Raw genomic sequence first — 1,049,499 nt, 5'->3', positions numbered from 1 at the left:
TTGAAAATGTCTTTTTTTTATTATTTATAATATATCTGTATTATCTTCTTAGTTGTCCTCTGAAGGAATTTCATAGCATATTACTTAATCCTCCATAGCAGAAGTGGAAGTTGATGCATTTATTTAACCAAATCAAAGTGACAATTTAGGTTAAGTCTTAAACACTGCTTTGCCTTTGGCTTTAATAATTCTGTTATGTATGTATAAATAAATTTTCTAGAACAACTGTTTTCCTAATATAGTCAAAACACATTATTTCTTGAGAGCAGAAAGGGTCATTATAAATAGTAAGTTAAAATGTGTGGGTGATTAAAAAAATTATTTTGCCAATAAACATTCTGCTTTTAATCCTTCCACAACCAAACAGATAAATAAAACCATACTTTGGCTTGACATTCTTGGTTCCTTCATTGGCAAGTTCATTGAAAAAGGGTTTATTTTATAGCCCCTTAAAGGAAATTTCTTTATGGCCCAGTGATGAGTGTTCCTTGGAAAGATTGTTAGCCAGGCTCAAAAGGATACTGGAGGAGGTTGCTGTCACCTCAACTCGGTGGCCAGACAAGCTAATGCTGATGCCTCAACATCATTTTCCCTTACTAACTGTATAACACAGCAGCTTGGTTAATATCACCCAAGGTCAAAAATGGTTCTTAACTTCACAAATTCATCTTTCACCATGATCAGTAATTCATCTCTTTTGCTATGAAACCCTAACTTGTTTTTGAGGGGGAGTATGAAACAGAGACTCTGAAAATGGAATCTGGCAACTGAAGAAGTGTTGCTTCATATTATTTTCTCGTTTCAATTTGAACGTATTTAGCTTCTCCGTTGTGGCACCCAGTCTTTCACGTTCAGACTGAGACATTTCACAAGTGTGCTGAAGACCATATGCCCAGAAAAGTAGAGAAGCAAATGGAAATGGATAGAGTCACCTTGGGTCGCTGACCTGTTTGATCTCTGCAGTTCCTGTGCCGTAGTCAGATGGCTGGCAGGGGAGCAGAGCAGATATAGAGGCTGCCAACAGGGCCGGCACACGAGACCGAAGGGCTGTTGCTCAAGCTTACAGCTGCGGCAGAAGCGGCAGCACAAACAGTTCACGCTGGGACTTAATAGGCTAACCAGGTACCAGGGAGTTCAGCTTTGGGACTGTTCTTGCAGAGGGAAGCCACCCAGAATATGACTCTAGTCATTTCATTGGAGTCACTGTTTTTAGACATGTAAAATTCCAACGAAACCATGCTCAATTACATTTTCCTTCGGAAGCTTTGAAAATGTTCATATCCTTAACCCAACATTTCCATTTCTAGAATTTCTAAAGAAACAATGGTAGAGTTCAAACAGATGTATGTGCAAGGATCTTTACCCCATGTTATTTGGAATGAAGAAATGGAAGCCACAGAACGGCAGCAATGGGGATTGGCTAAATTTTAGAATACAATAGCATATTGTCCATTAAAGTAATGGGAAACCATTCATGCTATGTTCAGTGAAAAAAGCATATTACGAAGTATGTACAGTATATCAGTGCAAAAAAAAAAATGCAGGGGTGCCTGGGTGGCTCAGTCGGTTAAGCATCTGCCTTCGGTTCAGGTCATGATCCCAGGGTCCTGGAATCGAGCCCCGCATCGGGCTCCCTGCTCAGCAGAGAGCCTGCTTCTCTCTCTCCCTCTGCTGCTCCTCCTGCTTGTGTGCTCTCTCTCTCTGTCAAATAAATAAATAAAATCTTAAAAAAAAAAAAAGCCATGTATATGGAAATACACTAAAAATGGGATCATGAGAGCTCTATTTTTTTTCTTTGTGCTTTTCTATAGTTCTTGAATTTTCAACAGTAAATTTGTATTCCTTTTGTTATTAGAAATATAAATAATATCAAATAGCAATAAAAATCAGTCAAAATATCAATAATTTTTAAAAGTTACATTTGTTAGAAACTGAGGGTTCATCTTTAGTTTCATTTAATGATTTTGGCAATTCTTTTCTTATAATTTTTTTTAAAGATTTTATTTATTTGAGAGAAACAGCAGAGCGAGAGAGAGAGAGAGAGAGAGCAGGGGTGGAGGAGCAGAAGGAGAAAGAGAAGCAGGCTCCCCACTGAGCAGGGAGCCCGATGCGGGGCTCGATCCCAGGACCCTGGGATCATGTCCTGAGCCAAAGGCAACGCTTAACTGACTGAGCCACCCAGGCACCCCATGGTTTGGGCAATTCTTAAAAAATTGCCCCAAAATGTTTCTTTCTAGCAGAAGTGATAGGAAATTAATAACTAAAGGATTAGCTCAAGTAGTTGTTAACTTTTGGAGTACAACTTAAAAGACATTATATTTAATAAAGTTGTGTTTGCTATCCCTAAGTGTTTTTGTACACAAAAATATACGCATAGATTCCCAGCAATTGAGAGAATTTGCAAAGGACCCACAAAAGCTGGGTTTAGGGACTACCAATTCAGATTATGGAGGACCATAGGTAAGAAGTTTTCTGGCCCTCTTTGCTTCCCTCCCATCCCTGGAGGAGGCTGGAACCACAGTAAGCCAGCCCTAAGAGGTGGAGGGAAAAGCTGGACTGGTGGCAAGATGGAACCACCTAGTCATAGACACTTCCTGCCTACAGCAAGTCTCATGAGTTCATCAGTGTTTTTTGGTTTTCCGTAACTACCAATAGAGTCTGGTAAGAATCAAGTAAACATAGTTTCAAATTCCAAGCTAGTTAGCTCAAAATAATCCTGACAGCTGATCAAAATGGAGACTTGCATGTTCAAATTATGTGAATGATCCATTGGCAAGGTTACTGAACAAAAACATTCATTTTAAACACATGTTTTTTCAGTCCTCTCATACTACTAAATAAAAAAAAAAGTTTTTAAAGCATTCAAAAAAGGTTATGGACCTTTATAGATCTTTAGCCCTTCTTTTGGGTATTTGATTGTTGACAGACAGTAGAATCATCTTGCTGGTATTTGGACCATGCTGAAAAAAAAGGAACTGTTAATTCAGAAAATTTATGGAATTTTATATGGTGGCAAATAACTTGAGACAAATAAACAAAAAATAAATCCACAAAAACAAACTCAAAAGTTTGTTGTATGGGTGTTTGATTTAAAAATTCTTTCCTTTAATAGAATTTAGATGCTATAGAAAATATGCTGTGGCAATTTCTTACTTTCAGGGGAATAAATAAGAATCCAACTCAATGATTTTTGCCTCCCAGCTAGAAAGCACTCTCTGGAAATAGCACACAGGGAGTCAACACTGAAAATAAGTTAGGTTCTTTTAAATTTGTATACAGTAAAATGCAAGACTTAAGCTGCCTTCTAAAACAGAGTGTGGAAGGGCTGCAGAGACCGTGGGTTATGCCTAGGTTCTACAAAGGCCCAAGAAATCTGGGAGGATCTGTCCGCACAGCGCCCACCAAGTGTGCTCTGGGATATTCTCTATGGGCAATTTGTTTTCTTTAGTTCTCTCTCAATAAGCAGTATTTCAGTTTTTTTTTTGTTTTTTTGTTTTTGTTTTTTAAAGATTTTATTTATTCATCAGAGACAGAGAGAGAGGCAGAGGGAGCAGCAGGCTCCCCACTGAGCAGGGAGCCCGATGCGGGACTCGATCCCAGCACCCTGGGATCATGACCTGAGCCGAAGGCAGACGCTTAACCATCTGAGCCACCCAGGTGCCCAGCAGTATTTCAGTTTTAGGGCTAAAGAAATTACTTTTGAAATTTAAGACTAGTGAAGGAAATGGTTTCCTTTGATCCTTTGGATGATGTGAGGCCTATTTCAGAACCTGTTTAGTTTTTATGATATAAGCCAGAAAAAAAGACCTTGGGATGCTTTAGGGTATTTTCTTTTCTATCCTTTTTAATGAGCTGTAGATTTCAGAAGAGAGCCTCAGAAAAGTTCTGGACACTTTACTTTTTGCTCTAGATCTTAAAGATCCGTTAAGTTATTCAATTACCACTACTATGAATTCTGGTTTAACTTGATAAAACATTTATTAGGCTCTCACTGTGTACAAGTCATTATGCTAGGCAATAGCACAAGTAGTGATAATAGCTAATATTTATTTAGGACTTACTAGATGCCAGGTACTATTCTAAGCACTTTCCATATGTAACATTGTATTGAGCAAGCTAGGACCACAGGTTCTGATAATAATTTTATTTTTGTCTCCCACCAGTTCAGTGGGGCTAGTTCTTCTAGGCGCCTAAATGAAAATTTGAGCAAGTCCCATGACTTCTCTGGTTTCTCATAGTTCACACTATCTAAATTTAATAAGAAAAATGTCCATTTCTAAAATAATAGTAAAACTCCTGATCTTGATGGAAAATTAAGGCTTTTCCCTTCCCCAGGTGAGGCTTGCAGTAGGCAGGAAGTGTCTATGACTTGGCAGTTCCCTCTTTTTGTCACCAGTCCAGCTTTCTCCTCTACCTCCTGGGGCTGGCTTACTGTTTCAGATTCTTCCGGGGATGGGAGGGGAAGCAAAGAGGACCAGAAAACTTCTTACCTATGGTCCTCCATAATCTGAGTTGGTGTTCTCTAAACCCAGCTTTTATGGGTCCTTTGGAAATTCTTTCAATTTCTGGAGAATCTATCACAAATAGCCCCCTTGATAAGACCAAAAGCATCAGGGTTCCCGGGTGGCTCAGTTGGTTAAAGCATCTGCCTTTGGCTCTGGTCCTGATCCCAGGGTCCTGGGATCGAGCCCCATGTTGGGCTCCCTGCTCAGAGATCCTATGCTTCTCCCTCTCCCTCTTCTGTTCCCCCTGCTTGTGCTCTCTCTCTCTCTCTCAAATAAGTAAATAAAATCTTAAAAAAAAAAAAAAAGACCAAAAGCATCTCTATTCCTGCTCTTGGCTTGCTCAGAGCTCATTCCTCTGCTTCTGGTAATCCATGTTTTACCTCCAGCCTTTTCTGCTGATGTCCCTGCACCTTGCGAGGCTGCCAGGTCAGCATAATCCCAGGTCCCTCCCACATCCTTTGCCTGACAAATTTGGGGAGTGCCAGCCAAGTCCAACATAGTAGCAGCAATGTCTTCAGTCCTGCTTTTAAAGCAGCCATCCAGACCATTCCTCACCTTTTAGGTTTTCCAGGCAGGAATCGGACACCAGCTTTGTGTGTCTCTGTCATGTGAGGAATTACCTTGATGCAAAAGAAGCTTCTAGTATACTACCTGACAAGCTATCCCAGAGGTTACAAAATAGAATCACTCATAGACAAAAATAGGATGCCCAAATGACATGATTTAGTCAATCAATTAAAAACACACAAAGAAGAACAAAGGGAAACAGATGGGTAGGTTTATCACACCTTAGGGTGAAAAGACCGCATTATCTGAATCCTTTGTTTCTCATTGTTCGTATGTCCCCTCTCATCCCCAGTCACCTTGCCACATCAATTTCCCCATTGATGGTGTGGTTATAAGAACCAGATCTGAAAATGAGCAAAGGGGCTCAGCATGTAGAAGGTGCTTAGAGCCAACATGCTTGCTCTGTCAGAGACAGACGAGCCTGGCCATTAGCCATAGCTTGCCAGTTAGCTTGTTGAGCAGCACTGGGTTTTATGTGCATATCTTGGGAAGAACACTGGGTTCACAATGGGACCATAATGGGTATGACAGGTGGATGAACAATTTGGGGATAACACAGTTGTCAGTCTGGAGGTGGCATGATCCATTCCCTACCTTATGACTTGGCCTGTCCATCCTTTTCTAACCGCAAGACATACTCTTGCTTATTTCATTTAAAAAAAAAAATCATGTAGTCCATTATTTCCTTTATCTTTAACACATCTTAGATGTTACTAACATACTATCTTTTTAACATCCACCCTATTTGTTTTTCTTGCATTGTTTAAATATAATAAATACACCTAACAGTCCTTCCAGAACTCAGGGGTACATATTCATCTTTCTAGGTGGTTTCCTTAAAACCTTCTTCTGGTGACTTAAGATGAAAGTAGTGGCGCTCCCTACCCATTCTCCTTAAGGTGGGAATCACGGAATAACTAACCCCAAAGAATTCCACCTTTTAAAAATCTCCTTCCTTGAACCCTTTTGCATTCCCATGCGAAGAAGTGCTAGGGAGTTCAGGAGCTGGTTGTCAGACACATTCAGGGTGGTACGGCTGGCAGCTGCAGACAAGGAGCTGGCGTTCCGATGGCTACTTTGAAAAGATAAATCTTGCTCTCGTGCTTTTTTCAAAATGTTGTGTCTGTTCTATCCAGAAACTGCTGTCAAAAGGTCCGTCTTAACATCCTGTTACACATGTCTGACTTCAGCAAATCCTCCTGCTAACCCTATGAAGTTGGTACGATTATCAGGTCCATTTCATAGATGAGGACATTGAGGCTTAGACAGATTTTGTAATTTGTTCACAGGTAGTAAGTGGCATCGAAAACGAGGCAGCCTGGCTGCAGAGTCTCTGCCCATAAGGGGCTTCCATTCTTCACAAGGAAAAGGGGGTTGATGGAAACACAGATAACTCCTGGAAGACTGAGGAAGGTCACGTGCCATGGAAGAACCACACACGAAGTGCCCCTGGGACGTGGAGGACGGAGAGTGCCTGTTCTTTGGCGGGAGTCAGAAAAGAATTCCCGAGAAGTGGCAGTTGAAGTGTATCTTGTAAAGTGTATCTTGAGAGGAGCGGTAGGAGCTAGAAACGAAGGATGCGTGAGATTGCACCTGTCATTCACAAATCCTTCCACTTTAGCCAGATCTCCAAGTGATCACATGCCTTAACCCTATGGTGAATTGACTGTATTTTAAAGTTTTTATTTAAATTCCAGTTAGTTAACATACGGTAGAATATTAGTGTCAGGTGCACACTATGTATGCAAGTGTTGAATCCAATACCCCGTGCTCATCACAAAAAGTGCACTCCTTAACTGAATTGACTGTTTTTTTAAGCATCCTGTTTCCATAGTTTATCTTATGAAAGACAATTGCTCTGTCATTGACTTAGCTTTGCCATCCGCCTGTTGAAGCCTAGCTGGTAGATTGTCACCTTACAAGTGTTGTAATTGGCATCAAGTCTTACATAAGATATTTTCCTGTCTCTTTTGAATTCTTTGTACATGGGTGAAATGTTATATCTTAAACCATTTTTGTTCTTCAGAACAAAATGTCTGGCTGCATTGTACATTGATTAAACTCAAGTAAATTTTTGAATACTGTTCATTGTCATCTCCCATCGTCAACAAGGTTTTGAAGCACAGTAAGACAGGAATGGCACATTTGGGTGACTGTGAAGGCCAGGAAAATGGGAACTGTGGCAAACGGACAGTCCGTTTCCTCTCTAAGGGGTACAGAAACTTTTCCACTCCAGCCAATTGTCACCGTGTGGGATGCAGGTCTGGTGTAGCCAGAGCTTCTGATGGTTTCAAGAAAAGCTTGAAACCTGGATGATTACCTGAATTTTCCCTGTTTTAAAGTGTTAAAATGTTGGTAATTAATTCATATCTTAAAAAAAACACGGTGGGGGTGCCTGGGTGGCTCAGTCGTTAAGCATCTGCATTCAGCTCAGGTCATGATCCCGGGGTCCTGGGATTGAGACCCACATCGGGGTCCCTGCTCGGCGGGGAGCCTGCTTCTCCCTCTCCCTCTGCTGCTCCCCCTGCTTGTGTTCTCTCTCTTGCTGTCAAATAAATAAATAAAATCTTTAAAAAACAAAACAACAACAACAAAAACACGGTGCTGGCTAAACAAAACATGCTTATTGACCAAATATAACCCAAGGACCACCTGTTTACAAGGTCTGCTTTAAGATATACCCACTAGAAATTGCTAAAATTCCTCACAAGCCCAGGCTTGAAGAAACATAACATTACAAACAACAGCAACAACGTGCCAAGCCTTTTATTACGGAAAATTTCAGACATTGAAAAGCAGAATAGTATAACTTGGTATCCATTACCCAATTTAGACAATTACCAGCTCTAGTTAGTCTTGCTTCATGCACACTTCCATCCACTTTCCCTGTTTTCCTCAGATTATTTTGAAGCAATTCCTGGACGTCATATAGTTTTATTTGAAATACTTCAGCATGCATCTATAAAAGACAAGGACTTTTAAACATACAAATAACTGCAATGTTAATTTCCCACCAACAAAAAATTAACAATTATTTCTCAACATCGTTAAACATCCAATGTTTAAAATCCCTTCCTAATTTTCACTTTTCTTTTTCAGTTTTCATTTTTCAAATCAGGATCGAAATACATTGTAGTGGTTGATATTTCTTTTTTTTTTTTTTTTTTTTTAAAGATTTTATTTATTTATTCATGAGAGACAGAGAGAGAGAGATGCAGAGGGAGAAGCAGGCTCCCAAGGAGCAGAGAGCCCGATGCGGGACTCGATCCCAGGACCCTGGGATCATGACCTAAGCCGAAGGCAGACGCTTAACCATCTGAGCCACCCAGGCGCCCAGTGGTTGATATTTCTTGATAAATCTCTTTTAATCTATCGATGAACACAACATTTTAATAAAAATAAAAATTTAATAAAGAAGAAAAAACAACAAAACTTATACCCATGGGAGAAAAATCCACTGTTCTGGTAATGTGATGAATGATAATGTGATAAGTTTCCTGGGAACTAGGGAAGTACCAAATACGACCATCACCTTACTACCACAGTACTTTTTAAGAAGGACTTTAACTTACAAAAAAAATCATAAAAATAATACACTAGAAAGACATCAGCAAAAATAGCGGAGTAAGAATCTCCAAAAATTCTCTTCTCCATAAAAGCAATGTGAAAACTGGCCAAAACGGGCAGAATCAACTTTTTCAGAACTGTGGAAATTAACCAAAGGCTTGCGGCAATCTGGAGAGCATTTAATCAAGAAAAGTGACTGAATCTCAATAAGAATAGCAATCTTTCTGGCATGTTAACTTGTCCTGTTTCCATTCTTCCTCTCTAGCTCTGCAGTAGTCTGGTGAGCTGATAGCCTGACCACCACCAGAGGGGCAGAATGGGGTTGACTCATCTCTAAAGCCTCATTCATAGAGAATTGTCATTATTTCACCTGTCTGGAGGTTCCCTATAAGACACCAATTACATGGCTGCCAGAACTTATAGAGTGCAGGGGAGACTTTTCCTAGGGGCATTTGTTGAAAACACTTAAAGTAATGGATTAACTTTGTGAGCACCTGCATCAGCGAATAATAGTTGAGACAAACAATAGGCTAACCAAAAACTTAAAAGGAAAAACTGGGCAGTGAGATGACCATAGGGGCTTTGAAAAGCTCTGACCATGTTCTTGGGAATCTAGAAGGTCACCTTGTATGACTAGGGCTGTGCCCATGCCTAGGGCAGATTGCATGCTCAAGAAAGACCCCAGAAGGCCCTAAGTTCTCAACCCCGGCTGACCTTGAAAGTCTGCACAAGCAGGAAGTAAAGGGTAAGGGGTAGTCACCAACTGCCTAACTGAACGTTGAAGACCTGCCCCAACACACAGAGTGCCTCAGCACAGTGGGAAACTTACTGGTTCCAACAGTGAAAGAAATCTCTGACCACTAAGCTACGTGGGTAGAGAGTCAGCGACTTCACATGACAAAGGATACAACCTTGACAGAATTTCTTCCAAAAAGTCACTAAACAAACAACAAACAGCAACAACAAAATTAGAGGAGGGAGAAGAGCCGTATTTGTGGAGTTGCCACTCTACATTATTTGAAATGTCTAGTTATCAATAAAAAATTTGGTGACTTACGGCCATATTTAACCCGCAAACTCTATAGAACAAAAATTCACAGGCCAATGCACTCAGACAATTCATGTTGTATCTGAACAGTTGTAGGTATCAAGCGCTTTGTAGTCAGTTGGAATCTGCTTAATGCCATGGGATCCAATGACTATTTGGCAGATTCATTATTAGGGTTACGATAAAATCAAATTTAAGGGGCGCCTGGGTGGCTCAGTCAGTTAAGCGTCTGCCTTCGGCTCAGGTCATGATCCCAGGGTCCTGGGATCGAGCCCTGCATCGGGCTCCCTGCTCAGCAGAGAGCCTGCTTCTCCCTCTCCCTCTGCCTGCTTGGGGCTGCTCTGCCTACTTGTGCTCTCTCTCTCTCTCTCTCTCTGTCAAATAAATAAATAAAATAAATAAAATCTTTAAAAAAATCAAATTCAAATCAGCACGTTTATTGTACATCTACTATATGTGAGACACTATGTTGTAGTTCAAAACTGATTTTGCTGAGGCTAATTATGTTTATAATGAGACTAAAGGAAACAGTAAAAGGAAAATTAAGAATGTCTTGAAATGTATCGTATCACTGAAGGTAGTTTTATTTTTAATTTTTATTTTTTGAAACACATTTTATTTATTTATTTATTTTTTTAATTTGAGAGAGAGAGAGAGAGAAAACGAGTGGGGGAAGGGGTGGAGGGAGAAGCGGACTCCCCGCTGAGTAGGGAGCCCGAAGTGGGACTCCATCCCAGGAGCCTGGGATCATGACCTGAGCCAAAGGCAGATGCTTAACTGACTGAGCCACCCAGGTGCCCCCTGAAGATAGTTTTAGAACATTTAAATTACTTGTTATGGGTTAAATTGGGTACCTCTCAAAATTCATGTGTTTAAGTTCTAACCCCCAGCATCTCAGAATATGACCTTATTTGGAGATGGGGTCTTTACAGAGGGAATCAAGTTAAAGTGAGGTCATTAGAGTGGGCCCTAATTTATTTATTTATTTTATTTGTTTTATTTAATTTATTTTTTTATTTGACAGAGATAGACACAGCGAGAGAGGGGACACAAGCAGGAGGAGTGGGAGAGGGAGAAGCAGGCCTCCCGCGGAGCAGGGAGCCCGATGCGGGGCTCGACCCCAGGACCCTGGGATCATGACCCGACCCGAAGGCAGAAGCTTAACGACTGAGCCACCCAGGCGCCCCCGGCCCTATTTTAATATGACTGGTGCTCTTACAAAAAGAGGGAACCTGGGCACAGAGATACACACAGAGAGGAGATGGCATGAAGATACATATGAAGAAGATGGCCATCACAAGCCAAGGAGGAAGGCATGGAACAGATCCTTCTCTCAAAAGAAACCAGCTCTGCTAACGCCCTGATTTTGTCTAAGCCCCCCAGTGTGTGACACTTTGTTATGGCAGCCCTAGCAAACTAACACATTACTTACAAGATCTTTTTGAAGCCAACCAACTCTTCAACAATGCTCTAGAAGGCTATAGAAATGGGAATATTTTGTGACTATTTTCATTTTGCCGTTTTTAAAGTTCATGAGAATTTACAGATTTTCTATGTCGTGCATCTTTTCTCAGTGGAGATCTACTTTCATGCAATGAGGAAATAAATAGCACTTTTGCCTCATTTCTTCCCATTATTTACAGGGTCCTGTGACGTAATGCTGCTGGCTAATTTTCCCTTGAATGTGTCTCGCTCAAAGGGAAGCTGACTTTTGATGATGTTCTACTTATGGCTCATGAAAGGTCTCAGAACATCTGTACATTATGGTTCTCAACAGAATTCACCGGCAACAGAGCTGAAGTCTGAAAGCCATCTTCCTCACAGTGCCTTGCAGACTGATTTGTAGGTTGCTGAATGTAGCTAAATTGAAAACTGCTCTATTTGAAAGGTAATGGATGTCGTCAATCCTTCCAGAATATCAAGAGCTACAGAACAGATTGCTCACAAAATATAATGACTGCCTAGAAAACCACCTGTAGAATGGCAGCAAGTATATCCTGCTGAATTTTAATCATCCACTTGGCATATTTGCTATGGAATCATTTAATTTTGAGAGCCACTTCCTTCATTTCACAGTCTGTGTGATAACTTGCATAGACAAAGAAAGAGAGGCCTCCCAGCCTTGTGGAGCCTCTTCATGATACTTTTATTAAATTGTGGCGCCTATTTTACTATATTCCTTGGATCAGAATAGACAGACAGGAAGAAATGAGCCGCTTCCAACAGTTGGGTGACTCACGTGGATGGCTATGACAGTGAGCTTTTGAGTCTCCTATTTCCAGGTTCTTTGATGGAATTGTGCCTCCAAAATTTTTTGGTGTATCTGAGTCTCCTGAATTCCTAAATTCACCCAGAGATACATGCATTTGGGGGGAGTGCAGGTGGGTGGGTTTGCCAACTCCTTTCAAATGTGTTGAGATTATTATCAAAGCTGCAGAGGGAACTTCACTTGTGGGAGGACTTGAAATTTTTATGCAGTGACTAAGAGAATCAAATCTTCTGTTGAAATACCCAGGATGAGGCCGTGGTATGTGAACACTGTTTGCTATGGAGATGAGTGACTTGGGGGTACAAATACGGCTTGATATCTCTTGGGAAAACTTGGGACAGGACTTGGGAGCTTCCTCATCTTATCCTACATGTTTCAATTTGGTTTGATTTTTTTTTTTGAAAAGAGTATTTGAGTTATGTCATTTAAAATCAATGGAGATAAAAATATAAATCTTGAACTAAAATGAAAACAAAACCCCACATATTTGGGTAATTAACACCAAACATTTTGGACATTTTTTGGGAAAATGAGAAGTGGGCGTGGACTGATGAACAGAAACATAATTTTCTTGTTTTCTCTTTCCTGATTCTCATGCTACACTTTTTAAAATATTATCCCCACAATCTATAAAAAATAACAGTAGCCTGCACTTAACTGAGCACTTACTTAATGTGTCAGACACTGCAGTAAGTGTGTTACAAAGGTCTTCACCTTCAGTCCTCACCAGGATGCTAGGGAGGAAAAAAGGGTGAATGTCGGAGAGTTAACCACATAGGTATCATCTACAATTACTCTATCAAATGCATTTTTTTTTTTTTTTGTCAGAGAGAGAGCACAAGCAGGGGGAGCTGCAGGCAGAGGGAGAAGCAGGCTCCCTGCTGAGCAAGGAGCCCGATGCAGGACTCGATCCCAGGACCCTGGGATCATGATCTGAGCCAAAGGCAGACGCTCAACGAACTGAGCCTCCCCGGCATCCCTCAAATGAGTTATTCTTAGGAATATGTCGTAAATACCAAACTCCACAAAACACCGTTTGGACATACTGATCTTTCATCAGATTTTTACTATCCATTTGATGGACTGTTCAAACAGAAATAGACATAATTTTCTTATTGCCTTTTAGTCATTCTGTTGCTGCTACAGCATAAATCTCTGATGGTCACATTGTGATGTCTCTCAGTACACCTGTAGAAATAACTGATGTTTTGGAGTCTTGGCTTGAAGATCATATCCCAGGCTAGAAGAAACAAAATGTCAAGATGTATTCAGAAGTGACTTTAGTAATATATGATATTCTGAAATAGACGGAGCTATCCCACATGGTAAATTCATCAGATAACTGATATTCCAGCATCAGAACTTTTAAAGATTTATTCTTTCTATTGGAAGTCTTTGAAATTATTTATAATGCCTTGTAGTAAACAGTATATTACTTGTAATTTAATCTTGATAACACAAGCTTATCATTATGGACATCCGTTATTGTTCTCTGCCAGAATGTGAAATAATGTAATTACTTTAGAAGGCTCTTTTAATGTCTACCTCCAGTTGGATAAGGTCCTTTTCAAAATAGTTATCTTGTGAGCTTTTATACTATTCTGATAACGCTGTTCCTGTGTACAACGTGTTTGAAATCCTTCCTTCCGATTGTCCTACTTAGCTTTAGTCATATTGCTTCAGATTTCCTTAGTGGTGGAATGATCTCATCTGTTGAAGGTAAATTTGATTTTTGGAAGTACATTGTAGTCACTTGGAACCAAGTCTAAATTACCATCTGAGGTCAGAAACAGCCTGTGATTATCAAGCGAGGATTGCAGTTGCTTACTTGCCTTAGGTCTTTGTGTTTTTACTTGCGTCTACCTTTGATATCTGCATTTAAGATCTCCCTTTTTATTGAAAAAAGTAGATACTTTTCCTCACATTCTGGAACAGGAGAATTATGCATGATTATAGTGATAAGCTAGGTGTGGGACTTTAGAAAATAGAAGAGTAGAGGGTTTTTAGAAGGTTTTTCTGTGTGTTGTGATTTAAGCGGTCCCTCCCTCCCAAAAGACCTTCAATAAAGACTCATACAAGTTTTCCCCAACATTTTATGATGATATTTTTCAAATGTACAGAAAAGTCTAAAGAATGGAACACCCATATATCTACTGCCTAGTTTCTTTCTTTCTTTCTTTTTTTAAAGATTTTATTTATTTATTTGACAGAGAGAGACACAGCGAGAGAGGAAACACAAGCAGGGGGAGTGGGAGAGGGAGAAGCAGGCTTCCTGCTGAGCAGGGAGCCCAGTGCGGGGCTCGATCCCAGGACCCCTGAGATCAGGACTTGAGCTGAAGCAGACACTTAACGACTGAGCCACCCAGGTGCCCCTCTACTGCCTAGTTTCAACTGTTAACATTATTATATTTGCTTTGTCTTTCCATCAATCCATCCCTGTACCCATCCATCAGAATTTCATTTTTTTATTCATTTCAAACTTCCAACTTTGTTTTTCCTTTTCAAGACTTCTTTGGATATTCTAGGTCCTTTCCACTTCTATATACATTTTCGACTCAGCCTTTCAATTTCTACCAAAAAAAAAAAAAAAAAGCGTTGCTAGAAGTATAACTGAAATTGTGTTAAATCTATAGATCAATGTGGGAAGAATTCACATGCTAATAATATTGAATCATCCAATCTGTTGAGCATAGTATGGTTATCTTTAAATTCTCTCAGAATGTTTCATGGTTTTTAGTATAGAGATCTTACAAGAAGCTCTTAGGTTCTGTGCTGGACCTAAGAATTAAACTGACATAAGACAGATTAATAGGAAAAAAATACACATTTTATTTCATATTTTTACATGTACACAAGTGTCTTCAGAAAGAAAATGAAGACCTGAGGAAGTCATTAGGATCCAAAGCTTGTATACCCTTTTAAACAAAAACAATAAATTGTGGGGATGTAATAAGACAAAGGGGCTTAGTGAAGGGGCATTAAATTGTGGGAGAGTGACTATGGGATATTTGGAGGGAAGCTACCAGAAGATAAGGTTTTTTAGTAGGTTTTTACTCCTGGTCCATCCCAGTGTCTGGTGATAAGCATGTTTTCTTCCTGACACAGGCAAGTCTCACTGGAAAATTTATAATCTGCTTTTAGATACAACAGGGGAGGGCAGAGAACGCTTCCCACATCTATTGTTTCTCAAACGTGTTCAGCTCAAAATAGTCAATATACCAAAGTGGCATATTTTGGGGTGGTATGTTCTGAACTCCTTCATAAACAAGCATGTTCTGTAGAGACAATTTCGCTTTTTCCTTTTCAATCTATGCCTTTTAATTTCTTTTTCCCTGCCTTATTACACTGGCTAGAACTTCTGGTACATTGGTGAATAGATGTGAGGAGGCATCCTTATTTTGTTCACAATCTTAGTGTTCAATATTTCACTACTAAGAATGATCTTAAGCATTGGGGTACATGTTTATACCAGCACTATCAACAATAGTTGAATTATGGAAAGAGCCCAAATATCCATTGACTGATGAATGGATGAAGAAGATGTGATACACACACACGCAATGGACTATTACTTAGCAATCAACAAAGAATGAACTCTTGCCATTTGCAACACCGTGAATGAAACTAGAAGGTATTATGCTAATTGAAATTCAATTATGCTAATTGAAATAAGTCAGTCAGAGAAAGACAAATACCATACGATTTCACTCATATGTGGAATTTAAGAAACAAAGCAGATCAACATAGGGGAAGGGAAGGAAAAATAAAATAAGATAAAAACAGAGAGGGAGGCAAACCATAAGAGACTCTTAAATACAGAGAACAAACAGAGCAGCTGGAGGGGAGGCAGGTGGGGGGAAGGGCTAAATGGGTGATGGGCATTAAGGAGGGCACTTGCTGGGATGAGCACTGGGTGTTGTATGTGGGCGATGAATCACTGGATTCTGCTCCAGAAACCAGCGCTGCACTGTATGTTAACTAACTTGAAATTAAATTAAAAAAAAAAAGAAACAAAGACAGGAAGGAAGAAAGAAGAAAGAAGCAAAGGAAAAGAGGATAGAAAAAAGTAGTGCACAGAAAAATAAGTAAATGGTTAGGAAACTTAAAAAAAAAAGAATGATCTTAGCTGTAGTTTATCATAGGTACACTTTATTAGATTGAGAAAGTAGGCTTCTATTCCCAATTTTCTGAGTTGTTAAAAAAATACTGAATTGCATTTTGTCGAGTGTTTTTTCTACATACATTGAAATGATTATGTGGATTTTCTCTTATTATCTTAATACTGTGAACTACTTCAATTAATTTTTGTATATTAAGACAACCTTGGGGCGCCTGGGTGGCTCAGTCGTTAAGCGTCTGCCTTCGGCTCAGGTCATGATCCCAGGGTCCTGGGATCGAGTCCCACATCGGGCTCCCTGCTCGGCGGGAAGCCTGCTTCTCCCTCTCCCACTCCCCCTGCTTGTGTTCCTGCTCTCGCTATCTCTCTCTCTGTCAAATAAATAAATAAAATCTTTAAAAAAAAAAAAAAAAAAAAGACAACCTTGCATCTTGAGACAAACCACTTTTGATCACGATATATTATTCTTTTATATACTTTCATACTCAAATATTTCATACAATTCACAAGTCTATCAAAAAAGAGATTTCAAAATAGAGCAAGCAAACCTAGCTACATGTCTCTTAAAATAGGGTCAGGAGGCTGTAAGGGAGGAGGGATTTTTGCCTGTCCTAGTCAGTGGAATCGTGAAAGCCCTCAGCCAGGACTTAACTCCCTCCTCACCATAATACTTGAATCTTTGGTATTCTATTGAGTTGGTTTCTTTTGCATTCTTCATTTGGAAAAAAGCCAATTTGATTTGACAAGTTTCAATCCCTCATTTGCATATTAGCCCAACCAATCCCAATTAACTGAGTTTCAATCCTTGTTTTGCATAGAGGACCTTTCACCTCTGTTACTCTATGCCATTTTTGTCTTTCTTGGAGCTTGAGTCAGGTTTCTGTCTGATTTCATGTCTCCTGCATTGCAATTCTAGTTGTCCAAATAATGCCTGTTTGCTTAAGTTTTCAGTGAATTCTTTCTTGGTTGATGCTAGTCTTCAGCTTCTGAGGGCAGAGTTTTCTGTTTTTATAAATAAATAAAAGGATCAGTTGAATGGTTTGGACCTTGCAAAATTCACTGAGAAAGGTTTTTTAAAAAATATCCTGGAGTACTTAAAAGTTGGAACCTGAACAGGGACTGTGAGGGTGGGTGATACAATAACAAATAAATAATTGACCTTAGTCCCAAGTTTCTGGCACACATCTCCTAAAACCTTTGGAATCTCAGGAGTGACAATGATGCAGGAAAGATGTTAGGGTTCGAAGCCTATGGTCAAGAAAGAATTCTTGAGACTTCTTTGGTGCAAAAAGGTGGTTTTATTAAAGCACGGGGACAGGACCCGTGGGCAGAAAGAGCGGCATTGGGGTCATGATGAAGTGGGAGAGCTAGGTTCTTGTCTTACAGAGCTGAACAATGAATCTCATGGACAAAGAAGAGTGAGTAAAGTGATAGTGTTTTTATTAAACAAGAGTACAGAAAAAAGGCCCTCAGGAGTGAGAGGGGTCTTGACAGGGTTGCAACCCTTTTAGGGTTGGTCTTTTATTGAAGGCTAACCAGGGAACTTAAATCCTTTTAACATCTCTTGATAGCACCATTGAGTAAGGACTAGTGATAACAACTTTAATGGCTTACTTCCTTTTTAGGGTCTGGTAATTCTTTGTTGGTCACAAGTAGCTGTTATAACAAGACCCCAGCTCTAACACCTACGGCAGGGTGGTCTGGTTTGTTCCCTTATCTCTGGTTTCCTTACGCCTCCACATTTTTGTGATTTTTGTGAGCCTGATCCCGTAGTCCCCTACCTATCTCTCCCTACCTAGCCCTGCCTATCCCTTACGCAATGAGGGGTGGCCGATTATACACTTTCAAGTTGGGAGGGGGTGAGGGAGAGTGTAAGTCTCTAAGGAATTTTGGAAGCAGAGCTTCCTGGACCTTGAGGGGACTAGCTGTTGTTGGGAAACGGCCATTAATTATTGTCTAATAAAACCTTAGTCATAAGACCCTTCAGATGAGTATCAGTGGTCATATGCTCGGGGGATGACTGACAACATATATCTTGGGGGGTAAAGATAAAGGAAGTTTCCAAAGGAATTTTTGTATGTTAAAGTAGACTTACAGGATCCTGGGGGTCAGTCTAAGATCACCTTTTGCCCTTAGCAAAGTATTAACATCGAGGCAGCTGCATTCCTAGAAGAATGTCACTCTACCTGTTTCAAGGACTTGTCAATGGGCTGTAGGTAGGAGGACATTTTTCTTCTGCCTTTGTTTCCCACATCAACAAGAGTGTCTTCTGTACGTTATCACCTGGATGGGTGAACCCATCTGTGTGCTGGGAAGGTGGCATGCCCCAGCTCCATGGGAAAGGAAAACCTGGGCTCCAGACCCTTCTAGACCTGGTCATATGCACCCCTTCATCTGACCATTTATAATATATTATAAAGGCTGTATCCTCTGTAATATTCTTTATAATAAACTGGTAATAGTAAGTAAAGTGTTTCCTGAGTTCTGTAAGATGTTCTGGTGAGTTATTGAGCCTGAGGACAGGTTGTGGGGACCCCTGAATGTATTGCCAGTTGGTTGGAAGTGATAACCCGGGACTTGTGACTGGCATCTAAAGTGGGGGCAGTGTTGTGGGACTGATGCTACTCCAGGTAGATAGTGTGAGAATTGAATTGAATTACAGGACACTTAGCTGGTTTCAGGGAGCTGGAGAAGTGGTATTGAAAAGATACTACGCATTTGGTGTCAGAAGCGCTGTGCGTGTGACCACAGCCTGGAGACGGCAAGGGGTCTTGAGTTCCTCCTACCTTTCCTCTCATTTTAATTCTCATCCCCCCACCCCAATCTTTCCCCCCACAACTGTGTTTGCTCCATTTTCATCAGGGTCTAGACCTCAGCTAGTCACTGTAACCATACAAGGAACTCTTGAGGTCATCCAGTTTGATGCCATGTATAAATTCCCATTCTAGCTTCTTTGTAAGTCAGTTGGTCTCAGCTCTCCCTTCCTCAGAAAGTCAGCAAGGCTCCAACTATTACCCATGTCAGAGTCATTTGCACTTAGCATGTGTTATTAAGGGCTGTGGAAAGTTTTCCAGTGCCGAAGGAATGAGCTACAAAGATGGAAATCCAGGCACTGATATGGGTGAGGAAAGAAATATTTGGGAGGCAGAGAAGTCTTTCCAGCTTCCCTAGTGTGAGACTAAATAGGCAGTTTCTTAGCACACCTATTCTTAAACCACCCTGGCCAGCCACGGGGCTACTTGATGTAACTGCCTTAGGCATTCCAGTCTTTGAATGGCTGTATTCAGTCTTCTCCTGGGCCTAAGACACATGTCATTTCTGTGGAAGAAGTGTTTTGAACAGAACAGGGTTTACTGACATTGCACCACTCCGCCTTATTCGGGTCATAAAGATTTTAAAAGGAGATAAGGCCATGTTTGTTATCAGCAATGGAGGAAACACATAAGAGCTTTTAAACTGGACCTGGTGCCCCGGCCCAAGGTGCAGTTTTTGTAACCTTCATCCAAATAGTCACCAAAAATACAAATTTTGCCAGGTTCCTGCTGCTCTTCTTTCTCCCACTAGGTGTCACTACACTACACAGCAATGCAGGGAAATGACCGGAGAGAGTGACAGGCTTCCAGACTTGAGAGAAATGGTTGCATTTACGTTAGCAGCAAAGTGGGCATAATTCGTTTATTTAATACACTGTATCTTTAAGATAGGAAAATCACATAAAATAAGGCCAGAGGGTGAGTTTACCTCATTCATTCACTCTCTTAAAATGTGATCAGTCCCGGAAACCCAAGCAGAGAGGGGTTTATAGTCACTTATTTGATCTGTACAAACCCTGGCTGGATTAAATTAGCTGATGACCCTGCACAGCTGAGTGGATCTCACCCCTCAGGATGTTAAGTCTCTTTGTTGAGAGGTTGGATTACTGCTAGATCTTTTTTATCACTAGAGCTGAGCTCTTGCCGCTGCTGGGGATTAGACACAATTCTTCTCCATCTACAGTGCTTTAGCACCCTCCCTCCTCCTGGCACCTCCTTTGTGGTCACTTTTCTGTGAAGGCAAAGATAAGATGCTGGAGATGAGAGAGGAGTGAACATGGCAGCCTCCACAGCATCTCATTTCCAACACCCCAGTTGCCAAGTTGTCCCGCTGGAAGTATAAAAGATCCTTCCTATTCCCTGAACATTCAGCCTCCGCAGGCCAGCCCCATGAATATCAGCTTGATCTCAAATCTAATTTAGGCTATTGGGATGCTCGGTGGAAAGCAAAACACAGCTAATTCTAGGCATCTCACAGGATGAGTGATAAACACTTGTGAATGTATCTAAATCTAATGAAGCTAAGCTCCACTAGGCTGACCCCTTCCATCTCCAAGACAGGGCTCCCTGGGTACCACCATTGAACTTCCTATGGATGATAATTTAACATCCAGGGGTCAAAAGCTGGTAGGTCAGTGATTACTCTGCATTCGTTCTTTGACAAGGACAAGATGCCACTGACATCTGGCCTTTCTGTTGGTGCAGGGTTTTAAGTGTCATTCCAGCTAGGTCATCTGAGATTGCTGTAAAAATGTCCTGGACTTTTGCAGGCTCTCAGAAGGAGTATTGAGATGCAGCCACCACCTACTAGCATCAGGCAGCATCTCTAAGGTAACTCTCCATGTCTAGTGTGGGGCCGGGGGGGTCTTAAATGTGTTTTACACTAAATAGAACATTTCCTCCCCCATACTTCTAAATGAAATCTCAGGCAGAACCAGGGTCACCGTATAATGTTGTGCACAACCCTAGGGGGTGCTGTTTGCATTGTTGTCTGCGTGACCGATCAGTGGGAAATACCCTTTTGATGAAAATAAAAATTTGAAATCACGAGCTATGCTTAGAAGTTGCCCTTTTATCAGCATCAGCATCTCAGGTCATGCAGATAAGCAGTTGAAATTTTAAGGACACTTCAATCAAACAGATCCAGACACTCATAAATAAGAATAACAGGGATCACATATTTTGAAATTTGGGTGATCTCTGCAGAGGAGAAGAAGAGAATACCTATCAAATACACGTAGTGTTTAACCCAGCAATTCCACTTCTGGGATGTTATCAGATGTAGTCTCAAATATGAAAAATGCCCTATAAACAGTTATTCATAGCTGCATTATTGGTAAGAACAAAGGGCTGGAAACAACCTAAATATCCAATAGAGGACAAATCACACAATGGAGTATTTGGCAGCCCTCACAAAGGAATGAGGAAGTTCTATATATGGGGTGGTTTCCAGTACAGGTCCCAGGAGAAGAGCAAGGTGCAGAAATGCGTGAATATTACCTCGAATCTCTGTGTGTGTGTGTGTGTGTGTGTGTATTTATCTGCTTGTATATGCATGAGGAATTTCTGGAAAGATACCCAAGAAACTAATAGCACTTTTCTCCGGGGCAAGATGCTGACTGCATGGGCAGAGATAGAAGGTACTTATTGCATACCTTTCGTACCTTCTGAATTTTGAACTACATGAATGTATTACCTAATCCAATAACAATAATAATAGTAATATTTATAGTGGCCAGATTTCCCTTGCAACCCCCCATCCCCTCCCCTCAAGATGTATGATAATCGCTGTAGCAATCTAACATACAATATTCTCACAGAGTGGCAACCCATTGCTGCTTGACTTGGGTGGTACAGCTTCTCAACTAACATGACAGTGTAATTTAGTGCTGGGGTTAAATTCTGCCTCTGTTACTTACTAGTTGTGTGACCCAGGGCAAATCTACTTAGCTTCTCTGTGCCTCAGTTCCCTGTTTAATAGATGATGACAAATCCTACTCTGAAGTGTTATTGAGAGGAATTGATGAGTTAGGCTCTGTTAAGTGTTCAAAGAAATGTTTCAAAAGAACAAAAAAGAACAAAGAACCCCACTGTGCCTGCCATTAGTTGTGATGTACCTGGATGTGGTGATATGATTGGTAAGTCAGAGAATGTAAGAATAGCCCTTGACACCTAGTAGCTACTTAACAAACATTCATTCCCTCCTGGCCCACACTTAATTGGGCTGCCAGGGGCTTTATAGACTCTCTCTGAGCAGACTGAGTAGTAATTTTCTACTGGACATATTTGTGATCTCTTCATTTAGTCTGCAGATGGACCCTTTGAGCTGTCTTAGACTGGGTCAGGTGCTTTTAAAATGGAGAAACTGTTTTCTCTATTATTTTCATGTCAGTTTCTTAGGTCTAGATAAGCAAATATATATATATACTTTTTTTTTTTGTCCAAGATTTACATGGATTAATTTGTTGCAGTGGAAATGTGCCAGGCTGTGAAGTGGAAAATCTTTAGGCATAAATTTAAAGAAAGGTACAAGGCAATTATATGAATAATTCTTAGGAAAATGGAAACAAAACCAAAGATAAACAGCCAACATTTTTAGAATGTTAGGGGTCATGCCAAATACTTGACAAATCCTTAACCCCTTTGAGTTAATTACTACTGTGAGTCCTAGTGTACACTTGAGGAAACTGAGGCAACTTGTTCAAGGTTACAAGGAAGTGAATGGCAGACATAGGATTTAAACCTAAGTCCGGATAATTTCAGGTTCCAGGTTTTGTGTATTTGCCTTTTCCTCAGAGCCAAATTATCATCGAATGAAATTCATAAGCCTTAAGCAGAAATTGCTAATTGATTTTAGGATGCAGTTTTCTTTTTCTTTTTTTTTAAGATTGATTTATTCATTTGAGAGAGAGAGAGAGAGCAGGGCAGGGAGGGGCGGAGGGAGAGGGAGGAGGAGAATCTTAAGCAGACTCCCCGCTGAGTGCAGAGCCCAACACCAGGCTCCATCTCAGGACCTTGAGATCATGATCTGAGTCGAAATCAAGAGTCAGATACTTAACCAACTGAGCCACTCAGGTGCCCCAGGATGTGGTTTTCTAAGTAAGGAAGGGACTATCATATATGTATTGTTTTTTATAATTCTTACCTTTACCCTGTGAGTTAGGGATTGTCCTCATCATTCATGTAAGGAATCCAAGACTCAGAGAGGTTAGATAACTTGCCCATGGTTGCACAGCAAGTAGAGAAGAAGGTGTATAAACTGAAGTCTGTCTACTTCCATAGCCCTCAGACTTATAGTTCTTAAGAACTTTAAGTCATCTTTAGTCTTGTCTTGTTTTCTCTCAACCCCCCTGCTGAGGCACAAGTTCAAAGACCGTTTTATGCAAGGTCCCTGAAACTGGTCTCATGGAATTCCGTTTCTCCTTGTCTAATACTCATGTGACTCAAAGTAAAAAACAAAACTTCACATTGAGATAAGTCTCTGTCTTGCTGTGTCTAGATTCTGTCTCTTCTCTCTCTCGATCTGATATAATATTTCTCTTTAGAATATACGTTTGTGACATGATTCTTAAAACAATGTAATAGTTTCTGCAGTTTTTTATAGTCTACATTGTCAGTGCCTTAAATTAGGTGGAACACAGAATTCCTCTCAGATGAGGAGTATCTGACGGGGTTTGTTTGGATTTCCTTGACACAGCTGTTTATAGCCAGATTCTGTCTGAGCACAGAGCACCCGAGGGGACTGACAAGTGACAAGGGAGACCCTCTGAGGCACTCTTGCTCAGAGGATGCTCCGGGGGGGAGAAGTCCCTGAAGGGGTGGAGGGAGACCGGAATGGCGGCTGGAGTTCTGGGCTCAGGACTGAGCTTCACCATTGTGGTTCTGGGATTTCATAGCTGGAGAAGGAGGTTGGGTCAGGTGGTCTGTAAAGTAGGTATGAAACCAGGAAGCTGGATGATGGCCTCTCACAGAAGGGGGAGGAATTCTTCCCATATAATAACTGAGTGCTTGCCATGTACCAAACAATATGCTGAGCACAGTTCAGGGACAATTGATATAATCCTCATAACAGCCCAGTGAGGGAAGTTCTGCTAGTACCCTTATTTCACAGATGAAAAACCTGAGACCCTGAGAGTTTCAGTCATTTCACCCAATGTCTCATGGCCAATAAGAAGCAGAGTGTGGATTCTAACCCAGGCCAGCTGGTGCTGGGGTCTTGCACCGTAACCACCGGGCTCTACGGCCCTGAAGTCAACAGAATTACCTGTCATTCCACTGCCTGGAGAGAGCCTATTCTTTGTGCAAATGCATTCACATGCATACGGTGGGCAAAACTGGATCCTCCGATGTGTGCTGTTTGTAATCGTTCTTTCTCTTAACAATATGCTCAAAAGTTGATCTCCATCTTTAAGGTAAATCCCTCACTACCCTCCTGTGGGGTTCTTCCTGTACAAATAGGCAGACTGAGGGGTGGAATGTGGAGAAGGGCACAAGGGCAGTGTGGGGCTCATGCTAACGATATGCACCAGAGCCTTTCAATGACCCCCAAGCAGCCAGATCCTATTCAGCAAAGGGAGTGAAAAGGAATTTTCTTGGCTTTGTTTTGAAGCTTCCATTAGCTTAACTGTCATCAAGAACAATGCTGAGTCAGGGCCTGAATTATCTTTTTCTCTGCTTAGGTTCCTGCCTTTGGCTTGCTGCCATTCTCTGTGCTACAAGGGATGAAGACAGGTCTCCACCTCATCCATCTCCCAAGAAAGCTGATAGGTATTATATATAATTTAATGGGGAGCAACATAACATATGAGTTAGAGGGATGCATTCCTGTCCTCATTCCAACCACTGTCAAGCGGTGTGTCCTTGAGCACGTCATTTAATTCTTCATACATTCAGTACAGATTCTGAGACTGCCTCCCTCCTAGAGCCATTAGGGTAGGAATAGATAGGCATGGAGGATGCTCAGCACAGTGCCAATACACCAGCCCCACACTTGGCTGGGGAGATTACACTTCAGTGCCCTTCAGGGCCACCTGGGATCATGTTGCTGTTCCCAAGCCACTTGGTAAAGATCACTCTGTCCAGACAAGCCTCACCACACAGGCCCTGGGGAACTCTGGGTCTTGTAACCTATGGGCTCCCTGGGGATAAGGACATTGCTCTCCCTTTCTCAAATGTCCTAAATTATCTAGGGGAGACCTGTCCTCCTTCACCAGGAATTTGGCCAGAGCGACAGGATATAGGGCCCCTTCTCAAGGGATGTATCAGCATCTCTCCCCCAGCCTCCTTTTCCCACTTGCTCCTTCCCTCCAAGACTGGGGAATTTTGATCTAGCCTGGAGCAGGGGAGGGGGAGTGCTGTTGGACAGGATAAGCCATTCCCTCATTCCTTACCATACATTCTGGCAAATCTTTTGACTAATTTAAGGAGACGCTTTTGAAACTCAAAAGCCAAACATCGATCCCTATATCTGTTATGTTTTACTATTTCAAAATGGTACCCTGACATAGGAGCAGGGCTTTATTTTATGGAGAATGGTAAGCAACTCACTATTTTTGGTTGCCTGGCTAACACCTGTAGAGGTTGGCTTTAGAATTTTCGTGTGAGCACCGCCATGAGGAGCTTGTGAATTCCTCAATCTTTGGCACCCAACATAGTGTCTGGTACACAGTAGGCACTTCATACATGCCTACTGAATGACAACCTATCTAAACCAAGAGATATACTGCTCCCACTTGTTAAATGTGGTTTTTAAGGTCCTCGGTGGTGTTTTTATGCACAAAAGAGATTATTGAGAAGTAACATTGATTTTTAATCTTTGATATATTAAAGTTAGAATTTAAAAAACCCCTTGTATTTCTTAGGCTTTTAAGTTTATATTGTAAATCTTATTATTTTGTGTATAAGCCCAGAAAGTCACTTTTAAGGGAACTTTGATTAATGTTTGGTCCTATTTACAAACTTGGTTAAACTCCTTTTAAACTGCTTTTATAAATTTAATATGTTCAATTTCCTTTTAAGTACTATAACTGTCTGACTTAACAAAATCTTCTTGAATACTTACATAACTCTTATAAATCTAATACATTAAACTTATAAATATGGTAAGCCTTCAGTTCTATTAAATTATTCAGTTCCATAGTAAACTTACTATGATTTGAACTTAAAATCACAAGTCTAAATCAAGTACACATTTAAAATTAGAATCACAAGGATGACCTCTTGCTTCATTAGGCCAAATTCTCTTAAACATAAATACATAAAAGGCCAAAAATGCACAGACTTGTTAACCTGAAAATATTAATACTATACATTTGAGATTCTTAAATATTTCTATGGTTATTTTAAAATCATCCCAGAGTTAAAAGATGGTGATGCACCAAGAAAGTAACTATGCCATCCTGAACAACTTTCCTTATCTTTTTTCTCCCGTATACATCTGTTTTCCCAACCAACCTGACTACATTTCAATGAAGACCTTGCCATCAAGTGCCTCGGTGACCTTCACAAAAGCTACTTCCCTCTTAGGGTTTCTGTTCTCTTTATCTATAAAAATAGGTAGAGTTAGCTTAGATGATTTCTAAGGTCTTAAGCATAAAATTCTGGAATTCGTATTTTTCTGTTTACTTACAAGTGTGGTTTTCCATTTCAGCTAATAGGAATGCAGAAAACTACTAAAAATTGGAGCATATACTGCCCATGATAAGCCCCCATCACAGAGAATGCTCACTATCGCACATACTATGTTTGCAGTCTGCTCCTGCTCAATGACACCCTTTGGTTGCATGGACCCTAATGATTTTTGGGCTTTTTGACCTCAGAGCACAGTCAAGAAGTCACATCGGAGAACATCTAGGAAGAGTTTTAAAACCAAGAGGATCCATTTGTAAAGTATATGTTCCAGCTTATTTTGCACATTATGTCCCTGGTAGATGGGTCATGTCATTGCTATGACTTCTGAGAACTGGACTGAATGAACATCGTCATGCCTGCCATTTGATGCCTGGTTTCTCCACCAGCATATTGAATAATAAATGAATGGGAGGCAGCATGCATAATAGTAAAGGTTGGGGGTATGAATTAGGCCTTCTTTTGTTTAAATCCAAGATCCACTCCTTAAAATCATGTGACTTTGAGGGCCAATTTTATACAAACAAACTGGATAACTTGGATGAGATGGACAAATTCCTAGATAGACACAAACTAACTGACTGAAGAAGAGATTTTCAAAAAACTAAATGGATCTTTAATAAGTAAATAAATTGAATTAGTAATTAAAAATCTTTGCACAAAAAAGTCCTGGGCCAGATGGTTTCACTGGTGAGTTTTATTAAATTTTACTATTTGCAGAAAAAATAATCTCAGTACTGCACAAACTCTTCCGGAAAATAGAGGACAATGAAACCTTCCCAACTCACTCTATGAGACCAGTATCACACAGATGCTATGGCTAGAAAAAGACATCATAAGAAAGGAAAACTAAAGATCAATACCGCACATAAATACAGATGTGAAAATCCTCAACAAAATATTAGCCAAATCCAACAATTTACCAAAAAGATTATGCATCATGATCAAGTAGGATTAATCCCAGGAATGCAAGGTTCGTTTAACACCTAAAAATCAACTAAGGTAATACACTAAAAACCACATGATCGTCTCAGTAGACACAGAAAAAGCATTTGCCAATATTCAATACCCATTTCTGATTAAAAACAAAAAAAAACTCTTAGCAAACTTGGAATATAAGGGAACTTCTTCAATCTGGTAAAGGGCATCTATGAAAAACCTACATTAAAAAATCACACTTAATGGTGAAAGACTGAATGCTTTCCTCCTAACATGAGGACCAAAACAATGATATCTGTTGTCACCTTTTTTATTCAACATTATATTGGAGCTTCTAGCCAGTGAAATCAGGCAAGAAAAAGAAATAAAAGACATGCAGATTAGACAGGAAGAAGTAAAATTGTTTTTATTGACAGATGATATGACCCTGAATATAGAATATTCTAAATAACTGCACATTCTCCACACACACACACATACACATGCACACACTGTTAGAACTAATAAACAAGTACAGCAAGGTTGCAGGATACAAGATCAATATACAGAAATCAATTGTATTTGTGTATACGAGCAAGCAAGGAGAAATCCAAAAATGGAATATAATTCCATTCATAATAGTTTGAAAATAGTAAAATATTGAGCAATACATTTTTAAAAAAAAATTCAAGAGTTGTATGCTGAAAATAACAAAACTTTACTGAAGAAGATTAAAGAAGATGTAAGTAAATTGAGAGACATTTCATGTCCATGGATTGGAAGACACAATTTTGTTAATAAGATGTCAATTATCTCCAAATTGATCTGTAGATACAGTGCAATTTTTGTCAAAATCCCAGCACACCTTTTGGGAGCAAAATTGACAAAGGGATCCTAAACTTTATATGGAAATACCTAGACTAGCCAAAGCAATTTTGAGAAAGAGAATGAAATTGGAGGATTTTCATCTCCCGATTTCAAACCTTACTATTAAACTGCAGTTATCAATACACTGTGATGTTATCACAAGGATAGATATATAAATCAAAGGAATATAATTGAGAGCCTAGAAATAAACCTTTATATCTATAGTTAATAGATTTTTTTTTTTTTACAAATCCCAAGGAAATTAACTAGGCAATGGATAGTCTATTCAACAAAAGGTGCTAGGATAAGTAGATATCCACATGCAAGAGATAAGCTTAGACTTTTACCACATACCATACACAAAAATTAACTTAAAATGGATTATAGACTTAAATGCAAGAGTTGAAACAATAAAACTCTTAGAAAAAAACATACAAGCGGATCATCAAGACCATGATTTAGGCAATGATTTCTTAAGTATAATACAAAGAAAGCATAGTCAGTAAAAGGAAAAATTGATAATTTATATCTCATCAAAATTCAAAAATTTTGCCCTTCAAAACGACACCATTAAGAAAATGAAAAGACAGGAATCAGACTGGGAGAAAATATTGGCAAAACACATATCCAATCAAGGACTTGTATTAAGAATTTACAAACATACAAGCACAATTGAATTATAAGATAAATAACCAAATCAAAAAAGAAAGGGCAAAAGATGTAAAATGGCATTACACCAAAAAACAAACAAACAAGAATGACTAAGAAGGACATGAAAAGATGCTCAACATGATTAGTCATTGGGGAAATGCAAATAAAAACCACAATGAGATCCCATTTCACACTCACTAGAATGGCTGTAAGAAAGAAGACAGTAACAAATGTTGGTGAAGGTGTGGAGAAATAGGAACTTTCATTCACTGCTGATGGGAATGTAAAATAGTACAGTCACTTTGAAAACATTTTGGCAGTTTCAAAAAGGTAAACATAAAACCACTGTAGAATATGCAATTCCACTCCTAGGTAGAGAGAAAGGAAAAGAAAAATGAAGATGTAAGTCCACATAAAGACTTACGCACGAATGTTCATATCTGTGTTATTCATAATAGCCCTGAATTGGAGCAGCCAAAACATCCATCAGCTGGAGAGGGGGTATATGTATTTATAAATACATAAAATATGTATAAATATATAAATAAATATATTTTATGTATATACACTCACACAATGGAATACTGTTCAGCAATAAAAAACAATGAACTACTGACATATGCTAACTGTGAGTGAACCTCAAAAACATTATGCTTAATGAAAGAAGCCAGACACAAGAGACCACATATGGTATGATTTCATTTACAAAAAATGCTCAGAAATACAGAAACAGAAAGTAGATTAGTGGTTGCCTGTGGCTCAGGATATGAACAAGGATTAACTACAAATGGGCAGGAAGGATCTTATTGGGAGGATGAAAATGTTCTGGAATATTATGGTGATGGTTATACCACTTTGTAAAGTTAACTAAAAATTATTATTATTATTATTATTATTTTTTAAAGATTTTATTTATTCATTTTGACAGAGAGAGAGAGACAGCGAGAGAGAGGGAACACAAGTGGGTGGAGTGGGAGAGGGAGAAGCAGGCTTCCCACGGAGCAGGGAGCCCGACGTGGGGCTCGATCCCAGGACCCTGGGATCATGACCTGAGCCGAAGGCAGACGCTTAATGACTGAGCCACCCAGGCGCCCCTAAAAATTATTGAATTGTACACTTGAATGGAGAGAATTTTATGATATGTGAAATATACCTCAGTAAAGTTGTTTAAGAAAAAGCATGTGACTTTGGGCAGGAGAGTAACTTCTCTATGCTTTAGCTTTTTATCTGTAAAATGAAAACAATGAGAGTATTTACTTCGCAGATCATTGGACAGATCCAATGAGAAAATATGTATGTAATGTTTAAAGTTAGAGTGACTGGCATATAGTAAACACTCATTTAAATATCAGTTTCTACGATTATTTTGAAACATCAGAACAAGGGTCTGAAAGAATAAGAAGGTTGTTTCTTTTATAGATGATACTGGTATATTAAAAACCACTTGAAAAGACAGGCAGGAAGCTTAAATGACTATTACTAAGTGAAAGAAGCCAATTTGGAAAGACTACATACTGTCTAATTCCAACCACATGACATTCTGGAAAAGGCAAACTATAGAAATATCAGTGGTTGCCAGAGGGTGGAGGGTGGGAAAAGGGGATGAATCAGTGGGCTACAGAGGATTTTTTTTAGGGCAGTGAAAATACTCTGTATGATATCATAATGATGGATCCTTGTCATACATTTGTCCAACCCTATGGGATGTATAACACCGAGAGTGAACCGTAATGTGAACTATGGATTTTGGGTGAATATGATGTTAATGTAGGTTCATCAGTTGTGATAACTGTACCACTCTGCTGGGGGATGTTGATGGTAGGGAGGCTGTGCATCCGTATGCAAGGCAGGGGCATGTGGGAATTCTACACCTTCCTCTCAATTTTGCCGTGAACCTAAAACTAGTCTTAAAGAGTAAAGTCTTAATAATTAAAAACAACCCCCCAAACCCACATATCTTTTTTTCCAACACTAAACTATCTGTAGCACAGAAAAACTGGTGCGTGAGAAATGAACACTTGTGGGAAACATAAAATTTGGCTTAAGAGATCAAATAGGCAAAAATTTCAGGTTCAGGAATAATGAAACCAGAAAAATTCATCATTTCCATTGATGAAATTCCAACTTAGGTAAAGTGAAAGATTTTGTTAGCTAAAGTAAACTTCAATCAAGACCCAGTAATGTTTTTTGTTTTTGTCTAAAACATTTAAGTATGCAAAACATTCATATGGTTCCTGAGTCCAAAACTACCCAATAAAGTAGTTCTAGAAGTCTAGCTTCTATCCCCATCCCCATTTACTCTACCTTGTCCCCTTCTTTCTTCTCTAGGTAATCATTAAAAAAATTTTTTTGGATTATTCTATTTCAATTATTCATTTTCACTTCAATTATTTCATTTTTTGAAAATATAAACAAAGAAGTATATTTTATTTTTTTCCTCCTCCTTTCTTGCCCAAAGATACCATCCTATAAACCTTGTCCCCCTGCTCCTTTTGTTCCCCGTAACGATATATCCTAGTGATTATGCTACGGGGGGAGACATGGTGCCCCTTCCTTTGTCACTGGCATAGTACTCCGTGGTGTAGATGCACCGTGGTTTTATTTGGCCAGTTTCTTGGTTGTGATCGTTTGGATCGTTTCCAGTCTTTTGCTATTATACATAATGCTGCAGTGCATAGCCTTGAAGTTGCAGTAAATTTAAGGTGTAAACGACGAACATCCCTTGGCATCTGAATACGTTTGTCCTTTGGCAAGCCAAACCAACTATAGCTTATGTAACAGACTCAGTGCTGTTTGTGAAGAAATTCCACTTGGGGTACGTCTTGGTTTGAATCACTTTGAAATTATTCATTTTTCTAAGCTCCTAAAATATTTTTTGAACGAGTCCTTGATAGCAAATGCCACTTCTTATTAACTATCATAGGCAAATATTGAATTGTTTAATACCTACAACCTAATTGCTTGACTGTCCTTAATATTTCTGGGAATTTCCATTTTATTGTACTAGTTATCAACTCTGTGAACCATCTTTCCCTTGTTGAACTGTGGAAATTTGGGGTCTAACAAAACTGATCAAGTTAAATGTCAGGTATTTGGAGTTTGACAAAACCTTAGATGTATTTTGCAAAGACTTTCAAATATCTTGAGTCTTTTAGAAACACATTTTTAATTTTTATTGATCTTTAAAAAATAAGGTATATGTGGGGGCGCCTGGGTGGCTCAGTCGGTTAAGTGGCTGCCTTCGGCTCAGGTCGTGATCCCAGGGTCCTGGGATCGAGCCCCACATCGGGCTCCCTGCTCAGCGGACAGCCTGCTTCTCCCTTTCCCTCTGCCTGCCACTCTGCCTACTTGTGCTATCTCTCTGCCAAATAAATAAATTAAAAAAAAAAAAAAGTATATGTGATCACTAGAGAAAAATTAGGAAGTTCAGACAAGCAGAATGAAAAAAAAAAAACTACCTATAACCCCAAACCCCAGAGATAACCAATATTAGCATTTGGAAATCCCTGTAGACTTTTTCAGTGAGCGTAAACAACCTCCGTCCCCTAACATATATGCATACGTAATTTCTTCATCTCTTATGCTAAATGTAGTCCAAGGAAATTTCAACTTTTCTATTTATTGGCTATTATCCTTTAACTTTGCTGTTTGCTTTGCACACCATATAGATGTTTTTTTTTCTGTTTCTCCATCAAAGTTAGCCATTTTGCATTTCTCCCTATAGTGTTTACCTTAGAAACAGAAAATCCAGTTGTCGTTGTTTTTTTCTGGATAAATAAGTTAAAAGTCTGCAAGATTTGTTTCCATGCTGTTCCAAGTCCTTGAACTGCCCTCTGTGTGTTTGCCCAGGGCAGTTTACTGACTCTTAAAGGGACGTAAGTATAGGAGACGAGGTGGAACACTGTCCTTGGAGAGACTGGTTATGCAGAAATGAAAGTCAGGCAGATGCTCCTTGCTTGTTCGTCTGCTCTTCAAAATATTTGTTGGGGGAAAAAAAAAACAATTCCTGCAAGTGCTTTCTGTGATCATCATAGCTTTATATCTTATTTCTAACTACGACATTGTGTATCTAAAACCTGAAATGTTTAAATATCTGGATGTTTCAGCATCATGTCCCCAAAATAGTTTCTGATACAGAGCTGAATTTAACATCTTCTATGTGGATGGATTTTAACATTTTGTACCCTAGAGTTGTGAAGGTGGAGTATTTTTCCCTGCCATGGGTCATTGAAATCAAAGGTCACATGAAAGTAACTTAATATTGTGTTTTATGACCTTTTTTTTTAAAAGAGAGAAAGAAGGACATAAGAAAGATAAACCTACCTGATTATTTATTTAATAAGTGGAAACAGCTTCATTCATAATGAATTAAATTTTTAAATATGCCTTTATGTCATGTTATAGTCAGGTAAACCGGTGGTAAAATGGTGGTGGGGTAAAAGTAGTCAGAAAAGGAGGGTAGGCAAGGAGATAAGGAAGAAGAATGAAAAGGAGGAGGGAAACATGAAGAAGACAGATAAGAGGGACAGAGGGTAGGGAGACATAGCCAAAACAGCATGCTCCAAAGCAAGAGAGGAACACCTGCAGAGCAGAAGAAATTGGTTATGAAAGTCAGTTTGAGGGCTATTGGGCAGAATTTATCAAATATTTGCGTTCCTAATTCTTTGACCCAGCAGTAGTATTTCTGGGTATCTCTACTCCAGAAATACTCATGCAAGGATGTTTATGGCAATATATTTACAACAGCAAAAAAAAATGTAACAGCAAAAAATGATACACAAAATGTGGCACAGTGGGAAAATGTTTAAATATTTAAATATTAAATAAATAGATAAAAGAACATTTATTCAGTGAAATTCTAGGCAGTCTTCAAAAATAATAAGGAAGAATAGCAGCAATGTCCACAATAGCCAAACCATGGAAGGAGCCGAGATGCCCTTCAACAGACGAATGGATAAAGAAGATGTGGTTCAATGGAATATTACTCAGCCATCAGAAAGGATGAATACCCACCATTTGCATTGACATGGATGGAACTGGAGGGGATTATGCTAAGTGAAATAAGTCAAGCAGAGAAAGACAATTATCATATGGTTTCACTCATATGTGGAACATAAGGAATAGCGTGAAGGACCAGAGGGGGAGGGAAAACAGAATGGGAAGAAATCAGAGAGGGAGACAAACCGAGGGACTCTGGACTCTGGGAACCAAACTGAGGGTTACAGAAGGGGGGGATGGGGTATCCAGGTGATGGGTACTAAAGAGGGCACGTGTGGTGATGAGCACTGGGTGCTATACGCAGCTAATGAATCGTTGAATACTACATCAAAAACTAATGATGTACTACATGCTGGCTAATTGAACATAATAATAATAATAAAAGAATAAGGAAGAGTTATGTATACTGATGTGGAAAGATAGGCACACGGATCAAGCAAAAATAGCGTGTTGCAGATCATGTACTGTGTGATTCCAGTTTTGTAAAAACAAGAAGTGTGTGTATGTGAGTATACATCGAAACACAGTCTAGATGGATACATGCTAAACTGTGGATAGCTTTGCATGGGAAAGTTTGAATTCTGCCATGATATTTATCAGTCTCCCGAGAAGATGAAAATGAGAGAATAAGTCATGTGTCTGGATGCATTGAGAAGAGATTTTGCAGCTGGGATAGAGTTGTAGGAGCCCAGACAGATTCAGTTGAGGGCTGAGCCAAACCTGCGGCTCTCCGTTTCCCATTTCTCATGGACACCATAGAGCCCACTGGACAGACAGCCCAGACCTACGTAGTTCTATTCTTGGACTTATACAGACTGTTTCCATTACAATTGTGGGATTTGGGGGAGTGTCTCTGAAGAAAAGATTTCCTCATCTATCATTTGAGGATAATAATAATCCTTACCTTCAAGGATTATTTTGAGTGTTAAATATAGTAATGTATATTTAAAAATGCCTAGCTCAGTGCCTGGGACATGGTCAGGATTCATAAATGGAAGCCACTACTGCTATTAACATTTTAGAAAGATTCAGGATCAAATCCCCATTTTTTTTAGGCCTTCATTTTCTTTTTTTATGCTTCCCACTCTTGTAGCATTTGAAAGCAATTTGATATATGGAACTGGAAGTAGACAAAATGCCTAAGATTTTATGCTAAGCCATCACAGCTTATGTTCTAAGTCTGTATGAAGAAGAATCTTTTTTTTTTTTTTAAAGATTTTATTTATTTATTTGACACAGAGAGAGAGACAGCTAGAGAGGGAACACAAGCAGAGGGAGTGGGAGAGGGAGAAGCAGGCTTCCCGCCGGGCAGGGAGCCAGATGTGGGGCTCGATCCCAGGACCCTGGGATCATGACCTAAGCCGAAGGCAGATGCTTAACGACTGAGCCACCCAGGCGCCCCTGAAGAAGAATCTTTTGTTCCTTTTGACTTCTCTCTCATCATGGCCCAATTACTTATCTGATTACTTATTTGTATTTATCATTAAGGTAGCCCCCCAAAGTATCTGTTCCTTTCCTGAGCATAGACTTTTAATTTTAAAATGTCTTGTATAATTTTTGGACATTTCTGTTATTTTTAAATGAAACAACTTTCGACACATGACATTCATTCCAAGAGATGGCATTGGGCCACGTTCTTGTGTCTGCTCTCTTGGGTAGAATTAATGCACTTCCACTTTCCTCAAATGTTTTTATAATAGCTTCGTAATTATAAGCGATGCTTTTTCAATGTGTTGCCCTACCAAAACGGAGTAACTCGGACTTGCAGTTTTTATGAATTTTGCTAGTTCCTTAATGCTTCAACTTCAACCAGCATGTAGGAAGGAAAAGGTCAAATCACATAAGCAGCCAGTTCAGCTGGAGAAGTTCTGAGAGTCAGGCAGCATTTATACGGGGTTATTGTGTATCCTAGGAAGGAGGCTGTTGTGTTCTTGCTCGGATTTATTTAATCATTTCATTTAATCATAGAGAAGACTAGGTACTCAGAAAAACAATGGCCCTTCAGTGAAGAAATGTAAATAGTACATTTGTACTTTTGAAACAATTTGTTTCCAACAAAGGACCAAGGATTCCCTTAAGTGTGACCCTTATCCAGTACCCTTTCTCCAAAATTATCAACATCAGATGCATTATCATTTGTTCGATGCCTAACAGGTGCTGGTTCTTGCCTCCTCCAATCCTACTCCCACCCACTCCTTACCCCACACCCCTGCATCCTCCCCCACCACCCCCACTTCCCTGCCACACATCCATGATGAGCATCACTAAACATTTAGTAGCTCTTTTCCCACTGAGCTAAGCATGATCTCAGAATCCCTTTAAAGAGGGGAGCTCCTGGGGCACCTGGGTAGCTCAGTCGGTTAAGTGTCTGCCTTCAGCTCAGGTCATGATCCCAGGATCCTGGGATCGAGTCCTGCGTTGGGCTCCCTTCTCAGTGGGGAGCCTGCTTCTCCCTCTCCCTCTGCCACTCCCGCCAGCTTGTACTCTCTCTGTGTCAAATAAATAAATAAAATCTTATAAATAAATAAATAAATAGGGGAGATCCTGGGAGCCACTTGCAGTCAGCCTCTACAGAGGAGGAAACTCGTCAAACTTCCGAGACTTATCAAATACTGACAACTTATCGTCAGCCCCCAAAGCAGTTAGTTCATCTAAAAAAAAAAAAAAGCCAAATTATTTTGGGCACAATGTAAATAAAAATAGTTAATTTGGGGCAAAGACATTTAATTTTCAAACCAGTGTTTCAGTACAACATTGATAAAGTTTGAACAACAAACTCTATCATTAAATACAATGTATGAGTAGCATTACATGAAGTAAAGTTAATTGTGAAACAGCTGATGTTTAGGCAGGATCTTATCAGCAAGTGTGAATGTGTCTAAAACTTCTCTTGCTTTGAAACAGATTTCTCACTGACCTTTGTTCTTTGCTGTCCTCCCGGTGTATAGGATAGTTGTTCTTTTCCACCCCATGAAAATTCATCACCATGTCCCAGCGTTGTGGCAGATGGGAGATCTGTGGCCTGGCATCTTGTTTGAAGATCTTCTCTGTCTATTCACTACAGCTAAGTATTTTAACAATGTGGGTTCATTTAGTATGGACGGGGAAATAAATCTGACCCTCATGCCATATACCGATCACGGGCATAAAAATACCTTAGATCCAGCTCCAGCAGCATGGTATATGGTACACAGTGCATGGCTAGTTGTGTGCAAACACACCCTGAATGCTCCTGTTAATGACTATCTTGAGAATGTAGGGATCCTGTCCTCCCACTATATTCCCATCAAGCAGAATGTGCAGAAGAACGTGCTGTTCAGTGTTCAAGGTCAGGGGTTCTGGGGTGGTGGAGTGTCTCCTTTGTAACAGAGTGTCCGGATGGCAGGCCTTGATCTCCTTGGCATGCTGGCTGTGCAAGGAGGGGAAGAGCTACAGATAGTTGCTAGGCTAGTTGCTATGATATAAAAACTTGCTCCACATAGATCCCAGCCACGGATGCTTTGTCCAGTTGGCTGCTCCTGGATTCCCTGTACAGGAGTAAGTTCCCCCAACACCTATGTCTCCATCACTGTCTCTGAGTCTTTTCTTTGGCCTTACCAGACCATCATCCACCTAGGCTTGAGAGTCCGCTGGGGTGCGGCTGCACATATGGTCAAGGTAAAGGGCACTTGTTAGCTCTGGAATATGTTTTGTCCTTTTCTTCCAACACTCTGTTGACTTTGTACTAGAATTTACAAAAACTGGCAATCTCCTAGACTGGACACTTGGGGATTTAGAATCCCCGTTGTCCCCCTTTTGCTATGCTCTCTCAATCTCCTTTGATAGGGACAGAAACAGAGTTGGGGAGGCCAGCAGTGTGACTGTTCCCCCAAGCACAGTCTCTAAGACTTTAGACGCTGGGGAAAAGGCATGAACAGGAACAGTATGAAATAAACACATGAAATGAAGAGAGATGTTCAAAAGAGGGGTTCCATTTTTAGCTGCTTGCTTCTTTACCAACCGCCAGGGCCTGTCCCTGTCCCCAGGGCGTGCCACCCCAGGGCATAGTCACTTTAGTCTCAGCCCCTGGCTATGCCTCTGGTTGACCTCTTTGTGTGAATGTGCATGACCTGTCTATTCATGAATTTGAGACCTGCTGCGGGTGTGGACGTGGCCCAGCAGATCTGGGTACCAGTGCACTGAGTAGGCTGTGTGCCTTCTGCAAGAGCCACCGATCTCTCTCTTCTTCCCTGCCCCCTAAGGTGCCCTTGCACCCTAGTTTGTGGTTTCCAGGACAGCTCAATTCCTCAGGCAATGCAGGTCATGTATGACAATTCAATCTCTTTTATTTTGGAAATTAGAGAAATTTTTATTAAAGTAAATTTCATGCAACAGGACTTTTTATCTAAATTGTCTCTTAATCTTGTGTTTGATAAGTAATTAATGGCTCATTGTTCACACAAGTCAATGATTACTAATGCCTCATTTGCATGTGGAATTAATATGCCATGGGATTGGTCCAATCATTTAAGCCTAAGCCAACAGGAGGAGGCATGTTGATTTGAGCAGAAGTTTGGGTTGCAACGGGATAAACTACTGGGTTAGTATTCGTATTTTGATGCTCTCATGGCCAGTGCTGGGGGCATGGAACAAGGACAAATTTCTCCTTTTGGGGGGATAAAAAATGTAATAACAGACTTGTCCTGGATATCGGGTGCCATGAAGAGTATCCTATCATTCGGGCGCCTGGGTGGCTCAGTTGGTTAAGCGACTGCCTTCGGCTCAGGTCATGATCCTGGAGTCCCTGGATCGAGTCCTGCATCGGGCTCCCTGCTCGGCAGGGAGTCTGCTTCTCCCTCTGACCCTCCCCCCTCTCATGCTCTCTGTCTCTCATTCTCTCTCTCGCAAATAAATAAAAATCTTAAAAAAAAAAAAAAGTATCCTATCATTCAACAAGCATTTATTAGATTCCTACTGTGTACATACCACTCTGCCCAGAGCACCTGTGCCAAAAGCACCAGCTATCCTAATGGTTGTTAGGCATACAGTAAAGAAAACAAAAATTCAACCCCACTTTAATATGGAATTGGTTTCCAGATCCCAATCACAGACTATTATTAGTGCTTTCAAATCCCCTGGTTGCTGGACATTTGTCAGCATTTGGCAATGAGCCCATTAACCAAAAGGTTTTCCCCCTGAATCTTAGTGCATCATCAATAAGGAGTATCAATTATGATTAAGTTCATCATCAGTATTCTGTTAACAAGCAAACTATTTTGTTATACAATGGGAATTCTAAAGCTCATTTTTTTTATTAATATAGGAATTATAGATCAGGGGCGCCTGGGTGGCTCAGTCAGTTAAGTGTCTGCTTTCGACTCAGGTCATGATCCCAGGGTCCTGGGATTGAGCCTTTCATCAAGCTCCCTGCTCAGTGGGGAGCCTGCTTCTCCTTCTCCCTCTGCTGCTCCCCCTGCTTGCACTCTCTCTCTGTCAAATAAATAAATAAAGTCTTTAAAAAAAAGAATATATAGATTAATATTCATTCCTTACCATATTGTGGTGGACTTTCATAAATCTTTCAAAAGTAGAACCTGACAGGTTAGGAAGTGTGTCAAATAAACTCCAGCTTGAATGTTATGCCAGTCATGTCCTTAAATGATAATGCTATTATTTCCCTTCTTTTTTTTTTTTTTAAGATTTTATTTATTTGACAGAGAGAGACACAACAAGAGAGGGAACACAAGCAGGGAGAGTGGGACAGGGAGAGGGAGAAGCAGGCTTCCCGCAGAGCAGGGAGCCCGATGTGGGGCTCGATCCCAGGACCCTGGGATTATGACCTGAGCCGAAGGCAGATGCTTAACGACTGAGCCACCCAGGCACCCCTATTATTTCCCTTCTTTTGGTGGGGGTATTGAGGAGGATATTTTAGTTTCTAGATGGACCACGTACCAATCAAGGTAGGCAATATTATGTTACGGCAACTATAGGAATAATTCTCCCCCTACCCTTCTGAGTTCTTGGCTGAGACCCCTGTAATAAAAAACAAATTCACAAGAGAAAAACAAGTTCACTGACATGTATATGTTATGTATGCTTGGGAGATACCCAGGGAAAATGAGTAACTCTCTGAGGTGGCTTAGAATTTGGGATTAAATATCATCTTACTAGCGAAAGGAGAGGGGGGTATGTCGACCTCTTAGGGGAGACTAAATGATTTTTAGGAAAGATGAATGGGCCCTTAGAAGAGTAAGTGGGAGGTATGATAGTTTGTGACTAAGTTTGTCAGGGTACGATCTTGACCACGAGTCTCCTCTCTCCTGTGATAAGAGTCAGTCTTTCCTGGTTGATGAAACTCCCAGGGAGGGGATTTATGAACATTGGGTTTCTTTTGGAGGATCTGTCTTTGGGCAGTTAAGGGGAGATCAGAGAGAGCCTCTCCTTGTACATACTGTTTTCAGATGCCTACAGGCTAAAATCATCAATGTGTAAAAGAGGCATATTCTAGGGTGGCATGTCTTCAATTCCTACGGTCATATACTGGGATGACATATTCTGCTATTCTCCATAACAAATAGCCCCCAATATCACTGGCTTAGCATAACAGAAGTTTATTTCTCACTCACACAAAGCCTACGGTAAATCAGAGCAACTCTCCAAAGCAGCTGCCCTCAGTGTGTTGCCTCATCATTCATCATTCCAGAAAGTGTCAGTCTTCTGCCACATCCAGGCTTACACGCTCTTCTGTGATCACTGTGTCAGGGGAAGGGAGGTCTGGGGAGCGGAGCAATGACACTGAACACTCTCAGCAGTGAAATGCAGCAGAGGAGATGTGTGCCACTTCCTGGCTCATGGAAGGATTGCAGGTCCCTTGGCTATGTTCATCTTCAGGGAGTGAAATGTTGTCCTTCCATGAACCTGAAAGTAGAGGATGTCCAGACATTGATGGACAGGATGCTTGTCAGTTGGCCTCCCTCAGGTCATTAGAAAGTCCAGGAGAACTTTTTTGTCTCTCCTTTGATTAGTAAACTGGAAAAACAAATAAATATCCCCGATGAGATTTTCTTTATCTTGATGGTGATGAAATAAGTGAGAAATGCTTCTTGATTCTTTTTTTTTTTAAGATTTATTTATTTATTTATTTGAGAGAGAGAGAGAGAGAGCACATGTGCACAAGTGGGGGAGGGGCAGAGGGAAAGAGAATCTCAAGCAGACTCCACGCTGAGCGCAGAGCCTGATGTGGGCTCGATCTCAGGACCTTGAGATCATGATCTGAGATGAAACCCAGAGTCAGATGCTTAACTGACTGAGCCACTCAGGTGCCCCAATGCTTCTCGATTCCTGAAATGGCTATGCCACAGAAATCAAAAGTAATTACTGATAATCTACATATTTTGATATCTTCAGAACTCGTGGACTTCCTCTTAGAGGGCTCATGGGCTGTCATTGGCAGAATGATGGCCCTCCCGAAAATGTCCATGCCCTAGTCTGTGGCTGTGAATTTGATGTGTGTGTGTTATAGGGCAAGGAGGACTTTGGGCTGCAGACAGAAGGTCATCAGGTGACTTTAAGATAAAGAAATCATCCCGGATTCCTTGGATGGGCCCACTATAATCACAAGGGTCATTTAAAGTGGAGGAGGGAGGTCAGAACCAGAGAGGTGGCAGCATGAAGAAGACTTAGGCTGATATGGCTGGTTTTGAAGATGGAGGAAGGGGGCCACAAGCCAAGGAATGTGGGTAAGCTCTCGAAGCTGGCAAAAGGCAAGGAAGTCGATTCTCCCCTACAGCCTCCAGAAAGTTTAGTCCAGTGAGACTCTGATGTCAGACTTCTGACCTTTAGAGCTATCAGACGATCAATCTGTGTTGGTTTAAGCCACTAAATCTATAGTAGTTAGTGGTAGCAGCAGTAGGAAACTAATATATATCCTGACTTGTCCAGAAGGATTGGGACAGAAGGTTGGAATTTCCTGGAAGGCTATGCATGAAAACTGTGGAATTATATTCTCTTCTTGTCCATATTCCTCCAAGCAACCTCAAACAGTCTTCTTCCTGGAGGAAGGAGAGAAAGCTGGAAAAGCACATTTTCTGGGAAAATTGTAAAGCTGAATCTTTTCTATTTTCCTCTAAGTAGGCTCATCGATCTGCTGAGAAATGTTTGCAGAATGACAGGAAAAGAGGAGAATGGAAAGCGCTGATTTTGTAAGAATTCCACGTGGCATTGGAAGAACTAAGCTTGTGGCTAAAATTTAACAGGTGTTCAGCAGAGTGCCTGAAAGGTGGCTTTGAGGGCTGAGGTGGATAAGCTAGAAATTGACTTTGTGTGTGATGCTTTATTTGGTTAGGAAAAGAAAAGATTAGGATTATGGGTAATGCACACAACCCGTCTGTCTTGAATCTAAGATGCAGCCAAGGTGAATGGCAAAGTTCCTAGTTTCCAAAAAAGACTGTGTGTGCCAAAAAAAACCTATCTTTGCATTAATGCATGACTATCTAGTTTATATATGTGACTATATATGACTATACATAACTATATATAATAAATATATACAATAATTAATATATTATATATATACACACACACACATATATATATAAAATTTCACTCCCTTAAAAAGATTCCTAAACAAAGAATATAAAAATATAACAAAGTTGTTACTTAGCATATACATGTATAGTGAGACAAGCATTTGACTCAGAATAAAAACACTGTTGAAGACTGTTCGTTGAGTGGCCCCGAAGATCACCAATACTACACACCCAACTAGTATGGTTGTAACAACCATTTATCTTTTACCAAGTCCTGATATACAAGCATCCTTTTCTATTCTATTTGCTAAAATTCTGCATTGAACAGAATTAGAAAATACTCCTAAAGCTCCTTTCTGTCTATGCTTACCTAGGCCGCTCGTCATTATTCTCCTCCCTGCTTTCTATCCTAATTAGCAGGAGCCATGTTCTACTTGAGAGTGTTATATTTTGGCCATTAGTAGCTGCTTTACAATAATGATGGCAAGAGATAGCTAATAGTTCTATTATTTATTTATTTCCACTCCTACTTTGTTCCAAATAGGATTTAAGGGGGGTTGCAAATACACATGCACTTCAACAAAGATTAGCAAAGGGAGGAAATTAGGGCAAAGGAAGATAAAGGAGGGAAAAGGAAGAATATGGGAGTACAAAATGTGCTTCATGAGGCTCTGAGCCTTGGCCAGGGGTGGACCCCAAATTTGGCCCTGGCTCCCTAGCAACCAGCTCAAAAAGGGGGAAATGATGAGTCCCATGAGTCACACGTCAGTTGGTAAGAAGCAGCTCAATGATTCCTGGAACTTAGACCAGAGAAAAATTTCTTCCACCAGGCTGCACAAAGAGGACCCCTGTGGAATTCAGCCAGCAGAATCCTTAGCAACATCTTCCCAGAAGAAATGACAAATTCCTCGGGGCTATGTCTTATCACTTGTATCCCCCTGCAACATTATACCCCAGCCAGAATTCAGCAAAAACTCCCTGCAGGGATCAAAGGGAGGTATTTCAGGTTCTCTGTGCATTGCTGGTTTAACCAAAGGCATAGATTAAGAGTGTCTAGAGGAATGATTGGGGAAGCAATCCTCCATAGACACTGTTTCTTCTTAGCCAAGCCCTAAAGAAGTTAAACGTGTGTGTGCATGTTCTTTCCTGTGCTTTAGTGAAAGGGTAAGTGGTCCAAGGCATTTACAGAGAGAGTCAAGGTCTGGGAAAGAGCTTCATTTTCCCTTTTTGTGTTTGGGAGTTTTAAAAGGAGAACCCAGGGGCACCTGGGTGGCTCAGTTGGTTAAGTGGCTGCCTTCAGCTCGGGTCATGATCCTGGGGTCCTGGGATCGAGTCCCATGTCTAGCTCCCTGCTCAGTGGAGAGCCTGCTTCTCCCTCTCCCTCTGCCTGCCACTCTGCCTACTTGTGCTCTCTATCTCTCTGTCAAATAAATGAATAAAATCTTTAAAAAAATAAAATAAAATAAAAGGAGAACCCATCAGGCCCAGCAGAAGCTGCCAGGGGGAAGGAAGGATGCCTGGGCACGTGGGATGTGTTGCAAGGGGTTGGAGGCGGAATGGTGGTAGTTGGGTCTCATGCTTCCCCAAGGTTAGTCCTCTTCCAACAGTAAGAGCATTCAGGTTTTCACAGTTGCCTTGAAGGGTGCATGGGTCCACGAATCAGCAGGCTGAGCAAGTTCGCTTGGGGTGCTGAGGATCCTGATGGGGGCCCCCATGAGCTCAGTTGGCTGGTGCCCCTTGGCCATCAGCAAGGGCCAGGGGTCCTCATCTCAGACTCCCTCCTATAGGCAGGTCTCCTTCGAGGCCCTGGGTGTCCATCTGGTGCCCTGACAAGTTGTAAACAAAGACCACCGATGTTGTCCTCTAGCAGCCCAGTACCTTCTTCTCAAAACCTCCTGAGGCCGTCATGGGGTTTGGGGCCCCTTGGGGCTCCAGCATTAGGACCACTCACATCTTTCCAGCGGCATTGTCCTTGTACATTTCTGGAAGGAAGAGGACATAATGAACATGTGTTCTTCTAAGAACATTCTAATTCACTCTCCACACTCCAGGCACCGTGATCATTCTAAAGCATAAGTCTCACCGTGTCCCTTCTTCAGTGAAAACCCGTGCTCCTCTGGAGGAAGATGCAGGTCTGAGTATGCTTACCGGCCCCTCAGCTGCTCTCCAGCCTCGACCCTCCCCATGTCTCGCTGCTGCAGCTCTGCACTTGTCCACGCTTTTCAGTTCCTTGAGCTTTCCATATTCTCCTTCTTCCTCCGGGCCCAGGCATGTGCTGTTTGTTCCTCTTGGAAAACTGTTGTTAGCCTTTCGTCCATGAAATTGGCCTCTGCCTACTTACATTTCAGGTTCCAGCCCAGAAATCAGTCCCTCTGGGGAGTGGTCCTGGTGGTGCCTCTGCTGGGTGCTCCATAGCATCCTTTGCTTTCCCCAAGCCCGCTGTTGCAGTAGTTAGGCAAATGCCAGCAGCAGAGACAAACCTCAAGATCTCAGTGGCTTCATGCAATAGAATTGTATTTCTCCCTCAGCTAACCATCTGGTGCAGGTGGTCCTGGCTGTTAGGCAGTGCTCTCCAGGGTGATTCGAAGCCGCAAGCTCTTTCCATATCATGGCTCTACCATCTTCCAAAGGCTCTGAGTCGTCAGCATCCAGCCGGGGCAGAAGGAGAGAGAGGGGCTTGAGGGCACATCTGCTCCCTCCTGCCTTGCTGCCAAGGCGCCCCGAGTCCCATCCGCCTCCATTCTGTTGGCACGAATGTGGTGTTGCCTAGTTGCCAGGGGCAGCTGCTGTTCAGGGACAGTTATGATAATACAGAAGGGGGGCATGGATTGTGGTGGGCACACAAGCTCCTGGAGCACTTATTTTAACGGCCTGTGACTCCACTCACTCAACCCTGAGCTCAGCGAGGGGAAAGACGGTGGCAGGACGGCTCACTGTTATGCCCTTTGCTAGCACCATGCCTGGCCCTTGGGTGCAGGGGATTGCCTGATGAGTAAGAGCAGTCTGTCAGTGCTTGGCTGGAGGGGGGAGCGGGTCACGGAGACGAATGTCCTCTAGAAGCTTCTCCCCCACTCTGGGCCAGGACTGGGGGCGGGTGCGGGGGAGGCAGCCAGCAAAGGAGCTAGGCCTTCCTTGCTGCCTCTGCCAGCCAAGCCCCTCTGAAGGCGCTGGTTCCTTCCAGAGAAAGGCATTCATTGAGTGCTGAGAGGTTGATAATCACAGGTGCCCGTCAAGGCACGAGCCTCCTTTTAGATGATGAGGCTTTCTGATTAAAGACTTGTTATCGGTACTTTGTGGGGCAGAGAGAAAATGGCTGGCACCGTGGCTCCGTGGCGCATCTGGCACCTGCCTCTGAGTCCAAGGACATGAGCGCTGAATGCGTTTTTCCCCCTTTAGAAGCCAGCTATGTCTTTAAAGGGTCTCTTCAGAAGTCGGTTTTTGTGTGTATGTTGGTGCGAGCATATAATAGCAAGAAAGCAATCACCTATCAGATTGTCTGCGGAGAAAAGAAGGAATGAATAGACATGATGTCTAATTGATTTGTGGAATTGGGGAAATAGAATTAACTATTCTCAAGCAGTGTGATTCTATTTCTGACAATCCTCAGGTAGGATCATAGTGCCTTGGCTCGTGAAACTGGGGCCTTCCGTTTTATAGTCTGAGGCCCCAAAAAGTGACCCAAGGTAATAAGTGGGAACTCTGGGGCACCCCATCCCCACAGTCCCACATGGGAAGGAAGTCTGGTACTCCTCTCCCCAAGACCCCCCTCCTCTAGTAAGTCCAAGAATCCCAGGGCTGACTCAGTTCAAAGGGATCAGTATTCATCGTGTTACTGCAGAAAACTGATAGTCCAGGGGTCCCAGTGATGAGTCCAGCAAATGCTACCTAAAATGTGGCACATTAGCATATTGAATATTTCAAGCCGGAGGTGTCACTCTGACCTCCCCACCTCTTGCCCTTCACCCCTGGAACAGGTCATAAACCCTTCATCTGAGTGGGGTACCTGGAAGAAAGGAGCATCATTATCTCCAAAGACCAAGGAATGCCAAGAAGGATCTGAACAAAGCCCTGGTTTACTGCACTTCCTTCATACTCCACTTTTCATCCAACCTAGTGTAGAAATACACAGGTCTCACTGAGTTTTCCAGTTTTCATTTCCTTATGACGGCTTTTGTGTCATGTAAAACTTATATTAAATACCTTTGTACGCTTTTCTCCTGATAACCTGTCTTTGTCAGTTTACTCTTCAGACCCAGTCAGGGGCCCTCAGAGGGTCAAGGGTAACTTCTTGCCCTTTCACTGGGCAGCTCCCCTCCAGGGCAGGGGGCAAGGTGGGGGCCCAGCGGTAAGATGCTGTGTCTGGTCTTGCCAGTTTTCTCAGGGTTTGAGAAAGGAGGAAGCCTCCCCTCTCCCGGGCCGGTGGTCCACTCAGCTGTGGGCACGGCAGGCCAAGCGGACAGCAGCGAGTTTCCAGCTCTCTAGTGAGACCATCCTGTTCAGGACGGTGACATCTCTGTCTCCAGGGGAGCCAGGGCAGTGGAGAACGGCCTGGGTTGATGCCCTCTCTGCTCACGGCTGGAGAGCCAGCCCTCTGGACCTGCTTGTGAACCCTGAGGTCAAGCTGGTGGTCATCTCCCTGCTCCTCCCTGGCCCTCAGCTTTAGTTATAGCCCCTCCAGGCCCTAACATACACCCGTGGCTTTGAACCTCAGAGGCTTTCTTGGTTCTTTCTCTTCAGGAAGTCTGAGGATGTCCCACCCCTCCCAGGGACCAGCCGTCTCTGAACAAGGGGTTCCCACAGGCACTACCACTAATAACCATCACTAACATTTATGAGCGCTTTCTATGTGCAGGCGTTGTTTTCCGTCTTTTATATGGATCGGTTCACTTAATCTTCACACATACTCTATAAAGTCGGCCTTAATGTCATCTTCATTTTCTGCAGGAGGAAATGAAGGCACAGAGAAAGTAATTGCCCCAAATTATGTAGTGCCTGGCTTGAACCCACCCTGCACACGCTGGCTTCTTAGCTGCTCTGTGCTGGCCCATTTACACAAGAGTTGATTCTTAGAACACAGATGGGCTCCAAAGCCACCGGACCTACGGCTGTCATTATTAAAAACGTCAACAACGAAGAAGTTTAAAAAATAAGGAGTAAATCCTCCCAACCCCCTACTTAATCATCCCTCACCAGAGGTGACCACTGATAACAGCTTGCTCTGTGTCCTCTCCAAACTTTCCCCCAGGCTTTGACAAACATTCCCATATGTCTCTACAAAACTGGAATCATTTCTCAAAACAAAAAGTGGAACCACTGGTGGTGTCTTTGGCAGACAAGTATATTGCAAGAGAGTTCAATCCCTCGGCACCTCTCTGTGCTTATAATTCAGAGAGGTCTTCCCTGACCACCTTAGCGAAGGTAGCAATCCTGCTCAGGACTGGATGTTTGTATCCCCTCTCAGCAATTATCTGTTGAAATCCTAATCTTCAAGGTGATGGTATTAGGAAGTAGGGGGTCTTTGAGGGTGGAGTCCTCATGAATAATGGGATTAGTGCCCTTCCTCACCCCTTCCATTATGTGAGGATGCGGTGAGGAGATGGCCACCTATGAACCAGGAAGCAAACTCTCACCAGACACGGAGTTGGCTGGCATCTTGATCTTGGACTCCCCAACCTCCAGAACTATGAGGAATTAAAATTTGTGGTATTTTTGTTACAGAAGCCTGAAGGAACTAGAAGAACGCCCCCCCCTCCCTCTTTACCGCCTCTCAAGACCCTGTGTGTTTCCTTTGTTATATTGGATTGGTTGGTGTTTGGCTTTGAAATGGATGTACCAACAAATTAATTCCATCCGACACCCTGGGGGTGGCTCATTAGCATATGAAGAGTCGTAATAAGAATCAACCCCTTAGGCCTGCTTAATAAGCATAGGAAGATTAGAAGTAATGTTTGACGGGTGCAATTTGTGGTGGTTAGGCTATGCCTGATGGGCTACACAATTTGCTGAGTTCAGTGCAAAATGAAAATACAGGGCCCCTTGTTCAAAAAAGCAGGGGAAAGTGCCATTAAAGATACTGAGACATAATGCTTTTTCCTTTCTTCCATGGTCTCTGTCTTGAGCTGTCATGGAATTTTACAAATTTCTTATTTAATTCCATACTCCCTCAACAACAGGGGCACACGTAGAGGGGTGACAGCCCACGCAGGCACCCAGGTAGGGGTGAGGGGTCTTCCTCTATAACTCAGTTTGCTCAGAGGGCCCACTGACTTCCCATTTCTTTTCCTGCCAATCCCTGTCCCAGTGCACTATGGCCCTGGGACCCAGGCATCTCCTCTTTCCATGGGCCCACTGGGTGGGTGCCTCCCCAAAGTATTGCAACTTCTGGCCGGGACATGCTAGGTATCTGATCGGGCTGGGCAAAAAGCTTGCCCCTGTGACATTGCCAACTTGGGGTAGGAACAGTCATGCCATGTTCCAACCAGGAACACTGCAGGGCACCTATGCCAACCCCAACAATCTCCACATTCATGCTGTGGTCCCCGATGGGAGCAAGGGGTCATGGCGTGGGACAAGGCCCAGGGGAGGAGGCCAGGGCTGAGAACCTGTCCTTGGGAGGCAGCAGGAGGCCAGACCGTGGCTCCAAGCCTCCAGCATCTATTCCATTGTCCCTTTACACTTCACTTGCAAAACACAAATTCCAAGATAAAATTATTGGGAATTCAATATGGCGACTGCAGAACCATTAAGCCCAAGCGTGAGCTCTCCCCTGCGTGCCTGCACTGTTGGCACGCCTATGATGCTGGCCCTGAGGGCCCCGGATGGCTCAGGAGTGAGGCGGCCAGATTCCTGGCCTTGGCAGGATAAGCTGTGGGAAGTGGGAAGCCCAACACCTGGCAGCCGCTTAGGGCTTCTGGGGGGTTCCTGTTGCAAAGCCTACAGATCTTGTGCTAAGTCGGCTAAGTGTCTGTCCTTCACAGCAAGGTGCTGGCCCCCATCGCAGAGGCAGAAAGGGGGCTCTCCTTGCCTACCAACAGGCTGGGGACTTCTCTTGCTTGGCAATGAAAAGTCTGGTCATGCTCCGAATTTGGTCTAGATGTGCTCTCATGGGGACCTAGCAGCGGGGTGGGAGCGGTGGGGGTTCACAGCACACCACCTGCATGTAACCCCCAAGGTCGCTGATATTCCCAAAAGGAACACAAGGCCGCTTTGCCGCATCTTTCTAGTCCTTCTCCTGATTGGTGATGACATATCTTCTTAACCTACTTAGCTGTTGTCAGTCCGTCCTTTGTACTGTAAATGTCCTGAAGGCAGTGGCTTTGGCTGCTCCCCACTCTCTCCTTGGGGCTCAGCAACATGTCTGGCCCTGACTACGGCTCTGTACAATGTCGAGGATCCTCTCGGGTGAAGCCAGGTAGTCAGATGCCCCATTTGTCATGGGGAGAAAGGAAGGGAAGAAGGTCTCGCAAATGTCCTTAAGGACCGTCCAACCTGCCAGTTGGCTGTTTGGTTCTGTCTACGCGTTCTCAGAGTATTGTCTTTCAGTTGTACTAAACTTTTGAATATTCCAGGCAGAGATCAAAAGAACTTTTCCTTCCATATATAGAATTCTCCTGTCTTCATCCTTTTTCCAGACTTAAATTTGTCTGAGAGGGAACAAAAAGGCTGACAAATTTCTGTGTGCCGTGATGGGGCACAGTGGGAGGAGCTGGGATATAATATCAGACAGGCATAAATTTGTATTCTGTCCTTTCCATTAAACACAACAACAGCATATTGGGTACGTGTATAGCTTTTTTGAATCCAGAATCCCTCTGTAAAGTAGGGATAATGATACTGTTTTGGGGGGGGATCAAATATGATCACGTATGTTAAGATACTGATACAGCTCCTGGCACGCAGCGGGCCATCTGTATACAGAGCAGCTTGTATTATCTTTGATGTAAGGAAAACTAAGTGACATTTGATTTGTATTTTCCATTAGTTGCTCTTTTGCTCTCATCACTGATATTAGCACCATAAATATAGAGCAGGCAAATAAGCCTAAAATATTAGCAGCCTAAGACAAGATGGTTTTCTCGCTCGTCCTCCATGTCCCGGGTCGGTGGACTGAGTACTGTGCTCCACATCACCGTCATCCTCACTCAGACCCAGGCTGCTGGAACTTGCCTGGTTGCTGTGGCAGAGAGAGCTCCTGAGGGTCTCATAGCAGCAACCGATGCTTGGCCTGAGAGTGACATACGTCATTTCTGCTCACAGCTCATCAGCTAAAACTGGTTATGTGTTCCCACTCAACGGCAGGAGAACAGGAAGTATAAACTTACCATGTGCTCAGAAGGTGGAGAAACAGAATATTCAGTGAGCAGGATTAATGACAAGTATGTAATAATAACCACTATTTATTGAGCGCTTCTGCTAAGGACTGAATGTTCGTGTCCCACCTCCCATCCCTAATTCCTGCGTAGAAACCTAATCTCCCAATAACGATATTAGGAGGTGGGGGCCTTTGGGAGGCAATTAGGTCACTAGGTATTAGAGAAGAGCCCTCAGGAATGGGATCAGTGCCCTTATAAAAGAGCCCTCCGAGAGCTCTCTTGCCCCTTTTGCCATGTGAGGTCACAGAGACAGGATGGCCATTTATGAAGCACGAAGCACGTTCTCATTAGACACGGAATCTGCTGGTACCTTTATCCTGGGCTTCCCAGCCTCCAGAACTGTGAGGAAAAAGTGTTGGTCCTCAGGCCATTCGGTCTACGGTCTTCTGTTACAGCAGCCGGAACCGAGACAGGCTCCCACGTGCCAGGCACTGTATGATGTACTTGACCCACACAGAACCACAGATTCCCCACGAGCCCCCGAGTTTATTGCCCGAGAGAGGAGGGTTTTGCTTTTGCTTCATTGCTTGTGCTCTGCGTGCCAGTGGAAGGAAGCATGAGCTCCGTGAGGCACTCCATCAAACCGGGGCACCTGTGTGCTGTGCTCTCTCCTCCCTTTGCCCAGCGGTCCCTGCAGAAGTAGGGCAGACCTTCCTGGCTGCGTCTGGCTCAGGGGCTTATCTCTCAAGAGTAACTTGTCTCCAGCAACGTCCTTTCCCCGTGAGATGTTCCAGCAAGACCTAAAATGGTAGAAGACTGGACAATGAGACCATTTGCTTCCTGGTCATTGGAACTCAAGACCCTAGGAAGGGTTACCCCCTTGCTCTTGAAAGCGGCTTTTGGGATTGTAATTCTCCCTTGTGCTTCTGGGGCACTTCATGGTTGACAGTTTTCCCACCAGCATCCAGGTGTTGCCAGCAGCTCCGGGAGCTGAGAGAGGGAGGCAGCCTCAGTAACGGCACAGGTTTTGTTCAGGCAACTGGATTAAGTCAGGCCAGGCGGGGCGAAGGGGTTGTGTTCCGCCCCTCCCTCCTCGCACCTCCTCCTCCCCCCACCCCAAGCTCTCTTCTGATGGGGTATTTTGAATGCAGCTAAGGAAGCTCCCAAGGGAAAATTCCTCCTCTTAAGGTTTACGGTGTTCCCCCACACTTGGTCATTCTGGCTCCTTAGAATGTAATACAATTGTGATCTGCTTTGCGAAAAAAGATTATTCTATTTAAGTGTCAAATTTACAAAAGAATTAAATTAGGAATTGATTTTAAAAAGACTCACCGCAAGCTTTCTTTAAACAGAAAGGTACCTTGGAGGCATTTCAAATGATTTAATCTGCGCACAACCTTTCAGGAAGATATAACGTGTAGAGAGGAAGGTAGACAACGCGTGATTTGTGTCGGCATATCCGTGGTGCTGCTTCTAAACCTTCTGTATGTTTCTATGATTCGATTTATCGTACTCTATGTTGTGATCATTTGTTCTCATGTCTGTTATTACCATTATAATGTGAGCCCCTTGCTGGCAGGGAGCACATCTTAATCATCCATGTATCTCCAATATCCAGCAGGGTGGATATTGCCAGTGGAAGGAAGCATGAGCTCCGTGAGGCACTGCATTGTGGGATTCATGCCTTACTTTCTTTCTCTCCTTGGCACCTGGTTTAGGGACTGACATCTGGGGGCTTTTGGAAAATATTTGTTGACTTGAAATAGCTAAAGATAAGTTTCCCTCTTTGGAAATAGCGTGGATTTTTTTGCACTTGTAAAAATCCTCTTGTTAGTATAGTCCATGAAAACAGTTACTGTATTTAATGTCCCCAGTCACTGGCCATCTGCAGGCGCTCTGGCTTCCCACTGATGAGTTAATTTGTTGCATGCCTATCATATGCCAGGCACTGAGCTAGTAGCTGGGGATACAGATGGGGTTTCTGACCTTGTGGTGCTCATAGTCAAGGCCAGGCAGAGGAATAAGAAATAACAAGGGTGTGATATGTGCCGATAGGATGGAGCACAGGACAAGAGCAGAAGTGGTTTGACCAAAGACCTGAAGGACAAGGAGGCACTGGTCAGGTGATGCGGATGGGAAAGCGGTTCTAGGTACAAGGTTCCAGGTTCTGAAATGAGGTAGAGCCAGAGCCTAGAGAGAAAGGTGCAGAGAGGGGGAAGCAACAGAAGTGGACATTGGCAAGGTAGGTCGGGAGAGGCCATGTTCCCTGGATGGTCAGGTTTGGAGTGGATACTGAGGAGGGGGTGGAGCAGGAAAGGTGGCTCTGACCACAGCATGGAGGATGAATCAGAGACACAAACACCTAGGTCAGTTGGGATTTTTAATATCCAGGGAGCATTTTGTTGTGGAAAGACATGAAGACCAATCAAATGATTGATTGGTCTTTTTTCAGAGCTTGCTATACAAGGGGGTCAGCCACTGTCACCTGTATTTCGGCAGAGACTCAATGGCAGGCAGAGGAGTGGGAAAGTTCTGGAGGGAATAAGGGGAAGAGGCTTTAGATGTGTCCCGAGCCGCCACCGTTGGCATGGGGAGCTGAGGGGGACATCCCATAGGACTGTTTAGGGGTGCACCTTTGGCTTATTCTAGTTAGTCCTATGTTGGAAACAGCGCCAACAATTAGGAAAGTTGTCAGTGATTCATCAAGTCCTGGCCATTTGGAGTTGATTGTTACAGAAGTTATTGTTTGCCTTCTTGGATTGTTACTAGAGATAGCAGTCTGAACTCCTACAAGTCTCACTCACAGTAGGCCACTCTCCTGGGCTGGTCTTTGCAGAGAAGGGGTTGGTTTCCTGGGCAGGTGGCTGCAGGTTATGGGTCACTGTCCTATTTTTATAAAAACATATCTACTTTTATGTATGGTGTGAACATTGTCTGTGTATAGCGTGTCTTGTTATCTTCAGGAAGAACCCATTTACAGTTGCAGGTATTTAAATTAGAGTTGCAAGTAAGAGCAATCAATTTCATTAATGTGTGTTAGATTCCCCTAAACATTTATCCCTAATTATACCACTCACCAATTAAACGGTCTTAAACACATTATACTACATATGTAGATTTATTTAATGTATTTGACTTCTTTCAAGCATTCCAAATGCCTGATTGGGAAGACTTACACCCCTCACAGGCAACAGCTTCTGGAGCACTGAAGCATTTCTTGCAAATATAACAAATCAAAATCTTAAGTATCACAAGCCATATTATCTTAAGTCATTCTAAAAACCTTTACCAACCAGGTCAAATTTGAGTGCACCTTTTAAAAGTTTAAAAAAAAATCCCACATCTGCAATATATTGCATAGGTTCACCAATATGCCATATCAACCATTGCATTTTTAAATAACAAAGGTACACAGATTGTCCTGAAGATGATAGGACTTAGTCCTCTTAGTTAGTAGTATGAAATTATAGGATTAAGGTACTTCTTTCGAAACCATCTCAGTTTGTAAAGTCACACACTCAAGTTAAGAGGAGCAGTTTTGCAAGCTTACGCAGGCTTGGGATGCTAGGTCAAAAAAATCATGACCAAAATATTGTTATTTCTCAGTCATAGGGACCTGGTACTACTGGATGATTCTACCCATGGCAATGGGGAACACACTGGGCCCTTTCTTAGAGCCAGTTTCTGCTTTCTATTGTTAGTGGATGCCTTCCATGACCACACCTCCCACTGGGATTTATTGCAACCTAGAGCATCCCATTTCTCTTGGGAGGCTCTCACCATTGCACATTAGTTCCCTTCACTTCCTTTAACTCATTACCTATGGGGTCGCTAATTTGTCACCGCTTGACTGGATTAAATTATTCTCTTTACAGTCCCATTGGATTCTGAATTCCTTGTATGTTTTGCTTGGCAACTTCTCCAGGGAGTCAGGTTAGGAGCATGCCATGGTCAGAGGCAGAAGTGGCACTTGGCCTGGATGGGGGGATTGAGGCAATCTCAGAAGTACTTAGGCAGAGAACAGGTAAGATTTATTTATTTTTGCTTTTTAGAAGATTTTATTTATTTGAGAGAGAAAAAGAGAGAGCAGGGGGAGGAGCAGAGGGAGACGGAGAAGCAGACACTGTGTTGAGCATGGAGCCCAATGTGGGACTTGACCCCACAACATTGAGATCATGACCCGAGCCAAAATCAATTGTCAGATGCTTAACTGACTGAGCCCCCAGGTGCCCCAGGACAGGTAAGATTTAGTGACTGATTAGATGTTGGGGAAGAGGGTGTTGAAGGGAGAGGAAGGAACCAGAGATGTTGCCCAGATTTCTGGTTTGGACAACTGGGTAGAAATATGTTTTACATAAAAAATCCCTGACCACTTATTGAAAATGAACTCCTTGTGTAAGACTGATATAATTGGCTAAACATGTCGTAATTTGTCAACAGGCAGATGCTAGCGGCAGCGAGTTGGGGCAGACACCCAGACGGGGAATCAAGAAACTAGGTTCTCTTCTCAGGTTGGCCACTGACTTTTGAGTTACGTGCTGAACAGATCCTGCCTCCTCCCCAGGCCTCCCTTCTCTTGAAAAAACATGTACATGACAAGTCTGAGTCCTCTTAGCTCTAAAACGCATAAATCTGCCAAATGAAAGAGTTGGATTAGACAAAGGTTCACAAGCTTCTTTGATAATTAGATGAACACCAAGGACCCTCTCCCTAGGAAAATGCATGAAGCTTTCACACACTCAGGGAATTTACCCCTTCTTCTCACGCTCAACACTCATGGATTAGATGGTCTCCAAAGCTCTTTGTCATGCTCTTAAATTCTCTGATTTTATGATTCTGTGAACAAAGGCATGCCTCTTCAGCATTTTAAATCACCTTATCTCTTCCAGAGAAACAAGGATAAAAATGGTGCTGCTTTTCTTAGCTTCTGTGTTCTCTCTTTCCCCTTGGAATTACCCGGCCTGCCATCTATTTAGAGTGGAGTCCCTGGGGCAAAGGTTGTCTCTGTCTTTGTATTTGTTCCAGTGGCTAGAATGCAGTTGGATGCTTAACAATGCCTAATTATAATAATATGGCTTGTGGTATAATGTCATCTGTAAACTTTGATAAATTTAGCACAGATTCTTAATATCTTAAAAACCTGTACGAAACACTATATATATATATAATATACAGTATAATGTTACAGTATAGGGTTACTGAGACATTCCCAGGAGCTTATCTCTAAGAACCCATGTCTCACAGAATATCAGAATATGTTTAAGAATATATAAGAATATGTAAGTTTATATATAGAGAGTGAATATATATTCATGAATTATATATTGAATATATATATCCCAGAATTATTTGAAGTTATCCAGATTAATCATTAGACTTACTGTTCTTTAAGACCCTTTGATATTCAAGGTTAGCTTTCTATATACTATTGGAACCCTTATGGAAAGATTTGGCTTAGTGATATTTTCTAATTGGCTGAGGATTTACCCTTTGGAGTATGAAATCTTTTCTTTTTCTTTAACCATTTTACAGAGATATCTTTCTGAAATTTACTTAAGTGCCTTCTTAAACAGATTATCTGGAACATAGCCCCCCAATAACATTCATTATTATATTATGTGACAGTCTTTAATAATCGGTAGGCCTAGGTAATCTTACTGCCTACTGAAATATATGCAGAATTGTTTGCCCCTGGACAACAGATTTTTGGTTTTATTCGAGTTCCACAGGCACTTATTTCAAAGAGGCAACAAGTTCTGTAAGGTTTGTTAAGAAAAACTCTCGTCCCCAGGCTGCCTTGCCCGTAGTGCCCCTCCCCCATAGGGAAGCACTTTTAAATGTTTTAGCTGACTTAAAAGTTTCCTTCCAGATCTGTAAATAACATGGTTGTGTGCTACTTGTATATTTTTCTTTTTTTGGCTCTCTCTATTGACTTCCCACTATGGAAGACGAGGATTTAACTCTTACTTTTTCCCATCCCTACCACACATGCTTACTTTCCATCCTCCAAAAATCATTTATCATAATTTCAGCTAAATCAACATTCAGTGTTTACATTATTATGACTCTATATGCTATTCACGGCTCAACCATGGAGAAAACAATAATTGCTTTTCCTTTCCTGCGCAATTTTGTTTTCTTTCAAGTCAATAATTGTCCTTTTTTATAATTTGCTTCAGTTTTCTGTGTATTTATTTCTGATTCAACCCATTGTCTAAATTAGTGCTTCTCAAACTATCTGTGATGAAGGACTAGCTTCTTTTTTTTTTTTTAATTTCAAATCTGTCGCAGATAGATACTTTTATAAAGTACAACAACAAAAAAATACATTTCTGGAACAGTTCATAGATCGCACCAGTCCACCCACCATGCTTCGTGTGGCACTGAAAGATCTCCTATTACAATATTTAAACACACTGAGCATTCTGTCAGTTTTGTCTTCTCGAAGGAGCCTCTTAAGAGCCTTCTGACGTACCACTATGGACCGATTGCCTTCTGTGTCCCAGGTATGCAGCTGTTCATGTCCTTAAGCCTCAGGCTTCCCTTTTATTCTGATTGCCATTCCTTCCTTGTTCTTGATTTACTCCCTTGTTTCAATGGAGCATATCTTCCCATAGCTTCCTGGAAAAGGGTGTGTGGAAAATAAATTTTTTGAGACCTCAAATGTCAAAGACTGAGAATGTTCCCATTTTACTCTCCCGACTATTCATTTGGCTGAGTATGGAATTCTTGGGTGGAACTCCCTTTTCTTCAGAAAAGCTTTCTTGTCTTCCAGCTCCCGGTGTTGCCGTAGAGAGGGCTAAAACCCTGCTGCTTACAGAACCTTTTGATACACCCTGTTTTTATTCATGGAAGTCTGTAAGATACTTCACACATGGCGTGGATTTACTTGTGTTCATTATGGTGGGCCCTTGGTGAACCGTTTTAGTGCTAGGAAACGTTCTCGAGTGATTTCTTTCATTCTCTCTCCTGTTTTCACTTGCTGGAAATGTTATTAGTTGGGTGTTGGACCTGCTAGAAAGCTCTGTCCTGTGGGGATTCTCCGTGTAAACAGATAAGTTCTCTGCTGACATAGGAATCAGCATTCTCCCGGCTGCTAAGTGATCTGCCCTTCTGGCTTCCCAAATTACATGTTATTGCCTCCTCTTCTGTCCTCCAAATCCAGGTAGTGATTCTTTTAATGATAATTTTAGTGGGGATTCAGAAGGAAGTAAAATTTGAGAGGTGTGTTCAGTAGGCTGCCTTTACCCAGTACCTGGTGTCTGCTTTCTAAATACTGGTGTCTGCTTTCTAAATATTGGTGTCTGCTTTGCGCCATGCTCCAGCTGCCCATGGTGCCTTCCCTTCAGCCCAGGACCATATTGGTTGAGGATGCAGTTGTTGGCTTTCAAAGACCTCGGTGGCCAGCCCCACTGACATCACTTACCAGTTGTGTGACTTTGGCCAAATCACCTCACCTTCAGAAATTCACTTTCTTCATCTGTCTGATGGGAAGAATAATCCTACCTACCCCATGTGATTGTAGTGGGGACTGGAGAACTGGACATGGCACTTGGGACAAGGTCACGTCTCCATAAATGGCAGCTGGTATTTCTACTACCGCTAAGGCTTGACTCTTCCCCCCCTCTTCTCTATCACAAATAGTCTGTGAACTAGAAAATGGGACTGCCATTCATGTTAGACTGAAGTAAGACTCCCGGGGGAGGCTCTCCTAAGGTATAAGGACAAATGTTATTTCATGGACTTGGTGGCATCTAGTTCGGCTGCCTAGAGACTCAGATATTGGCTTTCACTATTCGCCCCAAATCAGCCAGGGTCTTCTCTCCCAAATGCAAATCTTATCACTGAATCTCCTGAATCTTCATGATGCAGGCCGACTCTTCACAAGATGGCCAGATGTCTTCCAGCATCTCCAGCCCCATGTCTCCCCACCCCCCTACTTGTGGCTCATAGAAGTTACATCCTTGTCCTCCAAGTTCTGCTTGCCAGCCCTCTAGACCCCAAAGCCAATCCTGCTCTTCCTGCAAGAATTAGATCAGCTTTCACCCTTTTCAGGAAGCTTTTCCTGGCCACCCCTCCCTGACCACTGTCTCTCAGAGCCCACTTTGGGTTAGTGAGTTTTATGTGCCTCATCGTATCTGTCAAACCTCCATCACAACATTTGTGAATCTCTACTGTATATTTCTCATCTACAAAACTGTAAGTGCTCTGTAGATAGAGGATGTGATTTTCTTATTATCTCAATCTTGGCACCCACTATGGTGCTGGTGCATCTAAAGTGTATACAATTTTTGAAGTAAAATAATGTTTGTTGAGTGAATGAATGAAAAGATCTCAAATAATAGTTTGGCTTGTACATACTTAAAGAATGAAATCCTTGAATCAAGGAACTTAAAAATGTAATTCTCTTTGCAAGTCTTCAGAGTTTAAAACCTCCCCCCACATAACAATCTTTACTTGGCATTGCCCTTAAAAGCCTTGAGTAGTGAAATCCTTTGGGTAGTGAAATTGTGGTTCAAGTGCTCTAAATGCTCTGATCCTCTTCTTCATGCTCACTAGCTGCCGGATGCAGCCATCGTGAGAGCAATCACCCTATTACAATTGTCCAAAGCAGACACAGGCAGCTTTGTAACGTCTCTAATCAGTCCAGCAATAATATTTCGGTCACATTCCTGGGTGCTCATTGCCCTTCCTAAAATACAAACGATCTGCATGCTGTTTCTAGCCAAATTAAGACGGGGCAAGCTTTACATGTCTAATGAAGGAATAGCTCAAAAGATTAGGAACAAAGCATTTCGGTCACACCAACATGCACTGCAGACATGTGAGGGCAGGGAGTTCTGTTCATCCACCAGTAGGTTCTGTCAGCCCCAGCTTTTATCCTGGTTGCTCCTGAAGGAATCTGGATTAACATAATGAGGGGCTCATGAACCAGCTCATTATCATTTTAGAAAACTTCAGGGCCGAATAAAACACCAGACTTTATGTTCAAGCTGTACTACTGACAGACATTTATTTAATGAACTATTTTCCGCTTACAGATGGAGGTTGAAGTAGTACTCACATGCTCTAAATGTCAGCCTACATCTTTAGACTTGGAGGGAGGAAGAAAAGATAAAACATGGCACTCTGAACTTCATTATGTTATCCCAAACATGGGCAGCCAGCTTCTGGTAGCATACCCTTATTTCTCTCTTGACCTCACTGACGGAGGGGTAAGCCAAGACAGGGATTCTGCATAGGGAGGCAGCTCCTGAAGCAATTCACCAATCAGAGTGTCTAATTAGGGCTGTCATTTCAAATGTAAATAATACCAAGCAGCCCTCTGGATTTGAGGTGAGAACTGCACTCTTCACAGGTAGGTTCTATCTGTGGCTGTACTTAGTAAATTGGACACTCCTGAATTGCATCAATTGTCTATCTTCAGGAAATTTTTCATCTCTCAACATGTTTTCATGTTTTACCCAAAGACAGTGAAGACCCATCCATAGCCGTCATTTAGGAAGGTCATAGGAAACTGGCAAAGCAAGACGAAAATTGCAAAATTGACATTGAGGAACAAGTGATGGTGTTAAGCAAACTTATCATTTTTTTTTTTTAAGATTTTTTTTTTTTTTTTTATTTGACAGAGAGAGAGACAGTGAGAGAGGGAACACAAGCAAGGGGAGTGGGGGAAGGAGAAGCAGGCTTCCTGTTGAGCAGGGAGCCCAATGCGGGGCTCGATCCCAGGACTATGGGATCATGACCTGAGCTGAAGGCAGACACTTAACAACTGAGCCATCCAGGCACCCCGCAAACTTATCATTATTAAATGGAATAAAAAGTCATTAAATGTATATGAACCCAAAGCAAAATTGATCAGAAGAGTTAATCACCCTCATCAAGTTACATTTCTGGAAGTGCCCTCTGGGTCCAAGTTATCACTGCGCTTGGACACTGGCTATTCCTGTCTTCAAGGGCAGCGCACTCAGAGCTGCGATCAGCCCTGGTCTTCGGTTGGGGCTCAGGAGGAGGAGAGGGAAGAGGATCGTTGGCCAGATGGATTCCATTTATGCTGCTCAAGATGTCCCTGGTTCCACTGACTCCAACCAATTTGGACCCACAGATACATAAAAAATAATCTCTGTGTTTAAAGGGCTTTTATTCTCATCTGGGGAGGCATGACATGTCTTTGTATTCCAGGTAAATTGGATTTAGTTGTTTAGTGCTTTGAGCCACGTGCAGTCAGGGAGCTTTATTGAAGAGCGACATTGATTGATTCACAATCCCTCGGCCACAGGAAAGGCACAAGGGAGAGCTAATGATGACCAGCCAAGTGTGTCCATGCCACTCTGCCGCCCCGGGCAGGAACTGGTGGACTATGGATCCAACTCTCCTCAAGGCATTCAAAGTCCCCAGACTTGTCCTGATGTTGCATTGCATTTGCTCCTCGCCTATACATTGGACGTAATGAAGCAGTCTATCTTACACATTTAAAATACAGTCTTCTGCTGTTTTAGAAAACTGAGAGAATAGTTACTATTTATCCATTGCCCGTTCTGTCCAGGCACATGCTCGTCATTGTGTCCATTTGTAATCAAATCTTCACATCTTCAAGATAGATTTTATTATTCCCATTTTACAGATGAGGAAATTGGAGCTCAGAGAGATGAAGTGATTTGCCCAAGATCTAATAAGTGCTACAGCCAGGGTTTAAATCTTGGTCCGTCTGATTCGAAGGGTCTTCTCTTTCCACACTGATTCAATAAAAGATCGTGTGTGAGTGTGTGTGGTGTCTATATTTATAACTATACAAAATTGGGGCCATACTTTATATATGGAGAAAGTCTAGATTTCTCACGAAGTCAAACGTAGAATTACCATATGACCCAGCAATTCTACTCCTAAGTATAGACCCAAAAGAACCGAGAATAGGAACTCAGATACTTGTATACCAATGTTCGCTGCAGCATTATTCACAGTAGCCAAAAGGTGGAAACAACCCAAATGGCCACTGATGGACAAGTGGATAAACAAAATATGGTGTATACATGTAATGTAAAATTATCCAGCTTTAAAAAGGGATGACGTTCTGATACATGCTACTACCTGGATGGACCTTGAAGACATTATGCTAAGTGAAAGAAGCCAGTCACAAAAGAAATTCTACTTTTATGAGGTATCAAGAATAGGTAAATCCACAGAGACAGAAAGTAGAATAGAAGTTATCAGGGGCTAGGGAAGGGGGACTAGGGAATTGTTGGGTTATAGAATTTCCATTTTGAGTCTTGAAAAAAGTTTTGGAATTAGATAGCGGTGATAGTTATGCAACATTATGAGTGGACTTAATGATACTGAATTGTATACTTAAAAATGGTTAAAATGGTAAACTTCTCATTATGTATATTTTTACTATAATAAAAAAGAAAGTTCTGGCAGGATGGAAAGAGTGCTTAGAGATAGGTGTGAATCCCAGATCTCCCTCCTACCTGTATGAATTGGGCAGGGGACTTGGTATCTCTGAATCTTTGTTTTCTCATTTTAAAATGGGAGATGATAATGCCTAGCTCAGGAGGCAGGTAGGATGTGACTTATCCTAACGTGAATTAGCACAAAGCTAATGAGTGCTATGAGCACTCGATAGATGTGGAGGCGCCAGTAGTGGTGGTAAATTATTATTACCGTCCGCTCTGGAGTTCCTACCAGAAGCCCAAACACACGGGTGGCCAGCATTTCCCACCACACACACCGAAGAATGGTTAAATGATAACTGGGATTTTGTTCTTGTTTTGGAAGATCTTTTTAAGACAGAATGCCAGTAAAGAACCAGGTATTTGAGAAATGTGGCTGTGTTAAGTTAAACGAGACTTTTTTTTTTTTTTGGACGCCAGATGGAACCATAAAGCTATTTGAAACCCCAACGCTCTTTCCTGGTTGATGCTCACATGACTGAGAAATGACCGGCCGCAGCACAGAGGAGTGGCCCACGTGCTCGGGCTGCCAGCTCCGTTGCTGCTATTTAGGAAAAGAAGAGATGTTAGAGCAAAAACTCATAACCCTTGAAAATAGGAGGCTTGTGATAGAAGCCCCTGAGATAGCCTTTCATCATGGCATTGCTGAGGTACCAGGCTAATTACAGGGCTCACGGACGACTCCGTTCTGCTGACCCGAGTCCTCCTTCGCCTCTTGTATCAGGAAATGGACTTCTGGGGATGAGAGAAGAGGAGATACCTACCAAGTTAGGGAAGACCCACAGAAAGCTTTTAAATACATCTTTTAGACTGTTGAATTTCTATGTTCTATAAAGTGGATGATCAGTCCCCCCTTTCCATACATATTAAATCTGCTTTCCACGCACGTTAACATTTTCTCGAATAAGTTCATGCCAAATTCTTACAGATATTGTCTGTAGCTCCCTAATAAAGCACAGCTGTAGACCTGGAAACTTGTCCTTTGAACATTTGGAAACAGCTCTGCAGGCTCCTTCCTTTGCTTGAGACACATATGGCCCCTGGAAAATAATATGCCTTTGTATTTAACCCTTCGGGTCTTTAAAGGAATTGTTTTGTGGAGTTGAGCTTTACTTTATTTAGCCGTTCCCTAATGGTCTGCAAGAGTGAATACAGCCTCCTAAATGTCCCCTTAGCTCCATCCATGGTCCCCCTGTGTCACGTGGCAGGACTGCCTTCCCTGGATGGCTAAATATCCCTTTCTGTTTCTCCCTGCTCAACGGGAAGCAAAAAGGTGTTTAGGTGGTACTTAGTGTCTCACACAGGTCAGATGCATAATAGCTGTTCGTGACATGAAATTAATTAGATATCCTGCATAAAAAATGCAGGCTAACAAGCCTCCTGATACTTAGCTGTAAGTAATCTGACTACTTCTAGATAACTACTGTTAACACTTTGGTGTCTAACTCTCCAGACTTTTTTCAGTACATTAAGATCAATTTTCATCTTTTATAAAAATGAGATTATACCTTGCACAGCGCTTTTAAACCTGCTTTTATCAAATACCAATATATTGTGAACCTCTACCCGTATAGTATCATTATAAATGGCTACTTAGGTTTTATCACGTTATTGAATATCTGTTATTGAACTAGTTTTCCACTGTTGGACTTTCAGGTTGTTAATCGCATGTACAAGCTAGAAGTCAGCTCAGCTTCATTTACAGAAAACTCCAAACAGCCGAGGCTTAAACAAGGTGGACGTTTGTTTTTTTTCTTAATGTAAAATTGTCCAGCGGTGGGCTGGTATGGCAGCCATCCAGAGACTCAGGCTTCTTTCCTGTTTTCACCCTATCATTTTTCTGGATACCTTCCATCCTTAGGGTCACTTCTTGGCTCAAAATGACTGCAGGAGTTCTGGACATCACGTCTAAGTTCTAGGTAGCACAGAGGAGAAAGGAAGGCAGGCTCCAAAGGGCTCCTCCCCAGCCTTTAAATAGCCTCCCCAGGAGTCCCACCTAACACTTCCATTTTCTTTCAGTTGGGCAGATTCAGCTGCAGGCGAGACTATGAGGGGAATCAAAGAGTTCCGTGAAAAGAAAAAAAAAAAGGTGTAGCAATTAATGGTTTCTGCAACACCAGTTTGTGCCCTTGCAATCGATGCTCTCATGTATGCCTTCTAGCTAAATGTTTTCACACATCCATGACTATTTCCTTAGAATTTATGCTAAGGAAATAATCGTGCCAGGTCAAGGGTGAGCACATTAAAAATATAAAAATATTTTCTATTTTTTTGTTGTTGTTGCACAAGTGATGGATGCTTGTTGAAAAACCAAACATCCAGAATAGTAGAAACATCACCTGTTTTAATACACATTGCCACTCTGAAATGTTGTGCCAATCCAATTTATTTTATTATTTTTTAAAGATTTTATTTATTTATTTGACAGAGAAAGAGGGAGAGCACAAGGAGGGGGAGAGGCAGGCAGAAGGAGAGGGAGAAGCAGGCTTCCCCCTGAGCAAGGAGTCCATTATGGGGCTCCATCCCAGGACCCTGGGATCATGACCTGAGCCGAAGGCAGACACTTAACCATCTGAGCCACCCAGGTGCCCCTTGCCAATCCAATTTAATTAGAAGCATACGAAAGGGTCAATTTTCCTATATTCTTACCACTTTCCTCTTGTCCTCTTGTCTTATCAACCGATCTAATAAGGAAAAAAATATATCAACTTGTACTTTTTTGATGACTCACCAATTGCCTATTGAGATCCTTTGCCCATTTTTTAAAATTGTGACATTCATTTAAAAAATAATTAAAAGGGTTCTTTCCATACTTAATACTTACTTGATGATTATCATGTGTTCTAATGTTTTTCCAAGTTGTCACTTTCTTTTAACTTCATTTACAGGGTTCTTGCCATGTAAAAAATTTAAGCTTTATACACTCAAATCTGTTTCTCTTTTCTTTTCCCTTTGGTGTAAGTGCTAACACTCAAAATATTTTTTATTTTCTTGGGGAAAATTAAAAAGCTCTGTGTTGGACTTGGACTTAAGGTCTAAGTGTGGAGAGCCAGGCATGGTAAGATAGGGAGTTGGTGAAGAGGTAATCTTTCCCCTTGTTCCCGAGCACGGAGCACTGATTACCCGAGGGGACAAAATCGGAGACTGTCTCAACAGTAAAGCAGTACAGGTGAGCCTCATGTTCTACAATAGTCAGGTTCCTAAGGCCTGAAATGTAAATGACGTATTTGTTTTACTAGAATGCTATTTTTCCTTTAACCTACATTATGCCTAATTTCAGGGAAATATTTCATAAATGAGACCCCTAGATATTTATTAATTTATATTGAGCCTCCTTGTGCCTGAGAAGGGTGTGGGATGGTGAGAAAGACATGAACCTTGAAACCTTGAAGTCAAACACCCTGACTGGAAATCTTACCAGTGCTTATTACTTCTGGAACTTCAGGCAGGTTACGTGACCTGCGTGGGCTTCAGGTGAGCAGGAGGATGAGAGGAAATAATTAATGGGAAAGCACCTAACCCCATCGTTAGCTCATAGTGATGCACACCATCCACAGATGTGTCCCCATTCTGCCCAGAAACAAGAGTTTATGTGTTTCATGCTTGATATTCTCTTTGGTACTAAGAATTCCTTTGCAATGCAAATAACCACCTCTTACTTTTTCTGCTTGGTGGTTTACATTTTTAAATATTAGGGTAGCCGAAATATAATAGGACCTCCCTGGCCTTCCTTGCTCTGTGGGGCCAGTCTCGTATGTCCTAGAATACCCTGTCTCCTCTCTCTGCCCCCCAAATCAACTCCAGATCTATTAATAGGTGTCATCTGAGGCCACCAAGCTAGCAAGTCATTGAGCTAGTGATCAGCCCCACATCGGATCCCTTCTTTGACTTTTTAGAATTCAAATGGTTTGGATCTCTTAGACCCAATACGATCTTGATATCCGGGGGATGGATGGGGGGAGGAGGGCCAGGAGTTTTTGTTGATGCTCTGGACCTGGAGAAACTGAGGCTCAGGGACAGAAAGAAACTGTGCAGTTAGTGGTGGACCTGGATCCAGGGCTGCAGCTCCATGAGTGGCCGCCCTCCCCCTCCCTTGCTGCTGCTGACCTGACTTGGTGAGCAGCTCCCGAGTTTGCACGTCACAGGTCAAGACATCCGTTAGATGCAACCTTGAGAAGAGCAATTTCACATCCAAGGGGAATAATATGCCAGATGAATAGGAACATTAGTGATTTTCATTTGCTAGGCACTAATTTCTCTTGAGAAAGGTGAGCGGATTTTTTAAAGCCACAAGCTGGCAGATTTCACTCTGTGCTATTTCTGAGGTCTTGGCAGCAGAGCTGACTCTCCATCCCAGATCTCTGAGAACTCCAAAGAATCTGGTGCAGGGTGTTCCTGTGAATTAAGATTTTGACAAGCGTCAACAGAATCTGGGTGAGTGGAGTGGAATGGGAACGCGTGGTCAGCTGCTCAGGCCCTGGAGTCCACAGAGGCTTCCGGCGAATGCGCAACAGCCAAAGGACTCAGGAAAACCATTTGTGGGGTTCTTACTGCCGAGGTGGGCAGGGAGGGGGCGTGGAAGTGAGGCCTGCTAGAGTGGGTGACCCACCATGAGCCAGCCAGTTTCCCCCCAGCTGTGGAAAGTATTGTTCATAAATATCAATTACCAATTTTCCATCTGGGCCTGGCAGGTTCTGTGAATTTACAAGCAAAATAGCTTTAATAATTTCATGTCTGGAATTCACTCATCTGGAGCTTTTGTTGACTCCCCAGGAAGGTCATATAATGCACATTTGTGCGATAAGTGGGTGGGTTGACCCAAAAATTTATTAGTAAATTTAGGATTGAAAAAAATTACTCTGGCACTAGCACAATTTGCTCTGGAATGCCCAAGCAGTCGAGTTGGTTCAATTCATCCTGACTTTAAGCCCTGCATCTCTAACTCCTGCTGCTTGGGGGCATATAGGGTGGAAAGCTCTTGGAAACAGCCCAGAGGTCATGTTCCCTCTCTGTCCTTCAGAGAGGGGCCTTTGGAACCACTCCCGCTTTGCGCCCCTGTCCCTCATGTCTTATCCAAGTGCCCAGCCTCACAATGGTGGTGGCTAACTGAGAAGCGGGAGTCCAGGCTGGGCCTGTGGTTGGGATTCTGACTGTTCAGGGTGTATCTGATGAGTTAGGGGGACAGGTGGCCAGCCTGTGTCTCTCTGAGGAAATTAATTTACATAGGCAAGGCTGACTTGCTCAGAGAGGAAGTTGTACAGCTGGGAAGAAATGGGGATGGGGAGGACAGGAGAACAGTCTGTTGTATGTTTCAAGTGTGAGTCCCCCCACAGGGCCCCTGGGCCTCATCAGAGCCCTTTGGAGAGGCCTACAGGCCCAAGCCAAGCAAGAGTTTTCATTAGGACAGTGGCCTGTGGCAGCACAAGTATGCCCTTTCAGGGCCCAGGAGACTCAGGATGGCACAGAACGGGACAGAGGGGTGCCACAGAGAGCTGCTTGCTGTGGTGAAAACTCCAGTGAAACTAGCTCGCCTTGGCACCTGTAGGAGTATCCCTCTGGGACTGTCTCAGTGAGCACTCTGGGCATGGACACGTTTCCATGGCGGGTGGACAGTGGCAATAGGAAGGATGAGACTTTGCAGAGAGTTGACACCAACCAGGGGCTCAAGTAGAACTCCAAAGAGCTGTTTGTGATTCAGGCAAGATACCTAAGGATGTCTCAGAAGTCACTGGATAAGACTTTGTGTGGGACAAGAGCCAATGAATTTGGGGACCTATTACTATGACTTGCAAGGTGCCTGGGGAAGCTCAGGCTAGTTTGAAGTCTCTCCCTTCCTCAAGAAGAAGAGCAACCAGTGAATGTGGGGTGTGGTGGCAATGGTAACAGTCTCTGGCTTTGAATCCCCACCTACAGTCTTCCTTGGAACCCAACGCCCTCAAGCCCTGTCCTTCCCTTCCTTTCCCAGGTTTCTGGAACTTTCTTCACGTTGTCATTAAAATTTTCTGCCTGCCCTGTTCTGCTCTCTTTCTCACTGGTGTTCCCTGTCCTTCTACACTGGCTTCTTGATGTTGCCCTTGAGGTTTTACCTAATTGCTTTTTTCTGTTGTACTGACTCCAGTTTCTCACATCTCTGTTGGTGCTTCTACCATTGCAGACCTTGATGCCAAACCCATCCCTGCCAAGGTAGGGAGCCCTCTAGTGCCATCAGAGTTAAACTTTTCCTTGGTTCTTCAAAATAGTATCTTTTGCCCCAAATCTTCTTCTTCTTCTTTTTAAAGATTTATTTGTTTATTTGAGAGAGAGAGAGAGAGAGTGCATGCACAAGTGGGAAGCGCAGAGGGAGAGAGAATCTCAAGCGGACTCTGCTGAGCGCAAAGCCCAACTCAGGCCTCGATCTCAAGACCCCAAGATCATGACCTGAGCCAAAACCAAGAGTTGGCTGCTTAACGAACAGAGCCACCCAGGCACTCCTGCTCCCACATCTTCTGATAGCCTCCCCATGAAATGGACTTAAGAGCAAGTTACCACCAAGAGTGGTTGCATGACACGTGAACAGCTTTGCAGTGTCTCATGGAAAAGTTCTCTGTGCACTCATAATTAGAGAGGGTCCTCTCAAATTCCCTCTGCTATGGGAGAATTCTCTACTCACACCCCTTGGCTTGTTGCTCATTTTTCACATTCATTTTACAATTCACAATCCTAAACCTTTGGCATTTCTCCTTCCAGACTGGAATTCCATGAAACAGTCTAGTACTCTGCTTCAAAAGATTTTCCTTATAAAATATCTGGCAGTTGCTTCTGTTTGTTTAAACTTAGAAAAATCAATGATTTCAAATTGCAAATTTGGGTAAAATCTACTTTGCGATAATGTTGTAGGATAATATTACCAGAGTTTGGAAGCAGAAAGCAAATGAGGCAGGAAAACAAGATAATCGAGAGGATGATAGAAGAGGATCTCTGATTAGTGAAGCACAATTACACGGAATAAATACGATATCGATTTTTGTGTAAAAATCTCCCACGGAAGGGGAGAAAAAGGAGGGTGTTTGTCATCTTTCCTTTTTTTAATTTCCATTTTTCAAGATATTTTCAAGTTGTCTGAACTGGATTAGTTGGGTTTTTCTTTTTTAAATACAATTCTGATTTAGATGATTGATAGTGCTTTAAATGCCTCTGGTATTCCCTCTTTGGAAATATGTTTCATCTGAACCCCCACAACCCTGTGTCAGTTCTACTCTTTGGCCATTCCTCACTTCCTACATGGTGTTATTGGTATTTGTGTCCATGACTTCACTCCTTTGCTAGATTGTGAATTTATTGAGAGTAGACACATACTTGTATGTGCTTTATCAACAGTGAGTTCTCTAGGGGCATGAGTAGGTGGAGTTCTTATTTTAAGAATATGATTTTTTAAATTGAGCTATAAAATAATTTTATAATGAGAAAATTTCTCACGGAATGCATGTTTTGGTGACTCTGAGATGGAGAATTCATACTCCATTTATATCTTTAATAATTTGTAGGAGGAAGAGATGAATGTTTCATCTATAAGCCATTTTTTTTAGTTACTTATATTTGTTTATGATTCCCAGGGAAGATGTAAAATTTAAAGAGACACAGAAACACACTTACACACACATACTCACACATACAGACCTTTGAGGGGAGTGGGGATCCTACTGTGGCCCTGTGGGAGAACAGATGTGTCCCTAATTCCAACACTGAGAGTAGAAGGTTTGCTATTCCCAGCGGGCTGGGGAATCACAGCTCCCAAGGGATGAGTTTGGTTACAGGGGCATGCTGGTGTCCAGAGGCAGGAACCACCTGGGAAAAGGGAGGGCTGGCTGTGGTCCTGGTTGACCAGCAAGCACTCCCAGCTGAACTCCTCCAAATGAGAACACAAAGGAATACAGAGTTGGTTCCTACTTCCTTTCTCTATTTATATTTTGGCATTTGATGATTTTGAATTTGTCTGTGGACTCTTCACCTGGTTTTTAGCTTAGTCCTTTTGAACTCAAGTCTTCTGCAGAAATTTTATTGTGTAAATGACCTTACAGAAAGCATCTTAGGTATTCTTTTGGCAACTTTATGGAAGACCATTGCTAGAGGAGACCGCCTAACTTAATTGGACTGTACACTCCATTTTGTTAATTTCTTAGGTAGGCAGTATGTAGAGTGGAGGTCAGGTGCTCAGGGCCTGGAGCCAGTCAATTTTGGATTAGGGCTTCCCCACACAATAGCTCTGCAGAGTCCACTTTACCAGGAGCTGGTAATAATTCAAGTTTAGGGGGCCTCCCTCACTGGAGGAGAGGTGGATACTGAGCAGCAAATTATAACAAAAAATTTCAGATCATATCAAATGAACTCAGTAATGGAAAGATAAATCTTATTCATTCATTTAGCAAAAAAGAAACATCGACTAGGAATAATGGAGAAGCACTTGGAATTTTGATAATTCAGTTAATGAAGAGGAGTGAATCATATAAGCCTACTGGGGAAATATTTAAATTACTTGCTGATTTGACACAGAACAAAGATAACATAAAAATTCATACATACATCATTAAAGTGATGATGTCTGTTGACAGCAAACAGGTTAATGAGTGTTGTCAACTCAGTGGTGTTGATTCAAGATTGGTCATTGACAAAGAAACTTGAAGTGCCCTGAAATCTTTATGGCTCAGATATGAAAGAGACTCAATAGAGCTTTTACCCAAATTTGATGACAACCCTAAGGAATTCCCTGCTATCATCTATAATGAATCATGAACTTAAAAGATATTTCCTCATCTATCAATAAAAGAAGCAAATTTTGATTAACCACAATACAGGAAAGATAAATCATCTTTTCTCTTTATAGAAAAAATATACAGTCAACAAATACAGGGAAAAATATGATAGAGGTATGTTAGGCAGATGATAAAAATTACTGTTATTTTTCCAGATTTCATGATACTTGTAATACTTTTACATTTGTGATTTATTGCAATTTCTTTCCTCTTACATACCTAAATTTATATTTGGAGTTTTGTGTTCCTTTCCTTAAGTCAGGGATCCTCAAACTGTGTAAGTTTCAGGCTCTGAAAAACCCGGATCTGCCTTATAGCTAGCTAGCTAACTAACTAGCTAACTAGCTAACTAACTAACTAACTTATAGCTAGCTAGCTAACCTCAGAGAAATGATGCGAGTGTTCTGAATCTCAGTTTTCTCACAACAGAGTGAGGATCATATAGGTTCCCAGTTATCAGGTCAAGAGGCTCACATGAGATAACGAGGATGAACTATTTAGCACAGAATCTGGGATGTGGCAAACACTCCTTATTAGTATGTCCATCCATTCATTCAGTAGACTGATTCAGCACCTGAATGTTCAGGCACCGTGGTTTCAGCAGGGAACAAGATAGACAAAGTCTCTGCTTTCAAGAAGCTTAGGTTCTAGTTTATTCTAATTATTATTTTTCACTACTCTCATTATTGGGTCTCTTTACGCTCCTTCTAAAAAGGTTGTTGGCTCCTTACCTTTTTCACATGACATGGATTGAAGTTAATTTGTTTTGAAAATTATGTGCCACCCTTTAGATATATCTAAAGGGTGCAAAACCAGAGCTGGAAACTGACAACTCAACATCCTTTCTCATCCTGCGGTAGGGTGGGGCAGGCATTCACAGTTTGTGACTTGGCGTTCTGAGTGGCTAATGATAGAGGTGGAGCAGCTCACCGGGGAGCTCATCAGAGCATCTTGAAAGAGGCCTGTTGCTCACTTCCAGCTTCCCTTGGAACCTCAAGGTAGAAGAGACTTCTTGGAACTAGGACATATCGCTCGCTCACTTCTCTATGGGGCTACCTATTTTTGCAGAGTTTTCTGGGGTAACTCATCCTTTTGAAAATACTGTTTTCTGCACTAATAGCTTCTCAAAGCACAGCTTTCTAAAGCTGGAGAGAGGTCAGGAAAGAAGGCAGCATGTAGATTCTGAGGACCAGAGGGTTGGCTTTCCACTTGGACTCTCTGAGTCCAAGCATCTGCTGGAATTTATTTATAGGTTTACAGAAAGGGTCTTAGTTATTCTACAGCAGAAGCCCAGTGTACTGGCTTTGGTCCAGTTTTGGAAAGCTAAAATGTTTGACTCTTTTTGTTTTATTTTAGGCGTGTACTATACTGGTGGAATCAAATGAGGAAGCAGTGAGTTGTGAGCATAATGTGGGGATTTTTTTTGTTTTTTGCTTTTTTTGGTTTTGTTTTTTGTTTTTAATACGAATGACTTGGTCAGAGGTCTGATAATCATTTGGCCATTTAGTGGTAGCTACATTGAGTTCTTAAGAGAATATATTCATTCTCTTCTTGTACTGAGATTCTGTTTTTGACACCTGAAATTCAACTAATAGTTGGAATTCTGGGTCCCTAATTTTGAACAACCCTGGATACAGACTGTGAGCCCCTTCAGGGAAGGAACCTCATCTGCTGAGCTCTGGGAATCAGCAGGGTGCCGCATACTTAATAGGTCCTCAATAAATATTTCTTTTTTTTTTTTTTAAGTTTTATTTATTTATTTATTTGAGAGAGAGAATGAGATAGAGAGAGCATGAGAGGGGGGAGGGTCAGAGGGAGAAGCAGACTCCCTGCTGAGCAGGGAGCCCGATGCAGGACTCGATCCCGGGACTCCAGGATCATGACCTGAGCCGAAGGCAGTTGCTTAACCAACTGAGCCACCCAGGCGCCCCCTCAATAAATATTTCTAAGTGAAGGAACGAATGATGAATGAATAAAGGAGCATGTAAGTGAACGGCATTTCCATGATGGAGAAGGAGGCCTCCTCTACCAGAATAAGCTCATATGGTATTCATTTAAAGCATGCTAAGGGAAGACTCTGTTAAATACAAAGTTCACTTCAATAATCAATGTTGTGTTTTGAGAATAAACCACTTCCTGTATTGATAGGGAATAAACTGTTTTGCAGCTTTAGCTGCATTTCTCCAAACGAGAAACATTCAAATACGTGTCAAGGTAACCGAGCTGTTTGCTAAGGGTTGGTATAGGCCCCTGACTCGGGTCATGAGATTTAAGTCAGAGAACTTTGGCTCTAAACTGAGCTCTGACACACACCAGCTCCCTGGTCTTGACTAAGTTACCTAAGCTCTCTGAGTTTTCTCATCTGTGTAATGGGAATAGTAAGAATGACTTCATACAGTTATCGGAAAGATTGAATGAGACAATGCTTGGCACAAAGTAAGTGTCCAGTAAAAAGTTCTCCCCCTCCACCTCCCTCCCATTCCTTCCTCTTCCTCATCCCTTCCCTCTCCTGCTAATTAAGCTGAGCATTGGCAATTTCTCCTGCTCACTTCCTCAGCTGACCTCCCCTGGAAGTAAGGTAGAGTATGGGGCAACTTTCTGGAGGCCACCATTCAATCCCACCTGGCAGTAACATTTTTGTATAGCTTTTGAATGTTCAGAGAGAAAGCACATAGAGATTTTGTATCCCTAGATTTTATAAAAGAGTTCAGCACTTACATTTTTGCTCATTTACTTAGTGACTGTCCCCCTCCTACACCCACCCTCCCCACCAAGTTGGATCTCACCAGCATTCCAAATCCTCTGGGATTGCTCTGAGCTCCTTTTTCTTCTTGGAAGTCAAGCCTGCTTTTATTTTCCTTTTCAGAGATTTTACTAGGTGAGAAATTGACACTGAAGACAGTTTCCTTAGGGCTTGGGCCTTGAAGGTGACTGACTTTTTAAAAGCTATTAGTGATGTAGAAACCAAGCAAAACCTGCCCTTCTGGAGAGAGCCCACACCTCTCTAAAGCTACCCTTTCTCCTGGCTCCTCCCACCCTGACAATCCAAGGTCAGGCTCATCCATGGCAGCGGCTTGATTTTGCTCATTTTGTACATTATTTATGTAACATGCGGGTTGCGAGGGAGTGTGGATGTAGATGATTCATAGGCACAAGCAGTTGGAAACAGATTGCAGAGGCCCAGCTCCTTCACTTGGGTGTCCCCCACCCCCTGCCCCCCCAAGCTGCTTCATGTGCTACTTCCTGCCTGCCCTGCCCTGGCTGCTCAGGCTAAATGCTGTCCTTGGCCCCCCACAGCCCTAAGGAGCAGGGAGCATGCTGGCCCTTTAAGGCCCTAAACCTGCAACAGATTCTGGGGACACACCCACTTCCTCAGATGTAATTCTCATTAAAAAAAAAAACCTACACCATAAAATAGCATAAGGAATTCTGAAAAAGTTATGATGACTACTTCAATGCCTATTTTTTGAAATATCAAGTTCTTTAAAAAAAAGTTTCATTTTCATGTTGCTGCCCCTCCTTTCTTGGCATGCCTGGCCCCGTGCTTTGCTTGCCTCTTGGGCAGCCCCGTGACAGTAGGCATGCTGTTCTCTATGGCTAAAGCGCAAGGGAACCTCTTCTTAACTTTCTAAGAGCTCTGTCCCACCTGGGAGACCTGCCCTCAGGTGACATCCAACACTATCTGGTGCATTGGGAGGCACAGACCGTGGAGTTAGACAGGCTTAGTCAGACGACTCATTAGCTCTGTGTATTAGCCAGCAATTGTGAAAATAATGCCTCGGAACAAAACCAACCCAAACCTCCGTGGCGCATAAAGCATTTATCACTCACCCTTCAGGGATGGTCGGCCAGGCAGCTCTGCTGATCTTAATAATCTTCTTCACATAACTAGGGGGTATAAGACAGCTGATTTAGGATGGCCTAGGCTGGGATAATGGGATGTCTTGACTCTGTGCCACTTAGCTCCCAGCCTCCAGAAGGCTAGCCTGGGCATGCTCTCATGGCAATGGTAGACCAAGAGTGAAAATAGCCCTAGTCATTCACGCACTGTGGAAGCATCACATTTGCTAACATCTCATTGGCCAAAGAAAGTCACATGGTTGAACCCAGAGTTGGAGTAGATGGAACCCTACAAAGTTATGTGGCTAAGAGCTTGGAAACAGAAAGAGGTGAAGAATTTGGGTCATTTTTGCAATCTACTATACTGTGTGACCTTGGAAAATTTAATTGACCTCTCTAAATGTGACTTTCCCCTTCTTTTGAAATAGAACACTCATGATCCCTAGCCATCAAAGCTGTGTGAGGATCAAAGGAGAGCACTGGGTTGAATGGGTGTGACTCATGGCTGTTTAAGCTCACAAAAGTACTATGAAACTGGTATTAACCAAGTTTCCAGGCTAAAGAGGGTACATGCATACTCTTGTGGCTAGTTTCTCCATTAGCAGATGAGGTACTATATTACTCAGGGTTCTCCTGAGAAACAGTACCAACAGGATATATATATACAGGGAGAGTGAAATTTATTTTAAAGGAACTGTTTCATTTGATTGTAGAGGCTTGGCAGGTCCAAAATCTGCAGGGCAGGTAGGCAGGAGATTTAGGGGACAGTTGCAGTCAAGTCCGAAGGCAGTGTGCCGGCAGAATTCCTTCTTGTTCAGAGGAGGTCAGTCTTAGTTCTGCGAAGGCCTTCAACTGATTGGATGAGGCCCACCCACTCTATGGAGGGCAAGTTGCTTTACTCAAAGTCCACAAATTTACATGTTCATCTCATCCAAAAAACACCCCCACAGAAACATCCAGAACAATGTTAGCAAATACCTGGGTGCCACGGCCCAGCCAAGTTGATACCTAAAATTAACTATCATAGGTATACTCTGGGCCCGGGTCTAACTTAATTATGAGGTCCATGAATATTTAAAGAGTGCCTACTGTGTGCCTGGAACTAGGTGTTACCCATTGGGATAGAGCAGGTTAATAAGCTGCCAATCCTGCGTTCAAAGAAGTGGCAATCTTGTGAGCAGTAACCAGGCAGGTAAGACAATGAGCCTGCGGAAAGCTGTGGGGAGCTTCGGGGGAGCGTGCTTCCGCTCGGAAGGAGGCTTTTGGTGTGCATCCGCTCACTCAACCCCCTCCGCAAGCCCCGTAGGCGGGCACTGTCGGCCCTAGGGCGCAGGCGCAGGAGAGGAAGCTGAGGCGTGGAGGGAGCGGGCGAGCTGTGTGGCGGGTCACTTAGCTAGTGAGTGCGGAGCCCAGACTGAGTTCATCCCTCCCCGGTGCCCCGATGCCCCGATGCCCCGATGCCCCGCGGAAGCCTGCGGACACCAGGAGAAGCTGCGGGAGCTCAGCTGCCCTCGGGGAGCCGAGCCCTCCCGCCCCGGCGGGCTTGTTGGGCTTGTTTGCGCCCTCGCTTCCTGAGCCTCTGGGATGTGGGCGGCAGATAGGCCACCAGTATTATCCTGGAGTCTGCGAGTCCATCTTGGGAAACAACCCTCCCAGTGTCCTCGTCTTTAAAGGGACAAATGAGCATGTGTCTGTGTGTAGGTAGAGAGAGGGACGATTTGAGCTCTTTCCAGGAAAGCCCCCTCTTCATCCATATTCTGCTCAGGGACATGCTCTGGGTGAGTGTGTGTACAGACATACAGATGTAATATTTTCAGACTTTATCTACTTCCAAACTGCTCACAGCAGGGGTGCAGATGGAGCTGTATGCTACCCGAGGTGGGAGAAGCATGCTCCCCACATGAGGACTGCTCCTATGTATGTTGAAAGCAGGCTCTCCTCTAAGGGGCTTTGCTCCCTAGCCGTCAGCGGGCCCTCCGTGGCTGTGCACACGTTAGCCGTTGGTTTGGTGCATGCCGGCCAGAAGCCTGACCTGACCCACAGATGAAGAACCTGTGGAGGCGAGGGAGAAGGGGGCGCTTTATGTAAGTGGTTTTTAGACAGATGGAAGACTCATTTTAATTGCATAAGGAGCAGTTTTTCGTAAGTAGAGATGTAGGTCCTTTTGCAGACCTGTGCTAGACAAATCTTTGCTGCGGCGGCTTTTCTAAATGCACCTTTATCTCCATGAGAATTGCTCATCGGTGTGTTGAGTTGTGTCTGGGCCGTTTGCTGCTCCTGCAGAGGCTCAGCAATTCTCCGCAAGCCCCCTACTCGGTGCAAGTTCACCCCAGTGCTGACAACGTCTTCTAAAGAGTCTTGAGCCAGGGTGTAACCGAAATGGTGGATTTGAGAATGGACTGGTGGATGTTCATAACATGGGCCAGTGGGCTGTTTGAACAAAAACGAGGTTAGAGCAACGGTTTTCAAATTGTGGTCCCGTGGGTGGCCTAGCTTCAGGGAGCCCATCGGGCTCTCTGTCTTTGCCCCATTGGAGTCCACCGTTGACAGAACTTCCAAGTTCTCCCAGAATAGGCACCCTGAGACCGAGAGGACCCTGGATTCCAGCAGCCCCATCTGTAGAGCTCATGCTGGGAGCCAACTTCAGTGCCCTCGGCTCAGGGACCTGAAGGGAGAGGCAAGCTGTCTGGACATGACTTGGGCTGAAGAATTCTGAGTATAAGAAGAAAAACACCAGCTTGGATCATGGGGTTCCTAGGCAGCTGTACTCAAGGTGAAATCATGTATCCCAGCTGTTTATTTTATCAGAGGCAAGTGAGTAAAACCTGATCTTCTTCAGCAGGAAGCCGCTTATGCAAGCGCACCGCTCTGTGGGATGAGATTTTCCCAAGAAAGGACAAAGAGGTTTGAGGTAGCTTAGAGGGAGACCCTTTGCCCAAGGCCGTTGCATGCTGGCGGGGGGAAGGAAGTTCACCTCAGGTGTGGGTTTTTGTAGGCACTGTGCCATTTTGTTGATCTTTGTATAGCTGGTGCGCTTCATTGAGAGGCACACAATAGATGTTTGATAGATGGATGAATGACTCTATTGAGACCAGACGGAATGGAGGCGGCCTCAACCAAAATAATCCTTCCCAACTATAAACCAGTGCTCAAAACCAAGTTCCTGTGCAGGTTACTGGGGTCGGCTGTCTCGGGGAGCAAGGAAGAGAGCAGAGCTTCCCGGCCATTGCCACTGGCCTCTTCACACTGCTGGTCCGAGATCTGACGAAGTCCAGATGTCCTTCTCTGGCCTGTCCATCTGCACCAGGATATTTCTTCCTTGGAACTTTCGCCTTCCCCGTAAGTAGCACATGGTTTTTTTCCTCTCTGCGTCTTTGCGCGTTTTGTCACCTCTGCCCAGAATGCCTCCCCCAACCTAGTGTCCCCTCACCTGGCCTCCCTCACACATCTCACGCTTCTGTACAGGCCGGCTGGGGTGGATGGGGACCCTCAGGCTTTGGAGCCAGGCTGCTTGGACTTCTGTGCTGGGGTTACTACTTAGTACTTGCGACCTTGGCGGGTTGTCCAAGTCACCCAATCATTCTGGACCTCCATTTTTTTGTCTGGAAAACAGGAATTATGGTAATAGTACCCAAGGCAGAGGATTGTTTTAAGATTGAATTAGTGAGTACACAGAACAGAGCCTGGAACATGGCTCCTAGTTCCTATCAGCCACCATTTCCCTTGTCTTCTGTACCCCTGTTTGAGTTGTTTTCTCCTCTACCTCCACTATTTTGTTCTCCCCTCTTTCCAGCTGAGCACTTGGGCTGGCCCCCTTCCTTATTCGACAACTCCCAGGGGCCCTCCAACACCCACGCGACGACACTCAAAATCTCCTTAGCAGAATTCAAGGCTTTCCATTTTCCAGGCCAACCAGTTTTGCCGATCTGCTTCCCCTACATTTCCTGCCCCGTTCCTGATGTTTCTGCCTAAACGCACTCAATCTTTGTTCCCAGGCAGGCTCTGCTCTCTCTCACCTCCTTGCTCTGGCTGGCCCTGTTCTTGTCCCACGTCTGCCTGCTCAGACCTCCGCACTTGGGGGACGGGGGGCGGGGAAGCAGTAGCCAGCATTTCACAGCTGACCTTCCTTGATCTGCAGGCTTCAGATACTTTTAGTTTGGTTTTGGAGGTCAGATTCTGCACTCACATTAGAAAGGCAGTGCATCCTGCGCTCATATTCAGAGATACATTCGTGCATTGTAGCAAACCGAAACCCATCACCTTTCAAGCTTATAAAAGGTTAATGCTCCCTCATCACCCAAAGTACCCTGATTTGCTTGCCTCCTTGTGACATTGGTTTTATTACCCCAAATTTGGTTACTTCCAGGGCCAGCAACGGTCATCTTAAGGGATTTTAATTTAGAAAATAGGAAGGAGGCAACTTATGTGATAGAGTCACTGCATCTTATTGTCCCTGAATACGTATGGCTTTTAAAATCACCATTTAATGATTGGTTTGTCACAGAAAATGCTTATCATAGAATGTTAGCTGAAAAAAACCCAGAATGCAAAATCGCATTTACAATATGATCATAACTGTATGAATCACGTGGGTCAGGACTGGAAGAGGCTATGGGCAAATGACAGTAGTTTGATTTGTTGGGAAAATGGGATCGGAGATGACTTTTTTCCTTTTACCATCACTGTGTTAATGTTTCTACTATTACACAAAATAAAAATATCAACTAATGTTGATAGCTACCATTTGTTGTTATATTAATAATTCAGTAATAAGTGTATGTTTGATCTGAGCCACTGAGTTCTGCATTTTACCATTTAATGCTCCTGTGAGGTGGGGATGTGTATCTCTGGCGCGTGGGCAAGAGGTAAAGGGGTCTCCCAGGTGGCACAGGGCACTGAGGACACAGACAAGCAAGCCTTCCACACCATGGCTTCTCTCACTTTAAACCTTCTTATTCAAATAAAACCAAACAACTTGCCACGAATCAATTTTAGAACAGTTACAGAAGGAAGAAAATTACAAAGAAAAAAAAAACCCACTTTAAAATAAAAAGTAATCTGTAATGTCAACACCAAGAAATCCGTGTGTACGTCTTGGACATACATTCTAGGGCATTTCCTCTTGTGGCTGCCATAGTGATCTTCCCGCATATCTCTCCCTGGGAGCTGTTAGTGTGTTTCTCTCATTTGGGAAGTGCAGAAAGAGGAGAAATACTTGTTCTAGAGGCTAGAGCCTAGAACAGTCATGAAAATACTGTTGGATGGCAGAATTTCCTCTCCTACAGTCTAAGATAAGAATTACTGAGGAACTGGAGCTTTGGATGGAATGAGTCAACTCTACAGGATAGAATGAGGCAGGATGAAAGGTGACATTGTGCCCATGTGGCTGTTCTAACTCTCATACTTCCAAGGGGAGCAGATATATTCCAGGAACTCGTGCAAATCTTTTTTAACTAAAAATTGATCTTTAAACAATGTAGGCATATCAGGATGAAGAATGGAGACCATGTCATTCCAAAAACTCCATAAAATTGTAAGCAATTAAGAAGCGCTCAAAGACTCATGGATTTCCTATACTGTTAGTGCCATCAGGAGATAATCCAGACTTTCCTAATATCTTCATTTGATTAAAATAGTTAATATCTTCTGTACTGTTTAGGCTTATATAAAAATAATTTCTTTATTGGTCTAGCAATGATTGCCATCTTCATTGGGCATTTAGTTCTGTCATTCTGACAAGTTTATGAAGGGTTTGTGTGTTGGCAGTACAACTGAGCTGTTAGAGACTTATCTTTTTATTCACTCATTTATTCATTTACTTATTCATCTAGTAAATACTCGTCAAAAAACAACCACATAAAAATCCTTCCTTGTGCATATATTATAAAATTATAGTCAAGGGCATTTCCTATTGTGTGTATTAATGTTCTATGCATGAAATCCACATGAAAAGTTTCTTTAAGAATTAAGTTCCAGTAAAACACTTGAGCTCTCCTTTTTTTTTTTTTTTTTAAAGATTTTATCTATTCACTTGACAGAGAGAGAGAGAGAGAACAAGCAGGAGGAGTAGCAGACAGAAGGAGAGGGAGAAGGAGGCTCCCCACGGAGCAGGGAGCCCGACGTGGGGCTCAATCCCAGGACCCTGGGATCATGACCTGAGCTGAAGGCAGTGGCTTAACCAACTGAGCCACCCAGGTGCCCCAAAACACTTGAGCTCTCCTGAGTTATACCAAGCTTTCTCCTTTCTGATAATAGCCATTTATTGCTACGTTTCCCATTTTGCCCTGGCTGTCAGGAAGTTGAGAGATATGCATGATGCTCAGTCACAAGCATTGTATTAACCTCATGGTTGGTATATTTATCCCTTTCTCTTTTCCTGGCCCTGATTTTCTGCTTTATTAACCTTAGTATATATCTATTCCCTTGACAGCCCACCTCAGTTCTTTTTGGAAAAAGTTGGGGAGTGGGGCATAGTTCAAGACAGTGCTAGACATCCTCATCAAGTGCCTCCATGTTGGAACTAGGGGGAAGTGATGGTTGTACAAGATTGTGAATGAAATAAATGCCACTGACCTGTACACATTAAAATGGTTGATTTTATGTTAGGTGAATTTTACCGCAATAAAAAAATTGAAAAAGAAATCGTATCAGTGACTTTGATGATGATAATGCTGATGGTGATGACTAGGCGCGAATCAAAGTCAGAGTGTTTTCCATGATGGCCGATGGGAACCACGGGAAAGTCATCCAAGGAATCTGCCTCATTGCTTTAGAAGAGCAATAATTAACATGGGTGTGTGTACAAGGCATTCACATAGCTGGCTTTGAGAATGAGAACTCTCCCATTTTCATCCCTTCTCCAGCCATCTTAAAAAAATAACAGAACAGCTTTGTTATTTTAAAATTGCATAAAAAGAAATGTTCGTTGTGGGGAAATCACCAATAATAATAATAATAAGATACCCATAAAAGTCACCTATATTTTTAATAGCCAGAAAGAACCACTGTTAACATTTTGTGTGTACCTTCTAGACTTCTGTATTGATTCCTTGATGCATGCATTTGATCATCCATCTATCTACCTTTTCCAAAATGTGGTCCCTAGAACACCAGCCTCATGATTAATTAAGTCTAGAAGATGGGTCACCGAAGTACCTCCTCTTGGAGGCTCATGATGGACATTAGCACGCTCTAAGATTTGAGAAATTTAGTAGCAAAGAACTTCATTCACTATGATTAATCTAGAGTTTTTCCAATGTGCTTGGAAATGGAATCCTTCTTTTCTGTAACTCAAGGCATGAATGTGATGTTTCACCGAAGCCAAGGGAGCTAAGGAATACTTGATCGTAAGTCCTAGTTCATATTTAGTCTATTTGGTCATACTAGAGAGACTGCCTGAATTGATTCTATGGAGTAACTTTCTCTCCATATCAGTTCCATACTCCTAAAACATAATTCTTAATGACTGCATAGAATTCTGTTGTATGGGTGTCCCATGGCTTGCAGAATCAATACCTCATTGCTGAGATTTGGATTTTTCCCATTTTGGCACTCATAATGAATATTATTATTGCTGACTAAGGCCCACCTCTAAAACATCCCTTCCTTTGAAGTTTGGTTTTCCTGGGGAGTAGTATCTGCAGGTTCTCCATGAGCGCTTTTGTTTATTTATTTGTTTTTACCTCTACTTTAAAGGAAAACTTTGGAAAGAGAGAAAGGTATAAAACAGTAGGAGTAGAAGGGTGGGAAGAGGGGATGGTTTGCTGCTGAATTGGATTTTAAAAACTTTTTAGAAAATATATATATATATATTTTTAAATTTTATTTTATTACGTTAGTCACCATACATTACATCATTAGTTTTTGATGTAGTGTTCCATGATTCATTGTTTGCGAATAACATCCAGTGTTCCATTCAATACGTGCCCTCCTTAATACCCATCACCGGGCTAACCCATCACCCCACCCCCTCCCCTCTAAAACCCTCAGTTTGTTTCTCAGAGTCCATAGTCTCTCATGGTTCATCTCCCCCCTCTGATTTCCACCCCCTTCATTTTTCCCTTCTTACTATCTTCTTCTTCTTCTTCTTTTTTTTTTTTAACATAGACTGTATTATTTGTTTCAGAGGTACAGGTCTGTGATTCATCAGTCTTACACAATTCACAGTGCTCACCATAGAAAAAAATATATATTTTTTATCTTGTGTGTCTATGGCCAGAATTCTGGCCTAGCTCTTGCCCACTCCAGGAAGGGCCTAATGTTCTGGGACAGCTGAGCTAGATTTTCTAGTTTAGATTTGTAGGTCTAGAGCCTCAAGCAAAGGTTAGGAACTCATGGAATGTGGGAGCAATTTGTGAGTTGTGTGGTATGAACCTTTCCATGAGCACATACCCCGTTTTTAAAGGGCGGCATCAGCCCCACTGGTATATAGAAGGATTGATGGTATAGAAGATGATTTTTCAGTGGCGTTTTGTGGGCATGGGTCAGGTGATGAGAAAGTAATTCCTTTTTTTTTTTTTAGGATCTTTTTATTTATTTATTTATTTATTTATTTATTTATTTATTTATTTATTTGAGAGAGTGTGTGAGAGAGAGCATGAGCAGGGGGTGGAGGGGCAGAGGGAGATGGAGAAGCAGATTCCCCGCTGAGCAGGGAGCCTGACGCAGGGCTTGATCCCAGGACCCTGGGATCATGACCTGAGCTGAAGGCAGATGCTTAACTGACTGAGCTACCCAGGTACCCCAGTAATTTCCTTTTCAATTCTTGTTCAGTCCTCCTGACATTTTTTAAGGAGCCAGTCTCAGTTTGGTGCTGGGATAGTCTCAATGCCTACCATTTCCCAATTTCCCTTTGTGATCAGGAGAGAGCAGACCTCAGGGTCGGAGTCTGGCAGGCTAAAATTTAGTGCCAGCACTTAGTTTTGACTGTATTCATGTTTAAAGTTTTCTGGTTTGGCAAGAGATCCCAATAAGATTTCTTTCAAAATAAATGGAAAAAGGAAGTAGATATCAAGAAAAATTATTAGTAAATAAGAATATTTTAAAAATCATGATGTGATAATACAAGTAACTGAAATTTGGGAGGAAAGTGAGCAACCCAAGTCTCATGGTCACTAACAGGGTGAGCTTTGTATTTTATTTTTTTAGAGAGAGAGAGAGAGTGTGTGTGCAAGTTGGGGGGGGGCAGAGGGAGAGGGAGAGAATCTTAAGCAGGCTCCATTACCAGCGTGGAGCCCAACGATGTGGGGTTTGATCTCACAACTCTGAGATCATGACCTGAGCTGAAATCAAGAGTTGGACACTTAGCCAACTGAGCCACCCAGGTGCCCCACAGTGTGAGCTCTTTATAACTGTATCTTTGTATGATTATCACTCATGAATCCATTTTGGGTCATCAGTCTGGTTTTCTTTCTTCTTTCTCACCTACTTTCAATTGCCTGGGGGAGGCCAGGAAAACTTTGCACAGTAGGGACATTTAGTTGGGTGAGTGAGCATTTGCCACGTAATATAGAGTGGGCACACAGACCCCTTGAGGTGGCTGACTTCCGCTGCAGGGCATGTTCAGCCTTTCCTTCATCACAAAGGAAATTGCTTATAATGGGAAGAGGTAGCACTTGGAGCCATGAAATATAGAAGAATTCATTGAAAAACAGTTTGAAACTATCTGGGAATTGGAGAAATATTTCTCCCTCCCCCTCTGGTAGCTGGCACAGCAAATAGCCCTAACAGAGATCTACAAGTAACAGTAATAAAAACTAAAGCCTGTGCACAAGACTAAGGGAAGATGTCAGTTTTAAGAAGGGAGAGAGAAAGGACTAGGAGTGGAATAGAGCAAAGAAATGTAGGTTTAAGCCCAGGAGGCACAGGTGGGATTTTTATATTAAGCAAGTGAAAGACTACAGGGGGGAAAGCAGGTGGACTTTGTTTTTTTTTAATGACAGAATCAATAGAATCTAATCAAGTTTTGAATGCAATCAGAGTAAGATGAGAAATACCAAGTAGGTTCCTGGAGGCAGTAACCAGAGCATAATGGTGTCCGGAAGGGATTACCAGAGTGATATTCCACATTTCTCTCCAAGCCCTGCTGGGGAGACTGAAATTAAGGAAGGGTGACATAAATTCAGGTTCATGTCCCCAGAATTTTGATGCCCTGTTTTATGTTGGATTTTTCTTCCCTGTAGAGCTCCCCTGGGACCAGGTTTTCAGTAGCAAAGTAAAGAAAGTTGTCCTTTGAAGAAGGTAGTGGTGACTGTCACAGGTCACTTTGTGGGGTGCACAGACTCAGATTATGGACCCTCAGCTGGGAGGTAAGAAGAACTGGGGGCTCCAAGCTCCATCATGATCCCCACACACACTCTGCCCGAGTTACCCCATAAACTACATTAGCTTCAAGCTCCCCACTAACAGTCATGCCAGAGCAGACTACTTGAAACAAGACTACTGATCATCATGTGCTGCTCTTAAGCACTCAGGTGCCCCTCTGAAGCACCCACCATAGAGGAATTCTGAAACCACCACTGGAAGGTGATTATGATTCGAATTTGTTGATTCTATGAGGAACAGGAGAAAAAATGCAAAACTGCTACAGACACTGGCTCTAACATATAGGATCCAGCTCATGATGATTCGGTGCCAGGTCCTGGGAGACAGGGCTGGGGTAGGAGCCAATCTCATCCCAGGAAGTCCTCTCAGAGTCTATGTGGGCGACGGACACATAGTCAATAATGTAATGCAATCAAATCAGACTGTGATCGGGGACCTTGGCCCAGGGCTGTCCAAGTCAGAGGAGGCTGTAACCAACTGTGGTTGGGGCAGGGGGCAGGGAAGGGAAGGGAGGATAATGAGTGGGCATGATGTCCTCAGTGATTTAGCCCCAACAGTGGTCTCAGGCCACACTACTGCATGAAGGAGGTGTTACTACTTCAGGCACATAGCAGTTGCTCAAGAAACATTTGTGAACATTTGGATGAATGAAGAAACAATGTCTCCAGTGAAGAAACTGGGCCTCAGAGAAGAAATAACTTATCTAAGATCACACAGCTCATCAAGACCAAAGATGGAATTCAGACCTAAGAGCCTCATTCTCTTTCTGTCACACACAGCATTTGTGGGGGGCTGGTGTGGAAAGAGCTAGAAAACCCAGACAGCCATGAGGAGAACTCAATAGGAACCAACAAAGATTGGGATTTGCAGAAGACAGAGTGTCAACCCTTACTCATAGAAGTCTGCTTCCTTCTCTTACAGGCAGGTTCACGTGAGCCAGTAAGCATGCTGCTCATGCATATTAATATTTGTCTCTAAAAGAACAAAAACAAAAAACTATGGTACTCTGTCTTCACTCTCCATGGACAGCTCTGGTGCCATAAATCTGAATTAGCCCTTTAAAAATATGCCCCTTTCAGCCACCTTGTTTGGATATCCGATTTAGAAACAACTAATGAAGTCCATTTGCCATATGGGTAAGTGAACTTTTTTTAAGTAGGTGTTTTGCATCCCTGCAGCTCCAGGAGCTGTTGTCATGGTAACATTTTCCCCTCCACTCGCAGAATGCATGGTCCATGGAGCCAATGGTAATGTAGGTCACGAATGAAAAGGGGTTCGGTGGCTTTGCCTTAGTTTGGCAGAGCTGGGGATTGTTCACGCTCGCAGCTCCGGAGGGGCTCACGTTCCTCAGAATGTTCTGTAGTAGGACTGAGTCAGAAGAGATGCAGGGATGCAGGGATGGAAGGTGGTGGTGGAAATAGGAGGCGCTGAAGTGGTGAAGGGAGGCTAGCAGGAACTGCGCCCCTGCATGGAGATTCAGAACGTCCAAGAGCCCAGGATGACTTGGGAACAGGTCATAGCTGAGGGGGGGCCATGTGAGGCTCTGGGGGCTCACTGTCCTAGCTGCTTAGTGGGAATTGGTGCCCTCTGCCATCCAGAATCCTTCCCGAGTTGGTGCAGGAAGGCCCACATCAATTAGCAACATAGAAGTTGTGGCTGCAGGAGACGTCAGCTTTGTATACAGCTTGGAAGTGTGTTCCAGGAACTTAGGTTGAGTCATCTATTCATGTAGCAAACATTTACCAGGCCCCTTTCCTGCACCAGGCACTGTACTGAACAGTGCCCGCTTCTTGGGTGAGCAGCCCATGCACTTAAACAAGGAGGACCCATGCTCTTAGTTTAATCACGCTTAGTGTAATGCTCTGCTGTTGCTGTCTTGAAATTCATCATCATTTCTGAACTAGGGCCCACTGAAAGTGAGCATTGTGGAAGACCAGTGCAGGCTTTCGAGAAAGGAGGGCAAGTTTTCTCCTCAAGGTTATAAAGATTAGGAGGATATCTCCCTGTCAAGGCAAGTGCTTTGGGTGCAAACCTTTCTCTCTTTTTCTTTTTGAGAGTTTTCTCTTTTAACTTTTTAGTTTGACATAATTTCAGTCTTACAGAAACGTTGAAAGAAGAGTACAAAGTATTCCTATTACATCCTTCATCCAGATGTTACATTTTATTATGTTCATCTTATCTATATATCCATCCATCCATCCACTCATTGTCAAAAGGAAATTCAGAGAGCTTTACTAGATATGAATATTTTGATTGAGAAACGAAGTGTTCATGAACATGGAGATATCAAACCCAAAAGTGGTATGAAGCGTGGAAGTATAACTTACCTAGTGAAAATAAGGAAGTTGCTTAAACTTTAGAATGATTGGCTATTTCAATGGAGTTTTCCAGATGGAGGGGATTTGGTTAAAGTGATTATCTTATATCATTTTAGGGAGATGTCTTAAGTTTTGTTATGATTATCGGGGCATTGACAACAGATGACCTAAGTTAAGTTTTGCTTACATAAATGAAATAAACTAGAATAAGCATTGCCTATGTGGCTTACCTGCTTTAGTCTGCAAGGGGGTTGGCAAGCCTGGTCTCCATTTTATTTTAACACTATTCAGCCAGCCAGCCATTCACTCATCCATTTGTCCAATCTATATGTCCATTTACTGTTTGATCTTAAGTTGTAGACATGATAAAATGCCCTTTTGCTGCTAAATACTAAAGCTTCTATTTCCTGAGAACAAGATCATTATCTTATATAAGCATAGTGTAGTTATCAAAATCAGGAAATTAACATTTACACAATATTATTGTCTATGTACATATCCAGATTTCACCCGTTGTCCCAATAATGTTCTTTATAACAAAAGGAAATCATGTATCACGTGTTGTATTCACTTGTCTCTTCAGTCTCCTATGATCTGGAATATTTCCTAGTCTTTCTTTGTTTTCCCTGACATTGCTGTTTGGAAGGAGTGCAGGTCAGTTATTATTTTTATTTTTTTATTTTATTTATTTATTTTTTTAAAGATTTTATTTATTTATTCATGAGAGACGGAGAGAGAGACAGAGGCAGAGGGAGAAGCAGGCTCCTCGCAGAGCAGGGAGCCCGATGTGGGACTCGATCCCAGGACCCTGGGATCATGACCTGAGCCGAAGGCAGACGCTTAACCGACTGAGCCACCCAGGCGTCCCGGTCAGTTATTATTTTTAAAAATCAGGTGTATCAAGGTGTCATTTTTATACATTAAAATTCATCCTTTTTATATGTACACTTCTCAGGCCAGTTATCTTATAGAACGGCCCTTACATTGGATCTGTCTGATGTTTCCCCATGATTGGATTCAGACTACGATTCTTTAGCAAAAATACCACAGAAAGGATGTTGCATTTTTCTCAGTGCGTCACATCAAGAAGCCCATGGTATTGGTTTGCCCACTACTACTGATGCGATTGGAGACTGTGTAAATATTCTGCCTACTCCTCAAACTTTCACCCACCAGTGTTTTCATTCAATGATGGTTTTTGCCTGAAAGTAATTAGTATGGTAGTTGCCAAAAGGCAATTGTCCTAATTCCGTTGTTCCTTTTACATTTGTTTATTGTCTTTCTACTGTAAGGTAGACAATGTCTCCCCCAGCCAAGTGATAAATTAATTGAGTGTGGGCTTGTTCATTTTTGTTTTATGCAATAGGTTCAACTCTTCTCTTATCATTACTTGTTGTGATGTTCATATTGTCTCAAATTTGGCCCCTTCAAGCTGGGCCATATTTTGACCCATCCCCTATCATTCTTTGATTCTTCCTTACTTCTGGCACAAGATGTTCCAAGTTCATATTGTACTTTCTGTGCCCCAGCCTTGGACTCAACCGCTTCTCCAGGGAAGGGTGCGACTCTCTGAAGGTGCACATGTTGCCCAAATCATTTCAGTCTTGAGATTCCTTCCAAATTCATGTGGTATAAAGAGAAAGGGGAGACTCAGTGTACAATTTTATTCAGGATACTTGTCTGGCTCTATTCCCTCCTTGATTGGATTTGAAGCAACTTACCAAAAAATTCATACAAAAAAATTTGTGAAGAATTTTCAAAGGGGAAAAAATGGTAGAAAGAGGAGGAAAACAGATATGCCAGCAACAAAAGTTGCTGGGCTTGCCCAGAATAACTTGGTGTTGAACATTCTGGCAGCCAAGTTAAAGAAGGGACTGCATGGGGAGAAGACGTCCTGCGCTCACAGGGCACCTTCAGGGACTCTGACCTGCTGGCAAAGGCAGGCGTGGCAGCAAGGGGAGGGGTTGGCACTGGGAATAAAGAGCCTTTTGGGATGACGTTCCAACCAGGCAGATGTGGACTAAGCCACGGAGAGGACGCAGCAGGGCCAGGATTTATTTATTTTTTCTTCTTGAAAGAACTTTGGGGTATATTCTAGCTCTTGGACCAGAACTCAGTGAGACCCCACAGCTAGGAGAGAATGGGTATTTAAGGGCCCCACAATAACTCCTTCACTCATTCACTGTCTCACTCAGTGATGTTCTAGCAAATATTTATTAGGAGATGTGCAGCTATCAAGCCCAGGGGAAATAGAGTCAACTAAGGTCTAGACCCTGCCTACCAGGTCCACTAGGCAGGGAGGCTTGACCATGAATGATGGCATACCAGATTAAACACTAGCCATCCTCTGAGGGGGGCTGTAGGGATTGAGAGGCAGGCAACTGCAAGGCATCTCTTATAGCTGGAGGAATATTCCAGGAAGAAGCTGCTATGTTGTTAAAACATGGAACTTCAGATGTGCAAAAGCACCTTTAAGGGAGGTGGCCCCATTTGTTGCTTGAATCTATTCTGCCATTGAACCTTATGCGTGAATTGCCATGTGATAGAGGCAGGGGTCTAGTAAAAATATGCAAATGAAGGGACTTATCCATGTGTGAATAGGCATTCTATAGTTCCTTCACTTATTAATTCATTTACTCAATGACTATTGACTGAGGCCCTATTATGTTGTTGGCACTGTGATAGATGCTGGTGAGCAAAACTGCACTCAATATCTGCTCTCCTAGTGCTTGAGATCTAATGGGAAAGGCGGAAATTAATTAGATTAATCAAAATATATGTGTATTATTACAAATTGCTCCAAGTGCTTGGATTAGGTGGGGTCAAAGGAGAATTTCAGCTTTATCTGTAATGTCTTAATTTTACTACATAAACTTTCAAACATATACAAAAACAGGATACTGTAGTAAACCCCCAAGTACCTGTCACCCATACATTCCCTCCTCTAGGATTATTTGTAAGCACATCCCAGACATTGTATTCCATTCATAAATATTTCAATAAGTATCTCTGACAGATAGAGACCCTTTGAGAAAAACATGACTATAAGGCCATGATCACACCTAAGAGTATGACTAATAATTCCTTAGAATGATCAGATACCCAACCAGTGTTCACATTTCCTTGTCTTGTAATTACAATTTACTCAAATCTGGACCCAAATAAGGTTCAAACATTGCAATTGGTTAAGAGTCTCTTAATGTGTCTCTTAATGTGCATTGTTGCCAGTATGTCTCTGGGATAGATTGCTTGAAGTGACTTTCTTGGGTCAAAGAATAAGGGCGTGTGTAATTTTGCTAGCTGTTGTAAAATCCCCCTCTACAGAGCTGTAGCAGTTTGCGTTTCCACTGGCCATTGAGGAGAGTGTCCATTTCCCCAGAGCCTCACCAACAGACTCTATTATCAAACTTTTGGAGTTTTGTCAATCTGATAGATGAGAAGTGGTATCTCATTGTAATTTTCATTTCTTTAAATTAAGTTTCAAAAGAAAATGGGCTCAGGGTGGATTCTGAGCCTGCAGAGGAAAGAAGCAATTTGCATAGAAATAATAATATTGCCAACTACCATCCAGCACATATGTTATTTTATTTTACTTAATCTTCAATCCTCCAAGGATGAAAAGTCACAGTGCCCTTTACAGGGGAGGAAGCTGAGGCCCAGAAAGGGTGCGTACCCTTGTCTAGGGTCCCAGGGCAAGGAAGTGGAGGCCAGATGTGAGCCTCGGTAGTGTGTTCGGGCCGGGCTTCTGAGCCGCTCTGCTAACCTGATGTGCCTCGCCTGCAGGACAGCACCATCCCAAGGTGTGAGCATCCCCCGAGGTCCGGTCCTTCTTTCTTACTTGCAGCCACCTTACAGAGCCCCTGGCAACAGCAGTCATCTGTCCCAGCAGCTTTAAGGGCAGGGAGAGGGACATCACAGGCAATTCCTGGATGGTAGCGGCCAGGTCCATGGCAGCCTGGACAAGCCAGTGGTCAGCGGGGCTCCAGCCCAGGAGGATGAGGCTTGGGTGGCAGGAAATGGGGAGCCATCCCTGCAACGGTTCCAGGGTGCACTTTGGAACCCCCAGTATTATGATATTAGAACACGTGATTCTCCTCCCCTCCATTTTTTTTTTTTGAAGAAGACATGAAAATAAGACAAGAATGGATTTTAGAAAAGAGGAACCTACTCAGAAATGCAAACCTACCAAATCCAGACTTCTAAGCGAGCACCCTTCTGCCCAACACCTTTTGTTTCCTGAAATACTGCTTCGCATGCTTCACTCTCCACATACACTACCTGGTTTTAGTGTTGCAGAATTCCTCCAGCGGGCGAGCGGGGAGGCTCGTTTGGCCGTGCTGTAGAGGGAGCCTGAGTCACAGGTCCTCTCCGGGGCTCCGATGGGCAGAAGCAGACAAGATGCAGCCCCTCTAGGGAGTGCCGGCCAGGGTCCTCCACAGCATGGATTTTGGTCAGAGTTGGGCTGTTAGAGAAAAAAAAGCTCCTTGCCTGCTTCCTTTAGCACCTGGAGGGAGCCACAGGGATTTCTGCAACTTCATCATCTGTCTTCACACCTCGGCACCAGGCTGGGTTTGGGGGATACAGTGGGGATCGGTGCACAGGCCAGCCCTCCTCAAGGGGCTGGTGGGGGGGGCATATGATGAGGTGACTAAAGTGAAAGACAGTCACTGCCCCAGCTCCCTCCTATTTACACACATGCGTGCACACACACATGTACCAGCCCGCACAGCACAGACAGGCTAGATGCCTCAGGAGAGGGGGATTTGAGCTCTGGAGCTGTTGCTTCCAGGCTCTGTGGTTTGGGGCAAGTCCCTTACCTGCCTAAGTCCCAGTCTCCTCCTCTGGAAAACAGGCCTTCTGCCCTGGGGTGCTATGAGAGGAAACGAAATGAGTAGAGGAGGGCTAGAGGGCATGGTTAGGACGGGGCCTGGCGCACAGTAGGTGCTCAGGAAGTGCAAGCGGAGTCCCACCCAGGGAGTCTCCTGACTGCTAGAGGCGAAGGGCTCTTAGAGGTCCAGTACTCATCCTTCTCTTTATCATTGGGAGGTGAGCACGGGGAGAAGACTTGCCTTGCCTTGCTCTGAGGCTCTAGAAGCCAGCCTTCTGACCCTTCTCCAGGCCTGCATTGCCACACTCACCAGGCCAGACCTGGCCCCTCAACACACGTGGGCTTTTGTGCACGTGTGCTCACGACACACTCCCATCTCTTTTCTCCGGGTGCCAAGCCCCCACCCCAACACACAGACCTTTTAGCAGCCGAACAGAGGACTGCTCTGCACCTTTGTCTTTTGAATATGTTTTGAGTCATTTGCTTGTCTTTGACTCAACTAGAAACCAGGTGGGTTTCTGGTGTTTTGTCCACCTCCTACTTCCTATCTATCAATCACGAATGCCTGCAAAAATTCATTTCAGGGTTGTAAAGAGAGAGGGAGTTTAGTGGAGAACCTCAACCTGTCCATACTCCCCCCAACCCCACCAAATACTCAACAACAGTGACCCTCCCTCCCTCAAGTGGACAAACCAGGCTCTTCCCTCTCCAAGGGTTCTGGAAGAAAGAGCGGGAGAATTACTTTGGGCTCTGGCAGGACTTCAGATTCTTTAGTTTTTTTCCCAGTCAAAGCTCAATAATTCTTGAGATCCAAATTTAGAAGCCTGTATGGAGAGCCCTGAGAAATCCGTAGTAAAACAGCCGGGCTTTCTAACTTTTTTTCCCCTAAGCAATCTAATAAAGTTTTGCACAATCATCTCCCATGCTTTTAATAGTTTTAATGAGCTGTTTAAAAGCCTCCTCACCTTGTGCTTAGCCAAGCTTACACGTGTTTGGGTGTAAGGAGAAAAGGAAGGGACGAAGAAAGGGGTATGAGGAGGACACAGGAGGGGGGGTTCTGGCCCACTAGCTGGGGTGCAGGAAGGGGACCAACTTGCAGGTTAGTGTCCTTCCAGGACAGCTCAGGGATGCTCAGGGAGCACTGCTTTACCCTTGCAATCAGATCTAAATAACTCAAGCACCTGAGGGCCAGTCACCACTTCTACCTGCAAGTGGGACCCCTGAGTACTCCCCAATCTTAGAAATCTGCAGGAAGGTGAAGGAGATATCAGAGTTCGAGGGCAGTGAGGAAGACAGAGGGAGAGGAGAGAGAAGAGCCTTTCGTGTTCAGTGAATGCATGTGTTTGATGAAGGGGCTGAAGATGAGGAAGGAGCAGGAAGAGAAAGAAGGCCCAGCTCAGGGAGAGTAATGCTCCCAGCACAGCCCAGGCCCATGGGCTCCCAGCACAGCCCAGGCCCATGATGCTAACAGTCACCATCATCACTGTGTGACGCTAGACAATGCTGTCCACTGTGGTCCCTGTGGACCGGGCCTGAGGCTACGTGTGTTACAGGTCTTCGCTCCCTCAAAGCTCACACTGCTGGTGAGGTAGGGTTTATTGCTCCCGTGACATGGTTGGGGAGAACGTAGGTCATGGAGGAGAAAGCATTGGTCCAAAGTCCTCCAGTTAGTAAGGCTGATTTGCATCCAGACAGCCTGGCTCCAAACCCAAGATCATTATATCCATGACTCTTATTTTGTATAGCACCTGAGGACAATATGAAAATTTCTGAAAAATCCAGATACCAATGTAAAGAAGAAAATAAAAATTCCCATAAGCCAACTTCATAGAGCCACTTGAGAATTTTGGTGCAGGACGCAGGAACCTCAGACTGTCCACCAAAAGCCATTCTTTCTTTTTCTGTAGCAATGGAATGATAGCCAGGCCTCAGCCGCTCAGCTGGACGGCCTTGCCCAGCCTCTCTGGTGGTTAGGTGATGCAGCTGTCACCTGTGGAACATGAGTGGAGGCGATGTGGACCGTCCACGGGCCTGGGGTGACAGTGGGGGTGAGTCCTCTGTTCTCATTCCCCTTCCTGCTGGCTGGAACCTGCATGCATGGCCGCCCAGCTTCCGCCATGTTTGTGATGGTAGTGCCGGGGAGGGGGGGCGCTCGGGGGGCCCACAGTGCACGGGGAGGTGCCCGCCTCCTGCACGCCCACCTTCACCCTGACACTGTTATGTGAGAGAGAAATACAGTTCTTTGTTTTTCGGGTCATTGCATCATGGCATCCCTTTACAGCAGCTTTCCCTGATGATGATGGTATGTTTCTTTCTAATTTTCTTCCTTTGGAATATGCACAGTCATTTTTCACACGCCAGCCCCCTTAGGTATTTGTTCTTTTGCTCATATTTTATGATCCTCTTTAAGGACCAGTGAGTCCAGATGCACCATCGAATTCCAGTACAACATTAATTAAAAATGACAATCAAGCTACAAACCACCTATTGTACACTTCTCTGATTTGAGAAGTCCTTCAAACCTCAGGCGCTCAGCGGGCAGAATGCAGTTCCCACAGGATCATCAGATACGTCTGAGGTCCTTAAGTTTCTAGAGTAGTGCAGCCATCTCTCCACTATGTGTGAGCCTGGCACCCTGTCCTTGTGTCTGGGCCATGACGGGCAAGGCCCGGGCACCCCAGTTTCCACACGTTGAGTCTTCCTTCAGTGATATATCCTACTTAGGTCCCGGTATTTCTGTTTATAGGTGAGGGCACTGAGGCTCAGAGAGAATCTGGTTTTCTGGCCCTACATCTGGTCCAGAATCCATGCCTGGCCAAGGATGGAGTGTGGGGACCAGGCCGTGTACTTAGCAGCTTTGATCCCCAAACTAGAACCTTGAAAAAGTGTTTAAAAAATTCTTTTTCCTTACATTTTCAAAAGTGATTTGTATTCTGTGTACACACTATCTCAACACAGAGGTCGAATTAAACCTTTTTAAGTCAAAAAAAGACAACCCAGTTTTTAAAAAATGTGCAAGGATTTGAAAGACATTTCTTCATGGACACATTTTTTAAATAAAATTAAAAATCACATTATCCTCTTTACACAGTTTGAAAATTGATTGCCCTCACCCCCACCCCCCACTTAACGTGTCACGGACATCTTGATGCGTCTGTCACCCTCACCTCCTGAGGGAGAGCTCACCTTGCTGGTGCTTATTTACTCCTTCAGCACTTACTTAGTGAGCACCTGCTATAATGACAGTGGGCAGGACAGATCAGAAGCAGGGGTGTGTCCTGGGTTCACAGGGGACAGGAGAGGACGAGGAAAGGCCAGTCCTGGCCTGGGGGAAAGCTTGGAATCTGGCTGAGGAACTCCAAGGGGAGGGATTTCATGACCTGCTCTAGGAAGCAGGTGGCCCGGGGGATTCAGGAGGCTGCAGAGGCGCAGGGACCCTTTGTGATCTAACTTGTACCGCTCTGATTGCAGCTGCTGGCTCTCGGTCTTCCTCTGCCAAGGCCTGTATTGCGGGCGACCGTACCTACCTCTGAATCTGGGAGGAACCCGTGTGGGGTGGTTTCATTCTTGGGCTTTGTGCATAATGTAAATGTAATTAATCATGTCTATGGTAGTTTATAATTTAGGTTTTTTTTTCATTTTTAGCAGTCTAATTAAATTCATTTGAGCTTTATAAGTAGTTATTTTAGAATTTTTCTTTGTACCCCCGCTGTTGGAGTGCTGAAAACTCAAAATAAATATGTCTCAAGGTGGCTACTGCTGTTTTCAAAATGAATCTTAAAGGCTATTCAAGTGAAAAGTATTTTTGTGTTACTACAACTTAAATTAGCCACAGAAAAAACCTGGAGAACTGCTTCTTGTTTCCTTCTCCTTAAAAACTTTCCAGTGCTTTTAAGAATTAGGACGGGAACCAATCGAGCCCCCCATCGGGCTCCCTGCTCAGCAGGAAGCCTGCTTCTCCCTCTCCCATTCCCCCTGCTCGTGTTCCCTCTCTCGCTGTGTCTCTCTCTGTCAAATAAATAAATAAATAAATAAAATATTAAAAAAAAAAAAAGAATTAGGACGGGAACTGCTATGAGCTGAGGGGAGCCCTTTGGCGAGGTCCTTACCCAGCATGGGTGGGGACACGGAGGTGATTCCTCTGCGAGGCTGCCTGGGCTTTCCGCTTCTGACTTAGAAACGAAACCACACGTGCTCTTCTCTGTCTCTCAGACAAAAGCCCATTTCTAGAAACATTGTGCAGCGCTCATTTTAATGAAATAAACTAGTAATTAAGTTAGAAATATGTGGTGCTTATATCTTTTATGAATGTCCTACTCACTGAGTTGACAAATTCTCTCTTAAAGTCATAGAAAAATTATTTAAAATAGGGATTTAAAAAACTCTATTAATAATTAAGGAATGCAAAGGAAGGCAGCAACAAGATCCCATTTTTCTTTCTCCCACCAAACTCTCAAAAATTCATATCAATGATTAATACTCTGGAATCGGCAGTGGTACTGGCAGAAGTTTACACAGGTGGTCTTTGTGGGAATAATTTAAACAGTAACAAGATCTGTATTTTTGGATAAAGGTTTTTTTTTGTTTTTGTTTTTTTTTGCATAACCTTTGAACCGGAAACCCCACCCCTCAGGCTGCATCCTAAGAAAGTACAGAGTTTCTGAGGGGTGATGGAGGGAGGTGGGTGGGGGATGGGCTAGGTGGGGGATGGGCATTAAGGAGGGTACTTGATATGATGTGGGTGTTGTATGTCGGTGATGAATCACTGAATTCTACTCCTGAAACCAATAGTGCATTGTATGTGAACTATTTATAGAACTTAAATAAAAATTAGAAAAGAAAAAGAAGAAAGTACAGAGTTTAGGCAAATATGTAGATAAGAGGATTCTCAGTCATCCAGTTATTATTATGTACTTGCTAAAAGTTTTTAAAAAGAAAGGTTTTTTGTTTTTTGTTTTTTGTTTTTGAGATTCTTCTTTTCTATGTTAGCTTGTGTGTAACAATTCACACCAGTTCCCCCAGAGGAGCCACGTTGGAAATGACGGGTGAGCCCCTTTGAGAAGAACCACACAGATTCTGGCGCTGGGACCCATGATGTGACCTCGGACAAGATGGACAAGTCTTTACTTCATTTCTTCACTGCTGTTATCTGTTCCTGAAAGTATCTTGTTTGTTCTTTTGCTCATTTTCTGGGCCCCCTTCTAGAAAAGTCAGCTTCTTAAGAGTAGGGACTGGTCAGGGCTGTTGACCACTGTGTTTGTGGAGCTCAGACTCTTGACTCCCTGACCATGCTGGGCCTCCATTTCCTCAGATGCAAATAGGGGTGGTGACAATACCTACCTACCCTATGTTATAGGAGTTTAATACATGCAGAGTGCTCGGAACAGCGTCCTTAAACTCTCAATGAACAGTGAATAAGGATTGAATTTTGTAGTCTCCCAAATTACTGAGAAAAACCTGGTGGGGAATCAGGTTAATGGAGAGAAAAGAAAGAGAGATGAAAGCATTTCTAAGGAGATTATCATTTCTGCAGCCTTGGACACTGAATCCTAGCTGCTGTCCAGCTCTCCCCACAAACTGAATCCCACTTTGCTAGGAGCTGGGGGAGGGGAGCGGGTTGGCTTCCTCTGTCCCACGGTCCGTGGTGACTCAGGTCTCCCAGGAGCCTGTGCTCGGTGACGTTCAACTTCATGTAGAATCAGTACTTGGGGTAGAGGCTTTTGACGTCATTGTGTCCAGTGTGGGAGGCATTGCAGCCTTCACCAGCCTTACTTAGAAGGATTTTTCCCGCCTATGAATCCGTTTTGGGGCCTCAATAAGGAAGGTCATTGCTTGAAGCAAATCCTGGCTTTTTCACCTGGCATCTATGATTCAAATAGTCAGGTGCTTCCTGACTAAGCCCATTGGGCTAGACCTTGGCATCGATCCCCAGAGGAGGAAGGAGAGGAGGGGCGCTTGGCAGCTCGTTTGGCCTTTCACGAGGCAGCTGACTTTGGTGCTGGGTGGGAAGTCAGAGATCTTGTTAGCCCTTCAGCAGCAGAGTGGGACACCGAGGACAAAGCAGTGGCTTGTGCAGGGGTGTTCAGTTGGCTTGGGGCAGAATGGGCACTTGGCCCCAAGTCCTCAGATGCTGAGCTAGTCCTCTTCCCACCAAGTCCACCTTCCTCATTTTGTTAGCAAGAGAACGAGGGCAGGGGAAGCAGCCTGCTGGTGCGGGAAAGGCTCTAGCCGAAGAGGAGCTGCTGGCTTTGGGAATGTTCTCTGGGCAAGTACCTCAGCCCCTGGCCTCACATACCTGTATCCCTAATGCTGGAAATGTGCTTAGTCATGGTTTCCTCGGTTTACCAAAACGCCTGCCTTGTCGTGCCCTGGGCTACACTCTGTTGTATCAGCATGTTGAAATTTAAATTTCTGGTTCTATCTAAGAATAATGCAAATTTACTTTGATTTTAGGCTCAGGTGGTGTCAGAAGTTAACACCAGAATTCAGTCTTGCATATCATGTCAAAATGGATTCATGTTAACTGTGATTCCATTTTCTTTTGTGTGGGAAAAAAATGGTGCCTCTATGAATTCAATCCTGTGTTCCTTCAGCAAAGATTTTTTAAACTTAAAAATGGTCCCTTTTCCACTCCCAGCTTTTCCATTCTCTCTCTCCCAACCATTCTCATTGATGCATCTGTCTGTTCTTTTTTTTTCTCTTCATTCAGTAAAATTAGTTGAGAACCTCCCGTGTGCCAGGAACTGTGCCTGGTCCTGGTGATGTAGGGCTGAAATACACATTCAGAAACAGACCTTGCCTTCAAGGAGCTTCATTCGAAGGAAGGAAGACAGACAGACATTAAACAAGTTAAGTGATTTCAAAATACCAAGTGCTGTGAAGAAAATGCGTATTTCTAAGTATCTTTGAGACAAGTCCTCCTAGATGACCCTCTATAACCTCACAACAGTCAGTCAAAAATAAAACTCATTTCTTTCCCTCAGTCTGATTTTCCTCCCTGACTTCTAGGTCTTTATTAACAATGTTAGCATGTAAGAGTGATTCTTAATGTTTTCAGACAGGGATACCTTTGAGAACACACTGGAAGCTATGGGTGCTCACTGTTTCCTGCATATAGTCACAGGGGACTTCCCAGTTCCTGGTTAAGGATTCCTACCCTGGAGGAATAAAGCAACGTGGGGAATGGGGCCCAGCTCAGCCAGAGCCTCTATTCCCGGGGCTGAACACTGATGGGAGACAGTACTTAATACTGACTCGCCTCTGTAGCACTTAAAATGCCTTGAACTTTTGATATTGAAAAAGTTTTTATACATCTCACAGATTTCTCAAGCCCTTCATATTTTAAAAATGATTTTCATATGTCCCACAGATTATTTACTCAGTACAAAGAGAAATAAGTAACTTTATGATGGAGAAATGATGGTTAGCCCTTTAACAATGTAATCAAAGTTGCCAGAGCAGAGGACAGGTGCCTACTGATGTCAGGCACTGAGAAAAACATAGCACCCATCATGCCAAACTCTTGCCAGAAAGTTTCACCTAAATCTAATTATGAGGAATAACTCAGGCAAATACAAATTTAAGGGTATTGTGTAAAACAACTAGCTTGAATTCTTTTAAGATATTGATGTCGTGAAAAGCAATGCAAAACAAAGATGGGGAACTATTCCAGACTAGAGAGGCAGATAAGTAACTGCCATATTGATTAGATCCTGGATCAAAACAAAAAGAAAAAATAAAAGCCAGCCTTGACATAAAAGACATTGAGGGAAATAATAGCTCACAGTTTTTTTCAGGGCAGTATTTAATGATATCACGTATAGGAAGTTAATTTGCAAACCCTGAGCACTGGAAAAGTATGAGCTTCTTAGCATAATTTGTATTGTAGCTCTGTTGACCTTAAGAAGGACAGACACAAAATAGTTCCATATAATATTAATTAATTCTTTCATTCATTCAATATGTATTTAGTGATCTGAGATGCAAAAGAGTAAGTTGACTTGCCCAAGGTCACCAGTTCAATTACTAAGCAGAACCAGGACTATAGCCCAGGTCTTCTTGTCCTCTAGAGAACGTGGGGCAGTGCTCAGGGAAGATCATGGATGTTGTTCACGTGGATGGTGGTAGGCAAAGTGATGGTGTTGATGATGGTAGTGGTAACAATGGTGTTAGTGGTGTTGGTAATTGTGGAGTGATGAGGATGGTGGTGGTGGTGCTAGAGGCAATATGGCAGAATGGTGGTGGGCGTTGGAGACGAACCTGAATGTGATCAATAAGATAGAAAGGTAAAGTTTAGGAAATGCAAAAGCAGGTATTCTGTTGCCTTTCTAGAATTTATTTTCCTTTTCCCGTTTTTTCTTTCTTTCTTTATCTCACGCATTCTTTGTATCACAGGTATCTGATTTCATTTAGGAGATCCCTTTACTTTAGATCTGCTTATTATGCCTAGAATAAAAATATATGTGTTATTTAGGATGGCAGACCATATATCTTTGCTTTGCTTTATAAATCATGACAATGTTCTATTGTTATGGAGCAAATGGCTGCATTCTATAAAACGCAGTCTTTTTAGAGCAAAGCTCTTAAATCTCCAGGACTTCCTTTCAACTTGGGTTTTGTTGCACATAACCTAACAAGCTGCAATTGTAGAGCACCCAGAATGGGGAGGCTGACTGCTGCCATAATAATGATGCATGTGGGGTATGTCGGGCACCCTTTACTATTCCCTCCTCAGCACTGTTAACACCTGTGGGATGGATCTGCCCTTCTTCTCCTGCTAGCATTAATACCAGGAAAGGTTCAATCCAAATGGGTATCAAGTTGGTATATTTTTGGAGACACTGGTAGGTCTGTTATCATTGTCAGACCAACTGCTAGTATTGTGTTTGCATTTAGTCTCTAGTTGCTGTCTTATTCAGTGTTGTTTTGTTTTTTTTCAGAGCTGAGTGGGTGAGTACATTGATGGCATGCTGATCAGATTTCCAGGCTGCCATGGGGCTGTGAGTAGAGCTAATAGACTGGATGAAAGAATAATGAGCCAAAGCAATGTTTTTAGGCTGGGAAGCAACCTGATCCATGACAGAGATCAACACAAAGTCTAGCACTTGGGTCCGAATGGCATCTTGCAGGAAGAATGGCAGGTAAGGGATGCAGCCTAGGCACCTGGGAAAGAGTCATGCATTGTAGCCAACGGCAACCTCGAGGTGAGGTGGCTGCCAAGAAAGTGAAATTGGGAGTGTGAGAATAGAGAAGACACAGTTCTGTCTTGGGCAGCTTTCACTGGTGGGGGGCATATGGGGTTTTCTTCACCACACCTGACTAACAGGGATTGTATTGAGGAGACAGGTTAGGATGGTGGGGCTGAGGTCAGGACTCGAAATGTCGTATGAATCTAGGCAGATGGAACCTACAGCTTTGGTGAGCAGTTCTTGGTTAAAATGTGTTCCATTACAACTTACAGAAAGCTCAGCTCACAGTGGTTAGGTGATACAAATGTGATCATCTAATAGAATCAGATGTCTGGAGGTAGGCCCCTCCAGGGTGAGCAGCAGTGGCTGACTGATATCTTCTAAGGCCTAGGCTCCTTCTAGACTTATGTTCTGCATTCTCAGCATGTTGGCTTCTTGACCTTAAGTTTGTCACCTCATGGAACCAAGATGATTGCTAGGGATCCAAGCATCACAGTTCACGCAACCACATTCAAGGGAGCAGTGGGAAGAGGCAGAGTCAGTGGGCTCTTTCAAACCATCAGGGACCAAAAACTTTTCCAGAAGTTTCTTCCCTTCTATCTCTAGCCAGGGTGTGTCAGATGCCTGTCCCTTTGGCCCTTCAGTTTCAAAGACTGACTAAACCTCATCTCTGGGCCTGGGGAAGGGATGTCTTTCCTTCATGGGTGTATTTCTGCCCATCTCATAAGGAAACAAAATTGGCATTTTCTTAGCTCAGAAAGAGGAGGCGTGAGAAATGGCAGTCGGGTGGGCAACTAAGTATATCTGCCATTGGGCATAGCTTACTTCCAAATATGAGAAGATACTTCTCCTCGGTATGCAGAAAAGGGTTTATGAGGTTCCAGACACAAAGTCTGAGCAGATGTTGTACCAAGTGGTAGACTTTATGAGGAAGCCAAATGTTTGTCCTACTTGAGTCAAGATTTCTTGATGGCTGTAGTTATCTAGAAATGGTAGGTGCTGCTCTGATGGAGATGGGAAGCAGAATCAGCATCTACCTGGTAGGAACACAGTAAAAGGGATTCCTTTTTTTTTTTTTTTTTTTTAGTAAAGGGGATTCCTATACCGGTTGGGGGTTGGGGAGAGCGAGGGGAGAGGGTGGGCATTTACACTGACCTGTGAGTTTCCTTCCAATCTAGAGAACCTATGATCCTAGTAATTAGTTTTTCCCCTTTGAATTTTCATTGGATAATTATGCTAATTGCACATAATGTTTCTACTAAGTGAGGTATAATTTCAAGTTGAACGGTATTTTTTATCTTTAGCATCAGTGCATGAGATGCAGAGTTTGCCTTGGACCTGGGCCCGTACTTTGTTTGAAATTGTTACTTTTATGAGGACAAAGCAAGACGGACACATTTCTTTTTGAGTTAGGTTATAGATAATGTGCACACTGGCCCACGAACTGGCACTGTTAAGTACCAATACCCATGGCCTCACAAACGTTGTTGGACTTGCCACACTGAGGCTGAGTATCAACTGTGCAGAGCCACCTTCTTTTACTTGATATTCTGTGCCCAATAGGATAGCAACAACCTCATATGGATTAGGGTATCAAGAAGAAAAGGATGAATCCAACCATTTAAAAGGACTTGTTAAATTCATTTCCAAATGAGATATTTCTAGTGGCTCCAGTATTCATGGCAAACACTATCTCTTGTCTGAAGTCTCTGGAAGCTTCTTGGGCATTGTTCTCAATCCCATTGCTGTTCCTTAGTAAAAAGAAGGGATGGACTTTATATAGACACACTTTGGGCATGCTCTTTCCCCTCCTCTTGGCAACCCATCCTTCCACTACCTGGTGTCGTCTTAACTATCCAGTCTGTACTGAGGGACCCGGCTCCCTTCTCATGATCATTGCTGGTGGGATCATGAGTGTTCATCTGACCAATCAGATTCCCTCCTCAGGGAATTTGGAATTGCGACAAGGAGCAGGTAATCAGTTTTGTGGATGTCTGGTCATAGAAAGAACATGGGTCACCACCACCTACCCTGAATGGAGAGAAGCCAAAAGGAAAGATCATGTGGCCAAGGAGAGGCTGAGGCCTTGCCCGCTGCATCAGCCACACTAGCTGGCTCCAGCCCAGCTTCCCCCAAGACCCCTGGACATTTACTAGCCTCCTATTCTGTGCTGCACTCAGAGTCCATTCTATAACTCCTTCCCCACTTTAAGCTGGTTTGCACAGGTATTTGTCATTTATAGCAACCTGAGAGAGAGCCCATCCTCAGAAGGGCCCAACAGAAAGCTAATATGAATTTTAAAAAGAACTTCATTGCTTTTTGCAAATATAAAATTATAAATGCTTATTATAAAAAAATAGAAAAGTTTTATCTTCGAATGTGGAAATTCCCACAATACTCCTAAGAGATGACTGATCCCAGTATTTTGGAGGCAAGAGCAAGGAGCGTGAGCAGACACAAACCAGCAAGCACCCATCTTTATTGGGCCCTGACGAGACACACATTGTTTCAAGAACTTCACTTGCGTTAACTCTTAGGGTCCCTCCTACGAGGCTGGGGTGGGGGTCTAGTCCTACCCGTGTGCTAAAGATGAGGAAATTTAGTATTAGAGAGGTCAAGTAGAAGGAGTGGGGAGCAGAATTTGAACCCCAGCAGCTGGGCTTCAGGGCCCTTACCCACCAGACTATATAGCCTCTCGTTTTATTACTGTTGCTGCTTATTTTTGTTGTCTGTTGCTGTGTAACAAATTACCATAAACTTCAGGACTTAGGGAAACACACATTTATCATCTCGAAGGTTCTTCAGGTCAGGAGTCCAGGTGTAGCTTGCTAGGCCCTTCACTCAGGGTATCGAAAGTCCATAACAAAGGTGTCGTGTGGGGCTCCCCTGAGACTGGGCTGAGGATGGACCCACTTCCAAGTGCACGTGGTCGTTGGCAGTCCTTGTGAGTGCTTGGACTGAGGAAGGCCTCAGATCCTTCCTGGCCTTTGGCCAGAGGCTTCCCTCAGTTCCTTGCTGTGTGGGCTTCTCCATGGCAGCTGGCTTCATCAGAGCCAGCGAGAGAGAGAGAGTCTGCCAGTCTGGAAATTCCTATCTGTCACAAAGGGACATCCTATCACTCTTGCCATATTCTGCTGGCTGTAAGCAGGTCCCCAGGCTAGTCTGCATTCAAAAGGGCTAGCCTACATTCAATTATACAACTGAATTGGTATTTGTATACAATTATACAAATATCAATTATTAATATTTCATCTTTAACTTTTATATTTTTCACAGCTTTCTGGTAATGGTTGGATTGGAGCAGTTGGCTCAGGTTAAGGCCAAAATGGAAGCTTGAATTGGAGTAGCGAGGCTCAGAGCAGGGCAGGACTGGCCTGATGCCCCACTCCCTGATGCAAGAGGAAGAGGAGCTGGACAGAGAGAGAGAGAGAAAGAAGGGTATGTCTGCTCACCTCTCCTTGCCCCTCTCCTACTGGTTTCCCACCTGGGGACAAGAAGCCCAGGGAAGGGCCCGAGACGTAGCCTGAGAGATGGGATGAGCACCTGCCATACCTGGGAGCAGGCAGCTCAAGATCCAGGAGGCCTTGGATTCTTTCCCCACTTTCCTGTTCTTTAGGAAACATGGCACAGGGGATGGCCACCTGTCCTGGGGAGGCATGAGTCAGGGACGAGTCGGGGATGGAGACAGAGATGGGAGGTGTTTGCTGCAGGACTCCTCCCTGCACGTGTAGAGGGGAGAGGCGGAAGAGAGGTAAGGTTCTCCCTGACCTGGATCCCACAGAGCGTCTTACACCTTGCTTTTGTCTGTAAGCCATACATTTGGGCATCTTTCTATGTCAAAACACTGGAATCTGATTTATGCTTTTTCTGTGTCTGCTCAGTATTCCACTGTGTGGGTGGCCTGATGGAACCTGCTCTCTAGATCTTTGGAGGCTCACCCAACTCCATTTGAAGATTGTCATTTCTGGGGGCCCCTCAGGGTGCTATATCATTGTTGCAGTGTGTGCTCTAAATATAAGCCTCCTCCAAGTAGTCATTCTGAGTTTGGTGCACGTGTATCCTCCAAGGACTCTCACAGCCAAATGGGGCCTCTGAGGCCTTCCATTAACAGGGAGGCTGCTGGAGTGTCTCTGTGGAGGTCCTGGGGCCATTGAAGAAAACACAGCCAAGCCTCTGCCACTCCTCAGAGGGCTGAGGAACTCTGCATTTGAAAAGGCTAGTGTGTGAAACCCAGGTTGACATCCCTGCATTAGCTCATCTTGCACCAAGTGAAAGGAGGTGTTATTTCCTTTCAAGCAGCTTCACCTTTAGCCCCCCTGCACTTGCTTCCCTTCCATGTTCCGCGCGCTCTTTCACTAGGCACACTACAATTAGTGATGTCTGTTTCATGAGTGCCACTCCAATAACAGGCTGCAGATAGGCTCTCATTTCCTCTTTGCTTTGTTCAGAGTTTTCATAAATAACCTGTTCCCTCATTTATCTTTTCTTCCCTACAAAATCCAAAATCATCTAATGGGACTTGTGCATACTGCTCAGCTGCCTTTTGCTGCTCTTCTCTTGTTTCTTTCAAGTAGCTGTAGTGTTAGCTTCATTATTTGCAATAGTTAGTCGTTATTTACTGAGGTTTTACTGTGCACCAGGCCCTGTGCCTAATGCTGTGCAGGAGAAAGCTCTGTGAAGCCTCACTACAGACAGCCCTGTGAGATGATTTTGTCATCCCTGGTTGATAGAGGAGGAGACCAAGACACAGAGAGAGGACGTCATGCAAGGACACCTTGCTAGAAAGTGGCTGGATGAAGCTACACCAGCTTAGGAAACCAAACTCTGAAGCCCTCTACTATGCAGAATTATTGCCCTAACTCCTCTGCGGGTTTACAGTGGGTCCCTCTAAGAACAAGGTTATTCAGCTTCTCAGGAGGACAAGGAGAAATAGGAGAGCCTCCAGGGAAGGTCCTGGAAAGTGATTAAGAGGACAAGAATAGCACTGGTGAGAAGGCTCAGAGGAATAAGAGTAATTTAATCTGGAGAAATAAATTCTAGGACCTAATTAATGGCATTCCACTGATGTCTTCATGAGAATCAATTAAAATATTTCAAAATAGGAGCCAGTCTGCTAGTTTTATTATACAATGTCAGAGGAATGATTTAACTATTATTTTATTTAATGAATTCAACAAATATATAGTAAGCAGCCACCATGGCTCGGATGCATAGTAAGCAAGACAGGCAAGGACCCTCCTCTGGTAGGACTTAGAGTTTGTTGGCAGGGATGGGGAGGCAGGGAAGAGGGACAGACTGTAAACTAGGAAACCATACAGAAACAGGATCATGCTAGTCAATGATAAATGCTGTGAAGACGTCAAGGCAGGATGATGGGAAGCAAGTGTTAGAGGCAGGCTTCTCTGCATGGGGTGAGGGGTTGGCATTTGAACTGAGACTGTGTATGAGCCAATGGGGATGGAGTGGTCTGGGCAGAGGGGCCTTGGGGCAGGAATGAGTTTTGCAGATACAAGGGACAAAAAGCAGGAGGGTGACGCTGGTGGTGGAGAGTGGTGGGCAATGGGCTGAGAGAGCCCATGGGCTGAGGAGTCATGTGTGTGACGGAATGGACCATAGGAGATCAGAGTGAGAGGTGTCGGTGAGGGCTGCCATGGCGGCTTGGAGTAGATGGGAGGTGGGTCAGGTAGAGAGAAATGGACCTTTACATCTCTCTTGGGTTCATATGACAGGTAATCATGGCGGATGAGATGTGGGGGTGGGGGTGGAGATGAGAGGAAGAGAAGACTCAAGAACAGCCATGAGAGTTTTAGAAAGAAGAATCAATTATTTATTTTGCTCTCATTTTACTGGGAGAAGGAGGTTTTGAGGGTACCTTGCTTGGCAGTTTTAAGCTGATACTCCTGGGCCATCAATTCTGGGTAACATTTTGGATCTCAGTTTACTTTCCAGGGAGAAGGTCCACACCTCTCCTCTGTTTCTTGGAAGGGAAAGCCTCCCACTCCCCACGTCCCAACAACGAGAAGGTTGAGTCTGATACAGGCCAAGCTCGCCATACCCAACCTCATTTTGCAATCAGGGAAACTGAGCCTTCGCGACTAGTTTGCAACCTTCACACCACATCTAGCTCTTGGCAGAGTCTTGGGTCTCCTGACTCCTCAGCCAGGCCTCTCTCCACTGTTTGAGCTGTCTCATGGCACAGGGAAGCAGAGGTTTGAACAAACAATTCCATCCCTCTGAACCTGGACAAAAATGACAGTCCTTGCTATCATTAGGGGTCAGTTCTCAGAATTAGTGGCCTCAGCCCCAGCCATGTCAGTGCCTTCTCTCTGGCCAACCAGGTAAAAGTTTAAACAGATCTGTTTCTAAGAAATGTCCTCAATATTCAAGTGTCTATAAAATGCATAAGATACAGGTGTGACTGGGACTGAAATTGAGCAGCAGTGAGGTATGTGTGCCGATCTATTTCGGGGTGCAAATCACCAAGGTTTGGGGCCCGTGGGAGGAGGGTAAGCTCCTCTGGGAAGTGTTCCCTCAGTGGTTTTTCAGTAAGCCCTGAATTATAGTCTATCAGGATCTTGAACAGAAACCTCCATGGTGGTAATATTGCTATGCACCTTTCAAAAGCAGGAGGTAGGGCGCCTGGGTGGCTCAGTTGGTTGAGCGGCTGCCTTCGGCTCAGGTCATGATCCTGGAGTCCCGGGATCGAGTCCCGCATCGGGCTCCCTGCTCAGCAGGGAGTCTGCTTCTCCCTCTGACCCTCCCCCCTCTCATGTGCTCTCTCTCTCTCTTTCAAATAAATAAATAAAATCTTTAAAAAAAAAAAAAAAAAAAAAAAAAAAAGCAGGAGGTAGAGTGTTGGGAGTAACCCGAGGTGAAATGAATACGTGTTTCTTTTCTGTTTAGGCTTTGCATACATCAGGCACAATTTTATGGGTCAGTCTCTGAAGGTCAGCTAAAGAAAACAGAAGAGAAAAAAGAAATTCCTTTAAAAAGCTTGGAACCATAATGTTTCTAAAAGTGTGGATTGATAAAATAGTCTTCCTCCCAGAAATCTACCCCCCCAAAAAAAGGAACTTTATAATGATGTTTTATGCAGCCTGGTGAAAAAATGCACAAAATGATGAAAGCATTGCAATTATAATTCCCCCTACCCAGAAGCTTAATGCAACATGGCAAGAATTTAGATGTATCTACAGCCACGTTTCCTGTGGAATCCTAACTGCTTCAAGACCCGAGGCCAATGTTTATGGTATGGTATACTTTTAGCCAAACTGAAACTGATTAGATTTCTAGAACAGAGAAATATCTTCTCAACCAAACTTACTCCACCAGAATTTTTAGATGTATTTTTTTTTTTTTTCTGTCGAGGCAGGTAGTTTGTCTCAAAGAGGCCTCTGCTTAAAAAAAAAATACACATTATTTGGGAAATGCTGTGATGGGCAAGGATGCATTACATTATCAGGTTGGTTGGTTGACTGAGTGGTTGGCAAAGATCTGAGGGAATGAGCCATACAACAGATATGTTTTGATACGTTAAAGAAGGGAAGAAAAACCCTGAGGTTGGAGGGCTACCCAGGGGTGGGGAGCTTCTGCAGTGAGCAGAGCTGGAGTGGTTATTGCTATGACTGGAAACCAAGCTAGTCTCCTGGTCTAGCCCTATTGGGACTGGTCAAAGTGTTGTCTTTGCAAACAGCTTAGTTTCCTTTGAAATGACATGGAAGCTTGGAGTTAGGCAGGTTGCTTAAGGCTTCAGGCATGGTGTTTACCATTCCAGGAGTGTGGGTTTGGGTCTAACGTGCTTGAATGGAAACAGTCATATCTCCTGCTAGGTGGCAGTCTACCAGGCATGGGCTGGCAGAGCACTTGGAATTTGGTCACCTCCCCAAATGGGGCCACTTCCTCCCAGGAAAAGGTTGCTATCCTCATTTGGGTGCTGGAGAGAAGCTAGTCTATCTCCACTTCTCCGTTTTTAGCTTAGCTCGCCGAGGTGTAGAACTGTGATACTGTGTCAGCAAAATACATTCTGGGAGTAAAATATTTACTACACGAAGGCCAATTCACCTCTAAAAAGGGATGGTTTCTCTTAGTCTCAGAGCTTGTACAGTTGAGTTTTAGTGCTCCAGCCACAAAATGTTGAGAAACCATATTATACCCTAGGACCCTCAGATGACTATCAGTCACGCCTAGAAAACTCTAGGTATCACTGGTGTTGCAATGATAATGAAAAGAGAACAGGAATCTAATGCTTGTTGAATGTTTACTCTGGACGGATAAGTAAACCGTGGCTCAGAGAGCTTAATGGTTCATTCAATCCAGAAACAGATGGAACTAGGGTTTGAACTCAGATCCATCTGGCTGTAAAACCAACCACATTTCCGCTATCCTGTGCTTGATAAGAGCAAACAGCAGCGAGCTGGTAGCTATGGTGGCAGCAGGACCAGAAGATGTTCCAGAGGATTTATAAGAAATACAGTCCTGACCAGTCTGAGCATTGCATTCCACCCCCCCCCCGCCCCCGCAATGGTGATTGGTTTGGAAATGGGCATTTGAGCCGAGCAGTGCCCTTGGGGAAGGCTCTTTTCTGCTAGATTTGAAGTTGTGATTAGTGCACAAGCTGCTGAGGGCTACCACATGAGGAGAGAGCGGTTATAGAGATCGGAGCCACGAGACAGGGAGCCTGAGGCTGGGTGGTCTGCTGGCACTGCCCAAGCCCTGGGTCCAATCACACTTGACCTTCCCAGGATGTATCAGTTGCTCAGCCAATCGATTATCTCCCTCTTTTGATTATGTCATTTGTTGGGGGAGACGGTTTGCCACTTGTCACCAAAAGAATACTGACTCATATAGGCAGTCAGGATGAGGAAGGACTGAATGAAAACAAAATAAAAGCAACTACAGCTTCAATGGCATGCTTGCTATCATATGTCCTGTGGTAGTCAATTTTTTATGTCATCAATCTTTACCCACTCAATTTTAGAATGAATGAATGAATAAGTGGTCATGCGGGCCAGAGACACGGGGAGAGTGAACTAAGATTCAGCCAAAACACAAGAGCAATTGATGAGAGGTCTTAGGGTTACAATACCACCTGAGCTAGAGCTATACACATTGTTTTCCATATAATGTTTGAAAACGTGATGCAGTAGAACAAATGATTATAACTTTAACTTACATAATGAGTATATATCACAATGCAGGTTGTGCAGATAAACGCATTACCTGTAAATTATTTGTCTGTCAGCCATGGTCCAGCTTGAATTCTTCCTGAATGCTGAGGCTCAATTACCATTGCAGGAGTGATTGTACCATATTCGCTAGGCTTGGTTTGGAAGCTTTACTAATTGTGAAAGAAGAGGGGAAAAAGTGTGTCGACTTCATAAGGCGACAATAATATGAAGATTTCAATAAGTATTTTCAGTATTGAATTTTCCTTGGTTCATTTTCAAATTCATAGTAATTATTATACTCCCGTACTCAGCCAAATTCAGAATGAATGAATGAATAGAAAATTTGCATCATTTAGGACTGAAAACTCAACTCAAATTGGTTGAACTATAAGAGAGTAATAGCCCTAAAAACCTGAGAAGTCTGGAAGACCAGATGTGAGGTCAGTGTTGATTTGGATAGTAAGATGAAGTCCTTCATGACCCATTTCCCCCAATTCCTCGGATTTTCCCCAGGGAGTAGCATCTCCATCTGCAGGCTTCACACAGCAGAACTGGCAGGCCAGTTTCCCTTGGGCACCAGCAAAATAGCCACAGAACACCTCACCAAAGAAGATATATAGATGGTCAATAAGCATATGGCAAGATGCACCATGTGTCACTCTTGGTGTCATAAGTCATCAGGGAAATGCGAATTAGAACAACAATGAGATCCCACTACACACCTATTAGAATGGCCAAAATTTGGAACACTGACAACATCAAATCCTGGAGAAGATGTGGAGCAACAGGAACTCTCAGTCATTGCTGGCAAGATCCAAAATGGTCCAAGCCATTTTGGAATATAGTTTGACAGTGTCTTACAAAACTAAACATACTCTTATCACACAATCCAGCAATGACGCTTCTTGGTATCTACCCAAAGAAGTTGAAAACTTGTGTCCACATGAAAACCTGCACACAGATGTTTATAAGAGATTTATTCATAATTCCCAAGACTTGAAAACAACCAAGATGTCTATCAGTAGGTGAATGGATAAACTGTGGTATATTCAGACAGTGGGAATATTATTTGGCTCCAAAAAGAAGTGCTATCAAGCCACAAAAAGACATGGAGGAAACTTGAATGCATCTTACTAAGTGAAAGAAGCCAATGTGAAAACTGTATGATTCTAACTCTAGGACATTCTGGAAAAGCCAAAACTATGGTGACAATAACAAGATTAGTGGTTGCTGGGGGTCTGTGGGGAGTGAGAGATGATAGGAGAGATACAGAGGATTTTTAGGGCAGTGAAACCATTCTGTATGATACAGTACTCTGAATGATGTAATAGTAGATACATGTCATTATACATGTGTCCAAACCCATGGGATGGATAATACCAAGAGTGACCTGTAATGTCAACTATGGACTTTATTTGGTAATGATGTGTCAGTGTAGGTTCATTGTTCATAACGGATGTACTGCTCTGGTGTGGGATGTTGATAGTGGGGGAAGCTGAGTATGTATGGGGCCAGGGGTATAGGGGAAATCTCTATCTCTTCTCAATTTTGCTGAGAACCTAAAACTGTTCTTAAAAAAACAGTCTTGAAAAAAAAAAGCTGCAGTGTCCAGGCTGAGTGAGAGGGTCTCTTGCATTAGCTTAGGCAGAGGGGGAGGAGTCTTTTCTTTGCCAGAAGGACTCAGCACTGCTTCCTCCTGTGTTCTAGTGGCCAGTCACTGGAGCCAGAGGGTCAGGAGTACTGGCTGGCCCAAGCCAGTCTGGGCTCACACACTGATGGGCTTTCTGTGTCCTCTAAATCACATGGCTGGCTCCAGAATCAAAGCTCCTAACCACACACTGAGGGTTGCAGGAGGGGAGGTGGGTGGGGGGATGGGGTAACTTGGTGATGGGCACTAAGGAGGGCATGTGGTGTGATGAGCACTGGGTGTTATATGCAACTGATGAATCATAGAGCTCTACCTCTGAAACTAATAATACACTATATGTTAATTAATTGAATTTAAATAAAAATTTAAAAATAATAAGAAAATAATTAAAAAAAATAAATCACATAGCTGGGCTCAGAGGAGCGTGGTTTCCCAAAGGAAATGTGGGAAGACTATTCCCAGGAAGAGGGTGAATGAATGAAGGGTCACAGATAACAGATGGCCTCTATAAATGAGAAGTTTATTTTCTGAATATCCCTGTTTCTCAAAGTTCTATAGCCTTTCTCTGAAGAGTCCTTTGTTTAATTTTGGCACATTGAGCTGGTTTCTAAGGGATGTAGACAATCTAAACAGATATTATTGAAAGAAAGAAAGGTAAAGAAAGAAAGACTATTGGTAATATCGTACTAGTTGTAAGATGAAATCCCCATGTTTCAGTGGCTTAACGCCACAGAAGGGAGTCCTTCCTCCTCTAAAGGGGACGGATTGGAAGGTGATGTCTCACACTCTGATTCAGAGACCCCAGTTTTTCTGTCTTGTGCCTCAGTCAAAGGCCTCAGAATTCTTCACTTCCAGAGAGTAGATGGGAAAAAGAGTGGAGTAGTCTTGAGGAGGTTTTGACACACATCACTTCTGCTCACATTCTCTTGGGCAGAACTCAGTCACGAGGCCGCGCCCTACCTGCAGGGGCGACTGGGAGATGTAGTCCAGCTGAGTGCTGGCGATGGGGGGGCGGAGCTAGAAGGAAGGAAAAGAAGCAAGGCAATGAAAGAAATCCCATTCACCTCGTGCATTTACCGGTACAGAGAATCTTTCATCTAAGTTAAAATGTCTTCCTAGAACAGAAGGTGAGAATCGTTGCAGATGATATGGCACAAGCATGTTAATAATCATTTTAAAACTTTTAAAAGTTGATCTGTAGGGAACTGACATGCACAAGGGGCAATGTCTCGGAGTTCAATTAAGAATAATTTGACTTGAAATCTAGGACATGGTGAAGCCGAAAATATATGGGGAGCATTGAATGCCATGATATCTTTATTTTTGAGACAACTTGTTCTGAGGTATAATTTACATATGATAAGATGCTGGCATTTTAGGTGTAGAGTTTGATGGGTTTCAATAATCCTATTGCATCTTCGATGTGGGAAATGGACAGGGAAGTAGGCCCATACTACCTCTCTACAAAGGCAGTGTGTAGGGAATGTCTGGAAACATCTGTAAAACAATTTCTCTTTCTTTGAGTTAATTAATAGTGAAAAAGGAATTTTGTCCAAAAAATTAGATTGTTGCTTCAGTTTGTTTAACCAGGACAGATATGACTTCAGCCTTTGAGTAGCAAGAATATGAATATAAGTAACAGGTTCCTGATAAAGCACGTGAGCCACATATGATGAACCACAGAGCCTGGCCTTTGGCATCAGATCGACCTGGGGTTGGGTTCTGGCTCAGCGACTTTCAACCTAGGTTGATCTTGGGTATTTTATTTTATTTTATTCAAAAAAAATTTCTTTAAAGATTTTATTTATTTATTTGTCAGAGAGATAGAGAGCACAAGCAGGGGGAGCGGCAGGCAGAGGGAGAAGCAGACTCCCCACTGAGCAGGGAGCCCGATGCGGGGCTCGATCCCAGGACACTGAGATCATGACCTGAGCGGAAGGCAGCCGCTTAACCATCTGAGCCGCCCAGGCGTCCCTGATCTTGGGTATTTTAAACCTCAGGTTTCTCTTCTGTGAAATAGGACTGAAACTAGCACCTACTTGATAGGGTTGGTTTGAAGCTTAAAAGAAATAATGCATGAAAGCATTTGGTACAATGTCTGGAACACAGTGAGTGCTCAATTTGCATTAGCGCTATTATTAATTATTTATCACCCATGAGAAGATACCCATTCTTGGAGAACCTCTGATTTTATACATTACATGCTACTGGAAGGCTCCTGAAGAAATCATGTTTAACTTGACTTTCTGCATCTTTTTTTATTCACCATCCCATTATTTTTTATCAGATATTCTGAATTCCCCCTGGAAGCAAGAACCATAGTAACAAGCTTTCAGCTTCATTTTGCTTCTGAGATGATCATTAATGGAGTTATTTTGATACTCTTCTTTTTTTACAAGACAGCCTTAAGCTGTAACTACAAATGCCTTTTCAAAACTCCCCGATTTATTTTTCTGTTCAGCTGAACTCTTGTTTCTTTGTCTTCGTATGTTTTTGATGAATGGATGATGTTTTCTTTAGATGTTCTCAACCATCCTGGGCACATTAAAATCACCCGATGGCTCTCATCAAGTGAGAGACAAGAAGGGGAAATCCAAGAAAAAGACAGCACAGGCTCGGCTTCCTGGGACATACAAGCACCTGCTAAGGGACTAGTGTTAGGAAATTTACAAAGTCAGCCTCTGATTATAAAGATTCTTCCTTAAGGAGAAAAGGAAAAAAAGCAAAAGCAAAAAAACACATTTACTTCAAAGAACTCCTGTCTGATTGAGTGAAGAAAAAGTAGCCTCATTGCTTTGATCCTTTCACTGAGAGAAACAACATGAAAAGAAAAGAGAAAACAAGGCTCAAAATATGGGCTTTTGTTGAGAGCATCATTAGGAGTGTTTATTGGCTGCAGCAAACACACATCACAGCTCTGGAACATTCGGGAGGGCTTTGCTAGCTTCTGCCAGGAAGGCCAGGCAGTTGATTCTGGGCCACATTCTTTTTTCAAGTGACGGAGCAGGGACTGTAAGTCTCAAACCCCCCTGACCTTCGGTGAGTTCAGGCTTTAGAAATAAACTTGGATTTTTTTTTTTTTAAGGCTTTGGTTTGTTTACCTTTGGTAAACACTGTCTGATTCTTTTTTCCCCTTGAAGAAAAAAGCTCTTCACAAAGCTGATGAAAAGGCTTTTTGCACATCAGCTTCTTCAAAACAACATTGTGATGAGTTAAGTGCAAACAAATCAGGATCAGATGAATTGCATTTTCCCTTTAAAATACAGAGCCGAACAGATTTAAGGTGGCGGAGAAGTGTTTTGCAAAAGTGCTCTTCAAACACAGAATACTGAGTGGCAGTCAATAAACTCAGTATGGACAGAATTTGCCTTCCTCCTCTTCCGGGACGTTATTTCTCAGCTGGTGTGCATGGCCTCGGTCCTTCACAGGTGAACCGTCAGATCCTGATGCATGCATGAAGTTAATTTGTTCTAACAATGAGGAAATTCCCAGCATATCAACTGAGCGATGGAATACAAAGCTGAGTGCACATGTCTACTGCCTGCTACGAGGAGGTAAAAGGTACAGTTTAATCACAAATGGCACCAAACAAAGATGGTGTAATATGGGGTATGTGTGAGATTTTTGTCTCACGAACATATTTAAGGGTGTGGTCGGAGCCGGAAACAATTCTACCCGAACAGCTCTGCTGTAGATGCCATGAAGGCTGAGTGAAGCTCACGGTTTCCTGTAGAACTGGGTGCCCACTGCCTAGCATGGGGTTAGCCTGACAACAAATCAGGGCCAGTCAAGTGGACACATAAAATTAACCATCCCAGTGGCCAAGAGACAAGGCTCTGTCGAGAGGCCTGCTCTCAAACTAGGCTAGAAAACCAAAAGACTAAGAACCTTTGTTTTGAGCGGGACTGAGCCCTGTCTTTTCTACAGTCTTCTCCTGTGATGGGGTATTTTCTTGTTCTGCCTCCCTCCTGGCCTGGAAGCTCCCTGAGGGCAAAGTGTTTGTCTCCCCAGAGTGACTGGTGCATGACACGTGACACAAAGTAATTGGGAACCCATGAAAGAATCCGACCTGTCATCATCTTCATCACCTTCACTATCATCTTTTTCTTCTCCTTCATTGACTTCATTTTGTGTCAAGACAGCGTTGTGCTGACTTCTAAGTACTTGCATGTGCACGGTCCTATTGATGGTGCGTATTTGCGCTCTGTCTGATATGGTTGGCATTTAGGGACTGGTCTGCACTGGCCCCTCTTTTCTAGCATTGGCCACTGGTTCTGTTGGTTATCTAGGTACATCTTTAGGCATGGGTAGCTTAGGTGTCATGAGGAAATATGTCTCAGGAAAGAAAAGCTAATGTTCATTAGTTAAATTGCTTAGCAAAAATAAATGATTCAAACAATCTCTAATAAAAATGGGACTAGAGCTCCATTGTGTCTGGTTGGAATATTCTGCTTTGACCCTCTTGTGGCCAGCACTTTCAGTGGAGAATGCCCCAGTTCTTAAATATCACATTAATCCCTTCTTGCCCTTAACAAGGTAACAAAGAACTATGCGTATAAAGACGGTGAGAGCAGCTTTCCTGTCCCCTGACGTCAGTTCAAGGAAAGATATCTTTTGCCACACTGGGTCTTGCCTTTGAAAAGTGCCACAAATGCCTTCATTTCATCCTTTCTGATTCTTTCCTGGTTTTCGGAGCTCCCGTCTTTCTTCTTTTTCTCTCTGGTTACTTCTGTCAAAAGCATGAAGTGGAGATTCATGGAACCTTAGAGCTAACTCTTTTGATTTCAGATAACTTTTGTGGATAAAGTTGGGGAGAATAAATTCAAGTAACTCAACCGCTTACTCCAAGAGGGAGATCTGCTTTGAGCCTGGTCTGAAATGAACAATGTTTGGGGCCCTTTTAAAAATTTAATTAAATTGGGGCACCTGGGTGGCTCAGTCAGTTCAGCGTCTGACTTTGGCTCAGGTCATGATCCCGGGGTCCTGGGATCGAGTCCCGCATCAGGCTCCCTGCTCAGGGGAGAACCTGCCTCTCCCTCTCCCTCTGCTTGTGCTGCTTCTGGGTCAAATAAAATCTTTAAAAAATTTTTTAAATTAAATTAATTGTTTTTATTTTTTTATTTGTGGACCTTTTAAAGGAAGAATTATCCTAGAACCACACCCTTACCACCACCCAAGTGTGGACTTTTACTATTTGTATTATAACATTACTTAAGCATATATTGCAGAAAAGCAGGTAGATACTTCATATGTTGGTAGTTCTTATAAAACTGTAAAAGAAAAAAAATGAATTTATAGGTCACATTAAAACCAAACAATAAAAACAGTAAAATTCAAATTGACAACATTAATGTTAAAGAGGATGTGGTTTTTCTGGAACGAAATCCTTGCTCAAAACAAGATGCTGACCACCCTGGCTTCTTGAGAGCTTCTTTGGCACGAGTGCGATGCTCAGTGTTTTGTCCATTCCGGTTCTTTACTCCCTAGCCCTTGACAAAGTACTACCGTCGGGTGCCAAGAGAAATGGGAACACTGATGGAAACTTGGGTTGTGGCATTGACTTGCATAGGTTGGCCATCCAAGTTATGCAGAATATGCTAATATTGACTGATTTTTTTTTTTATCATCAACATGAAAACCCCAAATTAAAAACTCCCCTTTAGAAAGTTCACGGCTACCCATAAAGTCATCCCAGTAACCCAGTAAATACGGGGCTAAGGCTTATAATGAAAAGGTTTTGATTATAACACCATGACCTTTAAGCATTTCTAGGATGATTTTGTACTTTTATATGGAGTTCATTGAGTTTACTTATGGTTTACCAAATGGGGAATGAGTGTCTCAACAGGAGCATGAAAGGCCTTTGAATGAATTCAAAGTCTCTTTTCCTTTTTTTTCCTTCTGTACAAATTGTTGGAGAGAACAATTTATTCTCCCCAACTTTATGCACAAAAGTTATCTGAAAGCATGCATGGTTATGCTGTGGTAACAAACAACCTGCAAAGCACAGTGGCTTAACTTTACAAAGTGCATTTCTCCAGTGCCGGTTGGGAGGAGGCCTCTGCTCATGGTGGTCACTTAAGGACTCACAGTGATGGAGCTTTGACCTTGACATGTGCTTCCAGCACCTCCCTGGCTATGGAAGGGGGTGTAATGACCTGGGTTTGGCTCTCTAAACTTCTACTTAGAAGTGACACACATCACTTGTATACACAAACCACTGGCCACGGGAAGTCATACAACCATCCTATTTCAAAGAAGTGAAGTCCTACCACATGCTCATAGAGGGGAGAACCAGAATATTTGTGTCCCACGCTAGGGCCTGCTACCTCTTCCTTTATTATCTCTCACTTATTACAGAGGCAGGACCTACAGGGGGAGATACCGCCTCTGATGTATCTGTTAGGTTGTCTGGCTTTGTTAATCTACAAATGACCCTGCCATTTTAGAGAGTAAATGAGTAATGCAAAATAAGATCAATTTATTACTTTTGGGGGTAAAAAAGGAAGAAGCGTATAGGTGAGCAAAGATTGAACAAAAAATACAAATTTTATGTTTATTTATTTATTTTTAAGATTTTATTTATTTATTTGACAGAGAGACACAGCGAGAAAGGGAACACAAGCAGGGGGAGTGGGAGAGGGAGAAGCAGGCTTCCTGCGGAGCAGGGAGCCTGATGCGGGGCTCAATCCCAGGACCCTGGGATCATGACCTGAGCCGAAGGCAGATGCTTAATGACTGAGCCACCCAGGCACCCCAAAATTTTATGTTTAAAGGTAATTAATAAAAATGATACCATTTTCCTTCCTGCAATAAAACTTCAATGAGTCTGATTGCAGGAAGGTTGGCTTTGGAATTTTAATCCTATAGTAGATCCTATAGTAGAGCAAACAGGGCCCTCCAACCCATAAGGGGTACATGAACCATTTAGGGGGTATTTGGTAATTATTGCTTTGGTAACTGTAGTTATGGAGAAAGAAAAACTCCATGAGTATTTCATATTTTCACTTTTTAATTTTATTTTTAAGTGGCAGTGGAGATCAAGGATAATTATGCATGTAGTTTGTATTTAAATAAAGCATGTGAATGGAAATATCACTTAATTTTCCTCTCAGAAATCAGTTTTCAATCTCAATGTTGGAATGTGCCATTAAAAGTACCTCATGCTATGATAATTAAGTATTATGTTTTTCAAAGATGCTAAATGATATCTCCTGAGGGTCTCACAATTTGCAAGTGTCTCTATTTTATATAATGGGACTTGAAAATGAGCAAGAATAACTATTTTATAAATTGAGGATTTAGAACGAACATTGGACACACTTATGCTCTCAAGATATTCTATTCTATTACGTGACCAATGAAAAATCCGTAACTGTAGGGATATTGTACAGAAATACTAGAAATGTTCATCTTTTCCAATAGATTATGTTAGATATGCTACTTCTTAGTTTTCTTTTGGCCATTATATTGAACAAATTAAAAAGCCTCTTTTGTGACAGGGAGTGTAAAGATGGAAATGTATACAGATGGAAAACACACCTATTGCCTTTGATGTCTAATTACAACAAGTAAAGTATATTCATTGTAGGAAAGTCAGGAAGTACTAAAGAACATAAAGAACCAAACTCAACCAAACCTTACTCTAGTAATAATCCCCACCTAGGAGCAAGCTTTTAACATTGTACTTTTCTTGCCAGTCTTTCCTTAAGTGTGTGTGTACGTGTGTGTGTGTGCGCATGCACATGGTGCTTAACTCAGTTGGCATCATGTAGAAGGAATTTTATTTTCTGCATTTTTCATTTGATATCAGAATATTTGGGGGCAGTGGTGGTAAGGAATGTACCAGATCCTGTTCCTAAAGTTTTTCTCAGAATTAGGTACTCTTTACCCAAATTCCAGAACAGTATTCTACTTGGGATAAAGGTAACAGTCCTTATGCACAAGGAAGTATCCAGTGTGATGCTTTCAGAAGCAGGTGTCAGAAAACCTGGCTCAAATTGGCTTGAACAAAAAAGAAATTTATTATCTTGCATTATAAGAAGCCCAGAGGTAAATCAGGGTTGCTTGATTTAGCGACATAACAATATGGTCAAGGACCAAGTTTCTTCCCATCTGTTCTCTTTGCTGTCCAACTATTGGCTTCATCCCATGGCTGACAGCACCAATTAGGTCAACAGGCTTCCTTTTTTATGCCTAGAGGGAGAGAAAGGCCTCTCCCCATCATGGGGTGAACTTCCTCCCATCCTTTAGGGGTTTGATTGGTCTAGTGTAAGTTACATTCCTATTCTGGTCCCTCTGCAGTGCTTAAACCTGGGATCTGGAAGGATTGAATTAGACCTATTGGAACACATCCCTGGAGCTGAGGGTGGTGTCCTCTTCTCCTGCATTACATAAGCTGTATGGAGGAAGTTGAATACCTAAACAAAATTGGAATTCTATTGAGAAAGTTGGGTTAGATGCTGGATAGGCATCCAACGTTGTCCAGCAAAAAAGCCCCTTACAGTGTTACTCCTACCTACCCAAACCTTCTAGTTTCACTTCGTACTATGTTCTCCCCACTCTTTCTTGATTCCGGGTTCTATTGATGTGGTCATATTCTCCACCTTAGGGCCTTTGCACAAGCTGTCTCTATTCTTGGGCTGTTCTTCCCTCCTCTCCTCTTCTTTTCTTAGTTAAATCCTACTCATTTTTCAAATGTCAGCTCAGTTTCCATTTACTTCAACTGGGTGAAATCCCTGCTTTTCTTTCTAGCATGTGTTAGTGTCAGTCTTTAGTGAATAGAGTCTTTTTTAAAAAAGATTTTATTTATTTGTCAGAGAGAGAGAGAGAGCACAAGCAGGGGGAGAGGGAGAATATAGTCAAGATACAGGATTTCTTGTGGTTAGTATTTTTCTGTTTCATTCAATGCAGAAGTATAGATGCTGCGTTCAGAAATTAAAGAGGGGTGCTTGGGTGGCTCAGTCGGTTAAACATCTGACTCTTGATTTTGGCTCAGGTCATGATCTCAGGGTTGTGAGATCGAGCCCTGCATTGGGCTCTCAAGGAGTCTGCTTGACTCTCTCCCTCTCCCACTGCCCCTCCCCCAGCTCGCTTGTAGGGAAGCAGACTCCCCACTGAGCAGACTCCCCTGATGTGGGACTGGATCCCAGGACCCTGGGATCATGACCTGAGCTGAAGACAGACACTTAACTGACTGAACCACCCAGGTGTCCCAATAGAGTCTTTTTTAAAAATATCATGTGCCCCCTCTCCTCCCCTCCCCCGACTAACTCTGGGCTCCCCTGGGCAGAGATTACCTCATCATCATTTTTATTTTCTGTGCCTAATACAGTGCTTATAATGTGTAAAGTATAAATAAATAATTTCTAAAAAGAAAATGAGTGACTGAAGCTCATTTTAAACAAAGGTTAGGTGCCCGTGTATCAGGATGAAATATAATGTTCAAAGTATAAAGTAAGTGTTTATCCTGTTTCCTTCAAGTATCTTCTCATAGAGTAATAGACATGATATTTTACAGCTGACACCACTAGAGGTACCCAGAACGTGGAGGCAGGGAAAGGAGAGGATGTGGTAATTGCTTGCGATACCATGTGATTAAATGAAACTTATCCCGCTATTCTGGCAGCTCTCACGGGGACAGAAGAAAACCCCATTCCCCCTTTCTCTTTCTTACTTTGTCACCTGATGAAGGTGGATCTCTTTTTTGTTCCTGTGAGGAAAGAGAAAGTCAGGGATATAGATTTTGATGAGGAATGAGAATATAGTCAAGATACAGGATTTCTTGTGGGTAGTATTTTTCTGTTTCATTCAATGCAGAAGTATAGATGCTGCGTTCAGAAATTAAAGAGGGGTGCTTGGGTGGCTCAGTCGGTAAGCATCTGACTCTTGATTTTGGCTCAGGTCATGATCTCAGGGTTGTGAGATCGAGCCCTGCATTGGGCTCTCGAGTCTGCTTGAGATTCTCTCTCTCCCTCTCCCACTGCCCCTCCCCCAGCACACTTGTACCTGTGTGCGCTCTCTCAAATAAATAAATAAATAAAATATTTTAAAAAAGAGTTTCTGTGCTTTGAACCTTTAATATATGTGAAGAGTATTTCTTAAAATACTAGTAACTCCCTAGGTTTTAAAGAATTAGTATCAAACTTCTATCAGTAAAAATACTAATACAAATGGTCATGGGGGTAATATATGAAAGAACTTCATTTTGTACAGAAGAGCCATTCATCAATATTTTTCCTATATAGTTAAACACTCTTTGTTTATATTATTTTAATGTCTGCCTACTATCTTATTTCTGGACATGCCATATCAAACTTTAATTGTTGGGACATTTCATTCCCCTCCCCATCTCTTGCTATAATAAGAAATGCTCAGATGACCATGTCACGCCTAAATCTCAGCATAAATCCACATTCCAGGTTATGTCCTCCAGTTTCCCAGAAATAGTGTTACTGGGATCTCCACTTTTAACATCCACTTTGAAAGCCTTCTGTGAATTCGATATTCTAAAACTGTGCTGGTTTACCGCAGTTCTGAAATTGGAGAAGAAAAAGCAGAGGAGATGAGGTGTCTAGCTCAGGGCACGGCACTGATTCACTGGCGATACTCAACACGGGGGACTCAGCAGATATGCCAGAGGCTGGGGCATCGGGACCCAGCCAGATACGCAGATTGTCAGCGAGATGGCTGCATCCAGAAAGATGGGGAAATTTCTCACCCAGACTCAAGTGTGTGAGAACCCTGAGGGAAACCCAGGTGGAGTCTGTGTCAGCAGCTCACCTTTAAATATTGGACTTGGGATGTGATCAATCAGCAAGCCACGAGGGAGGAAGTATAAATAAAACATGTCCCTCGCAAAGAGGGCAAAGCTGCAATTTGCCAAGTGCACTGTAATTGCTTCTGGTTAATTATCTCAGTGGTGAGCTGGGAGCACCAAAGGCACACATTTACATCCACATTGTGGATAAAAATAATGCCACTCCTTGGATAATTCTGATTTTGTTGTTGAGATGTGGACAATGCATACCCAGTTCCCTTGGACGTCAAGAGACAGAGAGTGATTTCATATGCTCTACTTTTTGGGCCGTCAATTTTTATCATCATTGTAATTACTTATAATCATTTTAGTAATATAGTTATTAATAACAAGTCCTAATAATTACAATAATCCTTACCAAACTGTAGTTGCTAGGCTATACATTTCAGGCATGAGTTTACTAAATGTTCCCAACAACCCTCTGAGGGAGGATTATTTTCTTAATGTTTAGACTTGGGAACTGAGGCTTTGAGAGGTTGAGTGACTTGCTCAAGGTCACACAGCTGACATTAAATCCCAGTTGTTGGGACGCCTGGGTGGCTCAGCCAGTTAAGTGTCTACTTTTGGCTCAGGTCATGATCCTGGGGTCCTGGGATCGAGCCCCTGCATCAGGCTCCCTGCTCAGCAGGGAGTCTGCTTCTCCCTCTGCCCCTCACCCTGCTCATGTTCTCTCTCAAATAAATAAATAAAATCTTTTTTAAAAATACCAGTTGTTATGCTAGGATCTAGAAAACTTTCTCTTACCCACTTAGCAGACGTCTTGGTGCCCCACCTAGACCTCCTGGGACCCCTTTGAGCATTCGGTGCACCCATCCCTCAGTGCTAGAGGTGTTGCTGTTAACAGCTCACACCTGAAACCCTTTTGGGAGTATTGCCCTTCAGAGACTAGAGCCACTTGGCCTGGAAGTACCTGGTAATAATGACACCTACCCTGGAAGAGCCTGTAGCTAATAACTAGCTGGAGCAGAAGCATTAAAGCCCAGCAACCTTGTTTAAGGTGACTCAAGTCCTGTGATACAGTTTTGCTCTAGAGCTCTCTGCAGAATCAGGCTATGGCTAGACATTACCATCACCTGAACTACATTCTTGCTTAATTTCTCCTCCTTCCTATCCTGTCTCCCCTCCCTGCCATACAGCTTCTCCTGACATCATGCCCTTAATAAATGCCTTTTAAACAAATCCCCTCTCGGGTTTTTGCTTCTAGGGAACCTGACCAGAGACAGCCCACTATGCTAAGTGTGTAGATTTGCTGAAGGAATTCTTCCCAGGGAAGCGGTATCACCACGCCTTGTCTGCATGACCTTGTGTAAGTCCCTGACATTACAGGGCCTCACATCCCTTCTCTGCGATATGAGAAGAATAGACTGGATGGTCCCCAGAGCCTCTTCTAGTCTTGAGAGCCCCGACATTTCCACCTTCTAAAAATCCATTTGTCTGTAGATAGCTTTATGGCTATGCCCAAAGAGGGACATTTGGTTTGGCAGTTTGCCCCTGGTGGGATGACTCCCAGAGCATGTGAGCTTACTTTTCTCCACTTCTCTCCATCCCCACCACAGGGGACTCCTGAAGAGAGTGGAGCCCACTAGGTCTTTGTGTGTGTGACCCTGAAGGCTGGAGAATTCTGTAAAATCTGAAATATCTTTAGGAGGAAACGGTATTCCTAGGGTTAGGCAACAAGGTCAACATCCCCCCAGGGCAGGCAAGTTACTGATTGGGGTGGGGTCAGGGTTGCGCATTCCATGCCTGGAATGGGTAAGGTGAGCACAATGGATGGATGGTTGGATTTATCAAGATGGAGGTCACTGGTGTCTTTGACAAGAGTAGATTCAATGGAGTGAGTTAAATAGAGAACGCCAGGAGGTGAGGAAGTGGAATAGGTCAGATAGGAAGGGGACAGGACATCCATGGAAGGAGGAAGGCAGTGTAGTGATCTAACTAACAAGGTTGGTGGACCAGATGGAGTAATGACCGGGTCCCACTCTTCTAAATGCTCTTCTAAACAGGCATAAGTTGAGGGTGAGAAAAGGTAGAAAGTGGAATGATTTAAGGGGAAAGGACTTAACAAGATTTGCCTAGTTGTGGCCTCAAATGTCCAATTGGGGTTCTGAGGTTGAGTGGTGTATGGACTCCTGTAGGGTGTCGGTGTGCATGGGAGGGTCATAATTGGAACTTGTAGGGAAAACAGTTCAGTTATTAGTTATAGGCTGATGCTTCCCAGTCTACCTGTAATCCAAACACATCTCCTAAGCCCAGAGGTGTATATTCTAGTACCTACTGGATGCCTCCGCATCCTCTAGGTATCCCAGACTCAAAATCTCCAAAATTGAACTCATCATTTCCCCCTTAAAACCCACTATAGAAAAATTAAAATAGGGGCACCTAGGTGGCTCAGTTGCTTAAGTGTCCAACTCTTGATCTGAGCTCAGGTCTTGATCTCAGTGTCGTGAATTCAAGCCCCACATTTGACTCCACGCTAAGCGTGGAGCCTACTTAAAAAAAAATTAAAATAAAGAGAAAGGAGAAGTTCTGAAAATAGTCTTGAGGGTTAGGAAGCAGATTTCTTAGGGAAATTGCTAAGCACTGCAAAGATACAGAGTTATGTAGTGAAAGTGAGACCTGATAATATGGTGTATTCCCCTGTAGCCAAATTCAGTAGCTCAAGGGCAGAGCTGAGTGGTTTGGGTTTAACTAGGACTGGGCTTTTGCTAAAGTGATTTGATAAGCAGGCTAGAGAGGTAGGAAGTTGGGGATAGAGCGAAGGAATTAGTGAAGTGATGGGCTGCAGTATCTAAGCAGGGAAATGAAAGCGGAAAGGACATGATGAATAATAAAAAACAAAAAGGTTAATGGACTTCAGCTCCTGGTGGAGTCAAAGAATGTGGATATCATTGAGTAAGTGAGCTGGAGACTCAGGAAGTGGTGTTCAGCAAGCAGGATGGATGCCGCTGAGGCATTGAGGGGGTGCCAATATTGGAAATGTCAAGGTCAGGGTGTGCTGAGAGATGGTGGCTGAGGGTGGGGTGGAGGAAAAGATCCACAGATGTACAGGTCAAGGGACAGTGCTAGGGTGCTAGATGGTCATCTGTGCAGGTGTTGAAGTCACTGAGGATGAAGAAGAGAGTAGAGGTGGAGAGGAAGACTGAGCAAGGGGATAAAAATTCTCTAATGAAGAGTCATAATTGTCTAAAAAAGTCAAGAAATTCTAAAAAAGGTGTCTAAAAATGGAGAGAGAGGATGGTCTGGGCTTCACAAGAGTTGGGATTTTTGAGAGAGAAAGGAGGGGAAATGGTCTGGATGTGGCAATGAGGAGCAGAGGATACCAGCCCCACCTTTGGGAAATAAAGCACCAACTTCAGCTCCAACTTCAGCTAAGCACACATGCTCGAGTAGAATCCAGGAGGTAGAAATGAGGCAGAGGCCATGTTTCCACAGAGTCTACTGACAGCAATGGTGATGGAGCTGTGGAGGGTGGGGGATGGAGGCGTAAGGTCACCAGGGTCTTTGAGTATATTAAGAGGCAGTGTATAGGGCATTCATTTTAGTACTGCAGGCAGTGAGGTTGTAGAATTGGCAGCAGCATTGGAGACTTCCTGACTACAGTGGTTCTCTGATCATGGTAGTGGTTACATGGCTATGGGCCCAACAGTTAGAATGGAAGTTTCTGGATTAGGCAGTGCTTCCTTGTCATAGAAGAGGCAGCAGTCTTTTGGATGGTCCAATTCTGCCATTCGAGAAAACTTAAGCTAGAGCCATTTTCTTCAAGTCTCCAATGATTCTGTAAGCCATCTGATACCCTGAAATAAATTTCTTCTACTTACAATTGCCAGAGTATACTCGATATTCTACAACTGAACTCTGATGGGAACATGGGCCCAAGTTAGACAGTGGAAATGAAGATGCCCTGTAAACATGAAGTAGTGCCCTCAGTATAAACCACTGGTTCCCTAGGGAATAAGAATTTCCCAAGAGCAGGTCTTCTTAAGAACCCACTGTGTGCTGGGCATCATTTTGAGACCTTACATAGCCCCATGGAGCCGACATGGTCATCCCATTGTGTAAATGAGAAAATTATAGCACAAAGAAGCTACTTCTTTGTTAAGGTCACACAGCTGGGAGATAGCAGAACCAGATATGATAAATTGTCATTATACTATGCTGCCTCATTGGGTCGGGACTTCTCTATCTTGGATACAAGTGCCTGAAAAAGTTCGTAAGTACAGAAAAGTTATTTTTGTGCTAAGAAATATCTCTGGGGGGCATTCTTACCTCTCAAAAACTTTAGTAAGTTGGAGTAACTTTATTATATGAAAAGCTAGACCTGCTGCTTTTTGGCCATTGTACTAACTCACAAAGATTCCTAAATGGTAAGGATTTGAAGATGAGATGAGAAGGGCTGTGGGAATCCTGAGCAAGAATAGGGATGAAAAGAGTTGTCTTAGTAAAAGAAAGAAGGGGGCCATCAAAAGTGCTGAGCTTGGCTCTACAGAGGGGTGATGTGACAGATACTCAGTTAAGCTTGAAGTCTGAGGCAGAAGAAGAAACAGTCAGGGGCTAAGCGAAGAAGTGAGAGATGGCTGGGGAAAAGAGCCAGCACCACCCCTAGGAAGGTGTTCTGCATGAGGCCACCATCCCAGCTCGGGAGTGAGGAGAGCCCCACAGATGGCAGGGTCTGCTACAGTGTCCGGGGGGTAGGGGAGGAGAGGAGCCCACACAGAACAGCTGATGGGAAAGGAAAGCAAAATCAGGAAGCAGAGGAGAAAGTGACCAAGAAGAAAGGCGCTTGAGATGTGGTGAAGCTTTAATTGGCCCTTCTCAGCATTTTTCTGTCAGAGAAAAATGCGACTCTGACCCGTCTGGTTCAGCCATCCCTGGACCTGATTGTCATTACCTTAATCTTAACATGGCCTCTGGAGGCCCCTCGCCTTCCTTTAAGGCAGCACTTCCATGTCACTCAGCTCTTGATTTTCTCTTTCTTTCGCTGGCTCGAACCCGGGGTGTATTAGGCTGGACCAGCCATGCAACTTTGGGAGAGTTACCCAACTTCTCTGAACCTGTTTCCCATCAGTAAAATGAGAAAGATAAACATACCCATTGTGTAGCTAATTTTATTTTAGATTTTTTTTCTATTATGTTAATCACCATACATTACATCATTCGTTTTTGATGTAGTGTTCCATGATTCATTGCTTGCATATAACACCCAGTGCTCCACGTGCCCTCTCTAATACCCATCACCAGACTAACCCATCCCTCCATCCCCCCTCCCCTCTAGAACCCTCAGTTTGTTTCTCAGAGTCCATAGTCTCTCCTGGCTCGTCTCCCCCTCTGATTTCCCCCCCCTTCATTTTCCCCTTCCTGCTATCTTCCTTTTTTTTTTTTTTAACATATAATATATTACTTGTTTCAGAGGTACAGGTGTGTGATTCAACAGTCTTACACAATTCACAGCGCTCACCATAGCACATACGCTCCCCAATATCTATCACCCAGTCACCCCATCCTTCCCACCCCCCACCACTCCAGCAACCCTCATTTTGTTTCCTGAGATTAAGAATTCCTCATATCAGTGAGGACATATGATACATGTCTTTCTCTGATTGACTTATTTCGCTCAGCATAAAACCCTCCAGTTCCATCCATGTCGTTGCAAATGGCAAGATTTCATTCCTTTTGATGGCTGCGTAATATTCCATTGTATATATATATACCACTTCTTCTTTATCCATTCATCTGTCAATGGACATCTTGGCTCTTTCCACAGTTTGGCTATTGTGGACATTGCTGCTATAAACATCAGGGTGCACGTACCCCTTCGGATCCCTACATTTGTATCTTTGGGGTAAATACCCAGTAGTGCAATTGCTGGATCGTAGGGTGGCTCTATTTTCAACTTTTTGAGGAACCTCCATACTGTTTTCCAGAGTAGCTGCACCAGCTTGCATTCCCACCAACAGTGTAGGAGGGTTCCCCTTTCTCCGCATCCCTGCCAACATCTGTCGTTTCCTGACTTGTTAATTTTAGCCATTCTGACTGGTGTGAGGTGGTATCTCATTGAGGTTTTGATTTGGATTTCCCTGATGCCGAGCGATGCTGAGCACTTTTTCATGTGTCTGTTGGCCATTTGGATGTCTTCTTTGGAAAAATGTCTGTTCATGTCTTCTGCCCATTTGTTGATTGGATCATTTGTTCTTTGGGTGTTGAGTTTAATAAGTTCTTTATAGATTTTGGATACTAGCCCTTTATGTGATAAGTCATTTGCAAATATCTTCTCCCATTCTGTCGGTTGTCTTTTGGTTTTGTTGACTGTTTCTTTTGCTGTGCAGAAGCTTTTTATCTTGATGAAGTCCCAATAGTCATTTTTGCCCTTGCTTCCCTTGTCTTTGGCGATGTTTCTAGGAAGAAGTTGCTGCGGCTGAGGTCGAAGAGGTTGCTGCCTGTGTTCTCCTTTAGGATTTTGATGGACTCCTGTCTCACATTGAGGTCTTTCAACCATTTGGAGTCTATTTTTGTGTGTGGTGTAAGGAAATGGTCCAGTTTCATTCTTCTGCATGTGGCTGTCTAATTTTCCCAACATCATTTGTTGAAGAGACTGTCTTTTTTCCATTGCACATTCTTTCCTGCTTTGTTGAAGATTAGTTGACCATATAGTTGAGGGTCCATTTCTGGGCTCTCTATTCTGTTCCATTGATCTAAGTGTCTGTTTTTGTGCCAGTACCATACTGTCTTGATGATGACAGCTTTGTAATAGAGCTTGAAGTCCGGATTTGTGAAGCCACCAGCTTTGCTTTTCTTTTTCAACATTCCTCTGGCTATTCGGGGTCTTTTCTGGTTCCATACAAATTTTAAGATTATTTGCTCCATTTCTTTGAAAAAAGTGGATGGTATTTTGATAAGGATTGCATTGAATGTGTAGATTGCTCTAGGTAGCATTGACATCTTCACAATATTTGTTCTTCCAATCCATGAGCATGGAACGTTTTTCCATTTCTTTGTGTCTTCCTCAATTTCTTTCATGAGTATTTTATAGTTTTCTGAGTACAGATTCTTTGCCTCTTTGGTTAGATTTATTCCTAGGTATCTTATGGTTTTGGGTGTAATTGTAAATGGGATCGACTTCTTAATTTCTCTTTCTTCTGTCTTTGTTGGTGTATAGGAATGCCACTGATTTCTGTGCATTGATTTTATATCCTGCCACTTTACTGAATTCCTGTATGAGTTCTAGCAGTTTGGGGGTGGAGTCTTTTGGGTTTTCCACATAAAGTATCATATCATCTGCAAAGAGTGAGAGTTTGACTTCTTCTTTGCCGATTTAGATGCCTTTTATTTCTTTTTGTTGTCTGATTGCTGTGGCTAGGACTTCTAATACTATGTTGAATAGCAGTGGTGATAGTGGACATCCCTGCTGATTCCTGACCCTAAGGGGAAAGCTCTCAGTTTTTCCCCATTAAGAATGATATTTGCTGTGGGTTTTTCATAGATGGCTTTTATGATATTGAGGTAAGTACCCTCTATCCCTATACTCTGAAGAGTTTTGATCAAAAAAGGATGCTGTACTTTGTCAAATGCTTTTTCTGCATCTATTGAGAGGATCATATGGTTCTTGTTCTTTTTTTTTTATTAATGTATTGTATCACATTGATTGATTTACAGATGTTGAACCAACCTTGCAGCCCAGGGATAAATCCCACTTGGTCGTGGTGAATAATCCTCTTAATGTACTGTTGGATCCTATTGGCTAGTATTTTGGTGAGAATTTTTGCATCCATGTTCATCAAGGATATTGGTCTGTAATTCTCCTTTTTGATGGGGTCTTTGTCTGGTTTTGGGATCAAGGTAATGGTGGCCTCATAAAACGAGTTGGGAAGCTTTCCTTCCATTTCTATTTTTTGGAACAGTTTCAGAAGAATAGGTGTTAATTCTTCTTTAAATGTTTGGTAGAATACCCCTGGGAAGCCATCTGGCCCTGGGCTTTTGTTTATTGGGAGATTTTTGATTATTGCTTCAATTTCCTTAGTGGTTATAGGTCTATTCAGGTTTTCTGTTTCTTCCTGGTTCAGTTTTGGTAGTTTATACATCTCTTGGAATGCATCCATTTCTTCCAGATTATCTAATTTGCTGCCATATAGTTGCTCATAATATGTTCTTATAATTGTTTGTTTTTCTTTGGTGTTGGTTGTGATCTCTCCTCTTTCATTCATGATTTTGTTGATTTGGGTCATTTCTCTTTTGTTTTTGAGAAGTCTGGCCAGGGGTTTATCAATCTTGTTAATTCTTTCAAAGAACCAGCTCCTAGTTTCGTTGATCTGTTCTACTGTTCTTTGGGTTTCTATTTCATTGATTTCTGCTCTGATCTTTATTATTTCTCTTCTCCTGCTGGGTTTAGGCTTTATTTGCTGTTCTTTCTCCAGCTCCTTTAGGTGTAGGGTTAGGTTGTGTATTTGAGACCTTTCTTGTTTCTTGAGAAAGGCTTGTATTGCTATATACTTTCCTCTTAGGACTGCCTTTGCTGCATCCCAAAATTTTGAACAGTTGTGTTTTCATTTCCCTTTGTTTCCATGAATTTTTTTAATTCTTCTTTAATTTCCTGGTTGACCCATTCATTCTTTAGTAGGATGCTCTTTAGCCTCCATGTTTTTGAGTTCTTTCCAACTTTCCTCTTGTGATTGAGTTCTAGTTTCAAAGCATTGTGGTCCGAAAATATGCAGGGAATGATCCCAATCTTTTGGTACTGATTGAGACCTGATTTGTGACCTAGGATGTGATCTATTCTGGAGAATGTTCCATGGGCACTAGAGAAGAATGTGTATTCTGTTGCTTTGGGATGGAATGTTCTGAATATGTCTGTGAAGTCCATTTGGTCCAGTGTGTCATTTAAAGTCTTTATTTCCTTGTTGATCTTTTGCTTAGATGATCTGTCCATTTCAGTGAGGGGGGCCGGTGTTAAAGTCCCCCACTATTATTGTATTGTTGTTGATGTGTTTCTTTGCTTTTGTTATTAATTGGCTTATATAATTGGCTGCTCCCATGTCAGGGGCATAGATATTTACAATTTTTAGATCTTCTTGTTGGATAGACCCTTTAAGGAGGATATAGTGTCCTTCCTCATCTCTTATTACAGTCTTTGATTTAAAATCTAATTTGTCTGGGGCGCCTGGGTGGCTCAGTTGGTTAAGCGACTGCCTTCGGCTCAGGTCATGATCCTGGAGTCCCTGGATCGAGTCCCGCATCGGGCTCCCTGCTCGGCAGGGAGCCTGCTTCTCCCTATGACCCTCACCCCTCTCATGTGCTCTCTCTCTCTCTCTCATTCTCTCTGTCTCAAATAAATAAATAAAATCTTTAAAAAAAAAAAATCTTTAAAATCTAATTTGTCTGATATAAGGATTGCCACCCCAGCTTTCTTTTGGTGTCCATTAGCATGGTAAATGGTTTTCCACCCCCTCACTTTCAATCTGGGTGTGTCTTTGGGTGTAAAATGAGTCTCTTGCAGACAAGCGTATCGATGGGTCTTGCTTTTTTATCCAATCTGATAGCCTCTGTCTTTTGATTGGGGCATTTAGCCCATTTACATTCAGGGTAACTATTGAAAGATATGAATTAAGTGCCATTGTATTGCCTGTAAGGTGACTGTTACTGTATATTGTCTGTGTTCCTTTCTGGTCTATGTTACTTTTAGGCCCTCTCTTTGCTTAGAGGATCCCTTTCAATATTTCTTGTAGGGATGGTTTCGTGTTTGCAAATTCCTTTAGTTTTTGTTTACCTGGAAGCTTTTTATCTTTCCTTCTATATTCAACGACAGCCTAGCTGGATGTAGTATTCTTGGCTGCATATTTTTCTCATTTAGTGCTCTGAATATATCCTGCCAGTCCTTTCTGGCCTGCCAGGTCTCTGTGGATAGGTCTGTTGTCAGTCTAATGTTTCTACCATTGTAGGTTACAGATCTCTTCTCCCAAGCTGCTTTCAGGATTTTCTCTTTGTCTCTGAGACTTGTAAATTTTACTATTAGATGTCGGGGTGTTGACCTATTTTTATTGATTTTGAGGGGGAGTCTCTGTGCCTCCTGGATTTTGATGCCTGTTTCCTTCCCCAAATTAGGGAAGTTCTCTGCTATAATTTGCTCCAATATACGTTTTGCGCCCCTCTCTCTTTCTTCTTCTTCTGGGATCCCAATTATTCTAATATTGTTTCTTCTTATGGTATCACTTATCTCTCAAATTCTGCCCTCGTGATCCAGGATTTGTTTATCTCTCTTTTTCTCAGCTTCTTTATTTTCCATCATTTGGTCTTCTATATCACTAATTCTCTCTTCTGCCTCATTTATCCTAGCAGTTAGAGCCTCCATTTTTGATTGCACCTCATTAATAGCCTTTTTGATTTCGACGTGGTTAGATTTTAGTTCTTTTATTTCTCCAGAAAGGGTTTCTCTAATATCTTCCGTGCTTTTTTCAAGCCCAGCTACTATCTTTATAACATCATTCTGAACTCTAGTTCCGACATCTTACTAATATCCGTATTGAGTAGGTACCTGGCAGTTGGTACTGCCTCTTGTTCTTTTTTTTTGAGGTGATTTTTTCTGTCTTGTCATTTTGTCCAGAGGAGAATAGTTGAATGAGAGAACAAAATGCTAACAGGGTAACAACGACCCCAGAAAAATATACACTAAACAAATCAGAAGAGACCTTCCAGAAAGTGGTCGCTTTTCTCTTCAGAGAGTTGCTGCTATTCTTTTCTTCGATCTCCTGTTGAGTTTGTAGGTGTTCAGAATGGTTTGATCCCTTTCTAGCTGAATTCCTGGGACCAGATGAAATTTAGGTCTCCTACTCCTCCGCCATCTTGCCGGTTGTCGCTAATTTTATTTTATTTAAAGGTTTTATTTATTTATTAGAGAGAGAGAGTGAGAGAAAGAGCACACGCAGGGCAAGGGCAGAAGCAGACTCTCCACTGAGCAAGGAGCCCAATGCGGGACTCCATCCCAGGGCCCTGGGATCATGACCTGAGTCCAAGGCAGATGCTTAACCAACTAATCCACCCAGGCATCCCAGTTTAAATGAGATAATACACGAGAAAGGCCCAGCAAAGAGCTTGGTACACAAGAAGTTCTAAATCAATTCTAACTTTTGTTATCATTATTTAGCGCCGTACACTTTCTCTCTATACTCTTAGCTGGGGAGACAGAAAATATTAAGATTAAAGAATCTGGATTCCTACTTGTTTGTACCACTTACTTGCTAGGTGATTTGGGAAAGTCTCCAGACCTCTTTTGGTCCCAATTTTCTTATCTCTGAAAGAGCACAGATGAAAAAGTTGAAATGAATGGGGTCTGTCCTTGACAGGATCTTGTAATTTATATTACCAAGAGATACTCTTGGAAAATCAGAGTAATGCCTCCCTTCTGTGCAAGTGGAGGCAGTCTTCCTCTTGGGCTCTGCACCCAACCAGTGTGATTTCACAAATCACTCCACCAGGCCTTCCTTGTGCCAGGCATGGGGTCAGATGCTGAGGGTAGGCCTGGGCAGGCCAAGTTGCTGCCCCTGAGGTGCTGACGTCTAGTGGAAAAATAGGACGAAATACAAGGCTAATTTCAATGCACTGTGGTGCAGACAATAATGGCCAAGGCACAAGATAGAGACAGTGCGGAAGATGGATAGATTTACTTGCTGCAGGGGTAGGAGAGGGCTTTGCAGAGAAAATGAGAAAGAGCCTCTTCGCTGTTCATAAAACTAATACATGTTCAGTGGGAAAAAAATATATAGAACAAATAGAAAAACATACAGAGGGGAAAAAATCCCGTTTTGGTGCATGTATGTTCTTCCTGTCCTATGTGTGATATGTGCGGGGACATATCCAAATTGAGATTGAAGTTTGCATACTATGTTGCCACTTGTTTTTCAATTTTAGCAAAATGCCCTGAAAATGAATAGGAGTTGGTCTGAAGGCAAGCAGGGGAGTGGGGAGAAGGGAGCAGCGACCTTCCAAGCAGTGGGGACAGCATGGGAGGTAGTAGCTTTCACTTTGTCCTCGAGAGTCGGTGCATTTCTTTCCCACATACAGTGCAGTAGTGAAGGGAAATGATGCATTTTATCTGCACGTGTCTGAGTTTCAGGGTATAGGGTATCTGGCAGCAACTGGCTCTGTATTTACTCAGCACTAGAGAAGAACTTAGTTGGCAATCAGATAAGCCACAACACTTCAAAGAGCCCCATAGCTCTTCCCTAGCATGATGAGATGAAGGAGCTTCCATGTAGCTCAGGATTTGTGGTGCTCCAAAGGCTTGCCATGCCAACATCATGTTCTGAGGAAAGACGCCTCAAGAGGCTCCCTCTCCTTCAGGTTGTTAGACTCAGGCTATTGTATGTCCCTGGGAACTCTGCAATTTCAGGCACAACCAGTTGGACCAGGGAGTACAGTCTGAGCTTGGGCCATTCAGATGTGGGCTGGTCCCAACAGAGGCCGGCTTAGCCCCAGCATGCCTTGGTGCAAAACTCTCCCAATTGGTGTGTTCCTTGATGTTAGGTGTTCAGGGTTGGGTCATAAGAGGTCAGGCTCTCTCCACAACCATGCTGAGCAGACCATTCCAGTTCTCCAAAGGACTCAATATCCATTCTGCCCCTAAAAGCCCCAGTAAGCCTGTGGCTGATGAGCGGGGCTACCTCACTTCCTAGCCCGTCGTTGCACTGAATCCCCACCCCTAGGATGATCCATGTCTGATTCTTCCTTGAAATATAAATGACTCAGTTACAATTGCTTTTCCTGACCTGACTTAGTGGTGTGCTGGACTGGCTTATACTGGCTTGAAGAGCGGATTGTTAGATTTTGGGGATGCCTATAAGGTAGTTATTACACACAGCTGTTATTAAACATTGAATTATGTATATATGTGTGGGTGTAATTAAATAAATTATATTAAAAACAAAAGTAATAAATACTCAAAATTCATTTCTATCCGGTTATTTTATACATTTTACTCTTATCTATGCCTTTGAAGCTATTTATATCTATTCCTATTTATATGTTATCTACATAATGGTGTGCCATGGCACAGGTCTCTTCCCAAGTTCAAGTTCAGTGACTTCATGTTGGTAGCTTGAAATCAGGCACCTCAGAAATTAGCAAATGTTACAAATCGTGGCTTTCCCCCTTGAGAGCTGGTTGTTAAACATTTACCAGCACACCACTGCCCACAGGCACTGGAGGAATGTGGGCTTCCTGAAGGCACATTATCAGAGAACACAGAAGCCATGCTCAGTGCCACTGGGCGAGCCAGCATGGCCCGCAGGCTGGACGCTGTTCTGTATTTGTCACCCATGTATTCATACAATTTGCTCACAGCAAAGGTTTCCCGGCCCGTTTCTAAGCGGTAGATAAACTTGATTCGCCCACAGGACTGTTATCATTGCTACATTCCTGTTTGGCTCTTTACAGTTTAATTAACACGGAGCAGCCAGGATACATCTTCTATCTCCTTGCTTGCCTGAAGCACTGTCTAAGCAGAAACCAGAGAAGTCCTCGGTGCCTGGGCCACTTGTTGCTAAGTGCAGATAGCATGTGGACCAAAGTGGCCTTCATGGGGAAACGATTCTACACTTCCTCTCCCCCCCGATGAAGAGGACAGTGCCCTCCTCTGCCTTGCCAGCTGTGAGCTTGGAGGGATGCCAGGCATCCCACCTGCCGGCCCCCTCTCCCCAGAGGGGTAGGATGGGATACTTGTGATGTCATGGAGAATATTGATTAAGTGGTCGGTTGCAATCTCCCATATCCACACTGGGGCTGCTGGCGTGGGTGGGGATAGCAAAGTGCCCGGCAGCCTTAAAATAAGATCCTGGTTATCACTTCGGGCCAGTATGTTCCCCTGAGCCATGGACAGGGAAGCCTCACAGTGCTGCTGTGTGTCTGGTCACCCCTGAGCTGGTTGATGTGGGCCAAGGAAGGGCACAGACATGGCTTGGAGTAAGGAGCGGAGAATAGCGGGAGCTGTGCTGGGATCTTTCAGGGGCAATGGGAAGTACTTTGCTTTTATTTCTGAAATAAACCCACAGAATCCAAGTGACCTTGAGGCTTGGGAGTACTTTTTGCAAACAGAATCTAGAATGGAAAAGTCCTGGCCCAAGTGGGAGGGACCTCAGTCTGCAGACAAGGTCGAGGGGATGGGCTTGGAGGCCAGCATTTAGGTTCACATCCCACCTCTGTCCTCCCCATCTCGGTCAGGCACAACTTCATCATCTCAACCAAGGAGGAGAATAATAACTCTTGCCACATAGGGTTGTTCTGTGGATTAAATACAGAATGTAAAAAGCTTAGCAGAGGGCCTGACCCCTTGTCAGCACTCAATAAATAGAGGGGCCAAGGGGCAGGGATGGGAGACGGACATTTCACACTAAATTCTTTTGTATTGGTTGCATTTTTTTAGATTATATGTGTATATTATCTATTTTTTAAGGTGAAAAAAATTAATGCTACAACAAGCAAAGTTGTCATGGCTTGGAAAAAGGATGAGGAAGGTCGACAAATCTTCCTCTTCTCTAAGTGTCATTTTACCTCACCTGTAAAATGGGGTAATAATAGCACCAGCATCACTGGGTGTTTGTGAAGAAAGCTCAGCCCAGTGCCTGGCATGTGGTTGTTGCTCTGTAAATTTGCCTGCCCTCATTAGTGAAAAGCCCATGACCTGAGATGCTTCATACAGCCTACTCTTCTAGCTTTATATCTGCCTTCCTTGTAGCCAGTATTAGGGGGATCTCTATGTAGGGGGGGCCAGTCCTCAACAGGGGAACCGTTGCAACTGGTCTTGGCAGGAACCTTAGGGCTCAGTCCTGAGTTTGAGCCTCCTCGGCAGGACGGCTGAAGTCCCCAGGGTCACCGGTTTTTGGAAGGTGGTCACAGGCAGGTTCCGGGGTGCTGCTGACTTATGCTGACACTGGTGACCTGCAGGCAAGGATGCAGGATTGAGGCAGACAAAGGGAACTCTGGGATCTTTTTGTTTGGCAGGAATGAGAGGTCTGGCAGGAAAGTTCAAAGGCATGGACTAAATGTGGGAGGGAAGGCTTGAGTAGTTGCAAAGGGTTCTAATCCGATATGACCGAGGTAGCTATGAGAAGGGAACTTCGGCTACAGAGACAGCTACACACGCACACAGGGAGCACCCCATGGAGAGACGGGGTGAAGATAGCCAACCCTTCCCTCACAACCCTCCGAAGGGACCAACCCTGTCGATGCCTTGATCTTGGCCTTCTAGATTCCAGAGCTGTGAGCTCATGAATGTTTATGGTTTAAGTACTTTATAGTACTTTGGTGTGTGGTACTACACATTATGTTCGTAATGCTTTGTTACCGCAGCTCTAGCAAACTGATGGCGATTCCTGCGTCCTTTAAAATCTTTACTCAAAGAGCACCTTTCTTATTCTGATCTCTGTTGGTTGTTAAGAGATGAAGCCTAACTCAAATTAGCATATGCAGAAAGGGAACCGAGTGATGATGCCTGTCATTGAAAAGCTCAGATTCCTCCCAGGGCGTCCAACTTCAGGCATGGTTGGGTCAAGTGATGCTATTTCAGCTCTCTCTCTTTGCATCCCCTGGACAGGCTTTTTCCATGTTGGCTGCTGGTAGCTCGGGCCTTGCTTCCTATGAACTTGGTAATGACAGTGGAAAATGCTGGCAGGAGAATCCAGGTGAGAGAAGTTGATTGGCCCTGCTTGGGCCAGGTGCCCATGATGGGACATTCTGGTTAGCTCCATGTTGAATGTGTTCTCTCTGGAAAAGAAGTTCTGTTCCCCGATGAAGGGGGATGATTTGCTGGCCAGGGAAAACCAGCACGTATCCCACTGAAGTGCTTTGTGATGGTTGTTTGGCTAGCCACGTGGGCCCCGGAAGCAGGTGGCTTGGGTGCAAACCTTGGTGACACCAGTTACCAGCTGGGCAGAATTCCTTGGCCTTAAACAAAAATGAGAGCAGTCCCTACCTTGGAGGGTGTAGGGAACATTGACTCTGGGCACCCATGAACAGCATTCAATAGCACTACGTTCACAGACAACTTTCCTAATGCTTGTGTTTTCTTCTCCACGTTCTTTAGTATGTCTTGACTGTGGGGCCCTGTGTTAGTCTGGATTCTCCCAGAAACAGACGCCAAGATGGGCTTAAACATGCAGGGATTTTATCAGGGGAAACATTTGTGGGAGAAAATGGGAAGGGAGATAGGGGGCCTGGGGAGCCCTCAGACCATGAGCCAGTCTGACCCAGCAAGAAGGAGAAAAAGAGGGAAGGAGGGTGGAGCGGCCGCCTTTTAGACCTCCGTGTTGTAGCGGAGTCCTCAAGACCGAGTAGGTCATCCAGGGAGTGCCCAGTGTCTCCCTGGCATGGGCCTGCCTTGGTATGCTGGCCACACTGAGTGGAGGCTGGGAGCAGCCTGCAGGAGGCGTGAGGCTTATCTTCACAACCCCGTAGATCTCTCTAGGCCTTGAGTTCCTTGTGGGCCCTGCCTCCTCCCCTGCTGTAATTCTGAGACCCACACAAATATTCATCAGTGTTTGTGACCAGCAAGCAGGTGCAGTTGTAGCCCTGATGTGGGGCCAGCAGAGTTCTGAGGCTGGTCTCCTTACAGGGACGAGTGCTCCAGAGTATTCTTCTCAATGTCCTGTCTTGGTAGAAATTATCGAAATGGCTGCATGTGAGCTTGGCTAGCTGCTCTGCACTCTTCTCTCTGAGCAGAAACTCCTCTCATGTGGAGACTGCCCCAGATGCCTTCCCAACTTTGTCCCCCCCGCCCCGCCCGGCATCTAAGAATCAGTCCCTTGCAATCACTCCCTTGCCAGTAACACCACCAAAGCTACAAGTGAAAATCAAAGAACATTTTTAATGAAAAAAGCCCTTTACATCCCTTTTTCTGCAAATCCACTGCAATAATTTTGAGGCTGTTAGTGACATTTAAACCCTTCTAGATATTCCGATGCTAGAGGGAGGCTGTTCTTGCAACACAGTCTCAAATAGTAAAATCTCTTTACATTTCACCTGTGACCTTTCCTTTCATATAATGTCAACAATATATAAAACAAATGTTTGAAGTTTCCAAGACAGGTTTTGGTGCTTGGGTAACCAGCTTTCTTGCCATTATTCACATTCATTATTCAGTAAGTGTCTTTGGAGTACCTTTTTTATAAGGTTAATTCGCATATGCGTGTCTCTTTTGTACTTCATGCTATCCAAGCATGGCTCACACTCACTTTTTTTTTTAAATAAATATCCTTTCACATTATGATAATATTAAGAGGGATTTCTTAAATTAAGCATCCTGACTTCCTTAGTGAAGCACGGAACGGGTGGCTGGCGTTTAAAAAACAAGTCAGTCCAGAACAAAGCAAGGTTCTCTTCTGCATGGATGAGTAATAGATGCCCCTTGGCAATCTTGTTTGGAACCGACATTTAAGCATTTCTAAGCATCTACTAGTGCCAGAATTTTGTCTGCCTTATCTTGTTTCATCCTCACAGCATCCCTGCAAATTAGGGGTTTTTGTTCCCATTTTACAGATGAGGAAAGTGAGGCTCAGAGAGATGGGTTAACTTGTCTATTGTCCCTGGGTTAGTAAGTGGCAGGGCAGGGTCCTGCTCTCAGCACTGTCTGAATGCTGAAAACCGAGGCTGTCTCTCCTTCACTGTTCTACACCTTACAGTGGACGTGGTGACTGCGAGACATTTAAGAGTCCTGCCCGCACCACCTGAACCAGAATGGGAGAGGGCACACAGAGGCATCTGCTTTTAAAAGCCCTCCTTGGAGCACCAGGGAGCATCAGACTCTTGGTTTCCGCCCAGGTCTTGATCTCAGGGTCATGGGATCCCGCCCCGCTTTGGGCTCTGCACTCAGCAGGGAATCTACTTGAGATTCTCTCTCTCCCTCTCCCTCTGCCCCTTCTCCCTGCTCTGTCTCTCTCTCTCTCTCAAAATAAATAAATAAATCTTAAAAACAAAGCCCTCCTCATCCCAGATGATCCCCATGTGCAGCTGGGGTTGGCAGGGAATGACTGCTGCAGGAGATGTAAACCCAACTCCATGGGCAGCACTTGGCTGGAGCCTGGAGGTTTAGTTTGAAACAGTTATATCTTCCCCACGTGGACTTGGCTACAATTGTGCTGCTTAGGTAGGGGGAGAAAACAAAGGTGTTTATGGTTAAAAGGGGAGGGGTTGGGGCACCTGGGTGGCTTAGTTGTGAGTGTCTGCCTTCGGCTCAGGTGATGGTCCCGGGGTCCTGGGATCGAGTCCCACATCGGGCTCCCTGCTCAGCAGGGAGCCTGCTTCTCCCTCTCCCACTCCCCCTGCTTGTGTTCCCTCTCTCGCTGTGTCTCTCTGTCAAATAAATAAAATCTTAAAAAAAGGCGGGGGGGAAGGGTTAAGTTTGGGTTCAAGAAACAAGCAAGATGTGCTTTCTGCCAGGAAGGGAAGGTTAATAGACATTATTTGTTTTATTCCCCAAATCCACCCATCCTTTTGGTAAGGGCGCACTGATCATGTTTGTGGGGAGCCACCCCCGCCTCCCTCACTCTGCTGAAGACATAGTCACATGACCCCGACCTGGCCAGTCAGGACATGGCGTCCCCCAGCTCAGTGATTTGTTCAGGGTGGACAAATGACCCAAGCCAACCAGCCAGATCCCATCAGCCCATCTGGAGACTTTTGCATGGATTTCAAAAGAGGTGTACTCTTTCTTTTTTCCCCTGAGACTGTTGGGAGCCATCTTGGTTTCGTAAGGGAAGAGCCTATCTGACAATGGAGTCAACATGGATGAGAGAGGGCTGAGAGAGAGAGGGAGACCAAGTCCTGCATTGTTTGAGCTTTGGACCAATTGAAACTATGCTTATAAACTTCATAGTTATGGGAGACAGTAATCTCCCTTTGTGCTTAAGACAGTTTGGATTGCCTTTTTTTTTTTTCCTTTTTTTTTTGTCACTTACATCTGAAAAGAATTCCAACTGACCCAGGATATCAGACATCAGACTCACATAAATCTAAATAAAGGAAATAGGCTTTTCTGGTAGCAATTACATCTACTCATTCATTCTATAAATATTTATTGAGCTTCTGCTATGTGCCATTCACTCTCCTACGTGCTGTAGGAGATTCAGGAGCAGCTCTCAAAGGACAGATGGCCTGATTGAAAGAGGATTTGAAGCAGAAGACAAGGGTAAAACAAGGTGGGAAGGGAAGGTGCCCCAAGAGATGTAGATCATATGCTGGAGGGATCCAGTGGGGGAACACTCACACCAAGGGAAGGCTTTTCTTCTAATCATGGGACCATTTCTTCCTGTCCTCTGAATCCAGATGCTCCGCTCAGCACCTGGCACAGGATGAGTCCTCAGTAAATCCTCAAAGGATGTACGGCTTTGTGGAGGGTGTCACACTAAGCAATAGGACAGCTGAACCTTTGAGCCAGGCCTCAAGGCAGAAAGGTGGGAAGTCACAGACCCCTGCCCATGGTTCGTGTTGACTCAGCGCTCTGGTGGAAGAGGGGATGCTTTATTGTTTAAAGAGTAGAGGAGCCAACTCAGTTCCAACTGCATGTTCAACAGCCAACTGATTTCTATCTTCAGGTTGTATGGGAACCTCCTAGGATTAATCTTTGTCCTTGGGTTTCTTGATAAATAGTCTTTTTTTATTTTAAAGAAACAGAAATGTCATTATTGATTCTTGATTATAATTTTTCTGTGCTTACGAAATTTTCATGGAGTATATACAAGTATAAAGAAGAAACAAAGTCATAATTCTGTCACTAAGAAATAACCACAGCTAACACATGCACACACAGAGATGGAACTGTACGGATTTAATCCACTTTCCCAGCATGTCATATCTTTCCTTGTCAACAAACAGAGCTGTACATTATTGTTTTAATGGCCACTGAGTATTCCATTATAGGGACGAACCAAAATTAATTGAAGCAATTTTCTGCTGTTGGACATTTAGGTTGATTCTAGTTGTATGCTATTATAAAAACACTGAGTGAACATCCTCATAGATAAAATATTGTACATTTTAAATCATTTCTTTTGGATAAATTCCTAGAAGTGGAATTGCTAGGTCAAATGAAATGCATGCTTTTAAAACTCTGTGACACGCACTGCCAGTCTGACTTCTGGTATTTACTCTCAAAAGGGCTTACTCCTCTATACTCTCTCTAATACCGGTGTTAACCATTTTTCTTTCTCTTTTGTGCCTCTGTAGCCTTGGCAACAGTGTTGGGCAGGGGGTCATGCTGGTCCCTCCTGTCCCTTCCCATAAAGCTCCCTGACAAGGAGACCCATCTCCTAGACATGGATCTGATGAGAAGAGCAGGTGCCCCCTATAGGAACCCAGCCCCTAGGTTTAGAGAGGCCAGGAACCTCAGTTTCCCAGTCTCAGTTTCCAGAATTACCTCCTTCTTCCATTAGTACCAGGACACTGTTCTTCTGAGAGCTTAGGGGGCCAGGTTCCTGACACAGTGTGGAAACAGAGAATAGTAAACGTGCAGGGCCCGGTAGCTGACAGGAAGGAACTGGGAGTTTTCAAGTGACAGGGTGACAGCAGGGTCTTTCATCATGCCACAGTCCAACCTGCTTTAAAGAGATCCAAGCAGATCAGGCACGATTACAGCATGAGTTTCATTAGAACAAAGCCTAGTTTATTCTTGCCCCAATTACTCTTTTTCCCTCTTTCTCTCCATGAAAATTTAATGCTACACTCTCAGCAAGAAGGCTTCTTCTTAATTGATGGGCACTCCGGTAACTGAACCATCTCAGGGGATGCCAAATGATAGCCACAAACAGACCCAGTGTGAACAAGCCCCCTTAACCAAGAGGTGTGCTCCTGGGAGTCTGCAGACCGAATCCGGAACCAGTATCCCTTGATCATTCGACAACTAATGACTGAAGGCCTGCTTTGAGGCATACCACGAGCTAGCTCAGAGCTAGTTCAAAAAGATCATTGTTGGGGCGCCTGGGTGGCTCAGTCGTTAAGCGTCTGCCTTCGGCTCAGGTCATGATCCCAGGGTCCTGGGATCGAGCCCCGCATCGGGCTCCCTGCTCGGCAGGAAGCCTGCTTCTCCCTCTCCCACTCCCCCTGCTTGTGTTCTCTCTCTCGCTGTGTCTCTCTCTGTCAAATAAATAAATAAAATCTTTAAAAAAAAAAAAAAAAAAAAAAGATCATTGTTGTCCATGTTCTTTTCTTTTCTTTTTTAAAGATTTTATTTATTTGAGAGAGAAAGAGAGAGAGAGAGAGAGAGAGAGAGAGAGAATGAGCTGGGGGAGGGCCAGAGGAAGAGGGAGAGAGAGGGGAGAAGCAGACTCCGTGCTGAGTGGTGGAACCTGATGCCCACCCATTCCAGGACCCGAGATCACAATCTGAGCCAAAGTCAGACGCTCAATCCCCTGAGCCACCCAGGCGCCCCATCCATGTTCTTTTAAAAGAATGTTCTCCACGAACCATGAGAGACTATGGACTCTGAAAAACAAACTGAGGGTTCTAGAGGGGAGGGGGGTGGGGGGTGGGTTAACCTGGTGATGGGTATTAAAGAGGGCACATTCTGCATGGAGCACTGGGTGTTATATGCAAACAATGAATCATGGAACACTACATGAAAAACTAATGATGTAATGTATGGTGATTAACATAACATTAAAAAAAAAAAAAAAGAATGTTCTCCAAATTCCTGGAACTCAATCATACCGAAGCTCTATGGTGTAGGGAAAATCCCAGTCCTTGGAGTTATGGGGACCTGGGCTCCATTCTTGTTTGGATGGAGTTGCTAACATTCATCATTTCTCCTCTTTGAACCTCAGTCTCCTCATCTGTGAAATGGAGATGGTAGTGATCTCAACTCTGTAGAGTTGTGAGGATTTAGCAAGGTGACCCATGCAAGGTGCTTAGCGTAGACCTTCATGCATAGTTGGCGCTCAGTAAATCTTGGCTCTGTACAGATGATTATCATCTGTAAAATGGAGAAAATGATGCTAATCATAGAGTGCCATTTTAAAGATGAAAGGAAACAAGGCTTGTTAAGCACCTGGTACCTAGAAACTTCTCATAAAATGGCCTTTTTGGGTTATTTGTCTGTGTTAGAAATATCACCCTCAAGAGGTGAGAAATGTGGAGGGGCAGGAAGACTCAGGTCTGAGGGAGTTGTTGAATTTTTGAAACAGAAGTTGTAGATGTTACTTTTAAGAGTAGGCTCCCCTTCTTGAAGAGTTTCCAGTAAATGTGCAACCAGGAGGAAATAATTTCTATTTGAGAACACAAAATGTCTATAGTTGCTTTTTGAATGATAGAGTAACAGTGGAATTCATGTGGAGAAGAAGAGAGAGAAAGTCTTTTGGAGATGAGAGAAAAAGGACCAGTGACCCAAGGGCCCAAACAGATGATAACCAGTAAGAGAGTCTTGGTCAGGGGCTAGTTGATGGATTCTCAGTAACTATCCCTGCCCAGCGTTCCGTTGATGTCCCTCTCCCACTTCTGTCCTGTGCTGTAATTACCTTCTGTTAACTCCAGATTTGAGGCAGGTCTGGTATACACAGAGCCTTGATTGGTGGCACCTGGGAAGTGAAAGCGAGGTGGCATTGCTCATGCTTGAGAAGAAAGGGCTGGACGTGTGAGTTCTAAGCGGGAACTTGGAGCAAGAAGGGACCAGCCTGTGTCCTTGAACTCTTGGGAAAGCCTTTGGACCTGTCACCCACAGGGGAAGGACCTTGTAGGTCATCTTAGTTGGCTGTTAAAACAAAGGGTGACTGTCCCAGAAGGCTGAGGAATTCAAATAAATAAATTCAAATAAACCTTCAGGACAAGTTGTTTTATTAAGTAGATTTTTAGGAAGGTCTCCTGGAATCCAAAGTACTTGAAAACAAAACAAAATAAAATGCAACATATGCACAAGTGTCTGGAGAGTACCTGGTGCCAATTTTTTTTGAGAAGCCAAAGCTATTGGTGATTTCTGCCACAATAGAGAGATGAGCTTTGACGACTCAAAAATGTGTGTACCTCAGCCTTGAACATGGTTTCCAAAATGCTTTCCTAGTCGCAGAGGGACCAATTTGGCGCTCGGGGCACACAACATTTTCTGTGTGCTACCCTAAGCTTTGGCATTGTAATAAATGAAGAGGAGCTTAATGATGAATTAGAACATTCCCTTTGGGGATAAATTACCTGTCATTTAAAACACAAACTAAAAAGTCCTGCTTATTTCGCTAGTTGGTTGTGTAAAAGCCACCAGCCTTGTCCGTTTGAGCCAGTCTGGAGTGAATGGATATTTGTGGAAGAGGCAAGAGTGTCCTGGATTTTTTCCCCTTAGTAATCTAGCTGGATGATTTCCCCCTTCTGCTTGGCACTGTAAGGAATTGTTAAATACATCACATGGCAAAATGGGAAGAAAGAAGTGGGAAGAATATAGGAAGTTGAGAGAAACCTCATGAATCCATGACCTACAAGTCAGAAAGAGAAAAATGGGAAAAACAGGAGCAACATTTAGTTTCAAGCAGGGAAGGAAAGAAGAAAGAAGTGGGGTTATTATGCATGAGGATTTGTGACAATAGTGTGGAAACAGCTGCATTTTTACTAGAACCTACTATTTCTAGCACTGGGCTAGCAAGCCGGCCACTTATGGCAAGATTGTTCCCTGTTCTCATGGAACTGACCCTCTTGGCTCTACACCATTGAGGTAGGTTCCTGTGGCAAAGGTCATGTCCACTGTCAGACTGGGACCTCTCCAGATTTACCTGGCACCACTCTCTTCCCTATCTTTCCCCTTCAGTCATTCTAGAATCTTCTCAGTTCTTCCATTCTGCCAGGCTGTCCTCCTGCCTTCTGGTCTTCATACATACCCTCCATGGCCTAGAGTGCTCTTTGCCTGGCTATCTCCTTTTCAACTCACCTGAGACTCCCCCTTCCCTGGGGAAGCTTCGCTGATCCCAGATTGGGTTTGATCATCCTGCTAGATGTTCTCGTATTTCCCTGTATTGTTTAATTATAATTAGTAACTATCGGCCTCAAGTCTGTCTTCCCCACTGCTCTGTGGGTCCATGAAGGCTGGCACAGAGTCTATTTTCTTCTTTAGTGCCTCGCCCTGGGCCTGGCTCATAATAGAGACTCGATAAACATGGGAAAGCAAAAGGTTTATTCCTTATAGCCTAGAAGTTACAAGTTTCTTAATTGAATTTCATTTTTAACCTTAGATTATCAGTCCTTTTTTTCCTGCTTCTAGGACATCTAGGTATTTCTTTATTAGTACATCTAGTTTTTACCCACATCATTCAGGCAAAACAAAGGAGAAATGCAGCTAAAGAAATAAGCAAATTTTCTTCTGCCATAATAAGCAGGTCTTAAGAGGATGGAAAATTTTCTTCAAGGGGTAAACTGGAGAACTGGTAAGGATGTTGCTCTAAATCTCAGACTTGGACAGACACTCCATTTTAAACCCTGTGGTATTAATCTATGATTATGGCTTTTCTCATTTCTCACATTTGAGAAGGAAATACACATTGTCATTGTGACTTTAGATTACAGTGCTTTATGAGGGCTTTAAGCCCAAGGACACCGAAAAAGAGAAAATCTGCACCAGAAAATGTAAGCAAGGAAATATGCATTCATGATGCTGAACTTTCTGTGGTGCTGTTATCAGTGTGGGCAGATGATTTCTCTGTAAAGTGCACACACGTGAGTGCCAGGCGGCACCTAGATTTACTAGCCCGAGGGAAAATTAACCAGTGCCAGAGTTTCTACCACAGAGAGTCAATAGAATGAAATGCAGTCTTCTTTAACATGGCCTTCCAGAAACTACAGCTGCCTGCAGATGGTTAACACAGGCACTGACCAGAAATGACAGTCACTGTGTTTGTAGGTGATTTCATTAAATTGTGCAGTGGCTAAAATTGCTGATAACCCAGTGAGACTCTCATGGGGCACAAGAAGAGGTTCAAAAGCATTAGAAGACCCACACACCAGGATTCTAGACCTAACTACAGCTTACAACAGAGGGGACTTTGAGCAGGTCCCTCGTCCGCAGGCTTCACTTTCCTCTCGGCAAAATGGGTTTAATAATACCTCTGGGCACAGGGTTCCTCCGTAGAACACCCAGGGGGACCTGGCTCTAGTAAATGCTCTGCAGGGGAAACTCGTAGGCCCCTTTGTTCCCTCAGCTCCCTGTTGTGGAAGGCCACAAGTCCCTAGCCTGGAGGCATGTAGTGAGTGAGTCACCAAAAAGTCCAAGCTGGGCTCTTCAGCTGAGTCTCAATTTTAAAGAGAGTCGGCAGGATTAGAAAACTTTTCTTCCACCCTCCAGGTTTGGTTTATTAGGAGCAGAGCCCTCAGAGGATTCCTAGGGCCATTAGGGAGTTCAAATACTGTCTTGAGAACAACGCAAAGATTTCTGTGGGTCAATTTTTCCTCCAACTAAATGCACTTAAGAGAGCATTGGGGGCAGGCATAAAGGAGACTACAATGAGAAAAACATTGAAAGGAAAAGCGGGGGAAAGTTGTGCACCAGGCTGACCCGCGACTACTTAAAAAAAAATTTTTTTTTTCTTTAAATCAAATAGATCACCAGCTGCTTTTTCCGCTGGTGCCCGGCAGCTCAGAGGGGAAGCTGTTTCTGCAGAGAGTCAGGGCGTCCACACCCGCGGCTGCGAGTCCACAGGGCGCGCGGGGCCCCCCGGGACCTGGGTATAGGCGCTCAGGGGTGACCGTACACCGCCTCCAGATGCCCCCCTGGAGCCTGGGGGCTCGGCTTGCTTTCTGGCGTCGCCAGCCCGCAAATAATTGACTTGCTATTTTCTTTATTTCCTTGCTGATGGCTTTTCTTCCCCCGCCACCCCCCCCCCCCGCCCGCGCCCTCTGGGACAGGCACCGCCCGGCTCTCTCCGCTGTTCCCGCCTGGGTCCCGAGACGTGGTTTCTGAACCCCGGCATCATCCCGTCTAGCGAAAAACCAAAGTGTTCAAACACGTGGCCAAGCGGCCACCCGGTAAGCCCGCGACAGGCCCCTGGCAGGTCCGGAGATGGGAGGCACTGAGCGCCCTTGAGGGCAGCAGTGAGTCCCCCAAGCCCCCAAGCCCACCCCCTACCCCGCCCCCCCGCCCCTCGTCCCGAGTCCCTGGTTCCCAGCAGCAGGCGTGTGTGTGAACTCTGCCGGCAGTTCTAGGCGATTTGGAAGTACCACCCCGGCTTTTATCAAATGAAGGAAGCAGAGCAGTCAACATTCCATAACGTGCAGAGACGGGGCAACAAGACCATTACAGCCAGCCTGGGAGTATTCATGCGTTCTCTGATTGATTGAACACATTCTTCCCGAGCACCTTCTGTGCGCTAAGCTCTGGAGTGTGACTTGCATGTGTCTCAGGCAGCCCTCCTCATACACCTCCAGGGTGGGTGCATCACCCCCTGGCGTCACAATGAAAAGGGAGGGGCTCAGGAACTAATTTTCTTAGGGGCCATTCCTCAGACTTTTCCCTTGGGGAATTTTCTTCCCTTTCTCCCAGCAGGTTTGCATGGGGGTGACCTCATTCCCATTCAGATGAGATGGGTAAGGGGCTCCATTGACCTAAGTCCATCAATACATCCCACCCCAGGCCATGGGGATTGGGGCAGGGAAGGAGAGTGTGACTGGCATGAACCAAAGAGCGCTAGGACCAAGGCAATGGCCCTTCTGTTGGAGAAAGGAAGCTTTCTTTGACCCAACTGGGAGAGGGGATGAGATACTGTGTTTGGGGGCTGAGGGAGGTGAGGAAAAAGTCAGCCCAGGGTGATAGACTCAAGACTTAATAATTTATTTAAAGCTTCCCAGTTTTTTAAATGGAAGGAAATTTTATATCCTTACCATAAACAACAAAACAGTATTGCTTGTCATACATGACTATATTGAAAATAAAACCATATTATTAAATTCTTGTTTGATCCTTCTGCTAACTACAGTTATTGAGTCTAAGGCTTATTTTCTCTTTCTTTCTTTTTCTTTCTTTCTTTCTTTCTTTCTTTTTCTTTTTTTCTTTCCTTCTTTCTTTTTTTCTTTCCTTCTTTCTTCCTGTCTTTCTTGATATTATTTATTTATTTGAGAGAGAGAAAGAGCTAACGGGGAGGAGCAGAGGAAGAGGGACAAGCAGGCTCCCCTCTGAGAACAGAGCTCGACTTGGGGCTTGATCCCATGACCCTGAGATTATGACCTGAGATGAAATCAAGAGTTGGTGGCTTAACCGACTGAGTCACCTAGGTGCCCTTGTTCTCTCTTTCTGAAGACCAGATTCTAGCAAGTTATTAGAGAGATGTCAAAGACTATCCCCAAATGAGGCTTGTTCCTGGAGTAATATGAAGGATTAAAAGAGAATCCATTTAGTAACATGTCCACCTTCCACCAAAATCTTCTCACAAGTCACCCTTGGTATGTGTCCCACACCAGAGGCAAAGTATCTGTACTTAGTAGAGATGATATACATTAGGGGTACCTGGGTGGCTCAGTCGGTTAAGCATCTACCTTCAGCTCGTGTCATGATCCCACGGTCCTGGGATTAAGCCTCGTGTGGGGCTCCCTGTGCAGTGGGGAGCCTGCTTCTCCCTCTCCCTTTGCCCCTCCCCCTTCTCATTCTCTCTCTCTCTCTCAAATAGAATCTTAGAAAGAAACACATTAAACATGGAAAGTTCTAGAAAGATCATTTTATGAAGGATCTATTGCAGATAGAATTTTCCTACCTCTGGCCATTTGGAATGGCCACCCAAGACCACACCCTACAGCTTGAAAAATTAAAAAAAATTTTTTAATTCATTGTATATTGAAGCCTAGATGCAAAGCAGAACTATAGCCCTATTGTTCATGTTTTTTCTAAGTCAGTAATTTAGCCCCTTAGTCATAGATTCTTTTTCTGTATATTATTAACAATAGACTAGTAGCCTATGCTAAACACAGGCTACCACAACCCTCTAACTCCCCACCCCCTAGTAAAATCTAGTAGGCCTACTGGACTGGTGGGGGGTGGATACAATTTTAAGGTAGAAGAGACAAAGAGGTGGCACTTTCTTCATGTATCTCTCATGACCTCCACCATGGCCTCCTTCTTCACCAGCTCCAGGTACTGACTGCTTTAACAGTTGACCGGTTAGCATATATTTTAGCATGCAGGCCATATCATCTGAAATAATTCTGAGTTATCGGCTAGATAGAGCTGAAGCATTTCAATATGAATGTGTCCGTGGGAGAGATGCTCTGCCATGAATGAATTTATTGGTTAGTGTATTGGTCACATATTGCTGTGTAACAAATCACCCCAAAATTAGGGGCTTAAAAAAAACGTTTATCACGTCGTAGTTTCTGCGCACAGCTCAGGTCCCGCCCAGGCTGCTGTCAAGGGGTTGGCTGAGGCTGTGGTCAGGGTTCCCCAGTGGAAGGATCCACTTCCCAATCTCACTGACCTAGTGGTTGGGAGGACTCAGTTTCCTGTGGGCTATGGGACTGAGTCTCAGTCCTTCACTGGCTATTGGGTGGAGAACACCCTTAGTTCCTTGCATGTAGGTCTTTCCATAAGGCAGTTCAAAACAGCTTGCTTTATCAGAGCAAGTGAGTGAGAAGACAAGAGAAGAATCAACAGACAGAAGTTATAGTCTTTTGTGAGTCTCAGAAGTGACATTCCATCACTCTTGCCACATTCTTTGTCTAAGAAGCATGTCCCTAGGTCCAGCCCATATTCAAGGGGTGGGGATTAAAGAAGAGTGTGAATACCAGGAGGCAGAGATCACTGAACCCAATAGAAGAAGGCTGCCTTTCACATTTAGTTCATTCGTTCAATCTAGAGCTCTCCGGGCACTGGGCATTGGCCTTTTTCTTTTCTTTTCTTTTCTTTTTTAATTTTATTTATTTGAGAGAGAGAGTGAGAGAGAGAGAGAGCACAAGAAGGGGGGACAGTCAGAGGGAGAAGCAGACTCCCCGCTGAGCAGGGAGCCCGATGCGGGACTCGATCCCAGTACTCCGGGATCGTGACCTGAGCCGAAGGCAGTCACTTAACCAACTGAGCCACCCAGGCACCCGGGCATTGGCCTTTTTCAACTCACAAAGCTAAACTAGTTTATCTCAGTAAGTCAGATCTAAACTTCATGTTCCATGGGAAATTTTTAAGGATTAGAAATTTGGATTAGAATTATTGCTACTTTCCTATTTTATAAATTCTCACCCTATTTGAGGAAAATCACATTAATTAGTTTTTCTTTTCATGTATATAAGAAATACTTTTCCTGATTGAAAACAAAAAATGTTTCTCTGACTCATTCTGTGAAGCTCAGACATTTGCTGAAGGAATAAAAAACACAACTACATACATGAAAACTGAATAAGGAGAGAAATCTGTTTAAATAAATAAGATGATGTAGGTTGATTCACCTAACTAAATTATGGTTATTTCATTAACTCTTCAATTGAATTCCAAGTCCCCATTCTACTTGCTGAGGTAAATTTGTTTAACATGAAGCCTTGACATCCTTTAAAATAATTATGCTTCTAAATGAAAGTTTAATTTTTAATCATTTGCTTTGCTAAAATAGAAGCAAATGAGAGGATAATATGACAATTTAAAGGATTTGCAATAGATCCCCTAGAGCTGGAAGAGACATGAATGCTGCTGACTAGTGGAGGAATTTTAAATATGGTAATAGAACAGCTCCCTCCCAATGTTTGCTTCTTTGATGGAAATGAAACCAAAGGGAATAAAAACCAACAGGGGTGAGGCAGGGCAATGCTCCCCCATCAATGGCTGACCTTAATGGGGACTCCCATCTCCCATCCAGAAGGCCCTCTCCTTGTAGACTCAGGTACTACAGAGCTGGTCCCAGGAGGAAAAAGAGCCAATTCCCAGCAAAACAAAATGAAAACAAATTTCATCCTAGAATGGGAGAGGTATAGTTACTGTGTATTTGCAAACACTGAAATCTACACAGTAGGAGAGCCAGGTTAGTTTGTTTCAACTTTTGGCTAAGAGGCATGATTTTTGGTTTGTTTGCTTTTTAAATCACTTTTCAGCATTTGAATGTGTGATCTGCCCAGTTGAGGTTAGGAATGTGAGTTTTTGTAAGAAATGTTTTTAAGCAGAATTACCAAATGGCCAATGAAAAACAAAGCGTCTCTTAATAACTCTCTAGATGATGGGTCTTATTAAGGAGGATTGACTCCCTCTTCACTGAAATACAATCTTGCAGATAACCAAAATTTTTTTTCTCTCTCTAGAAATTGTGAATTGTATGGATTCTCTTTACCTCCTCGAATTCCTCATTGTGTCACATGGCAGAGGAAAGGATTTTCAATAATACCACACGTGCTTATTTCCTTTAAGTAGAATGAAAAAAGGCATAGAAGGTAAATGTACTTGTGATTCTGTTTTGTTGGGGGGCTTTCAAGGCATTGAGCTCGGAGGTGAGGGTTCTTTTTGCAATGGCCCTGACTTGTAATCTGTTTTTTTGTTTGATTAATTGTCTCTGGTCCTTTTAAAACCAGTGAGGGTGCAATGACATTCATGGTAGAGTCTTTTAGAGTTCATATATGATTTTTTTTTAAAGCTTACTATCATTATTATTTATTGCACAAACAACCTTATATTAAGTACTGTTAATATAAATCAAAATGAAAAATTTCATTCATCATCCTACTCAAATTTTTTCCATTTTTCAAGTTCTCTCCCAAATCTTGGTTATGCACAGTATTTTTCACATAGTTGCAATCGAAGGATAGGTAAGGTTTTGCATTTTACTTTTAAACGGAAGGGACCATTCACATTTTTCAGTATTTTATTTTGCTCTGCACAATTAAAATGCTAATATCTGAATAATATTCCTTTGAATGGTGAGGCCATAATTGAACTAATCATTTTTCAATTATGAATATTTAGATGAAATATATTGTAGTATATAAATATTACTACAAAGTGTATTTTTATTGCATAATTTAGAAAAGTTCTTTTGGATTATCTCCTTGGTATAAAGTCCCCAAAGTCAAAGGATATGAATATTTTTATCCTTTTAGAATAGTGAAAATTTGTATACTTAATGAGTTGTATTCATTTACACTGCAATTTTTGACCATATCTGTGTTACTAGTTAGCATTGGGAATTCTCATTTAAATTTTTTTCTTCTTGAATGGCTGGAAAGTGGGCACCTTTTGATGTCATTATATCATTCTTTGTCAATAGACAAATGGATATTATTTCCAAGTCTTCACTCTTCCTCTCTGGGGAAAGAATGTGATGACAGTTTCCTCAATTCTTAACTCATCATTTCTTAAACTAATAATTGGAACACAACTCAGGGAAATACTATTTAGATATATTAGCATAATTTAATTTCTATGTTCCCTCACTTTCTTTTGTCTGTTTTTAGCTGGAACATTCGAAGTAGAAGGAGGCCATCGCTGGGACTGAAGGGGGAGGCAGTGTTGCTCTTCCCCAAGGTGCTCACTTGGTGCTCCATCATTTCTCTGTGTCTTTGCTTACATTCTCCATTTGCCTGGAAAGTTCATTCCCTTCTGTCTCCATTTTAATGACTGTGGCAGGTGGAATCCTAAAAATGGCTCCCAAGATTCCAGTGCTCTAATCCCCAGAACCTATTGATATGATGAATTATCACTCCCATGACCGTGCTTTGTCATATGGCACAGTTAACTTTGGTAGGTTTATCTGGGTGGATCTGAGCTAATCACATGAGCCCTTTTAAAAGCAGACTTTTCTGGTAGCCGAAGGGGAAGTCATGGATTTGAAGCATGAGGGGAATTTGACACATCATTGCTGGCTTAAAGATGGAGAAGGCCACATGCCAAGGAATATGGACAGCTTTGGGGAGCTGAAAGTAATCCCAGCTGACATCCAGCAAGGAAATGGGGACCTCAGACCTACTGCTGCAAGGAACTGCATTTGACCAACAACCTGAAGGAGTATGGAAGCAGATTCTTCCCTAGAACTTCTGGATAAGAGCCCAGCTTGCCAACACCTTGATTTTGGCAAGACCTTTGTGAGACCCTAAAGGGAGAACCCAGTTGAGCGCAACTAAGACTTCTGATCTACCAATCTGTGAGATAAATGTGGGTGTTGCTTTAAGTTGCTGACTTGTGGTAATTTATTACAGCAACAATAGAAAATGAATCCGAAGACACAGAGGGTTGTCAAACATTGTAGATATTACTTTTAACCAACTTGCTGGGCTTGATAGATTCCATGTTTAAGGATTGCTTACCAAAGCCCTCGGCAGGCAGCCCGAACACTTTCGCTGCTGGCAACTGGAAGATACTCCTGTCCTCTTCTGCTGCTGCTGGGTGAGTCATCTGCTCCCAAACCTCTTGACAGGTAGTTGTACTGGTTATCATACTTACATGTTTATATGTGTCTAAGTATTATGTCAACTGGGATGTAAGAGTGAACATGAAAAGGGTCCATCTTTCCACCAAGATAAAATTCAATGCTTTGTAATGACTGGATAAATGGGAAGTCCCTAAAAAATGCTATGGAATTAGGTGGACGAGGTAACTGGAAGACCAGAAAAGAATTGTGAAGTTCTAGAAGGTTTCTCTAAATTCTTTGTCCCAGGTAAAGAGTTTGAAACTAGGAATTGTCCCTAATGCTTTAGGAGGATGGCTTATGTAAGAATGCTGGTGTGGCATTCTCTCGGCAATGCCACACCCGAAAGAAAGACCTTGGCCCTACACCAGAAGAGTGCCAAATGAAGGAAGATGACTTTAAATTAAAATAAGGATTTTAGGCATTGGTTTTTATTATATTTGATGATTCCTCCCTTTGACTGATTTTTTAAAAAGATTTTATTTATTTATTTGACACAGAGAGAGAGACAGTGAGAGAGAGAACACAAGCAGGGGAAGTGGGAGAGGGAGAAGCAGGCTCCCCGCTGAGCAGGGAGCCTGAAGTGGGGCTCAATCCCAGGACCCTGGGATCATGACCTGAGCCGAAGGCAGACGCTTAACGACTAAGCCACCCAGGTGCCCCAGATTTTTTTTTTTTTTTAAAGTAGTGGAGCCCAGTGCAAGGCCTGAACTCACGACCCTGAGATCAAGACCAGAGATGAGATCAAGAGTCAGACACTTAACTGACTGAGCCACCCAGGCACCCCTGATTTTCTCTTTTTTTAACTGATGGACTAGCTAGTACTTATGATTATGTCAGATTTAGAGAGCCTCTGTGGTAGTATTAGGTATGCACACACACACACACACACACACACACACACATACGTGGTGGGTTAAGCAGGTTGCAAGTCAAATCATGAAGTATGATCACTTCATGTTTTTTGTATGGTTTGTGTGTGTGTGTGTGAAAAACCCATATTCCTAGAAAAAAATGGTACTACCAATGATAGTTATATTAGAATTATAGAATTATGGGGATTTTGCTTATGTATATTTTCTGTAATACAAACATTTCCTTTGAAATAAGGCAATAAAAGAAAATAATGATAATAGAGTAATAACTCCTAGTTATCCTTCAAAGTCAGGGTCCAAAAAAAATCTCCTCCCTGGGGTGCCTAGGTGGCTCAGTTGGTTAAGCGTCTGCCTTCGGCTCAGGTCATGATCCCAGGGTCCTGGGATCGAGTCCCACATCGGGCTCCTTGCTCAGCGGGGAGCCTGCTTCTCCCTCTGCCTGCCACTTCCCCTGCTTGTGCTCTCTCTCTGACAGATAAATAAATAAAATCTTAAAAAAAAAATCTCCTCCCTGAAGTTTTTTTGAACCCATATGAAGCTCAGTTTTTCATGCTCCCATAGATCCTTACTTGTACTTTTGGTTGCGCACCTAATTAGTTGTGATATTTAGCATGTCCAGCTGTACCTTTCCCTCTCATGTGAGAGCAGGGACCGTGACTTACGACTATCCATATTCCATAACGCCAAGCACAGTTCCTGCCACCTAGAGGTGGTCATCAAGGGGGCCAGGGTGCTGGTGCAGTCACAGAGAGATGCGAACGTTAAAAACGAACACCAAGTACTCTCTTAGCGTCTGCTGGTGAGCAGTTTTAAAATCATGCTCCAGCCCCTGTGATCCAGATCGTGTGTTTTAGCATCTTATATCATTGGGAAGTGAAGGCCATACACCCAGGCTTTGAACAGAGCCTTGCTGGGCAAAATGAGAACAGCTTCATGACAAACAAAGGCACAGTTGGCACCAGGTGCTCAGACCCCACGCCAGACGTTTGCCAGGCTCTGGAAGAATCTACGTGTGGGATGTTCCCTCGACATTCCCCTCCTGTTCTGCATCTAGACTACCTGGTGTGCAAGCCCCCTGGGTGTGTAGGGGAGCATTTGTGAAGCATTTTGCAGTTTGCATCTCCTGCGAGCAGACCAGGTGATGTCCTGATTTTGTTAGTTGTGATGGCAGAAAATGGAGTGGTCGATTAACAAGCAGTGGTCACAGCCACCTGACGGGTCTGCTTCTCGAAACATGAGTGTCATGGTGATGGATTAGCAGAATCTCCAACGTGCAAAGGCATATTTCCACAAATATTTTGTATAAACATAAATTCACTTGCAAACATGACTCATTTTCCTTTGTACTTTTTATTTGTTATCCTTTAATATTTGCCGTGCATCTTTTGGCACACATGGGGCCCTCGCTGGAGGGCTCTGGTAAGTGATTCGGTGGGGGACCCAGAGGAAACTTGGTGTTGTCTTTACGTCCTCCAGCCTGTGTGTACAGTTTTTCCTCTGCTTCTGATCTCCTGCCGGAGGGAGGAGAAGGGGAAAAAAACATCAAGACAGGACCAAACATCCTCACTGGGCGAGGAAAGCTCTGGGAGGGATGTCTTTTTACTAGAAAGGCAAGTCTGTTTAGTGATCTGAAAACTCCCTGCCATGGAGGGGAGGGGAGATGCTGGAGATGAATAGGCAGAGCACAGAGACTTTTTAGGGCAACGAAAATGCTGTCTGGTGAAATAATAATGGATTTATGTCACTACCCTTTTGTCCAAATCCATAGAATGTACAACACCAAGAAGATGGGAACAACGTTTATCATGGTGAGCATTGTGTAATGTATAGAATTGTTAAATCACTATGTTGTACATCTGAGACTAATATAAATTGTGTGTTTACTATACTTCAGCTTTAAAAAGAGTTGAAATAGAAAAAAAAAAGTGAACCTTAAGGTAAACTATGGGCTTTGGGTGATTACAGTGTGTCAATATAGGTTCTTCCTTGGCAAAAAAAATGTACCATTCTGATGGAGGATGCATATAATGGAGATGGCTGTGTGTGGACGGGAAGGGGGTATACGAGAAATCTCTGTACCTTCCTCTCAGTTTTGTTGTAAGCCTAAAACTGCTCTTAAAAATGAAATCTCTTTGGGGCACCTGGGTGGCTCAGTTAAGCATCTGCCTTTGGCTCAGGTCATGATCCCAGGATTGAGTCCTGCTTCTCCCTCTCCCTCTGCCGGCCACTCCCCCTGCTTGTGTGCTCTCTCTCTCTCTGTCAAATTAATAAATAAAATCTTTTCAAAAATGAAATCTTTTTGAAAATTTTTATTTCATTTTTTATTGAGATATAACCAACATATAACATTATATTAGTTTCAGGTATACAACATCATGATTCAATACCTGTATGTATTGCAAAATGATCACTACAGTAAATCTTGTTAATATCTGTCACTGTACATAATTACATTTTTTTCCTTGTGATAAGAACTTTTAAGATTTACTCTCTTAGTGGGGCCCTTGGGTGGCTCAGTCGGTTAAGTGTCTGCCTTTGGCTCATGTCATGATCCCAGGGTTCTGGGATGGAGCTCCACATTGGGTTCCATGCTGCGTGTGGAGCTTGCTTAAGATTCTCTCTCTCCCTCTGCCCCTTCCCGACTCGTGCTCTCCCTCTCTCTCTGTCTCAAATAAATAAATAAAATTTTTAAAAAAAACCCAAATATTTACTCTCTTAGTAACTTGCAAATATGCAATATTGTATTATTAACTATAGTCACCATGCTGATCAGATATCCGTGTGATTTATTTTATAACAGGAATTTTGTACCTTTTGACCTCCTTTACCATTCTGCCCACCCCACTCTTCTCCCCCCTCAAAATAAAGTCTTTAAAAACACCTCCTTGCCTTCTTTCCCTTTGTCACTGAAACATTAAATGACTGCTCCTTACATTGCCTCCCAATGTCTAGAAAAATCAGATCCAGAATGAATGGTTTCTCCCACTACCGCTAGACCCAACACCCTAGATAACTGAACCATGATGTGTTTCCAGGGATTGGAACCCAAACATTCTTTCTAGTACAGCATTCCATTAAGAACTTTAGAAAATGCACTTAGCTGGAGATAATGTCTCCCTAGGAGAGGAGATACATTAGGAACCTTGCCCAATAGGCCAACAAACCTGATGGAGTCCTAAGAGAATGCGATGCCATTGGGAGAAGGGCCAAGATTAGTTAGTTATGAGATATTAGGAATGTAGGCATTTGAATGGAAAGAGGGCGCACACACCAATGACCACCCCTTCTCTGTGTCTGTAGAGTCCTGTTCTCATTTACTCCCGGGCATAGAGATGCCCATCTGTTGGTTCTATCTGCCCAATATCCATTCCCCCTTCTGCTGGTGGCTGCTCTCTGATTTTCCTTGGGGAAGGCTCTGTTCAGCACTCTTAGATTTAGGTTTGGATGAGGTTGACTTCACCTCTCACCTCCGGGGTGGGCATGTGACCCAGGTCTGGCAAGGAGAGCCACACTGCCTTCCAGGCCAGTATAGAGATATGTGTATGACCCCGTTAGCAGATGTTCAATTATTGTACATGATCTTAAAATTCTGCCTTCTATACATGGAGGACTTTCTTGGTTGCATCATGTAAAAATCTCCCTAGCAACATTCCTTTCATTATGCTTAATATTTGTCTCTTTTGTTGTTGTTGTTGTTCAATATTAGAGAATTTGCAATGCAGTTGAGTTAACACATACAATACTGTAGCAGCCTGGGGGGGTTAAAGATAGTTAACCAGCTGGGAGAAGAATTCATTGTCTAGCTTAATATTCAGAGAAATGTGAAGATGGGGTACTTTTGGTGGTGGAGCATTCTAAGATAAATGGACCTTATAAGAAATGAGACTTGTAAACTCAAGTCCAGCGGATTGCTTCACCCAGATCTGGTTAGCTGAAAACATCATTAGCTTAAAATGTTTTCTCCTACCCCTGGTGTCTGTGATAAGATGGGCCTCTTAAAAGGAAAAGTGCTGTTCTTTCACATTTTAACTCCTTCTGGGGGTGTTAAAGCTAGCTGAAATCAGACTTCCTTCAAGCTACATTAAGCTTGTGTTCCTCCAGGCCAGAAGGAAAATTGTGATGTCTCTTCCGGGTTTGGAGGTTCCAAAGGCAAGGCAGCTTTCTTCCCCACATCAGGTCTTATATAACAAAAGTGAGCCCAACAGGATCAATCTACTTGATTGAAAAAAACCAAAAACCAAAATGACTAGATTTTAGGAATTCATTTAATTTAAGGTCAGTTGGAACTTACGTGGATCTTAGTTTGAACAAATAACTGCAAAATACATTTTGGGGATACATGAGGTAAATGTGAATGTGGTTTAAGTATTTGATGATATCAAGAAATTATATTTAATTTTGTTAGGTGTGAAAATGGTTTTGTGGTTATGTAAGAAGGTGTCCTTATTTCTTTAGAAATGCATGCTGAAGTATTTGGGGGTGAACTCTCATAACGTTAATTTTTTTTAATTTAAGATTTTATTTATTTATTTGAGAGACAGAGAAAGAGCATGAGCATGAGCAGGGGGAGGGGCGGAGGGAGAAGCAGACTCCCTGCTGAGCGGGGAGCTGATGCAGGGCTTGATCCAAGATTCTGGGATCATGACCTAAGCAGAAGGCAGATGCTTAATGGACTGAGCCACGCAGGTGCCCCTCATAACATTTAATTTATTTATTTTAAAAGATGAAGCAAATATGGCAAAATGTTTGTTAAATCTAGGTTATGGTTACACAAGGTCCACTAAAGAATTTTCTATTTTTATATGTGTTTGAGATATAATACAAAGGCTTTTTTTAAAGGACAAATAAATTTTCTGTGGATTCCTCTTTCTTCTACATGTATTTTAAGAAACCAATATGAGCACCATCTCTGATGGAAACTATAGAATAAAACTCCAAATATAAATTAGGTAGATTTAAATGACTTTAAAGATATTCTCTGCTTTTGGAATATAAAATTATGCAGCATTTATAAGTAAAATTTCATGAAGCTCTCTTAATTCATCTGTGTTCTGTGGGTGGGGATAAATGAATAATAAAAGCATTGCCTGTTGAAGGAATAAAATTTCAACTCATAAATTGAACTCCATGATAATTATTTAAAGTACTTGTAAGTATAATAGGTTCACCAGAAATAGTTCTCATTTGCATGATAGCATTTCCTATAAATGAGCAGAAAGTAATATACAGTCATTGTAAAAAAACACAGATAATCCATAAAAAGGAAAAAATCTCCCATAATTTTACCCCGTTATAAATATGTTGACATACTTTTATCCAGTACTTTTTTGGAACATAGGTATGTATCTACCTTCTTTCTTTACTTTCTTCCCTCCCTTTCTTACTGATCTTTTCCCCCTCCCTCCATTTTTCCAGACCACCATCAGACATGGAAACAAAACCAGAAACAGGAAAAGTGGCTGCACCTAAGAGTTGGATCCACTTGTGACAAGAGCATTCTGCTCCTAAAGGCTATTTTCACTTTGGTAATTTAGGGTATTTTAAAAATAAGTTTTTAAGAATTCTTAGGTATAAGGGAGATTAGCCCTTTGTTGGAAAGATGGGTTGCAAATATTTCCTGAGTCTGCTGGTTGTCATTTTTAAATGTTTCACAACTAATTATTGCAAATGATCACATTTATGAAGATTTCATAAAGTTACAAACAGTTATAATACAAAAAAAAAAAACCAAAAACCAGTTAACATAATATAAGGTAGTCCATCAGCACCTTTTTTTTTTTTTTTAAGATTATTTATTTATTTGAGAGAGAGTGAGAGCAAGAGAGATGACAGAGGGAGAGGGAGAGGGAGAAGCGGACTTCTCACTGAGCAGAGAGCCCGATGTGGGGCTCAATCTCAGGACCCTGAGGTCATGAGCCGAAGACAGCTGTTTAACCAACTGAGCCACCCAGGCGCCCTTCCATCAGCATCTCTTGAAAACAATGAGCAACAATATTGTACAGAGAAATCTAATAATCATAATTTTTTTAACTGAAGAATAATTTACACGCAATAAAATGCACAGGTTTTAAGTGCTCAGTTTTATGTGTTTTGGCAATAGTATTCACTTGTGCAAACACCACCCAAAACAAAATGTGGCATATTTGCATCACCCCACAAATTATCTTTGTGCCCTTTCTAGAAAATTACCTAATGCCTTCCAACTGGGCATTTTCGGATTTGTCACCATTAACTAGTTTTTATTTGCTTCTGGACTTCACAAAGAGTGTATATATACTCTTTCGTACTCAGCTTTTCTCACTCAAGCTTAATGTTTTTGAGGTTCATGCATGTTGTTTGTGCGTGTCTTAGTAGTTCACGTTCGGTGCTGAATAGTATTTCAGTGTATGAATATACTACTACTTGTGTATTGAATGACCTATTAACTGACACTTGGGCTGTTTTCAATTAGGGGCTAGGAGCATTTGTGTATAATTTGTAGATGTATGTTTTCATTTTTCTTGAGTAAATACTTAGGAATTTCTAGGCTATAGGGAAGGTTTATGTGTATAAGGAACTGTTTAAGTATTTTCTAAAATGATTGTACTGTTTTACAGTCCCATCAGGATATGAGAGTTCCAGTTACCCTACATCCTCACTAACACTTCCTACTGTCTGGTTTTTCAATTTTAACGATTCTAGCAGGTGTGTAGTGTTCTCATTGTGCTTTCAAATTGTATTTCCCTTTAGATAATGGTGATGAGCATTAGTTCATATGTTTTCTTTGCCATCCATAAATCTTCATTTGTGACGTGTCTGCTCAAATCTTTTGTCCATTTGTAAATTGTGTATCTTCTTAATATTGAGATGTAGAAATTCTAAATATATTCTAGATACTTTTGTTAGATATTGTCGTCTCATTTTCTTGTTTTTTCAAGCAGTAGGTGTTTTTAATTTTGATGAAGCCCAAACCATCATATTTTTCTTGTTTGCTTAGTGTTTATTGTGTGCATAAAGTAATCTTTGCCTATACCAGGGTAATAAATTTTTTCTTATATTCTAGAAATTTTAGTTTTAGCTTTTAGACTTACATATATAATTCACTTGAATTAATTCTTATGTACAGTGGACTCTTATGCAAGGGCTGAGGTTCATTTTTTTCCATATGGATTCCAGTTGTGCAAGGGACTCTTCTTTCCCCCATTGATGTACCTTGGAATCTTTTTTGAAAATCAATTGACCTTGTAAGTATGGGTCTATTTCCAGGCTCTCTATTCTATTTATGTCTACACCTGCACCAATACAGCATTGTCTTGATACTGCACCTTTATGATAAGTTTTAATTTTGGATTATATAAGTTTTCTAAATTTGTTCTTTTTCAAAATCTATTATAGGTTCTTTTTGTTTGTATTTTTAGAATCAACTTTTCAACCTCTGTTAAAATGTTTTCTGGGATTTTGATTGGGCCTAGAGATTTCTCACAAGAATGTTTTGTTTTCAGTATAGAGGCTTTACACATCTTTTCTTAGATTTATTATTAGTTATTTGTGTTGTTTTTTAAATTTCATTTTTGATTGTTTGCTACTAATATATAGAAATGCAGTTGATTTTTTTTCTTTTTTAAATTTTTTGTTGTTATGTTAATCACCATACATTACATCATTAGTTTTTGATGTAGTGTTCCATGGTTCACTGTTTGTGCATAACACCCAGTGCTCCATGCAGAACGTGCCCTCTTTAATACCCATCACCAGGCTAACCCATCCCCCCACCCCCCTCCCCTATAGAACCCTCAGTTTGTTTTTCAGAGTCCATCGTCTCTCATGGTTCGTCTCCCCCTCCGATTTCCCCCCCTTCATTCTTCCCCTCCTGCTATCTTCTTCTTTTTTATTTGCTATGGTGAGCACTGTGAATTGTGCAAGACTGTTGAATCACAGATCTGTACCTCTGAAACAAATAATGCAATATATGTTAAGAAAAAAAGAAATGCAGTTGACTTTTATATGTTGATTTTGTATCTGTCACCTTGCTAAGTTCACTTATTAGTTTTGGTATTTTTTATTATACATATATATATTTTTAGATTCTATAGAGTTTTATATATATATAACCAAGTTATATGCAAATCACAAAAATTTTACTTCTTTCTTTCCAGTATTTTTCTTGCCTTATTGCATGGTTAAGAATGCCAGTACAATGTTAAATAGAAGGGGTGAGAGTGGACATCCTTGCCTTATTCCCAATTGCAAGCGGAAATTTCTTGATGTTTTACCATTAATATGTTATCTGTAGTTGTTTTTTTTAATTTTTTTTTAATGTTTCAAGTTTTATTTAAATTATAGTTAGTTAACATATAGCGTAATATTAGTTTCAGGAGTGGAATTTAGTGATTCATCACTTGCATATAACACCCAGCGCTTGTCACAAGTGCCATCCTTAATACCCGTCACCCATTTAACCCATCCCCCCACCCACCTCCCCTAGCCGCAGTTTTTGGTAGATGATCTTTATCATGCCCATATACACATGCCCATATCATGCCCCATAAACACTCCCAATGTTTCTGCTCCTTTGGCCTTTACTTGTATTTTATAGTCTGCAGACTACATCTGTCTTTAAGTTTTGATGAAAATAAAGTTTGTGGATTTTAAAAAATCTTTGTTGCTTTTTTACGTTTTCTCTGTCAAAGAAAAAAAGGCTGAATTGATATAGCCATGTTCCTACCCAAAGTCTTTTCTCTGTGAGGCCAGACACCCTGCATGGGCTTCACAGAGACTGATGATAATAAAGTACATAGCCATCTGTTATTGTAAATGTGACTTTTGGGTCTCAATTTTTATAATGAATCTGTAAATAAAGCCTGGAAGAATGACTTGTAAGATGAGATGCAAACATTATAAACCTTGACAAGGTAAAAATTGTTCTATATTTGCAAATATTCCTATTTGAAGAGGAGAAGGTGCAAAAGGGAGGGTGAGTGCAGGAATTTGAAAGTCCTCTTTCATTGTGGTGTGTCCAAGGATACTGGGTAAAGCAGCATTGGAGAGCAAATAAACCCTCGGACAGTAAACTCCGCCAGGGCTCAGGCTGCTTCACACGCCCTCACATCCGTGGCATTTGAAGTCACAGCTGCACATGTTAAGGACGCTGCAAAAATGGCTAAGCTGACGACTACACATATAAAAACATTAAAATACAGATATACTTTAATCACAAAAATCATTAAAAATGGGAATTGTGAACAATGGTTTTTTTGTGTGTGTCTTTTTGTTTTTGTTTTTTTTATTTAGAGAGAAGGGAGACTTCGCATGTCATTACTTTTCTGTACTGGTTGAAGTCTTTTAAAACCTATGTTCACACATCGTTTCTATATTTTAAAAGAAATGATTGAATAAAAAAGAGAGAGAGAAAAGCCAAAGCAGTTTCACTGACAATAAATACTTTTGAGAGTTTTTTATTGTTTATGTTCTCATTGGTAGTAACTATTTTAAAGCATTGGATTGCGACACACATGTTTATAAATTGCTTTTTTTATCTTCTTTTTTGTAGTTAAGGTGTCATTAGCATCATTTTTAAAATTAGCATAATATTACATGAATCAACCATGATTTATTTAATCAATACCCAATGTATAGGCATTTTAGTGGTTTCTTATTTTTTTCTATTAGATAATATTATGACACATATTCTTACAGCTAAATATTTTTATGCTCATGAATTATTTCTCTAAGATAAATTCTTTTTTTTTTTTTTTTAAAGATTTTATTTATTTGTCAGAGAGAGAGAGAGAGCACAAGCAGGGAGAGTTGGCAGGCAGAGGGAGAAGCATGCTGCCCGCTGAGCAAGGAGCCCGATGCGGGACTCAATCCCAGGACCCTAGGATCATGACCCGAGCTGAAGGCAGACGCTTTACTGGCTGAGCCACCCAGGAGTCCCCTAAGATAAATTCTTAAGACTAAAATGTGCAAAGGGTTTACAAAATTTTGATTAATTGATATTGTCAGTTTAATTTACATCCTAACAAACAATTTTGTCAAATTATTCAAGTTAGTGTGAGATTAGGCCCCATGGTCCTTAACTTTAAGCATTTCTCCTTAAATATATGAGTCCTAAGATCTACTATGGAAATGACTCTGTTTATTTGACCACTTAGAATATTTGAATAATTGGGCTATTTTCATGTGATGAGGGATCAACCCCTCCGCAAACCATGTAATAGGAAATGTTTCGATGCAAAGTCATGACTGAATGAAATGGTCATCCAATGAAGGGGCTTTATACTCTCTAAGTGAGTTAAGGATTTAGAGTTCCTATGCTCACAACAGGAACTTACTGCTATAGCTCTAGTCCATGAGAGAAAGAGCTATAGACAACGAGCACTCAAAAACAGGGGCTAATTTCATCCATACTTATATTTGCTTTCAGAACATGTGTTTGTTTAAATAGATCGCTTACCAATCTAAAGGAATTTTATTGATCCTATTTAAAAATTAGTTTATTTTCCAAAGTGTAGCTTTACTGAATAGTGGGAGGAGTTGCTAGCCCTGGGGAAGCTAACCTGGGATGAGAAGTTGGGGGTGGATCATCCAAAAGTTGGCTTCAAACAGAGGGTTTACAATATATATTTGAAACCTGATTATTTCAGGCGAACTTTCAAATACTGTATTTATCTTTACTATAAAAGTTATATAGCAGAAAACAATGCCCTTTTTTGATTATTGATATTCCTGGAATCTAAATACCTTACATACCTCCCCCCCCAAACACGGTTGCTAAGACAAATGTTTTAAACATATAATAGATATTGCATAATTGCAATTCAGCATTTCAAGAACAGTTGTGATCAGTGAAAACAACTCACCAAAGGGAAAGCCACAAATGCATGCACTGCCTTGGAGGGTGGGGGGGGCCTTGCCACTCTACTATCTGCGCCTGCTGATGGGGTCATGTTTCTCGGTTTAGAAGACACATATCACTTCCTCCAGAGAGGACGCAGCTCTGAGGATCGACCTCTTCTCCTCCCGCTCATTCATTAGCAATGATGGGTCTTCCTCATGCACCTCATCATGATTCTGAAAACAAGTGGTCACAGTCTTGGAGTATCTGTTGTTCGGATGCCTCCTGTAATAACACCTACAGACATGCTATCTTCTACTCTCCATACTTTTTGTAAAGATCAAACAATACCCAAATGTTGAAATTAGTAAATGAAATGTCTCCCTTCCCAAATGTTTCACCATTTCCCGATCCTGTTGTCTAGAGGTAACCAGCATTAACAGTTTAGCGTGTGCCCTTCCAGTCTGTTCCATGCTTATCCACTCAGAAGGCATATAGTGATATATCTATACCTATACTTTTATCTATACCTATATTTATGTTTTTAAAAAACAAAAGTGGGTTTATCCTACACATTTTGCTCTACCACCTGTTGTTTTTTTCCATTTAACACTTTTCGCTTATCATGGACAGCTTGCCATGTGGGCATGTCAGTTCATAGAAGTCACCTTGTCCTTTTTAATGGCTTTATGAAATTCCATTATACGATAAACTGTGATTAATTTAACCAGTTCCCATTTGATGGACACTTGGAAAACTTGTAATTTCTTATGGTATTCTCAAAGAAATGGATCCAATCCTGGAAAGACATTTTCTTATAACCCTAAACTCCAGAAGGCAGTCTGCCCTCTATGAAAACAGGCAACTTCAGATTCAGATAATTAGAAGTGTTATGTGTGAACACTTTCCTCTTCTTCCCCGTTTTGCTTGATGTTTTGGATGTAAAACAAAACCAGAATAGTAGCCATGGCATGTAGTAGCCAGGGCATATGTTGCAACTGTTCATTTAAGGGCTCCTCTCTCCACACAAACATTCTTCTTTTGCCAAGAGAATGGTTGCTGAAAATCTGTGTCACTGTGTGTGCAAGTGTGGCTGTGTGAGTATGAAGCCACAGTTCTCCAGGGAGGAAGGTAGAGGTTGGTTTAAAGGAATCCCCTCAGTTGAATGCTAGACCTGCATTACCCTAGAATAGACTGCCTTTTGCAAACAAGACAACTGCAAGGTAGGGTTACTGCATTCGCACACACACTTATGCATGCAGTCCACATACATGCATAAAAAAAATCACAATTAAATACACATACATTCACATACACATACAGGCACTCACACACAGTCACATACACAGACCCACACGTACACACTCATACATTATACACTCATACCAAGACATAGTCTCATGTATGTGTCTATATACAGTACATGTAATGTATATACATTATATATACACATGTTGTGTGTGTGTATATACATTATATATAAAATCTATATATCATATATAGTATACATTATATATAATGCATATATAATACATACTATATTACATACACATAGAATACACACACACATATACAGAATCATTTTATTCAATAAAAAGCTAGGAGGGTTCACAGTGTGCCAGGGTGTGGGTTTGGGGGTGGGCAGGGGAGGAGAGGGCTGGAAGAGCACACAGCCTCGCAAGCTCAATTCCTGCCCCTGAGTAGGAGTGGATGAGCTGCTTCTAATATCTGTGGGCCAAAAGATCACTAGGCTTGGGTGAGCTGCTCCATGGCCTGCTGATCCTTCCAGATCCATCCCTTCTCAGCTTTGGGAACGACCCTTGGATGGTGGGGGCACATCTAGCACAAAGTACTTTCCCCATCCATTGCCTTTGTCTGTGTTCGGGACTCAAGAGCCCTCCTTTATCGGTGGAAGATTTAGAAATGTTTGAAAGGATCATCCAGTTTGGTTGAAGTCTCCTGAAGCGGCCTTCACATCTACTCCCTGCAGGGAGCTTTGGCAGAGCGAATGGACACTATCTTTCCCCAGGGCTGCATTTCAGACATATTCAAACTGCTCCGAAAAGCAGAACATTCTTCAGTGCTGCCGGTGGTCCCTTTTGCACACATCTGCACCCCGAGCAGCACTGTGGGGCTAGACATTATGTCACTGTTATATGGTTAATAGAATTTTGAAGATGACAAGTAAGTTTCTTTCCTCTGTTTAAAATACAGCATTCGGTATTTTAAAATATGCGTTCTCCAGTGTCTTTAAACTTTTGAGAAATCTTCCTTATTTCTCCAACCAGCATCTTCCCACAGAGTTATGACCGAGGAATCCTCAGAAAAACAGTTTCCTTGATTCTCTCCTTCTTAGCAAATCTAGTGCTTATTAAAAGACTCTGTGTCTTGGGTGAGGTGGATGCTGGAGCCCGAGGAAGAAGGAAACAGGCGGGATCCTAGGAGAAAGGAATTTCAAGCTGACATCCATTCTGGCCATTCAGTTGATGTTTATGGAGCCCTCATAATATCAAAGGCCTTGCTGAAGCCATTACAGTCACAATGATGAAAAGTTGGACACGACCCATCCAATGGGGGAGGCACAATGTAAACACATAAATCACTCTATCGGTTAGTGATAACTGCTAGGAAGAAAAATGGAGAAAGGTAAAAGCATAGAGCTATATGGGTGTGTGTGTGTGAGTGTGCGTGTATGTGTTTCTCTTTTACCTGGTGTGGTCAGGGCAATTCTCCCCGCAGAGGGGATATTTGAACAGAAGCCTGAGCACAGTACAAAACAGCCCTGGGGCCATCTGGGGGAAGAGTGATCCAGGCAGAGGGCACAGAACACGCAGAGGCCCAAGGTGGAAACAAGCTTAGCATTTTCCAATAATTCCAATGAGACAGGTGGGAGCACAGTGAGCAGTGGGGAGAGGGAGGGAAAGTGAGGCTTCTGGGGGCAGGAACCAAGGGCCTTGGGTGCCTTGGTGAAGAGTCTGCATTTTAATTTAAAATAGAAACCACTAGAGGATTTTGAGCCAGGGAATGCTTATGGTCTGATTTTTGTTTTTAAAAAGAGGGCTCTGAGAAACGAACTGAGGGTTCTAGAGGTGAGGGGGGTGGGGGGATGGGTTAGCCTGGTGATGGGTATTAAAGAGGGCACGTTCTGCATGGAGCACTGGGTGTTATGCACAAACAATGGATCATGGAAAACTACATCAAAAACTAACGATGTAATGTGTGGTGATTAACATAACATAATAAAATTTAAAAAAAAGAGGGCTCTGGGGCGCCTGGGTGGCTCAGTCGGTTGAGCGGCTGCCTTCGGCTCAGGTCGTGATCCCGGGGTCCTGGGATCGAGCCCCACGTCGGGCTCCCTGCTCAGCGGAGAGCCTGCTTCTCCCTCTCCCTCTGCCTGCCTCTCTGCCTACTTGTGGTCTCTCTCCCTCTCTCTCTGTCAAATAAATAAATAAAATCTTAAAAAAAAAAAAAAAGAGGGCTCTGGCTACTGGAGGAAGAAGGAATGTATTTGAAGGGGGCAAAATGAGAAGGGATGTCTTATTAGGAGTCAGTCATAGGAATTTAGGGAGGAGATGATAGAGGTTGGGCTAGGCAGTGTGGTGGGATGGAGAGATGGGTTCTGTGTGTGTGTGTGTGTGTGTGTGTGTGTGTGTGTGTGTGTGTGTGGTGATAGTGAGCAGGAAGCTGGGCTTCAGCCAAGGGCTCCCTGGCTTTGACACTCTGAGGCACAGTGAGAGCAGAGCAATAGCCCAGGTGTGGGACTACTTGCTGTGTCTGCAGAATGAAAGTAGTAACCAACGTTGGTTGAATACTGAGCTGTACTCCCCATTTCACCCTCTTCATGTCTGTGTGAAGTTGGCTGTTGTCCATCTTTTGCTATTGAGAAAAGGCTGGCTCAGAGAGGACAGGCAACCTGCTCAATTCTCACAGATAGAGTGAGGATGAGCCAATGACCTGAACCTAGGTTTGTTTGACCCTAAAGTTTATAATGTGACCAGGCTTACCATGACACTTCATGTATGAGAAGTCTTGGGCTTGCAAAAAGTGGTCCAAGGCCACCAGCAGCAGAATCCTTGGAGGGGCTTATTAGAAAGAAAGATCCCCCCTCCACCTCCTGCCCCAACTTGAACTTCCTGAATCAGAACCACTGAGGGTTTGAGATCCGCCTCTACAGAGGATCAAGGACTTGAACTGTGTCTCACATTTCCTCCCAATGACACTTCCCTCTACCCTAATTTAGGCCCCAGTATCTAAACTGTTATAAGAGCTTTTGAATATTTACATTCTTACTGTTTTGAATAAGTAATACATTCACAAGTCTCAAAAATCAAAATGATTTAAAGTGATAAACATTGTGAGACATCACTTTCGATCCTGTCCCCATCTACCTGTTCCTCCTAATCCCCCAACAAGTAATACCTATTTGTAGTTTCTTGTGTATTTTCCATTTTTAAAGCAAATAAAAATATGTCATTTTCTTTTTTTTTTTTAAAGATTTTATTTATTTATTTAATTGACAGAGAGAGAGAGAGACAGCGAGAGAGGGAACACAAGCAGGGGGAGTGGGAGAGGGAGAAGCAGGCCTCCCGCGGAGCAGGGAGCCCGATGCGGGGCTCGATCCCAGGACCCTGAGATCATGACCTGAGCCGAAGGCAGTCGCTTAACCAACTGAGCCACCCAGGCGCCCCTCATTTTCTACCTTTCTTACACAAAGGTAGCATACCATATACACTCTTAGGAACCTTGTTTTAAAAAAATATATATTCCCCAGATCTTTTCACAACCATATATAGAAATCATCCTCGTTTTTTAAACAGTTGCATAATACTCCATTGTGTAGATGCTTGCTTAACTAATCGTGTACTAATAGCCAGTTGTGTTGTTTCCAGTCTTCTGCTTTTAGAGTTAATGCAGTAATGAATAACTGTATATGTACGCAATTACTAACTGCAAGGTAAATTCCTATAAAAGGGATTGGTAGGTCAAAGTTTAAAGCATTTGTCATTCTGCAGCTTCAGGGTGAAGCATTTTGTATCCCTATCAGCAGCATCACGGCCTTTTAGCCCATCTCTCTTTCTGATCTGGAGCAGTAGATCTTTACCCAGTTAGACCCAAAACCCTCTTTGCCATCCTGATTTGAAATTCTGAGACGATATAACCTGCTCAGTCAGACTTTTTTTTTTAAAAATCAATATGATGATTTATCTGGTAATATCCAAGAGAAATAAAAGTAATTTATAATAAAACAAGAGATATTTCACTATGTGAAACACTCGTGCAAGATTATACTGCAAGATGTTATGAATTCATTAGAAGCTTGCACTTCTATGCAGACTAACTGTGAATGCCACACTCAAATGCTGACCAATACAGATGTGCTCTGTTGGTGACTCAGGACCTGTGAGCACAGTTGCCACTGGAGAAATGATTTTCCAAAATGGTAAAACAAACAAACAGACAAACAAAACCTTTGGCTAATGTTCTAAATGAAACGGATGACAACCTTCCCTTTATTTACACAGCAGTTGCATTTCTGGAAAATTTGGTGCTTGTAAAAGCCATGCAAAAGCTCCTTTGTATTTTTATATAAAATGGGTTTAAGTTCTCTATTCAGATAATGGTGACCAGATTTTTCTCCTACCTGAATGTCCAGGGGGTCATTTGAAAGTCCTGTGGGACATAGGACAATTCTCCCTTGTGTGGGACTGTCCTCCCTCCATCTACTAAATGCCAGTAGGATTCCAAGTCATTGTGATAAAGAGAAAAGTCCCAAATGTCCAATATGTCCCTGGGGGCAGTGTCCTCTCCTGCCCTGAGAACTGCTGCTTTGGGGTCTCCTCTGGAGTCCATTCCATAGACCAGGACCGGGTGAACATTTCTGAAATATTTCACCATGTTTCATTTCTGTTCAAAGCCCTGCAGCAGCTCCTCATTGTAGGACAAATACAGCATCCTCAGCCGATGGGACAGAGCAGGGCTCATTTGGCCGGATTCAATGCTTCAACTGACAGTCGGGCGTTGAAATATAGGCTTTTGGGTGAGAATGGCAAGTAGGACCCAGTGCCTACTGATGCTTCTAGTTCCTTATCCTGATGTGCCTCACAAACCCCAAATCTTTCTGACACTTTGAGCTCTGAATTTATTGATATCAGATTTTGGTACACAAGATATTTTTATTTTTGACAGAGCAAGAAATGTTTAGTGGGATTCATCTTAAACATATTGTGCATCATGCTGTTTACAGTGGTTCATGTTATAATAAATAAGGTAGTCTAAGGTTATAAATGCTAAGATGCCACCTCTTGGGCATGTGATTCCCTGTGCCAGGGCTCCTTGTCCTGGTTACACTCCAGTTGCCCAGAATGCCTGTGAAGTTCAGGGTAAGAGAGCATAATGACTTTATAAAATGTCGTCGTGACCTTGGTGTTCAAGTGGCCCTCAATATAGTCCAGACGTCCAGGGGTTGCTCATATATGACTAAGCTGTACAGTTCCGCTGTGCCTCAATTTTCCCATCGGTTAATAGGGAAAACAATACTATGGATGCTACCGGTACTTTTTTTTTTATATGCACTGTAGTTGATCTCTTGTCAAAGTTTATCATTATGCATTTACCATTTATGGCTTTTTGAGTGAGGCCTGTGTCCCTCGGTAGGTACCCCCTCTGAGGCAGGTGTCATTTGTTGGCTACCGGGTCTTCAGCATATATCCCATCACAGATGCTTGACAATTCACTGGATGAATAAGTGAATGCGTGAAGGGCTATTACCATATAGATACCATATAGGTAAGGGACTGGTGCTTCACTGATGAGGGCTAGTACGCTTCCCTCCTTCCCTCACTCATTCACTCATTCACTTAGAAAGAAGGCTCCTGGGGTCTGACAGGAGAAAAAATTTTCTCCCAGCCCCCAGTTTGAGCAGCAAAGCCATCCGGACCACTTGCCCCGGGGTCAGGCTACGCTTGGCTCTGTTTGGAACTGTTAGCACGCTTCCAATGACGGGAGGTGTGCACAGAAGCGGAGAATTCATTATAACCGGTTAGTCATCCGTGGAGATTGTAGACGCTGCCCGTGGGCGGGACGCACCTGGCGTTTCCCCGGTGGGGCCTGTTTCGGGCGCCGAGCCCCGGGTGCGAGCGCGACCGGCCCACGGGAGCCCGGGGTCTCCCCTCCCCGCGCAGCCAAGTCAGATCAAGCCCAGCATCTGCTGGCGTAATTCTTTCCAGGGGCCACTGGGCAGGAGGGCCGGCCCGGGTCCTCACCCGGCAGTCCCGAGCGGCAGCGGCAGCCCACCCTCACTTGCTCCCGCGGTCGCCGAGGCTGGAGGCGGCCGGCGCGCAGGAGCGCACGTCCGGGTTGCGGAGGCACGCAAACCAGGCGGGCCCGGGCGGTGGACGCACCAGAGACCCCGCGGCGTCGGGAGCGCGCGGCTCGCCAGGGGCCACTCGAGGTGCGCTCGGCGGGTCGAGAATGACTCAGCCTCCCTCGGGTCGGTCTTCACTGCGGGTCCACACGAGGGCCCCACAAAGTTCCCAGTCACACCCCAGACGTCGCGCGCGGGCCGGGGGCTCCTACAGCCAGGTCCCGGTGGGGGCGGCCAGAGAGGCCGGAGGGCGGGGGGTGGGGCAAGGCGGGTCCCCTGGCCTCCCAGGGCTTCCCCGACTTCCTTTCGTCTCGCCCGTTCTTCAGCGCGCGGCCAGAAAGCGCCGCCGGCCCAGGGGGTGGGGGTCGGCGTGGGGGAGCGGGTGGCCTCCGGGCCTCAGAGGAATCTCGCCTTCCCGAAATCTAGGGGGTCCGCCGATCCGGAGGGACTGGGCGCCGCAGTGGCTTCCCTTCCCGGCCCTGACAGCCCGGCCGCAGCCGCAGTCGCGCGGACACCGGGCTGCAGCGCGCTCGAGCGCCAGCAGCTCGGAAGCCCGGCGGGCGCTTCAGGGGCGGCCCCGCGGCGGCCGGAGCCTGAGCCCCGCGCTCGCGCGCCAGCGCCGCCCTTCGCGCCCTTCCCTGTCAGGCGCCGGGGCCGGAGCAGTAGCCGCGGGCGGCCACGCAGCAGTGCCCTAGCCGGGACCCGCGGAGCCCCCAGTCCCGTCCCCGCCCCACTCCGCCGCTGGCGACCCCGGCCGGCGCCGCAAGCCCCGGCTCCTTCCTCAAGACTTTTGCCTCTCCGCCTGCCCCTTCCCTCCGGAGAATCCTCTAAGGCTCGGCAGCGCCCGACCCCGCCGCCCCAGACCCTGGGGCGCTCCTCCCGCCCCCCCTCCCCCCAGCAGCCCCGGCCCCTGGGGTCGGGGGACCGCCCGGGGCCAGCCTGAGAGTCGCGCCCGCGGCCGCGGACTGCGGAGTTGTAAAGAACTCGGCGGCCGCAGTGGCCGGGCGGGGCAGGGCGCGCTCCGCCGCCGCCAAGGACACTGGAGTTTGCGAGTCCCCGCCCGCGCGGCGCCTCCCGCCCTCCCGCCGGGGCCCGCCGGACTCCCCGGGGCCGCCGAGGCGGGGCCGGGCGGCCGCCGTGCGAGAGGCGCGGCTCCCTCCCTCTTCCCCCGCCCGCCTCCCTGTCCCCTCCCTTCCCTCCCTCCTCTTCCCCGCCCTCCCCCACCCCCAGCTCCTTTTTCTGCTCCCCAAGTGAGCCCGGCGCGCGAGAGGCAGGCGGGGCGGCGCGGAGCAGTCAGCCCAGCGCGCTCGCCCACCGCCCGCTCGGCGCAGCTCCCCGCGGCCGCTCCTGTCGCCGCCGCCGGCGCGTCGGAGGGAGCCCAGCATGGCCGGGCCGGGTTCGCAGCGGCGCGCGTCCCGGGGGGCCTCGGCGCTCCTCGCCGCCGCGCTTCTCTACGCAGCGCTGGGGGCCGTGGTGCGCTCGGAGCAGCAGATCCCGCTCTCCGTGTAAGTGCCGGCTCCTGCGCCGCCCGGGGAGGGGACCCGGCCGCCCGCGACCCGCCGTGCCCAAGTTTGGGCGCCTGCAGGTGCGGCCCGGCAGGACCTGCCGCGGGCGTCGGCCTCGCCTCTCGCACCTGCCTTCCAGGACGGGCGTGGGGCGGCGAGGCTGGGGTGGGATGCTCTTGCCCCCTCGCTCAGGTCGGCGAGGGAGACCCGGAGAGGTTCACCTCAAGTGACAGCTCCAACTTTGAAGCCTGTTTACCGAATCCAACTTCCACGGGCCATTTATTTATTCCCTCTTTGCTGTCTTGCCATCTCACTTCTTTTTGGGGAAGGGGGGGAAATGGGTGGGTTTCTTCCGACTAGTATTTGCCAGGTGATGCCCAGTTGGGTGGTCAAGTTCTCAGACAATGATTCACATAAAACCCGGTGATCTTTTTAGAGAGCTTGGGAGACTTTGCGCGTTTTGAACTATGTGACCCCCCTCAGGCCCCCTCCCGCGTTGCGCTCTGCAGTTTGGTGCTGGCAGTTTCTACCCAGGCGCTTTTTCTTTTCTTTTTCTTTTTTTTTCCTCCAATGTTCTGTCGCCCGGCTCCTTCAGCCACAGCCCCGTGTGTGCGTGCGTGTTGACTGTGACACGGGTGTTATATTTGTTCCTGTGCCCTTTCTCCCTGTAGGGTGAAGCTCTGGGCCTCCGCTTTTGGTGGGGAGATAAAATCCATTGCTGCTAAGTACTCCGGCTCCCAGCTTCTGCAAAAGGTAAGGTTTCTGTAGTGGCAGGAGGCGATGATTTTTCCAGCACAGAAAATGGAGGCAGATTTAGTTTTCCAAACAAACGTGAACCCGGAGCAGCGTCAGTTATCAGCGGTGTCTCTGGTCCCCTCGTGTCTTGGCAGTGGACTGTGCAATGATTCCTCCCTACCAACTGGTTATTTTTAGATGACACTTGGTTCTAAACACAAAGAAAGGCAGGATCCTCACTGGCACTGTCCTGGCTGGGGCTCGGAAACTGAGTGTGTTTGCCTGGCTCTCCTTCCAGTGTCGGTATTGCTGTTACCATGTGAGAGCAGATGCTTTTCTGGCCAAAAAAATGCTAACTTCATCCAAGGGGCAGCCTCAGTGCCTGTTTTATGATGTCTTTCACCTTGCCTGCTTTGGAGACTGGGGTTCAGCATATCTGAGAAAGACGCTGCACTATTGTTTGTCATCCCTGCGGTTGTACAATCCCATTATTCCCCAATCATCTAGACCCAGGGCTGGGATGCATTACATCATTACAGATAAGGAGAATGAATGTGGTTATCTTTCCACTCAGCTGTACTGCCGGGTAATAACCTATGAGAGTAGTCCACAAACTTAAGAAATTGGTCTGCGTCCATATAATTCTGGAGAGTAATGAGAATGGAGAATTGATTATTAGGCTTTTATCAGAAGCTGCATCAATTTTAATTCAAACAGGCAGCATTATGCTTAAAATTACCTTGTGAGATGTATGGTCCTTTGCCCTCCCCTCCAAGAAAAAAAAAAAGAAAAAAATAGGCTGGGGAGGAGAAATTACAAGGGTTCAAAGAATTTCAAGTTAACAAATCAGCAGGATCAATCCAAGTATTCTCTCAAAGATAGAAAATAAAATTGGCCTTTAGGGGATATTTCTCTGAAAATGGGTACAAACAGATTAAATTGTCAAGTTAACTTTTCAGCATTTTTAAATGTGCTTTTTGGGCCAATGTAACATATGTGTTATGCATGCTGCCTGGTAACCAAGTACGTATTTTATTTATGGCATTCTGCTTCAGAGAGTAGCGTTTTTGGGGACATTATATGAAGCAGTTTGTCACACGAAATCCAAATATCGTAATAAGGCATCAGCCCACAATGGAAAGAAGGAAGTTATTCTTAAAAATTGCCAATAGCCATATTCTTTGAAACTGTGGGAAGACTGTTTGCTCAAACTCCGTTATTTGGGGAAGGAGTTCATTGAATTATGGGCAGTTGATAAAAACTTGAGGCTGCGATGTGCCTTTATAGAAAAATGATAATTTATATACCTGCGACCCACCCGTCAGTTTATAGGAATTGCCTCTTCTGCGGGTATTCTTTGAACCTGGACCAGTCTGTATCCCGCTTTGGCATTTTGCCTGTGTGTCACATGTTTTATGTGAAGAGTGTGGGACTGTTGCCGTTGCTTGTATTGCATTGCCTGTGTATTTTCCTTATGCTTTTAAAGAAGAGAACATTTTTGTATAACTTTAAAGAAATATTTTTCATCTGCCTGTTGTAGTTTAGTTGTAGCAACTCTGAAAGTATTCTTTCAGAGCCTGTGAATGGTTTTTTGGTTGTGCTTACCTATCTTTTACCTCACATTTTGTAGGAGCACAGGAGATAGGCTTTTTCCTTCTCTCTGAAGTTAGCACACACGCTCGCACACACATGCACACACACTGCACAAAAAAACCCATCAGCCATATTATTGGCTACTCTGTAATAGCCAATTGGAAACAGCTAAAATGCTTCTCTTACCTTCTCATCAGCATCCTTTCTGATACTGAATTCACAAGCCTAGCTTTGCTTTTGTCATGTTTGCAGCTTGACAATTGTGTAATTATTTCCAGCTGTTTATGGCTTTGTTGTCATTCCTTGCTGTTGCCTGGCGTTTTGTAATCGGATGCAAGGGGAAGGTGGGGTGTTGCTTGGCATTAGGTTCCGGGGTGGATACCTGCTCTTCTTGCATTTCGAAGGCAGTCATGTGCCATGGAGTCCTGAGGTACCTATGGCTTTGGCCTGATAGGCAAGGACTTCCATGAATGATGGGCAGGGCACGTCAGGTAACTTGGGGAGTCCTTTTGCAGGTACCTTTTGGCCATCTTGGTCCATTGCCTCCAAATATGACGGAATTTTTTAAATTAGCAAATAACATTGATTTAGACAGTTCAGAATATAAGAAACTTTAAGAAGAGATCTAAGGTGCTCAGAGTGTGGGAGGCATAACATCATTTGGAAAAGCAAGGAGACAGTTGCCTTTCTCTTGCTTATTTTCACGTTTCTGGCCATTTGCCTGAAGAAATACTCCTCTAAGTCAAAACTCTGTGCATCCTTCCATCACATCACTGCATCCTTAACAATTTGGATACTCTGAACATGAGTTAAAAAAAAAAAACTTGGCCGTAAAACGAAGTTAACACTGTATTAAGGGGACTCAAAGGTGACAATACCATGTTGCATAATAGACTGTAATTACACTTTTAAGGCACGGACATGTAAATTTGATTTTCAGTGAAGTAGGCATACTGCATACCACTGTATCATTTTACATACTCTATGTAGTTTCTCTAGTTGACACTTCATGTTGTGAATTAATGTAGTATATTCATTTTTAGAATGGGGGTTTAGTAATTTCTGCACCAAGGAAAAACTTTACAAAACAGCTATTGTGAATATAAGTTAAATAACAATTGGCCGTTTATTTTAAGGTGTTTGGAGACTGGGAAAACTGCCATTTTGGTAAGGTTTTTTTATTAGATAATATAATTTGAGCTAGTAGAATTATCGCTGACTTCATCAACATAAACACAAGTGTTTAACAATGTACCTCATTGTCATGGCTTCAAAAAGGAGAGCGTTTCCCCAATTGTTTCTATGTTTAATACCATGGCTTTCACTACTTTAGCTTATGATAATATGGTAGGTATTCTGTGCCAGACTTTCCCTATTTTTTTTTCTCCTTTTTGTCTTTGCTGAGCACAGGAACAGCAACCTATTAGTTTCTTTTAAAGAGGATATTTCTGAGTTTGTAGAAGGCTGTCATCGTGTTTGAGCAAAGGGGTGTGTTTTGGGGACGGTGTGGAAGAACCTGAGACGTGTGTGTCGGACTCAGAGTTAATCTTGAGAGGTTGTTACCATTGTGCCAGAACAGCGGCCCCGAAAGGGAAGTCCTGGGGAGCCGCTGTGTGTCTGTGTCCCGCCTTCCTTAGCCGGCAGATACTGCAGAGGTTTCAATTGGCTTCAACTTTTAATTAACTTTCCTGTTTGACATATTCATGCCAGTATTCAGCTGCCTCTATCTTGCTTCATTTTCCTCAGAGAATGCACATTGTTTGGGTTCTTTTGGGGAGGCATAGTTTTATTACCTCTCTATTTTGGGATTCAGTGCCTGGCATTCCGGTAGGTCTGGTAGCCTAGGCTGTTAAACTCATGGGCTCCACGCCCCGAACACTCACAGTACAAGGTATTAAAGTGGCGTGATGCTCATTGCCATGCTCCTTAGGAAGAATTTGGTAGAAGCTGGGCTTTTTTCATTCTATTTAGTACCGCATTCAGAGATTGCTATGTTTATGGGGATGAAGGGTTCCAATTACATTTTCCAGAATCGGGATGATAAATACACAGCGGAAATACAGGTACTGTGTGTCTCTGCCATTAATGAGAGGAAAATAATGGACATTCACCTTGCATGCCTTATGCAGCACTTACCAAACGTGCACTTCTTGGAATGCACAACCAGGTTTTTGCGTTATCAACTATTTATTGAAAGGGCGGCTTTCATACATAAACGTGATGTCGCTTTCCACAAGACAGAGTCAGCAGAGTAAAAGGTTGGTTTTTTAACCCGTTTTGATAATTATGACTCTTCATCAATGTGGAAATCAATGGACTTTTAAATAATTAAATAGGAGTATTCACTTATCAGGAATTGGGTCGCAGTGCTGTGCTGCCTATAGGAAGCCTGATACTCTACAGATTGCTTTTCTAGGGGAGGCGCTCCTTCGCTGAACATTTTTGTTGAGTAAACACGGTTATTTGTCATTCTGCAAGATTAATGCATTCAACCTACGCTGCCAGTGGCCAATGCTCTAATTCACAGCACCACTTCAATTACTGGACTTTTCTCTGGCAGATTATTTTTAAAAGTCTTGAAATCTCAGAAATGACCGTTTTCAATGTTTCAGGACAGCTTATTGGTCTCATTATTGCAGTCACCAGCGCATTAGCAGGACAGGGCGAACCAGTTGGAATTCAGTGATGCATCTTACCCACACATGTATCTAACTGCGTTTGTAAACTCACACCCGGTTCCTTGATGACCAGATAAAGTTCTTTCTGTATGGCTTTGCTAAATTTTTGTCTGAGCTCCTTTTGTTCATTTTTTTTCTCTCTCTCAAAATTTCTTTGCTGCCAGATATATTTCTGCTTTGCTTTTTCTCTCATTGGGAGCTGCTGCAGCGTCTGTTGCTGGATTTACAGATGCTAGTCAAAATTAAGGGAAATGAAAATATAGACATTGTTTTCTTGTCGGAGGCAAACTCAGATTTTTATTTCAATGTGGTTATAATTTTGATCAATTACTATGGGGATCTCATGCTGGCTTTTTATTTCATTTTGTATTTTATCTTATTCTAATACCGGTGTGCTTTGAGGCAAACACACGAGTACCAAATCACCTAATAATTATGAAATCTGTCAGGCATGTGCAAGCACAATTAATGTTTCCATTTTGTGATGAAGATGTAGCCGCGTATGAGGGTGAACAAAAGTAAAAGAAATGTGGAATCATTACCCCAAGCACCTGTGGTCCCACCGGGTGTTTAATTGTCCTGCAGCCTGAAGCACATATTCATGGAAGTGCAAGTTTGAGATTTGAGCCCCTTTTCAGTCTTTGAGGGATCCTCAGTTGGTGGTGGTGCTCACACTTACGTCGATCAATACATGACTTGGTGTGTTGAGCTTGCCTAAAGAAGTGTACATTCTCACCAGGATCTTTTGTGTCCGGTCTGTCATTCATCCAGATTTACCATCACAGATGCCAACAAATGGGCTTTTTCTTTATCCACATTCATGTCTGTCGAGGGTCCCCCATCTTCTGCAGTCACTTCTGCTTATTGAAATTTCCTCCTTCACCGAGACCCAGAGCATCTTCTAGACAGAGACTTTGAGCAGATTCTGTGTTCCCTGGGACACTGTGATCTGACTGGGAGGTTTGCTATGGCTGAGACTGAGAAAAAATGAAATAGATGTTGTAAATGCCAGCCTATGAATTAGCATATGAGATCCTTTTAATGCAGTTTTTATACAAGAAACATAATGGCCTGTGTTTTATATCAAGTGACTACAGTCGTGCTATTGTGTATCATTCAGAAGAAGTTCCTCATGTCAGGCTTCTGGAAACATTGATAGAATCTTTATCAGCCCTTTTTGGTCCATTAAACAAAAGTTAGCTTCTCCTTCAAGGGAAGGAAGGAAGGAAGAGGAGGGCTGCTTGATTTCCTTTGATTTCCCTGAGTATTTAGTGACCAGCAGATTGAGGTGGTTGTTCCTGAAATGTCAAGCCAGGCTCAAAGACCCCTCTGTGATGCAGCCCTCTGCCTGGACCACAACTCACCCTTGACAGATTAGGCATCTGCATAGCTAATGTATTTTTAGGGGATTTCTATGTGCGTAGCCAGCACGTCTGCTTTTCAGAAGAAAGTTATTTTACCGATACAACTTTGAAAAGAGTCCAGTGTGTTTTCAATAAATGGTAAACATTTCAATTTCCATTTGCTTTGAAAAACATTCATTGGGTGTTCATTCCAAGGCTGTTTAAATAAGGCATTAAATTTATAAGGTGTATTAAATTTGTATGTTGCATAGCTTCCTGGTGACCTCAAATCAAGATTATGAACATAACTCAGAAGCCAAACTATTAATGGGCATTTCAAGGCCATATTGGAAAGAAGAGCATTATCTCTTGACAAGAAATAGATGGCTATTTCTTCACTTTGTGCACTTCAGAGTGTTTATCTTGGCACCTGATATTGGAAAACAGTACCCTCCCAAGGTTAAAAGAGCTGTTATCCATGTAAATGATCTGGGCAGGCAAGCTGGGCAGGGTCGTAAGTGGCTGTGGGTTCACAGAGCAGACCTTTGGTTATCCATTTTAGGTGAAGCAACTGCCAGTTGATATTTGGGGCTCACACATGTCATTACCATTATACTTACTAACTTCGTGCATGTGTGTGTAAGCCCATAAAAATGGATGCTGCTCATCACAGAACGTGCCAGATGCTGCCTGCTGATGGAGAAGACTGTTGTCCTCTTGGGCTTCTAGAGAGCGTGGCTTGAGGGGCTCAGCCAGGTCTGCTGGGACAGGACCAGTCCACCCGGCACCTGAGATGGTGTAGGCAGCTGGAAGCTGAGGATCTGCTGAGCCCGGGACCAGCTACATAATTTGTAGGGCCCAATGAGTGAGGAAAATATGGGACTCTTTGTTCAAAAACTATGAAGAATTTAGAGATGGTGACAGCAGAGCATTAAAGCACAGGGCCTCTTGGGCCCTGGGCAAAGGCCCCTATGGGACAGGCCGTGCTCAGTTAGGCTTTCTCTTTCCCCTGCTCGGTGGCTCGTCCTCTCAGCCTGATTGAACGTTCAGGCCACAGTCAGTGTAGGAGGTGTCCTTTGCCTGTCTTTTTTCATCGTCATAATAGGTGGAGAACTTGGAGCGTTTACAGAGCTGCGCATCTTTGGAGATGCGGTGTTGTTAAAGGAGAGGTCACTGGCTTAGGAGCCATGACATCTGTCTTTTTATCTTTTCTGTAGACATTTCCTGAGTGGATTTGGGCAAACTGCTTAATCTCATAGTAAAAACAGGTGGACTTCACTCATTCGCTCTGCGTTCCTGCAGTCCAGGTACTGTGATAAGGATTTTATAGATGCCATCCCCTTAAATTCTCCCAACAACCCAATAAGTCAGGGACTACCACTCACCCCCATTTTACAGATTTGGAAATTGAGGCTCCCAGAAGTTAAGCAGCCTTTCCAAGGTGACTGAATCTGTTTACCTGGCCACTGTGCTACAATGTCCCCTCCTCTCTTTGTGACCTTTTTTGGCCTCAGTTCCTGTTTGAGAAAAATGTGGTTAATACCTGTGTTTCTCTAGCTCATGAGTGTTTGGGAGGACTAAATGAGGTAGCAGCTGAGAGGTTACTTCAGAAGCTGAAACCCCGGGCTAACAGCAGAGAAGACAGGTGTGGAGTCAGAGGGACTTGGACTGGAGTCCCGGATCTGCCATTTCCTAGCTGGGTTGTCTTGTTGTTTGACATTTCTAAACCTGTACCCTCGCATGTGAAAGGAGTCCAACACCTTCTACATTATAGGCTGTGATGAGGATTAAATGAAATAAAGTACAAAAAGCACTTAGCATGGTGCCTGGCCCATGGAAGCCTCCTGCCAGGGTGTTGCTGAGGTCATTACTGGTTGCATGATACAACCAGAAGGTCTTTAGGTAACCTTCACCGAGCATCTGTGGGGACTAGGTTCGCTCATGCCAATGAGCAAGAGCACGGATGGGCGGGTGAGTGCCGGGTGCCGGCGTATTGGCAGGTGATCCCACAAGGCACCTGAGAGGAGGGAGCTTGTGGACCCAAGTGGGAGGAGGCTGTGTGGACATGACCTCTGCCCAGACATTCACTCTTCTCCTTGAGGTCAGCTCTTTTGTCCCTGAGGGTCAGGAGGAGAACCCCTCACATGAGGAATGAGGCTTGAAGAACTGTGTCAGGGTCTCCCCGTTACCTCCTCCCTGGCTCTGCCCTGCTGTGGGGGCGGTGGGTCAGGCTGAGGAGTGGCTGAGTGTGCCCCAGTGTTCTGAGTGTGGCTGGAGCCATAGGAGAGTGCAGGCATCCAGCGATCCCCCTGCTGTGGGGGTGCGTCCAGGAGCCAGCCGTGGGCACTCATTAATCCGGATGCCCTCTTGGACAGCATTCCAGGCATTTCCTCCCATGAAAATCCCATCTGCTGGACTTCTCCCAATGACTTCCCGGGGTGGGGGTGGGGGTGGCCCTGGAGACCAGCAGGAGACTGGGCACCTCACTGGGCGTGGGGGGAGGGGTCTTTCCTCCAGTTGGGACAGGAAGGTGCAGTGGTGCATGGGGACTGCCATCTGCCCCCAAGTCTCAGGAGGCACTGAAGGGCATCCTGTGTCCCTTGGTCCTTCCCACTGGCCCTCCTGCCTCTGCTTCAGAGCTTGCTTGGCACATTCTGTTGTGTTTGGCTTATGAGCATCTGCAGTCCTCTGCTGATCTCCTTGAAGATGTTGCAGGAGTGACACGGGCCACCCGTTTGTGGTAAACATAGGCACCAATACTTTGAAATCATGCTGGGGGTGCTATTGTAGCTGCATAACTTAAGAACATTGTTTATGCATGAAGCCGTTATAATCAGCCGTGAAAGTCAGTAAGAAGTCAGGAATGAAAGGAAACATGCAAATATGTGGTAGTTCCACTTGGGCCAGGTAGTTCAGAAAAGTGCCCAAGAACCGTTTGTGCCCAGGAATGTTACAGAACATCAGAGTCTGACTGTGCTGGCAGCTTCTTGAAATCCACCACGGTCATAACCAGCTTAGGTAAACAGATGGTTGATGGGGGATGGATAGGAAGGAAATGGACTTTTTCTTCTTTCGTGTGTTTAGTATGAGCCAGGCATGCTTTGTAGGAAAGGAGATCATGTCAGGCATCTGATGTGGTCCTTGGTTCTCTTTGGAGTGGCCCCCATTACCTACCTCTTGCAGGTGGGTCTTGCAGCTCAGGGAGGTGGAGTAGCTGGCCATGTAGTGGGGCTGGGACTCACACTGGTTTGTTTTGAGCACCGCCCCCCCCCCCCCCCCGACAAGCCTGGGATTTTCCTTTATGGCACAGGCCACCTGTGTGGGTTGATCCCACCTGAGCACAGGCTCCAGTGGGGTTTGCAGGACCGCAGCAGGATGAGAAGGGCTGGGTAGGTTGGGATGCCAGAGCCCTCGCCACTTTCTTTCTCCCAGACGTGTGTCCTCAGGTGGGGTATCGGGATGTGCGCTCTTTGGACAGTGAGGCTAAGAAGGACTCTCTGACCTCCAGTGTGGGCTCGTGCCTGCTGGGGGCCAAAAAGCAGTTCCTAGGGGAGTGTGGGTAGGGGTTGACTGGTCTGGCCCTGGCTTGCAGGGGAGTGGGGGCGGTGTCGGGCACCTTAATGCCTCTTAGCCTGGAGGGTGCAGCTGCCAAGGAAGAGAACAATCTTGTGGGATCCCCAAGCAGGATGCTGTCTCAGCTAAGACAAGAGGATTCAGCCGTTCTGGAAAAAACGGGGAGCATTTCCCTTCATGTTTTCCCAGAAAACTCAAACCTGCTCTTCGTCTGTTTGCTCAGGTCTCTGAATATGGCAAGTGTGGTGCCATACACTTAATGATTTGACATCTTTTCCTGAGACTTTGGTGTTTTACATTAAAATGGAATGAAAGGTGTAATTGGCCTGTGGAATTCCCCCCAGTCTAGACCTTCCCATGATGTAAACTTGACCCTGCATTTCCTTCTTGACAGCTGCTAAGTCTTGGCTCCCAGGAGGGAATGAAGTGTCTGGTTTTAGAAAAATCTAGATTTCTTTTTTTTTTTTTAATTTTTTTTTTTTTTTTTAAGATTTTATTTATTTGACAGAGACACAGCGAGAATGGGAACACAAGCAGGGGGAGTGGGAGAGGGAGAGAAGCAGGCTTCCTGCCAAGCAGTGAGCCGGACGCGGGGCTCGATCCCAGGACTCCGGGATCATGACCTGAGCCGAAGGCAGACGCTTAACGACTGAGCCACCCAGGCGCCCCGAAAAATCTAGATTTCTATTACAGTGAGCATGCATAGCCGAAGACAGATTTTTAAAAAGAGCATGGGCCTTGGAGTTGAATTCTGCTCTGCCAGTCACTAGTTTTACCTCCCTGGGCCTTGGTTTGCTCATCGGCAAAATAGAAGTACTAATAAAAGCACCTGTGTTATAGGGCATTGGGGAGGATTAAGTGATATAACCCATATGAAGTAGTTTAGAACAATATGTGGCACATGGGAAGCCTTACTTCTCTGGCCACTCTCTCATTTATAGTGTCCTGCTTCATTTTTAATGAAGAGCAGAAGAGACTCCTGGAATTTTAGTCACTTGGACCCCATAATGGGTTCATAAAATTAAGACAATGAATGGCACACACATTTAATGTGACAAAGGCATGGTTGCAAACAAAAGCATTTATGACGTCCCCGAGGAGGTGGATTTCTTTTGCTTTCTTTCCCAAATTCTTCTCATCTGGGCCCTTGTACAGTAAAGGTGGGCAGTTTGGGAATTCAGGTTTGTTCTTGCTATAACACTGTACTGTAATTTGCAAAGCAAGGGGAGAGTCAGAAACACCTGGCAGGGCTTTGGCTCTTTGTACCTGCACCATCCATAATGCCTTCTCTATTGTTCTTTGTTGGGGCAGAGGCGGAAAAATATTGTAAAAAGAACAAAAGGTGTGGGAGGCAACAAATCCATTGGAAGTAGGTAATCTTTGGCCACGAGTCATAACACACAGCTTTACTCTTAGCTTCCTACCACTTTCCATTATCCGTGAAATTTCTATTAACACAACATGATCACATCATGTACCAACAGCTCAAATGGGCACAGGTTTTTGCCCCACTGACAGTCATTTGGCTTCCTGGATACTAATGCCGAAGTTTGAGTGTTCTTTCTTCTTTTTTTAATTTATTTTTTATTTTATTTTTTAATTTTTTTTTAAAAGATTTTATTTATTTATTTGACAGAGAGAGACACAGCGAGAGAGGGAACACAAGCAGGGGGAGTGGGAGAGAGAGAAGTAGGCTTCCCACCGAGCAGAGAGCCCGATGCGGGGCTCGATCCCAGGACCCTGGGATCATGACCTGAGCCGAAGGCAGACGCTTAACGACTGAGCCACCCAGGCGCCTCCTTCTTTCTTCTTTTTTGACCTGTGCTCCTGTCAGAATGCACACAGCACAGAGAACCTTGTTTAAAGGAATCGCTGTCAGACAACCCGTAAAAGGTGTGTGTGTGTGTGTTTTAATATACATGGACTGTTTCCTCTTGTAAATAAAAACTGAGGTCTACTTTAAAATCCCAAGGTCTGTGGCCAAGTTTGAGTATTTCAGAGCATCAGGATCATCTGGTCACCCTGAAAGAAGATGTAATCCTCTTAGGAAAGGGCTCACAGCTTACTAATCTTTTGAAAAAAGCCAACAATATACATTTCCCAGAACAGGAATTTCAGAACTATGGAGCCACAGCTGGATTTTCTACTTAAATAGCAAGATTTTCAGGTGTTTTTTTTTTTTTTTTGCATGAAACAAATGCCCTATGAATGTTAGGAAAAACATATAGACTTAGAAAGAAATCAGGGGATTATTGATTTTTAAAAATTTACCTTTAAGGGAGGTGGTTGGTCTTGGGAAGGCAGAAATGTGTAGGTGAAAGTCGGGATCTGAGTCAGGCTAATCCAGATTAGAATCCAGGGCCACCCTGACAAGTCAGTCATGGAACCTCACAGTTTCTATCTGCCAAATGGACACGACAGTAATAACTTCTAGAGTGGACTGAGAAGTCCAAACGAGAATATGGACACAGGATGCTTAGCAATAAGTGTTTCACAAGAAGCATTTAGAAAAGGTGGGCTTCTGTCATCATTCCCCAGGAGCTGCTCCCGCATCCCAGGCATGTTGGCTGCTTGAGAGAGCCGTTCGTCCGCTTCGGGGAGAGCTAACATCAGGCCACCTGCAGGCCTTCTTTGGAGACCTCCATTAAAGCTGCCCACCACTGAGCTCCACAAAGGCGTCTTAGACAGTAATCATAACAATGATGCATGTGCTTTGTGTGTTGTGCCCTGTGTTTTATTTGTATTCCTGAAATCCTCACAACCACTCCTGAGGTGGGTTCTGTCATCCCCTCCATTTTAGACAGATAGAAACCAAAACAGAGAATGTAACTTTGCCCAAGATTACCCAGCTTCCAAGTGGCAAAGGCAGGCTTAGAGCCAGGGTCTTGTGAGTCCTGTTCAGGTGCCTGGACTGGGGCACCTGGATATTTCCAGGACCATCATGTTTTGGTCTGAGCCTGTTATTGGCTCATCGGGACTGGTGGTGGAAACTTCTTCCTCATCCTTAATCCTTTCCCCTTTGGAATTCTTAGTCTTATTTGGATGCATTGTCATTTGCTTTCATAATACAGAATTAAAAGGGGGCCAATGATGAGGGGAGGGCCCGGAACCCTTCTAGCTTTTTACAGTGTTCTCTTTTATTATAATAACATGATGCTGCTTGTCTTTTGATTCCGTTGAGGGTCAGCCAGCCCTCTCCACATCAGCTCTGACTCTTAAGAAGCCTTTCTGAAAATCTCATTGAATTTAATTCAGTTTCCCTTTTTGTATTCCCCATTAAGGTAATGGAGGATCATGGGGAGGACCCTGGGACAAGATGAATCTGGCTGGAGATCCAGTGTGTCCCTTAGCTTCACTTCCGGGCCTCGGGTTCCTTACCTGTAAAATGGGGTCATGAGGATTAGCTGTGCCAGCCTGTGGCAGTCTTCGTGTCCAGTAAATTTCAACTCCTTGGTTTTTGATATGCTCATTCTTTGTCTCTCTTCCCTGGGTGTTTTTTGGTGCTTCTTATTTTTTCAGGGAAGAAACACAGTTCTGTTTTTCTGCTTGATTGACAGCTAGCTTGAAGGCCACAGCCCTTAGACCTACTAGGGTCAGTTTTATTTTGCATGGAATGAGTCTGGCAGATCTGTTCATGCCCCTGGCAGTCCTGGGGATACGTGATATCCTGAGGACCCCTTATCTTTCTGTGTGGGGTGTCAAGAAGGAGGCAGGTAACTAGACCTTCAATTCCCCCAGGGCGGACTTGTTCTTTCTGACGGGAGAGGGTCCTCCTTTGGCACTTAGCACAGAGCCATCTTCAGGTGGGTTTCAGGGGTTGTTTGTGGGATGTACAGATTAAACAAAGAAGAACCTGGTCAAGTCTTTTTTCTGGTGCTCACGTGCGGGTGATCAGAATAAAAACTGTATTGAACACAGGCCAAGGACGAGATCCCTCACATCTCTTTCTCCACTTACTCTCTAGTACGGGGTTTTATGACTCCCTAGCATCAGGAGCGGATGTCTCCTGGCTGCAGCAATCTGGCTCTGAAGCCCCGCGGGCAGGTCGCTCACCCACAACCCTCTTGGTACCAGCAGGGGCTGCCAGACATCCGAGCCAGCTGGTCCTCCCTTCTTCCAGCCCGCGACCCCCTCCTCGCCCCTGGGGAGCATCCCAGCAGCATCCCAAACACACTGAACACTCCCAGCAGGGCTGAGGGGTCCTGGCACCTCCGCGGCGCCGAGCCCAGCAGCTGCGGCGAGAGCACCGCAGTGCCGGGCGGGAGCACCGCAGTGCCGGGCGGGAGCACCGCAGTGCCGGGCGGGTGCACCGCAGTGCCGGGCGGGTGCACGAGGAGCACCAAGCGAGACTGATGGGGCCTCCGCCGCAGCCGCCACCATCAACCTGGGGGAGGCAACTCGGCAAAGGCAATTAGGGAGCTGCTGCAGCTAATGCCATGAAGTGCTCGGATGCCACATTCCCAGTGACATCAGGGAGAAATGAGAATTTTAATTTCTACCCCTTTCACCTTCTCCGAGGCCCTGCCGGCGTCGTGATGCCACGCAGCGTTTGCTGGGCTTGATTTCACCTTCTCAGTGCAGCTTGCTTTATTTTGCATTTGTCTGTTTATTCTTTACATCCCCTGGATGGGTTTCTGCATGTGCATTGAGGGCAGTCGGGCGCTGTGGTCCACCGCACGTAACTGCAGCATCCACGGGGCAGTGTTACCCGCTTGTGGACAGCGTCCTGGCTGCAGCCTGCAAGGCTGGAGCCCCCAACCTCCACTGAGGAGGAAACCGTGCAAGAGGCCATCCAGCCAGGCTGGGGGATTTGCATTTGCTTTTGTGTCCTGCAGGTGCAGTTGTCTGCTTTCTTCTGCAGGCCTGGCCCGCGGAGATGCGGAAAGCTCGCACCAAGCACAGCTCCTCTGGGATGAGGGGAGCAGCTGGTTAGGAAGTGGGAATTCAATCATGTGCATTTAATGGGGGGCAGTTATGCCAGAAGAGGTTTCGCTGCAGCCCCACTGTCCCTGGTATCAGGCCCAGTATGGCATTTGGAGGCTTACGGAGGAGTCTCCATCCAGCTCCTGCTGGGACGTCACTCTGCGGAGGCTGTGAGGCTTCCTTGGATGGTCTTTGCTCTGTGGGGCACCCCTGGAATTTGCCTTGGGGCCCCACAGTGACCGTAATCTGATGCCCACCTTCTACCTTCCTGCTGAGTCTGACTATTCAGAGGGGAGGGAGAGGACCTCTGAGCTGGGGCAGATCTTGGGAACCCAGTCCCTCCTGCTATGGGTGCCTGGGCCTGGTGGCATGCCCCATGTCACAGTGAATCAGGAACAGGCCAGGCCTGGAGCATTGGCGTTTTTACTGCCAGATCGTGCATTCATGAGGACATCGAGGCCACAGAGGGAAGGAAGGCTCCACGTCCCACAGTGGGCTTCTTAGAGGATGGAGAGAGACAGCTGCTAGCCCCAGACTGCCCTGTGCCTGTCAGAGCTCTCCTGCTGGATCCCACAGGAGCCCTGCTTTGTGCAGCCTTTCCTCTAGTCCAGCCACGTTGAAGCCTGAAGTTCACCTGGTGAAAATGTTCCCCAATGTGTCTGTGTTAAAAGATTTTATTTTTTTAATGTATTTTAGAGAGAGCCAGAGAGTGTGCACCAGCACACGTGCACAAGTTGGGGGAGGGGCAGAGAGAGAGAGAGGGAGAGGGAGAATCTTAAGCAGGCTCCACACCTGGCGATGAGCCCCACTTTGGGCTCGATCTCAGGACCCCGAGATCATGATCTGGGCCGAAATCAAGAGTCAGACGCTTAACCCACTATGCCACCCAGGCACCCCAATGTGTCTGTTTTTAACAGCCAAAATACTTTGTCCCAGTGTGTGGTGGGGAACATTCCCCTTATTAGCATGATCTACATTGAGTGCAGGGAGCAGGAGACAGAACAATTAGTCAACAAAAGTGTTTATTCAACATTGAGAAACCTGTCTGGAAACCCGAGGGCTCCACCTTCTCCTTTTCCACAGTAGAGGTGCACATGACCAATTGCTTCATTTTGGGTAGAACACCATGGTTTGGGAAAATTTTCAGCTGCCTTAACAGACTCACAAGAACACATTTGCTTTTGACCAAATGTTGGAAATGTTTTCTTCCTTCCTTCCTTCCCTCACTCCCTTCCTGCCTCAACAAACACCCATTGAATACTCAGTGAGGCGTGTGGAGCTGTGTTGGGTGCCAAAATCCCCTTGCTGCTTTGGCCACATTTTGCATCCTCACCCTGAATGCTTCGGTGACAGCACACGGCTCACACTCCCCAAGCACACCAGGCTGTGTCACGCCTCTGTGCCTCAGCCCACGCCAGTCCCGCCGTCCACACGGCTGACCCTGTTGCCCTTGTCTGACTGCTGAGCCCTGTCTCTCGAGGATGTCAGTCTTCCACCTGCTGAACTATCACCTGGGGAGCTTATTAAAATGCATTCTTCCAGGGTCCTACCCCAGGAGATTCGGACTCAGTAAGGTTGGCCCAGGGCCTAGGCACCTGCATTCTAACAAACATCTTAGGTAATTCTGATGACAGTGGTCCAGGGACATGCTTGGAGAAACACTGTTTGTATCCCACCTCTGGGAAGGCTTCTGGATTCCCCTAAAGAGACCGAATCTTTCCCTGTCTTTCCTGCTGGGAGGAAAGGTGCACATCTTCCCACTGGGGTTTGCTTAATCATCTGTGCTGTCCCAGGCCAGAGGTTGCAGCTGCTCCGTCCCCAAACCCAGCCTCCTCAGTGTGTATGGCGTGAATGGAGATTTTCTCTGCAATAGAAGTGGGGGCTTTGGAACAAGTCAGGCATTTTATCTTTTAAGTCAGAAGGTACCCAGGAGCATGTCTGATTGTTGAAGCAGCTTATTTACAAATCACTGAGCAGAGTTGAAGTGGCCATTCTCCAATTTGTAAGATGGAGAGAAATTTGTTGACCTGTCACCGATGGCTTTTCTTCCTACCAAATAGGTTACCGGGACCTTTAACAGAAAATTGTTTGGTGAACATCAATATGAAAGACGCCATCTGCTTCCCATAAAAGGGCTGCTCCTAATCTCTCTGGTACAAGAATTGCTCCCCCAGGGGCCTGTTGGGCACAAAACTGCATTTTTCCTAAGTCAGCAGCTTTCATACTTTTTTTGACCATGACCCAAAGGAAGAAATACATGGTTCAGTGCAACCCGTTGCATACAACTTCTCATGTTCAATGCAAGTTTCATGCAACATTACTTAGCTTCTCTGCAGTGCAATCTGGTCTATTCTATTCGCATGGACTCCTATTCTATTCTATTCTATTCTATTCTATTCTATTCTATTCTATTCTATTCTATTCTATTCTATTCTATTCCACTCTATTCTACTCATTTCTAACCTACTCTGCTCCTTCTACTCATTTTGGAAGGCTGGCTGTGACCAATACATTGATTTTACAATGTCATAAATATGTTAAGAAAGGAGCAGTGCCCTCACTGTTACCAGGGTAAATTATAGGCTAGTTCATTTTCATTCTGGGAGGTGCAGCATTGATTTGGGGATTAAAGCTTATTAATGATAGATAATGGTAGATAACATTAATCAGCCAGTTGCAATGCTAAGCTCTCTGTATAAATTTCACTTCACCTTCTCAACAATCCCATGAGGCAGGTACTTTGATAGCCCCATTTTCTAGATGAGGACACTTAGGTTCAGGGAGGTGAAGTAACTCGACCAAGATCACATAGTTAATAAGTGGTGGCATTAGTTCTTGAACTCAGGGCTGTTTGACCATGACCCTGTCCTTACCTATGCTTCCTCCTCTTGCCAGCAGTCAACTTAGTTGGTCACAGGTGTTACAATGTGGGCAGCCCAGCTAGAGGCGATACGTGGGGGGGCATATGAGGAGCAATGGGGAGGAAATGTGAGAGTTGGGGGAGAGTGGAAGAGGCAAGTTTGGGAAACACAGGGTGAGCAGTGGTCTTCAAAGCACCTGATATTTTACTTAGCACTTAATGGAATTTACAAGAAGTTTGCCCGTCTATGTTATATAGGCCTCCTGCTCTTAGAGCATCCCTGCATCTGGTGTTTGTTATTGTACCCATCAGGCATTTACTTGTTTTCTCATCTCCTTCTCTGACCAAGTGTGATGCGGTTGGACCAGGGGGTCACAGGGCTAGAGAGGGCAGGGCCCTGCCTCCTGGAGGTCTGAGGTCCAGGCCCTAGCTCTGGCCCTGACACTGCTGAGTTTGCAGACTTGGAGCAGCTCGCTGCTTCTCCCTGGGCCTGTGCATGAGACAGCTTGAAGGTGCCTCTGTGCTGAGACTCAGCATGCTTGCAGAGGAGGGAGACCCCCCTCGTTTCCCAGTATGCTCCACCATGAGCTGGGTGGCTCTCTGTCCATGTTGTGCCCATGTCTGTACATCCTGCCGACACGTGTTGTCCTGCCTCTGTCTGCACAGGTACCTGCGGGAGGAGAGGGGGTATGGAGATGCTGCTGGCCACACCAGGGTACTTGGAGTCTAGCAGGCGGCAGCGATTCACACCAGTGCAGGCTCTCGTAGGTGATGAGGCAGACTTAGCCGAATGGCCAAGGGAAGACAGAGTGGCATCGAGATCAGAGGAGGCCAAAATGACATCCCATCCTGGTAAATCCTCCTGTCCGTTTTTGCCAATGTATTTCCCAAGCGTTCTTGTACCACAGACTCGTTCTGAGAGTTGTGTCAGGGAATGGAGTCATCTTTGGATATAAAAGGCAACAATAAAAGGGACTAAAATATTTGACATATGATGAAGTTCTGTGATATTTTAGACAGTGAGTAAATTGACATTTATATAACCTGGTATATTCATTTCCCCTGATTCACCCTCCCTTGAATGTTGACTTAATAACACGCCCGACTAAATGACGTTAATTGCTTTAAACTGCCAAATTAAAAAAAAAAAAAAGCCAGCATTCATTCAACAAGTGTGCTGTGTTCTTTTCAGGCTGGAGCCAGGAGAGAAGAGCTGGGGTCTCTTGGGGGAGGGAAGGCTGAGATGTAACCTGAGCAGCACGGGAAAGTGGACTTGCATATTCCAGAAACACCGGCCACTTGGGCCCACCGCGGTGGAGCTGAGGGTTCAGGTCCTGGCGCTGAAGCTACCTGTGGATGGTTTATAGCCTTGAGCAGCCACTTCATTTCAAGTTTCCTTCTTCTTTAAGTGATCCCTATCTCACTGGACTGTTGTAAAGATTTTTAAATTAGCTCATGACTGCAAAATTCAGCTCAGCGTCTAGCAGTTGTAGGAATTCAATGGAGGGCAGCAACCATTACGGTAATTCTTACATTCTTGGAGTCATATACTCACCCCCTGGGTTGGTGGTGCTACCTCATCCAGAGGACGTTCACTCTCCAGAGCAAGACCTGTGGCTTACTCATTGCTCTCTTTCTGGTTCCCGTGATAGTCTCTATCAGTAAACACTTGTGGAATACACGAATGAGTGCTGGCAATGAATGAACTTGATAGGCTGAGAAAACGGAGGCCCAGAGAGATCAGCCAGATCATAAAAGACAGATCAGAGATTCACACCAGCTCTGCTCTGTCCTCAGCTACGACCCTCAGCTAATAGGGGCTGTTGTCTCCTCAGTATAGTGTTACCTAAATTCACAGGAGAAACACCACTTGTCCCCCGCTATCTGAAGGTGAGACATGTGGGGGTGTGCTCGTGTGTGTGTGTGTCCATAAACTTTCCAGGATGGCATCCCAAGAAGTTAGGTCATATTAGAGGTGGCCTCATGGCTGTGTAGAAAATAATTATTTGGTTAGTTTTCATTCTGGAGTAAAATGACAGACTGGCAACCTTTATCTCTTTAGGAAGAAATCTCCATAAAAACTCTTATATTCTGAATTAGCTGCAAAGTCCCACTAGGATGTTGAAATAGCCTAGACCCATCAAGGCCCCATTCAAAGTGCTTTTTATAAGACTTGGTAAGAGAAAGCTTTCCCCACTGATCTACCTTGATCTACCTGTGTGTGTGTCATCTTTCTCTGTGTATTGCAGAGGTGGTTTAAACCTCTCAGCTCACCCCCAAAGCCCTGCACACTCCCATTACAGTGGGCTAGGAAGCTTCACCGTGCCCTCTCTTTCTTAGATCTGTTTTGTGGGCAAGGCTTCTGGGTTGAGAGAGGAGGAAAAAGAGCAGCAGAGGGGCTGAAGAGTGGAGAGAGTCACTTTCTGTTCTTTTTTGAAAAGTCCTTGAATTCAGCCCTTGAATAGTGCAGTATAAATTTGAGAGATGATGGCTATTAATACTTTGCTTCTTGTGTAGGAGCTTTTAGTTCAGGATGTCAAAATACATCAATAACACATTTTTTCTCCATTTCTCCATTTCATATGGAGGGAGGAGGTGGAGAGCATCTCCAGAGAGCACATGGCTGCCTTGGACCATGGCTGGTCCCTGGCAGGAGCACGAGAAAACAGTCCGAATTTGGTGATTTCAGTCATTCATTCATTCATTCATCATTCAACAGAACAGACATTTTTGTGTCTTGTTACTCTGTCCCAGGTATTGTGCTGGCTTTGGCGATAAAGGACAAGAAAAATCAGAAAGTCTGCTCCTTCATGGAGATGACAATCTAGTGCAGAAATCAGGCATTTCTCTAAGAATTAGAGTTAGAATTAGAATTACCACATGCAAGTCTCCCTGCAGTGACAGTGGGACCTGAAGACCTGTTCTTCTGGGTCAGAGGAGGCTTTGTGAAAGGGAGGAACTTCAGCTGAGACCTGAGGATTGACAGGAATTAATATGACAAATAAGTAGATGAAGGGACCCTGGGTCTTTTGTGATGCCTCCTCACTCATCCTGGCCCAGCTTTACCATCACCACCCCGAGTGCACCCATGCTTCAGCTCCTTACATGAGTTTTGGGACCCCAAAACTCATCCCATACTTTCTTCTTGGCCTTTGCTTTACTTGCTCCTCCTGCCCCAAACTCCCATCCTTGTCCCTAGAACTGCTTGTTGAATTCTCAATCTTCACAGCCTCGTTCCTGAATTCAGCAGTCAGCTTTTGAGCTCCTGTTGGGCCAGGGGCTCTGTGCTGGGCCCTCAGTTGCTACTGCCTCAGGCAGCCTTTTCCAATCTCGGTCCTTGTTGGCCATTTGTACCTCACTTGTGCTGATCAGAGTTGACTTGGTTTCTAATTACTGTTTTGGCATCACTACGGTCTTCTGCCCAGCTCCACAGGCTTTTTGAGGACTGTTTGTCTTTCTCCCATTTTCTTGGGGCTTCCTAGGGTGAAGCCTTGTAATGGTGGTGGTTGTGATGATGACAACACACTGATACTCCTGAACATTTACCACAAGCCAGACAGCAATTCAAAACACCTAATAAATACTAACTCATTTAATCCTCCCACAACCCTGTGGGCAAGCTGCTCCATTATTATCTCTATTTAACCAAGGAAGAAACTGAGGCACAGAGACTATTAATTAGCCTTTCCAAAGTCACTTGGCTAGGAAGTGATAGAGCCAGGATTCCAGGCAAGCCTTGCACCATCCTTCCTTCCTGGCATGGCGAGCACCTGTCAGGTTACCCGTGGGAACTGTGCTAGTTAGTGACAGGTGCGAAGCGCCCTTCTCCCAGAGTGTGCACAAGGACAGTGGCCCTGAGTGGTTAAAGAGCAACTAGCTAACACTGATCCTCTGGGTACCATGAGAAGCCAGTCGTGACTAGATTTCTGTGCCTCAGAATTTGTTCCCATCACAGGAAGTAGGGAGCTAGAGCGTGCATCAGTCATGCCAGCAGCCCTGCTGGGCTCTGGCCAGATTCTTTCCCCCTAGTTGCTTTTCTTCCCAGGATCGAAGAGGTCCCTAGACCCGACCAAGTTGTCGAGTAGGTGACTTCTCCTCAACAGAAATGCCCAGTTCACTCTTACAGGTGCAGATTCTTTGTGCAACCACGTGGCCTTCAAAAGGGGCCAGAGACAAGGGTTTCCTTCCACCGCAGTGTTCCAGCCTTCATGCCAGATGACCACCGAGGAGGAAAGAATAACTTACGACAAACTATTGCTTTTTACATTACAAAGCATTATTTGTTCATTGTGGAATTTTTTTGAAATACAGATAAATAAAGAGCAAATATAAACAACTGCAATTCTGGCCTGATCAATGTTAATATTTGGGTGCATTTCGTCTAGTTTTTTTTGCTTTGAATATGTGTGTGTATGCATACATGCATATTTACTTTACATAAATGGGATTGTATTGTACCAACTACTTTATAATGGCAAGACAAATTCAAGTGGATTCAGGCAGGGTAGAGATCACTTAAAATGATTCTTTTCCTATGAAAAATAAAATTCATTCTCTTCTTTGAAAACTTGGAAAGTACCAAATGACATAATAAGAAAAGAATTATTCCTAATCTCATGCTGCAAGAATAACCACATTAAAATTTTTTAGCATTTCATTTGGGCTGCTTGAAGTTGGAATTAAACTGTAGATATGAAATTATTTTGTTTTTTTTTCTCCTAACTTTATAGCAGGAACATGTCCTCTTATCATTTAGCATTCTTCAGAGTGATTTGTCTTCTGGCTACAAAATCTTTCCTCATGTGAATGTGGGGTGACTTATGTCACCTTCCCCCAATTCCAACATGAAGGTTTTCCATCACGGGTTTTCCCCCAGTGTAAACAATGCTTGCATGAACCTCCCTGTCTGTTTGCCCATCCCATTTCTGATTATGCCCTTGGAGCTGTCCTTTCAAGAGGAGTCACTGTGCCAGAGCGCGTGAGCTTTGTTAGCGCTCTCCATTCTTGCTGCCGCGAGAGTGTGTATTTGCACGGACGTGTGTGCATGTGCTCATTTGCCTTCTTTGTTTCTCCTGTAGCGTCCAGCTCTGTTCCGTGCTCAGGCTTGCCTGGGAGACCAGATGGCATCGGTTGGACTAAATGACCTTTATTTTTCCCTACATGTGTGGGACAACTGACTTGGGACTCAAAGCGAGGCTCTGCGGGCAGGCATACCTGGACTCAAATCTGGCTATGCTGCTTTACTGGGTGTGTGGGCTTGAGCGAGGGGTTCAGCCTCCCTGAGTTTCAGTTTACTAAGAAAAATAATATCCATTTATTAGGGTTATTATGAGGAATACGTAAAATAATGTATGTCAGGTGCTTAGCACATAGAAAGGACTCAGTAATGGCAAATGTTATTTTTATTATTTTTACTATTTATTCTAACCATCAGACTTTAGGACTATAGGAATTTGATTCATTGTAAAAACTATTATTCATACAAATAGAGCTTTAAAACATCCCAGAGATCAGTTTTATGTGTATTTTAGCTACCCTGTGTATGGGTTAGAGGGAGGTCTTAGGATATTGGATGTCACTTTAAATATCAATGTTTGGGATCCTCAAAATAATTTGAGATTTTGGATTGGCTCCTACCCTAAAAGACTGGCTTTAAAAAGACAGACCAGAATCTAAGTGTTGGCTGAGGGAGTACAAGCTGCCTCCTTAATCTCCCAAATGCAGTTGTTTTAGCAGTCAAATAAATTAAGGGTAACAGTAATAATAGGAATTAACAATGACTAATTATAAAATGAGTTATATTGCCAATTATGTAGCGGTATCTAAACCCCAGAGTAAACGGAGGTATTTGCAGAGGCGAGCTTGCACTGCACAATGTCAGGAGGCTAGGGGGTTGCATTTTGATAATGAAAACACCGGGTAGGCTTATATATGGATTTCTGGAATCTGGATGCCACACTAGAAACTGTTTATTCCTTGCTTGAAAAACTGGGACTCTAGACACTGTTGTAAAGAGTTGCATTTTTTTTCTTTTAGGGAAATGTCCGCTTATTCATTTAATATCTCAAAAATGTATAAGGAAGAAGAGAAACAATCCAGACACTTTCTGAATGCTAGTGGTCATAAATAGCAGAGCCTGGTTCTGCCACTGAATATCCCTGTAACCCGGGGGGCTCTCCAGGGAAGAGTGTGATATAGCACAGCACCACAACACTGGTGGGAAGAGAGACCTCACAGTGGGGCAGAGAGAGTGAGGCTGCAGGACGTGGTGGTTGGTGCTCGTTCCTGATCTTTATGTGGCTGTGGGGAGAGGGAGAGTGGCCTGCTATGGTCAGGTGCTGATAGTCCCTTTTCACGAATGAGCTCTGTGCACCACAGCACCTCCACACACCCGGCAGGGCCCACGGGAGCCCCGCAGACGGCAGTGTCTGTCTGCAGACGACATTGAATCTCTGAGCCCAGGTTGCACCTGCCTGGAAGGGGGTTGTTAGGAGGATGAAATGGCTCAGTGGCACTTTGTAAGCTGCCCTTGGGGGCCAAGACCTCGGTCGGTGGTGGTCGTCCACATCTGTAGCCCTTAGGGACTCGTGTGGCTGCTTTGCCCTGTGGAAAGCCTTGGAAGGGGCCGCTGGACACCCCAGAACATGTCAAAGCCTTCGCCTTTCCCATTGTTCAGAGTGCTTGGCTGCTTCTCAAACCATTGCCATGGATCAAGCAGCAGAAATCTGGGGAGCAGGAGACCGATGGTTTTGATTCCTGTCCCTTGGTCCCCTCCAGGTGACTGATGCCTTTTGCTGCTTGGATCAGCCTTTGACTAGTCTCTGTTCCCACCGATGTTTTGCTGTTCTGTTATGGAAATCTTTTCTCTTTTCTCAAAGGAGACATCCGGTGAGACTGTTTATAGCCTGGTGGGAGATGGTTTTCTGTTCTCCCGCTGAGGACAAATCCAGGATCCTGTGATTAGCTCAGTGGGAGCCCCTTTGGAGCAGACATGAAGCTGGAGCCCCATTTTCCCTGCAGTGGAATTCTGGTGAGGCACGTTTGAGGAGGCCTGGCCTGAGGCTCTCCTCCACCACTGGCAGGAGTTGCAGCTTGCGTCCCTCTCCCTGGCCCCGTCTCCAGCACCCTGCCTTTCAGAGGGGGCAGCATTCTCCACCAGTGAGCATTTATCCATAAAGTCTTCTCTGAGCAGGATGGTGTGCTTTGCCCTCAACTCTCATTGTTGAATATAATCCTTACCACATGAATATAATTCACACCCCTGAGAGAGATGTACTCCTATTTGGCCTCTCTTACAGTTGGGGAAACGGAGGCATGAGACTCCAGGAGCTTGCTCAGTGTCCCGCAGTCACTGAGTGACTCTGGAGAAGCAGAGGCAAGAGGGTAGCTTAATGAGCTTGAAGCTGGAGCATGTGGAGTTTGAGAGAGGCACAGTACTCAGGAGAACTAGCCAGTGATGTCCCGATCTGTAATCGCTCACCACTGCGCAGTGGGGGCTCACATTCTTCTCAACGAATCCTTCAGAGGACCCCGGGGAGCAGGTGTGGTAACTCCCAGCAAGCAGACCAGGAGCTATGCTTAGGGAGGGCAGCTCGCCGGCCTGGCTCACCCAGGGAAGGATCCGCAGGGGGAGTTTATACTCTCATCTGTCCAGCCACTTGCTGTTCTGTGCTCTGTCTATACCCAAGATGTTTCCCTGATCTTGAGGGCTCTGCGTTTCCCCCTATGGCTCCAAAGTCTTGCTGTGAAAACTAAGTCTACATCACAGAGTATATTTAGGAGAGAGTGTGGCGGGAGAACTCGGCTTCCAGGAAGGTGTGGGCCCAGGCAGAGGTGCATTCTCTGCACCCATCACCTCCTATGAGGCCGATGGGGGCCTTCTCCCTCCCCCATAGGACAGGTGGGAGCAGGGTCACTGGGTCTCCAAGGTCTCGGTGATGGCATCTGGCTGTGTACCCAGGAACCAGTCCTGGAGCCTTGGGACATCAGTCCTCAGGGGACTTGAGCCCAGGTGCCCCCGCAGAGGAGGCTAGGGCTTCCTTTGGGCCTGTGGCTCTCTTGTCTTCCTTGGTCCCCATACCCAGCTTGGCCATGTGGCTTTCCCACCCACAGCTGGGATCTGCAGGGGGAGTCTGTGTTGGGCCCCACCCCCTCTGTCCCTGACCCATCTGGTCCACCGTGCTCCCCGCCTGTGATTGCTGCAGTTGGTCACAGGGTGGCAGCAAGAGTCAGACGCCGAGGCTGCAGCTGGGCTCCGGGTAGCCCTGGACAAAGCTCTGGCTCCTCCTCGCTCTGGGGACCCACCGTCCAAGGCCCGGCCTCAGGCGAGGCTCAGCATCACTTGTCACTTGTGGCCTCTTCTTGCCTGCATTGCAGGTTCAGGGAAGAATGAAAATATACTCTTTTTAGTAAATAATGCTAATAATAGACTTTGATTTCTAATTAGTCCTTTCTGCATCCCAAACCCATACTTTTCTGGGAGAACCCATGCACAGCTACCGGAAAAGGTGGAAAGCAAATGTGAGTATCCCCTGCATTGTTGGCTGGTCCCTTGGGCATGTGGCTTTGCTCTTCAGGGCCTTGGAGTCTCCATCTGTAAAATGGGGAAGTAGCCTCAGCGTCATGAGGTCATTGTGAGGAGTAAAAAAACATGAATTTAAGGCAATCACCATAGTGCTTGGCATAGAGGAATCATTAGCTCCTCTGATTCTTTAAGAACTAGTATTTGGTTGGGGCGCCTCGGTGGCTCAGTTGGTTCAGCTTCTGCCTTCAGCTCAGGTCATGATCTCAGGGTCCTGGGATTGAGCCCTGTGTCAGGGTCTGCACTCAGTGGGGAGTCTGCTTCTCCCTCTCCTTCTGCCCCTCCCCCTGCTCATGCTCTCTCTCTCTCTCAAGTAAATAAATAAAATCTTAAAAAAAAAGAACTAGTATTTAGCGTATATAGCATTAACATGTGAACGACATCACGGGAGCCTTTGCTTGGAGAATTTCCCACTAAGCTCTGGTAAAGAAAGGACCCAAACAGATTCTTCTCTGTTCTTCTTCACTACTGTCAGTGATATTGTGTAGAAGAAAACACAACGGGCTTTGGAGACAAACTACCTGGGTTAGATCCTGAGTCTTCCAGCCTCTCTGTGATCTTGTGCAAGTTATACAACCTCTTGGTGCCCCCGTTTCCTCATCTGTGAGATGGGGAGAGTTATAAGACTTCTGTGAGGATTACGGTGTTAATGCAGGTGCATCTGGTACATGGTGAACACTGTATTACAGTTTGCTTTTATTGTCCTTCTTGATATCTGCTTGAGAGCCAAGGCAAGCTTTTTGAAGGTTTCAGGGATAGTTATGATTGGAATGCTTTTATACCCCTAGCTTCCGCGGAGTATGATCCTTGAAGTGCCCAGGGGCTTTCGGCCTCAAATGTCTCCTCCACATGGGGCTGGGAGGCAGAGACCAGGTTGGGGTTCACAGGGCAGTGGGACAGGTAGACACAGAATCTGACTTCGGAATAGTCAGAAATGCCTCCCAGTCCAGATGGCAGCCTCAGCGAGAAAAGCCACCTGATTAAATTTCCCTGGGAGGCCCTGGGGTGCAGGGGACTCAAAAAGGGGGTGACAGTTGAGCCAACAAGGACTTGGCAGCTGGAATGGGCTTGCCAAATGGAAGTTGTGTCCAGGCTGGGGGCAGCCTGGGCACTGCCATATTTGCAGAGAGGTGGAGTGGGGTCGGGACAAGGAGTCTGCTGTGGTCTGAGCCCTGCATCTGGGTGCAGAGAACAGGAGATGGAGCTGGTGAGGTGGGCAGGAGCCTGGAGTGGGTGGACTTGTTTCCATGCTAAGTAGGAGACTTTAACCATGGGTCCGGTAGAGGATGAGGGCAGGACGCAATCCATTGTATACTTTAAGACAACTCTCACATCAACTAGTACAGGTCATAAGAAAACATGAGGAGGCCTGGGAGAGCTGGGAAGTCTGGTGATGAAGGTTTTATACCAGGGCAATGAGGACTGGAGAATGGGCACCAGTGAGATGTTTCAGAGGCAAAATCCAGGCCTGTCCTTAGCATTTGTGGACTCAGGGATGGAGCCAAAATGGAGACACCCAGCCTGTGGCCTGACTCCTTTCTCTCTCCACCCACTCCTGGCTCTCGTTGGCCATGTGAGGGGTCACAGACAAGCATGTGGGAACACCCTAGCTGGAACATCTGTGTTCCCTTCACACTCCCTTTCTGCAACCAGCACCTCTCAGCTACCCTGGGCCTAGGGCTGCACACTAGGGTAGTGGCTGCCCTCAGGAGGACCACTTGGGGAAGGGACCCACACAGATCCTGGAAGTGGGCTCAGGGAAGGCGTTTGGGCAGGGACTTTCAGGATCCCAGGTACATGGAGCTGAATAGAAAAGGGGAAGAATGTTATTCTGGGTGGGCACATTCCCTTGGGTCTTTAGACCCTTCTCTGCTTTGGAGGGACATGGCTTTGGGAAGGCTAGAGAGAGACCCTCTGAAGCTTGGGGCCCAGGGCAGGGCCTTCACTGTGGGATGGTCTCAGGAGCCAACCAAGGAACATAGGAAGAGGAGCAGATTGTAGGGTGAGGATGACAAGCTTGGTTCCAGACATGATGAGTTTGGGTTTGTCAGAAGTCTGGTTAAGGGGAAGATGGATTTGGTGTCTGGCTCTTGAATGGGTGCTGCACTTCATATTATTTTATTAACATGTAGTAAAAGTTCCTAAAGGTAATTCCCTCCCTCCCTCTCTCCTCCTCTTAGCATTGTGTGTGTTTCATATGCAGATACATAAACACACACACAAAGAATAGAAGCAGATTTGACCTTCTCTGGGCAACTTCAGTTTTGAGGGTCTACTTCCCTCCATAGGAATAGAAAAGATTTCTGGTGGTCCTTGGGGAGGAAAAAAACCCCAAAAACCAAAACCCCAAAAAATCCCTAAAACTCCAATGAGTTAAGATGCAGCTTGCCTGTTGGCAAATGAATTTGTCATTTTCTGGTGTCTAGTTTCCCCCTTTCAGTTTTTACTTTAAGTGTTAAAGGCCTAAGCTTTCCGGGAAATGCTTTGAGAATTTTAGAGGAAAAATACAGTGAAAAAGAAGGCAGATGGGATAGCCTTATTCCAGGGGCAGGAGGGGAATAGGAATGACTGAGAGCCAGGCATTCCTGCCCAGCTCCCTTCCCTCTCCTGAGAACATGGGCAGGGGCTGGGCAGGCCTGGGCACTCCATTCTGGCCTTGCTTCTTCAACACAGCATGCCCATGGCTTCTAAGCTGGGGATGAATCTGGTGTCTCTGGGAGCCATTATGGGGTTCACCAAATAATCTGGGACAAGGTAAATTCTCTGCAAATGGTAACATCACTGTTATTTCTACTATTGTAATTACTATAAGTTAGTTCCCTTATATGGTAGAGCTTATTGTCACATTACTCTGGGAGAAGCATGAGTCATATATTAAAACAAAAATATTATAGAGGAATAAATAAAGTGATAATTATAATTCAGCCTGAATTGGAGACTATTCTAAGATGAGATAGCTCTTGAAGTAGCTGCATAATTGGTGCTTAATATATGATGGATAAGTGGATGGGGGAAGGGAAGGAGGGAGAGATAGAGGGATGAGTGAATGGGTGGATGGGCGGATGGAGGGAGGGAGGGAGGGGTGAATGGATGAAGAGGAGAGGAAAGAAGAGAGGATGGATGAATGGATGGATGGTTGGATGAAGGACTAGATGGATGGATGGGTAGATGGATGATTGGGAAGGCAGATGGATGGATGGAGGGAGGGATACCTGGGTGGAGGTGCAGATGGATGGAGGGGAGAGGAAGGAAGGGAGGATGGATGGATGGATGAGTGGATGAGTGAGTGGATGGAAGGAGGGAGGGATGGCTGAATGAAGTTTTGAATACAAATAGCTCCTTCAAACAATTTTGTGTTCTTGTATTCTCAGGGGCCTTGGAATTCTTGGCCCTTCTCCTGGGCAGTCGTTCTGTTCCCCTACCCAAGTTGATATATCCACTTACTTTGCCAGTGCTGAGCAAGGTCATGAGGGGCAGTGTGACACCCCTGAAGAGGGATGTTTCGTTGAGGCAGTGCTGAGAGAATGACCAGTCCAGGGACCAGGAACATGCTTGCCTCAGCCCCTGGCATAGGTGTTCTTCTGTGATCTATGATGTGCTACCTATTCCTTCAGCTGTTTCTGTGTAGTCAGGGTGCCACGCACAACCCTACCCACAGCCTTCTTGTCTTACCTCCTTACCCCCACTCCTATCCCCAGGAAGAAACCCTTTTCCCCTAAAAGGTTATATACTTCCCCTCTGCTTGTTGTCACCCATCCTGCTCCCTGGAAAACCCGCTCAGAGTTATTAATATTCCTGGCATCTTTGTAGGCTCTGCTCCAATGTTACCTTTTCTATGAAACCTTTGCTAGGCTCCTTGAAAGGGTTAGAATTAGAAATGTGTTTATACCACTGTGTTTCTGCAGGACCCATCTACATCACTGTCACAGGCACTTTGGAGCATTGATTCAAGGTTGACTTATGTTTGCCCTTGACATCTCTTTCAGGACACTGAGCTTCTGGAGGGCAGGGCCCCTCTGCTTCGTCCCTGTCCCCCACATGGCCTGGCACCAATCTGTAGTGGTTGAGTTTATACCAAATGTCACGCCTGGGATGTTTTGGCCATTGAGCTTATGTCTTTTTCTTTAAAAGCATTTCTATTGATGGATCTCTTATTTGGTGGGACTTTTAAGTGATGCTCACACACACACAAAAAATCCATTAGAGAGTTCAACTTCCTTTCAAAACCTTCATCGATTAAATGCATATGAACTCAAATCTCACGTAATCTAGCACCTAGTAGGTGCCTCAGATATTTTTTAAGGAATAAATCAGTGTTTCTCAGAAGTTGGTTATTTGTCTACACTGTGGGCCAGGGAACCATGGGTTGGGAGATGGATAAACTGAGGGAGACATGAATCCCTCAAGGCCCAAGAGAGGGGAAAGACAAAAGCAAAATGAAACCTCAGAAAGTTGTTGTCCCATCTTCCCTTCTTAATTTTTAATAGTGTTTATAGAACAGAAACACATGGGAAAGTATTTTAAAGAGACATTTATAGATATTTTTAATCGTAACCTATGATTGATTTTTTTAATACTTGAAGAATTTTTAACTAAGTATGAGGAAAACAAAAGTGTGGTTATGTGACTTGGTGCTTACTTATTGTGAGCAGATTGTTGAGGCAGGTTCTGTTCCCTGAACTGCTGGTAAAGCAAAGATGTCCTATGGGAAGGAGCTTTTATCGAAGTTGGACTCATATAGGTGACACTAGGGGTGTGGTCAGGAATCCAGGTCTTGGGAGAGCTTCATTACACTCGGTTTCCTCATGAGTTCATTGTGTTATATAAATGGGCCACAGGTGCAATGAGACCCCATGCTGCTTTTGGAGGAGAAGACAGGGACGTTCCTCTGTGTTGAATAGCCATAGACCGTGTGGGGTATAGTGTATTGGGTTATAGGGACATGTGGTAGCTCTGTGACCTTGAGCAGGTTAGGTCACTACTCTGGGCCCCAGTGATCACATCTGTAAAGAGAGGACATTGATCATTGGGGGAAGGTTAGGATCACAGATGTAAATACTACTTCTGCACAAGAGCCACAGATCAATGTCCACAGCCCACCCGAATCCCTTAGTTGAAAACGCTGAAAGGAAACAGCAAAGGAGAAGTACACACGAATTTACTTTGGAGTCAAAATAAATATGCTAACTGAGAAATGGGTGGACTCTAGGTCCTGTGGGACTTGTGAAATAAATCTCATTTATTGAATCAACATTATTGAGTTATGTCTTGTGTATCAGGCACTGTACTTGTGCTGTAATTTATGAATGGTGAACAAGGCAGATGTAACCTCAAGATATTTAGTTGGGGGTGGGTGGCTGGTTGGATAGATGCTAAGTAAAGGAATACATATATAAGGACTAATAAAGAGAACCCTGAGAGGGGCTGTAGTCTGTCTTTACAACTTTTTAACATGACCCACAGTAAGAAATATATTTACATCGTGTGTGTGTGTGTGCATAGCAATTGTTTTTCATTATATGTGCATTACATTGATATTTTCATTCTATTTATTTAAAAACTGGTAGTTCCAACCCACTAAATTAATTTTATTACCTGTTATCAGATTGCCACTTTGCAGCCTGAAAAACTTCTGTAGAAATAGCCGTAACCTTTTTTGCTGGCCCTTGGCTGGTACATGCCTAACCATAAAGTAAAATGCAATCTAAAATCCTTTCAGATCCTCCATATTGGGTAGCATGGGCATTTAGCCAGTGAAGAATCACAGGCTAAGTAATGTGGTAGATTATAATCAAATACTGAATTTTAGACCTAGTTCCAGCTTTTTAGCTGCAAAATATGGGGATTTGTATCAGCATAAGATTGTTAGGAGATGTGTGTGTGTGTGTATTTTAAATCTCCAGAATGGATGCGCAAAATGGCTTTTTTAAAAAAAAAAGTGTTTATTTATTTGAGAGAGAGTGAGAGAGAGCGTGCACGGTGGGGAGGGACAGAGGGAGAGGGGGAGGGAGAATCTCAATCCGACTCCCCACTGAGCATGAAGCCTAAGGTGGGGCTTGATCTCACATCTTTGAGATCATGACCTGAACCCAAATCAAGAGTCAGATGCCTAACTGACTGAGTGACCCAGGCGCCCCCAAAATGGCTCTTTTAATCCAAGGAACTAATTTGAAAGCTGTTTTCATTTAAATCATTATTTTCTTTCATTCAAATTAAAATCTGAGGTCCTACTATGTACCAGTTTTTTTTTTTTTTAAAGAAAAAATACATAGCTAGTACTTCCTAGCATTTGTTATGTGCAAAGCACTAAAGTAAGCACTTCTATGTAATCCCTCACTTGATACTCTGGATAACCTGGTTAGGGAGGTACTCTTATTACCCCCATTTTACAGGTGAGAACCAAGCTCAGGGAGGTAAAATAATGTGCCCAACATCAGGTGATGAAGTTAGATTTCAATCCAGAGCTCTTGGGCTGAGGATTGTTATTTTTAACCATTGTACTATTTGCTAGTATATTTGTTAAAGCAGTACACATACATTCTATGCCTTGAATGCCCCTTACTATTTTTTTCCCTCCAATAAATTATTATTATTTCCTCAACTATAGTCTCAATATGCCTATTTAATTTTTTTCTCTTTCAGGTTGCTTGTCCCAAGGACAGCCATCAACCTCCAAGCACCTCTGCTTTAATTCCGCACTCTGGGCTTATTTACTCAGTTTACCCCATAATGCCAGGCCAAATGAGGTTTTGCCCAACCTGATTTTGAGCTAATGCGGTATGATGCTCTACAGCCACTTTAAAAAACCCATGATCTTTTGGCCAATATACAGTTCAGACCCGTCCACAAAAGAATATGCTTCTGTGATTCCCTCTTTTTCTGCAAGGTCAATGCCATGTTCCCTACATTTCAGTTATTTGGTTTTATCTTCTTGCCTTTTCCTGATATTTACTGTTTTTCCATAAATTGACATCCTTTTTTTAACTTTAATAAAATTAGTTAAATAGAAACCTTGCATCAGTTCTATAAATAAATAACAAACTATTATCACCTGTCACAGTGCAAGTAGCTGCTATGAAAACAAAACAATTGTATTAAATTCTAACCAGCTATTTTTGCCTGCTGAAGGCTCTATGCTTGAGGCCTGCTCTTTCTTTTAGGAAGGGCCTTTGGAGAGGTGGTTTTATTGGTCAGGCTATGCTAAGCTGTGTTGCAATAATAAATATACCTTGTACTCTCAAGGCTTACTCCAACAAAGCTTTACCTAGGATGCACACAAAGCCTGCTGAGGGCAGGTGACCCTCCAGGGCAGTGTCCATCCTGAATCTCCACTCAGGCCTGTGGGCCATTTCCATCCTGGCTTTAGCAGCACACCTCATGGCCCATCTGGTTGCTGTGGAAGGAAGAGAGAGAGAAAGGATGCACCCTGGCTCTACCTGCCTGGGCTTGGAAGGGATACACATAACTTCTGTTCAACTCCATTGTCCAGAACCAATTACATGGCCTCAGTCTAGTGGCAAGGGACATGGATATGTTGTTAAAGGTAACCTTGAATACAATATTGAGGTTTCTTTTTTTTTTTTCTTAACGTGAGCAAAAGAATTCAAAGCAAGTTGTAAGAGGAAAACTCCCTCATGGTGTGGATGAATGCTATTTCATGTTGGGTCATTGCTCATGCCCAGCATGTGGGAAGACGGGGTTAGCAGGTCCCAGCGCCAGAGATGGGGCTCTGGGGCAATGAGGAAGGTCATTCAGGTGGAGGGCTTTTTCCTGGAGCAGAGGTTCAACATGAACACATTTTTATTCAAATTGTTTGAGAAATAGATACATTCCAGAACTTTTATTTATTATAGTTAAAAAATAAACAGAATGTCATTTTTATTGTTACTCTACTGAAAATCCTCTGCTTTTCATGTTTTCTGGTCCAATGTATTCTCTTTTGGAACGTGATTGCTAATATTAGTTTATAGCTTATTTCTTTGAGGCTGTGCAGCCTGATTTATGTGCCTATGTGATGTCTCCCCAGCTAAAAGAAAGCTCCATGAATAGAGGAAACTTTTTAGTCCCCTCATTGCCTTGGGTTGGGTTCCAGCGGCAGACCCTGAGTCAGTGATAGGAGAACAAATAGTTCATTTGTAAGATGCACCATTAGTGGGGTACGGAAGTGAGGAAGGGATGTGAAGGCAGACACTAAAGGGTGTTTTATCAAGCTGGTCACCACTGGAACATAGTTCGCTGGGGGACTCTGGGAGTCAGTGTAGTACACCCAGCTGTGCAATTATCCATCTCAAAGGGTGAGGGAACAGGGACATTTGTGTCCCAGTGCCTACCAGCCATTGGTTGAGGGCTGCTCCTGGGGGGTGGTCAATCCTCAGAACTTCCCGCCATTTGGAATTTGAGGGATTGTGGGTGGGGCACCAGTTATATCTGCTGCACTCGTAGTGCCCAATGGTCAGTCTCTTTGACTCATTGGGAGCCAGACTCCAAGGTGGTCCCCCATTGCTTCCTGATCTTCATGCTCTTAAATGATCCTCTCCCACACTGAATCAGCGTGGGCCCTTTCCTGGCAGAAGTGATGGTGTGTGACCTCCGAGGCTTGGTCCCTACTGTGGTGCCCTGGATCTCTTGCTCTGGGAGAGCCAGCCTCCATGCCATGCGGGGCCCAAGTAGAGGGAAGCTAAAGCCCCTGGCCGACAGCCAACATGGACTTGCTAGCCAGGTGCGTGAGCCACTTTGAAAGTGGAGCCTCTGACCTTGTGTAGCTTTCGAGCGAGGGCACCCCCGGCTGAGATCTGATGGCACCTACTTGGGAGACCCCACATGAGAACTGCTCAGCTGAGCCCTTCCCCTGTTCCTGACCCACAGAAATCACAAGACATAAGAAATTATCATTACTGTTTTAATCCTGTAGGTTTTGGGGTGACTTGTTATACAGCCAGAGATAACTTCTATGCTCACAAAGGTCTCTGAGTGCTTTGCAAGGCCCTGGTGCTGGGGTGATTTCTTTTTTCAGTGAGGGATGATGGATGTGTTGAACAAAGCTGGTGATTTAGGTGGGAACAGAAAGAAGAAAGGAGAAATTCTCTGTGCAAAGGCTCTTGTCAGTTAGCAACTTGCTAGTAATCATTACATTCAGAAGTTTTCTGAGGAGGGGGAGAAGGAACAAATAATTTTAAACAAAAGGAGCTGCACTATTTTAGGAGGAAATTGCCACCAGGGTGGGAAGCACAGCAGCTCCAGGATGCTGGAAGCACCAGAGAGTATCCCTTGTGCTGTTTTTGTCTGTAATCTCTGCTGTAAATCTCTGGTTTCCCCAGTAGGGCTACTTAGAGCTTTGTGATTCTCTTGCAGGAGCTAGGATGGGATTAGGAGCCCCCTAGCTTGCAATTTCTGTGGGCTTTTATTTGGCGTCTCTAGGGGCTGTGTTTTCCAGTGGCAGCTCTGAGATCATCACCCCGGGTGCAGGAGGAAGATCCCATACTTGTTAATTTAGCTCCCTTTGTGAGCTATTTTATTTCAGAGGTATTCTGTGGAAATTTTGTTCCAGACCAAGTTGAACATGTTTTCAGCATTGATTCTGTTTTTGAACAATATACGGAGTCCACCATTTGCCAGGAAAGAGGTAGCTCATCTGAGCTTTCAGAACAGTGTGTGGGGGCCTCTCTGCATCCAGCCCTTCCTAGGCAGAATCATGTGATAGAGCTTCTTTCCAGGATAAACCAACTTTTCCTTTTTGCATAAAATCTAATCTCTTGAATAACAAGAGTGTGGCAGCTGTATTGGCTTCTTGGAATCAGATGGCCATGCTGTTTTCCAGAGTTGGTGTTTTTCCCTCATTTTTTTTGAAGGTTTGATTGAGGTCCCACCTGCTGTGCTTGCTTCTGTGTCCTTTGAGGTAGTGGAGAGGGGGTGTTTCCTCTTGTGGAAATGTTTTTCATGTGCTAACCCAGCAAAAACTTCTGGAATTTGTGCTGCTTGAAGCTTCGGTCAGATTGCTCATTTGCATAAATGTGAAAGAAATCGGACTTCTGGCTCCTCCCCCTGTGATGGTCATTAGTGATGTTCACAAATATTCCATGTGTCCCTCCTCAGGGTGCACGATGAATCGCTCTTCCCATGCCATTGACGTTAAGTGTGGCTACGTAACTTGCTTTTGGCCAGTGGAATATGAGTGGAGATGATGCGTGTTACTTCAGGGAGAAGCCTGTAGGAATCACATGTCTGATGAGCCAGCACAGCAACTGCAGGGTTTCAGACGGTCTTAGAGGCTCTGTCAACCTGTCCCTTTCAAATCATCCCTCTGAGCCAAGTCCTCTTCATACTATCCCCATCTGCCTGTACAGGGTCCTGGCTGGTTGGGTCATCATCAAACTAGTACATGATTGCTCATGAAAATCTGAAAAATGGGGAAATAGAGAAAAAATAATCCATAATTTTATACTCAAACATCACTACTATTAAAATGTCCTTTTTTCCCCTATACTTTTTTCCTTGCCCAGTCCAGGTTTTTTTTTTTAACTTGGGTGCAGTCATTTTGTATGTACAATCTTGTCTCCTTTCTCTTGAACATTATATCATTCTCAGGGTTATTTTTTTAAGTAAATAAGTAATCTTTAAGATTTACTTATTTATTTTAGAGAGAGATAAGTAATCTTTAAGATTTATTTATTTATTTTAGAGAGAGAAAGAGGGGACTCAGCAGGGAGGCTGCTTGAGATTCTGTCCTTCTTCCTCTGCCGCTCCCCTGCTCAGGAGTGTGGAGTCCCTATGTAGGGCTTGATCTCACAACCCTGAGATCATGACCTGAGCTGAGATCAAGAGTCAGACAGTTAACCAGCTGAGCCACCCGGGTGCCCCCATTCTCAGTGTTCTTATACACTCTTCTTAAGAGTCCCTTTTAATGACTGTGGAATAAGGGATGCAGTTTAAATAAAAAAGACTTTTTAAATTTCAAAGTCATAAAAATTATATTTTGCGTAGTCATAATATATCCAGTAGTAGAGGGGGAGGTAAATGAAAAAAATAAGTAAAGAAATAAAACAGATTAACACATTTCTCACACATGCCTCTCATGGATCAGGCCTGTGCTGGATATGGAGGCAAACATGACAGAATCCTCACATTCTCATGGGCCTGATGCTGATAAATGTTGATTCTATTTCTGATCCTTTTGGGACTAGTTTAGATTCCTTACGCAGTGAGTTCTTTGTCTTACTTGGCTAATGGAATCTACCTGTTTTGAAAAACAACACACACAGAAATTGTCCCTTTCCCAGGGGAGGACTCAAGCGTATACAATTTGGGGAGTACACTTTATGAAAAAGAACACAAAGTTATGAATGGAAGAGAAATCACAGCGTTTTATTTAATTTAAAAGTTAAAAATTGTCATTTGTGTAACAAACATACCACAAACGTAACAAAACCCAGAAAATAACACAAAATTATTCTTATTATTTTATTTTATTTTATTTTTAATATTTTTATTGTCTTATTATTTTAATTAACTGCCTGACATGCTCCATAGTCTCCTTACAGTTTTTGGCTGAATGCACGTTGATCTGCATGCTCTTCATATGATGATGACTTTGTAATATCATTTTCTATGGAGAGAATGGAAAGATAATTCATTTTTTTTGGCAGGGGTTCTTTACATGGCATGCCCAGTAGAATAATTTGGGAACTCATAAGAATCTCAAAGCCCAGGTTGCTCCCTGGACCAGTTGAAGTCAGAATCGCTAGGACACAGGCATTAGCCTTTGGTAAAAGCATGGGTGAGAGCCATAGCTCCAGAATAGATGGTGGAAATTAGACTTTTATTATTGATGGTTTAGCAAACCCTCTTTCAGCTTCACTACTTGTGACTGGTATTGTCATGTATATTTTTAGGCCTGTTGTCAAATTTGGGAAAACCCCTATCAAATCTCTTTCATCCATGAGCTGTGAGGCTGTAGGGCATTTCAGATTTTCTGTGCAGTGGCTAATCTTAAATGTTCTTTGAATTGAAGACACTTATTCACCAGTTTGTCATTGGTGTCCTCATGTCATCCAGGCATTTTATGAGATTTATGCTATTTTTCAATGAGATCAGTATTTCATGTCAAAGGAACAAGAAATGATATGGCCTGAAGCAATGTGATTGGATGAGATCGTTTCGGCTGAAGGAAGAATGTGCACAAAGGCCAAGTCCAGCCGGCAAGTGCAGTGTAGATAGAGGGCAGTGTGCTGGTGGGGCATCTGGGGGCCCTGAGGTTAGGCCAGGGAATCCCCGGGCACAGGTGGGAAAGTGCCACCTGCTGGCAAGTGCTGGAGGATGGACACTCTGCTTTTTAGTGAAGGGATCAATAAGCATATGAAAGACAGTACGCTGGAGTGTTAAGATTATTCCCTTCAGAGGCACTGCCAAGCTTTGTGTGAATGCCACAGTATTACTAATTACTAAGCAGTAAAGACTATCCACGGAACCTGGACATATGTATAGCCCTCTACACGGGATCTCCAACTCCACTCTAATGCCCTTCATTGCATCCCTACAAGCCCCTGGCCACACCAGTGCCCCCTGCCAGGAAGAGAGGTGTTACAGAGGGCAAGTTGGTGGAAAGAAGACAGTGGTCTTAACCAGTTGAGGTTAAAACATCTTTTTTTTTAACTTGATAAAGACATATGCATATGAACACAGTGCTGGGTTTTTTGGGAGGGAGCCATGCCAGGGAGGGCGCCTGGAGGTTGAGTCTCTAGCTTCCCAGTGCACCCACCTGTGCTTTAGCACGTGAATTAGTGACTGAATGTCATGTGTGTGGGTTCATGAGGGAATGAAAGAGCTGCTAATGACAAAGTTTCAGCCCTAGGACCTTAAAAAACAGTTCAGACTTTTGTGTCTCTCCTTCCATTTTCATTGTATGAGAAATGATTTGCTTTTTGAGGCAGCAGCCTCACACAGTCTGCAGAATATCATGATATGAAAATCCTCATTCTTAGGCTGCCATTCTGTTTCCATTGTGTACCTTGACAAGAGGCTCCTTTAGGAACTATAGCAAAGGCTGAACCAAAGCCAGCCTGGTTAGGGGTTCTGAGTCTCGTTATTCCCTGACATTAAGACAGTGATGATCGCTCCTTGGGGAGTAGCCACTCTGTTTTCTTACCTTACCAGCCACAGGTGCAAGGGTTCATTGGCTCATAATCTGGGTTCACATCCATGGTCATGGCCATTTCTGAGGTGTATGGAGCCCCAGGAGTCCTGGAGGGGCTCAGATTACAGACAGCACTTGCTTGAAGACAGGCAAAGGATGGAATTTAGCCTTAATCTGAAGGCAAGGACACTGAGCTAGAGCTGTCTTCCACTCAGGGATATTTATTGTGTGCCTACTGTCTGCTGGTTTTGGGGTCATGTGCTGGACAGGGACATGTTTCAGTTACTATTGCTGAGTGACAACATACTGCAAAACTTCATAGTGCAAAACACCATTTTGTCGTATTCATGGATTCTGGGGTAAGGAATTTGAACACGGCAGGGTGGCTTGTTTTTTGCTGGGACCTCATCTGGGAAGATTTGAAGACTGGGGATGACTTGGTGGCTGGGGGTTGGAGTTTTCTGGAGTCAGCTTCACTCGTGTGTGTACTGGGACTTCAGTTGGCTTCTGGGAGCCCTACATGTGGCCTGTCCGTGTGGTCCCTCTGCGTAAGATGCTGTGGACTTCCTCATAATGTGACAGCTGAGTTCCGGAAGAACAAGAAGTGAATGGCACCTTAGGACCTCATTTGAAAAGTCTTGGTTGGCATCACTTGGCTTCACTTCTGCCACATTGGTTGACTCAGTTAAGGTCTACCCACATTCAAGATGAAGGAGTGGTAAGATTTTTAAAAGAACATGTGGGATGGGAAATATTGTTGTGGCCATCTTTAGAAAATGACCCAGGTGCTGGCTTCCTAGAGCATACAGCCTAGTGGGTAAGGCAGCCAGGCTTTGAATTATTCAACAAATACTTCCTGAGTGCCTGCTGTGTGCCAGGTTCTGTCCTAAGTGATGGGCATTCAGAGATAAAGAAGATGGGTGTACTCTCTGACAATGGAGTCTAACTGCTGATGGTAGATAAGAAATAGTTAAAATTAATATATAATGTAATGTCATGTAATGATTAAGTGAAATAAAGAAAACTAAATTGGGTGAAGGGACAGGGGACAATGGGAGGTGCTGTGTTAGATAGGGCTATTAGAGAAGGCCTTATTGATTAGGCATTTTCTAGGCTGAGGGAAGAACAAGTGCAAGGTCCAGAGGGAGAAATACTATTGACATGTTTGAAAAATGGTCAGAAGGCTGGCATAGTTGGAGCAGAATGAGCAAGGGGAAGAGTGGTTGAAAATGAAGTTGGAGAAACAGTCAAGAGTCAGATGTTGTGGGGCTGGGCTGTGGTTATGACTATGGATTTGTCATTGAGTGCAATGGGAGCTTGCAATAGTCAGCTTTTGCTGGATTATGCTGCAGTAACAACCAAATCTCAGTGACCTACGACAACAACTAATTGTGATAAATTCTGTGAAGGAAAAATTTAGGGAAGCCTTAAGGATTGGCTATCATTCGCCTTTCAAACGTTTAACCAAGACTGTTATGGTTACTTACCTTCATGGGTTAACAGTAGCTCTGCTCCACATCATCTTCATCCCAGGATCCAAGCTGAGGGGGTCATCTTTCTCTGGGAGAGCTATCTTGATGGTAGAAGGAGACAACAGTGGTGGAATCTGTGATAGCTCATAAAGCTGTTGCTTTGAAGTAGACATGTCACTTCCATTCACATTTCATTGGCCACAGGAAGTCATATAGTCAAGCCTGATGTCAGTGGGATGGGAGTGACAAGATCAGTTATGAACAAACAACACACTTTACCTAAGTCATTGGAGGCTTTGAGTGGGTAATGACATCTTGCTGTTTCAGAAGATCCCCTGGAGAAACAAATGTAACACTGCTGCTGAAATGAGAGCCAGGTAGGATAGAGTATAGTGTTGTAGCTCCTGGAGTGACAGGTGAGCAGAGATCTGCACAAAGAGGAGGTGTCAGTGGATCTATATAGCCCGCATGTTGGGCACGATGTCAGATGCTGCAGGAGGTGATCAGCTCCTTCCCACACAGACCACATGGTCTAGCTGGGGAAAAGACTATTGAACAGTCACTTTCAGTATACTGTGGTTGGTTCCTGGCTAAAGGTCAGCCCAGAGGGCTATGGCAGCACCCAATGGTGTGCCTAATCCAATCAGGATGTCAGGGCAGGAGATGACCCCTTGACTGAGACTCAACATTAAGTAGGAGTTAGCCAAGTGAGGAGAAGATGCTGTGGAGACAGGAATAGGGGATAGACAGAGGGACCAGCATCAGCAAAGGTGAGAAAGATGGTTTTGGGTTACCTGCTCTCTGTATTACGGGAATTAACCAAGAGCTGAGTGTCCCTTGCCCTTCCTCTTCCTTCGTCTCTCCAGGAGCCCTACATGTCTGTCTGGTAGGCATCCTGGTTCCATGTGCATTAAAGCTGCAAGTCTCAACCTTAGGAATACCTCCACACTACTGACGTGTGGAACAAACAGGGATTAACGGGATTAACACATGGAGCAAGCAGTTGGAGCTCATCCCAAGACTGGGCTTTCTACCACATTCTCCTCCTCCAGGAGATGCAATTGGAATTTTGTCATTTTGCTTTTCTTGGCTCTGCAGGTTCTGTTTATATTTGTGTACCTGACCTTTGTCCAGTCAGCTCCTAAGGCTTTGAAAGAGCTTTTTCCTCCTCTGAATTCGATTTTCAAATCCTTTAAAAGTTCAGGAAGGGAAGACGTGGTAACCTTTCAGTCCTTGCATTTCCCAAAGGCCTTAGGAGGTGGGCAATTTGTGGTGAGGGGAGCTATGGCTGGGTGTATCCTCAGTCCCTCCTCATAATTCCTCTGTGTGATGTAGACAGTGGTGCCCAGTTTACCACTTCCAGGCTCTCTGGCCTCTAACAAGTTAGTTACCCTGTCTGTGACTTAGATTCCCCTCTCAGGAACCTTGTGCAGACTCAGTGAAGTCAAGTGTGCAAAGCACTTAGCCCAGGACCATGGTAAAGCCTCAGTAAATAATACCTATCACCTCTGTTACTGCTGTGTCCACCTTTCCTAGTGGTGGAATAGGGAGAAGAAGTCAGTAAACCTGAGTTCTAGTCCCAACTCTGCCGCTTAACTAGCTGGCTGAACTAGGGCAAGGTGCTCCACTTCTCTGAGTTGTCTCTTTCTTTTGTGTCAAACAAGATGAAGGAGGGAGATCAGTCTTTTTTAATGGAAACTTTAATGGCATTTGAGGAGGGACAATAATTAGTTCTCTGTTCACACTAAATGGCACTTGCTTCCCTGCACTGTTACAACCCAAAATAGTAACACCTCCCACCAAATATTTCTGAATGTCCCCTGTAGTAGGTGATGGTACTGCCCCTTAAGAAGTGCTAACTAAACAAGCCCATCCTGAACTTCAGCTCTGTCTGACATCCTGTGTGGGTGGCAAAGTGAGGATCTGGTAGGGCAGTTTGATGAGGAATATGGGTGCCCTCTGCTCTTATGATTCTGAGACAGCTTCATTTCCTCTGACTTAGAAGCTTCTGGGGCCCCATAGAGGAAGGAAGGGGGTTCCAACAAATGAAAACACAAACCAGATTTTGTTCTAAGGATGTCTCTTTGTCCCCTAGTCACATTCTTGGTAATTGATACATGATGTCCTCCTGAGACAGTGGAGAGGTGACCATGTGATCACCGAAAATACATTTGACCTCTAGTGGTATAACTTGAAGTATGCAGCTCAGAAAAAGGAACTGCAGAGAGAGAGAGGTATCTTGAGTGCTCTGTTAAGAGAGGAGCTCAGGCACGAAGACCGAAGCCTAGTTTCTGAAGTCCTTCTTGCCCTGTTTGCCAAGAACCATCGAGATGGGCAGGGGCTTTGTGCAAACCCTTGAAATTTGCAGCGTGGATCCCAGTGGAGCTGGCCGTGTTTCCTTTCAGACTGTCTCCACATTTCAAACAGGAAGTCCAAGGCTGGAAATTTGACCGTGGTGGACTTTTCTTTTCCAGCTGGTGCTTTGTGGTCTTGAGGACCATTGGCAGCTTGAGTCCATCATGTCCCTTTGCCCATTTTTTCTCCTGAGGCTGACAGTCCTAAATTATAATGCTCCTTGCTGCATACCATTAATCTTAAGCAAGCAACTTACTGCAAGTTATTAGCTGCTCACCTTGAAATCCTGTGAATAGAGAAGAAAATTACCCTACTGTCCAGAGCCCTTTATTAATTGAATATGTGGCAGAAGAATACAGAGTGTGCCATTAATTTTGAGATATGGGAATTTGGTGCCCCTTTTTATTTTTATTTTATCCCTGGATGTTCATTTATTAAATTATTTAAATTTGGTAATTTGGGGGAAGGTTTTCCTTTCTTCCCTGGTACCTTTCATCACAAGCATCTCCAGCGATACCTCTCCCTCTGTGGTGCTTAATTTATAGAAGAAGAATTTTGAAGAGTTTGTTGCATTTATCAGATAATTTTATGGACCTTTTGGAACATTTTTAATGAGTTTTTATGAGACTTTCTTTGACAATATTCTGAACATCTCTTTAGTGCAGAGAGATGAAGATTCCTGACTTAATGGTCTGAAAAATTCTGACATTTTTATTTACATTTGACTGATGATAGATTTTAGGTCATTTCTCCTATTGAAGATATCCTGATGAAAGTTAACGTTTGGCAGAAGATTTTTTGAGTTATTACCTGGATTACTACTTATCTAGTAAGAAAGGTTTGGGGGGGAAAGTTGTGATTCAGTCTTTGGTCTAGCGACAGTTTTCTCTCATTCCCTCTATAGAATGAGCATTTCTACTTACACAGTACATGCTGGTTCCTTTCTTTCACTTACTTCTCTCTTATGTTGAGTTATGTCATCATCCCTTTAGTTATTGAGACAGCTGTTTCCCCCACTAGGGGGTAAGCTCTCTGACAGTGTTTAGATATTCCCAGACCAGGCACATAGTTGGCCCACAGTCGAATGTTTTCAGTAAAGGATTGATTAAGTGCAGAGCCAACCTTTAGAATCAGAGTGTGGAAGGCAAGGGATGGGCCCTTGAGCTCATCTTGTTCACCACTTTCATCTGGGGGTGGAGAATGGATGCCCAGTATAGGTAAGTTGGACAGAGCTGCCTGGTGGGAGAGTGAGGGTCTCTCACTGGAGAGGCTCATGCAGAAGCTGGAGTGGAAGCCCATTTGGTTGTGTCTGTTATAAGAAGCTTCAGGTGTTGGGGTGAGACAGTCTGGGGAGGGTGTTGGAGCAGAGGACCTTAAAGGATTCCCTTTAGATTCTGAACAATTTGCTCACATTTTGCCTAATTAGAGGATGAGTACTGGGTTTGTAGATTCTTCTTGGCTTTCACTTTCTTCCTCTGTCTGGCAGTCTTTTCTTTGTCTTCCTTTTTTTTTTTTTTTTTAACCAGGACCCTCTTCTTCAATCCACCCTCTTCTCATTTTACTCTAATCCCTTTCATTCACTTCTTTTTAAATTTTTTAGGTACATTTCTCTTTCTCTCTTTTCCTATATTTTGCTTGTTAGTGAGCCCTTCAACAGAGCAAATGTGAGACTGTTCTATTTGACTCCCAGTGATTGAAGGAATAGGTCTTGAGAAGGGGAAGAATTAAAGCAAGTGGTGAAAATGAGGTCAATGGGAGCCTCCTGCACAGAATCTGGGACATGTAAGTTCTCCATAAAGGCTTGTGGAATGAATGAGTTTGTAACTTTTATTCACTTCTGTTGACATTATTTCACATTTGCATAGTGGTGAGTACATTTTGTTTTGTTATTTCATGCAAAAATATCCTTTGAATTTTCTTCCTGATTGGGGTACTTATCTTATAAAATGAGAAGATCAGTGAATAATCTAGAGGTGATGTTGAACAGGTTAGGGTGTTTTGCGGTGGAAGTTGTTTGCAGCTTTAAGTGGAGAGCCCAGATTTGGAATGCAAGGATGCTTACCTCCCACAGTGCTGTGGGTGCTGAGAAGCCACTTTATGAAGGCTGGCTTAATCCTATTTACAATCGAAATGAAATTCCAGACATATTTGCCAAGGTCTGCGGCCTTCTCAGCCTTCCTGCCCATGTTACTGAGGCTGGCCCAGGAGCACGTGGCCAAGGCCATACTTCTAGAGCATGATGTTGACTCTTTGGAGTTTGCTTATGCAAATGAATTCACGAATTGATGCAAATGAGAAATGAAGGAAAGGCCCCTTCTGGTGGCCTGGGCCAGCACTCTATAGAGTCCAGAGGCTCAACAGAGCAGACTTTGGGGGCCTTACCTACTTTAATGTTCAGTGTCAGGAAGTCTGATGTTATAAGCACTGCTTCCCTGGTGCTTGATTCTGAATAGTCACTGCCTTGCCAGGATGTTCTTCTGTGCATTGGCCTGAAATTCCCTCTCAGTTTTGGTATCTATTGTGTCATGTCCAAGACTTAGATTGAAACAGACATTTCAGGACCATCAGGAATATGATCAGGAATATGCTTCAAAACCGGCAGAGGGGAAGTTGCCTATTGTAGGAGATTGGTCGTAAGCTGTTAGTGTGTTGTGGGAAGAGAGCCCCTAAGTGTCACTGGTCTTCAAAACACAAAACTGAAAAGCTAAAAAACAAAACAAACAAAACCGCAGTTCTTCAAATTTCAGCAGAAGTATCAAGGCTGAAAAATCATCAGTGTCTGATCCTAGACCTATAAAGAGAATAGCAGCCTGTGTGAGGGGGTGGGGGTGCTCTCTGGGGGCAAGGCCCTGGATGTGCCCAGCTCAAATAAAGCAGGTTTATTTTTAGGATATAGAGCTTTTTTCTAGACTCTAAAGACTGAAAATTATGCCTCATGGTCTGTGAACAGGGATCAGGATCCAAGTTACATTTTGCTCAGTGGGTTGTGGTCTCTCATTTCTGGTTATTTTTCATGCATTTATTTTACAGTTTATTACTGTACTTTTACTGTGTAGTGGACACATGCCCTCAAGGAGCTTACAGTCTATTGGAAGAAACAGAAAATAAATAAATAAAATTTTAAAATTAAACTGTGGCAAATGCAATAAAGGAAATAGGGAATAGGGATAGAGAATGTGTGTGTGTGTGTGTGTGTGTGTGTGTGTGTGTGTGGTGATGGTGTGTTGTGGGGAGATGCATTTCTTATATAAGGTGGTGAAGGAAGACCTCTTTCTGAGGAGGGAACAATTTGGCCAAGATTGGAAGGATGAGAATGAGCTATCCGGGTAAAAAGTAGGAAGAGAAGGTGGTCTGGGTATAGCCATAGGTTTTGCTAGAGACCCAATGAGAAGGGAACCTGAACAATCTGCCCTTCACATAGAGGTTTTCACATTTTACCCATTAGGGCCAGAAGTTTTCTGATTCCTAATACAAAATAGATTGTGAATAAAATTCAAATCACAATTAAAAATTAAACAACATGATAAACAACATGGTAAAAATATTACTTATTCAGATAAGTCTTAATGACCTAATTTGGGGGCACTCTGAGGTGCAGTTTGGAATTTCAGAATATCGCTGTTGTGGACTTCTTCTGTATTTGATATTTTTGCTCTGAGAGAGTCAAGAAATGTCCCTCCCTTCCCTCTTCATTGATGTTCACCAATATTGCCCAAGGGCAGATCAGTGAGTAAACCTTTCTCATATTGGAATCAATTTTGTTCAGTAAAAAAAAGCTTTTTATATGAAGTCTGGCAAGTGTACATTTTAAAGCTTCTATTCTACTTAAGAAACCAAATTTTTGTCAAACTTGAACTCAGCTGGAAAGATGAGTAGATTTTATAAATTTTGCTATACCAATAGATTTTAGTCTTTCCGTAGGCTTTAATTTAAAATTAAATTTAAAAAAGGATAGATGGAGTAATTTTATGAAAACCTTGGACAAAGTAATCAGAGACTCTGTGTTCTGATGGAAAGACTTTGGACAGGTGATCTGACAGACAGTGTGGCTGGGGGGAGAGAGAAGGTGTGTGGACCGGAAACTTTTAAAGGACCTTACAGTCTGGAGCTTTGAGGATTCTCTGTTTTAGGCATATTTGTAGAACTGTTTTAGGAGTCTTTTGTTTACTTCTTAAAGATGATAGCCATTTCTTAGGAATAGCTAAATGTTGACTGAAGTTACTGGTTGAGGGCTTTTATGAATTCTGGAACTGTCTCTTACAAAAGGGTAACTTCCACTTGGTTTTCTGAGCTTCTCTTGTGTCTGTGGTTTCTTAAAAATAGCCAGCCTAAAATAATTAATATGCTAAGTAGGCATATTTTGGGGTGGCAAAATTTGCTCCCCAACACCCACATTCTAGATGTGAAATGTTTTATGTCCAAAACTCTTGAAGAAATGATCATCTAAAATGAAGTTTAATTAAAGAAACTCAGATGTCTCTTGGCACTTAGAAGCACAGATGATTAGGTAAGGTGGACTCACCGACAGCTTGAAGGCTTCACACTTGCAGGCTGCCAGCCAGAGTTTGAGGAGCACAGCTACACTTCAGAATGTTTAGCCAGGGTGGTCAAAGACTGTTGGCTGTAGAAGAAAAGCATGTTACTTCCATGAGTCTTTCCATTAAAATCTGAATGAGTCTAGGCTGAAGTCCTTGCTTGTGTCTCTCCCTATGCATCTGTCTGTCTGTTCTTCCTTCTCTCTTTCTGTCCATCTCCCTCTCTCTTCTGTTCTCCTTCCCTGTGTGCGGGTCTAACACTCATTTCTGTTTGTTGTTGGGTGTTCTTCCTTCCTCATCCAGAGTCCAGAGAGGCTCCTTCCTCCTCTCCCATATCCTCTAAGTAGTCAGTCAATGAGAAGGCTCCCTCTTGCTTCCACAAATGACCCGTCTTTGGAGAAAGCACCACTGGTCCATCAAGCATTCCCACTGCCCCCATGCCTGCACAGCAAGGTGATCCAGCAGTTCTGCTCCCAATGCCTCTCTTCAGGCATTCTCTGCCTCCACACTTCCCTTCCAGATGTAGTGATGCTCTTTACCCTCCCTGGGCTGCCAATGTAAATCCATGTTGAAAGGTGTTCATTTGATTTGGCAGAAGACATGTTATTCATATCAGGCCCTTACGCTTGCTTTCCGTAGAGCCTTTGACATGTTGTCTTTGGCAAGCCCTGGTCCTACGCACAGCAACACTTGGATATGGCAATGGCATGGGATTTTCCTCTTTGGACTTTGAATGTTGACCTCCTCTCCATACTTGGTGTAATAATGGGTGGTCTCACTGTCGGTATGGCCCTTTAACTGTTGGTTAAGGGGATATGGCCAAAGCTTTTGGCATTTAACTGCAGGCTTAGTACCTAATGGTGAGTATGTAGGTGGAGAAAGTGGCTACAAACTCTATATATTTTGCACATGAAAACCTCACTTCTAGAGTAAAAGTATGTACATTAGGTTGAAACTTGAAATTCCCAATATTTGACTATTTTTGACCTATAAAAATGGTGATTTCATATGGCTCAACCTAGTAGTATTGAATGAATAAGGGGGAATGAGCCTTGTTGAAAAAGATTCTCTGTTTTCTCTTTCATTAATCGGTTTACTCAAGACACGCCCATGTAGCACATTTCTCATTCTAAGCATTTTGGTAGGTGTTTGGGTTACGAAAAGAAATTGATCTGTTCCCTGCCCTCTGTCCAGGAAGGCCACACTCAACTAACTCTCATCCAGGTGTCAGGGGTTCTGAGGAAAGTCTCTCAGGGTCTGAGGGCACAGTGGGGTGACTGTCTCGGTTTGCTGCTGACTGTTAAAACTTGAAAGTCCCGGAGAAACGGATCAGATTACTGTAGGGCATGAGGGCGGGGTTGTGAAATAGCAGTTACAGTTATGTGCAAAAAAAGGGACAACTCTGTGGCTGAAGAAGTTTAGGACTGGAAATGAAGCCCACCCCTCCATCCAGGGAGAGTCAAGAAGCATATTAGCAAAATAAAGGCTCTGTGAAGTCTCAGCTGAGAAAGCTGTTTAATTTATTTAATCAGGATTTCTCCAACTCACTTGACTTTGGAACTTTTTTTGTATTTAACAGCCTGTGAACATCTTTGTGTTCTCCCCTCTTTGGCCTTTGGGGGAAAAATTGCATCATTCTCTGTCCTAAAGTGCACATTATTGCCTTATATTATTAGTCTTATCCATGATTCGGGCAATAATTAGTATTTAAATAGCCCATCACAAGGAAATGTAATAATAATGCAATCTTGGGATTAAAAGGTTTTTCAGGAGGGTTGCTAATGTGCTGTGGAGGGTCCTGAGTTACCTCAAGGCTATTTTTTCTGGCTGACACACACAGAGCCTGGCTGGCTGCTCACTTCTTTCTGCAAGTCGGTTTTTTGCACTGAAGGCTGAACCAAGTTGTTATGGAAACAGAAATGGTCTCCCCTGCCTGAGAACAGTGCCTTGCTAATAATTAGAGAACATGGCTGAGCAAACTTTAGTGGAAATGATTAATCTTTGCAAAGCACAGGTAGGCCTAAAAGATTGAACAGGTGTTTTTTGGCCTTTGCACTTCATGGCCCTAGAAAATTTTAATTTGGAAATAGCCCAGCAAGTTCAGCCTTTAAGTCTTTCCTTACTTCAAAAAGGAAAGTCACTCTTTAATATTATGGTAATTGGGTTTTAATATTAAACATTTTAAAGGCCTCTCTTAAGCCTGAAGAGTTTCTCAGAAGGTTTGCCACCTTCTTCCAGCTTGTGAAAATGCAGATTCTGACTCCTCTCGAGACCCACTCAGCCCGACAATCACTGAGAGGTCTCAGAATCCGATTCTGTAACAAGCCCTCCAGCCGAGTTTGATGCTTGCTCACGAGAGTTAGGCTTGCTCCAGGACAGGGCAAACTTTCTCTATGAAGTAGTGAATAGTTTAGGCTTTGCAACCCTATCGTTTTAGCATGAAAGCAGCCATAAACGATGCATAAAGTAACGGGCACGGCTGTGTTTCAGTACCCTCTATGTCAGGCGGCGGTGGATTTGGCCCTTGGCTATCATTTACTGACCCTTGCTCCAGGATCTTCCGAGGGCTGCACACTTAGTGGGACTCCTGCTTTCAAAGGTGTTTGTGCTAAAAGCCAACCGCTCATCCAGATACCCCCTTCAGTCTGGCCTGAAGACAGGCAAAAGGAGACTTATGGCTTTGGTAGGTAGTTGGGGGTGTGTGGATTATAAACGATTTGCTGGTCCATCCAGTTCTGATTACCACATTTGCTGAGATGAGTTTTGAAGTGGGATAGGACTCTCCTTAGCACCCATCTTAATTGTGGATAAGGTGATTTCCTGGCTGGGAGGCTGGAATAGAAGTGAACAGGTGAACTTGCATTTGTTTTGAAGCAGAGCCTCAGGTTTTTTTTGAGGGAGGCGACAGAAGTTTGGTATTGGTAGGGGCTGGTTTGAGAGGGACTGTTTCGCTTCTTGCTCTCAGCCCTACTCGCTGCATCTGTCCCTTCTGTGGGACTTCCTGCTCTGTCTCTTGCACCTGGCTTTTGGAGCCAGGCAAAGCCGCCCCCACCCTCAGAGCGGTGCCCTAACTTCAGACAACATTGAACTCTTCTTTGGGAGTACATGTATGCCCAGCGACTTGAGTTTCCCTTGCTGTTTTCAAATGCCACCGTGGCATGCTCTGCGTTACATCTGCCGCAGCTAAGTTTTCAATGTTTTTAAAAGGCTTTTGACGTGAAAGGGGGCCCTGTTCTGTCAGTGTCAGCCCTAAGCACTAGAGAATGTGCTCTCCTTGCATGCTTCCTTGTGTTATGTTGGATAGGGGTTTTGACTGTCCCAGCTGCATCCATCCAACCAGATTCTGAGCTCTCCTGCTCCCCTTGTTCCAGGATTCTGTTTCCCCAAAGAGTTTGTTTCGTTTCAAGTTTTCTTTTTATGTGTTTAAGGAAGAAATTGCTCCTGTGGACCACAGCCGTGAATGCACGGGCTAATGTGGCTTTCAGAGCATGTGTCTGTTCACATCCCCGAAGCCTCGCTTCTTTGTGTTGCAGCAATCCCTTGCTATTATCTTATTTTCTGATTTCTTTTGAAGGGGTAATCATGGTGGCCAATTTGTGCATTTTATGATTTTAATTCAGTTACGCTCACACTGCAGCTGGAAACATAATGGCACACACACCTGAGTTGTTCTCTTTGATTCAGCCTTAAAAGCTGTGTCCCACATGATTCCAGTCTGTATATTATGGTGTCATTAGCTTGTGTCACTTTGCGATGTCATTGTCATCACGTGTTATCAAATACAAGAACATTTTCTTTTGATATATTTATACCCACTTCCAAAACTACTTTGCATTCATGTATCACAAAGCGATTTAAAGACTTCTCTAGTTCATTGTTGTTTATTTTTTCAAAAGCCTTGGCTTTTATATATTGTTTTAAATATGAAAATTTATGCCTTGCGTCTGTTGTTTGTCATTTTCTCTCTCGATTTTTTTAAAAAATGTCTTCTTTCCAATAGATTTTTACTTTTCATCCAGAAGACATTTACACAGTGCTTTCTATAGGTAACAAATGTCCCTCTAGTCATTGACACAGACTTTTGCTTAACCTGTTCCCTAGAGGTTGTGCTTTCTCCTTTGGATGGAGCATTTGGGGTGAGCATTTCTGCAACCTGGTGAGGGCTTAGAAGGCTTGGAATCAGGAGTCAGAAGGGTCTGGGTTGTCAGTGCAGCCCTCACCCCCTGGCCGGGTGACCTAAAGCCTCAGGCCCTTTCTCTGCAACAGCAAAGGTGATAGTACCTTTCTGGGAGGGCGTTGTACCTCATGCATGTAAAATGTTAGCTTATGCCTGCCAGGGAGTCAGTGCCCTAGAAGCAGGAGTTGTTACCATGATAACGAGGAGATGCGGATGAATCCTTTCTATCTGCTCCACAACCAGATCCCTTCCCATCTCCTGAGAAAGAAATGCCATCTCTCTGAATATGTCAGTTCCTATGAGCCCTGCCTATTTTCAACTGGAATGCTGTGATTCGTTACATTTTCAGCTTGCAAATTCAGGTTCTTTCTCTGTGGCTCGCTATTTTGGGTATTGGACCCACAGTTATTTCACAAGAAGGATTTTGCAGGATGTGTTCAGTTTCCTCAGTTTCACTCCTTGTAACAGAAGTGGTAGGTGCGATAGTCACATTTCGTGGCCAGGTCCATCCAGGGTGGGGGTGGGGGGAGGGTTCAATCCTGTTGATGGTGGAGGCTCCTTGGGCCCTTTTATGGCATAGTTAGCTTTGGAGAATAATCCTGTCACTGCACTTGATCCTGCCCATTGTAAAGCTTCTATGGGAGTGTAGTTTTTAGGGAATGTCTTTACTTTCTGTAGTACAAACTGTACAACATGGTGGCAATGCCATTACAAAGTCGGTGAAGGACCCAAGACCAAACCGTGTGGTGGGCATGGACTATCCTAATTCAGGCTCTTGTGCTTGCTGCTGAGGTGGCCTTTTCTTAATTTCACCAGTTTCCTGTGGGGCTGGCTTCTTGCTTCTGGGTCCCAACATTTATCTTGAACTTCAAGAATATGTTGCTGCTTGTGTAACTTATGAGAAATGTACACTCAAATTTCAACTCTGTGAAAGTGGTGGAAAATTAGGTGAGAAGAATTTTTTTTTTTTAAAGGATTACCTTATTTAAAAATATTACCTTATTTCCACTGATCTGTCATCTGTTTCCATGGAAATAGAATTAGGAGATAGTTTCTGACGATCGCTTTCAGGGCTGGCTTCTGATTCCCATTCCCGTTTCCATAGAGATGGAAGCAAAGGGGTGAAGACAAGGTAGAAAAGATTCCATCAAGTGATGAGCTGCCATGGGACTGTGGCCCAGACCCTCCTCTGGGGGTTCCTGTGTGCTCAGTTGGGTCATGAACTCTCTGTGATGCTGGTATTTGCTGGAAGCTCAGGACATACCCAGAAAATAGCCTTCACCGTAGCAGGAGAGGCTCTGATGTTTTCCATTTCTCTTTGTCTTCTAGAAGCTTTAGAGACAGCTTTGCCTCTCCTGGATACTTACGATTGTCTTCTTTTTAGACTTGTCTCTAAAGCAGTTGAGATAATCAGGTATTGCTTGCCCAGCAATCTTGGTATCTCCGGTCTCCCAAGGTGGGCAGGAGGAGAGAAACCAGCTTTTGTCTGCCAGGAGTTCGGCCTCCCTGAGTCCACACACGGGCAGAAGCTTTCAGATTTTCTGTCTGCTTTAGTAAAACAGACCCGGGAACAAAAAGGCAAGGTTGAGTGGCACTGTCACAAACTGCGTTTTGCTGTTTCTGGGGCTGTTTTGGTTGTTTACCTGGAAATTATGAAATTACCGTTATGCTTTTACTTAAATCCAGTTGGTCTGCACTTTGAACAGAACAGTTGGTCAGGAGCCCACTAATTGATATCATTAGCAGAAATTATCTGTCAAAATAAAAAATGATGTCCTTTGAAGAAAACAGTTTTAAAATAAATAAGGATGAAATGGGATGTTTGAATGGGCTTCTCCTCTTCTGAATCTGGGGCTTTCGGCTCTGGGCTACAGAAGGGCAGAGTTTGGGACCTTAACCCGTGAGGCTACTTGGTGAGGGGTTGGTTTCCAGAATCTCTAGATTCTTCTGTTTGGAAGGCACTTTAGGTGCTGGTCTTGAAGTATTGTTTGCACAGCAAGCTTGTTTTCTGAACCTTAGCATGTAGCTTGGTTTTAGTTGGTGGCTAATGGTACCTGCACTGTGTCCACCTGCACTGTCCCCTCTTTTTGGGAGAGGAGGGGAAAGTGATGGCTTGAAGTGCTCCCCTGGGAGGCTGTACACGGGTCATCCTGGGAAGGGCATGAGAAACAGCCTTGAATCTACTGAGGATTAAACTGCTTGACCCAAAGTGGGAAAGCTAACACTTGCATCTTGTGTCAGCACGTCAGTAGCTGTGTGTAGGTGGACACGTGTAGGTGACTGACATGTAGAAAAACTGAGAAAGCCAGACCTTCACGCAGCCTTGTTCTTTTCTTGCTCCCCAAGGAAGCTGCTCTTGGGGGGCGTGTTCCCCGTTCTTCAACCTGGATCCAGGTTGATCTTGACTGTCCAGGATGCTTGGCTGAATGGTGTGTACCTCCACTCTCCTGCCCGGTGGTGAAGGAACCTCACCTTGGTGGAGTTTCGCTGAGATCCTCCAAAGTTCTTCAGCTAGGTCTGCAGGTTGGGCCTCTTTCAGACCAGGCCCATCTTTATCTGTGCCATGGATTTTCTCAGCTGTCGTTTCTAAGAGATTCTTTTTCTTTTCCTTTTCTTCCCATTCTATGTTTTAACTAATTTTTTTTTTTTGCCTTTTTGTTAAAACTTGATTAGGAAAGGAAAAGGAAAATCATTCATAAATATGGATGTAACATGAAGAACAGCCTTAGCTTGGTATAGTGACTATGTTTCTGAGACCCTTGGTCAACAGTGCTGGGAGCTGGGTGGAGTGCGGAGGCTCTCAGGTTATCAGATGGGACCATGCGTAGGTGTGGGTGCTGCACACTTGCTCTGTGCCTGGTGGGATACTGAGTGTGACCTCAGTGCCCAGGACCCTGAGTGGGCATGTGACAAAGACCTGTCCTGTGAATGAATGAACATTACTATCTGCATTTCACAGAAAGAGAAACTAAAGCTCCTGACTGGTGTGAGACCAGCCCTATAAACCCCAAAGCCACACAGTCCCTGAGCTACGTGAACTCACTGTTGAAGTGGGAGTCCCACCCAGGCCTCCTTCAGTCTAGGGAGGTCCCAGCTCCTTCTGTCCACCAGCTGCTGCTCCCATCCCCAGTCTCATTAACAGCTCCCTGTGTAGCTACAATCCTGTCTTCCTTTGAAACCCAGGTCATGTGTTGCTTCCTCTTTGGAGTCTTCCAAGAACCATGTCTGACTCCTGTGTCAGCAGGCCTCTCTGCTCCCCTGCTGATGTCTTGGAGTCTGTGTGGTCAGTGAGCCTGGAGCAGGGGTATGGCATGCACTGAGTCTGTACTTGTCTGTCCAACCTCCCAGCCTGGGAGGCTCTTGAGGACTAGGGCTGCATCTTCCACCCTCACATCTAGCAGGTGCTCAGGAAATGTTTGCAGAAGGAAGGTACCCTATAGACGTTAACTCCGAGTAGATTCTGTGAGCTAGCAAGCCATCTGGTTGACCCCATAGCGATGAATAACAGAGGCTTCCTACAGCCCCTGCCCCTACCACATATAGCTGGGGTTGTCCTTCTTCTCTGTGACCAGTGGATGGTTCTAGCCTGAGTGGAAACAGCAGAACAGCTGACACTTACAATATTCACCCCTCACTTGCTGTGTAAAAGGGTTTGATTGTAGGGTCGTTAATCAAGCTGTCAGGTAAAACATGAAGATCTTATTTATTATATAAAGAGGTACTTTATAAAGAAATTGAGCTGTAGCGATGAATAGATACTGGACACCAATTATGTTGCTGCTATTAATCAAGATATTCATATTTAGCAGTAACAGCCACCGTGAGGGATTGTAAAAGTAAATAAACTTCCCCAAGGATGAATTATACCATTTAATGATTAACATCCTATTAAGGACACTGGCTGTTTACAATTAGACTTTTAAAAAAGTAATAACTCTGCATTTAAACAATAGTTATGGTTAGGCATACCAATAGAAGGAGACATTGTTAATTACTTTCAGTTAATTATAAATAAATTATTGGGTTTAAAATGTACACTCCTATGAAAATCTGTCCTAATCCAGAAAGTCACGTGACTTGCCTCAGTGTCACAGCTGATGGGCAGGGTCAGGATTTGAACCTATCACCTCTAATTCAGAATGTTTTTCAAGTGCTTTGTCATAAACTGTCTTACTTACTTTTTAAGCAATTCTTGGGAGCTGGCCCAAGTTTCACATGCATTTTATTGAGGAGGAAGTGGATTGTCTGTGGACATGGGCATTCGAGTTGATTCTTCTGTCCCTGTGTTCTCGTGCCAGGGGCCCCTCGGGGCAGGACCGTGAGGGGAGAGGAAACTGTGGATGTTCTGGGCACAGAGTCTGGCACATAGTAAACTGTCAGAACATGTGAGCTACTTTTTAAATGATGTTTTTAGTGGTTGAAGCAAATATCTAAATTTGGAAGCTGGTTTTGATACCTCGAATAATCTGGTGGGCTTGAAATGGTCAATAAATAAACTCTTCTGGAAATGTGTATAGGCAACAATATTTATCAAAGTTAGGCTTTATTTTGCCCCAAAACTGAAGTTATAAAGTAATTTTAATGCAAATACTTTCTATGCCAGGAACTGATGAAAAATGAGGGTGTTTTGGGTAAGCCACTTAGCAGTACAACGTTTTCCAGTGCTCACCAAGGAGAGCTCATCAGCATTCAATAACCCCGTCAGGGTGGAAAAGTCTATTTGCTTTAAATGAGATTTTGCCTGATTGCTATTTTTATTTTGAAAATCCAATTTTAGCTTTTCGTCTCACATAATAATGAGTGTTTTGATAAATATTGTCACCCTTTATTATAAGTGTAAAGGAGAGGTAACAAACAGCTTTCTGCAATAAGATCATGTAATAAATAAAATCAGATGCTGGGAGTCCACTTGTCACTGGCATAAGTAAATACATTCCTTCTTAATGGACAGAGGGGAAGAGCATGCTGGTGTAACTCTGGAGAAATTTGATGCTGCCTTTGAAAATCCAGAGGCTGAAGTCTGAAGTGAATGCTCCTACCTTATTTGATTTAGAGTGGCTACAATTAGATAACTTTTACAATTAATTCTGCCTGGGTTTCTGGTTGCTATAGTGGAGGGCTCTTCGCATGCTGGGGATGAATACTGGGGAAGTGGGCCCTTGGCGATCCCTTCCTCACTGTAGGTTTCCTTTGGGATGGCAGAAACTGCTTATCGTAGCACAGGACAGAAAATAAATCCTGGAAGCTCCATAGAGCTCAAGTGACAATTCGAAAATAACAATCAGAGCAGTGAATAGAGGCTGAGACACAAATTCAGTTAACAAACAGAGAAGCTAATCTGTCGGGCATTGGTTGGAAAACCTATTTCTGAGTTTATTTCACAGCACATTATGACAACATTTCTTTAAATCACAACTCATCTCCATTTAAAAAATATAATCTACATGTTCTCATGGGAAATAATCAGAGACAAAGCTTCCCTATTCTTTTACCCCCCTGAAGTTGACCTTGTCCTCCCAAAGAATATTTTAGCACTGTGAAATGTAATTTACTTATACCCAGCGAAACTGGAATAAAAACCACCACAGTTACCAGTGAGCAAGAAAGTGAAATTGGGTTTTGGAGAGTTGGGGATTAAAAAATGAATAATTTTTTGCTGTTCAAAAAATAAATATACTGAAGGAGATGCAGGGAGACTCCATCTTTCCATAGTAGTTTGTACCCATTTCTGGTTTATAGCTCAGTGTATGTTGAGGGTGATGGATAGTCCTGGAGTGTTTGGTCGTCTCCCTCCTGGCTCAGCTGAGGGGAACCTGAAGCCCGGGAAGGAGAGGCAGCCTGCTGAGAGAGTCACAGGGCTGCTCCCGGGGCAGGGCTGGATCTGATCCTGGTCTGTGTGCTCAGAGGCTGTTTGCCAGGGTGACATTTGCCTCTCTAAAACTTTTCTTTTCGGGAGGCCTGTAGGTTTTGTTTTTTGATACCTTGGTGCATTGTGTTCTCTGTTTCTAGGTTCACATTTACCTGAGTTTAACAGAAACCATAAAATAAATAACTCTTCAGCAAAGACTTCAGCAGTGACTGATGGGAGCACTTCTCTTGTCTTGGACTTACTTCCTTTCAGTTTAGGGAACGTGGAATTGCCTAGCCTGTAGAGTCACCTGCTTTTTCCAGGGCATCTGCCCCTGTGCATTTGTGATGGTCTTAGATGAGACTTCGCCGTCAGAGGTCAAGTTCAAAGGGGGCGTAGTTGTCGTGAGCACAAGAACGTGTAGTTGTCTAATCTCTCTGAGTGCAGGACACCAGTGTGCTTACAGAGCTGGAGAATAGAGTGACCAGAGGTTTTGGCTAGTTGGGGAAAGCCAGAGCCCAAGCCCAAAAAAGGTCAGTCTGAACATTTTCCACATGCAACAGACCCTTGAGGGCAGATGCTGGGGCCTTGGTGTTTGCCCCATCCCCAGAGTATGCTAGGCATTCGTTCCCTATCTGAGTGGATACCATCCACTCCTGTGATTGTTCACCATGTGCCAGGCTCTGTGCTAAAGTCTTATGGTCCCCCTCCCCTTCTCTAATTTCAGAGGCATAGACACAAGGTCTAAGAGTCTGTCTCACCAGCTCCGAGTCTGTATGTCTGGATTCAAATCTATGTTGTGCCCAGCACCAGGAATAGGAGAACAGGACATTTGTGCCCCCTAGTATAGTCCCCTCCCCTCCCCGCCTTGTTTTCCCCTTGCCTTCATGGTCGATTCCTATCTGAAACGAGCCATCACATGTGGAAGCTCTTTGTGGTTTATACAGGTTATTATTACACCAGATGGAATTGAATCCATTTTGGGAGATGAGCACCTCTCCTAACCATGTTTCATGTTCTCATCTCTTCTTGGCTTGCATTTCTATTTTTCCTTTGATTGAGAGTAGTGAGGGGTTTTCTCTGGAACTGGGATTCTGGAGTTTTCCAGAGCTAATAGCAGCATGCTGCAGTGTTTGTTTCTGTCAGCAACATTCTGTGTGAGGTGAGAATCCCAGCCATTACCACCAGATCCAGTGAGGAGAATGGCTTCTAAGTTGCCGGTGACTTAGGCGGAGGAGCTCTGGGTGGAGACCATTCATCGGGCATGGTATTATTAATACCCCTAGGGCCTGAGCCAGAGGTCCCCATGCCTTGCACGTGGGAGGGTTTTTTTTTTTTCCTGGTAGGTTCTATTCATAAATGTTGGAATTCTTCTGTTCACAGGGCAGTAATGAACCCATTGCTTTCAGAGGTGAAGTAATGGAAAAACCTGTTTCAGTACCACAAAGTTGTGATTCTTGTACTTATTAGGTTATAGTTTTTCCAAAATGGCTCGCTGAATCCAGAGGTTTCCAAGCTATGCTTTGTCCTGACACACAGGCTCTTTCGGATACAAAAAGAAATATGTATGTTAGAATTAAATGACTTTCTTGCAAAAAAAGAGGATCTTCACAAAAAGAGTCTTTGAACAGATAACTTTGGGAAATTCTACTTTCTCAATTTTTTTCTTGGCAGTTGTTCATTTGCATATTAAAGGCTCTGAGAAGTCCTGAGAAAGAAACCTGTTTAATTTTGCCTCCTGGCATTTTCCAACCTTATTTACCACCCCAAATTTTAATTTCCCTGAAGCACACTTCTAGAAACGGGGTTTTAAATACTTAGAAGTCAGTCACACAACATCTAAAGATTAAATTATATTTATTCACAAGCCTTTTAGTCTATGGATTCAAAGCCAAATCCTTTACATTAGGGATCAACAAACTTTTTCTTGAAAGGTCCAGATAGTAAATATCTTGGACTTTGCAGGTTGTAAGACCTCTGTTGCAATCCTGCCATTATAGTGTGAAAGCGCACAGAGACAGTACATAAATGAATGGACATGGTTGAGTTCCAATAAAACTTATTTACAAAAACACAGGTGGCAGGCTGGATTTGGCCTGTTGGTCATAGTTTGCCTGTCCGTGGTAGATCCCCCATCTCTGATTACTCTACTGCACAGTCTATGCTGTCCCTCTGGCTGTAATGCATGTCTTAATTCAACAACTCCTACTCAGTCTCCCCGCTAGAGACCTTCTTGGACTCCCAGGACAGCTTGAGACCTGTCCTCTGTGGCCTCCTCTATCATAGCCCTAAGGAATGTACTGTCATCACTCATTTCCTTCCCGGCTTCTGGCCCAACTGCCAGCTCTTGGGGCAAAGACCTTATTACTAGTGTGTCTCTTCAGCTCAGACAATGAGGACAGTGTATCAGGCACACTACAGGAACTCCCTGGGAGCTTGTTGAATAAATATGGTGTTGTGATAACTTGATACAGTGTTTTGTTTGGGGAACTCTTAGAGTTAATAGTAAGTGCAGCAGGAGGAAATGCTCTTTCCAAACAAAAATTTCTAGTTTCCCCAAGGACATGGATCATTTGGACGAAGCTGGGGATGAATTTCACATCCTCCCAGGATATATGCTTCTTGAGCAAAGAAAGGAAGAAATGAGGCTCCTGTGCATGGTGGTAAATTATGCATGTGGAACAGAAAAGCTGAGTGAAAATGATAATTTAGGGGGCAATAGGGAAGTATTTGAAAGATCTGAAGGCGTATTTTTCTCCTTCTTTCTCCATGTATTAGAGATTAAATGATATAGACCTTTTTCTCTTTTCACCCAGGTCTTTAAAATATTTTTTTCTGGCAATTTCTCTTCATATTACATGACTGCTCTAATTACATCTCTAGTTTTAAGATAATAGGACTGCATTTTTAATGTGCTCTCTGCTGTATCTGGATTTATGATGTCTCTCCTTCCTTACGCCTTCTGGAAAAAAGTTTAACTGAGTTAATATTAAAATAAAGTAGGTGAATTAAAAGGGAATGAGCCTTTAAAAATCTCAGATCCAGCCCAAGTGCTCATTCAATGTCTGTCCTCTCCATCTCTGAAATCAAGATAGCCCCACTCTCACCTGCCTCCTTAATGGGAAGCTCTACTGACTTCTAGGCATGGTTGCGATCCTAAGCTAGCCTGGTGAGGGGGAAAAAGGAAGGCTGGCCTCACAACCCCTAGAGTCTGAAGTGCATTCATCTAGAAGAGACATCATGACTGTCCCAGAGTCCACTGGTGAGAATCCAATAATCTCAGCAGTTTGGCCCCCTTCTGCTGCTGTCCCTAGGAACACTGCAGGGTGTAGTGACTTTCCAAGTCCTGGCAAGCTGGCAGGTCCTATCTTGATGCCATTGCTGATGAATGGGGTGACCTTGGGAGAGTAACTTGACATCTTGGCCTGCAGCCTCCAGATGACTCCATCTGTGTCTGGAGTGACTGATTGCCCTCCTCGGTTGTTTTCGGTGTTAGGAAATAAAACTCCATGTACCCAGTTGAATATTAAATACCACCATGTCTGTGTCTCACTTTGATCTTATAGGAACTGGGCAGAAGGAAATTACAGAGATTTTAAAACCTTGACAATTGAAATAATTGGATACCATTTTGTGTTCTTATAAGTCCTTTCTTCAAGGAGCTCATATTTGAATAAAGGAAGCGGACACACACACTCGTAACTGCAGGGCTAGGGGATAACAATGTATAAATCACTGTGGGGGTGTGGAGGAAGGCATCACTGCTTGTCTGTCTAGAATGGCAACTAGGCGGTCAGGAAGGGCTTCCCAGGTGAGGTCACGGTTGACTTGGATGTTTAAGAATGACCTGATATTCACTATATAGAGGGACAGGGTACCAGAAAGTCCTCACAAAGAAAGTAGAACTCCCAAATAACTGTAAGGTCCATAGATACAGCATCAGGGTAATAACAGGGGGTCGTGCTTCCCCAATCAGCCACCGAGAAGAACATTTATAGCTCTGGAGCGTATGTACTGGGAACTCATTATATAGATTGCTAAACATAAGTCATGGTTGTGCTTGTTCCATCTTTTTCATTGTTACACTCACTTTTATCAAGTGTAAAAGATGAACTAAGAAAAACGGAGTAGCAGCATTACCCTGAAGGGACAGGGCTGCCGAGGTGATGATTCAGCACCGAGGACAGCGACACAAGCCTGGCCAGCTCCAGAATCTGGTAAATCCTCTGTTGATGATACCATGGGTGTTGAATGTAGTAAGGAATGGCATTCTTTGCAAAGAGTCTGTGTTCACCATGCCCTCAGGACAGTACTCAAGCCACCTTCGACCATCTGTCATAGGTTAGGATATGATACCCCTCTGTTGGAGGCCAAGTACCTGAGTCCATATTTCCTTGGTAAGACTACTTGAAGTTAGAATCAGACCATAAGGGTTCTCCTGCTCCTGAAACAAATGGAAGTCCATGCTTGCTGTTTTCTGCCAGACAGTAGTCCCAAGGTAATAGTTTTACTCTCAATTCCTTTATATATGAGGAATTTCCATGCCTTTTCCAGGTCGTAGATAATGGACACAAGGGCCCCTTCTATAATAGATGCACAGATACCAAATGTCCAAAATGGCTAGTTTTTCTGTTTATCAGTTGAGTGACATTAGTAGTGATATTAGCTGCCAAAATGCATAGATGGTGGAGTGTCACTCATTTAGTACTTGGTAGGCTACTCCGATGTCATTTGTGGTGTTTGTCCCCGCAGCAACTTAAGATAATGGTTTTGGCCTTTTACTGACTTTGACAAGTCAATAGAATTTTTTCCACCCTTCTCCCAATACGTCAAGCCTCAGCCAGAAGTGAAACCAAGGTGTCTGAGCCTTCGGCATGACTCTGCATATTTTATTGGAAACCTTAGCTAATGTAACCCCTTTATATTTACTTTGGAAATGAGGGCTCAAACTTGTTGAAAGAATCCTTAGATTTTATGATCATAAATTTTGATTTTTCCATTCCATCTGGCCAGGTTGTTGACTGGGAAGCCTTTGCATATGGACTGCATTCCCTGAAGAGACCCAGTGGGAAGTTATATTTGTATAGTCATAGCTAGAAGGATTAAAAAGAGGCTCTCCTTGAAACCAGCCTGCCAATCCCATGTGTGGTATCTCTAGTCTGAAAGAGTTTGTGTCTTTAAGATACAATTTCATATGAATATTTCAAAACAAACTCACAAGAGTTAATTGTGCTCATGGACTTTTGCAGTTTGGCATAATCAGGGACAGCTTCACGAACGTGTGTCCTGTGCAGTCACACAGAGCCCCACACTGAGAAGAGCTCACCTTTGCTTTAACGGTCTACTGCCACCTTCTTGAAATTCTTAATCACCCTTTTTTTTGTTTAAAGATTTTATTTATTTATTTGACAGAGAGAGAGAGAGAGAGAGAGACAGCGAGAGAGGGAACACAAGCAGGGGGAGTGGGAGAGGGAGAAGCAGGCTTCCCGCTGAGCAGGGAGCCTGATGTGGGGCTCAATCCCCGGACCCTGGGATCATGACCTGAGCCAAAGGCAGATGCTTAATGACTGAGCCGCCCAGGCACCCCTCTTAATCACTTTTGAATAAGGGGTCCTACATTTTCATTTCACATGCAGTTCCATAAATTATGTAGTCAGTCCTGGGCATAATCTAGTGAGGAAAGAAAATAACAACTAGAGTACCAGGACCTTGTAGAGACTTGATGAGTTCTGAGTCCATAGAGGTACAAGGGATTTTAATAGATGTTCTATCCATAATAAAGATTATGTAACTGTTCTCCATGGTAGTTAGCTTTAGCATAAGGCCAGGGAATGGTAGAACCAGATTTGAACACAAAGGCAGTTAGTGGTCTTGTGGGTCTCCAGGTGGCCTTATTCCTCACTCCCCCATACCTCCAACCATCCTTTGAGATCTAGAGCCCAGGAGACAACAAGGAGGGGTCCTCGCCCTGCCATGGGGCACTCACTAGACCAATGTGCTGTGTGAGGTGGGATGAGGACTGCTTCTTACCTAGCTTTAGGAGGAAGTTGTGTGGGGCTGTGAGAGTTTGAGGAGGCCTGCTGGAAGCCCTTCCCACCCCACTGGGCATGAAGGAAAAGAAGGAAAGCCAGAGGCCCTACCTCAGCAGCTGGATTCCACGGGCAGGCCTGTCTTCCCTGTTAGCTGAATTTAGGCCCTCTGTGCCTTCACCTTAGAGGGTTTACAAAGAGAACTTTTTATTCTTGTGTCATGAAGGCTAATGCACACACATAATTTTCTACTTTTTCGTCTTTATGTGTAGCAATCCATCCTCATAAATTCTGTTTCCCCCGATATTTCTCACTGGAGGTAGGTTATTACAAAGTGTTAGTGGTAGGTGAGGTGAAGTACCTAGAAGGAAAGGGCAAGTGTTTCTGAAAAGCCTCTTCCCTGTAGAGAAGGCAGAGAGGTAATGGGCAGATACAAGGCTTAGGACCTCCTGCCAGTGGTTCGAAGGTTATGTTCTAGGTGAGTGATGCCTCTCCCAGTCCTGCCATTGGCCCACATGCCACTTTCCTCCTTCCTGAAATCTAGAGATTTAAAACCTCAAATCTTTGTAACTTTGATTTTAGCTCCAGCTTAAATCTCAAGCATGTCACTATCAGAGGTCCTGTCTATAGAAAGCTTTGAATGTGGACCTCAAAGTGGTCCTCCTGGTGTGTTTTCTCATCTTTTTTACAATGACACCATTGGCAGTAAGCCATTGTGCTTCCAGGGAAAGCACATTTCTTTCTTCTTACACTCCCTGTAAGATCATGTAGGATTGTAAGTAAAATGTTCTAGCAACATTTTCCCAGCATCTGTTGCAACATCAGAGGTGTTACAGTCCAGTAGACAGAACACAGAGTTTGAATCCATAGAGCTGGATTCGAATTCTGACACTACCATTTGGTAGTCATATGGTCTTGGGCAAAACATTGAACCTTCTTAGGCCTCAGTTTTGTCATCTGTAAAATGGGGACCACTGTCTAAAATAAAATAAAAGAAAGCCCTTCAAGGACTGTCAGTGGGACCAAAGCAAATAATATCAGAACCTGGTGTGGTGTGTGGTGTCTGGTATGGATTGCTGCTTGATCAAGGTTGGTGGAAGCTGAAGAAAAGGTTCCCTTCATTGAGTTGGATTTGTCTTAGTGACAGTGAACCAACTCAAAGACAGTTGTGGAAAACTCCTGTGGAGCTCACATCCTGCTTTGAGGAAATAGAGGATAACCCCAAAGCTTAGACATAGCAGCCATTTCCATCCCCTGAATGACAAGCAGAACTCCGGCAGCTTCAACAACCAGGGGCTGGTTTAGGGGACAAACCAATGTCTTTTTGTAATGAGGGATCACATCAGATTAATGATTTTAAAATGAGTATTGTTCTGCCTTCTGGCCGTATTTAATGTTCTAACGCCTTTTTTTTTTTTTTAAACATCATCAACAGCGATATTATCATACTACTACTTCGTTTAGTATTTTTGGTTTTATAATCATGCTGAGCCATCTAAACCGTTAAATGGACTTCATAATCTGGTATCCAGGGAGCTCCTTGGAAAGAGATGTGCTGTTTTTTTGTCTGTGTTTTCACACTGAACTGACCGAGTACATGGAACTGGGTGACACATTCTCTGCCCGTGTGTGTGTGTGTGTGTGTGTGTGTGTGTGTGTGTGTGTGTATTTAGTCTCACTCTGGACAGTTTGACTTTGAAGAGCTAGGTTTGGGACAAGTTATATAATTTCTCTGGGCTTCCGTTTTCTGATATTTGGGGATAATGATGGATAATGATACTGGCCTCCATAGGGCTGTGGTGGAGAGGAAGAGAGAATGTAGGTAGAACGCAGAGCCAGCAGGCGTTGAAGGGCCCCATAAACATTAGCTGCTGCTCTTGCCAATATTATTATGCAGTGATACCTCCTCTGCTTTTTCTACCCCGAATTTGGAAGTGGAAGGTTCTAGGATGCATCCCACATCGAGGGGCTTTGTTTGGAGGAGATTTGTATTTATTTGGGACCTGTCAGCTACCTTCTAGTGCATTCATGTTCTCCTTGCAAGTTGTCTTTAGAATGTTGTATGTCATTGATAATGATAAAACCTGGTATGCAGTGTTTTTTTTTTTAATTCCCTGTCAGTCAGCAGTGCCAAATGATTCAAGAGTGGGTGGCCCTTCATCCTCCCACTTCCAGAAAGTTCTTTTAAAGATTTCTTGGGGGTGGAGGGGAAGACTTCTCTTTTTAACATAAATGATGTGTTTTGACAAAAATATATCACTGTAGTGAGTTTATGCTAAATGGGAAATGCTTGCTGTTACAAACAGTGGTTATTTTTTCTTCTGCAAAGAGGACTTGACACTTGTTTCCCCATGCAACATGTGGGTGACAAGTTCTGACTGAGGCAGGGCGACTGTGATCTGTACACAAATCTTTGGTAAAATCATGAAAACCACAGCAATGCCCAAACAGACTCCTGAAACCTAAAGTAGTGTGCAGGAGTCCACAGTGTACACATGCTTCAGAGTACTGGGGCCTCAGGTCCCAGCACTGCCTCCACTGTGGGGTCTTTGGTTATGTGGCCATGGGGAAGTTACTGCCTTTCTGTGCCCTGGCTTCCTCTTATCTAAGATGGGAGAAGGGTATCTACCTCACTGGGATGTTGAGGGCTTAGGGTCTGACCCATAGTCAGCTCACAATATATAGGAGCTATCACTAAATTCACAGCTGAGAAGCAGAGACCTGATGGTGGGAATATCTCCCAATTGCCTAAGCGAGAAACCCAAACCCAGTTTTCTTTCCCGCGTCTCTTCTACTTCATCTTTCCAGCGTTTTGTCTGGAATATTCCTCCTGGCTGCTTACTACATGGAGGGGACCCTTACCAGTTAAGTCTCCTGCCCAGCCTCCCTGTCTCTGGTTGTGCCTCCTTTGACCCGTTTCCCATACGACCGCCAGGTTGCTCTGCCAGCAAAGCGCACCTGACCCGGTCCCTTACAGCCAGCTGTTGAACCTCACAGGACTTCAGAATCAGTTAGGGAAGTCACCTAATGCGCATGTTCTGGGGTCCCACACCCCAGACTTCTAGTTCAGCAAATCTGGGTTGGGCGGTCCAGCTGTTGTTCCGGGTGGTTCTGATGTATGAGTTCTGGGCTGGAACACTGACCCATGAGGATCAAGTCCAAGCTCCTTAACACACTTCCTCAGTCTGGCTTAATTCTGTGCATGTGTCTGCTAGGCCATCCACTCTGTTCCCTGCCTCTGTTTCCCCTTCCATCTGGCTTCTGTGTTTTAAGATTTAGCTCTGAGAGAGACTGACACAAAGATGCAATGACAGACATAATCAGTATCCTATCTAGTATTCATGGAAGGCTCATCATATGTTGGTGGAAGCTTTTACAAGTAGTAAGCCATTTGGTCCTCACAGCCCTCTGACCTCAACACAATTCTTGTCCCTACTTCCATAGATGTCGATGAAAGTGAGGTGTCAGAAGCTTGGGTAACTTGTTCCAGGGCCTGTGGCCAGTGAGCGAGGGAGGAGTCCAGGTGGTCCAGGGCTCAGCCGGGTGGGTGGTGGAGGCACCTTCTGTTGGGCATCTCTGCAGTGCTGGCTCAGGCTGTCACAGTGTCACAATGATTGGAGGACACCTTTGGCTTTCAGTGTGCAGGGCTCAGGGATGCCAGACATCCTCCAGTGAGCACGTCAGCCCTGTTTATGGAGATATTGTCCCCTATCCCTCATGAGTAGCAGATATTCTGCTGGATGTCCGTGCAGATGAAAAACCTGATCATAATGATTTGAGCCTAGAATCTAATCTAAACACACTTTTAAAAAATTTTCTGGCTTTAATAAACACTGAGTTTTCCTGGAGCATGACCACCATAAATCATCAGTAATTATTCGGTGTTTTGGGGGGAGTCACATCACTGAGGGCAACATTAATAGCCATTTGAGACAGACCTGTGTCCACCTGCACTGGGAGCTGTTGAATTTTTGGTGATTCTGAGTAGAGGTACAAGCATCTGACTGTTTATGTTTTTTAGTGTAGCTGTGCCCAAGTGTTTACCTACTGAAATACATAGTACTTTATCATAAACCACTTGCGTTTGATTCTCTTTTATGTGATAGGTCAGGAATATTACTGATTTAAAAAAATGTTATATGTTGATATTATCTGAATTTCATTTCAGGGTAGTAAAGGAGGCATCCCAAAATGATTGTTTAAAAAGGAGGTCTTTCGTTTTATCAGATTTAAGAATACATAATCTGGCCTCTGAAGGGATAGGAAGGCAGTGAGTTCCTGGGACAGACACCTGGACACTTATGGGGTAGATCCTTACAGGAAAGTTGTTAAAATACAACTTGAGTCTGGAATGCCTTTGCTAGACCTCTGCTTCCCTCCTGCCTACACATCATTGCCCTCCCAGTTCTTTTTGAGATGTTAATTTGTTGCTATGAAAATTATCTTGTCACTGACAAATGGAATCTGGAAGAATCAGCCCTTCTTATAAAGTGGTTCCTATGGTATCTGCAGGGCTTTGTCAGTTTGCGAGTTATGAATATTTATGTCTTGGAAAAAATTCCTCCTCTAAGTTGCATTTTTGGTAATTTCCACTTAATTTCACATAGAAAATAATGGCATTTCCAGCCTCTGCCCAGGTGAATGTCTTCAGAGATGGCAATTTTTGCACATGGGCTCAAGGGGCATTGGGATTTACTGAATTCGAAACACAGATGAGGTGCTGCTGCCTTGCAGTTGCTTCAACAGAATAATGCAAGTGCCCGATACATTATCAATGGAAGATAAATGCCAGACATGATTATGGTAAATTAGACCTTTTGCATTATTTATGAGATCCAGTGTAGAACGTGTTTCACTTTTCCCAATTAAAGTTTATATAAAACCCGTTGTGGGACTTATTAGTAAACAATTTTAAAATTTATTATACAAAGGGCCGAGTTTGAAAGGCAGTTCTAGCTCAGGTTTTCCTCATCTCCATTCATGAGCTGTTAAGTCAGAAAAGAGGATATGTTAACAATGTTTGTGCAGTCCTGGAGAAGTTGAATGTGGGCATGGCAGGAAATGTCTTCACTGTGGCCGGAAGTCCGCCGGTCCCAGCCATGGTTACTTGAGCATCTACAGGATGGTGTTGCCATCTGCGGCATGTCCTCGTCCCTCCTCAGTTCCCAGAGACTATGGTATGCCTGAACCCAGTGTGGATCCACATTCAGCACTTTTTCCATTTCAAAACTTATCAGAAGTTCTTTTTATTCATTCATTCATTCATTCATTCATTCATTCTGGTACCATTTCCCCCCATCTGTTCTTACACTGATCTCTTGGGGGAAGCAAGGAGGATGAGCTGGTGGATAAAATTCCTTCCTTGAGCTGTGTGTCATCAGAATGGGAAGTCATCACGATGACATCTTACACTTGTTCAGGATCTCACAGTTTCAGAACTGCTTCTATGTGTGAGCATCTCTGATGTACGGGCTGTTGAGAGGAGCTGTCCCACAAGCGGATGTGGACCATCGAGGGACGGTGGCTGAACAGGAGCGGTCACTGAGCCCATCCTTTACATATTCATTCCTCCATTTCCTGGTTCCTGAACATTCTTCGGTGGGCCATGTCTGAAACACCTCCTTTCCCATTTCCTCACCATCTCCAACCTGAAGTTAAGTGTCTAGCCTTTGGGGTATCAGAGACTCACTTGAGTATCACTTTCTCTATGAGGTGAGGATCTTGGGTTTGGGTTTTGATTAGGTGAAGTGATATTGTGTGTATCTTTGGGCACATTCACGATGAAAGTCAGAACAGCGTGTGTGAAGTTCTAAGGAAAGAGAGACACCAGAAGCTAAATTGGTGCCTCTTTCTTATCAGACTTTTCTTTTTTTAACCTAAAAGATCTAAAAGGCTGGTTCTGTTCTGTACCTGTGCATAACAAAGAAGAGGGTGAATCACTGTCTTTGTGTTTCTTTGTGTGTCTTTGTCTTTGTAATACCTAAAAGAGCCCCCATCCTAATAGGCTCCTTGTGGCTCCACCAGTCTGACCACAAGAGGTCTCCTGCAGTGAACCCACTGTTGCCGGAAAGGCCTGACTTATGTTTGCCGGTGTAGCCTTTCCAAGAGCATTTTAAAGTGTGTTGAACCCTCTTCATGCCAACCAAGTAGGGCCAGCAGCCTGGTGTGAGGCCAGAGCCTCTGGCTTCCTGTGGCCTAGGGTATTTCTGTAAACCAGCTGGAGGCTGCTGGCTAGCCTCCCTCAATAGAGTGTTGATGGGCCAGCCGCTCTGCGGGGCTCTCTTTGCAAATTTATACCATTTGCTCACTTTTTATGCTTCAGTTCCAGTACGTTTGGACAATGAAATTAAACTGGCCCATTTCTAGTGCATTAAATGTCTTTGTTCTCCTGCTTTGGCACTGAGCCTCACGTGGAATTGTTTAAAAGGAAGACTCTCTGCTTGGGAGCACAGTGGAATTCAAGGTTTCATATCTGTCAGTTCAAGGCTGTGGTTTTGCCCATCAGGCCCGGGTGGTGACTGGCTCCCTGGGTTTGCCCGGTGGCATCGTCTGCAGCCCAGGCTTAGAGAGGCCTCCCTGCAGCTAGATCCCGAGTGCATCGGTCTGGTTGGCGCCATTCATCAAAGCCTCTGTTCTTCGGCTGATTTTCCTGTACTAAGTGATGGCTAGGAACTCCTAAGTACCTGGCTCCTTACATTTGTTGTGTAATAGAAGGCCATTGGCTTTATGAAATTTATTGCATTTCTCGTATTCCTATTCCCCTACCTTTCGTTTTTGCCTCTCTTCTTCCTTTTAAGCCCTTAGGTTCCCTCTTTACCTTCTTCTTGACTCCCCTCCTCAGGCTAATGATTATATTCCCTGTTTTGGTTTTATTATTATCATTTTTTTATTGTGGACATCTTTAAACACATACAAAACAGAATCATAAAATCTTCCAAGTTCAACAGTTCAACTCTTGGCCAACCCTGGTTTCATCTGTACCCCCACTATTCCCCTCCTCTGCCCCCTGCATTATTTTGAGGCAATTTTCACATATCGCATCATTTTATCTCTCAGTATTTCAATGTGCATCTCTAAAAGAGAAAGACTCTTGCTTTCTCTCTTTTTTTTGATGAAAGAATCTTAAAGGACATCACAGAAACTTGATTCTTCTGAGGCTGTTAACTGTCATTAAGCAGCATTTCTCAAAGTGAAGTATACGAGGTGATTGAGGTGGTATGTCATAGTTAAAAAATTATTATATATTCGTGTTCCTGAATATACTATATGTATGGTAAGTGATACTGCTATTCCATTTGTGATATTAACATTGATAAAGCAAATCAATTTTAAAGTAAAAATATTTACTGTGCATAACAGTATATATAATAAATAAATAATAGCAGAGGTATAAATAATAGCAGAGGACAGGGGGTCAGAAAACTATGATCTGAAGACTAAATCTAGCCTGCTGCTTGTTTTTTGTAAATAAAGTTTTATTGAAACAAAGTCTCTCCCATCTGTTTACATATTGTTTATGGCTGCTTTCATTCAACGATGACAGAGTTGAGCAGTTGTGACAGAGACTGTCCTACAAAGTTGAAAACATTTACTACTGGCTCTTTATAGAAAAATGTTTGCTGACCCATGGTATAGGAAGTAGGAGGATAGAGCTTATATCACAACCTTGGCCCATAAATAGCGAAATGTGGGAAATGCCAGTCAGACCCAACCGCTTGTTTGCTTTGTGTCTGATGTAGCTGAGACTCAGATGTAGCACACTCAGGGGTTTCCTGTGAGTCACACATTTGGGGGTGGAATGGGGAGTTCATTCTGCAGCCCACTCTCTCAGCTCCCATCCCTGGGCTTTTCCCACCATAAGATCCTGCCCCAGGCTTTGTGCTATTATCTCTAAGCATTTCACATTGGTCTCCTGTTGGGCAGTTGTTCATTCCAGAGCAGACATAATTTCTAGTTTTTAGTAATTTAGTATGAAATGCTTTGTATTAAGTCTGTGTTGCTGTAGCCTCTCAAATTATTATACTGACTAGGAGAAAAGTAATTTCAAAGACATAAGAAGGGTATTTGTGAAGTTGAATAATTTACCACCAAATAAAATAGACTGAGGGCTTCTGAACATAGAATGCTGAGCTGATGTTCTCTGTGATATCAATTTCATCTCCTAGCTTTTGTGGCAGATATCCAGCTGGGAGGAAAGCACCAGGTAAAATAAAATGTAAAAGATCTCTAGCATGTACTTGTGATTTTCTTATTTCAGTATCTACTCCTGCCATAATTGTCAGAGCAGGTGCAACGCTGTAGGGAGAGCTGTTCCTGGGTGTTATATTTCATATTGTTCTGTTACTTAGGGTCCAGTAGCCATGAGATTATATTGACCCACAGACTTTTTTGATGTTTTCCCATTTTTTTCACATTTTAGGCAAATATTTGGGAAAATAGGAATATTCTCTGGCTGAGATTTCAAGGTTTTGGTGTGAAAATATTTTCCTTATTAATAGTTCAAAATTATTATATTTTGCGGGAGATACAATTTGCTAAAATGAGTCTGTGCTTTACTTAGAACTGCACAGTCTGATTTGATAGCCATGGGTTCACCTCTAGCTACGGAGTACTTGAAATATGGATGGTGTCCATGGAAATGCTGTATAAATGCGAAATAAATCTTGGATTTTGAAAACATAGTACAACAAAAAGAATTTGAAATATCCCATAATTTAAAAATATTGATTACATGTTGAAATGATAACACTTTGGATGTATTGGATTAAACCAGGTATGTTATTGAAATTGGTTTCACTTTTTTTTTTTTTACTTTTAAACTTGGTTACCAGAAAATTTAAAACTACACATGTAATTATCATATATTTATTTTGGAACATGCTGAGAATTAAGGTGAGAACAAGTAAATTTTGAACAATTCAGGCAATGATGAGGAAGCTTGACTTATTTGATGCTGAAGAATATTGCTATAGTGTTTGAAACTACAATAACAAAAAGGGTATAGCATTGGCTCAAGAATCATAGATTGATGGAACAAAGCATCTAGCTTAGAAACCAACTCTCACATTTGTGTTCAGTAAATGTAAATGTGGTCTGAGATTACTAGGAAAATGTAAGATTGTTTAATAAACAGTCCACAACTGGTTGACTATTTGGTAAAAGATTTGAGTTTGAGCCTCATGTTAATTCAAAATAAATTCTAGATAGATTAAGGAAGTAAATGTAAGAAATGAAACTATTAAAAAGAGCCAGAACATCATCTAGTCAAATGTATATGTGATTTCAGAATTAAAGCAGTAGAAGAAATTGTAAAGGAAAAAATTGACTTGACAACAGAGAAATTGGGTTCCATTCTTTAGAAGAAATCAGATAGAATTAAAAAGTTGAACAAGTCAGGTATAAAAACAGGGAACTCGTCTCAGCTTCTCCTGACCACCTTTAATGGACATCAGAATAATGTGAATTCCAGGCATTGTTCCTGCCAGTCTTCTGTTCATTAATCAGGTTGTCAGATTTAACAAATAAAAATATGGCACTCTCAGTTAAATTCGAATTTCAGATAAACAACAAACAGTTTTTAGTGTATAAGCATGTCTCACACAGTATTTGGGACATAGTTTTACTAAAAAAAATTTGTTGTTTATCTGAAATTCGAACTTAACTAGACATCCTCTGTTTTATTTGGCAAACCTAGGTCAAGAATTTCAACCCCCAGTATGCAGAAGGAGAAGGAAGGGTCATGACATGGCTGGGCGTGGGGAAGAAAGGACCTGGGGTCCCACTGCCCTGCAGCTAGGCTTTCAATGGATTGCCCCTTTGACCTCTGCAATTCATTTCAGGCTCCTGGAAAACAGGCACCTCTGTGTGTGTGTGTGTGTGTGTGTGTGTGTGTGTGTGTTTCAAGATTGTATTTATTTATGTGTCAGAGAGAGAGAGAGAACACAAGCAGGGGGAGTGGCAGGCAGAAGGAGAAGCAGGCTCCCCCATGAGCAAGGAGCCCGATGGCGGAACTCGATCCCAGGACCCTGGGATCATGACCTGAGCTGAAGGCAGACGCTAAACCGACTGAGCCACCCAGGTGTCCCTCTGAGTTTTAAACCTGTCCAGGGTTTTGCAGGATCAGCTGGACGTACCTGCTGCAGGCAGTTAACAGAGTGGAGGAATCCCGCCCTAAGGCCCAGGTACCATGCCATCTTCTAAAATAAATGAATCATGTTTGCTCTAGCCCCTCCCCATCCTTTATCCTATGAGTTTATATACTCACTTTATTCCTTTACTGTCTTTTAATATGGTTTCAGGAGAGGAGAAAAGTGCATGTGGTCTATTGACTATGATTAATAGAAAGGCAGCCTTAATCAGAACACATATTTTAATTATCCAGTTAACAGATGGAGTCACTTTTGTTGAAAGAAAAATAATATGTACAAAGTGAGAGTTCTGTTGATTCCTTATTTCCTGGCAGGCAACCAGGAAATGGGAAAATAGATATAGGTAAGAAGACAAGGTGTCACAGGACAGTTCCAGTCTATGCCTGATGTCCCAGTAGTTATGAATAGTTATCGATTGTAGTCATTAATGTCCCTTTTCTTGCCCTGAACTTTATTCTCTAACCGGTCTTGTTTGGATAGGAAATTATACCATTAAGTTCGGCCTCGGAGACAGTGCATGTGAAGTGCAGAGAATGAGCTCACCAGGTAGAAGGTGCGAAGATTGCTTTCTGGTGAAAAGACTGGCTCTAAGGAAACCCAGCCGCTGACACACACCTAAGGAGCTTCTAGTCAGTTTTGGGGGTCCAGTCCTTTATGAATAGACATCCAAGGATAACCAGAGTTAAAGAAAACCAATAACATGAAGGAGACAGGACAAACAACTGGAAAAAGAGAAATCCCAGAGAAATGCAAAAATGGAAGGCAAGAAAACATTTAAAAAAACTTACTGTCAAGGTTAAAAAAATATATTGAGGATAAAAAGCAGGAGTAGAAAACTATAAAAGAATATGAAGAAAAAGGAAAAAGTACTTGGAATTGAAAAGTGATAGCCAAAATAAAAAATTCAATAGATGGTTTGGAAGATAATATTAAGAACATTACCTATAAATAGAATAAAATGTCAAAGATATAGAAACAGGTAAGAAAAGAATAGAAAGGGGGCACCTGGGTGGCACAGTCGGTGAAGCATCCGACTCTTGGTTTCAGCTCAGGTTGTGATCTCAGGGTCATGATCTCAGGATTGTGGATGAACAACATGGGTGAGCCTCAAAACATTGTCCTAGGGGCGCCTGGCAGGCTCAGTTGGTAGAGGATGAGACTCTTGATCTCAGGGTTGTGAGTTCAAACCACACACTGGGTGTGGAGCCTACTTAAAAGGGGGGTGCCTGGGTGGCTTAGTTGGTTGAACATCTGACCCTTGGTTTCATCTCAGGTTGTGATCTTGGGGTTGTGGGATCAGGCCCCACTTTGGGCTCCGTGATTGGCTGGGAGTCTGCTTAAGACTTTCTCTCCCTCTCCCTCAATCCCTCTCTCCCCCAATCTCTCAAATAAATAAATAAATAAATAAATAAATAAATCTTAAAAAAAGAGAAAAGAATAGGAAGTCAGGAGATTGATCTAGATGGTATAACATCTAACTAATCATAGGCCCACAAAACAGAGGGGTGGAAATTATTACAGATATAAAAGACAGTTTTTCAGAACTGAAGACATGAGTTTCAAGATGGGAAAATCTCACCTAGCATAATGGGGGACAGTGATAGGTGAGGAGCCCATACCTAGGCATGTCAGAGTGAGATTTGAAACACTGGGGGTAGAAAGAATCCAGAATCTGATTGGCATCAAAGTTCTCAACAGTAACAGTGGCAGCTAGTAGATAATCTACTAGGAATATAACTTCCAATTTAGACCTCTGTGCTCTAATGAATTCAGTCAAGAGCAAGGGTAGAGTAGTAATACTCAGAAGTGACGGGAGCAAAAACTCGCCCTTTTTCTTCTTCATCAAGTGGAGGGTATCTAATCTAGTGGACATCCAATCCAATGTAGGCCCCAGGAAGCTCCAGCGTGATGGGCTGGAGATGCCATTTTGGCTGGAGCAGGAAGAAGGAGGGAACCAGAATGAAGTCTCCAGAAAAAAAAAAGGGAAATGGGGCTGGTAAATCATATGATGTGATAGGAGCAAAAAAATCATTCTTTGGTTTAGCAGTGAGTAGTGTGTTCGTGGTCAGTGTTTACAAGGAGTGACTTGGGACCTGGGCTCTTCTCTTCTGGAGGCTCCACTCCTCCCAAAGGACTACTAGAGCCCTTAGCAGGACTCACTCTATGGGCCAGTAGGGCTAGACACAGGGTAGAAGAGATGTTTTAGGGTCAGGCCACTTCTGCTCCCATTCAGTGGCCAGAATCTGGTCATATGGCCCCAACTTCACTGCAAAGGAGGCTGGGGAATGTGGTTCTCTTGAGTTCCTAGGAAGAAGAGTAGGTTTAACCAAGCCTCTAGGCACTGTCTGCATAAGAGCTATTGTGTGCTGAGCTCTCACTGTAACATATTAACTATATATTAAACCATTTACATACACCATCTCTCTAGTCCTGGGAGATGGGTTCTGAGGTCTCTCTTCCTCACCAGGAAAGTGAAGTCCAGAAACATTGCCACTTGCCAAGGTCACACACCTAGCAAGTGGGAGAATGGGGCTTGCCTATCCTCTGGCAACACTGTATTCTGAGTGGTCCGCTATTTGCATTTTAATCATTTATTTAAAAAGAAAGTGCATCGTGAGCAAATTTAGGACATGTTCAAAAATCTCTCTTGGATGAATACTCATGCTCTTTTCCATACTGTGTCTGAAGCTTGGAACAATGCATCTCTCCCTTGCAACAAACCCACTGCCAACCTTTCTGGATGAATGGAAGTTGTTGTAAGATTCCTGGTGGTAGTCTTCCAGGCCAGCAGAGAGGAAAAACTTGAATTTGTCTGAGTTACCTCAGGAATGTCAGGGACCAGGCTCTGCATGCTGTGCCATATGGAGAGTGGGCCATGGAGCATGGTCACTAGAGAGTGAGGAAGAGTGCTGACAGCCTGAAGGGAAAGTGACAAATCTCTTCTCTCTGTAACTTCATCATGAGGGCGGTGAGATGGAGCCCCTTGACAGAAAGCATTTCCACAAGATTACTTTGGATTAACTTCCCTGGGTGCAAATGTACCCATGACACTTATCTGTTATCCAGAAAAGTGATCTATAGTTCAGCTGGCTGAGTGGCTGCCTAGGTGTGAATCCTGCTTCTCATGTCCCCTGTCAATCCAGCCCAGTGATTCACAGCCCCTTTTGACGTTGGGGTAGCTCAGTGTCATTGACTTGATATGGTGATGCATTTCCTCTCCTTTTTTTCTAAAAAAATCTGAGTGGTGAGTGTGTTCTGGAATTTCTGTAGTTGGTTGGTCTTGTTTACCAACTGCCTTTCAAGATGTTGGTCTGCCTTGAGGATCTCCCAGGGAGAGTTGGCTCCCCAGCAAGCCCACTTAAATGTTTCAGGAAGGCTCCAGCTTTGTGGCCGGGGTTGGTCCCCGAATGGCCCCACGTTGGCCCTGGATAGCCTGCAGGGCTGACCAGGGACTTGGGTTGTACCCGCCCCCCCCCACTCCCCCCATGCCCACTTTCACCAGGTAGGGAGTATCTGGTCCTGGTCCTAGAATAGGCTTGCTGGTGTTCATCCCATCACTCCACCAGTATCTCTGCTTTTGGTGGTGAGTGGCATTTGGGGCCCCTCCAGTGGGCTCCTCCCTGCTTCTTTCATTTTGGAGAGACATATCCAGTTCTGGTCTATAGAGGAGGTTTCCCTTCCTTGTATAAGAGCATCACTGTGTGGGTGGTAATTAATATAATTTTCCTTCCAATTATCCCAATATATTTAGTGTAAAGAATGAGGTGGGGAGGGAAGTTTCAGTGTGTATTCGGTTTACCAACTTGAACTGAGGGCTCACATACTTTTTAGAGAATTTCAAGATATGCATTGAAATAATTGGCAACCCCCGAGGATGCAGCAGGGTAAGATTGGAGATAATTTTGGCCCCTTACAAGCCCTTTAATAAGGTCACTTGTTCATCATGCCTCACCCACCTGTCCCTTTGTTTGTAGCTGGTGATCTTGCTGCACACTAAACCTGTGACTGGAGCTGAATCTCAGGGGATACGAGAGAACTTTGCACAGAACTTTTAACTAATGAAAATAGAGGTCAGAAGTAATTATTCCTGTATCCATTCTGTACCGAGTGAGGCTGAAGGGAGTTCACCCATTAAATTACATTTCCAGTGTTCTGTTCCAATGTATGCTCCTTTACAACTTTATTTAAAGAAAGCGTAATGTGAAAGGCTTTTAACTCTGATGGAAGAAAGACAGGAGCCTTAGTCCGTAATGGTAGAATCTCTCATCACGTCGTCTGTTCTGAGAACAAAGATCTTTTTAAAACCTGGACTCAGGCAGTCCTGCGGATTATATTAATGGAACATACCTTAATAGATCCCTCCAGGGGATAATCTGAAGTATGAGTTCACTTTCTCTAAACACCTTTGATCTTAAACTTTTTATTATTTTGTTGTGTAAGTTTGCTGTGCTCTTCTTGCCTCTATTACTTTATCAGATATCTAAGTATGTTTGAAAAGTCAGAATCCCTTTAGAGATGAATGATACATGTGTGTATCTTTTACCCAATGGGGATTTTTGATCTTTGATTTTGAGTTGTATTTAGCAAGTATTTATTGAGCATCTACTATGCACCATGTACTGTTCAAGGCCCTTAGGATTCACCAGTGAACAGGAAAGAAGATCCATGCCCTGGTGGGGCTCATATTCTACTGAGGGGAAGACCGACAATAAAGATAAGCATAATAAATAAGAAAAACACAAAGTTTGTTAGTAGGTGGTAAGTGATGTGGAAAAACAAAAGTAGAGAGGTAAGGAAGAATTGGAGTCCCTGGGGATAGAGTGGCGGTGGGGATAGGAATGCATAAGGCCAGAGGTAGCACCTGTGGCGCAGCTTGTCAGCCCTTAACTTTCCAGCATGTAAAATTAGGATGTTGAGAAGTGACCTCGAAGTTTTTTGTTTTTGTTTTTTTAAACAGTGAGGTAGCTTCTAAAAAAAATTATCCTGTAAAGTTAACTAAATACGTAGGTAAAATTTAGGACCTAGTGTATTTCTTTGTAGGAAAATTAACAAATAGAGTTTAAAAATCTATTTATCTACCGTGCAAAAATATGTAGCTCATGGTGTAAGATAGCTGAAATTGGCCTAAGAAAAAAGATCTGTGTTTTTTATATGGGTTTATGTGTCAACTTGATAAGGACACTGGACTTCTGTAGACCCAGTTTCCTCATCTGTCAGATGTGAATCAGGTTTTGGAAGAGTAAATGAGGTAAAGGACATGAAAAGACTGTGAAATGCAGCTCATCATGTCCTGGAGTGAAGCCATGTGGGGACTCACAGCAGTTCATGGAAGCCTCTGGGGGAGGATTGAGTAAACTCATCAGGTTTCTGTGGTCAGGGCCTTCTGTTGTCCATTGTTCCCATATGCGCCCTCCTCCCAGGCCTGTCAGCCCCCTGAAGCTTCCCATCCAGGTTTACCTTCACACCTTCCAACCTTTGTTGAGGCTCTAAGTCAAGCAGAAGAGAGAGGTAGTGAATTCCAGTAGTTCTTGATAGTGTGTAAATGACTGATAGGCCGTAGTCCTGAGAAGGGGGACTAAGTACTAATGATTTAAAGATTGGATATGTTAATAGAAATAGATATATAATGATGGGGGGAATTACTGAGTATATTCAGTGTTTAAAATAAGCAATGCACTTGACTAAAGAATCAAAAAAGTATAAAATGGCACACAGAAAAAGTTTATTTCTTACCTCTATTTTCCATTTGCCCAGTTCCTACTTCCCAGCCAAACAGGTAATAACTGCTGTTAATTTGTCCTTCTAGATATATGCTTATGCATATATACAAGTCACCACAAATATCTACTCTTAATTTCCCTCTTTTTTAGATAACAATAGCACAGTATATATGTTGCTATAAGCCCTGCTTTTTTCCATTTAAGAATGCATTTTGTATTGCTCAGCCATCAAAAAGAATGAAATCTTGCCATTTACAACATCGTGGATGGAACTAGAGTGTATTATGCTAAGCGAAATAAGTCAGAGAAAGACAAATATCATATGATTTCACTCATGTGGAATTTAAGAAACAAAACAGATGAACATAGGGGAAGGGAAGGGAAAATAAGACAAAAACAGAGAGGGAGACAAACCATAAGAGACTCTTAATCATAGGAAACAAACTGAGGGTTGCTGGAGGGGAGGCGGGTGGGGGGGGTGGGGTAACTGGGTGATTGGCATTGAGGAGGGCACATGATGTGATGAGCACTGGGTGTTATATGCAACTGATGAGTGACAGGATTCTACCCCTGAAACTAATAATGCAGTATATGTTAACTAAATTGAATTTAAATTAAAAAAAAGAATGCGTTTTGGAAGTCTTCCCATGTTAGAGCACAAATACTTCCGCAGTTCTTTTTATAGCTGCACAGTAGGGCATTGTACGAATGGGCCATTGTACTTTTAACCAGGTCCCTTTGAGAGACCTGCCTTCTGCTGTCACCCACACGTGCTACCATGAATACCTTGCATAGACATCATTTCACATGTGGCACCTCTATTTCAGGTTAGAAGTGGATGTGTAGGGATGAAGGCTGTGTGCGTTGGTAGTGTTGATAGATTTTGCTAAATTAACCCTTAGAGAGGTTGTACCAATTTATACCCCACCGGCCATGAAGGCTATTATATGGTTCCGTGCAGTCCTGCCAGGATTGTGTGCTAGCGAGCTTTTGGACTTTTGCCCACCTGATATGTAAAAAGGGATGCAGTTTTTAGAAGGAGGGGTTTCCTGAGTCCCCTCATGCCCTCTGGACTGCCTGCTCCTCTCTGTTCTGCATCCCCCCAGAAGAGCAGGTTGCCAGCACTTCAGAACCTTACCCTTGGACCCCATAACCTGCTCTGTGCTCCATGTAGTCCTTAAATTTGTATGCAAAACTCAGACCCATTTATTTTTTACACACTGAATATTTTCCTCCTTCTGTCTAGGTGTTCTTAATTGTGGTCTTAGTTGACAATGACTCAATTCTTTCATTTTCTCTGCCATTAGCTTCTTCACTGCAGTAGATCATCATCTATGAATTAATGCCTAATTAATGAAAATTTATTTATTTATTTATGTTATTTAAAATTACTTACAAATTGTTTCATGAAAATACATTTATAAGATGTAAACTATTTTGCTCTTTTTCGTTCTTTTCTCTTTTTTCTTCTTCTTTTTTTTTTTTTTTTGCATTGTAGGTTCTTAGGCATTGTATTTGTTACAAAATGGAGTGAGGTGCATAATGAAGCAAAGGCACCATCGAAGCCAGGTGAATTTATTCAGCTAGAAAGACTGCAGCAAACACTACAGAAATCTTGGTTCCCTTCACTTCTGTCTTGCCAAGGCATCGCCCAGACTCTTGGAGGAATCTTACACTTAAGACTCAGGGAATAGGAAAACCCCCTCGCCAACAGTGCCTAGATACGCCAGCTTAGAGCTGGAAGTGTGTGCTCTGTGCTCAGACAGGTTTGGGGGCGAGGGAGGGCTCAGCCTCTGGCTCCAGGCTTCAGTGTCCTCATCTGTGAAATGGGGATGATGATAGTACCTTCCTCAGGGGATGTTCTCCTTGGATAAATGAGATGCTGAGTGATGCCGTTAGAGCCGGGCCTGGGAGCAGGAGGCACCTCCGGGCCTCCTTATCACCCCTCCTTGTAAAGTTGCCACTTGCATCTCCATGGTTTCCCACAAACAGTCTTTATTTATTTATTTTTTTAAATATTTATTTATTTATTTGACAGAGAGAGAGACAGCGAGAGCAGGAACACAAGCAGGGGGAGTGGGAGAGGGAGAAGCAGGCTTCCCACCAAGCAGGGAGCCCGATGCGGGGCTCGATCCCAGGACCCTGGGATCATGACCTGAGCCGAAGGCAGACGCTTAACGACTGAGCCCCGCCAGGCGCCCCCACGAACAGTCTTTAATCTGTGCATATAATGTGGACATCGTTGCTCTAGGGTCAGAATATCCACTGTCAGGTGCTCCTTGTGAAGTCTCCTCAGTGGCTGGGAAGAGGGCCCAGAGCTAGCAAATGCATCTGCACATGGTTCTTGGTGGCTGAAACTGGGTCACATTTCCTTCCTTTAGGAAAATACTCAGGCCATTTGCTTCCTGAAAACCATATTCTTCACCCTTTTGAAAGGTTGTTAATGGGATTGTTTCAATAGAAATAATAAAACCTCTTTTCTTCCGGCCCTCTCTGGCTGTATTAATTAGTGTATTTCTATAATGTTAATGTAGCTATTTACCTGGGTTTGGGCCATTAAAGCGCCAATCCCACCCTCCCTCCAGGGAACATCAATAATACAGGAACAATTGCTCCCTTGGTCTTTTTCCTGGGTCACAGTCTATTGTTCCTTTAATGGACGTCTCCGTCAGAGTCTGCTTGTGGAAGATAACAGCATTCCTCTCTCCTCCGTGGTGCTTGCCTCAAGGATGGTTCCTATCCTTGCACTGCTCAGATGATGCAGACTGAGTTAAGGAATTCCTGGAGACAGGACGCTAAATCTATGGGGTGGTTTGCTACCGTCAAGTGGCCAAGTGCAGGGACTGGATGTGGAACACCATCGGCGACAGAGTCAAATAGCATACCGTTGTCAGGTTTTCCTCTAATAATGGGGAAAGATAGATAGGGGAGCATATGTTAATGGCAGAAGACATTAGGATAGAAGTAATAATGGAATCCATGGGGATATTTATTTATCTTGGTGTCCTACTTGGATGGGGTGGGAGAGGAGTGGGGGGAACCTTAAGCCTTTGATACCTCTGGCCTTGAGTCCCCCTCCGGCACCTGCTGTTGACAGAGCCCATTCAGTAGCAGAGTGCCAGAAGAAGAGGGGGCCCCAAGAATCAGATGAGTGGCTGGTCCACCCGCTGGGTCAACCCTTCCTTGCTCTGAGCCTTGGCATTTTAAATGGAAATACTGAGATAAAGGCATGTGCTGAGATCCCTTGGAGGTCAAGCCTGTTGGAATGGTGCCTCGGAGCATCTCGTGATGTCTCATAAAGACTTGAGAGGCCTCTGGCAGGGAGGAAACTGGCATTTAATAAATCTCATGGGGACATTCTCATATTCCAGAAGACTCTGGCTGAGTTAATCAATTCGTTAGACCCATCGTTTACCATGCTTAAAGCATCCAGCATTAACATTTTGTCTCTTGCAAGTATTTCCAAGTGCCACAATGTTAATATTTTCTATACCTTTCTTTTGATTGGTAAACACACAGTGGAGCTCTAAAATTCATCTTGAAGTCACAGCCATCAAGAGAGACAAGTGGGAGGTCCACCCTCTCTGATCTATCAGCCGCACAAGCTGGAGCCAAAGGGTAGGACCTGGTGAGTACCCAGTGGGCTGTCACTAAAGGCGGATTGGAGAAGTGAATGGGTCTTACCTGCTGTGGCCCTTGTCATTGATGGCCAGTGCTTTCTGCTCTAGGTCTTATGTAGAACTACACAAGGTGCCTGTATCAGAGCTTTAAGGGGCTGCGGTTGGTGCTCCTGTTCTAAACAGTTCACAGTTAGAGCCGCGTAGCATCCTCGGGCATGAGACGGCCATCCCAGCATACTCAGAAAGAAGCACCTCTGATCTGTGTCCCGTGCCAGTGTCTAGAGATGACAATTCCAGCCAAAATGGCAACACTAGTGTTTTGATGTCTTGTAATACCTAACTACTAGTAAAAATGGTGAGAATTGGTCACCACGGTTTTTATCATTTGGGGCTCAGATGCTGACACGAACAAGGGCTGGAGTGCAGGACACAGACCCTCTGTCCTTTGGCTGCAGTCTTCTCACAAGCCTGATGGGAGCAGGCAGTCCTACAGAAAGCACAGTGCCCTGGAGGAGGGATCCTCAGAAGTGACATCTGCCAGGCATCCGTCAGCGGGGATGTGGCCGCGACCTCATCCCACCCTCTCAGGTCCCCTCCCATGCACGCTGCATCCTCCCTGTCCTCTCTCTCAGCTGATGTCAGCTCCTCAGAGTAGCCGCGGGACCCGGAGGCCCTGGGTTGATGCGCGAGCGAAAGGTTCTGCCCCACTTCATCTCCCTTCAAATACTCTTATGTACATGTAGACTTGACCTTTTGATTTGAGAAAGCAAGATTTATCTTTTCTTTGTTTGGTGGGTTTGCCATGCCTTCCTGGGGGTAGATAGACTTCTCTCTTTACCAAGTGAGTAAAGCTCATGAGGGTGGGAGGTGGGACTAGACATTCTTTACTGTCACTCAGGCTTTCACAAGTAATTTCCAAACTCAGGTCCATAGCCCAGTGCCTGTGGGTATGAAATTTATTTCCTCTGGTTTCAAAGAACCAAAAAGAAATAAGAATAGTGCAGGGGGGTAGGGTGTTCATACATGTAAACATGTCCCATTCAAAGGCTAAGCTTATTTATTCTGAGCTTGCTCTTTCTTTTTTAAATTTTTTATTGTTATGTTAATCACCATACATTACATCATTAGTTTTTGATGTAGTGTTCCATGATTCATTGTTTGTGTATAACACCCAGTGCTCCATGCAGAACATGCCCTCCTCAATACCCATCACCAGGCTAACCCATCCTCCCACCCCCCTCCCCTCTAGAACCCTCAGTTTGTTTTTCAGAGTCCATCGTCTCTCATGGTTCTTCTCCCCCTCCGATTTCCCCCCCTTCATTCTTCCCCTCCTGCTATCTTCTTCTTTTTTTTTTTCTTAACATATATTGCATTATTTGTTTCAAAGGTACAGATCTGTGATTCAACAGTCTTGCACAATTCACAGCGCTCACCATAGCACATACCCTCCCCAATGTCTATCACCCAGCCACCCCATCCCTCCCACCCCACCCCCCACTCCAGCAACCCTCAGTTTGTTTCCTGAGATTAAGAATTCCTCATATCAGTGAGGTCATATGATACATGTCTTTCTCTGATTGACTTATTTCCTGAGCTTGTTCTTTCTGATTTAAAATATCCTTAAAGAAATGATCATAATAATAGGTGGTATAGTTGTGTGTGTGTGTGTGTGTGCGCACATCCCCTCTTTAATTTCCTTACTTTGTTAAGTAAAGTCTCAATAGTCCTGTGCTGGGCCACCAAATTAGGTGGTCCTCAGCTTTTTGGGTTGTGGACCCCTTTGAGAGCTGTACCTCTATTCCTCTCTGTTTTATATTCACTTTCCCACTTTTAGTTTCTAGGAGGTGGGGGGAGCACACAATTTAAGAAACCTGTCACCTACCCTTTGCAGAAGGTATTTTACAACTGAGGAGGCAGAGGCCTTGAAAGATGGGATCTTTGTATTCCAAATTTACAGGATTTTTAGTATGGATCTTCTTGCAATAAAACATTGCTTCACATTTTAATGATTTTTTAAAATTCATGTTTTCATGATGTTTAAGTATTCCAAATATAGATGTATTTCATATAATAATAAACAAAAGCTAATATTTGTTGAATTGTTGAAACGTCCCGTTTTCCTTTGAAGTTTGCATGGATACGTTGCTACCCCGTTGTCGTCCCCCAGGTGGATGGGGGTTGGCTTTGAGTACCCCAGTGCCACCCCTGCAATCGAGCTTCTGGATTAATATCAACATTTTAAACTAATTAGGTAAGGAAAAAGCGTTTCAAAGAAAACATAATGGCTTTTGCACTCCAGCTGGAAGGCAGCACCGTATAATTGTCTGGTTAGAAAAGCTTTTTAATATTAGTGATTTAACTGAGCACATTTGAAGGAAGCCCAGGAATAATGTATTAACTATTTTATTTTCGTCAAAAATGAGCCCAGGTGGAAGACAGCAGTACCCAGGCAGGACTTGAAATCATCCTCGTGGTGTGAAATGGAGAAACCATTCATTTAGCTTTGATTATTTGGAGCACCTGCCCTGTGGACCTGGAGGGTGCTGCAAGATCAAGCTGGGCAAGGTCCCCTGGTTTCCTGGAGCTTCTGTTTGGTGGAGGGAGACAAACAAGAACAAAGTAGAACAAGATGAGTAATTCCAGGTAGGGACAAGTGCCAAAAAGGAGGGAAGATAATAGCTCTGATGTTGAGTAGGGGTTGGGGAAGGCCTTTCCAAGGATATCCTGTCTGGACTGAGAGAAGGGGGAGCCCGCCCTGCCAGGGAGTAAGAGGAAGCAGACTGGTTGGAGTGGGTGGGTGAGGTGAGGGGAGAGCACAGCCCTGGGGTCTGAGAGGGAGGCAGGGTTGTATTTCTGGTGTGATGGGGAAGCAGCCAGAGGACTTTTTAGCAGGACAGTGACTAAGAGGGCAAGCAGGGTCTCTGGGCACAGGGAGCCTGGCTCCTGAGTCTCCCCTACCCCCTCATACGGACAGCCTCAGTCAATGGTGGGGTTCCTTCCCCTGGCTCTACCCTGGGCTAGGGAATTAATGGACACTGAAGTAGGTTGAGTAATGGACACCAAAGATACCAGTTCTTAATCCCTGGAATTTGTAAATGTCACCTTATTTAGAAAAAGGGTCTTTGCAGGTGTCCTTAAGGATTTTGAGATGAGGAGATTACCCTGGATAATTCAAGTGGGCCCTAACTGCCATCACAAGTGTCCTTATGAAAGAGAGGCAAAGGGAGATAGACACCCCAAGGAGGGGAGGAGGTGAAGACAGCCAAGAAATACCAATAGCCACCGGATGCTGGAGGAGGCAAGGAATGGATTCTCCTCGAGAGCCTTTGGAGGGAATGTGGCCCTACTGACATCTTGATTTCAGGCTTCTGGCCTCCAGAACTATGAGAAATAAGTGTCTTGTTTTGAGCCACCAGCTGGGGTAACTTGTTACGGCAGCCCCAGTGAACTAACATAGGCTCCAGGGAGAAATGGGGGCGTGGAGGTGTGTGTCATCTCCTCTCTTCTTTGGAACTCTCAACACTGCAGCATGGTGGGTGGGGATGGAAGGGGAAGAAGGGTTGAGGGCCATGAGAGACCACCCTCCCACTTTGTTGGACTGTCACCTCATATCTGCTCTCCTTATGTTCCAGCCAAGCTCAGTGTATAGCAGGGGTCTCCCACTTTCATACACCAGGGATCAGACTGGCCATACCTTGGTGATGAGGGCAGTGGGTAGGGGAACTTAGCTGCCTGGGCTGGCACATGCCCTGGGCAGCTGCGTCTCCCCTCAGCTGATGTGTTGCCCCATGGGATATGGGGCCAGTGGGGTCAGATGTCCTGGTTTTCTTAGACAAGCCTGAAAAAAAATTGATTTTTTTTTTAAATATGAAATTTCCTGCTGTTGAAAGTTGGTTTTTACTTGCAGGTCTGATTTGACCCTGGGGTGAGGTGAAAGGCTCTATTTTGTGACTTCTGTCTTATAGTTTGTATAGTTCTGCCTTATAGTTTGTATAGTTGTATGTCCCCAGTGTTAGCATATGAATTTCCACCTGCATTTTTATGAGTCTGGGGTTTTAGTCAGCGTAATAGTTTCTTACTGCTGCTGTAACAAATAACCACAAACCTAGTTGCTTAAAACAATACAGATTTTGTATTTTACAGTTATAGACGTCAGAAGTCAAGAATAGATGTTATGGGGCTCAAATCAAGGTGTTTGCAGAGCTATGCTCCTGCTGGAGGCTCTAGGGAGAATCTGTTCCTTGCCTTTTCCAGCTCCCAGAGGTCATCCTTGGCTCATGATTCCCTTCCATGGCACACTCCGACCTCTGTCATATCTCCTTCTCTGTCATCTCTCTTTCTCCCCTTAAGGACCCTTGTGACTACATAATCCAGGATAATCTTCCCATCCCAATATCCTTAACTTAATTATATCTGCAGAGTCTCTTTTGCCATGTGAGGTAACAAATTTACAGGTTCTGGGATTAGGATGTGGACATTTTGAGGGCCATTATAATGCCTTCCATAGCCAGTCAATAACCAGTACTTAGATGTAGATCTCCACGCCCTGCATATGAAAGACCCTCGTGACTGCCTTGTCTCCTTCTTACCCATCCCAATTTGTGCTGGAGCTGGCTGATACCAGTTCTCAAGAGCCCATTGTGCTTGTTGGTTCCCAATTTCATGTTCAGTGACTTCATGTTGGTAGCTTAAAGTTGGCCAGGGTAGAGTATTTAAACCGTGGAAATCGGCAAATGTTACAATTCAGGGCTTTCCACCCTGCCTCCTTCCATTCTTTGTCCTGGAGAGCTGGATGTTAAACATTTATCACACCGTTGACTTCCACCTACTCCATTTGGTCTAAGATTCCTGTTTTCTGGGACACCCTCCCCATTTTTCTATGGATTATTATACGTTTAGGGCGATGGACATGGATGCCTCAGAAGCATTACGGGGATCTTGGTATCAAGACCGTTATTGACACCTGTTTGAACTCTATAGCTATAGTTTGGGTAATAAACCATGTGCCCTTTGGGCTTTCCTTTCTGGAGGGTTTATGCTTATTCCTAGCTGGCATTACAATCCTTCTTTCTTCACAGAAAAGAAACATTAAATATTTGCTATCTTTAAATAAATGACCTCCTCCCTTCATAAGCATTTTGGACCTATTTCCTGTGTGTCCCAATGTTAAGGGACTGTCAGTATCCCTACCAGTGTTTTGACTTTGATAGATGGATGCAGTTCTGCTGAAAATTTGGTGATTATGCTCCTTTGTCATCCACAGAGCCTGGTAGAATAGGGCACATTTTGAAGCATGCTGACAGGTGGGGGCAATTAATTAAGGATTCTTCTTAATAAAACTATCTCTCCTTACTGAAGATTCTTGTAAATATTCTAACAAAATCTCAAGCTTATTTTGCACTTGGCATTTTATCATGCTAACTGTGCCTTTTGAGTCTAAAATTGTATTTGCGATTCTCATTTCTAATGGGATTTCAAGCAGCTTTTTTTTTTTTTAAAGATTTTATTTACTTGTGAGAGAGAGAGAGAATGAGCGAGAGAGAGAGAGCGCGCACATGAGAGGGGGGAGGGTCAGAAGGAGAAGCAGACTCCCTGCTAAGCAGGGAGCCTGATGCGGGACTCGATCCCGGGACTCCAGGATCATGACCTGAGCCGAAGGCAGTCGCTTAACCAACTGAGCCACCCAGGTGCCCCTCAAGCAACTTTTTGATCAAGAACTTTCATACAATGGTCTATCTAAAATATTACAAAATTACAGTTTTCCCCTTTTATGTCAGTATTTGGTTAATTGTTTCTTGGTGACTGCTATGAAGACTTCTTCCATCTTTGTTTTCGATCAGTGCTCTGATAGGACCAGTATTTTTGTTGCACAGATGGCTAGCATGTTTGGGACACAATTGCTCTTATCAGGTTCTTAGGAAAGTCTCATTAATTAGGGGTGTGATTATTATCTAATATTCCCTTTTTAGATGAGGTTTCTTAAGAAGTTTTATAAAAATGAAGATTGACCAAAATATTGCTAAATTTACAAAAGCTCTGATACACAGGTAGCCTAAAAGAATGGCAGCTTAGATGATTAGCTTAGAAAATCAAGCCATCTGACGATGGGACAACTGAGTCCAAAAGAGCTCTTTCATTGGATGACAAGGCTGAGGGCCCAGGTGTGTGGACTTCTACTTCTTGTTTTTCCTTCTGTATACGTGGCCTCTTCCTGGCTGAGTGGGTTGGAGGCTCAGCAAGTCCACACATACCAGCCTTGCTTATAAGAGACTTTAGTAAGAGTGGACACAGCAGAAGATGGAGGTGAGGAAGAGTTTGCCTTTCAGCTAGACAACATTTATCCATCTCCTCCATGCTAGGCATCAGGTGAAGCACTTTAAGTACATTTCTGCATTTCATTCTACACTCCCCTGGAAAGTCTTCTTTAATTCATCTTGCCACTATTAGTAGTGTCAATCAAGAAAAAGAGGCTAGAAAGCAACCAAAGAGTTTATTTGGGGTCTTAAGGATTGTAGTCAGGGAGACCCAGAGCTGACCTGCTCCAAATGGGGAGTGCAGGCTTATAAAGGCAAAAACTGCACAGTTACATAAGTTGTTCTGAAAGGATTATTGTTGGCGCCGGCAGAGTTTAAAGTGACTATCTAATACATGATTGGTTATTTAGCTATCAAGTGTTATATCATCTCCATATCAGTCCAAAGTGGAAGGATATGTTTCAGTTGCAATTGAAAAGCTGCAAATGACAAAAGTTAGTTTACTGTTCTGAGAATTACTTCCTCAGTGTCCTTTGGACTCTGTTTTGAGTGACTCTAAGCAATGCTTACTTCATTTTGAATCTTCTTTCATAGCATCTATCATATGGCAGGCATTCTGCTGGGTGCTGGGGATATTGAGATAAAAATCAATGAATCCCTGCCCTCCTCTGGCACACAGTCTAGAATATTAAAATGCTGGAGCTGAAGGATGCCTGGGTGGCTCAGTTGGTTAAGCGTCTGCCTTTGGCTCAGGTCGTGATCCCGGGGTCCTGGGATCGAGCGCCACCTTGGGCTCCCTGCTCAGCAGGGAGCCTGCTTCTCTCTCTCCCTCTGCTGCTCCCCTTGTGCTCTCTCTCTTTTTCTCTGTCAACTAAATAAAATCTTTAAAAAAAAAAAAATAAATAAAATGTTAGAGATGAGATGTTAGGATCTTGGGAATGGTACAGTGGTGAATAAAAACTCCATTAATGATTTAGTTTCCATTTTGGGGTAAAAGCAGAATTTTTTATGACTAGATTATTCTCCTGTATGTATTTAAAGTTGATAGATTCAATCTCTTTCACAATTGAGTATTTTCACATGGTACCATTGTAATTTTGAGCTTCTAACTTGGTAGTCTAGTTTCAGTAAGAGTTATTTGGGTTTGTTTGAAATGTGAAAATGTATACTTCTATGAGAGTTAATCTAAATCAAAATCCACTAAAATATGGTTAATTATTAAACTGATGTATTACAGACTAGTTTTTGTATTTATGGGTTTTTTCCCAGCAAGATTTTTTTTTTTTTTAAGATTTTATTTATTTGAGAGAGAGAGTTAGCGAGAGAGAATAGGAGCAAAGCGGGGTGATGGGGAGGGGGGAGAGGGAGAAGCAGGCTCTCCACTGAGCAGGGAGCCCGATGTGGGGCTCGATCCCAGGACCCTGGGATCATGACCTGAGCCAAAGGCAGATGCTTAACGACGGAGCCACCCAGGCGCCCTGCCCAGCAAGATTTTTGTAAAGCTATACTATTGACATATTCAGCAGTTTATAATTCTAGAAGAAAATATTTTCTTATTAATTGATTCATTTACTCACTCGTCCATGCATTTTGTAATTCCTAGAGCAGCCATGTAAACTTTCACAGTCCACTTAGAGTGACTATTGTATTATTTCATGTAAAATGTAGAAAACTTGCAATTGTGTCAGGCCCTCTACCTCCTGATCTTTATAGTTGTTTTATGTATTACATTTACATGCATTGAAAACCCCAACTGGCAATGTTATCATTTTTGCTTCAGTCAAACATATTTTAGAGTACTTAAGAGTAGAAAAGGCAGTCTACTACATTTGAGCAGGGTTTTTTAAAACCATTTCTGTTGCTCTTCCATCATGCCTAAAGATCCATGTTTTTCTCTATTAACATTTACCTTTGGCTTGAAGGACTTTCTTTAGCATTTCTTGTAGAGAAGATCTACCAGTGACAAATTCTCTCAGTTCCCCTTCATCTGCCAATGTCTTAATTTTGCTTTTATCCATGAAGGATGTTTCAGTGGACATAGAATTCTGGGGTGACAGTTCTTTTCTTTCAGTGTTTGAAAGATGTTGTTCCACTGTCTTTTGGGCACCATAATTTCTAATGAGAAAGTCATTGGATATGATGGAAAATTTGTGGTGATTCCCATCATTGTTTCCTTGTATGTAGTGGGTCATTTTTCTCCAGCTGCTTTTGAGAGTTTTCTCTTTTTGTTCTCAGCCATTTGATTATGCTGTGTCCAGGTGTGGTTTTCTTTGAGTTCATCCTGTTTCTGAATCACTGGGATTCATGAATCTATAAGTTTGTTTTTGAACAAATTTGGCAGTTATTTTTTTCAACATATTTTCATGTCCAGATCGCCTTCTCCCAGCTTGTTGGGACTCCACTGTCCTTTGGATATTGTCTTCATGGTTCCTGAAGCTCTGTTTATTTTTCTTAATCTTTCTATTTCAGAGTAAATAATTTTTCTTTTTTCTTTTCATGTTTGCTTATTCTTCCCTCTGCCATCTCCATCCAGTGACTTTTCATTTAAGATATTACCTTTCTAAGTTTCTAAATTTTCATTTGGTTCTTTATTGTTCTGTTGGGTGTTCTCATTTTTTTTTTTTCATGTATTTCAACTGTTTTCCTTCACCTCATGAACTGTAGTTTTAGTAGCTCTTCGAAAGTCTCTGATAGTTCCCACATCTGAAGCATCTTGGGGTCAGCATCTGTTGACTGTATTTTTCCTCAAGTCATTTTGGGTTGTATCTTGGACATTCTGAATGTTATATTGTATAAACTCTAGATCTAGTTAGAATCTTAGGGAAATGTTGATTTTTTGGTTGTTTTATCAGGCAAACAATCTAATTAGGTTCAGAATGTCAGTTCTGTCTCAGCTTCAGCAGATGGTGGTTCGAATCTCAGTCCAGCCTTCTCAGCGGTATGCTGATTTGGATCTGTCCTTCACATGCATAGTTTAGGGGTCATTCTGAAGCTCATATGGGTTGCTCAAATCTCCATTAAGTTCTCTCAGCCTTTGCTACATGGGTTTGAGTCTATCCTATACATCCATTACTCAAGGTGGAGTTTTATAAGAGGAAAAAGCAAAACCAAACAGTTCAGCTATTGCCCAGGACTCTTTTGGTCACCTCTCCTACTTTCTTTCACCAGTCTTAAAAGAAGTGGTTTTTCTGAGGCAGCAAAGTGTGGATAAAGTGGAACTGACTTGCATGCTCTTGGTTCAACTTTGTTCCAGGAACTCTTTGTGCCTCTTCTTTTATTTTGATTTAAAATTTATGTGATTTGGAGGTTATCATGTGACCTTTGCCAAGACTGAATTTCTGCCTATAGCTCAGATACCAGTTATCATAGAATAATGCACTTTCAGAACTTCCAGGGCACAAAGGGATTTGGTTCATTCTCCTGATTTTATAGTTCAAAAAATGGAGACCTGTTCAGAGCTCTACATTTTGAGCCTTAACAGATCTGCAGTTTAGTTTCCTTAGCAAGATAGGGGAGCAGAAGCCTGGATTTAAAACCTAGCTCTGCCACTTAACTGGGTGTGATTTTATGGAGAGATCTGACCTCTTTGAGGTGCAATGGGGATAATACTTGCCTTACACTGAGAATTAGACATAATGTACATCAATCACCTCGCTCAGGGAACCACTAAATGATGTTAAAGAGATTGAACAAATATTTATTGACTCTGACCAGATTCTTTGGTGGAAACATGGGCCCTGTCTTTGAGGAGGTGGCCACAGTGTAGCAGTGATCTCTTTAGGAAGTTCATAAGGATTTGAGTCTTATTTCAAGTCCTTTTATTTCACACATGGAATTCAGACCTTGAAGTCAGAACCCTGAGAACATGGACCTGTGATCTATTTTACCTGCAATTTTATTCTGTCCCCTTTATTGCTCACAGTGGGTCCCTACCAATTTTACTAAGGTGTTCACTGAGGTGACCAGACAATATCCTCATAATCTGAATTGAGAGATGGCAGAATCACTGTTGCCTATATTGTTGTGAAAAGAGTTTAAGTTTTCAGTTTGGGTTTTCACATATGGGTTTCAGATATGCCAGAAGTGTATTGATTCGGTGACATGGTACTTGGCTGCTCTTCTCTCCACGAGGAGCTTGCTTTTTTGTTTGTTTTTATAGAAGACCTTGAGATCTTTCTAAAGGCCACTTGCACCTGAAAATTTGTATGTCTTGGGCACCTCTCAGCCCATGCATTACTCCCACTGTGCCAGACCTTTCTTTGTGCTATGCTGAGACATCAGGAATGAATCAGACATTTCTTGAACTGGCAATGCTGCTGTGTCCAGTCTGGGGAGAATTGATTCTCTTTCTTGTTTGGGCCTTTTGTTCCATAACAGATGATTCTATTTTACCTGATCTTTGTAAGGCCTGAAGGGCTAGTGATTTTTAGGATTTGGAAGTTATTGATAAGTTAAGGAAATCTGAAGTCAATGGAATTTGCTAGATTCATTTCTGCTTTTTCTCTTCTTATGCTGTTTTGCTCACATGGCAGGTACCCAGTTATAAAAATGCCAGTTTTCCTCCTGAGTATCAGGTTGCCTTGGCAAGCTTTTCATGTAATGCAACAAATTTACTGTTCTGGGATCCATTTTATTATATCTTGTTCAGAGTGCTTGTTTCAGTAGAGAGGGAAATTTTAATCATTTGGATGGCTGCAGATTACAGGCATCTCCCTTCCCTCCTTATCTTGATATACCTTCTTGTCATCTGTTCTTTGCCACTTCAACATAGATGCTTCTAAATAACCCAGGGTAGAAGGAGCACCAATTATGGCAAAATGTTATGCAAGCTGGAAGCTTTGTCAAAGGTAAGTTTAATTTTAAGCAGAAAAAAATTTTTTTTAAAGGAAATAAAGAAAAAAGAAAAAAAATCAGGCCTACTAACAGGGCTGACTGTAAGATGGCTTAATTGCTTCTTTTGCCTTGTGGTTTAAAGTATTTTTAACCTGTTAGTGATCCAGTTTCTGGCCTTAAAAACAGACATGAATTTAAAAGATAGTATAGTTTTATTGTAGAGAAATGATGCCAGATTTCATTTTTTCCCCTCCATTCCTGCCAGTGGAATATTTCTTGGCCCCTTCTTTGGGCTCCCCAAAAGATGAAGATCTAAGAGTCTGTGAAGTCCTCCTTTCTGACTGCCATGGACTTAATTTTGTGTCCCCCTCCCCTCCCCCAAATTCATTTGCCATACCCCCCCAATGTGATAGTATTTGGGGCCTTTGGGAGGTAATTAGGTTTAGTTGAGGACATGGGGGTGGAATCCTGGTAAAAAGGAACCAGGGAGCTAGCTCACTCTCGGCAGTGTGAGGAAATGGAAAGATGGCGCCCATCTGCAAATTAGGAAGAGAGATCTTGCCAGGCACTGAATGTACTGGCACTTTGATCTTGGACTCGTCAGGCTCCAGGACTGTGAGAAATAAATATCTGTGGTTTAAGCCACCCAGTTTATGGTGGATTTTGCGATAGCAGCCCAAACTGACTGAGACACTGACAAACCTTACTTATGTTCAAGAAAACGTTTCCCAGTTCTCACAAGAATTAACTAAGCCAATACATGTTTAAATTGGCAAATTGTGAGGGTCATTAATTTCTGAAAAGGCATAATAATTTTTGTAGGTAATTTTTGAAGAGTATATCCTATGATCTATGAATGAAAAACTCATCTTAGCATGTAAATCGTTTCTGAGCCACAGCTAGACACAGGAGATTCTAAAGGCAAACTCTGCCGGACTCTGTGGGAGACAGGTTGCAAATGTTGAGCTTCATTAAGCATGTTATACTTACAGCTCAAGAAATGCAATAAATTTGTATGAGAGATTATTCAGGCCGCATGTCACCTCCACAGTCTTATAAAATTCCTTCTATCTTGCCAAAGAATCTAGATTTGACATTTTTATTTCAACAATATTTTATACAGATAGATGTAGATAAATCTCTTTGCAAAAGGAAGAATTATAAATGCTAATTCATTCAACTGAGCTGTAAACATTTTCTCTGCTGCTTAATAGGACAAAATACATAAAGATTAATTAAATGATCTCAAATTTCCAAGCTTCTTTTTAATTGCATAAATTGAGTCTGTTGCCAAAAGATATCCAGCTCTGGTAAACATGATAGATGGTGATGGGGACGCATGGTGACTTGGATAGACTCCACTTCTGCATTCTGCCTGAGTATGTTAGCCACAGGTTGCATTTTACAAAAAAAATATCCACCCCAACAATGAATAAGCCAGGGGTCAGTGGTCAGTGGTTTCATGTGATGTCTTTAGAGTGTCACTACATTGAAATGACAAGGGGGAATGCTCACTGGTCAGGGGCTTGGGTCTCTAGGAAATGGGTGGCTCCAGTGTTTCAGCTGCCAAATATCTGGGTGTTCATAAGGGTTTCTGTTTGTTGAAATGCAGTACTTGGTTGAGTGGAAGAGGCTCTTAAGTCAGAATTAAAAAGCCTACCTCTGGTCCTTGCTCTGATAGCTAACCACATGGAACCATAGACCCACCGTCTGTAAGGTAGGGGACTATGTTACTTGTTTCTACCTTTCTGGATAAAGGTAAGGAGCCCTCTGAAGTGATGATTGTCAGAACTCCTCTAAAAATCTAACACAGTGTATTAGTTAATATGTTGGTGAGCATCTGCTAGCGAAGCAGACCTTGTACTGGGCTAGCCTTGTTGCACATAAATGTAACAAATAAAGTAGCTGTGTTGTAAGAATTCTTTTAGATGCTGTTAGAATACTGTCTTGGAGCTGGAAGGGATTTTTGTCCAGTTTGTTCACCCATATATTTCCAGTGTGTAATAAACTATCTGGCATATACTAGTGGTTCCGTAAAATGTGTTGAGTTAATGAATGAATGAATGAATGGTTTCCACATGCATTATAGTTAATAGTACATGGTTTTGTCAAGGGCAAGGCTATAGGTTTCGTGGTTATAAAGATGTATTTGTTATATTTCATTCCTCGGAGACAGGCAGCTGCTTAATGTCAAGCAGCTGTCTGATAAATGAAAGGGGTAGTCCTGAGCTGGGGTGGGAGGAGAGATCACATGAACTCAGGTAGCAGGGTCAAAGCTGTTGCACTGGATGGGACCCCTTGTCCTTTGGCACACCTGGGGTTCCTTGTTCCCCCGTGGCATGGCATGACAGCTCCAAGTCTTGGGTCCACTGCCTTGTTATCCAAGCATAGCACAGGCATGTTTGCAGGAGTGGTCTCCTCTGTGCTGTGGTGGAGGTGGCCTCAGCTTTGTAAATACATATGTACATGTATACATGTATATACAACACATGTATGGGGTGTGTGTGTGTGTGTGTGTGTGTATACACGCACCATGCAGGTGTGCAGTGTGTGTGTGTCTGACATGAAGAGCTCAGCTACAGAGTCAAAGAATTCGGGGGTTCCAAATCTGGATCATTTATTTGCTGGTTTCCTGCTCTTGGAATAGTAACTGAGCCTCTTGGAGCTTGGGGTTTTCGGCTACAGGGAGCTGATCATAGCACCTGGCTCCCAGGATTACTGCGAGCATGAAATGAGTTCATGCAAAGAAGCGTTTAGCAAACTGAGTGGTAGTATATATAAGAGTATGTTAGTTGTCACTGTTCTCATGTCAGTACCATTTATGGTAGGATTACTAGGAGCTGGGTCCTGGGCATAGAATCGTGCACACATAATCTTTTTTAATTTTCTTAGCAATACCATGAGGCGAGTGTTTAAGCCCAGGAGGAAATGTGTCACAAATGGTGAACTTAATGAGGATTTTTGTTCTTGGTTTTGGCCAAAAGGGCTTCCTTTCTAGAAATATATTCAGGCAATCTCTGACCCTCACCCCCACACTGAACATATTCCCCAACCCTGCCCTGCGTTCAAGGTCTGTTCCTTTCACGTCAGTGTTTTGAATTTTTCCCTGTGTGGCTCTTCGTAAATCTTTTCCTAATACTGAATAGCTTATTCTTTGAAATGCAGATGTAGGCAGGTGTTCAGGAAGGTTCTCTGATGAAGCATCGGGATAGAGACTGGGCATCCTTCCTCATTGGCTCTGCTGCCCCGCATCCCTGTGGAATATCAGCTCTGAGAACAGGGCCTTAGTCTGTTAGCGTTCACCCTTATATATCTCGGGTCCCAGGGCCTGGGCCAGCCTGGCACAGTGTGGAATGGATGAATGATAGATGGAGCCATTAACTGGGGCCACAGAACAATCATTTATAGGCTGTGGACAGTACATGAGAGGTTACCCGTGAGACAAGGGTGAGCCCCACACAGAGGGTAGGGAAAGGCAGTGCAGGCCACAGGATCAGCTTATCCATAGGCACAGAGCCTGGAGACACCGTAGGTGCATGTGTCCTGAGTGCATGTTTTTAAAGAGGCTGCCTTGCCTTTTTGGCCTCTGTGGCCTTCTGCACCTTTAGAAACACATGAAATGATACGGCGCTGCTTAAGAAGGACAATGGCTCTTTGTGCTCCATTTTCTGAAGGAGTATGGGCATGTTCATTCTTTGGGACAAAATTCTCATCGCATTGAGAAAATGAAAAATCTGAACCTGGCAGGCTACTTGGCAATCTAATCTAAGGAGGGGATCTGGATGCCTTCTCAGCTCAAAGGGAAGTAGGGAGTCATTTGGCATGGAGGATTTAAGTTCTCTGATTATCAGACAGTTTGTTTTCAGTTGTCTTGTATGGCTGCATAGACAGGGATTGATTCTGTTTAGAAGATTAAGGATGGGCTAGTGGTAAAAGGAAAACTGAGCAGGTTTTCATGAACATTAAAAAAAAAAAAAATACTTTCCCAGATCTTGGCTTCTAATACTGTTTCCCAATAAATGGAACTAGGGCTTCTTGGAGAAATGGCAGATTCTTGGACTGGGGCAGGGAATTCATAAGAAGAGCCTGGAGACTTTGTACTGTCAGAAAGTAATAAGCAAGTGCTCAATACACAAACAATAAAAAAAAAATGGTGGGTATATGCCAAAAACACACAGAAAGAGCTCCCAATGGCCACACTGGAATGATTTGAATAACAAAATAAAATAGTACTGGATTGCAGTCTAAAGTAGAAAATAAAGTAAAAGTCAAAGAAATAAATGATATGTATGAATGGAGGGAGAGACAGATCTCCCATGTAGAAGAATTCAAAATAATGTCGATAGCTACTCTGCCTTCAAGGCGGTGGAGCATAACTCCCACTCCTCAAATGTGGGCTATACACAGTGACTTCCTTCGAAGAGTACACTGTAGAAAGGGAGGGATGACAGAATAGCTGTGCAGTGGAGAAACTTGATCATCACCACCTCAGCCAGAGGGTCAAGGTGAGCATTAACAGTGATAAATCATGCAAAGTGATAGGAATGGCATTTCCTATTCAAAAAACCCATCACCCCAGCCTAACCATGAGAAAAAATTAGAAAAATCCCATTTGAAGAACATTCCAGGAGATACCTGACCAGTACTCTGTAAAACTGCCAAGATCATCAAAACAAAGAAAGTCTAAGAGAAACTGTCACAGCCAAGGGGAATCCAAGGAGACATGATGAGTGAATGTCCTCTTTCTGAAACAGAAAGAGGACATTAGAAGAACTAAGGAAATCTGGATCAAGTGCAGATTTTAGTTAATAATAATAATAATAACATATCCATGTTGGTTCATTAGTTGGGACACATACACCGTGGTAGTGTAAGAGAATAGCAATAGGAGAAACCAGGCAGGGAGTATATAGGAACTCTGTACCATTTTAGCATTTGTTCTGTAATCCAAAACCATTCTAAAACAAAAAGTTTATTGAAAATTACCTATTGAGCTAAACCCTGGATTATTGTCACTTTTGATTGAAGAACAGGATGCCAAGTCAACATGCCAATATATGTTCTATAGATGAAGGTTGAGGGGTGGCTTCAAAGACCTAGCTCAACAAATATAGACTCTGCATGGAAGTTGTTAAGGATGTGGAAACTTCTTGCCAGAACCAGTTGGGTGACGCTTAGAATAATGCAAACTTCATATGAAATCCCTTGGTTCCAAGTGGACCAAACCGAGCGGGCTATACAACATAGTGGCTAAGCCACACTGTCCTGGATTCAAATCCAGCCCTTAAGTATACCAGCCAAGGGATTTTTGCACAAGTGGTTTTATACTCTGAACCTTGGTTTCCTCCTCAATAGAATGAATATGGCATGTCAAAAATAAAATGAGGGGGGTGGTGTGTATAAAGCACTTAGCACAGTATTCGGTACTCATTAGCTATCCTATAAATGGCAGCTACTGTTGTTGCTGATAACTTCTCTCTCGCCTTTTTTTTTTTTTTTTTAATGTGCAAAAAATATTCCATTAACGCAGTCTACGTGATTCTGCTCAATGGCAGGAGATGATGCCAGTGGCTACTTTGATCTGATTTCAAGGGTAGGAGGAAGTTCTTCCCTTGCAAAATATCTGTTATCAATGCCTCTATTCCCCCCTGAAAGAATTAATTATGTTAAATAACTTGCATTAAACATTATCATACCTCTTTCAAGCTGCTCATGTCCCTGGAAGGGATAACACATCTGGCATGAAAGGGCTTACAAGATTTGCTGTGCAGGAGAAACCAAGCGCACCGGGACCTTGGAACATTTGGAGAGGAGAAAAGGTTCAGAAAAGAGAGTGAAGGCACCCCACTGGCTTCCCAAATCCACCTACATCTACCCAGGGATGGCCGTGTTGCTCTTTATCTACAAGTCAATATTTTCTATTGCCTGCTAATCTAGGTATCCATGCAGTTTGGATTTATCTAAGTTGTACAAATGAAATGTAGGTCAAAAACATTTTTTTTTTTTTTTTTTTTTAAAGATTTTATTTATTTATTTGACAGAGAGAGACACAGTGAGAGCAGGATCACAAGCAGGGGGAGAGTCAGAGGGAGAAACAGGCTTCCCGCAGAGCAGGGAGCCCGACGCGGGGCTCGATCCCAGGACCCTGGGATCATGACCTGAGCCGAAGGCAGACGCCTAACGACTGAGCCACCCAGGCGCCCCAGGTCAAAAACATTTTTATAGATTTTCATGGTAAAGATTAATCTTTATCCAAGCAGCTGGATCTCTGGAACTTGACTCTCATGAAGAGAAGCACCAGCTGACCCACCAAGACTTCATTTAATGGATTCAACTTTCTAATTGCCTTTTTTTCTGCCTCTCAGGAATTATTACATCAACATCTTTTACCCTGATTAAAAACCCGAGTGTGTCTGCTGTTGGCATGTGCCGCAGCAAAAGCATGCTGGCTTGGCTCACTTCCCCCTTGGCTACGTTTCCCAGTGTTTTCCCCTTTCCATTGCAGGATTTCTGCAAAGCCACACAAGTTCAACACGTTTTAATAGACACTCAGTAGAAAAATAAAAATGGCTTCATGCATAAATATAAGGTTAGGAAATACAGAGTTAAGCCAAGTTAAGCAGGTTACTTTACTTGCAGACCTTTTCAGAGCCGTGATTTTCCTGATGCACCTTGGGAATCTCTGAGAATGTGTGTGGTATGGCTCATCTCCAAACTCTCATGAAACCTACCTTCTTGCAGTGTCTCTTGAGCCTGATGCTGAGAGATCAGTGCTTGGAGGTGCATACTCAAAAAATACAGTTTCGATTCCACACTACTTTTCAGTTTATTTGCACTCATCAGACTTGTCTTTTTTATGACTACAAGTCATCTGTAGCAAAATTTACATGCTATTAAATTTTCCTCCATATCATCCTTCTGCCCCATATAATATCATATTTTTATTTTTTAAAATAGCATAGTTGAGCCTTTGCAGAACTTCAGGTTTTATTTTAGTGACATAATCGCCTATATTGGCATTAGTGAGTTGTCAGTCATTGGTGCATATTAAGGAGGTAGAAGCAAATTGCTGCTGAACCCAGAGGTAGAGCAAATCACCTCAAATGATTATGCAAAAAATCCAATTTGTGTCTTATAATTGTTTTCGTATGGCAGTCCCTCATTGTGGACTTATTTTAATAGAAAAAACCCTCGAAACATTGATGCACTTGCTAAGATATTTTCATTTGTTGTCAGAGAGCTTCTTATTAGTGGGGAGAAAACAGTAAATCTCAAGACATCTAGTTTTTCTGGTGTCAGTTTTCATATGTGGCAGTACCTGGTAGAGAAGTGGATACAATGAAGCAAATATATCCTGCTTTTCCTTCTCATTCCTGATTTAAGTCTAAAAAAAAAAAAGTTTTGCAAGAGCTGCTGAGAAGATGACTGACCCCCAAACAGGAGGCAGTTTCCTCCCTGTTGCAGTCTGTACTGTCCAGGTGGCGTCCAACGGGGACACGGTACAGTGATTCACGTTAACTCTCTTTCTGTGGTCCAAGGAAATTAACTTTCTTATGCCTCCAAAGTGTCATTTACCAAAAATGTAAGCCACAGCACTCATAAACTCATTTGAGGTCTTTAGATCATCGTGAATATTTTATTTATTAGCAACTTATAAATCAACAGATGTGTTTATTGTTGTAAACCGTAAACATATTAGGGATGTGATGCTCATAAATTCATTATCAGTCATTCTTCCTGATGCTTGTCAAAATATTATTATTTGATATGTAACAAAGAGTGGGTGTCTGGCCCGGTGGCTAAAATATAGGACACAAAGCAGTATTGGACAATAATTATTGAATCAGCTAAGTGCTAGCTCTGGGGTGGGGCTTGGCTGGGAATGTGGTCAAGACCTTTCAAAGGTTCTTGAAGAACAGGAAAAAAAGAAGGAATTGAATTTTTTACATGTTTTGTTTTCAACCCTATAAGCAAGAATGCAGTTATTGCATGAGTTAAATGTGGAAATCAATCAGTTAGTAGGTATTTATAGGGTAACCACCGTGCAAAAGGAAGGGTATAGAGCAATAAACCTAGCATCTCTAGCCTTTAGAGATTTTGTAATTCAGACAGACAGATGAGATATAAACTCATTGACGAAGTTCATTGCCAACGCAAGATTCTCAACGAGCGCTGAAGCAGCCCCGGGTTTTCAGTAACTGCCCTTGAAAAGCATTGTGGTGCATGTTGTGGTTCTAGTTGCCGAATGTGGAGGCCAGGTCAGAAGGGCTGGGTCACTGTATGCTGAAGAGGTTTGGGAAGGACAGGTGTGTCTTGACTGGCTGCCATGGTTCAGAATGCAGAAAGTCTGTCTAAAAAGCAGAAAATCTGAGCCTTGCTCAAAATAATGGCATAGGAGGTAATAGAGTAGAGTGAGTAAACATGAGGGCTTCAAGGCAAACTTATGTGGCATTTGCGGCAGGTTATCCGAGCCTCCGATCCTCCCGTTAGTCAGCATTAGAATAGGGATAGTGAAAATATAATACCACTGTTTTAACTACCAACATAGTTTCTATGAAATAAAATCAGATAACACTTTTAAAAGAAAACGATTTTACATTATGCTAGGCACTTGGGAAGGTCCCACTAAACATCAGCTGCTGTAAGAATCACTGTAAACAATGCCTGTGGACTCTTATTTGGGGCCAGGAATAAAGTTTACAGGATAGGGAATAGAACATATGGTTAAGGAACTTAATTTCTTTTTTTTTTTTTAAAGATTTTATTTATTTATTTGAGAGAGAGAGTGAGAGAGAGAAAGAGCACAAGAGGGGGGAGCGGGAGAGGGAGAAGCAGACTCCCTGCTGAGCAGGTAGCCCGATGTGGGACTCGATCCCGGGACTCCAGGATCATGACCTGAGCCGAAGGCAGTCGCTTAACCAACTGAGCCACCCAGGCGCCCAAGGAACTTAATTTCTAATTTTTAAATAAAAATATCCCCTTGGCATTTATGCCAGGACTATCTGGAGCAATCCAAGATGTTAAAGGGGCTCTCTATATAAGAGGGAATTTGGGGTGTTCAACCCATCAAGATATGAGAAAAGAATTGAGTAGTAGTGATCATATTAGGTGGATTTTTTTTTTCTTTTAAGTGAAAACAAACCTAGACAGGGGCCAGAAAGGGGCCTAGCAGATCCTGTAGGTTGGTTGTTGTAGGTCAGAAGCTCAGCGGCTTAGGTTAAAAGATCAGCCACGATAAACTAGTCTGTTTTGTTCCAACCAACCCAAGAGAACAGTAATTACCAGATATAATAATGCTTGTCAAAGGCGGTTACTGAAAACCCTCTGCTGCTTCAGCATAATCAGAACGACAGAAGTTGCAGGATGATTTTCCTTGTGAGAGGCATCCACTCAGAATGCTAATTAGGTGAAGTACAAGGAATATGGATCAGCAGCTGAGCGATGCATTTCCCTCCCTCCGTCAGTGGAGATGAAACAGGAAGTGGGCTGAGGAAGAATTTGATTTACCTGATTTATGGTTCATGATGTGATTCTGTACATTGATTTCAGGCTCTTAATTCTTCTTATCTGCTGCTTCTGTAAAGAGATGCTTGGAGGAAGCACATCAGAGAGTAGGCTGGCTTCTCCCTTGGAAACTTTGGAGGTGCTGTTATGCTTGGAAATATCTTGGTACAAAGGAAAAAAATACGTTAGGATGTGGTGCCAGTTGTTATCATCCAAGTTCCTGGAAAAAACCTATCTAAAAATGGAGTTTGGAGTCTTTATTCTTTTATCCAGTTCTACTTTCTTTTGGGTGACCTCAAAATGGAACTTGAATCTAGTGGCAAGTGGGTCCAATCTCTGAGAGACAGCCTCTTGGGTCACTCTCTATCTTTGATTTTATTTGCTGCCAAGCATTCAATTTGTAAGAAAAATCTAAACATTTATGCAGAAACTCTCGGTGCTGACTTGCATGGGGCTGTGGTCTCGGTGACCATGGCTGACGGCTTCCTTCTTGCTAGGCACGATGGTGCGCACTTCACAAGGAGAACTTTGTATAATCCTCATAGCATGCTGAGTGGTGGGTCCTCTACTATCATGAGTACCTGTGTTAGAGATGAGAAAAATTAGCACTGTGGGGCTAAGTGTGTTGCCCAAGGCCACACAGCTCCTAAGCTGGGGAGTAGGGATTCAAACCCCGGCCATCTGACTTCAGAGTCCATGGTATGAGAAAGTGTATGAATCACAAAGGGGCTTTTGGGCAACTTTGAGGTGAAGACATGGCCTGCAGAACAGAGTCTGAGCAGACTGGGCCTTATGGAGGCGAAGCTGGGCATGTCCTATTCAGTCGTCACTCAGGACTGTGGGCTGGTGTATGAATTGCGTGCTGGTCACGTGGCTGCTTCGGAGGTGCGAGGTGGACAGACTGGATGACAGGCTGGCAATTTCTAGGATGCTCCTGTGGCTGAAGGTGCCAGTGAGGGGCAATGATTAAGAGCTTGGCTTCTGGAGACACATACACCCAGCTCCAAATGTGGAGGGTATCAGTGGTGGTCACTCGTTAGCAGTTCCAAGATTTGCTTCCTGTGTGATCTTGGGCAAGTTATGTTAACTTCCTAAACCTCAGTCTCTCCATCCAAACTATGATGATAAGAGTACCTATGAAATAGGGTTGCTGCAAGAATTAAGTGAGAGAAAACATGTAAAAGCTTTAACGCAGGGCCTGGAACATGGTAAGTGTGACATCAGTGGTGGCTGGCTTTGTTTGGTTGCTACTAGGGCAAGGAGGAAGTTTTGAAGATAATGGGCAGTAAAGCAACTCCTTCCAATTGTCAAAATACGGAAGTGCTCTGTAGAAAATCCTCTTCCTGCCAACAGAGATGCTGGAGGAGATTGGGGTTCAGGAGAGTTGCCATAAGCTTCAACAGTTAGCCTTAGCCCGTTTCAGATCATCAACGATGTGCTCTCTGATTCTAAGGCACAAGACTGTGCCCTCTGCCTCTGGTTTATTTCCTCGCTCGGCAGTGCTTGCCCCGTGATCCCACATCCTCGTGGAGTCCGGGAAACCCAAGCCCACAGAGACCTTGGGCTCAGTACCCAGGAAGACAGGGTGGTGTGGGAAGACTTGAGACCCAGGGAGCCATTCAAGGCTTGACAGATGCCAGTTGATGCCTGACAGATCTGGCCAAAAATGGAGTGGGTACTCTTGATTATATTCAGTGTTTAATCTTCTATTATTACCTCACACGGTATTTTCAGCACTCAAAAACTTTAGGGTTGGTGACTGTTCATATTGCATGGAAAACTGTGTCTTTCGCAAAGTTGCCATGTGAATGATAGTGTTTTTTTCATTATACTTATTCTTAAGGTCGGTGAAGCATTTGATAATTCTGACTAAAAAAGATGAATTAGAAACCAAAGGGAGAACCTACCAAACGAAAACAAAATATCCTCTCCTGCACACACATAAAGCACCCCTTGGGGGTTGGGGCCTCAAAGTCAGCCACCTATTACCAGGCTCCAGACTTCAGACTTTTTTTTTTTTAAAGATTTTATTTATTTATTTGAGAGACAGAGACAAAGATAGTGACAGAGAGCATGAGCCAGGGAGGAGAGGGAGAAGCAGACTCCCCACTGAGCAGGGAGCCCGATGCGGAACTTGATCCCAGGACCCTGAGATCCTGACCTGAGCTGAAGGCAGACACTTAACCGACTGAGCCACCCAGGTGCCCCCAGACTTCAGACTTAAGACAGCTGAGCAGAAAGTTCTTGAGCTCTGAGTCAGGTGGGCGACTTTTAACAGCATGACTTTGGACAAGTCACTAATCCCTCCAAACCTCATTTCCCTTAGTTCTAAGTATGGATAATGATACCTGCTCCTGCCTTCCTCACTGGATTCATAGATACTGAAATTGGAATGTTTCTGGAGGCCCTTTCCAAATTGTACAATACTGGTTTTGGTTTCTTCTGTTCTTTTTCCCCCATGGTCACAGAGCTTCGCGCATTCATGATGTATACCTGGGTGGCAGAGGTAACATATAGTCAGTCTGCAATCGTATGTGGAAAAGACACTGGTCATGATTGACATGTGTGTCTTAGATACACCATGTGGGGAAACCTTTGAGCTTCTGCTTCCCTTCTGTAGGGCATAGAGTCAGGTGACAGTACCCCCCCCCAGCCTCTGCTGGAGAGCAACCTAATTCTACAGCACATTCTCCCCAGAGCCTCATAGTGCCCCTCAGTCCTTTTCAACCTAGGGTGCAGTGGGGACGAACTGAGAAATCATGGCATGCAAGCTACCGTGTGTCCTTTGAGTAAGCACTCAGCTGCTTAGAGAAGTGGCCCCGATGGCTACAGATGAACAAAACTAATTTGGGTGGGGGGTGGGAAAATGCACGGACTCTTGACCCGGGGAGAGCAGCTGATGAACCAGATGCAGCTGACATTGGAGATGATCTTGAAAAAGAACATTTCCTCTTGGACTCTAGAGTGAACTGATAACTATTACTTGAATGAGACTATGTTAAAATTAACTATAAAACACAGTCTTCCACGTTGTTAAATCAAACTATCAAATGCCTCATTAGCTTTAAAAATAGCATCATTTGTGCCAAAGACTCACTGGTTGGCAAGTTCCCTGAGGAGAGACCAAAGTCACTGCTGTGGCCCCAGGATCTGAGATAATGCCCTGTTCATAGTAAGGGTTCGGCAAAGATTTGTTGACTGACTGGCTGAAGGGAAAAAAGAAGCACACATGGAAGCATGTGGAGGCATTGACCAGTCGTTTTTAGTTTAAATCAGTGGACATTTTGAAAGATTTTAGTTTCATTGTAAATAATAAAATATTTGAAATCATGTGTTTAAGATGCTGTCTATACATTATTCAGTTCACAATGAGATATTTGACTAATAAACACATAAATATTTGTCCATCTACCTCTTAAAATCATCTTGTTCCTACCTTTGGGGATGCTTTGATAGTCTGGTAATTATATACATTTATCGTTTGTGTGGAGGCCGAACCAAGAATTCTGGAAGGATTTAGGTGACATAGGAGCTGTTTAATATCTGTTGGGTGGGTCATACCTGGGGTAATCTTTTGTTCTGATTTGGCCAGGACAGTGCCAGTTTATACCAGTTGTCTGGCATAGTTATTAATGTCACTCCTTATCAAGCTCAGCAGTGTCTTCAATTGAACAAAAAATTATATGGTCATAGCCTACAAGTGGCTGGATTGTCAAAGAACACAGGTTTTTGTTTGTTTGTTTGTTTGTTTTAATGGTTGTGAATGAGTGAGTGTGTGAATGAGTGAGTATGAGTGATCATTCCCTTGGGGACTCAAAATGTAGCTTGTACTGAACAGAGAGAAAGTAGACTCCTGGTTCCAAGGTTGGCTTCTGATTGAGGGCTAGGGCCTTTGACCTTAGGCCAGGCCTCCCCTCCCATCCTTCATCTAGAGCCTGGTATTTAGGATTGCTTCCCACTCCGGTGATGTGGCAATTGGCCTGGGGTATGGGTTCCATCAGCCAACTTTTGATTCTCTGTGTAATGCAATTGTTAATTTGTGTAATGCAGAGTTTGAGAAACAGCCTCTATTCAAAAAGCCTCCTTTTGGGGGTTGACGCTGTTCTCTCTCAGACCCTCACTACTGTTACCATGAGGGAATGCTGGTTATAGGAAATCAGGAGCTGTCACCAATGCCCCCACCCCTTGTCAATTCTCCAAATGGAAATGGAACACAAGAGGGGATACTTTGTAAAGAGTATATGCTCATGGTTAGTTTGGGGTTTCCTTCTCTATTGTCATTGTCACCTGATAATTCCTGGTAGGGAATTTTTATAAATTAACCTGATTGCTTTGGGAATTTATATTTTTTAATTTATTTTTGTTTGTCTTCCTCTCCCCACATTAAGGGCACAGATACTCTCGCTCTCATTTTAATTGCTTTCTTGTGTTTCTTTGCAGTTTGACCACTCAAGTGTGCATCTGAGACACTACTGTTTCATTTCACTTATTTGTTTTTAATTTGATATCTCTTACAATTATTTTTAACCTGCATGCTCCTCCTCCATCTCTCTTTTTCCCCCCCCTTACAATTTATTAGTTAAAATCAGGCCATTTAACTTGTAGAGTTTCCCACAGTTTGCATTGTGCTGATTGCTCAGTCATGATGGAGTTCACCCCATTCTGTCCTTGGAATTTCCTATAAATTAATTGGGAGCTGCAGTCCACAGGTTTGACAAACTTCAGGTCTGATTCCTTGGCAGGACTCTGGGTAGTGGCAGAGTGTTGTTTCCCTGAGAGGCACATGCTATTGGTGCTCCATGCCTAGATTCATCAGTCCTCTAGGATTGCAAAGCAGTGCATATCATTGATTTTTCATTTGTTAGCTGGAATATTTCTAGAACAAAGTGTTTCCTCATCTCCTTTGGTTTCTCATCCAGCATTCATAAAAGATAGTCAGGATAGATCCTTGATTGTTTGACTTCATTCATCAGGTTCACAGTAGGGAATCTTTCCCCTATCATCCTTTGAAGGCAACCAATGCGTTGTGTGCTTTTTTTTTTTTTTTTTTTGGTATTATTACGAACAAATGGATTTAAACATATTTTATGGGTTTCAGTCAATTGCAGTTATCATCTTTATTGAAGTGCTGATCTTTGCCTTGGGAGAGCCTCTTCAATTTGGCTCCATTTGACATGGCCTTTAGAGTCTTTGATAGCTTCCCTGCTACATGGAATGACAAGATCTTCTAGGCTTTTCTTATACATTTCCTGCCCCAGGCCTGGAATCAGCCATTTCTCCAAGATATTCTGATTTCTTTTAGTGAGAAATTTGTATATCAAGGCCACAGTCTGGGTGCTAGAAGTGCTCAATGTTACTTGGTTAGACTTTATTTCTAGTTGTTTAGAAGAAAAGCTAGAAGCTGGCTAGGATACAGATGTTTAAATATAGCTCTGTGTGTGTGTCTAAAATATGCTTTATAATTTCATATTGATACTTTTAATTCAAATACAGGGCCATAGAGTTTTTGACCTTATATATATATTACATCTGTATCTTCTGTCTTTCACATCAAGAAACTTGGTTCTAAGGACAAAGGAATGATAGAATTTGAATATCTCATAACTTTTAAAAACTCATGTGCTGGGATCTCATGTATAAAATATCTCAGAATAATATTATTTCACAAATATGATTTCTCAAAATACTTAAAACATTTTTTTTAAATTTGTTTTTCCTATCCTGTTTATTTAAAAATAATTGTTGTCCTACATCTACATTTTGAAAGCATGCATCCATTTCTTCTTTTTTTTAAAAGATTTTATTATTTATTTGAGAGAGAGAGAGAGAGCACGTGAGTGGGGGGAGGGAGAGGGAGAGAGAGAGAATCCCAAGCAGACTCCCTGCTGAGTGCAGAGCCTGACACAGGGCTTGATCTCACAACCTTGAGATCATGACTGCTGAGATCATGACCTCTGAGATCAAGACCTGAGCTGAAACCAACTCAATTAACCAACTGAGCCACCCAGGTGCCCCAGCATGTTTCCATTTCATACTATACTTTCCCATGTAACCCTCATTGAGTCTTAATTTTTTAAGCATCTGTATATTTAATCTTCACCACCAGTCCTAATCTCTTCTCTTTAGCCATTTTGATTGAAGCTTATTTTCTGGCATATTCCTCAGAAGTGGCTCAAGGGGACCATATTCCCTGAAGTTTTACATGTAACCTGTGTCCCTTATACTTGAAAATAATTTTGCTGAATATAAAATCCTTGGCTCATATTTTATTTCCTTGAGTTTTTTAAATGTTACTTTCAAAGTCTGATTATAACATTTTTTTTCCCCTTGTAAATCACTTGTTCTTTTGCCCAGATGCTCAGAGAATTTTTTTCCTTTACTTTAAATGTAATAAAAGTGAACATGAAGGTAGAAATAGAGCCAGGATATCTCAGAAAGCACCCAACATATATTTTTTTAACACTATGTGAAAACAACAGAAGAGGGAGCTCTGAAGTTAGAAAAGCTACTGTGAATCATGCTTCTTCCTAAAAGTTTAGGAGAATTAATTTCACATAAATATAAGCCATAGAAAAGGATGGAGGTAAAATCTCAAATGAAGACAAAGTAAGATAAAAAGATTGAAGAGCAGAGTAATGTTTTTACATATAACACACTAAATAGACAAACCCATTCAACAGGTTAAAACTATAATTTTCTCTTGTTAAAATGAACTAAAATTCATTAAGAAAGTGTTAAAAGAGATGAGAAATGAAGTGACAAGTGAGGAAAAGCATTGAAAATAAAAGAAAAAACTTTTTGGAAATAAAGATTAAACGAGAAGGAACACAGGAGCAAATAAACACAACAGGCAAATACCTTAAAGAGAAGGTGAAAATTAGGAACATTTTAAGCAGAAAAAAATATAATTCAAGAGACAGGGACAAACACTGAAGACAGGCAAAGGAGATCTAACATATAACTAATTGGAGCCCCTGGAAAAGAAAAGTAAAGCAAGGAACAGAATGAACACTGAATCTATAATTCAAGAAAAATACCTGAAATGAAAAGGATTTGAAATTCCATACTGGGACCTCATGTCTGAGAAGAGTGGCCCACAATGACCAACATCCAGGACATACTCTGGTGTCTGATTTGATCACTGCTTATATCTGCCATGCCTAGAACAGTGCCTGGTACATAGTAAGTGCTCAAATGATTGACCAAATGTATTGATGTTGGGTAAATACATAAAGTATCCTCTAAAATGCCTAGGACATGCCATAATTTTATTTCTCTTAACTATTACTTGGATGAGACTAGGGATATTATTACAAGCTGTTATGTACTGAACTCCCCCTCACCCAAATTCATGGGTTGAAGCCCTAACCCCCAATGTGATTATATTTGGAGATAGGAACTTTAAGGAGATAAAGTTAAATGAGGGCAATAGGACTGGTGTCTTTATAAGAAGAAGAAGAAGAGACACCAGGAGCATGCACACACAGAGAAGAGGCCGTGTGAGGATAGAGCAAGAAGGTGGCCACCTGCAAGCCAAGAAGAGAGCCCTGCCTGCACCTTCATCTTGGACTTCCAGCCTCCAGAACTGTTGGAAAATAAATTCCTGATGTTTAAGCTGCCCAGTCTGTGGCATTTTGTTAGGACTGCCCTAGTTTTGAGATTTTAAGGTTTGGGTCATTCTGTCTGGAAAAGAACCACAGCATGAGGTGCTTGCTAAAGGCGAAGGGAATAGAGAATGGGTAGTGGAAGAGGGTGGATATAAATACCAACTATGACCACCTGACTGGTTATAGAAATAAGGACTGTACTAGTCATGAGTATGTCCTCCTTATTTGGTTATGAACATGTGTATGTGTGTAGCAAATGTCTTTGTTTTCTTCCCTGTGTTCTTCTCCTGTAATGTGACATAAGATGTGTTGACTTTATATCATAGTATTCAAGTATTGTTAACTTCACATCATGGTATTTAAATTACTGGATAGTAAAGAGAAGAGTAAACATCCTCCAAGGATTTCACACCCTCTTCTGGGGAAAGGGTTAGTACATAAATCACGTTCAGTGGAAGTGTGACCTTGTTATTGCCTTCATTTGGAGATTAGGTATGATTTAAGGAGATGCATCTGGGCACCAAGTTGACAAGGGGTGGACTTGTAATGGTTAATTTTCTGTGTCAACTTGGAGACTTTTTTTGGAGGAGAGTAACATTTAAATTGGTGAACTTTGAGTAAGCAGATTGTCTTCATTGATGATGTTGGTCTCATCCAATCAGTTGAAGGCCTAAATAGAACAAAAAGACTGGCCTCCTGGAACAAGAGGGAAGTTTTCAGCAGACTGCCTTTACGGTTGGCTCTCCTGGGTCTCCACCTGCTGGCCTTGGGGCTGAAACTGCACCTCTGGCTTTGCTGGGTCTACTGCAGATTGGAACTTGGCATTCTCTGTAATTGTGTGAGCCGATTCCTTACAGTAGATCTTTTACTTTCTACATCCATGCATCCTATTGCTTCTGTGCCTCTGGAGAACCCTGACAAATATACAAGTATTCAACATTGTGTACCAAAACACTGTGGATTTTGGGGGGATGAATAGGACCATTCTTTGTCTTGTCTCTTAATAATGTAAAGGTCGTCTACAGTGACTCCAAATAGCTACAGATGACTCTTTTGCCCTGAGTCTCAGTTAGTGATGGAATGTTCAGGACTTCTCTGAAATGCGGTGAGCACACGCATCTGGAAGGGTCCTCAGAGAACCCTGCTTTTCTCTAAATCATCAGGTGCTCTTGGAACATGATATTTATGACGCCTGATGTTTGGTAGAAAGCAGCCATGGTCAGCAAGAGTCTTACTAGCCCAGTGGCTATTACTACTACTTTTCTTATTTGATTTTCATGACCAGTTCCTTTATTCTGATATATATACTGGGGTCAGGCAGACTCCCATTTTGTGGACAGTGGTGAACATACGGTTTCATAGAACTATAAATCCATTTTATTTACAAAGGTTAGCAAGGTGCTGCTTCTAGGAAGCTTACAGTCTTGTAGGGAGAGGGCAAGAGACAAGTGAGCAAGAAAGTATCAGAGATGCAGGTCAGAACTAGGCAGAGCAACAGGCCATGTGCTATAGAGCAGCTAGGTAGCGACTGAATGTGTATGTTCAGGGAAGGTATCATTTACTCTGCAATGAAGATAACATTCACTCTAAGACCTGATGACAACAGGGAGTGGAGATCGGAGCAAAGAGCACTCTAGCTAGAAGCACCAGCAGGTGCAAATGCCCCAGAGGCAGGACAGCTTGCAGATTGTGAGGTGTAGACAGTTTGAACCAGAGAATGTAGAGGGGCAAAGTAGGTGTAGGCAGAGCCAGATTAAGTACAGAGGCTGGGAAATAGGAACCCAGGGGGAAAATCAAGCCAGGTTTGGCTCCTGCATGGCACAGATCCTGCTGCAGGGTTTTGAAAAGTGGTGGGATGCACTTGGGGGCACAGGAAGGAAGCAGGGAGTACAGTGAAGAGGATTCCTCCAAAGGTGAAAGGGGATAGACTCAAGTCACTGGAAGAGGTGGGGGAAGTAGAGTCAGCCTCTGAAGCACAATTGCAGGGCATCTCCACCTCTGCTGTGAGAATCTGTATCTTCGTATTTTGAAGGTAAGAGATGACAAGAATATATGCATAACCAACTTAATTTGAAACCCTAGATTATTTAGGATGGAATAAGGTGACAAATGCAGGATTCTTTGTGGAAGCATCATTACTGCCATCTGCCACTGTTTATTTAGAATCTGCAGACCGTGGCATTGTAGTGAGTGCAAACGAGTGGAAAATTCAAACATCAACCTATTTTGGTCAGAAAGGGCTCTCGGAGCCTTCCCCTCCACACTGATTCCATCCCATCTAGCTCTTAGAGCAATTTCAGAAATGGAGTAGCTTTATTGCCTCCCTAAGCAATGTTTGCCTTGCATCTGCTCGGGCCCTTGGAATCTGTATCTTCTCTTGAATCTAAATAAATATCATTCCTTTGGAACATGAGTGTGGCACTGATAAGGAGCAGAAATACTATTAGGTATCCTGGCTCCAAGGGGCTAGTTAGATAACTATCAAAATGATATTGTCATAAAATGATTCCACTGATAAAGCAGAACGATAGTGTGAAATTTGAGGATCCACTGGGTTATAGCGAGGCCCTGGTGTTTTACTGTTCCAGTTCTCCTGTTGAACTCTGCTTGATTCCCGTATTTATGTACTATCTATTAGCAGCTTTTGAAATATTTTATTCATGCAGTAATCTCTCTAGGAATCCTCCTTAATTGGGACCTCAAGATACATGTATGTAAAGTGCCTGGATCCCAGTGGTACCAATTTCTGTTTTTGCAGAGCTGCCTTTTTAGTACAATAATCTCGTTTTAAAAAAAAAATTCCCTTTATACAGTTTTGCTAAAGGACAAGCAGATCCTTACAGGAAAAACCTCTGTTTTCTCAGAGGATGGTCTGGTGATGCGATTGTCAGAAAATTAGCATGAGATTGAGTTTGAGTTCCTTGTACTGGATTTCACACCAAATATTATGTGAGAATACCTTCATTACACTGTGGGTCTACATGAATTTACTAGTAGATAACATGACCTACCTGTTACGGAAATGTCTGTCTCATGGGATCAGGGATGAACAGGGAGCGGTCTCATCTCTGGGGTCCGGGGCGGCAGGCTGGAGTCTTGGCTCTCTCCTGTCCAGTAAGATTTATTTTTACTTTGTCTTTGTTTTAGAAGTCTTTTAGGGGCCCCTGGAAAGGCTTCCCTGGCCAGTAACTTTGTAACTAGGACTTGGCTGCAATTCTTTAAAAGTAGACTTTTGTTTTTGTTTTTGTCTTCCGGAGTTTCTGCGCATTCCCTGCCAGTGCTTCTGTTGTCTCGCTCCTCTCTCTGGTGTCCTCGTGCAGGCTGCCCACCCTGGGCCGCAGAACTTAATTTCTCTGCCCTCTGTTCCGTTGTCACCCAGGACCAGGTGTTTGCCATCTGTGCCCCATTGTCTGTCTGTGGTCACCCAGCTCGTTTGTGCCAGGGATCCGAGTGACCCTTCCCGTGCCTCTCCTATTCCAGCGCGCGCTGTTGACAGAGGGTTCCGTGAGAGGGTGGAGAGGTCTTGGGGTGGCCAGAGGAGCAGGGCCAGCAGGAAGAGTTGGCCTCAAGAAAACCCAGTGGATGATATGAGGAATTCTTAATCTCAGGAAACAAACTGAGAGTTGCTGGAGTGGGGGGTGGGGTGGGAGGGATGGGGTGACTGGGTGATGGACACTGGGGAGGGTATGTGTTCTGGTAAGCACTGTGAATTGTGCAAGACTGTTGAATCTCAGATCTGTACCTCTGAAACAAATAATGCAATATATGTTAAGAAAGAAAAAAGAAGAAGAAGAATGTAGCAGGAGGGGAAGAATGAAGGGGGGGAAATCGGAGGGGGAGAAGAACCATGAGAGACGATGGACTCTGAAAAACAAACTGAGGGTTCTAGAGGGGAGGGGGGTGGGAGGATGGGTTAGCCTGGTGATGGGTATTGAGGAGGGCACGTTCTGCATGGAGCACTGGGTGTTATGCACAAACAATGAATCATGGAACACTATATCTAAAACTAATGATGTAATGTATGGGGATTAATATAACAATAAAAAATTAAAAAAAAAAAAAAAGAAAATTTTCATGGAAAATAAAAAAAAAAAAAAGAAAACCCAGTGGATCGTAGCTGCCAGACATCATGGTTCTTACCTGCCTTCACTTCCTGGCCTCAGCAACCTGTCCGTGCTCTCTGAGATTTCACTGGCCATCCTAGAGTCACACAACTTCTGCCTTTTCTGTGACCCTATGGTTTTGGCTGGTCTTTTAAGGTCAGGATTTGATTTAACGTTCTTACGGAATCATTCTTTGCCCTTCTTTTTAACACATGGCTCTGAAATTAGACCTTTAATAGAATAGTGAAGGTTCAAAACTGCCCTGAGTTTGACCAGCTGTTTCAGGCAGTGTTGCCCAGAGCCTCTTCGTGTTGGTGTGACGTATTTCAAAATACTAGAACAACGGTGTGGCTTTAAGGTGTTTCTTTGTTTAGCACAAGGAGCTTTACGGTGTTAATTCTTTTTCGAATAAGAGGTTGTGGGTGGGTCTCTTTATTCCTGTTACACATGTTTGATTGGGAGGTATTTTCGCATTCGTGTATGCGTGCGTGTGTTTTGGAGGAGTCCACGGTAGCGAGATCGGGATGATTTCAGTTTCTAATCCAGGAATCTCCATAAAATCATGCAGGGATCTTGTTTAAGATGCAGTTCCTCGTGTTTCCTCACAGCGGGTCACTGGGCTGGGGCTGGGCTCTGAAATACGGATTTTTTTTCCATTTTCCTAGACGATGTTGATGCAGTTGGAGACCACTTGAGAAGCACTTCTCTGAGGAGGGATGCTCTCCCATCAAATGACAGGTTTGGGTTTGTCAGGGATGTGTCCGATCTCTCAAGGGTCATTTTCCATTTCCAGATAGGAGATGAATTAAGTGGTGGTTCTTCATCTCACAATTGGCCTCCTCCCTACCCTTCCATTTCCCCTTTGTGGGGTTGGATTAGGGGCCAGTTGAAACCTTGAGCTTGGAATAAACCACTGTTGCTTTGGGGAACAATACAGTGTATTCACTCTGTAAGAGTGCAATGACGTATCCATCAAATGCAACCTTCTCGTAGCTTGCAGGTGTTTATGTGTGTATGCCTGTGAGTGTTAATGGGGGAAGACAAGGTTTGGGCAGATGACTGAACTTCCCTGAGCTTCAGTTCCCCTGCATGAAAATGGAGGTAATAATAGTACCTAATGCACAGGGTTGTTGTATGGATTACATGCTAAATGTTAAGAATACAGACTAGCTTGTAATAAGTGCTATATCAGTGTTAGTTGCTATTAATATTATTGTCGTTACTATTGTTACAAACTTATTTGAATTGAAGTAAAACTCCTCCATATCAGAAATTCATAGAAATCAACCAGAAAGATATGGGAGAACCCTATACACAGTGGCTTGCATGCTCTAAGTGAGTCGGTGGATTTCTAGGATGAACACAGCCCTTATCTGCAATGTGGAGGTTTTATCAACCTATCTACCGTGCAGAGCATTAATAGGACATTTTCCTGTCCTCCAGCCCCAGCTTAAAGGTGCTGCCAATTGCAGATAAAAGCACTGGAGTAATCTCAGTTGACTATTGTCTGCCTCCTTAATCTTGCCATCAGGGAAATTAATACTTGGTTGCTGAGGGAAGACAAACATCTGCAACTTTTTCCTGGTGGAATGGCTGTTTGGTTTCTATTGCACACATTTTTCTCTCAGGTTAAAAACTGTCTAAACCTGATTTCCCCCTTTTAAGATGGAATCATGTTTGACTTAAGGGTAATGTTTATAGTGCTAAGGAGAGTTAAGAGTCATTCTGGTGTTAAAACCTTCTAAGCCTTTAAATAAATATATTGTTATCTTGAAACTTTCCAAACTGAACTCAGAATTCACTCAGGTGTCTTGTAGAGCTTTGATAAATAAGAGGAAGACAGCTAATGATCCTGTCCATTCCTAATAATGTTGCGGCCACTCTTGCAGTGTACAAACAATGAAACAAAATGCAGGGTGATGATGCGCACTGGCGGACGTCCCCGTGAGTATTCGTCGACTTGCTACTGGAAATAGTGTCCCAGTTACAGAAGATTTGTTTCGGAAGAGTTCGGTGTTTGATTGTCATCTCGCTTCCTAATTGGCCTTCAGGCTCCTTTTCCTTTTTCAGTTCCTCTTGCACGAGGATTCTGGGTTACCTTTTGTATAACAGTGTTCCCATCAGCTGGCCCCCCTGCTGCCTCTAAGGAAGTATAATTCTTGGAGCAGCTCTGTATGGCAGGTCCTTCTCCGTGTGCTTCCCAGCCTACATGGGCTGGCTCTACCCCAACTCTGTTGTGCTGTAGACAACAATGGGCAACCCCTGGGTTGCCTCCCTGGCCTTTGCTGATGTTTATGCTGCCCGAAAACTCCTCCGCCACCTCCCCAGCCAGGTACTCTGGTACTTTGGGAATCCCTCAAGTCATCTTGAATGTCTTTCAGTAAGCCTTTTCTAAGTACTCTACCCTCAGAATTAATCATTTCCTCCCCCTTTATCAGCGTGTAAATGGATGTTTGGAAGCACAGAGAGGTTAAGTGTCAGAGCTGGGTGGGCAGTGAAATACTTAATGAAAAAAATGAAAATGCAAAAGCATAGTTGGAAAGAGAATGTTAATGTCAAATGAAGGGACAAAAAGTAAAGCTTTGTGAGGACTAATCATTGGACTGCACTCTGAAAGAAGGTTGTATATGCTAAGTCCTGGAAAGGGGAAGCCTCTAAACGTGAGGTGGCCACACCTTTCCTGTTGGGTCTGTGATCCTGTCCGGAGGGAGGTGTGCATTCTGTGCTGTGTGGGGAAGTGCTGTGCCGGGTCTTGCTAGGACTGGAAAAGGAAGTCCTCAAGATGGAACAACTACCCTCTCTGCAACTGAGCTACCCACTTGGCAACAATGAGGAGTGTGGCAGCTTCGGGGGTCTTCCTATTCCATGTAGGGCTGCCCTGGGTATGGCAGAGCCTGATTATAAATCAAAAGGCATTTGAGTGAGAGAAAAAGGAAGGAGGTTTATTAGGCTCATGTGCTACTGTGTGTCACCCCAAGTTTATGTGGCTTCCCAGATACTCCAGATTTTCCCATGTGAGCTAGGAAACGATGAAGGGTACATGCATGAAAATTTCACATTAATGATATTGTGTTACTCTGTGACCAATGCCATCCACATCGAAATGCAGAATTACCTTCTGTCGGGGACCTCTGTAAGAGCAGCATCCATAAAATATGCTGTTTTCTTTCTCACCCAGAAACTCTGTAAAAAGAAATAATGATCTTCTCTGATTAACAGGACATGATAAAATTATTGAAGGTAGTTTTCCACATTATTTGTTCTGCTTTTTCGGTCAATGCTGGCTCTTTATACATCTGCGTCTGGCCCTTCCTTCATCCACTTGGACTGACTTTCAGGCTACAGTAAGCAGGGTCTAGTTATGAGCACTGAAGCAGAAATGCAGATTCAATGAGTAATTATTAAGAACTTTGCAGAATATTAGCTGTTTCAGTTGCTGCAGGGACTAGTGATGGAATAGTCCATTAGACATTTCTGTTCCCAGCAACTCCTGAGAATTGATCCCAATCTGAGGCAGCCAACCGCTTTGATCAATATCGTAATTACTCTTATTGATGGATTGTTTTACAATGGGAGCCATCAAGGTAGTCCGTCAGCTCAGGAGGCACCAGAACTGTCCCCTGCAAGCCGTAATGTACCGCAAATATTTGATTCAAATCAACTTACTATTGAGGCCAGGATGACAAGCGTGAAATTAATTGTTTCACTTCATGTAAGACCTGCATTCTTCTTTTGAGAGAGTAATTGGTTGCTGCATGGAGCACGAGAGCTGGGGGAGCCTTGCCTCTCTGTAATGTTTATGGACTTGGTTTTTTTACCCCACCAGCTATTTTTTTCCCTGACTCTTTGAGGTGTCAGCGGTATTGTACAAAGTGCTGTTGCTGCCGTGGTTGTTTTTTAGTGGCTCTTGTCATGTCACAGAGAATGGTTTCCTTCTAGAAAGGTTGATTACTGCTGGAGTAAATTTCTGAAAAGCTTGTTTATAAAAAGAGGGGATTTGTTGGCCGACACAAAGGCAAGGAGACCTCAAAGCGTTTCAGTGAAGGTATAAAAATAATCAGGCAAATGGCTGTGGGTCTGGTGTTCTGTCATGGTTGCAGTGGGTGAATTCAAGAGGTGTGCTCATTTTGCTGAGAATATTCTGAATACGGTTGTCATCAGAGGCCTATAGCTGGTAAAGGGGCATTGCAGATGGCAAGCCAAGGACAACTGAGGAAATTGGAGAGTGGGGATAATTCCAGCAGTGGCTGGTCATTCCATCCTCATCAACCAATTGATTTATGTTGGAGACATTCAAGATCTCAATACAACTTGAGAGAATTGTTGTAAAATATTTTTATAAGAAAATCAAGTATGCATGGGGCACCTGGGTGGTTCAGTCAGTTAAGCATCCAACTCTTGGTTTCAGTTTAGGTCATGATCTCAGGGTCCTGGGATTGAGCCCCATGTCAGGCTCTGTGCTTGGGGTTGGGCCTGCTTAAGTTTCTCTCTCTCCCTCTCTCTCTGCCCCTCTCTGTGCCCCCCCCCAACTCTCTCTTAAAAAAAAAAAAAGAAAGAAAGAAAGAGAAAAAGAAAATCAAGTATGCAAGTTCACAGTTGGTGCCAGGAAGGGTTAAAGGGCTGTAGAAATAGAGGGGCATCAAAATAACCTTCATGGTCTCAAGGGCTTTTTGAAACCCTGGTTAGCTGAATATCCTACTGAAGATGAGGATTGCTTAGCTTCTAGGGATAAGTCAGAAGCTATTCTTCTGGGCATGGCAATGCTTTTTAATTTAAAAGTTGTTCATTATAGTATTTCCAAGTTGGGTACTATAGGGACTGATGGCAGAAGAAGGGATTCTGTGACAACTAATCCTATAGCCAACCAGTAAATATTGAGTGCTGGCGATGTGTGAGCACTATTTAGGCACTCTAGCTACCCTAGTACATGAGACCCTGGACCCCCAAAGCTTACATTCCTGTGGGACACAATAACTGAACACTCAGCTCTGTCAGGTGATGGCAGATAGCATCTGGGATGGCAACTGATGGAAGGTGGCGACTCTGCCAGATGTTGGAGAACAAAAGCCAAGAAAGAGTAAGTAACGTAGGTTTGACTCCAGTCCAGTTCATGAGCTTGAAGCCACCTTCACCATTAAACTCGGTTTGTCGTTGACACGTTCTAGTGACAGAGCTTTTCTTTTACACCTTGGAAGGAGGAGGTTTTATACTACAGCGGTCAGGGCAGGGGAAAGAGCCAATATAAAATACCCAATTGAGAATTTTGGGGATGGCTCTAGAGGTAAGTGATTCTATTTCTGTTCAGTCATGTAAGTGAAAGTATTGATTGAACACTTTTACAACACCTGAAGGGACCAGGAGTGATTAATAATAAATAACCTAAGGAAAGCAGAACTCAGAGAATTATAAAGCTCCAGATGATGCTGGCTCAGGAGGAGGATTCCACATTACTCAGTTGCATGTGGTTAGATGGCAGCACGTAACATCTCTGCCGGAGTGGACTGAGGTGGCTGAAGTATTAACCTGGTCATCACGCTTTCCTATTTCCCAGTGTTCGGTGTCTTTGGGGATCATCTCCTTCTTCCTGTTGATGCTGGAGCCCTTATAAGCTCCAGCCACAAGGTGGAAAGAATGCTCAGGCTTGGCTCACTAAGGTCCTAGATCCCCCTGGACACAGGAGGTGCCTCAGAAGAAGGCTTGTGCCTTACCCTAGACCAATCAGAGCTGACCTTGGACTTCTTTCCAGGAGCCAATGAGAAAGACATTCTTTCCACTAGGGTGGTTAAGCTGATGGAATGAGTCTGGCATGGTGACATGAACCTAACAGACCACTTAGGAAGTGGTTATGTGGAAGCAAGTGAGGCGGAGCTGAGAGCCCGAATGGAGGGAGAAACAGACACAGCAGATGTAGATATAATCCACACTCGTTGAGTTCTTGATTCTTCAGGTTGCCTTGCTTAAACCAATATGCATATTTAATAGGAAAAAAAAACCCTCCAAAAACAAACAAAAAATGGAAATATGCCTCCACTTAATTAAGTTGCATTGGTGGGATTTTATTTCTATTGTGTGGAGAGCCACGCAGAAGTGTTTCTCCTGTGTGGTGGGATTGAAGGACCTTCTCCAGGAGGGAAGGACAGAGCCGACACCTGGCCGCTGGTTCCCCCGACTCGCAGGCCTCACCCCTGGAGGCACTCACCATGATCGCAAGAGTCCTCCTAAGTAACTTTTATGATGACGGCATCATAAATACATATCGTAAAGGCTTTCTACGAAGGACACATCTACAATTAGAAGTCCATTTAGTTAAAACCGAAGTCTGCCAATACATTTATGTAGCTGCAAAACAGGGGCTTCTGAAAAGAGACAAAATTTGCAGCTGCTTACGCCAAGCGCTGGGTTCTAGCTGCTCAGCTTTTGCGGTACTAAGGGATTTTTCAGTGGTGTTTATGGACCAGCTGTTCTGCTGAGATTCAGTAATATATGTGCAGAAGAGTCTTGAATAAATATGTTTCCTCCTTCTCCTCCTTGGGAATCCAGGATCTTTAGCCCTCACTTCTTCTAAGAAGCGAACCCAGTAAATGTTTGGCGTTTGTGAATGATGTCAGCTGTTTACTTAGTGACTTGAGCCATTCCTTGTGTGGAGCCAGCACATGACAAATTTGTGTGTTTTCTAGTGGAAGCTGCATTTATTGTATCCACGCTGAACTGTCACTCCCTGGAACTGCTCATATTGCCTTTTTTTTCCCCTCTGGGGAGCAGACCTGTAGAATCGAGTGCCTCAAATTCCCACCTTGGCTAACAAAGACACCAGAATGTGTCTCCTAACCTGCTGGTTCCCCCATCCATTCTCCCAGTGTTCAACAAGGCTTCAGCCTTCTTTTTCCTCTCTTAACCATGCCAAACTCTTTTTTGCTCAGGACTTTGACTCTCATGTTCCCTCTGTCTTGAACACCCTTCCCTCACTTTTCTTTGCATACCTGGCTTATCACTCAGGTCTCAGCTCATACGTCATCTCTGTAGAGGACCCTGCATTGGACCGGGTGATCTAATGACCTTTGCCCAGTAATTAACTTTGTGTTGTCGAACCCTGCCTCCTTTTCTCCTTAATAGCTTTCTCTGAGACCTGAACTCAGTTCCTGCTTGTTCCGTCTTTCTTCCCACTAGAATATAAGCATCATGAGAGTGAGGGCATAGTCTGTCCTATTTCCTGTTGTATTTTTGGCACCTATGTCCTGGCACATAGTAGATGCTCAGTTATGTTTCCAGAAAGAATAAATGGCTGAGTAGTTTACTCATTCCTCTGAGCAGTGAGCTCGTTCAAGTAAGTTAAGCAATTTATTTTCGCATCTCTCTCCATTGTCTCTGATCTAGAGAGGGAGGTGGAATGGGGTGTTCAGGTTTGAGATTCCACATTAAGCTGGATGCTATAATGATCTCATTTAATCCTTAAAAGAACCTTAGGAACCAATAGTACTGAAGCCCATCTTCTCTCCATATTTGGGGTGGAGTCTGGTTTCATTTTTTGGCACCTAGAGTTCTTTCCTGGCACTTCTACCATGTGGATTAACTGAATTTGTGATTATATGTGTTCTATCTTCTTTCCTTGCTGGACCCTTGAATGTTGTCCTAAGACTGCTATGTCCACTATTCAACCCTCTGATCCTTGCTGAGGGCTTGGCACAGAGTGGGCATTCCAGGCCTTGGGGCTAATGATGAGGGTGGAGGGAGATTCCTGGCTGAACTCTTTACTTTGCCTGGTTTGGACACAGGATTTTTGTGACCACAGAACTCCTTCTGAACAAATTTGTGATTCCTCATGATTAGAAGAACATTAAAAAAATTCCTTGTTCATCTGTTCTGCAGAGGTTGAAGGAAATATAAAATCTTTCTCACCAGCCCAGGCAGGCCAAATTCAGAAAGGTCCATGGTCTTGTGTGTTTAGTGATACCAGATCTTAGAGTCTACCCCCAGTTATTGTAGGTTTACAGAGGGGGAGTGTTTGGAAGGTCCTGCCCTCCCCTCGGAATTGCACAGCTGCTTCCATGGTGCTTTAATATGACCCACCCCAATCAGCCAGTTAAGGTGGGGGCCTCGCTGCAGCTCCACAGGGTTGTGTTTTTTTGGTGGGGGGAGGGATGACCTCAGTGTAGGAGGAGAGGGGGTTGGAGTGGGGGGGTCAGGAGTTTCGATTTTTTGCTGCTAGTCTCTAAGGAGTTTTTCTATATTTCACTGTAGCGTGTTCCCAGAACCTGTGACAGCCTGTATGCTTGCTGGACCGACATAAATCTATAGCAACGATGGGCAGATTTTGCTGACACGTTTGCTTCGGCCGGCAAGACTTGGTAGACCATGTCTGCATAGCATATCACAACCTCCCGGCTGTGTGGGACCCACAAAAGCTCTTTGTTGTGCCTCCAAGGTCATGACATGAGATTGGGCAGGGGAGGGGGTGGTGGGGGCAGAACATAATAAAAAGAGCACCATTTTGGCAGGGAGAGTTCCCCACGTATCTGTGATGTAAACATGCCTGTTAAACCCCTGACAGACCAGAAGTCTTTTCTCATCGTTTGAAATTTAAATAATTAAATGGACGTAGACTTTCAAAACAGATACTGATAAATGAAAGACCTTATCCAGTTGCTTAAAGGATTTTGGAATTTTTCTCTTAAATGCATCCATTAGGTCTACGGATGCATGCTGAGCACCCACTGTGTGTTGAGTGCTGTGATCAGTGCTGGGGTCACAAGTGTAATGACAAGGCAAATGGGTTTCTTGCCAGACAGAACCTTCCCTCTGGCCAAGAAGAAGCCATTACTGAAGTATTTACAGTTCCCTCCTCCAGCAACCACATGGAGAGCTCCCTCCTGGTGCTGCCAGAGGGGACGAGTTTTTTTTTTTTTTGCTTCATTTTTGTGTTTATTTTTGGTGTACATTTTACATGTTTGTTTTCAAATTTTTAATGGTAACTTAAGAAAATAATTCAGGAATCCACTTGCTTTAGCATTAGAATATTACAAATAAAACTTAAGCTCCTTTAGACTTCCCACACCCCAGGTAAGTACTACGACAGACTTGGCTTGGCAGAGAATTTTTGTTATATTTTCACACGTGTGCGCGCGTGTCTACTCCCCTCGAAAGCTACTACCGTTGTTCGAACACAGATGCAACACATGATGTGTACATATATGTGAAGTTTGCTTCTTTTATTCTGTAGTACATTTTTACATTAGTTTATGTTGATTACTGGAAATATAGTTCATTAATTTTAATTACTGAGAGTTGGGCTTATTTACATTCCTCCTTGGAAGCTTGTGTGTTGGTGACTGTTTACTGACCCACAAGAGTGCAAGTAATAGAAATAGTTGGCACGTATTGAGTGCTTAATGTTTGCCAGACTGTTCTAAGTCTCTTCCATGGATTATCTCATTTAATCATGAGAACACCTCAGTGGGCTAAGTGTTGTTTTTACAGGAGAGGGAGTTTGAAGCCAGAAAAGATAAAGTAATTTGCACACAGCTAAAAAGGGATGCTAAGATTAGCAGCCAGGTAGTGCAACACCAGAGCCTGAGATTTCTCGGTTCTCTGGAGCACCCGTGGTTTCCGGGGATTTTGCTGCTAAATGCAACCGATGAAGCGATGTGTGGTAGGATGGTAGAGGACTCACTGAGGACTCACTCAAACCAGTGATTGGTTTGCACATTTGTTAGTTCATTGATTCAGCAAACACCTGTTGAGCACCTTTGGCTTGCCGGGTTCTTTGTGAGGCCCCTGTAGAGAGACAGTGCAGGGACAACACACAGCCCTGCCTCACAAAGCTCCCAGAGATCTAAGATAATGTTGAGACCACCTATATAAAGGCAGGCATGATGGCTGTCTCTGGTAGAGTGGAAATCTTATCCCCTCTGGGGTTATATAATCTGGGTGCTGTGTTTTGTTTTGTTTCGTTTCGTTTCATTTTCTTGCATCTTAGATGGCATTTGTTAAACTGCATTATGAATGTGGGTCTGTTGATGGATTTGGAAGGAGACTAGCCTTTCTGTAGTGACGCTGTTGCCTTCCATGTTCCGCAGCAACGCGTCCTGGATGCTGGTGTTTTATCCCCACTTGCTGCCCAGCCACAATATGACAGATTTGCTATTCATTCATCCAGCTCAATCATAGTTAACATAATGGGCTCTGGTGCCCACCCAGATGCGGTGGATGGTGTCCTCAGTTGATTACAAAGATTGTAGCCCAGGCATTTCAGGAAACCGCTCTTACTTCCTGTCCTCGTATCACTTCTGGGGGTTGAATTTTCTGCTCTTGTGTTGAAAAATGAAGTAAGGGAAAGGTTCTCTTATATTTAATGTGTCTTGTATAATGATGAAAGATAATCACAGTGCCTAGGATTTTTTCTTTGAAATCAGAACAATTAAGGGTAGAAGGAAGTATAAGCCACTTGGCTTTGAACTCTGAGATATATTAATTGTCCCGAAGGCTCAGATAAAGGAGGCGTGCTCATCTTTTTCTCTTCATTTGGATCTACAATAATCTTTCAGTTTAAGAGTGGAAAAGGTTTAAAGTCCTCACTCTTTTCCTTTTCTTGAATTTTTTTTTTTATAAAAATGAAGTGGAAGGGCAGCCCATAGGTGATGTTGACCAGACTTTTTATCTAGCATTTTAGTTTATAATGTGCTCGATGTGCTAGTGGATTTATACCAGGTTCCATAAGAGGTACATGACTCTTATGTATCTGGTCATATTTATTTACTTATTTATTTGGGCATACTTGGCTACATTAAGTTATGGTCTTCTACTTTTTAGTCTATTGAACCAAAAACTATAAAGTTTTCTTTCATCACTTAAAGATCACATTTTTTTAGAGAGACATCCTCCTCCTCAGTGACATCTTTCTTATTTTAGAGAAGAAAGCATAGTTTTTATCTTGGGTTAGAACCCGCTTGTACTTTGAGGAGGTTCAAATTTCAGACTGACCTGAAGCCTTTTGAGGGTCAAATTTAGTTTGCTCTTAGCAAAAAAGACAGCTTCCTAGCTCAAAGAGGGGGGAAATTTTAAAGACTTACAAGATACTCAAATGCCTTCTTAGGTATCAGATAGCTCTCAGAGAAAGCATTTGATGCAGGGAGGATGTAGGAATTAGAAAAAATATGGGCCAATTTTTCTTTACATACAGTCATATTTAAAAGCAGTGGAAAAAGTTCTCAGGTCTTCGAGTTTTTAAAAAATCAGTGACTTAAATCAGTGACTCTTGGAAAATTTTGGTTGTTGCCAAACCCAGAAAATGGTCTGGTTTGACCTGAGCCTCGTAGAAGTGAAAAGTCCTGTAGCTGTCTCTATGATGTATGAAATGAACCCAAGAGATGTTGGAACATGAGGTTGCGGTGATACTTTTTAGAGCTGGAATTGGATCACCAGGCAGCTACTGTCCGTTATAGATGTACTCATGTCTTTCTGGCTATTATGCCAGATAACCAAAAGGCAAAATGAGGTCAAGAGAGGTGAGATGGGGCATCAAGGAGTCCTCTAAACTTTCCTCAGAGTGCCAGTTTCCTCAATTCACTTGTTTTGGATTTGGGAGTTTAATGTTGCCTGAAGTTACTCTGCCTTCTGGCTAAAGGAGGTGGATAATGGCTGTGGAGAACAGAGGCCCTGTTGTTGCTGTGGGGAGTGACGTTGGCAGGGTCAGTCCATGCCCTTTGGGTTCCAATTTGGGAAGGGCACCATTGACAGCAGGGCAAGGTGATGACACCCAGCCGGACCTGGCCTCCTGCTCACCCTCCATTACCATGGGTCTATGACTGGCTTACCTCACTGTCATTTCAGTGGCCCTTGGCAGCAAATGACCCTATGAGCAGAAACTTGGACACATTTAGATGGTTTACGAGAGCAGGCAGGGCAGGCCCTTGTACGAAGAGCATGGAGAGAGTCCAGGGGCTTCTTTTTTTAGCAATATTGCTTACTCCTTTACACACGTCATCTTAACTTTGCCCTGAGCGTGGACCACAGATGGCTTACGTTTCAGTAGTTTGTATTTACCTTAATGTGAAGTGGGGGGAACATCAGTAGCACAACCATGACGTCAGTGTCATTTGGGCTTGAGGATGAGGCTAAAATAGGCAGTAAGAAGAAAATACGAATTTACTGGAAAACAAATATTGCAGGTGGTGTTCAGATGAGATCATTGTGATGGTACAACTCTAATCGTTTGCAAACAGTATCTCGCATACTGACTCATACTCAATTGTGTATTTTTACCTTGTGTAGCAAGGGTCTTGTAAAGTGATATTTTCAGTGAGGAATATGTACTTAGCTTCCTTAAATAGCCTTCCATAAGTGCTCTTTAATGACAATGACTTGTTGGAGTTGCAAAGGAGGCTCCGACAAAATGGAACCTCCTGTCCTGGGTTTCTCAGTCCATAAGTACATGGTTTTAGGGACTTGCTAAGTGTCCATTGGAGGTGCGAGGTGGACTCATCCCCCAGTCATGGGGAGGGGCACTTGTCAAGTTTCAGAAACGTGGTTAGCATGCAGTACTCAATGCTTGATTTTTGAAAAACCGAATTAAGGGCCTCCTTTGTGTATTTTCAACTTTTTTTGAGGAACCTCCATACTGTTTTCCAGAGTATCAGAAAGTATTTAGTCACCATTTCTCAGGAGTCAAAAGTTGGATGTGAGTCTGAGCTCATTTGATGCTTTTTATACTGAAAGCTAATGTTGAGGGCAAAGAATACCTAATCCCCGAGTGTTTTAAGCTTTTTCATAAGCCTTAGAAAGCATATCCTAAATGAAATATAGAAGATGAGTACCTATAATATTTTGGTGTCTATGGGGCAGAGTATTCTAAATGATTTTTCCAGAGCCCACTGCTCTCGAGTTATTTTTTCCAACCTAAACACGTATGACTTTTAGGGGTTTGCAAATTCATTCATATATCGATTTTTGGGCTTAAACTAATGGCACAAAAAGGTTTCAGCTTGGGAGCAAGGGATGTTTTAGGGGTGTTTTTTATATTTAAAATATAAATCTCCTTGGTTGCTCCAAGTTAGAAATGATAGAATGAAAGAAGGAAAAGGAAAGAAGTTAATGGTCTGAAACGTAGGATTGGTATGTTTTTATATTCAGAATCGGAACAGTGCACTGGCTTTGGCATTTGGGAAATATTAATGTTCAGAGTTGTGGCATGGGAATTTGGGAAAGAGGTTTGAAGAAAAAGTTCATATGACAAATTTTTAATAGGAAGGAAGTTGCTGCTCATGTATAAGAAATACTGCTCTTCTGTTCTGCGTGGGCCAGCCTTCATGGAGTGGCCATTCACGGCATCATTACATCTCTGCTGATACCATGGCCAATGGATGCCATTACTGAGCTGTGACCACCTGCTTGTCACTAAATGGAGACACGGGTGCCTGATCTCATTTTGCCCTCACCATGGCCCTATGAATTAGGGACAATTACTGTCACCCTTTGGGAGATGAGAAAACTGAGGTTTGGAGAGGGGAAAAAGAACTTGTCCAAGGTCTCTGAGCTTGGCAAAGCTGGGACTTGAAGCTGGGCCTGTCTTTGTATTCTGACAACTATGGAATAGGATAAAGGAAGCAGAGTATTTGGGAATGGTAACCTTGGAAGCAGTGGTTCTGGAACCATTTATTTTTTGTATGAATCTGATTGATGAAAGACGCTTAGAACGATGTCAGATACTTTGGAAAGTGCCTGGCACAAGTGGAAAGACCTCAGTATATGGCATCTATTGTGTTGTCATTGTTTGCTACTAATAATATTAGTATTGATCAAATATCAGCCCTCGAGAACAGACACATAAAAGCTTTTCTTGGCTTGATATACCAGAAGCGGAAGCAGCTAGTCTGAGTTTGAGGTTGAGCAAGGTCATATGCGGATACCGTTTAATTCAGGCCTCGTGATCTTAAGCTTGAAAGTGTTCTTGAAATTGCCTTATTCTCCCTACATTAAGCATCCTCCTCACATGTACTGCAGATTTAATTGTTAAAGCAGCCTTTAGCAAACTTATGTGCTGAATTTGCAAATATGAATGCGAAAAAGAGTTTCTTCTCTCTCTCTCTCTTTTTTTTTTTTTTTGGTTTTGTGTAGCCTCCCCTTTGGAGATTATTTAGGATTGATTATTGTCGTGATCGTACAAACCTTGCTTTCTTTACATAGAAAGTCTAGAAATACTGTATGTTGGGTGTTCCAGGACTTAATTGACCTGGTCCAGCCATTACCTCAACACTTCTCTTGAGCTTACCACATGGGTTGTTTTCACCATTACCACTACTCTACACGATGTTGACAGTCCTCATTTCTCAAACGTGGCTTTGCCAGCCATCCACAGGAGGCCCATTTCAGCTGCCAACTCTATTAGCTTTCTCTTCTTGCTTAACTATTTACCAGAAACCAAGAGGCTTAAAACATCTCCCATTTATGATCTCACAGTTCTGCAGGCCAGCACTCCAGGCAAGCTCTGGGAGGCCCACGTTCATCGTATCATAGGCTGAAATCAAGGTGCCTCCTAAGTTAGGTCGTGATCCGGAGGCTCTGGGGAAGAATGCTCTTCTATGCTCATTAAGGTTGTTGGCTGGACACAGTACCTTGCAGCCATAATGCTGAGGTCTCTACTTCTTGGCTGGCTCTGAGTTGAGGACATTTCTCAGCTCCCGAAGGCACCCTCAATACTTCTCCTGTGGTCCCTCCATCTTCACAGACAACAGTAGTGTCCAAAGGCCTTGTCAAGTTTCAGGTCTCTCTAGCTTTGCCACCAGTCAGAGGAAGTTGTCTCCTTTTAAGAGATCATTTAGTTTTATGTATGGTTTTACTATAAAACCAGGAACAGTGGGCTACCAAGAGACACTGGAGGAAAGCATTTACATTTTTTAGAACTAATTACTTCTAAGCCACAGCTGGTGGTAATGGAACTACAATAAATGGGATGAAAGAGATGGGAGTTCAAGTCTTGGTTCTGGGACCATGAGTCTGGAGAGCTTTGGGCATATTTTCTGGGACTTGATTTCACCATCTGTAAAATGAGAGAGCTGGGTTCTTAGGGTCAGATATTTTTTTTTTCTTCTTTTTCCTTTTTTCCCCTCTGCTCTCATTCTGCCTTCCCCTGGCAGATCTCATTAATCAACCATCTTACTCAACTTCCCTGCTGAGCTTGGACGCTGTCCTAGAATCCTTTTGACGTGGCCCTCCAGGGAGTCACAGCAATCTACTGGAGTTGGCACTGCAGATGAAACCTGTGTGTCATCCTAGCACTTGGAGGTCCCGTTTCATCTGAAATGCGGTGATTCTCTGAAAAGAGAAATTATCAACTCCCTTGGCCAAATTGCAGACAGCCAGAGAAGAGCCAGTTGGCCTTGGCTTGGCTTGTCATACAGACATCTGGGGAGTGGGTTCGGTTTTCAAGCCACAAATTGAGGTGTGCAGAAAAAGTCACTTTCCTTCTAATTGAACTTCATTTCTAGTTTGAGCCCCTATTCTGACTAGTTGTGGCAATGAAATCCCAGTCAATTCACCATACTCCCTTTGGCTCTCCTTGGGTTCGTTCCAAGTTCCATGGACCCATGTAGATCCCAGGCATGGAGGTGGAGGGGCTGCTGGTACTTTGCTGTCACCTGCTTGTGGAGACATCCTTGCTCCCAGTTGTCTTTGATTTTGTTCAGGAGAGACCAGGCTAACAGATTAACCCCCCAAACTCAGTAATACATAAGTTATTTTCTTATTCAGACCAAGTCCTTTATGCCTTGGGCGATTATCCAGGGCATCTTTCATCCATATGGTGATCAAGGAATTAGCTGTATCTCTCTTGTTTCAGCATGCAGCCTCGAGTCCCTCAGGCAGACAGCTGGAAGGTCATTGGGTGGCTCTTAACTATGTTGGTCTGAATGTGACCCATGCCTTCCCATATCCATTGGCTAGAGCTGGACACATGGCCTTACCCATCCCCAGGGGACTGGAATATGTATGTGTGGGGGTGACACGTAGATATCAAGCAAGCATTGCTGTAGTGTACCACAGTTGTCGATTAATTTGGAGTTGCTTCTGCATTTTCTCATCCTGCTTGCAAGTTTTGAGGAGGTTGCCAGCTCTCTGTGCTATGCTCAAGCTGCTCTTCAGCCCACCTGCACCATACATGTATGTCTTTTGCCCACTTTCTTGACAATAGGGATGCTTAGTACTTTATGCCAAGCTGATTTTGAGGCCCATCACATTCCTTGGGAGTTTGGGTATGCTGGAAAAATCAGCCAGATGCTGGTGATTTTGATACTAGTACATTTTGATAGAGACCCACCTTAGAAGCAGCCTTCTTCATACCAGAGATCTGTAGTTATTCCAGCCTTTGTTTTGAGGGGCTCCATGACTGGTACACCTGCCATTCTAGGCACCAAGACCTCTGTAGAAGCTGTGTTGAAGATAGTCACTGAGATTAAGAAGATTTCTGCTGTTTCTTGAAGAATTATGTATGGCTTAACCTCAAAGCCCCTAGAAACTACTGAGCCAGAATAGTAAACATCTTGTTCTGTTAAAAAAAAAAGTGCTGGTGTGGGATCACTGTGGGACCCTGCTAGCTTTCTACACTGCTGTGAGAACAGAAAGTGTGGGTGTTTCCAGGTCCCCTAAAACTATCTGGGGCTTCTTTTCTTCCTGTCCTCTATGTCTGACTCCGCCAATGTGGGGTGGTGAGGACTCAGGGCTCCTTCCCACAAACCATTCCTAGAGACACTCCTTGGTTTCTCCTGAGAACTCACCAACATTTCCAGCCTGCGAAGACTGGCTGTCCCTATGGGCACTGGTGAGTGGGGGTGAGCAGGGTGAGTGGGCAGAAGTGGCTCCAGCTGTCTCTGACCCCATTCTTCCCAAGCTTAATTTATCCCCAAGCTCTACGTTAGAGAAAGTTCAAAGCCAAGCCTTACACTCTGTTGTTCTGGGTCCTGGTGTGGGCTGTGAGGAGAAGCAGTCTCTCCTCCTGCAGAGAGACTCTGCTTCATCATATTCTTACTCCGTCTTGCTTGCTGTAAACATGTCACTTGAGAAGGGAAAGCAGATTTTTGTGGTTCCCCATGCCCAACACAAGGATATCTTCTGGTGAGGAGACTTGCTATGGAATTTGTGAAGGTCTCAGCTTTGTTCTTTCCTCTCATCCAGCTGTGCTTATTGCTGGAAAGAGGGTTTGGATTTGTCTCATTACTCTTGGCTGCTGGGTCCTTCTTCCTTTCTCAACTGTTCATAAGTTGAAAGAGATTTTTGTCTCCACTTCTCTCTCTGTTTTCCTCTCTCTTTCTCTGTGTATCTCCATTTCTTTGTCTCTCTCTCTCTGTCTGTCTGTCTCTCTCCCACACACATGCCCCCCCACCCCACCCTGATCCCATTCTAACTTCCCTGATTTATTTCCCACTGCTTTCTTTAACCTGTCAATCATCTGGATAAATTAAATCACTTTCTGTGCCTGCTTCATTCCTCTTTGTGTTATTCAGTCTGTTGGAAACGACCTTCTCTATGAGAAGTTCTTACGACATCTTTTTTTTTTTTTTAAAGATTTTATTTATTTATTTGAGAGAGAGAACAAGTGGGGGCAAGGGGGAGAGGAAGAGCAAGAGGGAGAAGCAGGTTCCCGCTGAGCAGGGAGCCTGATGCAGGACTCAATCTCAGGACCCTGGGATCATGACCCGAGCCGAAGGCAGATGCTCAACTGACTGAGCCACCCAGACGCCCAGTTCTTATGACATCTAAGTGTAAATCTTTCCCCATTTTTTTTTTTTTAAATCGTCTTATACGAAGCAGTATTATGAAGTGTAGAAAATCTGGAAATTACACAAATATATATTTCTGTATTTATAGAATTATTTCTATCTATATAGAAACATTTAGGAAATACAGAGAAGTATGAGGTAGAAGCAAAAGCCCATAACTTTATCATCTAGTTATAAGGATTTTGATTTCTCTTTTCTTTTCCTTAGCTTTCTTTCTTTCTTTCTTTTTAACTTTCTGATAAATTTGTCTGAGGGATACCCTTGATTTTGAAGTCCACCTCAGGTGCAGGTCTTTTCAGATTCCTTTGTGTACAGTCACTCCCAGCTAAGACGGATGGCATCTTCCTCAGCATCACTAGAAAGTTGGTGTCCCCGCTCATCACTGTGTGCATGGGGATGACACGTAGATATCAAGCAAGCATTGCTGTAGCATTGTATAGCAGATGACCCTAAAATATAGTAGCTTAAAACAACAAGAAAAATTGTTATCCCACAGTCTCTGTGAGTCAGGAGTCAGAGCAGAGCCTGAGTCCTCTGGATCTCTTACAGGTTACGATCAAATTATCAGTTGGCTGTAGTCTGCTCTGAAGGCTTGACTGGGGGAGAGTCTGCTTCCAAGCTCACTTGCATGATTGTTGGACTGAAGGCCTCAGTTCCTTGCCAGATGTTGGTTGGAGGCTTCCCTCATGTGTTTGCCCTGTAAGCCTCTCTGTAGAGCAGCTCACAACATGGTGGCTGGCTTTCATCAGATAGAGCACGTGAGAGAGCAAGAGAGGCAAGCAAGAGAGGATCCAGAGTCTTTTTATAATCTAATTCTGGAAGTGGCATCACATTACTTTTGTCATACCTTGTTCATTAGAAAGAAGTCACCAGGTCTAGCCGCATTCCTAGGAAAGGGACTCTACAAAGGCACCAATACCAGGAAGCAGGATTGGGTGGCCACCCTGGAAGCTGCCCGCTGCAGACAGACTTATTTATGAGCCGCTGTCTCTCCCACATTGGACTCTGTGGCATCTTGGGCAGAGCCCTGCCTGATCATGTTCAAATCTCTTCCCTCCCCAGATTAGTCAGATAATGCATCTTGCAGGTGAGGCAGGCACTCGGAATCCTGACCGTTTGGACTCAGAACATATGCCTTTTTCTTAGTGGCCTCTGCCCCATCCTACCTCTGCCTTGCTGGGAAATGCTCAGGCTTTCAGGTCTCAGCTCATGTACCCCTCTCCCAGGTAGGCCGTTCTAACTTCTTTCATGCCATTGATCACTTGGACAGTCTGACACTTACTCTTTCTTAGAAAAATACATTTCAAGTTCATAAAATAAAATGAATAGAATTATAAGAGAGTCCAATTATAATGAAATATAGTTATTAAAATATAATCTCCTGGATATATGATATAGTAATTTATGTGCTTATTTATGAACATCTTAAATAGCAAGATCCAGTAGCAGGTTTAATTTCAACATAGTGATGATAGTAAATGCAGTTTTGATATACCAGCGACAACTGAAATGTGGTAGGAAAGTATCTGATTTCTATTGGTGACGAAGTCTCAGGTTCTTCTAATATGACTTTTATTTTTTTATATTCAAAATTCAAGGGAATGGTAAATTTCAGTGAGACATAATTAAAAATCAAGATAAGATTCTTTTTTGAACATCCTGAACCCGATTAAGAACTCCCACCCAAAGGAATGGGTCAGCTGCCTCTGTGTACCCCTCACCCTCTTTTCTTCCCACGTGCACCCTGCCTACCACTCCCAGATTAAGGGGTCCTTGCTTGACCTCTTGCTGCAGAGTGGAATGGCCAGTGGGTTTCCCAATAGAAACATGAGGCTGATGCAAGAGAAGAGGAAGAGCAGTTTGATAAGAAAATGAAATGGGACACAGTGAATAAGGGAGTCCTTCCTGATTGTGGAGCAGGGAGTTTGGTGTTCTGCAGCCTGGAAAGCAGAGAACAGAGCCAGAGTGGACTGGAACAGAGCCGCAGGGCTTGTGTGTGAGAGGGCGTGAGGGGGTGGAAGGCGATGTGGAAGGCATTGCCCAGGTATTTCTGTCAGATTGAGGTAAAGATTCAAATTGTGTGTTTTCTGGCTGCCCGACTATTGTGTCTGCAAGCTCATCTCGAGGCTAGAGCTAGACCGTGAGGGGGCATGCTTGGATTGGATTTGCTCACTCACGACCCTGTACTGTGATTATTTATGGAGACCAGGGTTGACGTACCATGTCCCGAGAGCCAAATCTGGCCTGCTGCCTGTTTCTGTACAACTCCAGTTTTCAAATTTGGGGCACGGTTCTTTCCCAGATGCTATATTGCTTGGGTGCTGCTCCATGGCTTGGAGGTGGGGCTTGAAGACAGAGACCCCCTGGGAAACTTTCCTGCACTTGCCCTGCCCTTCTGATTATGTCCCAGCACAAAGCCACCTTGCAGGACTGTGCCACTGCCATTTACAAAAACTTCTGCACTTTTCTTACCTCTTTAAAACATGCTGGTATTGACAGCTCAGCCACAGAGCCGACAGAATCAAATTAGCATTCTTTAATGTACATGGATTCTGTGAAGATAACTAATTCACTGCTATAAATGGACTTGTTTCCTCCTTCCCCAAAGCTTTGCCCCTCCCCTGGGAGGCTCTGGCGATGAAGAGATTGGCTGTGTCACTTTGATGACTCATTTAATTTCCAGCTACATGAGTGGAATGCACAAGTCCAAGGCAAGGGTGAGGTGTGTATTCTGACTTAGGAATTGAAACATCCCAAGTGATTTCAGTGGCACCTCTCAGCCCTGGCTGTAGGCAGGTAGTCCTGACTTTCTCTGTGTGTGCCCGAGGGTGGACCAAACAGGATAGCCCTGCGATTATGCATCACCAAGTAGAGCTAAGTAATTTCCCCGGGGACAGTGGATTTATTAAATATTGGAATCCTGACAAGCTCTGTTGCTCTCTATCTCTCTGGTGATGTGCCCTGCCCATAGATGACCTTGACTATGTTGAGACTACACTTAGCTTGCACCTTGCAAGTGGGGCTTTCATAGAAAGGCCTTGTCCTGCATGTGGCAAGAGGAGATTTGCTTTTCTAGAACTTTTCTTCTCCATCTTGCTGTCTTTGCTACTGGAGAGCTCTATGTAGCGTAAGCAACACTACACCCACAGGCGTGAGCAGGACTCTGGCTTAGTCCTAATAATTGAAACTCTTTTGATCTATAGAGTCTTGTGCAGGGAACTATCTCTGCTTTCAAACTGAGGACTGAGGACCCCGGCTCGGGGACTTCTGTTTTATGTAGCTGTCTCAACTACTCGATGGAGTAGGAGACGTGATTAGGGTATGACCCCAAGCCCATTTGTTTAGTGTTCTGTTTTGGTGCAGCCTGAAACAGAGGTTCCCGAAATTACATTTTATACCGAGCTTTCAGTAGTAGAGGCAATCCGAGGTTAGCTCTACCTGTAGAGCATTTCAACAGTGATTTCTTTAATATAAAAAGTAGGAATATGTGAAACTAGCAAAGATGACTTGTTTGTTCATTTAATACATATCCGTTGCACACCTCTGCCTCTTGGAACTCAGGCGTCATGCTGGTGTGCAGTGGGGAGAAACACACAGATGACTCTTGTTTGTGAAAGTTCTGAGCTAGTGGAGGGGACATAAGTAAATGGGTAAATACGAAGCATGAGGTGCTTTGAAGCCCATAAGCAACTGTACTAAGAGAGCAAAGAGGGAGGTAGTCAGGGCAGGCCTCTGAGAGGAGGTGACATGGAAGGCGAGACCTGATTGAAGTCCTGGTCTGGGCCTTGCTTGCCTCAAAGCCTCTCACTGACAGTGTCCCCCAAGCTCAGCGAGAACACCCCTCCCAGCCTGCTTTCTCTCGTGTGCCCCTCAGTCTCTTACCTGTTTGGTTTGCCTTTGCATTGCTGAGCCCTCTGCATGATCCCCTCATTCCATCCTCTTTCTTACCCAAGCACTGCTCATCCTTTGGGTGTCAGTGTAGGCATCCTTCCTCTGGACAGCCCTTCGTGACTCTCGAGTCTGGAATGGGTGCCACTCCCGGAAATTGTCTGCACATCCCGAGCTTCCCTTATCATGGTGTTGAGCACACTGCTGTCTTGCTTTCCTCCTTTATGAGGCTGTGAACTCCCAGAGGGCACGGACCATGGCTGTCTTGTCCATTCCTCCATCTCTGGCCTCCACCCTGGTGGCCAACACACTCAGACTTGTGTGAATGGGTGCTGGAGGAGGCTGTGGCTCCTGAAGATCTTGGAGTTGAGAGGAGGAAGGAGCACCCAGGGGATGGTGGGAATTGGGACAGCACGTGCCGATAATTTACCAATCTCAATCAGGTATGAGAAGAGCAATGTAGAATAAAACAGCGTCAAGGTCAGTGCCCCCTGTCCCTGGCTTTGAGCTAGTGGGAATGTTTTATGATTTCTGAAATAAGAAGGCATCACTATTTTTGTGTAGATTCTTCATATATTTTGTGACTCTTAATCTCCTCCATTGTGCATCCAAGTAGCCAAAAAGCACATGGCTACTTAACTGTGTTAGAGAGACCAGTTGGCTGATAAGGAGGCTGATCGGGAGTTCTGGTAAATCTACTCCTGTTCCTCCCTGTGTCATGATGGACCATGGGGGAGGGAATGGCCAGGCTCTGAGTAGGGGAGGTGGACCCCGGACCCCAGACCCTAGACCCCAGAGCTCACTCACACATGGCAGCTCTGTAATGAGGTGATTCTTCACTCCTTAAACTACTGAGCATGCAGATGTGTGCGTGGAGCCTCACACACCTCAGAGAACCCACGGAGCGTCCAGTTGGTGTGGTTATGTGTTATTGGTGTCTTCTCTTCTCTGCAGATTCTTACTGGGAATAGATGAATTTGTTGTATAGAATTAAAGCCTTAAATGAGGAGCTTAAGCCCTGTGTTAGTGCAGCATATCAGGAGGTGAGGCAGGTCTGAATCAATAGAATTTACTGGCAGTTAGGAATAGATATTTGCCTCTGAAGGATGTGCCGTCCCAGTAGGTCTATGTGACCATTTGACAGGGGGCTTCTACCATGTTGTCTGGACCCAGCATTGCTCACCAAATTGCACAGGGTGGAGGCCTACTTCCACGTGTTAAAGAAAACCATCCATGGGGCGCCTGGGTGGTACAGTTGGTTAAGCGTCCAACTCTTGGTTTCGGCTCAGGTCATGATCTCAGGGTTGTGAGAGTGAGTCCTGCGTCATGCTCCATGCTCAGCGCGGTGTCGGATTAAGACTCTCTCTCCCTTTCCCTCTGCCCCTCCTCCCTCGAATAAATAAATAAATCTTAAAAAAAGAAAAAAAGAAAACCATTCATTGCTCTCAGTGTCTCTCTCTCAGCATTTATAATATTAAAGAGAAAGGGCTTATTCCATATGTGGTCTCAGCAAATCGAAGTATGACTGACAAAAGCAATGGTAACAACACATGTATTTTTTGACATAGAAAGCTTTTCATCACATAATACATAAAAATACATCATAAAGTGGCATATATAGTACAATTCCAGTCTTAAAACATATGTTCAACACAGAAAAAATTGAAGGACCCACCAAAATATTAGTTTTTATTTTTTTGGTGGTGGGTGGGGGGACGGTTGGTGGAATTATCATCAGATTTCCTATTTTGATTATCTGTAATTTTTTTCAACAAACATTTATGAAGTTTTTAACAAACAAACAAAGATATGGAGAATTAGACATTGGACCTGAGTAAATATAAGCTCTTTATGCTGCCTTATAAGACTAGGTCGACATGCTAATAGCCCTTGTGGATCGTAGTCATCAATTAAGTAATAGACCATGCTGTATGAAGGACAGATGTGTCAGTGTAGAGACAAAGGGGTGCTGCGTGCATGGTTCTGGGGCATGCGCACCCTCACGGTCATATGCGCTTGTGGAGCTGAGGAATGGGAGCTTAGGGGTCTTTATGCCAATATCATGTGCATTTCTAGACCTCTAATGGGATCTCGGAAAAGAAGTGACTGTGCTGAGGGACATACTATCCTTCCAATTCTTAAGTCACCAATCTGTGTGCTGGACTCTGAGGATGCAGTCAGTGGTCATTTATACCTTCATGAGCTACAGTGTAATGAATGAAAATGCACTAAACAAATACATATGTAAACATATCAGAAACCGTAAGGTTGCAAGGTGAGAGAATAAGAGCTATCTCTTTCCCTGGGAATCAGCCCACTAAGATGAGCACAGACTTTCAGTTTTGGCTTCTTTGCAATTGAATGCAGTCATTATTAGCTGAATCACAAACCATATCATGGTGCTTAGCATTGTTTGTGCTTGTAGATTAAAGTCTGTTATCAAATAGGGAGCCATGGATGCGAAAAATAGGTCTTTATTTCTGAAGGCAAATTTACCTTGCAGTGAAGCAGTTGTGTGCTGAAGGATGTGGCTTTACGTGACACTCAAGTAATTTTTACCTTAAAAAAAGAAAGGGATTGATTTACGCTGTGAGCAAGCAGGACTTAGAAACGTGATTATAATTATAGGATGCAAATTGCAGAATTCAGTGAGAAGAAATCTTGTCCAATGAGAATTAATAGGAAAGGCGGAGTCAGGTAGTGGAAAAGGTGCCAATCCAGCTGTCCCAGGTTCTGGGTGTTCATCAGGGCAGGAATACCAGCTGTCGACTGCTCTGGAGTAAATCCTTCCCATGTCCAGGGTTGGAATTCTTCCTCTGATGAGTTTAGAGGTAGACTTTAACCCACAATGCAAGGTGGTGTTTATGGTCCCAGAATATAATGTGAAGGTTGGGTTTCTAAGTAATTGTATTATATGTTAATAAAAAAATAAGTAATTGTATCTAAAATACTGAACATGAGAATAAGATTCTTCCTGGGTGTCTTGAGTTTAGATACTTATTAACTGTAAGAGCAGGTGAAGTGTTTTTAGGAAGTGTTCATGGCAAGGGAAAGAAATTGCTTTAGCGGCTTACTGTACGCACCTGGCTTTCACTGTCCAGAGTGATGTTTTGAAGATAGGATTTAATCAATGTTATCAGAAAGCAAGTGCTGTGTATGTGCATAGTTCCATGAGCTGGGATAAATCACTGGTGAATCATACTTCCTTTGTACATTGTGGAAGCTGATAATGACAGCGTTGTTCTTTTTTTTTTTTTTAAAGAAAGCTTTTTTTTTTTTAAAGATTTTATTTATTTATTTGACAGAGAGAGAGACAGCGAGAGCAGGAACACAAGCAGGGGGAGTGGGAGAGGGAGAAGCAGGCTCCCCGCTGAGCAGGGAGCCCGATGTGGGACTCGATCCCAGGACCCTGGGATCATGACCTGAGCCGAAGGCAGACGCTTAACGCCTGAGCCACCCAGGCGCCCGACAGCGTTGTTCTTGATCTTCCAACACCAGAGGGGTTTGTGTGTGTAGCTAGATCTCCAGAGGGAGACACTACTGATTTCTTCACTACTGCTCTGAGGTATGAACGTACATAGATATCTGCTATATGAAAACTTCTCTTCTTTTTTTTTCCTTTTAAATCATTAAAAGCTTTATTAAGTTTTATACCACTGTTAATTTTTTAGTTTTGACAAATGTGACACAGACTGATATAATGTTACATTAAAGGAAGTTGGGTGAAGGGTATGTGGGTACTCCCTATACAACTTTTCTGTAAATCTAGAATTTTTTCAAAATAAGTCTATTTAAGGAATACATTTTTATTAAAATGTCTTTTAGTTGTAAGGATGATATCTAACGTACTCTGAGCAGTAAACGACCCTGTCTTGATGAACAACTTCAGTGTGAACGTAAAACATAAAAAATAAATTTGGTTGGAAGAAAGCTCCTTCAACACTAGAGCGTCTTAATGAAAACAGTCATCAAATTGCCCACCTCACTAATTTTTCCAAAATCAGAATCAGAAGAGGATGTTCATTGCAGTATTGTTTACCAGAGTAAAAGATGTTTCCAGATAAGGGATTGGTTAAATAAATAATGGCCTTTCAATATCCTGGAATGCTATGCAGCAAGAACAATAATGGTGTGGAATATGGTTGACATTAATAATGTTCTTGATATCTGGAAAAGGTAAGTCATAAAGGAGTATGTGAATAAAATACCTAACTACATACAAATGAGGATAGAAAATGTTCTGGCAGGCTGCGTACCAAAATACAAATTGTTGTTTATAACTAGCATGTGGGTTATGAATGATTCTTGTTTATATTTTTGCTTATGTTAATTTACTACTTTACCTGCCATGAACATGTATTGGTTACTTAATAAGGACAAAAAATTAATTGCCCCCACCATCAGGACACAAATTTAAAAAGCAGTTATAGGTATGATTAATATCTTCTACCTCAAACAGTGAAAGTGACATGCCCATATGTAAACACTGCCCAAATTTTGTCCCTTAAATATAACCGTTAAGGTGCCTTTTGCTTGAAATACATCTTTTTTCCTTTGGCTTCTATTCTTATTCCTGAAAGCTCAAACCACAGTTCATCAAAACCCCATGTCATTTTTGCCAGTGATGTTTTATGTCACTAAATGATCTGAATCTGTAGTCTTTTTTTAATGTATAGACTTGTCAAATCACTGTGTTGTACACCCGCACACAACAGAATCAGACTGGAGCAGTTGGCTTTCTGTAGCTTTTATACACCGTGTACCCTACTTGGTGGAAGTGGTCAACTCCAAGCAGTTCGTTGGACAGATTCATCATAATGTCTAGGAAAAGAGCATTCATTCATTCATTCATTCATTTACTCAACTATTGAGTGAATTCATGTTATGTGCAGGATGCTGGACTAGAAATTATGGAATATAACACAACCCAGGAAGGGAGATGAACATGCAGATAATTAATAAAGGAGAGTGATTATTGACCAAAAATTATTAAAAAAATACAGGGGCCAGAGAAACAATCCTCATATATTTGAGCAATTGACTTTCAACAAGGCTGCCATGATCTTTCAATGGAGAAAAAATAGTCTTTTCAACAAACAGTGCTGGGACAATTGGATACCCACATTCAGAAGAATGGAGTTAGAACCTTGCCTCACGCTAAATGTAAAACCTGATTCAAAATGGATCAAAGACCTAAATGTAAGAGCTAAAACTATAACACTCTTAGAAGAAAACATAGGGCTAAATATTCATAACCTCAGATTCGTCAATGGGTTCTTAGATATGATACCAAAAGTATGGACAACAAAATAAAAAATAGATAAATTGAACTTCATTGTAATTAAAAACTTTGGTACTTCAAAGAACATCATGAAGAAAGTGAAAAGGCAGCCCATAGAATGAGAGTATATATTTGCAAGTCATGTATCTTATAAAGGACTTATATCTAGAATATATAAAGAACTCTTATAACTCAATAATATAAAGACAAATAACCCATTAAAAATGGATAAAGGATCTGAATAGAAGTTTCTCCAAAGAAGATATGCAAAATGGCAAATAAATACACGAAAATGTTACATGAAATGATGCTCAAAATCTTTAGTCATCAGGAAAACATAAATCAAAAGCACAGGGAGATACAACTTCACACCCACGAGGATGACTATAACCAAAATGTCAGATAATAAGTGTTGATTAGGAAATAAAGATATCAGAACACTCATACATTGCTGGTGGGAATGTAAAATGGTGCGGCTGCTGTGGGAAACAGTGTGGTGTTTCCTCAAAAAGTTAAGCATGGAGTTACCATATGACCCATTGATTCCACTCCTAGGTAAATACCCAAAAGAATTGAAAGAAGGGACTCAAATAGATATTTGTACACCAATGTTCATAAAAGGATTACTCACAATTGCCAAAAGGTGAAAACAACCAAATGTTCATCAACAGATGAATGGATAAAATGTGGCAAATACATACAATGGAATATTATTTAACCTTAAAAAGGAATGAAGTTTTGACACCTGCTACAATGTGGGTGAAGCTTGAAAACAGTCTGCTGAGTCAAATAAGCCAGATATAGAAGGACAAATACTGCATGATTTCACTTATATGAAGTACCTGGTAAAAGCCAATTCATAGAGATTGAAAGTGGAGTAGAGTTTCTTGGGGAATGGGGGAGGTGGGAGTGGGGCTTTATTGTTTGATGGGTACAGAGTTTCAGTTTGGGATGATAAAAAAGTTCTGGAGATGGATAGTTCTGGATGATGATCGCACAACATTATGAATGTACTTACTGCCACTGAATGGTACACTTAAAAATGGTTGAAATGAGGGGCTGCTGGGTGGTTCAGTCGGTTGGGCAGCCGACTCTTGATTTTGGCTCAGGTCATGATCTCAGGGCTGTGAGATCAGGCCCTGAGTCGGACTCCACACTGGGCGTGGAGCCTGCTTGAGATGCTCTCTCTCCCTCTGCCCACTCCCTGCCCCACACACACCTCTCCCTCTCTAAAAAAGAAAAGTGGCTGAAGTGATAAATTTTATGTTAAGTTTATTCTACTACTACTACTACTACACACACACACACAAAGAATAACCTATAAAATCACCTCTTAAGGTATGAGAGGAATCTTGAGTTTTCCAAGACAAATTTTTGTCCCAAATTCTCTCACTTTATGGTTAATTTATTAGTGATTACAAGAATTTGTGTTGTTATTCTATTTTCTAACAAAAAGTGAATTCCTGTTATTATTAATGTGCTAATATTAAATTTTGTAATGCACTCAATGTATTAGTTTGTAACAAATGAGGCTTGGAATGATCAGATATCCATTTATAAAATAAATGAACCTCAACCTTCACATATTTTACAAAAATTAAATAAAAATGGATCATAGATCTAAGTGTAAAGTGTAAAACTATAAAACTTTCAGAAGAAAACAGAGGAGGAAAACTTTGTAACTGTGGATTAAGCACAAAGGTGTTACACATGACACTGAAACATCCATAAAAAAAAAAGAAATTGGAATTCATCAAAATTCAAAACTTTTTCTCTGTGAAAGTCACCATTAAGAAAGTGAAAAGACAAACCACAGATTGGGAGAAAATATTTGCAATTCATGTGTATGACAGAAAACTTGTATCTAGAATATATAAAGAACTCTCAAAACTCAAGAATGAGAAAAAAAAAACCCCAGTAAAATTAGGCGTGATTTGAACAGACATTTCATCAGAGGAGCTATATAGATGGCAAATAAGCATATGAAAAGGTGCTTAACATCATTAGTCATTGGAGAAATGCAAGTTAGTAACACAGAGAGCTATTACTCCATACCTATGAGAAGGACTGATATTCTCTCCCTTCACCCCCAAAGCCAAAACAGCAAACCCTGGGGCACCTGGGTGGCTCAGTCGGTTAAGCGTCTGCCTTTGGCTCAGGTCATGAACTCAGGGTCCTGGGATCAAGCCCCGCATTGGGCTTCCTGCTATGTGGGGAGTCTGCTTCTCTCTCTTTCTCTCTCTCTCTCTCTCTCTCTCTCCCTCCCTCTCCCCCTCCCCACTGCTCATTCTCTCTCTCTCAAATAAATAAATAAAATCTTAAAAAACAATAGCCAATGCTGATAACACAAATGTTGGAGAGGATGCAGAGCAAATGGGACTGACAAACATTGCTGGTGGGACTGTGAAATGGTGTGATCACTTTGGAAGACAGTGTGGCAGTTTCTTATAAGTCGGGCATACGCCTGCCTTCCGACCTAGCCATTCTACTCCTAGGCATTTACTCAAGAGAAACAAAAACTTATGTTCACATAAATACCTGTACCTGAGTGGTCATAGCAGCTTTATTATTATTTATTATTCATAATAGCCCCAAACCCTACAAGGGTGGTGAGGACTGTGATGAGTTGGAAGAGTCAGGGTCCCCAAGGGCGCATGGTCATGGGGCAGGCTTCATCTAGCAGGGTGTAAGGAGCCTTGTGTGGAGGGAGTGGTGCCCCAGGGTAGACCTGACTTGTAGGAGACAGCTAGGTGATGGAGGGTTTGGTGCATGAACTTTCCAGTTGTAGTGGGCTCTGTAGGGCTGCTGCCCCCAGGTTCAAGGAATTCCTAGGCTTTGGAAGAAGAGGAAGGAGTGGAGTGTGGCTGGTGCACCAGTGCAAGATGGTGTGATGATAGATGAAGGAGAGGTTGGTGGGGTTCAGGGGGAGGACGTCTCCCGGACTGCCTCTCTGCAGCCTCAGAGGGGCGTGTATTCTCAGGTGCGAATTCCAGGGGCCCAAAGGAGGCAGGACTGGACACGCACGGCCGGGAGGACCCTGGGGATGTGCCTGAGGCACTGAGGCAGAGACAGGGGTGTGAATTGGACTTGGCTTGGCTGGAATGGTTTAAAGTGAACACATCTCAGCAAAATCCAGGGGGAAGGTCAACCAAACCTTTTCCAGAAGATTGCTTTGGCTTCCTTCCTTTCCCTCCCCTTCTTTCTCGGTAGTTTCTCAGGAAGGTATAGTCCGTCTTGTTGCTTTCTCTTTTCTTGCCCTCAGCCCCCGTTGCACAGACTCAGGTCTGTTGGAGAGGGGAGTCTTACTAACATAAGATGGATGGGTTTGGCCACAGGGCGTTCTGCATTTCCCAGGATAACATTTGTCTTTATTTTAAATCATCAAAACAGCATTTAAGGGAGAACAGGGATCTGTGCATGCTTTTATTCACCGTGTTTTCCAATTGCTGGCATTATTCTCTAATAACAGGATGTGTACATGATATGATGTCGAGGCCACTGGGCTTCAGAGCAGTCATTAGCTTTCCCTCAAAAATAAAAAGAGAGGCTGCCGTTTGAATAATGATCCCTGGCTGTTTTCTTTGTACATGGGCCATTTCCTTAATTAGGTTTCAAGCTTCATCTCTCTTGTTTTTAACTAAAAAGCCAAGTGAGAGAGAGACAAATTGCATTGTGGGGGAAAAAGACAGGAGTGCATTTCATGCACAGTAAGGGACAGATGAGTAAACCGGGAGCTCAGCGGACATCCTAGCAGTCACCCCAGTGGTCACACTGACTTGGGCAGAGCTGGGCTTGCGTCTGGGCTCGATTCAGCATTTTTTGAGGTTGGGGGACCTTTGTGCACACGCCAGGGAATACCTCCCCTACTTCCTATCTAGAGTTTGTGATCCAAGTCCCAGAATTTGTGTTGAGGGTCACCTTTTTTTCCTTCGCTCTGCCTTGAAACGACCTTGAGAGTGTATCTCAAAAATGATCGCTTTAGGAGTTGGGACAGCCTGGGTTCAAATCCTGCCCTACTGTGAACCAGCTCTGTGACTTGGAGGAAGTTATGGAGTTCCTGGTAGCCCCAGGTAGAATGGGGTGATGATAGCCACTTCACAGGGTTGTTCTGGGATTAAACTGCTGACTTCTTACGGGAAGCACTTAGAAGGCACATGGGGCAGTTAAGCTCAGGGCTGCTGCAGCTGCTTACTTATTATTGCTATTATTATTAGCCCCTGCAAGAGTCGTAGTGGAGGCTTTAGGACAGATGCAGATTGCTATTTCATCACCCTATCGGCAGTGAGGGGAAGGGAGTCGGCATGTTGGAGCTGCAAATTACAGAGAACATTGACAACCTCATTTATTTTCCCCCAGAGTGTTGTGTTTTCTCACCTGTTGTTTTTAACTTCTGAGCTCCCTGAGATGCCGAAGATGCTGTCATATTTTGAGTCCGTTATATATGGTAGGAGATAACTTTGAAGTTAGACTGGGACCTTGATTCATAAGTTCTATCTTCTCAAATCAGGGTACTTTGCATATTAATGTAGAATTTTTTTTTTCTTTAAGCTGGACAAATGGCAGCACCACTAAACAGTGTTCCTGATCTGTGTAGGCAGGAATTCCTCTTTATTCCCTCAACGAGCCTCCCCTCTCCTTTCCCGCAGTTCCACACATGGGGAATAGGGAGTTGAAATCCACAGTCTCTTTCCTTTAGAACTCAGATTGGGGTCCATGGACCGATAGCATCGGCATTGCCTGGGGGACTGGTTAGAAATGCAACATCTCCAGCCCCACCTTCTATCTGAATCAGAACCCCCATTTTAACCAAACCCTGTGGGAGATTCATGTGCATATAAAAATGTGTCAAATGCTGTGATATCTTGCTCTCATTGGGAAGATGGACCAGTGAGTCAAAATATAAATACCGGTGAGGGAGACTAAAGTCTGGTCCTGGGGGATGAGGGGACTTGCTACAGGTAGCGACCCCTGATCAGGGTGTTGACTGAGGAATAGGAGTTGGGTGGGAGAGGGTGGGATGAGGGCAAATAGAGGAGGGAGGGGCCTCTAAAAGAAAAAAAATTGGGTGTACAAAGCCAGTGATGGCAAGATCGTGGGACCTGGCAATACTTTTCTCAGTTTGGTATTTATCATTCCCTGGATCCTTTTCAGCACTCACACAGGGCATATGTCTGGGTCATGGGAGATAATTTTTGAACAATGCAGAAGTGCTTTGATTCTCTGGGACTAAGAAGGGAAGAGTATGGGTAGACTTTGGAGTCCTCCATCTCCTCTGGATCCAGACTCTGCCACTTGTGGGAAGAAACTTGGGCCAATTAGTAGCCTTTGCAAGTCTTTGAGTCTTCATTTGTGGCATGTAGCTTTGGATACTTCATTGGTTTGTTGGGAAAACTTGGTTTGTAATGAGAATCATGAAATTTATGTTTCTTGACCTTCAGATATGTGGTTCCTATATTTAAGTCAGTGCTTTACAGCCTATCTGAAACATAATAAAGGTGGGGAGGGGGGCACAGGGTCATGCACTGGTTCTCCTGGTCTAGGGCTGTGGAGAGCTACCCTCCATTCATTCCATTTGCAAGGAGAGTATTTGCCCAAGTAAGTACCTTACGATGAGTGCTTCTTCAACTAATGTGTACATCATGTTATCAGAGCTCATTTTCACTTCCTGTTTTTGGTTGATGTTCCAGTTTTCCCTTTTGCTTTCCTTTTTGTGGTTAACCTAATGTAGCCCACCACCATTTTTAATAAAAGATGAATGGGTTAAAGGAAGCATGGTGATAACAAGACCATGGAACAGATCAAAAAGCATTCAATTAACTCGAGAGTCCACAGAACGCAGAATGAATGCAAGAAAAGGGCTCGTTTATTAAGTACAATTCACCTTGAATTCAGAAAAGAGAACTTTTTCAGTAAAGGATAAGTGACAAGATTTGAAAAGAGTCCCCCAGGGAAAGAGGATTAACAAAGGAGACATTATACAATGAAATAGAAGTGAATTAACGAATTGATTTTTTGTAAGGGTTAGAAGATACAAGATTTATTTGGAAGATAAATATTTGGTAATTGAAACCTGTAAGTGTTTTGTTGCTGGTTTTTACCCAGGGAAGATTTCCCCACAGTGAAAATCTTATGGCTGATGAGCATGGAGTGGTGTAGATCCTATAAAAAGGATGCTGGACTCTCTCTCTCTCTCTCTCTCAGCATTTGTCTCTGTATGCTCCGGATACATTTTTTTTTCTCTTTTAGTAATTCAGAGGATTTCCCCTCTAATCAAAGGAGTTAGTTTAAAACTTACTGAGAATAATTTGGAACCAGAAACTTAAATCATATTTTTAACAGAGGAAGTTCTTTTACTAAGGGCTTTGTATTAGATTTTTGTTGCTTTCTCCCTGCACTTCACCTGAATTCCATGAAAGCATTTCTGTGGGTTTCAGAGGAGCGTCCTGAGACCCATCTTGCCTGTTGACAGTAGAACATGGCAGTTTACCTGATGGAGGTTTTATAGGATGTGATGCCCTGTCGCCAGGTGATGGACTTAATATAGGAGATGCCACTGGCAATCTGTGCCACGTGGCCCATTCTCTGAAACGGCCCTTGCGTGCCTTCCTGTCTCTGACCCTTCCACAGAATGTTGGGTTGGATTGCTTGACTCATTAAGTCACAAAGGATTATTGATTTTCTGATGATCTATAGCTTCTTTGCCTTCAGGATATAGGCTGTGCTGCAGACAGAGAGGGGGTGGAGGTTGTTTGGAGGTTGTTAGAAGACAAAAGTGACTGTGTGCACCAGCCCCTGACTTCATTCCAATCCCCTACCATTATTCTTTATTCATGCCTCTTTCCCCTTCGTTCTGTTAATGGAAGAAATGCACCTCTGATTGCATATTTGGCTTTTGACTATGCTGCTTACTGGGTACCAGTGTTACCAATCTCATTATTGTTACCAGTTCTTATTTTTGATGGTCCAATAGGTTAATTGGTCTCTTTAAAGTAAGTTGTAATTATTTATGTTCAGAGATAGGAAAAGGGAAAAGAAGACATATTTTAAAAATATACAGATTATAATTACAGATCTAATAATTGATGCAGACATTATACAGATATAATAATTTTTATAGGAAATTACTACATATTATAGTGGCCCCTCCCCCGCCCCCATACACAGCTTCACTTTCTGTGGTTTCAATTACCCCTGGTCAACCACAGTTCGGGAGGAGTTACTCCTCCTTCTGACATTTTGTCAGAAGGTCAGTAGTAGCCTAACGCTATGTCACGATGCCTACGTCATTCCCCTCACTGCATCTCATCATGTAGGCATTTTATCTCACATCATCACAAGAAGGGCGAGTGCAGCACAAGACGATATTTTGAGAGAGACCACACTCACATAACTTTTGTTATAGTATGTTATGATTATTCTGTTATTATTTTGTTATTTTTTTACTATGCCTAACTTATACATTAAAGTTTATCATAGGTATGTATGTATAGGGAAAAAAAGATGGTATATAGTATATATAGAGTCTGATACTATCTGTGGTTTGGTTTCAGGCATCCCCTGAGACTGTTATATTAAAATTGCAAAGGTACTGCATATACTAGCTAAGGATTTGCAAACAAAACTTGGTCACTGTACCAATTGAAATAATCCTAACTTCCTTTACTTGTTCTAGTTTTCTTTGTTCCCAAAATGTATCCCTCTTTACCCTGTGAAATGCAGCGTGCGTATGTACACAGATGGACACCCACAGACACGTACATTCCAGGTTTTGGGGAGAAGGGAAGAGAAGATTGATTCCCGTGGAACTGTATCCCTTGGATCAAACCATGTTTGGAAAAAATGAGTCATTTGACTCAAGCAGACATATGTCTCCCACCTGACCATTGTTTAAGATTCCTTTTGTAGATTTGATGTACATTACAGAATATGTAATTTAAGGGAAGAGAAGAAAATACTTTCCTAAACTTGAACTGCAGAAGCCTTGGAACAAATCTGCACACAACTTCAGCAGTTCTTGTCTTACATTGTCACTGTTTTGATTCCTGATCTATCATGTACAGGTTAGCATTGGCGTCTGACTGCACAAGCTCAGATTTCCTGAAAGCCCTTAGTGTTCTAGTCAGTTTTATACCAAACCTCTCTACTTGAACAGCACATTCTCCTCTCACCGGTAAAATCTTTCAGTCAAGGCTTCTAGCCTTATAATTTCTCTGCCAAGAACAGTTCCCAGCATCTCCCAGGTGCAGTAAAATTGATGAACGGCCCCCAGAAAGTTAAATCTCCATACGAGAGCTAAGGAATGGAGATATAGAAGTGGTTGGCATGGTTCTAGGAGTCTGTTTTAAAAACAACTTTTGCTTGTGGAGAGGATTCACCACCATGTCTCTCCAATGTTGGGAAGGTGGCGTTTTCAGCAGAATGTGCTTCTCAGAACATTACTCAACTTCCATGGAGAAAATGCTGAAGAGCCTCGAGTACAGAATGGAAATAGCACTTGGTAGATCTTCTAATTCTCCATTTTGAGTTTAGTTTTTCCGGGCTGTTCCCCAAGAGCATCACTCCAGCTGAGCATGCACTCTTCATCCACATACATACTCTCCCACACACCAGGACCTTCTAATAATTGCAAATGCTTAAAATGAAACTGCCTTTCATAAAGTCTAATGAGCTATGAGGAAACTGTGTCCATGTACCAGTGAGTATCAGGGTGGATGGCCTTTTCTGGCTGATCTCCATGACCTCATCCTATCCTGTCTGTCCTCTCTTCCTTCATCCATTTCCCTCGTCTTCCTCCTCATCCAGTTGTACATAGAGGCGTTTGCTTGGGCTTGGTCCTGGGATCCCTCTCTTGCTCTCCTCTCCTTTGCCTCCTGCCTTTTGTTACTGTGAGTGAGCTCATTCATTCCCAGTGCTGTCTTTGTTCATGGTCCCCCTAGCTTAGGATGTGGGCACATGCCATTCTCTTTGCTTGCCTCTTTAGTTCCTCCTTTCCTCTCAACTCATTCCTTAGCTCTCCATTCTAACAGTAGTTCTTCAGAGAAGCCTTTTCTCTCAGTCTCATTTGGGTCTCCCTTGTTGGGTGCTGGTTGTTGCAGTATATAATGACACATGTGCTCTATGTTTTTATCTGATTAATATCTTCCCAGTAGACTCTTAGCTCTGTGAGGGAGGGAAAGTATATTGCTTCTGCTCTTTAGAGTAGTCCCACCATTTAGCACAGTATCTGGCACATAGTATTTCCTAAATGTTTAAGACAATGAGTAGTTGACTTCGTTCAATAGTCTTTCCTGACAATGTCACGATCTGGTTGAAAGCATTGGTTTTCTTCTAATGATACTTGATTTCCTAACGGATGCTGCTTTGTTGGCTTGTTTCCTGTGAAGAAATTGATTCAGAAGTCCTTATTCTACTAAAGAATTGCCTGTATGAAATTTCTTATTGGGGGCCATCTTCAAAACCCTGGTTTTCATGGCAGTGTGTTCACATATATGCAACTGTGCTTGCTATGAAATGTATTCCTGAGTCTGTACAATTTGGTGGCTCTTCCGAGGCTTCACATTAGGATGTCCACACCCAGGGTCTTGGCTCCTGGACCCTCAGGAGGCCTAGCTCAGAGGACATCCTCAGCTGTTGTTAGCTGCTAGCATGATTGAGTAGGTGGTTGACTTGGGGTGAAAAGTCAGCTCATCTGCTGTCAGCCTCATCAGTGACTTTGGGTTCTCTACTCCAGGAATCCAGGCACTCCTGGTCTTTTTTTCCACCGTTCATGGTCCTCATCCTAAGAGCCTGTCTGAGGGCAGTTCCTTCCAAGAAGCCTTGACCTAATAGCTTACCTGTTTTCTGGTGGGCCTGCCCTATGCCCACACGGGGCCATAACATGTGGTGAGACCAGCAGCTGCCCCAGAGCTAGTCCTGTCCCAGGGGCCGTAAGGTGCTGACGGGGTAGAACAGAGAAGACAGTGCTGCACTGGGCCCTACAGCAGTCATACCAGCCCCAAGAGGTATAGTCAGAAGATGTAGGCTGCAAGTTTGAGGAGGAACAGGGACAAACAGGGTGGCAAGAGGAGTCTAGAATCCATTGTTCCCTGAGGGATCTTGGGGAGTGTATTTACCCTGAAAAAACAGATGACAGAGGCAGCAGATGGTGCCAAGCACTGCTTTAAACACTGTATATAAAGAAACCCCTGTCATGGTCATAACAACCCCAAGAGGTCATTGCTATTATTAACCCCCACTTTTCAGATGAGACTGAAGCGGGGGATAGCCGTGACATCTTCTCCAAGGGCCCATGGGGAGGAAGTGGAGAGGAAGTGGTGGAGTTCTGATTCCCATCCTGGCAGCCCATGGTCCTACCCCTATGCCGTATGGCCTCCCCATCTATCTTAGCATATGGCAAGGCAGGATGAGACTTGGTTTGTAGGACCAGTTGGCACAACCGGGTTCTAAGGGCAGCAGTACAGAGAGGCAGAGAGAGTTCAAGTTGAGTATGTTTTCTGTTGCTCAGCACTACCCTAGAGCGAGGCAGCAGGAGGCTCCTTGGAAGGGTCCGGGGGCCCCTTGTCCAGATGTATTGGACAGAAGCTCAGCTTTTGGAGGGAGATTGGGCTTGATGGTCATCAGGATTTGTGTTCTGTGCATTCAGTATTGAAAACAATTCTCTAACCCAAGCCTTAGCAACATCTGCACAGGGACATATTTGTCTGGATAATTCTTTGTTGTGGGGACTGTCCTGTGCTTTGTAGGATGTTTAGCAGCATAGCTAGTCTGTACCCACTGGATGCCAGGAGCAGCTTCCTCCCACAACCTCCTTTCGGTTGTGAAAACCCAAAGTGTCTCCAGACACTACTAGATGTTCCTGGGGGACAAGATGGCCTCCAGTTGAGAACCACTGTTCCTGCTCTAACTGAAACTCTCCTCTTTTGTGAGAGGCCCGTGTTTTATTATTTTTTGACCACATCCACCCCAAGGGTCCCAGTGTAATCCAGTGAGACCCTTGAACACTCCCCTTCTTTATTTTGGTAGTTCCAAGGATGAACAATTTTGTACTTGAGCTTCCTGGAGGAATAATTAGAAAATACATCCTGTTGTCATCTACAGAATGATCTCATTTTGATTAGAAAGAAATAGTTATAATTTATACATTAAAAAAATCTGTGAGGATATAAACCACAGGGTAAACCATGGTATTTTGGGAAAGTGGGATTAAGGGTTTTCTTTTTGTTTTTGTTTTCTGTTTGCTTGTATCTACCTTCTGATAGTTCTTCCTACAGTGAGAACATTTTGCTTTTATAATAAGAAAAATTCGCATTTTACCTTAGGAGAGTGATTGGGGGAGGTCAGAACTTGGGCTCTCTGGCCTTGAATCCACCTTTAGCTTTCTATTTTTCACCACCTCAGACCTTGCTTCTTCCTATTTGAAAAGCAGCATCATATAACAAATTTAGAAAACTGGAAAAATTGTACCCCAGTTCTGCCACCATACCCCAGCCAGGTCTAAGAATTTTGTTGTGGCCCCGCCCACTCTGTTTTGCTTTGGGTTTTGGCATGGCTTTAGTTATAAACAATAATGCACTTCCCTTAGCATTATTTTATGAGCAGATTTCTATGATAGCAGACAATGGGTGAAATATTTTTTGACACGGGCATCTAGTAGCTGTGGAGAAAGGCTGGGTTTGTTCAGTGGGTTGTTTAATTCATGTCTCGAGTGTAACCTTCTGAGTTAGTCATATTTCTCTTTGCATGTTATGAGGCATTTATTATACTTTTATGTCAGTGATTACTAAATTTCTTTGAACTTGACACTTTATATATTTTTAATCACACAAATAATACATGAATGTATGGTCTTTGTGAAGAATTCCAATAACCTAGTAGTATGTAGGAAAGAAAATGATCGTGCCCATCAATTCTGCTCTAACACCATGGCCTGAGATAAATATTGTTTCCAATTTAGTGTTTACTCTTCCCTGATCCATTTGAGAAATCATCATGTATTGACAGAGCACCCAGAGAAACTCATAAACTATAATCTTCACTTACCTAGACAGCAGAGCCATCTGGGAGAATTAATTATTGCAGGAAATGTCCACAATTTTATGTATATGTTTAATATAGAGAAATCGTACATTGGATAATGAATGTGTGCTAATGACCAGACGGTCCATATGACAGAGACTAGCAGCCAACAGGTAGATGTCCTTCACTGTTCGTACCTCGGCTGACTTTTTCTGGGACCTCTTGCTGTTCTTGGGGAGTGTGTGGGGGTGCTAAACCATGTCCATGCCTTGGAGAGAGTGCAGGGGATTCTGAACTTAGGTGGGAAAAAGAGACATCTTTTATTCTCACTAACCTTGAACCGAAATGTACGCCTTTATCTTAGAAATGTAGGTAACAAGTCATAGTGGTGCCTGTGACTTTGTCGCTGGCAGAAATCACAGATATTTTCATATCGTACCATAGTCGATGCAGATGGCTGCTTGCTGTTGGCACTCAATCCTTGGCACCAGGGGTATGGTGGCTACACATTCAGTACTAGATCTTGTCATTCAATGCACCCATGAAGAAACACCGACGTTACCGCATCGCAAATTTATGTTGTAAACATTTTGAAAACTGAATTTCAGTATAATTGGTTTCCCTCCTGTGTGTTTTCTTTTTTTCATTGAAAAGTATCATTCCGGGACATCTGGGTGGCTCAGTTGGTTGAGCGTCTGCCTTCGGCTCAGGTCATGGTCCCAGGGTCCTGGGATCGAGCCCCGCGTCAGGCTCCCTGCTCATCGGGGAACCTGCTGCTCCCTCTCCCTCTGCCCCTTCCTCCCCCTGCTTTCTCTCTCTCTCTGTCTCTCTCAATTAAATAAATAAAAATCTTTAAAAAAAATGTATCATTCTGAGAAAGGGTCAGTGGGATTCACCAGATGCCAGAGCAGCCACTCCCCCAAATCCCCATCTTAAAGGCACATCATAGCATGATGATAAGAATAAGGTGGATGTGTTGGTTAATTTCCTTATAGTTTCCTAAATACATCTTAGGAGAAAAAATATTGGTAGCATAGTGATTGTGTGTGTGTGTGTGTGTGTGTGTGTGTGTGTGAGAGAGAGAGAGAGAGAGAGAGAGAAACGGAAACCTTAGTTAACATTCCCTAGGACTCTACAATTCTTCAAACCACCACAGAAAAAACCCTATTTTGGGAGTAATGTGTGGGCTTCTCTCCGCCTGTCTAGATTCCTCAGTTTCAGGGCCTTATTTCCATGCCTAGCAACCCCGAATGCCCGAGGAATCCAGTGCTTCTGGCTGTAAGTGGGGGGTTTCTCAGGGAAGTCAGCCTCAGGTGACCCAAATGGTGAGGAGGACCCTGACTCTGTCCGCACTGGCTGGGACGCTGGGAAGGCAGGAGGTGGACATCTGTCCCTTACTGGCCTGGGCTGGCGTTGCCCTCTTGGTGCCTCCCACTCATATTACAGTAAAGATCGTAGCAGTGCCGGCTTCAGGAGTTAGTGGTAGATGCCAGGAAACCATCCGCACCCTCCAGCACATCTCAGCTGCAAATGTCGGAGATGGGGATCCTTGTTATTCTGTCTCAGTCTCCTCATGTGAAGATGTATGAGGAAGATGTTTAGACACAGTTTGTGTCTGGGTCCCAGAGTGTTCAAAGAAACAGACTCAGCAGCAGATTTCACACGAAAACATAGATTGCTGGCACTTCTTAACAAATGGAAGATTGGGTACTCACAGGGTGCCCCTCACCCCACAAAGATCAGCAGCAGCGGAAAAGTAACGGCCAGTTAAGGATGGGACAGAAGCTCTGCTCTTTGCCAAAGGCTCCAGCCTGGCTTCATTCCCTCACCTGGTACGACCTGTCTAGCCTCTGGAAGCGTTTGAGTTAGTGGCTTCTGAAATGGATTGTTTCTAAGTTCCTGTCAGATTCTAACATTGTGAGCTTAAAGATCTTGGGGAGAAGTGCTCTGTGCTGGGCTTGGTGAAGTATGTCAGAAAATCCCTGGATTCTGAAGTGAGGGACAGCTGAATTCCTAGAAGGCTCTCTGATTCTGTTTTGCATCTCAGCATTAGGGCGGCTCTGCTGTAACAACTTCATTTTTTGACACTGTTTATAGTGGATAAAATGAGGGTGTCACCTGCTGGAAATTCCTGCAGCTCCTGTGGGCACACATGAGGCAAGGGGATGTTTGCATGGAGGTTGCCGATGCTGTGGGGCCATTTCCTCTTAGCCTCTGATGTCAGCAGTCAGGAACAGAATCTCCCCAACCTTTGTACAAGGGAGACTGAGTTTTCAGCTCTTCCTTTCAGTAGGATGGAGGGCAGGTTCATAACTATTGGGCATGATCCCACCACGGTTCTCCACGTTCCCCAAGGAAAAGCTAGGGTCCAGCTGTGCCATAAACCAGGGCCTCTATGTTCAGTTTGGAGTGGATGGAGTTAAAGGTTCATTCAGATGCAGGGTCCTAACCCTCATTCCAGCTTCTGGCTCTGTAAGTACAGAAACCACTTGAGCAGCTGCAAATAGTATTAGCTCTAAGCTTGTTACGGATCTTGCAGACTCATTCATTGATTGCCTTCGATTTCCAGGACATCTTGGATATAGAATTAAAGAGACTTTAGTTAAGCCAATTAACTTTTGTGGCGCCTGGGCAACTAATATCGTATGCTAGAGAAGGTCACTGATGTTACTCAAATAGCAGTTTTATTTGAGCTGGGATTAAGGAAATCGGACAGAAGGTCTAAGAATTGTTTATAATGTGTTCCTTTCTGTGTTGCAGTATCTTGGCCTTTAACATCTGAGCCTGACCGTAATTACACATACAAGTGATTGGATCATATTATCCTTTCTGTAGATTGTGGACTTGATTGTGCCAGCTCTAAATTATCCATCTTGCAGGTGGTTCCCAGCCAAGTTTTAATCGGAGGTTTCATCTACCTCCAGTTTATCAAGCTTTTAAACTGAAGTGTGGTAGTTGAGAATATAGACTCCAAGGCCATGCTGCCTGGGTTTGAATCCTGGCTCTGTGACAGCAGTGTAGACAGCTTGCAGCTGTTGCTTTAGTGTCTGGATATAGCGCCCCAGCCACGGGTTCTGTTTCCCGCCCTCTGGTCCATTGGGTTGGCCATGTGGCTAGTTAGTGCCAGTGGAATATGAGCAGAGCTGCTGCATGTCGCTTCCAGGCTGAGGAGTGAGGAAGCAGGTGCATCTTCTCCTCACCCTCTCTCCCCATCTGTTGGCCGAATGCAGAAGACTCCAAGGCCTGAGGGGAGAGCAGAGACACATGATGGCAGGATCCCGGGTCCCTGAATCACTATGTGGAAGGCTGCAGACAAGGATGGGGTGGCTACATGAATGAGGATTAAATGTGTATTGTGTTAAACCACTGAGATTTGGGGATATTTTTATTATAGTAGCTACTGTCCCCATAACTAATACAACCACTTACTGGTACGATAACCTCGGTAACTTGGCTAATCTCTCTGTGCCTCAGTTCCTAACCTATAAAATGGAAGGAAACAATACCTATTTGACCTTAAGTTAAGTGCTCAGTAAGTGCTGGCTGTTATTATTAAAAATAAATTATTTTTATTGTCATTGTTGCTATTCCTTCGGATCCTTGGGGAGCAGGAAGGATGAATTATTTTAAATTGGAACATCAGAAAAATGTGTTTGAAAAGAGTAGGCTGGAGAAAATAATCTATTTCAAGTCGTCTAGGCTTTGTAAAGTAATGTTTTATTATTTGCAGTTTTGCTGTATTTAAATTTGCTGGCGTATATAAAATACACTCGTAAATGCACACAATGGAATTGTTCCTCTCTAACACACGTGGACCTCTAGTCATTACTTTGGCTTTTAGTGTTGTGAGGATGTATGTACAGCATAAAAATGTGCATTTCAGAGCCTCAGATCCCATGCAGTAATCCAGAAAATACCCAGGAATGGGATTTTTTTTTTTTTTTTAGAAGCATTGAGATCATTTGATTTTGTTCAGTAGGCAGATGAATTTCCCTGTTTCAAAGCAGTGCGTTATGCCACCATGCTGGGGCAAGGATGGTTCTGTCAACAGCTGGTTTAATAGCTTGCCTCTGACTCAACTCCCCTCATATAAAACAGGAATCGAATGCAGCATTCACACTCAGTTTTATCTCCACAGAGCTAAAATTTATCAGTAGCATTTGTCCAGTTGACTGTGTTGAACAGTAAAAGCTTATGAGACTTATCAAGGTTAAAAAATAAAAAGAGTATAGACAGTAAAACAGGGAGAGGAGAGATACCCATCTTTTAATTTGGGACCTGACAATCCGAAAGTACTAGAAATCTGTCAGAGACCACCCACTGCAGAGCCACCTGCTCTGAAGAGTAGTGTCCTTCGAACTCTGTGATTTAGGAGGGCACTCCAGACAGTGAGCTGGGAGCAAGGACGCCAGGGCCACGAGGGCCAGGGGACCCCAGTAACTCCTGTGGCAGTGCTCCTTCAAGGTGAGGACCAGAAGGCACCTGGAGAAGCCATTTAGACCAGACCATGACCTCCATCCCCCAGCTGGAAGGTCTTAGTAACATGCTGAGCAAACTCTACTGTCTTCAGTGGTGGTCCATATCCATGCTTTTCTCCCCGCAGAGCAAGAACTGCTTGCAGGTGATCGTCCAGATCCCACAAGTGGCCTCCACGTGCCTCAGCCCTGCAGAGGTTGGAGCCCAGCTGTTCCCTGGCCACCCTGTGTTTGTTCTTTGGGTTGTAATGTGGTGCCCTGTCTTCCCTCCTTCTGTCCTTGCTCAACAGGGTCTCTTCTTCTCCTGCAAATTGTCTCTTGTTCTGATGGCTTTGACAGAGAAGAGCTGTATTTTGTAAGGATTTTCCCCACCTAACTAGATCTGGAAGAGCACTGCATTAATCGTGGATGGTTTTTGGACCTTGGAGACACTCGATTAGAATTACCTGTGTGAAACAGAATTATTTGTACAAAATGGCACTTTCCATTTTTAAATAGAAAAATATTCTTCTGTGACCTAGAGTTCCATGCATTCAGTTAGGTTCCTTGTTATGGTTAAGAAGAAGCATTCCTAACATCAGCTTAAAGGATTTGGAAATATATTTACTTGGAAACATAATTGCTTTGGAGTGTTGTATTTTGAAGTGACACTTCTGTATGCAATAATTGAGTCGAGAGGAATACTAAGTACATTCATGTCATAATAAGAAAATGACACTGCCTATAAGGAGAGAATCCAAAAATTGTAGATGATTAGTTTTTATTGCAACACCTTTAGTACCATATCTAAAAACTGTCATTTCCTCTATGTAAATAGAGACATCTAGCATCCGGTTCCTGCCAGCAGGGAGCCATTCCCCAAAGAGTTACTGTTGAAGACCCCTCAGTGCCTTAGAAATGTGCTTGAAAAATGCCACTGCCCAGAGCAGCATTCAGGGCTAGTTCATCGGTTAGACTGTGAACATATGTTCAGAGTATCTTCTTGTTGTTGAGGCAAGAGAATGACCATTCTCAGAAGTTATAGAACAAATGTCAGAATTTATTACCACCTCCGCCAATACCATTACCATTTTTGGAGTGCATTACTCTGTGTCCAGCATTCTGCTGGGTACTTTACACGCTTGACCCCCTTTGGTCATCCTAAGCACACTAGGAGGTCTGGTGTCATATCGTTTGCTGATGAAGGAAAGGAGGCTGATGGAGGCTGAGTAACTTGTCACAAAGCTAGTGAGTAGTGATGCTTGAACTTAGTGTACTAGCTGAAAAGTCTGTGGTCTTAGCACATTGCCAAACTGCCTAGCAAGTGGGATGCATGTTGTTGCTCTTCCTGTGTCTTGAACCCCAGCCAGGGATTCTAAGCCAAGCAGGATGCTGCTACCAGATTCCAAATCAATAGTATTCCAGCAAAATCCATGCAGATTCTTTCCCACTCATCCCATCATGGTTAACCACCTTTGCTAGGAATAAGATAGAGGAGACAGAGCAGGAATTGTATCACTTCCTCCCCATTGGAGGGATATCTGATGAGTTTACGTACATCTAAAGGGACTTCCCCCTCCCTTTCTTCCCCTTCTCCCCATCCTACTCTTGTTACCACTGTCCATTAAGCCTTGGTCACAGAGGTCCTGCCTCTGCTTATCAGCCACCTTGTGGTGGCTCATGACTGTCTCAGGACATTAATAGCATACTTCATAGACTTCATCTCCCAGGATGCAGGGAATTATACATGCGGTACAGTCATCCCTTTTTCTTCGACCCCTGGCAAATTCATTGTTTTATATCCTTCCCTGAAACCTTTTACCTCCCTGGTGACTGTGATGTCCTTCCTATTCCTGGCCAAGTTTTCATTGTTTACAGGACTATTGATTTGCCCATAACTCCTGGTCCTCATCCCTCCCTTCTCAAGGAGAAGTATATGTCTGTGCTTTATGGACTGTTAGGCACTCAGTAGAAGACACACAGTACCCTCCCACATGTGGCAGACATGATCTACCTGCACTGCACACAGCTGTAACCTTGGAAGGAGACCTACACAGAATGGCTAACTGGGATATCAGGGCTCAAGTTTAGATTGAGATGATCCAGGCATCTCTGTTCCAACTTGCTTATTACTTATTTTTAATAAAATGGACCAAAAATTGGCTTCCTTACCCCCCAAGGGAATACATGCATTTGTCAATAGTCCCCTATTCCCTCCATCCACCTGGCACATGGTAGGCTATTTCTAAATATTTGTTGAATGAATGAAAATAGCAGTGAGTTCAGTTTAGGTTCCTTTTTTTTTGTGTTGGTGTGATCCTTATTTAAATGATTGGTTTAATGAATTTGGCTTCTGTACTGTGGCTCTTTCAGAGCTTGAAGGAATGAGAATAAGATCGAACATTGAACCTTAAAGTAGGAACATGAAGTATCTTCAGCTCTTATGTGAACAAGCCACCTTTCAGGATTCTGGGCTTAGCCTATCTCCAGGGTTTCCCAGTGACAGGGTTTACTGGGGGATCTGGGTCAGGGGTTTTCAAGGTAAGTGCTGGAGGCTTAGGGGAGGGATGGAGAAGCAGGCCAGTTTCTCACAGTTTCTCTCAAGTCATGGGCTTTGAGGCAAGCTCCCCAGATTCTCACTTGGGCAGGTCCTTGCTTTGCCATCTCCTCCCCTGGACCTTCTGTCAGTCTTCATCTAGTCATTTAATGATGCTGAATCTAGAGATGTAATTTCAGGTTTTGCTGAGAAGATTTGGCCAAGAGACCATGTTCAGATGCACCAGCTCTTTGGCTAAGAGTAATCCCTGCATCCGTCTTCGGCAGGAGGCACTTTGTTCATGGTGTAGCTGCAGAGGTACTCAGAGCCTCTCTCCTGTGTTTGGCTTTTATCCCAATTAACTATGATTGGTCAGAAGTCTCCTGGCCGGAGCTCCCTCTTTGGGGTCTGTTCCAGGTGACTCAACTTCTAGATATGCAGTCATCACGTAGGAAAAAAATGATCCAAATGTATGAACGACATTAAGTGTTCTGACAGTGAAGTAGTGCTTTTCTCTTCCTGGTGTTTGTGTGAAATGATCTGGCAAAATAGATGCTGCAGAAATAATGCATTTCTGTGTCTCCCTTCTCAAATGATAAATGTTCTTGGCTCATCACAAGATTTCTTGCCAAATGCTGATTCTGCTAACAGAAGGAATGGAAGCTTCAGATGTTCTCTTGTGACAGAGGGAATAAAAAGTCTCAGGCTTGCCCTCCTTCTGTGTTATGAACGCAGAGAGCTGTTCTTGGGAAGGGCTGCACTCTGCCTCCACCCCGATCTGGGCTGTGTTGCTCAGGTCTCCCTCTGGCTGCTGCCTCAAGCCCAGGGGGCAGCCCAGAGGCTGGGGGTGGCCAGCGGAAGAGTATCAATATCATCAGCCAACCTGTTGGAATTTGTCTCTTACATTAAGACCTTCAGTTCCGGAAGGCGTTAGTATGAAAATACAGCACTCACTAGAATCCTCCGTAGCAGAAGTGCCAAGAGGGGAAAACAGAAAACAGGAGCGTGAGGATTTGGAATGGGCATTACGTGCAGGCACTGCACTGGGGGCTTTCACAGATGCCCTCCCCCACCCCCACTCCCCAGGCCCCTGGAAGAGGGGCCTCATGATCCCTGGTGCTATGACTCAGGACACTGAGGCCCAGGAGGTTCAGTGATTTCCTTAAAGTGACATGGCCAACCAGCCAGCCCAGACAGCTGCTGTGTCCAGCCGTCAGCCCTCTTGATGTCTTCCAGGGAGCCCACCTCCCATTCCTCTGACTCTTGTCGCCTCTCCACCATGCCATCCCCACATCCTGACCACTTGGGTCCCTCAGCTCCTTTTCTCTGTCTAGTTTTACTTCCCTCCTACCCTTTCTGCATACTGAGGTTTTTTAAAAGCAAACATGGGATTACTGAGTCCCTCCCACCCTTGAACCCTTCCATGACCCTGGCTGTTGCCTATCTCCATAACCCACCCACCTCCACACCCCGCCCACCTACCCAAATCAGGATAAGGTCCAAAATCTTAATCCTAGCCCACTCTGTTGATGGCCTGGCCCTGCTTACTTCTTTGGCCTCGTCTCTCAGCAGAGTCCCCACCTTGGCCATCCATGTGCCAATGAAGTGGAGCAGGGGGTAGTTCCTTGAGCCCCAGGCAGCCTCTTGTCCCTGGACCTCTGTCCCTACTGCCCCCTCTGCCTGGCAGCCTTCCTGCCTGTTTTGTCTCCCCCCTTCCCAGCCTTGTCATCCATTAAGGGTTCTGCAAGCAGGGAGTCACTGCCTTGACCACCCCATCAGGGCACTTACTGTGACGTTGTATCTTCTTAGCCTGTTTACTCATCAGAACACTCCTGACCAACAGACTGCCAGCTTTCTTCAACTTTGCCCTCCTCAGCATCGTGCTTGTGCCTAGTACCCTGCCTGGCGGAGCGGAGACACAGAATAGAAGTGACATGCGCCGGAGACAGGATTCAAATCCCGACTGGCCTGAATCTTTAATGAGGTGGCATGGTATCTCCTCGATGTTTGTCTTTTCCTCTGCCTTCCTTTGTGTGTTTACAGGGACCTGCTGATACTTTCCTAACTCCTTTTCCTGGTTGAAGGACTGCTGCTTTTTTACGAAGCAGATGTAATTGCTAGTGCAGTCCTTGAAGCTATAGGAAATAAAGCGTCACTGCCTACACAGCTGTGGGGGGGGGGGGGTGTGTGTGTGGCACATCCTGGAGGAAAAAGAATGTGGGGTGAGCTGCCTCCAGGTCTTTCTTGGTACCTTGGAGAACAAAAGATGTTCTGTAGCCCAAACACAGCCAGGGAGTAATTTATAATTAAGGCTCCAGGAACTCCTTTCAGAGTGGGGTTGCTCTTCTCTCTCCAGATATTTTTATTCTCAAGAGCTATGTCTGCTCCTCTGAGGCCAGGCTCCAAGCTCACCCCCTCAGTGGCCCTCGGAGGGACAGAGTCCCCTGCTTGATGTCCGGCGTGCTGTGGCCGTGTGAGCAGCTGTAGCCCTCGTTGGACAGGTGATGTCTCCGGTTTTTGGTATTTGACTCTCTTGGCAAGTCCAAGCCACCATTGGCGACAAGAGCAATGAGACAGGGGTCATTAAGGCAGTGACATGGGCCCTCTGAAACAAGTTTGCAAATATTTGGACTGTCGGCCCCTTACCCCCTGCCCTCGAGTTCAAAAGACCTAGCGATTAGAAGTCATACCTTAATAGGTTTAAAACTCACTCTAGCCATTTGACTTCCAACTACTGACTAAAACCTCTCAGTGCCTCAGTTCCCCATCTGCAATTTGGGGATAATACCTACCTCTCGGGGTGGCTGTGAGGATTAGACAAATTAATATGTGAAAAGCTTCTGGCCCCGTGCTGAGCCCGTGATACACAGAGGACTCATTTTACTGACTTCCTTAGGCTCTGCTAATGAAGACATGCTGCTTAATTACACAGATTCTAATTGGGACCACATTTCCCTAAAGAAATCTGTTTATTAGGTGCCCATATGCTATTCACACATAACTACAACTTTTATATTTTCTAATTTCCAAAATAGTATGTTCATTGTAAAAATTAGGAAATACAGGTAAGCAAGAGAAGAAAGAGAAAAATCCTTGGTGATCATACGGCCAGATGTGAACATTTGGCATATGTCCTTCTAGCAGGGTGTTCGTGTGTATGGGTATATATGGCAGATTAGTAATTTAAAACACAAAGTTACTGATTACGATCTGTAACATATTGTAACATACTGTGTGTGCACATTTCCTACATTCTTTTACACAATTTGGGATGGTTTTGTGGAATTCTATTGTACTGTTGTAGTTTCCTTTATCTGGTTGCTGGAGGTCAGATTGCTTGGTTTTGTACAGTAGGCACATTTTTAAAAGTTCTGGGTGTATATGACCATCCCAAGCCACTAAGGGCTTGATTCCAGCAAAGTGGAACATTTCCTGGTAAGAGTAAGGCATTAAGCTTTTTGACCCGATTCCAACAGGCGTTAACACATCTTGAAAAGCAAGATGTTTTTTTGCTTATGGGATAACTTCCCCAGGGTGGGGAGAAAGTAGTACAGGCTTGGCTCATTGGCAAGGAGGACCCATTGTCACATGTCCTGAGGGGAGAGGACTTAGTCTGGCAGAGGAATAGAACCAGTGAATGGTTACATTTGTCCCAGATCTGGAGTCCTTAGCTTGGCAAGGAGCTTTGTATTGAGATTGGTTTGCTAGGTCACCAGGCACAAGTAGGCCTGGGAGACTAGCCCTCATAAAGTCACTGGCTCTTTTTCACAGAGCAGATTCAGAGGAAGAGAGTATGCAGGAAGATCTCACTGAAAACTTGGGAGATGGTTAAAGTTAAACAAATTGATTCCTTTCTAGAGGTCTCTTGGGAGAAAAACACATGCAAGAACGGATATGACCAGAATAATGGGGTCCTATCTAAAAACCAGAAGATTCAGGTAAAGGCTAATTGTGAAATGCATTTTATTTTTCTTTATCTTACGGCTCTAGATCACCTTTCATTACAGAATTACTTAAGACAGAGATTTATTATATTGACTCTGTAAATATTAGACTGGCAATTTTGTTTTGTTTTACTTCTTGAACTTTGTAGTTTTGATAGTGAATCAGCCTTGGGTATAGGCTGGCCTCAGCTGCTGGCTTTTGGAACACATCTGGCAGTCAGCAGAGAACCCCCAGGATTTTTGGCTCCAAAGGCATTGGCTTAAATTCGAACTTAGGGAACATTTCCAGTGATTGTCCTTGGAGTTTTATTCATACACCAGAGGACGCTGTTAGCTTGAACCACGGTTGGTTTGGCTGGAGCCCCACATCTCAGGACAATCCAGTCAACCTCTTAAGGGGTGGAGAGGTCACCATTATAGGACCCAGAACAATGTAGCTGCATCCCTACTTGCATCCTCCTTATACTGTAACATTGAAATTGTTTTGCAACAAGCTTCATTCAGAGAAGTCTGCTTCATTGTGAGTGTCTGCTGTGGGCTGGTGGGTGAGCACAAGGATGTGTCCCTGTCCCCCAGGCCACACAAGCCCCAGGGCCAGGAGAAATGAGCACAGAGTGTGTTGAGCTCAAAGGAAAGGCACAGCCTGGTCATCTTGGAGAACCAGTATAGGCTTGTTGAGGAGGAGGGGAAAGCTAGAAGGAGGGATTGTTTTCTAGATGAGATGTAAGAGAGAGACTCTCAAGACAAACACATAAGATTTTTATGGATGTTCTCAGGGAGCAAGGAGAAGAGTGTCATTTACAACCCATAGTTTGTTATAGGACAATGCGGAGCAGCTCAGAGCATCCTACGAATAATGTAGCAGATGTCTGTCTTGGTCCAGACTCAGGCAGTCTAGAATAGCATTTTGTATATTTCTTTAGGCTCACCTTAATTCTCAGAAATACCAAGCCCTTACGCCTGACATTTCAGTCAGAGGCCCTGATGCCCCGTGTGGGGGCCCCTTTCCTGCCCTTCTCACTTCGGCTCTGTCAGTATCTAGGGCTGGGCTCTGAGAACTGTAGTCAGATGCCCTCAGACTCCAGGGATTTCATTTTGGTCCCAGGGGTCAGAAGGATTCTCTCTTATGTTCATTCCCATAGGGTCATTCCCTCTGTCCTCAAACTCTACTCTTCTCTTTTTAAAACACCCAGTATCATTGCCTCAATGGACTTGGAAACTGAACTCGGAAGGGAAGTGCCTTGGGTGACACACACACACACACACACACACACACACACACACACACACACTCTTCCTTTGGGCAAGGAAAAACAGCCTCTTCTCAGTTTACATTTTTTTAAGTAAAGAAGGGGAAATGGGGAGAAAATACAAATTTTTATTGTAAAAATGACCTTTCCATTAAAAAGCCATTACATTTTCCACTTCAAAAATGACTCTCAAGGTCTTTAGAGCCAAGATAAGATGTGGAGCCCCTTGTTTTTTCTAAGTAGGAGGCTGGGGTGAGGGGTTAGTAAGTGGTTCAGGTTCTCCTAACAAATAAGGGTAAATATCAAGCCCCCAATAATTTCAGTTCCCCAGCCTTTTATTAGCTACATAAATGTAAGGGATTTCTGTTGCCATTGAAAGTATTTCAAACTCCATTTGGGAGGTATTTACTAATAAACAATATTTCTTTCCAATGGGAACAAAATTAAATCTTTAGTTAAACCAAACTTTTGGGTCTCAGGACCCCTTTACACTCTTACAAAATACTGAGGACCCCTAAGAGCTTCTGCTCATGTGGGTCACATGTATTGATATTTGCCATATTAGAAATTAAAACCGAGACATTTAAAAGTTAACTAATTCAAGCATAAAAACACATTACATGTTACCAGAAATAGGTATTTTATGAGAAATAACTGTATTTCCCAAAACAAGCAACAAAAAAAAGAGGAGTGGCACATTTTTTTTTTGCAACTCTTTTTAATGGTGAAAGAGAAGACAGGTGGATCCTCACATCTGCTTCTGTGTTCAGTCTGTTGTGATTTTTTGAAATCTGTGAAGAAAATCTGGCTTCACATAGCTATGCTGTTGGGGAAAAGGAGGACTTGGTGGGCCCCTGAAAGGGTCTCAGGGAACCCTCAGCGGATCTTGTGTCACTTTGAGAACTGATGGTGAAACAGATAAGTCACTAGGGTGTGATAGGTTTTAAATGAAAAATTGTCTTTGAGAATTTGAGTAAATTATGGGTCAAATCAGTCTCCTATGAACAGATAAACCCATTATGAAATACATAAAGTATTTGTTTTTATGGTTTTTGTATTTACTGTACGTTTTGTTTTCTGTGGGCTCATGGAGGGTACATAGGAGGTCCTCAATGAACATTTAGTGGATTGAACTGAGATACTAAAATCCATAGCAAGGATTCTGTCATTATAAAATGTTTATGAGATGCTCTGCCATATGACTTTCTTCAATTTCCATTTCAGTTTAGGAGTTGGCAAACTTTTTCTATGAAAAAAAAGTAAATATTTTAGTCTTTATGGGTCATCTGGTCTCTGTTGTGACTACTAAACTTGATTGAATATATAAACCAATGGGTGTGGTTTTGTCCCAATAAAACTTTATTTATAAAAATAGGTGATGGATTGGATTTGGCCCAAGGATTATAGATTGCCTGCTCCTGCTATAATTATACATTACAGTCATAGCCTTGAAACTATTTTTCCCTAAGTCCCCAGTCATGAAAAAATTAAGTTAGTGATGTTTAAGGAAAAAAACCACACAAGAGTTAAATTTCTTCATTTTTATTTTATGACACATTTGGAATAGTCAGTTTCTAGTGTCATTGGCTGTGGGATAGCTAAGGAATCTGGGGCAGTCCTCCAGAAGGATGCCTGAGTGTGGTCAAGTTGGAAGTATAGAATGTTGATTTCAAGAACTGAAGAGGATGGATGATAAAGAGTTTGATTGCTTTAGGTTTTTTTTTTTTTTTTCCTTTCCTGGGTGCTAGTTAAGTTTCTAAGAGAGCCAGAGCCAATTTTCGCATTTCTCCTTAGCTGGTTTAATAATTTTGAAATACAGTCCAGTATCTCCAAATCCAACAGAGGCAGTCCTATCTATTCCTTGTAAGTAGATGTGCTCCGAAATCATGGGTATGGTGTTTTATGCCTTTCCTGTCGCCCTCCTTCCTTACAGAAATACAAAGAGTATGAGAAAGACGTTGCCATAGAAGAAATTGATGGCCTCCAACTGGTGAAAAAGCTGGCAAAGAACATGGAAGAGATGTTTCACAAAAAGTCTGAAGCCATGCGGGTAAGTGCCTCTGGTTTCTGCTCCGTGTTGCCCAGAGACACAGAGGCACCTTCAGAGGACTGGCATTGATGACTCCAGCTCCCCAAGATCAGAGATGACTCAGCTGTTCTGGTAACATGAACATGATAAGAGCATGAATTTGGCTTAGGTTCAGTGGCTGCCTTGGTCACTTACTGAGCTTTGACCTTTAGTAAACCACCCTGCAAGCCTCAATTTCCTCATCTGTAAATGGGGAAAACACACAGGCCGTGTGAAGATCAAACAAAGTTATGATTTTGAGCTACTTAGTACATAAGCAGTGCTCAGTGAATGGCAGCTTCATACTGCCACTTTGATTATTAATCAAATAAGTTGAGACTTTTTGGTGGTAACTCTGAAATGTCTTAGAAGAAAAAAAAAAAATTTTTATTTGCTGCAGAAATACTGCTCTGACAGCCAGCCCTGGGAGCTTCATGGTGATACCTGTGTGTCCTTATATCTCTACCTTGAAGCAAGTGCTATTTTTTTTTTTTTAAGGAATCATTTGTTTTATTTTTTAGAGAGAGAGAGTGGGAACATGAGTGGGAGGGGCAGAGGGAGAGGGAGAGAGAATCTCAAGCAGGCTCCCAGTTGAGCGCCGAGCCCCATGCAGGGCTCAAACCCAAGATCCTGAGATCAGGGCCCCGAGATCATGACCTAAGCGGAAACCAAGAGTCAGGTGCTTAACTGACTGTGCCATTCAGAGGCCCCAAAGCAAGCGATATTCTTTACAGACATGGTAGCCATTCACATCTCAAACCTCAGAACCTGAAATTAAAATGCAACAGCCCCCCCAAAAGCCCACCATAATAACTATTTTCTGTTTATAAAATGAACACCCCTTTGGTGGAACTTTAGGAATATACTGAAAAGTATCAAACAGAAAAAAAAATTATCTGAAAGTCAGACTTGTGTTCTTGTGTTTCCTTCCTTCCAGTTTTTTAAATTTGCATCTCTATGCATGTACTTGTGTGTTTTTCTTTTTCAAATTTGCAGTTGTATTGCCTGTTTGCTTTTGTGACCAGCTTCTTTTCAGTTCTCTACACCATTATAGTGTGAGCTGCCCTTGGCATCACTCTAGTGCATGATTTTCTTAAATGGCTGCATCACATTCCTGCTATGGGTGTGTCATGGATGATTTGACCATTCCTCCAAATCTGGATATTTAAGTTGTTTGCAAGTCTTGATATAAATAATGCTGCAGTGAATCTTCTTGTGTATTAATAATAGATCAAATGACTCAGCACCACTATATGTTTGGTATTCCTCTAAGGATTTTACATGCACTCGCTTGTCCTTAGAATAGCCCCCAGAGGGAGGTATTTTACTATCCCACTTTTACAGAAAAAGGTGAGAGAGGCAGAAGTTAAGTCCCTTCTCTAGGGTCACACGGGGAGTGAGGGACGGGGTCCAGGCATAGGGACCCAAGTCCACATTCTTCATCACTTGCATGCCCTCAGCATCCTGCAGGGAAATCCCTGAATGCAGAAGCCACTTCAGAAATGCTAACCTCATCTTGAGAGGTCTTTCTGCATTTGAGGACATTCCTGTCCAGATAAGGTTGTGCGGGATCCCAGTTCCTCAAGCAGCAGTGGCATGTGAGTGCTCATTTGCCTGAATCCTCGCAAAAAATGAAAATGTTTTATTTTGTTTTCAATACTAGTAACAATGTTGTCAGTTTGAGGGAAGGAAATGCTATTTTTGTTTCAACTTGGATTCCTTTGTGAATCACAGAATTTTAGAGCAGATAAGGACATAAATCTCCTTAGGTTCTGCCTCTGCAATTGACAGACAAGGAAGCCCTGGGACCTGGCACTCTGGTGGGGAGGGGAGGGTGGGAAGGGGCAGCGGGGACTTGTGCAGCATAGCAGGATGACACAGAGGTCCAGCCAGCTCCAGAATCTGGACTTGGCGCTCAGAGGCAGGGGGCCCATGTGGCGTCTGAAAGGTTGGTGAGAAGAACTAAGGAACCAATAGACCTCTTTTCCTCACTTACCTCCGTGGAGATGCTAGGAGGAGTAGGAGACTTACTAATCTGTGCTTATGCTTAGTGAGTCTCGCTGTACCAGGCCCCGTGCTAAGCACTTTTTATATATCATCTCATTTCATCCTGGCGTCCACCCTGGGAGGGAGATGCTGTTCCTGTATCACTGGCTTAGAGATGAACATGCAGGCTTGGGGGGTGGGGGGAATCACTGGCCCAGGTCACGTGGGCAGGCTCAGGGGAGTTCCTTTTGCATCCCACACGGTAGGATTGCAGTGCCTCTGGGTGAATCTGTGCAAATTGTTTTGCACAGGGACTGGAGAACGGTAAGCTTTCAGTAAATGTTTGCTGTTACATTGCTGGTGAAGGGACCTGTTAGTTTGTAAGTATTTTCATAATGAGAGAGTCTGAAGCTTTAAAAACCTTCAAGGATGATGACAGGAGGGAACTTAATTTTGAAATCTTTGGTTTTAAATTCATGATGTTAAAAAAAAAAAAAAAAAGACTGATATGGTTGGTGTGGTTCCTTTGAGAAGGAAAAAAGTGCTTTATTTGGATTGAAATGTACCCAGACTAAAGGCATCCAGGATTCTCTGAACTATGTATTTTAAAGTAGATGTAAGAGGCCCTTTGGAAACACAGTTGATGCCATAAAATCTGGGTTAACTGGTCCAGTGATATGTAGTACTCCCTGCTCCCAATCTTTAAATGGGAAGGAGGGCTTGTATGTCAAATTAGGGTTTGGTTTGGAGGCAGTTTTGCTGTTGAGATGGGCCTGGTCCCATTGTGGGCCAGGCAGTACTATGGGCAACCGTCATGAGCCTTGTGGCATTGGGAATGAAAGGAGGTGGCCAAGGAGAGACCCCTCCTGGATGTCGCTTTATGTGGAGGCCAAGGAGCAGTGGGTGTGACTATTTTTCATATGATAATGAGACCTCAACTAGGAAAGGTCTTTTTGGTGATTGGTGAGCTTTAGAAGAGCAGACACCTCAAATGAAAATTTGCCTGTAGTTTTGCAGTGGATTCATTATTTGTGTGCACTAGAATGAACCATAGTGCAACAGGGGCCCTTCCTGTCCCATCCCATGCCTCCCACTGAGCCCGGACCCCCTTTCTCAAACAGCCCAAGAAAAGAACGGAGTTTGGAATTTGCGCCATCATTCTGATGCACCAGAAATCTTGTTTCCCAGCCCCCATCCCAGCGACCTGAGTCAGGTGGGAGGTCCTAGTGCCTTTCTGCCCAGCACTGATCCAGGGCCAAGGGCTCATCGATGATGGATGGGTGGGAGGACTCAGGAACATACAGAAGAGAGAACTGTGTGACAAACAACATGGATGTTTAAAATTTCTGTGGATGTCTATAAAATATTTATGAGACTGGCAGTTGCAATTTAGAAAGCGACTCTAACTCCTGTGGTCTGTGAAGGTAGGTGAAGTTAGCCTATCACTGCCGGGAAAGGGAGCAGGACTCGTGATCCAGCCCTTCACATGCCTGTCATCTCTTGGCTGTGAAACAATGTTGATCTTTTCTCTGTCTCTTCTGGCTTGATTTCATCATTTTCCGCCATCACTTTTCCCAGTGATTAGTTGAATCAGAGTGATTTTATCATACTCGTCCCCTGTTTGAATTACTCTTCACTATGCAATTATCCTATCACAGAAAGTCCTATTTTCTCCCTGTCAGATGTCTGGAGTAAATGTGAAACCCAAAGTGGCCTGCCCATTACATAACCTCTGTCATCTGGTTGATAATGGACTATATGTAACTTTTTTTTTTTTTCAGCCTAGCAAATTATAGATAACCTTAGTTTCCATAATTGCCATTAACATAATGGTGCCATCATTATGGTAGCATGTCTTAACTAATATTTTCTAGCACTTTTTAACACCACTGGTGGTTTAAATAATTTTTTCAAATCCACTCAGAGGGTTGACGTGTAGGTTATTTTAACTTAAAAGCCAGATTGAGTTTGATGCAATGATGCTGCTATTTGCTTGTGTACAGGATAATTGTGCCCAAAGCATTCTCTCCCACCTTCTTTGTTGGAAAATATTCATGCTTACCAAGCCCTCAATTGATGTTGCTGAGCAATTTATCAAGTTTGAAGTCCTCACAAATGGACAAGAAATGGAATCAATTTGCTTTCTAGTTCATTAACATCTCAAGGAAGACCGTCCACATGCTGGACGTGGAGGAAGTGGTACCCATCAGTCCTCTGCCAGCAGTGGACCCCTGGGGGGGGCATTCCTAAGTGACACCTGGAAATGCTCAACTGTGTCACCAGTCAGAGCTCATCTGAAGTATTGATGGGAGGCACATTTGACCAGCTCCCCTTCCTCCTGAGCTGCTGCTGATCGGAGGGGAGTGAGAAGCCCAAAGATGGCCTTCCGTGCAGTTATACAGACAGGCCGCCCCAGTGTCTCCTTTGTCTTTAAAATCCAAGCCACCATTGGGAGTAGCACACGCCGTTACACAGCTGGAAGGATCGTCTGAGGCCCCAGGGAGCTCTGAGCGGGCACAGACAAGCCTGCACTTGGAGGAGAATCTGTAGGGCGTCATTCTGCGTTAACTGTGGGCATCTCTGATTCTAGGCATATACTGTTAGGACAGATTCCAACGCAGCCGGGGGATGGCGTGATCCTGTGATTTTGGAACCGTCTGTATGATCGAGAAGAGCAGCACAACCAGAAAAAAGTAGATAAACCAGGAAATAACAAACAGAAGGACTTTGGAGAATTTTTAAGTATATCCTAGTATTCTCTACAGTGGCTTTCTAAGGGTGAGTTCTCCAGAATGGTGATTGCCTTTCATCTTGTGGAGGAGGTCTGGGGCAGGCGCTGCCTTCTTCACACTGATCTTGGCCAGAATCGTAGCCTCCTTCTGGCTTCAGAGTTGTTCCTGCTTTGGGGGCCAGGAGTCCATTCACAGGACATTCACTGATGCACTGGACAGAGTTCGGGCCTCCACAAACTTAAACACGTTTCACGCAGAGAGAGAGGATTGTAGGATGCTATCTATTTGGGTAGCCTATCGGGCAAAACAGTAAGTATTTCATTTGCCGTTTGAATTCATCTTCTCCCCAAAACAACTAATTAGAAATGTCTAAAAGAACAAATTTTCGGGGCGCCTGGGTGGCTCAGTCGTCAAGCGTCTGCCTTCGGCTCAGGTCATGATCCCAGGGTCCTGGGATCGAGCCCCGCATCGGGCTCCCTGCTCCGCGGGAAGCCTGCTTCTCCCTCTCCCACTCCCCCTGCTTGTGTTCCCTCTCTCGCTGTGTCTCTCTCTGTCAAATAAATAAATAAAATCTTTAAAAAAAAAAAAAAACAAATTTTCTTGGGGACTATGAAAAGACACAAACCACAAGTTGGCCCCAAACTTTCTAAGCAAAGAGTCTGTTGTTTTCCAACCTTGGATAAAGGTATTGAGTACATTTTGATCGTGCTCTGATGCTCAGTCCTGTAAATAATCTGGTTTTACTGAGTTTCTGATTTACTTGATGAAATGTTAAATCAGGTACTTGAAAAAAGAGTGTTTTGCTTAAAAGTAAACATCCTTGCTTCTTGGGAAAAGCTGAAAGAGACTAGATTATATATTAAGTTCCTCTCCTCTCCTATAGCTACCTGCTGTTCGCTGCAGAACCGATTCCCATTTATAGCTGTACTGTGGGAAGTAATTGCTGTTGTACAGTAATTCAATTTCGGCACATTCACGCATCGGTTCACCAATAGGGGTTTATCTGGACAAACCTGGGACTTGAAAGCTTTTTATCGAGAAATTCCACATGCAGCAAGACGTTTTTCCTGGGTAACGAATATCAGTATTTGCATTTAATAAACATTTACCTTCTCAGAAAAATGGATTTCTTCCCCTTGCAGAAGAGATTATGCCAATCTTCCAGAAAAGCTAGAGGGTACTATTAAAGCAACTTTCTCTGGCTGTTTTTTGACTGGCGTGTGTCTACATAGGTATGATTATAAAACACATCTATGTCTTTATGTAAATACATACACTGAAGCATGAAGAGCAGGAAGCACTCAAGGAAAGCATGATCTGTACCAAACATATATGTGATATAAGGGATTAAGAGCGACAGAGATTCTATGAATACTTCTGGCTTAAAAACTCATCTGTATCCGCAGACGTTGTGAAAATTGTCAGTGAGGAATATTTTCAAAAGGATACCCATTAAGTTAGAAATGAAATCAATCATTTTGTTGGTAAATTTCTAAATTAAGGGAAGGTTCTTAAGAAGAGAACTGGTTCTTCCTGTATACAAGAACTCTTAGATCATAAGGACTCTTTAGATACTCAGTCCAGAATGAGCTGTAGAAGTATCGGGAGCCAGATATACCTATAATTGCTAGGAGGGCCTTTAGTTCTCAGTCAGTAGAGGTGACTGGACACATCCAGAAGACTTTTCTGCCTTTGTTCATTTCTCATCTCACTCAGAGTTTCAAAACGTGTTCCTGAAAGAGAAGTCCATTTGTTTCAGACAAAAAAGTAGTGTTTTAAGTCACAAATGAAAAGACTTTTTTTATTATGTTGCTGTATCTTGTGGCCTATTTGCTTTTTTGCCCCTCCCTCCCTCCTTCCCTCCTTCCCTCCCGTCTCCCTCCCTCTCTCCTTCTCTCCTTCCCTCCCTCCCCTCTCCCCTCCCTTCCCTCCCCTCCCCTCCTCTCCTCTCCTCTCCCTCCCTTCCTTTTTTCTGCAAACTGGGTTGCAAAACCCCATACATAATGTGTAAGAAAATTTACAGCAGAAACCTCAAGCCAGAAGAAACTTAAAAAATAGCACCGATCTGTATTCCCCAGTTTTGATGAGGTCAGGGAACCATTCTTGGTTAGTGGATGAGGTCAAAACCACAAGGAACCACATGGTCTTCTTGGGTTTTACTCCAAATGGGGTTGGGTTTCCTCTAACATACTTCAGATTGTATCTGCCTGCGCCTCATCCCAGAGAGGCCCACAAGCCTGTTCTCTTACCCTACACTGAGAGTGAACATCTCGCTTGCCTCCTGGGGGTATAAGCTTCCTGCTAAGAAAAGGAGAGCTGCTTTACTTTTGTAGGTGACGTTTCATCTCCTGTCTCCTCAAGCTCTGCATGTACCATCAGCCTCCTGCTGGAAGTTGGGTTAGCTTAGTGAACTGTTTCTTGGCTTTCCTGCTTGTTCTGGGGCTGTTGGCCCTTAGAACGAGTTCTTCTTTGTGGGTAGAACCACTGTACCAAACGCTTCCCAATTTCATGGTTATTTGTCCCATTCCTAAATGTTTGGTTAAAAACTCTCTATTTTTAAAGCTCTGTAGACTTAGTTTTGGGTTTTCTATGTAACTCACTTCACCCATATTTGCTTTGTTTTTGTTTTTGTTTTGTTTTCCCTGATTATACATATTCATTGTTTTTTTGAAACCTTAAGTCCCATAACAATTGTTTATTACAAAGGTGAACCCTGATCCATATTCATTGCAAAAGAAAAAAGAGTGTGCAGAAAATGATAAAGGAGAAAGTAAAGATCACAGCTCAAGAGATATTAAAAGGCACTTGACAATTTTAAGTGCCGTTTCTTTTTAAACATCTTAATTTCATTTTTCCAGATGTCTTTTCTACTTGTGCGTATGTGTATATACATACATATATATATATATATATAAATTTCTAAAACATTAGATTATTCTTTCTTGTAACCAGCTTTTTCACAAAATTAATTTTACATGTTGTAGACATCATTCTACATCAATGAATATATATATTTCTGTTATTTTTCATGACTATATAATATCCTGCTTTTTGGATGTTCCAATCAAGAAATTCTCTTTTGATGAACACTGATATTATTTACAGTGTTTCACTATGATCAGCAATGATATGAAAAACTCTTGCAGAGAAATTTGGCCTTCTTTTGATGCATTTATTAGGACGTATTCCTAGGAATAAAAGGAATGCTTTTGTTATCCCTTGCCAGCTCGTCTTCTGAGCAGCATCCACCTGTGAGGCTGGAGAGTCTCTTTCTCCACTGTCCTCTCTGACATTTGGCTGTTACTTTTGATCTTCGTCAGTCTTACAGGCACATTTTACTTTGTTTTCTTTAATTGCTTACTGTTTAGCATGGTGGATGTTTTCTGGCTCCCCACCTGCCCTGCACCAAGGTTTGTGGCAAATTACACCAAGTTTCAGAGCGTGGGCATATTGTCACATCACAGAGGTCTAGGTGCTGTTCCCCCAGCACATCTCAAAGAGAGGTGTGGGCTCAGGAACTCACTTGGACACACTTGGAGGGCCCTTCCTACCCCTTCCGTCTTCCTCCCTGGACGGTATTGTAAGAACAGCCTGGTTGTTGGGGGAGAGATGTGGGACACTGACAGGCACCAAGCTGCCTGGATTTGGGGTGCCGGTTTGGAAGAGTTTTCTGGGAATACCAATGGCTCAGTACCTGAGGAGTACGGTGTCTGGGTGTTTTAGACCCTCCTACTGCAGGAGAAAGTCAGTAGTCCCAAGAGAAGTTGAATGTGGTATATCCATTCTCACTGAGCAAGGACTCCATTTCAAGCCGGCTCATTGTTGGACACCTAGACTAAGGACCAGGGTCACTTTGGGTCTCTTCTTCTTATGGTGCCATCTTTCTATATGTTGATTGGTCATTTCTTCATCCTTTTTTCTTATAAACTGCCTGTTAATGCCCTTTCCCATTGTCCATACTATAGTGTTTCTTTTTTTTTTTTTTTTGTCCAAGCTTGTCCCCACTCTAGCCCCAGTACCTATCACAGTGTCTGAGTCTACAGTTAAGTGCTCATTAAGCATTTGTTGATTGACCCACAGATCTTCATCTTAGAGTCAGGATAATTTAAAGTCAGAGTGATAATAGGTTACACCTCTTCCCACAAAGAAATGGAAAAACGTTCCATGCTCATGGATTGGAAGAACAAATATTGTGAAGATGTCAATCCTACCTAGAGCAATCTACACATTCAATGCAATCCCCATCAAAATACCATCCACTTTCTTCAAAGAAATGGAACAAATAATTCTAAAATTTGTATGGAACCAGAAAAGACCCCGCATAGCCAGAGGAATGTTGAAAAAGAAAAGCAAAGCTGGCGGCATCACAATTCCGGACTTCCAGCTCTACTACAAAGCTGTCATCATCAGGACAGTATGGTACTGGCACAAAAACAGACACATAGATCAATGGAACAGAATAGAGAGCCCAGAAATGGACCCTCAACTCTATGGTCAACTAATCTTCGACAAAGCAGGAAAGAATGTCCAATGGAAAAAAGACAGTCTCTTCAACAAATGGTGTTGGGAAAATTGGACAGCCACATGCAGAAGAATGAAACTGGACCATTTCCTTACACCACACACAAAAATAGACTCCAAATGGTTGAAAGACCTCAATGTGAGACAGGAGTCCATCAAAATCCTAAAGGAGAACACAGGCAGCAACCTCTTCGACCTCAGCCGCAGCAACTTCTTCCTAGAAACATCGCCAAAGGCAAGGGAAGCAAGGGCAAAAATGAACTATTGGGACTTCATCAAGATAAAAAGCTTTTGCAAAGCAAAGGAAACAGTCAACAAAACCAAAAGGCAACCGACAGAATGGGAGAAGATATTTGCAAATGACATATCAGATAAAGGGCTAGTATCCAAAATCTATAAAGAACTCATCAAACTCAACACCAAAAGAACAAAGAATCCAATCAAGAAATGGGCAGAAGACATGAACAGACATTTTTCCAAAGAAGACATCCAAACGGCCAACAGACACATGAAAAAGTGTTCAATATCGCTCGGCATCAGGGAAATCCAAATCAAAACCTCAATGAGATACCACCTCACACCAGTCAGAATGGCTAAAATTAACAAGTCAGGAAATGACAGACGTTGGCGGGGATGCGGAGAAAGGGGAACCCTCCTACACTGTTGGTGGGAATGCAAGCTGGTGCAGCCACTCTGGAAAACAGTATGGAGGTTCCTCAAAAAGTTGAAAATAGAGCTACCATACGATCCAGCAATTGCACTCCTGGGTATTTACCCCAAAGATACAAAAGTAGGGACCCGAAAGGGTACGTGCACCCCGATGTTTATAGCAGCAATGTCCACAATAGCCAAACTGTGGAAAGAGCCAAGATGTCCATCAACAGATGAATGGATAAAGAAGAAGTGGTATATATATACAATGGAATATTATGCAGCCATCAAAAGGAATAAGATCTTGCCATTTGCAATGACGTGGATGGAACTGGAGGGTATTATGCTGAGCGAAATAAGTCAAACAGAGAAAGACATGTATCATATGACCTCACTGATATGAGGAATTCTTAATCTCAGGAAACAAACTGAGGGTTGCTGGAGTGGGGGGTGGGGTGGGAGGGATGGGGTGACTGGGTGATGGACACTGGGGAGGGTATGTGTTCTGGTAAGCGCTGTGAATTGTGCAAGACTGTTGAATCTCAGATCTGTACCTCTGAAACAAATAATGCAATACATGTTAAGAAAGAAAAAAAGAAGAAGAAGAATGTAGCAGGAGGGGAAGAATGAAGGGGGGGAAATCGGAGGGGGAGAAGAACCATGAGAGACGATGGACTCTGAAAAACAAACTGAGGGTTCTAGAGGGGAGGGGGGTGGGAGGATGGGTTAGCCTGGTGATGGGTATTGAGGAGGGCACGTTCTGCATGGAGCACTGGGTGTTATGCACAAACAATGAATCATGGGACACTATATCTAAAACTAATGATGTAATGTATGGGGATTAACATAACAATAAAAAAATTAAAAAAAAAGGTTACACCTCTTCCTTTTTTTTTTTTTTTAAGATTTTATTTTTATTTATTTGACAGAGAGAGACACAGCGAGAGAGGGAACACAAGCAGGGGGAGTGGGAGAGGGAGAAGCAGGCTTCCCGCCGAGCAGGGAGCCTGATGCGGGGCTCGATCCCAGGACCCTGGGATCATGACCTGAGCCGAAGGCAGACGCTTAACGACTGAGCCACCCAGGTGCCCCACACCTCTTCCTTTTGACCAGAAAACTCCTGAATGAAGGGGAGAGAAAAGTGTTAGAGCTTAACTGCAGAGAAACCACAGGGCTCGTGAGCCTTCCAGAACCCTTCACCATCTGTTCCAAGTAAATGAGTCCTTTGCATGCCATCCCAAGTGAGACTGCTGCCTTCTTAGACTCTATGCCTCAGCCTCAGCCCAGTCCCTCCCTACGTGGCCCTCCTCCCGGAACTAGGTGAATGGGGCCCTTGGAATGGGCAGAAATTAGTCCAGCTGCTCAGAGTGGAAATAAAAGTTAATAATTTCTATAGAGGGGATCAAAGAACCTCCCTCCCTCCCTCCTATTCCTCCCTTCTTTCCTCCCTCCCTTCCTTCCTCCCTCCCTCCCTCCCTCCCTCCCTTCCTTCCTTCCTTCCTTCCTTCCTTCCTTCCTTCCTTCTTTCTTTCCTATTTGGTCGGGACCGATGAAGGAAAACTTGATTCGGGGACAGGGGAGGGAGGAGGAAGTCTGTGTTCTGAGACTGACTTAGCAGAATAACCATGAATTTCCCTGGTGCTCTTGGAGCCTGGCTGAGAGATCTTCTGGTCATAATGTACAGGCTGGATGCTAGAGCTAGGGTGTGCACCTCCAGGTTTGGCAGATGTTTTTCTTCATGTGGCAAGTGGTAAACACAGGCAGCTCACTACCCGCCCCCCCCAGAAATGGAACACACTGATGTGTGAGCAGGTTCAAGGGGTTCTTCATAAATTTGAACATGATGTCATGAAGGAGAATTTTGGAGCGATGCTGAGACTAGCTCCAAGCTCCCCACTTCTGGGCTTGATATTGTCCCAGTTGTAGCATGGCTGGGTCAGGGCACCTGTCTAGAGCCCCATCCCACCCTGCCACCATGGTCTATAATAGCATCCTGCTTCCTTCCTTTATTAACTTTTGAACGTTGTACTTAACTTTTGTTTAGTTCAGTGTTGACTTGAGAATGACTGTCTCCCCACTAGAACCCCAGTGTCATGAGGGCAGGGACCATGACGGTCATGCTTCCCCTTACAGCCCTGGGACCCAGGCTGAGCACTTGGCGAGCATCTGTGAATGAATGAACTCGCCACTCTGGTAATGACCCTGTTGTGGGGGTAAGCTCCCCATGCCTGGGAAGACCATCTGGTCACCAGGACATGGTGCTGGGTAAGGTTTCCTGGGTGTTTCCTATGTGTTTGTGCCTGCCCTGGCCCCTGTTCCCCACCAAATGATCCATTTCTCCTCTGTCTCAGAACTTTGGATTTGCTTTCTGTTGTGCATTGATAGAGAAAAAGAAAAAGAAAAATTTATTCCCCATCCAAAGTGAAACATCATTTAAAATCATCTTTCCCATTTTCATTGCCTATTTTTATTCTCCATCTATAAAATCTAGTTTTGAAAGATTTCCTGTCGCTTTGGCCAAGACCAAGTGGACCAAACAGCTCGGAGAAGAGAGGCTCGTGGCCATGGAGACCCATGTGAAATTATAGTGCTGATCCCTGCCTTTAGCCCAAGTAGCAATTATGCCCCATCAGGGCACCCACACGGAAGCTTTGAGCTCGCCTCCCCGCCTTCGCTGACTGCCTCACCAGCTAGAACTAAAGGAGCAAGGTGTCGTCTGCAAGTGGGAGATATGCAGGACACTGTCTGAGCCAGAGTGGATGGGTGGGGGCCGCTCAACACAGCAGTATTACACCAAAGTGCTGTTTCCTCTGCTGATTTCTCAAAGACTGGTGTCGTTTCTATACCAGACCAGGTAGAAAATAATGCCACTTAATTTATACTCAGGCGAGGCAAAAGAAATCTTAAAAGGTTTGTGGGTGGGAGGAAATTATGGTGAATCACTGAAGTGTCACCATCAGTAGATCAAAATGACAGAATAAAGCCATAATAATAATAATAATAATAATGATAAAAAGACCACTGGCTATAATTGTATAAATTACTGGCAACAAATTAAGGGTTTTCAGCAATATTTTGAATGCATAGTTAGCATGTTTAACTGGGGATGTGTTGGTGGCATCGGTTGTCTGTTTCTGGTCTTTGCTCAGTTTCCCACATGGAGGTAAGGAGCAGCTGGCCACACAAACACAGCGAGATTATTTACGTTTTGTAAATTAGGTTATGAGGGAAAAATGAAAAGGTAGTTGGGAATTCATTGGCATTTCATTTACACTGCATTCAGCAGAAGGATGACAGCCCTTCTGAGTAATCAGAGTCTTTGTTGAAAATCAGCTGGGATATCGTTGACGGCACGTCTCGAGCTGTACTCGCTGCTTGAACAGACGACATATAATGCTTTTGTACGATCGGGGGGCAAATGGGATTTTTTTTTTTCTGGTGTGCTTTTTAATTTATTTTGTGTGTCAGTGGGGGAGGAAAATCACATCCTGGGGAATATAAGTAGCCTTTCTCACTTGCACCTGGTGATTCTGGAGCATCCCATCAGGTTGTTTGATGGGCTTCATCGAAAGGAACTTCTTGGGGCCCCTAGAAGTCTGTGGCGGCCATCAGAAAGTAGACCGTCATCTCGGTCATGTTAGGGAGTTGCTTATACACACCCCAACACCAGCCAGTGAGGAGGCGTCTCCTTCCCTCCAGCTGGTATGTCTGGAAGAACTTCAGGCCAGGCTACGGTACTGGCCCTCAGCGCTTTTACTGAAACGTGAGCTGACAGGTACCAGCTACCAAGGGGCAGTGGAAGCAGCCCAAGGCGGGCAGGGCCAGACCCGAGCGGTCAAGGCCTGCAGGCAGCTGTTTGGGCGGCTCGATGGTCGCCTCTGGTAGAGGAGTCTTGCAGAGCCAGGCAGCCTGTCTCCAAGAGGACTTCCTCCAAAGGCTGGGTGGACCACCTCCCTTGCTGTGCCGGGCATCTGTCATTGCAGTCTCTGTGGTCATCATCTGGGGACAGTGAGGTCCCCACTCAGGAGTCAGAGTGGCTTCTGAGGCCAGACATGGTGGAGATGATTTTACTCCAAGGCAGTGTGTTGTGCCTTCTTCACTTGGCAAAAATGAATACGGGGTGGAGTCGGTGGGTGTTCTCCTCAAGTTGTGCGCGCGCGCACGTGTGTGTGTGTGTGTGTGTGTGTGCACGTATGCACACGTGCATCTCCACACCTGAGTGCAGGTACTGGTGTCAGGGTGGGAGCTGGGGAGTGGGGGTCCATGGATGAACATTCACCCTCATGGGAAATGCTTCAGTGGAGACAGGTCAGAAAGAAGCCACTCTGTCACAGTTCTAAAGCTGTGGCCCGCAGGCCAGTCCTGGTCAGAGACAGCTTTTACTTGATCCATGCAGGCTTTGAGAAAAAAAGTGAAATCACATATAAAAACATGAAGTGATAGAAAAATGTCCAGATTTAAAGCTTAAGAAATTGAGAGGTGTACCCTGCTAGGCCCCCATCCCCACATGGCAACAATCTGCAGGAACTGCCCATTTTGTTGATTTCCAAGCTGCCCCCCACCCCCAGTCATGTATGTTGCTGCTCTGGCCCCAAAGAGGGTTGAGTTTGCAGCCTCTAGATTAGTCAGATCAGGGCCACAGCCTCTTTTAGGGAACTTTGCAGAGTGTTTGAGTGTATGCAGTTTGTAAGCTCAAAGGCAGATAGTCAGAGGTTTTATAAATGATGCTACAGAAAGTAAGCTGGACGTGTCCTTCTTATGTTCATCACCATCATCACATTATGGAGTGCTTCTGGTCAGCCAAGCCACTATGCTATGTTTTACATATATTGTCTCATGTAAGTGTTAGATCCCTGTGAAGTTAGATTAAATGATTCTTGGCTAGGGTTGGGGAAGATTGTTCACAGCATGCAGGGTAAGAAAGCATTGGAAGGGGGCATGGGATCTCTCTCTCTCTCTCTCTCTCTCTCTCTGTTTCTCCGTGTGTGTGTGTGTGTGTGTGTGTGTGTGTGTGAGCACACATGTGTGTGCATGTCTCTTTAAGTCTGTGAACCACTGGACAGGACTCTTTCTGAGATTTTCTTCACCTTTAACATTTTAGGATTTCAGCCCTTGTTTTAGGCTTTTACAAACAAGAAGTCCTATTTCTTTTGTTGTGTATTTTCTCCCATCTCAAAGAAGACCCGATCTATGTAAATAACTCCCCATCTGGTCTCATTCACAGAATTAGGAAACAAAAATCAGAGGGTACCCCCCCCGCTGCCCCTCCCCACAGCACACTTTCCTACTAGAATGATGACTGAGACAATATCTCTCATGGGGAAAAGGGAATGAAAAATGCTCAAAGTGGTTACATTTGAATATGTGGCACTTACTCTCTGTGCAGGCACCTTATAGAAAAATAATTCATCAAACTTCATTCAAGAAAAAAAGAACATTACATCTTCATCAGCAACAACATCAAGAGCTCACCATGGTAGGAGCAGGACAATAAAGGAGTTATTTTAGCAGAATTAACAGGAAGAAATTAGCCCCACGTATCCTTCCTTTTTATCATGGTGCAGTACATTTGCATATTTTGAAATTTCACATTTGCATAGTCAATGATTTTAAATTAGAGTCTCACATCGCCTCTCTGATGTTTGTCATGTGTGTAACTCGTCTTAATAACTGAGTTGTTAGCATTTCAAAAAGTTATCTCATCTTTGGCCCAACCCTGAACACACCACACTGAGTTACTCTGCAATTTTTTAACAGCTTTACTAAGATACAATTCCCATATAATACTATTCATTCATTTAAAGTGTACAATTCAATATTTTTTAGTGTATCCACAGGATTGTAGAACCATCACCCCAATCACCTGCAGAAGCTTTTCATCAACCCAAAGAGAAAGTCCTATACCACTGGCAGTCACCCTCCATTTGCCCTTAAACCTCCTTCCTCCACGGAGAATAGGCAAACACTATTCTATTTTCTGTTTCTATAGATTTATGTATTCTGGACATTCCATTTAAATGGAAGCATCCGGTGTTGTGTGGTCTTTTGTGACTGCTTTCACTGAGCATAATGTTTTCAGGGTTTATCCATATTATAACATGTATCAATACTTCATTCTTTGTTATGGGCAAATAACTTTCTACTGTATGGATTACCACATTTTGTGTATCTGTTCATCAGTTGGTGGTCACTTGTGCTCTTTCTACTTTTTGCCTGTATTGACTAATGCTGCTGTGAATATCCATGTTTTTGCATGGACATAGATTTTTATTTCTCTTGGGTATATATAGGAATGGAGTTGCTAGTCATATGGTAACTCTATGATTAACCTTTTGAGGAACTGCCAGGCTGCTTTCTGTCATGGCTGTGATGTTTTATGTTCCCATCGACAATGTTTGAGAGTTCTGAGTTGTCCATATTCTTGCCAACCCTTGTTACCTGTCACGCACATTAGTGAGTGAGAAGTGGTATCTCGTAGCAGTTTGACTTGCATTTCCGTAATGACTAATAATGTTGAACATTTTTTATATGCTTATTGGCCATTTGTATATCTTCCTTGGAGAAATGCCTGTTCAGATCCTTTGCCCATTTAAAAACTGTGTTGTCTTTTTATTATTGAGTTGTAAGTGTTCTTTATATGTTCTAGATACTAGTCCCTTATCAGGTATATTAGTTGAAAATATTTTCTCCCATTCCATGTGTTGTCTTTTCAAGATGTCCTTTGTAGCCAAAATTCTTAATTTTGACAACGTCCAACATATCTATTTTTTCCTTTCTGTTACCTGTACTTTTGATGTCATATCTCAGATGTCAGTGCCTAATCCAAGGTCACAGAGATTTGTGCCTGTGTTGTTTTCTAAGAATGTTATAGTTTTAGCTCTTACAGGTAGGTCTTTGGCCCATGTTGAGTTAGTTTTTGTATATGGTGTGAGGTGGGTATATGGTGTGAGGTGAGGTCATTCTTTGCATGTAGAAATCACTTGTCTCAGCGCCATCTGTTGAAAAGTACCCTTGCTACTCAGAGTGAGTTCCTTTCAGCTCTGACATGTAACTAACCAAATGTTATCATCGGAAGAGCTGGTCACTCTAGCTGTGATCATGATGACACTGTTGTGCTGACTCTGACAAGCGTGTATCAAGCATTCTTCATAAGTTACCTGATTTAATGCTTACAAGCCTCTTCTGAGTTGGGTAGGAGTTATTACCAGTTGTTAACCCAGGCTGCAGGTGAAGCAGCTGAGACCCAGTTTCTCATTGTGGGTAGCTGAGATTCCAGCCCAGGAGTCTCCCCCTCAACCCACATGCTGTACTGTCTCTCCTCAGGTTTTTATTAAGATCCTATAAACAGTGGCTGTCAGGGGTCAGGGACCCAGCTAAGCACTTAAGGTGAAACGTTTGAGCACTTTTCAGAGTATACAGTTCATCAGAATAGCCCAGGAGTATTGTTAGGATGAAGATTCCATTTTAGTGGGTTGAGAGTCTGCATTTCCAATGAACTCAGAGAAGCAGACACTGCTGCTCAGGGGATCACATTCCAAGCAGAAAGAGATTACTTCACTGTTTTTCAAACTCGGAGGTGAGGAGGCACATCGGAATCACCTAGAGACTTAAAAAATACAGATGCCCAGCCTCTCCCCCAGGGATTCTAGTTGCCTTGGTCTGGGGTGTGGACTGGGTGTGGGGATTTCCAAAAACTCCTCAGGGTGTTCTAATGTGCAACCAAGTCTGAGCAGCACTGAGTTATCTCATCCCACCATGCAGGGAGCCCCACCAGGAGGCATTTCAGTCTGCTTTGAGAGGTGAGGCTGCTAGCTTCTGGAGGCTGGCAGACTGGCTTATGGTCACACAGCTACCGGGCAGGAGAGCTGGGATTCCAGTCCAGGCCTGATTGCAAGGGCAGCTCCCAGCTCTCTCATCGTGCTCGCTGATGGCCTCCCTATTGCAGTCCATTTGTAAAGGAGTGAAGTGGGTGACTTCCCCTGGCCTGAGCCAGCCCTCGGAGAGGGTTGTCTGACCCCCGCTCCATGCTGCTGGGCCCCTTCTCCACCCTCCCCACACGGGGACCTCTGTTCTCTCATAGGGTGCCAGTGGGACTTGTGTGCATTATTCACTTCCTGCTGTTCTGAAGAGACCCGGATGTGGGGTCCTAGTCCCTATAAATCAAGTTCAGTTTCTCTCATGTATCTGGTTCCTTCCTCAGGGAATTGGACAGGGTGAGCAATGCTTTGAACTAATGCCTGTTAGGAGTGGGGTAAAGTGCTCATTTCTTTGAGAATTCCTGCCATTTTAAGGAGGAGAAAATAAAAGTTGAGAGTAGTGGTGCAGTCTGTTGGCTCTTCCTGCCCTAAGCTGCCTTCATCCCTATAAGGCTGAGTGGCCGTGCGCACTCACCACATCGGCCTTGCCTGCTCTCAGCCACACGGGCTTTGACCATCCTATCCACGGCTGTGGACCTTGAACTGTGTTTCCTAAAACGGACAGACTGGGCCTCAGCATTGGCTGCTGTGGGACCCAGATTACAGCCATGAGGAGGAAGCCGGTACCCTCCCCACGTGGCCTTTACTGGTTCTTGGGGGAGCCAGATGCTGAGTCCAAAGTTAGGGGAGTGGGGCAGTCCTAGAGGCTGGCAGCCCCAGTCACCCAGGTGGGGCCCACCAGGGGAACTGAGCAATGTTGAGGAGCAGAGCCTGGGGCCCAGACATGGCAGGGGATGGCTCCAGGCAGAAGGGGCAGCACACTGAAGCTGGAGAGGGAAAAGGGAGTGGGGCAAGTTGACAGAGTTGAAAGGAGGTTAGAGCTGGGTGGGGCTGGAGTGGGGAGAGCAAGACAAGGGGCCCTCTGAGATCTGCAAGGTGAGAGGTCTCAGGGCCTCTCAGGGCCTGGTGTAGTCGGGTAAGGTGGTCCATTTATGTGGTCCACTGACCAGGGCAGCGGTTGGGTCCATCGTGCTCCCTGTGTTGACCCCAGCACCTTGCACACTTGGCTCTGTGGGCAGTAGGTGCTCACTGCAGAGTCTGGGTGTCATGCTAAGGATGCAGGAAGCTAAGGGAGGGTTTGCATTTCTCTTTTTCATTGTCTCTCTTTCCTGTTGTCCCTAGGGCAATGCTGCCATGTTCCCCACTTTTCTCTGCACATCTGATTGATATCCACCCACCCCTCCCCTCAGAAATGTTTTTTTGTCCTCTCAGTAATCGGAAGCAGCTCCTCCAAATCACAGCAGGAGGCTCGGCTGCCCCTCTCCACTAGCTGAGTGCACTTGGAGGGGTGGAGAGAACAGATCCTTTGTACAGCCCCAGGAGCCAGAGGCCCCCAGAGAACACTCAGGAGGAGGGGGCTGAAAAGTCCCTGCAGCCTCTGTTGTGCTGGGAGAAACCATCGGGTCTGTTCTCAGTAGAGGCAAAGAGCCCCGCTTTTGAAAAATTTCAGCTACATTTAGCAGATGGATCTGTTCTGGATTGTCCTCTTTTGGTGAGTCTGACCCACTACTCAGGCAGTAAGTGGCTGTGGGCACCTTCTAGGGGCCAGCCCAGGAGGGGCGCTCACCCATTAATTCTCCAAGCTGTCTCCCAGAGGGGCTCACCTCTTTGAAGGCAGTTTTATGGAGACAGTGTGTAATTACCTTCTTTCATCAGTGGCTTCTGGAAGCATGCCCCCTTTGTCTCCGTGACCCTGGCAACTGAAGAAGGCCGGCCTTGGGAATTATCCTCTCTTGTAGAAGTGGGAGCACGGGGTCTTTGCCTACACCATTTGTTTTGCCTGTAGGGTTGTGAGGCACTAGATATTCATTTGGCCCTCGGGAGACTGGTTCCTCTCTTCTTTGGGAGGTAGCATGTCTGCCTGGGCTTTGGAGGCTTGGGGACCTGGGGATAGCCATCATTTACTGAGTGTGATACCTTTCCCCTCTAAGCCTCAGTTTTCTCATCTGTGAAATGGACATGATAACACACCCGTCCATCAGATTCTGGGCCCAGATCTCTCCCTCCTTGAAATGGAGACACTGATGCAGCTGATCTCAGAACTGATGTGAAGGTCAAATGAGAAACACCAGTGCAGCATTAGCCTGGTGTCTGGGAGGAGGCAAAGCTGCAGATTAAACAAACAAGAAAACTAGATTGATAACCTGAGCTCATCAGTCCCTGTCTTTTAGCTAAGGGTGGGGTGGTTGTCTGGTGTGCGCAGCATCAGGCCAGCCTTTAATGGGGTGATGCACATAGGGGAGCCCAGGGGCCACACACACAATTTCAATAGTTGTATGTGTATTTTAATCCATATTAGAGAAAATATAACCACCCTTTAAGGCAAAATTACATAAGCTGTGTGAGTTGATTTAAAGCAATGAACTAAGGAAAGGTGAGATGAGGCCAGTTGCAGCATGTTTTGGGGGGCAGTTGGAGACCCCCCTGGGGCCCCACCATTAGAGAAGGGGACAGGTCAGAAGTGCTGGATGTGGCCATGAGAAGTGATGAACCAGATGTACACAAAACAGCTGAGGTTGATCTTGAGTGAAACAATGTATAAGAAATAGAATCAGGGGCGCCTGGGTGGCTCAGTCGTTAGGCATCTGCCTTCGGCTCAGGTCACGATCCCAGAGTCCTGGGATCGAGCCCCACATTGGGCTCCCTGCTCCGCGGGAAGCCTGCTTCTCCCTCTCCCAATCCCCCTACTTGTGTTCCCTCTCTCGCTGTGTCTCTATCTGTCAAATAAATAAATAAAATCTTTAAAAAAAAAGAAGTAGAATCAGATTTATAACATCATAGCATCTATGTAAATTAAAAGCATGTAAAACAGCGTGCCCAGTTAAGGCTGTCTATCAAATGGATTAGAATAGGTGCCAGTGGGGGTAGGGGATGAGAGTGTAGATCAGGGCTGCAGGGGAAAATGTAAATGAAGAGGGGGCCTTGCATGGACCAGGGATGATAATATGCTGAGTGTGAACAACTCAGCCTTCTGTTTGAGTGGTAGCTGCACCCACACACATAGAGTGAGCTGCAGATGGACATATCTGTATCCATCTGCACACGGGATGATAGGCTGAACTGGCAGATCACGATGGTGGGATGCAAATGTATGAAGTGGGAGCCATGGTGCAAAGGTAGAATGCTAATAACATGACAGTGAGCTTCTCTTAAACTTTCTTCCTACTGGTCCCCCACTTGTGCTTTACACACAGGATTGCACTCCTTTTTCTCAACAACCTTGTGAGGCAAGTCCAAGGTCATGGAGGGAAGAAAGCATGGTAGAGCAAGCACTGACCCTGTCCATCTGACCCTAAAGCCCATGCCCACCATTCATGTAGTGCACAAACCCTGTTAGCTTAAAGATTCCTTTAAAATGGGTGCGCTTTTACCCCCTGCCCCTTAATACGTGCATTGCTTGAGTTCTGTTGTCTCTACATTAGTTGAAAATGGTAGTCCCATAGTAGTGGAAGGCCCTGTTAGCAATATTAGGCTGGATCTTTTTTTTTTTTTTTTTAAGATTTTATTTATTTATTTGCCAGAGAGAGAGTGAGAGCACAAGCAGGGGGGATTGGCAGAGGGAGAGGGAGAAGCAGGCTCCCCGCTGAGCAGGAATCCTGATGCTGGACTTGATCCCAGGACCCTGGGTCATGACCTGAACCTAAGGCAGATGTTTAACTGACTGAGCCACCCAGGCACCCCTAGGTTGGACCTTCTTGGGTGGAGGAAGATTCATTGCTGCAGCCCTTTCACTACTCCTGATACTTAGTTTTGTGCCTCTGAAGTCCAATGTCTTACCACCTAATTTCTTCCTTTCTTTTTTGTCATTTGCATTATTGCAACAATAATGCTGTCTCCCCCCACCCTCCCCAGCCATGAGCCAGCCAGGCAAATGGCCTCATTCCAAATGGCATCTTCATGCTCACTGCTTCTAGCAGGCAAGTATATGACATTAGGCTTCCACGTGTGTATCTTCAGAATGATTTACCAGGAAGATGCATGACTTCTACGGTAGACAGCTGAATCACCTGGAATGCTTTATGGTTTATTTCACTGTCCACACAAGTAGATCAAGCCACGGAGCCCTTCCTGGTTGTGAGGATGTCCTCTGGCTCATGCATCCAAAGGGTTTGGGTGCCTTAAGTGAGCGGCTGGTCTGGCTGATGGCTGTTGGCAGGGCTCTGTGAGTGCTCCCAGGGGCAGACAACGCCCATAAATCGTAATCACAATGGAGCACAATGGAAGAGGTAAACAGCTCTGAAACTGTGCTATAAATTGTCATCCAGGGATGATTCTGTTTTATTATGGAGGTTAAATTACAGCAATCATCATCGCACAAAGGCGCTGCAGTAAGAAAACATTTGGGAACAATGTTTTTCTCCCTTGGCTTGGGTGATGGGTGCACAGGAATAAAACACTGTCACTTGTTTACCGTACTCCAGAAGGGAAAATAGGAGCTGTAGCCCCTGCAAGGTGGGCGCTCTTTTTCTCTTATGAACCAAACAGGTTGTGAGTGCATTGCTGTTGCCCCAGGAAAAGAAGATAAACTTGACTGGAAGACAACTTCCAGCGATGTTTGACTTCTTTCCTTATCTTCTCCCCACCTGTGTGTGTGTGTGTGTGTGTGTGTGTCTACTCTGGCTCAGATGGGCTAAGATAAAATGAACTGCAGCACAGTGCCTGTCCCAGTGGTCACCAGCTTACAGATGCCATCTTTCTGAAGTTCACCAGCACGCCATCCTGAAGGGCTTGTATATTATGGGCCACTTGGTTCAGTGGTGAAGAAGATGGGCTTTAGAGCTCCCTGAATCCAGATTCAGACCCCGATTCTGCCTCTTGACAGCTGTGTGACACAGGGACGGTCATTTCTCTCTCCGAGCCTCAGGATAGTCAACTGTAAAATGAGAGTGTTGACCTACCTCACTCATGGGGGCCTGTAAAACACACGTCTCAATTCTGGACACACAGTAGGTGCCCAGTTATTGTTCCCTCACATTATTCTGGTCAAGCAGCAGTGGTGATGAGCAGCATCACCACACATGTTCCCATAGCCCTGAGCTCCCACTCGGACCTCCCTCCTGTTCTTTGACCATGCCCAGCCTCTTCTCTCTTCATTGCCCTCGTGTGTGCTGTTCACTCTGCATGGAATCGCCTTCGCCGAGATCTGGTTCTTCCTTGTTGCTCAGGGTTCAGCTCTGCCCTTCTCAAGGCAGCCTTCCTTGGCTACCTCCCCCAAGACAGAACCCTCCCCTGCCTCCCCGCAAATGCCACCCTCATCCCCCTTCTCCCCCTCCCAGGCCACAGCATGCCTTTCTCACAGAACTCACTAGTCACCTTTTTGTGTATCTGACTTGCTTTTTCCCTTGGGAGCCCCAAGAAGAGGAGTTCTGCACGGGAGCCATTCACCTAGCGCAGAGATACGCAAAAAGTCTTCTTCGAAAGAGGGGATGAACAGATGTTTTCCTAATGTGCAGGTGATCAGATCCGAATATTTTGCCTGTGAAAATATTGGAAACTCAAGCAGTTTAAACAAATCATCATTAATTAATAGCCTTTGAGCGTATTATGCAACAACCTGTTCTTTGGGAGTGGGTTGCAAGATGCACCCTAGTGGGTGGAACTCCAGCTCATGGTAATTACAGGGTGGAGAGGAATATGAGATTTAATCGTCAAACCCTGATTTTCTCGTGGCTTTAAACAGTGTAATTTGTGACAACCTGTAAATATTTGTTGAATAATTCATTATGAATTTGACATGGGTTTATTTGATGATGCTGTAGGGTTATTTTTTGGAGGAAAGTTTTCCCTAAAGGTGTTGAGTCACGTGGGTGATCTCACCCTTGAAGATGATGGAGGAGGACAAAGAAAAGTGGCAATATTAAGAGAGAAATGATTTTTAGAAAACTTGGGTGATAGGCAGGCTCATCGTACTGATTTTTTTTAAAAACACTTAGAAAATCGTATTGCCACCCATGTTCTTCTTTAGGTGTGGGCTGATAGCATTTCCCTCTGTACCCCCGACACTTTATTATGAAAATATTCAAACGTGTAGCAAGCTAGAATAGTTTTACCACAAGCATCCATATACCCATCACTCATTTCCTACTACTGACATTAAGTATACTCGCTTCGTCACATCTCTGCCCATCTATCCATCCCTCTGCCCATCCTCTAATACGTGTTATTTTTGATGCATTTCAAAGCATACCACAGACTTGTTGATAGCATTTTCAATACTCCATTTGTCATTGAAAAAGAAGCAGATGTGTTGTAGAAGTTGGGCTGATCCATAAGTCGAATACAGCTAATGCAAAAGCTTGAAGTGGAGTTAGTAAAATATTCAGCACAATTAGACAGAACCCAGAGTCTTCCTGGGCTCTTACCTTAGGTTTGATGTGATCTGTTATTATCGTGTGCACTATTTTAGACAAATACACCGCTGACAGATTTTGAAGTTTCTATAGTATGAGGAAGGGCGCAAAAGTCCCCACAGGTATTTCAAACAGGAAGAGCTTTCCCACAGAGAATTCAAGGCTTGCAGTGGAAGGACTGAGAGAACAAACACCAGGGAAAGCTTACTCTAGCTTTTATGAAACCAGGAAGTGGGGGGATCCCAGGGGACACTCCGCCCACGATTTCAGCCATCTGCGACACGGAGGTGGGCAGTTGGCTGGAGTCCATCAGAAGCTGCTGCCAGAGCCTCCTTGGCCCTCAGCTGAAGCCCGTGAGCCTGCTCCTCACTGCCCTGGAGCCAATGCATCTGCTCTGCTTCTCCAGCTCTCCCTGGTCTCCCCGGAGGGCGTCTCACGGGCTGAAACTAACCTGGACCCGCCTGGAGGAAAGGTAGTTCCTGGGCCTCCCATCTCTGCAATCCAGGGGCAAGCAAATGACCAACAAATCTGCACAAGCATGTTTACTGGATCTTTGATCAGAAACGAAGCAATTGTATACCTGGAACACTACCTAGAATATTTATGTGCAGTACTCTATATATTTATGTATTATGTTTTTACGTGCTATGTACAGTATCCTAGTGTGGAGATACAGATAGCAGTATTTTGTTTTTACAAATGTTCGGAATTAAAATTCACCACTTGTCTTCCGTCATTTTGAACTTTAATAAATTCACCCTGACCAAAAGCAAATGTGTTTGGACAGATGGATGAGTGACTGGTGAAAGAAGACCTTATATAATGATGCCTCTCCAAAGTATATGTATTTTCAAATGGTCTCTTAAGGGGCCAGGGGTGGGGATCCTTCCAACATGCAAAGGAATGAAGTGGAAATGATGTAGTGACAACATGGGGTTGTGTTTACTGGGCGGGAATGTCTGGCCTGGAGCCCTGAGAAATCATTTATGTGGCTTTGGACTGAAGTCCCCCACCACTATCCCCAAGAGTTCCCCGGGATTCTGTGTTAGAGCCACACAATCAGGTGAATGCATGTTTTGAATGGATTTGAGCTCAAAGGACACTTGACCCTTCTGGCATGGATGTCTGCTGTGTTCTGCCTTCCAAGTGTGCATTCCCCTTACTCAGCTGGCCACGCCCTGACTCTCTCTCCTCCTTCTAGACTATGGGTGGGGGCAGGGATGGGGATGATGTGTGACATACGACCCAGGCCTGGGCAGTCTGTATACTTTCTCTGACTTAGTCACTTGTCTCAGGATGGGTGCTTGACCTGGCTCAGTCCAGAGAAACTCCGACTAGGAACTTGTTTTGGAAAGATGAGGACAGAGGCATTCTTTTCACCAGGGTGGCAGAGCTGCAAGGATAGAATTTGATGGTGCCACTGTTCTGCTCCCTTATGGGGAGTGCCTGCCCCGGAACAGGTCCCACCACTGATACAGACCCTGTGTGTAGTCTCGTACGTGCCGATGTGGAGCTGCATGGTGACACGGCTTAACACTCTGAATCCAGCTATGGCTGAAGCTATGGACATTTTACTCTCATGAGCCAATTACTCTTCTCTCCCCCCTTTTTTAGTTAAACCAGTTTGCTATATCTGTTACTGGCAACTAAATATGTCCTATGCACCATGCATGAGAGAAAAAACAACCTGAAACCATTCTATGATTTTACATTGGGGCACCTCTTAGGGACTTGGTTAGATGTTTCTGTGTTGAGACTCTGCTACCTCCCATTTTGGTGTCCACTTGGACTATAATCCCCTGAGAACAGGCTTGGTACTTTTCTCTTCAATACCTGATAAAACTGTAAGCTCCTCAGGGCAGGAGTTGAATCTGCTTTGAATGAATGAATGGTCCTTTGCCTCCTTTCTACTCCCCCCTGCTTTGAGGATTTATCACTGGGATGTGACTGCATGAAGCTCAGTAAAGTTTAGGGGTCCCACCGACTGACCCTCACCTGCATGAGGGTCCTCTGCCACCTCAGCCTTAGAACTTGTTTAAGATGTGTGTACCTACTGGTTACATCATGAACACCGAGCTAACAGGGCTCTTGGTCACCCTTTTGCTGTTTGATGCCTCTGGCTTAGATCACACACACACACACACACACACACACACACACATACACACACTCAGAGTTTTATTTCTAATCTCTAGTGTAGAACCTCGCCATGATCAGCTCATGTACTAAACAGTGCCCACATTGAAACAGACATAAATATGTTGCTTCCAATCCTTTATAAGGGGGTTGCAATGTAATTACAAGCATTCAAGAATCACTGTGTGGTTTTATTAATGTCTTTCACCAAGTTATTTTTGTCAGACTGTGTGTGTGTGTGTGTGTGTGTGTGTGTGTGTTTTCCATTTGGGGCAGTGGAGCTGGTTCATTCAGATATGGGTTACACAGAGGGAGATTTCTGTTAGTGCTATGACTCCAAGACCCTCAAATCATTGCCAGGCTGTGCAGTTATTGGAAAATGTAATGTCATTGCGAAAGTGGGCTTATTCCATCTGAAGTTGTGGTTTGTGGATTTCTGTGATTTTCTGATAATGGATGCTGGTTTTTCCCCCTAATCTTTTTTTTTTTTCTACATAACATCCATTATTCTACTTCCTGATTTTCCCTGGCCATCTGCCCTTTCTGACCCTCAGTTCACAGGGTTTGGATGGGAAGGCATGGGCGTGAGGCCAAGCTTGTGCAGTCCGTGGGCCGCCACAGGGCTTACCATGTTGCACGGGGCCTGTGCTGCTCTTGCCCCATTATGCCCAATCTTATTGCTTGCCATTTTCTCCTTCCCTCCCTGAGCTCCGTCTCCTGCTTCTGAGCCTCTGTACCTGCTGCGCCCTCGCCCAGACTGTTCTTCCCCCAGAGAGCCAGCTGGCTTGCCCTGCACTTCCTTTTGGTCTCTGTTCATATGTCACTTCTCAGAGACACTTTTCCTGCTCATCCTCACTTAAGAGCATCTCTGGTCCTTTTAGTCACCTGAGCTAATCCACCCCGTGTTGTGTAAGCACCTTTGAGTCAGGCTGCTGTTCCTTCCTCCTGAAGAGGTCCAGGTGAGAATGCTGCCTTTGTTCAGTCTCCTTCAGTGTATGTTCTCCCTGTCCTCCGAGATTCCCAGTGCTCAGACTCCACCAGTGGCAGATCCCACATCCTCATAGTGGAGCCCCGGATAGATCTCTGACCTCGTGCCTGAGTCCGAGCAGTAGGGCCCATTTGCTCCTAGCAAGGTAACTCAGTGGAGATTTACTGGGAGGTTGTGCGGAGAGAAGATGAAATCCAGACGTGTGGTGTAGAGACAAACTAGAGTAGAGTGGTGTGGACCAGGAAGGTTGGTTCACCCTCTCATCTGCTACACACGCATGGGATGACAGTACATAAGGGAAGCTGGGAAAGGGAGCCCCGCATCATTGCCATTGCCATCCCTTTCTCTAGGAGCTCAAAACCCTGACAGGCTGAAGAGGCTGGACCATCCCCAGCAATTAATAGCCACTAGATACTGAGAACTTTTTCCATTCATCCACCTGCTGATCCTCACAATAGATTCAAAATTTCTGTGTTGTCTTAGTTCCTGATCTGGCACCTGCATAGTATACATAATTATGCACTCCCGCTGTCTTCTAAGCTAGAGTGGGGTCTTTTGTTCTGTTTTGTTTCTGTTTTTTTGTAGTCTAAGTACATAGCATAGTGCCTTAGTCAATAATAATTCTCAATAATTGTCAAATTAATAGAATAATAAATAAGCTTTATTGAGTGTTTACGATGTCCAGGCATTATTCTAATCACATGACATATATAAACTGATTTAATGTTGCAGCAATATTAAGGGGATGGGTAGTCCTATTTCCCTGTCTTATAGATGAAGAAACTGGCTCACAGAGGTGTTATGTGACTTCCAGTGACCACACAGCAGGCAATTGGATGAGCTTGGACTTGAGCCAATATCCATATAATATTTATACATATCCATATAATATTTATCTTTATAATTTGCAGAAATAATATATCATAATAATATAATAGTCATATAATGTTACTGTGTTACCTAAACATATATGAGAATTCTTGTAACCTAGTATCATAGGATGCTTATCCACTGACCATTTATTGAACCATGCTTATGTGTAAATGGTTAGCATTAGAGAGATTTAAAGGTGAGTCAGACAGTTTGAGGATCTTCAGAAGCTTACAGTCTTGAGTTAGTGATAGATAACTCTGCCCAAAGCTGTCCTGTGAGGTGATGGGACTGAGTCTTAAGATAAAGACATAACATTCTGTAGAAATACACGGGAGATGGTGATTGGTGCTGGTCGCAGCAGGAGAGGGCTCTGAGAAGAGGCACAGGTAGGCTAGTTGGGAGCGCTGTGGGCGGTGGGAATGGCAGGGTAGGAGGAGGGGGGGACCATGTTCAGTGATTTAGGAGCAGGATGTCTTCCTGGATGAAGATGATGCTTCAGAACGTGGAGCCTTGTGTTTCCTCCAGGACCAGAAGCTTAGATGACAAATCATTGATAAGAGCAGCAGGCTCTCTGGTTGTCTGGGGCTTGGCAGGCAGCCTTCTCCAGCCAGGGGAGCATGGGGGTCCTGGAGTAGCTTCCTGTGTTTGGTGCCCACGGACAGATGCTGCCACACATCAAAACAATTTATTGTCTCTGCTCTTTGCATGATGGCTCCTCGGTAGTAAGCACTTGAAACTAGGTTTATTGCATTAAAGAAGTTCTTTAAATATTTTTTTTTCTACTTGGGAATATGTATTTAAGTGAATTTAAGGCTCACCTGAGAAGCTTGTTGAATGCAGATTCATGAGCTCCACTCACAGGATTGATTCCTTAAGCTGGGAGGAAGGACTGGGAGGCTGGAGTTTTAATATCATCCCCACTGCCACTCCCACCCCCAACCCCCAGGCAGGTTCCAGCCTGGAGGTCACAGGATCTCATTTTGAGAAGACTTGAGCCAAAGCAGTAATTTCTAAAGGAGAGTGTATAAAATGTTCCTCTGTGGTGCAGGAAGAAAATACTAGAATGTCTCTTCTAAAATATCTATTTTTATGTATCTTTTATAATGTACGTAGTCGAGCATTACATCAAGTAGTAGTACTAAGCAGTACTCCATAGTAGAGCAGTACATTAAGGTGATGTATACAGTAGTGATGTTTATATAATGTGTATATAAATGTATCTGTTAGCAGGCATAGTTTCACCTTTTATGCCGATAAGAAAATGCATTTTAAAAAATGCAGATAGTTTGAAGGAAGATTTTAGGATTTATCTTGCTGAAATAGACCAGGCATACTGTGTCACAGATAATGAGAAGAAGTAGTAATGAAGTATTACATCTCACTTATAATGAGTGAACAATCAGTGTTTTAGTAAGGTGCACTGCTAAGTTATGCTCCTGAGGCCTCTCTCTCGCCACAGTTTGCAGGAGCACCCCGGGCCCGTCTTCCTGTAGTTACAGCAGGGAGGGCTTTATTATCGGGCAACTGGACCCCTGATGAGACTAGGAATTCCTCCAGGGCTGAGCCAGTGTGTCTTTTTTCCACTTTGTGTCTCTGCCCCAACCACAGTGCCTGGCTTCCCAAATGTTTGGTGACTGAATGGGGGAGGGGAGGAGGGCTGGATGGAGTGAGGGATGGAGGGGGAAAGGCGGGAAGGAGGGAGGGAAGATGGGAAGGCCTCCAATCATTGTACTTGGTATGCTGGGAACCGTAAGGAGAGCAAATTGCATTTTGGCAACGATGAATCATTTATCCCTATCCAACTCCTTTCTGCCTAGTATGCCATCTGACTGGTAGGTGTCTGTTCCTTAGGTAATGTCTTTTTGGCTGGGTACATAGATGATCTGGTTTGGGTTCCAGCTTGGCTGCTTATTATCTCTGTGGCCTTTATATAAATTGTCCCTCCTTTGGGGAGTCTCAGTCTCCCCAGTAGTGAAAAACAGGAGCTGGAATCACCCAAACTCCAGCTTTTCCTATTTTGCCTTTATGAATTTTTGCCTTATTTGAGTAGAACCTATAGAAATGTTTAACAAGATGTCTTCACATTGATTTCCTTTTTCCTTATTTTATTTAAAAAGTACCCTTTAAATCCCTACCGTTGAAAGAAAACCCGCTGGCCATACAAGAAGGTGGTTGAGGAGTAGAGTGAACCCCAAACAGCCTTGCTTAGCTCTTCACTGGGGCCTGTAGGGCTTTGAGCCCGAGGCCCACAGTGAGAGGGGGCATGAGTCCAGATTGGAAAGGCGTTTGAGTCCCAGAGTGGCCAGCGGAGATTTTTTTTCCCTTGGTCTCAATCACAAGGCTTGCAGGAGAACTGGAAAAGAAATACCTTTCTCTCTGTGAAGTTCAGTGTATTTAATAGGGTGGCTAGTGACTACCCACTGTCATTCCCCCAAAGCATCTTAAACCGTATGCATCCCCACTGACCTCTGCCTCTGGCCATGGAAGATTCCAAGTTAGTTACTGGGTCTCTCTTGTTGCCATTTTTAATTTGTTTATTTTGCAAAACTGCAAGTGCAGTGTTTGAGTCACAGCTTCATGGGGAACCAGGTGTCTCTTAGAGCTGTTTTCACTTTAAACAAATATAGGGGACTGGGAAGATCCCACTTGTATCAGGAACCTGATACACCCATGCCAGGACGTATAGGGCGCTGTCCCGTATCTATGGATTGAGCTAACCTCCTGCCTTAGACCCCTGCTGGGGGCTGGGAATAAGCAATAGGGTTAAAAAAAAAAAAAAAAAAAAAAGGTTCCCATCCTTGAGGAGGGGGAAGTCAAATCCTGGCTCAAGAGGTTTGATGACCCTGCTTCAAAGTTGGAGTATTGTTAGTTCAGGCCTGATTTACAGTGACCCCTTTGTAAGTGTCACTTCCTGAGATGACCATAAAATGCATGGCAGTGGGGAGAGCTGGTTTGACCCAGAAGGCTCCTCCTGAGTGACATGCACCTCCAGAGTCTGTCCAGCTCAATGCCAGGGAGGACAGCTGTCTGAAGAGATCCTTTTGGGCTGTCAGAATAGATTGCATCACGGAGCATGGCATGGGATCTGTTTCTCCTTTAGAATACCAAATAGCCTTGCCAGAGTTTTCTGTTTTCTGTTCATAATATTTAGGTGTTAATTGTACTTGGGAATCCCTGTGAATTTGTTGAGATAGCATAATTGCCATTATTTTTCTCATGCATCTTCTTAAATTAATAAACTTTATGTTTTAGAACAGTTTTAGGGTTACAGAAAAATTGAGCAGAAAGTACAGAGTATTCCCATATACCTGTTTTCTCCCCCTTACCCTGCACAGTTTTGCACAGTTTCTATTATTAACATCTTGTGTTAGCGTGGTACACTTGTTAAAATTGATGAATGAGTATGGATACATTGTTATTAACAGAAGTCAATAGTTTGTGTTAGGGTTCACTCTGTGTTATACAATGTTTTAGTTCAGGCTGCTATAACAAAGTACCATAGACTAGGAGGCTTATAAACAACAGAAGTTTATTCCTCATGGTTCTGGATGCTGGATATCCCAGATCAGGGTGCCAGCAAGGTCAGGTTCTTGTGAGGACCCTCTTCCGGGTTGCAGACTGCGGACTTCTCGTGTATCCTCATGTGGCAGAAAGAGAGCAAGCTAGCTCTCTGGCCTCTTCTTCTTTTTTTGTATTAAAAGTTTTATTACATATTAAAAGAATATTTTTGAAAAATTCAACCTAAACTCAGCTGGCTTATTATGGTGCAATTGCTATTTTACTTCTTTGCAAATATTAACACATTTTTTAAAGATTTTATTTTATTTTATTTTTTTGATGTAGTGTTCCATGATTCATTGTTTGCGTATAACACCCAGTGCTCCATTCAATACATGCCCTCCTTAATACCCATCACCGGGCTAACCCATCCTCCAACTCCCCTCCCCTCTAAAACTCTCAGTTTGTTTCTCAGAGTCCATAGTCTCTCATGGTTCGTCTCCCACTCCGATTCCCCCGCTTCATTTTTCCCTTCCTACTATCTTCTTCTTCTTCTTCTTCTTTTTTTTTTTTTAACATATAATGTATTATTTGTTTCAGGGGTAGAGGTCTGTGATTCATCAGTCTTACACAATTCATTGCGCTCACCATAGCACATACCCTCCCCAATGTCTATCACCCAGCCACCCCATCCCTCCCATCCCCCTCCACTCCAGCAACCCTCAGTTTGTTTCCTGAGATTAAGACTTCCTCATATCAGTGAGATCATATGATACTTGTCTTTCTTTGATTGACTTATTTTGCTTAGCATAATACCCTCTTAGTTCCATCCACATCATTGCAAATGGCAAGAATTTCGTTTTTTTTTTTTTTTTTTTGATGGCTGCATAATATTCAATTGTGTATATATACCACATCTTCTTTATCCATTCATCTGTTGATGGACATCTTGGCTCTTTCCACAGTTTGGCTATTGTGGACACTGCTGCTGTAAACATTGGGGTACACCTACCCCTTTGGATCACTACATTTATATCTTTGGGGTAAATACCCAGTAGTGCAATTCCTGGGTTGTACGGTAGCTCTATTTTCAACTTTTTGAGGAACCTCCATACTGTTTTCCAGAGTGGCTGCACCAGCTTGCATTCCCACCAACAGTGTAGGAGGGTTCCCCTTTCTCCGCATCCCCGCCAACATCTGTCATTTCCTGACTTGTTAATTTTAGCCATTCTGACTGGTGTGAGGTGGTATCTCATTGAGGTTTTGATTTGGATTTCCCTGATCTCTGGCCTCTTATAAGGGCACTAATCCCACTAGTTATTACACCCTCTCACACTTATGAATAAGGAGGAAGAGGCTGGAGGCCAGTAGTTGAGCTCGTAAATGGCAAAGCTGGGATTAAATTTCCATTTGCTCAACTCCAAAGCTCCTTCTCTTCCTGAGTGCACTTTCCTGCTGGCATGGGAACTTGAGGAAGAGGCCATTTAGATGCTGTTTTAGGATTGTGATACTGCCTTCATTGGAGACCAGCTGAAATGGAAATCTTTATTCTGCCTTATTAATAATTTGTTTGGATGATAATTTAAGATGATACTTGTCTTTCTATTAGATTTGATAGATGCCTTGTAATAAGTACCCTAAACACAGAACCTGCTTATTTCTGTATTAAACATCAGAGGTCTGGGAGGGTGACACAGAGTAAAGAAAGAGATTATTCTAGGTCAGGATCAGAAATAACTTGTTTTGGCTGAATTTTTTTTTTTTTTTAATCTCTGCTACTTCTTCATTAAAAAAAGTTCTTTCGGGGTCTGTTTGCCAGGTGATCCCATGGATCTGGTAAGATGACTCAAGGCTCCCCTTTGCCCCATCCCAGGTAGAACGGGGGAGGTGGCTTCTTGCCTGTGGTCCACTGTGCATGCACAAATAGCCTCAGGGCCCTTGCAGTGCTGAGTGGTCTGGGCCCACCTTCCTATCCCAGATGGCAGCCCCTAGAAGAGAGGAGCTTTCATCTTATGGGGCTTTGTACCCTGGAGGGACTTGCAAATGCTTATTTAGTAAATGTAATTGTATGAGGCTATATGCTTTTCAAAGCAGGCCCATGTACAGAGAATCACATCTTACATTTATTTGACTCCCATGTATGAATGCAAAGAAGTTAATGTTTCTTGAAAGAAAATTCCTGGACTATTCTGCCCTTGGGTTTGTTGGAGTGATGAGCTGACGGCAGCACATGGCTTGATCAAGAACATCCAGTGTGTCATCCAGGGATTGAACTGCATCTCGTGACTGTAGTCCAGTTCTCAAACCATAGACCCCTTTGCTGCCTTGTGAATGGGTTCAGCATAGCCAGTTATTGTTCCTTTTGAAATGTGGCCGCAGTTCTCAGCCTGAGCAAGTATTGATGCATTTTGATGGGGTTCTTCTTTATTTCATTGGCTGGCATTGCTGCTGAAAGAACTGTGACCCATCACTCATTGAAACATTTTAACTGCAAGATAAAATATATTTTAATTGACAGAATCTCCATATTCAAGTCAAATGGATAATTTTCTTGTAATTTTATTGCCAGTTCTCTGATATCTACAATATTATGTTTCAGTTAGAAAATGCTCGATACAATGAACTCAACAGAGACATCTATTTCCGTTGAAATGGAAATTCGAGGCACATTATCAGGAGTCTCTTGTTCTTGAAGAAGCGCTGTTATTTCTTTACCCATAACTCAACTTTGCCTCATTCTGTGGATTATTGCAAATGGCACTCAAATTACTGGCTCATCTTTCTTTTCTGTTAAGAAGAGAGATTCTCACTTCAGAAACACCTAATTGCGACTGTGGCTTTTTTGATTAGCACCCTGCAGTTGGAGTCAGAAGCTCATGGCTCTGTCCCAGAGCGGGAGGAGCAACACGGGTCTGGGGATGGTGGGGGGGGGGGCGGGTGGCGGGGGGTGGGGGGGTGGGAAAAAAAGACAGGCATTTCAGAGAGTGAGGTGCTGAGTTTCTGAGCTGTTCTCTCAGTTGTAGCTCTCAACTCCACAATCACACTGCAGGGCTCAGGGAGAGGGACAGGGCGATGGCAGTTAGCAGAGTGGGGCGCGCCCACACCCCATGAGCACATTGAGCCTGTGCCTCGAATCTGTCCAGGCCTGGCTTTCCGCAGCCATTCGTTCTGAACATTGCACTTTCTCATTAGGAATCTCTCATTAGGAGACATTCCTAAGAGGCGGCTCCTTTTAGGAATTTCAAAGCGAAGACTTCACGGAGCCCATCAGCAGTACCAGCCCCATCTGTCACTCCTCCTCGCCACAGCCCTTAATTGCTCCCCTGACTCTGTGCCAAGCTGTTTCCTCCTTATCTTTTCAGAGCATTGCTGTGTTTATCTTTATTTCACTATGCTCCTTTAATTTTTGTCTGTCTAACTTTTCATTATTTGCCTCCTTATCTTTAAAATCACCAATAAGCTCCATTTTTCCCTTTTTAATTAGGTTTAAGCCTCTTTTGTCCACAAAGCTTCCTGAAAAATCACACCCCCTGGGCGAGGTGTCTGCCAAGTATAGCCCACAGCTTGGCTTTGTTAGGGGACGGTCCTCCCCATTTCAGCATCTCTTCTTTGTTGGACGAATGTCCTGCTCTGTCCAGTCATGACTTCTTTAAATTCTTACCTCATTTTCCAACCTCTTTTCTGCATCTGAGCATCAGGAACGTCTGTTCTTTACCCCGTTGTGCAGAGCAGTAGCATGCCTTCAGCGATGTGTCTGTGAATGCTGGTTGCCATGATGTAAATGCTTTCTAACACATTCCTTGGACAGGGAGCAGCTCTTTGGTTCAGAGGTTGCCTGGGCAGTTGTCTTGTATTTTGTCTATTGGTGCATCTTTTGACACTTTACAGCCAAAGTAGCTGAATTCAGTTATACGTTCATCAGGGTAGACTTAGCTGCCCACTGGGTGGTGCTTCCTTCCCCCTTCCTGTTCCGAGTCTGTCCCTCCACAGCTTGTATTGTGAGGGGATAGAGAGACTAGCCTTTGAAGGGGAAATGGACTGACTTCCTGCCCATTTTTTTTAAAGATTTTATTTATTTATTTGAGAGAGAGAGAGCACACAAGAGATGGGGAGGGGCAGAGGGAGAGGGAGAAGCAGACTCCCCACGGAGCAGGGAGCCCGATGCGGGGCTTGATCTCAGGACTCTAGGATCATGACCTGAGCTGAAGGCAGATGCTTAACCGACTGAGCTACCAGGCGCCCCTCCCCCCTTTTATTAAAGATGTTCAAATAACTGCAGTCTTGCTAGAAACTCCAAATGGGTTTCCAGCTGTCTAGTTTAACTTTAGTGCTCATTTTATTTAAATGGACATTTCTGAGAAGTATAGTATTTTCCTGATCGAGGTTAATCACTTTTCTCTTTATTTTTTGTTAATGCAGCCTTTATTAAGCATCTGTTACACTTCAGGGACTGTGCCAGGCCCCAAGATGGAGAAGTGAGTAAGATAGATGTGGCCTTTCTCTCACTGAGTTTAAGGTCTGGGTGTTGAGAGGGTCAGTGACTTTATTAGGATTAGTGTATAGAGACTTTACCCCAAAGGTGTGGAGTATTTTAGGTTCTTCTAAAATAATTCACAGTTTCACATTTTGTTCATGCTTTACTGGAGTGCAGTCAGAAGCATCTAGAAGTTTCAGGATGACTAGTTCAACACTTCAGCTTTCAACTAGCCACATTGTGCCCTCTTGCTCACATCCCAGATATACATTGTGCGGGAGAGAGCTTTCCAGATACTTGGAGCATCAAGCCTTATAAAGTAGTGTGAGTTTTGTGGGACCTGTGTTTTGAATGTGTTCTCTACCTGACTGCCTACCTGAATGGCATCATAATTTAATATTTCCTTTGTGGTCTCATCAATGACATTTAACGTCCGTTAGTCATGGCATAGTTATGTAGTAAAGCATACAGAGCTTGTTTGCTTCCAGGTCAAATGTTTCCAGGCTGCTATGGATTTTGAGTTTGATTTTTAATCATTTTCTTTCTCCTTTTTCTTGTCTGATAGCCGTTGGTGGCTTATTGCTGATGCTTACTGCCATTTTCTATCTTGTTACAATGGTGTTTAAGCTAGGAGTCAAAAACCCTTCATATATTTATGTCCCCTGCTTTGTACAACTCTTCAGTTCTGAGCTCTTTCTCCGTGTTTGAACGTTCTAGGTAACTAAGGGTAGTTGGGCTGTAATACCTTTAAAGAGTGATTGATCTCTGCCGTTCATGTGGTTCCACCTTGTGTAACAGGGGGAGAAGCTCTTTCAACATGCCAGCTGGTAGCCTCCTTTTTAGACTCACTGTCATCACCAAGCACATTACTTTTTGTGGAGATAGTTCTTGGAAACTGAGCACTGCCCCCCCCCCCCCCCCACCTACTGCCCCATCAAGGCTCGGCCCTGCCACCAGATGACTTTTCTAAAGCTCATTCCAGTTATATCACCCCGTGCTCAGCTGGCTCCCCACAGACTGGTCCTAAGTTACTCAATCGGATTCACCTTAACTTGTATAGAATCCTTCCTTTTCAGAGTCTGATTCTGCTTTTGCTGCACTGTCAGAGCCTGTAGCTAAGTTTCCTTCCTTCCGGTCCTCATGGCTCTTGGTGCTTTGCTGTTGGTGACCTGTTCTGCATGGACACAGGGGTACATATGCTGGCTTATTTCCCCAATCCGGACGACAGGCCCTAGATGAGCCAAGGCATTCTTCTTTGTCCTTAAAATCCCCTTGCACTTAGCATAATGGAAGGTCATACAGCACGGGAGTCAGAGCACAACAGATGTCTAGTTTTGGCTCTGCCTCTTTGCCCCCACCATCCAAGCTACTTAACACTTCCATGAACTACTATTGAGCCATTTGCAAAAATAGAGGTTACAGTAGCACTTACGTCATAAGATCATTATCGAGGTAGAGTCCCACGGTTCAGTACAAATAAAGACAGTGTTGCGGTGTTGATGGTTGTGTTATTGTTACTACTCCTAGTGGTAGTATTACTGTTACTCATACAAGATATGTGATAAACGCTTGTTTAAGTGACTTGAACTTGAACAAATTGATCTGTGCCAATCATAGGCATAAACCTGGGGAAAGTCGATTATAACTCACGGGGTCACCAGCACATAATCCATGTGTGGAGAGGTCACAAACAAAAAGGCAGCAACTACTAAGGTTTTTAAAGGCTATTCCTAACCAGATCAGACACCTCATGGTTCCTGGGGCAACAGGGAAGCCAGCCCATCCTGGATGACACACAGCTCCAGCAATATGAGGTTATTCCAAATATGTCAATTTCAGGTATGGGTGGGTAGGAAGGCAATGGTACTTTATTCTAAGGACGTATCCACAAATGTTAGAAATAGTCACTTCTAGAACTTCAGGGATACAGCTGTGGTTGTAAATCCTGATAAAATCTGGTGGTTTTCTAGTTACTTCATTTAAGTCATGTGGCTAACTTACTGGTATAGCTGCTTCCTCAAAGTCAGAAACAGCAGGACAACTAGGGCAGCAGAATTTCTGGGTAGCTCCTGAAAAAAATAGAGATTGAAATTTGAAATTATTGGGACATAGAGCCATCTCCTCATGGTCCATGACCAGCAGCTAAGTGCAGAGAGTCTCAGGGCCAGACTGATGCCCATTTGAATCCCACCTCTGCCCCGTACCAGCCGTGTAGTCCTGGTTCACCAGGTGTGGGTGTAGGGAAGTCCAGGAATGGTATTTTTATAAAGCCAATGCCCTGCTCCCGCTTCCCAGGTGGTTTTGATTATCAGCCGAGACTGGGCACCACCGCTGTCCACAAAGGTGGCGTAAATGGCAGGGCATTTTGATGAGTAAGCCAGCATCCCCTCTCTGTCAGCAATGTAGCAGACAAGAGTAATGTACAAAGATGCCAGCCTCAACTCTGGGACCTGAAGTGGCCCCTTGGAAACATTCTCCTCTCCCCTGGCAGGCTTCAGGGAGGGCAGTGCGGTAGCCAAGCCGACCTGTCTGCAGACTTGGGCTTCTTGCCACCCCGTCCTGATTTGAAAGTCAGACCAACCAGCCTTGCTCTAGGTGAGGTCGGGGAGCCCCAGGAGAGGCTCCTCTGGGGGAAGGCTGCCTCCTGGATTCAGCAGAACTGTTTTTCCACCTAGAAGGTCTTCCCACCAGGACACTTTTTATCCACTTTGCCCGAGATCCCCGTTACCCCTAATTACCCCCTCTGTCTAGCTCTGGTCATCGTTTTCTTTCCCCTTCAGTGTTTGCTCTGTCAGAAATTTAAGGGCAGTTATCATCTCTCTTTAGCCAAGCTATACACATTCAGAGCCTGCTCATTTTTGCACATAAATCTCAGCCTTCCAGCCCCTCAACACCTACCCGTACGTGCTGTGCAGTGTTTGCTTTGGATTAGATCTTGGAAGTGGAGGAATTTTTCTCCTTAGAATTATTGGCATTGGTGTGCACTTTCTAAGTCTGCCACAAACACACTCACACAGGGAATTAAGGAGACACGATCCAGTTTACTGTTGTTTTAAGTACGGCACAGGGCCTTCTACCCCCCCGATGGTATCTCCTTAAATTGAATTTGAGGCATGGGCAAAAGTCAACAATGACTAGTGTTTCCATTACTTTAAAGCTTATAAAATATGAAGGATTTTTTTTAAAGTCCTAAAACCAAAAAAGAAAAAAAGCAAGTATAATAAAAACTGACGAGCAGTGCTGTGGTGAGCTGCAAGTTTAATGGGGTTCCAGTGGTTTCTATCTGTGGGCCCCTCCTGAGTGTCTGTGAGTCTCTTTATTGTACATTCAGGGTATTCTGTCAATGCTTTTACTTCTCAACAAAACCAATTTAAATTATGCAAAATCAGCCAAAAGGAACAACAACAACAACAAGAAGGGGCAAAACTATTTAAATATTAAATTTAATCCCACTTGTCATTCTGTTCAGTGGCTGGAATGTGAGATCTAAGACCTTTGTCTGCTGGACCCCTCAGGCTACTTGGTTCTCACATGTCTCTCCTTGGGCTTGAGTGGGATTCCAGCGTTTAATGATACGTATCTTTTGTACAACATGGTCCGCAAATGTAAGCCAATTACTGCATCTTTTACTCAACAGCAATAACAAAAACAAAAATCATCTACAACAGCTGAGAGGAGAATGATTATGTGAGACTTACTGAATGATGGCTTATCAGTTTCCATTCCTTTCACGGAATATTTATTGAGGACATTCTCCATCCTGGGTAGTGGAGATACTGTTGTAAACAGACTTTGTGTGTGTGTGTGTGTGTGTGTGTGTGTGTGTGTGTATAGGAAAAATGGTAGGTACGCTGCAGAGAATGGAAGAGACAGGCTATGAGAGAGTGACCGGGTGGTGTTCTCTTTAGAGGGAGGATCAGGGGCAGTCTCTGCAGAAGTGACAGCGTGACGCTGGGATTTGTATGAAGCATGAGGTTGAGGAGAGGGATGGGGGTCGGGTTATATACAGCTTAGCAGGCAAGGGCTGGGAGTAGAGATTTTATTTGAAGTACAACTGGAGGCCCTTGAGGGATTTCAAGCAGTAAGAGATGTAATCTGATTTATGTCCCGATTGCTTGAGCTGATACAGGGAAACTAGCCTGCAACCAGTGAAAGAGGAAATGAAGCTAGAGAGGGGGCTCTTACATTTGTTAGTTTCCAATGAATTGAAAACTAACATCTACACTCATCAGTGAAGAGATCAGGGAATAGGGTTTATCAGTAGAGATGGAGAGAGGTACGGTCAGGGTACATTTGAAGTTAGAGTCTTCTGGAGTTGCACATAGATTGGCCGTGGGGGAGTGACTGGGTGCAGGAAGGTTGAGGGAAGGAGAGAAAGGAATGGTAACTCGTAGATTGTGCTCTACAGCCTTTAGTTCTTCTCTGGCCTCCCTAAGTTTGAGAAGTCTGTTAGACATGCAAGTGGAGATATGCAAGACGCCATGGGCTCCATGAGTGTTAAGCTCAGGCTTGGGAGGATTGTCATAGAGATGTCTGTCGTAGTAACACAGTCATGTCACCAGGAAGAGTCTATAAACTGGGAGGGAGTCCAGTGGGACTGCATATACTTTTTACTTTGCTCACTCTGGTTAGACTGGAAAGTCCATTGTACGAGTAGACACATAGCCATGCTGTTTACTGCTCTGCTCTCGTTGACTGCTCTGAAAGCTGGGGCCAGTGACTGGAATCTCTCCGTTCTTTGCCAGCAGGATGTTTGGAGATCCGCAGGGCTGGCTGGATCATCCTGGTCTGGTTTCCTTACAGACTGCAGATGTCCCTCCTGATGTGTTCTGTGATGACCACCCCCCAATGTCCAGACCTGGAGGGGGGCTCTCAGAATGGAATCTGGACAACTCTTTTCAAGACGAGGGTCAATGTAGGTTAGTTGCCATTCTCCAGAGAGAGAGAGAGAGAGAGAGAGGGCACTCATGGAAGGAACCTGAGCTGAGCTGATGGGATGGTGTTTCCTTAATCATTTTAATCTTCTTTTTTGATCTTCATGTTTGTGTGGGCTGCTGTCCCCTATCTTTGTCATGAGGTATGTGAATTAAAAACTGTCTTTTCATCTTACTTTGTCTTTTTTGCTGAGAACTTCCAGAGCTCTGCCAACCTGAGCGTTCAGGTCACTGCAAAGACACTGCTGATTCAGTTTTTGAACCTAATGAATATTGGCATCAAGGTCTGACCTTGACACAGTGTGGTGAGTTACGCCTTGGCAACCACTGTCAGGCACTGTGTTCCCATCTCTGTGAAACCCTTGTAAATAACGTGGGCTGGCTCAGAGATGCTCCCAGCACAGCAGAGTCTATGAGTAGTACTAAAGAATAGAGGATAGGTAGAATGGTAGCCTTAAAATACAAGGCGTACTCAGTATTAAATATTAATGAGCATCCCCCCTCCAAAATACTGATCAATTTTAGTTAGTGCAGTTCATTGAAAATAGACCAAATGGGTCTAAAAAGTCTGTTCACAGTGGTATTAGTTTTAAAAAAATTACATTTCTGGCGCATGAGTGTTGTCAGAACGCTTTCAGGGATGATGTACACTCTTGATTCAGAAAATCCCAGCAGCACTTCCTTACTTAGCTTTCATGTCACCTTTCTCCCTGGTTTTCCTGGCAGAGTGAATTCTTCTGGCAACGTTGCAAAAAACACAGTTGCAGGAAGTTTAGGCCCTTTGTTTTGTCATCCTGGGGATGAATGTAGGAGCCCTTCCTTGTGGGCTGTTGTGACTGAGGGGCTCACCATGAGTGGTGGCCACATTTGCCTCCTCCCTCACCTTTGGTTTATCCTGATGGGAGGTGACCGTGAGTGGCATCTCCCTGGTCTGTGCCACGCTGTGAGCGCTGTGAGTGCAGGAACAATGTGTCTTGTTAATCACTCTGTCCTTAGTGCCACCACATTGCCCAGGGTGTAGGAGGGGCTTAGTGAATATTTATTAAGTGAGTGTAGTGTCATCAATGAATACAATTAGCCCAATAGCAACCTGGACTAAACACATGGATTTAGGTGTCTTAAATATCCAATCATGTCCCTTGGGACACAACAGATAGATCCCACAAAAGCTGTTGTAAATCGAAGCGGTCACACATCTTTTATAAAAATGTAATATGCTCAACACAAAATGATGGAGAGGGTGTGAAGCAACAGGAACGCTCATGCATTGCTGGTGGGAATGAACAATGGTACAGTCATTTCGGTAGATAGTTTGGTGGTTCCTTATAAAAGGAAAAATACTCTTATTATATAACCCAGAAATTGTGTTCCTTAGTATTTAGTCAAATGAGTTAAAAACTTATGTGTACGTGAAAAGCTGCACATGAGTATTTATAACAGCTTTATTCATAATTGCCATAACTTGGAGGCAACCAAGATGTTGTTCAACAGTGAATGGATAAACTGTGGTATATTCAGACAATGGAATATTATTTAGTGTTTAGAAAATGAGCTGTCAGGCTATGCAGAGGCACAGAGGAACTTCAAAGGTATAATGTAAAGTGGAAGAAGACAATATGAAAGAACTATGTACTGCATGATTCCAGCTATATGGCATTTTAGAAAAATCAAAACTATGGTGACAGTAAAATCATCATTGGTTGCTAGGAGTTTGGAGAAGTGAGGATGAACAGGTGGAGTGCAGGACATTTTGGAGCAGGGAGACTACTCTGTATGATACTATAATGGTGGGTGTGTGTCATTATATTCATAAAATGTACGAAACAAAGGATGAACCCTAATGTAAACTGTGAACTTTAGTTAATGATATATTGTCTCATCAATTGCAACGTATGTAGCACACTAATGCAGATGTGAGTAGTAGTGGATGTGGCTTGTGTGTCTGTGTGTGGTGGGGGTTGAGGTGGTATGTGGGAGTCCTCATTACTTTCCCCTCAATTGCTCTGTAAACCTAAAACTGCTCTAAAACATAAAGTCTGGGGCGCCTGGGTGGCTCAGTTGGTTAAGTATCTGGCTCTCGATTTTGGCTCAGGTCATGATCTCAGGGTTGTGGAACTGAGCCCTGCATAGGCTCAGAGTTGTGGGATCTGAGCCCATGCTCAGCGTGGAACCTGCTTGAGGTTATCTCTCTCTCCCTCTTCCTCTGCCGGTTCCACCTTGCTCATGCTCTATGTAAAAAAATAAAAAAAAATAAATAAAAAATAAGGTCTATTTAAAAAAAAAGTAATACACCGTAGAAACATAAGGGGCTGAAAGGAGAGGGTTGATCATACCTTTTTGTCACTGCTGTTACCAAAAAACAGTATTACTTATATCTGAATCCAGAATTCATAAAATTGTTTCTTTGTGAAAGGGAATATGTGGTTTCATTTATGTTGTCTCTCTGAAGCCATGACAGGAAGAAGCACCGATTGTTGCATCTTGGCATTAACATTCAGTGTTCAAGGGAGATGCTTGGGCAGGCCACTCAATTTCTCCTGGCTCTAGTTTCATCAGCTGTAAAATTAGGACGGTAATGCCTGAGGATACTTAAAATCAGAGGCCTGTGGAAGGAGAGGAGGGGTGCCTCATGGCCCTTGAACAATCTCCTGAAATGTGAGGCATCCGTGGGAGAGCTGCTGGGGCGAGGCGCCTCCCTGCTGGCCCGTGGCTTTCTTCTCTGAAAAATGATTGTGCTGTTCTCCCCAGCCCTGGCCATTCAGTTATTCCTATTCTGGTACTTAGCGTGTGAAATTGCCTATGAATCAACAACACGGCAAATTGGGTATCAACCAGAAACGAGTTAGAAGACCAATATTCCCACTATTAAAAGTCAAAAGGTAGAGGGAAAAGTTGGGGAATCAAATAAGATAATTAATTTTAATAATTTATTCTTGGTATTTGTTGGCTGTGTTTTAGGATAATTTCCTTCTTTGCTTCCTCCCATAAACATTCCCCATATCTTCCCACTCAGTCATCCCTTTGTGTTATCTGAGGAGTCCCCAGTAAATGGGGTGGAGAGGAAGAGGAGGGAGTATATTTAGTATATTCATAACATATACATTATGGGAGAAATCACCTCTTATTAAACTGAATGCATTGCACCAGATTAGAGAAACCAATAGACAAGGACTTGAGGTCTTTCCTCAAATCAGTCATTCAAGGTCATAAGTTCCAAGGGGACATAATACTTCCTCTAGGATTATGTTGCTCACCATCAGGTTAGGAGTAACTCACACTGTACAGGATAATTGAGTAATTATTTCCAATATTCTCTGGGCATTAAGACCTGGGAGATAAATATAATGGGAGAGGCCACTTACACATTGCATTGGCCCCTGCAGTATAGGATTGGGTTGGGACAGATTGCGTTTCGTCATGTGCTGTGGTGTAGAGATGTTAAAAACCCCCGGCGTGTTGGGGACGTGGTGCACAGGTCCCGTGACAGGGGAAGAGGATGTGTTGGACGGGTCCTGGCAGGTGCAGAATGGGAACTCTGTGGAGTTTTGGACCCGATTATAAAGGGTAACTCCTGTCATGTTAAGGACTGTATCATGTGGGAGTGTTTCCCAAGGTGTACTCCTCGGAATGCAAGTTCCTGGTGATACTCTGGGAATGAAGAGTTCCATAGTCAAACATGTTTGAGAAAAGATTGTAGCTCCTGTAGGGCTTCATGATGCCTTTAGTGTATAGTCCTCAGATGTCCCGCAGTAAAGGGATCTTTAACTTTGCTAAAGCTGAAGCTGGCACTTCTCAAACACATGGTATTGATGATAGTACCCTTTTGTGGGTAACTCACCCATGATTATCTGGACTAATATCACAGTATCCCTGGTATAGATTTGGACTGCTACTCCAGACCACGAGGGGCACATAAGGGTTGACAGAAGAGGGACGTGCTCAGCTCTGTGCTGTAGAAATCTAGTGGCAGGTGGAGGATGGAGTGGGAGGAATGACAGGCATTGGAACACCATTATGTGAACTGAAGGATGTGCCAATGGAAAAATTATGAGTGTCCTGGACATGTCTTCAGAGACCTAGGTCAGGAGTCAGCAAATGATGGCCGGTGGGCCAAATCTGGTTGATCCGCCCCTATTTTCGTAAATAAAGTTTTATTGGAACACAGCCACACCTATTCCTTTACATATTGCCTTTGCATTATAACGACAGCATTGATTAATTGCAGCAGACACCACGTGGCCTGCAAAGCCAAAAATATTGACCATCTGGCCCTTTGTGGAAATATTTGTTGACTCCTGATCTGCGTGGTTGGTTGGATTGGTTTTGTTTTTGCAAGGGTAAGAGAACTATTTGGGTTTTTCAGTTCCATTTTCTTCAAACGGATGGATGAAAAAAATATATACAAACAGAATCCCAAATATCACATTCTAGGAGTCAGCCCTAACTTGAATGTTGAATAAAAAGCCTTTTCAGCTTTGGGAAGGTCCTAGAGACCTGCCAAGACCTGCCTTCATCTCTGGTAGGCTCGGTTATCCCTTGCCTGATGGGACCCAGGCCACAAGGGCATCAGGAGGCTACTTGTATCCTTGAAGGTTGAGCCCTGTAAGCTCTCAGTCATTACCTTGGGCACCATCTCTGGCTATGCTACAACATGAAGGAATCCAACTGCTGTTTCTGGTTCCTCTGAGCCCAGTTGCCTCTACATAATACTGATCTGGCAGATGTTGCCTGCTCTCCCTTGGTGGGCAACTTTCTACATATATTTCTTGGGGCACATATATTTATAGACCATTTATAATGTAAAGTCTTGTGATGATGGAGTATGTGCTGCTCCAAAAGGTAGAGTGGTACCATTCAACTCCATCATTCCCACAGGACAGATTGATGTGGTGCATTCAAGGCCGGGGCTGCCCAACACCTAGTATATATTTTATTTTATTTTGTCTCATTCATATAGCTATCCAGAAACTTGAAAATGTATTGTTTCAGTGGTGCTTGAGAGTCTGTGAAAGTTAGCAAAAGAAGGAGAAGAAGATTTGTAAGAATTGCCTAATATTTGTCACTTTATTTGTGGTGGAAAGTACTTTAAAAAATTCCATATTTTCAGGGAGCTGCACACAAAACATCAAATATCTAATATTTCTTGGCTGTGAAACATGCCAGTGAAAATGTTCACCATCCAATCATGATTTGAATATTTGTTTTTATGGCAAGTTAAGTACCGGCAAAGAATTCCACAGCTTATAAAATAGGTGGTCATAAATGAAATGCAAAAGTTGATGCAGAACCTGTGAAGTGAATTGAAAACATTGCATACCTGGCTAGAAGGTCTGAAATCATGCACAGGTCAGACACAGAGCAGCTTTGGTCTGTGCGCCCTGTGTCTTCATATCCCCAACCGATTGGGCTGGTTTTTAATTCTCACTGCAAAAGGCAGACTCTAAGAATGAGGAATTTTAGGCCCAATTTAGGCCCCAATTTAGGCCCAATTCAACTTCTGGGAAGTTCAACTTATGGGAAGACCCACTTAATTTTTTTTTCATTTGAGAACCAGAAAATATAGTTTACTCTGTGATTTCAGGATGGATAGAGACCTACATTATAATCAATGGCAACCATGATGTTTGTAAAATTTATTTTTAAAAACTGTAGGAGGCAGCTTATTGTAGCTAAAGAAATCTTTACATTTAAAAATAAAGCTGCTATAGATTATTTTCAAAAGAGTAGGCTTGTGGTCTGGTTCTTCCATGAGCCGACTGGCTATGTGAGGTTGGGTGGAGTGGAGCCTCAGATATTTCTCTGGTATAATGCAAATGGTAGTATTTGCCTTACCACCTTCCCAGGCTTATCAGTGGTTAAGACAAGTATCAGGAAAGACAGACACAAGAGGGACCTAAGGGATGTAAGCTAGTTTTTGAAAATGCTAGGCAGATTGTTCTCTGTGGGAAGGCTTATGAAGTCTGTTAGAATTTTATGTATGGGAATGTGTATGCTTATACATATACATATACTTTAGTCACCGTGTAAGTAGGCTTACTTTGGGTTATGAAAACCAATCATCAATAACATAAGTGCCTCTGTGACCTGAACAATTAGGACATGCTCAACACCATCCATAGATGATTTCTAACCCTTACAACAACCCTATGATTAGTAGGTATGGCCCTCTGTATTAGTTTTCTATTGCTGCATAACAAAGCAACACCGTTTATTATTATTATTATTAATTATTATTATTATTATTATTATTATCTGTAGGTCCGACGTCTGGGCACAGCATGGTTGGGTTCTATGTGCAGCATCTTACCAGGCTGAAACCAAGGTGTTGGCAGGGACTTCAGTGTCACTGGAGATTCAGGGTTCTCATCCAAGCTCATTTAGGTTGTTGACTGAACCCAGTCCCTTGAGGTGATAGGACTGAAGTCCCCATTTCTTTCTGGCTATTAGCCAGGGTTGTTCTTGGCTTCTGGAGACCACCCTCAGGTCCTAGTCACCTGCCCTTCTCACAGTATAACAGCTCACTTCTTCAAAGCTGGCAGTGAATCAATCTCTCCCATCTCTGCTTATAAAACATCTTATATAATGTCACCTCCTTAGGTAATAAGGGATGTGTGGGATAGCCACACATTTACCAGTATTGCTCACGCTCAAGGGAAGTGGATTAGGCAGGATGTATTGACCAGAGAATGGGTATCTTAGGGGATCACCTTAGAATTCTGCCTATCATACAACCCCATTTTGTAGATGGGGAGAAATTCTCAGAGAGGTCACATTCCTAGCCCAGAGTCACCAAGCTGTAATTGCCAAGCAGGGACTTGATTACTAATAGTCTTCCAGGCAGGATGCACCTTCATATTATACCAGGTGGGCTGTCATAATATCTTCAGGAAAGCACTGGGTAAGGATGCCTGAACAGCTGTGCAGATGGAACCCTGAGACAACTGCAGTGTAGACCAGAGCTCCTCACAGTGTGGACCATGGGCTGGTGTTGGTTCAGGAACTGTTTATTACTGCAATGAGTTAAGAAATTGAGAGGAAGAGTTTAGAAATATTTATAACAATATGACATTGCTGGGACATCAAGCACATTGTACTTTCTTGTGCTTTACAGGAGTATTGGACTCTAACAGATTGGAAAATACACACACACCAGAATAAAAACAAAAGCCCAAATACTCCAAAGCTGGCCTTTAACCACTGATAGTGTGAGGAATCTTGGTGTCAGAGCACAGCTTGTAGGTCCTGTTGTCATCAAATGGGGCCTAATGCCATTTGCTCTATAATGCACCTGGGCAGTCGGACCACCTTGGCCTCTTGGGTTAAAATAGTAGCTGAGATCTTTGAAACTTTTCTGGCCAGTGCTCTTGTACATTGTTTTTGGCTAAGCCACGCCTAAAAATACTCCAAGTGAATTTCCAGCATTTTTGGGTGTCTTCTGAATCAGAACATTCAGAAGCCCCTGATGGTCATTGCTGTGTCATTATATTTAGAATTTGTAGAAAAGCTCTCTTGCTGGCCTGCCCCAAAGGTCAGGGTTGGCTGACAGGATCTTCTCAAGCTTCTTTTGGGGACAGGTCAGCAGATCCCATTGGAAACAGTGCTGGTGAAGATGAGGATTTCATGGCGAAGCAACAGAGGTGTGTGGTGGAGTGTGCAGAGAGAGGCTGGGGCCAGGCAGGGACCAGGAGCTGAGACAGCTGCCCTCCCTCCGTCTCTCACCTCTGCTGCCCTCCGTCTCTCACCTCTGCTGCCCTCCGTCTCTCACCTCTGCTGCCCTCCGTCTCTCACCTCTGCTGCCCTCCCTCCGGCTGCACTACCCTCTCCAAGCCCTGGCTTTTTGTCGGGTCTCTGGGCACTGTGGACGATGACAGCTACAACCCCTTTCCCAAATTCATATGCCTTCCTTCTAATGTCCCATAGGGGCAGATGAGGGTCTCCAACCTCCAACTCCAAATTATTAGAGGGGAGCATCTGAGGAGCCCAGTTCGGTCAGATGCCCACTCTTGAGACGAGATTGATTAGGATGGTACTGGATGTGGGCCCCCTCAGCGGGGTGTCCGACCGACTCTCAGAGGGGAAGCACCGGCCAAGCAGACCCAGCAGAACGCCTTTTAAATCAGCCCATGTGTAGACTTCAAGGGGACACATTAACATTCTCTCCGTGTAGAGTATGCTGATTAGCTTCCTAAAAAAAAATAATTAGTGAAGACCTTTTTGACACTTTGTAGCTCAATCATTGTCTGAAACATGGTCCTGTTTTCATTAAGACCAAATACCAAAACAACAGGGACACACAATTTTATCTTCCTGAAAAATCTCTCCCTTCAGAAAAGAAAGACCTTGGACGACATCTAATTATTTCTGTGCCTGTTAATTTGATAGCTTGAAAAATGTTTGTAGTCTTTAAGAATGTCTATGGAAATTTCCTGTCCCTGCCACAGATCAAATTGTTTAAATGATAGACGGCAATTTTATATTGAACTGTGATAATAGTATCTCATTTGCTGCTACTTAAGTGATTTCTTTTCCTCTTAACACATGTAGGTCAAGTTACTCCTTCAGTCTAAAAAAATCGTGAATAAAAAAGGAGGGCAAATGGAAGAAAGCCAATTATACAACAATTTTAGATGTTTGAAGTAAGACCATTGCATTTCCCAATATTGATTATTTTTTTCGCTTGATTACGGTGACTCTCCTCAGCTTTTTATTACAATATAGATCATAATTCACAGACTGCATTTGTTCTAAACTAAAAATCAGTGAAAGGAAGTGGAATGAGGAAGGTGGTGAATGAAAAGTAGCGTTTTTGACATCAATGAATAACCATTCAGTAAATAATCATATTTAGCTTTTCTAAGCATTGTGTTTGACTAATAACATATTGAACTCCCCTTGTCAGAGAAACTTGAATTTCTTAATATGCACCATCTCATGCATCATCCCCTTTATTTTCTATCATAGATGGGAGATAAATTTCATGGTATTTCTGTCTGATAGGAGAGGAATGGAGAAATGAGAGACCTGGCAGCAGGCGCTAAGTGTTGTGATCTGTAATTAGATAGTGAAACTTGGGTTTCACAAACCTCAACTTACCAACTCACGTTGTTGGACCTTCTTTGAGTGAAGGGGGGCTACCTCAAATATCCCACAATCCCATGTACTCTTTGCTGACTGGTCAACAGACATGTGGGTGGTTTCTGGGTTCAGTATGCTCCACTATATGCAATGAGCAATCAAGCAAGTTCTAGACCTCAGGGGGCCTCTATTCCAGGAGATAAGAGATGTCCATAACTCTCTAAAATACAGGATAGAAAATGTGGAGTGACAGGAGGGATAGGCAGGTAAAGAAGTTCTGAGGAGGGAACCATTAATTCAACACGTGTGTTGAATGCTCGATGGAGACTGGGCACTGTATGCTTTTATATTTTTTCACTCGTTCATTCACTCATACAGTCAGCCCATTCTAACGGAGTAATCGCTGTGTGCCAGAGGTTGGCAAAACCTGGGTCGACAAGATAGTCTACATCCCAGAGAGCAGCCTAATAGGAGAGGGATGGGCTAGAGAAAGATGAGAAGAACCATTCATTGCTGAACAGACACTGCTGCAGCATCACCAGGCAGGGGGTCCTCACCGAAGCCTGCGCATCCACTTTTGGACAAGTCCAAGGTATCCAGGGATAGGAGGGATGGGTCAGCTCTGTGGCTGATGTTTACAGTACAATACAGATGAAGCATACCTCTCAGCTCAATATAGATTTGTCAAATATTCCATTGAAAGGGTTCTGGGGCCGTAGAGTAAGGAGCTATTCATTCTGCTTTGGAGTGCTTAACAAAAGTTTCACAGAGCAGGGGATATTTGATGAGGAGGTTGAAGGAGGAATAGGAGCTTGCTGGGCAGGGATGAGATGAGGCTAGCCAGAGGTGCCACCTATGGAGAAGACACACCTGCTTGGTACTGGTTTGGATAACACGCAGTGTTCAGTGATTATGACATGGGACTTATTTTTTTTTCACTACTCTGCACTTTATTTAGAAAACCTATCAAAGTGAAAGAGGAGTTAGGCTTTCCTTTTGAGAATTGGTAACCCTAGGGCTAGAAAATCCTTTCCTCTGCAACTTGGAAAGCAGATGTGAACACATTTTTCTCCTCATCAGAAAATGTTTAAACCCATTAGGATGCAAAGATTAGGGGCTTAAATTGGATTCGCAGGAGATATGCCAGCTCCACATATGTATTAGATTATTATTATTTTTTTTGAAATGATATAGGCTTTTTGCCCATAAAGTAGAGTAAGGCTTCTTGATAAAACTGCAAAACCAGGAGAGGAAGCTCTGAGGAAGACTGAAGGACTTCACTCTGGAAGCCACTAGCTGAAACATCCAGTACACATGGACCCTGTATTTTGGACTCAGCTTTCCTTACCTCTCCTTCCTTTTCCTTCTTTTCCAGGTTGCCTCTTGATGAGAAAAAGGCAGCCGTTTAACTGCATGCATATTTGCGTTATCCAAAATGATCTCACAATTATGGTTAAGGTTCTTAGAAGAGGCTACCTTGCTTAGAAAGAGAAAAGTAACTTCCCAGTGGAAGGGTGCTACACATCCAAAGCAGAGAGCAGAGAAAACGGGGAGACAAAGCAAATGCATTTCACGAGCAAAGGTTGTGGCAGGAATCCAGGCACCTACCTGCCAGGTGGAAGTCCTCGGGAGTGATGAAGAGGTTATTGACTTGGAATTCATGCATCCTCCCCTCTTTGCACTTGATAAACCACCAAGTCCAGTTCTCTGAGTACCTGCTCACCTTTTCCAATAATTTCATCCTCCTACAGGTATCCAGTAATACTGCTTAGAGTTGTTTGTTGTTTTTTCAACTACAGACTAAACCAGTATTTCTGCACACTAAATTGTATTAAATGCACTCACTTCCTTGATCCTTCAGCAGGGAAGATATTTCTTTAAAATCAATGAAATTACCAAAGAGCAGAGCACTCCGGTGAGTATGAGTTCTGCCCCCAACCTGCTGTGGATACTAGGGGGTCCTTTGCCCATTGGCACTCATGTGCCCCTACCTTGTGCTCTCACCTAATTGTTTCCAGCCCCGAGTGGCCTCCCTGAGGGCCAGCGTCTAGAGAGAGGGAAGCTGCAGTGTCTAGCTCTGACTTCCCCAATCTGATCACAAGAAATAGCTCTCCAAGTCCCTGGTACAAGGGGAGTGCAGGCACCATGGGAAATGCTGCCCTTCAGAATGCTTAAAAACATTATCCCAGGGGATTAAGGCAAGAGAGACATACAGGCTTAGAGGGTCTGGAAAGAACCCTGACCACAACCCTTGTCCCCTAACTTGGTACCTAGAAGAGCTTCTTCTAGTCTCTTAGTCCCTTTTTAAACCATGCCAGCTTGCCTTTCTGTCTAAACCTACCTTGATTGGGCCAGGATCTTGCCTCGGCAACATGTCTTCCCAGACTGTGGTTATGTCCCCACTGGCCCTTTTGGACTTTAGAACACTGTTTTGCTCTTTCCTTGTCCCTGACTTTGTAAAATATTACCTGCCACCTTCACGGTCTAGATGCCTGTCCACCTTGACCTCCAGACTGGTCTGTCCCGTGACCCACCATCCATTGCTGGATGTTGGTTATATATTAGTTAGTAGCACTGTTGATAGTATGTATTGAATTATCATGTTAAAAGCTATGATTTATTAAACAGAATAAGTTAAGTGGTTTGCCTTCATGAAGTATTGGCAAATGAGGGAAGTTATATGAGGAATAAGATTTTATTAGACAATACATAGGCATGCGTTGGTATTCTTCTTTTGACTTATTTTATTAGCAGTTATTATTATTATTTTGATGTTTGTTTAAAGTTACCACATCTGAATTATTTGTAACATTCATCATATCCAATAGTAGTTATTTGATTAGATATTTGTCTCCTTTACAATTTTGTGCAATTGCGTTCTTCAAGAAGAGGGACTGTGTCTTATTAGTCTTTGCTTAATAAATAATGGTTGAACTTAACTTCTTTCGAGAGTCAGGAGGTAGGAGAGAGAGGGAGAGAGACAGACAGAACCCAGGAAAGTCACTGGTCTCTTCTGGTTTGTATAAACCTTAATTCTCAGCATATAACCAACTTGTATGATATAATCAGTTTAATAATCAGTGTCTGTGTCCTGAAGCAAGCTAATATTTGGGGGTGTGGTTCTCTTATAACCTTTCTAACTATGTTATTCACCCTGCTTACATTCTCCCCAAATAGTGACAGCTAAATTAACAACATAGAAATAATTACAGATATGTACGGCTATGATAGGTCACTGAACGTTTTATCTTTCTTTTTTTCCCCCCAGGCATGAGCGTTTATGAGGAACACTGTTCTTTAAAAAACAAAACAAAACCCAAAAAAACAAAAAACCTGTAATATAATTCAATGACACAAAACTTTTTTTTTTGTGTGTGTGTGTGTGTGTAAATAATAGTTTAGCATCGGAACACACTCACTCTTTTGGTGGGTGTGGTTAGCCTCAGCCGTGAAGGAGAGCTGCTGCTGCCCTGGGGAACCGTCTGCCCAGGTGCTGTGGGACAAGCCAGGGGACCCTGGCCTCTCACGACCCTGGGTCACTTCTCCTCTAGCACCTCTTCTTCGAACTGATGTAGGATGAAGTTCAGCCCTTACACTGACGGTCCAGGCATTGCCCCACACTGGCCCCCGCTCTGCTGTCTGGCCTTACTTAGCTCTCTGCCCAGACTTCTGTGCCCTCCGTTCCCAAAGCATATCTGTCTTCTCTTCTCTGAACCTGTGTACGTCCTAAACACCTTTTAACGTTAGATCAAAATCCGTCTGCTCTATCTTCCTGGCCTCAGTAGTGGGAATCAGTGTTCCTGCCCTCAACTCTTCCATCTCTTGAATTTGAAATCTGGCAAATAGCATCAGGGGTAATTATTTATTATTGCCAGAGATGACTATAAATTCCTATGGGGCAGAGATGGTCACAAGTATTTTTTTTTTTAGCTCCCTGCAGAGCCTGGCCACTGTCTGGTTCTTGGTATATAGTGGATGCTTAATAAATAATTGTAACAAATAAATAAATATTTGTTGACCAAAAAAGTAAATAAATGTTTGTTGACTAATTGGTTTCATGTCCCTTAAGATGAGCTGTTCTTAATTAATTTAATAATAGAGGCCTTTTTTTTTTTTTTCTCAATGTGGCATACAAACAACAGGAAAATCTTTTTGGAATGAGGTGGGATACAAATAAACAGTAAAAAATTATTATAAGACTTCCAAAATGTTATTGCTAACCTATGATCTTTTCCTCCATTTGGTGTTTTCTTTCGCAAGAAGTGAGAAAATTTTTAATTAGTGCTATCTGTGTATCAGCTCTGGATCGACCTTAGAATTCTGCTAGATGGCATCGAAGCTGTAATGCGTAGACTCCAGTGGTTGAATGTTCAAAATATAGCACACTTCTAAGGATCATTTTAATATATTTAACTTACTTTTATCTGAATAATATTTATTTAGTGTTTCTTGTGACACTTATTGCAAGTGATAGTAATTTAGCTAGTTAATCTGAAATGGGTTGTTGTGCTAAAGACATATAAAAGGTCCTAATTAAGAACCAAGTAAATAAATAAGTCTTTAAAGGAGATTTAAATCTCTCCACAGACTTGCCCAGGATGAGAACTTTCCCTCTGTTAATGGTGATTGGCAGGTTGTACTCGTGAGTGTGGCAGGTGCCAAGGAGTCGTTGTATGCTTTGAAGAAGATCAGACAAGAATACATATTTAATTCCACCCTAGTATACTAAAAACACCTTTTTTTTTGGTGACGGTTTTATTGAAATATAATTCACATACCATACAATTTACCCACTTATAAGGTATACAATTCAATAGATTTTAGTCTATTTATAGTTGTACAACCATCCCCACTATCAATTTTAGAACATTTTTGTCACCCCACAAAGAAACCCAATACCTTTAGCTATACAATATGCAGTCTTTTTGTGACTGACTCGCTTTATTTAGCATGTTTCCAAGGTTCATCCGTGTAGTGGCATGAATCAGTACTTCATCCCTTTTTTATTGCCAAATAATATTTCGTTATGTGGATATACCACCTTTTATCCATTCATCGCTTGATGGACATTTGGGTTGTTTCCACCTTTTTGGCTATTAATGGATAGCATGCCTAAGAACGTTTGTGTATAAGCTTTTGTGTGGACATAGGTTTTTATTTTTCTTGAGTGCGTACATAAGAGTAGATTAACTGGGTCATATGCTAAGTCTGTGTTTAATCTTTTAAGAGAACTGCCAGATTGTTTTCCAAAGTGACTGTATCATTTTACATTACTAGGCACACGTTTAATGTGAGAAAATAGGCTCATGTAATATGTAAGAGGGTTTCCACATTTGCAAAATAGTGCATTTCACATTTCAGAGTTTCTCCCATTGATATTATTTTTCATAACAACTTTATTGAGGTATAATTGACATCCAGTATGATTCACCCATTTTAAATGTACAACTCAGTGATTTTAGTAGATTTGCCAAGTTGTGTGTGTATCACCATAATATGATAATTGATGCACATCACATTGTCTGGGCATTTTCATCACAGCAACAAGATCTCTCTTCCCATTCCCATTTATTTGATCTGTCCTTACTCATTTAATGTTGTGATTTGCTGGCCCGGGTGGTAGATGAGCCAAAGGGCTAAGAAAACTTCATGGCTAACAACATAAAACTGAGACTCTTCTATCAACTTAATGTTTTTTTTTTTTTTTTCCAAGCCTGAGTAGGTTCACAATCTCATATTGCAGTTTTGAAACCTAGAAAGTTCTGAAAATTGAGAATTTTTCATTACTCATTTGGTGGAAAAGCTTGATCTGAACTGATATGTAGATAGGTATAATAAATTTTTGTTCCATTTAATGTAAATAATCATATCTTACTATAGAAATATTAATATTTGATTATGGGGTGCTTCCCCAGCTCTCACTGAAGATTTATAATAAATATGGATAATAAGTATGCCTCATTTTCTTTCAAAAATCTAAATAAACTGAACTAGCATAGCATACCTGGCCCCAACAGTTTTAGATATGGTCTCATGGATCTGCTTTTGGTTTTAGCAACCAGCACCTCAGGGCCTTTGCACTTGCTGTTCTGCTGTTCTTCTTCCTGGAAAGTCCTTCTTTCAGCTATCCTCTAGGTTCCTGCTTGTTATTCAAGTTTCAGCTTCACAGGGATTCCTTTCCTGACCACCCCAACATTTGTACTGTTTTCTCCCCCTACTGCATTGCCTTGTTTTATAATCTTTAGGATATTCATCCTCGCCTGATGTGATCTAACACATTTGTTCCCTTGCTTGCTACCTATGTCTCTTGCAACATAAGCCCCATGAAAGCAGGGATCCTGGCTGTTGGTTCGCTGAGATGCTGCTGACAAGGCACTGAGCAGTGCAGTGTGAGGAACACGCCTCCTGGCCGCCGCAGCCCATCCCTGCTGACACGTCTCCTGCTCCTGAGCCAAATCCATCTGGCTCACCCGTGCGGAGCGAGCTGGTCTTGACCTAATGGGGCACTGCTGAGGAGCTGCTACCTAAGACTTCTGCCTCTCCCAGCACATCAAAAACTAAACGTTTGGTCTTCACTCTTGTGCCAAGCTCCTGTCACCATGGAGATAGAGACAGGAAGTTCTCTGAGTGGTTTTCAGACCCAAAAGGGAAGACCACTCAGCAGTGAGAGGTAGTAGACTATCATTAGCCTTCAGATTATCTTTAGTCTTCAAAGCTAGATTTTCATCCATGTTTTTGGGTCAGGAAGAATGTTGTGACCAAAATCAATCTGCTCTTCTCTTGTCACATAAGTAGATGACAGACATGCTTTCTGATAATGATGCTCAAGATAAGAGAATGTGTAATTTCCTCCGTTCTAGCTCTTTGCCCCTCTATTTATACCTGGTTTTAAAGGAAAATGCTCATGAAAGTCAAGGTCCAGTAAAGACATCCTGGCCTCAGTTTATTTGGTTGTTAGCTGTAAGTGTCCTAGCTGAAAGACCAGTTGTGACAGCTGCTCCTGGCTGTGGTTCAAGGGCCTTTGAAGGTCACTCCAGAGGGCATCCATGTTGGCATCAATGGTCTGAGTCTTCATAAAGTTCAACCAAGTGAGAGTGTTGTGAGTTCCACTCCTAACCTTATACCTCACCTGCTGGGTCACTATGGGGTGGTCTCTTCATGCCTCTGAGACTGTTTCCAATTGGTGCAATGGGGAGGTGATAGCCTCCCCTCCCCCGCGTGCTTATGGTAAAGCTTAAATGGACAAACACTTGTAAAGTTTGGCACAGAGGAGGGCCTTGATCCTGCCCATTCCCTTCTTTAGCATCTCCCTAGGATTGCTTGATTTGCTCGAAATCATTTCACCCCTTTAGAATATTAATGGGAAATTAAAAACCAGTGAAGCTCAAATATATTTTATGAATTTGCTTCAACTTTCTAGGACAGCTGACACCCAACTCCTTTTGATTCACAAAGTGGAAATTTGGTAGGGTTGAACTTACTCCTCTATTTCACAGTAAAAGAGGGGGAGTGGGCAGCAGAAAGGTGAAAATGGAGGGTGGGCGTGTTCAGTGCATCGTGCTGTATCTAAGACTCCATTCTGTTTGGTCCTGTGAAAGCACTGGAAAGTTATAAGAGTCTGAACTGCTGGGCATGCAGGGCTGAGGAGGAGTGTGTGAGCAAAGCATGATGAATGTCAAGAGCAAGCTTGGTTTACAAATGAGGCATTGCATAAACAATAAACATCGAGGGAATTTAAGGTTTTGGTCCTAGTTTACTTTTATGTAAAATGGACTTAGTCCTTCAGGGGCTCTGTCTTTTCTTCATTAAAAAAAAAAAAATCCTCAAATCTTGTATCACTACCACGTGTTTCTGTATCTGCTTATTTCTTTGCCATTTTGAAATAAAGTTATAATTAAGGGTTGACAGAGCAGAGAGTTGAAACTGAGAGGGAATAAATTATAAGAATAACCTCCCATAAAAATTCAAACTTTATATGTAGTTTCAGTTCATTACCTGGGCTTTAAGAAGGGGAGAGCCAGCTTATCTCTTAAGCTAGCATCTCATCCTTAGAAATTTAAAAAATGTGAAGTTTGGTTCTGGAGGGTGAAAATGTCATTTCTTGAACACAAACGAACATTAGGAGAACTAGAAGGGGAAAATAACAGAAAATGAGCTTAATGTACACACACTTTGTTCCGAACCCAGCCCCTTGGTTTGTTCAGTTCCCCACAGACTCAAATGCTCATGCACAGAGTATCACGCCATAGGGCGGGTCCCCTGCCACCCCACATTTTGAGTTGGAATTGTCATCTTCTTGAAAGTCTTGGGCAAAGTTCAGACTATTGGCATCAGGATTTTATTTCTGCATTGCGGGAGGAGGGCCTTTCCTGAGGACATTGACGGAGGGCAGGGGGCTTGCGTAAAATGTTTGGGGATTAGGATCATGGGATTAGTCTTATTTTTCATTATTCGTTCTTGATTTCATTTGGAATAAGCTTCACACATAAGTACATGTGGTTTACTTTAGAGAGGAGGAAAAGCCAGCTTGGCCCTATTTCCCAAGGTCCTTCAAAAGTCAAGGATGACCCAGGCCATTTGGATTCTTTTTTCCCCCAAGGCGCCCAGTATGTTAGGAAGTGAAGAAATGACAAAGCATAGTTCAAATTGTGGTTTATTTTAAGTGTTTACATTGCACAAATTACGGCTTTTTAACAAAGGGGACCTGTACAATATAGTTGAGCTCTTCCCAAGAAAATAAAAGATACAGTAAAAAGAAGTTGTAATGTCCCCCTAGGCTGTGTGGTCCAGGAAGGGGATGGCACAGAAACAGCCTTGCCTTCCAGGGCAGTGGTTGTTCTGTGACTGCACCGTAATCTCCTTAGGAGATAAAGTGGCAAGTCTAAGTTTAAAGATCTTTGAATTGGAGGCCTGGCCCAATGGCTGGTCCCTGGAAAGGATCCTAGAGCTACCCTGAGCTGGGTCTTCAAGGAGCTCCCCAGGACAGTTCTTATTACTTTTTGTTGCAATAAGCATGTTTTTGTCCTAAAGCCTTCCTTCACCTTGCAATCCCTTCCTGCTGTTGCCCAAATCTCTCCTCCCTCCCTCTTTCCTTCTTTTCTCCCCTCCCCTCCCCTCCCGTCCCTTTCCTTCCTTCCTTCCTTCCTTCCTTCCTAGTATTTTGATAGTATTTTGACAAGGAATCTGGATATATTCTCCCAAACTCCTGTCCCTCCCACTTTTCTGCTCTTGGCGCGTTGGCCCCTGCCCCTACCTCTGCTCTGAAATGATTCTTACACATTCATCCTCTAGTTCACTCATTCAGATTTGGTCAGAAAAGTCAAAAAACTTTTAGGTATTCAAGTAAGCAAAGATTAATATAGGGAATTTAAAGCTCACCTGGTAGTTGGAAGAACCAGGGGCCTGAGGTTCAGGGAAACTGCTGTCCAAGTGCGTAGATTCAGGAAGTGCCATGGTCACAGGGAGCCACCACCCACGGCTTTAGCCTCTGTAGACTCAGTGGGTAGTTCTCAGGAGGGCATCTGGATGACACCAGCCAAAGATAAGTGTCATGTGCCGATGCTCACACACTTGGCCGTAGCTTCAGTTGGAGAATATTGGCATCTCCTGTCTTTGCCTTGCTGGTCTATCCGGGATCTAATCCAAAGACCTGCTGGTAAAGGATTCTTTAACATGTAGTTTTCAGGCTTCTGGACCCTGCCATGGAAGGGGTAGCTTAGGTGATGCTGAGTGTCAACAGGTGCCGTCCCAATGCATATCCTTAATCAGCAGATTTTCCATCATTACATTGCTTGGTATTACTGTGAACTTTTGCAGCCTCTGCCACCCTCCTTTCCTCAAATGTTCCTCCTGAGCTCCAACTCCCTCTCTGATCATTCCTTGGTATCCTGATGGTACTAGGTAGTGGTTAATAGCACCAAGCTGGTTACCAGGACTCTGTCCATCTCTTCATTCTCTCTGTCCTGTTGGCCTCCAAGTCTTGCAGATTTGCTTTCTTAAATAGCTTTAACATGCCTTTTCTATAATCTTTCTCTTTATTGCCTTGGATCACCCTCTGAAAAAATTTTTAAAATCTAGATAACTTCAATAATACTAAAACTCTCCAGCTTCCTTTTGTGCTCCCTCCCTCCATGCAGTCCCACCTCTGGGCATCCCCATATACTGAATTCCTTGTGGTTGCCTGAATGTGTCATGTTCTCTTTTGCCCTAGGGTCTTTGTACATACAATGTCCTCATCCTGGAAGGACCTTCCTATTATCTGGGCTAGCTCTTATCCTTTAGGTCTCAACATATATGAGAAGCCTCCTTGTACCCTTAAACCTAGTCTAGTTGATCCCTCAGTGGGCTTCTTCCTCTTGGAGCCTTTATCACATCGAATGTGGTTACCTATTTCTCTGTCTCCTTCCCTAGACTGTAATGTCCTCAAAGGAAGGAGATGCATCTTATAAATTTTATATTCCCAGCCAAACACAGTGGCTGGCCCGTAGTAGGGTGAATAATAGATCGTCTTTAATTTGTGCAACGGCTGTATTTTGAGCACTGGCCATGTGCTCAGTGTTGTTTTAAGAACAAAGCATGTTACCATTCTGTGGGAGGTGGGTGGTGATGGTAACTCTGAGGAGGGGTCATTGGACCTGCAGCATGAATGACAAGGAATAGGGGGCAAACATCTGAGGATCTGGGAGAACATCCTTGGCCAAGAGTACAGGAAAGGTACAGACAGAGATGAGTCTGTGATGGTTTGGGGCCAGAAGGATGGCTGGAAGTCTGGGGCCAGGGCAGGACGGGGCCTCTGAGGGTGCAAGGCCAAATCATGAAGAGCCTGTGAGTCATGGTCTTGAGTGATGGGAAGTCATCAGAGGGTTTCAACAGAGGAGGGATGCCATCAGAATTATTCTTAAAAGGTCCTTCTGGCAGCCATGTAGAGGGTAGAGCTTGAAGCAGAAGCTGGGGTCCTATAAGGAGGCTGGGGTGTCTAGGGACAGTTGGTTGTGGTTTTGACTAAGTTCTACGGGAAGATGATGACAGTGATGGTAAACATGAGGCATACTTTGGAGGGAAAGCCCATTGGACTCGCTGATGGGTTGAGATATTTGTGCAGTCAGTTCGCATTAAATTGAGCAGTTTCCCTGTGTCAATCTTTCCTTATTTCGGGTTTATCCCCTTCTAATTTATTATTTCAACACTGCTCCCAGATTAGTATAAAGATGACTTAACGTGCAGAAGTGATCATGTCGCTCTTCTGCCCAGTCGGACCTCTTTAGTGCCCCACCCCTGTGGTGCAAGGGACACAGGATTCCTTTGCTTAGCTCATTGCCCATGCTCACCTAAACCCTACCTGCCTGCCTTTTGGCACCCTCCTCCCCTTTATCTGCCCCATTCCAGACCACCTGCAGCTCTGACAGACACATGGGGCTCCTACCTTGGAGCCTTTGTTGCTTCCTCCCCGTCATTTCTCTTGGCCATATGGCTGACTCACCTCACCCTTTAACCCAGGCTCATGGTCACATCATTTATGAAACCTTCCCCATGGTTTCCCACACCCTGGCAGGGTTATCTGCTCCCTGCTTTGAGTTTTCATTACACTTGACACTCTCTGCCCTTTGTTTTCCCCATGTGTAGAGTTGGGATACTATCTATGCTTTCTTTTATGGGGTAGTTGTAAGGAATAACTGGATTAATTGACTTGAACACTTAGACTAGCTCCACACATGGGAACAGGGGGTGTGGAACCCGACAGCTGTTTGCTGTTGTCACCTATGTGGTCCTCCTATTATAGCCCACACCACACTGTCTGATGACTTGCTTCTCCTCCCAACTAGATGACAAATATGCCAGTTGTCTTCATGGCCCAAGCCCTGGCATAATTCTTCTGATATGCTTCATCATCATCATCATTATTGCCCTTGGCATCATCATCGGCAATGGTAAGAGCTAACATGAATGGACATTTACCGTGTGCCAGGACTTTTGCCCAGAGTGCTCTCATGAAGTTGCTGGAGCCAGGATTCAAAGTCAGGTTGTCTGACTTCAGATCCTGCTCTCTGGACCAAAATATGTTGCCTCCCGACCCCCAGCTGAAGTTGCCTGGTAAACACTTGGATGGATAGATAACAGGAAAGAATAAAAAGAGAATTAAAATAGCATTTTCATGCATCAAATGTATGTAAAAATCTGTCTTGAGTAGTAAAGTATGAATGGACTTGGAAATTGTTCTGTGTTTTTCCACTTTGAAGGAGAAAGAGAATTTTCCTCCTCTGGCCGTGGTTGGGGTCCAGGGGCTGGGAGCTGCCTGTCACACTGGCTGGCCTAGTCCATGTCTCAGGTGCCATCCGTCAAAGGAGGTTGCTTTGGCAAACAGCTTAATTTCTGTGTTTGTGCCATTCTGAGGACATCAGTCAAATCTTTCAATAAAGGCCCTGGCTTCATTCCATTTTCAGCCTCACTGATCACGGATTTTGCTGCTGAAGCTGGGAAAGACTGGTGGATTCTGAAAACCAGTCCTTAAGGAGCAGGTGCATAGCCTTGTGTTTGTGAACACGAGGTTTGGAGTCCTTTCCTTTGCAGTAGAATTAACGTTCATATAACCTCCATGTAACTGTGAACTTGAGGAGTTGTTCCAAGTTCCCCCACGTGAGCTCCAACCGTGGGAGGCATAGACTCTGTGAGCTGTCCCTGTTACAATCAAGTCATGTTATGCCTGAACATCTTGTCTCTTCCCCTGCCCCATCATAATAATTTCTTGTACTTGTGCAGAATCCTTTAGGAAATGTTTTGTGTCTAGGTTCTCATCAAATTTACACCCTGAAGTAGAGAGCAAAGATGGTATTATTTTGGTGCCTTAGATAAGAAAACTGAGGCTCAGAGAAGTTAAGATTTTCTCAGATCAAGCAACCAGTGAGTAGGATGATCTGGATTCAAACCCTTGTCCTTGGGCTCTGAGACCTGTTCTCATTGTACTGGACCAAAATCTTCCTGCAGGTCAGGACTAAGTCATTTATTGCTTGGTGTCCCACTCAGTTCTTGGTGCCATTCTGATTACTTAATGGGTTATTATCAAATACTTACTAAACTAAGTTGAACAGACGTGAACTACAACTCGGAATAGAAACTCTGTAGGACAGATTTTCTTACTGGCCCCAACACCTTGTTAACTTGGCTGCACCTTATCTTATGGTAGAAGTTCCCATCTTCCTTAGCTAGCTGGATGATACCTTCAATGCTCTGCCATTGTGGGTTCAGTCCACACCTCTCAGTAAGTCCTGGAAAAGATGTAATTAAGGGCTGGAACAGAATTTTATTCACCACTGTCAGAGCCTTCAGTGATAGGTGATTTCCTTACTTAGTGGAAAACAAATGTCTATCCTCAAACCGACATAGTCCCATTCATCCTGGACTGTCCCCTCAGGAAGTTAATGACAGTTCCAGTTCCATTGCCCACAAGGGAAATAGTCCAGTTATCCCCCAACTGAAGAGTCCTGAGGGGACTTTTTAAGGTTTATGGTTAAGTACACTTAAGTTTGGTAATCAATGAAGCCATTCCCAAGAAGGCAACATAAGCGGAAGGCCATGCCATAAACTGCTGGATCATTTGGGAAAATTACTCGTCTTCTCTTCCTAACTCCTCCCAGCTGCTGTGGCCCTTGGGCAGCCCCTGGAGCAAAGTTTGGCTGTTTCTATCTGCGTAGCTTTGCACACGTTGCACTTGGGCAAATGCAGCCTTAGCTGTAGAATGAGGTGGCTTTGGTTTGGAAATTGGCCATTCATGTTGATAACAGGCATTGATTTAATCAGCCTCAAACTGATAACAGATATCTCTTGTGGAAACAAAGATAGTTTGTTATTGATTGTGATCCTGTCTTCTGATGTAAGCTCTAGGCTTATTTTGTCTTGTAAAAGTGTGGTGTGGGTTTATGTAATCTGAAGGAGCCAGGAAGGGGGGGGGGGAGCCGAGGAAGGAAGAGAGCCCCAGGTACATGTTGAATGTGTTTGCTCTTTTGTTCCGTTACCTGCTTTCTCTGGAAACTTTATAGATTAGCTTTTATAATCCACTTTGAAATGTTTGCCCGTTTTGAAAGCAGAAGCAATCTTTGCAGCTTTCAGGCAGAAGGTCATTTTATACAAAATGTTCATTCGTGTGCAACAAAGCTTATTTCTTCTACAGAAACAAAGAAATAATGAAGTCTCCTTAAAAGCTGTTTTTCTCTAAAACGATCATCTTGATAGTTGCTGATTTATATGTGTCATTTCTATTGGAATTGAAAAGTGAAAACATTTATATCAAAAAGGATTACTGAATATTAGGAAGCTCTTAGATATGACTCTGTGGATTTCAGCATTCCACGGTGGGACGGAAAAGAGTTCTTGTTTAATTGTGTCCATCTTTCCAGGTTATTGACTTTTGCCCTGGCTTATTGCCCGCTGGTCTTTGGTTGCTGTGTCCTTCTGTGTAGGTCTCTGAGATCTGGTTGTTTCTAGAACATTTTCTTGCCTCCAGAAGTTCGTTTGTTCCCGTGGGCTGGAACACTGGCTCAGCACCTTTCCTTGTTCTGGAAGAGCCTCCTGTTCTCCTTTAGAGCACAGCTTTGATATCACTTCCTTCTGGGAAGCTTCCTAGCCTACTGGCAGCATTCTTTGTCACTTGCCCCTTTATGATGAAATCACTGTTTTCCTTGTGTGTGGCCCTCACCCTTCTGTAAAGCACCTCATGTTGGTTCATGGCTCCCTCGGTGGTACAAGCCCCACACTTTGGGAAATAGTGATCGGACTATTCCAGCTACAAAAGCAGCAAAGATGAATCTACGCTGTTACAGGGTAGTAAAAACTCCATCTTGAGAACAAAAGAGAAGGGATTTCCATGCAGAAGGAATGAAAATGTAAATTTGAACATCATCCTCTTCTCCCCCTCCCCCAACTTAATGGTTCTTAAACTGTTGGTTTCTGACCCTTTATACAAGAAAGGAGTGTTGGAAATTAGCCCTGGGAACAAATCAATCTCATTTTGTCCAGATTCCCAGAGACATCTTTTCATATGCTGACAGCATTTTGAATGAGGATAGAGATTTTTCATTTTATTTCTAGGATCAATTGAATTTGAAGTCTGTGATATGGAGAGGACCAAGGTCCCCTCTGTCCTCACTGCTGTAGACGGTCAGCATGTTGAGTTCAAGCCCTGCCACATAATATGGTGCTAGGGTAGCATTAACCCCAGGCACACACTGATGTGCAGAAGGTGTAACTCTTCCTCCATCGAACTGCAGCCCTTAAAGCAAAAGCTGCTCAATCTAGTGTAAGGAAAAGGTGAACCATGCCACACTAGGTATGGTTGTAACCGCAGTTATCATTCTTGATCGATCTATTTGGTTGTTCTTCTACACTGAGTTTAGTGCTTGTTGTATTTGAAGGAAGACTCACGTGATCTCTAACTCTGATATTCTTGACAATTCAATCATTAGCTCCAAGTGAACCATTGGTGCAGCCCAAAGCCATGTTAATGGTTATAGATTTTCCTTAGAATCGCCTCAGTTGAGCTTAACCCTTTTTTTTTTTAAAGATTTTTTATTTATTTAAGAGAGAGAGAGTGAGAGAGAGCATGAGAGGAGAGAGAGTCAGAGGGAGAAGCAGACTCCCCGCTGAGCAGGGAGCCAGATGCGGGACTCGATCCTGGGACTCCGGGATCATGACCTGAGCCGAAGGCAGTAGCTTAACCAACTGAGCCACCCAGGCGCCCTGAGCTTAACCTTTTTTTTGAGAAAGAATTATGTATTCATTCCAGAAAAAAAAATGGCAATAAAAATGCTGGTCTGATTATTAAATGTGTTGTTGCAAAACGTTGAATGAAAACCACTAAATGTATTAAGTGCTTTGAAATCTTTGTTAAATTCCAATATCCCATTATAACAGCATTTACAAGCCAAAGCTTTTTAGTTTTAACATGAGAAATAAAAATAACGTTTTTCTTTGCTACTCCATATGGTTTTTATATTTCTGTTTTGCTTTAAGGATTTTCGTCTGTAATTGCTCCCTCCCCTGCCTTTCCCCTTTCTTATTAAAAAACTTTTTTTTCATTTGTACATAATTTGTTCATTCTGATAGAATCAGTAGGAGTCTAGTAGTAGGTTACTTTGTTGTATATCACATTTTCTGTTACCCTTCCCCTCCCCCCCCACCGTTCTTTCTTTCTTTTCTCCCGTTAAGCCAAGATAATCAGGAATAAAAAAAATAATAATAATAAAATAAAATACAAGTAGAACAAACAAAATCGTTTTCTTTTTCTGATCCAATTTATATTGTGACTTGGTGTCCTATTTTCCCTCCTCCTGAACCATGACGGAAAGCTTGACCTCTATGATGTCTTTAGCTGTAGTCTTGATTTAAGTGTTTTGGGGGAGGAGACAGGAGACTGCATCCTGTAGCATCGCACTGATTATACGTGGGGTCATTGTAACAAAAATAAGATGTGATTTTAAACGAAATGCTTTAATATCCCACTATTCCCCTTGGCAGTTTTGCCATCACCATGGCTATAAATAGTGTCCATGGTCCATGGCTTCTAGCATTTCTTATTTATAAAGATAGCTTTTGTTTGTATTTGTTTCACTAAAAGGGAAGAGTTATTTAGAAATAAGAGTTATTTAGAAATATAAAAAGTCGCTGAAACATGAATTGCAACTTTCCGGCTCGTAGATGCTTTGTTCCAAGGCCAGGATGTATATTCCAGTACACTGTTATCATTTTTGTTGAGTGGCGGATTGCTTTGGCATCAGAGTGGGGAGGATCCGTGGACGGCACTGCCGTTTCCTTGCCTCAGAGCTCAGTTTTGAATGCTAGTCTTCAAAGCCATTTTTATTTCCAGTGTTCAGTTTTAATTAAAAACCACATTCACAATTCTATAATCCCATCTGCAGATCCAAAAGGGGAATTCATACAAGAGAAAATTAACTTATTATTATGAAAAGCACACTGCCTTTCCAATAGGTATAATAGAGTAACAGTTTCCCTCGGGCTCAGTGGTTCCTTATATAATAACTAAAATATTAGCAAATTTTAATTGATTTTCCTTACCTGCAAGTGGTAATCAAACTTATTTTTAAAACATACTTAATTTGATTTAGATGATAAGGGTATTTGCTCAGGAAAGAGACATGAGAGGCTGCTCTTTTCTACAGGCAAGTGTCAGAGATGGAAGTTGAGTGGTCTTGACTTTTAAATGGTGATTCAGTTTATTTTTTGTTTTATTAACAGTAGGAACTTCTGTCTTCAGGACTCCGTTTTAGGTAAATTTATGGCACACGATATCCTTCTTAAGTAACATTTCTTTTAACTCGTGTATCTTTATAAGAGTATTTCAGAAGAAATATCAACTATCCTTTGTTCTTTACAGAAGGTGCACAGTTCTTGTGCTGTTTGTCATTACCATTGTGCACAAGAGATGTGCTTGTTCCCGGGGATTTCCCCCTGAATTTTCCCATAAGATGTAGGCCTATCTTCCAGTAGCATCAGAGGGCAGATTGGGATAGCCCCCAGGTCCACCGCATCAGGTGTGAATCCTTTCAAAGAGCCCTGTTCCAAAGTACCTACTTGCTTTACATGAGATAACTATTATGTGTCACCTCCTGTGGACCATATTTTTTTGAATCTTATTTCTTAAGGCTTTGTAGTGAGCTTGATGGGAAAATGTCTTCATGGAAACAAGAAATATATGAATTAAATTAAGTTAAAAAAAAGCATGTGGCAAATTTAACTTGAGAATGAACATAAAAGCTGGCTAGCTGGCTAGCAGGGTACTCACTGCTCCACACAGAGAACAGGGCTCTGGCTGATCTTAGTAGTTAGTACAAAGGTATTGAATTGTTTCCAATATATTACCTTCTTGTGCCCCATTGTTACAGGATTTGTGTCCCCTTGGTGCCCAGGTTCTTGGTCACACCGCTTTGAAGAATGAAGAGGTAGACCAGACGAAGAGTGGTGGGCAGCAAAGCGAAGTTTATTGAGCAAGACTACAAAGCTCCCAGAGAGGGAGGGGGACCTGAGTGGGTTGCCCTCAGCGTTTCTAAGTTTAGGGGTTTTTATGAACTCTTTTGTGGAACTTTCTTAAGCAATCAAGGTGTGCTGAGTTCAGTCAATCAGGGCTTTGGTCACATATCTGTCTACCTATTAGGTTAAAGTCCACATGCTGATGGTCTTTTTTTGCTGACATCTCGGGGCTTAGGTCTCAACTGCCTCTTGCCTGTGATATTGACAAATGCTTTTGTAGTTCATTTTCTTATTGTAGGACATTCTGCAGAAGTCATTTCTGCAAAGGCTGCAAAGCAGAATGTCTGTGCAGTCCTGTCTAAGCTGCAAAACAAGATGTCAGTGCTGTTTTATTTTAGCTGTCCTGACTCCATATTTTCTTGTTGGGGACCCTGGCCCTGACTACCTAACTGTCCAACTAACTCCTAACACCATGACATGTATTACAGTAGTTGAAATACATTTCATGTTATGTTATATATGAATGTCATATGGTATGTATGATATGCATATACAAATATTCACACAAAGGCAAATGTATTTTTCTAGATACATGAAATACATTTCGTGCTGTGTTATTTCATGATAATTTCAACTACCTATTATTTCCATCTTGTTCTCTTATTTGTTGGTGTTATACTGCTTTATTGTTTTCCTCATTTCCAGTTGTTCACTTCTTTCAATATTATCTTTGTCATCATGAAGTTTTATTTTGTTCTTATCTTTTGATCATTTGTACATGTCATCCACATTTCTCCTCTGGGTTCTCAGAGTACTTAGACACGATGAAACAACTTCTGTGTGTTTAGGTAAATACATAATCAAAATGCATGACTTTTTTTGATAATGTAAGTGTCCAGACGTGTATAATATTTATAACCAATTTATAAACCTCGGTATGTAACTGATTTCATGATACATACATAAAAATTCTAAATCTGTTACAAAGATTAGGAGAATAAGCTCTGACAAATACATAGATTCCTTGTATCACTGTCTGTCACTCATCTGTCAAAGTCCACCTGGATGCATTTGCTGATTGGGTCATGTGATCCCAGGAGGCTGACAAACTTCATTGTTTAGGATGATTCTAGGAAGACTGTGACCCAATGAAAGCTTGGGGCCAACGGATCCAATCTACATAGAGTGTCTCTCCTTGTTTTTCTTTTTCTCTGTTTCTCATCCTCTCCATTTTATGCTTCTAGAAAGCATTTAATGTCTTATAATGAAAATACTTATGTACACAGATTCTAAAAAGACAAATGAAAGTTGAAAAACCTTGGAGGGCTGGTGGATATCATTAATCAAGGCTGCAGGGATGAGTTCAGCTCTAGGATGAGTGCTGTTTTTTTGCCACTGGTTCTCAAACTTCAGCGGCTTCCGAATTCCCTGGAGGGCTTGTTAAAGCAGATTGCTGGGCCCACCCCCAGGGCTTCTGATTCTGTAAGATGGGATGGGGCATGAGAACATGCATTTTTGACACGTTCACAGGTGAAACTGATGCTGCTGGAGGGGGAATCCCTTGAAGAAGCACTACTCTAGTGTCACTGTTTCAGGGTTTTCAGATGAAGAAACAGGCCCGAGAGGGGCAGAGGCTTGCCTGAGATGTAGTGGGTTGCATCTAGGCTAGAATTAGAACTGGGTCTTCTGGCTCTGACCCTGTAATGTTCTCCTGGGGGCTGTTCTTTGATTGACCAGAGAAGGGGAAATCTCTTCCTGACCATCCGAAGGAAGTGTGGGAAGCCAGATTTGCCACCCTCCTGGAGTCCTGTCTGCGGGTCTCTGGCTGGCCTATCTCTTTTTTTGTATGTTCTATGGAGAGAGACGGCTTAGTGGTCTATATTGGTGCCTAGTGTTACCCACATATATACCAACCTCTTCATTTCCATATCCAATTTAATAATTATTCATGGAACATTTGTCTGTTGATTCGTAATCATTTAGAGATTAATACCCATGTCATCATGTTTCAAACGTGGCCTATGAAACTCAGGAGGTCTGTATTATGTCAATTAAAAACAAGTTAAAGACGGCCTGGGCTACAAGAGTAACCAGAAGAAAAATAGAAATGGCTGAATTTTTACCTGGATCTGAAGGTTTTGCTTTTAGTTTGATGAAATTTCAGTGAACTATTATCTCACTAAATGAGTTTTGTGCAGTATTCTCTAGCCTATGTTTTCATCTTAATATTGGCAAATTCAAATTAAAGTAAAAATGATTTCGATAGGTGACTAATTGCCTTTAAATGGAATTTTATGAAACTGCTTTCATAAGACTATGGATTGGTTGAATTTAGTTGGCTAAGAAGAGTAACAAGAGTTGTGTATTTATGGGTCCTGCTTATTGATTTAATTTCAGTGATTTTCTTATTGGGATGCAGATTGTCGAAATGGCATTGAGGTACCATAAATTCAAATAACTGTCACCTGATAATTACATACTAGAACTGGATGAGGAAAGAATTGCTTTGAATGATTGAGGGAATTAAAATAAGTAGCATTTCTCAGACCAAAGGGGAAGAAAGTTAGCCCACTTAGTGTTGGGCTCAATTTAATAAATCTTGACCCAAGAGCCTTCTATACCTAAGGGATACACTCGTCTAGGTTGGTTTTGGCATCCACATTGGGCCTCAAGGGCCAGTGTCTTTGAATTGTTACAAATTGCTATGAAAATGGATGCAGAACTTGTGTGCATGTATACACACATAACAGTAACTATTTGCTAGAAAAACTGTGATGGAATGATGGAGGCAAAAACCAGAGTTGGACACTGGTGTTGCTCTTTTCAGTTTCATGGGAGCAAAGCCTCCAGGTCACAATGCACATGCCATGATGTAATCTGTCATCTTGGGGCCATGGAGAAACACCAGTCTTTTCGCATTGTTGGAACGGGGTCTGGGCCACATTTTGGATCCTTCATGTCGCCTTCTCTCTTTTCAGCGTCTTGTGGAGGCTGCAGAAGAAGCACATCTGAAACATGAGTTTGACGCAGACCTGCAGGTAACCGATTCTAGTCGGAGTTAAGTTTTTCGTGTGTTGGCTGCCAAACGAGAAACACTAGGTGTGCCAGAGACACCTGCTTTCAGTGGATGGGAGAGAAGGGCTCTCAGGAGGATGGTACAGAGTTGGAATAAATGTGCCTGTTTCTTGACGGGGCGGGGTGGCGATCCCCAACCATCTCCTACCACAGCAGTTACAGTGAGCGATGACGCACACTCACGCACACGCGCAGAACAGATTGTGATGGACTCCTCCCCAGTTCTGGAGGATGTAACCTCAGTCAACTAACAATGATCACCAGAACTCCTAATGGCATATTGATAAGATAGACAACAGAATATGTGTAAATACCACTTCCCTGGCTGGATTTTAGATGACTGAAAGCAAACTTGTGATGGATGTAGTCTTGCATTGACTGTTAATTGTATCTAAAAATTAAATCACTCACTGACATGGGATTTGAACATCTACTTAATAAACTTCTTGCCATATATCTTATATCCAACTATGGAATACCTGTGTTTGGCCGAGAAGGATTTTGATGTTGCCATGTATATAGAAAACATATTAAAAGGTAACAAGTGAATCGAATAATACCTGGAGGTTCCTTTGGGTCCCTCTTCCTCTCAAAGGAAATTTTATCTGTATTGTCATTTGGAGTTCTGTGGTGTTTCCTCACTGCTAGGTAAACAGAAGGAGTGAATCTTAATCCTTAAGTCTGTGCTTTGCTAGAATGTATCTCTTCTAGTGGCATGTGGTCACAATTAGGAAGTAGTGTTTATTTTGCTGTGTTTCATTTATTGGAAACAATAAAGGCAGACATGGATATGCAAGCACAAAAAAGGTGGTGATATGAAAATAGGCTTTGGTATCTTCGTTCCATGGATGAACTTCTTCTCATCCCTCCCCATCTATATTTTTTTCCTTATGGGTAAAAGAACGCACACTCAAATGGGGTAATTGAAGAAAGTTTAATAAAAGGAGTATTTACAAAGGTATGGTTAGAGAAACCAACAGGTGATGGTGTTACCCCCAGGGCAAGCCACACTCCTGGCCTGAGAAGCGAGAGGAAGGAGTGGTTTCTAGAATCCAGGCAGAGTAGCTATATGGAAAGGGTATTTGATAGAGATGTGCAGCCAGTCATGGTGAGCTAGAAGGATGGAATTTAGGGGGATAATGTCCTGATAACAGTGTCTAGCCTTCTGATATCTTGCTGGGACCCACCATTGGCTAAAGCCAATTACTGGTGTGGTTGATGTAGTTCAGTCTTCTGAAATTGAGCTAGGTGCAGAAGGATGAATAATGGGTCTGGAGAGGAAAGAGAAACTGTCAAACCCACCATTTGGTGGTCATTTTCAGAAATGACACCAACATATGAAGCAAATAGAGCCAGGACTGTAGCCAAGCACAAGAGGTTCCGGGGGCAGGGGTGGAGAAGTGCCGGGGACTATTGGTAACATCAGGAGTGGGGGGAAAGCCAGCCCAGCTCTTTGAGCAAAGCTGCAAGAGAAGGAGCAGAGGAGTTAGCTGAATATAGCAAGAAGCACATTGCTTCCTCCAGCCACACCTACATGGTGGCTGTAGGAAGGTCCGGGGGCTGTTTACTGGTCACATTTATCTTCAGTGTGCCTCCTCTTCAGAGGGTTTGGAATCCCTAGAGTGGGCCAGAGGGATTGAATGGAAGCATCAGGAAGCAACTTTGTAACTGTGAGGGTTGTAGGGACCTCTTGAATGTGTTGCCAAGAGAAACCATCTCCTTCTCCTGGGGAATATTCTGGTTGTAAATTATCAAAACTCAACTCAAATCAACTCAAATGAGATTATAATGCTGAATAAAATAAGAATCCATGGGTCCACTCTAATAAGATACAAATAAATAGACCTAGATGATAGATAAATACATACATAAATAAGAAGGGAAAGCTCAGGTGGCTCAGTTGGTTAAGTGTCTGACTCTTGATCTCAGCTCAGGTCTTGATCTCAGAGTTGTGAGTTCAAGCCCCGCATTGGGCTCCAAGCTGGGCATGGAGCCTACTTTAAAAAAAAAATGACAAAGAAAAGGGAAAGCTCTTACAGTAGGATGCCAACTAATAAATATAGGAGAGATGGTGGAGACAGAAGGTTATGGTAATAATTCAGGCAAGACTCTTCAGTGGATACTAAAACTAGTAGGAAAGAGTTTGATGAAGAACAAGACATTGATAGTTTCAAAGTATCTGCCCACAAATTTCTTATTAATTACAAAGGGGAATATAGCAACTTTACCATGGAAAAACCTGGCAGATACCACCTTAAACAGGTAATCAAAGTTAGTATCACCGGTGATGAGACAAAGTGATGTCAAGTGCCTCCAGATGTGTGTTGGGCTTTAGGACAGCATCCCTATGTAGAATTCTTGCCCAGAATGTGTAACCTGAATCTAATCATAATAAAACATTAGACAAATCTGGATTGAGGAATATTCTACAAAGTAACTGGCTGGACTCCTCTTCAAACCTTCCAAGGTCAAGAAAGACAAAGAAACATTGAGGACCTGCTCTAGACTAAAGGACACAAAAGACCCATGATGATGAAATGCAATGGATCCAGAACCAGAAGCAAAGATTTGAAAATGGACTCTGCATTAGATAATAATGATGTATCAATGTTGAATTTCCTGGTTTCCTTGTATTGTACTTATGGAAGAGAATGTCTTTGTTCTTGGATTTTTCTGTACCAAACATTTGCATCCACTGGTCCAACAGGAAGAAGTCAGTTTATAGGAGAGTGAAAAAGATGACTGGAAAATCTGGTGGTGGTTATAGCTTATATAGTCAAATTTATTCTGAGATCAGTTGTCTACAAAACATGAGTGGGCAAGGGAGGGAATGATTTAATGACTTGAGGGGATTATTTATCCTTCAGCAGAGGACAAATGTGCTGTGGTTTAGTTCAACTAACCTAGAGCCACTCCTTTTTTGTCCCTCGGAAGCTAGTGCTACGTTCAAGAATGCTCTGATTTCCTATTATTGAAGCTTTACAGTGGAATTCTGGTGTAGCACAGCTGATTCCCTTGTCAGATATGGTGCTGTAGACATAAATGCACCATTAGCATCTCCCTCCGAAAGAGAGAGAGACAGAGACAGAGACTGAGAAAATGAGTCTTTGGATTGTTACAGTTTTTGTTCTCTTAGGAACAAAGAAGGGGAGCCCAGTTTTTCTTCCTCCAGTGATCTGTTTTATATAAATGCAAGAGAAATATCAGGGGCTGTAGTTGTGGTCTGAACTAGAGTAGAGGTTGAAATAATCTGTCAGTATTACAGAGTGTCATTTATTACCTGGACCTCAGACCTTGGTGAAATCTTCTCTGGGTCAGAGTAAACCATGTGTGCTTTTGTGAGAACCTGTAAAAGAGAAGCCTTTGAGAAAATAGATGTGCATGGAAGAATGCATGTCTCCTTCGATGAAGGTTTTGAAGCTGCAAAGCTTCAATGCTATTAAGTGCAAGTCTTAACAGCTTGGATGTCAGCCCCATTGCTATCACTGGGATAGCAGGTCTGCGCATGGGCTCTGAGTTTATTGCTACAACAGTCCATTAGAGCTGATCAATTGTTAATCTGGGTTCCACTGACCTCTTGGCAACCCCTGCCGGTGGATTGTTTTTATCAAAAAAATTTCAGACTACCATCTGCTCACAGTGAAATAATGCTGAGGACGTCCCCGTGCTATTAGTTCAGAGGGAGCTGGGAGTCTGTTTTCCTACAGAAAAAAATAAAACAAAAAAACCAAAAACAGTGCTTTTGTAAAATTTCCTAAACTCTGTAGCTTCAAGTCTTAGACCCCTGCCCCAGAATAGAAAAGAAATGGTGGATCAGACTCTTCTTTCCATTTAGATTGGAGTTTTTGCATCAGTGCTTTGAAAGTGAAGAATTTGCTTCTCATTGGTAGAATCATCAAGAGTTATCAGAAGAAAGTCATGCCTCCTTTATTGTCAGGATTTTATTTCTCATTTAAATTTTGTCTTACATTCTCTTTAGAGGTTGATGTTTTTCTCATGGGCTTATGGCCTTGACATCAGCAGTCCCCTTTGTAAGGTCCTCTAACACGGTATTAGCTTATTCTTAACAAAAACTCTGTTGGGGCAACAGGCAAAATCCAGCCTTGGAAAGGTGTGTGAACGTGTGTGCATGTGTGAACAACCCACAATGCAGCGTCTTCCATGGAAACCAGGACTGCCTGGTCATCTTTATTGGCTGGAAAACTCTATTGTTGACCCAGGGGTCAGCTCAGCCCTCTCTCTGGCTTGTCCCTCTCCATAGGTGGCCTGTGGGTTCTAGATGGGTCTTCTCTTGGTTTGTTCTTTACTCTCTGATATCTCTCCATTTGGGCAATTTATAGTTATAATTGATATGAACAGAGGCCTTGTTAAAATGGCATCTTTGCTTTTTTATTTTGTGCTTTGAATTAATACAGGTTTTTTTTTTTATGTAAAGCTCATATGAGATTGATAATTATAATGAAAACGGTTGAAAAAAAACCCTGTGTCTTAATTATAACATGTGATTATTTTAGGGTTGCACCCTCATTCAACCCATCGTGAGGTGAGGATGGAGTGGTAGGAGCAGACCCTAGCCCCGATTATCCTATTCATTGATGAATCTCCAGAAAACTAAGTCTACACATGTAGCATAACTTAGAGAGAATGCTTTCCCCCCTCTTACTTACTCTTTCTTTTTGGGTTTTTCCATTGGCAGCGAAGAAGATGAAAAAAAAGTCCTTTTGACAGTTTACTAAAAACCTGCTTATCTTTGAACCGCAAACATATTTTCTTTGAAAGCTGTCTCCAATAAGTGCCAATTGCATAGAGCTGGTGCACAGCAGAAAAAAAAAAATGTGGTTTTGAATTGTGTATCCTGCAGAAGCCTTTTCCATTGCAAAGTTTTCTATAATAATTTTTCTTTGTTATTTTTTAAGTACTAGGAAAATAAAAAGCCTGGTGACACGCAGAAGGATAACAAAAGTGTGAGTGGGAAGGAACGGGGGAATGGAGTGTCTCGAACGTCCCCTCTGGGTCATCCCCAAGCCACAGACACAAGCCTCCCTTGCAAATGCAGTGGCCTCATTGCAATGTTGGGGTGAGGGGTTTGGAGTGGGAAGGATGCAGAGACCGTGATGGGAAATCTCCAAGTGGGACAGCCTGGTGATACACCATCCTCTTGGGAGCAGCTTCCCACCGCTGCCTCCTGGCCAGACCTGTTAGAGTGGGAAGGTCCTTGCTGAGGGAGACCCAGGTAAAGGGAGGGGGTGGCTCAGGAGCTCCCGGGTCCTGCACTGTAGGATGCCTCTATCACCATTCATGGGCAGAAGAAAGCCTTTCCCGGGAAGGATTAGAAAGGGCAGTGGAACAGCAAGCCCCAGAGCAGGGCTGTCCTTTTCCCTGACAGCTTTTCCCTGCCGGCCGGTGACGCTTTGCCCTGGGGAACCCGCACATTGTGGGCGTGAGCAAAGGATGGGTTTAATAGAGGTTCTTTCTGAGCAGAGGAAATCACGATCCTCACGGGCTTTTTCATATAATCCTGTCAAGCCCCAATCCATTCTTGTCCTCTTTGCCTGAATGAGGTGTTGAGCTCCTTGCAGAGGGAGGTGGTGGGGCACTGAAGACCCCATCCCCAGAATTAGAAATGGTGCTTTTCATGGAGGTAGCAAATCGACTTTTTGTGCATAAATGAGAAACATAGGGGTCACATCTACGGGAAAATAAATGAAAAGAGAAGGAAATTTTCACTCTATTAAAATAAGCCCCCCCTTTCTAATCTAATTTATGAGAATATGCCTATTTTTTTTTTCTTTTTATCAGCTTGGCAGGGGGGTCACAGTCTTCTGCATTTTAAGATGTTACATTTGGATGTTTCTTAGTTAGGTGTCACATGTCATTTATGCACAATACTGATGTGTAAATCGTTTCCCCAGAATCTCTAAGGGTGCACATTTGAAAAGTAAAGTCATTTCTCAGTTGTCACACACACACACACTCTCTGTGTACACACACTATCGTTTTTGTTCATTTGGCTAGAATGTTACAACTTTTCATAAGGTCGGTGCATGACTGGGCTTTGTGTTAATGAGTTGTCTGGTGGTCACATGTGAGGCACAGGACCCCGACTGTTGGTCATGTGAAAGTGTAAGAAGGGGCTGGCAGGTGGAGCCTCAGCTGGACCCAACACAGAGAGCCTTGGTCTAGAGGTCTGAAAATGTAGGTTCCAGGAGATCTTGTCCACCTGGACCGTTTACATGCTCCAAGATCTGCTACTGTGGCCTCCATGAAATGACATATTGTAGCATCTAGATGATTTCTAAGATTTCATCTATCTCTCATGTGCTGCAGTCATTCAACAAGTCGTTGTCCATAACCTCCTCTGTGTCTGGCGCTGTGCTGTGGATATGGCCATAAGCTCAGCTGATGCTGTCCTTGTTCTCACAAAGCACACCATCTAACAGCAGTGATGGATATTAAAGCCATGATGACATAAATAATTATTACATTTTAATCATGATAAACAACATGAAAGAGGAGGACAGGGCATTATCACAATGCACATCTAGCAGACCTCATGTAATCTGGGAGTTCAAGGGACCTTGGAGCAAAGCCCCCAATAGTGAGTCTTGATTGAGTGGAGATTCTAGAGTTCACCTCCCCCACAGCTAGAAGAAATGTCCCCAGACACAGAGAACCCATAATATCTTTATTTTCCATAAGTGCAAAACTTTTATCTGCTTTCCAGATAATAATTTTTCTCACCTCTGAACTCTAATGGTACTTTATTTTTGCCTCTTTTCTGATGCTCACCATTTCCTATCCTGTTAATTTTATTCACATATATCTATCTATTGCTTAATTTAACATTTATCGAGGACTCAGTACATATTAGACCCTGTTCTAGATTATGGGACTTCTACAAACTGAGATGTGACCCCTACCCCCTAGGAAAGTTCTAATATACCTTTTTAGATATAATTTTTTGGTTGTTGCTTTAAGTGAGCATCTTAAGTGTACAGTGTATCTAGACTTAATTTAGTGTATGAAGTAGCACTTCACGTGGAACGAAAATTTTTCAACAGTATGATTCTACCTCCCACCATCCTTTGTGGTATTACCATATACTATACTTCTGTATGTGTTATAAATACCATCATAAGCGTTATTTTTATTTGGCTTTATATTTGGTTTAATCAGCTGTTTTCTAAAAAATTAAATAAGAAAAAAGATAGCAATATATTTACCCACACATTTGCCACTTCTGGTACTCTTCATTCCTTCCTGTGGATTTGAGTTTCCATCTGTTACCATTTCTCTTCAGCCTGAAGAACCTCTTTTAGCATTTTTATTTATTTTATTATTATATTTTTACATTGCAGGTCTGGGAGCCACAACTTCTCTCAGCTTTTGTTTATCTAAAAATATCTTTATTTCACCTTCATTTTTGAAGGGTAATTTTGCTGTTTATAGAATTTTTACTTGACAGTTTATTATTTTTTTAGCACTTTGAAGATATAATCCCATTCTCTACTGATCTTCAGTGTTTCTGATGAGATGTCAGCCATCATTTTTATCTTTATTCCTCTGTATACAGTAAGTCATTTTTCTTTGCTACTTTCATGACTTTTCTCCTTATCTTTGATTTTCAGTATACTGTATAGTGTGATAAGTAAAAGATGTTTCTAGATGTGATTTTCTTTATATTTATTCTACTTGGAGTTTGCTGAGACTGTTGAATATTCTTAACGTATTTGAAAATTTTTTAACAATGGGGAGCCTGGGTGGCTCAGTTGGTTAAGTATTGGGCTCTGCAGTCAGTGTGGAGTCCACTTGAGGATTATCTCTTCCTCTATCCCTCCCATGCTCCCATGCATGCTTTCTCTACAATAAATGAATAAATCTTGAAAAACATTTTTTTAACAATGATTTCTTCAAAATTTTATTGCCCCATTCTTTTTACATTTCCTCCTGGAACTTAAGTCACATCTATGTTAGATTGCTTTACCTTGTCTCACAGGTCACTGTGGCTCTTTTTTGTTTGTTTGTTTCCAATCTATGTTCTATTAATTAGTCTCCAGGTTCACTAACCCATTCTTCTGTATCTCTAATCTGCTGTTAAACTCATTCAGTGAATGTTTTATATATTGTACTGTTAGTTTGAGAATTTTCATGAAATCTTTTTTATAGTTTCTATTTCCTGCTGAAATTCCTTATCTGTGAACTGATTATCATCATGTTGTTGTTTTATTTAAGTCCTCAAACACAGCTACAAAGCTGTTTTAAATTTCTTCTCTGATAATTCCAGCACCTGGGTCATTTCTGTGTCTGTTGCCTCCTTTTTTCTTTTGAAGTGGCTTTTTTTTTCTTATTCATGTGTCTCGTGATTTTTTATTGTATGATGGACATTGTAATTATAGCTTTGACTGATTTTTATAAATTTCTTCATTATATCTTAATATAGTTCCATCCATGTGGTGGGTGTTCTAAAAATACCAAGTTTATTGAATTTGATTAAATTGGTAGTAGGAAACACTTAAGACATGAAGAGACAGAAATGATACATCATATATAGCAGGACAGCCTCCAGTGATTTGATATTCTGCATTCTAACATCACATAAAGATTGACTTCTTCCAAAAGTACCACACAAGACCATTTCCTAGCTGAAAGAAAGAGAAAAGTGCATTTTTGTTGATAACCTTAAAATGTAAACATTGTTTCTCAAAAAGTTATCATTTCTACAGCTTAATTATATTAGTACCATCATGTGTTCTAAATCCAAATAAAGATATTGATATTAACAAATTTAAAGACAAAAAATGCAACTTAATAGCAAGAATAACTGTTTGGTTTTGTTTGACCAGTCATCTTACTTTATAGATCAGAGGGGAAAAATTGCATTATTTGCTCTGTTCAAAGTTATTTTTTATTTGCCTGTACAACATTTACATATTAGTGACCCTCTTTTTTCTTTGCTACTTTTGTGTTTAGAAACTCTGGATCTTTTATCTAATTTCATTAACAAATACAATCTAATAAAATGCCTGTGTGTTTTCCTCACTGTCCTAGTTTTCTTGCTACAATATTCTTTTTTCTGTCATGACCATGTATATCTCAATTTGTAGGTAATGGTTATAGAAGTCGTAATTACTGCTTTTGAGAGCACTTTCTTTCCTACCAAACTTATTGGTTCTTTTGTGATTCTTTTAACTTTTGGGTTTTCTCAATTGGACTTTCCCAAAGCTGGGAATACTTATTTAAAATAAATATTTGTTTAAAACACATTTGTTTTGAATAAGGTATTTTAAGCACAATGAAACAGTACCAGTTTAAACTGTATGGAACGTTCCAATTTACAAATACTTTTAAAATTTAGTTTTATTGTTTTCATATACACAGTGTGCTTGTGGTGTTTTGGACATCAGCCAATTTGGCTAACGGGGGCATTTTGGGACACCAGGGCCACCTTGGTATATCTACAGTATTGTTAGGTAAACTCTTAGCGGATCTTTAATCATAATATTCAGAGTCCCACAGTACATTTTCAGAAACCTCAGTGTCTTTCATGAAGAGAGCTGACTGCAGAGGTCATTGGCAGACCCCAGAAATTACCTTGGATCTTTCTCCAGAAAGTTGTTTGGCAGCAGTGGCAATGTCCTTTACATTGTTGATTTTTCACCAAGGATCTTTGTGGTCTAGGGATTTGGCAACTGCTATTGATTTTTTAAGTAAAACTTGGAACTTGGTGGCAATCCAGAAAGTAGACAGCTCAACAGAAATTTTCCAATCTCACATAAGCCTGTTGATAAAGCACCTAATATGTACTCAGATGAGTTAATTCTCACCTTTCATACTTTCAGGTTAGTTTGTGATGTAGGTTTTCATAATGCATACAATATGCCTTTGATAATCCTAATTCTTCAAATTAGAATTTCTTTCAGGACTAACAATTTTAGGATATTTCTTTTTGCTGGTTAGTTAATATGAATAGAATGCAGTAACAATGTTAAGAATAATAGACACCATTATCAAATATGTAATAAGTGCAGGGAGTGGCTTAAGCACTTAGCAGACATTATTTCATTTATTTACCTCTTCATGATCCTCTGAAATGGATACTGTTATCTCTGTTTTACATATGGAGAAACAAGATTGAGAGACTACATGATGTGCCCAAGGTTTACAACAGTGGGTGGACGAGCCAGAATTCATACCCAAGTCTGATGGCTTCAAAAACCAATAACTTCTGTTGGGTCATGGAGCCACAAGTTGTAATATTGACCTTAATTTACACTGGACAAAATCTTATAAGGCAATAAATTTAAGATGAAAGTCATCATGGGTTATTGGAAAGGTCTATCAGATTTTTCAAGAATAAATTATTTATTTATTTATTTTTATTTTATTACTTATTTTTATTATGTTATGTTAGTCACCATACAGTACATCATTCGTTTTTGATGTAGTGTTCCAAAATTCATGGTTTGCATATAACACCCAGTGCTCATTGCAATACGTGCCCTCCTTAATACCCATCACCAGGCTAAACCATCCCTCCAACCCCCTCCCATCTAAAACCCTCAGTTTGTTTCCGGGAGTCCGTAGTCTCTCGTCATTCGTCTCCCCCTCTGATTCCCCCCCTTCGTTTTTCCCTTCCTTCTCCTAATGTCCTCCATGCTATTCCTTATGTTCCACAAATAAGTGAAACCATATGATAATTGTCTTTCTCTGCTTGACTTATTTCACTTAGCATAATCTCCTCCAGTTCCATTCATGTTGATGCAAATGTTGGGTATTCATCCTTCCTGATGGCTGAGCAATATTCCATTGTATATATGGACCACATCTTCTTTATCCATTCGTCTGTTGAAGGGCATCTTGGCTCCTTCCACAGTCTGATTATCGTGGACACTGGTGCAAGAAATTCTTTAAAGTGGTAAATTCTGACCCAGAAACCCATGAAAAGAAAAAAAAAACTCTTTTTTTAAAGATTTTATTTTTAAGTAATTTCTACACTCAACATGGGGCTTGAACCTACAACCCAGAGATCAAGAGCTGCATGCTCTACTGACTGAGCAAGCCAGGTGCCCTGAAAAAAAAAATCTCTTAATAAGATAGAAGGATTTAATAAAAATAATTAAACATAGCTTTCCTGATATTATTAGAAACATATACATAAGGGAGACCCTTCCTCTGTAGGAAATTAGATCTATCTTCTCCGTACTAATGTGTGTGACCTTTTAAAATGTAAATAGGGTCAAGTTACATATTTGCTTACATTTATACTTCACTCATTCTTAGAATAAAAAATGAATTCCCCATGTACCTACAGAGTACTACACAGCCTGCTCAAAATGTGGATTAACAGCCTCCTCCAATTCTTTGTGTCTGCTCTGCTCTTGACTCACTTTCTTCTGTTCATTGAGCACACCAGTAGGGTTTGCTTGTTTATTGTCCATCTCCTCCAGCAAAACATAAGTTCCATGAGGGCAGGCACCTGACATGTGGTTGATGTCTACAAGAACTTATTAGAATTAATTGAAATTCATAATGGTAATATAATTACTAAAATCCACAGTTGACTGATGATCACTACAGTGCATTGTGAGTAATTTATGAAGTTGTCATCTGTTTATTTTAATTGGAAAAACATCTGATCCTTTCTTCAAATAAATACTAATGGCTTGACCAGAAATGATTCAATTATTGCTGTAATATTCAAAGACGTTTTCATATATTTATGGCAGCCTTTTATTGAAAGGGTTGGCTTTTGTTGTCACTTGTAATAAATTCATGAATTTGCTAATTTTCCTCATCCAAATAATAGTTTTTATGCCATTCAGTATGTAGTTACAAATATATGAATATATTAATTAATTGTAAACTAGATAATTAATTATATTTAATGAATATTATATTAAGTGAATATTTATCAACTTACTAAACAGATAGAGAACATACATTTAAAATTGGAAAGGAGAAAAATTAGAAGGGAAACATGTTCTTACAACTTGGGTTTCCTCTTTTGGGCAGGTTCCCACCCACCTTCCTATTTGGCATAATCAGAGTTACAGTATGTCTGTGGTAGGGGTAGCCTCTTATAGTACAAGTAGGAATTCTGGGGGAGACATAATCACTTTCAAGAGTGACTGTTCAACAGCAAAAATGGTTGTGATTGGAAGTCATCTGAATCTTTGTGTCTGCCAGAAAGTGAATTTCTAACAGTATCATCGCCTTAGAATACCTTTAAAAGCTTTAGTCAGCCGGCCCCTCATGGAAAGTCCTGGATCTTACATTGCACTTGTCCACAGCGAAATCAAACAACAACAAAATAAATAACATTGAAAACAAAACAGCCTTTCTCATGCTGGTAGTCATTAAAGGGGGAAAGATAATTTTCTTCCTTGAAGTTGTTCACTAGGTAGCCAGGAGCCTGGAAGTTTTGCTAATCGGCTGTGTCACCTTGGGAAAATCATGTGGCCTGTCAGATTTCATGTTACTTCAGGTCACTGGGGAGTTGGGGGGTGGGGAGAGCTGGTTTGATTTTCCTTCCTGATCTAGAACTACCTAAGTCTGTGAGGTTGTGACATTTCACATGGGAAGGATAGCAATCATTTCTCCATAGATTGCATGCTCATTCTTGTAGGAAATCCAGCACCTTCTACAGCATAGCATTGTCCTGAGGGAAACATCTCTGAGAATAAATTCTCTTTCTTTTTTCCCCCTCCTTCTAAATAGATACATACTTCCTACTTTAAACTTGAAAAAGGGAAATTTCAAGAAAAGATTGCTTGATTGGATCATTTTCAGACACCCCCATAAATAATTTTATTATTTTAGGTTTAAAGAGATTCTTATGAGTAATATAGAAGGACTTCTGTGTGTGTGTGTGTGTGTGTGTGTGTGTGTATGTGCATGTGTATGAGAGTGTGTGCATGTGTGTATGTGTGCATGTGTATGTATTTATGTGTATGTGTGTATGTATGCATGTGTATGAGTGCATATGTGTGTATGCACGTGTGTATTGTGTATATATATGTGTGTATGTATGTGTCCGTGTGTGTGCGTGTATGTATATATATGCGTGTGTGTGTGTGATTTTAAGAACTTAACTGTGGAACTGAAATGACTTGCTTCACTCCAAGCCTTTGTTTGCTGTATAGTTAAATTCAGAACCAAACCAAACCTTTGCTTTGACTTATTTGGAAGTGATTATGTTGTGCATATGAACGTATTCATAATATATGCTTCTTCCTAAAAGGTTTCAGGTGACTGAGAACGTACAACCACCATGAAAAAAATTTTTTTCTAGGTTTAAAGCCTTTTTTTTCATCTCATTCTACATGAGATTGGCTGAAATGTAGAGGTGGTTCTGATTAAAAGAAGCAAGAATAGAGAGGAGGAGAAGGATTTATAGTTTCATAGTAATATTTTCTGAAACTCAGGTCAAGTGCACAGTGGCCCATGGCCAGCTTTAGTCTGGTCAAAATGCTTTTTTTTTTTTTTTATTATGAGGCAATAAAAGAGGATTCATTATATCTGCTGGTTAACATTCTGGGTGAGGAGATACTAGCTATCCAGAGAATGTCTTCCAAAGGCTGAAAGCACTGGTTTGAATCTTGGCTTTTTTCCTTACTAGTGCTAAGACCCAGGGCAAATTTCTTAGCCTGTTGGAGTCCCGGTTTCTTCTGTGTAATCAGGTTGGTGATACTCTCCCATAAGGGTGTCAAGCTTCCACAGGGTTTTTGACCACATGGAGTATTCGGCACAGTGTGTAGTACAGAAGATGATCCCAGTTTGGGGTAACCATCATCACCATTGTGATTATTATTTAAACCAATACTCTTGAAATGCAGAGACGTTGATTACACTTATAACTGCGTATTTAGTCTCTGCCTCCTTTGTGGACTGTGAGCTGTGTGAGGCAGATACCACATCTGTTTTTTGGGCATTGTGTCTGGGGCTTAGGCACATAGCTGGCACTCAATAAATATCTGAAGAAGGACTGAATGGGCGAGAAGAATGAAGGATCATCTCAAGAGTTAGATACCCATGAGGAAGGAGGTTAAAAAGCATCATTTGCCAAAGAGAAGATATGTGATGCTTCTGGAATTGGTAGTAACTTTTCCAGCAGGAGGGCTGCCCAGGCTTAGCGTCTGAGCCATTTCATTCCCCTCTTTGGGAACGTGGTGGGCCACAGGATGGGGTGTTTCATGGGGTGTTTCATGTCCACAGAGGGGCTGAACTCAAATCACCTTTGGCCATACCTGTACCCTCCTGCATGGCAGATAGTCAGAGGCCCCTCATCAAAGTAGGCAGAGAGAGCAAAAGACCTGGAACAATTTCCCTGCATAATCATCAGCCAGTTTTGGAACACTAGGCTAGCTAGTTCAGTTTGGTTTCGTTGTTGTTTAAACAGGTTTCTTTCTGTGTCAGACAAGACACACAAACAGGAGACTGCTGCTAGGACACATTTTCTATTCCTGTTCCAGTTTCCTTAATGGCTCTAAAGGAAATCTCTCTTGCAATTGCCTGAAGTATTCTGTCTTCATTATTATATACCAGGCATTTATTATATTCTGCACTTCTTTTTGACTCTCTGTGCCAAATTTTTCTGTGACCTTCTAAATAAATAATGACATTGAATGTAGAGCAAGTGGGTCTGGGAGCATGCCTTCCCATTTAAATTTCCAGGAGCACCACCGTGCTCTTAGAAATGTCTTAGCAGGGACAGATGTCTGGAGTCTCTGGCTTTATTTATTCCACTCCAGAGACAATATTAACTATCAGGTTAAACTCAGTGAAATTCTCATTGGTTCGGAGCCACCAAATAGACTTTATGGGTCTCTTATGTCATAACCCCAACTGCAGATTTTAGCCTTGACTCTCAGTCACACCCCCTGCCAGGTCTCTATCCTGCCTCAGGGTATAATTTGGGAGGAGTTGTGGGATCTTGACTCAGAATCACAAGGTGTGCCTTACACTTTAGACTGTTGGGCGAGCTAGCAGTTCCGGGGTCCTCACTATCAAATTTAACCCTCACACCCGTCTGGTGGAGGGGGGTATAATTATTGCTCCCACTGCATGAATGATAAAGCTGACACTTAGAAAAGTTAGCTAAGTTACCCAAAGTTCCATGGGACTGTGTGGTGGGCCTAGGGTCAGAAATGAGCGAGTTTTGATTCCATGAACAGGACTTAAGTCTTACACTTTCCAGAAAGCCTCCTTTGTTTATGGGTACTTATTTCCCGGGTCTTTCTTAGAGCTGGTGTTGATGAGTGGTTGGACGGTGTAATGAGGTTGGAAAGCAGACAGTCAAAGGCATAGGTTGAACGCAGTACAGTTGGTAGGCATTGTCTTTATTCTCTTGCGCCATCGGGCTACAGTATGGTCTCCTGCAGTGTTTAAGGCTATTGCTCCTACATCTTCTGAAGTCCCCCTTTACAATCCACAGGATGTTCTTCCCAGGGGGTAGGGGGCTCTTCTCTCAGATGAAGCAAGACGCACCTTGTGAGAGATGATCCTGCAGTGAGCTTGTTGGTGGTGTGTGGGGACAGCTATAATCTGCAGCATTTCTATAGCAAGGGCCCTGAGCACTCATTCATTCATTCACTCATTCATTCATTCATTTGTTTGTTCATTATTTTCTTGGATTTACCTGCAAAGGAAAAGATTTCAGAATATTTCCCCGAGCTTGTGAGAGCAGGCAGGAAGCCAGCAGCAATTGGAGGTTTCTGATACAGTGAGTCAGACACGCAGTGCTCTCTCTTTGTTTCTTCCCCTTGCCTTTTTTCTCTTATCTTTACATTGAATAGATTAAAAATGGGAAAAAGAGAGGGCAGGTGACTCCTGCTCTTGAGCAAGGAGGTCCTTGGGGGTCCCTTGGGAGTGTCTGCTGATGGGATTCAAGTTACTGATGTATGTTCTTCCCATGTGGCAGAATCCAGCTCCGATTTGGAAAGTTCACCTGGACTCCGTGGGGGGAGAGCTGTTGTCGTATTTGCTTTTCTGGGAGAGGTAACTATTTCTTGCTGCACGATTATCCTGTTGAGGGTTGGGAACCAGGGCATGCTGGCGATAAGGATTTAATGAATACATATGAGAAGAAGAGATTCAGGCCACTGAGCAGCATGTTGCCCTAGGCCACTTCTCATTTCAGGATGGTGAGATATTTAGGGGAGTAAATTTCAGACGATCACGGAAGAAAAAATATTCGAGGGGCCTTGGGGTGAGAGATACATTCTCGTCTATGTTTTTAACAGCAGATAGGTAGTCCACGTCACTGAGAGCCTTGTGAATCACCTCTTGGTTTTGTTCATTGTCTTTGTTTGTATAATTCACTTATAGCTTTAAAAAATATGATTAGGCCTGCCCCTGTGCTCATTATTCCACATGGCAGAGAAGATGTGCTTTTAATTTATTCTTTGCTTCTAATTGTAGTGTCTGCATGTCAGGGTTCACTGGCCAGAGAGAGAATGAGCCCTGCTTTTGTAAAGCAGATAATTGAACCTGGTAACGATTACTGTCAGAAATCCCCTGGGGTTGTGCCGGTCCCTGTGCATCATCCCTCGTGGTGGTTTCCAGCGTCTTGTGTGCTGGGACACTGAGGATTTTCCAAAGGAAATAGCAAATTGGAGTTTGTGCATCGAAGACTCCAACTGCCATAATGTTAGTACCCTTTTCTGGGTTTGTAGCAGTCTCTGCGGTCTCTGGTGCTAGGGACTTCTGAAGAGAATGTTTTCAATTTTGAAATGTTTAAAGTAATGTTTGCAATACAGACAACAGACAAAGGACTAGTATCTGGGATAGAAACAGAACCCCTCATACCAATAACGAAGATCCTGTAATAAAAACTCCTTCATATCAATCCACCACAAAGAAGCAATAGAAAAATGGGCAGAGGACATGAACAGTTAGTTGACAGGAGTAGAATTACACGGACAGAGAAAAGATGCTCCATTTCACTAATAATCAAGGGAAAACAAATTAAAGCAGTGAAATACCATTTTCACTGAGCAGTTGGCAAAATAATGGCGATGATGATTGATGATGGTGAAGGTGGTGGTGATGGTGATATCAGGTGTTGGTAAGGCCTGGGGAAATGGGACTCTGCTGGTGCGGCCACACTGCAGGACAGGTTTACAGAAGTTATAAAACTAAAAATGCACAGACCCTACGAACCATCAACCCCACATCCTGCATCTGTCTGTAGAAACACTACCATGCCTACTTGTGTGGGAGAGGCTGTTGAGACTGTGGCATATGCATGGACTGGGATTCTAGGTCGTAGCTAAAAGGAATGAAGGAGATATACAGGTAATTGGAAGGATGGTGCCCAGAACATGTATTAACTTTAAAAATCAAAGGCAGGGTTAAGAATTATGTGTTCAATATGATCTAATTTAGGTTAAAAAGATCATGCAGATAGTGAGTGTTTATGTATGCCTGTTATTACAGAGGAGAAGGTCTGTGGGTAGCATCTGGGGAGGGGCCTGGTATTAGCAGTGGGAACAAAGGGGATGTGAGTCTTATCTGGGATGCTTCTTTGATTATTGCCAAAAAAATATTTGGGATAATCAAAATTTAATTTTATAAAAGTTTTCTTTGAAGAGAGAAAGAAGAGATGGATTGGAGGGTAATTATCCATTTGGTCTGCTGCTTGCCTTACAGTAGCCTCCCAAGGAAGCCAGAGATCAGAGCCTCCAACAGCAGAATGCTTGCAACCACGCCTTTTCATTCTCTTATTAGGCCTCAGGATCCCACTGCCCGGAGAGGTTCTGGTGACGATCAAGTGGGACTTGTGTGCATCTTGTGCTCCCCTGCATCCTGGGCCCTGAGCATGGTGCCTGGCATGAGGCTGGCAGTGAATAATTCTGTATTGGATTGGCACCGAATGTGGAGATCTGGTGTGGTGTTCTCTGTTGACTGTGGCTGCAGGCATGTAACTGGTGATAGATTGTTGTCTAATGCTGTCAGAGGTGTCCTGGCTTCTGATTCTGGAGAGTATACTCTGTGCACAGGCCCTGGGTTTACACAAACCTCCACTTGCTTTCCTGAGCAGAAAGTCTCTTAGTCTGTGTAAAAGAGAGGCTTCCATTCTCCTGGCTGGAGGCTTCTCTCTGACCTGCCTGGGAGTATTAGAGCCAGGGCTGAATTTTTGGGCCTGCCATCCTGTGTGGACACACAGGGCTCCAAGCTTGGTTTAAGGCTCTGCTGTTGCCATATCGAAATTATTTTTTAATTAATTAATTTATTTTTGAGCCCACAGCACATTATTTTTGTTAACTGTACATTTGACATTGGTTTACTTTATTGTATATACAAGTTTTACATCAACTTACATAAAAGAGGAAAATAGGATATAGAGACTTAGGTAGAAATATGCTGAAAACATTAACTTCAGTTCTGTACTTTGGCAAATATGTTACAATTTGCATTTTCCTTCAGTTTTACTGACAAATAATTTACATACTTCACTGTGTAAGTTTGAGGCATATAGCATGATGATTTGACTTATACATATTGTAAAATGGTTAGCACAATAGGTTCAGCTAAGATCCATTTGATTTTTCATGATCCTTGATTCCTTTCATCGGTACCTGTGCATTTGAGCAGTGGTGCGTGTCTTCCAGAGTTTGCAGGTTTACCTTGGCAGGCACAGCTCTTCACTAGTCAGCCCAGCATGGGTTTCTGGATGTGTCTGCTGGTAATGTGTCTGGGCAGGTGGGACCTGCTATTATGGTCTATTCTTAGGCAAGGCAACTCTGAGGACAGGGACACGAGTGTGCCTGGCTGAGAACAGCTGGGCAGGACCGTTGCCTTACCTCCCCCACCCAAGGGAGGCTGTAGGATGGGCTCCGCAGCGGCCTGGACTCTGGTCGGGCTGACAGGATGGTCGGGACTGGGCGCTATATTCAGGATGAGGTGGGGCTATGAATTAGCTGCCCACGCCCTGGCTGAGTATCAGACCTTGGCCCAGAGCGTGTACGGCTCATTGTTTGGGGGTCCAGATCGGGCCTGAGTGTGCGCGGAATTCCCTGATTAGGGGAGGCCACCAGGTCTGCTCTGGAGACAGGGGAGAAGCCCCGGGCTGTGCTCTTCTGTTCTGAGCGCCACCATGCGTCGGGCTGTTGAATGGGCTCCAGAGCTTCCCCTGTGCTCTGTTAGGTTCCCCGGGCAGACAGGCTGGAGACTGGAACCAGCAAGGGTCACAGCTACAAAGTAGATTCCCTGCCAGAACGCAGTGGGAGAAGTGGCTCTAAAACCAGTAAAGCTCTTTGTTGTCTCAACGCAAGCCTATTACACCCCAGCTCCTGGCTGCACAGGGCCCCTGGCTTCGCTCTGTCTGCTCATCTCTCAGCTTGAGGGCCGCTGGGCCAGTGTCCAGGAGTCGTGACCAGCCCCCTGGTCAGATGGGGCCTCCATGGTGGGTGGGGCTATGTCTCAGCCCCCTTGCCTGGGTAGGGGGTGGCGGGGGGCAATGAAGACTACTCTCAATTTCCCAAACAGGCTCTCAGGATAGGAGGGGCCGGGAACTACCTCAGCCTTGGCTATGAATTGTCTTCTTGCCTGTGGATAGCGTGGGGAGCCTGCATGCTCAGTACTGGATTCGCTCGGGCTGGGGAGGGGAGGCAGGGCGGGGGGATCAGCTCTGCCATCCTGCCTCTTGAACACAGCTTCCAGGAGCTGTGGCAAGCCCCTCCCCTTCTTCATCACAGTCAGATTCCCAGGGCCTGGGCCCCAAGAGTCCCCTGCAATCCCCGTGGTATGAGATCAGAGTAGGGGCTCCCACAAAGTGACCCACAATGCCGGGGAAGGTTGGCGATCACCCCTGGGGCTCCCTTTTCTGGCTGCAGGAAGTGGAGGTGCGGGGGGGACCTCTTGGCTGTGTGCTGCATTGGCCTGGGGGAGGGGAAATGGGGTCGCTGTGTAGCTGCTTCTCCTACCCCCTAATGCTGTCTGCCTTAGTCTCTGTGGTGCAGGGGGGGCTTCTGCCTCACCTCCGCTTCTAGGTTTCTCTCAGTGGTGTCTTGTCCTTGAATACACGTTAGTTGTTCTCATGATGGGGAGCAAAGTCAGGAACAGCCTATGTTACCGTCTTGGTGACATCACTACCCTTGAAAGTCTTAATAATTTTTGAACAAGGGGTCCTGCATTTTCATTTTGCACTGGGCCCTACAAATTATGTAGCCAGTCATGGTTAGAGTGACTTATGGTGCCTACCCCTGGCCAGGCAGTGAGTACAGCTGATGAGAACCCTGGGCCCTGGCTGGAAGAGAAGAGAAGCTTCTGGCTCATGGCCCCAGAAAAAGCAGACAGGTCTGATGTTGAAGCAACAAAAGGAGCTCTTTATGACAGGCTTTCATTTTTCTCAAAGGAGTCCATGAATCTGTTTGTGTTTTCACCCTGAGGGCTACAACCACTTTCTCCTTTTGTGCCTGAATGCATATTAGATGACTGTTCCTGAAGGGCCTGCACCTCTCTGAAGGGAGGCTTTCCTACATGACTGATGAAGATGATGAGGCTTTCGTCCCACCAGTGGAGGACTCTGTTTTGCATTTTAGTTGGGTCCTGAGCTGCAGATGGAGCAGGACCTCTGGTGGGCTCTGCACTCTGGGTGATAGGGGGGCAAGCAGCCAGGAGGGAGCCTCTGCCACACGCCCTGCAGCTTCTGGACTGCAGTGGTCCATTGCACTTGGATTCCTCCATCCTGCCTCTGCTTACCATTTCCATCCTCTCCCCACATCCCTGTATCTCTGCATCCCATACTTTTGTGTCTCTACATCTCCACACCCCTTCATCTCCCACATCCCTGCTTCTCTGCATCTCACACCCCCATATCTCTGTTTCTCCATACTTCTGTGTGTCCACATCCCCATGCCTCAGCATCCCTGCATCCCCACATCCTTGCCTCTGTCCATCACCATATCCCCACATCTCTGCATCCCCACATCCTTATGCCACCACATGCCCCATATCCCTGCATCCCTTGCCTCTCTGTATCCCATCTGCCTTGTTCATTCATAGAGCTGAACAAGGAGATGCAGGAGGAGGAGATGAACAGTACCCAGAGTTGCTCCTCCTCCTTGAAGCAGCCTCAGCTAATGAAGGAATGTAAATCTAGGAGTCAGACAGATCTAATTTCAAAGCCCAGTGTAGCATTTAATATCTGGGCAAGTTCTTGGGCAAGTTCTTTAACTCCTCTGAGCCACAAATTAAAGATTACATGAGAAAGATACCAGGCTCAGAGTTGTTTAAACACCTTCTCACTCTGTTGCTCTTCTCCTTCTCTGGAATTTTTCACTAGTATCACTTTCATCCCCTCTCCCATCCTCAGCTCTACCCCATCTGAACAGCTCTGGGGATGCTAGAAATGGCCAAGGCAGAAGGAGTCTGGGTTTTCCTCTAAAATATAGAAAAATCAATACACTTACCTCTCTTCCATTATCATTCACAGGGAAGCCCCAGTATTCCCTGTGGTTTCCTTGAACAAGCCCTGAGCTGCAAGCAACTCTGAGACCCCAAGCCCCAGGTCAGGCGCTGGGGATGTAGGGAGGGGCCAGTCCCCAGCCCTTGAGCACCTCATAGCTCTGCTTTGTTAACCAGCACAGAGTACAGCCTTTGGGAGACATGACTCAATGAGTGATCTTGCTGCCCTTCCAGAGACCTAGATTGGTGATGGACACATGGTCTCTTTGCGACCGAGCAGTTAAAATCAGCATATTCTGAGCCTTGGAAACATTAGCTACCCCAGGGCACATTGGAGGTTGGTTGGTTTAAATGAGAGTTGAGTTGGTCCTCTTGGTCAGCCAGTTGGATTACTGACCACAACCTGAGTGTGTATCCTGGATGACTTTTCAGGCAGATGTTGATCTCTCGCTTATAGCAGGCAAGAGAAGGGTATGCCTGTGTCATCAGTTTGCTAGTTGGAGAGAGCTGGTAGACACAGTTTTATTTGTATTCTGAAGATACAGGATGTCTGCAAACTTTACATTAGGCCCCGAAGTCTTATTTAAAATATACTTATTTTTCAAGAATGCCATAAAACAGCAATAATTTTTATAGTTCCAAATTATTTTGATCTTTTTTGGCCTTCCATCTTTGTTATAAACTGTACTTTACGTGTCTGTCATAATATTTGCCTTTTCACTCCTTTTAATGCATTGGGATATTTTGGAATCAATTACACGGCGCTTTTGTTTCTCACATTAGATAACCACCAGTTCTTCCCTTAAATATTTTGAATATTGAAAATAATTTCTTAGGTGACATTAATTATGATGCACACCCCTGCTGAGCTATTCTTCCCCGGTGATATTAGCGATAGTGTTTTGGCATGCCTGACTGGCTCTGTCATTACCCCATCCTAAATACCAGCCCCAATTAGTGTGCAGAAGTGGGAGCAGTTGAGGAGTGAGATGTATGTGCTGTAAATAGAGAGTAGGTGCTGTGTCCCCGAGGAACAGCTGGATTTGTCAACCGTCAGATCTGAATTCTTGATGGTTCTCTTTGTGAAAACATGCATTCTTTGATTTTTTTTTCATTTTACAAAATAATCTGTAGCCACAGTTGGCATCGGTGTCTGTTCGCAAAATCTTATTCTTTGATTTCTTTCCGTTCCGTTAAATCAGAAAATCCTTTTCTGATTCAAAGATATTATGCCGTGTAGCTTCTTATTTATGTGTCTGTTTGTACTGTCTACCTCTGTGTCTTCCTTTACTCTGGATTTTTTTTTCCTTTTCTATCCTCTCTCTTCCCTCCTCAATCCTTTATTGTTCACTCCCTCTTTCCATCCTTCCCTCCCTCCTTCCTTTCTTTCTTTATGTTCTCTTGTCCTCTTTATTTGTTTTGGAATGTGTTATCAGAAGTCAGCACCGAGACCGTTTCTTGATGTGTAGACTGTGCTCAGCTCAGGAGCAGCTAGAAATGCTTCCTGCCTTGTCATGTGGCAGTGTAGAGGGCCCGAAAGTCCCGCACGTGTGGGTCATCATTATGTATCTATTGTGTGCTTCCCTTGGGTCTCCCGTCCAGAAAAGAGCCGTTCATTTGGTCATATAAGATGCACAGTGGAGGGCCTCTTCCATCATTGGCAAATGCTTAGCATGGGCTTGGAGTTAGGGATCCAAAAGTAGTCATCTCCAAATCAAGAGACTTCTGAAAGTGAAAGAGGAGCTATTGATAATTACTGTTGGACTACCCTGGGCAAATGGTAGGATTGCCAGGTAAAATATTGGACACCCAGTTAAATTTGAAATTTAAATTCAACCGGGTGTCCTTTGTTTTTATTTGTTATCCTGGCAACCCTGTTTGTACTCTGAAACATGCGAGACATGCTACCTGCCAGCACTGGGTCTAGTGATCCTAACTCCAGACTTGACCTCGGGCACTATGCTGATTGCTTCACCTGTCGCGGCAATGCTGGGAGGTGGGTGGTGCTTTCCAACTTAGCAGTGGAGGATTGGCAGGTTAATGCCATCCCCAAGGTCAGACATTAGGACCTGGGCGGGCGAAGTGGGGAAAGGGGACCAGGAGCTCAGGTCCAGCTACCTGCCAAGGCTTTGCCCTTCCCGCCATGCCCTCCTGCCTTCTGACCAGCATGTGCCAGCAGTGAGCTCCTTTTGCAGGGTTTTAAAGAGATCCTGCAGGAAAGTGAAGAGCCTTCAACATTACTTCTCCGCTGCTGGATTTTTTAGGCAGCAGGAGGCAACCAGCTGTTTTCACTGTATCAAACCCAAAACATGTCACGCAGAAAAAATGTCAAGTCATTTTGAAAAATGTCTGAAGCATAATATGCTTGACAGGGGTGAAATAGCATTGGCCATAGTCACGTAATTACTACCTCGGTGTTTGTTTATGGTGCAGCCCTTTCTTCTTGCACTTGAATTATTTAAATCAATCTGAGCAACGATGCAGCTTTATAAAACCCAGGCCTCTGCATGTTCAAGAGTTAGATTTTTCTCAGGTTCTTCCTAACCATGTTCCTTTGCCAGGTTGACCAAGCAACTTAAGTTTCTTCCATGCTCATATCTTTAGACTAAACTCAGACAGATTTATTGAATTAAAGTAAATCAAGGTCACTTTTTTTTTTTTTCTGCAAACAGAAAATATTAAGATGGGGTGAGGCACTGAGGTCCAAGATCTGATGTGAATTGAAGCTGCAGCTAGACACCATAATGTTACGATCCACTAGATGTCGCTGATGATTCACACCAGTGCCACCGTGAGCCCATTTATGGATGTTAAAAAAAGTCCTTAAAAATGGCAAGCCAGAGTTAAAAATATGGAACTTCCAAGTATTTCTTTTTTTTCCTTTTTTATTATTTTTTTTACCTTTGACTTTTTAATATCGTCTTTGTGTTCATCCAAATGAGCCGTCTTTGTCCTTTCAGTGATGTCTTTCTACCTTTCTAAATTTAGCAAAAAGCAAGTTGAGGAGGATACGAAAGGCTGTTTTATTGAAACCATCATGCTCTTTGTGTATGTTGCTCTTTTCAGACTTTTGTGAAGTTCCTCAATTTGGTTAGTGTGTATTCGCATAACCCATCTAGTTAATGCAGATTTCCTACATCCAGTGAAGTTGATTTTCCTTTCACATCTATGCTTGATTTACTTTGAGAAAGGAAAAATATGTCTTTACCATTGGGGATTTGCCCCTGATAATAGGAGGGATCTGATGCCTCCCGCAATCCAAAGAGGGTGAATCTTTGGTCAGCCATTCTGGCTTAAAGACTCGGGCTGGAGGGATGGATGCTCCTGGAGGCAGATGAGATGTTTGGCTGTAGGGCTTATGAAGACAGTCCGTCTAATACACAGAGTAAGTTCTAAGCTGGGCAACAACAAAAGCAGAAAGATTGGCAGCTGCTATGGATTTCCACTCCGAATGAGCTACATTTTTTCCCTAGAGCATGGCTAATATGGAATGGGATCCTCAAATTTAAAAAAGGAATGTTAAAAGTGAGTAAGATTAGCTTTAATCAAACAAAAAAAAATCATAAAACTAATTTTCAGAAAAGCTTGAGACCCATGGAAAGTTCTTTTGTAACTATCTTAATGGCAAGCAGTTTTTTCCGTTTTTTGTTTTGTTTTTGTTTTGTTTTGTTAAAGAGAAGTCTCCTCTCTTTTAAACAGCAAACCACCGGATTGGAGGGGGATGTTAGAACCCTATATTAGATTGGGAATTGGTCTAGATCCTGTCTTTACAGGAGAGCCCTGGTGTTGTAGTACCTTCTGTAAGAGGAGCCTGATGCTTCTCAGCTGTAGCTGGGATTTCATAGTTTAAAGAGACTAGGACATCTCCTGGAGGTTACACTGATGGTGCTTCATGGACAACTGTATCGTGAATGGCACTGGGCTAAACCTCTGCTGCTCATCTCCCCTGCCTACCTTGGTACTCGGCAACAGGAAGCCCCCTAAAATAGGAAGTAGTTGTCTTTTGCTGTGAACTTTATTTGGATGGTGGAATGAAATATTTGCTTGAGTTAATTTTTACATAGTCTTCTATGGATTTCATTGTATTGCAGAAAATTTAACATCCATGAAATAAGAATAATGTAATCGTAAGAGGGTTAGATTTCCCAGTCACTGGAAGAGAAAAGCCCAAGTTCCCTGATTATAATCTGACATTCTGTTTAGAATTTCAGGGAATGAATGCCCTATAAATGTCTCCTCGACTGCACTGTGGACAGAGATTGAGGAAAAAGAAGCCGCAACACGGTATCAAAACACAAAACACTTCCTGAGTTTCCCCACAGTATGAATTAATCATATTTAATACTAATTATGTCCTTGCTATACAACAACTTCCTGTGTAAATTGTGGGAAAATGTGAAAACATTTCCAAGCCCCAAGCAAGTTTTAAAATGAGCTTGTACATGTGAATTTGTTATTTGCTATGTGTCCCTTTCGATACAAATTATTCTCTGCAGATTTACCAAGATACAGTGTTGCTATTTTTCACTTTCAGAAAAATTACTGATATTTTCCTTCCCCTTCAATCAAAGTGTTAAAAGTACTGGGGTTGGGTCAACAATACAGCTTTGATCGAGTTGTTGGGCTCATTTAGAATTATTTGTGCATCTATTACAAAGATCCCCAGTGAATCGTTTGACTTTGGTAATTTATAACTTTGTCCCCAGAGGCAACACTTGGAATTTAAACTAGCAAGTAACCATTTTTTATGTCTTTGATTAAAGCTCCTCTTCCTATTTAACATACTCAGAAGTTGACCTAGTCCTAGTCCTGAATATGATTTGGTTTCTTGACGGATCTTGGGTATTCTGGGTTCCTCAGATGTGCCCAGGGTTCACGCTGCAGAAGTTCCCAAACCAGCCAGACCCTTCAGTGTCCTCCAGATCTGTAATAACTTTGGAAAGACCAGCACTTTCAGACCAGAGTGAATACCTTAAATCTATGAAAACTTTGTCAATGGGGGATTTCTCTACATTTATTTGAGTATTGTGGAAATTTGAGGACTAATTCTTTCATACAATAACATATACATGTATAAATGCAGATGCATTTCTGTAACAAAGTGAATTCTAGAATACAATGTTATTCTTTAAAATATTATTATTTAAATTTATGTCCTTGAAATAAACCTAACCTTGTAGCTTTATCAAAATATGTGCTTATAAAATGGATTAATAAAGTTGGTTGTTCAAACCTAATGTTCATCTGTAAGGGACTCAGATAAATTACAGCCATAAAAATTGTGATGAAGGCCTATGTTCATTAATGTGGAGAGATGGCCATGCCACATGCTTGGGCAAAACAAAATAAAATAAAAACTGCAAAATGCCCTGTACTTTTGTGATCCCATTTTTATAAATATGTGTATTCATAGATACACATCTAAAAGACTATATATCACTAGACTAGTAGAAATATAGCTACTTAAATATTTTTGATCCTCCTGTGCCTTCTAATTTTTTATGATGAAATTATATTACTTTTATTATCAGAAAATACATAGGAAACTCTTTTCTGTTGGGGATAAACAAAGGTCATATTCGTTTTAGATCTTTTAATTCACTGTGTGTTTTCAGATACCAATATCAAAATATAACTAAAGAAAAAAATGCAGATATATTTGTGTAATAAAGTGAATTCTAGAATACAGTGTCATTCTCCAAAATACTGTAATTCATTTCAAAGAAGGACATTTTCTTTTCCTAACAATAAGTGAGTTTTTCCTTGAAAACAACAGCACTGAAATCATTTTCTCTAGGTGTTCAGTGCTAGTAGACCCATTTCATGTGTCTCTTTCCATCCAGGCTTGGTTAGGATTCTGTTAAGGTTTTATCGAAACATTACAAATTTATTAGGAATGTAAGACTTTTGGCATATGTGTATTGCTGTTGCTGTTTATTATATTTTTTTTTTCTAAATCACTTCAGGCATTAATTTTAAGAAAGCCTGCCTGGATTCAATTTATTTTAATTAAAATATAAAATGAGAAAAAAGTAAAGGTTGACACTTTAGGAAGTTCTCTAAACAGGCTGTCTGCATTGTATCTTCTGGGTTCTAATTGTAAACGGAGACCAAGGATTACTGGGTCTCGCTTGATGTCATAGCCTTTTCACCAGGCCTTTTGCTTGGGCTAAAATAATTAAGTGGAGGAATTCTTTTTTAAAAAATCAAAAGGTTTTAATTTGGGTAGGCTAACACATTTTAATCAGAATATTATGGAGCTGATGTTTTGATTCACAGCAAAAAATGCACACAAATCCACTTATGAAATCAATAATAAAATGACTCTGTGTTGAGCTTAATTTGACATTGGAGGTTGGGGAGAGGAGGAAGGAATATAACTTAGTGGGACAGTTACCACTGTTATGAATAGCCAGGTATTTATATACCTGGTTAGTGTCTATCTCTCTTTCTGGGTACATAAGCTCTATAAGAATGGAGACAATGTCTGTTATGTTCTTTATTGTTGTAACTCCAAGAACTAGCTAGTGTCTGCAACTTAGTAGATGTTCAGTAAATAAATACTGAAAGAATATATTCTGGAAATGGTGGAATTTTCATCTTCAGATGTTTTTGCCAGTAGTTAGGTTTCCTTTGATAAAATATTCTTCAGCCTTTGAAAACTTAAACTTTGAATTATGCCAAGTAATACCTGAGTCCATCCTCCTTAAGAAATTTTAGAATGTTACTGATCCATCTGTTTCCAGCAAAGATGGAATAGCCTCATTACATCCAGGTCCTCCCTCTTACCACTAAAAGACTCTATAAATCATATAAAAATGAGCATAGGAAGACTTTGAAGGGTAGAAAGAAGAAGACAGATGGCCTAAGGACCTTCTGGCCTAAGGACCTTCACACATGAGGAACCACATGGATGTAGGTCCCCTGGGTTTCCTTATTACTTGTCATACATCATGTACAGAGCACTCCAGAAGCTTCCCACTTGGACCTCTAGTAAGCACAGACTATAAGAAAAGTCAGTTTCCCCTAGACAGAGGACCAGGAAAAGGATGGCCCAATAGCAGAAAACCTTTTTGGCAATATTCACCCTACACTGGCCAGATGCCAGTGGCAAAAATAATCCCTCACCTCCCTATAGTTTTAATAGGACCAAACAGAGAGCTAATCCCCCCTCCTACCTGCCCCCCATGCTCCCAGCCAGCAGAATCAAGCAGTAGTGCTTCAATCCCCTTACCTAGTGGTGTCGGAAGAACTAGGCAAGGAGCTAATCTCCCATTCCCTGCCTGACTGAAGCGGGCAGTGTCAGCTTCCCTCACTGGTTGGTATTTGGGTAGCTGAGCAGCGACTTGGTCTTCCATCTCCTGCTTGGTGCAGTAGTCCAGAGTGAGCTGAACCTCCACCCTCACCTGGCATTAACAAGACTAAATGAGGCAGTGCAAATTGAGGGTTATTAGCATTCTCCTTTTTCTGCCACTCCAGTGTGACGCTGAACCTCCACCCTCCACACCCATGCAGTAGCAATGAGACTGAATGAGATGCTGTGAAGTAGAGCTACTCGGCACTCTGGTTTGGCCCACCTGCATCCCCCACCAGTGATGGTTGGGTCCCATATGGCACCAGTGAGACTGGTCAAGGTGGTACGAGGTGGGGCTGTCAGTACTCCAGTGTCTCCAGGCCTAGTGTAAGTAGGACCCAGTGGGAAGCTGAGTGTCCATGTCCATTCTGTAGCAAAAAGCAGTGTGCCATTTCTCTCTCCAGTCTTTCACTCCTCCAGCAGTGGTGGAGTCCCAACAGAGAGCTATGCTGACATGCCTACTCAGAAGCAACAAGGTATTGTGAACCGAGTCCCACTTTCACCACAAAGATGTCAGCAGGGCTGAGAGGAGAGCTGAACTGCCACCCCATCTGAATGCAATAAAACAACATGACTCAGTCTGTCACTTTTGCCGAGATAGTGTTGACAGGGCCCAGTGGGAAGCTAACACACACTCACCCAGCCCCCTGCTACACCTCAACAGGGGGATGACTGCTAAATGAGAAGATTAAATAGGAACCAGAGTCTCATAATATAATATCCAGAATGTCCAGGACATAGTGGAAATCACTCATTGTACCAAGAACCAAGAAAATTTATAAGTTGAATGAGAAAAGGCAGTTAACATGAATCAAGAATGAATTGGATGTTGGGATTACCTAACAAGGATGTTAAAGAAGTCATCATAAAAATCTAAAAAAAAAAAAAAAAAAGCAATTGCAAATTCTCTTAAAACAAATGAAAATTAGAAAGTCTCACCCAAGAAGTAGAAGTTCTAAGAACAGAACCAAATGGAAATCTTAGAACTGAAAAATACAGTCTCTCTCTCTCACACACACACACAAACTTGCTGGATGGGCTCAGTAGTACAGTGGAAATGACAGAGTATAGAATCAGTGAACTTAAGAACAAATCAGTAGGAATCATCCAGGAATTTCCCCAGTCTGGAAAGCAGAGAGAAATAGATTGGGGAAAAGAAGAAGGATGAAGCCTGGGGGTGGGGGTGTCTGTGGGACAATAACAGAAGAACATAATATAATACAGCATGTTATGAATATAATAACATTCATATCAGCAGAGACTGAGAAGGTGAGGAGAGACTGACACTGAAAAAGTGTTCAAAGAAATAATGGCTGAAACTTCTTAAATTTGTTGAAAGGCATAAACCTACAGATCCATGGAGCTGAAGCTGAGAAACCCCAGATAAGATAAACCCAAAGAAATTCACACGAAGACTCATCAAAATTGAACTTCTGAACACTAAATGCAAAGACAAAATGGACTCATTATTTATAGGGGAATTACCTATTTGAATTACTGCAGGTTTCCCATCTGAAACCAGAAGTGGTGTAATACTTTTTATATATTGAAAGAAAAAGACTGTCAATTATAGCAAAAATATCCTTCAGGAATGAGGCAAAGTACAGGGATTCTCAGACTTAGGAATACTGAAAGAATTTGTTGCTATCAGGTCTACCTTTAAAGAATGGCTGAAGGAAGTTCTCTAAATGAAAGGAAATGGTAGCCAAAGAAGGACTTGAATTCAGAAAGGAAAGAATGTTGGGGTGGGTAAAAACAGGTGTGAATATAATAGACTATCCTTTCTGAAATCATGTTTTATGGTTGAAGCAAAAATTATAAACCTTACCGAGGTGCTCAATGTATATGGAGGCACTTTTAAGACAGTTAAACTTAAGAGGTGGGGAGGGTAAAGGGCCCTAAATCCTAAATGCAAGTAAGTTTTCCACACGTCACTAGAAACATCTCTACAAGTAGATTCTGATAAATCATGTATCCAATATTGCAGTACCTGGAACAACCACTATTTCAAATTGGTCATACTCTTTCCCGGCGTTTTTCCCAAAACATGATTACACACCTCTGTATGTATCTTACCAAGCACAGTGTTGGCTTAGGAGAATTTTACATAATTGGTTCCATATTCTACATGGTATTCTGCAGTTTGCTTCTTTATTTTTTAGTCAGTATGTTTTTTTACAATGATTCCTTATAACTAGTGTGCTAGCTATGAATTCACCACTTTATTTTTCTGTTCCTTTATTGAGAGATGATTTTCAAGACATTTTTTTTTTTCAGTTTAGCCATTACAAGCAGTGCATAATGGGCATACTTGTTGGAGGCTCTTTGAATCAGTGTGTGTGTGTGTGTGTGTGTGTGTGTGTGTTTGAATTTTTCTAATTGAGATAAAACCCCTTGGGTATTTTCTCATGTGTTGTTTCCTTGGTTCACTCTGGCCCATATGCTAAGTTAGATTCTTGCAGATCCCATTTCACAAGGGGTAGTCTTCCTGGAAATGCAAGGGAATAGAAGAGAATCAGAAAATGGGAGCCTGCATCACAGTAGGCCTTCAGCCAATGGGTTTAGACCTTGCTGGTTGCTCCTCCCAGATCAAAAAGATGTTCAAGAAATCTTTTCATTATGTCCAAGGATCCCTGATTGCCTTTAGGTCCATTTCCTGGAGGATTCCTAGGGGCACTAGAAAACTTGCTCTCTTCTTTTCTTGATTTCTTACAGCATGGATGGACATGACCCCTTGTACCTCTCTGGGCAGCCAAGATAGTTAAACTAACTAGTCAGTAAGCCTAGTGAATGGCAGCCAGAGATGCCAACACTGCACGCAGTCTGTGGCTGAGAGTGTCTGCAGGTTGGTATACCATCACTCACTGGCCAAAGTGGACACACAGTATGGATGCCCCGCAGCTCTTTGGTGGGGTGGGGAGAGGACACATAGATATAAATTGTACACATCGTGTGTATATCAGTTTTTTCATGGTATTCAGGAAAATATCAGAGACAAAAAGAATTATAATAAATTAGTGATGATTGAATGGCTAACTAAAATTTTTCTGAGGACAAGAAGGCCTTTGTTAACTCCATGGGAAGGGGATAGGAAGCGGGGCAGTCACTCCTTTATGATCATAATGCCCTTTGCATGAGGAAAATCTATTGGTTTTTAAGTTATTTTTTTTCTTTTTAACTTCCTTGTGGGTTACTTCTTAAATGTAAGTAAATTTGAAAGCGGACATGTAGGAGATTTTAGTTCCTAATTTGTGTTTCATGATATGCCTTAGGATGGGTGATTTATCTTTATCAGCTCCCACATAAGGGACATGAAGACTTTTACAAGTAATTTTAAGTTCTGAAAATTTTCCTAAGAAAATATTGCTTTGGGAAATGAGGATGACCTTTTATTGCAGATTTTCAGAGCAACTCTCTGGGAGGTAGAAAAACTTTGAGAAATCAATGTATAATTAATGCATTTTTCTTTGTTTAGAGGAAAAACTGGATTGGGTTATTGGATTATTATTAAAAGCATTTAAGGTGACCTATCTTTTGTAGTAAGGGCATTTAGATGGCTAAATCATGATAAAGGGAGCATTGTGTTTGCCAGCTATTATCAGTCAAATTTGCATAAAAGGAATCATTATAGTGAAAGGCATTAAGTGCATTAATTATCTATTAAAGGGATAATTTAACAATCATTAAGGGAGGCACTAGTCGATTGGTGATCAGTTTTACAAGTGATGTACTTGATCTAAGCTTTATATAACATCAAAAAGATTAATCTGCCATTTTTACTTTGGTAAAATATACATTTTGTTTCTGTTTTCTGGTAGCTTCTGTTAAGGATTGAATATTGGAATGAATGAGCAAACATAAATTTGGTGCCTGTGCTATATATATATATATAACTTTGCACAAGATACAGGGGAATGCCAGTGGCCAATTGTTGACCAGGTATGGGTTGGTGGCACTGGTTGACTGGCTCCATATTTCCACCTGCCATGGATGAGAAACCTTGCCGTTGTCCAAAGATCAACAGCATCACTCTCGCCAGTGCCCCCATCACACTGGTCTTACGGCAGTTGGAAGTGCCCCCCTCCCATCTTCTGGACATCACAGCTAGCAGCCTGGGGTCACCTTTGTCCAGCCTTTCTCATGTCTTATTTTGAAATGTCTTTGCCTCCATTGGGGTCACTGTGATTGCAAATGAAAGAAACCTGCTGAAGCTAGCCTCCCCAGAAGAGATTAATTTTTTAAAAAAACGAGGATAGAGAGTTAGCTTATGGAACCAAGGGCAGCAAATTAGCAAGGTCTCCTGAGGGGCTGGGAAAAGGACAAAGGGAGTTCGTAGTAACTTAGTAAGGCACTCTCTCTCCCACACACTAGTGTCTGCTGCTTCTCCTTTCATCCTCTTTTCAGCACTGGTTTCTGGGCTTTGCCAGGAACACAGGTCCCAGCCCTGAACTCATGTGCCTTTCTGAGGCCAGTGCTGGTTTGAGTCCCAACCCCAGATTCCTGGGAGGGAGAAACTGTGGTTATATTTTCATCATGCTGTGGTTCAATCAGCCCTGGTTCATAGGCTGTGGCCAGGGGACAGGTTCTGTCACAAAACATGCAGAGAAGGCTGCTGGCTGGCAAACCACCCAAGTAAGTCTGCCCTTGACCCCTGGGATGTACCCCTTCCTTGCCACAGGAGACCAGGTTCTCCCCTTCTTGCATTAGGGATCCTAGAGCCCCCTCTCACTGTTTTCCTCCCCTCCCATCTGCCCCTCCTCTCTTCCCTGCCACACAGCTGTCTGATCGGCTTTGCCAGTGTAACAGTGACATCATATCACTGTCACACTGAATCTCTAGGGTCTTTCTGAGACTCTGATACCCACAAGTCCAGACCTCCTCTTGCATTCAGATGGCTCTCTGACCTTGTCTGGCCAGATTCTGCTTCATTCCCCTGTGGCTCTTTCCAGCACTCAGCAGGCTAGTGACCCACCCTCTCCTTACTCACACCCTGGACCTGTGTTCCTGCTTTGCTCCTTCTCTGGGGTGCTCCAGTCTCTCGTCTCCATTTCCAGAGATCCAGCTTAGCCCAGGTGGACCTGGGTTTAAGCATCTGGAGAGTGTGTATCGGGGCGGTGGGGGTGTGGGGGTCATACCGACTTGTGGGATTGGTATGAAAAGCAGCCCTCACTGAGCCTTCCTCCTGGGGGCTGATGGTGGTGTTAAGAGTGACGTCAGCAACGGTAGGTGTTTTTTCTGTCAGGTCCAGATCAAATGCCACCCTAAGCATGCTTCTCTTTACTACCTTCAAGCTGCCTGTCTCATCACCATATATAGTTTAGCAAGTGACTCTTTTATAGTCTGTGCTTGTGTTCCAGAGCCCTCTTGCTGGATTACAGACTCTTTAAAGGTGGGAATGGCGTCTTCTATTTCTTTTGAATTGTTGCACCCAGCACTCAGGAAATGCTTTCTTCTTCCTTATTAGACAAATGTGATCTAGTTCAACTCAATACACGTTTCTAAGTGCCTTTTATGTGCCAGATATCATTCACTGAAAAAAAATTATCCTTGACCCAACAAGGGCTCATGAAGCGAATAAATTATGAAGGATGATATATTTGATTGGCATGGTAACAGCACAAAAACTTCTACTTTCAAGTCTCTAATTGTGCATGGTTTTATATTGGCTCTTGAACAAAGAAAACCACAAAGTCTGTTCCCTTTGCTTGAATTTGATTAAATTATTGATATGGACTTAAGTAATGGACCCATCAGGGTAGGCTCTATAGGAGGAGTCACAGAGCATATTTCAATCCCCTTCTCCCTTGTCTTCTCTGTGATCTCTCAGCCTGTGCGCACCTGTGAATGGCCATGGGACCTAGTTCTGACCAATGGCAAATTGACAGATACTCCTAGAGAGGGTTTCTCCTACCACTTAACAACATAAAGATTTGTAGAGAGAAGGCTTTTCCCCTTCTCTCTTCTTCCTGCCTGATGTTGGAGATGCAGCAGCCATTCTGCCACCATGAAGATGAAAACCACAGGCTAAGAATGGTAGACTGGGAAGATGGGAGAAGCTGGTACCTCAGTGGTATTCTTGAGCAGTTTCACCTGCCCTTAACTGCCCACTTCTGGACATTGTTACTGATGAAAAGAAGCAAAGCTCTTACTTATTTAAGTCATTGTTGGGTGGCTTTTCTGTTCCTTGCAATTGAATGCACTGTCAATGGATTAAAATCCACACAGCACCATCAAATCTTCAGCTGAAGAGTGATAAGAATCATACTGCTTGGTCACCTGGGTGCCTGTCTGCCTTTGGTGAAGGTCATGATCCCAGAGTCCTGGGCATTGGGCTCCCTGCTCAGAGGGGAGTCTGCTTCTCCATCTTTCTCTGCTCCTCCCCCTGCCGCTTGTGCTCTCTCTCTTTCTCATGCTCTCTCTCTCTCAAATAAATAAATAAATAAATAAATAAAATCTTTTTTAAAAAAAGAATTATACTGCTTGGTTGATCTAGCTTAATTTAGTTGCTCCCTAAATCATCATTTATTCATCCATTAATCCAATCAAGCATCTATATGTCCATTCAGTACATATGAATAGAGCAGGGGCCTACTGTATGTGCATCACTGGGCCAGGTCCTCTGAGAAACAGGGTTTCCATCTTACTTGTGGCCAGCCACAGCTGAAGGTGAGAGACCTGGTGGGGAAAGAGCTTGGGCTTTTGGGGCATTGTGGAACCATCCCACTATTTGCTCTCTGCTTGGGAACTTGAACATGATCCACATCTCTCTGAGCCTGCCTTGTCTGCAGAAATGGCTATCAGTATCTCCCTGCACAGGTGCTGAATGAAAGTCAGTAGGGAAGAAGGCAAAGGGAAACTGTTGATGAAGAAAAGCACCTTGAATCCACTTCTTTTATTTTATTGGTGAAAGAGACTACATACAGTCAGGGGGAAAAGAGGCAGCTTTATAGGCCAGAACCAGTCTCCGGGGAATCCAGGCTAGACCAGGAATTCTTCCATACCACCAGCTTCTGCCTTTTCCTGGGTTGTTTAGTTTTGTCCTCTAAGTATATGCAAGTCTGTGTGTGGTGGGGAGGCGGGCAGGCGGGCATGGCGATGAGGCACAGTTCATTTTAGGCAGTGTCTTAGGTTGTGGTAAATTTGTTGCAAAACTCATAACTGGCAGGCTCCGGTTTCCGTATATTGGATCACCATATAAGGTATCCCTGCCTACAAGTGTTAATTCTTTAAGGCTTCTTTGCTAGGAGAAATTAGGAAGCTGGCAGGGGGAAGGACCCTTGCACCGGATGCTCCCTTGCCCTCACCTGATGTGTCTGCTCCGTGTTTACCGGGAAGAGAGAGACAGAGCTTCCACAGTCCACCTGGCACTGGCCTCTGCTCTCCATCTGCGGCCGGCCCGCGGGGATTTGGCATCCTTTCCTCTCGGGGTTGGTCACATTGTGTTCAGCCTTCATGTTGTTTCTTGCCGTGTCTTGTCTTTAATAGGGGCGGATAGAAGAGATTCGGAAGGAAAATGACTTTCACAGTTTCTTACTTTGATCTGAGTTGCGGGTCACGGATCAAAGTGGCCACAAAGTCATCTATGTTTTAGAGCATTCTAAAACATGCTGCTGTTTTATTTTGTTGGGGAAAGCAGGCTGAAGATTTCGTTTTTATGTACTCTAATTCTCTTTGCTTTTGGACTTCCTCCTTGTGCTGTTCAATGTTGAAGGTGGATGCGAAACCACCAGGTGATGCCCGGTTTATGCCAGCAAGGCAGGGAAAGAGGGGAGACCTATCCACATGAAGTGTAACAAAGACGTTGAGTATGGCACCCTGTTTCCCCCTTATCATCTGTTCCCATCTTCTTTTGGATGCTTCTTCAATGAATGCTCTTGGTTGAAGATTTTAACCAGCTTCCCAGCTTTCCTTTAGCCGGAGGGAAGCCCCTGGCCCACACCTGGCTGTCGGACTCTCCCAGGACTTCAGTTTCTGCAGAATGTCCTAGACACTCTTCCGCTGTCATTTTCCTGACCATAATGTGAATAACTTTTGCCACTTGGAAATCCATGGTGGCCCTCATTCCTTCTTTCTCAAATCTTATTCTCCAGTCTTCCTGTTGATTCTGTGAGGTTCTGTTTAAATTGCTACCATGAATATCCTTTGCTTGCAACCAAAGAACCCTGCCTGATGCCTTTTCATAAACTAGCCTATTCCTTTTCTTGCACATTTCCATCTCCTTTGGTCCATAGGCAGCTACCTCCTGAGATGGGAAACAAATCAAGGGGACCGAGTAACATGAGTTGGGGCCCTATAGAGCTGGACCTCTCCCCCTAGGGGGCACTCAGAGCTGCCAGCTGCATGTAGCTCTCACTTTGGTTGGCTTTAATTTAGTGATTGGCCTGAATTTTGAGATCCTCAGAGTTATATATTTCTGAATAACATGGCTATAGGGGCTAATGAATCCTTACTCAGAACTTGGCTCATTGCTCAGTACTGTTTTTAGGATTTCTATATTAAAAATAACAGTTCTGTTTCCTATTGCTTTAGAAATAGATATTCTTTCTGGAGAAGAGTCTACCTCTCCAAGTGCAGCTAAAATTCTGCATCCCCCATGAAATCATCCCCTCCACACTCCTACCTTTGCCCCTGAGCAGTGAGCCTCTGCCTAAATGAATCAGAGCTACAGGTGCCATAGGATGCAAAGCTGAGGCCACCTGAGCTGGGCAGGTGTCCGATGATAAACAGTGGTGATTCTGAGCCTTGGGTGAGGAATATGATGGCAGGGGAAGGGTCTGGACCAGCAAAACCCATGTCCCCTCTGAGATGGGCCACCACTGCTCAGATCCAGCCACTGCTGCCATATGCAAAGGTAGGTCCACCGTTGTCAGAGCTGGAAGTCCATTATTTTGAAGTGAACCATCCCATTAAAAAAAGTGTTGGCGATGAATTGAAATTTGAAACACTGTATAGACCTCACTACTTGGACCAAACAGAACATACCTGCGGACTGATCCTAGCCTGGGGTCTCAAGAACTCTTGGCCTTTATAAAACTCTTGGGTAACAAGGCCTGAACTTTATTAATCATAGGAAAAAACAACTTTCTAGGCAAAAAGCAGAAGAGTGTGTATAGGCTGTATGTATGTGCATATGCCTGTGTATATCTACGTAGATATGCGTCATAGAGTGTGTCTGTGGATACAGGTGCAGATATCTGTGTATGTAGACACGTGTGTAAATATAAATGCACATACACATATGTATTCATATACGGATGGGGAGAAAGTAGAGAATCCACGTCAGTGGTTATCATGGCCGACGATTATTGTCTCTTGGAGGGAGGAGGTGGGGCGTGTTGGGACACTTAGGGCTCTCAGGTCTCATTTCTGTTACGCGTACAAACAAGTATGTCTTACTTTGATAGGATACAACTAAATGGGAGGAGAGAGGGTGGGGGCCCAACAGTGCTGTATTCGTGTGGTTACACAGCCACTCCCTTGCTCCACAGGGTGGATGTTTACAGGACCTCTGGCCTGCTTGTCCCAGAACTCCCTGAAGGCAGGAATGGCCTTATTCATGTTGTGTCTCTGGTGCCCGTCACAGAAGCCGTCCGAGCATGTGGCTGACCGTCGCTGTGCTCTGAGTAGACTGAATAGGTAGATGCTGTGGGTTGATAGAAGCAGCTCTGGTAATGAAGAAGAAGGCCGGGGACAAGTTTGGGCTGCCTCAATGCTGGGTTTCATCCACCTGTGTGGATGAAGGGGAGATATTTTCATGTCTGGCTCAAGATGTCTTTGCCAACCTGCAGTTTTGCAAGATTCTTCGAGTTTGACACCCTCCATGTCTCCTCATTGACTTGCTGTCTGTCTTCCTTTGATATCATGTCAGAATCAATGCCCTCACCCGTTCAGGTTCTCTGTTCCCAAACTGGCCAATTTGGTCAAGAACTGTCATGGGAGAACATGTGTGGAGCATAGACAGAAGAAAGACTCTCTGCACAGATGGGAGCAAGGAGGCCTCCAGAAGGACCTGATTCAGGTGAGACCCCGCGAGTGGTAAGGGGGAGGGAAGAGGCTAGAGGCCAGGAGTCTGGGCCCACCAGTCAGGCCTCTTCCACATGTGCTGTTGCCTTTTCTTTAAAAACTTTCAGAAAAGGACAGTGAGTAATGTAACAAACATCCAGATTACCACCCAGAATTAATGGGTATTCACCTTTTGTCATTTTTTTCTTTTTTGGATATTCTTTTGTCTCTTTTCCTTAAGGAGTGTGGCATCTTCTTGATCAAATCATATTTGTGGTATTGTTCAAATGACTGGATTCCTAAATGGTGATATTTTAGGAGGCATTACGGTGGTGGGTATAAGCCATCCCTGAATCCAGGCCGAGAACGACGTTCTCATCCCTCCTGCCCACAGTGCTGGGGTGTCCGCGGTGTGTGGGGTCTGGCGTGACTGCCCGAGCATGCCCATGCCAGCCTCTTACAGTGTTCTCTGCACCTTTGACTCCCTTGGAATGGAATGTCTCTGAACCATAGGCTCCAGAGATGAAGCTTCTTCCACATTCCAGATTCTTCAAGGTGGGATCTGGGAAAAGGGCCCCTCAGGAGGAACATTTTTTAAGCTGAATGCTGACTTCTCAGCTAATTACACAATAGGCGCTTTTTTCAGCCAACAGGACTGTCCTTGTTTGCAAATGTTGTGAACCAGACCTCCTGAGCTCATTTTTCCTTTGATCCGTGTTACACAACTTCTCTGAGTGCTGATCTGTTCCAATTCGAAATAGATTAAAACTGCCATATGAATGGGAACTGCAGGTTTTTGTTTTTCTTAAAAAAATCATCTATCTGAGGGGGAAAGAAATCTGAGAAATTCTGTTATGCTGGGTGAAAGTATTAATGATGATTTCCTTGCCAAGACGATTAACATGAGGAAAGTATGGAAGGAGAAAAAAAAGAGGAATCCTGGAAAAGCAACTTGTCTGGGGAGACCATCAGTAGTTTCAAAGGTTATTTCAGGAGGGGTGCTGAGGCTGGTTCAAATCTGAGAACCTCAAGTGGCTATGAGAGGAAGTTTCCAGAAAATGAACTATTTCCAGTTTTTTGTTTTCATGTCAGTCAAATGTAGAATACACAAGGCTGGTAAGCCAGACCACAGAAGTGAAGACTCTGTATCTCATGTGGTGTGGTGGGGCCTCTGTGGCCTGGGAGCCATGCAGTGCTTTTGTTTGTTTAGATTCTCCTTGGCCTTGAACGATGCCAGGAGGGCACCCATCTGTTGCTTTTGCTGACACTCAGGCAAGACACTGCTTAGTTCTTAGTCACAGTTATACATCAGAGCAAATATGGGCCAGAGAGTCCAGCTTTCCTGTTCTTTTGACAATGATGCTTTGGCGATGGTGGAAGAAAGCTATGAGGATTTGTCTTTCTTATAATGAATGGCATATATTACTGAGAACTCACCTTTTGAGTTTTTTTGTTTGTTTATTTGTTTTTGTTTTTGTTTTTTTAGAAAGGGAGGCAGGCTGGGCAGAGGGAGAGGGAGAGAGAATCCTAAGCAGACTCCACACCGAGTACCAAGCCCAACGTGGGGCTTGATCTCATAACCCTGAGAGCATGACCTGAGCTGAAATTAAGACTTGGACACTTAATTGATTAAGCCACCCAGGCGCCCCACCTTTGAGCTATTTTAGATGACACTTTGGATCATTCTAAGAAGGAGGATTCTAATCTTGGCCTTGGAGTCCTTGGTAATGTGTCCCTTGGTAATGTGTCCTTGGTCCTTGGTAATGAGTCCATTACCTAAATCCCAGGTAATGGATTCAAGTCCTTCATTAATACCTCTGGGAGAAGGTATTCCAGAAATGACCAGCTCACACTGAATTTAGCAATAGAAAAGGCCTTGTTTATTGATTATATACACCAGAAAACTCAACCCAAAGTAGCACAGCAACAAAAAAATTTACAAAAAGGTTTAAGGGGAGATGTGGCTCCAGGGAGGATGAATACAGGGTCTCAGAATAGGTCATAAGAACACCTGAATTCTGTGTTCATGATTTAGTCCCATATTCCTGGCATAGTCCATTTTCAAGCAGGCTAGGGTACCACAGTGCTAGCTTTATTTTCCAGGCCCAAAGCCAAGAGGAAAAGAAGAATCTGCTTCCCTAGAAGCTCAACATAAGGGTCTTCAGAACTGAAGCTCATTGCCTCTGATTGGCCTGACAAATTTAGCCCAAATCACATGCCCAGCTCTGAGTTGGCCACTGAGCACTGATTGCTGAGGCCTGAGTCAGGAACCTCTCCCCTAGAACAGAAGGAACCATCTTCTCTAGACCCAGAGTCTAGACCATGTTCCATCCAGGTATTCAAACAATATCATCAGAACCTGGGCACATTCGAACAATGTCATCAGAAACCATCTCTCATCTTCTTCGCCCTATGGGTTGTCTTCACTCCCAGATAAGTTATGTCCTCACTAGGTCAAAAGTAGAGGAGAGGTCTGGTTCTATTAAAAAACTGGAGGATGAAACAAGAGGTAAAGCAGGGCTGCTGAAAGGCCCACACCTTGCAGGAAAGTGCCAGCGAGCTAACAAGAGGAAAAATGAGTGAGCAGACCTCATGTTCTCACCAGTGCGGTCTGTCTGCACCTCGTTGGTCACCACTGAACCATGTATCAAACCACCCCAGACTTCCAGCATGCTTGTGGAGCAGATGGATTCAGCTGTTTCTGTTGTCCAGAACTCAGGGCTTTGTGACAGGTGCTTCACTTCTGCATTATTTCATCATTACGGCATCTTAACTTTCCAAGTGCAAGGCGAGCTATGTTCTTCTATTTGTCAGGGGAGCCATACATCATCTCTGCAGAGATCCGTTCATCTTTAGTTATTTCGCGGCTCTTCACGTCTCAGTTTGACTCAAGATGAATTTAATCATGGGTACTTTGGAACCATAGGAGACTTTGTCTTATACTTATTTATTTTAGAGTGGTCAGTATCACTCAATCAACATTTTAGTGAAAAACAAGAAAAAGCAAACTACTTTTAATGTGATAGTTGAACTGTATTTTTGAATCCCTCGGTTCTGCATGCTACGTTGGAATAACACGGAGCAGAGGAGCTAGATCCAAGAATCGGTATGTGTTCTGTTATTAATCACACTCAGTTAATACTTCTTAGAGAGTGGATTTTACAAAACACAGGAGAGAGAGCTCGAGCTCTGGCTTCTTCTGATATACGCAGGAAAAGAATTGCCCTCGTTGGCTAATATTGAAGAATTGCCTAAATATAGGAATTTGTCTCTCCATGTAGCTGAATATATAGGGCAAGTCAAGTTCCCTCCATTGAATGAACACAGTGTGTTCATGTGTTTGATGAAAAAGATTTGCTAATTTGACCTTTTAAGTTTTGTTTCAAGTTTGCTTTTCTTTATATTAAGGAAAGTAATAAACTCAGTGCCAGTTTTATGTCACTCTGTATCTAAATAAATATACACCTGCAGGCTCTACTACTGTTTGTTTCCTCTTTGAGAATCCTATCTATAAACGCAATAATTGTAATGACTAGTTGTTTATGGAAGAAATGGTTATTAAAGTATTTACTTATGTAATTCTGTTGTGGTTTTTTTCATTGTAAGCCAAATCAATCTATAAATCAGGGTCACAGTTCACAGGTTTGCCACCGATTGGCTCTGGGGAGCTGGGTTGGTCTTTATCTGCATTAGTTTCTTAGGGCTGCTAGCAGAGTACCACACACTGGCTTAAGACAGCAGGGATTTATTATCTCATGATTCTGGAGGACGGAAGTCACATTAACAGGTACCTACAGTTAGGACTTCAACGTATCTTTTGAGAGGACACAATTCAACCCATAACAGCCTGCCCTCTGAATCCCCAACATTCACATCCTTCCCATGTATGAAAGATTTTCACTCCATCCCAGCATCCTCCAAATATTTTTTTTAAAGATTTTATTTATTTATTTGAGAGAGAGGGAGAGCTAGCGAGAGAGCACAAGCAGGGGGAGCAGCAGAAGGAGAGGTAGAAGCAGATGCCCCGCTGAGCAGGGAGCCTGACGTGGGGCTTGATCCGAGGACCCGGGGATCATGACCTGAGCTGAAGGCAGATGCTTAACTGACTGAGCCACCCAGGTATCCCGCATCCTCCATATCTTAACCCATTCCAGCATCAACTGTAAGTCAAAAATCTCACCTAAACATAATCAATCCAAAGGCCCCAAACCTCATCTTCTAAATCATCTAAATCAGATATGCGTGAGACTGTAGGTACATACGACCCATCCTGGAACAAAATTCCTCTCCATCTGTGGACCTGTGAAACAAGTTATCTGCCTCCAAAAATATAATGGTGGGACCAGCATAGGGTGGATATTCCCATTCCAAATCGGAGAAATTGGAAGGAATAAAGGGGTCAGAAATTCCAAGCAAGTTTGCAACCCAGAGGGCAAGTTCCATTAGGTTTCAAGGCCTGAGAATAATCCTCTGTGGCTCCAGGCTTCACCCTCTGGGCCCCAGGTGGCAACCCCCAGCCTTTGGGTCCCACCTTCTTTGGCCTCTGAATCTGTGGCTCTGCCCTCATTCTTCCTTTCCTTCATCTCATCTCTGTCTCTGTCAGGCCAGGGTGACCGTGTCTCTGCTGATGTAACAGTCTTCCACGAATGTCAAGGGGATCTGTGTCAACAAACTGGAGGGTTCTCCAATCCCATCTCTATTCCTTGCTCCTACAGACATGACTGATTGGATCTGGGAGTCACACCCCTATTCTCTCTAGCTGAAGTTGGCTCATCCACATTCTTAGTCTTCTCTCCAGAGCCCACTTTCTCATTTTTTTGGTATCTGGATAGGTGAAAAATTTTCCCAATCGCCAAGTGCTGGTTCGTTTTTGTTTAACAATTCTGCTCCCAATTTATCTCTTTCCTCTCAAATTTGACTGTAAGCAGCAAGGAGAAACCAGGCCACAACTTACACACTTTGCTTTGAAGTCTCTTCAGCGAAAGAATCCAGGTTCATCATTCACAAGCTCTATTTTCCATCCCACAGCAGAACAGAACTCAGGCAAGTTTTCTGCCACTTTATAAATAAGAATCACTGTTCCTCCACTGTCCATAACACATTCATAATTTCCTTTTAAGGCCTCAACAGAAGAACCTCTACCATTCCTATTTCCAGTAACGTTCTGTTTCTAAAGGGATATGGATTCTCGAAGATGAATAGAGCTTTCCTGTAGCCCTCTCTTCTTTCCAAGCCCTTCCTGGAATTGCTTGTAATGTCCTTACTTCTACCGACAGTCTCCTCAAGGCAAGCCACGCTTTTTCTATCATGTGCCTCAAAATTCTTCCAGCCTCAACCCATGACCCCATTCCAAAGCCACTTCCACATTTTTAGGTATTTGTTACAGCAACCCTCTATTTCCTGGTACCAGAATCAGTGTTAGTGTCTTAGAGTGGCCATAACAAAGTACCACAAACGGGTGGCTTAAAACACAGGAGCTTATTATCCCACGGTTCTGGGGCTAAAAGTCTGAAATCCAGTTGTTGGCAGGGCTGACCTCCCTCTGGAGGCTCTAGGGACGAGTCCTTCCTTGCCTCTTCTAGGTTCTGGTGGTTTGTTGGCGATCCTTGGCATTGTTGGGCTTGTAGCTGCAACATTCCCACCTCTGCCTCTGTGTGGGTCCATTTCCCTCTGTGTGGGTCCATGTCTCTGCATCTCTTCTGACACGGACACAAGTCATGTTGGATTTAGGGCCCAACCTGCCTCATCTTAACTTACTACACCTGCAAAGACTCTCTTTCCAAATAAGGCCCTATTCACAGGTAGCTGGGTTTAGAATGTCAACATATCTCTTGGAGGGACATAATTCAACTCACAACCCTCCTCTTCTGAGGGTTTTCACTTCCCGCATTTATGCAAACAAGACCTTTTTGGGTGCACATTGACAGAACACACAAAGCAAACTGTCTGGCTCTCATAGCTCATATATTCATGGGTAGTTCCCATATCATCAGGGCCGGGACACTCTTGCTCTCTCTTAATTCCGTATTCCCCCGTGCCATCTTCCTTCTCAGGTAAACAGGTAAACTGTGCTGGCTTCACTCCACTGCATCCCCAGCTGCTTCTATTTCGGAAAAAAGGATGCTCTTATTACAGTACTTGTACAAATGGTCTCAGCCTTCCTGTCCTGAGCTCCACCTGTGGTAACTACCTGCCCTGCGCATGGGGGCAGTGGGCTTTGCTGCATGGTGTGTGCCTGAGTTCTCTCCTGGATCCAGAGCTGTGGTCAGCTATTCGGGCTGAGATCACAGAAATCAAGCTGCCATTACCAAAAGGAGAGGGAGAAGGAGAGCCTGCCAAGCAGGCTGGCACAGGGAGATGCCCGTCCAGGTCAGTACCTGAAGGGGCTGAACCAACAGGCCTCTAAGGGCCCTTCAGCTCTAACTTTGCTGTGAATCTTGCTGCACAGCCTCCCCTGATTCTTGGCCAAATAGTTATATATGGCAGCTTTAGCTTCTTTGTCAATAAAGCACTACTTCATCTTGTGCTTTTTTTTTAATTTAATTTTTTGGAGGGTCGGCTTTGGTGAGGTATAATTTACATACAATAAAATCTACCAATGATAAGTGTTCGGTTTGATGAGTTTAGACAAATGCATTCAGTTGTGCAACCACCACCACAATCACTGTATAGAACATTTCCTTCACCCCCAAAAGTCCTCTTGTATCCCTTTATTGTCAGTCTTCTCACCCTATCCCTCATCCCTGATAATCACTGATCCACTTTCTGATATTACAGCTTTGCGTGTTTTTTTTCTTATAAAGATAATCCATTAATGTACTTGGTATTTAGTTTCTAGGGCGAGAACTCAAGTCCTGGTACAAGTTCTACATAAATACTAGCTTTTATTAATATGAATGGGCTTGGTGAAATTAGGGAGAATTCGGTCAGCATTTTAGGATGAACCATATACCAGTGCTGATACTTGATAGCTTTTAACGTATGAAAAATGGGAATTTTGTGGGGTTCAGTCTGATAAGAGTAGGATAAAGAAGTCTCTCAAACTACTCCTGGTTGCTGCATAGGGAATTTGGTGTTGACCATCTTTGTCCCTTGCCTTTTACTCATTTGATACATGTGGCTTTGTGCTTGGTGATGTGCTGACGTGATAGGATAAAGAATGGGTTATCACTGTAAGAAGGCAGCTATCTTTTTGAATGTGATTTGCCCAGCCCATCTCCATCCTTTCTCATTTAGTAAGATCCCTGATTTTCATTGGGGATCCCTCAGCCCTCAGGGTTTATGCCTTGCCCCTTGCCTGGTCAAAGAGTGATATCTTCCTGGCCACAGTGATTGGTTCAAGGATGAACACATGACCCTCTTAGAGCCAATCAGAGCCCAACCATAGGACTTCGCTGGAGCTACGAAGAAGACATGCTCTTTTCTACTGCCGAGGTTTCAGCCCAGGGCTATGAAAGCCATCCTGCCACTCTGTGGAGAAAGCCTGACTAAGAACAGAATTTATATAGAAGAAAGTAGAGCTGAGAGACAAAGAGTGAGACAGAATCCAGGTGACATTATTTGAGGCTCTGTCATATCCAGCTGTGCCTTAGACTCATATTTCCAGATATCTCACTTACATAAGCCAGTACTGTTCTTCGCTTTAACCAGTTGGACTTGTATTTTTCTATCACTTGCAACTGCAGATTCCTGTTACAGCATGCCATCCCAAAGAGATAAGTGCATGATCATGTCTCTGGAAACTATTTAAAATATGTACTCAATGGGCATCAAAACCAAAATTGTTTTAAGAATGCATCCGTTTTAATCCAAACAAAAAAGGAAATCTTTTATCTTGGTTGAACCTGATAAGAGAAAATTTAGCACTTTTTGTCCTTCTCTCTCTCTCTCTCATCTCTGAGACACAAACATATTAAAGAAAAAAAATATTTTTTTGCTTCAATCTGTTGTTAAGCTATAATGATGCTTTGGAGAAACATTGGAACATCTGGTCCTATGGACCTTTGCATCTCCTATTTTACAAGGGCAAGATAGGATCAAGGAAGCAATCTAAGGAAGCCCCAGGTTCCACCTGGGAGTGATTTGTGCCCACGAAGATTGTATTTTCCCCTTTCAGTCTGTTCTAGTGCTCTCTTCTCTTGATGAGGCTGGGTGTGTGGCAGTGGTTCTCACCAGTGTCCTGTTCCCACTTACTAGTCCTAATTCTCAACCTGATTTATGTCACAGGCACCCAGCCTGGTTGAAAGAGACTAGACAAATTTACACTAGACTCTTGGGGCTATAGTTTTCCAGCAGAGCAAACAATTTCTGGATCAGTTAGCATCAACTGGACCCTGGTCTAAATCCTGGTTCTGCTACATATTAGGAGTGTTTCCTTGAAGACAAGTAACTGCATCTCATTGAAACTTAGTTTATGGGGCACCTGGGTGGCTCAATCAGTTGAGCATCTGTCTTCGGTTCAGGTCATGATTCCAGGGTCCTGAGATTGAGCCCCACATCGGGCTCTCTGCTCAGTGGGGACCCTGCTTCTCCTTCTCCCTCTGCCTCTCCCCCTGCTTGTGGGCTTTCTGTCTCTGTCAAATAAAAAATCTTAAAAAAAAGAAACCTGGTTTATTTATCTTTAATCATCATCATCATCATCATCATAATAACAACAACTCTCCTTTAGAATCACTATGAGGATTAAGTGAGATAAGGCACAAATAATGAACATTACAGCCAACATTTAAGTGCATACTTTATGCCAGCCCTGTGCTAAGAGCTTCTACACTAGATTCTATTGCTTGCCCACCCAGCATCCTTACCCCTCTCTTCCATCCTAATAGAACCCTGATTTGGTTTAGGAATCTAATCCTTCTCTGGAAAGCCCTGTATGTTTTTCCAGGGGTCTCTTCCCTTTGGGGGAAGCTTGTCTTCCTCTATTTCCTTTGCACATGATTGGTTCAGGTTTAGGCATGTGACCAAACTCTGGGCAATGAAACTTGAGGGGAATTCTATTAGGGGGCCTCTGGGAAATTGTTCTCTTGATCCTAATTTGCTTCTGGACAGCATTGTTTCTGAATGCAAAGACCAAAGCAGCTATAGCCATCTTCCACCAACTAGAATACAAAATCATCACAGATTGGCAGAGCAAAGAGGTAGAAAGAATCTGGGTCTTCTAAATCATTGTCAACAGAATCAGTCATGCCCTTCCCTAACATAGGACTTCCTGTTATGTCCCATAATACAGTTCCCTATTGTTTAAGTCAAGTAGAATCTAATTACTGACACAGCTTTATTTATTTTATTTTTTATTTAATCCTTAAATAGCTCTATGAGGAACCTGGTTGTTCAGTGCATGGTTACTTTTCCAGGATGTTCTTCCATCCTCCAATCTGCTCAGTCCTAGAGGGCTTTTGATCTGCTGTTTGTCATCTGATTGTACCTCTTCCTGTTGTTCCTTTGATTCTGACTTTTCACAAAAGGACTTGATGCCACACAGCTCTGTGGACTTACAGAAGGAAGAGATGCTCTTAGCTCATGTTCTGGGAGGAAGTCTGCTCAGTAACTGACCATATAAAAGTGAATACACTTCCTCTTGGAATCCTCTAGCACAGAGCCATCATGCACATGGTACGTGTGTTGCTATTTTATTGCTGCATAACAAATTGCCATATATCTAGCCAATTTATTATCTCTCAGTTTCATAGTCAAATATTTGGATAGGCTTGACTTGGTTTCTGGGTCTCACAAGTCTGAAACCAAGGTGTAGGCTGGGCTTGGTTCTCATCTAGAGGCTTTGGGAAGAATCCACTTTCCAGTTCATTCAGGTCATTGACAGAATTTAGTTCCATGTGGTTGTCAGACTGTGGTCCCCACTGCCTAGCTGGCTGTTGGCTAGAGGCTGCTCTCAGTCCCTAGAAGCTGCCTTCTGGCCCTAACATGTGACCCTTCCATCATCAGAGCCATCAGGACACAGTGAATCCTTTTGGTGCTTCAAATATGTCTGACTTCCTCTTTGGCCAATGGTAGGAAAAAAACCCCAAAAAGAAAAACAACTTTCTGCTTTTAAAGAGCTTGTCTGACTGGATCAGGCCCAAATCTCATATTTTTAGGTCAACTGACTTGAGACTTCAATTCCATCAGCAAAATAGCCCCAGGTTAATGTTTAATTGAATAATTAAGGTACAGGAATTTTGGATGGGGCCATCTTTAGAACTCTGATTACCATAGTAGTGTTGTATAAAATTATTATTATTAATATTATTTTGGTATTGAATCAAAGAGAGGACAGAAAAAATTGTTAAATAAAGTATCAAATTAATTGAGTTTTACCTCGGCTAATTTCAGGACTCCTTTAATATGATATTAGTGTCACTCTGGTTATACTGCCCATTGTTGTAACCAAGAAAACCACCACCTAACAGAAGAAAAACCCGAACAAACCAGTAATTATGCTGATGTTGTTGCCTTTTTTATTTTTGGAAGGAAGAGAATTTGCTGATCTGGGCCAACATATTCCCCTCAATGGCTGGCAGTGCTCATTACAAATGTTATTCATAAATAGTGTTTATTTATTTTGGGGTCTTGAGAAAAAAAGTTACTTATTTTTTTAAAATAAAAATGGATTTAAACATGTGGAAGAGCTTAGAAGAAGAAGGTTAGTACAATCAATATAAAATAGTTGTAGAAATGGACCCGCTTCATTATAATGTTGTGATTTCTGAGCCGTGTTGAGTTTTGATAGTTGCCCAACACTGTAATTATGAGTAGAGCTAGGAAAGTTGATGCCCTTCAAAATTTTGGGACAGTTGATTGGGATTTTGTAGGTAATCCAGTGTCAAAAGATTTTCTTCATCATTTTGTGGTGTTATCTTTGGGTTGAGAAACAAGGATCATATAAAAAGAAAAGTTTGGAGATTCTTCGTGGATTTTGCCATACTGTGGTTTGTAGCCTATTCACTGGAAGCGCCATGAAATCCTCAGTACTAAAGGTCAACTTTAATTAACTTTCTAACAGAAAAGCAGCTAGTGCGTGTGTGTGTGTGTGTGTGTGTGTGTGTGTGTGTGTGTGTGTTGTCTTAAAATGAGAGGTCCAGGGCCGCATTTTCCCCATATCGAATAAACAACAAGAGGAGTCCTAGCTGGCAAAAGGATACAGACCACTGCCTCAGTTGATCTGTCTCCAGCAAAATAAGTTCAAAGTAAAGTCCCAAATGACATCTGAATGGGGGTTGTAGCTCTGTGGGCTGCCTGTGACAACCCATGTGGGATCCTTTCTGTGCTTGAACTGTAAACCTGGGAAGAGTCTTGAAAATACATCAGTTCTGCCTGAACCCACTTGGGCTTGTGGAAAAGGAGAAGGAGGAGATGAAGGAGAAAGAAGCTCAGTGGTTGAGGAGTAACAGTTATGGAGTCAGCCAGACAGGGCTTCAAGTTGTAGCTTGAAGGAGAGCCGGGAGAGTTGTTGAAAGACTCTGGGGTCTTCATCTGTGAAATAGAGATGGTGGTGATGATGATGATGATGATGATGATGATGATAAAATACCTGATGTGGGCTGAATATTTGTGTCCTTCCCTCCAAATTAATAGTTTGAAATCCTAACCCCCAATGTGATGGTGTTTGGAGGTGGGGCCTTTGGGAGGTAATCAGGTCATGAGGGGGGAACCTCATGAATGGGATTAGTGCCCTTATAAAAAGAGACCCCAGAGAACTTCCTTACCTCTTCTGCCATGTGCAGTTACAGCAAAAAGGTAGTCACCTAGGAAATAGGTTCTCACCAGACACTGAATCTGCTGGCACCATGACCTTCTTGGAATTCCCAGTCTCCAGAACTATAAGAAATAAATTTCTGTTGCTTATAAGCCATCCGGTCTTATAAGAGATATTTTGCTATAGCCATCCAAATGAACTAAGACCATGCCTCTTATCTTCGGATAAGATAAGTGATGTATGAAAGCATTTAGCAGAGGACCTGGCATGCAAGTACTTAGCATGCTGTAACTGAAGGAGATTCATGAAAGAAGGAAGCAGGAAAGAGAGAAAGGGAGAGAAATAAGAGAAGGAAGAAATGGAATATGAGAAAATGAGACTGTTGGGGGAAGACAGAAGAAGGAGGGTGGTGTAGGTCACCAGAATTTGATGCACTTATAAGAATAAGTTTATTTATTTATTTTTATTATTTATTTGTCGGGGGGGGCGGCACAAGCCCGGGGAGTGGCAGGCAGCAGGAGAAGCAGGCTCCCCACTGAGCAAGGAGCCTGGCGTGGGGCTCAATCCCAGGATCCTGGGATCATGATCTGAGCCAAAGGCAGCCACTTAATGAATTGAGCCACCCATGCACCCTTAAAAGAATAAGTTTAAATTAAATATTTCATTGCCCTTGTGAGGTTGAGTTCCAGGGATGAACATTGTTTACTGCGTACATCCCTTGGAGATGCTGAGTTTCTCCATTCTTTGATTGCAGCTTTAAGGGACTGGCCAGCGTAGCCCACAGGATGCCTCTGTAATCCAGTGGTGATATTAGTGGAGCTCAGGGAATATTTTGTAACCACCAGTCTTTATTTGTAAACTTACTCTACACTGAAAATGTTGGCATTAAACTTTTCACTGTGACTCTGAGCACAGAATCTCAGGAGAACTGTAGTCTAAGTAAAATATTACCTTGAATAGTGGGGCAGGTTGGGAATGAATGAAGGAGCTCAGGGGAGAGATCGTCCCCATGGAGCTTGAGACTAAAGCGTTGATCTGTGCCCCTCTCCCAGTGCTTAGTTTTGTTCCTGGGTTCACTGCCACTGCAGCGGTCCTTTTGTGAGTTGTAAAGGAAAGAGCACACTTTTTCATGAACACCAGGGTCCTGATTTAATCTGGGGCAGAATATATCCAAAGTCTGCCAGCGATTCTGCTTTTTGGAGAATAAGATAATTGACTCACTTCCTTCGGCAAAATGGAAAGTCTCAGTTGCAGCAAGGGAAGAGACAGGAATAAAGGGCTTTTTGCTTTGTTTTGCTTTGAGATGTTGGTACTGAAATCCATTCATTTAGAATAAATGAAGAGATCTCCTTTTAAGAAAGTGAGCCAACATGCTTGGGAAGTCCCGTCAGTTTCTTTGGGCTCTTCCTGGGGTCTTGGGGGAACCACCAAGATCAACTACTGTTCTGTACCTCCAACTTTGTCTCCATTTCAACCCTGTTTTGAGAGTTAAGCCAAATACAAAGTGGGCTTTTTAGTTTGTAACTAATGCTTTGCCTAGATTGGAAGGCAATTGTATAGTTTGCTAAGGCTTCAATAATCCCTTTCCCTTTACTGTTAAAGATGTAGGTGAGTGGTAAATAGGAACATGAGCACCTCTCTCCAGTCATCCTGTCAAGAAGCAGTAGATAGGGGGCTCCTGGTAGCTCAGTCAGTTAAATGGCAGACTTTTGGTTTCAGCTCTGGTTGTGATCTCAGGGTCTTGTGATCTCAGGGCCTGCATCAGGCTCCATGCTCAGCAGGGTGTCTCCTTAAGGTTCTTTCTCTCCCTCTCCCTCTGCCTCTCCCCCCTGCTCCCTTTTCCTCTCAAATAAATAAATAAATAAATAAATAAATAAATAATGTTTAAAAAAAAATAGAAGCAGTAGATAGGATGGCAATTTAGTGGCTGGATGTCCCATCAGGGGCAACACAGGAGATGCTGGGTCCTTTTGGGGAATGTCAGCAGAGACTAGCGCAGGGCCTGGCTCATATTGGTCACTTTGAGGATGTTCATTGATCAGCAGATATCTGGATAAATTGGGGATCTAGGAATGATACTGATAGCTAAGACTCAGAGCTCAGAGTGTACTGGCTCATACGTAAAGTGATCCACTGGCATGGAGTACCTCACCCTGTGAGGAAAGAGCTATCCTCAATTTTTTTGAGATGGGAAGCAGGCTCCCCACTGAGCAGGGAATACTGTATTTTTGTATCTTAGAGGAATAAATGGTCTAGGATGCTCAGTGGGCAGCTGTTATTCAAGCTTTTTATAGGTCTTTATTCAATGGCACATCCTATCTCCAGAACCTGGGAAATCCAGCTCTGCCTTAGCAGGCTCTCTTATCTCTTATAGGGTTAATTATGTAAACCTCCAGGAGAATTTCTTCTCCCCTTAATGGTTCGTCAGAATATGAGACTTGCAGGAAACGACTCGTCCCTGAATCTTACACACCTGCACGAGTTTAGACACGTCAAGTCTATCATAGGACTTAGCCCTTCCTCCGCACCTCTCAGCTTACACCGTAGGCGCTCCGTCTGAAGCGATTGCATGGAGTTTGCTGACCCTGAGAAAGCATTTCTTTGATTTCTCATCATGCCTCTTCTTGGAGTTTTGAAGATAAAATGCTTTTGCTGAGATTGTTGCTTGGTAGAGAGCCATGTGACTTTGCAGCCACTGAGCCTGCATCCCGTAATCAAAAACATTTTTCTACATCTTGGATCGTTTCGTTAGGCTTTCTTATCCCATTTTGCTGCCTTGCCCCACTACCAGTGTTGTTTTCAGTTCCTGGGTGGTAGTAAATACATGTTTCAGTTGCTGAAATGGGGGGTCTTATAATAAGAAAAAGCATAAAAGCAGGGTCGCAAACAATAAGTTATAGAATAAAATGTGCATGAAAATTTTAAGCTTCCACATGGAACTTTCAGGAATTTAATGATTGTGACTGGTCACCTCGGGCTGCCTCGGATTTCCAAAAATACTTTAATTTCTTCTCCATTTGGGGCACTTTTGATGAAAAATGTGGACTTCTGCTTCCGTGTACCAGTGTGACGAGTGGTGTTAAAAGCCTGAAAATCCTGGGAACAAACTCCAAATCTGAAGTGTACGGAAGCAGGGAGGTGAACCCTGGGGTCATCTGGTGGAAATGCCGTGCTGACAGATGTGAAGACGGAGGCTCTACAAGTGGACGACTCATGCAGTTGCAAAATCAATCCTGAGCAGAAGATCCAGGCTTCTGACTCAGACCTGAGATCATTCCTGTCTGTGATGATCACAGAAGTCCCTGGGTCCCTAGGACACTCTCTGATCCTGTGTGTGGCTTCGCCTCTGTCAGGAGAACCAGTGAGGTCTGGAGATGCTCGTTTCCCAATGGCCTCCCGGAATCCAAGATCCCCGGAGATGGCCAGCCCTAATGCTGTTGCTTCTGGGAAGGAGAATGTAGAGGTCAAACATTAAAGAGTGGCCTCTGGCTAGGCTACCCTTGGGTAATGAAACAGGAAGGACATTTGATGAGAAGCCACCCATGTATTTTGTCTTCCAAGGCTTTGGGACAATCACCAGCTTCTCCCAAAACTTCACTTGCCTTTGGTGTCTCCTTTGCACAGCCAAAGTAGAGTTGTGTTTTCAATGTGTTCTGGGTTGCCTGCAGGATTTCTCAGAAACCTCAAGCAGTTGGATAAGCTGTGTGATCTCCATTACCACCCTCTGGAAAACCTGTGGCTAATATTTCACAATGGCCCTGGAATCTGGGGTAGCTTCTCAGTGACCTGGCTTCCGTGGCTTCTCTGGGGTTAGATCAAAGACTTCAAAACAGCCCAAGCATGTGAAATGATTGCTAACTGTTCTCAGTTCTTCCACAGCTATTTGTTCTTGAAAGCCCAGCCTTTACATCTTTTTCCAAAAATTGTACACGGCATTCATTCTCCAAAGCAGTTGAAAAGCTAATAGACATTCTTATTTTATTCCACCCCTGACTACAGGCAAATCTGTTGCTAGATGAGTTTATCTGAATTCCATTTGCTTAGACCTTGTGAAATGAATACATTTGAATTAATTTGTAGCTTTCTGAGGAGAGGGAAGTGATGCTTTGAGGGGTTAAGCAATGTCTGTGTTAGTTTATATAAATGGATCTTTATGAGAGCAAACATCCTCACACCATGTTACCATATCAGGTCTATTGGTTTATACAAAATTTTCATTAAGTGATGCTAAAATATACACATGGGGAATTTGAAAATGAGTTTTTCCCTTTGAACAGCCGTATATTTATGTTTCTTTGGGTTGCGTTGGCGAATTAAATATATTTTCCCTTTTAAAGCTAACACTGGGGAGAAATATGCATCAATAAGTATGTAAGTTATAACTCCAATTCCCAAAAAACTGCATTTGCTGTATTTGGTAATTCTCTAATACTGTTTCTTTCCGTAATAATTAGAGCAGAATTGAGATGCCATAAAAGAAACTCCAGACTTTGCTGTCATTTGTTGGAGGGGGTGGGGAAATCAGAAGCATTTGGCTTCTTTATAAGTTGAAATTTTTATTATTGTATTTGTATTTCTAAATGACTGTGAATGGGACGGTGGTGGGTAAACTCATGAATGTTAATCTGGCTATAGCTTCCGCTTTCATAACACTTAGTTATTCTGTCCTTTATTACACTCTTATAGATGTTGATGGTTCAACAATGGGAGCTTTTAAACTAATGGAAGGCTTTCAACCAAATAGAATGCCTTCATTACTAGTGAGTAGGGAGATCTGAATGTGAATTGAGGTGGTTTAAACTAATCTAACATTTTTATAAAAGACTGATACCCATAATTTATGTTTATTTTCGGTTTTCTTTGATTTGAATAAATGAGGGCAGGGATTTATATTATTTCTCATCTTTTCAAAAACATGCCTAGCCTGGGGCCCAATTGCATTAGTCAATATAACAAACAAACCTGAAAGGTCAAGGGATTAACCTGAAAGGTCAAGGGATTAACACAGAAAAGTTTATTTTTTGCTTATGTAAATGCCACTGTGTGTCCATGAGCGGTCCAGGGCATTTATCTTCCAGTGGGAGACTCAGGGACCCAGACACCTTCCATTATATTATCTGGAATATGAAGCTACTGGAATTGCCACAAGGGAGGAAGACAGTGTGTGATACTGAGCCCTCTGTCAAGTACTTTAGATATGGAACGACACCTGTCACATCTATTCACTGCCCACAGGAACTACAAGGGATACTACGGAATGGAGGAGACTACATGGGATACTCAGCACTACTGTCTCAACAACCCCAACACATCACAGGTGCCTGGCAAATGTTAATTGAGAGAGCGAATGAATGAATCATGAATCCTGTTAAACTGCCTGGCAGTCGGAGAATGCTATTGCTATTTTCAATCAATAGAGAAGGAATTGAAAAGCACTGGAGAAGTATTAACCTTAATTGATTAACAAATATTAACCTTATTTGCATCATCAACAGCTCTAAGATTTGGTTGCTGGTTTTAAGTCCAGGTATCTCGGCTCTGCCCCACAATGATTTTTTTTTTTTTTCAAGGTCCCGGCACAGCAGCCTGAAAACATTCCATTTTTTGATCCTAAAGGCCTCTAAAGCAAACAGCATCTTACAGTTTATTAGGTGGAAGTGTTTCAGAGCCTTTGCAGTGTGCATGGTAGGAATGGACCTTGTTCAGGTTACAGAGAACGTTAACCTTTATTGACAAGACGAAATTGAAGCCGTTTTCTCTCGCCACAGAGCAGTTCCCGATCTGTATTGTCAGTACGGAAGAGTTTATCCATTTTCTCCAAAACATTATCTCAAATGAAGTGTCAGAGCACTAAATGGATTTACCGGCTTCTCTTATTTGTTATTTTGATGTTCAGTTTTTTTTATCCCATTTATTTATTGTCATATGAAGTTAAAACAGTAACAGAAATAAACAGGGGAGGCTGAGCAAGAAAAAGATCACAACCTCACAATCTTCCATCTTATTCCTGAGTAATTGTTGCGGAATCCTTAAGGAATGTCCTTGTATTTAATTTCTAGTTTTCCTTTTCTTGACTCATGACATTTCATTTCCTCAACATATTGTAATTCAAACAGGTCAGTTCACTCAAACATATTCAGAACACTCACTAAATACAAGACAATGTATGATATAGGTATGTTGCAATAGATGCATGCTTTTCCATGATACCTTGTTAAGTTGCAATTCTGGAAAGCAGCCCAGGGCAACCAAAAATGGCATAGGTGTTGGACTTGATCACATCGGGTTTCCAATGTAGAGTTTGCCACCTTCTAGCTGTAGGACCCTCAGACAATTACTTAATCATGCCCAGCTGCAGTTTCCTCATGGGGTCAGATGGGGGCAGGAGAGTGTGCGGAAGACCTTAAGAGATCCTAAGCAAGGACACAGTACAGTCCCTGGACACATTACCCTCGATGTAGCTTCAGATAACACTGGTATTTTATGAAATGACATTGAACTTACTGTGTGTTGAAAATACAATAACATTTTCTAGATTTGGCAAAATCCTATATATTCTCAATGTGTCTAGAAAAGCTTATGGTTGCTCTTCATTCCTTTCTTTGCCCTGACCCCCAACAATATCCCCACCCCAAGTATATACTAAGTCAGCCTTAGTATATACCTAGCCCTAAACATTAGGCACCCTAGTGGTCACTGCACTTATTATCACTTATTTTTTCTTTATCTGAGAAGCTGTTCATAAGATGCTAGGTAGTGATGGAAAAGACAACATCATAATTTGTTAGCTTGGTAACGGCACTGGAAGTCCCCTCCTTTTGTGGTGTGTATGCTGTGGCCTTGGAAGTCTCTTCCCCTAATTAACAACCTGTGAGAAATGCAGAAATAAATCATCAGAGCAACTGGACCACTATGATAGTAAGGGCTAGAACATTCTAAATTGCAGTACTAATCATGATAATAAGGCCACATATTTTGTGTCTCCCTTTTAATTGCTTCTTAACTCTTCTGAGTAAGAATGGCATAGTTATCATGATGTAGAGACTAAGGGGTGATTTATTTCTTCCTTAATCTGGGCTTTATGAAGAAACTTTTTTTAGTCTATTGGGAATTGAAGAAGAACAATTTAGGTAGATAATTTTAAATACAGTTTAATACACTAATAGGCAGCCCCCTGAATATGGATTTGCCTTAGAGGCAGGGGATATCGTCTGCATAAAGCATCATGCTCTAAAACCCAAGTACCCTGGTTGAGTCTTGCTCTTCTGCATTTGGTTACTCAGTTATGGATTCAAATTCATAGGTGAATTTTTTTTTTTTTTACTTGAACCAGAAAATCTATTTATTGGACACTTAAGGAGCTCATTATAGGATGATTAGTCTTTTTTTTTTTTTTAAAGATTTTATTTATTTATTTGACAGAGAGAGAGATAGCGAGAACAGGAACACAAGCAGGGGGAGCGGGAGAGGGAGAAGCAGGCCTCCTGCCGAGCAGGGAGCCCGATGTGGGACTCGATCCTAGGACCCTGGGATCATGACCTGAGCCGAAGGCAGACGCTTAACGACTGAACCACTCAGGTGCCCCTAGGATGATTAGTCTTGTAAGTTGTTTTGCTGGTTTGGACCTAGAGGTCACATGTTCTGATTCAACCTACAGTTCTTGAATGTGAACCATGAAACAATCAATGATTTCTTAGCGATGATTTTATATATAGTATGTTAGGTCAGTAAGTCCTTATAAAACCTTTGTAGTGTAGTATAGTAGACACCTTTTGAGGTCTCTGCCAGGCTAACAAGCCCCCTCCCCCCCAGTAGCCCCTCCATTCATAAGTGTGGGCTCCAAGAACCATGTTTGAGTTGCTTGACCTCATCACCATCCACCCATCCCAGGACCACCTGACACATGGTGGACCAATTACATTCCCTCACCTTGGATTTGGGAATTGGATAAAAATTTCAGTTTATCCTGGGCTAATCTCTGAGTAGAAAGGTGGAAACATGGAGAATCTATGCGTCTTTCTCTTTGCTCTATGAACCAATGGGCCAAAAAAGCAAGTCTTTAGAGAGGAGACTGGAAAGGGACAGAAAGGAGAAGTGAGAGAATTTAGCCCAGGAGTTTGGTGGCTTTCTTGATTCCAGTTCCAGGCCTTTCCTGAGGCTGGACTGCTTTCAGTCTCTTGAATTCCATCCAGCATCCTGAGGCTGGACTGCTTTCAGTCTCTTGAATTCCATCCAGCACTTTTATATCTTAAGATAAATTTTGTTACTTAAAAAAAATAACTAACATGAGTAGATGTTTTTATTTCTCTTTCACTTGTGAAAAAGACTGAAGCTCAGGGAAGTCAATCTTATGGCAAGAGTTGATGGCACTGTTCCTGAACTCTTGGTCAAGGTCCAGCAACCCGAGTCAAATTATAATCAAAAACGAAAGGGGGATCTTTGGCTCACTTATCTGGGTATTCCAAGGTGTAACTCTGCCTTTAAGGATGACTAGAGTCAAGATTTGACCAAAATCGCTTGATCAAATTTCCTTCCTTGCCAGCTCTTGGCTCTGTTTGTTTCTGTGTGGCTTTGTTCTCAGGAGAGTGATCTCTGAGTGTGGGGCAAGATGGCTGTTGGCAGCCCAAAGCAGCAACACTGCAACTTGTGACCCTTGTTAAAGGGTGTGCCAATGTAAGTCTCCCAGCATCCATTGCATTGCCTGAAGAGGGACTCTGATTGCTCAGCCTGGGTCACATGCTGGAGTATGAGGGCCCCCTTGATTGACATCTCCCCCTGTATCAGAAATTTGGGGTTTCATTAATGAAATAATGGAGAAGAGATGCTGAGCAGACCAAAGCAATCTTATTTCATCACATTTGCTGTTTTTTCCTACCTGAGTAGAAGTGACAGATGATGCTCATCTGTGTGACAGACTCCCATATGCAGTTTTTCTCCTCCAGCTGTTAGTCACCTCCACTCCCTCCCACTCAAGAAAATCAATCTGGATACAGATGATTACAGCTTATTATTCAGATATCCTTAAGTCTACTCTAACTAATTAGAAAAGGCAGTCCTTTGCAAATGTGAGTACTTCCACCATTTTCAGTAACAAGTGTGACACATTTCACAATTGCTTGGGGGCACAAATCCTGTGGTGAAAACCCCTGCTTTCAGATGGATGTTATCTAGATCCATCTGAGATTGATGGTGAGGATAATTGTATCAATATCTTTTTTGACACAAGCCTACCTATTGAAAGCACATTTGAGTGCCTCCCAGCAGCCAGACCCTGTTGTAGACGCTGGGCTTCAAGCTGTGAACAAGACAGAAAAAGTTACGATATTTATATGGAGCTCAAGTTTTTAATGAGGGGAGGAGAGGGACATAAACTTATGAACAAATAAAAAGAACTTCGGATATTGAGTGCAATAAAGAAAATAAAACAGGGTACTGGGCCTGTTGTTGTCCAGTACAGTAGCTACTAGGCATGTATGGCTATTTAAAGTCGATTAAAATTTATTAAAATGAAATCAAGTTAAAAAATAAGCTCTTTAGTCACACCAGTGATATTTCATGTCCCCAATAACCATAAGTAGCTGGTTGCTGTTGTATAGATAGGGCAGATTCAGAATATGTCCATCATTGCACAAAGTTCTGTTGCATTGGGCTTGACAGTGACTGCAAAGATATAGCCAGGGATGCTTAGGAAGGCTTGCAGCAAAGCTGGAATTTATGCTCAGGCCTAAAGTGACCCATGCCAAGGTCTCGGGGAATAGCATTCCAGGCAGAGCAGACAGTAAATGCAAAGACCCTGAGATGGAAGTGAACCTGGCCTATTTCAAGATCCAATGATGGCCAATGTGTCTGATTGAGTTGGGGAGGCAGGGAAGAGTTTGATCAAGTATGATCTTGGGTTTTATCCTGCACCAGTGGAAGCCATTGCTTGAGCAAAGTAGTGACAACTTTGTTTAATTTCTGAAGAATCGTTCTGGCTGCTGGTGGGGAAGGGGAGTGGCAAGGTTAGAAGCAGCACACAGAAGACCTTCAGAAATCATGTGATGAATGAAAAACCTGATGAAGGGGCCCAGCCTAGCCGGGGTGTCCATTAGTCTGACATCTCTTTGCTAGGGCTTGGGCCCTGATAGAGCTCACAGAGGAGTTTCCAGATGCCTTGAAAGATCTCCTATCATGGTGTCGGATCGAGTGGTCAGCCAAATAAACCCTAGAGCATCCTGAGCCCTCAGAGCATGCGAGTTCCCCCAACAGTACCCCTGTCTTTCAAGGCCAAAGCCTGGATCACTGTTGGCTGCCCTCAGCTCTTCTGAGCTCCCACCATGTCTTGGGGACCACTTCAGGGCATTGCTGCTGTGGGATATTCATCCCTTCATATTTCTTCATTCATCTGTTATGGGCCAGCCATTGTATTTGGTGCTGGGATTACAGTGGCACAAGAAAACGCAGCTGTGGTCCCTGCAAACATATATCTCACACTGTAGATGGAGACTGTCTCAACCAGAGAATCACGTGGGTAAGTGTGTGATGACCCCAGGTTGAGTGCTGTACATAAGCAATTCAAGAACACCCAACAGGGATGTCCTCAGTCAGAGAGGTCAGAGGAGGCTGCCCTGAGGGGGTGATAATTGGGCTGGATTTAAGGAGAAATAAAGATTATGTAAGTGGCAGCTGGAAAAAGTGTTTTGGACAGGGGGAACAGCATGGGCAGAGGCCACATGGACCATGGAGCAATAGACAGGCTAACAGCCCAGTGAGGCTGGGGTGGATGGAACAGAGGCAAGGTGGTGCTAAGTTGGGGGGCTGGGCAAAGTGGGTGAGGAGGGACCCACTGGGAAACCCATCACTGGGGAGTGGGACATGATGGTGTTCTCGCCTTGCCTTTTCAAATACTTCCCTCTGTCTTTTGTCTACCAGTCAGCTCCACCATGATAGTGGCTTTTACTACTGTCAAAATCCTGTTAGCTAGAACTATATGAAATTACCAATAAACAACCATCTTTGACCCACAAAAAAGGCAGCTTTCTACAGTACAACCCAATACTGTGAGTCAAGCACTAAACTGAGTGCTTTTTGGTTTTGACCCTTTATTTATTTATTCCTCCCAATGACTCCACTCTAACGTGGGTGGTTGTAATCCCATTTTATGGATGACGTAACTGAGAGATTGTGGCTAAGCAGCAGGGCCAGGATTTGAAACCAGCATGCTGGAGTTAAATGCTCCCACTCCAAGACTCTTAAAACTAAATGCCAAGTGGCCAGCTAGCTTGCAGGAAGCCGCAGTCCAAGGCCTGCATAAGTAGCTTGTGAAGTAGGCCGTTAATACTTGTATTGGAGTATTCTCAAGTGGCCAGAGATTCCAGATGGCTGGGAGAGGGATATTCATTATCTTTTTTTTTTTCAAAGAACTGTGACACTTGGGGAATTATAAATGAGTTAATGTAACATTAATACCTAGAAATATTCTGGAACAGATCATTAAAAAATCAATTTTCACACATGCGGAGAAGATGAGATTATTGAGTAGTAACCAGACAGCACTAGACTTTTGGAGAGGGGCATGGATGAGTAGCAATATATGTCGCCTCCCCACAGGATATGCATGCACTGGGAGTTTGGTATTTGCTTGGCTCATTTGGAACTAATGTTTCCTAGTAATTTTTATATTTTAATCTAAGTTGTAAAAAGCTGGCCATCATCCCAGAGCAGGGAAGGGGGAAAAAATGAGGAAAAGAGGAGAGAACCAAAACATATGAAGAGCCTGCTCTGGGCACTGTGCCCATTGCTTTGTACGTTTCATCCCATTCAATCCACAGAAAGACCTAAAGAGGTAGGTGTCACCATTGCCCTTTCACAGACAAGGAAACTGAGTCACAGAGCTGGTAGAGTGCCCTTCGGAATCAAACACAGTTTCAACCCTGGGCATCAGGCGCCGAAGCCCCTCCTCTCCTTCCCATACCCGGCTAATTTCCTGCTTCGAGAGTGGAGCATACGTTGAAATCCAGGCAGAGCGTCCCTGGGATGGGAATCAGGAGGCCCACCCATATCGCCCCCCTGGCTGGGAACTAAGTTCCAGGCGGTGAGTGGGAGGGGTCTTCCCAATGGGTAGTGAAACATGAAAATGTAAGTGGTGCAGACAAGGAGTGTTGTATCCATTCATTCGTCCCACCACCTGACTGAGGATGTCCAGGCACTGTGCTTGGTGCCGGGGATGTGAGGATAAGAAAGGTGCCCTGTCTCTGGGAAGGACAGAGGTTCCTGAAATTCCGGGAGTGCCTGCATGCCCTTAGGGGGCTTACCTCCCCAAACAAACCCTCTAAGGGCTTCCAGAGGAAGAATACGAGCAAATACTGTGAAGGAAAGAGCCAAAAACCCCACTGATTTCCTGAGTTGGGAGAGGAGATCAGAACAGGCAGGGTAACTGGGAGGGAGAAAGGTGGCAGGGGAATGGGAGAGCCCTGAACCCTAACCACGGCTGCCTTTGATTGAGTTCTCACCTGTGAGAGGAGCTTGATGTGCAGCTTTGAAGGAGTTCATAGTTGCCTCACTTTATAGGTGAGGGAGTTGAGGCACATAAAGATCAGGTAGGGAGAGATGGGGATGATTGGGCGACAGGACGGGGGCTGGGTGGAGACTGAAGCCAGTCATGGGGCCGGGGGGGGAATGTGCACAGGACAGGGACCCGCCCAGGTTGGAGGGTGCTGAGGCAAGTCTTCCTGATAGGTTCTTGGAGGTTCTTCATCATCAGGATGTGATGAGTGTACCAGTTAGGACTCAGTGCTTGCAAGTAACAGAAACCCACTCAAGTGAGCTCAGCAGAATTTATTATAAAGACTGAGAGGAGGGACTGCCTCAGGGAATTCCGGGGCATTGCTTCTACCTGCCCAGTAGGCAGGGAGACTGGGGCAAAAGGCTTCTGTGGAAACAAGTCTGTTGTTCCAACAGTAGCAAGAGGGCGGTGTGGCAAGAGTGGGGTGAGAGGCTGTTCAATGCAGGAGATCAGGTGGGCAAGGGGGGGCAGCGGCCAGACCACAGAGCCTTTCAAAGCCTGGGGGAAGGGTTTATTGTGAGGGTGGCAGGAAACCCCTGGAGAGTGACGTAGTTTGATTCACATTTCTCAGTAGTCACTGGCTGCTATCTGGCTGGATGGCAGGGGACAAGGAGTTGGTTGGGAGCCCAGGTGATAAGCAGCTGCCACAGTCCATTGCGAGGGGACAGTCACTGTGACGGTTAATTTTGTGTATCAGCTTGGCTAGGCCATGGTACCCAGCTGTTTGTTTGGTCAACAGATGACCCTCCCTAACCAGGGGTACCTTATCCAATCAGCTGAAAACCTCAAGAAGCAAAGACAGATTCCATGAGGAAGAAGCAATTCTGCCTCAAGATTGCAACATGAAAACCCTGCCTGAGTTTCCAGCCTGCCTGACCCACCCTCTGGAACCTAGACTCAAGACTGCACTACCTGATCCTATAGATTCTGGATTTGCTACTCCCCACAGTCAGATGAGCCAATTCCTTCAATAAATCAGTATCTCCCTCTCTCTATTGGTTCTGTTTCTTTGGAGGACCCGGGCTAATCCAGAAACTTCCTATGTGGGTACTTGCTTTGCTTGACCACGTGTTCTAGGCCCAACCCGTATGCTGGATTTTCCCAGTTGGAGTCATCCTCAGGATCAGTGGCAAGTAGGTGAGAGAGGCACAGGCCCAGATCCCAGGGAGTTCAGTGTTGGTTGGTTCGACAGAACACACACATAGGAAACAACTGAAGAACCACACGGGCAGGATTTAATTAGAGCCAAAATGTGTGGAGCAGATACTTCCCGCCCATGAAGCAGGCCCTCTGTGGTGGGGCCTTGTCCTTCTGTTATGCAACTTACCCCGCAGGAAGGGGAAGCGGAAGTCACCCTTGGAAAGAGTGTGTCGCAGCCTGGGCCCCATATTGCGATCACTTGGGAGATGTTGAAAAAAAAACACCGCCTTGGGATTCGGATGTAATTGCTCTGAAGTTTGCTTAGACATCTGGATGTCACAAAGCTCCCCAGCTGGAGTTGAAAGTCACTGCCATAGGACATCTTGACGAGGAGATGAGGTGCCCCTCACCTGAAAAGAGTGAAGAGGGAACCAGGTCAGGGCTCAGAACACTGCATGTCCTGTCAGCTGCCTGTTTTTGTAAATAAAGTTTTATTGGAACACAGCCACACCCATTTGTTTATGTATCACAGTTGGCTACTTTTGCTAAAACAGCAGAATTGAATGTTGTGACAGAGACTCTCTGGCCTGCAAAACCTAAAATATTTACTATCTGGCTCTTTACAGAAATAGTTTGCCAACCCCTCAGCTAGGAAGTGATGAGTTTTCGAGGATGTGGGTGGTGTGGGGGAGGCTGGGCCACCATTACTGAGAAAGCATATGGTCCTTGGGTTGAGATACAGCCTCAAAAGCCTTCTCCATACATACAGGCAGTCACCACCATCAGGTCAGAGAGATCACACAGACTGAAGCCTTTTTGCCGTCTAGTGACCGTTCCTGTTGAAACTTCACTCTACATGGTGCCTGGGATCTGGTTGAATCAATGAGATGGCCCAAGCTGTTGGATTCTACAGCTGACAGAGGGGTAGAGCGTTGAAGTATTTTCCCTGGCAGCACTGATCTCAGAACTGAAATGTACATATTCTGTGACAGTGACATTGAAGGAGAAGGACTCTGCCAGCAGGGGCGGGGTGGGGGGGGAAGGGGAATGCCCAGACAGCCCTTGGGGAAGCTGCAGGGTCATGGAGGTTATCACAGAGCTCCTGCCTTGTCCTCTTCATCTTATGGCGACTAGCACAGACCAGCAATTCCAGCCCCTTCTGGAGTCCCCTCTACCCCATCACTCTGGGTACCCCCTTCTGTCTGAATCTATGACATGGGTTGTGCAACAACACGACCTTGGCCTCCTATAGCTTCCCTTTCCCCAGGCCATGGGAGACACTGCTTACAGCATGATCGTCCTAACCTACTGAGGACATTCCCTGGAACCACATGGCCTGAAAGAGCTAACTGCAAAGACGAGTGTTAGGAATGTACCTCTAGTGGAACACCTGGTGACCACATGGATTCTGATGTTGGCCATTTGAGCTGTTATTCAGCCTACAGGTGCTAGGTGCTGGGATACAGTGGTGAGCAAACACAGGTTCCTGTGGTTGCAGAACTAGTCCCGTGGGGAGGGGGCTGTATTAACAGAACATCACACGAGGACTTATAAAGGGTCCCCCTGGTAAATGCTGAGAAGGACACCTCCCTGATCAGCTGTATTTGAGGACTGGTGCCTATGACACCTCTCACCCCAGATATTCAAAGTGCACATAGTATACTCTCAGAATGAGTTAAAGGTCCTGAGAAGTCCCAAAATGAAGAAATCTCTTTGCCCTTCCTTAAACCCCAAACTTTGATGTTTCCCAAACTTTGCTCACCATGGCCCACATTAAAAAAAATCCCTTACGAATAATCCATGGAGTGGCTTTATGTTGCACAGGTCATAATTTGGAAATGCTGCTGTGGAGATTCCTATTTGCTTTTATTATTATTTTTGTAGTTTGTTTGATAATGTGCACATGCTAGTATAATAGTTGGTAGGTAGTACACATGAGTTATACATATAGAGGGAGATGGTACTCAAAAACTTTTATGAAAAAAAAATTTTTAGAGCAGTTTTAGGTTTATGTAAAATTGAGGGGAAAGTACAGAGATTTTGCACACATTCCTGTACGTGCACAGTCTCCCCGGGATGGCGCCTTTACCAACGATGAACCTGCGTGGACACCTCATCACCCAGAGCCCATAGTTTATCTTAGGGTTCACTCTTGGTGCCTTTCATTCTCGGGGTTTGGACACATGTATAATGATATGCATTTATCATTATAATACCCTAGAGACCACTTTTAGTGTCTTTAAAAACCTCCATGCTCTACTTATTCATCCCTCTCGCCGCTATCCTTGGCAACCATTTATCTCTTTACCGCCTCCAGAGTTTTGCCTTTTCCAGTATGTCATATGGTTGGAATTATACAGTAATTAGCCTTCTCAGATTGGCTTCTTTCACTCTGCAATCTGCATTGAGGTTCCTCCTGGTCTTCTCATGGCTTGATAACTCATTTCTTTTTAGTGCTGAATAATATTCTGTTGTTTGGATGTATCACAGTTTAATTGTTCACCAACTGAAGGAAGTCTTGGTTGTTTCCAAGTTTTGGCAATTATGAATCAAGCTGCTATAAACATCCATGTGCAGGTTTTATGTGGATATAAGTTTTCATTTCTTTCGGGTAAATGCCCAAGGAGCAGGGTTGTTGGATCATATGGTAAGAGTATGTTTAGTTTTGTAGAAAAAAAAAAAAAAACCGCCGAACTGTCTTGCACAGTGGCTCTTGCATTTTGTGTTCCCATCAGTAACGTTAGAGGGTGTCTGCTGCTTCACATCCTTGTCAGCATTTGGTGTTGTCAAGGTTCTGCATTTTGGCCACTCTACTAGGCATGTAGTGGTATCTCATTGTTGTTTTCTTTTGCATTTCTCTGATGACATATGATGTAGAGCATCTTTCCACATGCTTTCTTGCCATCTGTATATATCCTGTGTGGAGGTGTCTGTTAAGGTATTTAGCCCATTTTTTAATCCAGTTGTTAGTTTTCTTATTGTTGAGCTTTAAGAGTTTTTGGTATATTTTGGATAACAGTCCTTTATTACATGTGTCTTTTGCAAATGTTTCTTCCCTCCTGTGCTTTGTCTTCTCATCATATTGACGTTGTCTTTCACAGAGCAAAAGTTTTAATGAGGTCCAGTTTATCAATTATTTTTTTCATGGATCGTGTCTTTGACATTGTACCTAAAAAAGCATCACCAAACCCAGGGTCATCTAGTTTTCTCCTGCGTTACCTTCTAGGAGTTTTGTAGTTTTGCGTTTTATATTTAGGTCTCTGATCCATTTTGAGGTAATTTTTGTGAAGGGTAGAAGATCTGTGTATAGATTGATTTTTTTTGCATGTGGATATCCAGTTGTTCCAGCACCATTTGTTGAAGAGACTATATTTGCTCCTTTGTCAAAGATCAGTTGACTGTATTTATGTGGGTCTATTTCTGGGCTCTCTAATCTGTTCTATTGATCTGTTTGTCTGTTCTTTCGCCAATACTGTGCTGTCTTGATTACTGTTGTTTTATAGAAAGCCTTGAAGTTGGGTAGCGTTAGTCCTCCAACTTTGTTCTTGTTCAATATTGTGCTCCAAAATTCTGTGAGAGAAATGCTTGATTTACTCCAGCCAGAAATTTTGTATTTCGAAAATCTTATTTTTATTTATTTACTATGGAAAATTTTATTTTTTTCTTTCGAAAATCTCATAACACCCTACTGCAAGGGTTGGCAAACTACAGCCCATAGGCCAGATCTTTTTTGTAATTGTGTAAAGTTTTGGTAAATAAAGTTTGAATGGAGCACAGCCGGGCTCATTCTTTTATGTATTGTCTGTGGCCACTGTCATGTTACAACAGCAAAGTTGAGATGTGGTAAAGACTCCATAGCTCACAAAGCCTAAAATACTTACCATCTGACCCTTTACAGAAAAAAGTATGCCTGCGCCTATCCCTGCCTTATTGACTCACTTTTAGACACTTACTCATTGGATCACTGCATTCTGAACTCATGCATGCTAGGTTCTGGGCAACAGTGCACCCGCCATTTTGCCCCTGGTATATTTTGCCACATTTTGTCCCCTGGTGTAATGTCCTTTGTGCCCTGTCACACTTAGTAGCTTATCAGATTTACTCACAAAAGAATTAATTTACTCTGACCCCATGGGTGACAGGGATTCAGAAATACTGAGATGGAGTAATACATCTTTTCCTTGATCATATAGACAAAGCCACTGAGCCCCATAATTATAGCAATGAATTCCAAGGACCAAGAAATGATTCTTCTTGTTTGCACTGAGTCAGCCTTTTCAAAATCAATGCAGAATGGACAAATGGATTTGGGGAGGAGGCACAGAACTCCCAGTCATCCGTGGTGAATACTGAGCATCCTTGAGCGGAATCCTGCCTGTGCTTTCATCCTTCCGTCATTTGCATTCTGGTCTGTGAGAATTATTGAATTAAATGGCAGTTTAGAAGTTGCCTCCAGAGAGCCTGTAGGTGAACCGTGATTGTACTGGCCTTCACCAAGCTGGCTGAGGCTTTGTGTATTAATTTAGCATTCAGTTATAACGAAACAATGGCATTGAAGGCTTCCATTTTTACAAGCATCATAATATTATGTGAAGCACTTGGGTCTGTGGAAGGTTGAGACTTCAGTTAACTTGGAGCTGTGGGAAGAATCCCCAGTGATGTGTTCCTACAAAGCAGAGCCTTTCAGAAGAAGGGGCCTTCCCCTCCTTGACCAGTTCATGGGCTGGTCAAGGTGTCTCTGCCTAGTAGGGCGTTCCCTTGGTTCATGTTTCAGCAGAAAGATGTGATTTCTTTTGTTTTGGGGTGTCATATCATAATAAATTATGTTTTAAAAAACAGTTGTGGGTGGAATTTATTAAACTGAGTTTTGTTTCTGTAAAGTTTTTGCTTCAATAATTTAAAAAAGTTGAAGTCTTTTGTGACTTAAATTTTTTTTTATTGAAACAAATTTCTATGTAGTAAAATGCACAGTTCTTTAGTGAACAATTCAATGAGTACTGACAAATGAATGTACCTGAGTAACCCATACCTCATCAAGATAATAGAACATTTCCAGCAACCCAGAATGTTCTCTTATGTCTCTTTGAAATGGATCCCCCCTCCCCTCAGAGAAGCAACCCATGATTGCTCTCACTATTGAATAATAATTTTGCCTGTTTAGAACTTCATATAAATGGGATCACAATATGTTCATTTTTTGTTTCTGGCTTGTTTCACTCAAAATGTTTGTGGGATCCATCCATATTTTGAGTGTATCAGTAGTTTGTTCCTGAGTAATAATCCACTATATAAATATATCACAGATTTATTTATCCTTTCATCTGTTGATGGATACTTGGCTTCTAGTTTTTGGCTATTGTGAATGGGGCTTCCATTCACACCACATTTTTGTGGCTGTGTTTCCATTGGATAGATACCTGGGGTGGAATTACTGGATCATAGGGTAGATACATGTTTAACTTTACAAGAAATGGCAAAATGGTTTTCCAAAGTTTTTTATATTTCCTTGAGTAATGTATAGGATATCTACTTACTCCACATTCTTGCAAACATTTAGTATTTTCAGAAATTTTAATGTTAGTTATGCTAGTGAACGTAAAATTGCATCTGGTTGGAGTTTTAGTTTGCATTTCCCTGATGACCAATCATGTTGAACACTCTTTGGCTTGCATGTTAGTCATTCAAATACTTTCCTTTGGAAGGTGTTCAGATCTTTTGCCTTATATTTTCTTTTTCCTTTTTTTTTTTAGAGAAGGGGAGAGAGAGAGGAGGGGGGAGGAGCAGCGGAAGGGGGAGAGAGAGAGTCTTAAGCAGGCTCCATGCTCAGCGTGGAGCCCAACACGGGGCTTGATCTCACAACCCTAAGATCATGTCCTGAACAGAAATCAAGAGTCAGACATTTAACCAACTGAGCTACCCAGGTGCCCCAATTGCCTTCTATTTTCACTGAAGTTTTGAGTTATAGGAGTTCTTTACATATTCTGTGTATAAGTCATTTGTCAGATGTGTATTATGAATTGTTTTTCCTCAATAATGGTTTTTCTATTTGCTTTAATAATAGTGAATTTAATGATTAAGATTTTTGAGTTTTTTTAAAGTCTAAATTATCAATGTAGCATACATGCTTTGTATGTCCTAAGAAATCGTTGCCTACCTGAAGGCTACAAAGATATTTATCATTTTTTTTTTTGAGAAGTATTACAGGTTTAGCTTTTACATCAAACTCTGTCATCCATCTTGAATTAATATGTCTGTGTTGTGGATTAGGGGTGAGGATGTTGTTTTCATATGGTTAGTCATTTGTTCCAGCAAAATTTGTTGAAAATATTTTCCCCATTTAATTATGTAGACACCTTTACTGAAGCTCAGTTGACTCTATGTGTATGGCTTTATTTCTGGACTCTCTGTGCTCCATTGATCTTTTTGTCTATTCTAATGCCAATACCACACTGTTTTGATTAATTACATTTATAGTAAGACTTAAAGTCAGGAAATGTGACTCCTTGGACTTTTTTCTTCTTTTTCAAAATTGTTTTTGATATTCTAGATCCCTTTCATTTCTATGTAAAATTTATAATTAACCTGGCACCTCCTAGAAAAAGCCCACTGAGATTTTGATTGGGATTTCATTGAATTTTTAGATCAATTTGGGAAGAATTAACATCTCAATACCAAGTTCTCTAGTTCTTAAATAAGGCATTTCTTTTCATCTATGTAAACCTTTTAAAATTTCTCACAACAATACTTTGTAGGTTTTTTTTTTTTTTTTTACTTTGTAGGTTTTAGTATACAGGTATCACACATAATTTTAAAAATTTGTACTTAAGTATTTTATGTTTTTATACTATTGTAAATGTTATTGTTCTTTCAATTTCAATTTCCAATTGTTCTTTGTTAGTCTATTGAAATACAGTTGATTTTTGTATATTGATCTTATATCCTGTGACCTTGCTAAACTCACTAGTTGTAGTAGATTATGTGGATTCCTTAGGGTTTTCCAATATAGACAATCATATTGTCTGCAAATAAAGACAGTTTTTTCCTTTCCAGTTCCTAAGGCATTCATTCATTCATTCATTCATTCATTCATCTTACTCTAATTGGCAGGACCACCAGTACAGTGTTGCATAGAATTAGTAAATCCATCCTTGCCTTGTTCTTGATCTTAGGGAAAAAATATTCAGTGTTTCATAATAAATATAATATTAGCTATAGGTTTTTTGTAAGGTGCTCTTTATTAGATTGAGGACATTTTATGCTATGTCAAATTTCCTATAAGCTTTTATGATGAACAGAAGTTGAATTCTTTCAAATGTTTTTTCTGCATTGGTTTGGTAATGTGATTTTTTTCTTCCTCATTCTTTTAATGTGGTGAACTGTGTTCATTGATTTTTCAAATAAACCAACCTTGAATTCCTAGGGTAAGTATAATTTAGTCATGATGTATTATCCTTTTAATTATAGTTGGATTTGATTCAATATTGTATTAGCATTTTTGCCTCTAGGTTAATGAGAGATATTGGTGTATAACATATATATTTTTAAAGATTTCATTTATTTGAGAAAGAGAGAGAGAGTGAGAGAGAACACGAGTGGAGGGCAAGGGCAGAGAGAAAGGGAGAAGCAGACTCCCCACTGATCAGGGAGCTGGACATAGGGCCCGATCCCAGGACCCTGGGATCATAACCTGAGTTGAAGGCAGACACTTAACTGACTGAGCCACCTAGGTGCCCCTGTAATTTAATTTTTTAAATTTTCATGTCTGATTTGGATTCAGAGTTATGTTGCCCTCATTAAATAAGTTGGGAAATAGTCCCTTCTCTAATTTTCTGAGTTCCTATAAGATAGTTCTATTTTTTCCTTATATATTTGATAGAATTCATCATTTAAGGCATCTGAGCCTAGAGCTCTTTGTTTTAGCATGGCTAGTAATTGTGAACTCAATTTTATGTGTATATATAGAACCAGTCATATTTTATATTTCTTCTTGTGTCCATTTTGGTAGTTTCTATTTTTCAAGGAATTGGCTTTTAACTCAAGTTATCAAATATTAGCATCAAGTTGTTTGTAATATTTCCTTATCCTTTCATTATCTGTAGGATCTCTAATGCTGTTTCTTCTTTTATTCCTGATACTAGTATTTTGTACTTTCTTACATTTTTCTTCATCAATCTAGCTAGGGTTTTAAAATTTCATTCGTCATTTTAAAGAACCAAATTTTGATATCATTGATTTTTTCCCCATTATTTTTTTCTATTTTTATGGTTTCTGCTTTTATCTCTATTATTTCATTCCTTCTTTAAACATTGAGTTTCATTTCCTCTTCTTTATCTATCTTTTTACAGGAGTATCTTAAACTATTCATCTCAAAGTTTTCTTCTTTTCTATTATAAGCTTTTAAATCTGTAAATTTTCTCTAAACTAGGTTTCATTTTTATTTTTATTTTTAAGATTTTATTTATTTATTTGACAGAGAGAGAGACACAGCGAGAGAGGGAACACAAGCAGGGGGAGTGGGAGAGGGAGAAGCAGGCTTCCCGCTGAGCAGGGAGCCCAAAGCGAGGCTCGATCCCAGGACCCTGGGATCATGACCTGAGCCAAAGGCAGATGCTTAATCATTGAGCCACCCAGGCACCCTCTCTAAACTCGGTTTTAGCTGCATCTGGCAAATATTGATTTTTTCATTACCATCCATTTCACAATATTTTCTAATTTCTCATGTCATTTTCTTCCTTGACACATGTATTATGAAGTAGTGTGCTGTTTAATTTCCAAATCTTTGGGGTTTTTCTAGATACCATATTTTCTTAGATATCATTGATATTTTTCATATCATTATCATATATTGACCTCTAAAATTAGCCCATTGTTATCAGAGAACATACTATGTGGGTTTCAGTCATTTTAAACTTATTGAGATTTGTTTGGTAGCCTAGTGTGTGATCTGGAAAAGAATGTGTGCTCTGCAATTGTTAGGTGTAGAATTCTATAAATTCAATGAGGTTACGTTGGTAAATGGTGTTGTCACATGAACACCCCCCAATAAATGTCCTTAGCACTGTGTCTTTATCAAGCCTCCTGGTGGGCAGCATTTCAAATGTGTTGTCACAGTTCATCGCTGGAAGAATTAATGCATCTTATGTGATTGCACCAGAAGATAACTCTTGGAAATCTGAATCTGGATTCCTGGGGACTTTATCCCATGTGGTCTCTTGGCTGATTTTGCTTTATATCATTTCACTGTAAGGAATCTTTTCCAATAACCAACTTTGGTTTCATTCATTTTCTCTATTGATTTCCGGTTTTCAATTTCATTGACTTCTGCTCTGCAAATAAAACAGAGTTTTATTTTTCTTCTGGTTATTTTGGATTTAATTTGCTCTTCTTTTTCTAGCTTTCTAAAGTATAAGCTTAGATGATTAATTATTTTCCTTTTCTAATGTATGTGTTCAATGTATAAATTTTCTTCTAAGCTCTGCTTTTGCTGCATCTCACAAATTTAGTAAGTTGTATTTTAATTTTTATTTAGTTTATAATTTCTCAAGAGTTCTGTTTTGACCTATGTTGTTATTTAGAAGTACGTTCTTTGATCTCCAAATATCTTGGGATTTGTCCAGCTATCCTTCTGTTATTGATGTCTAGTTTAATTCCGGTATAATATAGAAGCAGAAATTGTGTGATTCCTATTTTTTTAAAATTTGTTAAGGTGTGCTTTATGACCCAGAACATGATCTATTGCTGTTTGTTCCATGTGAGCTTAAGAAAAATGTATATTCTATTGTTGTTGGATGAAGTATCCTATACATGTCAATTAGATCTCATTGATGGGGCTATTCAGTTTAACTGTATTTTCCCCAATTTTCTGCTTGGTGGATTTGTCAATTAGTGATAGAGGGGTATTGAAGTATTCAACTATAACAGTGAATTCATTTATTTCTCTTTGTAGTTCTATCAGTTTTTACCTCACATATTTTAACACTCTGTTGTTAGTGTATGCATGTTAAGAATTGTTATGTCTTCCTGGAGAATTGACCCTTTTATCATTATGTGATGCCCATCTTTTTCCCTAATAAATTTCCTTGCTTTGAAGTCTGCTTTGTCTGAAATTAATATGTCTACTCTGACTTTCTTTAGATTAGTGTTAGCATGGTATGTCTTTCTTTGTCTCTTTACTTCCAATCTATCTGTTCTTTATATATACAGTGAGTTTTTTGTAGAAAACATATAGTAGGGTCTTGTTTTTTCATCTACTCTTACAGTTTCTGCTTTTTAATTAGTGTATTTAGACCATTCACATTTAAAGTGATTATCAATATAGTTGGATTAATATTACCATATTTGTACCTGTTTTCTATTTGTTGATTTTCTCTCTCTTCCTTCCTTCCTTCCTTCCTTCCTTCCTTCCTTCCTTCCTTCCTTCCTTCCTTCCTTTCTGTCTGTCTTTTACTCTTTTTTTGCCTTCTCTGGATTTAATTGAGCATCTTACATGAATTAATTTTTTCTTCTTTCTTAGCATATGAATTATACTTCCTTTGAGTATTATTTTAGTGGTTGCCTCATAATTCACAATATATACATTTACAACTAATTCAAGTCCACTTTCAAATAGCCCTGTACCACTTCATGGGTACTATAGGTAGCTTTTAACAGAGTATTCCAAGTTCCTCGCTCTTGTTCCAACACTGCTGTAATTCATTTCACTTATCCATAAACTATAATTACCCAACAATTTGTTTGTATTATTATTTTGAATGAACTTATCTGTTAGGTCAGTTAAGAATAAGAAAATGATTTCTATATCATTGATTTCTGCTCTAATTTTTATTATTTCTCTTCTCCTGCTGGATTTAAGCTTTATTTGCTGTTCTTTTTCCAGCTTCTTTAGGTGTAAGGTTAGATGGTGTATTTGAGATGTTTCTTGTTTCTTGAGAAAGGCCTGTTTGCTATATACTTCCCTCATAGGACCACCTTTGCTGCATCCCAAAGGTTTTGAACAGTTATGTTTTCATTTTCATTTGTTTCCATGAATTTTTAAAATTCTTCTTTAATTTCCTGGTTGACCCATTCATTCTTTAGTAGGATGCTCTTTAACCTCCATGTATTTGTGTTTCTTCCAAATTTTCTCTTGTGATTGATTTCAAGTTTTAAAGCATTGTGGTCTGAAAATATGCATGGTATAATCTCAGTCTTTTTGTACTGGTTGAGACCTGATTTGTGACTCAGTGTGTGATCTATTCTGGAGAATGTTCCATGTGCACTCAAGAAGAATGTGTATTCTGTTGCTTTAGGATGAAATGCTTTAAATCCATCTGGTCCAGTGTGTCATTCAAAGCCCTTATTTCCTTGTTGATCTTCTGCTTAGATCATCTGTCCATTGCTGTGAGTGGGGTGTTAAAGTCCCCTACTATTATTGTATTATTATCAATGTGTTTCTTAAATTTTGTTACTAATTGGTTTATATATTTGGCTGCTCCCAAGTTAGGGGCATAAATATTTACAATTGTTAGATCTTTTTGTTGGATAGATCCTTTTTTATTATAATATAGTGTCCTTCTTCATCTCTTATTACAGTCTTTGGTTTAAAATCTAGTTTGTCTGATATAAGGATGTGGAGAAAGGGGAATGCTCTTCCACTGTTTGTGGGAATGCAAGCTGGTGCAGCCACTCTGGAAAATAGTATGGACGTTCCTCAAAAAGTTAAAAAAGAGGTACCCTATGACCTAGCAATTGCACTACTAGGTATTTATCCAAAAGATACAAACATAGTGATGCGAAGGGGTACATGCACTCCAAAGTTTATAGCAGCAATGTCCACAATAGCCAAAATATGGAAAAAACCCAGATGTCCATCGACGGATGAATGGATAAAGAAGAAGTATATATATACACAATGGATTACTCAGCCATCAAAAAGGATGAAATCCTGCCATTTGCAATGACATGGATGGAACTAGACGGTATTATGCTAAGCGAAATAAATCAATCAGATAAAGAAGAATACCATATGATTTCACTCATATGTGGAATTTAAGAAACAAAACAGATGAACATAGGGAAGGAAAAATCAAATAAGATGAAAATTGAGAGGGAGGCAAACAAGAAGAGACATGAACTTTAGGAAATAAACAGGATTGCTGGAGGACAGGTTGGGGGGGACGGGATAATTCGGTGATGGACATTAAGGAGGGCACTTGATGTAATGAGCGCTGGGGGTTATATGCAACTGATGACTCATTAAATTCTACCTCTGAAACTAATAAAAAAAGAATAAAAAATGATTATTTTATTTCACTTTCATTTATTCCTGCTGTAACAGTCTTCTTTATGTAGATCAGAGTTTCTGACCTATAACATTTTCATTTTCTTAAAGAACTCTTAACATTTTTTGCAAGGCAAATCTACTCCCCCAAAATTTCTTCAAATTATATTTGTCTAAAAAGGTATTTATATCTCTTTCACTTTTGAAAGACAATTTTGCTGGATACAGAATTCTAGTTTGGTGGGCCTTTTCTCTGAACACTAAGTATTTTACTCCACTGTCTTCTTGCTTACATGGTTTCTGAAGAGAAATACGATATAATCCTTATCCTTGTTCTTCTATAGGTAAGATTTTTTCCCCCCTCTCTGGGTTTTTCAAGATTTTCTTTTGGTCTTTCATTTTTTTGCAGTTTGATATTATATGCCTAGGTGTACATTTCTTTATATTCATGTACTTCATGGTCTCTGAGCTTTTTGGATCTGTGGTTTGGTGTTTGTCATTAATTTTGGAAAATTCTTAGCCTTTATTACTTCAAATATTTCTTCAAATATTTCTTCTGTTCCTTTCTTTCTTCTCCTTCTGGTAATCCCATTACATATCTGTTACAGTTTTTGTAATTGTACCACAGTTCTTGAATGTTCTGTTCCCTTTTTTTTTCTTTGCTTTTGAGATTGGAAAGTGTCTTTTGACATATCTTCAGGCTCACTCATTATCTCCTTGGCGGTGTCTAGTCTGCTGATGAGCCATCAAAGGCATTCCTCATTTCTGTTACAGTGTTTTTGATTTCTTGCATTTCCTTTTGATTCTTTCTTAGAATATCCATCTCTCTGCTTATATTATCCATCTGTTCTTACTTGTTTTCTACTTTTTCTATTAGTGCCCTGAGCATATTAATCATAGTTGTTTTAAATTCTCAGTTTGCTAATTCCAACCATACTTGCCATCTTGGAATACTGCTCAGTAGATAAGAGTGCAGACTCTGGAAGTAGACTGCCTGTGTTTGAATTCTGGCTCTGCTCATCAGCTGTGTGATCTTTCACAGGGTACATCAGTTCTTTCTACCTCAGTTTCTTCATTGGTGAAGTGGGAATACTCACAAAACCTACCTCATAGAATTGTTACGAGAAATGAATGAGCACATGAAAAGCACTTAGGGGGCACCTGGGTGGCTCAGTTGCTTAAGCATCTGACTCTTGATTTCTGCTCAGGTCATGATCTCAGGGTTGTGAGGTCAAGTGCCGCGTTGGGCTCTGTGCTGAGGATGGAGCCTGCTTAGGTTTCTCTCTCTCCCTCTCCCCCGCCCCTCCCCCCAATAAATAAATAAATAAATAAATAAATAAATAAATAAATAAGAAAGCACTCAGAATAATGTCTGGCACAAAGTAAGCATTCTGTATATGTTAGGTGATGATGATAGTGACAATGACTAGGATGATGATGAGAGCCGTTTGCACCACGTGGCAGCAAGCTCCCATCCAAGGCCCGTTGCCTGTGTTGTCTCCACTGCCTGGAGTGCTTCCCCCCGGATGCCCACACAGCTTGTTCCTCCTGTCCTTCAGTCTCTGCGTGAGTGTCCCCACAGCACTGAGACCTGCCCTGAGCACTGAATATAACCACAGCCCTTCTGCTGCCGCTCTCCCCACCTTACCCGGCTTTGCTATTTTCCGTAGCAAGTATGGCTATGAGACATATTATAGATTTAAGTTGTTGTTTTTTGTTGACTTCCAGTCTCCTTCAGCCTAAATGTAGGCTGCATAAGGGCAGGGTTTGTCTTCAAAATTTAAAGAATTAAAATATCTTTAGGGCAGTTTTCTCTAGGCATATAAGGAAGTACTGTGTAGCTCCTTACGTTGAGGTTTCGAAGAATATTTAATGACATTGAGAATTTTTTATCTCGTGCTATCACGCCTGTGCAGAAGCAGCCACAGACGACAGGGGAAACTAAAGGAGATTGCCTGACTAAAGCAGGGTCCACGCGTGCAGGGGACGGCCCGCAGCATGTGCCCAGGGCTGTCTGAGCTCACGGCGTCCTGTCCCAAGCCACAAGTAATGCTTTTTGACTTTCTCTTTCAGTATGAATACTTCAATGCTGTGCTGATAAACGAAAGGGACAAAGATGGGAATTTTTTGGAGCTGGGGAAGGAATTCATCTTAGCCCCAAATGACCATTTTAATAATTTGCCTGTGAACATCAGTCTGAGTGACGTCCAAGTGCCCACGAACATGTACAACAAAGGTAAGACTCACCACTGCCGCTCCTTCTAGAGGGTGGAGAGCAGGGGGCGTGAGGGGTGGCACCGGGTGCTTTGCGGGAGTGTGTGTTTTGAAAAATACGATTACAAGCTGGGTGTGTGAGCATCAGGGGGATAGGTGAGGTGTGCCTGTTCTACCTGGAGTTGGCTTGCTGTTGCTCCAGCTGGTGTTCGCATCAAGCAATCTAACAGGTAATCCAGAGGCTGGCAAGCCTTTCCGGTAAAGGGCCAGCTAGTAACTAACGTAGGCTTTGCGGGCCATAGCGTCTCTGTTGCAGCTCCTCAGCTCTGCAGGTCTGGCACAAAAGTGGCCTTAGACACTGCATCAATCAGTGTCTATGGCCGTGTGCCAATACAACTTTTTATCTACCAAAACAGATGGCTGGGTTTGACCTGCAGGCTGTAGTTTATTGACCCCTGCTGTAGTCTTTCCCTATTCTCTCCCATTCCTTATAATGCTTTTATGGGTTTGGGAGCCCCCCCGCCCCGGGTTTCTGGCAGAATCGGTTGTGGTCTTTTCTTAGAGTACAAAGCAGGATGTACCTCCATGGGGCCCCCTGTTTCAGGCTTGAATGTAGAATCCACTCAAATCCAGCCTTCGCGTAGACTCTACAGTTCTTTCCTCCCAAATTCTCATCTGCCCGTGAGAGTTGGGATTCTCATGGCCAGGGACGGGGCTCTGGCTTCAGACTGTCTCTGGTTGGCCCCACATTCCATCTCTTACTGGCTGTACCCTTCGGTGTATCCCCTTGTCTCTTTAGACCGCAGTTTCCACCTACCTAGGATGTGGATAATAATTGTGTCCACTGCATGGGGTGGTTGTGAGGGTTAAACCACACAAGATGATGTTAATAATGCGTTTAAGTGAAGGATGTTGCCTTCCTTATCCTCACCGTCAGAGAGTAGGATTTTGCTCTGCTTTTTCAGACCTGGGAGGCTTGTAAACAAAGAGCCATCCTCCCCAAAATAAATCAGAAAGCCAAGGCATCTTCAAAGTAAAACACTGCCCCATTGTCTGCCGTCGAGGTTTCAAAAACATGAGGTCATAGTAAGGAATAGCATGAAGGACATTAGGAGAAGGAAGGGAAAAATAAAGGGGGGGAAATTGGAGGGGGAGATGAACCATGAGAGACTATGGACTCCAAGAAACAAACTGAGGGTTTTGGAGGGGAGGGGGGCGGGGGGATGAGTGAACCCAGTGATGGGTATTAAGGAGGGCACATATTGCATGGAGCACTGGGTGTTATACGCAAACAATGAATCATGGATCACTACATCAAAAACTAATGATGTAATGTATGGTGACTAACATAACATAATAAAATAAAATAAATACAAACAACAACAACAACAACAAAACCATTGGGGGCTGGTTTCCTCCCTCTACTCAGTTTCAGCATCATATCCAGAGTGCAGTGGTCAAGAGAAGAGCTCTGGGTTTGGGTGCCACTCTTCCTCTTGTTGGCTCTGTGATCCTGACCTGGTAACTTTGTTTCCCCAAGCCTCGGTTTCCCATTCTGTAAGAGAGGGATAAGGATACCCCCTCCTTCTGGGGTTAGTGCAAGGCTATGGAGTGATGTGTGCCCAGCCTTAGCAACAAGAGTTGGTCACAGTGCATCTGAGCTGCCATTGTTATTATTGGGAAATACCGGGAAAACACATTGCATTTCTGAGTTATTCTAGGTCACCGTTTCAAGAGCTTGGTCAATGATGAAAGAGTTCCCAACTCACTGCCTGAAACCCTCGTGCTTGTCTTTTGTGGCTGGATCCCTAACGTCTCCCTTCCTAGTTTACCTGTTACCTATCCTTAAAATCCAGAGGAGGCAGCATCCTATCCGTTAACTGCTCTGATGGTTGTCGGGGACCCCATGGTGAACCAGGCACAGCTCCTCCCTCGAGAGGGCCACAGTTTATTTGGGGAAACAGATAGGTAATGAGACCAGTAGAACGCCTTGTGTGTCACCTGCTGGCCATAGTTATAGACAGTGGGGGCAGTGGGAGCTCCAAGGAGGAAGTCTGACCATGTGCTCATGTGGGCAGCCACATATTTGTCTTTCTCTCTCTCTCTCTCAGAGACAGAGATGTCAATCTGAACTGTCCCTCATGGGCTCTGGACTGGACTGTATCCTGTGACCTAATCTTCACTTTGGACTCTTCCTTAGGGCAGATCCCTTAAGACCCAAGCCTCAGAGGGCTCAGCTCAACCTCGTCCAGTGCAGTTTGCCCTAGTCCTCCAGGGTGATCCTGTCAGCCGAGGAAGGAAGGCCCCTTCTGTGCAGTGTGGCTGGAAGAAAGCCATCCTCTCCCCATTAAATGCATTCTCAACTGAAGATGAAAAATTAACAAGATTTTACAGAGCAATTTCAGACATAAAACAATTCAGAATGATCTTTTAAAATATGGCAGCTACTTCAAGGTTGCTCCAGCCATTAGCACCATTATAGAGGTTTAACTGCACCTTGAGCTTTAAAGGCATATTTGTACCTTTCGATGGTGGCAACACATAAGGGACCAGCCCTGCTATTGGTCACATGGGCTGCAGAATCATGGCTATGAGGCTCGCAGAATCCTAATAGATTGCTTGAGCCATGGAGGTGGGTAATATGTAAAGTCAGCCTCAGCAGCCCTTGTTGGGCCTGCCTACCGCCCCTACCCAGACTCGGTGCTCCCTCAGCTAGGCTGTGGGGTCATGGTCAGCTGGGCTGTGTCTTGTTTCTGCCAAGCAGTGAGTAGCTGCCCAAGGGAGAGAGGAAGGGACTTCAGGAAAATTCCTGTCTCCATTCCACCTAATTCAAACCAGCCTCAAACAGTCTTTTTTCTTTTCAAGCTGCAGAAATGTATTTCGTGTTAAGAGGACCCGCCGGCTCAGATCTACTTATTGATGACATGTACTCAGAACACGTGCTCAGAGCTTGGTCGCTGGCTGGCTGTGCCCTTCCCAGGTTAGAAATCTTGCCCCAACAAAGGAAACCAATACAGAGTATGGTTTCTTGGCAGCTTGGACATAGCAGAGTGGGTACATAGCAGAGTGGTGTGGTATTTGCTTATAGGAGCTGCAGTGCGCTGTGCTCTTGGGCATAACTTCTGGTCACAGCTGAATGTAGCTGGTAAAATCTACCTGTTTTCTGCAATCTGCCTTTCGCCTCCTTGGCTGGGCCTTGCAATCAGGCCGTTCAGCCAGGTCAGCCTTTTCCTCTGCTCGAGGTGCCTTTCTCGTAGGCACTACAAAAGGCTGGAGCTTCAGAGTTCATGGCACGTGGGCCAGCCGGCCTACTGACCATGAGAATTCAAAGAGCCACACTCCAGAGTCTTGAGAATTGTGTCTTAGGGTCCTCGTGGTGCCCGATGCAGCAGCTTCTTCACGAAACCTCTTCAGTAGATGTTTGCTGAGTGACTGCTCAGTGCAGCCTGTGACATCTTGCCATCTATCTGTGACACTTCTGTGAAGACTAGCTGCCCCTGCCCCTGGAGCTGTGGACAACTGCACTGCCTCGATGAGGAAAGCATGGGGCATGTTCTTGTGCGAGGACCGTCGATGGTCCGCCAGTGGATTCAGATAAAACTGAATTCGGTTTTAAGTACTTCCTGGGCTGAAGTGGTGTAAAATTCACACACACACGTGCATACATGGACATGAACACATACCTATGTGTGTGCGTGTGTCCGTATCTGTGCATGTGTGTTTGTATATGTGTGATGAAACCTACCCCTTTATTCCCACATGCACCTCTGTGCACCCAGATGAGAGCCCCTCTTCTCGTTCACAGTATACCTTTCTCTTTCCTCCCTGATACCCCATTTCTCTCCATTTCTGTTATCCCTGCCTCCCCTTTTCTGCTTACCCAAATGCTCTTCTCAAAAGCCAGCTCAGGAAACCTCTTTCATTCACTCTTTTGTTATGTGACTTTGGTTTATTCCTTTGTTCTAGCATTGCTTTGTTCCAGAAGTGCATTGCATGCTTTTTTTTTTTTTTTTCTTTCCTTTTCCACTTGGAGTTTTCTGAGGGCAGGGGACTCTGCTGGTTCAACCTGGTGCCCCACTTTGTCCCAAGCACCATGCCCTTTACTGACTGGCTTTTCCAGAGATGGGGGGAAGAGCTGGGGGATGCCAGCGTCCGTGCCTCCTGGGCTGTGAGAAGTCAAGCCTGGCTGTAGTGTTCCAGTGGGGTTTGCAAGCAACGAAAACATATCCTGGCTGATTTAAATGGAAAAGAAACTTTTTGAAAGGGCATTGGGTGGCTCACAGACTCTCCAAGAAAGCTGGAGAATAAGGCTTGGAAAATGGTGGGGAAGGAGGGCGACCAGGCATTTTCATCCTGTCCTCTCTGGACCACATGCCACCTCCGGGCTGGTAGATGGGGAGCCATTTTTCTCCAGTGCTTGGAGCCCAAGAACTGGAAATAGACCAGAATTTGGACGGTAAGCCTCTGCTTCTATCTTCTCTCATAGCTGCTGCAGAACAGAAACAGGCATTCTGTGATTCTGTGTTTTTACGGTTTTGGCTGCTAACCTAAGGGTTTTCCCCTTACTTCCTTGTCCCACCTTGCTCCCCCACCTTCCTCCTCCCCATCACGGTGACATAACAGTGCTGCTGCCAAGACAGAAGGCCTGGTGATCATGGTGGGATAGAAAAGGTGATGGGTTACAAATGTGCCCATAGATAATAGTAAGCACTAATCACTCTGTAATTTGGCTGGGCGGTTAGTGGGGAGGAAAAGAAATCTGTAGCTTCTGAGTATTTTTAGACCCAGGAGAAGAGAGGCAGAGGGAGTTGCTTCTTTCTCAGCAGTTTTAGGCTGGATAAAGAAAAACACGAATTTTAGAAGTTAGTCGGTTTAAACTTCTGCATCATTGAGAGGGGTTAGGCAGTGTCCTTGCCTCTGTTTTTCAGATGAAGAAACTAAAGGTCAGAGCAGAGGGGCATCTGGGTGGCTCAGTCCGTTAAGCGCCTGCCTTTGGCTCAGGTCGTGATCTCAGGGTCCTAGGATCTAGCCCCGCGTCGGTCTCTCTGCTCAGTGGGGAGCCTGCTTCTCCCTCGTCTTCTGCCCCTCCCCCTTCCCCGCTCATGCTCTCTCTCTTGCTCTCTCAAATAAATAAATAAATAAATAAATAAATAAATAAATAAAATCTTAAAAAATAAAGGTCAGAGTAGCACAATCTGACTCACTCCAGGTCCTACAGGTAGGAAGGCTCATGACAGGGTAGACCTCGATTTTCTGATGAGGAGTCCAGCTAGCTGGACATGAGCACTGAGAGAAGAAGGACCAGGTTCCTCAGGATCCCCTGTGTCTGCGGCTCAGTTACTTCCTGGACACTTTGGGATATAGGAATTTTTTGCTCAGGCTGAGAATCTCAGCCCAAGCCCCATCACCAGCCTTCCTCTGGTGAGTAAAGTCAGGGAGCTCTGAGTCTCCCTGGGCACTGCCAGGGCACAGGGCCCCACTGTCGTGAGACCCCAGAACCTGCTCCAGAGTCTAGTCTCTGGCCACTCTCTGGCTGGCCTTTCTCTCTCTTTCCTCCATGACACGTGGCCTAATAATTTCAATAACCCGAGGTTCCTGTGTGAGCTGGGGGGAGCTGCTGAGTCAGGCAGCTTCTGCATATCAGTCCTGCAAACATTTTTGGACCCAAAAAATACAAAGGCTCCAAATGTTGGCTTAGGACAGAAAGGGGGAGATAGCAGGGAGAGGTGGACTGCCTGGCAGAGGTAGGAGAAGGTTGAACTGCAGGACATGACCTAGGCCACCCCTTCCTCTTCTTGACTTCACCCAGCAGAGTGCCCAGTCAGACAGACTAGACTGCAAAGCTCTCCTGTGTGTGATTGGGGGGGGGCAGGGGGAGCACAGCCCCTGAAAATGAAAACAGGCCTAGGGAAAGGGAGAACCGTAACCTGCACTACAGAGCCCACGGAGTCAGTCTGTCTGCTACAATCTAATGGGTCCTTCTAAGAAGCCCAGGGAAGGGCAGAGGTCTGGGGAGGCAGACTTGGGTCCCCTGCTCAGAAGCAGAGTATGTGTGCTGCTGTAGGGGATGGGCAAGATTGCTGGGTTAGGGTTTGTCAGATGTCTCACCCTATTTTTCAAATGTTGGGTTTGATAAATCGTAAAACACGCTTTGCCAAGCACTTCTCCCCTTAATTACAAGTGTATATTTTAAGGGAAATTTAATTCATATGTTTCTGATTTGTTTACACGGAAATCATTAAAATGTTGTCTAAGAGCCATTTGATGTGCAAGAAGGCGCATGAACCTTTTAAGGAGTGATGGTAAAAGTGACATCACCACGACGGTAACAGAGGCTGTTCCTGACTTTGCTCCCCATCATGAGAACAACTAACGTGTATTCAAGGACAAGACACCACTGAGAGAAACCTAGAAGCGGAGGTGAGGCAGACGCACCCCCTGCACCACAGAGACCAAGGCAGACAGCATTAGGGGGTAAGAGAAGCAGCTACACAGCGACTCCATTTTCCCTCCCCCAGGCCAATGCAGCACACAGCCAAGAGGTGCCCCCCGCACCTCCACTTCCTGCAGCCAGAAAAGGGAGCCCCAGGGGTGATCGCCAACCTTCCCCGGCATTGTGGGTCACTTTGTGGGAGCCCCTACTCTGATCTCACACCACGGGGATTGCAGGGGACTCTTGGGGCCCAGGCCCTGGGGATCTGACTGTGATGAAGAAGGGGAGGGGCTGGCCACAGCTCCTGGAAGCTGTGTTCAAGAGGCAGGATGGCAGAGCTGATCCCCCCGTCCTGCCCCCCCCCCAGCCCGAGCGAATCCAGTACTGAGCATGCAGGCTCCCCACGCTATCCACAGGCAAGAAGACGATTCATAGCCAAGGCTGAGGTAGTTCCCGGCCCCTCCTATCCTGAGAGCCTGTTTGGGAAATTGAGAGTAGTCTGCATTGCCCCCCGCCACCCCCTACCCAGGCAAGGGGGCTGAGACATAGCCCCACCCACCATGGAGGCCCCATCTGACCAGGGGGCTGGTCACGACTCCTGGACACTGTGGCCCAGTGGCCCTCAAGCTGAGAGATGAGCAGACAGAGCGAAGCCAGGGGCCCTGTGCAGCCAGGAGCTGGGGTGTAATAGGCTTGCGTTGAGACAACAAAGAGCTTTACTGGTTTTAGAGCCACTTCTCCCACTGCGTTCTGGCAGGGAATCTACTTTGTAGCTGTGACCCTTGCTGGTTCCAGTCTCCAGCCTGTCTGCCCGGGGAACCTAACAGAGCACAGGGGAAGCTCCGGAGCCCATTCAACAGCCCGACGCATGGTGGCGCTCAGAACAGAAGAGCACAGCCCGGGGCTTCTCCCCTGTCTCCAGAGCAGACCTGGTGGCCTCCCCTAATCAGGGAATTCCGCGCACACTCAGGCCCGATCTGGACCCCCAAACAATGAGCCGTACACGCTCTGGGCCGAGAACTGATACTCAGCCAGGGCGTGGGCAGCTAATTCATAGCCCCACCTCATCCTGAATATAGCGCCCAGTCCCGACCATCCTGTCAGCCCGACCAGAGTCCAGGCCGCTGCGGAGCCCATCCTACAGCCTCCCTTGGGTGGGGGAGGTAAGGCAACGGTCCTGCCCAGCTGTTCTCAGCCAGGCACACTCGTGTCCCTGTCCTCAGAGTTGCCTTGCCTAAGAATAGACCATAATAGCAGGTCCCACCTGCCCAGACACATTACCAGCAGACACATCCAGAAACCCATGCTGGGCTGACTAGTGAAGAGCTGTGCCTGCCAAGGTAAACCTGCAAACTCTGGAAGACACGCACCACTGCTCAAATGCACAGGTACTGATGAAAGGAATCAAGGATCATGAAAAATCAAATGGATCTTAGCTGAACCTATTGTGCTAATCATCTCACAGTGAACCATCGTGCTGTACGCCTTCAACGTATAGAGTGAAGTGTGTGAATTATTTCTCAATAAAACTGTGGAAAAGGGGAGAGAAAAAGAGAACTAAAAAGAAAATGAAAGCCGTGCTTAAAATTTGTTTCTTCTTTGTTTCTTTTCTCTTTGTGTGTGTGTGCATATGAGAAAGAGAAAGAGACAGAGAGAGACAGATAGACTCCAGGATGTCAGAAACAAATTTGGACTCCAAATGTTTTATTTTCTCCTCAGAATTCTGAACTGAAGCTTTCAGAATCGGCTTAAATCTTGCTTTCATGCATATCTCCCTGCCCTGGCTGAGTGTGGTGGTGCTGTGGCCATGAATTTGAATCAGGTGTCAATATCAGAAGGGCAGATCTGGACACACTGCTTTGGTCCTGGGGAAAGACCTTCCCCCCGCATGGCCCCTTGGCTCCTACCATCCTCAACAGGATCCAGTGAACTTTCCCAACCCCTGTCTCGTCAGTGCGAGAACAACAGGACCAAAGCATTTGGCAAGATACCCACCAGATAATGCCGCTGCCGAGATTCCACAGCTGTCACCCCGAAGTCCTCACTGTTTCTGTCTTCTAGTTCAGAAATTATATTTTCATGTCATAGAATAACTAACTCTGTCTTAACATTCAGGGTTTGAGTGGCTGACTTCAGGTTCTTTTAGCAATTCCTTCACAGGTCTGTGTGTGTGTGCGCATGACACCAACCTAGGTTTGCATAGATGTGCATGTGTGTATGATGGGTTTGTGTCTATATTTTCTCAGAAGTGGTGTTAGTGGAAGGAGGGTGTCCTCTGCCTGCAGTGGCCCCTTAATGCTTAGGCTTATGCTTAGCCCAGAAGTTGTACTTGTTGAATGAATGAGTGAATGAATGAATGAATGAATAAATGGATGAGTTGATTCCTCTGTACTGAGCACCTTAGCTGCATCGCCTCATCTGCCACTACTCCATGTGCTGGAGGCACTGGGGCGACCGCCGTCCTTCACAACCTAATAAGAAGGAATTTGGAGGCACACCGTCCATGGCCTCCATGATAGAGTCTGGTCTGGCACGCTATAAACAGGGTAAAACTCAACCCATGACTTTGGGTGTTAATGGGCAGTTTCCTAAAAAGCAAGTAAGGGAGTTTATAGCCCCTGCCTGAGGCTCTCCGAAACACTTCGGTATTCCTCCGGTTTCCTTCGCTCTGGGCACTGACCCAGGCAGAAGCCACTGTCTCCATTCTGGTCCATTCCTAGGCTCATTCCAGAGCCATCAGGCTGTCTTGCATCACAGCTAGGGCCACCAGCTTGGTGGACTAGGGAAGAGCACTGAACTCAGCAAGTCTCAGTTTCCCCATCCATAAGGTGTGGAGTGTCCCTTGGAGGATTACCGGAGGTAAAGGTGCAGTGCCCAGCACAGCGCTGGACACACACAGACACTTGATTGGACACTGGCTCTTGGAACCAAAGCAATTTCCAGCTCCCTGTCCCGTAGGTGGGTTCCTGATGTGGGTCTGCCCCAAAACCCAGGCACAGCCTCGCCCTTCTCTTCAGCTTTGTTTGTAGGATGAAGTGCAAACACACCCACAAACGGACGCCCGTTTACCACCCTCCTCACCCTGGTCATGGGCTTAGGACTCCAGTTTTCCCAACAGCCTTCCCTTAGGCTCTGCCTTCCACCCCAGTCTGCTCTCCTCGCACCCTCTGGCCAGGCTTGTCCTTTCCTGAGAGCTTCACTGGTGCTCTGGCCTTTCCTTCTAGCCTCAGCCTTCCTCTCTGGAACAGCGACCTGTCCTTATGTCCCACAGTGTTGTGCTTTCTTTTTCATTTGGCTCTCTCCCCTGGAACTTGAAGATAGGGGCTGTTTTGTTTTGTTTTTCCATCCCCTTGGGAACCCAGCAGAAGGGATGGAATAGCAAAGATTATCCATTGAACTGAACTGAGTCCTATATTACCATATTGCTACCTGAATCCTGAATCCTGCATTACTATATTACTTTCTGAATCCTATGTTATTATATTACTTCCTGAATCCTACTTCTCTACGTTACTACCTGAATCCTGCATTGCTACATTACTACCTGAATCCTACTTTACTACATTACTACCTGAATCCTACTTTACTGCATTACTACCTGAATCCTACATTGCTACATTACTACCTGAATCCTACTTTACTACATTACTACCTGAATCCTACTTTACTACATTACTACCTGAATCCTACTTTACTGCATTACTACCTGAATCCTACATTGCTGCATTACTACCTGAATGCTACTTTACTACATTACTACCTGAATCCTACATTGCTACATTAGTACCTGAATCCTACATTGCTGCATTACTACCTGAATCCTACATTGCTGCATTACTACCTGAATGCTACTTTACTACATTACTACCTGAATCCTACTTTACTGCATTACTACCTGAATCCTACATTGCTACATTACTACCTGAATCCTACTTTACTACATTACTACCTGAATCCTACTTTACTGCATTACTACCTGAATCCTACATTGCTACATTACTACCTGAATGCTACTTTACTACATTACTACCTGAATCCTACATTGCTACATTACTACCTGAATCCTACTTTACTACATTACTATATGAATATTGCATTACTACATTACTACCTAAATCCATCATGACATTACTATATGAATCATGCATTGCTACATTACTCCCTGAATCCTACATCACTACATTACTCCCTGAATCGTGCATTACTATACTACTTCCTGAATCCTATGTTACTATATTACTTCCTGAATCCTAATTTTCTACATTGCCACCTGAATCCTACATTACTACAGGTCATCACAAATGGATTGGTGTGTGGGTTTTTTTTTTTTTTCTTCTTATTGGTCTGTCCATTCTACTTCTACTTGAATTTGATTTTTGGGAGGGAGTGTTGCTTTTGAAGACAATAGTTTTAGATGTATGCTTAATAAAATAATAATTCCATGGTCTTTTAATTTATTTGTATTTGTAATCTCTCTTTTTTTCCCTGAATAATAGAAATTGAGATGGAGGCTTGCATAGGGATAGGAGCTGAATCTGGGCTAAGAGGAATTCTAAAAGCCGTGCCCAGGCAGTAAAGGACAATGTAAGAACAGGAATGATTGCTAATAGTGGTTTTTTTTTTTTTTTTCACCTAGTGTCTCCACATTTGTGAAATGTCACAGTAATCGTAGAGAGCCAGAGTTGGTAGGTGATTTGCTTTAAAAAAATTTAATGGCTTAGAGGGAATTCAGTCATTCCTATGATAACATCACTCATAGGAGCTTGCTTTCTGATCTGTCTTCTATTGGGAGGGAGAGTGGGGACCACCTGCATCACTCTGGAAGTGATAGCAGGGGTGTTGCAGCCTGGGCTGACAGTCAGATGTGTTCTAGGAAGGAAAACGGGGTAGGAACCGCTGTCCCTGGACTGACGCAGCCAACCTCAATATGCCACAGGTCCCCAAGAGCGAGAAAGGGACCACCTTGCTGGAAATGCATGCCAGGTCTCCAGGATTTGGGAAGAACAGGGGAGACATGTGGATATGTGGATAGTCCTACAGTTGCTGCTGGTATCCTCAGCAGCCCTCCCTGGGAGGCACTGGGTCAGGGTGGGTCTTGTTCAGGGGCATGTGGTCTGAGTGTGAATGTGACAGATGCTTGTTGCCTCAGTACTGACCCGGGCCACCATCCGTAAAGTGGGCATTATGGCAGCACCTATCCCCCGCGGGTTTGTGAGGATTTAATGAAGCACTGTTCAACCATCATCACTGCAGCTAGTTATGTTGTAAAAGCTTACTAAGTGTCACCTTTGTTAGTATCATTGTAAGAACAATATACATGGAACATAAAGAATAGGGCAGAGGATCATAGGGACAGGGAGGGAAAATTGAATGGGAAGAAATCAGAGAGGGAGACAAACCATATGAGACTCTTGACCCCGGGAAACAAACTGAGGGTTGCTGGAGGGGAGGTGGGTGGGTTGATGGGATAAATGGGTGATGGGCATTAAGGAGGGCACATGATGTGATAAGCACTGGGTGTTATACTGAACTGATGAATTATTGAACATTATATCAAAAACCAATGATATACTATACCTTGGCTAATTGAATTTAAATTAAAAAAAATTTTAAAAATAACATACCAAAAAAAAAAAAAAAAAAAAAGAATGATATTGAAAAGTCCACAGTGATGTGGTTTCTTCCTGGAAATATCTCTCACACTGAATAAGGTAACATTCTCTTTTCTCCTGCACCTTGCAAACCCTTTGATTACTGGAGTTTATATCAAGAAATTCAATGAATAGCAACAGTGTGGAACCAGAGTTGTTTGTGGGTGTCGGAAGCCAATGAGCACCTTCTGTAAGCAGTGGGATCCCAAATCTCACACCTGCCCTCCTCTCGCTCTTCATGTTCAGACACACGGGCAGCCTCTGTCAGTTCAGGTCCTACTGCTCAGGCTGCTGGGAACCTTGGTGTCCATGTCGGTTGTCAATGTCAATTATAGGGCTTCAAATAATGCTCTTTGCTTTTCCTTTTGTCTGGGACCCAGGACTCTCAGGAGGGCACTACCCTTGGCAGGGGCAGGAAGGAAGCCTTCTTCCTTTTCACTTCTCGCACCCTCTTTGTAGCTCCAAACTAATGGCAACTTCTGTCCAGGATGCACTACCCATTGTCCTTGGAGACACTCACCTGCTCATTAGTCCACGATGTCTCCCTCTATCGGTTTTCACCCTCTAGATACCATGCTATGTGCAGGCACAAGCATGATCTAATACAATCCAGCCCTACCCACAACCCAGTGAAGCAGGAGCCCTCCTCGTTCCCATTTCACAGATGAGAATACTGAAGCTTTGGGATCTGCTGAGGATGACTCAACTGGTAAGATGGGTGAGTCAGCAGGCAACCCTGACACTGACTTCACAACCAGTGGGATCCCTGCCTCTTTATTCTGTGTCCTGCGCACAGCCGATGCTCCCCATCCGCTGTGCCCGAGTGTTCCGTTGGCTGCGTCACGCCTGTTTATGGGCGCACTTCACATGTGCAGCAAGTGGAAGGCCCTGTTTTGTCAAAGCATGCTATTTTCTTCTCAGCGTGCAAAAATCCATCATAAATGAAAACTAGTCTTATTTTACATAAACACTCCCAATCTCTTCCCCTGATCAAAATAAATGTTGCGGCAGAAAGTCTTTTTTAAAATGTAAAGCAAATTCTACATCAGAATGTCAGTGAGTACCAACTGCTCACACGTTGGGGATATTTCTGTCGGGAGATGAGACAATTCCACATTTAATCCTGCAAACCTGCTTCACCAGAATGCGCACCAGGGAGGAAGGAGGTAATGATTCACAATGCAGAAAGGCTCTTTGCCTCACCAGAAAGATCCCTGTGTTCAGGAGAAGCACCTTTCTCTGCTGTAGTGGCTGGAGTGACATTTGCAGAGCTGGGCTCTGGGGACCCCACCGCCATATATTGATTTAATAGACATCCACAGAGCACGTCTTGGGTGCAGACCTAATGCGTTAGCATGAGGAGGTGTGGTGATGAATGGGCAGATGCTTTCCATTCTCTCGTGGAGCTTAGAGGCCAGCAGGGAGGCAGATGGGAAGTAAGCACACCACTGAACGTTTGATGAAACCAGCGGGCTGCTGTGGAGGGGGCTGTGGCTCGGCGACAACGTGGCCCAGGGTGGAGGGACACGCTGGGCCCAGGTGGTCTAGGGATGGGGGATGGCCATGATCAGAGGGCATTTTCCTGAGGAAGGATGGGTAGGAAATGATTTGGCCAAGGGCTGGGATGGGAGGGGTTGCACAATACATTGTTAAGGGACCCTTGAAAAAAATGTTTTGGGATGAAACAAGGGAAGGAGATGCTGTGTAATGCTTGGTGGTCAGCTATGTGCATGAGATACTCAAGGAACATGTGTTTCTACCATAGAGAAGGCCATTTAGTTGTATGAGTCTGCTCTCTCCAGACTTACTTGATTCTGTTATCCCCTTACCATGGAACAGACATTATCTCAGAAGGCATGGGATTCCCTGGGATTAGGAGACTCTGGAGAACTGGAGCTCTGTGTGCTCAGGTAGAAGGGCCCAGAAGTACACCCACAAGTGATCAAGATGAGGAGGAAAAGATGTGGAAGAAAATGCATAGTCCAATGTGTGTGTGTGTGTGTGTGTGTGTGTGTATGTGTATGTGTGTGTGAAGGATATACATAAAGGGCTGTATACACAGAACATTTCTGGAGGCATGTACAAGAAATTAAAGTGCTTACTTTCCACTTTCCACCTTTCTGTTCAGTTTGAATGTATTATCATGAACATGTGTATTTTTGGAGGGAATGAAAAGCAAAAGAACAAAAGAACTTGATTTACAAAAGCTACTCATCTACAAGCAATTTTCAGGAGCATGGGAAAACACCTGCGTGTCAAATGTTACTGGCTTTCCCGCTGATGGTCCTTCTGGCTTCGAGGTGGCCATGGTTGATGATGGTTTTGTTTGAGGCGGGAAGACTGTTGAGTATGCCGTGCATGGACGCTGCCTTCGCTGGAGGTTGTAGTTAGTGTCATATTGTGTCCTGATGGTGGTGGTGGTTATTTTCATACAAATGACGTTGGCCTAGGAAAAGAGAAATGGGCTCCCTCTAATGTGATTCCATAATACTCCAGTCACCCGCTGACGGGTGTTACAGACATGGGGATGCCCTGCCTCAAATATGAAGAACATTCTGCACTTGGAAAAGAAATGTGTCAGTGCTTCCAAGGGTCAGATGGAAAACCGGGATTAGAAGTGAGGGTTTCTGGTTTCCAGCCAAAGGCAGGCGGCGTGCAGTCTTGTTTTGTGTTCTCTCATTGGCATTATCTCAGATAATTTGCAGAAGGGCCATGGAGATCAGCTGTCTCTGGGCTTCAGTGGACCCTTCAGAGGTGAGGAAGTACCTGGTAGAGGCCCAGGGCTAAGGTGGGTAAAAGCATGTCCCAGCCAGTCCCTGTTGCTTTACCCTCTGTGTCAGGCCCCCTCGACAAGCCTGATCTGTATTGATGACATGTGTCATGGGGGACTGGGGCCAGAGGTGGCATCTTCACTACCTGAAGTATGCCTGACAGCAGAGGGAGGCCTTGGGGACAGGACCCCCACTCCCAGGTGTATACTCTGCTCGGGTTCTCAAAACGCTTGCTAGTGAAAGCTGTAATGTCCACAAATTTGGGCCTCAGATATTTTGGGTGGATTTCTAGTAAAAATGGCCTTGGTTACCTTACTTATTTTTCAACATATCATTCTCTGTGCAAAGGGGGCAGTTCCATTTTATAATCTCCAAGGGCCACCGTCTTGTATCCTGGCAGTTTGAAGTGGGAGAGCTACTTTTCTGACCTTATTCTCTCTTTTTCCCCCTCTTACTTCATGGTGGTACAATTCCTGAGTGTTCTCTCCCTCCTCAACTGCCACTACCCTGTTTCATGTGCACCTGTAGATATTTGCGTATCTCCATATGCAGATAGGCACAGCACACTGTGACTATACCTTTTGGCAGATAGTTTAATCCACATCTCAGAGAGATTGAAGCCATGCAACTCTACATGGTGGAACCCGGACTGGAGTTAAAAAGTCTTCCAGCTCACGGGGTGCCTGGGTGCTCAGTTGGTTAAGCTTCCAACTCTTCATTTCAGCTCAGGCTTTGATCTCAGGGTCTTGATCTCAGGGTCATGAGTTCAAGCCCCGAGTTAGGCTCCCAGCATGGAGACTACTTAAAAAACAATTCTTCCAGCTCACAATCTGGGCTTTTTTCACTAGAGCTTGAAGCAGAGCCTCTGTTGTTGAAACTGTGGACACGTCTTCACTCGGGTCTATTTTATTCAAGGCACAGTGCGGGGTTCAAGGAAGTTGGATCATTCTCGTCCTTCAGAGACTTTTCTTGGGTGGGGTTTCCTGTCTTCCATTCACTGCCATCAAAGGCAGAATGGGGGATGGGAAATAGAAGGGCAAAGTGCTTCGGGAAACCAGATGAAGCAGGGATGAGGGGCTCGCTGTTGGGGGGAAGGTTCAGGACCAGTCAGATGCCCATGAAGGGCCAGCATTAGGGAGATGGTGGATGGGTTTCCTTGGTGGAGCAGGAGCCCTGAGAACAGGGAGGACCTGGTTGTGCCCTTCTAAGGTGAACACAGAATGGGCTGCTGGTTTGCTTTTTCACAAACCAGACTTTAAAGAATGTCTAGAAACCGTTTGCTCAATAAGGTTTGACAGTGTTCCTGGAATAATCTCTTGGATTTCAAGAACAGGTTGTCACACTCTCTGTTCTCATCTCTTTAGCCACCTCCCCGCCCCGGTCCCTTGGCAGCCCCTTCTTCAGGATCCTTCCCCATCCTTTACTCATGAGCCATGGAATATCTGCCTTCACAAGATATCTGTATGGCTCAAATGGATCAACTTAGAAGGCTTTATTCTTTTTTTAATTGCCAGTTTACTCTCCTTCCAAAGATTTTCAGTAAAAAGGTGGCCAAATCATCCTTTTCCCCCGAGCCCAAATGGTCTTGCCCTTCTTGCCCTTCTTGCCCCATCCTCTCTTTTGTGAGCTGAGTCTAGCAAATGGCTGAGTGTTATTTATATGCTGCCAAAAGCACAGTTAAATTTTAAGTACTCTTTGGAGCTATGGTGATGAATGAAAAGAAGGACTCTAAAGAACAGGACTGCCCGTTTTGTGTGCAAGAACCACGGAACTCACAGAGAAGTTTCATTCTCATCATTCCTTTTGAGGGAAAAACCCAACAAGTATCAACATAAGCTCCATCAAGATGCTCCTGTTTCCCAAGGAATAACAATAGATAAGTAGGACAGCAGTAGCCTTGTCTGTGTGCTGTGAGCACGTGCTGCATGAAGCGCTCTGTCTATACTTCCCCCTGGATGCACACAGCCACCCCCATGAGCAGGAGACAATCAAGTTGTGGGTCAGTGGATGGACTGCGATGCCAAACAGCCATGTTAGAATCAAGGCTCCACCGCTCAGCTGCTGTGTGATTTCAAGCAGCATATTTAATCACTCTGTGTCTCAGGGGGAGAATAACTATACCCAACTCAGTACAAGTTGAAGTTTTTGTGAGGACTAGATGAGAGAGAGACAGACAGATACTCTGGCATATAAGAAGGCTCAACAAGTATTAGCCAACATTATGACCACTGATCACCCATGTTACAGATCAAAAGACTGAGGCTCAGGGAGGGGAAGTTACTTGTCCAAGCCTGAATTCAGATCCAGTTCTGCCGGACTCCAAAGTCAGTTGTCTTATCTGCCAGGCTTTCGTGAGCACTGCGAATCTCCCAAGAGAGGGGCCCGGGGGAAGCCCAGCACCCAGGCTGCTCCTCACTGACAATGAGCCTGGTCACAACTGGATCAGGAGGGCTCCATGGCTCGTCCTCCATCACAGTTTCTGTAGCCAGGCTGACCTGCAGCCAAAGAGCATCAGTGTGGCTGATTTGGTGGTTCGAATGTTGGAATGATGTGTGGAGTTGGTAACTAGCCCTGAGAGCTGGGGCTTCTGCCCATCGTACTTGACTGGCACCTGCCAGGTTACAGACACTGAGTATCACCCAGGTGTAGTGGCTCTGCATTCCATTGGCTGCAGTTTAACATGGCTCACTGGCAGTGACCTCAGCAGTGGATAAATGTGTGTCTTCTCCTGGAGCCCTGGGGGCTCTCACTCTCCTCTGAGGGGTCCAGGCCTCTGTGTCATTTCTCCTGAGGTACCCCTGGGAGGAGTGAGAGAGGATGGGAGGGACTGGGAGGGGGGAAGGAGGGAAGAGGGAGAGAGGATGGGAGGGACGGGGACAGAGGGGAAGGAGGGAAGAGGCAGAGGGTCCATGCCAGGCTCCCCTTGGCCTCAGCCACCTGGCTAGTCATTTTATTTTATTTATTTTATTTTATTATTTTTATATTTTTTAAAGATTGTATGAGAGAGAACATGAGCCCGGGGGGTGGGGGGGAGGCAGAGGGAGAGGGAGAGGCAGGCTCCCCGCTGAACAGGGAATCCGAGGAGGCGGGGCTCGATCCCAGGACCCCTGAGATCATGACCTGAGCTGAAGGCAGACGCTTAACCGACTGAGCCACCCAGGCGTCCCCTGGCTAGTTATTTTAGTGGCTGGTATTATTGATAGTCTGACTCCAGAAATGTTCTCCGCTTATCCTGACACACTTCATTCCAGAATTGAGATTTCTTTCCCCCTGTAGCTCATTCTGCAGAGTTTGAAGAAGAAGATACGACCGGAAGTTGTTTCAACTGTCAAGATATGAAATATCTTTTGACACTTTTTCACCCGTTGTTCCCCTCCCAAGTCTCACTCAAGTTAATAAAAAAGGAGACAGGACCAGGGGTTTGGTGTTTATTTTTTAGTTATACAGGAAAAGCCACCTTCTTCCTTCAGTTTCAGAGTTGCATAAAGCACTTGGAAATGACATTTATTAGCTAATATTAGGAATTAACAAGTACATTGCCACTTGAGCAAAAAAAGGATGCAGAGGATGCGGGTGAAAAACTAATGAGTTGGCCTGGTTGCAGTTGACCTGGCTCCAAACCAGTGTGTCTTCGGAAGGGGCATCTACCTGCCAGCTTCCGTCGGGCGACATGTGTGAGGAATGAACTGCCAACACGCATTTGCAGCGTGGATGTTATGAAGGTCAGTTGCTCCACCCTTGCCAAGTTACCACTGAAGAGGGATGCTCCTCAGGGGCCATTTATCAATTAGAGGTTCATCTCCAGGTGTTAGCCATGGGGACTCTTGCTATGGAAAGGGGCTTCATAGATGGGACCACCATCAGCCCGGATACAATCGGGTGGACACTCCCATCCACCCTCCAGGATCTCTATATGCTCTTGGTCATACGTACTAGTGTTTGAAAGGCAGGGATGACCCTTTTCAGGGAATCAAAATCTAGAGACTAGCAGACCCACACCAGAGTGAATCTGAGATGAAGTCAACCTTCCAACGGTCTGGTGTGGAGTCTATGCTGAGCTTTGTCCCCTTTGCAGATAATGCATTAACAAAGATAATGTGTTTTTCCCATTTTAAGCAGTCTCTTTCCTTAATAAATAGCTTAGTCATAGGGGATACATAATACACTTTCGGGTTCTTCCAGAAAGAGCTTTATCTTCCATTTCCAGGCCGATAGCATATATTTCTGGGTAATGGATGGCCAAGTTAGGAGGAACTGTTTCAGGGATCCTTTGTCTCTGGAGGGATGTGGATTACATGAGCTCAGCTGACAGAAATCTAAGTCAGACATTCTGTTGACAAAGGATGGAGATCAGGGGCTGATTTTAAATGGGTAGTGATTATTAACTTATTTGGTGCAAAGTACAACTGTATGTTGGCACTGAGTTGCTTAAGCAAAGGCCACTGGGGGCTTGTCCAGCCTCAGATGGTGGAGGGAAGATTCCTGGCGTCAGGGCAATGCCAGCCAGGAAGTGAAGCAAGGGGTTTGAAAACATCTCTTATGTGTTGGTGTGTCCGAGTTAAAAATAAAAATACCAGGATGAGGGGTCTCAATACTGTGGAAGTTGCAATGGCTAGCAGCGAGGAGGCTGGTCCACGGGAGTACACGTGAAATTCCTAAGGGTTTCCGTACATGTACAGTACACGTGAAGCATCTGATAGTTCAGGAATGCCCCATGCAGTCCCCCCTGCCTCTCTCAGATGGCAACACACTCAGTGACCACGAAGAGGTAATTGTCTTCCATGGGAGGAGCTGGCCTGGCACTTCTCCCAGCCTGAGAGCCAAGGGGTCAGTGTCTGGGCCCAGCAGCTGGAGGACTGGACTGAGCGTTGAATCTGAGAAGCAGATGAGGCTGGGGCTTCACGACACTTCCATGTCGTTGGCCCAGACCCATGAGCAGTTTACAAAGCCCAAAAACGACTCAGTCCAGAGCCAGCAACATGAAGGTATAAAAGAACCAGAAGTAACCTTCCCCGTGCTCTACAGAGAACCGGGGGACACCGGGCAGCACACGGTGGGGAGGTGGTTCTCATCTCAGACATTTTACTGATCACGACCACTCAGAGCTTCCTTAAAACAACACAACCAACAACAGCTTTATTGAGATACAGTTTGCTGATTCAAACTGTACACTTATGTGTTTTTAATATATTCACAGAGTTGTGCAGCCATCACCTCAGCCAATGTTAGAACATTTTCATTACCTCAGAAAGAAACCCTGTACCTTTAGGCATCACCCACCTATTCCCTATTCCCTTCCCCCTTCCTCCCAGCCTGAGCCACCGCTAGTCTATGTCCCTTCTCTATAGATTTGCCTTTCTTGGGCATTTCATATTATTGTAATTTTATAATATGTGGTCTTTTGTGACTGGCTTATTTCACTTAGGATTTTTTCAGGATCCTTCCATGTTGTAGCATGTGCCAGTATTCATTCCTTTTTAGGACTGATAACATTCCTCTGTAGCGTAGACTACAATTTGTTTATCCATTCATCAGTTGATAGATATTTAGGTTGCTATACCTTTTGACTATTATGAATAATGCTGCTGTAAATATTCAAGTACAAGTTTTTGTGTGGATATGTTTTGATTTCCCTTGGGTACATGCTTAGGAGTGGAATTGCTGGGTCGTAGGGTAACTCTGTGCTTAACCATGTGAGAAACGGCCAGACTGGTTCCATGGTAGCTGTGCCATCTGATGCTCCCACCAGCATTGTATGAGGGTTCTGGTTTCTTTACATTCTTGCTAACGTTTGTTTTTATCACTTTTTTTGTTGTTGTTTAAAACCTTGTGGTGTGCGAGAAATATCTCCTTGTGGTTTTGATGTACATTTCCCTGATAACTAATGATTTTAAGCATCTTTCATGTGCTTATTGGCCATTTGTGTATCTTCTTTAGAGAGGTGTTTATTTAGATCCTTTGTTTTTAATTGGGTTGTCTTTTTATTATGGAGTTCTAAGGGTTGTTAATTTATTCTAGATACAAGATATGATCTGCTTATCATATATCAGATATATGATTGGCAAATATTTTCTCCATTCTGTGGGTTGTCTTTTCACTCTTTTGATGGTGTTCTTTGAAACATAAAAGCTTTTAATTTTGATGAAGTCCAGTTTGTTTTTAAAAATTTTTTTGCTTTTAAAATTTTGTTGCTATGCTTTTGGTATCATACCTAAGAATCCATTGCTCAACAAGGTCATGAAGATTTAGCGCTGTGTTTTCTCCTAAGAGTCGTATAGTTTTAGCCCTTAATTTTAGATTTTTGATCTATTTTAGTTCATTTTTTAATATGGTGTAAGGTAAGGGTCCAACTTTATTCTTTCTCATGTTGCTATCCAGTTGTCTTAGCACTATTTGTTGAAAAGATTATTCTTTCTTACATTGAATGAACATGGCTCCCTGTGGAAAATCAATTCACCATGGACAAAAAGGTTTATTTCTGGATCCTCAATTTTATTTAATTTCTCTATATGTCTATCCTTATGCCAGTCTTGATTACTCTTGCTTCCTAATAAGCTTTGAAATAAGCAAGTGTGAATCCACCAACTTTTCCTTCTTTCTCAAGATTGTCTTGGCTATTCTGGATTTCTTGCAACTCTACCTGAATTACAGAATTAGCTGGTCAATTTCTACAAAGAAGTCAGCTGGGATTCTGATAGAGATTGCTGAACTTGTAGATTGCTTTGGAGTGCATTAGCATCTTAAAAATACTAAGTTTTCCAATCCATGAGCATGAGATATTTTTCCATTTATGTGGATTTTTAATTTCTTTCAACACAGTTTTGTAGTTTTCATAGTATAGGTTTTGCATTTATTTGTTAAATGTATTTCAAAGTATTTACTTTTTGATGCTATTGTGAATGAAATTGTTTTCTTAATTCATTTTTGGGTTGTTTATTGCAAGTATATAGAAATACAATTCATTTTTATATATTTGATCTTGTATTCTGAAACTTGCTCAACTTATTTATTGTTCTAATAATTTTTTTAACTGTTTGGGTTTTTTTTAGGATTTTCTATGTACAAGCTCATGCCATCAGCTGAGAGATAATTTTACTTTGTCCTTTCCAATCTGGGTTCTCTCCCACTCTTTCTTCCTCCCTTCCTCCCTTCTTCTATTCTTCCTTTCCTCCTTTCCTTCCTTCCTCCCTCCCTCCTTCTTCTTCCTCCCTCCCTCCCTTCCTTCCTTCCTTCTTTCCCTTTCTTTCTTTTTCTTTCTTTCTTTCTTTCTTTCTTTCTTTCTTTCTTTCTTTCTTTCTTTCTTTCTTTCTTTCTTTTTTCTTTTAATTTTTTATTGTTATGTTAATCCCCATACATTACATCATTAGTTTTAGATGTAGTGTTCCATGATTCATTGTTTGTGCATAACACCCAGTGCTCCATGCAGAACGTGCCCTCTTTAATACCCATCACCAGGCTAACCCATCCTCCCACCCCCCTCCCCTCTAGAACCCTCAGTTTGTTTTTCAGAGTCCATCGTCTCTCATGGTTCGTCTACCCCTCCGATTTCCCCCCCTTCATTCTTCCCCTCCTGCTATCTTCTTCTTCTTCTTTTTTTTTTCTTAACATATAATTGCATTATTTGTTTCAGAGGTACAGATCTGAGATTCAACAGTCTTGCACAATTCACAGCGCTTACCAGAGCACATACCCTCCCCAGTGTCTATCACCCAGTCACCCCCTCCCTCCCACCCCACCCCCCACTCCAGCAACCCTCAGTTTGCTTCCTGAGATTAAGAATTCCTCCTATCGGTGAGGTCATATGATACATGTCTTTCTCTGTTTGACTTATTTCACTCAGCATAATACCCTCCAGTTCCATCCACGTCGTTGCAAATGGCAAGATCTCATTCCTTTTGATGGCTGCATAATATTCCATTGTATATATATACCACTTCTTCTTTATCCATTCATCTGTTGATGGACATCTTGGCTCTTTCCACAGTTTGGCTATTGTGGACATTGCTGCTATAAACATCGGAGTGCATGTACCCTTTCGGATCCCTACTTTTGTATCTTTGGGGTAAATACCCAGGAGTACAATTGCTGGATCGTATGGTAGCTCTATTTTCAACTTTTTGAGGAACCTCCATACTGTTTTCCAGAGTGGCTGCACCAGCTTGCATTCCCACCAACAGTGTAGGAGGGTTCCCCTTTCTCCGCATCCCTGCCAACATCTGTCATTTCCTGACTTGTTAATTTTAGCCATTCTGACTGGTGTGAGGTGGTATCTCATTGAGGTTTTGATTTGGATTTCCCTGATGCCGAGCGATGTTGAGCACTTTTTCATGTGTCTGTTGGCCATTTGGATGTCTTCTTTGGAAGAATGTCTGTTCATGTCTTCTGCCCATTTCTTGATTGGATTCTTTGTTCTTTGGGTGTTGAGTTTGATGAGTTCTTTATAGATTTTGGATACTAGCCCTTTATCTGATATGTCATTTGCAAATATCTTCTCCCATTCTGTCAGTTGTCTTTTGGTTTTGTTGACTGTTTCCTTTGCTTTGCAAAAGCTTTTTATCTTGATGAAGTCCCAATAGTTCATTTTTGCCCTTGCTTCCCTTGCCTTTGGCGATGTTTCTAGGAAGAAATTGCTGCGGCTGAGGTCGAAGAGGTTGCTGCCTGTGTTCTCCTTTAGGATTTTGATGGACTCCTGTCTCACATTGAGGTCTTTCAACCATTTGGAGTCTATTTTTGTGTGTGGTGTAAGGAAATGGTCCAGTTTCATTCTTCTGCATGTGGCTATCCAATTTTCCCAACACCATTTGTTGAAGAGACTGTCTTTTTTCCATTGGACATTCTTTCCTGCTTTGTCAAAGATGAGTTGACCATAGAGTTGAGGGTCCATTTCTGGGTTCTCTGTTCTGTTCCATTGATCTATGTGTCTGTTTTTGTGCCAGTACCATACTGTCTTGATGATGACAGCTTTGTAATAGAGCTGGAAGTCTGGAATTGTGATGCTGCCAGCTTTGCTTTTCTTTTTCAACATTCCTCTGGCTGTGCGGGGTCTTTTCTGGTTCCATACAAATTTTAGGATTATTTGTTCCATTTCTTTGAAAAAAGTGGATGGTATTTTGATGGGGATTGCATTGAATGTGTAGATTGCTCTAGGTAGCATTGATATCTTCACAATATTTGTTCTTCCAATCCATGAGCATGGAACATTTTTCCATTTCTTTGTGTCTTCCTCAATTTCTTTCATGAGTATCTTATAGTTTTCTGAGTACAGATCCTTTGCCTCTTTGGTTAGATTTATTCCTAGGTATCTCATGGTTTTGGGTGCAATTGTAAGTGGGATCGACTCCTTAATTTCTCTTTCTTCTGTCTTGTTGTTGATGTATAGGAATGCCACTGACTTCTGTGCATTGATTTTATATCCTGCCACTTTACGGAATTCCTGTATGAGTTCTAGCAGTTTTGGGGTGGAGTCTTTTGGGTTTTCCACATAAAGTATCATATCATCTGCAAAGAGTGAGAGTTTGACTTCTTCTTTGCCGATTTGGATGCCTTTTATTTCTTTTTGTTGTCTGATTGCTGTGGCTAGGGCTTCTAATACTATGTTGAATAGCAGTGGTGATAGTGGACATCCCTGCCGCATTCCTGACCTTAGGGGGAAGCTCTCAGTTTTTCCCCATTTAGAATGATATTTGCTGTAGGTTTTTCATAGATGGCTTTTATGATATTTATGATCTATCCCTATACTCTGAAGAGTTTTGATCAAGAAAGGATGCTGTACTTTGTCAAATGCTTTTTCTGCATCTATTGAGAGGATCATATGATTCTTGTTCTTTCTTTTGTTAATGTATTGTATTACGTTGATTGATTTGCAGTTGTTGAACCAACCTTGCAGCCCAGGGATAAATCCCACTTGGTCATGGTGAATAATCCTTTTAATGTACTGTTGGATCCTATTGGCTAGTATTTTGGTGAGAATTTTTGCATCCATGTTCATCAGGGATATTGGTCTGTAATTCTCCTTTTTGAAGGGGTCTTTGTCTGGTTTTGGGATCAAGGTAATGCTGGCCTCATAAAATGAGTTTGGAAGTTTTCCTTCCATTTCTATTTTTTGGAACAGTTTCAGAAGAATAGGTATTAATTCTTCTTGAAATGTTTGGTAGAATTCCCCTGGGAAGCCATCTGGCCCTGGGCTTTTGTTTGTTGGGAGATTTTTGATGACTGCTTCAATTTCCTTAGTGGTTATAGGTCTGTTCAGGTTTTCTATTTCTTCCTGGTTCAGTTTTGGTAGTTGATACATCTCTAGGAATGCATCCATTTCTTCCAGGTTATCTAATTTGTTGGCATAGAGTTGCTCATAATATGTTCTTATAATTGTTTGTATTTCTTTGGTGTTGGTTGTGATCTGTCCTCTTTCATTCATGATTTTGTTGATTTGGGTCATTTCTCTTTTCTTTTTGTTAAATCTGGCCAGGGGTTTATCAATCTTGTTAATTCTTTCAAAGAACCAGCTCCTAGTTTCGTTGATCTGTTCTACTGTTCTTTTAGTTTCTATTTCATTGATTTCTGCTCTGATCTTTATTATTTCTCTTCTCCTGTTGGATGTAGGCTTTATTTGCTGTTCTTTCTCCAGCTCCTTTAGGTGTAGGGTTAGGTTGTGTATTTGAGACCTTTCTTGTTTCTTGAGAAAGGCTTGTATTGCTATATACTTTCCTCTTAGGACTGCCTTTGCTGCATCCCAAAGATTTTGAATAGTTGTGTTTCATTTTCATTGGTTTCCACGAATTTTTTTCATTCTTCTTTAATTTCCTGGTTGACTCATTCATTCTTTAGTAGGATGCTCTTTAGCCTCCATGTATTTGAGTTCTTTCCAACTTTCCTCTTGTGATTGAGTTCTAGTTTCAAAGCATTGTGGTCTGAAAATAGGCAGGGAATGATCCCAATCTTTTGGTACTGATTGAGACCTGATTTGTGACCTAGGATGTGATCGATTCTGGAGAATGTTCCATGGGCACTAGAGAAGAATGTGTATTCCGTTGCTTTGGGATGGAATGTTCTGAATATGTCTGTGAAGTCCATTTGGTCCAGTGTGTCATTTAAAGTCTTTATTTCCTTGTTGATCTTTTGCTTAGACGATCTGTCCCTTTCAGTGAGGGGGGTGTTAAAGTCCCCCACTATTATTGTATTGTTGTCGATGTGTTTCTTTGCTTTTGTTATTAATTGCCTTATATAATTGGCTGCTCCCATGTTAGGGGCATAGATATTTACAATTGTTAGATCTTCTTGTTGGATAGACCCTTTAAGTAGGATATAGTGTCCTTCCTCATCTCTTATTACAGTCTTTGGTTTAAAATCTAATTTGTCTGATATAAGGATTGCCACCCCAGCTTTCTTTTGGTGTCCATTAGCATGGTAAATGGTTTTCCACCCCCTCACTTTCAATCTGGGGGTGTCTTTGGGTCTAAAATGAGTCTCTTGCAGACAGCATATCGATGGGTCTTGTTTTTTAATCCAATCTGATAGCCTGTGTCTTTTGATTGGGGCATTTAGCCCATTTACATTCAGGGTAACTATTGAAAGATAGGAATTTAGTGCCATTGTATTGCCTGTAAGGTGACTGTTACTGTATATTGTCTGTGTTCCTTTCCGGTCTATGTTGCTTTTAGGCTCTCTCTTTGCTTAGAGGACCCCTTTCAAGATTTCTTGTAGGGCTGGTTTCGTGTTTGCAAATTCCTTTAGTTTTTGTTTGTCCTGGAAGCTTTTTATCTCTCCTTCTATTTTTAGTGACAGCCTAGCTGGATATAGTATTCTTGGCTGCATAGTTTTCTCGTTTAGTGCTCTGAATATATCCTGCCAGTCCTTTCTGGCCTGCCAGGTCTCTGTGGATAGGTCTGTTGCCAGTCTAATGTTTCTACCATTGTAGGTTACATATCTCTTCTCCCGAGCTGCTTTTAGGATTTTCTCTTTGTCTCTGAGACTCGTAAGTTTTACTATTAGATGTCGGAGTGTTGACCTATTTTTATTGATTTTGAGAGGGGTTCTCTGTGCTTTCTGGATTTTGATGCCTGTTTCCTTCCCCAAATTAGGGAAGTTCTCTGCTATACTTTGCTCCATTATACCTTCTGCCCCCCTCTCTCTCTCTTCTTCTTCTGGGATCCCAATTATTCTAATGTTGTTTCATCTTATGGTATCGCTAATCTCTCGAATTCTGCCCTCGTGATCCAGTAGTTATTTATCTCTCTTTTTCTCAGCTTCTTTATTTTCCATCATTTGGTCTTCTATATCACTGATTCCCTCTTCTGCCTCATTTATCCTAGCAGTTAGCGCCCCCATATTTGATTGCACCTCATTAATAGCCTTTTTGATTTCTACTTGGTTAGATTTTAGTTCTTTTACTTCTCCAGAAAGGGTTTCTCTAATAACTTCCATGCTTTTTTCAAGCCCAGCTAGTATCTTTAAAGTGATGATTCTGAACTCTAGATCTGACATCGTACTAATGTCCGTATTGAGTAGGTCCCTGGCAGTCGGTACTACCTCTTGTTCTTTTTGTTGAGGTGATTTTTTCCGTCTTGTCATTTTGTGCAGAGGAGAATAGATTAATGAGAGAACAAAATGCTAACAGGGTAACAATGTTCCCAGAAAATATACTCTAAACAAATCAGAAGAGACCTGAAGCAGTGGGAAAAGAAAGGGAAAGAGAGAAAAAAGAAAAAGAAAAAAAAAAAAAAGAAAAAGATAAAGATAAAAACAAACAAAAACAGAACAAAACAAAAAAAACCAGAATGTGATCAAATATGATCAGGCTGGTATTAGATCAGTGCCACACACTAGATTTGGGGTGTATTTTGGTCTGTTAGAAGAAAGTGCCTCCCAAAATTTTAAAGAAAGAAAAACTTATATATGTACAAAAATAAGGGTTGATATGATGAAGGGATGGAATATGACTGTAAAGATGGAAATTATAAAAAATTTTATAAAAGGAATTGATAAGTTGTTTGAAAAAAGAAGAGGATTTTAAAAAAAAAGGAAAGAAAAAGGGAGAGAATGTGATCAGGCAGGGGAGTAGAAAAAAACCATACACTAGAGATTTAGAGTATATTTTGATCTGTTAGAAGAAACTATCTCAAAATTTTAAAGAGAGAACAACTTATATATATATATATGCCAAAAATACGGGTAACTACTATGAAGGGATAGAATATGACTCTAAAAATGAAAAATAAAAATGTTTTTTAAAAAAGGGATTGATAAGATGTTGGTTGAAAAAGGGAAAAAGAAAAATTCAAAAAAAAAAAAAAAGACAGTTAAAAAAAAATTAACTTTGAAAGACTAAAGAATCATGGTAAAAAAGCCATGGATTCTATGTGCAGTATTCCCCTAGCGCTGGAGTTCTGCCGTTCTCATTGATCGGTAAATTTGGTCTTGGCTGGCTGTTCTCGCTGATCTTCTGGGGGAGGGCCTGTTGCCGTGGTTCCCAAATGTCTTTGCCGGAGGCGGAATTGCCCCGCCCTTGCCCGGTCCAGGCTAAGTAATCTGCTCCGGTTTGCTCTCGGGAGCTTTTGTTCCCTGCAAGCTTTCCGTACAGCTTTGGAGGCCGAGAGTGAAAATGGCAGCCTCCCAATCTCCATCTCGGAGGAGCCGAGAACTCGGGGCCCCGCTCCTCAGTGAGCCCCCAGAGAAAAGCGGTCAGTCACTCCCGTCTCCCCAGTCTCTGGCCACACTCTATGCTCACCCGGCCTGTGACCGAGCATTTCTATCTCTGGCACCCGACCCTGGGTGGAGTCTCCAAACCCAGCAGATCCCTGTGGTGCACTCCCACGCCGCTCCTCCTGGGGGAAGAAGGTGAGTCTCCCCAGATCTGCCGCTTGTTGGGTCCCTGCTGGAGGAGCAGTGGCCCGACTGTGCCGCAGATCACGGTTTATGGCAACCCCGAGCTGAGAGCCCGCTCCTCGGCTCTGTCTCTGCAGCCGGCTTCCCCGCTCAGATACCTGGGACCTCTGCCGCACTCAGGCATCCCCGGTCTTTCTGTGACCCCGAGGGTCCTGAGACCACACTGTCCCACGAGGGTTCCACCCCCCACTTAGCCACCGGAGTGACGTCCCTCAGCGGAGCAGGCTTCTAAAAGTTCCGATTTTGTGCTCCGTGGTTCTATCACTTGCCAGAAGCGGCCGACGGAGGCCCCTCCCCCGCCGTCTATCCTCCCGAATATCGCCTCGGATTCACTTCTCCGCATGTCCTACCTTCCAGAAAGTGGTCGCTTTTCTGTTCAGAGAGTTGTTGCTATTCTTTTCTTCGATCTCCTGTTGAGTTTGTAGGTGTTCAGAATGGTTTGATCCCTATCCAGCTGAATTCCTGAGAGGAGACGAAATCCAGGTCTCCTACTCCTCTGCCATCTTGCTCCACCTCTTTCTTTCTTTCTTTCTTTCTTTCTTTCTTTCTTTCTTTCTTTCTTTCTTCTTTCTTCTTTTTCTTTTCTTCTTTCTTTTCTTTCTTTCCTTCTTTCCTTCTTCCTTCCTTTCTTTCCTTCTTTCCTTCTTCCTTCCTTTCTTCCTTCTTCCTTCCTTTCTTCATTTCTTCCTTCTTCCTTCTTCCTTCCTTTCTTCCTTCTTCCTTCCTTTCTTCCTTCTTCCTTCCTTTCTTCCTTTCTTTCTTCTTCCTTCCTTCCTTTCTTCCTTTCTTTCTTCTTTCTTTCTTTCCATTTGTTTACTTGCGTAATCACTCTGAGTAGAACTTTCAGTACAATACTGAAAAAAAATGCTGAGAGCAGACATTCTTGTCTCGTTCCTGATTTTAAGAGAAACCATCCAGTGTTTCACCATTAAGTGTGGTGTTAGCTGTAGGTTTTATGTTGATGCTCTTTATGCAGTTTAGGAAGTTCTTTTTTATTCCTAGTTGATTTAGTTTCTTTTTTTTTTAAACACAAAACGGTGTTAGATTTTGTCAGTTGCTTTTCCTGCATCTGTTGAGATGATCTTTTGTTTTCTATTCTACTGATATGGTATATTACATTAATTGATTTTCAGGTATTAAACCAGCTTGGCATTCCTGGGATAGATTTCCCTTAGTCATGATTTATGATTCTTTCTATGTGTGGCTGGATTTGTTTTGCTAGTATTTGGTTTTTAAATCCGTATTCATAAGAGATAATGGTCTGCAGTATTCTTTTCTTGTGATATCTTTGACAGGTTACTACTGGTCTCACGGGATTTGTTGGGAAGTGTTCCCTCCTCTTCTATTATTTTGGAAGAGTTTGTGAAGAATTGGTATTCTTCTTCAAATGTTTCACCGGTGAAGCCATCTTGGCCATGGCTTTTCCTTCTGAAGTATATTTTTGATTAATAATTCAATCTCTTTACTAATTACAAATCTGTTCAGATTGTTTCTTTTTGAGTAGTTTCAGTAGTATATGACTTTTTAGGAATTTGTCCATTTCATCTAAGTTATCCATTTTATTGGTATATAATTATTCATAGTGTTTTTTTCTTATTCTTTTTATTTCTTTTTTTTTTTTTTTAAAGATTTTGTTTATTTATTTGACAGAGAGAGACACAGCGAGAGAGGGAACACAAGCAGGGGGAGTGGGAGGGGGAGAAGCAGGCTTCCCGCGGAGCAGGGAGCCTGATGCGGGGCTCGATCCCAGGACCCCGGGATCATGACCTGAGCCGAAGGCAGACGCTTAAGGACTGAGCCACCCAGGCGCCCCTTATTCTTTTTATTTCTGTAAGGTTGGTAGTACTGTCCCCTCTTTCATTTGTGTTTCTAATACTTTGATTTTCTCTTTTTCTTGTTCCATCTAGCTAAAGATTTGTCAGCTTTATTGATCACTTCAAAGAATACTCTTTTGGTCTTATTGATTTTCTCAATTGCTTTTCTATTCTCCATTTTATTAATTCCTAATCTAGCTTTGATTACTTCCTTCCCTCTGCTTGCTTTAAGTTTAGTTTGCTTTTCTTTTTGCCTTGTGTTAGGGTAGGAATTTAGATTTAAGATCTCCCTTCCTCCCTCCCTCCCTCTTTCTTTCTTTCTTTCTTTCTTTCTTTCTTTCTTTCTTTCTTTCTTTCTTTTTCTTTCTTTCTTTCTTTCTTTCTCTCTTTCTTTCTTAATATAAGCATTTGCAGATATAAATTTCCCTCTAGTGCTGATTTAGCTGTATCCCATGAGTTTTGGTCTGTTTTATATTCACCTTCCTTCATCTCAAAGCATCTTTTTTGATCCATTGGTCATTAATGAGTGTATTATTTGCTTTCCACATATTTGTGCATTTCTTGAATTTCTTCCTGTTACTGATTTGTAATTTCATTTCACTATGGTAATAAAATATATTCTTTATTATTTATACCCTTTTAATTTTATGATACTTGTTTTACTGCCTAGCCTATGGTTTATTCTGGAGAATGTTCCATGGGCACTCGAGAAGAATGTATACCTGGCTGGTGTTGATTGGAGTGTTCTACAGATTTCTGTTAGGTTTAATTGTTTTATCGTAGTGTTTAAGTCTTTTATTTACCTTTCAATCTTCTGCCTAGTTGTCCTACACTTTATTCAAAGTGATATTGAAGTCCCCAGCTATTATTGTTGAGCTCTCTATTTTTCCCTTCATTTCTATCAGTTTTTGCTTCATGAAATTTGGTGCTCTGTTGTTCAGTGTGTATATGTGTACATTTTTTACATCTTACTAATGGATGTACTCTTTTATCATTATGAAATGTTCCTCTTTATCTCTAGTAACATTTTTTTGCTCTAAAGTCTATTAATTTGTCTGATATTAGTGTAACCATGCCAGCTTTTTCGTTGCTATTTGCATGAAATAGCTTTTTTCATCATTTTACTTTTAATCTGTTTGCATTTTTTAAATTTTTTTGAAGATTTATTTATGAGAGAGAGAGCAGGGGAGGGGAAGAGGGAGAGAAGGAGAGAGAATCTCAAGCAAATTCCTGCTGAGCGCAGAGTCCAATGCAGGGCTTGATCTCACAACCCTGAGATCACGACCTGAGCTGAAACCAAGAGTTGGACACTTAACTGACTGAGCCACCCAGGTGCCCCATTGCATCTTTAAATTTAAAGTGTATCTCCTATGGACAGCAAATCAGGGTTTGAGATTGTTCCTTCCCGGTTGTCCCTTTCTCAGATTTTCTCCAGCAAATTTGCCAGCCTGCAGTTTGGTTTATACCTCCAGTTTGTCTGTCAGTCTTCTCCCAACTGTCTCCACTATAACCTCTAGTGGTTTTGAGAATTCTTTTAGGCTTGAACTTCTCCACACTTGGTTGCAAATGAAGTCATTTCCTTTGGGAAGAGATTTCTAACTCTCTGTTTTGTGACCTGCTTTTCTGTAGCTTTTCTCCTCTGGGCAAGATCTCTGAGTCATGGCTTTGGGGCAGGTGGTGGGGACAAGAGCATGATTCTCTCTGGGTGACACCTATACTTTAGGAGCTAAATGCTCACTGGAAAGGGAAACAGTATCCTTAAGTGTTTTCAGCTTGCCTCTCCTAGCATGGAAACTTAACCTTACAAGTCCAATCAAGGGCAGTCAGAGCCCCAGTTTTCTCTGCATGCTGGGCTCAAGGTAAGCCTTCATCCTATGGGTGTTGTAGGCAGTGTGAAAGAAAGGACCTCTCACCTACCAGCTGTACATGCTTAGAACTTAGCCTTAGCAACAGGTAAGCTGCTACCCTGCCCCTTCAAGGATGATTGCCTTACAACTCCCAGTTTGGGAGAGAGAGAGCCCTGTATCGTTGCTGTCCTGGTCTGCAGTGGAAATTGTGTCTTGCTGAGCTGGGAAGGGAGAAGGAGGAAGCACATCTTGGTTCAGACATAGTAGACTCTTGCTATTCCTCCTGAGTTTTAGTGGATTTTCTTTAACAAATGTTTCTTAATTTCCTGTATGCCATTAGGACAACTTCTAGACTCTTTAAATTATTATTTTAAAACATAATTTATACCAGCTTCACTGGGGAGCAGGTATGAGAAGCTGCATATGGTATTGTGCCAAAAGTGGAACCTCTCAGGGTACTTCTTAAATACCCAGATGCCCAGTCTCCCTCTGGAAGATCAGAAAGTCTGAGATGTGAATAGGGCTTGGAAAAACCCCGGAGCTCTGGGTGTGCATCCAGGTTAGGGTTACCAATGTAATATGAATGGGAGCATGGGCTTTGGATAGGAGTCACAGCCCAGACATATAACAGTTAGCAATCTCAGGCACCGTATCACTTACAGATCAGTTTCTTGATCTATAAAGTAGGGATGAGAATGGTTCCCACCCCAGAGGTTGTTGCATAAGTAATGCAGTAAAACATGGAAGTAGAAAAATAAAAATATAATATAATAATGTATCAAATAATAGCCAAACTATTATTATTTCTCTGAATTGGTAAATTTTGAGCTTAAAGCAAAGATCATATTCTTAGAGTTGGTTATCTTACCTTATTTGTAACTCATTTTTGTTTTTTCTTACCCAGTTTGGGATGTTCACTGATGTAATTTTTAAAAATTGCTTTACTTTGGAGGTTTTAGATTTCACAGGTGGTCATCAGGAATACAGGGGTGTGCCTTTGGGCATGGAGGGTAGAGGATGGGCAGGGAGGGGATGGCCTCGCTGACTGCCAGGCCTCCTCAGTGCTGGGTGTAGATGCTTTCCCTTGGCCTTGGGTGAGGTCCTGGGTTCTTAGCAGCCTTCAGGGAAGAGCTGACAGTGCCCAGGACAAAGACCTCATTGAGAATGAGAGGATCTTAGGCCGAAGTTCCTTTTGGGAGGCTGCACTTCTGGGAGTGTCTTAGCATAGTTCAGTTTATTGGTCACTTCCTTCAGAAAGACCCTCCTAATTGCACAGATGAGACTAGGCATCCCTCCTATGCCACCTCCAGTGCCCTGGTCTTGCAGGCACTGTGCTTTTTGTTCTCACCTCTAGGGTTGCTCTGCCTCGCCCTCTGCAGGGAGCTCCCCAGCCTGGGACTTGCTGGGTGCTCTGTAGTTGTTGCCTGAAAGATGCAGGTAGATTTCATGAGTCCCTTGAAGCTGGAAATGGGGGATGTTCCATACATGTGATTAAGTAGGAAGGGAATAAGAAAGGAGTGTTTGTCTCTCCTCTGAAAGGCACTGGACACAGCTGTGTATAGTGCAAAACAGAAGCAACCCCAGGGAAATTCTTCTTTCCTTTCTTCAGCACTTCACAAGAACAGCCCAGACCAAGCCTTGCATGTCTTCAAAGTAAGATAGGAAATCCAGACTCAACTAATATAATATTAACATTTTTGAACTGTGCACCAGGTACTGGGCTAAGTGTTTTATTTTACTATTTTTTAAAATTTAAATTCAATTAGCCAACATAGAGTAATTAGTTTTAGATGTAGAGTTCAGTAATTCATCAGTTGCATATAACACCCAGAGCTTATCACATCACGAGCCCTCCTTCATGCCCATCACCCAGTTACCCCATCCCTCCACCCACCTCCCCTCCAGCAACCCTGTTTGTTTCCTAGAGTTAAGTATTTTAAAAGTACATTTCCTTTAATCTTCACAGCAACCCTATGAAGATCAGCTCTGTTTTTATCCCCATTTTATAGATGAAGAGTGGAGTTCAGAGATACCCAACAACTTGCCTGGGGTCACATAGCCCATTAATATACTCAGCCATATGTAATATTGCCTGCATGTGAAATCTTTTGTAGGACATGGACATCTGGAAAATTCTGTTGTGTTGTCCAAGCTGAAAAAAGAATAGATATGCCGTCTCATGTCCCCTGCCCCAAACACACACTCCTGCGTCACCTGGATTGGCCAAATGGGCTGAGCAGGCCAGAGAATACTTTCCCTTTGTGCTGTAGTCCTGGGGAGATGCATCCTCTTTTGACTTAAACAACAGAGCTCAGGACACCAGAATTAAAACCCTCAAAGAACTTAGAAGAGCCTAGAAACATAGGCTGGCAGCCACCATGGCTTTCAAGATGTCGTTCCTCCGCCTTGCATTCTGGTCTCGGATGGATTATCAGAAGCTGTGGGAACAGAGGACATGCGCTAGCAGTTGGTCTGATTCTTATTTCTGCATTCTGTACCTTTCAGAAGAGGAGTTTTACATATCTGCTCTTTGTAGATTCTCATCTCTCCACACCTCTTGGGGATAAACTTGGGCTGGGAGTTCTCGTGCTTCAGAATTACAGGTATTCTTGGCCCAGCTGCCTTTTGGACCAAGTTGATAGGGGTAGGATGGAAGGATATTCACAGCTCCCTTTAAGTGGCAAATTGAAAAACGCTACTTATTAAAAATAAAATGGCAGTGGTTCATCACTTTTCATTCTCATTTTGAGCTGCCTCTAGCCCCTCAGAAGATTTTTTCCCCCTGTGCCAGCAGAACTTTTGATTACTGCCCGCGCTCGTCAAGTTGGAGTGAATAAGCTCGTCTTTGAACGCGGCAGTGAGAGCCAGGCTCGGGAGATGCCATTGGGGGGCGGAAGGCATTGCTGGCTGTGCTGCCAAGTTCAAGGGGAGGAGGGTTCGATGTGTGTCTGTGAAGTCCACATGGGGAACGTCAGATGTCACTGTTCAAAGGCAGAGGGATGGGCTGGCCGCTGAGAAACTTGAATTGCTTGGGTGGGACACTGACCAACAGCACTTTGAGGCAGAGGAGATAATATTAGAAATTTGCAACGTGGGAAAATGTAAGGAAGGGAATTGTGATCAATTTGTTTGCCTTCTGGCCACTGTTCTTGTCATGCTAATTTTCCTCTTCAAAATGTAGAGTCCCTCCACCAGCGATCAGAGTGCCTGGAACTAGCAGAGCCAGAGCTGTCGCTTTTCTCAGTTCATCCCTGGGCTGCCTCTCAGTGTCTTTTCTCTCTGATGCGCCCATCCTCCCTCCCTGACCTCATTTCGTACCCCTGCCATCGAGTTCCTGCCAGCACGGGGCGGCCTTCTGTCTATCACTCCTGTGTGCCATACCTATTTTCTCCTCACGATCTGTGCAGGCCTGGCATTCCTTCCCTTCTCTCCCCTGTCTGTCGAAATCCTGTCCCCAAGTAGCCTCATTTCCGGCTGTGCTGTGTCTCTGAAGGCCTCCAGCATCCTGTTGACCTTGGAGCTCTTGCACAACTTGGTGGACTCGTGCAATCCAGGGCCTAGTGGCTTTCTTGCATTGTTCCCATTGTGCCGGTCCCTCACTGGGTTGGATCCTGGGCTGATACCGTGTCTTCTGTTGAGCCCAGTATCATGACCCCTCCAACCAGCCGCATACATACAACAAGACAGACCAGGCTGGGAACACTGTGGTTCTCAGGTATTTAGGGAGGAAAGGCCACGATGTGTGTGGCTTGTTCTCAAGTGGTTTGGAAAGGAAAACAGTGTGTGTGTGTGTGTGTGTGTGTGTGTGTGTGTGTGTGTGTCTGTGGGGAGGGTGTGCAAATGTTAAAGCAAATGGGATAAAGTGTTAAGGGTAGGAGCATCTCAAAGGACGTTACAGGTGTACTTCGTGCTATTTTTATTCTTGCAACTTTTCTGTAGGCTTGAGAATGTTTCCAAATAAATGTTTTCTTTCCCCGGTCTGCCCCCAGCCCCAGTAAAAACAAGACAGAACACTGTGGTCCTCCTTGAGCCTTCTCTTCCCCCCACTTCACAAGTCTGTCAGCGCCCCCTGCAGGACATCTTCCTTTCCAACCAGAACTGCCCGTAACCACCTGGTGCCACGCATTAATCATCTCTAGGTGCCTCCCACTTGGTCTTCTCTTTTCCATTTTTGTCTCCGGACAGTCTTCTCTCCACATCTCAAAATAGCCAAGGCTATTATTATTATCATTATTATTATTATCAGCAGCAATCATACCACATCACTTTTCCACTCATCCCCTTCCAATAAAAGTCTTGTCACTCTACTCCACCCTTCTGCCTGCATGTAACTCCTCTCCTGCATGTCTCTGTTTAGACTGGTCTTGCTATTCTGGAATGTTCGAAGCTTGCTACCACACAGGGTTCTTCCTGTGAGATGCTCCCTTTGTCTGCAGTGCTTTCCGCTCTGATTTTGCATGGCTTCCTCTCTCTTCATTCACTTCATTTGTTTGAATGATGCCTTCTCGAACCATCTTCTTTTAAAAAAAACAATCCCAACCTCTTCCCTCACCCTGACTTTTTTTTTTTTCAGGGTAGAGATAAGTTTGCCACTAAGGAAATTATTTTATGCTTAATTGTTATCATGCCAATAGAATGTAAGCTTCAGGGGAGAAGGACTTTGATTTGTTCTCTGCTGTATTTTCATGGCCTGGACCAGTGGTCCTCATATGTGGCCCCAGAACAGCAGCCTCAGGATCATCTTGGGGACTTGTTAGAAGTGAAAATTCCTGGGTCTTTCCCAGATCTATTGAATCGGGTACTCTGGTTGGGAGGGGAGAGTAGCAATCTGTGTTCTGTAAGTCCCTCAATTGATTCTGATGCATTTTAAATTATGAGAATCACTGCTTTCAAATAGCCTCACATGAGTTAAATTCTAAGAAATATTTATTTTTTAAAAGATTTTATTTGAAAGAGAATGTACATACACACACACACACACACACACACACACACACACACACTAGTGGGGGAGGGGCAGAGGGAGAGAGAATCTCAAGCAGACTCTGAGCCAACTGTGGAGCCCAATGTGGGGCTCGATCCAATGACCCTGAGATTATGATCTGAGCCGAAACCAGGAGTTGGTTGCTTAACCGACTGAGCCACCCAGGAGCCCCAACTCTAAGACCTATTTAAATGAATAAACAAATATTTGGTGCCTGTCTGTGTCACAATGTCCATTTTCTGTTACCTTCTTGATTTGGAACCTTAAAATGCTAAGTCTATAAAAACTTAAGTTTTTCATTATAAAAATATTGATGTTTCAACTTCAGACTTTGTGAGGACTCAAGGTTAAATAGGACTTCTGTTTTTATTCTGTCTGTCCCTATTGTCTCCTTTGTTTTATGCTGATGCTAAGCTGTTATATTATTCCTTGATTTACATTTCTGATAATGTTTGTTATTGGAGAAACAATATCGAGAGCTCCAAATTATGTAATAATTATAGGAATAGCACTTCATGCTACCGAATGTTTGTTGAAAGAATATATGATGGCAGGCTGTGTCCTGAGCTGGTGAATGGCCCAAGTCGGGATTCATATCAGGCCTCATTGCTCAGCTAAAAGTTGAAGTTTTGAGGTGGACAGGTTACCTGTCAGGATGCTGAATAATGTCTGGTGTGACCAGAACCTCTGCTGGTCAATTTGTCATTGTCAGCTCTGAATTCATTCTTGTCTAGAGAACAGATGAAGTGGCCATCAGGTAGAACGGCCAAAATAAAAGGGACTAAAAGGTTATTTGTTGGAAAATTGAAGTTTCAACCTAAAGAGACTCTCTTAGAGATTTTATTCTATAGTATAAATGTATACTATTTATACATGAGTATTCGTGATTGTACTTAAGTAATCCATCTAAAAATGTGGGCTTTCCTCTTGAATTACTCCAGAGAATAAAAAAAGTTATTAAAAACATCCAGTTTTCGGTCTCTACTTCTAACCCTATGGTAGAGAGCTAATAAAGAATTGCCAAGCTGATGTTGGCACTATTCTATGTGGTGGGACTAGGTGGGTGGTAGGATAGATGGGCATTTCCCAGTGTTAATGATGATCATCTTGGGTCACCAGATTGTGGGTTGCTTTTTTAATTTTTATTTATTTACTTATTGATTTTATTTGCTTTTTAAAATTTAAAAAATTTTTAAATTTAGTGAACATTTGTAAAAATTTTAATTCCAGTTAGTGAACATACAGTGTTATATTAGTTCCAGGTGTGTAATACAGTGATTCAGCACTTTCATGCTTCATGACAAGTGCACTCCTTAATCCCCATCACCTACTTCACCCATCGCCCCTCCCACCTCCCCTCTGGTAACCATCAGTTACGAGTCTGTTTCTTGGTTTGTCTCTTTTTCTTTTCTCTCCTTTGCTTGTTTGTTTTGTTTCTTACATTTCACTATGAGTGAAATCATACAGTGAACACTTTTTAAAGAGGCCAAAATGAGGACCCTGGGCCTTTCTGAGAAGGATCTTCCTTGTTTCTTTTTCTCTCACTTGATAGAATGGCTAAAGTCTATTCCGTCATTATCATTATTGTTTTACTATTATTAGTATTATAAGAGCCACTGCCGCGCATGGGCCGTTCACAGGTGTGTGGCGCTGTGTTAACTCTGGAGAAGCACTTGCGCTCGCTCACCTGTGAAATGGGGCGCGGCGAGAGATGTCGTGCCCGCACCGAAGAGACTGGCGTGTGCTAACAAATGCTCAACAGGCGGGTAGGACTCTTTTTTTTTTTTTTAAGATTTTATTTATTTATTTGACAGAGAGACAGGGCGAGAGAGGGAACACAAGCAGGGGGAGTGGGAGAGGGAGAAGCAGGCCTCCCGCCGAGCAGGGAGTCCAATGTGGGACTCGATCCCAGGACCCTGGGATCATGACCCGAGCCGAAGGCAGACGTTTAACGACTGAGCCACCCAGGCGCCCCGTGGGTAGGACTCTTGTTAACAACAGTAATCTCCCTCCAATCCTATCAGCTCAGTAGTGTTCTCCTCATTTTATAGACAAAGAACTTAAGGCAGAGAGAGAGAGAGAGGGAGAGAGAGAAGTGGAAGGAGGAAGGGACAGACAGTGATGGAGAGACAGGGATGCCCGCGTGGGGCTCAGCACGTGTGAGGAGTTCCTGGATTGGCCACACGAGTGGTGAGGGTTGCCTTGTCCGGACACGCCCACACTCTGGCTCTGAGTGCAGAGGAACCTGGTGTGGTAGGGAAGGAAGTGGGCTCCGGTGTTTAACCAGGGTCACTTCTTACCCTCTCATTCCCATGCTGTATGATCTTGGGAGAGTACTTTCCCGGCACTGTCCCTCACCTGCCCCTCTGTCAAATGGGGGTGTTAATAGTACCGCATCATAGGGGTCACCTAGTTAACAAATATTTATCAAACACTTACTATGTGCCCTGCACGTTCAGGGGAATAGCCCCACCAGGGTGCCCCGTGACTTTGCTTGTTATCTAAATAGATCACATTAGCAAAGGCTTGAGCCACCCTGAATCTGAGTCTTGGCCGGATGCCTTGGGATCCTCCTGGAACAGGAGAGGATGGGGGGCTTGTGGGGAGCTGCCATCTTCCCCTGGGAGGCTGTCCTGAGACAGTTGCCCTCTCCCCCTGGGTTCTGATGAGCCCCACCCCCAGTAGAGCTGCAGAATATAAAACCCTCAGCTGCAGCCTAGATCGGAGTTAGGCTCGGCAATGGGCTGTCCCACCACTTGCACTTGCAGTTCTTCAGCCCTTTTATTTCATGTCGTTCCTGTTGTTGCGTGGGACAAAAACCATAGAGACCTGGCTGGTGCGGTGGCTTCCTTTCTCTGTCTAGGTAAGCAACACATTGCCCAAATCTAAAAGTGGCTCTTTGTATCTCCCGCTTTGGGGTCAGACAGGTCCTGGCTTTGACTTGCTTGGTCTTTTCGTGGAGCTTGATGGCACTGAGTGAGCCACAGTCTCTGCGTACGCTGGAAAATATAATGACCATGGTTCTCTGCTCTGGTGGCACTTCCAGCCGCACAGGGCGATGGAAGACGAACAAGTAAACACACATAAATGCATAAATCCAAATGAGGCAGGTGATGTGTAGGAAGCAAGCACCATTGTGTGCAAACACTCCAGCACAAGCCCCCTTTCCCTCCCCTCACCTGCTCCCCAACCCTTTTGCCAGTCTTGGTTCTGGAATGGTCTAGAGCACACATTCATGTGAAGTGACTTTCCAAAGAGGCTTCTTCGGGATTCGCACTGTGCCCTGAGCACGTGGACCAGGGACGCCCGACACCACGCTGGCCTGGCTCCTGGGCTGCCTCACTTTCCTGATGGGCCTAAGAGTGTGGGCAAACAGCACATCCCGGTGACGACAGCAACAACTTACAGGTGGCCAGGCTCCTGCAGGTGGGTCTGCCTGCCTGAAGGCCAGAGTCAGGCCTTCCCCACGGGCTGAATAAGAGTTCCTCGGGAGCAAGCCTTTGCAGGATTCAGCCGGTGCCATGGAGCCGAGTGTCCTCCATCCCACCCAGCATCTCCCCTCTTTCCTCAGGTCTCCTCTGCAACCCTGGTCCTGGGCAGACAGCTCTGCCCTCCGCTTGCACCTCCCACGGGGAAGCTCAGTGCGTGGCAGATACTCCCACAGGGAGGGTAGACTTGCCCCTTCAGCCCCGCCTCAGAAGCCAGAGATCAATAGCAGCAACGACGTTCCAAGTGCCTGCGATAGGCCAGGCCCTGTGCTGAGCACTTTTCCCGAGGCATCCCCGATGCACATGGCCACAGAGGGAAGAAGACCTGGGGTACGCTGTTTGGCAGGGACTCAGGGGGCTCACAACTGAATTGAGTGGGGATTTGATCTAGTACATGAGGTCTCTGCTGCTCGTGGTTAGGACAGACAGCGACAGAGCACGTGGGGAGGGGGCTGGCTGCCCACTGCTGGGGCTGCAGAGCTGAGCTGGTGCCCCCGCCTCTGGGAGAGTGGGGCCTCTGCCTTGCGTTCTGGCCTGGGTCAGGAGCCGCTGTGGCATCCCTTTGGTGAGAAGCAGTGTGGTGACCCCCTGCTCTGGTCCTCTCATGCAGAGGTGTGCAGTGGGTGGCCTGAGTTCCTTTCTGTGACCCACGCCTATGACCGTGGCCACGCTCATTGCTCCCCATCATTCACACCCACGCGTGTCCCGTCCAGTCTGTGTCCACTTGCGGAGTTGAACCCAGGAGGCGGTCTGGGCTCTGGTCTCCGAGCTGCTGAGAACTGCCTCTGGACAGGTCCCATCACCTCCCTGGGCCTTTCAGATAATTAAGGACCTACCAGCACTGCCTCTGTCCTCCCCAGGGGCTGCCCTGCAGTGTTCTAAGAGGCTTGACTTACAGCAAGTTAGATGATGTGGACACAAATCTCAACTCATCCCCTGATGAACTGAGCACCAACGTGCTGTGTATACATTCCCAAGACACACAGCAGTCTTCCTTTTCCTTTTGTCCCTCCGCCCCCTTCCCTCCCCTCCCTCTCAGCTCCCCGGGGGGAGTCCTCTGTCATCAGGACACCCTATCATGGCTATAATCCCCTTCTGACAATGCAAGGGGATTTGTGGATTCAGGGGAGGAGGAAGAGAGGATGCCAAGTTTCTGGGTGTTCATCACTGCTCCCTCTGGGGAAGACCACGTTGATCCTAACACACTTAGCCAGTGTTCTGAGAAATTTGCTGTCATCCTGCGCTGCTTTGTTCTCATTCCCCTTGGCTGTGGTACAGAGATGCACAGAAGTCTCAGGGTCCTCCATCTGCTTCTGCTCAAGGCACCCCGAGGTGCGTGTGAGACCCCAGGCCCACCTCTCCTAAGGCTAGTGCTTTATCTGTGCAGAGGGACCAGAGGGGTCCCTGTTCTGTGTGCATGGGTTATTTTGAGCTTTTGGAAATGTGACCCCCGGAATTTACTTATTCTCTTTGCATTGGTGTCTGCCAATAAAATGTGGTCCAGAAGACCTACCTAGGGGACTCTGCTTCTAATTGTGTAAACTTGGGCATGTTACTCAGCAGCTTACACTCAGTTTCCCCATCTGTCAAGTGGGAATTACAGGAGTACCTACCTAACTGTCTTTTGGAGACTCAAATGTTAGATATCTTAGAATAATTCCTGGCTCATCCTGGAGGTCAGTACTTGTTGACTGTGTCCATCTTCTACCACCTTTTAAAGGTGCCTCCGTGGGTAAATGACTTAAGTTCTCTCTTGCCCCAGGCTCCTTGTTTGTAAATGTGCACAGAGGGCCTAGAATAGACAGGATGAAGTGGACTGAAGCATGAAAAGTGCTCAGACAAATGCAAGGTGTACATACATGGCTGTTGTCATTACTTTTAGTGTGATATATTTTTGAAATTGAACCCATTTTTTCCTTTTCCTCTGCTAATTCTTATTCAAATAAAGCCTAGTGAACAGTTATTGGTATCCTTTCCAGGACCACCAATATTGTTTATATTCTATTGTATTTTGAGTGTGTGCATGTGTGATGTAAGTGTGTATTACTGGCTTTTCTACATGGGTTTGCATATGGTGTGCACCCAGTTTCCAAGGGAAGACTTGCATCTCTTTGCCTTGCCCGACCAAGGGCGTCTCAACCCGAATTAACCTCCATGGGGCCACATGGATGACGGTGCTTATGTGGGTTAAGTGTGTGTGCATGCCGTGAATATTCTTCTCTCTTTCCAAAGCTTTATCTTTTTGAAACTGGGAAACTCAAGCCTGGGGCAGCAGCCTGCAGAGTGTGAGCCTGAGGGGTCTCCTCTGCTTGAATAAGGAAATTGCCAAGAAAGAAATATGTTCAACTGTGAGACAGTGAGATGTGCTAGAGAGCATCTGTAGGGTCAGCCAGCTTGCGGCCGGGCGTCTCAGGACCAGGTGTGCAAACCTGCCAAGGAGCAGGCTCTGCTGCCTTGCTGGAAAAGAAAAACCATGGTCCATTTTACTCAGAAGGAGAAAAAGAGGTGAGCCTGGAAATCCTATGCGTAGTAGCGAAATTACCGCCAACTCAATTTGCAGTCATCTTGGAAAAGACAAGCTGCTGTCTCTCCCCTCGTGAATTTCTGCAGGGAACAGACCCTGCCAAGCCAGCCTCATCTCCTTCCCTAATCAAGTGGCGGCCGGGCTATTGAACATGATGATTGTCCCAATTGTCCTTTTCACTTGGCCTGTGAGGCAGAGCTAGAGTCTTGGCAGTTCTTGGAAATAATGACCTCTTACAAGAACATCCAATTCGGAAGCAGCTTCAAACTCCTGTTACCTTTGTAGACAAAAGTGTTTACATTTCTCCTCTCATCAACAGACTGATTGCTGGTCCATTTTCAGCTAGAGTAAGAAACAGTAGTGAACTGGGAGGCTGTTGCTGAGTTGTATCGATAATTGAATGCCAAATGCAAAACTAAATATAATATGCCATTATCCTCCCCAAGATACTGTGGGTGTTTTGAGTTTGTGTGATACTAGTCTAAGAAATAAAATAATCCTTTCACCTCCTGCTCTTATATGAAGGTGCTATGAGAAATTGTTGAACAAGACTCAGCCTAGTCATTGTCCAAAAATATTTCAAAATAACTGAATTGAAGACCCTGTAGGGATTGAATGATATTCCTCTCAAAAATTCATATCCACTTGGAACCTCAACCTGTGACCTTATTTGGAAATGGGATCTTGGTGGATACAATTTGTTAAGGATCTGGAGACGAGATCGTATTGGATTTTAGGGTAGGCCCTAAATCCGGTGGCAGGTGTCCCTATAAGAGGAGACAAAAGCACACCAAGAGAAAGGCCACGTAAAGAGAGAAGTTGAGATCGGAGCTTTGTGTAGACATGCCAGTGGATGCCAGGGATTGCCAGTAACCACAAGAAGGTAGAATAGAACCATGGGACAGTTTCTCCCTTAGAGCCTTCAGAAGGAGCCAGCCCTCTGAAGCCTGATTTCAGACCCCTGGCCTCCAGGAGTGTGAGAGGCAGCACTAAGAAAGTGACTCACCAGCCAGGGCCCTTCTGAGTTCTTTTAGACAGGTTCTCAAGTCCCCTTGATGTGAGGCTGCTTGGGAAGGTGGAAGGCATCAAGGTCAGGAAAGACAGAGAAAGGCTGAGGAACCGTGCTGAATTAGAGACTGAAGAGACTGCACAGCGAACGTTGTGTGTGATCCTGGATCAGTTCCAGGCCCCCACAAAGGACAGCGGTGGGGCTGTTGATGCAATGTAACTCCGATCTGTTGGGGAGTGCTGGGATTGTCAGCGGGAGTGTTGTGGTTTTGGTTACTGGACTATGGTTAAGTAAGAGGTTAACATTTGGGGAAGCTGGGTGAAGGGTATATATATATATATTTTTTTTTCTCCATTTTTGCAACTGCTTTAAAGTCTGAAAAGTCTTTCATAATGAAAATTTCAAGGAGTGGTACCATGTATAGGAGCAGAGAGGTGAGAAAGAGGTTTGGGGGATGATTTTGGATTTTGGATTTTGAGGACTGTGAGCTGGCTCCCGTGCAGATTTCTTTAGTGAAGACACAGCCATTGTTTCTCAGTACACCCACACTTTTCTTTTTACCCTTGTGAGGAAGGTATAGTTATTGGTTTTAAAGCAAATCCCTCCAAATACTCTGGGTGCTAAGAATGTCACTCATGAAAACAGACTCCTTTACGTCTGTCTCCCCACTTGAAATGGGATGCCATACTGTTACTCCAGAGGAGTGTAATGTGTGTGGCCCAGGAAACCCATATGTGGAACAGAGAGGGAGGGTTTCAGTTGGAAAGGGGTGTGTACAGCACAATCCCAAGTTACACAGATAAAACATAGGAACAAGGGAGTACATGGCCTCCTGTCAGGATGCTAACAGTGAATATCAGTAGAACTGGGGTGAATTTCATTTTCTTTTTGGTCATTTGGGGTTTTTTGTTCATTAAGTGAGAAGTTATTTTTTAAGGAAAAGAATAAGACTATTTTTAGAAGGCAATTTCCACTCTCTTCCCCCCTAAAAAAGAGCTCTATGTTTGGTCTAAGAGAAAAAGCCCTAAGTGGAAATTTCTTGCAGAATACATTTATTATTCCACTCTCTCCCCACGTAAGACTGAGGCTGGGGCTCTGTCGCTGTTCTCAGAGGTGGCCCACACGACGGCACGGTCTGTTTTGGTGGTCTAGTTAGAGTCTGAAATATCCAACTGAGGAATAATCTTGGCTCAAGACCTCAAGATTTTTCTTTTTTCTTTTCTTTTCTTTTCTTTTCTTTTCTTTTCTTTTCTTTCTTTCTTTCTTTTTTTTTTTTTTGGAAACATTGTCTTTATTTTGTTTATCAAAAAGTCTTTCTTTTTGGCACAATTAAATAGATTTTAGAAGTTGCAGTTGTGGGTCCTTAATATATTCATCCCAAGATGCTTTTGTGCATCTGTTATTTATTTCCATATTGTTTTTGCTAATAGTTTTGGAGAGATTTTAAACATTTGAACCTTTTTTTTTTCTTGCTTTAAAGACAATGTCTGGAGAAAGTTAAGGACCCAGAAAGTTATTAATTTTTTTCTTTGTACCCCTCAGTGCACTGTAGTCAGCTACTTTCAAGACGAAAGGGCCCATTTTTTTCTTGCCCTTCCTCCTTTTTCTCCTTAAAAAGATTTTGTGTTATTCAAGAGGATTGGATTGGCCTTATGGTATGAATTTGTACTGGTCCCATATGCTAATTAACTATGTCTTATCCCTAACTCAATTGTAAGAGATAAGATGTCTATATATATATATATATATAAAATATATATATATATATATATTTTTATATATATATAAAATATAGTAAATACATAATATGTCTTAGAGAACAAATATTGAAAGACTTTAAATTAAATTAAATATGTTTTAAGTAACATGTTTTTTTCATAACTATTTCTACCTTTTATGATGGGCTATGATTTTGGAACAAGCTTTATCATCTTCTTTTCACATCTTTTGTTGTTGTTGTTACTGATTCCACCACACAGCAGCCAAGCTGGCCTTCTTTATTTTGACCTGGTAAACTTTGACCTGGCATCGTGGATACCCTTGCTTTGGGACACTCCATGAGTGAGATAGCTTTCCATTCTTACCAACACTTTGTTATATGCTGATCATGGAAATGGTATTGAAATAGCAACACCTTTAAATTTACATGTCCTTTAACTCACATACAAAACAGAACCAAGCTATTTAAAGAGAATCAAGCAGACCAAAGAGTGAAATCATGGTGGATTAAATAAGAAAGTAGAATTGGATTCTAGCTGCAGAGATGGCTTGTCTTATTTCTAGGGAGCTGCTGTAATAAAATTAGTCATCAAATGTGTTAGGACTCCGAGATGTTATTGGAGTTTCAATTTACTCTGTCCTTCTGGCAGTCTAAAATATGTTCCAAACTGCTTAATCAAACTGGTTACATCTTTATTTTAGCATCTTTATTACTAGAAGATCTTCCCAAACAAGTATTTTTACAAATAGGAAAATAATGAAGTTTGGGCTACTAAAATTTTTAAAAGATTTTTCAGACTTTGACTTAAAAGCATGCTTTTATGAAAACAGTTCCAGCTAAGCATCTGTAAGTTGCTCTGTCCTTGAAGGTTTTGGAGATCAACCTCCATTTCTGAAAGCTTGTCCTTGTCATACATCATTTTTGTTGCAGCTGACTTCTTCCTCTTTTGGTGCAGTTCCTATTAAATATGTCTGGTCTCATTGGTCTTATCTTAGTAGCAATATTTTCTTCTTTTTCATTGTTATTTGTAGCATGTAATCTGCTGGACTTGTAGCATTGTTTCCCAAGAAATACTTCTGTATTCTTTGATTTTTTTTTTCTTTGCAAGATCTATCTTTTTTTGCATTAAACTTCCCTTGATAAAGTTCATTCTGTCTGCCATGCAATTATAGAATGCTCAGCAAACTTCTTGTACACCCGTATGGTATGGAAATGCTTCACTTGGGGAATGGTCCTGCCAAATCTAAATTCTTTAAGTGAATTAGTGCTTGGAGAAATACTGAGTCACATGGGGTTTGTGACTTCTGAGATGATTTTTTGGGTGTTTGTGACCATACTGGAAACTTGGAGGCATTGTTTATGGTTTATGGCACCCTTATTTTCCTCTTCTTGCCAGTGACACCCTGAATTTCTTTTAGGGACCCATCCTTTATGGATGCTAGGCTTGAAATTGGACCCGGGGGTTAGCAGGTTTAAACAGGTCGATCAGCATGCCCCATCCCCATCCTGTGCTGACTAGTTCAGGGATGGGTTTACAATGGTCAAAGTCAATAAAAGTAAGGAGACATTTGGAGATCTCACATCCTACCCCTGAGTAAAATGGGAAAAACATGGCTCCAACTGCTACAGCAGTTTTGTGACCCTGTAAGAGGAAAATCTGGAGATGCTGGGACAAAGGCTATAGGGGGAAAGGCCAGGTGTGTGAAAGAAAGGGTCTGAGGATACAGCCAACTCAGTGGGATGCAAGATAGAAAGAAAGACAGTAACCTGGTCCTTGATGAAACCATTGGCAATCTTGGGATCAGTCTACCCCTTAACTATTCCTACCCCTCATCTTTTTAGTTCTATAGACCAATATCTTTTAAGGTATTTTGAATAGGCTGTTGGTTCTTTAAATTGAAAAGATTCCCAACTTGAAGAAGTAGAGGGTGCCTTGATTTAATTGCAGTAAAACACTCTTAAGTAATCTCCAGTTAAGCAATGTAGTGGATTAATTAATATTCTTCATTTCTGCTCCCATCAGTTAAGCACTTTGGCTGGTGTCTAGAGTGTGCTGAATGTCCACAGCTAGCAAACTACCCCAGTGCTCAAAAGGCCATGATCCTATACGCAATGATTGGCCAAGTGTTAAAAGTAGGTGTTTGATGTATTATTTTAGAAATGATTTCTTGCTTCTAACCCTTTTTGGGTAACCAATCAACTGTACATCATGATCACATCAGAGATTAAAGCGTGCACACACAAACACATACGCAGTCATTCAGCTCCATTCCCTGTGGAATGGGATGAGTTATAAATGGGGTGCCTGTCCATTTTGGTTTGCCAAGGACAGACCTATTTTATACTGGTTATCTCTATATATTAATAAAAAGGACCCCCTTCTTAAAAGTGATCTGGTTTGGATGATAAATTATATGGTCGCCCTAGTTATAATTCACGTAATAGAATTAAACCTATACCCTGTGATTTTTTCATGACAAGGGAGAGGGACAACTTGGGAGTCAGTGAGCACTGGCTACTGAGGGTCCATACACTCAATCATTTGGTCTCAATTAATTGGGCCCAAATGCTATTGTTCAGCAAAAAATAGTTGATGAAAGTATTTGCAGGATGAATGTGACCTGGTGGAAAGACAGCTGGAAGCTTATTGTTAATGGTGCTTGGTCAACATAATTGGCAGTTGGCATTATTCTCAGTGTGTATCACACTGTTTGGGAGTAGTTTGAACTTCCAGTAGTAGAGTCCAGGGGAGTTTACGACCTGCTGATCTTCACATGAAATTGGGCATCAAAAGCAAATTCCTATAATGTTCTAGCCATGTGAACCCAGCCCCCTGGTGCCATATCTATCAAAACCACCTTGGCACGAAATTAGCTTCCTCCCAGGGGCTCTGCAGTTTACTAGCAGAGAACATGATCTGCTTCTTGGGGCTTCTCTCTGCACTTTCTCAGGTGACTTCTGACTCCTGCTTACATGCTCTCAGGGTGAAGAACTGGAAATGCCCTTTGTGATGTGACCATGTCTGCCTTTTTATATTCTTGGGTCTGAATGCCTTCAGAAATTTGTCAGGTTCAGAGCAGGGATACATAAAGGATGTATTTATATTTTGTTGAAGAAAAAACACAGTTTTCTTTGTACAAGGAATGGGTGCGTATGTTCCCTGTCATCCCACACACTGTTAAGACTTTGAGGTGAGTTTCCTGCGTGGGAGGCTGTGGGGGGAGATGGCTGCATTTTCCCAGCCCTCGGTAGCTCACGGGCCACACTCATGATGTCATGTGATTCGGCCCAATGCCTGTATGATTCCTTCATGCTTTCCTTTAAATCGACTCTTTATTTCTACCTGAATAAAAATAGCCTCATTCTGAGCAGTGATCTGAGTATCCATTGTTCCATGTTTGGTTAAAGCTTCTCTAACATCATGAAATACATAACTACTAAAGTCTTTACGAGTTTCTTTGTGTTCTACCTGAAAGCACTTGCCTAGATTAGACTGTGGTGTGTGTGCGGGCAGGGCATAAACCCCTTTCCAACCACGGTTCCAGGAGGAGGAGAGCACACCCAGATCTCTGGCAGCAGCAGTCCATTTGAAAAGGTGTGCTGCTCTCCTTGGAATTTAAAAGCAAATGATGACACAAATGATTCTATTACTAAACCTGGTCCTTCGGATCCCCAAACCCAGGCTGTTCATTAGACACCACCCCCTTCCTCACCCCAGGTCTTCCAGTTACCAAAACCAAGACTCCCAGGCCTCTCAAAGGATGACTAGAGATCCTGGTACAGGGCAGAGACTACGTCTGCGCCTCCCTCCCTGTGACCATCTCCCTCCCCCTCCCCACCACCACTGTGTCCCTGTGAAATCAGTAATAGGGTGGGTGTGGGGAAGACTTGTACGGGAATGGCACAAAGGCCTTCCTTGGTCCTTCATCAAGGCTCAGCTCGGATCCCCCTTCTGTTGGCCCTGGCCCTCCATCTGACCCGTCTTTCCTTCTTCCTCACTCACAACTCACCTTTCATCCCTATGCACCCCATCTTTCTTACCCACAGCTAGTTTTTCAGGCTGCTGCCACTGTAACAGCTCTTAAAGGCAGTGCAGTGCAGAATTCCTTACCATGCCCCTGCCCTGGGGGGTCCCCCCCACCCCAAGCCAGACTCAAGGCTGCATGTTTTCTCTTTAGTATAAAGCTCAGAGCAGAGACAGGAGAGCCTGCTCTTGATCTCTGTGTGTTGAAAACAAACACCAAGTGATTCCCCTTTGTAAATGTCCTGAATCCCCTTATCTCCCTGTGGGATTTCTCCTTCTCTCCCCTTATCTCCCTGTGGGATTTCTCCTTCTCTCCCCTTATCTCCCTGTGGGATTTCTGGGCCTACTGCAGGAGGGATGTGTGAGTCTTCCACCCCACTGCCTTCCCCTCTGCTCCCTCTGCTTCCCTGCTCGCATGCCTCCCTCCTTTTTCCAGCCTGCAGCTCTGTGTCGGCACCAGCAATATCTCTGACAGCTCCTTAATTGCTACACGCTTTTGTGTGTTTCCCTGGCAATTATATTTCAGACCCTGTCAGGGTACCTGCTAGCCTCGGGGTTCTGTTTATATTAAATATCAATAAAAAGCTGATAGCATCAGTGCAGATGGCAGGCTCACAAAATCATATTTTACTGGGAGCCAGGCCTGTCCAGAAGATGGAAGGAAGGAATGTTTAAATTTCTTTCTCTCTTCCAAAAGGTTGAAACGAGAGGAGACTTTCTGCATGACTATCAGGGATGGGTTCTTACTGAATGATGGCAGCTCTATATTCTCTAGCTGGGTGTTGTCCTTTATTGCGTGTGACTTGTCATAATATCCGTTTTCTCCAGAATTGTTTCTTTATGTCCCCGGAACATAGGATAAGGCTTCAAATACCCCCGATATTTTTAAGGGCTGATTGACGAAACGGGTAAGATTTTATTTGGCTTTACTTTGAAGAGGAGTGGCTTTGGGGCGGAGGCTCCGAGTCCCACATCCCCTGCCCCGCCCTCCCCTAAGCAACACCTTAGTCCCTCCCCCGCTGTGTTGCCTCATCTTTTGGAAACAGTACGGGCCCTCCCAGGAGCTGTGACTGTGCTGGAGAGTGAGGGTGTGGGGCAGTTAGCACCTGTGGACGCTTAGCAGCACCCAGGAGGAAAGCCTCACTGAAGGTTTGCAATACCCCAACATGGGTGGTCCAGGGATTCCTGTTCTTATGGTTGCCCTTCTGTCATGCCACTTAAGCATAGCTTCCATCAGTTAGAGGCGTCCTGCAAGGCTGTCTGGCAGGGATGTACATGCTGAGGACTTTTACAACAGAAAAATTGGTGTTAGCAAATCTGTGACAGTCTGGCTATTTGGGGACCCGCTTTTCCTCCTTGCCGTCAATAGAGGTTCCCGTGTGTGCGCGATCTAAGGAGCATGCCAGCTCCCCTTGGGTTCACTCCCTCTTGCTGCAGTGCTCAGGAGGACTGTTGTCCAGGCCCTGTGCTGTTTGTTGGCCACTCCCCGCATGGATCCTGGGACGATGAAGAGGAGGGCTCCTGCCGTGGCGGTCAGAGCGTACAACCTGGCCCCTCCCATGTTTGCTGAGCTCGTCCTCATTCAATACCACTGGCTTTCTCCTGCTGCCATCCTAGTGCAGGCTCTGTTATGGCCCCCTTGAATGACAGCAGGAGCCTCTACACACTCCCTCCACCCTCGCCCACCTGCCCCTGCTTGGTTGCTCTCCAAAGGCAAAGGTATTACCGCCCTCCCTTCAAACCCTCCAGGGACCTCCACCGTTCTTGAGATTGACAGCAGACTGCAGACCAGGGTCTTCAGGGCCCTGCTGGGTCCCCTAGCCCTGACTCCTCCCACCCGTTGTGGGTATTTAAACTTGCAGTTGACAATCCCAGCAGCACCTTGCCCCCTCCCCAGAATGCCTATTCATTCTGAAGATTCCATCTCCCCCAAATCTGTGCTAGCAGGACCTTCCCTAAGAGCATGTTTCCTTACATTGGGTTTTGCCCCTTCTTGTACTAATCATGGCTGTAATTTCATCCATAATGAGATAATTATTGGGTTCTCTGCTTCCCCCACTGGTCTATATGCTTTATTGGGTTAAAGGCCATGTCTGGTTTTGCCCACTGCTTTATCCCCAAATCCTAGCATAGTATCTGGAAGTCAGCAAATATTTTCTGAATGAATGAATGAATGAATGAATGCATACTATACCTAGTACATGATTTATACCCTTTAACCAGCTTGTCCAATGGTAGTAGAATTAGCTACTACAAGTGGAATAATTAAAAGACAAGAAAGGAGAAGCCTCAGTGAGCTTGGCCAGGGTGCAGATGTGGGTGGATGCTGGAGACTGGACAGGAAGTGGATTTGAAAAGGGATCCTGGGCCAGAACAGAATGTCTTGGGGCACCAGGCTGTGGGGTACAGTCTCTGCATGAAGGGTTAGCAGGAGCTACTGATGCTTCCAGAGCAGGCTGAGTGGTCTGGCCATGTTATGTGGCACAGATTTTTGAGCAGGATGCTAACTTCCAGAGAACTGTGAGGGTCTTGCAAGGCTGGTATTGTTCTAGGGTGGCTCTGTGCTGACCCCATCTCGGAACCTGTCAACCATGAGACCTGTTCCCTTTCCAATGAGAGCAAATCCTCAGGAAGGAATGAGGCTCTGGTTCTTCAGCTTTTTGTTAGAGACCTGAGGAGAGACTCAGTTCGTGGGAAAATAATCTCTTACACCCCCGTCAAATGAGCAGTTTTAAATTAGTGAACACCAGCTTAACTGCAATTTATAAAAAACACTGTTTTAGAATCAGAAGTCCCTTGAGATGTGCTTATCTTCACTCTACAGTGTCTTGTAAATGTCCCCTCTGTGAGCAGACCCCAAATCCAAATGCTGATGGTGACGAAAGAAAGACCCTTACTGGTAGCTGTGCAGCAGAGAACCCAAGGTGGATGCTTTAGGGTACTCTTGCAGAGGGCTCCCTATTGGTCCCCAGCACTACCTTATCTTCATTCACCATGTCCTCTTCAGCTCAGGCACAGGTCCTGAGCATGAGGTACAAAGATGCTATGTCTGGACCCAAAGACCCCCCTGATCCCAGCCACTTTCTCCAGGGACCGCCCACTTCATTCATTTGCTGGGGACAGGCCGCCTGCGGTGAGCCACATGTTACCTGGTGTCTAGACCACGAGTCCTGTGCCTCCCCTTTCTCCCACCCTCTACTTACTGTCTGGGAGGCAGTAAATGAAGTTCAAGGCCTCTGCTCAAGTCTTCTTTCATCTCACAGTTTAGACAAGGAACTTAGCTAATCTCTCCCTTGGGCAAGGCAATGTACTGGGGAAACGGACTTGGGTGCTCTGAGAGCCGGTCAGTTTCCACATGTGGAAAATGGGGTGGGGAGAGTAATTTGTGGCTGTCCTGCCTGGGACGTGGCACATCACAAATGTTCCGGAAATGGCAGCCTCTGCTGCTGTCCTCATCATCGTGATATTTTTATTTCTATTATATAATTATATAATTTTCCTCTTCTCCAACAAAGACTTGGGGATGGTTTGTTCCAGAAGGTTAAGGAGTGACAAGGAGGAAAGAATGCAAGTTTCACCACAAAATTTAAAATATGTTAAAAGAGGAGGGCTATTTAAGTTGATAGATCTAAGGCAAAACAAACAAAATCAAGCAAACAAGGGGAGTCACTGACATGAAATCCCCCTGGGGAATTAACCCTGACATCTAGCTCCCAGAGACAACAGTCTGAGGGAGTCTAGAGCACCTTCTGGGATTTGCCAGAGTGGTAGGTGTGTTTCCCATTCCTTTTGCTCTCCAGACCCATGCAGAGTGTTTTAGCATCAGACCATGAATCCTCCTCATCCCTTTGGTTTCAGAACTGCCAGAAATTGGCTCCAGCTTTGTGAAAAGCAACCTGCATTTAATATCTAGCACGTCACTAAGTTTAGTAGAAGGGGAAATGTTTGGCAAATAAATCTATTTTATAATTCAACACACATTAATGGCTATTTTCCAATACATATAAGTGCTTGATAATTAGCATCAAAACTAGTCATTATTTAATCTAGGATCTATTTAGAATGAATGCGAGAGATGCCGTTTCCTTGCTGAAATGGGAGACATGAAGACTGTCCAGCCATTCTCCTCTGGTATGTGGTCCAATGTGCAGCACTGAGCAAAGCTCCTATGTGGGCTCAGTACACCCAGCCCTCCCTGTGCCTGTTGTAATTTCACGTCCAGGAGACACACATCTTGAAAGACCTTTAGGAAAGCCTGAAACCCTTCCTCCAGCTTGGTCTAGACAGGAAATAACCCCCTTTACAAGCACCACCTTTAGAAACCCCATTGAACATGAATTCAGACCCTTCAAACAATGGTTTTCGGGTTAACAGTAGTTTGTAATTCTATATTAGCCTGTAATTATTCATGGACACTCAAATTCACTAGAAATGGACTTGTGTTTTGTGGTAGAAAATGTCAAGTTTAAATTAATAACAGTGCTGCTCATTCACTGGAGAATAAATGATATTGAGAAAAAAGATGGCATGCATATCCAGGGACTTTGAGGTCTAGAGAGGAGACTCAAGTGCTAAGGCATCTGTAAAGATCCTGATTGCTCGATGGAAATAGGCTATGACAGCTGTAGATTTCAGAAGATAAGAAATTTGCTTTTTGAACCATGAATAAAAGTGTGGTGGGCCTTGGCACTGGCAGAGCACAGATTATGTCTGCCAGAAAACGTATGCCTGGCAGGAAACTGTCCATCTGCTAAGACCTTCACTGTGGCCTGCCCATCTTGCCAGCCCCACTTGGAATGTTGTCCCCTTGCTTATGGGGCCCCAGGGACACTCACTGCCTTGCTGGTCCCCAGGACCCAGATTTCTTCCTGCCTCAGGGCCTTTGCACTTGTTACTCTGCCTTGAAGCTTTTGCCGGCCAACGTGTTTTTGAACTGACACCTTCTCAGCATTCGGGTCTGTCCTCAAAGTAGTCATCTTGGACCACCCAGTTAGAGTAACTCCCTTTTCCCCTTCCCACACATGGGGACTCTCAGCCTCCTGTCCCTTTTTATTTTCTTCATCACACTCATTTCTATCTGGAGTCCTCATTTACTTGCCCATTGTCATCCTCCTCAGACTGAAATGTCAGCGTCATGGTCTATCTGGTTCGCTGCTGAATGCCTGATGTAGTAGGTGCTCAGTAAATGTTCGTTGAATGAACAAATGAATGCCAGAGTCATCAAGAGCGTCTTGTCCTGGTAATTGGAGAAAGGGAGGAAGAGGTTTAGGTAAAGTCTCACCTGGATAGCCCTAGGACAGCTGAACTGCCCTGGGTGGGGAGTTGGGGACTCACCCCAGAGCTGTGACTGGTGATGTACCTGTGGACGGTGATGGAGCCCTCCCCCTGCTGAGCACCTTCTGTACCTTGTCTCAGAAGCCTTTGAGCAAGAGCTGCTCTGATTCTCCTTCTACCAATAAAGACACTGGGGCTCAGGGAAGGTAAGTCACAAGCCCAAGGCCACTAACTAACAGGTGCCAAGTGAGGTCTCATATCCAAGACTCCAACTCCAAAGCCTGCATTTCAGACTGGTGTGCTGCACTATTAGGGTGCTTCCCAGGGATTCTTGCTGCAGAGAACAGGGATAGAAGAAGTGGGAACTCTTCCTGGGACCTTATTTATATATTTGCTCATGCATGGCATAAATAATGGCCATGTTTATGGACCATTTTGGATGTGCCAATTGCTGTGCTAAGTGCTTTACATCCATTAATTTGCTTGAACCCAAAGGGCTGATTGACTCAGAAGGATGGACCTTCGGATGACAAGGGGGGCTACTCATTCAAAGATAGAGAACTGAATTGGAAGGGTGTGTGAGTGTGCAGAGAGAACATCAGCCTTCTATAACATCAGACAACCCCCATGTAGCAAAGTGCAAACTTGTTGGAGGATGGGGAAACACAGATGAGAGCAGTTCTTTGGGTGGAAATAAAATAAGGGAACTATAAATGTGATTTTTGATGGGTTATAGGATATATCATAAAGGCAAAGCAGGGATGTGTGAGCCGCTTTTCAGATACAAATTGCAAGTAGATCACAAAGGGGGTGTGGGACTCTTACTTTCTAAACATCTGCTAGTAGTCTGTTCTACTAAAAGCTGAACATCTGATAAATTTCTGACTGGCATCAGAGGTTAATTTAATCTCTCAGGAGGTAGAGGAAGCAGGAAGCAGAACTGCAATTCCTGAACTTCATATTGACCACTATGAATAATAATTTGGTGCTGAATGGACAGCCATTGGAGAAAATGGCCGTGTTACATGGAGTTCACTTTATTGAGCAGGAAACAGTGGGCATTGACATACACTAGGCATTAAGGGAAATGATTTCAACCCAAATTAGAGCATTATAGTAGGACCCATTGACAGAGAGATTGGGAAGAGGCAGAGATTGGGAAGAATGGTAAGCTCATAAAATTATAATGCAGACATAAGAATCTGAATTGTTTCCATTAAAAGGCCTTTAAACATCCTTCACTAGGAAAAAGGCCTACACTCACTAAACTCAGATTTTAAAAAGAATACATAAAAATCACAAAATATGGGTATATTATATAGTATAATTAAGGGAGTATGAATACATGTAGTGGGTCTAATGGTGGCTCCAGAAGATATGCCCAACTCCTAACCTCCAGTACATCCTGCAAATGTGACTTTATTTGGACATAGGGTCTTGCAGATATAATTAAGTTAAAGATTTTGAGATGAGATCATCTTGAATTTAGGGTGAACCCCAAATCCAGTGACTGGTTTCCTTAAAGGAGATGTGACACAGAGGTACACAGAGGGAAGGCCCCATGTAGACGGAGGAAGAAATTGGACCAATTGTGTCTCCAAGGCAAGAAACACTAATGGTTGCTGGTGACCATCAGAGGCCAGGAGAGAGGCTTGGAACAGAGTCTCCTTCAGAGCCCGTAGAAGGAACCCATCTTGCCAATACCTTGATTTTGGACTTCTGGTCTCCTGAATAAACTTTTGTTGTTTTAAGTCACCCAGTTTGTGGTAATTTGTGGTAGCAGCCACAGGAAGCTAATACAGTACATTAGCCCCCTAGGAAGATTCGGGGTGGGAGTGGAGCCAAAGCTCAGATTAATCTAAGACTCCGGAAGAACCCCAAATGAGGCAGCGGGGGGAGGGGGCCTCTTCAACAAAGTTTGAAACAAAACGCAATCAAAGAAAAAGGGAAACTTGCTGCTTAGGGGGATGCTGTTGTTTTTGCAGGTGACCTTAAGACAGCACCTCTGCTCAGCAGCCATAGAGGAAACATGAAGCCGGGGTGCTGGTCCACAATGTCATGTTCACCTCCCCCTCAGTGGAGAGTGGAAGGAACTGGGGACCTGGCTATAGGGGGTGTGATGCGAGGCACTGAGCCTTTGGGCTATTTCATTTCTGCTCTCTGTCAACCATGTTGGGAAAATGATTTTTAACTTTTTTTTTAACCCAGATATTTAGATGAAGTCCTCATTTTATAACGTTATCATTTTCATGTTTCTTTTTTTCATCTTTCTCTCTTTTTAAAGATTTATTTATTTACTTTAGAGAGAGAGAGAGAGCAGAGGGAAAAGCAGAGGGAGAGAGAGAGAGAATCTCAAGCACACTGCCCGCTGAGCACAGAGCCTTCTGTGAGGGGCTCGATCTCAGGACCCTAAGATCATGATCTGAGCTGAAATCAGGAGTCAGCCACTCAGCTGACTGGGCCACCCAGACTCTCCTCTTTTTTTCATCTCTTAGATGACTAATTATGGACAGTAATTCAAGATTTTCCATTCTATGAAAATTGCTTGCTAAGCAAAATTGTGAAATCAACACACTGTGATTACTTTATGAGCCAGAGGACGTGTTATCTCAAATATCTGATCAAACAGGTGTGTGTAACACAGCCCTCATTTTAACTAGACCATATTTTTAGCGATTCTACTTCCCTTGTTCACCATGCCCTGGGAAGATCAAAGCCCACTTTTTTTAAAGAGGCGTAATTTCAGAGTGAGATTTAGTGTCCAAACGATTGGTGAAATAATCCTCTGACCATCACCATTCCTTTTGCATTTCTGAAGGTGCTCACAGTCCCCCAAGGGGGCAATCTTAGGTTTCTAGGACCACCTGAGGGCATGGATAGCCTTTTACTACCCCCAAAGAATCACAGTCAAGAAAAACAATTCTCTAACTGGAAACCGTTTGACTCCTTAACATGTCGAGACAGTGAGTGAGCAAAATGGAATTTTTGCTTCTAATTGTGGAAAGTTTTTATATGATGGCAACATAATTGAGGCCACTGATGGAGAAGGCAAGAGCCATGGAGTTTTCAGTGTCATTATTGTATTTACCTCTTTGTGGATTAATTTAAGTGGCTTTTGTAGCAAGGAGTGAATCACAGTAATTATTGTCAAGCTTGCACGGGAACAATAAAGGGTTCCATTTTCCAGGATTGTGAGGATAAAGTCTTTCTCAAAATTACTTTGTGGTAAAAGGTTGAATTGGTCATTTTCACTCTCCCAGCCTATGATGTGGTTTATTATAGTTTATAAGAGTTTGAGCACTTACCCTTGAGATGAGAGTCAGAATCCCACTTGTCTATGGAATCTGGGTAAGTGATTTGAAAGAATAGGCAGGCTAGAAGTAAGACAATACAAGATGCCATGTCTGTCCACTGGGTCAGGCGCCATTTTGTGGGCTCTGTCTCATGCCTCTTCTGATGAGCATCTTGGGGCAGCAGGCTGGCAATGGGCAGGCCACGTGGAGGAGGGATGGGGTGCACTGGTGCCAGCAGTGAGTTTCCTTATCACTATACCTAATGTTCATGAACATTTCTAGCATTATTTTGCTCATTGGTTTACTATGCCACTTGAGGACTGGCAAACAACCTTTGTTTTTATTCATTCACCCATCCATCCATCTCTTCATGCGTCCATAAATGGTTGGAATTTCTGCCATGTCCTGGTCAAAGGGGGTATAGCGGAAGACCAAGGGAATTGGTTCCTGCCCTCCCAGAGCTCACCATCTACTGAACAAAAGAAGTAGAGAGATGCAGTTATGTAACTCCAATTTACTTACTTATTTTTTTACAAGCAAACTTTGAAGTCAGAGGTAGAGAGAATTGGAATGGGACAGTGTTGGCTGAGGTCATTGCAACGAGAGAAAACACATTTTTCCTGTTTTTAATGCTGGGTTCTGACTCAGGAGAGGAAAAGGTGGAAAATAACACTAAGAAGGTCGCTCTTTGCTTTCTCAAAAACTCTGTGCTGTGCAAGGTTGAAAGTTACAAATACAGGGATGTGTCTTTCAAGTAAGGAGTCCTCAATAAAGGCTCCTGGGTGGCTGTGGGGACTTGGGCAGGATGAGGAAGCCCTAATGTATGGAATTCCCAGGAGCTAAACATTTGGAGAGCTATAACTTTCTTCACAGCTTTCCGCAAGATGAACGTCATGCTGCTATCTGCCAGTTCTGAGGGATGCCCGCCGGGGTTCTCTCTCACTTTGGTTTGTAACATTCCTCTTCCCTTTCTTTTCAGACCCAGCAATCGTCAATGGGGTTTATTGGTCCGAATCCCTAAACAAAGTTTTTGTCGATAACTTTGATCGGGACCCCTCCCTCATATGGCAGTACTTTGGAAGTGCGAAGGGATTTTTTAGGCAGTATCCAGGTGAGTATCCCTGCCTTGAGAATTATGATTGAGATTAATGATCCTGTGATATTTTTCTTTTGTGTTCAGGGTTAAATTTTTTTTCCCCCTCCTATTAGGAGAAAATGAACGATTAAATTCATATCAGTTAAATCTCTTGTCAGGTAGACATGGGAGCATGGCATCCGCACACACGCAACATGTGTGTACATGTGTGTGAGACGCGCACACACAGGCACTTAAATCTGCATAGGTTTCCACGTCTTAATAGAGCAGTTTATAGAGCTGCCACCAAAAGTGAGAATTGGAGTGTGAGACATACCAAATTTGATCTTTCTGGACAAGAGTTTGTTTTTATTACTATTGACTACTACAATTCTTATCGTTGTTGTTATTACCGTGGAAAAGAACGAGTCATCATTGGGCTGAATTAAATTCTGACCGAAGGTGTAAGAAATGGAAAATTTGAACTTAGGTTTTCCCACTCCAGAGCTGACCACCCTCGGGGGAAGAGCTTTGCGATGGCCAAAGCACCACTGAGGTCAGCAACTCATCCTTAGGGCCACCAATTGCACCCTCAAATGGGTATGTTTGTCAGTTTGTTCATCATACCTTTGGAGCAGGTGTTCCTTCTGAGGCCTCCTGAGCTCTCTGCTTTGCAATAAGAATTTAATTCTGGCTTGGTTTGAATTTTAATTAAGAAGGGAAGTTTTAATTTTGCTCACAAGTTGTGAAAACAGGACTCGAGGCTACAATCGTGCCAACATCACAGCTGCAGAAATTAACAAGCTCAACCTAAAAGAAGGAAAAAAACGCCCTGCATAATCTTGGAGCAATTAAGTGGAGTCTTTTATGTTTTCATTAAGTAAGACTAGGCACCTGATGTCTTCCCACTTTGAGGCACAGAGACCGTCAGCCTCCGCCTCGAGGAGCCGTTTGCCCTGCACACAGCATCTGTCCCCTGAGACTTGCCTGCCAAGTGTCTGCTTTGCCAGATTATTCAACATTTCCCAAGAGCCGTGTTCAGCAGGGCATGCATGGTTCCTCCTGGAGCTCACGGATATGTAAACAATAAGCATCCTAGTAAAGATAATGTTATAATAAACAGTGGCCTATTAAAGTTCCAGTGTCACCAAATTGCAATCTGCTTTGATACCCTCCACAGAGAGTAAATTTAATGCAGATGTTGCTGCAAATCAAGTGTGGTGGGGGGCTGATCCATTGAGGAAGCTACAGGGAACTCTTACCATCTTACCATGTGGCATTTGATTCAAGGTGGAGCCGATAAGAAGAAACCACAGATCATTTGTTGTCTCCGCCAGCAGGAAGTCCTCCAACTATGGTCGTGAGGAAATTTGAAAAAAATGAAAATAAGAGGTGCATTAGTCATCTCAGGCTGCCGTAACAAAATACCACAGACTGGGTGGTTTAAACAACAGATATTCATTTCTCATAGTTCTGGGGGCTGGGACGTCTGAGCTCAAGGTGTTGGCAGATTTGGTTCTTGGTGAGAGCCCTCTTTCTGGCTTTCAGATGGCCACCTTCTCCCTGTCTCCCCACGTGGTAAAGAGTGGAAGCTCGGGTATTTCTTACTCTTCGTAGAAGGGCACTAATCCCACGGGGGCTCCATCCTCATGACCTCATCTAAACCTCATTATCTCCCAAAAGGCCCCACCTCTTCACACTATCACATAGGGTAATGTTAGTCTTCAACCTATGAATTTTTGGGGGCATGGGGGGGGCAACTTCACTCCATAACAAAAAGGAATCCTCATGAAGGTTGTATGTAATAGGGGAAACTAATTTAATTTACATACAAGGTTTTTATCAGTCAGAACGGTGGACTGAGAAATGCTTACCATTTTTATGACATTTGTGGCAGAATTTTGACTTTATAAAATTCCTGCATCTTTTCTGTGTTAATAAAGACATGAGTCACAGTCCTCCTAAGGGGTTTCACTGCCCTGATAATGCCTTGTGCTCACTCAGTGCTTGGTTCTGAACAGAGAACAGCACACCTCTTGTCTCTTGGACATAAAATGATCATTAGAAGAGGGATCCATGGACATTTTTTGCTAGGATTTCTTATTTTCGGGATACTTCTTTCCATGTTTAGAGTGGTATAATAGTGTGAATCAGTGGTAAGTGTGCATGTCCTTAAACAGAAAGGATAGTTCTTCATTCTTACGTAAGTGTGTCCTGAGTTCTTAGTTTGTTCCAAGCACTATGTGAGGTCCAGAAGAGAAAATGGTGAACTTAACAGATAAGGTCTCTGCCCTCATGCAGCTCCTGCTTTGGGGAAATGCATTCCTTAGGGATTTGGGTTTCAAGTGACAGAAACCCCATTCCAGCTAGCTCCAGCAAGGAATGCATTTATTGGCTCATGTAACTTGAAATCTAGGGAATGTGTTGTTCTGAGACACAGCTGGGTCCCAGTATTCAGCATTGTCATTTGGATTATGAATCTTTCCTTTCCCCCTTTTTTTTTTTTTTTAAGATTTTATTTATTTATCTGACAGAGAGATAGCAAGAGAGGGAACACAAGCAGGGGGAGCGAGGGAGAGGGAGAAGCAGGTTCCCCGCTGAGACCTTTCCCCTTTCAACACCACCTTTCTCTATTCTGACCATGTTTCACTGGCAGGTGATCCCCTAGTGATGGGGAACATGGCTGTGTACTTGCAGGATTATTTTTCAATTATGGTTGCAGAAGAAGAGAGAGAATCTGTCCCAATGGCTTAGATGAAAGTCCCAGGATTCGTCTGGTCTGGGTCATATGCCCCCACATCCTTAAGCGAGGGAGCCTGGACAGTGGGAAGCCTAGCCATCTGAAACCATGGGGATTGGTCAGGATTACTATGGCCTTGCCTGGAGGGGATCCTAAAGGAAGGAACAAGGACCACCAGGGAGACAGAGACAGGTGAACAGGTCATGATGGTATAGTGTGTTTCATGCTAAGATTGGGGAAATAGAAGATGCTAGGCGATCACTAAGAAGGAGCACAATGTCAGCTTCTGGGAATTTTAGTAAACATCAGCTTAGTAGCATACCTGTCATGGTGTTTTCTCTTTCTGTATAGATTTACCTAGGCCTCCACAAGCTTACCGTAGGTCCTGGGGGCATGTGGCAACACTTCCATGTGCTGTCCTTTGGATGAGGTAGTGTTCTATGTCTACAATGTCTGATATGGTAACCACAGGCCACATGTGCCTATTGAGCATGTGAGATGTGCCTGATGAGACTGAGGAACTAAAATGCGAATTTTATTTAAATTGAATTAATTTAAATCTAAAATTAAGTCGCCACATGTGGCTAGTAGCTATCACGTTGAACAGTGTAATTCTATGGGAAAAGACTTTTGTGGTCTGATACCCAGTTTCCAAGGTACTGGTCTACCTTTCAGTGCCTGTATTACAAAAAGGTCTCACTGAACAGAGAGAGAACACAGAGCCTCGGGGAGGCTCTCCTGAACACCAGCAACCACCACAGCAACAAAATACTAGTAAAGGGCCTGTGAGCTCTGCAGGATTGGTTACTCAGGCCTTATCGAAGCTCCGTTTATTTCAGTGTCATCCTTGGGAGTCTTCGGGGGTGCCATTAATATTAATGTCATATTAATATTAGTGCTAGTGCTAGTGACTCCCATTTATTGAGCACTGTGCTGGGTGCTTACACAAGCATTGTCTGATTTAATCCTCACAAAGATCCTGTGGGCTGGAGCTACTATAATCTACATTTTACCAATGAGGAAACAGACCAGGAGGTTAACTGACCAACCAAGTCATACCAGCGGGATGGGAGGGAGTTGGTGATGGTGTTAATATTTTCACCACCTCTTTCATGCTTTGTTCTCATGGCAGTTCTTACTCTATAAAATACGAACTCTGCCCTGCAATCCTGAGCCATCAGGCTTTCAGTCCCCATCTCCTTTGCTAGGATATCTGCCTCAGGAGGACAGAGACATTTGGCTATCACTCTGTTACCATCCTCAACCTACATATTAGTATGTATTTGTTGAATGAACGAATCACTCAGTAGATCAGAGTTTACGCCTGTCACACTGGTAGTAGCAGCCCTGCCTCCTCAGCTACAGTAGAGCTGCTGCCTCTCTGGGAAGCTGGTCACCGGCTACAGTCTGGTGGGACGCAGTGACCAAGTGGGGAACTGGCATAATTACAGCATAGAGCTATGGTCCTTTTCTTTTCTCTACTGCTCCCCTTCCTCCAAGTCTTCCCAAGCCAATGACTGCATCATTCTTTTTATTTTGAAATTCATGCCCCAGCCAACCTGGGTGGCATCCCAAAAAGGCATACTGTCAATCCCAGAAATTATATAGCTCATGGAGGTGCTTCTTGGTTAAGTGTCGATTTCCCGGTTCTGAAAGATTTAGGATGAGCCAACTATTATTTCTCTGGGATTTGAAGTTACTTGAACATATTCAAAATATCTGTGTGTAAAAAAAATTATATCCTGGAAAGTTGATATATCCTAGGGAAGATATACCTAAGAAGTACCATCTGGGGCAGGGTTTCCTGAAGTTTGTCTCCTAAAACATTTTGTTGTGAGATTGGAAAAGGAAGGGCTCAGTGGTCAGTTCGCTTGGTCAGTGCTGCCTCTGTCGATCCAGTTGTAGAGATTCAAAATGACATGAGCAGATTAAAGGCCCTTAGGTGTCTTTCCCATGCAGAGCATAGAAACCAGTTTTACTTTTATTCATTTAACTCATGCTAACAGCCAGAGAACTTCTCATGGGACATCTTCATGGAAATGCCTATGTAAGGAAAAGCATGGTGGGTGGGGACTTGGGAGACAAGTCCTAGTCATAACTGGAAATCTCAGGAAAATCTTCTGAACTCTGAGAGCCTAGAGTCCCTGCTATGAGTTGAAGATTTTGACCCAAGAGTCAGGTTTGGGCAAGATGGCCCCTCAGGGCCCATCCAGTCCTGACTTGAGTCAAGGTGTGACCTTTATTGTTCCACCTTAGACAGCTATGCCTAGAACTGTCTCAAGGTAGGGTCTTCATCCCCACTCAATGTGTACCTCAAGTCCTTACCAGGAAGGGCCTCAAGTCTCATGGTTTCTACTGCCACCCAGGCTCCTTTCCTCTGTCCTAGACATTCTCTATGCACAGCCACACCAGAATTTCTCCAGTTCCTTGAACTTGACATGCTCTTTTCAACCTTAGGACCTTTGCACATGTCGTTCTGTATGCGTGGGGTATTCTTATTCACCCTGTGGCCACCACTTACTTTTGTTTTATAAGTCCTACCCATCTGCAGTGGATTGAGTCGTGTCTCCCCCAAATTATTTATGTCCACCTGGAGCCTCAGTATGTGACCTGACTTGGAAATAGGGGTCTTTGCAAATGTAATTAAATAAGTTGGGATGAGATCACACTGAATTAGGGCAGGCCCTAAATCCAATATGACTGATGTCCTTATAAGAGGAGAGGACGAAGACAGAAGGAAGACAGAGACAGAGATTGAGGTGATGCAGCTACAAGTCAAGGAGCACCAAGGATTGCTGGGAGCCAACAGAAGCTGAGAAGAGGTGAGAAAAATTTCCTCTCTAGAGCTTTAGAGGGAATGTGGCCCACCAACACCTTGATTTTAGACTTCTATCCTCCAGAACTGTGAGAGAGTTCTTTCCTGTTAACCCACCCAATTTGTAGGACTTTTGTTACATCAGCTCTAGAAAACTAATATACCATCCTTCTGCTCTCATTGGAAGAAGATCCTTCTTCCTATTAGAGATTGGGATCACCTTTTGCACACTACCATAGCCTCAGGCACTTCATCTTTGTGACATCTCTGGTGCATGTGATTTCTTATCATGTGCCAGCTTCCCTGCTGACGTGAGGCCTCCTGAGGGCAGGCAAGGGCCAGGTCCATGTTTCCCAGTCACTGCTCTGTCCATTGACTGGCAGAGTACTGGAGTTTGATGAATATTGTGATGAATAGGCAAAAGGCTCTGGGGTTGTCCTGTCTGTTCCACTTTCCTCTGGAATTGTATCCTTTACCAGGTTTCCCAACAGACAAATTTCATGTCAGCTTTTCAAAAAGCACCAAGTACAGCAGTGCCTGGGAGGAGTTACATGCCCATGTGCAGGGGAATGATCTCAAACCAGAAGGAGGGCGTTAAGTGTCTTTAATCCCTCCCCCCCGCCCCCAGGCCCTAGCCTGAAAGCTGGGACTATAAAAAAAGAATTGCACCTTTTCTTGTCTCGTGGAGCACACAGGGATGGGGCTGTGATGGGGAGGAAGGATGGAAGAGTGGGGAGGGGCGGAGCAGGATCGGGCACAGTCCTGGTCTAAGAACACTCACCACAATTCAATTCAAGAAACAAACATCCGCTGAAGGTCTACCATGGGTCAACTCATTAAAAAAAAAAATCTCTTTATTTGGGTTCAAACCAATGCTTTTGATATTGGAACATTACCTAGCCTCACCATGGATATAATTTCACTATGTGTTAAGACCATGCTACCCTAACTGTACTTGGCTTTATACAAAGCAGTGTATTTCTTATTTTTAAATAAACTGTGTTCTTGTCCCTTAGTGTACAATAGCATGTCAGATTTATTTTGTCTTCGTTGCCTAATGACCTTCGATTCTCATACTTCTGGTTTCTGATTTGGTACAGGAAACTCTTTAAATTGGCCCATTTGTAGGTGGGACATGTAGGTACAAGGAGAACATAATAAAATGATTCTCTGGGTAGCAAACTGCCATCTCATGGTTTTCTGAGTACTAATTTGGGGGTGTTATCTCAAGCACATACTATTATTATTTCGGCAGGGTCCTGAAACCTGGCCATCAGTAATTGGACAGGAGACTCCCAGTGCTACCATCTGAGTCAGGATTTCCTCCTGTGAAAGTCATTTTTCTGTTTTTATTTTCTTCACTCTAAAGTCTGTATTTTAAATCCTCCATCCCTGAGCAGCACTGATGGTTGAAAACAATGATTCGCTATCTTATTTTCAGGCAGCAACCACTTTTCTTTTTAAATGAAATTTTATTCTTAACAACCAAGTTATAAATAGAGAATGTCAACCTTGGATGTATCCCAACCAGTCTGCAAACCACAAGACGAAGGATATGGGATCCCATCTTACACATGGGGAAAACTCCCCAGGCTTCAAAGCCTGAAATTCAAACTTTGTAACACAGCATAATTATGGCCATTTTTTTTCCATCTCAGTGTGGAAAGCCAGGCCAGTATCCCTGATTATAAATACAGAAGTGAGGGGAAAACAGACCTGCGTATATTCTGGGATGGAAATGTATCGAGGCTTTCTACCCACCATGCTACACACATTGCTTTGCCCAGACCCAGTTACATGGCCTGACTCTGCCCAGAAGTCTGTGAATGATGCTACCAGGTCCAACAACTTGCTGGACAGTGAGAAATGACCATTGGCCACGGGAAGGGGCTGGAGTCACGTCCTTTGTTGACAGATAGCACGTTACTGAGGATGTCCCCACTCTCCAGCAGGCCTTGAGCAACTGAGCTAAGGCCATGTTCGCTATGGTGTTACAACACGAAAGCACCTTCCCAGAGGTGGCAATGGAGCATGTGATGAGCTCCAGGGCTGGTCGTTGCATGTGATTTTTCACCCTGTCTGTTCATCAGCAAAGCAGAGCAGCCTTGAAATGCTATGAATAAATATTTGAAGTTTCTGGGTTTCTCATAACTCCATTTTTCTTCTAGGGATTAAATGGGAACCAGATGAGAATGGAGTCATTGCCTTTGACTGCAGGAACCGAAAATGGTAGGAAATGGTCAAACCTCTTCGTTACGTTTTAAAGAGAGAACTTGTGAAGAGGTTCATTTTTACTTCATTTTTACTTAATTTTCCCCTGACCTAGGTACATCCAGGCAGCGACTTCTCCGAAAGACGTGGTCATTTTAGTGGATGTCAGTGGCAGCATGAAAGGACTGCGTCTCACTATTGCAAAGCAAACCGTCTCATCTATTCTGGATACGCTGGGGGATGATGACTTTTTCAACATAATTGCTGTGAGTGCATCTGTTTTGTGCTTTCTCTGCACTTTGGGTCCATCTGCTCTTTTAGCAGCAACTGGTTCACATTCTCATTGCTTTTGTACACACATCCCACCCCAGATGAGGACCGGTGAGTCCCATGGGGGTTCATGGAATCAGGATGTTGGAAAGGCTTTCAGAGTCTGGGAAAGCAGTGGAGCATATTTCCTCTCTGTACCACGCACTCAGGCATGGCCACCTGGCAGAGTAGCACCAGATTTGGTTTTCCTGGGAGCCAACCTTTTTGGAACCTTGGGGAATTAGACCTTGCAAGATGTTCCTTAAATGGCTAGTGGAAATTAACTTTAAGCTAGATTAGTCTGATGACAATGATAGTAATAATAATCATGATGCTAAAACAACTAAACTGTGGAGAGCTGTCTAAGGCTCACAGAACACTTGATCTCAGCTTCGGAAACCAAAGTGGCATTTATTAAGTACCTACTGAATGCCATTTGCTTACTCTTTGTATTTGCATTTCTTTGTTCCTCACGGCAGCTCTAGGAGGTGGAAGGTGGTTTCCGCATTTTCTCAGGTGGAGCTGCTGGGCTTGAGAGGGTCAGTGACTTGCCTGAGGTCCAAGAGCAGGGACGTGGGAGACCCAAGACCCCAGGAGGGCAGTAACATGCCCTGGAAAGGAACACTAATTCTGGTTTCCATCTCCAGTTCTTTTTCCTCTTCTCCCCAGTTCTGTGGTGTGATGTCCCTCCTACTCTCCCTAAAGATTAGAGCCACAATGAGCCCGCTTCTTTTCCCTGAGTAATTAACCAGGTGCTCCTGCCCGGTGGTCAACTGCTTTGCCGCATCATCTCTACCTAGGACACCAAGTGGCTACAGCAGGCAGCCGGGGCAGCGTGCAAGGGCGATGGACCTGGCGCTTTGGGGTCGGGACCTAGTTTTGAACCCTACTTCTGCCACATATAGCTAGCTGCACATCCCGGGGCAAACCACATCCGTCTGAGCCATCAGCCCACCAGCGGAAGCTTGAGTAATCGCATCACCCACAGAGCTGCTGCCAGAATTACCTGAGCCCGGGCCCAGGAGGCCCGCACTGAGGGCAGGATGTGAAGGCAGGGGTGTTATTTGAAGAGCAGCGCAGACGGGCTCCAAGCGTGTTGTTCCGTGTGGCTTCCCCAGGCTCCCGAGCAGAGTGCGTCATCACGATACTTTGGATTTATATTGCATTGGGATTTATATTGCATTGGGATTGCTTGAATTAGTGTCCTGCCTGCGTGCTTCTGAGGAGACTGAGCAAGAAGACGCAGCTGCAGAGCACCCATGATTTATAGCTTCCAATTTCAAAAAGCCCTGAAGAAGAAAAGGAAGAGAAAGAGATCAAGAAATTCCATGGGAGTAGGGGTTATTTATTTATTGTTTATTTATTCACTAGACCCAGTGCCTGGGACAGTGCCTGGGAAAGAGTAAGAGTTTAAATACGTGTTGAAAGAAGAATCCCTACAGCCGCCTTGCCCACTCCTCCTAAGTGTCCGATGTGGATGATCTTGTTGGGGTTTCACCCCAGCTCTGTGCCATGTGGCGTGGAGACAGAGGCCCCGCAAGGTAGAAGCCACCAGCTTGAGGTCACATAGCCAGAAAAAGTGGCCCAGGAAGAACTCAGAAACTGTCTGGCTTTACCTCCTTATGCTTCGTGAGCAGAAGTGAAGAGACAAGTTAGCTGCTCCACTGTCTTGCCCTGAAACTGGATGGCCCCAGGGCAGGGTTCTTTCAGGGATACTTTGAGACAGAACTTAGGGTTTCTAAATCAAGCAAAGTTACTCTAGTTTCCAGTCTCCTCGCGAATATGCAAATATACGGTCTCCTCGTGAATATGCAAATGTAGCTTGATCCCCGACACATCCCGAAGCATTCGCAGATAAGAAGCCACTAATTTGGGACTATCTTTCTTATTAATCTTTAATTACTCATTACAGAAGTATCAGAAATTAGCATAATAAGAAGTGCTAACTAATTACATTGTGGATCCTTTATCGGTCAGGATTTATTGTTCTGTTAACAAAACCAATCGATTGAAATAATCTTTGTAAGTTCATTAAGATATACAAACAGTGTCAACTCAATAATGAAGACAGAGCGATTAAGATAATTGAAAGTAGACATGCTATTTATTTTAGAATAGTTAAGGGGAAAAAATATTTTTTTTACCCCAAATTGTCCCCTTATATAAAGACACCCATTAGAGGTCCCATTAACCCTCACTGTACATCTGCTTGTTAGTTTTCAACATAAATGATCAGCTTTGAGACTATTTACATAATTATTTTGATGAATAGAAAGATACTCTGGACTTTTTTTATTTGAAGCCTCTATAGTAAAATCATGAACTCTGTCCCCGTAATGGGTAAGAGAATGGATCAAATTTGTTCATAAATTTATATTGAAAGCCCAAGGTGATAAAAGGAACCACTGATTAACAGTAACTTTTATACGTTGATTGTTTTATTATAAGCAACGTATGTGAAAATTTTAAACAATTCCAAAAAGTTCCTATTTCCTTGCTGTTTGCCACATATTGTTCCAAGTTTTTCCATGTATATGAACATACATAATTTTTGCACAGCAATAGAATCCTATTTTCCACAATATTCAGCAACTTGCTTCTATACTCATATCGGTAAGCAAGTATATTTGAAGAGCAGAGCATTTCATCACCTCTAGCTGACATTAATTATTTAACCAGTCCTCCTTTGCTGGGCATCATGCTGTTATGGGTCTCTTTTCCACTCGAGAGTGCTGCAGAGAGTGGACTTGGGCCTGTATTTTTGCAGGGTTGGGTATGCTTCTATCGAACAGTATCTAGAAGTGAAATTGCTGCCCCAAAGGGTATGCACATACGTAGGTATTATGAGAATGTCCATTAAGTAGGATGTTATAATGTTTACACACTTAGAAAGTGTACAGGCATACCTTGGAGATATGGCAGCTTTGGGACCAGACCACCGGAATTTAGCGGGTATTGCGATAAAGTAAGACAAACGAAGTTTTTGGTTTACCAGTGCATATAAAAGTTATGTTTGCGCTATACTATAGTCTGTAAGTGTGCAATAGCATTTTGTCTAAAAGACAATGTCTGTGCCTTAATTTTAAAATACTTTATTGCTAAAAAATGCTAATCATCATCTGAGCTTTTAAGTGATGATCCCAGAGCACCATAACAAATATAATAATGAAAAAGGTTGAAATATTGTGAGAATTACCAAAATGTGACAGAGAGACACAAAGTTAGCAAACACGGTTGAAAAAATGGTGCTGATAGACTTGCTCTGCAGAGAGTTGCCAGAAACCTTTAAGAAGTAACCTTGTAAAAAAAATAAACATAGTATCTGTGAACACAATAAAACAAGGTATGCCTGTATTAGCTCCATCTGCTGTAACAAAATAACAAACTGGGTGGCTGACATACAGAAAATTATTTTCTTAGTCATAGAGGCTGGAAAGTCCAAGCTCAAGGTCCAGGAGGGTTTGGTTTCTGTGAGGATGTGTGCTCATGGAGAGAGAAAGAGAGAGGGAGCAAGCTCTGTCATGTCTCCCCTTATGCAGGCACTAATCCCATCATGAGGCTGGACCATCATGACCTCACCTAGCCCTAATCACCTCCCAAAGGCCCCATCTCCAAATACCACCACACTGTGGGATAAGGCTTCAACATGCAGTTGGGGGGCGGATGTAGACACATTCAGTCCATTACACCAACACTTTGAGGGTTCTAAATAGTGGATTGATAATTGATGGATCTCCATGTGTATTCCCTGGAACTGTCCCTCTCAACGCTGAGTATGTTTCACCAATGATGCCTTGCCACATCATGGTGGTGTTTTTTTTCTCCATTACCTTATATTTCTACACTGGCAACATTGCTCTAGTTAGTAATATGGTGTATGTAAGTTTTTCCGTCTATTTAAAATGGTTACTTGCCTCCATCTAGAGGGAGACCCCACTGCAGGTTCTTGTAAGTCCAGGGGGATGGGAGGTCTGAAGCTCCATCCAGAATGCCCTGCAAATCTGTTTGAGTGCATTGTTCTTGTCGGCTGGATTCCATTTACGGGAGAGGACATTATCATTTCACCCTTCATTACACTGTCAGTTTTCTCCTGCTGGCTGGGTAGATGTGTGAGGAGACATTTCAGAGTTTTAGGGAGAAAGTAAAGAATACATTCTTGTTTTACCATGGTGGAAGCCCTTGTTTGTTGTAGGTATTTGTTTATACAAATCTACTTCATCATTGCTGTTTGGTTTTCAGGGCCCTAATAGGGAGGGGAGGAGAGGGGGGTAAATAGTGGAAAAGCCTTTCCTTGGCCATTTCAGTCATTTTTGCATGTTTGCATGTTTGTATGAAGCTCACTGGCTAAATGCATCTTATATATTATACTGAAAAGCTTCCAATTCAGATCTTTCCGGAGAATAAACATGAAATGATAATGTTAAAAACTGTTTTAGCTTTCATGGGCAGGGTATTGCAAAATCTAAGACTGATGAACTAAATGATCGAATTATAGAAGAATAGAAGAAATATGAGAGTGATTTTGTGCAGCCGAAGTTAAAATTTAAGGTCAAACCACTGGTGCATGAAGAGAGATGTCACTGACAAGAGAAAAGGCATATTTTTCTGATTTGCTTTGAAGTCTAACTACAAGCCATGCATTAAATTAACAATATTATCATAAAAATGAGGGTGCTAATTCTGTCGATGCTGAAATTTGAAAAATGATTTTACAGAAGCCTAAGCCATGCATTAAATGAACACAGTATTAACTGGACTGATATTATTAAATCAATTTAAATGCCTCCTGCAGCCTGTGTTTGTGCAGAGCTGAATAGAGAAGAGCATCATTTGTTAGTTCAACCCAGAACTTTCTGGTGCCCTGGTTTCAATTTGCAGGATTTTCTTTAGAACTGTTTCTCCAGTGCTTTGTCTGCTATGGATTTGCTTTTTAAAGTAATCGATTCCGTATTAAAAGTATGAGGATGGTATTTTTTTGCAGTGCTCATTTGTTCTGTACTACTAATTACGTCCAGTCGTGTTTCAAATTACACAAGAAGCTTTTGTAATGTAGAAGATCCCTGGGATGCCTCTGTTGGTGAAAATATTGTGGGTTCATCTGCTTCGTACATAAGCCCTCCACATTTTCATTCTAAAGGTTGTTTAATCAAAAGCGCACCGATAAAACCATATAAATATTTAATGGAGTTCTAGTAATTCTACATTGCTTTCTTGCATTGCATGAGTGTGCCAGCATTTTAATTCTATTTTTTTGTGTGTGTGTGTGGAACTTAGGATTCCCTAAAACGTACCCACTTACTTCATTTACTTTCTGTTTATCTGTTTTTTTGAAAGGGGTGGAGATTCTTTTGTTTTTTCCTCTGTGTCAATTTTTTTTGTCTAGGCTTTGTTTCTCTTCTTTTCCCTCTGTAATCTTCTCTATGACTTTGCTTTTCATTTCTTTGTTCTGATTATTCATTTAACAAATTCTATTCAGTGCTAAGAATTAAGTATTGTACTAGGGCTGCCTCTGTAAATAAGGAAGACAGGTTGCCCCCCGCTGTGGACCTGGAGGTTTTGTGTGTGTGAGTGTTGGGTGTGGGGATAAGTGGGAAGCAGGTGCTCACAGCAGAGTGGGAGCAGTACAGTCTTGGAGGGGGCAGGGAGGGCAAGTAACCAGCTGGGGACTCAGTGATGGCTTCTTGAAAGGAGTGATGACTCAGGGGGGGAATCTACAGGAGGAAGGTGCTATTTGCAGGTAGTAGTCACTTCTCCCCCACCCCCAGGAAGTACAGGCCTGGTGGGGATTGACTGAAAGGAGTTCATTGTCTGGACTTATTGGAGTTGAGGGTGAATGTGGGAGGTGCAGTGGGTGGGGAGGTGGTTGATGATAAAAAGAATGGGGCTGGATTGAGAGAGGCAGGCCAGACCCAGCAAGTCTGGTCAGCCATATAGAACAACTGGGACTTCATCTAGAGGCAGTGGAGGACATGAGGGTCAGCTGTAGGGTGACATGTGGGGATGCCCCCCTAAATTTTCTCCTTCTTAGTTAGGTCTCCCCTCATCCTCTTTTTTAGGCAACTAACGGTCTTCTTCTGTTAGGCCTGAAAGCTCCATTGCTTTCATCCTCAAGTCCAGCTTTCAACATGAAGTAGGGTTGAGTTCTCACTATCATCCAGAGTCCAGAGTCAGCTGATTTTCACTCTTGGACTCTAGGCTTCGATTTACATGAGCCAGCATGTGACACAATTCTACACAAACGCCAAAGCTTGTGTGAGCCTTGGTGGGCGAGCCCAACCCATTTATTCTTTGTGTTTGGATCTTTCTCCAACACGTTCTGGCCATTCATTTAATGAAAGTTAAAGCTTGGATTTCCCATTTTAGATCATCATTAAAATTCCCATTGCGGATTTTGCTGAGTCCTTAAAACGGTAGATGTAGGGAATGGTTACAAGGATTTCACAGAAGGAAGGAAAAGGCAGATGGCGATGTGTCCTTGCTGTCAGAATGCAGAGTTGTGTGGTTGGCATGGGAGAAAGGGAAGGACAGTTCCTGAGAGAAGAGAAGGGTGGGATGTAGTCTAACGCCTGAAGAAGATCATGGGTTTACCCCAAGCCTGTTTTTGTTTTTCGGATGGACCATGGCAGCATCCTAGATGAGCACTTTTTATCATGAAAAGGGAAAACAGCCATTATCTTTAGATTTAATGAGCATATTCTCTTACGGATAAAAGTAAGAAAAAGTGGGTCATGATCACTCTCCAATGATGGTCATGTGCAAATTTAGTCAGTGTTTTATGTCCCTGGACATAGCAGGCGCTTAGTTGCTATTCAGTGGGCAAACAAAGGACCAAAGGGCTCCAAGGCAGATGCCTTCCTGGGAGGGGATTTGGTAGTAAGTTGGCTGCATTGTCTTGGCTCCATGTCTGCCGAGGACCCTGGTCACTGAGAAGGTTCATAGTGTGGCATGGAGTGGGACAGTGTACAACCATGCACCCTGATGGTTTCTGTCTTGGGTTTTTAGATAGTCCCATGAGCCTATTGGTGTAGCATATCTATCCTATGAAGGGAGAGTCCGTGCTCTCCAGAGGGGGTCCAGGGCACGTGACCCCTATCCTCACCACCCCCTGGCTACTTAGCAAATGTTGACTCCAGGTGGAGGGCATGCTTGTTGGTCTCTCTCTCTAGGTAGCATACATGATACTCGCATATAGATTTTCTTTCTTCCTTGTGCACGTGCCTCCAGATGCCTTCTTTCTCTTTCTTACATGCCCAGTTCTATGCTGATTCTTAACAGAATTACCTCATTTCATCCTCACAGTGACTTCACAAGAGAAGTTCAGTTACAGTTCTCATTTCCCCAACACAAACACTGAGACTCAGAGAGCGGAGAGCCCCAAGGTTACCCAGGTGGTGTGTGGCAGAGTCAGGATTTGAACCCAGGCCTGTCTGCCTCCATTGCTTTAGCTCTACTGCTCTACCCTTGTGTGAATCAGAAGAGGAGAGCCAACCAGGACGGAGAAAGGGAGAAGGAGACAGACGGTTACCATGTGGCAGTCCTAGCTCTTTAAGGGGTGAAAATTCTTTGTCCATCTTCTTACCAAGTGGTTGGTGGGCTGGCTGGACCATCTCCAGGGCTGCTTGGGCCCTCACCTATCCTGCTAGGAGACTCTTTCCATTTCCCAGAAATTTACAGGAAGGACTACCCACTTCGGGGTGGAGAGGGAGATGGCTGAGTCCCTCTCTAAGATTCATTCCTGGTAGTGAGAGGCAGCAAACTCAGATGGCAGAAGAAAATTCCACCTGGCCAACGATGATGGTGTGCACTGCTTCCTGTTCTTCTTTAGATGACTGATATCTGCTTGTTTAAGGAGGGATGAAGGAGAGCTGTTTATCGGGCCGCTGTATCTTAGGGCTAGCGGTGACCAGATCTTCAGTTGTGAATTGATATGGTCATCCCACATTATTGTTTCACAAAGTAGAAATCTAGGGAACATCCATTAAGATGTAGAAACTGGAAGGTTTCCAAACGGAGAGCTACTGGGAGCTTCGAAACAGTTTCACATGCGGGGTGCCCTTGGTGTTCCCCTAGGGAGGAGCACCAGGCAGCATGGTGAGCTTGCACACCCGATGGGCCTCCTTGGCACAGCCGCCTGGTGTGTACCGTTCACTCACATGGATGGCTGAGCCCAACTCCCTTTGGTGATATAGACCAGATTGCTCAGCATAGCTTTATCCTGATGCAGTCAAGGGAAATTAGTCAACTGCAAGCTTGGATGATGCCACTAACAAGCTGGCGGGGGTTCAGAAGAGCAGATTCCTCCACTGTGGCCATGGCTCACACAGTGATGGGGAGCATGGTTTTGATTACTGCACATGTTCCTCCCTGATGAGGGCAAGAACATCTTGGTCTTCTTTACTTTCTAGCCCCCTCGGCAGCCCCCCACGTGTGCAGGCCTTCGCACTAGCAAAGCAATTTCAAGTCTGTTGCCTCATTGGATCCTCACAGAAGCCCCTGGAGGATAAATGGAAGATGAATTAGCACCTTCTTATGCATAAAGAATGCAGGACCTGAGGTTCAGTGACTTTCCCAAGGCCACACAGGGAGTACATGGCAGAGGCAGAACGTGGACCCAAGCGTCCTGACTCTCACCTCAGACTACGCAACCCGATAGGAATCAATATTGATAATGTGTATTAGGCAGAATGTAGATAAAGCTCAAAATTTTCCTGGCAAATGGAATTGGGAACCTTGGGAGTACAAGGTACAGAACAACTGAATAAAGGCTGCTTCAGCATACGGGCATCTCATGATCTCATGGACGTGGAGCAGGGCAGCTGCATGTTTGGTACATGATGCTTCAGCAGTGTCATCAAAGACCCACACTGGCTCCATCTTCCTGCGCTTTGCTCTCCATCCTTAATCTTATCACCTCATGGTTGCAAAATGACTGCTGCAGCTGTGCAGTGCATCCCAAGTGGGAAGGAAGGCAGTGGGTAGAGAAGAGTTTCCCTTTAATGGCAAGAAGAAAAAAAAAATTCACTGAAACTGTCCAGAAAATGACTCCTTTATATTTTGTTGGCTGGGAATGGATCACGTGACCACCTCTAGCTTCAAGACAGGGTAGGAAAGCATGCAGCCAGCCGAGGAGGATGGGATGGCTGTGATTGGCTAAGACTGCTTATGCTTCTGGCTTTAGGAATGGGCATCTTGTCTCCCCTGAGCAACTCAGTCAGCGAGGGAGGTGGAGGACAGGGGAATGGCTGCTTTTTCCAGCAACTTCCAGCGTCACTCCAATATGGCCTGAGAATGTTGGAGGAGCTCTTCTTCAGGTTGGACTATGAATTGCTTCCTGAGTCCTCAGATGGTGTTCCATTTGTTGACTGAAAGTCATGCTCCCATTTGTTAATAGCTGACTTCAGAATCACATAAACGTGTTTTTCCTCTGCGCCACTTCAGAGGAGATCTAAGCTCTATGACCATTGAGCTGTAATTTTTTTCAAATGCTCTGCATGACTAAGAACAAAGATTAAAGGGGGAGCAAAAGTCTGACTGATGAGAAGCACAGAGGCTTTGGGGGCCAGAGAGGAGAAATTGGGGGCTTTGAGGGCCCGAGGTGATTGGCTGTGAGGTCAGACTGCATGGGTTTGAATCTGGACTCCACCCCTTGTGGACTCCCTGGGGACTTTGGGCAAGTTGATCATCCTTGCTCTGCCTTGGTTTCCTCGTCTGTAAAGGTGTGGTTGGAAGCGCTTACCACATGAGGTTGAGGTATGCCGTGAATGAAGTCTAGCCTGTGCCTAGATGAAGTGAGTGCTCAGTAACAGTGAGTTGCTGATGTCATTATCACTGCTCCTGCCTGCTTAGCAAGCACTTCGGCACTGAAACAGGATGTGTCTCTGTCACTGCTGGGTCAGCTGCGTGTCTGGCCCTCTTCAGTCTGTCCCTGCAGTGTGCCCAGGGCAGTGGGCCCATGCTTATCCCTTTAGTCACTCACTTCCCTGTGCACAGCCCTCCATGGTCCTCACTGTGCACACACTTAAAGTCTGAACGCCTTAGCCAGGCTTTGCTTGAGAGCTGGACCTGTGAGAGATGGTTCTGGTTCCTTTTCTCTGGAGCTCTGGGCTGGGCTTTTGGTAGCTGGAATGGAAATGTGATGACATTCATTGAACACATTGTTTTTGGGCACCGACTGTGGGCCCAGCCCTGTGCTTGTCACAGGGAGCACACCGAGGAACCAGATATGGACCCTGACAATGGGGGCCCACCTGTGGGAAGAGACCTGGGCACCAAGCTGTCAGAATTTGGGAGTTTACAGGAAAGGAGCCTCAGCTACACCAGAGGCTGCTTCCCAGAGGAGGCAGGAATGAGCTTACCCAGAGGATGAACAGGAGTCAGCTGGGAGAGGCCAGAGCAAGAGCTCCAGGCAGAGGGCCCTGTGTGGGAGGAGAAGATGGGATATCTCAGAGGACAGGAAGGGAATCAGGGCTGGCTAGTGCTAAGTTTCTTGGGAAGGCTAATGAATGAGTGAAGTTGGAAAGGTCAACAGGGCCAAGTGTCCAGAGCCCTGCCACACCCTGGGAAGGATCATCTGCAGAGCAGTGGAAAGTGTGAATGGGTTGGCAGGAGGCGACATGACCTGACTGGTGTTTTAGAAGGACCCAGCCTAGCCACAGTGCAGAGAATCATGCTTAAGTTTCCACTTCCTTGTTGTGAGCTTTGGACAAAAACAAATGGTCATATTCCAGGTATTCTGGGATAAAAACTAATGGGAAGGCTGACATTGGCCTGTGTGGTAGGGGGTGCCACCACTCGTGAGCAGTGCTCTGACCAGAAGTCGTAGAGCCTCCCAGAGTGACGGGGGAACATCAAGGCTTCTCCTTTCCTGCACTCTGTTGTCACTCATGTGTGACTCATGCACAGGTCCTTGCACTCCAGAAAACCAACAACAGGAGCTGGAGCTATATTTGCCCAAGTCTGGGGTGCTCTTTAGATCTCACCTGGATCGTGTACTGTCTGCCGTGGCCACAGAGCCCCAGTGTTTGGAGCCACCCCTGAAGGACTGTCAGTTAACTGTGTATACCCTTAACACTGCCATATACCAGCACATGCTCTAGAACTTTCTCTCTCAAACAAGAGAGGAAAATCTAGCACTTAAGCACAATTTTATCTAGGGGCACCAATTGGGAAAGTCACCTATGTGAATGAACTGAGCCTGTAGTTATGTTGCTTTTTTGTTTGTTTGCATGTATCCTTAAATTATCTGGTACCCCTCAAATGATTAATTAAGTGTATCCTCTTGGCTGTTTCATCTCTTTGCAGTATAATGAGGAGCTTCACTACGTGGAACCTTGCCTGAATGGGACATTGGTGCAAGCTGACAGGACAAACAAGGAGGTAGGGCCTGCAGCTGGGCAGGTGCATCAGAGGTCATGGTGCAGCCTCGTCTCCCTTACAGTGCTTGCTGACAGTAATTCTGTTCTAATTTTTATAAACTCATCATAGTATTGGCCTTTTATTGAGGACCTTGGAACCCCAGTGTATAGAACATTTATGAAGAGGCACAGATAAAATCATGGCAATAAAATAATTATGTTGAGTTCAGAAGCTCAGTAGTTCCTAAATAACTGCATTGGTTTACTTTTTTTCTTATTCTGTGCACATTCTGTGTTGTGCTTGATACCTGTGTTGACACCATTGGAAGAATATGGCTTTTGCTGAGATTCAAAGAAAACTGAAACTACTTGCTAAATCTTTTGTTGCTCTTACTATAATTGATCAAGTAATTATTGGGGTAGCTATTGGGGTAACTTGTCTCCCAGGTTAGAAGGTAAGCTTTATGAGGATAGGGATGATCTCTGCTCACTGCTGTATATTCAATGCTCTGAGCATTGCCTGCTGCATAAATATTGTGGAACAAAAGGAAGATGTGTTAAAGGAGGACCTTAGGAAGTGGGGTAGAAGTTGTCCTTCTAGTTGGAGCATTCTAGGAAAATTCCCAGAATAGATTTCAATAAAATAAATCCTGTTTCTCTTTAGCCATATTTATTTTTTATTTTTATTTTTTTGTAGAGAGAGAGAGAGAGAGAGGGAGAGCACACAAGTAGGAGAGGGAAGGGCAGAGGGAGAGGGAGAGAGCATCTTAAGCAGGTGCCACGCTCAGTGCAGAGCCTGATGTGGGGCTTGATGTTGCGACCCTGAGATCATGACCTGAGCCAAAATCAAGACTGAGCCACCCAAGGGCCCCTCCCCTTAGCCATCTTTAAATTTGTCAGTACAAAGCACTGCAGCTACCACCATACCACCCCCTACAGGGCCAGGGAACAATTTAGGTTGAAGGTGTGGCTGTGGCTGCAATAATATCACACCTCCTGGGACGCAGAGCTGCCATTACTCATACTGTTTTGTTATATCTGCCATGCAGGGCTTCTCCTCCCCTGGAGAGCAGACTCCCATGAGGCCGGCTGAGGGCAGCGGCAAGGCAGGTGTCTGTGAGGCACTGCCTGTGCTGGGGAGACCCCCTGGCTCAAGGGGGCAGGGAGTGGCATTGGTACTATCTTAGGTACAGATGGTAGAAGCATTTGGATGGGCATCTCTGAGGGAGTGAACAACACAGGATTAGGAAAAATTTATTCCAGCTAGAATACACAGTGAGAAGGAAAAATTATATCAGAGTTAATATCCACACTTCAATTTGAGGGGCAAGAAACACCATAATAAGCTTTACGTTTGGAGGGAGAAAGAAGTACATTGTAGTTCAAGGAACAAGTGTATCTAGAGAATGTTTGTTCATGGTCATTTTGTAGGGTAAGGTAGGAAAGAATGACTTAGATCTCAATTTATCTTTTTAAATAATTTTAAATTATTTAAAATTTATTGCCAGATTTTCCTAGGGACCTTCCCCTTGTTTGACCATTGCCTGGGTCTGGATTCCACCCCCTTCCCAATAGTGTAGCATTGAAATATTCTCCAGAGCCTCAGATAGGTGTCTAGTGACGGTGCCTGCAACATTAAATAGCAAAGATGCTTAAAATGATCAAGACCTCCCTTCAGGCTGCTTCCCAAATAAACAAGGAGCAGTGTGATATTTGGATATCTGAGGTCTTATGAAGGAAAAAATTGTTAGAGAAAGTGGGATGAGCATTTATTTAAAATTGTCTTTGAAAATGTATGGATATTGAAGACTGGAGTGGTTTTGAATGTAAAAATTTATCTGGACATCTGATTCTGCCAATGGGGAGTAGCCACATTCCAATCAGATTCTCCTCCTTACAACTAAAACACCCTGCATGTAAACCAACACACAAGTATAGGAAGACTCTGCAAGGTGAGCTGCCTTGACCTAAAGACACGGAGCTGAGTTCCCTGGGTCTCCTTGTTGATTCCTACCATATGTCTGAATGGAGCACTCCAGAAGCCTCCTTCCTGTACCTACAATAGGCAGAGACCAAAAATAATAATTTAAAAAAAATCTAAGAAAAGCCTGTCCCTTCTAGCCAAACAGCCAAGAAAGGGATAGCCTCATAACAGAAAACCTTTGTGACAATACCTTCCCTACTCCAGACAAACACCAATGGAACAATAGACTAACCCTCCACAGTTTTAGCAGGGCTGAATGAGAAAATGACCTTCCATCCCACCCGCACCCACTTGGCCCTTATGCTATACCTCAGCACAGAGACCGATGGCTAAGAAAAAGATTATATAGGATCTGGAGTCTCACGATGTAAAACCTAAAATGCCCGGAATACAATAGAAAACCCCTTGTCATCCCCCAAACCAGGAAAATCACAACATGAATGAGAAAAGACAATCAACAGAAGCCAATATTGACATGAATCAGATGTTAAAATTACAAAATTGCTTCAACAAGCAATTAGGAATTCTCTTGAAACAAGTGAAAAAAAAAAAAGAAAATCTCAGCAAAGAAATAGAAGTTATTAAACAGAGCCAAATGGAAATTATAGAACTGGAAAATACAGTCACCAAAATAGAAACTCACTGGACCAGCTCAATAGTAGAGTGGAGATGACAGAAGATAAAATCAGTAAACACCAGGACAGATCAATAGAAATTACGCAATTTGAACAGCAGAGAGAAAATAGACTGGAACAAAATGAACAGGGTCTCAGGGACATGTGGGGCGATAACAGAAGAGCTAACATTCATATCACAAGCATCCCAGGAGAGGAGAGGGAGAGCAGGACTAGATATATATTTAAAGATATATGGGCTGAAAACTTCCTAAAATCAGTGAAAGGCATAAACATACATATTCAAGAGGCTGAGCAGATTCCAAATAGGACAAACCCGAGTCACTCCATGGCAGGGCATATCATAAACATAATTAGACAAGGGGAAAAATAACTTGATAGCAACAGAGAAAAAGGGCACATTGCTTAGATTGCCAATTTGAATGACAACAGACTTCTCATATGAAATCATGGTGGCCAGAGGAAGTGGCAGAGTATTTTTTAAGTACTGAAAGAAAACAACTGTCAATCCAGGATTCTATATTCAGTGAAAATGCCCTTAATGAATGAAGGGGTTATAGAGACATATTCAGATGAAGGAAAACTATGCAAATTTTTTACCAGCAAATCTACTTGTAAAAAATGGCTAGAGAAGTTCTTTAAATAAAAAGGAAAAAAAACAAAAACAGAAAAAGGCTTGAAACTTCAAAAAGGAAAGAATATCAGAATGGGTAAAAATAGGAGTAAGTATAATAGAGTATCCTAATTATCAGATTATTAAGTCATATTGGATAGTTGAAGCAAAAATTATAGCATTGTCTGATGTAGAGCTCACTGTTGCTGAAGAAACAAGCCAATTATATTTTAAAAGTATGGAAGGACCTAATTAGAAATAAGATTTCCACATCTTACTGGAAGTGGTAAATGCTGATACCAGTAGACTGTGATAAATTCCATACTTACAGTACGACACCCAGAGCAACCATTAAGAAAACAATGAAAAGATGTATACAGGTATCCCCCACTTTTTGAAAGTTCACTTCACACCACTTTGCTTTTACAAAAGACTGGCATTAGCACCTGTTTTTGCTAACTGAAAGATCGCTGAACAGGATTTTCGCTTTTATGAAAAAAGGCAAAAAGCAAACATAGCATCCAGCATTTGTTTTGCAGTGAGCTGTTATTGAGACAGGGCACACTCTGAGCAGTGATAGCAGCCTTGCCAACTCCTTCCCCAGGAACCGCACTCCGCAACATAGCATGAAGCCTCCGTAGCTTTGAACTGTGTCTGTGAGCATCTGTGCTTTATCTCCATTTATTTTCTGTGTCACTTAGCAAGATGTGTCCTAAGGTATCGGAAAAGCCTAGGAGGGATTATTTTTGGGTCTGGGAATGCGCAATCATTTTTCCATATAAATTACTGGTAATTGCTTCTTTGCTTTATACCATTTCAGTTTATGATAAGTTTCGTAGGAATGTTCTACTTTCAGATAGTGGGGGGAATGTATGTAACAAGTAATTCATAAGAATGTAAGAAATAAGACACAGAGGAAATGAACAGGAAAAAAAGATAAATTGGCAGACTTAAGCCCTAACATGTCACTAATTATCTTAAATGTAAATGGTCTGAGCAGAGTAATTAAAAGACAGAGATTGGCAAGTGTATTAAAAAAAAAAGTCTAACCATATGCTGACTACTAGAATTTCACTTGAAATACAATGACACAGATATATCAAAAGTAAAAGGATGGGAAAAGATATACTATGCAAACACTATTTTTTAAAAAAAATCAGGAGCGGCTATATCAATATCAGATAAAGTCATCTTCAGAGCAAAGAAAATTACTATTACTAGAGACAAAAAAGGGAAATACATAGGAATAAAAGAATCAGTCTACCAGGAAGACATAACAATGCTAAATGTGTCTGGACCAGACTACAGAGCTTCAAAATACATGAAGCAAAAACTAATAGAACTGGAGTAGAAATAGATAAACCTACAATTATAGTTGGGGACTTGTACACTTCACAGTCAGTAACTAATAGACTACTAAAAAGAAAGTCAGCAAGGTTATAGAAGAACTGAACCACATCATCAACTGATAAGATCTAAATAACACTTATAGGACACTCTACCCAACCACAGCAGAATACACATTCTTTTCAAGCACTCATGGAACATTAACCAAAATAAAGAATATTTGGGGTCAAAATACAAACCTTAATAACTTAAACAGAGTTGTGAAATCATACAGAGCATGTTTTCTGTTGATAATGGAATCAAACTAGCAATCAATAACAGAAAGACAACAGAAAAATCTCCAAATACTTAGAAATTAAGTATACTACTAAATAATGCATGGGCCAAGAGGAAGTCTTGAACGAAATTTTAAAAATATTTTAAAAGTATAAAACTCAGAGAAAATGACAAGACAATATATCAAAATATGTGGGACAAAGCCATCACAGTGTTGAGGTGGAAAGTTATAGCACTAAATGCTTATATTAAAAAGAGGAAAGCCTCAAATTCATAATCTAACTTCCTACCACAAGAAATTAGAAGAAGGAGAGGAAAATAAACCCATAGCAAACAGAAGGAAGGAAATAATAAAGAGCAGAAATCAGTTAAATTGAAGCAGAAAAACCACAAATGGCACCAAAACCTGGTTCTTCCAAAAAATTTATTAATAAAACTAATAAATCTCTAGAAAGACTGACCTAAATAAAAGGAGAGGAATCACAAATCATCAACATCAGGCATGAAACCAAATAATACTACAAAACTGCAGTCATTAAAAGGATAATAAGGGAATATTACAAACAACTTTACACTCATAAGTTTGACAACTTAGAAGAAATAAAACAAATCCTTAAAAACTATAAGCTACCAAAATCCAACCAAGATGAAATAGATAACCTGAATAGTCCTATAAATATTAAAGACATCGAATTCATAATTTAAAAGTTCCAAAAATAAATCTCAAGTCCCAGATGGTTTCACTGGACAATTCTACTAAACATTTAAAGAAGAATTAATACAAATTTTACAGACTCTCTTCCAGAAAAATAGAAGAGGAGGGAAATCCCTCCAACTAATTTTATGAGGCTAGTTGTTCCCCGATAAACCATACAAAAATAGTACAGAAGAAGAAACCTATACTTACCTGGCAGGGAAGATACCATGATGAGAAAAAGAAACCTATCAACCATAAACCTCATGAAGGTCCTCATGAGGAGCCTTACAGCAAGAGTCCTCAACAAAATTTTAGCACATCAAATCTAACAATATATATCTATTTCTACAGAATAATACAATACCACAAAGTAGGATTTATTCCAGATATGCAAGGCTGGCTTGACATTGGTGTCAAATCAATCAATGTAATTCACCATATCAACAGGTAAAGATGAAATATGATCATAGCAGTTAACTCAGAAAAAGCATTTGATAAAATCCAACATACATTCATGGTTTTAAAAAAAAAAAACTCAGCAAAATAGGAACAGAAGTAACCTCCTTAAATTGGTAAAGACCATTTACAAAAACCTACAGCTCATATCAAACTTAACAGTAAAGATTTGAAAACCTTTCCTCTTACAATTGGAAACATGCAAGCATGTCCACACTCACCACTCTTATTCAACATAGTGTTGGAAGTTCTAGCCAGTGCAATAAAACTGAGAGAAGAAATAAATAGCATACAGTTCTGAAAAGAAGAAATTAAACTCTCCCTATTTTCAGATGATATGATTTTATGTGTAGAAAATTCCCAAGACTACCAAAAAGCAAAACCTGAACTAATAAGTGAGTTAGGCAAAGTCACATATACAAGATCAATACACAAAAACCAATCGCGTTTCTCTATACTAACAATGAACACATGGAAACAGAAATTTAAAAACCAATACCATTTACAATTGCTCCAAAGAAATAAACTTAATAAAACATATATAGGTTCTATGTGATGAAAATTACAAAATGCTCCTGAAAGAAAGCAAAGGAGGCCTAAATAAATGGAAGGACTTATCATGTTCATGGATGGAAAGACTCAACATAGTTGTTAATTCTTGTCTAATTGATCTATAAGTTTAATGCAATTCCTATCAATTCCAGCAAGGTTTTTGTAGATATAGACAAGGGTATTCTAAAATTTACATAGGCACAGGACCTAGAATAGTAAAATCACGTGAAAAGGAAGACTAAAAGGAGGAATCAATTTACCCTATGTTAAGGCCTGTTATATAGTTACAGTAATCAAAGACAGTGTGGTATTGATGGAGGAGTAAGCATATAGATCAGTGGAATAGAAGGAAAGAACACAGAAATATACCCACACAAATATGCCCAACTGATTTTTGACACAGGTGCAAAAACAACTCAATGGAGGAAGAATACCCTTTTCAAAAAATGGTGCTGGAGCAATTGAACATCCATAAACAAAAAAACAAACAAACAAAATTTACCTTGACCCGAACCTCCCCACTTAAACAAAATTTACCTCAAATGGGTCAAAGACTTAAATATAAAGTGGACAACTTTGACACTCTTTAAAAAACATAGGAAAAAATCTTTAGAATCTAGGGCTAAACAGAGTTCTTAGGCTTGATAACAAAAGCACAATCCATAAAAGGGAAATTTGATAAAATAGATCTCATTAACATCAGGGAAAAAAAAAACCAAAAACCTTCTGCCATGTGAAAGACCCTGATAAAAGGATGAATAGTTATGTGGCTTGCAAATATCTTCTCCCAAGTTATATTTGCAAGCCATATATCTGATAAAGAATGAGTATATAGAGAATATATAAATAATTCCAACTCAACAGCAAAAACAAACAATCCTATTAGAAAATGGTCAAAAAACATGAAGAGACATTTTACTGAAGAGGGTAGACAGATGGCAAGTAAGTACATGGAAAGATATTCAACATCCTTAGGTAGGGAAATGCAAATTAAAACCCCAATGAGATATTACTACACACCTATCAGAAAGGCTAGGATAAAAAAAAAAAGAATAAAAGAATAAAAGAACACCAAATGTTGGTAAAGACATGGAGAAACTGGGCTGATGGGCATGCAAAACGGTATAACCATTCTAGAAAACATTTGGTAGTTTCTTATAAAACCATACATGCAATTATTTTGTGTTCCAGCAATCACACTCTTGGGCATTTATCTCAGAGAAATGAAAACTTAGGTTCACACAAAACCTGTGTGCAAATGTTCATAGCAGCTTTGATTCATTGTAGCCCCAGACTGGAAACCACCCAGATATCCTTCAGGAGGTGAAAGGTTAAGCAAACTGATATATCCATACCACAGAATGAGTCTTTGAATCTTTGGGGAATTATCTTGAGTGTAAAAAAAAAAAAAAAAAAAGGCCAATCCCCAAATAATATATACTGCATGATTTCATTCATATACTGTTCTTGAAATGACAAAATTATAGAAATGGAGAGTAGATTAGTGGTGGCCAGGGGTGAGGGGTGGGAACAGGGAGGGGTGAGAGGTTATAGAAGGGCAGCTGGAGGGATCCTTGTGGTGGTAGAAGCATTCTGTAACTTGACTGTATCGTCCTGTTGTTTTGCAAGATGTAATTGGAGAATGCTGGGTAAAGGATATGTGGTGTCTCTGTGTTATTCTGACAACTGCATGTGGATCTATAATTACCTTAAAATGAGAGTTGAATTAAAAATAATCTGAAGTTTATGAGGAAATATTTAAAAGAGACTTTATCAAATCAGTGTGAATCAAATTTAGGTTGTTTTAATTATCTTTTAAAAAGTACTGACTGTAGTTCAGTTTCTGATAGCAAGAGGTTTCAGTGTTCTTACCTTATAGGCCTTTTTAAAAGATTTTATTTATTTATTTATTGGAGAGAGAGAGAGCAGGGGGAGGAGCAGAGGGAGAGGGAAAAGCAAACTCCACGCTGAGCGCCAAGACCACACAGGGCTCGATCTCAGGACCCAGAGATCATGACCCGAGCAGAAACCAAGTGTCGGTTGCTTAACCAACTGAGCCGCTCAGGTGCCCCTTATGGGCCTTTTTATTTGGAAAATATCTCAGAAGACAAAGCAGTTATTTTTCATTAAAACATTGAGACATTTTAAAAACCAAGGTGTGCTCCTTTGGCTATTTTGAACCAAAGTCCAAGTTTATCATCAAATTGATGTTAGACCAGTGTACATTTAGGACTCAGTGTCATGTGACAAAGACCAGTGAATTCATATAAAGCAAAATGCATCAGCACGTACATCAGCTCACCTAACTGCAAAGTCCTCAGGTGGAAAGACTGTACCCATCACACCTTAAACGTGATGTCGGGGGTCATCCCCCTCTCCCGGCTGCCTCCCCTCTGTGTCTTCTGCAGACTCCCATGGATTCTGCTAGGGCCAGATGCCCATTCTGGATCCATAACTGCATCTACAGTGTGTGGAGCAGCCCAGCCAGCAGCCTGGGCCAGGTGTCTGTAACTGTGGCCGGAAGGCAGGCCTGTGTTGGAAGAGCTGCTTGGTATTCCCGAAGCATGCATGCATGAAGGAAGGAATAGCTGAGCCACCTGGGGGAGGATTCTGGTTGAAAACCAAATTTTCTTTTTTGTTTGTTTCAATAGAAGATCCCCAAAACGTTAAAAACAAAGGCGGGAAGCTCATTACATTTTTTTTATTATGTTATGTTAATCACCATACATTACATCATTAGTTTTTGATGTAGTGTTCCATGACTCATTGTTTGCGTATAACACCCAGCTCATTACATTTTAATATAACTAGAACACTCCGAATTAGATTGTGGGTGAAATGATCGGATTCCGGGGTTGGCCGTCCTCATGAGTTGAGGCCAGATCCCTGAACGGCAGCTTTGGAAGCCATTTTCTCATGTTGTCTGTGAAGTGGGGAATGGGGGATTGTAACCTTCTGTATAAACCTGTATAGAACTGGCAGAGTGCATAGTGACACTAGCCTTCCCCCTCTGCGCTCAATAATTCTGACTGCGGTATGCCCGATCCTTTGGGAGGCTTCACCCTTCACTCAGAATTATCCATGTGTATCCTGACAAGTTCTCATGACAGCCAAATAACGGAGATCCTTTCCTACCTAGCCCTTTTCATCTCGTGACGGTTTCCCTGGTGGCCGCCGTAATGTTACTTCCAGTTAATGAAAGGGCTTCTGGAAAGTGACAATGGGGATTATTATGTCATGTACCTTTAGTTCAGTGATATCAAACTCTGGTTTTATAATATTCTGGTGACCTCCCGAAAAATCAGAGTTAGATAATTTTAAGTAAAACAGTATTTGATAAAATTCAGTTAAAAAACTTGAAAACAGGATTGGGGGCATCTCAGTGAGTTGTGAACTAGAAGAAAAGGTTAGGGTAAAAATGCTGGCCTCAGTCACACTAAATTGTCCTGGTTCAAAGATTTTCTGTGATTTTGCTTGAAATAGCCTATGACACATCATTCCTGAACAAGTGATCTCCAGGTTCTAAGTTATTGTTTTTGTCTTTTCAAGGTATTGTTTACTGTCTGGGGAGAATTTTACTTTGTTGCTTTATGTACCAGATAACTGACGTTATTATTTTTTTTCTTTAAGGAGAAAGGAACCATAACAAATTGGGTGAGCCTGGAGCTCAAATATAGATTCAAATGAGTAAACTCTCATCCTAATCTACTTCAGACCTTCTGAACCATTCATCAGACCTAAAAATGAACCTCCTGTGGTCTCTCTGAGGGGAGGGAGGAAGGAGAGTGATATGGTTTTTCTCTGGTTTTATAATCGATGTTCTGAAGTCCACTGAATTTCATGGCTCTGTTTAAGATTCTTGTGCTAATATTGGTTGCAAAATCAACCAATCTTAGAAACCCATGTAACTCTCATCTTCCTTGGCAGTTTTGATCTTTTCCTGTGGGATCAAGAGACATTGAACCTCTGTGAATTGACAGAAGTACACATCAGAGTTTCTGTGTTTTCCACAGTACTGTTTTTTTCTAGCCTGAGTTCTGTCAAAAGAGGCACCCTAGATTCTAAAACTTGCCACCCATGGTGTTATGGGCATCCAGTGTACATGCCAATGATATGGAAGTAAGAGGTATGTTATGAACTGTAAGCAAAAAGTAGCCCTCTGCACATCACTGAGTGCTGGCTGCCCACACACCGAGAGAACAAACACCAACCCACTTTTATTCAACTCAAAACTAATAAAAGGTAGTAAGAATTGCATTGCTTTTAAAATGTCATGAGTACTTTAAAAATAACTCACATAGACTTATTTCACCTAGCATAATCTCCTCCAGTCCCATCCATGTTGATGTAAAAGTTGGGTATTCATCCTTTCTGATGGCTGAGTAATATTCCATTGTATATATGGACCACATCGTCTTTATTTCTTTATCCATTCATCTGTTGAAGGACATCTCAGCTCTTTCCACATTTTGGCTATTGCGGACATTGCTGCTATGAACATTGGGGTGCATATGGCCCTTCTTTTCACTACATCTGTGTCTTTGGGGTAAATACCGAGTAGTGCAATTGCTGGGTCATAGGGTAGCTCTATTTTTAATTTTTTGAGGCACCTCCACACTGTTTTCCAAAGTGGCTGTACCAACTTGCATTCCCACCAACAGTGTAAGAGGGTTCGGTTCCCCTTTCTCCACAACCTCTCCAACATTTGTTGTTTCTTGCCTTGTCAATTTTTGCCATTCTAACTGGTGTAAGGTGGTATCTCAGTGTGGTTCTGATTTGAATTTCCCTGATGGCTAATGATGATGAACATTTTTCATGTGTCTGTTAGCCATTTGTATGTCTTCTTCAGTGTCTGTTCATGTCTTCTGCCCATTTTTTGACTTGATTATTTGTTTTTTGGGTGTTGAGTTTGAGAAGTTCTTTATAGATCTTGGATACCAGCCCTTTATCTGTAGTGTCATTTGCAAATATCTTCTCCCATTCTGTGGGTTGCCTCTTTGTTTTGTTGACTGTTTCCTTTGTTGTGCAGAAACTTTTTATCTTGATGAAGTCCCAAAAGTTCATTTTTGCTTTTGTTTCACTAGCCTTTCGAGATTATGCTAAGTGAAATAAGTCAAGCAGAGAAAGTCAATTATCATATGATTTCACTTATTTGTGGAACATAAGGAATAGCATGGAGGACAGGAGGAGAAGGAACGGAAAAATGAAGGGGGGGATATCGGAGGGAGAGATGAACCGTGAGAGACTATGGACTCTGAGAAACAATCTGAGAGTTTTAGAGGGGAGGGGGATGGGGGAATGGGTTAGCCGGGTGATGGGTATTAAGGAGGGCACGTACTGCATGGAGCACTGGGTGTTATACAAAAACAATGAATCGTGGATCACTACATCAAAAATTAATGATGTATGGTGACTAACATAACATAATAAAGTAAAATTAAAAAAAAAACTCACATAGAAAAAAATTTGGAACCACTTAAATGTAAATAAATTCTTCTAGATCCAATATAACTTCACACCATGCAACATTAAACAAGAATAAGGTATGTTTATGTATCTTACCATGAAAGAGTAACAGGGGTGTATAATTAGATTAATTATAGACATGATGTTCTACAGCAGATTTCTAGAACTTATTCACTTGTATAACTGAAACTTTATACCCATTAAATAGCAAATGTCTACACTGAGCCCCTTTTGCAATCAGAAATAAAATATTTTTAATACTTTCTTATTCTTGAAATTAATGCACATGTTTTACCAAAAAAAAAAGTATTTCTGTAGGTCTATGAATACTAACCCAATTGTTTTCCTGTGGTTGTGAGAATGTCCCTTCTGCTAATTTCCAGATAGGTTTTTCCAAAAAAAAAAAAAAAAAAATCAGAAAATGGACTGATTTCTGCTTATCAAGGGAAGAGATATAGCCATATTTTAAATCCATATCACCTTGTGGGTTTACATGAATTAGAATACTGTTACTAATTTTCCAAATTCCTTGTGTAGTAGCTCTGTAGAGTTAAAGTTATCAAAATGATGATCTAGGGACTGTTTGTAGAGGAAATGTGTCCTAGAAATAATGCTCAAAAATGCTTATTATTTCCCCCTTTGTATTTTATTATATATTTATGTTATTTGATAAAATTCACTTGTTTGAAAATAGCCAAACTACTACTACATAGTTTGGGTTAAAACCATTAATATATATAGTACAAAAAATTTTTTTTTAATTTAATTTAATTTTATTATATTAGTCACCATACAATACATCATTAGTTTTTGATGTAGTGATCCACGATTCATTGTTTTTGTATAACACCCAGTGCTCCATGCAGTACATGCCCTCCTTAATACCCACCACTGGGCTAGCCCATCCCCCCACCCCCAACCCCTCCAAAACCCTCAGTCTGTTTCTCAGAGTCCATAGTCTCTCATGGTTCATCTCTCCCTCCAATTCCTCCCCCCTCATTTTTCCCTTCCTTCTCCTAATGTCCTCCATGCTATTCCTTATGTTCCACAAATAAGTGAAACCATATGATAATTGACTTTCTCTGCTTGACTTATTTCACTTAGCATAATCTCCTCCAGTCCCCTCCATGTTGTTGTAAAAGTTGGGTATTCATCCTTTCTGATGGCTGAGTAATAGTCCATTGTATATATGGATCTACTGACAAAGTGCTGATTTCCAAAAATTATTTTGTTAATCTCCACTGCAGTATAGTGTGCTGATGGTGAATTTCTTGTATGAGTCTAGATCAGGGGTCAGCAAACGTTTTTTGTTAAGGGCCAGATAGTAAATATTTTAGGCTTTGTGGGCCATGCAGGCTCTGCTGTAACTACTCAACTTTGACATTGTGTCACGAAAGTAGCCATAGGCAATACATAAATAAGGTGGGCAAGGCTGTGTTCCAATAAAACTTTATTTACAAAAATTGGCTCAGGTTCATATGGCTCATAGGCTATAGTTTGCTGATCACTGGTCGAGATTGTGGACAAGACTAGAAGGACAAGTTTGTTATTAAATAAAGAACATACATTACAGTCAGGCTAAAATTTTTCTGAAACGGCCACACAGAAATTGGTATTTGAGAGCTAGAGTAGATCCTGCCATATTCCTTCACTCTTCTCATTTAACTTTTATGGTAAATGAGGGTTTGGGCAGATCCAAACATTAGACTGATTTTTTTACTTCGAATAGATTAGCCGGTTCACTGATTTCTGATTTCCCAGTTCTATGTGAGCTGAGAACTACTTAAGGGCAAAAAGATGTGGCTGTATGTTGTAAATAGTGGTGGATATGAAAAAAATAGTACCATCAATAATACAGTATTTTACAACTCAGAAAATACTTCTCATTTGATTCTCATGGTTATTTCCACTGTTATTCCCAACTTGCACATCTGGAGTCCTGGGCCCAGATGCATACGGTCAGCTGAGTGGGCAGAAGAATGAGAGACGGAGATGCAGAGATAGCGTGAATGACTTATGCAGGTACATGCAATCGGTGCATGCAGAATCCCATCACTAGTACCCATCTTATGTTCCAGATACTATCCTTCCACTCCCCTCACTATCTAAGCAGGTAGGGTCACTTCCTCACACGGCTCAACACTACTTCATTCTACTATAGTCTTGCCATGGAGAGAAAGGCTAATTCAGATATAGGTTTGAAAAGAATGCCATTGACTACAATGTGTTGGGGGTGTCTATGTGATGAGATACCTTTACTCAGCTGCAGTGTCCTCCCTAATACAAAGGGCTGAACCACATGTCTGTGAACAATAATCCAGACATTTGTCCACCATTTTTCTCTCCCCATGAGTCCTTTGAGTTCTTTATCTTGAACTTCTCTGTGGCTGCACATGGCAGGTCTTCTGCAAAGCTGTGTGTGTGTGTGTGTGTGTGTGTGTGTGTGTGTTTCTGGTCCTCTTGGTTCTACCACTCGGCTAAGGAGGTGACTGTTGAAGCAAAATGCTGTCCTGTGGTTGCTTGGTGGTGGTGAGCTGGTGGTTGGGCTCCTGCCATTTTCCCCAGTGCCTAGCCAGGAAACACTACAGAGACTACCTTTTATTTACTCTGTCCTCTAGTGCCCATGCCTTGATTTGCCCTGTGACAGCTGTTCAGGCCCCAGTAGCCTTGCCTGTGTTTCATCTCAGCATCCGATCAAACACACAGATGACCGCCCTCTTCCCAAGGCTTCCTCTCTAGTGCCTTGTCTTGATGTCTCAAGTTCTGTGGGGCTTTGGGGTGACACAGAGAAACAAGGATCAAACCCTGAGACCACAGGGGGTAGTTTCCCAGATACACTCAGATATCTTATCATAAATGTTCACACCTCATTCACCCAGATAACACAGATCCATTCACTACTTAGACTCCAGTGGGGAGCAAAGCTACATACCCTATGTGGGGCCCCTTCAACTCTGAGAGACTGTTGACTCTTACTTGACACACAGTTTTAACCAATTTGAGTATTAGCCAACACTGAAGGGAAAGCAATTGGGTGGGGAGGGCAGGGCAAGCAGAACTATCTGGAGACACTTTACTCTCTCAGCATTGTCCATCCTAGGCATGGTTCCCACTTTTATCCAGATGCCCAAAACGTAAACCTGCAAGTCCTGCTATGTCCCTTCCTGTCTCCAAACCCCACTGATTCTTCCTCTTCAAGTCTCTAGGCTCTCTCACACCTCTGCTCCAGATGCCTCTCTCCTGGTCCCACGCCCCATCATCACCATCTTCCCCTGCATCCCAGCAGAGGCCTCCAGACAGAGTTTCCTGCCTAAGGTCCTGCTCCACAGCACATCTGCTTCTGCACTGAAGGCAGGGGGCCTGGTGAAGCATAGCGCTGCTCTGTGCCTTCCCTGCTTACCTTCTTTCATTGCTTCCCTGTTGCTCATGGCATAAGGGTAAACTCCCTATTAAAAACTAGGAGGCATATGTCCCCCTAGTTAGTATTAAGGGCCAGATAGTAAATATCTGCCCCACTGGGGCCATCCCCATATATGCCTACTGTCAGGGTCTAATTGGTAAGAAGTATCCCAACTTGGATGATTGCATTATTAGGTTTATCTATCTGTTTATCTAAGTGTTCTCATCTCTTGCTGTTATGGCATTTTCCCCCAACCCCTATTCTCTGTTATCTCTCTCTCTCCCTCCCTCCCTCCTTCCCTCTTTCTTTCCTGATCCAGCCATGTTGAAATCCCTCTATTCTTGATGCCATCATGCACCCTCTTAGAACCAGGCCTTTACATAGGTTCTGTTTCTCCTGTCTGGGACATACTGCTTCTCTCCTCTCCTGCGGCCCCTTTGCCCAGTGAACTGGTTTTCATCCTCTGATCCCAGATAAAATACCATTGCCTTTAGAACACCTTCCTTCCCCCCCCCCCCCACAAGAGGGCTCAGTGCCCCTGTGGTTTCTCCACAAGGCTGTGTGGTGATCTGCCTTCTCTCTGCCCTCCCCACTGGCCAGGGTTTCCTGGATGTCATACTCTCCCTGTTCCCAGCTCATCCAGGCAGGAACAGGCCAGCCCTAAAAGGGCACTGAAAGAAAGAAGGAGCAAACCAGATCAAGTCAGTCTCTGGGTCAAAACCCTCTCATGGTCTCCTCCTGCAACTAGAATGAGAGAGAACACAGGCCTTGGGGGATCCCGCCCTGCTGGTCTGCACTCCCCCTGCCCTCTGGACACACAGGGTCCCCTGTCCCCTTCTTTGCCTGAACTCCACCTAGGGCTCCTTCCCACCAGCTTTTCCTCCTGGAAGAAGGAGGCATGCTCCTTCATTTCTGTTAGATCTCAGCCCAGAGGTCACCTTCCCTGACCCCCTCCTCCATGCTCCTCTGCTCCAACTCTTGCAGCTCTTGTGACTGATATTTCTTTCTGTTTTATTTACTTGTTCATTTATTTGCCTGTCTCTTACCTGCCTTTACCACAACCTCAAAGTCTACTCTGTAGCCTCTCACACTCTGCATTTTATCTAAGAGCCCCATCTCTTAGAAGAATCTCAGGCCCAAGAAAGTTGCTCGGATGTTACGAAGTACGGGGGAATGAAGGGATTTCTCATCTGCTATCATTTAAAATAGAGCCTCAAGGGGCGCCTGGATGGCACAGTGAGTTAAGTGTCTGACTCTTGGCTTTGGCTCAGGTTATGATCTTGGGGTCCTGGGATTGAGCCCCACATCGGGCTCCGCACTTAGCATGGAGTCTGCTTGGGACTTTCTCTCCCTCTGCCCCTCCCCCACTTCTCAAATAAATAAATAAATCCTTAAAAATAAAATGAAATAAAATAGAGCCTCAAGTCTTCAGTAAAAGGAAAAGCTAGAAGTAGGCAAACTGACATTTGAAAATGGGAGCTGACAGCCTGATATTTGTGGGTGGAGTGAGGGGGACCAAAAACCATTCAGGTACACAGGCAGACACTTGGGGCATCAGGAATTTGGGGAAAAGTGATAGCAATGTACGTATATCCAATAGCGTTACTGTGTGGCCTGGCAATTTGTCACTGGGATGAGTTTAAATTACCCTCAGTAGTCTCTATTTTGGAGAGAGGAGGTAATTTTAACGAGTGGTGGTTAAGAACTAGGTGAATGTGGCTGTGGGTCCTGGCCACGGGACCAGCTGTGGGGCAGGTTTTCACCTCTGAAAGCTACCCTTTCCTAGCCACAGAATCAGTGGTGCCTTTCCTTCCTACACCTGTCACCCCAAATGGTTGACATATAGGAAGAGTGTATGAAGGATAAACTGCACTTTCCAGAATAAACCACTTTCCGGAGCATCTCTCCTAGAGGAACCAGCCTTCTGCATCAGGTTCTCACATGCATAAATGACCTCCAAGCCACCCACCCTTTGACATTTCTAATGGCAGCATCCCCTAAGCTAGAGTGTGCCGTCCGTGATTTCACAAATATTTAGTTAACCATGATGGGAATTTTGCCTTAGAATGTGACACAGAAATAGGCCGACTTTGGATGCTCACAAGTTTTTGACCATTAGTAAATATAACAATCTTTGAGTAAAATGTGACTAAATGTCTAGCCCACACTGTAGACCACTCCAGAGATGTGTTCGAATAATACTATCGGTGACTGCGGTCAAGAGGCTAGGGTTTTGGCCGGCATCAAATGTCCGAGAAACTCCTGTCTTACACGCAAATCCATGTGATTTTTTATGACAGGTGGATGTGAAGATATAAAAGAAAGTGCAACAGGCAAGAGGTCCCACTGTGCATTTTAACATCCTGCCCTATCGAGTAGCTCGCTGGTGCAGCCAGCTTGACTCCTCTCTTGATAACTGGCTAGAACATCGCAAGTGTGATCAAGATAATGGGAGCGCAATCATGCCTCCCTCACGCTTGGGTTATGACTCCTTACTTTCTAAAACCTCATCTTATTTCTTCTTTCATTTGGTCATCACTGACTCTGTGGGAGAGGAAATCACACCCTGAAATCTCATTTTTTTTTTTATTGGATGAAATGAATCCTGGGAGCCTTGCTCAGAATAAAAAGCTATTAGGAGAAACCGTCTGATATTGCTATTTTTGTAGATCAAAACATGGTCGAATGTTAGCCATTTCCTGGGAGTGCAGCCCGATAGTTCAGTGTTTCTCTGCCAGTCCTTGTTAATTGGAGGTGACCTCAGATGTGATCCATTAGCCCATGTGCTCCCAACTTGGTTGTATTGCAGATTCAATTAATATCACTATTAATTGTATTAATTAACTGTGCAGGAACCTACAAGGACATAAAGTAATTCATTAATAATTTGAAAAACCAACATGGTGGGCAAAACAATGGGCTTTCATGGGAAGATTGCCCCATCGGTGTGGGAAAGCAGCTCTGTGGTCTGCCCTCGCTCTTCAGCAATTTCTGGGGGGAGGGGAGCAAACCTGTTGCTTTTGCCAAACCTGGTTAAAATGAGCTATGAGGCATCACTGAGGGTTTTGACGCCACGTGACTGTACCCCGTGCTCGTTCCTTAGGTCTGGGTCTGGATGCAGTGTGAGCATTAACTGGCCCGCCCGCCGCATGGGCAGAGCCTGGGGAGGACCATCTCAATGCCAGGCCCAGACCCTCTGCTCTGCCCACCGAGGGCCCTGGAGGTGTTGGCCAGTGGGCATGGGTGCTGCATAGCCCCGGGCTTTGCAGTTTTTAGTCGGTCCAAACAGTTGAGGATCAGCTGGATCTGAATGCATTTCCTGGGCAGAAGCTGCTGTCTGACCTGAACCCTGCCAGTTCTGCATTTTCACCTGAACCCTGCAAGCTCTGCATTTTCAAGCCTTTGTGGAATGCAGCCTGTCACCTCCCGGGAGGTGACAAATAAGGGAAGGAACCTCCTGATGCCTTGCTCCGTCCCACCTGAGCCCACTGAGCTTCCCTCCTTGGGTCCTGTCACTACTCCAGGAGCTGTCTCTTGTCTGTGAAACACACTCACTGCACAAAGCAGAAGGCATTTCCACTTGGGTCACTGCCTCTTCCATATCTTTACAGAGAGAAGATGTTCTTCTATTGGTAATACTTACAAGGTTTGCCTTAAGTCTAGCAGCTTTCTTGGATATTTGCTGCGAGCTCTTACTGGATTGTGCTGGATTGACCTCATTTAGCAGCTAGCTGGGTCTTCCAGGGGAGCATCCAGCACAGGTCAGCAGGCCCCGGTGGGAGCTGGTTTTTCATGATCATTCCACTGGGGGGTCAGAAGCCACATGCCTGGCTTTTCCTCAAGGACAGGTTTGTGAAAGTGCAGACTGCCAGGCAACTGAGATAATGGAGTGTGCTGTGAGGCACCCGGGAGAGGGGGAGGGGGCACCTCATAAATGGAACCTCCTGCCGCATTTGTTTCCAGCTTTCTTTGCTCACCAGCTCTTGGAGCCTCCCCCGCAATGGCTTCATTGTGTGTCCATCTAATGAGCCATGCTTGGAAGCTGCAGGTCTTAGAAGGAGCAGCTCACCAAGTACAGCCCAGACCCAGCATCTGGAGTCTTCCCTGTCATTATAGTCTCAGATGCTGCACTTGATCTTCCTACTCCTACGTTTTCCTACTTCTGATGCATTGTCACTGATAATCAAATGGATGTCTGGCTATTTTGGTGACTTCCGAGTCATGTGCCCAAAGTCTGGCACTTGGAATTGTGTTAGCTAACCAACTCCACACATTCCACACACTCACCACGTTTGCATCGTAGACACATCATGCTGCATGAGATTGGTTACAACTGGCTAAAAGCATTTTGACTTAAAATATTTTCTAAATTCCCATTCTGGTCTTGGAGGTAGTGGATGATCAGAGCTTGGCAGCTGGGCCTAAGAGTCTCATGCATAGATTTCTGAGTCACCCCAAATCTTACAGATCAGAACCTTTCAGCCTGGAGCCCCAGGATGTTTTTAAAACAAGTATCCAGGGGTGCCTGGGTGGTTCAGTCAGTTAAGCGTCTGCCTTTGGCTCAGGTCATGATCTCGGGGTCTTGGCATTGAGCCCCAAGTCGGGCTCCCTGCTCAGCGGGGAGTCTGCTTCTCCCTCTCCCTTTGTCCTTCCCCCAACTCATGCTCTGTCTCTCTCTCTCAAATTAATAATAATAAATAAAAATCTTAAAAAAAAACAAGTTTCCAGGAAATTCTGGTATAGTCAGTCCACAAACCTACCATTAGATATCGGTGGAATCTAGTATGACCCCAAATCTCTTGCTCCAGTCACTCTACAGAAACTAGCAATTCTGCTTGGATTTGTTTGAATATAGGAGTTTCATGAGCACACACACACCTTCTGATCTCTCGTTGGCCATTGCCGATCCAAGTTTTGGAGCCTCATTTAAACGTATGACTCATTTTTGGAGTTAAAATATTAAATATTTTCATGGTTATGAGTTGCTTTCTAAATCTCTCCCTTTTTACTGATGTTCAACATCAGTTAATTTTAATGGTCAGCACATCAAACTTACAGTCATGAAAGACTCTGTGAGCAGTTCTCAGTTAAGGAAAAAATGCTGTATTCTTATTTTAGCCTTTTAGGACATTGGGAAATAAACCCAGGCATTGGTGAACATGGGTGGCCTTTATATAGGACAGAAGATTCCGTGAATGGATACAGTCTTTTAACACAATGTCAGGTTTCTGTCCCTCTGTCTGCCCCAAGCCACGGCTGTCATCAGGACTGGCTACATGATTTGCAGCCCTGGTAAAAAGAAAATGTAGGGCCCCTTGTTCAACATTAAAAATTTCAAGACAGTGACCACAGAGCATTAAACCAAGAACCGGGCTCCTCTACGGATGGGTTCCTCTGTTAAGACCAACCCTGGGATTGATCTCAAATGTATTAGCTCTGAAAATCAATATTTCCTTTTTTCTACCTGTTCATAAGATGCCTTCGAAAGAGCATTTATGTAAAAAATGTCTTGAGTTATTATAGAGATTTCGGAGGTAGACTGAGTCTTAGGGCTGTGTCTGTTATTGTTCTAGCCAGTATGACACTTGGGTCCACTTGCAGTCATATGAAAGTTCATCTGGCCACTAGAGGAGGCAACTCTTCTACCCGTACCCCAGAAGGGACCCAGATTGGGACCCTTTATAAAACACCAGCCCTATACTCTGGGATTTGAAGCAGCGCAGTGTCTGGGGTTGTTTACACATTGCTGTTGTCTGAAGTTGAAGGTGTTTGTGGGTGGTCCCCCTCTGTTCCCTGTCATTATCAACAAACGTGTGTAAGGAAGAAATAACCGGAGATGCGGTCTGGCTTCAGGCAGCTCTGCCTTAATTGGCGAGTTTCGGCTCCATTTGCAGCACAGGCAGAATGAATTAGGGAGCTGGCCATGCCGCCCCCCAGGCCCTCAGAGCTCCCGCGGGTGTCTCCTCCCCCGAGGAAGAGGCGCTGTCCCTGCTCCCTCCTAAACAAGGCTCCAGGGCTGCTGGTTTCCTGACTGTGTTCAGTTTGTTTATTTTCTGAGAATTCCTCCTACCTGCCAGACTCTCTCCACCCCTCTGTCCAGTCTCTTCCTTCCTCCATGTTATCACTGGAGGCCTTCCTGGTTCCCTCCCAGGCAGGCACCATCTTTCCTTCCACCCTCCCCACAGCTCCAGACCCAGGGTCAGACACCCGGCGGGCACTTGGTAGCATGTCCATCGTTCCGTGGAGCAAGCTGGTGTCACTGGCCACTTGGAAGGTGGCTTTGAGGCCAAGATTCCAAAATATGGAATTGTTCCACAAATACAGACAGGCTGAGAAGAGAGATTCATCCACAGCAGTGAGGCTTTGTCTGTATAATGATGCCTTCACATTATTTGTTAATTTTTTTTATCATTGATTAGTATGCAAAATAAGAGCATGGATAAGCAAAAGAGAAAAATTTCAAAGTTGCACTGTAGTCCTATTATCAAAAAACAAAACAAAACCAAACCTGTAATATTTTTGTGTTTATACTGAAGGTCATCATATCAGGTATATGTGCTTAAAATAAAAAGGTAGATTGTAAGTTCTTTAAGTGTCTTTTAAAATTAACAGTAAGTTGTGATAACCCTTCAGACCCTGAAATAGCCTTCCACAATATTTTAGATGGCTACATAGCATTCCAGCCTCCTCGTTGTTGAAAAATATAGCTTGCTTTCCTTTCTTTTTTTTTTGCAATTTTAAACAATGCCATGATACAGATATATGTATTTAAATCTATAAACGTTGGAGTATTTGCTTAATTAATTCCTTAGAATAAATTTATAGAATTGAAATTGGGTCAAATAATAATTAACTTTCACGTACAGGTAAGGCTTTTTATATGTATTAGTTTGTTCACCAATTCAACAAATATTTGAGTGTCTGCCTTGGGCTGGGCACCATTAGGGCATTGGGGCATAATGTGAGCAAGACTCATGAAGTCCCTTCTGTGGAGATGTGATGTTCTGGTGTGAGGAGAAAGATAATAACCAAAGTGATTATTAGACCAGAACTGTAGACCCCACTGATAGCAACACTCACACCTCTAGCCATGATCTCAGCCCTGCCTTTGGAATATCCACCAGGAGTCTCAAGTTTCTGGCATCCATACCCACCTTCCTCAACCCCATCTTCCTCATCTCAGCATATGGCAGTCCCAGACTCTCAAAAGTCAGGCCCCTAAACCTGCCAGCATCCTTGTGTTTTCTCTTTCCTCCCACCTCCAGCAAGTCCTGTCACCTCTGTCTTCCTCAGAACGAGAATCTGACTGTGCCTCATGTCTTCTTCCATGGCACCCTAGGCTGAGCCACCATCCTGTTCCCCGAGCTGTGACAACGGTCTCCTGACTGGTCTCTCTGCTGACACTGTTCTCCACCCCCAACAACTGCTCATGTATAGTCCATTCCTCACTCAGTAGGCAGAGTGGTGCTGTATCTTTTTAAAACAAAGGTCAGATCATGCCCCTTGTGTGTGTAACATCCTGCAGTGGCTTAGGGTCTTAGACTAATGCCAAAGAGGACCTGCATTACTGGTCACCCCTTCTGTCTCAGACTTCATCTGTTACCTCCCCCTCACCCAGCTCCAGCCACACTGGACTTGGACCCACAGAACTTGCTCCCCTTCTGGGGGTCTTGGCACTTGTGTTCCTTGTGCTTGGAGGGACCTGCCCAGATAGCCATGTGACAAGCTCCCTCGCTGCCTCAGGTCTCTGCTCAAGAGCTGCCTCCCCAGCCTCTCTGTTGGAAACTGTAGCCTTGTTATCCTCTTTCCCTATGTCGCAATCATCCAGGGCACTTGCCCCAGGAATTCTGTCTTGTACTCAGTCATTGAGTGTCTCCCTCTCACATTTGAGGACAAATTCCATGAGGGCCTGGCTCATAACAGGTACTAATATATGTCTGTTGAAGTGATCAAACAAACACAGAAATAAAGAGCTAAGTGTTGTAAAAGAAGACAGCAGAATAAGGTGGCAGAGAGCAACTGGGTGGGGATGGGTTGGCAATCAGGGAGGGCCTCTCGGAGGAGCCGCCCTGTGAAAGGGGACCAGCATGAGAGAAGGCTGCATTCTGATGCCTTGTCAGAGTCTGGCTGAGGCCATGTCCTGGGTGTTCTGAGGTCACATTCCACATACAAAGCTTCTGGAAGCTACTGGAATGCATTATATAGGCGAGTGGCATGATGTGATGTAAATTTTAAAAAAACTTTCTCTGAGTGCTATGAGGAGAATGGTCATATCAGGTCAGAAGAGAAGCAGAGGGTTCTTCTCTGAGTCTCAGTGCAGGAGAGGGGTGCCTTGGTCCAGGATGATACCACTGGAGGGGGCAAAAAGTGAATGGGTTTGGAGCATATTCTGGAAATAGACTTGGCAGTGTTTGCTAGTGGATTGAATGAGGGAAATGAGGGAAAGAAATTAGATACTCTTCAGGGGGACTGTGCTAATTTCAATGGTCATATAGGGGGTGCCCAGGACCGGGTGAGGTTGACTATTCATATGTACTATATGAATCTATACCACACAGTATCCGTATACTTAATGAACATACTGTACGTACACTGCACCATATGACGACATACAAAGGAATGTCAAAGTAGATTAGCCTGGTCATAAAGTTTGATGGACTGGGTGGGATCTTCCTGTTTCTTCCCCGGAAGGGTTTGAATTGTTCTGAAATGTTCATGTTAGCATAGTTCCAGGGAGAAGAGGACCAATCCAGATAGGTTGTAGCACGCCCAAAGTACTCTGGGAAGAAGAAAGATGAGAGCTGGGTTTAGCAAGTAATAGGACTCTTTCTCTATGTAAATAGAAAATGAAAGGAGGAGGAAAATATTGAAGGAGAGGAGTAATGAGTTAAGAAGCTAATAATAATAATAATAATAATAATAATAATAATAATACCTGGTTCTTTGAGGGACAGAAAGTGTCAAAGAGGGATCTTGAAGGGACTAGATGTGTGAAAGGATATTCTAAATCATAAAGAACTATACTAATGCAAATCACTGCTTTTGCAATTTTTTGGGGGGGGCATACCTTGTTGTAAATAAACAATGGTGGTGATTTCACTACTCATGGTTCTCCGTGAGAGACAGCTTCCAACACTGAAATATCTATTGCCATGATTGTAACTAAATTTGGATTTAGAGAAGGGATTTTGGAAACAGCTATGACACATTTAACATTTAAATTTTACCCTGCTAAGTCAGAATAAGGTTCATTTTTATCTATGAAAACAGTTAAAAAAATCTCTCAATTTGTTACATGTGTGAACTGCAGTACTATTAATTAGAACAACTGTGTTCATTTGTAAAGAGCTAGTTATGACTTCTGAAAATCTCTGTAGGTTTATAGAAAAGTGATCACCAGTGTTGTGGGAGAAAGGTCACTGACTTGAAGATTTGAAAAATGATTTTTTCCCATTCATTAAAGATCCATATGTGAAGGGAGAAATGAAGGGGGGGAATCAGAGGGGGAGATGAACCATGAGAGACGATGGACTCTGAGAAACAAACTGAGGGTTCTAGAGGGAAGGGGGGTGGGGGGATGGGTCAGCCTGGTGATGGGTATTAAAGAGGACACGTATTGAATGGAGCACTGGGTGTTATATGTAAACAATGAATCACGGAACACTACATCAAAAACTAATGATGTAATGTGTGGTGATTAACATAACATAATAAAAAAAAAAGATCCATATGTGGGAAGAAATGAGAGGATCACTAGCGAGCGGCTAGGACCACCCCACCTCCGATCTTGACATACAATCTACAGGTTCTCCTTTATACATGAAGATGAGCTGAGCCGCCCCACTGCTCCCAGGAGTTGCTTACAATATGCAGGGAAGGAAGGGCCTTACATTCACAGGGAAACAGACTTCAAGGAGTTATCATGCTTGAAAAGAGATTCAGAGGACCAGTTTTTGAAAATAAGGGGAATCCCTAAAAAGAATGACCCATAATATTTGTACAGAAGAACAGAAGAGATATGATGTTGCAGGTCTGTAATGGAGCCACGGTGGTTGTTCAAGAGAGGAAAATATTAAGGATGTTGAGTTTTTGGCTTGAGGAATAAGCATCACCAAGGTCTGTTGAGTAGGGAGCCACTGGCTGGAGGACACTGTGTCCCCTGGCGTACGCTCCTTTACAAGCTACTCATGTAGCTCATCTGTGGGTGTTGGGCTGCGCTGCGTGCATCCTCCTCTTTTGTAGCACCCTGAGTTTGAAACCTTGGCAGGATAAATTGATCAATCTAGGTCTGCTCCCCCTCATAGAGGTTGATGAGATTTCTGTTCAGGACTCTGAGAAGTCAAGACAGGAGAGAACAGTTGGACGCAGCTGACTGCAACCAGTACCCCGACTCTTCCCGTGGATTCTGAAAGCTCTCCGACACAAGCTGGACCAAGTCAGTTTCTGTTGCTTGCAACCAAAGAATGCTGGTGCATCAGCAAGTGAGCGTGTTACTAAGTTCGAGTGTGTGCACCGTCATCACCTTAAGCGTGTCATGTAGTCGGGGGGAGGGATAGGCCCTGGCTCTCTGCGCGTGTGCCTTAGCGTGGGCGCCAGAGTGTGGCTTCTGAAGATGTGTGACTTGGGCCTCTCACAGGTAAAACCTATAAAATTCCTGCTGAAGCGTACAGAATATAACCGGATGTCTCAAGCTGTATGACTTTCAAGGCCTCAGAGAATTGTAAGCCACTGGTGTTTGTTGGCAGAGTTCACGGATTTGAATTTCTCAGAGACCTTGAAAATCATGCAGCCTGAGGTTAGGGCTGTGCGGCGGTCTGCTAGGGCCACATGACAAAGCGCCACAGACCGGCAATGGAGGCCAGAAGTCTGAAAAGAGGACCAGAGTGTCTGCAGGGCCACACTCCCCCTGACACCTGGAGGGGATTCCGTCCTAGTGTCCAGCGGCTTGCCAGCATTCTCTACAGCTGCATACCTTCCTTCCTGTCCATGTGATGCTCTCCCTGTGCTTCTGCCTTCACGTGAGGTGTTTTCGTCTGGGCAGCTGTCACGAACACCACAGACGGAGTGGCTTCGGCAACCAGCATCTATTTCTCACAGTTCTGGAGGCCAGGAGTCCAAGGTTAGGGTGTGGGCAGATTGAGAGTCTGGGTGAGAGCCCACTTCCTGGTTCCCAGATGGCAGAAGGTCTGAGGGAGCTCTCCGAGGCCTCTTTTACAAGGCTCTTAAACACCTCCCCAAGGCCCTGCTTCCACATATCACCACACTGGGGATTGTTTCAACATGTGAATTTTGGGGAGATACAAGCATTCTGTCTATAGCATGAGGATACCAGTCATATCAGATTGGGGGGTCGCCCTACTCCACTACAACCCTATCGTAACTAATTCCATCTGCAGTGACCCTCGTAGGTAAGGCTGTGAGGTAGTGGGGTGAGCACTTCAGCATATCTCTTTCGAGGGACGCCATTCAACCTCTAACACTGGTTGAAGCTCCTCACAGTTACAAGGAGTTTCAAGCTCTTCACCATGTACCTTGTCCCGCTGAGGACACACCTTCTAAGCTCATTCAGTACCAGCCTCTGTCGTTCATACTAGTTTAAACCTACCCTTTACCGTAGGACCCACGAGCCCACTTACGGGTGTGTGCCCCAGAGAAATGAAAACGTACATCCAGAAAAACCTGTTCGTGAGTGTTCATAAGAGTTTTCATTATAATTGCCCAAACTGGAACCAACCCAAATGTCTTTCAGCAGGCGAAAGAATAAACAAATGTCAGTCCTTCCGTACAGTGGAATGAAAAGGAAGGCCTGTGGATACATCTGACAACGTGGATAGATGGATAGTAAGTTGATTATGTTGCTGAAAAGAAACGGTCTTCCAAGGTTACGTACTGTGTGATTTCCTTTGTATGACATTCTCAAAATAAAATCATAGTGATAGAGAACCATCAGTCGTTGCCAGAGGCTAGGAGAGAGGGAAGGATGGAAAGCTCAAGGGCCGGCACCAGGGATTTTGTTTGTGGTGGTGAGACAGCTCTGTATCCTGATTATGGTGGTGATTACAAGAGTTTATTCATGTGATAAAGTTCCATAAAGCTATACAATCAATAAAAATAATGCATGTAAAAACTGATGAACCCCAAATAAAGTCTGTGGTTTAGTTTAATAATATTATCCTTCTTGTCCATTCCCTGATTTCGATAATTGTATGGGACAGATACTATCATTGGGGGAAGCTGGGGGAGGCTATGGAAACTCTTCATTACTAGTTTTTGCAACTTGCATGTGTGTCTGTGATTATTTAAAAGTAAAAATATTTTAAAAATGTCCTTAATAGCAGCTAACAATTTCTGAATATTTACTAGTCTCAGGCCTTTTGCTCAGTACCTAACATCTATAATCTCACTTGACCTTCCCAAACAGCCCGGGCTGGTATGTTCTGTTTTCCTCATTTATTGGCGAGGAGACTTTACCAACATCGTACACGCAATAACAAGGAACAGGGTTTTGAATACAGGTGGCCTGGCTCCAGAATCTGTGCACTTAACTAGGTTCTTCCTCCCTTATCAGGCTTTGAGATACAAACACCAGTTCAGACCACACTGTGAGTAAACCACGTTGTGGAGCATCTCAGTGGTGTTGCTGAAAGATGTGGGTTTTGCCCTTGGTGCGATGAACATGGCTCTTGCAGACTTTAAAGTGTCTTGTACAAATTTCTTTTCACAACAAAGAAATAAGAATGCATAATAAAAAGTGCTTAATCTATCATAGACATGCATTATTAGAGACCCCCTTGCCATGGAAGCAGCTTGTTGGGAGTAGGGGACTAAGCAGTGTAGGGAAGGGAAAGGAGCCCTTGACGTTGAGGTTGTTGAGTTGTGATCTAGGCTCTGATATTTGCTGGTGACCATGAGCAACTTACTTAACCTCTCTGGTCTGTTTTCTTACCTGCAAAACAGAGACCTATGCCCCTTGACTGAGCAGTTGGAAGAGTGTAACGGATTGAATTGTGTTTCCCTAAAGTCCATATGTTGAAGCCCTAACTCCCAGTGTAACTATATTTTCAGATGGGGCTTTTAAAAAGGTAATTAAAATAATTAAATGAAGTCATGCGAGTGGGACCATAATCTGCTACGAGGGCTGTCCTTATACGAGGAGGAAGAGACAGGGATGCACGCACAGAGAAGAGGCCACGTGAGGACACAGCAAGAAGGCACCAGCAGCAAGCCAACATGAGTGGCCCCAGGAGAATCCAGCCTTGCTCACACATTGATTGAGGACTTCCAACCTCCACACCCACAACTGTGTGAAAATACATTTTTGTTACTGAAGCCACCCAGTGTGTGGTCCTTTGTCACGGCAGCCCCTGACCTGTATTTTCCCACCACCATCAAGCGGCTCTCCAGTTCTCACTGGACACTGATTGGGTGTCCCACAGATTTCACTCTGCTCTCACACTGTCTACAAGAGATAGCCTCAGATCCCTTAGGTTAAGGCTCTGTCCCATAAGACTGCCCACCCCACCCCCACTCCACTCCGTTCAGACACCAGTTTGCAAGTCCAGGTTGGACCTGTGCTTCTGACCGACTGGCCAGAAAGCAAAGGTTCCCATGACACCTGCCTTGGATTCATTTAATTTGCTAGAGTAGTTCACAGGACTCAGAGAAACAGCTTATTTACTAGATTACTGGTTATTATAAAGGATATCACTCAGGAGCAGCCAGATGGAAGAGATGCCAAGAGGGCCAAGTGTGTGGGAAGGGGATGTAGAACTTTCATGCCCCCCACCTCTCTCTCTCTCTCTCTCTCTGGGGATGCCACTCTCCCCGCACCTCCATGTGATCACCAACTCAGAAGTGCTCCAAATCTTGTCCTTTTGTGCTTTCATGGAGGATTCATTACATAGGTACACTTAATTAAATAACTGGCTATTGTGATTGAACTGGAGGTCTTGGGGGTGGGAGGGTTGAAGTTCCAATGTTCTAATCTTGGTTGGTTTCCCTGACAACCAGCCCCCATCTTTTGGGGCTTTCCAAAAGATGCCACGTTAACATAAACTCTCAGGTGTGGTTGAAAGCGGCTTGTAATGAAGAACAAAAGGATGCTCCTTTTACCTTGTAGCTCTTACCACATAGGAAATCCCAAGGACTTTAGGAGATCTATGCCAAAAAAGGCAATGAATGAAGATCAAATATATATTTCTTACTATAAGTCACAATATCACACAGCCCTAGCAAACAAATACAGAGGATAACTCAGATAGGATCTGAAAGTGTTAGAAAAGTCTTAAGCGCTGATTGTGTATCAGATAAGGAGGGTGGCATGGAAATCTAGCATCCGATTGTGTTCGTAGCAAGTCTGTACCATGCTTCCCCCCAACACACACCTTTTTAAATTGTCCAAGCCAGTGTGTCTTAAAAATATATTTGAGGAAACAGTAGTTCCACAATGAGACGTGAATAGATGTACTGATGGGGAACAGGGAAGAGGAGGAATGACAGATTAAATATATTTAAGTAAACTTCTTTGCTGTAGGACTGCCCAGAGCCTTTTAAAGATTTATTTTTTTTTATTTTAGAGAGAGGATGAGTGAGTGCGGGGCAGGGTCGAGGGTTAGAGGGAGAAGGAAGGAGACAATCTCAAGCAGGCTCCCCGCTGAGCATGGAGCCCTGGGCGGGGCTTGATTTCACAACCCTGAGATCATGACCTGAACCAAAAATCAGGAGTCGGGTGCTCAACCGACTGAGCCACCCAGGTGCCCCTAAAGCAGCAGATTTTAATCAGCAGTGCATAGAATAATCACATATACTTTTAAAAAGTCTATTTCCATGCCCTGCCCACCTCAAGATTCTGATCCAGTGCAGGCTGCATGATAGACTTTAACACAGGCTTGTTTGACACTGCTGCATTTGAGAGACTAGATGTGACTCTCTGGCTTCTATGTTCCAGAGTTTTCCAGGGCCCACATTTAGATCTTCCTCTAATACGTAACTTTCTAATACCTCTAATACCTAACTTTCATAGTTTCTCCTTCACCAAAAAGTCATGTTGCCCTTTTTTGCAAGTATGCGGTCATGATGCATGGGACCTCCCCGTCTCATCCTAGAACCCAAGGAAGTGTGTGTAGGTGAGGGTTGCATCTGGAGACCTGATCACATGGCTTGGCCAAGCCTCTTGCAGGAATAACCTTCGAGAGCTTTCCCTCCAAGTCTCAACTGGGCCTGGGCAAAGTATGGACGCTGCCAGACTGGATTGAAAAAGTGTTAAAATTGTGCTCTGTGCATGGTGTTTCTTGTGTGGGAGTTACATGGAGCTGAGCTGGGGTTTTGAGTCATGTGACATTTGTAACTGTTGACCATTTTTCAGACTGTATGTCTGTTTTAGGAAGTTATTTGAAAGATCATTGTTAAGCAGCTTTGAAATGACTCTCTCTAAATTCTCGGCACCCCCTAGCAGGGTGGTCTTTTGTCTTTGTCCTCAAGATCCTCAGGACGCTACTTTGACTCCAAACATTCAGCAGTGAAGTCAGTTTTCATCTAACGTGCCGACTAGAAGAGGCCATTTTATTCAGTTAGTATGCCTGCTTCTGTGCTCAAAGGAGAAGTGTCCATAAAACTAGAAGTGTGGAAAGTTGAAGCCTGGGACACATAGCCATCGTTCTTTTCTCTAACTTGGTACCAGAAAAGAGAGAGAATACTCAGAAGAATCTTTGCAGACTTGGACCAGAATTACGGTCTTAGGGAAGGTTGTATTTAAAACATGGTGCTACCCTGAAAATGACATTCAGATTCTGGCAGGGAGAGGAAGGAGAAGAGTCCAAAAAAAAAAAAAAAAAAAATCGGTGCCTATTGCAGAATTCCATATGTGAGTCGTGTGGCATTTTCTTTTTTAAATAAATGAATTTCAGCACACAGAATGTTAGAGGAGTGTTTGTGTTTTATCTCTTTTTAAAAGATCAGGCATTGTATTAACTTACTCCTAGTGCTGTAACATATTCTCGGGAGGAGCACAATCAAAGGACAGGTTAAAAGAAAGTATGCTGGTGTCCTCATGGTCTTGTCCCGTTGTTGAGATCACTCCAGCAGCCTGCTCCCTCTCCCAGCTGGCCTCCTTCCCCTTCCTCTGCTCTCCTTGGGGAGCGGGGAGTGAAGCAGGCTCACAGCCTGACAACCTGTGGAGCTGATAAAAGCTCCACAAAGCTCCGTAAAGCGCTGCTCCTGTTGGAGAAGAATCTCTGTTTTTCTTTAATGGCTGAACATGTCCCGGCAGGGACACCTTTGACCTAGGCGGACTGCAAGGCCACCTTTGACCTAGGCGGACTGCAAGACCCTTCTCCAGATGGATCCCGGAGACCCTCTCCTAGACTGCCAATACTTTAATCACCGTTCTGGTGACTTGTCATCGTAGCTCACCTGGAAGTAGAAGCAGCCCAAAGATGTGGTACCAACAGAGAAAGAGGACAGATCGACTTTGTGCAGGTGAAGTCAGGGGCAGCCCAGAGAGGGCTTGAGCCCCAAATAATGGACCTACTTCTGCTCCTGCCTTTATTAGATTTGTGAAGAGCATTTTCCAGAAGTCAGATGATTAGCATATTTTGCTCTTTTTCTCTACCTGATGGGAATAATGATGTTCTTCCTAAAGTCCCTTTAATTTCAATTAGAGGTGAGTAGAGATTAAATTAAACGCATCCACCCTACTGCCTACCAGGCAGAGGAGCAGATAACCTCCAGGGCACCGGGAAGATGCCCTGACAACCGGGGAGGGCAACCAAGTGCAGGAAGGGATCGGGTCAGCTAATCTGATCAGCGCGAGAAAACCTGGTTTTTGAGCCAGCTGAAATGACTGGCATGCCAGCAGCAGCTAGGACATGCGAGCAACCATTGCCTTCCTCAGACCAACAGTCTGTGTGCCGAAGCCGGACCCCGGCACCCCCTGGGGGCGCTGGCAGACACCGGGAGGGGTTGCAGTGAACCGCTGTGAACATACACTGTCTCTGGCTGGACATGAAGACGAGCAGCGTGTGTGACCTGCACAGGTGGATACAAATAAGGAACATGATGAGACTGTCCCCAGTAAGTAGATCAAAGCAGCAGGACTTAGCATAGTTGATGTTCGGTTGATCTGTGACTTGGAGACATGGGATTTCTTATAATGTACATGCTTATTAATTTGCATTTGTACTTGTCAGGTAGACTGCACATTTGTAAAGAGGCATTTTCCTTCAGAAAAACAACTGGGGTATTTATAGGAGTTGTATCTTTAATCTTATAATGACAGTGAATTAAAAAAAAATTCCTTTATTCACATGTCAGAAAATTCTTTGTTGGAGAGATTTCTTCTGCTATTTTGTTCACCTTGCCAGTGACTGAATCTTAAATTTCCTGGAATGAGAGCATGCCTGGGGTCTATAAAGCTTTCTGTTGACCTCATGTCCTGTGACTGAGGATCCATGGGCCCATTTCCTGTGGATTACTGCAGGTTTGCTTTTCAGGGTGTGGATGGCCCTAGGCCTCTGTCACCTGTTCGGTGAAGTCTGTGCTCTGGTTTACTCTCATGGCCCCCCTGCTGCTGATCTGGGAGTCCCTGGGAAAGGCTTCTTGTTCTATATTATGTCATTCTGTCTTAGCTTTGAGTCTTAAAGCCTCTTGAGCCTTAACAACCTCTAATTAATAACTTACTGAAAACAGTTCTGAATGTTACCTACACGTTCCTACCAGGTCTGGCTCCTTCCTGTCTCTCCAGGTTTATGTTTCTTTTCCCTCGCTGTGCTCAGTGACCTTAATACAGTCATTTATGTGTGCTCTGTTTCTTCCTCCCACAGGACCTTGGCACACGCTCTTTCTCTACCTACAGCTCTCATGTCCTAGTCTCCTTGCCTTTGCCTACTTAATCTCTGGGCCCTCCCTCAGTGCTCATATGGTGTACTATCAAACTACCGAGAGCCTTTCCTTGATTGCTTTTGTTACTCTTGCATGTATCTGTGTACTCATCGATTGCAGTCTGTACACCAGATCTGCTCTTGCTTAATTGATCAAGTATAGTATGTGACATTTCATGGGTTCTTAAGCAGTATTTGGTGACTCACTGAATGCATATAAACCAACAGCAGGCTAAGGATGTTGAGATAAAATGTGTACCGTGGGGAAAGGGAAGAAGAGTCTGTAATAAGAAAGATGTGGGGTCAATACAGTCAGACTTCACTTTACGCAGTACAGGTGGAGGTTAGATCAAATGGATGCCCTTGGAGGCCCCTTCCAGTCCTGAGGTAGTGGAATTTGAGTTCTCTCTATGGTCCTGGCCAAGCACAGAGCCCACCCTAGTTAAGCATGCCAATCCTGCCCCTTTCATAAAATTCATCTTCTAGCTCCATTTTTTATTTTCTTACCATGTTGCCTATTCCTGGAGTAAATTCCTGACCTGTGTCTAGGAAGTACTTCACCACCTTATTTCCTTGTCCTTTGCCCACCATGAGATTCACACCACATTTTATTCCCTTCATGAGCTTCTCCAGTAACTTTTGCTTCTCTGACTCTTCAGTCAGCCCATTTTGGCTTTTTCTTCTGTGTCTCCTTCCCTCTGTTACCCAAGGAAAACACAGAGGCTGTAGAGTGTGAGTGATTAAGAACAGGAGTTTTATTGGGCTCCTTGGAAAAATGGCCGATTCTAGGTCAGGGCAGGAAATGAACAAGATGATCCTGAGGATATCAACTCCTGTAAAAGGACTTGGTTGCCACCCTAAAGGGAAGAGGCTCCCACTGGCCAAAGATGTGGAAGATTGAGCATCTCTTCCTAAAAAATTACCAACAGATTGAAACACATGATGTATGTTACAGTCCATGCTGATGACAAAAATATGAGGCAGTAAAACCACAAGTTCATAATGATACTCAAAAAAGAGGGAGGGAACCCCTTATTGGTCACCTTTGGACCAATCTTTATTTTGAAGACCAATAAATGAATGAAGAACAGCAAGCATTTATCCAAATTTCCTCTACAAATGGTTCCTCAATCAGCTCAATGGTGCAAGAAGGGAAGCTTCTCTTTCTAGAAATTTCTAGAAATTTCTAATCTAATAAATGATGAGTGTTGATAGAATTAAAATATGACCCCTAATGAATTAATGAATCTAGGCATTGAGCATCAATGGCTGTCAACATCACAAGGAGACTACCAGACATTTGTCTGAGAGAAAACAACAGCATAAATGAAGTAAATATATCCGTTCATCCATAAGTAGTCAGCCCCGAATCTGATCAAGCCCTAAATCTAACCATCAATTTACTAATGTGTAGTGGACAGAGGAACATGTTAAATGACACCTCAGAATGGCAATTAGTAAAATTTGGATTCTGAGATACTCTTCATAACAACTTGGTTTCTTCAATGAAAAATTGTGAGAAAATAATGAAGGAAAAACCCTAGAATGAGAGATTTGAGACCCCTCAACAAAGCACAATATGGGGACTTTATTTGAATCCTGATTCAGACTATGGCTGTGATTGACATAATGTGTAATGACTATTATGCTTTTGGTTTTAAAAGTCTTTTTCTTTCAGAGACACATATTATATTGACATGTTCACAGATGAAATAATGTGATGCCATGCTTCAAAATAATCTGGATGAAAGTGTGTTAGTTATCTATTGTTGTAGAACAAATGACCCCAAAATGTAACAGCTTAAAATGAGAAACACTTACTATTTCACAGTTTCTGAGGGTCAGGAACCCAGGAATGGCTTGCTTGGATGGTTCTGGGTCAGGGTCTCTCATAATGTTGCATGCAGGATGTTGGCTGAGGGCTGCAATCATCTGAAGGCTTGACTAGGATGGAAGATCTACTTGTAAGCTCCTTTATGTGGCTGTTGGGAAGAGATCCCAGTTCTTTATAGCTATTGGTTGGAAGCTTTAGTGTCTTGCCATGTAGGCAGCTCCATAGGGCTGTTCCCATCAAAGTGGTTGGCCTCCCTGCAGTGAATTATCCAATAGAGATTGGGAAAGCAACCATAATGGAAGCCACAGTGTCATTTACAACCTAACCTTGCAAGTGGCATATCATCACTGCTGTATTCTCTTGGTCACAGAGTCTAACTCTGGATCACAGAGCAGTGACCCTGGGCAGGCCCCACAGAAGGGTATGACTGTCAGGAGGGGAGGATCATTGGAGGCCATCTTGGAGGCTGGCTCCCATAAGGGAGATGGAAGAGGGTGGTGGTGGGATGTTGATAAAATAAGATTCACCATGAGTTGGTAACTGAAATTTTCTATAACAAAAAGGGTTTTTTTTTGGGGGGGGGTGACAATATATATTTTAAAGACAGGATGCTTGGATTTAAATTTCAGCCCTACCATTCATTAGTTGTGAGATCTTATCAAGTGATGTGAACCATCTGAATCTGTTTCTCCATTTATAAAATGAGAGTAATGAGAATGCCGTATCTTTTAGGCTTGTTGTAAGGCTTGAAGGACACGCTACTTGTGAGTGCTCAAGCCAAGGCTGGTGCATAGAAAGCACCCAATAAATACTAGTTATCGCAGTGTTATCTTTTCTTCTGTCTCAGGCATTCTTTCTACTAGACCTCAAACCATCCACAGGACCACCTATTTTCTAGAAATCCTTTACTCTAACTTTTTAGAGGCATATTGTGATTTTCACTTGGAAAAGCTGCCGTTTGTTTCTTATCTCCTCTCTACATGTGTTTGCCTCTCCGTATGCTGCAGAGTAAAGCCCTTGCTCACTGTGGAAGTGTGTGTGTGTTTGGACATGTCTTTGCTTCCCCGGCTGTGTCAGCACATTGAGAATGTGGACTAAGCCAGTGAAGGACTGCACCTCGCCCACAAGCTGCTCATACATCAGTTCTTCTCTGTCCTGAATCCCCCTCCTTCCTCCCCTCAGTGAAATCCCTCTGTCTATATCAAACCCATTCAATGAAGTTTAGGTGGGACTTTCCTCAGCTCTTGCTACTACAACCTCAAGTTCAAAAATGGGCACATGATCCAGACCTGGATAAGCCAACGGTCCCATTCTTTTGCCACCTGATTGGCTCAGGCCCAAACACATACCTAGGCTGGGCTAATTGAAGTGTTTCTGGGGACTTTTCAGATAGAAATATTGTGGAAATTGGTCTGGTGTGGAGGTGCCAATTTAGCAAAACAAACAAATGAACAAATAGGGCACCCGCTTAACTTTGAATTTCAGATAAGCATTGGAAACATTTTCAGCATGTTTGCTTATCTGAAGTTCAAAGTTGATTGGGCATTCTGATATTATCTGGCAGCCTTAGCTCTGGCCCCTGGCCAGTCTGCGCCAGGTCCATGTGACACCGTGATGTAGGCAGCTGTGTGGTCAAGAGCCTGCTGGCAGAATGAAGCCAAGTGATTCTAGGAGAGAGACACACAGAGGCCCTGCCTGGAATGCATCATGGAGCCCTTGCTCCCAGTTGTCCCCTGATAGGAGCCAGTGACTTCCCTTTTGCTATAGATAGACTTGTAGGGGTTTTCTGTTTTTGTTTTTAGAATTTCAATTTGGGTACTTAAATAGCCTCGAAATACAGTGCCAGTGCTGCCCTACTAGTGACACCTAACCTTTGTTGACTGCTTGACGTATATGCTGGACTGTATTAAGCACTTTGTCTATGTTATCTCATTAAATTCTCATCGTAACCCTGCATGGTATAAATGAAGACATTATTGACCTAGTAACTTTCTGTGACGTTGTTACACTGGTATTACTATACATATATGCATTGTGACACTGTGATCTGTGTACATTGAGGTTTACCGTAGTAATGTCTGAAACAATAAGACCCTGAAAAACTAAACTTTCATCAGTAGGGGACTGGTCAAATGTTGATACATCCCTTAAAAAAAAAATTGTAATGCCATACAGGGTATTTGTTTATTCAGACTTGAATGAGAATGGATTCTTCCATTCAGACAATTAAATTTGATATCCGTATGTAATTAATTTGGCAAAATACAGAGATCATTGAAACAAATATTTTTTAATTGAGTACAAGTTTTGTAAAACTACGCAAATCTTCCAAGTGATTATACAGAAAAAGTTCTCATTTAGTCGTCTCCTGGGGTCCCACGTCCTTGCCAGGCCGTCCCAGAAATGAGTGTTGCTGTCACTGAGTGGGCGAGTGGGGGGTGGGTCAAGGCACATCCATCACTGCCCCCTCCTCCCCGCCCCGGACCGTGACTCCAGATGTGTTCTCGGCATCCACCACCTTCCACTCTGGGCTGTAGCTTTGCATCTGTGTCCTCCTGACCCTGACCATGAGGGGAAGGCTTGATGAAGAAGAGCCCTCCAGATCCCCAGGGCTGCCTCTGCATTCCATTCTCCCTGGATGCTGACTCTAAATACTCATCTCTTCAGAGTTAGAGCTTCCACAGAGCTTGGCATGGTGCTTGGAATGAACTAAAATTGTGACTTCTGTCTGCTCTTGCACACTGAAACTGATGAAAGCATTCTTCCTCCAAGAAGCAGATTTGAATCAAATCAGGGTTTTCATAAAGTTTATAGAGGATGAACTTGGACCTTCAGAAATGTCCAAAAGATGTGAAGGGTGAGGCCTACCGTGGATACACACACCGTTGCACGGAGTTGAGACACAAAGCAGGCATTTCTGTCCAAGTAGCATTTGGGCTGTGGCTTTGCTCAGTCTCTCCAAGAGGCCCAGAGCAGGTTCCCTCTGATGCTTGATGGGGAGGACAGTGAACGCACAGGATCTAGCCGCGAGTTGTCCGGGACACAGCCCTGCCCCGCCGTGGACGGCTTTGGTGGAGGCTCCTGTCCTACCAGAGGTACTTTCCCATCGTAGACACTCACCGGCTCTGGGCTCATCACTACCATCTCACCTGGCAGAAGTAGCACTTTTGCCATCAAAATGATGTCGTCACTAACGTGACTACCTGGTGTGAAACAGTGTTCATCGTTCACGTCCAGGAGATCTCTCCGGTCTCCAATTTGGCATTAGCATGAAACAGCTGCTACCTTCAGACACTTCAATTTGTTGTAGACGACATGAAGGAGAAACCAGGCCTGGCTCAGCCAAGGTTCTGTCAGTGTCTGTACTTTCTCCCCCAAATTGCAAACATCTGGGCCTGCTCTTTAATACCACCAGCCTCTTGGGCCATTCCGTTTTCATGTTTGAGAAACACCATGTCACTGTCTACTTTCCCCACTGGAATCGAATGATGGTCTGATGCACCGGAGCCTGATTTGGGGGTAGCAATGCCCCAAGGTGTGTGCCTTTCCTGTAAACTCTATTGACTGGGCACTGCCCTAGGTCCCTGGTGTGTGTGTACCCCCAAAGCATGCAGTATAGTTCAGCCAGGGGATTTCTCAGACTGAACTGGAGCCCAGGAGGGTCATCCCAGCGTTGGGGTTCCAGGGGTGTGGTCAGGAGGAATTATATCCATATTTATACTAAATCATCTTGTGGCCTAGCATCTATCCTAGTCGGGTCAGAAGACAAGTATGGACGCCTTCTGGGTCTCTGGCCAGTGGGCTTCTGCACTTTGTGTTTGCAGCTCAGCGGCAAAGGGGGTCACAGGGATTTCAGGGGGGGTCTAACGTCAGAATGAGACAGACACCACTTGTCTGTTTGGGCTGACTTAATGGACACGAGCCATGTCCGTCTTTGAGAAGACAAGTGGGAGCGTGTCTATGACTAATAGAGCTGACTGTGGGAGGGCCTCTACAGGGCACCCTCGCTTGTAGCTTCTGAATTTTAGTTTGTCAATAAACATGTCCTTTTAGCCACCAGACAGCACAGTGCTAAGTAGCTAATAAAGTCAAGCGTGTCTGATGAAGGCCCGCAATGTCGCTGTTCCCCAGGATTCTGGGCTCCCAGCCATGGTGAGGGCTGGGTGTGAACGGGCAGCGAGGCACACTGGGTGCACGCACACTTCCCATACCTGCTCTGCTCACATGCATGATCCTGTTCCAGGGGACTTCGTTTACAGGTCACACATTCAAAAGTAAAATTATTACGAATTTCAAGACAGGGACAGCGAAGCATTAAACCAAGCACGGGGCCCTTCTGAGCATGGAACCCTGGGTGACTGCCCAGGTCACACGCCCAGGAAGCCAGCCCTGAATGGGATTGCAGCTTTGCACATGACCCCTCAGACTCTGTACACCCCCGCAGGCTGGGCTGGATCAAGGATATGGAGAGCTGTGCTCTGAGTGTTGGGAGGGGCTGTGTGGCACAGGGGTTCAGGTATGGGACTCAGCATTTGGAGACTCCCTTTCCTCATACTTGCTCGGCCACCTTGGGCAAACATTTCACCGTTCGGAGACTCCATTTGCCCATATGTCAAAACCAGGAACCTGATGGTACCTTTTAAGGATGTTAGGACCAGGCGAGGTGATGCATGAAAGACACACAGTGCCCGGCATACAGTTGTCCTTCGGCCAGTGTTGGCCGCCACTGGAGGACTTGGGTGAGAATTTCTGAAAGCCTTCCCATGGCCGAGATGCTGCCGTGACCCTCCTCCATACCTGGTGGACGTAAAATTCAGGTCTGCCGAATGCCGGTGACCTGGATGGGGATCGTCGATTGGGGGCGTTTCGCCTCCCCCCTAAAGCCTCCTAGCCAGGACCACCAGCTCTGTGGATGGGGGGTGGTTTTGTTTCCCAATGTCCACTTTTCCCTTTAGTCCCTTGCTTTTAATTGGGAGGACTCAAGCATTTGTTATAATTATGTTGACAGGAGAAAGCATGATTGCTATTATCACAGAGAGCACTATCAGTGTGGAGTCAACTAAATCAAATGCTGGTGGAGGCAGAGGGTTATTTCTCCAGGACCCTCCGCTGGCCTGGACGTTGTGACTGTTTCGCAGAGATAAGCAGCCGAGCTGTGCTACGCCTGCTGGCGCTCCCGGGTCTCTCCCCAGGCATTAAGCTGCACTAATTGCTTTGGAAGCGAGGCCTTTTCCTGGGCAGCAGTGTATGCTGGCTGAGTGCATGAAGCAAAGATAAAAAAGCCATCCTCCTCCTCCTTTACTGAAATTTAATAATAAAATGGAACTGTCACCATTTCCAATAAATTGTTTATTTTAATTTAGAAAAAAAAAATAATGGAAACTGGCCACCTCCTGGCACACTGTTGTGGCGTGTCTTCCTGGCTTGGGCAGTCTTGAACCTTCTGTTCTCTGGAGCGGGCTCTGGAAGGCACTCAGGTCTCAACCACGTGTCTTTTTCCATGTAATAAAATCTGGCCCTCACAGGGCAAAAGAAGTCATTTCCCAAGGCCTATATTAGATTGTAAAGCTGCAAACGGGGAAGTTGGCATAGAAGGTATTTGAGGTATAAAGTTTTGTAGGACTTTTTTTTCATATATTTATTTTAGTGAGTATGAAATGGAGATAGTCTCCCATTCTTCTGTCATCACTGTTCTTTCAGATGACTTCTTTCCTGTACTCTCAGTGAGAGGTCAGCCCAATACCCCTTGTGTTAGGAGAGAGCTGAAGGCCCAGATGTAGGCAGTGGCTTACTCAGGTGTTGAGAGAAGGTGGGGGGCAGCATGGAAGTTGGAATTCAGGCTGCCTGGCTTCTGCCCGCTGCACCGAGGCACTGATGTGCCCTCACTCTCCTCCCACTGTGTAGCAGCATTCCCATGCCCATTGCACAAGGAGCAAAACTGAGGCTGGAGAGCCAAAGCTACCTGCTTCAGGGTCTCATAGCTGGTAAATAGCATAGCCAGAAACTAGGACTCAGTCTCCTGAATTTTAGTTCAGTTTTTTTTTTTTTTCTTCCAGAGTCCATGGAGTCTAAATAGCAATTGCTTACATACAACAGTTATAATGTGATGGCATTAAATATTACACATTTTGAATCTGGGGCTCCTGGGTGGCTCAGATGGTTAAGCATCTGCCTTCGGCTCAGGTCATGATCCCAGGGTCCCGGGATCGAGCCCCACATCGGGCTCCTGGCTCATCGAGGAGCCTGCTTCTCCCTGTCCCTCTGCCTCTCTCCCTGCTCATGCTTTCTCTCTCTCTCTCTGTATCTCTGTGTCTCAAATGAATAAATAAAATCTTAAAAAAAAAAAATTTGAATCTTAGAGCAACCACAACTGAGAGTAGAGAAGAAGAAATCTGTATTGATGGAGAGGCTGCAGAGTGGTGGGCCAGGCCCCTTCCTTCTCTTCTGGACACTACCCTTGGAGTACACATGCTTAGGATTCCTCCTTAGCAAATTACTCCGTGTCATGAGCAGTGAAAGCAGTGGGCGTTAAATCCATGCGCACCAGGAGTGTGCCGTGAAGCGCCTTACTCTGTCTGGCACAAGCACTCATACGACAAGTAAACCACTCGATGTGATGCGGTGATTAGAAAGGGGAGGAGGGGGATGGAGGAGATATAGGGGATCGTTATAATCCAGGGGCGGGGCTTTGGAGGCATTGTTCTGGCCAGGGTCCTTGTGATGGTTGTGGTCATCAAGATCCTTTCCTTTCAGTTAAGTGGCCCAAATCCAGCTAGATCTGGTCAGGCAAAGGAGCAAATTTATTGGCTCGCTTATCTGAAAAAGCTAGGCATGCCTGGTTCTAGGAGCTCAAGCCATGCTGTCATGATTCTATCTTGCCCCCTCTATTATGTGCCCGGTTCTCCTTGGCCGTTACCTTTATTCAGGGGAGAGCTTCCTGCCCAGTGGCTGGATGGCTGTTGGCAGCCCCAGGCTTCTTCCCTACCTCTCGGTAATCTCAGTAGAGACAAAGTTTTCTTCCCCACATTTCAGTAGAGGCCCAGGGATTGGGTCATATGCCCATGCCTGATGGTACCTAGTGGAATTTGGGATGGAATTCACAAATTGGTCAAGCCTGATAGATGGGCTCACCCCTTCATCTGGGAAAGAGGAAGAGAGAGGTTAGCCTCACCCAAACCATATGAATTAGGAGGCGGTGGGGGAGAAGGAAAATCAGAAGGGGGATGGGTGTTGAACAGGCAAAAACCAAACACATTCACTGAGTACAAGCCTTAGAGTTTCCTCTGACTCACCCTTGGTCAGTGGCTTGGTAAGGGGGAAGGACCCTTTTAGCCCGAGTGTCTCCAGGTGAGTTCTGTCCAATAGACCTTTATGCGATGATGGAGGTGTACTTTGATCTTCACCTTCCAGTGCAGTAGCCACTGGCCACAGGGGGCTACTGAGCACTTGAAATGTGGCTGGGGAATGAAGCAACTGAGTTTTTCATTTTATGTAATTTTAATTAAATTTACTGTCAATGGCTAAATTTAGCTCATGACTGCCATGGTGGGCAGAGCAGCTCTTGGTGGGGCCACATCACTGGGGATGATTCCCTGGAAGGCAAGGCCCTGGTTTTGTGTAAGACGAGAGGTGGGCTGAGGGTTAAACGCAGCCTGGAAGAGCAGATTAGGTCCAGATGTGGCATAGGAGAAAATGGAGTCTGGACATGAGGGAGAGGAGAGGGAAAGAGACAGAGAGAGTGTCCTTCATCTGAGATGTCATTTGGAACCCCTTAACCTGGGGACATATTTTTCCCATGTAATATGGGGACCAGAATTGTCCCAGGAAGAAATAAAATGAGAACTGACCTTGTTATGAAATCGAGTTGAGGGGAACTCCATGGCATGTTATTGCATTTTCCTCTAAATGTCCAGCAATAAAAGCAACCATTGCCTGGAGCAGTCTTTCTGCACATGACACATGGATGAAAAGGAAATGCAGCCACACATGGATTAAAAGACAAACTAAACGGGGTTGCTATGTTATTAAAAAAAAAATACTGTGTAAACTTGTGTAGCTGAGCACAATTAAATGCAGTTGACAGAAATGACATCAGATGAATAGAACGAACTTGTCAAGGCAGGGTCTGGTCACAGCAATGTGAACTTGGGACCCGTTAAAGGCCAGCCTCTCTGCAGGCTGCGTGATGGGCATGTCACAATGTCCTGTAGGGTGTGTGGGATCTGCCATGAGGTGCCTGCGGAGCCTAACTAAGTCGTTCCTGGTGGCCGTTACTCACCTGCGAGTCAGGTCTCCGAGGGCAGTGATTCTTGGAGAAGGCAGACTGATCTGTTTTGATCCCCTCCTGCCCACGTGCAGCCAGGACACCTGGGCTTCTTCAGATTTAGTTAACTGTCTGGATTTGTTCACTGGGTGCTTGAGAAGGACATGCCATGTGCTCAGCATCCTGCTGGGCCTTGGACATTCAGCAGGAAGAACAGAGAAGCGCAAAGCTTGGTTTCTGGCTGTGTGGTTTGCCACAGCAAGTCCCTGGCCCTCAGCATTTCTCTCCCCCACTACGGAAGCCTGTAGACTCAGATAGTCACCTGTAGACTCTGCTGTAGCCCAGGTGTAGAGATTAAGAGCTCCTGGCCAGTGCCTGGCATACAAAGTACTAAAAAACAAACAAACAAAGTAGCAGGTGTATAGCAGAAAAAGGGAGGCATTAGAATGGGTGAAGCAGACCTGGGGTGGAACCTGGGCCAGGCAGCTAGGAGGTGTGTGAATTGGGGTGCAGTGCTGAGCCTCACTCTTCCCATCTGCAAAGTGGGTTGATGGAACCTTACAGGGTTGTTGTGAGGACACAATTGCATGATATTTGCTAAGGACCTAACATGAAGCAGGTTTCCATAACCATGGCTGCTCTGGTGAGCATGAGGGCATGATTGCTGTGAGGGAGGGATGGACCCAAGAAGGGATCTTGTGGGTTACATGAATATTCCCAGGGTGAGCAGCCAACTTCAAATCCAATCTTGATTCATGTTAAGTCTGGTTGTCTTTAAAGCTGAATCACTGTGAGGAGCCCACCAAAATTTTCCAGTCCAGTTTGCCAGCAAACCTGCAGCCCACCCCCATGACCAGTGGCCCCTGCTGCTTCCTGGAGGGGGCCCAGGGAGAAGAGCATCTTAGAACCATTGGCCACGTCCTAGGATTGATCTCTCTGATCTATTCTTATTCCGCAATCAGTTATAGAGTTCTAAGGCAGACACATCATGAGTAGGTGTCACCATGTTGATGGAATGTTTGGGGTGTTGATGGGCCCCAGGGTATGGCAGAGAAAGAAAGCCATTCCTCAGCCAGGAAATCACTAGCCAACATTTTCCATGAGCATACCCTTCCTGCCCCTCTCCCTCCTTGTGACTCCTCTGTCCAGTTTCTCCAGCAGACAAGGGTGTGGATGCCTTTGAGGAGAGAGTAATTCATTTCAGTAGAAAAGAAGTGGTTTTGGAACAGGGCAGTTGGAAAATAATGCCAAGCAGCTGTGCCACTGTGGACACGAGCTTTGAGTCAGTGGACATCCCACTGGCTCACGTGTCCCTGGGCACATGCCTGGATCCACTCTTGCATCTTTGTTGAGAAGCAGAAACATGATGGGCTCTACAGTTACTTCTCTTTGCTGCCTTCACTCTCCAGCTGATGCTGGGCTTCTGTGGGACCAACATAGGCAGATGGGCCTTGGGGATGTCTCTGAAGAGATTTATTCCCATTTTGCATCTTCCTTGAAGCTCTTCTGATTTCTGGCCTGTGTCCCCCTTGCCATAATCACAAGTCTTACCTTGTGATCCAGTCTTTATCCTTCTCTTTGGAGGTGGTTTGGGCACCTTTTGTGTATCAGATATGTCGTCATCAAGGGAGAGAGAGTAGGCTACCGGACATGCCTGGTCTCCAGAATGTCACAGTCTTGGGTGGGGGCAGAATTTAACTGGCAGTTCTATACCCAGAGTGCTAAGTGCAAGGTGGGTCTGAGCATGGGAGGCAGCATGGGGTCCTAAGGAAGCATTCTGAAGCAGTCTCAGAGATGGGGGTCTGCGAAGTTTCCCTAGGCCAGAAGGGGGTGATGTCCAAACTGAGATCCCAAAAGTAGGTGAGAGGAAAATGTGGTGGGAGAGCCAGGAAATGGATGGAGGGTGGGTTCCTGGTGGAGGACAGCATGTGCAGAGTCCTAGAAGTGATCAGGAGTGGGAAATTTGAGGGTAGAAGGGGACAGAGTAGGTCATGGGAGCTGAAAGGAAAGTAAGAACTTCAGATAAATTAAGTACTTTCCACCAGAATTCAATGAATTTTTCCCCTAGAATGTAATCAAAGCTGAAAATGCGTATGGAAGGTAAATTTTATATTGAATAGGTTCTTATGTTTTGAATTCTGAAGGATGGAAACACCATTTTGGTTCCAGACTCATTGGTCTTAGTGTGCACCTGTTCATTGGAGGTTGGTGTTTCATGTAACAGTTCGGATGCTAATGAATTCTCTGCTTTGTTGTTCCAGCACTTCCGGGAGCATCTGGACAAACTTTTTGCCAAAGGAATTGGAATGCTGGATATAGCTCTGAACGAGGCCTTCAACATTCTCAGTGACGTAAGCTCCTCTTTAATTTACCTTTCTTATGTCCAGAAGAAGAAATGGAATTTTATTTATTTATTTTTTTTTTAGTCTTTCTTTCTTTCTTTCTTTCTTTTTCTTTCTTTCTTTCTTTTTCTTTCTTTCTTCTTTCTTTCTACTTTCTTTCTTTTCTTTCTTTCTTTCTTTCTTTCTTTCTTTCTTTCTTTCTTTCTTTCTTTCTTTCTTTCTCTTTCTTTCTTTCTTCCTTCCTTCCTTCCTTCCTTCCTTCCTTCCTCCCTCCCTTCCTTCCTTTTCTTCCTTTTTTTTCTTTCTTTTCCTTTCTTCCCTTTCTTTCCCTTTCTTCCCTTTCTTTCTTCTTTCTTTCTTTCTTTCTTTTCTTTTCTTTCTTTCTTTCTTTTCTTTTCTTTTCTTTCTTTCTTTCTTTCTTTCTTTCTTTCTTCCTTCCTTCCTTCCTTCCTTCCTTCCTTCCTTTCCTTTCCTTTCCCTTCCTTTCCTTTCCTTTCCTTTCTTTCTTTTCTTTTCTTTTCTTCTTTCTTCTTTCTTCTTTCTTCTTTCTTCTTTCTTCTTTCTTGACCAGCATTACTGTTGCCCTTGGCTGTCATTGAGTGAGGTGCCAGATGGGAGGGAGAGGCTGGCCATTTGAGTCATCTGGGGAACCAGGTTCAGCCAGTGCAGCCAAACCAACACCCTGCTGGGCAGAGCCAGTCGTGCCCTCTGGTTGGGGCTCTTGCCTGCCATGCTTGTTGGCTCTGGGACCACCCACACTTGAATACCTTCCAATGCAGATCTCATCTCAGAAACTTTCAATTTCTTCATGGAGTGGACTCATTTCTCATTGTGTTTCACACTGAATCACTGCCTGTGGTGACGTTCAGCAGAAGGGCTTTCTCTGTGCGGTAGGCTTAGGGGGTGCCCTACCCATCCTTCCTTCTCTTCCAGCCCCTGGAAGATTCACAATACGCAGTAGCACAATCGAGTTTCCAGGAAGCACAACAGGAAGGAATGTCGTTCAACTGACTGTTCCTTACACTTCTTGGAACAAGAATCCATTTTTCAAGTAGCACCTGTTAACATTCCATGAAAACCTTTGAGGGGTCCTGGGCTGGTAATTCTGCCCTTGGAATCCAATTGTGTTAAGCTAAAAGAACATGCATGTGACTTTTGTGTTCTTGTTACTTGAAAGAGTAGTAGGAAAATAATGACTATCTTTATTAATGCAGGTTCTCTATCATTTATGTAACTGGTATATGCTGTGTGCTTTTAATGCCAGACACTGGGAACACATTAGAGAATAGCCTAGACAAAGTGTTTGCCTTAATGGACCTCATGTTCCAGTGCAAAGGTTGGGAAATTATGACCCATGAGCCAAATCCAGCCTGCCTCTTGTTTTTGTAAAAATTGTTTTATTGGAGTGCATTCATGCCCACCTGATTACATATCCTGTATGGCTGCTTTTGCATTACAAGGGCAGAGTTCATTAGTTCCGATGGAGACCGTATGGTCTATAAAACCTGAAATAGTTACCGTGTGGCCCTTTACAGAAGAAGTTTGCTGACCCCAGATCTAATGGGAAAAGGCAGATGAAGTGTGTAGTCTTATGGAGAACAGCCCCATTGTTCTAGCTTAATAAGGACTTGCTGCTTTATACAGTGCGGTTGGAAAAGATCTGTCTCATCGGTGCCCTTGGTTGGAGTAGAGATCTTAAGGAAGTGAGGGAACAGCGATTTCATTTTGGGGAAGAAGTTTCCAGCAAGAGGAACAGGTACAAAGGCCCTGAGGCAGAGCTGTTTGGCATTTATCATACAGCGAGGAGAGCAGTGTGAGGAGCAAAGTGGGGGACGGAGGGGGCTAGGGAATGAGATCAGGGAGAGAGCAGGGACCGGACCATATGACTCCTGTGGGGACGTGGGCTCTTGCTCTGTGTGGGATGGAAGATCACTGGAGTCTGAGCAGAGAATGCCATGACCAACTTGAGTTTTAGCAGGATTTCTCTGACTGCTGTACTGAGAAACAAAGACAATAGCAGGGAGGCCATGACATTATCTGGGTGACACATACTGGTGGCTTGGACCGGGGAGGTAGGTTAGGATGTTAAGAAGTAAAAAAATAGAAATCACTCTAGATGTGTCCAACAGCAGGGGGTTACTTCAGGGTTTTGGCTGCATAAGGGATGGAAAAGCTCAGAAACCAAACAGAGAATGAAACCATCCTGGGATTAGCAACGGCACGAGGCAGCGCCTCTCTAGAGTAAGAGGGACGACCGGACAGAGGGACACCATTGGAGCCTCCTCCCAGTAGCCATCCAGATGGGAATCGAACCAGGGAGGGGCTGCCCAGAGAGAGCTGGAGTCGCAGGGGGGAGGCCTGCCTTGTGGAAGCTGATACCTTGGAAAAGATGCAGCCATTGCCAGAAAGCGCCCATGTCCCCAGATCAGAAAAAGGGAGACATAGCTTAGAAAAGCCTTGGCTTCTTCCTTGCATCCTCTAGTATTCTTTGGTCAAAACTCCTGGGGAGCCTGGAAACTGTGGAGCGCAGGGGAAAGGTGTGGGGTGGAACTGAACGCAAACAGGCACGAAACGGAGCGACAGTTCCGTTGAGGTGCTCCAGGAGCTGGGAGAGCTGCTAGAGGCTCAGCGGCCTGCCCGCACTCGGTCTTCAGGCAGCTGTGTGGGGCCCCAGGTGTTAGTCTGCAGGCGAGTACCCACCCACCATCACACGGTGCGTCCCGGTGGTCAGTTGTGCCCGACTCCGAAACTCCAGCTTTTCCTACTCAGTGACGCCGGCCTCCCAAGCTGAGCATAGGCCCTAATTCTAGACTTCCTTTTACCAGTAGTATCTATTGGCACACAGAAGGCCGTTCAGGTTTCGGTCCTGAGCCAGTGTCAAGAGGGTGGGGGAGGGAAGCCTCACCAGCACCTCGAATTCAACTCGAATTAAACCCACGGCTGTTCCCTCGTACTTTGCTGCCCCAGGGCTGCTGCCTACAGGAACTCACAATAAGGTGAGGCTCGGTGATTGGGACAGCCCATCCCTGTTAACAGCTTATGAATAATGTATGAACATAGCTGACCAGAGCAAAGGGCCAAGCTGCACCTTTGAATGCTGAGTTGAACCCTGCATAGGTGCCTTCTCAGGGCTTGGAGATGCCAAGCTCTGCATCTTCAGTAGGCTCTTTCTAGAGGGTCATGTTGCAAGGACTTGTCACAATGATAAAAATGGTTCTCTTTTTCATCTCAAAAGCCTCATGTCTATAGCAGAGGAAGGCTACTCTGAGCTGGTGAGTCCCTTGTTTGGAAAGGTACCCTGTAGTGAATTTCTGTTTCCTGGCTCTTTGGCAGAAGTGGTGAAGGAGCGAGAGTTGGGAGATGCTTGTCATAGGAAGTCTGTGGTCTCTGGAGTTAGGCAGGTTGGGCTGAGAATCCTGACTTGGTCAGAATGTGCTGTGTGACCTTGAGAAAACTCTGCTTAGCCTCACCTTTATTTTCCTCATCTGTAAAATGGGGATGGGAATAGACCCAGCAGTGGCCATATAATTGATGAAGCCCAGTGCAAAATGAAGATGCAGGTCCCTTGACCAGAAGTCATTAAGAATCTTAAGAGAAAGGCAGCAGAGTGTTAAGTAGAGCATGGGGCCCCGTACAGCCGTGCACATCCCATGCCCATGAACCTGGCCCTGGTAGACCAGGTTGAGGATTCTGCACAATGAAGCCGTACCTGCCTCCCTTTCAGCAGGGCTGGGGTAGGTGGGTAGTGCCATCCCTGTGACCACAGAGACACTGGGGAGCCTCAACTCTGGCCAGGCTGCCTCTGGCTTCTAGAAGCAGCTCGAGCTCCTGATGTTTTGGTCTTACTTCCTGCCCCAGTCCTCAGGATTGTCTGCTTCCCTTGATTGTCTCCTCTCTCCTTTTCCTTGCCCTGTGACCTTCTCTCTCCCTGTCCCGTACACTTACCAGTTTTGTCCCCAAACCCTTCCAAGCCAGTGTTTCCCACTGCACGCCCAGCTGACGCTGGTCTGCTGAGATACTCCAGCATAAGTGTTGTCCAGTGGCAAGTTGGCACCCTCCTCTCCCGGAGACTCACAACGCACCTGTGCACATTCAAGACCTCCGAAGTTCTGCAGGGAACAGACCTTTTCCAAAATGTATTTATGCCAGTACTCAAACGTATTGACTCAGGAACTCTTTATCTTATATCAGAACCTCAGGGTTAGAATCTTGTAGAAGTCACAGCTCACCAAACATACCTTCAGGCATAATATGTTTGTATGCTCCAAGAGGGTATATTAGTCTCCCAGCACCTCTCAGATCCAGAGAAATCACCAGCACATGATGGATTTCTTTCCTTAATTCTTGGTGACGGAAATGTTTGTGAACCAGGGAAACCTTCCACACGCCTCTCTGCTCTGCCTTCACTTGTAAAATTCCTCTGGGGTCTGGCCAGTCAGAAAATCCAATGGGTCCAATGTAAATTCCAGATAGCAAGAAATGGAAAGAACAAAAAGATTACAGAATATCATTGATTGAGGTTGGTTGATGGGTGGCACCATATTTTGAGTGCACATTTATCTCAGAGAGAGAAACATTTCCATCTCATCTCTTGCCACTGGGCTTTTAAATAGCCAAACATTTTGAAAAACACAGAGATGGTTAATCTCCCATGAAAATGAAGCTTTAGCTATTTTCCACTTCATCAATATGACCTTTACGTGATATAATTCTCTTCTGTGTATTGCGCCTGCCTTTGCAAGCCAATATGAATAAATAGTTATTTCTTAATCACACAAATGCACATTCTCCCTCTGTGTGTGTGTCTGTATCTTTCTCTCTTACTCTCTGTCTCTCTCTCTTACACACTCACACACACACACATACACACACACACTCGAAAGTGTGATTGTGTTTCGGGCTCGGAATGGTTCAAAGGTTACTAGAACTAAATGAAGTAAATTCTGGTTTGCAATTACCTGCATTTCAGTGTCAGTATTTGCTCAGATGACTTAAAGGCTTGCAGTTGTACAAACGGCTTTGAAAGGAGCATTCAAATAAACTTCTAAGACCCTTCCATCTATTGATCTCTGCTGCATTCATTAGTTTCTGTAAGAACACAGAGCCAGTTTGCTACAGTAGTTATAGCATCTACCTTGTCATGTGACAACCGCAATTATCTTTTTTGGCGATGAATATGATCTTTTTAGTGATTACCTTTTAAAAATTTTTCTTAGCCAATTAAATAAAATTTGGTGACATTTCAAAGACTGTTAATCACAACCAAATGCTCTAAATGTCAGGATGCATTGAAATTTTCGCTGCTAACTGATGAATCACTGAGCTAATTGTAGTTCATCATCAGGCCCTTGTCATTGTTATTATTATGGAAAATACTTTCATCACTCCCGCTATTCAAAAAAAAAAGTTCTAGACAAATATGAAGAGAAGAGATATTACTCATCAAAGCATTTGAATTTAATTGCATTCTTCAAAATTCTCCAACTGCAGATTGCTGCAGAGAATACCAGGGACTCAGCCGGAGAGGAAAGTGATGTTTTTAAATAAACAGCTCAGGGCAGCCCCTTCTTCCAGTCTGCATTATTCAGATATCTTCATTTCCCTCTCTTTCTTGCCTTTCGTTTGGGAGAATATTGCCAGGATGCTTTCCAACGAGTTGCATGAACAACAGTCCCAAGGTGTCTTGATTTTTTTCCCCTTTCTTCAGCCTCTATGAACTGAAGCAGAGATCACCTTTATTTAGTGGCCCACTGCTGGGTTTATTCAATAATCTGAAGATGGTGTTGAATGCAGGCTCCCCCAAAACATTGCCAGAACAACCTGTTGATAGGAAAGGACCACAGGGATGTTTCTTCTTACCGCAGCAAGGAAGAAAATGCACCATGACGATAGAATCTTAGCAGTGTCTCAGAGTAGAAGGGACACCGCCATTTACTGAGATTATGAAGGTTGGTTGAAGGTGGGTCTTTCAGAGTGGAGGAGAAGGAAGAGGCTTGGTTAAGACTGGGTGAGAATCCTAATATTCTAGTTTAGGATTGGTGGATGCAGCAGAGGGAAGATTTTGAGGTCAGGGGTTTAAAGAGTCTTAGGTTATAAATTGTCCCGTGATAGTTTCTATTGGAGAGTTGATGGGCCTTTCAGGATGTTCCTGGAATAAGCAATAAAGTTGTTGGCAATTTTTATCTTCCTGGACAAGAGTTTTCTGGAATAGTGTGTTAAATTGATAGACAGTAGAACTGTAGTTGTGTATGAGGGCTTTAGTTCTCAAATATTTGTACATACCTGAGAATTTCTATGATATTACATCATGGGCCACGTCTGCTCATTAATTCAAGGACTCCGGACTCCGGTCCAGTCTGAGTTGCAGGAGTGGCTGCCAGGACCAGGACTGCAGTGAAGCAAGTGCCTAAGGCACAGAATTTGGGAGTACTCACTCACTCTTGGTGGGGGATCTGATGACTCCATGTGACCCTCAACTCTGGAAAGGATGGAGGGAGGAAGAAGCAGGTGAAGGAAATGAGCGTTTATGGAGCCCTTCCATGCATCTCCATCTGCTCAAGGACCTTCATCTCATTATTGGGAGGCCATAGAGTGTGCTGGATCTGGGAATAGATTCTGGGGTTGGACTGCCTGGGTTTAAATCCTGGCCATTACAGATGGGAGCTGTGTGACCTTGGGCAAGTTAACTAATCTCTGCCTCTAATTCCCCACTTGTAAAATGCCAGTAATGATAGTACCTACCTTAGGGGCTAGTCTTCAGTAAATTAAAACTTGTTGCCCGCCTTCCTCCCTCCCTCGCTCCCTTCCTTCCTTCCTTCCTTCCCTCCTTCCTTCCTTCCATCCATCCATCCATCCATCCTTCTATCCATTCATTCATCCAGTTAGTTATAGTCTTCTCTCTCAAGTTGCAACTTCAGTCTCTACATCAGAACTCTAAGAGACTAGGCATTAAATCTCAACTTGAATGCTTTATTAGCTCTCTGCTTCTGCAGGAACCAGCAGCAAATCCAAGAACAGTCTCCATCCTTCCCTAGTGCCTTGGTCAACAGATGGAACGTGCCCACTCAGTGCCTTTGCATGTGCTCTTGGCCCTCTCTGGGACATCCCTCCCCCAAATACTCACCTCCTGCAGGTGTCACTCATATATCACCTTCTCAGTGAGGTCTTCTCTATTTTTTCTAAAGTTGCCGCCTCCCCATTTCCCATCCCCCTGCTCTGCTTTATTTTTTCTTTTTTTGTTTCTTAACATCACTGTTACCACACATACAACAAAATTGACTTATTTACTTTGTTTCTATATGTCTCCCCACATAGAATTATAAACTACAGGAGGGAAGGGATTTTTGCATGTTTCATCCCCAGCTCTGTGTGGGTACTTAGTAAATAATTTTAGAATTAATGAATAAACTTCACCAATTATAATGGTGGGAGTTTTCACTACTGAAACTTAAAGACTTTTTGTGTGTTTTCATGCCTCGGCACTGTCTTGTTAATTGTAGGGTTTTTGATTTTGATTATTTATTTATTTTAAAATTTTATTTATTTATTTGAAAGAAAGAGAGCGAGAGAGAGAGAGCGTGAGTGGAGGGGAGGGCAGAGGTACAGGGAGAAGCAGACTCCCCACTGAGCAGGGAGCCCAACTCGGGTCTTGATCCCAGAACCCTGAGCTGAAGGCAGACACTTCAGTGACTGAGCCACCCAGGTGCTCCAATTGTAGGGTTTTTTAAAGGACCTGGTGTTACTTTGAATTGCAGCATTAATAACATTCACTAAGGGAATTCTTCACCGCTGATTCAAGGGAAGGACACCGAGTTCTGGTGACCAGTCTACCCCAGTCTACCACTCACGAAGACTGGGAGCTTTTACAATGCCACATAAAACTGAAAGTTGAAGAAATTTAGGGTTTTGCACACCAGTGGGCACAATCTTGGAATTTCAGTAATGTATATAAATTAATATGTAATGTTACATGCTAACAAATATATATTTAAAACAAACCCTACAAGGAGTGCTTAGGCTTCTAGTCTGAATTGGCATGTTCCTGACTTTATTCTCCATGTGTCCAAAACCTCGCTGATTGTATTATATAATGCATCAAACCAGACTCCTTTAGATTTTGAAAGAGGCAGTTGCCTGCCTCGTATTCTGTGGCTCGTGTGTTCCTAAAGGGTGACTGTGCCAATGGCTTAGGGGAATAGATTCTGGGGTTGGACTGCCTTATATTCTGTGACACTATCTGTGCTTGAAGCTAAGACAGGTTATTTGCCCTAGAATCTCACTTCCCACCTTGCGCGTGTTTTTCAGAAATCCCCTCTGAGGTCAGTATGTAGTTTCAATTTGCCAAAGCAAATAGGGTGAATGCATGGGGAAAAGCTTGTCGTGTAGGTTCTGTTTTGCAGAACAAGCTCTTGTTTTGAGAGGCTTCCCAAGCCCTCATGCCTCTGAAGTCTCACGGATGTACAGAACTCTCTGGTGTGTTTTATTTTATTTTATTTTATTTATTTGGGGTTATTTTGGCTTTTTTTTTTTATTATGTTATGTTATGTGTGTTTTTTAGTTTGAACTTGTTTCTCCCCACAGTTCAACCACACAGGACAAGGGAGCATCTGCAGCCAGGCCATCATGCTCATCACTGACGGGGCGGTGGACACCTATGACACTATCTTTGCGAAGTACAACTGGCCAGATCGCAAGGTAAGCTGCTGATGCCGGCCATGCAGCGCAGTTGACGGAGAATCTGTGTTATACTGTAATGCCCAGGTTGTCCAGGGTTAGGTGCCCATCTAGATTTAATCTCATAATGACCTATGGTTTCTCAGTCTTGTGCCTTCTGGTTCACCAAACTGAATATGATGGCTTTCCTTGTTTTCAAAATGAAACTTTTTTTTGGAGGAGAGAAGAAATCCATAAAGACATGGTTAACATGTTCAGTGAAATGATTCACTGAGAAGGGTGCTTTGTCCATATTGGGCAGCACTTTTGTTTTCTGTGGAGCCAGAGCTGCTTGGTGAGTCCAGCATCTATAGATGGTGAAGTCAGCCATGATGGCCATACAGTCATCTCCTGGATGTTTCTGTTTTTCTATGGTTCCTCCTTCTGCACCCTCATTACCACCCAGAAGCTTCTCTCCATCCCCCAGGGCTGTTCCCCCACCCTTGTCAAAGCTTGTTCTCTATTCTAATTCCTTCTTTGCTTTCCAGGCTGACATTTATTTATCTGATGAACCCATATGTTAGGATATCAATGATGAATATTAACATTTTTGGTGCCTCTGAGTGCCTAAACCCAGACGTTCCTCAAGCTGTGAGCTAGTTTGAATTCTCTGGGGGGATTTTTAAATTATGGATACTTGTACTCTATCCCATATCTACAGAATCAAAATGTCTAAGGATGTGCTTCAGTAATCCATGTTTTCTTTTTTTTAAATTCTTTTTTTTTTAATGTTTTATATATTTATTCATGCAAGTCAGAGAGAGAGAGAGAGGCAGAGGCAGAGGGAGAAGCAGGCTCCCCGCCTAGCAGGGAGCCCGATGCGGGACTCGATCCCAGGACCCTGGGATCATGACCTGAGCCGAAGGCAGACGCTTAACCATCTGAGCCACCCAGGCGCCCCTCAGTAATCCATGTTTTTAATAAGTTCCTCTGGTGGGCACCAATCAGCAGCTTAGCAGTCAGTGAAGGGGGCTTTTCATAAGCAGCTCCATTAAGACCGAATAAATTATCAGATGGGTCTCACATACTGAATTCTATAAATCCTTCCCACATGGTGATACTTGTTGGATAGCAGTTGCCCAGTAATATTGGTATTTAAACATCCGGTCCTTACTTGCAGGGAGAGGCAGAGGACGAGGGCTTCAAAGTCACAGTTCTTCACATAAAACACAAATTTACACATATCTTGCCAAAGGTACAATATTCATTTTCGGCCAGGTGCTTTCTTGGATTAATTGGAACCAGGATCTTGGAAATTTCAACATTTTCAAGGAGTTTCATCTACTTATAGAGTATTTCAAGTCAAAGCAGATTTGCTTTTTGTAGTAAGAAAGTCTTCTATGATTAGAAATTAATAGCAGGATCCCATCCCTCCTGCTCCATTCTGGAGAGTTCTATGGCATTCATATACATACACATACACATTCTTCTTGATGACTTCTCTGTGGAGGTACAGGTAATGAGTCTGCATGGGTCCCCATGTGTTAAAGGGAGATGTGTTTAGCATCTTTTAGCACCATGTTGAAGGGAGATGAGGTGCAATGTCTAAGCAGTCATCTTTCTCTGTTATTCTGAACATTAGATATTTAGTAGAGGGTTCTATCATGCTGTAGTTGGCAATCTTCAAGATTATAGAAACAGGAAGTAGATTCAGAAGAAAGGAAAATGATCTGAAGACTGGCATGTGATTCCCATAAGACCGTGGTTCTCAAGCTTGAGCGAATATCAGAATCATCTGGAGGACTTGTTCCAACACCAACCGCTCACCCCATGCTGGGAGTTTCTGATCCAGTAGGGCTGGCTGGGGCCTGAGAATGTGTGTTTCTCACAAGTTCCCAGGTGATGTGGATGCTGCACACTTGGGGAAGGACTCCCGGAAGTAAGAAACAGCCCAAGGAACAGCGTTTGGTTCCTCTGTGGGCTTGTCTACTTTTGATCCCTCTGTTTACTTTACAGGAACCTGTTCCCTTAGTCAAATCCAGGGCAAAAATATGTGTTTCTTGACTCATACTTTGTTTAAAAAAATTGCCAATTACTGATCGTCATTTAAAAATCTGGAGCGAGTATATAAAATTTTAAAGTTTTAATTTCTCTCATAAATGGGTACACTTGGCACTTGGGAGCCATCATTCTTATATGGCAAAAAAAAAAAAAAAGCCTGGAGCTGAGACATGGCTGCCCCCAGAGATGGCAGGTGCATGCTGCTTTTGACCATGACCTCACCATTCTGTCTTCTCCTCCCAGCCTGTTTCACTCCTGTGCTTGACATGCCCACAGGGATGGAGTTCTGGATTGACAGGTACTTGCTGCTTCCCAGGCAGGGCTTGTATTCCCCAGATTCTGAAGCTTCATTCTTTTGTCTAGGTGCTGCCCGAATCTTTCTCTCTTCCCTTCCAGTCAGAGGCCATCTTGTCTGCTTGAGCCCTAAACTTCAGACACCTTCAGGGTTGTCCTAGGGGTGGTATATGTTCATGTCCAGCACTGTAATTACTTCTAGGCCTATCTTTCATCTTCATTGGTTTGGTGAGTCCTTGGGGACAGATTCTGTATCTCTGAACAGTACCACCACCATGTACCATATCCCAGTGCTGCTGAGAAGTGTGGCATAGAGACCCTAGGGTGGCCTCATGATTCCCGCCCCCAGGTGTTTACCCCCTGTATAATCTCCTCACCTTGAGTATGAGTGGGCCTTGTGACTTGATTCTAACCAATATAATATAATAAGGTGAGGGGATTTTGTAGATATAATCAAGGTCTCAAGTTAGTTGGTTTGAGCTAATCAAAAAGGATATCCTGGGTGAGCTATACTTAGAAGATCTTTAAAAGAGGGCCTAGACACTCCCTGAAGGCAGAGAGGATCTCCTTGCCAGTTTGACGAAGGAAGCAGCTTTTGGAGAAGCTCATCAGCAAGGAGCTGGGGACAACCTCTAGGACCTGAGGACATCCTCCAGCTAACAGCCAGCAAAAAGCTGGGCCCTCAGTCTTACAGCCACAGGAAATGAATCCTGCCAACAATTTGAGTGAGCTTGGAGGCAGATTCTTCCCTAGTTGAGCCTCCAGATTAAAGCACAGCCCAGTCAGTACCTTGATGGCAGCCTTGTGAGATCACAGACAGAAGACCCAGCTAAGCTGTGCCCAGACTCCTGACGCAAAGAAACTGGGGGGTTGCAAATGTGTGTTTATTTAAGCCACTATATTTGTGGCAACATGTGATGCAGCAATAGAAAACTAATAGAAGAAGCAAGGAGAAGGGGAAAAGGAGAGGAAATCATTTATCATAGCAATATAATAAAACCTCCCCAAACCTAATTGCTTAAGAGAACAATTTATTCTTTCTTGCAATTCTGTGGGTTAACTGGATGGTGATTCTGCTCCATGTGGTGTCAGGTAGAGGGACTAACGAAGCTGCAGGAAGTTGGGAGCTTGGCTGGGCTGTCTGGGTTCTCCTCCTGAAGACTTGCATCTCCCTGTGGTATCTAATCCTCCAGGGCCACACTGTGAGGCGTCTCCCCTCAGTGCAGTAGCCTGGACTTGCCTACAGTATGGCAGATGGGTTCCCAGAAGGAGAGAGCTGAAGGAAGTGGGGAGCAGGCCAGGAGGCACTTATGGGTGTCATTTTTTAAAGCTATCTATCACCTAACCAGGGCCTCGTTCAAGGCAACTGCTTAATAAAACATTTTAGAATGAGTTGGGAAAAGGAATGCATTATTGGTGATTTAGCTGTGAGTCCGAAGACAGCATCATGATTGCCATGCAATGTGTCCCTTGCCAGCATTTTATTTCTGAGGGCAGAAATGAGGAGCTATTTATTCATTTATTGGATGCCATTTACTTTTGCCTAATATCCATTGGTTAGCAGTTTAACAGCAGCTCTTACATACTTGGAATAAAAAATGAACTTCTCAACACGGAAGGGACTCATTCCAGGGTCTGCTCAAGAAATAAAGCTGCCTGCATTTAAATTAGAATAAATGGTCATACCTGCCACCTATATAGTTGCTCTTCCAAGTGAACTAAAAAAAAAAAAAAAGAAGAAGGAGGTCATGGAATGATTTATCATTACCTTTCTTGCTGCATAGGACAGAGTGGAGAGTGGATAGGTAAGAAAATGGTAGGAAAGGAATTTAAGGAATCTAGCCCTATAGGAAGGCCTGTTCATCAACCCCTGATTTGAAGGAATCAACCGGTGTGTTGTTAAAAGTCATTGAGATGCCCTTGGAAATCCGTGCGTTGGCTGAATTCAACAGAGGATGGTCTTGGTTGTTTTTCGCTTCCTTTCCACTGCTCTTTTCCACTTGAATGAACTATACTAGCCACATAATCAGTGGCAGAGGGGTGGGAGCCTTGATGGCAAATCCCTCTCTCCGTGCCTCGGGGTCTCTCCCACATTTGGAGTAGTGCTTTCTGCTCTCCTGGCCCGAGTAGTTCCTGTTTTTCCCCTTTTCCGTCAGTGCTGCCACCAGGGCCGGGTACAGGACCTGAAGCTGGGGCCGTTCAGAAGGGGGATGCGCTGCGGGTCAGACTTGACTGCCCCTTGAATCCTGTTTTGGTGGTGATGGGGGCACGTGGCAGTGTCACAGCTTTCATGTCACCTGAGTAACAAAGGGAACACCCCGGAGAGCATCACATTCCCTCTTGGCTGAGACCCAGGAAGCCAGAGACTCCCTGAATCCAAGGATAGCAGGATCCCTGGGATGCCTGTCAGAATCCACCTGCTCGGGGGCTAACCACTCTCTTTGCTGTGTGTGATACCCTGGTGCGGGGGGCGGGGGGGAAGACGTGGCTGCAGCCGCCACATAACACACCACGTCTCGACTGGCTTCAGCTGCAGGTGAAGCAGTGGAACCTTGCCTGGGCGTGTAGTGTGGACAGTGACCCTTCTGTGCCTGCTAGACGTCCCTGCACAATCTGTCCTTCACGTGGGTCTGTGATGAGGAGGGCAGGCAGCACCGGGATGCTACCTACACTTCCCTGAGCCTGAGTCTCTCCCTCCATGAGAGAATGCCTTCAGCTACTTTCTTGTGCCAAAATGTATATACAAAACGAATGAGAGCTAATTCTTATCAAATGCCAAGGGGCAGGCACCATTCTAAATGCTGCACATACATTTAATTTGCACAGAAACCCAAGAGGCGAGCACTCCTCTATCCCCTTTATACCAAGAGGAAGCTGAGGTCACATAACTGAGTCAGGGTTCCACAGCTAGCATTTGGATCTGAACTGACAAGCCAACATCAAACACGGAGGTTGTTCCCTGAACCTGGATGCAGACGTGCTGAAGGGGAGAGCAAAACAAAACGGCCTTAGGTCCCAGGAAGAGCTGTCCATCCATACCACATACACTGTCACCCAGAAAATAAGTTCTTTTCCTTGGCCTTCCCACCCCCAAGTGTGGGGGGGTCTGCGGAATGTCAAAGATTTGGAACTCCTCGTGGCTGCAGGCAGAGAGTAATCGGATGGCAAATGGGTAGCCTCAGGTCGAGGCTGTCTGGGTGTAACTAAATGGTTTTCCTCTTTTAGAAAGAACTTCAAAGGTGCATGCTCTTTCGGTTATGTGTGCTGTGTGTCCTATTATCATTTACGTCCAGAACAAAAGGGAAGACGGTTGCCATGGTGAGGCCCTTGGAGAGGCAAGCAGGGTTCAGGTTTCCTGAAGCATCCTCGGTGAGCTGGTGGGGATGGCATGGAGGGGTGGGGCCAGAACGGCTCCTTGTTAGGGGTCCAGGGGAAGACCTTGATCACCGAATGGTTTGGGGGTCTGGCTTTGGAGCACCTTTGGAAACACTGTTGGAGGTCACTATCCTTCGACCTGGTGTCACAGAAATCTCCAAGAAAGAGCTTTGGTTATGTGTGCTGTGTGTCCTATTATCATTTACGTCCAGAACAAAAGGGAGGACAGTTGCCCCAGGCCTCCCTCCCTTGGCATAATTTGGAAGCCGAAGCCTCAAGCCAGCCATGTCTTTGTGGCCTCGAGGTCCTGGAAGGCTGAGCTCTTAGTGTCCCTGGGGTGGTTTTGGAAAGCTCAAGTACCCCTCCCTCCTCATCTTTCCACAGGACCTGTGCCACTCTGGGGAGCAGAGTTTCTGAGCCGAGTCAGTGCTCATCCTTTTAAGAACCAGCCCTTAAATAGTCTCAAGCAATCTAGAAGGATTTCTTTTTTTCCCTAAACTACATTGTTTCCTTTTCCGACTTTCCAATGGTTTTACAAAGCTCTTTCTTTGCCTTCCCTTGAGCTGGTCAGGAGGAGAAGGGATTTACCCAAAACAGCAACTGGGGAAGGAGTTTAGGTTGTACCGCTTGTAGGTAAAGAGTCTCCAAGTGCTCTTGCTACCCCCACCGACCTGTACTCTGGCTCTCCCCCTCATGCCACAGAACCAGATGAATGTGGGGGCTTGAGGGTGGCAGAGGACGTTGACAGGGGAAGTAGAGGGAAGGAAGTAGCCATATGGTGTGTGGGGGGTGTGATTCATTCATTCAACAGATTTGTACTGAGAACCCACCGTGTCCCAGGCCACTGTACGAGAGCCCAGGAGCATGGGGCTGACATGACAGCTCCAAGCAGATCCCAGACAGCAGATAGCAGATCACAGATAACAAACAAGTGAAAAGACCAGGTGGTTAGAATCCATGATGAATCCTCCGAAGGAGACAAGCAACAGCCTGAGACAGAAAACGGGGTGGTCCAGGGAAGTCTCCCTGCAGAGAGCACGTGTGAGTCAAAGGAGCTGGGCAGGACAGAGGGAACAGTATTTCCCAGGACCCTGTGGAGGAGCAGCTGGGTGCACGTGAGGAGCTGGATGAAGAGCAGGTGGGGGGAGCCTGGTGGGCGTGGGGGGCAGCGCCATGGTGGGGGGGCTGGCTGGCGGGACAGGCGGGCGTTAGCTCCTGCAGACCTCGATGGGCACGGTAAGGAGCTTTGATTGTGATCCAAGGGCAGTGAGGAGCCATGGGAGTCTCGTGCACGGGGGAGAGATGTGAGCTGACTGTTTCCTGCAATGCTGCCTGACTACTGTATGGGGAACCAGTCTACGAGGCCTGGGCCCGGCTGGGTGTGAGGTTTTGTATTGACTCCTCCTCATCATTGATTTCAGTGGGGGCAGGCGGTAGGTAATAAGTAGGTAGTAGGCTTTTCTTTTTCTTCTTTTTTTTTTTTTTTTAGCTTCCTTTTAATGCTCCAAGATGCCCCTGTGTCCCTCAGCTCTTTGATTTCAGGGCTCAGGTGGGTGGTTACATTTCTCTGTCTTCTTCCTCCCTTCCTCCGTCCCGCCATCCCTCGCTCCTTCCCTGACAGAAGTCACATTTTGGTCCGAAAGTTTTGGGTCAGTTTGTGTCATTGGCTGTATTTTTTCAAGGTTGATAAATCCTAAAGCTGTCTTAGGAAAATAGCAGGAACATTCATTTCTCATGGTCAGTCAACGGTATGACAGGAAAGGGCATTTTCAGTCACTGTGGGGAGAGCGCACGCAGGCCCTCTTTGCTGCCAAAGGGAGGGTTGAAATGGTTCGCTGTCTCCTGGTTTGTTTTTAATTACTTCTGCTGGTATTAGACATCCTGTGACTCCAGCAAGAAGAACATGACAAGACAAGTCAGGAACGAGGCCCACTGATGCATGGCTGCTGACAGCCATGGAAAAATACTTCATGTCAGGGGCTCTGCCTTTCTCTGTCACAGTGAGTGCTGCTTCTCTTCGTGGGCTCAGCCTTGGGGCCTTGGCCTCCAGCCAGGCACCACTGTCCTGAGGAAGCAGGTAGGGGACAGTGCGCATTTCTTCTTGTCCCCTCTACCCCCAACGTCTCCATGCTAAACCCAGACTCAAATGCTTTCTCTGCTCATGTCATTCTTAGCTCTGCCTTGTGGGGTAGACTCTCTGAGTGCCATTCTTACCTTACAGGGGAGGGAGCTCAGGCTCAGGGAGATTGAGCTACTTGCCCAGTACACAGCTATGAAACCGGGGGGTCTTTGATCCTGACTTACGTCAGAATGCGCCCAAATGGAGCAGTTGGTGGTTGGGGGCACTTGCAAAAAAAAAAAAAAAAATGATTCCTGGGTCCTACTCTTTGCAGGTGCAGCCCTGGGATTGACATTTTGATAGGTGGCTCACTGGCCACGCTTTGTGAGTTAGGAGGATCTTAGTGCCCCCTCCATGGCCCAGCAGGTGAAGACCGTCCACGCTAGAGCATGCTGAGAAATGCCACATGGCACGGTTGTGTTCCCAATGGATCAGGCAGGGTCCACTCAGGGGCAGAAACCCTAAAGCTATTTTACCAGAGAGAATTTAATGTTAAGAATCGTTGACCAGAAAGGGCCAAAGGAGAGGTATAGGGTGCCACGGAAGTAGCAAGTTTACTACCCCATGGCTGGTGGGGGGCAAGCAGGAGAGGGGAACGGAGGAGGAGAAGTCATTAGTAAAACTTAGAAGCTAGGAGGAGAGGACTCGGGGGCTGAGACCCTGACCTCTGAGAAGGGCACACTGGTTGGAAGGGCGGGCAGGCTTTTGAGGAGGGGGTGCTGGGATCTCTGGAGGGGATGGACCTGATTCTGTGAGTGTTGGGAGAACTATAAACTAGCTTTGTTCACTGCTATGGGGATGAACTGTCCCTGGCCAGGGCAAGGAGACTTGCTGGAGTGATGGCACTGAGAACCAAGAGCCCACAGGAACCAAACTGGAGGGAGCGAGTTCCATGTCCTTCCTCAAACCTTGCAGTTTCCCCCTGTTGGCCCTTCTGGCAGAGCCTCGCCAGAAATGGCTGGCAAAGCAGAAATGTGGTTTGCAGAGTCCCAGCCCCAGCCTCATAGAGCCCGGTGGATTTGGTGCTGAGGCAACTCTAGCTTATTAACCGGCACACCCAGTAAGAACTGGAAGCTTGCTGAATAAGTTCAGCCTTGTTTGCAGGCTAATGACATGTCAAGGTCTAATTTCCTGGGTTTTATTCCTCTTGGTGTATTGAGTAGGGCTCTTGGTGAATGGGCAAGGGTAGAGAAGCAGCACTGTCTAACGGAAAGAGGGTGGTGTCTGGATGCTGACAAATCTGTCCCCCACATCTGTCTATCAGGGTTAATTATACACACCTTGCAGTGTTCTTCAGAATGAAATGAGATGATGTGCTAGCAAGATCAGTGCTGGGCACAGAGTAGGCGGGGTACGTGATGCTATATCCTCATCATTGTCACCATGATTGATGAGCGCTCATATTGTTCAAATCTTCTGTTATAGTTAGAATGCAGTGAATTCAAGATGGTGTAGCCATAGTTTTTCAGATGTGGAAAATAGAAAGTACATTTTTATCCCTGAAAATGGATTAATCTTATGCAGTGTCTTGGTTGACTTATAAGAAGATTAAAGTATTCAGAGGCATTTAAAAAACATTTTAAGCCTTTCCTTTTACCTGTTTCATGAATAAGCATATACAGAGAAGTAAACTTCTGACACCCCGTAAAATATACCGAGATCTATTTGGTCATTCACTATCATTAAATAATTAGTCTACGTAACAGCTGATATTCCTCAATTCAGACAAGCAGCCTGTCTGTATTAGTGAAATGTAAAAAGGAGATTTGCAAAGTAGTGTTGCTTTTATATGAGTTACCTCTTTTCTAGAGTGGTGGTTAAGGCTCCAGGCTTCACTGTGTCTGAGTGCGGTGACTTTGGGCAAGTGATTGAATGTCCTGTGCTTAGTAACCTCATCTAGGAAATGGGGGTGGCACAAAACTCACGCTGTCCTCGCAGAGCTGTCACGGGGGCAGGGCAGGTGTATCAAGTCCTGGGGGGCAGCAGGTGCTTGGCAAACGTCAGTGATGGAGAAGAGACTGCGGTCTGCAGGATTCCGGGCCGGGCTCTGTGGGTGCATCCTCAGGCAGCCCACAGTGCCGGGAAGCAGAAGAGGATGTGGCCTTGGCACGGCAGGTTTGGGAATGCGTGTGGCTGGTGCAGTGGGTTTGCAAGTGCTTGGTTCTCGTCAGCAGCCTTGGATCGTCTCCTTTCCTCATTGGCTCCCTTCGTGAACCTCACCCCATAGATGCTTTGGCGGGAAGCCTCACAAGCACCTGCCTGTGGGGGACCTTGGGTTGCAAGCTGGTCAGGCCAGGTCAACAGAGGAGTCCTGGGCAGAGGCTCCATGCCTCTGCTAGCGGAAGCTGCCCCGCGGCCGTCTGGGAGCGCCTTGCTCAGACTCAGTGCGTCTTATAGGTTCGCCACCTTGTCGGGTGAGCTCCTGCCCACTTTGCTGCGCTTCCGTCCTCAGCTGGGCCAGAGTGGGTGCCTAGCAGGACTGAGAGGAGAGCAGAGCACACCCCTACTGTCTGGAAACGTGCCCCAGTGTGTTGGGGGTCAGGAGCCTCCAGGCCTAGAAACCAGCTGTGCTCCTCCAGCCTCTATTGCTCTCACACCTGCTCATAAATTTCGATCAAAGCACATTTCACCCCAAGCTTCGGATAGATTGGCTTCATCAGAAGGCACTCCACAGCCTGTTCTCCATACAGCAGCCAGACACTTTGAAAACCAGAGGCCGGTTGTGCCAGTGAACCCCCCCCCCCCCACAAAGCTGACTGGCTCCCTGGGCTCTGCTGAGTCTCAGCTGAAGTCCCAAGAGAGGCCCACAGGGCCTGGCCCGATGGGTGCCCATTCATCCCAGTCTCCTCTGCACTGCTGTGCCCTATGCCCTCCGCACAGCCCGTGGCTCTCGGCCACGCTGGGCACACGGTCACCTTAGGACATGAGCACTGGCTGTTCCCTCTGCCCGGGGCACTTTGCCCCCAGATTTCCAGGTGGATCACCCCTCACTTTCTTCATGTCCTTGTCCAGATACCAGCTTTCCAATGAGACCTACCCTGACTCTCTGATTTAAAGTTGTCCCCCAGCCCTGACCCCAGCCATCTTAGTTACTGCTTCCCTTTTAATGGCGGCATTTTGGGTCTGGGCTGTAACATGCTAGATAACCATCACAAGGAAGTAAGTTGTGCTTGGTGTCCCATCCATTAGAAACATGGCCGTATGTATGAAACAGAGCGGGTGCTGTGTCTGTTTTGGCCATCGGTGTGCCCTCAGTGACCAGAGCAGTGCCCCGCACACAGTGTGTCAGGGAGCCTTCCCAGCAGGAAGGAGCCCGTGCAAGCACAGCACTTTGCTGAGCGCTTTCCAAGGATCATCTCATTTGATCTCATTTGATCTCATTTGTACCTTTACGGTATAGATATTTATAGTATGTCCCTTTTATAGGTGAGGAAACGGACTTGACAGCACGTTAAGTAACTCAGCTCCAAAGCCCGAGCTTTAACCTGCTGGCCAGCACCCCCTTCTGGTCTGAGGCCCTAGGGTGCACAGAGCATAGAAGCCTCATGAGGACTTCCCAACTGAGCTTCTCTGGGACCTGGTGAGAGGCTTCCAGGTAATGGCATTTCTAGCACCTGGAGCATCTGGGCAGCACTTGATGCAGTGCTTATTGATGATTGGTGTCATTATCTCTGCAATGATTATCTTTCCAGTAGACAACAGATTGGCTCCTGTTTCATTCTCCCCTGAAGCTTAGTACTTGACGTCATGCTGGATGCGTAGTAGGTGCTCAGTAAACAGTTGTGCAGGGGAGGTAAGAACAATTAGATCTAGGTCAAGATGGAATTTCTGCATCCCCCTTGTGAATCCTCACCTGCTTTGCATTTTAAATGTCATGTGCATAGAGGTCTGACTTGCCCTTCGAACTTGATCCCAATAGCCCAACAGAAAGGGTCCCCAACTCCAACCTGACCCTGAGCCTTAGCCTTTCACCCCTTGGAATCTCTTGCTTGTTTTCACGTTGCTGGGTCTTCATCATAGAGGAGCCCTTTGCTTTTTAGCTAACTTTACTGGTAGAGAAATCACCGAAATCACCTTTATTCCTCATAAATGAAATTCCTGTTTCCAGTAGATTTCAGGAAATCCAATATTCTCCATAGGCTGACCCTTATATGCCCTCTTCAAACATCTGGGGATAAAACTTGTGGCTCCCAATGCCAAGCGGTTCTGGCCGTCAACCTGGTATCTGCCTGGCTACCCTTACCTTAATCATTCCCATAGAAAATACGAAGGGAGGAGATTGATAGAGCTTACTGAACATGTTCCATCACTGCGACCTGCACTGTGGGCCCTGCTCTCATCTCAGAGCCTCCCAAGGGGCCTCCCCCCTCCCTCTCCACATTGCAGTAAAGTTGACTTTGCTTCATCGTTCACTGGTCCATAATCTAATAATAGATTCTGTGCTATACTCTTCACTCCTCGGGGATTCCTACCTAGATGAAGACAGACCAGTGGGGCCTCTCTGGGGTAGACTGGTATGAGCTGCATGCTAACTGCCCAGTGGGAAGCCTGCGGCCTCACGGGCCTTATTATAAAGCAAGGGACCCAGCAAATGAAGGTGAGGTGTACGGGAGGATTAGCTAACCAGCCATGCAGCCTCCTGGGGCCACCTCAGGCCCTGGAACAGATTTCCACAGTGCCCTCTGATCTGAAGAGGGTGAATCTAACTGGGGGCAAGAGTCTGGTGCCTTTTGGTTCAGAAGCCTGAATTTTTTGGCACTCCCCGATCCTTGGTTTCATGAGTCTGATCCTTAGAACTCATAAAAACTTTAAGACTTTTAATATTTGGATCATTTTAATTTTGCTTTCACCTGATTTGTTTCTGTGCCTCCATGGGACAGAAAAATGATGGTTTTAGAATTTCAAAGAAGAGTGTTCAGACTCCAAACGAAAGGATCTCTGTATAAGCCAAGGAAAGATGCTTACTGAAATGTGTTTTCTTCCCATAGAATAAAAATCCCAACCCTGCTAAAAATCCTGATCCTTTCTCTTCCTCTGAACTTAGGAAATGGCCTGTTATGAGATCTTCTCATTAAAAATAATTGGGGCCCCCTTTAAAAGACAATATCCAGTGGAGAGTCATCTTAAGTTAGGGATGGACAGCTGGTACCCCGACATCCGGAGAAAGGGGTGGGACTCTCTGAGCTTCTAATTTGTAAAATGGCCTTGCCAATAGTAGCTCCTTTCCAGTTTTCTTGCAAACACCGTGAGAAAAGGCACCTGGCAGTAGCTTCTAGTCCACAGACCCAGTGAGGGACATGGGACAAAATTCTTGAAGAAGAAGGGGAACAAAGTGAATGAGGCAGGATCCTTGAAGAGACCTAGATGGAACCTGAGATCTTGAGAATGCAAAAACGCTTAAGAGGAGTCCTCTAGACCTTTCTGGAAGGATTGCTCTCTACCCTTGCTGTGGCCCCTGTTTTCACTGACTTAATTCTACACTTCGAGGCTGTGACTGACTGCTGTCTGCCCTGTTACCTCTACGACCTTGCCTAGTTTCTTGCGGTCCTGGGGCTCTGCGGGCCTCGGGGTCTATGAGCTCGAGAGGGGGTTGGCTTGTGTTTAGGGACAGTGCAGGACCCCCTGTCATCCTTAGCCCCATCTAGGTCCAAGGGGCGAGTGTGGGCTAAGGTGTCCACCCCTCATGTGAAGCCCGGGCTTTTCTCTGAGCTCTCGGTACGGTGACTCGGTCTTTAGGACGCACAGACTTTGATCAACCTGTGGCAGAAGGTTTGTGTGAAACCCTTCCTGGTTTTCTTTTTCTTTCTTTCTTTCTTTCTTTCTTTCTTTCTTTCTTTTCTTTCTTTCTTTCTTTCTTTCTTTCTTTCTTTCTTTTCTTTCTTTCTTTCTTTCTTTCTTTCTTTCTTTCTTTCTTCCTTCCTTCCTTTCTTTCTTCCTTCCTTTCTTCCTTCCTTCCTTCCTTCCTTCCTTCCTTCCTTCTTTCTTTCTTTCCTTTTTCTTTCTTTCTTTCTCTTTCTTTTTTTTTTTTCTGAAACACAAATGGGATCTGGAATTGATCCCAGATAATACATCTGCCTCTTCATTTCACTTCAGAGGGGCAGGATAACAGGAAAGGCAATGAAGACAACTAAATGCATTTATGATTTATGCCCCTGTGATAAATCAATGGGTGATTTCTCCCCAAAATGTGGTCACTGCCCGGCTAACTCATACCAGCTGCCACATCTGTGAGATGCAAAAGGGGATGGGGGCCGAGCCCGCTCCGTGCCATGTGCACACCAGGCCTGCACCCCGCCCCCCACGGGCGGGTTGGGACGCGGGAGCGGGGTGTCTCTACGCACGCAGTCAGGAGGAGGGGTTGCCTTGCAGCCATCTTCCGCTCCCTCTCGGGTCCGTGCGCGCCTTCCTTGCGGCCTGCCGGTGCAGTTCCATGCAGCCTGGCCTTGGTTCATCTCCAGCATTCCTTTCTGTGCTTGCCTTCATGTGTGAGGAGTTAGATTTTTCCATTCCCTAAAGGTGATTCGATCAGGCCAGTTCTCACCAGAGTCCCTCAGAGCAAGCGGGGAGAGTGGAAAATCACATTAACTCTTACATTAACTCCAGCTGCTTTGTGCAGAGAGGGAGATGGCAAAGAGGCTTCATCTGGAGGGCCAGCTCCTGGCCTGGGGAGGGGCTCCCTGGAGCGCTGGCTTGGGAGGGGACGCAGGGGCCCGTCTGGCTGGGAGGGGACAGGGCCATGGCCAGACTGCGGTGTCATCGTCCGCAGGAAGGCCGGCGGTGGCCCTGGGACCATGCGTCTGCCGTCCCTCTCCTCCGTGGTCTCTTCGCATTCTGAAGGCCCGGCCTTACGTTTCTGAACCTGGGAAGCTGAATCTACGTGTTCCAAAAAATTCTGTCATTAGAAATTTTCAAAAATCTCTTGAACCGTTTTTTTTTTTTTGGCTGCTTGGCAGTCACATAGCAACTGGATTGCTTACTTCCCCACCATTTGTTTTTTTTTTTAAGCATCATCTGAAGCTAATTTATCCAGGAGTAACTTGGGCTTTGGGGGGGAAAAGTCACATTCATTTTATAAGTTACCTGCAAATGAAACTGCCTGGTTTTGCCTCACATTTTCCTCTTGTTGAAAAATGTCTTTGTTACTCCGTTTTTGCCTTTTATTACACAAACTTGAGAAACTCTCAGGAATGCAGTTTAAAGAGTTCGGCAACATTATTTTCCTCACCTTTCTTTCTGGGGGGGAAAAAAGTGCCAAAGCCATTTGCTGGGCCAAGACTGGGAGGTGAGATCCCCTGGAGATGGGAAAAGGTGGAGCAGCAGGGTCCAGAGACCGGTGAGGTGGCTGATGCTCTTTGTCACTGCGGATGGCAGGCTGGAGACAGAGACGCTGGCTGTGGGCGGGGACACCGAGCTCCCACGGGAACCTCCGCCTCTGGGCCAGATCGCCCTGCTCCATACAGACTGAGTATAGAAAGGAGAAACGAGCCAGCTGGTAAAGGTTGTTCATTTGATGTCTCTGCTGATACTTCACGTTACCATTGTCCCAGCCAGAAATAATATACCTGCAGCTGTATTTCTGTAGGACAGCGGGGACAGCTAATAATATATCGGGCTGTCTTTTCTCCCGCGATGGCCCACGGGGAAGATAGAAACTCTACCTTTATGTTATCCGGTGGTACTAATCAGAAACCATTGCTGTAGAAATGACTTGTCCTGTTTGGTTCCCTTCTAATAGGAAATCATAAATTAAAACAGAGTTTGATAGATTCTGCTTAATGCCAAAATGAAATCCTCACATATTTTTTTGGATATTACATAATTAGTTGACTTCTCAAAGGAGTTCTAATTATGCCTATGGAATCAGCTTAAGATAATGAAATGCATTCATCTCTCTGGCAAGCCGTCTGTTGCTTAGCACTGAGCTCCGAGTCAGTCCTCTGGGGTTCGCCTTCTAGCTCCACGAGCAAAGCTTTATTTACAGCTGCAGAACTTGGAAATGCAATACAAAGTTATTTTGTTATGTACTTCTTTCTTTATTCCTTCTAAGAAAATCAGTTTTCCTTAGCTTCATAGACTGTGTAAATGACCATGTGTAAAGTAGCTGTACTAATCCCCAAACATAAAGATTCCCCCCAGCCCCAAATGCATCACTAAGATTCATAATACCAGAAAGACTGCCAGAGATAGGAAGAGAATAATGACAAGGCCAAAGGGAATGACTTCTTTGTCTCTGAACTGCATTATCTGTAACCTTAGTACTTGGGAAAAAGTTAAATACATGGGTGGATGGGTGGGTGGAGAAGCAAGTGGATGGTGAAATGGGAGGGCAGATGTGTATTTGAACAGATGGATGAATATTTAATCAGGAAGGGATATACATGGAATAGAGCTAGTGCACAAAAATCTACCTTTGCATATATTATTCCAAACTTGATTGTTAGAGACAATTATGAAGAAAAAGAGGGCATTTTTTTCTAATAATTTCTTATTGGCAAAAGGAGAGCTCAAAATTCTTTTAATTGCTCAGTAGAGAGCTCTGAAAGGTAACAGCAAAGGTGTGGGGAAAGTTGACTTGGGAGGGAAATAGAAGAAATGTCTCTGAGACAAACCTGGTAAGAGAGAGTATTAAGTTCCAATAGCAGAAAATATCAGATAAAAATTTATTCTCTATAAATAAGTCATTCATAGCCAAAATTAGAACAAAGCTCTGCTTAAATTTCACTGGAAAGTGGACTGTTCCAAATCACATTAGTGAATGAAACCCAAGCCAAGAAGGAGCCATTCAGAGTGACATTTATGGAGTGTTTCTGCCTCAGTTTTTACATTTAATAATGAAGATGCCCTGCCCAATCCTATTGTTGACACAGCCATAGAGAAAATGCAGGGATGCCCACTGGTTTTCCTTCCCCAATTTAAGCAGTCATGAATCTCTTCTGATGGGCATAGGCACCAAAGGTGTTTTCACTGTTTGCCATGAAGTCACCTCCTTTCCAAATATCCCTTGAAATACATGTAGAAAGAAAGGCCTGGAAAGATGTTCAACCAAGTTTTCCTAAGACAAAAGATGTCTTGTTTTATGACACGTGATGCAGGGTGACTGGGGAATTGCCTGGCAGTGTGAGGGCGACCTAGGCTTGCTTTATCCCCGGCACACTTGGAAATACTTTGTGCCATCAAATGCCTTCCGTCCAGCCTAGCACCTGGGGCAGAGGAATCCTTACAAGAACCTGCCCGTGCGGTTGGTGGCTGAATTCCAGTGGGAGTACCTGTGGACAGTTCTTTGGCTCTAGGGTTGGATTCTCCTCCCATCCAAAGAGCCATTCACGAACTCTCTGCTGCCCAAAGGATTCTTTCTTTCATGTTTTTAGCAGAAGCAACTCACCCTGGCTTAAATTCCCAAAGATCAGGTCCCCTTGTGTTACTCACTCATCTCTATTCCAGCTGGCACAGCATCATGGCTCCATGAACATTGTTTTAAAAATCCCTGCATTGAGTCCCTTCATGAGACAGTCACACAAAAGGACCTTTCCTTGTACTATTCTTTCAAAAATATAACGTTGGGATCCTAGAATCTCAGAAACCCTAGAACCTCACTTGATGTGGTGAAAGATAGGAATTGGTCTTTAAGACTAAAGTATGACATCTGCAGTTTTGTTTTGTGCTAATGGAATATATAATCAGTAACCATGATTAATCATCATCACCAAGGCGGAGGCTGAAACAAGCAGTAATAGGTCAGGTGGTATTTGTCGTGGATGCGTGGGCATGCATTGATTCCATGAACAGGTTTCCATTTTCTCTCCGTTCCTTCAGAGACGGCAGCCTCACTTTCAGTCAAGCCAGGGTGTTGAACCCTGGTAGCTGGTGCACTGCCCGTTACCAGCAGACCACTTTGTGCTGAGTTATAGGGAGAGACACAGTCTAGGTTTTTGAAAAATTGTGCTAAATATTTGGACCATGTATTAGGAGTCAAAATGGGCATTTTTAAATTTGACTTTTGTAACCAACTTGAGATGGCAAAGAAAGCAGATTTGGCATGAAGAAAGAATTTCTTATTCAAACATTCAAAGGGCTATTGATTTCTTATAACTATCTATTACGCAGTGTTTAAGGACAACCTTTATTTTAAGAACAAATATCATGAGTAGACCTCAAAAAAGGCAAATCCTCTGAGTGTGGGAGAGGATGCTTTATGTATTAGTAATACATTAGGTCTCATAAAAAAAGTGGGTCAATCAAACATTTTGCCTGGAGTACCTAATCTTTTTCCATGCAGAGTCATTACTATGTGGCTGAGAGGCAGAAGACCCGAGTCTTTGTTCTCCCTTCTCATAATAATATTTAATCAAGGGTGAACGGCCTGGCAGAGTCCAAGAGGCCAGGATCGGCCAACAGGGTGCATTTGGGACAATGGGCCCAACGCTCTGGGAATGGAAAATGATGAAGTTAATGTGTGGGTAGGGCTCTGCCATTGTTCAAGGAGGCATCCTTGGCCTTTTGCAGTGTTGAATAACAGTGACAAAATCTCAGTCACTGTTTACACGGGCTTATTCCTCTGGTGTAGAAATGCACTCTGAGCTCACTCTTGGCATTTGCTCTGCAACAAGGGGAGTTTTTCATCTTTTTTTTTTTTTTTTAAAGATTTTATTTATTTGAGAGAGAGCTCTGGGGAAGGAGCAGAGGGAGAGGGGCAAGCTGACTCCATGCCAAGCATGATGCCCAACATGGGGCTGGATCCCATGACCCTGAGGTCATGATCTGAGCCGAAATCAAGAATCGGATGCTTGAGCGCCTGAGTGGTTCAGTCAGTTACGTGTCTCCCTGCTGAGCAGGGAGTCTGCTTGTCCCTCTGCCACTCCCCCTCGATTGTGCTCTTTTATTCTCTCTCAAATAATTAAATAAAATCTTAACAAAAACAAAAACAAAACAGAGGCAGATGCTTAACCAACTGAGCCACCCAGGCGCCCCTTACTCTTCATCTTTTAAGTTAAAAACAAAATCATTCTATTCCTTCTGGGGTTGTAAGAGTAAATATCATCACCAAGCCTGCCCAGATTGCTCTACTGGTAAATCGGTTTGTCACTCCAGTCACTTGATGCAGGGGACAGGACCCTGGAAGAGGGCCCATACGAATGATAGCGAACCAGTCGACTGTGGGCCCACCGCCAGCGTGCCTTCAAGACTAGCCGGCAGGGCCCTGCAGAAGTCTGGCATCTACTCCGCCTCAGGCTTCACCTCAAACCTGGGCTTTTTCTGCACCAGGGCACCACAGCCTCCCCCAAAGGACATCTTCATATGCTGCTCCATCCCTTGCCATGCTCCCGTTCCTGTTTCTGACTCAACAGCACACACACACCTTTCAAATTTCCACTCAGGCCTGTCTCTCCTGTCCCCTGTGCCCCAGCCTGGGCCACATTCTGTCGTCACGCCTTCACATGGGATATAGCATTCTTTTCCCTCTGAGCACTAGTGTCTGCCTCTGACATCCTCATCAGGGGTATTTCTTATTATTTAGCTCCTTCATTAAGCTATATTCTCTGCATGGTAGAGTCAGGGCCGTCTTCCTGGGCATGCTATAGCATCGTCACTCAGGGCTCCTGAGCATTAAGAAGGGCCCTGGGCTCATCTTGATGCTCTGTTGTTGCTGCCCTGAAATCCTTCACACTTTTTTTTTTTTTTAAAAGATTTTACTTATTTATCTGACAGCGAGAGACACAGAGAGAGAGGGAACACAAGCAGGGAGAGTGGGAGAGGGAGAAGCAGGCTTCCTGCTGAACAGGGAGCCTGATGCGGGGCTCGATCCCAGGACCCTGGGATCATGACCTGAGCTGAAGGCAGACGCTTAACGACTGAGCCACCCAGGTGCCCCAATCCTTCACACTTTTTGAACCAGGGACCTACAATTTCATTTTGCACTAGGCCCCACAAATCATGTAGTCGGTCCTGGGTTGGGCCACGTCTGTTTCTCTCAGATCTCCAACACATGGTATATGTTCAAGAAGTATTTTGTAAATGAATGTTTCATTGACAAAAGATGATCTCCTTTCATTAGTGCATGAAGTATACAATACCTAATACCTAATTTCAAGTCAGGATGTTATATATTTTCCTGGCAGCTCACTACCTACTCTTATTCTTTTCATAAAGTTTGGCACATGCAACCAAAATTGAATTAAAGAGACATGCGTATTATGATCTAAGAACAAAAATTGGTTGCAAACCATAGGAAGTATAAAAATGGGCTGGTCTGTTGTTCATTTTTGTTCTAAATTTAGAATGGAAAGGGTGATGTTTAGAGAGCAAAAATGCTAATTGTCTCGCAAAGGGTGCTGTAGTAAGCTGGGGCCAACATACCATGTTGGAGACAGTATCCTTCACATGATAGAGGAAGTTGAGACAGTGGCTGGGGCTCCTTTGAAGTAAACATAAATACTTTCCCCTATGTTCATGCAGGGCCAAGGAAACACTGAAATAACAAAATGTCCAGTTTGATCTTCCCATCACACAGTTGGGAAACCTTGCACTCTTGCACGGTAAGCTTGGCCAAATGTCTGCCAAGGAGTCGGGGAGAAAATACAAGCCTTCCCCATTTTATGCAGCTTGCCCACACGTTCTCTGTCAATTCTCTGAGCTGGACGCATTTCCCCATTTCCCTATTTCCCCTTGCCCACCCCAAAGGTGACTGCCACAGACTGTGGAGTTGGCAGGATTTTCCAGGCTGTGCCGGCACATGCTGTTAATAAATTAGGTGCACAGAAGTGTGATGGCAAGGCGTTTCCTCCTGGAGTTCATAGGCCTTCCAGAACATTTATGTCTCATTATAGCCCATACAGCAGTTTATGCCCTAATAAATCAGAAACGCTTTGCAGAGATGGGCTGGACCGTAATGAATCTTTCTGTTGGCATTTTCCCTTTACAGGCGCAAATAATGGAGCAAAACCGCCCCATCTGGCCACTCTGTAAGAGAGAACTCACAGTGGGAGCTGTTTTCTCAAGCATGACATAGGTCATTGCAGGTAGCAGGGGGGCAGCTGGGGCTGGGAGTGACAGCGTGGAATGAAGCCATTTACAAGCCTTTATCACTGTGATTATAGGCATTAGCTGGACTGTCAGGGTCCTGTTCTCCCTTCCTGTGATGGGCCTCGGGTCTTCCCTGATTTTTCACATTTAATTTCCAGACCTGTTTGCTGTCTTGCAAGCAGTGCAAGAGAACACACACCCTCAGCATGGTGTGTGGACCAATTCACTTTGATTTATGTTCCATTATCTTAATAAGGTATGCTCTCAGCTAACTGGGAATGGTTGCCAAGCAGGGTGGGGGGGTCACCTTCTCTCCCTGCCTTCCCTCACCAATGCAAAGAGATGTGTGAGGAGAGCCAAGTAAATATGGAAATTATTACTAATTACGTGGTGATGGACGGAAATGCATTGTTCTGGCTAGGCAATCAACTTGTCTCTGGTGGAGTTTTACCAGATATAAAATAAATAAATAAGTAAGTAAGTAAGTAAATAAATAAATGTATGTATGTATGAATCATATTAAAAACAGTGCCTAGAAATAAGTGAGAAATTTGTTTTTGATGCTTAGGCATTTTCACGTAGGAACCCGTTACCCATTTGGGAAGTAAACAAATATCGATCATTTCCTTTGAACCTAGTAGCTGAGGTCTCATTCATTGAAGAAAAAATTTACATCTAGTTAAGTCAAAGCAACTATTTTGTTTTTTCTTCATTTTCACCCTAAGTGGTCTGTGCTCCTGCCTTTCGCAGGGCTGTGGAGGAGCTTTGGAGGTGCCTGGGCTGCTTGTTTGTGTTTATAGATAGGCTTCTAGGGGTCCTCAGAGAGTGGGATATATCCCGCTGCACCTATTCTATTCCATAAAGGCTCGCCTGGTGCCTCTGGGAAGGCAGAGGAGACACAAGTGAGGGATTGCACGATTTATCAAAAGTGACAAGGAGAACAGAACTCCTCCATTGGCCTCAGCTACCCTCATATTTACATAACACCTTCCTTCCAGTGTTTTCCCCAGCAGATGGCCAGGTAAGGTTCATGGACTCTGCATGGAAATACAGCTGCTCTGGAGCATGCACAGGGGATATTTTGATCTCTCTCTCAGCAGAATTATGCAGTGGTCCACGGAGGGAGGGAGGAGACAAAGTCACTCCCTAGCTGAAGAAGCCCTGGAAATAGAGACTCAAAGCCAAGTGCTGCTTTGCAAATTGGGAGGTGGCCAAGGCCCGGCCCCCCAAGACTCAGGGAAAAAGTCAAATCCTGGAGGAGTTAGCAGTTGACCACAAGTGGGTCTGCCCATCTGCCCTGCTGTAATGGGAAAGTTAGTAAGACTTGATGGGGTCACAGAGGGACATTAATGTATTGACTGAGATGATCATGCTGTGCCAAGGGGAAAAATGGTTGACCCTCCAAAGGGATTCTCCAGGTAAAATGAAAGTGCCCCTCATCATCCTGCTTCATCAAGATCCCAGCACCAAGTGAGGGACTTTGTCCAAGACTTCATTCTAAGACTGAGCATGTGTCAGGAGACCTCATCTGCTACAGGATGTTGAACCCACACGGCTGCTTTTATTTAAGGTTCCATTTGAAACTGGCTGAGCCATAGTGGGTAATTAGCACCTTTGCTGTTGGAGCAAATGGTACTGGGATTGGTTGGGGTTTCCTAATCAAGTTGACTGCTTTGCAGTTCTTGGTAAAAGAGTCGAAAGAGAAAGAGAGAGAGAGAGAGAGAGCGCCAGAGTGGGCTGGGGATGCTGCGTGTCCCAAGGTATGAAGCCGAGCTGAGGAAATAGCCAAAGGGTCTTGATTCAGCACCCTGCCCCCAGCGCCATGTTCTAACCCCACTTAGGCCTTTTCCTTCCTCTGAGATCTGGGCAGACCCCAGAACTTGTTCATATATCACATTTCTCTTCTCTAAAATCTGCTGATGGAGACTCTGGCCTCATTTTAGGTGGTTGTTTCCAGAATAAAAATTAAAGAGAAAAAGGGTTTGTTGGGAATAGTCAGCTGTCCAGGCCTGAGTATGTTGATTGTTTAAGTCAGTATCACACTTACGACTTGGTCAGGACTGAGGACATATCCTAAGGTGACATGCCTGGTGTAGCTAAGATGCCAGCTAAGCCACTTCCAAACTGGGTGACCTTGTGCAAGATGCGTAAGGCATCTGTGCCTCGGCTCTTCTGCATGTGAATAGAGATTGTCGTGTGAACTCTTTCGAGGTTCTTGTGAGGATTGAAGCAGATAGCCATGCAAAGCCATAGTCTGGTGCTAGCACAAAGTAAATACTCAACAGGGGACAGTTGTGATGACGATGATGGGGCAACAACAAGGATGGTGACATTGTTACCTCGGACACCCACAGCCCGAAGACCTGGAAGCTAGTTTACAGATGAGCAATAGATTTCATTCCACATGCCAGTGTCTACTGATGGGATGACTGTGTTGAACAAGATGCTGAGCCTGCATCTGGGCTCAGTGAGAAATCAATTAGGGATATTTGCCTTTAGAGGTAGAACCAAGGGTGATGACACATGCTGTGAATTTGCTGTCTCTTTAATGTTTCATGACAGCCCTCAATAGCTGTGAGATCTGGGGTAGATCCACTTCTCTTGGAATCTGTTTTTTAACCCATACATAGAATGAAGAGGCTGGGCCAGATCAGTTTTCTTGGAAGTGTTCAGCTGAATGTTAGAAGATGGTGGGAGCAGGCGTAGAAAATGTTCTTCGGGTAGGTTTTGGAAATGCTATGTATAATTTAACAAGTCAAGGCAGGTCTCCTTATTGCAGGACTTCTCAGAACCTTTAATGTGCTGAAAATTCCAAAAGGGGACATGCTTCCCAAACTTACCTGATCATGAACACATTTGTTTTCCTAACAGTAGCAAGTGGTGAGGCTTGTGTTGCACACACAAGAGAAATGAGATAACCCCTGAGGTCCATTCTTGCTCTCCAAAGTCTGTTAAGTCTCAAAACTCAGATAATTTAATGACTTCCTCTCCCCACCATGAGCTTTTCATATCTTATCAAAAATGCAACTCTTTCTTAAAAGCCACATTTAAATGATGGTTCTCCATTGGCTTGGAACACCTTTGAAAAATACCAAAGGTGATACTTAGGAAAACACTAACACTTAACATTTACAAGCGCTTCATTCTGAATCTCCGCTTTAGGTACAAGTCATTCTGAAGGGTTTGGTTCACTCTTTGACCTCTTTCTCAGTATTTGACTTTCCTCTCTGGGCTGGTCTATACTGAGGACCTGTGGAGTGAGACACCACACCCTTTCCTCTCCACCTTAGACTCCTGTCACCTCGTCAGCCTATCTAAGCTATCTGAGAGGCAAAGGAAAGCCTCAGTCTGTCTTTTACATTTGCTCTGGTCACTGTGTTTTCCACGGCAGGCAAGGAATAACAAGGATGCGCCCTGATGGCACCGGAAATCGAAAGGTTTGTGTTGATTTCTCATTGGTCATCAGTAGATAACTTTCTCTTTTGTATTATCTCTGAAGGTGGTTGAAATTATTTTCTTGGTATCAATAATGCTGTACAGTAACTTTGGGTAATTGGTCTCTTTTAGCAGGCAAAATCTGAGAATGTGCTTAGAATGTAGATATGGTCTCCAGTTTTCTTTTCTTCTGCTGGGCAACACAGAGCATTTTTCCCCTAAAGGGGTCCCACAGAGCACAGGCCCCTTCCATTCATTCACTCACTTATTCATGAATGAGTGAGGTGGGTGGAGGGGGGGAATGTTGGACAAGGGGAAGGAGGATGGAAATTGGGGAAAGAACACGTGCAGTAGTTGTCTCAGGAGGCTTGAACAGAGAATAGACCAGGGGTAAAATAGGAGACCCTGACATGGGAGGACCCACTTGAGATTTTTAATTATCAATTTATTTATTTATTTTTAAAGATTTTATTTCTTTATTTTAGAGAGAGAGAGAGAGAGCATGTGTGCACACGCATGAGTGGGGGGAGGGGCAGAAGGGGAAGGAGAGGGACAAGCAGACTCTGAGCTGAGCATTGAGCCCTATGCAGGGCTCAATCTCAGGACCCTGAGATCATGACCTGAGCTGAAACCAAGGGTCGGATGCTTAACCACCTGAGCTACCCAGGCGCCCCTTTGTCAATTTAAAGTGGGACTGGTCAACAGAGTGGTGGTGTGTTTTTCTCCAGTTGTATTTAGCTGCTTCAGTAAAGGCCAGAGGAGGTGAAAAGTTGGATCTAATCAGGGATGGGGTGCGAGCTGGATGGAAGGAGAGTTTAATGGACTTGAGAGTTCACTCAAAGGGAATGGAATGAGCCTTAGAATCTAAGGTGGTTAAGGAAGGAGGTGAGACTAAGAGGCAGGTAATGGACAGTGGATCTACTATGATCTACTATGCTGAGGTTCCAGTGGAGGGAAGTGAGCTGGTGGTCTGATAACTGAGTAGAGAAAATTGAGATTTTGGAGGTAACACAGTATTGACAGAAATAAAGTGTAAACAGTGATAATGACTTTCCATCAGTCTAGACCATCTAGGTGCCCTCTTCTTGCTTCCATGTTTACCTGATCACTCATGAATACTTCAGCAGTGAGCTCACTGCCTCTGTTCCCACTATCTTCCTGTTGTCATTCTTGGTGACATTAACATCCATACAGATGGGTCATCTGACATCTTGGCTTCTGAATTGCTTAACAACATCCGTTCCAAAGGTGGTGTCCTCTACCCACTTCAACCACCTGCTTCCATGGTTATATCCTAGATTTTGGATCAGTTTTTCTTTCTTTCATAGAACCCTTGTTGAGATTCTGCAGAGGTAGCCTTCTCTGGAACATGCTTCTGGAAGTGCCGGCTTTGAATCCCAGTACAGCCACAAACTGCCCATTACTTACTTTCCTGAGCCTCTAGTGTCTCACTTTTGGTAATGGCTCGTGTGCAGAGTGGTTGTGGGAATTGTGAGTGGACACATCTAAAAGCCTTGACTCGATGCTTGGCTTATAGCCCCTCCTCAGTAAATGATAATCACCTTCCTTACTGCCCTCCCCCCCGCCCCCGGCCCCAGCAGCTTCTGGGTGATCTTGATATTGGAACTTGAGCCACAAATTCCATCTGTTAAAGGAGTCATTCTCTTTACACATAACAGCACTGATTGAAGGGATGGTAAATGGGGGCTTGGAATGGGTGCACTGGTTTCATCGTGCCTGAGTCTTGCTAGGACCCTGATAGATGCTGACTCTGTCCTGGGCACTGTTGGGTTGCTCGGTCCCTCCTGCAGCAGGGTGTATGTTGTGGGGCGATGAACACGGGTGTGTGCTGGGTCCTACATGCTGAGCTGTTTGCAGGACAGAAGGGTTCAGTTAAATGAGCCAGGTGGTCGGAATCTGGGGAAATGACCTTCTGCTTTATCTTGATATCTAGGTCATTAGGACCGTCCTTCCCATGGGCTGGCAGGAATTCCACTGAGCAGAGACCCAACCCACTTTTTCCAAGGAGTCCTCCTGATGCTCTGTTAGCTGGAGAAGGTCGGAGGAGTGTTGCCAGCTGTCTGCCAAAGAGAGGGCAGAGTGGATTAATTAAAACTAAAAATAAACCTTGACTGGAATTGCTCTTGTGGGTGGAGGGAAGATGGATTGTCCAGGGCTAAGAATTTTGAGGCTGTCTCCTTTGCATTTAACTTTGACCCCTTAAAATGACTGAGGAAGAGGAATTGTTTTTGGCACAGGTAGGTGATCCAACGTCCACACCGTGTTAGTTCTGATTCAGCACATGCAGGGAGGTAGTAGTTAGTTACAGCATTTTTTTTTTTCTTTTTAAACTCAAGTGCATGGTATTTGAGAATCAGAAAGGAGCTGTTGTATTTGGGCCCTTGAGCACAGCCCCCAGCCACATAAATAGATATTGTCTCTGGATGAAAACTTATCCAATCTACTTTAGAAGCTTGGGTTTTCTCTTTTAGTACCCCAAAATGGATAACTTTACATACTAAAACCATTGTAATGTTGGTTGTTCTTGAATGGGAAATAGTAGAAGTATTTGGTACCATGAGCCTTCTAGCCAGTTGTTAGGAGGTAAATTCATCTGGCTTATTTGATAGAAAGAAGCTTAATTTAGGTAGTTCTACAGGGGGGTGAAAAATAAAAAGAAAAGGCAGACCTAAATGTATGTGGTATCTTCCAAGTTTCTCTTATTTCATGGCCAAGAGCTGTAAATGGCAAGATTGATATGATATTTGAACTAAGGAAAAAATTAGCTCTCATCACCTGAGCTAACAAATAGTAATCTTTAGTAAAAAGAATTGGCCTCATTGGCCTATTTCAAGACCAAATAGATTTAAATTCTCTTCAAATACACATCAAGGTTTAACATACCTTCAAAAGCAAGGCATTAATTATGAACCCTATAGAGTGACTAGATGAAAATTCAATGAACAGTTTGAGACAACTTAGTGGTATTTGAAGAATTGCCTTATGTAGCCAGAGTACTTTCTCTTTTACTTTTTTGTCCCAGGGATATGTTATAAACTGTGTTTTATTATTATGAAATATTATCATTTCTATCCCAGTTGATTGGGTGTTTGGGTGGGAAAAAAGTCAAATCTCTGAACCAAAGAGAATATTGGAATCATGTCATCATGGCCGTAGGAGTAGAGTTTAGTTGTTTAAGCTAGGTGGATGCCAGGGAGAAGGAATTTTAGTCTTAAAAAATAGATCTTCATCAGAGGCAGAGAGAGGGCAATAGCCCGCAGTATTTAGAAGGGAAAGTTAGGTTACTTTTAGAATCTTGAGTGATACATTTGTGATAAGAAAGAAATGAAGCAAGAGGTGAGAAATTCACAGAATAGGAATTCACAGAATTCTAAAAAAGACTTAAGGGATAGATGGAGGTAGCTGTAGATGGACCTTGTTTTTGAAGAATTCCATTGCATATAATAATCTGAATCTGAGGAATCTAAGAAAAGTTCGAGGGGCTTAGATCAGTGGGGATGGAGGGGTCTGAGAGAATCCTAGGACGGTAGACTTGCCTTCCATTTTAGATGGATCTTTCTAACTTGGCTAGAGGTCTCCAAGAGTGACGTGGTCTGGCCGTGGCAGGAGTTGAAGTCTTTTTGCACTAAGATTTGGTGTCTGTATGATTTCAAGTTTGCTGCCCACGTAGAATAACGAGGCAAGAAGGGAGACTTGCAGTAAAAGAATTCAAGAGAGAGAGAATTTAGTAGGAAACGAGGGACATACAGGAAATCCCAGAAACCCAATCACACATGACGGCAAAGAACAAATTAAAAAGTAGATCAACAAGTCCATTAACTGCATAAACATTTCTGTGTTCAGGAAAATTTGCTTTTTTCTTAAGTTTAAAAATATAAATGATGACATTTCCTGCAGAATTGCAGGAACAGAGAATTGCAGGCAAAAACACTGGCTTTATGATCAGATGGGAAAAATATGCAGTGGCAGCGCAGTAAGGGGCTGTATGGGAATCCCAAGGAAACTGGTTCTTTGAAAACAAGTATGAAGAATCCCTTGCATGATGGTACAAGTAATGATTAAAGACCCTTATATTTGGCTAGCCAAGTACATAGGGTCCAGAAGATGGATAAAAAAGGCTCAAGACTTACCTGTTGACCATGCTCTGTAGAGAATATCTTCAGGCTCACAGAGGAACCAAGTCCCTCTCTCTCTGGGTCCCCTTCCCACTAGAGTCCCATCAGTCCTTTTCCTTGGCCTTCCTAAGGCTCCCTTGGGCTCCACCCTGGAAGGGATGGGGCCTTGGGGCCCATAGAATCCCAAGGTTGTGACAACTACAAAATAATCAGACCTTCAAGGCTCATATTTCTGGGTATTATTATATTCAAAGAGGCTTGGCTCTTCCTAGGTCTTCTCAAAGTACACTTTCCTTATCCTGCCTTAGAAAGATGCCAAGGAAAGAGGTTGAAGGAATAGGAAGAAGTTTAGCAACTATTGAGGCAGAGACCAAGAACTCCAAACCCAGAACTAGGAGCTTCTCTAGATACATCAACCCCCAAAGGAGCTGGAGCAGCAAGGGATCCAATCCTTGCTCGTGCTTTGTGGTTTTCCAAAATGTGCTGTACCTCCGTATGTTTGCTCAATGCCATACCCTCGCCTAGGATGGCCCCTTATCTGTCTGTCACATTCCTACTCATCCTTCAAGTCCCTGCTCAGAATTGCCCTCGTTGCTGGTCATTGCTGACTTAAACGTATTCAGGAGTCCATGCAGACCATTCCTTCAAAATGTGCTTCATAATGGGTTCAAGGTCAACAAAATGAGACCCAGTCAGCATCAAGAAGGTGAATTAGAGAGTGCCTGGGTGGCTCAGTTGGTTAAGCGACTGCCTTCGGCTCAGGTCATGATCCCGGAGTCCTGGGATTGAGTCCCACATCGGGCTCCCGGCTCAGCGGGGAGCCTGCTTCTCCTTCTGACCCTCTGCCTTCTCACGCTGTTTCTCTCTCTCTCTCTCTCTCTCAAATAAATAAATAAGTAAAATCTTAAAAAAAAAAAAACAAAAAAGAAGGTGAATTAGATTCAAAGGAGAAACCATTTCTTATCTTGAAATAAAATGGCAAATCACAGCTAAGTATTTCCTCTAGTGAATAAAATTACCTTTTTGGCAATTGCCAAATTTTTAAATTTATTCAAATTTTGAAACTTCTAACATGCAGAATCAAATTTTTTATTGCCTCTCTGACCCTGAACCGGTATGATAGATCTGAGTGAAGTTTTTTGTTGCTATTAATTTAAATTCTAAAACCTACTCTATGAACACTGATAGCAGTAGAAAAAGATACTTTCGTTCATCTTTCCTGTAAGGACAAAAGATAATTTTCTTATGCAAATCACTTTTGTAAGGGTGGGTGTAGGGCATGGCTAGGGGAAGGCTGGATTGTAAAATAGCCTCCAAATTCATTTAGAGGCTGAAAAAAATTGTTTACTGGGGGAAAAGATATCACCAACTATGCCCTAGGATCAAATGTGTAGATACTTCTAAAGATATGCCCTCACATAATTGTGGAAAAGGAGAAGCTGATAATCTTACTCAGCTCAACAACGTTTCCTTTTTATTTTAAGGTTTTGTTCTGTTGACTGCACAGATGTTTTTAATTTTTCCGGGTGTGTTTATATGTTTGCAAGTTTCTGAGGCTGTGCTGATGAATGGAGTTTTTATTGAATTTATATGTAGCTTTCAGATAGTAAAAATGTGCTTAAGCTTCTTCAGCTTGCCCTGTACCCCCAGTTTGGGTCTTGTCTGAAGAAACTCATTCTACTGCCTTGGTATCCTCAGGGTTTCCCAGGGTTTCCCTGATCTTTGCCCTAAATATTCCCTAAAATATTTGAAAAAGGAAAAATGGCACCTGTAAGCTTAGTGTCAGGACCACAAGATGGTGGATTCACTCGTGATGGTTTTCCCCTCAGATGGCAAGAATTGACCCAGCCGAGGTGGTCCTCAATGAGTATCCACTAAGATGTTGTCTACAGAGAAGAGCATTGACTTCCAGATTGCAGTCAGGACCTTTGAATGCTTGGGAGTTTTGGGAAAGTTATAGCTCTTTTGTTACATTTTTTAAGTGGAGTTATGATCAACAGGGGTTAGAGGTGAGAGAGCCCTTCCTCTGAGTCTGTTAACTCCCAGGCATGTAGTTAGCACTCACTCCCTATGTGGCCATGGGGGGCATGGGGCAATAGCTCAGGGGAAGTGTAGATGCCTTGGTCCAAGGAATTGGTCCATGGAATGTTACTTCTAAGTGAGAGAGCTCTGCTATCAAGAAAGAACATGGTTTGTTTTTTTTTTTTTAATTTTTTTATTGTTATGTTAATCCCCATACATTACATCATTAGTTTTAGATATAGTGTTCCATGATTCATTGTTTGTGCATAACACCCAGTGCTCCATGCAGAACGTGCCCTCCTCAATACCCATCACCAGGCTAACCCATCCTTCCACCCCCCTCCCCTCTTGAACCCTCAGTTTGTTTTTCAGAGTCCATCGTCTCTCATGGTTCGTCTCCCCCTCCGATTTCCCCCCCTTCGTTCTTCCCCTCCTGCTACATTCTTCTTCTTCTTTTTTTCTTTCTTAACATATATTGCATTATTTGTTTCAGAGGTACAGATCTGAGATTCAACAGTCTTGCACAATTCACAGCGCTTACCAGAGCACATACCCTCCCCAGTGTCCATCACCGAGTCACCCCATCCCTTCCACCCCACCCCCCACTCCAGCAACCCTCAGTTTGTTTCCTGAGATTAAGAATTCCTCATATCAGTGAGGTCATATGTACATGTCTTTCTCTGTTTGACTTATTTCGCTCAGCATAATACCCTCCAGTTCCATCTACGTCGTTGCAAATGGCAAGATCTCATTCCTTTTGATGGCTGCATAATATTCCATTGTATATATATACCACATCTTCTTTATCCATTCATCTGTTGATGGACATCTTGGCTCTTTCCACAGTTTGGCTATTGTGGACATTGCTGCTATAAACATCGGGGTGCATGTAGCCTTTCGGGTCCCTACTTTTGTATCTTTGGGGTAAATACCCAGGAGTGCAATTGCTGGATCATATGGTAGCTCTATTTTCAACTTTTTGAGGAACCTCCATACTGTTTTCCAGAGTGGCTGCACCAGCTTGCATTCCCACCAACAGTGTAGGAGGAAGAAAGAACATGTTTTGGTTGTTTGTTTGATTATTAGCTAATGGCTTTTTGCCCCTCAAACCGTACAGCTGTATCAAGTTCTTATTTGTGAACATTTCCCTTTCTATTCTAGTATATAAGACTATCTAGGGGTGAGAGGGGAAATAAAAACAAAAGCCTGACTTCTCCTGACCATATCTCTTAAGTCTATGACACAATGTCATCATGTATACAGATAGAAAAGGATGGTTAAAATATGAAACAGGAGCAAACATAGAAGAAGGTGGAAGGTTAAATGGGCAGGAGAAGGTGAGTTAACATTTAAATGCTTGTATGATCCAAGCTTTTAATTCATGAACAATTTAGGCTCAGAGAAAATAAGTAACTTGCCCAAGGCTGCAGAAGGAATACACGGGGGCTCAGAATTTGAATCCACATTGACATGATTGTAAAGTGTTATGTTGCCACTGTGTTTTGCTGCCTCCTTGTTGTGTCTTATTTACACAAAACAACGCAAAAACACTATACACACATACCCCCTCCCCAAAACCCTAGTAATGTAATGATAACAAAGAAAAGTATTTCCACAGGGAGATGAGAAGAAAATGGAGGAGCATAATTATGTGTGTGGACCAAAATCTCTTCTGTTTTATATTGTTAGCGCATCAAGAATGAAATCAACAAGGAGTAGAATTAAAGAATTTTTAAGTTCAGAAGGCAAATGTTAATGCTCAGAGAATGGTCTTAAAATATACCCCTTTTCATAAACATGCCTGGAAACCTGAGAATGCAGATTTATCTTGTCACAAGGTCATCAATACTGATGCCAAAGCACTCGGCGCAGGGAGCAACCAGAGGTGTTGGGCTGGGTTGGGCTCCCACTGTCTGGGGAGACCGACTGCGGACTAACTGTGTTCTTACCACCCCAAGATGTGCTGCCAGCCTCACTGTGGGCCAGGCCTGACGACATCTCTGAAGCTGAGTTATTAATTTTAACTTCTGAGTTGATTAAATTGTGTGACAACACAGTACAGTGAAAGTATGAAAAATGAAAATTGAATCCTGGTTATCTTGCAAAGGCAACTAGATAAAGGTCCCTATAAACAAACCAATAGAGATTATATCTTCTCCGTTTGCACTCTCTCTACAAAGTTTCTCACTGACAGGAATAAAAAGGAAACAGAGAGAACTGGAAATTTATTTCTGAGATGAAACACTTCACATCACATTTCTACACGAGTTTCACAGGCTCCACCCGCCTTCTCCGGCTTCATTCCTGGGAGTTACCACGTGAGGTGGAGGCTCCCATCGCTAAGAGTTCTGAGTCTTGTGTTCCCCTGGGAATGGGCTCTTGGAGCCAGCTTCACTGTGTACACCAGCATGCTAGGTCCCAAAATAAAACACAAAAACAGACACACAAAAACCTTCCATGTGGACATGGGCAACAGTTTGAAGTAGTGGTTTTGGAGTCCAGTGACCAGTGTTCGAATCCAGACCTTGCTATTCACTAGCCCTGAGACTGTGGATAAGCTCTCCAGGAGTTTCTTCACCTGTAACATGGAAATAGCCAATGCTTATCTCAAAACTGGTAAGGTTTACAATAATGTACACAACACACCTAGCATGGTACTCAGGGTGTGGAAATCTATCCCTGTATGTTCCCTGCCATTCTCCCTCTCCTCCCATTTTTTGACCACCACCATCAACATGTGTAGTTTCTTAGGCTGCTGTCACAAAATATCACAGACTAGATGGTCTAAGACAACAAAAATGTGTTCTCTCATGGTTCTGGAGGCTACGAGTCCAAAATCAAGGTGTCAGCAGGACTCTACTGTTTCTGGAGGCTACGAGTCCAAAATCAAGGTGTCAGCAGGACTCTACTGTTTCTGGAGGCTCTAGAGAAGAATCTCTCCCATGCCTCCCCACTAGCTTCTGGTGGTTGCCCTCAGTCCTTGGTGTTAATTGGCCTGGGGCAGCATAACTCCAATCTCCACCTCTGTCTTTACAAGGCTGTCTTTTCTCAGGGCCCAAATTCCTGTCCTCTTAGAAGATAACCAGTCATGGGATTAGGGGCCACCTTATCCAGTCTGACCTCATCTTAACTCGATTACATTGCAAAGACCTCGTTTCCAACAAAGGCCACAATCATAAACACCGGGGCTTAGGACTTTGACATACCTTTTTGGGATATAGAATTCAGCTCACAACAAACACCATCTTTATTTTAGACCCAAGGAAGCACTGACTTCATCCTAGATCACTCACATCCTCTAAAGTCACCTGCTTTCCCAGCTGCTGTAACTTCTCTTTGCCCACGAGTGGGCCTTGCTGATGGCACTAACATTTGCTTAGCGCTTGCTTCATGGGACCTGTTCTGTCTTGTTTTCCCCTGATGCATTTCGTGGTTTGAGTAGATATCATAGATGTTTGATAAAACGGCAGGGGATACTTTTACCTTCCTCATTTCCTGTGAAGCCCAGGAGACAGCATATAAAATTGAAAACCATTATTAAGTGTTTGTTATGTTCAAAAAAAAAAAAATCTCTGCACTGAGAAGCTCTTAGCTGATCACAGAACCGTGCGAGCAGCCCGGTGGGTCCTGTCTGATAAGGGGGGGTATTGGCTGAATGGTAGGAAACTCAGCCAGATAAGAGAAGGGTCTGCAAAGTTGCCTCACCCTTCAAGCCCTTCTCTTCGCTTGTCGCACGCACCCCACCTGCTTAGAGTCTAGGACTCAGCAGAGACATCTGTTCACCTTCAAGTTTAGCAAGACTGGACAGCCCTGACTTTGATTAAATGTCAACTTCCCATCAATCAACTTCTGCATGTGCATCTTGGCAAGCTGAGCCAAATGTGGAAAATGACAGTGTTCCCAGAGAACAGAGGCCTGTGAGGAGGGCTCAGCAGCTGGAAGTGCAGAGGGACAGACCCCGTGAGGCCAAGAGCTTATGGACTGGCTCTGAAATATGAGAAAAAACAAAAACAACTAGAGCAAGCAAGCAAGCAAGCAAGCAAAATAAAACAAGCAAGCAAGCAAACAGAAACCTTGAATTGAGGGAATGAATCAGGGGTCCTCAACATTTTTATGCAAAGTACCAGAGAGTAAATGTTTTAGGCTTCACAAGCCATGACAGTTTCTGTTGTGCCTACTCAATTCTATTACTGTAGCATGAGAGCAGCCACAGACAATATGTAAATAAAGGGACATGGCAGTGTTCCACCAAAACTTTATGTGCAAAAACAGGTAGGGGGCCAGATTTGGCTCCTAGGCCCTAGTTTGCCAAACCCTGGAATGAATCAGTCAATCTGATTATTTTGCTTCTGATTTCTAGAAGCTATTTCCTATATTCCATATTGTAGGAGCTCATTTCCTTTCTTTTTCTAGGAGTTATGTAGTGCAGTGATGAAGAGTCAGATTCTAGAGAAATAACACCTGGGTCGATATCCTACTGTTGCCATTGACTTGCAATGTAACCATTACCTTATGTTTTTTCCTTTGGGAAAGTGATGTAATACATATAAAGTGCTTAGCATGGTAGTTGACCCATAATAACTAATTAATAATTGTTGGTGTTTAGCTATTACTACAAACAAGTGTAGAAAGCGTTCTTGTTCATAAAGGCCACCTGTGAATGGGTCATTTTGTGTTTTGTGAGGTTTTTTTTTTTTTTTTTTTCAGTAGCTGTCACCTGATTCCTTCCTCTACCTCAGCAGGTCAGAATCATCACACTCTTGTGTGCTTTTAAGGTATAATTATTAACTTATACTTGTGCATCATTGTAGTCTGTGGGATAAGAGAGGGCAAGGAGTGCCCTCATGTCTCTGTATCCCACTCCAGTACCTGCCCCAAATAGTGATCAGCAAATGCTTGGGGAGTTACCTGGCTATTACAGAAATGCTTTTTACTATGATGTTTTGAATTGTCCTAATTCTCATATGGCACCACTGTAGTTATTCAAATCAGGAAATAGAGCAATCTCCCCATCTAGCTAGACCAGGGTTTGCCCAAATACAACCGATGGGCCAAATCTGGCCTGCCACCTGTTCTTGTAAGTAAAGTTTTGTTGGAACACGGCAATGCTCATTCATTTACACGTTGTCTATGGCTGCTTTTTCACCATGCAACTGAGTTGAGTCATTGCAACAGAGACCATATGGCCCACAGGCCTGAAAAATTTGTTGACTCCGGGCTAACTCTTCATTAGTACCCTAACACTTGTCATTAAACTGCAGGTGGTTCAGATCTAGAACTTCAGACTGTGTGCGCAGAGATATAGCATTGTTTGCCTATTTCAAGACTCATGGTCAAATGTTAAAGTAATATTAAGATTGAATCTATGAACCAACAGAAGGAAGTTTCAATTACTGGATTTAAGTTTAGATGTCTTCTCAATTTACATTGTATTGGGTTTCAGACATGCTAAAATTTAAGCATAGTACATGGCGGTGGTTCCCAAATTGTTGCCAAGGCACCCCAGGGCATGGCAGCAAAATCCCAGGAGCCCTGCAGGATGTTTTAAATTTCCAGGGGAAGCACAGTAACCTTCAATACGGACATGCTGCATGAACGACTAGCTTCAGTAGATCATGCAGCTTCCTCTCAGTCATGTCACATCTTTGTGAGGATGGCAGTTGGCAGTTGCTATGATTAAAAAAGCAAGTACCATGTGAAAATCAGTGTGGAACAGGAAATGAGTGTGTTAATATCCAGTGTGATGGCTTCAAGGCTTGAGAGTGTGTGCCTGGTCCATCGGGTATAGATATCCTTGTTTAGGAATGATATAAAATATTCTTTTTTCAAATGCATGTTGAGTTGTTAGGACACAGCTACTTAATAAATAGGACTATTAGATATTTTGGCCTGGAGTTATTGTAAATCAGGAAAGTTTTGGCACTCTGATCTGTGGTCTTTACAAGTAGCATATCTGAGTGTCAAGAAGAAGCACTCAATATATTTTGATATTCAAGTGGGACTTTTCTTTTTCTTGGGAAAACAAAGGATATAAAATGTGCTGGGAGAAGGGAAAGCAGGAAATCGATCATCATAAAACTTGCTGGTTAATATATCCCAGAGTGTAATATATCCCGAAGTATCTAAACTGAAAGGAATCACTTGGATTCAGCTTCTTTAATAAATAATAATTTAATGCTTATTATATGTTGGAGACATGACACTGAACAGAAAGGCATGTGCTTGCAGGAGTCATTGTAGGAATCGTTTTGACAAAGCAATTTGGCTTTCTAAACATTGTGAATCTCTTCCATACTCAGCTGCATTTGATTTTCAAAGGGGATATTGAGTGCAGTGCTTTTGCAAGAGAAATCACACTGGTGTTAGGTACATGCAATCACTAGAAAAACTTTATTACTGAGAATGATTCTTCTATAAACAGACCCTGATGGATACCCTTTGTCTCAACACCTTGACCAATGGGTATTTTTTAACCCATGAGAAACACTGTGGATTTTTTGTTTTGCACAGCCATTAACCAGAATGTTCTCGTGTTCTCCCTCAGTGATACGCATTGAGTTCCCTCTCAATTTTATTATCTTTCATGTCATAGAGGCAACTTCTTATGTTTCATATTTTCTTATTGTTTATAAGAAACACACTGGCCTTTAAAAACAGAAGAAAAGGATTAGCAGTTAAATCTTTAATTAATGGCAAACATGGGTCTTTGTCCCCAAGAGCATTCTTATTCACTACTTTCTTTTTTTTTTTTTTTTAAGATTTTATTTATTTATTTGACAGAGAGAGACACAGTGAGAGAGGGAACACAAGCAGGCTTCCCGCAGAGCAGGGAGCCCGATGCGGGGCTCGATCCCAGGACCCTGGGATCATGACCTGAGCCGAAGGCAGACGTTTAATGACTGAGCCACCCAGGCGCCCCTATTCACTACTTTCTATTAATTGGTCAGATATTCCTTATAAATATCCCATGTCTTCCAAATTACCTGCTGATGTTAGCCCAATCAGAAGCCATTTGTATCCATAAAGAGCCTTTCATTTATTTCCTTCTGTCCTCCCCCTTCTCCGTACTCATTTTTTATTTGCTACCTTTTTTACTTTTCTTTTCCTTCTTTCCTCCTGTCTCCTTTCCTATGAATGTTGGAAGGACAGGGAGGAGGGGGGAGGATGGAGGCTTCACAGATGCTAAGAGCACTGACGGTAGATTCCACGAGGTTTGCACTGACATCTGCTTTCTCCCCCTTGGCTGCACACACTTTACTTCTCCAGACCTCAGTTTTCAGCCTGGGTCATGGTGACAGTAAGGTGGGCTCTGTGGTTGGTTGTAAGGAGGAGGTAATATCCATAAAGCACTTGACCTACACCCTGACAAAGAGAAGGCACTGTACAGTCATATCTGCTCTTAGGAATGCTAGTAATTCTAGTGACCCTTGTTAAATCTTGCAGTTTGTAGCCTTTCCCTTGCTTCCTTAGTGGCAGCATTTGACATAGTTGATTCGCCTCCTCGGGTGTTTTCTTTACTTGTGCCAGGGAGCTCAGGTGTCTTGATTTCCCCCCCTCTCACCAGCCTCTGCTTCTTGATGTCCTTTCTGGTTCCATCTCACCCCTTTAACCTTGAATGCTCCAGGTGTATGCTTGGTGCTGCTTTCCCCTCCGTCCACACCTGCTCCCTTGGGTGGGGATCTCCCCCCAGTGTGTTTTGTACATGTTGACAGCTCCGAAACCTGTATGTCTAGGGTGTGCACCTCTTCTGAGGCTCAGACCTGTTCGCCCAGCCGCTGCCCCATCTCCCCACCTGGGTGTCTCCTGGGCATCTTGGATCTCTCCTGCCCACAGCTCAGCTCCTCACCTTCCCACCAGCCTGCTACCCTCTCAGGCACTGCCCTTGTGTCAGACGGGAACACTGTTCTTCTGGTTGCACAGACCAGAAGCTCGGAGTCACCACCAATTGCCTCCCTTTCTCCCACACTTCTCATCCGGTTAATCCATAAACACTGTTGGCTCTGCTTCGGTTATAGCCAGACTCTGACACACACACACATCACACCTCCACGACTGCCTCCCCGGTCCAGCCACCTGGACTACTACAGCAGCCACCTAACCAGCCTCCCTGCCTCCTTGGCACCATTCATCTGTTCTCAACACAGCAGCCGGAGTGAGGCTTTGAAAATGTATGTTAGCTCACATTTCTTTTCCACTCACAGCCCTCTGGTGGTCCCCATTCTCTAGGAGGGAAAGCCAATTCCTTATAAAGAACTCCATCTCTACTTGCCCTGCTCTACCTGCCCACCTGGTAGTTCTCTGACTTTCTCCATTCTCCTCTTCATTCCTGTGCTTCCAGCCCGGCTGGCCTCCTCAGTACTCTGAGACAAGGCAGATATTCTCTCCTGCCCCAGGACACTTGCACTGGCTGCTCTCTCTGCTGGGACACTTTTCCTTCAGATATGTGCACAGTGAACTGTCTCACCTCCTTTAAGTCTTTGCTCAGATGTCCCTATCTCCATAAAGCCTATTTAAAATTGTATCTCCCCACTGACTCTGTTTCAATAACTCCTAATACCTCTTAATTTGCTTTAGGCTTTTTCTCCCATAGCATTTCACATATGACCTCCTCACATACTATACCATTTATTTACTTGTTTGTAGGGTTTGTTGTTTATTCCTGTCCCATACAATGTTAGCATCATAGGAATGAAGGTCTCTCTAGCTTAGTCATTGATGAATCCACGTGCTCCAAACAGGGCCCAACACATAGTAAACATTCAATACATACCTGTTGAATCAATCATCATCACCACCATCCCTCTTATCATTGCATTTGTGCCAACAGCTCATTTGGGGCACACATTCCATGGAGCAGGTGCCCTGGCTAGTGGTATTAGTAATGAATAGTCATTGTTTCATGGACACTTAATTAGACCAAGTATACTTTTCCTTCAGGCGGCTTGTGATTTGATAGCAGAATTAGATCTGATTGAGGAACAAATGTGAATGATGAGAAGTCATGGAAAATTAGGAAAACGTGACTTCATAGGTATAATTTATTAGGGCATGATGAGTAGATTTTGTATTGTGTTTTTGATTTCTTTGTCTTGCTTTTTCATTTCTATTGTGTCTAGAATAAGGGGAAAAACTTAAACTGGCTCTGGAAGGATTTAGGCTAGTCTCCTGGAGAAGGTTACCTTTTAGGGGTAATGTAGCAAAGCTCCACACAGTTGAGGTTGCCCTTGCTGCTCATTGATGACTGATTACATTTTATGGTGGTGTGTGGCCTACAAATGGAAGCTTTTCTCTTTTTGGTTTGTTTGGTGTGTTTAAAGATGACTCTATACATATCATAGCCCTCGACTCTACTGGAGTCTGTCACTTCTTGGAGAAGAGAGACCTGGGTCCCAACCATCCAAAGCCCTCTCCAGCCCTGTCTGGCTGACCCCTAAATGAAACAAAATGAAGCTGCACCCTGACAGAATTGTACATGTCTTTGAAATATCCATTGCAGGCCACAGAAATAGCCTCCCTGTCAGCAAAAAGTGGGGTCCCACTCTGGATTGACTCTCCTGCCCCCTCCCCAGGGTATCCTGTCCAGATTTCCACAGCAGCTGGTCACTTTGCTGCGAGATGACTTCCCATGGGCTCCAGGAGGCCACATAAATAGCCCAGTGTGTATAATCAGCAAAGGCATATTGCGGAGGGTTCACCTGATTAGCTTGCAGTCACACATGACGGCGGCGTTCAGCGAGAAGTGGGGGCAGGGGGCTGTGGGATGGAGGCCTGGCCATATTAGCTCACCTCGCTGGGAAGAGGTTATCAGAACGCCAGGAGAAGGTGCTGAAAGTGTATTCCCAGCAGACAGCTTAGAAAGAAAAGTAATTATAGTAATCTCTAGCTCAAAGTCCTTAGTTTATTAACATGAAAATGAGCAAATGCTGAATTCCTTCAGACTTCAGTGGCATGGAGAAGGGCCAGCTCTAGGGTCTGTGTGAGTTGGGGTGTGACTGCCTTTGCCTGAAGGACATAGTTTTAATTTATTTACAATGTGCTTAGTAAGGTGTTCATGGTGGCAGTGTTTTTTTGTTTTTTGGGTTTTTTTGTTTTGTTTTGTTTTTTTAAACTTCAGGAGCTGACTTTTTTTTTTTAAAGATTTGTATTTATTTATTGAGAGAGAGAGAGTGATAGAGAGAGAGCATGAGAGGGGGGAGGGTCAGAGGGAGAAGCAGACTCCCTGCTGAGCAGGGAGCCCGATGCGGGACTCGATCCCGGGACTCCAGGATCATGACCTGAGCCGAAGGCAGTCGCTTAACCAACTGAGCCACCCAGGCGCCCAGGAGCTGACTTTTAAGTAAGAATGCAGTGGAGGCCTCCAGCAATCTCTCTGTATCTTTTAATTTTGACTCTGTGAACATCCCACAAGTTACCGTGATGCCATTCACAAACAGCTGATAGCTTGTTAAGTTAGTAATACTAATTTCTATGGATGCTGTGCACAGACTTGTTTTCTCCTCTCCCCCTTCCCCCCCACTAAGAATCCCTTTCCAGCCAAGCTGTCTCCTGAGGAGCACATTCTGGGAGAAGGCCAGCTCACACATCCCCTGTCCCGTGTCCTGCAGCAATGCCAGGCCCCCTGCCTATGGAGCGAGCAGGGGTGCCAGATGCAGATATGGGCGCCGAGACTCCCAGGCTCCCTGCTTTCTTTCTTCCCTGCTTAGTCAGGTGACTCTTCAGACGGTGGTTGTAAGTGAGCTTCCATCTGGGTGCCTGGGGGGCTCAGTCAGTGAAGCATCTGCCTTCAGGTCAGGTCATGATCCCAGGGTCCTGGGATGGAGCCCTGTGTCAGGTATCGGGCTCCCTGCTTAGCGGGGAATCTGCTTCTCCCTCTGCCCTCCACCCTTCCCCCGCTCATGCTAGATCTCTCTCTGTCTCAAATAAATAAATGAAGTCTTAAAAAAAAAAGAAGTAAGCTTCCATCTTCACAATGGAACCTCCCAAAATTTCTTAGAAACTCCTAGCCCTTAGCAATTTGAGTACAACCCATCGACAAGCAGGATAGACTCCAGCCCAGTTACCTGTTTCAACTGGCCAACAGCCAGGATGGGCTGTAGCCCGGTTACCAGTTCCTTTCATTCTGCAGGCAGCTTTGCGTGTCTCTAGCAGCCCTTTTGGAAAGAGTTACTCTTATTTTACCGACGTCTGTGCCCAGCCAAACCGTGACACTCTGACAAGGTTATCTCTCATCCTCTGCTGAGAATGTATCCAGCAAGGGCCTGAAGAAAAAAGCCATTTGGGTTTTGTTCCCATGAATGAAATTGCCAGTTCTTTTTAATTAGGGCTTATAAGTTGGGGACTTGGCTGCCAGATATCTGGATTCCATGGACCAATAAAATGTCAGAAGAAAAAAATATGCAGTAGCATGATGTTGGCACATTGTTATTGTGCTTGGTCAGGATGTTAAGAAAAACAAAACAGAACAACCATTATCTATTGTCTATCATCTCATAGAAGAATGGACATTTTATTTTTTTTAAAGATTTTATTTGTTTATTTGAGAGAGAAAGAGAGAGCTCAAGCCAGGGGGTGGGACAAAGGCAGAGGGAGCAGGGAGCCTGATGCGGGACTCGATCCCAGGACCCTGAGATCATGACCTGAGCCGAAGGCAGACACTTAACCGACTGAGCCATCCAATTGCCCCAAGAATGGACATTTTAATACTAAAGTATAGGCACTACATTATCTCAGAATAAAAGATAGTCCTCTGAAGAGAATGCATTTAGCTTTATGGAAAACTGTGCACTCTTATTATTTTGCCCATTTCCCTTGGACTGGTGGTGACAGGTTCTCAGAGACTTGCTGCTCTACCTATTGGCGTTTGGTGACTATAGGACCCAGTAATGAAAGGATTCAGTGGGTCCACCACTCAGGTCCTGTGACAAGACAGCTAGGGGATGCTTGGTGGTCCACACACTCAAAATGCCAAAATTCACAGACTCAAGCAGCTATTCTGAGAAAGAATCCGAGACTCTGCTAGCTGAGTTGGGGTCCCTTCCCTTTGAGAGGCTCCATTCTGCCCACCCCTTACTCTGCTGCTGCATGCTGATTCCTCCCTTCTCTTTCTTGGTGTATTTTAATACCCTTGCCATATTATTTTTGTTCTAAGAAATGACAGAAAAATATAAGAGAAAAACAATTTTTTTTTCTATAAATGTACCTCCTGGAGAACTCATGGCCAAATTCCTGATGTAGTTTTCCTACCCTTTTTCCCATGTTTTTCACAAAGTGAAGATCCTACCATCTTTCCAATCATTTTGCATTTGACCACTCTTTCCTTTCTGTTGCATCATTACCACTTTTTTACGTGATGCAATAGTTTATAAAAACATAATTTCAATGATAAATTAGTATTCAAGTTCAGATTTTTCCTTTTTCTCTTTGCTTTTTTTTTTTTTTTAAGTATAATCTTAGTGCAAATCACAAGTTGTTTTTAGGATACATCGAAGTGCAGTGAGTGGATCCAAAGTTAAGAGCACTTTAAAGCTTCAGCTCCCTGCTTCCAGCTGGTCCTCAAAGAGAGCCCAAGAAGTGCATGTGTCCACCTCCTGGCGTCGCCTTCCCACCATCCGCCAGCCATGGCTAGAGATGAGCTTTGAAAAACCCTCAGCTGTTGGACTTGTCTATTACCTTGATGATGGTGATAGTATCTTGGGTGTTTGCAAATGTCCAAACTCATCAAATTGTACGTATAAAATATAGGTAGTTCTCTGAATATCAGCTCTACCTCAGTAAAGCTGTTAAAAGTAAAATACCCTAGGGCACCTGGGTGGCTCAGTCAGTTAAGTGTCTGCCTTAGGCTCAGGTCATGATCCCAGGGTCCTGGGTCCTGGGATTGAGTCCCGTGTCTGGCTCCCTGCTCAGCGGGGAGTCTGCTTCTCCCTCTCCCTCTCCTCCCTCCCTGCCGGCTTGTGAGCTCGTGCTCTCTCTCTCTCTCTCAAATAAATGAAATCTTTTAAAAATAAAAAAATAAAATACCTTAGCCGATCAATTGCAGAATAAATGGAATTGCCTCTTATTTTGCAATTCTTTCATTACTAATAAGATTTTGTATAATCATTTGTATTTCCTTCTCTGTGCTTTCTTTTGTTTCAAATCAAGGAATTCATCATTTTCCTTATTGGTTTGTAAGAGGTCTTTTTCTATAACTTTTGCCATCATCCACAAATATTTTTCTCACTTCCTTATTTGCCTTCTGATCTTCATGGTGGCTTTGGCTATGTCAACATTTAAAACTTGCGTTAAGTCAGGTGATTGATTAATTTCCTTTATGGCTTCTGCTTTGGCTAATGCTCCTGAAAACGACAACTTTGCTTTCCTATTTCCTCTTATTTCTGCCTCGCTTTCTCTTTTCCCTTTTCACTTGTGTCCCTCCGTGGTCCAAGGGCCTGGGGAGAGAGGTGGGAGGCATGGTGAAGGTTGAGGAGCGGGGTTGGGGAGGTGGGGGTGTGTGCCTGCTTGTTATTTTTCTCTCTGGTTTGACTCCTCTACTGCTTTGGGATTCGCTTCTTCTCAAATCTCTGTGCTCTGGCTTCTAGAAACTCCATCATTATAATCAGATAAAATCTTCTTAGTAGCTTCAATGACAGCTGCTGATAGCTGGAACTTAATAAATAATGACTGGTGTTATCTGTGCTTTGGGCCGGTCCCTCCCCAAGTCAACAGATTGGGGGCTACTGCAGCCTTCACATTTCGTTCCAAGATGGTTGGTGAGAGGGTCCCCGTCTGGGGAGCGGTGACATTCCGCATGGCCAGGGAAGAGTCCATTTTGGCTGCACTGACAGGAGGGAACTCTTTTCAAAGCCTCTGAGGCTCGATGCTATCAGCAAAGCATAGAAATGCATTTGTCTTCCTTCAGATGATTTTGTAATTCACATTGTTGGCTTTTCCTTGTCATACATTGTTTCCTTGGGAGAAGGGTTTTGTTTCTCTGGTGGGATTCATCGAGCCTGTGGCATGATGTGCACTTGCTATCACCACATCCCTGGGCAGACCACCAGACCACTTCCTATTCTTCCACCTCAGGGAAGACCCCAATTCTCTGCCCATGAGTAAACTCCAGAAGACATTTTATTTTTATTTTTTTAAGATTTTATTTATTTATTTGTCAGAGAGTGAGAGAGAGCACAAGCAGGGGGAGTGGCAGGCAGAGGGAGGAGCAGGCTCCCCACTGAGCAGGGAGCCCGATGTGGGACTCCATCCCAGGACCCCGGGATCATAACCTGAGCCGAAGGCAGATGCTTAACTGACTGAGCCACCCAGGTGTGCCTCCAGATAACATTTTAAAGGATGCTAAAATGAGTGTGGTCTCTTAGATAAGCTGGGAATATTACATTAAAAATCATCCTTTCTTACTTTCCATTGTCTCTCGGCCTGTTTCCTCCAGGCCCAAGAGTGTACACAGAGTTCTTCTGCTTGGGGAACCTGCCAAGACTCTCCCGGAGTCTCTTTACAGAAGTCAGATTCTGGGCCACATCCCCTAAGCTTCTAACTCTGCGTCTGGGGTCAGTCCCAGCTCTCTGCACTTTAACAGGCACCCATGAGGATAATTATCCACAGTGAAGTGTGAGACCCTCTGCTTCAGAGAAGCCCCTTCAAACTCCGGTCTGTGTCCCTGTGGAGCTTGCATGGGGTATGAGTACCTTACCCCCAAAGAGCTGTCTCGGGGAAGGCAGGCGGGTGATGAGGACTTGCAGAGGGTTAGAGCACACTCTGGGAGGGCAGTTGGGTGGCATGGTGCTTCTCAGGTTGTGTGGCTCTTCTCATGCTTCCTTTCTGCATTTACGAGTATGTGGAATCCTAAAAGAATGTGGGGGGACCACTTCTTGGGCGCGGTGACTAAGTGGCTAAGCTGTATTGGCCATTGCAGTCCCTTTCTCACACACTCCTCAGGACAGGGCTTAAGCCATGGACTTGGGGGAACAGACAGCCTCACAGGAGAGAGAGGCTCTGATTTTGGAGGACGGAGGTGCCTCCTGCGAGAGCCCGATCCCATGGCATCCTCCGAGAATCCCCCCTGAGACTCAGAAGAGGGATAAGAATCTGTGTGCTTCCAGGAGATTCTTAAGCTCTGCCAAATTTCCTCAAAGCAGGCCTGTGAACAGCCTTGCATTCCAAGGTGGGCTCTTGGTAGCGACAGGAGCAGAATTCCTAATCTCCAGTTTCGAGGGACGAGGAAGGAGTCCGAGTGTGTGGAGAAAAGTCTGTCTCCGACCCGTTTGCCTGGAAACCCAGCTCGCAGTCATGCATGTTTGCTACCCTTGCTCGGCCTCTCCTCTTTCCTGCTCCTTCCCTCCCTGGCTGCAAGGTGCCCCCCTTCTCCTGTGGCCTGGAAGGGAGTGGGGCAGTGCGCACACTTAACTTATTTTTCATGCATTCCAGAGAGAGGGAGTCAGAGCAAGAGTGCTGTAGGCAAGATACTTCTGGTCCTTTCCTAACTACCTTCCATGAATTCAAATCACCCGTTTTAATGGATGCCAAAGCCACTCCTGGGAAGGGAGTGGGGGAGGGGAGAGGGAAGGGTGTTTGCTAAATATCTTTAAGATGGAGCAGCTAAGTCCTTTTTCCCTTAGCCAGACATAGTTTTTTTCCTTCCAGAGTCTCATTTCACTGATAGGCATGGTGATCGGCATTGTTGGCCTGTTGTTCATTCTTATTTTCTAACTTACGCCCAATACGTTATCTTAGCAACACTTTCCACAAACAGAAAATAATGTGCACTGCCCCTTTTTAACTCTGCTGCTGCTGCTGGGGCTTCTGCTCGCTCCTTACCTTCATTTAAAACAACCAACTGCAGACAATCCAAATAACAATATTTTCAAGCTATTGTTAGAGCGAAGTGACAATTGATTCCTTGAGGTGCTTCCCAGGAAACTGCCCGGGGATGTAGAATTAAATGCCAACAATAGCGGATTTGTAACCAAGGAGCAGGCTCAGGAATGCCAGTGGCAAACTGGGGGGGAAGAGGTTTGGACTTCAGGAGCTGGGGGAAAGGCTAACTTATTGACATACAGGGATGATGTTGTTTGTTTAGAAGATGAATCACAACCCTGTTTTCCTTTGAACTCCTTTAAAAGAACTGGCTTCCAGACAAAGGGAAATAGAATACAGTGAGCACTGTCTGTTTTCATAAACTTTCAGCTTGCTTTGTGGCCCGTCGTCCTGTGCTTAAAAGTTGCCGTAGAAAAACATTAAGACATGTTTAATATTCTGCTCCGAACGATCTGATACTCATTTTGATATGTTTCCGGTCCCTATTGATTTTTAAACTGCTGAACACAAATACTTGACATTCGGTAGGGCAAGCAAAGGATTAAAACAGAATCTCTGCCTCCTGCTTGCCGTTGTCTTTGAAGAGATGAAAAATGTTCAGATGAGCAGAATTCCTACAGTCAGAATAAACCATGATTAGAACATTTGGGGAGGGAGATGCGATGTGACTGGAGAAAATGTTAACAGCAGAGAGATGATAAATACATTTGCCTAAGACTTTTCATCTCTTACGATGCATTTTATACATTGATACAAGGGCAGTGGCCTGCATATATTCTTCTCCCACCCTGTGGTTTTTTTCCCCCAAATAGAACCATTTAGGCAAGTACAAAGATGTATGGGAGAGAGAGTGAGAGCTTGCACAAATCACTAACAACCATGTAAATGCAGGCAGCTCAGCAAGGGTTGTAGACTGATATGGAAGATTATTGAAACCATAGGAAGCATTTGGGTAAGAAGGCTGTACTTACTGTTATTATTTAACAGTTACTGAATACTGACAGCGTGCTTCATAGAGACAACAGAAGACCCCGAACTTCCTCAAAAGACTTAAGATAAAAGTAAGACAAAGGCATCAAGGAAGCACAAAACCCAAGGATTTAAAAAAGTAACTGGAACAAGTCATAAGTAGCTGGTGGTATCTGGTTTCCAGTTTTTAAATTTTTGTTCCTTCCTATGGACCCCCTACCAGCCAGTCTCTGAGAGCGCCAGACAGTGATGGGGAGCTGGGGAGAAGCAGCAGGTGGGAGAGGACCAGAAGGAGGGGGAGGACGGGTCAGGACGCTGGAGGAGTGAGGGGGGAAGGGGCTGAGGCATGAAGGTCCATGAGTGCTTCTTCTAATGGGGTAGAGAGTGTCCCAATCTCGTCACGATGAGCCAACGCCTTCCCCTCCTCTGGAAAATGACTTGCTTACTCACTTAGCCACTCTCTCCACATCCAAATTGCCCAGAAACCAACATTTCCTTGTGGCCCCTTCTCCTCTCCCCATGACAACATACGTACCACTTTTTACCTTGTCTTGGGTCTGACTTACCTTCCCTGTTGGGCGAGTAGCAGCATTCTGTTATAAGTCATACTCCATTTATTGGTGTGGCTCTCAGCAGTGCTTCTTTTGAACGGAGACTTTATCAAGCTGGATTTGAGCCCTTGCCCTGCCGTGTGCCTTTGGGTGAGCTCTCTAACCATCCACTCCATGCCTCAGTTTATAGTCTGGGTAAAATCCAAATTACAATACTGCTTTCCTCCAGGGTTGCCAGGAGATTAAAGGAGGAGATGTATGAAAAGTACTTAGCTTGTGCTAAGTCATGTTAATTTAGCTATTCCTCTATCCCTGTAAGTCCCACCCCACAGCAAGGGTGCTTTATGAGACACCTTAGGCCCTAGTTGAACGAATGACCAAAAATAGGCCAACCCAAACCATCATATTAGCCATGATGTTAAATTGTGTGTTCATGGAGATGCTTGTGTGCTTGTCACCTGTGTGAGACACAGGTGTGCTCCTTAAGGAGAGAACCCCTTCTTAGTCTTTATGATCTCCCTTACCAACTAATCACAGCCAGGAGCAACCAAGGCTCGGGGAAGCTCACAGATTTGCCCTGACTCACACAGCTGGTAAGTGGCGGATCCAGCGTGTGGACTCACCCTCAGCTGCCTAACCCCATGTGACCCCTCAGATGTTTGCCGGGTGAGTGCCAAGTCATCATTCTCATCCAAACGTGGCTTTTCCCACTGATGCTTATTCCTTTGTCAATCTGTGACCTTCAGCCCGTTTTCTCTCACTCCTGGGCTGACTGTGCTCTCCAATTGGGTGGCTGTGAGCCATATACAGCTACTTAAATTCACACTTAAGTTAATGAAAATTAAATAAAATTCAAAATTTCGTTCCTCAGTCACAATGGCCACATTTCAAGTGTTCAACAGTTACATTTAGTTCATAGCAATCATATTATCCCAGATATATAATATTTTCCTCACTACAGAAAGTTCTGTTGGACAGCACTCACTGCTCCATAGAATGCCTCAAATAAGTAACAATCAAGATGCGAGGTTTTATTTATTTTTTTTCTGATACACGTGGTTCTACCCTTAGTGTTTTATAATTTATAAGACATTGGCTACCCAGTTGGTAGAAGAATGGCAAATAGTTATAAGAAGATTAAATTTTGACTTAATGGGCTTTATAGTGGGTGTTGGGTTTTATGAAAAGTGCTTCCTGTGAGTTGTGTCCCATAATTCTTGTAGCAGTCCAGTGAGGTAGGCACTATCATCAGCCCCTTTAAATAGGGTTGGAAAGTCACTGGTCTGAGGTCTCAGAACTGGTCTGTGGAAGAACGTGAGCCTACCACCAAGCCAGTGGATTCCAGAGCGCCAGCCCTTAGCTGCTGCACCGCCTCCCAGAAAGTCACCGCAAGTTCTCGAAAGTATGAGCTGTTGATTCTAAAGGCAGAGGAAGCAGGATTCTCTGTTCTGAATTTAAATGCAACCGGGCCATGGTGGGGGAAAGAAGTCAGAATCTTCTCATAGTGTCTTTTTGGCAACTGAACTGAAGTTTTTCTCTAGGCCTTAAAAATCATCTCTGGTCCTATACATTGTCTTTATTTCAACCAACAAAAATAAGGACAGTCCATCAAAAAAAAGATCATCTGATAGTCAAAAGTGGATCAGAGATAAAGAGGATTAAGAGGTTCAAACCTCCGTTATAAATAAGTCACGGAGATGAGAAGGACAACATAGGGAATATAGTCCATAATAATTGTAATAATGTATGGTGATTACACTTATCATGGTGATCACTGAGTCATGGGCAGAATTGTTGAATCAATACGTTGTACACTTGAAGCTAATATAACACTGTCAATTATGCTTCAGTAGTATTTTTTTAAAAAATAAAAAAATGCAAAAGCAGTTAAAAGCTAAAAAAAAGAGAATAAAGCATTCAGTGTATAGATGGGCAGAGAGACAAATTGATTAAGAACATATTTGGAGAATCAGACAGTCTTTAAATATTGACTGCACCTCTTTGCAACTTCTATGACCTTGGGCAGATTAACTGCTCTAGCCTTCATCTGTAAAATGGGACTAGCTATAATGGGTACCTTATAGATCATTGTGAGTATTTAATAAAATAATTCATACCAATCACACATAAGAATATTCTGTAAATGTTAGCTACTGCTAAAAAGAATGGGTCAGAAACAAATTATATGAGAAACTGGTTATGTCATCAAGGTGCTGAAAACTAGCGATCTTAATGAAAAGAAAATGAGCCCTACTGACTGCAAGAAGCCGAGAGTTGTTTGCAACAATCTGTAGGACTTCTACTGGGCTTCGTTCCCCATTCTCTCTGTACCCAGCACAACTAGCTCCTGTTCAGAGCATGTGCTTAAAAGATGTGAATACGTGTTGCGGAAGTTCATTCCCTATAAAAGGTCATTTAAAAGTTTTAGGTTGGACAAGGTACCGTGAGGTTTGCCTTGTTCATAGCCACCTACACAAGATTCATTTTAGCCATTGGGGGTTAGAATTTACCTTTAAGAATCTTATAGGACCAACTCTATTCCAGCAAAATATGTGTACAAGTAGTTTCCAGATTCTTGGCTAGTATTACATTTTCTTCAAAATACCTAGTGTCCCCACAATTGGAATGGTGGCCTATTATTTAGATTAAAAAAAAAAAAAATGGGACAAAACTGAATCCCTGCCCAATGTTCCCATTTCTGCAAGGGTCTCTTTTTTCCCATTGAAATTTAGGAAGGAGATGTCACATAAAAAGTGGTCAATTTCACAGGGTGTACATATCTCCACACTGAAGTTTCATCGTGAGTGTCCCTCACGCTCCAGGTTGGAAAACGTTCCAGTCAGAGACTCACAATAGAGCCCAAGGGGAAAGGATGGTTAATGATAAAGAAACATGGGCTTTGGGGTGTAGACAGAGTTATTAACCCAGAGCCCCGTTTGTTTGCGGCATTTTTAACTACTCCAGGAATCTTGAAGTGACTTAATTCATTGTCCAAATCCCTACGTCAGCCCCCAGGTAATCACTAGAGTAGTGAAAAATACTACATTCTCTCTTTCTTATCCTAAGCTCATTTTAATCTTGATCTTTGAAAAGTAAATGGTTTTTCTTGTGCAAACAGCTTCATAGAAATGTCAAATCTGGCAGCCACAGTCTGTGCTGATTGGGGGGGGGCGGGGGGGGGCGGCCGGGTACAAAAGCCTCAGTGCTCAGGGCCTGGGCTTTGAGATGACTACAGCTGTATTGCCAATGCAAATGCAGGAGGGGAAAAAATTACTGGAACAAATTGAAAGGTTATTCAGACTGGAATTTAGAATCTCAATAAAAAAGGCTTTTTATAAGCCAAAGCCCTCGGAGTAACCGGATCATTTAAAAATACATCTTTTCTGCATTAAATGTAGTGTGACAGCCACATTAGAAATACTGCAGTCCAAGTATGTTCCTTAAACATTTATAACTGACTTGTAAGGACAGCTAAAATCTTCTAATGGGGGGGGGGTGGAGATGCTGGATCCCCTGTCTGTAAATAGTTTCCATTTCTTTATTTTTGCCTCATTTTTGATACCTGGCAGATGGGGTTTTTGCCTTTGCCCCTGTTGCTTCCTGCAGGCTTGGTGATCTCTGTGGGCTGTGTGTCTTGATAAAAATTTGTTGAGCTAGTCATTTCCTTTTTTGACTTAGTAGAAACAGTCTTTCGATCGCCCAGATGTTGGTGATCAGAAATAGCACATAGTTGTACCGGGGTGGAATCCTTTTAACAAGAGGCATTTAAGCCAAGAGACACAAACATAACTCACCTAAAGTAAGGCAGGGACCCAAATGTGGGACACCCTTCCCATTGTTTAAAACCTGGAAAGAGATGATCCAAATCCACTTGTCGTTGAAGTGCATGGCAGTCCTCCCCACCAACCCCACCCCAGAAACTTTTATTTCTTTGAACCACGTGGAAGACTATTTCCAGGAGAAAGATCCTTTTGGAGAGTGGAGAGTGTGTTGGAGTCAAAGCAAAGGACATTCCTGGTGGGGCCCCTCTGCGTCCCACCCCCTGCTAGGCTCAGGGCCACCATGGACCTTCTGAGTGTTTCTGGCACAGCTCCTGACCTGCCACCCTCGCAGGGACTTTTTCCTATTTCTAAAAGTGGCTCAGTCACCGAAAGATTGAGCTCGTGGTTTTAATTTAATTTAAAATCAGTATTTCAAATGTACTGAATACTCACTGTCTGAAAGTAGCAAATATTCACGCTTGACCATTTTTTATTTCAACTCTTTGGCCTTAAAGTCCTTCCTTTCTCCTTCTCCAGGAGTCAATTCATTTCCTTTCCCCAGGCAGGGTTAGCCCTTAGTGCGGCCAAATGTTATTGTCTGATTGGTGTCTCAGGAATTCCGCTATTGAATTAGAGTTACAACATAGCTTCTCTGTAGCGCCCTCTAGATTCCGCGTTCCCTGAGCACAATCACTTCATCTTTTTCCACCTCTGATGAGATAGTTAATGCTGCTGGGAGTTCTCACAAGATTTTTGTTGCCATTGTTTCTTTGTGTGTGTGTTTTGAGGGAGTGGATGACTGCATAGTTTAAAAAAAATCAATGAACTCAAGAGTTTCAGAGAGCACACGGACAGCGTCTCTTCTCATGGATGACCAGTATCTATACTGGGTGATTTAGCATAGGATCGTTATTTCATTCAAAAGTTTGAGCCTCCCCCAGAGAAACTAAAACCTTTGCGTTAACCCTGTTTGGATTATCTGATACAATTTGTAAAATAATAAGGCATCTTCCTGGTTAGAAGAATGTAAGTTGCTCCAAATAACGAGCTGGCCCTAACTTAATGAGTTTGCGATTTGGTGTGAAGATTTGTACCTGAAGGTCATAGCTTTGTTCATACCTGAAAATAGACATTGTCCTGAACAAGCAATTCAGTGATACTAAAGTTTATCCTCGATGATGAACCGTGGCCTCTTTTCCCATCACGCAATCCTCACACAAGAATAGACTGATCTGCTCTGGATTCTCTGCCTCTTTCGAGATAGCACCACTAGCTCATTCATATGAGCAAGGCAACCTCCTATTCACATACTGTAAAGCCAAATGAACTAGATCCTCATTCCTCCATTTAAGTCCAGTTCTTTCACGATCCAGCATCTCCTTTAGTAGCATGCCCAGGAAGATCCAGCAAGGCCTTAATTCATTGTATCCAATAAAGCTAACTTTTGACACAAGGAGATAGCATCCTCCATTTTCTTCGGCTAAACTGGAGTTTGAGTAACGCCACACACTGGTTCTGTTCCTGAGACTGACATTTCAGCAGATGATTGGCATAGGGTGCCTCACCCCCTGAAGCAACATTTTCTTCTCAAAGTATTGGCAGATCTCAACAACCTTGTTCATCATGAAATAAGCAACGCGTGATGTTTCCATGTTTGACGCGTATCAAGGCCTGCCTGGCATGATGCAGTCCCCTCTTTCCCTCCCATTCAGGAACATCCTTTAGAATGCAAGTGAGTACAGTGACATTATTAGTAGTAGGATTAGAATCTGTATTTGTTTAAAATATTATCTATTCTCACACTTAGGTTCTTGGGCTTTCGTTAGTTATCAGTCACCCCTGACCCACAGCAGGTTGCCATTGAGACCAACTGCCCTTGAGTGGCAATGCCTCTGGAGACTGTATTTTTACCTGAACTGCTGTGCAATTGCTTGCCTTTAAAAATGATCTTGTAACTGTTTGTTGGGGACACTGTGAGAACTGAAGCTCTCCAGCTTTAGACCTTCATTCTCAGGATGAAGAGCAGTGGGAGGCTTTGATAACTTTTACAGCACACAGAGGGAAACATTTTTGCGCGGACTGTGCCAGAATCCCATGCTCTGTGGGCAACATAATGGATTTCATTCAGAACCCTGCACAGGCCAACTGTCATGATATGGTTGGGAAGCTTTCCATCAGCTACTGTGAGCTCCATCACTCTGTTCCCTACCTCCGTTTTTGGCTTCTCCATTCTTGGTCACATTTTACGAAGCAGCCAACCATCCAGATTGGGATTTCATGCTCTGCTGCACTGTTGCCTGAGTTATTTCTCTTACAAAGACCTCCTTTACAAAGTCCTTAATCTAAGTAATGCATAGAAGGTGTATTAAGGGGTAACAAGTGAAAGAAGGCAAGAACCAGCAACTTCCTGAAAATTGTTGTCATTAGAGCATTTCCATGAAGGCCCAACGATTCATTAGAGTGAGCCCAGACAAAAGCCCCACCCCCAAAAACATATGTGGTGAATTCAGACCTAATTGGCCATGGTCCAGTCCAGTTCTAAGGGGGACATTCTTGGCATTTTGGAGGTCAGAGGGGAGTTTGATTTGAAGCTTGTCATGTGTGTTTCCCACATGTTATATTTAAGTTTGTTCATTATGTTCATTGGATGTGCCCATTGCCTTTTAATGTCTGGACAAAGTTAATATAAATTGATCAATGCCGGCTTTTTATGCCATCAGTCTAATGCCTCAATGCAAAAGATATCTACACCTTTGTGCCAATATATGAAAAGGCTCCATAGAGCAACCTAGAGTTTGAGAAAGAGACCCTACATTATGGTTTAAGATTGACATTGGGTTTGTTGGCTGGAAAAGAACCCTGACTCTGTCTTTCATCTGTGGAATTTTCTTTGCAGTCCCCAATACTAGGTATGGCTAATGTTTCCAAAGATTACCTGGAAGCTGTATTATGAAAGAGCCTGTGAGTGAGGGCAGCTTTCCATAGGATTCTTGCTAACCTATTGAATTTCCTTGGCCAGCTTAACCAAGAATTTCACTGTGTGGGGTAGATAGAATGTGGGGGGAAATTCTGGGGCATACTGTGGCCTGAGTTTTTGTTTGCTTGTCTGATTTCAGCAGGGAGGTGAGGTGAGAGCAGTGAGTAGTATGTTCTATTTGTCTATCAGAGGAAACAGTCATCTGAGGGAAAAGCACCTTCAAATCCTGTTTTCATTCCCTTTTTCCAATTGGAATCGGATCCCAGCTATAATAATCAAAGCTTGGGTGTGTGACTTCAGGTCCACCTGTATCCACACAGAAGCTTTGGATATGCATTGTTTAAAGCTTTGAAATACTACCCATGTTGAACAATGGATAAGGGTTAAGGTCTGAAAAGGTAATTATTTATATGAAGCCAAAAGTCAGGGATGTGGGAGACAATTTAAGGAGCCCAGGGGCCTTATATTCTTTGTCTTGATTCATTTGAAGGACATATAAAACCATCGAGTGAAACTTTTCTGGGTTTGCAACTAATTTGTTTCAACTCACTGATCTATCATCTCTGAGAATGAGAAATTGCTGGATAGTATCATATTATATTTACAAAGGTGTTATCTAATTTGATAGTAGGCTACCACTGTTCAGCCTGCATATTCTAATAAAAAAATAGAAATTTCACTTCATGAGACAAGTTTTAAGGTTTAGGTTATTAGCCATTTGGCTTACTCTGTAGAGCTACCAAAGACAAAGTGACAGAAAAATGACCCAAATAAACACTTCTTCGAAAGGATGGAATTGAATAAGATCCTTTTGATTGGAGACCTTGGGATTACTGCCAAACTGGACTTTTGGTTGTTTATAATAGGTACATGTTGATTGAGCAGAGACCCATGAAATCTGGGATCCTAATGTGAATACCCATACCCTTGGCCCAAGTATGCCTGAGGCAGAGAGCAGGGACTATTTGGAAAAGAGACAGATAGCTAACTATTTTAAAGAATGCTTTTAAATGCAAATATGTAAGTTAAGCCATAATTTAAGTGCCCACATCCCAAGAGACCCAACAATTTCCTCCAATACCTCAGTTCTTGGTAGAGGAGTGAGATCCTAACAAGCTTACCTTGACTTTTAGTTACAGATTTTCTTTCTCCCAGCCCAATTTGGTTTTGACTAAAATCTTGGATCTTAAGATTTCCTCTTTTTCTGTAGCTTCATCAATTGAAAAGACATGGTTTTATTTTCTCACTAATTCTAGTATGATGAGATTAGAACAATCTTGACTATTGTTTACATCTATTCATCAAACCCTAAAATCTCATTCCACCCCGTCCTCATTTTTAAGGTCCAGTTGCAGACTACTTAAAATTTTATCATAAAAAAAAAAAAAAAAATCCAATGCTTAGCACCTGGTAGAGGTGCTGTCTTCTAACAAGAAAATATGACTTTGATTTTCACCAAAAAAAAAGGGCAGAAGTGTGAGAGACAAAAATCATACAGTAGATTTATGCATTTGCTAAACATCCATGTATTCATGCATTGAACAAGTACTTGTTGAGCATCTATTGTGTATCAGACACTGAATTACCACCTGGCCAACTATAACACAGGTGACCAGTGGTTACCGAGGAGTCAGGAAATAGCAAGCTCCAAGTGATATATTTCATAACAAATGTGGTAAGCACGAAGAAGAAAAAGCAAATGTCTTGATGAGAGATTTGTGTTAATAAAGTTAGGCTGGACTATGTTGCAGTAACTATGTGGAATACATTCAAATGGCTTAACAAAAACAGTTTTATTTCTTCCCACATCCCAATATGATAAGATTGGTTAGTTCTTTTGGGATGTGTCTATCCATCCTTCCATCATTGGTACCACTGACTTCAACATGTGGTTTCCATAATTGTGTCAAGAGAGAAAGATTGAGGAGTATTAAATAGGCATGGTTTTGGCCAGCTAGGAAGAGGGTATATCATTTCTGCTTATATTACATTGGCCAGAACCTAACCACACAGACCCAACCTACCTTCGAGTGAGACTGGGAAACACAGTCCTCCTGAGTGCCCAGAAAGAAGAAATGGGAATGGTGAGCATCTTTATTCAAATGGAAGACTTCATTTAGACTAGAGGCTCCAGAAGATCTCTATACAAATAATTTTTCACCAGTAATTAGAATATTAAATATAGCCACATTAGCAGAATATACATTCTTCTCAAGTGCACATGGGACATTCTCCAGGATAAATCACAAGACAGGTCACAGAATAAGTCTTAACAAATTTAAGAAGATTGAAATCTTAACAAGGATCTTTTCCAACCACAAAGGAATGAAAGTAGAAATCAATAGCTGAAGGAAAACTAGAAAATTCACAAATGTGTGGAAACTAAACACACTTTGAACAACCAGTGGGTCAAAGAAGAAATAAAAAAGGAAATTAGAAAATATCTTGAGACAAATGAAAATGAAAATTCGACACATCAAAACCTATGGGATGTAGCAAAAGCAGTATTAAGAGGGAATTTTATAGTGATAGATATTTACATCAAAAAAGAAGAAAGATTTCAAATTACCTAACTTGACACCTCAAGGAACTAGAAAAACAAAACAAAACAAAAATAATAACTAAGCTAAAGGGAGGAAATAATAAAGATTAAAGCAGAAATGAAAGAAACAGATAATGGAAAAAAAAAAAAAGAGACTAAGTTGATTTTTGGAAAAGAGAAACAAAATTAACATAACTAGACCAAGGAAAAAGAGAGAAGACTTAAATTAAGATCAGAAATGAAAGAGGAGACATTAACCTGATGCCACAAGGGAGGGGGGAGGGCCCTAAGACATCACTATGAACAGTTAATCCTTTATCAATGTGGATAGCTGAGAAGAAATTAATGAATTCTGAAAAGTATACAACCTACCAAGACTGAATCATGACTAAAAAGTCTGAACAAACCAGTAATTGGTAAGGAGATTGAATCAGTCATCCAAAGCTTCCCAACAAAGAAACACCCAAGATCAGAGGACTTCATTAGCAAATTCTACCAAACATTTAAAGAAGAATTAATGTCATTTTTTCAGGAATCAGGAACAAAGAAAGGATGTGCATTCTCAGCAATTCTATTCAGCATAGTACTAGAAGTCCTCGTCAGAGAAATTAGGCAAGAAAAAGAAATGAAAGGCATTCAAGTCAGAATGGAAGAAGTAAAATTATCTGTGTGTAGATGACATGACCTTATGCAGAAAACCCTAAAGACTCTCTACCCCCTCCACCCAAAAAAATCCTGTTAGAACTAATAAGTGAGTTCAACAAGGTTGCAGGATACAGAATCGATATACAAAAATGAGTTGTGTTTTTATACATTGGAAACAAACTTTGTGGAAGAGAAATAAAGAAAACAATCCCATTTATAATGACATAAAACAGAATAAAGTATTTAGGAATAAACTTAACTAAGGCAATGAAGGACTTGCCTGCTGAAAACTGGATAAAGATTGTTTCTTTCTCCCTCCTTCCACACAATAAATATTAAACTTGTTAAACAAAACCTCTGTTTTAATGAAAGAAATAATAGGGATGATTTTGATAGTAGGAGGAGTGGCTTTGGCAGGAAGGTAAAATGTAGTAAGTGTGGGCTCTCATCAGCGTGGTTCAAATTCTGACTCTCTTACTTACCAGTTGATGACTGTAGGCAAGACTCTAAAATGCTCAGTGACTCAGTTTCTTCATCTGTGAAACAGAGATTATCATCATCATAAAACCTACCTGTATTAGTTTTACATTTCTGTTGTAACAGATTACCACAAATGTAGTGGCTTCAACAACTCAAATTTCTGTAGGTCAGAAATCTGACATGGGTCTCATTGGGCTAAATTCAAAGGATCAGCAAGGCTGTATTCCTTTCTGGAGACTCTAAAAGATAATTTGTTCTCTTGTCTCTCCCAGTTTCTAGAGGTTGCTCCTCTTTCTTGACTCATGGCCTTCTTCCATCTGCAAAGCCAGAGTGGCCAGTTCAGTCTTCCTCACATTATAGTACTGACTTTGATGCCCTCTTGTGCTTCAAAGGACCGTTGGGTCCATTGGTCCAGCAGGATAATTCAGAATGATTTCTCTATTTTAAGATAATCAGATTAACAATTTTAATTCCATATGCCACTTTAATTCCCCTTTGTCATGTAACATAACATAATCACAAATTCTAGGGGTTAGGATATAGACACCTTATTGGGGAGGGATAGGGGGCAGCATTACTCTGCCTATCACAGTATCCTATAGGAATGTTGTGACAATTAAATAAGAAAATGTGCAGTTTGGGCAAAGGGAATTTTATGAATAACAAGCATGAAACAAATGGGGTAAGATCCAAGCAGATAGCCTTATCCTCACAGAAAAATAGCCAGTGGAAAGGTAAGGAGCCACCCACTCCGGGATGTTATTAGCCCATGTGGGAGCCTGAGTCTAGGGTGTGGTTAAGATAATGGACTCTTGAGTTGGAATCCTTTCTCTTCTCACTAGTTGGGTGACCTCAAGCCTTAGTTTCCCCATTTATTTTATGCGAATAAAAATAATACCTACCTTAACACGAGATGGGGACTAGATGAGCTAACACAGCCAAAGTACTTGGCACAAGGAGGGCCTGGCAATGAGGGCTAGATAAGGATAGATCTGGGATGTTTTGTATGTCCTCAGGACCTTGTTGAAAATAATTAGAGTTGAAAGCCATTCTCCTGCTAGTCTGGGGCCAAGCTAGCAGGATTCTGAGCATTATTTTCAAAATCCTATTCTCATGTAGTTAAATCTCAGAGTGAATGTTTATTCCATTAAACATTCCTCCCCAGATTGCATCATATGTAATTATGAGATAAAAATGTTGTCTGGAGAATGAAAGTAGCCATTGTTCAAATTTTACATAGGTGATGATAGTTTTTGAATCTTCTTTGTGGGGAGGAGGATGGATTGTGTTGGTTAAGGTGGATTACGACAATTGGGCCAAGGGACAGAGAACAGAGAGCCCCAATTTCTTGGTTGGAAAGAAATATGTTGTAGGACCTGGACTCAGCAGGAATAATATCTTGGGCTGTTTTCATCCTACAGCAGGAATAATTGAAGATAAAGACAAAGACGATGAAAGACAAGATGATATTTTAATGACACCAGGCCAGGAAACAAGAATGCTGTTGTTTGCAGACAGCTTTTGCTCATCCGTGTGAGATAAGCAATGGCATTAATTTATTCAAGATTATAGTTCAGAAGGAAAGTCATCAAAGCTGGAGCTCTTTCATTTAAGGAACACATTGTACTGGCTCTGGGGTGGCGGGGGAGTGGCACTGTACTCTGTGGCCAAGGATCCTTCTGAGTGAGCTGGGTACGGATGGCTTACCCAGAGGACAAACCTTAGAAGCCACCTTTGCCTTCCTCTTAGCTACTGTCAGGCTTGATGGACCCCAAGATTCTTTAGATTTTGAATGGCAAGAGCAATGGCCATGCTTGGACAGTGGAAACCAGTAAGGTCAGTGAGTCTCACCTAGAACTATTGTGATTCAGCCCCACTTGTCCAGGTTCCAGATACATCCACACTTTTGGCAAAAATACTGCAACCATAGATTCTTTCCTCATGAGGCCAGCTTCTTAGCTCTGGAGCACTTATACTTATTGTCATGAGGATGATGGCAGTGCTGCATTATCACAAAGACTGTTAACGTAAAAAAACAAAAACAAACAACAACAATAAACACCTGAATTTTGGAAAACTTTTAGACTCCTTTTTTTAGACTCCTAATAAGTGTAAAATACTTCAGTGTTCCTATGCACCCTTCCCCTAACTTCCTCCAGTGATACAATCTTACATAAGCACAGTTAATTAACTTTTGAATGACCTTATATACTGAAAGTTTCAAAAATATGTGTGATAAGGTACAAAAAGCTTAAGTGTACAACTCTATGATTTTTTTTTTTTTTTACCAAGTGACCACTCTCGTGTAAACATCACAGACATCAAAATAACCTACCAGCACCTCCAAAGCTTCCCTCATCACACATCCTTGCAGTCATTATGTCCCCCAAACATAGTTACTTTTCTGAATTCTATCACCCTGGATGTTTTACCTATTACTGATATATACTGGTGTAAATAGACTCTTCTGTGTTTAGCTGGGATCTACTCCGGTATATACTCTTCTGTGTTTGGATTCTTTTGATCAATATTTTGCTGTGAGATTCCTCCAGGTTGTTTTGGGGGCCAGTGGTTTGTTCTTATCATCGCCATGTTGTACTCTGTGATACAGATATGCCATATTTACTTATCTCTTCTACTGTAGATGGATACACAGATTATTTCCAATTTTGGCTATTTCAAATGATGTTGCTATAAAAATTATTCTGCATGCCTTTATTACACACTTGGGTGCACAATTCTGTTGGGGATATCCCTGAGAGTAGAATTGCTGGCTCATCAGATATGCATATGTTAAGCATTAGTAGATACTGCCAAAGAGTTTTCCAAAGTGACTGCAACAATGGGAGTTCTAGTTCTTCTCTGCCAACACCTAATATCCCCAATGTTTTTAATTTTAGCCATTCTGGTGTGTCTGTGTTTTAGTATCTAAGTGTCATTTTATTTTGCTTTTCTGTGATGATGCATATGTATCAGCTTTTCATATGTTCATTAGCTATTTGGAAGCCTTTGTGAATTTTCTGTTCAGGTTTCTTGCCCATTTAAAAATTTATTATCTTTCTTTTTGTTGTTTCAAATATTGTAGATGCTGGTTATTTATTAGATATGCATACTGCAAATATCTTCTCCCAATCTGTGGCTTCTTCTAATGCTATCTTTTGATAAGCAAAGTTTTTAATTTTGATAAAGTTCAATGTATCAATCTTTCCCTTTATGTATACCTATGGAAATTAACTTTTTTATGTACAATTTAAGATGTTTCCCCATCCCAAAGGTGGATGATTTTCTCCATATTGTCTTCTAGAAGCTTTATTAGTAAGCTTATTATTAAATTTTGTTATTAAGATCCATCTGGAGTTAATTAAGGTTTATTTTTCTCCACATGGATAGGATGCCTTTCTATACAAATTTTGGAATCAATTTGTTGATTTATATAAAATATCCTGCTGGGACTTTGAGATTGAGTTGAGTGTGAAAATCAACTTAAGAACTGACATATTTTTACAGTATTGACTCTTCTAATCTGTGAACTGGGTCCATCCCTTTACTATTTTCTTTCTGTGATATTTTGTAGTTTTTTGTGTTGGAGGTCTTACACATCTTTTCTTTTTTTTTCTTTTAGATTTATTACCAAGTATTTGAGGGATTTTGCTATAACTATAAACAATATAGTTTTTAATTTTTTGTGGACTAATATATAAAAACACAATAGATGTTTTATATTGACATTGTGTCCCATGACTTCATTGAATTCATTTACTAATCTAATTGTTATAATCTGTATATCATTTTTGATTTTCTGTGTGCATAGCCATTTTGTGTTTGAATAATGGCTGTTTTATTTCCTCCTTTTCAATCAATATACCTTTATTTCTTTGCCTTGCCTTGTTGCCTGCCTAGGACCACCAGCACAATGCTGCGAGGACAGGGATTAGCAGATGAACAGGGTGAACATTAATGGTAATGTTTTCATCATTAAGTACTATGTTGCTGTTTATTTTTGTACATCTTTTTGAGGTTAGGAAGTGCTATTCTATTCCTAGCTTGGTAAGAATTTAGTTGTATGGCTGTTGAATTTTATCTAGTACTTCTTTGGCATCTATTGAAATTATCATATCATTTTTTCTTCTTAATCTTTAAATGCCCTAGATTACATTGTTTGATTTTCTTTCTTTTTTTTTTTTTTTTAAGATTTTATTTATTTATTTGACAGAGAGAGACACAGCAAGAGAGGGAACACAAGCAGGAGGAGTGGGAGAGGGAGAAGCAGGCTTTCTGCCGAGCAGGGAGCCCAATGCGGGGCTGGATCTCAGGACCCTAGGATCATTACCTGAGCTGAAGGCAGATGCTTAACAACTGAGCCACCCAGGCGCCCCACATTGTTTGATTTTCAAATGTTAAGCTAACCTTGCATTTGTGGCATAAAACCAATTTAGTCATATTAAGCTTTTACCTTTCACTGAATTTGATTTGCTGTGATTTTAAGAACTTTGTATCTATGTTCAGGAAAGATACTGGTCTGAAAATTTTCTTTTTCATAAAGCTTTCTTCACATTTTTTATTAGAGTATGCTGGCCTCAAATTGAGTTGGGCAGTGTTTCTTCTTTTTCTGTTCTCTGGAAGGATTTATGTAAGATTGTTCTTTCTTCCTTAATTGTATGGAAAAATTCAATGTTGAGACCACAAGGGGCTGTAGTTTACTTTGAGGGAAGATTTTTCATTATAGATTCAATCACTTTAATAGATGTAAGGCTATTCCTATTTTTAAATTTCTTCTTTAATCGGTTTTGGTAAGTTGTACTTTTGAAGGAATGTGTCCATTTCTCTCAAATTCTCATATCTATTGGCCTAAAGTTGTTTATAAAGTCCCCTCATTTTTAAAAAAATATAAAAGATCTATAGGACTTTGCTTTTTCCATTCTTAATGTGGTTAACTTGTGTTTTCACTCATTTTTTCTTAACCTATCTTTTTAAGGATTCATCAGTTATTGGATTTTCAGGAAGCAACTTTTGGTATTATACATCTATTTTCTGTGTCATTGACTCTATTCTTATTTTTTGTTTCCTTCTTTCCCCTTTCTTGGGGTTAAATTTGACATTTGTTGAAATGGAATCTTAGATCATTGATTTCAGCCTTCCGTCTTTTTTATCATATGCATGTAGAGCTATCAGTTTTCCTTTAGTTGCTTTAGCAGTATCCTGCATGTTTTTAAATATCGTACTTACATTTCCATTATCTTTGAATTAAAACTATTTTCTAATTTTCATTGTGAACTTTTTTTTGGTCCCATGGGCTATTTAAAGCATATTATACTTAATTTTGAAGAATTTGGATTCTAAACTTTCTAGTTAATATTTTATGACTTTTAACTTATTCCACTGAAATATTGAGTAGCTTCTGTATGATTTTCATCCTTTCAAATACATTTAGATTTGCTTTATAGATAAGCATGTGATGTGTTTTGGTTAATGATCTTGAGAACTTGTAAGCAAAATGCATCCTGCAGTTGTTGGATATACTATTCTATATATGTCAATTTAGGTCCAATTGGCTAATTGTAATATTCAGATCTTCTGTGTCTCTACTGATTCCTTTGGTTGCTTATTCTGTCAGTCACAGAGAGGTGTTTTAAAGTCCTCCATTTTGATGTAATTCTCTATTTCACCCTTTCGTTCAGTTTTTGTTTAATACATTGCTATGTCTCTGTTATTCTCAGTATATAAATGTGCAATTGTCATTTTTTTCCTGTTGGATCAATCCTTTTATTATTAAATTTATTAAAAGATAGTTATTGTTTTTAATAATTACATTGGATTACAAGGCTTGAAAGTAAAACCATGACACATGATATACTAAAAAATAGTCAATATCCAATGTAACTATTGCTATATTTGAGCTTACCTACTATCTTGCTTATTTGTCCCATCTATGCTTTGTTTCTTTTTTCCTCTTTAGTTGATTAATCTGAAAGAAAGCAAAAAATGTTTTATTTTTCTGCTTTCTTCTCTATTAGCTTGCTAGTAATGCATTATTTTATATTTATTTTGGTGTTATCCTAGACATTGTAACACTGATTCTTAATTTATTAGAACCTACTTTAAATTATTACTTCTACCATTTTCCAGAAAATGTACCTACCTAAGAGAGGTTTAACTCTATTTTACCCCTCCTGCCCTTTATGCTATTTAACTGCAAAAACATGATTATTGTCATTTTAAACAGATGTTAATTACTTAGATTTACTCATATAGTTTTTTTTTTTTTTCCCTTTCTCTGTTATTAATTGCTTTTCCTACATTACTATGCTAACTACTGGGATCATTTTTCTTTCTGCCTGTAGGATTTGAATTCTGTTGATAATAAAGTTGTCTGAAAATGTTTGAATTTTTGCTTTCATTTTTAAGGATACTTTTACTGACTATAAAATTCTAGTTTGAGACTTAGACTCTTTTAGTCCTTTAAATATGTGTTCTGTTCTCTCTGCCCTTCATTGTTTCTATTGAGAAGATAGTTGTCAGTCTTATTATTGCTCTGTAGAGAAGTCTGTCTTCTTTAGGTGGGTTGGAGATTTTTAGTTTAGTTTTTAGAATTTTTATTATGTTATGTATAAGTATGTTTTTATTTTGTATTCATTCTCCTTGGAGTGTGTATATCTTCTTGAATCTCTAGCTGTATGTTTATCATCAATTCTGTAAAGTTTTTGGCTCATTTTCTTCAAATATTTCCTTTGTCCCATTCTTTCTCTTACTTCCTTTGGAATTCAATTGCATATAAGAACTTTTGACCAGATCACATACTTGCTTTTTTGCTCTTTCTCTATTTTCTATTATTTTTCCCTTTCTGCCATTCAATCTGGATATTTTCCACTGACTTATTCTTCAGTTCATTAATCTTCTCTTGCACGGTGTCTAATCTTCTATTAAACCCATATGTCGAATTCTTAATTTCAGTCACTGTTTTCAGTTATAGAATTCCATTTCTTTTCTTTTTTACACTTCATCTTTTCACTTGTTTTCTTTAATATTTTAATCATAGGTATTTTAGAGTCCATGCCTGATTAATATCTATATCACCTTTAAGTCTTTTTTTTTTTTCTCTCTTGGTTTTCAGTTATTTGACTATTTCTTGGCATACCTGGTAGTTGTTGAGGCTTTAGATATCCTTATCTTCCTCTTGAAAGGAATAAATTCTGTGGTAGGCAGATAGAATATAGGCAGAGTACCTTGATCCAATTATGACTAGGTTATTTATGATTTGTCCTAACTTCTAAGGCATGGCCCTTGTAGGGGTTTCACATGAAAGCCTGTGTTTTCTACCTGTGCCCCTCTTTCTTGGTGAACACTTAACTTCAATTTTTGATTTCCCAGCATTTGGCAACTGCCAAATTCTCTGCTTAATATTTCAATCTCTAATCAGCTGCTCTTTGCATGGTTTCATGAAGTCTTATCTCACACATGCCCAACTTAGGGGTTAGCAAATGCCTTAAGGAGAAATTGCCTGTATCATATGGAATTACTTCTGTAGGGTTCCATTTTATGTGGGATCTTTTCCCTCATGTTATGACTTTCTCTGTAGCACTGAACCCAGTTTTGTCTCCCTATCCTAGTGAGCCTTCCACTAACTCTAGTTTACTGTTTTCTGTTTGGCTTACCTGTCCTGGTCCAGGAATTGGGAAATACCACAGTGAGGGAAAGGACAGTAAATGTAAGGCTTTGTTTCATGTAATTCTCTTCCCTCTAGGATCTGGTACCTTCCAGTTCTGGTTACCACAGTTGTTCTCTGATTCCTCCATGCAGCTGTTTGTGTTTATAGTTTATCCAATCTTAATGGATGTTCTCGGTGTTAGGATTCATCTGACAATATCTAGTCTATTGTAGCTATAAGTAGATTTTCTCTAGTTAACACTTTTTAATTTGGTTATAAAAGTTGTTCTTTCAGGAAGCTGGACTCAATCTGTTGCTGCTATTTGATTATGTATAGAGTCACCAACTAGTGCTGGGCCTCACATGTAGCTTTGTTGATGAAATGCTTAGCACAGAAATGCCAGCTTCTTTCATTCAGGGGTTATTGATACGAGTATCACCTTTACTTCAGTATGGTCAAGAGGTAGTTCTTTCTAGCATACGAAAGTCTATGAGTGCCAATTTTTAAAGGTGCTCTACACTTTAAAAATTAATGTTCATAGAAGATTTTTAAAATTTTTTACTGACTATGTGTGGATAGCTTAGGAAGCTTAGAAAGACCTACTTTTTACTTAAAAAAATAAACACTCCATAGTATTAGCATATTAAAGGCATAGACAGCATTTTCCATACTAATGCATTCAGTTTTGCTGTTCTAAATGTTGAGAGTACACTAATGAACAAGACAGAAAAAATCCTTTGAGGCAACTGAAATTTCCTGTGTAATCCACATTGGGGGCACCAGTACCATGTGCAGAAGACATATTTGTGAAACACTGAGTTGGATTAGTCTCTATGGACAACTGTTGGGCTTTAGTTCTGCTTCCAGTGGTCACTGACTCTATTTTTAAAAGGCTAGCTAGAGCATGTAGATATGAAAGAATGTCTAATGGAAATGGTCATTTTGGAGTGTTTTGCTTCCTCTGCGGAATAGATCAGATTGAAACAGAATATTTAATTTACCACAGTGAGTCTGACTCTTGGCTATGTATTGTCACACTTTTCAACAACCATTGCTGCATTACTGAAACGAAATTAATTTAAATTCTCTTTAAACCCATCTTTTAGTTTGATTTTCTAAATTGAAACTGTCAAGAGATCAAATACGGGTGTCATTGCATTGAAAGATAGGGAACTATGCTTTAAAAACTATCAGTCCATTTGATCTACCATACAGAACTTGGTTGGCAATTATCTTAAAAAAGTCAACTTGGCAAGAAATAAAAGAATCTAAAGAGTCAGGCAATGATTGCATGTAAATCTGTCTTGTGATTTTATGTAGTAATGTATTTAAATGACTGCATACACAGACATACACATACACCTGTGTGTGCATACTTTTCTTTCATATTCCTAGACTGATATTCCTCTTAGATAATTAGGAAAGGTATATCTTCATGCAAAGTCATACTGCCTTCTGAAATGAACACTTAGAACCTATGACGTTTTATACTACCCATGGCACTGTTTCTGTTACCACCATTGATAATTGACACTTGATTCTATCTTTCTCATTTAATGGGTTCACTTGACATCACTCATCAGAGCTATTTTTTGAGACTCTATGTAAACCCAAAAGTTGTTGAGGACCACTTTTGTGTTTATACTGTAATGTGATAAAGGCGAGATGACAGGTAAATATGTTTTTTCAGGTCATGGTCATTTACAAGCTACTCTTTCTTTAAGATCATACCATGTGTGCAGATTTTGCCTTTGATACAGAACATGTCCAGGGCTCATAGTGGCCCTAGAATAGTCAGAGGTGTCCGTGACAGTGAAGGATTTTGGAGAATTCTGTATTTGGGGGGAGGAGTAATCCACTCATCCTAGGAAAATAACTGCAAAGCCCACATCTCTAAAATTTTTGATTTTCAGCAGGATCCATGACTCTGTGACTATGAGTTAAAATGTTTGAGTCCTCGGACTCTAAATGAGGCAGGACTGTTTAAAGGCAGGTAATGTCTTCTTTGGAGACACTCGAGTATTCAGGCAAACATTTCAGTACAAGCAAAAGGATGTACGGCAATGGCATGGATCAAAAGCATCACTGTGTAATTGAAACTGACTTTGTATTGGGTTCCTTCAGTGTCAAGGCCCTTCTTTTTTTTTCTTTCTGAGAGCAACATTTTCCCTCTTATCTTCATTTATGTCTGTGTTTCCTTAATCATCTTCAAATGTTTGTGAGTTGATGTTCACATGTCCCTATTCTGTTTTTTAAATCTCATTTGTTGCCATTTCCCTTTTACAGAGAGAGGAAGCATTCTGTTTAGGCTACGTGTTTAAGGGCGAAAAGTGTTTATAGAATCTTCATCTGTTTCCCCTGAGCCTGATCTATCTGATGACATCACTCTGTAAGTTTACATGATTTGGACAATGCAAAGTGCCCAGGGTAGAATATTCAGGACAGCAAACTGGACATGTTTTTATAATTAGCCAGAAAACCCATGCTATAGCTTGTGATTCTTTAAAAAAAAAAATCCACCTACACATCCAATGGGAAAAGATGGTCCTCGCTGATCCATCCTTTGGTGGACTAAGACTGACTTTGAGGGGTTGCCCAAATGCTTGTGTGGTTGAGCCAGGGATCTGGATTTAGGTTCAGCCTTTAAACTCTGGGTTAAATTTTTTTATCTGGATTAGGTCATTGATAATATCAATGATCAAGGATTTTGGAGACAATTGAATTAAATCCCTTAGCATCTGGAATTTTGAGACAGTAAGGGAAGAAGTCCCATACTGTCTCATTCTTTTTGCCTGAATTGGTTATTCAGGGGTTTCTTTAAGAACTCCCACCAAATGTTTGAGAACTCCCATTTGAGATACAATTCATTGACTGCTGATTCTTGGGACATCATTTCCTAAGACCTCCATGTCTTAGTCATCTGAAGTTTATTGGACCTTTTATTTTTTTTTTTTTAGTTCTCAATAATGTAATTTTCTTCTTATTTCAGTAGTTCCTAACTTTTTTCAAATTCAGATCTTTTTAAAATTTTATTTTATTTTATTATGGTATGTTAGTCACTATACAATACATCATTAGTTTTTGATGTAGTGCTCCATGATTCATTGTTTTCGTATAACACCTGGTGCTCCATGCAGTATGTGCCCTCCTTAATACCCATCACCGGGCTAACCCATTCCCCCACCCCCCTCCCCTCTAAAACCCTCAGTTTGTTTCCCAGAGTCCATAGTCTTTCATGGTTTTTCCCCCCTCCAATTCCCCCCCTTCATTTTTCCCTTCCTTCTTCTAATGTCCTCCGTGCTATTCCTTATGTTCCACAAATAAGTGAAACCATATGATAATTGACTTTCTCTGCTTGACTTATTTCACTTAGCATAATCTCCTCCAGTCCCATCCATGTTGATGTAAAAGTTGGGTATTCATCCTTTCTGATGGCTGAGTAATATTCCATTGTATATATGGACCACATCTTCTTTATTGGACCTTTTAAACAATTAAGAGGTCAGAGCACGGAAGAGAGAATCTTGTTGAAGATTTACGAAATGTCAACATTTAACAAATGTAAGCTCTACATTTAATTTCAGTAGGAATAAAAGCTTTGACTGGCTTGTACAAAGACACCTAAAGAAGTAAAACTGGTTAGAACTTTCCAAACTGGGGACTCACTAAGGATCCCCTCCCTGGTTCTCCCCGTGTAATACTTAGGGATCTGTCCTGGGCGGCCTTGGAGGGGGGGATCATTTGGTAAAAACTTTGAGTTTCTGCCCCACTATGTGAGAACATTTGCACCTTGAGGGTCCTGGACAAATAAAAGGGTTAACCCAACAGTGTATTGAACGCTGTTTAGCTGTCTTGGGACATTTGTTCTGTGTTCATGGATTTAGTAAACTTAATGTAAATAGGCACCCCAGCAGCTGTGTCCCCTTAAGCATATTTTATTTAGCAGCTGAGTTATACACATCACTTGGCAGCCATAGATTTTCAATTTTTCCTTGTGCCAAGAGGGCAGCTGGAATAATTTGCGTACTCATTAATTTGGGAGAAATACGAGCTGTGTATGGCAGACAGCACAAGTCTTCTGTATGGTGTTTTACCAGGATAAGCAGATCAGAATAGAAGCAATTTGCCCTATCCCAAAGGGGCCCTAGGATTTTAATAAGCTGGCTATGAAAATTCTATTTCTTTGCAATTTGAAGCATCTAATTAGAGCCTGTAATTTCTCTCCTAGAACGAGAGTGGATGAAGGTTAACGGTAGGCCTCCCGGGCCCTTTCATATTCATTTACAGAGAGAAATCAGGTAGCAGTTGTAGCTAATTAGTACAGGGTATTAAATATTTAGTCCATCTTGATTGAACTTGGAGAACACATGCATGTTGTTGGAGTATGGAAAACGATAAAGGGAAGTTAAATTTAATTTTTAATCAAAGATAAACTTAAAGGCAGTATAATAATTTTAGTACTGACTATCCTAACCCAACAGCCAGAGCAGCTATTGCTTCCAGTCGTCTGAACTGTCCAGATAAAGGAAGATGATGTCGATTTAATGTCATCACTGAACACATTTCCCAAGTTCAAACAGCTGTGATTTATGCAATCTGCGTCGAGTACAAAGAACTCCATGATTTTTATCACAGCAGTGACATAAAAAAAACCACCTTCTTGATGTTTCAGAATTTGGATTTAGAGTTTGGAGATGAGTGCGTTTTGGGGGAACTATCCTAAGGAGATGTATCATTCACCGGCGATTCTTTTAAGAGAGGACTCATGTTAACAAAACTGCTCCTTGGAAAGAAATCCTCCGAGAGGCGGGGCCCACTTGGTAATGGGTAGCACTGTGTTGAATCAAGTCTGACTTTGCCATAGACTGATACCCAGACTCCTGTAGGCAGAGGACAGTAAGCTATTCTTCTCTTGTCATAACCCAACCCAAATTATCTTCCTAATGTGAGATTCGCTTAAGTCAGAGCATGCGTATCAGAAAGAAACTCCTCAGGATCAAGGCCATGACTGGTCTGCCCTCTGGGCCCCGACACAGGGTATAAATGTCTGCAGAGCAAAAGTTCCCAGGAAAGCTCTCAGGACTTCCATAACTTACCCGGAAGCAGGCTTTTAAGGACACCAAAATATTATAAAAGGTCAAAGATGAGAGGATTACAAAATAGAAAGATTTCAAAGAGTAACTTTAAGGCCTGGTGAGGGGGTTTCTCTTGGCCTAGGAAACCTATCACGACTCCAGTTGTTTCATTTGGGGGATGCTTGAAGCATCTTTGCAGATTCATACAAAAGAAATGGTGACTCCCAAAGACCATCTTACTTTTTGCTACATTGGCTTCCAGTTGCCCGTTGTTATAAAATAGTTTCTGATGGCAATAATCCTTTGAAAATCGCCTGTTATTGGGGATAATAGCTGGTTGTCAAAGCATTAACCACCCTCGACTTCACTTTGGGCTATTACATAACAAAAGAATGAACTGGTGGTGATTCTGCCAGGTGTATTAAATTATATCACACATTATAGAAGTTCTGTGATGGGGATTAGCATCCAGAAAAGACCATCAGAGATTGCCAAACTCATTATCTGCTGTGGCAGGAGGCTGGCCTCAGGCCTGGGGATGCAAGACTCTCGTGTGTAACTATTAAGCCACTAGCTCCAGTCCATCCTTGCCCTAGCATGGAGATGGACAAGAATCACACCAGCATTTCTGCTCTGTTATCCGGCCTCTAAAGAAAATCAAATTATGCTGCATTAATTATAGTGAGCTGCAAAGCTGCACTGAAATGGATTTATTCATTTTCTGATTTCTTAATGACAGATCTACCTCTTTGGGCAGGTGGCTATCGTCATGGAATTTGGTGGATCCTCCCACCACTTTTTGGAAGTCGAGATTTTGTTCTCTAGTTCCCTTTAGACAATAAATGTGGATGGTGGACTTTCAGAGGGCATGGCCATGCTGTAGGCACCCACATTCATTCTTAGTGTTATGTCACATTGGGCTCAAGACATCAGATGTTTTCCAAAGGGGAGAAGCATGACCTGAAAGGATGATTTAATACCCATAGAAATAAGACTTCAGCTGCAAACATATGGACAAAGCATGGCTTGCCTGTTCTCAATAGGTCTGGGTGATCCTTCACATAGCTCCTGGCCTAGTCCATTCTTAATGACCTGGAGAATGGGTCCCACTCCTAATTTTCAGTGGAATGTCCTTATGAGACTTGTTTAGTCATTTCTATAATCCTGAAGCCCTAACTTGCATTTTCCTACCTGAATCTTTTCTGCATGGAGTTGGGTACCAGAGTGATATTGCACCCCTCCTGCCTTGCACAGACCCTGACATATAGTAGATGCTCTGTAAATATCAGATGAATGGAATTGAATGGAAATTTCTTATGGTCTCTTTCTTAAAAATATTTTCTTATAACAGAAGTGTTTCATGTTCATTGTAGAAAATTAAAAAAAAAACATAACAAGAAAGAAAAAAGTATCATCTGCTAACCAACCACCAGAGATTATGGCATTGGTACTTTTTGCATATATCTTTCCATTATTTTTCTGTACCTATATATATATTGTAGATTGGATAAGACTGTACATGGCATTTTGGAGCCTATTTTGTTCTTTTAGTGATGTCTTTCCAAGTCATTAAGCGATCAACTTTACCATTATTTGTAATGGCTTCCTGAAAGTTAATTGAATGAATGCACTATAATTTAATCCCCTTTCTGTGGGTACATTTAGGTGGTTGTAATTTTTTTTTAATAAAAACAGCACTGCAACATATATCCTTTATGTTAAATCGTTTCACTGTATGATGGTTTCCTTGGGCAACATGGAGAGTCAAACAAAGAAAACATCCATCAAGACTTTTGAAAAGACAAATTACTTTGGTGGGTAGAAAGAAAGGCAGAATATCAGACATCTGAACTTGCTCTGAACAATGAAGGGCAATAGCATCTTATGGAAATCATCAGTGGATAAATGTTTAGAAACCATAGAATGTGGACTATTATATTAATTTGATTTGTACATTTTAGCAAAATGAAAAATTTCAGCTTGCTGGTAAAAAAAAAAGCATTTGGAGGTGATTTCTTAGAAGTGGATTACTGGGTCAAAGGTTATGTGCATTTTAAATATTTGAAAGATATGGACAAGTTATTGTCAGAAAGCTTATGCCACTTTATATTCCCACCAGTAAAGGTTATTTTCCAGTTGTTTCATTGTCATTAACAAGCCATTTTCAATTCCCTAGCAAAAAAACAAAAATACCCCAAAACTCCTAATTTCTCTTTGTATTTGTATTTGTCCTTTAACGTGAGGTTGAACATTCCATTCTCTGGGGGTTTCTGTTTGTTTGTTTGTGTTGCCATGAGTATTTCTTCTTCTTCTGTGATCCAGCAGTTCATGTCCTTTGACCCATTATTTTGCTCTCATGTCAAAGTGTTGCAGTTAAGAAAATGAGCTTTGGAGTCCCATAGACCTTAAAAGGGTTTGACAGCTGTCACTTACCAGCTATGTGACCTAGGACAAATTCCTACCTTTTCCAAACCTCAGTTTGCCCATCTGTTAAATGAGAATAATGCTAATACCTGTCTCATGGCAATCCTACCATGTATGATAAATGGCAATGGACCAGTGCTCAACATAGTTTTAAGGCCGTACTACTCCCTTATTCCTCTTAGCATCTTCCCACTGCATCCGTCATGATGGATTATCCCTAATTAGCCTGTGTTTGTATCTTACAATTGCTTGCAATAACCACATTTATTCATTTATTTGACAAATATTTGGGGGCAACTGCTATGGGTCAGGTTCTGGATTAGGAGTTAAGCAATAGTGAATAAAACTGATCTCCATCATGAAGATTACGTGTGTGTGTGTGTGTGAAATAGAATATAGCCAAGTGACAGACAAATAAACTGACTGTAAATTGCACTGATTACATGCAGAAAAGAAATAGGGGCTGAGATCAAACATAAAAGAGAGACTTATTTTAGATAATAGGATGGGGGAGGGACTTTGGAAGGTGGAAAGTTTTATGATAAGACCAAAAGGATGGGAAGGACATGGCAATGCTAAAATGTTTCAGTGTTATGACAGCAGCATGTACAAAGGCCCTGTGTTAGGAAAAACCCCCAGGTGTTGGGTGAATTGGAAAAAGGGCATCCTGGGAGGAAGTAGGTGGGTGGGAATTTGGCAATGGTGAGGGTCAACCTGAGGTGGGATTGTGGAACAAGGCAGGGGCCAGAGCATGGGGTTGGGCTAGCTTTTGATTCTTATTCTAGATGAAAGCAATGCCCCTGAAGAACTTCTAGCAAAGGAGAGACACTCTCTGATTCTTTTTGCAAGAAGCTTTTTCTGGGACCGGATAGCAATGGAAAAGCTCAGATAAGCTGCCTAGCTGGTTATCCAGTTGAGAAGTGTTAGTGGCTTGGACTAAGTGTTGGCAGAGGAGATGAAAATCACAAGAATTGTATTTAGCAAGAAACTTCCAAAGAAATTATTTATTTCCCCATCCCATGCCATTAATTAGGATCTTTTAACACTGAAGTCGTTAGAAGTCACCCAGCACTCTGGAAGAGTGGGTTTCCAGGCTGCAGCAGATACTCTGGCCTCTTCCTCCCATGCAGCCTCATGTCCTCAAACTTGCTCCTCCAGGAAAAGCCCTAATCTCCCAGAAGGTGACACTTAAGATGGAAAACTGTAGAACTTCCTGCTGACATTAGAGCTGACAGCTTTGACCAATCTTGAGGCTCCCAAGTGGGAGACACATATTTTGGGAAAACAAACAAACTCAGCTCCAGGAACAGGATCTATCTTTCTCTTCTCTTGATCCCCATGAAAAATCCTGGACCCCCAAAAAAACAACAAACCAACAAATAAAACCATGATGGCGAGGAAACCAAATAGGTTCTAGCTGTCAGGACTACCAACTTCATGCGAGTTTATGGATTTTGTTCTATTAAAACCCATTGCTCTTCCTGGTTTACATTTCACTGATTTGTCCGATGCCATCCAGGCCACCTTTTCCCACCATCCCCGTGCATTCCATGGTGATTCTTCTGGGTTTGTAGCTTCTCTCCACCGCAGGAAAGCTCCTGCAGGACAGAGGTGGTCTCTTAGCCCACATGACCTCCCCTTCCTCAGTGCTTCTTGGTCACAGTGCCTTTTACACCAACTTATTTGCATGACCAATACGAACTTTCAGTTGTTTTTCTCTAACACGTAAAACTTGGGAGGAAAAAAAAGAAAAAAAAAATGTGGAAAATGCCTAAGGGTTCATTTCCAGGAGCAAAGAATTGGGGGGAAGATCAGGAAGGATTCTTTTGGCTTCAAATATCCCTCCAACCAGTGCACAAAGCTAAGAGAAGGAATATAAGGACTTTACAGTTACAAGCATTTGACAAAATTTAACCCCCTTTCATGATAAGGGCACTGAAAAAATTTATGACCTAATCATAGTAGAGGCAATAATAATAAAAGTAGAGCCAAAAAAACACTTACTCTCTGTTGGAGGTGTTTGAGCCCTCGGCTTGAGGGCAGCCAATGCCAAGAGGGAACCCTGGACAATTGTAAGGCTTACAGTCTATAAGATTAAAACATAACAATTCTTAGGATAAATACAACTCTTGCTTATTGAAGAAAAGAAATATATTTTCTTCTGGGGTTTCTCAGAAAGAAGATATGTGCCCCCAATTGCCCCCTGTAACTTTAACTCGCTTTCCTGCCCCAAAACAGTGGCTTTCAATAGTATGGGGTCTTCAGCCGGGGGCATGTTCCCATAGTGAGCATTCGGAGTCTTGGGAGCACTGGAATCCCTGGAAGGGGCAGAGGTCGGGGTACAGGTAATGAGCATGTATTGATTGCCAAAACCCCACAGGTGATTCTGATACACCCCATACACATACACACACACACTCCCCTACCGCCAGAGCCATGTCCCTACCTATCTGCCTCTTGGAGAATCACAGGTAAAATTGAATGAACACTGTCCTCAATAATATCCTTGCAGATGTCTGATGAGCCCTTGACTTTTCTTACTGACAGTAAGCCCCAGAAGGTGGCAGGTGATTTGACAGCAGAAACTGCTATTTTAGACTAATTCTTAGTGACAGGGAGGATTGGTTGGGGAAATAGAAGTGACAAGAACTGTACTAGCTTAGAATTCACAACGGCTGTTGGTTTTAATGAGTTCAAGAATGATTTGGGCAAAATTCCAAACTCCTAAATCCTTGACCTATAACCTGTGTGGTGCTGATTCACTAGGGTGGTCTGTGGAGGGAGTGTTCTATCCAAATGCATGCTGCTGCTTATTGTGGGGCTTTGGCCCACATCCCACACGAGGACCACATTTGTGCCCAAGGCCAAGTGAGTCTCAGTCCTGTACCCTGATCTGGGTGGCAAACACAAACTTGGGGGGTGGGGAACATTAAGGAAAAAGGAGCTTTTCTCTAACATCCAGACTGGCAGGCCAAGTCATGCCTTCAAACTTCACACCTCTGGGCCTTTTCCTGCACATTTTCTCTTTAGGGTCCAGGCAAGATGCCCCACTGGAGATCTCCTCTTAGAAAAGACCCCCCACATAAACACTCTTTAGTAGCACAAACCCCGCTCCAACCCCTACCATTTTGGTTCCATTTAACAGCAATCTTGCCATATGGGTACAGTTATATATTAACCGCCTCCCTGCCTTGCAGGTAAGGAAAATGAGGCTCAGAAAGATCAAGTAACTCACCCCAGGTTGCCTAGCTTACTTGGGGAAGGCCCAGATTCTAAAACTGGGTGTGTCCAGTTCTCAACCCTGCCTTACATCTACTGCATTCTGCTCACCTGTCCACCCAGCCATTCCTGTTTTTCACAAAACTTTGCCATCTGTTCACACTGTCCCAAGGTGTGGGGGGAAGGAGAGACTTCACTGAAAGTTGTTTGGAATAGCAAAAATCCCATTACCATTGTGAGGTGTCATCTTTTCCCTGTTATGTAATACCTGAACCAAGCAGTTATTTAAAATACAATTGACTTCAGGCTTTGCATGGCTTCCATCTGGAATCAAGGGGCAGCACCTAAGAAAAAAACATGCTATAAAACTGATGATCCACCCATGCGAGACCTCAACTAAGACACCATTTTCTGGCTTCTGAAGATGAGATGGTAATAACAAAGACCAGAGCTTTCCACCCCACCCCACCCCCATTTCTTCATACTTATCACTGAGCTTCAGTGTAAAAAATTTCATAGGGGAAAGTGAAATGTCAGCTGGTTGGTAGCAGATCAGTCTGGAAAAATAGGAAAGCATTTAAAATGAAGTTGGTAATGAAGGAAAGGGCTCTAACCCTGATAAATTCATGAGTGTTCCATGCTGACTTATTTTTACTTATAAAATTTGTGAAAACAAATGGACAGAAAGTGGGTGACTGATACTCTCCAAGAATCTACTACATCCTGGGTGCTGAGTTGGGTACAGTTACCTCATGCTGCCCCCACAACATCTGCATTTCTGTTGGAAATAAATGTAATTCAAGAAAATAAACAAGTCATTAAGATAACTACAAAATGTACCAAGTACCATGAAGGAGACAAATGGGATGAGAGGGAGTTAGCTATATAAAGTGAGAGAGTGAAGAACATTCCAGGCAGTGGGACAGGTGGATGCAAAGACTCTGAATCCAGAACAAGTTTGTCATTTTCTGGGTCTTCCAGGCATCTTAGCTGTGATTAGGGGTTGGGAATATATTCCAAGTGCAATGCGAAGACATCAGAGGGTTCTAAGCTAGGGAGTGACATGATCCCAAGATGTTTCATGAGCGTAACTAGCAGCATGCCAATTTGTAGAATAATTAGCTTCCCTTTTACATAAATAGATCTTCTGATCTGTTCCAAATTTAACGGCTTTACACACAGGAGTTAGTGTTTTTGTTCATGGTGTTGAATCTGTAAGCCTTCTCAGAAGAAGGGGCATAACTGTGAACAAATCACTGTCACCACTTGATCTCTCCAGGTCTGAGAGGGCAAGGGAAGCAGGGAGGGACCTCCCAGCCCTACAGATCTGTAGGTGGTCAGCAGTCTGAACTTTGGCAATGAATTTGTTTTAAGAGACCTCATATCAGCAGAAAAGGATTTTTATGGTATTGCTGGTCAACATGTGTTTGAGTGCTAGCTCCATGCCAAACATTGCACTGGATTCTATGGATTCAAAAATGAATGAGATGGGGGTCCTGTCTGTCAATTCCATCCCTACTCCTTTAGATGTGGTCATCCAAAGGCTCCATGATGTGATATGCCAACTCAGGGTCTGTAGTGGTGCCTCTTCTGTTTCAGGGCTCCTGGTGTGTCCACCTTTTTCTTACATATTGAGGACTCATTCCTGATTTGAAGTCTAGTCTGGTCATGGATGGCCAATATCTGGGGCTCACCAATCATTGGAAAATGGGCATATAAATGAACAAATGAACTTCTCTCAATTTGGCAAGCACTGAAGATGAACAGCCCATTTTTTTAATAACATGTAATGTATTATTTGTTTTGGGGTACAGGTCTGTGATTCATCAGTCTTACAGTATTCACAACTCTCACCATAGCACATACCCTCCCCAATGTCCATCACCCAGCCACCCTATCCCTCCCACCCCCCTCCACTCCAGCAATCCTCAGTTTGTTTCTGGAGATTAAGAGTCTCTTATTGTTTGTCTCCCTCTCTGGTTTTGTCTTGTTTCATTTATCTCTCCCTTCCCCTATGATTCCTCTGTCTTGTTTCTCAATTTCCTCATATCAGTGAAATTATATGATAATTGTCTTTCTCTGATTGACTTATTTTGCTTAGCTTAATACCCTCTAGTTCCATCCACGTCATTGCAAATGGCAAGATTTCATCTTTTTGATGGCTGCATAATATTCCATTGTATATATATACACCACATCTTCTTTATCCATTGATCTGTGGATAGGCATCTGGGCTCTTTCCATAGTTTGGCTATTGTGGACATTGCTGCTATGGGGTGCAGCTGCCCCTTCAGACCACTACATTTGTATCTTTGGGGTAAATGCCCAGTAGTGCAATTGCTGGGTTGTAAGGTAGCTCTATTTTCAACTTTTTGAGGAACCTCCATACTGTTTTCCAGAGTGGCTGCACCAGCTTGCATTCCTGCCAACAGTGTAGGAGGGTTCCCCTTTCTCCGCGTCCTCGCCAACATCTGTCGTCTCCTGACTTGTTAATTTTAGCCATTCTGACTGGTGTGAGGTGGTATCTCATTGAGGTTTTGATTTGGATTTCCCTGATGCCGAGGGATGTTGAGCACTTTTTCATGTGTCTGTTGGCCATTTGGATGTCTTCTTTGCAGAAATGTCTATTCATGTCTTCTGCCCATTTCTTGATTGGATTATTTGTTCTCTGGGTGTTGAGTTTAAGTTCTTTATAGATTTTGGATACTAGCCCTTTATGTGATAAGTCATTTGCAAATATCTTCTCCCATTCTGTCACTTGTCTCTTGGTTTTGTTGACTGTTTCCTTTGCTGTGCAAAAGCTTTTTATCTTGATGAAGTCCCAATAGTTCATTTTTGCCCTTGCTTCCCTTGCCTTTGGCGATGTTTCTAGGAAGAAGTAGCTGCGGCTGAGGTTGAAGAAGTTGCTGCCTGTGTTCTCCTCAAGGATTTTGATGGATTCCTGTCTCACATTTAGGTCTTTCATCCATTTGAGTCTATTTTTGTGTGTGGTGTAAGGAAATGGTCCAGTTTCATTCTTCTGCATGTGGCTATCCAATTTTCCCAACACCATTTGTTGAAGAGACTGTCTTTTTTCCATTGGACATTCTTTCCTGCTTTGTCAAAGATTAGTTGACCATATAGTTGAGGGTCCATTTCTGGGCTCTCTATTCTGTTCCATTGATCTATGTGTCTGCTTTTGTGCCAGTACCATACTGTCTTGATGATGACAGCTTTGTAATAGAGCTGGAAGTCCGGAATTGTGATGCCACCAGCTTTGCTTTTCTTTTTCAACATTCCTCTGGTTATTCAGGGTCTTTTCTTGTTCCATATAAATTTTAGGATTATTTGTTCCATTTCTTTGAAAAAAGTTAATGGTATTTTGATAGGGATTGTATTAAATGTGTAGATTGCTCTAGGGAGCATAGACATTTTCACAATATTTGTTCTTCCAATCCATGAGCGTGGAATGTTTTTCCATTTCTTTGAGTCTTCCTCAATTTCTATCATGAGTATTTTATAGTTTTCTGAGTACAGATCCTTTGCCTCTTTGGTTAGGTTTATTCCTAGGTATCTTATGATTTTGGGTGCAACTGTAAATGGGATCGACTCCTTAATTTCTCTTTCTTCTATCTTGTTGTTGGTGTATAGAAATGCCACTGACTTCTGTGCACTGATTTTATATCCTGCCACTTTACTGAATTCCTGTATGAGTTCTAGCAGTTTTGGGGTGGAGTCTTTTGGGTTTTCCACATAAAGTATCATATCATCTGCAAAGAGTGAGAGTTTGACTTCTTCTTTGTGGATTCGGATGCCTTTTATTTCTTTTTGTTGTCTGATTGCTGAGGCTAGGATTTCTAGTACTATGTTGAATAGCAGTGGTGATAGTGGACATCCCTGCCATTGAACAGCCCATTTTGATTGTCCAAAGAATACAGTTTGCTTTTGAGGAATTCCAAGTGCAGAATACAAGAAGTATATAAAACAGAGGTTCCTAACCTGGGATCCAGAGGTGCCTCGGGAATCTCAGTCTTTGGTGGAGGAGATGCCCTACATCTCATGAATCTTATCTGAAATCATGAATGTACAGCCTTGGGCATTTTTTGTAGGGGGAAAGTCCACAGCTTTTGCCAAAGTCTCAATGGATCTTATAACTCTGCCAAGGTTAATAGAAGTTGTCATCGCTCTAATTCTAGTGTTAGGGACTATCAATCCCATTATCCTTGGTAACGGCAGATATCAGTGATGACTCCTCAAAACCGTCCCCTAGGAAGGATCCTCTTCTTCACCCACAACAGTCCATTTCCTCTTTAACCAGACCTCTGGACAGGGTTGAGGGGGTGTCTGTGGATGGGAGATTTGACTTTCCTCAGCTCACATTTTGAGTTTTACTGCAGCAAATTGTCTCAAATACACTTGGATGCGACTCTCTGCCTGGAATTCACCGCTTCTTACCTGTCCTTGTATCCATTATCGGGTTTGCTATCGATCACAGGCAGTGGGTGGATGATCCACATATTACCCACACATAAGGAAAGTACTGTCTGAGGGTTTAACTAACTTGCTCAAGGTCACCAAGCCAGTAAGTGTGGAGTTGGACCCGCCTGGAGCCCAGGTTTCCTGATTCCCAGCTATTTTGAGGGTACTCAGTATTTATTTGAATCAGACATGGTAAGGCACACAGACATAGAAATGCCTGATATGAAGGAAGTTTATTATACTGGTAGTCCCCTAGGAGCAAGGGGCATGCCGTACCACATGGAGCTGCACCAAGGGCAAGGACAAAGGCAAGGTGAGTGGGCAAAGAGAGAGAGGGAGAGGGAACTGGAGGGCGGAAGCCTTGTTGTGGTTTCCATGGGAAGAAAAAGGCAAAGCAGGGTAAGCAGGCTTAGGATTGAATAATATCAGTGGGCTTTGGGGCATAGGAGCTGTCCCTCATTGTCTGGTACCGGGCCATGGAGTGATTATGGCAGGTGGATAAAGGTCGAGAATGTGAACACCTGATAAAAAGAAGGGGTCTGCATTGGTTTATTTGCATTCAGAGATGCACCTGCAGGCAAGTCATTTGTAACCTGCAGGAATTAGCTAACCCTGGGAGGGGTTATTCCTTCAAGGCAGCAAGCCCCCAGGTATCAGAGCATCAAAAATACAGAACATAAAAAGACATAGTTAATACCATGCCTTTGCCTCCTGAATTAAGTCCATGGGACTGGATAGTCGAATGAATTGTGTCACCACCTTTGAGGATGTTTGTCGCTTGACTCCTTACTGCTCCGTGAAGCAATGTGTCATATCCTGTGTTCTCCCATGCCAACTCAGTTCACAGTCTCTGGACAACTCAGAGACACCTTCTCCTTCACCTTGACAAAACACATGGCCATCAGACTGGACTTGCATCTTCCTGCTCAGAAGATCACAAATGGCATTTTTTCTGAATTGGGGTATTTTCAATACCACACATGAGGTATGAGGCACTGTGCTTGAGAGGAAAGAGATTATACAGATTCGTAGAGCATCCCACAAATGACAGTCCATTTATCATAATGATCTATGATATTCATTTGTTGAAATTTTATTACTTTTGAAATTCAATTTGTCCCATCTTATTGCTGCTCAGGGAAGTGTTCCCTTATGTGCCTCTCCTCATCCTTTGGATAAGGTTGTTTCTTCTTTTATTATGAGCATGATGGCTTCTAGATTAAAGCAGCCTGCTCAATGTAACTATTTCCATTGGCATCAACCTTCTCTGGGGCTACCTCTACCCTTGCAGTGCTTTCGTGAAGATATGATTGGCAGTGATTTATGAAGCATTTGGGGAGTAATCAAGTTCCAGCCCTCATCTTCCGCTTGGAGTTTAAAGTTTTTATTCAGAGGTGCTTCTCTACACCAGAATTCATTGAAATGAGTAAATAAGAGAAGTAGGTTAGGAATATATTTTGTGAAGAAACAGATTAAGGACATATTCAGTAATAGTAAATTGACCTTTAAGACATAAAGACATCAGGACACTTCTTTCTAAAGGTCAAGTTGCACACCATTTTTGAGAAATCCTGGAGGTGTTTTAGGGAATAATTGAGTTGGGCAGTGAGTCTGAGGGGGCATGAGCAGGTGGAAGGACGTGAAGGTGAGTCCACATGCTTATTTGCAGAGGCTGCCACTTGGCTGAATGAAAATTTGGAACCCATGGATGTGGGCACTCAGAGGTACTGGACGATTCTTTCAGCAAGTGCCATTTATACATATAATCCATATAAATTGCATGTTTTATAAGGTAGAAGTACTAGATTTATAGTTAAATGTTATTTTAAGATGAAAGATTGTCTTCTTTTTTTTTAAATAAATATAAAGACTATGTATTTGGAGGCTTCTAAGTGTTCTGTCCTCAGCCCTTTGCTCTGTATGTGGGAGCAAGAGTGGAGTTATTGTCATTTCAAGGAGCAGCTTTGGGTGTGAAGACTCAGCTCTAGCTACAGACATGTGGGTACAGATCGGCCCTTTCTTGGGGGGGAAAGGAAGTGCAGATGGCAGATCCTGTTTGCCCAGTCTGGTTGGTGTCTGATGTTCCTGCCTAATTGGAATGACACAAACTTTTAAAAAAAATGCCCTCTGGATCCATATCCTCTATTTTTTTAAGCACATACAGGATTATAAACTCCTGGAAGTTTTGCCTCAGTCCTTAGCAATCTACAGAAACACATTTGTTTGAAATGACTCCAGTGATTTCTTAATTCCTGGTTCCACTTGCGTTTGGGCCTCATCTTCTCAGTGTTTTTTTAAAAGTGTTGGCATCAGTCTACCTATTGTCAGACCCACCATGGGTGGTTCATAAAAATGTAGATATGTGGCCTACTTAGTCTAAGTCTCTGGAGGGTGGGTGTTAGAGTAATGTGGGATTCAAGGTCCCTAGTGATTCTGATGTCTGGTGAAGTCTAAGAACTCTCCCCACCCTGGCCAGAGCCACTGTCATCTCTCACCTGGAACATGTCAGTGGCCTCCTACCCTGTCTCCCTCTGTCTGTAGTTCTCAAACTTGGTTGTACATTAGAACCAAGGGTGATTGAAAGACCCTCTGCTCCCAAGGATCTGATTTATTTATAGTTGGATGACACCTGGGCATTCAGAATTATAAGAACATCACAGGAAAATCAAATGGGCAGCCAAGTTGAGCATGACTTGTTCTCCACATTGTAGACAGATTTACTCTTTTACAAGATCATGTGTAGCTCATGTCAGGCTTCTATGCAGTCTCTTCTGTGGTTCTATTCTCTAACAGTGGTTGCAAGGACCTTATTGTCTGTCCACATTCATTCTCTGTGACTTTTCCTGGTTGACTCCACTCCATTTCTACTGGTTTCTTCAATATCCCTTGAGCATGCCTATCTCAAGGATTTTGTACCTTCTGTTCCCTTCACCTGGAACATTCTTCCCCAATAGCCATGTTTCTTGTTCTCCCTCCCCCACCCATTTTGTCCAGGTTCCTGATCACATGTCACCTTATCAGGGAGGGCGTCCCTTCCTCTCTTCCTAAAATAGCAGCTTTCATCACTCTCCATTGCCTTACCCTGCTTTATTTTCTTCATAAGCATTAAATCCAACAAATAAATGTTAGATACAAATTTGCCATTTATTATCTGTTTCATTCTCTTGAAAATGTAAACTCCCTGAAGACAGAGAGTTTGTTTTGTTTATCCATTTTATCCCCAACACCAAGAATGATCCCTGGTTCATAGTAGGTGCTCAGAAGCTACTTATGACAGATGGATGATGACCTGCTACTCTTGGACTGTCTCAAAAGCATGGTCATTGGTGATACTCCATTCATTACCAAGAGGACGTGTGTGGGGGGTGGCAGCCTGTTTTCTGGCCGTGCAGTGTGTCCATGATAGCTCTATTGGCAGGCACTCTTCTTGCTCTATTTTAATGGCTATAGAAAGAAGAGATTTGGTTCATTATTATAAGCTCAAACTATCTATAGTCACCCAAGTTGAGAGAAATGGTGCCCCTCAAATTTCTGGTGGGAATTGCATCTACATGAGTCAGAGCATAATTTGTTTTTTTTGGAAAAACTGGATTGAGTTTTTTTGTTTGTTTCACTTGGGAAATTTTATACTAATCAGATTAAATTAAGTGACTTTGAACTTTGAAATGTCCACATTCTAACATTTTATTAAGCTTAATTGGGTTTATAGAACATTTAAAGACCATACAAAGTTAAATGGGAGATCAAAATGAACTAATAGGTTTATGCAGACATTTTTTCCCCCCTGCCTTTATGCTGCATTAACAAAAGAGGTGCCTTCATGCCTACAGAGGATGAGCACAAAGGCCTGGCTTTCTGGGGAGCTTTGGTGTGTCCTGTTCCTGCTGTGGTCTGAACTGTGCCATGGTTCTGTCCCTTGATATTCTGTGCTGTGAACTTAGTTTCAGAACCACCTCTGATCTGAAAAGTAGTTGAGCTCAAGGCAGACTTGTGAATATTTCTGTAATGGTGCTTCTTGGGGAAGAAATCTCCAATTGTTGGAAATAAAATCTATCAGGTTACAGAATCTGCTAATGATAGAAATGAGGAGCAATTTGATTATGTTACTCCTAAAGGTTTTGCACTCAGTTAATTGAGCAGTGGAGTATGGCAGCCCACCCAGGAAGATGCAGGGCTCGGTCATAAGGTCCACATATTGTCTCTACTGGGGCTACATTTTCACTGCTATGTTGAGTCTTCCTAGATCCTTATAGAATGGTTGAGAAGGTTGCAGTGTGATTACTTTCTTCTCATTTAAAATGATCTTTAAGGGGCGCCTGAGTGGCTCAGTCAGTTAAGCGTCTGCCTTTGGCTCAGGTCATGATCCCAGGGTCCTGGGATCGAGCCCTGCATTGGGCTTCCTGCTCAGCGGGGAGCCTGCTTCTCCCTCTCCCTCTGCTGCTCTGCCTACTTGTGCTCTTTCTCTATCTCTCTGTCAGATAAATAAATAAAATCTTAAAATAAATAAAATAAAAAAATGATCTTTAATTATTAAAGCAATACTTGTTCACTTGTAAAAACACTCAAGTGGTATATAGACATTTGTGAAGTAAAAGATATAAATCCCCTTGAAGAAAAATAGGATTCTTTGCTATCCAATATCCTACAACTGGCTTTTTTCCCCCTTACTGATTTATAATGGATGCCTCTCCACATGAGTATATAGCTATATGGTGTTCCACTCCCTGAATACACTATAACCTTTTTAGCCAATCAGCTATCAAGAGACATTTAAGCTGTAACAGTTTTTGACTATTACAAATCATGAATGTGAACATTCTTATACCTTTGTCATTTCTGTTTATTTGTGAAAATGTATAAAATGAAATTATAGGGTTTTAAGAAGACGTGCAACTCTATAGTTTTTCCATATGCCTACCACTTCCTGTCATCTTTGATACCCACTCGGCCCCTACAGGCATTTTATTTGGTATCTTGGTTATAAGATAAGTGCCTAGAGGTAGAATTACTGGGCCTGAAAAAATTACAAAAATAAAATGCTATGGATATTGTTAAATTGCTCTCCAAAATATTTATTTTGGAGTAAAATCCCATCTCTTTTGTTGCCAGTTGAAAGGCATCACTGTGAGAAATCCAGGGCGTGAACAGAGTATCATTTGATGATGTTTATTTTATAGGCAGAGATGTGACAAGTCATTCCCCTGCCGTTTCTACTCAGATAAGGAGGCCAGTCCACTGGGAGCCAAGGGCGCCACATAAATGGAGATATTGAACATGATTCTGATTTTCTCTCATAAAAAATAAAATAAAATACAAACCAACAAAATAAATATAATGCCTGTAAATCTCTTAGCATGCACCTGACTCAGGGGATGGTGCTGACTGTAGGAGCTAGGGCAGTGGTGTAGGAGCGTGGTGAGGGCGTGGGTACTGTGATACTGGTTTCCATTATTGTAGTTATTGTTAGCACAGTTATTCTTACGCAATCATGTCTGGTCTGAAGTTTGGCACAATCCTCCTGGTTTTCCAAATGGGTTGCCATCTTTTTAAGTGAGGAATTATAGATGTTATGCCAATGATTCACAGCACTGTTCTGGAGTTTTAACTATGCTGCTGAGAGAGAACTCAGTTTATCCTGAGGTTCTTCATCTGGACAGCAGAGGAGGTTTGGTATGTGTAGGTATCTTTACTTGAAAACAGCTGGGCTGCTCTGTGCCAGATCTTTTCCTCTTTGCCCACAAAGGTAGACTTCTGGCTTCACTTCCTAATAGCTATCCTTTAAGCCTTCTGCTTTGTTAAGAGCCAGTGGGGATACAAGTTTTGATCAGCTTAGTGTTTTCCCTTTAAATAGCTTAAATTTGAAAGAAAGATGAGGATTTATGAAAAAAGCATGGGTCTGGGTCTCAAAAGACTGGATTCCATTGCTGGCTCCTATGGGTACAGGCTCTGGGCCATGGGGCTGGTTGGGGTTTTCTAAATGGACAGACCCAGCATCTTCAAGAGATTGCGAGGAGGCCCCGTGTTATCCTGAGGTCTCTGAAGACCTTTCCCATTAAATTGGGACTTGATGAAATTAAGCAAATCATTTTACTTAACTGGATCTCAGTTTCCCCCTAAATCAGACATCTTCAGCTAAATGCCAACAGTGGCCAGGCAGGAAAAGTGAACAGGGAAGTGACTTTTTGTAGGGGGGGAGGTCAATAATAACTACTTTTGGCCATATAAGGCTGCCTCTTCTCTTTTTTTCCCTAAGAGAAGCCAGAATCTCCCAATTAAAAAAAAATAATAACAATAAATAAATAAATAACATATCCTTTCTCTGTCAGTGTGACTCCATTGGGAATAGTGTGGAAAAGAGTGAGGGGAATGAAGAGAGGCAAAGCTCTCTTTGCCTGCTCACCGACCCAGGAAGTCCCCTAGGAGCTGTGATGGATGGAAGGGCTGCTTTGGTGCACATAAGTGAGGACTGGCCGAGGCGACATAATGACAACGTGTATTTCAACATTTCTTTCCAAACTAGCCCTTAAGTTATGATGCCCAGATAGGAGAATATTTATAATTAAAACAAAATCTGAGGGTGCCTGGCCGGCTCAGTCAGTAGAGCACACGACTCTTGATCTTGGGGTTGTGAGTTCAAGCCCCACGTTGGGTGTGGAGCCTACTTTTAAAAATATTAGTTAATTCATTTATTAATTAAAGCAAAATCTGCATTTTTATACTCAGCTAGGAGCATTCATATGTTTTTACCCATTCATGTATTGCATTTTAGTGTTCCAAGTACTGTGCTCCATCAGGACACAGCCAGGGAAACAGAGACATTCCTTTTTTCCCTGCATCAGGTGGACAGTCTAGTGGAGATCAACCTCACAGAAGGAACCACAGGAGATACTAGTTAGCGACAACTATAATAAAGGCGCTGGAGGAGCAGTGGGGTGCCTGAGCCAGTCTCGATGGGCTGAGGGGACATCAGCTGGTAAAAAGCCTTTGGGGCCACATGCCCAGCATCTTCATCTAATGGCATGTCTTCCTTTAACTTGGCCACAAGGAGGTGGCCAGAGGGCTGTGCTTGGACTGCCAGAAGAGTTTCGTTTGGACTGGGTACTGTTGACCCATGTCCTGTTTTAAATTTGAATTCGAGGGCTGTAACCCTTTTAATCCCCTACCTTTCTTCCATCTAACCCTCAAGTACTACTTTGGGAGAGGGGTGGTGCTCTATTTCAAAGGATTCTGGCCTCATGAGAGAGAGTTGAGAAAGCAATAGAAAATGAGAGAGCCAGGGTTTTACACGTGCTATCTGCTCTTTGGGAGCCAAAAGCTTAAGAAGGCTAGAAAGAGTCCCCATCGGTCTCCCGGCTACAGGCCATGCCTCTGGTCCCAGTTAATTACCTCCTAAAATCACACCAGACACCACAGATGGTAAGAGGGTCTGCAACCTGTCCTCACACGGGGGGGAAACGTTGAGGGTCTTTTGGTGGCGTTTGTATTCCCAAGAAGAGCACACTGCGTTTCCTGTGTGGATGAGGAAAATGGTTGCGGATTTGGTCCAGGCCGAGATGATCCTTGTCCATATGTGTGCAGCAAACCCCGGGCCCGCGTGGCCGCCTGCTTCCTGTTTCACATTGCTCCCCTCTGTCATGAGTTGCACACCGAAACACACCCACCTCCAGCGCCATATGGTTTAAAAGATCAAAGGCTCCAGTTTTGAATATATTTCTAGCTGCCTGTACTTCAAATGTCTTAAATATGTTCCTACAGATGGGAAGCCTCTGGGGCATTAAAGAGGTAAAACACATGTGCGGGAGCCACGCATGTGGTCTGGGCAGCGCGGTGAAAGGTACGTATCGCTGATGCCTGTTCTCCTCTTCCTCCCAGGTCCGCATCTTCACCTACCTCATTGGGCGAGAGGCTGCTTTTGCAGACAATCTCAAGTGGATGGCTTGTGCCAACAAAGGTAGGTTCCCCCACCCCCATGTGCTCGACTCCGAGTCACTTCCCCTTGGGTGCGCCATAGTTGGGAGAGTCAAGAGAAAGTAGAAAGTTCTAAGACAAGGCTGTGAGTTCTAAGATAAGGTTTGGTTGTTTCTAAGTGTTTGATAGACTTGGAACAACTTCTCCTGAAATATGCTTACGGATTTTGAGGACATCATCAAGTGGAGTGGTTATACCTCTGCAGTGCTGCATAGTAGCTGGGTGAGCTTGGCAGAACTCCTATGGCAGAGCGATTTACTGCACATCCAATATCCATGTGCTCACTCTCCATTCTCCTTGCAGTTAGGTGGGGCCTCAGGTTGGGTTCTGGCCCATAGGCTGTGAGCAAAACCGAGCTGGGTCATTTCTGGGCCAAAGCACTTCGGAGCTGCTACGATAGTGTCCATACTCTGTTCTCCTGCTCCTGTGAACTCTAAAAACTCCGTGTTCCAGATGGAATAGTCATGAAATGACTTCATCAGCCTGGTTCCCTGAGTGACCACCAGGGACTGGTGCCCTTCTACTCCCCCAGCCAGCCCACACTGGATATACATGTGTAATCAGTAACCCTTTGTGTGAAGCCACTAAGATTTCCAGTTTGATATGTCCCCATAGCATAACTTAGCCTACTTAACTGATTAAATTCGTTAACTTTAAACTGCCTCAATGTTCTAATCTTTGAAATCAGGATGTTGATAATAGTTCTTCCTTTGATTCCTACCAAATATGAAGATTAGTGAAATGGTGTATATTAGGTGCCTGGTTCAATGCTGGGACACGGTAAGCACTCAATAATTGTTGTCTTTTCTATATTCTGAAGTCTCTTGATTAATAATCCCCTGTTGTATGTCAGAAACAATGCTTTGGGGAAGGCAGAGGGAGGGAAGGAACAGGGCCCTCTAGTTTATGAAGGGCTTCCTTCCTTTCATGCTACACAGGACCAAGAAGGCAAAGCATAGGTGGCAAATAGGTGGTAGAGTCCAGACTACTGGAGTCTTAACCCAGACTCCTTGAGTTCAAAACCAGCCTCCACCATCCAGCACCCATGTGCAAGTTACCAAACCTATCTGGGTCTGAATTGTGTCACATACAGAACAGGGGTAGTGATGACACCTGCCCCACCTGTTGTGAGCTGGAAATGAGGCTGTGCAGGTCAAACTGGTAGCGCAGTGCCTGCCACATAAGTGCCCCATTATTTCCTGGTGCCATTTTGATCTGTAGGCATGTCTTCTTTTCCCTCAGAGGCTACATGCTCCATGAGAACAGCCTTTAACTCTGATTTCATCATGAGCACTCGGGGAGAGCCCAGCCTCCTGTCTTACTCAGAATGTTTGAAAAATGAGTAAATTGGCTACAAACACTTATAAAGGAAGACCATGTCCTATTGCATGGTAAACTGGTCTTGATGGATTTAGGTGGTCTTTTTTTAATATTGTCTCCTAAGCCAGCCTTTATTTTATTTTATTTTATTTTTTTTATAAAAGACTTTATTTATTTATTTGACAGAGAGAGACACAGCGAGAGAGGGAACACAAGCAGGGGGAGTGGGAGAGGGAGAAGCAGGCTTCCCGCTGAGCAGGGAGCCCGATGCGGGGCTCGATCCCAGGACCCTGGGATCATGACCTGAGCCAAAGGCAGACGCTTAACGACGAGCCACCCAGGCGCCCCAAGCCATCCTTTATTTTAAAAAGTTCCAGCATTTGTGCCTCAGTGGAGGAAAGAGGATTCTGTGAAGAGTTTGCACGTCCCAGCTCTTAAGAAAAAGTTATTTTAGTTGCAAGCAAGCAAAGATGCTCTCTGAAATTAAAAAGAGGAGTGTTTTGGAGAGGAAAAGGGTGACTCAGAGCCCAGAGTGGGAAGGGAAACTCATGTCTCATGAGGAACCCAGGAGCTGAGTTTTAGTTCTTTTCCTCCTTGGTTTTTTTCTACACTCTTTGGCATTCTTCCTCTCTGTAGACAGACCCCCCCCGGCAATGGTGCAATCTAGAAATGACCACCTGTGCCATGCATACTCATCTGTCCACACAACACATTGTGGGCAAGACATGATATGAGAAAGAAGAGTTTATATCTTCTCCACTTGAGACTGATCAGTACTTTAAATTCGATTTCAAGTCCCTTCCTTCCCCCAGAAAAGATTATGACCCTCCAGCTTGGGCTAGGACTCCCTGCTGCTGAATTGGGTGTGGGTAGAGAGGTAAACCCATGGAGAAAAACAGATGCATTCTGGCGGGGTCTCAGCACTGTGGTTGGGTGGGCGTGGCAAGTGAGTAGTGAAAAGGTACGTGGCCAAGCAAATGAACATTGCTCACCCTTCCCTTTGCTTGACATTGTCTTGAATTATCTGCTTCCACTTGGAACCATCTTTTAAGCTAGTGTCAATTCCCTCATCTAAAAAGTAGAGAACTGCATGGGAGGTTTTAACATTTCCTTGAAGGGCTAACATAACACATTTTACAATTATTTTAGTTTATTGGCTGGCTTGCCTCACTAAAAGGTATCAGCAATTCAGATTGTCTCAGAATAATGCATCTCAGAATAATGCATTGTCTCAGAATAATGTCTCAGAATAATGCTTCAGGGTGAAGTACAGGGGAAGCATAGACATAAACATATGGGGGCTGTGTGGATCCCAGATTTCCTCTGAGTGAAGAGGCCATTGTTGAAATAAGTTTTGGAACTTTGCTGACATTTGAAAACCTTGAGCGAGCTACACTTTTCCCCATTTTTTCCTTTACTTTGTGGTCTTGAAAAGAAAGAGTTCCTTTCCATTTTCAAATTTTTAAAAATGTTGCTGTTATTCCTGCCACATCAGATTGCAATCCTTCCCATCAGCTAGTATGCCTTTAGTCATGGGTTCTTGTTTTTACCACTGTCTGTGTCCAGCTGATGAAAATTACTCAAATTGAAGTCTTGTCTTAATCAACTAATATTACACCATAATTTAGTTTTAGTCATTGTTTATAAGAATCTTTGAAGCATCCTTTTGAAGACAATTTAGTCAACTCCGAGTATTCCAGGGCCTGGCTATAGAATGCAGCCCTTTAGATTTAGAAGGTCTGAGTACAGCAACAAGGAGGTAATAGTAGCTGCTTAGCTGGCCAGGCCATTGGATTCCACAGTGATCCTCCTTCTCTTCCTGTACAAATCCAGTCATTGCTTTCCCTGCCAAAGCAAGTCTCTCTCAAGAGGTCTGCCTTCCTTACTCTGCTTCTTTTCTGAAGGGCCTTGGGAATAAAATGTCATTGTTTGCCACTCTTCAAAGTAACAGTTGCCATCCAAATGTTAGGTTCCAGTCATCTGTGCCCGTATAAACATTGGCTTTACGTTGCGTCAGTTATGGGGTTTTAGGCCACGTAACATCGGTGAGCAAGTATTCTTCTATGGTCATTAATTAAATCATTGTTTATAGTCTCAGATTGTTATAGTATGGAGGCAGCATAACATTTTTCATCTCAAGTGACATGAGGTCCAGAGGGGGCCCCCCTTACATATTTTCTCCCTGAGTCAGCCAAGTTCTTCAGTGAAATGAAGCATTAGCATTCGGGGACCAAAACAGACCCAGGGAGAGCCCAGGGAGCCCAAGGAGAAGGCTGCTGGCTGACTGGCCAGAGTGACTCAGGAGTCATAGGGCCAGCACCACCCTTTCCCCCAGGTCGGTGGCTGAGGACCCACTATCGGTGCCGATCTTCTTGCTAGGAAGTCTGGTAGCCATGGAGACAGTTCTCAGCCAGTGCACCTCAGACACTGTCCCCTAGAAATGGATTCCTGGGGACTTTCATATCCCTGGCAGGAGTTCTCTGCCTTGTCCAATCTCCTAGCAAAAACCAGAGAGGCCTGGAGCTCATTGGTTTGCTTCATTTTATGCATAACTAGGTCCTATCTTGAGGGAGCCAGCCCTAATGAGGCAAAGCAGCAAACCATTTTAAATACATTAAAACAATCATTGCCACTGTAGAATGGTTTGTGGAATTTAAAGCTCTGCTTTCATACTATTGGATAAACAAGTGAACTGGGGAAGCAGAAAAGAGGGGCTGACTAGCCCAGATATTCCATAAAGCCATGATGACCTTTTCTAATGTTCAGTGTGCCAAGATTTTAAATAAGCACTGCCTGATTCTCCTTCAAAAATCACGGTGAAGGGAGTGTTTTCCAGCTGTGCAAATAAAGAAGGGCCTCTGTGTTTGGGTTCTCAACCAATCCGTCATCGTTAGGTCGAATGGAAACGCCACACGAGTCTCTCTTGGTTGTCTGCTCAGCTTGTCCCTCCTTGATGGGTTAATGATCATTTTCTCCTCATTTGAAAGAGATCTGGTGGCCTGAGCCCTCTTCAGAAGTTCAGACCCACAGTCTTTTTCCATCAAAAAATTCTTAGCTTCGCTCTACCTTTCCAAGTGTCTTGTTCCCTAACTAAATTTATGAGGTCAGAATGGTTGTAGGTGGGGTTGAGGGAAAAGTGGAAATTAAAGCTTTTTGCCATTTTGGAACAGGTGGGAGAAGGCAAAAATGTCATTCAGATACATTTGTGTAATTCTTTTTAAAAAATTTTGTACCTTTTGACCATATCTCCCTAATTCCCTCACACCCACCCTACCCCCAACCCCTGGTCACCACCATTCTACTCTCTGGTTCTACACCACGTTTGGCTTTCTTAGAGTCTGTATAGATTTCACATATAAGTGATATTATATATAGTATTAGTCTTTCTTTGTCTGACTTATGTCATTTAGCATGGTGGCCTCAGTGTCTATCCATGTTGTCCCTATGGCAGGATTTCCTTCTTTCTTGTGGCTCCATAATATTCCAGGGTGTACATTCTATAAAACATGAGGATTAGAGTGGAGAGGATAATGGTGATGAAGCTGAAGACAGGGCTATGTTGTTAATCACAGCTAAGCGTGCTCAGTGACAGGTAGAGTGCCAAGTATGTCTGTGTATTATCTCTTTTGACCTCTTAAAGCTTTAGGAGGTGTGTGAGCAGGAAACAAATCCAGAGCGATTGGCACCTTGCCCCAGGTTAGCAGCCCTCGGGTGGCAGAGCCAGGATTCAGGCCCAGCAGATCTGAAGCCCAAGCTTAACTCTTCAGCAGGCTGTGAGGTCTCTGTGTCGCCTCTCTCTGGGGGGAAGAAAGATCGGTTTCATGGAAGACTCTTGCATGCTTCCCATAATATGAGAGAATCTAGAAAATGGAATTTAGAGATTGAGGCGGGATTTTACTATGCCATAGCTAATAAAGGCTGGACGAGGATTTATACCCAGCTGCGTGTCCCAGAAGTGGTCCTGCCCCCGCCTGTGTAGGCATGTGGTCCAGTTCCCGACATTTTATAAATGGGGACGTTCAGGCTCCGAGCGATGAGGTAGGGGGACTTGGCTCAGTGATGGAGCTGCAGACAAGCCAGCATTCCTAGCTCTACCGCGTGATCCTTCGAATTATTTTTTCTAACATGCAATTTGAAATTAAAAGTGTCATCTTATTCACAAAGGAAAAGGTTTGCTCCTAAATGTGAGGTATGGGGCTGATTCTGACAGCTTCATGCCTGGGAGCGATGCCTGAAGAGGCAGCTGGGCACCCGGTCCTTGGGGGGCATCCTCACCCCTCAGCTCTCAGGGCTATCAGACCTCTTCCTTGGTTTCTGTGAAAGGACCAGGAATCGTGGAGACAGAAAGCTGTTTGAAAGTTGTACGTTTTTCTACAGAAATGAGAGCTTTTTTAGTAGTGTGTGCTGTTGACAGGGAGGAGGAAGAGGGGTACCGTGAGGGGCTTCCAAGAGCACTGCTGTTCCTTTAGCAAATGCAAATCCACTCACTGCCCACCCCATCACCCTGGCAAGACTGGAGTCTGAGTATGGGCTTGCTTGTTCTCGGCTTGTCTTCTTTAAGAGGGCAAAAGCCTTTGAAAAGACTCAACAGGAGCAGTGTCCATCACACGAAAGGTGGAAAGAGGACCTTGGTGTGTGAGGTGCCCAGCCGGAGACTCCCACGGAGGAATGGCCTCACAAGGCCCTCAGCTCTGGCACCACTGCCCAGCTGAGTATCGAATGATATGCTGAGGGGACATCTCGTGCAGAGGCATCTTTTAGACAAGGGCCCTTAAGAAATCTCGAAGTGAGGGTGGTAAAATCTCAGAAACACAAAGCACCAGGCTGCATGTGGTTGATCACACTGAAGAGTGGTAACCCAGACTTCACAGAAGGCTCTGCAAGGGAATAAGGTAAATAAATTGATGTTAGGTAGAAAAATGAGCAGACCACTTGTAATAGATGGCTAATTTCAGCATTAATTAGTCCTTGGTAATTACCAAATGATTGCTGATTCTGTTTTCTTACATGATATATGAAGTCCAAAAAGGCACATTAAAGAAGAGAATAAACATTCCAGGGCTAGAATTTAAAAGAAATAAAAGTGAGGGGAGGGAGGAGGGGAGGTGGCCAGTCCAGAGAATACAGAGAGAAACAAGGGAAGCACCTACAATTACAGCCAAAGCGTCCAGCCTTCAGGGACTTCCTGTTATCCATCAAAAGGTACATTTGTTAACTAAAACGTATACGAAAACATTGAAAAACAAGAAAGAGCCTTTCAGAAAAGTTTTAGGTTTTAATGGATTGGGGCTACATGATAAATTTGCATTAAGCTTTGCAGTGTACAGTATTCTTACCTTTTATACATCTGCATCCCTGGTCTATGTATTGAGATATAAGTCAGAACTGTGACCTGGGTTTTCAGTAGATCTTTGGTGCTAATTATTGAGCATTTCCCAGGAATCTCAGGGAACCACACATTTCCCAACCCCATCCTCAACCTTCTCAGTCACCCAGACACGAACAGCCCATGAGGAGCACCCTCCTGGGACAGGACCTGTGAGCAGCCATGCCTGACCCTTCCCAATACAAGGAGAGGCAGTGTCCTCAGAGGTTAAGAGCAAAGGCTTTGGAATCTGATGAACCTAGATTTGAATTGATCCAGGACAAATTACTGCGCTCTGTTTCCTCACACAAGTTGGGCTCTTGAGTGGCCCAGGTGCAGAGAGGCAAGGTCACAGTCAGACCTCATGAATGTCCCTGCATTACTATTGGCTCCCCCAGACCCCTAGGCCTGGTTCTGGGAATGACACTCTGGACAAGACGGGCACAAGGTTTTTGCAACATGTCATGGAGCTGAGACTCCAATGACAGAGAGCAGAGTAAGCAAGGAAAGTGAAGGTGGGGTGCAGTGAGAGGAATGAGTTCTGACAGCTGATCCCTGAATGATAGCAGAAGCCAGCCGTGGCAAAACTGGATAGAAGGTGTGCCGGGCAGAGGGTGCAGCAAGTGCAAAGGCCTGGGGGTGGGGATGGGGGGATGAGCATGGACCGTGAGAGGAAGCAAAACGCCAGTGAGCTGAAACAGTGAGCAAGCGTGGGAGTGCAGAAGGGGATTCCGTCACCCAGTTGGGGAGGGGCCAGTTGAGGGAGAGTCTTGGCGGTCAGGGTTAGCAATTTGGATTTTATTCTAACTCTGAACAGAAGATGTTTTAGGGTTTTAGGCAGAGAGATGGTGATCTGCTTTATACTTTCAGATGATCCCTCTGACTGCTGGGAGGAGCCTAGATAACAAGGAGGGAGAGGTGCACGGAGGCTCTGGGAAAAAGACGAGTCTTGGGGTCAGCTGGGAGCAATGGAGATGGGAAAGAGGATTTTCAATATATTTTAGAGGTAGGGCCAGAGGAACATGCCATTGGATTAGCTATGGGGTGAGGTGAGGGAAATGATGACTATCAAAGATGATTCTTACGTTTTTGGCCTAATTGGGCAGTGGCGCCATTTGCTAAGATGAGGAAGACCCACCAGGGAAGGAATGGGTTTGGACAGGGAAATTGGGAGTTGGCTTTGGACAAGTTGAGTCTGAGAATCCTGTTACTTATCCCCATGGAGGTGTCAGGTATACAGTTGGCTATGGGTCTGTAGCTCTGGGGAGAAGCCAGCTTTTCAGAACTCTGAGTATGATAAGCAAGGCCAAGTGAGGATGGTGTCCCAGTTCAATCCCCTTCCAAATGTGTGATTGTGTTTCCTTCCTACTCCCCACCATGCAATGATCTGTCTCTCCCATGCTCCTCCTTACATTCATTCCCTTTCTTCTCTTGGCCCGATTTTGGAAAACCCAAATCAGGGATTTTTACTGTTGGCTTTGAGCGTGAGAATGAAAATGCAGACCACCAAGAAAAATCCCTCCTAAGAGATGCTGTCTTCAGTGCACATTTGGTACAGGATTCCCAATTGGAATTGCTCTACACTGTGAATGGTTCACCCACATACCCTGATGGTCCAGAACTTTCAGCTCTCTCCTTCTCTCAACATGGTGACATCTATCTTGGCTTGTCCTCTATGCCTTGTCTGTGGCTCCAAGACCTTTCCTTCAGAGCCTGAGATTTGCCTACTAAAGAAGTGATGAAATGTTTTCTTGCTGATTTCCACACTGATTGCAGCTGCCGTGCAGGAAGGATGATAACTATGAATGCTCCCCTCACCCAGCAATGCTCTTGCAACTTGCCCTTCCCACCTTGCCTCCCAGAAGGGACCTCCTGGAAGCCTTGGGAGAACCCTGTCCCAGATGGGTGTCCCTAACTGTAGTGCCTGGCCTCGGAGGGAGTGTCAAGGTGCACATGGGCCCCCTCCCAGGCTACAAGCTAGAACAGGCATTCACAGCCAGCTCCTTCGGGGCCCTGTTTCCCCTGGGATGGGTGAGGCCCTGGCCCTGGACATGAGTGACAATGCATGTTAATTAGCACTGTGCAGAGCTGTCATCAGGAAGCCAGAAGCCACATGGTCCCAACCTGGTTTGGGGTTGGCACAGCAAATTCAAACCAGCTGGCCTTTGTTTGGAAATGCCCTGGGAGGGTCCTGCCCCTTTTCTGGACAACAGAAGGGCTGCCATTTCCTTACCCAGAGCACGCTTTTAGACAAGAGGTTCCACAAACACTGTAGCAAATGCTGTGTCAGATCTGGCTTCAGGGGCACACGTACACTTCTCTGGTTTCTTGGCAAGTAGGACATGCCATGAGCTTAGTTGTAAGGGTCCTTATTTAAAGGCATGGGGAGGAAACCTGAATTTTGTCCATCCAGTGTCCCCCTTATTAAAATCCTCCCATGACTCCCTGCTTGGGGGATAACGTCTAAACTCCTTCCCAAGGTCCTATGTGACAATTCTCCTGCTCATCTCTGATTTATAGTATCTGACTTCCAGCCCCTCTCCCCCAGCTCCTTCCTCCAGCCATTCTGAGCTATTCTCAGCTTCTAGAAGAAGGCTGACTCTCACCGTGGGCCTTTAATCACACTTTACTCACACTTTGCTGGATACACTGTTCCTCTAGCTAACTGGCCCTCATCCTTCAGGGGTCAACTGCACTGACCCTTCCTTGGGGTAGCTGGGTTTGATAGGCTGTCCCTGCTGTGCTTTTCAGCATAATATTTATTGTGCTATTTTGCAGTTGTCTCTTTACTCCGACCTGCCAGGCCCCAGGAGGCAGGGGTCTTGCTCATCTTGTTAATCCCTGCTTCTCCAGTGCTAAGCACCAGGAAAGCCTTCCGTATATGAATGAAAGCCCCCCGTCCTGATCAGGGATCCAGACCTTGCTCAGTTCATGCCTTTCCTTCTCACATCTCCTAACCCATGGTGAAGCCAACGGGACCCCACACTGAAGAGGAACTCCAGATCAAAACGGTGTCCCCATCCACAAGATGATAGCTCGTTTAGGACTTCCTTCTGTTACTGAGAAACCATGTCAACCCAGCATATTCAAAAGGCAGGTCTGGTAACCACATGAGGGGTGTGAGCTGGAGTTTCCGCCTCAAACACACAAAAGGCAAAAAATTCCGTAGGAGCAAAAGGCACAGATGAAGAGATGCCTAAGCATGGGTGCACCTTTGGTATTTGCTGCCTGATACCTGTAAGAACACAGGTGAAACACATCCCTTTCATCTGCCTCGGGCATCTTACCTTTAAAGTGGGCACAGTTGTGTCTGCTTCATCATGTTCTCAAGAACAAATGTGACAAAGCTTATCAACTGCTCAGTAGATTTTGTACCCCTTCAAATTAATCATAGTTATTGTTACAGTTATAAAAAAAAAAAAAGAGATGGCCTTTACATTTTGTGGTTCATAGTTTTCCTATTGGAAATAAGCGCACTAAAGTAAAAAAAAAAAAAAAAAAAGTTCCAGAATGGCATGTAAAGTGGACCCCGCTTTAGATGTGTAAGTGTATGTGTCGATGTGTATGTATTGAAAAAAGTCTGGGAGGACATTCTCTAAAGGGTTAGCAGGGGCTTCCTCTGAGAGGTGGCTTTATGGTTGACCTTACTGTGATTTCTTTTGCTTGATTATATTTTCAAGATCACATGAACGCATTACTCATGAAGTGGGTGATGGTAGAGAGAAGATACAGTGTTTACAAAGGATAGGGAAAGAAACAAAAGAAGTTAACCAGAGGCCAAGAAGCCATGGCATACGCACTCTGCAGTTGCCCTTCTTCCTGTTACTCAGCTTGGTTCTCTCTCGGCAGGATTTTTCACCCAGATCTCCACCTTGGCTGATGTGCAGGAAAATGTCATGGAGTACCTGCATGTCCTCAGCCGGCCCAAAGTCATCGATCAGGAGCACGACGTGGTATGGACTGAAGCTTACATCGACAGCACTGTGAGTCCCCGGGGAGCCCCCGGGGGTGGCCTGAGGGTTTTGCTCTGTTAATTCCAGAAGACTGTGTTAACCTGAAAAATAAAACTGTCAGTTATTTTTCTAGCAAAAATGGGTTTATTCAGGAATAGCAGAGAATTGCAATCCAGGGCAAGCAAGCTATAGCAAAACCATAGGCAAGTCCAATAAACAAAAGAGAGGAATGTTATTTTATGGAGAAGGAGGACGTTGGACGGGGTTGTGTTGAACAAAATCCACTGGAGTTCAAGAGTTCCAGACGATGATGGTTTCCCGTGGGCTGAGTTGCAAAGGTGTTTGATTTTTTGTAGAAGATGCAATGTACATCTTTTCCTGTTGGGGCCTGTAACTGATGCTTCTTTCCTGTTGAGGATTCTTCTGTTGGGTCTGTACTTGACAGCGCTTCCCACCTTCCTCCCTTCTAGCATCCCTAGCACCCACTTTAGTGAGGTTTTCCTTTACTGATTTTTACAACTGCAGTTCTGTCACTCTTCCTCCGTGATGGGGCTCGATGACATTTTCCTTTGTTGTGCAGTTTGTGTTGGTCCTCCACAAGCAAGGTTGGTGAAAAATCATAACATCAGAATGTAGCCCGCACTTTTGGAAGGAGGCCGGTAGGCACAGAAAAGTCCCTTTTTGCTGTGTCTTCTCTAGTTACTTTGTTTTCCTTCTATGTGTACAAATTCTGTCGGTAGCCATGATCATGGTCATGTTAGATTCCGTCCTTGCCATCTGAGAGGCCCGGTCGTGCTGATGAATCTTGGGGGCTCAGCTTGGGAGGGTGACCAAAGTTCAGCTCCGACAGTGAGTGGGAGCCACGGTAGAGGCCACAGCTGCATTTTCTTCCCATAGACAAGCGAGAATATGCTTCTGTGGTGGTTATATCGGCTCTGGATTGCTGTTGGAACTCTGGCCACGGGCTCATTCTAAAGCCGAATTCCAAGCAAAAGAATCTAATGCTGAATTAGCGTAAAAGGAGGAGCTTTGCCATCATCACGCAGTGGCTCAATGGCCGGGTTTCTTGTGTAATTTCAGGGTGATTTTTCATAGTGATAATGAGTCTGATGGGAGTGGTGTTTTTCATTTATTGATTGTAAATGTTCTCACGGGGCCTCTCTCCCATCGTTTGTGTGTTGGGATTAACATCACATTAATCACTGTAACCCAGACACAGCTGTCCTCGGGAGTGATCTCAATGGCTGCGGAGGGCCGGCTTTTCTCTCCATGCTCTCTCTCACTCTGGCTGCATTTCTGGCAGCTGCAGGGAAAGGCAGGGCGGGAACAGCATATGGGAACCCATCTTGGGGGCCACCGCGGCAGCCTGCCCCACCTCGGCCTAAATAAAGGACGCGGCGGGACCACGGAAATATGAAGTGGTCAGTCGCCCTGCATAGAGAGGATGTTAAACTGAAAAAGCCTCTCTGGTTGCCGGGGAGACCTGGGGCTCTCATCATTTCCACAGTCTGACCCCAGGTTTGTTTAGAAGCACGGCAACGAAATAACTAAGCTGCCCCATTTATGTGGGCACCATGCTAACAGTCATTGTCATGGATGTGTTCACCTCTTTATAGGTGTGGCTGAGTAAGGCAGGAATAACAGGTATGAAGAGGAGCAGTGCGAATACCCAAGAATGAAGTGAGCCCGTCATCAGTGGTTTTATGTACAAACCCTGAACGGCCATTGGATCAAGCATTTTATTTGTTTCATCAATTTGAAACATATAAAACAGAGCCTCTATAATTAAAACACACCTGGAGAGACAGACAGGTCAGTAGAATAGGTTGTCCAAGAAAAGGGATCCAACTGCATATAGAAATTCAGTAGAGATAAAGGTGGCATCTCAGGTCAGTGGGGTTAGCATGGTCTTCATAAAAGATGCTTTTGAGAAAACTAGATAGCCATTTAAAAAAAGATAAAATAGATAAAATTAGTTCAATTCACCAGGCCATAGCCAAGAAAGAAATCCAAGTGGATCAGCAATCAAAACTGTAAAAAATGAAACCATGCAAGCACTAGAACAAAACCTGGGTGAATCCCTCTATGACCTGGATTCAGAGAAAATCTTTCTAACAATGACTCTAAAATCCAGATGCAATGAAAAGACAAATAAATAAGTTTGACTACCTAAAGACAAAACAAAATGAAAACCAACTTTTATACATCAAAAACCACGATAAGCAAAGTCAAAGGCACAGGGTAACATGGGAGAAAATATTGGCAATGCAGAGCACACAGAAATCATTAATAATCCTAATATATAAAGAACTTTTCAAAATTGAGGGCAAAACCTTAAAATTCCTGTAGAAAAAAAAAACGAGCAAAATACATGAGCAGACAATTCACAAAAATAATAAAAATGGCTTTCGACAAATGAAAGATGTATAGCTTCAATCGTAGAAAGAGAAGAAAAATGAAAATTATACTCTAGTGAAATACGATTTCGCACCTATCAGAGTGATAAAAATTAAAAGCTTAACTGTATACTCTGTTGGTAAGGCTGTGGGAAAGGAACACCCATAGACCACGTGTGGGAAGACAGAATGGGGCAATCTCTATGAAGGCGAACTCGCATGTACGCTTTGACCCAGCAATTCCACATCTAGGAATGAACTCTGAAGATGAACCTCCAACAGTAAGAAAATACAGTTGATAAAACAGGTTTGCTCATTATAGAAATGCATGTCATTTCAAAATAGTGAAAGTTACCTAAATACAATACGTAACAGATAATTATGATAAAACTATGGGTATTAAAGAGGGCACGGAGGGCATGTATTGAATGGAGCACTGGGTGTTATGCACAATGAATCATGGAACACTACATCAAAAACTAATGATGTAATGTATGGTGATTAACATAACATAATAAAATAAAATTAAAAAAACTATGGTACACACATATTGGTACACACATATCATGGATCTTAATGTAAAAGCAAGAATGAAGATGACTTATTTCTATTGGTTGATATAGAATGATTTCCAGGATATATTGCTAAGTAAGAACAAAATGGAAGAGTATAAATAGAGTGCCCCCTTTTGTATAAGAAAGAAGAGGAACTAGAACATACGCATGTACCTGCTTCTTTTTATGAAAAGAAGCACGGCCAGGATAAACTGGAAACCAATAGAATCTGTTACCTATGAGAAGTGGGAGGAAGTACAGAGGAGGAGTTAGTGAAGGAAGTGAGATAACTCTGGGTATACCTTTTTGCATAGTTTGGACTTTTGAAAGCAGCTTGATGTTCTATGCATTCAAAAATTAAAATCAACAAGAACGAGGGTGGGGAACTAACAGTGAATGCAAAAAGACTAAATGAATCCAATGACATTTCAAATGAACTACAAAAATTATCAAGAAAGGAAGAAAAAGGGGCGCCTGGGTGGCTCAGTTGTTAAGCGTCTGCTTTCGGCTCAGGTCATGATCCCAGGACCCTGGGATTGAGCCCCGCACTGGGATCCCTGCTCTACGGGAAGCCTGCTTCTCCCTCTCCCACTCCCTCTGCTTGTGTTCCCTCTCTCGCTGTGTCTCTCTCTGTCAAATAAATAAATAAAATCTTTAAAAAAAAGGGAGAAAAAGCAGTAAACTTTTGAATATAGTAATTATGCACAATGTTAAAGCTTGAACATAGTTCTTTGACTATCCTCAGTCCAGTTTGGAGAGAGAATGGGAAATAAATTTTAAACTCCTTTTGGGGTCATTTGGAGTAATGTGGGTCTAGCAATTCTGAATCTATTTTCTGAGTATGGTAAGATTGAGCAAATGTGTAAATGAGGAAGACAAGGCAGACACCTGTGGGATGAGACTGGATGGGAGGTGTCAGAATGAAACCCCAACTCTGTCATTTGAAAGGGCCTAGAAACAATGGCACCCCAGTAGCAATGAACACATCTAAAACCCAGACCCCAGCTTCTAAAAACCATTCCCCACTAACAGAAACCAGCATTCCTTAGAGAAATTGCTAATTCCAGGACTTGGGTTGGGAAGGTGCCCCATATCCCAAAAAAGCCTGGAATATTTAATGCCAGAAACTAAGAAATTCCTAAAAAAAACAAGGAGGTCATATCAAAAGGACACAGGAGTCAGTATGAAGGGGACCTCACTGGTCAATTCTGGGACAGTAATGGATTATAACCTGTGGAATAAAACAGAAATCCACGTGTTCTTACGATAGTGACTAGATCAACAAATCTCAAAGGGATGAACCAAAGAGATAATGAGATAGGTGAACAAGGATGCAGTGGACAGTGGGCTGCTGACTGGTAAATGTGAAGGGAGTCATGGAGATGGAAAATCTCTGCTTTCTAGACATTTTGGGAAAGACCGGTTAGGGCAAAGGTTATCAATGGATGCTAAACTAATGGGGAGATTTGGAACAGGGTATTTTCATGGTCTCAAAGATCTTCCCCAGAGATCTTTGACTAGTTCTGGGGGGAAAAAGTAGTATCTACACAGTGGGAGAATCCAGACAAAATCTAGAGTGGGTCATTAAAATTAGTGTCACTGATGAGAAACAAATGGGCATGGTGTGCTTTTGGAAAAGGATACATCCCACTTACAGAGTATTCTGGCTGGGGGTACGTAACCCAAAGGTCATGGGGGAGGAAGGTCACGGAAGAGGATAAAGCTTGGTATTAATATGATGTCTTGCTTTAGATCATATTAATCACTTGAATCAATTGTTTTAGATTTACTAAATTACATACACACATGCATATATACTTACATATATATGTGTTTACATATGAAGGGCAGTTAAGAGCTAAGGAGACCCATTGCCACTCCAGCTTTTCCACTAAAGAATTCTCAACAGCAAAGGCAAAGTAAAGGTCTGGGAGCAGCTCTGGACATGCAGTTTTAGAGGAAATGTCTTTGAACAGTCTTGTGCTTTATCTCCAATACTTTATGAAGTTTGCCTTCTGTTCCATAATCATCCTTACTTACTTTAAAATGAAATAATGCTTTAAGTGGCTCATAGTTGAGTAAAATGGTATGCCAAGATAACAGAGCTCATTTATACCACCTCTTCCAGAATCCTTTGATATAAATCCTTTGACAGAAAACTAGCCCCCCAGAATATGTCTGTCCTTGAAATGAATGATAGCTCAGCACCTCCTTTTCAGCTTCGGTCGTATCTTTGCAAATAGCCCTGATAAATAAACCCCTACTAGAATGTTCTGAGAGTCCCTTCTCATCTTGATGGTGCTGAGAAACCTGCTGGGTTGGGGCAGACACTGGGGTTTCCATCCACCTTCTTTCTAGGCCTGTTCAGTGAGGACAGGCAGCTGCTACTCCAACAAATCCTTCTCTGGCCAGGAAGCAACAGGCTTTTCAAAGTCTTTACCTGGGCCTGGATTCTGCCAGGTCAAGGACAAAAGCCCCCTGTTGTTTGTGTGGGCTCAAAATAGGATTTGTATACTGAACTCATCTGCAGAATCTAAATTCTGAGAGGCGCCCACCAACTTTGGAACCCCCCTGCAAGATGAATGGGGGGAGGGATCAGCAGTTGTCAAGTTTATGACCATCCTGACACATTCTCGACAGTCCCAAGCCAGCATTGCCCTAATGTGTCCCACCTTGAAATAATGAAAGAGACCAAATTCAGAAGCACTTGACATTGGGACTGGTGAGCCCATTTTCATAATGTCCTGGTTTAGCGATGGCAGCTTTGGATTTTTTTTTTTATTGAAGCATTTATAATCTACCTTAGTTTATTAATTGATAGCATTGAATTTAGAGTTGGAATAGCCTCAGTTTGAATTCCAGGTCTATTCCATACTAGCTATGTGACCGTAAGCAAGTCATTTAGCTTCTTTGAGTGTGTTTTCTGCATTTACAACATGGAGATAAGACCTGCCTTCCAGGGTAGACACTAAAGATTAAATGTCTATGCATAGTGAGAGCACAGTAAATAATGCCTGTCATCCTTCCCCAACCTCAGGAAATCAGTTTTCTCCTTGGCTGTGGGAAGTTTTGGAAATCTCCCTTTTTGGGCTGGGTCTCACATAGTAACTACAATATGGCTTATACCATTTTGATAATAGAATCTGGCACTTAGGTATAATGAGTACCTTGGAAGCATTATTCATCTAGAGATGCACTTTAATCCTTTGGAATTCATTTTGCTGTAATTACCTGTTGTGGGCAGGGCACTAAAGTCTGGGGTTAGTGCCTACGGTCAGTGTCCCCAAGAAGGACTCCTGCACCATCCAGGCAGAGTCCCCACAGCCTCACAGATTGCCCAAGGCAGGGCAGATATGGTAGGAGCCCTCTTAGTTACCTGCCATGTGAAGGACTTAAGGAGTTGGTGCCCTCCCTTTGCCCTGATAGTTTGTGCCAGTTGCCCAAAGCACATTGGAGGTTGGATCTGGAAGGTCATGCTGATACCAGAAGTTGATGTATGATTGTTCTAAGTTGAGTTGTGAGCTTACTCGAAGTTAATTGTCTTCATATTTAGACTTTCCAAACCTTTTGATGCCAGTTGTAATTTTATCATAATTATATAAATTAATTAAATATTATTGAAACTAATAACTTATGAGTGTTAAAAGAAAGTTGTTACTTCTATAGATATGTAAATGAATGCATTGGAAAGACTATAGAAAATTGCTAAAAATTACCAGTATGTTAACTATGGGCAGAGCATCTGTAATACTGGGGAGCACAGCCTTCCATGCATTCAGAGGAAATTGATCCTTAGCCTGCCTTTCTTTTCTTTTCTTTTCTTTTCTTTTTTCTTTTCTTTTCTTTTCTTTTCTTTTCTTTTCTTTTCTTTTCTTTTCTTTCTTTTCTTCCTTCCTTCCTTCCTTCCTTCCTTCCTTCCTTCCTTCCTTGATAAGGGTGGTTTACCTTGATTTGTTTGTTCCATCTTAGGTTGATGGGAAGGTCTGATGGCTGATGGCTGGGTTAGTATCTGCTTCTTATGTTATTGCCTCTTGGTAGTGTCTGGGAGCTGTGAGCTATGTGGACAATGACCTACCAAACACAGAGAGGAGGGTCACCAGCTGGTGTGTGCATAGTTTTGATTTCCAGCTAGAACCACCAACACGCTCTCGTGACATGGGTCAGCATCACTGGGACCCCTGTGGTAGTTTTTATTGCTATGTAACAAATCACCACACACAGCAGCTTAAAGCAAAACAAATATGTTATCTCAGGGTCTGTGGGCCAGGAATCTGGGCAGAGGTTCACCAAGACCCTCAGCTCAGGGCCTTACAAGGCCACACTGCCGTTCTCATCTGCAACTCAGGCTTCCAGGCTCATTCAGATTGTTGGCAGAATTCAGTCCCTTGCAATTGTAGGACTGAGGTCCCCATTTTCTTGCTTGTTGTCACCTAGGGATTGCTCTCAGCTCTTAGAACCGAAAGTTCCTGTCATATGGCCAATGATAGGCAGTCATGCAATGGTGTTTGCTTTCTTCCAGACCACCAAGAGTGCATCCCTCTAAAGCTTTGCCTGCTTTTAAAAGCTTCTTTGATTAGGTCAGGCCCATCCAGGATAATCTGTCTTTTAATTAACTCAGTCAAATGATAGTAACCTAATCATGCTAGTGATATCCCATCATACTTATAGTCAAGGGGAGGGGACTTTAAGGGTCATGTACCTACGAAGGCAGAAATCGTAGGAGCTGTTTTAGAATCCTGCCTACTGCAACAGCTTCTGTCCATGTGCTGTGGTCTGAGAGGGAAAGATAATGCCAGAAGGAAATACAACCACCACCTCCTGCTCCTTGCAAACTCTCTGTTAAGAGTAAGTCTCAGGGCAGCCATGCCTGTTCATCATAACACTGCTGCTTACTGCTGATGTCTCTAGGACCTAGCTTCTCTTTGTGACATTGTAGTCTGAAAATGGCTTGGATTTGTTTCTCAGAATCAGAAGACTTGTGACCCTGCTGATGTATGTCATTTCTACCAACTACTAAGGGAGTAGGTATTCGTCAATTTCCACAAGTTTGCTTAACATGGTCTTAAAAGCCTTTTTTCTTTTTAATTATCTGGTGGTTAAGGCAAAAGGAATTCCTGTTTGCTTGACTCATCAGTCATTATGGCTGAAGACCCAGCAGCAACAAATACAATTATATAATTGATTTAATACTTAAATGAACAGCTTAAAATGACCCATGAGTATGGTACTTTCCCTTTTTATTAATTACATATTGATTCATACGTTTCTGGGTCTGGATAAGCTCAAGATAAAAGTTTGTATAGGCCAAATATAGATTCTTGTACATGAGTCAAGGACTGCATTTAACGAAGCCTGATCTAGACTCTGGACTGGCACAATTTTCCTATCAGGGCCCATCCTCCCTGCCTGTTACTACCAGTCTGATTAAATATTCTGTTTCCTGCCTGGCTGTTCTATTCAATTTGTTTTCCTGGTGAAGCCCAAATAAATGAATTAATGTTAACAACCGTTAATTATGTTTAATCTAATAAGATCTCGTGTATTAATTGACAAAACAGCAAACACCAGAATTCTGAAATTCATGGGCTTCTTATCTGAATACAAGTTGTGCACAGTCATTATCTCTTAGGTGCAGAGCAAAAAATCATTAACAATGGAATTTGTTCCATTTTGTAAGCAAATGACTTGTGCTTTCCAGTTAGGACTTAATCATCTCGGGAATGCTACCCAACTTGCTGTGCAGGGTAGAACCTGCATTAAACCCAGGAAGCATCAGCATCCCTGATCAGCCCCTCCAGGGGAGTTTACACAGACCATGGTGACACACAGAAGGGAAGCAAAGAAGTGTTTTAGAAACAGTGGGAATGTGACCATTTAAAATAATGAGAATTCATTACCAAGCCCAGCTGCCCCTCCCTGTTGCTGGTAATGCAATTCGGAATGCAATTTGTAGGAACTTTCAAACCAATTTAGTTGCATTTGCACATTGGACGTGTATCCTTCCTCCTCACCCCCCACTAAGTCCTACTTGGAGAAAATGCTTTGCATTTGATAAATTGCACATTTGTTTCGGTTTCCCATCTAGGAATGGTACCTAGGCCATTTAGGAGTCGTTTGGATGATTGCTCTAAGCTACAACATCTTACTGCCTAGAAGCAATTACTCAGGGGGTCGAAGCCATCATAAGGAAGTTGTTGGGGCTTGGAAACGGAATTTACAGTATTTTCCCAAGATACCGCTGCATTATCAAAGAAGTTCAAATCGTCAAAACAAAAAGACACACGTATAGTGAAACATAAACCATCCTGCTGGGTCGTGGAACAGAGAATGCCATCTGCATTACATGGCATGGAGGAAACTGATTATGTTGGGACCTCTATTTCATAGCAGATGGGTTCATTAAATTTAATAGCCTCCAGAGCCTTTAGAAACCGTGTTAAAAACATGTGGAGCATGCTGTGACACTTCACTTCTGCCCCTGCAGTCATTATAACTCTGGCACAGACTATAAATATTATAGTACTTTATTTCCATTGAAACAGATTACTATTATAATTATTTTTTTTTGCCAGGAGATGGTGATGTTAAAAAGAGTGCATTCCTGGTTTCTGGTACCATTTATATTTATCCAGATTATTTTCCTTTTCCATTTGATTCTAGATTTTTCTATTAAATAGTGGGCTTTTTTTAGCTCAACTTTTTTTTTCTTTGAGTTCATGTTGTAAAAGTATGAATTGAAAGTATAAAAGTATCTTCAGGAAAGATATTCTAATACATTATGGATGACTGTCAACTAATAGAAAAGTTAGGGCTGAAAATGAAAAAAATTAGATTTCAAGGGGTTTTTTTTTATTTTTAGATTTATGGTTGTTACTGCTATTATGGTATAATAATTTGTAACTGTCTCTAATGAAAGGACAAAGCCTCTAGAAATAGATAAGACCTTATAGAAATGGATAGGACCATTAAGCCTGAAAAATCATTTAGCATAATACATTATTCAGTATTCTTTGTTTACAAGTGACAGCACTCAATTCAAAGTAGTAAAGGTCAAAAAGGGAATTTGTGAACTCTTGGAACAAAGATATTGATGTAGTTCTGTCTTGAGGCGTGACTAGCTTCAGGAATCACTCCCATGTTTTCAACTTCCGATTAATCCTACGAGTTCCTTGATTTCTTGGCTTAGTTCCCAGGCAGGCAGTTTCCCACTCTACAGGGTGGCAAACATGACCTCTACCATCCACCAGCTTTCATTGTTTTATACCCTTGATTTCTCCCTTTCTCTTCCAGCATCTATATCAAATCCATAATAGTCCTGTTAGGGTCACAACCTCATACTGAGAGGTGAGGTGGAGCTAATTGATGGCTGGACTCTCACAGAGTGGGAAAGAAACCAGTCCCAAAGGTCACTGATACTGGGAGGGCTGCAAGGTAACAGAGTCCTGCATAGAACTTGTTTATAGAACCCAAAACTAATCCATGCCCAAGACTGTGTATTCCATCAGTATGGCATTCATTAAAGTACCATGTCTTTAAGCAATAGAGCTCTTTATCTAGTGAAATGTTTCCATGGACACTTGGTGTATAAAACATATAGAAGCAGAGCTACTCTGGTGGATGTGGGGAGTGGGAGCATGGAGCCCCCATTGCTTGGCCACCTCCTGAATGACTAGGGAAGCTCCAAAGCACTTTTTTGCTTCCCCTTGACATTGCAGAGCCTAGGTAATATTCTGAGTAATCAGTGAGTCAACCTCTGAGAATGGCAAAATGGGATTTTCTGCTGTGGATTATCTCCTGTGCCCCTAAGTTTATAGCAAGGTAATGGGTTGGGTCCAGTTAGGAAGGATGGTTATGGGGATTGGGAGGTTGTGCCTATGGTTATATTAGAAAACCAAATTGCCTGTGCTTTTTCCCCTCAAATATCTGTACTTTTTATATTCTCTGGAGACCAGTTCTCTTAGCAACCCTCATTCATGAAACATGGTCTTCTCCAAGTCCTGCATAACATGGTGTCCCAGTTCAAAGCCAACAGAAATGAATGAACTCAGTGTCTGTGTATCTGAATTCAGTTCTGAGCAAATTACATAACTTACTCTAGCCCACCGTCCCATTGAGGTCAGATGTATACCACTTAGCTAATCAGCTGTGGCTGGGGAAGGGTCGTATGATGGAAATAGATCAGCCAGGACTGTGGATCACAGATTCTGTAAGAAAGACATATGAGCAGGAGGAAATGACCGGAGTCTAGAGGAGGTGGCATTTCTAGACCTCTGTCTTTCTATCCAAGGCTTCTATAAATTACATCCCCAGCTAGCTTCTAATACTAATTCTTTGGACCATGGTTTCCTTTTTGCTCCAGCAGCTCCAACAAGTATCCCCCAATCCTCTCCCTGCCTCCCACATCTTGACATTGTCCTTTCTTCATTTGCCCATCTGCTAGATAGGGGATAGGAATCCTTCTCCCTTGTGCCTTCTGAAAGCTGAGGGAGGTATTTTGGCTACCACAACTAAATCTGTGCTGTTTTTCCCCCTTAATGGTCCAGATATTTGGGCAACTTAGATTCTCAGAGCTGATTCTCATGCTCTGACCTGGTTTAAACTAAAATGAATGCATTCCTCTTATTACCAGCATGAAGAACAATTAAAATAATCCCAGAGAATCAGCCTGTGGTTTGATATCAGCTGCCAGTTTCTCTTCTCTTGCTGTACACAGAATTTTCTCCATGTAAAAGATTTAACTCTCCTACTCTCATTCCATAAGGATTGCTCTGCCAACTATAAATGGATTGTCTATGAGACCATGGCTCAAAGATACCATAGATGAGAGTATTTCACCTAACTGGGGTCTTCAGCTGCTTCTATTGAATCATGGCAGAGGACCATTCTTTTGCCTCCTCTTGGCTTTCAAAGATCATTCCTTCCTGGCTTTTCACACCTGCTTGTGAGTCATTAGCAACTGGGGGCTCCTTCAGCATGATTCTGCTGATGATACACACTACCATTAAATATCTAGACCAAGCAGGGTGCTCAATGCCTCAAGGGAAATTCTCTCTTGTTCTGAACAATTAAAGGAAAAACAAAGACATGGTTTATTCGGGCAAAAGGAACATGTTTTCAAATCAATTTCCATTATGTTTACTGAAGAAATCTGGAATATCAACATCTTTGCTAGTTGATAGAAATGATTAAAAACACTCTTGTAACTGATTTCTCTTGTGAAGTGATCAAAGTGACAGTGACCTGAGATGAAGCAGGACCAGGTGCTCATCCCTGTCTTGTTCTCACTTAGCATACTGTTAAGGAGCATTTGTTTCCAATTGTGAAAGATTATTCCTTTGAGGACAGATTCAAATGCACTGCTTGTTCATCCATTCACCTTCCACGGTATTCTAAGAAGGGACCCATGGACAGGACTGGCCTCATCCTGAGGCTAAATTAGATGACTTTTTCTGTCTGCCTCAGAAAAACATTTCAAGGCCCAGCTTGAAATTGCTTCACAAATTGTCAAGCTATGTTAAATATCAACCAGTAAGTTGGAGGATCTAAAGTGTAGATAGACTCACCAAAACCCACGGGAACCTAAATTTGGACTACTTGATAACCTAACCCCTGTTCACCTCTCAGTCTTCCCTTTCAACCTGACTTTTCTCCATTCAGTTCAGACTCACCTGACCCACAAATTCATAGTCTTAAGATTTTTCTCATACTTAACCACTGCACCATATTCCCTCTTCAAGAAGCAGCCCCTTCCTCCCATCCCATCTGGGAGCCTCTGGGCTTATCCTTCGCCTTCAGTTCCATCACTGTCTCCTCTGAGAAGCACCCCCTGATCTCCTCTGATCCACCCCCAGTCTCAAACTGGGCTCTCGTGATATGCTCTTAAAGCATTTAGCACAATCCTAGAATCTTGTGCTATATTAAAAATTCCATTTTTTAATCTCACTGAACTATAAACTCCTTGAGGAAATGGATGATATTTGTTCTCTGATATCCTCAGTACAGCGTTGGGCACATAGTAGGTGCTCAAGAAAGACTCAGCTGTATGAGTCTCATAGAATCAGACATGTCAAATTTGGAGAGCATCTGACAATATTTGTGTTTTCTAGATGTTAGGTAAGAATGGCGTCATCTCCAGCATTTCACTGAGCATGCTTCACACTTGCTCAAGGCCATGTTTGTTATACATTTAATAAGTGTATTCACCTTCACCATATGAATGGGATTCTCATTCAGATACTCAATACCACCAACCCAAGGGACCATTCACCACATTCATCAAAGAGTTCTGAAGTCATGTGTCCATGCTTTGAGGAGCTAGGGTGGTGGCATTCTGAATGGGAAAGGTGGTTTAATATCAGCCATCGCATTGTTAAGGTAAAATCAATGGTAGGTTTGCTATATACATTTCCTTGCCACAGAACTCACCTACTGTTAAAATATAAGGGAATTTTTAAAAAAGGCTTTGTCACTGTCACAATCCTATCTGGTTGCTGGGCATATCGTGGGCATTCAGGAAATCCTTAAAAAGAATCCTTTACATTTGTTTTTCATTTCCTGGCTTTCAGTGTGCTTTCCTAATACTGCCTCTAAGTATCTTACCATGTGCAACAGAGCCCCACCATTGCTGGCCGCTCTCCCTCACTCTCAACACACCAGCCATGCTGGTTACCTTTTTGTTGCTTGAACATCCCCAAACTTTCTCCCTTCTTGTGTCTTTTGAACATGCTTCTCCTTCTGAACTGGCCTCCCTCTCTGCTCCTTTACTGAGGGAGAAGCTCTTTCCCACTCTCTATGTCTCTGCTAAAATGTCACCTCTCCTGTACCCATTAACTTTCATCTCTGGTCCCTATTGCTTTCCTTCATAGAAATTGGGATCATTTGTAACTATTATAATTATTTCAATTAAGCACTTTGAGATTTTCCCCTCTTTAAAAATTCTTTTTAGTCTGTCTTCCCAGAAATAGCATAAGGACTGGGGCAAAGTCTGTCTTGTAGCCCTACATCCTAGTACTGTGCCTGGCACATAGTACCACACACTCAGTATTAACTCAGAGACATAAAGTGGCTTGTTCTTCACCACACAAATCTCTTTTTACTACTCACTAGAGCTTGTTTCTCCCACTCTATACTATATTTCTCCTAAAAATGTACAATGAGACACCAAGAATTAGGGAAGAAATAGTATAGAATAATAGCTACAAAGTGAATGGTGGTGCCAAGGAGAGTTTAAAATATTGTCCCCAAAATACAGCTGTCATATTTGTCAAGTTCAGGTCTGAAGCAGCTGTTTTTTTTATGAGTGCCAGCCTTATCTACTCAGGGGCAGTCACTGATTTTAGATGGAAGAATAGGGAACTTTCGAAGTGAACCAGATTTCTGCAATGTTCCCTTTCTCTGCATGTTGTTAAAAGCAATATGTTGGGAAGAGGGTTGATTGCTTAAGGCACATTGTTTATACTACATTACTTAGGTCTGATGGAAAAGTTCCTAATGGTGGTTTTCTTGCTAAAGATATGGTCTATGGATGAAGAGTGGAATGTGATTTTTTTGGTAGGGCATCATCATAATTTAGGTGGACTCCAAAGAAATTTGATATTGGGAGAGGCTGGGAAAAATATTCAGGTCCATGGAGCTTCTTTAGCATTAGCATTCAGTTCTCCATCAAAATATAAATGCCGTCTGCTTTTAATTACTATCCTTATTCAGGCCAAGTTAATTACTCTGGGCCAGACTGGAAAGGAAAATTCCCAGAAAGTCTGATATGATAAAATCGTAGTGTGTTTTCTGAAGAAGATGCTGAGAAATCCTTAATGAATTACTGTTTCAGTGTAACTTTTGCAACAGAATACTAAGGGATTGGAGGGGGGGATCATAGATTTTTGGCAGCTGTTCACCATCATAGCACTTGACAATCTGCTTCTTATTTAGTTTTCTGTTATGTAAACGCATGGAATTCTCAAGTTAAGAAATATTGATCACTGCATGACAATACATATGTAACAAAACCGTATTGTGTTGAAAAAGCTCTCCTTTTAAAGTGAGATCTCTGACTCTCTTTATTTTGTTATTAAAATGTGTGGGTCTTTTTACTTAGAAAATAATGTGGTTTTGTTAAACATAAGTTATTTAAAGGTTAAAATAATCTTAATTTTAACTATTAATATTATTAAGAACAGATTTTCAACCAAGTACAGCTGAATGCAAACAAGGACAAACTTGGAAAAGAAAATTGGTGGCTGGGGATGCAGAGATGCATCGAGAGCTGTGTCTTGGCCACAGTGAATAGGTTCACAGCAGCCCTTTGCTACATTGGCAGAACCATACATTTTTGTAAGGTCTGTTGATTTCCCCAGACTTCATGGAATCTAGATCAAGTTTGTCAATTTCCCATTTCTCTTGCGATGATAATCCAACCTAGGGCTGAATTAGGAGCACTGAGGGTGTCTGGACTTCATGGCCCTGGTATCCAGCTAGGTGGCTCCTTCTCTGTAGTGTCAATAAATAGGAGACTCTACTCTCTGGCCATCACTGTTTTGGGAAGCTTCTGAAACCAGATGTACGGTTATCTAGTTCATTTACCAAACATTTACTAAGCTGAGGGTCAGTCCCTATGCTAGGCAACAGGGTGTCATTTTCAGGAAATACGGTTTAAGTCCCTGATATGAACAATCCAAGCCAATTAGGTCATTTAAAATTATTAGATTTTTTTTTTTTTATAGCTATTGGTAGCTTCCCACATTTAGTGTCAAGGGCTGTACCTCGTCTTTCTCACAATCTTATTACCAGGTTATGGTGAAAACAAGTCTTAGACAAATGCTGCTGACCATGCAAACATTTATTAGCAGCATGCCCAAAAGTCAACTAAGTTCTGAAAGCCCAAGGAAGTCCCAGCTCTCTGGCCTTTCAGATGTTCTGATGGCATCTTGCATCAGAACAAACATTATTTGCAGGAGTCAGTTAACCTTCTATTTGGAGTCAGGTGATTGAAAAGCCTGAGTCAGCGAAGCCTGTTGAGCAATGAGACCTGGCACAGGATTTCACAAGATGGAGGCTGTGAGTTCCCAAAGCCCTCTGTGGGCTCATGCAGGGAAAGGCGGGGCCTCCGTAATCTGTTGAACCAATCCACTTAGAGTGGACACCTCCAATTTACCACTAAAAAATCCTTTCCAATTTGCATTGTTATGGTAATTGACAAACCCTCTGGTGTTGGCCAGAGAGAAATAGCTGTAGCATCTGTTGTCTTTTGCTTAAGTACTAGCGGGAGTATGTATTCCTGATTAAGGCAATTGACTATCTCTAAGACATAAATCAAAATCAGCATATGCATTTATATCATATCATCTATGCTGAAGTATTTTACACCAAACTACCTACCACATAATAGTGTTATATATCGTTGACCCTTGAACAATGCAGGGTTAGAGGCATCGACCCCTGTGCAGTCGCGGATCCATGTATAACTTTTGACTCCACAAAACCCTAACGACTACTGGCCTACTGTCGACCAGAAGCCTTACCAGTTCCTTAGTCAATTAACATGTGTTTTGTATGTTGTATGTTTTACATACTATATTCTTACAATACAGTAAGCTAGAGAAAAGAAAATGTTATGAAGAAAATCATAAGGAAGAGAAGATACAGGACGCCTGGGTGGCTCAGTCAGTTAAGCATCTGCCTTCGGCTCAGGTCATGATCCCAGGGTCCTGGGATCGAGCCCCGCATCAGGCTCCCTGCTCAGCGGGGAGCCTGCTTCTCCCTCTGCCTGCCTCTCCCCATGCTTGTATGCTCTTTCTCTCTGACAAATGAATTTTTTTTTTAAAAAGGAAGAGAAGATACATTTACTGTACTCTACTGTATTTATCAAAAATTTCCATGTATAAGTGGACCCGTGCAGCTCAAATCCATGTTGTTCAAGCATCAACTGTACAATCAAGTTTTTATCTTTGTGAAATGGGAATAATAAAAGTGCTGATCTCAGAGATGGTAAAGATTAAAAAAAAAAAAAGATGGTGTTGCTTAGCACCATGTCAGGCACATAGCAAGTTCTCCACGTAAATGCTCATCATTTTTATCTAGAAACTCAGAATAACATTATTTATTGTTATTTATTGACACAGGGTCTTGTGGAATGAATTCTGCCTTTTCATGTTAGACTTGCCAAATTCTGACACTCTCCAAAAGAAGGGGGGTAGAGAAGGTCATACATATATGTCCCTTCCCAACAGAAGGGTGTCCCTGAGTTGCTCCCATTCTTTGCAGCTGCACTCTCTACTCTGTGTCCTGTCTGGAAGCTCCATTCCATGCTCGGGAAGGAGAAAGGGAAAAAAAAAAAATGTCCACCGATGCCCTTGGCCGTCACTGTCTCAGAAGTGTCTGTGGCAGCATCTTAGAGCAACAACCAGAGTTAGCATAATTATAGTGCTGGAACCTGCTGTGGTCCCGTTCTTGTGCTGTGGCCAGCAGGTGTGAACCAAAAAGCCTCAGAGGAATGGCTGAGCCATGAAAGCTACTGGGGATCTTTGGAAGCATCCTTTTCGGTGCCTCTACTGTGCGGTAGGCCAGGCCTCCCATGCAGCACAGTAGGAATAATAGGTGCAAGAGCCACTGGTATGGGGCAGTTACCATGCACCCCACATTGTGCTAAGTGCTTTTGCATCCCTGGTCAGCGAGTCCTCTTGTCTCCATTCTCCAGAAGAGGAAGCCAAGACTTCAAGAGATTGAGAGGAATTTGCCCAAAGAGTTGGTATACTCAGTGGAACAAAAGGACTTCAACCCTCAGGTGCCTGCCTGGCTGGGAGGCCTGTGCTCTCCGATGGGGTGTGGGCAGTTGTTTCCCGTATATGTATGTGCTCTGATGAGGTGCCAGCCCAACGGGGTGCATTATAGAGTGCGAGAGTCTTTAAAATGCTTGATGTGAGGTTAGAAATGGCCTCTCCATTCCCGTCAGCCTGAGGGACATTGCTTCTGCTGAATTTTGAAAAGCCATGGTACCTGCTTTGAGATATGAAGACACCAGAGCCTGACTTGTCCTGAATCCTGTCTCATAGCATTGGCAGCCTAAGGTAGGAAACTTGAACTTTTGCAACATGTCTGTCTCACGTGGAGAGTTCTCTGTGCTGTATTAAGTGACAGAAGGAAAACTCAGCTCATCCTACTTACAAAAGAAACCCCAGCATTCCTGGGTTTGAAATGAGTTGTAACAATTCTATTTGATGGGCTTTTAAATATCCTGGAATTTGCATTTTGAATGTGTTACGCATCACAAAAGGATTCCGATGGTGCTATCACAGCAAACACTGTAATCACATCCTATAATTTATATAACTCCAACTGCCTACCGTCAAACATCATGATATGCTGTTGCTGATAGGCACAGGGCTGCTTTCCTGAAGGAAATTAAGGGTACTGAGTCAAACTCCTTGGGGGCATTTTTAATGACTTTGTATGGAAAGTCTGGCCACCTTGATGGGTAGTCAGGTGAGTCAAGCTTTGGGTTAATAAGTAGATCTAAACCTCAAATATGAAATTAAACAAGCCAACAAACGTGTCCTGAGGGCAAGCCATCACAGAGTGCGCTATGCTTGGAACCCAAGGAAGTTGAGCCATCTGGGAGCCCCTGCACTTCACAGAGCAGCAGGACCTGTGGCTCATGCTGGAGGCCTTCTAGGAGGGGGTCCAATTAAGCTTGGGGTTCAGAAACCTTGCCTGTGTCTGAACTTTTGCTCACATTCTGCTTTGGATGGGGCCAGGAGGGGAAGCGGTGACGTCATCAGGCATTTCATTACTGAACTCTGCTTTTTCTTCCCACAAATAATCAACCTCAGTTGTTTTTCTTTTTTAAGAATAGACAGTCAGATTTAACCTCTTCCCTCCATGCTCAATCACTGCCAAGTGTTCACCTCCAAATCAGAATTCCTCGGGAAAGGTTTGGGGCCGCAAGGACGTGAAAGAGCAGCCCCAGGTCAGTGCCTGGAATGAAGGAGAGACAGAACAAAATTGCTCTGTGTAAGAAAATAGGACAAATGCAAAAAAAAAGCAGGCTTGCCTCCTGAGAGAAGACAGGGAATGTCAAGCTTATTAGTGAGAGGGCAGGGGCCTGACCCCAGAGGCACAAAGCAACTGGAGACCCTTGTAATGGCAGGGATAGCTCTTATTCAATTTTATGTCATTTTCTATGCTGCAGCCAATCACATTTTCTCAAAGGCCTCAGAGAAGTAGTGTTGGAGGGCAAACTGTGGGAAAGTTCCAGTTTTTTTACATGTCTACATTCTTGGGAAGGGATGGAGGGGGTGGACATATGGGGTGGTGGGGTTCTCTGCAATGGAACGAATTCAGCAGGAGCAGAAGATCAGAACCAGTGGTGGCTGGAGACCTGGAGGCCCCATCCTTCCCTAAGATCCCAGCAGCCTCCAACAGAACCATGGGGCTTCCCCTACAATGGGAGGGGTCCGGGTCAGGTATATCTAAGTCTGGCTGTTAGAATATCTTGACTGAAATGTATGTTTCTGCCAGAAGCTCCATAGGTTACAAAATTCAGAGAAAGGGTCAGGAGATAACACTTCTGGGCTTCTCTCTTCTACTATGTTATAGAAGGTTCGCTCCTTAGTTTCTCCTATTGAAAAATGGGAAGACTGGTCTAGACAAAGACTGCCTGGTCTAGAACAGGGGATCTCAAAATCTGACATCTAGCCATGTATGAATTTCAGGCAGTCTGTGATCCCTCCCATGGAAACGTGTATATGAACAGGTACAGTTATCCATCGTTCCCCACAAATGTTGAGAACCGCTGGAATAGATCTCTGAGGTCTAGTCTAGCTATATGGGCCTGTTTTTGTGTTATTTTGTTGTGAATTGCCTCACTCTACCTAAATGGCAAGCAAAATACATTAATCATTTGTTGTGGGGATGTTCAGAAGCCAACAAGCCCAAACACAGATCCTGCTTTGCATGTCATATTATACAAAGATGTCATTGACTTAGGAGAGAGACGGGCCCGCTGGAGACAGCCATGACTGATACCAAAGAATAGTGACCTGAAAATCCAGTGAACCCTACCATCTTAATCTTGGCAAATGAGGCAACACCTATGTCACTGGGTTTGAGTTGCAAGTCTTATTGATCCGCTCCCAAAATACATCTCAAATTTCTCTTCTTGCCATTTGCAGTGTGCATCCCACCCTCTCTCCTGCTTAGACCATGCCTGTTGACTCCCAACTGGTCTTCTGGCTCTACTCTTACACGTCTAGGCTCCCTCCCTGCCTTTGTCTCCGTTCCTTGGAGGTGAGCACCCACCACCACCTGCTGTTAGGGCCCTCACTTGTTTCCTGGCTGACTCCCACTTCATCTTTGGGTCTTAAATTACAGATTCCTTCCCTGACTCAACCGCCAAATAGAAAGGGACCACCTATTAGTCTTTCATAAAATCTGTTCTTGTTCTCAATAGTATTGCACACATCTTATTATTACATATCGCTTGGACTATTTTAAAAATTATGTCTCTCTGGCTTACTCTAAATTATGCATGGTAGTGATCTGACTTTGTTTGTTTGGTTTTTTTTTTTGGCCATTGTATTCCCAACATCTAATATGATGCCATAAAAATAGTAGGAGGGATCACTAATGGTAGAGAGGAGAGGAAAAATACTTTTTACTCTACCCTCTTTGGTTTAATGACATGGACCCTGCAAATTTAACGGACAAAAGATAAATCAATAGGAAGAAAGGTTCATTATGTGTGCATACGGAGGCCTCCATACAGAAAAAAATGAAGACTCAGAGGCAGTTAGGTCCAGGGGTGGGAAGATGGAGATGAGACTTACACACCATTTTAACAACAAGTGATACATTTGTGGAGAAGTGACAAGACAGAGGAAAATGACTGGGCTTCTACAGGTGGTAAATTGTGGAAAGGTAAATATTGGGGAACAAATGGAAGTTTGGGTTATTTTAGTAAAGTTTGTTTTGCAGACTCAATCTTATGCAGTCTCTGGGATGATGAGAGTGTCTCTCATGATTAAGAGCCATTCTCCTGTTACTGGTATGGGAAAAGAAAGGAGGGCACCTTCACAGAGGGAAATTTATACCCTACTTTTAGGCAGAAAGGGGGAGGGTGGAGAGCTTTTCCTGCATCTGCTGTTTTTCAAGTGCCTTCAGCTCAAAATAATCCTTATGCCAAAGGGGCATACTTTGGGGTGGCATATTCTAATACCCTTCAGGTAAATAATCTCCACTTAGGGTAACACGATTTGATTCTTGTTGTAGTTGAATCTGTTTGCCTGACACTTATTCATTTGTTAAGTATCTTTTTAAGAGTACTGCCTCCTCGGGGACCTGTCCCACCTCTGGCTTCATGGCCCACTTAACACAGTATGATTATCTTTGATTTACCTTCATGTCTTCCCAATTTATACCATCCAAGAATAAGAATCAAGTCTTCATGCCCATGCCCAGTATTCTTCCCTGGCTCAGGGGCTGATGCTTAGTATATTTAGTAAGTAAATAAAGGGCAAAGAACTGCATAGGCTTAAAACTAAAAAAGATGTGAAGGTGATGAGTTTATGACTCAGTTATAACACTGGGGATAAACTGTTTGCAAGTTCACATTCATATGACCCATGCATGGTTAAACACACACACGCACACACACACCTGATTTTACATATGAATATTAACACTGGGGCCACATATGGTGGGTGATACCATAAGGAGCCTGTATCTCATTTATCTTTGCGTGTGGTCTGCATACCCAATATTCCTATGGATGCTCATTGTGTGATTGAGTGGATGAGTTCATCAATATATGACTTAAACTTGCTATCTTTTATTATATTAGGTTTTCAGATTTCCATATATGGGGATGCAGAAGCCATTGTTATTTGAAAGAACTGTAGGTTTTATTCATTAATTTCAGCTAAGCGGAAGAAAGATGAAAACAACCAAATCTTACCATTCCCATGTTTCTGAGCTTTTCTCTTGTGGTGGGTGTTTGCTGCACACACATAGTTGAATGAGTGTGCAAAATTCACAGCACATTTCATGACAATCACCTTGAATTTCAGAGCAACTCAATTCAGAAATAGCTCATTTGAGTTAGTTATGGGTAACATGTTATCAAAGTAACAATATGATCTGAATCTCTTGGGTTAAACTACCTTATCAGCTCAAATCCATTGCTTCAAAAAATCTTTCAAGCCCCTATTATTAATTAACTTAGGGCACCATTAGGATATTTTTAAGAACTCTAAATCACCATGAATCTTTCCTTTTCTCTTAAAAATTTGGGCCAGAAGCACAACTGATTTCTACCTATGAAACTGGAAGGTAGATGTTGATAGTCTTCCTTTTATTTAGCAATTCCCTACTCTTTACTGTGGGCTTCCGATGAAAACCACTGTAGACTGCTCTGTCCCCAAACTGTTACTGCAGTTGCTGTGGACTCCTTATTAATGGGAACTCTGTTATATTCTCTGACTCCATATTTTCTGTAATCCTTTAACTGTCTGATCTCATGTGTCAATCATGACATAGCTATGGGTCAGAAGGGCTTTGAGAATCCTTTTATTTTTGTATCAGGGTTGGGCTTTTATGATCTTAAGGAAAGCTGCTGCTTGACATAGTGAATCATTGTCCACCGCTTCTCAGTCTGTTGAGGTGACTATGGTTGGCTGATTCTCCATATGGGCTTTACCTGGATATTCCTCTCCGGATTGTCCAGGAAGGTTGCACCTCCTCAAGTACTCAGTGTCCAAGTGTGGGGGAACATCTGTCATGGTGCCCAGACAGCTAGTGCCCTTGACACTCCTGATGTCTCTGTACCAACTGCCTTACTCTTAGTATCCATTGGGGGAACCAGTCAGTGGTGTCTCAAAAACTCACTTTTGAAATTCCCCAAATGAGAAGGAATGGGAAGTGTGGGGATACTGAGGAACTGACCTTTGTCCCTCTCAACACTGTGCTGTCACCCACCACCCCTCCCCCCCCAGGAATTGCTGCAGCCTTGACAACTAAGGGACATTGGGGAAAGAATCACTGAGTTACTGAAGCCTGAGATCGAATCTCTGCTCTGTCCCTCCTTGGTCATGCGCTCAATATAAATCACTTCCCTTTTCTGGACCTCAGTTTCCCTACTTGGTAGGGCCAGATGCTATATAAACTATAATATGTAATACAAAATTAATGTGGTGATACTATGGATATTAAAAATATTCACATTACAATAGCCATTGCAGTGATGACTCAGTACACCAAATTTACTCCCAGTAAGTATTTCCAGATATTTAGTGCTAAAAGGTTTCTCCATCAATTCTCAGTATCTACTATGTAGAAGACATTGAATAAGCTTTGTGGAGTGAAGAACAATACCATTGCCTAGGTCCATGCAATACTGATTGAGTAACACAAAATAAGGGTAATAATTGCATCCACATTTATTGGATACTTACTATTGACCAGGCACACTTCAAAAAGCTGGACACAAAACTCTGTGTCAGATTATCTCTAAATAATGTAACATTAATACTGTATTTAAATATAAAATTAAATCTATCATTCAGTATAAATACACACCAGTCTTAAAAGATAGGAGCTACTGTTACCTCTGTTTGCAAATGGTGAAACAGAGGCACTGAAAGACAGAATAACTTTCCCAAATATCCATTAGAGGTCTTTGCTTAAAGAAAAAACAAAAAATGATTGTCCTTTCTCAGGTAGAATGTGTATGTTTTAAGAGAAAACCAGTGAGTTATTTGAGCATTAAGACACTAGCCTTGAGCCTGAACACCCTTGAGTTGCTCTGTATGTAGAGAGCAGTGTGATATTGGAATTCCTTTATGACCACCACGGGGAGACTTCTGACACTGCGAAGTTATCCTATGCTTGGTCCTGAAGGAAGTTTGCGAGCACATCCAAGGCCCCGGTTCTCCCAGACCTGTGTGCACTGCCGTATTCGGCGAGCAGGCTGCGAAAATCCACGTGGCCATGGCCAAAGTCACACTGTTTTGCCAAGCACGCTTTCTTCCCCTCTTAATGGAGAAACCTATGGTTATTTGGATGGAAATTTAATCTGTGCCTCTGATTCATTTACTCATTACTCATTAAATTGCTATTTAGTTCTAGCTATATGAGCTGTTAGAGCTTTCCCTAAAGCTCCTCTAAACCAAAAGTGGATTATGGTCACATTCAGCGAGGCCAATCGGAGGCAGATCTAACGTGAATGGAGCTGGGGTTTGCGAGTTCCGTGAGGCTGAGCGAGTGAAGGCACACAGGTTGTGTCGTGCATTAGCGCCTGTCCTTCTGTCTTTTGACAACCCCCACTATGTTCTCAAAAAAAAAATTACAATATGGAGTTTTGGGAGAAAGAGTCCAACTTCTTTTATATGAGGAATGGGTGCTCTTTCCTTCCTAATAAGGTATTTGTGCCACTTACGGAGGTGGCAGGGGTGTCTCATGCTGGTTGAGGACGCAGCCCCAGAGCCAGTGGGCCTGTCCTCGAATGCCCCATGCCACTTAGATATGTCATCTGGGACTGTTGGCTTAACCCTTCCTCTGTGCTTCTAGTTTCATCATATACGAAAGGGATGAAGATAGATTCTGTGCCGCTGGGATATTGTAGGGATAGCCGATGGAGCGTCCTCCCTTAGGGACCTGCCTTCTCCCCTCACCAGCTGGTTTTGTGGCAGCCGAAGCAGGGCTGCTACTGCAAGCCAACGACGTAACATCCGCGTGTTATTTATCATCCAGGGGCGCAATGTAAATGTTTGGAGGGGCCCAGCTGGTGAAGCAAGCGTGGAGGACTCTGGGTATAAAAAAAAGAGTGATTGGGGTTGGGGCACGGTAGTGACCTAGAACATGCATGCATCACCTAAAGGTATGCATTTCAACATTTTAAAAGTAGCTGATGGCCAAATGAAACTAAGGGAATAATCTGTGAGAGGCTAGAAATGCCTTTTGCCAGATTATGCCATTCCCAATTCTGCTTTGCCCCCTTCTCCTGATCTCCAGAATCCACTTCTATCTTCAAATTTTAGAAGCCCCTGGCACCTTCCTCCCTGTGCACAAGGACTCCAGCAGCTAGAAAAGCATCTCAGTCTCTACACTTGCACCTACAGACCCTGTCACCATCTCTCACTGCCACGGAGAGCTGACACTGCACTGTGTGGCCTGCCGTCCTGTGGCCGCAGAGCATCACCTAGAAGGGGCTTCCCTTTCTTGGCCATGCTCAGGGGTGTGTGTTGCTAGGCAGTGCCAGACAAGGTGAACAGAGATTGTGCAATCTCGGGCTGTCTGACCTGAAAACCCTCGCCTGAAGCCCAGGGTCCTAGCCTCTGGGGTGTTTCCCCCGGTCACTGCCTCTGGGCACTGGAAGATTTTACTGTGTAGTCTTGATCCTGTATTTAGTCTTTACTTAACTTTTAGTCTATGGAGTTCGTCAAAGAGGAGTTTATTCCTCTGTGCTCTATTACTCAGCAGCATGCCTGCACAGGATAGATGCTCGGGAACCATGTCCGGGTCACTTGATTCTTTATGCCCTCCATCACCAAGAATTGGCTAATGTTCATTCGCACATGGCAGGATTGGGGGCATGACAGGAAGCTGTCCTCACCCATTTCTTGGTCTCGCTCAGTGTTTAATAAGAATATGAAGAATTGGCAGAGGGTGTACGAACCACCGAGACCATGGTGAGTGAGGACAGGCATTGTCTATTCAGAGCAGGTGGGAAGATAGAAACATGGTGACGAAGTAGCAAGGAAGAGAAATCCAAGTTCAATTCACATGTGATTAGACACTTTCCATTTTTAGCCTCATGGCTTACATTTGCATAATTCTTTTAAAAAGAAAAATTAATTATTTATGACTGTAGCTTTTAACCAAACTGTGCATTTAAAGTAATCACTCTGGGTAATTTAAATAAAATCTTTTCTGTAAGCAGTTTATGCTCATTAGAATGAGAAAACTGTTGGTTTATTCAATTAAAAGGACATTATTGCCAGTTTGGATTCTCTCTCTCTCTTTTTTTTTTTTTTTTCACTTCAAAATAGAGGGCAGCCACATAGAGACAGATGGGACTTAATTAACTTGTCTCAAAAGTGACCAGATTTTGCTTTTTATTTATTTTTTAAATTTTCAAGATGATAGATTCCAAAAGCCTTTTCAAAAACCAAACCACTATTTTAGAATATGGAAAAGAAGTTCTGCCCTTTACTCTGAAAGGCAGTGGGTACAGAAATAAGCTTGTTCCCTGGTAAACATGCAGGACTTCCTCCCAAGCCCGGCACAAGGCAAAAAAGATGGTTAAGGCTCTCCCATACTGTGATCTTTAAAAATACAAAACCACTGCACCTGCTTGGTGCTTTCGTAGGTGACATCCTTCTCTGTAGTTAAAAAGGTTCTTCCCATGAAGCCTACCATGATTCAGGATATGACTTGGTTAGTTCCCTGAAAGTCTGTGGGGATCCATGATACACTCTGAGAAGCATGCCGCCTGGGTTGTCTGCCCAGAGCATGGTGGGTATGGAGTACTGCACTCAAGGGTGTGCAAGTAACCAATGCCACAGGTCCCTCCTACATACATGTTGGGGTGAAGCGCCTGGAAGCCACAGATCTGCTTCCATCCCAGAAGCAAGATGCAAAGCTGATACAAGCAGTGTCAACAGCCTTGGCATTAGGGGATCATGGGGAGTATGTTGGATGGCCCAGGCATGCTTCCATCACAGACTTGCTTTGTCAAAGCCCTTTGGGTCTTCTGGACCTCTAAAATGTTGAATTGAATAGCTGTCTTTTTTTTTTTTCCTTCTTAATTAGCAAAACTCTTTTATTTAAATGAAATCATAACAGCTATCACCTGTAAAATAAAGAGCAGCTCTGACTAAATTAGGGTCAAAAGCCCCTGTTGATCGGTGTCTCTGGTTCACGGAATTTTGGGGGCTCCTCACACCTGAGTTCATGAACCACTGGTATAGATAGTTGATGATATGCTGTCTCAGTGAATCAGGTCTCTTTGGCTGTGACAGAAATCCAGCTCAGCCAGACTTATATGATTAAGGAGAATCTATTCGAACATAAAACTGAAGTGTTGATGTGTAATCTCTTCAGGCATGACTGGATCTATGTGCCCAACTGCTGTTAGAAATCTGCCTCTCACCATCTCTGGGTTCTGTTTTCCTCTGTGTGGCTTTATTCTCAGGTGAGATATCCCCTTCTGATGTCAAGACAGTCACCAACAGCTCCAGGTTTGCATCCTACTGCTGAAGTCCCTTGTCCCCAGAAGAAAGAAATCTCTCTCTTTGTGGTTCTAGCTAAGGCCCCAGTGCTGACTCTCAGGGCTTCAAGCCCATGCTTATCTCTGCCTGAACCATTCACAGTGGGATGGAGTGTTCTGATTGGCCAGGTGTGAGTCACATGTCTACCCTTGGATTGGGGCGGTGGGGAGGGTGGAGTCAGCCCCAATCCCACCACAAGACCTGAGAATAGGGGATGGTTTTTGTCTCCTGGGCCAATCAAAGTGCTATTACTGAAAGAAGGGAGAGTTTTTATTCAGGCAAAAAGCAGCTATTCTATCTAGCTCCCTTCTAGACCTAGCAGTCTGTGCTACTTTCTTCTGCATCTGTGGAGATTTTGTTCAAGTCAGGTGATAGCAGACTTGGATCTCTGTGGAGAATAAACCAATGTTTGTACAAAGGGGAAAAGGACTGGTGGGGATGGGCAGGAACAGAGGAGAAGAAAATGGAAGATAGAAAATGCCAACCGCTCTTAACCATTCTGAGTGCAGTCATCTTTCTAGGAAGGAAATGAGTCAATTATATTTGTCCTGTTATCATAAATATTTGCTGGCTCACCCCCTCATATCTCCTGTGCTGCACGGCAGTGGGAGCCAAGGCTGTACAGGTTTTATTCCTCTACTTCCTGTACTCTTTGCAGCTGTTTGGCAAGAGTTCCGTAAGCTCGTGTTTCAACCAACTCTTGTATAAATGCCCAGAATTCATGGCTGATTGAGCTACTTGAGCTTTGCAAATGTAGACATTGGGGAGCTATCTTTGCGGAAGGTTTCATAGTGAGATGGTTTTGGCTATGTGACCCATACATACCAAACCCTGACCTCAAATGTCTTCCTGAGAGAAGCGGAGGTACTGGGGACAGATCATCATTTTGTGAAGATGGCACCAGAAGCTCTGGTAGCCCTGTGCTAGAACCCTGGTATGTGGCCTGGTACCACACTCAGGATGCCTTTTGTCTAGATCAGCGCATGCAGTGTCTTTGCAGAGAATGTTGGGTTGATAGCCCAGCTTTGCCACTCACCACACACACTAGCTTGTTCTGGTCCCTCTCATGAGATGCGGGTTCCTCTTTCGTAAAACAGAGATTATGATTTTACCTTCGGTTACCACTGTTGCTTACACCACACCCTCAAACATAATGGTGTGAAACAACCATTTTCATGTGCTCACAAAGGCTGTGGCAGGAATCTGGGCACGGAACATCAAGACTGACTTACCTCTACTCCACAACATCTGAGGTCCTCACTATGAAGACTCAACCGTAAGGGTAGCTCAGTGCCTAGGGACTGGATCGCCCAGAAGTATCTTTATTCACATGTCAGGTGGTTCATACTGGCTGTTGGCTAGGACCTCAGGTGAGCTGTCTGCAGGATACCGGTACTGGCCCCACCTACATTGTCTTTTCATGCGGTTGCCTTGCATGGGCTGGTTTGAGCTTCCTCACAACATGGTAGCTGGGTTTCCAGAGCAAGGCAGAAGTGCATGATATGTTTATAATCTGTCCCTGGAAGTCACATGGTTCCATTTTCCCCATACTCTCTATTGAGGCGATCACAAAGGGGTGGGGACATAGACTTTATAGGAGGAGTGTCAACATTATGCTCTAAGTAAGTGTGGCGTGGGAGATACAGTTATGGCCCACTTTGGAAAATGCAGTCTTCCATATGACAGATTATACTGATTGATATCAATTATGAGAATGTCATAATAACTTTGCCTTCCTGTAATAAACACTGTTGGTCAAGATTTTTTTTTTTCTTTTTGTATGTTGCTGGATCTTTACTTCTGTGTTCACAAAGGATATCAGTCTGTAGTTTGGTGGTGGTGGTGGTTTTTATTTTTGTAGTTTGTCAAGTTTTGGTAATAGCCATGTAAAAAAAATGATTTGAGAAGTATTTCCTTCTTTATCTTATGAAAAAGTTTGTGTAAGATTGCTCTATTTTTCTTTGAATATTGTTAGCATTCACTAATGAAACCATTTGGGCCCAGACCTTTCTTTGTGGGGAAGTTTTTAATTCCAAATTCATTTTCTTTTACAGAACTAAGACTTCTTAAGTTTTATACTTCTTATATTAATTTTGCTCATTTGTTTTTTAAGGAACTTGTCTATTTCATCTAAGTTGTTGAATTTATTAGCATAAGGATGTTCATAATATTCTCTTATCCCTTTAATGTATTTAGGTGCTATCCCCTCTTTCATTCCTGATATTGACAATTTATTATCAGTCTAGCTCTACATTTTCAACTTGGGGGAGGGGGTATTTTCAAAGAAGCAGCTTTTGGTTTCACCAGTTTTACTCTTTAGTTTGTTCATTTTCTGTTGCATTGTATGTTGCTCTTATTTTTAGTTTTTTAAAAATTTTCTTCTGATTATATTGTGATTAATTTGGTCTTTTTCTTTCTTAAGGTACAGCTTTGACTATTGATATTACACTTTTCTCCTTTTCTGTTATAAGCTTTTAAAGCTACATGTTTCTTTCTAAGAACTACTTTAGCCACATATCACAATTTTTGATAGTTGCATTTTCATTTTTATTCAGTTCAAAATATTTTCTAATGTTGCTTGTGATGAGGGGATTTTGTGATACATTGGTTATTTAGAAGTGTGTTATTTTCCAAATACCTCCAGATTTTACTAGATATATTATTGTTACTGATTTCTAACTTGATTCTCTTGTGTTCAGAGAATATATCCTATTATTCAATAATTTTGTTTCCTGGGCACCTGGGTGGGTCAGTCGTTAAGCGTCTGCCTTCGGCTCAGGTCATGATCCCAGGGTCCTGGGATCGAGTCCCACATTGGGCTCCCTGCTTGGCGGGAAGCCTGCTTCTCCCTCTCCCACTCCCCTGCTTGTGTTCCCATTCTTGCTGTCTCTCTCTCTGTCAAATAAATAAATAAAATCTTTAAAAAAAAATAATAATAATTTTGTTTCCTGACACTTGTTTTATAGCGCAGCATATGGGCTTTCTTGGTGAATATTTCATATTTGTACTTGAAAATAATGTGTATTCTGCATTTATTATGCCCCTTGTTCTAGAAGTATCAACTGGGTGAAAATCTCTGACAATGTCGTTCATGTCTTTTATATCTTTACTTTCTGTCTAGTTGTTTTATCAACTGCTGAGAGGATTGTTGAAATCACCAGTGAAAATTCTAAATTTATCTGTTTCAGTTTTTGATTCTGCCAGAATTTGCATTATGTATTTTGAAGCCTTATTATTAGCAGCACACATTATGTCTTCTTGATGAATTGACCATTTTATTATTATGAACTACTTTTTTTTTTCTTTTTTTTTTTTTTAATTTTTTTTATTGTTATGTTAATCCCCATACATTACATCATTAGTTTTAGATATAGTGTTCCATGATTCATTGTTTGTGCATAACACCCCGTGCTCCATGCAGAACGTGCCCTCCTCAATACCCATCACCAGGCTAACCCATCCTCCCAACCCCCTCCCCTCTAGAACCCTCAGTTTGTTTTTCAGAGTCCATCGTCTCTCATGGTTCTTCTCCCCCTCCGATTTCCCCCCCTTCATTCTTCCCCTCCTGCTACATTCTTCTTCTTTTTTTCTTTCTTAACATATATTGCATTATTTGTTTCAGAGGTACAGATCTGAGATTCAACAGTCTTGCACAGTTCACAGCGCTTACCAGAACACATACCCTCCCCAGTGTCCATCACCCAGTCACCCCATCCCTCCCACCCCACCCCCCACTCCAGCAACCCTCAGTTTGTTTCCTGAGATTAAGAATTCCTCATATCAGTGAGGTCATATGATACATGTCTTTCTCTGTTTGACTTATTTCGCTCAGCATAATACCCTCCAGTTCCATCCACGTCGTTGCAAATGGCAAGATCTTATTCCTTTTGATGGCTGCATAATATTCCATTGTATATATATACCACATCTTCTTTATCCATTCATCTGTTGATAGACATCTTGGCTCTTTCCACAGTTTGGCTATTGTGGACATTGCTGCTATAAACATCGGGGTGCACGTAGCCTTTCGGGTCCCTACTTTTGTATCTTTGGGGTAAATACCCAGTAGTGCAATTGCTGGATCATATGGTAGCTCTATTTTCAACTTTTTGAGGAACCTCCATACTGTTTTCCAGAGTGGCTGCACCAGCTTGCATTCCCACCAACAGTGGAGGAGGGTTCCCCTTTCTCCGCATCCCCGCCAACATCTGTCATTTCCTGACTTGTTAATTTTAGCCGTTCTGACTGGTGTGAGGTGGTATCTCATTGAGGTTTTGATTTGGATTTCCCTGATGCCGAGCGATATTGAACACTTTTTCATGTGTCTGTTGGCCGTTTGGATGTCTTCTTTGGAAAAATGTCTGTTCATGTCTTCTGCCCATTTCTTGATTGGATTCTTTGTTCTTTTGGTGTTGAGTTTGATGAGTTCTTTATAGATTTTGGATACTAGCCCTTTATCTGATATGTCATTTGCAAATATCTTCTCCCATTCTGTCGGTTGTCTTTTGGTTTTGTTGACTGTTTCCTTTGCTTTGCAAAAGCTTTTGATCTTGATGAAGTCCCAATAGTTCATTTTTGCCCTTGCTTCCCTTGCCTTTGGCGATGTTTCTAGGAAGAAGTTGCTGCGGCTGAGGTCGAAGAGGTTGCTGCCTGTGTTCTCCTTTAGGATTTTGATGGACTCCTGTCTCACATTGAGGTCTTTCAACCATTTGGAGTCTATTTTTGTGTGTGGTGTAAGGAAATGGTCCAGTTTCATTCTTCTGCATGTGGCTGTCCAATTTTCCCAACACCATTTGTTGAAGAGACTGTCTTTTTTCCATTGGACATTCTTTCCTGCTTTGTCAAAGATGAGTTGACCATAGAGTTGAGGGTCCATTTCTGGGCTCTCTATTCTGTTCCATTGATCTATGTGTCTGTTTTTGTGCCAGTACCATACTGTCTTGATGATGACAGCTTTGTAGTAGAGCTGGAAGTCTGGAATTGTGATGCCGCCAGCTTTGCTTTTCTTTTTCAACATTCCTCTGGCTATTCGGGGTCTTTTCTGGTTCCATACAAATTTGAGGATTATTTGTTCCATTTCTTTGAAGAAAGTGGATGGTATTTTGATGGGGATTGCATTGAATGTGTAGATTGCTCTAGGTAGGATTGACATCTTCACAATATTTGTTCTTCCAATCCATGAGCATGGAACGTTTTTCCATTTCTTTGTGTCTTCCTCAATTTCTTTCATGAGTATTTTATAGTTTTCTGAGTACAGATCCTTTGCCTCTTTGGTTAGATTTATTCCTAGGTATCTTATGGTTTTGGGTGCAATTGTAAATGGGATCGACTCCTTAATTTCTCTTTCTTCTGACTTGTTGTTGGTGTATAGGAATGCCACTGACTTCTGTGCATTGATTTTATATCCTGCCACTTGACTGAATTCCTGTATGAGTTCTAGCAGTTTTGGGGTGGAGTCTTTGGGATTTTCCACATAAAGTATCATATCATCTGCAAAGAGTGAGAGTTTGACTTCTTCTTTGCCAGTTTGGATGCCTTTGATTTCTTTTTGTTGTCTGATTGCTGTGGCTAGGACTTCCAATACTATGTTGAATAGCAGTGGTGATAGTGGACATCCCTGCCGCGTTCCTGACCTTAGGGGGAAAGCTCTCAGTTTTTCCCCATTGAGAATGATATTCGCTGTAGGTTTTTCATAGATGGCTTTTATGATATTGAGGTATGTACCCTCTATCCCTACACTCTGAAGAGTTTTGATCAAGAAAGGATGCTGTACTTTGTCAAATGCTTTTTCTGCATCTATTGAGAGGATCATGTGATTCTTGTTCTTTCTTTTGTTAATGTATTGTATCACGTTGATTGATTTGCGGATGTTGAACCAACCTTGCAGCCCAGGGATAAATCCGACTTGGTCGTGGTGAATAATCCTTTTAATGTCCTGTTGGATCCTATTGGCTAGTATTTTGGTGAGAATTTTTGCATCCATGTTCATCAAGGATATTGGTCTGTAATTCTCCTTTTTGATGGGGTCTTTGTCTGGTTTTGGGATCAAGGTAATGCTGGCCTCATAAAATGAGTTTGGAAGTTTTCCTTCCATTTCTATTTTTTGGAACAGTTTCAGAAGGATAGGTATTAATTCTTCTTGAAATGTTTGGTAGAATTCCCCTGGGAAGCCATCTGGCCCTGGGCTTTTGTGTTTTGGGAGATTTTTGATGACTGCTTCTATTTCCTTAGTGGTTATAGGTCTGTTCAGGTTTTCTATTTCTTCCTGGTTCAGTTTTGGTAGTTGATACATCTCTAGGAATGCATCCATTACTTCCAGGTTATCTAATTTGCTGGCATAGAGTTGCTCATAATATGTTCTTATAATTGTTTGTATTTCTTTGGTGTTGGTTGTGATTTCTCCTCTTTCATTCATGATTTTGTTGATTTGGGTCATTTCTCTTTTCTTTTTGATAAGTCTGGCCAGGGGCTTATCAATCTTGTTAATTCTTTCAAAGAACCAGCTCCTAGTTTCGTTGATCTGTTCTACTGTTCTTTTGGTTTCTATTTCATTGATTTCTGCTCTGATCTTTATTATTTCTCTTCTCCTGCTGGGTTTAGGCTTTATTTGCTGTTCTTTCTCCCGCTCCTTTAGGTGTAGGGTTAGGTTGTGTACTTGAGACCTTTCTTGTTTCTTGAGAAAGGCTTGGATTGCTATATACTTTCCTCTTAGGACTGCCTTTGCTGTATCCCAAAGATTTTGAATAGTTGTGTTTTCATTTTCATTGGTTTCCATGAATTTTTTTAATTCTTCTTTAATTTCCTGGTTGACCCATTCATTCTTCAGTAGGATGCTCTTTAGCCTCCATGTATTTGAGTTCTTTCCGACTTTCCTCTTGTGATTGAGTTCTAGTTTCAAAGCATTGTGGTCTGAAAATAGGCAGGGGATGATCCCAATCTTCTGGTACTGGTTGAGACCTGATTTATGACCTAGGATGTGATCTATTCTGGAGAATGTTCCATGGGCACTAGAGAAGAATGTGTATTCCGTTGCTTTGGGATGGAATGTTCTGAATATGTCTGTGAAGTCCATTTGGTCCAGTGTGTCATTTAAAGTCTTTATTTCCTTGTTGATCTTTTGCTTAGACGATCTGTCCATTTCAGTGAGGGGGGTGTTAAAGTCCCCCACTATTATTATATTGTTGTCAATGTGTTTCTTTGCTTTTGTTATTAATTGCCTTATATAATTGGCTGCTCCCATGTTAGGGGCATAGATATTTACAATTGTTAGATCTTCTTGTTGGATAGACCCTTTAAGTAGGATATAGTGTCCTTCCTCATCTCTTATTACAGTCTTTGGTTTAAAATCTAATTTGTCTGATATAAGGATTGCCACCCCAGCTTTCTTTTGGTGTCCATTAGCATGGTAAATGGTTTTCCACCCCCTCACTTTCAATCTGGGGGTGTCTTTGGGTCTAAAATGAGTCTCTTGCAGACAGCATATCGATGGGTCTTGTTTTTTAATCCAATCTGATAGCCTGTGTCTTTTGATTGGGGCATTTAGCCCATTTACATTCAGGGTAACTATTGAAAGATAGGAATTTAGTGCCATTGTATTGCCTGTAAGGTGACTGTTACTGTATATTGTCTGTGTTCCTTTCCGGTCTATGTTGCTTTTAGGCTCTCTCTTTGCTTAGAGGACCCCTTTCAAGATTTCTTGTAGGGCTGGTTTCGTGTTTGCAAATTCCTTTAGTTTTTGTTTGTCCTGGAAGCTTTTTATCTCTCCTTCAATTTTCAATGACAGCCTAGCTGGATATAGTATTCTTGGCTGCATATTTTTCTCATTTAGTGCTCTGAATATGTCCTGCCAGTCCTTTCTGGCCTGCCAGGTCTCTGTGGATAAGTCTGTTGCCAATCTAATGTTTCTGCCATTGTAGGTTACAGACCTCTTGTCCCGAGCTGCTTTCAGGATTTTCTCTTTGTCTCTGAGACTCGTAAGTTTTACTATTAGATGTCGGGGTGTTGACCTATTTTTATTGATTTTGAGAGGGGTTCTCTGTGCTTCCTGGATTTTGATGCCTGTTTCCTTCCCCAAATTAGGGAAGTTCTCTGCTATAATTTGCTCCATTATACCTTCTGCCCCTCTCTCTCTTTCTTCTTCTTCTGGGATCCCAATTATTCTAATGTTGCTTCGTCTTATGGTATCGTTTATCTCTTGAATTCTGCCCTCGTGATCCAGTAGTTGTTTATCTCTCTTCTTCTCAGCTTCTTTATTTTCCATCATTTGGTCTTCTATCTCACTGATTCTTTCTTCTGCCTCATTTATCCTAGCAGTTAGCGCCCCCATATTTGATTGCACCTTATTAATAGCCTTTTTGATTTTGACTTGGTTAGATTTTAGTTCTTTTACTTCTCCAGAAAGGGTTTCTCTAATAACTTCCATGCTTTTTTCAAGCCCAGCTAGTATCTTTAAAGTGATGATTCTGAACTCTAGATCTGACATCGTACTAATGTCCGTATTGAGTAGGTCCCTGGCAGTCGGTACTACTTCTTGTTCTTTTTGTTGAGGTGATTTTTTCCGTCTTGTCGTTTTGTGCAGAGGAGAATAGATTAATGAGAGAACAAAATGCTAGCAGGGTAACAACGTCCCCAGAAAATATACTCTAAACAAATCAGAAAAGACCTGAAGCAGTTGGAAAAGAAAGGGAAAGAGAGAAAAAAGAAAAAGAAAGAAAAAAAGAAAAAAGAAAAAGATAAAGATAAAGATAAAAACAAACAAAAGCAGAACAAAACAAAAACAGAATGTGATCAAATATGATCAGGCTGGTTTATAGATCAGTGCCACACACTAGATTTTGGGTATATTTTGGTCTGTTAAAAGAAAGTCCCTCCCAAAATTTTAAAGAAAGAAAAACTTATATATGTACAAAAATAAGGGTTGATATGATGAAGGGATGGAATATGACTGTAAAGATGGAAATTATAAAAAATTTTAAAAAAGGATTTGATAAGTTGTTTGAAAAAAGAAAGAAGAGGATTAAAAAAAAAAGAAAGAAAGAGAAAAGGGAGAGAATGTGATCAGGCAGGGGAGTAGAAAAAAACCATACACTAGAGATTTAGAGTATATTTTGATCTGTTAGAAGAAACTATCTCAAGATTTTAAAGAGAGAACAACTTATATATATATATGCCAAAAATACGGGTAACTACTATGAAGGGATAGAATATGACTTTAAAAATGAAAAATAAAAATGTTTTTTTTTTAAAAAAGGGATTGATAAGATGTTGGTTGAAAAAGGGAAAAAGAAAAATTCAAAGAAAAAAAGACAGTTAAAAAAAATAATTTACTTTGAAAGACTAAAGAATCATGGTAAAAAAAGCCATGAATTCTATGTGCAGTATTCCCCTAGCGCTGGAGTTCTGCCGTTCTCATTGATCGGTAAACCTGGTCTTGGCTGGCTGTTCTCGCTGATCTTCTGGGGGAGGGGCCTGTTGCCGTGGTTTCCAAATGTCTTTGCCGGAGGCAGAATTGCCCCGCCCTTGCCGGTCCGGGCTAAGTAATCTGCTCGGGTTTGCTCTCGGGAGCTTTTGTTCCCTGCAAGCTTTCCGTACAGCTTTGGAGGCGGAGAGTGAAAATGGCGGCCTCCCAGTCTCCGCCCCGGCGGAGCCGAGAACTCGGGGTCCAGCTCCTCAGCGAGCCCCCAGAGAAAAGCAGTCAGTCACTCCCGTCTCCCCGGTCTCCGGCCACACTCCGCGCTCACCCGGCCTGTGACCGCGCCTTTCTATCTGGCACCCGACCCCGGGTGGAGTCTCCAAACCCAGCAGATCGCCGCGGTGCGCTCCCGCACCTCTTCTCCCGGGGGAAGAAGGTGAGTCTCCCCGGATCTGCCGCTTGTTGGGTCCCTGCTGGAGGAGCAGTGGCCCGACTGTGCCGCGGATCACGGTTTATAGCAACCCCGAGCTGAGAGCCCGCGCCTGGGCTCCGTCTCTGCAGCTGGCTTCCCTGCTCCGATCCCTGGGAGCTCTGCCGCACTCAGGCACCCCTGGTCTTTCTGTGACCCCGAGGGTCCTGAGACCACACTGTCCCGCGAGGGTTCCACCCCCCACTTCGCCACCAGAGTGACGTCCCTCAGTGGAGCAGTTTTGTGCTCCGTGGCTCTATCACTTGCCAGAAGCGGCTGACAGAGGCCCCTCCCCCGCCGTCTATCCTCCTGAATAACGCCTCGGATTCACTTCTCCGCACGTCCTACCTTCCAGACAGTGGTCGCTTTTCTGTTCAGAGAGTTGTTGCTATTCTTTTCTTCAATCTCCTGTTGAGTTTGTAGGTGTTCAGAATGGTTTGATCCCTATCCAGCTGAATTCCTGAGAGGAGAGGAAATCCAGGTCTCCTACTCCTCCGCCATCTTGCTCCGCCCCCTTTTTTTTAACTTTTTAAGACAGTGGCAATTTATTGGATATGACATTGAAATAATTTTTATTTAAACGTAATACTATACTAAGTCAGTTTAACTGCAAGATAGCCCTATTTATGCTTCTTTTTTTGTTCCTTGATCACGTTCCCTAACTTCTGAATTCAATATAAATGACAGCATTTTGTAGCTCAGGTTTTGACATTTGGATTCAGTCAGAAGTATATGTTTTAATGTGAACTTCAGAAGTATATTAACCTCTTTGAGATTTGGGCCTAAGTGTCACTGGTAAGATCTGACTTTCTTAACTAAGAGAAAGAAAATCCTGTAATAACAAAAAAAAAAAAAAAAAAAAGCACTAGGAAATAAAGATATTGGATAAGAGTTACTCTGTTTTATGATTTAATTATAAACTAATGAAGACCATGAGAAAAATTCCACTGTAAATACACATGGACTTTAAAACTATAGGAACATGTGTTTGGCAAAATGTGCTTAAAGATTGCCAAACACCAGATTTGGGGGGGTGGGGAGCAAAATGTATTTTGAGAGATCAGCAGTTCTAGCATATTAATAGGTCTCCTCCTTTCTAGACGTGACCAAAACAAGCCTGAAGTAGTGTGGTAGTCAGTGTGTCAGCAGGCTTGAGTGAAGGGCAAAGCTCCCTTCTGTTCTACTGCCAAGCAGACCACTTAAATTTTCGTTTTATGTTGGATTCCCTTCATTATCCATTTATAGATTATTCTAAGCTTTTTTTAGAAAAAGACTAATTGGATTGTGTGACTTGTTTATCCCATTGGGTCAAAAAACAAGGTTTGGAGTCAGTCTTAGTTTCCCCATGTCTGGCCCCGAGAGTTGTGTGAGAATTTCTCATGAGGATGTATTCAGAGGCCTTAACTCCTGGCCTGGCTTAGAGTGAGCACTCAGCATGTGCAAGTTCTCATTGTTAATAAATAGCATCCACTCTTGACTTGCAAAGTGCTCAGATGCACAAAGAGAATTAGTATCATTTGACTCATGGCTTTGCCAGTTCTTCCTCTTCCCAGGTGAACATAAAATATATTCATTGATGGGCCAAGTTGAAAACAATATGGAAGAGAAGGAAATATTCATAGATTTTTCATAGAAAAGAACTCATAAACTAGAATTATAGACAAGAATCACAGAGTGGGAAGTTTCCTGAAGGATCTCCTAATTGAGAACATCAACAGAGGATTATCTGTCACCCACAGCTCACACCTTTATCTTCAAATGTTTATTTAATGTGTCCACTTCTGTGAGACACAAAATTGATAGATAAACTACATAGTCTCTTGCTTTTACGTAATAGGTTATAATGTTTTTCCTGGGCAGCAGGAAGTGGAAGGACCTTTAAGTTACAGATATCAAGATAGAGATCATCCGTCAGTGAAATGTATAACTTACCAGGTTGACCACTAAAGACTATGGCACTGACACTGGCCCATCCTTATTGAGTATGCAGAATACATGTGCACTTTCTTTTCTGGCCCCTTTGATTTTTTCTGTGTCAAATTCTGTCTATGTAGATTTTTTTCCACTGCAGACAGAGAGGGTGACTGGAGATTCTTTCACTTTATAATTAACAAAGGATGTGTATTGAGGGGAGGGTCTTTCTGGTCATCTTTTTTAGTGGCCTAATATTTCTAGTTAAGTTGCTACACAGACTTCTTTGTGGTTCAACAGTTTGGCAGATCCCTGCAAACTCTCTCTTAGAAGACATCTGTTGAGTGAAGTAATGGTTTCATTGCAAACTCTTGAGTTTTCATTAATTTTCCTCTGTGGGTTTTCAATGTCTCCTTTTGTGGGGAGAGTGGGAACCCATTCATCTCTTTTGGAGGGTTTCAAGTTCTTTGGCTCATCATCTCCCCTGGTAAGACCTTCCTTGGAGGACCATTCTGGCCGCTGCTGACTCTTCTGGTTCTCTGAGTCTGTGACCTGCCAGATGGGCTCTCTGCTTCCAGACATCAAGGCCCATATCTCTCCCAGGTGGCTGCAGATCCAGGTGATGGAAAGCTGAAAGAAAGTATCAGTACCTTCCTCTGTTGCACCCCTGTTGGTACTTCTCCTCCTACATCCCTTTCTCCCCCAACCTTCTCGGTACAATGTCTCCTTATAAGGCCCTGAGTTGGCTCCAAGTTCATAGTCTCAGAGGAATTATATGACATGCATAAATTATGAAACATTTTTGCAAATTAAGTTTTAATTAAAACCAGCAGCTTAGAGCATCCAACTGGAAGCAGTCACAATGTTGAAAAGTGACACTGGTAGGGTGGGAGTTCAGGAGAAGGTCTGAGTGGGTTTGCATCCTGTTCAGATATTTCCAAAATGAATCCTGCAGAAAAGAGCTTCCTTCCCTATCAGATCCTCCTTAATCTACACTGATCCCTGGACTGCCATGTGGACCAATGTGGTTTTCAAACAGGAAATACAAATGTATCATGGTAGTGGTTTTATCTGGACTTTGCCAAATTCCCCTTTGATTCCACCAATCCATGTTCTCACAGGAAACCGGCAGGACCGTGGGCTCTCCCACATTGCCAGAACTCCATATAATTTTTCAGCAAGATGACCACACAAAATAAAGCTGAAGAATGACAATTTTAATTGGAAACTTATTTTTCCAATACAATGCAGAGTTCGAGCCTGATGAGAAATGACTTCTTATTGTGAGAATTTTTAGAACATTATAACAAGCAAAATGTCTGGGGCTTTCCCCCAGCTGATAGTCCTTAGCTATATGTAATGTGAGAATTGTTCTGGTCTGCCCATTAATAATCCACATTTTCCAGTGTCCCCAAAAATGTCTGCCATCAAGTGAATAATTTATGCAGGCTTGCTTTTCATCTAGGCAGGGCTCTCCTGCTGCAACAAAAACACCAGATTTTTTTGATCCAAAATTAAGTTTGAAAAATATGACCTTTAGTTATCAATCCACTTCTTTTCCACTAAATAACCTGGAGGTGCTAGTCTGCAATAAGCAATGCAGTGCTCTCTGGAGACCCACAGCAGAGTGAACCCTTTGGCCATTTGGGGATTTTAAAGTTGAATATCATCTCTCTCTCTAAGTCATTTGAACTATGGAAAAAGTTCATCCATATAATCTAACCTTTAAAAATTACTGGAAGATTTTTTAAGATGAAAATACATAGTGCTGGCTTGGGGTGGCGAAGTGAACATTGGAAAAAGAGAATCCTGCTCAGAGTGTAAATTAGGACAGCATTCTAGAAAGCACATGGACTGAAATATGCAATGCCCTTTAACTAATAATTCAGCTTCTTGAAAAGTTGAGAGTGTGTGCAACAGTTTTACTACAAAGATGTTTATTACAAACATGTGTACCCTACAAGGATGTTTATTGCAGTCATTTACTTTAGTGACAAGGAGAATAGAGCCTAGATAGCTCATAAGTCATTTATCATATATTCAAATACTGGAATACTGTGTAGTCATTTAACATAATGTTAACTGAGGACAACAATGGATGTTAGGGGGGAAAATGGATGCTAGTGTCAGAGGTGGCCTTAAATTCTCCTTTTGCCTCTCTTTGACATCTGATTTTCTACAAGGAACATGCATTGCTGATATGATTTTTGTTTTAAAGAAACACTTTAAAAAGCAAGTGTGTTACAAAGAAAGGTCTTTTTATGCTTTTTTTTTTTTTTTTTGCTTTTAAACACACTGCTGGAAAAATAAATTAAAGTTCTGTTTGTACCCCAAACTAGATACTGAGAAATCACTAATAAATTGTATGTGGTCAGATAAGAGAACACTCCAACTGATAAAAGCAAGAAAATTTGGAGTACAGAGATAATCATTCTCCCCATGAGTCTTTCTAATAGGGCTTAAAGGACTTCTAGGATATGAAGCAAAAATTCCAATGGGGGCTTGAATAGAAAAATCAGTTATATTTATTTTTTTATTGACCCTGTTTTTATTCCTGTCTTCCAGTCTGCAGGGTTGTCTACTTCTACCACTGTTCTCCTTCCCACCCTCTCCCCTCTCATCATCACCATGAGCAGGGGTTAGTTGAAGCCACGAGCCCAGAGGGGTGGCCTCACTGAGGGGATTATAGAATGAGCAACAGGGTGCCCATATTTAAGGAGGAAGAGAAGTAGAGAAAGTAAGACTGTAAGAAGTGTAAGAAGTAGAGGAAGTAGACTGACTGAAAGCCAGGGGAGGAGGAGATTCTGAGGAACAGGACAATGATACAAAGAGATACCCTTTTGTCTCCTGACTCATCTAACATTGTCATAAAGACCAAAATATGATGCCCTGTGTTTTTATGAGGAAATTTCACATATGCCATTGGAAAGCTTTTGAGGAAATTACTTCTGAGTATTTTTGAAATTGAGCAAAAATACAGAAATTTTTGATGAATCCCTTGACTTTTACAAGTAAAATCTAGTTGTGAGCAGCCATGGTGTATACTAGATATGACCAGCTCCATGTATCTATGGGAATAATGAGAACTCAGCTCTCTCAGGATGTCCCCATGGCTCCTACTAAGCTGGAAGCCACTAGAAGCTAAGTCCCGTGGATGGACATGGGGCTCAAATGATGCCATGGGCACTGAGTTCTGCCCCTCTAACTTCCCACCTTTCATAGTGTTGGCTTTACTCTTAGGCCCCATTTGGTGCACTGTTCCCAGAGGTGCATCCCCTCAGACTCTAGTTGAGAGAGGAAAGGAAAGAGGATAGAAATGGGGAGAGGGATATAATTATTGATTACTCCTATAAAAGTCCTCACTAGATTAGTTTAGGTCACATGTCCACTCTGAGCCATTTGCTGTGGCCAGGGGAGAGTGATGAGTTGGTTGGCTTAGGTCTTGGCACTGTCCACATCAGGGAGCTTGGAACAGTGCCTTACCCAAAGCATGGGAACTACTACAAAAAGAAGGGGCTTATGTTGAGAGCAAAGAGACACACGTCCATTGTAAGAGTTACGTACTGCCTGAGACACCTTATCCAGGCTTTATTACTTCTTCACATAACCACTGTGAAGAAGTGATGGCCCACTGAGGGAGATTATGATTCCAGGTCCGTGGGCTCATTTATGGACCATGAGGTACTTGGGTTATTAGTATAATCTCTCATACACTATAAGATTGGGGCCAACTCTGAAAACTGCAGAGGTTACAAGGTCAAGGGGTAAAAAGGACAACTATTATGGGTCGGTGGCTGTTGTAGGTTCTCAGCAGGTATTTATCTCATGCAATCCTCACATTAATCCCTTGTAATAGTGTTACTATTACAGTCTTAGAGATGAGAAATCCAGAGCTCTGAGATAATATATTATCGTCCAAGTCCTCACAGCTAGTAAATGGTAGAAGTAGGATTTGAAACCTGGCCTACCATATTCTAAGGCTCTCTTTCCTTCATCCCTTCATTCTGCTTCCTTTCCTTCTCTCCTTTTTCCTCTTCCCCTTCCTTCCTTCCTTCCTTCCTTCCTTCTCTCCTTCCTCTGTCCCTCCAACAAATATGTACTGAATGATTAGCAAGGGCCAGGTACCGTACAGGTGTACTCTGTGGTGATAAAAAAATACAATAGATGTGGGCCCTGAATGAATCTTAAATTCTTATGTGGAGAGATAATTAGAAAGTAAACAAGAAGATTACAGAAGGTGATACATGCTAAGATAGAAATAAACAAGATGATGTCATAGAAAGACACTTGGTTGAGATAGGGACCTCAGTCAGAGGAGGTACCACCAGAGCTGCAATCTGACAGATGGGTAGGAATTGGTGAGGCCAGGCTTGTGGGGGGTGTCATGGAATTGGCATGGGCAGGGGACAGAGCATTAGGCCACCAGAGAAAATAGCCACACAAAGCCTTTGAGGCAAGTGAGGGCTGGCAAAGTACCAGGTTTATACATTTAGATTATTCTGGATGCAGTATAGAGATGGGGCTGGGGGGATGAATCAAAGGGAGGGGATGGAAGAGCCACAATTGTGGCTTGGCATGGGGTGGCAGAAGTGGATGGATGTGGGACAGAAACCGCACTGCCAAATCTTAGCTCATCAGAGCCTTTCCGTCCTTGGTGTACAGGTTTTGGAGTTTGAGCCAATTAGCAGAACTTCCTCTGATACATAAGAGGAATAGGGATCTTTATCCACATTGCTTAATGAAGAAGAATGGAAGATTATAAATGCAAACATTCACAATAAAAATAAACGAACACAAGGGAACTTTGCAGTAAGCAGGGATTTATCGCTCATTCATAAGGCCTGAGGCAAAGGGCCAGTTTTACAAATGGAATAAACATATGTAGGCCAGGCTTTTTGTTTTGTTTTGTTTTACACAGTTGGCAGGAAAATACTTTGTTTCCCGTTTGGTCTTTACATATTTCATAGTGAAATGTGTTGTTTTGATCAATAGATCTTTAATTGGAGTTTTATTTTTGAAAAGCAGTCCATTCAACTCCGGAACTTCATTGAGCAAGAGTGATGGATGGATGTCCCCTCTGTTTCCCTGTGACTCTGTGCAGAACTCTGAGATATAAATGAAGTGAATAAGGAAAGTTAAAGCAAAAGCACTCCCTTCCCTTGGTGGAGGTACTGTCTCACTTTGAAGCACCTTTATTTAGCTTCAGGGACTCAGAGCGCTCTTTGATCTCCCACCTCCCCCCTGGCTCCTCACTGCTCTTTTCACTGGCTCCCTTTGGCTTCCAGACCTCTATCTGGTGGAATGTTCCTGTTCTGTCCTTGACACAAGCTCTCTTCTACCTGCATGCACTTCCTGAGTGACCTTGTCGGCATACTGATGGTGACCATGTTGCCCACCCTAGGCTTCTGCCTGCTAGTCTAAGAGATATCCTAAAATTGTCAATTGTAGACAAAACTCAACTCTGGAGAGCTTTCCTCAAATACTCTCCTCCTTTTGTCTTCCTCTTTTCAGTAAATGGCTGTTCCATTTTTGCATTTGCATAGACCGAAACCCTTGGATGCACTCTTGATGTCTCTCCTCCTGTATTATCATATCAGTCTCTATCAAGTCTGCTCTGAAATAGATCTAAGGTCAGACCACTGCCCACCACCTCCACCACCAGGACCCTGATTCAGTTCTCCATTATTTCTCATCTGGATTATTCACTGCCCTTCCTGCTGGTCTCCCTTCTCAAATCCTGTCTTTGCTGCTTTCTGGCCATGTGACCTTATAGTTCCATCATCTACAAAACTGGGGTAATAATAGAACTTACCTAATAACGTTCCTGTGAGTTTTCAATAAATTAATATAGGTGAAGCAGTTAGAATGGTGGATAGCTGGCCATGGCTGTTATAATTGCCTGTCATTACTGCTGTCTTCACCATCCTAGTATGTGGTTTTCCATCCTCAAGATAACCTCATAGTCCAGAATGACTGCTAGAGCACCAGCCATCACAGGTACCTTACTGGCAGCAGGATGGAGGGAGTCCTTTTAAGGACACTATCTGGAAAAGCCACATCCATGGATATCTCATTGACCATGGCTGAACCACTTAGCCATATCAACCTCTAACAGGGTCATTTAGCTGACTCTGGCTAAAAGTTTGGTTTCTGTTACCAAAAAAAGAAGGACAGCATAGCAGTTACTGCAAGTAGTAGTAACTATACCGTGAATGGGAGGCATGTGATATTATGAGGGCATGTGATGAGGACATATGATGCAAGAGGTCAGACAGGGGAGGCGATGACAACTGACCGGAGAAGTAGGCATTTGCTAGGCTAGCAGGGAGGGGTATGAGGGAGAGTCCTAGGATGAGGAGAGAGTAAGTGTAAATGTCTGTGACAGGAAAGGGCATGGTAAATATTTATGCTACACGGTGACATCATGCACCACATACTGAGAACTGTGGTAAGCTGGATTTTCTGTCTCCATCCAGACTCTCCCATAATGGGTGGTGCTGGAATTTCTCATTCCCCTTTCCAGTATGGGAGATGCCCAGATGGAATGGCCTGAGAAGTCCTTCAGGAGCTTGGGTTGGTGCTAGTGCCCTTGGTCTGCATGAGGAGCAGCACCTTGAGCCTGATGGATAAAGCAGAGGTGGGTGGGGCTGCCGAGGGACTTGACTTTGACCCTCAGCTCAAGCATTTCCTGCCTAAGTGACCTTGGCAAGGTACTTAGCTATTCTAAATATTATCTGTTTCCTCATCTATAAACTGGGTGATACTGCTGTCTAACCTGGAGGTCCGCTGTGAGGACCAACATTGCTCAAGATGAAAAAGCGCTTAGCCAAGTACCTGGTCCATTGAGAGTATCCACTAAAGAGTGGCTTGTGCTGTTTTTACTGTCATCATTCATCTTCATCGCCTTTCCTCTCCTCCATTCTCTTTCGAATGACACTTTCTCAGTTTTTCCACATTCAAATGTCAGGTATCTCATGGATGCATCCAGTGCCCAGCTTTTCTTCAGGAATGTGGGACCCCAGAACATAGCACTACTTTTTTCTTTCTTTACCCTTCCTTTTAAAAAGTGACTGGAGGGTGTGCACAGTTGGATAGAGAATCGTACAACTTGGGGTGTTAACCTGGAAGGAACCTGAAGCTGCCCATGCAGACTCTTATATAGTAAGTGAAGAAACAGAGCCAGAGATGTGGAACCTGGTTGACAATGCCTAGGTGGTTTTTGTAAAGATGTTGCCTCAGCTTAGGCCACATGATGATGGGAAGTTCCCAGGCTGGTTTTATGTGCATCGATGGGTCAGTGAGACAGTCTGCACATATATAGATGTCCATGTCAGGCATATGGGAATCCGAGGGTTCATGTCCATCCTTCTGTCAGATTTCTTTTTCTCTTGAAAGCTGTCATCTTGGGTTATCAACATGGTGTGTTTGTGGAGGTGGTGTGGATTCAAGGCAGTTAGCCCAATTCTTTTTCCCTAGCATCGGCCTTAGGTATACCCTAGTAACAAGGTACCTTCTTTAACAAGGTGAACACCAGTTACAGGCACAGCTTAGAGAGTTTCATAAAGACTTACATACAAGGTAAATATCCTCATGCCCTCGTGGTGCTTGTGACCTAGCAGGGGAGAGACATTAAACAAATAAGTTATGTAGAAATCATAGATGTGCTCAGAACTACAAAGAAAAAGTATAGGAAGACCTTGAGAGATCATCATGTCCAGGGATATGGTTTGCCATTCCTGAGTTTTTAGCCCACAAAGGACATTGCCATTTGAATCTTACATTCTTTCCAACAAAACTCAGACATAACTTCAGAATCCTTCTCAACACAGCCCTCCAGACAGCCATTACTAATCAGTCAGACTTGGCTCTCAAGACAAAATCTATTGGCCATCCAAGATTTGGCACATTTCCCAGCCCTCCCTCCACCATCCCTTTTTACAGACAAGCATCTGGCCAAAGGCTGGAAGGCACATGCCTCAAGACTCCAGCCAGAGGCCCCAAGTGTCCGGCTGGTCAGGTTCCCAGCTCAGGCTCGTGGACACCGTCTGTGACTGTTGGGTGGATGATGTGTCGGCAGGGGAGCTGACTCCCGAGCAGTAGCATCTGTGGCTGCTAATGATCTGATCTAAATATGCTGTGTTCTATTCTGAAGCTCATTCTCAGAGGTCCAACCTGTTGAGGGCACTGCAAGCTATAATTTCTGTTCCTTCAAAGCTCAGATAGGAAAGTGGTTCTTTGTTCTCATGAGTTATTTCTTGAGGAAAATATATGTTTTGTGGAGAGTTTGAGGACAGTCTTAAACTGAGGACATCACCACAAAGGCCTAGTCTCTCATTTTCCTTCTCATGTGCTTAAATGGGTGAGTCAAAAAGAGGTGTTTCCTGCTTGGCTGAGATGAAGCTTCCAGAAAGAGAGAGAGAAAGGGTAGCTCTCCTTTCAGAGGCCTGTCAAGTCCGGCAGTTTGTGCAGGACTGAACCTTGGTATTTATTTTACAGTTCATCAAACATTTGTAATTCTCAGGGCCCCCCGTGCATTTCATATGACAAGCTGTGATTCAACACAAATGCTTTCCTAAGGAAATGTGCATTTATCATTCCCTTAATGTTCGTGTCTCCACCGTTTCTTTTCCATCGTATGAAAAAAATGTTTAATATTTAAAAGACTTTACTTGAAGTGATCCCTCATTTTAGGCTCAATTTCTCACCTCTTGATACATATTTTCTGAACTCTTAAGAAGCACTGGAGGAACTCACAAGCTTCCTTTTTGAATAGTAGTCACCATAACCATAACTAGGATGAAAGAATCAGAAAAGCATGCTTGTACTATTCCCGTTTCCTTAAATCGGGAGACCTTTTGGGATAAAATTGCTTGAAAAATGAGTGTTGGAGAGGTTGGGTCTGCTCTTCATGGACATTCTCCAAATTATTCTGGAGTTGTCTCTGAGATCCAAGGCATTTTGTTGGCTTGTGTCTATCCCTTCTGCCCTTTGCTGGGCTCTATCTACAGGTGCAGGGCCCTAGGAAGCCCTGGTCTTAGTGCATATGAAGAGAGAGCCTTCTTCCCAGGGCTAAATGAATGGGAAAGGCAAAGGTTCAAATGGGACCCCAAGATGTCTGGTTTAGTCATTTTTGCATCTTCTAGCACTTCCAATGTTATAAGCTCTAGAGAGAAAGAGAGAAAAGTCTACTCTCTAATTTCCTAGTGTTCATGGCCTTTGCTGTGTGAGTTGGGTTGAATTTGCACCTTCTAAAGTTAGGCAACCCAGCTCTACAATTTATTATCCATGGGACATTATATAATTACTTACCCTCTAGGTTCCATTTTATTTTTCATCTATAAAATGAGGATAATAAGGGTACTATTGGGCTGCTTTGATTTGGTAGAATAATGCAAATAAAAGGGTTAAAACAGTGCCTGGTGACAAGTTCACACACAATAAATGTTAGTCTCTATGATGAGAAGTAAGTCTTGAAAATGATGTAACTCCTAGATTTGGTATTTAATACATGGATAATGTAATTTCCATTTCAGATTAGAAAAATGCTTTTCAAAACATTGCATGCTCTAATGGCAGTCACAAATACAGTGGCATTAAACCACAGCCTGATAGTCTCAATGTTGAAAAATAGACATGTCTCGTAAATGTTCATCTTTTGCCACATACCTATAATTTCAGTTTCTTGCCTGTACCATTGAGAAAGCTATTATGTCTTATTTTATGGATTAACTGACTGCCTTTTCGTTGTTCTTAGAACATCAGCTTTATTTCAAATGCACAAATCCTTGTGCATGCTTTCTTAACCACCAATAAAGGGAACAGTTAATGTGCTATAAAGCAAGAAAAATTGACTTTAAAAACAGAACATTCTTCTAATGGTCTTACCTTTATGTACAGAAGGGTTTCTCAACTTTGGCACAATCGGCATGTGGGCTGGGTAATTCTTTTTTGTGGGGGCTATCCCCTGCATTGTAAGATGTTTAGCAGCATCCCTGGTCTCTACCCACTAGAAGCCAATATCTCTGGCTCCCTCCCCTCACCAGTTTTGGCAACCCCAGATGTCTCCAGACAGTCCTCCTCTACTAGGAAACCATTGGTGTGCAAGAAGGAGGAATTGGGTCTTGGAAATGTGTGTTTGTGGCCACTGAACAGAAGAACCTCAGGTCTAGCATTGCGGGAAGTTGCTAAACTGCCTGCATGGGAGTGGTGATTCCCAAAACATGTGCTCACAGATTATCTGTTGATACTCTGGATTCAGACAGCAGGTTGAATAATCAGCACCGTAGCTTAATTTGGGGAAATGACATGGCTTTAGTTTTATTTCCCTCTTTTTCTTCCAGTTTTGGTTTTTCCATTTGCCAATGGTGATCAAATGAAGTTTTACAGTTAATCTTGACTTTTTATGTAATGATTGCTTTTTTCTTTTCTTTTTGTTTTGTTTTCCTATTGTTTTTCAGCTCCCTCAGGCACAAAAGGTAAACTCTTTTCCATAACATTGCAGTCATCCCCAGAACTCGCAAATTGTGCATGTCTCCATGACTTTGTGCGTTCAGTACTGTTCATGACCAGTGAAATGGTTTTCCTCTTAAAACTTCAAAAGCCTGAGGTTGGGCAGGAGCAGAAAGACCACCAGACTCATCTGTCCACTGTCTCCCTGCCAAGTTTGTCCCATCAAAGAACCCTATTGTGGCCAGTAGTTTGGGGGCAACTCTGCACCCATACATTTTGCTAAGAATTCTCAAATAATAGGTCCAAGAGTCAGTTTAGCACATTCCTTCAAACACAGCATTCCAGGTCTTCCCTGAGGTACTTTCCCAGGGATACAGCTAATGTGAATAATTTGTAAGGCCCAGTGACTAAGTTTAGATTCTGGGCTCTTAAGCCAAATATCTGAAGACTCCCCATGGGTTTCATTAATTGCAAAATCAATAGCTCCTTTGCTTGTCTCATCGCCTGTACCACCTGGAGAGAATTAGAGCAAAGTTCTTGCCAAAGTCAGACCCTTTCACTGGTCCTCATTGTCTGTCTGAGATGATCTGGTTTCACCATGTAGAATGTTCTCTGTCTAGTAAGATTCCATGTGATTGCCATGCTGGCTTTGCTCTGTCGTCCCCATGGCATGTCATTGTATCCTAAGGACAGTTACAGAAGAAAACATGACACATGATGCCTGCTGACTTGTTCTGGGATATTTCACAAACACAAGCAAGATTTCCAGAAGACACAGTGATTTCTGGGGGCCAGATGTGGGTTGGTTTTGTTTCAAGAGTTGAGGTAAGGCACCTCCCCGAAATGTAAGCAGTACCTCCCAAGCTTTCCAGTTTGGAGCAAAGATGATTTGATTCCTTCCCGTTGAGAGAGATAGTACAACTGCTCTACAAAAGACAGTCTGTTCAGACCATATGGACAACCAGAGGCCTAGAAATCATTACACAATTACTCAAATATATTTGAGATATTTAAACAAGGCGAGACATGCTAGTGTGTGACTTGGCTTGTGGTAATGTTTGATTACACTTCAGTGCCATCACAAAAAGACTGAACACTTCATTAAAAGTTCAAGTATTTGAGTAGAACAACAGCTTCCAGAATAAATATATGGTCAAAATTCCACATTATCTGGAAGGATCGGCATCTTTAATAGGTCGTGCTTTCTTAATTGCCCACACTTGAAATTTCTTTGTAAAGAGACTTAACGAATTCGGTGCCTAAAACTGGACCGGCCTCAACATACTGGAATTTATTCATCAAGCTTCCACTGATCCATATACAGAAGCATTCTGTTGTAGAAGATTCCTCATGAATTTGAGGTGCCATCAGCCATGGAATTTTAAAACAAGGTTCAAAACAAACCAACACAGAATATGGTAAGAACAAAAGTTGCTGGGACATATGATTCTTCAATAGCACTTAGCTCCCTGCCCTCTTTCCTTCTGTCACTCACATCACATGCCATGCAAATAGAAAGTTTGGAATTGAGGAGGATGCCCCAGTGCCTTTCTGAAAGATGTTGGACCATCCAAGGGCTTGCTGTGCAGCCCTGTGTCACAAGGAATAGCTCTTCCTGCCCCCCCCCCCACCCAATTCCTCACCATGGATACAAATTGTCTTTTTGTTAAAATAGAGAAAGGTACTTACCTTAAAAATTATTAAGAGCCCTGCGTGAAAAATGGTCTCAGAACTCCTTGGAGTCATTTCTGGGCAACTCAGCTCTTTGGAGAAGGGGTTTAAATTAAACCTTGGGGATCTGGGCTGGAAGGTGGAGGGCAGCTGAGGAGAGTCACACTGCAGGTGGAAGGCACCCTGCGTCAGGGCAGCTTATCTCAGTTGCTGGTAGATGAGTATCAGTGCCCCTCACGCCCTTCCCCTCTCCATCCCCAGTGTTACTTCAGTGACACCTGCAGAACACTCTTCTGGAAATATGAGGTTCCTAAGAGCATCAGCCCTCCCTCAAACTCATTGTCCTGCTGCCTGACCAGCAAGGAATATGGTGGGTTGCATCCCAGCCTCCATCCATTTGTGACTATGGGCGAGTTAATTAACTTCTCTAAGCTTTAGGATTCTTTTTATTTAACAAGAACAATAGACTAGTTTTCCAGTTTTGTTATGAGAGTTATTTCTTTTACTTGTGCCTAGCACAGAACCTGCCATGTACTAGACACTCAAAAAACTTAGAGTTTCTACTACCATTTGCGTGTCTTGGCTTCTGATGCTCTAGAGAACATATGAGCAGATCATATGGGATGTGGTGGTCTGGAGCCTCTGCAGTGATTTGTGGTTCTGACTCAAGCCTAATGAATAATCAGGAGATGACAAAAGTGCCGGGAAGATCCGTGATGCTCCTCTATTTCATTAAAAACTCTCATTACCTGACTTCACCTTTTATGTGGAGTCAGAAGGAAATGCAGATTGGGCTTGAAACCCCAACAAAGCAAAGGCTTCCAGGGACAATTGTTTTGAGATATTTCTTCCCAAAGCCTTTGACGTTACCCATAGATTTCAACCAGCCATGGACATGATTATAATGAGCCCCTTCCAAACCCAAGAGTTTGTTGTTCTGGGGGTAAAAGGGAGGCATCTCCAGCTGTTACGTCTTTGGCCTGCTTTTCACATGAGGTCATGGGTGCATACATTGGACCATATGGTGTCTGCATTTGTCCTGTGTTTTTGTTGGAATCTCTCTTTGTATCATCTGCAACTGTTTTCTCCATAAATATTTTAAATAGTTATGTCTCTGTAAACATGCTTACTTTAATCTCTTAGCTGATCTATCACTGAAAATGTCCCATTTGGGTGTCCCTCATATGTATGGTAGTCATTAATGATTGTTGGCTAGAAGTTATGGTTTTCATAATTCTGATATTTTGAGGGTCTTTCAAAACTTATCTTCTAGCTTATGACTGTTTGCTAGAACAATGGTTTGCAAAAAGAATTTCATTTTGTTTTTACTGTGATTCATTTCTAGACTCTATAAATTTCAACCCTTGCTGTCACATTGGGATAGTACTAACTGATGATATGCCTAATCAGTATTCAATATTTTCACCAAATGCAGTGAAGTATCCTGAAGTTTTGGTTAAAAACCATGTAGCAATACAGACCTGATGCCCTCAAGGCATCACAAATCTGTTCTTTTTAGTGGAAATTGAACCACTTTCTCCAGTGGATTGATTGTCCGACATTGAACAATGAAGAAAGGTCCATATGTAAGAAAGGTTTGCCTTTTTTTTTCTTACATGGAACTTCTTGACTTCTACAGAAATATCTGGGAGATCCCATTTTATAATAATAACACAGCAGAATTACCCAAAACCATTTGCAAGTGTATTTTCAATTGCCATTCACGGCAAAAATAGTCCATTTTTTTCAAACTGCATATTCATTCAGGTGGGTTTTGTCTACGGAAACGAAATATCATTTGTTCACTGCATGATTAATCATTGTAGAGTGGGGCCTTGACTACTTAAAGGCAAAAATACTCTTGGGGGAATTCCAAATTTGGCTGTGTACGTGGGTTAACTCTCCCACCCCCATCTGTACCCCCTTCCCTTTATTTTATGCTGCCTTCTCACAACTTTGGAGTATGTCAGAGACCTTTCCATGAAGGTTTCGAGAGTGCTCTGTCTGGCCCGGCACTAGATTAGTTAATATCAGTCTGAGAATTCTGAGCAGCATAAGCATTTTTCTCAAAACCATAGTTAAAGAAAACCACATCTCTAATCCTGTTTGGGACAGCAATTGATGCGTTCAGCGCTGCACAGTATGGCAGAAGGATCCCTGTTTAATAGCCCAATGACATGTTTTGTTTCCTGTTAGGAATAGCTAACTTGCCTTCTTGAACAAACACAGCAGGGCTCAAGATCTGTTGTTCTACGCCTGCTGTGATATTCTGTGCTGCTTAACTTGTATGAGGACTCAGGAGTGCATAAATTAGCTTCTTAAATGGAGGTCGATTTGGGGGTTTTCTTTCAGGATGGAACTGGCTTATTAATATCCCCCCTGAGTGTCCATGGGATCCGGAATCCATTTGCATTTTCTTTGTGTCCTTGTTTATATTATATTTAGGAGGGATAAATGGAAGCATTCATTTCCCTAAAGTTTTTCTTCCCCTTTTGCTTTTTTTCTCCCCTTCTTTCTTTCATTTGTCTCATGCTTTAGGTCCAAAGTTGTGCAAGTAGAATCTGGCCTGTTCTTATCTCTGGGTAATCAGATTTCAGCAATCGTGGGGCATCATTTATCATTCTTTGCCTCATTTAACTTCTGTACTTTGAAATGTTGAATTAACTGTCATTGAAAATAGAAAATTGAAAGTTTGCAAAGCTGCTGTTTTCATAGGACTGTAGGTCCAGTGATTTTCGTGTTCCATTACAGTTATATAACCAGCAAAATCCGTGCAAATCAAGTGCGAAACTGAGAGGTGGTAACTATTTACGTTTGGTTCTGGTTTATGACTCATTTGCTTTTACCTTTACGTGCTTTGTGTGTGAATTATTATATCTTGTTTTGATAACCCTGTTTTCCCCTTTTATCATTTACTGTTTTATAGGAACATGTACAGGCATCTTTTATATGCATCCCCGAGCTGGGGCTGTTAAGATTGACTACACTGAGTCTGTAAAATGGTAGCTGCCACTTGAATTAATAGATCTGCTCTGTGAATAAGGCCAGGGAGGAAAAAACCAGAACAAGTCTAGCCACTGCAGCTCTCCCGTGGCCAGTGTGATGAAACTCTGGAGATCAGAGTCACAGCATATTGCTGAACCGGAATGATTATCACAGAGCCCCACACTTTGTTCCCCACTGTAGTTCTGTGTGGGTATAGTGGTGGCATTCCAGATCAGCTGACAAAGAAGGTATAGTTTGCCCATTTCATATCCATGTGAGTGTTGGTGAACCCCTCTCCCATAGCCCTCTCCAACTCTGTGTTTGAGACCATTAGTATAAGAATGCAAGACCCCCAGATTCAAAGTGCATGGCTCCCCACTGGCGGGAGGGCTGGCAGAGCATATGGATCAATGTGGGGTCATGGAGTTCCATGCGGAAGCAGGATGCTATTTGCCTTTCTTGTTGGAAAAAGCTAATTGGTTCATTTTAAACAAACTCATAATGTGTGTTTACTTGTATATCTGGAAAAAATGTTCAAGTTTCATCCCATTTTCGTATAAATTGGAACTTTCATAGGATTTTATAACAAGGATAAAAGCAAGGTAAGAACCAGAATTCAGTTATGAAAAGATATATTCTTTTTTTAGTTTTTAGCTTTTACACTGTTAGGCATGAAAATTGGTTAAAAATAAAACACAAAGCCAAACCAAAACAAAACAAAATGAAAAACCTCCAAGAATACATTGCTAGTACATATGAAGAACTTTCATACTTGCATGTTTTAACCCAATAATCCTCTTTCATAGAAATAATATAACCTAAACTGGTCAGTGACTTGCAATTTTACCTACAATGAGGAAAAGAAGAACCAACATACCCAGCAATAATAAAGTGGTGGCAAAAGTCACCCAAGTTCCAAAGGATAGGAAGCCATTATAAAATTGTGGTCAAAATGAAACTGAATAATATAAGAAAATAAATTAGTTTTAAAATCAGAATATAACATTTTATGTACATTATGCTTTTAGTGTGTGTGTGTGTGTGTGTGTGTGTGTGTGTAAACATACAGATGTACAAAACAGTACTGGGAAGAAATGCATAGGCATGTCTCATAGTGGATATTTCCTTCTGAGAGGAGAACAAGTATTTTGCTTTATTCTTAATACAGTTTGGTACTTTTCAAACCCTGTGCGGTGAACATGTATTTTTATAAGTAACTAGTTATATTTATAATAATAGTGAACTAACTATATTACTCATAAATAGTGAACTAAATGTATTACTCATAAATGGACAAACAAGGCTTAGCCTAATAATTGTTTGCTGAGCCTAACTCACTCCAGAAACAAATGAAAAACTGGGAAATCCAAACTCAGTTTTATTTTTATTTATTTATTTTATTTTTTTAAGATTTTATTTATTTGACAGAGGGAGAGAGAGAGAGAACCCAAGCAGGCAGAGCACAGAGGGAGAGGGAGAAGCAGACTCCCCGCAGAGCAGGGAGCCTGATGCGGGGCTCAATCCCAGGACCCCAGGGCCACGACCCGAGCCAAAGGCAGATGCTTAACCAACTGAGCCACCCAGGCGCCCCAAACTCAGTTTTAAAAACACATATAAACACATAGATTCTTGGTTCAGACAGCTCTGATCAGAAGATGTGATGTCTTACATAGGACAAATCTAAAAAGTACATTTGTTTATCAGAACTCTTCACTTTCTAACAGAAAGAGAAATCATCTTTGGTCTTTCGTCAAAGGCCCAGTCCACGTGAGATGCTTAGAGCAACATGGATCTGACCTGTGGTCCACGGAAGTGCAGGGGCACAGTCGAACCCGGGTTGCTACCTACCCTACTATAACCTCATTTGGAGGTGTTGCCTCTCCTACTCACGGTTCAGTGCAGGGCTTGTTGGAAGGAAAGACTACCTTGGCTTTCAAATGGGAAGAATGGAGCAGAGGAGTATGACCTTTGCCCCATTCTGTTCCCGCAAAGTCCAGCCCTTTGTGGTGTGCACAAGTGACAGAATGGGGCCGTCCCATTCTTACAGCAGAGGGAAGAGAGCCCAATTGTCCAAAGACCAACTACAGGGTTGGCTGGAAGTGGAGTAGAGGCCCCACACTGCCAGTCCTGCCTAGCAAACTTGGGCTGAGGACGCCATCACCCTGAGCCTTGGTTTTCTCCTTGTAGTGGGAGACTCTCCTAAGAAGCGCATGAATAGTGCCTGCGAAGACCATCCACACTGAGTGCCCGACTGGAGGGGAAGCCAGTCATGGAAGGAGGAAGACCACCCATCATGCTAGTAGTATACCTTGTTTAATAGAAACAAATTTGACACGAATAAATTATAAATGCTTTTGAAACACTGATGTAATCTGATGTTTAAAAAAAAAAACAAAAGCAAAAGTAGGTATTTTTGTAAAGCCAAAAACCAAGAATTGATTTAAAGATCCCTAGTATCTCAATGCTTTCTAGTCCCAGACTTAATGTTTAGTGTCTTGGGAATTCAAAGTCTTTAAAAAATTCTCATGTATTTAAGATACATGAATGTCTTCTAGTATTTATTTAAATCAAGCATAACTATAAAATATGACTGTCTTGAGGTGTTAAAACAATAGAAACCCTACTCATAACATTACTAAAATGAAACTGCCTTTTCTTTTGAAAGTCAAAGAAACATCTGAGTAAAACAATGAAATTTTAAAAGATTGTTTTCATTACAATTGTTCTTACCTCCCCAAAGAAATATATACACCCTTTTTTCTTCTACATAGAAAGTAAGGCAGAGGATTGAGAAGAGCTATTTCACAAAGCCAATGAATTTGGCTGTGGTGGCATTAATGTCAGCATGACTTATGTCAAGCCTAGGGACTGTTTTGAAGAGGACGTCAGAGGACACCTGAAGTTCTGATTTCCTTGCTTCTAGATGCCATTCTCCAGGGCTCGCCTATTGACCCAAGGGAAATCATGAGCTCAAAGACTTGCCATTTTGAGGGTTCCTCTATATTTATTAGTAGATTTAGGACAGCTGTATCCATCACTTGACACACTAAGATGTATTTCCTGAAAGCAGTATATGAATCTACACTTCATTGGTCAAGACCCTGGAAGAGAGAGTGTCATTTAGGGGACACCTGCATGGAATACTTTAATGAAGGAAAGAATTAGGGAACCCAAAAGATGTGGGATTCCATGAGAACGCATTTGTGATTGCATTACTGTGTTTCTGTGAGTTCTGTAAGAGAGAAGAAGTGAGAGTGAACACAGAGTAAAAAACACCATTCATTCTGACACAGGGCTAATGAAAATCAGTACAATTCATTGACTCATCTGGAAACCAAATCTATGTCAAAATGTAAATCTAAGCCAAGTCTATATGAAATCAATGCCTAATCACTGTCAATGATATTAATCTGACTTTATGGGTCCTCATTGGAGTCATTTTCTTTGTGGCAGGTATGGTACGAAAATGCCATGAATTACTCAGGAGAAAACACACACATACAAACACACACACACACACACACACACACACACACACCATACACTCACAGGCAGAGCCTTGCCTTTCTTTAGTTTTGTTTGTTTTTTTTTTTTGGTATAATGTTTTCATACAAACTATTCTAATTTTCGCTGACAGAATTGATCTACCTTATCACTTCTGCCCACTACCATGAGATTTTAATTTTAATAAAGCAACTGCCTTTACAGTTTTTTCTTTCTAAACGGAGTCACGTACTTTTTGGTCTGGTCATAGTTCAGCTGGCTGATCCTTTTTCCAGTCATGTTATTAGCTGGTCAGACCCCCAGTTAATGGATCTAGATTCATTACAAACCCAAGTATAGCCAGGTTCCACGAGAACGGCAGGGATGGCTCCGTCCGAGCTTTCAGACAACTCACACCAGAGGCTTCGACTGAAACGACCCTCTGGGGTTAAACTGGAGCAGTTGCGCAATCCTGCGCAGCAACAGGGCTAACAAGTTCAAAAACAGAAAGTTAGATGTTTATCCCTTCAAATTCATTGGAAGGATTTTGAAAAACCCAACCGAGTTTCATGAGGTAGAAAGATGTCAGGCAAAGGACTCATGCCATGGTATGGATTTTCTTTTTCCAGAAATGACTCACAGAATTGAACCACTTGCTGAGTCATGAGCCCTTGTGTGCTTGGATCGGACCCATCCGTGTTTGCCCAGGCCTGGGATGCAGTAACTAATTTGGAGGCTGGGTGCTTCTGCAGCATCTGTCTCTTCTTCCCCAGCCCCTTCCTCCCAGCAACTCCCTTCCCAGTCTGCTTCCTTCCTAACCTCACTCCATATTCACAATTGCAGTAACCAGCCTCTCCCCTCCCCCAGCTGCTTCCTAAGGCCTTCTGTTTAACTATTAAAGCCACGATGTTCTATCATGGGATAAAGGAATACTATTTTTCTCTTTTGATAATGCAGTTCAAATGGAGAGATGGATTGTTCTAATTTAGTAGAGCAATGGGTGAATTTCAGAGGAGCTAATCAACTCCTCTCGCCTCACCTAGAACGGTCCTTATAAGAGCATATGTACTTGTTGGATGTGCCAGGCACTGTACTGGGTGCTTTACATCTATAATTCTACTTAATCCTCCCAAGCACTATGGACAATATTCCTACTTTAGCAATGATTAACGTGGTTCACTGCACTCCAGGCTCCTTAAGGCAAAACATGATTTTTGTCTTTGTCCTTCACAGAAAGGAGGTTGAGGGAATAGTGATTGGGACAGGGCCTCTAGCATCTGATGGGCGAAGGCCTAAATCCCCACCCTGCTGCTCTCTGTGAACCAGTGCCAGGTACTTTGCACCTTTATTTCTTCACCTACAAGATGGGCATCGGTGCGCCTGGGTGGCTCAGTTGGTTAGGCAACTGCCTTCGGCTCAGGTCATGATCCCGGAGTCCCCGGATCGAGTCCCGCATCGGGCTCCCTGCTCAGCGGGGAGTCTGCTTCTCCCTCTGACCCTCCTCCCTCTCATGCTCTCTGTCTCTCATTCTCTCTCTCTCAAATAAATAAATAAAATCTTAAAAAAAAAAAAAGAAAGTAGCATAAATGTTCAACAGCAAGGACATGGTTAAATAAATTATAAAAAAAAAAAAAGATGGGCATGGACACTTTGCAAGGTCTGTGTCAGGGTTAAATCTAAGGCTACATAAAAATAAAAACATTTAAAGCAGTGTTTTTTAATAGCAAGATGTGCTTGGAAATAGAGATGGATGAATGGATGATGGATGGATGTTGGATGGATGGATGGATGGATGGATGGATGGATAGATGGAAGGATGGATGGATAGAAGGATGTATAAATAAAAATGACTCAATAAGTTTGGGAAACCTGCTCTGGGATTTAATTCCAGATGCTTCTATAGCTGATTCTCCTCTCTGTGCTGCTTTCCGGAGAAGCCATAGTGGTCAACTAAGCTGTTACACGAGCATTCTGTCCCTACTAGTGGCAGCAGTATGTAAGCGCCAGGTGCTCAGAACCTCCTTACAGTCCCACCACACTGGTGCAGGCACAATATGCCCACATACTGAGTGAAGGAGCCAGCAGCAAGCGGAGGCCCCAGGATATAAAAGGACAGGCTTGCCCAAATCCTGGTACCAAGTCTCTATGACTCCTTTTCCTCCTTGGGCCTCGGTTATAAAATAAATAAGAGGGCAGGATTGGAATCCGTTCTTTCCGGGATCATTTGCTGAGCACTTCCCAGGTATCAGATCTATGCTAAATGCTATGGATAAAAAGAGGGATCATTCCCAGCTTCTGCCCTAGAAGTTTACAAACCCTCCAGAATTTTCAGTTTTTCTTCCAGCTATGGTGTTCAGTGACTGCTGTATTAACAGTTTGCACAGATTTGGTCCTAGATGGTATCTTAGGTTGTAGAGTAAATATGATTATCTTTGTAGTGAAGTCTGAGAACATCTGGTTCCCATTTCCACTTTGTTAGAGAAGGTTTTATGGAGGAAGCGACGTTTCAGGGGGTCTTTAAACAGGGGGAAGGTTTTATCCCAGGGCCCCAAAGCTCTGACAGTTGACTGTATTTTCAGGCATCTATTTGGGAGGTGTCTAAACCATGTTTGTGAAAATATAAATGCCCCCCTATAGTGGGGGGCGGGGGTCAGTTATGTGTCATAGCCCATAATGAATATTAGCCAAAATCCAATGCCCCATGGTAATTTGTATTGTAATTATTCTGGGACAGTCTTGAAATAAGCATGTTGTACCCTAATAAACAAACAAAGCAGTTTCTTAAAACAGCTTTCAGATATGTCGATCTGTAATATTCTCTTGCCCATGGGTTTACTTGTATATGTGTCCCTGACCAAAGACCACATCTCCCCTCTGTCTAGATGTTTACTCACAAAACATATTCCCTACTTAATGACATATCTCAGAAACACTGAGAAAAGAGGAAGCAACATAAAAATTTTCCCAAATAATAACAACTTTATTAGAAGAAAGTCATTTTGAGGGGGTCGGGGGATGGGTTAGCCTGGTGATGGGTATTAAAGAGGGCACGTTCTGCATGGAGCACTGGGTGTTATACGCAAACAATGAATCATGGAACACTACATCAAAAACTAATGATGTAATGTATGGTGATTAACATGACATAATAAAATTTTTTTAAAAAGTCATTTTGAGATTCTCTTACAGATGTTCCAACATTATCCAACACTGTCACTCACAAAGTTGTCTTCAGTTTGTTAAGAAGAGAAAAAGAGGACAAACAAATTCAGCAGTTGAGTTCATACAAGATACAAAGTTCAAAGAAGGAAATCTGTTTACTTTTGTATTTAGACAACTTAAAATACAGTAACTCTCATAAGAATTCAGGGTCTCCAAATCTCAGATGCAAGTAATAATGATTCAGTAAGAAGCAGAAATGTCTTGGCTAAAAGCAAAATATCACTTATGGAGCATTCTTGAGGACTGAGTGACTGCACTTTACCAAGACAATCAAATGCAAAGCGAGGGGAAATGTTACTTGGAAGATTTACTTATTCTTGTTTCTTCTTATTTCCCACTGCTACTTTGTCAATGCCTTATATTATTTAGGATTCAGGCATCTTCCACAAATGTTGAAAGATGCTGGTGCAAATGCAGATCTAAACAATGGTTGGTGTTCTTAAATTGTCTAGATTTTAAAAGGGTAGCAGTTCATCAGAGTAGCATCATAAAAGGGCAGATAATTCATATCGCTTACATTGAAAGAACCAGCTCTTCAATTAAAAATAGTAATGCCTGCTTTTTCTAAACCTCTTATATAAAGAACATCTAAAATACTGATAATCAAGCATAATATGTTTAACTCAGAATATAAAAACTTTATTCTCATAGTATTTTCATGTCAAAGTATTACCATAGTTTGTTTAAAGGACTATTTTGATCTTTACGCAAAAAGATTTGTTTGAATAGGATTATTATTATTTTTTAAGGCATTAATATCCATTGCAAGAATATGCTGTTGGGTGATTTTATTTATAAAACGCTGTCAGTAGATGAAAATTTATGGGGATGTCCTTTTTATTAAAATTTTCAACCATACAGAAAAGAGATTAAAAAAAAAAAGATCAAAGATACACAGATATACTACCAAAGGTGATTTAGAAATCTTTTGGCTTTATCACTGGAACAAGCTATTCTTTCTTTCTCTTCTCATTTCAAAGTGGCTTTTTAGGTTATTGAACAAGTGAATTTTTAAATATGCATATGTGTGTAAAGCCTCTCATTTAAAACTGACCACTATTGAAACAGCTAGTAAATTTCACGATTATCACTAGTAGCTGTGGAAATCTAAATGAGAGTAAAATTCAGAGTCAGACTATATTAACATCAACCAAGCAGATAATGCTGATACTGTGCACTGATACTTCTCAAGCATAAGATGCACCAATAGGATTTAGTTTCCACATTTCAGTGGCTTGCACCTGTTCTTCCTCTGGAGAGTGTCTGCATCTCCAGCAGGAGGTGTCTCCAGGGCAGAAAGTTAAGACTCATCATTGAGTATGGCTCTTACTAGTTTTCTTTCCCTGATCTCTGTTCAGTATTGAAGATAAGGATGTTGGGATGAGGGAAGGAGTGGGAAAATTGGGGGAAGGGCCATAGATAGGCATTGAAAGGGTAGATATAGAGGACTTTTTGGTCTGGGAATAGGAGGCAAGGTCAAGGGATTTGTTCCTGTGGAGGGTCTCTACATGGCCACATACTCTGCTCACATCCCCTTTTCCAGGTCTCTGTTTCCCTGCTGTACTCCATGGTGCTCTCACTAATTTGCAGAGTGTTATTCTGGTGGCTTTCTACAGTTGGCCCGCCCCTTGCCATGGAGTGTGAAAACTGAGGACATGGCTGCCATCTTGTTCCCATTGCCCCTCATCATGTGCTACCGAAAGAATGGCCCTCGGGGATTCCCAAGTCATTGGTAAACTTAAGCTCATGGAGAGAGCAAAGAGAAAACCTCCCCCTTCCTGCACTCCTTTGTCACATTCTCAGATCCTGCACACCTTAAAGAATCAATCTACTTTCAAAATGTGTCATCTTCTATTTAAAGATGTACACAGCTGTGTTTTTTCACCTCCTGGTACTATTTTTTTTCTCTGTCAAGCTACAGGTTATTAACAGAACCATGAGTTTATATAGCCTGTCTTTGCTCCCACTGGGTGGAGAACTAAGTGACATTGCCTGCCTTTTAAGTACATTTTTATTGGTAAGGCTATCCTCTGGAAAAGGCTCATCTCCCAGGACCTTGTGCCTGCAATTCATCCCAACTGCCACTAGATGGTGGCAGTGTCTTTTCATGGAGTGCAGGTTGGTGTTCATGCCAGGTGTTGGAAGACACAGCAGAAACCCAGCTGTGTAATCACAAATTATGTACACATGTATAAAATATTTATGTATTATGGTATACATTTATATCATGTACTCCATTAACACAGTCAATATGTTGATTGACTTTAATAAGAAAAGAAGAACATATAAACATTAAAAGGGGGCAACATATAGAAGAAATATCTTTGAGAAGAGTTGGTGAGTTGGCCTTTGTTCTTGGCTTAGAGCCATTCTCTTCCTGAGCTGGGTTCCCCATTTCTGCACAAACTTCTATTTGAGCCCAAGCCTCCAGGGCTGAGCAGCGATGGCAGGAAGCTCTGCTGAAAACCACCTGTCAGCCCTCAAATGGGCTGTCTGCCATGCTGCCCTTACCTCGTTCGAATGCCTTCTGAGGGCCCAGCTCCAGCTCACCTTCTTTCTCAAGGGCGTGGCCCTTACCCCCAGAGGCTTCCAGCTGCAGGGGACTCAGGGTCCTGCCACTGGTCCTGGCAAGCTTCCTGTGAGTGGAGATGTGAGGGAGGCAACACAGCAGGTGTCTTTCAAATTGGAGGCTCCCCAGGCATCCCTGTAGCCACAACTGGTCCCAGTGGAAAGGGCCCTGCCAGGGCCCTGGCAGTGCCCGCAACCTGCCTCCATTCCTGTCCTCTTTCCCGGCAGGTCCTTGCATCTCTGTCAGAGCAGACTCTGGCTCTGCAACTTCTTACTCAGGTTCTTTTCTCAAAGCAGGCTATTTGTTATCAGAGTCTATTTGTTATCAAAGTTTTACACAAAATCCTAATGACAATAATTTTGATGCCATCATAATGAGTCCTCATTTTCCCCAGAATACTGCCCACAGCCATTCAGTATTTGGGTACTTTAGGGATACCTAAATTTCCTCCCTTGTGGAAAGGACACACAGCCACTCATCTTGAGGTTGTTGGGGCCATCTTCCATTTGGCCTTTCCAGCCTCAGCAAGGTCTCCCTGTGGGGGTTGTACAAGGTACTTGGGACCACCTCAATGGGTATCTAGAGCTACCTAGGTCATTTATGGTCAAGATGGGCACTTGTGCAAGTCAGGATTCTTCTGTTATAAGAGTTACAAATCCAATCCTTGCTCATTTGGGCAAAAAGAAAAAAAAAAAAAGCATTGCCTCAAGGAACCCAATAATGGAAAACCGCATGGGTGGAGTTGAGCCTAGGGATGAAGGCATCCAGGGACTGGTTCCCTCCCTCCCTGTCCCCCTTCCTCGCTCCCTCTCCCTCCCTCCCTGCCCCTCCTTCTCTCCCATCAAACACACACACACACACACACACACAGAAACACATTTCTTCTCCTGTCTCTGGGTTGACTTTATTTTCCCAGTCCCTTTTCTATGGGGCAAGGACTTGGTTGTCAGGCTTACATTCTTCTAGTCATCCGCAAAGGGAAGTAGAAAGTTTTTCCTATTAACTCCAGATGGGGAGAAAAAAAAAAAAAGCAGGTGGCCTTGGCAGGGGGTGTGTGATGTATGTGTGTGTGCGTGTGTGTATGTGTGTGTAGTGTCCCTGTTGGCTCAGCCTGGGTGTGATGCCCAGTAACATGCAGGGTGGGAGAGGTTAGTTGCCAAGAGAACCTTGTGGAGGAAAGGGATGAAGAGGATTTCTCTAAAGAAAGTGGGTAATATTTGCACAAAAAAAGGGGGGTGGTGAAAAGTACTGGACACTTTTTAAAAATGTCTCCCCCTTCATTGTTCCATTGATCCATATTCTTAAGTTTAAAGCAAACGGATGAACTGCTCTGCAACAGGGAACTTGTCCCTGCTGTCATTACACTGTTTTTCAGGAAGCATTGTGAATCTGTCCTAAAAACCCCAACAGGTATCAGTAACTCCTGGATGTTTTTACTTTAGTCTGGGTTAGTCCTGAAGAAGATAGCACCTCTGCTCACGTGACTAGAGCCAGTCTGCCTGGCCCGGCCAGCATTTCTCCCTCTGTCCCATTGCTTTTCTGTCTCCTCTGGGGGACTTGGGGTTCCTGGTGAGTAAGACCTATGTCTCCTGCCTGGGTGTCTTCCAGCACATGGCATGGAACTTGGCACAGAAGCTGATGCTCAAGGAATGTTTCCCAAGGGAGTCAGTGAATGATAATGACTAGCCCAGCAGTGCCCCTGGTGGGAAACGAATCAAGCGTCAGGAGTAGAAGGAGCCCTGGCACCACTGCATGTAACTCACACATGAGTCCAAATGCATATTCATACAAGCCCACATGCATGATTAACTTGGGAAGCTGACAGGAAGCAGTCAATCTGTTGAGCAAGTTTGTGTTTTATAAACCAGATGTTTGGTATTATTATTCATCATTTCCTTTGATACCAGAACAGTCCCCATTTTGTAGCATAGGAAATGAAGGATATGGAATAATATACACTTATTATACAACAGAGCACCACAACCAACCATTTCGGAGGCCTGTTCAAAGCCTGGGCAAATGCAGTGGAATGGCAGTTCATTTTAGGATTCCCACTTGGACTTAAGTTAATAGGATTTTACCCAGATGGACCACGGTGACCTCCCACTCCCATTCCTACCCTTTGGAACATGAATGTTGACTCTGTGTCTGCGTTTTTCTTGGAAGCCACGTGTATGAATCATAAGCAGCTCTTGCCTCAGCAGCTACTACAGGTTAGGGGGCACAGAAAAGCAGGGACCCCCTAGCGTGTGGGGACAGAGGGTGTCTGGCCATGGTTGGCTCCATAACTCCTGCTTGGTGGTCTAGACACAACGCCTTTGCCCCTGGCTGCTATTTCCTATGGCAGGAGTACAGAAAGACCTTCGATTGCAAAGCGCTCACAGTGCAAATTAACTTTCAAGTTGATGTTTCTTCTCCATGAAATGCTCAAGATTCGCAGACCCAGATCTGTGAGACTGGGAGAGATGGGGCTGGTGGGTGCAGAGGAACATCTTAATGTCACGCACTAATATTACCGGGCTCTGCCAGCCCTCGTGGCCATACTGGTGAGCTGTACACATTAAGAAGGCTCCAGGTTAAGATTCTGGCCAAGCCAGTCCAGATCTGGGCCAGAACTGCCCCAGGAGAGAGAGCATGTCCTCCCAGCACAGTGGCTAGACTGAGCTCACGGCAGTTCCTTTGTTTACCAGAGGCTGGTTAAAAAATGAGTGGTTTCTGTACACATGCAACATTATGGGTTTTTTTTTTTTTTTTTTGTAAGGTAATGATGGGCCGTAATTACTTTTGGAATTAGCCTCTGAGTGAAGTTGATACTATATGCTGGCTTAATATTTGGAAGTTAGTTTCCCATGATCTTGTATGTGTGCCAGAACAATTACCAGTGACTTGTAACTGAGTCTTACTGGTTGCAGGAGAAAGCTTCATTTCTCATTATTGTTGGTGGTATGTTTTAATTTCATCCATGATACATGTTGGCATCGCTTGAAATTTTGATTTGAGTTGCAAAGTGGAAGTTGCCCGGGGTTATGGATCAGCTCAAATCAGTTTTCTATATAGCACTGAGGATTAATCAAGGAATCAGGACATGGGGAGATCTCCAATCCTAAGAGAGGTATTTATGTGGGTTGGTTCTGCCTTTGAAAATGGCCTTCCCTACCCCCAATGGTGGCCATAGGATACTTTAAGTATTTTTAGCAAGATGTTGGAACCATGTCTTCACAAACTGTCATTATCATCTCATAGTTAATATTATTTAGTTATTAATATTATGATGTAGTAGTAAGTTTGTTGTCTTATTCTCACACCCAAATTAGGCTGCCCCAAATAATAGATTACATGATTACCACGTGTATCACTCAGGACTCTCCAGAGAAAGAGAAGCATAGGGGATAGATACATTTTTTCTTTCTGTCTGTAGGATATATATCATATATATGGAGTGGGGGAGAGAGATTGATTGTAAGGAATTGCCTCGCACAGTTGTGGGGGCTGACACACTGGAAATTGGTAGGGTGGGTTGGCAGGCTGGAAGGTCCAGCAGGAGGGGATGAAGGCAGTTGGGAAGCAGAATTCCTTCTTCCTTCAGGGACCTGTTTTTTTCCTCCTAAAGCCTTGAACTGATTGGAGGAGACATACACACATTAGGAAGGGTCATCTGCTTTATCAAAGGTTGCTTACTTAAATGTGAATCACATCTAGAAAGATACATTCAGGACAGCATTTAGACTGGTGTTTGATCAAAACACTGGGCACCATGGCCAAGTTGACACATAAAATTAACCATCACACCATAAATTCCCAGCCCTTGAGTGAACATGCGATTCTTGCCTCATCTTGTTAGTCATGGAGGAATACAGGTCCACCTTGACAGAGATGGCTAAAACATGGCCCCATCTGTCTCTGGTAGGAGCCCTTCCCTATGCCTACAAGCTTCTCTTAAGCTATCATGAGTACTGATGGTAGAAAGGATTGCCCTATAATAATGCTCCTTGAATTTTAATATGCATACTAATTATTAAAACATTCAGATTCAGAGGGTCTAGAATGGGGTTCAGGATTATTCATTTCTAACGCAGTCATGCTGCTGTTCCGTGAACCATGTTATACCCTATATACCCTATAGCTTGAAGAATCCATTGAAAGAACAAGATGGGTGGAAGATGGACTGAGTTTGATGACCTTTTCTCCAAAGGCCAGCCAGTCCATGGAGACCTCAGTCCGTGGGTGCCCTTAGGTTTTAGAATCTTCTCTTTAAAATGCCTCTTCCCAAGAAGATTGAGGGAACAATACCTGATTTTTCTATGGAACTAAAGCTATGGAGAAGTACTCACACATCAGAAAACACTGTCCACTGAAGATAGTGGATTCTCATTCACAGATGGTTTCATATGAGGCTAGAATGGGCCAACTAGAAAGGATCTCTCTCCCACCAGACTTGCTATGGTAATTTTGGTCCCTGTCAGAAGTGTCACATGCCTTGGTCTCACTCTGGACTCTGCTACTTACTAGCCACATGACCTTGCAGGCATGGAAAAGAAACCAGCATCCTTTGAGCACGTCCTCATGCCAGGCACTGTGCTGGGCAGTTTCACGTTTTATCTTCATGGCAACAATGCTGGGGAATAATTGGCATTATTTCCTATGAGGATATGGAGGCTTAACAAATACAGCTAATAAAGATTGAAAGCCAAGGTTGTCTTGGACCCAAGCCTACTGTGGTCCTGGACTCTGTTTCCCCATTTGTTACTGGGGCAGGGTAGGGTTCCTGCCTATCCCCAAACACTGTGTGAAAAGCAGATGTGATGCTGAGTCTCAATGCATTTGTATGCAATTCAGATGGTCCCAGAAGTGTATTGTTTGCCCTCCTTCAAGGGTTGTTGTTCCAGGAGAAATATTTAGCTTCTTAGCAGTGATTTTAAGGATCAGATGATAAAGCTATTTGTTGTGTTTTGGTTTTGTTTTGTTTCCTGTCTGGGACTGGCACACAGAGATGTGTAGAGGTACCAAAAGGCCTTGACTCAGCTACCTCAGGGAGAATAAATGATTCCAGATTCCATTGTTTCCAGCAGGGCAGGGGCAACTCATAAAACCCCTTATGCTCATGTTTTCTGATCCTCAATTTTCAGATTAAGGAGAAGCATTGGTATTGCACATAAATGTCTGCAAAGTAAAAGGATAAAATCAATCTGTGGTCATAAAATGAATCACTAAGATCCAAACCAGGCTTTCTTTGAACCCAAAGGGCTGATTGCAGTAACAGATCAGCTGGACTGACTGACGGCGACTGACTTTGTTTCCCCAGCCATGGACTGGGATCCTTATCTGCTAGTCAGAGTAGAGGGACGTTGCACTCTCTTCTAGGCTACTAGCCTGAGTAGGCAGTGGTCCATCCCCAATGGCCCTGGTCAGGAAACTATGAGCCAGTCAAGGGCCATGGCCACCAGCCATCTGTTGTTTCCAGATCATTCCCGGGTAACTGACTTCTCTCTCCATCCAGCTTGCCGAGGATCAGGGCCTCGTCCTGATGACCACGGTCGCCATGCCTGTGTTTAGTAAGCAGAATGAAACCGTGAGTACAGCAGCCATGTTCCTGCGTGGTGCCGGGAGGGTTGCCGTCTCAGACACCCTCTGACTCAAGCTCTGGTGACCTTTCTTTATTTATGTTAAGTTAGGATGGGGGATCTATCACTTTTCCTCACTTTTAATTCTGTTGTTAGAATCACAACATCAAGAATAGATGAGAGGACTTCTGGGAGATGTCATGTGACAGTATGCAGCATTTTTCCCAAAATTAGGTGTGAAATGACCAATGGCAGGCAAAACCCAGAGAGAATCCTTGTGTGTAACTGGATGACCCCTTCCGGATGTATAGCGACCAGCCCTGTGTTGGTTTCCTTGGGCTGTGTTAACAGAGGATCACAAATATGGGGTGGCTTAAAACAGTAGAAATTTATTCTCACAGTTCTGGAGTCTAGAAGCCCAAAACCATGGCGTTGGCAGGGCCGTGCTTCCTCAGAAGGCTCTAGAAGTTCCTTCCAGTGCCCGGATGTTCCTCGGTTTGTGGCAGCTCTGCCTCCATCTCCACGTGGCCTTCTCCTCTCATGGGTCTCTCTGTCCCCTTATAAGGACACGAGCTGTTGGATACAGGGCCCATCCTAAATCCAGGATGATTTCGCCTCGAAGGGATTACACCCTGTTTCTAAAAAGGGTCACCTTCTGAGGTTCCAGGTGGATTTGAACTGGAGGGAAACAATGGACAGTAGCAATTTGTGTCTTCCTCCGGGAGGTCTTTCTGACCCCTACAGTTTCAACACATCACGCTGACTTTGGAAACTGGGACCCTCCCTGGAGGCCTATTCCTTCGCCTCGGTCCTTGGTTCCAACATGCTGCTCCAGGTGTGAGAGTTATTCCACCTTCCCCCGGGCGCCAGATGGCGGTGTAAATTGAGAGAGCAGTTAGGCTAAGTCTTTCCTGGAGAAAGCTTCCATAAAATAAACTGGTTAATGCTCATAGCCCCTAGCTGCTAAAACTCTTGTGCTTCTACACGTTAATTTTGAATTTTCAGGCGGGAGAAGAGATGTTTGGTAGGGCATCTTGATATGGGTGTGTGTGGAAAGGTACCATGGTGAGTGTTTGGCCTGAGAACTACCATTTGTGTCCAGCAATATTCGCGGGTTGGGGTGGGGGATAGAAGAGGGGCCTCGTAGAAATCTGGGTTAATCCTCAATCTCTGGAAGCTTCGAAAAGGCACCAGACGGTGACCTGTTGTGTGTTGGCTTCTCACTCAATTCTGCTTCTTCCAGCAAAGTAACTCATTATTGTTGTTGCTTACTGTTTGTTTCTCAGCAGAGATCGAAGGGCATTCTTCTGGGTGTGGTCGGCACCGATGTCCCAGTAAAAGAGCTTCTGAAGACCATTCCCAAGTACAAGGTAATGCATCACCTAATAGTCAAGGGCCAAGTGTCTAAGGTACTTTCACAACCTGCCATAGTGGTAAGGAAAACAGGAAGGAAAGAGGCCCCTCTACTCTCTTCCTGGTTGGAAGAATAGTAACAGTTCTGGCAGATCTGAGTAGGTCTACATGTGCTGCCCAGGTTTTTATGGGTCCATGGGAATCTATATGTTTATGCAGGTCTACACAGGTCCTATATATCTGATGGTCTTCTAAACCAGTCCTAACTCACCCCAATCTGAGGATCCCCTAAAATATGTTACTTCTTAGCAGGAACCCAATGAGGCACAAAGAGAAATGGTCTCTGACTCTATTGCTTGAGTATTCCCTCTATCTTGGAAGGTAATTGTGTACATACCAATTAATACTCTTTTCCTAATTCTAAATTAAAATCCACTAAGACAATCCTAAATTTCTTTTTTTTAACTCTGGGTGTAATCGAGGGGGTGGAGTAGGTAATTTTGGAACAGAGAGGACACAGCAAGCCTTAGTGGGCCACTGCTTTGGGAGCCTAGACCAGCATAAGAGCATGGCAAGGAGAAGGAGCACAGATAGAAGGGACTCAGAACCGGGGTGGACATGCCTGAACCCTGCTCTGCGTGTGAGGCCAGCCCTGCATCGGGGAGAGACGGAGGCCACGCTTGCCCCTTTATCCAGCCCACACTGCATTCCCGGCACTCTGTTCCCAGCACTGTTCCTTCAGTTCATTTAGTTCTTCTACATTTGGGACAGAGGTGGCTCTTGTGGGCCATCCCAATGCCGCCACCCTCAGCCAGGCCTAACTCTGTCCCCATGAGAACAGGCATCCCCAGCTCCAGGTGACTTCCCAGCTGTCTGCGGACTGGAATCTGCCCCATTTGGGACAGACGGGCCCCACACAAGCATCCGCCCCAAGCTGATGGATGGCACTGGCCCCTAGACTGATGGCAAAGGGGTGGCAAGCCTCCACGAAGGTGACTGGTGCAGTAGCCATCTTGGGGTCCACGAGAATGACATCAATTGGTCCTTATGTCCTCTGGCTGCTCAAGGTACACTGCCGTGGTTAGATCAGCACTTGAGTGAAATCAGAGCAACGGACAGAGCACTGGACATACCAGGGGCCTGGTTTCCACCACAGCCAGGCTCTAGGCTCCAGGTCCTTTCAAGCCGTGTTGTCCTAACAGCCTGTCCTCGTACCAGCTGCACCTTAATGAGCTCCCCTAACCCTGGCCTGAGCAATCACATGCGGAATCATAAGTTGAGATGTGCTCATTATATTTTTCCGATACGCAAGTTAGCCAAGGGGAGTGACATGTCCTTTTAAAAAGATGACCCAGAGAGGCCTTGAACTCCATATGGAAAACTCTTAGTTGTTCCCTGTGGCAGCTCCATGGAAGAAAGTCCCCTGAAGCCCCACCACAGCAGTACCTAACTGCCCAAGAGCTGGCTCTGTGTGTATGCAAGCATGGGGTGCAGGGGAGGGGGGCAGAGAGCAGCCCTGCTCCCGTCCTGAGAGGCGTTCATTGGATGGACATGGTTTCCCTGACTGCACAAGGGTCGAAACCACACCCGTGCCCTCTTCCCTCAGCCCTGGGCAGACTGGCTTGCCCATCTCTTCTTTAGTCCACTCTTGGGTGGACGAAGACTCCCTTTGCCCTCATCTGGAGGCAGGAAAACTCCTTTGGGCCAGGAATCTGAGATTGTTGACTGGCTAACAGGGTCCCCTTCCTTACCACCTCCTTCCCTGATGTGCTGAGCCTGATTCGCCACAGTTGTGAGAGGCCAGGGACCTTCCTGGGCCTCAGCAGGAGGAAGATAGTGGTTAGTGCTCTAGAAGCAGATACACCAGGATCCCAGCTCCAACACCGAGGAGCTCTGAGTAGACAAGTCTCTCAAAGCCTTAGTTCTTCTCTCCAGTGGTGATAACAGTACAACCTGCTCACAGATGGGCATGAAGAATTGACCGTTATCATTAATTGGGAACAATGGTAACACAGTGGTCAAGGAGACAGGTCTGACCCATGGCCTCCCGGCCCTCTTCTCTGTGGATTACTGCCAGCAGAGCGCTGTTGATACCTTTCCCATGCAGCTTCAGGCACCTGTGGCCTTCATACCCACTGAACCCTCGCTAAAATAGAATGCCCAACCAAATCATGTGTGAACCGAATGACTAGGTGACCACACTCTGGGATCTTCTGCCACCTTTAAAAATGGGGTTTTCCAAGAATTTTGAAAGACACAAGGAAAGGCTTAAAATACAAAGTCATATGCAGTAGGCAGTTGACAAGGACAGGCTTACCTTTGGACAGAGGGTCAGGACAAGAGCAAGCCAATGGCTCAGCCCGTCACCAGGCATCCTGGCAAACTCTTATCTGAGCAAGTCAGCTGAGTGGACCGCTGCGGCCAAATCGGGTCATCCCTCAGCGGGTTGGATGCAAAGTGAGAGATGCATAAAATGGCTGTTTACAAAAGCACCGTTTTGTGGTACCGGATGGTGTCTCGTGATGTAGTATTAGCAGATAACATTTGCCAGGACTAGGCACTGTGGAAAGTGCGTGACCCACATCATGGTACCAGGTGCCTCTTAGATAAGTGCAGTGCTGTTGTACCCATTCTGCTCCTAAGGATACTCAGGTTCATGGGGCTTCTGTCCACAGAGCTCAGGGCCACATCAATAGGAGGTGGTGAGTGTGATTTGAGCCAGGTCTGCATAACTCCTAGACCCCTGCACTTCAGGAATATCTAAGCCAGTCACGTAACACTTCGTGATTTGTTGCCATACTTACGTACCATCTGTACATTTATTTACATAATAGTTCATTTGTAAAGCCGGTGTCATCAGCCACTACAGAAGAATCGTAAAAACAAAACAAAAAATTAAAGAAATACTATTAAATGATGGCTTGATAATCTAAGGTTTTGAACTTGAGGTCTGTTCTCTCTTTTTTAAGGTAATATGAAAGGCAAGTGTTAAAGATATACTAAGTGGAAACTTTCTTTTTAATATAATTGGAAGGATGGAAGAAATTTAAAAAGAGCTGGCTCTCACTAGTGATGCTGGCTAGTAAGTTCAATACCAGGCCCACATACCACCTAAAATCATCTTGCTCTACATTCTGGTTTTGTTTTGTTTGTTTGTTTGTTTTAAGAAAGTCAAACAGTGCATGGGAAGATGAAGGATAGCTGAGGAGTGAGCACCATGGGGATTGTTCAGCCTGGGGCAATGGGCACCCCTGCCTTCTGGGGCTCCTCTCAGCACAGACACCAGCACCATGGCCACCATCCAGAAGCCCAGGGCCACCCCTACATAACGGCCCAGGCTTCTCAGAGTCCCTAGAGGGTCTGACTCTTCCCAGCATGTTCTGTCTGGCCCTTAGCGCCTGCTCCACCCCTAGAAGAGGAAACATCTTTGAACAAGCAAAACATGTCTGTTCCCATATGCTGTTGCCATTTAGCTGATAAAATTAGAAAGCCACCTTCATAACAAGAGGAAATGAACTCTAACCTAAAAAGAACACTCCTGGTTGTGACAAAGGCCCTCTGTCCTCCTGCCACCCTGGGCCTCTGACAATCTGCTTCATCCACCACCAAGGCTTCTACAGTTGGGAGTTAAGTTTCCAGAGGCATGATAGGGCAGCTGGCTGATCCTAACCCACATAGTAAGTGTTGGAAACTGTGTAGCTCCTCCAGGGGCTGAAAGCCACGGGAATGAAGGAGGGATTTGAGGCCCCTAAAGACAGTGGACCTTACTTGTATTGAAATCCCCAAACCCAGATGCCCAGAATTCCCGGCTCAGTGTTGAAGAAAGGGCAGCCCATCTTTAGAGAATGTTTCCAAACATTTCTTAAGCCTCTTATTTCCTATGAGAATATGTAGAAACTCAAGTACAGGGCCACCACTGGATATATGCCCAACAGTCCTGACAGGAGGAACATGATAGGGAAGTGATAATGATGAGCCTGTGCATCTGTCTGTCCTCAGAGTTTCCTCTGCCAGGCATCGTGCTGAGCTCTTTACAGCACTGTGTCCCTTAATCATAGGTGGACGCTGCCATCACCCCCATCTATAGCTAAGGAAACTGAGGCACCCAAAGCGTAAATAACGTGCCAAGTCTCACAACTAGCAAGCCCGGATTTTAGCTGCTACTACCCTGAAGCCATTAGGAACAATAAATGGCAGTAATAATAGTAGCAGTTGAAATGATAGTTAAAATACTAAAAATAATATAAGAGTTAAAAATAAGACAATAAAACATTCATTGAGCTTTTTACTGTGTGTTTGGTATGGTAAAGGGGTTTTAAAGGCCCCATTCCCATTGAATCATTACTATGCTTCCCCTGAATTGGGTGTCACTCGGCCCCATTCTTAGTTGAGGATACTTAAAATAACTTTCTCAGCATAACTCAGCTAATCAGAGATGAGTGAAATAAAATCTAACCACAGAATAGAGGACGATCGGCTACAGAAAATTCACCAGCGGTGCCTGAAGTAGAGGCATTTCTGCTGCATGCTTCCCCCCAAGGGTCAGGCTGGGAAGTGGAAACACAGGTATGACCTACCTGAGCCTGAGTCGGCCCTCCTCTGGTTCCCACATAGAGACTTGGGAAATGGGGTGCACGTCAGCCCACGTGCTGAACAGGGGACAGCCACGGCTGAACAGGCTTCTCTCATCCAGGAGAAGAGCTCCAGGGAGCCGAGTGTGGATCACACCTTTTCCTCTTGATTAACACCTTGTAAAGATGAGTCAGCTCTTGGCTCTTGGGGTTTTCCCAGAAGATAGAATTCTTTCTTTTCCCTTAGCTTCATAGATTTTCCCACAAGCAATCAGACTTCCTGTAATTTTTATTAAGAATTCCAGACACCCTAGCAATAACTTCCAGACACCATAACCTCTGTTAACATAATGAGCCATTTTATAATTGGGTTCACTTCATTAGCCCAAAGGCTCTGCACTTGGAAGGGAAGCACCTCCTTCCCTGGGGTGTTGGACCACGAGGATCCCGGACTCCAGGAAAGCATGCTTCGGGATGAGGGCCCTTTGGGCAGCCCCAAGTGCTGGAAGGCCTTGTGTCTGATTTGTTCCTATACTCCATGGGACTGCACGGTAGAATGGACAGGAAGACTGGTTCTAGTTCAGATGAAACAAAAATTAGAGATTTCATCGGGATACTAATGTGTGGCCAACAATAAAGGCTGGGCATTGTCTTACTGTAAGCTTTTGGTTTTCTGAGAGGTTCATCCACAGAATGTGTTTTGAGGCTTACTCAGGATTTCTCTTCTTACGTCTCCATTAGGTTATGTCCACATGCCACCAATCAAGCAACAAAACATTGTGATGTTTTGTTCTCCTGGGAAGGACTTTAGCCTGATAGTTTCTGAATGTCAGGATGACTTTCTCAGGTACAGCCTTGCCAACCACCCACTGTGCACCTGCTGTGGTACATCACCTTCCCCTTTTGGGCTCATTTGTATTACTTACTTTAGTTCAAACTTTAAAGACGAACTAGACAATATTTGGGTAAAAGGATGAATGTTTTAAATACTCATGAACCTTACTGGAGCACGTCCTGTGTGCCAGATGTTATGCTAGGGGCTGTAGAAGTCAAAGATGAGTGAGATGCTCCATGCCCACAAAGAGCGCATTGTGATGGGGGAGGCACTGCCTCCTTGAGAACAAGGCAGAGGAGAGAAAGAACCAGCTAGGGCTGAGAGGCAAAGAAGTAGGTGTCCCATTTTCATGCATTAGGGTGAAGGTAGTAGTGGAAACATTCTCAAGGTTTTATGGAAACATGGTATGGAAAGGACGGAGCAATGGGGAGAGTCGGGAGAGACTTTTTATAGGACATGATCCCGATGCTGAGCTTATAGCATGGGCAAGAATTAACTGGGGAAGATGGGAAGGAGAGGTGCTCTAGACAGCTGACATTTATGAATAAAGGTGTGGGTGGGAGAGAAAACTGCAAGGGGGTTGTTGTCACTGCCATGTGCCCTAAGAAGCAATGCGTGGAAGGACGTAAAGATGGGTAGGGACCAGGCCCCAGGAGACCTGATGGATTTTATCTTACACGTGAAAGAGGTCTTTAATGGTTTTATACGGGGGAGCTACAGGGTCACAGTTGTTTTGACCTTGATCAATCTGGCGGATAGCTTTGTTGGGGCCTCTGTTTGAGGGACGAAGAGCAGTTAGGACCATTGTGGAAATCTATTACATTAAATCTACATGGATGGTGGGATGGGGAAGCAGCAATGAATTTGAGTAATTTCTGCAAGAAAAAGTAGTGATTACTTGGATTAAGAAGTTGGGGATGAAAGAAAGAAAGAAGTCTAAGGCTGATGCTCTAGTTTCTAACTTAGGAGCCTGGGTGGATGGATGGTACTCCCACAGAGAGAGAGGAGCAGAAAGAGTAGCACCCACCATGTTGGGCTGGGTGAGTCTGAGGCACCTGAGGGATGTCCAGGTAGAGATGCCCAATACACTGTTGGACACTTGGACCTGCCAGTGAGGGGGAGAGGCTACAGGCTGGAGCACAGACCCAGGGATCAGCAGCATCCAGGTGCTTGCTGAAGTGTATTGGGGAAGAGAGCTAAAGCAGACAAGGGGCCCTGGGGATAGAAGCTTGGGGGAAAAGAGTGCTTGAGGGTGGGCAGAGGATGAGGATCCTATGAAACGGAGGATACCTGGGTGTATGGGGCCTGGAAGCTGAGGGAATAGAGAGTGTCGGGAGGGAGGGCAGTCGGCCAATACAACTGGGAAGATTCAAGAGAGCTTTCTGTAGGGCAGGGCCAGCCATCAGGTGGCCAGTGGCCATAGTAGAGAAGGGAGTTCTGGTGGCTTCTTGGTGGGGGGCAGGGGCACAGCAAAGGCAGATTCCAGTAGGTGGCACCAATGAGCAACAGGGGTGGGGATAGCAGTTGGACAATGAGTGGAGGATACTGGGTGGGAAGTCAGCTCAGCCTTTGCATTCCAGGGGAGGAAGCAGGGTGTGGGATCTGTGCTCAAGTCCGTTCCCTTCATTGTTTCCCACTTCCTCCTTTTCCACTTTCTCCCTTCCCTGCTCCTCTTCCCTCCATCCCAACCACCAGTTTGACCACATGGTTTGACTTCGGCCATCATGGAGGCAGGCATGAAATAATCAAAGTCTTGCTTGACGGATATCTTGATTCCTTATAATCAACCTCACAAATAATAGTTGTCATTTTGATTAGTACCATACAAGAAAAGTAGAGTTTGAAGAGAGCATATACAAGGAGTTCTACCTTCTTCTGAATATTACCTCCTACAAGCAAACCAAGAACTGAAGTAACGTGTGTTAGAAGGCACTGAATATATTAGCTGACTATAAAATATCACTGTTTGGTCAAATTTTGAGTTTGCGTTTCTAATCAAATACCACTTTTGCCTTTAATGGAAAAAAGTCAAACTCTCTGAGTCCTTTTTGACCCTTCGAGTCTGTATTAAACTGGGACATAATAATGGTAATTAATTCAGTGCTGACTGTGTCTGACATTCATTTTTCCAAGAGACAAGATGAAAGAGATGATACACATCTCAAAGGATAGGAAATCTCTGGTTTATCTTTCACAGAATAATGAAATATACTTTATCATTAGAGTCTTGTAGAATCTTATTAAGACTTGCTGTGCAAGGTAACTCCAGGAGAAAATGTCTGTTGCCCTTGACGACCACATGCATATTTGCTTTATGTAATGCAAGGGAAACTTTTAATTGTTGGTGTTAAATTCTCTGAAGTTAATTCCACATCACCTTGACGTTAAGCTAACAAGCAGACAGGGTCATTCTTGGTTTGTAAACTCTGTTGTCTGGATCATTTAATAGTATCATATTCAAAAATGTGAGTGGCAGAGAATTTGAAAGAAAAGGAACAGTGAGGGCTCAGAACTATGAAATAACTTGTCGGAAAAAATAGAGGGTTTTTTTTCTTTCCTCTCCCCTTTCACTACTCTGGCAAAGTGGGTTACATTTTCTTTCTTCAGAGAGAGATCAGTATGGGTTTTATGCCAGGGGCCATTTTAATACATGAATGATTTGTAGGTAAATTTATTGTAGCCAATGGGTGCAGTCAACTGTGTAATAGAAATATTGTCAAAAAGCTGGGATTATTATTTAAATAAGTGCAGTGTTAAATTTGATTACATACTTTTTAAAGCTAATAAAACATTTCATTGCTCTCAAACTATTTCCCATAGTCCCATTTAGTCAGAAAACATAAATTAAGTGAGGCTCTGCATAGAAAATGACCCAGGCTTTGTGTCAATGGAAGCATGCATGGAAAAGCTTGGCAGCCTCCAAATTTAAAGACGAAAGGATATAAAAAGGGGTTGGCAGGCTCCTGTCTGGGCTGGTGGGGACACTTTTATCCTTGAAGAATTATGGAAAATGACTGCCTCGTGCATGCTCGAGATGGCCCCTATGGGTGTGGACTTGTACCAAGTCTAGATGTGAATCAGAGGAGGCCTCCTCTTTGCTCTCCTTATCATGGGGAGATGGAAGACACCCATGTGGCTAAAACTCTGTTTGCTTGACAGAGGGTCTTACCAGAAACATCAGCTACTTTCTTAAAAAAAAAAAAAAGGAATTGTTTTTGTTTTAAATAAATCAAAGTAAAGCCCTTTGATGCCAACATGGGGATGTGACATTTTAAATTGTGCTATTTGCTGAGCTTATCCTGTGACAGGTCTTCATTTCTACCAAATGTCAAGGATCAGCGCCTTGCATTCATTTTAATGAAATATTGTGCTGATAAGGGTTATGAATGCCAAGTTTAAGCTGTAAATTACTAAATGTCGGGCTGCTTTATGCTTTGTGAATCCACCAGGGAGCCAGATAATGAAGGTTTCTTTCTCACTTCTTCTTACAGTTAGGGATTCACGGTTATGCCTTTGCAATCACAAATAATGGATATATCCTGACGCATCCAGAACTCAGACCACTGGTAAGAGAAATGCCTGTTTCTATGTTTCTCCTTTTATGATTTTAAGAGATTTTCTTCGGTTCTACAATGATGACACTTTGCATCAGTGTTTATTTTGAAAGTTCAATTTATAGTATTTTGACACATAATACATAAGTGATGTAGGATAAATATATTTACTATCATTCTTTTATATATAAATCAGTATATATCTATGTACATTTTTAAATTTATTTCACATCTGCCAACACATGCAAAAAAATTTTAACTCTAGACATTCAAACCCATCATAATGGGTACCTTTTTATAACAAATGATCTCTCACACTCCAACGAGACCCACTTATTACAAGTTACATTGGACACAACAAATTAGACCCAGGATCCCTGGAAATTCATTATGGTGGGATTTGCCCCTGAATTCCATGGCCTAAGCTCAGTGCCTCCTGTGTTGAAGATATTCAACAATGCCTTTTTTGTTTAATCTGAACAGTGGAGATTTTCTCCATTCCCTGCCTAAGCCATATCCAGTAGCATTGTTTGGTGACCTGATGTGTAACCCATTTTCCTTCTGAAGTGAGTGGGGTCAGGCCAGATCCAGGACAGCCCATGGTGTCCTTGTCCACCCTGCCCCCTGGGGAGAGGCTGCCTGGAGCACTGTGTTGAGGAGGAGTCCGAGGGGCAGCCAGGCTCAATGGTTGGGAAGCGTTGGCCTGCTGATAGTCTCCCCTGCGGACTCTGGAGGGACGTTGGCGGTGAGCGTGTTTGCTGTCTCTGGTCTAGTTTCAACGTGCTGAAAGAAGGACAGCCCTTTGGGTTTGAGTGTGTTTAGCTAATTTTACAGAAGATATAAAGTCATAAAAAATAATACTGTACACTCTGCTTTTGAGAGTTAAGAAAGTGTAGGTGGTTTTGTACAGCCACACACACCCGTGTTTGCTTGCACCCACCTACCCCACACATTCTAGTTTCTTTCATCGTAATCAGAAAATAGTGGCTCAGGGTCTGCTGGGCAAATGTTTGCTGGGGCAGCATCACAGGGACCAGTTTGCTTCTCCCGTGGATCCTTGTCTAGAAAGAGCTCGTGTTTGAACGGCATCATCATCCAACTTTGCTCTAATCGCCATGCTCTTTATGGAGTCTTGGCCACGTCATGTGGATCTCATGTGCATGCTTTAAGATGGGACTTATGGTAATATTTGATTTCAACAATCTTTTTATCAGAAAAGGGTTGCATTAACTGGTTAGCTGATTCCAAATGTAACTCAGAGGGATTGAAAAGTCTGATTGAAAAAGCTACTAATTTCTTAAGGATGTTTAAGTCTAAAAATATTTTTAAGTCTAAAAAGCTTAACCTGTTACCCATGTCCAAGCCACTCGGGGTTGTCTGTTGCGGGTGAGAGGAATTACGTGTTTGTGGTGGAATATGGGCTCCTAGTGCTTATTTATTACAAATTGGAGTGGAACAAAGTCAATAAAACAATCAAACCTGGATCCTCTGCCCTTGAATGAATTAGCTTCCTATTTATCAGCTTTTTAAAAAGGAATGAACTGGAACCAGGCATCAGAAGCCACCAAGGTAACTTCTCTCTCTCTGTAGCAATGGACATGAGCAGCTCCCACCTGTGCAGTTGACTCACAGTGCCTTCCTGGTCTTTTATGTCTGCTGGTCATGCAACACATGGCTTGTTTGCAAATAGTCCATCTGATAGACTTTCCAGAGCTGTGGCCACTGAAGGGGCAGACAAAAGGCTTCTAGAAAAGCAGGGCAAGCAGCCAGCACCCATCATCCCATGACAGTGCAAGTGCTCACAAATACAAGTCCTTTCTCTTCTTCTCACTGCTAAAACACTGTAGTGAATGGTTTCACCAAAAGTGATGGCCAGGGTCAAGTTCCCATAAATGGAATGGCCCAGGCAAATGCCCCAGCCTCTCACCTGTGAAAATCCAAACCAGATGGACCACTGTGCAATTGATCCATGATAGGAACATAAGGGGTGCCTCTGGGTGGCTCAGTCAGTTGAGCATCTGACTCTTGGTTTTGTTCAGGTCATGATCTCGGGGTCATGAGATGGAGTCCCGCTTCAGGCTCTGCGCTCAGAATAGAATCTGCTTGAAGATCCTCTCCCTCTGCCCCTCCCCTCACTCTCTCTTGTGCGCATGCTCTCTCTCTCTCTCAAATATAAAATAAATCTTTACAAAAAAAAGAACACAAGGAATGGCCAGGCCATTTATCAATCTCTGACCCTGATTTCATGAGGTACTTAGGAGTGGTTTGGAGTGATGCCAACCATTGATGATTACATGAATGAATCCACCCGAGTGTGATCGATAAGTGGATGTGGACTCTGCCTTAAGTTTTACATTTTCCTCTTGGACAAAAGACAGTGGTGAAGTGGGAGGAACTCAACTTTAGCAACACACAGGTTGCCCTTGACTCTTGTCCTGCCATATCCTGTCTGTGTGACTTTGGGTAAGTCACACAGCCTCTCTGAGCTTCATTTTCTCTTGGGATCCTGCCATAACCATAACGTAGAGATCATAGCTTTGTTGTCAGAGTAGATGGGATAATGCATGCAGAAAGCCTTGTGTGACAAGGAGGCCCTGGGACATCACGGGGACAGTGGTGGTCCCACCAGCTTCCTGTGTCTGTTATATTGCTGGCTCTATCGATCTGTCCTCAGCTGCTATAAAGGTTGGAGGATGTGGTGGTGGTGGATACTTTGGAGGATCTAAAGGACACTTTTTGATGATTCGGTTGCTTCAGACTGTTACGATAAACGTTGGCGAGGATTGTACACACGCACACACACACACACACACACGCAAGCACGCATGCGCACAGTGTCAGTTTCCTAGGCCAACTGTGGTCTGGAAGACAGGTAGACGACAGCTGTACCATGAGGTTCTTTGTGAGCTCTCCCATGTGCGGAAACTAAAGTTCGTTGTTGTTGTTTGTCTGTTTTCAAAGTATCAATACAAGTAATAGTAAGAATTGTGGTAACGGAAGAGTGATAGGTCAGCTAGCTAAGCGTCCGTCCACGTGGATGGAACTCTCCTGGCGCTGGCGTGCACGAGTGGTCAGTTCATCTCGGTTTTGCTTACCCCCACAACAAAGGCAGAACGTTTTCCCCCTTCCTTTTCCCTAAGCACCAGCCCCCTCAGCACACAGGAGGGACTCAGCAGGTGAGCCAAAGAAGGGACCCTCTAAAGCTACTGTTCGTTTCCACTTCTTTTGGGTCCTTCTGGAAAATGTTACTTGTGAGCTTGCCCTGGAAACCAGGCATCTGCACCGGACATCAGTCTCCCCTGATAAGACCCCTCCCGCACAGCTAGGGACAGCCAGCCGTGCTCCCCTGGCTACCTGGGGCAGGGAACCCTCCTTCCAACCCAACTCGCCTCTCCCATGCCCTCATGAGTCCTGATTATAAATGGACGTTGCCCTTGGTTCTGGCCAGGCCTGCCAGATTCACACGGCGGGTGTGAGTGTGGGGTTGTGGCCAGCATGGGAGGATGGCGCAAGCTCACTTAGAGTAACTCCAATTCCCTCTCCCTCTGCCACCAAGGCTGTTTCTTGCCCCTGCAGCCAGAGGAAAGAAGTGGGTTTCTCTGAAGCACAATACCAATATTTTTCTAATTTGTCCAATAAAATCTTTCCCTTGAACTTCATGTTTGGCTTGATTTTATCCAGTATTTTCTTTAATCTTGTGTGATTTGGGTGTGAATCATGAGGCGTCTCCAAAAACAGCTCAGATATAGGAGCCTTCACTCAGACTTGCTTTCATTTCATTGGCAAAACTGCCAATGAATACTTTTCTGTTGATAACCGGGCCCTCTTTAGTCTTTCTCCAAGTGTTCCTCGACCTCTGTATCCTCACTACCACCTTGTGACTTCTGGAAGACTAGCGTTCATGCAGCACACCTTTACCTGGGTCCAGGTGCGCTGGGTCCCGTGCTGGCCTGGGGGCCGCATTGCTGTCTTCTAGTCCCTCGTGGTGGGGGAGTGGGACAACATCACAGCAAGAGGGACTCAAATTAGACCTGGAGGAATGCTGTTTGAGTAGTTCTTAGACATCTGGAAGTTTTCTTCTGGATCTTTACCACCCTTTAACATTCAGGTTAAAAAATATTTCAAAGTATAGTTACTGTTAGATTTCATTTTCTCGTGCTTTATTTTCCCCACATCTTCCAAATATTTATGGATTTTTTTTTCCCTAAAACGTGGAGCCCTGACCGTATGTCTTTTTCTCTTGCCCAACAGGGCATCGAGGGAAATAAAATTGGGAAGGTGCCACCATTAGCATGACCTGATTTTTGTTGAAATTTTAGTGTTCCATCTGCCCCTGCATTTTAGAAGGGAGGGTCATCTGAGTTGATTTCCTTTCCCAAGGAGGCCCGGAATGCGGACCTGGTCAAACCACCAAAAGAACACAAATAAGTCTCCTTTCCAGGAGCCACAACACAGGCAGGGCTCCACCGAGAAGCCTGGGGCAGGACTCATTTCCACAGAGACCGCGTGGACATCTGCCAAAAGCTGTTTGTTCTGTGTCTGTAAGCCTGGGAGATGGGGAAGGATGCTGGGGGGTTTCTCTTCTGGATGAAAATTTGCCAGTCACATCAGCCACTGGGTGTTGTAGGTGGATGAAATGGGGGTGGGGATGATGGAGAGAAACCTCTGTTCATCCCTTCAGTGTTTGCGGGGCACCCACTACGTTCTAGACCCGAGCAAAGTGCTCAAGGTGGTTACAGAGATGTGCTCTGCCTCAAAGAACTCAAAATCTAAAAGGATGGATAAGATTTTATACTTTGGGTGCATAAGTGACTGTAGACATTACTAGAGAAGGTGCATTTCTGTATGTTTGCTATTGTTGTTGTTGGCTTTACTGTGTTTTTCTAACATCCATTGATGACTAATTCTATGACAGGTGCCGTGCTGTTTTACATTAACTAATTTAATAGGAAACCTATTAGTAGGTGTTGTGCAAAGGCCTGGAGGCTCAAAGGAAGGGTGCCTGTGGGGACAGGCCTGGGAAGAAGGTGTGTGGAGAAGGCAGCCTGAGGTCAGACTATAAACAGATGTGCATGCCAGGCTGAGGGGCTACAGTTCTCTGCGGGGAAGGCAGATACCCCCCTTGTGATAAAGTGGTAAAGTGACTAGGAAGTTTCAGACCCAGATCCAGTGCCATGTGCTGAGTTTTGCTCCGCTGGTTGGATCTTCAGGAAATGGGAGGCAGAGTGGTGGGAGACCAAGAGGCCCGGTCTCTGCAGCCACATGGATGAACAACAGGGTCATAATTGGACGATTGTAGTTAGAATCTGTCTAGACTGGCACCGTCTAGTAAAAATATAATGTGAGCCACAAACATGAGCTGCTTATGTCATCTAAAATTTTCCAGTGGTCACATCTGAAAAAGCAAAAGGGAAACAGGTGGAATGAAGTTTAAGAGTGTATTTAGGTTAACGCGGTATATCCAAAATCACAGAGTTTCAACATAAAATCAATAAAAAAATTATTAATGTGCTATTTTCCGTTATTTTCATACTAACCTTTGAAATCGGATGTGTCTCTCATGCTCTCAGAACATCTCATTTAGACTAGCCACATTTCAGGTGCTCCAGACGCTAGCGGATGGGACAGCACAGGTCGAGAGCGTGACCAGACATTCTGGACCCTTTCCTTAAAGTGGGTTGGAACAGACTCCACCACTAGCAGCATCTCCTGGTGCTCTCCCGCCCTGGTAGTCTGTGCAAACAGTGGGTGGCTAGTTAGTGCCCTCCCTTGTGGTCTCAAAACCCGCCCCTCCCCACCCACCCCCACCCCCCAGCTGCAGAGTGGAAGCCGGGAGTTGTTCGGAATCCAGGAGCATAAGGTCGAAATCCAGGAGCATAAGGTCCATGGCCAGAGTGGATGGGCTCCTGGGTTTGGCCATGCGGCTCTCATGGTTTCAGCCATGTGAGTTCACTCCTAAGCCATGCAGCCTTCCTCAACCAAATGCACAGCCCAGGCCAGCGAGTGGGAAGCCTTAGCCGCCTGGAGTGAGCCCGAACTGTCGGGTTTTCTAAATCAGAATACTCAGACACCCACACCATGTCTTTGTTCTGCCAAACTCACGTTCACTCTTGCAGGAGCCCAAATGGTGCAGATACGTGTGCCGTCTTCCCACCTATTACAGAATCTTTCCACGCTCTCTGGGATTCCGCGTTGCTGTGCCAGCTACTGGCTCTCCACAGCCCGAGTTCTGTCTGACCTCCCCAGCCTTTCCCGTGGGGCACTCCTTGACCGTCCCACTCTAAATGTTCATTCTGCCACCTTGGTCTTGTGGACATCTGGGCGGTTCATTTTTCCTTGTCCTTCTGCTATTGCACATGGGTTGTAGATGAGCCCGTGCAGAAGATCATAGAACATGTGAGTTAACATGCAGATGTGCTAATAAATATATTCTTATGCTAGAGTCCTCTCCTGTGGAATTCAGTGGACATTCCCATAGGCACATGTGAATATATGCTAAATGCAAAGTACACCGTGCATATCAAACACCGTTTAAATAGGAAGGAGCTTAGAAGTTGGGGGCACTATGAGAATCTTGTCCAGATCCAACTGACTTAGCTCAAGCAATGGACCACGTGAAGAGCTTCTGTATCGTCGCCAAAACCGTTGATGTGGAGTTGAAATGCGATCTTTAGACCATCGTGCTGATCTTCGGTTGTGCAGGGGCTACCTCCATCCCACACATCTCATGGTTTTATTGTTTTGGTAATCCCTGCACTGGACACACCTCAGTTCATTTCCCTTCATTTCTTCCGCTCATCTACACCTATTCAGTGCAAATGAGAAGGGTTCTTTCTCGGTCCACAGGTGTGGGCGTGGCCTCCCCATGCCTTTCCCCTGCCCCCCTCACGTTCTATTGGATCTGGCTGGAAAAATGTGCCCTGAGCCCTCCCACCTCTCTCTGCCTCTATGCCCTGGTCAGGGCCACTATTCTTATGTCTCTCCCAGATGGCTGCAGTCCCCGTTCTGATTCTCTCTGGGCACCTGGGTTTGCCCCGCCCCCCGCCCCCGCCCTGGCATTATTCACTTTGCAGGTCAGAGGGGGCTTTCACAGACATCAGTCAGATGGCAGGGCATTTAGTGTGAAACCCAAACTCCTGGCTGTGCCCCGAGCACCCTGCTAGATCTGGCTCGACCTCCTTGTTCTGCCTGAGCTTGCGGGGCTGCCCACGGTGCTCACCTGTGTTCTGGCCACACGCTGGCCCTTTTGTTCATTCCTCCAACCCCCCAAGCTCCTTCCTGCTCTGAATCCTTGTTCCTGCTCTCCTCTCTACCTGGAATCTCATCCCAACCACACTGGTGGCTGGCTTGTTCTCATCTTCTGTGCCTCCTAGAGATGTCAGCCCTGCAGAGAGGCTTTCCTGCTCGTGGACCAAAGGAGCCAGCCCCTCCCCCACCCTGTCACATCCCCTGCTATCCTTTCCTTGGATCACTAATCGCTCTTGGGAAATGTTGATGTGTTCAACTTTTCCCCTCCTGTCGCTTGATGGTTCCTGGGATTTTGCTGCTGAACAGAAGAGAGTCAGTAAATATTTGTTGAATGATTTTGATGATATTTGAACAATGTTGATGACTATATGTCTGGGTTCCAATTTCCCACGATAAATGAGAAGTGCAGGTGCCACACATTCACTCATTAAACGTGTATTGAGTCCTTGCTATATCAGGCACAGAAACTGAATTACATGTGATTGGTCAGTCCCTCCTCTCTTTTTGCCCCTCCCTCTGCCCTCCAGCTTGCCTGCAAGCATTCATCAGATGTTCCTAGAGTCAAGCACTGTGCTAGCTCATAGGGACGTAGAAGCAGGTAAAAGGGTGTCTCTGCCCACAGAAGCTCACTGCACAAAGCAAGAGTTTCCCCGACAGTGGGAGGGAGGCCAAGAAGAGTTAGGGACTCCCAGTGGGAGTTAAATGCTAAGTTAAATGCTGTTCTTGAGGAAAGATGCCCTTGAAATGCAGGAGGGCTTCCCAGAGGAGGTGGCATTCTCCCCAACCGCACCCACCCATCCACCCTAGAGGATATTTTCCCCGCTCAGCAGGGGCCCAACCCTCTCCCCAGGACCGCTGTCCTCAGCCCTAGCCAGACACACGACTTCTCGCTCTGGTCTCAGAACCATGCAGGAGCCTGTCAGGGGGTTTCCATTCACTTCCAAACCTTTCTCCCAAGTGCGGAATTCCTTCTCGCCCTCCTCTCGGGCTGCTGATGAACTGAAGGAGACTCCCCAGTAGGTGGCGCCCGGGCACCGCCGTGCGCCCTGTCCGCGCGCAGATGGTGTCCCTGCCTGAGGCACCTTCTCAGAACGAAGCCCGGGCGACTCCAGCTTAGGCCTGATCTGAATCCATTCCGTTTCGTTTTCAAAGAAAGAATTAAGGGATGCCTCGTAAGTGTATCTGCTCAGAGGAGTGTGTTCTGTGAGAAAAATAAACACGGTTGTTTGGCCCCCATGTAGCAAGCCTGTTCTTTTTGAAATACATCGTTTGACCAAAGAGGAGGCAGAGCCTTGCATGCCTTCCTCTTGGGGAAATTGTTGAAGGCACCGTTTGCCGGCCCTGGTCTGGACACTTGGGTGCCAGCAGCGCAGCCCTGAGCGGGGAGCGCTTTCCGCTCCAGAGCCTGGGGATGAAGCAAGGTCGTGGGGTGCCAGGATCTCTGTGGGGTGGGAGCTCCCCTCCGTTCTGCAAACCTCAACGACTCAACAGCCTCTGGGTCCCCAAGTTATGTGCTAGGTGTGTGCTTGGACACTCAGGGCGTAGATGGGGTTGAGCTGATGGGGGGCTGGCCGCAACAGCGCAGTGTCACTTAGCAGGTCTGGACTCAGGCTCTGGGCTGAGCATCTTTGTGTGGTTTGCCTTCTTAAGTGTCCTGCGTGGTGGTGCCCATCCCAGAGGGAATGACTAATGCCTTGGCCAAGGACTATGGGGCAGAAAGCAAATTTGGGCCAGTCTTCAGGGAAAGGGAAAAAAAAAAAAAAAAGGATGATGATGGACAGTGACATGCTCCTGGTCATTTTTCAGAAAGTTAAACCCATTCTATTGAAAGGAGGTCCTTAACTGTGAAGCAGTGTTATAAGGTTCTCGGACAGAGTGCAGTTTGTGGGGGAGAGCCTCGCTTAGCTCCTGCAGACACTTGGCCCCTTGCCCTCTGCTCTCTGCCCCGGCACACTGCCCCAGACCGCACTCAGCAGCGGTTCCTCTGTGCTGAGCCCTGGGTGGGGTTTGGCTAGTGGGGGACACCGGCAACAGGTAGAGAGAGGCCGGTGGGGTGGGAGTGCACCTTCAGCCCTGTGCCCCCGGGACCGGCTGCACCCAATCTAAAGCCACATCAACCTCCCCGTCTCTGTGGCTTTCTGTCCCTCTGGGGGCTCTCTGTCCCTTCAGGCAGAGTGCTAGAAAGGTCCCCACTGCTCCTGGCTGCAGGGGAGTGCACCATTTCTCCTAGTTTCCCTCGGCCTGCTCACACTGCCCGTTACAATAGCCTCTTTATTAAACCTTCCTTAATTAGCCAGCCTGACTATGTCATGTGCTTCCTGCTGGGGCCCTGACTGATACAAAGGTAAGAGTAGACGGAAGGTTTGTTTTTCTTAAGTCCTGACTCTACCAAAAAAGAAAGAAAGAAGGAAGAAGGAAGGATGGAAGGAAAGCAATGGGAAGGAGGAAGGAAGAGAAGGAAGAGCAAGAGACCCCCTATCATTCCTTGTTTATTCATGTATGTAGTTCTCTCTCAATTCATTGGGAGCAGAGAGATTCCATATACCCTTCTAGTGAATTCCCCTTTTGCTCAAGTGATTAAGAATCGATACCTGTTGCTTACAGCCTGGCTGATAGAACAGTGAAATCCCCAAGTCTGGGAGCCTCTGCTGGGTGTGGCTCTGACCCCAGCTCTCAGGGACCCCAGTCTGCACCCCTTCACCCACCTCCCTCCCAGTGAGGTCTCTCCCCATCCAACCAGGCTTCTTGCATAGACCTTTGAGTTTGGCCTCTGCACTACGTATAGTTGGACACATCTGCCCCTCACTGCAGGGCAAGCAACCTGAATGCTGATCAGATTGTGTTTTGCTCACCTGTGTGTATCCATGGCCTGGTGAGGTACCTAGCAGAAGAGATGGAGTGGCAAGGAGGCGGGGAGAGAAGACTCACATCTAGGAAACTGATGACACGCTGTATTATTAAGCACCAGGGTGAAAATCCCGATAAGAAGTAGAATTTATACAAGGACTTGGTGTCTTGCTGCGGAAGGGGATGGCTGGAGGAGGCTGTGGAGAGCTGGTGTGCAGCCTAGAAGCTTGAGCTCACAGTTCGTGAGCCAGGCCAGCACAGCTGGGAACAGCAAAGGGCCCTTCAGATGCCAGATGCATAACTAGCTCCTTGCACTGCTGATGTGGTGAGCCTATCCTCCCTTCCTCCTTCCCTCCCTCCCTTCTTTGCTCCCCTGCCTCCCTCCCTGCCTCCTTCCCTCCCAGCGGTCCTCCCTCACCTGGCATGTATTCATTGGACACTTCTCATGTGCCAGGCGCTCTATTAGATGCCAGAGATCTAGCGATAAGACAAGACAGGCATAATTCCCTTTCATTTCCTGTTTACAATCTCATGGAGATTTTTAAAGCTCCTAAGTAAACATAAATAAAAAACACTACACATTTGGGATAAACTCTCCAAAAGAAACAAGGTCTGAGAAAACAAAAAAGTAGGGAGAGGCACGTCCCTTAGCTGGATGGTCAGGGAGAGCCCTTCCTGGGAATGGCATGTTTAGCGGAGCCCTGAGGGAGGGAAAAAAAAAAAAAAATCACCGTGCAAAGATGTCAGAGACTCATTCAGGCTGAGGGAACAGTGTAAGCGAAGACACTGAGGTGTGGGATGTTAGGATGTCATGCATCTGGAACCTCTTGGTAGATCTAGAACAGACTTCCAAAGCCCAAGGGGAGGTGACCGGAGGTTCTGTTGATGAGGTCCTACTTGGGAAGAAGCTTAGTGAAGCACTTGACGTACTCTGCCCATGTCCCCTCGGTCCCTGCCATTTTCCACACATACCAGCACCTGGCTGAAGACTTTCCCTGGCTTCTGGAGTACACTCCTCTGAGGCACACAGCAGGCCAGAGGTGGCAGGGAATTAGCCTCCCTCCACCAAAGACTGGTGAGCACTCCCACCTCTCAGGCCAGATATCTCCAGGTGCCTCCTCAGCAGCGGCTCCCAGAGCCCTGCGGTGGGACTGGGCTCTGGTTGCCCGCAGCGCTGCGGTGCTTGATGACGCACCTTGTGTGGGCTGCCTGCCTATCTCCGTCTCTGAGTCACTTTGCCATGTCCCTACAGGCATTTCCGGGGAACCCCTCCCAGGTGAATACCTTGCCCTTGAATCCTGGTCTCTGGGACTGCTTCAGAGAGAACTCAAGCCGGGACACCAGTGGACTGATACCTCTCTGCAAAAATCGATATGCTGTAGCCTAGAGCTTCAGATGCAGTTTTGTGTGCACCCACACCGCCCTTTGCATTAACATGATGCCATCCGTCAAATGTCCCATCTATTTCAGGCCCCTGCACGTGAATGCACATCACACCAGCCAACTTGGAGAATCCACATTTGCACTTAGAAGTACCAGGGAGCATGGGCTCTGTGCCGTTCATAATCAAGGGTAGGCATTTTAAGGAAATTTGGTTTAGAGATAACATCCTCTGCCACTTTATTGTTTGGCAAAAGGATTTGATGAGGACAAAGGCTTTCTTTACACTGGACACACTCTGACCTTTGTTTTACTAGATTAATTTCATATCTAGAGTGCCCCATCTTGGATGATGAATTAGCAATAAAAAGCTCATCAAAATGTAATTACATGCAATGTGTTGAATAATGATCTCTTAAAAATTCCTATAGATTTGTCTGCACCTCCTTCCCCTCCTGGGGGAAATGAGCCTCAGCTGCTAGCTACTAGCCCCGGCTCAGGAATGCAAACCCTAGCCATATTGTGAGTCTGAGATAGGAGAGCTGGCTTCTATCATTGCCCAGTGTCATCCATTGATCAATTGCTTTTCTGCATGTGATGCACATCTTTATATAATTTAAAGGACCATCTCCACGGGGGTAGGAATACACAGGAAGTGGAAGCCGAAGGCAGAGCGAAGCCCTCACCTCCTCCATCTGCAGCAGCCCTGTTTCAGGGAGGGAGTTATTAATTAAAATGTTAACTGCCCAGACAATAGCAGGCAGACCAGCATGGAGAAGGCCTGCAAAGCAAGCATTAAAGCTTTCATAACTGTAAATTCCAGGAAAGTTTGCTCCTCCTTAAAATAGGAAAACAGAACCATCTGTATCTCAGAGGAGACTTAACTGAGCTGTTTGAGTGTTGTGAGGCTTTCCCCAGGAGCCCGGCTGGTTTCTCTCCAGAGGGCTGGACTTGGACAGAGAGAAAGCCTAGCCTTACCCGCGCTTGGTTGAGGAGGCCTGTAAACCCTACAGCTGGGGCTGACAGCAGAATATTCAAATGATTCCAACAGTGAAAATGCCCACACTCATTTGAATAACTGAAGAATTCAATCATTTGAATGCCAATGATTATTCCTCTGGGAGTTTACATTTTAGAAAGACAGTGCATCTGAATCCCCATGAGAGCATTAAATCGCTATCTAATTAGCAGTCCCAAATTATATATATTTAACAGATAATTAAAGGTTTGAAGGCTGTTGGAATAACTGGTTATACATTTAAATGAATCACAAGAAATTTGTTAGTAATGTGCGGAGTTTTCTTTTATTTCTTGCTTCCCTCTTTGAAGTTCAGTAGACCCAACCTCTCGGGGTTAAGTTTGGTAGCGGTAAGATAAAGGCAGATGGTTTTAATTATTCCAGCTCCAACCTCCAAATAATTATAAGCAGCTGTCATTTTTACATAATCCTAAATGATAAGACCCAAAGAATGCAAATAAAAAGGTTGACACCATGGGCTCTTGGGCATGGTAATTTAATTATGCCCACTGCCCCGCTGGGCTGACCATTGCGCTTTGCCAAGGAGGTGCCTGAACCTCTCCGCTCCTCGCTCGACTTTTATAACCATGCGGCGGGCACATGTATTTCTGAACGGGCTTCCCAGGTGCTACTTCTGCATTCTCTGTGGGGGTTTGCGGGGCCGAGGGGAGCACTAATACACTCAGATTATGGAGACAAGAAAGTGGCTTGGCTCAGCCAGCCAGGGCTTTTGCTGCAAGTCCTCCTCAGCCTCCCTGCCCCTTTCTCCTTGGGATGGGGTCTGCCCCTGTTCTTGTCTCAGTGAGCCCCTCTCCCCCAGTAGGTGATGACCTGGTAGAAGGCCACCCAATAGCTGGCATCTCTCTAGCCTGTAGCTGGGGATTTTGCAGGGAGGAGCACTCATGCACGTGGCTGGTGAGGGCCAGAAATCCCAAGTGATTGGCTGACCTGCCAACCTCTACCCAGGAGGCTCTCGGTTCCCGTTTGCAGTGTGAGGCTTTCTGGGCCTGTCTCTCCCTGGAAGGGCAGAGACCCCCTGAGGAGCAAGTCAGGGGTACTTATCATAGCCACAGCGGCTTCTCCCAATTGGACCCAATGACTCCAAAACCAAAGTCTGACAGACAAAGTTCACCCTAGGCAGACCTCCGGTTGCACTTTGCCAGAGGCAAGTCTAGAACATCATCTAGAAGGAAGACACACACACATACACACACACACACACACACACACACACACACACACACACACACACTCCAAATTAAATCAAAAGCCCAAGGACCCAAATGCCTGCTTCTCCCAAAAAGCCTCTCCTGGAGTGTCTAAGTTTCTAGCTACATTCCAGGAAGAGGGTTTGGGAGGAAGTGGGGCAGGTGAAGGCATTTACTGGACTCCTGCCATTGCGGCAGGATTGGGAGTCCTATGGCTGGGACGCCCCTTATGTGGAGCCTCGTTCATCCAGGCTCAAATACAGATAGAAACAGTACCTTTGTGTACATTTAATGGAAAGATTCCTTTGAGAGTTAATCATCTGAGGCTCAGCTCTGCTCAGTGTGGAATGGCAAGGAGCTGGCTGACTGGGATCCCAGGTCACCTTGCTGTCATCCCTTCCTGATGCCTTCACGGGACACATTGCAGGCAGATACCCGGCAGCAGCCTTGGGGCCACCAGGATATGTTAGTCCGTGGGCCAGAGCAGTCTCTGAGACTAGGGTCGCCTCAGCCTCAGCCTCCCCCGTCAGCTGTGTGGCCTTGGACAAGTCACTCAACCTCTCCAGCCTCAGTTTCCTGAGCTGATAAATGAGTGCAAAAATAGTGCCTCCTGGAGGGGATTGTTCTGAGCATACAATGAGTTCATGTTCACACAAGGTCTAGAACTGGCTAGGCACATAATGTGTGCTATACACGTGCTCATGGAGTGAATATAGATCCTAATGTGTTCATTTATTTACTCTGTTTACTCATTCAAATATTCAACTATTCATAGTGAACCCATTCTGCCAGGCACTCTCCTGGACACTGGCAGGTTCAATGCTGAATGAGAAATAGCCTCTTTCCCGAAGATCTTGGGACCTAGTGGGAGATGTAGGCAGTAAGTAATGAATTTGCAGTACGCTGTGATGGGTGTGGAGATGGAGAGACCACAGGAGGCTCAGGAGAACATAGGAAGGACCTGAACCAACTCTGAACTTGGCAGCAGACTTCCCGGAGGAGCTGATGCCTCCTCTGGGTCCTGAGGAGCCAATGGACTTTGAGTTGGGGTGAAGAGTGCTGGAAACAGTGGAGTGGTAGAAGGATGCAGGGACCTGAAGTCAAGGATGGTAATAATATTGTTAGCAGCCCACTGGATCTAGCTGGGGAGCAATACAGAGAGAGTCGGGAAGTGGTGAGAGGGAGGTCAGAGCCACAGGCAGAGGCATACTGATGGGCACTGTGGCATTCTGGAACGTTGGACATCAACCTAGAGGGCGTGGGGAGCCATGAGGATTCCAGGCCAAGTGGTGATTTTGGTTGCAGAAGAATCCCCCTGGCCGGACCCTGGACAGTGGATTGCAGGGGCGGAGTCCATGCAGGGAGGCTTAGGAGATGCTCACCTTCATCAAGGGGAGGGAGGGTATCATGGTGGCTAAAACTAAGTTGGTGGCAAGAGGGATGGAGAGATGTGACTCAATTTCAAGAGACACATAAAAGATAGAAGCTATGGATGTGGTAGTTTGATGAGCCCTGGTTGCCTTGCCTAGATCACTGGCCTCTTTCTCTGGCTGCTCGCCTCTCCAGCCTCTGCCCACATCTTCATGATCACAGACATATACAAGACCCAGAGGACTGAGTCAGCCTTGCAGGGGACCTTTAGTTTTCCTATGAGTCATGAGTGACATCACAGGTCTCTTGGGTTTATTCAGACCAGCATGCATCCCAAATTTTTTTTTAAAGACAGATTAGTATATTTCAGAATCACCTGCAAAAAAAAAAAAAGAAAAGAAAAGAAAAGAGTGAAACCTAAATATTTTGCTGCGTTACCAGTCCAGTGGGCTGGACAGAGCAGTGATGGGTGAGAACCTATTCAGTTTGGTGGTCTGATATCCCAGGGCAGAGAGCAGATGGGTGGGATAGGTGGTCACAGGCATGTTGATGCTGCAAAACCCTGTGTCCTCGGGGCGGTGCAGAACAAGGGCCACCCCAGGGAAGAAGGGAGGCAGACTCTAGCTGGAAGGATCCGAGAAACATTCATGGACAACGTGGGCACAGAGGTGGATCCCTTTATGTCTTCTCCTCCTTCACAAGTATCTTGAAAATTTTTAGCAGAAAAAGAGAAACAAAATAAAGATATCATACCAAGCATCACCCTAGATAAAGTCACACACACACACACACACACACACACACACACACTCAGACACGTTTGAGGAAGGCTCAGCCATCTGATGTAGGTTAATACCATTACAGGCAAAAACCAGAGTCAGGTGTAGTGGTAACTGGCTTGGAAGGAGGGATTCCTTTCCCTCTTTTCTTCCTCTCTCTCTTTCCTTCACTTCCAAATTCGTTGCCCGCTTCCTGCCCTTCCGGCCAGTTAGCACAGAAACCTGGACGTGGAGAGAGGTCTCTCCGTTCCAAGCACCATCCCTCTAAGGGGAGCCAGTAAGACTGGAGTACTTCTCCCGGGGACTGAGCCAGGAGAGGCACTAGGAATGGGGGTGACAGGCCAGGAAGGCTGGTGTCACTGGCCCCAGGAGGAAACCCCCAGCAGAGCTCGCTCCATGTGGGCGGTCAGCTGCAGCTCCACTGGACGGGAAACATGTCTCATTGCACTGTTGGTTGATGCTATCTTCTGATCTCACTTGAGTGAGTGAGAAAATTCATTGTCTTGGCAGTTCCAAAATTGGACTCACCTTGTGGTGCCCAATTATAGTACGTGTTCAAAACAGCCTGACACATTTCAATCCCAAGAGTCTCTTGCTCGAGGGACTAATGCCAACTAAAGTTCTATAAATGCACAAAAATTGCTTTGTCAAATGTCACAGGCATACTTTCAACTTATAGAGGTCCTCTTGTTATCCTAGATGTTATTTCCTAATGACTCAGGTATCTCCAACCTTTGTATGAAATCTGCTTTGGAATATGGCACTGTGGGCTCAAGAACTTGGTGCAACTCTCTTTGGAACTTTGAAATTCATTCATTTTTTTTTTTAAGATTTTATTTATTTATTTGACAGAGAGAGACACAGTGAGAGAGGGAACACAAGCAAGGGGAGTGGGAGAGGGAGAAGCAGGCTTCCCACTGAGCAGGGAGCCCGATATGGGGCTCAATCCCAGGATCCTGGGATCATGACCTGAGCCAAAGGCAGGCACTTACTGACTGAGCCACCCAGGTGCCCCTTTTCTTTTTTTGAGAGAGAGAGAGCACTAGAGGGTGAGCAAGCAGTGGGGTGTGGGGGTGGGCAGAGGGAGAGGGAGAGAGAGAATCCCAGGCAGACTCCACGCCCAGCAGGAGCCAGACGCAGGGCTCGATCTTACAACCCCAAGATCGTCTGACCTGAGCTGAAATCAAGAGTCAGATGCTAAACCAACTGAGCCAGCCAGGCGCCCCTGAAATTCATTCTGAAGGCTGTTCTGCATCTAAGTTTTGCCCAGAAAACTATAGTGCGGTTTTGTCCGGAGTGTTCTAACCTATCAGAGAGCTGTCTTCTAGGCACCCAGGGGCATCTTTCCCTCGCAGGCGGCATCCGTGTTCTGCCTTCTCTGCTGCGGGCTGGTATTTCCCTCGCATGGGCCCTTCACCTGACTCAGGGGCCTGCAGACGGCGCTCCCCTCTCTGGGTCAGCGTCCCCGCTTCCCAGGCCCCTTGCTGGCACGAAAGCTCCTCCCGCCCAAGCCACTCAGCCCGATTTTCATTTTGATGACTCGCTGGCTATGACAAGACAGATGGGCTTTCTGAGAATGGGAATTTAAGACCAGCCGCCATGGAGAAGCCGCACTGAAGGTCCAAAACCACTGGCAGAGCTGGGCCACTTCCTCCCCACACACCACGTGGGTGACTCACCTCGACTCAGAGGACACCGATTAAGATAAAGGTCATTTGGGTTTTCAAAGCAGCCTCTTAATTGTTTTTTTTTTTTTTTTTTTTTAAATACCAAAGCTGTTTTAGTTTTACAGCCATCAAAAGGATTTTGTAATCACACTAAGAGAGCACGGAGAACTTTTCATCTTTGAGACACTTAAAAACATTAATTAATAAGAGCATGGTACCTGGTGGAAAAAGGAAAAGCCTTGTTGTCCGGACATGCCCTGTTGCCTCTCTCCCACCTTCCGGCTGCTTTGGGACACACCCTCACGGCCCTGCTTCCCTCCAGTGTATCTGGGCTTCTCATCTTCCCATGAACACGAAGGATTTCATCTCCACGTATAGACTCATCGGGATCACCCTCCCCCACCACCGGCCTTGTCTCTGCCATCCTGTCATCTAGCTTACCTAGCAAGGTCTGAGCCCCGTGGCATCATACCACCAAAGGGCCAGCACGATTCGGGTGGAAATCCCAGCTACCCTGGTACCATCAGATGCTACCAGGCTTGTCTGAGGCTGAGTCAGATGTTGGCTAATGGGCCTTGTGTTGTGTGTCCTGGGTATGTGGCACCGTGCTCCCTCCAAGTACTCACTCAGTGCACTGTAGTTGTTCTCAATCTGAAACTGACTCTTGCATCCCTGGCCTACGAAGGCCAGTTTCGAGGCAGCCCGAATGAGTCAAATGGAGGCAAGGATGGCTGGTGGGTGTCGGCTTCCGCCGTTGTTCTGTACCCGTTAATAGGCCTGCTGCGTGCAGCCCTGTGGGTGGTCGCCATCTGAGCTGAGACCCCCTCCGGGGAGGCAGCGCACAGGGTGGTGAGGACCGGAGGCTGAGCCAAGGGGCAAAGATGGGCTTGAATCACAGTCCCACTGTCGATTAGCTGTGCTGCCACGTGGCCTGCATCCCCGGGCTCCGCACATGCCCATCTGTGAGGCAGTTATCCCTCCAAGGAGGTATGCACAGTGTTTAGTACCGTGCCTGGAAGAAGAGCATTCACTCTTCCTAAAGAATGATAGGAGGTGAGGGGGAAGCTGGCCGGCAGAAAACTTTGTGTTTTTGTTTTGGTTTGGTTTGGTTTGGTTTGCTAAAGGCAGTCACTTAGAAAGCAGAACAGATTGGTTGCTACATTTTATAAATTCCTTGTGGGAGAAACAATGAACTTAGAAAACTGAAAACAGTAACTGGTTCAAAGGACTTACCTTTGGGCCAGCTAGCAGAACGGTGGGTGGTGATCCCTGTGTTGCCTGTATTGTGATAGGGAGGGCGATATTTTGTTTTCCATTCTTGCACTTTTCAGTATTTTCCAAATTTTCTGCAATGAGCAGTTGTTACCTGGAAAATCGGGGGGAGGGGGCAGGGGTAATCTTAAAAAAACAGCAAAAGCTTAAACCATTTGGACTGTTGCCAGGAGAGAAATGGCTGATACTCTGCTTCCACTGAGTCTCTGCTGAGACTCCCCTTCCCTAGGGCCACCTCCTCTGCAGCTGGACATTGCATGACAGCCAGAGACCTTGATTTGCAAATTCTAAGGGAAGAGACTGTTGCCCTGTCTCAGGCCCACCTGGCCAGCTGGGCTTGGGACCATGTCCTGTTTGAGACCTTCCCTTTGACCTTGAGAAGAATGGACCACCACGCCAGGTTGAACTGCCTCTTTTAAAGAATAGAAATATTACTGAACAACCATACTGCAAAGAAACATTTTATCCCATGAGCCTCCTCTCTAGGGGGAGGCGGGGGCTGCCACATCTCCTGAATCAGTAATGACATTTACTGGTGCTGGCCGAGTGGGCATTTCCCAAGACTGTTTGTCAGGACACACTCCATGCTCCACTATGTACCTGTTTGCTTCTCACGCCAGCCCTGTGAGCTGAATGCTATTATCCCATCCTATAGACGAGTAGCACAGGGCTCAGAGAAATGCACGCCAGCCGTGGAACACACAGCCTGTGTGTGATTCTGGGACCCTAGCTGCTACCTGCTCTTCTAACTGCCCTGATTGGCGAGTGGTGGGTCATGACCTACACCTTGAGTGCAGGAGATGACCCTTCTCAGACAGCTTCTCCACGCTTTCCTGATGGCTCACCTGGGCCTGGCCCAGGGCCTGATAAATGTATTTGGGGGGATGTGGGTGAGTACAGGAGCAAATGAGGGAATGGATGGAGGCAGGAGGGAGGGAATGAAGTGCCCGGTAGCCATTAGGCCGTGCTCTCTTGTGCGTGGAGGAGAGAAGATGTGTCTCCTTTACTTCTCCCAAAAGGACCACTTCAGTCCCTGGGATGAGAGGAGACGCAGGCCTCGGGGGAGGTGGCAAAGGTGTTCGCCAGCTGAGGACTCTGCCTGCCTTGGGAGAGAACATCCGCCCAGACAATGGCTGGCTCCCCGCCCTTGGCCACACCCCTGCACCAGATGGCATTAGCTCTGGGCAAGGTTTCTTCCTCTCCAGTTGTGGGCCTCCCACCCCCATCTCCTTCCTTCCTTTTGGCAGCATGGAGCGGCACGTACAATTTATCAATTATTAGCATACACGATATTTGTTTCCCAGAGGCTGCATGGATGTATGTAGCTGATTTCTTCTGGCCCCTCCCAAAAAAACACAGGAAAAGCAAAGGCATTTTTGTTTTTTTTCAAACCAACATGAACGTGGCCATCACCTTAGCCTATCCCATTATGCTTCCAAAGTTGGTCTGTAGGTAACACCAAAGAGCGCCTGCATGCAGACAATGAAACACCAGCTGGTGGGTTCAGGCGAGGAAGGCGTGCCCCCGGAGGGCTCCGGCTTGCTCCTCAGATGGATGCCCATCTTGTCCCATCCTCCTAGGCCACGGGCTGGTTTGTGCGTTCACCACATCTGGCCTTTATTTGAAACTCCACCTCAAAGTATTTCATAGCACAGAATATCTTTCCTTATTAAATTCTCCCCCACATATTTTTTTCATAAAACAGGCACCAAAAACTACAAACCTACCCGTGGCTCTCAAAGTATCTGTTTATAAACCTTTGGAAACCGTTCGCAATTCGTTAATCACATTTTCAAAGGAAGTTACAGTTTATAGATACACTAACAAATGCCGTATCCGATGCCTCAGCCCCAGTAACGAGAGCCTCACGCAGGGAAAGAGGGAGTGGGGCTGGTGGATCCAGGATGTGTCAGAGGCTGAATCCGGAGGGACAGGGGACAGCTGGCCTGGAAGTCAGAGATTTGCTTCTGTTTCTGTCACTCTTACACTGTGGCCTCACATCTGTCCTCTCAGGGGGGAAAGTAAGGATAGGGGATCAGCCGCACTCACACACAGTAGTCTATCTTGAGTAACAGTGAGATATTTTGCAGGTCACATGCTCCTAAATAAGTGTTAGGAACACTTCACTTAAAATGTACTTTAAAAGTGGTTCATTTACAAGGAAAAATAATAAAGGCATTAAATATATACAAGTCAGAATTCCAATGACTACTTATGCTTGAAACCCAAGCCAGCTTAAAAAAAAAAAAAATCTTTAAGAAGGGAAAGGGGTAATGTGGAGAGAATGTAGTTGGTACCTGAAACATCCAAGGGCATAAAGATTTTAGTCACAGCTTGATCCAGGCACACACACTGTGTTTTCAGGACTCTCTCCTGCCTTTTCTCTGCTTTCTCTGCATTGGCTTCATTCTCAGGAGGGCTCTCTCTAAGCAGAAGCAGAGATAGTTATGAGGAGCTCATGTTCACATCCTACCACCTTAATGGTGCTAGCAGATGCGCAGCTCCTTTATCTGGATAAACCCAGGAAAGCATGCCAGGCTGAAGCTCATTTGGGTTGGCGTGGGTTACATCCCCAGCTCTGAACCAGTCTCTGAGAGATGTGGGTCTCCTCGAATGCTCAGGTCACTTGCCTATCTCTGACCCAGGGTGGTCTTGCTTTCACGAGAACTATATTTACTGAGAAAGGGGCCCAAGGGCTTCCCTGCAGGAAAGCAAGGCGATTACCCTGGAAAATGTGGGGGATGAGTGGGGGCAGTGCATGGCACAAGCGTCTTCCTTGTGGAAGTCTACTCTCTAGCCTTCCCATATGCTCTCTTCATTGGAGAAAAGATAAAGGTGGATCTAGGGTCATTATGCTGGAGTTCACTCCTCACCCTCAGTCTGTTTTATTTTATACAACAGCCACTGACTTTTCCTTCCCTCATTCAAAATAATCACTCTGCTATGTTACTACTTGCACTCTAAAGGAGCTCACCCATTAATAAAAACCCAAATGGGAAGTATTTTAGACCAGTTTCACATACTTGGTTAAGCAGACGTTGTAGAGGGGCATTCCTACAATAGAGTTCCAGAGCAGGTATCCCCAGCCCTGCCTGTTTCCTCCAATGAAATGAAATTATTTAGACTCACTGGTTTGTGGACCAGCACACTGTGAATGCTTCTTCATACTCTAAACCCTCCAGGTTTCCTGACTATCAAAAGCGCAATGTATTGAATTTCTTGAGTGGTTATAAGAAAAAAAAAATGAAGAAAGACATCTGGGAATGGTCAGAAGTCAAGGGTGCTCTGTGGATTACAGAATTGCCAAGTACCATCTAAAAGCACTTGGGTTCTTTAGCACAGGTATGAATTTTTCTGCTGGGACAGTCTTGAGTCCCAGCTGAGCTATAGTCCCCGTCTTGGTGCATAAGATATATACACCAGGAGAAGGTATGTGAATGTGACTGTCTGACACAGACATCTTCAACAAACATCTCCTATGGTTTACAGAACAGTGACCTGCTGAATCACTGAATGGGTCTCCTTCATTTCAAGGAAATGACATATTAGCCAACTGTATACAATGAGCCTGTGTCTTGGCTAGCAAGGTCATGGCTCTCAGGAATCATGCTAGCTATATATTAAGGCTTTATTCTGTGCCAGGATTGTGTTTGTCCATTTACATACAGTATCTAGTTAATTCTCTCAACCTACCATTGCCAGGGAGGTACTATTGTTTTTCCTATTTTACAACTGAGAAAAGGGGAGCATGGAGCAACTGGGCCCCCTGCTCAGGATCACAGGCCCAGTAAGTGGCAGAACCACTCTCAGAAAGACAAATGGACATTTTCTGAGGATAAGGGAACATTTGGTGCTCGGGACCTCGGGGGTGTTTTTGAATTTCTTTAGGAGTGTTTGAAATAACGTGAGTCTCAGCAATGAAAATTTGGTCAGGGGCTGGTGGTGGGTGGGGGTGTCCTGCCCCACACTGGCTATGTGGTCTTATCTAAAGTGTCCTTTTACCCATTATTTAACTTGTGACAGCCTCTTTTCCTGTATGTATGGTGGGCAGTGAACTGACCTTCGAAAGGCAAAATTAAGGGTGATAAACTGCAAGCAAGTCCTTGGAAAAGAAAGAAAGACTGCTTACTTGGCTTTATTGATATCCTTAGTACCTGGTCCTTACGAGGCGTCTGATAAATGTATTTGAATAAATAAATAAAGGAGCATTTTGAAATGACCAAAGGAAGTACTTCTCACAAACAAACAGTTTAGAACTAGCATTATGCCGCCCAAAATATTGAGAAAGCTCTGCATTTTGCTCAGAAGCTGGGCTGTGTGAGCTTCTGGGGCACCTAGTGGCTCTCGGGGATGGTTCTTACCAAAATGGAACTTGGGGGCCGTTAGACAGTTAACAGAGGTCCAAGAGTGGCTGACTGTACGTCCTCAAAGGGACATGTCGAGTCTTGTTAGCATCATGCGCCCCCTTCCCCACCACACCTCCTCACTGTGACACCTGGGTGACAACCCCACCCACCCCGTTCCTGTTCTTCCCACTCAGCTCCCGCCTGGATCTCGCAAGGGCCTGAGCTTCCACGAACACACAAAGTTTCCATAATGGGACCCAACTGCAAATCTGCTGTCGTAAAAAGCGGCCTCTCAGGGAGCCGCTTCCCCTCCTCTTCATCTACAGTGGATCCGATGTCCTAAAACTGACCTTGAACATCTGTGAATTGCCTTTAGCACCCGTCTCCAGGAACCAAGCAGTGTCCACAATGGTTACCTGTTGTTTGGGGCGGGAGGGGTCTGAAAACACAGTGATGCTGCATCCCATTTCGAATCTTACCAATTCCATCCAAAGATGACCAACTTAGGGACAAAAAAGAAAAAAAAAAAACTATACATACATAGGTATTTTTTCCAATATGCCATTGGCCATATCTTATGAACCGGTAAAGGGGTTGCTTATCTTTAGCCTGCAGTAGAGGGCAGACTTTCCTACATTATAAACATCCCAACCACCATCATTAAAGGCCCTGAGACACAGGAACATCCAGACACACGACCGGCCAGCAGATAAAATGGTAGGGTTGCAGGGTGACTAACACCAGTGATTTAGGGAAGAAAAAACGAAAACCACTCCCCCTGTTCTTAAGACACTCGTGAGGTTTTCCAGAGAAATGCCCTCATGGCCATTAAATCTGGTGGTGACTCCCAATACCCACATCCACCCCGGGTAGAGAGGCCGCACTTAGCTCAGTCCTGCTACGGCCTGTGTGAGGGCAAGTCTACACGATGTTACCAGGATGTCGAGTGCTACCGTGGAGACCAGTGCTTTTGCTTCCTCACCAAGGAGCATGGGGCCGGTTTGAGACCGGAGGTCGGGGTGGGAGAACTGTAAGACAAAGGGATAGGACTAGATTTTTGGGAGACCGTAAAAAGCCCTTTCCTGTGTCACAAAGTGGTGGCTTTTTTAAAACTTTGGAGTAGAGAAGGATCTCCCCTATTCCACATGGGTGCCATCTGGGCAGGGGGAAATCTTTGCTTTGCTTCTGGTGGATTTGGAGGCAACGAGTCCAGTAGGTAAATTCATTTCAAGGAGCGTCGGCTTGTTATTTCCCCAGCTCGGAGCACCTGGCCTGAGCTTTCCTGCTATTACAGTCCCTCGGACTGTGCCCTACTGGGCTTCTCTCCAATGTCCCTCCACTCAGTCCCCATCCGAGAAACAGGGCTTGGGAAAATAAACGCTGCCCTGGCTGATGATCTCATGGAAATTTTTTTTTTTTTCCCTCTTTCTTTATCTCCCTCTCACTACCAGTACGAAGAAGGAAAGAAGCGAAGGAAACCTAACTACAGTAGCGTTGACCTCTCTGAGGTGGAGTGGGAAGACCGGGATGATGTGGTAAGTGACTGGTTTTCAAGCCCGGTGAGGAGGGAGCTCCACAGTACCCACTTCTGTACCTGGAGGCCACCCGGGGAGCTGGCCGAGAGGCCCCCCCAGAGGACACCTGGCCACCAGAGGGACATGAAGACAATGGGCTCTTTTTAGGGCACTGGAATTTTATAAGCCTCCTGCTGGCTGGAACGGTTGCAGCTAGGCCAGCCGCCTGCCTGCTTGGCGCAGTCGGCTGAAACCATCCCCTGACAGGCTCTGGTCCCTTCTGCTGTGGATTCATCCAGACTCTTGCTCGGTGCAGTTTATGGGACCTGCCACCCTCAGGGGAGCCTGGACTGAGCCTGGCTGGGCAGCAGAAGGCCCTGCCCTCCGTCAAGTCAGGATGCCCTGGGCACAGCCCTTGCTTTCGGGGAGCCGCCCAGGACTGAGCAGCCCTGCCTCCCTTCTGCATGGTGGGCAGTCCATTTCCTGGGCCGTCCCAGCCGTCCCCCTTGCGGCCACACCACAAGAGCTCACACGCTTATTTCCCGCACCAACTCAGCCTTCGGCACTGTATCAAAAGCCTTCCTTATGGCCACGACTTAACCCCGTCCGTCTCCTTGTTATTTCCTCAATAAATAGATTTGTTCAACATGGCTGCCTTTGTGTGAATGTAGGCAGACTGTCCTTAATTAAATTGTCACTTCCCGTGAGTTCCTGCCTGGATCCTTGCTCTTGACTTTCTCTGTGGGGCGTCCGAGCCACGTCCACGGCTCTCTGCCCACACCCTCCCTGACGTGTCCAGGGGCCTGTCTTCAGTTTCACCATGGAGATAGCCATGTTTCCGTCCCTCAGTCTGTCCTGCTTTCCAAAGAGTTGTTGAGGGGAACCATTTGGACTCCCCAGCTGGGTTCTCTTGCTGTCATTATCTTCTCTCCGTGTCCTCTGCTCCCTGGACGTCTCAGCTAGCGTAAATCTCGGATTTTCTTCCTGGCCTATAAAATGCAAGAGGCATATCTTAGAAGTGTAGCTGATTTCCTTCATCTGTATTAGGACTCTTGAAACTCAAGTTCAGACAAAATACCTACTGTTTGATAAAAAACAACTTCCTCACCTGTCCTCTTTTCCCCACCTGCTGGTGGCCTGATATTGGGTCAGCTCAGTGACCTCGTAGGGTTTTACATCTTATTCTTTAAACATGGTCATCAGGGTCTTTAGGTTGTACTGTGCCCAATGTCCATGCTCTCCCCTTTCCTCCTGCTTTTACCAAGAAGCAGGCTAGCGCAGTCGTGAGGGGCACGGCCCGGGCATTAGCCCGCCTGGGTTCGAATCCCACCGTGGCAATCTGCTGGCTGTTGGTCTCAAGCACACAATTATCCTTTCTGTGCCTCGATTTTGGTTTTTGTCCTTTTTTTTTTCCAGTAAAATGAGTATGATGATAATAGTACCTACATCAGAGAGCTGTTGTGAATCTTAAATGTGCTAATATGCTGAAAGATGAAAACGTATGTATGCCATTGTGTGGACATGGGGAGTGTCTGTGAGCGGTGGCTATTCTTTCTACTATTCTCATCAGCATTAATCCTCAGGTAACCTGCTCATGAATGAATGTCCCATGGACTTGCAGCTGCTAAATTGTCTCGTGAGTGTTTGAAGGGCGCGTTCCACTGTTTTCCTTTTTCTTCCATCTTCACTTTATCAGTTGCTTTATTTTGACTTCACTGGACCTTTTTGTTTCCTTTCCCAGAAGGCTGGAACCTTGTCGTCAACATGCTTCCCCCCCCCTTCGTCCCATCCATTTGGATCAACATGGGAAGCAAACTGCTTTATGCTCGTTCTCACTTCAGAGTCCTCACATCATGTTACTGGAAGAGATTTATTACTTGGCTCACTCTAGTCATCGCCTGCACTCCAGTTAATTTTCAAGGAGCTGATATCTCCTTTTATTAATCGTGGCTTCCTTGCCCTATCTTCTTTTCTCATCGGAGCTGCAGAGCATTGGATTCCCAGCCTCTTACATGTTCTTCACCTTCATCCGACTCCCAGGGGTTTTTGGTGTCCACCTTCAAAGTTCCCACATCTCCTACAAGTTCAGTGCTCTTACTCTGCTCAAACTGGTCTCTCGTGGTCTCTCTGATTTGGGTCTCTTGTCTTACTTCCTTGAGGAACATGATACACTCAAAGCACATTTTGTGTACCCCACCAACACATTTGGGAAAACCCGGGTCACCATTTCTCTCCTACAGATTTGCACTCCGTTGACTGGAGAATCCTGGAACCAATACAGAGAAGCTTTGTAACATTGACATGTGATCCTACATGCCCATATGTCCACCATTGGGGTTTGCCTGTAAGTGGCAGAGGGCAGGCTTTTGGTTAAGATCTGGGAAAGACCATGAAGTAGAGCCCACTAAGGAGGAAGCAGCTTGAGCCTGCCCAGCTGCAGAGAACTTCTTGGAAGGAGCATCCTACTTCTCTTGGCAACTCAGCTCTTGTTGAATATAATGACGGTATTTACAACATAGACCCTGTGTCCTTCCAAAAAAGATGTGAGGTCACATATACTATTAAAACATGTGCAAAATAGACTGGCTAAAATTAGAATCTTAAAAAGAGGAAGAAAAATTAGAAACCGTTTAGAGGTGGATGAGCAGGACGTCTGGCCCAGGCTCCAGGCGACTTAGGCATCACATCAAAATACAATGAGTACGACAGATCTTTGGGGACCCATAAGCCAGGAAGGGACCCTGAGACATCTATAGCCCTGCCTGAATCACCAGTGTTGGTCACCTCTGGGAAGGAAAAAAAATATACCTTTTAAAATGGAGTTTATCCTTTGGTTATAAATTCCCACAGATGGTTGAAAGACTTAAGGATGACATTTTTCTTACTCCTGTTACCTCTTAGTCTTTCCCAAGCTTTCCACAGTGAACATGATTATTTCAATGAAGAGAAAAAAAGAATATAGATAATAATAACTGACGTACTGAGCCCTTCCTATATGCCAGCACTGTTCCAAGTGCTATATGTGGATGAACATGTTGATTCTACACAACAGTTTTACAAAGTCAGTGTTATTGCCATCCTCATTTTGCAGTAAGGAAACTGAGGCAGAGAACAGATTGGTCCACGGGCACACCGTGTGGATTCCAGCCCAGGCTGCCTGGCCCCAAAGCTCTTGGCCACTTTTTTATGCCTTAGAAAGAGCTCTTGAGTCCAAGAGTCCTTAAAGACTCTGTATCAGTGCCCTCACGGTGTTTCCATAGTATCCTCCCTGAGGGGTGCCGCAGAGATGGGGAGTCCTTGCAGCCAGCTGCTAAACAACTGCTCGCCATGGGGTGGCGCTGTAGATGCCAGCCCATCAGATTCTGCCTCCGGGCCACCTGAAACCCCTTAGGTTGCAGTGTGAGCCTTTTCTACTGCTCTCCAGTCAACTCACAGTTCTCCTTACCGGCAATGGTTCTGTGGAAAATTTTCTTCGAGTCTTTTCTTTCTAAAGCCCCATATACCTCTTCTCCTGGGGTAAAGTTCTGAGAACTGTGCTCAATTAATTTGTTCTTCTTTACACCTACTCCTGTGTCTCTGCAGCTCGTGCTTGAGCCCTGGGTCGCCAAACCAAACACGGTCACCCCCCGCCACTACCCCCCCACCCACCCCCCGGACAGAGAGATTGAGAGGATTTTGATTTTGTCATACAGATACTCTGTGCCCGAGTCTGTTTTCATACTCTGGTTAAACGCTTGCTTGGGAATGACAGACCTGTTAATCTCCTGCTTCTCCCTTCCCCTTTAATCTCTTGGCTTGGCCCAGATGGCATGGCCTTGGGGGCCTGGAAGTGCATGCTGCCTGTGCACCAGGAAAGGTGAGGCTCATGTTCTGACGTGGAGAGCAAGCCACCATTAGCAGAACGAGCTGTCATTATATACTTACACATAAAACCCAAGGCGATCAGTGAATCTCTGGGGGAGAGCTTCCTTAATGAGCTCTAACACAGGAGGAAGAGCTGTAGGCTCACGATGGAACCAGAAGCGTGACCACCAGCTTGTAATGTGGGTGCTTTGAAGGGTCAGGGAAGCTGTTGCAGCTCTGGGGTGCAGGCGAGAGAGACAGACTCACCAGGGGCTCTGGGGAAGCGCATCTGACCTGGATAACGCAGGACCCAGGAGAAGGAGGGTGCTTCCCAGAGAGACCAGGGAGCTGATCACCATTCCCAGAAAACTATTTCCAGCTTGAAGAGATTTGACCTTTATTTTTATCAACCCCACTGTGGTAAAAGCTGCTTTAATGTCCGCTGCATTATCACACTTGCATCCGATAGGGAGAAATAAAGACATTTCATTGAGGTTTTAATTTGCTCTCCCTTGAGGCTGTTAAGTTGAACATTGGCACATGTGATTTTTTTTACTGGCTACATAATATGCTAACATATGGGCACACCCAAAGTTGTTTGGGAATATTCCTCGGCCAGGACATTTTCATTTCTCCAGATGCTCGTTGCTATAATCCAGGTAGTGGCGAAATCGAGGGCTATTTGGCCAGCTCTGAGCAGCATTGTCGGTCTTGCCCTTCCTGGCCTGGTGGGGACTGAGAGTTTCGTCACTCCCGCATCATTCTGGTCTCTGCTCTGGGTACCTCTGCCATCTTGTCTTGTAAGCTGGCCCCTGGGGCAGCGGTGCCCCTCACTTACCATAGGGTTTGGGGCAAGTTGCTCCCCTTCTCAAACCTCCAATGGAAGAGTGACATTTCTAGACTGTTCTGGTCTCACGGTGCTGCATTCTAACCCCACAGTCTGTTGAAAAGGCACAAAACCCCCTTTCCTCCTATGGCGACGAGGACAGAAACCACCTTCCTGTCAGCCCCAGTTCGCAGAACCTAGAGCCTGTAGGAGAGCCTACTGGAAAGTTAAAACCTAAGACTGTTGCATGGTCAAGTTTAAAACCTTTTCTTTCATTAAAAAAAAAAAAAATCCAGAAATAACAATACATTATTTTTGTATTCATGCTATACAATTGTTATATTAATGCTTTAAATTTGTCCAAATGCTTTCTCTCCTGATTTGGGAAGCAAAACTAACAGTGTGGGCTTAAGGGACAGAGAGCCTGTGTGACTATAGGCAGGTTTCTTAACTTTGTGCCTCAGTTTCTCCACTTGTAAAATAGGGTTAATAATGGTGCCTTATTTTGAGGGTTTTAAAACCTGTGTCTGGCACATTGTAAAAGCTCAATAGGTGGTATCTATCAGTATTATCTGGGCTTTATAAGACCGTTCAACACAGTTACACAGCACCTGATGGGATCCCTGGGGTCTGGGAGTCCTCGATCAGAACACTTTTGATGGCATGAATGAAAAGGAGGAAACGGAGCCACAGAGAATTCACAGAACAGGGGTATGTGTCACCGGTAAGACTTGAGTCTTGACACCCTGGGTTATTTCTCTTTACTGTGGGCTGCCTCTTTTTCAGTCTGTGCCCACCCACAGGGGTAAAGAACAGCAGTTTTAACACAGGAGTTGGGGGGAGGTCACAAAGTCCATGAATGGTCCATGATCAGCTCTTACAAGCTATGAAATCTATTAAAATAGGAGACATCAGAGGGCATCGCAGAGTAAGATGTATTTCTCATGTGGCTCACAGAGTTTGAAAAATGTTGGTTTAGAGCATGGGCATCTGTGTCAGCAAACTCAAACTTGAATCCTGATCCCTGAAGCTGTTGAAGGAGGGCTGGCATTGTAAGGGAGGAGGACAGTGGTGATGGTGATGGTGATGGTGATGGTGATGATGGTGGGGGACAGCTAACATTTACTGGATGCTTAGGGTGGATGAGGCACTCTTCTAAATATCAGCTCATCTACTTCTCACAGCAACTCTGTGAGATGGATCCTGTCATTAGTTTCATTTTGCAGAGAGGGAAACTGAGGCATAGAGAGAGTAAGTGATTCTTTCATAAGCTCTGGCTGCAGAGTCCTTTACTACAGCGCCATCCTGCCCCACATGTAGGTGTTCAGTAGGTGTAATCCATTTTCATTAAAACTGAAGAAAAGAGCACGACTGGACTCGTCATCTGAGCATTTGCCGCCAGAAAGCCTCAGTGACCCTGGCCTTGGAGCCACCCAGCCCCCCGATGCTGACTGTTCGGTGCTACTGGGAGTTGGGGGCAGGGTGGTACGGACTCACGGAGCAGCTTACCTAATCTCCGACTTGCCTGGGGAATGTGAGAGGGGAAGGTCCCAAATGGCTTTAGGCAGGCACCAGAAAGAGGAAAAATGAAAACCATGTTAAAGATAAATCGAGCCGTTCTTAAAAGTTAGAAAGTAGACTTAATTAGGACCAGCTCTCCCCATCCAAAACCACAAAAGTTAAAATGGGAAAATATTTCCAGAAATGCCCATTATGTGTTGTTAAAAAATATCTAGAGTAAAATATATGTTTTATTTTATACATGCCTCCAGCTAAAAATTATGCTTTTTACTCTCTCTCTATCACAGAAGATGGGAATGTGAACCCAAATCTAGACAGCCTCGAATCAAATTTAGGTTGCTTGCTAGCACTGCAGTTTTCTATCGGCCAGATCTTCATCAAGCTCCTCAAAGGAGAGAAGAGGGGAGAGGATTAAAAAAAAAAAAAGCCATGGGGCCAGGAAAGAGCGGTTCCCGACAGGCCGTGGCATGTCAGAATTTGCTCCTCTCCCATTCAATGGCATCCCCCTCGTCTCCCATTGCTGCCCACGACGGCACATCTCTCATCACTGCGTCTGCGGTCCTTCTCTGAACCCACAGAAGGGCCGCACATAATTAGAAGAGGTCAGCCAGGGGCGGGGGGAGGGTGCGAGGCTCAGTGTCCCTAGATGGAACTTCTGAAACTCAGATACTGGGTCACCCTGTTCACTGCCTGTCACTGTAAGCAAGACTATTAACTTGCTCAGGTTTCTCTGGGAGCATCTGAAGATGCTTCATGCTGTAGAAAGTGAGTCCCTGTCTTCTAAGTGGTTGGTCTTAAAAAAAAAAAAAAGAAAAGAAAAACCTACTGTGTAGAAAAACAACTTTGACTTATGTTTTGAAAAATGATTTCTTCATGACAAACTAATACCCTTTCTGAAAATGTAACTTGTCCCCAGAGACATTCTTGCTTCTTGAGTGTTTTCGCACTTGTGGGGGCTCGCTTCTCGGACTCTCAGGCTTCATCCACATCATCGGGGCTGCCCGAGGGTCACATGAGCACCCCAAATGAATGTTGAAAGTCATTTACTATCGTTAGCCTCTCTCCTCCGGTACGGCAGCAGCTGGATGTTTATTCTTCGGAAGCCCTGTTTCAGAGGGCTGAGTGTAGGATGCTGACTTAGCACCAGAGTGCCCACAATTTGGTGGGGACACAGCCCAGCCCTGTCATACCTCTGCTTTGCACAAACCACCATATGTGCTCCCAAGCTGGAGGATTCAAGATGTCCAGATGACATGCAACATGGGGAAGAGCTAATACCAAATTTTCTTTTATCATTTTAGTTAAGAAATGCCATGGTAAACAGGAAGACTGGGAAGTTCTCCATGGAGGTGAAGAAGACAGTGGACAAAGGGGTACATTTTTTCTCAAACATTCTTGCCGCTTAATTTAAAACAAACCACTGTGAAAAATTAGCTTTGAAAGCTCTATCTGGAATAAATATCTTTCGCTGAGATCATTTTTCTCTTGTCTTTACTTATCTCAAACAAGATTCATGTAGTACTGTTAACCTGATCATAGTGTGTCCATTTATTTTTATTTATTTCTGAAAGCTTCACCTAGCAGACTAACCATGTTTTCTTCTCTCTACGACTTTTTTTTTCAATCTAGAAACGGGTTTTGGTGATGACAAATGACTACTATTATACAGACATCAAGGGTACTCCTTTCAGGTAGAGCTGACCATAATACATGGACATTCCATCAGATCCATCAGTTGTGTTTGTACAAAACCTGCTGACGCTCTCAGAGCTCATCATCTGAAGATAACCAAACACCCTGCCGAAAGGCTGGAAAGAGTGAGGAAGGGGCTTTTCCCAGGCTGCTTTTTTTCTGTTTTCCAGAAGGGGGAAGATGGTTCAGGCTCACCTAGGAGAACTCACTCGATTTGTCATGGCTTTGCATCTCATTATCAAGCAAATCAGCTTTGGGGGTTCCAGCTAAGGGTGGAGAGACGAGTTCAGAGGGTTGCCAGGTCCTTAAACCATCTAGCTAACTTGCTGCCCAGTGAGCTCCATTTCACCTTTTATTTCCATGATCAAAAAACGAGCCTTCGCACGAGGAGGTAGCATATCCATCCCTCCATGTTGTGCTTCCGTTTTAATTTCTCTGAACTGTACTTCTGTGCTTGTCTACCTTGAATCCTGTTATTTCTCTGTAACCGTCCTGAAAAATGGCTTGACCCCATTGCCTGCTTTCAGACGCTCATGTGGCATCCTAGAGTCTCCTGCTACGATGACCTTAACTTCTGTAAGGAGTCATTCCCGTGGGGCTGCTTAACGTTCCTGAACCGGGGCCTCGCAGAGCTAAGGAGAGAAAGAATTTACTGACTCTAGACGAATCTGAAAAATAAATTATGGCATTGTGCTGTCATAGACTGCCAGGGATCATGAGTTTGATGCCATTTGGAAGCAGAGCAATCGAGGGGACACATGACCGCTAAGCGGGTTTGCCAAATGAAGAGACTGTGTTTTCAAAATATATTCTATTCCTTTAGAAAGGAGTTTAAATCAAGCCTGGGAGAGGGGGGAGCATCTATTAGACTAGGGAGAGGGTCGGGCCCAGAAGCCCACAACGTAATAACGTGGCTCCACACTGGTGTAGTGGACGTTTTCATTTTCGTCCTTGAGAGGGGGGTCATTTTCCCTAGTCGTAAACTCTAGGGTCTGGAAAGACCCATGTGTGGCTGAATGGAGGGCAGGAGTGTGTCAGGTAGTGGTGAAGAGCAGGGCGCAGGGCTCTCGAGAGGGCCTCTGAGAGTAGGGTGAGCAGTTTGCCACGCCTCTGAAAATGCTCACGAGCAGCCCATGGCTGCCATCCTTCTGGTCAGAAATCGCTTTGAAGCAGCTGATTGAGCCTAAGAAAAACCAACACCAATGATAACCAGTGGGGTTTTGAAAGTAAACTGTTGGAAAAATTGTCTACAGAACATGAAATGGAAATGTGAACATGGGAAATAAAAAGTGAACCCACAAGTCTATTCCAGTCGATGCCATGGGTTTCAAGGTCTGCTTTGTTTCTCTGCACAGCTTAGGTGTTGCGCTCTCCAGAGGTCACGGGAAATACTTCTTCCGAGGGAATGTAACCATTGAAGAAGGTAAGATGCTATCTTGACCTGTCTTATCCTTCAGTCTTGGGCATTTCACTCAATTAATTGTCCACTTGGCGTGAGCTTGCCTTCCAAATGGTGGGACCCCCAATTCGTGGTGGCCTTTCTTATGATTTCATTTTTTTCTATTCTGCTTTAATCCATAAAACTGTTGAGCTGACTCAGAGGATCATCCACCAACTATATTCTCCCCATACATAAAAATCACTACCAAGAAAAATACAAAGTAGTGTAAAAATTCAAGCCCAGGGGAAATACAATGAAAACAAAGGTATGCAAGCCAGTCTCCTACACAGTTGAGCCACAAATCCTGTTTGTGCTTCAAGCAGTTCAAGTCCAAGGGGAAATATGATCATTTAGATGATATACATAGGTCAGAAGGAATAAGGAGCATTTTGAGATTCCCAAATCCTCTTGTCTTCATAAAGCTCAGGCACACTTAAACTCCCAGCAAATGGTAGCCATTGTTACAGCACTTTAAACTTTAAAACCACTGTCCTACGCGCACCGACCGTCCTTTACCATGAGCCAGTAATTCAGTACCTCAGAGAAGGAGCCTTCCCCAGTATCACTGGCTCACAGGGAGGGCTGAAGCTGACCTCTGAAAGTCTCCACTCCCCAGGTGGCCCCAGTAAGTCACTCACCCAATCTGGATGTCAGATTTTGCATCTCCACCAAGAAGGAGCAGGACCAGACCAGTGCTCTTTCTGAGTGTCCCCAGAAAGTATGGCCAAGAGCAAGAAGGTCCGTTATGAGCCAGTTTTAATTAGTTAGAGCTGGTTACAAGTGCACGTGGTGAACTTCCAGAAGCTGGACCACCTAGGGGCTCACCCTGATGATGTAGTGGAGAACGAAGAGATTGGCTGTCCCTGAGATGCCAAATTCCACAGCCAGCTTCCTGGGGTACTGCCAACTAGTGTGCATTGTTTTACAGGTGTTAGTATTTGTCTCCCAAATAATCGTAAGGTCTTAAGAACAAGGAAGGAGATTGAAAGGTTTCATTGTGCCCACTAATCAGTCATGTGGTATCTCTTCCCAGAGACCAGAAAGAGGGAACAGGCAGCTTTGTGACTTGGGCAAGATACTCAACAAGATGTGTTCTCAGAAATCTTTTTTTTTTAACTTCTAGAATTTTCTGGATGAATGATCCATGTGTAGCTCATATGATCCATGTGTAGCTCTGTAGATATCACCATGAAGCCAGAAAATTCATGTCTGAGCTATTTGAGGTCAAGCTGAGGAAACAGCTCATGGTCAGAACAATAGAAAGATTATTAGTGGATTATTGGCCTCTCATGTTTCCATTCCCTTAGCCAATCCTCAATACATAGGCCTGCCTCTTTCTTTCTGTTTCTGTCTCTGTCTCTGTCTCTGTCTCTCTCACACATACACACACACACAGAGTTGTTCTGCGTTGTCTTTTGGGTCATTTCTTCAGTCATGTCTTTTCCCTGTGTGTTCCGTAGCTGTTAGGCTGAGAGGTCACAGAGAGAATTTCAGAACTAACTGCAACCACCACGCTAGAGATTAGTTTGAATCCCAGCAAGGGGAAGAGTCTCTGGTTATCCATACAAATGAGGTCAGATCTTCCTCTCTCTGTTGGTCCTCTGTCAATAAGAGGGCTTACAGTCCTGCCAACTTTGAAGAGCTGAGCCTGAGAAAGCTGCTTCCCCTTGGACTAACTAGTAGACGTTCCTGTCATCGTAAGGGCCACGGCACGATCACTGTTCTGCTCTGTTCTTGGAGAAGGTAGGCTTTCCTGGAGATGGCAACCATACTTCTGTAGGATCTTCTGTAAGGAATGCTGCCCCACAGAGTGTGGGAATTTTCAACATGTTTTGCTGTTGTCATCTATTACAAAGATGGTCAACAGGTAGACATTGCTCACAATGTAAGGAGTTTCTACTAAGGCTGAAGGTATGGGCTACAGTTCTACTTGCTGAAATTGTTTCTCTTCTGAATCTCCTTGACACTTTTTATCATATATATATATGTCATATATATAGTGGTATATATATATATGTGTGTGTGTGTGTATGATGTGTATATATGTATATACCATTACATGTATATAAATATATATACATATATGATTACATATATACATATATATATATATATATATATATATATATATATATAAGAGAGAGAGGGGGCACAATAGTTATTCAATAAATTAGAGCTTATGTCATTATAGTCTGCGTTATCTGCATATATAGTCTGCATAGTAGATGTGGTTGTGTCAGGAGGACTAAAATCAGAGGTGAGCGACTTAGAGAACAATTCAATTTCCTCGATGCCCTGGGAACTCAGAGAGGATATGATCAGAAAGATCTCCCCTCTAGGGATTCATCTACAGGGCCTATGAAACAGAGCCAGAGAGGGCTTTGTGGATGAGAACAGACACTAGAGAAATTGATAGAGTTGACATAATTAACCCAATATTCCAGGAAGGTGAGACCCCACCTCAGGGTCTTTGCATTGATTATTCCTTCTGCAGAGCACTCTCTCCCAGTTATCTACATGGCTCTGTCTCTCACCTCCTTCAGGTCTTTGCTTAAAAGTCATTTTCTCAGTGAAGCCTTCCCTGACTACACTACTTAAAATTGAAACTCTTCCTCCTTTATTTCCCATCTCTGGCTTGGCTCTTTTCCTTCATAGCCCTCATCACTAACTGATATGCTATGTATTTTAATTTTATTTGTTTGTCTCTTCCCACCACTAGAAAACAAATACCATGAGGGCAGTGATTTTGTTTTGTTCACAACTATATTATCAGGGCCTAGAATAGTATCCAGCTATCCAGCACACAGTTGATGCCAGGAAGGAAGGAAGGAAGGAAGCAGGGAGAAAGGGAAGAAAGGATGGATGGAGGCATGCAGAGATGGCTCCGTAGATTATCCTAGGGACTCATCACTGTCCCACTTAACCCTCTCATGGATCCATGAGTTAGGCTTTATCATCCACATCTTCTGACTAATAGAACTTAAAGAGTTGAAATGACACCCCCAAAATCATTCTACCAGTGGGTGTTGGAGCCAGGAAATGACACTTGGGTCCCACATGATGATATTCTATCTAATATAGTCCCTACTTTCTATAAAATCAAGCAAGAGTGTGCGATATTAGGTCTAGTATTTTGCTATTTATTTTATGCATTTGTATTTGAGGAGGAAACTGGCATCCTGAGTGCAGTATAATACTATTGGCTGTTTGGGAAACTCCGACCCCTCAAACAGGCTATAAGCGTCATCTGAGTTCCTGAGGTCATCACTCAGAAGTGTGTGTCTGCTGATGAGCCTTCAAAGTGAGCTCACATGAAGATACAATGAAAGAGAGTGATTTCCCAGAGTTAGAGTGGTCTAGAGCATTCTGTTAAAAACTCCCCAGCTTCCTGCAAACCCCAGTTGTCCCAGCTACCTTTGTGGACCTATGGCTTGTTTTTACTTAGGATCCTGTAACAACTAGCAATGTTTGCTGGTCAAAACCAGTTGAGTATTGGCAATTTCATATCACTCAACCTATCTTTTTGCCCTCACAACCACCTAGCAGTTAGGGACTATGATTATTCCTGTTTTGCACATGAAGAAACTGACATTTGGAAAAGCAAAGTAACCTGCTAACATCACGCCCAAATTAAGTGGCCCAGCCCAGCTCCCTGAACAAGCTGTGCAGGGCTCCAGCATCAGTGTTTCCACCATGATACTAAGCTCATCTCCAGGACTCACTGGTGCATTGTTTGTCTCCACGGAGTTCAGGCTTTCCTGGGATACTCAACCTGGGAAGCCACCAGTGGTGGCCGAGGGAGATGGAAGTGGGGAGAGGGTTCTGCATCATTTTCTTTGTTCCGAGTCCCCCCTTCAGAGGCAGATATCATTGGGGTTGATGCCTACCCTTCATCATTCAACAGCCCTGCCCTCAAACATTTGAAGCACAGAGAGGATGAGGGGTATCAGTGCCCCACGCAGGTGGTCCTTACTCATTAACCCCTTCTCCTTGACCTCCAGGCCTGCATGACTTAGAGCACCCTGATGTGTCCTTGGCAGATGAATGGTAAGAATTAAACCACCCTTCATCAGCATGGGTATCTGTTGCCCTCTTTGATTTCGAGTCCTCTGTACTCCCTTCCAACCTCTCCCAGTTCAAAGGCAAAGGAAGGCGATGCTACAAATCCTCACATGTTCTTGTTTTGGCCCCTGTCATGGTCTTAGGTCCTACTGCAACACTGACCTACACCCGGAGCACCGTCATCTGTCTCAGCTAGAAGCTATTAAGCTCTACCTCAAAGGCAAAGAACCTCTGCTCCAATGTGAGTGGGCTTTCAACCTGTCCTGTCTGTGTATGTGGCTGTAGTTGGGGCGGGGCGGTGGGGGGAGACGCAAAACCACACTTCCCCTCAGCTTTCAGAGGAAGCTTTGCTTTCGGCAGAGGTGATCAGTCCCATCAGATCCAGCCAAATGTCTGCTTCCTGTAGGAACAGGAGGAAGAGCGTGGGCCACTGAAAGTCACGCAGAATCCCCAATCCCAGTCTAATCCTTCACATTGGATTTGTCTCCCTATTGGACCATTTAAGTCAAGCACCTGAGTAGCATGGAAATGTTATCTCTGGCAGGGACTGTGAATATCTGCTCCCTTATTTTACAAATGAGAGACAAGGGCAGGAAATAGGACTTGTCTCATCTCAGGCCATACTCTAGGTCTGGTTCTCTCCGGAGTGGGATCATCACTGTGACGTGTTGCCTCATGTCATATACATGCTATTGCCCGTCCTCCTACCACGGGCCCTTGAGGGAGCTCACTGGGTCAGGAATGGTCCGTGGCTGGTGCAGGGGGGGCAGGGAGAGAGCAATGGGCCTGACGCTGACCAAGCATGTGAGCAGTCCCTGGACGGGCATATGAGTTCCAGTAGCTAGTCTGGCAGGGAGAGATTCACCACCAGTGAGCACAGCAGCTGCCCCTCCCCCAGCAGGTACCACTTACTCAGTGATGTGAACCAGTCCTTTACATGTATTATTTCATAGAATTCCCACAGCGCCCTGTGAGAGGTGTAAGGAGGTTCAGCTGGCTTCTCAACTCCATCTCCACAGAACAGATTGACTTTTTGGCACAGGGTCTAGTAGAGAAAAGATCAGACGGACACCACATAAGCCTTACTTTTCATTTCCTTTGACTGAATGGCATGTTCAAAAAACAAAGGTATAGAGATAATATAAAAAATTTACATTTACCATCCAGCTTTATCAGATCTTAATATTTTGCTATATTTCCTTCAAGTACTTTTTAAGGAATGAAACATTATACATAATGTTGAAGCCCCTGAGTCCCCCCGTACAGTCCCATTTGCCTCCCAAAGAGAATCACCCCCACCTCAAATTGGTTCCTCACCTCCCATGGATCTATATTATTACTCTCCCTATATAGGTATCTGTAAACAGGATGTACCATTATTTTCATTATTTTGTATATTAACATTTATATATGGTATACTATATATATTATCTAGAGTACAATATATGTATTGCTCTACAACTTGTGTTTCATTCATTACATTTTGAGATTTATGTGTGTTGATCGTTTACCTCTAATGCCTTTATTTGAATTACTATACAGTATCCCACTACATAACTCTATCTCAGGGTATCCCTTGTCTTTCTGATGATGAGCTGTTTTCAGTGTTTGCTTTTACAGCAAAGTGCCCCTGCCTTGTGGGCCACCAGCCAAGGGGAGGAGGTGATAATTAGTTGGCCCCTCTGCAGAGCAATTGGAGGGCTCTGAGATGCCTCTGCTGGACTCATGATATCCCCCTGACTCCTTAGCATCTTCTCCAGAGTGCCAGCAAGAGTCCTTTTGGATAGGAACAGATTCCCTACTTTAAATTGGAAAAAAAAAACAAAAAACACAAAAAACAAAAACCTTTTATTTATTTATTTGGGGGAGAAAGAGAGTGAGCAAGAGAGAGAGAGAGAAAGCACAAGCTGGGGGGAGAGGGAGAGGGAGAAGCAGACTCCCTGCTAAGCAGGGAGCCCCACGCGGGACTCGATCCCAGGACCCTGGGATCATGACCTGAGTTGAAGGCAGATGCTCAACCGACTGGGCCACCCAGGCGCCCCAACAAAAACCCTCTAAATGGAAGGAATCACAAAATAGGAGTCCCAAGACTGTTTAGTTACTACATCCCTTCCTCTTCTTATAAATGACGGGGAGCAGGGCCCTGAAAAATTACAGATTGTGATAGAGGACAGAAATGGGGGTGAACGAGCAAATCTCTAAGACATGCTGGTCTGTGGCACCAGCTGCTAGATGAGAAGAGAAAGTAGAAGACTGAAGAGGGACACACACAAGACTCTCCGTGTATAATCATCTCACTCGAACACTTTGGGGGCCCCCCTGTTGCTGGCCTATCAGGTGTCAGAACTGTTCCATATTTTCAGCGGGTAGGAGGTAAATGCATAAAGCGCTACACCGTGGGAGAAAGTAGCCTGCAGTTACTATGGAGTGAGTGAGGCGAGCACCCCTTGTGCCCCCACTGGGACCCCAGCCACAGCCACCTTCTCAAGTCTGCCCCTCCCAATAGGTGATAAAGAATTGATACAAGAAGTCCTATTTGATGCCGTGGTGAGCGCTCCCATTGAAGCCTATTGGACCAGTCTCGCCCTCAACAAATCCGAGTAAGTGTTTGCACGTGTCCCCCTTTCATGGTCATTTCCCCACAAGCCGTCCGAAATATGGTTATGGTTTAAAGAACTAAACTGTTTTAGGAGCTTGGTGTTAAAGTGCTTTAATTTTCCCCAAAGCTCCAAACCACAAGAGCTCGAGCAGATTAGCGGCTCGGGCTTGGGTGGCAAGCTCCTGGGTTTGACATATAATTTGAGTTTTAGCGTTACATGAAATTTGGTGTGCTGAGGTGGGGGGCGCTTCTGAGGGAGGGGGAGGCAGAAGGAGCGCTTAGCTTCTTGCCCTGCCATGGCTCCCTCAGCTTCACAGTCTGGAGGGGACTTGGGATCTGGGCCAGGCCGGGTTTTAAGTAGGACGGGGAAGGGAGAGCTCTGTTTCATGAGGGTGTCAGGATATAACCCTGTGGTTTTATTTCTGAAGCAGAGGATGCGGGGAGAGGGGGCTGGGAAATGGTCATTGTTGTCAAAGCTTTCAGCAGCTTGTTACTATTATTTTACTAACTTAAGTAGGTTATTAAAGATTAAAAATAGGAAGTGAAAACATTCCTTTCTCCTTATACCTTCACGTCATACATTATTTAGTTCTCTCTCCTTTTCTGTTCTTTATTAGCTCCATTCCTTCCTTCACCTTCCCTTTTGTATATTCTCTTCTATCCTATCTATCATTCATTCTGTTCTCATTTTCATTCATTCATTCACTCATCAGATACTGATTGAGTGTCTGTTACGTGCTAGGCACTAGACTAGGTGTTGGTGAAATGGAGCTAACTCAATCAAACATAGACCTTGCCATCATGGTATCTGTGGTGTGTAATATGACAGATTATTAAGAATTGTGATAACTACTTTGAAAGAAGTGTAAGGACATGTAGAGTGTGACAAGACCTAGAGTGGAGGTGGAAGACAGAAGGTTTTTCTGGGCAGAAACTAGTTCAAGTGTTAGGGAGCATTCTAAGGAAAATGGAACAACATGTGCAAAGGTCCTGAGGTACAACAGTATTTGACACATTTGAGGCATTTAAAGAAGGCCAGCAGAACTGAAATATAGAAGGTAGACTAGAAGATGTTGGGAGATGAGGCTGTAGAGGGGCCAGATGGCTCAGGCCCTTGGGAGTCAGGTGAGGGACCTGGATTCTATACTATGAGTTTTATAGAGTCATTGAACGATTTTAAGAAGGACATTTTAAGATTTTAAGAAGGATATGATCATATTTGCATTGTTAAACAATATCCCTCTACTGTGTGAAGAATAGAGTTTAATGGCGTAAGAACAATAATAAAGTCTCCTACAGCATTCCAAGGGATTTGCCACTTGGACCAAGGCAGTGGCACAGGGAGGAAAGATCTTCTTGTGGCATGCTTCAGAAGTGAGACCTCCCACCCCCACCCCCACCCCCATCCCCAACCCTGGATTTGATGATGGGTCTGCTGAGTGAGGGGAGGAAGGCTGAGCTGTCAAGGATCATTTACAACACAAATACCTGTATAGATAGTGGTGCCATTTCCTAGGACAGGAGACAATGAAAGAAGACCAGGTTTGGGATGTCCGGGCATGTCCAGAGTTCTCTTCTAGACATTTTAAGCTCAAGTCTCCCAAGTGGAGATGTAAGGTAGGCAGTTTAATCCAGGAGTCTGGAACCCCAAAGAGAGATTTACCATTCTCATTATACTTGGGGCTGTCCTTGGACTGCTTACATTCATGGTTCTTATTCCCTGGGAAGGTTGGGGAAGAGTCAAAACCTTTCCTGCAATTGCATTCTCTGGTGGATGTGGAAATGTTTCTTTTAAGCTCTCATGAAACTCAAAATCCTGTGCAAAGATTGCTGATTCACTCCTAACACATGCTAAAGATTTCCAAAATGGTAGCTTGCTTTGTAGTCCACATCTGTAACTGATTGGGCAGCCTGGCTTTCCAATTTGGGTAGGCTGCAAGCAGAAACAAATGCATAGTGCTGGTTTTTATTCACCCCTTAAATACTTAAAGGTAGTATTGGCCACTTTGACTACCATCGAAGATCAAGTAACCAAATTGTCTTATATTGAAGATGACATGGATAGTGCTTCAAATCAAATTGCTACTAGCATTTAGGGAAGGGAAGCAAATTCAAGAAACAGTATTCTCTTCATACTTTTATTGTAGAATGAAATTATGTATTTGTGGAGAAAGACCATTTGCTTTTTTGTGAAGAGGTAGGCATTGTGAATATCCTGAACATGCCCAAACATATAAAATTTGCCTTGAAAGTTGAAGAAAATACCTGTAGTGAATTTTAAAATAAGTTTTCTTTGCTGAGGCCATTCTTAGGGGTCCTGTGCCTCGTATCCTGCAGGGCCATTTGAAGAAACCATTTTTTTACTCATCTCTTTGGGGATGGTGGTAAGAATAAGGCCTATGCTCTGGTAGAAGTTACAAGATGGTGACTTCAAATGGTGTAGAATTCAGGTCCTAGACATTTCTAGGTTGTAGGACCCTGCAGATTTGATTCAGTGGCTCAGTTGCTGTTGTCACTAATGACAGATTCCACTAATAAGAATGGATTTGTTAGGTCAATGCAAAAAGCTACCTCTAAGGATTTTCTTCCTCTCCTTAAAGTCATTCCCATTCCAGCCTACTGTCCTGAGTTTGCACCCAGAACCCTGAGATAAGCTGTGTTTATTTAGCATGGGGGTGCATTCTCTCATGGTGCTTTGGAGTTCTTGGAACTCAATGGAGTTCTTAGTTTTTCTTGCAAGAATTACCACAGAACTTTCCTAAGGGGTGAGTTTGCATTCTGTGCTTGGTGCCTGTGTGCATCTGTGTATGTGTGTGTGTTTCTATAATTTCTTTTAAAACTCCAGGTTTCAAAACTGCTATTTCATAAAACATTCTGTGAGTCTTCAAATGCAAAAGCCATTATCTGCTTACTGTCTGGAAGCATCCCCCTGTTGTCTGCTGCTGTGTTTCAGGAATTCTGACAAGGGCGTGGAGGTTGCCTTCCTTGGCACTCGTACTGGCCTCTCGAGGATCAACCTGTTTGTTGGGGCTGAGCAGCTCACCAATCAGTAAGTAGGAAGGCTCCTCTGCAGGGGCCCCGGGAGCCCCTGAAATGGGAAATTCAAAGGGCTGCTTGAGTTTCTTGATTCTACGACCGGTAGAAACAAAATTCAGGCCACCCCAGGCCGGCTGACATTGTTCCCCTCCGTTCTACCACGGGGGGCCCCAGCGTGTACGCTCACCTGCCTGTTGGCCTTTCCACAACCCTTTGTTCTTCATGCTCGCTGGCTTCTGTCCACCGTCCTGGAGTTCTCTCCCGGGCTGGTGAGTCATTGCAGAATCTGGCAATGGTGTGGCTGCGGGGGGGAGCAGCCAGAGGAGGGCTCCTGACAAATGGCTTCAGGGCATCCAGCTGCTCTGCAGAGGAATTCCTGCCTGTCCAGGAATCAGTGTTTCAAGTCTGTTGTTTATTTGTTTGTGTATGCTTTCCTAAACCTCGGTGCCTCTGCGCTGAGCCTGAGGGCCTGCGGAGCCCCAAGCCCAGGAGCGGGCAGTCTGGTGGTACTTGGGTTGGACAACATTTCCTTGTGCTTCCAAAGAGACCCAGATGCACAGTGGGCAGGCGTCGCTGAGTCCAGTACCCAGATGCCCTTGAAACCACCGCTCAGCCTCTGTGTCTTCATCGAGCAATAGGGCAATAGGGTCTTACCGCTTCAAACTGGTGTTGGAGCAGAGCTGGAGGGAGCCTGGGAAGTCTTTTCTGACCCCATTAATGTTTCTTGGTTTGGGTTTTTTTTTTTTTTTTCCTCTCAAGTAAGAGGCATTTTTAGGCCAGGGATAAATCTAGTCCGAGATTCAGAAAGCTTGCCAAGTATGTGTGGGAGGGTTCAGACGTTACTGTAGGACCTCACACACCCCGACCTATAGATACTTGGGGGTGAATAACCAAGCCACAGGCTGGCCACCAATCTGAAAGGGGTTGGCCCCATGGAGACCCGAGAAGGAGATGCTCCTGTCCCAGCAAGCCCCATTCAGCAGTTCTCTTGCCTCTTAGCTGAGGCCCCGACTCCAACCATATGATATTATAAAACCAAGTCTGGTAAATGGCATGTAAATAGATTTTTAGATGGTTTGTGACCTGGCTTTCAATTCCTACTCAAAGACTCTTTCTCAGCATCTCAGATTTGTCATTTAGGAAGTCGGCTACAGTTGTGACTTGATTTTTTCCAAGCCCTCTTTAGCCTTTTAGCCCAGCCCAAATGTTTTTTCAGAGGGCAAGTTCCTAGAAAGACTAGAAGTGTCGAGATACACATCACCTTCTCCTTTTGGGACCTAGAGAGACAGAAGGAGACACAGAAACTGACTTTCTCATGCTCAAGAGAAAGGCTGTTGTTTATCTTGAGATTAAAACAGATAAACTCAGAAGAACAACCACCACAACAAAACAAACAGTGCGCCTTGCTAGTGTGTCCTGTAGGTCACATTCAGGACTGCTGGGCAGAGCACCTGGCTCAGCCCACTGGTTTGCATCTGAGAAATGGCAGTGGTGATCTCCCTGGGTTCTTGTGAGGATCAAAAAAACTATGGATGTAAAACCACGTTGAGAAGCTAAAAATATCTGTAAGTACAGGTTAGCTCAGCTCCCTGTGACACCACTGTGACCCAGAGTGAGTTGTCATTGGGTATCCGGATGGATGAGATAATTCTTCTGTCTTCAAGAAACTCACAACATTGATTCATATGGAGGTACCTTGTGGCATATTGTACCTCTATACATTCATATATATTCATATAGAGGCACACAGAATTGAGTTCTCTTGTCTTAGAGTCTTGTACCTGTCTACCCCTTCAAGCAAATGGCATTTTTTAAAGATTTATTTATTTATTTATTTGACAGAGAGAGAGTGCCAGCGTGGGGGAGGGGGAGAGGAGGGGCACCAGGAGAGGGAGAGAGAGAATCTCAAGCAGACTCCCGCCTGAGCGCAGAGCCCGACTAGGGACTCAATCTCACCACCCTGAGATCATGACCTGAGCCAAAATCGAGAGTTGGACACTTAACCAACTGTGCCACCCAAATGGCAAATGACATTTGTTAAGACCCAACTATTCAGATATACTCTTAGCCAGGGCTAGAAAGCTTTTAGATTTTCTGTGTTTTCAAAGAAGGCATACAAGGAAGAGTGCAAAGTGCCGGGGAAAGGACTAGAGAATATGAAGTCCCACCCCATGTACTAGCATCAGCCTCCTACACTCTCTCTATGACCATCTCTATCACCTGATTTTAGAAGCACATTGATTCTAGTTCATGGCCTTTGTACCTGCCAATGTCAGCAGTGAATCTTGCGCCTTCAGCCTGGCCTTTTGGAGCATGTGTAGCACACATATAGAAGAGGTGATATCAGCCTCTGTGGGGGTGATTCTGCTCCCCTCAGAGTTCTAAGTCTAAGAGATGGCTGCCTCATACCTTCCATGTGAACCATAGAGAACGGAAGAAGCTCCTGAGCTCTAAGAATCCCATACACTTGTTGGAGCCATTTTCACTTTATAATGGGGCTCAGAGACTCAGTGACTGACCCAAGTACCTCACCCAAGGTCATTCAACTGTGCTTAAAACCTAGGCCTGTCTCACACAACACCACAACAGCCCCTGGCATCCAGAAGTAGGCTTTCATCTTCCCCAGAAAGATCTGTCTTCCTGAAGAACATTTTCAGAGATTCTGTAGAATCAGCTCTCTCTTTCTGCTTGCTTCTGAATCACCACTTGCCTAGTTGTCAGGAACCCACAAGGTTTCCCGGCAACCAGACCCTCTGCTATTAACACCAAAGCCAATGGAGATCAAGCACTGCAGGCTCCTGCTTGCCGCCCTGGGTGCCAGCACCATCTGGGCCTGGGCAGCAGGCATTGGGCACTCAGTTATGCAGTGTTCCAAGCCGATCACCTGCTGTCCTCAAATGTCCCCGTCAGTCTAAGCTATTATCCCCCCTTCCGGGCCTGGAAGAGGGACCGTTAACTGCTGAATGAGAAAGGTGCCTTCCTCCCTGTGGTTATATGCATCCCACCACTGAACAGGACCATCTCAAGTGAAAATGCATGGTTGTGCCATGGTGCGATGTGGGAGGCAGCTGTCCCTTCCACCTAGGGCTAGGCAGCAGAGTCTCCTTCACACACCTCTCCAAGTCAGGTTTACGAAGAATCTCATATCTAAAGAAAAAAAAAAATACAAAAGGTCACATTTCAGTATTTGTGAGTCCTATGGATTTTAGGATCAGGAAACATTACCACTGAACAGATCAGTGCCAGAAGTAGCTTGTCTGTAACATCAAGCCTGGGACTTCCTTCGCCCTGCACTCTGAATAACTCAGAGGTCTGTGCACTGTCTCAGCCCCGCTCATGACTCCACAGTTGGCCTTTTGAATGACAGCAGAGAGCCTTTACATGGGAACGTGGCCATACGGATGAGGAAATTTGAAAGAATTAAGAAATCCTATTTAGAAAAGATATAGCAGACTGCTTTGAATACTTGAGGAGCTCTTATCAGAATATGAGATTTGATTTATCATGTGATCATTAAGCATACGATGAGTGCCTGATGAGTGCCAGGCCCTGGAAATGCCAAGAAAAATAAGGTCTCTGCCCTTAGAGAGGAATTGGGACATAGTAGTATAAGTTAAAAGGAGACATATTTCCATGCTAAGAACTTTAAGGGTGGTCTCCAATGGAATGGATTTCCTCTAGGAGTGAGCTTTGCATCTTAGGAAGAGACCAAGGGATCGCTAGTTGACCAAACCCTAAAACTACAAATTTCTTTCCTGAATTAGAAGCCAATTCAAGTAGTTTCAAAGAACCAACTAATTGTAACTTAGCATATAAATTCAACCATGCTATAACAATGTAGAATATTTGAGTATTTCTCTCCATCATCTGTGTGATCCAACTCCACACTGCAAACTGCTAGATAGAAAATGATGCCATTTCCAGTTCAATGAGTGGCCTTTTCCCTGCATACACAATGTATCCTGATTGCTCTCCCTTCCTGCAAGCTCTCTGCAGACTGTCAACTAGCCAGGCAGTCACTTCCTCCCCTGAGTCCTACTGTATCAGCCAAGATGAGGCACTTGGGTACTAGAGAGTAAACATGATTCTTTGGAGTTAAGTGAACCAGCAAACACTCATTGGAACTTCAGGATGTGTAAGGCTCTGTGGTGGGAACCAAAATGGGAACAAAAGCTTCTTTCCTCATAGACCTCAGGAGACTTGGGATGGGGATATGACATAGTGCAGATGAGGCCAAGGAAGAAGGCTGTGTGACAGACCAAGGCTGTGGGCCCCAGCATGGGGCAGGGGCTTGCTCAGGTCTCTGTGCATTTGTGTGGTAGGTGGGATGTGATTTTGAAAGGAAGAGATGGGGAGGAGAGTGCATGTAGTCTTCAGGGTAGAGAGAAGCACTGTGGGCAGTGGGTGGGAGGCTGGGCAGGGTGAGGGATTTACAGAGGGGGCCGGAGCCATCCTGTTGTCTGGAAAGTAGGTCGGGGAGGCAGGAAGGGAGCAAGGATCTCTACATGGCCAACTGCTACCTCTGTTACACTTTTTCTAAGAAGAGTAAAAATCTACTTAAGAAGTTGGTCTTCCCAAGGATATGTGATCATGTGTGAATTGTAAGGCAAGACAGAGCTTTCTGACTTCCTTTGTCTTCAGAGATGATTTCTGGAGGCTTTGTTTGTTTGCTTGCTTTAGATGGTAAGATAATCAGTTCACTAGATATACTAGGAAAAATCATTTCCCCCACTGGGAGTCTCACTGCTGGAGTTCTACAAGGTATTTGAGTAATCCGGGGTGCATGGCGTTATACAGGTTCTCTCTGCACTGGGAAAGGCAGGTTGGGGTTCTGGAAGCCAACACCATTTTTACCCAGTAAAGGCAGTTGGGACACACTGGCATCTGAGTGGTGCCAGGATCCTCCCCCTCCTCCTCCTTTCCTCCTCCTCCCCCTTCCCTCCTCCTCCCCCTTCCCTCCTCCTCCCCCTTCCCCTCCGTCTCTTCCAGTTTTATTGAGAAATAATTGGCATACGCCACTGTAAAATTTCAGATGTACAGCATGATGGTTTTGGTTACGTATATGGTGAAATGATTACAATGGGTTGACTTAACATCTCTCATCTCAAATAGATACAATAAAAAGAACAGGAGAAAAATCCTCCTCATGATGAGAACTCTTAGGATTTAGTCTCTTCACAACTTGACTGTGGGTCCTGCAGCAATGTCAGCTGTAGTCCCCATGTGGCACATAACAGCCTTAGGACCGGCCAATCTTAGCCTTGTACCTTCTCACCACTCTCTTCCGATTTCCCTTGCCCCTACTCCCTGCCTCTGGTGACCACAAGTCTGATCTCTTTTTCTGAGTTTGGTGGGGTTTTTTTGTGTTTTTTTGTTTGTGTGTTTGTTTTTGTTTCTTTGTGTTTAGCTTCCACATTTAAGTGAGATCATACAGTATTTGTCTTTCTGTGTCTGATTATTTCACTTAATGTTTTCAAGTTCCATCCATGTTGTTGCAAATGGTAGGACTTTCTCATTTTTATGGCTGAATAATATTCCATTGTGTGTCTAGATACCACCATTTCTCTTTCCATTTGTCCATCGATGGACACTTAGGCTGTTACCCTATCTTGGCTGTTGTAAGTAATGCTGCAGTGAACAGCAAATATCATTTTGAGTTAGTGTTCTCATTTCCTTCATGTATATGCCCAGCAGTGGAATGGCTGGATAAGATGGTAGTCTTATTTTTAACTTTTTGAGGATCTTCCATACTGTTTTCCACAGTGGCTGCTCCAATTTCCATTCCCACCAACAGTGCACGAGTGTTCCCTTTTCTCCACACCTTCGAGAACACTTGCTGTCTCTTGTCTTTTTGATGATAGCCATCCTAACAGGCATGAGGTGATAGCTCACTGTGCTTTTGATTTGCATTTCCCTAATGACTAGTGATGTTGAGCGTCTTTTTATGTATCTGTTGGCCATTTGTATGTGTTTTTTGGAAAACTGTCTATTCACGTACGTTGCTCATTTTTAAATTGGATTATCTGTGGCTTTTTTTTTTCTTTTTAAAGATTTTATTTATTTATTTATTTGAGAGAGAGAGAATGAGAGAGAGAGAACACATGAGAGGGGATAGGGTCAAAGGGCGAAGCAGACTCCCTGCCGAGCAGGGAGCCTGGTGCGGGACTCGATCCAGGGACTCCAGGATCATGACCTGAGCTGAAGGCAGTCGCTTAACCAACTGAGCCACCCAGGCGCCCGGATTATCTGTGGCTTTTTGACGTGTTCTTATTCCTTTCCATTTCAAGGGACTTCCTGAAAGCTGGAGACAAGGAGAATATTTTTAATGCAGACCATTTCCCTCTCTGGTACCGAAGAGCTGCTGAGCAGATTCCTGGGAGTTTTGTCTACTCCATCCCATTCAGCACAGGTGGGTGTCCTTGTTGGAGGTGGGGGTCCATCTGTCTGGTCCTGCTGATCCAGGCATTGCATGCAGTGTGTAGGGGAGCTGTCTGAATGCTGGAGCAAGACAAGTTCTGTCTTGAGAGCCAGGGCTGAATATTGGCCTAGCAGTGAACCATCCACCTGTTCCATAAGTATAATGGCCCCAAGTAAAATGAAGCTTTTGCTTAACTAAAGTGTGCAAAGGGCATTTTGGGAAGCAGGACTGGTATTTTTTACTGTGTGGAATTTGAATACAAACTTCTCAGTAGATTTTTTTTTTTAATGTTGTCATGGCCCCACTTAGAGAAAATTCAGGCAGGCATAACATCCTTGCCAGAACCTTCAGTGAGTCGTACTATTCTGGAGGCCCACAATTCCCCTATCAGAAACTAAACTGATTCAAATCCACATGTAGAGGTGAAGGCTAAGATATTGTGTAGCCCTGCCTCTCCTGACAGAGGGTTACAGTGACCAAGGAAAAGCACATAGTCAGTGATTTTTCTAGTCCTAAGATTTTATGTTATAAAAAAAATTAAGGTTACCTCCCTCCAAAAAAGAACTGAACACCATCTTATTTCAACTAGGTTTAGAAACAAAACAAACTGAAAATAGTTCTTAATTGCCCTTGGCTTTTTCTTGTTTCACATAGCTGATACTTTTTGGTGCCCATTTTATGTAAGACTCTGACTGTGCATTGTAGGAACTTCAGAGGTGAATAAGACCTAGTTCTATAAGCTTGGATCACTTTGGACAGTTCAAACTATACTTATGTTTTATCTTAGAGCCTCTCAACTTAGTCTTTTGTAAGCATTCCTAAATCAACCCTAATAGAGGTTCTCTGGTGCTTAGTGTCAAAGCCCCCTCCCTGATTCTTAGCAGTGCTCATTTCCATGAATGAAGACATCTTCAGAAAGAGCACTTTCAAAATTTGCAGAAGACATGTTGACAAGAGTTGTCTAAAAGTTAGGTGAATGGACTCATTAGGAAGAGGGTCATTAATGAAGCTATTCAAGGAAAGGCCAAATGTTATTGTAGAAATTCCCTGAGCAGATGGAATTTTAGAGGAGATTATCACTTAGTTTCTTTTCAAGACTGAGATTCTTTGTACCCACACCCACACACATATGTGTTCTCATGTACGAATGTCCAGGTGACTAAAGCTCTCTCTTTATGTTTGTTTGTATGACACTTTATTGCCCAAAATATCAACTGAGAGACAGTGAACTTTCTCATTCTGCTGCAAACCTATGTCTTCTTTTATCATGCAGTATCACAATACTTTCTTTTTCTTGATCTTCTAAGAAAAAAATTAGAATTTAGCTTGCTGAATTTGGACTGGAAGCATCAAGTTATCCTTTTCTGACAGGATGGATTTTGCTCCAAGCTGGACAGGGAAAAGGAGTGGTGGGAAATAAGAGTTGTGAGCGATCAGCCCTTGTGTAGGTTTGCTTTGTTACTCGTCACCATTTTCCCTACAGAGACTTATGTCTGAGAAAAACAAAGTCTGGTTAATTGAGACTGGTGTAGAATTGGTTTTGGGCAAGTAGGGTTTCATTGAACTTTCAGTGAAATCCTATAATGAAAAAGAATTTACCTTCTTCATGGTAAAGTTAAGGATGAGTTAACATCTTAGGAGATTTTGTTCTCCGTTTGGATTCGGAGATGTTAAACATCACCAAGTTCAAGTGTTGTGGTGGGGCTCTCTCTCATTTTTTCTACTGTGTACTGATTACCTGTACCCATTGGAAAAGAAACTGGTTTTTATTACTGCTTAGACTTGAGCCAGGAGAAAATTCTCAATTACTTCAATCATAAGTGTATTCAGATTCAGGTCTGCCTTCTCCCTGTTTCCCAATTCGATTGGATTCCATTCCTTGAAACCGTTTATAAGGCAAGCACTGTACTAACAATTATTAACCAAGGGGGTTTGAAATTTCTGCTCAGTGTCTTTTAATTCATGGGTATTAGAATCATTGTTAGTAATTGAAAATCTTTTAGTGGTAATGCCATATTGTTACCACATTAATAAGAGTTTGGAGTGAGGATTGCATTCCAAGTCTATCCCTGATTGGAATGGTTTTGCTAAGAAAAACTGGGCTTGAACCTAGAATTTTATAAGTCAGTAAAGTCATAACCAACAAATCAGAGCTGAAATTCCCGACGTGTAAAACAATTTCAAAACCTTGTCTCATGTAGCTCTTCATGGCTGTATTCAGAGAGACAATGTAAATATGATCACTGACACAAGTAAACACTGTAATTAGTAACCACAAGTCATAAAAAGATGGGTTCCCTCCAATGATGCTTAATAATTTTGATGTGAAGAGGCTGGACACCCCCCCACCCAGTGTGGTGGTCAGAACTCCGTGCACTAGTTCCTTCAACTGAAAGGACTATCTACACAGAACCCATGGCCTCACAGAATTGGCCTACTCTGGGTTCTGGGAACCAAGCACCAGCACCATCTGCTGAGTTGGTGACCATAGGCCAATATGATTATTCTCTTAACCTGTGCATGTAACTCTTTCTATTTTTGTTGTGATGGTTTCTCTTCTTTCAGGAATAGTCAACAAAAGCAATGTGGTGACAGCGAGTACCTCCATCCAGCTCCTGGATGAACGGAAATCTCCTGTGGTGGCAGGTAAAGGATGGATTTTAATCAATTAATATACATAAGCATGGTGTCCATTCATCTGGCCAATCAATTACTTCTATGCAGCGTGTTTGTTTTTCACAGAATAAGTTTTGAAAGGAAACAAAAATTAAAAATTACTTCTTCCTTAGCTTGGTGCCATCTTCACCAGTTCAAGATTCTGACAGCTGGCTGTGTTGGATGTAACAACAGAAATCTTTCCCAGTACTCTTCTTCTTAAACTCTGAGCCAGTAAGAAACTGTTGGTACATGCAGAGGAGAATTTCTTGAACATAGGCAGCATGCTCATTTAAAGTAAGCTCTAGATCTCCCACCGCTGCATCATTGGGATAACAGGGGGCATTCTAAGGAATTGTGGGTTTGTTTTAGGCACACGCAAGCTGAAATGTACCTTCTGTGGAGAGCCTGAGATTTTTACCCCTCTCATCCTGCTGAGGAATTAGAGTTAGATGTATCTGCCAGTGCCAGGTTTGGGACCAGGAGAAAGCCAAAACATTTCACGATGGAGAGTCTTGAATTGTCAAAGAAATCCTGTCTTTGGCTTTTGCCATCTCTTTCACTCTCAAGGGTGGCAATAGATGTCTGTGGTGGCTGGGGGCTTTTGTTGCTGGTATTTTGGCCTAAAGGGTCTGAAACTGCCACAAGTGTTCCTTGGAGGACAGCTGCTGACAAAAATGGAGTCTATAAGTCTGGCGCATCGTCTATTTCTGATATTGTTGGAGCCATTGGTTGATGGGTGGGCAAGACCCTCCAAGCACCATCCTGATATTGGCTAGATTTACCAAAGGGAGTTGTTCTGTTTCTGGGCAGCCTCCCTCAATAAGTTGTACTGTAGGTGGACATTGAACATCAACTACTGTGTCTTCGCACACTGTGAATATTTGTGGGAAGGAGTTCAAATGGAGCAAACGTGTTTGGAGTGGCTGCTCTCTGGCTGGGAGACACTGGGCTCCTTTCCCCACTTTATTTTTGATTTAGCCTATGCATCATAATTGTATTAGTAGGGATGGAAAGATTTGGGGACAATTGCCCTGGTTATTCCTGGCTTGTTGGATATGGCAAGGAAGACGGTCTTATGTATCTGACCTGTAGATCCTCTTGAACTAGACAGACCTATAACTAATAAGCCAGGAGATAAGGACTCTGAAGATTCATGGCAGCTGGCTTCAAATTTTGTCACCTAGCATCTCATGTTCCTTGAAGAAAGTAGGAGATGGGATCATTTAACTCAGTAGGGTTTACTTTTGCACAAAGGAGGTCAGCCTTGCTTTCCCTGGGGTGACCCTGCCAGCTAGTTCTGGAGGCATGTTATCTCCTTGGAGCGGGGCCACTTCAACAGCAGCTGTCAAAGACATGGTCTGACCAAAGCGACTGTCCATCTGTTTGGAATTTTCTGAAAACCTTTTCCTTAGGTTTCTCATTCAGTCGTCATGTAGGATGTTCTGTGTCAGCCGTAAGATCACTGTGCCCATCCCAGCCACCCCGTCCAAGCCTGCAAACCAAGGTCAAATGTTTCCAAATGCCTATTATGTTGTAAATGTCTGAGCATGGGCAAAATGTAGACTCAGCCTGGGTACTGTGCATCCAGTGTTGAGGAGGACGTGAGTTTTCCAAATGGTTTGCTGATCTAAACTGGTCTACTGTAGAGTGACACAGCTGGCCAGAGACCACAGGCAGGTCATGAGACATGGTTTGGCCAACCGTGAGTGGGTGGAAGAGACATCCTGCTGTTTACTGCTACTCAGTGTGTATCAACCGGTCCCCATCTTCAGAAGATAATTACAGAGCAAAACAAAGAAGCAAGGTTATCTGAGGAACTGTATTTAGTACTTACCTTTTAAAACTGGTGGTGATTAACCTTGTTTTGAAGAGTGTGTTTGGTAGACGTAAGTAAAATGGATTTGGTTGGTCTGCTCTTGAAGGCTGCCAGGGATGCGGCACCATGAAGGCAATGACCTCAAGAGGACCCTTCTGTCTCCAGAAGCAGAGTGGCCTCTCCCGCTCTCCCCACAGATTGAGCTGACTCTGACTCAGCCATCATGTCACTGTGTGATTAGGTTCGGTAACTTTCTTCTGTGTATTTTCCTCAAGTTAAGTAGACACTGTTTACTGCTCTAAAATAAAAAAGGTCATTTTAATTGGGGAAGAAGCCTTGTTTTGGCAAGTGAAGATGAATATGTGAGCAAGCTTGCCCCCACCAGTGTGCCCCCAACAGCAGATGGAATACAGCCAACTGGCAGTAATTTGGGGTTTCAATGAAATCCTTGTGTTAAATTGAAATGTCTTTGGAAGGAAAGGTGTACAACTTTGCAAATAATTATCAAGGATGACTTTGAAAAGCTTGTTCTCCTCTCAAGCCTGATCTGGTATTCTCACGTTCATTGGCTATGTGTGTCTGGGACAGAAAGAGTTTCTTGTTTTGTTTTGTTTTGTTTTGTTTTTGCTTTATTCTCTTTTTTCTTTCTTTCTTTCTTTTTTTTTTCTTGTTGTTTTTTTTAAACAAAAACATTTAGATACTCATCTGTCAATGACATCTTTGAAGAAAGGGCAGTCAAACTGGGCAGGATTCCATTTGTGCATCAGCCTTGGTGCATAAATGGGCCCCATCCATCTTCTTGGCCTATGACATTGCTTACAGTCCTTCTCTTGAGGGACCTGCCAACTTTCCAGCTGCCACTAGTGTGCTGAATTTTCTTAATTGCTTTCCCTCTGCAAAGGAAGAAGTGGTAGGACTTTCCCTTTGGCCTACCACGACTCTCCAGAGCTCTGGAGGATTCTGTGCACGTCAGGCTACTCATCCATTTTTCTGTTGTTATTAGCAGCACAACCCTCAGACTGTAAAGTCCACATAGGTTTGTCACCTCCTCTGTAACTGGCTAAACGTGATCTTGGGTCTCTGAAGATCTATCTAAAATAAGATTGGGATCATAACCTCCCTCACCTTACTCTGGCTTGATTTGGGGATAAAATGAAAAAACAAATAAAATACTGGAATATGAAAAAGTGTAAAAATGCTAGGATTTGAGGTGACCTATTTTTATCTTCAAGTAGACAGCATATTCATTCATTCATTTATTCACTGTTTCCTGACCCCTTTCTTTTACCAGGCACTCTAGATATACTCGAGTAAGAACCAGGCTCCACAATGACATTCCCTCCCTCCCCTAGAGACCTGTAAAATAGCAGTTATTTTTAAAGCCATGTCCACCCAGGGCAGGTGAATAGAAAAGCTGGACAATTATCTAGAAGGTCCTGGAAGTCAAAAACTGTTCTTTTCCTCTCCTGTTGCTCAGAACAGAACCCTAGAGAGTACATAGTGGAGGCATAGTGGAGTGATCCTCAATAAGAATTCTATAAAATGAACTGAACTTGTAGAAACCTGTTTTGCACTCGCTTAGTTATTATTGACTTGAGTTCCATAAATTACATAGATCATGGTGTTAATTCTCTACTCTGCTCGTAATGGGGAGACTGGGCCCTATTGTCCAAAGTCATGGGCGCTGCTTCTACCAAGCAAGGATGGAAATGACATGGAGAGAAAGAGAAATACACAGAGGGCAGAACTGAGTCAGTCACCAGGGAAGGTGGAAGTCTACAGGGGACTTCTCCCCTCTTTGGACATTTTGTCCAACCCCCCTATTCTCCTTTTGGACTCTTTCTGACAAATACACAATATAGCATCTCAGTTTTCTCTAAAGAAGTTCAGATTTTGGGATTTTTAAATAACAGATAATAAATTCTGATTTTTTTTTTTGCATTTGCTTTACAATGTAAATTTTAGCATATCAAAATCTAGAACCTCTTCTACAAATGTTCCAGTTTGATTTCTTAAATAAAATTTAAAAGCTCTCCAAAGGCAAAGACGGTCCGGATTATCTTTGTATTCCTAGTGCTAAGCACAAAGGTTGACGTGTGGTAAATATGTCAAAAATCGTGGCAGAATAAATAACTCAAGGAAGATGGGCTTCATTTTCCCCTCTCCTGTGTAGGTACATAAGTGCAAATTGTACTGTCCAGACAAGGGGAACACAGTATTTGACGAAAACTCTAAGAGGTGCAGTCAAGCCCTACAACTCTAATCCATGCCCTAGTAATCTGACACAGACCACTATGAATATTTTAAGGAATAGAAAAACCGTTTAGTTCCCCATCCTAATGGCAGCTGTGCCGGCCTGGTAGTTACCTCTACATCAGTAAAAGTCTTTTCTGAGGGCTGAGCATTGAAGTGATGCTTAGAATAGCTAATCTGATCAGCAGCAGGGAAGGAAAAAAAAAAAAAAGTAGATGAGAGACCATAGAGGCATTGTTTTCCTACAGAAACAGTTTTTTAACACGGATTTTGTTTTTGAGGTGTGATGTACATACCAAAAATTCACTTATTTTAAGTGTAAAATTCAATTATTTTTAGTAAATTTGGGGGGAGCTCTGATCTGCCAGTCTGTTTCTTTGCAAGAAACACGTTGAAAAAAAAAAAAAGAAAGAAACACATTAAATCCATTCATTGGGGGGAATTTGAAAATGGGGTGATGTGGTCTCACTTGCATAATTCTAGGCAGTACAATGAAGGGGAATGCTTGATGTTAGGACAGAAGATCTCATTTTAACCAGCAAATTAGGAAAGAGATGAGCACTGTGGGCCACCAGCTATTGCCAGGTATGTGATATTTAAACTGAGTGTACTGCTTAAAATGAACCCTTCATTAGAAACGGGTGAATAATGGTTGGCAAGATGTTAGAGGCAAATCATCAGGTTAACAGTACTCCTTTGGCGGCATCTCACATTTTGGGGGTATACGAGTTAACTAGTACGGCAGGAATTACATGTCAGGTCTGCGTCGCGAAACTTCTAGTTTGTCAGATCTGAGCAAAATGAGTGTTTCATCTTGGCAGAAATGAATACCTACCCCTTAAACCATGGTTCTCAACCAGGGGCAGTTCCCTCCCACCCCAGGGACATCTGATAGCATGTAGAAACATTTTTGTCACAACTGGTTAAGAGGGGGATGCTACTGGCATCTAGTGGATAGAGGTCAGGGATGCTGGTAAACATCCTATAAGACACAGGACAGGGGCGCCTGGGTGGTTCACTCGTTAAGCGTCTGCCTTCGGCTCAGGTCATGATCTCAGGGTTCTGGGATCGAGCCCCGCATCGGGCTCCCTGCTCCATGGGAAGCCTGCTTCTCCCTCTCCCAATCCCCCTGCTTGTGTTCCTTCTCTCGCTGTGTCTCTCTCTGTCAAATAAATAAATAAAATCTTTTTTTTTCTTTTTTTTTTTTTAAGTCACAGGACAGCCCCTGAAAACAATAAAGAATTATCTGGCCCAAAATGTCAGTAGGGGAGAGATTGAGAAATGACAGGCAAACTTCAACCTTTAGGGCTTTCAAATTCAAATTCAAAATGTTTTCCCTTATAGGCTCATTTATAAAAAGATCTTGTTCCATTTCTTCCTTTTGTAATTAAGTCATTCAATAAATGTATATCTAGCACGTTACTGTGTACATAGTACTGGGGATACAGCTAGGAACAAGCACCCTCGAGGTCAGCGCGGAGTGTCTGGAGGGTTGTTGGTTGATACACTAAGAGGGCACTGTTGGCATGCTGTCGTACCTGGAGGCTGGGGTGATGGCTGCCCGGTGAAGCATCCTTCCACCCAAATGCCACAGCACCCCCTGAAAACACTGAGTAAGACCAAGGTGCTGCCAATGGAGAGCTTCCATTTGTGTGGGAGATACAGACAACAGACAAGTATTGCATGAATGGGAGAAGAGGAGGGAGGAGGGAAGGCCCCAGAGTGGTAAATGCTCTATAGAAAATTGACCGGGATAGGGCGCCTGGCGCTCAGTTGGTGAAGCGTCTGCCTTTGGCTCAGGTCATGATCCCAGGGTCCTGGGATCGAGTCCCACATCGGGCTCCCTGGTCAGCGGGAAGTCTGCTCCCTCTGCCCCTCCCCCCAGCTCGTGCTCTCTCTCTCTTTCTCTCTCACTCTCTCTCAAATGAATAAATTAAAAAAAAAAATCTTAAAAAAAAAAAAAAGAAAATAGACCAAGATAAAGAGATGAGGTGATGCTGGCGGTGGCGAAGGCAGAGAGGTGTGCTCATCTTCACACATGGATGTTTGGCTGTGTGGCGGGCTCCATGCTTCTCCAGACTGGGGGGGCGGTTAGGGAAGGCCTGACAGGAGCAGAGTCAGGTGGGTACTCTGAGACACAGAGGAGTATCTCAGGTTTCAGGAGTATTTAGTAGGATCTTAAAGCAGGACTGACAGGCAGGTGGGCAGATGACCCAGGGAGAGGTGGGGCACCCAAGGCAGGTCTTCGTTCTAAATGTCAGCTATGAGGTAAGGCTTTTTATGTGTTTGGCATTTGGTTTTCTCGTCTTCTTTTTTTTAAGCTGACAAATAGGAGCAAGCCAGGGCAAAAGGAGGTCTAAGCCAGTATGACTGACAAACATCATAGAAATGGGTTAATGATGGAGCTGCCAGTTATGCTGAATTTCAGGTCACCACGTAGCTGCCCCGCATACCACCATAGGCAGGGATGTGGGCACGGTAAGGATTCCTGTTCCAGAAATAAAAATAGCCCAGAGTTTTGAGAAACTGGATCCTGTGTGCTAACTCCCCAGGATACTCACTGCCAAGAGTCACTGTCCTTTTATAAACCTTATCAAAAGCGCCAGCATATCCTCCACCCAAAAATCAGTGGCAGAATTTTCAGATAACAGGTCCTCATGCCTGGCTTGTGCATTCTGAATCGGCAGGTTGAGACCCCTCTTTTTGAGGTCATGGTGTGATTTGGGCTTTAAAGCCAATGTGAACCAAGGGTTTGGCAGTGAGCCCAGGGCCATTTCACCCCTCTTATAAAATGAGGCTGATTGGTGCTTCAGGTGGATTTCTAAAACAGCCTAGTTTTTAAAGAGGGAGATTGATTTCATCGTCACAGAAAAGGAAAGGAATTTACCAATAATGGAGAATGACTTACACCCAGGTTCTATCTGGCTTTAGGGGACCCCTCTGGTTCCTGTCGAGAGAAATAAATTTGTTTATAAATATAGATACAGTACTTGGCAAATGCTTACAGTGAGTGCTCGATCATGAGTAGCTGCTAAATTATCATTGCTATTGCTTCTGTTGTTAGAATGACTATTGGCTACACTGACTACTACTCACTAGCCAGTGCTTATTGCCACGTGCTGTTCTCTGTGAAAACTTGCATAGATGCCATTATGGTATCTTGACATGTTTCACAAAACTTTGAAACGCACACTTTCAGGTACCTGTGCCTTAGAACACAGGTTGGCCAACTGTAGCCCATGGGACCAAATCTAGGCTGTAGCCAATTTTGTTTTGTTTTCTTATAGTTTTATTGAGATATATTTCACATACTATAAAATTCACCCATGTAAATTGTACAGCTTATTGGACTTCAGTGTATTCACAGAGTTCTGCAACCATCACCACAATCTAATTTTACAACAATTTTGGGGTGCCTAGGTGTCTCAGTTGGTTAAGAATCTGACTCGGTTTCAGCTCAGGTCATGATCTCACTGTTGGGAGATGGAGCCCCGCGTTGGGCTCCACGCTCAGTGCAGAGTCTGCTTCAGATTCTCTGTCCCTCTCCCTCTGCTTCTTCTCCAGCTTATACGCTATCTCTCAAATAAATAAATAGATAAATAAATAAATAAATAAATAAATAATTTTAGAACAATTTCACCATCCCAGAAAGAACTCTTGTACACACACACTCTCGTTCTTGATACCTATTCCCTACCCCAGCCACAGGATACCACAAATCTACTTTCTGTCTCTATGGATTTGCCTATTCTGGACTTTGCAGATAAATGGAAACACACAGTATATGGCCTTGTGTGATCAGCTTCTTTCACTTAGCTTAATGTTTTCAAGGTCAATCCATATTGTAATATATGTCAATACTTTGTTTCTTTACTGCCAAATGATATTCCATTGTTTGTACGTACACCATTTTGTTTATCCATTCATCAGTTTATGGACATTTGGGTTCCTGTTTTTTAGCTGTTATTAACAATGTTGATAATACAAGTTTTTGTGTTGGTATATATTTCCATTTCTCTTGGGTAGCAGACACCTAAGAGTGGAATTTTGGTGTCATAGGGTAACTCTACATTTGATATTTTGAAGAACTACCAAGCTGTTTTCCAAAGTGGCTGCACCATTTTACAGTCCCATCAGCAATGTATGAGGGTTCCAATTTTTCCACATCTTTATCAACACTTGCTATTATCTGTCTTCTTTATTTTAGCCATCCTAGTGGGTGTGAAGTGATCTGCATTTCCCTAATAACTAGTTATGCTGAGCATCTTTTCCTATGCTACTTGCATTTGTTCATTGGAGGAATGTCTTTTCAGATCCTTTACCCATATTTCAATCACATTATCTGTCTTTTTATTGTTGAGATACGAGTTCTTTACATATTCTGGATATAAGAACTTTGTCTGATATCTACCATCTGTTTTTGTAAACAACATTTTATTGAAATACTGCTATGCTCTTATTGTCTATGTACTCCTTCCTATTAAAATGACAGAGCTCAGTAGTTGAATAGAGACCATATGGACTACAGTGCCAAGAATATTTACTACCTGGCCCTTTGTTCACTCACTTATTTCACCATATTTTTATCTTATCAAAATGAAGTGGATATATAAATCAGAGTCTATGTAAGTAAATGTTGAAGACAGAGCTTCATGTATCAGAAGGTGCCTATCTGTTGTGCCTAATGTTTTTATATATGCGGTTACACAGAAATCCCAATCAAAGATCCTAAGCTTTCTAAAAATATATGCTCTCATTGTCAGTCAAGACAGTGATTTACTTAATCTTCGCTCTAGTTTATAAACCTCTGAACAGTGTAATCAGCATAATGCTCGGTAGAGCATTGGAAATGCCCTCACATGCTTTGGTGGAAAACAGTTTATGGGATTTTTTTTTTTTTTTCCAACATGACTCATGAGAGATTTGGGGATTTATTTAGCTGGCTTTATCCAGGCAAATCTCCTAGTGACCTTATTGGGATCTTGATCTTGTTTAAGACTAGAATATATGTGACTCATGCTAAATGAAGTGCCCACAGAGGATAAAAGAGCTGATGTGAACCTTCCCTCCCTGGAAGAGAGGGACAGGCATCAGCATAGTCCGAAGCAGGAACATAAATGCTCTGACAGTCAGCCTGAGGACTCTCCTACTCGTGGAAAATGCTTTGGCCAGGTGGTGGTGGGAAAGGGACAGTGCTGATCAAAGACTTGGAATTCCCATGACCTCCCCAAGTCTGTGCCCACCACGAGCTCCTGGGTTCTATTCTGGATGAAAAGTTCTGCATGAGACAAGGATCGGCATCTAATTGTCATTCCTACTTCAAGACCAAATTATATGTGAACAGGCGGAGGCATATGGGAGTGTACAATTGTCTTTAAACAAACAAAGAAAAAAGACATTTTGGAATGAATCCATAGTTTGTGGTCATTTTTTATGCTTTTGCATCACTAACTTATTCCTACCAACTTCTGGATTTGTGCTGATATAGACAGGTTTTTAAGCCAAAATTATTTTTGTTATTGAATTATTTCATTTGTGTCATGCATTTCTTGCTCTATTATGCTGTAGGATCATCCCACATCTCCTCTCCCTTATTCTTTCCAGAACCCACCCCAAACAGGTTTCATCCACAGTGAAGTGTTTCTCCTCAATATTACCTATAACTTCCACATTATGGAATCCAAACTGCAAACATTCATTATCTCAGAGTTTCTGTGAGTCAGGGATCTGGGTGAAGTTTAGCTGGGTTCTCGGGCTTGGGGTTTCTCACAAAGGCTGCAATCCATGTACTGTGCCAGGGTCTGTCATGGGGCTGCAAATGAAAATGTTGCTGGGGCTGTGGTCTCATCTGAAGGCTCAACAAACAGAGGAAATGCTTCCATGTTCACTCCTGAGAAGCTTAGCAGCATTCAGTCCTCACTGGTTGTTGGTCAGCAGCCTCCCTTACTTCCTTGCCATGTGTCTGTCTCCACAGGTCAACTCACAATGCACAGGGTCCTACATGATTTGACCCCTAGTTACCCTCTAACCTCAGCTCCTTCTACTTCCACCTTTACTCACTCAGCCACATTGCCCTTATTCTGTTCTTCAAGCACATTAAACTTGCTCCTATGTCAGTGCCATTGCACCTGCTGTGCCTTCTCCCTGGGACAGTTTTCCTCTAGATATCTTCACCATTGGCTCCATATTTTCCTGCAAGTTTCTGCTCAACTGTTTTGTGGGAGGGATTTCCTGATCACCATGTGTAAAGTAGAAACTCTTCTTCTCCCATAACCACAGTACTCTGTGCCCTGCACACCTGCTTTTCCACCATCTGATATATATTTTGTATGTCTTTATCTTCTCCTTCTGTGAGATGTTAAGTTCAATGGAGCATATACTTTATATTTTTTATTCTCTGCTTCATCTTTGATACTTAGAAAATTGCCTGGCATGCAGAAGGTGCTTAGAAATTTGTCAAATTATTGACTTTGCATTGTTTTGTAACCACATTAGCTAAATCATTCAGACTTAACTCTGACTTTAACTGATTTTAGTGCATATCGTTGGCACTTGAATGGCATGACTCCCACATTTTTAAGATCTTCTTGCACTCCTTACTCTCCTCCCCTTTCCTCTTGCTTTTTATAATTTGTCCCTTGATCAATTAAAGTTGATCTTGAGTCATTTTTCTTCAAAAGCAATGTATTGGTGGCATGCTCCCTGAACCATGGCGTATCTGAGAATTGCGATCTTAGTTTGGTTCCTTGTTAAGGTTTGTTTTTTTTATTTGTATGGTTGGTTTCTAGACTTCAGAATTTTTAATTTGTTCTTTAAAACTTGAAAATTTTACCAGGATCCATTTGTTTTGTTTATGTGTTTTTTTTCTCTAGTATATACTGATTGAGACTTTTATGTACCAACCACTAAGCTAGACTAACTTTTAAGATTTTTTTCATTAATCTCTCCTATAGGAAGCTTTTCTTGATCTATATAATTGGAGTTTTTCTTTAGCTCAGGAACGATACCTTCTCAGATTTTCTTTCCTTCTCTTTGATAAATTCTAATCTATTTATCAGGAAAACCAATTATCCATATGTTAGTTCTTCACATTTGCTCCTTCATTTCTATCATCTTCTATTACTTTCATCACTGTTTCTTTCTTCCATAGTCCTGGAGTGAATATTCCCTATTAGGTATTCTATATCACTGATTCAGTATGTTGCAATATTTCCTTTGTACCTCTGATGGCGGCTATGGTAAATTTTATTCATTTTTTCACTTAGTTATGTATCTAGTTTTATTCATTTATCATTTGCTATTATTAGTTATTATTTTATTATTCATTATTATTTTATGATTGTTTGCAATTATTTACTCCTTTGTTTCTTATAAGGGGAACAAATATCCTTGCCATTGCTGTGTCACTCACTATGCCTTCCTACTGGAGCTGTATGCTTCTGTGCCTCCTTAACTCCAAACTTAGCCGTATACATATTATTGCCAATGGAATGTGAGTGGGTATAATGACAGCAAATCCAATCAGAAACTTTAAAAATTGTACTAAGGTATGTTTTAAAATAGATCTTTCATTCTTCTTCTGCATCTTATGGGCAGTGCTGCCTTTGTTCCTTTTTTAAAAAATATCTTTTAGGAGGATCCATTTAGGTTTCTTTCTTAATTTTAATCACCATTAAAATATGGGATGGTTGCCACTGAACAAGGTGAATGACTTCCCCTTAAGTGTCCCTTATTGTTGACTTCAGAGTAATCCTTGGAGACTAAGATAGAAGACTAGTTGATATGCACAGCCCCTAAACAAATATCCAGTGTCTAGATATCTTCCATCTAGAATGGCATTGCAGACTGGTAAAAGATGCCATATCCTGCTGCCTGGTAGTCTGACTACTTAGGTGAATCAAAGTCATCTGTAGTTTTCATTCCTTGTAAGAAACAGTAGATAAAAACTGTGGCCTCTAAATTGTGCTTATCTCACTGTCCTCCCTTCCGTGTATCATCCTATTATATGCTACATTGTTGAGATTCTTCCTGTCTAGTGGAGGAAAACAGCAAGGTCTTAATGGCAGGTGTTGTAGGAGTTAAATGTCCACAGACATCTTACATGGGAGGGAATGGTTTCCCTCTGGTTTGTGAAGCCCCTGTCTCAGAGAAAAAATACCAGAGTAAGGATCTGTATGATGGTCATATCTCTGCTTTGGATAGTGGACATCCATCCTGGAGTCTTGGATATCATTGAGCAGCATTTCCAATTTCTAGATCCTCATAACATTTTTTTTTTCTTTGTATTCATGAGCAACACTACTTATTAGGCAGTAACTAATTTTATCATTTTCTCAAGTAGCTGCAAGAGAGTACAGCTGAATTTCTACCCCTCCCATTCTAAAAACATCTTTTCCAGCTCAGCAGGGTCATGGGTGATATAAGAACCTTCATTTTTCTTGGTCTTTTCATCTGATTTCCTGGGTCTTGGTGGGACCAGAGTTCTGGCAGTAACACACTGGCTGGTGGTTGGGTTTCTTTTCTCTGCCGTATTTTAAGGTAGGTGTCGGTAGTGCTAGGAAAGGATCCCAACTCTGACTTCTTCAAACCTGTCACATCCCCAAAAATGTTGTTGGGTGTTGGCCTTAGAAAGACCTGCATCCAAATTCCTACTCCACTACTTACTAGTGGTACAACCTTGAACAAATAACCCAAATCCAGTGATTGTCTTTCTTCAACTGTAATGTGGCAATAAAATGCCCACATGGTTTAGTCAATATGAGGCTTAGAGAAAATGAAAGTATTATACTTGGGAAACAACTGACACAAAACTGGGTGCTCAATAAATGTTGAATGTGTGATTACAATTAATATAATAATGCCATCATCTTGATACGTGGTTCACACAGAATGCATGAAGAATGGTGGTTCGGGTTATATTATCCATGTTAACCCCATACTCTTGCAGCTGCACTTGTCAAGCCTATAACTAATTACCTGTGTGACTAGAAAAGTCCTGTGCCTTTTCCATGCTTCTATTTGTAAAATAAGGGCATAGAACTATATCAGGGTAACAAATAGGTTTAACCTTTATTGTTAACTCCAGTTGATCAGTACTGGGAACCTGGAAAACAGACTTAAAAGGATTCTGAGGCCGTGGCTGGGCTCAGAAGATAAATTTGCCAAAATCTATTAGTGATGTCTGGCATGGGTAGAGAGGCTGGTTCTCACAGCTATCCCAAATTTGCCAGGCCTAAACTAAATGCTCTCTAGGGATTTTCTCAACGCCCAATCATTTGGTTCCTTTTCTGGGTCTTCTTGATGGGCCTTTGTAATTCGGTGACATCCTGTCCATCCAAATGAATATTTAGTATCAGTGGGGTGAAAAGTATGTATGGATACTCCAGTTAAGAATCTGAAAGGAGGGCGCATGGATGGCACAGGTAGTTAAGTGTCCAACTCTTGGTTTTTGGCTCAGGTCATGATCTCAGCATCCTGGGATTAAACCCCACATCAGGCTCCACACTCAGAGGGGAGTCTGCTTGAGATTCCCTCTTCCTCTGCCTCTCTGGCTTGTGCTCTCTCTTTCTCTCAAATAAATAAATAAGATCTTAAAAAAAAAAAAAAAAAAGAATCTGAAAGAGTGGTAGACCATGAAGCAGCTTCTCCAGATGGAATGAGGGTTTCTTTGAGACTTCATTGCAATTTGAGAAAGAAAGAGAGAGAGAGAGAGAGAGAGAGAGGGAGGGAGGGAGAGAGAGAGAGAAAGAAAAGAAAAAGAAAGAAAGAAAGAAAGAAAGAAAGAAAGAAAGAAAGAAAGAAAGAAAGAAAAGGAAAAGGAAAAGAAAGGAAAGGAAAGGAAAAGAGAGAGAGAGAGAGAAAAGAAATCAAGTATTTTCATCAAAAGGGAAAACAAGATAGTTCCGTAAAGTTATGCATATAAACCACATCCCAGTGATGCCATGTAGGGTTTGGAATATCATTTGCTGGTAGATTTCTGTCCAATAACATTTAGCAATGGATACACTGGTGGGTTTAACCAAACCAGAAACAGTTATTTCCTGATTTCCAATTGAAAGGTATAGGTTTCTAACAGTTGTATAATTGTATTAATGTGTGCTATGGATAGATTATTTTAGAAATTGATTTGTCCACTTCCTTTAATATTTAGGATCTAAGGCACCAGTGTCTTATTTCTGGGGTAACTCAGGTAATGAGATTTCATTTTTATGAATCTTCAGGAGGAAATCATGCAAATTGCTTCTCACTCTTGCATTTTTGTAAGGAAAAATAGAACACCCAGTTGTCCATTGGTATTTTATCCATCTTAGGCACAACATTCTTCCTGCAAGTCAGGGATATTCACCTTAGTTTTAAAAGCTTTGCAGGTATCTATTTGACACTAGGTCATCTTTCTCTGCAATTTCTATGGCAGGGTATATTCTTCACGCTTTTTTATATGCCTCACTTCAGACAGCTACAGCATCTGTTGGATCCTGCTATTGTGAATTTGTGATCTCTGGCAAAACAAAAATCACCAGTCTATAGTCATACTGTTCCACTAAGTATAATGAAAAATCAGTATTTTAGATGGTTTGCTCAGAAACAATCAATACTATACATGAAATTTGTTCACAGCAAACCCTCAGCAAGGCTCTATGATAGAAGGGCATTTGTAGAGGGGAATTTATGAATATGACAGCAGCAATAAGCAGCTGAAAATAATCTATGAGACATTTTCAAATTACCCCTCATGAGCTGTAGTCCTTGTGAAAGATAATTTGTGGTTCTCACAGAATACCCTGCAAATTGGGTCTTTCATCTGCAATGTTTTTTATAGTTAAAACATTTCATTTCTCATATTAACAAGTGATAACTCTGCATTTGTTAATCTAAACAATTTGATTTCTATTTTTCTGTGCTGAGAGGCTGTTGACATTTCAGGGTAAGTAATTATTTTCATTGCCAACTGCTGTTTGTGGTGACTGTAGGCAAAAGATAGAAATCTGAATATACATAGGCATTGTTTTAATCATTTTCCAAAAGGACTATTCATAAAACAGGAATCTATTTGCCTGAGTTATCATCTGTACTTAGAAATCGAATAGGACATGGGTGTTGATGAGTGAGGATTCTAGTCACATTCAGGCTCTGCTGAGGTGTATTGGAAGCTCTCTCATATGCCCAGTGTGGGCAGAGGGTTGGGGTTGACCTGAAGTATCACCAGACCTCTGGCAGAGCACTGTGCACTTGGGGTCTTAAGTCACAGTAGCAAAAGGGAGCATGCCTTATTGGCCATGGTGGCTCCCAGCTTATGTAATACCCGTTCAAGTACCTTAGCACTGGTTGCCAGGATTACATGACGAATGCTCACGAGAACACCTCTCACCATGCCTGGTGCCTAGTGCCAGGTCTGGACACATTTGGTGAAATGGGGATCTGGGGATGACATATAAAAAGATCTTCTAAATTTCCTTTGTCATGCTGCCTTCTTAGCCAAACTTACAGTCCAGGGCAAGGGAAAGAATGATTTTTTTTTTTTCACCTGGATGCGCAGTCTTACCCACCAAAGTGCCACCCAAGGCAGAGTAGAAAGGAGGCACCAGGGTTTGGGATGGAGTTGTTGGGATGGAGTTGTTGGGACAGCCAGCTTTCTCTGGGGTCTGCATTTGATCTGAAAATCCATGCTGATTTTTCAATCTACTCCTCAACAGATCCAAGTTTATTTTAACATTCAGAAAAAAATTAACACCAAAGTTGATACCCCCCCTCCCCCCAAGAAAATCATGTAGCAAAATTGCTGCTCTAAGATGGTCTATCTTTAGCTTGTGGTGCGCGGGGCCCACGCTCGTTGTGAGGCACTGTGGGCAGGTGTAGATGGCCTCTGTGATGTTTCGGGGAGCATCGGTATGTGTCCTGCAGGGTAGGCTGTGGTAGGTTCCTCGGTACTTCCCGTGGCCTCTTCATACTACTGGCTGAGGCTCTGGCAGCTTCGGACAGGGAGAAAAATACTCCTGCTTGTGTGGACCTCCCATTCACATTCCGGGTTAGGCAATGGACTACTAATTTAGGATCCAAACTGATTTTTACATGGCCTGAAGGAGTGAATGTAGAGCCCGTACCCTGAATGGCAAATGTGTTTTATCCTTTGAACCGATTCCAATTGATTAGTTCTGGTTGCCTATAGTGCTGTCTTAAGAAGACATCTGCGTTGCATCAGGGCTCAGCTGGGAGGAGTGCTGGGATTGATTAGCGATGTCTGTCAAGGCCTCTGGAGGGACCACTGACCCTATATTCGCCATTCTTTGCTTTTGACATGTCCTTAACTCCTCTCTGTCAAATGATTTTAATACTAACAGGTGACTCTAAGTATGAGATAGGGCATCGTGAGAGAGAGCAGGTAGATGACATTTTAAGAAAACCTAGCATGAGAAAATGCACATTTACAAAATGCAGAAATCTGGAGCCAATTATTGCCATTACAGAAAGATTCCATGAAAGGCTCCTTTAAATAGCGAGCCCCCCTACTGCATTAAAATGATGATTTAATTTACAAAAATTCACTTTGCATGCAACTCTTCAGGACTGTGCCTGTGGAGGAAAGCAAGCCACACCTGATTTTTTTTAAACCTCGGCCTAAATAATGTTCAGGATGTCTGCTGCCACCTATCTTGAGTCTCTTGATAGTTCCCACTCTCTGCAGACTTCCTTCCTACTTCCTCTCCCAGAGTATTGAGTAGACAATCTGGGTGGTGGTCAACAGCTGCTGGCTTCCACCGTGCCCACGGCTGCATTTCATTAGTGGGTAAACTGATTGCTCCGAGTGTGTTTATGTGTGGGTGTGGCTGTACAAGCCTGTGCACTCTGTGCACTGTGTGTGTAGATACGGATACACACAAGCCATTATCTTGCTCTCAGCCCACCCTAAATTCATTCCTGCTGTAAGAGTTATAAATGGAAGGTTCCAGTCGCCTGGTGGATACAGCCTTTTGGTAACATGTGCCCCGGATTCCAACTCCCCGTCCTCTTTGTGTTTGTTTATATGTTATTTACCCTTGCATCAGAAAACTTCCCCAGACCCTGGGCCTGAGTCCCATTATCCAGACATGGAACCCTCCTCTTCCTCTGTGGCCTACAAAGCCCCAAATGGCTTTCTGATTTAGAAAATTAAATATAATCTGACTCTTGTGGCAAGCTTTGCAATTCCCAACCAACAGACTCTCCCATTAAATACATAACATATACAAGATCTAAAAGTATCACCAATCTCACATGAATTTGAATTATAGAGGCATTCAGTGCCCCTCGGGTAAGATTGCCAGCTTCTTCCCAGGCACTCAAAATTGGGCAGTTTTCCAATGGACCATAAAGCTCCCTGGAACGCTGACTAGCACGTGTGTTTGGGTTTCTGTTGCTCTTTTAAAGCAACTGAACGCAGGGAAGAGTACCTGGGAGGAGTATCTTCCCTTTCCCTGCGTCCTGCCTTCCTGCACATAGAGTGATTACAGTAACTTCTCAGACACAGAGCACAAGTGTTGTCTCTATTTCAAATGCAGTATTTTTAAAATCTCAACATGATACTTCCCCCCCGGGGAATATTTATATGGACAGGTTTTTGTTTTTGTTTTGTTTTGTTTTTTTAGCAAGATGAGACCTTAGCAGTGAATGCATCGGACACTTTCTCTGGCCTAAGATGATTCTTCCTTTCTGAGATGGAGGCTCTCAGGCTGGTGGGCTGTCACACAGCTCCTTTCCTTCCATCTTCCCGGGCTCATTGGTCGGAGCCAGGCGTCCCCCATGGTGCTGGGCTGTGACAGCCGCATAGGTGCAGCCGTAGATGGCAGCCGTCAGCATCATGAGACACACGATCCCGCACACAACCCCGGTGATGATGATGGTGGCCACCGCGTGACGCAGGTTGGCCGGCCTCGGCTTGGGTTTGAGCTCACACTCCGAGGGGTCTCGCTCCCTGGCGCTGTGGCTCTCAGGAGGCCCAGGGACGGGCCGGTGGGCAGAACCCAGCTGCTGCCCCCTGGAGGACCCCACATCCAGAGACGGGAAAGGGCAGGGCTGGTAGAGCTCATGAGGGATCTTCAGGAGGTCCTCTCCTTTCCAGGTGTCTGGAGACGCACAGATGACACCGTCTGTTACTCCCCCTTTAAAAAACAAAAGCCGATAAATACGACAAATGTCCTTTGTTGTGATGTTGTACATTAATTACAAGGACCCAATGTGTCTACTAACACTCTTCGGTGATGCCAAATGGGAAGGTCAATGGCCTTTTGAGTGTTTGTGTATCTTTGACAGTTATATTAGTTTAGTTCGTGGGATTAAGTACAATTAACATGTCTCCTCAGGCCTTGGAACATTCAGTAATTTGAGAACTGAACTTTCCAACAAGTTATTAGAGCCAGTTTCCACTCTCTGTAAGGTGATTGATTTCCTCAGGTATGTAGACTCGTGTTGTTCAGGGGGGGATTTGGGTGCCTGGTGATTGTTTTCTAGAAAGTACACTGAGCTAACAGGTTTCATTCTGGCCAAACATGACCTCCGATTTACTATCTAGGCAAATTAACTTCTCTGACTACATTTTTTTTTTTTTTTGCCATAAAATACTGTATTTGTATCTGACTTGATAGTTTACAAAGCGCTGTTCGATAAGTCCTCACAACTCTGCTCTAGTGGGTAATTCTTGTACAAGGTCACCCAGGTAGGTCATAAGTGGGCAGATCAGCACTCCAACCCAGCCCATCCCTTGATCCCAGTTTTCTCACTGTGCTCACTGCCTCTCTCCACTTCCTCCTCCCTCTTCCCCCTCCCTCCTGGAGGCTCTTGAGGTCAGCAGAGTTAATGCAATGACCCTCAGTGTAGCCCTTTGACTGGGCAGAACCTGGCCTGCATGACCTGTGGCTCAGCTCCTCTGGCTGCCATAAACTCCTCCTCCAGGAGGGCTGTGAAGCCTGGCACCACTTTTAGCCAAGTTAGAATGGAGAGCCTTTGTACACACCACAGGTAGATTATGAAATTATATCAGAAAGTCACATGCAGGAGATGGTCACTTCAGTGTTATTATAACCTTCCTTTGCAGAGTTTGCTGAATGCCTTCCAACCATCTTCTGAGCCTCATAAGCCAAGTCCTAGGAGGCCCTATGAGTAGATGGGGCCATTTTATAGTGCCATCATTATCATGGCCCTGGTCACACCGGGATCAATGGCAGCATTCAACCCACACCTTTTTGTCACCCTACTTGAAACTGAATCGCCTACTGCTAGAGTCACTTGGGCCCCTTCTGGCTTCTTCGGTGATTTCCCTGAGGCAGAGCCCCAACTCTAAAGCAAAAAGGTAACAGAGGAATTTCCTCCTTTCCTGAGCTGACATGCAGGAGGCCAGAGGTGCAGGGTGGCTGCTTCTGATGGGCCCTAGGTGCCATCAGGCTATACTGAGACTAAGGATCCCTGCCTCAGGGACCAGTTCATGCCTCTGCCCAGGAATTTGTTGTAAGGCAGAAGGCCAGAGAAACCGAAATGGAGTGTGGGGCTTTGAGAAGTAGTGATGATATTCAACCTGGCCAGAGAACACGGAGACTCCCCCCAGGGGAAGAAAGGCTGCCTGCCGTGGGACCAGCATTTCTGTCACTGACTCATTCCTAGACTGGGGTGGTTCACCCAATCACTCCAGGCTTAAGCACTATCTTCTCCAGCTTGAGGCTTCCTGCTGATCAATATTAGGTGGGAGGCATGGCCTTGGGACCCACAGCACCAAGGAAATACCCAGGCTAGAGCCTGGGACAGAGCTGGAAGTCAGGGGCTGTGGCCACAAGAGCTCCATGGCCACCTGTGCAGCTGTGTGCTCAGGATTCACTTCCCAGCCTTCCACCACCATCTCCGCAGCCACGACCCCAGGAGGCAAATCTGCTGATGACAGCTTGTGGGTCCCCCTCCCTTCTAGATCCATGGAAGCTGTTAATGTAAGAAGTCCCAGCTTGCCAAGCCCTCATTATCCCCCATCTGGCCACTGGTAGCTCTTTACCAGTGTCCTGGAAGAAATTGGATTCAAATCTTGAGTCTATTACTTGCAGTTGACCATTCTTTGCCTCTGCTTGCTCATCTGGAAAGTGGGAGAGGGGGTAATAATGAAAAATCATATCACAAGATCACTCTGGGTTCAGTTGGGTGAAGTAGGTCAAGTATTTAGCACAATGCCTAGCTATAAATGTTCAATACAGTTAGCTTTTGACATGAAGATGATTTGTTTACTCCTGAATGGAGAGAGAGCAATACTAATCACAAAATCTATGTTCATGCTTTTGTGAAGGAGACATTTAGTAGGTATTCATCAAAGCACGTTTTTTTGGCTCTTGGGCCCGTGGGAAGGCAAAATTTCCCCATCCTTTGTGGTCAGTTTGGGAACTGAGTTGTGGCCCATGGAACCAATGAATGCCACTTTTAGGCCACAAAATCCCCTGCTTCATCCTCCATGTGATCTGTTCCTACTTGGTGGTACCCTTAGAGGCCACGTGGTAAAGTGGCAGCATTAGAAGCTGGAAGGAGCTTATGTCCCTGAATGACTGCATGGGACTCAACCTTAGCCCCCAGTTCCCTTGGGTCTAACACGAGTGAGCAAAAGACTTTTATTGTGACCATGACCCACATGGGTGTCATACCAACCAGCCTGTCCTGACTAATACCTTTCCTGTTTGTATTTATTTATGTATCCTTTAAAAAAATAAGGCATTGGCCAATGCCTATTTTGCCTTACCCAATATATATTATTCCTCAGGGAGTCTGAGAATTAGAATGGACCTCAGGAACTCTCTGGCTTCACTCTGTCAGCTTTCACCTGTGACACTGAGAGCTGGTTGGGGGTGGGGTGGGGAACATTAATTCATCCAGAGGTCACAATTGAGTTTGTGGCAGAGCAGAGGAGCTATCTCCTATTTCCTATCCCATGTTGCTTCTAGTGTCCTGGACCTGGAAACTATCTTTTGTCAAGAAATGTTCTTTGCTGAAAACTCTTTCTGCGATGGTTTGACTTATGGTTAGCATTTAGTCAGAACACAATAACTAAAGCCACTTCACCTCTAGGTATGAAAAGTTTTATTTGCAACGTCCTAGAAGAACAGTTTTTGCCACAGCCTATGCCCCCTGTTGTAGGGCAACTTGAAGATTAGTTGGCTAGGGATAGGCTGTTTGCTATTATATGGTTGAGAAGGATTCTTAACTCAATATTGTATATCTGAACTCACGCTGTGCTCTCTCCCCCTTCCTTCTATGTAACTGCTGCAACCATCCGGACTCTATTGACCCCCTAATTCATGTCTATAGCTCTGAGATCTTTCTGAGTTAGGGGTTCAAACATACAGCCGCCAACTCAGTGGCACCCCTTGGATATGTAATGGGCACCCTGAACTTGACTTGCCCCAGAACTCTCAATTTACCATCTCCACCATATACTTGCCTACTTGCCAAAGAATGCAGGGCCAAGACCCCACCCCCATTCTGCCCCTTATCGGCCCCTGGCATCGCTATGTATGTGGTTAATCTTGCAGGATCAAACAAATCGAATTTCCCATAATATACTCTTTTTTTTCATTCATTTCCCATTCCAATCCATTAGCAGTTTCTATCAGTTCAATATTCCAGATATATCCCCAAAGTTGATCATTTCTCATGACCCTGGTCCAGGCTACCATCTTCTCTTCCCTGAATGACTGAAATCACTTTCTTCCCTCATCCCCTTGCTGCTTCTTCTGCAGCCTATGGTCTGCTCTCCCTCAAGTCACCAGAGTCAGCTTTTGAAACTAGTTAGATTTTGTTCCCTTGACTAAAATTCTTCAAGAGATTTCCATTTCATCTAAAATAAAACCCAAGTGACTCAGCCTGCTCTGCACGTTCCTACATGACCTGGCCCCTGAGTACTTGTGTTGCCTCATCTCTGTCTGCTCGCTGCGTCCCTTCTTCTGTTCTCACCACTCTGCGGGCCTCTTTCTGTCTCTCAGGCAAGCCAAGCTTAGTCCCCTGTCAGGCCCTTTGCAATTTCTATCCTTTTCCCCAATTATCTCATGACTCATTTCTCCTCATTGTTCAGGGGCTGCTCACCCACATCACCTCTTTGGAGAAGTCTTCCCTATCCTTCCTATCTGAAATGGAACTCCCGTCCTGTCGCTGTCTCTCCCCTCACTCTGCCTCCTTGTGTCCTTAGCACCAAGTGCTGTCTGAACTTGGCTATTGATTGGCTATCTTATTTTAACGTCTGTTTTTGCTACCAGAGTGTAACCTCCATGATGGTAGAGATTTTCTTGTTCACCTTTTCGCATCATCTAGAAAAGTGCCTGGCTCATAAATGGTACTCAAAACACAGGAATGAATGAATGATGCTTGAAAATTAAAAGGAAAGAAGCACTGTGATGTAGAGGAAAGAATGTGGGGCTAAGACCCAACAATCATTCATTCTATTTTTCTCTGTGCTTCTAATCTGTCATCCTGGGCAAGCCACTGATCATCTCTGGGCTTCCATTTCCCATTTATTATAGACCAGTATTGAGTTAGAAGGGTCAGAAAACTTTTCCATAAAGAGCCAAGTAGTTAATATTTTAAGCTTTGCCATACACAACTATTCAGCTTTGCCTTTGTGGTGCAAAATAGCTAAGGACAACACATGATAAATCAGCATAGATGTGTTCTAATAAATATTTACAAGAACAGGAGAGGGGCTGGATTTGGCTCTTGGGCTGTAGTTAGGTGACCTCTGGGTGGTTTCCAGAACCCTCATCTTTAATATTCTAGATTCTTTTGCTTTGATTTTTATCATCTGGTTAAAGAAATAGTAAGCAACTTTAGGAGGGGTCCCTGCTGCATACAATTTCAGTTAACAGCGGTATTTGCTAAAGCAGAAGGGATAATCTCAGGGAAGATTTATAGCTATCAAATTGGTAGAAGCATACACAGTGGGAGAAATCCCAAGGAGAGAGACCATGCTGGATCACACTTGAAAATTAGAATATTGTGCCACTTTGGAGTTGAGCAATTATTCAGGGGGTGAATTTCCCTCCTTCTTAAGGGCCTGCAGCTCTCAGATAAATAAATGTTGTTAATCAAAGTGGAAAGTTACCTCCATGAATCATATTTGTAGATGAATTTAAATCATGAATTTAAACACCCTCTAATGACTCACTGCCTCTCTTGCCATACCCTAAAATGACATCAGTGTGAAAAAGCTTACACGGGCCCCTTGCACACTCCTCAATGTTCCTTCTAATGCAGAACAAGAGATGAGGTTCATCCTAGGCTGGTAACACACAGACTGGGAGGGGGGGGTTCCAAGTAGACATGACTGACCTTTATAGATAAATGTCTCCAGCCAGAGTTTAAGACTGAGCAAGTGGCAATTGCATTTCCAGAGGTTGTCCTTGAGAAACAAAAGCCTCACACTGGGCATGGATTCCAGGAGCACTCGATCAAGCTGCTGAAGCTGGTTTTGTTGAACTGCAAATACGGTCAGGTTCTCCCAAGGCCTCCCCAGGGATGTGGGAAGGTGGCTTATGTTGTTTGATGACAAATCAAGCTCCCTCAGCTGTGGGAGGGAGTGGAAAAGCCTGCTTTCCAGAGAATGCAGGGAGTTCTGGGTTAGGTTTAAGACCTGCAAGTGCTGGAGTCCATGGAAAACCCCGGGGGCCAGATGCGAGAGGGAATTGTTCCACAAGTTCAGGGTCCTGAGCTGTGGCACAGCCCTAAACGCGAACGCAGGAAGCTGGCGTATCTGGTTATCTTGCAAGTGCAGCGTTAGAGTCTGCGGAGGCAAATCCAGAGGGACTTCAGCCAGCCCCTGCCGGCGGCAGTCTACAGAATGTGAAGACGAGTGACAGCGGCACCTCTCTGGGCAGCCACCCACCAGCCGGAGCAGGACGATCACGCCCGAAAGCAGCAGCAGTTCACCTACGAGGAACAAAAAGGAAACTGAGATGCGAAACCAATGTATAAGCAGTGTTGGCATGGGTTCACCTTCGAAATCACAAGTAATGTGACTCAGGGCCAGCGAACACCTTCTACAACCTGTAGGAGGGGTTCTGTCATTCCGCATCCTTAGGAAAGTCGGGCTGGCCTGGGTACAAACCCGGTGGAGTCAACTGCTGTGCGATTGTCAGAAGCCTGGGAAAAGATACTTTCTTAGTGGCTCGGTAAATGGAAGGTGGAAGACTTAAGGATATCACGTAGAAAGGTGAGAAATATCTTGGGGGGCCCATGCCTGTTGTAGGGCACAGCAGAATTACCTGAGGCCAGGAGTTCAGAAGAATGATAGGCCAATCAGATAGTCACATTTCTGAAAAGTAAGCTCCGGATCAGTGCTGTCCAGTAGAACTTGCTGTGGCGATGGAAATGATCTGCATCTGTTGTCCAGTATGGTAGTCATTAGCTACATGCGACTACTGAGCTCTTGAAATGTGACTACTGCAACCAAGGAACTGAATTTTTATTTGCATTTAATTTTAATTAATTTAAATTTAAATCGCCACATGGTGCTAATGGTTACCATCTTGGATCAGGCGGTTTTGAAGTATTCCTACATATTGATGTGCATCTTTGCAGGTGTAATAATTCCATGAATGGTGATCATCTCACTTTTTATTCAAGAGATTTTAAAAATGCAAAAAAAAAAAAAAAAGATTTTAAAAATGCAGAAAAGCATGTAATAAACACCCATATTCCTATAACACAGTTTTGTCAATCATTCATAGGTTATCATATTTTTCATCTTTTTTTCTGTTAACGTAAAGAAAAAAAGCATTACTGATACAGTTGCAATCCCTTTGATTAGCCCCCAAGTCATGTTTTCCAACATGAAGCCTCCTCACCCCTACCATTACTGACATATCCCTCTGGGCCTTTAAAAAAACAATGCTTAATAATAACAACAGCAAATAGTCATGTAGCACAGATTTTGAGCCAGGCATCATTATAAGGGCATTATAATATTATATTACTAGTATATATATATATAACTAATTAATATTACATATAATTATATATTATTATAATTATATAATATTATATTATATATATCAAAACTATATAATTATATATAATATATTACCATTTATTATATATTATAATACATCAATTAATATATTTATTATTATATGTAACTATATATAATGGTATATTATATATATTAATTTAATCCTCATAACCTTGTAAATCTGGTTCTATTATATCTGCATTATAAAGATGAGGGAACTGAGGCACAGAGAAGTTGAACCACTTGTCCAAGGTTATATAGATAGTGAGTAGTAGAATCATGATTTGAAACCAGTCTGCTTCCAGAGTCTGTCAGGATCCTTACCTGCTGTGCTTTCCCACTTGTCAAACTTTTACACACACACACACACACACAGTATATAATGTGTTATATAGTGGTTTTTAAAACTCTACATACATATAGTCATTGGCATGTCTCATTTGCCATTTACTCTATTCACTCAAAACTGATCTATCCATGTAGGTATATATAGAGAGAGTTCATTCCTTGTAAATACTATAGACCATTCCATGGTGACACCATGCCAAATTTAATATTCAGCCACTCCCTTACTGATGGACATTTGAGTTACTGCAGTTTTCCTTTACTATAAATGATGCTGCAGAGAACATCCTTGCACAGAACAACTTGGCCATGCAGAAATTACGAAGAGGGTCTCCAGAATCAATAGGAGCCTCCTTGCAGGGTTCAGAGAGGATGCTGAGCTGACATTTTTTTAGACACTGCTAGATCATTCTCCAGAGTAGCTGTATCACTTCCTGCCTTTTTTTTTTTCCTGGGTCTTGAATTTCAAAATATAGCAAATACCTGTTAAGAACATTTTGTTAAATTGGTAGAAAAATTCACAAGGCCATGCAATAATATTTAAAACTCAGATGATTATCTACTCATAAAGAAAGCTCCTGGAAGAGGTTGTTTGTCTGTCCAGCTTTGGCCTTAACTAGGGAAATAGACAATGTGGCTATCCAATGCACTGGACCCTTGAATTCTCTACTGATGGGAACGGCACTGAAGGCAACGGGGAAGATACCTAGAGAGCCTTCTGAATATTTTGCTCAGTTTAGTTTAGCTCAAGGGATGCGGAACATCACAGTCCCCTTCCCTGTTCCAAAATATAAAAGAGCAAAATCCTTGTTTTCCTTTCTATAATTTTGCAAATAATCTAAATGACTCCTTTCAAAGCCAATGCACCTTCCTGGGAGAGAAGAGTCAATACAAATCTTAAATCAGAGAACAAGTTTTCCACAGAATCCACTAATCTGTTAATGACAGGCTTGTCTTTCTGAGCTTGTGGCCAGTTTGCTCATTCTTCCTTGAGTCCCACTCCCCCGGCCTGCCCAAGGGGATGATAAATAAACTCCAACTTGAAGCGCTGTATTTTCTATGAAATGGCCCATGACATGCTAACTGCGTATGCCATCATGGCTGGGTACATATGTCCCCACGTCCTTCTTCTGACCCAACATGGCATAAACAGAAATTCCCCCACTAGAGACATTTTTTTATAGGTTTGGTCTTTAGAGAAAGACAACTTCAAAGTTAAGTTTCCCACAGATACCTTGTTGAGGGAACTCCATTCCTCTCATGGACAGAGAACTTTTCTAAGGTGCAGGGGGATTAATCATGGCTCACCTTTCATGGCTGAGTCTCCACAGGCTTCCTCGTGGAACCCGTAGCCCACCTTTATGAATCTGCAGATCCACACGCTGAGGGCATGGCAGGCTCAGAATCCAGCTTGTCATTCACTTTTTCAGGACAGAAAAGCTTGTGCTTTTCTTCCATGCAGAACACCGTTGTCACTTTCAGGGACCACGTATTTAAGCAATCCTGCCCCTGTCTCCATCTGACTCGGATGGTTTTCCATAAGAGGATCTTTCGATTGTGCCCCCTCTTCTTTCTTAAAGTGTCAGCCTCCCCAAGATCATCGTTGCCTTTCCCATTCAGGCGACGAGCCCCAGAAAGAATGTTTGTCAAACCTCCGTGAACAGCTGTAGCATTCAAACATGACCCCGATGCCTCGGTCTTTTTGATTGTTTAATCTGCTTGAAGTCCAGGGCACCAAAATAAAACCGCCTTCTTAATCCGGTGGTGGTTTCTGAGTTCTGTTGACTTATTAAGCATGCTGTGTCAACCCTCGCCGGGTTGGGGGACACTTGCTGTGGATCCTCGATCTGGGGGTCTAGCAACAGAGCCAGCAGAGTGTGTAATGTGAGGACAAATTGGCCTGCTGAAGGCTGACACGGTTTGCACAGGGCACTTGTTTGGTCATCCAAGGCGTATTCAGCCAACATCCGTAGGGATTAGCTGTGTTGACAGGGTCTTGATGCCCTGAAATTCATACTCATGGTTTCCTTTAGTGGACATCACAGGCTCTTCTCACTGGTGCCACAAATACTTCTCAGCTGCTTCTTTCCCCCACCCATCCCCCGCCCCCCCGAATTGACCTTTCGGTTCGCGTGACTTTGGAAATACTTCCCAGTCTTTCATCGTTTCCCTGATGCTGGGGTTCCAGCCTTTCCCTCATTTTTCACATATAAAACAATAAAGCTGCCCCGTGAGCATCAGGCATCAATGAACTGTGACTGTTCCCTAATTGAAGCTGTTGGGAACTTTCCCACCAGGGCCTGAAGCATTTCTTTGAATGTGCAAATCCCCCGTCATCTGCTGAGGTAGGGCGTCAGTGCCCAGAGCTGCTCCTCGAAGTGTCACAATGCTCCCGTGGCCAGGCCACCACAAGGAAGGTAAAAACCAGGCTTTTATTGAGGCAGCTTGTGCAGGGGTATCCCTGGCCCCGAGCAGTGTAACAGAGCAGGGGAGTGTGGGATTTGGAGTTAGATGGGCCTGGATTTGAATTCAGCTTCACCGGTCACCAGCTTGATGTCTCTGGGTGAGCGACTCGCCCTCTGGGATCCTTATAGCCTCATGTCTAACACATCGTGGATGGTATTTTTTGCTTCACGGGTTTGTTCCCAGGATTAAATTAAAGCAAGCGATACATGCCACAGCCTGGAATGCCTTAATAAATGTTCACAGTTACCCATGAGAATGCCTTGCAGGACTTCTATGCTGCTAGCATTTGAAGGACAGCCTTGACACAACAGGTAGGAGGAAGATCCTGGCAAAAGCCTGGGACACCCGGCCCCTCATGCCACTCTGGTGGCAGCAGAGGACCCTTGTGAATGAAGCTGAAAAACTGGATGGTGACTATCCTTCAGAGCCTGCTCTTTGGAATCCCTTGTCTCCTTCGGCCATGTCCCATCCAGCCTCATGGATATCCTCCCAGTATATCCATCCTGCCCTCTTCCTGAAAAATCTCCTTTACCCAGCCCGCTACCTTTTGTCCTCTTCTGCAACATTCTTTGAGTACTGTGATACCATGGAGAAAAGTCAGGTATAGGTGACAAAGAGCCATTTAAATCTTCATAAGGGCTAAATGGCTTCTTCCTTCCTCCCTCCCCTCCTTCCTCTCTATTTGTGAGCGCACAGAATTTAATCATCATAATTCCTTGATGATATATGATCAGTGATAGCCCATATGTAGCTTTTGGTCATTAATGCATCATATTATAGCAAACGCCTATGAACCTAACCCTCGCTCTAAGAACTAGAAAGTTACCAATAACTTACATCAACCCATGTGTCTGTATCTTTCCCTGGGGTTGGCAAACATTTTTGCGTAAAGGGCCAGAGAGTAAATATTTTAGACATTGGGGGCCATACAGTCTCTCTCACAGCTGCTCAACCCTGATGGTGAGTACAGAGCCAGCCAGAGTCAATCCGTGAACAAATAGACGTGCCTGTGCTCCAATAAAACTTTATTTACAAAAACAGGTGGGGGACTAGGTCAGCCCACAGGCCATAGTTTGCAAGCCTTGCTCCACCCCATTCCCTAGCCACTGCTATCATTCTCCTCCTGCACCACACACCGGTCACCCACTCAGCTAGACCTACCCACCAGCCTGTCTCCTCATCTACAAACTGACAGGTCTGGAAAAGGATGATTTTTAGGGTATTCTTATGTCTAAAACCTTGTTATTCTCATTAGAATGCTTGAGTGGACTTGAAAGAGTCTGTATTTACAGACTTTAGGGGGCATTGGGCAAAGAGTTTGAGTGTCTCTTTGGGTTATAGCAGAGCTGTTTAGCTGTGTCTTGCACGGTCGACCTAGGATCCAAGTCTTATGGACTCCAGAGGCCTGGAAAAGATGAATCCATTGATAGCATGGCTCAGCATAGGGGGCCAGGACAGCTGTAGAGAAACTATAGATAGTCATGACACCTGCAGGTAAACCCAGGCTGTGTGGCCAACTGAGGAAGCCCACTTTCATGCCGCTTATACCCTGAAGCTGGGTGACCTTGGGCAAACCACAGGCTCTCTCTGAGCCTCGGCTTCCTCCTCTGTAGAATGCAGATAGTAGCTACCTCATATAGCACAAGAAGGATCCAGTGATATATGGTAAGTGCACAGCACAGGTCTGGCAGAGCAAATGACCAAAAGTGGCATCTCCTGTTGGCCCCAAAGAGTCTGGACTGGCTGCTCTCCTCTAAAATGTGGATAACCTGGGAACATGCAGAGAACCCACACCGCTGAGGGGTTCCTGGGAGCGTGCCTTACTACCCAAAGGGGCTCTTTGGTTCTGTTTTGCTCCTGCTGACTCTCACAGGCGATTAAAAGATAGGCAGTGCACACTTGGGGGAGATGCCTCCCAGACATTGAAGGACTTGGACATGGAATCTGATTGATTTATTCCATCTGACCTCAGCCCAGAGAACCAAGGGAGTGTGCTAATGCCTGAGGCACCTTCTCTCTCTCTTTCCCTTGGTGAGCCAGAGCTGAGAAGTGGCAAGACAACTGTGCATGGCAGAGATGCCAGATGTCAGGTCAGGCCAAGGCTCTGTAGAGGGGAGGAGGCTCCACTGTGAGGGTTCCTAGTACCGAGACCTCGTCAAGAGCCCAGTTTCTCATGCGGGAACTTGCTTAAGTCAGAACATTTCCTAATATAAATTGGTCTTTTTAGCATTTCACCTTCCTCAAAAAAATAATCAACAATTATTAACATTTAAAATTGACGATGTTTTGAAATCCAGCAAATGTGTATTAGCAGGTAATATACAGGTATATACAACTATTGAAAAAAAAATAAGTTACAGCTAAATATACTCACCTAGGAGGGTATTCATAATAAATTGTTAGGTTAGATAAAGCAATTTGAATAGGAATATACATTGCATAATCTTATTTATGTTGCCAAAAAAAAAAAAAATTCAGAGGTGCAGAGCTGGAGGGGTTAACCCTAAAAATGTGCATTGGTTTGTCTGAAGATGGAATAAGTGGGGAAGGACAGACTCCAAATAATACCGATTGCCCAGAAGACAGGGGTGATTTAAGAAGAGAGGAAAATTAACTTCTTTTGTTTATACCTCTGCATATTCGACTTGCTACAACAAATGTGTTATATCTGTGATTTTAAAAATACAAAGGAGGAGAAGAGTTAACTTTTGTTAAGTAGAAAGTAGAGATGCATTTCGTTTACTGGAATATTTGAGGTGGCTGATTCTTACTGACTAGCTAGCTGAGTTTTATGTGCCAGTATCGCACGCTGGAGCTCCCCCGTCTCACTCCGCAAGGATTAGCCCCCAGAGTGATACACGTCTTTCTCTGCCAAGTGATCGCCACATGTGAACAGACCTCATAATGCATGGACTATTTCTCCCAGTTTTAATATCTGCTTTGGTAAAATCGTGGCAAATTACTCCCCCATCCCTACCAGCGGGCCCCCATCCAAAGCAGGTGCGGCAGTGATCTGACGCGGGGGAGGCAGCCGGGCCAAGTGACAGCCGCTGCCCAGTATAGCTCAGAGAAAGACCTTGGCATCGTAAATCCATGCAGAAATTTCATTTGGTTGTGGAGGAAATTTGGCATTTGGAAATATTTCCCTAGGGTTGTAGATGACCAAATGGCACCCAAGTATAAAGTTTATACAGAGCTATTTAAAGGACCTCAATATTATTTCCTTCCTTCCTGTTTCTTTCTTTTTTTCTTTTTCTCCTTGGTCTTATAAAACATATAGTGAGTGAGCTAGGAATATATTTTCCAATGGCTATAGTATAATGTATTTCGTGCTTACAATGGGCCAGATGTTGCTGAGGATTTGTACTGGTTAAATACAAATCCTTAATGTAATGAGTAAACTTCCAGATTTATTGTTCTCATCACAGTCTAGTTGAGGTTGACAGGGGGCCAGCCTTCATGGAGTTATTCAGCCTCCTTCCATCTTGTCACTGTGCCTTCCTCTTAGTTCATAGTACCCTCTCCATCAGCTGATGATGGGAAAAGATGAGGATCAGGCATGGTCCCTGCCTGGAAATAGTACTTATCACTGGGCTTACATTCCATTGGCCAGAATGAAATCACATGACCATACCTAACAGCAAGGGAGGCTGGGAAATGTAGTCTAACTGTGTGCCTTGGAAGAAGAGTGCTAGAGCGTTAGCAATCTCTGCCTCTACACTTTATTTGCATTATCTCACTTAAAGCTGACAACAACTCACTAGCCTATAAGCTTAAGATGGTTTCTTGTATTTCTTCTCATAGTTTCTGTAATACCATGTCGTACAGTCATTGAATAAATGTTGAATGTTGAAGGAATGCATGAATGACAGATCTGAAGCACAGAGAAGTAACTTGCCTAAGGTGTCCAGCATATTTATTGCAAATATGTGGATCGTGAGTCCCCACGTTAAAGACAATATTCAGGGAAGTTATAGTTCTATGCATTTCATGTCTTAAATTATTATTTTTTTTTATACAGTCCTTTCTGACAGTAAGCTACAAATTTAATTATCTGGAAGCGCTCCCTAACTCAGAAGATAGGAAAACAGTTCCCTTTTGAGTCACTCAATGGAAAATCAAGGCTGTCATAGGATTTCTCTAGTGAGAAGGTGGGAAGGATATATATACCTCCTCATTCTGTCTTGCCTTTTTGATAAAGTAAAAATTCCTACCTAGGGCTACCTAGTGTCATTCAGTTTATATGACTATCCATAGAGTTTAAACTCCCCTGACCTGGCCTCAAGATAGCTGATAAAATTAGTGGGTAGCGGATATGAAATGTGTGCCTTCAGCCTCTCTAATATTAAGGAAGTCAATGGCCTAAGTGTATGCGACTGCATCCCAGTGCCCACTTGTCCATGGAGTCCAAGTCTGAGCTAGGTGCTGTGGGAACTAGAAAAGACATAGAACACTGGCCCTTGGCCCTCAAAGAATATACCTGTCTGTGGGGTGCTATTTAGCAATCTTTATATTTATTATATCAGAGTCAATGCGGATCATCTCACACCTTGAATCTGCTACCCATGAGAAGACTGCACTTGACTTTGGTGGACACTAACACTGTCCAGCTCTCCAGGAACAAAGTCTCAGAAGTCCTTTGGCTAGTAGTGGAAGCGGACGTAGATTGGTTTTTGGTTTTTTGTTTTTTGTGGGTTTTATTTATTTATTTTTTTTGATCCATCCACTCTGCATTGTCAAGGTTAGAGGAAGTACAGACTTCATATTCCAGTGTCTTCCCAACCTCAGACTTCCAGCACTTGGTTTGCCTGCATACAGGATGTATGTGAAGATAAAGATGCATTGGAGATAAGTATGATTAAAGGTAATTAGTGAGCTCATGCGGCTGGTGGGATAAACACAGACAGATGCTGGTTGACATAAAGCTAGCAAAGAAACAAAAAGATCGAGAAACATGGCAGCTTAGGAAGCTTGGCCAAGGCCTCACACTGACACACTGTTTTACTTAGATCTTTTGATTGGCGACTTTTGTCTCTGCCCCAGGAATAGAAATTGGAATGAAATTTATGTTCATGGTTGATTATTTACTCATGTTACACATAAAATGAGTGTTTTGTGCAGCTCTTCTTGGTGAATTTATATTTGCTTTTGTACTTTTATGATACCAGGATGGTCCAGTTTCTGAAATGGATGACAATGTGTTTTAATATTTTCAAGTTACAGTTTAGTGTGTGTACCTTGTGATGCACTAATGAATCTGCGTTTTGCCTTTTCCTTCTTAAGATTTGCTCTGTGTGAACTGTTTGATACATGTAGCTTGAAAATGTCCTAGAAAACACAATTGTCTCGGGCAGGCCTTACATTATAACCCACCAGTTATAGATCCGGGACTGTTGAGGACTCCTTTTTGTTATTCCAGCCTTCATCTGTCCCACCATTTCATTCTAGAACAGTGTCCCTGTTGAAAGCATGGAATATGGGCTGAACCCATCTAGGTTCAAAGGCTGCCTCCAACATTTACTGGCTCTGAGAACTTAAAGACATTATTTAACCTTTCTGATCTTCAATTTCGTCATCTGTTCAAAGGGACCCAATGGGCAGGTTTGCAGGGAGGACTAAATAATACTTTTATGTAAGAGTCTGAGCAGAAAACAACAACAACAACAACCTGTCTTTGCACATGGCCATATACGTGAGCTGGTATCTTCTCTACGATGCTCTCTGTACGGCGTGTGTCAGCCAGGTACCCAGGCTGTAGGTACTTAATACTAATCTGTTTGGAACAAAAACAGGCAAGTTAAAGCAAGGGAGCATTTTGCTTGTGTGACAGAGTTCACCATCTTTTTGGACTATAAAGCAGGTGAATGTAGGTGTTATTTGGCTAGAATCAATTCAATCTAAGTGAATTTGTGCTCAACCTATCTGATGTCATCAAAGTAGTTCCAAAGACAAAAGAAAGTTGGCTGTTGGTGTCATGTGACTGCACCTTCACATGGGACATTTGTTTGCAAGATAAAGTTCCTGTGTTGACATGGACACAGCTTCCATCCACACTTATAATGGGCAACTGCCCATTCTGGTGCAAGAGTAATGTTCTTATCTTTCACTTCATCCAAGAAGCCCATCAGGCCACCTACTATGTGCTTGTGTTGTTGCTTCTTCAAGGTTTGCCCACCGCTCCTTCCTCTAGCCTGCTTGTCCCTGGTAGGAGGCCCCTTTCCCCATCCTTGCGTAATTAGAGAAAGCATGTCATCAGCTCCCCAGAGCCGGTCCGCTTTCATCAGGAAGCATGACTCTTGGAGTTTTGAGGTTGATAGGAGTGGAAACATTTGTGTTCAACAAGCAGGCTCCTTCATGTGTTGTCAACATTTCATTTGTGATTCTAATGAGGGCCAAGAAGAAAATAAACTCAGCATACTGCTCTCTGCTGCTACAGCTGATGTTTATGAGTTTCTGTCCGTGGCCTCAACTTGCTCCTACCATGAAGGCATTTGGAAATGCAGCGGTGTGCCCCTGCTGGGTGTGACCAAGAGCTAAGGTGGTTAAATCTACTGAGGCAGTCCTGAGAATGGGCAAGGTTTACTTCTTAGAGACAGGAATTTCTATTCTTTTTTTTTTTTTTTTTTTTTTAAGATTTTATTTATTTATTTGACAGAGAGAGACACAGCGAGAGAGGAAATGCAAGCAGGGGGAGTGGGAGAGGGAGAAGCAGGCTTCCCGCCAAGCAGGGAGCCCGATGCGGGGCTCGATCCCAGGGCCCCTGGATCATGACCTGAGCCAAAGGTAGATGCTCAACGACTGAGCCACCCAGGCGCCCCTGGAATTTCTACTCTTATTGATGCTTTAAATGTCTCCTAAAGGTGAAAACACTCTTACATAAGAACAGGGTGTATTGGAGGGACTCTCATTCTTGACTGCCGTCTCATCTCCTCTCTGAAAGTTTGTTGTAGATTTCGTAATGTATTCTTTCTTTCTTAAGGAGGCATCTGTTGAGTGCTCCTTACCTGTTAAACTCTGCATTTGTGGATGCTATGGGCATGGAAATAAGACACAGAAAAATAAGTGGACCTGCAATCCAAATGGCCCCTATGGTCTCACGAGGAGACAGACCACATGATACGGCCACACAAACCTCTGAAAAACCACAGCCCCGCAAAGTGCTAGGAAGAGGAAGTGCATGGTGCTGTCCTAGATTCCAGTCAGGGAATCTGGCAGAGGATCTAGGGGTAGCCACCCTATGGTTGTTATAACCAGGCTGCAATGTGAAGGATGGATGAGAGTTTACTGCAGAGAAGGGAAGGGACAAGGGCCATTCCAGGCAAAGACAATCCAGGAAAAGGCTGAGAGACCAGAGAGATGGCACAGTGTCTGAGGAGCTCCCAGAAGCCAGTGTGGCTACAGCACAGAGGGGGAGGGGAGGGACTCCGGCAATGAGATGCTGGAGGTGAGGAGCAGAGGTGAAGGAGCCAGGAGCCGGTTGTGGAGGCCCCCACCCCCATCTTCCACTGTGAGTGTTTTCTTAATATTGAAAAGCTGTGTCTCAGACACACACCCCTCCACAGGAATGCTGCTGCCTGGTGTTGGGGTCGGGATTAGAGCCCTGCAGTGTAATGTACTGTGGGACGTGCTGTCACCTCACAGGCACGGTTCTTTGCCAGCTGTGCCATGACTAGAGAGATGCATCTCGCCGCCCTCAGAATGCTTCCTGGAGGGGGTAGAGGGACTGCGCGTTTGCAAGCATGACGGCATCTCAGGACACGTTCATCAAACCCTGAGCTGCTACTTACAGCGTGGGGTTGTGGCAAACCCATGCCACACGTGCCGGGGAGGCAGCAGAATGGAACTGTCACCCCCCACCCCCCAGGTGCCTGAGTCCAGTGTGGCTGAGGACAAGCCAGCCCTGCTGACACTCATAGGCCACACTGGTGCCACAGAACTTTCCCTCCAGAGCATTCAAGTGTATGTTAGTGTGGACGTAATACCCGGCAGACCAGGGGTGGTAAATAAATGCCCGGTTACCTGCTTTGTAGGCCCAAGTGGCCCCAGCAGCAGCCACATGGGGCCCACCCTGGCCTCATGACCTTGGAATCCTTTTCAGCCCAGTGTTCGAGGCAGACAGTGGGTGATATCATGCTAACACAGTCCTACTTGCTGTTCCTGAAGTAGATCCTTGCCGTTTGCAAATTTGACTAAGTCTGGCATGCAAAGCCAAATGCCACTTTGCTGGGGGGGAGAATTTGAATCATGGCCTGGAAAGGTACTGATTGAGCCCACTTATGACCGACCGCCAACCCCCCCAACCCCCCCTACCCCACCCCCACCCAGACTTCTAAGTCTTGATGTAAACTTGGTGTTTTCTCCTTGTCCTCAGGAACATGGTTAATTTTTCTACAATGATAAAAAATAAGTTCTTTATTTCTTAACAATTCCCTTCTAAAAAGAGAAACACGATTTTAGGACATAGTGGGAAGGGGTTAAGCTGTGCCCTATGCATTTGCACAGGAAAACGATGGCTTGCCCTAGAAATAGGATTTCAGAAAAGGTGGCTGGGGGAGGGAGTGGGCATGGCACAGACATTTCGTGTTCCCGCATTTGGACACACGGGTGACCCCCAGGTGGATCTCCCCGTGATCGCCGAGGGTTTGCTAGGAGCAGCAGGCCGGCAGGGAGCCTCATGGGGGTTACCTCATGAAATGCTCTAGCAGAACAAGTCCACTGGCTTAAGACAATGATGCCTGGTCCAGAGGAAGTCCGTCTGCAAGGGTAACAAATGTTGGCCTGCAGACTGACTCTAGTTCCCCATTTTGTTCTCCTGCTTCCATCATATTTGCAGCGACAGACACTGGGAATTAGCAGCTGATTCTTTGTTTAGTTCTTTCTCTGTCCAGAAGTCTGAGCGCTCCGACTTGACACCGGAAGTCCCTAAAATCCCAGGGCTGAAACGAAACCTCCAAACCCACAGAACACTCAGCAAACCTCAGACTTAGGGTGCTTACCTGGAGACGATCATGGGTCCCTCCACCAGTCCAGGAGTGGGACTGTTATCTTCTACATCTGACTGTGGAAGAACCTGAGTCTTGGGAAGGGCGGGTCACTTGCCAGAGATCAGTTTATGAGGTGCAGAGCTGGGACTTGAACCCCCGGCTGCCTGATTTCAAAGCCTTTCAAGCCCTGTGTCCTTTTATCTTGGATTTACTCTTCCCAGACCCCTCCCTTCATCAGGGGAGAAGCCAAGGAAGGGCCCTAAAAGAGACAGCCCCCACAAAACAGACTGGGTGGAAGGAATGCATCCACCCCACCCAGGAAGATGTCCTCCCCTGGAGGTCCCCACTGCCTGCTGTTTCTCGAGGCTGAGGGCCACCAAGAGAAAGGGGGAAACTGCCTGCCGCCTCTCTGCCCTGGCTGCGGGGTGGGAAAAGCATTCTGGGGCCGGAGGTGAAGAAAGCAGGGCACTTTGTGCATGGAGTTCGCACTCATCTAGTCCATCCCAGCACGCCGCTATCAGTCAGATCTTGGACATATTTGTCATGGCTGATCCTCTGTTCAGAAGCCACCCCCGAAAGCCCACCCTCTCTTCATCACTGTGCAGGAAGGGAAGAGTTCCCTTTGATCTGGAGACTGGTAGCTGAGAAGCATGGCCGTCCACGGACCTGCTCCCTCCCCTGCACCCGGGCGAGTGTGTGGACAGCCACTCGAACAAAGCCCCTTGGCCCCATGCTTGCTTTAGAACAGCCAGACTCAAGACAGAACATGTATGTGCCCTGGAATGAAGTGAGGATTGGAATGGCAGCCCCCTCCACATTGAGGAATTCTTGGTCACAGCACCCAGGACAGGATGCTAGGACTGGGATAAGCAGCCCAGAAAGAGGGCAGAAGACAGGGGATGGAGCCAGCCTGACAGCCATCCCGCAGGACGCGGTTGGACTCCCGTGGTCAGGAAGGAACCACACACTCACGGTGCAGGTTTCTCTTCTGTCTGAACCCGCACATCCTGAATAAAAGGCATCAGCCTAGAGACAGATCAGCTAGCTTTTGAGGAGTAGCCAGAGTTGAAAAAGTAAGACAGGTAGCTCTGGGGAGAGCGTAACTGTTTTCTACTTACCCTCCTTCAGAAAGCAAAGTTTTTGAGTCAAGTAATTCTGAGTAGGGAATGTATGTCTTTTAAAAATATATTCGTCTTCCCTGTAGTATAGTATACTTTGATGTATTGAAATACAGCTCGCCCCACTCAAATTACTGCCTCGGTGCCTAATGCTGTAAAATTAAACTATTCCTTGCTGATATTTTATTAAGCTTCACCAGCATTTCAGACTCAGACATCTCATGGAACTTCGGGCCATATGTTTTATGTGCTGTCATGGTGAACTCTGACTTCAGCCTGCGAAGCCCCCTTCCCCCCGTGTCTTTATATAGTGCAGGATTTTCAAAAACTTTCATACAGGCTATTTCCAAATTGTGGATTGTTGCAAGTAAATGTCTCTGGTCATGTGGGTGTTAATGCCTAAAAAGACAACAACAACAAAGAATGAAAGAAAGAAAGAATGAAAGAAAGAACGAAAGAAAGAAGGAAAGAAAGAAAGAAAGGCAACAAGTTGTTTTATGAAAAGTTCTTATTTCCTGGACATCATTTTTGCATTTCTTCTGAGCTTGATTATTTTTTTTCACCATTATGGGGGCAGGAGAGGGGGAGGGTTTGGGGGGAACGTAGAATATTTCCGATGTCCATATGCAGAAGAGGGTCTGCGTTTATACACAATGAGTTCACCTCTCTAGCAGGGAGCCAAAGGTACCTGCATGTTTGCATTTTGAGAAATAAATGGATATAGCCATAAATGACGATCCTCTTAACAAGACTAACTTTGTCATTTAATAAGGGAGATTATTTCATAGATTTAAAACAAGTTAACACATTTAAAACTTGATAAGACAAGGCAATCCTGGTATGTTTCCTGTTCTCCAGTGATTAAAGTAAATCGAACGCTGGACGAAGGGAGGTTCTCCATGGTACGAGTAATGCTGTGAATGTTTCTCCTGGTAATGCAATTAGGAAATATTGGCCCCAGTTAATGAAACTTAAACAAAACATGTTGCCCTCGTCAGACTTGTTCAAGTTGTTAAACAGGCAAAGCCTTGTCCAAAAAGTTAAAAAACAGGGGCATATAGTGTTTCCATGGAAACTCTGTTAAAATACTGATTTGTGGATATGATCATAATCAGCCCCATAATCTAATATGACTGAATTAAATGAAAAAGAATCTCAGTTATGAAGTAAGCCCCCTGTGTAAGAGTATTCTTACACATGCAGAAAACATATGGATCCTGATGGACACTGTTTTCAAACTACTTACTGGCACAGGGATGGAGCTTTAAGACTTGGGTTTTGTCCGTCTGTTTTCTCCCCCTCCATTCATTGTTCGTCGTTTTTATAATGCCGGGATTATGTGGGTGAGCAGTAAATAAAGTCTTGATGACATTTGGATTTTTCAATATGTATCACTGCTCCCCACACAACACCCCATACTGTTTTCATTGTCTTTTGTGACAAGAGAAGGTAACCCATAATATTTAATAGTTAGTGGGACGTTACAAGATTAAGTTTTATTAAGGTAATAATTTCTCCCTGCTAATAGGATCTTGGTAGAATTCTAACTATGTGGTTTCAAATGGATGCCCTTGACCTCTAGAGGAAAGGGCACAACACCAAGGCTGGGTCGAGTGTCCCTGGGACCCGGGGCAGACGCTTCAAGGGCGCGCACTGGCTTCCCCACCACACAGCTCTGTAACTCACACTTGCACCTGCCTGGGCTGTAGCAAAGATGGAAACTGCTCACCATGGGATAAACTGCAGCCTGGTGGAATAGCAAAGACGGCTGTCTTTCAGCAATCTTACTTGATTTATTTGGAAACCCTTCTACCCAGAGAAGATCACAGGTGCTGTTGGTGGAATCAGTTTCTTTCTCTCAAAAATATGTCCTCAGTCACATACAAAGACCAAATAGGGTTTACTGCATGATTATTAGTTAGCAAGAGTCTGGCAATTCCTTGCACCTTAACCATGGCATCCCAGAGCATCTGCAGAAAGACTTCTGCGAATGCACCCCTGCACAGGTGCGTCCACACATCTCCTACCAGCGTGGTCCCCGGATGTGTGGGGCATGGTCCCAAGGTCACAGCGTGCCTGAGACTCACTTTCTGGACCGAGCTATGCTACATAGGGTCAGACAAAGCTCGAAGATTCGGACCCTGATCCAAGGAGCAGGAGTGGACTTCTCCCTGTGTTCTTCCATCCACCTCCCAGTGCGGCTGGGCTTTCCAGGTACACATTTCTTATTTGGGCACAGAGAGGAATACACATGAGAGACATGGGTTCAGGCCTGAGTCTGGAGCCAGGAGCTTGAATCTGCTGGTTGTTTACTCCCCTTAACACTTCACTTTCTAATTCACTTGGTTTTATAGCAAAGTAATCTATGAATACAAATTTTAAAAATTAAATTGTAGGGCGCCTGGGTGGCTCAGTTGGTTAAGCGACTGCCTTCGGCTCAGGTCATGATCCTGGAGTCCCTGGATCGAGTCCCGCATCGGGCTCCCTGCTCGGCAGGGAGCCTGCTTCTCCCTCTGACCCTCTCCCCTCTCATGTGCTCTCTCTCTCTCTCTTATTCTCTCTGTCTCAAATAAATAAATAAAAAATCTAAAAAAAAAAAAAAAAAAAAAAAAATTAAATTGTATTAAAAGAAAAACTTTACAAAGAAAAAAAAGGAAGTCCCTGACCCACCACCACCCCCTACTCTCAACCCCTAGTCCCACTTCCTAGAGGCAAAAGCTTCCGCCTCTCTTAGCGTCTGTATTTCTCGTTGGCAAGTTGAGATTCCTGGGTGTTATTGAATTTCAGACATCACTTGCTTACTTCCTTTAATACACGGTACTTTGGACTTTTTATACCAGCCCATCTTGCCTTGTCCATGTTCCACAGCTGCATACCTATCTCATAGCTTTTTATTAGTTAGACAGTGATTATGTCATTAGGACTACCCGTGTATATTCCCTACTGTGTTAAATAGTGTGTTACTGTGTTTCCTTTTTTATGGTTTCTTTTCCCTGGACCAAGAATTCCCCACATCCTTTTATTTGCTTTGTTTTCCTTCTATCCATGTATTTTTTTTTTCCCCATGTATTTCACCAACCATCTCAGATGCCTCTTAGGACTACTTCCTAGCTGTTCCCCAGTATTTGCAGAGACCTTACTTCCAGCACCCGTGGCCGTCCTCTTCCAATTTGGACAGTGTCCTCAGGCTGCTGGGCTCCTATGGTCTCCTCTCCACATTCCTCTATTAATAGTCTTCTTTCGTTCTCCCAGACCCATGCCTTCCTTTTCCCTGACTTCATTCCTCATTTTGCTCACAAACATTCTCAGCTCGTTTTCTAAGACAAGGGAGGTAAAATGTTTTCAGTCCTTGTAGCTCTGGAAATGCCTTCACTTTGTTCCTGCACATAACAGTCATTGGGCTGGATGTGGAATTCTGGGCTGGAGATCATTTTCCCTCAGAATTGTGAAGGCATTGCTCCCTTTTCTTCTGCCTTCCAGTGTTAACTTGTTAAAAAGTCTGATGCCTAATTCCAGACCCTTTGTTATGATCAGGTTTGCCCAGCCTTCGTCCCAGAAGCTTTTACAATGTATGCTCTGTCTCTAGGGTCCTGAGATTCCCTGATGCTGTGAATTCTCCTCATTTGTCGTGCTGGGCATTTTACAGACTCTTGAATTAGAAATGCATAACCTTCAGCTCTAGGAAATTTTCCCATATTGTTTTCCCAAGTGTTTTTGTTTTATTTTCCGGAAGATTGTCTTTTTCCAACTTATCTCTATTCTTAAATTTATGTGTTTATTTTGATGCTTTTATCTTAAATTTCCAACAGTTCTTTTTTTATAGCAGCCTGTTCTTATTCCAAGGACATAGTGCGGGCTTTGGTCTTTGATCTCGCTGAATATGTTGACTGGAGGTAAAAGTTATTGTGTTTTTTTCTTGCTATCCCTGCTGCTAATTCTAAGTCATTTATTTTTTTCTGTCGGTTTTTGTCTTTCTTTTTCGTGTCGAAGGCCCCTCACACTTATGTGTGCCTTAGTTCTTATTTAAAAGTGAGGCTCTTAAAATCTAAATCTAAAATGCTGTTTGGAAATTTCCCCACAAATGGGCTTTACTGTTGGGTGAATCAGTGGGTACCCAGCCAGTTTGGGGGTGGGGGGTTGTGTGGAAATGTTGGTAACTCTAAAGTTTGTGTGGAGGCAACTCTAAGGCCTGGTTTTCAGCATCTGGGAGCAGGACAGGGGAAGAGTCTCATCAGAGAGCATGCGCATTTTCATTTTTCTAGTTTAGCTCCTCACCCCCACCTCATCTGGACATTCGCATTTTTCAGGAACTATAAGAGGATACTTGTGACATGTGCAACAGAATACGTCTGTTGGTAACTGCTGGTTCTGTGCCCTCCAGCCTATCCATGGCTGTGATTCACATTGCTAGGGGATTGAGGCGCCTGGGTGGCTCAGTTGGTTAAGTGTCGGGACTCATGACTTTGGCTCAGGTCATGATCTCAGGGTCATGAGATCAAGTCCCGTGTCTGGCTCAGTGCTCAGTGGGGAGTCTGCTTGAGATTCTCTCTCTCCCTTTCCCTTTGCCCTTCCCCTCCTCCCTGCTGGCTCTCTCTCTCTCTTAATTTTTTTTTTTTTTTAATTTAAAAAAAATTGCTAGGGGATCTGGTTCTCTAAGCATTATTCCACAGTCTTGGCCTTGAAAATGGCCAAGTGGGGCCAGTTACCCATGCTCAGATGGCACCTCTTTTTTGGACGCCTCTCTCTGTACAGAGTTCAGGAGTATATCTCTCTTCCTCCCAGGAGCCTGTGAACATCTACAGAACATGAACCATGACTTATGGGTATATAGTGATAGAGAAGAGAGTCCTCTCTGTGCTCTCCTGTTTATTAGCACCACAACCTGGGGCAAGTTATTTATCATCTCCAATCTCTGGTGTCACTAACTTGTAACCCAGCCCAGTGGATCTCAATCAAGTGTACCCAGTTTGGCCTCCCCTGCAAGTGTAGGTATGAAATGCTTCCTTATCACTACTCCATTAGATGTCTAGAGCTACTCTTCCCTTTTCTTAAGATTATAGGTGTCCTGGTGTTTTATGAGGATGTAGGGAATCAGATGGGACCAGGTGGGGTTTGTAGCATGGACAGAAGTTACTCCTTAGCAGTCAGTAGGCAGTGCAGCAGGGCTGGGGTGTCCTTGGTAGGTGGTCCTCCTTATTAGAATGAAGGAGGGGCCAGACCCCCTGTTCCAGCTCATCCTCCTCACAGAGGTCCTTCCCCAGTCCCATTTCACCAGCTCTTTCCAAGGAAAGAAAATTTGTACCCTGCCTCATGATCGCATTTCCTTGATTCTAAGTTGCCATGAATAGAAGTGGGAACTTGCAAGCAAGTAAAAAGCAATACATATTGATGAGCATGTACTGAAAGCCTCTCACTTCTTCAAACCTCCACCTCAAGATCTTTGCCTCAAATGTTCCTCCCCTTCATTTCCCTTTGCCTGTTAATGCTTACCTCCCACCCACTACAGGCTGCCGACTGAAAGTCATCTCTTCTGTGACCCCCCAAGACTCAGTTGGGTGCCCCCTTTTGCCCTCCTGTGTCATCTTGTAAATATCTTTCAAACCACACTCACAATGGCCACTGGTTGTGTATTATCTGTACAGCTTTGGACCTTTTAAGCCCTGAGAACACAAGGGCTGTACAAGTCTACCCTTCACTGCATCCCCCAGCACAGGGGATGCTCGATTAGTATTTATCAAATGAAAAGAGGTAGAGGAGGGGAAGAAAGTGTAAGGTAGAGGCAATGTGAGCAACTATTAACAGCAGGGAAGATGGAGCCTCTTACAAATAAGCCTTCCAGTGGATAGGAAAAATTAAGTCTGATTTAACAAAGAGGCAAAGCAGGTTCACCCACACAGATGCCTTATTCCAGAATCCCAAATAATAATGGGGACCACAAACCTTCATGGGAACCCGCTCCAAACCTGGGGGGGACAAGTATTCTGCCCAACACTGGAAAAGCACATCGCTTTGCCTCTTCTCCACCAACTGTTTCTTAAACACGTGAAACAAAGAGATAAAATGTAAGAAATGCAACTCTGGAAGCAGACGCAGTTTGTAAAAACAATCTCTGGGACAATTTAGTCCCCAGCTGAGATTACTGTTAAGGCACAGAGCTCTAGTGTGCATGATCTTTAGCTGTAATTGTAATACTCTGTTGATAAAAATAGTTAAGCATTGTGAGAAATTAATCTGCCTGTGACCATAGTGCATTTAAGATGATTAGAGTTACCCAGAGACCCTTAGGCACGGAATCAGCAGCTCTCTCTGCTGTTGCCGACTCTAAGCAGTATCAATTCAAGGAGAATTTCACTGCTTTGTTCCAGGAGCAGTTGGTGAAAGAGAGGTGAGATAGTGAGCTGTCTCCAAGGGGACTTTGTGGGTCTGAGAGCCTGTTGCTCAGGAGGGGACAGTAAATTGCTGACTCTGGCTGGCAGAAGGGTCATTATTAATCCTTCCTGGAGCCCCATAAGGAAAATGGTCTTCTATTCTGGGGAAATGTAATAATCCCAAAGCTAGCAATTACTGTGCTGTCACTGCGTTGCAGGTGCTGTGCTCGATCTAACTTTACATCACAGCTTTCACGACCGAGCCCAGAGAGCTGAGGGGCTGGATTCTAATCCTGAGCCTACCATTACTCCCTGCTGCCTCTCAACTTTTCCAGTAGACTAAGGAACAGAAAATGGGTGGAGTCATCTTCCAAGCAGTGCTAAGCCAAACCTAAGAGATGCAGAAAACAAGGGGCACAAAAGACTCTAGCTAGGACTCGCTGGACCAGGAGAAAAGAAAGGATTCCCAGAGTCAGGCTGGGATACCAGTGCGGGATAGAACTTGGCAGGAGTCACTGGGGCATTTTCCCCCAAAGACGTACAGAAGACTATTGAGTCTGTGGGAGAGTAGCATGGATCCAAAGCATCCTGAGTGCTGGGTAGCCCCCTGTACCCTGGGGAAGGGCCCTACTGATGGTCTGGAGAAGGCAGACACCTAAGAGTGTGAGCAGGGCATCTCAGCACTGGCTATGCCCCATGAAAATAGGACATCCTGCCTCTATCAGCCAGGATGTGGTCCTGGGAACACAAGCTACTCTAGGTATTCCAACCGATAAGGGCTTGAAAACAGGGAAGCTGAAGCTTTCAGCATCACCAGAGGACGGGAGTGTTGGTCATGAAGCACTGATGCACGTGTTCTCAAGAGCTCCCTTGGGAGCTGCTTCAAACTGTAGGTCTGCCTGCATCTGCCTCCAGAGCATCGTGGGCGCTGTCTCGTCTCCCCTCCTGCATCCAGCTCTGCCTCTCTCATCAGCAAACTCTCATCGGGCACCATGCATGGGGGAGGTTCTGCAAATGTACTTCTAGCTTCTCTTCTTTGATGCCGGGCAGGTCTCCTGAGGAGGAGGTGGTGATGTCCAGTTGAGGATCACTCATCCATGCCCTGGAATTTCCTATTACATTGTCACCCTGTCATCCTCTTGGCCACCCCCGCTCCCACTTTTCCCTCGTCGTCTTGGTGAGGGGGTGAGATAGGAAACCTTTTTACCTGGGAAAGTTTTGGTATAGTGTGAGGCTGAGGTCCATTCCAGGTGATTTCCTGAAAGCCCATCAAGCTAAGTGGCTTGCTCATTTTGTCACCCTGCCTCAGGAAAACCTGCAAGATTCTTGATAATTGTCATTGGGAAGAAATGAAAATACTCCCCAAAAGTTAGCAACCAGGTCCTTCACAGAGACACATATGTTCGCCTTCTTCATTGTCCACAGTGTGGTTACTAAGAGCAGTTAAAGGGCCCACGTGTGTCTACCTGGTCTGGGGAAAGGGGCCACGTTTCCCTCAAGGTTCTGTCACGAGCACCAGTGTGTGATCATGCCGACCTGGCACCACTGAATGGTGGCCATGGTTACCTGGGGAGCTGCACGGGGTGGATTGTGAGCATCCCTAGGAAGGAGTACCAGGGTTCACGAGGGATGCCTGACATGAAGTCAGCAAGGGCAGCATGCATGATATGGATTTGCCCTCCACCCCAGTGCTGCCGTCAGCTGTTGTAGTTGACCGTCTGCATGGAGGTGCTTCTGGGATAGATCTCCATACATGAAGATAAATTGCCCATCTCCTATCAGAAGGAGCCACCAGCCTGGACTACAGCTGCATTTGTCAGGATGCCATCCATCGCAAGCAACAAAAACCAAACTGAAAGTGGCTTACGGAAAAGCAGTAAATTATTTGGTTGGTTAGGATCAGTGGAAATTCATTGTCTCATAACTAAAATGTCTAGAGCTCTATCTGGCTTCAGGTATAGCTGGACCTAGGGGTCAGTTGAACTCACCAGGATTCTCAGTCTCTTGTTTTCTTTGTCTTTGCGTCAGCCCCATTCTCAAGCAGACCCTCATCACATGGTGTCCTGGCTTGGCAAACTCAATGGAAAGAAGCCTCCTTTTTTCCTGAAAGTTTCCAAAGTCCTAGGGGCTGGCTCTCATTGGCAAAGCTGGGATCGGTGCCCATCGCTATGGAAGAAGAGAGGATGTGTTTCAGTGTCCACGGGGTAGGGGGCAAACCCTACACAAAGCACATGGTCTGAAATTGGGGACAGGACAGCTCCCTCGAGAAGATGGTGTGGGTGTGGGGGGAGAGGGAGGGCTCTGCCAGCCAAAAAAGGGGACACCCATGCCCAGCTGACAAAAGCAACAGATGTTATTCCAGCCCAGCTGGAGTTAGAATCAGTCTGGGCCATCTCTGAATCATCTCAGGCAAGTTGCTAACTCCTTTGGACCTCTAGTTACTCATCTGTGTAATAAGTAGGTTGGGTTCAATGGTTCACTCCACCATTCCAGCTCTAAACTTGCACAAATGTACCCATCATCCACAACCAGATGGACCGCACTGGGAGTAGGGTCTATCAGCAACAGTCTCAGCAAGTGGATCAGTTATTTATTTCAGGCCTAATTGTGCTGGAAAGCAACAAAAAGCAGCCTGAAAAATCTCCCAGCCCTGTCAGTCAGGTCAGAAAAATAAGGAACCGATTCTGAAGGGACACGCTCCCCAGAAAGGACCATTGTCTCTGCCACAGCAAAGACATCCTGTTGGATCCTCAACGGAAGATTCCTTCTGCCTGCAGTTCTCCTGGAAACAGGGCCTCCACCAAACTCATCTGCTGTGCTGTGCTCTGGGTAGAAGTAATTATGTTTACGAGGCATTATTCACGTCTCGTCTACCTGAGGGCCACCCCAAATAATGCTTCTCTAGCTATTAAAGGCTTTATCAGGCACGCAGAGTCTCTAGCAGTTTCCTTCAGGGGAGAAGAAAAAGATTCCTCTTGAAGTTTACCACCTCCCGCGGCAATTTGCTGCCCATTTCAGGGCCATGTTAAGTGGTTGGCACCCGAAAAAAGGGCCGTCTTTTTCTTTTAAGTGCAGCCGGAAAATGGGAGTCATAAGTGAAAGTAGGGAACCGGGAGACGTATTTCCATGCAGCCAAGGTAGCTTTCTTGTTTTGTTGTGAGCTGGCAAACCTCAACATGCTGAAGCAATGTTTTGTCAAATTTCTTAAATGCTGAGCATGGCACCGACCCAAATGAATGTAGATGTTATTTTAGTGCTAGGAGAGATTTATTTTAATGTACGGTTGTAGCCACTACAAAGGCCCCTTTTAATCTACTGGGGGCTCCGTTCCTTGCTCTTTTCCTCTGCCGCGCCCCCAATCCTCATTCTAGGGTCCTGGGGTACGCTGTGAAATTGCAAAGTATTCCCCCCTCCCCTCTTCATCTCCTAAGGCAGTGGCATAAATGTGACAATAATGATGATTAAGATGCTCGGTGCAAGAAAAAGCAGCGTGCACGGCTCCGTTCCTTTTCACAGCCGGCCCCCGGGATGCAAAGACAGCGCTGCTTGAAAAAAGAGAAGGCACCAGTGGCAGAGCTGACGTGCCCAGCTCCAGACTCCAGCAAAATCAGCCCCAAGACAAGCTTTAGCTTTTTTTTTTTTGTAGTTTTTAATTTTATTATATTATGTTAGTCACCATACAATACATCATTAGTTTCTGATGTAGTGATCCACGATCCGTTGTTTTCGTATAACACCCAGTGCTCCATGCAGTACGTGCCCTCCTTAATACCCATCACCGGGCTAACCAATCCCCCCTCCCCCCTCCCCTCTAAAACCCTGTTTGTTTCTCAGGTCCATAGTCTCTCATGGTTCATCTCTCCCTCCAATTCCCCCCCCCCCATTTTTCCCTTCCTTCTCCTAATGTCCTCCATGTTATTCCGTATGTTCCACAAATAAGTGAAACCATATGATAATTGACTTTCTCTGCTTGACTTATTTCGCTTAGCATAATCTCCTCCAGTCCCATCCATGTTGATGTAAAAGTTGGGTATTCATCCTTTCTGATGGCTGAGTAATATTCCATTGTATATATGGACCACATCTTCTTTATCCATTCATCTGTTGAAGGGCATCTCGGCTCTTTCCACAGTTTGGCTATTGCGGACATTGCTGCTATGAACATCGGGGTACATATGGCCCTTCTTTTCACTACATCTGTGTCTTTGGGGTAAATACCCAGTAGTGCAATTGCTGGGTCATAGGGTAGCTCTATTTTTAAATTTTTGAGGAACCTCCACACTGTTTTCCAAAGTGGCTGTACCAACTTGCATTCCCACCAATAGTGGAAGAGGGTTCCCCTTTCTCCACAACCTCTCCAACATTTGTTGTTTCTTTTCCTGTCCATTTTTGCCGTTCTAACTGGTGTAAGATGGTATCTCAGTGTGGTTTTGATTTGGATTTCCCTGATGGCTAATGATGATGAACATTTTTTCATGTGTCTGTTAGCCATTTGTATGTCTTCTTCAGAGAAGTGTCTGTTCATCTCCTCTGCCCACTTTTTGACTTGATTATTTGTTTTTTGGGTGTTGAGTTTGAGAAGTTCTTTATAGATTTTGGATACCAGCCCTTTATCTGTAGTGTCATTTGCAAATATCTTCTCCCATTCTGTGGGTTGCCTCTTTGTTTGGTTGACTGTTTCCTTTGCTGTGCAGAAGCTTTTTATCTTGATGAAGTCCCAAAAGTTCATCTTTGCTTTTGTTTCACTAGCTTTTGGAGATGTATCTTGAAAGAAGTTGCTGTGGCCCATGTCAAAGAGGTTACTGCCTATGTTCTCCTCTAGGATTTTGATGGATTCCTGTCTCACATTGAGGTCTTTCATCCACTTTGAGTTTATCTTTGTGAGTGGTGTTAGAGAATGGTCGAGTTTCATTCTTCTGCATGTGGCTGTCCAATTTTCCCAGCACCATTTATTGAAGAGACTGTCTTTTCTCCATTGCATGTGACAAGCTTTAGCTTATCTAGGACCTGGATTCTCTAAGCACAGAGAGGAGCTGTCCCTTCACTGCCCGCCTCTGCGATGGGAAATCCATCAGTTGAGCTGAGCCTCAGATACCAGTGTCTTGCACCTTGATGGAGGCCAAAATAAACGGGAAGGGAAACACAGAGGAAGCCATGGCCACATGTGAGGTTTGGCCCAGCCAAATCTGAGGGGAGGGGCGCTACAGACAAAATGGTTGAGGGGGGTCTGGGGTGAGGGAGAGAAAAGGGGGAATGATCACCAGACCAGGTGGCAGAATGGAAACCAAAACCAGCTCTCAGTTCTAGCCATACATCCAAGGCCTCCTTTTAATAATAATTTGTAATATTCCCTTTACTATCCCAAAAGGAAAGCCATAGAAAATAGAACCTGTTTCCCTATATGCTGTCAAACAAACAAACACAGAAAAGTAAAGAATGCTCCAACTCTAATATCAAGAAATGAAAGAAGAGTCTATAATAGGTTAATATATATTTTAGGATGTGAATGTTTGGGCACAATTATAAGAAGAGACAGGATGAAGTAGCCAGAAGCTGGCGTGGAATCTCTGTAAACACAGTGGCTGCTGTGTGGGCATCTCAGCCCCAAACCATGCCTGGCTGGGGATGGACATCTCTGAAATAGTAAAACAGCGGGCAAAACAAAGTACACTCGTCTCTCTCCTTTTCACAGGATTGTAGTTGCATTTCTAGAAAATTCCATGTGGAAGACATAACTTGTATTTAGATGTAAAACAGAATCCAGTTCAAGGCCCAGATATGGATCCTGCTTTCCAAGCACATCAACCACAGCAGAGCACTTGAAAGCACTGGGGGGGGGGGGGGGGAGCGGGGGGGCGGAGGCTGTCCCATGAACTCTAGGCCTTCCGGTTATGGGGACAAACTACAAACTTCCAAAACAGCCCCCTAGAGGGTGATGCAGTCCTATTGAGAACCACAAGGAAATGGGCAGCAGGTTTCTGGGTCAGGTGTGTGGGCTCCCATCCTGGGTCCACCAAGTCCTCCCAGCAGCTGTGCGGCCCTGGTTAAATCACTTCCCTGCCTGCATCTTCACTTTAAAATGGACAGAACATGCCCTCCCTTATGAGATTGCTGGAAAAGTTAAGGGGAATAATGCTGATGCGGTTTAAAGTCATTTTAGACAATTCTCTCTGGTTCATTCCTTTTAGATATTTGTTTCCTACATTGAAATCACAAAGATCCTAGTTCAAATCCTAGTTCCCCCAGAGTCCCTCCCAGCTTCCAAATTGGAAATTTCTATTATGAATCCTCCAGCTTGGTTACTCAGAAACCTCCATGCCCTCAGCTATAAAATGGAGGTGATAATAAGGGCCAGGCAGGACTCAGACCCAAGTTCATCAGATGTTTTGCAATCTCGATGCAAGTATAAGGAAACCACCCGAATTGTGGGGCCTAATCCCATGGCTGAGGCTTCTCCCCTACAGAAGTGGGACTCATGAACTACCCCACCTCTAACAACAATGGGAGGGCGCCGGGACCATGGGAGAAGGGCAGTGCTGAGGCCCCAGCACAAGGTAGGCTGGTGGCCCGCACCATGGAGAGACAAGAGGTGCTGGCCAGTACAGCGGGGCCCTCAGACGATGATATTCTCCCAAAGCCACTTCTTGTGAAGGGAACATCCATAATCCTTTCAGTGAAAGACTTTCGTCCATATCAAAAGGTCCAGTTTCCACTGAGCAGGGGTAGAGGTAGGGATGAAGCTGTTGTGTCCCTTGCTGCCCTTGCCTGTGGGGAAAGCTGCTGGGAAGTTCAGGGTAGCTCGGACACTGGCCTGTGCCAGCATTACAAGTGCAGGATTCTGTGAGAGGGGGCCGAGCTCCGCCCTGCACGGGCGTGGGGAAAGGCCTCACACTGGCATCTGGCTTCTGATTGCGCTCCTGAGCACCCCCCCCCCCCACTTTTGTTAAGTGGTCTGTGCTCTTGAGTGGTGAACAAGGAAGGGCTGAGAATGTCAGCCCATACATTTCGGGACAGAAGCTTTGGACAGAAGCCTCAGTTACCCTGGTGGGAGGGATTCCAGCGGATCCAGTCTCTCACAGCTCTCACCCAGGGCTCACCTGAGGCTGAAGGCTGGGGGGACGCCCTCACTCAATGAATTCCGCAGGCATTTCCTCTAGGGTCCTCTGCCGGGGGCCTGTCCGCAGGTCAGTTGCCACAGCTCGTTCCACTCAAGGGTCACCCTGGAGTCAGGCAGCTCCCTGGGCCCTGTGGGGACCTGCGGGGAGCCTCGGGCTGGGCTGTCCGTGGCCTCGGCCAGGACCTCCCGTTCCCCACAGCAGCAGGGCTGGAGGAGGCCAGGCTCCTGTGTCCTGACACTTCCCAGGCTGACTCAGGAGAGGAGTGTGTGCTGGGGAGTGCCTGCCTCTGCCTGTGGAGCCCCCTCAGCTTTAGAACCAGGGCAGGGGAAGGGAAAGCAGACACCTGCAGGGACATCATGGCCCGCTGGCCTTTCCCTCAGGCCACCCCGCCGGGACCTTGGATTCTCTTCCCTTTCCAGTCAGGTCATCTTTCCTGAGAGGTCTGTTTAGGGGGCTGGAGGCAGGGCAGGGAGGAGAAGCACCAGCCCAGGCAGTTCCCTAGTCTTCCCTCCCACCCGGAGATTCCCTCAGGCCTCCATTTTTGAGACTCAAAATCCAGAATTTACTCCTTTGTTCTCCAAGTTCCTCTGTGCCCTCCCTTCCCTGAGGCCCTAAGCATGGAATGCTTTAGTTGAGGGAATGAGAAGAGCCAGGGGGTGCCAGGAAACTGGGAAGAATGTTGGTAACAACTGTGTTTCAAACTGTTATCCCTCAAAGAAAGCTCGAAAGGCAGCTGATTAACTGCCTAGTGCCTGGAATACAGTGCATTTGCTTGTTCATTCATTCCTTCATTCCATTTCGACTGAAAGCGTACGGGCCCCATATAACCTTTGTGGAATGGATAAGGTCTGTATTGAGGGACGGTGGGCCAGACGGGCCTGGCTCACCACAGAGGTCTACAGAGAGGACTCTGGGGTGTGGGCCCTGCTGAGAAGGATTTGCACTTCCCTCCCAAATGAGAAAAGGAGGTGCCTGCCCCCACCCCCAACCCCTCCAGCCCACCCTTGCCATGTCCAGGGATCTAACCAGTGCAGCCTATTCTGAAAGCCTGTCTAGGAGCCCAGATGAGAGACTCAGGTATAACCAGGCACGTGTTTGGGAGCAATCACTTAATGACAGAAGATGGCTTTTCCATCCTCAACATCCGCCTGATTAACTTATGGAACAAAACGGATATCCTTCGCTGTAAGGCTGATTTCCAAATATTCCAAGATCCTGACATTCCAAGAGGTTGGGGAGAAAAAAGGGCTTCGTTACTCCAGAATGGCGCCTGACTTCGCATTCTCTTCTCCCTCCCTCCTCATAATCACCTTGCGTGCAGCTGTTCTGCAAGCATATCTGCCTTGGGCCAGGTCTGATAGAGCCAGGCACATCTGCCGCCCAGGTGTCGGGCTGTGGAATCGGTGCGGAGATGGCCGGAGGGAGCCGGCCCGGCGGCCGGCTAGACTTGCTTTCCCAGCCTGCCTTGCTATAGGAGCACCCTCATTAGCACATGGTCTTCTTTTGACTGTTGCCATTATTGTCCTCCTCGTGTCAGATGACCTGGAGACACTGGATACAGATTGAGAAGGATGGTCTTGTTGACCCACCATGAAGAGGGCAATTGTGCTTGTGAAGAGCTATTCCCAGAAAAATCACAGTTTTTGTTTGAACCTCCTCATTGAGTCCTGGTCGTTGTCTCATAAAGACCAGGGATGTTCAGATTCTTCACTTGCCCTGGCCATGCGGGTGGTCTCTCGGACTCAGCTCGGGGGGTTGCAGGTGGCCTGACGTGCTCTCTCCACCCTCCCTCTTCAGCTGGTCACGAGGTCCTCATAAATTTCTACCCATTCTCGGGTCCTGCCTCTTTACTGAATACTTCGCCAAGCGTACCTGAAGAGCACGCAGTGTGTTCTCAGAGTCGTCTTAAGGTAATGGGCCAATCGCCTAAACAAATCAGTCATCCCCGTATCTGGAAAAGACAGAACCCATTTGAATATGCTGATAATTGGTGCAAATATTCTGGATTGTTTAAATAGAGAATGATGTGTGACTTATCTTGAAACCTCCAGTCTGCATTTTATCTGCCAAAAAACCCAAGGAGAGCACACTAGAACTCACGGTTGTGGAAACCTCTTTGCCTTTGCTCTGTGAGGTGAAAACAGAGGTGAAGATCACTTCCTGTAGGGAGACCTTAGGCCTGTAACTTACGTCTCTGATCCTCGGTCTTCTTATATATAAAGAGTGTGGCTAGGAGTACTGAGCACCTTGCACAGTGCTGGGAGGATTGGCTGTACAGTATCTAAAGCTTCCAGGGGGTACCTGGCACATAGTAGGAGGCTTAATTCATAATATTAATTACTGGTATTATTAATGTTACTACTATTATGTGATATAATCCCTGTGATCCGATTTATAAAATAATTCCCATCATGGAATATATGGTGTATAATTCCAAGACATGTCTGGTGAGCAGGGAAACAGGTTTCATGAAATAATTCACATGCAAGCAAAATCACAACGTGTTGAAATTTACTAAGCTAAAATGACAGAGCCTTGAGGTTGAGGGGTAGCGTTATCTGGCAAGGTGTAGATGAGATTAATGTACTGATGGCAAAACTCAGGTTCCAGGCTTCACTCGGTCGGGAGCGGTGAGTAGCCAAGACCACACCTCTCCTCTCTATCCCCGGTGCCCCTTGCTCAATGAAAGTCCATCATCCCTCACCTCCTTACACAAACCATGCAGCCCGCACCTTCTCCACCAGATCTATTCACGTCTCACACCCGTACCTTGCTGAGAACCTTTCCTCGGCTATTTCCCTCAGGATGGTGCACAGGCCACCTGAATAGCAAAGGGGGGTCTCCTGGGAGAGGAAACTGTCCGAGAACAGCTGATGTCACCATCAGCACCATATCGAACTGTCCGGTCATTCATTCAGTGCATATTCACAAATGTCTGCCACAGCTGGGCACTTTGTCCAGATGAAGGGAGTACAGGTTGTAAACATCCTCACCCCTCAACGAGCTTACCCTTAGTCAGATGGGAATGAAACACAATAAATAATACATAATATCATTTAATGCCAAGTCTTGATAAATGCTTTGAAGAAAAATAAAGCAGGTTTGCCTGTTGATAAGAAAACCATTAGAATAACCTGTAAACCAAGCAAGGTCATGATTGTTCCTTCTTGCGGCGAAGGAGAACACCACCCTGCCAGGGTCCTAGTATGTTCCAGCAAGGGGAGGTCGGCAGTTATTGCTAGGGTTCTGGGGTCTGGTGGGTGTCTCAGCACGGGGATCTGATTGGGATTGGGCTCCGTTAAGAATGGTAGACCTCTCAAGTCTTGGTTTGATCATCGAGCACTTTCCCTATTGTCCTGAACAGTCTGTTGTTCAGATAAATTGCTTTGGGGGAAGTTTCCCAAGTAAATCATGAGATACTTTTACTTGTGGACAGCCTTATATTTCTGGGCAAGAATTTTCTGGAACAAATAGCAAAGTCACGAAAGTCATGTTGGCGGAGACCTCCATGGTTCCTGGTCCTGATATTTTGCTGCAGGACACAGGCTACCTTAGAGCTCTCAGGGCTCAGTGTACAACAGAGGTCACCCCAGGTCATTGCCTGGGCTGCGCCGCCCTGTGACCCTCAGGATAGGGTTGCCAGATTTAGCAGATCCGAAGTATTTTATCTGGCAATCAATGAATCACTTGCGTATGAAATCTAGATTTTTAGCTTCTTCTGCAAGCATCAGAATAACGTGCAACATCCAGACCCTGTTCCCACAAGGCGTCTGCTGAGCTGAGAGGCTCCCTTGATGGTTTCTCATTCACTGCAGTTCCCACCCAGCCCTGGAAAGATCCAAGGTGGGGAGCCCTGGAATGGACTCGGGCTCCCTCGAATGAGCTTGGTGTGCTTGCACGAGTCCCCTTCCTTCTCTGTGCCCTGGAACATGAGCTGAAGAGTCAGTGGAGCTAGATGCATCCCCTCCAGCCCTGTGAGCCACCCACATGGATATTTTAGCGCTGCTTTGCATTAAGTACACTCACAAACATCCAACTCAGGGGTGTTTGGCAAATAAATGTGACCATTCTATTATGGGTTTTGAAATGTTTGGAAATCTGACCCCTGATTTTGTTATAATCTCTTCGGTAACTGTTATTAGGTTGGTGACCTAATAAGAAATTATTAACTGGGGAGCTATAATTTGGAAGCTTGTAATTTTCTTAATGGACATTGATTTGTGTAACCCTGATTAAAATACAATGAAGCCTGAGGCTTAAATGTTTTATTCTGAAAGGTTGAAAAGATGGCAGCAGACTCTAGAAATGTATTGGCTCAAAAACTTTACTGAAATAATATTATTTGAAGCCTTTTGTGAGCCTAAAACGATGTGACAAAAAATATTCGATGCCAACTCCCATGGCCTCAGAAAGCTGAGGGAATATAGGTTTCTTCAGATGAAGTCTGGAAAAACGCTTCCAGATTACCTCAGGAGTGAAAAGAAAATTATTATTCCATCCCATGGCCCCGCTAATTCTTTTCAGCGTTGATTCTGTCAAGTAATTAGAATCCAAATGGAGGAAACATTCATAATTGTCACTTATTACACTTTACCGGAGGTGACTGCTCCAGAGAAGCTCCAGCAGGACAAGAACAAAGCGATTACCAGAGAAATAACGCAGGGCAATGATCAGGCCTTCCTGCACATGTTCCCCAAAGCCAGTCACACACTGGGTGGGGATGGCTGCTGATTAAAATAGGCCTCCACAGCTAGGAGTCTTCAAAGAAAATCTTTTGCTATCACGTTGTCAATCGAGTGCTAATGAGTCCTGTTTCCACTCCCTCTCCCATACCACAGACATCCATCTTGTAGCTCTTCGTTACTTAAAAGCATGTATAAGACAGTCTACACTCCCCCCGCCCCACAACTTCACAAGTGAAATATGCACTCGGTTGAGGGGGCTATATTTAAAACACCTCCTCCCCTTTTATCATTGCATTTCTTCACTTGGTATAGACTAAAATACAAGGTATGTGCCGCTGTGAGGATGTTTTTTCCCCCTAATTTCTGAAATAATACCGTAGCTCGGAGATTAATGTTTGGGCTTTACCAAGATTATAATAAATGAATATTGCTTTGATCTAAATATTTTTTGAATGGTTGTTGCTGATCGCTCTCTCTCTCTCCCCTGTAATCTTTTAAGAAAGCCTTTGGACTTGCCAGTCTGACACCCAGGGGGACATGAGTGCAGCTGCCTTTCCTTCCCCCTCATCGCGAGGATAACTCTGTTCTCAGTTTCACCCAAATTAGTCCCAGGATTTCAGTTGTCTTTCTTGTCCAACATTCCATCATGCAATTCATTAAAACCTTCACATGAAATATTTAACAGATGAGTTATGTCATAATTCACATTACGGTTTTAAATTGTTATTCATGTGGTAAGTCATTTATCCTGGACATTAGCAGACCTCTGGAATGGGCCCGTATTTGATGTAAGGAAGGTTAGGATTCTTTTCCTCAACACCCCACAACAGTGGCCTGACTCCAAACCCCCGGCTGATCATGAAATATTCCCCGAAAAGTGACATTCAAATTCATTGTTAGTTCAACTTGCAATTAACCATCTTGAAAACAAACAGAGGAAAACATTTAAACAAATGTGGCCTGGCTCACAGCTATTATAGTTGACCGTTAATTAAGGCAACTTGGAATCCAAATGTGCCAGGCCTTGTTACTATCACCGCGAGCGATCACTGCCATTGTACACAAAGGAATGAAAATTCAGGCGCTCTGTCAAAGGGGGGCTGAGGACAGGATGGGAGATATTAAGCCAGCTCAGTAAAAATAGCCACTACCCTGCTTGAGAAATATGACCAGTAGGGGCTCATTTTCTGGATGAGATAACGCACGTATGGCCAGCATTTATTTGTAGAATGTAGGTTTTGGGGCACCTGGGTGGCTCAGTCAGTTAAGCGACTGCTTTTGGCTCAGGTCATGATCCCAGGGTCCTGGGATCGAGCCCCACATCGGGCTCCCTGCTCAGTGGAGAGCCTGCTTCTCCCTCTGCCGCTCTCCCCTGCTTCTGCTCTCTGTGTCAAATAAATTAAAAAAAAAAAAAATTAGGTTTTAAGAAAATTTTTCCCACTCTTTAGTAATGAAATACACAGGATATTCTTAGCAGATATTTATTACCTTATTAGAGTTTCATTTTCTCTAATAAAGATGCAGTTTTCTACCCTATCCCATGGTTTGGAATCTATTAGAAAACACTCCTGCTGTGGGCCACCCAGATTCAGGGTTGCTCTGGAACCTTTCTCTGCCTGAGCCCTGGGCTGCAATCATTGTCACATGCTGCCAGCAGTGACCAGTCAGTTGAGAAGCTTTGATGGGTATGTTGGCTGATGAGCACATGGAGCTGGGGGTGCCAGTATCGGGGACAATAACCCTCCTGGATTCTGTATGCGGACCTGTCTAGCCTTGTCCTGAGGGTGTGTAAATGATCACAATTCCAGAAGGGGAACATGACGGTGTTTGAATGGTGGTGCACAGCTTTCCTTAATCCTGAGGGGGAAAAAATCCAGTCTAAAAGCTTGCTCAAGTGAAAGAGAATCATCACCTTCTGTTCTCTGCTTTATGTTGCTAATGCTCAAATGGTCTCCATCCCCCTTCTTTGGTATCATCATTTAGTTGGGCGTTGATCCACCAATACTACACCACATACATTGCTAGCAGTGAAGAGTATGGATTCATCATGGATGAATTTTTTGTTCAGTCTCAATATCTTGGCACGAAAGATTGTATGTGGTGGTGAAATCCAAGAATAAAGGATAAAAGCTCTAGGAAGAAATCATAGCAGGAATGTTGACAACACTATCAAGCCTTTTAGAGTGTTCTAAGGCACACAATTTTATTTTGTGTCATGTATCCCCAGCCCACAAAAGTTTTGTTCAGAAGCTAAAGCTAGTATGACTCTTCGCAGGGACAGAGAGGTGAAGTAATGTATCCTTTGCACACATCCTCAGCACTCTTAGAAACAGGGTTCACATCCAGTTCTCGTAGTAAAAATTTTCCTGGTTACAATTTGTTGATGGTGGCTGGATTATTTTTCTGTCTCCTGGATGAGCTCTCAGTGTGTATGTGAATATATTGTATGGCTGGAGGAGTGGGCAAATGGAAGTAGGGGTGTTTGTGCGAGCTTGCATGCCAGGCATGGTGAGCACTATTTTACAAACCGGATTTGTGCTCCTAGGGGTATGTTGCAAGTCGAGGCCAAGCCCACAGAAAATTATTTCTAAATGAATACAATATGAAAAAGTTATTTTATTTCTAATTTTACATGTAACATTGTTCTTTGGTGAGTCTCGGATTACACTTGAATGCATGTCTATTAACCTGATATGAGATGCATGCATGATTTCATCTTGAATGCATTTGAATATAATAGCACTGGAAATGTAATTTGTATTCTCAAATTTTATAAAGCAAAATAAATAAATCTTGGGGGTGGTAGCCACATTGAGCATATTGCATTGATTTCTTTGGGTTTCTCTCAAACTAATTACCAACTTCCCCTTGCAAATCCAGGTCTTCTCACACTGGCAGTTCTATCTGATCTAAATCCTCTGTACCTAAGTCATCCTCCGGGGGTAGGTAGCATGGACAGGTCTGTGGAGAACTTCACCATTGATGCTTAAGGAGTGCCAATACCCAGTTCCTCTCTGTGATTGCTCCTGTTATCACTGATCACTGTCCAATAGAACTCTCTGTGATGATGGGAATGTTCTAGGTCTTCATGATCCAGTGCAGTAGCCACTACCCCATGTGGCTATTGACCACTTAAAATGTGACTCGTACAACTATGAAACTAAATTGTTAATTTTATTCTATTTTAACTTAAATAGCCACTAACTTGGACAGCACAGGACTGGAGCATTTGAGGTTAGCTGTCTGTCCTGGTCCAAGCACACTAGTCATTGACGTTCTGCACATGAAATGGCTGTATGGTTAGGTGGTTGATGCTCTGTGCTCATCTCTATCTGCTCTGGGAACCCTGAAGTGCTGTCCTCTCTTCAGTGATTTGACTGCCCTCTCCAGGTCCCCATCCCTGGCTGTTGTATCTTCATCTCAGTATACCCATCACCTTGCACATACCGGGTTTCTGATAAACATGGAGTAGGAGAAGGAGGGGGAAGTAGGTTGTAAGGAAGTTAGAGAGTTGAGGAAAGAAGATGCCTGGGACATACTTCATTGAAGGTATGCGGTCTGCGTTGCTGAGCTGAAAATCTGTACTGAGGCCCTCCTCAAGTATTGAGGAGAATTACAGGAACAGTAACCTGAACAATTCAACCCAAAAGATGTCAGTGCTCCAGATGTCTGAATATTCCCTATGAATAGCTCTGGGGCTCTTTGGGATGGCAATTCTCATAACAATGATTGTGTTGTTTTGCTGGTTTCCAAAGACCACCCCATATCTCAGGGTCACTGTCCTAGAGGCTCACATAGTACCAGCCCATGGGGAAGGATACATTTTTCTGGGTCTATTCCACTCCTGGAAGGTGAGTAAGATGCTGTGATGGAAAAGGGATTCTTGCTCCATCCTCAGGATAAAAGCCCTTAGCAGGGACTCTGAGAGCATTTGTAATCAAATGGAAGTGAGGAGCACCATGAACTCCAGGAGAAATATGTTGATGATTTTCTGGACTGTCTAAAAGATTTCAGACCCCAGGAATGGTGTTTTTATTTTCTGCATTCTCTTTGGGACTTGGGTTTCACTAAAGCATTTTCTGTCCTTGTTTTCCTTATTAAATTAGCAAGATTGACTTGAATCAGAATATACTGTTATGGCTTAAAATGTTGTTGAAAGAACAAAATAGACAGGCATGACAAATATCTCAGGTTCCATTTGGGATATGTGGGGGGTGGGGGAAGACAGTGGGACTTGCTGAAGGAATAGATGACCTTTTTTTCTGTTCTGACTTTTTTTTTCTGATAAAAGTTGAAAAAAGAAAAAAAAGTGAAACAAAAGTAAAGGAAAATAGTGAAAGGAATCTAAATTTCTGTTTGTGGAAGCTCATATTTGTTTTCTTGAATAGAGTTGGCCAGAAGATGCTTCTTAAGTATTTTTGTTTGTTGGGGGGGGGGGGGTTAATTCTGTGTTTTTTTTTTTCTTTTTTTGGTGTGTTTTTCCCACTTTAAATCATTTTCATGCTTAAGAGATCATTAGCCAAATGTATTAGCCAAATGCAGCAAGGGCTTGCGGCCGTTTAACTCCTCTGGTTCTGGTCTCCCACTATCTGGGCCATTTCCCTTGTACTTGTCCTTTTCAAGGCTTCCATCGTGGACTTTCTGAAATACAGATCTGAGGTCCTGTCATTTCTCTACTTAACCTTAAATGGCTCTTCAGACTTTATAGCAAGTGTCAACAAACTTTTTCTGTAAAGGGCCCAATAGTAAGTATTTTAAGCTTTGTGGGCCATTCAGTCTCTATTGCAACAACTCAACACTGTCGTGATGCCATTGAACAGTATAGAAACAAATGAAAGTGGCTGCATTCAAATAAAACTTTATTGATTAAAAGAAGCTGGATCTGGCCCAAGGGCCTACAGGTTACTCTTCAGATGCATTGGCCTGACATTCATGTCCTTCAGCCGTTTGACCTCAGTCTGCACAACGATGTCCCCCACTCCCATTCCTTCAGCCTCAGAAGACACTAGGGTCTTTTAAAAGTTGCATCCTTTTGTCTGTGCTGTGTCTGGACTTGGGTTACCATCTTTCCTCTGTTCTTACTTTTCCTGCCAGTGGGGTCTCTAGGCATAACCTTACACAAAACTCCTGCCAGCTCAACCCCCTCCATCTTCTGTGCTCCACGGTCCTCTGGGAAGCCTCTGACATTGCGTTTACCGTGTGGCTACTCCCCAGCTAGACACCATGGGAGCATGTGTTCTCATTCCCCTTAGCACCCAACTGAGAGCTCAGCATAGGGAAGGCCACTGAACAAATGGTCATGAAGTTGACTTGCCCATGAGCTTGTGATTCTCTTCATCATAGAGAAGTATGTCAGCTTGTAGGTGAAAATGCTACAAACCCAGATGTGCCACAGGGAGCCAGGGGCCAGAGTTGCTGGGAAGGGCAGGGGGGTCAGCCAGCAAAAACACAGCCGGGGTAAAACCAAGCATATGAGGCAGTCAGGACCATCAGGAAGCCCTGTGGCATCGACCTCACGGCCCAGATGGGGGTGAGTGAGGAGCGAGGAAAGCCGTGTCTAGTTTAGGGCATCAGGAGCAGGGAGGGGACGCAGCCTGCTGGAGGGGGATCAGAGAGAAGCAGCCCGCATGATTAATGGGACAGAGGGGCTGACTCAGGAGGAAAGATTAAAGCGCTCTGAGGAGCTGGGGTACAGGCTGAAAGGGGCAGATGATAGCAGGCTTCAGGAATGTGAGACGGATAAACACCCAGGAGGGAGCAGCAAGCTTCATTAGGGAGGTGAAAATTGGGGGGTGGGGGAGGCCTCCATCAAAGAATGGAAGGGGTTCTCAGAAAGGGCACGGGCGCTGATGGGGGACACAGGTGATGACGGGTGGGCCAGGGGCAACTCTGGGCTGCTGGCACAGGCCATTGTGGGGTGATGCTTTCAGGAAACCCTCTGCCTTATCCTTTAGCGTCTGGAAGCCAGCCAGGGCTATTGACCATGGTCCTCAGAAGTGACCTTAGAATTCCTCTGACTACCAGCCTGGGGAACGTTGGCTGGGGAACCATGCAGGGGGGAAGCTGCATAGAGAAAACACACGGAAGATGAAAAAGAAGCTCATTCCCACCCTTCTCCTAGATACCAATGAGTGGATATCCCAACAATTTGAGACCCTCTGTCCTGAAGTCAGCTTTCTGCCATCTCTCCCTGTCTTTGGTAGAACCAGAGATACTCATTACAAGCCCCTTCTTAAGGGCAGGCTCTCACCTCTGCCCGCTGGGGGATCTGAGCAAAACCCAGCCTGCACCCTGGTCCACAGCGTCCTCTGTTGGCTCATCCCCAACAAGGATACAGCCTGTCAGGCGTTTTGGAAGATAAGATTTGTTTGAAACCACAGTAAGCGGCCTTCAGCCTCCAAACTCAGGTTCCTTCAGGTATTCTCTGAGATTTTCTCTGGGGCTAGGAAGAGCAGCTTGTGTTATAGTCTGTCTGACAAAGTGCTCCATGTTGTGGCAGGTCCTCAACAGCCAGTTTGCTAAGGCCTCTGGAGCAGCCGCGTTCAACCCTGGCTGCCCATTAGAATCACTAGGGGCTGTTTTTCAACTACCCTTGCCTAGACATCACTCCCAGGGATTCTGATTTAAATGGTCTAGGTGTGGAGGGGGAGGGCACCCAGGCATCAGTACTTTATTTCTTAAAGTTCCCCAGGTGGTTCTAATGTGTTGAGAACTGCCCCTGAAAAACCTCTATTTGGGGGTGATTATAATTCATATTAATATTACTCCTCTTTCTCTATAACTACTGACTGTAACATAACCTGAAAGGTTTTTTAAAAAGCAAGCATTTACCGATGGGTCATCTGTGTGCTCAGCATCTTGCTGGGAGCAGGGATCCAGTGGGGAGCAAGAACCAGGTCCTGCCCTTGGAGAGCTTATGGTCCAGAGAGTGGAGGACACTTTGAGCAAAGCAGGATGAATCCAGAGTGCTGAAATGGTGCATTTCAGAGACTTCCCATCCTGCAGATGGCAGGCATGCTTAGCTCTAGCCTTATCCTAGAGTTTGACATGCTAAGTCCAAAGGTACAAGATGAGTCCTTCCAAATGTACATACCCCAGTCAACCTTGAGTCTCCGGGCATGCTTCAACAATTCTAGGAAGTAGGAATGCACTTGACAGTTATGAGTAACAGCCCAAGACCTTCATGAATCTGCAGCTTCCTGAAGTCAGCGTGGCAATGATTACCTAAGTGGGGGATCAAACATGGCGGCATGCAAGATTTTAAGAGTCTTGGGTGAACTTTTTTTTTTCATAATTGTGTATTTCCTTTGGTAGGAACTATTATTTAGGTTGAAGTGACTTTAGGTATTTAAGTAAAAGAAAAACTGTGGAAAGATAAATAACAATACTGGTGGTATGCAGATGTGGCAAAACTTGGGGAGGTTTTGTGCAAAGGACTGAAGTTTGCAAAATGGCACTGGGATAAATGGTGTCCCGTGTGGGGTCCAGTGTTTCCAGCCCAGAATCTCACTCTGTCTTTCCAGACTCCTCTAACATCTTCTGACCATCTGATGAGCTTTTTGCTCTGCCTTGAGCACTTTCCGAAATGGTTTCAAGAGTTACCTCATTTTGGCTTAGTCGAGAGAAGCAGTGTGAGCTTGTTCATGTCCTAGTTCTAAGGCTCCACCAAATGCTACTTCCCAGAGTTTCAAGTCACTTTCTTAACTCCTTTTTCTGTATGTTTTTCTCACTAGAACCAGCATGCACTTTTGCTGGAGGGAGCCTTTCACAGCCAAACAGAATTGCATAATTCCCTCAAAGATCCTGGGGAGGGAAAATCATCATCATCGAGATGTGGATGCTGGGGGCCGGTTTAACTAAAGTCACATCATAGCAAAGTGACTCACTTCCAAACACCAGCCTCATGACAAGTGCTTTCCAAATGTTCTATCTCAAAAACAGATGCATAATATACACTTTAGACATGCGAGTTCATACAGTAATAACTAGAACAAGAACTCCGAAGAAGAAGCAGTGGTTTTCTAAATACGCTTTCTTTCTTTTTTTTTTCATTCCTGTTTCTAGCCTGGGTTGGGGAGGGGAGTGACCCCAAGTGTATGAATTTGAGAAACACACAGGTAACATGTCTCCAAAGAGTCATCTGCACTGTGCTTCGTTTGTTCCATGTCAAAAGTTCTGTGAGTGTAATTAACCTCGAGAATTCCTTACCTGATAAAATGTCTTAGTTTGTAGACTTCAGTGTAGATTTAGTTTTTAAGTGTTCTTATCTGATAGACTTGCCTCAGCTTCTTGCCATGACAGATAATGTTCCATGATAATCTTAAATAATTGTGTGAAGGAATCTCTAATGCCTTGTTTTATTTATAATTTGTCCCAGCTGTAGGCATTCAGATGAAACTTGAATTTTTCCAGAGGAAGTTCTGGACCGCCAGCAGACAGGTAAGTTATAATCAGTGTATTGAAGCATTAGTGGTACTGTTACACAGGTGTTCGCATTTAGGTACCTGGAGCCTAGAAGTGCCCGATTTCCGATGAATGTTTGGAAAATGTACTGCTGGCTGCTCAGATTACCTTTCATTTCACTGCAAAATAAAAGGCTGTCAGCACGTTAGGCACCGCAGGCTGGGAAAGTCGGCAGCTTGCTCCTACAATCAGGTTTTTTTTTTAAATTTTTTATTGTTATGTTAATCCCCATACATTACATCATTAGTTTTTGATGTAGTGTTCCATGATTCATTGTTTGTGCATAACACCCAGTGCTCCATGCAGAACATGCCCTCCTCAATACCCATCACCAGGCTAACCCATCCTCCCACCCCCCTCCCCTCTAGAACCCTCAGTTTGTTTTTCAGAGTCCGTCGTCTCTCATGGTTCGTCTCCCCCTCCGATTTCCCCCGCTTCATTCTTCCCCTCCTGCTATCTTCTTCTTTTTTTTTTTTAACATACAATGTATTATTTGTTTCAGAGGTACAGGTCTGTGATTCAACAGTATTGCACAATTCACAGCGCTCACCATAGCACATACCCTCCCCAATGTCTATCACCCAGCCACCCCATCCCTCCCACCCCCCACCACTCCAGCAACCCTACAATCAGTTTTAATGGTGAAATCGGGATAGTGACCTTCCAAAGGAGAAGTTTCTCCTTTATCTATTGGGGACCCATGTGACTTTCCATAGTGACTTTTTTCCTAGTCTTGTGATACCTGGTAATTTATTTGTGAATTTCTTTATTGCACTTTTGAAGGCCTTTGCATAACTGGATCTGACTAAGCATGCATCTGCCCTCTTTGACCAGAGGGCTTCTCTGCCTTGGAGACTCTGGGAGCCTTCTTTCCTTGCACTGTGTTCTCAGGACTGAGCAGTCTTGATGGTATTTGTTTAGTAATTCAGCAGAGATGGCAATTTTGCCTGATTCTAATTGTTGGAATGATATATTATTTCTTAAATAAATACTTAAACACTTTAGGAAGCTATAGACTAAGAACACAGACAGGAGTTTGTTTTTTTTTTTTAAAGTCATTAGGATTTATTAAATTAAAATTAAATAATTGCACAATTATACTTTTTATTACTCAAAGATTTGAGATCTTAGGAGATATCAATAGGGAATGTCAATGTAAATTAAAATGGACAACATAAATTAAAATGAAAAACAGCCAGTTACCCCCCCCCCCAAAAAAATTGTCTTTTATACTACTATTTGGCGTTGGTATGGATCCTGAGGAAGGCACATCTTGGAGCATTCCCTTTGGATGAAATTTGGTATTTGCATAAAAAGCAAGAACTTCTTATAGCTTGTCCTTGAATAATAATTAAGTGGCAGCCATAGCAGACGCTGGAATGTCCATGTAACATGGTTCCCCTTGCTTTCTCCCCACTCCACAGTGTGCCTCTCTGGATGGAAAATGCTCCATCAGCTGTGATGATGAGGTAAGACAGCCCCCGGCCATGTTTCTGCTCTGGTCAAGGGGAGGTGACAGAGGGGGCCTTCTTACAGAGGGAGTGCCGCTGTAAATGGAGCCAGGTCTGACAGATTGCTCTGGGCCAAGCTCCTAAACCCCAAGGGCATTTTCCTCCTTCCTCCCTTCCTTCCTTCCTTCCTTCCTTCCTTCCTTCCTTCCTTCCTTCCTTCCTTCCTTCCTTTCCTTCCTTCCTTCCTTCCTCCCTCCCTCCCTCCCCTTACCTCCCCTCCCCTCCCCTCCCATCCCCTTCCCTTTCCTCCCCATACCCTTCTCTTCCCTTCCCATCCCCTTCCCTTCCCTTCCCTTCATCAGCTAGTTTATGAGAGCTGGAAAAATGTGCTTTCAAAGTCCCATGGAGGGGTGCCTGAGTGGCTCAGTCGGTTGGGTGTCTGACTCTTGATTTTGGCTCAGGTCATGATCTCAGGGTCCTGGGAGTAAGCCCTGCATCGGGCTCTGTGCTCAGCAGGGAGCCTGCTTAAGATTCTCTCTCTCCCTCTGCACTTCCCCTCCACTTACCTGCTCCCCCTCCACCCACTCTCTCTCTCTCAAAAAAATTAAAAATAAATAAATAAATAAAAAATAAATGTCCCATGGGCAGCACTATTAGAATTTTGGCATTTTATAAGAAATAATACAAATCACTGCCTTTTGAAGCTCACATTACAGTTCTCAAAGCTTTTGCCCATATGTTCACTCTTCTCATCCTGGTAACAACCCAATGAACTGGGTAGGAATGATCATCCCGTTTGGCAGAGGGGGAAATGGAAGATGAGAGAAATTAAATGACTTGCTTAATTTCATGTAATAAATAAGCTGAAAATCTAAGGAGTTGAAAACTCAGAATTTTTCGTTCTAGCGTAATGTTCTCTCCCACAACTCTTTCCCTCCCTCCCTCCCTTTCTTTTTATCTCTCTCCCTCTCTGTCACTCTTTTGAGAAGAGGAATTTGAATCCCACACATGAGAAATAGAAGAAAAAAACATAATACTGTCATAAGTCTACCCATCAGATTTTTGTTTTTACAGCATTCAATCTCTTATGCCCTCTGCCCTGAGATTTAGAACAAGGAGTTGTGTAGTGACCTTTCGAGTGGCTCAGGTAGCCTTTCTTTCTCTACATTAGCTAAAACATTAGGTCAATACATAAACCGGAACTTATATATAATCATATTTGTATTCCTTCTGATTACCACAGGATTCAAGAAATCCTGACCAAATTTAATTTCAACATAGAAATCATAAATTAGAGAGGCATCTGGGTGGCTCCATTGGTTAAGTGGCCGACTCTTGATTTTGGCTCAGATCAAGGGTCCTGGGATCAAGCCCCGCATCAGGCTCCACACTCAGGGGGGAGTCTGGTTGAGATTCTCTCTCCCCTCTCCTTCTGCCCCTCCCCCCACTTGTGTGTGTGCACACTCTCTCTCTCTCTCTAAAATAAATAAATCTTTAAAAAAAGAAAGCATAAATGAGAGAGATATTTCAAAAAAGTAGGCAAAAACAAGGAGAGAAATATAAAAGGGAGTCCAGGATGAAGTTAAAATACAAAATGCTCGGTCCCCAAAGATCATAATTGTTGTATGAATCACTATCCAAAGAGTAAAAGCCAATTAGCTTTTTAACAGAAGCCCAATGGTCAGAGAACTGACCATCAGATCAAAAATAATTTTTCCTTAGGAAAGAGCATCCTGTGATATTTTATGATCAATACCCTTTCGTTAAGTTCAAGAATGCCATTCATAAGACAGTCAAGCAGCCTCAAATCTCTCCTTCCCCTTTGAGATATTTATTATCATATGGGAGCGCTCAGCTCAAGACAACACAGCTCAATGATAGTATTGATTAATCAGTGTCACGGGGCCCTGTGTTAAGCCCTTCACTTGTACAGTAGGTACAATTACTAATCCCAATTTACAGCAAGAAAACTAAGGATAGTTCGTTGGTTAGTTGGTGACTATATGGATGGTTGGTTGGCTGGTGGGATGGGTAATGTTTTGGATAGTTGATTGGTTGATTGGTTACTAGGTGGTTGGATGGATAGACAGATGAAAAATGAATAGCTGATTAAACAAGTTGATGAATAATGAGTAATTTTCCTATATCCATACTGCCTCTGTGCATCCTCACATATAAAAGTAAGTGGGAATGGGTGCCACTTAGAGTTAGAAACATCCAGAATATATTTGTTGTTCAATGGCTGATTTCACAGGCGATATCGCACGGTAGTTAGCAGGCTATGGAGTTAGATAACTAGCTTCAAATTGTGACTCTGACAGCCTTGTGACCTTGGGCAAGTTTCTGAACCTCTCTGTGGGGACAGGACTATCCACCTCATGGGGTAATGGTAAGGAATGAATGAGATAATATATTTTAAAAAATGCATGGCACAGCTCCTGGCAAATGGTAAGCACTCAATAAAGTGCACTCAAAAACCAAAAATGTCTGCAGACTCTTTCTTCCCTGAGAGTTTAGTGGTTCCCCTGAGTCTAAAACTCAGATGGCAATAGCATATGCACTCTAGTCATATTTGCAGTCTCCGCTGGGCAGATGCATGCCTTCCCCACTACTAATGATCTTCTTCAGCAGTTACTGGGATAAGCCCCCATACAAATGGTTATGGAAAAGTTCATATGCTTGGAAAATTAAGCATTGAGTTTGCTCTGATTTCTGAACTTGATCTGATGCTCAAATGTCCTCATTTTGCACTGTGAAGCTATCATCCATTTCCCATTTTGACTCTAAGTTTGGCTTCAGGCAACCAGTTGACATAGTTTAAAATGGAAATGCCAGTCCTGTCTTCCCACCGAAGCCCCTTCCCAACCTTTCAGCAGAATCTTTCCATGTGTCATTCTCCTTTCGTGACTTTTAATTAAGCCTTTGAGACCATGTCCCTCCTTCTCCCCCAACTGCCCTCAAGTGATCAGGGCCCCATTAAAAACAGCTGTTGGGGCTCATTAAGTTCACATGCTCTGGCTTCTCCTCTGCACTGAAGACCTGGCCCAACTCCCTCAGACTTATCAGACATGCTTTGTGTTGGACCCATTCCAGCCCCTCTGTCTCCCCCATCAGTGGACTCCCTGGGCCCTGGCTGGAGTGCCCTAGGCTGGCGGGTGGAGTCAGTATGGCCAGATGTCTTCCCATCTTGAATGGTATACATCTTGGTTTGGCCCAGGCAGTGTCTGAGCCATGTGACTTGGAGGGCCTGGCAGTGGGCCTGACTGAAGACTTGGAAGGAGCTCCGTTCCATCCGAGGCGAACGTTGACTTCAGAGACTCACTCGTTCCCTCAAAGCATGGTTACTGAGCCCTTATGTGCCTGCTAGCCAGCGTGACCCCTGGGATTCAATTGGAAGTAGAGTCAGAAATGGCTCCTTTCCTACTGGAACTGGTTAGCTGGGGAGATAAGCATAGGTGATTATCAGCTGTGATATTAAGCAATTAAACAAACCTGAGGCGGTCGGGGAAGTCTTCCCTGAGGAGGTAACTTGAAAGTCAACTGAAGAGGGAGAAGGAGAAGATGATACTGAAGACAGTGCCTGAAGCATGAGAAGAACTTCGAGGGCAGAGAACACCATGTATAAGGCACGGAGGCGGCCAAGGTTATGCCGTCTATGGACACATGGTTGGCCTTCAGATGGAGGTGGAGAAGGAAAGTCATGCCCCCCTCTCATCTCAGTCTGACCTGGGGTACTATTGTCTCTCCCTCTTGTTTCCTTCTCCCACTCACCTTTCCAACAGCCACCATCTCCTGACGAGAGCACCAGAATTTTGCAAGGAGAGTGGAAGATGAGAAAGTTCTCTTCTGGGGCATTTGGAGGCACTGTTGAGGGCAGTGAGTGGATCTAAAACTTCATATTCAAATGCAGCTGCCACCCTTGCTTGTTCCAAAGGAATCGAGCTTAATAATCATAACTAGACTTCCGTAAGGCCTTACACACATTTCCTCTGGAATCTGAAGAACCTCTTTGAAGGAGGACAGACTGGGGAAGGGCTAAATCCAAGCAACCTGGTGCCTCCATCTCTGTAACCACTTAGCCCAGTCAGGAGGGGGTTTGAGCATCAGTACAAAGCTATTGAGGGCAAGGGCACAGAGATCCTACCAAGTACTTCTTTCCAAAATAACAGCTTTGCAACAAATTTTTTTAAAACAATATCTTGATAGCTAGTTGACCAATGATGAATAGGTACATCATGTGGTGTGAAGTTAGGGTCAGTCTGTTCCACAGTCGAATATCAGGGCTGAAAGTGTGAAACCTGGAGAAAAGTAGGAAGGAGTGGCTCTTCTGTGTGCATGCAATGCAGAGACCCAGGCCCCACCCTCAGATGGAAGAACCAGCCCTCCCTGCTCTATCTCTAGCTTTCCCTCACTCCTCACAAATGAAAACAACAGGCAGTATGATACTGAGTTTCTAAGTGAGTTGTTTTAAATCATTGCTCAGCCTGCACCAATCAATCAAAATAGAAGGCATCCCCCAAAAGGAAAGGCAAAACAGAAAGCAACAAAGTTCAGCCAACCTTGCCTGCAGAACCTCTTGCTATGAACTGTGGAACAACTTCCCTTTCTGAGAAACTCTGAATCTGTAGCATTAGGATACTTATAAAGATGGCACATAGTAGGTGGTCAATGACCATTTTTTGCTGAGTAGATGTAAGCAGAGGTTCTTTGAGGTCTGTGCTCAGCACTCTGCACTCATCATCCCATTTAATCTTCCCAACAACCCTATGAAAGTGTTGTCGCTACCTCCGTCTTTCAGTTAAGAAAACTGAGACAGGTTAAAAAGACTTCGCTCAAGGTCACACTGATAGCGACGATTGTCAGAGTCTCCAATTCTGAAGCAGGTATGTCAGCCTCAGGGCTAAAACCACCTTCCAGGTAACACAAGCTTGGTGCTGTGTTTCTTGCTCCCCAGTACCCTTCCTTACTGGCTTTTGTTACCACCTGGGACTGCCCAATTCGCATGGCCTGGCTATGGGTTCTAACCTCAGGTTATCTACCTGATCTGCCTTTGGGACAGGAATCAGACTTCTCTGAGCAATCTTGAATTATCCAGTAGTTGAAGAAAGATTTTTTTTTTTTTAAATCAAGTTCTCTCTGCCTCTTTTTTTCTGTCTTTGCATTTTTTTTTCAAACAACCTCATCCCTATATGTTTTATCAAAGGTAGCTGTGGACTAGGCACTTGCAATACCTATCAAAATTGAGAGTTCCTCGAAGCCCCTCTGCCTGTCTGTTCACCCTTGGGACAGGGTGGGAAGTGGACACCTTCCAAGATGCTTGGCTTAATTTGGGGGGGGAGGGGGAGTAGTATAGGAAGGGATCTGAGAAAATATCTCCTCGATTTTCTTTTATTGGGGGTGGGTGGAGTAGAGTATGGAGAAGACAACTGAACATGATTTATTGTGAAGAGACACAGAGAAAACAGTTGATCAGACTGGACTCTGGCAATTCTGTCCTGACCGTTCCCTAACCCAGTACAGTGCTCACCTAACACCATGGGCTTACTCAACTCCACTCTCCCCGCCAGTAATCATTTAATCCAAACACTTGTTGGCAGGGAGGTCCGTTCAGGAAATCATCGTGGTCACTAAATTTACCTAACAAAACTGTATTGCCTGTAATGAAAACCAAATGACATCTTTCAGATTCGGTGACCCAGGTGTCCATCAATGACACAGGTATTTGACCTTGGTATTCACAGTGATTTGTAAATCATGACATCAGCAGTTATCTGCTTCCTGCTTAATAGGGTAACCAAGTCTTTTTATAATCAGTGTAAACTTGAAATTCAAAGCTACCCATAAATAAGCATGGTACAGTGGTATGGCATCTTCTCTGCCACCAAGTTCCTGTCATGGAATCCTAATTTAAGGGGGAGTCAGGGGAGGGAGAAGTGAATTTAAAAAAAATGTTAAATGGAAACAGCCCAAAAAGTAAATGCCAGTTGGTACTCGGTATAGAAGAAACAAATGCTATATTCCTTAGTCCTTACCCAGGAGACCGTGCCCACTATTGTTAGAGCAAAATCTGAGGCACTTTTGGAGAAAGTGGACACCTAGGCATATAATCCTCCAGGAGCCTTGGCTGGCCCTTCTGTTCCTCTTCCTATCATTTCTGGTAGGATGTAGACTAATCTGATCCACACGAGTGGATCGTTAGTATATGTTTAGACTATAGCCTAGCAGAGCTCCGGGAGATTGCTCTGGGAGATCCTGATGTGCCCGTGTCTTCCCCTGTGATTGGAGCGGATCTCCAACATCACTCTCATGGACTGCATGGAATCTTCCCTCTTTCTCAAGATTTTCAGTTGACTTTTTAATCTATTTGCCTTGTACCTGCTTTGTATTATCCAGTATTTATAACATTAGATGGAGAGATAGTGACCAAATATATAGGTCTAATAGCAAGAGTACTAATTGACAAAGCATGTTTGAGTAGGGACTAATTTTATAATCAGGGATGGAGGTGGTATGATGATTTTGATTCTCTAAACAGCTGGGAGGATTTAGTCAATATCCAAATATGGAGGTCACTTCTGTCCTTGTGTATTTATTGATTGATTGGAGGTTAACCTCCCTTTGCTTCAGTGTCTATATCTGCAAAACAAGGATCATGACATTCAAATAAGCAAAGATATGGATTTATCTAACATGACCCAGTGTAGGCTGGGTTAAAACTCATAAGAGTACTAGTGTAGGGGCGCCTGCGTGGCTCAGTTGGTTAAGCGGCTGCCTTCGGCTCAGGTCATGATCCCAGGGTTTTGGGATCGAGCCCCGCATTGGGCTCCCTGCTCAGCCTGCTTCTCCCTCTCCCTCTGCTGTTCCCTCTGCTTGTGCTCCCTCTGTCAAATAAATAAATAAATCTTTAAAAAAAAAAAAAGAATACTAGTGTAATCTAAAACATTGCTGTCCTATCTGAGAGAACTTTCTACAGTGATGGAAATGTCCATAATCACCAGCCAAGGGAGAAGCAGAGCACTTGAAATGTAACTAGTGCACCCAAAGAACTAGATTTTTAATTTTATTGAGTTTTAATTCACATAAAATTGAATTTAAATCTGCAGGTAGCTGGTGGCTGCCATATTGGACAGCACAGCTCTGTGGGATCGAGTTCGTAATGCTGGCTCCTAAAAATGGGGAAAGTTTGTCAAGACTCCCAACCAGCAGGGCCCAAGTAGTGTCCATATAGCTAAGATCTTCTTCAGATAGCAAGAGTGGAACCAGGTTGCCCAAGTCATTCACTCCGGCTCCTCTGGATAACAGAGAAAAACCCTATTACTATCAAAGCAACCAACTCTTTTCTAAAAGGTGGCAGCGGGGCTTTTCATTTTTGGCTGATTCTTCACCATGACCTAGTAATAAAGGATGAATCTTTCGGACCAACTCATTGCTGGACTTCTGTGCCTGACTCAACCCAGCTCTACAGATAGGTAGCAAACAGCCCTGCGGTGGCCCAGAGCTGCGGGGAATTTAGCTCAGGGTAAAGATATGTTACAAATTAAATGTTGCAGTCGGTATGTAAAGCTGCAATAAATAGAAACTGAGTTACATCAAGGATGGAATTAAACCTTAAGTTTAAACTCCACAGTACTGTAATTAAAACTTAGCCTGTAGCAAATCATTCACTTGAGATTAAAGTAGTGTGGGGAAGCAGAGGTTTGGGTTTACCTTGCTTTCTACAATTTATAAGTCTGAGCTACCAAAAGCTAACAGCCCTGCCCCCAAATCCAGCTCCCAATTAAAAACACAGTTTGAAAACCTTTAGGAGACCGGAGGGGCGCCTTTAACAGAAGTCTGCCCCTTCCCCCCTGCCTAAGTCTATGAACAAATTAAAAAATATTACCTGGTCCCCTGATGGTCTTCTGAGTTGACACAGTGTTTTCATTAATACATCATTAGGGTAATGACATTGTGCTGGCGTTTTGCTTTCAAAACAGCCTGCACTTCAACGACTAGGAATACAGGCTTAGGGCCTGTGAACACTTTGTTCCTGGGAAATAGTCTTCAGGTCATAGAAAGGGAAAAAAAAAAAAAAAAAAAAAAAAAAAAGAAAGAAAAAAACAACCAAGGAAGACCAACTGTAATTAATGTTTTAATATGTGTTCTCTTTATCCTAATCTGGGATGTTCAAGGCTTGCTTACTGTTTGATTTTTGTTTGTTAGTTTAACAAAGTGAACACTGGGGTTAGCTTAACCATGGCCTTAACTCCTAGAGCCAGCAAGCATCTCCAATTCCCCCCAAAACAACCTCAAATAGGTTTCTCTCAGGTTGGAAGTACGTCATTTTGTGTAAAAGCAGTCTGAGGATCCAAAGTTGAAACTGTGTATTTTTTATTTTCTAGACTGTGAACTGTTACCTCATAGACAATAATGGGTTTATTCTGGTGTCTGAAGACTACACACAGGTGAGTGAGAAATTTCTACCAGCTCAGAGTAAAGAGCTCGTGATGTGCTTGAGTGAGGGGGCATGAAGGGTGGTGTTAAAACTTTGAGACAATGATCTATATTTAAGAGGTAATAGCAGGAAATTATAAAACCTTATTTCTATCCCTCTAAAAATGTCACAGCCTACTTCTCAGCAGGCCCCAAAGAGTTTTTACCTCCCATTTGGGGGGGTGGGGTACGAGGTGGGGGCAGAGCCCACGGTCTGCTTTCTCACTCATAAAATGTTCAGTTTATAGGAACTCTTTGCCTCAAGGGTAGAGGTGCCTTAAAGAGTTTGGGCAATTTTAAGGAGATTTCCTTCTTTTGATATTTAGATATTTTCCCATATATGAATATATATATATATATATATATGGGAAATACATACATATGTTTATATACACACAGACATAGACAAACACACACATATATATTCCAGCATAATTATTCTTTATGACTTCTTTCTGGTTTTTGCTTTTTCAAAATCAGTTATCTGAGTTCAGGGATTAACTTGGGCTCTCAACACTGAGGGACAAGGATCCAGAAATAGGCAAAGAATGTTCTTCATTTGATTGAGCTGTGTGTAGTGGTGGGGCAGGAGGGAAAGAGATGGGAAGAAACCAAGCCATGGGGCCAAGCACAGAAATCTTCACTGTGTTTGGAAATCAAAATAAGAGTTCAAACGAATAGCATTGTCCTAGAGAAAACAGGTTTCTCCTTTAAAACTTTGTGCATAGAAAACCTTGTCTGGAATTAGAAATTAAATTAGCATATTCAAAGAAGGTAAAATGCAGGCGTGTTTATTAGTGTGACGTGATAAAGTAACACTAGAGAAGGAGGCACGTGGTCTCTGGTACTCGTTCTCTTCCTTCCCCTGGTTTGGGGGGGGCGGGGTGTGGCAGACATATCACGTGACCTGCCTGAGCCTCCTGGCGGGCTCTGTAAAAGGATCATGGTTGAGGACCATTTGATAATGAAGCCCCATTTAAATCATTTGAAATTCTTTAGCAGTCAAAAGTACATTAGACCTATTGATGCCAAATAAATTAGTTAATTGTCTTTAAGTCCCTAAGGAGTCTGAGCTTAATGCCTTGTTAATTGATCAGCACTGGCTCCAGGTCACATGTGGAATCCTGCTTCAGTTTTCCTTCTTATTCATGAAAAGCTTGTGGGATTCTTAAATGCACCTGTGATGGATGAAAAACATACAGGGTCAGGAATCAAACTTGCCCATACCCTGTCTCCTCAAATGCTGACCATCACTGGACATGGGACAGTTGGTAAAGATTAGAAAGGAGTGAGCCCAAGAAGCAAGGCCAGTCTCTGAGAGAGCAGGAGAGCCCCGAGGTCCATGGTAATGTGTCTGTTTGGCTGGGAGAAGAAACCCCCAGACATTCAAGAGTCAATGGAGCAGGAACCCAAATTAACCACCTGTGAGGAGGAAACCTGTCCTCCTGCCATGATGGTGGGGAGGGCTGAGATAGGACCCTGGTCCCATGCCGGGGAGGAAGGCCATGGTGGATACCTTCCCCTGGTCAGTCCTTGACTAGCCAACAGTGTAACCCAGACCGGCGTGCATGCAGGCTCTGCTCTCAGCTGGATCTCTCCAGGGCACAGACCCGCAGCATGGCCCAGGGAGCCTGCCGGCCGGCTCTGCCCCAACTTGTTTGATGTTGTCTGGTTTCCTGCACTCCAATTAGGATAATTCTTCTTCATCTAACAACCAGTTCCATTGACCCTGACATATTTACACACACAAAATACAAATGTCCTAGCTCCTAGCGGCAGCACACACCCACAGGGTTTGCGAAAGATTCCAGGTGCCCCCGGAATGTAACAGGCAATGCTCCACGTTCAGTCAGTGAAATGTCATGTCCTTCTTCTTTCTCCTCTCTTTCTTGACTTTCTGGCAAAGTCTTTATATGCCTTTCTGCCTGAAAATTCCCAGGAGCGTGGTTGAGGTCACTCAGTGGTAAATTGAATCGAGATTTAGCTAATACAAAGCCTATGGAATTTATTAATTCAGGCTCTTAGAGTAATGCCCTTGACCCACCCACACGTAAGCTATAACTCCTTAGAGCACCCATAGCAGACATGGGGGCTCTCTCCTGGTCTACACCAGCTCAGTCCGGGGTGTTGGCAGAGGAAGGCCATTGCCCCAAGCTCTGTTCTGCTGCAGGGCATACACCCTCCCCCATGAGACCCTGAGGCTACTGGTTCCAAGAGACTGGAGTGATCAAGGAGGATGTTAATCCTTCATCCCACCATTCAGAGTCTGCAAATCTCATCCCACCATTCCGAGTCTGCAAATCTCAGCCAGCACCAAGACCTAGTCTGAAGCCAGAGCATCAGCCAGGTGGTGGGAAAGGGCTGCTCATCCCCAAATGCCCTGCAGACAGTCCCACAGTAAGGGTGAGCCATTAGAAGTCGCCTGGCGTGCTGCCTCTTCCAGGGGCTGGACTCTGGACTGCCTTATTTGTCAACATAGTAACTGCCCAGGGACAAAATTGCGAGTGATCCTCAGAAAATGATTGTGAGAAAGGACCTATTCTCGACAGCAGGAAATTTATAGGGCCGATGAAGAGGACTGCTATATTTCCCTAAACAGGTCATCCAGGAATTATAAACAATCCTTTTTATTACTGCTTAGGAAGCCCTTTCTCAGCCCGTTCCTGTCTATGAAGGAGTGTTTTAATCACAGGGGACTGAGTGCAGATTAATGCTTACAACATCTGAGCGCGCGTGCATGTGTGTGCACGTGTGTATGTGTGACTGTGCACGTCTGTGCGCTCGCGTGCTTGGGGTGTTTCAGTTCCAGCGCTCAGCATGTGTTATGCAATGCCAACCCCCTCTGCCCCTGCCATGTACTGTGGAACATTCCCATCTGCTTACTAGTCTGCTCTGTAATGCCATAACTTCTCCTGACTATTAAGACATTTTCCACTTTTTATGTAACCTGAAAACGTGCCTTCTGCTTCTGTCAGCTCCAGAACACAGACTGCGTCCGTTTCTGATTCTTCTCTGGTGTTTGAGCACATTGTTTATCTATACTTCCTCCTGGGTTCTTCTTTTCTTCCCCGCAGACTGGAGACTTTTTTGGTGAGGTGGAGGGAGCTGTGATGAACAAACTGTTAACAATGGGCTCCTTTAAAAGGTAAGGATTTTATGGTCCCCCACACCCCCTGAAAGAGTTTGCCTAAATAAAATAAAACAAACCAAGGTCAAATAAAGCAAGCCCAGACTTGACCCCGTGGCTGGTTTGTACTTGTGTTCATGCTCCAGAAGATCTTGCTGAAATTCGATGCCTCTTGCGTGAGTGTTAAAGAGTCACAGAAACTCAGCTCACAATGAGTTTCCTGTTCACCCAGCATAGGGTTTATTGGAGGCCAATATTGAAGTCAGAGCCTGCACTGGGACGCGATTATAGCAGTCTTGAGCAAGTGATTGCAAAGATGTAGGAAACGTTTTTCCCTGGTTAAAAAGGAGGAGTGTATGTCTCGCATTTTGGCAACCTGGGGAAGCTTGCTAGAAATCTGGAAATCGGGGATGAAAAGTGACATTTAGAGACCTGCCAAAATAATTTTAGAAAATCAAGTGAAAGCTCTCAAAACCTGCTCCCAGATGGAGGGGAGTTTAAATCTGCTGCTAGAAGAAAACCCAGATGGTGCCAAATTCCACTGGAGGCAGGTACTACTCACCTGGGCCATGACAGCCGCCACTGACCCTAAGGGAAGCTTATGTCGGACCGCTTCTGCGTAGCCCCACGTCTCTCCTGGGCAGGCCAGCCGTGCTCTTGGGGACACCAAATCCTATGGGGAAAGCTGTCTCCCCGTGAGATCAGGAGGTCAGTAATGTCCCCCAGGAGTCAACATGTCTCCCTTCCCTTGGCCTCCCAGGAAATGGCAGCCTTTGAAGTGGTGCTTCCGTGGGCATATTTGATGCTGTTAAGTACGTAATAGCAGGCGCTCCAGGGATGGACCCGGGCTCACCTGAGAGAACCACTACTGCTGTGGTGGGAACGGCAGGCCCCTGGTTATTACTCCCTGCAGCTGAATGGCCAGGAAGTGTTAGCTCAGGAAATCAGACTTTTAAGCCAGTCAACAAGACCCACTGAGTGCTGTGCTGAAAGCAGGGAATTCAAAAATGATGACCCAATTTTTGAGATTCCATAGCTTGTTTGTGCCAGAAGGAGGGAAAAAAAAGAAATGATATAAGAAAACTTGGCCTCCGTCCAGCACTTCTGCAATCTCTGACACCCTTACCTGCCCCCAACCCCCCTGCAGCAGTGTGTTCCAGTCCCTTTCTAAAATTCAAGTGCCGTTTTTTCCTTGTTTTGCCAGGAGTCATTGGTCATGTGCTTGAAAAGTCAGCTTGGAGCTGGGCTTGGGTTGCCATGGAGTTTTCCACGACTTCTCCAAGCTTCCCAGGGCAGCTTCTGGATTGTCTGCTGTCCGGGGCTTCCCTGGCTTTTCCTATCTTTATGTGGATGTGATCCTTTGTATCGGGTTCGCTTGTTTTCGACTCGGTGGGGGGTGGGGGGGTGAGACAAAAGATGAGAAGAATCACACACGTGTTTCTCATTCGAAAGCATATTTTTCAACTTCTTGAACAAAATCTTATTTTTTTTTCTTTTCCCTCTTGGATAGTCCTTTCAAACAGCTTGGTGGGAGAAGGAAGAAAGTTGTAGTGGGATTTTAAATTCCCAGTCTTCTTGATGTGAGTGAAGTGTGGCTGGCATGAATCTAGAACTTTCTTTTACTATGAGAGTAGCTAATGTATTTGAGAAAAGGGAAGGACTGGGGACTTTACTCAAGTGTAATAGCATCTGTTGTGATCGGGGGGAATTGGCTGACAATGCTCATGGGCCTCTTTGAAAGGGCCCTCACCGGGGCCATGAGAGCAATGAGAGTTTACGTTTTAGAGTCAGATGGACTGGATTCAAATCCAGACTCTGACATTTACTAGCTGCGTGCCTTAGAATGAGTCAAGTCACCGCTCCAAGCTTTGGTTTCCTTACGTGGAAAATGAAGGCGATAATTATAATTGCTTCCATGGGCTGCCATCAGAGTGAATGAGATAATAATGAGCAGAAAGATTGTACTCAGTGCCTGGCATATATTAAGGGCTCAATAATTGCTAGTTGGTGCTGCGATGTGTATTGTGGATCTTTGCTCAGGCTTGGCTTTGCTGTCTGCTTGGCACCAGGTATCGCTCCTTCTGCATTCCTGCACCTCACAGCAGGCTTCCCACGACCAACATCTGGCCAGGGGGCCTCCGGTGTTGGGGACTGTGGTGCATCCTCAGTGCACTAAGGGTGACAGTCCTTTCATTCAGAGAAGACCTGTATTTCAGAACCTCTGAAAGAATGTAGCCGAAAGTACCTGGCGGTGCTCTGGGACAGAAGTCCCCCCCAAGAACACAGGATGCCTGGAAGCTGAGTGGCTTTGGGGACGTGGTTGAGCTGAAGTAAAGCTCAGGACTGGTTCCCTGAACTGACCTCTCGTCTCTCCTCCCAATGTCTTGGACAATGTCGGGATGGCACAAGGTTTCTTGATTGATCTGCTTATATCCATTCTTTAAAAATGAGTTTCATAGACAAGAATCCTACAAACCATCTTCTCCAGAAAGAGTTCCCAGAGAACACTATCTCCCTTTGTCTGTCTCCCTTTCTCCCTCTCCCGTGGTCCAGATTTGCTACCTCTCTATCTAAAGCAAGGTGATGCTTGTTTACACGGCAGTGGACTCTTTCCTTGATTGTCTGGTCATTTGCCTGGTAACCTGATGGTCGTTTTACTTAGCAAGGGAGGGAGGGAAAGAATATCCACTTCCAGGCCTAGGTGCCATGGGGAAGAGAGGGAAGCCATAGACTTGTGCAAATTACCAACGTGAGGGAGCTTTGAGAAAGTTCTGCAGCAGTGTGTGCAAACAACCTAAGAGACAAAATAGTCTCTCCTGGTCACTTTAGCTCAGTCTTTGACTTGACTCTGTTTACCCTGCTTACACGTGACATTAGCATCCAGGGGCCAAATAACATACCAATAGCTTCAGCGGCATGAAAGCAATGATCACAACGGCAACCTTCCCTGAGCACCTACCCCACACCAGACCTGGGCTGCACCTGACATATCCTACCCCTTGCAGTACTTTTCAACAACTCGGTGGGACAGGTATAAACAGGACCAGCTGCACAATTTGCAGGCCCCAGTGCAAATTGAAAATCTGGGGTCTCTTGTTCAAAACGTTTTAAGAATTTCAAGGCAGTGACAGCAGAGCATTCCACCAAGCCTGGGGCCCTTCTAAGTACAAGGTTCTGTGCAATTACACAGGTTGCATGCCCATGACCCCGGCCCTGGGTGTAAATATACCCATTTGATAGATGGCAATAATGAGGCTTGGAAAGGTTAAGAACCTGCCCTAAGTCTCTGTGTAAGAGCGCCGGGTTCAAACATCCTGTACTCTGAGCGCAGAGAGAAGGTCTAGCTTCTGCCCTTAACCTGGTTCTGTGTACAGTAGCACTGTGTTGTGTGTGGAGCTTCTTCCAGTTCTGTTTGAGAAGGCAAAGGTAGCTGAGGACGCTGTTGGCTCAGCAGTGTCTTATCTGGGCAAGCAGAACTTCCAGGATGGGAGGCCAGCCGCACGATAGCCTCGCCCAGATTTCTTTCAGCTGAAGTTGATATCCCTTTAAACCAAGCTGCGTTCCCAGGCTTCCTGTAATTTCTCATGAGATACTGTGTGCCTGGTCAGCTTTTTGTGTTTCAAACAGAGAACTCCAAGTACTTCTTCATTCTTATCACGAGAGTAAGTGGACTCCCTGGGTAGTGACTCATTTAGGGTTTTTCAATTTAGCTATTTTTCTTTTTCACTCGTATTCACATCCAGTAAGAGGCTTGCTTTCTCATTTCTCAAAATCCCCCCTCCGTGGGTTCTCTCTGCCGTCATTGGCAGTGACATCACCCCTCTTATGATTACTAAGAGAACATCTAGTTTCAAAATATTTTTCTTAGAGTTCCTCTAAGGATAATTTCTTAGAATTCATGTATCTCCCCCCCCTCCTTGTCCCCAGTGATTCAAATTCAATGTCAAATATCCAGGAAAAGTGAAAATCTATGCATATATGTTTTATATATAAAGTGAAAAACGTGTGTGTGTGTGTATGTGTGTGTGTGTGTGTGTGTGTGTGTGTGCGTGTAGCCAGTCATAGGAGAGTATCTACGATTCCTGAGAGGGCCTCCTTGATACACTGAGCTTAAGCTAAGAGGACTCCGGGTTGAGCACCAGAATCGTACTGTGTGGCCTTGCCCAGACTCCCCATCTCGCCCAGCCTCATTTTCTTCCTCACCCAAATATGGACCTCGAGATTTTGTGAGAATTAGCTAAAACAAAGTATGTGAAATTGCTCTGCAAATTACAAAGCTATTGCAGGCAGGAGGTGAGATTAGCTCTTGGATAAGGGCTCCAAATATCTTTTTTTTTCTTTTCATTTTCTTCTTCTTTTAATTTTAATCACTAAGGCCCCCCAAAAGGTGGTTACTTTGCAACAGTTACCTCCAGGGTACAGCCGTGGGGGTGGGCCCGTGGGCCTGGACTCAACCAGCATCCCAGGAGAGCTTTTAAAACATACCTGTGCTGGGCGCCTGGGTGGCTCAGATGGTTAAACGTCTGCCTTCGGCTCAGGTCATGATCTCAGGGTCCTGGGATCGAGTCCCACATCGGGCTCCCTGCTCCTTGGGAGCCTGCTTCTCCCTCTGCCTTTCTCTCTCGCTCTGTCTCTCACGAATAAATAAATAAAATCTTTAAAAAAAAAATGCCTGTGCTTAGGCTGCACCCCGAGACATTCATGTGCAATCCGGCTGGGGACAGAGCCCAGACATTTATGCTTGTTGAAAGCATCCACATGCTTCTTATGCACAGTCAGGGTCAAGAGCACCAGGGTACCGGTCTAGATGCCGTCCACTTTGCAGTTGCCTGACATCGGGCAACTTTAACTCACTAAATTTCAGTTTTCTCAGCAGCAAAACAGAACTGAAAGAATTTTTCACATACCTGCTGGTGGGGGTTAAATGGAATAATGCGTTCTTTTACCAAACATCCTGGTGGGTTCTGCCAAAAGGTCTTCCTTTGTTCTTTGTGTATCTGATTAAGCTTGAGGAAGCAAAGACCAATTGGCCACACCTGGCCTTTGGCTTGCAGAAAAACGGACTGCTTGCTAATAATCTGTTTTTGCTTTGGGAGCAACTGATAGTTCCTCCCTGTCTGGGCTGTGTGTTTTTTGCTTTATTCGGTTTTGTTTGTTTTATGTGCTTGGTGCCACATGCCTGAGTTCTCACCCCTTCACGACCATATTTTCCCTACGGGGCCTGGTGAATGTCTTGTGCACCTCTCCCCACACATTCATTAACGTAGTTGACTTGTGTAGAATTCCCTGCGGTGGCTCCTTCTGCCCTTGCAATTGCCTTTCTAGAAAGGTGACACATCAGGCAGAATTCCGGGCTTGGGCCGTTCCTTCTCCTGTCTCTGCATGATGGAACTATGCAGGCTGGAGAGAGGCGCCATGGCCGGTGACTAGAGCTCTCCCTGTCCTTGGCCATCACATTGCATTTCAGCCAATGCCCTGGCCTTGGAGTCTCGAGAGCGTTAAAGGAGATGTCTGTTATGTTTGGAAGGCTGCTCTCTCATGCCGACCACCCCCCCCCCCAGTGTCTAATACTCAACTCTCATGTAATGAATGTAATGGCTTCTCGGTTTCCTGTTGACCCGACCGTTTCCACAGAAGTATGCTTTGTCAGAGGTGGCATTGAAAGGAACAAGAAGACAGATTGGCTTGAACAAGTGGGTTTCTGAGCCAAACTTTCTGGAATGCAGAGAGACATGAAGATTCCAGTGCACCGCTCTTTAAAATCCTAAAGCTGCTGCTTGAGCATCCCCAATGACAACAGTAAGAATCGCTGCCCTCCTCCTCTTCATCGTAATAGCAGCATGCCTCCTTTATTAAATACTGAGTACAGGGTCGCCATCATTCCAAGTAGTTTACGTGTATTACCTTCATGAATCCCCATAACAACTCTGTGACATAACTACCACCATTATATCCACTTGACAAAGGAGGACCTGGACATGGAGGCTCTGAGCATCCGAGTGTCTTGTCCAAGTTCACCCACAGTAGTGAGTGGGGAAGATGGAATTTGCACTGATGTCTCTCAGATCCTAGATTGCAGACCATATTTATCCAATCCCCACTCATCTTCTCCCCTAGTTGGAGTAGACTGAAGTATTTCTTATAGAGATATTTGTTCACATTTATGCTTATTTGGCTTCAGGAGATTGTCAAAGTTTCTCAATCAAACTTTGAGTTCAATATATCAGTTAGTAGTTAGTTTTACTAGAAGTAATAAGAAATTCCAGAATAACAAGGGGCTAAAGAACATAGGAGTCTTTTTCTCTTTTATGTGAAGGAAGTCTGAAAATACAAATTTGTTGTCATCATGGACCCATGACCACATCTTTTTTTCTCTGCCTTCCTCTGTTGGCATTTAAATTCAAGGTTACTTCATGGTCCAAGATAGCTGCTTAGTTCCAGCCATCACATCTGCAGTCTAGGCTGGCAGAAGGAGGATTCAGAGAGGTCCAAAAGTCCAAGTAAAATTTCTTGATTGAAATTTATTTTAATAAGTAATTTTATTCATTTATTAAAGTAAAATATGGTTTATTTATTCAAGTATTTAGTCCCATACAATACTTCTGCTTCATCACATGGCCTCACCTAGCTACAAATGAACCTGGGAAATGTGCATATAAAAAGTCAGGGTTCAGATTGGCAAAAGAGGAAAATGGACTTTGGGAGACTATGATAGTCTCTGCCATATCCAACATAACTGTTTATTTCAGATCACACAGGTCCTCTAAATATTCCATCTGATTTCCTGTGATATCCACTTGGAAAATCTTCCAGAGATGAGGCTGTGTTCACAACTCCTAGATCCCCCCACACCCCACCTGCCCAGTGCAGTCCTGAACACAAATGGTCACAGCCACCAACTAACCCATCTGTCCACGATGCTGGACCCCAAGCAGCACAAGCAGGGACACTCAATAACATTTGTGGGGGTGACCGATAGCAATAATGGCACCAACAACACCAACATCCCTAGGTACTGACACGCCGAGCCTCAGTTACATGCCCTGCACCGTGCTGAGCCCAGCACAGGCATCGTCGTGGTGCGGTGCTGGGAAATGTAGACATGAACTTGGCAGAGCCCAAGGAAGCTCCCCCAGCATCCAGGTTTCTTGCCTCAAATGGGTTTTGCATGAACTCATTCCCCAAGGTGAATTCTGCTGTTTCCTTCTATTTCTTACTCAAAGAGGCAAAAGAAATTTAATCTTTTCTATGTGGCATTGATCAAGATTCCATTTTCCCCTTCAGTTCAGCTAATTTTCATGGAAGGGGCAGGTGAACAGACAAACAGGCTGCCAGCTAGGTGCTCTTACCCCCACGCATGCATATTATCCTTTGCCTCGGGATGGAAGCAGCCCGTCCACTTAGAGCTGCAATAAGCTTGGAGCAGTGCTTTCACATTCTGAGCCTGTTTCTTTTCCTATAACATGTAACCATGCCCCGGACACAAGAGCTAATGCTTGCATGCTGGCACCAAGCAACTGATTCTTTCTTATTGTTACTACTTTTATTACCTGGGTGAGATGCTGACATGACCACTCTCTGAAACTTTGCTTTGTTTTATATTATCAGCACGTGCTGATGAAAAGCATTTGGTGCTTCATGTATAGGACGAGGGAGGCTTTTTCTCATGGCTCACTCCTCAGGGTTCTGCAGTGGACCCCGGTGGCCCCAGGACCCTATGTGCGGCCACATGGCGCTTCTTCTCTGCTAATGCTGGGTGCTCATTCACTAGGTTTGTGCCAGGGATTCCCAGGCAGGGGTTCAAAGGTGGCAGGGCCAGGGTCATGTAAATTGAGCACCTCTGCTGTGTTCCATGTGCTGGGCTGACCTTGAAGAGTGGTGCAGTCTCTGTAAGAAGTTGCTCTGGGATGACATGGGCCACCAGTGTGAAAAAGAGAGAGGGGACAGCACCTTTTGGATTTTCTGTTAACACTCAGATCAACAGATTGAGCTTTTCCCCCCTCTTGGTTTTCTGAGATGTAAGAACGAGTAAGCCTTCCCATCATGACAATGGCCTTATTAAGAATTTTCTGTGTTCCCGTGCCCTGTCCTGTCACTTGCAAGTTGAAAGCTGCCCCAGAGAACACATTTTAAGGTTCGACAAAGAATACATATTTTCACATGCTACCCTAGTGAGTCACTTTACTTCTCATACTTGTAGATTCAAAAACGCTTAAGTATGTCCCATGGTGAGTTTCTATGTCAAATGCCTCCCTACCCTGTTTTTAGGACTGTATTTGCAAATACTAAGCTGTTTCAAGATTGGTTTTTAGGCAAATTGTTTAGCCAGACCTCATTCAGTGAGTCATTGCAGGTAAAGGACCTGGCCTCCTGGGCACACAGTAGGTGTTTAATAAATGCTGGTCCCTGCAGTTCCTCACAAGTCGAAATTAGCTGAGTGCATGCCTTTGAGATTGAACTTTCTAGTTCTTAGAAGAAATATTTTTCTTGGTCATGATTTTTGTCTCATTGGAAAAGAGCAGAATCAGCAAAATCGCTTTCAGTAGGTCCCAGTGTCATGGGCCTGTCATCCACGGGGCACACAGGGCTGTCTATGTTTTCTCTGCAGCACTTTGAGTTTCTTCTTCAGACACCGTATCTGCCTTCCGTCAGAGTTTCAAAGAGACCAGTCTAGGGAGCACAGAGATGCTAATGATAAGGTCTCAGCTGTAGCCTGTGGCTGAAGTGGCCTGGTGGGGATGTCATGGGGATTAAGGCATGTTATCTGTAATAAGACTAAACTCCCGCTGCTGAGTGCAGCGGGGCAGCACCAGTCTTGGGCTGGGCATGCGGCTCGGGGCTTATTTTAGAGCCAAATGAAAGCGGGCAATTATCATGTTCTTTAACTATAATCAGCCAAACAGGATACAGGTAGCCACAAAATGGAGTTATTTAAAACAGTAACAAAATCACTTCAAAAAGGGTAATAATCTGGAAGTCTCTCTTTCTGCAACATCTAGTTAAAGCTGTCTAAGCGTGGAGAAGACAGGGGAGGCTTGTTCTGTAACCTCCTCAATGGCAATTGGATCGGGAAACTTCTTGGGAAATGAAAGGCTGGATCCCTGGCCCCGAGGCTGCCCCACAGCCATTGAGTTTGGCCTCACCATGTAAAGGAGAGCCTTTGAAAATGATCCCAGGAGAATCCCGAGCTTCCTGGGAGGGTGGCTCTTGAGGGGCTCTCCCTAGCCCGGCCAGCTGGTCCCTCCTGGCCCACTGACCACAGAGTTGAAAGCTGATTCTGGACTTTGGCTACGAGACCTTATCTTGGGTAGCGTTTTCTGTGACATTCCAGTGAGACTGGGACAGGGCACGGGGCAGAATTCTAAGCATTTCCCAGAATCTGTTAGAGCCTGCTCCTGAGCAGAAGGCAGAGTGAGGGGGATTTAGCTTGACCCCCATCTAATTCTGCCTCTGCTACTTGTTAGGGCTGTGAACTTGGACACACTACTGAGGCTGGCTGAGACTTGGTTTGGCCCTCTGTGAAATGGGGATGATTAGAATCTATCTTGTAGGGATATGCTTCCAAGAGTACCTTGCTCACGGTTGCTAAATAGAGCTCAGTAGACATGAGCTATTGTTATCATGGTCCTCAGCTATGAAGCCCACGGACAGAAGTTCCCGTCATGTCTCGATAACCCTGGTGTGACTCCTGAAGGTGTCTTGTACCTCAGTAACAGGTGCAAATTTTACACTGCACTGTATGTGCCAATGAGCTACGAAAATCGGGAGGCCTGTCCATCCTCCAGCCATCTGGGTAAAGCCTGAGTCAATTCCCATTGCATTAAACACCACCCCCATTAATTAATAATGGCAATGAAAACCAGACTAATAAATTATAACAGCTGCTGCAGCCTTGCCTTCTGCTGAATGCTTCCTCCATACCGGATCCTGTGCTAAATGCAATACGTATATAACCTCAGGTCATCCCATAATCCTCCCGATAAGGTAGCCACTTTTCTCACCATTTTACAGAGGAAACTGAGCACCCAAAGAGTAAAACAAAACAAAACAAACAAAACCACTGTAATAAGTGGACGAGTTAGGATGAAGCTCAGCTGTTACTGACTTCAAAGCTGTTGCTTTAACCACTAGGCCATACGGCCAGTCACTTGAGCCCTTGGGAATGGGGTAGCTTTAAGATCCCAAACTCCAAAAAGAACAAAATGAGGCCTTCTGTTGTAAGGATCATAACAAAGTTAGCATGCTACATAGTATATTTCAGTGTATTTCCACATGTCTGATTATTTAAATCTCAGGACATCTTTGTGAGTCATTTTACAAGGGAGAAAATGAAGCCTCAGAAGAGGGTTAGCATCTTGCTCAAGATTGCACCTTGGAGGGGCACCTGGGTGTCTCAGTTGGTAAAGCATCTGACTTCGGCTCAGGTCATGATCCCAGGGTCCCAGGATTGAGCCCCGCGTCGGGCTCCGCGCTCCCTCTTCCTCTGCCCCTGCCCCTCCCCCTGCTCGTGCATGCTCTCTCTCTCTCTCAAATAAATAAATAAATAAAATCTTAAAATTAAAAAAAAAAAAAGATTGCACCCTGGATAATGGCACCCGGATAATAACCTTTCAAACCGAGGCCATACTGTATCCACGTCTACAAGACTCCAAGCGCAGGCACATTCCATTCAACCCATGCTGCCTCTCACCACACTCTGGCCCAAGTTCCAGCTGTAGGGACAGAGTTGAGCAGTATGAAAAGGATGAAGCCAATCATAATTCTTGCCAAGTCCTAGAAAGCCCTTTCAGGGGCACCTACAGAAATCCCCTGGATGAGGTGGAGACTATGGCATAGTGGGGCAGTGAGGGACCGAATAGAGTTGTCCCTTGTGGTCTGCAGTTGGTTCCATGGTTTGGGGTAGCATCAGGGCTATGCCAATGATGAACATTTCACTGGAAATTTGTTCAGGGACTTCCCTGAGCCAGATGCTTGGCTGGTTCATGGGCTTCATTTCTGTCTCAATAAACTCAGATTCTCCTGGCATCTGCTGTAAAGAAAAAAGCCAGAGGACAGTGAACAAGACTAGAAGAAATGTTCTGATGAGGGAGAGGCTTTGGGGATTTGCTGGGAGATTGTGTGACCACTGGGGCCCTCCTGGGCTCTGCTACCAGACACCTATGTGGTGCTGGTCAGGAGCCCGTTTCCATCTTGATTTGGTCAAGCATGGTCAGTTTTCTACTTAGTGCCATAGATGGTTCTCTGTTTAATCAGTTTGTGTGATGCTTCTAGCATATTGTCCAGAAGAGGAGGTCTTCATCCCATAGTTTGAATTTGACCTCTTCTATCTAGTTGTGACATCATCTCTTCAAGACTCAGGCAATCAGGCAATCATTCATGCCTTCAACTTTTGGAAGCCGAATGCCTTCTCCATGTTGGGTGCTGGGCTAGTGCTCGGGGTCCAACACCTGTCCTGCTGCATGGAACTTTTATTCTAGTGTCCATTCGCAGCCCAACATTAAATATGCTCCAGGTTAAGCACTGTATTATTCTAGAAAGGAATCCCTTCTGGGAGAATTCCTTGCAGTTATTTAGAAGTTCATGTGTTGCAGTATTAACATGTCATCTGGCAGTTATGTAATTCAGGCCAGACTTCAAGTGTCTCTTTTTTGGGGTACCAGAGTAGCGGGAAGGGGAGCTGGTAGGAGGATGGAAGACATGTTGCCTTTGGGATAAGATGTTTGCTCCTTCTAGAACCTTTAACTGGCTACCAGAAACCGCCATTCTCTATTCTCTGTAAAGTTGTTGATGAGGAATTACAATATCTGGAACAATTATAAAATGAAATGTCTTGGCAATTGAGTAAAGGTCGTAATTGGAAATGAGAGCTATACTTTCATCACCAGTGGAGGAAAAAAAATATCCATATTCTTGTTTCATAAATGGTACTGTTTCAAAAGCAAAAATATAGTCACTGTTATGGTGGTGGTAGTTGGGAGTGGGGATTACAACAGATGAGCCAAATGGTTTCCAAAAAATTGTCAAAGTGCCGGACTTATCTTGGTCCAGGGTTGTTTCCTAATGCTTGAGAGAGACAGAGGATCCTGCCAATTCTGAACTCAAAATGGCCCCTCCCAGCTCTCCTCCACCCTGGAGACATGGCCCAAGTGGATTCCCTCCGGGGCCCAGAATCCAGTTCAGAACAGCAACGTCCCTCTGGAGTATCCGCATCCATGCAAATCAACCTTGTTTAAACCAAAATGATTGTTTCATCAAGCTGGGGGGTTTCTCATCCCTGTCTCCTCATCTAATCCCAATACCTTTACTCCCTTTGCTCTTCAGTTTCCAAGTGTGACCTGTCCGTGTCTCCAGTTCTAGACTTTGCATGTTCCTCATTTGTCATCTTTATTAGGCCTTCATTTATTTGTGTTTGTCACTGCTGCACTTGGTGGTGGTGTGGTGACCGTTCACCATGCTGGTTCACACGTAGCTTCCCATTTAGTGACCCTCCTTTCTATTCTTTCCTATAGAATTACCCTTTATGACTATCAAGCCATGTGCAGGGCCAACAAGGACAGCAGTGATGGCGCCAGAGGGCTATTGGATGTGAGTACGGTGCAGTCACCCAAAAACCAGGGGCATGTGTCTATCTGTTTCTGAGTGTGAGCATATCTTTATCTTTGGAGTAATCAAGTTTATCTTTTTCGAAACCACGAATGTTTTAAAGTGTCTCTTAATTTTACTGGTTAAGAAAAACCACTTCTGTTCAAACCCAAATCCATTGATTATATGAATGACAAGTGGGTCTGACATCTTTGATGGACAAATGTGCCCCCTTTTGATGGATAGAAAAGGGGAGAAGTTTTGGAGATTCTCTAATTCTCATATAAAAGAGAATTTGAGTTGGTTCATCAGAAGTCTTCCCTTTGGTTTGTAAGAAACCTATTAGCCTGTGAACAAATTCACATTTTGCTCATAGATTCTCTACCCTAATCAGGATGCTGCTGAGCTTCGGTGTATCATTTTCACCGGAGCTGGTTCCATCCGTGATGTCACAATGGAGAACCAATCAACATAGATAGTGTATCATTAGAAACAGGCTTTCAGACTGCCAGAAATTAACTATTATAATTTACTCCCAGTTAAAAAACATAATTGACAATGTATAAGCGATGTAAGTTTGGCTACCCATCACCTGAAAACACAGGAAAAACAGTTACAGTATACTTTGACATAACCCCGCATGTGTATATAATAAATATAATCTTTGCATGTTATCATTTTGTAAATTCCAAAAATTAACCTAAAATCTTGTTTGAAACACAAAATTTATGAGCCATTTTCGTTTTTAAAATATAAACACACACCTTCTCATTTGCAGATGTAAGATCTTGCAAGGAAATTATTTAAAAGCCAACTATTTAACGTGGTCCTCCTCCACTGAGGGAGCAAGAAATGATTTGGAGCTGGAAAATTTCTGAAAGGCAACTAGGAACTGAAAGTTGAATGTTTTGAAAAATACCACTTTTTAGTGAGAATCAACATGCCTTTCCAAATCCAAATTCCCTAGACTTAGCATAAATATTTCTAGACTTAAAACGTTCCCAAGATATGTTTTCATCATTAGGCTTAAAAGCTCAATGGCTTTACCCTTCAGAATGATAATGTGCATTTAAATTTTTAATCCTGTATTTACATAATCCCTTTGTGTACCCATACATTGAGCCAGTGTCTGGCACAGAATGCTTGAGTGCCCTTCCTACCCTCCCACCCAAACCCCTGCCCCCGAGGGAGCTGTCCCTGTGCCTGCCCCTCCCCAACTCCAGAGCCACCCTAATTCCTCTATTCATTCCCTCCTCCCAAGGACCCACACTACCAAGGACCCCTGAAATGTCACTACCCATCCCGGCAGGTACAAAGGCACAGAACTGTCCCAGGGTCTGACCACCAGGGTCTTTTTGAAAGAAAGATGGTTCTTTTCCAAGCAATAAGAAATATAATGGCAGAACCACCGGACTGCAGGTAGCATTCGGTTTTAGGAAATGGTTAATAGTTCACATCCTTATCTGATCCTAATCCTGAGGGCCCTGTGATTGAGGGAATGATGTTGACACACTCAATTAAATCAGAGCAAGAGATCCAGTCTGAAATCTGTGTGGGCTGAGAATAACCCCAGTAGACTGTTATTATTGTTGTTTTGTTCACTGACTTTACTGACTTGAAAAGGGAAATGTCAAGAATGGTTAGAGGTATATAAATTGTTTTTTTGTTTTATTTAAAACTGGATAATTCCCCCATTCCTAGTTCTCATCTTTATCATCAAAATGCTCAGAAGGTAGGATTAACTATCCATCACTTCAGAGACCAGGATTTGGCATTTCAGTTCTCTGATAACGTAAAGGCAACCACAAAAGGTTCTGAGATTTTTCTGGACCTGCCATCTGGGGGGCGGGGGAGGGAGGGCTTTGCCAAAGTCAGCGCCTCTCTCAAGTGCATCCACTACTGGAATATCTGGCATATGTAGATTCAAAGAGCCAACTGAGGGGGAGACCTGCTATTTTCCAGAATTCAGGAAATTGAATTATCCACATAGAAAATATCACAGAGTAAACAATCCAACTGCTTTTTTAAATTAAAATATTCTAAAATAAAGATTAGGCTGTCAATACCTTCTTTTATAGAGTTGAAGGGGATTTTCTGCAAGGATAAAATCACATGTTTATATGGTTGTCATTTTTTTTTCCAAATCCAAATATGTATGTGTGAGAAAAGGCAGCTTAAATCCTACATAACTCATGGGCAACATTAAAATCAAGTATATGCAACTTGTCCTTATTTCAGTGAATGACATACAGTGATGGAGAACAGGGAATCACCTTTCTGAGAGGCAGATCTGTGAATTACCATTTGAAATTAGTTATATGATTTTAGCCCCTCAGCATTAGGCTGCAAAATATTAGCCCCTGGAGGGTAAAGTTTTAAACATTGTTCGCTGAACTTCCTTTTTCCTCCCAGAGATAACCCCTGTATTAGATCATGTTTATTTTACTTGTAAATCACACCTCACTACAGGGGAGTTCAAAGTTTTAAAATGTTAGTTTTAGGATACAGTATCCAACCATGTTCTTCTTTTAGCTAGAGCTTCACTGTTTTTTAAGGTGATATCAATCTCTCTCGAAGAATAACATTGTCTTTATGTAAAGCCTTAAGTTAAACTACAAATTTCATATGTGATGCATTGTTTTCAATGAACTGAATTCTTCTCTTCAGCCTTATAATGCCTTCCTTGCTGCAGTAAAATGGATAATGACAGAACTTGTCTTGTAAGTACAATTTGCTTCATTTTTAAAGAGTAATATTGTTTTTCTTTTGTATTATAAAGTGAATTGGAAGACTGCATTTCATGTTTTCAACAACCATTAGATTCAGAATGCTCTGAGATAACTTCATCGAACATCTCGAAATATTGAAAGCTGAGACCAAAAAATTATCTTTCAGTTATTCATGGTCACTGCTTATGCCCTTATGTCATTGCTTAGCAGACTAACAGCTTGCAATATACAAACCAAATTTATTTATTGTGGTTAGTGTTAAATTTAACATAGATGTCTGGCTGTTTTTAATGCAGCCTGGGTGGGCTGTGGTCAGAAGAACAAATTGCCAGGGCTGCCCACTGTGCTCCTTTGGATGTGTTGGCATGTGCAAGGGTGGGGAGGAAGGGGGCTTGTGCAGTGGTGGGCCAGGGGCTGGGGGCTTTTCTCAGGTGTGAATTAATTGTTTACCCTGTCAAACTACAGTCCTATTTGGAGGGTGCTAGATGCATCTGTGACTTAGGTCAGATTGAAATGGCACAAAGATGAAAGGCTTGACTCCCAGAAAAGATATTGGACGCATGACAGAAACACCATATCCCACGAAAGGGAGGAATTCCATGGACGAGCATGAAAACCGGATTGTTTAAGCTGCACCACACTCTCAGGTTCTGATTTTGCCCACCGTGGCTCCACTTCTGAGTGTTTGAGGCAGATTTCTTACCATTTGACGAACAGCCATTGTCTTCTTCATTGCTTTAATGTAACCTATATTAATTTAACAACATTATAAATTGAAATTCATTTCTCTTATGTACACAAGAGGCAGAAAATACAGTAACAGACAATAGTGAGATTTTGATTGACAGTGAGCTGCTGCAGGAAGCAGTCATGAGCCTAAAAGAGAAATGATGGAATTTTGATCTATCTGTATTCATTTGGAGGATGGTTTATATTACTTTTGCATTTTTTACTAACAATTGGGAAATTCTGATTTTTTTTTTTTTTTTTGAAGTTGCATTGTGGCATAATTTCATCAAGAAAAGTTTGTTCCATCTATGCCTACACACACGCACACACACACACACACAGGGCTGAACAGGTTTGCATTGCAGTATAAATCTGGAAAGCATCCTTTATTACTGCAGATCATAGTCTAGGTAGAGAATATGCTATTTGTATCTGTGCACGAAGGCAGAGGAAGCCCTTTGGAAATTGACTTTTTACTATAGATTCAGCCTATAACTGGAAAACCATTTCTGCCCACAAGCAGGATATTTCTCCACAGAGTCCTTGAGTCTAGGGAAACCCGATTTCAGGGTTTGGCTGGTATTGGTGATCAAATAGCCTTTCACAAGTAAGATAAAGCCCAGTGAAAATTCCGTGGTCACAGAACCAACCGTATGGTACCTTCCAATCATGTTACTGTTTCAAATGCAGTGAGCGATGCTGAATAACAGAATGTCGCTGTCCCATTCAGGGGGCAGATAACCAAATAACCCTGGGCTTTTGCATCCCCTGCTTAGGTTCCTGGTGGAATTTAACCTCTGCAGTTGGTGGCACTCAGATATGACAGCTAAAGGTAAGCAGCAGCTAGTTCCCATTTCTCAGCTCAGAGTGATAAACCCAGGGTTCACTGGCTACTTTTCATCAAGGATGGGCTCACGCACAACTGCCCGGGACAAAGTGATGATTTTTCAGCTCCGTCAGCATCTGTGCTGACTACAGCGCTGTCCCGTCTGACCAGAAATTCCACAGGTTTCATTCTGCCCATGTTGAATGCACACTTTGACCTGTTTCCTTAAGTAAGACTGAGGTCATAACGTTGCACGGTGAATTCTTCAACAAGCTCGTGGGCAGTGCTTAAAATCGAAGGGAGACGCATTGCCTTTTTCAAGCTTGAGTGAATGGATAACCACTCTGGTTTTTTGTTTGATCATTTTTTTTTTTATAATTATCCTCGTAAATTATAAATTTAATCATATTACTCTCCCCACTCAAAAGCCTTCAGCGATTTGAGCAGTAATTAGTAGAAACTCTCAGAGGTGTGAGTTGCAGTTAGATGAGTACGGATTTCAGTCCTGGCTCCAAGGTTTGCCTTTGGCAAGTTAGCTGATCTCTTCAAGACTCAGTTTCCCCATAGTAAGCAAACTGGGAGACATAATAAATATTATTTACCTCCTGTCGTGTATGTGTTTAATGATACATCATACTATATGCTGAGCATGGTGACTGGAACATAATGAGCCCTCAAAAAATGACAACTGTAATTAACTTCCGATACCAGCGTTGACACTGTTGACCACAATGATGACTAATCGAGTCCCGAGGCCCTATGAAGCCGGTACTCTTTCATGAGGGCGGTCTCGCAGCCATCTGCCCCACCTGCTCCATCACACGCTGCTTCTCAGATAACGCTCTGCTCTTTCTTTTCCTGCGTGCATTCATTCTTGCTCATTTTCTTACCTGGGATGACAGGAACTAGCAGTACGCTAGACAGCTACCATGTTTATTGTTATTATTTTTTAATTATCTGTCTTTTTCAAAGAGGTAGATTAACAGTGTTGCAGCCTTCCCTAGGGGCTGGCTATATTTCGATCTGACGTTTCCTCTTCCGTCCCTTAAGATCCCAGTCGGGCAGGATTCCCTCCATTCTTCCAGGAAGAGTTAGCAGCATTTCCTTCTTGCTTCCATCCCAGTCAGCTCACATATTTATTTCCCCAGCTCTTCTGCACCATCATTGTCTCACTTTGTTGGCTTCACGCCAGAATTCCTTGATGGCAGGAGCTATGCCTCATAACCGCTGTTATCCCTTAGCACCTAACTGGTGCTCAGTGAACTGTAGGCGCTCAGTCTTCACTTACTGAATACCCTAACAATTCTTATGCTGGGTATGACCTTTATAGCCACTCTCATCATAGCTTTATAATTTACAAATAGGCCTCTGTTGCCTAAATTCAGGAGCTCCCTCATTTCTTGTTAGAGTATGACATGGAAGGACACCTACAGAGAGGTGTATATGCATACACAGCTGCACCGGATGGCCTCTGATTACAGTGAACCTAATCCAAGTGTGTTTGGGGTCGGCCCAATCCTGAGAAGCTGAGAGCCCAGGGAAACAGCATCTGTGTGCCCTGTTCTCTCTCACACTCACACACTCACACTGTCCTGGTGACCCTTAGTATGTGAGCTCCATACTTGCCCCTTCCTCTTGGGTTAGGACCTGCTTTGAATGTCCCTAAGCCCACTTCTAGAAATCTAAATAAACTGGGGTAGGAGCAAAGGATTCTAGGACAGGATGATCATCACTAAGGAACTGATGATTGCAAATACTGGTAACTCTTTAAGTGATGAACAATAGGGACAATTCAAAATAAATGACAGCCCATCCACGGAGAGGCAGAGAAAACCTTTTAACAAGATTCTGTTTCAAAAACAGATCTTTTTAACGAGATCAAAAATGTTCATGAAATGAAGTAATATAGCAAAATAAACAATATACAGAACTGTATATACCCCAGAAAAGCATCCAATGGTGGGGGAAGAAGGGGGGTATGGATTTAATTAGGGTCAGCGATCAGTATGGCCCGTGGGGAGTCAATAAGCAAAGAACGAAATATGAATTAGGAAGGGAAGACTATTATGTCCCCCAAGAAAAGTTTGCCTATAACACAAACCTGCTTTTGATGAAAATTGCACATGATTTGGAAGTGAGATCTGAGAAAGGACCTATTAAATGGGTGCTTGCTCCCTTGTTCTATTTACTTTCCTTATTCCACTAGCTTCTCCACAGGTTTACTATTAGGAAGGGAAATGTTTAGATGAGATTAAAAGGGAGGGACGGAAGAAGGAAGATCAACGGAGGCCAAGAGAATGCACCGCAAGTTGGTCACAGGGCTGTTCTCACCACAGCCCCAGCTCCTTGGGACAAGTGACCTGGGCTTCGAATCTGGCTTTGAGCTCTGGGAGGCTGGAGCAGCCGTTTTGCCTAGATGAAGTGCTCTGGCCTGGAATCAGGCAGCTTTCTTCTGCAGCTGGCTGGCTACTTGCTCCTGGGCAAGTCTCTTGGTCTCTCTGGGCTCTGGTTTCCCGGTTGGTCAGCAGAGAGAACCACGGACCTAACGCGGGTGTGAGAGATGGATTAGGCGGTGCACGCTAAGCCCATGGGCAGACAGGGCACAGAGCTGGTGGGTGGTGCTTACGCTCTGGGCAGCGGTGGCTTTTGTGACTGAGACCCTGAGACTGAGATGCTCTTAGGAGTACGTTCAGTGCTGAGGGCAGCGGGCTGGTCGTCTTCAGGGTTTGCTTTTTGGCATCCCTCTTCACAACCGTATGCCTGCCCACCTCTGGCTGAGGAGCTTCCGAGGTGAGCATGAGGATGGCCCACCTCTTCATGCCAACCTGCATCCGCATTTCCCCCATTCTTACTCCCCCGGGCCTGCTTCCCTTCCCCATGACCTGCTCATGCAGGTATCTGCCTACCCTCTTGTGCTGGTCCTTCAGATTTGACAATCAGTTTAAAAGTTTTTGTTGTGTGCCAGTCACTGTGATCTTTGCTCAAACCAGTGGTTTTCAACTGGGGGTGGGAGGGGATGGGGTGGGTGAGGATTTTTTCTCCCAGGAGTCATTGCAATGTTTGGAGACATTTTTGGTTGTCACCACTGGGGGTGAGTTGGGGGTGTTACTGACAGCTAGTGGGTAGAAGCCAGGGATGCTGCTAAACATCCTAGGACACACAGCCCCTCACAACAAAGAATTATCCTACTCAAAATGTCAGTAGTGTCACTGTTGGGAAACCCTGGTGTAGACCGAAGAGTATAGGGTAGGGGATGAAGAATAAGGAAGAAGCATATGGGGCGCCTGGGTGGCTCAGTCGGTTAAACATGTGCCTTCGGCTCAGGTCATGATCCCAGAGTCCCAGGATTGAGTCCCACATCAAGCTTCCTACTCAGTGAAGAGTCTGCTTCTCCCTCTGACCCTCCCCGCTCTTGTGCTTTCTCTCCCACTCCCTCTCAAATAAATAAATAAATAAAAATCTTTAAAAAAAAATAAAGCAAGAAGGATATGGTCTTTGCACTCATGATGCTTACAGAAATGTATGAAGGTTCCCATTCTGAAATTTCATATCCCCTCACCCCTCCTCCCCCTGTATCAGGACCAACAGCAAGGAGAATTTCAGCTAAGAGAAATCAGGTGATGCTTCATCTCTCCGTGTTATGTTTTAGAAGCTTTTTAAAATGTTCCTTAATAGATAATTCCAAGTCATGTCATCCTTTTGCCACACTGTGAGACCTTCCCCCAGACTGTAGACAGACCTTGTCAAATGATTGTATGGTCACCACACGATGTGCTAGCATACAGTGTAGTGCTTTTCCATTTCCAGAGTGTGGGCCCTAGACGATCTTCAGATCATTTCATCATACCTGAGAGGTGGGGACTGCTGGAATTTGTCACTAAACCTTTCTGAGCTACTTGAGTCAGACAGCTACTAGATGATGGGCTCAGACGTGAGCCAAGAGCTCGGCTAGATGGCAGTGAGCAAGGCAGCCCGCCTTCTTGGAACCCCTGTATGGGACTGGCTACTGTACGTGGATTGTCTCGTTCGGGCCTATAGGCCTCTGCTGGACAGGGCTGCCTTTTTCCATTTCACAGATGGAGAAATGAATTCGAATGGGGGGCATGGACTCGTCCTTGGGGCTGCTATCGGCTGGGTATCTTTGTTAAAGGAAAATGTAAATTCTTAGACCCAGAGCATACGGAGAGAAAAGTTTCACAGCAATATTGACTTGCAAGGTTTCTTCATTCTAATTTTACCATTCCCTCACTAGATAAAGACCCTGCACTGAGACATACATCTTTGTTTAGCTAAAAATGGAATCCATAATTACACTGTTTATCTGCTTCATTTCCTTAATGAAGGGGACTGTGGAAGCCCATTTCTGCCTGATTATCACAAAGGTATCATTTTGGCGAAGTTGCACAAAGAGAATGGAGCTTGCTGGCACCGAGTATGAATGGGGGTGCATTCACAGAGACAAAAGAAGAGGAAAGCTTTTCAAATGGCAACTCTATTCATTCCCAGTTGTCTGCCCATAATTACTGTGAACCCAAGTCAGTTATTCTCATCAGGGACATTTGTTGCTAAGGGAAAATTAAAGAAATTCAATTGTGTGGATGCTCCATTGGGTGCTTCATTGTGAGTGAGTGGTAGGTCATGGCTTCAGCTTGGGACCGCCGGCCTAATGGGGACGGAAGGTAGAGCAGTGTAAAGGCCCAGAATGGTGGCGCCAGGATGTGACCATGCAGAAGTGGGTCTGGGCTCCCCAGCTCACGGCAGTGTGACTTGGGGCAGGCAGCGCCACTTAATTTCTCTGGGCTGTAGCTTCTTCGTCTGTAAAACAGGAAAGCAGCAGGCCTTCCTCACTGCATGGTGGTGAGGACTCTGTCCATGCAAAGGGCCTAATGTCGTGTTTGGCATGTAGTGGGTGCTTCACGAGTATTGGCTGTGAAAGTGGCGATGGTGGTTTTGCTGTTTAAGGAAATAATGGTCATGGCGAGTCTCTTCCTGGGGGTCTCAAGGCAGGCCATGTCTGCTTTCTGAACCCCTGTTTCCCGTACAATAAGGAATCAGCCTAGCTGAGCTTCATGACCTCTTGTACGGACAGCTTTGTAAGATAATGCGTTGTAAGTGCCCAATGGCTAAACCAGCATTCTGGAGATCACTGGAAGCCTGAGCTATGGATTCAGAATTGCATAGATAAGCAGTAATGACTGGCAAATGTGTGTGCTGTCCATAGCACTCCAGACAAGGAGAGGTCTTCATAATAAACCATGTTATTTAGATTAAATGTGGCCATGATTTTATACGATAATTCGCATGTGGCCCAAAAGCACAGCAAGAGGCTTGCAGCCAATCTATAGTCGTGTTGCAAACAGAATCAACGAGGGTTTATCGCCACATCAGTATGGGTGCCCTGCAATTGTCAAGGGAACAAGAATTTCATTTCCAGGAAGGATCAGAGCCAAATGAGCCTCACCATTGAGAGCGCTGGACTCATTCCATTGTAACTGGGCCCAGACAATCACAATTAGAGATGGTGCAATTATCGGGCGCATTTAAATCATGTGTGCTGCCTATCTCAGCCAGCCCCAAAGACCTTTCTTCCTTTCTTTCATTGGCCGAACTTCACAGAGCAGTTAAATATATGTGTGCTGGAGCCAGACGGCCCAAGTTCAAATTTTGGCTCTGCCACATACTTACTGGATGAATTTGGGCAATTCATTTGGTTTTCTCCTCCATTCACTAATCTGCAAAACAGAGATAACCATGGTTCTCACCTTACAGTTTATTCTTTTTTTTTTTTTATTTTGTCATGTTTTACTGTTAAATAAATTAATACATGTAAAGCAGAACAGCATCTGGCATGTAGTAATTTCTTAATAAATGTAGCCATTACCATCATGAGCTTATTATGTGCCATCTGCATGCGTGTGCCGTATCCACTTATAATCTGTGTTGTTGGGGTTTTTTTTTGTTTGATCTTTATTTCATTTTAACGGACTCATTTTTTGAAATTCAAATAATTTAAATATTAAAAGGAAGTTTCCCAAATGGAAAGTCTCTCTCGCTTGCTCTACAAAGGAGTCAAGTGCGAACACAAGAACCATGAAAATAAAAAGTGTGACCAAATTGTAGCCAGATGCTCGGAGCTTTATGGGTGGCCTCCCCAGATAAAAAAAAGGGGGGGGGGGTTTAAGAGCAAATGAAAGAAAAACGAAAAAGAAAGAAAGGTGGGAAAAACTCCCTAGCATCCAACAAGGATGTCCTCAACAAAATCCTCTGACAAAATCAGAGACATTGGAGAAGAACTTGGAAGCGAGTGCTGTTTCCACCAGGTGCCCCTCTCTGTGCTGTAGCTGTTTGGCCCGGGCCTCCTAAAACTGACCTTGCCTTCCCCCTGAAGGCAGGCAATTTGTCATGAAGGCCTTAGATGCTTACATTCCCTTTGTCTATTTGATTGCCTGAAAAACACCATTCAGGGGAATTATTCAGATATTCAGCAAGCATCTGATAACGCTTGCCAGTGAGCGAGCACCGCAGGGCACCAGGGACAGGCGGGGTCGGGGACCCGGCCTTTGGGAGCATGACACTCACCTGTGCTGTCCCTACAGCGGAGCCAGGAGTCAGGGAGGTAGTCACTGGCCTTTTCTAACCAAAAAGTACTGCTTCAGAAAGGCCCGCCGTTTCTGAGAATTCCGCGCAACAACCCGTAGTCGTGTGGTAGTAAGCATGTTCGCTTCAAGAGCCCTCACGGTGCACCAGCCACTTGCCGTGCATTAATTCATCTGATCCTTCACCCGTGTGAAGTTATTCCCTCTTATTCCCATTTTACAGAGGAGAACACGGAGGTGCCAAGAGATTGAACTCACCGGCTGTCCCACAGCAGTGGCAAGATTCATGACCCCTAGTTTGTGCCCTTAGCTGCTATGTATGTAATTTGCCCAGCTCCTGGCACGTGGGTGGTGACACGCTCCAACGGCTAGTGTTTCATGAAGGCTGAGTGTGTGTCCACACCTGCATGTATGTGGAAGTGTGCACGCGTGTCCCTTGGTTAAGAGCTGTACCTGCCTCGGTCTATTCATCACTCAGAACAACTCAGGGAGTTAGCATGGGCATCATGCCTAATGTCAGTGACCAGTTTCCAAAAAATCACATGTCGTACATAAAAAAACTGATTGAATCCACTTCCTTTTGTTTTAGATGAGAAAAATGACAATGTGTTATGCGTTAACCCCAAACCCCCAATCAATTTCCTCAATATAATTAACGCTCAGTGAAAATTCTATATTAAAAAAAAAAACCAATCACGTTAGGATATACATGCTTGGAACATGGCTTCCTGATCACCCAACAAATATCTGGTGGTTACCAAATGCTCCTTTAGCACTTAGTAATCCTGGGCCCACTTAGTGCCGGCAGCCTCCACATGGTCACAAGACATGTCCCCGTGCTTCTGACATCCAACCAACTGTATTTGGAATATAACTTGAGACTTTGTCAAAACATCATTTTGTTAAAACCCTATCGAGTTTTGGAGTTGGAAATGTAAATTGTATATTCTATATGTTTATAAATAGATGTTTATATTTCCATATAAACATCAGCCAAAAACTTTGTACAAAGTTTGGGTATTGGAAACCTATGAGCATTCTACTGGTAAGTTTTTTTGGGTTTTTTTTTTTTAGAGGAGTGGGGAGGGGCAGAGGGAGAGGGTGAGAGAGAATCTTGAACAGGTTCCAACCCAGTGTGGAGCCCGATGCGGGGCTCCATCTCAAAACACTGAGTTCATGACCTGAGCCGAAATCAAGAGTCAGATCCTTAACTGACTGAGCCACCCAGGCACCCCCTACTGGTAAGATGTTAATGGGTGACAAGTCCTGTGACAAGTACTGTACTATTGGCATCTCCATTTTACAGATGAGAATACTGAGGATTAGTTAGAAGCAATGAAGCACAGGATTTATACTCCAAACTTCTCTGACTTCAGAGTCTTCACCCTTAACCACTGTTACAGTATTTACCATCATCATCATTTGAATGTTACAATGGCTTCATTAGAATGCTAGTGTTACTCTTCTTGTTATTGATTACTGTTGTTACTATTTATTATTATTATTAACTGACATTTACTCAGCACTCATTATGTTCCAGGTACTCTACCAAATATTCAACATATAATGATTCATTTACCTCTCACTTCACCCTCTGATAGAGGAAGAAGATTAGCCCCGATTTACACATTGAAAATAATTGAAACATAAAGAGTTTCTGGAACTTCCCCACTGGACATAACTTGTTTACATGATTTTATCAACCACCAAGACATTACCCAATGCCTACTAGCTAGCCATCCATGCACCCGGGTTATCTAGTGCTGTATTCCTGGACAAGGAACTTCATAAGGGTAGGATGAGGTTCATGGCTGTGGTTCAAAGACATTACATATTTTACTATTCCATAGTTCAATTTTGTTTCTGTCATAAAACCACGTAGTTGTATCATGACCTTTGTCTCACCCTAAATAATATGGTATAACTTCTATTTTATACATTTATTCAGATACACGTATGTGTTGTTGCTAAGTTCAAGTAAGTCTGAAGTCCGAGACCCGTTGACTTATGTTGTCCCAGAAAGTATTCTTGTGATCCATAAATGATAGTGGGTGAAGCCAACACAACGACTTGAGGAATTATAGCTTATAGAGTTGCTTGGCAGATGAAATCACTTGACTAATTAGAAAATAATGCATTATGCTGTGCCTAGAAAAATCACAGCACGGCAGGAGTGGAACTGGGTTCTGAATTACTGGGCTGCCAGTCACAAGAAAGCCTGTGCCTTTATTCTTTATCTTCTTTTCTTTTTTCTTTTTCCTATCCCTACAGCCCAGAAATTGAAACAGACCCTGGAGCCTTGTGACACTGAATATCCAGCATTTGTCTCTGAGCGCACCATCAAGGAAACCTCAGGGAACATTGCTTGTGAAGACTGCTCCAAGTAAGCCTCCCGCCTCCTTTCTGCTCAGTGTAGAACTCCAATGGGCCAATGTGTCTGGCGTGCTCACAATGAGAGATGGAAACGTGGCTGCCCTCTTGTATGAGGAAGTGTTTCAACCAGCTTGGAAAAAACATCACTTGGCTTTGTTAGATCATTTAGAATTTGGGAAGGGTTCAAAATGCTTGAGAATGCATCCTAGAATAGACGAGGTTTTTAGTTGCGTTTATTGTTGGTTGGAAAAAGTCCTAATTGGTGTTTTCCCAGTTGATGGTTGGCCATTTCAGCTATCTGTTGGGAAAAAATCCTTCGGTGTCTTTCCTGGAGGCATCGAATCTTCAGGATTCGCTGGAATCTGGTGTCTGGGGAATGAGTCTTGGTTGCTTACTAGGATTCCTAATGACATTGGGCCTTTTTTAATGGTTTTATTGATCATTTGGGTTTCTTTCCCCTTCATTTCTGTTGGTAGTTGGCTGTTGGGTGATGAATCTACTCTTACCGGTTTGGGTGTTCTAGGTTTTGGTGCAATTTCTTTGCAGTTGTATGCTTTACATATGTGTCTTCCTAGTCCTTTGACTCCTCACCTTTTATAATGTTTTAGATGCATTGAAATTTTCTTTTGCTTTTATTTTAATGTAGTCTAATTTATTCTTCTGTTCTTCTATGATTTGTGTGTTTGTGCTTTAAGAAATTAGTTTCTGCCCTCATGTCATAATGGTATTCTCAAATAGTTTTATTCTGAACACTTCAAAATGTTGACTTTCACATTTAGGACTTGAATCCCTCTTGAATTTATTTGTGTGTGTGCCATAATGTAGCATCTAATTTCATCTTTTTCAATATAGTTCCATGTTAACCAGCACTGCTTATTGAATGGTCTTTTTTTTTTTTTTTCCAATTGATTTATTATGGTACCTGTGTCATATAGGGTGAGTTCCCATCTGTATAAAGATCTGTTTCCAGGTTTTATGGTTTGTCAGTACTGCTGTTAACACCATATCTCTTTAATTATTAGAGCTTTATAATATGACTTGATATTTAGGAGAACAAATATCTTTTCCACATTCTTCTAAGTTGTCTTGGCTATTCTTGTCTCTCCTCTTTCATATTAACTTTGTAATCAGCTTGTTAATTTCCATGAATTATGATGCAGTTTTAATTAAAATTGCTGTAAGTTATAGATTAATTTGAAGATAATTGCTATCTTGTATAATACTGGAACTTTCCATTTATAAACTAAGTATGTCTCTTTATTTACATGTCTTTTAATACAGTTTTATAATTTTATGTTAGATTTATACCTTGAAAGCATATAGTTTTTCCTGCTATCGGAAATGGCATACATTTAAAACTACATTTTCTAATTGGTAATTGCTAGAATATGAGAACAACACTGATTTCTGTATATTGAATATCTTGTATGCAGTTGCTAAATGCTCTTTTAGATTTAATAGTTTGTGTATGGCTTCTCTCAGACTTTTTTTTCACACACAATAACATCATTTGTGAAAATGTTCCTTTCTAACTTCCACACTTGTTTTCTTGCATAGAAGTAACTGGAATTGTTGACTAGAAGCAGTGAGAGTAGACAACTGTATCTTGTTCCTAATTTAAAGGAATTTCTTCTAATAATTCCATGTTAACTATGATGGTTGCTATAGGATTTTCTTATTGAGGTATAATTCACATACGAGATCATATTAGTTTCAGGCGTACAACATAGTGATTCAACATGTGTATACATTATGAAATGGTCACCACAATAAATCTAACTCCCATCTGTCACCTTACAAAATTAACACAATGTCAGTGATTCTGTTCCCCATGATGTACATTACATCCCCATGATTTATTTATTCTATTGCCGAAAGTTTATACTTCTTGATCCCCTGCACCCATTTCATCCCCCCTATCCCCTCCCCTCTGGCAACCACCAATCTGTTCTCTTCATCTATAAATATGAGTTTTGTTTTGCTTTGTTGATTTATTTTTTAGATTCTGCATGTAAGTGAAATCATGCGGTATGCTATTGGGTTTTCTAAATTATAGTAAAATATTAATAATATTAAATTTACCTTTGTAACTATTTTTAAGGAGATTTTGACAGTGATTTTCTTTTTTAAGTTTATTTGTTTTATTTGTTTCTTTATGTAATCTCTACACCCAACGTGGGCCTGGAACTCACCACCCCAAGATCAAGAGTCAGTTGCTTTCCTAACTGTGCTAGCCAGGCCACCCCCGTTGTAACTATTTTTAAGTGCACAGTTCACGAGCATTAAGTACATTTGCAATGTTGTGCAGCCATAACTACTATCCATTTCCTGAGTTGCCTTAGATTTTTGATAGTTAGCCATTTATTAGGTTAAAGAAAACCTCTTCAGGGGTGTTTGTTGCTCTTGTTGCTATTGTGTGAAATTTGAATGGATGTTAAATTTTATCAAAACATTCTTTCTACATTAATTACTAAAATGATTTTAATTTGTTAATATGTTGAGTTACATTGATAAAATTTTTAAAAATTTAAATCATGAAATATATCATATATACTATATCTTTAATGGTAGCTGGATTATCTAACGTGAAAACATGCTCTCTTTCCCAGGATGGTCTTTCATTGCCATGATTACAAAAGACAAAAACCAAAACCATCTTGCTAGGTCCATTTGTTCATGTTATATTGAATTTGCCATCTGTACTTAAAAAAAAGAGTGGGTTAGGGGCCCCTGGCTGGCTCAGTCGACTAAGCATGACTCTTGATCTCAGCTCAGCTCATAATCTCAGGGTCCTGGGATCAAGTCCTGCATCTGGCTCTGCGCTCAGTGGGGAGTCTGCTAAAGTTTCTCTCTCCCTCTCCTTTTGTCTGCCCCCTCAAAAATAAATAAATAAATAAATAAATAAATAAATAAATAAATAAATCTTTAAAAAGGGAAGAGTGGGCTACACTTTTCCTTTCACATACTGTTATTTGGCTTTGTTATTAAGGTCATTTTATGGTCATAAAATTTCTTGGATCTTATACATTTTGTATAAGATTAAATTATCTGCTTCTTTTAGGTTTGGTAAAATTTACCCATAAAACTATGAACAGGTGATAGGTTATGTATTTATTTATTTTATTTTATTTTTTTCCTGTGTGAGTAAATTTTCAACTACTGAATTAGTTCCTTCCAGTTGTTAGATATCTTTGGAATTTCTATTTCTTTTTGAAATGATTTTGGTAATTATATTTCTTAGAAAATTGCCTATTCCATCCCACTTTTCATGTTTATTGCATGCATTTGTTAATAGTATTCTCTTTTGATTAAAAATACTGCCGTATTTGTGATTTTGCCTGGTTTTAAATCAATCTCACCCTTCCCTTCTCCTCCCCCTTTCCTCCCCATACCTCTTCTTCTCACCCTCCCCTCCCTCCCCTCCCTCTCTCCCTACCTCTCCCTCCCCCTCTCTCTCTCTCTGTCTCTCCTTCCCTAACTCCCTCCCTCCATTGTTTCCTCCTTCCTTCCCTTGCTCTCAGTACTAATAGAAATGTTTGTTTTCTTTTCCTTTTCAAAGAACTATCATCATTTAGTTTGTTAGATTTTCTCTGTTGTTTCTTTGACTTTCTATTTCATTTATTTTGCTTCTTATCTGTATTATTACCTTTCTTCTATGTTTTTGGGATTTACACTTTATTATTTTCTAACATTTTGTGTTTGATGCTTAGTTTTTGCAACTTCATTCATATATATAATAAATATATACATATGTATAATTTCTCTCTGCATTTTAGTTTATATAGGGTTTTCATTATTCAGCTGTGATAATTTTCTAATTTTTACTATATTTTTGATCAGTAAATTATTAAATACTGTTTTAATATTTCCTAATATATATGGGCTTTGAGGCTGTCTTTTTTTTTTTTCTTATTGATTGCTGATTAAATGACATTGTGGTCTGTATACCACATGGTCTGTGCAGAGACTTGTTTTTATCCTAATACTTGTCTATGTGTTTTTGAAAGCAGGTTTCATTCTCTAATAACTGAGTACAGGGATTAATGTGTATCTGATGGATCAAGTGTGTTCATTGTGTTTCAAACTTTTGTCATTGTTGTTGTTCTGTTTTAGATATAAGGCTCTCACCAGGCTTATGGATCTTTCCACTCCTTTATGTCATTCACTTTACTTTGCTTTTTATATTTGGAAGCTATGTGACCATAGACATCCCTGTTCAAGACTGGTACAGCGTCCTGATAAATCTTGCCTCTGATCACTACTGGATAGCCCAATCTGGGAAAGTACTTTATGCTTTAATGTCTATTTTGTTTGCTAACAACACAGATGCAGTATTTCTTTGTTTGGTGACATATCCTAGGCATGTTTTCCCCCTTCCCTCCATTTCCAACTTTCTTTTTTGTTTTTGTCATTTTGCATTAGGATTTTATCTTATAAATAGAATGAAGCTGGCTTTGGCATTTTTATTATCTCCATTATTAGAGATTTAATCTTTTATAATTTACTGTGCTTATATAAGTTTATTTCTACCATCATTTTATAGGCTGTCTATCCCCGTACTCTTCCTTCCTTCCCTCCCTCCTTCCTCTCTATTCCCCCCTCCCTCCCTCCCTTCCTTTCTTTTCCCTCCAATTGGACCTACTGAGTTTTCTCTGTTCCTGTTTTTCCCTTCCTAGTATGTAAGGTATGCACTCTTTTCTTGAAGTATTTACCCTTAACCTTGTACATGTTTCAGGATCTCTTCCATCCTCCAGAACAAACTCTCAGAACCTCTGACTTGGATTACCTCCCATCTCTTTCATGTGATATTTCCTAACATTTTAGCCCTGCTGTGATTTTAACCCACCAAATATGTTATTATTGCTGTTGCTGCCTGTAGTAAATGAGATGTTTACCAGTTTGTTTACTCACTAGTTTTTTTAAACCATTGCTTCTTGTTTTACAGTACCTTAGAAGTTTTTTGGGTTTTGTTTTTTGTTTTTTTCAGAAATGATCTAGGAGTGGTAAATGATCTCATTCTTTGTCTGACATGCTTTACTTAGTATGTACTCTGCAGTGATCATTTAACTCCATGCTATCTAAATCGAAGTATTTTGAAGATACTATTCCACTGTCTCCTGAGTTTTAGCTTTGCACTGCCATGGGTTGGTCTGGCCTTTCCCCCTCTCAGAGGGCTTTCCTTTGATATTCTGGTTTCACTGACATGTGTCTAGATATGAATTTACTTCTCTGTGTTTATATACTTTCTTTTGGGTAATTTCCCTAAACTCAAGTTCACTAATTTCCTTTCGGTTGTGTCTAGTCCACTGCTTGGAGTCCATTGAGTTTTTAATGTGGATGTCTTTCTATTTATTTTTAGATGTATTATTTGCTTCTTTTAAAAATCTGTGTATTCTTGTATACTTTAAATTTGCTAAGAAAGTAGATTTTAAAATATCTGTGTCTTCTTTATATAGATTCTTATTTTTTTTAAAGATTTTATTTATTTATTTGACAGAGAGAGACACAGCTAGAGAGGGAACACAAACAGGGAGAGTGGGAGAGGGAGAAGCAGACTTCCTGCTGAGCAAGGAGCCAGACGCGGGGCTTGATCCCAGGACTTGATCCCAGGACCCTGGGATCATGACCTGAGCCGAAGCAGATGCTTAACAACTGAGCCACCCAGGCACCCCTTTATATAGATTCTTATTCTTAAATTTTCTATACCTAATTATAAAGGCCTTTTAAGGCTGTTTTAGTAGTTTAAATTTTTTGGGGGGGTGGGTGCCAGTTTCCTTGTCTCTTGTGTCTGCTTTCTTTCCTGGTAGATAATTGGCTCATGTGTTCTGTCATTTTTGACCATGAACTGATTTTTACTATTAATTATTATTTGTGGGAACAGAATAGAGCTTCAGTTTCTCTTCACAGTAGATTTATAGCTGGGCTTTAATCATGTATCCTGTTAGTATTGACTGCCTGGGAATTTTTGTTATGTAAGTTTTTGTATTTAGGAGTTTCTGCATCATATAATTACAGTAAATATTTTTCCCAAGTGGCATGTAGTTTCCGCTTAAAGTTTGATTTCTCATGCTAATATTGTTTTTCCTGTTCAGACCCCAGACAGCACCAGATTATCTGCTTTTTACACTTAGCTATAAATGTCCACGTTGGCTCTTAGTGTCTTGTCTTGTAAGTTCTTTTGTTTTCAAACATGCTTGTACAATGTTTTACTGTTTCATCCAGCATGTCTAAGTGTTTAGAGCAGAATGGCTTCCATATTGGCTTAATCCGCCACGTTATAGTTTACTATTCTGACTGAGGACTTTCTAGAGCCACCACAAGAAAGCACAAGAGTATAGTGGTTTAGCGCAGGAGCTATGCCATCAGGGAGTTCAGAGTGTGTGAGCTCCGACTCCAGTAATTGTTAGCTGTGTGACCTTGAGCAAGAACCTAAACTCTCTGAAACTCAGCTTCTTCCTGGGATAATAATAGTAAGCACATCACAGGCTGGTTGTACGAACTAAGTGGGAAAATTTATGTTGTGGATTTAGCATGATGCCTGGAACAGAATAAGCCCTCAATAAATGGACCCATTTCATGCTAGCATAATGTCATATGCATTTGTATGCAAAGATTTTAGCCCCCATTAACTGTTCTGTTAAAATGTACATTTTCCTTTTGATAGTCTCTCATCTCCGCTACTGTAGAATTCCTGTAGGAGAAGGTACAATATATATGTATTTTTGATGGCCAGAGTTCATGTATACTTAAGGAACATTGACAGTTCATCGCTCTGTGGCTCCGTGAAGTGGACTCCATTGATTTTATAACGACTGCAAACCTTTTTGACCAGAGGGATATTATATCCTCACTAGTCATAACTACAGACTTCCTAAGGTAGCCACTCTCTCCTAGTGCATAATAGGTAATCAGATTTAGTGGAGTAAATTAGGTTTCTTATTTCCATTCTAAATGAGAAAACAAATAGAACCATGATAGATGACTGCTAAGGCCAGCAATATTTTTCCTTGTTGACTTGCAGTCAGAAGCCAAAAATAGGAATGCAGTTTGATTAAAATAAGTAAACTAAGATTTCAAACTAAAAAGAGACTACTTTTTGTTCAGTGGAAGGTAACTGCATTCCTGCTATGGCCCAGGAATTGAGGTGAACTGGGAAATCCAAGGATGGATGAGATATGAAGTTGACACTCAAGGTATTTACATCCCCTGTGATGAGTCTGCTTCGGGCCTTGACTTCCACACTGGGTTCAAGACTCACAGGAGGTTGGGAAGTTCAGCGGGCCTTATCCCATGTGCTGGCAACATTGAAAAGACACTGCAGGCTTTGGAGGATTTTTGTTTCAAAGCTTCAGGACCACCACCTGGTAGCTCAGTCATATGCAACAGAAGCAAAATAATAAAGACCCAAGGATGTGAGTAGGGAGAGGATTGGAGATGTGTGCTTTTCTTTTCTTTTTCAGTAAAGTTTTTATTGATGTGTAACATGAACAGAAAAGTGTACAAACCATACGTTTGCAGCGTGATTAATTTTCACGAACTGAACGTAGCTGTATAAATAGCACTCAGGTTGAGAAGTGAATGAACATTGCTAGCCCCTCGGAAGCCCCCTACCTGCCCCTGCTAGGTGCAGCCCCCACTTACCATAAGACAACCACTCTGTTGAGTTCTAACATCAATGATTGCTTTTACCTGTTTCTAACATCTAACTTGTGAGATGGCAATTAGTTCATAAGATATGAGGGCTGATGTATTAATGACCTTGAGGGGAGTTTCTAGGGAATCAACTTAGAGAACAAAAAAAGGCCTTAGGGAAAAAACATTAAAGATAGCTAAGGGCTTCAGTGTACAATTCTTGATTGTCTGTCATATCAAGTGGCCTAGACACTGCGCCACACCGTTGGGGACCAGAAGGCACACATGATTCCTGTCTTTATGGAGTTTACAGACAGGTACCTGGATGATGTCAACACTCCATGCTTAGGACCAGGATTATAGAGTAAATGTCACATAGAAGCACAGAAGGGAGGCTTGGGGTAGTCAAGAAAAGCTTCCTGGAAGAGGCATTTAATGTCAGACCACCAGGATATGGTGGACTTAGCAGGTAAGAGTATCCAGGCAGAGGGAAGAGCCTTGCCTAGGCAAGAGGAATTGTGGTTTATTGAACAGATTGCTCGAAGCAGGGAAGCTGGAACACAGAGCTGGAGGTGAGGAGAGCTGGGAGAAGAGGCGAGGAAGAAGTAAGGGCCAAATAATATTGCCCCTTTGATTCTCCTGTCAAAGAGAACTAGTCCTTTGAAGAACTTCAGCTGCTACCCCAATACCAGGATGGCACAACAGAAAACTTGTAAAGAAGGGAGAAAAAAATGATCAGATTCCAGATGATGGGAGAAATGACAGCAATCAGAGTGACAATAATAGTCTCTTGAAGCAGAAAATCATGATTCAGACAGATCACATGCTGCCCTACTATTCCCCCACACCGTAGCGTGCACTTGCACACACACACACACACACACACACACACACAAACACACACACACACTCTGGTCCTAATAGAGCAAAAATCCCATTTGTTTCTCCTCCTCCGCCCCCTCCTCTTTTCAAGGATTAGATATTGACAGATCAGCTGGGGTAACTAGTTGAATGAGAAATCAATTCATGACTATTTTTTTCTAATCCAAAAATCCTTGTGAGGCTTTGTTATAAAATCATCGTATAATGCTCATATCATACCAAAATAGGCTCCTGACAATAGTCTCAGATGTGTGAAGGCCTGAGCCTTTTGGTATCTTTTGCATATCCCTTTCTCTCTTTCCTTGCTCCATTTTATGAAATGAAGTTTATTAGAAGATACATCTGAGTATTTAGCGAAGTATTTATGAAGATAACAATTTGCATTTGGTACGATCTCTGGATTCTTGGAATGAAATATGTTAAGGAGAAAAATAATGCTATTTGACTTTTGTCCTCGTTCCCTTGTTGACGGCTGGTAGATTTTTCAGTGCAATGGCCAGCACGTTTGGTGGCAACCAGGAAGCCGAACTCACACATCTGCTTTATATCTACTTCGTGTAGAAATTTGTCAGCCTTTGCCTGGAAAGAGTGAGATTTTGCAGGACTGGTTCTCTAAGACAATTACTAATTTTCAACCAACTTTATAGGTAACTTCAGGTCAGGGGCAGTGACATTCAAAAATAACACAACTCTACAGCATTTGGCCAGGAGCGAGTTGGAAACTGAGTTTGGTGAAAATTATAGCATTTCAGAAATTACGCACTAAGATCTTTTTCAAAGAAAAACATCTCGCCTCCCGCAATGGAACATACAAAGCTGTGTCCGTTACAAACCGTTCTGAAGGCAGCGATTACTTTCCTCCAAAAGCAACGGCAAACCATAGAGCAACAATCCCAAAGAACTGTGCGCTTCCCACGGGAACATGCTTCGTGCTGCAGTTTGCTGGGGACTGTCATTAACAATCTGCCCATCTCTTAGACAAAAGCGGATCTCCTTGGTGCCTAACCATTTTGCTAGAACTCAGGAAACCATGTCAGGTGGTTCTGGCCACACAAAATAAAAGTCTTTTTGGTCTCCAGTGATCTTTGAAGACTGGTTGTTCCTAACTCCGTTTTTATGTCCTGTTTCCAGCATCACTTGATGGTTTTATATGGAAAATACATCAAGAGGTGACTCAGTTGCTCTGAATAGAAACCTTCAGATTGGCAACTCTAAAAGTGGACATCTATCTGTCTATATCATAGACAGATATATTATAACCGAGGGACAGTATGCAATGTTAAAAAAGGATTTTCAAAAATATAGGGTTTATTAAGAATGCAGGAGCCTAAAAGAAAATAAGAATTTACATAAGAATGTCATTAGGGTTGGTGGTTTGGCTGCTTTAACCAATAATTTTCGTCATTCAATATCCCACTGATTATTAAATTAATCTGTTATTCAAACAGCAATCGAAAACAACTCAGCCCATATTTTCTGGGCATTTGTGACTGTCAACAAGTTTAACAAAACTGGATATCTAAAAAGAATGCAATGTTTTATGATTTTCCAATACGTTTCTTTCCTTCTTGATACCCTCTCAACCTTGGCTGAGACAGGGATCCACGCGGAATGAAAACCAATCCCTATGTTAACTACTTCTAGCCCGTTAAGAAAAATAATTAATCAAGAATAAAGCGAAACATGTGTAACATGGACGATGACAGAGCTTTAAAAATCTTGTCACATTTCAATGTTGGCAAGATATTCATTTTTAAGGCAAATTAGATTTTTTTGTTGGTTTTGTGTGTGTGTGTGTGTGTGTAAATGTGTGCGGATGTCTTTTTGGGGGAGTAGTATCACTCATCGCTTTTCATAAAAATTACGTTGCCATCAGTTTCACTTTGGGATCAGAACACAAGCTTTGCTCATCTTCTTGGAAGCCCCAAAAGCTGTGGCTACACTTTGCTTCTCTCATCACTTCTCCCCATGCGCCTTTCATTTGTCCGCTAAACTGAAAGAAAGTAATTGGTCTCGAAGCTGTGTTGACATGTTTCGTGGGCTACGGTTCAGAGAACCATAGTTCAGGGATTCCATTTTCCTACAAACTACTCCAATTTCCTGTTGAGGTCTCACACTGGGTGGGCGTTTTACCGCAAGTCTTCAGACTGTTCCCAGTGAGTGCCCTGCAGGTGTTCTTACCAGTGGGCCTTCTGGAAACGACCTGTAAAATGGATCCATTGCACAACGGGGACATGGCGTCTTCCTGAGTTAAGGCTGAGAGGCTGGGCTCAGGGGCTGGACTATAGTCAGGGCTACCACACTTAATCATGTAATGATTTTAACCAGTTACTTAAACATCTAGGTTCTGCCTTGCTCATCTGCCCAAGAGGCATAATACCTGCCTCATAGGAACTGTATGTGGGTTAAAAAAAAGTATAACACTCATACTTAGCACAGTGCCCAGCAGAGTAAATGCTGCATAAATGGGAGATATTTTTATAGAGCACAATTCACAAACCCATCTGTGTTGACAGGGATGTAGGAAAACCACAGAACTCCAGTCAGGCTCCTTTTCCAGATTTCTTCTTAGACTGGAAGGTAAAACTACTAGTTTCAATCAGGAAAAGTAGTTGGTGAGGTTTTTGCTCCAATAAGACTGTCCTAGATAAAGTAGATCTTGGATATTTGCCACTTCCTGGATCCACTTGAGCGCTTGGTTCATAAAAAAAAATTGGAAATATGAATTAGGGACTACACATATTCAATAGTGATCAGATACTTCATTACACAAATTGGACACAGACTTTGCCAGTGGGAGTACATTAGTGTCATGAATAATGTAATTTGTAGGTGTTAAAATGTAACAGTTTTAACCACTTAATTTGCAAGTGTACACTAATTTGTTGAAATATTTTTGTATCTCCTGCTCTATAGATTCTTGCCAAACTACTGTACTCAATCTTGTTTAAAATGTGTAAATAAAGGTGATTCAATTTCCCATGAAATAATCATTTGCCCTTTCCAGTGGGCTTAGTTCGCTTCTAAACAAGACAACTTTCCACTCTACAATGAGATTAATACCAAAGGTCAAATTCTTCCCTTTGGAGATGGAGGGCTGTGCAACTTACTTTCCTCCACGTTTTCCCTTGATATCATTTACTCACTTATATCTTGTCATGTTGGCTACTAATGTGCAGGGCTGTGGATCTCCCAAATCAAAACAGTTCCTGTCCTTTCGAATTTTACAGTGTCACACCCACACTGTGGTGGGGGAAAGCCAGCCTCCTCCTCCTTGCTAAGTTCTTGCTTCTTATTCTGCCTCTCAGAAGGGTGGTAGAAATAACTTGTGGATCCTATAAGCAATTTCTTTCCATCAAGAGAGATTTAAAACATGATGATCACATCTGAAAATTTCTCAACCCTTGGTCATCTACTGTTGAGAATGTGCCACTCATCCCTTCATAAAGAGCTACCTTCTTTTCATATTTTGGGTATGGTGCCAGGTTTGAATAATTCAATACTAGCTCTGACAATCAACAACTTAGTTAGTGCTGTATATGTGTGTGGTTGCTAAAAACATGTTGTCCTGAAACTTTAAAAAAAAGGGGGGAAGGGGGAGTAAACACTTTATCTTGGGAGCTGTCTTTTGAATTGTTGAAATAGCGCCAGAAAATGAAAACATGTCCCAGAGGCATTAGAATAATTGGGATTAAAACCTCTGGTTGATTTTCCTACCAGTTCTTTGGATCTCAGTTCAACGAGATACTTTACCGGAGACAGGACTTGACTGATTCTTTCTCAGATGCTCACAGGAAAAAGGCGCCCTATTCCAAACGCAAGGACAATTACAACTTTGAGGTTCCAGATAGAATGGTGGTTGTGTAGGTGTTGCTATCTTTACTTGCCCTTTGATAATCAGTGTTTGGAGAGGTTTTAGTACAGGAAATGTTGTAAATTACTGTTTTCCCTCACGAGTCCATGATGCAAAATGAGAGGGGCGCATGTCTATAATGACTAGGCAGGTCTCTACCTGACATGAATTAGTCTCACAATTTCCCATTTGTACATTTCTTAATGTGTGGGAAAGCGGGGTGGGAGCACATGTAAGTTTGGCTGGGCTCACAACACAGTGAGGCTTTCCTCTTCCATGCCGGAGGGTAGGAGACCAGCATAGCCAAGGAATATTTTTAGAATGTTTATTTGCATGTGGAATGGAGGAGTGCAGAGCTGTATCCACACTATTGACGTTTTCGAGCTGCATTTCTGCGGTGCATTGTCTCCATCCTGATGGCTGTTTGTGCTGTGACGCCCACCATCCCTGCCTCAAAGAGCAGTCTGTGTTCCTCCCTTGGGCTGCCCGGTGCTGCACCTGAAGTGGCTTAGCAAGTTGCCAAAACCCTATAGATGTGTGTTTATTAACTCTCCAGCTTGCCCTCCATTTGTTTAGCTTGGAAAGAGTTTATATATTCCTATGGGTATTAAAAACCCATCTGATGTATTAAAGGAGCTCAAAGGATCAAAGTAGAAATGCTGCTTGAAATGCAGCATATTGAATATAGACATAAAATTTCTAGACACAAACCACTTTTTCACAGTTCATTTTGTATACTTAAGAAGGGAATTCATTTTTTAATGATCAGCTTTTATTTAGGATTGACATTTCTCTCTCTCTCTCTCTGTCTCTCTTTGTTCAGGTGAACTCCAGTTCCACCTTTTTAGGTTTGCTCATGATTTTGACAGGAAAACCCATTGGCAACCTAGGGGAGGCAGGCAATAATCTCAGTACCATCTTCATGCCTAGGAAGATAAAGCCCAAGATCCTTAATGAACACACCAGCCACTGGCTCATGACCAAGGTTCTTGGTGCATTTGGTAGAAAAATGGGTGAAGAGGTTACAAGATGAGGGTTAGAATCACCCATGAGCCCCATAACTAGAGGTGTAACTGATCAGTCGGAAGGATGTGGGAGAAATTCTCAGTCTAGGAATATTATATCAGATGTTTCGCAAACAATGCACTGCTATACTGACTTTTAGAAAACAAATTGTACATTTCACAAATGATTCCATTTCTGTTGAAGTAGATTGCCCCTGCCCTCTTGCATTATTTCTGTACATCCAAGCCTATCTGAGAATTTATATATGATTGCTGTTTAGTGAATGTCTACTTTTTGCCAAGAGCTTAGTGTCTCTTTCCATGTTTATCATTCTATCCATTTTTTTCATTTCATCTGCATTTCACCAAGGAGGAACTTGAGGCTCAGAGGAGTATAGCCCCTGACCAGTGTTACAGAGCTGCTAAGTACTTGATGTGAATTAGGTCGGCATCTGCCTGACTCTGAAGCCTGATAGTGAATTCCAGTGGCATCCAGGTGAATGCCTCTCTGTCATGGTACCAAGTCATTTTGTCAGACTGAGTTCATCTCACCATGAAGGTTTGCTTTGGAAACTGACAATTGCACTCTTCACTTGACCTATGGGAAGAAATTACAAACATCCAATTTGACAAGAGCCGTACACTTCCTGAATTCCAGTTTCATGCAAATCCCCATCGGATCTACTTAGAGGTTTTCTCACAGAACCTAGGGCGTAACTGTTTAAGCGTCTGTGTATTTGTCTTTCTCCCCCACCAAATCAGGTGAAATAGGCTGGAACCATAGTAAAAAGTAGTTCAGGCTTGGTATCATGCAAACCTGTGTTTGAATTCTCAATGCCATCCCTTCCTAATAGGGCGACCTTTGCCAGCAAATGAATTACCCATCTCAGCTACCACCTGTTCATCTGTAAAATGACCATGCTAATAGGACCTACAGGGGGTTGGCTTGATGTGAACATTACAAGGTACAGTTAAAAGGAAAAAAAAAAAGCTTCATCCAGCACCTGGCATTTAGTTGGTGTTCAATATCTGGGAGGTCTTCTACTGAATTCACTATAGATGGGACATGTCCTGTTGATTCCTATATGCTTAGCACTTAAAATACAGCTTTGCATATAGAATGGTGCTCAGAAAATTGTTGATTGAGACAAACTTTCCCAAGGGAATAAACTTGTAAGTGAGCACCAGGGGATGGGGTATGTGTAATTCTAGTGGTTGAGACACGTGTTATTTTGTGTGATATTTGAAAACAAGTATGTATGTGTTTTGGAAACAACTAGAAGGTCAGATTCGCCAGAGCGGAAAGAGAACTTTGTGATTTTCCTTAGGAAAAGAGAAGATGGTCCAGGAAGGGTTTTGCCTAAGGTCCCACAGGGTGAAGCAGCTGATTCCAGATGCAAAGCCCAGGTGGCAGCCTGTTTAGGAATCTTTCTCTGTCACATTGCTTCTTCTCCATAGCTGGTAATTTTTAAAATAACTATTAACTCACTAACTGAATACATAAATAAATGATTATACAAAATATGATACACAAATATAGTAAATAATTCAAATAGTACATAAGATATGCAATGAGAATTAAATCTCCCCACCCCTATAGCTGATAATTTTTAAAATAACTGTTAACTGAACACATAAGTAATTGATGATACAAAGTAGGATACACAAATATAGTAAATAATTCAAACAGCAAAAGGATATGCAATGAGAATTAAATCTCCTACCACCTATGACCCCCTGCAACCTGTCTAGAGGATAACCATTGTTTCTAGGTCCTAGTGCATCCCTCCAAGGATGTCTTCTGCAAATACAAACGCAGGTGTATTCGGCGTTCCACCGCTCATTTATTATAGGAATGAGAACATACTGTGCATACTGTATTTCACCTTTTCTTTTCCACCTGCTGAAACTGTCTTCACATCTTTACGTACATTCATCTTTTTATTAAAAAAAAAAATCACCTGAGATTCCGTTTTGGGGGATATATTCATTTAACCCAAATTGGACCCAAAACATTGGCTACCTGAAGCGGAGTAGAGAGGAATGTTCTCATATAATATGTAATTTATTTATTTATATGACAAATGACTAGAAGAATTGATGGGTCAAAGGGTATGCATATTGACAATTTTGATATATCCTGCAGAAATGCACTCTGGAGAAGTTAAACCAATTTGCATTTCTACCAATTTATGAGGATTTATGTTAGTTATACTCTTACCAATGTGGTGTGTTATCAAAATGTTGTGTCCTTTGCCAGTCTGGTAGATGAAAAGTAAAATATCACTGTTGTCTTAACTCTTCTATTCATGACTGAGGCCGAATATATTTTCTGTCTTCAAGCCATTTACATTTCTCTTTCTGTGTGCTCTCTAATTAGGTTCTTAACTCTGTTTTCCTCTTGTTGTTGTTCTCTTCTTTTAAGGTATTAGACTTTTATATTAAGCTTATATAATAACAACATTAACTATTTATCCCATGTATTACATGAAAAACAGAGTTTATCATAATTATTTTCTCATTACAAAAGTAATACATGGCCTTATGGAAACGGTAGAGAAGTTATCTATAGGCTTATCCTTCAGGAGTGAAACAACTGATAGAATTTTGGTGTATTTACTTTCATTCGTGTTTTCTGTAAATTATTCTTCGTTTGTTTTGTTTTTCAAAAATGGCACAGTATTACAAATATTATTTTATGAAATGCTTTTTTTTTACTTGAAATGTCATGAGCATAATTCCTTGCCCTTAAATAATTCTGCAGCATAACTTTTTAAAATAACCACACAGTGTGTAGGTTTACTAATTTCCTTAACCAATCCCATTTGGCTATTTATAATATTTGCTATATTAACAGTGACATCGTAAATGAATGTCTTTACTCCTAAAACTCCATGTATCCATGTAATGATACGTTTAGTATCAATTCCTAGAAGTAAAAGAGTCGGGAACCATTCTTTGTTAAGATGTTTTGATAATAGTTACATAATACAGATATAAATGTTTATTTTTCTTTTGATTCCTTTTTCTGTTGCTTGTTTTCAGGGAAACGATGTAATTTTGCAAAGAATAGATAATAGGTAGAAGTTATTTTCCAAAAAACCTTCTCCAGGAAGACATGGTGCCAACTGAGAGTGGAAACTTAGTTTGTTGTAAGCTTTTATTTCTCATATTAAGGTGATAGAGGAGAAGCCTGTTTGCAATTTAGCTTAAGACGTAAGAAAAACAGAAAGTACAGTAGTGATAGACAGGTTTATACATTTAATGCTTTTGTTAGTAATCATTTACAAACCTCCTCAGATGATTTTTTAAAGTCTACTTTTAACAAAAGGTATTGACTTCTAGTGGGGTGCCAAGTTAATTATTTCAACTTAATAATAAGCAACATTGAAATGACGTTACACAGACTCATGGAGGGGGTCACAGAAAAATAAGCCCCAGAAACATTTTCTGAATGTGTGAGCATGGCTGTAAGTACAACTAATGGTGATAATTAAGGCAACATGAAAAATTGTTGAGATTAATTAATAGGATAAAGCGCTCAGGGTGTATAAAGGCACAGAGTTTTCTGAGCAGGTCTGTGTGCTCCAGAATGCTGATTTCAGCCTATAGTCAATGTCCCCAGTAAATTATGCTAATGCTATTGATCCTAACCATTTCCTGACTGGGCTTTTCATCTCTTCTTGTGTCTTCACATAGCCTTCAAATGCATGCCTATCAAGCTTGGGAAATTGAATTGGCTTTTAAGAAAGGAGACAAAACAAATAGCATACAACCTTGTTTCTTATAATTGAAAACTGCATGCCAGGAAAGGAAGAGTGGAATGGTCAGGGTATTTAGGATCAATCTGAAAATGTTCTCATGTGACTTCTCTACATATTATGGGAAGCAGTGAATGCAGGTAACCGTCTTGTAATTCATGGGCTAGGATAGAAGTCAACCAACCATGTTCACCCAAGTGATGGAGCAAACTAAGGAGAGAGATCTTCAAGGCACATGAGCTCGAATTCTCCACTTAAATTTGTTTTGAAGATGTAACATCAATTTCATCAGTTTTCCAAACAGTGGTGTGAAGTTGCTTTAAAAGTAAAATTGGACAGGGTAATAATGGCTGTTCCTCAGCCGTATTGTGATTATCTCCATCTTATATTATTAGAACATCCCATATGATTTTTTTTCTTTTTTTCTTTTTCTTTTTTTTTATTATTATGTTATGTTAATCACCATACATTACATCATTAGTTTTTGATGTAGTGTTCCATGATTCATTGTTTGCGTGTAACACCCAGTGCTCCATGCAGTATGTGCCCTCTTTAATACCCATCACCAGGCGAACCCATCCCCCCACCCCACCCCCTTGGAACCCTCAGTTTGTAGAGGGTAGCTCTATTTTCAACTTTTTGAGGGACCTCCATACTGTTTTCCAGAGTGGCTACACCAGCTTGCATTCCCACCAACAGTGTAGGAGGATTCCCCTTTCTCCGCATCCCGGCCAACACCTGTCATTTCCTGACTTGTTAATTTTAGCCATTCTAACTGGGGTGAAGTGGTATCTCATTGAGGTTTTGATTTGAATTTCCCTGATGCCCAGCAATGTTGAGCACTTTTTCATGTGTCTGTTGGCCATTTGGATATCTTCTTTGGAAAAATGTCTGTTCATGTCTTCTGCCCATTTCTTGATTGGATCATTTGTTCTTTGGGTGTTGAGTTTGATAAGTTCTTTATAGATTTTGGATACTAGCCCTTTATCTGATATGTCATTTGCAAATATCTTCTCCTGTTCTGTCGGTTGTCTTTTAGTTTTGTTGACTGTTTCTTTTGCTGTGCAAAAGCTTTTTATCTTGATGAAGTCCCAATAGTTCATTTTTGCCCTTGCTTCCCTTGTCTTTGGCGATGTTTCTAGGAAGAAGTTGCTGCGGCTGTGGTCGAAGAGGTTGCTGCCTGTATTCTCCTTTAGGATGTTGATGGACTCCTGTCTCACATTTAGGTCTTTCAACCATTTTGAGTCTATTTTTGTGTGTGGTGTAAGGAAATGGTCCAGTTTCATTCTTCTGCATGTGGCTGTCCAATTTTCCCAACACCATTTGTTGAAGAGACTGGTCTTTTTTCCATTGGACATTCTTTACTGCTTTGTCGAAGATTAGTTCCCATAGAGTTGAGGGTCCATTTCTGGGCTCTCTATTCTGTTCCATTGATCTATGTGTCTGTTTTTGTGCCAGTACCATACTGTCTTGATGATGACAGCTTTGTAATAGAGCTTGAAGTCCGGAATTGTGATGCCGCCAGCTTTGCTTTTCTTTTTCAACATTCCTCTGGCTATGCGGGGTCTTTTCTGGTTCCATATGAATTTTAGGATTATTTGTTCCATTTCTTTGAAAAAAGTGGATGGTATTTTGATAGGGATTGCATTGAATGTGTAGATTGCTCTAGGTAGCATTGACATCTTCACAATATTTGTTCTTCCAATCCATGAGCATGGAACGTTTTTCCATTTCTTTGTGTCTTCCTCAATTTCTTTCATGAGTATTTTGTAGTTTTCTGAGTACAAATTCTTTGCCGCTTTGGTTATATTTATTCCTAGGTATCTTATGGTTTTGGGTGCAATTGTAAATGGGATCGACTCCTTCATTTCTCTTTCTTCTGTCTTATTGTTGGTGTATAGGAATGCTACTGATTTCTGTGCATTGATTTTATATCCTGCCACTTTACTGGATTCCTGTATGAGTTATAGCAGTTTTGGGGTGGAGTCTTTTGGGTTTTCCACATAAAGTATCATATATGCAAAGAGTGAGAATTTGACTTCTTCTTTGCTGATTTGGATGCCTTTCATTTCTTTTTGTTGTCTGATTGCTGTGGCTAGGACTTTTAATACTATGTTGAATAGCAGTGGTGATAGTGGACATCCCTGCCGTGTTCCTGACCTTAGGGGGAAAGCTCTCAGTTTTTCCTCATTGAGAATGGTATTTGCTGTGGGTTTTTCATAGATGGCTTTTATGATATTGAGGTATGTACCCTCTATCCCTATACTCTGAAGAGTTTTGATCAAGAAAAGATGCTGTACTTTGTCAAATGCTTTTTCTGCATCTATTGAGAGGATTATATGGTTCTTGTTCTTTCTTTTATTAATGTATTGTATCACCTTGATTGATTTGCGGGTGTTGAACCAAACTTGCAGCCCAGGGATAAATCCCACTTGGTCGTAGTGAATAATACTTTTAATATACTGTTGGACCCTATTGGCTGGTATTTTGGTGAGAATTTTTGCATCCATGTTCATCAAGGATATTGGTCTGTAATTCTCCTTTTTGATGGGGTCTTTGTCTGGTTTTGGGATCAAGGTAATGGTGGCCTCATAAAATGAGTTTGGAAGTTTTCCTTCCATTTCTATTGTTTGGAACAGTTTCAGAAGAATAGGTATTAATTCTTCTTTAAATGTTTGGTAGAATTCCCCTGGGAAGCCATCTGGCCCTGGGCTTTTGTTTGTTGGGAGATTTTTGATGACTGCTTCAATTTCCTTAGGGGTTATAGGTCTGGTCAGGTTTTCTATTTCTTCCTGGTTCAGTTTTGGTAGTTGATACCTCTCTAGGAATGCATCCATTTCTTCCAGATTACCTAATTTGCTGGCATATAGTTGCTCATAATATGTTCTTATAATTGTATTTCTTTGGTGTTGGTTGTGATCTCTCCTCTTTCCTTCATTATTTTATATATTTGGGTCATTTCTCTTTTCTTTTTGATAAGTCTGGCCAGGGGTTTATCAATCTTATTAATTCTTTCAAAGAACCAGCTCCTAGTTTCATTGATCTGTTCTACTGTTCTTTTGGTTTCTATTTCAATGATTTCTGCTCTGATCTTTATTATTTCTCTTCTCCTGCTGGCTTTAGGCTTTATTTTCCATTCTTTCTCCAGCTCCTTTAAGTGTAGGGTTAGGTTGTGTATTTGAGACCTTTCCTGTTTCTTGAGAAAGGCTTCTATTGCTATATACTTTCCTCTTAGGACTGCCTTTGCTGCATCCCAAAGATTTTGAACAGTGTGTTTTCATTTTCCTTTGTTTCCATGAATTTTTAAAATTCTTCTTTAATTTCCTGGTTGACCCATTCATTCTTTAATAGGATGCTCTTTAGCCTCCATGTATTTGAGTTCTTTCCAACTTTCCTCTTGTGATTGAGTTCTAGTTTCAAAGCATTGTGGTCTGAAAATATGCAGGGAATGATCCCAGTCTTTTGGGACCAGTTGAGACCTGATTTGTGACCTAGGATGTGATCTATTCTGGAGAATGTTCCATGGGCACTAGAGAAGAATGTGTATTCCGTTGCTTTGGGATGGAATGTTCTGAATATGTCTGTGAAGTCCATTTGGTCCAGTGTGTCATTTAAAGTCTTTATTTCCTTGTTGATCTTTGCTTAGATGATCTGCCCATTTCAGTGAGGGGGGTGTTAAAGTCCCTCACTATTATTGTATTGTTGTCAATGTGTTTCTTTGCTTTTGTTGGTAATTGGCTTATATAATTGGCTGCTCCCATGTTAGGGGCATAGATATTTACAATTGTTAGATCTTCTTGTTGGATAGACCCTTTAAGTAGGATATAGTGTCCTTTCTCATCTCTTATTAGTCTTTGGTTTAAAATCTAACTTGTCTGATATAAGGATTGCCACCCCAGCTTTCTTTTGGTGTCTATTAGCATGGTAAATGGTTTTCCACCCCCTCACTTTCAATCTGGGGGTGTCTTTGGGTCTAAAATGAGTCTCTTGCAGACAGCATATCGATGGGTCTTGTTTTTTTATCCAGTCTGATACCCTGTGTCTTTTGATTGGGGCATTTAGCCCATTTACATTCAGGGTAACTATTGAAAGATATAAATTTAGTGCCATTATATTGCCTGTAAGGTGACTCTTACTGTATATTGTCTGTGTTCCTTTCTGGTCTATGTTACTTTTAGGCTCTCTCTTTGCTTAGAGGACCCCTTTCAAGATTTCTTGTAGGGCTGGTTTTGTGTTTGCAAATTCCTTTATTTTTTGTTTGTCCTGGAAGCTTTTTATCTCTCCTTCAATTTTCAATGAAAATTGAACAACAGCCTAGCTGGATATAGTATTCTTGGCTGCATATTTTTCTCATTTAGTGCTCTGAATATATCATGCCAGTCCTTTCTGGCCTGCCCGTTCTCTGTAGGTAGGTCTGTTGCCAATCTAATGTTTCTACCATTGTAGGTTACAGATCTCTTCTCCCGAGCTGCTTTCAGGATTTTCTCTTTGTCTCTGAGACTCGTAAGTTTTACTATTAAATGTTGGGGTGTTGACCTATTTTTGTTGATTTTGAGGGGGGTTCTGTCTGCCTCCTGCATTTTGATGCCTGTTTCCTTCCCCAAATTAGGGAAGTTCTCTGCTATAGTTTGCTCCAGTGTACCTTCTGCCCCTCTCTCTCTTTCTTCTTCTTCTGGGATTCCAATTATTCTAATATTGTTTCATCTTATGGTATCACTTATCTCTCGAATTCTGCCCTCGTGATCCAGTAGTTGTTTATCTCTCTTTTTCTCAGCTTCTTTATTTTCCATCATTTGGTCTTCTATATCACTAATTCTCTCTTCTGCCTCACTTATCCTAGCAGTTAGAGCCTCCATTTTTTGATTGCACCTCATTAATAGCCTTTTTGATTTCGACTTGGTTAGACTTTAGTTCTTTTATTTCTCCAGAGAGTGTTTCTCTAATATCTTCCATGCTTTTTTCAAGCCCAGCTAGTATCTTTAAAGTCATCATTCTGAACTCTAGTTCCGACATCTTACTAATGTCTGTATTGATTAGGTCCCTGGCAGTCGGTACTGCCTCTTGTTCTTTTTTTTGAGGTGATTTTTTTCCATCTTGTCATTTTGTCCAGAGGAGAATAGATGAATGAGAGAACAAAATGCTAACAGGGTAACAATGACCCCAGAAAAATTTCCACTAAACAAATCAGAAGAGACCTGAAACTGGGGGAAAAGAAAGGGAAAGAAAGAAAAAAGAAAAAAAAAAGATAAAAACAAACAAACAAAAAAACAGAATATGATCAGATATGATCAGGTTGGTGCATAGATCAGTGCCACACACTAGATTTTGGGCGTATTTTGGTCTGTTAGAAGAAAGTGCCTCCCAAAATTTTAAAGAAAGAAAAACTTATATATGTACAAAAATAAGGGTTAATACGATGAAGGGATGGGATATGACTGCAAAGATGAAAATTATAAAAAATTTTATAAAAGGAATTGATAAGAAGCTGGTTGAAAAATGAAAGAAGAGGATTTAAAAAAAAAGGCGGGGGGAGAGAATGTGATCAGGCAGGAGACTAGAACAAAGCCATACACTACAGATTTAGGGTATATTTTGGTCTGTTAGAAGAAACTGTATCCCAAAATTTTAAAAAGCAAACAATATATATATATATATATATATATATATATATATATATATATATATATATACCAAAAATAAGTTTAACTACTATGAAGGGATAGAATATCACTCTAAAAATGAAAAATAAAAAAGATTTTTTAAAAAAGGGATTGATAAGATGTTGGTTGAAAAAGGGAAAAAGAAGAATTCAAAAAAAAAAAAGAAAGAAAAAGAAAGTTAAAAAAAATTAACTTTGAAAGACTAAAGAATCATGGGAAAAAAGGCATGAATTCCATGTGCAGTATTCCCCTAGCGCTGGAGTTCTGCCGTTCTCATTGATCGGTAAACTTGGTCTTGGCTGGCTGTTCTCGCTGATCTTCTGGGGGAGGGGCCTGTTGCCGTGGTTCCCAAATGTCTTTGCCGGAGGTGGAATTGCCCCGCCCTTGCCAGTCCGGGCTAAGTAATCTGCTCGGGTTTGCTCTCGGGAGCTTTTGTTCCCTGCAAGCTTTTCAGACAGCTTTGGAGGACGAGAGTGAAGATGGCGGCCTCCCAATCTCTGCCCCGGAGGAGCCGAGAACTTGGGGCCCCACTCCTCAGTGCGCTCCCATAGAAAAGCAGTCAGTCACTTCCGTCTCCCCGGTCTCCGGCCGCACTCTGTGCTCACCGGCCTGTGACCGAGCATTTCTATCTCTGGCACCCGACCCCGTGTGGAGTCTCCAAACCCAGCAGATCCCTGCGGTGCACTCCCGCGCCACTCCTCCCAGGGGAGGAAGGGGAGTCTCCCCGGATCTGCCACTTGTTGGGTCCCTGCTGGAGGAGCAGTGGCCCAATTGTGCCGCGGATCACAGTTTATGGCAACCCGGAGCTGAGAGCCCACGCCTGGGCTCCATCTCTGCAGCCGGCTTCCCTGCTGAGATACCTGGGAGCTCTGCTGCACTCAGGCACCCCAGGTCTTTCTGTGACCCTGAGGGTCCTGAGACCACACTGTCCCAGTGAGGGTTACACCCCCGGCTTAGCCACTGGAGCGATGTCCGTCAGTGGAGTCGACTTCTAAAAGTTCCAATTTTGTGCTCCACTGCTCTATCACTTGCCAGTAGCGGCTAACGGAGGCCCCCTCCCCTGCCCTCTATCCTCCCGAATATCGCCTCGGATTCACTTCTCCACATGTCCTACCTTCCAGAAAGTGGTCACTTTTCTGTTCAGAGAGTTGCTGCTATTCCTTTCTTTGATCTCCTGTTGAGTCCGTAGGTGTTCAGAATGGTTTGATCCCTATCTAGCTGAATCCTGGGACCAGACAAAATTTAGGTCTCCTACTCCTCTGCCATCTTGCTCCTCCCCCCTCATATATATATTTCTTTAACACCTATTTCCTCATCCTTCTCACTTTCCTCAACAGCAGTTACTCCAGACTCTCATCTGAATAAAGAGGCTTTCCTGAATACAAAGTGGATTCATGTCTTTTCTTCCCTACCTCATTTGAGTCATTCTTTTTTTTTTACCAATAATTTTATCCTGTTCCCATTAAATTACTTAGCCTCATCAGCTGCTCTGTTGTGCTCTGAGCTCTACTCAATACTCTGATTCTTCTACACTGACTGCATATGATTTATTTTTTAAATATTTTATTTATTTATTTGCCAGCGAGAGAGAGAGAGTATATAAGCAAGGGGAGTGGCAGAGGGAGAGAGAGAGAAGTAGACTCCATGCTGAGCAGGGAGCTCAGTGTGGGACTCCCTGGAATCATGACTTGAGCCAAAGGCAGAGGCTTCACCAACTGAGCCACAGACACCCCATATGATTTATTTTTAATAGTTACTGTGAGCAAAGGAATTTTATTTCCCACTTTTTAAAATGAAGTCATTTTTCTATTTTTCTTCTTCCTCTTTTTTTTAAGATTTTATTTATTTATTTGAGAGGGAGAACAAGAGGAAGAGAGCACAAGCATGGTGAGGGGCAGAGGGAGAAGCAGACTCCCTGCTGAGCAGGGAGCCCCACTTGGGGCTCGCCCCCCAGATTCCCAGATCATGACCCAAGCTGAAGGCAGACCCTTAACCAATTGATCCACCCAGGTGTCCCCCTTTTTCTTCTCTTGGAATACTAAGCAGTAGTTTCCAAATACAGGACAAGGCTTGTCAGAATCGTCTGGGTTGCTTGTGGGCACATATGTTCTTGGGCCTCACCTTGACCCACTGATTCCCAATCTCCAGGAGGTGAGTCTGAGAATCTATATTTTGGCTAGGTTCTCCAGATGAGGCTGATGTGCAGCCAGGCTGGGAGGCTTCCTGAGCATCTCCTAGGATAAATACAATAGGGCATAGCAGTACTTTCCTGGACTTCATTGCCAGAAGCTTGACTCTCTCTCTTTTTTCTTATTGGCATACACTAAGAAGAGGCCAGAAATAACTAAGAGAAAAAGAGGACAAAATCAGGGGTGGAATAATACCAAAACTTTCATTTGCATTTCACCCTCCACAAAGATTCAGAGGTTGTTTGCAGAGATGTACAACCTACCAATCGGAGGGGTTATCACACAACCGGGCTCAGAGAAAGATGGCTAACCCAGTGTTTAAAGTTGAGTTTATGGAAAATGAGTGACAGTTCACAAGCGATGAGCAATCATAAGTGAGCCGTGAACCAGGGCTTCGGGAAAACCTGCACAGAATCCACCCAGACATCATTGGCATCTTTGGGCAGAGGAATTTTAGAACTTGTATCCTAGGGTCTTGGAGAAAGCAGGTAATACCTCCCTGCAAGAGGGTGTGCCCAACTGTAAACAGAAGCCAGGGTGCAGGAAGTCAGTCATTGCCATCAGTTTAGAAAGAGAAGAAAGTAAACAGGAATGGATTTCTCCAGATTACTGCCACAGTGATTTGTAAAGGATGAGAAAATTAACTGCTTAGTGTCTCATGGCAGACGTTTCCCCTCTCATGTTCGTGTGTGTTTTATTTCTTTTTCTAAACCGTCTTCCATGATGTCACTTTCCTCCTCTGAAGTAGTCTTTTTTTTCCTCTAGCATTAAATATATATGTTTTTTAAAGCAAAAAGAAACTAAAGTACAACCCTGCTGCTTTTAGATTAAAGTATATATATTTTATTAAATGCATCCTTTTATGTAATAATTTGTTCCCTGAGCACACATGTGGTGACAGACGCTGTGGTGAGCACCCGGGATTTAAAATCAGGTCAGTTGGGCTCTTTGCCCTTGAACTTGTAATCTATTTGAGGGACCCTCCCAAGAAGTCATTGCATCTGTGCCACAGTTCATTTCGCCTAATTTTGAAGACTCTCTTTCCCGCTCACCAATGTCTGTAACAAAGAGTAGTTGCCTCTAAAAGTTGGGCTATTTTGTCCAAATAGGCATGAAAACCTCAAGGAATCAAACTCTGTTATGGCTGAACAATTTGGTCATGGTACCTAGAAGAGTCAGAATAAAATCCATCCTAGGGTCTATGAATGTGTCCATTTTCTTTTAAACCTTTATCCCTCCTCCCCACACACACCTTAAGTTATTAAGGTGACCATACCAGTAGCCATTTTTCAACTATAATTTTTTTCATGCTTGGGCTTCTTGAGGCTGTGTTTGTCCAATGAGTTTGAGAAGTGTATGAATATGTATTCATAAGTATAATATGAAATGCTGTATATACACATGTAAGTATTCATCTACACGCATTCAATAAAATAAAAATATGTATGGACATATGAATATGCATCTATAAGCATGAAATTAAGTGATATGTATGCATATAGGAATATTTAGAAATATGACGTATGCATATATTAATATGCATTCACAAGTATGAAATGCTGTTATTCTTTATTCCTCTTATTTTTTTTTCCTTTTTTTAGAGAGAGGGAGAGGGAGAGAGAGAATCTTAAGCAGGCTCCATGCCCAGTGCAGAGCCTGATGTGGGGCTCAGCCTCACAACCCTGAGATCATGACCTGAGCTGAAATCAAGTCAGATCCTTAACCGACTAAGCCACCCAGGTGCCCCCTTATTCCTCTTAGAATGTTAGAATTCAGGTGCCTGGGTGGCTCAGTGGGTTAAGCGTCTGCCTTCAGCTCAGGTCATGATCCCAGGGTCCTGGGATCAAGTCCCTCATCGGGCTCCCTGCTCTGCGGGGAGCCTGCTTCTCCCTCTGCCTCTGCCTCTCTCTGTCTCTCATGAGTAAATAAATAAAATCAAAAAAAAAAAAAAGGAAAGAAAGAAAGAAAGAATTCACGTTAGCCTGTTAAAGGCTCTGAGAAATCCTGTAGTGAACAAAGGTATTGAGCTCCTTTTAACTAGGAATTCACAACATTCATCAGTACTTGGCAAAATGGTTTCATAAAACCCATCTTGAGACCCACTCTGTTAGGCTAATTTCCATTACAGACTGGGTGAGATAGAAGTCTGTCATGATTTTTGAGATATTTATAAGATGGTGACTTGGACATAATGGTAAGATAATGAAAGAGCCAGGATGTTGCATATATATATATTGAATATGTAAATATTAATATACGGATGCAGTTATGAAGCCAAGAGGTTTTGTGGGATGTACTAGCCTAGAGCCATGTGTCAAAGAGGAGGGAGTCAGCAGCTGTCCGACTGGGTTTGTAAAGTAGAGTGCTATTCTTGGCTGTTTAGTTAAAAAGAACAGAAAAGAGGGACATGTTGGCTACACTGAAAGATTCTTCTAGCACCTTCCCAAAATAACATTTCTTGAAAATAGGACCATAGGGAAACTTAAAAGAGGCATAAGCATTCATCACTCCACCCTTAGAATCCAAAGAACAGTGAGTGCCAGGCCCAGTGCTTTCTCAACCATGTCCATCTTTAGAAAATGCCCCAGTACGGAGTACTGTGGCATTCTTTTTATTTATCACAAGTGATAGTTTACAGATTGACTAAGGGGAAAACATGTAAAAAGTGCCAGAGTTCAGAAAAAAGTTGACACATAAATCTTTTTGTCCTTTTAATGCTCACTGGTAAAGACTAATTTTTAAGCCTTTTCAATGGTAATGTCATAAACATGCACAATGAAGAATTATAGCATAACTAACCCCATGTACCTAGGACACAGCTTCAACAATTACCAATGTTTTACCAATCTTGGTCCATTTAACCCCACCTACATTCTTCTTATGATTATTAAATCATTAGTAGTACTGCTATTATTATTTTGCTAGCGTGTTTTAAAGCGAATCCCTTACATCATATTTTTTTCATCTGTAAATACTTTAGAGTATTAAGAGTACATCTCTTACATAAAAGGACTTTGAAAAAACTTCTTAACCACAATGCCATTATCACACCCTATAAAATTTAGCATAATTCTTAAATATTATCTCTACCCCCTGTCTATATTCACGATTCACCAGTTGTTTCAAAGTGTAATATGTTATTTTTGTGTAAGTGTGAAAGTTTAAAAAGTATAAAAGTGGTTTTTCTTGTTTTTGTTTTTTGCTTTGTTTGAAGCAAGACCGAACGAATTGCACACATTGCTTTGGGCTGTGAGGTCATTTGTCCTATAAGATGCCCTGTATTCTGGACTTGACCAGTTGCTTTCTGGGGTGTTAACTGGGTTCTCTTTTCCTGGTAGTTTCTGTAAACCGGTGGTTAGATGTTGACACTGATTAGACTCTGATCACGTTTTTTCAGTGAGAATATTCTATAGACAGCACTGTGTACTTCCTATTACATGGTATCAGGAGGCACACAGGGCCACCGCTACCCACACTAGATTGATCCTTTGGTTCACATGGCAACCTGACCCTATCAAGGTGTCCTCAGTCTCCACCAGATGCTTTTACACCCACTGATGATCCATTCCTGGATCCGTTATTGCTCCAGAAAATTGGAAAATAACTAGAAAATGGTGATTCTGTCATCTTTTCTGAATGATTAATGATTTGGGGTTGCCTCAACAGATAATTGGTACTGATAAAGGCAGGATAAATGCTTGACTCTGTATCAATTTTCAGAATAAGGACTTGGTGCCTTAGCAACTTTCAGTGACAAACAATTTGGCTTTTAAAGTAACATTTGACAAACTTAAGGACTTAGATGTTTTTATATGTGCTTTAATCCTTTGCAGACTTAAAGTCATTTTGATATGCAACTTTTTTATCTTCGGCCCATGGGAGCCCCTTCAGTTTGATCCCTGTGTTGTTTGTGATGAGACCTCATTCATCTTTGATGGTTTCCTTGGATTCTGCGTAACAAAATATTCTGGGCTTATTTTGTACATTTTATGCTTCAGATCTGGAATCAGCTATTTTCCAGGGAGGCTTGGTTCTGTTTATCGGGCGATATTATTTAGAGACCACAGTCTAGGCGCAAGCATTCATTCTCATGGCTTTGCCAAAATCTTCTAAGTCTTTTCAGGAGTAAGAGCCAGGAAATATCTATCTGTTTAGAAGGAGGAAATAAATCCAGGGCTTCTACCAATCATTCTGATTCCAATTCAAAATTGCATGATTTTTAATTAGCTACTTTGACTTACTCTTACATTGAAAATCTCAGTCCCTAGCCACATTAACATATTAATCATTTGCTTAAGCTACAATATACATAAAATTACTTTGAAATAGCAATACTGATATTATTGCTAACAATAGCATGACTGTGTGTTGTTTAAGAATTCTTTGTGGTCTTTTTTTTTGTTTTTAGGCTAGATCCCAAGACGGAATTAGTATGAAAATACTGTGTTTTAAAGTCAATGGAAATGCTTCTTTTCTTTGTGTGGTAATGCCAACAGTTTCATATACAATAAGGGATTTTGTTTTTCATTTGAAGAAGATGGCTTTTTTTTTTTTTTTTTAGTTATATAAAATGTGCTCATAAGGTATGAAGGTCACAACCATGAAATGATGTAATTCAGAGGCACATCACTTCCATCTCCAATTCCCCATCCGTTTTCTCCCTGTCCTGATTGGGAATCATTTTTATTAGCTCTTGGTTTAGCTATCCACTGTTGTTCTTCTTTTTTTAAGATAAGAAAAAAAGAATGTAGTCAGGTTTTTCCCTTTCTTTCACAAAAGGAAGCATAGCATATATACTGTTTGGCACCTAATTTTTTATATTATATATGCTGTAGATCTTTCTTCATCAGTTTGGGGAGTGAGATCTTCCTCATTCTTTTACACAGCTGGTTAGCAGGACTCCATTATGTGGATATAGAAGTTTATTCACTCTTCTGTTGATTGACATTTGGGTGGTTTCCCGTGTTTTCTTATTACACATGATCTTGCAATAAGTAGCTGAACCCACATATAACTTAACTTTTTTAGCAGAATACTTGGGGTGGATTCAGAAAAGTGGCATTGCTGGGTGAAAGGATAAATGCATATGTAATTTTCCTTAGATATTGCCAAATTCTCATGGAGGTTGGATCATTGTGCATTTCTTCCAGCAAAGTCTGAGAGTGAGTACCTCTTACTTTTTAGCCTTGCCAACGAGAGTATTGTCAAACTCTTAGATATTTTTCCCAATCCACATGAAGTGTTTTTATTATAGTTTTAATTTTAATTTCTCTTATTAGAAGTGAGATTTGCAGATGTTTACATGTATTAGAAATATTATTTGTAGGGGTGCCTTGTGGCACAGTCAGTGGCTCTTGATCTCGGCTCATGTTAATAGCTCAGGGTCCTGAGATTGAGCCCTGCGTGGGGCTCCAAGCTCAATGCAGAGTCTGCTTAAGATTCTTTCTCCCTCTCTCTCTGCCCTTCCCCCTGCTCATGCTGTCTCTCTCTCTCTAAAAAAATAAAATATTAAAAAACGAAATATTATTTATAGTAAAATATGTTGCAAATAATTTTCCAAGGTTTGTCTTTTGCCTTTTTCAAGGAACCATTTTTTTTTTATATTTTAGAGATTTTCTTTATCGTTCATTTTCTATTTCATCAATTATTATTTTCATCTTTATATTCAGTTTTATTTTCTCTGGTTTTATTTGCTCTTTTGTGTGTGATTTCTTAAGGTAAATCATCTCTATCTTATTTTCTAGTATAAATATTTAAATCTATAAATTTCTCTCTAAGAATGATAGTAGTAGACAGATTTTGAAATGTTGCCTTTTTACTGTCTTCTAGTTAAAAATATCTTCTAGTCTATGTTATAATTTTCTTTTTTGCCTTATATGTTATCTTATATGTTAAGGAGGTATCCTCCTTAATTTTGCAAATATATTGAGAGTTTTTAGATTTCTTAATATTTGATTCCTACTTCAGTTCTCTTGCAGTTAGAGATCATATTCTGTATGATTTCAGTCCTTTTATGTTTATTAAGACTTATTTTATGGCCTTGTATATTGCCATCTTGGTGAATATTTTACAGGTACTTGAAAAGAATGTGTATTTGGCAATTTGGGGTTAGAGTATTCTTCCTTCATTCTGTAAATTTTTATTTTGTTATTTTGAGATTCTGTTATCAGCTGTATGCCCTTAAGATTTTTATGTCTTTTTGACGAACTTTATTATTTTCACTGTTAGGAAATGGCCATCTTTATTGCTGGTGATATTCCCTGTCTTTGTCTGATATTAATACATCCAAACCAGCTTTCTTCTGCTTAGAATTTGCCCATTCTATCTTTACCGTATTTTTACTTTCAAGTCTGTGACTTTTTATTTAAATGCACCTCCTGGAAACACATACATTTTGGTCTTGCTTTTTAGTTCTTTTGTTGTTGATGTTTATGGTATATTTTATTGTATTTTTATTCATATTTTTAATTTACATATGATAAAATTTGCCCTTTTTGGTGTAGAGTCCTATGAGTTTTGACGAATACTTACAGTTAGTTGTGTATCTACCATCACAATCAAAATATAACAGTTCCATCACCATAGAAAATTCTTCTGAGGTGCCCTTTGTGGTCAATCCATCCCCCAGGCATAGCTCCTGGCTAACAGGGATGTGTTTTCTATCCCTATAATTTAGCCTTTTCCAGAATGTCATATAAGTGAAATCATACACAATGTAACTTTTTCAGTCTGTTTTCTTTTACTTAGTATAATGTAATTGAGATTTATTCATGTTATTGCTTGTATCGGTAGGACCTGTTTTTTAATTGAACAATATGCCATGGTAGGTAGGGGTGTACCATATTTGTTTATCCATTCTCCAGTCCAGGGACATTTGAGCAGCTTGGAATTTTTAGTGATTATAAATAAAACCACTATAAACATTCACATATAGGGGTTTTTACGGACATAGTTGTCGTTTCTTTTTTTTTTTTTTTTAAATATTTTATTTATTTATTTGAGAGAGAGAGAGAGAGTGAGAGAGAGCATGAGAGGGGAGAGGGTCAGAGGGAGAAGCAGACTCCCCACTGAGCAGGAAGCCCGATGCGGGACTCGATCCTGGGACTCCAGGATCATGACCTGAGCTGAAGGCAGTCGCTTAACCAACTGAGCCACCCAGGCGCCCCATAGTTGTCGTTTCACTTGAATGAATACCTAGCAGTTGAATTGCTGGATTGTATGGTAAGTATATGTTTAATTTTGTAAAAAATCACCAAACTGCCTTACAAAGTGGCCGTACCATTTTGCCCTCTTGCCAGCAGTGTATGGGAGTTCCAGTTGCTCCTCATCCTTGCAAGCTCCTGATTTTATCATTAATACTGGTTATCTTTATTTTAGCCATTCTAAGAATAGCATAGTAACATCTCATTGTGGTTTAGCATTTCCCTAATGAATAATGACTTTAGGTTCCTTTACATGTGCCTACCTGCCATCCACACAGGCAATGAAATGTGTGTTCAAATGTTTTGCCCATTTAACAAAATTGGGTTGTTTTCTTTTTTACCGAGTGTTTTGAATGCTAAGATATTTTTGCATATTCTAGCTACAAGTCTTTTGTAGAAATATGTGATTTGAAAGTATTTTCTTCTAGCCTATGGTTTGTCTTTTCATTTTCTTGGCAATGTCTTTCACAGAACAGAAACCACTTGATTTTGTTGAAATCCCATTAGTTGATTTTTAAAAATGGACTGTGCTTTTTTTTTTCATATCTAAGAAATCTTTGCCTAGCCCAGGATCACAAAGATTTTCTCCTATACTTTCCTCTAAAATAGTTATGCTCTTCAGCTTTACATTTAAGTCTGTAATCCATTCTTAATTATTTCATACATGATTACATGATGAGAGGTACAGAGTAAGGTTCTTTTTTTTTTTTTTTCATTTGCATGTAGATATCCAATTATTCCATTATCACTTGTTTAGAAGAATCCTCACTCCACTGAATTGCTTGTGTACCTTTTTAAAAATCAAATGACTCTTCGTGTGTCTATGTCCAGACTCTATATTATTCAGTTGATGTCTGTGTCATCTTTTCTCCAATATAAAGCTTTTTTGATTATTGTGGCATAATATTAAATCTTGAAATAAGGTAATAAGAATCTTTCACTTTTTTTTTTTTTTTTTACTTTTTCAAAATATCTGTGTCTATTCTAGTACATTTGCCTTCCCATGTAAATTTTGAAGTAAACTTGTCAGTTTCTACTAGAAAATCCTGCTGGGATTTTGTTTGAAATTGGGTTGACTATATAGCTCAGTTTGAGAAGAATTAACATCATTACCCTACTTACTCTTCCAAACCATAGACATTGCATATCTCTCCAATTATTTAGGTCTTCTTTGATTTCTTTCATCAGTGGTTTATAGTTTTTAGCTAACAGATTTTTCAAATATTTTGTTATAATTATATCGAAATATCTCCTGTTCTTTTGCTGCTGTGTTAGTTGAGACTTTTTTCATTTCGATTCCTCACTCTTCATTGCTAATATATAGAAATATGATTGGTTTTTCAGACTGAGCTTGTATCCTGCCACGTTGCTAATTTGTTAACTTCTATTTACTTTTTCTATGGCTTCTTTAGGATTTTCTATGCAGACAAATGATGTCATAAGTGCATAGAAACAATTATATGTGTATACTTTTTATTTCTTTTCTTGCCATATTGTCCTGATTAGGTCCTCCAGAGTGATGTTGAAGAGGAGAGTGTGAGCAGACCAACTTTCATGTCATATCACAGAGGGAAAGCATTTAGAATTTTATCATTAGGTCTGGTGTTAGCTATTAGCTTCATTAGATGCCCTTTATTAGGTTAAAGAAGTTCCTTTTATTCCTAATTTATTATCATGAAAGGATACAAAAGCTTGTAAAAAAAATCATCATCTTTTGATCTATATCATACAGTTTTCCTAGTCTTTTAATATAGTATATTACATTGATTTTTGAATCTTGAACCACCCTTGCATTCCTGGGCTAAACCATACTTAGTCAAAGTGTATTCTTTTCATATATTGCTGGATTCAAATTGCTAATATTATATTGAGGCATTTTTGCTCTATGTTAATATGGTCTGTTGTCATGTCATGTCCTTTTCTCGTAATATTGTTGTCTGGTTTTGGTATCAGGATAATTGTGGCCTTATAAAATGATGTATGAAATGTTCTCTCTTTTATATTCTAGAAGATTTTGGTAGAGTCTGTATTATTTTTTCTTTAAATGTTCGATAGAACTTCCCAGTAAAGTCCCTGGGCACAGAGATTTCTTTGTAGGAAAATTTTAACTACAAATTCAATTTATTTAATCGATATAGCATTACTGAAATTGTGTACTTCTTTTTGAGTGAACTTTGGTAGTTCACATCTTTCAAGGAATTTGTCTAGTTCATCTATGTTGTCGAATTTAAGGACATGCTATTATTTTTTGTATTCTCTTATTACCCTTTTAATATGTATAGGGTCTACTGATGTTTCCTTTTTCATAACTAATAGTTTTAGTTTGTGTCTTCTCTCTTTTTTACTTGATACTAGAAAAAACAGACTAGAGATTTATTAGTTTTGTAGACCATTTTAAAGAACCAGGTTTTAGTTTTATTGTTTCTCTTTTGGTTTTTGTTTTCAGTTTTGTTCTTCTAGTTTTCTTACTTACTTTGTCCTCCTTGTTTTGAAATTTCTCGTCTTTTTCCAGACAGTTTCTTGTGACAAAAACTTAGATTATTGATGTAAGAACTTTCTTCTTTTATAAAACAAGCATTTACTACTAGAAATCTTCCTTGAATCACTCATGTAACTGGATCCCACAGATACTTACTTATGATAAATATTTATGTGTTGTGTATTTTATTTTTCATTAAATTCAAAATATTTTCTCATTTTCCCTGCAGCTTCCTTTCTGACCTTAGAGTTATTTAGAAGTGTGTTATTCAATTTCAGAATATTTGGGGATTTTCCAGAAATGTTTCTGTCATTGATTTTGGATTTAATTTCATTATGGTTTGGGAACATTCTTTGTATAATTTTGATTCTTTTAAATTTGCTGAGATTTGCTTTTTTTTTTTAAGATTTTATTTATTTATTTGACAGAGAGAGACACAGCGAGAGAGGGAGCACAAGCAGGGGGAGTGGGAGAGGGAGAACCAGGCTTCCCGCGGAGCAGGGAGCCCAATGGGGGGCTCGGTCCCAGGACCCTGGGATCATGACCTGAGCCGAAGGCAGACGCTTAATGACTGAGCCATCCAGGCGCCCCTGAGATTTGCTTTTTGGCCCATACCATGATCTAATTTGGTGAATGTTCCATATGTACTTGAAAATACATATATACATGTATATATATGGCTGTTGTTGATTGGAGTGTTCTATATATGTCAATTAGGTAAAGCTATTTTCTATATTCTTACTGGATTTCTGTCCACTTACTCTATTGCTATCAAGAGAAGGATGTTGCAGTCTCCAACTATAATTATGGTTTAGCATTTTTTCTTTTCAGTGTGCATTAGATTTTGCTTCATTTATTTTGACATATTTGGTTGTTAGGTACATACTCATATAAGATTGTTATGACTTCTGGTGAATTGACTCCTATCATTTTGTGATGTCCCTCTTTAAGCTTGCAATATTTGTTGCACTGAAGTATACTTTGTCTGCTGTTAATATAACTATCCCATCTTTCTTTTCTTTGGTAGTTTCATGGTATATCTTTTTAAATCTATTCACTTTGAGTTTATCTGTGTGTTTATAATTAAAGTGAGTTTCTTGTAGACAGGATATAGTTGGATCCTACATTTTTATCCAGTATGTCAGTCTCTATTTTTTAACTGGTGTGTTTCAGTTATTTATTTATTTAGTTAAAGTTTTTATTTTAATTCCAGTTAGTTAACATACAGTGTTTTCTTAGTTTCAGGTGTACAATATGATGGTTCAACAGTTAACACACATCACCTTGTGCTCATCACGACAAGTGCACTCCTTAATCCCCATCACCAGTTTAACCCATCCCCCCACCTCCCCTCTGGTAACCATCAGTTTGTTCTCTAGAGTTGAAAGTCTGTTTCTTGGTTTGCCTCTCTCTTTTTTTCCCCCATGATTGTTTTGTTTCTTTAATTCTACATGAGTGAAATCATATGATATTTGTCTTTCTCTGACTGATTTCACTTAGCATTATACTCTAGCTCCATCCATGTCATTGCAAATGGCAAGATTTCATTCTTTTTTATGGCTGGGTAATATTCCATTGTATGTAAATACTATATCTTCTTTATCCATTCATCAGTTGTTGGACACTTGGGCTGCTTCCATATCTTGGCCATTGTAAATAATGCTACTATAAACATAGGGTGCATGTATTCCTTTCGATTAGTATTCTTCTATTCGTTGGGTAAATACCCAGTAGTGCAATTGCTGGATCATAAGGTTGTGTTTTTTTTTATCTTTTTGAGGAACCTCCATACTGTTTCCCCACAGTGGCTGCACCAGTTTGCATTCCCACCAACAGTGCATAAAGGTTCCTTTTTCTCCACATCCTTGCCAACACTTGTTGTTTCTTGTGTTATTTTAGCCATTCTACCAGGTGTGAGGTGATACCTCATTGTGGTTTTGATTTGCATTTCCCTGATGATGAGTGATGTTGAGCATCTTTTCATGTGTCTGCTAGCCATCCGTATGTCTTCTTTTTTTTTTTTTTAAAGTATTTTTTTATTTTTTTTTTAAATTTTTTTATTGTTATGTTAATTCCCATACATTACATCATTAGTTTTAGATATAGTGTTCCATGATTCATTGTTTGTGCATAACACCCAGTGCTCCATGCAGAACGTGCCCTCCTCAATACCCATCACCAGGCTAACCCATCCTCCCAACCCCCTCCCCTCTAGAACCCTCAGTTTGGTTTTCCGAGTCCATTGTCTCTCATGGTTCTTCTCCCCCTCCGATTTCCCCCCCTTCATTCTTCCCCTCCTGCTACATTCTTCTTCTTTTTTTCTTTCTTAACATATATTGCATTATTTGTTTCAGAGGTACAGATCTGAGATTCAACAGTCTTGCACAATTCACAGCGCTTACCAGAACACATACCCTCCCCAGTGTCCATCACCCAGTCACCCCATCCCTCCCACCCCACCCCCCACTCCAGCAACCCTCAGTTTGTTTCCTGAGATTAAGAATTCCTCATATCAGTGAGGTCATATGATACATGTCTTTCTCTGTTTGACTTATTTCGCTCAGCATAATACCCTCCAGTTCCATCCACGTCGTTGCAAATGGCAAGATCTTATTCCTTTTGATGGCTGCATAATATTCCATTGTATATATATACCACTTCTTCTTTATCCATTCATCTGTTGATGGACATCTTGGCTCTTTCCACAGTTTGGCTATTGTGGACATTGCTGCTATAAACATCGGGGTGCACGTAGGCTTTCGGGTCCCTACTTTTGTATCTTTGGGGTAAATACCCAGGAGTGCAATTGCTGGATCGTATGGTAGCTCTATTTTCAACTTTTTGAGGAACCTCCATACTGTTTTCCAGAGTGGCTGCACCAGCTTGCATTCCCACCAACAGTGTAGGAGGGTTCCCCTTTCTCCGCATCCCCGCCAACATCTGTCATTTCCTAACTTGTTAATTTTAGCCATTCTGACTGGTGTGAGGTGGTATCTCATTGAGGTTTTGATTTGGATTTCCCTGATGCCGAGCGATATTGAACACTTTTTCATGTGTCTGTTGGCCGTTTGGATGTCTTCTTTGGAAAAATGTCTGTTCATGTCTTCTGCCCATTTCTTGATTGGATTCTTTGTTCTTTTGGTGTTGAGTTTGATGAGTTCTTTATAGATTTTGGATACTAGCCCTTTATCTGATATGTCATTTGCAAATATCTTCTCCCATTCTGTCAGTTGTCTTTTGGTTTTGTTGACTGTTTCCTTTGCTTTGCAAAAGCTTTTTAATCTTGATGAAGTCCCAATAGTTCAGTTTTGCCCTTGCTTCCCTTGCCTTTGGCGATGTTTCTAGGAAGAAGTTGCTGCGGCTGAGGTCGAAGAGGTTGCTGCCTGTGTTCTCCTTTAGGATTTTGATGGACTCCTGTCTCACCTTGAGGTCTTTCAACCATTTGGAGTCTATTTTTGTGTGTGGTGTAAGGAAATGGTCCAGTTTCATTCTTCTGCATGTGGCTGTCCAATTTTCCCAACACCATTTGTTGAAGAGACTGTCTTTTTGCCATTGGACATTCTTTCCTGCTTTGTCAAAGATTAGTTGACCATAGAGTTGAGGGTCCATTTCTGGGCTCTCTATTCTGTTCCATTGATCTATGTGTCTGTTTTTGTGCCAGTACCATACTGTCTTGATGATGACAGCTTTGTAGTAGAGCTGGAAGTCCGGAATTGTGATGCCGCCAGCTTTGCTTTTCTTTTTCAACATTCCTCTGGCTATGCGGGGTCTTTTCTGGTTCCATACAAATTTTAGGATTATTTGTTCCATTTCTTTGAAGAAAGTGGATGGTATTTTGATGGGGATTGCATTGAATGTGTAGATTGCTCTAGGTAGGATTGACATCTTCACAATATTTGTTCTTCCAATCCATGAGCATGGAATGTTTCTCCATTTCTTTGTGTCTTCCTCAATTTCTTTCATGAGTATTTTATAGTTTTCTGAGTACAGATCCTTTGCCTCTTTGGTTAGATTTATTCCTAGGTATCTTATGGTTTTGGGTGCAATTGTAAGTGGGATCGACTCCTTAATTTCTCTTTCTTCTGACTTGTTGTTGGTGTATAGGAATGCCACTGACTTCTGTGCATTGATTTTATATCCTGCCACTTGACTGAATTCCTGTATGAGTTCTAGCAGTTTTGGGGTGGAGTCTTTGGGATTTTCCACATAAAGTATCATATCATCTGCAAAGAGTGAGAGTTTGACTTCTTCTTTGCCAATTTGGATGCCTTTGATTTCTTTTTGTTGTCTGATTGCTGTGGCTAGGACTTCCAATACTATGTTGAATAGCAGTGGTGATAGTGGACATCCCTGCCGCGTTCCTGACCTTAGGGGGAAAGCTCTCAGTTTTTCCCCATTGAGAATGATATTCGCTGTAGGTTTTTCATAGATGGCTTTTATGATATTGAGGTATGTACCCTCTATCCCTATACTCTGAAGAGTTTTGATCAAGAAAGGATGCTGTACTTTGTCAAATGCTTTTTCTGCATCTATTGAGAGGATCATATGATTCTTGTTCTTTCTTTTGTTAATGTATTGTATCACGTTGATTGATTTGCGGATGTTGAACCAACCTTGCAGCCCCGGGATAAATCCCACTTGGTCGTGGTGAATAATCCTTTTAATGTACTGTTGGATCCTATTGGCTAGTATTTTGGTGAGAATTTTTGCATCCATGTTCATCAAGGATATTGGTCTGTAATTCTCCTTTTCGATGGGGTCTTTGTCTGGTTTTGGGATCAAGGTAATGCTGGCCTCATAAAATGAGTTTGGAAATTTTCCTTCCATTTCTATTTTTTGGAACAGTTTCAGAAGGATAGGTATTAATTCTTCTTGAAATGTTTGGTAGAATTCCCCTGGGAAGCCATCTGGCCCTGGGCTTTTGTGTTTTGGGAGATTTTTGATGACTGCTTCTATTTCCTTAGTGGTTATAGGTCTGTTCAGGTTTTCTATTTCTTCCTGGTTCAGTTTTGGTAGTTGATACATCTCTAGGAATGCATCCATTACTTCCAGGTTATCTAATTTGCTGGCATAGAGTTGCTCATAATATGTTCTTATAATTGTTTGTATTTCTTTGGTGTTGGTTGTGATTTCTCCTCTTTCATTCATGATTTTGTTGATTTGGGTCATTTCTCTTTTCTTTTTGATAAGTCTGGCCAGGGGCTTATCAATCTTGTTAATTCTTTCAAAGAACCAGCTCCTAGTTTCGTTGATCTGTTCTACTGTTCTTTTGGTTTCTATTTCATTGATTTCTGCTCTGATCTTTATTATTTCTCTTCTCCTGTTGGGTTTAGGCTTTATTTGCTGTTCTTTCTCCAGCTCCTTTAGGTGTAGGGTTAGGTTGTGTACTTGAGATCTTTCTTGTTTCTTGAGAAAGGCTTGTATTGCTATATACTTTCCTCTTAGGACTGCCTTTGCTGTATCCCAAAGATTTTGAATAGTTGTGTTTTCATTTTCATTGGTTTCCATGAATTTTTTTAATTCTTCTTTAATTTCCTGGTTGACCCATTCATTCTTCAGTAGGATGCTCTTTAGCCTCCATGTATTTGAGTTCTTTCCGACTTTCCTCTTGTGATTGAGTTCTAGTTTCAACGCATTGTGGTCTGAAAATAGGCAGGGGATGATCCCAATCTTCTGGTACCGGTTGAGACCTGATTTATGACCTAGGATGTGATCTATTCTGGAGAATGTTCCATGGGCACTAGAGAAGAATGTGTATTCCGTTGCTTTGGGATGGAATGTTCTGAATATGTCTGTGAAGTCCATTTGGTCCAGTGTGTCATTTAAAGTCTTTATTTCCTTGTTGATCTTTTGCTTAGACGATCTGTCCATTTCAGTGAGGGGGGTGTTAAAGTCCCCCACTATTATTGTATTGTTGTCGATGTGTTTCTTTGCTTTTGTTATTAATTGCCTTATATAATTGGCTGCTCCCATGTTAGGGGCATAGATATTTACAATTGTTAGATCTTCTTGTTGGATAGACCCTTTAAGTAGGATATAGTGTCCTTCCTCATCTCTTATTACAGTCTTTGGTTTAAAATCTAATTTGTCTGATATAAGGATTGCCACCCCAGCTTTCTTTTGGTGTCCATTAGCATGGTAAATGGTTTTCCACCCCCTCACTTTCAATCTGGGGGTGTCTTTGGGTCTAAAATGAGTCTCTTGCAGACAGCATATCGATGGGTCTTGTTTTTTAATCCAATCTGATAGCCTGTGTCTTTTGATTGGGGCATTTAGCCCATTTACATTCAGGGTAACTATTGAAAGATAGGAATTCAGTGCCATTGTATTGCCTGTAAAGTGACTGTTACTGTATATTGTTTGTGTTCCTTTCTGGTCTATGTTGCTTTTAGGCTCTCTCTTTGCTTAGAGGACCCCTTTCAATATTTGTTGTAGGGCTGGTTTCGTGTTTGCAAATTCCTTTATTTTTTGTTTGTCCTGGAAGCTTTTTATCTCTCCTTCAATTTTCAATGACAGCCTAGCTGGATATAGTATCCTTGGCTGCATATTTTTCTCATTTAGTGCTCTGAATATGTCCTGCCAGTCCTTTCTGGCCTGCCAGGTCTCTGTGGATAAGTCTGTTGCCAATCTAATGTTTTTACCATTGTAGGTTACATATCTCTTCTCCCGAGCTGCTTTCAGGATTTTCTCTTTGTCTCTGAGACTCGTAAGTTTTACTATTAGGTGTCGGGGTGTTGACCTATTTTTATTGATTTTGAGAGGGGTTCTCTGTGCTTCCTGGATTTTGATGCCTGTTTCCTTCCCCAAATTAGGGAAGTTCTCTGCTATAATTTGCTCCATTATACCTTCTGCCCCTCTCTCTCTTTCTTCTTCTTCTGGGATCCCAATTATTCTAATGTTGTTTCGTCTTATGGTATCGTTTATCTCTCGAATTTTACCCTCGTGATCCAGTAGTTGTTTATCTCTCTTTTTCTCAGCTTCTTTATTTTCCATCATTTGGTCTTCTATCTCACTGATTCTTTCTTCTGCCTCATTTATCCTAGCAGTTAGCGCCCCCATATTTGATTGCACCTCATTGATAGCCTTTTTGATTTCTACTTGGTTCGATTTTAGTTCTTTTACTTCTCCAGAAAGGGTTTCTCTAATAACTTCCATGCTTTTTTCAAGCCCAGCTAGTATCTTTAAAGTGATGATTCTGAACTCTAGATCTGACATCGTACTAATGTCCGTATTGAGTAGGTCCCTGGCAGTCGGTACTACCTCTTGTTCTTTTTGTTGAGGTGATTTTTTCCGTCTTGTCATTTTGTGCAGAGGAGAATAGATTAATGAGAGAACAAAATGCTAGCAGGGTAACAACGTCCCCAGAAAATATACTCTAAACAAATCAGAAAAGACCTGAAGCAGTGGGAAAAGAAAGGGAAAGAGAGAAAAAAGAAAAAGAAAGAAAAAAAGAAAAAGAAAAAGATAAAAACAAACAAAAGCAGAACAAAACAAAACAAAACAAAAACAGAATGTGATCAAATATGATCAGGCTGGATTATAGATCAGTGCCACACACTAGATTTTGGGTGTATTTTGGTCTGTTAAAAGAAAGTCCCTCCCAAAATTTTAAAGAAAGAAAAACTTATATATGTACAAAAATAAGGGTTGATATGATGAAGGGATGGAATATGACTGTAAAGATGGAAATTATAAAAAATTTTAAAAAAGGATTTGATAAGTTGTTTGAAAAAAGAAAGAAACGGATTAAAAAAAAAAAGAAAGAAAGAAAAAAGGGAGAGAATGTGATCAGGCAGGGGAGTAGAAAAAAACCATACACTAGAGATTTAGAGTATATTTTGATCTCTTAGAAGAAACTATCTCAAGATTTTAAAGAGAGAACAACTTATATATATATGCCAAAAATACGGGTAACTACTATGAAGGGATAGAATATGACTTTAAAAATGAAAAATAAAAATTTTTTTTTTAAAAAAGGGATTGATAAGATGTTGGTTGAAAAAGGGAAAAAGAAAAATTCAAAAAAAAAGAAAAAAGGAAAAAAGAAAAAAAGACAGTTAAAAAAATAATTAACTTTGAAAGACTAAAGAATCATGGTAAAAAAGCCATGAATTCTATGTGCAGTATTCCCCTAGCACTGGAGTTCTGCCGTTCTCATTGATCGGTAAACTTGGTCTTGGCTGGCTGTTCTCGTTGATCTTCTGGGGGAGGGGCCTGTTGCCGTGGTTCCCAAATGTCTTTGCCGGAGGCAAAATTGCCCCGCCCTTGCCGGTCTGGGCTAAGTAATCTGCTCGGGTTTGCTCTCGGGAGCTTTTGTTCCCTGCAAGCTTTCCCTACAGCTTTGGAGGCGGATAGTGAAAATGGCGGCCTCCCAGTCTCCGCCCCGGAGGAGCCGAGAACTCGGGGCCCCGCTCCTCAGCGAGCCCCCAGAGAAAAGCAGTCAGTCACTCCCGTCTCCCCGGTCTCCGGCCGCACTCCGCGCTCACCCGGCCTGTGACCGCGCCTTTCTATCTGGCACCCGACCCCGGGTGGAGTCTCCAAACCCAGCAGATCCCCGCGGTGCGCTCCCGCACCTCTCCTCCCGGGGGAAGAAGGTGAGTCTCCCCGGATCTGCCGCTTGTTGGGTCCCTGCTGGAGGAGCAGTGGCCCGACTGTGCCGCGGATCACGGTTTATGACAACCCCGAGCTGAGAGCCCGCGCCTGAGCTCCGTCTCTGCAGCCGGCTTCCCTGCTCCGATACCTGGGAGCTCTGCCGCACTCAGGCACCCCCGGTCTTTCTGTGACCCCGAGGGTCCTGAGACCACACTGTCCCGCGAGGGTTCCACCCCCCACTTCGCCACCGGAGTGACGTCCCTCAGCGGAGCCGACTTCTAAAAGTTCTGATTTTTGTGCTCCGTGGCTCTATCACTTGCCAGAAGCGGCCGACGGAGGCCCCTCCCCCGCCGTCTATCCTCCCAAATAACGCCTCGGATTCACTTCTCCGCAAGTCCTACCTTCCAGAAAGTGGTCGCTTTTCTGTTCAGAGAGTTGTTGCTATTCTTTTCTTCGATCTCCTGTGGAGTTTGTAGGTGTTCAGAATGGTTTGATCCCTATCCAGCTGAATTCCTGAGACCAGACGAAATCCAGGTCTCCTACTCCTCCGCCATCTTGCTCCGCCCCCCTCCATCCGTATGTCTTCTTCAAAGAAATGTCTGTTCATGTCTTCTGCCCATTTTTGATTGGATAATTCATTTTTGGGGTGTTGCATTTTATTATTTCTTTATATATTTTAGATATTAACCCTTTATCATATCTGTCATTTGCAAATATCTCCTCCCATTCCATAGGTTGCCTTTTAGTTTTGTTGATTGTTTCCTTCACTACACAGAAGCTTTTTATTTAGGTTATTTATTTTTGGTGGAGCTATTGATATGTTTGGCTTAGAATATGCCATCTTCCTGGTTGTTTTCTGATTGTTCCTGTACTTTGTTGTTTGTTTGTTTTTTCCCCTCTTTTCTAGTCTACCTTCTTTTATATTGTTTTATGATTCTAGTTTTCCTGCTACTGCCTTATTATTTATACCTTTTTTGGATTTCTAATGGTTGCAGTAATGTTTACAACTTTCCTCTTCAATTTCTCATGGGCTGCCTTCAAATATTACCTACATGTCTGCAATGTCTAATACCTGTGTCGTATGTTGGTTTATATTTAGGGACTAATTTTTCTTTTGACTTTTTTGTTACATTTTACTGCTTCTTCACATGTATAGCAAATTTTGCACACTGGATATTGTGGATCATGCATTATAGAAGCCCTGGGTTTTGTTATCTTCCTCTGGAAAATGTTGTTTTATTGTACTATGCATTTACATTACCAGTGGATCACCTTACTCTTTTGGTGCCGTGGTTTTAGGCTTTCTTAGGTGACTCTTTCATTTTCCCTCTAGCCCTGGGATATAGTGTTTACTGCTTTCTCAACGGCTGCCTTGGTTATCTATAGAATTTGACCATGCTAGTTAAAAATGGTATGCAGGTGTCACCCTAGGTTAACTAAACATTCAGATTTTTAAAATTTTGGGGTGCCTGGGTGGCTCAGTCAGTTAAGCATCTGGCCCTTGGTTTTGGCTCAGGTTATGATCTTGGGGTCCTGGGATAGGGCCCCACATCGGGCTCCACACTCAGCATTGAGTCTGCTTGTCCCTCTTCCTCTGCTCTCTGTCTCTCTTATAAATAAAATCTTTTTAAAGAGAACTTTTAAATGTTAACTTTTTGAGTCTAAACAACTCTTTTTCCTTTTTATAAGAAAAATCTGCTTCCCTTTAGAGTTGGCAGTGGAAGAAGCTAAAGGAGAAAGAAGATGGTGGTTACAAATGACCTAAGTCTGTTATCTCAGGCTGGAGAAATTAGTTTTGTATAAGGTGGAAACAATGATATGATTTTATTTTTTTTTATTTTTTTTTCTGCATGACACTTTTCCTTTATTTCCTTCCTACATATTTCTTTTTTTTATTATATTATGTTAATCACCATACATTACATCATTAGTTTTTGATGTAGTGTTCCATGATTCATTGTTTGCATATAACACCCAGTGCTCCATTCAGTACGTGCCCTCTTTAATACCCATCACCAGGCTAACCCATCCCCCCACCCCCCTCCCCTCTAGAACCCTCAGTTTGTTTCTCAGAGTCCATACTCTCTCATGGTTTGTCTCCCCCTCCGATTCCCCCCCTTCATTCTTCCCTTCCTGCTATCTTCTTTTTTTTTTTTTTTTAACATATAATGTATTATTTGTTTCAGAGGTACAGGTCTGTGATTCAACAGTCTTACTCAATCAGAGAAAGACATGTATCAAATGATGTGATTTTAGAATGTTAGTTTGGGAAGGGAAATTACTTCTGAGATAGGAAAACTAAGGCTGAGAGAAGGAAGGGGACAATAGGTGACAAATATATGGTTTGCCTATTTAGTTTCACATGGGGAACTTGATTCAACTCCACTGACTTTTGAACCAGTCAGCTTTCTATTATCTCCCACCTCCTCCATTTTATTCCTCCCCTCTATTCCATATTGCTATTCTCTGTGTGGATATGGGAGATTAGTTCTGATTTTTGTTCTAGGAGAATTTTTTTCCCCCTCTGTGTTGGAATATATCACCAATCATCACAAAAATTTGTGTGAACACCAATGTTTAAAATTGAGAACATTGCTTTTCATACAGTGTTTCTGGAATACATCTGTCTTTCTTGAAATTTCCCTATGGCTGTAGGTCTCCACCTCAGTACTTATACTCTTCAAAATGAAAAATCTTGCCATTTTGTGATAAGAGACTATTGAATAGGCATGGGAATTATTAGAAGCAGTGGCTTCAGAAGTTAGATCAGAAAATATAGCATACTTCGTAATTTCTCTGACTCTCTCCCTGGGACACTGATTCAAAGCTACAAGATAGAGAATTTGGAAAGCTTAGAGTCAGAATAGAAAAACATGGATTCAGCCTTTATTTCAATCAGTGAAAATGCATTGATCTTCACCTGTAGACCAAGCAATTTTAAAGCTGATATGATAGAGGGATTCAGAGAGGCTTCCTCGATGTCACTCACCCTAAAGATACACAGTCACATTGGGCACATGGAAGAGAACAGCAAGACTACTAAACTAAGAAAGTATTTCCACGTTCTTTCAGTCAATGATTTGGGAGAAATATCACTCTGATTTTATTATTTCTAGTAGTTAGCAAGTGAGATTATAAAGCAAAATGCTGATCACTGAGATTTAGTTTTCTAAATATGTGTTGTCTGTAGTCTAAAACATAGAAAGTTATTATTTCATGGTTCTTGGTTCTTATTAAAATGCAATTCCTGGGGTGCCTGCGTGGCTCAGTCGGTTAGGTGTCTGCCTTTGGCTCAGGTCGTGATCTCAGGGTCCTGGGATGGAGCCCCGTGTCAGGCTCTCTGCTCAGCAGGGAGTCTGCTTCCTCCTCTCACTCTCCTTCTGTGTTCTTCCTCTCTCTTAAATAAATTAATTAATTAATTAAAAAATGCAATTCCTACTCATTGTAGAAAACTGAACAATAGAGAAATGTATGAAGAAAAAAGTAAAATCACATTCAATCTCACCACTTAGAACTGAAGCAGAGAAGTTACACACTTAAACTCTAAAGCTAGGTGGCCTGGATATGAATCACAGCTCCACGTCTGGATTAGCCTAATAACCTCTGGGAAGTTACCTGGTTTCCTCATCTGTAAACTGGGGGTAAGGAGAAATATTTAAATAGTGCTATATTTCCTTCCAGTCTCTCTCTCTCTCTCTTTTTTTACTATGCAAAAGTGGCACCATACTTAGCCTAATTTTTTCTTGCCCTTAACTTTGTATGCTGGACAAAATGTTTTTTTCAAGGAATACAAGATGTCCAATCTTTTAGAAAGCAAGTATTGATGGTCAGAGTCTGACTTTGCCAGATCACTTAAAATTGCATATTTAATTCCCCAGTGAATTCCTTATACTTTTGAGTCTATACAGGCCTCCTGGTGGTTCATTATGATGCTTCTCTATTTTGCTAAATGAATGTGACAATTCACATGGGGATAGTGGAAGACAGTATAAAGCTAGGAAATGGGAAATTATAACTGTGAGCCCAAGGTAATGTTCAAATGGCCCCTGAAGAAATGGGACAGAGTCTCTGCTCTCAGTTTATCAGTGAATTGTGGCATGCCTACTGTCTCAACACTTCTCCTCAGGAGATTTTGTTATTCGATGGGTAAGATGGCAGTCTGTAAAGTCTGACCGCTTAAATCCAGACCATGGCTCTGAAACCTATTACCTGTGCTGTCTTAAACCAAGATGGGTCCAAATTACTTAAGTTCCTTAAGCCTCAAGTACCTCTTTAATAATTTAGGTATAACATCACCTGGTTTATGGAGTTGTGCAGTTTTCAGTAAAAGACCTTCACTCCCTGCATATAGTAGGTGCTCAGTAAGGGGTGGATGCTGATGACTGGGATGGTAGTTAAGGATGATGATGCTGGTGATCAGTGTAATGGTGAACACAAAGGTTTGATACTTTGATACTTGATGGGTTTTAGCAGTTGGAAAAGTTGTTTAACGTCTCAAAGCTTGCATCAATGAAGATGGTAACTCTCTGAGCTGGTGTTAGGATTAAAGGGGACTGCATGAGAAAGTGCTTGGCACAAGGCAAACCCTCTATAGAGGTTAGCTCTTACTCTCATTATTTATAACAAAAAACACTACTAGTTCCAGTGAAAATATTAAATAAATTCCTTACTCTTCTAGGGGATTAGAAGAAAATGGTTCCTGTCATAATTAAGAGGATTTACTGAAGACCCTAGTACAAAAAAATACCAAGGTTGGAAAAGTGCTCTTGTTGTTAGCTCTTTTGAGATTCTCTACTTCTAGAATGAGAAAAGCAAATTGGGTCCCTCTTGCTTTTGATTCTATGGGGCTCTCCCACCCATATTTCAAACACAGCATACCATTCCTTGCCATCTGCTTTGTGTTGATAATGCCAAAGGACTTCCTGCAGAAGTTGTTTTTCAGCTCTGGGTCGGCACCAAAAATCTCAACAAATCCTTGGTGGGGCTGAGGAGTGGAAGGCATTGTTATGGCTCTTTTTGACTCATTCTGTCAGCAACATGATAAATACTGCCACCACAGGACACTGTGCCTTGCAGACAAAGCACGCCTTGGGCTTTTTGTGTGCTCTCTCATCAGCAAGTCACAAATGGAATGCCATAATGTGTCCATTGTATATATTTTTGAATAAGTATAACAAAGACAATATGCTTATTCCATCTAATCTCAGCTCTTAACTGTGAAAACATAGCACATTTCTTACACTAGTGGAATGGAGCAGGAGAAGCCTACCCCAGTCTGGTTCCTGGCAGGCCATCCGAGGTACACTTGGTGGGAACCAAGCTGATGGCTTCTGGGCTCAGCTCCCTAAAGCCAAAGTTTTCCAGCTACAGTTCGACCAGGCAACATGTTGACCATCACAAGGAATTTAGGCGCGCATCACCTAATATTCTTTCATTATAAATTAAAGAAAGCTCCACTCAAGCACGCTTAAACAATAAAGTGAAAAGTTGAGAGGCAGGCTTCAGGTAAGTCTTACTCCAGTTTCCCAAAGGCTTGTCACCAAGACTTAGGTTTTCTCTTTGCATTTTCCAGTAGACACTTCCATTCATGAGCACAGGAAAGCTACCAGTGGCCCCTAAGGCTGAAAGCTTCCTTGTTCTCCAGTGTTGGGAGTAGAGATAAGAGTTCTGGGTTTCAGTCTGACTAGAATAACTTAGGTCCAATGCCCATCTCTGAACCAGTCAATTTTTTCAGGGGAAGGAATTGTACCCATCAGCTTAGACTCAGGTAACATGCCTGGGCAGGGCTAGCTCTTCAGAAGCAGCTGGGCTGCCTGGAGGAAGGGTGGATTCCTGAACAGAGTAGGATATTGGTATCAAAAGAAGAGAGATTAGATATCAAAGAAAACTGCTTTAGAGCACTTGGGCAGGGCCCTCTTTTTTCTGAAATCAACCAGAAGCAAGGATCTTGTGGAGTCCTTAGAATTAGCCATTCTGGGCTGCTGAAACCTTGTATTATATTCTGTACAACTCATTTGCCAGGGAACTTGTGCTACTTTGAATTATATATTTTTTTATCTTTGGCTATTTTTTTCATCATTACTCAGTGAGCTTTAGTACTGAGCCAGTGCATAGAAAACAAAATAAAGGTCTGTGTCTTGTTCTTGGAAGTCTAACAGGAGACAAAACCACCAGTATTAAAAAATAAGATAGCTCCCTGTCTGGTTATCTAGAGGGATGAAGGAAGGGGATAAGAAAGGGAAGGAACTTGGTGGGGGGGGGGGGGGAGAAGGAAGGAAAAGAAGAAAGGAAGAGACACTAGCTGGCTTACTCATGGTATTGTATTATTGAGTAAATCTGTCCCTCCCGCCACCAACCCTAGAATGGCTTATTCTATAGCTTATAGGGACCTGTGGGGAAGCAACAACTAGGTGGCCAATCAACTCCTAAAATTTGAAACATCTGCCTTTGTGACTTTTGATTTGAGCTCCTATTGGAAAACATTTTTTTTCTTTGTTTATTCATAGCTTCTTAATGTGTGTGTCCTCTGCCTCCTATTAGACACCCAGAGGGGCCTCTTGAACCTCAGTTTTAGCCGCTCTAGAGGCTAACTTCCATGTATTTCCCTGGGTTACCAAGAGAGAACTTTCTACAGGTTCCATAGCTTACAGTTTTCAGACCATTCCAAATGTTGTCTAGGGGCAAGTGTCTATCCTTCCATCTTTTTCCAGTTAGTGGTACAAGGGTAGTAACATGGCTCTGAGCATCTCGTTCCACGTACATATAGAAGTGTATGTGCTTACATGGTTGGTGCAGTTGCCTACAGTATGTCATGGGAACATGGGGTACATGCTTCCCTAAGAGAGACAGCTCTCTGTGGAGAAGGCAACATTCAGTAGGTCTTTTAGAACTCAGATGATGTTCTCTAAGGGTGGGGACGAGGTGGCTGCAACACTCAGAGCCTTGCTGGTCCCTGAGCCAGCAGCATCAGCACTACCTGGGAGCAGATGAGAAAGGCAGAATCATTGACCCCACTCTAGAGCCACTGAACAGAATCTGCATTTCAACAAGATCCTCAGGTCATCTGTAAGCATAGGTTTGAGGAGCACTCCTTTCAATCAGTAGGGTCTCAGCCTTGGCAGCACAGTGGAGTCACTTGAGTAGCTTAAAAAAATACACATGCCTTGGCCCTACATCCAGGATTCTAATATAATTTGTTTTATGTGTGGCCCAGACATCAGTTGAAAAAGAAACAAAACAAGAAGCTCCCTGGGTGATTCTAATGAGCTCTCTCTGGGTCTCAGCACTGAGGGAGAAGAAGCATGATGTACTCAGGCCCATGGCAGTGAGCATGGCTGGGTGGTGGGAAGGAAGGTGGCCTAAGGGTTGCGGCAGTTGAACACATCAGGCTGGAGAGAGAGCCAGCTGCACACCATTGGGTAGATCCTAAGGGAGCCATGGAAGAGTATAAAGAGGGGGATGGAGTGGTCAGCCTTGCGTTTGGGAAGTACTATGCCACCTCAAGAATGGAGAGGGGCTTACGGCAGGGAAGGTGTGCTAAAAATGAGACAGGTTGGGAGGGCCAGCTGCATAATTTGCAGGGTCCACTACAAAATGAAAATGTGGGCTGCTTCTTCAAAAAGCAGGAGAAAAGTGTCATTCAAGGTACCTAAATGGTAAAACATTTTCCTTCTTTCTGTGGTCTCTCTTGACCTGTCCTGCTACTTTTTATTTGCTATTTAATCTTGTGCTCCCTCAGACACAGGGACTCTGACTGGGTAAGTGCAGACACCCAGAGGCACCCCCAGGTCCTGCTCCCATGACTCCAGGGTGAGCAGCCTGCTGGCTGCTGGGTGTTCCCTTCCATTAATCACTAGACGGAGGTGCCATGCCCTACTCGGAGAAATAGTTAAAGAATGCAAATTTAAAGATAAAATTAAAAATTTCAAGACAGTACTGCAGAGTAGTAAACTCTCAGTGATAAGCCCTTCTGAGCATAGGTCCCTGATGACTACACTGGTGCTCGCCCGTAAGGCTGGCCCTGAGCCATGGCAGATGGGAGGCTGGGCTCGAGAGGTATCAACAAGATGGCCAAATCAGCGCATGGCGACCTTCAAAGACAACCGCTCTGAGAATCACAGCAAGATCTCTGGCTTGTGCGATCGATACACATTGGTACTATTAAGAGATCCGGGGAAACGGGAACATTAATTATTGGGATTGGGGGCAGGGGCAACTTTTAGGTACCTGTGAATACTCCCCTTGTTCCAATGTTTAATCATCCCTCTTGTCTCTGGTTTAATTGCATGGGCTGGCACTGTCAGAACAAGGATGAATAGTGGAGGGGACAGTGTGCCCTTATGCCTTCTTCCGACTCTAATTAGACAGCTCCAAGCCGTTTATCCTGAACTTGATGCTAAATTTGGTTCACAATCAAGTGCCTATTTCTGTTCTCTTAAGGATTGTTTTCCAGAATAAGATTTTTGTGAAATGTCTTTTAGGCACCTACAGAACACACCCCACAGCACTGGTTCTTTTCCAGCTCCATACAGGGTGCCGCACATGGATACACTTATGGGAGGATGCGAACAGGATGTCAAGTGGGGGTTTCCTTGTAGTCTGGGGTTGAGGTGAGGACAGAGTGGCGCTGGGCACCACAGGTTCTAAAGGGAACACCCTTTGAGCCGGCACTAGAGTCGGAAATCCTCCCCCCACTTCCCACCCCCAAACCTACTTGAGGATAGACAACTGGCCCACCTTTTGTCTGCCATGTGAACATCGATGAGGGCCCCAACAGGAAAGAGATTGAGGTTCCTGGAAAGAAGTTCTTCCCTCCAGGGGGCACTGTTTCCTGCTGGGAGCCAGATGGGCAGTGGAGGAATGCTCCAGGAGACTCTTCTATATTTTGGGGGTGCCTGAAGAAGGACAAGTCCAGCACTGGTCAAATGTCTGCTAGGCAACAGATGTACTAATATGTCCGTGTGCCTGTCTGAACAGGGCAAAGAGACCTGGAGGGAAAGAGCGAAGGTTGGAGAAGGGACAGCACAAAAGTGGCCTGTGTCTGGGCCAGCAAAGATCTGTGTTCCCCAAGGGCCAGGTGGGCAGTGTGGAAGATAGCGCTCATCTTGCTTAAACCCAACAAGATGGCTGCTGTCTGGATGAGGTCCACACAAGGGCAAGAAGTTTGCAGTAGTTGCTGTGGGGGTGGCCCCGTTGGGACACGTTGAAGAGCTGGGGGTCCTCTGAAGAATCCATCAGAACCTCACAAGAGAGCCAGCATATGGATGCTGGGCAGCACAGAAGGCACCAGAAGACAAGCCACGGTGAGACAGGCAGCCTGGTAACTGCTGAAGAGGCTAGAACCTAGAAGCTTGAAGGAAGAATAATGTAGAGGTTTGAACTAATTGCGAAATCAGAGTGGCCAACTAGCCTGGCCTGATTTTACTAGAGTTGTCAGAAAGTTACGGAATCCATACAAGATATCACTTAGAGATGAGGAAGCAGGAACTCCACATAGTAGCTGGAAAACAGTCAAGAAAGGAAGGAGGGAAGGAATTGTTTCATGTTTCTATTAAGCCCTGACACTTTTTGGGGGTTGAGCAGATGAGGCACCGCTATTTATTCTTTTACCTTCTTTGGGCTGAGCATGAGTAGGTGCTAGAACTCCTCTGCATCTCCCTCATGCCGTCTGGTAGTATGGCTGAGGAGTTATGTTAGAACACATTGTCAATACTTAATTTCTAGTTTGAATTTAAATAGTCACCAAATGTTTGCTCCCCCCAAGTTATGGGCCTGGGTCAGTGTAGGGCATTTGGAGGCATGGTGGGGGAGGACAGGCATCTTCCTACCCCTAAAGAGAGTAAGATCCCACTGGAGAGCCACAGTTCCATACCCAGCCCCGCTGGAGAATAGTACTACAAAGGACAGGATCCATGCTGAATTCAAATCCCCTGTGACTTACTCATTGTCTTTTATTTTATGTTAGGATGAAATCTGGGAATTTTATAAATGGCAAAAATCTATAAAGTGTGGAAGACTTCAAAGTGTTTTTTAGAGTCCATCCTGCCCCGATTATTTGTCAAGCCACCGTTTTGTACCCAATTAATAAAAGACAAGCCAACCAAGTTCTCCAAATGTTCATCGCGGGACCTCTGGGTATCTTATCCCTGAGTCCTCCCCATCACGCGTGTTTGTCCAGGAAGCGGCATGATCGTTTCCCTCGTCTGGTCAGCAAAGCTCCTCTTCGTGGATAGCGAGCGTGCAGCTAATAGTCTCTCTTGTCAGGGGAGGCTGTCTTGAAATCACATCATGCCCCCCCCCCCCCTCCTTGGCTTTCTCAGTCTAGATCCAGTAGAAAAGGGAGGACTGGGTTATTTCAGTTCCGGCAATGGACACATCAAAATTGCCTCCCTCTTCCCTCCTCTTTCCCTGGAGGACCTAATTTATTTCACGCATTTTGACCTATCCCCGCTTAGAAACTGCCGCTGGGATTCTGTGTTGAGGCATTTCCCTGCTGCCTTTTTTGGCCCCCAGGCAAACCCAGGCCCTGGTTCCTCTGTACAATGATGTCAGTCTGGCTGCTGGGCCCAGCTGGATGGAGGTGTGTTTTATGAAGTTCAACCCTGCACCCTGGGCCATAAATACACGTTGTGCACATAAATGTACAGCTAACATTGCCCAGACCCCTCCGAAGCACCATGTTAATAAGCAGACAGTAAGTCTTTAAAATATGGAAAAGCAGTTAATCTTTCCGCTGGCAAATCCTTTGTAGGGGGTTGTTTTCCTCTGTTTCAGGATAGCTGCGTGCAAGGCTTTTCATCTCCTAGGATTTGGGGGGGAAAGAGAAGTTTGCTGGGGGGCTTCCTTGAGAACACTTGGGGAGCCTTCTACTAAGAGAAGAAATGTGTTAAAAATAATATCTTGCCCTTGTCCTTAAGCGAGGAATCACTCTGGGTCTGCCCCCAAGGAACTTGAGCACTAATAATTCCCATACAAGACAGCACGTCTGCTGCCCCCCGTGATAGACCCAAAAGGGGCTGGGCCTCAGAGGCTTGCCATCTGCCCCTGTTACTCCAGGAAGTCACCCAGCCTCTTGTTCCCCCATCTCTAAAATGGGCACAAGCGTTGTCCCATCCATATAGCTTGTATATGAGTTTGCTTACCCTCTCTGAGTCCCAGTTTTCTCTTTTGCAGAAGGAGAAAGTCAGTACTCGGCCCTTAGCATCACACCCCATTTTATAAATGTTTGAAGAATACTGGAACACGTTCTCCTTCTAAAGAACTTCAATGTTATGGATTCACTTCATTTCTTTTGACAATCACCCCTCCTCCCCCAGTCAGTTTCCTCCCTTCTTCCCCTCCCCTGGTCTGCTCCCTGGCTGTCTTTCCTCCGGATGACATGGTAGAAGGAACAGACTTGAGGGTGAGCTTGGGGGCTTAGCAGACAGAAGGTGCCTTGCGCCAATACCTGCTTGCTTCACGGGCGAGAGAGCAAGTTTGTAGCTTTGCCTCCCACCTGCTGGGCAGCCATGACGTTTTCTGCGTGTCTCAGGCAGAGAATAGGAGTTGCCAGTGGGTTGATTTAAGGATGATGTAAGTGAGAGCTCTCAATCTGGAGATGACATAGTCTTTTGCCTTATAAATATTTCATTTCATTTGGTACTTTCATTTCTTCTTATTGCTAAGAAGACCCTTCATACGTTCTGTTTTTTGTCGCTTTCAACTCACATGTGGTCCTACTTGTTTAGTCCACTTATTCTTACTGTGACTAACATGAGTCATGCATGGATTGCTTACTGATTTGCTATCCCTAACACATCTGATACACCTTATCCATCCCACTTATTTTTCTTTTTCTCCGTAGCAGAATTAAATATTCTTCGATGAATATTTCTAAATATTCTTAAATATTCATACTTTATTATAGTTTTGCAACATTGTTTTCCCACTTACTGTGTTTGGGGTATTCTTTCTTTTTTTTTTAATTATTTGTTAATTTATTTATTTGAGAGAGAGAGAGAGCACGAGGGGAGGGGCAGATGGAGAAGCAGACTCCCCACTGAGCCCAATGCGGGACTCGATCCCGGGACCCTGGGATCATGACCGAAGCCAAAGGCAGACGCTTAACTGACTGAGCCACCCAGGGATCCCTGGGGTATTCTTTCACAGCAATAAACAGTCTCCTTCCCCCTTTCATCTGGTGCCATGTAGACCACAGAATGGACACACTGTTGCTTACTTAATCCTTCCTCTGTTGATGGACTTTGAGGTGGGTTTCCTTTTTCCTCCCTTCTCAATGAACAATGTTACCAAGAGCATCATTACACATGACTTCTAAGGTTCCTGAGCAGCAGTGTATCTTACTGAGAAGTAAAACTACTGAAAAAATAGGATCGCTATGATTTCCACTGTAATAATAACAGATTGTTCTCATCGTGGTTTTATTCATTTTCCCACCAGCAGTGTAGAATGATGTTCACTTCTTCAGATGCCATCATTTGATGTTAGCATAGATTAAATTTTGGCCAATCTGCTACTAAAAGGTGCATTTCATTACTTTAGTCTCATTTTAATGTATATTTTCTCTAACTTTTAGTGAGATTGAACTCCTTTTAATGTGTCAGGTGTCCATCCATGTTTCCTCTTCTATAAGTCCTCTTGTGGATTTTGGTACAGGTGAGGGCACATGCCTTGGTTTTGCTTCCCTTTACCTAAAACTCAAGTTTATGCAATTGTCCAGACTATTCTTTATATTTACTCTTCTGAATGAATCTTAGGATCAATACCTCAAATTCCATCAAAAATCCCAATAAGAATCCCTTTGAATTCCTTTGCTTGAATTAAACGGTCCATTGAAAGAGAAATGACATCTTTCGTATATAAGTGCTCCTTTCTACCACCATTGTACTCCCCCCCAATTCTTAGTTTGTCTTTTTATGTTCAGTAAAGTTTGGTCATTTTCTTCATAAAGAAGTCTTTTACTAGGGGCGCCTGGGTGGCTCAGTCGTTAAGCGTCTGCCTTCGGCTCAGGTCATGATCCCAGGTCCTGGGATCGAGCCCCGCATCGGGCTCCCTGCTCCGCGGGAAGCCTGCTTCTCCCTCTCTCACTCCTCTGCTTGTGTTCCTGCTCTCGCTATCTCTCTCTCTGTTAAATAAATAAAAATAAAATCTTTAAAAAAAAAAAAAAAAAAAAAAAAAAGAAGTCTTTTACTAGATTTATTTGGGGCGCCTGGGTGGCTCAGTCGTTAAGCATCTGCCTTCAGCTCAGGTCATGGTCCCAGGGTCCTGGGATCGAGCCCCGCATCGGGCTCCCTGCTCCTAGGGAAGCCTGCTTCTCCCTCTCCCACTCCCCCTGCTTGTGTTCCCTCTCTCGCTGTGTCTCTCTCTGTCAAAAAATAAATAAAATCTTAAAAAAAAAAAAAGATTTATTCTTAGGCATTTCATAGTCATTATTGATACTCTCAATGGTTCTTTATTTCATAAATATTTTTTTTCATTGGTTATTGCCTGTGTCCAGGGAGAGGCTGTGGTTTGATATGCTGATTATGTAACTGGTCAGCTTGCTGACTTCTTTTATTCTAGTAGTTGGTCAGTGGGTTCACATGGGTTTTCAATGAACACACTGATATCTGTTCTTTGGGTGACTTGGTCGTATTCACTTGCGGATAGATTCTCAATGAGCATTTCAGGTTTTTTTTCACAGCAATTGCTCTCCTTGTGTTTTTACAGCTTGGCCAAATGTTGATAATTTATACTTTATCCCCAAAGGTGTGTTTGCTCTAACTTTTCAAATTGTTTGCCATGGTATACATAATAGTCACTTAAAATGCTTAAATGCCTCTGGATCTTTTGGGTTTTAATGTGACTTTGTAACTTCTTTCTTTTGTGCCAAAGGCTGATTTATGTCAATGTTCTTTTAAACCAGAGCTTGGTTCTTTCAATTATCTTCACAGTTTTATTTGCATTTATTCTTCTGCTTTTATCTTTATAAATTCCTTTCGTCACTGAGTCAACAAATATTTGCAGAGAATCTGCTCAGTCCCAGGCACAGCTCTAGGTGCTGGTGTTGTAACAGATTACTGGGGCAGACAGATGCAGCCTTCCTCCCATGGAAACGGCAGTCTGGGGTGAAGGGTGGACAGGAAGCAAGTAAGGACGGAGCAGAGGCCCAGGCTAGAAGAAAGGTAGTCAGGTCACTGGGTCCTTGCCAGGACTGATTCAGCAAAGTGGAAAGGAATACAGAAGAATTGTGGTGGGTTTGTGAAAGGAGGGGTGTGGGGAAGTGGACAGACTGTGGAGAATTCTTTTTAGGATTCATGCTATGAAAGAAGACAGAGAAATAGGGCACTAGCTGGAGGTGAGGTCGAGGGAGAGTTTTCTTTTTCCCAAGGTGGGAGATGTGACAGCATGTTTGTGAACTGAGGGGAACTATGCAATGGTCATCTCCCGTCCCTTCCATCAGCCCCATCGTTGGAAGCCTGAGAGCTGGTGGAGAGAGCGATCAGTACTCAACCCAGGGTACCATAGGGAAGACCAAGGGTAGGGGCACAGGTGCAGGCGTGTGTTCTTATTTTTTCCAGCGTCTCCATCCAAAAACTTAGTTCATTTATTGGCAAACTGTTTTTCCCCAATAAACATATTTAAGGTCATACCGCACAGATTTGAGTCTGGGCTGTTCTTAAATTGTCAAGGATTACTTGAGTGTGTTTTTTTTTTTTTAATTTTTAATTTCCACTGTTCATATATTTTTTGCTATTAATTTCTAATTGTACCCTACCCTAAAAGAACATGTCATTGATGCTTTCTGCTCTTTGGAATGTGTTGCAGTTCCCTCTGTTTGAAAATAGCTTATATTCTCTATTGTTTAGATATGAGGAATTTTCACTCCATTTTTAAATAAATCATGTGTTAATCACGTGTGGCATTTCTATGAGTTTATACACTCTGATCATAAAGGTTCATATCATAGCTTGTTATACTACTATACTATTTTTCAGTACAAACTGTTTTCTTTATTACATTTTAATGATTTTCCCTGTGAATATTTGTAGAAGAATACTACTAAACCTGTCTCTCTCTTTTGTCTTTAGCATTTTCCTGGTGTCTTTTTGTCCTCTCCTGCCATTCTGTTTTAGGAGTGTCTCCTTGCAAACAGCATAATGCTGGTGTTTTCATAAACCCAATTTAAGAATCTCTGCCTTTTTTTAAAATTAATTTTTTGAGTCTCTGCCTTTTAATATGTGAATCTAACCAACAGACATTAATTATGATTGGTAATAATTTTATATTATACCAGTAGTCATGTGTGTGTGCTCGCACACACCTGTGTGTTGTTTACCATGCTCTCTTAGATTAATCAGATTTTCATCCTTCGGTTTATTTTCAGTAATTATCCCTAAATTTTAAAACACAAATTTCTACCTACATCTCCAGTTAGTTAGAATCTATTTTCCTCTGGATTCTGACATACCTTTTATTATTTCCTTTTTTCCATTCCCTCAGACCTTTAAAAATGTTGCTCTGTTTTCTTCATCTTAAGTCCCCCATTGAGAAGTTTGTGTCGTTCTCATTCTTCTTTAAGTAATTTGTTTCTAGAGACACTTTCAGGATTGGTCTGCATCTTTGATGATCTGAAGTTTCACTCGTGCATGAATGGACCCTTTTAGTGAAAAAAAAAAGTCAAATTTTTCTTCAATTGGAAAATATCCTCTCTCCCTTTGGAGCTTCTATTTCATATTTTCATCTCTTGTTCCTTTTTTTGGCCATCTGGTAGATTCATTTGGCTTAATATTCTAGTCAATCATTTGTTCTTTAAAGAGTTGTATGATCTTGGTTTCGCGTTTGTCTTTGAGACTCTGTTAACCTGCCTTCACCGTGGAAATCATTGGTTCTCTGATGAGCACCATCTAAGGTAGGTTATTTTCATTCTGATAGGCATCACCCATTTCAAAGAGGCCCCCTACTAGAGCAATGTCTTTGCGGAGGAGAGAAGGTACCTAGTGCTAAAAGGGGGAGGGTAAAGCCAACAATTTTAAAGTCTAAGTGAGACAGCAAGGTTGAATTTTTTTCCTCAAGCCAAGTAGAGTTATGGAGAAGGGTGGGAGGGCGGAGTCCATGTTCCAGAGTATGGATGGCATTAAGGAAGCATCTCTGAGCAAAGGCATGCCTGTTCCCTGCTATGGATTAAAAAAAAAAAAACACACACACACAAACATAATTGCAGAATATTAGATGAATAGGCATCCAGCATTTGTAGACAAGAAACAAGTTGTGTTATAATCTTTGAGCCATTTTTGGATAATTCAACATAAGAGGCGTTAAAAGGTAAAAATAAAAAGGTCGTCCTTTCTCCTCTTTATAATTTCCCACAAAACAGAAGGATTCTTCTTCATTGCATGATTTCAGTAAGTTGTGGTGATCCACTTCAGAGAATAGAACAAATTTGTTGAGAGAAAGATGAATGAAGGTAAAACTTACAGAGAAATTGACCGCTTTGTTAAGTTACAGTCTACCTCATCTGACTGAACAGAATTTAGTGAAATATCATGAAAAATTATATTATATGACAGGGATTCTAGACTTGGGGCTAAGCAACTGGAAGAATATGGGATTTTGTTCTCTAATTTGTTCCTCCAAAGAACCAGTGGTATTTCTTGCTCCAAGAGTGTTTTGACAGTGGTGTTACTTTGTCATTTCACTGTGTCGGGTGATGAGCGAGCAGGTGCCAATAGGCTTACTTTCCGTTGGACTAGCTGTCCTGTTGGACCCGGATGTCAGCGCGGCCGCATAGCCTGAGCGCTAGCATGCACGGCCTCAACACTGTGGAACTCCCAAACGACCCGCATTAGTCTCATGCAAACATTGTACCTCCATTACGGGCAGAAATTGTGCGAAGCGGTCCAGGCAAGGGTCTAGGAAATTCACTTCATCATTCTGGGAAGAGAGAGAGACAAAGAACATTCAATGTAATCTGGGAGAAGGAAGCAAGGCTTGGAAAAGCCTGACCCCATCACCTTGGAAATTGGGTTGATTTAGCCAACCTGACTCTCCTGTTTTGTGCACGTGACATTCCAGTCTTCCCAAGGTGAGTTTTAGGAGCTATGTGTAGCTGCAGGCATAGGTTTTAACTGTTGCCTTTTTAGTGAAGCTTGGTATTTAAAATTGAAGAGCCTCACGGAGGAGGCAAGTTCAGTAGTAAGGCAGTCTCTGAGAACTGTTTTCCAAAATATTAGAGGAGTTAACTCCCCAGGGGAGAAGTTTTCCTCAGGATTCTTGACTTGACAGATGGTAAACAACCACTCACTGTCTCTGTGCTTCATGTTCCAACAGGTCCTTTGTCATCCAGCAAATTCCAAGCAGCAATCTGTTCATGGTGGTGGTGGACAGCAGCTGCCTGTGTGAGTCTGTGACCCCCATCACCATGGCGCCCATTGAAATCAGGTATATCCTTTCGTGCGTGGGTCCAGCCACTGCTGCTGAAGCCGGTGAGGGGGATGGACAGTAAGGAAACCTAGGGGAGAAATACTAGAGAGGGGGAAACGACAGCCTTTCCACAACTGGAGAGAGAAAAGTATTTAAGGGAGTTCAGTGCCAAGGTTTGACCTCCAACATGCAGAGTAAGGGAAAGTGACATCTGGGCGATATGCCTTAACTACAGTCAACATAACGAATCCCTTAAGTGTGAACGTTTAAAGGCCCAGAAGATCAGAAGGCGTCCGGAGTCTTGTCATGGCTTCCATCCTGAGGTAAGTCTGCGAACCCTTCTTGTTCTCTTTTTCCACCAGATTCACCGTGAGAGTCTCATAATGGTCAAAGAACTGTAGCAAAGAAGTTTACTGGTGAGGAAACAATCCCTTGCAGGCAGATCAGTGGAAGCAGTGGAAGGCTAGCGGCACTCTACTTTAGCCCCTCGACGCCTTCACGTTCCGTCTGTGCTTCACGGTCTTATTCTATCTCTGTATATAGTTTAAAGCTTCTTTACTCTCTTCCTTCCCTATTATGGCCGTGCTGCAGTGTAATTACTTTATGCTATTACATACACTGTGGCTCTGACCATCTTGGTTTACTTATTTCAAATTGTAGTTCAAATCACGTTCCCCTGCTGACTTTTCGACAGCCTTTTATTTGCAAGAAGTCCATGGAAAGCAGAAGTGGCAATACTGGTGTCAGATCCAGAGTCACGGTTTATGCAGGTGGAATGATAAGCTTCCAAACCCCCTCACCACCTGAAGGCGAAACTATAAAGGCGCTCCATTTACACCAGAAGTGAGGATCCGAAAAAAAAATTAAACTTAGCACTGAGAAAGGTGAATACCCCCAAAGTACCATAGGCAAAAAAAACCTTTTTAGTCTAGCAAAAATAACAGAAATTTAAAAATTAACTCCACACCACTTCAAAAAATGCAAAGCTTGTCTAGACCAGTTATTATTATGGAGAGCCTGGGAAGATCTCTATTTTTAAAAACGCCACCAAAGCCAACTGACTGACTTTAAATCCCACCTTTAAATAGCAAATAAATTTAATCTTAAACTCTCCAAGTCCTAGAGAAGATGTTAAAGTCACTAGGGTACCAATAAGAACTTGGAATTTATCGAGAATGTTTGCTTCTATATTCAAAAGAGTGTTCAGTAGCAACATATTATGCAAATATATGCTGGAAAGATCTTTGCTCAAATTCAATGATAAAATTCAAATAAAAAAATCTTTGTGTAAAATTCAAATACAAGTAATAGTCCCCAAACACTAAAATCGCTTCAATTAAAACCAGAATGCCTATGTAGACAACTAAAGTCACTAGAGTAAAAATCTTCTGGAGTTAATAAGATAATTTACTTTGGTAAATAGATATAAGATCAACATTCAAAAAATTAGTATTTCTTTCTGTAAGTTTCTAGATCTAGTAAGATGAGGTCAGTAGGACAGCATAGCAATTCTTAGATATGACAAAGTTTCAATTCAAAGGGGAAAATATAGATTAGATTTAAATGGTAAAATAATAGTCTCACAAGAAATTTTAGGGATTGGAGAAATCTTTCTATCAAGACCAGACAGCTGTGGAAGAAAAACAGAATTTCTTTATATAAAAATTATAAATTTTTTTATGGAAAAAGATAATTTTATTTATTTATTTATTTATTAAAGATTTTATTTATTTGACAGAGAGAGACACAGTGAGAGAGGGAACACAAGCAGGGGGAGTGGGAGATAATACAGTAGAGCTAGAAAAATGGAGCTGGAAGAATCTCCATCAACCAGTGGATAAAAAGTGCACTGCAGAAAGGATTACATAATATGATTTCATTTTTATAAAACAAAGCCCTCCTTTCCCCAAATGAAAAGAAAGAAGACACACACAAAACCTTCTATAACTGTTTCTGCAATGATCAGACCCCTTAGATGTCAACTTTTACTTACATTCTGACAGGAAAACATTAGAAGGCCAATATTCTGCTGTTCTTATTCGATCACAACAGACATCTCCACCAACAGCCCTTGGCCTCTTGAGTGTTCTGCGTAATAGTATGTACAGAGTAGTTTGTAACATTTTATGCGCTGACAATTGAAATCAGAGATACTCATCACAAACTTGATGAAATTTAGACAAGTCCATTTCCTTGCACTATCTAGGTTCCAAAAGACTTGATTCCTACATTGGAGGGCGTAGGGGGAGGTCTGGGGACTTGATACAGCTCGGAAAGTTGAAGGCGTCTTGGGATCTATCTGGTTCTAACAGCTCTGGTCTTCCCCTGTAGGAGAATGCAAGGGAGTGTGGAGGTGCGCCCAGTCTGCAGGCCAAGATGGTCCTTATCCTCTTCCCTCTGCTCTTGATGCTCTTCTCAAGGTGACACTGACTGAGATGTTCTCTTGGCATGCTAAATTATGGATAAACTGTGAACCAAAATATGGTGCGACATAGGAGACATGAAATATAGTCCAACCATCAGCATCTCATGATTTTAAACTGTGCGTGATATAAACTCTTAAAGATATGTTGACAAAAAAGGTTATCTTTTTACTTTGCCAGTCATGCAAATGTGAGTTTGCTACATGATAATCACCCTTCATCAGAAATGGGACTGCAAGTGGGCAGTGTCCCTTCTGCTTGAAACCCATTGAAACCAATTTAAAACTGTGTACTTTTTAAATAAAGTATATTAAAATCATCATCTTTTGGTTTTTGCTTTATTGCTGAGACTACAGACTGAATATTGCATGGAAAAGTCAACCATTCCAGATACCGGGAAAGGAGGATTGTTGGCAGAGACTTCGTTCTAAAGCAGATTCTAGACAAATATTTCACAATTGTTTAGGTGCTTCACTCTCAGTTATAAAAATATTTACAGAAGTAAACCAAAATATCATCTGTATGGGAAGAGTTTATGACAAAGAACCCTGAATTTTTTTGAACTAAGCTTCAATAGAAATCATAATTTGGATGAGAACACAAGCCCCTATAATACTCGAGTGTTGGGAGTAGAAATAAAGCCGTAAATCCTAGGAATTCATTCTGAAAAGACTTGACAGAGGAAAAGAACAATGACTAGGGGCACCTGGGTGGCTCAGTCTTTAAGCATCTGCCTTCAGCTCAGGGCATGGTCCCAGGGTCCTGAGATCGAGCCCCGCATCGGGCTCCCTGCTTGGCGGGAAGCCTGCTTCTCTCTCTCCCACCCCCCCCCCACCACTTGTGTTCCTGCTCTCGCTGTGTCTCTCTCTGTCAAATAAATAAATAAAATCTTTAAAAAAAAAAAAAAAGAACGATGATTATAAATGACTCTCAAGCTTATTGCTTGAGCATTTGGCTTCTGGCTTTCCCCATAAACAAGGGATGAAATTAGATCTCAAATATTACAAGATGTGAAATTACCCAGACGTGTAAGCATTCCTAAAACACTGGATCCTGACCCAAAGAAAACAGATTCCACTGGATCATGGTTACCAAATAAAGTGGAATAATTTCCATGCCTCAGTAGAATTGAGAATGCCTTATTTTATAAGACAGGCATCTAAAAGTTGTGGGGAGAATGCCACTAAAACTAAAAACAAAACAACAAAAAAACCACATTATGCTGTTGATATTTTAGAGAAACTGATGGAATCGTACTGCCTTATCCTAAAATGATGCCAGTATTTATAAGAATAACAATACTACATTGCTATATATCTTGAAACTCTAATACCTCCAGTGTTGTTAACAATATAACAATACTGTAACATGCAAAGCTGTCAAAATTTCAACAAGGATGGGGCTATATAGTTTTGTAACCATGGTGGTCATTGATATTATTCAATTCTGTGCTAAGTAAATGAATGAATTCATTTATGGCCCACACAAGTATCAACACATTATATTTACGCTAAATAACTGTAATTATTTTTTTATAAAAAATAACATTACATGACCTACCATTCTCCTTTATATTTCTATAGAACTGGCAACAATAGGTCAAATATATAATAATGCCCATAACTGAATACTAATAATACAAAATATGTGTCTGATAAATATTTATAATTTCACTCCCTATCTATTCACTATTCATTACCTATAAATTCCCTCCCTGTTCCAGGCAGGGGTGTGGCATCATTTTTAGTGCCTTGTGACATGAAGATAGCATAGTTGAGTCACACTGTTGGTTTGTGGCATCCTCAGGCATCACCTTCAGGTGAATGACCCCCCCACCCCCCAGAGCCTCAGAGTCTCTGTTCCCTCAGTGACTCCAACCGACTGGCCATTCCATTTATCTATTTGGATATCTAATAGTTTTCTCCAACATAATGTGACCAGAGCAGAAATCTTGATCTCCCTCCACCAAACTCTTTCCTTCCACCTGACTCGGCTTCTCAGACCAAACTCCTCGGAGACTCTCTTGTCTGCTCGTTCCTTCTCAGCCCATCACTCAGAGAGTCTCATTTCAACAATAATGGGGCTATATGGTGTTAGGACCTTCGGAAAGTGACGTTCCTCCTCATGTCTTTGTTTCTTCATCCATAAAAGAGATGGTAATCACGTTTACTCCCTAGGTTGGATGTGAGAATCACACAGGTTAATCAAACAAGGAAGGTATTTTTAAAGAGCACCAGACAGAGAGTCAGATCTCAGGAAACGTTCACTGCTAGGTTTGTGATAGTTCATGGTGCTTTTATTTTTATTATATGCCAAACGCTGTTCTAAGAGCTGGAGACAAAGCCACAGAGGGTAACAGAGAAGTCCTTGCCCTCATAGAGCTACAATAGAGTAGGAGGAATAAAAAATAAAGCTGTTCCGAATACCAGTGAAAGCAAAAGTGAAAGCGTTACATAGCACACCTAGTTACTAAAATTTTGGCTGGGACATTCAGTATACAGTTGACCCTTGAACAGCGCGGGGTTTAGGGGTACCAACCCCCCGCCTCCCATGCAGCTGAAAATCTGTGTACAACTTTTGACTCCCCAAAACCTTAACTACTAATAATAGCCTACTATTGACCGGAAGCCTTACAGATAACCTAAATAGTCCACTAACACATATTTTGTGTGTTATATGTATTATAAACTGTATTCTTACAATAAAGTAAGCTAGAGGAAAGAAAATTTTAGACAATCATAAGGAAGAGAAAATGCATTCACAGGTATGTACTGTATTTATTAAAAAAAACAAAAAACAAAAAACAAAAATCCTCCCACAAAAACAAATCAGTGTGTAGAGGGACCTGCACGGTTCAATCCCATGTTGTTCAAGGGTCACCTGTAATTGGTAACAGATTCAGAGGTGCCTATAACTCATTACAGTGTAACATTGCAACAGTGCTCTTCCAAAGAGAGAAAGCTTTCACATATATATATGGATATCCATATTTAATTATATAAAATATGTATATATAGAATCGATAAAATTAATAAAAATATAGAACAATTGCAATATTTATTGAGGGTAGAATAGTAATAAAACTTGGGGCGCCTGGGTGGCTCAGTCAGCTAAGTGTCTGCCTTCAGCTCAGGTCATGATCCTGGGGTCCTGGGATCAAGTCCCACGTTGGGCTCCCTGCTCAGCGGGGAGCCCACTTCTCCCTCTCCCTCTGTTGCTCCTCCAGCTTGTGGTCTCTCTCACTCTCTCTCCCACTCTCTGTCAAATAAATAAATAAAATATTTAAAATAAATAAAAATAAATAAAAAAAATAAAACACAGCACAGACAAGAACACAGTATTGAGACAATGTAGTTCCCTAAAGTAAGATAGTTATGGTGGTGGTAAACACTACGGCTTAACACATAAAACAGTTTAAGCTAAGGAAATGTAGCATTATTATTTCAATTATGAACAGCACATAGCACTACAGAGGATAATATTTCTGTTATTATAAGAGACTACAGTAAAATATTAAAATTATAGGCAGAAGAGCACAATGTTATTACTATCAATATTGGAGGTTGTAATAATTTAACAGACACTTGAGGGGTATTTGATTGTTTGCAGTTTGGGAGCTTTGTACTGATGCTCCTAATTGGCGTGTATGTACTGGAGAGACAGAAGGGGACATTACCCATGAATGATGGCCACATACTCCTGCTGGGGGCTTGGCAGACATCATTTTCCCTAAGCCAGTGATGACAAACCTTGGGTAAATTTGCCCCACCCCCACTCCCAGAGGGGGGGGACATTTATCAGTGTCTGGAGACATTTCTTGGTTGTCACAATTTAGGGCAAGGGGAGGTGCTGCGGGCATCGAGTGGGTAGAGCCAAGGATGCCGTTAAACATCCTACAAAGCCCAGGACAGCCTCCACAACAAAGAATTGTTCAACCAAGTATTTCAGTAAGCTCAAGTTGAGAAATCCCGCTCTAATCTTATAGCAATTATTAGCTTATGTCTTTACAAATTAGAAGATGCCCCTGGCCTTCTGGATCCCTGCGTGGCATCAATATTGTGGATGTTGGCCCCACCAATGTCAGGAATCCCTTACACAGTGGGAGATACTACGCTGCAGATTTAATTCAGTAGCCAGCCAGCTAGATCACCTCCTAAAATGTTCAGATGCAGGCTTCTCCTTGCCATCCAGACCCCAGCAGCCTTCCAATGAACACGCAGCAACACTCTCTCTCTGTCCACTCGCCTGTTCTTTCATTTATGGCGTGGTGCTCATGAGACCCAACTTGTTCCTGCTTACTGTCAGTCCCCCCCTCCCACACCCTGGGAGCGAGGCCTGGCCTGTTCACAGCAGTATTCCCGATGCTTGGAATTACTCCTCAACTTCAGTGACACCCAGGAAGTATCTGCTGGACGCATAAATGAACCACCCCACATCTATCAAAGCCTTCTATTTACAAGGTACCATGCAGAGCAGTTGACATCACCATTTCATGCACCTGCTATTATTCCTAACTCCTAATGAGGAAGCCAAGGCTCCACGAGCACGTTATTTAAAGGTTCTAGAGCCAGTAAGAGGCAGGGTCTTACTCCACACCCTCGACCTTTCACCATTGCCATACCACGCACCATATTCATAGGCACCAATACCGTGTACCATAGGTCTCCACTGCAGCAGACCCCAGACACTACAGGTAGGTGGTAAGACAAGACGACAACACTTTCAGATTTCGGAGGCTACAATGCAGCAGCGTTCGGACACATAGAGGTGATACGGAGCGGTGGACTAGAGTGGTATTTTTGTTAACTATGATTACAAACAGCATATGGTAATAAGACACTATGGCTACCTTTCTTCTACACCCAAAATACAGTACTTTCTACCCCCGGACACATTTCAGGTAACGCAGGATGGTTTAAACCAAGGGTCAGCAAGCTTTTCCTGCAGGGGGCCGGAGAAGTACTTCGGGCCTTGCACGCCGTATGAGCACTGGCACCACTATTTACCTCTGCCACGGTAGCCAATAAGCACCGTTGTCTCAACAGAACTTTCTGGAGGGAGACTGAAATTCGAATTTCATAAATTTCCACGTGCCACAAAATATTAGTCTTCTTTTGAGGTTTTTTCAAATACTGGGAAGTGTAACCACTGTTCTTAGCCCACAAACTGTGCAAAACAGGTGCAAGGTCAGATGTGACACGTGGGCCATGGTTTGCCAACCCCCTGACTGACAGCGTTGCTGATGTCGATTTTTGAGGCTATCACAATCCGATGAATTAGAAATATGCATGCAACATGCAGACCTGTGTGTAGAGAGGCTATCCATATTGGAGCTACGGGACGCCTGGGTGGCTCAGTCAGTTAAGCATCTGCCTTCGGCTCAGGTCATGATCCCAGGGTCCTGGGATCGAGCCCCGTGTCGGGCTCCCTACTCAGTGGGGAGCCTGCTTCTCCCTCTCCCTCTGCCTCTCCCCCTGCTTGCTCTCTCTCAAATAAATACATAAATAAAATCTTTAAGAAAAATATTGGAGCTGTGATGGGACACATATAACCACATGATTTTTACTTTAGCATCATGCAAACTAGCACTATTTCAAGCCCCATAAGGATCTTAGTATAATCTAATGTCTTTATATTCATGTAACTGCAAATATAAAGGGCACAGCTCACCGCAGTGTGCTGGCAATCCTGCTACTTGAATGTAAGGTGAAGGCTATAGGCCGACGTAATGCAGCTCAGCACAGTGTATTATCGTCTCTGTTCCCACGATTATATGTAATAAAGTGAAGCAGAAACTCACATTGCTCTGCTGGCAGGAGCTGTCTGCAGGGCGGTCCCTCCTCTCACCCACGCTGAGCCGCGCAGCCCTAAACTCTAAGATCGTGTTTTCTGTGACTGCGACAGCCCGTATGGTAGGCTGCTAAGAGTCTTGTTAACGAAAAACCTACCACAAAACCTTACACCAAACAACACCATATTGTAATTATCCTAGCTCCAAATGGTTGACAATAGTGAGTTATGAGAGAGAAATATTTGAGTGTATCTTTGTAATAAGCTGTTGTTCCTCTGGCATGACATGCCCTTACTGACCACAGCACCAAGACGAGTACTCAGCTGCAGTTACACTGCCCTTGTATTTATAAATAAGCCTCCATTGTCCTTGACTGTGACTTTCAGTTACGCTTCCATATAACCTCCACGCGATAGCAATGAGCTCTGGGTAGGGATGGCGCATGCACGGTGTGCTCGCCATGACAGTGCTCCCTGGTGAGCACTGCGCACACCGTCCCTTATGCTGCAAGTGGCTGTGCGCCGTGCACAGACGTATCTTGAAGACGAAAGGTCTGAAGTTCAGGGATTACACGACTTGACTGAGTCACATGGGCAGTCATGGACAAAGCCAGAATTTGAAGGCAGCTTCCTGGACCCGAGAGCCTGTGTTCTGCTCACTTTGCCACCAAGTTAACTTTCACCACGTGGCTCTTTTTTGTGCCACGTGCCATCGGGACTCAGTAAGGAGCAATCCCAGAGCCACATGGCATCATGTTGTCGGTAATGCTGGCACGGCATGACTCCTGGGTCGTTCTGTTGTACTCTTTTAACAGAAAGACTGACGTATCACGATTCCACAATAGGGTGAGTCAATGCCACTGCCCTCAATTTCAGTAGGAACAGCACAGTGACATTCTTTATACTTCTCAGAACAATAACACTGCCCCCCCCACCCCGTACAGAATCCTTCCTTCCTTCTAGATATGAGAACGATGCAGCTACTACACTAATGTGGCCTATAGTTTTAGCAGCAACAACAAAAGTGCCTTCATGGAGCCCCGGGGACCACACTCTCCTACATCCTGTGTCTGGACATCCAGCATTTTCACGTCAAGTTTACAGTGAACTAGTTAACATGCATCACTGTGCCTCAGAGCAGGACTGGGGACTGTGACCTCCTCATCTTTGCTTCACTTCTACCTTGCAAAGTGCCCGACACTCCTAGCCATCCCTTAGGCGCTATGGCATCTCTGATACCGAAAGGAATACCTTTGCTGCGCCTCTGTATCCGATGGTCCTATAATTGCAGCATCTGCGAGGATATTACTGCCGAGCCATATCAGATTTGCTTCTGGAAGCAACTCTGTCACAGTAATAACTAGCGTGTGATAGCTATAATTTTAGCAAAAGTACTAATACAACTTTCCTAACACTTAATAGCAAGTATTCACTGACAAGACACACTATTCAATTATCTCCAAAATTGATATACCAGGATGCATTTTGGTTTAGTACGGTGATAAAACAGAATTCTGATTGACCACACATATTATGAGTGTCCCGATGTTAGTAATTGATGGTTTTATGTCAGTACGTATACTATGCTGACTATATTTACAATCAATCATGTTATCGTTCTTTAAGAGATATATTGCATGTAATAGACACAGTGCAATGAGATATAGTGCAGATAAGTACAGTTCAATAATACACGAATAGCGGGCCCTGATGAGAGATCACGTTGTTTTACATTATTACTCGGGGATATCATAATGTTCTACTAACATGTACTTCTTCTAATGTCAGGGTAAATAGTCATCTATACCCCGTTTTCTTTTATTCTATAAATCCAGAAACAACAGTGATACCATAATAAATCGCTCCCTCCAAAATGGGTAGCCACACTTACAGTTGATGGGGTTGTTGTACCATTACTTACCATCAGTTTGTGACCAGACACCATGTACTAAAATATAACACGCACCATTTCTTAACTTGTAACAGTAACAGCCAAGTACCAACCTACCATGAGTATTATTTCAGTTTTTATTAGTATTATTTTTAGTCTGAGTGGTGCTATTGCTACACTATGCCACATTTTACATACCACTCTGACACCACCAAAAGGAATAGAATGAATATTATATAATGCATGGTCTTTGAAGTCAGACGTGGTCAAACTTAGGCTCGAGTGACAGCTTCACTACTCACTTCTTGTGTGCTTTCGCTCAAAGAACCTGATAGTTTTAACCCTCAGTTTCCTCATCTGTGTGGTGGAGCTAATCACAGGACCCAAGTCCCAGTATTCCTCTGTGCTTTATTTATTTATTTTTTCCTGCGTTTTAAATGAGACCATCTATCTAAAGGAGGAATCCTTCTGATTGCCTAGGATGTGGTAATTTCAATAATTATATGCTGCTATTGTGTTAATTATCTTTACTATTAGTACCTTATACTCATTCTGGTAATTTTCATACTGCTAGGCTACTTAGAAATAATATTACTGCCTAATATGCGGTCAATTTCTTGAACCAGTTTTGTAAAAGCAAAGCGGCATATCGTCCTATGCATTGACCTCCTCTACTTTCTTCTGCTTTAATGCTATTAATGGTACTTTTAACTCTTTCCTTTTACCCACACTTCAAGCCATTCCATCCTACATTTCACCATACCTCTAAGGATGGCCATATTCAGACATTACTGCTCATCCTGTGCTGTCTGTTAAGCTGGCAAAAAAAAAAAAAAAAAAAAAAAAAATTTATTTACATAACATATCCTACAGATTGTCCTATTTTAATTTTAAATTTAGTACTGAATAGTAACACCGATATACCTGTAGAATGCCACATTCTATTTTCACCTACACTGCATCCCACATGGGCGCGGTGACGGTAATAATATTCCATCGTGCACACTGGTAGACCATAGCATACATTACCTCTAACAGTGTAGATGTTAAGAACTTTATCTCCTACTGCTGCTCACACTAGTTTCAATGTCCTTAGTCAATAAATACAATGTATACATTTAATCAGAACTGCAGCACATTGTGCTCTACTCTGTTGGATGTATCATACCATTAGTGACAATAATTGGTCCTTGCTATGCCACCTGTAATTATAATAGTGATGATAGCACAGTATCAGCAGAGTGGACTGCCCTGGTCTCAACTGTGGTGGTAATAAAGTGGCTATACCATTCACTACTATACTGCCCACTTGGTGACATCACATCCAATATTGTTAACTTTAATGCTATGACATTCTACACTCTTCTGCCTATAGCTTAAGTAGCTTAGTAGTGGCAAGTCATTGCCAGCCAATGCTGGGAAACAGCACTGTTGCTAGGCTAGCATCCTGTTAACAATCACACCAGTTGGGGATAGTTGCTGTTCTGCATATAATTTAGTAATAGTATTTCTTTGTATTGCTAATTTTGTAACAAAAAAAGTTCAATGCTGTTCTTTACTATGCCACATAATGATGAGATGGCCTTATATATCTTAAAATATTTTAGTTCTATCAAGTCCCAACAGTTCTATCAAGTCCCATTCATTTTAGTTATGTCAAATGGCAGTCTTAAACACTTAATGGCCTTCAACATTTAGTCTTAAGCATTTAAACATCTGATAATTCAGTGGATCTCCAAAATTCCCCATGCAATCCCCTAGGTTGCTGGATTCCAGGCTAAGATGTTGACGTTTAGTTACATACTAGGAGCTGGATCATGTTAATGTGATAACTATTGGTATCACTGGCCTCTTATTGGGAAGTGTGCACTCAGAATACTTCTCAGTTCTGATCCCACATTCATATCGCCAAAGCCTGTGTACAGATCTGACTTTAGTTTTATGAAGGGAAAAAAAATTTTACAGAGCCTGGAGGGGGTATATGTGTATGGAAAACAAATAAAGCTCAGATTTTGACCAAATGGGTCAAATGTTTTAGGACGGTTCTGGAAGTGACTTCATTAGATATGAAGTTTATGGAGGTCATTGTGAACACAGAGAAGAGAAAGGATCAGAGGGGCCAAGAATAAAAGGAAAACTGTTTAGTTATTAGGTATTGCAATAAACTAGCAGTGGGCACTGATATAAATGGACACATTTATAATGTAGTTAGGGGAAGTCTTAATCATGGTCCAGTTGTGGCAGTGAGGGAAAGAAAGGAGTCAAGAATGACATCTGAGTTGTTGGATTGGCAAATAGGTTCATGGCGGTGCCATTCACAGAAGTAAGGAATTCAGAAGAACGGGAAAATTTGGGAAGTAGGGGATGAGGTGAATGGAAAGAAATGAATTCCACCAGGGACATACTTGGCTTAAGATCCCTGCCGAGTATCCAAATAAAGATGTATGGCAAACAAATGGATATATGAGTCCACATATAGTGGGAGCGAACAGAGTCTGGGGAGGCCTCTAGCATGAGAAGAGGAGGGTTTAGGACCACGAGGCACTCCAACACTGAAGAGCTAAGGAAGGATGGGCAATGGGACCAGGAAGCAGTGACCAGAACAATTGGAAAATAGGAGGAGGTCCTGTTGCAAAAGCCATGAGATGTGTATGCTTCAAAAAGGAAGGGGACATTCAGAAGTGTCAATTGGGTCATAAGGTCAGAAGTGTAAGCAGTGAAACCTGTCCTTGGGTTTAGTGACAGTCCAGTAGAATAAGAATTGCAGGGGTAGGAGGTGGAGGGTAGAGTACAGAAGGCTGATAAGGCAGTGGGGCATGAGAAAGAAATGAACTTGACTTACAAAGCTCTCGGTTAATTCATGACAAAATAGAAGCTGGACGGACTCTCTTTCCTGTTCTTCTTTAATAAACGTTGAATTCTTAAAATATAATTTTTTATCATAAGTACCCCAAATTTGGCATACAATTTCAACTTTTCTATATTTCCTTGATTTCTTTGATGATGGACAAAGAAATCAAACTGATACATATGTGCAAATAAATTAGTTAAAGCACTATTTATAAAAATGAAAGGGATGCTCTGCTTCCCATATGGATGGATATTTTCTCAAGACCACTTAATACAAACCACTGACCACCAAACTCGTGCTCTGTATCTGTGGTCACATGAGTTCACACAATGAACTTGTGATACTGGAATTGTTCCATTTCACAGATTCAGAACAAACAAAAAACACTGGGGCTCAAGGGGTTTAATAATTTGAGAAGATTGCACAGCTGGTGAGTGAAGATGCCTCCTTGAGCTACATATGTTCTGTATGGCATAAAGGACATGCTTGAAATTACATGATGATAACTCTCAACTGCAAGTAGCTATGACAAAAAGCACATATTCTACTAATTCACAAATAGGAAAAAATTGTTTAAAAGATTTTTTTTAAAAAAGGAAGGAAGAAGGCTGATGCATAATGTTGAAAATACACAAGATTGAATTCAAGGCAAATAGCATCAAGACAAAAATGGACACAGCTCATTAGCAAATGAAACCATTAAAAAATGTCTAAAGCAGAACTATAGGGAGTACAATTGGTAATAAAGATTACAACAGACCAACTTAAATTGACCTGAGAATATGACCGCAGAATGGACAAAACTTAAGCAAGAGTAGACAGGTTCCGATTAACTCAGTAATACAGATCTAATGAACATATATTAAAGACTATACTCGGAAAATATTTTCTTACAGTGCCAGTGTATCATGTACACAGCCTAGCCACATGCCTCAGGTTCCTCATTTGGTTGTCCATCCCATGAAGGTGGGGCATTCCTGGGACAGGCACTGAGGGAACCCTCTGCACTGGTCTGCTCACGCTGTGATAACAAAATCCCATAGATTAGGGGGCTTCAACAACAGAAACTTATTTTCTCAGAGCTCTGGAGGCTGGAAGTCCCAGGTCAAGGTCCAGTTTCCAGTGAGACCTCTCTTCCTGGCTTACAGATGGCCACCTTCCCACTTTGTCCTCACATTGTGGAGAAAAAGCAATCTCTGCTGACTCTTCTTCTTTATAAGGACCCCAGTCCTATCACATCAGTGCCCATCTTATGGTCTAATTTAACAATCCTCTCCTTAAAGACCCTGTCTCCAATACAGTCATAATGGGGGTGTAGAGCTTCAACATATGAATTTGGGGGGGACACACACATTCAGTCCGTAAGACCTTTTATCTACAAGAGCCATCCCACCTCCTACATCAGTTTCACAGGAGGAACTCTGACCCACCCTTCCAGCTTTTCCATCTCTGCCAGCCATGTGAGTTTACCATACAGTGAACTAGCCCCGGTGTTCTCTGATGGTGTGGCTCCCATCCCAGGACTAGAAAAGAAGTTGCTTGAGGGGAGGAGAGAATCTTAGTTCTGTATTCCTACTGCTGACACAGTGGCTGGAACAAAGAGAAAGATCTCAAGGTCCCTTTAGTCAATCACCCAGCCCCATCCATCCCTTTCCTGCCCTGTCTCCTACACCTGGCGTCTCCTTTACCGTCCACCCTACCTCCGTCTTCTTCAAGCTTTTATCATGTCTCACTGAAAGGACAACCTCCAGGCCCTGCTGCCTCAGCACCATCCTCTGGGGCAGGAAGGATGTATAAAGTAAATTGTTGAATTAGATGAGAATTTGAATCCTGGCTTTTCAGTTTAATGAGTAAACTAAGTAACTTTCGTTCAGTTCCTTAACCTGACTGAAATGGATTCTCCTCACCTGTAAACAGAGATAATAAAAGGCCCCGCACAGGACAATTATAGGGAGTGATGTGTAAAGATGGTGCCCGGCACACAGGAAGCACTCACTGATGATCATCCATTATTCAAAGCCATGATATAGATCTTATACCATTGAAATAAATTTTGCTAACAGCCATCTTGGTTTATTCCACTTTTCTGTTTAAAAACCTCAAGGGGCTTCCAGGTGTCCACCAAATGAAGCTCAAAGACCTTAGCCTGGAGTCATGCTCTGACTCCCCTTACTCTCCCAGGATTTGTATCACAACCAGGTCTTGCGCTTCCTTTCTGTACCTCCATGGACATGAGTATAAGCAGAGAGGTCCTTGTCTGAACGTCGCATTACTCCCTATCCAAATCTCAAATTAAAAAAATCTCAACCACATGGTAGCCATCTTAAGTGAATGCAGATCTTTGCTCCATTTTAGTGAAAGCATGCAGCACGAGGGCTGACAAATGCCACGGAACCTCTCCTAATGAATTGCAGTTTGGAACGAGGACTGTTTTGTGGTTTTCGAAAGAATGAAATTATTCTAAGATCTGACGATAGAGAATCAGCTGGTGTGAGAAAGGTGAGAGGTACCGCTATTCTTGAAAGGATAGGCTTTTGGAAGAAACCTTCTAACCCCACGAGAATTAAAGTGCAACCTTTGTAAACTCGTAAGATTATGGGTTTAGAATTAATTAGAGTTGAGTCCTTTCCAGTTCCAGTAACTCAACACTTGGACCCATTATGCAATCATGACTCAGTACGTCCTTCAGAACACTGCTTTCCAACACGATGGGCATTAAAGGACAGACTTTGTAAATACTTGAGATTGCCAGTTTAAAATTAATTTGATTCAGTGCTTGCTGGTTGCCAGCAATACGAGAGGTGGGGCTTTTTCTGTAATCATATATATCATTCACTAGTTTTTTAAAGAATTCTTTTGGAAGATATACAAGGTAGAACTCTATGTATCCATTGTGAAAGCAGTGATGGTAAGTAATAATAGAGAAAAAAAAAGACAAAGTAAGATTTGCCTTTGATGTGTCAGTTCAAATTCTAAGTCTAAACACCATAATTCGGTTATGGATGTAGACTGCTGAATTAGTTGTATTGTTGTAGCTGATTGATTTCTGTAAAATGCTTTATTGAGATATAATTCACATACCACAAATTCACCTGTTTAAAGTATACTGTTCAATAGTTTTTTGTGTATTCACCAAGTTGTGCAACTATCACCACAATCTAATTTTAGAATATTTCCACCAGCCTACAAAGAAACCCCATCCTCATTAGCAGTCACTCTCACTTCCCCCTCTCTCTTGCCCCCATCCCTAGGCACCCACTAATCTACTTTCTGTCTCTATATTTCTATTTGCTTAGTCTGAACATTTCATATAAACAGAAGCATATAACATGTGGTCCTTTCTGACTGGCTTCTTTCACGTACCATAATCCTTCCAAGGCTCATCCATGTTGTAGCATGTGTCAGCACTTCTTTCCTTTTATTAATGAATAATATTTCATTATATGAATATGCCACATTTTGTTTATTCACTCACGAATTCATGGACACTTGGGTTGTTTCTACATTTTGGCTATTATGAACAATACTGCCATGAACACTCATGTACAAGTTTTTGTGTGGATATATGTTTTCATTTCTCTTGAGTAGATGCTTAGGAGTGGAATTGCTGGGTCATATGGTAACACCATATTTAATATTTGGAGGAACTGCCAAATTTTTCCAAAGTGACTGTACTATTTCAATTCCCACCGGCATTGTATGAATATTCCATTTTCACCGTATCCTTGCCAATACGTGTTATTCTTTGTCCTTTTCTTTATAGCCATCCTAATGGGTGTGAAGTAGTATCTCACTGTGGTTTGTTTTGTTGTTTTGTTTTGTTTTTTAAAGATTTTATTTATCTGTTTGACAGAGAGAGACATAGCAAGAGAGGGATCACAAGCAGGGGAGTGGGAGAGGGAGAAGCAGGCCTCCCATGGAGCAGGGAACCCGATGCGGGGCTCGATCCCAGGACCCTGGGATCATGACCTGAGCCGAAGGCAGACCCTTAACGACTGAGCCACCCAGACACCCCCTCACTGTGGTTTTGATTTGCATTTCCCTAACTGACTTGTAAAAGGGTTAGTATTGCAATGCCCAGCTTCAGAGCTGTGATAAATGAGAGGGCACATCTATTATCCAATTAGGAAGTAGAGAAACCTGGATATGATTCCAAGTCTTTTGGACACCATGCCCTAAGCTCTTGGCCCTGCCTCAGAAACTCTCTGAAAATGTGTCCTCAGAAAGACATTCTTAAAGGTAGTGTGGGAAGGAATTTCAAGTACTTATTTTGTATTTGTAATTCCTGAATAGATCTTCCCTCCGGGAAGCCTTCACATTGTTATCCAGACATCTGAAAATCCCTGAGACAAGGAAATTTTTAAATGTAGTTTCTGAAAGCTCTTGCTAAGCAAAAATATGTCTCCTTCGGAGTAAGTGTCTTCCTTTGCTGGCTGGACTCAGGCCTATTAACTCACTTGGCTGAAGGCTGTGAGTCTTAGAGCCAGGTTTCTTCCTTTCCCAGACAGCCCATCACACATGGTGAAGGACCAGAGGAGAGGATGAACACTCAGAAGTGTCATCCTCCTCTTCAAGAAGTAACTCAAGGTACTTGGGCGTGGGAGAGTGACTCGGGGCTGCCATCTTAATCTGCAGAGGCAGCACATTCCTCACTGTGTGCACAGGAGGTCTTCATTACCCAAAGAGAACTGGTGCTGGAAAAATGCTAGTTAACATGCATCCATCAAAAAATAAGGACTGAATTTTCAAAATAAACTGTAAAAAAAAAACCTTACGTGGGGCTTTAACTTGAAAAACAAGTTATTTACTATTTAACATAATAGATCAAAACAGGGCTAGATGAAAACTCTGCCCTCTTAGAAAGTATACAGTATGAATTGAGTGGGGCTTTTTTTCAGTTGTTCTGACAAAGTTGTAGAATGGCGAAAGTCAACTTAGCCTTGAACTTTTGCAACATTGTTATAAAGTCTCTTCCTCTCTTTTTCAAAATTACTCAAGGATTTCACAAATTTTCCTGAGGATCTCTCTTAATCTTTGATATTCAAATCATTCTCTTTTAAAGCTCTAGTTATATCCTCAATGTGGTTGATTTTCTCTCTTGGTTTATCCCAATCCTCCTCGGTCCATGGCTTTGGATACGGCTAACTTGATTCTTCGACTTTCAAGGAATGCAAGAAATTCTTCATCCTTTGCAAAGCTTGCCATTTCATTTAGCACTCAGTTTGCCTCGTATGTGCTTTGTGTTTTCTGGTGTCTACGCTGCATAATCTACAGGAAACAGACCAGTGGGATGTTGACCAGGTGGGTTGGGACAGGTGCTGTGGATACCCACAGAGGGCTGTGTGAGGCGACTAGACTAGTGCAAATGGTGTTTTGGTGCTATGCCTTTGCTTCTCCATGCAAACTCATCATTTTTGTACCTCTCATGGTACAGATTTCCTTTACTGGCATTTGGTTTTCCCAATCCCAGGCACAGAGATTCAGTCTGGACTCAGGTTACCTTGAAGACTTGAATACTACTTAGAGTTTGCTGAAGCCTAAACTCTTTTCCATGGCCAATAAGGCCCAGCAGGGTCTCAACAGAGCCCCTCCATTCTGCATCTTCAACTTCATCTCATGCTTTCCCACCTTGCTTACATGGCTCTAGCCACGCTGGTGTTCTTTATTCCTTGCCAAACCCTTTCTGGCCTCTGGACTTCTGTCCTGTCCTGTTTGTTCCTTCTATTTCGAATGCCCTTCTCATGGCTCACATCCTCCAGGTGTCAGTAAAATATCAGCTTCTTGAAGAGACCTCTGCTGATCACCACCGTCAAGAGGCAACTTTCCTTTTAATCCCCCTTTTGCACACCCTCTTGCTTATCTGCTTAATAGCACTTAATAAGCTACATGGAGATCCTATTTGTTTACTCTCTTATTTCTGTCTGAGGCCAGGACATATGTTTCAGGAGAACAAGGACTTTGTTGAATTCTCCTTTATACACAAAAAACCTTTCTTAGTCTTTGTGAGGTAGAAAAGCTGTGGTTTAGAAGTTGCAAAGAGGTAAATGAAGAGAGCTTGGGGGCAGAGCTCTCTATTTCCCTGACTTGAAGAATTTAATTAAAACTTTCTTGGGGACATCAAAAGAATCTTTGCTTCTTTCTAAAATACAGAAGCCAACTTAGACATTTTAGATTGTGTGGAGTGCTTCACAGGGAATTTTCCAGGATTGAGGATTAGATACAAAAAGAAGTGATTTACGTACATTCCTTCTACCTAAGGATTTTTGCCTCATTATCAAATGAATCACCTCACTTTCCCACTGAAGAGGAAGAGGGACACAGGAAGCCAGATAAACTGTTCATTTGGTCATGATATTTATCAACTTCTGCTCTAAAGTTTACTTAAAGGGCAATTTTCCCTACTTCTTAAAGGCTAAATAAAATTGAGAATATCATGAGAAAAATGCTTCATTGTAACTCATGGGCCATAATTGGATGATCCAGATCAGATTCTGGTTGGTGCCAAAGGGAGATAGTCCCAAGTCCTTGGAACAAAGAAATGGTAAAACTAAACAAGATACAGAAAGATCAAGACTCTATGTTTTCCATTGTTAAGACCTCAGAAACCTATAAAAGCAGTTGTTTTATGGGAACACTTAGCAAAGTACTGCCCAAGTCCATTTTAAAGGCTCAAAATCCTTTGACATATGGCAATCATTATGTGTGCTCAGCTGTCTATCTCGCACAACACTTTCTTCTTCCCTCCCCCAAGGAAAGCATTTCAAGCCCCACATTTACAAGAAGCACTTAGTGGTGAGCAAGGCTCAGAAACAGTCTCAGGAAGACTAGTCCTGGCTGAGAATCCATGAGTACCCAAGCATTTTGTCTCAAGATGGAAGCCTTGAGGCAAAGCTGTTTCAGATTACAAGGAGGTATACATTCCTAGCTAAGGTTTTACTTTAGGAAAAGGTTTAATGACTCAGATGTCCTAGGCAGTAAAATGGAATACATTGTCTTGTTTCGCCTTTTCCAAAAACAGGAGAATATGTGGGTCTCATTGGCCTATTGGGATTTGTTGGGATTTCCTAGAGATCAGGCAATAGAAATGACAGAAAAACAGGTCAAGGTGAACTCTATCAGTGTGCTTCTGTGGTTCCCTTTAGTGTCAGAGAATGTGCCATATTCTTCAGCACCAGCACACTGAGGTTAAGGTGCTCCTGAGCTCTTGGAAGAACAGGTGGCCAATTTCCTCCTTCATTTTACTGTGGGAACAGTTGGTAGAACATACCCACACCATATTCTTGGAAAACCCTCCCCAGTGCTGCTCTGATGTGGCGTTTCTCAGGAAAACCATGCAAAATTTCCCTAGGAAATAAAAATAGTTGATCCCAAGTGTATAAGGTGGTGCAGTCCAGGCTCAGCCCAACTATGGAAGCCATAATAAGTTCTCAACATTCCTTCTTGATCTTGGCCCAAACCAGGATGGGCAAGACCTACAAGAAACATACAATGCCCCTCTTTAGAATTTGCCATCTGTCAATAAAATCCATCCTCCACACCAAAATGCCAGGAAGGAAATTCACATGGACATTTGCTTTTCCCAAAATTAAGAGCTTCTATCCAAAGAGCACACAACACACTTGCCTTCTCTGCTAGTGGAAGTATACATTTCTACACTCTTCCTGCTGGTTTTCCTCTGAATAGCTAACTTAAAAAGGTGGGGCTGCAGAGGCTGCCATTCTCACCTTTTTCTCATCTCCTGTCAGATTCAGGTTTTTCAAAAGAAAAATAGGTCCAATTTTAAAAACACTGAATTATAACGTGTTGCTTTTTTGAAGCCCCTGGGAGAGATGGCAAAGAGGGGAATGCACCATGCAATACACAGCAAAACTCTGAATCGTCTTCTCGAGTCTCAGGCATCACCTCTCCAAAAACCAATATCCATTTTCTGGTCAGCAACTCTCAATGTCCCCTTGTTTTCTCTCTTGAGGACCCACTTGTCTTTTTTTAAAGAGTTAATTTTTACAACAGTGAAATTTAAAAAATTATTTTAGCTCATTCCTCCTCTCCCAATTCTTTATTCCTTATCCTCATCAGCACATTAAGTCAAACAGCAAAAACCTTAGAATGCAAGATGAGGAAAAATGCTGTGTCTATGAAAAAGTATAATTATGAGTATTACAATTTTTTAAAGACACACAAAGATTTAGTAGATATACATTCTTTGCAGCATTATTTACAACGGTGAAAAATTAGAAACAAACTACATATCTCTTAATCAAGAATTGTTTGAAGAATGCACACTAAATCCTTATGATTGAATGTTATATAGTTGTTAAAAATTGTGTTTTCAAGTGATTTTCATGACTTGGGATATGTATATGGTGTAATGCTAAGTAGAAAAATAAAAACGAGATAAAATTCCAGTAAACATTAATTGCCAAGTAGGAGTCACTATATGTATATTTACATAGGAAGAAAAAAAGGAAAGAACTATCCCAACATTTTAAGAGTCATTATCTTTAAACTGTGGGGTTGTGAACACATTTTGTTATATTAAATTTTTTTGTACTTTTCTAGTTTTTCAGTTTTTTCCCATAATTTTTATTGAAGTCTATCCATGTACCAGTACCACTCTAGGTGCTGGAGATACAGCCATTCACAAGCTGGACACAGTCCATGTCTTTTTACATAAAAGCATTTTTTTAATGCAAGAAACTCCTTGAGAATAGCACCTCCATCTAACCCAATGTAACAATCATCTGTGTTTATCTTCTTCTCCAGGGTTCATTCACTTTTTAAAAAATAAAGCAATATCCTGATTCCTCATTTGGAAGCCACTTCTTTTCCATGGTCATTTGGGTAGTTTATGGGGAGTTGACTCAATGCTAAATTCCAGGAACAAGGCTTGATTGGCTTAAACCATCAATCTCCCCCCCTCATGTAGCACCAATGATTGACTTAAAAAGAAGCATGTGGTTCCATCTAAGAAAGTGACTTCCAGGGTGTGGGGGAACTACACAAAGAGACAGTTTCCATTCCCCTGGATTTGATGGTGTAAGAAACAGGATTTTCTATTGCCACATGTGAACTCTCTGGAACGGCTAGGAGGGCTAATGACACTATAAAGCAAGTAAAATCCTGGATTAAGCCTTGCCTGAAACTATCCTTTGGATTTTTCCATTACCTGAGCCAACACATTTCCTTTATTATTGTTTAATCCAATTTAGGTTAGTTTTCTGTTGATTGTATCCTAGGGAAATCTAACCCATAGACTTATGCAAAGCCAACTGCTGGGCGTAGTGACAAGCATGCTGGCTCAGGGCTCAGGGGACCTGGGTGCAAGATCTCCATCTTCCCTTAAGTGGCAGCCTCACTTTAGGAAAGTCCAGCGCCACTTGGAACCCAGCATCTGCAGAATCAAGTAGCTGACGCACGCAGACCAGGAGTCTCTAAACCCTCCCTGGGCGATCAAGGCTGCTAATGAAAACGTGTCTACCAGTTCCCCAGTTTTGAAAGAAAAATAAGGAAACTGTTGTAAGTTTTCATAAAATTAAATGTATTTCATTTAAAGGACTACCTTTTGCTGCGAGACTATAAAAGTGTAAAGATAGTAGTTGCTTTTATTTGTATTTTATGCCCTCGGTTCCCAAAATTAAAAATCATGAACTTTCGGCAATTCTCTCCAATTCAAATTGTTGAATTGTTTCTCACCCACGAAAGCCCCAACTCTGAAGATCTGCACCAAATAATCTTTTACGGAAACATTCAACTATATATTTCCAATAAGTCTCCTATTTTATAGGAATATGCATTCAACAAATGTAAATCATTTAGCATGATTCAATATATTTTAAAAGTATTCATAAAGTGGTTAAAGCTAACAATAGTGATCAGGATGCTGACGATGAAAGTGTCAGAGAAACACACACTTCTGAATGATTTTTTTTTAACCTAAGTTGTAAAGAAGTTAATTATGCTTGTTTTATTTTCAGTTAGGTGTAACCAACTCGTAAATACTGTCAAAAGTTATCTCTTTGTAACTCTTCAAATTCTTATCAAAAGACTGACAATTTAATTTTTCTCACTTCTGTACAGTTTTCCCGAGACAATAATTGACTATTGTCCTTCACAGAGGAAATCTCTACATGGCCCCCAAACCGGGATCTATTTCTCCAGGGGCTTCATTCTACAGTCCTGAAGGAAACTGTGATCGGTTTCAAAAGTTGCAAATCTCTTTGCGTTTCCATGAGATAATTGTCCCTGTGTGAAGATTTAATGATGTTAAGATTTAATAATATGTTCTTAGCCTTTACTCTTGCCATGTAATTCTCATCCTGAATTTCTTTTTAAGTCTTAGCTGATTTGGGAGGGAAAGTGAACTCCATTCTATGGGATAAAGCAAAAAATCAAAGAAAACAAGCAGTTACTCCTGAAGCGACAATCCTTCCATCAAACAGCCTACAAATAAGAAAAAAAGCAATTGAAACTGCAATCTGTCAGAGTTTAAGATTCAGCTTGATTTTAGATCTGAGGAAATGTACATTTAAAAAAATTTTTTTTGAAATAATCGCAAGTAACAAGAGTTTCGAGTAGGGTACAAAGAACTTTCTCCCTGAGCCATTCGAGAGTAAGCCACCTGCCTGATGGGCCATCACTCTGCAGTGGCTCTCCCCCCATGAAGCATGTTCTCTTCATAACGGCGATAATACCCCCCAAATCAGGAAGTTATCAAGGGCATGTCCCATCATCTAACCCTCAGATCTCAATTGATTTCACCAGGAGCCCCAGTTACATCAACACAGGAACGCCATCCCCACCCTGCCTGGCTCTGATACCGACTCCCCATAATCAGGGAGGATGTTTGCACTTTCCAATACTCTGTGTGTTCAGTGAAGTAGTGGATACTGACTTCAAACACCACGCCAGAGTAGAGACCATGTAGCTATATGTTCGGATGAAAAGCAGTTCACAGATGTGAAATGAATTCAACGAGATATAAAATCTTCAGCCACTGGTGTTTGCCAAATCCCTACTGGTCTTCCTATCCCCCTCTTGTCTGCCTAGAGCCATTATGCCTACAGAGATTAGGGTGATCTCTTTAGAACATGAGATAAGTCCCCTACCAAAACCCCTGAGATGGTGTCCTATCCCACCCAGCATAAAACACAAACACCGGATCACAGACCTCAAACCCACAGTTGGGCCCCCACTTTCCTTTCCAAACGCATCTCTCCCCACTCGGCCCTGCTCTCTAGGGCCTGGCAGCCCTCAGACCTTCTTTCTGCTCCTGTCCCATCCTCAGAGCCTCTGCATGGCTGAGCTTTTTCTCCAGAAGGTGACATGGCTGACTTCTCACTCTTTCATCTGGGGTCTATGTTTTCTCTCCAAACAGCAGTATTGACCGCCCTGGCTGAAGGTGCTGCTCCAGCACCTCCCCCCCCCATTCTTTTCTCTCGAATCACCTCCTTGCTGGGGCTTTGAGGTCCCTACCAACATTGGAAATTGTCTGCGTGTGTCCTTGGTCTGTTCGTTTCTGCAGGAACCCAGTCTCTTGTTCGCTGCTCTACTCTCAGGATGTAGAAGTGTGCTCAGTGGATGAACAAGCCAACAACATTTGACAACAGTGCAAAGAGCGTGGGCACTACCCATCTGGCTTCGGCTTTCTGGCTGTGTGTCCTTAGGCAAGCTACTTCACCTCTCTGGGCTCTGGGCTCATCATCTCAAAAGTGGACTGAGAGGACCCACAGGAAAAGGTTATGGGGGAGGTTCTGGTGCACATTGGCATAGCTTGGCACAGAGTAGGAGGATAAGAAATCTCCCCTCCCACTTGGGACCTGGAACAGTGAGATCAGCATGGAGATTTTCAGGCTCCCAATGTAATGAGCTTTACTGTTCTAGTTGAGGCACATTTGGGTTTCTGAATACAGGGCCACCAGACGTTATATGGCTGACAGTCCCTTTTGATCAAATCTTGTGTTTTTGAGAGTCATGAACAGCCCCGTCATGAAAGAAAAGCTTGCCATGAGCCACACCACATGAAAAACAAATCTTCCAAATGAGTTATAAAGGAAAATGTGTTCCCCAGCCTGCCTGGGGAAAAATGTTTCAGGGCCAAGAGAGGTGCCTCTGTCTGAGGCTTAAGAGTCTTATCGTCCCAGCCTGAGCGGAGATCATATACCACAAGGGAACAGAACAGAGGAAAGGGAAGGAAACCCGAAGTTGGCCTGCCACTCTGGGATGAAAGGCGATTTTCTCTGCTAACACGCAGCCTGTGGTGAGGGCCCTGGTTAGCTAGATGTCAAAGCTGCAGACAGGGAGGATGACCTCACTGGAAAAGAGAATGGCAACCCTCCCTTGGACTTGGGAATGTGTGCACTAGACAAATGATCTCGATTCCGCTAAGCTAACTTATGGATGATATAAGCCCAATCGCTTCCCCATTTCTCATGCTAATAGATGCAGTCAGCCTGGGGAGCGGAGGCAGATGAGGGTGGCTGCTGGCCAAGTCCCCTTCAG

The 1,049,499-nt window shown here is 43.3% G+C and overlaps 2 protein-coding genes and 1 long non-coding RNA gene across 15 annotated transcripts; 2 read left to right on the top strand and 1 right to left on the bottom strand.

Annotated features, from left to right (window-relative positions):
* Positions 1-76,941: 76,941 nt before the first annotated feature.
* On the top strand, positions 76,942-165,643 carry LOC118542381 (uncharacterized). Of its 8 annotated transcripts, none has more exons than XR_013449557.1 (6): positions 76,942-78,183; positions 101,253-101,453; positions 104,778-104,939; positions 153,331-153,459; positions 154,477-155,404; positions 161,717-165,643. It is a non-coding gene; the product is annotated as an uncharacterized LOC118542381 (long non-coding RNA). The 8 variants fall into 8 exon arrangements; XR_013449555.1 differs by lacking the exon at positions 161,717-165,643 and adding an exon at positions 115,745-115,877 and having other exon boundaries at positions 154,477-159,083; XR_004920555.2 differs by lacking the exon at positions 161,717-165,643 and having other exon boundaries at positions 154,477-159,083.
* An 8,782-nt stretch (positions 165,644-174,425) lies between these two features.
* CACNA2D3 (calcium voltage-gated channel auxiliary subunit alpha2delta 3) lies at positions 174,426-1,026,791 on the top strand. 6 transcript variants are annotated; one of them, XM_078076955.1, is made up of 38 exons: positions 175,721-175,985; positions 176,657-176,738; positions 344,672-344,788; positions 415,955-416,014; positions 494,524-494,686; positions 554,357-554,488; positions 562,176-562,236; positions 562,334-562,484; positions 573,829-573,903; positions 619,542-619,631; positions 628,203-628,316; positions 717,165-717,243; positions 727,795-727,928; positions 777,355-777,372; positions 796,774-796,845; positions 798,127-798,207; positions 807,088-807,162; positions 831,738-831,821; positions 839,292-839,363; positions 839,620-839,681; positions 841,038-841,105; positions 845,125-845,170; positions 845,329-845,426; positions 847,692-847,785; positions 850,738-850,833; positions 857,108-857,229; positions 859,804-859,884; positions 924,422-924,483; positions 925,932-925,976; positions 934,340-934,402; positions 937,505-937,575; positions 950,067-950,142; positions 952,807-952,859; positions 954,374-954,429; positions 963,291-963,402; positions 1,023,954-1,024,066; positions 1,024,287-1,024,369; positions 1,026,378-1,026,791. In XM_078076955.1, exons 1-38 carry the CDS (start codon positions 175,864-175,866, stop codon positions 1,026,468-1,026,470), a joined length of 3,276 nt encoding a protein of 1,091 aa, XP_077933081.1. In that variant the 5' UTR covers positions 175,721-175,863; the 3' UTR covers positions 1,026,471-1,026,791. The 6 variants fall into 6 exon arrangements, 1 of the variants encoding a protein (XP_077933081.1); XR_013449537.1 differs by lacking the exon at positions 175,721-175,985 and adding an exon at positions 174,426-174,567 and having other exon boundaries at positions 1,023,954-1,024,369; XR_013449538.1 differs by having other exon boundaries at positions 175,969-176,065; positions 1,023,954-1,024,369.
* On the bottom strand, positions 877,667-884,024 carry LRTM1 (leucine rich repeat transmembrane protein 1). The gene is made up of 2 exons (XM_036109201.2): positions 883,283-884,024; positions 877,667-878,100 (listed from the first exon to the last, which is right to left on the bottom strand). The coding sequence occupies exons 1-2, from the start codon at positions 884,022-884,024 to the stop codon at positions 877,667-877,669; spliced, it is 1,176 nt and encodes a 391-aa protein (XP_035965094.2).
* Positions 1,026,792-1,049,499: the final 22,708 nt, after the last annotated feature.

The sequence above is a fragment of the Halichoerus grypus genome, chromosome 1 (assembly GCF_964656455.1).
Source record: "Halichoerus grypus chromosome 1, mHalGry1.hap1.1, whole genome shotgun sequence".
Taxonomy (NCBI): Eukaryota; Metazoa; Chordata; class Mammalia; order Carnivora; family Phocidae; genus Halichoerus; species Halichoerus grypus.
The sequence above is the reverse complement of the archived record's forward strand: the minus strand, read 5'-3'. Positions and strand labels throughout refer to the sequence as shown.

Coding starts and splice junctions, on each gene's coding strand:
- CACNA2D3 (XM_078076955.1), top strand. CDS start 175,864: ATGGCCGGGCCGGGTTCGCAGCGGCGCGCGTCCCGGGGGGCCTCGGCG. Junction 562,485..573,828: donor ACTTTTTCAACATAATTGCT/GTGAGTGCATCT, acceptor ATCTCTTTGCAG/TATAATGAGGAGCTTCACTA. Junction 1,024,370..1,026,377: donor GTCATGGCTTCCATCCTGAG/GTAAGTCTGCGA, acceptor CTTCCCCTGTAG/GAGAATGCAAGGGAGTGTGG.
- LRTM1 (XM_036109201.2), bottom strand. CDS start 884,024: ATGCGGAATGACAGAACCCCTCCTACAGGTTGTAGAAGGTGTTCGCTG. Junction 878,101..883,282: donor GGAGACATTTATCTATAAAG/GTCAGTCATGTC, acceptor TGTTTTTTAAAG/GGGGAGTAACAGACGGTGTC.